General features: G+C 35.5%; 1 protein-coding gene across 1 annotated transcript; it reads right to left on the bottom strand.

Annotated features, from left to right (window-relative positions):
* Nucleotides 1-190,538: 190,538 nt before the first annotated feature.
* Nucleotides 190,539-1,116,601, bottom strand: NEGR1 (neuronal growth regulator 1; the record flags this gene model as incomplete). Its single annotated transcript, XM_082863364.1, has 7 exons — nt 190,539-190,663; nt 368,834-368,985; nt 385,705-385,825; nt 481,152-481,283; nt 555,028-555,153; nt 713,171-713,403; nt 1,116,426-1,116,601. The coding sequence occupies 7 exons, from the start codon at nt 1,116,599-1,116,601 to the stop codon at nt 190,539-190,541; spliced, it is 1,065 nt and encodes a 354-aa protein (XP_082719490.1).
* Between the last annotated feature and the right edge of the window lie 36,832 nt (nt 1,116,602-1,153,433).

Below are 1,153,433 nucleotides of genomic sequence, written 5' to 3'. Positions count from 1 at the left end.
GTTGCATCTGCTTAAAACCTGAAAGGGACACTGAAGGGGTCTTTAAAAATCTCCTTAGGCTATAATTTCAACCATAAAGTTTTTGGCAAAGTGGTTTTTGAGTTACTCTCTTTTCTCCTCAATATTAAGATTCCAGCTCTTTTGGAGCACATTCAAACCGTTTCTGGTAATTCGTACCCCCAAAAGTCAGATGGGTGGTTGATCAACATTAAGTGAAAGATAATATGTATAATTCATGTCTCCACAAGATTCTAAAGTTGACATGAATATTTTCGATTCTTGGCACATAGAACACAAGTTTCCTCAGAAATTGCTCAGTTCTGTGGCTGGGTTAAATAATCAGGATTTGTGTCAAATATAAATTGATTAGGAAGAAATGAAGACATCCTTCTTTTCTTAAGAGCGGAGTCTTATTCATCTAGCCTTTTTCAATTCATGATATGTGAATATATAGTAGCTGAGAGATGAAAGCTGGAGAAATCATTTAGTATAGCACCTTCATGAGGAAATTGAAGACCAAAGAGGTCTTCGTTGAGATGTAAGAGATAGCGTGTGAGCATGAGTCTTCTTTCAGTAGTCTAGTTCATTTCAGAACCAAAAAAATATATTGAGGACATGTGCAAAATTCTATAGTAGACCCCAAGAGGAATTAAAAATTTTCCTTACTCTCAAGGACTTTGGAAGATAAGGTAATTGAAAAATCAGAAACGTGAATAGAACATCAAAATACATTTTAGCAACTTTAATGACAGATATGCTCTCAAGGTGCAGATGAAGGCCACTTAGCTTAGTTAGGGAGGGACTTCATGATTTCTAGATAATGAGCTACTTCTTGCTTGAAAACTCTTCCAAGGTCTATGTTACTAAACTAGGAACAGAGAGCATCATTATTTGGTGGGGTAGTACATGGTGTCTGAAAATGGTTTGACTGACCCACTGCCTTTTGGTGTTTGGGTTCCTTCCCCCCCCCCTCAATTAAGTATCAGTCTAGCCTAATATTTCCTAAGTGCTAATGAATGCCTGTATTAGAATCATCTCAGAGATTAGGATTCAGAAGATTGGGTGACTTAAAGAACAAAAAAACAGGGCTTCCCTGGTGGTGCAGTGGTTGAGAGTCCGCCTGCCGATGCAGGGGACACAGGTTCGTGCCCCGGTCCGGGAGGATCTCGCATGCCGTGGAGCGGCTGGGCCCGTGAGCCATGGCCGCTGAGCCTGCGCGTCCGGAGGCTGTGCTCTGAAACGGGAGGGGCCGCGGCAGTGACAGGCCTGTGTACCGCAAAAAAACAAAAACAAAACAAAACAAACAAACAAAAAAAAAACCCAGGAAAACAAAGATAACAATTTTGAGGCACAGCTAAATGAAGGTACCACTGATCTAGTTTACACTGAGCTACCCACACTGGTTCAGCTTGAGACCAACAGCATGAACTTTGTCACTATAAGGAATATAGTTTTTGGTCATATAACAGAACCAAGTTAGATGGTTCACATAGAAATCAAAACCGTAACTGTGGCCTCATTTATACTCTGTTCTCACCCACAAAATTCTTAGGTTGCTGTGTGTGATGACTATATCCAAAGTGAGCGAGGGGTTTAAGGCTTTGGTAATGTGTGTATCTGATCATATCAATATGTTAAAATGACATTCAAAGTATGGTCTACTTCAAAATAAGTTAGGTGAGTTTCATTGGTCACACAGTAGACTGCTATCTGGAAATGATGGTTTAGCAAATCTTTTCCTTGCTTTTTTCTAAATAATGGGAAAGAACACCTCTTCTATGAGCACTATATAATATTTCCAGCCATCTTTTCTCATCTCTTTGGGATACTACAGGGAAATATATTAGGTCATAACTCAGTCCTGGAGAAAAATTCTGATGATGAACTTAGCTTGTTCAGAGCATCTTTGACATTAATCTGCCATATGCAGTTGCTTTGTGTGAGACTGAAGATCATATTTCAGTTCTGTGCACCAGAATACAAAATTCTATCACACACTTAATCCAAATCACTGGGGTGATACTCCTCTCTATGTAACAAGTGTAGCTCTAGGTATATGGACATATTCCAGGGAATATAGCTACCAAATTTCTCAGTTCATAGACTACTTGGTGTCATGATCAATGACAAAAACTATTGTGCATTCCCCTGGATTTTTGTGAGTTAAACTTACACCATTGGGGGGAAAATGTGCCTTAATACTCAAGTAGCTTTTCATTTGGATTAAGAAAAAACATTATAAATAATACTTTTGGTATATATTCAATAGTCCCTATTTCTCTATGCAGAAGAGAACAGGGAATGGAGGGGTAAGAAATGGGGAGATGGTTATGAGGGTGCAGTTCTTCAGAGGTTGGGCATAGTAGTTGTTACTCCTTGTTTGTATCATGGTTTTTAGAGATAAAAGCCCAGTTTGTAAGTTTGCATCTTACGTAGATTTAATTTTTTTCAGATTGAACTCATAGCTTTTAAACCTTTAAACCATAGGTTTTCTTTATCAAGACCTTCAATTTTCCCTTTCCAAGATGAATTATTTTAGTATGTTCATAAATCTTGTTTCATTACTATTGATACTTTAGCTTGTTTTATCACTTAGTTGCCATTTGCCCACATTCCTTTCTGCCACGTAACACAGAAAGGGTCTGTCTTTTCTTTAGGGTTGGAGACCAAAGAAACGGGGTGGGATATTGGAGGAGTATTTGTTTCTTTCCCGTGAGTATCCTAGACATCTAATCTTTCTTACTTGAGGACAAGTATTTTGGTTTCAATGGCTAGCCTGTTTTTTTAATATATATTAATTTTTTTAAACATCTTTATTAGAGTATAATTGCTTTACAATGGTGTGTTAGTTTCTGCTGTATAACAAAGTGAATCAGCTATACACATACATACATCCCCCTATCCCCTCCCTCTTGCATCTCCCTTCCACCCTCCCTGTCCCACCCCTCTAGGTGGACACAAAGCACCGAGCTGATCTCTCTGTGCTATGTGCCTGCTTCCCACTGGCTATTTTACTTCTGGCAGTGTATATATGTCCATGTCACTCTATCACTTCGTCCCAGCTTACCATTCCCCCTCCCCATGTCCTCATGTCCATTCTCTATGTCTGCATCTTTATTCCTGTCCTGCCCCTAGGTTCTTCAGAACCATTTTTTTAGATTCCATATATATGTGTTAGCATATAGTATTTGTTTTTCTCAGTTCTAAGAGGGAAGTTTATAACAATACGATCCTACCTCAAGAAACAAGAAACATCTCAAATAAACAACTTAACCTTACTCCTAAAGAAATTAGAGAAAGAAGAACAACAACAAACCCCCAAAGTTAGCAGAAGGAAAGAAATCATAAAGATCAGATCAGAAATAAATGAAAAAGAAATGAAGGAAACAATAGCAAACATCAGTAAAACTAAAAGCTGGTTCTTTGAGAAGATAAACAAAATTGATAAACCATTAGCCAGACTCATCAAGAAAAAAAGGGAGAAGACTCAAATAAACAGAATTATAAATGGAGAGATACCTTCAAGATGGTGGAGGAGTAAGATGTGGAGATCACCTTCCTCCCCACAAATACATCAGAAATACATCTACGTGTGGAACAGCTCCTACAGAACACATACTGAGCACTGGCTGAAGAATTCAGACTTCCCAAAAGATATATATATATATATTTTCCTTTTTCTCTTTTTGTGAGTGTACATGTGTATGCTTCCTTGTGTGATTTTGTCTGTATAGCTTTGCTTTTACCATTTGTTCTAGGGTTCTGTCTGTCCTTTTTTTTTTCTTTTTAGTATAGTTTTTAGTGCTTATCATTGGTGGATTTGTTTTTTGGTTTGGTTGCTCTCTTCTTTTTTTTCTTTTTAATTTTTTTTTATTTTTAACAATTTTTTTATTTTAATAACTTTATTTTATTCTTTCTTTCTTTCTTTCGTTTTTTTCTCCCTTTTATTCTGAGCCATGTGGATGACAGGGTCTTGGTTCTCTGGCCACGTGTCACAACTGTGCCTCTGAAGTGGGAAAGCTGAGTTCAGGACATTGGTCCACCAGAGACCTCCCGGCTCCACGTAATATCAAATGGCAAAAGCTCTCCCAGAGATCTCCATCTCAATGCTAAGACCCAGCTCCACTCAACTACCAGCAAGCTACAGTGCTGTACACCCTATGCAAAACAACTAGCAAGACAGGAACACAACCTCACCCATTAGCAGAGAGGCTTCCTAAGATCATATTAAGGTCGAAGACACCCCAAAAAACAGCACCGGACGTGGTCCTGCCCACGAGAAAGATAAGATCCAGCCTCATCCACCAGAACACAAGCACCAGTCCCCTCCACCAGGAATCCTGCACAACCCACTGAAACAACCTTACCCACTGGGGGCAGACACCAAAAACAACAGGAACTATGAACCTGCAGCCTGCGAAAAGGAAACCCCAAACACAGTAAGTTAAGCAAAATGAGAAGACAGAGAAACACACAGCAGATGAAGGAGCAAGGTAAAAACCCACCAGACCAAACAAATGAAGAGGAAGTAGGCAGTCTACCTTAAAAAGAATTCAAAGTAATGATAGTAAAGATACCAAAATCTTGGAAATAGAATGGAGAAAATACAAGACACGTTTAACAAGGACCTAGAAGAACTAAAGAGCAAATAAACAATGACGAACAACACAATAAATAAAATTAAAAATTCGCTGGAAGGGATCAATAGCAGCATAATTGAGGCAGAAGAACGGATAAGTGACCTGGAAGAAAAAATAGTGGAAATAACTACTGCAGACCAGAATAAAGAAAAAAGAATGAAAAGAATTGAGGACAGTCTCAGAGAACTCTGGGACAACATTAAATGCACCAACATTCGAATTATAGGGATCCCAGAAGAATAAGAGAAAAAGAAAGGGATTGAGGAAATATTTGAAGAGATTATATTTAAAACTTCACTAGCATGGGAAAGGAAATAGTCAATCAAGTAAGTCCCAGAAGCACAGAGAGTCCCATACAGGAAAAATCCAAGTAGAAACATGCCAAGACACACATTAATCAGACTATCAAAAATTAAATTCAAAGAAAAAATATTAAAAGCAGCAAGGGAAAAACAACAAGTAACATACAAGGGAATCCCCATAAGGTTAACAGCGGATCTTTCAGTAGAAACTCTGCAAGCCAGAAGGGAGTGGCAGGGCATATTTAAAGTGATGAAAGGGAAAAACCTACGACCAAGATTACTCTACCCAGCAAGGATCTCATTCAGATTTGAAGGAGAAATTAAAACCTTTACAGACAAGCAAAAGCTAAGAGAATTCAGCACCACCAAACCAGCTTTACAACAAATGCTAAAGGAACTTCTCTAGGGAGGAAGCACAAGAGAAAGAAAAGACCTACAATAACAAACCCAAAACAATTAAGAAAATGGTAGTAGGAACATACATATTGATAACTACCTTAAATATAGATGGATTAAAGGCTCCAACCAAAAGACATAGACTGGCTGAATGGATACAAAAACAAGACCCATATATATGCTGTCTACAAGAGACCCACTTCAGGCCTAGGGACACATACAGACTAAAAGTGAGGGGATGAAAAAAGATATTCCATGCAAATGGAAATCAAAAGAAAACTGGAATAGCGCAATCATCAGATAAAATAGACTTTAAAATAAAGAATGTTACAAGATACAAGGAAGGACACTACATAGTGATCAAGGGATCAATCCAAGAAAATACAACAATTGTAAATATTTATTCACCCAACATAGGAGCACTTCAATACATAAGGCAAATGCTAACAGTCATAAAAGGGGAAATCAACAGTAACACAATCATAGTAGGGGACTTTAACACCTCACTTTCACCAATGGACAGATCATCCAAAATGAAAATAAATAAGGAAACAAGCTTTAAATGATACATTAAACAAGGTGGACTTATTTGATATTTATAGGACAGCCATCCAAAAACAACAGAATACACTTTCTTCTCAAGTGCTCATGGAACATTCTCCAGGAGAGATCATATCTTGGGTCACAAATCAAGCCTTGAGAAATGTAAGAAAATTGAAATCATATCAATTATCTTTTCTGACCACAATGCTGTGAGACTAGATATCAATTACAGGAAAAAAATCTGTAAAAAGTACAAACACATGGAGGCTAACAATACACTACTAAATAACCAAGAGATCACTGAAGAAATCAAAGAGGAAATCAAAATATACCTAGAAACAAATGACAATGAAAGCACGACAACCCAAAACCTATGGGATGTAGCAAAAGCAGTTCTAAGAGGGAAGTTTATAGCAATACAATCCTACCTTAAGAAACAAAAAACATCTCAAATAAACAACCTAACCTTGCACCTAAAGCAATTAGAGAAAGAAGAACAGAAAAAACCCAAAGTTAGCAGAAGGAAAGAAATCATAAAGATCAAATCAAAAATAAATGAAAAAGAAATGAAGGAAACAGTAGCAAAGATCAATAAAACTAAAAGCTGGTTCTTTGAGGAGATACACAAAATTGATAAACCATTAGCCAGACTCTTCAAGAAAAAAAGGGAGAAGACTCAAATAAATTGAATTAGAAATGAAAAAGGAGAAGTAACAACTGACACTGCAGAAATACAAAGAATCATGAGAGATTACTATAAGCAACTATATGCCAATAAAATGGACAACCTGCAAGAAATAGACAAATTCTTAGAAACACACAACCTGCCAAGACTGAATCAGGAAGAATTAGAAAATATAAACAGACCAATCACAAGCACTGAACTTGAAACTGTGATTAAAAATCTTCCAACAAACAAAAGCCCAGGACTAGATGGCTTCACAGGCGAATTGTATCAAACATTTAGAGAAGAGCTAACACCTATCCTCTCAAACTCTTCCAAAATATAGCAGAGGGAGGAATACTCCGAAACTCATTCTATGAGGCCACCAACACCCTGATACCAAAACCAGACGGAGATGCCACAAAAAAAGAAAACTACAGGCCAATATCACTGATGAACATAGATGCAAAAATCCTCAACAAAATACCAGTAAACAGTATCCAACAGCACATTAAAAGAATCATACACCATGATCAAGTGGGGTTTATCCCAGGAATGCAAGGATTCTTCAATATATGCAAATCAATCAATGTGATACACCATATTAACAAATTGAAGGAGAAAAGCCATATGATCATCTCAATGGCTAGACTTTGATCACTGTACAAAATACCATCTCACTGACAGATATTGATTATGAATTTGATTAAAATGATTGGTTTAAAAAAATGATTGGTTTTAATGAGCTATAATTCATGAACCGAACGCAGATTTAGGTTTCAGTTGACAATTTGCCATTCAGAGAAACAAATATCCTGGTGCCATCCTGCTGTTGTGTAATCTCTAGGGCCAGTCTATTTATTTTTGTCCGTGTACCAAACTAGTCTCAGAGAATTTTAGTGTACTTTTGCTAATATTAACTAAGAAACGTGTGTGTGTAGTTTTATTTGAATTTTACTCATCATAAACATGAGAGTGATATTCATACCTTTTAATTCAGGGTTAGCTTTTTGATTTTCCCTGCAGACTGCCCATCAGTGCTTCAAAAACATCAACAACTGATAGATTTCTATATAGCTGCCTGTGCTGTGGTAATGAAATGTTAATGAGCCTTCACAATATCTAAAGACTTCTGCTGGGATTATAAGCAGGAAGATCAGCGTTTTAAGATGTTAGCATTTTCTTCAAATTGTTGTTCTGCAAATGATGAAACTTAAAATAATTTATCATTCTAGGACTGCTTTAGCTTTATTGGTTCTAACAACAAGATATCCTCCCGTTAAAATCCTGTGTCTCTCTCTTTCTCTCTCTCTTTAGGGCTCATTATAACAGAAGTCAGGCGATTTGGCTCTCAGAGACAGCACAGTAATAAGCACCAAAGGGCTGTTCTCAAAGAAATGAGATATAATCCTGCATGGCTGAAACATTAGAAAAAAGAAAAAGGCCTTTTTAGTGTCTTCTATGCATATACACTTATGATTTACAGTGATTTAGAAATTGTTTTCTGTAATTTGAATGAGACGGATCATGTCTCCACTGAGTGTGAATATTGCTGACTATTTTTTTGCATTATATTAATCTGAACATGAAATAATTATTCCCTGAAAAAAGGTTTTAGAGTCTACATAAAATCAGTAGGATCAGATTCTGTGTTTTTATTATTCTGCTGAAATACACAGATTTTGTTTTATTTCTTAAACAGAAAATTAACAATTGCTCGTTATCCGAAGAGAATCAGTGATAAATAACATTTAGAGGCAGAAACTCAACAGGCTGACTCTGCCCCAAGCCTAAGGCAGCCCTGTGTGTGGATTGCTCTCAGACCCTAGCCAGGGAACAAGCTAGAGGCCCAAATGTCACTGCTGGAAAAATACAATATATTCCAGATCAGTCATTTGGGGTCCTGAGGCTTCCAAGAACACTCCACGTCAGTTGGCATACAGAATGGTTCAGCACAGAGGAGTGGTAAGGAAAGAACACTCACAGCCCTCCAGGAACAAAAGGAGATGGCTCTGATTAAAATATAATGTACATATTTTAGAGACTATAACTGGGGTGTCCAGTTAATGAGATATTTGTTAAGAACCATAATGAGAAGCAACTAATCCTACTTCACATCAAATCACTGTAATAACCCTTTGAGGTAAAAATCTGCACATCTTAAAATCTTAAACTTCCACAGAAAAATTTGCCTCAAAATACAGTTTAAGAGGAAACATGGCACTATTGAGAAATACATTTGAATCATTTTCCTTTACAATAAAAATCCACAGTCTCTCAGACACATTTAACAACATTATAGTAGAGTATTATATTTTTGTTTGCTCTAAAAATATAATATATTTCCTATGTATTTCTGCTTCAAACTTTTAGCCTCAAGCTTTATTCCAGGAAGGAAACTCTGAACATACTTATCTTTTAGAGAGTGAAGTTTTATGGAATCCTGGATTTCTCCTATCTAGAAATAACAGAATTTTTTTTCTCATTTAATATGGAGTTTTACTAATTTATCTAACTTGGTTTATGTGAGTATATGCACCACATTTAAAGGTTCCTAACCCCAAGGAAAGTACTAAGTATAAAACTTAAAAAGAACTTAGTTCACGTCGTGAATTCTATCAACAGTTATTCAACTCAGTCCCCAGGGATCAACACACTTGAAATGTGAACTTTTAAACTTTTGGATACAGGGGACAGGATAGATAGCAATGCTCTTGCTGAAAAGTCCAAATATCTCCCTAACCACAGAAAACATAGCCAGATAAGCTCCAGACTTTTTTCTTTTCATGGGTAAATGGCATCAGGTATCAAATTAGAATTGGTTTCATTTGCTTCACGTGAAATTTTTTACAACTACCTCGTTTAGAATTTTTCTAGGAGAGGAGTTGGGAAATGTTACAAAGATTATATAAAATCAGGGTCTTATTTTCAAAGAGTTGATGGTTGGGGATGTTTAGGGGTAAGATTCACACACAGGAGCCATGTAAGTCTGCATTCAGTGGAATTCAGAGCCCAGCTCAAGCTGCATGCGTGAGATGGCATGAGGTGTGTCTTCAGGGGTTGGACACACTTCACCCAGTGTTCATATTGATGATTTTTCAGAGTCTGATGCTGCGGGTAAGAATTCTCAATGTCATGGTTTGAGTTCCTCTGGAAGTAGACCCTGAGACAAGGACTCAAGGGCAATTCGTTTCTAAACAGGGATTCTAGGAAATACTTGTAGGAGAGTAGGGAAGAGGGACAGGGAAGGAAAGAAACCCAGATAAATGGCTCCTTTAAGAAGCTGCCACTCTGAGCAACTCTACTTTAATCCACTTGGGGGTCTCGGGGGTACACTGTGAAATACACGCACAGAGTTAGCTCTTCCTTGCCATCTCTTGTCAGTCATTGGTTATGGGATTCTTCTGGGCTCATTAATTTCCTTACACTCCTGGCCTGCTCCCTGCATGTACAGAGCAGGCCTTGGTGTCCAGAGAAAGCCCTCAGGTAGTTGCAGATGCTGGCAGTGGCCGTTTGAAAATGTGTACAGAAATGGCAAATGCAGAGAGCATGTGGGAAGACACAGACAGCATCTGCTACACTAGGTCAGACATACAAAGCTCAGAGATCTTAGGTCAATGTCACTTTAGCAGTAGAATAAAGTATTATTTTAGACTGAGGTTAAGACATATAAGACAAATGTTACAAAAAGCAAAATTATCTTTGGAAATATATTAGGGAGACATCATTTTGGACACTGGCCTACAGTTTCTCAATAGATACAACTTTCAGGTTTATGGTAAGCACTGGAATAGAGCATTGTTTCTGCAGTTGAGCAGATGAAGTGGTTGACTTGCATTTGGAGGCAATGTTGTTAAAATAAATGCTATCTTTAAACATCAAAATCAAATTCATTCTTTGAGAGGCACATGAGACCTGATACTGAGGAAAACAACTTGTTCACAATTAATTCAGAGCATGTGTTCCTTGAGTGGAATGGTGAGTGGAATTACCTGCACTGTTTAACTTCTCTCTCTCTCTGTCCTTGGGACTTAAGTTAATTAAGTGCAACATAAATATGCATATGATGTGACTCCATTTATATATAAAGACCAGACTTAATGGAATCATAAATGGGTCCACTCTTTGGGTATAATTGGGGAGTGTGGTATACGTGGAAAATGGAATGGATCACACTTACCTTTCCTAAAAATCAATTAAAGCTTTTAAAATGAGTGACATGATAAGTTCAGGAACCAAACTGCAGATATAAAGAATTAGCTGCCAAAAGGTAAACTGCAGACTGTTCTTCAAGATAAAGCAGTAGGAGAGAACAATGTTGCTTTACAGTAAAATGTAGAAGAAATTGCAGGTCTTAATCCAAATCCTGCTTTTTTGAACAGAGATCAGGGAAAAACAAATCATGAGTTGGAAGGTTGGAACAGAGAAAATGAGGAGAGAAAAATGCAAATATACTGACCCACATGATAACACTTCACTGGCATTGTTCTTTAGAAATATGTTCTAAATCATGCTTCTCCAGGAGGTAGACTTTTCCCCCCTAACCTCCTAGTAACCCCACTGTTCTTAACTCTGGATTTCTATTATACCACTTTTATCTGAGCTTCTAGTTGGATTAGAAGAATATAGCTGAGGCACAGAGATGTTGGAATGTATACTCCATAGAAGCTGAGAAGTTGGTTATTCTTCCTGCTGTATCCTCGATCCCTGAACAATGCCTGGCACACGGCATGTGATTAATAAACAGATATTGAAAGAATGAATGGTGGATGTGTTAAGGTGATTTCCTTCCCGGTATCTAGCCAAATTCCCTGAGTTCCAAGTTCTAGGAGCTGCATGGGAAAGACTGAAATCTGTGTGTAGGAAATGGGGTTCAGAGAAGAGGGTGGGATTACAGGAAGAGGGAGAGCCTAGTGGAAGCTAGATTCAGGGTGGTGGAAGGAAGAGTTTCCATGAGTGAAAAGGAAGGTGGCATGATGGGCCAGATTCAGTTAACAGTGCTGAGTGAGGGAAGAGCAGCAATTCTGTAAGAGCATGAGACAATACTCAAAGGCATTCCTGATTCCCCAGCATGCTTCAAGACACCTTTTCTCTATGCTGCCACCTTTTGTACATATTTCCATTTTAACATGTACCACATTGTATTGTCATTATTTTTTGTAGGCCTATGTTTAGGCTTTAAGATAACTGCTCCAGATCCTAGGCTTCAGGGAGAGAGGTGACAGGAGCCTTCCATTGCTTTCTAGATTGTATATAAACACTGCCTGTGAACATGCTATGACAATTCTTTCTCAAAGGAATTCTGTTTTCTCATGTGCTATGCCTTTGCACCTGCTATCTTTACTTGAGATGCCTTAGATCTGCTAGTCTGCTTGGCCAGCTTCTACTCATCTTTAAATCTCAGCATCTCAGCAGACATGCTGTGTCCTCTGTGAAGACTCTGACTAGAGGACTCTTCTTCTTATGTTCACACTGCCTAGCACTTACTGCTTTGTGTTATAACACTATGCTTTGTGCCTGTTTGCCCTCTAGGCTGTTGTTAGGAGCTTTTTCAACCCTACCTCAGTGGTCTCCATCATTCCTGCAGATTCTGCTATGTCTCCTAAGGCTTATTTGAACAGAACTTCCTAGAAAGTACTTGAGCAATCAGTTAGCTGTGTATTACAATAGTTTGCAGGAAGGAGAGTGTGCGCGCAAAACTGTAGAGCCTTGGCCCTGGGTTTAGTGAATAGAGTGTATATGTGGTCTCAGAACTTGCCTTTATTCCTTGCTCAGAAACCCCTGTTCCTGCCACTTTCAACCCACTCCATTCTCTCTGGACATAACTTTCATAATTCTTGTTTTTCTCTTCTTCTGTCTCATCAGCAGGGGTAGGCAGTAGATAGATGATGGCACGTGGGCACCTAGAATCCAGTGAAGCCGGAATAATTAGTTTGTTCTCAGAGATACATGGGGCTCTCACAGTCTCTCCACAGCTGTAAGTCCCTGAGGATAGTCAGTGGGCATTTCGTCTTTGTATTCCTGGCTCCTAGGGGTTTGTTAGCTGAATACCTGGATGAGACTATGTAGTTGCTTGGAGATTTCCTTACTACCTGAACCTCAGGAATTTGAATGTGAACCACTTCATGCTGAAGAATGATAAACCTTACTATCAGTGTTCAGTTTCTGACCCAGCTGCCATGGAAACATTAATTCCATCCCTTCTCAGCCAACTTGGATTTATGGCCAGAAAAGAAGTAGTTTAGTTCCTTGAAGCATTTGCCACATCTATAAAATAAGAACTATGGCTTCCTATCACTGAAAATTGGAGGGATTTACTGACCTTAACCAAATGGTTATCTAGAAGTAGCCATCTACTATACTTTGCATTTCTAGGATGTTTTATTCTTTTTGAAACATGATCAGCCACCACATGTTATTTGATCCTTTTAGCAACACAATGAAGAAAGTGAGGCAGCTATTATAAACTCAAGTGGTAGGTAAAAGAAAAAAAAAGCAGGGAAGCTCTGTAACTTATCATAATCTTATAGCTAGTTAGTGACAGAACCAGGGCCATTCCATGAGGCCACCTGATTTTGAATATACAGACAGACATTCAGAACATTTCTTCAGCTCTTAATGTGTGCCAGGCTCTGGTCTATGTGTGATACATGTATTGATTATTACCTCATTACAACAGGCCTCAGAGATAGGGTGGTAAGCTAATTTTGGCCTGATTCTTAATTCCTTCCTGTCTGGTTCTTCAATACATCCTTGCCATGGCCTCATTGTGGGAGGAGCATATTTCTCCACCCCTTGACTTGGCCAGCTGATCTACGTGGCCCACTTACATGTGGGACAGCATGACAGCCCCAAGCATAGACCTTAAGGGGCCTTGTGTATTTTCACTCTTCCTCCTGCGCCTCTGCTATTGCCATAAGAGAAAACTGCCTGGCAAGGAGGAAGGATGCTCCATGCAGAGTTGCCTCAGTTGACCCACAGACCTGCAGTAAGAAGTAAAGCTGCCCCAGCTGCTGCCACCAGAGGCCGAGAACTACTCCCACCTGAAGCCAAGCCCAGTATAGATCAGCTGGCCCCCAGCCTTTGTGCAGATCTGCGATAATAATTATTCTTTAAGCTGATAAGTTTAAGAGTGGTTTGTTAGACAGCATTATTATGGCAGTAGGCTACTGATATTCATAGGTAAGATTGTCTATTATTCCTATTTTATGGATAAAGAACCTGAGGCACAGAGTAGCTAGGTAATTTGCTTAGAGTTGTTCAGTAAGCAGAGGATCTAGGATTCTAATTCAGGAGCCTGTCTCCACGGCCAAAGTTTTTTAATTCCATACCCTATGCCACTAATATTCTAATGGAATTAATTATCAAAGTAAACTTAATTATTTAGGAATTATGTTTTGAAAAGTAAAGCAGAAAGGCAGTGTGGTATAGAAAAATCTGCAAGGATTTTGAAGTCCAATGTTCCCAGGTTCAGTTCTCAACTCTACTGCTTATTAGCTATGTGGCTTTGTGTAAATTATCTGATGACTCTGAAATTTAGTTTCCTTAGAAGAATGGTAACAACTATTGGCTGTAATATGAGTATTCATTACTTAATTAATCCCATTCAGTGAGCCCTCATGTGCTAGATCCTCTTCTAGGCACTCACAATAGTGCAATGAGTAAGACTCACTCAAATAGCTACAGTCTAGAAGCAAAAACAGTACACAGCAAGATAAAGGAGATGTAACTGTGTGGCACAGGGCAGATGAGGAGCACAGATAACGGGGTACTAACCATGCACGTTAGGGTTCTCCAGAGAAACAGAACCAATAGGATATGTATTGTACTATTTATTATAAGATGTACTACAAGGAACTGGCTCACATGATTATGGAGGCTAAGAAGTCCAAGATCTCAGACTTCCCTGGCGGTCCAGTGGTTAAGACTCCGTGCTTCTGCTGTAAGGGGCATGGTTTTGATCCCTGGTCGGGGAACTAAGATCCCACATGCTGCGTGGCCAAAAAACAAACAAACAAAACAAGCAAACAAACAAAAAACTCCAAAAAAATAAAAGAAGTTTAAGATCTGCAGTTAATAAGCTGTGGATCCAGGAGAACTGATGATTTAGTTCCAGTGTGAGTCCGAAGGCCTGAGAAGCAGGATAGCAAATAGTGTAAGCCTTATTCTGAGCTTGAGTCAGAAGACAGGAGAAGACTGATATTCCAGCTCAAAGATAGGCAGAGTGACTGAATTCTCCCTTACTCAGCCTTTTTGTTCTATTCGTGCCTTCAACAGATTGGCTGAGGCCCACGCACACTGTGGGGCGGGCAATCTGCTTAGGGGGTTGGGAAATCTGCTTTAGTCAGTCTACTGATTCAAAATTAATGTCAGCTGGAAACACTTTCACAGACACACCTAGAATAATGCTTAACCAAATAGCTGGGTACCTTAGTCTAGTCAAGTTGACCCATAGAAATTAACTATCATACCCTGATTTGGGAGGTCGTTAAGGAAAACTTTTCAAAGGAGGTGGTACTTATGAGTCTTGTATATACGTGTAAAGCATTAGTCTAACATGTATTAGATGCTCATTAAATGTTAGTTTTCTATCTTCTTCAAAGGTCGTAAGAACAAATTTTTGTTGGCCCAGCAAAAACATTTCAAGCCAAAAAGCATAGGTGTTCTTTTTTTCCTTACGTGCTGAACTAAAGAAATGCTGACTCTCTTACTGATGATGAGGGTCACTGGCATGGTTCATTTGTAATTGCACAACATAATTCCACCCCCAAATAGAATGCTTTTTGATGGTGTTTTAAAATCTCCAATTGCTTTTTACTTATGAGGTGAATTTACAGTGAGTTATGCTTCAAGGTAATTTAACCTGACAGGATACACCATACTAAACGTTTACAGACACAGTTTTGCTTCTCCCTGGAGAAGAAGCTGTTAGAGTAGAGTGGTAATCGCTGTAACATGATCAGCATGGGGGAGATTGATCACACCTAGAAAAGTGACCTCTCGGAGGTTCTTTGCAAAAGGCACACCTTTCCTGTTGATTGATTACACATCAGGGTGACCGTCCCTGGGTGGGAAAACCCAGTGTGGTCCTTTCTTTCTGCTAGAACGTGCACTTTTTTTGTTAGGGTTCATGCAAGATTGATGTGCAGCCGCTGTAGTGTAGGGTCCCTGATACTCATGCCATGAAAATCCAGCTAGTTTTGAAAAGAGAGAGAGAAGGATTTATTATCCACGAATATAAATACAGTAAGTCTAATTCAAAATGGTGATTAAATTTGAATAAGCTCATGAGAGCAGTCTTCTTCAGAATTGCTGACAAGAGGATTAAGATGTCTTCACAGAAGACCACTACCCTCTACATCCTGTCCCCAGCATGCCTCAGAGTTTGTGGTGTATTGGTAGTTTAACATCCTAAGTTTTAATTACAGATCCTAAGCTGAACATCCTAAGTTTTAATTACAGATCATTACCCGTTCACTTCCGTACAAAATCTCTTCCATACATTAAGGCTCACTCCATCCTCCACCCCAAATTGCCAATGTTATCACCTGACTAACTGATTACTTCCCCCCATTCCTTGAAGAATTGGGCACAGGCTTTATAATATTTTTCTTCACCCTATTTCTCTCCTGAGTAACTTCAATATATACAAGGATAGTACATCAATTCCTGTCTCTTTGTGATTTCACCTCCTTAACTTCAGGGATCTTAACCTTTGTTAACTCACTCCCTAGAGCGTGTCATCATCTGCTTGTCATCCTCTGCCACTGCCTCAATTCCAAACATATTAATTTAAAACACTGTAATCTTAGACCACATCTTCCTATCTTTTCTTTCCCTATTTTAGCATCTTCCTCTGATATTGCCACTAGATTTGTCCTTCACGTTCTCAGAACCTCTAATCCCTTGATCCTTTACTATTCCTCTGTCAGCTCCCTCTCATTTTCTCTTCCTTACCCAGCCTAAACCCTATTGTCTGTCACTTCAAACAATTTTTCTTTGCTCTTATTTTCAGATCTCTTGTCCTGTTTTCTTAAGTCTCAACCATATAGAAAATCCCCAACTTTAGATCAGTCTATTTTTTTCTTTTGTTGCTTCTTCTCTTTATCCAGAATGCTGAACATTACTAAAAAAAATCACACAACTTTGAAAATTAATTCCATTTGATTGCTATTAATGCCATTTGATTGCTGTTAATGCCAGTTAACTTCATGATCTCTAACCTCAAATGGATCAACCCATCTAAAATTCCTTCAATGGATCCTACACCACTTTTTCTACACTCTCTTTAAACATCCATACTTCCTGTCTCTCTTCCTCTCAGCAGATGACTTTGCCTCTGACTTCATAAAGAAAAGAGAACTCAGATTAAAACTACCTCAAAGTTCTGCCACCCCACCTACAAACTTATTGCATTAAACCATTTCCTCCTTGTTTTCATATCTCTCAGTGAAATTGTAACTATAAATCTTGTTTTAAAGATAGTCCTCCAGAACGGACATGTGGACACAGCGGGAAAGGAGAGGATGGGATGAATTGGGAGAATAGATTTGACATAAATACACTACCATGTGTAAAAATAGATAGCTAGTGGGAACCTGCGGTATAGCACAGGGAGGTCAGGTCGGTGCTCTGTGATGACCTAGATGGGTGGGATGGGGGGAGGGGGGTCCAAGACAGAGGGGATATGTGTATACATATGGCTGATTCACTTCACTGTACAGCAGAAACTAACACAATATTGTAAAGCAATTATACTACAATTAAAAAAACTCATAGTGCTCCAAAAAAAATAGTTATTACTGGAGGTAAATTTTACCTAGGTGGCTGCATCTATAAGGCAGGGCACACATCAAAATAAATAAATAAATAAATAAACAATAAAAATAGTCCTCCATGATTCCACACCCTTTCCTTCTCATCCTTGTTTGCTTATCCAACATATCCAATTTCTTATGCCAAAAACTTGATTCTATTCTTTGTTCTTTGGTCCTCATCTTCCACATTGGATAATCACTAAGACCTGTCAAAACTACCTCCTAAATATTTTTCAAATTCATCTCTTTTTCTTCATCCTATTGCAACGGGGTTGCTGCAATAGGCTTTTTGTAACCAGCCATTTGGCCTCCCATTGTACCTCAAACCAATCTGTTCTTCGTATCTCAGCCAGAGTGATGTTCCGAATGCCAACATGATCCTGTGACGTCCCAGGTTAAAATCTTTCTGTGCTCCACACGCCTTTAAAATAAAGTTCAAAGTCTGTAAGCTAGCTTGCAAGTCTTCCATTATCTTGTAAACGTACCTTTCGTGTTATGTCTCACCAATGCCTCCCACCTCACCTTGAAAACCGAGCTGTGAATCAGTGGAATTTCTAAAAATTTGACACTCCTGGTCTTACTTCATGGGCATTGCGCTTGCCATAGTTTTACCTTTTTTTAATCCTGTTCTTTACTCCACTTCAGGTTTCAACTTAGTACTTCCTTTATGGATTTTTAACTTGACCCTTCCTTCAAGACCGAGTTAGATATCCCTCTTATGCTTTTCTGTTGCATGTTATATTTTCACCATTTTTAATCCTTATCATAGAATATTACAATTGTTTCTTTTTCTGTGCTCTTCCACACTAGACAATGAGTTTCTGAAGGGCAGGGTTTGTCTTTTTCACTAGGTTAATCTTCCATGGTCTTGGCACAAAGTAGAGACTCAATCAACATTTGTTGACAGGAATTCCAGTAGCATAATGGCATGTGCTATGGTATTTCTCTTTACTGGTTGTAGAGTGGCATGGATGATTGGAACCACCAGTAACCACGTAGTTGAACTGCAGAAATAAAGAGGAAGTGTGGGCAGTTCATTCACTGTAGCATGGAAGAGAACCAAAAAACGTAATCATGGCAAATTTTGAATTCATCTTTATTGGAATATCATCTTTATTTTGGAGAGTTTCAATGGCTTCTGATATTCTATGACATTCATCTTCATACATCTATCTTTGTTTTTGGGGACGTTGTGGGGGATGGATAGGGAAAGATAATCTCTCATTTTTGGAACCATTTCATGCCCCCAAAATCTTCAAACCTCATGCTAAGATATAGTATTTTGTTTTTGTGCCAGGCAGCGAGGCTTCATTCAACAGTGGCATTTTATTAGAAATGTACCATCACAGATAATTTCCAGGCGGGCATTTGAAATGGATTATTATATGGAAAAGGAATTTTCAAAACCCATCTCTGTACTTTAAACTCTTGGATAAAATAGCAGAGTGTATCTGGTATAAGGGGACCACTTAAAATTCTATGTTGCAAATAGTGTTGCTAAAGAGAACTTTTAGGTCTCTCATAATTCTGAGTTGCACCTGCTCACTGCAAGTTTTAGTCATATTTCAGGCAGGGTATTTGACAATTGAGTAGTAATGAGGTTTATGGTACATTTTATTTAACCTTCCATCAGGTAGGCCAATTAAAATGTTACATCTGAAAAAGCACATATTTCGATTTCTGCCTAGGGATGTAATACATAAACTTACGTTTGGACATGCCTTTGCTTTATACCCTTCAATTAATGACATCTCCCAATTTATTCTCTTGGGCTGGTTAGTTCTACTCCTCAAGGCCCAGTAAAAATAAACCCCAAACTATGAATTTGATCCCATAAAAGACAGTTGGTGTTCACTGAATGGAACATGAAAGAGGAGCCTTACCTGTGTCCACACTTTGACTTGCGCTTTTTCAGTTGTGGTCAAAAACAGCAAAAGTGAATTTGGATGGATTTTTTTCAAGGACGTTTTTTCCTTCTAAAAAGAAAAATCAAAGTAACCGGGCCAAGAGGGAACTATTACTGTTACTGGAAACCTTTCTTTGTAACTTTGGTTTCCTTTTCTAAGGGTTTACCTTTCCCAGGGTAAAGTAAAGAAAAATGGACCAGTCTGGTTGATAGAATCCTAGAGAACTTTATTGTCTTCCTGATGACACAAGGATGATAAAAACCAGCAACGTAACGAATTAAGCTCAATTCTAAGTAAAAAAAATTATAGCATATTTCAATGAATTATTTAAACAGAAACAAGTGCAAAATTAAGGATAACTAAGCATAAAAGTTCAGACTGAACAATCATGGGAGTATTTAGGGACACAGAGAGAGAAAGGAAGCTGAACAATGACATGTCTTCTATACAGCACAGTCTCTTATTATTGGAATTCAATTATGCCATGCATGAAAGCATGTCATTCTAAGAACTGTAAATTACCTAGTCTAATTATTTGGCAGGTTTTGGATCTGACCTTCCATTTTGGCCGTGTATCACCCATAAGAATACCACAGACTACATAGCTTAAACCACAGAAATTTAGTTTCTCATAGTTCTGAAAGGTGGAAAGTCCAAGATCAAGTTTCTGGAAGGGTTTGGTTTATGGTGAAGGCTCTTTTCCTGGCTTGCAGATGGCTGCTTTTGTCCTCACAGGGACTTCCTTTGAATTCGAAGAGAGAGAGAGAGAGAGAGAGAGAGAGAGAGAGAGAGATTTCTCTCTTTTCCTCTTCTTGTAAGGCCACCAGTCCTATTGGATTAGGATCTCATCCTTATGACCTCATTTAACCTTAATTACCTCCTAAAGACACTATCTCCAAATATAGTCACTACAGTCACACTGAGGATTAGGGCTTTAACATATGAGTTTTAGGGGGGACAAAATTCAGTCTATAGCAGACCCTAAGAAAGACTAAGGGATTATTAGAATTTAAGAACAAATGTACAGCCCATATGCAGTAACGGGGCCATAAATAAAGAGGGTGGAGCTTATATTAACCTGCTGATTTTGTTAAAATCCCAAATTCAACTAAACCAAATTTTCTTTTATTTCTTATTTTTTAAATTTTGTTTTTTTATATTTGAATTTTATCTTATTTTATTTTTTTATACAGCAGGTTCTTTCTAATCAATTTCATACATATTGGTATATATATGTCAATCCCAGCCTCCCAATTCATCCCATCACCACCACCACCTTCCCCCGCTTTCCTCCCTTGGTATCCATACGTTTTAAACCAAATTTTCAAAAAGCAATATATAACTCCTGAAACAAAAGAAGACAAATTGTGTGATGAACATGGAGATTCATTATCTGTTCCTCCTTCAAGGAAGGAAGTTGTTGTGGAGCTGCTGGGAGTACTGTCTGCAGACCTACATCAGTGCACAACCCCTGCAGGTACTGCTTCAGCTGTAGAGAACCCCTTGCCCAGGATGACACCTTTCCCCGGGCAGCGAGCATCTGAAGACTGATCCAGGTAGGAGTATTTAGAGATTATTTCAGCACAGCAAGTGACAGATCTCATGGGCCATTTTAGCTCCAGAGTTCCCTGTGGGGTTGGCTGAAGCTTTCGTTGGTCCCACAGCCTTGCTTCCTTCTCTATTCTATGGGTGTTAATCCCATGGTATGCCCTAATAAACATCCTGCACACCGTACCCCATCTCAGAATCTGCCTCTTGAATAACCTAACCTGCAACAGGTTGTGATCCAGTTTCATATGACTCATCTGTTTAGAATCATCATAAAGTATGATCAAAAGCAAAAGAATGAGATATCTTTATATACACTGACAACTAAGTTTACACCCTGATTCATTTGACCCATCACTGTTTCCAAGAATTTCTATCGTTTGTTCTTTTTAGTATACAAATGTATGTGTATATAATTTTTATAAAATTTGATCATGATATATATATATGTATGTATATACATATATATACACACACATTTGTTTATATATATTCATTTGTTTTTTATGTTTTTTTGACTAAATCATGGTTTTTCTTTCATGTCAGTACCTAGACAGTTTCACAATACATAGACAGTTTTAATTCCCCCCCAAAACTTTTTAATTTGAAAAATTTCAACCCTTCAGAAGAGTTGTGAGAATATACTTTATCCAGATTAATTATAAATAGTGTGCCACATTTTCTCTCCTTCTCTCTCTTTTGTTGTATATATATGTTATATATAGTTATATAATTATACAAATTTTTTAAACTCAGTTATTTGAAAGCAGGTTGCAGATCTCAAGATAGTTCTCAAGTAAATACTTCAGGATGTATTTCCTAAGTACAAGAATTTTCACTTAATAACAACAAAGCACAATATAATACCACACTCCGAATATGTAACATTGTTGTAATATTTCTAATATATAATCCATCTTCAAATTTCCCTAATTGTCTCAAAATGTCCTTTTTTTTTGATCCAGGATCCAACCAGAAATTATGCAATGAATTTAGTTGCATGTCTCTTTAGTTTTCTTTCCTCTGCCTTTTTTTTCTTTGATATTTTATAATATTACTGTTTTTGAAGAGTTCAGGCCAGTTGTTCTGTAGAGTGACCTTCAATTTAAATTTGCCTGAATGTTTCTTCATAATTAGTTAATATTACATAGACAGTATAATATAATATCCTTCAAGGTATATTATATAAGGCGCTATATTAAGTTAATTTATCCCATTGGTGATGTTAGTGTCCACCAGATTTCTTCATTGTAAAGGTCCTTTTTGAAGAAGCAAATCTTAATAAAGAATTATATAGACTAAAACTCTTTTCTCATCTAATTTTTTTAACATCTTTATAAGAGTATAATTGCTTTACAATGGTGTGTTAGTTTCTGCTTTATAACAAAGTGAATCAGTTATACACATACATATGTCCCCATATCTCTCCCTCTTGCATCTCCCTCCCTCCCACCCTCCCTATCCCACCCCTCTAGGTGGTCACAAAGCACCGAGCTGATCTCCCACTGCTATGCGTCTGCTTTCCACCAGTTATCTATTTTATGTTTGGTAGTATATATATGTCCATGCCACTCTCTCACTTTGTCCCACCTTACCCTTCCCCCTCCCTGTAACCTCAAGTCCATTCTCAAGTAGGTCTGTATCTTTATTCCCATCTTGTAGGTTATTCTGAACACTTTTTTTCTTTTTTCTTTTTTTGTTTTAATTTCCATATATATGTGTTAGCATACGGTATTTGTTTTTCTCTTTCTGACTTACTTCACTCTGTATGACAGCCTCTAGGTCCATCCACCTCACTACAAATATCTCACTTTCGTTCCTCTTTATGGCTGAGTAATATGCCATTGTATATATGTGCCACATCTTCTTTCTCCATTCATGTGTTGATGGACACTTAGGTTGCTTCCATGTCCTGGCTATTGTACATACAGCTGCAATGAACATTGTGGAACATGACTCTTTTTGAATTATGGTTTTCTCATGGTATATGCACAGTAGTGGGATTGCTGGGGCATATGGTAGTTCTATTTATAGATTTTTAAGGAACCTCCATACAGTTCTCCATAGTGGCTCTATCAATTTACATTCCCACCAAGAGCGCAAGAGGGTTCCCTTTTTTCCACACCCTCTCCAGCATTTATTGTTTGTAGATTTTTTGATGATGGCCATTCTGACTGGTGTGAGATGATATCTCATTGTAGTTTCGATTTTCATTTCTCTAATGATTAATGATGTTGAGCATTATTTCATATGTTTGTTGGCAATCTGTACAACTTCTTTGGAGAAATGTCTGTTTAGGTCTTCTGCCGATTTTTGGATTGGGTTGTTTGTTTTTTTGATATTGAGCTGCATGGGTTTCTTGTATGTTTTGGAGATTAATCCGTTGTCAGTTGCTTCATTTGCAAACATTTTCTCCCACTCTGAGGGTTGCCTTTCCGTTTTGTTTATGGTTTCCTTTGCTGTGCAAAAGCTTTGAAGTTTCATTAGGTCCCATTTGTTTATTTTTGTTTTTATTTCCATTTCTCTAGGAGGTGGGTCAAAAAGGATCTTGCTGTGATTTATGTCATAGAGTGTTCTGCCTATGTTTTCCTCTAAGAGTTTGATGGTGTCCGGCCTTATATTTAGTTCTTTAATCCATTTTGAGTTAATTTTTCTGTATGGTGTTAAGGAGTGTTCTAATTTCAGTCTTTTACATGTAGCCATCCAGTTTTCCCAGCACCACTTATTGAAGAGGCTGTCTTTTCTCCACTGTATATTCCTGCCTCCTTTATCAAAGATAAGGTGACCATATGTGCGTGGGTTTATCTCTGGGCTTTCTATCCTGTTCCATTGATCTATATTTCTCTTTTTGTGCCAGTACTATACTGTCTTGATTACTGTAGCTTTGTAGTATAGTCTGAAGTTAGGTAGTCTGATTCCTCCAGCTCCATTTTTCTTTCTCAAGATTACTTTGGCTATTCGGGGTCTTTTGTGTTTCCATACAAAATGTGAAATTTTTTGTTCTAGTTCTGTGGAAAATGCCATTGGTAGTTTTTTTTTTTTTTTTTTTTTTTTTTTTTTTTGCGGTACATGGGCCTCTCACTGTTGTGTCCTCTCCTGTTGTGGAGTACAGGCTCCAGATGCGCAGGCTCAGCGGCCATGGCTCACGGGCCCAGCCGCTCCGCGGCATGTGGGATCTTCCCGGATCGGGTCACGAACCCGTGTTCCCTGCATCGGCAGGCGGACTCTCAACCACTGTGCCACCAGGGAAGCCCCCATTGGTAGTTTAATAGGGATTGCATTGAATCTGTAGATTGCTTTGGGTGGTAGAGTCATTTTCACAGTTGATTCTTCCAGTCCAAGAACATGGTGTATCTCTCCACCTATTTGTATCATGTTTAATTTCTTTCATCAGTGTCTTATAATTTTCTGCCTACAGGTCTTTTGTCTCCTTAGGTAGGTTCATTCCTAGATATTTTATTCTTTTTGCTGCAATGGTAAATGGGAGTGTTTTCTTAATTTCACTTTTGGATTTTTCATCATTAGTGGATAGGAATGCAAGAGATTTCTGTGCATTAATTTTTTATCATGCTACTTTACCAAATTCATTGATTAGCTCTAGTAGTTTTCTCATAGCATCTGTAGGATTCTCTATGTATAGTATCATGTCACCTGCAGTGACAGCATTACTTCTTCTTTTCCGATTTGGATTCCTTTTATTTCTTTTTCTTCTCTCATTGCTGTGGCTAAAACTTCCAAAACCATGTTGAATAATAGTGGTGAGAGTGGGCAACCTCGTCTTGTTCCTGATCTTAGTGGAAATGGTTTCAGTTTTTCACCATTGAGGATGATGTTGGCTGTGGGTTTGTCATATATGGCCTTTATTATGTTGAGGAAAGTTCCCTCTATGCCTACTTTCTGGAGGGTTTTTATCATCAATGGGTGTTGAATTTTGTTGAAAGCTTTCTCAGCATCCATTGAGATGATCATATGGTTTTTCTCCTTCAATTTGTTAATATGGTGTATCATGTTGATTGATTTGCATATATTGAAGAATCCTTGCATTCCTGGGATAAACCCACTTAATCATAGTGTATGATCCCTTAATGTGCTGTTGGATTCTGTTTGCTAGTATTATGTTGAGGATTTTTGCATCTATTTTCATCAGTGGTATTGGCCTGTAGTTTTCTTTCTTTGTGACATCTTTTTCTGGTTTTGGTATTAGAGTGATGGTGGCCTCGTAGAATGAGTTTGGGAGTGTTCCTCCCTCTGCTATATTTTGGAAGAGTTTGAGAAGGATAGGTGTTAACTCTTCTCTAAATGTTTGATACAATTCGCCTGTGAAGCCATCTGGTCCTGGGCTTTTGTTTGTTGGAAGACTTTTAATCACAGTTTCAATTTCAGTGCTTGTGATTGGTCTGTTCATATTTTCTATTTCTTCCTGGTTCAGTCTCAGAAGGTTATGCATTTCTAAGAATTTGTCCATTTCTTCCAGGTTGTCCATTTTATTGGCATATAGTTGCTTGTAGTAATCTCTCATGATCCTTTGTATTCCTGCAGTGTCAGTTGTTACTTCTCCTTTTTCAGTTCTAATTCAATGGATTTGAGTCTACTCCCTTTTTTTCTTGAAAAGTCTGGCAAATAGTTTATCAATTTTGTTCATCTTCTCAAAGAACCAGCCTTTAGTTTTATTGATCTTTTTTATCATTTCCTTCATTTCTTTTTCATTTATTTCTAATCTGATATTTATGATTTCTTTCCTTCTGCTAACTTTAGGGCTTTTTTGTTCTTTCTCTGATTGCTTAAGGTGTAAGGTTAGGTTGTTTATTTGAGATGTTTTTTGTTTCCTAAGGTAGGATTGTTTTGATATAAACTTCCCTCTTAGAACTGCTTTTGCTGCATCCCATAGGTTTTGGGTCACCATGTTTTCAAGGTCATTTGTTTCTAGGTATTTTTTGACTTCCTCTTTGATTTCTTCAGTGATCTCTTGGTTATTAAATAGTGTGTTGTGTACTCTCCATGTGTTTGTGTCTTGTACAGATTTTTTCCAGTAATTGATATCTAGTCTCATAGCATTGTGGTCGGAAAAGATACTTGGTACAATTTCAATTTTCTTAAATTTACCAAGGCTTAATTTGTGACCTAAGATATGATCTATCCTGGAGAATGTTCCATGAGCACTTGAGAAGAATGTGTATTCTGTTGTTTTTTGATGGAATGTCCTATAAATATCAATTAAGTCCATCTTCTTTAATGTATCATTTAATTGTGTTTCCTTATTTATTTTTATTTTGGATGATCTGTCCGGTGAAAGTGGGGTGTTAAAGTCCCCTACTATGAATGTGTTACTGTCGATTTCCCCTTTTATGGCTGTTAGTATTTGCCTTATGTATTGAGGTGCTCCTATATTAGATGCACAAATATTTACAATTGTTATATCTTCTTCTTGGATTGATCCTTTGATCATTATGTAGTATCCTTCTTTGTCTCTTGTAATTGTCTTTATTTTAAAGTCTATTTTGTCTGATATGAGAATTGCTACTCCAGCTTTCTTTTGATTTCCATTTGCATGGAATATATTTTTCCATCCCCTCACTTTTAGTCTGTATGTTTCCCTAGGTCTGAAGTGGGTCTCTTGTAGACAGCATATATACGGGTCTTGGTTTTGTATCCATTCAGCCAGTCTATGTCTTTTGGTTGGAGCATTTAATCTATTTACATGTAAGGTAATTATCGCTATGTATGTTCCTATTACCATTTTCTTAATTGTTTTGGGTTTATTATTGTAGGTCTTTTCCTTCTCTTGTGTTTCCTGCCTAGGGAAGTTCGTTTAGCATTTGTTGTAAAGCTGGTTTGGTGGTGCTGAATTCTCTTAGCTTTTGCTTGTCTGTAAAGCTATTAATTTCTCCGTCATATCTAAATGAGATCCTTGCTCAGTAGAGTAATCCTGGTTGTAGGTTTTTCTTCTTCATCACATTAAATATGTCCTGGCACTCCCTTCTGGCTTGCAGAGTTTCTGCTGAAAAATCAGCTGTTAATCTTATGGGTATTCCCTTATGTGTTATTTGTTGTTTTTCCCTTGTTGCTTTTAATATTTTTTCTTTGTAGTTAATTTTTGATAGTTTGATTAATATGTGTCTTGGCGTGTTTCTCCTTGGATTTATCCTGTATGGGACTCTCTGTGCCTCCTGGACTTGATTAACTATTTCCTTTCCCATATTAGGGAAGTTTTCAACTATAAGCTCTTCAAATATTTTCTCAGTCCCTTTCTTTTTCTCTTCTTCTTCTGGGACCCCTATAATTCGAATGTTGGTGCCTTTTTAAAATTTTCTTTTATTTATTTATTTTTTGTGGTACGCGGGCCTCTCACTGCTGTGGCCTCTCCCATTGCGGAGCACAGGCTCCAGACACACAGGCCCAGCAGCCTTGGCTCACGGGCCTAGCCACTCCACGGCATGTGGGATCTTCCCAGACTGGGGCACGAACCCGTGTCCCCTGCATCGGCAGGCAGACTCTCAACCACTGCACCACCAGGGAAGCCCTGTTGGTGCCTTTAATGTTGTCCCAGCAGTCTCTGAGACTGTCCTCAATTCTTTTCATTCTTTTTTCTTTATTCTGCTCTGCAGTAGTTATTTCCACTATTTTACCTTCCAGGTCATGTATCTGTTCTTCTGCCTCAGTTATTCTGCTATTGATCCCTTCTAGAGAATTTCAGTTTTATTTATTGTGTTGTTCATCGCTGTTTGTTTTCTCTTTAGTTCTCCTAGTTCCTTGTTAAACATTTCTTGTATTTTCTCCATTCTATTTCCAAGATTTTGGATCATCTTTAGTATCATTATTCTGAATTCTTTTTCAGGTAGACTGCCTATTTCCTCTTCATTTGTTAGGTCTGGTGGGGTTTTACCTTGCTCCTTTATGTGCTGTGTGTTTCTGTGTCTTCTCATTTTGCTTAACTTACTGTGTTTGGGGTCTCCTTTTCGCAGGGTGCAGGTTCGTAGTTTCCATTGTTTTTGGTGTCTGTCCCCAGTGTCTAAGGTTGGTTCAGTGAGTTGTTTAGGCTTCCTGGTGGAGGGGACTAGTGCCTGTGTTCTGGTGGATGAAGCTGGATCTTGTCTTTCTGGTGGACAGGTCCAACTCTGTTGTTGTGTTTTAGGGTGTCTGTGGCCTTATTATGATTTTAGGCAGCCTCTCTGCTAATGGGTGGGGTTGTGTTCCTGTCTTGCTAGTTGTTTGGCATAGGGTGTCCTGCACTATAGCTTGCTGGTCGTTGAGTGGAGCTGGGTCGTGGCGCTGAGATGGAGATCTCTGGGAGATTTTCACCATTTGATATTACATGGAGCTGGGAGGTCTCTTGTGGACCAGTGCCCTGAACTTGGCTCTCCCACCTCAGTGGCACAGCCCTGACGCCTAGCTGGAACACCAAGAGCATGTCCTTCACACAGCTCAGAATAAAAGGGAGAAAAAAAAGAAAGAAAGAAGAAGATAAAATAAAATAAAGTAAAAAAAATAAAGTTATTAAAATAAAAAATAATTTTTAAGAAAAAACAATTTTTAAGTGATAAAAAAAGGACAGATAGAACCGTAGGACAAATGGTAAAAGCAAAGCTATACAGACAAAATCACACACAGAAGCATACACATACACACTCACAAAAAGAGAAAAAGGGTAAAATATATATATATATCGTTGCTCCCTAAGTCCACCTCCTCAATTTGGGATGATTCGTTGTCAATCAGGTATTCCACAGATGCAGGGTACATCAAATTGATTGTGGAGATTTAATCCGCTGCTCCTGAGGCTACTGGGAGAGATTTCCCTTTCTCTTTTTTGTTCTCACAGCTCCAGGGGTTCAGCTTTGGATTTGGCCCCGCCTCTGCGTGTAGGTAGCCTGAGGGCGTCTGTTCTTCACTCAGACAGGACGGGGTTAAAGGAGCTGCTGATTCGGGGGCTCTGGCTCACTCGGGCTGGGGGGAGGTATGGGTACGGAGTGCGGGGCGAGCCTGCGGCGGCAGAGGCCAGCTTGACGTTGCACCAGCCTGAGGCGCGCCGTGTGTTCTCCTGGGGAAGGTGTGGCAGTGGCGGGCCGCACAGGCTCCCGGGAGGGGCGGTGGAGAGTGACCTGTGCTCGCACACAGGTTTTTCGGTGGCGGCAGCAGTAGCCTTAGCGTCTCATGCCCGTCTCTGGGGTCCGCGCTCATAGCTGTGGCTTGCGCCAGTCTCTGGTGCTCCTTAAGCAGCGCTCTTAATCCCCTCTCCTCGTGCACCAAGAAACAAAGAGGCAAGAGAAAGTCTCTTGTCTCTTCGGCAGCTCCAGACCTTTTCCCGGACTCCCTCCCGGCTAGCTGTGGCGCACTAGCCCCCTTCAGGCTGTGTTCACGCAGCCAGCCCCAGTCCCCTCCCTGCGATCCGACCTCCGAAGCCCAAGCCTCAGCTCCCAGCCCCCGCCTGCCCCGGCGGGTGAGCAGACAAGCCTCTCGGGCTGGTGAGTGCTGGTCGGCAGCGATCCTCTGTGCGGGAGTCACTTCCGCTTTGCTCTCCGCACCCCTGTTGCTGTGCTCTTTTCCGCGGCTCCGAAGCTTCCCTCCTCTGCCACCCTTAGTCTCCACCCTCGAAGGACCTTCTAGTGTATGGAAACCTTTCCACCTTCACAGCTCCCTCCCACTGGTGCAGGTGCAGGTCCCGTACCTATTCTTTTGTCTCTGTTTTTTCTTTTTTTTTGCCCTACCCAGGTACGTGGGGAGTTTCTTGCCTTTTGGGAGGTCTGAGGTCTTCTGCCAGCATTCAGTAGGTGTTCTTTAGGAGTTGTTCCACGTGTAGATGTATTTCTGGTGCATTTGTGGGGAGGAAGGTGATCTCAGCGTCTTACTCTTCCGCCATCTTGAAGCCCCTCCATCTAGATAATTTGTTTAACTTTTATACTTAAGTTTATTTCCCGAAACCATATTAACCCACATCCCATGACAAACAATAGGGACATTATAAAAAGATCTGGGAAAAATCAACTTGTAAGTTTGACATTGATTCTCAATTCACAAATTTGTCCTTAGAAGTACCATCTAGTAATCTTATCTTCTTATTGTGGCCTTTTGTCATTTTATGACACATAGTGTCTGCCCAAAAATACTTGGGAAATTTCCCTCATGGATCTGAACATTCTTAACCTCTTGTCACCTAAGATATTGCTTCCATCTGTATGTTGTCTTCCCAATGTGCAGTAAAACTAAAGGAGAACATCACTATTACATGAACATCAACATTGAACATCAACATTACATAAATCCTATATATCAAATGGAAGGAGAGTAAAAGTAAACCTTAAAAGATGACAAAAAGTATTGCAGATTATCACCAGATGGCCCTTTCGAAAGTTAGAAAAATAATGGATATTGGAAATCATAGTGATAAAGGGAAAAATAGAAAGGGGGAATGCAGTGCAAGCAAATTGGCTGCAAATTGTGAACAGCTCATCCCAATTCCAGTGGAACATTTTTCTTTCAACATTTGAATCAGCCAATTTGGGTTTAAAATTCTGGCTCCTCCCTTTTATTACTGCTTGATCCTGGGCACGTTACTTAATTAAACTCCCTAAGCCTCATTTTCTTCATCTATTAAATGGGGATAATAATACTCATGTTGCATAAGTTTTATAAGGTTAGAAATATTGGATGCTCAATTCCTAATTTCCAGTAGATATTAAACAAAAAGTATCTACTGTTATAACTATTACTAAACTATTACTAATGAACCTTTTTATGGTCCTTTATAGTATATAGACAACATTCACATCAGACATTCTCTCATTAAATTCTTGCAAGAAAAAAAATTACAGATAAGAAGTGGAGGGTCAGCAAGATTAGCAAAATTAGCAGCCTGCCAAGTCACATGTTAATGAAACGTTAAAGCTGGAATCCACACCCACATTTTATAATTTTTAACTAGTATTGCTTTTACTTTATGTTGTTAAACTAAGAGTGAAGGAATAGTGCTATCTCCCTATACAAAGAAAACATTAAAAAAATTTTTTAATTTTATATTAAAGCATAGTTGATTTACAATGTTGTGTTAGTTTCAGGTGTACAGCAAAGTGACTCAGCTGTACATATACATGTATCTATTCTTTTTCAAATTCTTTTCCCATTTAGGTTATTACAGAATACTGAGCAGCATTCCCTGTGCTATATGGTAGTAGGTGCTTGTTGATTATCTATTTTAAATACAGCAGTGTTTTTGTTTGTTTGTTTTGTTTGTATTTTTTTTTGGCCGTGCCGTGCAGCTTAAGGGATCTTAGTTCCCCAACTAAGGATCAAACCCGGGCAACCTGGGGCCCCTGCTGTGGAAGAACAGAGTCCTAACCACTGGACTGCCAGGGAATTCCCTAGCAGTGTTTTTAATGTCTCTAAAACAGATGAATAAATAGCATCACATAGTTTATGTAATGCTAATTTTAATGAAAGGAAAAATGTCAACTCCAAATCAAAGAAAATAAACCGTTAAACAGAACTGCAAGAAACAATGTTTCTTAGAAACAAAACAATTATCTCAGTATTTCCTCATAGAAGATATTTGTCCCCAAATATGTGTTTGAAGATCAAACCACTGTTCCTTTATCTTTTTTTAACAGCTACAAGATGGGTTTTAGGAGCATGATTATTAGATGTTCTAGCATTGTTTGGCAGAAATTCATGCTTATTATGGAACAGGTTATTCTTTCTAGTTGGCTTTGTGGACACTTATATCCAGATGGGTTAATTAATTATGCAAATGATCAATTATCTAACTCTTTTAATATATAAATATGTGCTGGTCTATGCCTATATAAAATGGCTTATGTCTACATGATCTTTTAATCTATTGGAAGACAGGTAAATAAATACATATGTAAATAAATCAAATAAATATTTACTGAGCTCCTACTATATGTCTTGTACTGTGCTAGGCCCTAGAGTTTAACAGCAATAACAAGACACAGTTATATTGCCCTCAAAGTGATTTCAGTTTGTTGAAGGAAAAAAATGTATACCCAACGAAAATACATCGTGTAATGCGTAAAAGAAGTTCAACAAAAGCTAGTTTGTGATATAGGTCACAAAAATAACAAAAACACATTACTTCAGGATTCTAGAGAATGAATTAGGACCCTACTTGTTATTTTGCAAAGATCTGAGGGGAGTCAGTGAGATTTACGCACCTTCAGAACAGCTTTTTGGCTCTCTGGATCAACCACTGGGCTGAGCCATGGCCCTTTGGATATTTCCCTACCTGTAGTCATGTCTCTATGAAGTTGGAGTTGGTTTTCTGTAGAGTAAGCAGAAATGACTTCTACTGTAATCCAAGGCCCTTGCTGTTATCCAGGGACTTGTCCCCATGGCATGGACACAATAGAGTGGGTTGATTGATTGGCACCAAGTTTTTGGTCTCCATTGGGTTGCTTTTCTCATAGGACAGAGTATGGGTAAAGGTACACATAGAAAGTTAGGCTGATGGTCAGAGGCCATCAAGATGTGTTCTGATACCTGGACCATGATTATCCCGTCAGCATGCTTTTTTCCTCTGACCATCTGCTTTGTTAAACAGTCAGAATCACAGAATCATAGGATTCCTATATCACAGCTCTTTACAGTTTATAAAGCATTCTAATGCATTACCTCATCATAACAACAACCCTATGATGTAGGATGGGCAGTTTTTATCCTTCTATGACAGATGGGGAAGCTGAGAGACAGCAGGTTTCTTTAGTTTGTTCAACATCACATATTAGAATAAAAGCCGAGCTGAGAGTAAGCCCAGTTATTCAGGCTCCAAAATCTTTGCTCTTTGCAATCCAGCACACCTGCTTCATGCTGTGCCACCCCAAATATTATGGTGCCCTGTTCTCTGCTTTCCTTTACTTTTTCTACTCTCTTCACCTTCTCTTTATCCTTTCTTTTCCTGCCCCTTCTTTACTTACTCCAGTCTTCATTTCTCATTTTTTTCCCTTTCTTTTCATTCCTCTCCTCCCCACACCTGCCCTCCTTTTTATTCTTCTGCTTGAAATTTATAACTAGACTGACTGGCTAGCTGAGGGAAGACTTCCCTGATCAAACTGCCCCACTTTGGTGATTTGCATCAGCAGGGCTATGGATTTCATATAAGTATATAGGAAGGATTATCATTATTGTGAAATCATAACCCAGGATATGTAGAATATCTGGGTTGGAATGGAACTTCAGTCATTTCTAATTCTTCCACTGAGCAGTTGATCTCCCTTAGGCCTGATATGCTAGCCTGTGAGGGTCAGGGGGCTGGCGTCAAAGGCAGCCAGGACACCTTCCATGGGAAAAGAGGAAGAAAGAAGTAATATGGGTTTTTGTAAACTGACAGCTCTTGCAAAACAGTTCCCAATGTTGTTTTCTATCTGCTCCTCCCCATTTCTGGGAGAGTCAGATCAAAACAAGGCCAACTAGGAACATCTGTATATGAAGCATAACAAAAATAATGTCACATATGTGACACAGATGAACAAGAATATTGTTTGTGTGCTATAATCACAGTCTTAGGATTTCCTAGGAAGTGGGATATTGAACAGAAAAGTCGTCCTAAGCACAACATTTCCATTCTTCATTTCTAAACATGAGGTAATGAACTTTCCATTTCCCCTGCCTATTTTGTTTCTGTCTCTTTAAAATAATGTACTTGTTGAGATTTGTATTTGAAACTATTTTTGGAAATAACTGGAGCATGCAATCACTTAGTAACATGTAGAACAGTAAGTCCCCATTTCTCTAGAGCTTCAGATTTGTCCCTTTTGGAGTCTTAAATTCAACCACCCATCTGTGCATTTGGTCCTCAGAGACCAATCAAAGCCAAAAAAGATGAAAGTCTTTGGGAGTCTTTGGGCTTTTGAACATTAAAACCACTGGATCTGCAGTCAGGAAAATTCTGGATTCTGGGTCCAAGATCTGTCTTTAGTGCTCTGTTACTTTGGGGAAAAAAAAAAAAAACACTTGATTTCTCTGCCGTTTCCTTATCTACAAAATGAGGAGACTGAACTAGGATAAAATGCTATGATTTTAAGATATTTTAGGAATAGTCTGTGTTTCCAAAGCCCTGAGATGCCAAAGAAAAAGCTGTAGGCCACTGGGTAGATGGAAATCACTTTCTGGCTTATCTTTCATTGACTTTTACAATAACATTATAATAGAACAGATGTTTTTGATGTTTAGTGAATGATTGATATAAATTGCCATAATAACATTGCTTTACTGTTTTCATCCTGGTTCATTAACTGTCATTAAAGATACCATGTGACATATTTTGCATGTGCTGTGATGTAATCATCCAGAAGCTGTATTCCTTCCCCTACTAAAGGATCTCCAAGCTGACCATTTGAATCAATGGAGGTGTGAAATTCATTTCTGGATCATCTCTTTAGGAGATCACAAGGTCATTGGCTCTCATCAAGAACATGGATAAGGAAAACAAGATACTGGAATAGAGCAAGAAAGAAGCCAATTCCCACCGCTCCCTGAAGTTTAAATAGTTCCCCTGTGGTTTCAAGTTCAGTTCTGTTCTGCTTTTAATTTAAAACCATTCTCTACCAGGCAACTGATTTTTGCTACTCTCTTGGGTGATTTTCTAAGACAGATTTTACTGTATTCTACCCTTGTGTGTGCACTTAGCTCCCATTAGCAGTAATGGGTGTTATGCATGTATAGCTCCCATTAACAATAATGGAAATTATACTTGTGCATCCAGAGGAAGGTATGCTCCCCAATGTTGGAATTTTTTCAGGAGGAAAAGAACCCCTTATGTAGCATTTGGCTTTTGTTTTAGGCTCTCTATTGTGGTGAAGATTTGTGCTGCCGAGAATGAACACTGTGTGAAAGACTGCCAACCTCCCCATGTGCAATCTGTACAGTATTTTTAAAACTATTGGCTTATCATTTTTTACATGACTAAAACAACATTCAGGCAAAACTGGTTAAAGAAGTAAAACAGATTCAGATCATTTAATAAAGGGCCAGGGAGGGGGCTAGGTAAGTCCCTTAAGGCCAGGGATTCTGGTAAGGTAGTGTTACCTGTTTCAGGGTAACAAATATAGAGTAGATTTGAATGGATGGAGAAAGTAATTCTTCAAAAATAACTGAGTGCTATTTATGCAGACTATAATAGCATTCCTCCAGATGAACATGCTTTAACTCAGAGACAATTTTTATCATTAATACAGTTATGAAAAATGGTAGGTCAAAGGTGTTATTACAAGGGGTTGTGAATCATCAGCTTATTAGTTTTAGAAAAAATCATGCAAAAAAGGATATTTAATTTTAATATGAAGTCAAGAATATGATTCATCTTCATTTTTATGATTGGAAGAATGCACTTAACACTTAAAAATATTTTTGGATTGTCAGAATGGTGGTGTAAGTATTTACCTCTTCTGAAAGTGCCTTTTGTGGAATTCCAATATTATTGTTAACCTGTAATAGACACTGGTCTGTGTCTGGCTTTGGGGAACCCCCTGGCACTGCTTGGAGATGTATAAAGTCAGATCCTGTGTAAGGCTTGGGCTTTGGTAGTAAGAGTGAGTCACATAAAAACCTTGGAGTGTTTAAGAGCACAAACCCTGGGGAGAGATATACCCAAGTCCAGATGATGACTCTGTCAGTTGGGAATTTATTTTACTTCTCTGAGCCCAAGTTTCCACATTTGTAAAATGAGGATCATAATTCTCATCATGTAGTTGTTGTGAAGATTAAATGAGATCTAAAATTGCATTAGCTGAACTATTGTCACCTATTTAAGGAGATAAAACTTGACAATGCTAGAAATCAGAACATTTCTCTAGCCAGATCATCTTAAGTAGCTTTCAATTATCTCTAACCTGTTGTATATTCTACACAAAAACTTTATTTTTTCCACTATTTAACCAAAAACCTGCCTATCATAGCCTGTGCTTCTAATTTTAGAGGAAGGATAAACTTAACAACACTCTCAGGAAAAGAATCCCAAATACACAAGCTGCTATTTCCTTTATTCTTCATACTAATCAAAGTAAAAAAAAAAAAATATATATATATAAACTATGAATTTTTAAAGAATATACAGCTATGCAGGAACCTAAATTTATTTGTTGAGGATGGTGAAGACTTATATTTTCTTTCCCTTGTTGACTCATCACTGTGATATTGAATGTGTGAGGAACTTGTAAACAATGAAATTCTTTGTAGTGCTTATACATAAATTCTACTACTGTCTTCAAGATATTGAAATACTATGTAAAAATATAGATCTTACCAATTCATTTAGTAAATTAGCTAATCATTTAGCATGCTACATTGGAAGGAGAAAGAGACTATGCATGTGACCACAAGCATGATACTTAATCTCCATAAACATCAACTTCATCTGCAAAATGAACATAGCATGTATACTTCATCAGGTTGTTTTGAGGAATAAATAATATATAACATGTATAGAGCACCTACTGTGGTGCTTAGTAAATTTTTTTTCTCTCAGCAAGGTCTCGAGGATGGAGAGAGCAGCCTTAAGATGGTACCACAGTTGTAGGCTGTGGGCAGTCAGCACCACACAAGGTACTTTGGCTCCTGAGGAAATATTGGTGTGGGAAGAATAAGTACTCATATGAATGAGGAAGGCTCTAGAAGATGATGAAGGATATCTATTTCATTGATTACTCAGGCTTGCCCAGGGCCAGCATAGACAGCTGCAATAAAAGCATGCCTAAGTTCTTTTCAGAGTAGTCTGCCTGACTCTGAAAGGGTGAAGTTCATCTGCAAGAGATACCAGGGCAGGAATCCCTTCCACTTTGTCCTAGGACAGATGGTGAATTACAACCTTATTGTAGCCAAGGACTACTTTGTAGAATCTCTAATTTTTGGAAGGATTCCAAGCAAATTGCATTTATTATGTAATGATTGTGGTCCCATTTTTAAGACATGGATATCTGTCAATCAGGGTTTATGATTGTGTAGATAGTCTGTGCTTTTATAGAGTTGACATAATCTGTCTTAAAAGTTAAAAGAAAAATAACCTGTAGAGTTTTCTCTTAGGAAATATTCAACTTATGCTTTCATTCTTTGTTTGCCCATTTGTTTATTTATTGGAACCACTGACTATAGCTTGTGGACCCCTAAAGATCAATGAACTTGGGCTTGTTATTTTTGTTTACAGGTTGTATATAAGATCTGTGCATACTGATTTGCTCAGGTTGGGACAGAGCCATTGTGAGTAGGAATTGCTATCCCCAACACTCTCTATACTCTTACCTTACTATATTTTTTTATAGCACTCATTCCCACTTGTACTTATATGTTATGTTTTTGTTTACTGTCTGTCTCCATGAGAGCAGTGACTTTGTCTATTGTTTTTACTGCTATATTGCCATGACCTAGATCATTGCCTGGTATGCGGTACCTATTTGCTGAATGAAGTGGTTGTTGAACAATTGTTTCCTTTTAATAGCTGCATTCTCCTGTAGAGGTGGCTGGGGAAGTGGAGAGGAGGTTTCTATTGAGTTCTATCTGCAAGACCGGTGGCATGGTACTGGGAACTGACTCAGGAAGTTGGGAAGAAGAGGCAGATGTAAGCCCTACCATTTCCATGAGCTCTTTGGACATGTCAGTTGATCTTCCTGAGCCTTGGGTTTTGGATCTGAGTCTTTACTGCAACCCTCAGAGGGTTGCAGTAAAAATCAAGTATAATAATATATACCCTATCGTTTTGTGGACTGCAAATATTTATTAGCATGGCATCACCAGAAAAAGCAAGACATTTGGGACATCGTCCAAATAGTTGTACTCTGCCTCTAAAAGCTATATGGATTTGGGTTGAATATCTTTCCTCTTCTAGGTCTCAATTTCTTCACCTGGAAAAGGAATTGTTATTAATGATCCTGAACATCCCATCCAGCTATGAAAGTCCATGTCATAAGGACTGTATTTTTCTTTTCATGTTCCTTCCTGAGGTTAGGGATTATGTAGGTGTTTCTTCAATTTCTATGAAAATACCATAAAAAAGATTTAATGTCAGGTGTTGCTTCATTTTCTTTATCGCCATTAGGCATTGTCCTACTTAGAGTGACAAATTCACAGTCTAACAGTGCTTAAGTTTTCAGTATCTTTCACTACGACAGCCCACAGTGGCTACAAGGAGCACCTTTTCCCACATAATTACTACTGTTGATGTGAGACTCAGCACATTTGACAGAGGCAGCTTGCTGTGATGACAGAAAGGGTGCTGAGTTATACAGGAGTCCAGCTTTCACACTCACATTATTCTGTCTTTGGAAAACACGTCTTCCACTCCCCACTAAATGTGAGAAAGAAAACTGCTTTGCCTGTACAGAGCATTCTATTTTCAGAGACTCTCTGAGGAGATCATGACAGCCATGGGCTGGATTTATGGGTGAGCTGTGCTTACCAGCTTACATCTTACATCCTAAGCTGATGAATCCCATAGTTCATGTTAACATGTCTGGACTCTCTACACAGTGAAACTCATGCTTTCCTCCAGGAGGAGACAGGCACTGAGGGCCAGGGAAGCTGCTGCAGTGCACTGGGGGCTTAATACCATGCAGAGGATGCTGTTATTAGGAAAAGAAATCTCCTTTAGGGCATCGATTTCTTATTTCCACATAAGGGATACGGTACTGTCCCTGTACCTGTCTCAAATCCTAGTTGGGGTTATTAAACAGTGATTGGACATGAAGCTATTGAACTAGGAGTGAATGTAGATAGAAAGCCATTCAGTCAGTGTCTGGGTAGGCAGTTACTCACTTGGGTTTCGGTGAAATAGGTGGAGTGATGGAGAAACTGCAAAGACCAATTAGAGTTCGAGTACTTTATATTTTAGTTAATTTAAAGTGTTTTAAGGTTTGCCATAATCTCATTCCAACATATAGGCCTAACTCTTTCTCATTTCTCCCCAGAACCTGTCCTTAATTCCAACTAGTCAAATCTTACTGCCTTTAATTTGAATTTCGTCTGTGTTGCTTTCCTCACGTGATGCCTTTGGTCTAGAGATCTGTCTCCTTTGCCCCCATTCATCTAATTCCTGTACTTTTCTTAAGGTACAGATGCAGTCCTTCCTGCTTCATTTTACCCTACAAGCCATATAAATTGCCTTTTTCTGAACTATTACTATATTTTATCCTCATATGTTAGATTTAACTCCATCATAGGTTATATGGCCCTCTGATTTCAGAGCATACTTTGTTTTAAAAAAACTTCTCTTGATTTCTAATGAAGTATTAGAAATATAGTAAGTTCACACAAATTTCTTATTTGTTGGTTGCCAGGGTCTAAATGATTTCTTTTTTTTTTTTTTAACATCTTTATTGGAGTATAATTGCTTTACAATGGTGTGTTAGTTTCTGCTGTATAACAAAGTAAATCAGCTGTACCTATAAATATATCCCCATATCTCCTCCCTCTTGTGTCTCCCTCCCACCCTCCTATCCCACCCCTCTAGGTGTACACAAAGCACCGAGCTGATCTCCCTGTGCTAGGCGGCTGCTTCCCACTAGCTATCTATTTTACATTTGGTAGTGTATATATGTCCATGCAACTCTCTCACTTCGTCCCAGCTTACCTTTCCCTCTCCTCGTGTCCTCAAGTCCATTCTCTATGTCTGTGTCTTTATTCCTGTCCTGCCCCTAGGTTCTTCAGAACCATTTTTTTGTTTTTAGATTCCATATATATGTGTTAGCATACGGTATTTGTTTTTCTCTTTCTGACTTACTTCACTCTGTATGACAGTCTCTAGGTCCATCCACCTCACTGCAAATAACTCAATTTTGTTTCTTTTTATGACTGAGTAATATTCCATCGTATATACGTGCCGCATCTTCTTTATCCATTCATCTGTCGATGGACACTTAGGTTGATTCCATGTCCTGGCTATTGTAAATAGAGCTGCAATGAACATTGTGGTACATGACTCTTTTTGAATTATGGTTTTCTCAGGGTACATGCCTAGTAGTGGGATTGCTGGGTCGTATGGTAGTTCTATTTTCAGTTTTTTAAGGAACCTCCATACTGTTCTCCATAGTGGCTGTATCAGTTTACATTCCCACCAACATTGTAGGAGGGTTCCCTTTTCTCCACACCCTCTCCAGCATTTATTGTTTGTAGATTTCTTGATGATGGCCATTCTGACTGGTGTGAGGTGATACCTCATTGTAGTTTTGATTTGCATTTCTCTAATGATTAGTGATGTTGAGCATCCTTTCATGTGTTTGTTGGCCATCTGTATATCTTCTTTGGGGAAATGTCTCTTTAGGTCTTCTGCCCATTTTTGGATTGGTATGTTTGTTTTTTTGATATTGAGCTGCATGAGCTGCCTGTATATTTTGGAGATTAATCCTTTGTCAGTTGCTTCATTTGCAAATATTTTCTCCCATTCTGAGGGTTGTCTCTTCGTCTTGTTTGTGGTTTCCTTTGCTGTGCAAAAGCTTTTAAGTTTCATTAGGTCAGGGTCTAAATGATTTTTAACAATTTTTTTAAAATCTCGAATTCAAATGAAAACATCTTTGATCTCCCAAAACTGTGTCTTTCATTTTTTTTTAAAGCTCTTTGTTAAAAATCTGTAAAGAACTGGAGTTCCTTGGTGGCCTAATGGTTAGGATTTTGAGTTTTCACTGCCATGGTCTCGGTTCAATCCCTAGTCAGGGAACTGAGATCCCACAAGCCACGGGGTGTGGCCAAAAAAAAAAATGTGTAAAGAGCCATGTGAAGAGCCTAGTACAGACCCTGGCATATATTAAATGCTCAATAAATTTTAGCTTTATCATTGTCACCTTCACTGGCTTTGTTTCTTATGACTCAGTTTGTGTCAACATAGAATATGTTTCATGCTTAGTCCCCCCTAAACACACAATGCCCCCACCTCCTTCTCTGTCTCAGGGAGGAAGGGCAGCCCTAATTCATTGTCTTCAGGGTCACCATCTTCTTTCTCTCCCCTTCCCCCTCCACCATAATACTTCCTTCTGCTAGTCAGTATTATTTTTAGCATCTTCTAAATTTATTTCCCCCATTAACCAATGCACTGACCTCTCTCTCCATGGAATCTTCCACAATAATGGGCTGTTTATGCTTAATGGTATTACAAATTTAATAATAAACCTATTATGAATGATAATTTCAGCAATTTTTAAATATATTTCTTTTTTAAATAGTGGCAAGATCTTTCAGTGATTCTGTACTTTTAGTTTCATGTACTTTATAGAATGCATTCAAAGTCATTTGCTTAGATTTTTTTCCTGAATGCTTCCTAATCATTCTTAATTACTTTTAGATGTAGATAGAGTGAGAAACCTTTTCTGTTTAAAGAAATGTTATTTACCACAAAAGTATAGCGTGCAACAGCTGGTTGAAAAGAACCCAAAATGAAGAATTATAACATTATAAAGAGAAAGATTAACTTTCTTTCTTATCAACTTATTTTGGTTCTTGAAACTAGCTTTCATTTTCTCTAGAAGTTGATTGGAGGGTGGGGACAGAAGGATGTCAGCTATATTAAGGGTGTCTGTATACTGGAGTCAGTTAGATCTGTTTGGAATTTTGGCTCTGCCATTCCCTAATTGGGTGATCTTGGACAATTTATTTAACATCCCTGGGCCTCAGTTTTCTCATCTATAGAATGGGTATAATATGGGTTCAACCTACCTTGTAAGGTTTTCATGTTTTTTAAATTGAATAATATTTATAAAAGACAACACAATGCCCTAGAATATAGTAAGCACTTGCTGCAACCGTGGAGTGATTGCATCAGCTAGAAGAAAACTTTGCTTATTTCATAGTCCATAGTTCAATAATTTCCGAGGCAGCTATTTTGACCTGCCATTCTCTGTAGCTTTGAATTCACTGGAGCCACCCTAGCTATAGTTCTTTGGGAGTTGCAGGGCTGCGACTTCTTTAATTCAACTGTTTTCCCAGTGCCTGGAGTGGAGTTCCCTATGAAAACCGGAGAGAAATGTGAGGAGGTGTAGCCATAAACAAGATTATGAAGGAGACGATTCGTGCTGTTCAGTGTCTTCGCATTTACTTTTTCTATGTCCATGGTTGAAAACTTCCACGTGCCTGGGTACATGTAGCAGCAGCTGCACTTAATTCTAGATTTGTCATTAATTCAGTTCATAGACACAGCTTCGAGCAGAAGATGGTAACTGGAAGCCATGGTGATAAATGACAGGGGCAGTTCAGGCAAAGAACCAGGGAACTCTAACATGGAGTAATATTATATTCATGTATTTGTTCATTCATGTATTTATTTATTCATCCAGTAATTATTGAGGAATTTCTATGTTCTAGGCACTGGTCTAGGTGCTTAGGATATATGTCAACAAAACAAAGAATGTCCTGCTTAAGGTCTAGAAGAATGGATACACAATAAAATAAGAGAAATATGGGAAGATAGAAGAGTATAGAGAGGGGCCTACCATAGTCTATGGGTCATGGAAGGCCTCCATAAAGGAGTGTTATTTAAGCTGAGTAGGCAATAGCATGAGGGAATGAAATGTGTTTCAAAAGAAAATAGCCTATGAAAAACACAAGGGGCTTGCAAAAGCGTGCTGAGAATTAGGGCTTGTTAGGCAGGCTAACATTTTGTCGCCCCTTAAAATGGATATTTAAAAACTATTCATTCAATATTTACTTCTTGGGGTCAAGGAGGAATTGATTTTTCTACTACGAAAAACTATATGCAAAACACATTCTCTTAGTAATTCACTTCAGCAGGGTCAAAGCAGGGTCGATATTGTGGAATTATTCAATGAAATGTTCCCCATTTACTTCTTTTTCTTCAGTTTGTGTGTGTTTTGAATCAGAGAACTTCTTGGGAGGTGTGTTAAAAATGCAAAATTTAGGGCTTCCCTGGTGGCGCAGTGGTTGGGAGTCTGCCTGCCGATGCAGGGGACGCGGGTTCGTGCCCCGGTCCGGGAAGATTCCACATGCCGCGGAGCGGCTGGGCCCGTGAGCCATGGCCGCTGAGCCTGCGGGTCTGGAGCCTGTGCTCCGCAACGGGAGAGGCCACAACAGTGAGAGGCCCACGTACCGCAAAAAAAAAAAAAAAAAAAAAAACCCAAAAAACAAAAACAAACAATAAAGATCCAAGTTAGCAAGCCCAGTATTTCTAATGTGTCCCAGTGAGGTGAGCACCCCAGCAGGTTCAGCGTCTACTTAAACTCTTAAATAAGTTAAGGGTGATGAGCATAAAGTGCAAAGGAGAGCGTGTGAGACAAGGCTGTAAAGGTAAGTGGGGTCCAGTTATGAAGCGCCGTGTATGACATGTGGGGAGTTTACAATTTGTCTATAAGAAATGTGAAACATTGAAGCAGGGAAATGACACAGCAAAATTTTTGGTTTAGGGAGATCTTTCTTGTGGCAGTGTTAGCCAAAGCATTGGAGGTAAGCAAGGCCTAATAAAGGAAAATGCATCAGTAGAATGTTTGGATAATTGAGGTGAGAAATGCTAGTATATTTAGCTAGGAGGGTGTCAGTCAGTAGAGTGTAGGGCGTGTCTTGATACATGAAGCAGAGTAACTGGAAGTATTAGAGGAGGCATTATCAGCTGAACCTGCTGGCAGATAACAAAGCACCATTCCCTAGACCGGAGTTCAGAGACAGGACTCCAGTTCATGGTCCCTGAGTGGTAAGAGTGAGGGGAGGCTTAATAGGCAAGGGTTTATAAACCTCCCTGATTAAGACATGGATCCTGGCAGTGGAACTGTCATACTAAGAAGAGACTTTATTATAAGAAAAAGGGCATGAGAAAAAGAAGAGGAGAGATGTACAGAGAAAGGTGCATTTCAGTGAGGATGTGGATCTGTGAGGAATCTCAGTCTGAAGGCCTTAATTATCACACTTGTGTATCAACAGCTCCTTGGAAAGAATTTGAGAGACTAGGAGGCTAATAGCTGATAATGGCATAATGTTTTACGTATTCAGTCTTTGCATCCTTCCAATTAATTTTCTGCACAGCAACCAGAGTTCTTAAAGAGAAACCTGGTCATTCATTGCTTTCCTTAAAAAACTTCAGTGTCTTTTTTGATAAATACCAGAATCTTTGTTGTGGTTTACACAGCCCTGCTACTGCTAACCCCTGCTCAACTTCTGGCCTTGCTTTGAGGCATTCTCTCCCACCCTTAGGGTTCAACCACCAGAGGCTTCTTTCAGTTTGTTTTTTTTTTTAATTCTAAACAACATTATGCCTGTTTCCAGACTTGCTATGTGCAATGCTTTAGAACCCTCCTCTCCTCCTCACTTACTTTTTAACTTCTGGCCTAAATGCTGCTTTATCAGGAAAGTCCCCTATTACATATTCTCACAGCTACCTCCATTTTCCTTTCATAGCTTTTATAATTATAATCAAATAATCATTTTAGAAATGTTTTATCATGTCTCTCTTCACAAGTAGATTGTAAACTCATTGAGAGGGGAAACATGCTTGCTTATTTATTGTAGTATATCTTGTGCTCAGCAGTGTCTGACATATATGTCATCAATAAATATTTATTGAATAAATAGTTGAATCATGGATTATTTTTAAGTACCCTGTAGCTATGCCTTAATTCAAAGCATTGTTTTTTTTTTAGTGGTAGTGCTGAAGTCATCAGTAGCAGAGAAACAAGCATCTTTGAATAGGGATGGACCTTCCTAGCATCCCTTAAATTATACTGTTTATGCATTTTCCTAATTTATAGCAGAATGTTGTCTTTTTAGGCAAAGAACAAGTAGATAGAAAGGACAGAAATGTACCTAAGCTAGCATTTTGAGGGAGGAGAATGGAGGGTAGGAAAGCTAGGTCACCTAAGTTGAAGCAATGAAATCCCTAAGTATAGATATTCCTAAGCAGAAGATGTTTGGTAGATATTTTGCTAACATGGATTCTTTTTTTGAGATATTAACTGAAAGTTGAGATGTTCATTTTTCCTCCTTGAATTTTCCCCCTTTTCTGTCCTCCATTCAAGCTGACAACATATTTCATACTTCCTTGCCACATGAAAGGTCTTTGGCAGGGTTTCCTGGCTTCTGTTTGCCCACTGAGGATAATAAAATTTGGAGAGAGAGGAAATTGGTATCTCTATGTGAAACCAAGAGAGACAGAAGGTTCGCCAAAGGAAAAAGAGCTTTCTCCAGGTCTGGGGGAGGAAACAGGTCTGCTGGTTCTTGAACAGAGGGGACGTTCACGTCCACCCTGGAAGCACCCAAGGGTGTAACAGAGTTTCAGGAGAAGTCTCCAGGTGATAAACCAGGTGGGTTAGATGCCAAGCTTAGAGTCCTAGCTTTGTCAAAGAGCCCCTACCCTATGCATGGCATGGAAGTGGCACACTGGTGGACTTGATGGGCTCATGTGGCTGCAGCAAAATCCAACTGTTACCAATGTGAGCAGATACCTAGTGATCAGTGTTCTACTGCCTGGACGTAGAGTAAGACCTTGGAGCCTCAACACAAACCTGAGGGTGGGAGAAAGCCTGGAAATAGCTGAGATTGAATTTCTCACCAACTCAGTGGGACTGGGTACTCAGAATAGAAATTAGATGGTTTACGGACAGTAATAAAATGTGATTTTGCTTATTTATCTGATTAAGATTCATACCTCCTACATTAAGCAAATGAACAGTAACAAAAAAGCTATGCTAGTCTTCTCTTTCTAGTTTTAGGGGATAGTTCATTTTTATTTAACAATTTTTAAACTTCTGAGTTAAATGTACATAGTATTTCAAAGAGTTCAGCATTGAACTATCTACTGCACTAACTGATCTCATCAGCAGCAGACAGCTCTTAACAATACCTTGACAATAAGACTAAGAAACAAAACCCAATTCTAATCCATTCTGATAGTCACATCATGCTGCACATGTCTGTGGGGGCTGCTTTCTTTATCTGGATGAAAAAAATAACACATGAACACCAACAACAAAGAGTCGGTCTATTATCAGCAAAGAGTGATTATCTCAGTGAAGCACAGAAGTATTACCTTAAACAGAGTAAGGTAGATAACAGTATGTGTTCCCCATTTTAGGAGGAAAATGCAAAGGCAATAGGTGTACTGTAAGAACATGTTGATGTTGGGCTGGCATTACTAACTTGACAATGGTGGAGAATTGATGGCAGACAAAGTGAAATTTGGAAATCAGATTTTTTTGTGGCTTAATATTGAGACAAGGTTTCTCTGTGTAATCATTTTTACTTGTGAATTATCATTTGTTCCATTTTTTCAGCAATATTTATTGAAGGCTCATTGTGGGATAAGCTATGGGAGACACAGAAATTAACTTGGGAAAGTGACAATACATATGCAAAAATGGTTATAACACAAGGCAAGTAATAAGTTTATAAAAGACAGAGGAGAATGATACTCCTCCCTTCCTTTTCTCTCCCTCTCTCCTTTTCCTTTCTCTTTTTTCTGCTCTTCCTTTTACTTTCATTTCCTTTTTATCAGTGCTTGTATATATAATGTGTAAAAGTTTTATAAACAAGTAGGAAATAACAGGTTGACAACTTAAGCTTCTCCTACCAACTCTGGGTATGCACACAAACAATAGAATTCAGGGAGTGGCAAAGAGAGTGGGATGTGTGAATTTATATGGAGTAATGTTTCGCAAGACAACCAACCAGACATGACTTTTTTTGCAGGTAAAAAGCCACTGAAAAAGTCTGAGATAAGGCAAATTAAAGAAAGAAGTGCCAGTGGTGTGTTGTTGCTTTCTCACATTTATGAAGTATGCTTGTCAATTATTTAGGAATTTTGTGAGGCAGATATTAAACTGTTGGTAGCTTGAAATCAGCCATGGTGGAAATAGTTACATCATAGGAAGGGGTAAAGGCTACAAATCATGTCTTAAAACATACAAACAAACAAAAAAACAAACACTGAGCTGCTCCACCAGCCCACCAATAGAATGACAATTCCAAGAGTATTTCACCTTCCTAGTGGGCAAAATTATGGATATTCTGTGTGTGAGGTTTAAGAGCACCTAAGGAGGGCAATACCATAGTTGAGGATATACCAGAGACTGCAAAACTATCTAGGGGTACCAGAGGAGCAAGAAACTCATGAAGCTGAAAAGAATAGAGAAGGAGGGCATGCTGATGATGCCCAGATAGCCCAACCTCCACTTCTTTGATCATCAGGAATAAGCCAAAGAACAATTAGATGAGTGGATCATAGTCATTTAGGGAAGGAGAATTTTCACTCCATATGTCAGCCACTGATAGTATTTTCCATGGTGCTTTCTGTTAAATAAATTTCATACTGCCGTTCTGTAAGAAGGCATGGTACATAAAAGTAGCAGTGCTTTCACTCTACTGTTATATAATGTGGACTTGATTATAATATATATAATATATTAAGTAATACCTGCAATCTATTTTATTTACTTATTTATACCTATACACATACATATGCAGACACAGTAATAAACATCTAAATGGTAGAGGAAGGTACCAAAACGAAAATAAAAGTCCTTGTTTTCTAACTTCAACGAGATGTTTCAGTCTCACTCTGGGTTCTACTACTTTTAATATGCCACACTCACCATAGGACTCTAGTTCTTTATGTTAAGAAATAGCAATAAATGTCAAATCAGGGGCTCAACATAGAAATTTTAGTATTTTATATGAGAATTGGGGATGCAGCATGCCAATGAAGCCACCTGAGTTACAGAGCAGAAAATATAATTTTTTTTCTTTTTAAAGAAAAGATAACAATTTTATGATATTTTTAACTTAACAAAGTTTCTATGTTAGCCCTAATACGAGACTTGTTAATCTAATTTCTTCTTTCCCCAGCAGTTTTGTTGTAATTTATTGTCATGCCAAGCAACATTTTGTCCTTATATTTACAAGTCCTTTCTTTTCTTATTCTATTTTTATACCCTCCCTCAAGTACCTTAGAATTTGCTACCTAAACAGCTCCCCTTATCAGAATTTTAGAGGACAAACTGTCCAAGAAGGAAAAAAATTCTACCCTCTTTCCTAAGAAATTATAAAGAAGGTACAGGCAGAAGACATCTAATATTTTAAGTGGAATTGTAAACAATTGCCTAAAAATAACTTTTACCTTTTTATTTCTATGGGCACTTCAGTCAATATATATCTTTTATGTCAGATAGTTTTGGTATTGAATTACAATGGATGTATACAAATATTTATTAGCTCAATGTTATTGTATCAGTCTAATTTTTCAGTTAGAGAATGTCAGATAGTACATCTAAATAAATGCCAAGAATCATCAGAATGTTTTCAAACCCCAAAGGTTCAGGTGGAAAAATTTATGCAGGTAACATTGCCTGGTTCCACAAGAATCAACTGAAATAGACAACAGCACATTGCATTATAACATATTGATATTTCACGTTTAATGTTATGTTTAAAATTATATTTAAATATTCTGTAAATACTTTACTAATAATTGCAGAAATTTTTAGTCCATTTCTAATACTTTTCATTTTCACATAAGATAAAAACCAGGAATTCATCAAATATTAGCAACAGGAAATTTCAATTCAAATATCTTTTCCTTTAAATACAGAATATGAATATATGAAAGGAATATATTAATATTTATGTGTATATACATCACATATCAAAATAGTATGCCTGCACTCCCACATTGGTAATTTGTATTAATCGAATGATCCTCTGAAGATAAAGCTCCAATTACCTTTTTCTTGTAATTTAGTAAATTTAGCTCAAAAAGATCCACAAATGTAGAATATGGTTTTGCCAACATCTTGACAGGCTGACGAGACGTTGCGCTTCCTGTTTTTGGCTATGATCAGAAATTTGTTCTTAAGATTTTGTGGTGTATTTTAATTTAAATGCTTCACCACCAAAGAGATTCCCAGGAAATTAAATGCTTTCAGGTTGACCTTGTAAAACTATAATCTCTCATTTTGCACATCCAATTAGCATCAGAGCTTGTTCAGGGGAGATGCTGCCATTTAAGGGCCTTGTGAGGTCCTACATTCATATGTCCAGTTCATTCATGTCACGTCCACAAAAGACTGCTGGCCTTACTTTCAGTCTTCTGGGGCAACTTGCTATGTTCTGTTGTATCAGTTTTCAGCACGTAGCTGTTGCCCCTGCTCCTTACTCTCCTACATTCCTGATGCTAGAATTCCTGATGTTTTGTTAACTTTAATTCACTTTTAACTCCCTTGTATAATATATTTTACCTCTGCTAAATATTATCCATTTGATAACCCCTCCTATTCAGTCTTAGTAGGAAAATGTTTAGATAGACGTGTCTGAGAAATTGACATCTCTAAGTTCATTTCCAGGATGATACATGGTTCTGAACTATACTGAATTGTAATGTTGTCAAAATAATTCATCTAAAGAGGATAAATAATTTATTCTCATTGGACATAATTTTGTTTAGAAGAGATGACTCTCTTGGGCTGGGCCAACTAAGATAAGGAGGAGACTGGCAATGTGCTTGTTTTCTCTAAGTCTACAAATCTTGGGGAAATAATTTTCCTTTATCTTTTCATACATTTTCTTAATAGGTGATTTAGAATCTCAGTGTGAGGTTGCCATTTCTTAATAGAAAAGGGATAGGTATTTATCCCTACAATAGAAAGTGAAATAATGTTTTAACACAGGGGTTGGCAAATCGCTGACAGTAGGCCAAATTTTCCGTGGCCTGTTTTTGTATGGCCTGTGAGTTAAATGTGGTTTTTACATTTTTAAAGTTGTAAACACACATACAAACACACACACACACACAAGAATATGCAACAGGGATCATATTTGGCTTGCAAGACCTAAAATATTTACTCTCTGGCCTGTTATAGAAAAATCTATAGACCTTAAAATAGCTGTAATAAAATGATAATGTAAAATATTTTTTATTTATTTTTTTTGTGGTACGCGGGCCTCTTACTGTTGTGGCCTCTCCCTGTTGGGGAGCACAGGCTCCGGATGCGCAGGCTCAGCGGCCATGGCTCACCGGCCCAGCCGCTCCGCGGCATGTGGGATCCTCCTGGACCGGGGCACGAACCTGTGTCCCCTGCATCGGCAGGCGGACTCTCAACCACTGCACCACCAGGGAAGCCCTACAATATTTTTTATGTGACAGGTACATGAAATTTTGTGTGTATTAGCTCATTGAAATCTCAGAGGAAGTTAAATGTATTGAGAGTTGAAGTATAATCCCCATTTTGGAGATAAGAAAACTGAGATGTGAAAGGTTAATGTTACATACCTTATCGGTGTCAGAGATAAGATTTACACTAAGGCAGTTGGGGACTAGAGGTAGTACTTATAACCATTGTATAATACTGCCCCAGAATCTGATCTGACTTTTTTTGTTTTAGGTTCTTTCTCTCTCTCTCTCTCTGTGTGTGTGTGTGTGTGTGTGTGTGTGTGTGTGTGTGTGTGTGTGTGTGTGAATGCTTCTCTTGACACCAATCTGCAATTAGTCAAACTAGCATGGTTATGTGATTGGCAGAACATTGTTTAAACACAAGACAGAGTATACAAGTTTCTTTAAGCATGTAAAGGACAAAGCTACTGCTCACAAATTGGCTATACACAGCAATGCTATCAGTTGGATGAGTAAGACCCTCTTGCTCTCAAATGCCCATGAACTTGCCAGCCTACTAATAATACTACTTAATCTGGGTGATGACTCTTCAGGACACGAGCCTTGACAACCTCATAGTATTTTTATACATAGTTGGTCCCTTATGACTGCTCTCTCTAGAGACTTGTGCTATGTGCTTGGCTGCCCAACATTTGAAAATACTGTAAATGGTAACACTCCCAAACTACCCCTCAGTGCTATTGTAAGACTGGAGAGATTAAAGTTTAATTCTAGGCTTGCCACCCCGTTGGCAGGTTTTAGGCTTCAGGACCGCCTGAAGCATATTCCTTCAATAGCTAGTTTGCTATTTTTTATGGTAGCTTTTCTTCTCTTACACTTGGTTTTTCTACCTATAAATTCAGGGAAAGCTTTTGATTTGTTATGCAGAGTTCCTATCTCTATTGCAATTTTCTCCTATGCATACCCTGAGTTCTAGCCTCCTCAATTATTATTTCTTTGTTGATTTAGTTTTACTGCCTTTGGTTTTGCAGGTATCTGTTAAAATCTTTACTTGCCATTATAACATTCAGGGCCTTTATAAATTTATTCCTTTTATAGATTTATAGCATTATTTCAAGAGGACTTTTGGGAGGAGAGGAGAAGTAAACATATGTACTGGCTCCGTCATTTTGAACTAGAACCTATCAAACTTTAGGTGGCAAAAAAATACATTTGGGGATATACTGATAGGTTTCTTTCCACTTCATGTTTTATTGCATTTCTTCTCCTATATTTTGGAGGCTTTTGCATCAGTCCTGGAATAATGAAAATAAGAGAATCAAAGAAGCAATTCTTCATTTTAAGTTCAAAAATCCATGGTGGAAACAGAAAACATTTGTACAGATATATTATTTTCTTGTCCTTAGACAGGGTAGGACTCCATGCAATGGTAAATGGAAGAAAAGAGAGACTATGTGGACTGGCATGATGTCATCCTCAAGAGATGACCAAGCTCTGTCCAAGCCAGAACTCTTTGTGACTATTTCTTGGGAGATGCCAGGGACTGGGGCTATTTCTGCACATCATCTAGTCTCCATTCCAATGAATGGCATGCATTGCTTGGATTGAACAGCTGCTAGGATTTCTTTTTGTTCCCATTGATGAGGATCACCCATTGATAGCTGTCATCAGGGTGTTTGCTTATCTTCCAGAAGGGCTGAAGCCTTGATTTTGTTTAGACTTTAAATGACCCAGGCAGTGTGAATAGCCTCATCTTCATGGCCTACCATATTTTTAAGTCAAAAAAGTGAAGAGGACTTCCCTGGTGGCGCAGTGGTTGAGAGTCCACCTGTCGATGCAGGGGACACGGGTTCGTGCCCCGGTCCGGGAAGATCCCACATGCCGCGGAGCGGCTGGGCCCGTGAGCCATGGCCGCTGAGCCTGCGCGTCCGGAGCTTGTGCTCCGCAACGGGAGAGGCCACAACAGTGAGAGGCCCATGTACCGCAAAAAAAAAAAAAAAAAAAAAGTGGAGAGTGTGGTTCTATAAGCCTGGTGAGGAAATGGTGGAGATGTGTCTATCAGTTAGGAGCCTGGCAGGAAATAGTTGAGACACTTAACTTGGTAATTTGAGAAGAGTTTAATTACATTTATGAAGGTTTAGACAGGTTTAAGAGCACCAGTAACGGTAGTACAATACCTCATGGCAGGTTACAGCAGGGCTTTACCTTCCTAGGGCCTGAACGGTCAAGGGGACAGAGTGGCTCCCAGAACCTAGAGACGAGGGATTGTTAAAAAAAATTTTTTTTTTTTTTAATCCAGCCTTTCTCAAGCTTATTTGACTAATCCTTTTTCTCATGTAATAGCTCTTACCATCCTGTGCAACTTTGGGAAATACTGGTATAGATGTATTCCTGCCTAATGAGGTAAATTAAATGAGTTTTCCTGACAGTATTCCTAATTTTATGGGTCTATGAAATTTTCAGAATTGGATCTGTCATCCAATAAGGCCAATTTAAAAAACAGCCTTAGCTAACCTTTAAGTTTCAGAGTTGTTATTCTATACTTTGTAGCTGCTCTTTATTGGAGAGTAAGTAATTGTGTCACAGACTCATTCTTAATGAAGCAATTTTCTAATTTTATATTATCTTTTGCTTTTCATATTTACCTGTGGTTTGCTGGAAATATTATTTAGAGGAAAATTTAGAACATATTACTAAATACTTGGCTGTCACAGTGCTTCATATATATCACATTCTGAAAATATATAACATAAATATCTTTGAACAACAGTACTGTGCAACATTAATAGAGAAGGATATTTCATTTTGATTTCACTGGGCCTATGTCAGTATATGACTTAACTGTGCAAAATAAACTGTGTTAAGTTCAAGTGGAATTGAGAATAAAGATTTTGGCTCTTCTGAATTTTGTGACTAGGTTCGAAATAAGGTACATAATCAGTGGACGTGTATGTATGTGAGGGGATCAGAGACTCCTTTGGCACAAATTCTGCCAGTTACTTCTTACTTAATATCTGAATTTTCTGCACACAGAGTTGATTTAAACCCTCAGTATGTTTCTTTTTTCTGTCTGTAGTCTAAACAAGAAGTTCTAGCTTTTGTATTTTTCATTTCATTTTCTAAATATTAAATTTCTCCCTTGCTCAAAAAGGTCTTTTAAGAGGGACAACAATCTATCACTTCATTGATACTTGTTACATAAGTAATACATTTATTATATTGGGCATCTGTCAGTCTGAGGAGAATGAATTGTGTTCTTTTCTGTTACTATAAAAAGTAGAATGTTTACAGTAGTTAACTATATCCTAGTCCACAATATGTGAAATACCTAAGAATATGTGAAATCTTTAGACCAATGGAGTGCAGGATTACATGGCAGTGACAAGATCAAGTCTCTGACACATGGGTTGTGGTGAAGCATTTTCACAGAGAGAAATAATCACTGTTCAAAGGTTGGATAGTGTAATGGTTAAGAGAAATAGTATAATGAAAAATATTTAACAACCAGCCCTGATTGGGGGGGAGTGCTGCTAATTTCTATGATGTAAATACTTCCATCCTGGCCACTTCCAAGTTACGAACTTGAATTCACTGAACATGGAGTTCGGAAAAGATGTGCAGTAGCCCACCATTATATAGGGGTTCCACCCTGCAGATAATAAGAAAAAGATACATAAACTCAAGAACAGTGATAATAGTAAAGTATAGTTAATTAATGAGGAAGTGATGTGTTTTCGCTACTTATTACCTTTATTTCTAAATAATTTATTAATTTGTATAATTTGATTTTTCCTAATAGCTTAACAACCAACTCAAAAAAGTCCTAAAAATTTAACAATTGGCTTTTGTAAGCTAGTACAAGGTGTCTCCCATACAACACTGGATAAGAGTATGAGGTTTATAGTTACATAGTTCTGAAATTGATTCCTTGCTCTGCCAGTTACAAACTGTCCAAGTGAAGTTTATATTTCTTCTTTAAGTCTTAGTTTTCTCAAATGAAAGGTAAGAGTAAAAATTATATCTATTTCAATTAGCTGTTGTGAGGATTAAATAAAATTAGACTTCCCCCTACTCTGGAGAGTAAGGGCCCCATGGCTATAGATTTCATAAGACCCTTATTAGAACTGTGATCACAAAGCATTTTTTTAACGAAGAGAGAAAGCCATTGAGAGGAATATGCTCAGCTCCACATAATGATGTAATTTGCATAATTCAAGGGAAGATAGGCAGGCTTCTTTAAGAATTTAGACTTTACTGTCAAGGCGAATGAATATTTTTCCTTGGGTTGTGAGTAGTTTGGTTACAAAAGGCATTCCTCCTGCCTTTAGTGGTAAGGTTGCAAAGAAGATCCTACTTGGAGAGTTGGCACACGCCCTGGAGTGTTTTGTGAGATGTGTAGGCCAAAGGCTCTTTCTTGGTTCCTCCTTTACAGTCTGTGGGAAAATGGTAAAAATGGGTGGAGACTTACACAGGTTACCTTAGAAAAGGAAGTGGGTGATTTAGGAGACAGGCATAAATCTGAGGGTAGGGAACAAGACTAAGAACCGAGTTTTATGATTGCAAAGGTCAGCAGCAGCTTTATACTGAGGAAGTCACTGAGTTCAGTAAGTATTGTGATCTTTACACATTGTAGTCTTCTTTATTAAGAAATAATTTCACTCAACATTGTTTAATAAAAAAAATGTTTTCTTGAAATTGTTTCCAATAACTTTACAGAGAATCAAACAGAACATAAAATAGGAAAAAAAGCAACTCAAGGAAATATTTGGAAAATAATATGATTAAACTACTGTAGATCCTGGCTTGTCTACGCTGAGACTAAAAGCTTGTATCTATTGTTTTGTTTAAGCTGTTTTTAACATGACAGTCATTACTTACAACAGATGAGTTTCCAGACCAGATATATATAATGAGAACCCTTGAAAGTCACGAAGACTCCACAGAGTGCAAGAAATCTATATTTACTTGGATTACAAAAAGTAAATCAATTACAAATGCCTCTACACTAATGTCTTGAATAAAAGATAAGAAAGAACATGCAGTATTATTTTGAAGAGCTTAACAAAAGTAATTAGGATTATTAAATTTTTAAGTGAAAGACATTTGCCCTTCAGCATTCACAATAAAGACTGGCTTTCTTCAAATTGCTAAACCTGACCATTTTTACATGAGCAGTTGGGAAATGTCAAAATGAAAAAAGTAAATGTGACATCTGAAACAGATTAAAGAGAATTAACTGTAATAATGGGAAAATGTGTACAAAATGAGAATGTAAACTAAATTGGAAAAAACATCAAATATTAATTCTTTTTTAATCTTCTAAACTGGATACAGAACACTGATTAATTAGTAATTAACAACAACAAAAAAACCCCGATGAGTAATTTTTAATTTTTTGTCCACTGGAAACCATCTAGATACTGTGACTTTAAATTTTTAAAAATGAAAAAAAGTTCTGGAATATGGTAACCAACTGCTGAAAAATATTCGCAATAAATTGTCTGACAATGCAGCTGTTATGACAGGGGAGGACAAAGGGCTGCAAACACTCTTTAAAAACTCTAATAAGCAAGCAGAATATGTGCCATGCCAGCTCATTTCCTTAATCTTGTCAGAGAAAAAGCTACTGTGACAGTAAATGAAATTTTTGACTACTTCAGTATTTTGCAAGAGTTATGTTTTCCTTCCAGATTAATCTCATAGAGTATTTTAAACAATGGGGTATTTTAAACACACATGCAACTTGTATTTTTTTCTGAGAGTTGTAATATGTAAAATGTTTATTGAAATAGTTGATGAAGCTTGAGTGTGCCATTTTAAATGCTCTTCTGAAGACATTTTTGGAATGCTTCAATAAAACAAGTGGGAAATTACAGCCTTCTTATTTGGAAGTATATAAGAACCATATTTTATCATCTTTGGGTTTTCTTTACGAATTGAGAGAAAATTCAGACAAAAGTTAATAGAATGTGACTCAATGATAGTTTAGTGATGAGTGAGGACATCAATAAAAATTATTCTGATGGTGAGAAGCAAATAGTAACAAAAATTTTTTTCAGTTGATACCAAAATTCATTAAGAGGAAGAGATAAAGTTCAACTAAAAGTACTGAATAGGTTCTTTGATAATCCAGTTAATGAAGAAGAGTGAATTATGTGAACATAGTATGAAAGTTATTTAGGATGAAATATTGCCCTACATGAAGATAACATAGCACTCATAAAACTTACATGGATAGCAAACTGGGAAATAATACTGTTGATTCAAAGAAAAGTGGAAATGCTTTGAAATCCTATAGCCCATATAGAAAAGAAACTGGATAGAATATTCCCAAATTTTACAGTAACCCTAAAAGCGTATGTAACATGAACGATTTTATTGATAATTTAGAAAAGTTTTCTTATATTAAAGCTGAAATAAAATGTTCTAATATTAAAAACAATGCAATCATTCATGCTAAAGGAAATACCTAATTATCTCCCTATTATTTCTAGAGGCTACAATATTTAAAAAATTTCATTATATGAAGAAGTGATCAAAAAAGTGGAAGCCAAAATATGTAATAAGTGAAGTCCATTATTATAGTGGTATGCCAGGCAGATAATCAATTATGTATGTTAATTTTTATGGGCTTTATGGCATTTGCCAGTCTTTTAAAATTTTTAATTTGTTGTGATTTCTTATTTAGAATAAAATTACATATTAACTTCCATACCTAATAATGTATCTGTAATTTTGTATTATTTTTCTTAAAGAGAGCTCCCCAAATTGTATAAGGTCCAAGCCTAGACGCCCAACAAACCTGTCTCTGACCTTGCTTGTATGGTGATGCTGAGGACACCAAAGAAACAGGGATGGGGGGTGGTCTGCTCCACAGGCACTTCTTTGCTGGTGCTGAAAGAGAGGGGAGGCATCCTACCTAAGCCGCTGATGCAGGTATGCCTTGTAATGCTTTGCAGCAACACTCTGTGCTAAGAGCTTGGCTTCTGGAGTCAGATCACCTGGATTTGTGGCTCTACCACTTAATGGCTCTGCAAATTTGAGCAATTTAGCTTTGTCATTTTCTTCTGCAAATGAGGATGGTACTATATCTACTTCATGCAGTTGTTGTGAGGGTCAGATACTCTGAGGAGTGCAATATATATTTATTTAATAAATAAAAGGCAAATAAATACAAATAACAGGATGCAGGACATAGTGAACATTCAGGAAGGTAGAACTAAAGGAGGAACATGAACCAAAGAGAAAGTCTTATCAGAGGGCAGTGAGAAAAGATTGGAGGAAGATTGTCCTTAAGCTGAATTCCATATTCATGGATTTCTTCATCTCAAAGTTATTGACCACTCTTAGTGTGACAAAGCTTCTAAGACTGGGGTGGGCTGAGTACTATAGCTTAGAAATCTCTGAGTCTGTTGATTCTTGAGGTCTTCACAACATAGCTCTCTTCTTTATATGAATGCTATCTTTTGGTGCCAGAATGACTACATAGTGATAAACCTCCTTCATTCTAAGAGGACAGGCAGCCCTTCCTCTGCATTCCCTCAGGGGTGGGAGAAAGCCAGCTGTCCAAAGCCTACCCAGGGACCTTTTGGAAGTAGGATATAGTTGCTTTAAAATACACTGCACTGGGAGCATATTTAGGTGGGCACATGACTTACCCTGCTATGGACTGAATGTTTGTATTCCCCACAAATTCATATATTGAAACCCAAATGGTTTTTTGGAGATGGGGCCTTTGGAAGATAATTAAGTCATGAGGGTAGAGCCCTCATGATGGGATTTGTTCCCTTATAAATAGGGACAGGAGAGAGATTGATTCCTTTGTCTGCTCTTTGCTATGTGAGGATACAATGAGAAGGCAGCCATTTGCAAACCAGGAAGCAGCTTTCACCAGATACCTGATCCGTTGGCCCTCAGGTCTTAGACTTCTCAACCTCCAGAACTGTGGGGTATAAATTTATGTGTTTAAGCCACTCTCTCTAAAGTATCATATTATAGCAGCTTGAACTAAGACCAGCCCCTTTCATGGCCAGGGTCTATATTAAGCTTTTTGTAGCCCTTTTGCTTGGAGAGCAGCCCCTTGCAAGAAATGACCTGTCTTCAAGACACTCCCACCAATAATAAAAATAAAAATGACAATCAATATGATTGAGACATGATTATGTACCAATACCAAGGTTAACTGTATTTGATGTGTCATGTCATTCCACATATACTATGTCCTACTTTTCTTAAGGCAGCCTCTGCTGTCATGGAGTGAGAAAGCAGATTTTGATGACTTCCTGAGTTGTTCAGTTGGAATATTCTCCCCAGCAGTGTGTGCTCCTCTTCAAAACTCCCACTTCTGCCAGCACCATTTTTTGAAACTTTATTATTTGCCAGGTGTTGTTCTAGGTGTTCAAAGCACATCAATGAATAAAACAAAACATTGCAAGTGGAATTTCGATTTGGGTACATTTGGTAGATGCTTTCTAAGGTTTGTTTTTTGTGGATTTATTGTTGTTTTAAAATCTTTGCCAAATTTGTAACTCTCCACATTCACATTTGTACTACCTTCATATTAAACCATACATTCATGTTAATTCTAATATTGCCTTCTAAACAAAACTTTTCTAACCTGAATAAATGTAGTCATAATCATCAGTAATTTCTCTGTATAAGAGATCAGTTTTTAGGTATGGATGTACTTTAAATTATTCTTAGATTTCATAACCACGTTACACAGACATGTCATGCTCCAGAACCACTAGAGACTTGTTCTACTTAATCATCAATTAATGCTACTTGGAAGCATGCAATGATTCTGGATGTTATATTTTGTCTAATGCTCTGTTCCTTATCAGTGACCATCACTTTCAGGTTAGTGGACTCTCGGCCTTCAGGCAAAACTTTAAAAAAACACTGTTGGTTTGTACATTGCTCCAGGCTCATACCAGGGACATCTGGAAAATTGCAATTCTTAATTAGCTTGAAAAATATATATATAAGTAGAAATAACATGGTTATGGTTAATTGTAAAACATATTGTTGTTAAGGAAGAGTTTCCTTCAGACTTTTTTTTTTTTTTTTTTTTTTTTTTTTTTGTCGTACGCGGGCCTCTCACTGTTGTGACCTCTCCCGTTGCAGAGCACAGGCTCCAGACGCGCAAGCTCAGTAGCCATGGCTCATGGGCCCAGCCGCTCCGTGGCATGTGGGATCCTCCCGGACCGAGGCACGAACCCACGTCCCCTGAATTGGCAGGCGGACTCCCAACCACTGCACCACCAGGGAAGCCCTCCTTCAGATTTTGAGAAACTATATATCCCAGAGAAGGAAAAAATAGGGACTACCATGAAATTAACAAAATGGACATAATGTTGCAATTGAGATAATCTTGCTAAATTCCTTGGATTGTGGCTGTACACAGGTATAAAAGGTAATTAGGACTTCGTATGTGAAATCTCCGCAGACTCTTGGAATCCGCATGGGAGACTGGCTGCAGAGCTATATATCAGAGTAAATATGTACACATATCTTGTCTTAAATTCAGCAAAAGATTTGATAAATGCCTTCATATTGTTTTCACTAACCCGGAAAAATGTGAGTGGGATGAGGTATAGCTGAATGAATCTGCCCAACCATTTTCAGTAATGTTTGTGGAGCTAAATTGAAATGAGTTGATCTATGTTCATCTGTACGGAGTGCCACAGTAATGTACATTGCATCATTTTAAACCCTGTCCTGTTCAGTATGCTGATCAAAGAAGTGTGAAGGGGCTTCCCTGGTGGCGCAGTGGTTGAGAGTCCGCCTGCCGATGCAGGGGACATGGGTTCGTGCCACATTCCATGGAACCTGCGTGTCCGGAACCTGTGCTCCGCAAAGGGAGAGGCCACAACAGTGAGAGGCCCACGTACTGCAAAAAAAAAAAAAAAATGTGTGAAGATTACCAGGACCAACTTTGTCGACCCATGTGCTTCCTAATAGTTAAATCTAACAAGTCTTTTTCAATCCTGTTGTACCTGCTGCCTCGGTGGCATGTGACATTGACTTCTACCTATTTTTTAAAAATCTACCTTTAACGTCCACAGTATCATTTCTTCTAGTTTCCCACTCAACTCTGTGACTATTCCTCTTCCTTCTCTGATTTCATTCCTGTTCATCCCTTAAATATTCATCCTCACTCTTCTTCACAATTTTACTACTCTCTGGGTGTTTTCATTCATGCTCTTGGCTAAATACTATTTATAATGTGATGACTTCCAAATCTGTATCTTCAGTCTTAGACCGCTTTCCTGGGCATCTGAACTGTATGTTCCATCCCACTCTGGGCATATTGCCTCTTCTTACTTTAATTAGTACCTTGAAACTATTTGGCATGAAATATCTTAACCTCCCTTTTCCCGATCTTAAAGTTCCTGATAATTGAAAAAGCAGTGGCATTGGACACAGAACTATGTTTGATTTTTTTTTACATTCATCACTTACTAGTTCTACAAATCAGGGCAAATAACTTAACCTATTTGTGTTAGTTTTCTATTGCTGCATAACAAATTACCTCATGCTTAGTGGCTTCAAACAACACATTTATTATCACTTAGCTTGTGTGGGTCAGGAGTCTGGGCATGCCATAGTTGGATCCTCTGGTTAGGGTGTCTCATAAGGCTGTAATCAAGGTTTCAGCAAGGGCTAAGTTCTTATCAGATGCTCAACTGTAGAAGTATCCATTTCCAAGCTCTCTTAGGTTGTAATAAAACCGTATACAACTTACTTGTATTTACGTGTAAAATGGGGTTAGGTATAAAACTCAGATAATTATAAGCAAGTGCTTTACCTATATGAACAATTCTATGTTATGTAAGATTGTCCTATGCATTTTTGGTCTCCACATATTAAATACCATTAGTATCTCCTATTCATTATGATTACCGGAAACACCGCCACAATTTTCAAAATACCTCTCAGGGGTGCTACTATCCTATTGCAAGTCACTGGGTGAAGGGTTTAAAATATCATTCCTAACAAACAAATGTAAGTTTTGTGGCAGAAATACATCAAAACACTGTACTATTCATTCACATACTCATTCAACAAATTCTTAGTGAGTACCTTCATGTGGAAGGCACTGTTCTAGGTGCTGTCTTATCATGCAATGAACCAGACAGTATCTCAACTTCCCTCATGGAACTAATATAAACAGCAGAAGGGATATTAAAAATGGATATTGATCACTTAATATTCTTCCTTGGTTTGTACCAAGACAAACCTTTTTAAAATGTATCAATAGAACTTATCAGTTACCTGAATTCTCTATTCTTTAACTCCTTGTTCAAAGTTCAATTGAAGTATATCTGGAAATCTTCTATGGAGAACAGGCATGTCTACTGTGTGAATAGCTCTTAAACTCTTCCACTTCTGTGCCTCCCTTTACTGTGTTATTATTGTCTAGAATGCTCCACACTGTCCCCACATTTTCATGTGTAAAAATTGTCTTCCTCTTTCAAGACCCTTCCTTGAAGGCTTTTTGATTCACAAAAACATATGTGATGGCGTGATGCATCCCACTTTTAAGGTACTATGTTACTACTTTTGACAATATCCTGTTCTCTTGGTTTTGAGTTTGGCATAGGCACAGAGACATATCAGGAGGCTAATAAGTACTTACTAAAAAAAGAAAAAAAATTCTGCCTTGCAGAATGGTTGTCTGTACATTTGACTAATCTGTAACCCCTACTTTTCCCCCATTTTAAGCATGTTAACAGTAGGGTCTCTATCTTACTCATTTTTCAACTCCCTCTCAGTCAAGTACAATGTTGTATGCTTATTGTTCTATTCGTTTCTTGTTAAATGTTAAATGTCTACTATCTGCTAGAAACTATAGGTGCTGAGGTCAAGCACCTTGGTTCTGGAATTAGAGAACCTGGATTCAAATGCTATCCCTTCTATTCACTGGCTGTGACATTGGGCAAGTTCCTCAGAATATAAAGGTCTTGAGTTCCTCATCTGTAAGATAATGGTGACAATGGTGATTATGTTGGTGGTGATGATGATGGCTAATGTACTGTATACTGGGCACTCTAGCAGGAATGTGGGTAAGAACTAATGTCTTTGGCATCAGACTTACGAGGGTTCATATCCCAGCTCCACTGCTTATTAGTTGGGTGACCCTAAAGAAGTTAATCAGCATCACGAAGGCTTAGTTCCTTCAACTGTAATTGATTAATGGAGCTAAACATGCCAGTGCTTCCTGTTGCTCATAGAATAAAATTCAGATTACTTACAATGGCCTAAAACTAAGACCCACAAGATCTGATTCCTCCTTACCCATCCCGACTCATTCTGACCTCTCATTTGCTTACTTTGAGGGGATTATTTTCTGCCTTTCAAGCAAGACAAACACCTTTCCATTTTAGTCCTTCACCCTATCACAGGATGGTCTATTTCCGTGTTTACCTCCACATCACTTCCTCACAGAAGACTTTACTGACCAGTCCTCCAGCCTCCCCATCTAACCTGTTTTATCTAAAGTAGCCCTCTGCTCCCCATCTCCCTCATCATCCAGTCACTCTCTCTGACTTTATTTATCATAACAGATACATTCTTTGCTATTTTCTTTTTCACATTTTTTTGGTCTGATTGTTTCTTAATGATAGCCTATTTCCCCTACTAGAAAGTAAGTGTTATCAAGACTGGGCCAGCTTGTGTGTTGTTTGCTAATCTAGTTCCAGTGTCTGGCACAGTACTCAACCCAATTAGGTGCTCCAAAAGTAGAATTGTATGCATAAGTAAAAGAATAAATACTTTATAGGTTGTTGAGACTGTTAAATGCAGAGGGCCTGGCAGAAAATAAGTGATGAGTTAATGTTAGCTATTATTACCATTACTAATGATACCAAAAATGGTCTCTGATTTTGTAAAATTTGCAATCTAGAGAGGAAGATACAGGTGTGTAACAAGCCAATCGTAATATCGTGCTGCATGAATTGGGCTTTTGTGATGTGGGAACATGTAAATATGCTTAGGAAATGTTTTCTGAACTGTTGTTTTTATTTAAATGGTCTTTAAAAGCATGGCCTAAGAATGAGCACAGCATGAGAATGGAGGCTGGATTTAACATTTTGTTACCTTTAGTGGTAACAGTCTGCTTTCCAAGACAGAGTATTCCAGTGTAGGCAAGGGCTATGTTGTGCATTTGTTTATCTTAACTTTATCGTCTGCTCTATCATAGCTACTAAATATATAACATATCCTGGTGTAAATCATGTTTATGCTTTCATGACCTTTTCCTCTCCTCCCTAGTGCATAAATCAAAAAGGGATTTGTGAGGTGTAGCCCTTTCCCAAGGCCTCTCCAATACTGCCCCAAATTAAATCCGTCCTAAGTGAAGGCGCCTCTCTGTAGCTTCAGGACCAGTCCTCCAGGATCCTCTTCTAACCTGCTTGCTGCTCCTAATTCTCTGCTGTGTAGATATTTTGAGGCTGCCACCACCTCCCTCTTTACTCCTTCCTTCACTGATGCCCTGTAATTGCTCTCCCCAGTTCTACAGATTACACATATATCTTCACAAAATGTTTTATAACTGTCTCCCCTCTCCCCTCACCAACTTTCAGTAATTACAGTTTTATTCTTAGGAAATACATCTCCTTCTATTAGAAAATCTTCAGAGCACAGTTGTAGAGATAAGACGGACCTCTCAAATTTTATGATTAGAATCATAATGTTTCCATGTTGATAAATTATAGATACAGCGAGGCAGTTTCTTTTCCCATCAGGATTTCTGTCTGGGTGTATTAAAACTGCCAAACAGTAAGAGAGAGACAACATGATCATTTTTTCTTGTTGGTTGATTTCCCACATCAGGATATGCACTAGCAGGGGTTGAAATAAGAACATTAATTTTATTTTAAAATAAGGAAATACATAAAGCAAGATCTTAGTGTTATGCAGAAAATATATTACTGTTAGGGAAGGCTCTTGTGAGTCATCTCTAAGTACTTTCAGTTTGTTGATTTTGTATACACACAAGTTCAAATATCAAATAATGCCCATTGAGTTTGATGAGACACTAATGACAGTTACCCTTCTGGCAATACTATCACTGAACTTTTTAAAAGTAGCAAAGAATCTGCCAGGAGTCTCTCTGAGGGCATAACAGGTCCTTGATGGGGAAACAGGGAAAGGGGGCACCGTGCCTGGGTGAATGGATAATGATTGAAGTTGACTCACTTTTGGAAGGAAAAAGATTAGCAACAACACTTAGCCTCTTCAGATTATCAGGCAGTAGATTTCCTGTGAAGAACATTTTCAGAGAGTCTCTCTGCCCTAGAATTTTAAAAAGGAAGCTTAAAAGAAAATCCCAGAAAAATGAATGCATGCTGCTAGAAGAAGAGATTTCAGGGTGGTAGTGGTCACTGTTGAAATAAACAATAATACATGGGACAGACAACACACACATAATGGCAGTATAAAAACAGGCAATATCAGAGAAAGTAAAGAGTTAATGATGGTAGCTAAGAATTAGTTAGCAGCTAATGAATGTTTTTGTGCTTATTTTATTTATTCAAAAAAAACTAAAACTAAAAACTAAAAAACTAAAACTAAAACTAAAAACTAAAAACAAAAAACTAAAAAGATAATAAGCAAATAGCAGATTTGAAGTTTGAAACAAAAGCAGTCTGGCTCCAGGACTCATGCTCTTAACTACTATACTATATCATACTATACTATAATACACTGTATTATACTGTATAATATAATATAATATAATATAATATATTGCTTCTTTTGCACATTGTATTGTAGTTTTCTGTGGACCTGTACTTATGTGTGTGTATCCTTCACCAGTTTGCAAGCTCCATAAGAAGAGGGACTGGGTCTGCCTAGTTTACCACCAAGTTCCTAGAAGCCCAGTGCTAGGCACATAGATGTACAAAAAATATTTATCAATTGACCAGTGTCAACAAGCAAAACTGAGACAAATTAGGTACTTTTGGCCTAAATGCTGAAGGAGAAAAGGAGTGAGTATAATACCATTGTGCACCTTTCCTTTGAAAAACTCAAATCTCCTTCATTATCTGCTACTGTGTGCCATAACTTAAGAAAGCAAGATCAACAAGGACATTGCCAATGACAGGCAGAAGGTGGTAGACTGAGATGAGAAAAAGGAGAGAAAAATTTTCTCAAAAGCTTTAGTATAACGCCCATGCGTTTCTTAAAAGGCTTGGGATATAACTATGCATGGCAGAGGTTAAATTTTAGGAAAGACTCCCTGAATCCTGAAAATGTCTTCTGTTTTAATTACAATTCTATTCATAAAAGTATAATCAACTAGACTAAGACATGAAGTATAAATTCCTTTTGAATCTTAGTCCCCCATACTCTTCTCCTGAAGAAAAAGTTGTACAGTACAGATTGGAACAACAAACCTGTGTTATTTACAGGCTTGGTGTCTAAGACGCCACTGTGGGAGATCCAGAAGAAGCACATTATCCCCCAAACATTCCAGAATCTCACTAATCTACGGGTATGAATGAGGTCAATTATTGCAGTACCCGAGCTTTTCACTTCTAAGCTCATGCAAGGGTTCCAATACCTTTCAAAGTCCCACCATTCTACAAATATCTTTGGAAATCCTGAAGAGTTTCTTATATCAGTTCATGAGTTAATATAAGCTTCTATCGTGTCATTTCATTTGCACTTCTGCTGCATTCACTCAGGCCCCTGCTGCTTCACCCCCGTTCTGATGCTCTTAATCTTCATGTTGCTGTAAAATTTGGCAGTCTCCTGTGAGGGCAAAAAATACATATGTAATGCCCAGTTGGATAGTTTGGGGGGTTGTTTGGGTCCTGAAATGTTAAGCTCTTTAGGGAGAGCCACTTTCTGTTCTCACTCATGATCCTGATCCTTTGTCTATGTGGAGTGTGTATTGCCACTGGGGTAGCCAGATTGGGATGAGATTTCTTTATCAGCAGCCTCACTATATCTTTGCTGTCATCTAATCCTCAAACCCTGTTGTGAAATTGCCATTCCAGATTCTTTCTTCCCTTGGTATGAATTCTTTCTCAAGGTCCTTGCCAACTTTCTGTGCCATCTGGCAACCTTACTTTCTCCCTTTTCCAATCCAGTCCAAGAAAAATGTCTATGTCTATAGATCTGAATTTCTCTCATCATATTGTGAATCAACGCCCATGTAAATCCGTGAATACAAATAATGTGTAGGATGCCATCTAACTCCATATGATAGTCTGACTCTGAGCCTTAGCCCAGCTGTGACCTCATCATGTAAGATACTATAATAGTTTTGTTCCTAGGTCCCAAGATATGTCTATCAATAGCCAGGGTTTCCCTGGAGGTTATACTCACTTATTCATTGGAATCATCCTTTTCTTTGCAAGTGGGGAGCAGTATTGGGAACTGTATTAGTCAGTGTTCTCCAGAAAAACAGAACCAATAGGATATATATATATATATATATATATATATATATATATATATATATATATAGTTCCAAATATATAAGTGTATTATAAGGAATTGGCTCATGCAATATAGAGCCTAAAAAGCCACAAGATCTGCAGTTAGCAAGCTGGAGGCCCAGGGGAAACCAATGGTATAGTTCCAAACGTCAGCAGACTCAAGACCCAGGAAGAGCAAATGTTTCAGTTTGAGTCTGAATGCAGGAAAAAACTGATATCCCAGCTTGAAGGCAGTCAGTTAGAGAAAGTTCCCTCCCACTCAAAGGAGGGTCAGCCTTTTCATTTTATTCAGGCCTTCAACTTACTGGATGGAGCTCACCCACATTAGTGAGGGCAGTCTCAGTCTACAGATTCAAATGTTTATCCCATTCAAAAGTGCCCTCACAGACATACCCGAAATAATGTTTGACCAAATATCTGGGCACCCCATGGCCCAGTTAAGTTGATACGTAAAGTGAACCATCCAAGTGATCATATGCCCTGATTCCCCTTCTCAAAAAAATGTGTTTACCTACTAAATAGCTCTAGGGCCAGATAGAAGGTAAACAAGTCCCCCAAAAGCTACAAAAATGAAATCTTGAGCTTTGGGAAAATGTAGAATGGAGCTCTATCACAGAATCTCTAATATTACAAACCGAAAATAGAAGGAAAAACAAAAAGACACAAACAAAAACTCAGCCAAAAAATATAGTCATCAACTACCATCAAGAAAATGGGAACAGCCCTGTAATAAACATTTCAGAAAGTGCTGCTATGGAAATGAACAGAAGATTCTAGAGTGGAGCAGTACCATCCCCAGGACTGAGAATCCATTTGAGAATGTTAACAAAGTCCTGAGAATTCTCATTAATTCTTCCACATCTAGAGAAAATAAAATTTAGTAGCATATATTTATGTTTTCCTTTCTCAAACTGGTTGGTTACCTGTCTGAAACCATAGAAATGAACAAGTGCTGATTTTCTCTGAAAGAAGTTGTATTATTTAGGTCAAAATTAGGGTATAAATGACAGAAAATGGAAAGTAGTAGCTAATCAAGATATACATATAGGGCTTCCCTGGTGGCACAGTGGTTGAGAGGTCCGCCTGCCGATGCAGGGGACGCGGGTTCGTGTCCCGGTCGGGGAAGATCCCACATGCCGCGGAGTGGCCGGGCCCATGAGCCATGGCCGCTGGGCCTGCGCGTCCGGGGGCTGTGCTCCGCAGCGGCAGAGGCCACAGCGGTGAGAAGCCCGCGTACCGCAAAAAAAAAAAAAAAAAAAAAAAGGTATACATGTATTACTTTTGCAGTTGAACGTCCCAGTAGATGGCCCTGGGCTAGGTTATGATGTTGTGTGTTATGGGTGACCCGAGGCTTCTTTTCTCTTGGTGCGCCACTGTTGTCTTGACCTCATGTAAAAGAAGATGACATTCCCATTCCAAGCAGTGGGATAGAGGAAAGAACAAGCAAGCTGTCTCTTAAGGAAGTTTCGTGAAAGTTTTCACGTTAATTTCCTTGCATCCCACCAGCCAGAAATCAGTAACTATACTCATCTGCAAGGTAGGTACAGAAATGTAGTTTTTCTTCCTATCAGCTTAGAGCACACCTTAATACCAGGAGTTTTATTACTATGAAAAAGAGAATGGATATTGGAAAGAAGCAAATCTAGTACTGATTTTAAGGACCAACCTGAAGTCTGAGACTATTCTCTAGGGGAATGGCATGTTTTCCACAATTAGAGGAATTAGCTGCAGTATAGGACATTTAACAAATTCTAGAAGAGGAGAACCCAGGGATTATAGAAGAGACTGCAGCTTAGTTTGTGCCAACTTTGATCTCTTCACCTCATCCTTTCTGCCATGTCCTCAGGTTACAGAAAATGCATATGGAACCTAAAACACTATAACACCTCAAACTATAGGTAGTTTGGAAGAGAAGACAAACTGGTTTCTGATGTTAAAGGAAGGAATCAGAAATTCGCTTACACTATAGAAGAGGAAGATAAAATTAGAGGACTGGGATAAAAACGCTCAAGGATGAACAGATGAAAGAAATGACTTGGCACAGCTATCTAGGCAACTTATTTTTTTTTCTTTTTTAATTTACAATGCATAAGACAAAACCCAACTTTGGTGAGACAAAAAGCCAGGGAACAGAAAGAGATTCTCCACAAGAGATTCATGCTGTGAGACAACTTAATATAGTATAATTAAATTAAAACAAGATGACAGAAGAGCAGAATGAGAGTAGAATGGAGGCTGCATGCTAAAGGAGGCAAAGTAAGGATCAAAATAGTATCATTTGGAACTACCAAAGATGCTGGACTAAAACTTAGAAAGTATCAGTTATTAATTAAGAATAGCCTGCCACAATGCTGGTCTGAGATTTGGACCACAAACAAAAGCTCAGCCCAGTGAGATTAATGCCCTATACAGACTAGACAGTTGGCAATTTACCCAGTCTTCCCTGTGGCATTTATTCCACCTACTCCCTTCCCTGTTGGTTTCCTAGAGATCGCTACAGAAGTCAGGGAAGACACACATGTATAGCTTTGGGAAATGGTTGGTTTAAAATTTTCTCCTTGCATAAACTATATTTATTTAAACTAAAACTTGGCTTGAAAAGGTATTTGTATTATGGCTAGGTCTGTTTGTCTATATTTCTTTAATTTATGCAGTATATGTTAATTACTTTTTTAATGTGAAAATATTTTGACACTGCTTCTTCTTATTTCTTTTACTTCTTGAATAATTTTATCATGAGGCTGGCTCTGAATCACATCTGCTCTCTGTGTTTCTAGACTTTTATTTAGCATATAAATCCTTCAGTATTGGTGCTCAAGTCTCTTATTTCTGGACTCAAAACATTTTAAATAAATTGGAATATTATTATGGAGGTAACTTTAGTCTATATTATTTTTGATGGTTAATTCTAATCACCCCATCCAGACATTCAAAAAATAAAGATACATGTTTAGACTAATCAAATTTAGACTTATTCCTGTTCCAAAGACAAAACAATATACTTAGTTTTGAGCTGAGGCAGGTCATTCAACAAAATTGGATTTACCTGACCCTCTCAGGCACTGTATAATGCGTTTTATCTGTCGCCAAAGATGCAGTATTTTTTATATGAAGGGAAGTATCACGTGAATTCACTTTTAACCTGCTCCTAAATCTTCTTAAAATCTACCTAAGAAATGTACATGAGGAAGAGGACATGTATTTGTGAACTCAGAAGATGGATTTTGGAAGGTATCATCTCTTCGATCAAATACATTTACAAACTTTCTAAAATCAAATGCCGCAAACTAGATAGTACCCACCCCTGGAGACGAGTCCCTTTCCTTGTCATTGCCCAGTATACACATCACGCTGCTTATTACCATCCTTTTCTAACAACGCATCACTCTAATGGGATCTTTAAGTGATTGACGAGAAGATGAACACGTAGTTCAGAAAGGCTCTCGTTGACTACTCACTTTTCCACACAGCTGATAAATTTTTATGGTTTCCTGAGCAGGTATTCCTGAAACACTGTATTAACAGTTACCATTAGGAAATGTTCACAGGTACAGTGGCAATATTATGCTTCTTGTTATTAGTTTGATATCTGGCCTATATAAAATTTAGAAAAAAAAGTGGAACTGCTGTGCAGATTTTTCTCAGGGTATATCGAAGTAGCCTTTGCTATAGCTGTGAGATTTTAAAAAGTATTTTGCAAGACATCTATCTCACACAGACAAGACCATTTTAAATTGGACTCATTAAATCATTTGTTGTCACAGCCAACAGCCGTGTGGAGGCTAGTTAACAAATGAAAAATGAGCCTTTTAACTTGTTTACTTTATATGGATGGTTCTTTTATTTCAGTTTTTTTTTCCCCTTCAGGTAGCACATTGACTTAGGGGATCTTGTTACAGTACTGCCTGACAAAAATTAAAAATGTGAAGGCTGAAAATACTATAGACATAATGTCCAAGTTCACATAAAATCCTGGTGAAAAGTTCCCACTGATAGTGATATCTGGGCCTATCTTCTAGTTCAAGGAAAGCAACCAATTAAAACTTCATTTACTTTGTTGAAAAAGTAACACAGAATCACTTGAGAAACATAAGATTCTTGGCACAGGAAGAAAAAAATAGTGATTGTAAATTCATCTCTGAGTTTTTCCTTATAGCCCTTATTCTGCCAGTTCAAGAATATTCTCAACAATATAGGCTAACATATCTTTGTTCATTCATTCATCCATGCACTCATTCATTCATTCAATCATTCATCAATCTGCTTCTAAATGCCACAGTGGATGAATGCTATCCTTTAAATGTTTGTTGGCAGGTATTGTTTTTCTTTGCTATTTGTTATAAATTGATCTTCACTTAATTTCAGTTTATATTTTCTTCTTGTTGTAGATCAATATTTTGGATTTTTTCATACTATTGCCTTCTTAGCTATGACCTAGAAAAACATGTTTACTTCTTTTTTGTTTTGTTTTATTTTTCATTCAAAAATCGTTTTTAAAATTTCCTTACTTTTGTTTATTTCCTAATAGCGTTCACTGAATGTGTTGCCAAATCTTAAGTGAAGTGGAATGGTATTTTCTTATTATCCCTGTGCAATGCTGTATATCTCAGAGCTTGCAGCAGGAAAATGTTAATGATGAAAAAGAATTTTGGGAATAGGTAGATTAAGTGTTGAATCTCACTTCCACCAGTTTTCTTGTATGTGAAATGGAGATGATAAACCCTTTAGGAGTTAGACTTAAGATAAAGTAAACATACATAAAGTTCCTTGCATATAGTTGACACTCAATAAATGCCCCATCTTTTCAGAAAATTTAAAAGTTATATATTCTTTTGAATTGTCAAGTGATATCTAATTTTCTGCCCAGTATCTACCGCTGGTCCCTTTAGTGCCTCAGCTTTCTCCTGTTTGTTTGATGAGTGATTAAATTCAGCTGAATTTTATGCTGATATTTTATTTTAAAAAGAATTCCAATCAATTCTCAAGTTTTAGTCAACTTAGGTTTTTGAGGTAATTGGTATTACTTGATAATGGGGTCCTTACTGATATTTGCAGCAAAACTCAATCTAAAGTTATCTACAGTGCCATTAATCTGTGGCATATTTTCTTTTCCAGCTCATTAATAATAATGTTAAATAAACATAAACCTCACAACAACCCTATAGATGGTACTTAGACCATTCCTACAGTTTCATTTATTCCTACTCATCATTACCCTACTCTGTGGTCTAGTGGTCCGTTTGCTTTGTAGAGTGATATTGTAGGAAACACATTTGAACTAATTCCTCAAGTTACTATACTTTCTTCAAATTTCCCATTAGCTCATATATTCTATATTCTAATCATTTTGTAGTTCCATTTATCCAAAAATTTATCTTCCCTTTCTTCCCTATTTCCCAAATTTCCAAGATGAGCTAGATGTATCTCATCTGTAGTCTTGTATTCACTCAGTAAATTTGTAGTGAATGCCTACCACGTGTCATGCATTCTTGGCACTGACTGAGGAGAAAGCAAAGAATAAAAACATAGTCCCAGACTTCTTGGAAGTTACATATTAATGGAGGGTGGAGAAAGGTCAATGATCATTGTGTAAGAAATTAAATAAAGAATCTGATTTGAAATAGTGATGAGCACTGTGGAGAAAATAAAATGTGGTAATTAGATAGGGACTTGGTGGAGTGGTGGTGCAAGGGCAATTAGCTCAGCTAAGATGGTCAGGAAACGCCAGAAGAGATGAGACCAAATTAATGAGAAAGGAAGAATATTACAGGTAGAAGAACAGCAGGTTAAAAGGCCCTGAGATGGGAATGGATTTGGCATTTCTGAGGCACAAAGAGAAGGTTAGTGTGGCTGGGATGAGGTGGATAAGGGGGAACAAGGTAGGAGCTGATGTTGAAAAGGTAGGTAAAGGTCAGGTCATGCAGGGCCTGGTCGGTGTGATATTTAGATTTTTTTTCTATAGGCAGTGAAAAGACATTCAAGTGTTTTAAGCAGCAGAGTGGATTGATCTGATTTATGCTTTTGAGAAGATCATTTGGGCTGTTGTATGGAGAATAGACCAGGAATTGTGAGGTTATAAGAGTTGAGACAAGGAGACTAGTGGGAGATTATTGCAGTAGTAGAGGTAGGAAATAATGATGGCTTAGATTAGGGTTTTAAAGAATGGAGCTGTGAGGAATGGTCAGATCTGGGAGAGATTTGGGGGACTGTACTGAAAGGACTTGCTGATAGGTTGGATGTGAGAAGTGATGGAATGAGTGGCACCTCATTAAGCTTAGCACTTGAGAGATTTAAACCTACATAGCAATTGTTACACAATATTTAGTCATCCCTTTATACCACATTATGCTCTCCTAAAGAGCCTGGAAGCTCCTTGAAAATAACAACACTTCTTATTTATCTTTGGATCACCAGTACCATTACATGGTTATTGTTCAGTAAGTATTTGTGGAATGAATGGAAGTCACGGAGGTAAATCTAAAATTATTCAACTTGACAGAATAATAGCTGCTGTGTTCACAACCATTTACAAGGGCATGTAGTGTTGCATAAGAATAAAGGATACAACATTTTGGCAACACACTTTATAGAATGATATGACTTACCGGATTCACACAAGCAAATTTATATAGTCTAGAAAGAAACTGGTATGTTTACAGGTGAAAAGCAAGTATAAAAACACTTATGAACAGTTCATAGATATCCTCCTATCTGAATGCTTAAAGTTCATATATAGATAAGATGCAGGTCCTCTTTAATTGCTTAAAAGAAAATATAACTACCTTGAAACTTAAGCTATTGTTTGTGATATTAAAGATACATCTCTATCAATTAGAACACCTTTGGATACAGTTGAGCTAAGCCCAAATCCAAATAGTTTAGAGTCAAGAAATGGCTTAAACAGGGTTTAAATGATGTTACCAGGGGTTCCTTTCCCTTATTTTATAACTTGGTTCTTTACTCTAGCTTTCGCTTTATTCTCACATGGTTAAAAGATGGCAGCATTGACTCAAGATCTCACATCCTCTGATTTTTAGCAGTGGAACAAATGTCTTAAGCCTGGCTCTCACTGGCTCAATCTGGATCATGTGTCCAGCTCTAAACCAATCTGTGTGGCACAAGAGTTGTTCTTCAAGGGAACTTGGAGTACTATTGGGAAGAAGGAATAGAAGATGGCAGGCGAAAATATAACAAATGTCGAGTACATTCAGGAATGTTTTCTGTCAATTTTAAAGCAAGTGTATGGATTCAATATTCTTTAAAAAATAGATTATATTTTAAAGTACGTTAAACTTTCAGCTTCATAAATGCAAGGATCATCCATTATTTTTGTGTCCCTGTGGCTTAACAATGTACCTGACATAAAGTAGATATTCAATAATACTTGTTGAATGAACAAGTAAACATGAGCCATCCCTTAACCTTATGGAAATCATTGCTGGACTTCTCTATGGACTTGTGTGATAAAACAAATTAAGAATTTCTATGTTATGTGCATAAAATACTTTGGAAAATTATTCATAGACTATCAAAATAATGTAAAGAAGAAATTGTTAGATTCAATTACAGCATCCTGAAAAGGTATTTACATGTTGAGATTTTGGCCTGTATTTTAAAATTTGGATTCTTTTTGATCTCTTTCACCTTTTGGGTATAAAATAAACACCATATTTCCTATGGCATTTCAGAGAACTGAACTTGATAATTCTGGCAGTGCTATTTTGCTCTTTCAAGACATTCAACAGCAAGCACATATGTGTCTGACTAAATGTCACTGTGCTTAAGGTTTCTATAATTTGGATTTGGAGACTGGGAAAGAGAGAAGGAAGACAGAACTTTTTAGTTTCTTATTACCTTATCCCATGATTTTTTTTGTTCATTTGATTCTAATGATTCCAACAGGAGTCGAAACAAAAGCTGGAGGATTGGCCTACCATGGGTTAATTACTTAGTGGAAGGGCTATTTCTTGAGTCTGATGGTGGGGAATGGGTCAGAAAAGACTAATTAGACAAGCTTCAAATTCTAGGGAAATGCTAGTGGAACAGGTGAAAATAAGCTGGTGATAACTGAGGGGCTAATTATCCTCCACCTAGCAATTGGCCACCAGGTGTTCTGTAGCACATAAAAGAGGGACTGGCAGAGCAGCAGAGGCTGTTTTGGGCGGAGAAATAAGGACGGGTGGAGGCAGGGAGTAGGGGGTGGAACACACACAAAAAACCCTGGAGGATTTTAAAATCCATAAAATGATATTCCTTATATTTTTCATGTAATCTTTCTTGTTGCATTGGGTAGAAAACTGGACCAAGGATATGTGCTGGTATTTTGTTTTATTTATTTGTTTTGAAAGAACAAGTGTCCCTTCTAGTCTGTATACTTACTATATAGTATATGTATATGTTGGGTATACATATACATTTATCCTTGTAATTGAGTTTATGGTAAAAATCTACATGGAGCGTTTATTAGATAGAAAGTTTATTGGCATTTGGAAAGTCCAGGATTAATAACAGAATGGAAACCAACCAGTCTGAATTGTTACAAGGAACCGTTTGTTTCACAATGACCAAACTTCCTTTTATTCATGCTATACTGTAATATAATGAGGTCTCAGAATATCTCTAGTAGTGTGAGAGATTTTACTAAGGTATCCCTTAAAGGATTTTTCAACTCTCTTTTACTGTCCTAACGTGTCATTTTGTGAAAAATCAGCACTTAGAATTCAGTAACTAAACAGGACTGTCTTTGATGTAATATTTTATAGGCAATATAAATCAGTTGAAAGACGGAATACAAGGGGTTAATCATTACCATTAAAACAATACAATATTCCATTCATAAATACATCTATAAGCCTGAGACAGCATGACAAAGATAGAAACTATTTTTAAATGACAAATGTGAAAATTAGGTTGTCAGAAAAGTTAAACTTGGACAAATACCTTATCTAATACCAGCTCTTGATTCTGCTGTCCTTGCAAGGAACAGGCTCATTCTTTCTTTTTTTTTACATCTTTATTGGAGTATAATTGCTTTACAATGGTGTGTTAGTTTCTGCTTTATAACAGAGTGAATCAGTTATACATATACATATGTTCCCATATCTCTTCCCTCTTGCGTCTCCCTCCCTCCCACCCTCCCTATCCCACCCCTCCAGGCGGTCACAAAGCACCGAGCTGATCTCCCTGTGCTATGTGGCTGCTTCCCACTAGCTATCTACCTTACGTTTGGTAGTGCATATATGTCCATGCCTCTCTCTCGCTTTGTCCCAGCTTACCCTTCCCCCTCCCCATATCCTCAAGTCCATTCTCTAGTAGGTCTGTGTCTTTATTCCTGTCTTACCCCTAGGTTCTTAAATTCCATATATATGTGTTAGCATACGGTATTTGTCTTTTTCTTTCTGACTTACTTCACTCTGTATGACAGACTCTAGGTCTATCCACCTCATTACATTATGGTTGAGTAATATTCCATTGTATATATGTGCCACATCTTCTTTATCCATTCATCCGATGATGGACACTTAGGTTGTTTCCATCTCCGGGCTATTGTAAATAGAGCTGCAATGAACATTTTGGTACATGACTCTTTTTGAATTATGGTTTTCTCAGGGTATATGCCCAGTAGTGGGATTGCTGGGTCATATGGTAGCTCTATTTGTAGTATTTTAAGGAACCTCCATACTGTTCTCAATAGTGGCTGTACCAATTCACATTCCCACCAACAATGCAAGAGTGTTCCCTTTTCTCCACACCCTCTCCAACATTTATTGTTTCTGGATTTTTTGATGATGGCCATTCTGACTGGTGTGAGATGATATCTCATTGTAGTTTTGATTTGCATTTCTCTAATGATTAATGATGTTGAGCATTCTTTCATGTGTTTGTTGGCAGTCTGTTATATCTTCTTTAGAGAAATCTCTATTTAGGTCTTTTGCCCATTTTTGGATTGGGTTGTTTGTTCTTTTGTTATTGAGCTGCATGAGGTGCTTATAAATTTTGCAGATTAATCCTTTGTCAGTTGCTTCATTCGCAAATATTTTCTCCCATTCTGAGGGTTGTCTTTTGGTCTTCTTTATGGTTTCCTTTGCTGTGTAAAAGCTTTGAAGTTTCATTAGGTCCCATTTGTTTATTTTTGTTTTTATTTCCATTTCTCTAGGCGGGGGGTCAAAAAGGATCTTGCTGTGATTTATGTCATAGAGTGTTCTGCCTATGTTTTCCGCTAAGAGTTTTATAGTGTCTGGGCTTACATTAAGGTCTTTAATCCATTTTGAGCTTATTTTTCTGTATGGTGTTAGGGAGTGATCTAATCTCATACTTTTACATGTACCTGTCCCGTTTTCCCAGCACCACTTATTGAAGAGGCTGTCCTTTCTCCACTGTACAATCCTGCCTCCTTTATCAAAGATAAGGTGACTATATGTGTGTGGGTTTATCTCTGGGCTTTCTATCCTGTTCCATTGATCTATCTTTCTGTTTTTGTGTCAGTACCATACTGTCTTGATTACTGTAGCTTTGTAGTATAGTCTGAAGTCAGGGAGCCTGATTCCTCCAGCTCCGTTTTTCGTTCTCAAGATAGCTTTGGCTATTCGGGGTCTTTTGTGTTTCCATAAAAATTGTGAAATTTTTTGTTCTAGTTCTGTGAAAAATGCCAGTGGTAGTTTGATAGGGATTGCATTGAATCTGTAGACTGCTTTGGGTAGTAGAGTCATTTTCACAATGTGGATTCTTCCAATCCAAGAACATGGTATATCTCTTCATCTATTTGTATCATGTTTAATTTCTTTCATCAGTGTCTTATAATTTTCTGCATACAGGTCTTTTGTCTCCTTAGGTAGGTTTATTCCTAGATATTTTATTCTTTTTGTTGCAATGGTAAATGGGAGTGTTTTCTTGATTTCACTTTCAGATATTTCATCATTAGTGTATAGGAATGCCAGAGATTTCTGTGCATTAATTTTGTATCCTGCTACTTTACCAAATTCATTGATTAGCTCTAGTAGTTTTCTGGTAGCATCTTTAGGATTCTCTATGTATAGTATCATGTCATCTGCAAACTATGACAGCTTTACTTCTTCTTTTCTGATTTGGATTCCTTTTATTTCCTTTTCTTTTCTGATTGCTGTGGCTAACACTTCCAAAACTGTTGAATAAGAGTGGTGAGAGTGGGCAATCTTGTCTTGTTCCTGAACTTAGTGGAAATGCTTTCAGTTTTTCACCAATGAGGACGATGTTGTCTGTGGGTTTGTCATATATGGCCTTTATTATGCTGAGGAAAGTTCCCTCTATACCTACTTTCTGCAGGGTTTTTATCATAAATGGGTGTTGAATTTTGTTGAAAGCTTTTTCTGCATCTATTGAGCTGATCATATGGTTTTTCTCCTTCAATTTGTTAATATGGTTTATCACATTGATTGATTTGCGTATATCGGAGAATCCTTGCATTCCTGGAATAAACCCCACTTGATCATGGTGTATGATCCTTTTAATGTGCTGTTGGATTCTGTTTGCTAGTATTTTGTAGAGGATTTTTGCATCTATGTTCATCAGTGATATTGGCCTGTAGTTTTCTTTCTTTGTGACATCCTTGTCTGGTTTTGGTATTAGGGTGATGGTGGCCTCATAGAATGAGTTTGGGAGTGTTCCTCTCTCTGCTATATTTTGGAAGAGTTTGAGAAGGAGAGGTGTTAGCTCTTCTCTAAATGTTTGATACAATTCACCTGTGAAGCCATCTGGTCCTGGGATTTTGTTTGTTTGAAGATTTTTAATCACAGTTTCAATTTCAGTGCTTGTGATTGGTCTGTTCATATTTTCTATTTCTTCCTGATTCAGTCTTGGCAGGTTGTGTGTTTCTAAGAATTTGTCCATTTCTTCCAGGTTGTCCATTTTATTGGCATAGAGTTGCTTGTAGTAATCTCTCATGATCTTTTGTATTTCTGCAGTGTCAGTTGTTACTTCTCCTTTTTCATTTCTAATCCTATTTACTTGAGTCTTCTCCCTTTTTTTCTTGATGAGTGTGGCTAATGGTTTATCTATTTTGTTTATCTTCTCAAAGAACCAGCTTTTAGTTTTATTGATCTTTGCTATCATTTCCTTCATTTCTTTTTCTTTTATTTCTGATCTGATTTTTATGATTTCTTTCCTTCTGCTAACTTTGGGGGTTTTTTTTGTTCTACTTTCTCTAATTGCTTTAGGTGCAAGGTTAGGTTGTTTATTCAAGATGTTTCCTGTTTCTTAAGGTAGGATTGTATTGCTATAAACCTCCATCTTAAAACTGCTTTTGCTGCATCCCATAGGTTTTGGGTCGTCGTGTCTCCATTGTCATTTGTTTCTAGGTATTTTTTGATTTCCTCTTTGATTTCTTCAGTTGTCACTTCGTTATTAAGTAGTGTATTGTTTAGCCTCCTTGTGATTGTATTTTTTACAGATCTTTTCCTGTAATTGATATCTATTATCATAGCATTGTAGTCGGAAAAGGTACTTGATACAATTTCAATTTTCTTAAATTTACCAAGGCTTGATTTGTGACCCAAGACATGATCTCTCCTGGAGAATGTTCCATGAGCATTCGAGAAAAATGTGTATTCTGTTGTTTTTGGATGGAATGTCCTATAAACATCAATTAAGTCCATATTGTTTAATGTATCATTTAAAGCTTGTGTTTCCTTATTTATTTTTATTTTGGATGATCTGTCCATTGATGAAAGTGGGTTGTTAAAGTCCCCTACTCTGAATGTGTTACTGTTGATTTCCCCTTTTATGGCTGTTAGTATTTGCCTTATGTATTGAGGTGCTCCTATGTTGGGTGCATAAATATTTACAATTTTTATATCTTCTTGGATCAATCCCTTGATCATTATGTAGTGTCCTTCTTTGTCTTTTCTAATAGTCTTTATTTTAAAGTCTATTTTGCCTGATATGAGAATTGCTACTCCAGCTTTCTTTGGGTTTCCATTTACATGAAATATCTGTTTCCATCCTCTTACTTTCAGTCTGTATGTGTCTCTAGATCTGAAGTGGGTCTCTTGTAGACAGCCTATATATGGGTCTTGATTTTGTATCCATTCAGCCAATCTGTGTCTTTTGGTGAGAGCATTTAATCTATTTACATGTAAGGTAATTATCGGTATGTATGTTCCTATTACCATTTTCGTAATTGTTTTGGGTTTATTATTGTAGGTCTTTTCCTTCTCTTGTGTTTCTTGCCTAGAGAAGTTCGTTTAGCATTTGTTGTAAAGCTGGTTTGGTGGTGCTGAGCTCTCTCAGCTTTTGCTCGTCTGTAAAGTTTTTAATTTCTCCATCAAATCTGAATGAGATCCTTGCTCAGTAGAGTAATCTTGGTTGCAGGTTTTTCTCCTTCATCACTTTAAATATGTCCTGCCAGTCCCTTCTGGCTTGCAGAGTTTCTGCTGAAAGTTCAGCTGTTAACCTTATGGGGATTCCCTTGTGTGTTATTTGTTGTTTCTCCCTTGCTGCTTTTAATATGCTTTCTTTGTATTTAATTTTTGACAGTTTGATTAATATGTGTCTTGGCGTATTTCTCCTTGTTTTTATCCTGTATGGGACTCTCTGTGCTTCCTGGACTTGATTAACTATTTCCTTTCCCATATTAGGGAAGTTTTCAACTATAATCTCTTCAAATATTTTCTCAGTCCCTTTCTTGTTCTCTTCTTCTTCTGAAACCCCTATAATTCGAATGTTGGTGTGTTTAATGTTGTCCCACAGGGCTCTGAGACTGTCCTTAGTTCTTTTCATTCTTTTTTCTTTATTCTGCTCTGCAGTAGTTATTTCCACTATTTTATCTTCCAGGTCACTTATCCATTCTTCTGCCTCAGTTATTCTGCTATTGATCCCATGTAGTGTATTTTAAGTTTCATTTATTGTGTTGTTCATTGTTGTTTGTTTCATCTTTAGTTCTTCTAGGTCCTTGTTAAATGTTTCTTGCATTTTGTCTATTCTAGTTCCAAGATTTTGGATCATCTTTACTGTCATTATTCTGAATTCTTTTTCAGATAGACTGCCTATTTCCTCTTCATTTGTTAGGTCTGTTGGGTTTTTATCTTGCTCCTTTATCTGCTGTGTGTTTTTCTGTCTTTGCATTTTGCTTATCTTACTGTGTTTGGGGTCTCCTTTTTGCAGGCTGCAGGTCCGTAGTTCCCGTTGTTTTTGGTGTCTCTCCCCAGTGGCTAAGGTTGTTTCAGTGGGTTGTGTAGGCTTCCTGGTGGAGGGGACTAGTGCCTGTGTTCTGGTGGATGAGGCTAGATCTTGTCTTTCTGGTGGGCAAGTGCACGTCTGGTGGTGTTTTGGGGTGTCTGTGGACTTATTATGATTTTAGGCAGCCTCTCTGCTAATGGGTGGGGTTGTGTTCCTGTCTTGTTAGTTGTTTGGCATAGGGTGTCTAGCACTGTAGCTTGCTGGTCGTTGAGTGAAGCTGGGTGCTGGTGTTGAGATGGAGATCTCTGGGTGATTTTCGCCGTTTGATATTATGTGAATCTGGGAAGTCTCTTGTGGACCAGTGTCCTGAAGTTGGCTCTCCCACCTCAGAGGCACAGCACTGACTCCTGGCTTTAGCACCAAGAGCCTTTCATCCACATGGCTGCTAGTGTTGGAGGGTCTCCTGCAGAGGCGGGGGGTGGCTGTGGCTCACCACAGGGACAAGGACACTGGCAGCAGAAGTTCTGGGAAGTACTCCTTGTCATGACCCTTCCTGGAGTCCACCATTAGCCCCACCAAAGAGCCTGTACCCTTCAGTGCTGGGTCACCTCAGGCCAAACAACCCCAGGCTCATTCTTTGGTCCAGGGTGGAGAAGGCATTGCTTCTTTGGAGCTTGGCACTTTGCTCTGAAGCAAGGACACCTCTCCTCCCACACTCGCAGCGTTCAGTATGGGTGGAGTTCTTTATAATTAACTGCTCTGGCCTAGGACTACTATGCTGCAGTTAAATGGCTGTTTTCAGGCCTGGATTTTTTTTTTTTTTTCTGCTGTTGCCATTTCTCTTGGCAGGAAGAGCAATTTAAGGGTGACTTTGGAACTGGATTTGAATCATGGCTCGACCACTTACTAGTGTTGTGACCTTGAGCAAAGATCTTAAATTCACTGACTTTTGCTTTTTCTCATCTGTAAAATAGAAGTAATGATTACTACCTTGCAGGGAACATGTAAGGATTAAATAAGATTTAAAATGCCTTTGGTATCATTAAGTTCTGACTGGAAAAACGCAACTACCATCTAGTGTATAAACACCACAAATGTATTATACAGGGAATCGAAATACAGAGAATGTGTTACAAATGTAATGGAACAGCTGAAAAGCCAAACAAGGAATGGCTAGGCAACTTGGTTATTAGTAGCAGCAAGAAGCAAATTCCACTCTTATGCTGAGGACTGTTACCTATGGCATGTTGCCTGATACATTGGTACTTCACTGAGATGTCAGTGGATCCATGTCTTTTCTTTCCCTTGGGTCCCCGAGTCTTGCAGTTCTCTTTCTACTTCTTCATTTCCTTATCCTGACCTTTTAAAGGTCCCCTGGAGCCTGGTAGAGGTCAGAAAAGAAACTTCAGCCTCAGCATGGGGACTATATTCTCTCTAATGCTTCTCCCTTCCTACACTAGACCTTCTTGGAATCCATCTCTTTTCCCTCCATTTTTCTGAGAGAAAATAATTTATCTTTTAGATGAATGCAGGGAGTGAGAATTTTCTTAAGACCTCTCACCTTGTTCTCAGGAGAACCTTCCAGATTCCCAATTCATCATCCTAAATCCAGGGAAATTGATTTACTTTAAAAAGCATACATCCAAATTATTTCATCATATTAGGTGCTAGAACACCCTACCATAACTTTGATGAATGTAACTCTTCACAAGAATGCCTATGACTGTTTAAAAGAAGACCAATTCTTAAATAGCTGCTGAAAGATCAAGAAACTTTATTCTTGACCCCTGGCTTGTATATCTGATTTCCCTACCCTCAGTAGGTCATCGAAACTGAGAGCATTGTAGGGGATGAAGGAAATGGGAACAATACAAAAATACACATATTCTTACAGGTAAGCCTGGATTTGGTGGAGAAACATCAAGGAAGATGGAGAGCCAAAATGAACCAAACTGTATTCCCTCGATGGTCTAGATGTTGTAAATCATTATCTTGAATAAAGGAATATTAAATTGTTTCTAGCATATTCTGGTTAAGGAGGCCATACACCTACTAAAAGATTTTGAACCAAAAAAAAAAGGTTAAAGATTTGACTTATTAAGAAGTAAGCCTCAGTTGTGTGAATAATTATCTATACCAGGCCACTTTTATGCCATTAAATGATGTACTACTGTATAGCAAAGCCTGATTTTTCTTTTCTTTTTTTAAAAAATAAGTTGCCCTGGATAGACTCATCAAAGGTTTATCACTTTCTAAAAGCTGAATGAAGGACCAGATAACATTTGTATTATAGAATAGATTACTTTTTCAGTGCTTAATATGTATGTAGAATTTAGACGCTAAAGATCAGAGAAAGACTACAATCACCTTTTTCTTTTATTGTGCAAGTACTAAAAGTACCTTCTTAGTACTTTATCTAAGAAGTCCCCAGACTTAGAACTAGACATTAGGAAAGGCATCTGTGGAGTAGGGAGTCATGGGGATGAAAGGTTAAAGACAAGAGAACTCTGAGTGTGGATTTTAATCCACTGGGGAAGCTGTCACAGCATAATTAGAAGAATAAGCTGTGTAGGGACCATGCAGAATGCAGCTGCTAAACCACAGCCTATGACAATTTAGAAAATCCATCTTTTTTAGCCTCAAAATAAAAGCTTTTCCCACATCAAGGACTGTCTGGAGAATATGTCTTCTGTAAACACTGCATGAAGACTGATTTAAGATTACTGAAAGAAGTATACAGCATATTTAATTGGGGATATATTTCTAAGTTAGAATAGCTTTTCTTTTATAGTGTTCCATCTTGTTAACTCTTCAGTGGTTTAATGTTCTTGATTTTGTAAGGCTCATGTATTCCTATTTTTTGAAAAGATGCTTAGCCAAAGTCTAAAATATTTGGGAAGAAGAGTCAGCAATAGTTTGACTTAGTCAGCTCCAATAGCTACCAATTTCCAAGAGAAAAAATAGGCAAATAAATTAGCTGAGTACTATACTAAAACATCTAGACAGGCCAAACAATCTATTACGCAGAAAACTAGCACATGTCAGAGTAGAGGGAATGGTGAGAAAGAGGGGATTGTGGATTCTAAGCCAAAGTAGTAAACTATATAAATACTATAAGCTTTCAGGAGACTGCTTGATGTTACCATTAGGTAAATGTTATTATTGTTGTTTGAAAGAAAACAAAATTACTCAAGCTAGTGAGACAAAATAATTTATTGAGATATTAATTTTTGGTTATTCTTCCTTAACTTCTTTCTTTATTTCAAATAGATAACCAGGCCTTTTTTGTGGGGTTTTCTTTTTGTTTGTTTGTTTTTTTGCGGTACGTGGGCCTCTCACTGTTGTGGCCTCTCCCGTTGTGGAGCACAGGGCTCCGGACGCTCAGGCTCAGCGGCCACGGCTCACGGGTCTAGCCGCTCCCCGGCATGTGGGATCTTCCTGGACCGGGGCACGAACCGGCGTCCCTTGCATTGGCAGGCGGACTCTCAACCACTGCACCACCAGGGAAGGCCCAACCAGGCCTTTTTAAAATGCAGTTCTTTCCCCCTCTCTTTTATTTTTCCTAATTTTATTGAGATATAATTGCTATACATCACTGTATAAAGTGTACAACATAAAGGTTTGACTTATATATGTTGTGAAATATTTACCACAATAAGTTTAGTTAACACCCATCATCTCATATAGATATAATAAAAAGAAATGGAAAAAAAATTTTCTCCTTGTAATGAGAACTCAGGATTAGCTCTCTTAACAACTTTCATATATATCATACATCTGTGTTAACTGTAGTCATTATGTTATACATTACATTTATAGTACTTATTTATCTTATAACTAGAAGTTTGTACCTTTTGAGCACCTTCCTCCAATTTCATCTCCCCTCACCCCCACGCCCACCTTTGGTAGCTACAAATCTGCTCTCTTTTTCTGTGAGGTTTTTTTTTCCCCACATATAAGTGAGATCATACAATGTTTGTCTCTCTCTGCTGACTTATTTCACTTAGCATAATGCCTTCAAGGTCCATTTATGTTCTCACAAAAAGAAGAATTTCCTTATTTTTTTATGGTTGAACAGTATTCCCTTGTACTTTTTATCCATTCATCCATCGATGAACACTTAGGTTGTTTCCATGTCTTTGGCTATTGTAAATATTGCTGGATAGCCAAACTCTATATTTCATATCTTCAGGGTTATTTGTAGGACCTAAATTAGAAGCTGCTTGAAGGCAACATCTCTCTGTATATTTTGTGAAAGCCTAAACTCTTTGAAGAGCTTATGTAAGGGAGGAGAAGAGAGGGAATGTAATGTCTTTAAGAGAGTTTAGGAAGGGCAAGGGTGAGGGCAAGAGCAAGAGCTTTTTTCCTCTCAGTGCAGTGAGAGGATAGCCTTTGTGGGCTCTATTGGTGGTAGGGACTTATTCAGTGCTCATGACAGTGACATCAAAAGGGACAAAACCTCAGAGGGGATGTAATTGTGGTCACCGCTGGAGCACAAAATCCTGCTTCACTTAAGTTTCACACACACTAAGCTCAGCTCAGTCTCCAAATCCCAAGAGACCCTGAGAACTGAGTTAGTGTGTGTCTCAGCAGTGACCCCTGCTGCCAAATGACCACTTATTGAAGGAAACTTCCTGAGCTATTGGTGTTGCCCAAGACCCTAGAACCTTTACATAATACTTTGAGTGGGTGTGAGAGTGGGAGCAATAACAAATGAGATAAAATCCCAGCCAGTATGGTAGGATAAGGGCTGGGAGATGGATTTAAGTGGACTTAGAGAAATAAATAAAATTTGATATTTCTCATAGTTTACTGACTAAGATTCAGACCCACTAAGGCAGAAATGAAAAATTTATCATAAGGATAAAATAATATTGTGGCCTTTCTTATATCTCCAAACCCACTTCATTCTATCACCCTCCTTCCTTACTATACTCTATCCATGCTGATTAGTTCCCAACCTGCTGTGCTCCTTTATACCTGAGGATCCTTGCCCTTAAACTTCCTTTTGCCTAAAAATTGTGCCTCTAAATATTTGTGTGACAGGCTTCTCCTCACCTTTCAGATCTTACCTTAAATGTCATTTCCCAGGAGAAGTTAGCCCTTATAACCCTAATAAAAAGAGCCTTCTCTTACACTCCTATGGCAAAGCACTTATTCTTGATTACCCTCCTCTACATTCCTTCTTAGGAGTCATAATAAAGCAGATAGACAGATAACATATTAGTGTTCTAGGGCTGCCTTACCACAGACTGAGTGGCTTAACAGAAATTTATTTTCTCGCAGTTCTGGAGGCTAGAAATCCAAGATCAAGGTGTTGGCAGGTTTAGTTTCTTTTTGGCCTGTAGATGGCCGCCTTCTTGCTATGGCCACGTGGTTTTTTGTTTGTTTGTTTGTTTCTGTGTGTCTTTGTCCTCATTTTCTTTCTTTTTTTCCTTTAAAATTTTATAGGTGTGAACTTCTTTAATTCATATTTATTTATTTATTTGTCTGGGCAGGGTCTTAGTTGCGGCACACGGGATCTTCATTGTGGCATGCAGGATCTTTTAGTTGTGGCATGCGGGCTCTTAGTTGTGGCATGCAGGATCTAGTTCCCCAACCTGGGATTGAACCTGGGCCCCCTGCATTGGGAGTGTGGAGTCTTAACCACTGGACCACCAGGGAAGTACCCTAATTTCCTTTCTTATAAGGATACTAGTCGTATTGGATTAGTCAGATTGATCCACCCATACAGTCTCATTTTGCCTTAATTATCTTTTTAAAGGCCTCCAAATACAGTCACACTCTGAGGTACCAAGGGTTAGGACTTCAACATATGAATTTTGAGGGGATACAATTCAATTCATGACAGATAGATAGATAGTTAGATAGATAGATAGATAAAGATAGATAAGATAGATACATAAGTAGAATATCACTAGTTTATTCTGCTGGGGAGAGACACTGGTCTGGCTGTGGGACTAAGGGAGAGGTTTGGGGTACTCCTACTTACCCTATTCCTTACTCTCCCACATTAAGAGATACCTATCATCTGTAATTTCTAAGCCTTATGGTGCTAATGGCATGAATCAGCTTTCTTCTTTTGATTTTCCGTACCCCACTTCTACTTCTTTCCTCTACCAGTCACTTACCAAATCATAGAAAACTCAAATCATATTCAGTAACTAGGCATCTATCTGCTTCTTGTCTTCTGAAATATTGTTGGCATGTCTTACTTGCCATTGTTTTTTGATTTACTTTATCACTTTGGTTTTATGCATTTTTTTATGCCTTTGCAGTAATTTTTTGTAGGGTTTCATGAAGATAAATGAAGATAAATCTGCATATTCAATGTTTCATGTTTAATTTAAATTCTGTTATGTTACTTTTAGCTTTGTTTAATACGATTTTAAGGTTCTTAACTCTGTTTCCTGAAGCCTGGAGAGTCCCTTATTATTAACTGTGTAGAAGTTCTATTCTTAATGATCAACCCACTTATTTTTATAAAATTAATTACATAAGAAGTGGTATTATCCAGAAAATTATAAATATCGCATCTGACCTTGGCTTTAGTTACTGTGGATCCAGTGAAATTTTTATGTATAAACCTGGGTCAACATATAACAAAATAGTATCATCTCATATAATAACATTTAGATCATTATAAAAGATCTTTGGCCCAATATAGCTTTCAGTTTCAGTTCTTATTACTTGCATATACAAAGCCTACATGTAGTCCAACCAAATTATCAGCTTTTGTCCTCCAAACATGCCTGCACATTTCAGCCTTTGTACTTTTGTTTAGTGTATTTCCTCCTCTTAGAATGATTCATCCTCACTTGTTAAAATCCTTTCCTTTTCAAAGCCCTCCTCAAAAGCCACCTTTCCTAAGGCTTTTGTCTAGATGTTCTGTCTCTCCTTTGAACTTAGTATTTATACTTCTCTTCTGGTCCTTACCTGACTCTAGTCAAGTAGTATAGAAACTTGATTTATCTTTCTTACTAGACTACAAGCATCTAGAAAGCAGAAAAGGTTCTAGTCAATTCTTCGTGAGTGCCTACTACTTTGCATCTAGTAGGAGCGCAATAAAATCTTTTGATGTAAATGGAACTCCCAAATCACAGTAACTTTTAGTTGATAAGTGTTGGGAAATATAAACTTATTTATAGGCCTACCTTGGTGATATCACAGGTTCAGTTCCAGATCACCTCAGTAAAGTGAGTATTGCAATAAAGCGACTCACACAAATGTTTTGGTTTCCCAGTGCATATAAAATTATGTTTGTACTATACTGTAGTCTATTAATTGTGCAATAGCATTATGCCTAAAAAAAAAGTACATACCTTAATTTTAAAATACTTTATTGCTAAAAAATGCTAACCATCATCTGACAATACAGCGTTACCACAAGTCTTCAATTTATAAAAAATGCAATATCTGCAAAGCGCAATAAAGCAAAGCACAATAAAATGAGGTATACCTGTGAATACTAATCTCTACAAAATAATTAGAAAGCTAAGTCTGTTGAAATATTATTATGCATCCTCCTGCCAAATTAAAACCCAAACCAAAACATTGTAAATGCAAAATCATACTTCATTTTCATATTACATAGGTAATTTGGGGATTTGGGTTTTTTTTGTTTTTTACATTTCTTAAAATTAGGGAAGTGTCTTGAAAACTGTTTACATAGACTCATAACCAAAGGTTTTAGAACAAATTTAATATAGGCTTAAAGACTCGTCAGTCTGTTAAGTTCAAAAGACCTACAGAGTGTCTTTGATTATTATTAGAATAACAGAAAATGAAGAAGACATCTGTTTAAGAGATATTCCTGCTGAAGCAGAATTGGGAGCAGAGATCAGTAGTTTAAGAAGGGAAGAGAGCAGAACTAAGCAGATGATACATCTAGCAGTTTTTCCCCAAGAGGTTTTGAGTATAAAGAAGTGGCACTACCAATGTACTAAAAGGACTTCAGGGAATCATGAAGCTTCAGTGCATTGATCTGTGCCACAGAATAGGATATTCAGAGGAGTGAAGATGAGACGGCCTCAATAATTTCAGAAGAGTTTGACTTCCTTAAAGCCAACACACATTTCAATATAACAAATAGAGTGATTTATCAACATTGCACAGCATTATCAAATGATAACCAACGATTTCTTCATCTTGTTTGTTCCATGGCTATGTCATCAGGGACAAAATAAAGCAAATTTTCACCTTCTGCCCACTGTATGCCTGACCAAGTAGTGATACGTGACCAGGAAAATGAAAATATAGGAAGATATAGGAACTAGCATTTATAAAAATTAAGCAAAAGGAGTAACAGGCCAGTACTTTGTCACATTATATGTTGCAATAAATATCTGCTCAATAAATAAGTAATAGGTTAATGCCTCAAATCTGGTCAATGATGATTAGTATTAATCGATAGTTATAAGGTGATATGAAAGAAATAACACAAACTAATCAAAATATCTTTTTCTGTATTGTGGAAGTTAGCAAATCATGCTCCCTACATAGACAGCATGTTAGAACAGGTTATAACATCAAATAACTCATAGTTCCTCATATGCATAAGGGAGCCTAGTACATGGATTGTTGTAGTCTTTCGTCCAGTGCCAAAAGCTAATTAGCCCAAAGCTAAAAGTCAGGACTAGAATTCCAGCCTCCTCTTTTTGTTCACTTATCATGCTTTTTCTACCCACCACACTGCCAAAAACAAGCCAGGGTTATTGAGCAATAGATGTAACAACTGTTCTGATAATTTACCAAAAAAATCACTTTCAAGCTTTAATTTATTTTATCAGGACAATTTATACAATTCTTCAATTATCTTTATGTGTAGTGTTATACATTTATCTCCAGCTAGAAGGAATGAGTCATAACCATATGGCTTCATTCACTCACCGGACTGACATTTATTACTACGTTCCTACTATGTGTTAGTTTCAGCAAAATCTGTTGTTTAAGTTCATTGATGATATCCTTAATAATGATTTTCAAAATTTTATTAATTTAATTTATTTATTTTTGACTGTGTTGGGTCTTTGTTGCTGCGTGCGGGCTTTCTCTAGTTGCGGCGACCGGGGGCTACTCTTTGTTGTGGTGCGCGGGCTTCTCCTTGTTGTGGCTTCTCCTGTTACGGAGCACAGGCTCTAGGTCAGTGGGCTTAGTAGTTGTGGCTCGTGGGGTTTAGTTGCTCAGCAGCATGTGGGATCTTCCCGGACCAGGGCTCCAACCGGTGTTCCCTGCGTTGGCAGGCGGCTTCTTAACCACTGCGCCACCAAGGAAGCCCAATGATGGGTTTTTGATACAAACAAGTGCATTCATACAGTTTAAGGGGAAACAAATAGGCTTTATAAAGAACTTGGCCCTGTTTTACTGAAGATCTTTTCATTTGGCACCCAATCTATTTTCTTCTATATGGCTATAAAAAATTCCTTTACCTCAGCCAATCATTTGTAAACTAATGTCCTTAATTCTAGAACTATTGAGAGTATGGATTAATCATTTCACATTCATTCAGTCTCTTACATGGTAAGTATGTAGCAGAGTCATATTATGGACAGGGCTACAGGGAAACAGGACTGGTCTATTATTACAGATGAAATCCTTTGGTTTTTAAGAAAAATTGTACTAAACATAATGTTATATAAAAGCGCAGTAATCTTAATAGCTATTTAACTTCTCTTGTGGGAACCTGGTCGTTGGGCGGTAGTATGGAGTTTTTGAAGGGCATTTGTGGTGGATTTCTTCTTACAGCTTTCATGATTATTAGGCAAAAGCATGTCATGAGAATAGCAAAGCCATGCCTTTTGCTTTCTGAGCAGGTCTCTGTAAGCAATTTAATGTGGTTCACCGAGAGAGGATATGGTAGCTAGTCTATGTTAAGCCTAAACAAACTGCAGTAGATATTGAAATGGTTGTTCCTGACTCAATTCATGCCCCTGGATTAAACTGAAATATTACCCATGTCATGTAGGGATATTGAAGAGAGTTGTAATTCTGTTGGTTTCAACTAGGTACTGCCAGCAGTAACTGCCATATGAAAAACAGTGAAAATACATCTCCCAAAGAATTATTAGTAAAGGGTGAAACTCCAACAAAGAGTACAATTCAAAATAGCAATAAAATAAAGAATAAGGAAAATTATTTGCTATCTAAAAGAGTAAAATTATGGAAAGCTGTCATCAGTGAAATTACCCTCCTCATAGAATTACAGAATTGCTTAGATTTCTTTTACTGCTTCTGTTGAGTAGGCTTTTACATTGTTTCCAGAGATACACACATTATATTATTTCCCAAAATGGTAAAATTCCGGGACCATAAATAACTTTTCCCACCACCTGTATAGTTTTATTTAGTTTGTACATATTAATGCCTTCAATTACATTTCTATAGAATACTCAATGATCATACGAATAAAATCACAGTCGCTTCAATGACCTTGAGACTGAACCTCAGTTGTTCACCTACAGAATTTTTAAAATACAGACATAGAGGAGGCACAGGGAAGATGCATAAGTAATTGTAGATTCAAAGCATATGTTCATCTCTGGGAGTATTTGCTCCTCAAATGTTGTTAATATTTAAATATACATTTTCTGAAAGCAGCTATTCTCTGATAATGAGAACTCTTGCAACCAACTTAAAATTTTGCTGGCTACCAATCTTCCAGGTAGACCCCTTTACTGTGCCAGCCTCTATAATAAGAATTATCAATTTGACAATCCATTTAATCACCAAAGCACTTTGAAAATATTAACCAAGAAATCTCACATGACTCCTCTGAGATATAGTTATCTCCCTTCTTAGAGAAGGGAAAACGGACTTGTCCTATAACTGCAAAAGAGAGTGAGGGACAAGACTGGGATTGAAATTCTGGGACCAGCAATTACTGAAATCAACACTCTAGTATTAGCAAAGACATTTTTGGATTTTGGTTTCCTGATGAGAAGTGAAGTATAGAGACATGAAGATATTAAAAACTACTTAGTTAAGCATATTCATACTTTGCCTCTGCCATGTAAGTTTATGTTTTTCTAATTCTTAAGAGTCAGATTATAATAAAAATTAATGCTTTTTTTTTATATCATTACAACCTAGAGTGAACCCAAAACTCACTACTACTCAACCCATCAGAAAATACTTGAAAAGAATCTCTTCTATTGAAGACATTCCAAGGAAGAACAATATAGATTTTGTGGCTATCAAATAAACTAAGTATTATCCCTGTTATCCCTCACCCTTTTTTTTGGGCCTCTCAGTGTTGCGGCCTCTCCCGCTGCGGAGCACAGGCTCGGGACACACAGGCTTCAGACGCACAGGCTCAGCCGCTCAGCGGCCATGGCTCACCGGCCATGGCTCACCGGCCCAGCTGCTCCGCGGCATGTGGGCTCCTCCCAGACCGGGACACGAACTCGTGTCCCCTGCATCAGCAGGCGGGCTCTCAACCACTGCGCCACCAGAGAAGCCCCGTCTCACCCTTTTTTAGCTCTAACATTACCATAGTATTTTTAAAGTGAGCAGATTAAAAAAAATACTTTTTGGATGGTTCTGCTCTTTTAAGAAAAAAATCAAATGAGGAAAGTATATTTTTTCAAATTATTTACCTCCTACAGAACATATTTACATTCTACATTAAACATTTTATTAAAAATTAAATCGATATATTTTTATTATGAAACTAGTATATACTTATAAAACAGTTAAAACTAATATCATTGAACACTATAAAAAACTAAAAATTAAGGTTTGGTTACAGTTTACTTAAAGTAGAGGAGAAGATAGAAATATTTTTTTTTAAAAAACAGAAAATTATCTACTAGGATAAGAATGGAGGAAGAGGACTGAAGAAAAAGAAAAAGATATGACTAACATTCTGGGCAATTATTAGTGTGCTCTACTTCCTGGAAAATTCTAAACCATAAGTTCACTGAATATTTTAGACCTAGAAGGAGTGTGAGGGAGATTATCTTTTAATATGATGTCTTCATTTAATACTGCATATCCTTGATTCTAAGACCCACATTTCCCTCCCCCCATTTTAACATCATTGAAATTGGATGCATCTTACAATCAAAATTATCTTATTTTTGCTGTTGGCCAATGTTTCCAAATTTCCAATAGATACTCATCTTTGGGATTCATGAGTGAAAAATCAGAATTTGGGGGACTTTTCAGGAATTCCCTTAACTATGTTATTCTGCCGTTTCCATAACACACTATTTATATGTTTCAAATAATAATCAGTGACCATAATAATAAACAGTGAATCATTTTTTTCTATGGTAGGATTGTACTGAGATTTTCTTATTTAAAAACAACAGGAAAATGCATGGTTTATTGACACCATCAATGAACATATTTTAATAACCCACAAATCTCTATTTGATATAGACATTTCATAATAGGACACATTTATAAAAGTAAATAAAAATTGTCTAAAATATGAAAAATTAAACTAAATATTTAAAAGCTATTATTCTTAAAATGAAAGTTTAAAACACAAAGCAGGACTTCCCTGGTGGCACAGTGGTTGAGAGTCCACCTGCCGATGCAGGGGACACAGGTTCGTGCCCCGGTCCAGGAAGATCCCATATGCCGCGGAGCAGCTGGGCCCGTGAGCCATGGCCACTGAGCCTGCGCGTCCGGAGCCTGTGCTCCGCAACGGGAGAGGCCACAACAGTGAGAGGCCCGCATACCGCAAAAAACAAAGCATTACTTGCCCACCTGATAATCCTGATTTTTGTCTTGTAACAAATATTCTAGATGTAAAAATATCCTTCCATTTTGCATTGATGTTCATCTGACTGAATTTGAGTATGTCCAAAGAAACCTCAACTTTGTCAAGTTTGTTGTTAAGGCATAAGCTGCTTCATATGAGCTCTTTAAAAAAAAAAAAAAGTAAAGCTATGTTTTCAGCTTTTCTTGATTTTGATATTGAGATCAATATTGCTTTTGCTGTTTCATATTTTAGATCTGTTTCCAGTTTCATGTTGTAGGGTTCTACAACAATATTTGCAATTGTTGCCTCCTTTTTGTTAAGGTAGTTACAAATAATTATACCTATAGCAAATATCCAAGCATTACAAAATGCCAGTGAATATTATGGGGTAGTATTAGAGTAGCATAACATTTGGATTTCCTAGCAAGATCAACACTCCTATACAGATTCACATGGTGAAATTGCTGATTTAAGGAGTAGAAATTTGTTGATTCTTAAAATACCACTCATAAAATTTGTATGAGTACACTATGCTTATAAACTTAATAATTATTTTTATTTACAAGAATGGCTCATTGCAAAAATTTACCTGCAAAAGGACCACAAACATATATAATATGGCAACAACCTCAAGCAAGAATGATTGCTTAGTAATGTCTCTCTATTGATTGTTAAGCTTTAACTTTTATAGGAGAATTATAATACTTTTCTTGTTTTCTCTATCAATTTTTCACAAGATTTTGGATTCAGAGACATATATAAATTTCTTAAGGAATTTCCACCTGGAAATGCTACTCTCAGTCAGACAGCAGTGATCACACAGTTGTTGCCTCTGATTTGTAAACATCAAAAAAAAACCAGAGATAATTGTAGAAAACTCTTTTAATGCTTACTCTAAACTAAATTATTGTGAGGAAACGGTAGAGGAGGGGATATATCAGAAATGTTTAGTAAGATTCCTGAACTGAGTTTCAAAAGTAGGATAGTTTGACCTAATTGCAAATCCTGCTTAAAAACTAGCACTAAAGACTTTCATTCTCTTAGCACTTTTTCTCTGCTGCAACAATAATTTTGATGGCACATGAGATGTTATAGTATAGGGAAAAGTAGATATCAAATGACTCTGAGTCAAAAAGTGATTCAGAAGAGATGGAGTCTGAAAGTAAAGAGCTTTTAGAAGGACTTTAACCAATTTAGTTTGCTTAAAGTTTCCTTTTTATATAGGTATATGAAAAAATTATATATAATTAAGTCTTAGAACTCTTTCCATAAGTATTAAATAGATAAATTGATAAAAAGTATAGCATTTTCTCATAGTTTAACAGTTTTTTTTTAGTGCTTTTTTTCCCTCTCTTATTGGTACCTAAAATAATACATCTTATCATCAATGTTATCTCAGATTTGATAAAATACCATAGATGTGGAAACTAAGACTGAGAGATTAGATGACTTCCCAAACATATTTGATGTTTTGATAAGTATGCATACATGATCTAAGACTATATATGTATATGTTAAAATTAATTCTAACATTTTGAGGTCTACCTATATTTATACACATAGATCAAGTACATTAAATTTAACTCTTGAATAGTATTTCATCCCTTGAACATCCCACAATTTACTGAATCCTCTACTGATGAACTTATCTAATGTTTACTAATAATGCTGCAGTAAACATCTATATTAGTTAAAGTAATATTAGCCACTCTTGATTACAAATTCTCAAATATATCATGGCTCAAACATGATAGAACTTTATTCCTATCTCACCTAAAGACCAGAATGGATATTTTCGATTGGTGGAGACTTTCCTCCAAGTAAGAGGGCCCAGGTACTTCCATCTTAAGACTCCACTATTTTCATCACATGTTTCTCAAAGTCTCTGTTTGCTTCAAGCCGTGGAAGAGAAAAGACCACGGGGATTATGTGTGGCTGTTTTTCTATGAGGCAGGCTTAGACATGCTGCTCATTTATTCCACTCACCTGTTATTTGCTAGAATTCAGTTTCAGAGCCACATCTAATAAGGAGGTGAGGAAATTTAGTCTAATTTTATACCCAGGAAAAGGTGGAAATAGGTTTGGCAAAATGCTAGTCAGTCTGTGCCACAATATTTTATACATGTCTCCTCTCACCCACTTATGAGGGTCTACCTAGGGCATATACCTACAAGTAGAACTGTTGGGTCCTAGTGAATAGATCTGCAACATTTGTTGTGTGTGTGGTACGCGGGCCTCTCACTGTTGTGGCCTCTCCCGTTGCGGAGCACAGGCTCCGGAAGCGCAGGCTCAGCGGCCATGGCTCACGGGCCTAGCCGCTCCGCGGCATGTGGGATCTTCACAGACAGGGCACGAGCCCGTGTCCCCTGCATCGGCAGGCGGACTCTCAACCCCTGCGCCACCAGGGAAGCCCAGATCTGCAACTTAAACGTCAGTTACTGTATAAGTGTTTTGCAAGTCTCACATCCTTGCCAATTCTTGAGATTATCAACTTTAAAAATTTTTGCCAATTTGGTAACTGTGAAAGAGTATTTATGACTTTAATTTGCATTCTCTTGATTAATAATAATGTCGAGGATCTTTTCATGCTTATTGGTCACTCAAGTGGCTTCTTCTATAAACTCCCCATTTCTATCTCTTGCTCACTTTTCTATTGAGTTTTCTTTTACTTTTGAGTGGTATATGCTCTTTATATATTCTAGATAATAATTTTGATGGTAATTTGCATTGCAAACATATTCTTCCAGTTGTGGCTGGTATTTTCTTTGTTTATACAGAAGTTAATTTGTTTTCTCTTGATATACAGAAGTTAATTTTAATGTACTTAAATTTATTTTTGTTTATCCTTTATGCTTTTTTTGTCTTGTTTAAAAAATTCTTTCCTCCCTTGATATCATGAACATATTTGTCTACATGTTCTTCTAAATGTTTTAAAGATTTGCTTGTTTATATTTAGCTTTCAAATCAATATAAAATTTATTTTTAAATAAGTAGAAGATAGAGATCTAACTTCCATACGTATAGCCAATTGTCTCAGTACCACTTATTTAATTATCTTTTCTTTCCCAACTTATTTATATAAAGTAGGATTTCCCATACATACTAGTCTGTTTCTAAGTTCTGTTTTATTGAGCCTACCATATAGCCTTCAATATTTTTCATAGAATCATATACTGATGCACACGTGTTTTTTAATATCTCATTTTTTAATAACAGTGAGATAATGATATGGACTTTTTTGCCTGGCTCTTCTCACTCCTCAATCCCTTTGTAGACATTTCTCCAAGTTTGTTGGTATAGAGCTAATTCATTCTCTTTGATGGCTTACATAATAGTTCCTTGTGTTAATATAGTATATTAAACTATTGTTGATAGGAATTCACTTTATTTAAAAATGTTTAACTTCTGAAAATAATTCTGACTCAAACATACTTATATATATGTACTAAGATCCACTACGCCCACCACCCAGTTGAAGTAGCATTTCTGGATCATATGGTAGGTGAATTGTTCTCCAGAAAAACTGTTACAGCTCCTATTTCTACCAACTATGCATAACAGTGCCTTTTCCTCCACTTCTCATTATGCCCAGCAATAGAATATGTATCATTGCTCTTTTGAATATTTGGCAGTCAGATGCATGTAAAGAGTTATTATGCTTTCCATTTCCCTAAATAATAATGAATTTGAGTGTCTTGGCCATTTTATGCTACTATGTAAAATTTTAAATCAGTTTCTCCAATTCCAAGGTTTGTTGGACTTTCACTTTAAATTGACTTCTGTTTATACATAAATTTTGTTAGATTGATATTTTTGGTATTAAATTTTCCCGGTCAATACACTGTATATTTTCCCATTTGTTCAAACCTTAATTTCTCTCTTTCAATAAGATTTTATGGTTTTCTCTTGGTAAAATTTATTCCTAAGTGTTTTAGAGTAGCTTTCTATTTTTGTAAATGGGATAATTTTCCTAATTCCATTTCTCAGTGTTTATTGCTAGAAGAGAGAAAAGCTAATAATTTTTATATAGTTATTGTATATCAATATACATATTTTATACAATATTATATTTATATATACATATAAGTATATTTATACCTATATATTTTACATTAATTCACTTTATCAAATTCTCTTATTAATTTCTTCAAACTCTCAAGTTTTCTTTTTTTTTTCTTTATTGGCATATAATTGCTTTACAATGGTGTGTTAGTTTCTGCTTTATAACAAAGTGAATCAGTTATACATATACAAATGTTCCCATATCTCTTCCCTCCTGCATCTCCCTCCCTCCCACCCTCCCTATCCCACCCCTCCAGGTGGTCACAAAGCCCTGAGCTGATCTTCCTGTGCTATGTCAAGTTTTCTAAGTAGATGATTATGTTATAGAAAAAAAAGAATAGTTACATCTTTTGTTTTCTATCTTGTTAAACAGTTCAGGTTCTCCTCCTCCTCTTCCTCCCCCTCCTCCTCCTCACCTCCTCCTCCTCCCCTCCCCCCTCCTCCCCCTCCTCCCCCTCCTTCCCCTCCTCCCCTCCTCCTCCTCCTCCCCCTTCTCCTCCTTCTCCTTCTTCTGTCCTATCCCTTTTCTTCTTATTTTTTGGTCTTATTATATTTCCTAGAATTCATGGGGGAAACCCAATAGCAATCTTTTCCTAAATAATAAAAGGTGAACAACCTTGATCTTTCATTATTTAGGAAAAGATTGCTATTGATTTTTCTTCTGTTTATATTTCACCAAGCATTTTTTATTAGATATTATTTCTGGATTTTATCAATTATCTTTATATCATCTATTGATGTATTTGTGGTAAATTAACTGATCCCCAATTTTTCATTTCTCCCTGGATCCATACACATGCCACTGTCTCATCATGGGTGGAGTATTTTTTCATTACCTGTTGACTTTGGTCTTTGTCATGTGACTTCTTTTGTTCAGTGATAAATCAGTGGGAGTAACAGCATGACATTTGTAGTCCTTAAGAAGCTTTGTGGGTCTCCATTTGCCCTTTTGAACTCTATAATCACCGTGAGAAGAGCCTATTTAGCTTGGTCCAGAATGAACATACATGGAACAGAGCTACCACAGACACCATAGTTAGGAAGAGTTGCCCAGCTCAGTGCAGTCAAGATAGCAGAATCACTCCAGCTGGCCTGCTGATCCACGAAAACTAACCACTGTTATTTTAGGCACTGAGTTATTTTTTAATGTAGTTTTAATGTGTCAATAGTTAACTGATACTACTTGTGTAAAATAGTGGTAAAGTATTGGGTAAATGTATCACCTCCTGTAACTTAAAAAATAAAGTACCTGATGAACTTGCAAACTTGGCAAGGTGGTTTCCAAGCAGAAAGTTCAGAGTATAAGCTGGTTGTTTTTAATTGCATTTGATAATTTCCCTAAATGAAAGAGACAAGCTCAAACAAGTATTAGATAACTTGCAAGGAGAATTTAGAGGGAATGTAGCTTGCAGAGTTGGAGAATTAAAACTGTTTTCTTATCATAGTTTCTGGAGTCAGTAAAAGATCCTCAAATTAAGATTGAGTTCGAGGATTAGATCAAATGCATGAGCATTATGTATAACCTGGTGACGTATAACCAGGCCAAACCAAGGAAGTAGAGTCAAAACCTTTGTTAAGACCTCTGAAATGGTTTCTAGAAAACTTGTAGTCCCATGGGAGCCTGAGGGGCCCAAGTACCTGATTAAATAGAGAGAGAGAGGCGTGTCTAAAAAGGAATTTTAAGTGTGGCTTTTGACAAATGGCGTTGACTTGCATCAAATATATAGATAATCCATAAAGTTTTGAAGAAAGGACCAGTCGGAGCTAAAAGAAACTGAACCTGTTGGATATTTAAAAAGGACTTTGGGCCCTCAAATGTCTACAAGCAGGAAGCAGCTGAGAAAACCACTCAGCCATCAAAAAAGAGCATGCTGGGCTTCCCTGGTGCCGCAGTGGTTGAGGGTCCGCCTGCCGCTGCAGGGGACACGGGTTCGTACCCCGGTCCGGGAAGATCCCACATGCTGCGGAGCGGCTGGGCCCGTGAGCCATGGCCGCTGAGCCTGCGCGTCCGGAGCCTGCGCTCCGCAACGGGAGAGGCCACAACAGTGAGAGGCCCGCGTACCGGAAAAAAAAAAAAAAGAATACACTCCCAAGAACCAGAATCAGGACCTAATACACAAATATTTCCCATCCCGAAGTAGGGTGACTTGGAGCATTTGATCTGTTGGATTTTCTAAATGAGCAATGGCTGCAGTACGACTAGCCTGTCCCTGTTCCACATTTGTATATTGGGTGCCTTGGGTGGGAAATGGGGGAGGAGGAGGAGGGATAACTTGTCTTTTTAAATTCATAGATCTCTGGATTAAGAGAAACTGCATTTGGACCTGATGTAGATCATAAGATCCTCAACTTTGAGCCTGATGCCGTGATTGGATTAGACTTTTTGGAGTCCTTGGATAAGGGTGCTTGTGGTAGTTTGAATTACTGGCCTTGATTCCTGATTTCCTGTAGCATCCACAGCCTTGTCATGCCTCATCAGAGTGTTTCCTTATTCAGACTTTGTGCTTGGCCACGTGACATTCCCATCTGGCCTCTTTTATCTCCTCTTTCACCATGAGAAGAACTTCCCCCAGGTGGCTTCTTCCCCTTCCACCTGGACCCTAGAATGAACACAAGAGCAGCAGAGCCATTCCAGACAACCAACAGGCCTTCATGAAGGAAGCAGAGCTGCCCAGCTGAGCTCATACTAGATCAAGAGAGCTGTCTTAGTCAGTCTGCAGATGCTTAAGAATGAGCAGTTGTTTTAAGGCAGTGTTTTTTTTTTTTTTCTCTAAAGGGCCAATCAGTAAATATTTTAGGTTTTGTGGGTCAAGTGATCTGGTTGTCTATAGTGCAAAAGCAACCATAGACAATTCATAAAAAATGAGTGAGGCTGTGTTCCAGTAAAACCATTTATGGACACCAAAATTTGAAATTTGTATAATTATCATATGCACAAGATATTAGTCTTATTATGATTTTTTTCAATTAAAAATATAAAAACCATTTTAAACTCACTGGCTGTAAAAAAAAAAAAAAAAGTGGCAGGTTGATTTGGCATCAGGGCCAGAAACAGATTGCAGCAAATATTCCTAAAAATCCTTTATAAGACACTTCCCTCTTGCCAAAGGTCCATTTCTTATGGTAAGTGTTCAAACTTCATCCTCCCTTTCTATTTTTTCTCTCTGTCAGATCCTATACCATTTTATTCCCATCAATGTACCTCCAAGTTATTTGTTATGTAAAACTATTTATTCATTTATTTTTTCTTCCATCTTCATTGTATCCTTCATCTCTAATAAGCACAATTAAGATGCTTTCCTTGAGACCTCCTCTCTCAGAAGGCCAAGTATATTAAAAACAATATAGTGTGATAAAACTAAACCTTTTTAAAAAGTAGCATTTCATACAGATAAGAATAAACAGAAGGCTGGACTGAGACTCTCCTATCATGAAGGCAAAAAGAAAGGACTAACGGATGCGTCATAGTTAAATGCAGCCACAAACCAAGAATTTTTTAAGGTGATTCAGCACTACTAGTATTTCCGACTCCATTTCAGTAGATACTGACATTTAAACTGGAGTTTTCTGTGACAACTACAGGAAGCACTATTAGGTTACTCCATCTGCACTTTTTCAGATAAATGTACTCACCAAACTCCCTAATTTCCTTTAGAGGGATAAGGAAGCCCATTGACCAGATCTCATCACTGACAAGGATGGAACTGGTTAACACTTGTCAAGGACGGTTTATAACATATCCCTTGGTATCTAGAGCTATTTGAGGTGCTAGTGGTATTTCAGACTGTGGAATGTATTTTCTAGTCTAAAATCCAAATAGAATGAAGAAAGACAAAGTCAAGTGTTCCTTTCATTATTTTCTTTTCCTCCTGACTTCATAATATTTTAATCTGAAGTTATTTTTGCAGAATATTTTCTAGGACAAAGATATGGATCAGAACATCAACCTCACAAAGGATAAGTTTGATTAATTTTGATTTTGATTAAAAACTTCAGAGAGAGAGAGAAAAAAGGAAAGGAGAAATGAGAAAAAGAGGGGAGAGAGGAGATAAAGCCAGAGAGAGAGAGGGAAGAGGAAAAGGAGAAGGCAAACAGGGAGGAGGGAGTGGTAGGGAGCAAGGAAAAAGAGAGTAGAACTTATGTTAGAGAATAAGGGTTAATTTTCCCTGAAATCTCCTGGATACAGAGGAAAGAAGGAACTGTGTCAGTTCCTGCCTGGTAGAAAAGACTTAATTAAAAAATTTTAAACTGCTGAAATTGCTGTTTCAATGTTAACAGCACTTCTGAATTTTAAGCACAACCATTTTGTCCCTAGTTCAGAAACTCTGGAAAAGAGATACAATTTTGAGAGTTCAAACAGGAAAATACCTCAGAGATTGGGGTCTAAAACTTGGAGGGCAGGAATAGCATAGTGATTAATCTTACCTGCCAACTCTCACCCATTGGTATGCAGAGAAAAAGTCCAATGCCATTTCTAGGTGTGGTGGACTTAAGATGCACTATCCAGGTCACTCTTCAGGCAGGATTTGTTGCCCCAGGTGCTGGGTGAGCAGTCAGCTGACAGCTCCCAGCATTCAGCTGCTTCAGGGTTTGCCTCAGCAGCAGAGAATCATTTCAGCCAAGGCCATGTCCTACCCAAGGCAGCCTACCTCCAGTGATCAATCATGGTGAGGATATGAAGGTCCAGCATTTTGGCCCATAGCAGAACAACTCTGATGGGCATTGTCTGAGGCTTGTCAGGCCTGCATCAGTGTCCCATTTCTTCCTGTACCTTCCATGGTGTTGATTCCTAATAAATACCCTGGACCCACACTCTGTCTCTCTTGGTGTCTGCTTCCAGAGAGCTCAGCTTACAACCCTTGGTTCAGGGAAATTAATTTGTGATTGATTTGTGCTGTCTGCCATGGCAAGGGTAAGCACACTTTTCTCCAGGCCTTTACCGTTGCTGTTAGTGAAGAAAGCTGTTCTTTAAGACTCAAACAACTAGGGCAGAAGAATCAGTAACCTTTGGGTCCTGAGAGTAACATCAAAGGGAATATTGGACTCTTGTGGGGAAAAAAAAACCCAGAAAGATTCAATCATTTATTCATAAAGGATTTATTGATATTAGCTTCATACCAGGTAGAATCCAATAGTGCCTATAAACAAAATGTATTTTAATAGATACTGCCTGGAGCCCCTTAAAGGGGCTATGGAAACCTAGAAAGCAAAAAGATAACTTTGCTAAGAGAGGTTGGCAAAAAGAAATGACACCTATTTTCCTACCATAGAAAAAGCATGAGAGGATAGGGCTCCTCAGGTGTCGAAGATGGAATATACACAGTCAGTGAGTCAGAAAACATTGTGTATGATTGGAGAATGGCAGGTAGTTTAGCCTAATGAAGTGTAGGGTGAGTGAAGCTTGGAAGGGAGATCAGGTAGGGAGGCAGAATATAAGACTAGAGCATCTAGGGCTTCCCTGGTGGCGCAGTGGTTGAGAGTCCGCCTGCCGATGCAGGGAACACAGGTTCATGCCCCGGTCCGGGAAGATCCCACATGCCGCGGAGCGGCTGGGCCCGTGAGCCATGGACGCTGAGCCTGCGCGTCCGGAGCCTGTGCTCTGCAACGGGAGAGGCCACAACAGTGAGAGGCCCGCGTACCGCAAAAAAAAAAAAAAAAAAAAAAAAAAAAAGACTAGAGCATCTGGTTATTACCATTGGGGAGGGTCTTTTTTGCCTTGCTTGGGAATTTGGACTTTATCCAGCAGCCAGTGGGCACTTTTGGAAAGGAAACTGTGATTCTGTTATGTGTTTGTTAATGTTTTGGACAAGATGTTAAGCTTTCCTTGTGCTATTCTGGATTCTGATATTGCTGTCCTTTGGATTAGTTTACAGCTCTGAGGGCCCTTTATCCCCCAAAGAGGGTATTTCAGCTGTACCTCATTTAGGAAAGGCATTCCTCAGAACAACTGGAGAAGGAATTCCTGTTTCTCTCTGGGCTTCTCTTAGTCTTGGACCTGAATTCTAATATGCTCGTAGCTACTGCAGCATCCTGGGGTATTAGGCAGGGCAGGAAGAGGGCCTCTAACATGAAGAAGCAGGTCAGGAAATAGGAGAGGGGACCACAAACTAAAGATGAGTATGACTCATCAAAATATGACTCGTGAATCAGATTTCTGAATTAACATCCTTTTTGTTCTCTGGGAGCTTTAGGGAAATTGTGTGTATCTGGGCTGGACTAGAGGTCTCTCCCTGGTGTGCCAGCAAGTGGAATTAGGAAACACCCTGCTGAAAGTCCTCCAGCTGCTCTGGGCAGGCTGTCTCCTTAACTGTGATAGGATGCTCTGAGACACAAACAGATGCCACATTCCCCGATTTGTCTGGGTCTCAGGAGCCCCATAAGAAATCTATAAACTCATCCACAATTAGAGTTCATCACGGATACAGCTGATAGCCCCAGGGAGTGGGTGGGAGTTCAGGACAGTGGGAGGGAGAGGGGATGGCTCATGGAGCAGACTCTCAGGAAGTATGAATGCAGGAGAATCACCAGGATCCTTGGCAGAAACAACTCCTAAGTGTAAGGTGAAGGGTAGACTCAGCAGCAGGGCTAAATGTGCAAAGGAGCAGTCATTCTGGTACAGCAGGAAGTTGTACTTGACACTCTTCTCACAGCACTGATTCCTAGAGGAACATATGCTCCTGGAAGGAAAGGGCTAAGCGGTTAAGATTGATAGGATTACTGCACAGGTAATTCTGCCACGAAACTTCATCAAAAAGAACTGGACTAGAGAAGGAGTAGCTATCATCCCCAGCTAGAGAGACAAATGTAGTCCAGAGACTGGGAGGCAGGGAGTGAAGGAACTCACTAGTGTCCTAAGAGAGAAGATAAGCTTTTAATCCATGATGAAGACTTGACAGTGAAGAGTGAGCGATAACATTAATAGGACACTGTGGCATCAAATGTGAAGAATGAGTGAGGCAGAGGATCTAACAATGCCTCTGTGACTATTTAGGTAGAACATGATATGACAGTTTGGTGAGGGATGCAGGTAAAAGGACTGGGGGAAGAAAAGTGAGAAAAAGATGAATTTGATTTAAGGAAGGTTTTCATATGTTAGAGCATGTTGCTTGATTGTCTGATATAGTATTTGGGTTGGAAAAACACAAGGCAGTTAGGTAACTTGGATTAAGAACTATTAAAAGAGGCGGCAGATAAAGAATTAATATTGGAAATGGTTAAGAGTAGAAGACTGGGGCTTCCCTGGTGGTGCAGTGGTTAAGAATCCGCCTGCCAGTGCAGGGGACACGGGTTCAAGCCCTGACCCGAGAAGATCAGACATGCCGTGGAGCAACTAAGCCCATGCGCCACAACTACTGAGCCTGTGCTCTAGAACCCACAAGCCACAACTACTGAGCCCATGTGCCACAACTACTGAAGCCTGTGTGCCTAGAGCCTGTGCTCCACAACAAGTGAAGCCACTGCAAGGAGAAGCACGCGCACTGCAACGAAGAGTAGCCCCCCGCTCACTGCAACTAGAGAAAGCCTGCGTGCAGCAACGAAGACCCAACACAGCCAAAACTAACTAACTAAATAAATAAATAAATTTATAAAAAAAAAAAAAAGAAGACTGAGTAATACCATATTTAAGGAAAAATCAGAGGCATGTAGAGAATGCATGGCAAAAAAATATACCTGCAAAAAGGGGAGATTCAGGAATAATTATTTTGTGGAAGTTTTGGAGATTACAGTTAGCCAGGAGATATACCATACTGGAAAGAACAGATGATAAGGGTGAGGTCACCACTGTGAGGTAAGGTGGTCATGCAGTAAAACAAAAAGAAGGCATGGCCTGTGACACTGTTGACCTGTGATCACATAGCTGGGGAAGTTCCCCCAGGGCACCAGGAGTATCACGTGCGACACTGGGCAGGTATGGGTAGTTTGACAAAACATTTTACGGATTTTATCACGGATCCTCATGGTGGAGAAACTCCTGCTATTCAGGATCTGCAATCCAACCATTTCTAAAGTAGCAGGTTTAAGAAATTTTGTAACAGTTGGGGAACCCAAGTGGCCACTTAGTGAGGATCGTAGTGCCTCAGCAAGAACTGCTTTGATGTGGTCATCAATTCTCCAACTACTCAGCACTAATTAGAAGGGGCTGTATGTTGGAACATGCTGCTTTTCCAGGATTGTCCTTTGATTTAGATATATTTCTAGTTGAAGAGAAGAATCAGTTACCTCTCCTTTGTCACCCTTCCCAAACCCTGTCTTGGATAAGCCAAACTCTAGGGGAATACTTAGAAGTTTCACCTCATGCTAGTGCTCTCTCCACACCCTATACCCTACCCCAATACTCCTTTTCTGTGTGTGCTTCAGGAACTTTAGTTGCTTCACAAAAAAATGCCAAAATTGGGTATTGCACTGAAGAATCACATTCTGCCTCTCTCCAAAGAAGGGTAGATTTTTTATTTTTTGCTCAGAATTAAGGAAATAAACTAATGCCACATTATTCTTGTTTTTTCATGCACAGATAAGGAGGAAAACAAGGTTTACTGAAAGAGAACAGGCAAATATTTGTTATTTACAATGTGGAAAACTAAGTTAAACCAGCAGAAGCAATTTTGGCTCTTGTAGCCTCTGAATAATATTCACTTTTCTTGCAAATGATATTTAGCTGAGATCTGGTTTTCAAACTGCACAAAAGCAGAATTATAATTTATTTCCCTTTTTTATTATGTCTTTGTTTTGAAACACGAATGAGACATTTGCATCTATTAATAACTAAAAATGTAAATGTTATTATTAGCATAGACTAAATAAAACTGAAACTCTTATAAAAGATGCTACTTAAGGATGCAAGAGAGCCGCCTGATGAAAATCAATCAAAATAAGTCCAGAAGTGTTTCTTCTACTTGGGCAGAGAATAATGTAATTGGTAAATTGGTAATTACAAAGCCAGAATAGAAGAGAATAGCTACTCTTTAAATAGTTGTTTAAGGTTCAATGTGTTTCTCTATAATGTTTTGAAAAAAGTGACCATTTAGTAGGTAAAGGTGAAGACCTCCTGAGATAAACAAATGGAATTAGGTTAAGACGTTTTCTCATTTATATCCAAGGTAGGGGAAATCTCATCATCCTAGTGACTCATGTTACAAACTAGTTTCATTTAAAAAATGAACTAAACTTACCATTTGCAAAGATTTCATGTTCCAGGTAAGTGTTTTCTTTCCCGAAGATCACTCATTTTTTGTGTTCAGCTCATTAATTGAAGGCACAATGAAATGAATTCTTAGAAATTCTCTGATATAATTTCTTATCGTATTTTAAGGCACAACACTTAGGATTTCCTGATATTTCTTTTCACTCATTCATTTGTTCTACAAATATTTACTGAGCACCCACAATGTTCTAGGCACTATGTTCAGAACTCTAAATAACTCCCCCCACCATTATAATTTTGCTTTATGCAAAGGCTTGAGAGTGAAAACATTTTTCCTCTCATAATCGTGCAAGAATATAACTTCTTTTTATCTTTTCATGCTGAAATTTTTTTGGCATAGACATATTTTCACTTTTGACAACAGAAAATAAGTTTAATTCTCACCACTGACAAATCTAAAGGCAGCTTTTTAAGTTCTTAAGTTTGATTATCATTTGCTTTGCCTTGCAGGGTGCTCAGCACTACAAGGGAATATACTTATCTTCCTTTCTTCTCACTGCCCTTTACACTATTCATATTGCTCTCCTTCCCAGAACCCTTAGCTAAGAACTCTTATCTGGCTAAATACTAGTAAATGACCTTACTTGCAAACATAGACCCAGTGTCTAGTTAAATATGTGTTGACCTGAAATGAATAGACAGATATTTCTCCAGCAAAGATGGGTTTATTTGGGATCAGCAGAAAACTGCAATTCAGAGTCTGCAACAAGGGTGAGCCACTTGCAAGCCCCTGCAGGGCAAAGGAAGGGGAACTCTTAAAGAGAGGAAAATAAATTGGGAGGGCTGTAGTAAACAAGGAGTTCATGGCTTTTCATTGTCTGAGTCCTTGCCAGGAAGGATGAGTCTTTCTTCTTCCTTTTGGCTCTGCTATTGTCCCAGGGTATAGGAGCTCCCCATTCTGGTCTCCCAACTCTATTTAGTTGAGGTTTCTGTATACTAATTTTACATATGTTAATTTCTCTAGTCTGTTTAATAGAAATTGACAATAGCCATGGCAGAGATCACCTTAATCGTGGCCTTTATGGGCCACTGGAGACCACCAAATGATTATTTAAGTTTTGTTTAACTGAGGGAAAAACTAGATTTAATTACATTTAGATGGCACACCAACCAACCGAACCAATAAACTAACAAAACAATTTTAGGGAGCCTGGAAACCCAACAGAATATGGCATCACAGGTGATGAATGGGAGGGACCTGAGAGGGAGTGGGTTGGAAAAGATAGCAAGTCTCTTCTTATAATTAGATTTTGCAGAACAGTAGTAAGTGTTGATAATTCCTTGATACATCTGCAGCTGAGGGAGGCTGAAATTTCATATGAATGGAGGTGTGTGAGGGTGTGCACTTCCAGTGGACTTTGTAGTGAATTCCTGATCTCAGTTTCCTTATATCAATTTTCCTCCCATCCTCCCTCCCTCTGTTTCCTTCTTCCTTCTTCTCATTTACTAATAAAGCCATATTATTCCCACTTTATGAAGATGAAAATCTCTCTGTCAGGCTCTCTCCAGGTCTTAGACAGATATTAATAATCTTATCCTCAAAGATGTCAGAGAGGTGAGTTTAGTGGTTAAAAGCATGAGTATGGAAATCAGATGGACCTAGGTTCAAGTCTTTATTCTATCACATGCTATCTGTGTGGCCTTTAGCAATTTATCCTCTCTAAATCTCAGTCCCCTCCTCTGTAAAATACAAATAATAATAGTAGTTACTATAGAGGTTAGTTCTGAGAATTGAAATGATAGAAAGTAGCACTGAACATGTTATAAGACTTAGACAAACGTTTTAAACATCTTTGAATGAAGAGCTATGATACATGGCACGTGAGTTCTGTAAAAAGCGACTTGGAAATGGAGGTCTGGCATAGGTAGAAGGGGCTCTTCTGCCATTTACTGTTAGCAGGGTGCATTCCCAATATCAAGCACTAGTTCTAAAACAATAGTGGGCATTCAGTGTTGGTTTAGTAAATGAGTAAATGAATAATCTAGACAGCCAAAAGAAATTTCATCTTCTGTGCCAAATCTGATTAATTCATAGGATTCAGAAAGAATTATTAGGGTAATTAGCTTGGCTGCACCCGTCAGTCTGCCATGTCTGTCTAGCCAGAGCATAGGTGCAGGGAGCAGCAGCATGAGTGCTTACTGACGCATTGACCCAGGCCTTGGCCCCTCATCTAGTAAAGAGGAGAAATCAGAAGTTGGAATTAGGGAGATGGTAGTTCCTTCTGTGTTCACTTGCTCTTAATTAGAAGAGACAAGTAATCTTACCACATTCATCTTGGAAGAATTGGCATCAGAGAAAGTCTGTGTTGGTGACAATCTGAAGCCCAATTATGTAAACCATGAGCACTACTTCTCTCATTATTTCTTTTATACTCAGAAAAACAGATGATCCTTCCATTTTAACTCTTCCCATTATTTTTTAGCTTCTATTTCATTTAGATACTGGAGCATCTTGTATCCAATTTGCTATTTGACAGGTTTGCTCCATTAAGCTAGATCAGATTTATCAGTAAAGATTTTTAAAAATAACAACAGACTCCATCATAAAGACTCAGAGTCACAGTTGTCAGCATGGCACCAGGTATTTGTATTTTTGGAAAGTCCAAAGGTGATTTTGAGGCATAGCTTAGTTGAGAACTATTAGGGTATGAAATGATTTTATTAACTTACATTTGAATTATGGTTTCCTATATTCTTACTTATAGAGCCTTAGTTTCCTCATCTTTAAAATGACAATAACATTCAAGAGTTACTATGATAATCAGAGATAATGCCAACTATTAATCATTAGTATTTGTATCCCTAAAGAGATGTTGTAAGGAAGATATTCTAAATCTGAAGGGATTTGAGGAATTTGGAAAAATATAATATTATTATCAATATTAATAGTATTTTAAATTTATAAAATGCTACTATTTTACCCAGAATGATTATGGAATTAGGTACTCTAATTAACTTATTTCCCTGGACTAACCAGAAAATAAATTTTGATTTAATTCTCATTGCTGAAAGTCTTCCTATAATCTAATAGTCTATTCTGCTCAAGAAAATCTAGTATGGTGCACATAACTGGATCAATTTTGATAATTCCAATTCCACAATGTTATCATTCAGAACAAAAAAAAATTTCATTGGATAGCAATGTAAGCATTGCTTATTGAAGGAGACTAGGATGCAGTATTCAGACACTCAGTATCTATCTGGGAGGTTGTTTTGCTACTTTTTGTTTGGTTCTTTGTTTTTAAAATAAACCATTGTTAAATTCATTCCTAGTTTCTTCAGTCATCTTGAGGATATAGTGTTAAGAAATAAATAGTCCTGTGCAACAGTATTTGATATTAGCCTAGAGAACCCCCTCCTTAATTAGGAATTTTTAAATTCTCTCCCCAGTCAAAAAAATGAAAACAAAGAGGACTGGTCCTTTGATATGTTAGCACTTTGGGTTATAGTCTAGGGAGGATGGGAGTAGGGAAACTGAATTTCCTGCTATTATAAGCCCTGTGCTTTCAACACTACTTGGGGGCTATTATTTATATTCCAAACAGTAAAATGATCACCCTCTTACAGTAATACTTGCCTTACCAAGTTCTCATGGAGATAAAGTGTGTTAACATTTGTGAAAGCAAAGAAGGACTTTGTCCTTGTCTGTCTTGTTAACCAATCTATCCCCAATGCCTAGAAGAGAACTTGAAATATGTTGAGTGAATGAATAAATGTTATTCTTCCTTTCCTCATCGTCTGAACCACCCTTGAACTTTTACTGTACCTTTCTAATGGCATTTATCATTTTCAGAGTTGTAGTCTTGTTTGTCATACAATCTCTTGTATTATACAATAAGCTCCTAACAGGGCTTGTGTCTCACACTACTTTGTTCCTCCACAGAATATAACATAGTATTTGACATAAGAACTCAATGAATATATGTTGAATGAATGTTTGTTGTAAGCAAATCCAACTACATAAATAGTATATATAATGAATGATCATCATGTTGTTTTCATAAACAGCGTTGACTAATAATAGAAATACTCTATCCCAAACCTTCCAAGTGAATTTAGCAGAAAGAGAATTACTGACAATATCTTATATTTTTCTTCAACGTTGTTGGGTAACACTGCTCGGTTTTAAAACTCTTAACACATATGATGACGGTTTTAATGATATTTAAAGTCACACAAATATGTAAGACCTATTATAATAGACTTTTTTGAGCACTGAAAGATATTCTAAGTAGCGCAGGTCTTTCTTTTTGTAGAATGCTGCCAGCATTAGGCTCAATTGGAAAGAAGGGGAAATTGAGTTGATTCCTTATTTTTAGCCTCCCTTAGATGATTGTTATTCATTATTTGCTAGGTTACCTGGGGGTATACTTCATCAACTTTGATGCATTTAGCATGCAGCTGCTTTGTATCTCCTGAGATCCAGGCTTTCTCAGCCTACCACTCCTCCTGAAATCTCCCCACTGCCTCCCAAAGAAGTAGTGTGTCAATATTTTGTTTTTATTGATAGCCACACAATTCACATTCCACTTCTTTCCCTAAAATTTTTTCATTATTTGATTGTATCTGCTGGCTTAGCCCTTTCATGCCAGCCATTTATTTTGCCCCCAAGCATCTGGCCTTTAAAAAAATAATGCATCTTGCTGGCTTATTGAATAAGAGATATATGGCTGTGCTTATAGTCAGGAGTGACTGTGCTTACATACCAAGTCTTACCAAAGTGCTTCAGTTTCCTCAATACTGTGTTAATTCTCATAATGACCTGCCAAATTTCCTAGTCATTATGTGATTATTTTTCTTACATTGCATTAAAAAATAATTTAGGCTTGATATTGGTTCTAAGACTAAAGACTTTGATACCCCCCAAAATACTGTAATACACTACTGAGGCCATCAATTTTCATATGCAAAGTTATTTTGTACAGTGATGAAGTGATTATACTTGTAAACAAAGCAAAAATGATACATGTAAAATATCTCATTTTTAGGAAGATTTGAGCCTGTCTCATATCATATTTTCATCCATAAACTGAAAGTTAATGGCTTAGAAAGAATTCTACTAAAATGTGAGTTAATTATTTGTAAGACAATTATAAAGAGAAAAAGGCAATTATATTTAGCTAACCTAAATATAATTTAAATTCAGGCAATGAGTAGAAAAGGTGTAATGTTTGATATTTATCAGTGTATATTTTTAAATGTTATTTTAGCTGGGTATTAGAGATACATTTTTAGATTATTAAAAATCTAGATAAAAGTTCTATAGAGTTCATAACATTGATATTATAAAAACTTGGACGATAAATTGTTCATCTAAAATGGTAGCATATCTAGGGATCAGTACCAGGCTAAGTAGCTATAACATAGGGAGAAATAGATAGGCAAACATTTAAGAAATTTTTTAAAAGAGCTGGACATCAGAGTGAGAGCACTAAACGTTAATTAGCTATTAGTAGGATGTGATACTCCAATTAGTACTTTCAGTGTCCTAATAACAGCATATTATAGCATTTATCACAATGTATAGTAAAGATTTATGTGCCCATCTTCCCGATTAAAGTGTGAGCTCATCCTGTGGATTGGACTGTAATATCCATTATTGTATCTGTAGCACCTAACCAAGTGCCTGGCACAGGGCAGGTTTTCATTAATTTTTTAAATTAATTATATATTAATAACCTAATTAATTTAATAAATAGAATAGTAACTAAAATATAATACTAAAATTAATTTATAGTAGTATTAAGAGGGAAGTAAAATTAAGAACTGAAAAATAACCTATGTGCTATAGTTAACATTTGACAGAATCTTTTAAATTATTGCTTCAGTTTTAGAATACAATTTATAAGAAAAATATTGAGAACCTTGATAGGTTAGAAAGAAAACAACATAACTATTTGGAGACATGTGAAGCTTATATTCACATCTGATCAACTCCTCTAAAAAATTCAGCAAATTCCCACTGAATTTTGCTTTAGGGATTTGTAAGAGGGCAAGGCTCTTAATCCCAAGGTCTATTTAGTTGTTCTTAATGTTAATTTTTAAGTAGATATTAAAATAATGATACTACTTTCTACATCAGTTAGGATCAGGTTAGGCTGCCAGTAACCAAGACCTCATCTCCCACCACCCACCCGGGTGACAAAAGTGGCTTAAATAAGATAGACATATATTTTTCTCTCATGTAAACTTATCTACAGTTAGTCCAAAGCTTAGCTCCATTTTCAAGAGATCTAAGTTCTTTCTCTCTTGCTGTTTTACCATTTTTAACTTATTGACAATGATTTAAAGTGGCTGATCAAATCAGTGATTACATTTACACTCCAGCAAATAAGAAGAAAAAAACCAAGAAGGGCCCATTCTTTCCTTCAAGGAGACTTACTGGAATTTACACACAGATTTCTGTGTATCTCATTGGCTGGGTTCTCTATCTGTTAATGAGGGAGACGCTCAGCTACATATGGAAAGGCAAGTAGCAGTTCCTGTGACATGGTTAAAAAAAAACAAAATATATGCCCATGGTAAAAAAAAATACAAATAAACAGCGTAGAAGGGTACAGGTGCAAAGTTGAAATTTCCCTCTCACTTTCATGGAATCTGTCATTGTAGTCTGCTTAAACTTGTTTGAATACCCTCTCTTGAATACCCTCCTCATTATTATCCTCATTTTTTTAAAGAAGAAAAGAACAAACCTATATTTTATAGTTTTGCTTTCAGCCAGAGTACAGATATGTGAATTAGGCTACACCAATTGAAAGCATCTGTGTGACGCTTTGATTTGGAACTGAGTTATGTGGGGAAAGAGGTAGGGTTCGGGACACTCCTTAGCTGGAGCAGATTGTGACAAGAGGCTTCTTGATTCTGGAAACAATAGATGTGGTGGCAACTTCCTGATTCAGCGCTCCCTGACTTTGGCACTGCAAATACATGTCAGTGTTTTTTACGTGTGATTCTGGTAGCGTGGTTCTGAAGCTGGTAGCCCATGGGCAGCTTTTTGAGTCTGTAGCTCCTTGATTGTGGCAGAGGTAGCAGCTCCATTAGTTGGTTAGTACAGTGGTGTGTGTCTCAGAGTCTTTTATGGATCCTCAGCCTAAGAACTCTGTTTTCAGCTTCTGCAGAAATAATTTCAGCTTAAGAAACTAAACATTCCTATAGAATTGAAGCTCGCTAGGCAGACCTTCCTGACCAGAATCTCTTCTAACTTATATACAACCCACTTCTTCCCATACCAAGATAATCACTATCCTGAATTTGGTGTTTATTATTCCCATGCATTTACATTTTAACCTATGTGTATCTCCTTAAATCTATAGTACATATATAATATTGTTTTATGTGAATTTACTTATATATGAATGACATTATTCTTCAAGTATTCCTCTGTAGCTTTAACCCCTCACATTATATTTATGAGATTCATCTATGTTGATTCATGCAACTTTGGTTCATTCATTTTCACTATTGCATAGTATTATATTTATCTATCTTCTGTTAATGTAAAAATTAGTTTTTGCTGTTATAAATAATCCTGTTAAGAACTCACCTTTTTTTTTTAAAAAATCTATAATCTATGTCCCCTTGTGTGCACAAGCACAAGCTTATTTAGGGTGTAAACCTAGGGATAGACTTACTGGGTTACGATGTTTACATCTTCAACTTTATTAGTTTTACTGTCACATTTTTCTTCAAGATAGTTGTATGGATTTACATTTCTACCAACAGTGTATAAGTGTTTGCTTTTATCCACACCTATGTCAACACTTAACATTGTCAGAGTTCTTAATTTTTGCCAATATGATAGGTGTGAAAAATATTTTATTTTACTTTTAATTGGCATTTTCCTATCACTGAGATAAATCATCTTTTAATAGGCTTATTGGCCATTTAAGATAAATGCTTGGTAAATTACCCATTTTTATTCTTTTCCCATTTTTTTATTGGGTTGATGTGTAGGAGTTTTCTTTTTATTATTATTCTGGATAATAATCCTTTCTTAGTTAAATGTGTTGCAAATATCTTTTTCCAAGTCTGAGATTTGCCTTTTCATTTTAAAATGATAATGCTATTGAATTTGCCGATATCTTTTTTACGGTTTTACGTCTTATTTTAAAAATGTTTCTCTGTCGAAGTCACAAAAATACCCCCCATATTACCCTGTGAAAGTTTTATAATTTTGCCTCTCACATTAAAGTGGTATACCAGTTGGTATAATCAGGAAAACAGAACCACTACAAATGATGTAGAATAAGGAATTTCTTTAGGGACTTTCCCTTCTCTTACTGTAGAATTTGGTAAAACAGTCTTGTTTCTGCTGTTTCTTCTGCATCTGGTGCTGAGTGTAAAGTCATAGGGCAGACAATAAGGAAGGAATGATAGATGTGAAATGCTGAGAGAAGACAAAACTGGAACTGTGTGAAACAAGCTGGAACTTACGTTTGTTTCTCACTGGGCAACATTGGCCTCTCCCATTTTCCAAGCCACCAACCTTGTAACTGAGGATGACCTGCAGGATGTGCCAGCTGCCACTCTTGTCATGGAGCTACAATGGCACCTGACCCAGCATGTGGGAAAGGTAAAGGAAGATATCACATTGGAACTCAAGGAACTATGAAACTCAGCTACTCTTCTACGCCAACAAATTCAGCCAGCAGATTGCAAAAATGTGCATGAGCTGCAAGAGACCCTGACCAACATTAACCTTCAGAGAGTAAGCATGGCTTCTGTTATCTTCCTCTTTTCAAATCTCAAGCAAATTTCTCTGGTTGGTAAACCTAACCACCAAAGACCTATAGAGAAAGGAATTCTAGGAAACATAGTTCAGTTTAGCCAAGTTGACTCTTTACAAAATCATACACAGAATTTATTTTGTGTATTCTATGGAGTAGTAATTACAATCTATTTTGTTCCATATGGATAATTCTAGCCCCACTTATCGAATACTCCATTCTATCCTCCTCTGATTTGCAATGCCACTTTTTGATCACGTTACATTTCATTATATATTTTGTTTTGGAATATTTATTTTGTTCCATTGTTATTTGTTGATTTCTGTGTTACTGCCTTACAGTTTTAATTAGTATGACTTTATTATAAGCCTTGATATCAATGGTAAAATATGTCCCACAATCTTATTTTGTTTTCATTAGGAATATTTTGCTTCATCTGACTCTTTGCTCTTATATGAAATTTTAGAATCACTTGGCATTTTCACTGCAATTGATTTAAGTTTATATTTTAATTTGACATCTTCATGATATTGAGCCATTTGATATATAAACATGATGTAGCTCTAAAAATATTTAGTCTTTCTTTAATACTTTCAGTAAAGTTTATAATTTCTTAAGATCATGTATATATTTATTCCTAAATACGTTTTAATGCTGTCATTATTGAAATAGTATCTTTAAAATTATATTTTTAAAATATTTACTCATGATCTGTAGAAATACAATTGATTTTTTTTTTATATTAATCTCACATCTAGAAATTTTTCTGAACCTTTTTTTTGCGGTACGCGGGCTTCTCACCGCCATGGCCTCTCCTGTTGCGGACCACAGGCTCTGCACGCGCAGGCTCAGCGGCCATGGCTCAAGGGCCCAGCTGCTCCGCGGCACGTGGGATCCTCCCGGACCAGGGCACGAATCTGCGTCCCCTACATCGGCAGGCGGACTCTCAACCACTGCGCCACCAGGGAAGCCCTGAACTTTTTATTAATTCTTTTTTTTTTTTTTTTTTTTTTTGCGGTACGCGGGCCTCTCACTGTTGTGGCCTCTCCCGTTGCGGAGCACAGGCTCCGGACGCGTAGGCTCAGCGGCCATGGCTCACGGGCCCAGCTGCTCCGCGGCACGTGGGATCCTCCCGGACCAGGGCACGAACCGGCGTCCCCTGCATTGGCAGGCGGACTCTCAACCACTGCACCACCAGGGAAACCCCTGAACTTTTTATTAATTGTATAGATTTTCTTGGGTTTTCTATATATACAACTAATATGTCTGCAAAAATGTCTTTGTTCTTCTTTAAAGTATTATTCTTATAATAAAAATAAATTAGAATAAATATATTTATATTATATATGTTACATATAATATACAAATATTATTCTTATAGTTTTACATACTCCAGACCTCAGGCATAATTTTAAATAAAAGTTTTTTGATGTTTACATCAAAGTTTGACAAGAACTGGCTTTGTATTTATACCAGACTCACCTATTGTCACCATTGAAAAATCCTATTTGTAGTCTATTTGCATAGTTACTTAATTTTTTTAAAAGACTGATATCTTAATGCAATGCAACTACAATATTTTGCTTGTGAAAGACAATTTTTAAAATCACAAATATTTATACTTTGCATAGTTGTCATTTTTTGCAGCTATAAAGCTTTACATTTACAAAATATATTTTCTCTCATAATAAATATAATTTTTGATGGATTTTTATCACATATGTCTCTGAGATAAACATTATACAAGTAATTTACAATAGAGTTTATTTCTGCTACACCTACTGAAAGTATTACATAGATATGGAAATCAGTAATGTTTTGCTAGTTTGCAAATGTTACATTATTTGCTACTAGAAATACTACATATTTTATAAAAGCCTATATGTTGCTTGAAATTTGGACTTGTTAAATTGTTCATGGTTCACACAGTTATTCCTTTTAAGTTTTAAGCATAGCTTTGAAAATGTGGCATGCTGACCCTCTTTGTATCTAGAGATGCAATTAAAAATAATGGCCTAAATATTCAAGTAATAGTGAGTGTTGGCAATATGACATTGAGGCTGTTCGTTTGACCTTCTTTTGTGGCTTGCAGGCTTGCAGTTTGTTTTTAAATGGATGGCATGTTAAATAAAGATCTGCAGTCATGTCATATTTTTCTCTGACAATTAGTAAGATACAGAAGGAGAAAACTTTTCTGAAGGGAGATTCCAACTAGGCTACTACCCACAGATCAATAAATTGAGTGTTCCAATAATGTAAATATGCTCTAAAACCATCTCTAGGGATTGGAGAGAGATCAGCTTTGTATAAACATGTTTTTTATTAGATGAGTAGACAATAGATGAAGAAAAAATGTGCTATGGTTCTTCATGGAGTGTTTCTGGGGTTTGGAAATGATTTACAGATATAATCAATTAAAAGACAAGGCACTTTAGTTAAGTATGCCATAATTTGTAACCCGGGAAAAGATTCTGATTTTAAACATCCTCTAATCTCAATTTAAAAGTGAAAGAAATTTTCTCTGACCATCCATATTAAGTGCCCTATTTTTTTATTCTCATAATTTCTTTTGTAGAGTTTAATATGTTTTTATTGATAATTGAAAAGAAGTATGATTTTTTATTTAATTTCTAATCATCTGGATAATTGTTAGCTTTACGAGAGCAGAAATATATCTATCATTTTTCACTAATGTAATCCCAGAAACTAGCTTAGTGGTTACTTAATAAATATAATGAATTAATGAATAAATTATGAAAAATAAACATTGTTATTTCTTGAGAAATAAAATATTATCTAACTGCCTTCAATTGCAACAACACAGAATTTGGGGCTAACATAGGTACAAAAGGAATTTCTTGGGTGTATATCGGGCAACTCATAGAATTAAAAGATGCAACAACCAGAGCCACTTTAGGAGTCTAGACTGTGAAAACTAATGGACTGTCTCCCAAAGACACTGCTGTCAAAATAAGTTAAATGTTTTTAGTTTTCATGTCACTTTGAACAAGATTAAAATTCTAGGGAGAGAATTAAAAAAAATTGCTTTCTTTGAGAAATACAAGGGATCAAGGAGAAATTCATTGTCTCTCCCTTTGTCTCTCTTCCTCCCTCCTTCTCTCCTTTCTGCCTTTTATATTTACTCACATACTTAAGATTTCCCCTGCCTTTATTATTTCTTTTTGATTTGAGTTACTGCTGAGATTTCCTTTCAACCTGAAAGACTTCCTTTAGTTTTTCTTTTAGATGAGATTTGCCAGTAACAAATTCTCTCAGCTTTGTTACTGTGGGAATGATCATTATTTTAGTTTCATTTTGTAACTATAGTTATGCTAGATCTAGACTTCTTGATTGACTGTTTTTTCCCCAAGTAATTTAAAGATACCATTCCACTTCTTTGTAGTTTCCACTCTTTCTGAGGAAGAATATAGCCTTTAATCATGTTCTTGCTCCCCTGTATATGAGTTATTTTTCTCTTTCTGCTTTCAAGATGTTTTCTTTGTCCTTGTTTTTGAGCAGTTTGACTATAGTGTGTCTAGATCCTTCTGTGTTTATTATGTTTGGAATTCATTTGGGGTTCACAGTATTCCTGGAACTAATAAGTGATTAAAGCAAGATGGAAGCATGCGAAGTTGACCTACAAAAGTTAATCATTTTCCTATATACCAGCAATGAACAAGTGGAATTTGCAATTAAAACCACAATACCAGTTACATACATTAGTGCCCCCCAAAAATGAAACAGGTATAAATCTAACAAAAATGTATAAGATCTATATGCAGAAAACAATAAAACTCTGATAAAAGAAATCAAAGAAAAGAACTAAATAAACATAGACATACTTCATGTTCATGGATAGGAAGGCTCAATATTGTTAAGATATCAGTTCTTCCTGACTTGATCTAGAGATTCAATGCAACCTAATCAAAATCCTTGCAGGATATTTTATGGATATCTATAAACTGATTTTAAAATTTATATGGAGAGGCAAAATACCCAGAAGAGGCAACATAATGTTGAATAAGAAGAACAAAATTTAAGAACTGGCACTACCCAACACTAAGACTGTAAGGGAAAATCTCTGTTTCTCCTTATTCATTACTCATCAACACTTTTGATAACACATGTATGGAAATTCATGAATTCTCCAAGAAATTCTCCAATTCTTTGTAGACACCAACTGAGTGTCCTGCAATTCAATTCAATTCTGATACTACCTGGAATAAGTATCATATTACACAGTTTAAGAGTTCACTCCCGCAAACTTCGTCTCCCCACCAATCTCAGATGCCAGTTCACAAGTCCAGGTGTTTCTGACTGACCAGCTCTAAATCACAGGTTCCCATAACCCCCTCCCAAGGTTTGAACATTTGCTAGAATGGCTCATAGAACTCAGGAAAACAGTTTATTTACTAGATTAGTGGTTTCTTGTGAAAGGATACAGTTCAGGAACAGCCATATAGAAGAGATATACAGAGCAAGTTATGTGGGAAGGGACATGAAGCTTTCATACCCTCTTCAGGCATGCTACCCTTCCAGCACTTCGACTTGTTCACCAGCTTGGAAGCTCTCTGAATCCTGTACGTTAATGAATTTTTATGAAGGCTTCATTACATAGGTATGGTTGATTAAATCATTAATTCAATCTTCAGCCTCACCCCCAACCCTGGACATCGATTACTTTGGGCTAAGAGTTCCAATCCTGTAATCATATGGTAGTTCCCCTAGAAACCAGCCTCCTTAGGGGCTTTCCAAAAGTTATCTCATTGACATAAACTCAGGTATGGTTAAAAGGAACTTCTTATGAATAACAAAACACACTCCTTTCCCCTTTATTGCTCTTATCAGTTAGGAAATTTCAAGGATTTTAGGAGTTCTAGGCCAGATATGAGGATGAAGACCAAATATACATTTTTTTAAATTGTAAATCACAATGTCATAAAGATTAACTATAAAACTACAGTAATTAATACAGTGTGGTATTGGTGAAAGAATAGACAAATCAGTGGAACCGACAAGAGAACCAAGAAGAAGACCAACATAAATATAACCAACTGAGTTTTGGCAAAGGGACAAAACAAAGACAATTGATTGGAGAAAAGATATTCTGTTCAACAAATGGTACTGGAAAAACTGGACACCACATACAAAAAAATGAACCTAGACACCTTTCACAAAAATTAACTCAAAATTGATCATAGACCTAAATGTAAAGCACAAAACTATAAAACTCCCAGAAGATGATATAGGAGAAAATCTAGATGACCTTGGGAGTGGTGATGACATTTTAGAGAAAACAGCAAAGTCATAATCCATAAAAATAATATTTGATAATCTGAACTTCATTACAATTAAAAGCATGTGCTTTGCAAAAGACATCATCAGGAGAATGAGAAGACGAGCCACAGACTGGAAGAAAATAGTTGCAAAAACTTATCTGGTAAAGAACCCTTTTACAAAACATATAAGGAACTCAACGAAAAGAAAATGAAAAACCTAATTAAAAATTGGCAATATACCTGAACAGACACTTCACCAAAGAAGATATACAAATGGCAAATAAGTGTATGAAAAGATACTCAACACCATATGTCATTAGGGTAATGAAATAAAATTCATATTTTATGGCAAGAGAAGAAAAATTTAAATGTGAAATTTTTCTCTGTCCATTTTGGCTTCCTCCCTCCCCTTTAGTGTCTATCGTGCATCTGCATTAACCCGACATCCTTAGGAGGTAACAATTCCTTCTTAATCTTCTCAGGGATCACTTTGTATGTGCCGATCTTGATTGTGTAAACTGTCAGTACATCGTTAAATGATGTATACATCAATTTTTTGTCTCATAAACATTTATAACTGTGCTTTGATCTCTGATGGGTGGAATAGTCCTCAGAGTTTTCTGAAAAACTGTCTCCCATGTTATAATCCTCAAGCTGACTTCAATAAAATTTTCCATTTCTTGCTTAGACTGACTATTGATTAATTTTTTTCATCAACACGAGAAATGCAAATCAAAACAACGAGATACCACTACATGCCAATCAGAATGGCCAAAATCCGAATGCTGACAACACCAAATGCTGGCGAGGATGTAGTATTTATCCAAAGGAGTTGAAAACATGTCCACACAAACTTACACATGGATGTTTATAGCAGTTTTATCCATCATTGCCAAAACAGTAATACCCTCTGTTCATTCTTTAAATTATTCTTTCCTAAGAGTGCCCAGGATTTGATCTTTGTTCAGAAGCTATTTTCTTTACTTTAGTATTGTTTGCCATCTGAAGGCACCGTAAAAATTTAAAACTACTAAGTCCTGGATCATTTTTGTTTAATAATTCTTATCTCTTTCCAATCACATTTTACTGCAAAAAACTTGAAGAAACCAGGTAGCACCTTCAACATTCTACCCTTGAAATCTGTTTAGCTAGATCACCTGGTAAATTAGATACGTTTTTACTTTCTACATTAGCATAAGCAACAGCATTGCTAAACTTTCTACTATTAATGCAGGGGATTCCTATCCTCTGATTTCCAATAAGAGTTTTCTTATTATCATCTAAGCTCTCACTATAACCTCCTGAAAGCCATTATACATCTGATACAAAAGATTTCTTCAAGGCACTTTATATTTTTACTAATACTCTCCTCAAAGTTCCCCAGCTCTCTGCCCAAGTACCAAAATCAGTACTTGTTATCTAGTGCCACGTAACAAGTTGCTCCATAATTTAGCAGCTTAAAAACAACATCAAATATATAGACATTGTTGCATTTTTCAGCCAACATGTACATAGAGATCCAAACTGAATCCCTGAGACAGTGTCATCCTAGAGCTGAAAGATAATGTTTAAATAGCCTCTGAGGGGGCTGGATTAACTTTAGTCAGAGAAATATGTGTACAGTGGATTATTTCTAGATCTATTATTTCTAGGTATATTTTGTCCAACTGTATTCACAGGAAACAGGTCAGAGAAATGTGGAAAGTATAATGTGTGTGTGTTTTAAGCACATAAGCTATAAAGAAAAGAGGGATTATTCATAACTGTATTTCATAACTGCAAATGAACTTTTTTCAAACTGGTGAGTTGTCTATTCCATTTACGTGGGTATTAAGTGATTTGTTGACTGAGTCTTATATATATACTTATATTACTATTTATATTCCTTTAAGCTGGATAGATAAAAGGAAGGTAAGACTATAAGAAATATTCTGTTGTTCACTAAAAGGAAAAACAGGAGTTCAACATAGCTTTTGTAATTTTGAATTTGGGCATGATGGGTGAGGATAAACATGGGACAGGAGGAAAAGGAAATCTCTTAGCAATTGCTTAAGATATTTAGTAATAAAAATGATATGCAACAAATCTAATTTAATTAAACTTAGAATCATAACAGACCCCGTTGAAGAGCTAGTGAAATGCCTTTCTTTCATATATCTCCTTACTGCTGAAATGCAGTACATTAAAATAAGAACAATAGATAGTTTCAAGTAATCTCATCTGAAACTCCATCTGATTGAATGAGAAGATTTTAATTAAAACTGGACTTTATTCAAAAAGAACTATTGTAACAAACCATAATTAAGTTGATTTTTTCCATAGGTCATGCATTCACTTTTTAAATTGTATTTGGTTCTCCTATTGTTATACTTTTACCCTTAATATTTCTGTTTGTATATTCATAATGAATTATGAATTTTCTATTTTTCTATAACAGGCATTATTCAGTTATGTCAGTGATGATCCGTCTAGAGATATTCCATCTCTAGAAACTTTTGGAGACCTTTCCTTCCTTCATCATTCTCATTTTTAGTCATACCAATAAATAAGAAACCATTTCTTGCAAAACTCCTCTGCTATGCAATTTCATACACAGATGTAAAACAAATATCATTATATTTCTGTTTTCTTCTATCAAAATTAAAAATAATTAACTAAAAATATAACTCAATAGCCTGATTTACTTGAGAATGAACAGTACACACACACACACACACACACACACACACACACACACACACACGACATAATACATGCTGCATATTGAACTGTGTGAAGATGTGAATATATATATAGAGGAAAATAGCTGATATATATGCATTCACTGCATGCGTTTATACCTAAGATATTCCATCAAATTCTTATAGAATGACAATGCAGTTGGTTCAAACAATGACTGCTTAATAAAACAGCTTTGTCCAAAGACATATATGTGAAATAATAATAGCTCCTGGTGATTGACTAGGTAGGGGGTCAGTATTCCACGATCTCACAAAGGAAATTGCTGGTTGTTTATCCTTTTCTTCAATTTTCATGCTCTTTTTAAAAGCCTCAAGTAAAAAAAAGGAAACTTTTTTTTTAAAAAAATATTTATTTATTTATTTATGGCTGTGTTGGGTCTTCGTTTCTGTGCGAGGGCTTTCTCCAGTTGTGGCAAGCGGGGGCCACTCTTCATCATGGTGCACGGGCCCCTCACTATTGTGGCCTCTCTTGTTGTGGAGCACAGGCTCCAGACACGCAGGCTCAGTAGTTGTGACTCACGGGCCTAGTTGCTCCGCGGCATGTGGGATCTTCCCAGACCAGGGCTCGAACCTGTGTCCCCTGCATTGGCAGGCATATTCTCAACCACTGCACCACCAGGGAAGCTCAAAAAGAACTTTTTATGATAACTTTTAATTTCAAGAACTCTGAGTTTTTAATTATTTAAATTAAATTTTGAGTCTATAAAGTAATATTTATAAAATATATGTGTATCATACAGTATGTATATGTATCCGTCATATGGTTTTAAGAAAAGAATATTGCCATTTACTTGGCAATCTCTTGTACGGCCTCTCAAATCCTAATCTTTTTCTTTCAACAACGTTCTGAATTTTGTACTTGTTATTCCCTTCCTTTCCTTTAGTCTTACTATGTATTTGTATATCTATACAATGAATTTACAGTAATGTTTACTTTTGCATGTCCTTCATATTATAACATAAATGTACTTTGTAAATTTGTTTACAACTGGCTTTTATCCCTGCTCAACCTCATGTTTCTAAGATTTATTCATGTTTTAGCATGTAGCAATAATTTATTCATTTTCACCATTGTATAGTCTTCTAACATATGAATATATCAAAATTTATTAACTTATTTTACCCCCAATGGATATTTTGTTTATTTACAATTTTCTGCTTCTACAAATAATGTTGCTATATACATTCTTGAACAGTTCCCCTGGCACATATGCATAAGTTTGTTTAGGATATACATATATGTGAAATGGATGCATTACAGACAATATCAACTTTATAAAAGAATACTCTATTATTTTTCAAAGTGGTTGTACTTTTTAACTTTTGCCAATCTGTTGGGTATGAAATGTCGATTCATTAGAGATTTAAGGTTGAGGATGTTTTATGTTTATTGACTAGTAAGATTTCTTCTTCTGTATCATGCATCTTCAAGTCCCTTCTCTTTATGCTTGTCTTTTTCTTTTCCTCAATGATTTAAAATTAGTATATTCTATATACAGGTTTTTGTTTTTAATTATCATCTATTTGTCATTTGAATTTTTATTCTCTTTATTGTAATTTTCTTAAACAGAAGTTTTTATTTTAATTTAGTTAACTTATTCTTTGCCTACTAATATCTTGTTTAAGAAATCCATCTTTACCCAGAAATCAAAGGGATTTTCTTCGTATTGTTTTCCCAGATTTTACTTTTACTTTTTTTATTTGACTTCAATTGTGTGAAATTGATTTTTGCTTATGATGTGGGACAGGAGACCAAGCTAGTTTTTTTCATGTACACAGATTTGCCATAAATTTATTGAATGAATAATCCATTCTTTCCTACTGATCTGCAGAGATAACTCTATCATACTCAGGTTTATATAATTATGAGTTGATTTCTTGGTTCTTTATTTTGTTCAGTCAGGAATTTTCTATTCCTGAGCAGTACTACAGTGTTTTAATTACTACAAATTCATAGTAAGTCTTAACATACAGAGAGACAAATATCCCCCTTATCTTTACTTTCAGAGTGTCTGGACCACTCTTAGCTATTTATTCTTCATATACAATATAAAATAACTAGTTAAATTCCATAAAGGAAGCATATTATGATTCTTATTTAAATAGTATTGATTCCTTGGGTTAATGTGGAGAAAATTAACATCTGTGTGACATTGAGTCTCCCATTTATGAACACGGCAGTTTACCATTTAGAGATCTTATTTTATATTTTCAGTATAGGCATAAGAGTCCTAAATGTTTATGCCAATAATAGAACTTCAAAATACATGAAGCAAAATATTGATAGAACTAAATGGAGAAATAGGCAGGTCCACAGTTATAGTTGAAAATATCAATACCCCTCTCTCAATAATAGATACAGAAAGTTTACAGAAAATCATTAAGGATAGAGAAGATTTGAATAAAACTGTCAACTAATGTGACATAATTTTCATCGTTAGAAAATTACATCCAACACGAGATTCTTTTCAACTGAACAGAAAACATTTATCAAGTTAGATCATATTCTGGGCCATAAAACAAATGTCATTAAATTTTCAAAATATTCAAATCATTCGAAGTATGTTTTCTGACTACAATGAAATTTAATTTAAAATAAATAATAGAAATATCTGGAAAATTCCCCAATATTTGAAAATTGAACAACACACATACATTGGGTCAAAATAGAAATTAGAATTTATTTTGAACTGAATAAAAATGAAAACAATATATCTGAATTGATTGAGATTTCACTGAACAGTATTAAAGGGCAAATTTATAACATTAAACCTAAAGCTATAAAACTTCTAGAAGAAAACATAACAGAAAACACTTGTATGGTTGGCTTAGGCAAAGATTTCTTAGCCGTGACACCAAAAGTTTGATACATAATCTATAAAAGAACAAATCAATAGATTGGGCATAGAGTAAATAAGCTATAAAGATATATTGTACAACAAAAGAAATATAGCTAATATTTTGGAATAACTTTAAATGGAGTATAATCTATAAAGTATTAAATCACTGTGTTGTACACCTGAAACTAATATAATATTGTAAATCAACTATACTTCAATAAAAAAACAAAACAAACAAAAAAACAACCCCAGAAATATGGGCAAAAGATTTGAACAGACACTTTACCAAAGAATATATACAGATGAGAAACAGAAGAGAACATCACAATCAGATGTCATATTCCTACACATGTTTTAAAATAGCTAATGTGAAGACTGACCATGTTGATTCTTGGCAAGATACTAGAGAATCTGGGACATTCATAACTTTGCTGCTTGAACTAACAATTCCTTTAAAAATATGTTAATATCTATTAACATATTTATACCATTCTATTCAGAAATTTATTTTTTCTGTTTTTCTGTTTCATGTAATATGTTATTGGGTACATACACATTTAAAATTGTTATGTAATGTTATATTTTTCTTTACTAATGATTTTTGTCTTACTGATATTAATTGCTACATCAACTTTTTTTTTTACATCTTTTTTGGAGTATAATTGCTTTACAATGGTGTGTTAGTTTCTGCTTTATAACAAAGTGAATCAGTTATACATATACATATGTCCCCATATCTCTTCCCTCTTGCATCTCCCTCCCTCCCACCCTCTTTATCCCCCCCTTCCAGGTAGTCACAAAGCACCGAGCCAATCTCCCTGTGCTATGCAGCTGCTTCCCACTACCTATTTTACATTTGGTAGTGTATATATGTCCATGCCACTCTCTCACTTTGTCACAGCTTACCCTTCCCCCTCCCCATATCCTCAAGTCCATTCTCTAGTAGGTCTGCATCTTTATTTATTATTTTTTTAACATCTTTATTGGGGTATAATTGCTTTACAATGGTGTGTTAGTTTCTGCTTTATAACAAAGTGAATCAGTTATACATATACAATTTTGTATCCTGCTACTTTACCAAATTCATTGATTAGCTCTAGTAGTTTTCTGGTAGCATCTTTAGGATTCTCTATGTATAGTATCATGTCATCTGCAAACAGTGACAGCTTTACTTATTTTCCAATTTGGCTTCCTTTTATTTCCTTTTCTTCTCTGATTGCTATGGCTAAAACTTCCAAAACTATGTTGAATAAGAGTGGTGAGAGTGGGCAACCTTGTCTTGTTCCTGATCTTAGTGGAAATGGCTTCAGTTTTTCACCATTGAGGATGATGTTGGCTGTGAGTTTGTCACATATGGCCTTTATTATATTGAGGAAACTTCCCTCTATGCCTTCTTTCTGGATGGCTTTTATCAAAAATCGGTGTTGAATTTAGTCAAAAGCTTTCTCTGCATCTATTGAGATGATCATATCGTTTTTCTCTTCAGTTTGTTAATATGGTGTATCACGTTGATTGATTTGCGTATATTGAACAATCCTTGCATTCATGGAATAAACCCCATTTGATCATAGTGTATAATCCTTTTAGTGTGCTGTTGGATTCTGTTTGCTAGTATTTTGTTGAGGATTTTTACACCTGTTCATCAATGATATGGGCCTGTAGTTTTCTTTGTGACATCCTTGTCTGGTTTTGGTATCAAGGTGATGGTGGTCTCGTAGAATGAGCTTGGTAGTGTTCCTCCCTTTTCTATATTTTGGAAGAGTTTGAGAAGGATAGGTGTTAGCTCTTCTCCAAATGTTTCATAGAATTTGCCTGTGAAGCCATCTGGTCCTAGGCTTTTGTTTGTTGTAGGATTTTTAATCACAGTTTCAATTTCATTGCTTGTGATTGGTCTGTTCATATTTTCTCTTTCTTTTTGGTTCAGTCTTGGAAGGTTGTGTATTTCTAAGAAATTGTCCATTTCTTTCAGATTTTATTTTATTGGCATATAGCTGCTTGTAGTAATCTCTCATGATCCTTTGTATTTCTGCAGTGTCAGTTGTTCTCCATTTTCATTTCTAATTCTATTGATTTGAGTCTTCTCCTTTTTTTTCTTGATAAGTCTGGCTAATGGTTTATCAATTTTGTTTATCTTCTCAAAGAACCAGCTTCTGGTTTTATTGAAGTTTGCTATCGTTTCCTTCATTTCATTTTCATTTATTTCTGATCTGATCTTTATGATTTCTTTCCTTCTGCTAAATTTGGAGGTTTTTTTGTTCTTCTTTCTCCAATTGCTTTAGGTGTAAGGTTAGGTTGTTCATTTGAGATGTTTCTTGTTTCTTAAGGTAGGATTGTATTGCTATAAACTTCCCTCTTACAACTGCTTTTGCTGCATCCCATAGGTTTTGGGTCGTCGTGTTTTCAAGGTCATTTGTTTATAGGTTTGTTTTTTTTTGTTTTTGTTTTTTTTTTTTGTGGTACGCGGGCCTCTCACTGCTCTGGTCTCTCCCGCCATGGAGCACAGGTTCCGGATGCGCAGGCCCAGCGGCCATGGCTCACGGGCCCAGCCGCTCCGTGGCACGTGGGATCCTCCCAGACCGGGGCACAAACCCACGTCCCCTGCATCAGCAGGTGGACTCTCAACCACTGCGCCACCAGGGAAGCCCTCTAGGTATTTTTTGATTTCCTCTTTGATTTCTTCAGTGGTCTCTTGGTTATTAATTGGTGTGTTGTTTAGTCTCCATGTGTTTGTATTTCTTACAGATTTTTTCCTATAATTGATATCTAGTCTCATATCATTGTGGTCAGAAATGATACTTGATATGATTTCAATTTTCTTAAATTTACCAAGGCTTGATTTGTGACCCAAGATATGATCTACCCTGGAGAATGTTCCATGAGCACTTGAGAAGAATGTGTATTCTGTTGTTTTTGGATGGAATGTCCTATAAATATCAATTAAGTCCATCTTGTTTAATGTATCATGTAAAGCTTGTGTTTTCTTATTTATTTTTTTTGGATTATCTGTCCATTGGTGAAAGTGGGGTGTTAAAGTCCCCTACTATGACTGTGTTACTGTCGATTTCCCATTTTATGGCTGTTAGCACTTGCCTTATGTATTGAGGTGCTCCTATGTTGGGTGCATAAATATTTACAGTTGTATCTTCTTCTTGGATTGATCCCTTAATCATTATGTAGTGTCCTTTTTTGTCTCTTGTAATAGTCTTTTTTTAGAGTCTATTTTGTCAGATATGAATATTGCTACTCCAGCTTTCTTTTGACTTCCATTTGCATGGAATATCTTTTTCCATCCCCTCACTTTTAGAATGTATGTGTCCCTAGGTCTGAAGTGGGACTCTTGTAGACAGCATATATACGGGTCTTGGTTCTGTATCCATTCAGCCAGTCTATGTCTTTTGGTTGGAGTATTTAATCCATTTACATTTAAGGTAATTATCGATATGTATGTTCCTATTACCATTTTCTTAATTGTTTTGGGTTTATTATTGTAGGTCTTTTCCTTCTCTTGTGTTTCCTGCCTAGAGAAGTTCTTTTAGCATTTGTTGTAAAGCTGGTTTGGTGGTGCTGAATTTTCTGAACTTTTGCTCGTCAGTAAAGCTTTTAATTTCTCTGTCAAATCTGAATGAGATCCTTGCTGGGTAGAGTAATCTTGGCTGTAGGTTTTTCTCCTTCATCACTTTAAATATGTCCTGCCACTCCCTTCTGGTTTGCAGAGTTTCTGCTGATAGATCAGCTGTTAACCTTATGGGGATTCCGTTGTGTGTTATTTGTTGTTTTTCACTTGCTGTTTTTAATATTTGTTCTTTCTATTTAGCTTTTGATAGTTTGATTCATATGTGTCTTGGTGTGTTTCTCCTTGGATTTATCCTGTATAGCACTCTCTGTGCTTCATGGACTTGATTGACTATTTCCTTTCCCATATTAGTGAAGTTTTCAACTATAATCTCTTCAAATATTTTCTCAGTCCCTTTCTTTTTCTCTTTTTCTTCTGGGACCACTATTATTCGCATGTTGAACCCCGAGCCTCAGCTCCCTGCCCCCGCCTGTCCCAGCGGGTGAGCAGACAAGCCTCTCGGGCTGGTGAGTGCTGATCAACACTGATCCTCTGTGTGGGATTCTCTCCACTTTGCCCTCCACACCCTTTTGCTGTGCTCTCCTCCGTGGCCCCAAATCTTACCCCCTCCGCCCACCACAGTCTCTGCCCATGAAGGGGTTTCCTAGTGTGTGGAAACCTTTCCTCCATCACAGCTCCTCCCACTGGTGCTGGTTCCATCCCTATTCTTTTGTCTCTGTTTTTTCTTTTTTTTTTTCCCCTACCCAGGTACCTGGGGAGTTTCTTGCCTTTTGGCAGGTCTGAGGTCTTCTGCCAGCATTCAGTAGGTGTTCTGTAGGAGTTGTTCCACATGTAGATGTATTTCTTGTGTATTTGTGGGGAGGAAGGTGATCTCCACGTCGTACTCTTCCGCCATCTTGAAGCTCCACTACATCAGCTTTTTAAAATTGGTGTTTGCTTTGTATTTTTTTATCCTTTTTTCTTTGAGCATGTATATATTCTTATATTTGGGATATACTTCTTGGAGATAGCATAGAGCAGAATTTTGAAATATGGCTTGAAAATTCTTATCTTTTTATGTTAACATTTAGTCAATTTGCATTTTTGCTTATTAATCATGATTTTAATTTCTAATATCTTATCTTATACTTTTCATTGTTCTATTTCTATATGTTTTCTCCTCCATTCTTGCCTTATAGTGAATGGATTTTTTTTCTCCTATCAGTTTCTTTTGTATACTAGTTTTTAAGTTGTACATACATGTTTTCCATGGTTAGTTTAGAAATTTTTAGCATGTAGAATTAACTTATTGAAATTGGAATATACTAAATATTTTCATTCTGGTTTCAAATAGTACAAATTCCACAGAACACTTATTTTTATAAATTTAACTTACTTTTTAATTAATTTTTATTTGATTAAAAAAATAGGTGATGATGTAGTCACCTACAGAGACGGGACAGATGCTCCCACCCCAAATTTCTTCTGAATATTAAGACTAATGACACTGCACACACACAAAGAGGGTATGAAAAAGTTTATGAATATTTAATGAAGTTTTGTTGGGAGATACGGCAGGTTCCCAAGCTGGTTTCAAAATGTTTTGAGGGTGCAGAGAAGGGAGACTTGATAGGCTTTTATTTTAGGTTTGCGACAGGGACAAATGTTCCTGTGTGCTGGCCTAGATTTGTGTGATTTGAATTTCTTGCCAGTGCCAAGGAGGGAAAAAATGGGCTTTCTTATCAGCTTGCTGAGATATGGGACAGATGGGGAAAGGAGATTGGTGGGGCTTGAAAGTTGTTAGTGGTCAAGCATCAAAAGTGGAGTCAGGCTCCTTGTTACATTTATTCCTGATATTTGACTGATGACTAAAATGTGCCATGTTTCATTTAATTGAATTTGACCTACATTAAGTAAGACATTATGATGCTTTATGAGGACTGTAGCCTGAAACTGGTAACAGTGTTGAAAGTTCTATCAAATACTTTGTTCAAGAGCCCAGCATTGTATATTCTGAGAAGTGAAACTAGTGTCCTGGTCACTATCAATTATGTTTGGAACTCTGGAGGGGATAAGTGATAACTTAGTGTGAGGCCTTGTAGTTAGTCTTAGCACATGCAGGGACATCTAAGACCTTAATCTACATTTTGGGTATCTGTGAAACAAGAGATACCTAAAGTTGTTTCTTCCAAACGCAAAATCATGGATAAAGAAATGTTGCTGTCATTGACTGGATGAGACCCAGAAATTGGTAAAAATGTACAGATGAGGCTGACTGTTGGCCAGGGTATCCCATGTTAAGATGGCTAACTGACGTTCAGCCAATTTTGCTGACTCCTGGGTTCCATTCTTGATCTAGAACATGCGGTTAAAGGATGAAAAGCAGCATCTCTCCCATGACCTCTGTCTCATGTAATGGTGGCTCTTCCATCCTTCTTATATAAACTCCCTTTGATGCATACTCAGTTGACATCAAGGGGCTCCTCAGGAGGATAAAGGGTGCAGAAGAGGGGTGACCTCCTTTGTCATTGTCAAGGGAATGAGGACAGGACACTACCCTTCTGCTCCCACCCTCTTTCCCACTCTTGCAGGTGGAATAAGCCAGAGGGCCCAGGTTTGGCTCCATCTTATAGCAGGGAGACTTCTGTGGCTATGCTGAGCTCATGAGGTGCTACTTCCATGACCCAGGACATAATGGGCATCTGGGTGTGAAGGTCATAGACTCAGGTCCTGAAAAGCCTCTGTTTTCAGGATAGCTCAGTGTACAGACAACTGCTACATTAATGGATATGATGTGGTGTCAGTGAGGGCCCTTTCTTGTAACAAAATCCTGTGGGCAACTTATGAGCATCATGGGTGGACAAGGGGCTCTAAGGGGAATGAAAGGAGGTTGCTAAAGCTCCTAGAATGAAGGAGTCTTTGGGGGGTATAGTAGTGGAAGTGCCTGTTACATTACAATTTGGACAGATTCTAGAGCCTTTTGTTGTATGATATTCTATTTATAGTGAACTGATTTGTGTGTAACAGTAAGATTTGTAAATGAAGAATATGTTGTCTCCAGAACAAAACCTAAATGATTTAGGCTTTGTTTTAACATCATGGGTACTGAGAGGGTCCATAGCTATTTCTTGACAGTGTTAGGGATGGAACAGCTCTCAGTTTATCAAATAATTTTCAGGAATTTAACTGAAGTGGTGGGGACTTGTATGCTGTGTGGGACAATGGCCCATGTTATTTTTGTGAACCCCTTGGTATTTGTATGTTCTGAATTAATTTAGCAAATGAATTTCCTTGGAGAAGGATGTCATCAGTGTGCTAGCGTACCTGTGCTTCTGGAGAAAGTTGGATGCAGTTAAGATTGTACCTGCAGAGATTATGTATGATCACAGGGAAGTTGAGGTAGCCCATGAGTAACCAGATAGGATGCCCTATCGAGTCCCTTAGAAGATGAAAGCAAACTGCATCCAAGAGGCTATTGAAGTAGACACTGAATATATTAGCCAAATCTATGACTACCAAGTATTTACCAGTTGCTGGTTGGATGGAGTCAGTAATTTTGATAATACTGGGTATGGGGGCATTAATTGGTGTGACTACAGCATTAACATTACAGTAATCCACTATGAGGTGCCTTCCATTTTTTCCAGGTTTAAAAGCAGGACTGTTAATTAGAGAAGCAGTGGAAATAACCACCCCTTCCCTAAATAGGTCTTACATAATGGGTTTCAATCCTTGAAGGCCCTATTTTAATTTACATTGGGCATTATGAACTGTTTTATCTTGGGGAAATGTCCATAGGGTCTCATTTTATCAAGCCAATTGTAAGTGTCAAAGACTTAATTTAATTTTAATTTATTGCTCATTGAGTCAGAGCAGCCATGACCACTATGGGATATTTTAGAAAATTGGGCACTATGACTACAGGGAGTTTAGGCAAGGCAATAGTTCCATGGCTAAGGTAAGGCATACATGTTATCCTCTATTTTATGTTCAGTAACTCCCGCAACATTATAGGGGTGCCTTGTTTAAGTGTCATGTGATCTCCAGGGATAGCTGTAATTTCTGTCCCCATAATGATTAAGGCCACAAAGATTTGCCAATTTGTTAAATTCAGTAGATGTTAAATTTAATTTAGAACCTGTTACAGAGGCAAACTGCAAATCAGCACCCACTTATCTTTTTTCCCACATAAATCCTTTTAGTGAATTTTGGGTTTTAAGTTGGGTCAAATTTTGGACCTCTGTTTTCATTATTTTTCCTCTGTTTTTTTTTGGTAATTATTTTTTTATTTTATTTTTTTCTTAAAATTTTTATTGGAGTATAATTGCTTTACAATGGTGTGTTAGTTTCTGCTTTATAACAAAGTGAATCAGTTATACATATACATATATCCCCATATCTCTCCCATCTTCCATCTCCCTCCCTCCCACCCTCCCTATCCTACCCTGCTAGCTGGTCACAAGCACCGAGCTGATCTCCCTGTGCTATGCGACTGCTACCCACTAGCTATCTAGTTTACATTTGGTAGTGTATATATGTCCATATATACACTAACACTCTCTCACTTTGTCCCAGCTTACCCTTCCCCCTCCCTATGTCCTAAGTCCATTCTCTAGTAGGTCTGCATCTTTATTTCTGTCTTACCCCTAGGTTCTTAATGACTTTTTTTTTTAGATTCTATATATATATGTTTTAGCATATGGTATTTGTTTTCTCTTTCTGACTTACTTCACTCTGTATGACAGACTCTAGGTCCATCCACCTCACTACAAATAACTCAATTTCGTTTCTTTTTATGGCTGAGTAATATTCCATTGTATATATGTGCCACATCTTCTTTATCCATTCATCTATTGATGGACACTTAGGTTGCTTCCATGTCCTGACTATTGAAAATAGAGTTGCAATGAACATTGTGGTACATGACTCTTTTTGAATTATGGTTTTCTCAGGGTATATGCCAAGTAATGGGATTGCTGGGTCATATGGTAGTTCTATTTTTAGTTGGGTCATATGGTAGTTCTATTTTCAGTTTTTTAAGGAACCTCCATACTGTTCTCCATAGTGGCTGTATCAATTTACATTCCCACCAACAGTGCAAGAGTGTTCCCTTTTCTCCACACCCTAACCAGCATTTATTGTTTGTAGATATTTTTGATGATGGCCATTCTGAATGGTGTGAGGTGATATCGAATTGTAGTTTTGATTTGCATTTCTCTAATGATTAATGATGTTGAGCACTCTTTCATGTGTTTGTTGGCAGTCTGTATATCTTCTTTGGAGAAATGTCTGTTTAGCTCTTCTGCCCATTTTTGGATTGGGTTGTTTGCTTTTTGGATATTGAGCTGCATGAGATGCTTATAAATTTTGGAGATTAATCCTTTGTCAATTGTTTCATTTGCAAACATTTTCTTCCATTCTGAAGATTGTCTTTTGGTCTTGTTTATGGTTTCCTTTGCTGTGCAAAAGCTTTTAAGTTTCATTAGGTCCCATTTGTTTCTTTTCATTTTTATTTCCATTTCTCTAGGAGGTGGGTCAAAAAGGATCTTGCTGTGATTTATGTCATTGAGTGTTCTGCCTATGTTTTCTGCTAAGAGTTTGATAGTGTCTGGCCTTACATTTAGGTCTTTAATCCATTTTCAGTTTATTTTTGAATATGGTGTTAGGGAGTGTTCTAATTTCATTCTTTTACATGTAGCTGTCCAGTTTTACCAGCAACACTTATACAAGAGGCTGTCTTTTCTCCATTGTGTATTCTTGCCTCCTTTATGAAAGATAAGATGACCATATGTGCATGGCTTTATCTCTGGGGTTTCTATCCTGTTCCGTTGATCTATATTTCTCTTTTTTTGCCAGTACCATACTGTCTTGATTACTGTAGCTTTGTAGTATAGTCTGAGGTCAGGGAGCCTGATTCCTCCAGCTCCGTTTTACTTTCTCAAGATTGCTTTGGCTATACGGGGTCTTTTGTGTTTCCATACAAATGTGAAATTTTTTGTTCTAGTGCTGTGAAAAATATGAATGGTAGTTTGATAGGTATTGCATTAAATATGTAGATTGCTTTGGGTGGTAGAGTCATTTTCACAATGTTGATTCTTCCAGTCCAAGAACATGGTATATCTCTCCACCTATTTGTATCATATTTAATTTCTTTCATCAGTGTCTTATAATTTTTGGATACAGGTATTTTGTCTCCTTAGGTAGGTTTATTCCTAGGTATTTTATTCTTTTTGTTGCAATGGTAAATGGGAGTGTTTTCTTAATTTCACTTTCAGATTTTTCATCATTAGTGTATAGGAATGCGAGAGAGTTCTGTGCATTAATTTTGTATCCTGCTATTTTACCAAATTCATTGATTAGCTCTAGCAGTTTTGTGGTAGCATCTTTAAGATTCTCTATGTATAGTATCATGTCATCTGCAAACAGTGACAGATTTACTTCTTCTTTTCCTATTTGGATTCCTTTTATTTCTTTTTCTTCTCTGACTGCTGTGGATAAAACTTCCAAAACTATGTTGAATAATAGTGGTGAGAGTGGGCAACCTTGTCTTGTTCCTGATCTTAGTGGAAATGGTTTCAGTTTTTTACCATTGAGGACGATATTGGCTGTTGGTTTGTCATATATGGCCATTATTATGTTGAGGTAAGTTCCCTCTAGGCCATTATTATGTTGAAGTAAGTTCCCTCTATGCCTACTTTCTGCAGGGTTTTTACCATAAAATGGTGTTGAATTTTGTCTAAAACTTTTCTGCATTTATTGAGATGATCATATTGTTTTTATCCTTCAATTTGTTAATATGGTGTATCACATTGATTGATTTGCATATATTGAAGAATCCTTGCATTCCTGGAATAAACCCCACTTGATCATGGTGTATGATCCTTTTAATGTGCTGTTGGATTCTGTTCACTAGTATTTTGTAGAGGATTTTTGCATCTATATTCATCTGTGATATTGGTCTGCAGTTTCCTTTTTTGTGACATCTTTTTCTGGTTTTGGTATCAGGGTGATGGTGGCCTCGTAGAATCAGTTTGGGAGTATTCCTCCCTCTGCTATATTTTGGAAGAGTTTGAGAAGGATAGGTGTTAGCTCTTCTCTAAATATTTGATAGAATTCGCCTGTGAAGCCATCTGGTCCTAGGCTTTTGTTTGTTGGAAGATTTTTAATCACAGTTTCAATTTCATTGCTTGTGATTGGAAGATTTTTAATCACAGTTTCAATTTCAGTGCTTGTGATTGGTCTGTTCATATTTTCGCTTTCTTCCTGGTTCATTTTCAAAGGTTGTGCTTTTCTAAGAATTTGTCCATTTCTTCCAGGTTTTCCATTTTATTGGCATATAGCTGCTTGTAGTAATCTCTTACGATCCTTTGTATTTCTGCAGTGTCAGTTGTCACTTCTCCATTTTCATTTCTAATTCTATTGATTTGAGTCTTCTCCCTTTTTTGCTTGATGAGTCTGGCTAATGGTTTATCAATATTGTTTATCTTCTCAAATAACCAGCTTTTAGTTTAATTGGTCTTTGTTATCATTTCCTTCATTTCTTTTTCATTTTTTTCTGATCTGCTCTTTATGATTTCTTTCCTTCTGTTAACTTTGGGTTTTTATTGTTCTTCTTCTCTAATTGCTTTAGGTGTAATGTTAGGTTGTTTATTTGAGATATTTCTTGTTTCTTAAGGTAGGATTGTATTGCTATAAACTTCCCTCTTAGAACTGCTTTTGCTGCATCCCATAGGTTTTGTGTCACCGTGTTTTCATTGTCATTTGCTTCTAGGTATTTTCTGATTTCCTCTTTGATTTCTTCAGTGACCTCTTGTTTATTATTATAGTTTGGCTTCCATGTGTTTGTATTTTTTACAGATATTTTTCCTGTAATTGATATCTAGTTTCATAGCGTTTTGGTCAGAAAAGCTACTTGATACGGTTTCAATTTTCTTAAATTTACCAAGGCTTGGTTTGTGACCCACGATATGATTTATCCTGGAGAATCTTCCATGAGCACTTGAGAAGAAAGTGTATTCTGTTGTTTTTGGATGGAATGTCCTATAAATATCAATTGAGTCAATCTTGTTTAATGTATCATTTAAAGCTTGTGTTTCCTTATTTATTTTCATTTTGGATGATCTGTCCATGGTGAACGTGGGGTGTTAAAGTCCCCTACTATGATAGTGTCACTTTCGATATCCCCTTTTATGGCTAGTATTTGCCTTATATACTGAGGTGCTTCTATGTTGAGTGCATAAATTTTGCAATTCATATATCTTCTTCTTGGATTGATCCCTTGATCATTATGTAGTGTCCTTTTTTGTCTCTTGTAATAGTCTTTGTTTTAAGGTTTTAAGGAGAATTGCTATTCCAGCTTTCTTTTGACTACCATTTGCATGGAATATCTTTTCCATCCCCTCACTTTCAGTCCGTATGTGTCCCTAGGTCTGAGGTCGGTCTCTTGTAGACAGTATATACACAGGTCTTGTTTTTGTATCCATTCATCTGGTCTATGTCTTTTGGTTGGAGCATTTAATCCATTTACATTTAAGGTAATTTTCTATATGTTTGTTCCTATTACCATTTTCTTAATTGTTTTGGGTTTATTATTGTACGTCTTTTCCTTCTGTACGTCTGTTTCCTGCCTAGAGAAGTTCTTTTAGCATTTGTTGTAAAGCTGGTTTGGTGGTGCTGAATTCTCTTAGCTTTTGCTCATAGTAAAGCTTTTAATTTCTCCATCAAAACTGAATGAGATCCTTGCTGGGTAGAGTAATCTTTGTTTTAGGTTTTTCCCTTTCATCACTTTAAATATGTCCTCCCACTCCCTTCTGGCTTGCAGAGTTTCTGCTGAAAGATCAGTTTCTGCTGTTAACCCTATGGGGACTCCCTGTATGTTATTTGTTTTTTTCCCTTGCTGCTTTTAATATTTTTTCTTTGTTTTTAATTTTTGATAGTTTGGTTAATATGTGTCTTGGTGTGTTTCTCCTTGGACTTATCCTGTATGGGACTCTCTGTGCTTCCTGGACTTGATTACCTATTTCCTTTCCCATATTAGGGAAGTTTTCAACTATAATCTCTTCAAATATTTTCTCAGTCCTTTTCTTTTTCTATTCTTCTTCTGGGACCCCTATAATTTGAATGTTGCTGCGTTTAATATTGTCCCAGATGTCTCTGAAACTGTCTTCAATTCTTTTCATTCATTTTTCTTTATTCTGCTCTGCTGTAGTTATTTCCACTATTTTATCTTCCAGGTCACTTATCCATTCTTCTTCCTTAGTTATTCTACTATTGATCCCTTCTAGAGAACTTTTAATTTCATTTATTTTGTTGTTCATAATTGTTTGTTTGCTCTTTAGTTCTTCTAGGCCCTTGTTAAACGTTTCTTTTATTTTCTCCATTCTATTTACAAGATTTTGGATCATCTTTACTATCATTATTCTGAAATCTTTTTCAGGTAGACTGTCTATTTCCTCTTCATTTGTTAGGTCTGATGGGTTTTTACCTTGGTCCTTCATCTGCTGTGTGTTTCTCTGTCTTCTCATTTTGCTTAACTTACTGTGTTTGAGTTTTCCTTTTTGCAGGCTGCAGGTTCGTAGTTCCTGTTGTTTTTGGTGTCTGCCCCCAGTGGCTAAGGTTGGTTCAGTGGGTTGTGTAGGCTTCCTGGGGGAGGGGACTAGTGCCTGTGTTCTGGTGGATGAGGCTGGATCTTTTCTTTCTTGTGGGCAGGTCCACGCCTGGTGGTGTGTTTTGGGGTGTTTGTGGCCTTATTATGATTTTAGGCAGCCTCTCTGCTAATGGGTGGGGTTGTGTTCCTGTCTTGCTAGTTGTTTGGCATAGGGTGTCCGGCACTGTAGCTTGCTGGTTGTTGAGTGGAGCTGGGTCCTGACATTGAGATGGAGATCTCTGGGAGTTTTTTGCCATTTGATGTTACATGGAGCTGGGAGGTCTCTGGTGGACCTATGTCCTGAACTTGGATCTCCCACTGAAGAGGCACAGCCCTCATGCCTGGCTGGAGCACCAAGAGCCTGTCATCTACATGGCTCACAATAAAAAGGAGAAAAAACAAACAAAGAAAGGAAAAGATAAAGTAAAATAAAATAAAATATAATAAAATTTAATTAAAATGTTATTAAAATAAAAAACAGAAAATAATTATTTAAAAAAAGTTTTTTTTAATAATTAAAAAGAAAGAACAACCAAAAAAGAAATCCACCAATGATAACAATCGCTGAAAACTATACTAAAACAAAACAAAACAAAAAAACCGGAGAGACAGAACCCTAGGACAAATGGTAAAAGCAAAACTATACAGACAAAATCACACACAGCACCATATACATACACACTCACAAAAAGGGAAAAAGGGGAAAATATATATATATATATCGTTGCTCCCTAAGTCCACCTCCTCAGTTTGGGATGATTCGTTGTCAATCAGGTATTCCACAGATGCAGGGTACATCAAATTGATTGTGGAGATTTAATCCGCTGCTCCTGAGGCTGCTGGGAGAGATTTCCCTTTCTCTTCCTTGTTCGCACAGCTCCCGGGGTTCTGCTTTGGATTTGGCCCCGCCCCCGCGTGTAGGTCCCCTGAGGGCGTCTGTTCTTCGCTCAGACAGGACGGGGTTAAAGGAGCAGCTGATTCGGGGGCTCTGGCTCCCTCAGGCCAGCGGGAGCAAGGGGTACTGTGTGTGCGGCGAGCCTGCGGCGGCAGAGGCCAGCGTGACATTGCACCAGCCTGAGGTGTGCCGTGTAGTTCTTCTGTGGAAGTTGTCCCTGGATCACGGGGCAGTGGCGGGCTGCACAGGCTCCCGGGAGAGGAGGTGTGGAGAGTGACCTGTGCTTGCACACAGGTTTCTTGGTGGTGGCAGCATCAGCCTTAGCGTCCCATGCCCATCTCTGGTGTCCACCCTGATAGCCGCGGCTCACGCCTGTCTCTGGAGCTCTTTTTTTTTTTTTTTTTTTTTTTTTTTTTGCGGTATGCGGGCCTCTCAGTGTTGTGGCCTCTCCCATTGCGGAGCACAGGCTCCGGATGCGCAGGCTCAGCGGCCATGGCTCACGGGCCTAGCTGCTCCGCGGCATGTGGGATCTTCCCGGACCGGGGCGCGAACCCTTGTCACCTGCATCGGCAGGCGACTCTCAACCACTGATCCACCAGGGAAGCCCTGTGGCGCTCCTGTAAGCAGCGCTCTTAATCCCCTCTCCTCGCGCACCAGGAAACAAAGAGGCAAGAAAAATTCTCTTGCCTCTTCGGCAGCTCCAGACTTTTTCCTAGACCCTCTCCCGGCTAGCCATGGCGCACTAGCCTCCTTCAGGCTGTGTTCACGCAGCTGACTCCAGTCCTCTCCCTGGGATCTAAGCTCCGAAGCCCAAGCCTCAGCTCCCAGCCCCCGCCCGTCCAGGCAGGTGAGCAGACAAGCCTCTCGGGCTGGTGATTGCTGGTCGGCACCGATCCTCTGTGCTGGAGTCTATCCGCTTTGCCCTCCGCACCCCTGTGGCTGTGCTCTCCTCCGCGGCTTCGAAGCTTCCCCCTCTGCCAACCGCAGTCTCCGCCCGCGAGGGGCTTCCTACTGTGTGGAAACCTTTCCTCCGTCACAGCTCCCTCCCTCTGGTGTAGGTCCTGTCCGTATTCTTTTGTCTCTGTTTTTTCTTTTTCCCTACCCAGGTACGTGGGGAGTTTCTTGCCTTTTGGGAGGTCTGAGGTCTTCTGCCAGCGTTCAGTAGGTGTTCTGTAGGAGTTGTTCCACATGTAGATGTATTTCTGATGTATTTGTGGGGAGGAAGGTGATCTCCGCGTCTTACTCTTCCGCTATCTTGAAGCTCCTCCTCTGTTTTCATTTTTTTGTTTGCTCACCCTATATTCAGGTATTTTTGTTTTTTCTTTTTTGATGGTTACCATATATATTTTATATATATATATATATATATATATATACTTCTACTCTGCTCATATTTGTCTTTCTCCTTCCAGAGAGCCTCAAATCAGTATCGTTAGGGTTAGGAAACTTTGCCAGTGTTATGTCAGTGGCTATTCTGCAGGGACGCCATGGCTGTGTTTCCTATAACCCTGAGGATCAGGATCTTTGTTGTGACAGAAGCATAGCTAGCAGCAGCAACAATGGCATTTTGTAGGGTCCTAGTGAACCATTTACTTTTAGTAGTATAACCTCAGCATGCTACTTTGCAATTTCTCTTCCTCCGTATGAGCTATCATCCAATGGGCTCATATATTGCACAGGGTATCAGTCTTTCTCCCCTGGACACTCTGTAGAATGGGATTAATGCCTGGTTGAGACACACTCAATCGTCACAGGAAGTGTTGCTCCCCTTACCCTGATGTCAGTTGTGGCTTATACTGGAATAAAACACATACTTCAATCTGAAACACACAGGTCCAGGCTGAGATACACTACCCAAGCCATTTTAAGGAGGGTCCTATGGTCCTGTCTCTAAACATTATCAAAAACTTCCAACTTAAGTTGGTATTGTGAACTTAAAGTTTGTGTCTTCCCAAAATTCATGTGTTAAAGCCCCAACTCTCATCTGTGACTGTATTTGGAAATAGGGCATTTATAGGAGCTAATTAAGATTAAATGAGGTAATAAAGATGGAGGCCTGATCCAATAGGATTAGTGTCCTTATAAAAAGAGATACTAGAGAGTTCACTTTCTCCCTCTCTCTTCACCAGGTGAGGACACAGTTAGAAGATAGCCATCTGCAGTCCAAGAAGAGGGCTCTCACCAGGAACCAAATTGGTTGGCACCTTGATCTTGGACTTTGCAGCCTCCAGAACCGTGAGAAATAAACTTCTGTTGCTTAAGTCTATGGTATTTTGTTATAGCAGCTTGATCTGAGACAGTTGGTTATATCTAAACAGAAGCTTGGTAGGATTTTATAAGTGCAGCACAAACCAGCAAAGCCTAAAGCACAAGCTTGCCAGCATCCTCTACAAGCAATATGAACCCTCACCCAAAGTTTAGTTCAGATGTTGAGACTGATGATGCCACACATGCCCCGAGAAGATGTGAATAAGTTTATTACTCACATAATGAGGCTTTCTGAAGAGAGCAGAGCAGGCTCCCAAGGTGATCTAAAAATGTCTTGAAAGAGCAGAGAAAAAAGACTGACTAGGCTTTTATCGTGAATAAAGGATGGAACTGCATAATTTGAACTTCCTCCTGATGCCAAAGGAGAGAACACTTGGGCTTTCTTATCAGCTTGTACAGATGTGGGACTTGAAAGCCATCAAGAAACATCAAAAAGGGAGTCAGACTCTATTACAGATGTTTTAACCATCAAATTCTTACTTCTTTAGCTTTTTTTCTCTCCAAGTTTGAGCTTATTTCTCTTGCTTGGGATTCATAGAGCTTCTCAGATCTGTATGTTTGATATTTCAGCAGTTCAGGAACATCTCAGCCATTATCTCTTCCAATCTTGCTGCTGCCTGATTCTCTCCTCTTATTCTAAAACTCAGAATTGTCACCCATTAGACTCTTCATGTCTTCTAACCTCTCTTTCACATTTTTAATCATGTTATCCATGCATCGCCCATACTATCTTATGATCACTATTCAAACTCAGTTATATCTACTTTCCTATAAATACATTGATTGCTTCTTTAATTTAACAAATATAGTTACCATTTGTAGAAATTTTAATTATTACTTTTAATTTAATTAGTCACATTTTAAAGTTTCCTTGTCAACCATTGCCTTTCAATTCCTTTCATTTATTCAAACTTTGATAATTATAGTACCAAAACTCTTTCTGGGTATTTTGCTGTGTGACTTTGCCATCTCTGTCTCACTCATAGTACTTTGTTTTCCTTTCACGTTTGACTGTGAGGTTATAATTTTTGGAAGTTTATCTGTGAAAATCCTTTGAATTCTAAGAGGAAGATGGGTTCCTCTAGAGTATACTAGAATTTGCTTCTTCCAGGAACCTAGGGCATTAATCTAGGGTTACTAGGGTTACATTAAATTCTTCACATAAAGTTTTTTGGATCACCCATGCAGTGTGCATTTTTATGCCAAATCCACTTTGAGGAAATATTTTGGGTTAGGGATTCTTGAGGAAGATATTTTCCCCTCTGTATTTAGTATCAAAATTCAAGACAAGAAACTTTCCTTATAGGATTCTTGAGTAGGGTTTGATTTATTTTGAATTAACTCCTATAATGAGGTTGCAGACCCACAGGCTTTGTTTACTGTTCTCAAGTCCCCCTGTGGCCTTAAAGATCAAAGTTTAAGTTCACCTCATTCATCAAGTGACCTCAAGACAAAAGTCAAATAAAGTGCTCAGAAATTTATCTTGGTTTGGTTGACTAAAAAAAAAAAAAAAATGGCACAACATGAGAGTTGTGAGTTAAGTCTTATTTGGGGCAAAATGAGGACTATAGCCCAGGAAACAGCATCTCAGATACCTCTGAGGTACTGACTCCAAAGAGGTAGGGGAGAGGTCAGTGTTACATATGATATTAGTGAAGGGGGCATACATGCCGTCAAGCACACATGTTGCCAGAGGCTTGCTGCTAGTCACAAGGAGCAGATGACACCGTCAATGATTTTAGTATTTTTCTAGATATGAGGAGATGCAAGAATTTGGGCTCATAAAATCTTCTCCTGAAAATATCTAACTATCTAAAGCTCTGTTCTGCCAGATTTTCCCAGAGCACAGAGTGCCTCATTCCCAAAAGAGTCCACCCTGAACTCCTTTCAGGGGGTGTTGAAAGTCCACTAACCACTGCAGTGGTTAGTGACTTAATCCTTGTAGAGGCAGATGGCAAGTGCCAATTTTTAGTTGGCAGTTCCTTCCTTCACTTAATTTTTGGTCCGATTGCACTTAATGTTTTATTTAAGCTTATCAATGCATTTAGGCTAATTTAAGATATTTGGTTGTTTTCAGTGGAATCATCAGTCACTATGTTTAGTTTACTTTTCATTTTCATATGCATTATTATTATTTGCTGTTCTTATAAACAACAAGGAGACGTTCTGAGTGAATTAGGCTTTTAAAACCCTGGCTTTGTTAATTTGGGCTTTCTTTTGGTTTAGAAACTATTTCTTAGGAGGGAAAATATATGGTTCTAAGTGTTTGGGAAAATGATTCTTACAAAATGCACATGTGGTAATTGGTTTTGTTATTTTTTATTTATCTTTTAAAAATATTTATTTATTTATTTATTTTGGCTGCGTCAGGTCTTAGTTGTGGCACGCGGGATCTTGTAGTTGTGGCATGCGGACTTCTTAGTTGCGGCATGAGAACTCTTAGTCACAGCATGCGAACTCTTAGTTGTGGCATACATGCAAGATCTAGTTCCCCGACCAGGGATTGAACCCAGGCCCCCTGCATTGGGAGCACAAAGTTGTATCCACTGGGCCACCAGGGAAGTCCCTGATATTGTTATTTTTTAAAATCCACCTTAACAGTTGATTTTAGACATACTCTCCTGGATTTTATTAAAAAGTACAATTGTTTTTTAAAAATGAATTCCTCTTCACCTGCAGTATTTCTTATTTACAGAATTGTTTTTGTTTGATATGTAAGTGGATCACAGGATTTTTTCTTCTTATCACAGAGTGATGCAGTAAAATGGAAATTTAATCTCATAGACTCTATGTGCATGTAAAAAGATAGCTCATATGTGAATGCTACTATGTTGAGAACAAGCAATAGATATGCCTCCTCCCCCTCACATTTATGTCTTTTGTAATGCCCTCACACAATGATTCTGGGCTTGGTCATATCAAAGTTTTGGTCAATGAGACATTTGCCAAAGTGATGCAAGCAGAGATTTGACGTGTACATGTACTTCCACATCGAGGCTTACCCTCTCAGAATTCTCCCTCTTGGAACTCAAGAGCCATTTTATAAGTTAGTCCTAGGTCTCCTGCTGGAGAGAGGTCTTGTGGAGAGCCCCTGGAGGATGCAACATCACATGAAGAGCTGACAACAATGAGAATAACTGAGTTGACTGAAGCAGTCAACTCCAAGGACGAAATAAGTAATAAGAGAAGCATTCTTGGACCTTCCAGCCCAGCCTGTGTAGTTGAACACAACCTCAGAGTGACCCCAGTGGACCCATATGGAGCAGAAAAAAGAGCCCAGTCAACTTTAGAAATATGAAAATAATACATCCCTGTTGTTTTAAGCCACTAAGTTTTGAAATGGTTTATTATTCCAGCAACAATAGATAAGAAACAACATGTAAGATGTTAATTCAGACCTGGATACTGGGAAATTTTGCTTTCTCATGTAAAAGTATTACACTAAAAGTCAAAATCAATATGCATTTCCTTCATTCTGTAGTATGGTCTTCATTTCTAAAGTACTTAGAAATCTTTACTAAAGTACAAATACGAGACATTTTTCATGCCATCACTCTTTCACCAAAATATCTTATTCGGAATGAAATCCTTTGGCAGAACTCAAATAATTCTATTATTATTTTGATCTATCTTAAGTGAAATTGTATGCAAATGTTTGCTTTAACTGCTAAGAGCTGCTGTTACAGGATTTATAGTCTATATTGATTAATAATTTCAGGCTGTGTTTCATGCCCCTTAATGAAATTTTGACCTTATTTGCTCTTAAAAATCTCTCTGCTCTCAAAAGCTGTAATTCTGTTGAATGGTTTCTCAAATGCTTGAGGAGTCATACTGGGTAATATTGGCTATACTTCATAGTGTGCAACATTATATTGTATGTGTGTTTTACTATTGAGTGATTTTATTTTGTGGTCTTGCTAGTACCATCATATAATTAAATTGTAAACTCATGTGGTGTAAAGGTCAGACATATTAAATGTACAAAAGCAAATGCTGTGTGTATTTAAGGTTCTACTCTTTGCACACTGAAATCAGTATAAGGAATGAAAAAATCATGTATGTTGAAATTGAAATTTCTAGTCTTTGAAATAAAGTTTTGCAGCATCCTGTTGTAAAACATCTTACAGAAATTCTTCTAAACTATGCCTCCATTTTCTTGGAATACTCAACACACATTTGACAACACACATTCCTGTTAGATATTTGCAACATAGTTATGAATAAGACTGGTCAGTCTAGTTCTTGGCTGCTTTTTTTCTTCTTAACAATTTCTCCTGTAAATACATCTTGACTTTTGCTTTGTGTTTATTTTCGCAGTAGAAATATACCACAACTTTCTTTCTGATGACCAGAAATTTGGAAGATTATAGCTGACCTATTCTTTGTATTTTAGTTTTTTATTAAGTGGACACAATAATTTTAAAAGTATTTCTTAAAGTGTTTCTTTAACCTTCAAGGGAACACGTTTGCACATACTAACTATATTTATTCCATTTTACCCTTTGCCATGGAGATTCAAGAGAAATCAAGGCTTATTCCATCTTGGGCAGTACTATTGATATTACTTGATAGACCACCAAGATATTAATATAAATAATTCTTAGTAAAAAAATGTTTCAGTTATTCTTTGAGAACATTCTGAATTGTATTTAAATAGGGCAGGTGCTAATATGATAAGATAATTAAATCATTCATGCATTACCTTTCAACCATATAAAAGAGCATTTAGAGGTTATTTACCCATTTATTTAGAATGTGAGAATTACCTTAGAGTAGATATGTATCTTAACGCTTCATTTCTTCACCTGATAATTGATATCTTCTACCATAGGTCTTTCTAACTAATGAGTCCATGAAGAGGCTTCCTGATGTTAAATTACATGTATATATCCATATGTGTATTCATTTGTGAAGAATGTCCAAAGCTTTTATCAGATTCTCAGAGCTTCATAATTGCAAAAATGTTATGAACTTGATTATCCCTCTCAGGCTTTCCAACCTAGATGTGGGTACTTTCTCTGATGAAGAAATGTGATTCTTTAAATTCTCAGAGTAAGCTTAAATATATTTCTGTATTGTTTTATTTCACCATTCCTAGTTTTAGCCCTTAGTGTCAATGAGAAAAAATCAAATTATAACATTCTAGTCCTTCAAATAATTGAAAATAACTATTTTGATTCTTCTCATTTTAGAGAATTTTGTTTTTTGTAGTTTGTAAATGATAAAAACAGAGTTGCACAAAGTTGTTCATAATATTTCTTTATGTATTTCAAACTAAACTACAAAGCTCTGATAATCAAAGTGGTATGGCACTGGCACAAAAACAGACATATAGATCAATGGAACAGAATAGAGAGCTCAGAAATGAACCCATACTTATATGGTCTATGACATCTATGACAAAGGAAGCAAGAATATACAATGGGAAAAAGAGAGCGCCTTCAATAAATGGTGTTGGGAAAACTGGACAGCTATGTGCAAAAGACAGCTATGTGCAAAAGAAGCAAACTAGTCTACTTTCTCACACCATATGCAAAAATAAACTCAAAATAGATTAAAAACTTAAATGTAAGACCTGAAACTATAAGAATCCTAGAAGAAAACATAGGTTGTACACCCTTTGACATCAGTCTTAGCAATATTTATCAGGATATGTGTCCTCAGGCAAGGAAAGCAAAAGCAAAAATAAACAAATGGGGCTACATCAAACTAAAAATGTTTTGCACAGCAAAGGAAGCTATCAAAAAATGAAAAGGCCACCTACTGAATGGGAGAAGATGTTTGCAAACAATATATCTGATAAGGGGTTAATGTTCAAAATGTACAAAGAACTCAGACAGCTCAATATGAAAAAAACCCAAACAACCCAATTAAAAAATGGGTAGAGGACCTGAATAGGCATTTTTCCAAAGAAGACATACACTGGCTAACAGACACATGAAAAGATGCTCAATATTACTAATTATCAGGGAAATGCAAATGAAAACCACAATGACATATCACCTCACACCTGTCAGGATGGCTATTATCAAAAAGACAACAAATAACAAGTGTTGGCTAGGATGTGGAGAAAAGGGAATCCTGGTGCACTGTTGGTGGGAATGTAAATTAGTGCAGCCACCATGGAAAACAGTATGGAGATTCCTCAAAAATTAAAAATAGAACTACCATATGGTCCAGCAATTCTTCTGGGTATTTTTCCAAAGAAAACAAAAACACTAATTTGAAAAGATACATGCACCCCTGTCTTCATAGCAGCTTTATTTAAAACAGCCAAGATATGAAAGCAATCTAAGTGTCCATTGGTAGATGACTAGATAAAGAAGACATGTTATTTATATATGTATACACATGTATGTATATATACACACATACATATACATACAGTGAAATATTACTCAGCCATAAAATATGAAATCTTGATATTTGCGACAACATGGATGGACCTAAAGGGTATTATGCTAAATGAAATAAGTCAGACAGAGAAGGACCAGTACTGATGACTTCATTTATATGTGGAATATAAAAAACAAAACAAATGAACAGACAACAAAAGAAAAGCAGATTCATAGATGCAAACAACAAACAGGTAGCTGCCAGAAGGAAGGGGGTAAAGGAATGAGTGAAATAGGTGAGGGAGATTACCCAATTAAAAAACAGGTCACAGATGAAATGTACAGCATGGGGAATATAGTAAATAATACTGTAATAACTTTGTATGGTGACAGATGATAACTGGACTTATCATGGTGATCATTTTGTAATGTGTAGAAATATCGAATCATGTTGTATACCTGGAACTAAATAGTGTTGTGGGTCAATTATACTTCAATTTTAAAAAATTTCTTTATGTTTTTTATGTTTGTAAGATTTGTAGTGATGGTCTTTTTTTGTTTTAGTTGGTTACTTATGCCTTTTATTTCTCTTCATTAAGGTTTTATCAATTTTATTAGACTTTTCAACAAATCAACATTTGCCTTTATTGATCTTTTCTATTTTCTATTAATATTCTGTTCTATTAATTTCTGATATCTTTACTATTTTATTTTTCTATTATCTTTGTGCTTAATTTGCTCTTATTTTTAAACTTTTTGAGCTAGACTTAGATCATTGATTGATATTTTCATCTTTTAAAAATGCATTTTAAGACTACAAATTTTCCTGTAAGAATAGTTTAAACTACATATTACACCACGAGGGCAGGAGGGAGGTGGCCAGCACTGAGGCAATGGGGGTCACAAGTTTGATTGAACAACCCTGAGCATGGTCTTCAGGGGAAAGGAAAAATATGATCAGCAGCTTGGACCAGAGGACCCCATGCAGAAGCAACACTTTTATTATTTGCTCTTAAGACTTTGTTGTGATCTATCCAAATGCATTTTTATCTTTTATGGAAAATTTTATGATGTAATATATACAAAAAGGAATTTAAATATGCATGTACTCACCTTCCACTTTAAAAACATAAAACATTACCAACCAGTGTTTCTCTCCCTCCTGCCCTCTCACCCTGGGTAACCACTATAACCTGAGCTTCAGAGTTATCACTGCCCTTAATTTTCATACATTTTTACATATGTTTGCACCCCTAAATAAAATACGTGTAGTTTTCACATGCTTTCAACCTTCACATAAATAGCAGCATAATATATGTATTCTACAATTTGCCTTTTTTCACCCCACGTTTTGATTGTGAAATTGATCCATAATGAGTGATGCTTTATATTAGTCAGTTTCAGCACTGTGTAATAGTCCATTACTTGGATACACCAAAATTTCCATTTCTAGTCTCCTGTTGATGGACAGTTAGCTGGTTTACAATTTTTGCTTTACCAAAAATTGCTGCTGTGAACATCCTTAGACATATCTCTTAGTATACATTTCAGCGCATTTCTCTAGAGTTTATGCTGGAGTGGAATTACAAGCTCAAAGAGTGTGTACAACTTCAACTGTAATTCTACAAAGTGATTGTACTAATTTATATTCCCACCAGCATCAATAAATATATATGTTTACAGTTAAAAGAAAAAAAAAACATAACACATAGATTCAACACAATGTTGTATTTTATACAAACACACACACACACAAGACGACTGAAATGATGCCATTATCTTGAGTGATAGGATAATGAGTAATATGTATTTTTCTGCTTTTCCAAATTTTGTATAATAAATATATACAACTTGCATAATCCGTAAAAATGTATTAAAATAAGTGATATTCTGTTTTTTTTTCAATTTCTTTCACTGCTATATAGAATAATTTGCTGAAGTTATTTAAGAATTTGGTGTACTTTGCAAATTTTGAACATATTTCATCATCTTAGTGAGTCCACAAGTGCCATTTACTTGGTGAAAATGAATAACATTCAGGTAAAGAGGTTGGGACATGTGATTAGAAAATTATGTGAACATGTATGTAATATGAGATGTTATTTTTTGTTAACCCACTCTTTTTCAGGTAGTTTGTGAATCCACTGGATAACCTAGAATATATCCATATCTATAACAATAGAGGGATAATTATTATTCCAAACAAATATGCATTCCTTTTTATGTAATCCTTTCTGTATTTCTCACTATATACAGTTATTTCATTAAAAAATTATTTTGGAATTAAATATTTTATTAAATTCTAATGCTCATTTCTCAAGTAAGATCTAAAATTAACAATGTGAGCCCCCCCAACTGGTAGAAATGAGTATTTAATTGAATTCAAGAACATATTATAATTTTGATTTCACAGTAGCAGGACTCTTCTCTGTCTTGTTCTTAGTTGCACTCCAGTGCCTGAAATAACATCAATCACATAGTAAGTATTCAGTCAATATTTGTGAAATTAACATATTAGTGAAAATCATTGTCTACAATGAACCAGGCACTGAACATACAAACAGAAACAAGTCAGGGCCCAAGCCTTCAGGAACTTAGACTCTGGGGGAGAATAAAACCAGAATAAATAATTAAACAAATTAAAATATGGTCCAAACTTCCATGAAAACAAAGTGTTAAAAAAAAGATTTAAAATTGTGTATATAAGACAATAATTATAAATATATGCATTACATTTTTAATCACTTATAAATATAAGATTGAAAAGTTTTAGTGTACTGAAATGTTATTTAATTAAACTTGAAAATTCCCTTTACTATTGCTTTATTATCAGTACATTTTATTGAATTATAACATTATTACTATTGTAATTAAGTATGTTAAATTATTGATCTAGATTAAACAGAATTTTTGGATAAATTGGGATAAGTTCATATACATATAAAAGCATGAAAGAAAATATTGCCCAGGGGCTAAAGCTCTGAGAGTTAAAAAAAAGAATACTTTAGGACATCCAAAGATATATTTATAAGTCTTGAAACTTCAATGGCATAAAATGATTTTTTTGTTCTTCCACATTTCTTTGTGGAAAATGACTTTTACCTTTTAATTGAAGAAGCCACTAATGGTAAAATAAATTGTCTCAAGTATTGTGCAGATGATAGACGTATGTGTGTACATGTAGGAAAACTTCTGTTTGGCTTTCTGTGTTGAACCACACAGGGCAAAGAGGTTATTTTTCTTTTAAATTCCATTCTCTCTTTTTCTATAAGAAAGCTGTTTCTGTCATTGCATAATCACTGAACATCTTAAAAAAATAGATGAAGAGTGAAGTCAGCTAAGACAGAGTTTTCCTCACCAAAGTTCTTTATAGCTTGACAGGAAGAAGCAGATAGAGGCCCCATTCTCTTCTCTACAAACCATATAGACACAGTTGGCACAAAATAATAAAGTCGGTATCTCTGAAAAACACGTATATTATTTTAAGAGAATTTAATTTTAAGAGAACTCTTGAATACACACTTTTGTGTTAATTTATATATAGAATATCAAAATTAGCATACCTGTCAGCACCACAGATTTACAATTAAGCATGTTTAAGAATTTGCTGACTAACAATATTAAATGCCTCGAAAACATCTTAATGTTAAATATTTGAAAAAAAATTACCTTCTATCAACCCTTGAGTAACTGTAAGCTTTTCATCTCAATAAAACTTTAAGGAATTTCTTTAATTTACTCATATCAGCCAATAGAAAATTAGCAGCATATCAGGTTTCTGACCTTCTCTTTCATTTGCTGCTCTTTACTGATTGGAGGAATTTGACGGATACCAGAGAGGAAAATTATGTTCTTTGGCTAAGAGCTCTATTCCAACAAGTGTAATGCACTCTTGATATTTACAAAGATACTATAAAAGTCTCTATACACAGCTCCTTACACAGCCCTGTTAGTCATGCAAATGAAATAGAAGCCAAATAAATTAAACTTTGAAATAATAAACAAAATAAAAGCATTGAAAGTAAAAAAAAAAAAAGCTACATAGCACAAGCTTTGATATTCCATATTTTTATTATTATCAGTTATCATACTGTGTGCTTCAGTATAAATGAAGTTCAAAAACAGGCATGAGTAATTGGTTTTATAGAAGTCAGAATGATTGCTTACCTTTGGGAAGGTTGGCATGGTAGAGGTGGAGAGTGATCTGTGTGGCACTCCTGGGGTTCTGGTACCTTCTATTTCTTGATCTGACTCATGGTTCTATGGGCATATACACTTTGTAACAATTTCTTAAGCTGCGTGCTTATGATTTGCTTATTTTTAAAAATCTCTGTATTCATAAAAATGTTTTTAATATTAAAAATAAAATAATTACCATAAATAAAAATTTCATGTTGATAAGAATTTGAAATGCAGTTTGAAAATATCAGTAACTTTCATTGCAGAAGGAGCTGCTGTGTAAATACACAATTTTAAAAGAGTTAAATTCAACACAAAAAATTAAAGTTCTCCAATTTCAATAAATATCTAATTAAAAAGATCAAAACAAATTCAACTTTTACTTTCCGTTAATGCTTATACATGTAGTTTAGTTATTTTTCCACTCAAAGGATATATCAATTTTTCCATTTAGAATGGTTTCATGTGATTAATTTCCAGATTAAGAAATACTAGAAAGTTAAGTAATTAAGTTTTAAGTAAAGCAAAATTGATAATTAAATATCCTTGAAATTGTCATGATTGTAATTATTCTGGCATTATTCAGAATATTAGTAAAAAAGATTGTTAGTTACAGAAATATATCAATACCACATTATCATTGGTCCACTGCATTTTTCCTCTTAGAGTCAGGGCTTAGAAATACATGGTTGTACTTGATCTTTCAAGTTGTCATGTTTCATTGAATATATGATTTAATGGACCATTTTATGCACAAAGTCTAATAAAAGAGGTTTTGTTTGTTTTGTAAATGACAGAAGATCATTTTAGCATGTTTCCTGACATATTTTCTCCACTATTAATTATAATCTCCAGCTTTTATATATGCTCTCCACTTCTTCCCCCAACAATGTTCTACTTATCTTCTAGCCTTTTCCTTGAAGTCTCACTTCTTCAGGTAGCCCCCACCTCTATGCTACAGATTACATCAATCTGCCGTGTGTACACTTCCCTAGCAACCTTCACCCTCACTTTATAATATGCGTCTCACCTGTCTTTATTCATTCAGTGTGAACTCTCTTCCTAGACTTTAAACTTCCCAAGGACCAAGACCGTGGCTGTGTTGTGCACCAATGCATATTTCAGTGTCTAGTAGAGTGTGTGGCTCATAGTAAATTTCAATAAAATTTTTGTCGAATGGACAGATTAAATGCGGATGTCCTAAATAAAATAGGATTATCATGGATACTTTGTTTTCTGATTCTTGAAAGTCTGTCAAATTTTGGTTCTTCTGGTGAATCTGAGAGAATTCAGAATAGACATTAATGTTTTTTGTTTTGTTTTGTTTTTTCATATTGAAGAGGCTTGATGCAGCTGCCTCAAAGTTCAACCACTTTTGGACACATGAGAATACACAAGTGTTCTTACCACCTTTCTAATTCCTCTACGATATTCATAGTTGGGGGAAAAAAAACTACCTTCTACATAGTTGGGGGAAAAAAAACTACCTTCTACAGCCTTGACCCATAGAGGGCTAGGAGTAGGAAAGGAAAAAGGAAAAGAAAACTGACAGCAAAGATATTTGCTCATGTTGAGAGGAAAATCTTCAGGGAGTCTCAAGCACTTCCATGGAGCCCAGCATCTCCCTCCTATAAGATTAAGGTCATTATTTGATTGGAGATATTTGGAACCTTTCTTAACACACTCATCCCCTCTACACAATTTTCTTTTGAGCTGCAAAAGTAAATTCAATAGCTTGTTTAAAATACGAGCAAAGGGGATGCAGACAGATGCTAAACATTATTCAGAAAATTCAAACCTATATTATTTTAAAACTGTATGAAACCAATATTAGGATAGTATATACACTCATTATTCTTGTTATTCTAAGAAATGTGAAACTAGAATTATTCTTGTTTTGATGTATCTTCTTGGACATCAGTGTTCCCCAATTAGGATTACTAATAGAAATATATTTATGAACTGTGAAGCAGATGGCTAGGAACCAAGGCTTTTTATTTTTCAGTGTAGTATGCTTTATGTCAAAATCCAACACCAGTTTTAACATTTAATGATAAGAATATTCTACAAAATACTTTATTTTTCTAAATTGCCATTTACTAAATGATTATTTAAAATGATATTTATAGGATTATTTGTGGGTGATAGGTAATACAAGGAGGTATTTTAGAGTTAACCCACAAAAATTTATATTAACAAGACCTTGATTTTATGCAATAATGAAGGAAAATTTTGGCAGAGATGTTACAAAAGAGAAGTTATAAAATTATAATATGTTTGATCTTAGAATAGAAATAGTACTTACTTTTGAATATTGATTTCCATCATAATCTTTCAAAAAAAATTGCTATAGACTGTATCTCAGGAAATATCTGAATAGTCACCAATATATGAACAAAATTTACAAATAATTAAATTTTAAAAATATTTATCTAGAAATGTTGGAAGCGAAGAGACATAATCTGCAAAAACTTGATTTATATGTTTTGACATTGTAAGTCTTTCTCATTAAATGTCTTTGCTTTTGTTATTGATTTTTGTTTTGTTTTTATAGATACACATTTTAAATGTCTCCTGTATCTAAGCTGGGTGTACAGAGAGCACAAGAATGTCTTTTCCACTCTGGGTCAGCATTCTAAGTATATGTCAGGAACAGGAAGGAAAAGATGAAAATATCAACTGAAGATTGTATAGGATGTGCGCCAAGAGTTGACAGAAAATCTTGTCATAGAAGGGCTATATTTCCTATAAAATTGAAATCGAGACCTGTACATAGATATAATTCTTTCAAAATTCTTTATACAATGCTTTATAATTTAGCATCTGATTGGAAAAGAGTTATATCCAGTTCCTGCATTATTGAAATAATAAGTATTTATGAAACACAAATTCTTACATTTTGTATTTTATTTTTTTATGGAATTTTGTGGAACAGATATTTTCTTTCTGTATCTGGCTAAGTACAAAGAGCTTTATTATGAACACTAATTTTTATAGAAAGAAAAAATTACTTTGATAATTTGCCATGGTAATGCGGTATAATAGGACATGCCAAATTTGGCTTCAGAAAGGGTATATTTAGAGAAGTATAAAAATAGTGAGTATGGGACTTCCCTGGTGGCACAGTAGTTAAGAATCCGCCTACCAATGCAGGGGACACGGGTTTGAGCCCTGGTCCGGGAAGATCCCACATGCCGGGGAGCAACTAGCCCCATGCACCACAACTACTGAGCCCACGTGCCACAACTACTGAAGCCCACGCGCCTAGAGCCCGTACTCCGCCACAAGAGAAGCCACTGTGATGAGAAGCCCACGCATCACAACAAAGAGAGTACCCCCACTCGCCACAACTAGAGAAAGCCCACGCGCAGCAAAGACCCAACACAGCCAAAAATGAATAAATTTATATAAAAAAAATTATGAGTATAATGACGTCCATCTTCTGATAATAGTCTTTATTTCAACCATCTAACATCAACAGAATGCTACCCTAGAACTAGAATATTTCCTATATGAGAAGACAGTACCATTCACAATTACCAAAGTGGGGCTTTCTCATTTTCAAAATGCATGCTCTTAAGCTTAAAGACTTTCAACATCTCTTATTCTTCTTGTGAATCTGGAAGACAGCCAGAAGTTGCCTGGAGGTTACCTTTAAACAAATTTCTGAATAATGCCAGAAACTGTTACTTTATGTACTTGCCATTACTTGACTCTAAATTTTTATTTACATACCAAAAATTGTATCCAAAACTGCTTTAGAAGCTATAGTTTAAAATGAAATTAAAAAACCCCAACATGGTGAAATATTATTTTAATGAGCCATTCAGAAAATTCGCTTTTAAATAGAATAAGCCTCCACATACTCATCACGCAGCTCCAATAATTTTGCCAATTTTGTTTTATTCCCTCACTTTCTTTTTAAACTGAAATATTTTAAAGAAAATCTCAAAAGACATTATTTTACCTGTAAATAGTTCAATATGCATCTTAAATTGATAAGGAATTTTAATTTTTAACGTAGCTGTCTTTCAATTTTCATGCTTTACACAATTAAAGAATAGTTATTTTCCCAATGTTTAGAAGCTGAAAAAATAACAAATCTTCTGATAAAAAATTGTAAGAATAGTGCAGTGAACACCTGCATGTCCTCCTTTCACTAAGATTTAGCAGTTGTTAAAATGTGGCCATATTTGTTCTTTTTCTTTTTCTGTCTTGCTCAGGAGTGCTTGCACACTCTCTCTCACTTGCTTACTTTATCTTTTGAAAGCATTTGAGAATTAGTTGCAGACATCACAATACTTCATCTCTGAATAATTCAATATGTATCTCCTAAGAACCAGATATTCTCCCACACAACAACAATACAATGGCCACAAGCAGAAAAGTTAACATTAATATAATACAGTTGGCTAATATAAAATTTATACTCAGTATCTCTCAATTGTATAAAAACTCTCCATTATAGCTGTTTATTTTATTGTCAATCTAAGAGCCAATCGAGGCTCATACTTTGCACTTAGCCTCCTTTAATCTAGAACATTTCCCAAGTCTGCTCCCCACCCATACCCCCACCCCCTTTTTTTTGTCTTTCTTGATCCAGAAGTCTTAAAATAGTTCAGGCCAACTGTTTTGCAAAATGGCCCTCAATTTGCATTTGTCCAAGTGTTGCCTCATGGTTAGATTTCAGTTAATATCTATTTTTTTAGCAGAAATATTACATGGATGCAACACATCAAGAGATACATGATGTAAATTTGTTCCACTACTGATGATGTTACATTTGCTCATTCAGTTAAGGTTGTGTCCAGCAGATTTCTCTACTGCAATTAATAAGCAATATGTGGAGTGAAACTTCAAGAATTTGTGAATATCCTGTTCTTCAACAAATTTTCACTCAATAGTAGCTATCATTTATTATATTATTTTATACCCAATCTTTATTCAGAACTTCTCATTTGCCTCATAAATAGTTGAGTTGTTTTGTTTGAATCATGATGCAGACAAGGTTTACACATTTTAATTCATTTTTATGTCTCTTAAATTTCTTTTATTCTCTAACAACCCCACTTCCTACTTTCCTCACACTTACTCTCTTTTCATGTCCTTCACTGCTTTGCTAGATAAATTGGGTCAGTTGCACTGTAAAGTGATCATTTCCTTGTGTTATATTCAACTTGATCTTCTGTTTCCCATATAAGCTGATAAACTGTAAACTGGTATTGAGGTCTAGAGACTTGATTAAATTCCATTTCATATTTTTAAAGCCATGTATTTCATAAGTGATGTTAACAACTTTCTATGTATGTCTTAAAGGGAGAATCTTAATTGGTTTTATTTTGCAGTGATCTGACCAAAAACAACACAATTCTATCCAGTGACTATGGGTTCACTGCTTGTGTAGAAAATGTCATCGCTTTTAGGCTTAATTCACTGTGTAAGGAATGGGAAAAGTTTTTAAATCAACATTTTCTTACTCATAAGCATCTTACCAGAGACTATGACCATAAAATAAAGAGGAACTGACAGAAAATGCAACTATGTATGCAAGTTCAAGATCAAAAGTGGGAAATTCTGAGCAACAACTACTTTTGTCCTATAAAAATCATATTTCTTCTGTCCTCATGGCACCCAAAAGAGGGAGAGGACCTTAAGAGCAGGACAAGAGGAATTTTTCAGTTGAACAGCTGTTTAACAACTAAAGTACTACTTTTATGTACATCGATATAATGCAATGTTTTTTTAATAGAATCATAAATTTTCAGGACTAAGGAGACAAATGCTATTGGCGCCCTAGCTTTTGCCTGAATACCTCCAATGAAAGGGTGCACATTTCTTTCTGATAAAGACATTTCTATTGTCAAATAGTTCTAGTTCAAATGATACAATTTGTTCTTATGTTTTCTTCAAACCTGTCTCCCTCTAAACTCCACACTGAGGTTCTACTTACACTTCCTGTGACAATGTGTAAATGATTGAAAAGCATTGAAAAGCCATAGCTCCTCCTATCTTTTCGATCACATATAACCAGAGACTCACCCAGGGACATGTCATGACACAAACTCACACCACTATAGTGGCCAGGCTAGTGGCACGGATGTGTGCAGTTGGCTAGTCTAAGAAGAATTCATCCCTTATCTAAAAAGTGTAGGCAGCAGGTCTCCTGCTTTAGTCAGTTGTCACCAAAGGGAAAATATGAGCCTTATGCTGCCAGATCTTTTAATTTTCAAGAAAAAATAGAAATCTGGTTTGTATGAGAAATCTCTTGCTTTGTAAATATTAGCATGTATTCTAAACTTCAAAGCACTGTGTAATTCAGCACTGTGCAAGCCAAATAAAACACATTTGAATGGTTCAATTCTGCTTGTCAACTACCAGTTGTGAATTCTGTTTTAATCTTTCTAAAGCTGACAGATATCCAGACTCCTGGTCATCTTCCTTTGGAGGAGGTACTGTAATTCAGCTTCATGGAGTTGAAACCAGTCATGTTATGGTGCAAAGATCATAAGACTGCCTCTTCTACTAATTCAGCCTAGATATTACTCTCTCTCTTTTTTAAATCATTGTCTCATTTCAGTATGGTCTACTAGATATCCAGATCTTTTTCACATAACCTGCTATTAAGCCATGTAGTGTGTCTGCAATTGATTTTCTTCCATTAGTCTAACACTGTATCTGTTTTAAAATTTACCTGGTAAAGCAATTATACTCCAATAAAGATGTTAAAAAAATAAAAATAAAGAAAATTGAACAATTAAAATAAATAAATAAATAAAATTTACCTGTTCTTCGTTATTCTTAAACTTTTGCATGGCAGTTCCATGTCTTTTTCTGTAAGTAAATATGTTTACCTTTGAAGAAATAAAAGTTTGTAATGTAATAGTTAAAATCTAAACTATTTAATTTTTCTGTATATAACTTAAGGAAAAAAGGTTGGGTGGATCACAACAATATGACAAAGATAATTGTTACATAGACATATCATTGGGAAGAAGCAGTGCTTTTCTTTTTTTTTTTTAAAGGGCAATGATTTTTATTATTATTATTATTTATTTATTTTTTTTTGGCTGTCTTGGGTCTTCGTTGCTGTGTGTGGGCTTTCTCTAGTTGTGGCGAGCAGGAGCTACTCTTTGTTGTGGTGCATGGGCTTCTCATTGTGGTGGCTTCTCTTGTTGCGGAGCACAGGCTCCGTAGTTGTGGTGCATGAGCTTAATTGCTCCGCAGCATGTGGGATCTTCCCAGACCAGGGATCGAACCCATGGCCCCTGCATTGGCAGGCAGATTCTTAACAACTGTGCCACCAGGAAAGCCTGCTTTTCTTTCTAAGCTCTGTAAGGAAGTGAAATAAATATTTATGTAAGATGGAAAGATGTTGTTTAATTTTATATTTGTCAGGATAGGCTGAATCTCAGTCTGATTATCTGATATAAGCTATTGTAATATCTGTTAAAACATCTCTGTTAATGGCAACAAATGTGCAAATGTTACTTTCTTTTACAAATGATGGAATACTACTATAATAGTTATTATCTCATTAGCTAAGATGTCAAGCAGTTTTTGTTTTGCATTTAAAAAATCTGTTTCTAATTTAAGATCACTATCCCCTGGATGCTGGTGGAAATTCTGAAAAGTGAGTCCTTTTATTTTCTACATGGTAACACTTTGTTTAAGATCTTAAATACAAATTTTATTTTAAGATGGAATTAAAGAAAAATAATATACATTTAAATATCAAAGCATGATTGACATCAACACTAATTTCTAATAGATTTTTCAGTAGTCATTACTCTTAAGTAACAAGTATATTGAAAAGAAGAAAGAAAAAAGAAGGTAGAGTCTTAACGTTTCTATATCATGTTGCAAAGTTCGGTTTTATTTCAGATTTTTATTGCTACATATTTGGTCACATATTATTGCAAGTTAAAAAAGGTAAAATTATAATATTATTTCATATTTTTTGTCTTCTCCCATCTACTCTTAAAGTTCATTAATGTTTGATATTGGAACTTTAGAGGTTGAAAATCTGATTATCTGGAATAATGAAATACATGGTAATGAAACTGGAAGATTGAACTGCTATTTAAGCTCTGAAATTTAAATTTTCCTTCCATTTGTTGATATATTCCCTACATATCTAGACACAAGAACGAAAGAAAAAGTACATTTCTCAGAAATCAACATAATCACCAGCTCTAACAACATTCACTCAAAAAGAAAAAGTCACATAAAAGTTGACTTCTATTTTACTTTTATCCTTCTAAGCATTCTACATTCTTCATGAAAATAATACTATGATTATGAAGGCATTTTTATGCAGATCTAAATTTTATGTCAAGTTTATAAAAGAAGACCTTGGGTCTTAAAATTATGTATATAATGTTATAATTGATGTGGTATTTATTCATATGTTAGTGTTTTTTTTTGAGTGCTAACGGAAAGGTGCTCTCCAAAGTGCACTTTGCTAGCATACGACCAGAATGGGGTCTGTGTGTGTGCAGACATGAAGCATATATTACCTTCCCACACAACATTTACTGTCAGTATTTTCACCCAAATATGTTCATGTACCTTATTGATAGTTAAAAGCGAAGCTGTTAAAGGCATAATGAGGCCAAATGCCAACTCCAAAGTACCAAGAATATAAGACATTTTTTTAAAATTGAAATATAGTTGATTTACAATATTGTGTTAGTTTCAGGTGTACAGCAAAGTGATTAAGTTATATTTATATATTTTTTTCAGATGATTTTCCATTATAGGCTATTACAAGATATTGAATATAGTTCCCTGTGTAGTACAGTAAATCATTGTTTCTTATCTATTTTATGTACAGTAGTTTGTATCTGTTAATCCCATACTCCTAATTTATCAGTCACCCCCTCCTTTTCTCCTTTGGTAACCATAAGATTGTTTTCTATGTCTGTGAGTCTGTTTCTGTTTTCTATGTAGATTCTTTTGTATTATTTTTTAGATTCCACATATAAGTGATATCATATAATATTTGTCTTTCTCTGTCTGACTTACTTCACTTAGTATGATATTCTCTAGGTCCATCCATGTTTGCTGCAAATGGCAATATTTCACTCTTTTTATGGCTGAGTAATATTCCATTGTATATATATATACCACATTTTCTTAAACCAGTTGTCTGTTTATGGGCACTTGTGTTGTTTCCATGTCTTGGCTATTGTAATGTTGTAATTGTAATTTCTAAAGATCAATTTTAAGACAAATATTATTCAACGGTTTCATTTATAATTAAACACATAGTGAGTAGATTGTCTACTCCTCAAATCAATCAACGAAAATTTTCCTGAAGAAGAGTTTAATGGCTTCCTGGCGGGGGAGGGGGGGTTCAAAAAGCAGAGTATGTTGGCCATGCCAACACATTGGGCTGTGTTATTATGAAATAACTAAAAAGTTCAAAATGTTTCCATTTGCTTTTAATCAGCAGTGTTTGTGCAAATTGATATATTCTCGTATGTTTCCAAGCATAATGACCCAGAACTTAGGAAGCTCTGAAATTTTGGGCACTGGCTGAGGTTGCCTCCAGATAGAGGAGAAACAAATAAATGATAGGGCTTCCACCCAGTTCTCCAGTTCAGTGTTACTACTGTGTTGTCTATGGACCAGTCTACAATAAGGTAGGACAGAAGTTAAGTGTGGGCGTTTAGAAGGTTTTACAGCACGTTGACATTTCTGCTATTTCTAAGCATATAATCAGTGGGTTCACTTGTTACATCTAATCATAAATTGAACTTTTCTGTGTATCTTACTTCCTACTTTCACTTAATTTTTGTAATTTATTTTTATTGCATTTCACAAAGCAGTGGTGTACAATGCAATGAAAATTAAAACAAGCAAAACAAAAGGTTCTTCACCACAGACAATTTGAGAAGCACTGATCTAACCATCTGGGGCCTTGAGTAGTCTGTTACCCTCCTTTTAGCATCCACCCTGGAAGTGTCAGGGGTGTCCTTCACTGAACTACTGGATGCCTGGCTTCACAAATGCCAGCACTATGTAAAAATGCTAGTTATTAACTTTAAATTCATGGTTTCTTCCCAATTTAATTTAGGTGGATTAATTTAGGGATGATGATGGAAATTGCCAAGTGGAATTTGGAACAAAATTGATACAAGTTCAATCTGGTCACCATCACTTGTTACTTAGGCTCAGTTTTCTTATCTCTGTAATGTTAATATTATCCCTTGCAGGGTTGATGTGAGGATCAAGGGAAGAAAGTCATGCAGAGTACCTGACACAGAGTAGGTATTCACCAAGAGAATATAGGTTGACCTTTTACCTTCCTTTCTCCTCTGAATACAACATATAAAGCTTAAGATTTTTTTTTTAAATGAATGACTGAAACTGCCTCAAATAATCCTGATGAACAATTTTTACAAATGCATGTTGATCTCTTTATAACATCTTTTGGGGGAAGTCCTATAGTTTCTTGCTTTTATAAAACTTTTTATGAGTGCAGACTGCTCTGAATATACAACCAAAGGAAAATCTGTTAGTTTTTTTTTCTCTACCTGCTGAGCCCTATAGGAAAGCTGTGACAATGGACAAGGGGATAATATCATAAGCCATTATTATTATCTCTATCAATGAAATGATTTATAATGATCACAGGGCAAGCTGTGTGCTAATAATGAGGTCATTCTGTACAATTTGTAAAAGCCACATATGGTGATATACCACTTCCTACTGTTTTATGTCTATTTATAACTCAATCATCTGGTGTTACTGTTAAGGGGGTTGTTTTGAGATTGAACAGTAACTGAGCTGTAAAAATCTGTAAAAATGCTTTTAGCTTATTCTGTTACATCTCTCTCTTCAACCCAGTGCCCTGACTCTCTGATTTGGACAAGTAGTTTGTGTTTGGTTTATAGATTAAGTATAGTATTTCCTTTAATTTTCTACTTGTATGAGAAAAGTTTTTTATATCTGGTGCCATTAGTGACATGATTGCATTGTTAGATCCAGTTAAGGAATAAATTAGGCTCATTTGAGAAGAACATTTTTTATCTGCTGCTAAGATACGATTTCTGAAATTATCGTTACGGTGGGTAATGACCACAAAAGTGTTAATACCCTCAGCCATGTACCTCACTTACTTCCTCAGTGACTCATTGGGAATCTAGGTAGCCATATTTGCAGCTTCTTTTCCTTGCATTCCTTTTAGTTTGAGCACTATAATATACACTAGTTTTCCTTTAATCTACTGAGTGTGTGTGTGTGTGTGCACATGTGTGCATGTGTGTTATGTAATTAAGTTGCATACTTCTTAACAGCGTTTAATGATAGTTATTTTGAGAGTTACAGAATTGATTTTATTTTTTTAATTTGCCTTTGTTTATAGGTATTTGATATCCTATCAGATTATCTGGCTCTGAAGCAAAACAATTAACAGTACAGTGTTTGAATGGCTTAGGAATGCACTGGATAAATATTTCTTTAAAGAACACTGGCAGACTGAAAATGAATCAAACCAATCATTGGTGTCCTACATTTATAGGACTGTTAGGAAATTACTTGTGTTGTAATACATTGTGTTGCTTTGGCTTTCATACTAGTTGATTTGAGGGAATGCAACCAACTTTGTTATAAAAGGACACATCATTGAAGATACTACTCTATAATCAGACAAGTGCCTTAGTGGAAAATTATGGTATTAATAATACCAGCTAAAGAATGACAAAATTACTATTTTTTAAAATAGAATACATCTAATACTTATGCACTGTGGGAGTGTTTAATATATTAAGTGAATGATCTATAACACTTTTAAACTTTATGTAGGATCCCCCAAGAAATAAGGGTGTTTAACAAGGGACAATGTCAATGACCTGCGTCCATTATTAAAATGAATAAATATACAAATTAGTTAAATTTGGTAAGGTATTTTAAAAATATAAGTTATTTATTTAAGCCATGTCCTGCCACAAGCAAAGGAATGGTCATAATTGGATAAAAATAAAGGACACTTAAGGTCCTGTACACTTTTCTGGTTCAATGTGCAGAGTAATGGTCCAAACCAATGCTATCCTGCGGTGCCTTGGTAGTAGTACAGTTTCCTTTAGTCATCTTCATAGCCAGTTGGAAGCTTATTCACATAAGGGTTATGGAATAGAAAGAATACCGTCTCCCCAGGGAAAGGGCTCGGGCTTGATGTGGAGACGCGAGTAGGCAGTGAGCTTGGATCTCTCATGCTCTGCTTGGTGCTGCTTCATTTAACATTCTCACTCCCACCAGGGGAAGCTTGACCAAGTAGGGGAGAACCTCCCACCTACAAGCTGAACTCACCTCATCCTGGACCAATCAATATAGGCTGGCCCAGTGGTGGCTGAGACCAAGCTAGCCCAGAAACTCAGGCCTGCTGCTGCCATTTTTGACCTGGACGGTCATATCACTGCTTAAGGCATTTTTTAAATTAATAAATGTTATTTTTCAGAGTAGTTTTAGATTCACAGCAAAACTGAGCAGAAAGTACAGAGAATTCCTATAAACCCCATCTTCCCGACCCCCTACAACTGCTCTTATTATTGACATTTTGCACAACAGTGGTACATTTATTACAATAAATGAACCAACATTGACACATCATTATCACCCAATGTCCATAGTTTACATTCAGGTTCACTTTTTGTGTTGTACATTTTATAGATTTGGACAAATATATAATGACATGTATCCACCATGTAGTATCATATAGGATAGTTTCACTGCCTTAAAGATTCTCTGTGCTCTGACAATTCATCTGTCCCTCTCCCCTAACCCTTGGCAACCACTGATCCTCTTACTGTCTTTATAGAGTTGCCTTTTCCAGAATGTCGTATAGTTGGAATCATAGTATGTAGTCTATTCAGCTTGGCTTCTTTCACTTAGTAATATGCATTTAAGTTTCCTCCATATCTTTTCATGGCTTGATAGCTTATTGCTTTTCAATGATGAATAATATTCCACCATTTGGATATACCACAGTTTATTTATCCATTCACCTACTGAGGAACATCTTGGTTACTTCCAAGTTTTGGCAATGATGAATAAAGTTGCTATAACATCTATGTGCAGGGTTTTGTATGAACATAAGGTTTCAATTCCTTTGAGTAAACACCAAGGAGCACAGTGCTGGATAGTATGTTAAAAATATGTTTAACTTTGTATGAAACTGCCAAATAGTCTTCCAAAGTGGCTGAATGAGAGTTTCTGTTTTTCCACATTCTTGCCAGTATTTGGTGTTGTCAGTGTTTTGGATTTTGGCCATTCTAAAAGTCACGTAGAGGTATCTCGTTTTAATGCTTAAGGCAGTTTTAAAGGTTATTAATCTTTGCAAAATTTAAGGCTCCTGTAAGAGAATGAGCATCTGCCAAAAGATTCCCATATCTAGAAAAGAAAGTTTTTTTTATTGCTGTAAGATTTAATTATTTTAAAGGAAATTGCTCTAACTATAGAGTGGTTGGAAAAATTACTAGAAGAAAAGGAGATTGAAAATTCTCAAGACATTATTATCAACCTAACTCCTTTGCAAATGTTCCATTCTAGAAAAAGGCACTTTTGGCTTTCATTTATCTGGTTGTAACCATTTGTTACCTAAATGTACTTGCCAGGAAACGCAACATAGACAACAGCTATTCAGAGAAGATTAAGATTAAGATTAAGATTAAGACTAAACTTTATGGCAGTACTTCTAGTCTATATGAGATGTTTGTTATTTTTTTCTTAAGATGATTGAAACCTTATTGAAATGATAACTTAACAATGGAAATTCACAAGTGCATTTTTCATAGAACTAGAACAAAAATTTTTAATTTGTAGGGACACACAAAAGACCCCAAATGGCCAAAGCAATCGTGAGAAAGAAAAATGGATCTAGAGAAATCAGGTTCTCTGACTTCAGAATATACTACAAAGCTACAGTAATCAAAACACTATGGTACTGGCACAAAAACAGAAATATAGATCAATGGAACAGGCTAGGCAGTCCAGAAACAGACCCATGCACTATGGTCAATTAATCTATGACATAGGAGGCAAGAATATACAATGGTGAAAAGACAGTCTCCTCAATAAATGTTGCTGGGAAAACTAGACAGCTACATGGTAAAAGAATGAAATTAGAGCATTCTCTAACACCATACACAAAAATAAACTCAAAATGGATTAAAGACCGAAATGTAAGACCGGATGCTATAAAACTCCTAGGGGAAAACATTGGCAGAACACTCTTTGACATAAATTGCAATAATATCTTTTTAGATCCATCTCCTAGAGTAATGGAAATAAAAGCAAAAATAAACAAATGGAACCTAATTAAACTTAAACGCTTTTGCACAGCAAAGGAAACCATAAACAAAATGAAAAGACAACCTACAGAATGGGAAAAAATATTGGCAAACAATGCAACCGACAAGGGATTAGTCTCCAAAATACATAAACAGCTTATACAGCTCAATATCAAAAAAATCAAGCAACCCAATCAAAAAATGGGCAGAAGATCACAAATGTAATGAGCTAACTGGACTACTTATGAATATGGCATGCATGAAAGTTACTATAAAATTTCTATAGGTCTTATTTCAAAAGCAGTACACCTGAAGACCCAACTATGCAAATTGTACTAACATTGTCATTTTATACCTCATATTCTTATTAAACAAACAAACTTACCATGTGGAATCAAAATATCATTACTGTTTTAAGGTACCTGATATAAATTGAAATTCAGTTCAGGAATAAAAGAATAAAGCTTATTAATTAGGCAACACATAATTATTAATTGGTTAGTCCTTTGGCTAGAAGCAAAATAAGGAAACTAGCATTTTGGAATTATTTTTTCATTTGAGGAAAAGGTTCATATTGGGTAAACAAAATGCAGTTACATTTTATAGCTACAGAATTATTTTAACAGGACCATTAATTGTCCTCATGATATAACAGGTAAAGTTTACTGCTAGCAACAGTTTATTTTATAATCATCACATGGGAGCATTTTTCTTAAACTCTAATTTCAATAGATATTGGTTTAATTTATCAGAATTCCCTATTGTTGTATTTTTAGGTAAAGCATTAAATTTCTGAGTTCCTATGTATTACAAACTGAGTGAGCAGACAGAAGCAAAATTATATCTCATTCTAGTGAAAATGACAGGAACATTTTTTTCTCTAATAGCATCCTGCAGGAGGACCAAACTGATTTGCACTCTGCTCTCTATTTGTATAGTTAATTAATCCAAAAGAAGCCTTTATTAACTTGAACTTCTAAAGCCTGTTTAATTTTAATTTTTTCAAGCCCCCTCTCAAGATTGCATATTATTTAGCAGACAAAAGCAAAAGAAGTTGAGGTAGGAACCTAAAATATAATTAATAAGGACATGTATTAACATATTCCCTACTATGAAAACCCATAGTTCCAAGTTTCTCTCTCTCTCTCCTCTTCTCTTTCTCTTTCTTCTCTTTATATGTAGGTATATAAGCAGGAAGATGGCAGACAGGGAACGAGACTGGATGTTGTATTAGTTTCATATTGTGGATGTAATCAAATTACCACAGTTATAATCGCATAAAACAATGCAAATTTGTTTTCTTACAGTTCTGGTGTCAAAAGTCCAAAATAGGTCTCACTGGGCTAAAATCAAGGTATTGGCAGGGCTGCCTTCCTTTCTGGTGGCTCTAGGGGAAAAGCCATTTTCTTGACTTTTTAAATAGCACTAAAATGAGACTACAAAAAGGAATGAACCATTTGAAAGATATTTTAATGCAACATCTTGCCTTAAAATTGTACTTTTACCAAAGGTCATGATTAGACAAGAGTTTATGAGATTCAGAGGTTGGACATTTGTACCATAGTTTCAAATTTAGAATCTTTTTAGATTTGATCCCTCAATGAAAGCTTAAAATACAAGTTCTCCCATCTCAATTTATTAATACTAGAATAGAAACTCAATGACCCTACTAAATCATATTCTTCCTGCAACCTGAAATCTTGTAATGAAAGTTCCTTGTTGCTTGTATTCTCTGTATATGTTGACCTGAAAAGTCACACATAATGAGAGCATTGCTGAAGTAGTAACCCTATCATTTTTATAAAGTTTCAGCCAATAGTTTCCTGATATCAGCAATAGATTCAACAGATAGAACAAGTGACTCTCCTGAAATCCTATGACCTCAATAGAGTATGAAAGTAAGAATGCATTTCTCAAGAGAAATGGTGTGCAGCAGATATTTACAATTTGTCTGATAACTCTCAATAATAGGAAGTCCACAAATTCAATACCTAAATGAAATTAATTGTTGTCTGTCAAATATAGTATTGATAAATATAAGGAATTATGTGTAAGTGACAATTCATACATAGATTTGACACAGATGGTTCATGTTCTGGTATTTTAGTGAAGCATATCAGTCACTCTAATGTCCTAGAATTTTTAAGATTTGTAAACATGTCATTTTAAAAATAAAATGCAGAATGGTAGTATAGAGTGATGGTTACAAGAACTGACTCTGGAATCAGATCACCTTGTTTTAAACCTAGTTCAACCCATCACTCATGGATAAGTTATTTCAACTGTTTGTGCCTCAGATTCTCCATCTGCAAAATGGGCAAAATAATAGTCCTTAATATGCCACAGAGTTACTGTGAGGAATATATGAGAATTAAGGGTGCAATATGTAGCAAATAATCTGCACTTGATAAATGTCCAAAAATATTAACTACTATTACTCTATATAAGTTGAACTTATTGTAGATGTTTTCATCTAGAGTTATGTGATAAGCAAATTCATGCTCGAAAAAAATCATAATTTTTTATTGCAGTTAAAGAACTCCAAAATATGATAGTAGATTTGCATGTCCTTGTTAAGCCAACATCGACTTTTAGACTTCAAGCTTCAAGAAAAAAATAGTCATGATTTTGTTAATTGGAAATCTTATGTAAAAATACTCAAAGAACTCAGCAAACAGACATAAGATGTTCTAAAATTTTATTAACAAAATATGTGATTTATAAACTTTGAAATTTTCATTTTATTAAACTTTGACTTTAATGTAGAATTTAACTACTTTGACTTTAAGTAGTACTGTCAGTATATTCCTCCTGATGCCAGGTATAAATTTTTTTAACACCTAACACTGCATTCAAGTAGGAAGTAAGGTTCACTGAGACTAGCTTCTAGTGTGAAAACTTTTTCAAGTGCATGCCCTCTGCCACTTCAGCACATTAGGAAGTCAAAGAAAGGTCAACATTTGTTGGTAGGGATTAGAAACCAATATCTGGGCACTTCAGCAGAATGTACTGAAAGATTTGATGTGGGGGAAATGGTCGTTTTAGTGGGAATTATTCTCAGCTATTATCCAGGTAACTCAGGAATAAATTACCTCGATATTATTTTTGTGCCCTACACATCCTTTCCATGTCTTTTTGATTAGGCTATAAATCTCACTCTCTCGTTTACTGTGAATATTGATTTTCTTTTATTGTTTTGTCAGTTTATGTTTTTATCATTTTTTTCTTCATAATATGATAATTCTATGAAGGCAAATGTGATTAATTCCATTGTTGTTAATAATGATCTTCTTAAAACATAGAGTAAATTAGCAGTCAGAAGAGGATAAAGTCATAGAACTAATCGTATGTAGTTTGTACAGGAACTCTGGTTTTTAGTCCTCTTGGTATATAATGACCCTGAATTATACTGGGTTCCTCAGACATGATATGTAGCAATGTTGTTTCAATGAAGCCTGTTGTTTCAATGAAGGAAAAAAATAAAAGAATGTTGAAGTAAAGCTATGACAGATTTTTTTTTTAACAGTAAACCACTTTACAGAGAGTTGTACTTGTCTGAACACCAGAGAGGAAGGCTAAATTATGGAGTTATCATGATACTTCATGGGGTTGCCCATGAGTTTTTACTATAGGTTCCAAGACCACATAGCATGCTTTTCCTTAAAGCATGACTATTATTTCTTGTCTTCATGGGGTACAAAGTGTTGCTTTTATCTGCTACGGTACATTTTAACCTTTGAGCTGGAAGGAGAAAATATGTTCTTTGAATTGTGCATTCTCCTGATGAAATTGTGGCTGTCAACCTAAAGTTTATGTTGCAACTTTTGGTCATTTTGAGTGACAAATGAAAACCTTTCTATGGAAAATTCAGTAGTGCTTTCAGTGTAACCAGCAAATGTGATTACAGAATACTGAGATTGGAAGAAATATCTTGTACATTATGTTGATTATTGTAAAAATCTGAGTTGGATTAATTATGCAGTCTTGAGATGAAAATACTCTTGATGTGTGAGACTTCCAAAAAGGCTTGCTTTCTGTTACTTATCTGTTATGTATTTAGTACTCCAGTTTTTAACTCATGAAAAAAAATTTAGGCAAAATTTTGGTTTCCTTTTAACTTACCACGTCAAAATTTACCTTATCTATAATGATGTTTTCAGATATTAAACAGGACTGCTTGACCTGTGTCAGAACATGGTATTTCATAAATAATATTCTATCAACATAAAAATAAAGGCTGGCTCAGTTTATGTTTCATTTCTCCTTGTTCTTCTGAATATCCCTTCAGCTCATCTCAGACAAACCTAATTATTATCTGTGGTATGCAGTATTCTCAAACTGTGGGTCCTTTCTTTAGCTGCTGAATACTTTCATTTATTTACTCAGTTATGCTTTCAAGTGTACACTATATAAGTCAGATAACAAATAGCACTTATTTTCAATAATGCTAATTTACTGATATTTATAGATAATTTTTTAAAAATGTATTTCTGCTGTAAAGCTGGGTATCTTGCATGCTTTGTTGGTTTTTTGTTTGGATACATTTTCACCATAGCTAGGGTGACCATATAATTTATTGTCCATAACAGAATACTTTGAGATTAAAAGGGGAACCGGTTAATAATTGGGTCAGACCAATAGATGCAAAGTGAGCCTGTCCTTGGAAAACTATGTTCCATGGACCAAATCTTGTTCCATGGACCAAATCCAGGCCACCACCTGTTTTTGAACAGCCCACAGATTAAGAATGATTTTTACATTTTTTAATGGTTAGAAAAAATCAAAAGAAGAATATCTTATGAAGTGAAATTATACAGAGTAATTTGTGTACATAAATAAAGTTTTATTGAAACAGGGTCACATCAAGTAATTTATCCATGGTCTATGGCTGTTTTCATGCTACAATGGCAGAGTTGAATAGTTGCAACACACCATATTGCCTAGAATATTTATTGTTTGATTCTTCAGAGAAAAAGTGTACTGACCCTTGATGTAGAGTAATACTAACCATAGCCCAATTTAGACCATTTGTTTCAATAGGGCAGAATCCTTATTTTCTTATAGTGCCCATGAAATGGTATATCTACAAATAATACTTACATGTATTATTATCTGTATTATAATACTGATGTTGATGATGGTTCTGGTGACATTTTTATCTACTCTGTAGTTTCCTATTGACTAGAGGCTCTTCTAGGTCACATTTTTGGCTCCATCATAAAGTCTTCCAGGAGATCTTTTAGTCCTTCAACAATATAGTTTTGCATGTAGTTATTCAAGTTGTTACTTTTGATAGGAAGTAAATATAGTTTTTTCTTCAAGAACCAGATTGCTGCCATTTTCTGTGACATAAAATTATTAGGTGACCTTCAAAGCAGTTTTGGGTTTTTGTCTGAATGCTTTTAAAAGTGTGGGGGTAGAGCAGTGTTTTAAAGTAACCTCATTCTGTCTCTTTAGTATTGAATCAAATGAGTTACAGGAATTCTACCTCATTGTCCAGTGGGCCAGATAAATTTTTCCCTTAAAGTGAGTCATTTATTTATTGGCTAACTAACAAGCCATATACTCTAGTAGAAGTTGGCACAATTGGCCCATTTGCAACATTATTGTCTATTAAGTTTACCTGAACTGTGTGGCTATTGACTCTTCACCATGTTTTTGATTAGATTGGATCTGCCAGTAGGTACATGTAGAATATTTTAAAGAACAATTTAAAAATCATGTAGATCTAGAAATTAAATTAATTAGAAGTTAAATTACCAGCACATTAACAACAGATATATTGTCCTTGTACTTTTATTTATGGATTAAATATCCAAATGTTGACTTTTATGAGATATGGAACAATTAGCAAATGGCAGCCAGTGTGAGCTTGAAGCCTGTTAGGAATGAGGTCTGAATTAATATTCTCCTGGCACCAAAAATGTGCCATTCATACCTTTTCATTTGTAACACTAATTGCATATAATAATTCTAGGTTTTAATTTTAAAAAAGAACCCCTCATGTATAGGGTACTGTAGAACTATTCAGTTCATATGTCAACCCTAATTAAAACTTATCTCAGAATTCATTAAAATCTGGCTCAACTGTTTAATATCTCTTACAGCAGTGTACCTTTAGATGAAAAACAGTGCACCTTCAATTTTTTCCCTTTTCAGTTTTTGTTGTCTAATTAATAGAAACCATTAATTTGAAGGGATGAATTAAAAATGGAATGAATAGTATAGGCTTTGTGTAATTCTCTAAAGGTTTTATATGCCATAATCATGGTGAAAAAAAATGCTTATTGCAGATGTCCTGAGCTGACAGACTGTATATTTAGAATCATTAAGTCTGTGGTAACTAGTGAAAATAAAATGTATAATGAGGATAAAATTAAATGGATGATAGAATTCAAGCTTTAATGAGTCAAAGAAAAAAACATCCTGTCTCCAGTTCCTAAGTCCATGCTAGTCAAAGGAAATAAAACTCTTCACTTATTTTTTACATTTGGCAAGAAAAATTACTGAATTAAGATGCTTTAAAATTTTATCCAATTTGTAATGTGGTGATGGAAATTTGTTGAAGAAGTGGTTCTAGTAGACATTATAAATATATATGTTAAAGAATACTGAGTCTTTTGCTATTCAGAGAAAAATAAAGGGAAAATATGATTTGCTGAGTAACTGAGAAAGAAAATATATGCTTTCCATGAGGGCAGAAGCATGAGAAGTACTATGTCTTCACATCAATACCAAAGTGGTTTTCCTTGCATTCCAGAATAAAACTTTGAGAAGACATCCACAGACAAAAGCCTCACTTATATGGATGTCTATAGTAATATATTGGGTGTCTTATACAAAACTCATTTATTTCTCACAGTTCTGGAGATTGAAAAGTTTAATATCAAGGTGCTGACATATTTGGTATCTGGTGAGAGCTGCTTCCTTGTTCATAGACAGTAGTTTTCTTGCTATTTCCTCACTTGTCAGAAGGAGCAAGAGAGTTCTCTGTGGTCTCTTTTGTAGGGCACTTATCTCATTTATGAGGGTTCCACTCCCGTGATCTAATCACCTCTCAAAGGCCTCACATAATACCATCATATTGAGGATTAGGATTTCAACATATGAATTTGGGGGGGACACACACTTTCAGTCCATAACAGGGCATTAATAACCTTGAAGGTGAATCACAATGAGGCTAATACCTTAGCTTTGCACAGGTTATCCATCAGAGATTAAAACTAATAATGAAGGAGTTAAAATGATAGAGGTGAAAACTAGAGGTAATTGTTTGTTAGTCTTTTAAAGAGACATAGACAAAATTCACCATTTGTTGATTTGTTCTGAAAAACTCCATCAAGGAATTTTAGAGATATTTAGGCTGGTCATACTTTACTTCCTGCTCCTGGTTCTACCTTTAGCCATAAGGAATGAGCTACTTGTATGTGGAGTCTCCCAGTAAGCTCACATTTTTATTCCTGTCATGAATCATCCCTTCAACTGAACTACTACTAGAAGCTGGAATCTGTAGTGCTTTAGTGGAAAACCTATCTTGGAAATTAATGCAGTGAATAACAACACCCTGAAGACTCTGTTCTCACTCTAAGATTGCTCCTGGGATTTCTGCATGAAAAAAAATTCCACACACTAGTCATTCATACATAAATTAAAAAGATAATTTGATTTGATACTTTGGTACTTTCACCAAAGAATAATTCATATTGTCATAGGAAACATGTTTCTTCTAATGCTTAAACATTTCATTAAGGACACATATTTGATCACAGTGATATTAAGATTTATTAGTTGATTTCTTAAAAATTCATAAGAATGCATTCATATCCTCTTCCACTCCCCTGAGTCTTGACTATTTCCCAAGATTGGTATGGGTATATAACAACGAAAACTGCCTTTCATGAGCTAAGAGTTTAGTGGGGAAGACAGACAAGAAGCGTGTTCAAAGCACATGATTCTAAAACCAAGCCAAAGAAAGATAAGGCAGAATGAGTCTTTTATTTCTTCAAAACTATGCTATTTGTGTCCCTTTTTTCAGTTTTTGAAACCAAGCTATTATTATTAGAGCAAGAGTTCCCAGAAAATGAAATCCTCATGAACATTATATATTTCACACAATTCTAAGACTTTCTTGTCATCATTGTCTTTTATATCACAAAATCTTAAGACAGAACAAAACAAAAATCTGCCCTCCAAATTGTAACAATCCTTTAAACTTAATAGTTATTGCAGAAATTGGCTGGCTGCTTACCAGACTGGTTTTCCTTTCTGTTAAGTCCTCAACTGGACTTCATTTCTAAGCCTTTCCTGAAGTTGGGTAGGGCCTCATGACTGACGTCTGGCTCATTGGCCCATGGATTGTGAATGGGAATGATATATCCTACTTCCAGTCCTGGATCAAGAAATCAAAGAAAATGAAGAAAGTATAGAAATTTGGGAGTAGAAAGGGATGGAAAAATGGCTGCCATTACACTTCTAAAGATAGGAAATAAAATTGAAATAGCTTTGGAGGGTCCAGTGGCCTACGTCAAGCATCAGATTAAGGATGTGGCCTTCTAACTAAAGTAGGAATCAGACTTCCAAATTCTCTACAGCCCCAAAGGAGGGCCTGATCTCTCATGCCAACTTCAGGTGTGGTGATGAGAATCAAGGAAGAAGTTTTCAAAGGATGGAGAAGGGACCAGGGAGAAAAATGGGTAAAGGAGATGTTCCCAGAAATTAAACTCAGAGCCTAATCAAGAAATTTGTGCCTCCTCGTGTGTAGGGACCCTTTAAATGGTCAGCTATGCAGGGCTTCATAAATCCTTGCCATGGCCTCTTTTTCCCTTTCTGAATTGAAGCTTTTATTGTGGTTACTTTATTTTTTTAACTACCTTTGTAAAGTGCGTATGTGTATAGTTCGGGAGTAGAGGATGGAAATACGTTGTTTTATGTTCATAAGAGCCACATTTGAACTTAATGGAGAGTTTTTGTATCACTAGAAGATACTAAACTTAATGCTGAATGCAGTGACTGGATAGGACTTTAGGAGAGTGGAAGAATTAGTGCTGTATGTGGCAGAAAAAGGAAAAATGGATATTTAATGACTAAAAGAGAAGACTGCGGCAGAGACTGGCTAAATTAAAAAAAAAATCTATTTCTTCTTTGTCTTTGGTACACATTTTCCAGACTTTCTTGTCATAGGTTGGAGCTGGAAGTCTGAGTGCTGGCTGACAGAATGTAGATATGATTTATGCCACGCCTAAGCCTAGCCCATAAAAACTTCCTACATGCTCCTCTACTCTTTCTCTTCCTTTGCCTGGCAGTTGGATATTGAATGCTTGAGTTGACTGTGGAAGCCATGTTTTGAAGATGACAGAGGCTTCATCAGCCTGGTCTTTGAATACCTCCATGAAGGAAAGTACCCCTCACCTCAACCGTTCAGCTCTGTATTTGGCTTTGGCATAAATGAAAAATAAACTTAAATTGAGATAAGCCACTGAGATCTCAACTTTTATCTGTTATATAAGTTAGGGCATCTAAAAAAAATACCACTCAAAATAGATAGCTTTTAAAAATCCCACTGAAAATAGTAATTTTGAAGATTAAGAAATCTAGCATAGCTTATTTCTGATTTTAATTGAGATTGTTTAAAATTGTAAAATTTTGGATGATCATCTCAACAACAAAACAACTATTTTGTTTACAATAACGTTGCTGTAATTGGCATGGAAAGTCAATAGAGTTAATTTTTTATATTCCAATGGAAATATTTTGTATGAATTTCTGGAAGGAAATAGAACATGAGGTGGCAAATATTACACACAAGGTTGACCATATATATTTAGCAAATCCTTCAGTGGAGTGAGTAATCCCAATTAGAAACATCAAAACAAATAAAATGAGTCTTTGGCCAGGGTTAAAACTGGGTAAGCTTTTAGGGAAAGTAGAAGAAAAACTGGGAAACACATTCTTTCATGGAAAGAATGACAACATTTGTTAAAGTTCAGCTTCAGAACTGTCACCACCTCAACTTTCAGCTGGAATTCTGGCCTGGGAAGAAATCAGTGTAGACTTTGAGACAGGGATTCATGCCTTGATGTATTGCTCCCTTCCTTCTCCCAGTTGAAAGGGTCTCTGATTTGGCAAGAAATATAAATATTCACACTTCTTTTTTAGTAACTTCCTCAGAGCACAAGAGGAATAAATCCTCAGTACTGATACTGATTTCTATAATCCTGAATCCCTACATTGTATAGCACATATTTATTTAATAAACATTTATTGGGCATCTATTATGTGTCAGGCACTGCTTCTAAATATTAGAGATATAGTAGTGAACAGAACATACAAAAGTCTCTGCCATAATAAAGCATACTCTGATGGGAAAGACAGAGAATAAAAAAGATAAATGGGTAAATTACATAGTGTTAGTTAAAGTGCTAAAGAGAAAACTAAAACAAAGAAGAGGGATACAAATAATTGGGATGGAAATCACAATCTTAGAAAGAGTAAGATTTCACTGAAAAGGTGAAGTTGAGGAAAGACCTAGAGGAAGGTATGGATCTATCCATGTTGATCTGCAAGGAAGTTCATTCCCGGTGGAAAGAAGAGCAAGTGTGAATACCTGAAGTGGGAGCATGCTTGGCATGCATGAGAAACAGTATGGTGGCAAGTGAGACTGGAGTCAAATGAATATGGGGAAGAGTTATAAGGAATTATGACATAGAGAAAATGAGATATTGGATCACATAGGACTTTGTGATTCATAGCAAAAATTTTGGTTCCACTCAGTGACATGGAGAAATATGAGAGGGTTTTTAGCAGATCTGACAGGATTGCTATGACTCCAATGTTGAAATAGAGTAAAGAAGCCTAGACTAGAATCGGTGACCAGTTAGAAGGTTATTATGAAAATCCAGGCAAGAGATGATGTGGCTCAGACCAGGGCAGTGAAGGTAATGAGAAGTCATTATGTTCTAGATGTATTTTGAAACTAGAGTTTACAGGACTTAATGATGGACCCAATGTGGAGTCTGAGAGAAAAATGAGTCAAAGATGACTTGAAATTTTAGGGCTTGAACAACTGAAAGGATGGAATTCCATTTCCTGAGATGGGGATGACAGCAGGAGGAGCTAGTTTACAGGGAAATATGTGGAGATCAGATTTAACATCTTTCAGTGTGGGATGTTTTCTTGACATTACAAGTGGAGTTACTGAGAGTGTGGGTGGGTACATCAGCCTTGAGTTTGGTGCTGACTTTTCAGCTAGAGATACAGATATGGAGCAGCATATAGAGGCTTAAAGCTGAGAGATTGAATAACATTTCTTAGGGATTGAGTATAGCAGGAAAAGAGAAGCAAGGGAATGCACTCTCACATTTATGTATTTGGAAGAAAAGGAGGAATCATCAAAAGAATCTGAGGGTGTCCCTGGTGGCACAGTGGTTGAGTGTCCGCCTGCCGATGCAGGGGACACGGGTTCGTGCCCCGGTCCGAGAAGATCCCACAGGCCGCGGAGCGGCTGGGTCCGTGAGCCATGGCCGCTAAGCCTGCGCGTCCGGAGCCTGTGCTCTGCAACAGGAGAGGCCACAACAGTGAGAGGCCCACGTACCGCAAAAAAAAAAAAAAAAAAAAAGAATCTGAAAAGGAAAAGGCAGAAAGGAGAAAAATACGCAAATGTGGTTTTATGGAAGCCAAGTATTGAAAATACTTTTAAAATTATTTTTAAGAAGGAGAAAGCAATCCATTAACCAAGTCAAGTAAGACAAGGACTGAGAAATTACATTTGGATTTAGCAATGTGGAGGTCATTTATGGCAGAGTTTTACCTAACTGTGGGAACAGAAACCTGACTACAGTGAATTCAACAGGGATGGGAAGGAAAAGATAGTTAGAGGCAGTGAGTATCAACTTTGCATTTGATGTATGTAAGTGATAATGTTTTGGCCATAAATTAAAAAGAATTTTACTGTTTTGACATGAGGACTCAAGCTCATATTTATCAAAATTGTACTGCAGTTTACAGTCAGCACAAAACTGTCATATTGCAAGATCGAACTTCAGTGTCTCCTTTTCTGTGAAGTCTTTTCTGCCTCCCTCATACAGTTAATAGCTCTGTCTTCTGTGCTCCCCAAACACTTCATAAATACATTTGCAGTGTTTGTGTTTAATACTGTGTTGCAAAATTTGTGTTCTAATCATTTATGTATCCGTCTCTCCCATTACATTGTGATGCCTCATCCTTGTATTACAACTCAGTGTTTTGGTAAAAGTATGCACTCAATAAATGTGTGATGAATAAATGAATATCACATTTTAAGTCAGGCTAAATGATGTAGGGCAATGCAAAAAGGAAATATATTGAGTATTAAGGATTACAGGTGGATACAGGGTCCTTATTCACTTTTCCAAAGATTTAAAGTCCATTACTTTAGGAAAATAATGGCACCTATTTCTCTGAATGTAGCCGCTCATTGTCCCTTTATTATGAAATAAAGGACCTGTAAAATAATTAGCCATGAATGTGCCATTCAATGAATTATTATGCTTTTATTTTTTTGCTTTTTCAGATTAATAATTTTTTGACTCTTTTTCTCATTATAACATCATTCAAATTATTAATTTAAGAACTATTAATTTAGAATTTAGGTAAAGTTTTTTCTCTGGGACAGAAATCTGGAATTCAGTTCACAGAGTTTTTGAAAATCTCCATATCATCGAGCTTATCAGTGCTTAAACTAACATTACTATAATTTCAATTTAAAAGAGAGACAGTTGATCTGATTTGGAATACTGGGCTGTTCTGTGAAGCTACTTTCTCAAGGGTGATTAGTTTCAATATTAATTTTTAATATAACCCTTTTACAGCCTTCTTACACACATGATCCTGTTTGATGCATTGAATTAAGAATATAAGAAAAATGCCTATTAAACTAAAATATTAAGGGTGGGGAGGATGGACAGATTGGGAGTTTAGGATTGACATGTACACACTGCTATATTTAAAATAGGTAACCAACAAGGACCTACTGTACAGCACAGGGAACTCTTGTTCAATACTCTGTAATAACCTAAATGGGAAAAGAATTTGAAAAAGAATAAGTGTATGTATATGTATAACTGAATCACTTTGCTGTATATCTGAAACTAACACAACATTGTTAATCAACTCTACTCCAATTAAAAAAATTTTAAAAACTAAAATATTAAATGTGATATAAAATATTTTATGCTTCTCTATATTTAAAACAAATAATTGACATGGAAGCCAGACTACACCTAAGAAAACCCTTACTTGAACTATGCACTGAAAGAAGTATATAGATTCAGGATAATATGCTAATTCAACTCTAAATATTAGACAGATATTTTGAGTGAGGGAGACTTTTTGTCTGGTTTGATTGTTGCTTTTAAAAAGGAAACTTTAAGCAAAGAAATGGCTTTCAAGTTTTTCCCCTACTAGGAAATGTTCATGTTGAGAGAAGTTGTATCTATCTATCTATCTATCAATCTATCTAAATATATCTCCCCAAATTAAATTTTTAGTACTTATGAAATATTAACTTTAGAATTTGTATCAACTCCACTATACTTTTCAAGACTACATCAAATAAAATATAAAATTCTGATAAATTGTTCAATATATTCATTTCAATGAGCAGCCAAAGAACCTTGTGCAGAAAACCCTAACTCTGCAGGCATAATTAAACCATTTTCTCAGATAATAGTTAAAATGGAGAATATCCACTAAATTAGGTTGACAGCAAATGTATAATGGCTTTCCATGTACAACACTTTACAAACTCACCTGCTTAGAGGCACGTGTAATGGGCAATTTTCATATTTTGACTAGATAGAATCTGAACACCCTATCACTTTGGAAATAGCTCCTATGAATGGATCTTAGTGAAAGAAAGAGCCCCACCTCCTGCTTCTAAAACTCAAGTGAGGTAGATTTTTCCTGCATCTGACAGCTTAGATCTTGAGTGTAGAAACATAGGTTTGGTCAACTGCTCAGGTCTTTGGATCTTAGGGAAGTGAAGCAGATATGGGAACAGTTAGATATTACTCAGGGTAGCAATAGTAGAGCTGAGATTCCAATGGAGATGACAGATGTCCATGAAGGTGGTATCCTTACCTGTAGCATGACCTTAGCTGTGTGCTTGGCTGCCTATTGGCTGCACTTTTGGTTGCATTTCCTGTCTTGATGTCATCCTGTTCTCCAGATTTTCCATCATTCTGAGAGCTAGCCAAGATTCTCCCAATGAATTCCTTTTCTGCTCAAATTAGCCAGTTTGTTTCTGTTGTTTGCAACCAAGACTGATAGAGTATGACATGTGAATATACTGGTATCACAGATTTATAAAACATTGAGACCCCTTAAAGTTTTACTTTTGAAAAATATTTTTCACTTTTTCTGAAAGCCTGAAATTAAGAGTTAAATTCTCAGGACTTAAGGGATTTTTTTCAAACATCACTAAAACTTATTCCTGACAATTACAGATCTGACTCTTTATTTTAGTGTGCCTATTTATAAAGTGGTAAACTATTCAAATTCAGCTTTTATTTTCTTACTAAGCAATTTCTTAGGAGAATTCACTATTAACTATCCAAGTCACAGAGCAATGGATGTTTTATCACTTTCATTATAATATGTGATGAAATATTGTCATATTTTCTTGAGAAAACAGTATGATATGCTAACCCAAATATAATTTAAGATGAAGAGTAATTAAACTTTTAAAGAAACAAGAGGAATGACACCTTGGAAAATATAGAATAACAACCTTTATTCACCTCACTGTATTTACTGATTATAAATGTGGAAACTGAAGTCATATTGCGAAGAAAAGACATTGTTGTTCATTATATAATAGATCTGGGCAGCAGTAAGTACACACACCAACACACACACAGAGGAAGTCTTTCTTTGGCAATATTTTCCTATTATTTTTCCGAACAGAAAATACACTGTTAATTTCTCTGTCTCTCTGTCTCTCTCCTCCTCCCTCCTCCTTTTCTCCTCCCTCCCTCCCTCCCTCCCTCTCCTCCTCCCCTTTTCCCTCTTTTTTCCCTTCTCCTTCTTTCTCTTTTCAGATTTAAGGTGAGGTTGGCTTCCTAGAGAAAGGATTAGAGAAACAGAGAACTTTTGCTCCAGTTTGGTGACTGTCTTCTAAACATCCAGATTAACTCTATCAGATAATTCCTTTTAAAATTCTCTTCGAAGGTTACCAATCACACTTTCCTGTAGGATAAGTGCATGAAAGGATGGATGTCATGTGAACATTTTGAGTTATCTGACAAAAATTAAGGTAAATGTCTTTTTATTCTAAACTAAGTTTATTTTTAACATATCCAAAATCAACAGATGACAGATTCTTCTTGAAATGATACTAGCCTGAGGATGTACCCAAACATAAAATGAAGCTCATTGTATAATTTCTTGTGTTACTTTGTAAAAGACATTCATTCCTCATATATTAAACTATGAAAATTTTGTTAATATATTGTTACAACTGAATTATGAGAGAATAGAAATTTCTGGACACACATGCTAGTTGTCTATCTATAAATTGGAAATATACATTTCCAGCAAAAAAAAAAAAATTCCAAATTAAAAAAAAAACAATCTTTCTCCTTGTCAACATTTAAAATTATTAGACAGTAAGACTTTCAAAAGCATAAACTAGTTACATATCTATCAACAGGAAAAATGTATTTCCAGAAATAAATTTTATTCCAAAAAAATCTGTTTATCTCCATGTCAGCATTTAAAGCAGGTGCCATCTTCTGAATAATTAAATCACAAGATGTTACTTATGTGAAAATCTTAGCAAATGAAACAAACAGAAACTGCTGGCTGCACTGTTGTCATTTCTTCTTGTTTTTTTGAATTATCCAGAACACCACATAGCTGGCTTGGAAGCTTATTTTCCAGATCACTGATAGCAATGTGATTTTTTTTTGTACGTGTGAGTATGTGCTTTGTTTTGAAAGACATCAGCTTGAAGCAGTTTCAAATCTCTGGCAACAATTTCTTAAGGTGTATGTCATAAATGAGCTGTTGACCACATTTTTGCTAGGTCACTTGTCAAATGTGCTGTAGGGAGATATCAAGTTTCAGGGCAACCACAACCCACATTTATGAAACTACTTAGAAAACTATGTAAGAGTTCTGTGGATTCTATTAGGTGCTTTAGAACAACCAAGAAAACTTTGTTCTTTTTTATTAGCATATTATAGTCTCCAAAGAATATTGTATAAGTTCTTTTTCTAAAATAAGGTCCCCAAATTTTCTCAGGAAATTGCATGTGCTTGGAGTATTTGTTTAAGCACAATTCAAACCTGCAGGAGGTAGAAGTCTGCTGCATTTAGTGTAAAGTTAACTTTTTTGATTGCAAAAAGGTCAAAATTAATGAAGAAACTAGCAAATTCAAAGTTCCACTGAGGAACATCCCAATGATTTTAGCAATTCACTTGAAATGGAGGAAAACCACCCCCTTTAACATTTTGAAGCTTTGAAAGCCTAATGGACCATGCTACCTCCTGTAGTTTTACCAAACCAAAATTTGCAAGGACTGGGCTCATTAGCATTAAGTGGAAGCAGACCATTCAGCTCAGCAGTAGTCTTACAATGTTTTCACCATTACCATTGATTTTGGTTGAAGAGATATTGCCATCTCAACTGCTACTTCATTTTCCTTATTGCTGTTCATATAAAATTCCTGTTATCCCCTGAATTAAATGCCCCTCCCTCCAAATGACAAAAAAACTTTTTCTTTTAACAAGTGTCCAAAATATATTCATTTTTCAACAAGGTAGATTCTTGAAGCAAGGCCATCCTTGTTATGTTTTGTTTATTTCTCCTTCTGTATGTTCCAAACTATTGGGTAATGGTTTGTGGATTAAGGAAGAAAATGAGTAATTAGAATATAGAGAATGTAGAATATTAGATATATAGATAACTTGTTTTTTTTTTTCTGAGTCATTGCAAGAGATATTATCGAACCTTAAAATATTGGCAATTCATTAAATTCAACTGCTTTTAAGATTTTTGCATCTCATCATTTTAGGGGAAAATTTGGATTGCAATGAAAAACCCATGCATTATTTAGCACACACCCATCCAGGTTACCTGGTTCTGATTCTATGGGGACTCCACCTTTCATTGCATTTGAACTATTTTAAAAGTTGTGGATAAATGATAGCAAGGCAAAGTATTTCTTGTCAGTCAACACATAAATAAATTCTGTTGGTCAAAGTTTCAATTGAATTCTTTATTCTGGAAGAAGCCAGTTTTACCTCTATTAGCATATTAATTTCAATATTCTTGATCTATAAATGTGCCTGTTCTTTGGATTATCCTTTTATCTGGTTGTAACATCTTAGTCCTTCATTAATGAATTAATGTGTTCATTTTACATGTGTGTGAAAGTTATGCTTTTCATTTTTTTCAAACTAGAGTGATATTCACAGGATTCGCGTTATATTTCTATTTTGACAACAAAATACAAATGTATTCCTTAGGTTGTATATAGTTTAATTTCTAAAATTAGAATCTTTCTCTTGTTCTACTGCCCCAGCACAAACAGATGTGCATATAATTAGTATTTTGATATAAATTGGCTCAAACAACATTGCTCAAGATTAAAATCAGTATTCTATTGTGAATTTAAAAAAATGTGTATATATTCTGCTCTCCATTTCCCTAAGAATTCTGTTGATTGCAGATGCCTAGGAAATAGTCTTAGTGGATTATTCAAAACTTGGCAGGTTTTTGCAAAATGCTATATTAAAAAATACATATGATTATGACAAAATCCTCCATTTAGTGTGATGGGCCTAATATTATCACAGGCTGTGTGTCCAAAGGCAGTTGCACCCCAAAAGTTTTAGATGAGATGTATAATATGATTTGTCTTTAAACCACATACTCTCTGGAGGCATTGGAAAATAAAAGGATGGTATTAAAGGAAAAAAATTTATCTACCTATAAACAGTTACTTATATATAAATATAAATGTACATATAGTTGTTTGTGAAGCTAGTAATGTGATCACATCCTTTTTCTATTTCTAAGAAGGCTCATGGAAACTGAAACAAATTGGGAGTATTTTTGCATTGCACATTTGGCTCAAATCTGCCACTTAGTGGAAGTATAATCTTTAGCAAGTGACTTAAAATTTCTGAATATCATGTTCATCATCAATGAGACAATAATAACGTTTTAAAGTACATTTAAAGTCATAGTAGTAATGTCTGCTGAAGTACTTTGCCATCGTAAAATTCAAGGTAGAGATAGCTGTGACCCTTCAGGAGTAATTCTAACTGCCACATCTGTCTCTGAGGTGGAGCATGTTTCTTAGATTGAAGACCTTGGGGGAGTCATGGTATTCTTAAGAGGACTGTGGGAGGAGCTTTTAGGGAGACGACTGAAAACTATTCCTTCTTTCTTCCTCTCCAGGAAGATTGGAAAGTATTTATTTGATTCATTTGCCAATTTTTTTCTTTTTCTACTAAACATGTCAATTCCTAATATTTTCAGTAAGTTTGGGATTATTAGACAAAAGCTTATATGAATGTGAAGGTGTATGCTTCTTGAAAAGTTCGGGGGAGTACATTGACACTCTGGTGTTTGGATCAAATTACATTATCTTGAATGAATTATTCTTGGAAAATTTTCTCTTAAAATTCTTAAATTTCTGCCTGCCAGGCAAAAGCAAGTAATTATTTTCCAAATACCTAGATGTCATTTTGAAGTATCTCTATTTTGACCTATTATGTTCAGTGAGAAAATAGCTCTGCTTCATATGCTAGCTTTCAGGGTCTGAGACTTGATGCTTCTGTTTCCATGTGATTATTTGCAGAATAGAATTTACAAAGGGAGAAATAATGAGCCAGTGGGAAAATCAGATGTTTATTAGTGTGTGCTTTCATTTTTTGAGGGGGAAGGGATTCGGTAGATATGGTTTTCCCAGAATATCAATGACACCCATATTTCAAAATAGCCTGTTACACCAAGTACAGATAGTCTATTGTTTTGTTTATCTACCATATTGTTCCTTTTTATTTGGTTGATGAGAATAAATGGACAGATTTGGAAAAGATGGCTTAAATCATTCATTTGGGGTGGCTCTCATTTGCATATTATAACCATCACAAAAAATGAGCTTTCAGCCAAATCACATTTTGTTTGGAAAGCAAGGTGTTTTTTTTACTAAAATTGTATCTGAATGCCTTGAAGTGGAATATATACTCCCTGTCTTATACCCAGCTGTCTTATGAAATTGTACTATCTGCCTGGATGTTTAGCCTGAAAAACCAACAGGATTTCATCATCAGTCTCTGTTACTAACTTTGATGCATTTCAGCAGGTAAAAGTTCTAAATAATTGATCATAAAATCTTTCCAGAAAATTTCTTCTTTAGGCTAGATGTAGTTCAGCTTGTTAGACTGAACTTTGGGAATCAGCAATAGAGAGAAAGGCTACAAAATGGATCCTTTAAAACTGTAGCATCTAACATTTTCACCTGGTATTGCATTGGAGTATCTGAAAGATATGAATGTGGTACAGTGGATGCAGCAGAAAATGAAGAAGGGAATAGCAGAAATATGTTTACTATTTCTTCCTTTTTCCCTTAAACTAATAGAGTTTTCAAATGAGTCAAATACATATTTTAATTGATAAACTGACTTTATATTCACCTATTGGAAACAGTACAACATATTTTTACATCAGATTATGAAATACGGATGTTTTACTAAAAGACAGGAAGAGCTTGTTCCAGTCTTTAAAGTAAATACATATTCAAAGGATCTTAAGGCATACCATTTATTCATATTCATATCTATTGAAATACTGTACATCCACATACTTCAATAAATAGTTAAAAACCTGACCTCTTTTTAAATCATTTCTGAGTTTCAAAAAACAATTTTTATTGAAAAGATTAAATAGATAACTTTTGGCTGTGTCACAAAGCTAAGCACAATGGATAAATTAACAATTATTCAGTAAATTTGATCAATATAGATAATTGGCTTTGATAAATTTCTCAGAGTTTTCTGAGTTCACACACTGGGGTATTTATATATATATATATATATATATATATATATATATATATATATATATATATATATATAGTCCTGAATTATCTGGTAATTTTCTCAGTTCTCCAGTCTACTTTCTAGATATAGCTTAAAAGTTATGATGAAGCATTAATCTTTCAGTTAAGTCTAAACTCCCCAAAAGTGGCTTTAAGTTTGACATTCTCTCTCTCAAATCTTTTAGTGTCACCCCATAACACAATACTGTAATTTGGGCAGTACTTTTTGTTATATAATTGCTGCATAATAGGAACTTAATGGTGTAACAGGACTTATGTTTCAAATGGGATCGTTGTAAAACATAATTACACCAGTTGCTGTTAAAAGAATGTAAATGTATTAAGTCAGCTACCCTAATATTCTGGTTCCTCCCTCCCTCCCTTCCTTTCTTCTTTCTTTCTTTTTTTTTGCTTCTCCCTTTACCTCTTTCCCTTTTCAGTCTTTTTCTTTTCTTTCTACTCTCCTTTCTCAACGGCTCTTTATTTTTCTTTTTTCTTTCTTTGAAAAAAATTCAGGGGCAACAAAAAGAGTCCCACAAATGAAACCCATGGAAATATAATGCTGAAATGAATAGCTAGAAAAATTGTTATAGATCAAAAGATAAATCAGTTTCATAAAACTGCTATTTTGAAATTGCAACAATCTTGTACAATCAGGACTGATAAAATGGAGTAATCAGACGTTTCATATGTCCATAAATGTAAAATCATCTACTTGAACATTATATGCAATACATTCACACAAGAAAGCAAATACTGTAGCCTTATTTGAACAATATTGAACTCATAAATACTCATGATTTCACTCTGTCCAGGGGCCTAACAACTAGGAATGCTGCTTGATACAGAAAAACATAGTGAATACCTCCTCTATTTAAAAAGTCACTCAAGAAATTCTCTTCTAACATAAAGGCAAATACATATAGCTACTGAGCTATGACTGTACTTCTGTCACATCCTATGGGAAAAACACCAGACTCCACAAATTCGGAATCATGACAACACTTTGAACTAATTATTTGGTTCATCCATAGTTTATACCTCAATTTACCTCACATTTACCCTATAAACCTTACAAAGAGGAGGTATTTTTAACTCTAGGAAAGCGATCACTGTATAATATGCATTCTTGATCTGTTTCTTTCTCCCAAACAATGGTACTGATGGTTAACACTTTTGTGGTAGCACCACTATTTCTAGTAAGTAGATTATCATGGAGTGTGCCACTTTAAAGCTGCAATACACACAAAAAATATTTTGTAGTTTACTCACCAATTCCACAAAGAATATTTTTAGAAAGCAAATCAATAATAATCAAAGTTAAAATGCCATATGTGTTTAAGAAAAACCCTATATCAGTCAAAATAATGTAATAAATTATTACAGTGGGTAAATTTAATAGCATTATGCCATATTATTGCCATTTTATGGAAATATTGTACATTTATGCCTCCTCATTTAGGATTCACATTTCTAATTAAAACAGATTTATGGTGTACTTTGGGACTAAATTTTACTTACATTTTACTTATATTCATTTCTTTCAGGACAAAATATTAGATATCTTAAATGTATACAATCTCTGTGAAATATCTTGTTTCTAACTATATTAGTAGGTGTTTTGTAGTTATTGTGACTTGCAAAAGGGAACTATTTGCAGAAATCTCTCTAGGTATAGTGAAATTGGTAACTTTATTAAACCTGTAAAATGGCTTCCAAGGCTATGGTCTTTCTTTAGTAAAGAGTAACACCAACAAACTATTCTTGTAATATAATACTTCTTAGAGTAACAGCATTTTCTTTCAAAAATGTAGTTTTCATTCTTTATGATAGAAATAATTTAATATCCATGATAAATTAATAATTAGTAGATTTTAAGATATCCTTCATCACTGGTGGCTGGTCTCCATTTGAACACATCTTACATATATCATATAAGAAGAAATAAAGCATGGTAATTTTTTTTTTTCTTTTTGGCCTTGTTTGTTTGAGCTACTGGCTATAGAGAAAGATTTAACTGCAGAATTTGTTATTTCAGAGATTGATCTGCTGCATACCAGCATGGAATATTTGTTATAATATATTTTGGAGCTTTCTAAATACAATATGCATACCAAACTATCAACTGAGTGATGTTTTCAGATGGAAAATAGGCAAAATACACCTATCCACAGGAACACTATATCTAGCATACCAACTTACCTGCCACAGAACCAAAAATTTTGAGTGCTTACCAACTCATGTAATATTAGGTAATTGGACTTTGTGTCCTTTCTGACAAACCATCTTAAAAATTTTGGCCTGGAACAGTGAAAGGAAAAGTTGCTGTATTGCTAGGCAATCCTTTGGATAGACTGTACTATCATTTTAAAGAGAATTATTTCCCATAGTGGATCTAATATTTAGCTACAACTAAAGAAATCATATGGTAGATTCACCTGTACTATGTTAGTTAAATTGTTTTTCATCACAAAACTGAGTCATCGTGGGGCAAAATTCTCAAAATGTGGGAAGAGATTTTTACAGCTTGATAACTCCTTTGTTCTTTAGAGACAGGATATAGTTTAACTTTATCATTGTGGTTTACTTTTGCTTTCAAATTGTAGAATTTGGCAAAAACACTTTTATTAGTTGGAGATGAAGAGAAAACTATTATTTCATGAAGGCACACCCATGCTGAACTTACAGGAAAGAGAAGCAGAGCTGCACAGCCAGTTATATTACAAGGCTCATTCCTGAAACCTGAATATCATGCGAGCAGAAAAATCTAGATATGTTATATTTTGAAGAAATGATCTGAAGGCAGTACTATTTGCTTTTTTATCAAAAAAGAAAAAAATGCATCTTTGTAAATGTGGATTGACTCTTATTGAAACAGGGAAATGAATGCTTGTATTGCAGCCTTAAAGAATCACATATTCACTGCAATATTCGTTTTTTGTAAACTACAGCCTGCAACCTAGCAGACCATGACTGAATGCTTTTGAAAAGTTGTAGATTACAAACATGAAATCACAATTAATATCCTCTAAAAGTAATTTCAGAGCTTTCACATCTTAAAAAAAGGACAATGTGTACTGCTTCACAAGGTAATGTAGCTAATCAAAAAAAGAGTAGAATTAAAGTATTTACATAATGAGCAATTCTACAGAAGGCGATCATCCCCATGTAAGCACTGCTGATTATATCCCACGCTGCTTTTAACAAACTGTACCAGATTGGATCCAGCCATCAGCACTTTCAGAGAATCCTTAAAAGCCTTTTATGGGTCTTTAAATTTATTGTAGAATGGCATTCTTCAGGTAGAATATGCTGGTGAAAGAGGACAGTGTCAACACAAGGTACCAGCAGGAGAAAAGAACATCAGCGCTCCCGGTAATTCCATACTGGGCTGTACTTGGAGCTGGAAAGAAATGGAAAAGAATAAATCAAAATCTAATTTGTGTCTTTCAAGATCTTAACAATAATCAAAAGGCAGCCGGGTGTACTGGGGAGAACACTGGCATTGGAGTCAGACAGACTTGGGTTCACATCTGGTTCTGCTGTATGACAATGTGTGACCTATTTGACTAACCTCTCTGAGCTTCACTTTTCTCAAGGGCAAAATAGGAATAATATAATCCACCTGGCAGGGCTGCAGTGAGAATTGGAGATGAAGCACATGTAGCACATTGCACTGGGCTGGACACACACTAAGTATTCAACAAATATCAGCTAACATTATTATTCCTATTATATTCATTGTAAATATTTGCATTAGTGGACAATATTCATTTAGTATATATTTTAAATTTTTATTGAGATATAATTGACTTATAACATTGTTTTAGTCTAAGGTGTACAACAGTGTTGATTTGATACATTTATATATTGCAATGTGATTACTATCATAACGGTAGCTAATACCTCTGTCATGTCACATAATTATTTCTTTTCTGTGGTGGGGACAATTAAGATCTAGTCTCTTAGCAACTTTGAAGGTATTGTTGTCTATAAACACTATGCTGTGCATTAGCTTTCCAGAACTTATTTATCTACTGATTGTTAGTTTGTACACTTAAACAACAATCTCCCCAGTTTCCCCAGCTCCCAGCCTCTAGTAACCACTATTCTACTCTCTGTTTTTACAAGTTCTACTTTTTTTAGGTTCCACATTTAAGTGATATCAGACATATATACATGCATATATTTTTGGATCTTTTTTATTGGCCAAATACTATACAAAATGCTGGAAAAACAAAGAGATTTTCTCTTCTAATACCTTTTCCAATCCTAGGAACATTAGAATTTCATGTGCAAACTGCAGTGACACAGAAAACTGTGTATTTAAATCTGCCTGACCAAGGGAAGGATGATTTAACAGAGTTTTACCAAAGGGGACCATCATTTGGGTAGGGAAAACAATATATTCAAAGGCATGAGGAAAGGAGAGAACACGGCATGTATTCTAGGATCTAAAAGTATGTTAGTCTTGCTGGACTGTGAAGTTTGAGGCCTGGAGTGGAGAGAATTTAAATGGAACTGTAGACAGAATGACATTGCCTGTAATGAAAAAAAGTTTAGCTTTTTAGACTGAAGGAGATTTTGAAGAATTTGGAGCTGTTGAATTGTATGATTACATTCATACATTGGAAAGATCACAGTTTTATACATAGAGAAGCTCCTGTGGGTACTTGGCTAACAGTTACGTTGAATTTTCACTGAGAGGTTTCACCTAGAGATTCACCAAGCTTGGGATACTGTGAGAGTCTACTGAATGGATTCCACTTCGTTTCACAGAGGACAGTTGCCTCTTTGAATGTGAATTATATTGTGTTACAGAAACTGTCACAGGCATGCTCAGCTTTGCTTGAGACTGATTCTCATTTACCATAAGAATAAGAATAGTAATAATAAAAATTCCACCAACATACTTTTAACTACCTCTTCTTAATGAAACCTGGATTTCATGTGCTGTTTCCTAGTAGGAAATGAATAATGCAATTAAAAAAATACTGTTTCACCCCCAAATTCATAAATCCAGATGCTGTTTTAGTCACACTAAGTTTCAATTACCAACAGCTAGTTTTTAATGGAACTTTCACCAATGACTATATTTTCATGTTACAAGAAGAATAAATTGTGTTGTTTATAACTCTAAGAAATTAAAGGAGATGAAAGATGCATTGGCCTCTGCCAGTGGGGAGTTTTCTTGACAGTACAATTGTTGATTCTGTGTGAGTGAGATTCAAGGGCTGAGACTACTACTCTTTAGTAAACATGGAGCAAAATCAACTATTTGATGTTTTTATTTGCATCACAAATGAGTTTTAAACAAGGAGAATGATGAAGAAAATAAGTCTATTGTTGAACAGATAGCTTTTCAAGTTTTGATATGTAAGAAGTCTAATTTAAAACCACAAAACTCCTTAAATTATTTTCTCTTGTTCAAGACCTAGAATGATGTTTTATTTTTTTAATATAAACAAATATTTAATTGGTCTGTTACCTTCTCAGTGACAGCTATTTCAGAGTTGTTTTTGCTGTATTTTTAAGAATCTTGAGTGCAATAAAACTGGTATAATAATACAGGACTAATAATAAGCAAAGCACATAAAATGATTTCATAAATAAGAAATAGATCTTAAAAGCCAAGCACACAAAGCAGAGATAACATTTTTATATCATGACAATTTAAATAGTACATTAAGTGGGTAGAGTATAAAAGACTCTCAAAACTCCTTACTCATCCTTTAAAATGCATTTTTGGGGCAATCTTTCCTGAATTCCTTCTATTTCTCCAACAAGCTGAGCAGATTACCCTATTGTGTCATTAGGTCACAATATATATTCCTTTTTATACAACTATCATACTGCATTGCAAATATTTGTGTACATATCTATTTCTCTCACCAGACTGTAAACTCTCCTAGGTCATGTTTTATTTATCTTAGTGTTTCCAGACACAATGTCTGGCAAGTTCTGGTACACAGTGGATATTCAAGAAATATCTGTTGAATGAACAAGTCAATTAAATAAATAAATAGGTCAGAGTTAAAAGGAGTATGTCTCTCCTACAAAACAGAATCTCTTCTGAAGCAAGCCATTGTCTATAAGCTAGAGAATCTACCATAGGCTTTCTTTCATTCATTCAGCAAATATTTATTAAACTGTATTAGGTACCAGGGATACCTGGTACCTAATAATATTAGGTTAAATTAAATATTAAAATATTTATTAAACTGTATTAGGTACCAGGGATACCTGGTACCTACCTGGTATTAGGTACCAGGGACTGTACTAAGTACTGGAAATACAATATATAATAAGGTGGGTATGATCCTTTTGTTACTCAATTTCATATATCTCCATATCTATTCCTTTTTATCATATACCTTAAATGCCATCTTTTTCTCCAATGTGCCTTTGTCTTCTACTCAGCCTCCTATTCTTTTAGACATGACAAATCTATATCATATTTAAAAATTAAATATTACTTTGTAATTAACAGTATATGTATTTTTCCATGGATGTCTCAAATGGATGTATTTTTTAGTTGTTTGTGAATGCAATACTTCCATTAGTCCTAAAATAAAGTAGGAGCCTTTTGCAGCACTGTTACTTGCAATTATTGAATATTATCGAAAATGTACTATAAAGTAGCTATTGACAATTAGTAGGCCCCAAAATAAAGAGCAAAGTTAGTTAAGGGAGTGTGAGGTCAGATATCTAATGCCAAGTCATATATCATGTATCATCTTTAAGTATACATCGAGCATCGTTTTTTGGTCCTGGGAATTGAACACAAGCAAAGATAAATAAAACTCAATCTCCTCTCAGGAAAGTTTCATTCTAGTTGGAGATATAAATTAAAAGGCAAATACTGAACATTAGGATTTATATAATCACTATAAGGATAATGAATGAACACGGGAGGGCTCCCCAAGGACTCATGGCAGGTAAGTAGTCCAGGCAGCAGACACAGTAACAATTATTTTTTACAAAATGCGGTGATATACACATATTAGTACATATATATATCTCACTTTAAAAAACTACAGCATAGTAAAATAGCCCATTGACTTAGGTATCTTATTATTATGTAATGTTTATCTCATTGACTGATATTTTTATGTGTTTTGGGGGGACTTGTAAACTGAGTGATTTAGAGTACAAGGCTAATGGTACTAAAGTTAGGGGTCTTAGTGCTATTTGGGCCACTTAGATTTGCTTGGCATGTTAAATCCCAATCAGCTATTTAAGAAATTATAGAAAATGTTACGAAATTAAAGAAAATAACTGTTAGCTATTAGAAATTAGCTTTAAGAATCAATTCAAATATCATCTTTAAAAAGTAAAATGTCTTTATAAAACCATATGAGAAATTAACTTGGCATTATATTTAATATCATATTTACATATCTATCTTTCTGCATTAGACCAAGAATGTCTTCGAGACAAGATTTATTATATGTATATTTTATCACTGGTACAGAACACAGAGTCTAGTACTTAGTAAGTGTTCAATTAAGTATTTGTTGAATGATGATAAAGTTCACATCCATTTCCAATATTATCACCATAAACACATAAGGGGACACAATATCTTGACTTCTTTTTTCAGAAGAATACTTTCATGACCATATTTTATTCTTTCTTCTCTTTCTACTTTTAGACTCATTCTTACCTTCTAAGACCTGTACAGATTCAGAATACCTTCCTTCAGCATTTCAGCAGGACCAGGAAGAAAGATCATGAGGCAGATTATAGGGGAAGAGCATGTATCAAACTTTGTAGCATCATCCTCTTGCAGCAAAAGACAGGGAGTGTAGAGTAACCTGGGCCCCCATATATGGTCCTGAATTTGGAGACATCCAGCTATGTCTCTGGGATGGTCAGATCTGTTGTATGTTCCCTGCCATGTTTTTAGTTGCCTGTGAATATCATACTGCTACTCATTCTAAGTAGTAGTAGAAGGGAAAGGGCATGTGATCACAGGTGTAGTTGGGCTATAGTGAGGGTTTGGTTTCCTTCTGAGAGATATGAGAAGCCACAAGACAGTTTCATGCAGAGGAGCCTAGCTGAAATTTTAAAATATACTCTTGACTACTCTGTGGACAGTAGATTGTACTAGTGTAGGCAAGAGTAGAAGCCTACGTTAGCCCCAACCTTCAGGGGTTTCCATTGCCTGTGGAGGGAAGCCAAAGTTGTGTAACTCAGCATTCAGGGACATCTATTATCTGGTTCTAGTCAACTTATCCAGACTCATACACACTGTTAGCTCCAGTCACATGAGCCATTTTCTAAACACATAGAGTGTTTTCATTATTCCCTGTCATTTGCACATACTATATCCTTAAGCCTAAAAGGCGTTACTTCCTATTCTCCTTCTGCACCTATCAAAGTCCTATTCCTCCTTTAAAGATCTAAAATACCACCTCCTCCATAAGGCCCCCTCAATATCTCTAATAAGAATTGTTAGTCTCCTGCTTATACCCGATTTCATAAATATATCCTTTTTTACTTATAATAAATTATATATATGTATAATATATATGTAGAAAGATATTTATATCTTTCTCTTCCACTGGACTATAAGCATGTTGAAATTATGGAACATTCCTCCTTGTCATATGTGCATTTGTATCTTATATCAAATGTGTTTAACAGATGTATTTTGAATTGAATGTGGGAAAATATTCCTAAATATGATTTGTGTAATCCATGACCACTTTGATAAAATACCCTATTTCAATAGTTGTTCCTATGATTTCTTACTCTTAAGGCAAAGTGTGGAAGGAGGAAACTTCTGTTTCTTTCTTACTACCTATTTAATTGTCTTTGGTTTCTGAGGAGAAGAATGAAGAAAGGAGAAGACATTTAAATTGAGAAAGAAAGGAGAAAGAAAAGGGAAGGGAAAGGAGGAATAAAACAAAAGGGTGAAAATTTAAAACTAAGAGAGAGAATGAGAATACCCAGCCCTTGAGCAATGTGTTAGATGCTTTCAAGTTTGCCATTTTATTTAAGAAAAAGAAAGAGAAAGAATGAATGAAATGGGGTATGTCAGGGAGGCTACTTTGGTGTGGTTTACAGATCAGAATTTAAAACAAAGAACAGAAAAGGTTGGTTGCTATTCTTCCCACTTTCCTAGTAAAGCTAAAGGCACTCTAGTTTTAAAATATGATGTGTATAATACATGGACGGTAGATCCAGATTTGGTTCAAAGTCCAGCTCCACCTCTTTCTAAATAGACTAACCTAGGCACGTTTCTTAGCTATGCTTAGTTCAGCATCCTCATCTGCAAATGAGGATTGGTAGTATCTCAAAAGTGATCATGAAGATTAAATGTGCTGATACATTTAAAGTACCCAGTACAATATTTAACACAAGATAAACACTCCCTCAAGTATTATCTAAACGCTATTCATTTGCTCATTCATTTAGCAAATTTAGTGTGTGCTATGTGGGAGGCATTCTCTGAGTCACTGAGCCAAATAGAAATGCCTCCTGTCCCCATAGAGCTTTCTCTTTAGCTTGAGATGTTTTCCCTGGAACAAGCCTATTTTACGTCATTCTTGATCTATACTTGGATAAATCAATGTATCTTTGGTCTTACAAAGCTGTCCTCCATTTTATCTTACAAAAATATTTATTCTCTTCATTACCTTGGCTTCTTTCAGAGGACTTTAATTTAATGCCAATTACTGCTAGATAACTGGTCAGTTTCTTCTGGTTTGCAGGCTCCTTGAAAGCAGGGAGTATGACCTCTTCCATTTCTTCTTTTCCTCTGTCTCTTCCCAAGAGGAACAGTATGGTGCATGACCTTGGGTGTGGTTTCAGGGCTGATCTAATGCCAAGTTTGGTTTCAGAGGGGCTCTCAGGCATGAAGCAGAATTGTGTGGGCTATGTGTGGGGTCCAGGCCTTTGGGATTTCTCCCCGTTGCCAACAGGAAGATCCAATCTGCGCTTTAATACATATCTTACATCTTGTCTAATTATGATTATCACTTCCAATTACTTACAGCTGCTGCATATTATTTTCAGTCTTGGCAGTTTTCCCTTGTATTGCTCCAGTTTTTATTTTTAGGCAAAAGCAAATGTAACTGTGAAATATTTAGTTTGGTATAATACCAATTACTTGCCTAGGCAATTTCCTTAAATTACTGAAGCTTTAACTAAACTAGCTTTGAGTCATATTTTTAAGATTCTTGTTGCAATCTTAGGTAGAGTTATTTAGCCACATTAACTTTGCTTCCATAAGAAAAACCTGTCCTCAACTTACATTTTACTAAGGAAGCTTATACCTTAATGGGAAGTGAACTATTTACACCTAAATTAGATTTCAAATAAAAGAAAGTGATTAACATGGATTCAAAATAGAGTGTATATTAGTCTACTGAGAAATTATGCATCATGGATTCAACCCAAAACACAGTGCAACTCTGTTTCATTACATACTGTGGGAGGAGTTTGCTTGAAAGATAGTTTAATCCTCTCTTTAGCAATGTCCACCACCCCTTAACACCATCAGCTGGTGTCAGGGATAACACATCAGAGGCTCAGATCACACCCAGATTTTTTGCATCATTTAATTCTGCCTAAATACTGGGTGGAGATTAGGGGAAGAGAGGAGCACCAGAATGGGATATGCTTTACAACTGCATGTACAACTTTTGATTATGGTGTCTGGATGAATCATGCAAGCCTTAGCACAGGTGACATCATCTTATTGTTCCTTTCTGCACTATTTCTTATGCAATAAAATGGTCCACGCCCTAAGATGGGATGTACTGCATTAAAGACACAGCACAAACCATGTCTTCTCAGGAACCATCCCACACCTATGGAACAGTGATTTCCAGGGGGGAGGGTTTTGTTTGTGTCATTACTGCATGTTCCTATACTATAGACCTTCTAAGATCTTCTTCCTCCCCTGGGCTTGGAATTGAGGAATGCCTGAGTAGCATAGCTGTCATGTGGTAGGGCTACCAATGTATAGATTTTCAGTTGTTTTTACTCAACACACCTTTATTGTGCCATACATTGTTTCCTGAAATACAGAGAAATAAACATAATATAGTCCACTTTTCAAGCAGCTCTCAGTCCTTCAGAGTAAGGCTTAATTTGTGAGCCTCTACAACAGCTAGCTCCACTCATTTAGGGAAAGACTTGGGTAGCTGGCTTCGAATTCCTGCCAGTCAGTCTTCTTTTTTATCTTCTTTAGAAGGAATCAGGCTAACAAGTGCACATTTGTGCACTTTTCGAAAATTAGAGGCCTAAGTTTATAGAAAATCTGTATTTCAATACTTATCCTAACATTTTAGATTTTTACTTTTTCATTTGGTCAAAAACTGAATGCCGATCTTCAGAAAGTTCTGACATTTTTTACAAACTGATCCTTCACAAGCATAAAAGTGTACAATAATTTTCACAAAAAGTACCTCCATTTTGTGTTATAAACAATGAGCAGAATAGCTAGAGAAATCACACCATTCCTTTCTCTTTTTGACTCATGGAATTTCCCTGCCAGCTTGTTCTTAGTAACTACTAAGGTATTTCTCTGGCAAACCACCATCCTTGAATCCTTTTCTACTTGCTAAATAGCCATTTTGCCAAAGTTCACAGTATATAATCCTATTTACTCAGCATAAACTACATTAGGAATTTTAAACATATGTTTGTCTCTGTTATTACCTATATTCAGAAATCTGCCTATTTGTAGATAAATACTTTTTTTCTGCAAATAACCAGATGAAACTCTCCAAGGCTATTACCTCTAATTTGAGTGAAAGAGAATAGGTAAGCAATCACCCAAATGGAAAGAAATTCTGCTGCCTTTTTTTCTGTCCTTCACAATCATTGAAAAAAAATTTCACTCTGTATTATTCATCAGCATCTTCTAAATGTGTTAGATATTTTTATTTTTTGCAAGTCAGAAGTGATGTACATGAATCTATAGTAGCTCTGTTTTGAAGTATGTTGGCAACAGAGGTAATTTTGTAGAACCCGAAATGGTTCTTTGAACTCGGGCAAAGTCCAGTTTTTCATTCCAGGTTGGTTTGCAAATGGGTTCTTTATAAGTGTCATTACATATTTTGTGTGTATGTGTGTGTATATGTGTTTTAAAAGCTGCCTTTGTTGTGTGAAATATATACACAAACATACAATACAAATTGCCTTGACTATATAGATTTTAGTTTGGCCCTTTAAGGCATCATCTAGCTGAAGAAAGAAGGTTTTACAGAAATAAAAATAGAAACCCAGCTGTGTTCTTAAGGTCACTGATAGTCGCTGCCATTAGCTGTATCATCACTGTGACATTGCTAGTGTGGTAAAAATGGGTGAAATTGCAAACTGGTAAACATTTTTGCAAGTTGTAGGAGTCTGTAAGATTATATATGTGTGGCTATGTGGATGTGAAATTATTTAAGTTTTTATATAAGTGTTTAAACTTGAAGCTTTAATGATCAAATTTTCTTGTTTACTAAACTTTATTCTTTTTATCTTTTGCGTTAGGAAGGTTACCCCAAGCCAGCTTCTTTTCTGTTATTCTGTAACATTGTTCTCTCAGCATTAAGGATAAAGAATTTCATATGGCATATAGATTATTTTTTTCCAGTTTTTGGAATATTCCATTTACCTTCCAATTTTTTTCTTAGCTTTTCAAATGCAATAAAAACCAGTGATTACCTGGCTCTGTAGTTCTGATTTACTTAAATTGTTCCGCTTGTTATGCTCCAGATTCATTCTCAGTTATTCTCAATGATTCTCTAATCATTGCCATTATATTCTGGCTATTTAAAACACCTTAATAAAATCCAGATGCCTTTGTATGGAATTCAAAACCCTCTTTAAACTTTCCCAAAGTTACCTTTCCAGTCCTATTGCTGGCTGCTCTCTGACACAGCAGGCACACTAGGCAGGAAGGCTCTCCATTCTCAGGGCACACCCAGGCCTTTGCTGTATTTGCAGATTTGCTCACACTCTGCCTTCATCTGGGATGGGCTTCTGCATCGCTACATGTTGGAATAGTACCCATCTTTCAATGCTCATCTCAAATGCAACCTGCTCACAAAGTTAGAACCTGTCAGAACTCTAAGGGATACTGGGGATCGTTTAATGCAAACCTTCACTTTGTAGATGAGGAGATGAGGCTGGTAGAGATTGAATGATGTGCTTAAGTCAGAGGCAAAAATAAGACTAGAACTCAAGTATGCTGAATCTCTATGCTTCTACTCCTATGTGGTATTATTAAATTACTGAATTACCACCTAACTCTAGTTGGAATTCATCTGCCAGTTCCTCTTTTGTCCCATAGCCATTTACTTTTACTTATACTTTATCACTCTGGTGTTCATCTCCTTCAATAGAGTCTAAGTTTCTTGAAAACAATGGTAATATTTAATTTACTTTTGTATCACTCACAGGATTTAATCAAGTGATTGGCACTGTCAAAATATTTATTATAGAGAATTATAAATGAATTATTTTAACTTCTGCAGTTTAATGAGGTTTTACTATAAAGCTCAAGAAAAAGGTAATATCATCAATCAATAATTCAGGATTTGGAAACATTGACTACCATTGCAAAGGAAGGTCGGTTCTAGTTTAGAGAAAAGAAGAAACTTGTATTCTTTGATGTCTCTGAAGACATCATACCATAAACATACAGAGTTAAATACACATACACACACACACACACACACACACACACACACACACACACCCTCCAAGAGAACTGTTAAAGAATCCCTCTTGTCTGTGACGTCTACTTGAATTTGTTAGTTATGGATGGAGACTATATTTATAACAATCAAGCACACCATGTACTAGCTTAGCCCCTCTGTGCCTCAGTTTTCTCCAGCTGAACAAAGGGGATAAAAGTATCTTCCTCATAGTGTTGTGATAGGTAAATGAGCCAACTAGGTAAAGTGCTGAATACAGTGCTAATTTAAGTGTTCATTAAATGGTAGCTTTTAAAATACATTGGTATTTATACAAGACATACCAACGGAAGCCCCTACCTTGGTCCAAGAAGAAATATCCAAGTTGTTGGAATAAAGTCTTGTGTGCCTCAAAGTCCTATACATTTGAAACAGTAACAACCATACCAAGAATATGCTCCATTTAAAGCACAGCTCTAAAGGTACAGATCAGAAAATTCACTCATTAAACAAATAATATTTGATTACCTATTAATACTTATTGAGCACTTCTATGCCCATTGTACTGTTCTGTGTGCTGGGGTACAGTCTTCGTATATTGGTATAATTCCTCACAGTCCTCTAAGTAGATCACAATACTCTGAACAAACTCTATCCTTTACCCCGCTGGGCTGCAATCCTTGTTTCTTCTACTTGGCATCACCCTCTTCCACTTCCTCCCAATTTTCCAGCCTCTGTATGAAATAATTTTCCTTCTCCTTAAGAACTTAGTTCCAGGGTTACCTCTGTGATAACTTACTTGACCCTTTAACCATTAATTCTTCCTCCCTTGAGACTCCTTTGCATTTCAAACTCCTCTCTCCTGACCTTGCTCACAGACTTGCCACCTCACCTAGACTGAGTTCCTAAAGGGCAGGGATCATGTTTTGTTCATCTTTCTTTGCTTCTCTTTTTCTCTTCCCCAGAGGCTAACACAGTGACTGCTCCTAATAAGAGCTTCATAAATAGCTGTTCTTTTTATCTTCATGAGATAAATTCGCCAAGTACGTTTCACTCACCTTTTGTGTCTTGCCTTACATCGTCTCATTACCTTTTTGTTTTAGCTGGTGCTATGACCACCAGCTGTGTGCAGGGCAAATGATTCTGAGATGCGTTCCACCTGGCTCCTCAGAGGATCCCCAGCGGGATGGAGCCCAGTGACCCACAGCAGGGACCAGCTCAATAACACATTCTTGGACTGGCTTTCCCTCCTTCCCTGTTTAACTTGTTCCAATCTCCCACCACTCTTTCTTGAAATTACTTTCCACAGTAATCACTTATAAGTGAGCTGCTCATTTTGGCAGGACCCAGACAAAGATAACACTCTTCTATGAAGAAGAGAAGAGTAGCAGGTTATTAATACTGTGCAATTTCACATTCCCCCCCAGAGCATGGTGCTTTGCACATAATAGGTGTGCAATAAATTAATTTTGGATAAATAAGTCAATTGAAAGTCAACAATTATCCTATCTCTTTGCTTCCAGTTTTCTTGGCTCACGGTAATTCAGTTGCATCACTTTTTTGAGGTTGGCATTAACTATCTTATTAGGCACATACCCTTAATAATGAAAAAGGGGCCTTAAAATCTTAATTAAATCTGATATTTTTTTCCTCATAGATTTTATCCCAGGAATATTATCCACTGTTTTATGCTACCATCATTTTGGTTTCTGCTACAACAGTAACGTTGCCTAATGAAAGTTCTGTCTCCTATTATATTTCTTAAATATTTTAAAGCACTCATGGTCCTTATATTTTTATTATGATTTCAGCTATAAAATACTCCTCTCCCTACAACATCAAAATGCTCTTTTCTCGAGCCTCCAGTTTGCCTTACATTTTCTACCTAAAGTGATCCAACTTCTAATATGGGAAAATGGTATATACAACTTCTATGAAAGGAGCCTGAGGACATGCACACAAAAATCACATGCTACGGAATTCTAGTCCAAAGGACAGTCCAGCAAAGGATGAAAAGAAAAAAGATGACTGCATTTGCATAGTGATTCTAGCAATGAACATATTCTGCAATCTGGATTCATGTTTATTTTAAAGTATGATTAGTAATTTTCTTTCTGGAAAATAAAGACAATATGCTGCTCATAACTTTTCTGGACACTAATCAAGATATTGAAAAAAGAAGGGTGGGGATTTTTTCAACTATTACATCAGAACACCTCACCTCTGCCTCACTTTTATAGATATTGCAAATTTGGCCACTTACATTACTGTTTGAAAGAGTTTTTGACTGAAACTTAAATAAGGCTTCCTGGGACTACATTGATAAGTTATTCAGTCTATCAGCTGATAAGTTTATATCCACAGTTCCTTTGATCACAAAACACTAGGAGAAGACTTGTCATTTCTTAAGACAAGACTTTATTGAGATTCCTCTACTTTAGCAGTATTTTCAATTACCCTTAACCTAAATATATGCACTTGAACCTCAAACTGGAAAATTAATCTTAGATAAGTCAGAAAATGAATAACTTAGGAATAACTGACTTTTGTACCAGTAATCACATTATTTATTCAACAAGCCTACTGAGCACCTTCTTTGTGACAGTCATTGTGCTCAGGGTTGAATACACAAGGATAAACAGGACCTAATCTAGGCTTTGAGGAACTTACAGTCAAGTAGAAACAAAACATTCTACTCTAGAAGAAAAGGGATGATTTTTCAAATCAAATATTATTAGAATTCTAGGGTTAAAGGAACTTTGAGACTCTATTAGCCTTTGTCAAACTATAATCAAATCAGAAATCTAGTTAGAGAAAGACATTTTAGGGTTATGCCATTTTAAAGCCAGAAGAATCTGAGGCCTAGAGAGGAAAGACCTACATAGAGAATTAATGCAAGTCTCTAGACTTTGAGTTTGGTGTCCTTTCCAGAACACTGCACTGCCCACATTAATTTATTTAGTATCTTGTTTCAGGTTTTTATAGCTCTCACTTGCTTATTAATATTGAATGTATCAAATACAACCTTAAAATGTTTCTAAATAGAAAGTGATAAAAATAATTTTATAGTCTAGTAAACTATACAACAGTGACACACCACTTTAGTCATGTCAATCAATAAGATATAGAATGAGTTTTTCTATATACATGCTAACTATGATACAATTATTTTGAAATATCAAATGTTTGAAATAATTTCTAAGATCTGTAGTCAATGTATGTTTTATTTGCATCTCTCATTAGGTGCTCAACTTGGACTTTTTTCATCCATCCAGCATATGAACCTCATAATAGTTCTTTTCTTTTGCCTTGAATTAACACATTTTATTGGCAAAAACAAATCACTTGACCACATGTAACTTCAAAGTGGGTGGAGAAGTGCCATCCTCCCAAGCTCTCAGAAGAAGGATAATCAAAATATTTGTTTGATAGCCCTAATGATTACAACAGTGTACCCTTATGGTCAACAAATATTTGGTTCACTCTTCTTGTCACATGCAAAACATTCTTGCTCTTCCTGTGAGCAGTTATTAGTCAAAAGAGATAGTTGCTCCATGCATCTTCTTTCCCCCCCCCAGTTTTATTGAGAAATAATTGATGTACATCACTGTATATGTTTAAGGTGTACAGCGTGATGGTTTGATTTACATATATTGTAAAATGATTATCACAATAGATTCAGCTAACATCCATCTTCTCATATAGATATAATTAAAAGAAAAGCAGGAAGAAAAGAATAAAACCCCTTCTCCTTGTAAGGAGAATTCTTAGGATTGCCTCTCTCAACAACTTTCACATATGTCATACAGCAGTGTTAGCTATAGTCATCATGTTGTACATTACATCCCTAGTACTTATTTATCTTATAACTAACCACCTTTCTCCAGTTCCTCTTCTACCCACCCTCTGCCTCTGATAGCCATAAGGGTCTGATCTCTTTTTCTATGAGTTTAGTTTCTTTCTTTCTTTTTTTTCCTTTTCTTTTCTTCTTCTTCTTCTTTTTTTTTGGTAGATTCCATATATAAGTGAGATCATACAGTATTTGTCTTCCTCTGACTTATTTCACTTATCATAACACCTTCCAGGTCCATCTATGTTGTCACAAATGACAAGATTTACTCAGTTTTAAAGTTTGAATAAATTCCATTGTATGTATATATACCACAACTTTATTTGTTCATCCATTGCTGGACACTTAGGTTGTCTCCATGTCTTGGCTATTGTAAACAATGCTGCTGTGAACATGGGGATGTAGATATCTTTCTGAGTTAGTGCTCTCATTATCTTTAAATATATTCCCAGAAGTGGAATTGGTGGGTCATAAGGTCATTTTTTAAAATATTTTGAGGATCCTCCAAAGTATTTTCCATAGTGACTGTACCAATTTAAAATCCCACTAACAGTGTACAAGGGTTCCCTTTTCACCACATCCATGCCAGCATTTGTTATCTCTTATCTTTTTGATGATGGTCTAACAGGTGTAAGGTGATTATCATTGTGGTTTAAAATTGCATTTCCCTAATGACTGGTGATGTTGAGCATCTTTTCATGTATCTTTTGGCCTTTCAAATACCTTCTTTGGAGAAGTGTCTATTCAGGTCCTTTGCCCATTTTTAAAGTGGGTTACTTATTTATTTATAACTTTTAAACTAGAGTTGTGAGGTATGTACCACTCTTACCATATTGCAGAATCTAACTATGACTATATATTTACCATTACCAGTGAGATTTATGCTACCTTTTTGTGTTTTTATGGTGTTAATTAACATTCTTTTACTTCCACTCAGAGAACTCCCTTTAGCATTTCTTGTAAAGCAGGCCCAGGGGTAATAAACTCCCTCAGCTTTTGTTTGTTCGGAAAAGTCTCTATCCCTCCTTCATTTCTGAATGACAGCTTCACCAGGTATAGAATTCTTGGTTGACAATTATTTTCTTTCAATATTTTGAATATGTCATCCCATTCTCTCCTGGTCTGAAAGGTTTCTGTTGAGATATCTGCCAATAATCTTATGGAGATTCCCTTGTATATAATTTCTCTCTTTTCTCTTACTGCTCTTAAAAGTCTTTCATTGTCTTTGACTTATGAAAATTTAATTATAATATATCTCAGTGTAGCTCTAGTTGGCTTCAATCTATTTGGGATCTTTTAGGCCTCACTGATCTGGAGAGCTTAATGGATCTGGGTCCATTTCTCTTTCCAGATTTTGGAAGTTTTCAGCCATTATTGCTTTATACTTTCTGTCCCTTTTTCAATTTCCCATAATGTGAATATTGTTTCTTTTCATTGTGTCTCATAATTCCCATAGGCTTCCTTCACTATTTTTTTTTTCATCCTTTTTTCTTTCTGCTCCTTTGGTTAATTTCCAATGTCCTGTCCTCTGTTTCTGATTCTTTCCTGTGCATGGTTGTGTCTACTTTTGAAACTCTCTATTGAATTCTTCAGTTCAGCTATTGTAGTTTTCAACTCTAAGATACCTGTTTTTGTTTGTTTGTTTTGATGGCTGCTATTTCCTTGTCAAACTTCTCATTTTGTTCCTGTATTGTTTTCCTAATTTTGTTTTGTTGTCTGTCTGTTTTCTTATAGTTAAGAGGATTATTCTGAATTCTTTGACAGTTCATAGATTTCCATTTATCTAGGGTAAGTTATTGGAGCTTTATTAGCTTCCTTTGGTGTTGTCATATTTACCGGATTTTCCATGATCCTTGATTCCTTACATTAGTATCTGTTCATTTGAGTAATGGGGTTACTCTTCATATTTTACAGGTTTGCTTTGGCAGAGACAGTTTTTCACCAGTCAGCTCAGTTTGGGTTTATGGGTGTGTTTGCTGGTAAATGTCTTTGAGCAGGTGGGTTCTGCTATTCGGGTCTATTTTGGGTGAGACACCCTTTGAGCTTTGAGGATTGGGATTGGGGAGCATGCCACTGGCTGAGAACAGATGGATAGGACTGCTGGTTTGATCTCCTACCCAAGAGAGGCTATAGGATGGGCTCTGAAGTTGCCTGAATTATCTGGTCAAGCTTACTAGATGGTCAGGACTGGGTACTCTTTAGTAATAGATGGGACTATGAATTAGCTTTCCTGTCCTGGCCTATACAACTTGTTGTTTGGGGGCCTGAATCAGGCCTGAGTATGCACTGAATTCCCTGGGCAGATAAGACCACCTGTTTTGCTCTACACGTAGGGGAAGCCATGGGCTGTGCTCTCTGTTCAAGTGCCACAGTGCGTAGGACTATTGGATGGGCTCTGCAGCTTCCTGTGTACTCTGGTCAGGCAGGTTAAAAGCTGTCTTCAGTGATGAGCAGGGTAATAAATTAGATTTCCTGCCCAGGCTCAGCAGGAAAAGCAGTTCTAAAAACCTGTAAGCTCTTTGTTGTCTTAGCTCAAGCTGACCCACACCCCAAGTCCCCCAGCTGGACAGGGCCACTGGCTTTGCTTTGCAAACTATAGGCTCTGCCTGCCATTCTCTTGGCTTGAACACTGCTGGTCCACACAGCTTTCAGGTGTTTTCATCAACCCTTCTGGTCAGACACAGCTAAAGACACAGTGAGTGGGGCTATGGCTAGATTATGTCTTGATTCATCAGATTCTCAAAGGTACACATAAAATCAGAAAATTATTTAGAACATCTCTGCATAAAATGTAGGGTTTTGGTTTTTTTCTTCAAGTGAAGGACAAGCTTCAGTTTCTTATTCGTGCTTGGGGTCAGGACAAGAAAACTTGAAAAATGGAAAAGGGGTTAAAGGAACCATAGATTATTAGAGAGCAAAGCTTAATTTAAAGACAATTAATGTGTTTATTTGGTTTTATTGCAATAACATTTCTCCACCTTCCTAGTATACCGATAGCTAAGAGTAATTGCTAAAGAAATCAGAAAGCCACTTTAAAAATACGTGTTCTAATATACATTTTCCATTTCACACTAAATTTAGTTATGATCACAATTAATAAGAAAATTTAACATCATCCTGGTGGTCAAAATGATTTCTAAATTTCCATGTAAGTTTATGTGTAGAATTTAAGGAAAGCAACCATAATGTCATTTCCTTTCCTGTGTATACTTAGAAACATGTCTTATTATAATAAGGTTTGGGCTACATAATTGCACTTGGGTGTACTTTTATTAATCTTAAAATTAGAAAAGACAGATGATTATTTTCTCCTTTCACCAAAAGGGAAAAGATATTAAATGTTAATATCTCATTGTTACACTTTTTTTCCCCTGAAGATAAAGAGAAATAAAAAGAATGCAATAAGCACTGTGCATGTTCCTAGTAATCTTACCAGAAACTCCTCCTATATTAAACTATTCTTGTCTATCCTATTTAAACTATTCTTCTGATATTCTTCACATATGACCAAGATGATCCTTTGCTAAGTTTAAGCATTATGGCAGCTACCAGCTTAGGAAGAGTAATAGAGCAGCTTTTTCCACATGTGTGAATCAGAAGCAAGAAACTCACCAATAATACAAATAGAATTTTTCATTAAGCAGCATGCCTGTTTATTACAGAGCAACAATAATAAATTTTTTGGATTTCAATTTAACATTGAAAACAAATCCCAATTCCCCCATCTCTTTGATGCAGCTGGCTGCACTGTGCATAATGTCTGGTATAAAATGGCAGTGTCTATTGTTACAGAACTGGCTTATTTGTGCATTGAAAGCTTCATTCAAATTTGTATGGTTCAGAATGTTCAATGAAATACACAAATTGACTAGTTCAATATTTCTCAATTTGTCATAGGGGTTTTTATGTGAATGCTTTCCTTATTTATGGCAACCATAATGCCATTTTTATTTCATAGGGAACAAGGTGACAAGTCCCGTGAAGTCTCACAGTCTAGTGCGAAAGGCAGGGCCCTAGGTCAAGCTCAAAGTCACTTTTAGGACCATGAAAACCACCTCAGACTAGATCTGGGCTTAGCAGCTATAGAAAAATAACCCATGGAAAGCCTTATTTTATTGTTTGCTGACAATGAAATGAAATATAATAAAGACATATTATCAAAAGGATTTGTAAGTGAAAGGGAGTGATTGAGAAGATGCAAGGTGAGTGTTGGAAAAGATACTGAAACTTAAACGATGTTGGGAAGAAGGAGTCATTCATCCAGGGGGACCCCATGATTGAAAACATCAGCAGAAGCACAAACATACTCAGTTTGGAGCCCTGCAAATACATGTCTTCACATTGGACATTTTGAGTCGTTTTCTATTCCTAGGTATGTTTACTAAATTATATGAATCTAGTAATTCCAATTATCCTTTGAATCCATCCTAAAATGCATTTTACACCATTGAATTGCATTTGGTTTTGTTTTTAAGTTACAGAAAAGAAATCTTGAGTCAGTAAATATGGTTTGATCTCCAGGTCACTGAATCATGAAAGAAATAGATTCAAAAAGCTATTTTAAAATAAGGGAAAATGATAAAACCCTGGAAGAAAAAGTTGAACGTCACTATTCCTTAGGTGCTAATTAGAGACATGCTTAATCGCATGTTGTTCGTTTGAAGATATTACCTCTTCATCACTTCACTGATATGTAGAGATCATTGGTCCTTTTACAGCTGGTTACACATGATGCTGGGAAAACTAGACTCTTCTACTTGACATAGATAACTTACTATTTTAATTCCTGAGGTGACGTATTTCCAGTGTTAAATACAGACCAGAATAACAATTGCATTATAATTATCAAACATTTGAGCAAGGCAAGTAAAGGACTGCCCAGAGTACTCTTTCTTTTTTTTTTAAACATTTTTTCACTTCATTTTGTTCTCTGATTACATAACTATTACCCCTCCTTTTCTTTTGCAAAGTAAATTGCTTTCATAAAATTTTTAGTATAAATAATTAAGACCTTCAACAAAATACTGTGAAGTACTGTGAACCTCAATTTTCTGTCTGTAGGATGGGGTTATTAATACCCATGGGTCATTATGAGTGTTAGAGGAGATAACTACTTGTCGTGTATAAATCAGTTTATAAAGGCAGTTTTGTTCCAGGGCATAATTCTCAGATGCTGATAATTGGATCTTTAAAGAAAAAAAAAAAATCCCTCTTAAATTTGTTGTCATTTGTTAAACAAAGAATGGTATGTCTTCAGGTGACCAATCACCTCAATCATGGCTGTAAGGTGAATTGCAATGGCCCCAAACTAACTTATTCTGGTAAAATAAAATTCTACTTACTTGGAGGCTCAGTTTTATCTATTAGTAATTGGCTTGGTAAGATATCTGACTTCTAAAAGTGTCTTTTATCATTCATTCATGCAGGCATTTATGGATCCATATAAGAAATATTTTTTTAGTATCCACACAGAACAGAATTGGCTGGGTGTCACAGGTACCCCCCTTCCCCATCTCCCAAGATTTCTATTCCCTGGTTGATCAAGCAACACTAATCTTGCTACTACTGTGAAAGAATTTTGCAGATGTAATTAAAGTCCCAAGTTAGTTGGCCTTAAAATATGAAGATGGTCTGGGTGGGCCTAACCTAGTCTCATGAGTCCCATTAAAAATAGGAACTTTCTGCACTGGTGGCAGAAGAGGAGGTCAGAGACTAAAACCTTGAGGGAGATTTGACTTGATGTTGCTGGCTTGAGGATAGAAGGGCCCACGCGTTTAGAAATACAAGTGATCTTTAGAAGCAGAGAGTAGCCTTTGTCCAACTGTCAACAAGGAAATGAGACCTCAGTCCCATAATCACAAGGAACTGGATCCTGACAACAACCTGAATAAACCTGAAAGTGACTTCTTCCCTGGAGCCTTATAGACACCTTGATTTCAGCCTGGTGAGATCATACATAGAGAACCCAGTTGAGCCATGTTGCACTTCAGGAGTACAGAACAGAACTGTGAGCTAATAAATTTGTGTTGCTTTTTTAAAACCACTACGTTCATGGAAATTGTTTCATAGCAACAGAAAAAGAAAGCAATCATTGATCTCCTTTCATACTGTGACACATCACATAAACTACTGAAAATGATGCAAGGGTTAAAGAGGCAAAAGTTAGAAATGGAAAACCAAGACATGTCAAGGTGAAATGACTGAGTGTTAAATAAGCAGCACATATAATAAGTGCTCTTAGTTCCAAGAAAGGTGTTTCACAGTGGGCTGGACTGTTTTCAGTTCTTCCTGGAGTAGGGGGGTACAAAAAGCATGGGAAGGTTTGGCAGGGCAGAATTTCTCTTATAGTTTCAAATAAATCTCTCTTTGATCCTATTTGTCTATCTTTAATTCAAGTTTTTGTCTAGATGACATTCTATAATCCTGTGCTATGTCTGTTCTCCATGTTTCTTACACAGCTTTCCTCACCTTTGCAAACAATAAAAACAACGCCTCCAATCAGAGACTCCAGGGGTCAGTACCATTGTTCCATTGAGTTGAAAGGAAATAATCATAAGCCACTTATAAATCCAAGATTACTCCAATTCCATGCAGAGCCCTGAATGAGATAATATGTGCATATATGTAATCTCTATCCAGAGTACAAGAAAGCTTGACCAGAAGCCCTGAGTGTACACTTTTAAATATAAATGCCTTAATCTGAACACTTATCAATGAATAACTAATCCTAGTAAGCACATCACCATGCTCATTTTCTAACTCCTGTGTGGTCAAATAATGAATACAGATGATACAGAAAATAGGCACCATGGCAAATTTGGACAAATAGAATTTAGAGGCAGTGAGAGAAAGCTTAGTCAAGCAAAATGGGCACAAAACAAAAAATAAAAATCAGGACAAAAACCATCAAACATTCCCCAGAGGCTCAGAGGCTCATGATTTCATAAGAGTCTGCCTCTAGAGTCCTTTGGCTTAGTGCGACCTCCTCCTTTTCTAGCAATCACACTCTGACAGCTGAAAGATGTTTGGACTATAACACTCACTATTTACAGTAGCTATTGATGCTGCTAGAATACATACATACATACATACATAAATCAATAAATCAGTAAATAAATATGTAGAAGATAAAGAGTAAAGCCCTGGGTTCATCTTACTTCCCCAAGGTTGCAATCTAATTGTGTTTCCAGTGGGGAAATAGGCACACACACAGTCTCATAAAAAAACATTTTTTTTACATACAAAAAGTAAAGCCAACGTACTTTTTTTCTTGTACCATCTCTCCATTTAAACTGCTATTTGCTACTTATCATGCATGAATAGAAGAATGGATGGAATGAACAAAGCATGGATTTTTGTGTTCCTGTCATGTAAAGTTACAGCAAATAAATTGCACAGAGGAAAGAATAAATGTAGAAATAACCTAAACCTTTTTATGTAGATGAAGTGAAAAAGTGGCCTCCTTTAGAATTGCTTCTTTAGATTATAATAGCAATTTATGTTAAAAGTGACTATGACAAATCAGCCCATAATTTATTTTAAGAAGTCAAACTAGCAAGATCAAGTGTACTGGAGGTGGTATTTCATCTTATCATATTAAAACAGTCTTCCCAAATGTAAAAGATAATCTCAACTGCTGTGTTCTGTAAGCAAGCAGAAAATTATGTTAATCTGATTTCCTTACTATGCATTTGCTATCTCTTTAAAGCTTACTAAATCATATCCAGATTTGTAAACACAAAAGCACTGGATCCAAGATACATTTGCTTTTCAAACACTCAGAATGAAAAAAGGTATTTTGCAAGGTGTAATTGAAAAATTCCTATCTGTTTTCAAAAGCTAACAAATCAACGGTTGTGTGAGATTAAAAAAAAAATACAAAACATCACCTCTTAACTTGTTATGGGCTTAATTGCTTCCTCATAATGGACTGTGACAATGTGATTGCAATAAGAATAGCACCTGCCTTGAAAATCACATATCAAAGAGATGCCAGGGAGGAGCAGGAAACCCACACAGCAGCCATGTTGAAGTTCTTCATCTACTCCTTAGTTTGCTCCATTTCTTACCCATCTCCTTTAAGCCTATTTAGACTCATTGCCTGAATAACTGGTGTTTATTCTGTTAGCTCACTTAAAAATGTCTGCACCTGTATGAGACAGGACTTCTAAGTCTGAGACTTCTAAGACATAGAGGCACATGCAAGTAGGTGGGTATTTATCTGAGCCCAAACTCAGAGATAGTCTTCCTTACAGACACAGAAGCCCCCTGCATATGGTCAATCTGCTCTCCTGTGTGAGAGAAGACAAAGCCTGTGAGCCAGATTGCACAAACATCTCGAGTCAATAACCATGCCGAAAGGGTGGATTATCCTCATTCTTCCTTTGATATGAGGAAGAAAATTCTTTGATATTAAGGTTAATTGGTTAAGTTCATTTCTATTATGGATTTGCATTTGTTTGCATTAACGTAGCTTAATCTTTTCATATATATACATCTAATGCTATGCATTCTTTCACCAATAATTTATTTTGTATTTAGAGCAAGAGAAGAAATCCTTTAATTTTTCTATGAGGAGTTGACCAAGGACAATAAATCAATAGATTAAAAGATATTTAACTTACTACTAGCTATGTTTCAGTTAATAGAAATGTATAGTGTTCATGCACCTGTTAAAAATGAGAATAATATAAACATACTCTGTTTCCAGTTCCTGGCATACAGGAGGTAGTTAAATGTTTGTTAAGCAAATGAGTAAGCAATAAATTCAGTAAACAAACAAACATACATTTTGGTTCTATGTTAATGAATCGTGTCAAGTGTAATAAGTTAATACTCCACCCTGACTCTAATACCCTAGAATTTTACGTGATAGATTGATTCAATGACATAAAGAGAGTAAAGAAAGAGTGTTCTGCACTTAGATATGGTATGAGCCATACAAAGAGAATGGCCAACAAAGACAGTAGGAGAAATAATAATGAGAGATGTGCTTAAAGGAAATTATGCAGCCAAACATAACACATAGAGAAACTGACAACACCTCCCCTCCCCACCCCCAAACCCCTCATACGTACCAACGATTCAGAGACACACATAGACATTTATTGAAAGGGCAAAGGGATACTGAGAAATATTATTATGGGTGGGAGGGAGACAGCCCCAGCATGTCTGGATATGCTTATGGGTGGGAGGGAGACAGCCCCAGCATGGATAATGCTCCAAAAAAATTGCAAGTTCCCTCTTGTATCTTCACAGCTGAAGATATGAATGGCAACATCAGCATTTGGTGCTTGCCCTTCTGGCTAGATAACATTAAGCTGGGTGCATGTTTAGCCTGTGGGCTGAAGGTTTTCACACCTGCTGTAACGGCAGTCTGTGTTCAGTCACATCGTAAATAGCACACATGCAGTAACAGTGTTCAAACCAAAGCTTCACAAAAATAAGACTTGCCTTTATCCATAAAACTGCTGTAATGGTAAGGCACTGAGTATAAGCTCTAATAATTTCAAATGCTGAGGACATATCGTCAGTGCATCAGTGAAATACACAGCTAAAGAGAAGGAATAATTTGCATATTTGGGTATCTCTGGGACAGAACAAAATAATAAGTAGGCCTACTGTGTTTAAATATTGTTCTAAAAACTTTACATATATAAAAGTATTTAATCCTCACAACAGTCTATATTATTTTCTCCATTTTATATATAGGGAAGACTGATACACATAAGCATTGGAAATCTGTTTTAACCCAGTCTGTGTGACTTTAAGATCTTTGCTCTTCACCATTTTACTATGCTGCCCCTCAAAGATATAAGCACAAAATATAAAGGTTAAAACAATTTAGAATAAGATCTGCCATTAAAAACAAACAAACAAAACAACCTTTGGAGTTTCTCTAAGAAAGAAAAGGATACTTTAAAAATCGTTATCACCTACAGGTAATAAAGCCTTTTTAAGACTTCTCTTTTACAAACCAGTATGAAGTAAGGAGAAACCTTGGCGTGATCAACATATAACTTTTTGGTTCTATTATTCAGAGGTAACATCTGGGTAATTTTAGAATTTTTTTCATAAACCACATTGACTAGAACTGCTGATACTGGCAAACATAGCCATGTTATTGGCAATGAACTTAGATTCAGTGAACAATCTATTTCTAAGGAAGGAACAAACTACCACCTAATATTTAAATAAATTATTTTACAAGTCAGGAATATACATCACTATGTACCATAGCAGTTTTTATTATTTTTAAGGTAAAATTAAGACCAAAAAAAAGGGCTAAAAGACATGTAAATTCTAACTTGCATTTCATTTTTAATTCAAATGCTCAGTGGATTGCACAATGAAATCCTTATCAGTGAAAGATGGGCTGAGTAAAACTTCTTCTTGTTAGTAGCTTGAGCCAAATCACCTAGAGCCCATGGCCTCTGAGGCAATCTGTCTAGAAAGCCATCCATCCGAAACTTTCTCCATCTGTTAAGTCCACTGTACAGTGCATACCATTTTGCTCTTGCCCTGGGAGCTCTCTAGCCATTCCTAGACCCATCCATACCCCATTATCCTGCAGTCAGACAAACGACAGCAATTATAACATCTTGGTAGGGATGACATACTATGGCATGGTTGAGAAGGCCCTTCCATTTAAAAAAACACTGTTTTGTAGTGCTTAAAACTTTCCAAAGATATTCTTCACATGGAAACTTTGTGTTTTCTTTCAGCTCAAAGTGAATCTGTAAGAGAAATATTTAAGAGACCTGTTTTGTTTTAAAGTGAAAAGATCCTTGTGGGTTACCCTTACTTATTTATGAAGGATTCACTGGGAGGGTAATTTACACTTATTATATTCAACAAAGTGTGTTGTGGCCTATAAGGTTCAAGGCCCTTTGCCAGCCTCAGTCTTGGTCTTTCTTCTCGGAATACTAATTTCCTGGAAGGACAGGTAAAGAAAAGGCACAAGTAAATGTTACAGAAGTGCCAAGTCCCACTTCTCCTAAGACTGCAGGGCCACCGTTCATGACCAGTACTGCAGTATCAAAAGGAGACAATGTCCTTCTGTTCCACTTGGGCAACTCATTTCTGAACAATGAAACTGTTCCATCAGCCTTTGGCCACTGTGGCGTCTGATTCCTGGTTTGAAGACACTTTTCATCTCTGCTTTGACTCTTTGGTCTCATTTGGATCTCAGCTCCTTTTCTGACTTGGCTCCTTCTCCTGGGTTTTGCCCTAATGTATCCTTCTTCTGCAGCTCTCTGCTCTTTTATTTTGGGACTCAACTGGGTGACTGGGAGATGTATTGTGCCTTTTTTCTTGTTTTTATTTAAAATGAAATTTCATGTTTTAGATTCTTTCCAATGGAATTGAAATTTCTTATACTTAAAGTAGTCATACCATATTTTCACTCTAAAACTCTTAGATTATCCAGATGTGCCAAAGTTTACAGCACAGAGTTGCTTATAAACCATCCAAATTTTAGCTTGGTAATGCAGAAAGTGTATAATTCACACATTTCAGCTAAATTTTCATAAGTGGTGTGTCATAGCTTTTTACAGCTGTGAGCCTTCATATAAGAATAAAAATAGGATCAATTATTTTTTTGTAATCAGGCAATAGGTACATATTCCCTGGCATTGTTTAGATGTACTCAAAACCCCCCAAAACTGATTTTAAAGCAAATAAAAATGTCTCTGAAAATATGATGCAGCTATAAATCATGAATCCAGTTTATATAATGTTAAAATACACAAAAATACAGTTTGAATAAAGTAAAAAATGCTTGTAAGCTTCCAATTTTTCTAGTGAAACATGAACTAATGGAAGAAGAGGAGATGAAAAAGGACTATCCAAGATCCTACTACAGAACGTTGGTGATCAAGCCTCCTCATTGCTTCCAATATTTTATCCACTGACTATAAAATGCCAGCTCTAAAACCAGGCTTGTAGTTAGCTTGTCTGATTAGAAAACTCTCTTTTAAATCTTTCAAAGATTTCTTCAAGTTGAAATCAAATCAAGCATCCTTTTTATCTAAATGGACTCATATTATACCATATCAGAAATTATTTTAGAGCTAAAGGCTAATTTGTAGCCCTAAAAACAGAGTTAATCATTTTGAATTATACTCAATAATAATAATAATAATAATAATAATAATAAAACAGCCTATAGAAATTCCATACTTCTATTTTGGAGGTATTTTATCTGAAGGGAAGAGGATCAATATTTCTTCTCTTTCATTCATTCACCCATTTGTCCAATTAATCACTCATTCATTCATCCATTCATTCAACACTTATTAAATACCTACTATTACTCCAGTACTACTTAAGCACTAGGGATACAGCAGTAAACAAACAAGTTTCTTGCTAGCAGGGAACTTACATGTGGGCAGGAAAAGGGAGAACAATCAGTCAAATGTCAGGTGGTGGTGATGAGTATTAATAGGATAAAGGTGGGCTTCCCTGGTGGTGCAGTGGTTGGGAGTCTGCCTGCCGATGCAGGTGATGCAGGTTTGTGCCCCAGGCCGGGAGCGGCTGGGCCCGTGAGCCATGGCCGCTTGAGCCTGCGCGTCCCGAGCCTGTGCTCCGCAACAGGAGAGGCCACAGTGGTGAGGCCCGCGTACCGCAAAAAAAAAAAAAAAGAGAATAGGATAAGGGAATAGAAAGTGAATGGGAGGGAAGGGTGCTATTTTTTGTATGATCAGGAATTTGGAGATTTTTGACTAGAAATTTGAATAAAGTAACAACATGAGCCATAAAAAGACTTGAGAAAACTGTATTAAACAGAGGGACCAATTAGCACTAATGCCCCAAGGCAGGAGCATGCTTGGTGTGTTTAAAAAACAGCAATAAATCAGAATGGCTGGAGTACAATAGGAGAGGCCGGTGAGAGAGTGTTTATGAGAGTTAAGGGTATAGAAGTGGGGACAATATTATACAGGCCACAGTGGGAACTTTGAATTTTATTTTTAGTGAGACAGGAAGCTATTGGATGGTTTTGAGCAGAGGAGGACAAGTTTTAAATATATCACTCAGGCTCTTTGTGGTAGAGAGTAGATTAAGATGAGGAAATGTGGGAAGTAGGCAGATGAATTAGGAGTCCATAGCAGTAGTCCAAGTGAGACATGTTTTAGCAGTTGCCTTTAAAAAATCTTCAAAGTGGACACCAATCACTGTGCTTCACATTGCCTTAAAACTTCCCTGTGTAATAAAGAAGTATGTGTGTCTGAGACAGAGAGATTGTCTTTCTCTGCAAGCTTAAAGGTTTGTTATTACTGGTAATAGGCATGGCAGGTATCTATATTCCAAAACAACTTCATAAGCAGATGGAAATAATTGAAAATATATTTTAGTAAAAAAATATTTTTTAGTGAAATACATTTTAAAAATATTGAAGTCATATTGAGGTTGAATCAGTAATGAGACAATAAATTAGAAATAAGTGCTGTTTCAATGGCTGGTCAGAGTGTATTTATATATATTCTTAACTATATGTTCATTCATAAAGCTTTAAACACACACTGTAATAGCAGTCCTACAAACATTGTAGGTATATGATGTTGTAAATATATGGCTCGGAGAAACAAAATAATTTTTTAAGAATATGAAATATATTTACTTGTATAAAGTTAATCAGTAAAAATAATGAAAAAATCCTAACATTTCATTTCCATGAAATGCTTAGAGTAGGCAAATATATAGAGACAGAAAGATGAGTGATTGCTTAGGGCTGAGAGGGATGAGAGGTACGTGTGGGGATGATAGCTAGAGGCTACAGGATTTCTCTTTCATGAGTGCTAAAAGTGTTCTAAAATTGATTGTGGTGATGGGTGCATAACTCTGTGAATGCATATACAGTTGATCCTTGCCCAACACGGGTTTTTTTCAGTCAGTACTGTAGCACTACATGATATGAGGTTGGTTGAATCTGTGGGTGCAGAACCAGGGATTCAAAGGGCCAACTATAAAGTTATATACGAATTCTCAGTTGGGCAGGGGGTTGGCCACCTTAATCCCTGCATTGTTCAAGGGCCAACTGTATTAAAAACAATAAAATGGTACACTTTCAATAGGTTAATTGTATGGTGTGAATTATATCTTAATAAAGCTGTTACCCAAAAGATAGTGATAAAACTGATGGATGCAGTCTCATCTATATAAAGCAATGGTCACATAATTCATGTTTTATTTTACATAATTTGTGTTAATTGTGAAAAGCTAACATATCAGTGAGCCAAGAAATTAAAGTGATTCTGTGCTAAATTTCTTGAGAATGTTTACAAACTTTCTGTGCACTTTGCATTTGTGAATGGGTATGTTCATCTATGTATTTTATATTATCTCTGGGAAAATTGGGGAGAAGGGGAGGTCAGATTGAACATGAATTCTTTGGAAAGGAAAAAGTATCACTAATCATTAGTTGACTATCATCTATCGTTAATTAACTGCCCCAAGAAAATTAAGTGTCTGAGTTTGTGTTTGTCTTAGTTATGTCTAGAAGAGTTATTTGAAGTATCCTTAGGGCTCATGGTAAATTTCTGGCAAGGAGTGCTCTCCAAGACAGGCATTGAGAAAGAATGACTTTCTTTAAGTTAAGAAAGACGATCTATAATGAACACATACTTTCTGAAGCGACACTGCCTTCCAGAGGCTTCTTAAGAATTCTCATTATTAGTAATAAACTTTTATCTGGAGATACTTTCTCACAGGGGCTGCATGCTCTGATGGACATGATTCTTATACCTATTTCTATTACCAATAGCTGTCAATCCATGGTTCAAAACAGCTACCTACCAAATTACAGTATTTGTTGAGAGTTTTAATAGTAATAATATCCATCCATGTAGGTTGTCTGGATAGATTTGAGGATGCACAAATATTATTTATGAGCCTTTAGTCAAAGACTGCTGAGCTTGGTGGTGTACAAATGACAAAATAACAGGTGTTCTGATACCTGGGGTTATGCTTACATTTTGCACCAAGAATTAATGGATCTTATGCAGAGGTACTTTAGAACTGCTTCTTGTGAAAAGTACATCTGTACTTACATCCAAACTCCTATAATATTTCCTATCATGAAGCATTTCTATCAGATTAAAATGATACTTCAAATATGATGAATCCTAGCACCATTTTCTTTGTGGTGCTGAAAAATTACCCTGCATAATAAACTCTCTAAACAAACATAATTGCTTTCTCATCCCACTGAAAAGAAGGATGAGAACTACTTTCAGGGAAATAAATTAAAGGGTTTGTTGTTGTTGTTTTGTTTTGTTTTAGGTTGAAAGAGTACCTGGGCACAATAGTATTTTGTACTGGTTTGGAGCACCAGACAAAAGAAACAGCCCTGGATTAGGGTGCTGTGATGAACTGGTCTCAATCCAAGCTCATAATTCAATGAGGTTGTCAGTGAAGCCTAGACATCTCATACAGACTGTCACAAGTGAAATGGGGCCAGGCGCTCTTGAGAGAGCACCTAGTCCTACTGGATGCTATTATGGCTAGAACCTGAATGTGCTGATGTGGAAGATGGGCAAGTGTCCCTGGCCAGTGATGATGCAGTGGAAACCTGGACTGTTCTTGGTACGTGCACAGGAAGAGCAGGCTGTAGAGGCAGGAACACATGTGGACAGGTGCTTACTTATGTGTCTGGCTAAAGTATGTTTCTTTTTGTCCTGCCCTGACCAGGAAATAGCTAACTGTTCACTATCCTTAACCTCAAATTCACACTAAAATTAAAGTTCCCCTACAGACTTTTCTGAGTGAACAAATCCCCAAATTCCATTTTCTGGAATCTTCACTCCCGATTTCATTTTCTGTCACTGTTTTTATTCTTCTCCAAACTACTTCAATTTTTTAAAAAAATTTATTTATTTTTAACATCTTTTTGGAGTATAATTGCTTTACAATTGTGTGTTAGTTTATGCTTTATAACAAAGTGAATCAGCTATACACATACACAAACTATTTCAGTTAATGATGTCTTTCAAGCACTATATAGGGCTGTAATCGATTCTGAGAAGGGCTCTGTGTTTTAGAAGATGAACTCATTTTACAGAAGCAAAAATTGAGAAAGGTGAGTGGGAAAAGTAACTCTGGAGGAAGGAGCAAAAGTGTAAAGTATGACTACAATTTATTTGTTGGGTTTCTAGGCCTTGAATGGAATTTCACCATGTTACCTTTTCTCTCAATAAATTTTAAAATATACTGAAATACTTCCACCTAACATTGATGCCATATGTTTCCCTTACCATGCTTTATTAAAGGTCCTAAACAGGATGCTGGCTGAGAGATTCTTATCTTTTCTTCTATAGGCTTCCTTAGCACTTCTCTTCATTTCTTAGGAAAATTAGTGCTTCCTGCATTGTTTTATTATTAGTATCCATTTCTGTTCCCTGATTTGTAAGCTTATTGAGAATAGGTGTCATGTGTCATCTACCACTGTTTCACTTACAATACCTATCACCATGTCATGTACCAGTAGGTACTAAATATTTTTGAGTGACTAAAATAAGTGCCAAAATATATTGCACATTATTCTACAAGTAAATTAATACATTTTTTTAGTTAATAAACACAACAACTGATGAGTTATTATGAAGTGAGAAATATTGAATTATCAGTAAATTCTCAGGAGCGTTACTTGTCCAGGTGTAATTCTGCATTAATTGCTAACAATCAGAACGTGTGATAAAGCAGTAGTTGCTATTTGATGAATATGATTTATTTTGGTTAGAGATCTATCTCCAAAATATAATTTCTATTTATTTTCATCACATAAAAGTATAGCTGGTCTCTGATATATGAAAAAAAATCTACAATAATTTACATGTTGAGGTCACTTCTCATTACTTTTTTTAAAATGAGGTTTTTAGAAGACTCATGGATAAAGATTTTATTCTGAAAAGGATACTAATAAATCCTTTAGATTCTTGTCATTTCAGTGTGGTTTGGGCACCAACAGCAATCAACATGACCTGGAATTTGCTAAAAAGGTGGATCAGACCTCACTCCAGACTACCGGATCAGAATGTGCATTTTAACAAGATTCCTGGGTGATTCAAAAGCACATTAAAGTTTGAGAGGCCCTACCTTAGGTCTTTATTTTTGTCATTGGAATTAGAAATGTCATATTTATAGAACTGAAAGAATCAAATCTTGTTGTGTCTGAATTTGATTGGCCCTATAACCTCAATCAGCTTAGCTGATGCAGGTGAGTGGCTTAGTAAGGTTTTGAATATTAATGCTTCCATATGATCAGAATCATGGAAACATATTGGTCACCTATATTTTGAAATGGGATAAAGCAGTCAGTTCAGTCAGTTAAAAGGTAGCATTTATAGGGTGCTCTCTGTGTGCAGAAATTTAGGTGAGGGTCTCCAGGTCATCACAAATGAATATGTTTCTTGGAAGACATGCTTCCAAGTACCTACAGCTGAATATAGGACACATAGGTCCAAAATCATTATCATACAAGCGAGGCCAGAATATACTTTTCCCAGGCAAAATGCATGGTCCTGTCTGGGACTGTGGTCAACCACACAACCAATGTGCTGTGTGATTAACAATTACTCAGAAGTAAAGTGAGGATATCAACTATTTTGGAATTAGTGTGGCAGAGTACAGAAAAGAGTCAGGAATCTGAAGAACACAAAATCATATAAATTTGCACATATCCCGGTGTGGTAGATTGTATTATTGGCCCCAGTGCTTTAGTCCTCTCTGTATCTGTGCCCTTTGCCATGTAATTTTCAGGGCCTCCCACTGTGGGTAGCATGTACTTCCCTGCCTCATGACTTTGGTTCAGCTATGAGACTTGCTCTAGTCAGTGACATGAGATATAAATGACAATGTGCCAGTTCTGACCCTCGGCATCAGAAGAACTTAGTGAATTATGATGAGCACAAGTGCATGAACTGAGGCTGGGGAGATGAGCAGAGGTCAGAGCAATAGTAATAGAATTGGATTTTACTTTTAGTGATCATGGGTTTTTAAGGATTCCCATTCTGCTAGTAGCATAGCTGTCTGAATGCATGTTATTGTCTATATTAGATTTTTAGCTCCTTGAAGATGGGAATCTATATTATCTATCATTGAATACTTCCATGGAAGCCCATGGTGGGTATTTGGTAAATATGCCAAGAGGTAACTGAAATGGTTACATGTGTTAATATGCTACCAAGAACACAAATATGGGCAAGCATTTACAAAAAAAGAAAATCCAATCAGAGGGGGAAAACCCTACAAAATTACAAAAGACTGTTTTATCCTACCCATATCTTTTGTACTTTCTGATCCTTGAAGATGGGAATCTAAATTGTCCAACAATGAATATCCTCCATACTTAGCGCAAGGTTGATATTTGGTAAATATGTCAGATAGTAACCAAAATGGGTACATGTAATTTATAAGTCAATGTTTTTTAAAATTGCTGATTATTACATCCTATAAAAGAAACTGAATCATTAAAAGTATAGGTGCTCATTTACCATGTTAGAAAACACATTTCCATGACTTATCTTGAAAAAAACATACTTCTACATAGATGCATTAGCAAATAGTAATTCCACTTGTTACATGAACATTCCAATATGAAGCATTTGAAAATACTTTAAATGTTTAAAATAACTTTAAAAAAAACCCTGGATATTATATGCTTCTTTTTTTTTATCTTCTATAAGCAACACAGGAAATATTTGCTGTTATTAAGTAATTAGACATTATAACCTCACATGGCACCATCCTAGCAACCTTTTAAAATTGCAGTGGCAGTAAGCCAGGGTAATGGAAATTAGTCATGGTTAGAAAAGCTTAAGCCAAAAAGGTGAGACAGTTCGGAAACAACACCAGGAATCCCTCTACTGGTCATTGTTTTGGTCGAAGTTTATGGTTGACTCCCACCTTTTGTCAGAAGCATTTGAGGGTTACTTTGAACAGTCATCTTCCTACATGTTAAAGAGTCTGAGGTTTCAGGAAAAATCTTATGTTCCTTTTCTCCCTCTGTTCAGGACCCTACTGCGTTCAGGTTAATCCATGATATCTACACTCTAAGGCTCAGCCCTCAGTGGGAGATAGGTGGAAAGTGGGCAGAACTGATGACTCCCACCACTGAGTGGATATTTGTTTTCCTTGAACTTCCTGGTGGATCTAGGGGCAGGTGGATCTAGGCTGGCAATTTTACCTACTGTGTCCTTTCTTTTCAGCTATATAAATTCTTAGTTATTTATTTATGCAACCAATATTTACTGGATGTTTATTTACCCTTGAAATTCCTTTGTGAGCCTCTTCTCTACCAGGGAGGCTTCAATGACCACTCTAGATCTCAATGATCCATTCCTCCCCACAACTGTTCCAGCCTTTATTGCCTATATTACTTCTTTGACACTTAAAGAGGAATTGCCTTCAAATGCCTTCTGTTTTAAGTTAATATTAAAACCTTTCACTAGATCTACTTTTATTAACTATATATTATCTCCCCAATTAAAATGTTGCTGAGGGACAGGGACAGTTTCTCATCTTTCTTTGTGTGTCCACAGCACTTAGTACAAAATAGCCATCAAAGCATTTTTGTTGATCAACTGCATAAATGAATGAATGAGTGGCTTTGTGAGGATCTTCATTAATTCTTTCATTAAATTATATAGTGCTTGTTCTTGTGAAGCTCATATTATAATTGGAAAAAACACACATCCTTGTATTTCTATCACTTGGAAATATTTCATCTAATTCTAATAATTTTAATAATTTGTGAGAAACATACATTAGCTTACTTTTTTTCTAATGGAGTTAGTAATATTCATTTGATGTTTACAGTTTATAGAAGATGGTAATCTACAGCCAACACTTGATTAACTGATGTATAGAGTTTCTAGATTTTTCATTTGCACCTTCAACTGTGTGGGAGGATAAAAATGAGTAGTTAATTTCAATTTCTGTTGTAAAGAATTGTTGTTGTACAATACACTAGTTAATAATGAAGTGATCACTGAAGAAATCAAAGAGGAAATCAAAAAAAATACCTAGAAACAAATGACAGTGGAGACACAATGACCCAAAATGTATGGGATGCAGCAAAAGCAGTTCTAAGAGGGAAGTTTATAGCAATACAATCCTACCTTAAGAAACAGTAAACTTCTCAAATAAACAACCTAACCTTGCACCTAAAATTAGAGAAAGAAGAACAAAAAACCCCCAAAGTTAGCAGAAGGAAAGAAATCATAAAGATCAGATCAGAAATAAATGAAAAAGAAATGAAGGAAATGATAGCAAAGATCAATAAAACTAAAAGCTGGTTCTTTGAGAAGATAAATAAAATTGATAAACCATTAGCCAGACTCATCAAGAAAAAAAGGGAGAAGACTCAAATCAATAGAATTAGAAATGAAAAAGGAGAAGTAACTACTGACACTGCAGAAATACAAAGGATCATGAGAAATTACTACAAGCAACTCTATGCCAATAAAATGGACAACCTGGAAGAAATGGACAAATTCTTAGAAATGCACAACATGCCGAGACTGAACCAGGAAGAAATAGAAAATATGAGCAGACCAAACACAAGCACTGAAATTGAAACTGTGATTAAAAATCCTCCAACAAACAAAAGCCCAGGACCAGATGGCTTCACAGGCGAATTCTATCAAACATTTAGAGAAGAGCTAACACCTATCCTTCTCAAACTCTTCCACAATATAGCAGAGGAAGGAACACTCCCAAACTCATACTATGAAGCCACCATCACCCTGATACCAAAACCAGACAAAGATGTCTCAAAGAAAGAAAACTACAGGCCAATATCACTGATGAACATAGATGAAAAAATCCTCAACAAAATACTAGCAAACAGAATCCAGCAGCACATTAAAAGGATCATACACCGTGAACAAGTGGAGTTTATTCCAGGAATGCAAGGATTCTTCAATATATGCAAATCAATCAACGTGATACATCATATTAACAAATTGAAGGAGAAAAACCATATGATCATCTCAATATATGCAGAGAAAGCTTTCGACAAAATTCAACACCCATTGATGATAAAAACCCTCCAGAAAGTAGGCATAGAGGGAACTTTCCTCAACATAATAAAGGCCATATATGACAAACCCACAGCCAACATTGTCCTCAATGGTGAAAAACTGAAACCACTTCCACTAAGATCAGGAACAAGACAAGGTTGCCCACTCTCACCACTCTTATTCAACATAGTTTTGGAAGTTTTAGCTACAGCAATCAGAGAAGAAAAAGAAATAAAGGGAATCCAAACTGGAAAAGAAGAAGTAAAGCTGTCACTGTTTGCAGACGACATGATACTATACATAGAGAATCCTAAAGATGCTACCAGAAAACTATGAGAGCTAATCAATGAATTTGGTAAAGTAGCAGGATACAAAATTAATGCACAGAAATCTGGTGCATTCCTATACACTAATGATGAAAAATCTGAAAGTGAAATTAAGAAAACACTCCCATTTACCATTGCAACAAAAAGAATAAAATATCTGGGGATAAACCTACTTAAGGAGAGAAAATACCTGTATGCAGAAAATTATTAGACACTGATGAAATAAATTAAAGATGATACAAATAGATGGAGAGATATACCATGTTCTTGGATTGGAAGAATCAACATTGTGAAAATGACTCTACTACCCAAAGCAATCTACAGATTCAATGCAATCCCTAGCAAACTACCACTGGCATTTTTCACAGAACTAGAATAAAAAATTTTCACAATTTGTATGGATACACAAAAGACCCTGAATAGCCAAAGCAATCTTGAGAATGAAAAATGGAGGTGGAGGAATCAGGCTCCCTGACTTCAGACTATACTACAAAGCTACAGTAATCAAGAAAGTATGGTACTGGCACAAAACCAGAAATATAGATCAATGGAACAGGATAAAAAGCCCAGAGATAAACCCACGCACATATGGTCACCTTATCTTTGATAAAGGAGGCAAGGCTATACAGTGGAGAAAAGACAGCCTCTTCAATAAGTGGTGCTGGGAAAACTGGACAAGTACATGTAGAAGTATGAAATCAGAACACTCCCTAACACCATACACAAAAATAAACTCAAACTGGATTAAAGACCTAAATGTAAGGCCAGACACTATCAAACTCTTAGAGGGAAACAAACGCAGAATGCTCTATGACATAAATCACAGCAAGATCCTTTTTGACCCACCTCCTAGAGAAATGGAAATAAAAACAAAAATAAACAAATGGGACCTAATGAAACTTAAAAGCTTTTTCACAGCAAAGGAAACCATAAACAAGACCAAAAAGACAAACCTCAGAATGGGAGAAAATATTTGCAAATGAACCAACTGACAAAGGATTAATCTCCAAAATTTACAAGCAGCACATGCAGCTCAATAACAAAATAACAAACAACCCAATCCAAAAATGGCAGAAGACCTAAATAGACATTTCTCCAAAGAAGATATACAGATTGCCAAGAAACACGTGAAGGAATGCTCAACATCATTAATCATTAGAGAAATGGAAATCAAAACTACAATGAGATATCATCTCACACCGGTCAAAATGGCCATCACCAAAAAATCGAGAAACAATAAATGCTGGAGAGGGTGTGGAGAAAAGGGAACCCTCTTGCACTGTTGGTGGGAATGTAAATTGATACAGCCACTATGGAGAACAGTATGGAGGTTCCTTAAAAAACTAGAAATAGAACTACCATACGACCCAGCAATCCCACTACTGGGCATATACCCTGAGCAAACCATAATTCAAAAAGAGTCATGTACCAATATGTTCATTGCAGCTCTATTTACAATAACCAGGACCTAAGTGTCCATCAACAGATGAATGGATAAAGAAAATGTGACACATATATACAATGGAATATTAGTCATAAAAGAAACGAAATTGAGTTATTTGTAGTGAGGTGGATGGACCTAGAGTCTGTCATACAGAGTGAAGTAAGTCAGAAAGAGAGAAACAAATACCATATGCTAACACATATATATGGAATCTAAGAAAAAAAAATGGTCCTGAAGTACCTAGGGGTAAGACGGGAATAAAGACACAGACCTACTAGGGCATGGACTTCAGGATATGGGGAGGGGGAAGGGTAAGTTGTGTCAAAGTGAGAGAGTTGCATGGACATATATACACTACCAAATGTAAAATAGATAGCTAGTGGGAAGAAGCTGCATAGCACAGGGAGATCAGCTAGATGGTTTGTGACCACCTAGAGGGGTGGGATAGGGAGGGTGGGAGGGAGGGAGTTGCAAGAGGGAAGAGATATGGGAACATATGTATACGTATAACTGATTCACTTTGTTATAAAGCAGAAACTAACACACCATTGTAAAGCTATTATACTCCAATAAAGATGTTTAAAAAAATGAATTGTTGTTGTAAAGTTGATAGATGAGAAGCTTAGCCCTATTGATTTATGGGACTCTTGAACATCACCTGTGAACTTCATTTATGTATTTGATTCTTGAATCAATAATTATCAGTAACTTGAGAATTGTGTACTATATTTACAGAATCTCTCCAGCAGGTGTGGAATACCATCTTACTCTTTCTCTCGTATCATTACTAAGTTTAATTATAGGAACCCCGGCTCCAAAAATCTAAAGTTTTGAACTTTTTACATGTTTTCAGGATATGGAGATTGCTGTAATCAGAGAATGTGAGGACAAATTTCCTATCGTTTCCAGCCTTATTTTTCAAAGGTTCTGCTATACAATTTATTTAATAGTTGCAACTACTCAACTTTGCCACTAGAACACAAATGCATTCATAGACAATATGAAAATCAATGGGCACGCCTATGTTCCACTAAAACGTTATTTCCTAGCACTGAAACTTTAAGTTATGTAATTTTCAAGTGTCATGGGACTTTTGATTTTTAAAAAACATTTAAAAATCTAAAAACCACTTTTGGCTCAAGGGCCGTATAAAAACTGGGCATGGGTAGCCTGGCTGCCTGTTTATTCCTTTACAGGTTGTCTGTGGCTACTTTTGTGCTGCTACTGCAGCAGAATTGAGTACTTGTAAGAGAGACCAGAAGAACCACAAGCGAAAACTATTCACAATCTGGCCTTCCAAAGAAAGTTTGCCAATTCCTCATTTAGACAGTCATATATTTCCATCAAAAAGCAGTGAGCATTCAAGTGATATGCTGTACATATACAACAAATAAAGTACAATATAAAACACAGTTTTTCCCAAAAGGCAGCAAACATCCTAACACAATAATATTTATGTACTCAAATAATATGTTTTGAGCAGCTACTACGTGCTGAACACTATTCTAAGCATCAGAGATACTACAACCCAGGTAGGTAAATGGGTGGAATCTCTGCCTTCATGGAGTTTACATTTTTGGATGAGAACCACATAACACATAAACATGTACACATACAATGCATAAATGTAATGTATAGTCAAAATTGATTTCCACAAACACTTCTGGCTTCTGAGAAAAATTGGAAATGATAGAAGCAGTACCAGCAATCCCCTTTTAGGGTTATCCAGGCTCGATGCTACCAGTCTGCCCATTTAAACTCTAATTGGGGTTAATGACTTATCATGAAGACAAGCTTAAACCTTGTCTTCTCAGAAACTACAATAAATCAAGGAGAAAATACAAACTTAAGTTTAAGACACAGCCTTAAGGCAATTTTTTTTAACTGGTTTAAGCTATCAAAACTGTCTTAAAGCAAAGATTGTAGATTATGGGATGATATAATTAGAGAAATTTGGAATTCTCTATGGAACCCTAGAAACAAAAATCTCTAAATATTGTTGCACCTGAAGTTAGTTGAGGATTTATGTCCTTAGAGGAGGGGGTTGATGTACTATAAAAAACTGAATTAGAAATGATGACTGGACATAAGGTAAGTGATCTGCTTGGAGTCTGACACACTGACTCCTGAGTGTTCTGACTCTAGAAAAGTTCTCGAAGCAGGAAACTTCAATCTAAACTGAGGAGATCTGAGAGGAATTCAATTTATGATCCTGGGAAAAGAAGACCTAGGAAATTTATATGGCTTTAAATAAAACTAGAAAACCCCAATATGCTTATTCTTATGTTAAAGCAAGTAGTTGACTTCTTGATGGGAACCCATGTGAGAGAAGTCCAGTGGGCAAGTCCAACGTTGCAGTCATGGTTATGTGACCTACTGGACATTCCCAAGGACATTTAGCAAAAGCTCTATTTGATGTGATTCTGTGGTACAAAATCTGACAGTGAATTTCCTAGCTTTCTGTTATAAGAATTGAAAAGGAATTAAAAAAAAAAAGGAAAAGAGACTATATCGTATCTTTATTTTCAAATTGTCCATATTTTTACATTACTTATTAGATTACCCTTTGTAAGGAATTATCAAAATAGCACTAAAATAAACACTACTATCGTTTTAAAATAGTTAAGACAACTCAGAATATAAAGTTTGAATCATGTTACTAAAAAGAGTTATAAGTATAGAAGACTTCATGTGGCCTTTAGCGCATCTATGACCACATTAGAAGATATTTTTCTCTTTACTAGAAGCCATGCTGAATCACTTGAGATGAACTCATTGGAAATCATTTTACAGAAAACTGTGAAGAAGAGGAAGTAGGAGGCGTTTCAAATCAGTTGTGTATCAAATAGATTTCTATTTAGTTTGTTCTGAGACAGCCGTCTCTGGAAAACGGAGCTGGGGAGGTTTTGTGTTGTTTTAGAAGGAAAAAGCTATATTTTCTTAAATGTCATCAAATAGTGAACTGTTTCACAAAATCAGGAGGCAAGCCTCTACAATGTGCTCATTATTTTGCGAGAGTAAAATGAATTATTTTTGACAAAAATTGACTTTTAAGAATTGCACACAGTATTATTGAGAAGGGGAAGTAATTCAAAACTGACATGTTTTACATGGATTATGTCGCTATGACCAACTTAAGTGACTACAAATTTAGTTGGTATACTTAGATTTTAATTAAAGATGACAATATTAGGCTGTTGTATGTTCAAAATAGAATCTAGTTACTCGTATTCCTTTATGCTCTTAATGTAAACTTATAATTGAAATAGATCAGAAATGTCCATAAATTGTAACTGTATAGCATGATAAGTTTTCACAAAGGAAATATAGCCATACAACAGCATCCAGATCGAGAAGCACTCCCGAAGCCACCCTTTTCCCCTTCTAGTAACTAAGCAAATTCCTAAGAGTAATCACTATGTTGACTTCTAATTGTGGCAATGTTTTAACTTTAAATAAATGGAATCAAACAATATATACTCTTTTGTGTCTGACATTTTCATTCAATATTATTTTTGTAACATTCATTCATGATGTTGTGTGTAGCTGTAGTTCATTCATTCTCATTGCTGTATAAGATTCCATCGTATAAATATATCACAACTTGTTTATCTGTTCTGCTGATGGACATTTGTGTTGTTTCTAGATTTGGGCTATTATGAATAACACAACTCTGCACATTCTTGTATATAACTTTTGGTGAACATATGTCTTCATTTCTGTACGTATCCCTAGAAGTGGAATTGCTAGGTCATAGGGTAGGAATATGTTCAACTTGGTTGATATTGTCTAACAGTTTTCCCAAATGGCTGTGCCAATTTACATTCTTGTCCAAGTGTCTGAAAATGCAGTTTGATCCTAGCCAACCATTGTACTTTTTTGTCTTTTTCATTTTTGCCACTTTGTTGGGTCTGGAGAGGTTTCAAATTGTGATTTTAATATGCATTTGCCTGATGACTAATGCCATGGAGTGTCTTTTCACATATTTATTGACTATTTGGATATGCTCTTTTGTGCCTATTCACATTTTTTTATCCATTTTTCTATCACACGGTCTGCCTTAATCTTATTGTTTATAGGAATTTTTGATATATTCAAGATACAAGTCCTTTCTTGGATATGTGTATTACAAATACATTCTACAAAACTGTAGTTTGCCTTTTTACTTTTTCTGATTGTCTTGTGTCATATTATTGAATAGAGACATTGTCACTTTTTAACATTATCTTCAGTTATTATTTTTCTTTTACTCCCTCATTACAGTAAAACACACTGTGTGTCTGAGTTTTATGAAGCCCCAAATAGGAAGATCTATTTAATCAACGTCCTCAAACTTGGTCCATATTCCAAAATTCCATTTAGGAATTTTGTCCCAAAAGTATGGTTTAGAAAATCAGGCTATATAATACATGTTTACCTTTTTAATCATCAAATTCATTTCGTCCTAGTGTTTTACTTTGAAATTAATTCATACTAAAGTTCATATTTAAAATAGGATCTTTTTCTATTTTAAATATAAAGAAATGCTCAAAAGACTTGCAGATCATTGAAAATAAAAATTATGACATTTTATTGGCTTTCTGACTATGGATGTCTCATATTCAGTATTTCTATGCCAAAACTTCTTCATCTACTATATGTGATGTGACTCCTTGGAGCCTGTTATATTTTGCACTTTCCTCCTGACTAATATCCCTGTAGTGCCTGCTCCACCTCTATGTAATCTACCCTCTTCCCTGTTACTAGAAATATCTTTATAAATGTACATTGACATAAAACACTTCTCGGGTCAAAACATTGGGATAAAATTCAAGCCCCTTGGTCCAGCACATGAGATTGTAAATAATATGGTTGCCTCTTCTCCAGTCACCTGACTTTATTTGCAGTTCCTTGAAGAGTCAGGAGGTAGCACCCTTCTGCATTTAGAATGACTTTATCCCCATTTTTTCTGCCTGCCAGACTCTGACTCCTTTAAATCTCAGTTCCTATACATCTGAAAAGCCTTCCCTGACCTTCCTAAGCACAGTGAATTCCACTATCTGTTCTCCTCAAATGTTCTCACATAACCCATATTTATCTCCCTGTTTATACATTTTTCTCTCTAAGAAACTATGACACTTCAGGTAGAGACAAATGTCTTATTCATTTTTGTGTTCACAATGCCTAGAATGGGCCTAACAAAGTGTCCTGTATATGTTTATTGAGCAAGTAAATGAATTTACCATTCTTTCCTGTAAGTTTTTTTTTCCTTTCCAAAATACTTCAAGAATATCAATAAAATTTTATCACAGAAATTACATCTTCTACAATAAGGAATAATTAAAAGATAAAGAATAAAGGTATATATTTGCTATGGGGACTGGAAGAAGAAACTCCTGAATAAACTTGCATTTCTTGATACTTTCACAAGGCTGAACGATAACCCTATGGTAAAGAACAAAATAACCCAAGAGGAGAACAGTATAAACAACTTTTTCCTTTTGTCCACTTAGCCAAGAGAAACCTTGTTTATGGGTTGTCGAAAGGTTATTTAGAAATTTTAGTATCTGATGCCTTTGGTCAGTGTTGAAAGACAAGTGCTGGAAGATAAAAGTGAGGCTTAACAGAGCTTAGAAGAAAGAGATGGCTTGCAGTGCCTGCTGAGAAAAAAAAATAAAAAGCCATTATTCCTTGCACCCTGTCAGATAAGGGAAGTTCTTGGTAAGAAGTGGCTGAGAGAAATTAGAGAAGATGATGTAATATTCCAGAAGCAGAAAACTCTGAAAGCAGGTGGTAGGGCAAAGTCTCCCAATGGATGCAGGGCAGGCTTACAACAAATACAGTCTGACAAAAACACAAAGAAGATTATGGTGCTCCCCAACTTAGATGTTATTTATACAATTGGCTCCAACTGTACCGTAGTAAACATTCTGTTACATCATGAAGAGCTTTCTGGAATCTTTTTTTTTGAGAATTTTTTTTTTGAATTTAATTTAAATTTTTTACACAGCAGGTTCTTATTAGTTATCTATTTTATACAAATTAGTGTATATATGTCAATCTCAATCTCCCAGTTCATCCCACCACCACTGCCCCCGCTTTCCCCCCTTGGAATCTTTGATTAGAGTGACAACTGCACAATACAAGGGCGTAGGATAAAAATCTCTTCTCATTTTTGTCTCCGTTCAAGAGGCTTATAATATGGTTTGATGGTATGTCTTTATCAAATTTATTTGAGTTGTGAAAGATTAATGTAAGATTGTCACAGAGATAGTCTGAAAGTATGATGCTCTCCTACTTAGTCTGTGTACAATTCACATTGCAGGTGTCATGTTATAATCCATACACCCAGGCGATATAGCTGTTAGATACTTCATACAGTCAGCGGCTCTTCTCAACTCTACAAACTCTAACCTGACACAGCGGAATTCATATTCACTATTGCAGTATCAAGGCTGGGAGAGGTATGAGAAAGAGTTAATGCAAAAATTCAGTTGTCCATGTGGACATTTTATTGTTTCACAATATAAGCTAACCTGATTAGGAATTGCTAACGTCAATTAGTTTGACACTATTTACATTGACTAAAACTGTATTCAGTGGTACTACATTTAAAGTTTTAAACAAGCATTATTATGGAAAAATAAAACAAAACTGCATTCAAGGCTGTTATTTGGATAGAAAGGTCACCTTACTGATGTTCAAATCTGAGTGTTGAAACCACATCTGAATCTCTTTAACTTGGAAAAATACATGTTTTTTTTTGTTTTTAATAACATCGTTATTGGAGTATAATTTCTTTACAATGTTGTGTTAGTTTCTGATGTATAACAAAGTGAATCAGCTATACGTATACATATATCCCCATATCCCCTCCCTCTTGTGTCTCCCTCCCACCCTCCTATCCCACCCCTCTAGGGGGTCACAAAGCACAGAGCTGATCTCCCTGTACGATGCGGCTGCTTCCCACTAGCTATCTATTTTACATTTGGTAGTGTATATAATGTCAATGCTACTCTCTCACTTCGTCCCAGCTTACCCTTCCTCCTCCCCGTGTCCTCAAGTCCATTCTCTACATCTGCGTCTTTATTCTTGTCCTGCCCCTAGGTTCTTCAGAACAATTTTTGTTTTTTTTTTAGATTCCATATATATATGTTAGCATATGGCATTTGTTTTTCTCTGACTTACTTCACTCTATAAGACAGACTCTAGGTCTATCCACCTCACCTCAAATAACTCAGTTTCGTTCCCTTTTATGGCTGAGTAATATTCCATTGTATATATGTGCCACATCTTCTTTATCCATTCATCTGTCGATGGACACTTAGGTTGCTTCCATGTTCTGACTATTGTAAAGAGTGCTGCAATGAACATTGTGGTACATGACTCTTTTTGAATTATGGTTTTCTCAGGGTATATGCCCAGTAGTGGGATTGCTGGGTCGTATGGTAGTTCTAAAAAATACATGTTTTAAAAGAAAGCGTGTGGCTTATTCACAGTCTTTGATGTGTTTTAAATCTTTAACCTGGTCTAACCTCCAGTGTATTGGACTTCAGAGAAAAGTTCAATTCTTATCTTCTTTTCACCAGACCAGGAATTAACCTTTCATTTCTTAGTCAATTACACCAGTTGGGCACTTAGAATATGCCCCTTCAACCCCAAGTACTTCAGAGCTCCCTCAGGTAGGTTAGATCTGCTTCGTCAAGATAGGACCTTTCATAGCAGAAGTTCTTAAATTGTTCTAGTACTGTTTTAACAAAAGTCTGAGTTTCTTTTCTTTAGCCAAGTCTACAGGGGAAAAAATGATCCCTGGAAAGAACCAGCGGAACCAAGAGGTGCCCAGTATGTACCACAGATTTCACAGTAGGTGGTACCACTACTCATTCTATAGCCTGACTACTTACTGATCTTGAGGCCAATACTGTGCATATAGAATAGCCAGAGTTCTGTTGTTGTCCTTGAGGAGACTGTGTGAAAACTATGCTAATAGGTTTATAAAAGCAAGTATTTAAAGTTCCTTTGAAAAGGGATATTTTAAATCTGATTATGCCCATTAAAAATATTCAACAATCTTATTCTATATTCTAGCACGTAATCTTGAAAAAAAATGCGTCCTAAGTGTGATTTTATTTTTGAACATGTAACCTTCACTAGACTGTGAATTCTTTCAGGGCAGGGTCCATATCTTACATGCATTTACACCCACATCCTATCCCCCAGCATCAGTAGGGGCTCAAAATTATCAGCTGAATTGGATGAATAAATTGAATTCAAACATCATAAGGGAGTCTTCCATGATACACTGAAAATAGTAGTAATTTTACTATGGGAAAAAATACTAGTTCTGATGCCTGACAAATTGTGCCAATTTATAGACCAACCCAATACACACACACACATTCACACACATAGACTCACGATTAGCATGAACCTTTTTTTTTTTTTGTCCTTTTAAGTATCTGTTTGGATGGCTAATACACCATTAGATTTTCCTAGTACAGAGATGCAAAGATAATCCTTAATGATGTCACTACACATGAAACTCTACAAAATATCTTTTTTTTTTCCTTACTTTAACAAGCTTTTTGGTTAAAATAGCCATCTACATTGCTACAAGGTTTGAAAATAATTTGTCTTTTATAACTAAACTGTTGAAGTTTCTCATTTAATGGTCCAGATAGAGCAGGGGTTTCCACGGGAGCAGTATCAAAAAATTGTCCCTAGACATACTCAGAGAAGGAGAAAATACTTCGTGAAGACATGATTCATTGGGGAAAACATGGACTTGAGTAGGCACTAAATCCATGCCCTTGTCTCAAAGTAAAATAGGGTTCATACTGTCCTTACAGTAGTGATTCTGAAGCCCATTTTGACTGACATGCCCCCATGCTTTTTTCCTGGCCATCAGATCACATTAACACTGCCTGCCATTTATCAAATTATGAAGTTTCAGAGAAATGAAGGTAGTTATCAATGAGAAAAAGTGGCATCCGATCATTTAAAACAACTAAGAAAAGTGCATAAAAGGTAATTGCAGGGAATATACAACAGATAATAGTGCTAGTTCCAACAGTGTCACTTGTATTAACAACCTTTATAAAAATACCTATAGTAGATTTATTTCACTAGCATAAACACTGAAGAGTCCTTTGACTTCCAAGAAGATGAAATAATACGTAGGTCATGAATACATAAGTTTTATTTTTATAACCGAAAGTATTTTACCACTTCCAGAAGTATTTGTGAGACAAATTACTGGAATAGTACAGAATTAAATTTGGTTTTATATGGCATCTATCATACCCCAAGTATCTCAATAGCTTTTTGAAAGTACAGAAATGCAGTGGCAATTGGAAGCTGAAGAAGCTGGTAGACATTTAAGGGCAGATGATACAGGCTTGGATTCAGAGAGGTGCTTTATGGATTCAGAGAACAGGATATTCTCCTACTCATCGTTTACAAGTTCTGCGTCATCTTTATGTTTTACCTGAGCTGCATTCAAGGACATGCAGTGGGGCTTTAGTGCAATGGCTCCCTTAATCATACAGTAAACTGTCCCTGGGTTGTGGGGACAGGGTTGCATGCAATATTAGATAGCTTTGGTTATAAGATTTGAATTCCTCAAATCTCTGGCCCTGTAACGATTAAGTCATGATAGTTGACATAGACTATTCAGTGTAAAATGCCATTCAATATCCAGGATATAAATAAACTTACATTTAATTTCATGGGAAGGCGGTAGTGACTAGACCAAGTTTTTATGTCAGGATGGTCAAGAAACGGAAAAATCGGAGACAAATTGGCTTTTCATGTGGTGGAATTACAACTTATACCAGGCTGGAGAAAGATCTGAAATAACACCAGCACCTTTTTCAATATTACATGGGGAAAAGTAATATAAACAAGTGCTATTGCCCTTCATGATATTTTATGCGGCAGAACTATTTGTAACTGGAAAGTATTGTTCACGTCAGAGAGAAATTCCCAGGGAAATGAAGAGCTAATAAGTATCAGCATGAAATCTGGAATGGTTCTGAGCAGATTGTTCACTGATGGGGGGCATTACTAAATGGCAAAAGCCCTACACTCAGCAGTGCAAAGGTTAGAAATCAGAATTGTACACAAAAGAAATAACCTCTGCCCTTTCCCTTTACTCTAAAATAAGCCCCAATTATGCTGCAAATGTTAGTTTCACATTTACCCACAAAAACTGGTGGCTGACTGCCCCACTATTTTACTTTTTTTCCTTCTCTTCAGCCTTAATTCATGAGCTTGCTTTCTTATTTTTGAACTTAAATCTTATTCCATAGACTTGATTTCTCCATTTCTCAAGGACATTTATAGTCTTAATTTATTCTTGACCACTCTTAAGCAACTCTTTCTCCATCAGTATCAAATGACAGTTTAAATTACACATAATTTTCACTAACTTTAAGCATTCCTGTGCATTTTTGTGTTTAAGAAATTCTTACTAAAGAGGATTTCCTGCTCTCCTTTTCTTTAGAGCTTATGATGCTACGGCTATTGTCGGTAATTCTGGATCGAACTTTTTTTTTTCTATTTGATTCAACTTCTTGTCCCATTATTTTATGGGAAGTCTTTGACATCTATAATATCTTCCACATTGATAATTTCAAGGCATTATTTCTACTCTCTGACATTTTCTCATCTTCTGACATTCAATCACATCCCTTCTTTGAAACATTTTTTTTTTTTTTTTTTTTTTTTTGCCGTACGCGGGCCTCTCACTGTTGTGGCCTCTCCCGTTGCGGAGCACAGGCTCCGGACGCGCAGGCTCAGCGGCCATGGCTCACGGGCCCAGCCGCTCCGCGGAATGTGGGATCTTCCCGGACCCGGGCACGAATCCGTGTCCCCTGCATCGGCAGGCGGACTCTCAACCACTGCGCCACCAGGGAAGCTCTGAAACACTTTTTAATTTTTTTTTTTTTTTTTTTGACATGGGTCCTTTACCATTTACCCAAATATCCAGCTTTCCCTGTGAAGTTTCTTTTATTTACCTTCCACTCCTACAATGTGGATCCTAAAACTCTGAGTTGGGTAGAAATTACTCAGGAGGAGCATAGGAAAAAAAGAGCATTAACATTTGTGACCAGAAGACCTAGCTTCAGGTTTTGGCTCTGCCACTTACATTGTAAGCTTGGATAAATCACTCCTCTCTATTGTCTTGTCTAGAAAATGAAGATATTCATACCATCTGCCCTTCCTATACCACAGAGTGAAGTGGAGGATCAAATGTGGTAACAAATGCAAAGAGGCTTTGTAAATTACTGCAGTGGACACTGGATGTGTCATCTTGCTCAGTATCCTTTCTTAGGACACCGTCCCTTCCCTTTTGAAACTTGTGGTTTGGGTGGGGATGGCTCTAGCCTCCTTCAGCCCTACCCTGGGGGGAGGCATGCTTCCAGGTTTGGCCAATCAGATCCATGTCAATTGCTTTAGGGATAGGCACAGCTGCAAGTGAGGCAGTAAGACTGTCTGCCAGAAACTTAAATATCAAATAATAGTTGGGAGTCATTTATTGAGTGAACCCAATGATGGCATTCTGAAGAAGCTATCCATTATTTTCTATGATGTAGATTCCAAGAACTGATTTCCATCCTATTGCAAAGACAAGTTTTTCAATATTTCCTACAAGTCTAAGAGGAACCCAGTATTCAACCCAAAGAATCAACAGTGCTGAGGTTGAGAAACCTCGCCCTAGAGCCTAGTATATAGTGCTTGATACGTAATACATTCATTCTTTCACTCCTCTCTCAGTATTAATTGAACAACTGAATGACTGAATCAATGGATATAGGTGATCAAATAGAAATATAATGTCATTGACAGCTTTTTCAAGTTCATGCAGTTAGCTTTTAGCAAAGATGGTACGTGAGTTAAGATCTTCTATCAGGCTGGTGCTTTTATTTACACTTTTGTGGTTACCTTTTCACATCTCCAAATTACAGTTCTTAACTTATAATTCATCACTGTCAAATCATAAATTTATTTTCTTATCTTCTTTCCATTTTCTGTGACTCATAAGCCCAAAGACATCAAACTCCAGGTTACAGTATATGTATGCTTCTCTGATAGATAATGAAGTATTTTGTGTTGCTCCATGGAAATTCCAGTTGGTTCAGAATTTCAAAATACAGATCTTCCTCGGCTTACAATGGGATTATGTCCTGGTAAATCCATCATAATCTGAAAACATTGTAAATTGAAAATGCATCCAATACACCTAACCTACAGAGAACATCATAGCTTAGCCCATCAGCTCGGTGCTTTGTGACTGCCTGGAGGGGTGGGATAGGGAGGGTGGGAGGGAGGGAGATGCAAGAGGGAAGAGATATGGGAACATATGTATATGTATAACTGATTCACTTTGTTATAAAGCAGAAACTAACACGCCATTGTAAAGCAATTATACCCCAATAAAGATGTAAAAAAAAAAAAAACATGCTCAGAACACTTACGTTAGTCTACGGTTGGGCAGGATCATCTAACACAAAGCCTATTTTGTAATGAAATGTTGAATATCTCATGTAGTTTGTTGAATACAGTACCAAAAGTGAAAAACAGAATGGTTGTATGGCTACAGAATGGTTGTAAGTGTATTGGTGGTTTACCTTTGTGATTGTGTGGCTGACTGGGAGCTGTGGCTTTTGGTGCTGCTGGCCAACATCATGAGAGTGTGTGTACCCAGGAAAAACTCATAATTCAAAATTTGAAGTATGGTTTCTACTGAGTGTGTATCCCTTTTGCACCATTGTAAAGTCAAAAAAATAAATTAAATCCAGTCATTGTATAAATCGAGAATTGAATGTATGGAAAAAGTTCCCTTAGTTATAACAATGACTTTTTCAACAAAGACATGTACCTTGTAATTCTCAGAGGATGGGATTAAAAAATAATCATGTAGGGCTTCCCTGGTGACGCAGTGGTTGAGAGTCCACCTGCCGATGCAGGGGACACGGGTTCGTGCCCTGGTCCGGGAAGATCCCACATGCCGCGGAGTGGCTGGGCCTGTGAGCCATGGCCGCTGAGCCTGCGCGTCCAGAGCCTGTGCTCCGCAACGGGAGAGGCCACAACAGTAAGAGGCTCACGTACCGCAAAAAAAAAAATAAAAAATAAAAAAAATCATGTAAAGCAATCTCACGAAAATTCAAAACTGGAGTCAAATTAGAAGACTTCTAAGATCTCTTTAAGGTTTAGAAATATAGTTAAATACTTGCTCAAGTACACATAGAAAGATATATCTTGAGGATTCTAAGAAAAGCACTGAAAAATCTGAGCGCCAAAGGGAATCATAGCTAGGTTTCAGTAAGGGTAATTTTAGTAGAGTGGAGGCTCTGACTGCCGGGTCCCTCTTTGTTCAGAGTGCAAGTAGAGAGCGTGTTGTCCAGCGTAATGAGGCACACACAGATCTGCTCAGATGATGAGAGCCTTGACTATTTTGGAAGGTGGTAAATGTGTCTTAATCATTTATTCTTCCCCACAATGGCTGGCTCATGGCAAGTCTTCTCACATATTTGTAGGATAGTTCCTAGGCCACTATTGCACAAAACTGTGGAAAGTTGAAAGAAATGAGACTTATCTATACAGAGGTAAAAATGGTGGTGACATGATCACTGGTGCTGCTTATAGTTGTGTGTCATATAAGAAATCTGTAGGATTTTGAGGGTTTCCTTTGCCTCTGAAACTCTTCTGTTCTGGGAAGCTCCTCTTATCTAGGTAAACCAGGATGGTTGGTCACTCTATCTTGCTTCCCCGATTGGTTTCTATTGGAAGCACTAATACCTTCCTCTGGTTTCTAAGAGTTCTTGCACCTTTTACTTCCTTCTCTCTCTCTTCATTTAGTCACTAGGTCCTGGGATTCTTCATTCACAAGGCCTCACATCTACCTTTTCCCCTCCTTCCACTCTCTTGATCCAATTCCTCCTCCCTTCTCCTCACTACCTGGATGCCAGAACAATATTTGTAATGTACCACTCCATCACATCACTCCTTTGCTTAAGGGCTTTCAGTGATGCTTCACTGCCCAAAAGATAAAGCTAAGAACCAAAGAACAGGAGCAGCCTCAGACTTCAATTTCCAATATTTGGTCTCAGTGTTTTTCTGACGTGAACTTTGCCACAGAAATAGGTCCACTCATGACACCCAAATCCACTTTTAATATTTTCAGTTATTCATCACATGTTTATAGTCGTATAAGCTCCAGGAACTAGGGAAAAGAGGAAACAAGAGAGACAGGAACTCTGTCCTTACATAGATTGTTGTCTAGCAGGTTTTTCTTATTGCAGACTTAGTGAGGGAATTCGCATTTTATACATGCATACTTGGACCTGACTTTATATATATTGTTTCCTTTAGTTCTCATAACAACTATGTGAAATAGGACCTCTTATTATTTTTCCTATTTTACAAGAAAGGTAATTAAGGCTTAAAGAAGCTACATCACTACTGAAAAATCACACATCACACACATACATATGTGTTTTATCTTAGATCTCTTTGCCTGCATGCTCATGTCTTCTTCCGTGTACCAAATCACTACTCTGAGGAGCTCATTTATTCAATCCTAAATGACATGAGACTCTTGGCAAATCCAATTGGTCAATTAAGGTGCAGCTTAAGATGTGGCTGCTCTATAATGTCTTCCCTTAGAGTCAAATGGTCTCTAAACTCCCATAAAGTCTCTGTACCAGTCCTTTGTCATTAGATTAAACACTGTCTTGCTTTAACCTCTTATGTATTTGTGTCTCCCAAACCCAGCAGGTTATGGGCTCTTGAAGACTGGGATTGAGTTGTTTATTTTACAATGGCCTCTATAATGTCCACCATAGTAGTGCTCACATGTCATAGCATGTTCTTATTAAATATATATTTTTGATTGTCAAATTGCATTGCTCTGTTCCACATAATTTCCCTGAGATTGTCACTTTGCTGCCCAATTTTGATATGGTTTTAACCATACGAGTAAGCCGTAAGTATCTTGGAAGTTGGGACTATATTAACTTTTGTGAGCCCAGCTCCTATCACAGGGTCTGGCACACCTGACACAGAACACGCATTCCTTAAATGGATGAATGACTGAATTAGGGGCTCTGACTTCCTCATGGTAACACGGGATACATCTTCTAGGTCCTTCTCCAAATGTTAATCAAATATGACTTTGACATGGACTTTTATTGGATCCAGGACTTCATCAATTTTACCTAAATGACTTTAACTTTTTCTTTAAAGGCTCTCATGCCTCAGTATCTCCCAGTTTCCATCAGTCTCATATGTCTCTGACAAAATTATCTCCCCTCTGCCTCTTTGATCATGTCATCCCATTTCTCAAAGCTCTCCCCTGACACACAAAACCAAACCAAGTTACATACAGCAAGCTTCAAGTTCTTTATCAGTCCTGGCTATTTTTTTCTTGTCTTGTTTATCTCTTTTCATTGCTTTAAGCATCTTCTTTCTTTAAGTAAAAATTAAATTCGCCCCCTTCCATCTTTTAGTTGATATTTTGATACTATTCCAACTTGGGGATAACTTTTCTTCGAATTACAGCCATTCTTAACTTTAAAAGATCAGCTTTGAGATTTTCTCTTCCATAAAGTCTTTTCTGACCCTCTTCTAAGAAAAAAGAAAAAAAAGTCCCTCTTTAGATAACAAGTTAATTTCTCAAATGGCTCACTGAGATTAGAGTGATCACATGCCTCAGTTTTATTTTTTACTCTAATATAAAGCTGCACGATGAAATTTTATAGCTCTAATTATGTCACTTTCCCACTCCATATCCTTCAAAACATTTCTGCTGCCCATCAGATTGGGCTGGCATTTAAAGCCCCTGATGGGCTAGTCCTAATTTACTCTATATCGTACCTGCCATGCCACTATCCTGGCAAAGCTTTCTTACCTCTGTTTCTTTGCTCTTAATAAATCCTTCTCCCAGGAATTCTCCCCTTGCCCCACGTCTGCATGTCCGAATCCTGCCAATCCGACAACATACAGGCTAAATGCCAACCCTTCAATGGGGCTTGCCCTAACTACCTCCAGCTAGAACCCCTACCTGAGCACTCAGACTGATTTCTTTGCACAGTTTATCACATTCTGCATTATATATGAATTACTTATGCATGTGTCTTTCCCTACATGCTCCCATGCCTAGTATTTCCATACTGTTCTCTTCATGTAGTAAGTTCCTCATCCTTTGGATATTTTAATCATCACTTGCTCAGAATCCTAAGAATAATCTGAACAGGACAAATATCAGTATTACTGTCATTCATAGCACTGTGTACTTGTTCATGGCACTTGTCACAGTTACAATGTACTTTCACTTGTATGATTATTTCATTAACATCTGTTTCTCCCTCTAGACCATAAAAGCAAGTCACCAGGTCTCTTTTGCCCCATCAATGTATATATTTCGAACTAGGCACAGTATTTTGATTGTAGCAGTTATTTAATTAACATTTGTTGAATAAATGAATGAGTGATACATCTTTTATTTCAGGCTGAGGATGATGTTTCCTAGAAAGAATAATATATTAAAGTGATTTGTCAATTGAGCAATACCAACAATATTTCTGAGTTGGGCAGTGTCATTGAATGGACCAAGCACAAGCTCTGGAGCTAGACTGCTTCAGTTCTTTTAAATACTATTTGTGTGACCATGGGCTGCAAGGCCCAGGCTAAGGTAAGCCCAGGGTTAGGGCACAGGATTTATGTAGGTTCTTACTCACAGCTCAGAGAGTAAATACCACCCTAAATTTAGCTTCCTAGGAGGCTTATTTCCTTTAGCCCAGTCTCCTAGCCCTGAGGGGCAATTTCCTTAGCCTCTGTCAGCCCTGGTTTTCTCAATTATAAAATGAAGATTAAAAAAATGCATCTATCCTATAAGGTTGTTTTGAATATTATATGAGATAGTAAGATAGTGTACCTGGTGTCTAGGGCTTCTCAATAGATACTAGCTTTATTACCCATTGACGCCAAGCCTATAGTAGACTTGAGGCAAAGGGCTTAGGGTAGGTTTGGATGGCATGACAAAGTAGGGAAAATGTTGAAGTTATCTGGAGGAAGAAGTCAGAAAGCACTTTAGATAGTTGGAAGAAATATATAGACACCAGGCATAAGAGAAAGAGGCGTAGAAAAATGCCAGAAACAGATTCATTTGCTTGCTGTGCAATTTGCCTGGGCCTGAACAATTTATACTAACTGTAAAAACAGGTGTTGGTGTTTTGGTTTTTGGCTTAATTCCAGTTGTATAATTTTTCAAAACTTATCCCACATCATTGCCATATAATTTTTTTATTTCTTTTGAGGCTGACTGGTATCTGAACCTGGAGTAAACCTATTCTGCCTTTCTCTCAGGATGATGAACTTTCCACTCAGGCCTTATTTGTCTTTATGATAGAAAAACTGCTGCTTTATTTTCAATCAATTGGTGTTCACCCAATGTTATCTATTTACAATATAAAGGATAAAACATCTTAATATAAAAATTGTTCATTGCTGTTCTCAAAAAAGCTGTTCCAGGTCTTTGGCTAAATTAACAAAAATATCATACAATTTTTTTTGCCAATCTATCATGTCACAAAGTTTTCTTTTTTTCCCCCAAATCATATGTTAGCCTAATGCATACTTTTTAAAAGTAAGAGAGATCACTTCTAAATGACTGTCCTTAAGATTTGCATAATTAGCTAAACTAAATTAACATCCTAAACTTGGTCATGATTGCCAAATTTGAAGGTCTTCTTCCATTTTTGTTGAAGAAGTTTGAATTAATTATTCCCTTATAAAACTTGAATGTATAATCAGTTTCTAATTTGAATAAGCAAACTGGCCCACAAAATTTTGCAAATTACTCTAATAAGTTCTCTTGGCATTTCCCACAGAAGGCTGAACAAATGTTGACAGAGGGACACACTGTTTGCTTATGTCTAATCTTCCCATCTGACTTATATAAATGTCACAAATGAATCTCAGACACATAGCCAATGTCAAATATCCATAAGGTGGCTCAGGAAAGAGGCAATCTACATTTAGGACTGATTAGAGAAGATGGATTTTTAGCTTGAAAGAAACAGATTATTGGGGTGCAGAGGGTGGGAGAGCATAAAAGTGTGAAGGGAGCTTTGAAGGAGGGTATCAATTCAGAAATACATAAAGATATTGTTGAGAAAGTAGAGCCCATGCCATTTTCTCTCTAATGCCCTGTGATAGGCATTGTTATAAAGGCTATATGTAACTTTTCTCATTTAATCTTCATAGGCCCCTTAGCCTGTGAGAAATGGGATCTTAAAGAGGTTAAATAACACCCTCAGTTGCCACAGTGGCAGAACAAATGGCAGAATGGGATTTGAACCCTTATTTGTCTCATTCCTGACTTTACGATTTTAAGCACCAAGTCATACAGAAACTATTAACCTGCATCTTTTTTAACCTTGGTGTTGTAAAACAGTTAGCCTTATTAGAGTAGTAGATAACTGCATATAAAACCTTTAAATAAAATCCACTTATAAGTAAAATCAATGATGTAATCTAATGTACTGGGGTAGGGGAGATACTTAGCAGTATTAGACTGGAACACATTAACTGTTTCTTAGGTAGGAATGGCCTAAATTTGTTGTTAGGAATTCCTTTTATCCTTCTTTCAGGATAAGACAACTCTTCTAAGATCAAGTAAAGATTTAATAGCTGGTATTTGGGAAATTCAACAGACCCTTCAGAAGAAGAGGCTTTCATGAAGTGTGCCAGTTAGAGAGCAATGGAGATGCAAAGAGGAAAATCAAGCACTAGTAGGTGCTCTTAAGATAGTTCCCTTTCGTAGTGCAAAGCAGGCCTTAGAAAGCAGGGCCTTGCCCAGCAGGATGACTCCCTACCTGTCTGGTGACTGGGAACATCAGGCCAATCATAGAAGAAACTTCAAAAGATTTTCTGTGGGAGTGTAGTGAGAGAGGCTTTTGTATTAAAAGCCAGAGATTACACTCGAATTACAGTTAGAGGAGACATTCAGCCATGATGAAAACAATAACCCAACAATTCTGTCATCAGAGAATTTGAGGAGCACTGTTCATCTTTTGGGTGCAGCTTATTTAAAAACAATCAATTAATTGATCAACAAAAGTTTTGGTACCCAATTTCATTTATCATTGTGAGTCTCAAAAGGAATAGTTCATTCATGATGACAAAATTGAGAAGATTTACAAAGATATGTGTACACGTATCTGTTGTGTGTATGCACACATACTTGTGTGTGTTTACAGTAACATTAGGTAAAATGTAAGTAGTATATGAGGAAATCAGAGGGGAAAGCCCTGGTAAGAAAATAAGGTGAAGCTGGGTGTATGCATGCTGTGAGGATTTGTGTAGTTCATTCATCCTTTTACTTAATACATAGTTATTGAGGGCCTCTTATGTACCTGACACTCTTCTAGTCACTGGGAAATTTGCAGTGACAAAGAAGATAAAAATTTCTGCCCTCATGTAAATTACAGTGCAGGTTGGATGAGAGTTGGAAGGACGGATAAACATGATACCTCTGTAAATTATACACATTGTACATAAAAAGGTGACGAAAACCATGGAACAAAATTAAGCAGTGAAAAGGAGACAGGGAAATGCTGGGAGAGGGGTGTACCATTTTAAACAGAGTGCTATTTTAGTGTTTAGGGAGATATACTATATCCTTGTTCATCTCCTTCCAGGAACATGGTAGGACTGCACTCCCCCACCCTGTTGAATTTTGACTGATCACGTCACCCACAATAAAATGTGAACAGAAATTGTGCATCATATTTGAACAGAAATCTTTTTGAAAAGTTCATGATTCTCCAAGTTTTCTTCCTCCTACTCTGTCAATCACTGACTAGTTGGTACAGTTTCCTGAGTCCAGGCGTAAGAAGACAGGAAGCAGTGCCCTTTGTTAACGCTGATGGTCATGCAACGTGAGCAAGAAACAAACAGACAGATTTGATGGTTATTTGTTATGGCACTATTACTACCCATGTGAGAAGCATAGGTGGTCAGAGTCCATTTTAAATAGTTGCTAGAACCAGGCTGCCAAGTTGTTTCTCAGGCTACCAGCAGGCAATGTTAAGGGAGGGTGGGAGGGAGACACAAGAGGGAGAGGATATGGGGATATATGTATACATATAGCTGATTCACTTTGTTATACAGCAGAAACTAACACACCACTGTAAAGCAATTATACTCCAATAAAGACGTTAAAAAAAAAAAAAGATAGGGTTTAGCAGGGGTCCATAAACTATAGACCAAATCTGATCTGCCACCTGTTTTGTAGGACCTTGGAGTTAAGAGTAGTTTTGACATTTTAAGTAGTTTAAAAAAAATCAAAATATACATCCTATTGTGTGAACCATAAAAATTGTATAGAATTTGAATTTTAGTGCGGATAAATAAAATTTTATTGGAATATAGCCACATCCTTTTAATGTATTGTTTATGGCTGCTTTCCTGATACAGCAGCAGAGTTGAGTAGTTGTGATAGGGTTGAGTAGTTGAGTTGAGATTGAAAATCCTAAAACATTACTGGGCCCTTTACAGAAAGTCTTTGCCGCGCCCTGTTTTAGAGCAGTCACATGGCTCATATTATTGCTCAGAAAATGTAGACTAATTGTTCCTGGGCATGAGACCTCTAATGTATGAAACTTTTTCTAAAGATTCTCTTATGGAAGAATTTGGGAAACACAGTTAACAAATTCACTAGGAGAGTTTCTTATCTGCATCTCTTATTGTGGCAAAGTAAACTCATAGTTCATTAAAAGCAATTCTACATTGGGATGATTGGTGCAACTACATATTTTGTACAAGGTTCTGTGCTAGACTCTTGCCTTAACCCTGAAGGAATTTATAATCTAATTAGAGAGAAAAGACCCAAAAGAATACTGAAGATAAATAGATGGAGGTACACTAGATGAATGGTAAAGCCAGGAATCCAAGGGAGAATTGATCGCTCAGAAGTGGGGCATGTCTTTATGGAGAAGGTCAGAGTTAGACTCATCTCTTTCCTGGGCTGCTGTTGTTTTTAAATCCCGGTTGGATTTCGAGACATCTGCAAAGGCTCTATGCAGTTAATAAAAGTACATTAGAGTCAAGTTTTCATCCCCTGTAAACAGCTTGCTTATCTAGTCTCTGCATTAAAGAAATAAAACAAAATAAAACAGAATCTCAGGTCAAATTTGACCCAGTATTGTATCATCAACTCAGGTTGCAAAACTACCATATATTACTATTACTAGGCTACATATGACTAGTACCACATATTATTCTGATTGTGTTTAAGTATGCCTCACAATGATTCAGGAGTGTGGCAAATCTGTTGGATTAGGAAAGATTGCAATGGCTTTTTGTTGTCACTGGCAACATGGTAAGTTTAAAAGGGGAAGCAAAATGAACTAAAAATAAAGATAACTAAAGAGCGTGCACCAAAGGAAAAGATTAAGAAAAAGATAAGGAGCAATGAATGATACCTAATCAAATTATAGCTTTATCCTCATTAGTGCCATCCCCATTTTGATTTAACTTTGCCAAGTTAACTAAACCAAAATATTTTAAAAATCTGCCAGAAATGGAAAATGAAAAATAGAGGTTTTATTACAGAGTACAATAGCCTCCTAAGGATGCAGTCGTGTTGCAGCCTTAAGTCCATATGTAGATGTATATAAATAAAAGAACTTTCTTGGGCTTCCCTGGTGGTACAGTGGTTAAGAATCCACCTGCCAATGCAGGAGGCATGGGTTTGATCCCCGGTCCGGAAAGATCCCACATGCCGTGGAGCAACTAAGCCCATGTGCCTCAACTACTGAGCCTGTGCTCTAGAGCCTGCATGCTGCAACAAGAGAAGCCACCGCAATGAGAAACCCACGGACCACAACGAAGAGTAGCCCCTGCTCACCACAATTAGAGAAAGCCTGCGTGCAGCAATGAAGACCCAACGCAGTCAAAAATAAATTAATTAATTAAAAAAAAAAAGAGCTTTCTACACAGTAGAGTGCAGAAAATGAAGAGCACCTGTGAACCGATTCATCTGGGAAAATACGCTTACCATAATTAAATAAAAACATGCTGCCTCAGTCTTGTGTATACTGTTAACTAGACAGAGCAATTCGCACTGCCAACTGCAGGGTCTTGGTGTTGAGGAAAGTCTACACGATGGAGTCTAATATAATAACAAACCGAAACCTGGCCTCTAATGGTTGAAACAACAAGAAAGGCAGAGGTATACAGTTCTGCAGGGGCGAACGGAGCTTGGCCATTTATTCACTCTTAAGAAAATCCATGTCAGTTATCATCAGATGACAATTAGGGATTCAAGACAAAGCACTTCAGATCCTTCTTTCATGTGGAAAGGATCATTCTGAGAATGTTTGGATGCCATTTCAGAATTTAGAATTTTTACCATTTATTTCATTAAAGATCTTAAATCCCTGCATCTCTTGCAATGTTACTGTAAATGTTGTACATATAATGGGGGAAAAAAAAGAGCTAAAAATTAAAGTTTGGATGAGAAGAGTAGCAATAAAAACAATAAAGTATTTATTGATTTTTACTCTGTGCTAGTCACTACAATAGATACTGAAGAAATAGCATGAATAGGATACTCTCTGACTTCATGGGACTTCCTGGTTGGCTACTGACACCATCTGAAAGTTATCTACTTAATTATTTCTGGAGCAGAATGGAGCAGAAAACTGGTCCCCAGTCTTTCTGCTCAACATTGAAGCAGTTAGGATCTGGGTACTGTATCTACCCCTAGTCTTCTACAACTCATTCTAACAACAAGTACACGTGCTGATTTACAGAAAAGGAGAGATAATCTTTTTGACAACAATGATGGTACTAGGGTTACAACCTTTCTTTTTTTTTGCGGTACATGGGACTCTCACTGTTGTGGCCTCTCCCGTTGCGGAGCACAGGCTCCGGACGCGCAGTCTCAGCGGCCATGGCTCACGGGCCCAGCCGCTCCGCGGCATGTGGGATCTTCCCAGACCGGGGCACGAACCCGTGTTTCCTGCATCGGCAGGCGTACTCTCAACCACTGCGCCACCAGGGAAGACCAAGGGTTACAACCTTTTTAAAACTTGATATTCATAAAGCCATTAAGTTATATACAGGACTCAACTGTGTAGACTGCTCATACTCATTTCATTGCTAGTTTCTTCAAGTCCAGCTTTCTTACTCTGTGGGAATTGGGGAGGGAAAGCTGCATCAGTGGATAAGTAAACTGGGGTCATACAATAAAGAGAATATGTGCTTAATGGAGACACATTGGAGGCCTCTGATCAGATTAATGCATGATTACAGCTGTACTTTAGGCCAATTAAACGAGCACAGGGAACAGAATGGATTGGAGTAGAAAGAGGAATATAAGGAAATTATTCTTAGTTCAAGTGACAAATAATAGGTCCTTGAATAAAAGTGTATATATAAAGGATATTAAGAAAATAATTATTATTATGACCCACTTTTACCAAATTGATATTAGAGATGAGCATTTTATGTGTTGTCTAATGGTTAATAGTAAAATCTCTGGAGATGGACAGACTCGTGTTCTACTCCCACCTCCTCCATTTCCTAGCTGTGTGACCACTTAAATTCTTTGAATCCCAACCTCTTCATGTGTAAAATGGTGATAATAATATGTAAGTAACAGGGGCATTGAACAGAAACATGATGATTTGTGTGAAACAGTTAATGGTGCCTGGTATACCGTATAAAGGCTTTAGTGAAAGAAGTAGTAGTTGTAGGAATAGTACTACTAAAATGCTTATCCCTGCATGTAATCAATGTTCAGGACTTAAAGCATATGTTTACTGTTTTCAGTTCATTGATTCAAAAGATATCTCTTGACCACTGACTTTCTGCCAGGCCCACCCCGCTCTGGGCCCTGGGGATGCATTTAGTTAACAAAACACTTCCAAATTCCTGTCCTCTCGGAGCTTATGTTCCAGTGAGAGCAGATAGATTATAAAACATAAGTATTACAAGTAATTAAATTATACATAGAATATGATATGTGTACTATGAAAAATATAGAGCATGATAAGTGACATGGCGAGTTCTGGAAAGTGTAGCCAGTCTACATGCTTGGTCAGAGGTGACCTCAGTGAGAGGGTGATAATTAAAGAAAGATTTGAAAGGAAAGCGGGAGAGTCATGTGACGTCTGGGAGAAGAATGTTGCAAGCAGAGGGAATATAAGCCTGTCTGGTGTGTAACAGGTTGGCAAGGAAGCCAATGTACATGGAGCAGAGCAAGCAAAGGGAATGGGATGAGAGAGCAGCTATGGAGATAACCATGTGGGGGGAACACACAGCAGCCCAAGGACCACGTTTCCACCAATGCTTACTGAGGCTGGAGGAGACGAGAGTCTAAATCCAGTCTGTGGAGTAAAGATTCAGACAACCTTTCACCCTGTCCAGATTGTCCAGCCTGCAGAGTAAACTGTGGATTGCCCTTGAGCCAGCTCTTGCACAAACCCGGAAACCTCTTTCTTATAACTTTGACAGATTTTTATTTTATAGGTCATAGCCAGATTTAGTCCTTGTCCATTGTCAACATTTATGTGGTAATGCTACAAAACATGTATTCATACAATATTACTTATAAAATTAATAAATAAAAGGAAAATAAGATAAAATTGACCTATGTCTTCTCAGGTCATACATTTTGGCAAAAGCTTGAGACTGGATTGTTTCTTTAGGTTAGTCAGTCAGTTAAATTTAGAACTAAAATTATATGAACGAATCCTGAGGCTGTGTTGGCATTTAAGAAAAGTATACCTGAGATCTGTTAGTTTGCTAAAGTAGGCATCATGGTGTAAAAATGGAAAACAAGGTAATAAATGAATGCCCAGAGCATAAACTGCATTACACTTGTTATTTGTCATTTGTGCTTATATTTTAGAGTCAAATTTCAATAATGCTTCGGTAATAGTATGCTAAAGGACTGTTTCATTTTTCACTGTCATATTTTAGAAAGTAAGAGGTTTTTAATATGAAAGGACATTTTAACTAGTGAACTAATTATTTTAATTTGATAGAATTTTTCTCATTTGCATTTTTGACAATTATTTATGACTACTATAGATAATTAGGGGTTGTGTATTTTTCAGAATACTGTAAACAGCATTATAGACATTAGCTGAACCATTAATTTCAACAGAGTATGAAACACTTTCTACTTTTTACCTTTTATAAAATATTCTGCTTGAAAAAAATTGCTTGTCAAAATTATAGTTATCTGTCCAATTGATATCTGCCATTGTAAACAAGCTCTCGACTTACATATAGCATATTTAAATCTAAGTATTTGGTAACCATTGATAATTGTCCTCATAAATCAAACTTCACTGGCTTTGTATATTTGAAATGGAGTCATATAGCATATTGTAAATAATAAGTTGTCATTACCTTTTAGTGAAAATCCTGTGATTTTCAGCATATTTAATTATCACTCCTCTTAACATATCTAAGGGTGAAAAACTCAAGTTTCTTGTTCCACAGATGAGAAAACAAAATAGATTCCATATATACATATATAACATTAATAACTTAAGATTATCCAGCAGTATTATTTGCCTTTTTCTTTATAATCAAATTAAATGATTTGGGGGAAGACAATGGTATGTGTATATATATATATATTTTAGATGATTATTTTGATGTTTCATTGATTATTTCTATTTATTATGTTAGCTTAGACTATGAACTATGTCTAACTCTTACTATTAATGCATTTCCTTATCCATAGATGAGTCTTACACATCTGATGAATCCATTAATGTTAAAAGTCTTACTACCAAAATTAAGCAAACACATTCCCTAAGACCTTATCAACCTTGGCATGGAACAGATGAGCAAAAAGCTGAGTTGAATTGATAAAAGGTATACCAAGTCATTAACTACTAATGATGGAGCTTGTAAAGTACAACACCTCTGGAGAAAGGAACTGACTTGACTTATATGCATCATATTTTTATCTGCATTTCAATACTGCTTAAATATGTACTTCATTACAGGGCACAACTGAAATAGAAGGGCACCTGCTAAGTCAGAGCTATAAAACAGATCTACAGCCTGCTGGCATGTGAAATTTCTCTAATTTATATTTTTTATGAAACTACCCTCACACTATGTGGTTGGCAGCAAAAATAATAAAGCATGTTACTTAAGCAATTTTACATGTACTGTATTAGTAAGTAAATGCAATAGCCACCCTATTCTCAAACAATAAAAACTACCCAGCCTTTTCATGAAAGATGATTCCAATTTCCATTGGCCTGTATATGAAATAAAAAAAATAACTCATCAAAATTTTAGCTATTTTCTCTTAAGATAGAAGAGCATTTTGCTTGAACATTGAACATGATATTAAATATTCATGAAATGAATAGAGTTTAAATACTAAGTAAAGCTCAAATTCTTTTCAACTAGATTGAAATTCTGTTTGAGCCAGGTAAAAACTGCCACTAACCTGAAGAGCTGTTCAAAAACACCATAAAGAGATTGTATAATATGTTCAAAGTGTTATAGTTATTTGGGATTGATTTTTCTGAAAAGCCTGTTCCTCCTCTGAAATTGATTCATGATAACAGCCTCCATTTGGGTCAAACGGTATTTAACCACTTGTAAATTTTAATTAAATGATTTGTCACTTTGAACACATAGTTTGTCATGTTGCAACTAAACGATGTGTCTTTATCAGAAAATGACTCAGGGGGAAGACATTCATCTAATTTGTCACTTGGACACCCATTCAGATAATTTGGTTGTTGCATAGGGATAAAGTTGAAGATTTGTAAAATAGAGTGCATCATTTTTAGTAAGCAGGATCACATTGTAAGCTATTAAATAAACATAATTTCCTCTGTAATTAAATTCTAATAAGTACTTTATTTCTGGTCATTTTTCATTAGCCGATGTTTAACTTTCTGAGAAGAGAAAATCCTCCAGTTGAATCTAGTATCTACAGGAAAATATGGGCTGCACATGAGAAGCAACAAGCTGAATTGGAATTATCTGGGGGAAAAAGCGCTTTCATCAGAAGCATTTACATCACTGTAGACCCAGCTGAGACCTTGTCTAAAGCTTGGATAATATGATCAGAGACAGCCTGGGACAGAGTGAAAGGGACAACTAAGGAATTATTGAGGAAATAGCAGAGGTCATGAAACCTTTTGCTAAAGAGGTCTATATCTGGTAAAAAGGAAGGTATTAAAATATATTAATTTAGTGTCCAAAAGTTATTAAAAATTTAGTGTGTGTATATTTGAGTGCTCAAGTTGAGCAGGCTAGAGTCACTAATCACTGCATATTATAGTGCCCTTTGTCCTTTTCTGCACTGATACAGTGATGACTATATGTTGTTAATATTACCCAATGAGGAACAGATATGTCAGTCAAAATTACAAAGTATGTTCATACATAAATTTATTTTGAAACTGAAAAGTCCAGTCTTTTTAGACCTTTTTAGATTCTCAGAAAGTCCTGAAGGGCATGACAATATCACAGGCTTGTATGAAATAAAGGGAAAGGGACCTTACCTGGAATATCTTTTTCCAACTAAAGTCTAAGTTCCTTGAAGTCAAAGACCAAGCAAGCATTAGATATCAATATTCCCTGTCAGGATCTATATGCTCACAGTGCATCAAAATCATCTGGGAGCTTTTAAAAAATTCTGATGCTTAGATCCTATGAATGCATTTTCCATAAATGCAGTTTCATTTGTTCTGGAGTACGGGCTAAAGCATTGGTATTTTTATATTCTAATTTGTAGCCAGGGTTAAGAAGCACTGGGCTGATATAGGCAGTGCTGAAGTAATATGTAATGGATGGGACTATCCTCATAAAAGATGTGAGAAATGGGCTTCCCTGGTGGCACAGTGGTTGAGAGTCCGCCTGCCGATGCAGGGGACGCAGGTTCGTGCCCAGGTCCGGGAAGATCCCACATGCCGCGGAGCAGCTGGGCCCGTGAGCCATGGCCGCTGAGCCTGCGCGTCCGGAGCCTGTGCTCCGCAACGGGAGGGGCCACAGCAGTGAGAGGCCCGCGTACCGCAAAAAAAAAAAAAAAAAAAAGAGGTATGTTTCTGTTTGTAGTATTAGTGATCTCATAGTCATGCAGATTTAAAATTTAACACTATCTTGAATTTCTCTCTCTTCCTAACATCCTTTAATCTTCCCTCATCCCACTACTACCAACCTACCCAACTGTTTGTTCTTCTTCTTTGATATCCTTTTTTCTCCCTCCTCATTTTGTTTCAAATATTCAGGCACATTTACTAATTGCTATTGCAAAAGAATTTCTCAGCTAATGCTGTTCTCTGATACCAAAATCCTCCCTCAGTTTAGTTTTCACTAGAACTTTTGTGGGAAACTTATGATACAGTTAAACAATTAGGATAGATGATCTCTATGTTTGCTTTGACTTCTTTTACTTTAAGATCTATCCTTGAGTCTGTACCAGCAGTGACATATGGAGTGAAAGATAGAAGGGGCATTGGCTATAAGAATGGAATGACTTTGGTTAATGATAATAAGTATGTCTATGACAAAAATCACCTAACAACTTACTATTTTTTTTCCTAATTTTAAGATATTTACAAACTTGAGCTTTCACTTTACCTTCTCCCACTGTTTTCTGGCAAGTCTGCCTAAATATAGTCTTAGTGAAATATCAATATACAAACTTTTTGATTCTTCATCCTCAAGGATCCTGATTGTGGTGTGAAAGATGAAATCCAACTGGCCAAGTGAGATGTGTGCCTCATAAAGATGTATTGATTCTTTCTTAGTATTTCAGGATTTTTTCAGAAATTGAAAATTGAAAGCAACTGGATTTATCTGCAGCTCCATTACCTCCCCAGGCTGTAGAACCTAGCTGACAGATCTGTAGATGTCAGATCTTGGTCTCTATTTATTTAGAAAGTGTAGGGCATCGGAAACCTTTCCTTATACTGTATGGAAGTTGGTAGTAGAAAACGGCGATTTTTGTTTCACTCTGATTCTTTTTTTTTTGTGGTATGCGGGCCTCTCACTGTTGTGGCCTCTCCTGTTGTGGAGCACAGGCTCCGGACGGGCAGGCTGAGCAGCCATGGCTCATGGGCCCAGCCGCTCCATGGCATGTGGGATCCTCCTGGACCAGGGCACGAACCCGCATTCCCTGCATTGGCAGGCGGACTCCCAACTACTGCGCCACCAGGGAAGCCCTCACTCTGATTCTTGAAAAAAGAGTACATTTATATTTTCTAAGTGAGAATTCAGACCCAGGGGTCACTTAAACATACATTCAAAAAAAGAAGAAATTATAAAACAAAAAAAAGGTAGAAATGAAAATAAAAGTATATATATGGAAAATATATTAATGTTCTGAAAGTGAAGAATTAAAACAGACTAAAGATGTGGTGAGCTTTACTTTGGGACAGTGGGAACAGGGAAAATGTGAGCGAGAAGAGAAATTCATAGCCAGAGTGATAAACTGATTTGAAAACATCTGTGTTCGTGAATATTTGTGTAGTTAAGAAAAACGGAAGGTAGATTGAAGGGCTCCAACAATTGTCTGAAATGAATTTCTGCAGAAGAAAACAGGGAACAATAGGAAAGCAATACCTAATAAAAAACAGATGAGATTTTTCCAGAATTAAATAAACATATGAGTGTTAAGGCTGAAAGGACTCCTTGAGCACCAGTTAAGATAAATGAAATTAAATACATGCTCAGACACAGTATAACATTATAATGAGCCTGCAAAGGACAATAATAAGGAGACTATCTTAAAAGCTAACAGAAATAGAAGATAGATTACCTACAAAGGAGCAACAATTAGACTGACAGCAAATTTCTCATTAGCAACTAGTGGACGTCAGGAGATTATGAATGACAGCTTCAAAGAACTGAGAGTAAAAACAAAATTAAACACAAAAAAGCCTGTCAACCCAGAATTAGACATCCCATAAAACAACTGGGAGGAAAAGGGTTAACACCAGTCTGCAACTCTCTCATGCTCTACTGGAAACCTGGTTGAGAGTGGAAGGCTGGGAGTGAATGACCTTCAACTTCCTTCCTTCCTTATGAACATGCTAATGACCTTGAATAGACCTCTTTGCAGGATGATAATGATGTTTACTACAGATAAGGAGTCTTTATTTAGAGAATGCTTTTCCTAGGATGTACTTGGTATAACTAGCTTGCTTATTGTAAATGAACCTGGGCTTTATGGATTTATGGGGCATAGCTTGCTGGAGAATGGGAGTAGTCATCTAAGCATTCTCTCTCTCTCTGTAATTATCAGAGTATAAAACAAAGGGCTCCAAATCCCTAACGGCTTCTTTTGAGAACAATTTAGCATATATTGCTCATCACTATTCTATTTATCTGAAATGAAAACACATCCTAAAGTAGGGAAAGGGACATTTTTGGAAGCTGAATAAGTTGGTTTTGAGCTCCTGCAGGAAATGAATGTTTTGCCTGAGCCTACTGCTTGCCCATATCCTTTGAATCATTAATAAAGTATGGTGCTGGGTAAGATCTATAATGTGCACGAATGTTCTTTGACAATTCAACCCTTTGGGTTAACACAGCTATCATTCAAAAATCCTGAACAAATTTTCAAGCATACCTAAAGTAAGAAAGCTTGCCACCCACAGACTCACACCGAAAGAACAAAAAAATGTACTTTAATGAAAAGACAAGTTAACTGAGAGGGACAGATGATGTGAAAGAAACAATGGTGAACACAAAAAGTGGTATATTTTAACAAAGTTAATTAACTGTTGAAAAAGAAAACATAATAAGACTAGTATGTGTCCAGCATTTGTGTGTGTGTGCATATGTTTGTGTGATTAAATAGCAAAATAAAAATTGAAAACAGCACTAAGAAGACTGTGTGTGTATGTTGGGATGAGAGAGGAGGCTGTTCAGTGAGAAAGTAAACCATACTGTTTCTTGTCTTGCTTGGGAAAAGATTATTGAATAAATTTGAGAAAATTAGAAAAATCTGTAGTTAACTCAGCATATTAAAATATAAGAGAAACCACTAAAAGAATGGAAATGGAAATACAAATGTATAACTTTCAACTCAACAGAGAAAAAATGTAAAAAAAGAAACAGAGTAGGGTAAGGAGAAAGAAAGAGCATGTAAAATTTAGAAACACAATTTCCCGAAATATATTTTTTTGTGGGTGCATAAAAATACGGTTGGTAAAAATACATCCCAAACTCAGGATCGGGGGAGTACAGGAGAATAGGACAAAGGGAACTTCAACTCTACCACAAAAAGAGATCTGAAGCAAATAATAGTAAACGTTAGCTTTTGTTAAGCCTGATTGGTGTGCACATGGATTTTATATTAATCCCTACTTTTCTGAATAATTGAATGATTTATGATTTTAAAGAATGAAAGTATTACTTTCCAACAATGGCTATTAAGTATTTCATAAATGTGATTTGAAACCCATGGAGTAGATAGGCTCTTCTTCAAAGAAGTTGCAAGGAAGTTTGAAAAATATTCTGAGTTTATGTTATCAAACAAAGCTTTTCCAAATAGAAAGGAAATACAGAGAATTGGTTATATCAGCTGAGATTTTTGTGACAAGAATAGAATATACTTGACATATTTGTATGCTAACAATGTGTAATTTTGTGTAATTTTTGGGGGGTATGTAATAAGTGTTCTGAATTATATTTCCCCATGTACACTATTGCTCAAAATTATAGAAGTTAAAACAATGACAACAAAAGCTAGCATTATTCTAGCATGTCTGAGTATAATTTTAAAATTTAGAAGTAGCATGAGAGATTTCATATTTATTTGCTTAAGCAAGAGTAAAACATTCCTAACAACATCTTATTTTTAAAATATTATTATTCTTAATTGTGTTTGAAAAATAAATCCTGGCCTAAATTTTAAAACACAAGATGTTATCACCAAGCTCAATTAACCATTTACATTCTCCCTTCCTTTCTGATAAAAATTTGATATTATCTAATTTATTCAATTTATATTCTAATAATTTAGTGTTACATTTTATTCCCATACTGTTTTTCTCTAGGGACTATAATATCTTCAATTATTCTTTATTTCATTCATGTTCACTTGTTCAAGTATTTAGGCTTTAATTTATGAGACTTCATTTAAAGTCTCATAGTAATATGCATCTGGTGTTTATAAAACCTGATTTCTCCTTTGAGAGTTTTGCCTGGAGGTTGTAGTAAGATGGATTTTCTATTTTTTCCAGGCCTCTTTAAAATATATTTTTCTTTAAAGAATATTTAAACATCTTTGATATGTGTCATGTTTTATATAACTCTTATAAAATTTTTCTTATAGCAACCTGGTCTACCTAGAGAAAATATAAATGACTTGATTTGTTTATAATTGAATGGCAGGAAAAAAAAAAAGGAAAGACCATACTGTTCTTTAATAGCTTTAATAGATTGTGGAGTCCACCCTTGATTCATATCTCTCTTTTCTAGCATTGAACTGTCATTTATGACAAGACAACTCAAAATTTAAAAATTATATATAATCACTCATATTTTATTAGGTGTGTGGTTAAGGAATTTAAACCAACGACAGATCTGACTTTTGCTCCTGGCTTCTGAGAAGAACCTCTAAGCTCTTGGAATGCCATGCTTGATAGGAAGGTCTTTGTTTGTCTGGGGGTCTTGTGTCAGCCAGATAGTAACAAAGTGGCATGAAGGCTTTGAACCACATCAACAATGTGACTTAGGGCAGAAGCTTTGCTTCACAAGGTATCAGCTCCATCTTCTGAAGGGCTGGAAACCGAGATCCATCATGTGGGCAGTCACTTGTGTCTACATGATGGAGTCCTATAAAAGGCTTTGGACACCAAGGTCTGGGTGAGTTTCCCTGGTTGGCAATACGCAGTGCGTGTTGTCACACATCAATACCAGGAAAGTAACTTGGTCTTGACTCTATGGGGGGAGGACAATAGAAGCTCCATGTTCGTAACTTTTCTTGGACGCTGCCCCATGTTCTTCCCATGGCTGATTTTAATGTGTATCTTTTAGCTGTAATGAACAGTAATCATGAGTACAACAGCTTTCAGTGAGTTTTGTGAGTCCTTCTGGTGAATTATTAAAACTAAGGGTTGAATCCACTGAACTAGTAATAGGTAAAATATTAATGCATGTTCTTGCATGCAATTATAAGTTTATTTCTTTCACCATGGTATGTCAATAATGAGCAAGTATTGTTGAGTGTCAGCTTGATATGTACACTGAGAAGACTGTCCTCTATGAATCAATTTTAACACTAACAAAGGCTATTGGTGAGCATCCCTTATCTTAATAAATTGCTTAATCTGTGCAGTTTTACAGCGTGTTTTTTTTTTTTTTAAAGCCTGCCTTGCTTAGTATTGATAATATGAGGTAACTGGCAGATATTTCAAAGACTGCTGTTGTGTGTATTTTAGCAGCAAATTTTGTTGACTTTCACTGGAAACCATCTTTAGGGCAGAAAAATTGGCAGATGCTTTTGTTCAGCAGGTTTCTTGACAACTGTATATGGAAAGCTATTTTTTGCCTTTCACAGGGATTGGTCAAAGGCTGAGGTTTGCTTTTGGTGACATTATGTTAATTGTCTCCCTTGAGGCTGCCAGAATGCTGAAGGCAAGTTAGCGTTTCCTGACTCTTGTCTCCTCTGAGTCCACGCTTCTTGCCTTCTAACAGTACTGTTTATGCCTGCAGCATGGCTGTCTGCCACCCTCCCTAGTTTGCTGGGGTTTCCACTTTCACCTTTTACTTATGCCTCTCTACTGAATTTATGGGAGAAAGTGTGCAGTTCCTTTAGTCTAGTTAGCTGCAGTCAATGCTCTACCAGCAGGGGAGTGGTTTTAGGAAGAAGCAGGGTTAGTAGAAGGTGAAGCCCTTGATTGAAACTCCATGACCCTACTGCTTGAAGCATTTTGTTTCCTTTAGGAGATTATGGTGCTTCATTATACTTATTTTCAGTATACATTTTGAGTTTTGATATCATTTGTCTCACACAGAGACTGAGGAGATATCCCCCAAGTCAGACAACAGTATTTCATGCTGGGAAGTGGTTTTAATTTTTACGTACAAGGTTAAAGATCAAAACCTTGAAGCCATGAGAAATTTTTTTTTAAAAATCACAATGATGTTGTACTTTTCTTGTATCATTTTATCAGTGTTTTCAAATAAGCCGAGGACCGTCTCTGTTGAATTGGGGTGTTTGGGGTGTTTTTTCATAGGTTCCTCACAAGACAAACATATACCTTTATTCTTTGTCCCACTCTACTTTATTCTCTAGGAATTGACCTCTCTCATACTATTGATTTCGTTTGCTATTAAAAAACACTCACTGTAGCAAACTCAAGATGTGTGTGTGTGTGTGTGTGTGTGTGTGTGTGTGTGTGGGCACACACACAAGTGTATGTGGTATAAAAATACTCTGACCCTTCTAATGAAGGTAAAGGCTGAGCATCTTATTTTCCTGATTTAAGTCCTTCAAAATCCCCATTAGCAAGGGAGAAAATCTCAAATTCCTTGGCATGGCATTTAAAGTATTTCGTGAACTGGCCTCATGAAAAATAGTTCACAGTTACAAAGATTATTTGTGAATACACTGACACTGCTCACTCTCATAGAAAACATTTTTAGTGGTAAATAGGTTGAGCCCTTAAAAAGGATTTCTTAATTGCCTTCCCAGTGTCTGTCTCTTTCTCATTTGTGCACAGTAAGTAGATGTTTATCTGCAAATGGTACTCTTCTTCATCTCATTTTGGGTAGGATTAATTTCTCTAGACTCAATACATAAGCATATTCTATTTTTCTGGACATAGTAAATGGTTAATGAACCACTTTGGGCCACAGAGTGAAAGCAGGTCCCAGAATATATGATGTAGGAACAACCAGAAGAAATCACTTTTTTGCACCCCTGGATGGTATTATGTGAGAATGAGAAGTCTGTAACTTGTATATCATTTTGCTACTGCAGAGAGAGAATTAAGTTGTTGGATGTTAGTGGAGATGCCTGAGGATGAAGCTGATATCATGCATGATAGAGAGACAAAGGGGAAAAATAATTTCTCAGTGACACTTAATGAGCAGCTATATCAAATCTTACCTGAAACTTATACTCTTATATTTTTTCCAGCTTTATTGCGATACAATTGACATATAACGTTGTGTGAGTTTAAGGTGTACAGCACATTGATTTGATACACTTATATGTTGTAAAATGATTACCACCATAGATCAAACCTTATCTGAAGCCAGTCTCATTTATCATTTCAGTTACATGAATCAATATATTCCTTTTATTAAGCCATTTTAGGTTTTTGTCTGACATTTTAAAATACAGCAATACAGTCATACAAACCAATGCTTAAAACATATAAAATGTGTAATCTAATTATAAAAATTTCTTTATTAATAAAATATTTTTCCATATAAACTAGGTAGAAATGATCATTTCACTTAACTATTATAAAATAATATAGATCAAGGAACCTGACTGAGCTTCTTGAGTTTCCAAATCTTAACACTACTTATCCTAGGGGCTGATTAGCTGTGCTGGTGGTTGCATCTGCTCTAATGATTTTCATTGTGCTTCATTAGTTGTCCTGGATTAGCTTCCTACTATCTTATTTTTGTCTGCTTTTCTTTTCACCTGCTGCATCTCTCTTACCTATGCACTACAGTAATACCCTGACATGGGATAGAAAATCAGAAAACCAGCATCCCATTTTAGCTGGTTGGATGTAATCCAGATAAATTCACTATACAGTAGAATCAATCGGTAGAAAAAAGTCGTTATGAAAGGATGTCTCACTTGCTTTCTCTTCCAGACAAGCTAAATATTTAATAGAAATCCAGGTGTTATTTATTCACTATTATTAGGTCCTTCTGACATCCAGTCGTACCTTGTGATGGGCAATTAAGGTAAATATATGCTTGAGGGAGAAAACTTTGCTTCTGGGAAACTATTTTCACACCAATCCCAGTCCAAATGATATATGGCTTAAATATCCATTGTTTAAAATCTTTAGCTATAGGTAGTAGATATATTTTAAACTATTTGAATGCTCTCGTCATGAGATAATCAGAAACTCTGACTGGTAGGGGATCTTTCTTCCCTGCCAATATGCAACTAATATTGTCATTGATTTTGCTATCTACAGTGGTGTTGTTGCTTATTAAAGTTTCCTAGTAGCTCTGTGATTGCTTCCATGTAAATAAACTACAACTACACAATTGTTTAGGATGCTTTGAATATCTGTGCTTCCTTTACATGGTTTATCTAAATTATACTTGGCTATGAAATTTTCAAGGACAGCTCACTTTACGTTTTCAGGCTTTTGAAACAGTGAAAATTAGATAATTAGAATAGCTTGAAATCAATGAAGTTGGTAGACTACATTTTAGTCAACCGATATAATTACAGTGGTCATATTTCCCTAACTCCTATTAATAATAATAATAATAGTAGTAGTAATATTAATAACCAATATCTACTAAATTTACTATGAGTTTACTAGGTGCTAGGCATTGTTCCAAGTTCTATACAGGGAATAATTCATTTAAGCATCAAAGCAATTTTATTATTGGCAATACTATTTTGGCAATATTACTGTCCCATTTTGTAGATGAAGAAACTGAGGCCACAGAGGTTAAGTAACTTGCATAAGGTTTTAGGATAATAAGTAACTATTAAGTAAAATTGCAAATCCTCATCCCTTTTACTTTGTACTGTTCACTACTCTTCCCACCTTCCTCTCTTTTTTTTCCCTCTCTCTTTTCCTTTTTCCTTCTCTCTCTCTATCTCTCTTTCTTAAATAGCATTTATCACCTTCTAATATACTATATAATTTACTTATTTATTATGTTTATTTTTTGTCTTCCTCTACTAGAAGGGGAGCTCCATAAGGGCATGGAATCTTTGTTTGTTTACTGCTGTACCCCAGTCTATACCAGGAACTATGCTTAGCATCTTACAACTCTAATCTCTAATTCTCTCAAAGAACCCTTAAAAGTAAGAATACTTATTCTTAGTTTAGAATTAATGAAGCAGGGTCTCAGAGCAGTCAAATAACTTACCTAAAAGTAATATGACTAATAAAGATTGGAGGCTGAGTCTAATTTGCTTTATTTCAGTTCTAAATCTTAGGCTCCTTCTATTAAACTCTAATTCCTTTATTTTATATAATAACAATAACTAATGCTTATTAAGAGATAAGCATTATTACAACTGTTTTGCATGCTTATTTCATGTAATAAATTTCATTTCATAACTCCATGAGGTAGACTTTATTATTAAATCTTCACCAGGTAAGGAAATGGATGTAGCACTTGCATGAGTTCACAAGTTGGTGAGTCAGGAAAGCATTTCAGAAAGCCCAAACCCAGGCCACCCTATCTTTCCACTAGAAGTTGCTCCCATAACCCGGCACAGTGGGTATACAGTCAGTGCTCAGCCCCTTGAAAAACATGGGACAAAATATGTGATGAATTTAGCATCTATAGACAACTACTTTTAAAAACTGTAATCCTTTCTCTTTACTATAACCATCCTTCATGCAATGTCTTTTTGAGACCTAAATCCTTTGGATAATTGTAATTCTTTTTCTTGGTTTTGTCCACGTATATTCAGTATATGTAGATGTCACTTTGCTTCCTCAGTTTTCCCTTTCCAAAATGGCAAAAAAATGTAAAAATGAACTGTATCTATCAAGTATCAAAATAAAACAAACCTTTTGAGTTGATTGGTGTTCTTTGGAGCATGGTCTCATATGAATAGTCTTTAGATATTTAGATATTTCTACCAGTGAACACTTTAGTAACTACCACCTTTCCCCTTTGGTAACTATAAGTTTGTTTTCTATGTCTGTGAGTTTGTGTCTGAATTCAGACTGTACTACAAAGCTACAGTAATCAAAACAGTATGGTAATGGCAGAAAAACAAAACAGAAACATTGATCAATGGAAAAGAATAGAAAACCCAGAAATAAACCCACACACCCGTGGTCAATTAATCCATGACAAAAGAGGTAAGACTATACAATGAAGGAAAGACAGTCTCTTCAATAAGTGGTGCTGGGAAAATGGGACAGCTAAATTAGAACATTCTCTAACAGTGAGCAAAAAAATAAACTCAAAATAGACTAAAGACCTAAATGTAAGACTGGATACTATAAAACTCCTAGAAGAAAACATAGGCAGGACACTCTTTGACATGTATCAAAACAAGTTCTTTTTGGATCTGTCTCTTAGAGTAATGGAAATAAAATAGACAAATGGGACTTAATTAAACTTAGAAGCTTTTGCACAGCAAAGGAAACCATAAACAAAATGAAAAGACAACCTACAGAATGGGAGAAAATATCTGGAAATGATGAAACCGACTAGGGATTAATCTCCAAAATACACAAACAGCTCATACAGCTCAATATAAACAAACAAACAAAAAAAACAACCCAATCAACAAATGGGCAGAAGATCTAAATAAACACTTCTCCAAAGAAGACATACAGATAGCCAAAAGGTACATGAAAAGATACTCAACATCACTAATTATTAGAGAAATGAAAATCAAAACTACAATGAGGTATCACCTCACACCAGTCAGAATGACCATCATCAAAAAAGTCTACAAATAATGAATGCTGGAGAGGGTGTGGAGAAAAGGGAACCCTCCTACACTGTTGGTAGGAATGTAAATTGGTACAACCACTATGGAGAACAGTGTGGAGATTCATTAAAAAACTAAAAATAGAGCTACCGCATGATCCTGCAATTCCACTCCTGGGCATATATCTGGAGAAAACCATAATTTGAAAAGATACATGCACCTCAATGTTCATAGCAGCACTATTTACAAAAGCCAAGACATGGAAGCAACCTAAATGTCCAGTGACAGATGAATGGATAAAGAAGGTGTGGTAAATATATACAAAGGAATATTACTCAGCCATAAAAAAGAATGAAATAATGCCATTTGCAGCAACATGCATGGACCTAGAGATTGGACTAAGTGAAGTAAGTCAGACAGAGAAAGACAAATATCATCTGATATCACTTATATGTGGAATCTAAAAATATGATACAAATGAACATATTCATTGTATGTTCTTTTAAAATAAAACCACTTTGTAAACTTTATTGGTAAGAGATGATATAGAATCTTAGACACTGATTTGCTTGATACTCCCCTACCCATTTTTTTCCTTTTAAGTATTTATTTGAGAGACTGCTTTTATAAATATAACTTTTTATTTAAACTGTTTGCCTCTTTTATTTCATTTGCTTGCCTGGTGATGAATTGTTTTTAGTCATTTTGTAGGTAAAAGTTATATTCATGCCATTGGTTTAAAATTTATTGATTTGCCTTTTGCTCCTCTCCTTTATATTTCTGGGCTTTATTTTTCTCACTCTTCCTGTACCCTTATTTTCTAGATACTTGCCTAATCCTGAAGACCAGAAGCCTAATTTCTGTAGCAAAGTATAAACCACTGAGCATCAGAACTAATATACCATCTCATTTCCAGCACTAGGTCTTTTGATATTGATGAAACACTGGATCAAGAGCAATGAAGATTAAACCCCTGCTTATTTTCTGAAGCGCCATTAACTCTTCATACTGATACCTCTATACACTAAGTAGCCAAAAGACAGAAACAAAACCCACACCACAAATAGTTGTCAGCTTTGTTGTTACCAAAGTGGAAACACATAAATATTAAACAACTAGTTTAGGAAGCAGTAAGAAAAAGGTATTTTGGGCCGACTTGCTGAGAAACATCTTACATACATAGAATTTTTTTTAACATGAGAGAACTCATTTTTTCTAAACAAAATGAAACAAACTGTTAGGTGGTGGGAAACAGTGAAGAAAAATATTTACCTAATTCACAAAGTCTCTTATGATTAAAAAATCTTTATACTTGTCAAGAAAGTAATTACTATTTTAGACAAACTGCACTATCAAATGTTATGACAGAAATTTCTATGTTCTGCCTTTCCATTTAAAATGTTCATTTCTTTAGTTTTTCATAGGAATTTGTGCTGTTAGAGGATTTTGAGATACTCATCATGAAATAAAAATGTTTTTATAGATATTATTTTTAAGCCACAAATTACAAGTCTCCAAACTGGACACAAGTAGAAGCTGTGTTTATCAAGATTTTCTCACTATCTATTTCACATCTGTATTTCCCTGAGTCATTGTGGGCATAACATTAAATCATTGAGTCATGTAGTCATTAATTCAACAGATAATTGACAGCTAACTATATATCATCTGCACTAGATGCTGGGGATAAACTTGTGAAACAAGCACTGCCGTGTTATAATTTACATTCTAGTTGAGGAGGGAGAAGGCAATTACATAATGCAAAAATTATTTAGTATAAGTGAGATAAAGAAATAAATTAATCAGAGAAGGGAAATTAAGAGTGGTAGGGTGGGATGCAATTAGAAAGAGGGTGGTCAGAGTAGGGCACACCAAGATGGTGAGCAAAGACTTGAAGTCAATGAGAGGCCATGTGGATATCTGGAAGAAGTGTATTCCAGGTAGAGGAATAGCCAGTGTAAAGCTCATGAGATGTCTGTCTGGCATGGCATGTTCTAGAACTAGCACAGAGGCCAGTCTGGTTGAAACACATTGACCAAAGGTGGATGAGTTAGGAAATGAAGTCAGAGTAATGGCAGAGTGCCAGATCATGTAGGGTTATAAGGTTTTGAGCTTTTACTCCAAGTGCAAGGGACACCTATGGAGAATTTTGAGTAAAGGAATGAGATGATATGACTTATGTTTTAATAGTTGCAAATAGACTGGGCGGTGGTGGGGGGGCGGCGGGGACAGCAGTAGCATGGGACCCATTTAGGAGGTTTTGAAGTAATCCATGATAACTGGATTTTGAAGTAATCCATGATGTCAGCATTATATGTTATTTTCTAGAGATTATTGGACTCTAATGAGCCCTTTGTTTGTATATATACATACGTAGATCTATGCATATGAATGTATCCAACCTTTAAGGCAGGTATGGCTCATAGGCTTTATCTTCAGCGCCAGTTCTCATCTACTGGTAGTGGCTGCCAGGTGTGCTGTGATGAGAAAGAGTCTAAGGCCATATTCAGGCTAAAAGGGAAAGTGTCCCATTGTGAGAGGAGGCAGGGCAGCAAGATGTCAGGTACGTTCCACCTCTGTTGAAAGGCAACTGTCATCAGTGGATTTTAAATAGCCAAGACTTTCTTTCTTTTGGCTTAAAACATGTAAAATAAATGAAAGTGCTCAGCATTTAACAGTAATTTCCACAATAGCAGTATCCAAAAGGGTTTTTAAAATGGCACTTTCACTAAGAATTTCCTTCACCTAGATTTCTATTCCTTAGGGCTAAAGAGCAAAAATGTATAGGTCGTTTTCTATGCTCTGGAAAATAACTGGTATGCTCTTGGGGTAAACTTGAAAACCATATGGGTTTTTTAGATAAACTGATCAACTATTTTCATATTCTTCTTAATAGGACTTGAATTTTGAGGCTTGACTGAGAACTAGCTTTGCTGACATCAGCCCTCCATTCTGTCTCAGCTTTTTAAGTAGGCTTTATGTTCACTGATTATCATGGCATTTTGAGTAATTTTAAAGTACTCCATTTGGGGACATGGATAAAATACCAGCTAGATGTTGCCCTCTAGTATTAGGATACTTTTCCCTTTCACATAATGTTATATTTTTCATCCTCAGGGTCAGCTAACTTTATTTATTGCTACTGCCTATAACCCTTAAATATATAAGAATCTCCATATACATCTGTATAAAATAAAGCTTCGAAATTATTTCTTCAAAATAGCAATCATTTGCATTTAGCAGGCAGTGCAAATTTATCTTTCTGTATAATGCTGCTACATCTTAAAAAGGCAATATCATAAATGAGATTATCCCTTCAGAAAGCAATCCCAGACTAAAATAAATCAAGATATGGAAACCTTAGAAATGGCCTTTAATTTATTGGATACTACCAGAAAGTGTGTGCAACTCAAATGTTCTAAGACAACAATTTATTGCTGAATTCTCAATGTACGTTTTTCTTTTAAAAATATATTATCAGCCTCTATCCAATAGTATTAATAATCTCTCATTTTTTCATAGCCTGGAAAATGGGGACAGCATTATACAAATTGAAGTCTCCATTCTCTTTATAAGGATGGGGAAACTGAGGCCCAGGGAAGATGACTGATACTCCAAAATGACACAGTTAGTGAACAACAACGACAGGAAACTACTCCTAACTCACGAAGAACTCTTTTCATGATACTACACTGATCTGATTCAAACTTTTCTTATATAAAACTCTCTCCGGCTTTCATGAGAAATCAAACATAACACAATAAACTTTTAATATTTGGAAGTGATAACTGAACTATACTACTTTTTCGACTAATGGAAAGATTCTACAGTGTTTTCTAACAGCAGACATGAAAAGTACTAATTAAATAACTCTCCAAGATTAAGGTTATTCCAGTGAGATGTGGGACAGGATTCTGACCTTGGTAATTTTAGTCTTTGTTTATTTAGTAGATAATGGTGGGAATAGATGGAGGGGAGAGAGGAGAAAAGGCAGAGCCGGAGGTGTGTGTGGGAAAGGCAAGTTCACTGCATCTCTTATCCTCCTCCCTTCTGGTCATGGCTGTTACCCTGTGATTTTCATGGTGAAAGAGAAGAAGGCAAAATTCTACCTATCACTTTAGGCCTAAGATGAATATGAAAGGATTGGGAGGGACCTTTCCTAATGGCCTAATGACCCAGCTGATGCTTCAATTATCTTTAGCATATCCCCAAACAAGGTGACATTCAGACTCAAACATAGCCTACTAGGCACAAAACAGGCCTTGCCCTTTTAGTCTCTGGAACCGTTCTATTGCTAATTCAGCTTCTGCTGTTAGAAATTTGGGTTTTAATGGAATATCTTTCTGAGGGTATGTTATGTGAGCCCCACACAGACATTTCAGGGTTCAGGGTCTTTTTGTTTTTCCTAAATGCAAACCAAGAAAGAGCTAGAGCTAAAAACATGTATGCTGATATTTGTAAAGTATTTAGCACAGTTCCTGGTAACAGTAACAGTCAATAAATGCCATTAATAATAATAATATTAACAATACTTTAAATTATAATTAACAATGCTATTATTCCTCTTTTCATTATGTAAAATCATACCATCTCTAACATCTTTAGATGTTTTTTTCTCCATGATGCTCTATACAACAGTCGAGATATTGGTCAGACAAAAGACTGATTTGACTTGATTTTCCAAAACAGCAAGGTGATTTAGGAGTTAGAAAGGTGTTGACCACTTCGACTCCATATAGAAGCAGAAAAATGAAGAAGAAACAGAATACAGAGAAATTTTTTGCACCTCTTAAGTGGTTGAAAAATGAAAGAAGATCTATCTTAAAAACATCCAGTCGTGGGCTTCCCTGGTGGCGCAGTGGTTGAGAGCCCGCCTGCCGATGCAGGAAACACGGGTTTGTGCTCGGTCTGGGAAGATCCCACATGCCGCGGAAGGGCTGGGCCCGTGAGCCATGGCTGCTGAGCCTGCGCGTCCGGAGCCTGTGCTCCGCAACGGGAGAGGCCACAACAGTGAGAGGCCCGCGTACCGGGAAAAAAAAAAAAAAAAAAAAAAACCCATTCAGTCTTTCCTTTATAAGACCACATCACATTTCCAGGGAGTGATCCCTAGTAATCATTTTGACAGCTCAGCAGAGCAATATCAGGAATGTTCTCGATGAAATAGTCCTACATAGTATTGCTTTGTCTAATAACACAATAACATCTGAAAATTCACACTCCTCTTCACCTACTAAGGGACTACTTTCTTTTCTCTTTTCCTCACTGCTGTCTCCCAGGCAGATGATTTTAGTATAATTTCTGTAACTACTCAAGAGCTCTCTCCTCGTGTATATTTTATTCTCTGAACCCTTTTAGGTTGTAGCCCTTCTGATTATTTTTGGTCCCAGAGTTTCATGCCTTTTACACATTGTTATTCTAAATTCCACAAGTCACTTATTTGCTCATAATCCACGTCTTTCAAACCCTTTTGAGTTTACACACTCTTTTGCCCCCACTTTTGTAACAGTAGCCAAATTGAATATAAAAGCTGCTCAGGATGGTTCAAAATGAAAATAATGAGCTAGGTGAGGAGTAAATAATACTGATTTACAAATGACAAAGTTTTGCTCAAAAACTTTGCTTCTCGTGTAAATAGCTTGTGCTGATGCCTACATACTCTAGCATCCAGTAAAACAAACAAATAAAAATACAATATTTTGGTAAAAATGGGCAAAAGTTTCCTTTTGTAAGCAAATGCACTTTTCCTTGAAATTTAAGAAGTCATATTTGCGTATTAATTTTCTTTACAATGTAATAAATTTGCAGCAACCAAATTCTATTTGAAATCCACATTTTCTAAAACATGCAAATGATGTGGTAAATAGAACAGATTAGCTTACTTGGCATTTTTTTCCAACTGTCTGATGTGTTTTCTTGTACTGCAGAGGCTGGAAAGCTAAAAGTGACATTCTCTGACTCCTTTGGAATTAGTTTCAAGACATGATTTATATTCCAAAAATCAAATGTATATGCTCAAGACTGAAATTCAGAACTTAATTTAACAGATAGGAAGGAAGTGAGATGTGAATCTCTTTTGCTCCTAAGAAACTCAGTAGGAATGATGTGGCTCTGGAGTTCAATGTCGGCTACTCCCAGCTGATCTCAAGATTCCAATTAAGGCAAGATTTTTCCAGAAGCAATAGTTTTGTGATGGACTTCCTGAATTCTGCAGCTTCCTGACCTTTGCTAGTATAGCAGTTTCCTTGGTGGAAAGGTATGCAATGTTCTGGCAGCCAATCCTGGAGGCCAGCCTAGATCCTGTTACTGTAGCCTTTTCAAACAATCTTTCAGCCTAATTCCCTGTAAAAAGTCACTTTCTGCTTATGAGTCTAGAGCAGTTTTTTCAATAGAACTCTCACTGATTCAAGTCTGAGGCCTTGAAATTGGGATTTGAAGTACTGAATGTTCTTGAATCATCTCCAAATTTACCATTTCATTCCTCCAGAGTCCACTCTTTCCCCAAACACTGCCATAACTTTTTACCTACGTTGTCATTCAGTAACTCACAGAAACAGATTCTTCATCAATTATTGGCTAAACTAACCAAATATTTTTATTATTTTGCCACCATGTACCATGACCTACTTGCATCCCTTCTATTATGAACAGATTTCCTCTGACTTTAAACATAAACCATTCAGATAATGTATCCCAGATTCCTATCTTTGAGTGTTGCCTGCAACCAGAAAAATTATATCATTCATAATTCAATAAAATTAGAGAGTTTTTTCCCCCACAAAGATCATATGGTATAATAAAAAAGACTGTAAAACTTGGAAACAAATGGATCTAGACATGAAAACTGGCTCCACCATTTTACTTATTATTGGTGCGACTTTGGAATAATTATTTAACCTTTTTTTTAAATAAATAAATTTAAAAAATTATTTTAAAAAACCCTTGCCACTTCTACCTACCACTTTTATTTGCAGAGTGCATTACAAAAAGAAAAGGTGCATAAAAGCAAAGTAGGTGGTCAATTATTAAAATGTTAGTGTTGCTTTAGACCAGTACCAGCCAGTGGAACTCTTTGTGATGGAAGTGTTGTGCTGTCCCATACAGTAACCACTAACTGTGTGACTGAAGAAGTCAATTTTTAACAGTATTTGATTTTAATTAATTTAAATTTAAGTAGCCACATGTGGCTTGTAGCTACCATACTGGACAGCTTACAAGACTATTAAAATTAAAAGAACCATGGAATTTGCTCAGTTGCACTTCCAGATAATGTCATGAATTAACTCATCCTAAATCATCAAGAAACAATTAATTAGTGGTTAAGAGCACAGGCACTGAGGCCAGATACCTGGGTTCACATTTGACATCTGTATAGTTGGTCTAGAGCAAGTTATGTTGCCAATCTCTCTGTAATTTATTTTCCTCCTTTATATGATGGAGTTAAAGAATAGTGCCTACCCCTTAGGGTGTTTATGACAATTAATTGATTTAGCATATTCAGTGTGCTTAGAATATTGCCTTCTGCCATTAGTAGTACTAATAATAATACTTAGGCATTCTGTACGGAAGGAGGTAACCTATTCTGGAAGGAAAATTGTAAGAGTTAGTTTCCTTCAGGGTAGCTATAAATATGTTATCCGTCACAGCCAGTGTGGCATCACTTGTATCTCTAGAGATGTTTTTTTGTTGTTGAATTTTTGAATTTTATTTTATTTATTTTTTTATACAGCAGGTTCTTATTAGTTATCCATTTTATACATATTAGTGTATACATGTCAATCCCAATCTCCCAATTCATCCCACCACCACCACCCCATCCCTGCCATTTTCCCCCCTTGGTGTCCATACATTTGTTTTCTACATCTATGTCTCTATTTCTTCCCTGCAAACCAGTTCATCTGTACCATTTTTCTAGATTCCACATATATGCGTTAAAATATATTTGTTTTTCTCTGACTTACTTCACTCTGTATGACAGTCTCTAGATCCATCCATGTCTCTACAAGTGACCCAATTTTGTTCCTATTTATGGCTGAGTAATATTCCATTGTGTATATGTACCACATCTTCTTTATCCATTCTTATGTCAATGGGCATTTAGGTTGCTTCCATGTCCTGGCTATTGTAAATAGTGCTGCAATGAACATTGGGGTGCATGTGTCTTTTTGAATTATGGTTTTCTCTGGGTATATGCCCAATAGTGGGATTGCTGGGTCATATGGTAATTCTATTTTTCATTTTCTAAGGAACATTCATACTGTTCTCCATAGTGGCTGCATCCATTTACATTCCCACCAACAGTGCAAGAGCATTCCCTTTTCTCCTCACCATGTCCAGCATTTGTTGTTTGTAGATTTTCTGATGATGCCCATTCTAACTGGTGTGAGGTGATACCTCATTGTAGTTTTGATTTGCATTTCTCTAATAATTAGTGATGTTGAGCAGTTTTTCATGTGCTACTTGGCCATCTGTATGTCTTCTTTGGAGAAATGTCTATTTAAGTCTTCTGCACATTTTTGGATTGGGTTGTTTTTTTTAATATTGAGCTGCATGAGCTGTTTATATATTTTGGACATTTGGAAATATTTTCTCCTGTTCTGAGGGTTGTCTTTTCGTCTTGTTTGTAGTTTTCTTTGCTGTGCAAAAGATTTTAAGTTTCCTTAGGTCCCATTTGTTTATTTTTGTTTTTATTTCCATTACTCTAGGAGGTGGATCAAAAAAGATCTTGCTGTGATTTATGTCAAACTGTTTTTCCTATGTTTTCCTCAAAGAGTTTTATAGTGTCTGTTCTTACATTTAGGTCTCTAATCCATGTTGAGTTAATTTTTGTGTATGGTGTTAGGGAATGTTCTAATATCATTCTTTTACATGTAGCTGTCCAGTTTTCCCAGCACCAGTAACTGAAGAGACTATCTTTTCTCCATTGTATATCCTTGCCTCCTTTGTCATAGATTAGTTGACCATAGGTGCATGGGTTTATCCCTGGGCTTTCTATCCTGTTCCATTGATCTATATTTCTGTTTTTGTGCCAGAACCATATTGTCTTGATTACCGTAGCTTTGTAGTATAGCCTGAAGTCAGGGAGTCAGATTCCTCCCACTCCGCTTTTCTCCCTTCCAGACCGCTTTGTCTATTCAGGTTGTTTTGTGTCTCCATACAAATTTTAAGATGTTTTGTGCTAGTTCTGTAAAAAATGCCATTGGTAATTTGATAGGGATTGCATTAAATCTGTAGATTGCTTTGGGTAGTGTAGGCATTTTCACAATATTGATTCTTCCAATCCAAGAACATGGAATATCTCTCCATGTGTTTGTATCATCTTTAATTTCTTTCATCAGTGTCTTATAGTTTTCTGCATATGGGTCTTGGGTCTCCCTAGGTAGGTTTATTCCTAGGTATTTTATTCTTTTTGTTGCAATGGTAAATGGGAGTGTTTCCTTAATTTCTCTTTCAGATTTTTCATCATTAGTGTATACGAATGCAAGAGATTCCTGTGCATTAATTTTGTATCATGCAACTTTACCGAATTCATTGATTAGCTCTAGTAGTTTTCTGGTGGCATCTTTAGGCTTCTCTGTGTATAGTATTATGTCATCTGCAAACAATGAGAATTTTAATTGTTTTCCAATTTGTATTCCTTTTATTTCTTTTTCTTCTCTGTTTGCCGTGGCTAGGACTTCCAAAACTTGAATAATAGTGGTGAGAGTGGATATCCTTCTTTTCCTGATCTTAGAGGAAATGCTTTCAGATTTTCACCATTGAGAATGATGTTTGCTGCGGGTTTGTTGTATATGGCCTTTATTATGTTGAGGTAGGTTCCCTCTATGCCCACTTTCTGGAGAGTTTTTATCATAAATATGTGTTGAATTTTGTCAAAAGCTTTTTCTGCATCTATTGAGATGATCATATGGTTTTTATTCTTCAATTTGTCATTGATTGATTTGTGTATATTGAAGAATCCTTGCATCCCTGGGATAAATCCCACTTGATCATGGTGTATAATCCTTTTAATGTGTTGTTGGATTCTGTTTGCTAGTATTTTGTTGAGTATGTTTTCATCTATATTCATCAGTGGAATTGGTCTGTAATTTCCTTTTTTTGTTGTATCTTTGTCTGGTTTTGGTAACAGCATGATGGTGGCCTCATAGATTGAGTTTGGGAGTATTCCTTCCTCCGCAATTTTTTTGGAAGAGTTTGAGAAGGATGGATGTTAGCTCTTCTCTAAATGTTTTATAGAATTGACCTGTGAAGCCATCTGGTCCTGGACTTTTGTTTGTTGGAAGATGTTTAATCACAGTTTCAATTTCATTACTCGTCATTGGTCTGTTCATATTTTCTGTTTCTTCCTTGTTCAGTCTTGGAAGGTTATACCTTTCTACAAATGTGTCCATTTCTTCCAGGTTGTCCATTTTATTGGCATAGAGTTGCTTGTAGTAGTCTCTTAGGATGCTTTGTATTTCTGCAGTGTCTGTTGTAACTTTTCCTTTTTCATTCCTAATTTTATTGATTTAAGTCCTCTCCCTCTTTTCTGGATGAGTCTGGCTAATGGTTTATCAATTTTGTTTATCTTCTCAAAGAACCAGCTGTTAGTTTTATTGATCTTTGTTATTGTTTTCTTTGTTTCTATTTCATTTATTTCTGCTCTGATCTTTATGATTTCTTTCCTTCTACTAACTTTGGGTTTTGTTTGTTGTTCTTTCTCTAGTTCCTTTAGGTGTAAGTTTAGATTGTTTATTTGAGATGTTTGTTGTTTCTTGAGGTAGGATTGTATTGCTATAAACTTCCCTCTTAGAACTGCTTTTGCTGCATCCCATAGGTTTTTGATCATTGTGTTTTCATTGTCATGTGTCTCTAGGTATTTTTTGATTTCCTCTTTGATTTCTTCAGTGATCTCTTGGTTATTTAGTAACATAGTGTTTAGCCTCCATGTGTTTGTGTTTTTTTGCCTGTAATTGATTTCTAATCTCATAGCATTGTGATCAGAAAAGATGTTTGATGTGATTTCAATTTTCTTAAATTTACTGAGACTTGATTTTTGACCCAAGATGTGATCTATTCTGCAGAATGTTCCATGCACACTTGAGAAGAAAGTGTAATCTGCTGTTTTTGGGTGGAATGTTCTATAAATATTAATTAAATCTATCTGGTCTATTATGTCATTTAAAGCTTGTTTTTCCTTATTAATTTTCTGTTTGGATGATCTGTCCATTGGTGTAAGTGAGGTGTTAAAGTCCCCCACTATTATTGTGTTACTGTCAATTTCTTCTTTTATACCTGTTAGCAGTTTCCTTATGTATTGAGGTGCTCCAATGTTGGGTGCATATATATTTACAATTGTTGTATCTTCTTCTTGGGTTGATCCCTTGATCATTATGTAGTGTCCGTCCTTGTCTCTTGTAACATTCTTTATTTTAAAGTCTACTTTATCTGATATGAGTATTGCTACTCCAGCTTTCTTATGATTTCCATTTGGATGGAATATCTTTTTCCACCCCCTCACTTTCAGTCTGTATGTCTCCCTAGGTCCGAAGTGGGTCTCTTGTAGACAGCATACATATGGGTTTTGTTTTTGTATCCATTCAGCAAGCCTGTGTCTTTTGGTTGGAGCATTTAATCCATTCACGTTTTAGGTAATTATTGATATGTATGTTCCTATGACCATTATCTTAATTGTTTTGGGTTTGTTTTTGTAGGTCCTTTTCTTCTCTTGTGTTTCCCACCTAGAGAAGTTCCTTTAGCATTTGTTGTAGAGCTGATTTGGTGGTGCTGGATTCTTTTATCTTTTGCTTGTCTGTAAAACTTTTGATTTCTCCATCGAATCTGAATGAGATCCTTGCCGGGTAGAGTAATCTTGGTTCTAGGTTCTTCCCTTTAATCATGTGAAATATGTCATGCCACTCCCTTCTGGTTTGTAGAGTTTCTGCTGAGAAATCAGCTGTTAGCCTTATGGGGGTTCCCTTGTATGTTATTTGTCATTTTTCCCTTGCTGCTTTCAATAATTCTTCTTTGTCTTTAATTTTTGCCTATTTGATTACTATGTGTCTCGGCATGTTTCTCCTTGGGTTTATCCTGTATGGGACTCACTGCGCTTCCTGGACTTGGGTTGCTATTTCCTTTCCCATGTTAGGGAAGTTTTCGACTATAATCTCTTCAAATATTTTCTCTGGTCCTTTCTCTCTCTCTTCTCCTTCTGGAACCCCTATAATGTGAATGTTGTTGTATTTAATGTTGTCTCAGAGGTCTCTTAAGCTGTCTTCATTTCTTTTCATTCTTTTTTCTTTATTCTGTTGCACAGCAGCGTATTCCACCATTCTGTCTTCCAGGTCACTTATCCGTTCTTCTGCCTCAGTTATTCTGCTATTGATTCCTTCTAGTGTATTTTTCATTTCAGGTATTGTATTGTTCATCTCTGTTTGTTCTTTAATTCTTCTAGGTCTTTGTTAAACATTTCTTGCATCTTCTCGATCTTTGCCTCCATTCTTTTTCCGAGGTCCTGGATCATCCTCCCTATCATTATTCTGAATTCTTTTTCTGGAAGGTTGCCTATCTCCACTTCATTTAGTTGTTTTTCTGGGGTTTTATCTTGTTCCTTCATCTGGTACATAGCTCTCTGCCTTTTCATTTTGTCTATCTTTCTGTGAATGTGGCTTTTGTTCCACAGGCTACAGGATTGTAGTTCTTCTTGCTTCTGCTGTCTGCCCTCTGGTGGATGAGTCTATCTGAGAGGTTTGTGCAAGTTTCCTGATGGGAGGGACTGGTGGTGGGTAGAGCTGGCTGTTGCTCTGGTGGGCAGAACTCAGTAAAACTTTAATCTGCTTTTCTGATGGTGGGTGGGGCTGGGTTCCCTCCCTGTTGTTTGTTTGGCCTGAGGTGACCCAACACTGGAGCCTACCCAGGCTCTTTGCTGGGGCTAATGGCAGACTCTGGAAGGGCTCACGCCAAGGAGTACTTCCCAGAACTTCTGCTGCCAATGTCCTTGTCCTCACGGTGAGACACAGCCACCTACATCTCTTCAGGAGACCCTCCAACACTAGCAGGTAGGTTTGGTTCAGTCTCCTGTCAGGTCATTGCTCCTTCCCCTGGGTCCCTATGTGCACACTACTTTGTGTGTGCTCTCCAAGAGTGGATTCTCTGTTTCCCCCAGTCCTGTTGAAGTCCTGCAATCAAATCCCTCTAGCCTTCAAAGTCTGATTCTTTAGGAATTCTTCCTCACATTGCCGGACCCCCAGGTCAGGAAGCCTGGTGTGGGCTCAGAACCTTCACTCCAGTGGGTGGACTTCTGTGGTATAAGTGCTCTCCAGTCTGTGAGTCACCCACCAAGCAGTTATGGGATTTGATTTTATTGTGATTGTGCCCCTCCTACTGTATCATTTTGGCTTCTCCTTTGTCTTTGGATTATCTTTTTTGGTGAGTTCCATTGTCTTCCTTTCCATGCTTGTTCAGCAGTTAGTTGTGATTCCAGTGCCTTGCAAGAGGGAGTGAGAGCACGCCCTTCTACTCCTCCATCTTGAACCAATCTCATATTTAACATTTTTAGTCTATTTCCTGAAATTCAAATGCTTCACAGTCCTTGTGATGATTAAACGAGAAATACATGCACATGAACATAGCACATGTTTTTCCTATTGGAGAATGACTACTTCTCCTTTGCATGTAGCTTTGTTTACAGAAGTATTAAAGATAAACATGTTCTATAATATAAGCCAAAAGAGGTAAGTATTTCCTTTGTCTGTCTCAGGCTACATAAGGAACATGTCCAGTGACTAAGTTCAGTGAATCAGAAGCTCCTTCGTGAGATTTGAAATCCCCCAGGGAGATTGGAGGTTATTCATTAAAGAGACCAAAGTAGTATAAGGGCAGTACTGCCCAGTCAGTCTCATGCTGAGTTTCCAGTTTCCTAATTTTTGGCTCTCAAGCATTTCCTGCTCCTGGTCTATTCTCAGGCCTGGTCCCCCAATCTCTTACTGATGTCATTAGCTCTAAAAATATCTTTTCAATAAATTACTTCTTATTTAAGTTCTTCATAGTTTGCTTCTGTTGTTTCCTATAAAGAATACTGATTGATAGAGTACTACTTTTCTATTCTATAAAAGATGAAACTAAGCCACAGAAAGATTGTGTTACTATTCCAAAGTCACAAAGCTAGTAAGTAGTGAAGCCATGATTAAAACTGGGTCTTTCAGAATGCAAAACCCTAGTAAAAGCCATTTTTTCTGCTTAAACAGAGCTGTCTCACTAAGCCCAAATTTGTCTAACTGGCTTTATTTCCCTGGAGTATAACCAGGATGCTCCCATTAAAGCCAATTTGAGTTACTTTAAAATAGGAAGGGCAGAAAACACAAGCCCATACAGCTGTAAAGGAGAAGGATTTCCTGTACTGCTTTCAATTCATCATATCTTGGCACCAAAATGGGATAAAGATGAAATGATTGCACTTTCTGGAGAGAAAAAAATAGCCCTTCACCTTCAAATAAAGCAATAACCTTATGTTAATCCATGATTTAAACTGAATCACATTATTACTTAAGTACTAATCTATATAATCCACTTAAAATTTAAATGTATGACTCAGATGAATGCTATGTATTGTTCTTTATATTATAAAGTAATCTTGGAAATGTCAATGTGATGTCTATTGCAGATACTGATAAATTTCTTGTTCTTAAATAATGATATATTATTTTCTAAATGATTCTTTTGCAAGACTGTGTTCTTATTTTTATACCAAGATTGTATGATATCCAGCCAAAGGTGACAATGACCATTATATATTTGTTTCGATTTTTAAATACAAATTTAGAACATTTGTTACTAACCTAACTGAAACTGAAACTGCATTATTCTTATTCAAATAATATTCATAACAATAGGATACAATGTGCATGGCCAATGACGTTCTTCAAGAAAAACGTGAGATGCACAGTGTGACCTAAATGAGCATTGTTTCTCCAACTTTTCATTGATCTGTTTTATCTTCTAGAATAACATTTATAGATATATAATGTAACCCCCATTAGCCTCAAACAGTCTAGGTAATGTAGTTCCACTTGTGTGTGATAGGTTTAAGAAGGGACTTGTGACAGTTTTGGCAATGAATTAGTTACATCTTAGCAATGACTGAGTCACATCTTAGCAATGACATGTGAAGGGAAGGCAGCCATGGGATTTGGGGAAATGTTTCCTCAAGATGAAAGGAAACACAGAGAAGAAATGGCTCCTTTTCTTCCTTTGGACATGGATGTGTCTACATGGAAAGCCTGGAACTGCAGCAGTCAACCTGTGATGATAAGGGCTATTAGCCCAACACAGAGCAGAATTAATGGAGAGAGCATAATCTTTGAGTCACTGAATTAACTAACTTTGGAGCTGCTTTCTTGTTATGTGAAATAATAATGTTTCCTTATTGTTTAAGGAACTTTGACTTGGCATTTTCTTTTACATGCAGCCCAAAGCACCCTAACTTATACATGGAGCAAGTATTTCACAGAAGATCTCAGTACATTGACTGGCTCAAAGCAAGTGTTCAAGTAGTATTTATTAAATAAACAATGAATACAAGGAAGTTAACATTATTGGGGACTTACAGATTGAGGAAACATTAAGAAATCCATATTTATTTGGGATAATGATGATAATAATAGAGAGTGACTACAAGGAAATAATTGATATAAAGTAAGTGATATGATTGGGGGAAAAGACAGGAAAAGGTACATTTTAGAACCTCTAGTGACCACCTCAGGGCTTGACCCTTTTTTCTTGAAGTGAAAACATGAATTCACAGCAGAGTGTTTTTCTCACCCTCCATCCTAGTGTGGATGGCATTCAATCCTTTCATAGCAAAAGTCAGCCCCTTCACATTTCTAGCACCATACTAGCAAACTTTCTCTCATTCTCAAAGGGCTACAGTTTCAAAATAGAAAAATAGGACAGCCACCAAATGCATAAAATATAAACAAAACAAAAACAAAACAGAAGAATGTGCTTATTGGCTTTTCCTTCTATCAGCATTCTAGGAGAGAGACACTTGTCTCTTGCAGGCTCATTTAGTTGGGCATGGAGAAAATACAAACTGAAATGCAAGGAAGAGTTTCAGATGAGGGAGGAAGGTACAGACAGCACTGAAGAGAGAACCTATCTGCCTCTGTAAGTGTACCTGAGGCACACGGTACATTTTCCTTCTAATGAAAAGTTCTAAACCATTTACAATAATGTCAGTATCTCTTGAAAATTATCCATTAAGCCTTTACTGAAAACACACAAAAGTCTTTTCTCCATCCTCATTATCAAGACCTCATAATCAGCCAGACCTTTGATCTTGAAACTCTCACTTTCAAGTATCCATAACAATGCACTACCCTGATCTTTCTCCTGTTTCTCCAACTCCTAGACTCCTAATTCAGAAAATTTCCCCTCTCTTCTCCAAGCCGTCAGCCCTCTCTTGCTATTTTTTTTCTCCATATGCACTTACATTTTTTATATTTAAGTAATTTAATACCAGAATATTTACTGGAAATGTGCTACACACAAAACTGGTTTGGTAAAATAAAAGAATATATGAAAATTTGACCCCATTCTTAAGAATCTCAAAATCAAGTTTAGGAGAAAGATACTTAAGTAGTTCTAATATAAGACATATTGTGATAAATGCCATAACAAAAGTCTTTAAGCAGGCTTCCCTGGTGGTGCAGTGGTTGAGAGTCTGCCTGCCGTTGCAGGGGACACGCATTCGTGCCCCGGTCCGGGAAGATCCCACATGCCGCGGAGCGGCTGGACCCGTGAGCCATGGCCGCTGAGCCTGCGCATCCGGAGCCTATGCTCCGCAACGGGAGAGGCCACAACAGTGAGAGTCCCGCGTACCGCAAAAAAAAAAAAAAAAAAAAGTCTTTAAGCAATGAAAATAGAAGTCACTGGCCTCCCACTGGAGTCTAAATGTTAAATGTCTCACCATGTTTAAGAAGACTTCACCATCTTTCCTCCAAAAATTGTTCTCCATTGTGATGACTGTTTCCACTAGCAGTTCCACAGTTAGCCTCGTCACTCACACTTGAAAGATGGGTATTCTTTGCATTTTTCTCAGTTTGCATTTTTCTCAGATTCATGCTCCCCATCTAGCCATTCACCACACTCTGTTCATTTCTGTTTTGAAATGTCTCCTTTATCCTTCTGTTGTATGGTCATTGTCACCTCCCTAGTCCAAAATTGGATCACTTTATACCTATATTCCTGCAGTTTCCTAGCAGATGTCTATGGACCCAGGCCTTTCCTCTCCTAAATTATCCTGTCTATTTCAAAGAACCACAGAATTCTAAAATAGGAAGAGACATTGCCCTCCAATGCAAAAATCTCTACAAATTAATTTGGAAATGTAGGTAAGTAGCCATCCACTACCTGAATACTTATTGATGGAAAAATAATTTCTCAAAACATTTATCATTTAATTTATACATTATTTTAATTGACAGAAAAATGTCCTTTATATTGCCAGGTCTATAGCTTTTTTGCTTTATTTTTTCTCCCTTCAATCCTAATTTTGCTTATCTGAAATATGAAATTCCATCAGGCCTTTGAAGAAAGCTATTTTGTCTCTTTAAGTTCTGTTTTTGAAAAATTTATAAATATACACTGTTCCTATTATTGGGCCTGATATAAATTTTAGGCCTCACCATTTTGACTGCTCTCCTGTTCGTACTTTATAATTGCCAGCATTATTTAAAATGCGGGGTCTAGAAATACAGAGAATACTCTGAAATTGCTTCATGTAGAGTTTTTTTCATTCTGCTTATCCCACAAATTCAAGAATTTTAAATATTTCCAATTGTTATTGCTTCAAAGCACAACTCCTCAGCTCTACTTGACTTTTAAGGCCATTCAGAATCTGTGTCCTTTGTTCTAGCCCAAATCATTCATCTTCAGTTTTCTATAAAGCATCTCCTTCTTTAGCTAAACTGGGATTCTCATGTTGGCATTCCCTTTCATTGTTTCACTTACATTTCCAAACCTGTCCTTACACTTATCCTTTTGCTTGGAATGACTTACCTCCTCTCTACCTATCTTAATCTTCTCTTTCCTTTAAAACTTAGTTCCAGACTGTATAGCCAAAGAGAGGATTGGACTCTGCCCTTGGCTCCTGGGTGGAGATCTCTAGGCCCCCAGAATGTCCTGCCTGATAGAAGTGTTTTTGTTTGCCTGGGGTCTTTGGCCACCACCAGACAGTCTAATAATAATGTGATGTAGGACGGGGACCACACTGTATCGGTTCTGACCTCTGGAAGAACTGATGACGAAAGGTAGCCTGACCTTTGTGAGGGGCTGGAGACTGAAAGGTAGTCACATGGGTAGGACATAAGTAAGCCTTAATAAAAACTCTGGACACCAAGTGCTCAAATGAGTTTCTCTGGTTGGCAATACTCTGTGTGTATCCTCACACATTGTGGCCAGAGGAGGTAACACTATCCGTGATTCCACAGGGAGAAGATAGCCAGAAGCTGTGCATTTGGACCCTCCCAGACTCTGCCTTATGCATTTCTTCCTTTGGCTGATTTTCTATATCTTTTATTAACCATGAGCATAATAGCTTTCAATGAGTGCTTGAGTCCCTCCAGTGGATTATCAAACCCAAAGATGGATCCTTGAATTCACAGCCAGCTGGTTTGAAGTGATGGTGGTCTTGGGGACCCACAAACTTGTGGCTTATGTCTGAAGTAAGGGCAGTCTTACAGGGACTGTTTCCTCAAACTGTACAGTTGGTTAAACACATTGCACAGACCCACTTCCTTCTCGAAGCACGTTTCAAGTACTATCTCCCTCACTGATATCCTCTTCCTCTAACTAACTATAGTATTTATATTAGTATCACAAAATCTGTCACTAACATATATTATTGCAGGTAGGTAATAAACAAACATTCTAAGCAAAGGTTTGAATTTTGGTAACCAAAGAAATTTAGTAATCTGGTAACTTCTGAAATGAGGGGGAAGTAAAAGAAGGGAAGAAATGACTATCTGTATAATGCTATATAAAAGTGTCAGAAAAAGAAGAAGGCAGTGATACCAGCCAGATGATATTAGCATCTTCCTAAGGAACCACTGCATTAAAGAGATAGTTCAACAGTTCTACCAACATTTATTGAGCACATGGTAGACATCGAAAATGTGCCACCAACTCTCCAGGGATGAATACCTAATGAAGGTAACTGATAATTGTTCCAACATGTTTTTTTAACATCTTTATTGGGGTATAATTGCTTTACAATGGTGGGTTAGTTTCTGTTTATAACGAAGTGAATCAGTTATACATATACATATGTTCCCATATCTCTTCCCTCTTGCGTCTCCCTCCCTCCCACCCTCCCTATCCCACCCCTCCAGGCAGACACAAAGCACCGAGACGATATCCCTGTGCCATGTGGCTGCTTCCCACTAGCTATCTACCTTATGTTTGTTAGTGTATATATGTTCATGTCTCTCTCGCGCCCTGCAACATTTTGTTTTTTGACAGAAAATTATTCCTTTCTCTGACTGGTAGCTTAATTCTTTATTAGAATTTTTCTTATCTCCTTTTCCCATGTAAGATGCCAATGGTCAGTGTGGGGCTCCTGCCCAGTTTAACAGAAAGGGATAATTCTATGTGACGTATTATATTCTAAAATATACAGAAAGAGTAGTCATGAGCAACACATAAATAGAGCAAAATGGAAATAGGGCACAAGAAACCAGAAGGAATAGAGGAATTAAATGGCCAGAAGTGGGCTCCATTGGCATCTGCAACTAATTTGGGGAATACAGCCATGGACACTTAGAAAAGTCCTGAGATCAGAAATGGTGATGAACTGATTCCTGGTTTGAGCACAGCAGCAGGTGGTGAAACAGGGGATGGAAAGAATGAGGTCCTTATTGGCTAGAAGTTTGATATCCTTTCCTTGTATAATACATCTTGCTTTCCTGGTTTTATTTTTACTTCTCTGAGAACTGTAAGGGGATCAGGATTCACATTTCCTTGGGCTGGGATTATGACAAACTACATTCTTTTTTTTTTATCCCAAGATAATGCACTTCAGAAAGAAAAACATCTCAAATAGGCATCCTGGAGGGTCCTGAAGGACCCTAAATTGGGACAATTCTGTAAAAACAGAATGTGATTATCTGCTTGTTCTCTCAAATAACACTCCAGATCCTGGCTGAGCAAGGGAGATGTGCAGTAGATCAGTAACAAGGCAAGAAATCATTATTTACCTGCTAGAGTCCTATGATAACCTATCAACGGAATAAATGTGTAACTCCCTACTTTATAAGCAGTCATCACATTCCACTAGACCCCTTCATAGATAGTTAAACCACCTGCAACTTTGCTCACATCCACCCTCAATACTGGAAAATGGATCAATCAAAATAAAGCATTTGACTTTGATGTGCTTAATCTGGTTTCTGTTTGAAGCATTAGCTTTTATGAATTAGATAAGCAAAACATAGTGTGTCCAGTTTCATAACGTTATCTGACTCCAACATACTAGAAAGAATTGGGAGAAAAGCTTATTAATGTTGAAATTTCATATAAGAAATGCATGTTTAGTTGAAGTCATAGCTAGTACTTTACATACTGGGTTGATAAGTACCAATCAACTGGCAGATGGTGCTGTTCTTGGGTAAAGAGAAACTGTTCTTTCTGGTTAAAAGAGATGCATTTATTCAGCAAACAAAATATATCTTTATGAGATTCTATATTCAAAAGTTTTCTGAAATATACCATATGTTAGTATAAATATATGTGGAAATATCAGGACTAACCCGGCAAATTGTTTGAAATACGTATTTCTATTTTCAGCAGAAAATTTTATAATTTAAAATTTTTTTCCAAATGTGCTTAAGACAATTTGAGAACCTTTTTGAAGCTGAGGGTTTTTAATATCTTTTATGAGATCAGATGACTAAATTACTTTCAAGTAATCAAGGTAGCTGATTCCCCAGAGTAAAACCGATGTGTTGTTTCCCTAAATTTTGGTGGTTTAAGAACTCATATTTTGTTTTGTTTTAAATATATAATCACTACTTACTTAAGAAGCTAAATAGAAAAGATGAAGAAAAAATACATAATTGTAAAATATACAGATGTAAATACCTTCATCATAGGGAAAGAGGAACATAGATCGAACAAAATATCTCAGGTAAAATAAAAGAGTAATGTTTTGTATGAATAAAAACTCCTTTTCCATTTATTAATATCTGTTTCATTCAGAATAGAATGTTAAATTATATAATTTTTATGTTTCATTCAGAATAGGATGCTAAATGAGATGAGAATTTATATCTTTTTTTTTTTTTTTTTTTTTTGTGGTACACAGGCCTCTCACTGTTGTGGCCTCTCCCGTTGCGGAGCACAGGCTCCGGACGCGCAGGCTCAGCCGCCATGGCTCACGAGCCCAGCCACTGCGCGGCATGTGGGATCTTCCCGGACCGGGGCACAAACCTGTGTCCCCTGCATCGGCAGGCGGACTCTCAACCACTGTGCCACCAGGGAAGCCCAGAATTCATATCTTTTTACATTACAGAAACAAATGTATGCTGAATTAAAACTTATGAGCTAATAACCCCCATGGTCCCTAACACAGTACTAAAAACTCACATGAGTTTATTAATAATTATTGAAATGAATATTGTTTCTGTAAGTCTGAGCTTAAGCCTGTCTAATAAAATGTACAAACAGAAAAACAGGGACTGCTCTCACAGCTGAGAGGTAGTGGTCATTTAATATCCCATTTTCTTGGAATGGTTTGGCAATTCTCAGCATGTGTTACAATGAAGTTTGTTGCATTCAAAATCACAACACTGAAAACATGCTTTATCTCTCTCAAACCCTTCCTTCTGGGTTAGGAAGTATCCTGCAGTAAGACAGTGTGATGGACTAGTTGACTTCCCAAGGTCTATTAATCTGTGAAGTGAAAATTAATATCCTTTCATCAGACGAGGCTGGTATCCAATTATCAGTAGAGCAGATGTTGTGCTTTTCTGCTGGGTATAAAGAAAAGGGATGTGTATATCATGCTTCAAGAGGTGTACCAATATAAGTAGGACATTCACACTCTGCCTTGCTACTCTCCTGAAGATAAATTGCTCGAGTGTGCAGCAACCTCCTGCAGTCCCTCCAAATATCAGAAATGAAAAGCACAGCTATGAAAGGTCCAGGTTTGGCTCTCTTCATCAGTAAATTATGGGAATGTAACTCATACAGCTGCTGTGGGTACTTGCTGTCTGCCAGATCCCCTTGCTTCCATTTCTTCTGCTCCCTGGGTATAGCCAGTCATTTCCAAAAGGTAATTTGCAGTTGATTATGCAATCTGCCAAACCCAATCAATGTGCGTACTCATGACCACTCATAAGATTATTTGCCTTAATCACAGGAGACCTCCAGGTGATTACACCACCGCAGGGAGTATATTCAGTGGAGATAGTTGTGGGGGGTGCCCACTACCCAGCTGCCTGCTGGGTCTCTTGGCTTCCATTATTTTCATCCTTTGGATGCAGCCTGTTTTATCCAAAGCCCCTTCAAAGGCAACCCATTCGCTGTCACTGAGAAGCCCTCTGCTGACTACTGACTTCTGAGGCAGCAGGATAAATACAAAGACCTTGAGGACACTTCAGGATTGAGGCCTCTTTTGCTTTATCTCTTTTTAAAAAAAAAATATTAATATTAGTTTTCAGCAAGAGTTTATTCTCTTCTGTGTAGCAAAATAAACTTTCCTTAGGTGTCTAAAAGAATGATCTTCTAAAAATCAGACCTTTTGTTGGAATTTATTGGGTTTGTGATACCTCTCCATATGTATAAATCACTGTTTGATTTTATTTTGTATTCATAAAATTCTTTTTAAAAAATGAACTGGATCATCATATTTCAACATATACACAGGGATTGTGACTTATAGACCTTGGAAGTAGACAGCCACTTAGTGCAGAGAAGGCAAAGATATACCATGTGTGTTGCTATTCTCCTTTCTCTCTTCACACATCATATATATATATCTATATATATATCTATATATATAGATATATATATGAAGAAAAAATACATAATTGAAAATATACAGATGTAAATACATTCATCATAGGGAAAGAGGAACAATAGATCAAACAAAATATCTCAGGTAAAATAAAAGAGTACTGTTTTATTATATGAGTAATATTTTACTCATATTAAAAATATATTAAAATATATTACTCAGAGTAATATTTTATTATATATATTTATTTTATTATATAATAAAACATTATGTTTTATTAATGTTTATATATATATATATATATATATATATATATATATATATGGCATTATGATAGGCACTAAGGATGCAACAGAAAACAAAAAAGACAATGTTCCTGCCCTCATAGTACTTACATTCTAGTGGGGATAGAAACACTGGTACCCTTATCACAGCATCATTTCTTCTTGAGCCCTGACAGAGCCTTCCCAACCTCGGCTTCACTACCCATCAAAGAGCGTGTGCATGCAGAATGATATCTATCAGTCACCTCTGATCTAGTGCAGTCTATCAGTGATAGAGAAGAAGCTCAGCCACAAAACAAAGTTCATACTGCATTATACTGAAACACCCAAATCAAAATATTTAAGCCATAATAAATGCCAGATCAATGTATGGACCACTGGCTGTTCAACCAAAACCTCTTCTCAACACTTAGTATTATTGAACCGCCAAATAACGTGATTCTGTTTATTGACTTAAACTTCAATTTTACAAATATAACTGAAAATGTTTATTTGTTAACAAATAACAGAGAAATGTTCATGAACCAAAAACTCAAACCTAATACCAAAAAAATCAGTTGTATATTTTCTTCTGTACATACAAATATATTTCAGGAAAATGATCTGTGATTAAATTTTAACTCAACATGTCATAGATTAATATGGCTACAGTTGTATTATATACATTATTGTCAATGATATCTTAGTTTTTTTTTTTTTTTTTTTTTGTTTTTTTTTTTGGTACGCGGGACTCTCACTGTTGTGACCTCTCCCGTTGCGGAGCATAGGCTCCAGACACGCAGGCTCGGCGGCCATGGCTCACGGGTCCAGCTGCTCCGCGGCATGTGGGATCTTCCTGGACCGGGGCACGAACCCGTGTCCCCTGAATCGGCAGGCGGACTCTCAACCACTGTGCCACCAGGGAAGCCCTTAGTTTTTTTTTTTAATTTAATATTTATTTAATATTGGGGTATAGTTGGTTTACAATGTTGTGTTAGTTTCAGATGTACAGCAAAGTGGTTCAGTTACACATATACATATATTCATTCTTTTTCAGATTCTTTTCCCATATAAGTTATTACAGAATATTGAGTAGGGTTCCCTGTGCTATATAGTAGGTCCTTAGCGATTATCTATTTTATATATAGTAGTATGCATATGTTAATCCCAAACTCCTAATTTATCCCTGATAACTCAATGAATAAAATAAACTTTAACTTACTATGAAGTAAATATTTTCAACAAGATAATGTAATTTGAGGTCTAAATGACCTCACTGTCTGGAATATTGTTGAAGGTCTCAACCATCAGTTTTCTGGATTGTCAAATAGACTTTCCCTGAATAGAGAAACATTAAACCAAGATTTTATCACCTGACTCTGCTTCTAATATCTGTATGACTCCAGACAAGTTACTCACTCTTGAAAAAACAGTTTATCTATCTATAAAACGGAAACTAGGTGGTCTCTCTGGGCCCTTTACAAATAAAAAACAATGCTTCTGTATTAATACAAATATGTCTACTCCTTGGTAATATGTCAAAGAATGCCAAAATATATAACATGAGTGGGAAAAAACAACATTCATAGAAATATAAATAGAAAGAAATTTCATGAAGCATAAGTACAAATGAGAAGGAGGAAAAAATACAGGGACCATTTATAAATCTGCTCTCAATAGAATTAATAACGGCTACTGTAAATCACACAAAAACCCTTTGTTAGAATAAAACATATTAATTATTTATATGTTAAAGTTAAATATTGATCAGCATCTTGCCACGTGTACAAAGTTCTCTTTACTTCTTTGTTCCATAAGGGAAAATACATTGAAATAATCAACAATGAAGTAAAAAGGATTCTATTTAAACTTCAGTTTTTTTGTAAATTTGAATATATAGTTAGATATGACCTACGGTTATTTGGTCAGAAACCAAATCTTTTGGAAAAGAAAGCTACGCCCCGAACTGAAGGTTGTAACATCGAGTGTACACATAATTCTCTCAGGCCTTGACATGTCTCCTGAGGCACAATTTAGTCAGTAAAACTCTTGCGGTCTGAAACAATGTTAAAATGCCCCCCAAGTCTAGGGCTGACTCCTGGGATTGGCTTGATGACTTTGCAGATCCAGGCTACAAAGAACTTTTGGAGCATGACTTGAGAAGAGGGAGTAATATGAAGACAAAGCATTTTGACTGCTTTTGAGGCACCTTAACTGCAATCCACAGCATGTTCAGCCTAATATGCTATGCGAAGCTAGGTGTTGGTTAATACAAAAGGAAGAGTAGCATTCCATGCTTAAGTGAGGTTAGGAAATGCTGAATTAAACAATGTACCAGGTTAGTTTATTGTGGGTTTTTTTTCAGACTCTCTAGTGTGTTTAATGTATAACTTGAATCTTCGAGACAATGATCTAGTACTCAGTCTCCAAATCTATTTGGCCAATAGAAACATTTTGTCTTAAAATACGCTGCAATACTAGTACTTGTGGTCAAGTATATAAATTTCCCTCTATCTTCAAAAGCCTTCGTTTCACTATTACACATCACATGTATTACATTTAATTGTTCATCAGAGGCACAACTAAACAAAGTGGAAAGCGTTTAGTTTTCAAGAGCCCTGAGACTTTCACAGAAGTTCCACAGAGTTGAAACATTATTTTTACTTATTGAATCTATGTAGATCCCTGCCAGGATGTTGTAAAATAAATCATCTGATAGGGAATGCTTCCCTGGTTGTGTTGAGATAAGCTGAATCAAAGAGAGATATGTCCTTTTGTTAATATTCTCATGGTCACAAAATATCAGCCTCTGTATTTACACCGAGATGATTAGTCAAAGACACCCAGAGCCAATATTAACTATAACTGATGTGAATAGCCTTGTCATGTAAATAAACACATAATAAGGCACATCTTTCTTCCTTTTCATGCAAACTTAAATTGGACAAATTCTATGTCAGGATTTTAGAAAACAGAAACCTCAAAGAATGCATCCTTTTTAGGGTTTCATATTTTAATATCTACAGTATAATTATATTCTGTAGACACAGGTGGACTCATTGGGAATGCGTTAAAGTGGAAATTACTGGAATTTGGGATGTAAGTAAATTATAAAATGTGATGCGTGAGAAACCATAATAGTTTTCTTAAAGTAGCATAATTGTTCTTTATTTTCAAACCAAAACCAATATTTTCTCTCAAAATAGAAATATTTCTTCCTTTTGTAGAATCAAATATTATATCTTAAAAATAACTGTCAATTATATGAAAATAAATCTTTCTGATATGAAATTTTTCTGTTGGGAATATTAAATGTAAAAATAGTTTTTACCATTCCCCCATAATATATTTGTAAAGAAAACCAGGGCTTCCCTGGTGGCGCAGTGGTTGGGAGTCTGCGTGCCGATGCAGGGGACACGGGTTTGTGCCCCGGTCCAGGATGATCCCACATGCCGCGGAGCGGCTGGGCCCGTGAGCCATGGCTGCTGAGCCTGCGCGTCCGGAGCCTGTGCTCCGCAACGCGAGAGGCCACAACAGTGAGAGGCCCGCGTACCGCAAAAAAAAAAGAAAACCAATAGCAACAATAGCAACGTATTTAACATAATGGTTTATTAAACAAAAGTAAAACATATTATTTGTGATAACTGGACTATATTTAAGGAAAAATAATCTCTACTTTTTAATGTCTAGTTTCCCACTGTTTTAAATGGTGTGGTGTTTAGTTTGAGTACAGTATATGCAAGGACTGAACATCAGTGACACAAAATTTGTGTATTATCTGTTCAGAGAAAAACTATATACAAAATTTTTAAGCTAAGTAATACTTGGAAACAAATACTAACAAAAATTTTTAAATTGTGTAAGTAAAATATGTTATAGGAATAAAACACAAAAGGAACTAAGGTTATTTAAAAAACTAACAGTTTTGTTGTATATATAACATGGACAAGAAATACCACATATACATAGTAAACTAATAAATATGACAGATTAATTTCTCCTAATAGAAGAGTTGTAGATACAACTATACATATGATTTTGAAAGGTTTAATTCAGAAGAATCTTGTAGTAGTCAGTTGTAATACCTTATAAGTAGATTTTATATAATAACTCAAAAAGTTAAAGTCTGGGATCTTTTTGTGTGTAAGCTGGGCATATTTAGTTCACTAGTTTGTTAAATATATCTTCCTACCTATTTTCTGCCTGACTGATACAGAAATCTGTCTGCATCTCTACTTCCCAAAATAGTGAGCTTATAAGAAAAGCACCCTGAGTGGTTTTTATCTTGGCAACTCAGCCATTACGTACGGTCTGGGTCTTAGTTTTTTGAAACCAGAAACTTATTTTTTTCTATATTCTTTAATTGTCAGAATTGGGTGAGGGAAATTTGCTACATAAATTTAGAAGACACTAAAGAAGATATGCCATTTTCTAAATGTATATTAACAACATTGTGGTTGATCAGCATCTTTCTCCTGAAAGCAAATGAACATTAACACTGATATTTACCTTTATTAAGTACATTAGAGTTTATATATATTTTATTAAGATATCTCAAAGCCCTAATAGGTATACATTTTTACCTTAATTTTATAGAAGAAACGGAGGCTCAGGGAAGTTAAGTAGCCTGTTTAAGATCACATAGCTAGCAAATCACAGAGTCAAATTCAAACTGAGGTCTTAGCTTATTTTTATACAGTGTTTCCTGAGATATGTATGAATTCTTTTTAAAGCAATAATATGATCCTGTAGACCTGAGAAGACATGCATGGACTTGGAATTTTTAAAACTTGCTCATTATTGACTGTAAAGAGAATGTATTTTTTTTTCTTTTGTATCTGGTAAAATTATACTTTAACGATTATCATAAAAAAAGGAAAAGACAAATTTCAAACTTCTCATAGAATCTGTGAGCCCTTAACAGTATGGGTGAGAATCTCAGCTGAGAAACTGGTTTATTTTTAAGATCACAGGATTTTGAGTCAGATAAATCCTGACCGCAATGGCTTGCTCACTCATTAGCTCTTGCAGCTTCAGTTTCTTCTGTAAATTGGGAGGAAAATATCCACTGTTAGGGTTGTCATGAAGGTTAACTGAGATAATATGTTTAAAATTATTTAATACAGTGTCTGCCACAGTGTAATTGCTTAATAAATGGTAATGACTGTGATCTGGATTTTCACCTCAGTGCTGTCCACTAAGGCATGCTGGTTATCATAATGCTGCTCGTTAAGCCTGGAATCCGATTCAGCCCCAAGAGTCCATTGTTCTCTGCGATGCAATCCCAGGTACATTTGTCTGCTGAAAAAACTCTCCTGGACAGGACTTAGAAGGGCAATAAATGGTTTTGTCTCAATGATTCCCTTGGCAGGCTACCAATTCACACCCTACATTCTTTAACTGGATACTTTAAAATCTACAAACTGTTTACAAGACAGTCACGGGCCTACAACCCTTCTTTGTTTGTATGGTCAAGGTAATATTTAAGCCTTAGCTCTTTACTCTTGGAAGGCGGACATATTTCCAAGTTCTTGAAGTAGCACTTAATTTTGTCTCATGTGCACTACTTACTATGAAAAATATCTGGGTGAAAAATATGTTAAATCAGCTAATCCATAGCCCCTCTCTGGTGTTACAGGCATGACTGAGACAGGGAAAGGCAAGAGGGGAGAGCAGATGGAGAAAATGAGAAAGTGATGTCAAGTCCACCTTAAGAAGGTAAAATGTACCTTCTTTTATTTGCCCAGAGGAACTTTCTGTCACTCCATCCCAATCTAGCAGACTTTGAAAGGGTCATTGATCTGTGGTTAGGTGAGCCCACTGGAAATTTTTACATTTGCATAAGACCCATGGTCTTTGTAATTTGCCAGAGTGATGGACAAGTTAGATGGACTTGCCAGTCTTGGGAATTTTAATTAGTAGCCTAATGGTATGAGAATTTATAGAATTGTTTTCTCTCACTTGAGCTTCGTTTCAGGGCCTCTGACCTGGGCCAGAGATTTATGTCTGAGTTGAATATTCCTCATTCTAAATTCCTGAATTCAGTGCAGATATTTCAGAATAAACTATATTCAGAAAAGTGCTATGTACCCATCTGACTGGGAAATAGTCAATTTAACTACAAGCTCATAAGGAACGCTAAGGCAATTTCACAGCTGATTTAGACCTATAAACCTTTTATACCCTTTTTACTGGAAAGTCATAGAATTTAAGAGTTGGAAGCAAACTTTAAGATCATCTGGCCCAATCACTCCATTTTATAGTCTATACTCCCAGGAGAATGGGAGTTCCTTGAGGACAGAAACCACAACTTATTCATCAATATTTTGAATGAGTTGAGACATGCCTAAAACTCTAAACTAGCAAAGAACTTGATTTCAGGTGTTTTTGGATAACTAACAATGTCCTCATCACTGTACCATATTGCCTAAGTAGATCATCCTATTTCACTCAGTGCCAAACAAATGAAATATTAAATGCAAATAGATGGTGTGGCATAGTGTGCTTCAGTGCTTCAGTAACCGGACAATAAGACTGTATTTTTCATTTTTCAATTGGCAGTGGGTAGGGACAACAATTTCAATATGTTGCTATTAAGTCTATAGAAGCAACCTTTGTTCAAGGGGTTAGTGTATATCACACTCTGATGAATATTACTGTAGGAGGGAAGAAAATAACACAAAATGTCAACACAAATCATTAGTACATGGAAAGGACACCCACGAGTCTTCAGTAGAGACTATAGCACAGAGGTGCCACCTAGTGACTGCATTCTTCTGGCTCTAAAACGCACACATTTGTTAGTACGGAGAATGAGATTTGTATATATTCAGGTCATCTTTAAATGCATTATAGCACAAAATATCTATTCATAATTTTCTCTGCTCTGTTAAATTCAGAAGATAAAGAGAGTAATGCTCTGCAAGCCTTTAAAAGCCACAAAAGCAAAAAAAAATACAGTGTAAGATGTTTATGGGTGCACATATCCTCACTTCTAAATAAATCCCATACACAGAATTTCTAACATATAATATAATGAAAAGGATAGAAGACATTCCTGTCTCCACTATTATATCTTAGTATTATCACCTAAGATTATTATTATTTTTTTAATTTATCACAGTGTATAGCACATGGCAGATACTTGATAAAGGATTTTGAACAAGTGAATGCATTAATGAATGGATAACTGCATGAATCTTGAACTTAAGGAAATTCAGTAGAGATGACATTACCTTGAAAAGTGTACAGGGAAGATTTGTCCTCACTATCTACATGACCAGCAGTAAGACAGCCTTCTAGGTATCTGGGTATAATCTCATTTTGAAATCTGAGAGAAATCTGGAAATCAAAGAACTTTGGTGATTCAAGTTGAGGAGAGTGGCAGAAGAGGTAAAACCAGAAACAGGCCATAAAAAGGGCTATAAATGAAATATGAGGATTGGTGAGAAGTACCACCATTTCTTTCTCCTTGGTAGCAGAAATAACATCTAATAAGATATGCTTATTCATGGTGTGACCTAGTCAAGTTACCATTGTAAAACAGGTATACAAGATGTCCCTGTCTCTCTCTCTCTCTGTCTCTTCTCTCTCTCTTCTCTCCCTCTCTTCTACACACACTCTCTCACACACACACACACACACAAACGTTTTTAAAGTCAAGCCATTAGTAAAGGCACAGACTCTTATGCACATGTGTGGTTGCCTAACAACCGTAATGCCCTGCTGAATTGATTGGTGCTGATACAATTAAAAAGCACTAAGTAAATGTGATGGGCAGTTTTTGAATTGGAAAGACTTTGATTGCCTAGTTGCATGATCAGAGGTAGACAGTCCTATAGACAGTCCAGACAGACCCCTGAAACAATTAATGGTTTTTTGAAAACCACTAACATCTTCTCTCTTCCAAACCTGTAAGACACAAGATGTGATATTAAAGAACGGCATTTATTTTGTTTGTCTGTTTGTTTCTTTAGATGAGCAAAAGATAGTTGGCATACTTCAGGAAGAAAACTAGTTGGTGTATTATTAGAAAAAAATGCCCAAACGGGCTTCTCAATCTATAACAACTCAGATTTGTGATCATTATCAAGGAGCCAATCAACCGATGAATCTGGGTTGCTAGATTGTTGTGACAATGGGATGAGAAGGTACGTAAAACCCTAAACATTACGCAGGAAAACTCCTTACAAAAAAATATTTGCTGAGTTTGTAGGTCTTTGGGTAAATTATTTAACCTCCCTAAATTTAAAACTCCTTACCTTTAAAATGTTGATACAAACAATTCATATGCCACAAGATTATTTTGAGAAGTAGATGTTTGTTGAAAATATGTTTTAAAGCTGTAATTCACTTTGAAATATGAGTAATGTTTATCACCATCTTCAAACAAGCACAAAAGAGCCTTGTCTATTTGCAAAGTCTTTATTTAGGCTACTTAAGGTAAATAATGGGAAACATGCAAAATCAGATACTACAGCTGATCAGGGGATCAGGCAGAGGCCTGGGATCTGGATCCTGCGATTATTGATTTATGTGCCAATAGAAAGGCTCTTCTGCCTAATAATATTCCTTCAACGTGCACAGTTAGCTTTGACATTTGCACCATTAGAAATAACTTATTTAGGGTTAAATAGGTAGCTCCTCTTAAAACACAGATACCCCTAGGATGGTGCATATTGAGGTTCTCATTAAGACTGACACACCAGCATGCACTGGTTTAATAACAGATATACTAATAATAATAACTGGCTGAAATTTGTTCACTTCAGGCTACAGGCATTGTCCTGGATTCTCAGTACAGTGAGACACTCTGGGCTGGAAGGTCCGACTGAGGATATGGGCATTCTACAGGAGGCAAGGGGCAGTAAAGGGAACACTGTTTCTCCAAAGGTGGTCGAGAAAAACAGAAATTAGAGAGCTTACTTTCTAAGCAATTTTACCCTATTCCCATAAAAGCAAAAATCTCCATTAAAACATGTTTTTTCCTTTCCAGTTTGTTTTTAGTATTTTAGAATTAAAGTCAACTTAAAATATATGCATTCCTACTTAGAAGAACTACAGACAAACATTCGCTGGTTGGCTTTTACAGAATTTTGCATCCAAGAACAAAGGAACTGTTTCCTACATGTATTACTGAGAGACAAATCACTTATTGCACCAAAGTCATTAAATCCAATTGTTTTAAGATTTCCTAGTATTTCTGATTCTTTCCTATATAGATTCTTTCTCTAATTGACCAGAGAGCCAGTTGGGATTTATCTCACATTAAGAGATTTCAGTCTTCTTTTTATGTGGTGCGTGCATGTGTGCAATATCAGCTCATTTGTTTTATAAAATATTGTAATGATGTTGGCAATAATGTAGCCTGACAAATATAATCTTCTTAATAGATATTTTTACCTCCTCTACAAAGAAATAGAAACATTTCTATTTCATTACAAACATTTAATATAAAATCAACGTTCAAATAATTGTTAAAAAAATTCAATATTCCAAAAAATTCTCGAAAACTCATTACCTGAATATTGGAAAAATCCAAGGAGGCTTGGTAGTTTCTAAGGGAAAATATTAGATGCAGAGAAAAGGAGTTATTTGATCACCTGATGTGTTAGGCAGAATAATGACCTCCCAATGATGACTACATCTTAATTCTTGGAACCTACAAAGTTATTACATTACATGGCAAAGGAGAATTAAGATGACAGATGGAATTATGGTTGCTAATCAACTGACCTTAAAATAGGGAGATTATTCTGGATTATCTGGGTGGGTTCGATGTAATCACAGGGGTCCTTAACTGTCAAAGAGTGAGACAGAAGAGTCAGTGTCACAGTCATGTAATATGAGAAATACTTGAATGGCCATTGCTGGCTTTGAAGATAGAAGAACGTAAATAATGGAACTTGGTCTCTAGAAGCTGGAAAAAGGCAAGAGAACAATTTTCCCATAAAGCGTCCAGAAAAGACTACAGTCCTGATGATACCTTGATTTTAGCCAGTGAGCTTCATTTCAAATTTCTGACCTCCAGAACTATAATATATTTGTGTTGTTTTAAGCCATTATGTTTGTGATAATTTGTTAAAGCAGCAATAGGAAACTAATATGCCTTGGAAATCATTCATTCATCCATCCATTTGTCCATTCAATAATCCTAATTGTAATTGTAATCCTAATTGTCTCCTAATTGTAAGACACTGACACATTCATGTAACTAGGGTTCAGCGAGTAGTGCTGCCTTTTGTTGACTTCTGTTTTCTTTCTTTCCACTGGTAAGCCAGGAAGGATTAAATGAGGAATAGATCTTCCCTTTTTCATAGGGATTTTGGGAGGAAATTCTATTTTCCATCAGTGTTTTGTTCTCTCCATTTTTGAGTATATATTAGGGGAACTCTCTCCTAATATAAATCTGGGCTCTACATTGGATTTGGTAAAATGCATGCTTATTCCTTTTGCAATATAAAATATAAAGATATGACTTTCAATTCTTCTAACTTTACATCCTGCTAAAATCTTCCTTACAGTAACTCACTGCTTCATGTATGCATTCATTCAATAAGTTTTAATGTTCCAGTCACTCAGACACTGTGATATAAAGATTAAAAGACAAACAAACTGATCTTCTTCTGTAAAGGATCTTGCAAGCCAGAGGTGTGATAGACACATATCTACAAATATAATGCAAGTCATTAAGTGCTTTTATGATTGTGATATAACCCTATAATTTCTTATACAGTACAATGTACTAATATGTATTTGGTAAATACTTATTAGGAACTCATATTCATAAGTCTATGTTATTTTATGTGTATAAAGTAGGATAAGTGGTCATTATTAGTAATCTGAATACTTCTGCTATATATCCATTTTTTTATTTAAAAGCTTGTTATTAGTACGTGAGGTGTTTGACTCTGAGCCATTGATTGGTATGTTTGGTGGTGCTTTAATCTGAGCCCAGAGTAAGTCAAAGGACCAATAGCCTAAAATGATATTTAGAGACAGAGCTGAAGATATATCAAGGAAGAAAGGGTTGAATAAATAGAGCAGAGAGTGGAGAACACCCCACTTTTTTCATCTTTAAAAAGAAGAGCATCATATTCTAAATTGCATCATAGATTTTCTGCTACAGTTTTATCTGGAAATTAATCAACTAATTATGGGTAATTATAATTAATATCTGAATTCATTATATTCAGGCATATTAATTAGAATTTGAAATTTATTCTGAGCTGTCTTAAATTCCTTACACTCTAACAATCAGAGAATAATGGAAGCTTGATTGTTTCAAATTAGAGAAAAAAACCCCACAAACCTTAAAATAAATTTTCAAATAATAGCACAAGTTTGAGAGTTATTTTGTAGGAACTCATCACCAGCTTGTAGAGAGCTGTTTGTACTTGGCCGTTTTCCTAAGAGATGGCACCAAACTTGTAACTAGGGACTGTGCTTTCACAGACTTTGCTTGATGCCTCCTCTCCTCCATTCTTCCTTTCCTACTTTCACAGAATTATATTTGCAAAACATCCAGTAATAGTATTTCCCTGTTTAAAACATTGAATCCTTTTCCAAACAACAAGATAAAGTCCGAACCATTTGGTATGATATTTGGATTATTTTTGCTACCTTGGCTGGTGTCCCCACTGTCTACAGAGACAGGTAGAAGCCATCCTTGCTTGACCATCTCTTTGCCCTCCAAATCTAAGCAATAACCAAACCTTGATAAATTTTCCTTCTAAGTAACTTTTAACTAGATTGCATTCTCTCCCTGCTATAACAACTGTCTTATATCAGACTCTCATCATCTCTCCCCTGATATTATACCTTTCCTGATGCCAGTCTTGCTCATATCAATAAATCCTTCACCCTGACCCTCAGAGTTACATAGGAAGTCTAATAATCAGCCCCACGTCTCAGGTCAAATAGACCAAGCTTCCAAGCGATGTGTATAATGCCCTTCAGGTCTTGCCCTGTCCACCTCCCTAGTCCCATTATACTCTCTGCTGCTCATTTTGCACTCCAGAAATTACCTGGAATTTCTCTCAAACACACTGTGCTGTTTTATGCCTCTGTTCCTTTGCCCATGTTGAGCTCTCTGTCTAGAATGGCTTTTGACTTTACCTCTATGTTTAAACTACCAGAAAGCCTTTTCTGACGTTCCTCAGGCGGGACAGAGTTCCCAGAGTCCTTTACACATATCTCTATTACAGTACATATTGCATTATGTTAATTTCTTCTGCTTCCATGTCTCTCTCATTATTTGGAAGGTGAGATTCTTGACAGACAAGCAGTGGGACAATCCCTTTTGCATCTCTAATACATAGTAAAGTATCTGACACATTCAGGTGCTCTATAAGCATCCTGCAGTTCTTGGAAATTGACAGAAGCTTTGCAAGCTGACTTATTTTTTCAACTTCTGCCAGTATCCTCACTTTTCTTATGCTCTAGCCCTATGGACCACATGTAAGTTTGTTATCCATCCATCTATCCATGGGTAGTCAGGTATATACCTTTGATCTAGGCATTGAGATTTTTGAATTTCCTATTTAGTAAACCAATGGATAAATTACCCAGCCTTTTCTTGCTCTCATACAATTACTTGATTTTTGATTATTTTCACCCCTCTCTATTCCTGAATGAATTTTACTGAAGCACATTACTATTACTTCTGATATTCTGTAACCATGTGGGCTACATACAGATTTCTAACGTTCATTCCTTCATTCATTTCTTGAGGAAGGATAAGCCGTTGACAAGTGGACATTTTTATTTTCTAGCGTAGAAATTTTAATTGATGATACAATTAAAAAACTGGTTTAATATCCTTTCTCAATTGCCATAGGAAATCCTACCATAAAAAGTATTTTTTTAGGAACATTTAATATCTATAGACTGACGCAAGAGAGTGAGTTTGGGTAGTAAATATCAGCTGATATTAAATTTTTTGTTTTTATTTTATTATCTAATTTTTAGATGAGTTAAAAAATGGTAAAAGTTACTTATGACCTAATGTAAACCAAAAGGTGTTATGTAGTGAGTTGCCAGAAAATCTCCTAACTTTTGTATTTAATTTTTGGTTCAAATGTTTTGTTAAGTGGGTTGGTTCAGTATTTTCGTTGAAACCGTCTGGCATACATGGAAAACCTGCTAAGTACCAGGCACAGTAGTAGATAATAAAGATACAGAAATCAAATGAGATTTTACCCTCAGTTTTCTACACTTTCTACTTCTTTGACTATTCTAGCGTTTCCTTTGCTGGTGATGGTACCCCCATTCTTTGCCAACTATGCCTAATCTATGAAGACCTTGTTCATATATATGATGACTTCCTCCAGGCAAAATTGTCTGCTTGCTTCTCTAGACAGAAATTATGGAATATGTTATTTAGATAATGATTAGTTACACATATGCCTGTCTCTTTAATAGATTACAAGTCCCTTTAAGATAATAACCTTATGCTCCCAGCACTCAACAAATGATACATTTGTTACTCAATATATATTTGCTAAATGATGAACAGTATCCTTCAGAGGAAGACAGGAAATGGGCTTCCTTGGGTAAGTTGAATAAAAAGCATTCTTCTTTTTTAAAAAAAACAGGAATCCAATAAAGTGAAAAATTATTTGCAAAGTAGAGGAATCAGGAATTATTCAATTTAAAGTGGAATTTCTTTACATAATGTGGTATCTTCTGGTGAATTTAACTGCTTCTGTTTACAAACTCTATATTCTGTTTTTTTAAAAATAATATCTGTTGTTTAAAGTGAGATACACATACTTGATAATCAAGTATTGGGCATTTTAATTTTGGTTTTGGCATGTACTTGCTGAGTGACCTTGGGTAAAACAATCATTTTGTCTCTAAAATGGAACTAGGCTTGTTGCATGGACTTAAAAATGATCTTAAAACACTGATAAATACAATGGGCCTCACAATAGCCATTATTAAATAGTGAAGTTTTCCAAGTGCAACTGAAGGGTCTGCCTTGACTTTTTCGCTTGTTTCTAGATATGGAAAAATCGTATTTTTAAAGCACTTCCATTTGTCTAAAGATCTATAAATAAAGCAATTTTTGCTATGAATATCAATGGAATAAACTTAAAAATTAATTTAACAAATAATTTTAATTGATGGCTTCTAAAGATTATGTCTAGGACAAAGTAAAGGTAAATGTTAGGTGGGATATCTTGTAATACATTAACAAACCCCAGATAGACTAAAAAATGTTGGCAGAATTAATTTGTGTGTGTGTGTGTGTGTGTGTGTGTGTGTGTGTCTACATGAAGCCAAATGAATGCTGGTTTGGTTGGACTTTTCACTTTTTGAATAATCACTTTGATGCTCTGTAGATAGTTAAAACCTAAGAATATAAAACCGGAAGTAGAGCATAACTGTGAATTTGATTCTAGACCAGGAATTTCAGCCTTGATTTGTTGGACTCAAGGTTACAGTACAGCATACTTGTGTAATGCTCTCAGGCTGCACTAGCAAACCAATAGAAAGTGTTAAGTATATTATTTTATCTTATTCAAGGTAGACAGACTTCAACCTTAATCTCCTTTCCATCCTTTAAGAAATAAAAGTCAAATATCAGTATTAAAATATACTTCAAAAGTGATCATAAAATGTAATTTTAAAAAATTGCATGGAAATGTTTAAGTTGCTTTAATAGGACTCAGTTGTTATTGGCCTAATGGTCGGCATTTTTAAACTTGAAGACCATTACTTTGAATAGCATAGGGTCTAGCATGGCAATCACAATAAAAGTAGTCTAAGTTTTCAAATTCGCTGCATATCTCATTCATCACGAAAAATGTCCCTTACCTTTCAAACTTTGAGACCCTGAGACCTATCAAAGTAGGGTTTTCTTTTGTTTTTATTACTTACTATATTCCATGGCCTTTTCTTGAATAATGATGTTAATAATTAAATTTTCATTCCCTTCAACTGAAACAGATTCTGACTTGTCAAGAATATATAAAAATATAAGTTATGACTTCAAGACCTTCATTTCTTTAGAACTTACGTATATAAATGATATAAATCCACTTTCAATATATTTTCAATGTGTCTAATATTTTCATAACTATATCCACTTTATCTTTGCTTTAACTCTCTGTCAGTAATATTACAAAATATGAAATCTGTCTGGAGTTATTTTTAAAATTTTTTTTTGCGGTACGTGGGCCTCTCACTGTTGTGGCCTCTCCCGTTGCGGAGCACAGGCTCCGGACGCGCAGGCTCAGCGGCCATGGCTCACGAGCCCAGCCGCTCCGCGGCATGTGGGATCTTCCCGGACCGGGGCACGAAGCCGTGTCCCATGCATCGGCAGGCGGACTCCCAACCGCTGCACCACCAGGGAAGCCCTGGAGTTATTTTATATTCTGTTTTTCCACCTATGTAGAAGCAATAAATGGACTAGTTAGAAAATCTGATATTTCTTATCCCCTGAATACTTTTGTGAGAATTTTCACTTACTATTTTTATTTGGATAATGTGTTTTTAAAGCTTTGTTTTAAATGACTGGGACTTTTAACAGTTTGGCACTATTCATAGGTTAAATTATTTTCCCATCTACCTTTATGATCTTTTGCTTAGAGTTATATATTGCCAAATTTTTCTTTTTTTGTATCTTGAACGGCAGACTGCACATACTTTTAAAAGCTTTTGTTTATCATTTATACCACTCTTTAAATCCTGCTATAACCACACATCCAAATCCCTGACTAACCAAACTGTTCTCTGAGGCCTTTAACAAATTCACAATTAATGATGAGTTTCATTGAAAGCTGTGATTGTTCTTCTACCCTTCAATTCAACATATATTTATTAATCTTTCCACAATAATCTTTTTTTTTTTTTTTTTTTTGCGTTACGTGGGCCTCTCACTGCTGTGGTCTCTCCCGCTGCGGAGCACAGGCTCCGTACGCGCAGACCCAGAGGCCATGGCTCACAAGCCCAGCCTCTCCAAGGCATGTGGGATCCTCTCGGACCGGGGCATGAACCCGTGTCCCCTGCATTGGCAGGTGGACTCTCAACCACTGCGCCACCAGGGAAGCCCCACAATAATCCTTTTTAAAAAAGCTTACATTATCTCCTTCAAAGGTCGCAGTGCTAAGGAATTCAATTTTAAACTATTTTTCATGTGTTCGTAGTTTTGAAACATTGAATCCTAGCAATGAATCGACCAATTTGGGGTCAATGGCTCTTTGATCATTTGAATGGCTGTTGCTTTAGGCATTCTATAGGCAGTGGCAATAAGTATAAGGTCTCAGAGTATTTGAGAGACTATATAGTCTAATATATCAATATGTATATATGTTATACATATGTATATTTTATATACATATATGCTATATATATGAATATTTTCCTCAAAATTACTCAATTTTCATAATATGAAATTACTCTATGTAGTGGGTACTATTATTACTCTACCCCCACCCCATTTTACACATGAAGAATCTGAGGCAGAGAGAGGTTAAGTAACTTGGTTCTCATTTACACAGCTAAAAGGTAGCAGAGCTAGGATTCAAACCTAGGCAGTTTGTTCCAAAGTCTTGTTCTTAACCCTTATGCTGCACATTGTTTGAAGAAATATGAATCTTTGTAGAGGTAAGAATAACTTCTTTGTTTGCTTTATGACATGTGAAGTTTTTGTAAGAGTTCCTACCATTGAAAGGAACTTGCAGTGAACTTTTGATACAGATGGCCTACTGAAAAAGAGTATATTTATACTTCAATAAAACTTTCTCCAAAACCACAAAGTTTGCCACCAGACACCACTTCTTAAACTATTTTGCATTCCACTCTTGTTTATTTGAATAGATAAGAAAGGTAATCTATCCTTTTAATTTATGAGGACTTTATTCAATAATTCGGGCAATACCTAGGAAGGAAAGTAAGTTCTTATCTAATCTTCACTTCAGTCATCTAGGTGACATAGCGATATGGAAATAATTTAATATCCTCTTTAAAACTGATGGAGAAAAAGAGATCAAAAAGTTTATGAACAAGATTAATAACTCTAAGTTCTCATATAAACCTGAGAATATATAACTCTGTGGAGACCATAAGTATTCATTGCAATCAGACTTAATGAGTTCTTTTATCAGTTAAGAGAAAAATCATATTCAAATGACTGAGCGTTCTAATTATATTATCATGACCCTCAAACTTGGGAGGCTATTAACCCTATCTGTAAAATGGAAAACTCCTATTAATCCTATTACTTAAACCTTGTATGTATCAACTATAAAATAATTTAAAGTAGACTACTCAAATATGCTTCAGTTTGAGAGGTTATAAAGACATATTTTATAATCTGACCATAAAGTGTTATCTTATGAGAGTCTTTAAATACATAATCATCGACTTGCTCAAAATTGTTTCATTTGGGGGGTGGGGGTAATTCATAATCATCTAAAGTAATTTTAAGCATTTTTTGATTGATTACAATTTGAGATAGAATTTTTTTTTTAATTTCTAAAACACTCAGTTTCTCAGATCAGCAAATCCTGTTTTAGACTAAAATTTGAGCCATTTCTGGAATGAGAGGAGAAACAATTATTTAATCAACTTATACCTCCTTATGGATTGACAGCATCAACAAATCCTTTAACTCAGCAGTTATAAGAAATCCCTATGAACTTTTCAAAGCTAAATAACTTTAGCAACTCCACTTTCTTCTTTAAATAGCCAGCAGCCCACATTCAAAATGAACTGCTAAATTCCTATATAACAAGATTAGATTTGTTTCTAATACCAATAGCTTTTATCTCAATTTCATGTCACCCAGAAATGTTCACAGTTGAAAACAACACTTAAAAACACGCTTATAGCAATGGCTTATCTTTTCAGACTGAGTATTTATGGTTGAATTAGGAACTATCTGAAAATAAAAGACAATAACTGAAATAAGTCCATGGACTTGACAGTTTCAAGAGACCAAATCTTCCACTATAATATTCCAAGAGTGAAAGTGTAGGCTTTCCCCCAGCTATTGTTCCTTTCAGAAGCGCTAAACACTGTTGTTTCATAATGATTTTATAATAATGAAATACCAAACCATTAGTTTTTTAATAGATACTCAGAAAACCTTGTAAACTCCCTACAGCTCTGTTTGCAAAGATATCGCAGAAGCTAATCACCTTGCAACTATTCCACAATATGACACAGATTTACTGCACAAGCCTTAAAGAATAAAGTAAAGGATGTTAGCCTCAAATCAGGGTCAGATCACAAAATCCAAAGGGAGGGCAAATCACAAATAGACGAGGACAAGTAACAGACATTAGAGCAGTGCCGCAAGCATGCGGCCCACATTCAACTCGGTTTATTTCTATGACAATGCGGAGGTCTTGTTTAATGGAGAAAGTACCCAGACATACTTTGTGAATGTATGTGGATACTGACCTGGACTTGTGACAGGACTAGAGGTAGTAGGCTCAATAATGTCTACAAAAAGGGAAAAGGAAAGAAAAGAAAAACATTTTGTGTGTTATTTACAAAGAAGACAAACACTCATGACACAATCAACAGTCATGCAACATATACACAGGTGGTCTTTTATTTGAAGGCTTCCCTGACCATGGAAACCACTGAACAAAATCCAGTCTCTGAGGGGTACACAGCACATAATCACTGTCTTTGACATTAAGTCATCTTTCATTCCGAGCCAACATTTAGGAGTCATTTTCACATTCTAGTCTATAGCATCAAGTTATGCTGTGCTAAGGTTAAGGGCCTCAGAGTTCTCAAGCAACAGTTTTCAAGCCTTCCTTCTAGAAAAATACAAGGAGAATGCCTTCATCTGAGAGAGCTGATGCCAGCTCCTATAAATCAGTCAGTCATGTGTTAGTTCTTAATATGTACTAAAAATTAAATTATGGGTAAAATTCAGATGTTCTCAAAACGTCTTTTTGACGTAAATCTCATATTTTACGAGCATATCTATAGAATTTGGCCACTGGGAAGACCAGTTATGTCTGCCTTTATGTCTCTGCGTAAAAAAGGAAACACATACACACATACCACATACATATACACAAACATGTACATGTTTTGAATGACCTAAAATATATTTGCATGTCTATAAGACATTGCTGGCTATAATTTAGGCATAATTAAAGGGAAACTTTGTCACTCATGTATAAATATAATTTTCCAGCAGGTATCTAACAAATAATAAACACCACGGCATATATATTTATGGCATATTTTTAAATCATGCATTTTTTTTTTTTTTTTGGCCATGCCACGCTGCTTGTGGAACCTTAGTTCTCTGGGGTTGAACTCCAGGGATTGAACTCCAGGGGTTGAACTCTGGGGTTGAACTCCAGGGATTGAACCCAGGCCCTCAGCAATGAGAGCGTGGAGTCCTAACCACTGGACCACCAGGGAATTCCCTAAATCAGGTATGTATTTTTATTTAAGATTTCCATTTTAACTTATCTTTTAATAGGATTCTTTTTCAAGTGTTAAATGATGGTGATCATTAAAAATATAGTAGTATAAAAATTACATATCATAACTGGCAATCCTAAAGGACATGAACAATTTTTAATGAGGGAGAATGAAAATATTAGGAAAACATGGCATTTTTGAGGAACTCTAATAATGTAGCAGCCTGAGAGAATAATTTCAGTATTAATTTCATATAAGTAACGTACTCCTCTTTCACCTAGTTAATTAGCAAGCTCTGTGATAGTGAAAAACTAATCTGGATTCTTAGAAACAAACACAGTGAGTATGGCTATAAGAGGTAAAGGCAGACACCCTCATGCAAAATCTTGTCTCTGAGTATGAGATGCTGCAGAGCCAAAAAATAAAAAGTGTTTTGTTTTTTTTATTTGTCAATGTCTTTGGGGCTTGCTTTTGCTGTCTTTCATTGCTTCGTCCACTGATAATGCTATGGCAATTACCAATTCCATTGGTAAGGGGAGAGTGTGAACTCACACTCTTATCTATTAGTCTAGTTCAGCTACTGGTTTGAATAATAAAATTCTAGCAAGCATTATGAAATGGAGTTTCCAAAAAACATTTTTGGGTGTCAATAATTTGGGAGACTAAAGTCTGTGTCCTAGTCTACAGGGTTGATTCTCTGAAAGAGACATTCTCAAGTGGCTAAATAATTAGTCAAATAACAAGCTGCAATTAAAAATTCAAAAGTCTAGCCATCCATCTGGCTGTGTGATTTGGCATTGCTGAGAAGTGGAAACTTACTAAGGCAGCTCTGCATTAGCTTACTTAAAAATGTAAAAGTTTTTCTATTTTCCTTTTTCAAGGAAAGCAATTAATATTCCAATTCCTTCTATGTGTTAAGCAATATTCTAGGTGCTGGGATTACAGTGGCTAATTAAACAGTTAAAACTGCCTGGTCTCATAGAGCCTATGGGTTGTATAATGCAGGGCTTTGAAATATTAAAGTATTCAATCTTTATGTCAAAATTCCATTAATTATAGAAAATTAAAATTTGAAATACAAAATCATAGAGAAACGTTGCTCTCTTTTAGAAACTATTCTTTTGTTAGGCTGACATAAACCCTCAAGTATTTTTATGCTATTGTACTTCTAAGTTTTAAAAAAAGCTCTTTCAAAGATAATGAAAATTTATGGTAAACTTAGTTTAATGCTGTATAGTAATCTCATTAATATACACTAAGGCTGTGTATGTAAGTGAAAGAATTTTATAATCAAAAGAGAAATGAAAGCACAGAATGGCTTGAAAGGTAAAAGCTGAATCAGAATGTTTATTCACGGGAAAACTAAATTCAGTAGGACAGTGAACAGAGTTTTCTATGTTCAGTAATTTGGACATTTGAACTTCAATTTCTTCAACTGTTTGGCTTCCATTGTTTTGAATTTCTAATGCTGATTTGAGAGTTCATTGAAAAAGATGGCGCAGCATAAAACTACAACTTCCTCTCAATACAAGGATGGTAGAAACAAATAGCTATCCCATTGAACCAAGCTCTTCATTGTGCTTGCTTATGTAGAGCAAAATTGCTTATGTAAAGCCACATGGTCTCACAGAAGGGGCTTTTAAAAGAATACAGGAATTTAGTGCATGAAAAATTACGTTGCACGCAGGATCCACTTCATAATTTTAGTTTCACAGTCAAAGGAAGCTATATTTTCCCTACACAGGCCAGGATATAGTAGAATCCCTAGTGAGGTAATTTTATGTAAAACAAGAATTGGGACTAGAGAAGTTGGTTGAGTTGGAGATTCAGATTATAAAAAGCTAGAGATCACACACAGGGTATGAAGCAGAGAAACCAGAGTGAGGTCAAAGCACCCAGACTAGGAAAAGCTGTTGCTGAGGGTTGTGGACAATGAGAGTCAACTAGAATCCTTGACCTTGATACAGTTTGGTTAGTTAAAAAGGACCAGGTAAAAATGGGATCAGATCTCAAACCTGCTATTTTTCAGCTGCATGATGGTGAGCAAGTTAATGAACCTCTCCAATCCCCCATTGTCCTCATTTATTGAACTTAGCTTCTACTTTGTAGGGATACTGGTAGGATTAAAGACACTTTATATAAACAACCAAGTGAGAGTGAGTAGCAGTAGTAGTCTTTATTACTTATAGAAGTGAATGGAAACCTTAGTATCCAAATCAATGAAGAGAAAATTAAGTACAGTGTTGGGATTTGGGAAGAGTTTAACTTTACCAAGAAGAAGCAAAGATGGGAGAGCATCATGAATAACTGAAACTATATAAATAATAAAATTCCACGAAGAATGTGGGCATTAATTTTTCCAATTAAAAGGTTAATATACTATGCTTTGGGGTAGTTATTTAGGAGTCACATTGACTCTTGGAAGATAACTATAGAATCCAAAGCATTTTTAACAGTTCTGATTTAGGTAAGAGTAGAAATTTACAGATCAAAATCTTATAATTTTTGTGAAAGACAAATGTGCTTTAATTTTTAAATGGGATTTTTGTGCCAAATTGTAGACATATATTATTAACATAAACAGACATACTTGAATTTAAAAATTCCCCCCTTATAACTCCAAACAAATTAGAATGATACTATTTTATTACTTAGAAAATATAGTCTGGGTAATATTTGAAGCTGACTAGATTGAAATCTGCTATAAATTTTCTTATACTCTTTAAATATCAATTCAATTTTTTATAAACTACTTTTTTAAACAGTTCTTATAATGATAGAAATTATTATTATATTAGTTACAATTGATGACGTATATTGAACTCTTATTATATGCCAGGCACAGTCATCTATATGAACTCATTTCCTTCTCCCAACAACTCTGTGAGGTACATATTATTATTAATTCCCTTTTTTGCAGATGAGATAATGGAGCACAGAGAGGTTAACTATCTTGCTCATAGTCACAGCCAATAAGGAGTAGTGATGGGGGAGAGTCAGTGCTAGGATATCTTAGCATTTCATTTTCTCACCTTCCAGAATAAATACTGTCTTCAGTCTTATTATATCTATAATTACTTAAATGGGATATTCTATGCAAGGGATCTTACAACTTTTCACTAATACTAGCTTTCTCAACAATATAGTCTTTCTATTTTAGGTACCTAATAAATGAATGGCTTCTGTCACCAAAATAGAAGAGAGGCAAATTTAATGTCAATTTCTGGAGGCTTCTATAATAGAGGACTCTGCATAGAGAAAAGGGTTTATAACACATGATTTTCCAATCTTCTTCTCATATTCCAAGCCCACACCAAATATAGTTGTTTGCTTCTGTATAAGCCTTGATGCCATAGAAGGACAATTCTCCAAATAGCTCAGAGGACGTTATCATAACTGGATTACACAATCAAATAAGAATCTTGAACTTGTAAACTCCTACTCTGTCAGCGCAGTAGTTTGACCAGAGATTGCTTAGCTTTCAGGAACTTTGGTTGTTTTTACAAGGATCAGATTTGAGCTGTTGTTCCATCATCTTAATAATCAATGTAAGCAGTGAAATATTCTTCAGGAGGCACCAAGTGGGCTCTCCTGATGAACAACAGTAAAGGTTCTCAGTGCGACTTTCTTATGTGTCTCGTTATGTGGAGAATCAGAGTGAGTGCTCCAGGGTTAATGGCAGAATATATCATCGTGGGCAATTGCATTTACTGTAGGGAATGGTCTCAGCAAAGAGATGATTTTAATTGTACATAAAACAGAGGTGAAGAGAAGTTCACCAAGACAGGCGTTTTCAACACTTATGTGGAAAAATGAGGTGTCATGTAAAACAAGATTTTACTTTGTTAGTAAATGTGATTTTGGCCGTGACAAGAGGAAATGCTATTATATTAAAACAAGGTATTGAGGACATAGAGTGGTGTTATACGAAGGAGCCATTCGTAATGACCCTTTCTATAGACCTCATTAATTATCGTTTTATAACTCTGCATGCACAACATATTAGAATTATCCAGTATCAAACCCCTTCATTTCTCTGTATTTTGGAAGGTCATATTTGGTTTTTGGGTTGTTATTTTATCTGGTTGCTATTACACAGCTCTGACGTGTGTGAGTTATCTTTCAGACTGTTGAGAGATAACATGCTTGTGTGTTAAGGCAAGGCAGAAATTAATCCTTTTGGTCGCCATGGTTTCATCAGAAAGCTCTGACTCCCAATCATTGAGGTGTGGAGGTAATGTCATTTTCACAGTAGAATGAAGAGGATGTTGCCCTGGACCAAAGTTAGTGCTGATGGAAGCCACAGAAGACAGACTGTGAGCTAGTTGGACACCAAAGGCAGAAAAGGTGACCCTTCATTTTTACCTTTACGGAGAGGCCCATAAAGGGTATGTCAGTCCTCTGAGGGCACTGGAATACCAGAGACTTTGTGCAGAGAAGTCAATTTAGGCATTACACTTTTGCCTCCAGGAAAGAAACGCATGATCTGTGAGCATATATGAGTTGTAGTTGACATCAGAGACCACATGGTATTACTGTCTAATATAGACAGCACTGTCCTGGTTGTCAGAAGACTTAGGTTCCATTCCATCTGCCAACCTTAGGTGTATGATTCTAACCCAAGGTCTGGTTTTTACTTTTCTGATATATAATTAAGAAGTTATATTAGTTGGTCCATATACTTCCCTGGGTTATTTTGGTTCCCATCACATGGTTGTTGTTTAAAAGGTGGTTTAGCACAATGGTTGATAGTAGAGGTTCTGGAGGAAAATTACTTAGGACCAAATCTTGGGTCCAATATTTAGAGGTTATGCCCCCTCTGTAAGTTTGCAAATTTAATAAAATGGAGATAACAATAACGCCTACCATTCAGTATTGTAGTGAGGGTAAATGAGATAATGCATACAAATCACTTCACACAGTGACTGCCTGGAAAACAACTAATCATGGATCTATAAAAGTTAACTTATTTTTTAAATGAAGTTATGGGAAATGACCTTTAAAGCCATTAGTGCACTATCAACACTTTGTTATTATAAGTGACTATCATATAATTTAACCTTAAAAGTAAATATTTTTTCCCTCAAGAAAATCATTTCTATTAATGAAAAAAACTATAAAAATATTTCCAAATGTTTACAAGGGAAAGCCTACATGTTAACATTATCTGCACTCAACCACCAAAAATTCACTGTAACTTTACAAATGCACGAGATTATTCAGCTTTTTTTTTTTGAGAAGTTTTGTGCCTAGTGAAAGGAATATGCTACATGCAGCTATTGTTTGCCAATGCTGGGGTGTGTATGTGTATGTGACATGGTAATAGAGGATTCACAGAGGTGTAAGAATTAAAGGGTTGCATTAAGTATCTCTGTATGTGTGTATACCTCCAGGATCCATTTGAAAACAAAGCCCTATGTGAAAACTGAGAAAAGCATGTCTGTTAATCATCCTGGTAAATATCCTGAGGCAGTAGAAATGTTACTATACTTAATCTTGGTCAAAACTACTTCTCTGAATATAAAAATATCCTCTCAGTCAACCTAAAGCCAGTTCTGAGTGAGGAAAATGTTTTCTGTAGTAACAAAGGGGCATTAATAACAAATGGTACATTCATATGCTTAAAAATATTAATACAATAACTTTCTAGACATGTTCACAGTTGCTCCAACATATTTCTCTACCGGATGAGATTTTGAGAGGACAATTTTGGAAAAATTTTGGCCCATGCTTTTAATTCCTATGGTGAAATGTTTGTTCCAGACTTCTTTTAATAAACTACCAGCTTTTGGTAATTGTAACATTGACTCAAAAGGCCATTGAAGAACTTTGGGTTTTAGTGAATATTTCATATGGCACTGTGATGCCAAAGACTGTGTAATTTTCATCATTATACAGATAATCTTTAAAAAGAATCTGATGAGAGTGTGGTGTTATTTCTGAAACATGCCTCTCAATATCACAGGAGAATAGAAGTCTCAACTTTCAGCAAACACACTTGTTTTTCTCTCTAACACAAATCAGAATAAAAATTAAAGTAAAGGGAATGTAGTTAAGGATACAACAAGGATGCAAAAGAGGAGTAGTAACCACTGATATTATAAAAGTCCATTGTATTGATGTCCTGCAAGGAGATGCAGGCCCTAGACACCTGGTAATTAAAACTTGGACTGTTTGTTGTCTTAAACCTATAAAATCCTAATTAACAATACCTTCAAGGGCTGAATTGCAACCTGTGTGCTCTTTCCAGTTCTTCCCCATGTATGACTGGGCAGAGGAATGGCTTTTAGTGGCCACCTTTGGATTTTTGTTGGCATAGGGCTCCCCAAGGAGTTGGCAAATGACCAGATGCTTTGTGATACCCATTTCACTGCATTAGCACACTACTCCTCAGTTTGACATCTTGGCTCTAAAAGGTGGTTTGATGAATTGAAATCAACACTATTACTAAGACTTAGCCAAGTGAAGTATGCCTTTCATATGGTTGGAGTCATAGAGAAATGGATTCAAATCACTGCCACATACTTGCTATGAGATCTTTTACAAGTTAGTAATCATAGGCAAGATCAGTTTTTCATGATGAATCACCAAGATAAGACACCTACCATAGTGACTGACATATAGTAGGATGATACCGAGTTTTGTATCCTTCCTCTCTGATCGACATAAAAAAATTCTGATATCATAGAAGTAAGATCTTAATCTCTAGCTATTCTTAGACCCTATTTGGGCAATATATTTATGAACAAGTGAATAATAAAGAAAAAAAACTGAAAAGTAGTAATAAAAAGGCAGCTTGAGGATGGTGACAAATGTCTTTCAAGTATTGGCTCCACTGAAAATATGTTAAATGAGTCCACCTGTTGGCCAGTGTGAAATGGCCTACAATGACAAACTGACAAAGAAGGATACTATGGGATATCTCTTTCAGGCAGTAAAGTGGGTTGCACTCACATCCAGCTTCTGTGATCCAGGTGAGTTGAAGGACAGGTTAACCTGGAACAGCAGGAACAGAACAGGCTGGCAGAATACAAGTTACTATGGTCTTCCCGACACTCTGTTTGAAGCCATGTGGCAATGGTACAGCTTTCTCAGATACTAATGCTAGCAGAAAACCAGGCCTGCCAAGGAGCAGCTATGCTATTGGCTCAGCTAAGGAAAAAACACAAAAGGCAGAGCTTTGAGAAGTAACCACAGAGGCTTTCCTAGAGAAGAGCTGCCTGATATTGCCACACTGACAGGTCAGGTTATTATGCAGTTATTAATTCCTTTTTCAACACAAATTTTGAGAATATTCTATTGAATATTTTCCTGACATGCTAGGTGTGTTGATACAGTGGTGAATAAGACAAATTCCCTTCTTTGGAAAATATATTGTAAGCAAGACTGGCAATAAATAAAAACAACAAAATAGTTACATAATTTACACTGTGGTAAAACTATGGAAAATAAATATGGGGTACTTTAGGAGCATGTAGCAGGGGAATCTATCATGGAACTATGATACCTGCTTAGGGAAAACCTCTCTGAGGTCCGAAACACTTAACTTTAGTGTCCATATTTGAATTATGTACTTTGTTCAGGCTGGTGACAGACAACAGAAGGGGATGTCACATGGGTTGATTGCTGGTGCGAGCCTGCTAACAACAATTTTAGCTACAGCATAGTCTGCACTGGGCAATGCTCTTGAGAATATGAGATGTTGAGCAGGCATGACATGCTGTGCTCTCTGAGTAGCAAGATACTGAGTAAATGATCCCAGTTAGAAGTAAAGGATGCTACGGCCTGAAGACACTTTAGAGGCTATTCTGATCCCACCTGTTCATCTAATAGATGAGGAAAATGAGTCCCAGACAGATACAGTGATGTGCCCAAATCATACAGCCAGTATACCACAGAGATGGAATTAGAGGCCCAGTGTTTTTACTCCCAATCCAGTGATAATGAGGAAGAGAGAAAACTTGCAGTGCTCTACTCAGCAACATTAGTCTAAAAATGAAGAATCAAAAGGAGCGAAGTCTTTTTAGTAATGTGCCAGGGTAGGTATATCATAATTTCATTCATGTCATAAAATTTGGTCCTGATAATTCCATAAGGCAAGGAGAGTAGGCAACTAAAGATCAAGGGCCCCGCAACAATTTTACTTGGTGTCAAAGTCTGACCTAACCAATTCTGGAGCACATTTAACTTTGGAAAACTTTTCCTTTTTGTCTTAAACTGACTTGAAAAAGTGCAATTTTGTACAGATCTTCTCCGACTCATAATGGGGTTTTGTCCCAATAAATCCTTCGTAAGTTTAACATATCATAAATAAAAAATGCATTTTTAAAATTACACTTAACCTACTGAGAAACATCAAAGCTTAGCCTCGCCTACCTTAAATTTGCTCAGAACACTTACATTAGCTTATAGTTGGACAAAATCATCTAACACAAAGTCTATTTTATCATAATATATATATATGCAATTTATCAAATACTGTACTGAAAGTGAAAAGTGGATGGTTGTATGGGTACAGAATTGGTGTAAGGGTATCAGTTGTTTACCCATGTGAACATATGACTGACTGGGAGCTTTGGCTAGTTGCCGCTGCCCAACATCATAAGACACTATATACCACATGTTACTATATAGTGGAAAAGATCAAAATTTAAAATTCAAAGTGCAGTTTCTACCAAATATGTTTCACTTTTGCACCTTGGTAAAGTCAAAACATTAGGCCAAACCATTGTAAGTTGGGGACTGTCGGTATGTGTATATATAATAGGGTATATGGTGATATATGTGTGTGTATATATGTATGTATATACAGTACACATATATGTTTGTACGCACTTACACATAAATACATATATGATGTTCACGCACACAATATATGCATGTACACCCACAGGCATATGTGTGCATGAATATGTGCATGTGTGCATATATGCACATGCACACAAGCACATGTATATACACATGTGCACATATGTATTATATAAGTACACATAAATGTATGCATGTTGTATGATATGAACATATATGACCTGATAAACATTTTAAAATATTTACTTCTTGCCTTTCTCACTGGAAAATAAAAATCACAAAGGCAGGAACTTTACCTGTCTTGTTATTGTATTCTCATTGCCTAGAACACTGCCTGGCACATAGTAGATACACAATAGAATATTTACTAAGTGATTGAAAGAACATGTGTATAATTGCATATATGTATGGGGTGCATCTGCTCATGTGCGAATGTTCTGATGCGGACATTTGTACACACATACATGTCATGCACATGTGATAATCCTACAAAATCTGCTGGAACAGGAGGATTCGTGGACAGTAGTGACTCAGACACCAACCAAACGTCTTAAGGTTACAATTTAAAATGGGTTCCCAAGATGAGAGGACTTCTATTACTGAGTCCAAATGGGAGTTTCAGCTTTGTTTGCACAGGAAAGCTTTTTCAAAAAATGGATTTTCTTTTTAATTAGGCAGAATTGAAGCAGTTACTATTATGCAACTTGAAATAGTAAAGTCTGACCAAGGCTCTTGCTGCCCTGACCATGTGATAATTTTTCTATATTTTATTCTCCTGTCATTTAATTACAAGATGTTTCAGTATCACAAAGAAAGAAAAGATAGATAATGCAGGAGGGCATAATTAGTTGGACATAAATGTGTCCTAATTGCACAATCTACTGTACGTACATATAAAAGACATACAATTTCAGTTAAGTTTGGTTTTAGAGAGCAAACTGACTTCAGGTTCAGAGCATGTAGGGTTTTCCTGGTCTGTAGGTTCTCGTAAATGTTATTAACACCGATACCTTTAATAAACTCAGAAACAATTTAAGTTTAAAAATTTGAGCAGAATATTAGTTATGACTGATTTTTACCCCAAATTACATATTTCAATGAAGCAAGTTATTCTCAGGCACACAAAATTAAGCCCTTGGGCAATGAATCCAGGGTAGAGCACCAGTTGGTTAAGTTGGATAGAACATTTAGCTATTAAAGTTTTATTAGGTTTTCAGCCTTATATAAAGTCAAAGCAGTTGTTGGAGCATTTTTTGTTTGTTTGACTTCCTTTGCTCACCACAGCTGTACTTGAGGAAGATGCAGTCATAGAAGCAACTTTCAGAAAACAACCTTGTCTATACGTTGCCTGGCCAAATTCAGTAATCTCTCAACCTTCCTCAAACTTGTAGGCTCTTCTTTCCCTTCCTGCTCACTAAATGTTCCTACTATTTGCTGAAATAGTACATGTATAGTAAGATGTATATTTTTTAAGTGACCGTTTGTCTCATGTTCATTTATCTAAGTTATTCGAATAGTACTGTATTTTTGCCAAATAAACACTGGTTTTGCATCAAAAGTGCCCAGAGGAATGGATAAGAAGAAAAGATAATCTATGCTGGCAGTCAGGAAACTTGAGTTCAGGTAGTGTCCTATACTAGTTCAGTAATTTTGGAAAAGTCAAATTCTTTGAGCTTCACGTTGTCACCTAGAAAATTGGGGTAAGTATCTCATAGTGGTAACACTGAATAAATTAATTAACTTCTTTGGGCCTCAGTTTACCCAGCTATAGAATGGGGAAAATAATCACTTGCCTTATAAGATGATTGTGAAAATTAAGTAATTTCTATAAAGATTTTAGCATAGTGCCTGCTACATAATAGACACTGAAAAAAGTTAGTAATTATTATTAACATAATGTAAATAAGTTTCATAATTATTATTATATTCTATCTATCTAATGATAGACCAGGATGGAAGATTGTTGGGGAGGTGGGTAGGAAGCAGTCTGAATATCTGTGGCTGGTATCAGTAAGTAAGTTTATAATTCCATTGAGATTCAAGTTACCTTACAGCAACACAGCAAAGTACAGTGGAAAGAAGGTGGACTTGGGAATCTATCCTGGCTCTGTGATGAACTCTTCAGCCCTGGGCAACTTATCTAACTTCTCTAGGACTGTTTCCTCAATCAAAAATTGGAGCAGACAACCAAGAGAGAGAGAGAGGGAAAGAAAGAGAGGGAGAGGGAGAAAATGTCAGTTGTCACAACGCTGGTTAGGATCAGAATGAGATAAGAATTCAGATTTTCTGACTGCAAGGTCAGCTCTCCTGCTTTAGCAGCTGATTGGCTGCTGGCTCCACTTGTTAGTTCATGTTCAAAGATTATTAATTATTATATGCCAAGTGCAATGTTAGATGCCAGAAATATAACAGTGTGCAGCAAGAGAGAGTATGTCACCCTGGTAAAGCCCAGGCTAGTAGGTTTGGGGGGTGGGGTCCCATGATGGATTTAGAGAACATGGGCTGAGCTCAAAACCACAGATCAGGATCTGCTTGTCTGCCTTTGACCTGTCTACAGAAGGAACAAGTTGTTGTACTTAGCAGGAAGGAGCATACTACATGTGTTCCCTCACCTTCCAGGAGTTTCACTTTGAGCTTTGCTGACTTCCATGGCGACTGCTAAAAAGGTTTTGTGGAAAAGAAAATCTCTCCTGAACTATCCCAGCTTGGAGGTGATTAGACTGCTTTGAAAGCCAATGCCCTTTGCTGATTTCAGGGTTTCATATATCCCTTCTAAATCCCAAGTTGGTTTCTGTTTCTCTGTCTCTGTCTGTCTCTCTCTCCATACTCTTGCCTTAACTTTTTTGCTTTTGTCTTTTAACTGTGTGTGGGCTGTGGCACTTTCATAGACATGATTCATCTTGTGACAAATCTCCCAAAATTTCCATTTCCTATAGATTTGATGAGCAACATGAAGCAGGCGGCCCTGGCAGCTGCCTCTATAAGAAGAATCAGACTTGTTGGGAGAAACTCAGGCTACGTGTAGAGAAGTGAGGCATAACTTGAGGGTTGACAAGGATGGAATCTCTCTCTACAACTTCTCTCATGTACAGGTTTCTATATTTTGGATCCTAATTAACTATGTGATTTTGCCATCATTTGCTTCATTCCTCCCTATAAAATTAGCAATCTGAATGTATGGTATCCGTGATAGAATCCAATTCAAAGACATTATGATTTTATGGATCAAATTGTTTTATCTGTGAAGAGGAATCTTGGTCTTATAAGCATATGAAATACACTATCAAAAGCAAAAGTAATCCTTTATTTCTTCGGTCATTAGTGTCTCTACCAAGTTATTTAACCGGGGTTTGGTTGTAGTTAGTGTAAAGATGAATTGACCAGACTTTTCTTTAATCCAAATAAATAAGGAAAGCCCATGGCACACACAGTTTTCAGAAATGCTCATTCATTACATAGAGGGTAAAATAATTTGACGATGAAGAATAAAATCACTTGATTTATTTGTTAATTAATTAATTCATCTATTTATTCAAAAGTCGACTAAGTACCTACTATGCGCCAAGTATTATACTATGCACTGAGGGTACAAAGATAAATAAGACAGCACTCACTTTCAACTGGGGAAAAATAATTAAAGTAAAAATTGATATAACATAAGCATAAAATATAAATTGTTACCAAATAAAGAGGACAAATATGTTTTTAAAGGTGTTGATTTTAGTGGCATATATGTATTCAGTACCTGCCAGGCAACGTTCTAAATGCTAAACACATTAACCCTTCTACTCATCACAACAATCCAGGGAAGTGGTTACCATTATAATCCCCATTACTAAAGAGAAGAAAGAACTATGCATCAATAAACTGAGTCACCTGTCTAAGGTGACACAGAAAGTAAGTGGCCTAGCCAAAATTCAAATCCAGAGTGTCTGGACTCACTAGAGCCTGTGCACTTAGCAATTAAGCCTTAGTAGGTATTACAGTTCATAGATGCTATTGGGTAAGGGGTATTCCTCTGGACTTAAGGAACACGTGTAATATGAGTGAAGATCTGCATCACCAACTATCAGTTTTCTATATAAAGAAGTGCCCTATTGGTTGGTGCCTCTTATGTAAGTCATTTCCAGCTACTAGCTAATAAGGCCACACATTTAGATGGATCAGAATGAAGTGAAAAACTAGAGGGAGGCTGGCAAATTGGTTTGACACACAAATCTCTGTTAAACTTGTTTGTATTTTATTTTTTAAAAAAAAATTCTATTATGGTAAATAACTGTGTCTTCCGACTTTCTTTTCTTCCAGAATGTTTTGATGTTTCAGATGTTTTCGTATAGCTAAAGTAAGAGGTGGAAAATCCTTTATGAATAGCTCTCCTATTCTTCTAAGTTTCTTTGTTTGAATCTTCACTTCACTGCCAATTCAAAGCAATAGTCCATTTCCTTGTCTGATACTGTCCATCTAATTTGTGCATTTGTCAAGAGACAGAGACAAGAGACTGGGAAGTATTCGTTTGCGGACAATTTATTGGAAATGAGAGCACATGTATTTTGCAATTTAGCAAAATCACTGGAGTGGAAAGGGGATAGACTGTTTTTGCCACTCATAGTCTATTCTTGTGTCTTTCCCATTTGGGAAGAGGCATTCTAAAAACTGGACTCCTAGCTCTGCAGCTTTAATATGTCTTGCAGAAGAATCAAAACAAGAATGGTCCACCACAGAAAGAGAAGATAAAGTGAAAGATACTTAGAGATGTACAAAAATTTTAAAAGTAAAAACGAGAGATTAATAAATAGGATATTCTTCCATATCAATGTGATCCAAACAGAAGTGTGGACTGTATGCTCATCTTAGACAACTGGCCCAGCAGAAGGAAAAAAGAGCAGCGAAGAGCACTGCTTTGCCAGTTCTGCTACAGCCATGGCCTCGATGGTGGCCAGCCTTCAAGCTGGCTTCTAACGATCCTGACCTTGGTATTCACGCCATTGTACCAGAGCTGCTGTGTTTGGACCAATAGGCTGTGGCAGAAGTGATAGTATGTCACTTTGCTCTAGATTTAAAAAGCCAACACAGCATCTGTCTTGAGGGCTTCACCCACTGCCCACCCCTCTGATCAGTAGCTTGGGAAAAGGCATGCTATGAGCAGCTCTATAAAAAAACCTACGTGGAAGTGACTGAGGTCTCCTGCCAACAATACTCTGAGTGCCCTTGTAAGCAAATCCTCTAGATTCATCAAACCTCAGATGACTACAGCCTCAGCTGTCACCTCAATTGCTGCCTCATGAGAGACCCTAAGCTAGAACCACTTAGTTAAACCACTCCTGGAATCCTGACCGAGAGACATGAGATAATAAATGTTTGCTGTTTTAAGCCAATAAGCTTGGGGTAGTTTATTATGCAGCAAAATATCACCAGAACAGTCCCACCACCTCTTGTCTTGACATGGGGCTGGTTCTGCCATCATGATGAGACTTTCCATAGCTGGTGCTTTTCTGAGCAGCAACATTCCTGCTGCTTAGGGTATAACACTTCTCTGAGATAGTTTTACACTAAACGAGGTCACTCCATGCTGCCGTCCAATGCAAGGGATTGTCAAGATGGATTTCATAGGGGTTCAGCCCCCAAGGTCAAAACTGTGCCCTACACATTTCTCAGCTTTCAGAAAAAAGAACACAACATTCTTTCAGGCATTGGGCTCCAATCTGGATTTGACTTCAGCTTCTTGTAGCTGTTGCAAAGACATCTTACATTCTTGGATATTCTTGACGTTTGAATCATGTGTCAAGATGTTGTTGATTCTAGTGATGGCAAAGTTTCATCTCATATGCATAGCAGATTGTTAAAACATGCCGAGGCTGTGGTGCTCCTTTCCATTCTGCTGTTCCCAATTTTATTGTCACTTCAGAAATAAACTACAACATATAAAGGAGCACTGAGAAGGCGGCTTTAAGAGCCCTGGGGTAGAGCTAAAAGCAGCTCCCTTGATTTTATGTTTGAGCCATCTGGTGCTTACATCAGCTACCACTTGTTTTCAAATATATATTATTTGCGACTTTGTGGAGCTGAATAACATGAGCCCCTTTGGTACAGCAAATATTGTCAACGTACAGTGATTTAAATAAAAGAAGGAGCTAGTCATTTCATATGAGTCTGTGTGGAGAGAAATTGATAGCTTCCTTGTACCGAGAATAAGAGAGTTCTTATACTAAGAGAAACGTCTAAAACTTCAACTTCCTGGACACCAGGAAAATAAACTAAGCATTTTCAGAGAAACCATCTGTGTGTAGAGTGAAGGCTAGCATTTATTGAGTGTTTGCTATATCCCAGACATTGTGCTAAATACTTTAAATGCTTTATTTAATCCAGAATAAATTAGGCAACGCTGCAGTAATAAGCGATCTTAAAATCTCAAGGAATTAGAATAACAAATATTTATTGCCTTGCTACATGCATATTTATATATCCCTCAGAGATCAGGTTAATTGTCATGCTATTGTACCATTTGGAAAGAACAAATGTTCTCCTTGGTCAACTTGAGAGGGAAAGAGAATGTTATGCATTGGTTCTTCTACACTTTGATATGGAAGCCCCACATATGATTGCTCAAAATCTCATTGTTTGAAACAAGTCACATGATCTTGCCTAAAATGTTGCCATATTCCTGGAAGGAAAAGAGAATCAGATCTAGTTTCTTCTGCTAGAAGTCTCTAAAATACGTTCTTTTAGCAGACATTTTATATGTGCAGAAACAAGGACACAGAGAGGTAAAGTGATTTTTCAAGGCCATTTACCTCATAAGTGATGGAACTGAATAAATTTAAACCTGGGTCTGTTAAAACCCAAAGCTCATGCTCTTGAGCATTACCTATGGAGGAGAAAATTCCTGGCCTATAGCAACACTAATTGAAGGAAGATGAACGGTCATAAGGTATCTATTCTGCCTGCATAATATTATTTCATGGATTTTTTCAAATATTTATTCTGTATGCCCTGAATGAATGAGGGCAGGGACCGTGTCAGCATTTGACCACCATTGAAAGCTCAAGTTCCTAGTGTACTGCTAGGCACATAGCAAGTGTTCAGTAAATTTTTGTTGAAATCTATCAAATGGATTCTAAATTTGTGACATGAATTACATAGTGTTATACATACCAGAGTCCAGAAAGTACACTTGGTGCTGCTTTAGGAATAATAAGGAAGTTCCCAATGATCTATACTTCTGTCCTCATTTATATAGTAATATAGTAAAATTAAAGTATATTATGAATTGCCCACTCCTCCAAATATGTAGCAGAATTGTAGGACAATCACTTCTACTGTCAAAGGCCAAGTGGTCGAATGGTCATTTATTCTTTGAGTTTTTTTGGCTTCTCCATCCTTCACCACCTACCATGTGTTGTGTGGAGCTCCCAAGTTCAACACATATTAAATTCTCCATTTATGATCATTTTCATTCTCCTTCTCATTGCCATATTACCTTTCAAGCCCTTCACAGATTTTTTTTTCCTCACTCACGCTATTCTATAAATGGCATAACATTTTAAAGTTGAAACTGTCTGGACCTTGCTGTGCTACGTCCTTAAGAGCTTCTTCCTCTACTAGGTTCTGGAGTTGCCATTTCCTAGAAACACCATTGCTTCAAGAGACCTTTCCAGGTTCTAACTCAGACCTGCTCCACAGGATCCTAAAGCTGATTTTTTTGCCTCTAACCCAATTTGTCTCTGTCTACTGCTGTGGACATGACTTTTCTTGAATCCTTTCATGCAGGAACCATGTGACCACAGATATGAAACATTCACACTCTCATCCAAACCTGAGATGCATGGTTCTGAAATTCTTACTTCCTTCTGTAAAACGCTCTGTATCCATAGTCAGCTGCTCTAGCTCCTAAGACCACAGCCTAGACTAGTGTGCAAGGGATACCCCCTACCATCCACTTTCAGCTCCTTATCCAAATCAATGGGTAGGAGAGATTGGTCCATACTTTTCCATGGTACAGGAAAATCTACTTGAATTATTTAGAGCAACAATCAGCTTGTGGGATAGGATTTAAGGAATTCTGTTCCCTTTCTGGGGTCCTGAAATATACCACCTAGGCAAAATATGAAGTCAGTCCTACTTACAAAATCACCACTTTAAGTGTATAATACATCTCTCTGAATATAACTTAGAATACCTACATCATGGGCATTATACTGTTGCGGAGACCAGCATTATAAAAGAAATTTACTATACCATAGTGTGGAACTCTACATTTTATGCCCTTAAGAAGAATTTTTATAGATATTATTTATAAGGACTTAATTAAATAATATTGCAAACTCTATTAGGATTGCCAATGGAATTTCTCCTACTTAACACAAAAGTGTAAGCATTACTCTTTAACAATATGCAAGCATTATACTTTCACAATGATCTTTACTTCTTCAACAAGTGTAAACATTGAAAGTATCCAAAAATAAATCAGATTCCGTTACAGACAAGCATGAAGGAAAAATCAATCGTAATTTTATTTAATTGAGGGAATTTTAATTATCTGTTCTCCTATTTTCAAATAAATGAGAAAGAGAAATTGAGAGATGCATTGCCTGATAGGCCACTTGTATAGCTGAGTGTTTCAAAGGCATATTCAGACAACTATACACACATGTACACACATAGATGTTTATAGCATATGAATACGTACACAAAGAATAAATTCAGATATATTATTCAGCGTAATATTTAGAAAAAGGACTAGAAATCAAGAGTCCTGAGGTCTTGTCTTTTCCTGCACTTACTCATGTTTAAGATCCTGGGCAAATTACTTTGTTTAGCGATCTATAGAATGAAAAATTTAAATCAGGACAAAGAACACGTATGATAGTTTCCTCTCTCCCACACATGGTAGTCACTGCTTAGCCATCAGGGCACTCATTTCCGCTGGCCAGGATGGCAGTCTCAAAACCCTTTCCAGTACTAGGCGCCAGGCAACTCCTCCAGCTGACTTGATTTTACACCTGATACAAAGTTCATTGGTCAGCTGGTACAGATTCAGGGCAGATGACCCAAAACTTCCTTTTGTAGCTAATTTTTAGAAGTATATTTAGAAGTATATTTGTAGCTAATTTTTAGAAGTATATTCCTTTTGTAGCTAATTTTTAGAAGAATATACTTTTAGAAGTATATTCCTTTTGTAGCTAATTTTGAAAGGATTTGGAGCCTGAAAATAACTCATTTACACTCATGTGCATAATATTAGCAAAACAAGTGCTATTAGCAAAAGAAGTGTGAAACTTCTATACCTTTAATCACAGATATACTTTCTTCCTTCCATCTCTTCCTCCTCATCCTTTTTCTCCTTTCTTCCTCTTCTCCATTCCCTTCCTTTTCTCCTCCTCCTTCTTAGAATACATTGTTTATAAATAGGCAAAATAGGTTTTATTTTACACCATATTCTCCAGAGAATTTTACAATTGAAACTCCCCAATTCCTCCACAACATAGAAAACTGGCATTGTCAGGAAAAGATGTTTCTTTGCATTTGACCTAAACATAGTGACATACACTATATGTCATACTTAACTTTTTTTTTTTTTTTTTTTGCGGCACGCGGGCCTCTCACTGTTGTGGCCTCTCCTGTTGCGGAGCACAGGCTCCGGACGCGCAGGCTCAGCGGCCATGGCTCACGGGCCCAGCCGCTCCGCGGCATGTGGGATCTTCCCGGACCGGGGTACGAACCCGTGTCCCCTGCATTGGCAGGCGGACTCTCAACCACTGCGCCACCAGGGAAGCCCCCTATTCTTAACTTTTTATAACACAGATTTCATTTATTTACAGTCCATATCCTTCCACAAAAGAATAAAGTAACCTTGTAAAAATTACATGTACTGATGATGTAATTTCCTGCTTTTTTCTCATTTCCCCATTATTAAAAATTCTACTGAGTATATACTTTCTAGAAATGAGATTACATTTTGAACTACATTCCTTCCCATAGGATACCTTTCTTAACAGCATATACCATTGTATCTTATATTTTATACTTATCCTCTTTTTAAGTGACCGGTCTCATCTGTAAATTTTCCTATGTCTATAAATAATGAGGCTATTTCCAGCATTTCAAAATGAGTAATTAATTGCCTAGCCTGGAATTGTCTGATATCAAAGTATTAATGCCTGAATTAATTTTCAACTTATAACTGTTTTCATTTACACCTACTTCCTTGGTAGTTATTTAAGGCGATTTCATCTTCCCCATCTGTGGCTTATATGTTAATGTACTTCATTTTAATGAACCCACTTTAAGCCATTGAAGTAGGCCAGACACTATCAGAATATGTCATAAGAGAAATCTCACTTATAGATAAGCCTTTCAGATGAAAAGGTTTAAAAGGAATGGTACAATGGAGATATTTTTAAGTCATAGCTGAGTCATAAGTCATCTGAAATATATTTCTATAATGGGTTCTATCCTTTTCTAGGAATACAGACAAGGATTCACATCTGTTTGTGCATAGTTTTTAAAGTTTTTACCTGAGACTGTGGTTGTACACACAAGCCAATATGCAAATAATAATAATAATAAAGTTTAATAGCTGATGGCTTTCAAAAAATCTTGTTACGTGATTGAACTCAAATTTGAATGTGTAAATACAGCCCAGTGTCTTTATATTATTAGCATACTCCTAATAATTACATTTAATTACATACAAAATTCCTGTCCTTATTTATTTCCTTTGGTTAGTATCAAATATCTTCATCATAGAACATTTTAAAAGTAGGATTTAATAGTAAATTTTGCTTGCATGAAAGGACTTTTATTGCAATAACTAAATCAGCATCCTAAATGAAGATTCATTGCTTTAATTAATACTTTTGAGAATTAATAAAAATAATTTTGTGGTTTGGCTTTCATCTTTATGCCTTTCAGACATATTAGATGCTAGAGTAGGCAAATAAAAATGGTTTATCATTACATAAATAACTTTTTAGCCCTAAAAACATTTCTTTTTTAGAATATTGGTTTTTCTATTACTGAAAAACTGGGCATTAATGAAGTATAAGTGAGACAGGTGTCAGTCAAGTGCTAACTACATGTTGTATTATTTTGTTGATTAGACAACATTAAGTTGCTAATTAGAGACCATATTTTTAAAGGATGGAATACTAATATAAAAATCAAACAATCTTATTACTCTCTTACTACTTCAGCTAGCAGAGGCTACTTAATTATCATAGGGTGTTCTTTAGTTTCCAAGATAGAGAATTTCTGTATTTAGGAAGAACGAGTCACTTAATTGTTCAAAAGGTTAAGCGTCCGCAGCCAGAAAATCATTCATTATATTGGGGTTTCTAACCCTCTGCATCCTATTATTGCCCTCAAGTTCCAAGAAGTACAACATAGGGTATTAAATCTCCATTCTGGGATAGGACTTCTTCACAGAGCCTTGCTCTCTTCCTTTTCCTGGTAAAAAGATTTGGACAACCTAGAAGAAAAACTTGAGGCCTAATTCATTATTTCTCTTAATTAGAGAATCATTTGGAGCATCAAGCTCCTGGATTTTTTCTTCTCTGGATTTCATCAATTAGGTTACCAGAACCAAAGATGCCTTGCATGTAGAGCCTGCCAAAAGGTTGAAATGAGAGCAGTTCAAGCATTTAAAGTGGAAGCTTCAGAGATTCTAAAGTCCCAGGAAATCGAGAGCCTTAAATTCAAGATCTTTTCAGTGTTTCCAGGGAAAAACACCAAGAAGTACCCCAAAAGTACTCAACAGTTTTGCTTTTCTCCATCCCTCCTGAAAGCGCAACTCTTTCAAAGGAATCCATTTTTCCTCCAAATGGAGGAAAGCATTACTAGCCTTGTAAGTAATGAATTGAGAAGCCCTAGTTGGATATTGCTGCTCTCTACCTCCCTCAGTCCCATTACAGTTCACATATATTTTATATCATATCCCAGTTGAAACAGCTGATCATTTTCAAATATCTCTAAACAAATAGATATTTCTTACATGTCAACTATGACTGATTGGTAGTGGATATCCGGAGGCTGCAATTTGCTAAGTAGCAAAAAGGACCAAGGCTGATTAGCAATGTCTTCCAGGGGAGAGAAGAGGAAAGATGTCTGTGTGTCATGTTACCCTCCCCACCTTAGAGAGAGAGAAAATTTCCTTTCTGAATCTTGGTTCATAATATTACCTCCTATATAAGGATAGACATTTTTAGAATATTTACTACTTGCAAAATATATATAGGTAAAGATGACAGATATGTGTCCTCTGCCCATAAGGAAGGAGAAAATGAACCTTCTACTCTAAATAGTTACCAGGAGTGAAAATTTCATGAGTCCAGCTAAGTATACACAGAACATAGGAATAGCCAGTCAATGTTCAAAGTTTAATATTTTGCCAAATTCTATTCCTTTCACAGGTAATTTAAGAAAATGAAGTCAGCAAAGATCCATTAAAAGAAAATAAATATTCTTTGGTAAGGCTGTACTCTATCTTTGAATGGATGAGAATCACTTCTGGTGCTCCTTTGTTGCTCTCTGTAGCCCTAGGGATTGAGAGTATCTTCAAGTGTCCTTCACCCTCACTGGGGTATTAGTAATACATAAGTTTGAGGAAAAGATCCTTGAGAAATTCTTTCAGGTTTTTGTTAGGTTTCTATCTGATAATGTTCTTAAATATCAGCCTGTACATTTAGTAAAGGGTATTTTCTATGATGTTATGTAATCTAAGAAAATATGAATATAGGTCATCTCATACTTGACATAACTAGATCATAAAAGATGGTACAAAGTACTGAACTTGACATAGCTATTTAGAGAATATTATTTAATGTACTATAAGATATCATTTACTAAACCTCTTCTCTTTAGATGAAAAGAACGTAGTTTTTAGATGAATTCTAAGAGCCCAGATTCATCAAACTTTAATGCACAATAGCAGTCTCTACATTGCACTGAAACCTGGAGTTTTCCTGATGGATTTTAGCATTTGAAGCACAGAACTCACATTTCCATGTAATATATCTGAAAATCTTTTGCCTTATATGTCTAAGACAATCTGCTCATTATCTAGTCAAGAGATGGGCCGGACAGAAGGTGGGAAGTATTTGCTGAATAGAGAGGTGCACATAGCTCTATTAGTGAATGGAAAATAATTTCCTTACTGTCTGAAGAATTAATACAATGTGGCCATTATGTCAAATTAAATGTCTTGGTTTAGTTAGCAATTCCAGAAACATTTACTAAGATAATGTATGAATCCTGGTGCACACATTATCTTGGATATACATAAAACTCTACGAAAAATCATCAATATTCCACAATTCACTGTTCTGTCCTCTCACTGACAACATTTTGAAATGAATTTTGATCTATTTCCTAATTACACACACAAGTCAATGGACACACATACTCACACTCACACAACCACACTCAGGGAAAATGAAACATAAAAGAAGAGAGAGGGAGAGTTATATTCCCAAAGTGCAAACATGGAGGGGAGGAATATATATTCTGTTCTGAAGGTACATATAAATGTTCAATTAACCTATTTCTCATGTCTTTTTTTAATGACTACATATGATGACAAATCTTCCTAATAAGAAGGGTCACAGAACAACAGATGTGTAAAATAGCAAACTGAAAACACCTCAACAGATGTATAATTTTTATTTTGCATGAAATGAATAGGAATGTGGAAAGCACATTTGGCAAAGCATGAAAAGCTCTTAAATTAAGAAGGCTATGAGTTGGAATGGTTTTAGAAATATTCTACGGATTAATTTGAAGAATTCAGGAAAGACCTTCCCCACTGCAGACAGCCACATACTGTAAAGCCTGATAGCTTGTAGTTAAAGAATTAGTTCCATAAGGTAGGTATAGTTCCTCTCCCACATTTCTTTTTGGAAAATGCAAATGCCTTTCCAAAGGGCACATCTGAGAAACAACCTCCTTGAGAATTGCACAAAATAACTGGGAGATATCCTGGCGAGATAAGAAAGTAGCAGAGTCTTAAATCCTGAGTTGGTATGTGAGAGCTTGGAATTGCTGATATTTGAGTATGGTAAAGCCTGGAGAAGTTGGCTCTGTTCCAGATAAGTGCTGGCTGGAGGTTGCATTTAGTTCTCATTTCTCTTTAGTCTCCTCCAGTCTGTGATAGGTATTTGGTGTCTTTCATAACATTGACACTGAAACTTACTGATTGGCATTTTGCACAATATTCTTCAATTTGGATTTATATATTTGCGGGAAGAATACCACAGAGCTGATATGCTCTTCTCTGCTGATATCAGGGGTACATTATATCAATATGTCTTATTACTGGTGATATTAACTATAATTGTTTAGTGTGATAGTTTCTGTGATGTTTTTCCACTGTAAAGTTACTATTTTTCCTCTTTATACTCCATTCATTAGCTGTGAGTCACTAAGTCCAGTCCATAGCAAAGGGGAGAGGAATTAAACTCCACCTCTGAAGGATGGAGTATCAAAGAATTTGTGGACAAATTTTAGAATCAGTACAGTAATGTATACATATTTGGGGGAGATATTTTAAGGATATGCAAATAAATTGTTTCTGTTTTAAAATTTTCCACTTATTTTAATATATATCATAGACCATACCTGCAGCAATTACTATTGATACTATGATGTTCTGACAGTGGTTTTAAATTTCTCATTCTTAAATTTGTTAATTGGTATTCTTCTGTAAGGAAGGATTGCTCCTCCCCCTTTTGTCTATGTATTAAATCATTTATTATATTTATTTATTTATTTATTTATATATTTATTTATTTTATATATTATATATTTATTTATTTATTTATTTATTTATTATATCAATATGGACTCGTGGATATTAATTTTATTCTTTGAGTTATAATCCAGTACTATCAATATTTATTTTGTAGGTCAAATTGTTCCAGTTTTTGTCATTTGAAGCTATTTTAAGAAGTTCCTGTGTTTTTTTGACATGTCCCTCATCCTTTTTTCTTAAATCACTTCCTTACATCTTGGTACCTCAAAATATTCTAGGCTCACCTTGCATTTTACCAGCCCAGTCCTAGAATCAGCCTTTAATCCAAGGATGCCTGGTTTTGTTTATTGGAGAGTGGTATTAGGAACCAAGATCTGGGTGCTATATGTGCTCATCGCTAATGGGGTATCATGCTTGTAGGCTTCTCAGCAGGCAGTGTCAGGGAATGTGTGGATTTGTATTAACGCATGTATACACACATCTATATTTATTTCTGTATCTATTTGCATATATATTAAAATCAACATAAAATTCCATATTGATATCTCAAACTCCAATAAAGCACCACGTGATTAATTCTGGAATTTTGTCTTTGCTTATTTGTAATTCCTTTCTTAGACAATGGGAAAGCTGACTCTCATTATCTAATACATTTACTTACTTGTTCAACCCTAGTATATATGTAATATTAGTTTCGGAATTGCTAACCATAATCTCATGAGAAATAAATTTACCAGTTTGAGTACAGTTCATTTTTATCTTTAGCCTTACAGTATCAAATCAAAAGACAATTTTACAAAGTTCCTCAGATCAGCTCCTTTCCTCCTCACCTGTTCCATTGTGGGTATGTGATTCATTTGCTACACAGTTAGATTCATGTGTCACAGTCTGCATTCTATCTTGGGTTTTCTCAACATCTTATTTAATTTTTCAGATTTGCATACAATAAGTTCACTTTTTATGGTGTATATTTTTATGGGCTTCGACAAAGACATAAGGTATCTACTACCCCAGTACCATGCAGAATAGTTCCATCATCACGAAAGTTTCCAGCAAAGTACTTAGAAACCAACCAACAAACAAAACAATAATACTTCAAGCTTTTTATCAAATTCCTAAGACATGTATTTGAAGTGCCTGCCAGGGTTAACTGTTATTGGCTCTGGGTGAATCCTACTATTTGCAGGGAATCTACTACTCAGAAAAACACTGTCAAATGTATATTCTTTTACATGCTAATATCTCTTATGCCAATATAGTTCAGATTACCATTCTGGCAAAAAATCATCAGGGATTTCAAATGCTAGGCATATTTTTTGGTCTTCAAAAGACTCCCAAGTTCTGTTTGGACCTGCTTTTTCAACCTTAGATTCTACCGTTCCCCCTTTGCCTATTATATTCTACTCAGTGGTTCTCAAAGTGCTGTCTGAAGATAAACTGCAACACTTTCACTTGAAGTCCACTGTCTATGGTTAACAACTACATGGATAATGTCCTAGTCACAAAGAAGCTGTGGTGATGATGGAGATGATAATGATAGTAACTATATTTGGAATCATTATTTATAAAGAACTTTCATATGCAACTTACAGTGATCATGAGAAATATTAGGAGCACCTATTGTTACAATATCCACTTAAAGGGGAGGAAATTGAGTCTCAGAGATTATCTCTAGGCTAAAAAGCTGATAAACAGCGGAGCTGGGACTTAAATCCAGATATTCTTTTTCAAATTTCTTTCCCTTCCTATTATCTATGTTGAAACCCTTCAGTGCTATCAGGGAGGAGAAGTAATAAAATCAACATTCCCTACATGTGATTTTAATATGTTCCAGGCATTGTATAATTTTCCATCATATATCTAATCCAATCTACTCTCATTCTTTCAATTCTGTAAGGCAAATACTACCAGATGAGGACACTAAGACTTTGAGAGGCAGAAGAAATTTCCCAAAATCACCCACCAGATTTCAATCCCAAGTTGTTTGAGCACAAATTCCATCTTTCTTCCACTAGATCACACTGGATTTTTGTTGAGGTGATTAGAATTACCTTTAGCTCTCAAACCCAACATTTTTTGTCTCATGAAGGACCAGCCAAGATTCTAATAGCTGCTACCTGAGGACAGATTTGATACTATATAAAAGGGTGAGCTAGATATCCATTCTCTTCTCTGAAGTAGGAAAAAAGTCTCCTGACTTTTGCCTCCTAGCCTGATGAAGCCTGGACCTAAGGGAAAAATTCTCAATAGCTTTAAAAAAGAGTGTAGCTTTTGCTAGCTAGAAAGAACTGAGCTGGAATCAGGCTCCACTTTGCACTAGCTATATGGAGTTGGACAAGTTATTTACTATCTCTGAAACTCAATTTTATGTTTTTTAAAATAGAGAAACTATGCCATAATGCTGTAGTAAGGAATAAATAACACACCATCCATAAAGTCCTTAGCACATCCTGTCTGTCATCAATGCCATCAGGTCTCAGGGCAGGCAACTCTTAATCTCACTAAGCCATTTTGACAGCCCCACCTTCCTCTTAGCCAGTAAAGTGACTGAGTGAGTTTAAGAAGTTTCCCATGAACATAATTAAAGCAAGACTCTTAACACCGATTGATGGTCCTATTAATTTTGAGTCAGCATTTATATTCCAGTTGTTCCCATAGCCAGTGTGACTATATGTCCTTGTTTACCTGGGACAATCATTATATAATTTTTAATAGAGCCTTCTTTTACTCTCAAAAGTTTCCCAATTTGGATGATAAACTATATGGTTACACTACTTAAAAGGTTTTCTGTTTGTTTGTTTGTTTTTGTTTCTAATTCTGTACTTACTAGTTCCAATGTCTTTTACTCCCTAAGGATAAACAAAAGGGACTTTCTTAACTGGAAAATATTATGTGCTCGCTTGAATTGATAAAATACCAACCTTAAGCCAAATATGAGTGATAACTCTAAACATTTTGTATACTGAAAATAAAGCATCTATTAAAAATAGTCATTTGATAAAGAAATGTTTAGGGTCCCAAATTTTGATATCGTTATTTCTCCATACACTTTGGTGTCCAAATAGCTAAAGGCAACCATGAATCCTGAAAGCCCAGACCGTCAAAATCCTGTGTGGCCAATCACGTTGAGTTCTAGAGTTTTCAGAAGAACATATGGCTTAGGTGTCATTTTAGTATCTGTTCTGCCTACATCAAAAAAAGAAAAAAGTGACAAAGTATTCTTTTTATGTTATGTCTTTCTTTCATGAATATGCATAAATATAGAATTCATGAATCACTAAGACGTAGGAGACTGTTAAATTGCATTTTTGCTAGAGTTTAAAAAAACATATGATTAACCATACTTTTCACTGTGAGTAATTACAGTTCCTTATTTAGAGGTCATTTTCTGAATCTGTTCCACTACTGGCTTGTGGGCTGAAGTGAAATGAAGGCATAAAGATACACTAATGATGAATTATTAAAGCTCTTTTTAATTCCTTTGTGGCTAAAAAGCTTTCTAGTTACAATGTAGGTGCCAAAGGTTTGATTCAGATTATCATGAATAAATCACATAATCTGGCAAAATAATATTAATAAAATATAATAATTTTTAAATAATTATAATAAGTAATAATCATAACAAACTTTCTTATCAGATCTTACTCTGCTTTGTTACCTTTTCTGTTGTTATCTTGACATCCATTGGAAAGCATAAATTTTCCCTAGAATCCAGAGAAGTTGTATTTCCTTTTAAAATGCTGCATATAAATCTTCAGGTTTACCTCGTTATTTTTCCTGATTCTAGAACAAGGATAGCAAATGTATTGCAGTGCTTACAGTTACTCCCATCACATGCATGACAATATTAATCTATTTTTTTACCATACGCACCTCACCGTCATTTTCCTCCCAAGCATTCAAGACAGGTGCTTCCAAGTAAGCACTAGAGCCCAGATGAAATCTGTATACCTTCTCTGGAACAGATTTCCTAAGGCACAAGGCAGAATGTGACCTTTGAGTTCTCACTAACCTTTAAAAATTGCTGTAGACAATTATGTGACTACTTAGCTCATTTTTTATTCTATAGTTGAGAGGTTTCATTCTCCTTTCCTTTAAATCACTTGTATAGGTGTAATGGCACTAATCCAGCCATCTTTTTCTAGATTATGCTGTGGTCTTAAAATCTCAGTGATGGGCTACCCTGGTGGTGCAGTGGTTGAGAATCTGCCTGCTAATGCAGGGGACACGGGTTTGAGCCCTGGTCTGGGAAGATCCCACACGCCGCGGAGCAACTAGGTCTGTGAGCCATGGCCGCTAAGCCTGCGCGTCTGGAGCCTGTGCTCTGCAATAAGAGAGGCCGCGACAGTGAGAGGCCTGCGCACCGCGATGAAGAGTGGCCCCCGCTTGCCACAACTAGAGAAAATCCTCGCACAGAAATTAAGGCCCAACACGGCCAAAAATAAATAAATAAATAAAAAGCCAAGCATTTGAAGCCCTTAAAAAAAAAACAAAAAAAAAGGCTTCCCTGGTGGCGCACTGGTTGAGAGTCCCTCTGCCGATGCAGCGTCCCGGTCCGTGAGATCCCACATGCCACGGAGCGTCTGGGCCCGTGAGTCATGGCCGCTGAGCCTGCGCATCCGGAGCCTGTGCTCCGCAACGGGAGAGGCCACAACCGTGAGAGGCCCGCGTAAAAAAAAAAAAAAAAAAAAAAAGAATCTCAGTGACTCTGACAACAAAATTTATTTCTTGCCCACAGGACTTGTTAACTGTAAGTCAGTGGCAACTCTGTTCCTTCCCCATGTGTCTTCTCCGTTTTAGGGCCAGGTTCAAGGAATATCTCTTACCTGGCTCATGACATTCTCATGACAGAGGGGGCCTGAGGCAGAACAATTAATAGTATTGGGGCTTCTGTTCATATGTGGGGCACAAGGATTCTGCTATTTCATTGGCCAAAGCAAGTCACATAATCACTGATATCAATGGAAGGGAGGCCTTGCACATCATTTAGAAATTGGTAGTGATGTATAATCCTCTTGCAGGGAGGGAAGAGAATATTTGTGAAAAATCATAGAATCTCCCACAGGCATGTATTTCTTTGTTTGCTGTTTGTTTTTTAGAGAGTTATTGTTCCATCAACATATTGGGATAGGAAGAGATAGTACTAACTGCTATTTAAGTGCAGGAAGAGAAGATTCCAAGTTTCCTGCTGACCTGGGAGACACTGTCTCCTGGGAGGACATATCTATGGCTTTTGCCTAGGAGCTGGTACATGAATTGGCTAGTGCATGAACCCAAGATATGGTTAATTTTTCCCTTAGTGTTTTTATGCTGCTTTGCATCTGGACTCTATGAGCTAGATCAAAGAAAGCCCACAGTGCATTTTTGCAGAATAATGTCCTAAATGCCCACGTAATTTTAATTACAGACCCAGCTTAAATGGATAATTTAAAATACACTCCAATCATACAGAGGGAGAGTAAATTATCTTCTATTATTTACTGTAAGAACTAGAAAGACAAGTAAATGGTTGCTAGGCCTTTTGCTATCACTTGGAGAAATAGAAAAGCATAAAAATGGTAAAACCGTGAGCCTGGAAGAACGTGAGATTTTTTTGTTGTTGTTACATTTTCTTAACGAAGGAAGTTTGAAAAGCAAAGACAAGCAAAGACAAAGAATTTTACTGAGAATACTTGTCTTTCTGGTGTAAAGGAGAGTGATGCCTTTAATCAATAATTTTTAGCATTTGAGAGCTGGCAGCAGTGGCTGAAAGAAGGAAAGAATCACAGAGCTGAGTGAAAGTTTGGGGAACTTGTCTCAGCAGGTTGACATGCGATGACTTGAAAATGATACACTGTTGGTGTCCTTTGCCTGACTACAGGTGATAGATGACTTTGATACAAAGCAGGCATGCTGATCAGAAAAAAACCAAAACCCCCCAAAACCAAAACCAACCTTCCAATCTATCATTTCAAAGTAAATGAGTACTTATTTTTGAAGGGGAAAAGATGAAGGACAAAGGCACTCTGTGTTTGTTAAAAATCTGTACCCCTGCTACTCAAAGCTTTGGTATTATCTGGGAGCTTTTTGAAATGCAGATTCTTAGGCCCCAGCTTAAACCTACTGAATCAGAATCTACATTTTATCAAGATTCCCAGGTGATCTGCATGAACTTGAAAGTTTAAGAAGCACTGCTCTAGGATGACGGCTCCTTGCTAGGGAACGTCTGTACATCACCTAACACAATCATCACCACACAGTCATAACATTTGTTTCCAAAATTTAAGAATTAGTGAACTTGATATCAGCTCTCAAAAATTCTACAAAATCATATACATGATAACTAATGAATCCCCTAGTTTTTACTTCCCCCACTCTGTCATCTTCTTTTGCTTTTATTTTTTTTGCTCCGGAAACAGAGAAAAATAAAAGCTCTGCTTCTTTAGCACCTCAGTTTTCTACAATTCAAAACCCAGTGCCTCCTCTACTCGTATTCTATCTATCTTCCTCTCCTCCCTTAGTGCTCACAGGTACACAGATGTACTCTAGACAGGAAAAAAAAAAAAAAAAACCTCAAAATTTGATCAAATTTCTCTTTTGTGGTTTAAAGAAATAAGGAAAATTTTATGAATAACTATGTTTTATCAATACCAATAATTTTCATAAAACTGCCAAGGCAACAAATAATGTATGCATATGATAGACTATTTAAAAGTATGTCCCACAAGGGTAAAACTGGAACTTGCAGATCATATAGTCATTGACTCAGAGCTAGAATGGGATTTAGAGATAATCTTATCCCACACCTTGAGACTTTTAGGTGACTTTCCAAGCTTTCCTAATGCAAAGCTGTGGTTAAAATCCAGGTCTTCTGATTCTCACTGTGGGGTTTATCCATTTCTACTATATTTCACACTGCCTCTAAGGATAAAAGCTAAGAGCACCTGTCAATTAGAAATCACTAGGGAATCATATAAATTTTGCATGCCATTTTCAGGTGAAGAACCAGTACTGAGATCCTCTCCTCATACCAGTCAATAGCCCATTTATTGAGAGGTAATCAGGTAGAATAAAATGGTAGTAAAGAAAACACTCCCTGATGGTTCCTGGGAGGAAGCCATACTTCCACTGCTTTCAGCCTTTGTATGAATTCTATCCAGAAATAGGGCTGGATCAGATTCCCACTGAGATACTATTTGACTTAATCCTTGGCTTGGGGTTGCTAGAGAAGGCACATTCAAAAGAAAAGGAAAAAAATTAAACAGCTGGAGTTTGTGTGCTTATGCATGCTTCTGTGTATACATACACAATAGGTTAAGCCTGACTAAGACTTTTATGATTCATGTCATTTCCTATATACAGACTGCATCTCAGCTCTTAGCGGTTTTTGGTAATAAGCTATTTGCTTAGCAGGGAAAATAAGTGTTTCTCCCTATGATTGCCAACATTGTATTGGTATCTGTGCAGAGCATATTTCCTCATCAAGAACTCAGGCCCTCTAAATAGGACAGAGCAACAAGTATTGGCATGCAGACAGGAACATGCCAAGAGCACCAGCTGACTGTTCAGTTTCTGCACCAGGTACATAGAGAGACAGAAAAAAGAAACAGCACGTAAGCTTGAGGAAAGCTTATGATGGATGAAGTGGAAGTTGAAGCTATTGAAAAAGAGAGAATACTATTGGGTTTAGCGAGGGAGGAGGTTAGCTGGAGAAGATGGGTTCTTGGAAACACTTTGGGTGTTGTCAAAGAATGGTTATGGGGGTGGAGAGAAAGTGGTTTAGGAAATGTCAGGAGAGTGGACCCTCAAGAGACAACAGTAAGGACAAGATTAGAGGTACCAGGAGCTAATCGGGAGCTGTCTTCTTGCCAGTGAAGAGCCCTGCCTTCAAATTACCTGCAACCCAGCATAAGCCAGGTGATCTCCAGTTCTGCCTGCAGGAGGGAACTCCACATTGTCTTTCTTAACTCGTCAGTTGACTGTACAACACGACTGATCCCAGATGGAGCAAGAGATATCTATGTTCCTTCTTGACTCTTTTTACCCCATGTAGGTACTACATCACCATATTGACAGGCCATCTGGTAAGGTCATAGGAGGCCATGGACTCAGCCGCCTATATTTGATGTTATGGGGGTAGAATTCCTCATGATATCCCTGAGCTGAGGAAATGTTTATTGATGCCCCCTTGTTAATGTCTTAAAGCTGTGGCTTAGCTTTCATATCTCTCTTTTAAATCAGATTTACAATTTTAAATGTAAAATAATCAATCTACTATCATGTAAAGCTTTTTAACGGACACTGATACAGAAGTAGAGAATACAGTAAAGTACGCAATCAATGGCTTAAGCACTAGGGGTCTAGAAAAATTTTCTAAATCCTTGAGGACAATTTGAGACTAAAATAAAGAAAGGAAAATGTCTCACTTTTGTTTAGAGAAATGCAGACCAGCCAACATTATTTTCTTTGTTTTTTGTTGTGTTTTTTACCCCCTTTTGTCCCTATTTCCATTATATTTCCAACCAACCGCTTGAGATAAAATGTATTAGGTATTGCAGAGTTCGGTGCAGTTTCAAAAGTATATTTCTTATTTAGAATCTTCTATGAATGTAGTAGTTGAGTATTAGAAAAATGACTTGAGCGAAGATTGTTCTAAAAATAATATTTCCCAGAAAAGACAGAAATGATACAGGAATTGATAAGCATTTGCTATTACCTATACTTTAATCTAATCATCTGTAATTTTGTTTGAACAGTTTTGTTTTCTAGTAATGATTGTTTATATACAGCTACTTTTCTGCTTTCTTGATACTCAGAATAAAATTTAGGTAAACTGTGCAATTGCTCCACTATCATTTGATTTTCACATAATGGAGAAATATAGGAATTCAGTTTTCTGTGCTATCCATTCTAGATTTCATATTGTAATTGATTTTTGTCATTGTTCACTCACAATAAAGTATATCAGCATATGCAATGTATGTAAGTTCAAAGATTCATAAAGTGATAACATTTCCATCCCACTCATTCAATCACGCTGTGTATCAAGAAAAAAGGCATTTTTGCTTATTGTCAGTTAGAGTACTATTTCCTTGATTGCTTTAGGGAAGTCATTTTATTAACCTGTTTATGAAATGAGCAGATTAGAGGCCTCTTCAAGCTTCCTTGACAGCGAATATGCATTCTACAGCTAAGACCTCCACAGCATGATGAGCTCTAGTGAAGAATCATTTCTGCTAAACGTTTAGCCTTTGCACCACTGATTCTATTCTTTTACCCGTGAGTGATTGTCTAGAGACCCAAGGAGAAAACCTGGGAGAACAGGAACAAGGCTAGGTTTTCAGGAGTCCCCGAGGAGCTTAGAGGTCATTCATACATTCCAGATGAGCAAACTCAGAAAATAAGTAATTTGTTTATTGTTAGTCAGTCAAATACTTCTTGAAGTTACTGTGTGATGAGTCCTGTGCTGGGAATTAGTTTTCCAATGGTAAATAAAAACACATAAGTGGGGGTCTTCCCTGGTGGCACAGTGGTTGAGAGTCCGCCTGCCGATGCAGGGGACACGGGTTCGTGCCCCGGTCGGGGAAGATCCCACGTGCCGCAGCGCGGCTGGGCCCCTGAGCCATGGCCGCTGAGCCTGCGCGTCCGGAGCCTGTGCTCCGCAACGGGAGAGGCCACAACAGTGAGAGGCCCACGTACCACAAAAACAAACACAAAAAAACAACAAAAAATAACATATAAGTGGGGATGTGAATGAACACCCCAAAATAAAAGTATAAAAATCTGTTTTTTGGGGCTTCCCTGGCGGCGCAGTGGTTGAGAGTCCGCCTGCCGATGCAGGGGACACGGGTTCGTGCCCCGGCCTGGGAAGATCCCACATGCCGCGGAGCGGCTGGGCCCGTGAGCCATGGCTGCTGAGCCTGCGCGTCCGGAGCCTGTGCTCCGCAATGGGAAAGGCCACAGCAGTGAGAGGCTCGTGTAGAGCAAAAAAAAAAAAAAAAAAAATCTGTTTATATATATATATATATATATATATATATATACACATATATATATATAGTGCATTACATGTCTATATATGTGCATGCATCTATATTTGTGTACACGTGGTATATTTAAGAATGATATATAATTCATATGTGTATGTGTGTATATGTATGTGTTTGTGCACATATATGTGCATTTTATATATATACACACACACACATCTACTGTTTCTCAGGGGCAAGTTTCCTTTGTTATCTCTTGTTAAAGGTATTGTATAAATTTTAGAATTTTAGATAAATATATGAATCACTTCACGTACGAAAGGAACTAAGAAAGAAAAATTAATAATCTGGTGATGAATGGAGAGGGTGACAAAAAGGGAAGGAAGGAGAAAGAATGTGAGCCAGCACAGCTTGGAAGAGAGACAGAAGAAAACAATATTTGAGCAGTTAATGTGAGGTTGAGTTTCAGAGAGAAATGTAAAGGTTTATTATTATTGCTGTTGGAATGAATAATTTGGTGACTTTCCCACATTCTTAAGAAGATTTTCAGTAAAGATCTAGATGACCGTTTCAAGTTTTCTAAAGTCACATTTGCTTATTTACTTAATTTTAAAACAACATAACACAGTTTTATTGGGGTTACACGTGGTTCTTGCCTTCACTGAGTGTAGACTTGAGATAATAAATATCTGGTGCTTGGACTTTATTTGGGTTACTTCAAGAGAGAGCAGCAGTGTGTCTCCTTGGTGAAAGGAGACAGAACGCATCCTTCCATGTGAAGTCACTGAGGGATTTTCTTCCCAGTTGAGCTATAAACTGGTGACTTCAACCATATTTCACGTGACCCTCAAAACAGTTCAGACACACATGTTGCTTGCCAATGGGGTCACTCCATCTTCCCCGTTCCTGCTTAAGCACTGTCTATTTCTTTTCCAGTGGTGGTGGTTATAGTGTAACAGGTACTAATTTTTACAAAACAAAGTTCTGGCTTCATAAATGACACTAATTATTGCTGTGACTTTGGACTACTGACTTAATCCCTTCATGCCTCAGTTTTCTGAAAAACTGGATAAAAGAAGTTCCTATGCAAGATAATTTTGAGAACCAGATAAAGTGTTTTTAGAGTGTATTTAGGTACTTACTATAATTTGGACAATGCTATCTACTGTTGTTTTTCATAATCCGTTGACACATATAGGAGTTTTCTAACGGCAGCCATATTTTTTTGTGTGTGTGGTACGCGGGCCTCTCACTGCTGTGGCCTCTCCCGTTGCAGAGCACAGGCTCTGGACGCGCAGGCTCAGCGGCCATGGCTCACGGGCCCAGCCGCTCCGCGGCATGTGGGATCTTCCCGGACCAGGGCACGAACCCGTGTTCCCTGCATCGGCACGTGGACTCAACTACTGTGCCACCAGGGAAGCCTGGCAGCCATGTTTTAAAGAGATTCTAGGAGAGAACAGCTTACAAGTTTTTATGTCTTTTAAAACAAGAAGATGTTTCTAATTTGTTATTATTATAGGCTTGGATTTTTTAATGCACGGTCTTTTCTTTGACAAGTGGCACATAGCTACATTTGTACCTCAATGCCACTGACAATCTCTCAGAACTTTATATTTGTCCTCCCTACCTAAGAATACACATGGCTCATTGGGGGTGTGAATATACGTTTTTTCCACTAGTTCTATACATTAGCCTGAGTAATATACTGGGTGTGCATGGCTTTACAAGTAATAGAATTACCTACATTTATAAATTGGAAAGTGACATATAACTGCTGCCCTGTAGTTACATGTACCTTTCAGGTAAAAGATACCATATGAAATCTTTGTATTGTAAATACTTTTCCTACTTGTACATGCATACTTCCAGTGGTCAAATTATTTTATGCTGCACAGTAAAACTTTTCCTTAATAGGACTTATAAACTTTGTTTATACTGGGTACTTATTATTACTTTTTAAAGAAAAATGTTCTGAAATATGACTGTATTTCATACACCTCTTTCTGTTTAATGCATAAAGGCATAACGATTAAATTTTATAGAACAAATCATTGTAGTCCCCAGAGGAAAACTAGCTAACATGTTCATAAGCTTTAACCACATTGAAAGGCTAGAGTTAATAAAGCATTTCCTTTGTAGCAGATGGCTTAGTCCAAAGCTTTTGCAATTTTTGTGGTGGTGATTGTTGTGCTTGTGTGGTTTTTGTTTATCTGTTTCACATTCATGGAAAAAGACAGTTTCCTGATGTCTATCTTTGATTCTAGGGATGTTATCTAATTGCCAAGTTAAACTGATGATGTGTCAAGAAATAAAAGAAGTTTTCATTTTGAACCTTGAATTAAACAAACTAATGCATTACTGGATGAAGAGCTTATATATCATGTGACAGTCATATTAGAAAATGGGACACATTTTAGCCAAAAATAGCATATTACTATTACTTCCTTCTTAGTCATGAATACATTTTGGGACAGACTTTTATCTAAAGTTTTCTGAAAGTCATGATGGAGGAGCTGCCATGTGTTTAGTTACCTCACAAAGCATATTTAGGAAAGTTGCCATCACATTATTTAATCAATACAGGACTATTCTCATAATTTTCCCTGAAGTGCAAATACATCTATTGTTAATCATAGTCTCAGTCAGCAACATGAATTTACCATTTTTAAAAATAAATAGTTGTTTTCCATATGATTGACCAAATTGATTTTGTCATGATCCAGGTCAAACACAATAATTGGCAGAAACATGCAAGACTCACAGCAACAAAAACAATAAAAACATGTTCAAATCTGAAATATGAGATGCTTATACACAAAGCTGATGTCTTCAAAGTACACTTTTCAGAACATACATTTTTCAGAAGTCAAGGGTGTGAAACTGTTACAGACTAATATACCTTGCCTACATTGTAGCTAATTTTCATTTGATCGCCAGTATAAGTCTGGAGTGGGGCAGGGATGACAGACAATTCTTTGTACTGTAAATTCGTACCATGTTTAGGCCATATTTTGGAGCTTTAATTTTTCAGATTAACTCTGGGCATCAGCTTTTGTCTCTATATTAGAACACTGATGGTTTCTGGATTTATATAAGCTTTGTTTAGCTCTTTCAAGTTGATCTTTAGAGTTTACAACTCTAACAAACCATCTAAGCATTTGTGACCTCTCTGATCTCCATTCCGTACTCTTAATCACAACTACTGAAAGTGCCCATCAGGTGTGTGACATACAGCAAGTCTAAACAAAGGCAGAAAGCAGGCTGTTGAGGTTCTGGGGAAGTCTTATTGCTCCTAGGGAAGAGGACAAGTAAACAATGGCAATGCAAGGCTCTGTTCAGACCAAGACCACTTCATCATCATTTCTATTTCAAAGGGCTTCTTTGTCTGAGGTGAGCATAAGCTCATAACACATACTTCTTTTCAAGATTCTGAACAGGAGATAATATGCTCAGTACCAGTACCCTACACATTAACTCCTTTCTCACTATCGAGAAAAGCAAAGCATCTGGTGCTGCTAATTGCAGGGCATTTTATACAACCACAAACTCTTGCTTAAGCAGTGATTTCCAATATAGGCACCAGACATGTACACTTGTCAGTGGGTAGAGCTTCTGGAAAAGTTCCTCAAAAGATAGCAGATTCAGTGATCCTATTCCCTTCCCTTCTTACTTGGAACATGGTTGTGATTTTGGAGTGCCATCTGCCCTCTTGTGCACATAAGACAACAAGAATATGCTAGGTAGGTAGAAGGGATTATTGTTTGGTCCCTGTTTACACTGTGGTGCTAACATCATGGACTAGTTTACTTATCTCTAGACTTTCAGTCACACAAGGAAAAAAACACAAAGAAAACAAAACCAAGACACTATTTATCAGGTTTCTTTTACTTGCTATGGAACTTAATCCCTAATTGATATCTATAAAGGTATATAAACATACATGTGCTTACATAAGAACATGCTAATTAAAGTCTCTGAGTCTAATGCATAATACTACAAATGCATGTTATCTTAAATTAGAACTCTGAATACTATTGTACAAATTATGCCTAACAGAGTAGGTATATTCCATTGTATAATTACTTCTATCCTTGAAGCAATGTTTGTAGGGAGAATCAGGTGATGTGGCTTCTGGTCTGGGCTCTACTACTAACTCTCAGGGAAATGTTGGACTAGTTATTGGGTGTCAATTTCCCCAACCAAAATATTAGGAGTTATTTAAGATGACCTTTTTAGGACTGTTACGGCCTTTACACCTAGGATTCAACAACTAAATCTTTTCCCTTTGCCTTGTCTTAATCAATCTGTGATTCCACTTTAAGTGAGTCTAAACAAAGACTTAAGTTATGGGTTAAATAGACTTTCGTGAACCTGCCTGGGAAATAGTCTTTCTTACCTCGGGAATTTATACATACTGTTTCACCTGAAGTCTTCTAGCCTCTCCATTTTGCCTCATTCTCCAGACTACATATCAATTTCTTCAGAAAGTCATGCTGACCCTTAAGTATCATACTTGTCTGATAACATGTTTATATCAGCCACAGATGATACATTTCTTGAAGATTGGGGCTGTGTCTGCCTTATTGCCATTGTATTACAGCAATTAATGCACATCTGGCACAGAGTTCATATTTAGTAATGAAAAGATGAATAAATACATAAGGGAACATTGTTTCTGTAGAGAAAGGATATTCTAATTTTCAAATAGTGGGCTAATAAAATAATTGCCAATGAAACATGGTTTATTTGTTTGTAGAGATAGTTTGGCTGTAGTATTTATGATATACATATGTATAAGATTGAAGCCTTTTCATAGTATTAGGTTTTAGATAAATTTGCTAAGTGCATACAGGTTCTGGATGGATTAGTCATAGAAATTTTATAGGAATATTGAATAATATTTGATATGGTTGAACTGAGGTAGGATAACTCATGTGTGTGGCCTTCAATGGCAGCTTTCCAAAAAGCTCATTTACAATTTTTTATTTGCGAGTATTTGTTTATTCTTACAGGGTCCCCAAATAATCTGTTGAGGAAATAATCTGTTGAGGCAAAAAAACAATTGGCTGGACTTTGACTGAATTACCTTTTGGATGGGCTATACCTCCACCTCACCTGCAGAATTGAAAATGAGGGAAATCACCTGGCCCCCTGAGAGTTAAATTATGAAAGTAACAGATCAAAATAGTTATATGCAAAATTACCTTTTAAAGACAAAAAAGATTCTGCAGTAAACAGAACTTGAAAGAAACCTGACTGAATATATTAACACATCTAAACAAAGAATGTATTACTCTAAAGGGAAGGAAGTGGAGACCTAGGATTTGGTCAGCTGCATACATAGACAAAGGAAAGTCACAGAGGTAAATTGAGATTGGGGGTTGGGGTAAGGATTTGGAGATGGGTGGGATGTATGTATCACTCAGAGAAAAGGGAGCCAGAATTATTGAACTTAATGCATATTTTGTCCCACTGGTAAAATGGCCATTTTTTGTGAGATGAATGAAGCAATGCTGATTTTAGATTAATGCCATTTACTGTTTGATTTATTTATCTCCCCTTGTTCTGATTCTATGTTCACCAAACAATCTGCTGCTGATGATTTGGTGTCCTATGCAGGTCTGCTGAGCTTACAGACTTTAAGTATTTTGTGTCCTCAGACAGTGATTTCTCTTGAAAAATTAATAAAATTACTTCTGATTATGATGTGGCTTCTAATGTAACTTCATTTTAGGAACAAAATGAGCTGCTCATGCCAATGTGAACATTATAATCCAAGTCAATCTCTTTTTGTAAATTGATAAATCAGTATCCAGGGGTCTACTCAGAATATATGTTGTGGTCTCCTATATTTTTAGCGAGTCCCTCACAGTCTTTTAAGTCCTAGGCAGTGGACTAGAAAGACTTTCTATGGCTTCAAAACAGAAGTCCAGAATCTAGGACTGTGGTTGCCTGTATAAGCCATTCTCAGATCCAACCAGACGTCCCCTGGAGTTTGCTATTTAATGATGTGTGGTTCCCAGACTCACAGCATTAGCATCCCTGGGAACTCGAAGAAACTCAGAACCTCAATCTCTTCCCCAGAATCACTGAATCAGTCTGCATTTTACCGGGGTCCTCAGTATATCAGTGTGCATAATACAATTTTAGAAGTGCTGCTTTGAGGATAAGTCCACCTTTTTATCTCTCTATCTCTACAGGTTATCGGGAGACATTCCTTCAGGGGTATTTCCCACTCCACTTGTTTTGCTGAGAATGGCAAGACTGTGAAGTCACAGTAAAGAATAAAGTGTAAATGTTCTTTATTCAGGCCACTTCTTATGGGATGAGGTAATGCCTCATTCTTAGCAAGCTTGCTTACTGGCTGCCATAAAACACTGGGTTCCTGAGCTCAGTATTCTTGTCTTTTAACAGGAGCTACGGCATGTGCCAGCATCCATGTAGGTCATCCATGTTGCTCCTGTGGGAATCTGGGGCTCAGGGAACAAATGCAAACATGCTGACTCTCTGGCTACTGTTTTTGCTGCAAGGAATACTGTCTGACCCAGGAGTCTTGTGTTTTCTACCAGCATCCATGGTACTGGGGCAAGCTAACATTAGCCTGTAAGCAGAGTAAAATCTCAGACACTTCAAAGTTGTTGACACAGACTTCTTAGGCCTTTTTTTAGCACAGTTGCAAAAAGCAAAGTGCTAAGAGAACTGAGTTTTCATCCAAGGTCTACCATTAACTAGTTACGGTTACTAGTTATGCCACAGAATAGCTATTACCTCTCCTCTCTGGAATGATTTCTTCATGAATAAAATAAGGAGAGGGGGGAGAGGGATAAAGTAGTTAATGAGAGTTTATAGATCATTGGTTCCTCAGGACAGGGTCCATGTCATAAGAATTCTTCATGATCAACCTTCCTAGTAAGAATCAGCCCATTTCTTTGAATGTGGTGATATCAATAAATACACGCTCTGTTTTGGACACAAAGACTTGAGAAAGGGTTTTTTCTTAGAAAACCCTATTAAGTTATTTTCCTTACCCACTCTAATTCTACATTAAGGTATGTGCCTATGTTCTATGCATGCATGGTGCCTTATTTGGTGAAGATAATTAGTTTTCGTTGAACTCAAAATACATGAATTGTTTTGATCATCTCTGATTCAGCTGAACGTTGATAATTTTCTGGTCCCTATTCGTTTGGGGGTATTGGAATAAGGACCTCTTTTGAAAAAATTTGTTCAACATATAATATGAAATTCTTCTGAGACTAAACCCACAGATATGGTGATCTTCAAGGAATAGACAGCAATAGGAGACTTTAGAAGGCTAATGTGTGTTGCCTGCATTATGCCACTTTCAGAATCCTGTATTCAGCATAGTGCTAGCTGGTCTATAGAGATGGAAGGGAATGCACCTCTGCTAAAGGGGGAAGCTAGCTGTACCCTACAATCTAAATTGATGGAGAGTCTGGTAACTTATATCTTGCAACACTGCAAAAGCCAATTGCTTCCATCTCCAACTAAAACTGTAAAGAAGTAGCCGCAAAGCATCAGCCTTAACATGAAAGAAGACTAGTGCTCTGTCATGGGGAGTCCGCGAGCTTTGAGGGGACAGACAAGACAAAAGGTATTGCCTTTCCAACCAAACCCACCATTTCAGATCTCTTTAATGTAGCTGCTGTTTGACTGAGAGAGAACAAAGATCATAGTAAGTAAAAGATGGAAGCCATCAGCATTCTAAACTCTTTCTATGAGAAACATTATTCTAAGGTTGCTAACCGATAAAATTAACTAGGGTGGAAGCCTATTCATTTCTTTTTTTTTTTGCGGCACGCGGGCCTCTCACCCCTGCGGAGACCGTTGCGGAGCACAGGCTCCTGACGCGCAGGCCCAGAGGCCATAGCTCATTGGCCCAGCCGCTCCGAGGCATGCAGGATCCTCCCGGACCGGGGCACAAACCCACGTCCCCTGCATCGGTAGGCGGACCCCCAACCACTGTGCCACCAGGGAAGCCCCAGAAGCCTACTCATTTTTTGAGCTTATTTTTTTGTCAAAGAAACCACAAACCTGGTCTACTATTGTAGTTGTTAACCATTAAAGAGACTTCTCTATTCCTAATCTACATCAGCACAAAATAGGCCACACAGGCTATTCAGCCCCCAATGTTTTCTTCAGGTGTAGTCATGGAGCCTAGTGTCCAAGAAAGAATTTCCAAAAGGAAAGAGACAAGGGCCACAGAGAACAAGGGACTTGGGAGTTCTTCCCAGAACAAGAATGAGTAGCTGCCTAGTGATCTATCTGAGGAACATACAATACTGCCAGAAAAAGGAGTCTGGATTCTTCAAACTGGCAGGATCTGATCATTGCCATCGAAAAGTGGCTACTGTGGGTTTCCCCTTCTCCCTGTCTCAGAATGGGAGTGCTATCACAGAGTTCTGGTTTATATGCCACCATAGTATATTGGGCTTGTGTGTAGCAGAAAACATTTGTTTTAATCTCAAGGTGAGCTGACCAGGCCACACCACATTCAGGCTGACAGAGGAGACTGGGCATCACCCAGATATCCTGGACCTCAGCTAGAGTCAACATATGATGGAAGACTATGGTCTTCTACCTTTGACAGGAGTGGATATGTTCTATATGTAGGAGGAAGGGCATGCCCGGATATTTGGTTCACAAAGAGATCAACTGTGGTAAAGACAGCTAGTTGTCCCTCAGTATCCACAGTATCCTTTAACTATAAGAAAATAACCACAGTTTTTGGCAGAGCATTCACCTGTCGCTAACAAGAACAGTACGCTAAGTGAAATAAGCAGGTAGAAAGAAAACAAGATGATACGATCTCACCTATATGTGGAATTCTAAAAAGTCAAATACACAGAAGCAGAGATCAGAATGGTGGTTACCAGGAGTGGGGAGGTGGGGGAAATAGGGAGATGCTGGTCAAAGGGTACAAAGTTGCAGCTATGTAAGGTGAATGTCTAGAGATCTACTGTACAGCATGCTTACTGTAGTTAATAATCTCATGTTGAATACTGGAAATTTACTATGACAGTAGATTTCAGGGTCTCTCCTCCCACACCCAAAACATGGTAACTATGTGAGAAAAAGATATAATCATTAGATTGACTGTAGGAATCATTTCACTATATATACAAAATCACCATGTTGTATACCTTAAATATATATTTTTTTATTAAAAGTGTAAAAATATAAACACTTTTACATGCAAAAAAAGTGTAAGTAGTGTGTACAGATTTGTGGAAGTATTTGTAAAAGAAAAGAGGGAGCCCTTCTCCTTTCCTTTATTTTTCCTACAGCCTGAAGTACAGACATGAGGCTGTGAACTGCAGGGGACACCTCTGACCACCGAGTAACTTGGGCATGGGTGCTATGAAGAGGAACAAAATCACACAAGGAGGCTATGTCCTGGATATTAGGATGCCATTCTAGTCCTGGATTGTCTATTGCAGGCTTCCATGTAAAAGAGAAAGAAAACCATTTTTTTTAAGTCATTATTTTGGATTTTGTCACTTACAACTGTTCTGAATCTTAGCTAGCACAGATGCTTTAGAAAAATTATCTAGCAAGTTACTTACAGATTTAAAAAAATTGTGTTTGCTGTTTACAAGTCTCACAGGATTTTAATAGTAATGAACAAAAAATGATAAGTTAGTTTTTGAAATACTGCCCTTCTGATGGAAGGTCTCTAAGCGCTTTGGTTCAACAGAATTTTAGGGTAAAGTAGAATGTAGATAAAATAATTTGCTTTTGTTTCTAGACCTTTGTTTTAAACATTTCATTTTCAAAGGTCATTTTAAATAACAAGTGTCAGAATTTTATTGCTTTAAAGGAACACCTATGAAGAAGCCTATGGCATGGCTGCAACCATCGCTAAGCTATCAACAATACTGGAGGAACAACCAAGCTCCTTTGAAGTGACAAACATAAACAAGTACTTAAATGACTGTGTGCCTGTTGGTCTTTTAGAATGGGTAGGTTATAAACAATACACATACTGCTGGTCATGAAGAAATGGAATCAGTAATAGGTGATTTTTAATATAGCTTTATACACACACACAAACACACAAGCATTGTTAAAAGCATAATTTCCATACATTTTAATAAGTTCCATTTTTTTTTTTTTGCTTTCCATCTAGGCAGTAATTAGCCCAATTTCCAACCTGAAATTTTTCTCTGTCTAAGCTTTTCACTTTGCTGCACTTTCATCTATCAATAACAACAGTAACAACAACAATATAATGTAGCATTTTTCAAAATTGTTAAAAGTTAGGCCCATCTCACATTGAATTCAGCTATTGTAAATCTCAAAAGATAATAAAGTTGTCCTTTGTATTTGAAGATAATGATTCTGAATCACCATCAGCAGAATACTTGCTTGGAGCTTTTTTTTTTTTCCCCAGTGCTTTGATACTCACCCTCTCAAAGCCATGATTATCTTATCTAGCTATAGCTCTGCATTACATTTTGCCTTTCCTCATTCTCTAAGGGAGCCTAGATACTAAGTCTGATCTCACACCAGCCACACTGAACAGAAGAATGCTATACTTCTGTCCTAACACTTCCCTTTCTCCATACCTTTACCCTCCAGCCATTAAGAGAGTGTAGTATACATAGGCATTTATATTTACTTGCTGATTAATAGTGAGGCTGGATTTATGCTAAACTATCTCAACTCTCACCCGGTTCCTACCATAACCAATTGCAAGATGGTAAACTGGGACTAGAGATATAGGTTATTAAAAACTAAAGCAAAACAAACAAAACACATAAAAAAACAGAGGCAGATTCTCCTAGAGAGCATAACTCTTCTTTGGTGTGGGACTGGGGAAAGTACAGACTATGCCAGATATTTCATTGGATGGAACAGACTGTCACTTAATTGGTAAAACTATCTTTATGGGCTGTTTCTCAGGACATGGAAATAACTTTTAGTGTTTACCTATCAGCTGTTACCATGATATTACTAGTCAAGTGATTCTATAATAAGAAGATAAGGTGTTATAAACATATATAGGCAAGTTCTCTGTGGGTTACTTCAGGGCTGAGAGTATTTAACTTTAATGCATTATTCAGTGATAAAGATTTTGCTCCAAAGTACCTTTGGAGAGCTTTTTTGCAACATCCTGTATAATTGGAAGGAAAAAGAGATTAGACTGAACAATTATAGTATGCATTATTGAACAGATTAACTGTGCTAGAAAAAAAAGTTAGGGAAGGATATATTAGAAAAAGGTTAAACACCTCATTAAATGGTTAAGTACTAATTATTTTACTATTTGATCAGCATAATAGATCAACGGAGTGAAGTAATTGCTCTTCCTTTAAGTAAAATTGGTACAAATATGTATGATTTTCTAGAAACATATGAGGAGGTGCTAAATAAGTAGTGTATGTATCTGAAGAGTGCCAATAGCGGCAGAGGGATTAATGCTCAGACCAAAAGTTGTCTTTATCTTAGCAACTGAGGTTGTTTCACATACACTGTGAGACATCTTAAGAACCAAAGTATCACTATAATCCGGTAATAAGTATTTGTCTTTTTTGTCACTCACATTTTAAAAGCTATCAGTAGTATATGAAAAAAAAGGTTTTGGCCAATGACACTTCTGTAACAGGCTAAAGAAGGTAGCATTTGCTTACAAGGCCATTCACAAGCTAGCATCTGTCTTTCTTTCCATCCTCATGTCTGTCTACTTTTCCTTTAATTGTCCTCTGTGCTCCAGCCATATGGGATTTCTTTTATTCATTCATTTTTGTCATTCTCTCACTTACCTCTAGAAATTGACCACATTCTGTGATAGCTGCTTTTGTCCCCAGCTTCCCCTTCAAAAATAGAAGTCTTCAAAAGGTTAGGAATCAATAGGAGTCTTATTAGCTCACCTCTGTATTCCCAACACAGCATGGGACTAGGCATTTAGATGGTCAATAGATTGATAAGTGAATAAATACTAAAGTTTTAAAATTATGGCATTACTGGTTAATCTTATGTCCCAAAGTATGCAGCCTACAAACTACAGTCTTCTTGCTTTAAACAGGTAACAATGAGAAAACAAAACAATTTTAAGACTTTTTTGGGGTGGGGTGTGCTGATGTGGAAGGGAACTGATTCCACCCACTTCAAAGCAATTTAAAATATGTATTCCTCCTCCCCTGACTCTGGCCACGTTGGTGGAGAGATACGGAGAGATAACTTTGGATCTGGAACCTACTGTGATGTTAATACAAGACACTGAAAACTTTTTATGACTAGGTAATATATTTTTCTCTCTGGCTTCAGACAATTAAAACTTTACAAGATAAGTATTTCCTGAGAACTCACAACTTTAGATTAAAACGTTGCTTAAAAACCAGTGTGGGGTGAGAATGAGGCATAGTGACAGAGTCAGTTTTAAGGGGAAATGCATTATGTTGCAGCAAATGTAAATGAGAAATGCTACATGTGTGGATACAGATACACATGAGCTTATCATAGAAACAGAATAAAATCCCATTGTATCAGGGTCATTATATGGATTTGGAGATACTGAATCAAGTCATCCCCATGAGACAGTAAAGTTAAGGAAATTATAGATACAATGAGGGTGATTGAAGTTATATAAGAGGGAAAGGAAAGACAACTAATGTATGAATCCCTACCACAGACCAAGTGCTTTACATATATCTTGTTTAACATAAGATACAGTTGTCCCTTGGTATCTGTGGGGGATTGGATCCAGGACTCCCCACGATACCAAAATCCACAGATGCTCCAGTTCCTTATATAAAATAGTGCAGTACTTGCATATAACCTACACACATCCTCATGTATACTTTAAATCATCTCTAGATTACTTATAATACCAAATACAATGTAAATGCTATGTAAAGTATTATTGGTCGCATGATAAATTCAAGGTTTGCTTTTTTGGAATTTTCTGGAATTTAAAAAATAACATGAATTTTTGATTCATGGTTGGTTGAATCCGTGGATATAGAACCCATAGATATGGATGGCTGATAGTACTTCCACCTTCATGTGAGCAAGGTATTACTGACTTCATTTCACAAGGATAAATTGAAGATAAGAGATCTTATGTAATTTGCCTAGACTCATGCCATTTGCACGTGGAGAAGCCAAATTTTCCTTTATATTTACTCAGGTATAGTGGCATGCTGAAACTGGCTTGTACTAGGTCATGAAAGCCAATTGTTAAATTTGAAGGAATTTTGCAAGCAGTTTTTTAAACATGGCCATTGTTTAAATTATATTAAAAACAGACGTAATAACTACTCAACTACATTTTTATTATTATCTATGATCTTCAGTTTTTTTCCATTATGTCTCTATTGTAAAATTATTATATAACGGTGTCATACTGTGCATATTTTCCCAACTCTCTGTTCAGTAACATCACTTGGTAGCTTAAAATCTTCCATAATGAGAATATTGACACCATGGAAATTGGCAAGTGCTCCAAATTAGGGGTTGATTTATTTATTTTTGTTGTTGTTGATTGTCTAGACTTAAGAAAATGATGGAGAAATGTTAATGGAGATTAAACATAAAAATATATTGTGTCTAGCCATTACATTGTGGATAGTGCAAAAAATTGAGAATTTTCTTTCAGGAGTCCAAAACTATTATCTGTTTCAGCAAAAATTTACTTTCATCTTACTCTTTATCATAAATATAAATACCAACCCATCTTCATGTCAGAATAATACTTAGAGTGGGGATACAACTCCATTTGTCAAATCATGGTTAAATTGCAACCATAGGTTGGCTACAGTTACAAGATTTTGGCAAAAATCAATGACACCATTCTATGAGAAGAAATTGGTTATATGGAATTTATGATAAAGTGTATTCTATATTTTATTATTATTTGTAAATTTTGTGATACATATTCTTTTCAGTTACCAACACACCACTAAATATATAAATAGTGAAGCCACCAAAGTATTATTTAATAAGCCTAAATAGAAATATGGGGAAGTTTTTGCAAGGTGAAAAATTGAATCTATTGTATTATTATAAATATGTAAAATAAATACATAAAGACAGTAAGGTTTATGTGAAACTAAAAGGAGTTTTGTGAGTAGGGGAGATGATATATGATTAGTATACAGTACAGGGAGGTAAACATGAGAAATAAAAATGCATAACAAAAGTCCGTTATGCCTAGAAGAGTAACTGTAATGTTTCTTAATTACAATCTTATAAAATATTTCAGAAAGGAAAGAGGGAGGTGTTGTCACAGCATACAATCTTATGAAGAAGGTTCATTTGCTTCCATCACAGTAAACATGTTTGTTTTTTAATTTTTACTTCTAAAATTGTAAAACATAATAGTAGAATATTATATTGCCTTATTTTTCCTCATTAATTTCCATTTCCCTTAAATTTTAGTACACATACTGATGAGTTTAGTACACAAACTCATCTTTTTAAAGTCAGTAGAGATTCTCTGGGAGAAGCAAAGTTTTCTCAAATCAAAACCATCATAAAAACAAATAAAATATCCTTTGGGCAGCCCATTCTGTGACTAAGAATATATTTTTTAAAGTACGCCTGCCTTTTCCCAGGAACATATGAGAAAATCTTCCTGCAAATTTCAAGCACAACCAAGTTGCCTCCCAAATTGGCCATTTGCACTCCAGGGCTAGAGCTGAAAGTGTAGAGAATTGCCTAATTCGATTGCAGGCAGAATCGATGCAAGTGTGAGTGCTGCCCTGGTCAAAGGTTGGCCCTTAGGCTGCAACTTAAATCAATTGGGGGTAAGCTAAGTTTGATTACATTTTCAGTGATGAAGCTTTCAAAAGCAATTTTGAGCTTGTCTATTCAGAAGCTGTTTGGTTCTATCTCGAACCTATATTCCTATATAGAGAACCTATATTAGAGAAGCATCTATCTACCTATCTGTTTTGGAGATGATTAAGTCCCAGAGTTGAGGAACAATGAGAGAAAGGAAGAGAAAAATAAACAATAAAAAAAAGAGGGAACGATCTGGAAAGCAAAAAATAAACAGCAGATGAGAGTCTATCACTAATAATATGTGAATCATTATTTTATTTTATCTTTTTAAAAATTTATATAAGACTAAGAGGGAGAAAGAATCAGGGAGCATGCTAACAAGAAAAAAATAATATACGGAAGATTATTATGATAATGATAGGTGGCAGTCTAAGAATACTCTGGCTTATGAGACTCATTCTTTCAGGTGCTGCTGGCAGGAGGGATGTGGGGGAAATACAGTGGTTTGAAGTATGAAGCAAAATGGGTGTAAGAAAGGATGGCAAATATGGACTCCAACAGGCAATGTGCTAGTGTGAGAGAAATGAACCCTTTCAATTTATCTTTTTCCAGTACAGTCACGCCTGCAGTTGTGCATCCATAGCTTATGCAAGTCTTCCTAAAAATGTGTTTCCTCAGTTAAATAGTTTGATTATAGATCTTATCTACGTTTGGGTAAGCATGTTATTATACCATAAACTACAGTGCTCCCAAGAAGTTATGATATTTTTTTTCAGAAAGTGTAAATTTCCCCGCAGGTATGCAGGTATGACCACTCATTCTTAAAACATAGGCTATTATCCTGCCAGTTTTAGGAAAATATGTTGCTACATTGTGCTTACGAAGTATTTTAGAAAACTTGTGATTCCTTCTAAGTGGACTGAGTGGTGACTCTAATAGTTCTTTGACAAGAATTATGATCTGCCTTACTAATGAGGCTGCTTCACATATGCACTAACTAGATTGATTTAAAAAATCAAAGAAAGGAAACTGAAGAGCATGAGATTATCTAATACCACACTTTAGAACTGGGTAACTCAAGTTACATCTTTGCCTTAAAACTATCGAAAGAGAAAGCTTTTTTATATTTTAAAAGGATAAAGTTGGAAAAATCCTACCTATTGAAAATGTCTGCCCATGTCATAGATGATATAACATTTACATACCAGAAAGCCTTGCTTGCTTTATTCAAATCTTACTTAAATATATACTGGGCAGACACCTAATTTTTGTCTCAGGAGAGAAATCCCAATTGAATTATATTTATAAGGAAGGAAATCTAGCCCATGCTGGATAGACACATTCAATGAGGACATGTGATTTTCAGTCCCTTTCAAAGCAGTTTTATGGCTATTAAGACAGAATTTACAGTGCTTTAGAGAAAGGGTGGTCCACTGAAATATCATTGCTTTCACAATTAATTCTTCCCCTTTTTTCTGTTATCTGGAACACCAAAACAGACAAAAAAAAAAAAAAAAGCTAATTTCACTTTTCTTTTTGGTGATTTTAATTATGCTTCACATTGCCTGAGGAGAAATGGTAAGTTTAATAATAATAGCACTAGGCACTTCATAATTATCATTTTCTTCACACATAACCATGTATCTTATATTAGGGGTCACATTTAAATTTTTCAGAAAAAGAAATCACAGTGCAGAAGTGGAGGTGGGAGAGCAGCTCAGACAGCTACCATGTAATGTGCTCAAACCATTAGATCAGACTTTAAATCTAGGCACAGCTTCAGGGAAAACAGTGCATGCTGGGTAAATATTCTCTAAGATACTTCTTAGAAGTAATAGGAGGGGAATCTCTCACAGGACCTCCAGTACGCTCTGTCAGAGAAAAGACTAGGGAAGTAGCTGCAGAAGGTAGAGGCTGCTGATATGTTTTCTTTAGGCTGGAAATGTTGGAATGTTCTCATTTTTACAAAGTCTTAATAGCAACAACTCCCATATATATAGCGTCACATTTTGGCCTAAGTTGTTATAGTGTTAGAGCTTTGTGAAATAAAATAGCAAGCAAGGAGGTCTATTCTAGTGCCTTTTCACAGGTTATTGGCCAACAGAATTGAAACTGTGAACATAAAGGAAATTTCCCTGGAGAGTAAAATTATTTGTAGAGATGACAAAATGATTAGGCCAGCAGTGGAAACTCATCAAAGAGAAAAACACATTAAAATACAATTTTTTCTGTCAATAAAAACATAATTAGGAGTTCAATGACAAAAAATGTACAGAAGGGAAAAATATTGTCAGTATTTCTACTTTGTTAAGAAGTAAGTGTAACTGTTTTTTAATAACAATCCATACATAAATACTATTTTTAAAAAACATATATAGATTTCTTAGAATCTTAAAGATTACAGATGAAAGAAAACTTGGAGATTAGATATTCTATTCTCCTCATTTTATAAATGAGGAAACTGAGTCCAGTGAGTTAAGTGCTTTGCTTAAGAACCCCTCCAAGTAAGGGCCAGAAACTAAATTGTCTGACTCTCAGGCTAGAGCTCCTAATAAAATTTTGTGGTTAAATTTGAAACATCTTTTGATCTTTTTGGTACCAAACTTCCACAAGCCTGATACATTTCAAGTCTGATCACTGACAACGGCAAATACCAAATCTCCCTTCTTCCTTTGGCATTTACTGACCCTTGTCAGCTGTATGAATGTATATGCCATCTCAGCAGCTTGAGGATGCAGCTGTCAAATTGCCTCTTAACCTGAGAGAAACACATCAGTAGAGTAATTAATTTTGTACAACCCTCTCTATCAACCTGACCACTTTTTTTTTCATCATTACAAGTGAATGCTTATGTGCATGGCTGACTTAATTAATAATTCTAATAAAAAAGGCAATATCACAGCAATATATATAAGTGCATTAATAAAGGAATCAAGAACTAGTCTGTTCTCTGATATCTAGTGAGATCAAGTTACAGAGTTATTGAGGTTATATAGCTCCAAGTCTCTATTGGTTTACTCTTCAACATTTGGATTATATGTAACAGAGAGGACAGAAAAGCAAACTAACATTTAATGAGCACTTTCTCTGGATTAGGTGCTTTATACAACATTTTACATATCTTATCCCAATTAATCATCACAACAACCCTATAAGAATAAGTTATTTTCCCTATTTTGTAGGTGAGACAACTGAGGTTTAAAGATTGGGTTTGAGAGAACTGTCTAACATCTTGCACGCAGGATTGTGGTTTCAATTCAGATCTGTTTGATTCCAAAGCTTTTGGTGGTTGGCTTAGAGAGTGGAAAGAACACTGGAATGAGAGCAGGAAAACTAAGTTCTAGCTCTAGATCTGCTGTGCAACGTACAACTTTGGGTTCTCAATCACCTTCTTTGGGCCTCAGTCCCCCTCACCTACAAAGTAAAAGGATAGATCTAGCCTGGAAGATTTCAAACCTAATTTTCTGGACAGGCATCCGGGTCATTGTGATATAAAGGAAAAAGATGGGATTTTCCAGATTTACCTCCAAATCAACCAAATGAACTCCGATTTTATCTTTGTTTTATATTAAGGGTTTGCATAAGGTTTTATTTGTGGAAACAGAAGAACGCGTTGCTTTAAAAAGTTTGAAAAAATTTGACTAGGTAATATCTGAGACCTACTCTAGCTCCAGAGTTCTGCCATTTGACACGGATAACAAAAGCTCTGTCAGCATCTGTTTTTGGTTCTCACTAGCAGCAATTTGATGAACTGGAACACCACAGGTTTTAACAGTTATTCTAACTGCTTCAACTGTTTAGCAGATTTTGGTCTTGTCCAAAATGTCCATGAGACATTGGTACATGCCAAAAGGTCTTTGATATTTAGTCCTGTCCAATACCATTTGGAAAGGACCAAATACACTTATGGACGTTTTGAATAGGACCAAATTTTAAGGACCTTTTAGTGTAGACCAATTTTTTTGTGGATGTTTTGTACAGGACCAAATATCCTTTAAGGCTTCAAACTGTTGGATATCATCTCTTAAGTATGGCAATGAATGACCATTTTGTGTCTAGCTTCTTGAGAATACACATAGGATCTAGGTATGAGGTCAGGGAGCAAAAATTCTCCTCTGGCTGTACTCATAACTTCATTTCAGCAAATTTGTATACATCCACTATTTGTGTGATGATTATGACTGTGCATGTATATTTCAGTTTAGTAGCATGCCATCTGATAGGCTGATTTAGCTATATCAAAATCTACCTGTATCTGCAAATCTAATTTTTGTCAAATATTTATTGCTAGAGCATCCAAGAGAGGGTTTCCATTAACATCATAAAGCTGTGAGGATAAAGCAAGTTGGCTCACATAGCATGCTGTCTTTAATAATCAACGAGTCTAAATTTATTGCTGCCTCTTTCAACCAAAATGAAAACCCTATCTCTTTTAAGTTGCAGGAGGGGAGATCAATTTCAATCTAAAATATGAATCATTCAAATTCATGATATCACCTTTCACATGAAATCAGGGTTCATTATAATAGGCAAAAGTAAGAGAGCTCATACAGTTGCTTAGTGGCATGTGGGGACATTTGAAGCAAGCAGAGAGCTGAAATATTACTTGCAAGGGCACAGCTGGTTCCATATTCAACAAATCAGTCAAAAAATAAAGTTTGCCTGCATCAGTCAGATCTAAACAGGGAAAAACTGTTATGCTACACACATTCTTTCTCCAATAGTCCTTCTCATTTTCCCTTTGGATAAGAGCTACTGACTTTTTTTTTTTTAATCTCAAAGAGGAGGTGTCCATCAAATTAAATAGACTGGGAAGAAATATTCTCTAAAATGAGAAGAGATTTTCCAGAAAGTTAAATAGCCCTTGATTGTATAAAGCATTTAAAATTGGAACTTCATTATTGTCTCCACAGCGTTACTAAGAGAGGGAAAAGACAAAGTTTTGGTGAGTCCTTTGAATATTTTATGTGTAATATTTCTGAGGTAAATAAATACTTTGTTATTTGAATAAATGCAGATTCATGCATATGTGTGCACACACACACCCCACACTCACAAGAAAAGGAGATAAGTCCCTGTAGCATCATTAGGACCTATGTTCTAGCAAAATATTTGACACCACCTTTAGGAAACATATTAAAGAGTGGTTTGGCAACCATGCGTTGTAGCAATATTATTGTTACCTATTTGAGACTGTAAGAAAAGATTTTGTTAATATTAAACCTTGAGTTGTTCTAAATACTTTCACATATTAGGTCTCATGAGAAGACTGTATTAAACCAAAGCTATATAAATGTTAAGTATATTGTTTATATAGAGTTCTAAGATTTCTTCCTTCTTAAGTAATTATCTTTCCTTATTTCCCTTTAGATTGAGCCTTATAATATGTGTCCTATAATGAGAAAGTAGGAAACAAAGCATATACATGTTTTACTTATGAAAATGACTTTTACTGGTTACTAAATTACCGATCAAATGATGATGCACATTTGATGAACTGGACCCATAGATGGCAGGATGGGACTATTCAGTTCACATTCTTTAAGGAGAAGACTTAGACAAATCATCTCTTTCAGTTGCTCACGTTCAGGAAGCAAAAAACACGATTGAAAAATAATAATAAAATCCCCAATAATTCTGAATCCCAAATTTTTTACTTAATAAGGAATTTTGCTATGAATAGTTGACACGCTGTCATCCATTATTAAGTTTGTTAAAGCATTGATCCCTGAGGCTGATCTACAGTGATCTGCAGAATATTTTCTCTTTCTCTCTCCCCCTCTCTCTCTGTCTCTGTCTCTTTCTCTACCTCTCTCTCACAAAGAGACTTTTTATAACGTAGACATACTTCAGAAATTTCTGGACACGTAATCTAGAGGATGAGGGATTCATTGTATACTAGCTCTCCTATAGTTTTTTTCCATAAATTTTGCTTTCCCCTTACTTGAAAAAGTATATACTCTCTACCTGAAGTAATTCTATTGATGAAATTACTGACATCTCTGCTTAGAATGACAGCTCCTCTTACAATTACAGTCTAAAGTCTATAGGTCACGGAAGGCAAAAGAATTTAAGGTGACTTTATATTAAATCAAAGCCATTTCTTGCTTCTCTGGGACCCGAGAAAGATGTGAGAAAAGAGGCTAAGAAACTAGAATGAGGGAGGCTTGCAAAAAAGCAAAAGCATGCGAAGTATTGTTCACCAAAGACTACAGTGCTGCACGTTTGCAGGTCAGGGAGTTGTTGATATACACCTGACCATTAGGCCTATTCATCAGAAAAGAAGCCCACGTCAGGCCAGCTGATGAGGCATCCAGGCAGATCATCAGTCTGTGTTCTTCCTTTCAGAGCCTAGCCTATAGAAAGAGTATTTAGTACACATGTCTCTATTTCTTCATCAACTTGTTAAATTGAATCTACTTATTTAAATTTAATCTGGCTTCTACTCCCAGTTTTCTATAGAAACTGCTTTGGCAAAGATCACCAGTAGCTGCCAATTGTCAGAGACAGTGGCTGATTTTCAGACTTTCTCTGGCCCGATGTAGCATCAGACACTGCTGACCCTCTCTCTTGCGGACAGGTCTACTCCCATGGCTTCCGTGGCACTGTCCTCCTCTGGCATCTCCATCCACCCCGAATCCACATGCTTCTACAGGATGCTTCTCTTTCTCTCCTCACTCCTCAATGCTGATTTTACTTGGATTTCAGTCTTTGCTCATCTTTTCACTCCACGTGGCCTTCAAGAGAAATCTTATTTACTCTCAGAGTGAAAACTACCACGTCCATGCTGAGAGCTTCCAGATCATATCTCCATTCTGGACTTTATAAAGTGCAGCTACCTATTGGACATTGCCTCCAACTGAGTATGTCTAAAGTTAAAAACATTTCTCTTTTTCAGTCTCCACCTTCTCCCCAAATATAAAATGGCTAATCCTCCTGTTATGTTCTAGCTTGGTTAATGTCACCCAAACTAAACTTTGGAAGTTATCTAAATTCCCACAATTTCCTTCCCATTCTCTTCAGATTTGGTCATTAACTGTCCTAATTATCTCTCTCATCTCTGTTACTCTTTTTGTGCAGTTAGCCCTCCACATTGCCTAAGAAAGTGTTTCAGAAACTAAATCAGTTTATGTCCTTCCTTTATTAAAATGCTTCAGTGGCTCTCCAAAACCAGAAGGATAAAGTCCAAACTCATCTGCAGTCCTTTCTGTCCTAAGTCCCCCAACTTGTCCAGTCTCATCTGTTAACATTCTCTTCTCCCACCTTTTACTCTAATCATATTAAAATACTACCATGTCTTCAAATGTATCAGATTGCTTCATACTGCCGTGTCTTTACATAAGCTGTTCCATACAGGAGTATTTTTCTCTCTCCCATTCCCACACCAGGCTCAACCCAATCACATCCTTATTTCAAGGGTCTCCTGAGTCATTAAGACTGAGTATATCATTCTTTCATCTGTGTCACTACATTGTGCTCATGATTGTTGTTGAATGTACTCTGCAAAGTTCTGCCTTTGAAAATAAGACAATGATGGCTAAAATAATATTTTGAATTTTAGCTTAGTTATAATTCATATGGTGATATACCTACTCTAGATGACAGTCATTTCATGGCCTTCAAACTGGATTAAGAGGCTCTTCTCTGCCCTTGTATGCTACTGTTGACTATACTGCGTTACAGTTATCTGTTTCTTGTACCTCTCCGCTCATTCACTTGAGAACTCTTTGAGGAAGTTCCCTTTCTATGAATACTTTTCTTTCCAACATCTAGCACAGTGCTTTGTACATTGTAGGCAGTCAATATATATATTTGACAAATGAATATTGCTATTGAATAAACGATCAGAGCCTCATAGAACAATCGTTTTACTTCTGCCTTTACTCTTTAAATCTCCTAGATGTCTGAACCTCTATGCTGTGAACATCATATTTAACCTGAATTAGTGCCATAAAGTCTGGTTCATGCACTGAGCAAGGGATGAGGTTAAGTTATGAGCTAGAGTTGGGACATTATATCAAATTTGCATGCCTTCTCCCTGGCTTGCCAATGACAACTTACTTTCTAAACCCTCAGTAAAGTACTGGACAGTCAGTCATCAAATAAGTTCAGCCATCTATATATAGTTTTTGAAAACAATTGAACTGAGTGTTCTTTGGGGATGTGATATAATATCAATGACTAGCATTTATTCAATGCTTACTTTGATCCAGGCTAAGTGTTAAGTGCTTTACATGCATCCTGCCATTTAATTTTTATCCTGTAGGTGGGAGCTATTATTGCTCTCATTTTATAAGTGAAGTAACTGAAGCTTTGGCATTTAGGTAACTTACTCAAAATCTCACAACTATATGCGGTAGAACTGTGGTTCACATTATGACCTGCTTCTCTCCCTTTATGTGAAACACACACACACACACACACACACACACATTTATACACCAAAAAGTGCTACATTCCTTTTTGGATGGTCTTAGTTATGGCAGGACTCTAAACTACAACTTCTTGCCTTTTGCTTTCTTGTTGATCTGGAAAATGTAGGTTATTACAAATCAGGAGTAGATTGTAACAGAGTCAGGATTTATTCTAAATAGTTATAGATGGGGACCTGATTCTCAGTGGATAACACTCAATAGAGTGTTTGTTATGTATAAGCACTATACTAGGAGATTCACATTTATGATTACCTTCTCTTTGAGCATATTAACTATTCATGGATACAAATCATGAAAATATGATTTTTTTTTTACTCATGGTATGTTCCACATATCATCATGGACACATGTGGCAGACTCTTTGGAGCCTAACTCTTTTCTCCTAGATTAGAAGATGGGCGACTTAGTTTTACACACTCCCTTGACTATAGGAAGGGCTGATAGTCAATAAAAGATTTTTTAAAATTCTTTAGCAGGCCATAGGTTAATATTAGATCAGCTTAGGACTGGCCACTAGTTTTGGATCAGTTTAGAGGTTGAAGACCTTCCCATCCACAGACCTTGTGAATATACAACAGGAATTCTTATTAAGGGACACATTGCTCTCTCCAGCTAGTTTCATAAGAACTTTAAGAAAGCTGAAGATTTCAATGAAGACTTACAATGCCTGTGTTGGATAACTGTACCATTCCAAGGAGTTTTAAAATCCCATAAAAATGTGTGTTTAAATGTCTCTGAGTCTCATTTTTAATAATTTTTCAGTCAAACATTAACCCCATTCATCTTTCATATTACTTAAATTTTATATCTGGTGGATGTTGTTTATTTCTAAACATTTATTTAAATAAAGTTTTTATCTATTGAAGAATAGCACCCTAAATTATTTAAGTTCATAAAAACCCTAAGAAGGGCAAGCATGTTACATGTAGAGGTATATCTTTCCAAAATACGTTGCAAATGATAAAATTTATCTCCATCGATGGTTTTATGTTTATCATAGTGGGAGACAGTGAAACATAGAAGTTAAAAGCTGAGGCCCTGAACCCAGACTGTCAGGATTCAGATTTTTGCTTTGTTACTTATGAACCATTTGACTTTGGTCAAGCTTTTAACTCTCTTCGTCTTGTTTTCCTCATCTGTAAGAAGGGAATTACAGAATTTACCTTTTTGGATTGTGTGAGTATTAAAGGAACAAATCCATATGAAGAGATTAGAATAGGATCTATTGTATAGTAAGCTCACAACAAGTGTTGTCATCACTGTGATATTGCCTTGTATAGCTAGAGATTATAATACACATTCTACAGCTAAAACTCAGTTCATTCATTCATTTATTCATGATACATTCCATCACTTATTCAATGTTTAACTAATTCACTTATTCACTAAAGATTTGCTAATTGTCTATTAAATAGCAGACACTGTGCATAGCGATATGGGAGATAAAATGATTAACCAGATATTGATACTGTCTTCTCAACAAATATAATTTGGTGGAGAGATAAAAACTATACAAAAGTAATTACTGTAAAAAATAGAAATGCTTAGTGCAATAAGAGTTTCCGGTGAGGTCATACAAAAGTTTTTAATACACAGATATTTCTTCAAACTTCAGGGCTGTGTTCAAAATTACAGACAAGATTTGCATGTCTTTCTTAACGAATTAATCAAATTGCACTAGTAATTCTTAGCACTTCTACCTACAGAAAGCCAGTGGCAAAGGAAGACAATTAGAGTCCATTCTGAAGATACCACATTTAGGAGCCTTTTCAGCAGTGCATTATATCCAGAGGACTGCACTAAGGTTGCCAGGGTAAAGCAAACAGATCAGTGATAATTGTTCCTAATTCGTCACAGTCATTAATGCTTCGGTTTTGAAAATCAGAGTGTGATTTAGAAATTTAAATAGCAAAAGTTAATATGTTATTAAGCCTTAAATTTGTCTTTATTTTGTTTAATTCATTTACTCCTTCAGGCTCTTAATATTTAAAACATTTAAAATATTAATAACATACCAAAAGAAGTATCAATATTTACATTAAATTGGAATTCATATTGCTCTATAATATTTTCAATGATATTATTCATAATTACACAAAATAAATAATCCTCATGGAAGAAACTTAAGCAAGTATATTATACTTTGGCTATTGCACAGCAAGCAATGCTTTTCTTTCAGAGTGCGGGATACTAAGAAATACTTCGTAATATTAAGCTGGAATAATAAATGATGTGATGTTTTAAAAGTACATATAGCACAAATCATTTTCAAATGATTATTTTCTATTAACAACCAACTGATATATTTTATTTAACAACAGAGTTTCTTAAATCATGGCAATTCAAAGTTCATAAATCATGAAACTTCTTATTACAGTATGTTTTTAAACAGTAAGGATATTACATATCCCGTTCCCCATTTCTGCAAAATAGAAATGATCATGTCTGTGATAAACTCACAGTATTTGCATTTTTCAGAGACAGCTTACTAACACAGGATGATAACATAAATATACATATGTCAGGTTACTATAAAAATATAAATTATCAAAGATCAGTATGGTTCAGATAACTTTGTGGAACTGAAAAGACCGTGTATTCTCTATAGTTTTCTGTGAACATTTTGAGAAACACTCCACTTCAAAATCAGGAATAGTTTATGGTTATAACAATTTGTTGGTTACTCAGCTTCTGAAAAGCACTAAAACTAATTGTAGGAGAAAACATTAACATATATTTCTTTCCCTTCCACTAATCCTTGTGTTTGCTCTTCTTTTTTCATTTCTAGTCCTTCGGAACTAAGACACATTAGAAATAAAGTACCTATTTTAGTAAAACCTTAAGTTGTATTTCAAAATACACTTTTGAGTAAAAACATTATCTATATGGATAAAATATTTTGTCCATGATCATTTACTTACTATTTTATTTTGTTTATGGCATGTGAAATTCTCACTATCTCAAGATAAACATCTAAAGAAAGCCAACCAAGAGTAAATTCAATCTAAATTAATCTATGCTGAAATGTAACACATTTTTAAAAACAAAACAAAACAAAAACTAAATTCTACCAAACCAACTGTCTTCAGTCAGAAGACATTTTTAGTGGATCCTATTATTTATGTGATTTTTCCCTTTTCTCAGATCTAAGATATTTTTCTAAGCACATATGGAATTCTATAGGGCTTATAAAATTCTCCAACACCCTGATTATTTTGGGGCCAAATTTCCTGTGTAAGGATATTGTGTAAGGAACATGTCACATCAGGCTGAGCTCTATAGATAGGAGCCAAAAGGCCCTGGGAGCATTTTGGCAACCCTGTGTTACTTACGGTTGAGAGGCAGGCTCGCATTGGTTGTGCCTAGCTTGTTGACAGCCACACAAGTATAGTTGCCGAAGTGCTCCTGTGTCACATTGGTAACAGTGAGAATGGATCTTGTGCTAAAATTCTGAATAATAATTCCTTGTTGGCCACTGAAGAGCCTAAAGGACAAAAATAAACTCTAGGTAAATACGTGTTGTGAATACCATTTTTATCTTAGATGGGGTTGTCATGGCAACACATAGACAGTTTTGACCATGCTGTTGTTAGCATATAACATGATAATAGTGCAATTATATTTCCTTACAGTAGTAGATATTAGGGAAGAGAGGTTGTATGACAGCGGTAGACTGTTCCCATGGGATTATTTGTGCTATATAACAAACCAAGCTTAGATAGCCACATGTCTTATTCATACATTGACTTATATTTTAGAAAATTAAACACACTACAGCAACGGTATCTCAACTGTTAAAGTCAAGAAAAAGTAAAGGGAATTAAATATAACGATTCCTTTAAAAACACAAACTCATGATTTCTAAAAAGTTGGCTAGAATATGTCTTAGCCATTTCAGATGATATTATTAGGTAACTTTCATGAAAGTTAATCCTACAACTGTGGTGGGATGGTTCTGAGTCCAGGGTCAACACTTACTGCTACTTTGTAGATATAACCCAGACAGATGACTTGCTGTTAAACCTAGAAAAAGCCTGCAGTATAATACTGAGGATCGTATTTAAAGTTGAGTCTTATCTTTGCCACACTTTACTAATGTGTTTTGGAAACTCCTTTAACCTTTCTGGGCCTCCATATAGGATTCAGTTTTACCTGATTCCACCCTGACTACTCAACGTTCTCGCTCCAGACTTACCAGCAGAGGCCCCTACTCTCAGATAGGCCGGCATAACTCTACTGTTTTCAATGCTTGACAGTCTCGCTTTTGCTTCACACTTTTCCTGAATCTTCCCCCAATGGCCACCATTCCCTTTTATCTCTGAGAACCAGATTCCTCCCTCCTTATTTAAGTCTGACCTATGTCCTATCTCTCCTACTCTACTCTCCTTAAATGACTATCCTCTCTCTCTGTCTCTGTCTCTTGCTCTACATGTTGCTCTCCAAATTGTTGTAGAATTTAAAGCCATATTCTTGCGTTGTTCTCTCTAGCAGCTTCCATACATACGAGTCTACCCAAATAAACTGAATTGTTTTAAATTTCTTAAAAGGCAAGGCCATATGGACATACTTCATTTTCTATTTGAGTTCTACATAGCACTTTAATAGTGGTATCTTGGATATATAATACATAGTTCATAGGTCAATGGAGTTCGGGTGACATCCTCACAACACAGGGATTGTTAAGTCCCCTTCAGTGGCCCTGTCAAAAAATTCTCTCTCTAAATATGAATTCTGCTATAATGAGATGCCAACCAAATAATAACTTCTCCCTAACTAACCCCAAAGTTTATTGTGAAAGAAATGTGCTGATCACAATATGTGATATGTAAGCTCATAGCTCAAATGGCAGTTAGCTTTTCTTCTTTAATGTGTTCAAGTCTTAGTACTAAATATTTCTTTAATCATGAAGATGCTAATAAATGGCATTCCCCTGAGAGTTTAAGTTGAACTCCTTTGCATTATGTTATGTGACTTGCATCTGAATTTAGATAAAATATACTGTAGTTAAATGCAGATTAAAATAAGCAACCATGCTTGATCATCTGGGAATTATTTGTATTTCATGTAATAGCTGAATTTGGCTTATCCAAAACTCAAACTTTAATCAGATTAATAAAACGTTGAGTTGAATAAATATTAAAAAACTTTAACTTGAGCAATAAACCTAATGACCTCCAACTCTGACACAAGAAAACAGGTTATCAAATATCAAGGATATGACAGCATTTAGTCATCTGTCTCATATTGCAAATCTATCAATATTTATGCTAAAATCCCACAATGGTTATTGCCTATTTTTCTGCATCACATCAATACATTTATTTTTAACCAATTAGTATATGTTATGTATAAAAATTCACAGTTTCATTGTCCTGCAATCTTCAGCATTATGGCTTAAATCAATTTGCCCATGTCTCTGCTATGGCTACATTCTCCAGAGGACTCAGCAACTCCCAAGGCTATTAAATCCCTTTTGTGCCCCATCTCCCAAAACCAAGATTCATTTTGCTACTAAAGAATTGAGAAAAGATTAGTTAGGGTCTTCATTTGGCTAGGCTCTGGGGAGGAAATATCAAGGGAGTGTAATCAGTTACTTCACAGCACTGTTTGCTTATGTTCCTTATGGCTGTCGTTCTGAGTTGGGTTCCAATTCTCTGCCCTTTAACGTGTCTGAAGGCAAGCCCCAGATGGTGCTAAATCATGCAGTGCATCCATGCTCTGTGCATGCAGACCCATTCCTGGCCCGTGTCCAGCAGTGTTATGTGAATTCTTACCAAAGTGGCACATCAGTCACACTTTAGCAGCAGCAACTCCTGCTGCGGCGATCAGCCTGGCAGGTGATTATGGTCAATAAAAAAAGGAAAGCATCTTCTCTGGGGTAATGCTCTTCCTCTAGAGGACGTTATCTCTCTGAGATGACTGGAAGAGTCCAAAGCTTCCTTTCTTCCATAGTTGGGAGTTTTAGAAATACTGACTCATCAAGCACCATTTAAGAACCTGTCTTCACCTGGTAGATGACTGGGGCAGCATTTCCAAAGCTGACATTGAGGGAGAGAGACTTCTGAGATGATGTATATCTCTGGAAGGTGTATTTCTGTGATTTTCCTACAGAGATCCTGGGGGTAATGGTAGATGGAGGGTTTCTCAGCTATTTAAACCAATTCTGAAAATAGTCATTACTTACTACAAAGATGAGTTCTATACTAGGTGATTAGGGGTTAAGCTGGACAACACATAATCTTTGAAGATCTTTCAAGAAGAATCAGATATATAAACAGGTGTTTACAACAGCGGGTGGTTTAGTCACTGTGGGGACCCTTTTAAGATGAATACGTCTACCCTTAGGTATTAGATACAAAAAAATTGAACCATGCCTAGAAATCCCATCATGTATGACCCTAATGTAATTTCACTCCTTGACTAAAAACAAATAAGAAAAGAGCTCTTTAACTGATGATGCTTTTTTTAATGAAACAGACTTATCCTACTATGTTTGGATATAATTATATTTTCTGAAAAGAAAATCATTCTTTTTTTATCAAACATGTATTTGACAAACTGAATTGTTATTCTGTGTTAAAGAAAATCCTTGACAGGCTTCAGGCATGTGCACATGAGCCTATTCACAGGATGACCCTCGTCCCACTGGATTTTTCATATTTATCCCAGACTTGCTTGAAACCAGACTTCCTTGCATCAGTGATGTGAAATCTGAAAGTGACAACTCAAACAATAGTTAACAACACACCTTGCAATGAAACCAGGGAACTAAATCCAGAATATTGCCTTTTTAGGAGTTCATTCTCTCTTTTCCTAAATACTTAACTCTTTCAAGTTATAAAAGAATGGTTCTTATACTGACTTAGATTATAGAATGAGAGATGTTTTCTTATAGCCCCTACCCTCAAAAAGAGAGAAACAAATTCTAATAAGCTAGGAATGAAATATGGCATTCTTTTCCTCAGCAGGAGATCAGAAACATATAGTGGTTGCTTAGAAATGCCTGGTCGTTTTTATTTTTTGCATTTTTACCATTCAGTGGATGCCATGTATATAAGATTCTTCTATTACTGTGGACTCTGCTGTCCTCTACCCTCTGACTCCAATAGGAATTTGTTCCAAACCACTATGATCTGACTGTGTCCTCCCAAAATTCATACATTAAAATCCTAAGTCCCAAAGACAATGGGGTTAGTAGGTGGGGTCTTTGTGAGGTGGTTAAAAGTCATGAAGGTGGAAGCTTCATGGTTGAGATGAGTACTTTATAAAAGAGGTTCCAGAGAGATCCCTAGCTTCTTCTGCCATACGAGGATACACTGAAAAGTCTGGGACCCAAAAGAGGACCCTCACTGGACCATGCTGGCACCCTGATCTTGGACTTTCAGCCTCCAGAACTGTGAGATAAATTTCTTTTGTTTATAAGCTACTCAGTCTGTGGTATTTTGTTATAGTAGCTCAAATGGACTAGGACACATACTGAATACCATTGCCCTCCCTCTTCTTTCTTCTGTCTTTTGCTAATGTCTCATAAATCCGTGCACTGCAAGCTATTTGCTTTGCCAGCAGATGCAGCCAACTCATAACTGACATAACCTGACCAACGAACTAGCTCTGAATTAGAATAGTTCTTTACATTTTTTAGTGTCAGTCAGAAGCACCACGTGGAAAACATACTAATAATGACGGTACTTCTATTTCTGACACATGAAATGTTAACAAGCTTCACAATCATAACCTCTCTTAGGCAGTAGCTATCTAGGATGGCCACAACATAACAACAGCAGAACTGATCACATAGCCATTGGCACTAATTGTTGAGGGTGCAAAAATAAATGGAGCAGCTAAACCTGACTTCATTCATTTTCTATATAAATCCAGCCTCACTACACATTTTGGGACTATTGTTTATTATCTGCTTTCCCAGATCAGGAGTAACAATAGATATTTCTAGATAAACAAACTTTCTAGATAAACAAACTTTCAGGTGCAAATAGTCACAGAAAAACTTCATTGTTGGTATAGGAAACGTGTGTGTCAGACAACAACACAGTATTAAAATAACTTGAAATTGGAGTGGGAGAGGTGTTCTTGAATGATAATAGACCTTTTATCAGACTAGAATTGCAAAAGAACAGGATAATAATATATCATGTCGTACAACTGGATAAGATGAATACAGTCTTATTAATTGATATTTGGGTGGTAGCATAGGAAAGATGGAAGACAGTAGGGGAAGGTAAGTAGTTCTGGAGTCATAAGAGTTATATTTACAAAGAAAAGGAACGTTACTTCCAGCATTAGATTTCAGGCTTGTGGGAGTTCCAAGAAGTAGTATGAACTAAAGATATAACTCAAAAAAAAGAGCTTTAGAAAAAGTCATGGGTAATAGTAAGAACTCTGGTATGGTCTTAATGGAAATGAATTTTAATTTAGTTATCAAATGATGAGTAAATGCCTCTTATACTTGATTTAGGAACCAAAGGAAAAAAGACAAATATGACACAGTTACTATCTAACGGGCCTTAGCTATACCTGAAAATCTGAAGATGACACTGAGGTGGCATATAGGTCCTTGCACAACACACCTTATAATGCCTCTCTCAGTGATAAAGTTCCAGCTTAGGTATATATTTGGCTTTGAATTCTGTATTTCTAGTCTTTTCAGTGTGAGCAGGAATGCTTTATGTATGTAGAAAATGTTAGCTATTCTCAACACATTTATGACTGAAGTAATCTAACATAAAAATTTCAACATTGTACAAAAAAAGTTTAGTGTTAAGAGTGTGGAAAACTGACATTTAAGCATTTTCAAATGTATAACAACTAATCTTCACAGCAATCCTAGGAGGTAAGCATTATTAGTCCCATTTTACAGATGAGAAAAAAAAGAAATTTAGAAAAATTAAGTAAATTTATTTTCTACCATCTGATAAGTGGTAGAACCAAAATTCAAATCCAGGTCTTCTGACTATTGGTATCCTCCCAAAGTAGTAATTGATATATTCAGATCACCAAGTAGGAACCAGGATATTGTATTTGAGTTTGGAGAGACAAGTCAGAAATCATGGTTGGTTGAAGGAAATCAAGTTAAACCAGGGAATAAAACCAGTGGAGCTAAATAACAAAGTGCTATGTGACATTCATGCCAGGAAAGCCAGGTTCAATCCATAAAGTGAAACTAATGGGGTAGAAAGTCAAACAAAAATGTAGGGTCCAGTTCAGCCAGCTGTCTGGAGATTTCCCTGAACTCGAGGCCTTTTAACCATCTATTATGGGCTTAACTCTGTCCATCAGTGCAGCATCTTACAGCAGGTGTCTTTAGCCTCCGATGGAGTCAGCCTTTCAGACTACTCACAGTCCCAAGATGAGAAGCATGAAGTGGGCTTTCACCTCCCTCCTCAGGCTACCTTCCTTGACACACACACACACACACACACACACACACACACACACACACCCCTTCAGCATAATTCTCTTTTGTTTTCTTCCCCTAGGTTCACTAAATATTTGGGTGGTAGTAAATCTCTCCCCACAGTGTATATGCATGCTATATCAAGAATGACAGAAAAAAATAAAACCTAGAAGAGTGTCAAGAATGCAATATTTTTAAGTCCAGAATTGTCTCTAAAGTCCAAATTCTAGTGATGCTATGGAGTTACTTTGTTCTCTCTGACTTGGTCAAATCATGATTATAACATCAAATACGTCTCTTTGTAACACCATTTCAGTTGTAAGTTTTCATATATTTGCGTGACTTTTGATTATGTTCTATATTTCCCATTAGAGTGTAACTCCATTCAGTCAAGGATCCTGGTTGGTTTTGTTATTCATTGTACTCTAAATATGTAGTAGAGCGCTGGGCACTTAATAGTTGCACAGTAAGTAATTATTGCATGTTCTACTGAATGAATTATGTCTTTACTTTCTTTTAATGCTTAGTTTTTTCATCTGTGAAATGGGAAAAATGAAACCAATCTCAAAGTGTTGATGTAAGAATGTTTTTTAAATGTATAAAATGTAATATCTATGCATATATATATATATACACACAAACATATATATCAAATGCAGTAGGCACTAGATATATGATAGGTGTTATTATTGTTCAATGATAGGGTCTGTTTCTTAGAACGGATACATTTCCTCTCAGAGGGCAGGAAAATATTAAAATATTGAGCTTACAGGAAATTATTTTTAAAGAAAAGATCTAGGAGAGTGACTGAAAGAATCATGGCATCATGATTTCAAGATGTGCCAAACTCAGTATCAATTACATGCACATTATCAACCTCATCTAGGCTTTTCACAGACGTGCAAGGTAAATTAAAAAAAAAAAAGTAAAAAGAGGGAGGAGTAGGAACTGCTAGAAACCAGCGAGAAATGAAAATTTATGTGAACATGCTGCTATAGCAACCTATTGGTTTACTGTATTGCTTGGCACTTAAGCCTCAAAAACAATGTATCATTTATTCCCAGGAACAGACTGAAGAATATCATGCATCGCTGTCTTAGCCCCAAGGGGTATCTATCTTTAGTTGTACATTTGAATAAATTAATGTTATTATAATATGTTAGGACATTTTAATGATTTTAGACTTTATTAGCCTATTTAAAATGTATGCCTTATTTATTTTATGAATTTTAATGAAATTAATAATTTTAGATTGGAGACCTTTGGGCTGCCTTACTTGTGACAGATTGATTTGCACAGGGAGGATATTGCCTTTTAACCCTACATCAAATAAACAAAGGCTACAATGCAGGTGTCAATCTCCCTGACTGCAGTGAGTCCTGTATCCCTGACAACCTGGCCTTGACTAGATTTCTCCTCTCTGCTTGAACTGCTTTTCTAATATCAATGTGCCCATGATTTTAATGTCAAATTTCATCCCACAATATACCAACACAACCATTTTGCAGAGACCACGTTCACAAAGAAGAAATTCTGGGAAGTCAGAATTGAGCAACTTATACCAGCTTCTCTTCTGTAATCACACATTGGGTTTACAGTGTTCCTCAGTCTAAGGGGATGATGCAATTCTACTAATATTCTCTTACCAATTTGAAAGTGTATTAAAATAAGAATGGCTCTACTTTATCAATATGAAAAGGCCACAGTGCTTTCTTGCAACAGAGTGTGTTCCAAACACCATGTTAGATGCTGTGAACATGAGGGTTAACACAGCATCTTTGTGCTTTGACAGAGGTGAGCAAATAGGAGTACATCTGGAGAGCTTCCTCTTCTAGGAGAAAAGGTTCAGGGTATTTTCTGAGAGAAGGTGACATCTGAATTGAGACTAAAGGCCTAGTGGAAGGCAGTCAGTCAAAGGTAGCCAGGGTTGGGGTGTGTGGAAGGGGCTTATAAGCAAAGCGGCCAACATATGAAGAGGCTTGAAAGACAGAGATCATGTCACAGCTTGGGAATTAAATATTTCAGGATGGCTAAACCCCTATTGTGAGACAGCAGAATGGCAAGATTCATAGCCAGAGAGGTCAACAGGTGCTAGAACACAAAGGCCTCCTATGCCATGCTGTGCTGTTAGGACTTGATTCTAGGGAAAATCAGAAACCACTGGGGCTTCCCTGGTGGTGCAGTGGTTGAGAGTCCGCCTGCCAATGCAGGGGACACAGGTTCGTGCCCCGGTCCGGGAAGATCCCACATGTCGCAGAGTGGCTAGGCCCGTGAGCCATGGCCGCTGAGCCTGCGCGTCCGGAGCCTGTGCTCCACAATGGGAGAGGCCACAACGGTGAGAGGCCCATGTAAAAAAAAAAGAAAAAAGAAACCACTGAAGGATTCAAGGACCAAGTGATAAGATCAAATATTTATTTTGGAAATATCGCTATGAATTTTAAGAACACAACCAAAATCCTGTTTGCTGGTGGACTGTTTATCCAGTATTAACACCCAATTTCAGAATGTCCCAAACCAAACTCAGCACTCAGATCTCTTCCAAATCTCTTTTCCTGTGCTCCCAGCCTCAGCTAATAACTTCACTATTCAACCTTGTTATTGAGATAGAAAACTTGGAATTACTTTCAAATTATCCTTTCCTTGTATTTAATCAGACACTGAAACATACAAATACTACCTTTTCTCTCTCTTGCTTTTAAACTGCACAACCAATACCCTAGTTTAAGCCATATTTTATATCTTTCCCACCCATTCCTCCCAACTGCTTCAGAAACATTTTGTGAAGATGGGGAGTAGATCATTTTACTATTCTTGCAAAGCCCTCCGATGGCTTCCCAATGCCTATGGAATCCAGCCCAAGTGTCTTATCATGACATTTAAGATCCCTCAAGTCTTTCCCTAAGAGACCTTTCTAAACCTACCTTCTATTACACCATATTTCACATCCTGTACCCCAGAGTATAAAAAACTCTCCACACAATACTCAGATGAATTGACTGCGTTCTTTTCTTGCTAATGATTATTCTTCACCCCTTGCGATATTTGGAAATACTATTCATTCTTTGGTGCCCAGCACAAAAGCTACCTTTTCCCTGAAGCACTTGTTAATGCTCTGATTTGAGTTGAATGGACCCTGGCTGTGTACTTTCAAGGACTTAGGATTCTCTTAGGGTTTTCTTAGTACTTATTTCATTTTGGTGATTTTTGTAAGTTGTAAATGCTAAGTCAGGAGATGCAAATTGGAATTGGTCCACTTTCAACTTTGTCTGACTGGCCCAAAGTTTTCAATGTAATAATATGTATTTATGTCTTACATGTACATGTGCTCTCCAGTTCCCAGTAATTGAGATGCTCCCATTTGTTTCAGATATTTACCCTTTATCATCTTGGCCTTGGATGACCAAGTCATCACAGGGGTGATGGAGTTGTATTGATAAGACTTTGGTTGTAAAAAAGAGTGAAATATCATCAGGATTAAATTAATAAACTAACAAACAAACAAGCAAATACATAATAATGAGATAACATTAGAAATGCAAGTTCTTTCAACACAGGAATTTATTTCCTTTTCAAATTTTGCAGATTATCTCACAGATAAGGGCCCAATGAGAAGGAGTAAAAGCTCAGGTCATCAGGGAAGATCATTTTTAACATGGGGTGGCAATGAGGCTATTTCTTGTACCATTCTAAATCAAAATATGTAACTGCTACTCTTATAATAACGGCCTTGCAAATGAGAGGATGAAAGGGGTGATGGGCAGGGGGTGTGTGCGTGTGCGTGTGCATGTGCGTGTGTGTGTGTAGAGAATTATAATTCTAGTCTCTTCCTAATAATCAAAAATGTGGTATAAAATCTAAAAGAGAGATATCTTGACACAAGAGTCAGAAAATTAAGGATTTTTTAAGATTTATTTATTTATTTTTTTTTGAATTTTTGTATTTTATTTTATTTATTTTTTATACAGTTATCCCTTTTATACATATGTTAGGGTTTTTATTGTTTTTTAAATCACTTTATTGAGGTATAATTGATGTATATGAAGTTGTACATATTTTATATATACAACTCAATGAGTTTGGGAATTATTATACACCTGTGAAACCATCAATATCAAGACCATAAACATATCCATCACCTCCCAAGTTTTCCTTGAAATTAGATTTTACTTCCCATTCTGTACTTCCCTTCAACAAGTTATTTTACCTTTATGAGATAGCATTTTTCTCAGGCATAATCTAGTTAGAATTTTGCAAGGAATGGGTAAGTTAGTACATTAAGTTACATAATATGTGTTGTAAGACTGCAAAGTCAGCATGTAGGGTAAAAGTTGCATGTCATTAAAACTGCCCTTGACAATTCCCTAAACGTCCTTACTTTAAACTAACGTACTTTACAAGAGTCTCCAAAATGGAGGGCAAGTACTTCAAGGTGGGTACAAAGTGATCTGTTGGAGTATGGGAAAAAAATAATAAAATGTCCATTTATGTTGCATTTGTATCTCATCTTTTAAATTTTATCTGTTGTTGGTCATTTAATGTAAGCAATATACCAGTTCAGAAATGCATATACATAATTTACAAATAAGTATGCATATATTGCTAGTTTTGCTAAGTTTCAAATTTTACTCATAGGGATATATGTTCCAAAAATGTTGTGGACCACTGCTTTACATCATTCTCCATGGTTGGGCACTGGGTGAAATAGTTGCTTTTTGTTTTAGAATGATGTTATATTAGATACCCATTTTCCACCTGAGAATCTCACTTAGAATGGAGAGATACACTATCAGAGGCAAATGAGAATGAAGCATGATTGAAGTTTTAGCAAGGAATATGTCTCCTATTGTACATCTTTAGAGTAACAAGTCCATGTCATTTAAATTGTTACTATTATATATTTATCTCTTTCTCATTTTCTCTCTTATGTAGCACCCAAAGCTTGAAGAGTTGACTCTGCTGTAAGTGCAATGTAAAAACGCGCACATTTTGTTAAACTACCGTATATAAAAATGCTTGAAAATCATAACGGGTTATACAAATGTGATGTATTCATAACTTTGACACACATAAATTAAATGAAAAAACAGCAAAGAAGATACAGAGAAATATTTTAACTCATTTTTCTGGTCCCCTTGAAAATAAAAGAAGGAAAGAAGACCCTCCCTCTTACATTCATTCATCAAAGTGAATAACTCAGATGAAATTTATGGCCCATCAAGATGATTCAGTAGTAAATAATCTAGAATAGGTAAAAAGAGAGGAAAGGTCACTCCACTTCACTATGATTTCTCAAGTTCACCTTACCTCTGTAAAGCCAATAGTAAAAAATCATCATTCCCTAAAATGAAAACCTAACCTGATTGAAAAAGGTCATCATACTTCTGTGTAATGTGAACCTGGCATTCTCTACCTGGTTGATTTTGGCATTTTTCTGTCCATTCAGTGGTACCTGTATACATTTTGTGACATGTGCATGCATGTTTTATGCACATAGATAATAAATCCTTTACAATAGGCAATAAGGTAATGCTCATCATATTTCCTCTGAAGCAGTGGTGTAGACTGAACCATTAACAGGATTCTGAAGTGAGAGGTGTGCTGGCATGTTATTTGTTGTAAAGAATGACAAAAATTCATAGACTAAATTTGAAATTCATTGCTTAAAAAGTCAAAATATTATAAGTTCTCATCATAAAATGTTCAATTTTTAGATACATGTTTGTTTTTTAACTGATATAGTGATCATTTTAATGTTTTATAACATATTTGTTTTTCACTTATGGATGAAATTTGTATTTACTTATTTGTAACATTTGTATCCCTATCTTAAATCATAACAGAGAATTAAGAGAGAAACCCTGTTATGATTAAAGAACTCTAAAAAGACATTGCTACAATTGTCCATTTACCTAAAAATAGGCAAAGTGAATAAAGTATGTAGTATTTTATAAGATTGGAGCAGTTAAACTCATCATAAAAAATAAGAAGGCATGTCTCTCTAGGTTGCAGGCTTGGATTTGAGGAAAGCTAAAAAAAATAGGAGGGAATTCAACTAAGTAAGCAAATAATAAAATTCTGATCTAAGACAAGATGGTAATACCATCTCCACAAAGTGATACAAAACCTATGTTTTTGCAATACCAATTTAAATGTTAGTCCATTAAAATTTAGTTTATGTTTTTGGTCTTAATCCTAAGTGAATGTACTGTTCTCAAGCTATAGATGAACTTATTTCATGTTATCAAAAACATTATTTACTTAGTGTATTCTGAAGTGTCCTTTCACTGCATATAAGGAGTGTATTTCTTTTTATCAATCTCCTCTGTTATTAAGAAAAAAAGTTTAAAATTTTGGTTCTCTGTGTAATTGAACTCTGAACTTTAGTTTTCCCAATACTTAAAATGTTTTTATATAGAGAGTAAAATTTAGCCTATTAGAATTTTCCCTGCCAGGTATGCTGAAAGAGAATATAGTGTTAAAAAATGACCATTTTATACAAAGGGATATCTTAATAACAAGTATATAACTTTAGTCTTTCTCATGATGCTTACCCAAACAGTGCAATAGACTAAAGGTCAAATAGCTAATATTTCTAATATATAAACAATTACATCATCCATGAGGGAGACAATGTAACAGCCATCTTTGAAGATGGCATCTGATGATTCTCACCTCTTGATATTTATGTTCCCCTATTACCTCTCCCTTTTTGAATAGAGTCACCTTTTATAACCAATAATATATTGCAGAAAAGATAGAGATTTCTGAGACTAGAATCATGAACAGCTTCTATGGTTTCTCTTGAATCACTAGTTCTGGGGAAAGTCAACTGTGTTGCCATGAAGACGTCTAGCAGCCCTATTTATAGGTCTGTATGGTGATTAACAGAGGCCTTCAGTCAATAACAGGCACCAACTTGTAGGACATGTGAGCGAGCTACCTCAGAAGCTGATTCTCCTGCCCTAGGCAAGCCTTCGGAGGATCAGCGCCAGGTGACATTTGACAGGAACTAAGTCAAAGACACTGAGCCATATCCCACTAACTGCTCCTGGATTCCTGACCCACGGACACTGAGCTAACAAAAGCTTACTGTTTTAAGCTGCTAAATTTTGGGTTGATTTGTACTTCGCAATAGATAACTAATAATGACAATGTATACGAGGGAAAGAACATGGGCTGAGAGGTTGACAAATCTAAAATGTGTCCCGACAGCATCTTTTAAGTGAGTGCTCTTAGACAGGTTAAGTCTCTTATGTTTCCGTTTTGCCATCAGTAAATTGAGGATAATAAATCATACCTCACAGAGGTCTGAAGAATAAATGAGAGAGAATTTAAAGGTCCTGGAAAGTGATTTATCCTCAGTAACGTTTCTTTCTTTTCTTTAAATTGTGCTTCATTTTGCAGGTTTTTTTTTTAAAGGCTTTCAAGCATATTATTCCCAGCACACAGAAACGGATTGTACAGGATGTGGAAGAACTATACGCAGAGATAAGATTAGAGATGATCAGGTACTTCCTCTTGTTTATTTGTTTGTGTTTATTTGTTTATATTTATTTGAATGAAGATCTGGCTTTGAAGATCTTGATTTAAGCGAGATGAGTTTTTATAAACATCCCCTTAAGTATAAGTGAAGAGAGTAAGTTATTTCTGAATGTTTTTTGTAAACCTCAAGTATAAAAGATCTCTAGGAAATAAAACTCAAGATCTTGTAAAAACTTTGCTCTGTTCCGACAGTCTCTGTCAGCCTCATGCTCCTGGTAATGACCTTGAGGTCAAGAAAACAACTTGAAAACATGGTGTATCTGTTTCTTTTCTGTCTGGTTACCTTGAATCCATTATTTCTGTGTCTTTGATGAAACCAATTGGGAAAGTATAAGTGAGTGTTCGTACGTGCAGTCTTTTATTTTGCTAACTTGTAAATTACCTGCAATGCATTTACCCTGGCATTTAACATTGATATTTCAAATTATTTTTGATAGACTCTGAGGTCCCATGAACAATACTGGGTGCCATAGTATAAGGGTTAAATCCACAGACTCTGCATGAATATTTGCAAGACTTCCTGGGCTCAAATCCCAGCTCTGTCACTAACTATAGACTTGTGCAAATTACTTAAAAACACTGTGCTTTTGTTTCTCTTCAGCAAAAAGTGAGTAGTATCTATCTTATAGGTTTGTTGTGAAAATAAAATGGGTTAATGTTAAATATCAGGCGCTCATTACATAGTTTTTCTTTGCTTTTTTTTTTTTTTTTTTTTTTTGTGGTACGTGGGTCTCTCACTGTTGTGGCCTCTCCCGTTAAGGAGCACAGGCTCCGGAAGCGCAGGCTCAGTGGCCATGGCTCACGGGCCCAGCCGCTCCATGGCATGTGGGATCTTCCCGGACCGGGGCACGAACCCGTGTCCCCTGCATCGGCAGGCGGACTCCCAACCACACATAGTTTTTCATTTTGATGAAATAAATATTTTAAATGGCCTGGGCCCTTTAGATAGCACGGTAGATGCTCTTAGTGAGTGTAACAACAATCATTCAGCAAGCAGAATTTTTCTCTCTCTTACTCCCTGCATATACTCAAACTTGCTTTTCTATAATTTTAAGAGGAATTTATATATTCTAGTGGTATTTGAGAATTTGAATATTTCCTCAAATATAACTCTAACAAATGATAAATGTATACTTCATTCTGAAGTGAAAATATGTTTGCCTTTGATAAGTGCATTTGATTTTCATAGCGGCTAGATTTTCTCATGTGTGAGTGTATTGGGGAGGGGCACTGACTGGGGGCAATCTATCCACCTTTTTTAGCAGTGATTCTAAACTCCTTTGAAAATCTAATAAAAGCTATAGTCCATCTCCCCACTTGGAAAAACAAAAATCACTGAAGCTATGACTGTGGACACCAATTGGCTCTTTGCTACCTTTGCTATAGGCCAAGAAAGTGGGCTGAGGATTGTTGTTGCCTGTTTTGACAATGGTCACTGAATTTAGGAAAGGGGAAGAGAGAGGTATAGCAAAAAAAATTATTAGAAACAAAATGGACTTTAGCAAAGGAGTTCTCACTTGTGCTGCCAACAATAATTCTGCTTGTTAGCCTTTAAGAAAGGTATGACACAGTTTCAAAGGTGACTTTGAAAGATATGTAAAATAATTGAAGTCAATTTTTAAGACTGTGCTTTGCGGAGAACCAGAGATGGGGAGGAGGGGCTGCAAGGACATCCTAATGGAAGGGCAGGCTCAGAGCAGATGGAACTGAGGCTCCATTCACCCTTACTTTCACAGATATTACATATTGGTCTTCCAAAAAAGATTGCATTTGAACAAAGGGTTTCATAATTTTCAAAGGACTGAGAACCACTCTCCCAGATGTTTATCTCTAAAGACCTTCACAAACTGAAGACTTCCCAGCCTGGATTATCAGAATCTGAGAAATGTTATATTGCCAGATATGTAATCCTGTAACATGGGACAAGGGTGATCACAGACCAGTTTATCTAATTCTAGGTATAGAAAAATATAGGGGCTTCCAGGAAGATACAAAGATTTAGAATTAGTAAAAGCATTAATTAATTAGTAAAAAGAAGTAGTAATTGAGCAGCCCAAATTGTAGAATAGGTTGCATAAAAAACAACTATGAAAATTTTTAGGTAAAACCACTGTCAGTTATCCAAAACAAATGAGATAGCTATGGGGATATCTTTTATTGTTAAGCCTGATGTTGAAAGAGAATATCTTCCATAAATCCTCTTTTGATTACAGTTTAAGAAACAAAATACCTGCTTATGTCACATCCATGCTCATCCATTGTGGCAACATCTAAGTTCTTATGTGATTTCACCTGTTTTCTGTTCAGATGTTTAGCTGTAATTAGTTATGAGCCATGACACTAATAAATAAACCCCATATGTATATGTTGAATAGTATGAGATTGCCAACATTTAGCCTTTTTGACTGAAAAATGGAAAGTTCATATGGTCCAAACTAACATTTTCTTGAATACATCCCTTCCCTAGTTTTGAAGCAAAAATATATATATTATAGATAATACCCTCCCCTCTGCATTACATCTGCCATTTTACCCAGGGGGGCCTATTCTTCTTTGATGGCTTGATAAGAGCAGGTGAAGAGATCTGACTGAGCCCACTGGTTGAAAGTAAAGAGGAAGTCATCAAGTTCTGTCTTCTCTTGTTCAACAGCTCTTGCTAAGGCTTTCTGAAGCTCCCCAAGCTCCTCTGAAGTTAGAGTAGTCCTCAAATCCCCTTGGTTAGTCATTCAACCATGTATTTTATCCCTCTACAGTCCCTTTAGTGATAGAATACTTAAATGCCACATTCTATGAAAGAAAATGTTAAAATGACTTGTGGGAGAGGGAAGCAGGTGAAAGGGTTGAGGATTATCAAGGAAGCCAGGTGGAGTCCACAGCTCCGATTGCTTTTGGAGTGCTCTCATGGAAACTGTGCCCAAGTCCTTTAAGAGCTGGTTTATTTCCCAAGTAAACATGGTTGCCAGCAAGAGCAATGGTGTGCTGGCTCAGAAGGGAGGGAAAGAAATGAAATGCACCAGTGATGGGGGATTTGAAGGAATTTCTGAGATCATATAAACCAAAGTGGACATTTCTTCTGGATGCTGTTAGCTACTCATCCCCACCACGTGGGCCTCTTCAGTTTGCCTGCCAGAGAAAAGGCTGCTGAGAATCATTCAAGCCAGTTAAAGAAACTGCTTAAAGTAAATATCTGAAACACAAACACATTAGTTCAAAGTGCTTGAAACAGAGTAATAATCACAAGGTCCTTACTTCTTCTCTCCTTTGTACCATTCAAAGGCCGGAGGCGGCACACCCGCACCTTCACATCTTATCAATCCGCTGCGTCCCGGGGCCACAGTGCCAGATTTAATTTCCTGAATCGTAGGAGCAACTGAAAAAGAAACAAAGAAAGAAAGAAACTGCGGGTAAGTTAAAATAATCTTCAACCAAAATATAGAGCACACATATTTTTATTCCTTCTATAGTCAAAGTAATCTTATGTCTGATAGGCCAATGCATCACATTTTCAGTGTTTTATGCTTCTCTTATGAATTTTCAGCTTCATTTTTCAAGTTGGACAATAGATGAATGTTCCCAGGGAGTGCAGAGTAAATGCAATACATTTTGGCCTTGCTTCCTATTGGAAAATGGCATTGTTGAGGGGAACATTTCATCTGTACTCCAGTCAAACTACACTCCAATAATAGCTCTTATTCACTGAGTGATGGCTGGGAGCAAGTCAGGGGGTTTGGTGCTTTATGTTCATGATTTCCTCACAGAATACTCTAGGCGAGATGGCATTATCCCAATTTTACAGATGTGAGAACTGAAACTCAGAGAGGTTAAATAATTTGTCTAAGGTCACACAGCTACTTAGCTTCAGAGTTTGGATTTGACGTCAGACATGTTGACTCAAAGTCTGAGTTCTTTCCATATTCTGTGGTTTTCCCTACTCCCTATGCTTTAGCACATTAGTGATTTTTTTAAATGTGGTTCCTTCTACCTAGAATGCTATTCTTCACCATTTCTACAGATCCAAGACCCAAATTTAGGGGTCACCATTTCTATACTCTCCCCTGCTGCTCTGGCTGGAAATACCTTTCCCCTTTGAGTAGTTTATCTAAATCTCTCATACAACACACTTTCTATCTTGTATTGTAATTATTTATGGGTATGCCAGGCGTCTTTGTCGCTGCCTAAAGGCAGGGTAAATATCTGATTCATCTCTGCATATTCAGAGGTCAAAGCACAGTGCCCGGCACAAAATGATGCTTAAAAAGCTTCATTATATATAATATATATATAATATATATATATTATATATACCATAGCCATTTCTTTTATTCATCAAATAGTTATTGAGCCATTGATACATACCAGGCCTTTCTCAAGGCACAAGCAGTTAAACTCCCTGACATGATAAAGTTTACATTCTAGACGGGGGTGGGGTGGGGGGTGGGGTTGGGGGTGGGGGTGGATGAGGAGACAGAGTATCAGCAGTAAATAAAATAAATAATTTAAATAAAATGTTAGAAGAAATATCGTAAAAAAAAAAAGCATTAGAGCAAGGTAAGAGGAATTAGAGCAAGGAATGGGCTGCAATTTTATAAAAGCTAATCTGAGTAGGACTCATTGACAAGGAAAGATTTAAGCAAAGATGATGTAGATGAGCGAGTTTGCTATGTGAGTATCTGGAGAAAGAGCCTTACTGGTAGAAGGAACAGCTTGCAGTAAGGCTCTGAGGCTGAAGCAAGCCTGGTTCAGTTGAGAAATAGCAAGGAGATCAGTGTGACTGAAGCAAAGAGAAAGAAGGGGCAGTAGCAGGAGACAGAGTGTGATGGTTCATTTTGCATCAACTTGATTGGGTCATAGAGCATTCAGATATTTGCTAAACATTATTTCTGGGTGTGACTGTGAGGGTATTTCTAATGTGATTAGAATTTGAATCAGTGAATTCAGCAGCATACTGCCCTTCCCATGTTGGGTGCACATCATACAGTCAATTGAAGGCCTGAATAGAAAAGGCAGAGGAAAGGAGACTGTCCCTTCTCTACCTGACTGCTTGAGCTAAGGTATCAGTCTTCTGCTCTCAAACTGAGATTTACACAACTGGCTCCCCTGGTTCTCAGGCCTTTGGACTTGGGCCGAACTACACCACTGACTTTCCTGGGTCTCTAGCTTGCAGACAGTAGTTTGTGGGACTTCTCAGCCAGCTAAGAAGTGAACCATTTCCTCATAATATAATCTCTCTCTGTCTCTGTCTCTCTCTCTATATGTACATCGTATATATATCACATATGTATGTATGTATATGTGTGTATAGGTATGTGTGTGTATATAGATACACACATATATTATGGGTTTTGTTTGTCTTCAGAACCCTGAATAATATATGGAGCCAAAGGAGGAAAGATCAGATAGGACCTTGAGGGCCATTTTAAGGACTTGGCTTCTACTCTGAGTGAAATGGGGAACCACTGCAGAGGAGGGATATAATCTGACTTTTGTTTTAAAAGTATCACATCACTCAGGCTGCCGTGTTGAGAAGCGACCACTGCGAGGCCAGGATGAAAGCTGTTGCAGTAAGAAGACAAGTGATGTTGGGAGCTCATACCTGGGTGGTAGCACCTGAGGCAGTGGAAAGTGACCAGCTTTGGGGTCTATTGTGAAGTTGGAGCCAACATGATTTCTGGACAGACTTTTTATAAAAAACGAGGGTGATTTCACTTGACTTAAATAGAAAGTTAGAAATACCAGTTGATTGAGATGGGTTAGACTGGAGGTAGATGAGTTTTGGAGGGAAACATTAGGAGTTGTATGCATGTGTCATTTTTTTTTAATAGACTATTTTTAGAGCAGTTTTATGTTCACACAAAATTGAGTGGAAGATGCAAAGATTTCCCATATACTCCTTTCCCTAACACATGGATAGCCTCTCCATTGTCAATATCTCCTACCAGAGTGGTACATTTGTTGCAAGTGGTGAACCTGCACTGACACATTATTATGACTTGAAGTCATAGTTTACATTAGGGTTCACTCTTGCTGCTGTACATTCTATGGGTTTGGACAAAAGCACAATGACACATATCCATCATCACGATACCGTACGAAGTATTTTCACTGCCCTTAAAACCCTCCTATTCCTGAATTTTCCTATAGCTGCCTATTCATTTTTTACTACCTCACCATCCTCATCAACCACTGATTTTTAAATTTTCTCCATAGTTTTGCTTTTTCCAGAATGTTAAATAGTTGGGGTCATATAGCATGTAGCCTTTTCAGCTTGGCTTCTTCACTTAGTAATATGCATTTAAGGTTCCTCTACATCTTTCCATGGCTTGATAACTCATTTCTTTTTAGCCCTGAGTAATATTCCATTGTCTGTATGTACCACAGTTTATCTATCCACCTGCTGAAGAACTTCTTGGTTGCTTCCAAGCATTGGCAATCATATGTAAAGCCACTCTAAACATCTATTTTTTGTGTGGAACTAAGTTTTCAACTATTTTGGGTAAATACCAAGAAGTGCAATTGCTGGATTGTATGGTAAGAGTATGTTTAGTTTTGTAAGAAACTGACAAACTATCTTCCCGCCAGCAACGTATGGGAGTTCCTGTTGCTCCATGTCCTCACTAGCATTTGGAGTTGTCAGTGCTCCAGATTTTGGTCATTCAAATAGGTATGTAGTGGTATCTCATTGTTTTAATTTGCATTTCACTGATGATATGATGTGAAGTGTCTTTTCATATGCTTATTTACCATCTGTATATCTTTGGTGAGGTCTTTGGTCCATTTTTAATTGGGTTGTTTGTATTATTTTTATTGTGTTTTAAGGGTTCTTTGTATATTTTAGATAACAGTCCTTTATCAGATGTGTATTTAGCAAATATTTTCTCTCAGTCTGTGGCTTGTCTTTTTATTTTCTTGATATTGTGTTTCACAGAGTCAAAACTTCTCATTTTAACGAGGTTCAACTTATCAACTATCTCTTCCATGAATTGTGCTTTTGGTATTGTATCTAAAAAGTCATCACCAATCCCAAGGTCATCTAGATTTTCTCCTATGCTATCTTCTAGTTTTATATGCATGTCATTTTCCATAAATATTTTATTTCCTACCAATTTACATTTAACATGGTACATATTTCAAATAACACTATGGGAAACAGTTCAATACAATAGGAACCTAGAAGGTGCAAATACTAATTCATTCAGACAAAAGATCTGAGTAAGTGTGCACTTTGGATTTATTTTAAGTTTCTTTAGAAAGCAATAAAAAAAGTACAGAGTTTAATGATTTTTCAATATTCAGTGAAAGTGAAAACTGTAAACACTCTTACAACAGAATATTGCCTTTCATTTTAAAAATACCTGAGCAGAGTAATCATTTTCTGTTAAGGGTGATACTTCACTTTGAAATTATAGCACCTCTATTTCTCTGTGAGATTCTTATTCTTAATAGTAAAGGTTCAATTGGAAAAAAACTTGCAAATAAATATTTTTATAAAAGTGCTTGCTAATAACTTGGTGAAAAATAATAAAAAATGATTACCAGAGAAGTTTGAATAAGAAAATGTTATGAGATAATACACATACACACATTTATAAATACACAAATACAAACACATGCATATCTCTAACTCAATATAAGGAACCATTTGATAAATTTTAACTTTCTTTGTTAAGCAAAGATTCACATCCCCCCCTTATAAGGCAATAAAATTACAAAAGATATTTATAAATGAAAACCCTCTTATTGTCAATTAATATGATACTCTTTTGCTTGTGAGAAGTATAAGTAAGATTATATTTTTACTCTTGTTCTCACAGGCTTTCATCTCTTTCTCTCTGTCTGTCACACTAAGAGGCCATAATCTTTTATGATATCCAACTATTATTGAAGATGAAATAACATATGCAACAGGAGATCCATCACAAGCTTCTATTGATAACCTGGTTAGTTTAATTACTCCTTGTTTGTCAATGGGGCCATGACTCATTACAAACAAAACCATGAAATCCGGAACATTGCCTGAAAACCCAGGCATAATGAACCGAAATAAAAATCTAATTTGTCATTAAAAGGCTATTATGCAGTACAGTGTGCATATGGCTCAGCACTAGGTACCATACAAGTTAAAGGGGCATGATCATGTTGTCTAGGGGGTTCACAGGCTGCTGTGAAGGACACTGAAAATGGAGAGATACTAAAATGACATATGGAAGCCTAGATAAAGAACAAAACAGGAATTAACACTTGTGAATAAGAAAAAGGCCTAAGAGCATTTTATGTGTTAGAGAATTAAAGGGCTATGGGGTGTAAGTAATAAATATGGAGAGGGGAGTCTTAAGTAGATTTCATTTTGAGGCTAAAATTATAAACTTGAACTTGAAAGCTGTACTGATTTTTCTTGGGGACATGAATGAACCCTTATGCTATTATTTTGCCTCTTCTGAAAATGACTATTCAAGAGGAAGAGGATTCATCCACTTATTTATTCTTCATTCCTTCATCAATTCAACAAGTATTTTTACTGGGGACTACATTAATGAAAAAGTAACATTCCTGGCCTCACAGGGCTAATATTCTTGACTTTGTATGTGTGTGTGCATGTACATGAATATGCAAACAGTAAATACATAAATACACAGTACAAGAGCCATATGAACTAAGATGGAAACTGAGCAGGGTAAAAGAAAAATGAATGCAAAGTGGGTTATTTTATATGGTGCAGTTACAGAGCTCCTTATTGATAAGGCAATATTTGAGCAGAGAATTAAATGATATGAGGAAAGGAATCATGTGGTTATTTATAGGAAACTAATAAAATAAGAGGAAACAGAAAAGTCAAAGACCCTGAGTTGAGACCATTGAGGTAGAAACATGCTCAACAAGTTTGAGGAGAAGCAAAATGGTCAACATGACTTGAGCAGGTGAGAGGAAGAATCCAGAAGAGAAGGTTGGGTGAGTAGCTGGAACTCAGATTCAGAGGGTCCGGTAGCCCATGGTAAAGCCTTTGAATTTTATTGTAAGAAGATGAGGTTTTGGAGATTTTGAGCAGAGGTGGGACATGGTTTGATTAACATTTTATGCAGATTTTTTGGCCAATGTATGGAACATGTTCTGCATAGAGGCAGAAGAGGAAACAGGCAGAACAGCTAGGAAGCTGTTGTAGTAATCTTTAGGATGATGAGAAAATCATTGGCCAATCCACAGAAAAGGCAGGAATTGAGAGAAAATTTAATTAAATAGATCATTGGTCACATTGGACCTGAATCAACTCATTTTATTTAACTAGCAGTGAGAAGACATTTTTAGTGAAATTCCAAGTTTACACCATTCTGAACCACATTACTTTGTATAAATAAAAGAGTTATATGGCCACTGAAATGTCTAATTAAACCTAATAGGTTTCTTTTCTAGAGCACATCCTAGAGACTGTGATGTCCATATATGCCTTATGAATCTCTTATAGTATGGAGCTTTTCCAAATTTATGAGACCACAGAATTATAGAAAATTTTATATTGGAGTTCCTGTGGGCCTAATAATTCTTGGGACATATTCTGGATATACTGGACAGTTGGAAAAGTAGATGTCTAATGTCTATTCCACATCCTATATTATGTGATACATGAGTTTTCAAGTCAACAGTCATCACTGGTTCAACAGACTTCTGTGTGCTTATGAGCTATAATGGACTAATGAGTTTTATGTGATGAAATTATTTGCATCAGAAGGATAGGGTCACTTGTTTGCTAGAAATATATACCTCATAACAATTATGACTAATTAAATCTCCAGCTGGAGCTGTAACAGTGAATTTTATGTATGCTTGGTTAAGTTGTACCAAACACTCATTTTCCATGGGAATGTTCCATGTTTTAGGAAATCATATTGGGCTCTTCCTAGAAAAGACAATCAAATGGTAAAACCTGAGTGGTTGCTCGCAGGGCTTATTTCTTTCACCTTCACTATAGGCATTTTTATTTCTGGAACTGTTTTTCCTTCCACGGAGATAGTTTTTTTGTTCTACTCAGATGTAACTTCTTTTAATTACACCAAAGCAGCAAAGAAGGTGATTACTTGGGCCCCTCAAATTCATAAGTACAAAGGCATCCTTTGGAATAGACTGATTTATGTGCAATGCTGAAATTTAGGCATCCCACCCTTGTATCAAATTGTATATGGTTGTGAGCTGAAACAATTGCACAGTGGAAAAAAAATCAATTTCAGACGAATGCTATTGGACAGATGTGGGGAATGGCAAAGGACAGATGTTGGGGAAAGTCAACAGTGAAAGGGTCAAGAAGGGATATTTAACACCTGTGTGATTAGATGCTCATTAAAAAAATGAGTCTTCCCTTTTCATCTACTCAGTGGGATTATTTCCTTTTATTGTTTAGCCAGTCATTTCAGGATGAAGATAATTAAATGTTCTTCATTCAAAACTCCAGGCTCTGCAGATGCAAGCAACAGAACCTCTGCGCTTGGCACCCAACAAGCCTAATCCAGATTCAAGTTTTCTTAGTTACATGACAATAGCCACAAAGACCTTCTTCCTCTCTTGCCATCCTCAATGGGAGCTTTGGTTTTGTACAAAGTCTTATTATCAAAAAAAAGAGTGAATTGGAGAATTGCTTTAATAGCTTTAGTGAAGTGAAGTTGCTTCAGTGAAACTTTAGAATTTCAAAGGCAAAAGAATTTGATCACCACCCTGCCACCTCAAAATAATGGGCAATGATAAATGTGCCATGTTAAATAATTACAACAATAAAGAAGAGTGAGAAATAATAATGAGAAGTGAATCATGAAGAAATCCATCCTAGAGAAGCTACATAGGAGAACACTGTGGTAAATAAGCATGTTGACCTTGGTCTAGATTCTGAAACTTGTGAGCTACATTAAGGCAGCCTTGGTCAAATGCAGTTTTTGAAAAAAAAAAATTAAGGTTTCCAGTACCTACCAGAGAACACATCATGTAAGACGTGCCTGCTCAACACACTACTGTTACAGGTGAGGATGATGATAGTTGAAAAATTTCTTCTTTGAAGATAGGTTGTAACTCAGGGTGGGAAATATATGAAAATCTTTCCAAGGTTGTCATAGATCTCACAGAAATGGATCACATGATCAATAAAACATTTCTATGAAGCACATATGTCCTTATCTTATGGACTAATTTGATTTTAAAGAAAACTAGGAACTCCATGCTCTTGCTAAGAGAAAATTTAAAAAAATATATCTAGTTAGTTTTTTTCTTTTTTTAATCAAACTACTGTAGTATAGTTAAATCATAGTCTTCATGACATAAAGGACTTTCACATTGATTACACCTCTGGTCAGCTTTCACAGGGAGTGAAAATAATCCAGCTTGTAAGGTACTTCCTGCTTCCCCAAGACCTTAAACATTTACACAGTGGCAAAACAGTGTAGTAAAAAGTCCCCGCTATGCAGTCAAGAAAAAATGGTTCTAACGTTTATCATCTGAGTTACTTAACGCTTTTAAACTCCAGTTTTTACGTCTGTAAATAGTGCCTACTTCATAAGATTGCTATAAAGACAACGTAAAACACTTCTTTTAAAGTGCTTACCCTAGTGTTTTGCACTGAGCAGTCAATAAAATCTTTGGCTATTATTAAACAGAATTATTACAAGTGAATAGGGTATCACAGCTATGTTCCCTTTAAGAGCATAGAATCATGATAAGATACAGATAGAAAAGGAAACTAAGTTTTTTTTGGTTTTTTTTTTGAATCATTGTCTTTGTGCTGCAAGCATGTGATTAATTTAATTCAAAGCTAGACTAGTATATCACTTTTTACTCTCCCAGAATTCCATCATTATCCTGCTTTTTTACTGTAGTTAACCAAGAAAAATTTACCTTGTAATGCATTTGTGGCAGACCTTGTCTTATGTCTCATTGACCAAGAAGTAAGAGGCTTGGGTTCAACAATGTGATAGAACATCAAAAGTGAATGGAACACATAGGTGTCCCTTCTAGAAAGATGTAACTGTGGAGGTATGTCATGTGTTAGGGCATATACAAAATCAATGTACTAATTCAGTTAAGCATATGATGAGGTCATTTTCTCTTTCAAAAGAATGACAATGATAAGAATTTTGCATGTAAACTAAACTTCAATATTCATTATGACAGTGTACTAAGCTGTGATCTCTAATTCCCTTATGTTTACACAGGTGTGTAAAAAGTAAAATATTTTGTAAAAAAATTCCAGAGCTAAGATCTATAACTGCGTAGTAAGTCCGATTTTAGGGGCATTGGTGAAGGTCCTAACACTGGTCCCCTAAACCCTCAAAGAAAAATCTGTGCATTGTTTAACATTACAACATAAGGGATTCTTTTCCTAAACTCATGGTTTAACGCTATTGTAATATTTAATCCTTTCAAGGGAGTTGAATATACCTAAGCTTTTATTAGTCAAAAATATTGTGGTGTGAATGATCTTATATTGTGTTATGAGTGTACATCTGTGAGAAGCCGTTTAAGGATGGATGATTATGTTATTTGTGACTCATGAAGAAGTAGATAAAAGAACAGGAGAGAAAGGGTTATATAATGAGAAGTTTGTTCGTGATTAGGCAGAATTCATTCATATCATGCTTTTGGCAAGGGTCGGCACTACTGAAATTACAGCCTGAAGTAGCTGTCCCCTTGTAGTCAGCAATGCTCACTCCAGTGATGCATCCACTGTAAAATATGTCTGAGATTTATTGGGCCACTAGCTGTATCAATAGGAATTAAATGGTTCACTGTTTTCCTAGCTGTTCACCAGACTTTCTTTCTTTAGACTTCATTCATGATTTGCTCTCTTCTCTGTTGTCAGTCATGCTGAATTATAGCTGTATGTGATTGATTTGGATACACTGAACAAGTTTGCAAGAACTGTGAAGTTGGGATTCTCTAAAGGCATCTCTTTTCCCAGCACATATGATCCTGTAACAAAAGTTGTCCATTGTACAAACTTTCAAATTCTTAAATATTTGAATGCATTCTTCTCATATTGAAGCTGTTATAAATTTCCTGATATAAAAATTATTTTTTAGTGAATCCTCCCCCCGCCCACAAAAAAAAAAACACAGATTAGAAGAATTCAGATGCTTTTTATAGATTACCTGTAAAATATGAAAATATCCTTGGGACTATTTTTCTCATGGGGAAAATTTTCTAGTTGTATTAATCAGTTAAGATATGCTGTTTAAGCCTCTATTATGTTTATTGTCATGCTTTAAGTCATGGTACATTTTTAAAGCTTAATATTTATCTCTCAGAATGTGAATAAACTAGACATATATAAATTTAAGATTTTTGCAGTTAATCAGTGTAAAATAAATGATAGCAATAAAGATTTAATCTGTAATAGATGGGGATAGCATTGGTAGAATCTTTCCTTAGGCTAATTTTTAAGCTGTTCATGTTTCCCTCTGGTCAGCTTCCCTCTGGGCCAGCTTCCTCCAAGGACCTACTGGTAAATCTGAAGGCACCAAGGACTCTTGGGATGGTATAACTTCTGACCTCTGCAGAATAATCACTGGATCAGATTTCTTAGTTGACTGAATGGTTTATTATTTCTTCTTGTTTCTGTGGCCTTCAATAATCTTAAAATAGCACATTTTAAAAGTTGATTAAAATTCAGTTATTAAAATTGTTTAATTCTGAGAGATGAATAATTCATATTACTAATATATTCTAAAGAATTACTTTCCAAACACACTGTCTTGGAGGGAAAGAAAAGAAAGCCTTTGAGTAGCTAGAAAAAAAAAGGGCGGAAATTAAAGAAAAAATAAGATTTATATTACAGAAATCTAATTGTAAATTACCCATTTCTCCCTGCCCACTGCCCTCAAATGTATGAAGGAGAATGTTGGAAGTCTAGCAAGACTATAGGAAATATGTTAAGTGAATGAAATTTTCCAAGACTATAGGCACAGATTCTCTAGTAAGAAGATGAACATTAAACTGAACCACTTTTACCTCTTCATTTATTTTGAGTTGTCAATCAGCTGTGTGCTCCGACCTGCAACCTGGAGGTTTTCCTGTTATATTACTTCTACATGGTTCAAAGAGTAAAGCCACAGAGGTCATGACTGTGAAACAGATGTGCTTTATCCATAGACTTGCCATGGACTTATGAACAAGGAGAAAAACAACCTAGCAGGAAGTGATACTAGTTGTAGAATTGAGAGGTAGTTTTTCTTCCTATTTGAAAAACACAGTCTTGGACACTTCTATTTATGGAGAATGAAAGCTAAATCAGAGCAAACACAGTAAGTAGTAACTAAGACCAAAAGAATAAGAAGACAAAGTGGGAGAGACATTGTGCCTACAAATAGTGTATCTTAAAGAAATTTAAAGATGTGGGACGGAGGGGTGGTAGAAAAAATGTAATTTTCAGAAAGAGTCGTATGGGTTTATTTGGGACTAAGAATGTTTTACAAGGGAAAAAAAATGTCATCCTTCTTGAAATGATTAAATAAAACGTGGTTTGAGAAAACTCTGCCTAACAGCAAAAGCAATTTGACAACTGATGGGTTTGTCAAGAAAGGAGAAGTCTGACTAACAAATAAGGAATTCCATGTCAGCAACAGCAGCACATGAATAAATTATTAGCAAAAATGTTTAGGCTCTTTCCTCTTCTGCTCAGAAATAAAATATATATATATATATATATATATATATATATATATATGCAGCTGATACCCTCCTTATAATCTCAATCTTATTTAGTGCCCTTTAAATCGAAGTCACTAGATTCCTCTCTATTTACTTCTCTCATCCTGCAAAGCTTATCTCTGCATTTGATGAACAGTTGGTATTACCAGTTTAACAGTGTCATTACAAAATATTTCAAAGTCTTGAGGGAGTCAATAATATTGTAGGTTCTACCTTTAAAATGCATCTTATCACTCCTCACCACCCCATAACTCTCATGCTGGTGCAAGCTAACACTACTTCTTGCTTAGAATATTGCAAGTCTCCTAACTGGCCCCCTTGCTCTCTCCACAGGTCATTCTCAATATAGCTTATGTTTTTTCATCCCTTTATACTTAGTTAGATGAATATATATGTATAGATAATGCATAATATATATTAATAATAAATAATAAATACATGTTGAATATATTTATTATATATAAATATATTATATTTATTTATATATGTAATTAAATTTAATATATTCCTTATTTAGATATGGTTTGGAACAAAGCATCTGAAATTAAATAGCTAACTTTAGCATTTCATTTGTATGTATTATATACTATCACATGTAGTACTATATAACTCAGCATTAAAATACTATGTACCTGGGAAGCAGAGTTCTAGAAAAAATGCAAGCAGTATTTGTCTATGGCTTCCACCAATATATGGTGCCTAAGAAAGCAATCACAGATAACCTTTAGGCTTATGCCATGTTTCAGTCAGCTATTGCCACAATAATACTATGTAACAAATCACCACCTCATTTTGGTGACATATAACAACCAACATCTATTTCTCACTTATGTGTCTACTCTGTCATAACACCCATTAGTCAAAGCAGTCACATGGTCAAGCCCATCATCAGTGGGGCTGCAAAACAGTATTCCATCTACATTTAGAGGAGGTTGGGAGTCAACATTGCCAAGGAACAATCTAGACTCTTACTTGTAAGTAGAATTTTCTTTTCTTTTGTTTTTTTTTTTGGCCACGCCACATGGCTTGTGGCATCTTAGTTCCCCAACCAGGGATCAAAGCTGGGCCCTCAGCAGTGAAAGCATGGAGTCTTAACCACTGGACTGCCAGGGAATTCCCAAGAATTTTCCAAAGCCATTCGGGCTAAAAGTCTCTTCCATACTTAAGCCAAAGAGAGTTATATATGTCTGCCTTGAAAAGGAAAGTTTTTTATCTTCTGCTAAGGAAATGGAGTATCTGAAATGAATTATGTATTTTAGAGTAAGCTAATGTGAGGAATATCTGACTGAAGATATACCATAACGAACAGAGCTGCCATGGAAACCAAAAGAATAGCAAGTGCTATGCAAACCAAGTACTGTGGAAAGCTAGCATGTCAGGAAGATGTTGTTAGAGCACCCCAGAAAGGCTGATGAAGACTCACTTTAGGAAGACTCCCCACTTCTTCAGCCATTACAAATGAAATGCATTTGAAAATTGGGAGGTTTTTCCATGTTCCTGTATCATCTACTGACAATAATTTTTCTTGAGTTATTGTCTGTTCTCTTAATCATTTATTTACTCAGTGCTATTGGTCAAGAATAGATTAAAACAACTCTTGCCTTAGAGAAGCTCAGCGCTCTAGTGGAATTAAAAACTGGCCAACGACGTGTCATAATCTTCTGTGTTTCTTTAACGCCTAGCCCAGTATGAGGGACATAGTGGACACTTAAAAAATGTTCATTGAATAAATGAACGTGATGAATTATAATTTCTATAAAATATTATAATTCTATGACTTGCTATAATTAATCCTCCAGGTTTTTCAGCTCAATACAGTTAATTCCAATGAGTTAGATTCAATGTTGTGTTTATTATGTTCATGTAATATATAATTGATACTTAAGTACATATGTACTATATTGGTAAGTATTGACATCATTGCCATTTGTAAATAATGTATATTTCTTAAAGAATTTTCTAATAAAGACGTTTTTTGAGCAGCATATGGAAATAACAAAATTTGGGGCATATTTCACCTAAAATGTAATCTAAAGCTAAAAATTTCTTTGAAAAAGTTCTACATTCTAGAAATAAAGGGCTGTATGTTGGCCAAATAAATGGATATGCTTGCTAAGGAAATGAGTATTCATTTTGACTAGAAATCCTTGTTGTTAGTTGATCTGAAATATATTTATGAGTCCAAACAATTTATTTACTTTGTGTATAAATTGCAGGATATGATTATAAACTAGAAAGGTGACTTGTATATACTGGGCATATTAGAAGCAGTTTATATGTTTGTGTATAAAAGAAGCAGGATGAATGGTTCCAGAACAATGTTAGAAGCAATGTGTCCTGCTTCTATTATCATTTTGGTTAAATGTTCAGTTTAGGATTTCTGCCTGAATCTGATTTCACCATTTTTTTTTTAAAAGTGGAAATTCATAGTAGGAGGTGAGTATGACTATAATGTAAAAAGTGTAAAGACTTGTCAAGACAATGCTCCCTGTTGGGTCTATTATCTTCAGGCTCTTTCCAGTGTGTTCCACTGTGTGCCCCATGAAATAATGGTCCATTATGGTTTTATGTTCTTCTTACTGAAGTAATCCTATGAGGTGGTCTAATAGCATCAAATAACTATTTCAATGTGGTTTTGTGCATGTGTGTGCATGTGTGTATTAGCTCTGTTCCTTCCAAATGGAAATAAGCCTGTATTTGGTAACTAAACCAAATGTTTCCAGGGCATTTTAAATGCATAATTCATAAAAACCAAAAATGGTAAAACAATGTACAGACTCTACTGGCATTCATTTAGCTATAGAAAATATGCAAAACACTAGGTAGAACAGGTTTTGTGTTTTACATTTTAATGAGCTTTGGGATTTTCATGCATATTAGTTATGTTGCCCTAATTACTCATTATAATTCTAATGTGCATTTTATATTTAATTGCAATGCTTATAAAGATTTGGTATGGACAGTAAATTATTATAACTAGCATGTGCATAACGATTATGAACTGAATTTATTAACTTTTATACCAGGATTCTGTGTTAGTAACTTTCAGTTTCACCTTGGTGATTAACCACATTGTCTGATTAAACAAATATTTGTGTGGAATTAATTGTAAATGTCAAACTTTTTTTGTTTTTTGCCAATTTTCGTCAAATTTTATTTTTAGTTTCCTTATTTAATTACTAGACAAACTCATTTCAAAATATTAAAGTGTTATTACTTTTCTTAATTATTTAAAAGACTGTAAACTTGTTAACACATTTCAACAGGGAGCCCAATGTCAGATGATTAGAAGTTTTCTGCTAGGGTAGGTAAAGCTAAATGGTTTTCCAAGATATCAGCTAATTTATATCCTAAACACAAAAGTATGCGATTTAAAAAAATTCTCATATCTTATTAACATTAATAATTTGGCTTCTATCAACAAGAATTTCTCTTCCCATTTGGCACAGTGCATTTCCACAAGTCTTAAATGTTAAGTTTTTGCCAAATAATTGATAATTAGAATGATAAAATTTTTTCTTGTAAAATTCACATTCATTTTTGGAGGAAAAAGAGTAACCAGAAACTGAATGTGAATTAGACAATAACTTTGTCAGGTGAGGTCTATATTTTTTCCCTCCAGATATTTTTTCAACTACCATATGATCCAGCAATCCCACTACTGACCCAGGTAATATTTATCTTCAGTGAAAAAAAGGAGGGTATAAAAGACAAAGATTATATAAGATTTAGCAAGGAGGTTTTTAATCTGAGAATTTCCTAAATATAAACATCTATATAGTATAGCATTAAGGATTCAATTCGGATCTTAGCTTATGGATAGTTACTAGTTATGGGATGGTAGGCAAATATGGTAACATTTTAATTCCTGCCTATGTAATACAGGGATGATACAATCTACCTCAACAAGTCTTTTTTGTGGCAATTCAATGAGAAGTTGTATATAAAGAATGACTATGTCTTCTTTGGAGAAATGTCTATTTAGGTCTTCAGCCCATTTTTGGATTGGGTTATTTGTTTCTTTGATATTGAGCTGTATGAGCTGTTTGTATATTTTGGAGATTAATCCTTTGTCAGCTGCTTCATTTGCAAATGTTTTCTCCCATTCTGAGGGTTGTCTTTTTGTCTTGTTTATGGTTTCCTTTGCTGTGCAAAAGCTTTGGAGTTTCATTAGGTCCCATTTGTTTATTTTTGTTTTTATTTCCATTATTCTGGGAGGTGGGTCAAAAAGGATCTTGCTGTGATTCATGTCATAGAGTGTTCTGCCTATGTTTTCCTCTAAGAGTTTTATAGTGCCTGGCTTCACACTTAGGTCTTTAATCCATTTTGAGTTTATTTTTGTGTATGGTGTTAGGAAGTGTTCTAATTTCATTCTTTTACATGTAGCTATCCAGTTTTATGAGCACCACTTATTGAAGAGGCTCTCTTTTCTCCATTGTAGGCTCTTGACTTCTTTGTCATAAATTAGGTGACCATATGTGCGTGGGTTTGTCTCTGAGCTTTCTAACCTGTACTATTGATATATATTTCTGTTTTTGTGCCAGCACCATACTGTCTTGATTACTGTAGCTTTGTAGTATAGTCTGAAGTCAGGGAGCCTGCTTCCTGCAGCTCCGTTTACCTTTCTCAAGATTGCTTTGCCTATTCAGGGTCTTTTGTGTTTCCATACAAATTGTAAAATTTTTTGTTCTAATTCTGTGAAGAATGCCATTGGTAATTTGATAGGGATTGCATTGAATCTGTAGATTGCTTTGGGTAGTATGGTCATTTTCACAATATTGCCAACAAACACATGAAAAGATGCTCAGCATCAGTAATCATTAGAAAAATGCAAATCAAAACCACCATTAGGTATCACCTTACACCAGTCAGAATGGCCATTATCAAAAAATCTACAAACAATAAATGCTGGAGAGGGTATGGAGAAAAGGGAACACTCTTGCACTGTTGGTGGGAATGTAAATTGATACAGCCACTATGGAGAACAGTATGGAGGTTCCTTAAAAAACTAAAAATAGAACTACCATATGATCCAGCAATCCCACTACTGGGCATATACCCTGAGAAAACCATAATTTAAAAAGAGTCATGTACCACAATGTTCATTGCAGCATTATTTACAATAGCCAGGACATGGAAGCAACCTAAATGTCCATCGACAGATGAATTGATAAAGAAGATGTGACACATATATACAATGACATATTATTCAGCCATAAAAAGGAATGAAATTGAGTTATTTGTAGTGAGGTGGATGGACCTAAAGACTGTCATACAGAGGGAAGTAAGTCAGAAAGAGAAAAGCAAATACCATATGCTAACACATATATATGGAATCTAGAAAAATGGTACTGATGAATCTAGTGGCAGGGCAGGAATAGAGATGCAGATGTAGAGAATGGATTTGAGGACACAGGGGGAAGGGAAGGCTGGGACAAAGTGAGAGAGTAGCATTGACATATATACACTATCAAATGTAAAATAGATAGGTAGTGGGAAGCTGCTACACAGCACAGGGAGACCAGCTCGGTGCTTTATGACAACCTAGAGGGGTGGGATAGGGAAGGTTGGAGGGAGGCTCAAGAAGGAGGGGATATGGGGTTATATGTATACATATAGCTGATTCACTTTGTTGCACAGTGGAAACTAACACAACATTGTAACGCAATTATACTCCAATAAAGATGTAAAAAAAAAAAGAACGAGTATAGGGAAGGCCTGGCATATAATGCACATTTGAAAATGTGAGGTGCTTTCACACAAACACTATTGCCACCATGATTCAAAGTGATTATTTTTCAGAGCAATGTAGGCAGCTAACATTCATCTTCCTCAAATCCTCCAGTGTGATCTATCCATTGATGAATGTGGTATGTATATATGTACACATCTAATTACGTATGCATATATGTATTACATATTCATTTGTAGGTTATAGGTACATAAATATATGTATATATTTGCATAAATGTTTTATTAAAAACTACTAACTTGCCATTACTTGACCACTTAGGATATAGATATAAAATCTCATATACCGTTCCATTGTTTACCATGTACTTGAATTCCTAGTTCAACTTTTGCATTACTCTTATGAAAACCATCATCTATAGACTTTATGATACATATTTATGTATGCTATTAAATGATATTGTTGAATTTCTATATCAGTATCATAACTTTAATAGTAAAGCCATTATATATAATTATTATATTACTATGTGCAAATTATATTATACAATTATGTATAGAAAATACATATAGTTGTATAGTAATACAGCATATTATTTTTATAGCATCACTATCAATAGTAATGCTATTATCTAATAATGCTATATTATGTATCATAACTGCATAAGTCTTTTGAAGTATTTCTAACAAGATTAAATTCTAAAAATTTACTTTTAAATTACCATTGTGCCAAACTGTATATTGTTTGTGGTAATCTATGCACAGCAATACAATAGTAAATTAAAATATCTTTTGTTTGTTTACCCATTTCTTTGTCATCCATGCATTTGATCCAACATGCCCAATCTTACTACTCTCATAACTGAACAGTCTGTACTTTTTCCATACTTGGAGCTCCCTGCTACCAGCAGATGCCCAGGAATTCTTTGTCATCTCTTCAGTAATTAGCTGTTACTGTCTCTTGGCAGTCACAGATCTAATGTTTACACTTCTTAACTTTCACTGAGTTATTTCAAAGGCCCGTGACTTGTACTGTTGGTCATTTTTCTGTGGTGCAAAATTGAATCTTGTGTGATTATATTGTGGGTAGCGTGGACTGGCGAGGTTTGAATCTAAAAATGTGAAATTGGCTCAGCTCACTTCAGCAGTCAAAGGCTGAACTATGGAAGTTTCAACAAGAATGTACAGTCCTGGGGGAAGAAATTAACTGAAGGTGGGAGCTGGGCAGAAGTGTTTATCTTCACGGAGAGTCAAGGATATAGGAGGGATGTCAATTTAATATATTTTGCTTCTCTCTATCCCCTAGTTCACTCCCAGCCAAGTGTAGGCGAGGAATGGCTGTGTATAGATTGACCACCTTTCTCTCTTTGGTCGTGGTCACCAGCTCTCAGCAGGACATAAACATTCTGCTCGGTGACTCCATGGAGGAGTTTTACAAAAGCAGGCAGCCCACGTTGGGCGGCTTGTGGTTTGCTATTTTGTCTGTAATTGGAAGATAAGTTCACTTCTCATGAGTATTATCACCTGGTGCACTGGACCAGAATCCTCAAGGAATAGGCAAGGAGAGGGGTTTAAGGAGCAAAATAAGCATTCAGAGGTAGAGGTTTTTAGAGGGCCCAGGTTGTTTTGGACTTGGAATTACAGGCACTCTGTGGGTAATTTTCATAGTCCTGTGGCTTTCTTTGAACTGCTCTGACCAGAATGCAGCTCTAAGTCTTAGGTGTGAGCTATATGGGATTTTCACACTAGCTTGTGGGTCTTTGTCCTGCATCTTTGCCCTGGGAGAATGACCTTTGTGATATAGGTGAGCAGAAAAACTATATGGAAACAGAGCCATTTTTAACTGGAGTGGCCTGAAGCAAGCAGGAAGGCCACGCCTGACCTTAAGCAAAGAACAGGTGGGCCCAGTGGGTGGCCCTAGCAAAACACTAGAACAATAAGCCAGGCCAAGTATGGCAAAGACAAGCAGCACGAGAAGGCCTTGACAGGCACCAGCCAAGCTGGCTTTAATGTGTAGGCTGCTGAAGCTTAACTTGGAACTCTCCCGGCACATGTAGCCTGGTAATGTAGATGCGGTGGGAATCTTCCACATTTCTATTGTGTTTTTCAGCCAGGTCTGTAGGATGAAAGCCCAGAACCTTTTAATAGCAATGATCCTGAGTTCCCAAATAGGTAGAAACTGCGAGTTCAGCTGCAGTTTGGTTTCTCTTTTATGATTTGAATTTGTATCAGGACTCAAAGAGAAGATTCTGAAGGGACTAACCTTGGAAACATGAGGCTTGTTCACAGCTCTGAAGAGTCATTTCCCACTACTGTGAGGCCAAGTTGAGTCTGGACTTATTAATGACACAGACTCAGGAAACAGCTTTTAATTGCTGAGATACAAATTGTAGCTTTATTCACAGAAGCACCTTAGATTTTATTAATAAGTAAAAAGGATTAAGGACTCTTATTATAAGGAGAATATTCCATCTTCTTGGATGGAGGTGGAGAAAAAATTCAATACTATTGCTGCAGATTCGAGCAATAAAAGAGGTAGTTTTAAAGCTGCCTGGGCAGAAATAAGTAATCAGGTTTGTTTAGAAAGTTAAGGAAGAAATGGAAAGATACAAAACATTTGTTTCAGTCATAACGGAGGAGCAATGGATAATTCAAAACCGAAAAAAGGAATCCAGACTAATTAAATGGTAGAAGAGGAAGAAGGTATCAGCAAACAGTTGAAATCTTAGAAGCCAGTCCAGATAGATATGAAGGAGAACATGGCATATTAAAAACCTGAAGATGGTGATATATAGGAAAAAGGAATACTCAGTTTTGATCAGGGTATCAGGAAAGGGGGATATGTTAGTTATTTACTAGCTCAAAACAAAACAAGCAACCCCATTCCCCATCAAAAAACAAAACGAGAATAAAACAAGCTATCACTGGCTGCAGGGTGAATCTAATATTAGAGGAGAGACAGAGGGGATGAGAGAGAAGAGTCAGGAACACATTGTAGCAATTAATAAGGTCGAGGTACAGAAGTTGAGTTACAGTGGTAAAGACAGAAGATAAGTAAGGACTTGGGAGAATTACGTAAGAGGCAAAATGGATAGGACTGGTTATACATTGGATATAAGGAGAGAGGATGATGGGAATGTTAAAAATTACTCCCGGTTTTTGGCTAGCACAACTGGATGGATGATCATGACAGTGGAAAATAATGTAAGTAGTTGATGATAGAAGGTGCCCGCGAATCCTAAATTCAATCTGGGAATATACTGAGTTTGAGATACTCTTAAGACATCCAAGAGTCAATATCAAATGAAGAGATGGGTAGAAATGTCTTGAGTCCAGAGGAGAAGTTGGCCCACGTTTTGAATGAGTCACCTGTGCAAAGGTATTAATTGATGTCATAAGTAGGCACGAGACTGCAGGATTGAGAGAGAGATTTTAAAATCTGGTGTCTCCTATTCTGTTACTATGCACTGTAAGAATCCTTCACATTGTCTAAGTCATGCTACTCATATGGTATCTTGATTACCAATAAATATATTAAGTTCTTGCCCTGGAAGAAATAACATTGTACAAAAACAGAGAATCTTAAAAAAAAAAAAAAGCAAGCAAACACTCAAAGACAAACTAATACAAAGATAGAAGTAACTGGTATCTCAGAAGTGCTCTTAATCTTTCTCAGGTACATGCAATGATCTGTATTACACAAATATAGATAAGTTTTTCATACCCTTTAAATATTTTCTGAATAGAAATCCTTAGAGTGGTAGTGTGAGGGGAGACCTAGAAATAACTAAATATTTTGTTTAATAATATATTACAGTAAGTTCTGAGAAAGAATAGTGTTGGCCTTGTCAAAAGATAAAGTAAATAATAGAAGGAATAAAAATTTCAAGAGACATGAAAAAAATAATTTCTCTTTCTAATTGGTTTTGGGGAAATTAATCATCTGAAAATTTTCTACATATATTTCATACCTTCCTAGTCTTCATTAAATCATTTCATTTTTATGTCTTTTAGTTTAGTTTTTATTTTTTCTCAAAATTGTAGAAATATTTTTTGAAAAGCAAAGGTAAATAGACATCCATGTGATGAGTAAAACAAACTGTGAAGGATTAGAATTACTATCAGGGCAAGATATATCATGGAATGGTAGACTAAGAAGAATTAGCACTGAATCATTACCATCGAAAGGCAAGCTTCTTCATATTGAGAAAAGATTTCATAAGATTCTATCAGATTCTAATGCTTTCTAAGAGACATTTTCAAACAATATTTTCCAGATATACATGATATATTTGTACTTAATTTTATAGAATGGCTTACTATTTTGATTTGACTACTATATTATTTGGCATTTAAAAAAAATTGTGAAACGCTTTACATAACTGAATGTTATCCAGTGGTGACTTTAGTAACAACCATAAAATATGTGCGTTCCGGGCTTCCCTGGTGGCGCAGTGGTTGAGAATCCACCTGCTGATGCAGGGGATGCGGGTTCCTGCCCCGGTCCGGGAAGATCCCACATGCCGCGGAGCGGCTGGGCCCGTGAGCCGTGGCCTCTGAGCCTGCGCGTCCGGAGCCTGTGCTCCGCAACGGGAGAGGCCACAACAGTGAGAGGCCCAAGTACCACAAAAAAAAAAAAAAAATATATGTGTTCCATTTAGCAAAAGCAGATGATGTTTATAAATGTGCTTGGAGCTCTTTAGAGGAATCTTTCCCCATCAACCCAAGGTCCTATTTCTTTAAGAGTAGCCCTGTTCTTTGAAGTCAGGGAAAGGACTGGAGTAAATGCAAATCCTTACAAGTACTTATGTGGGAAATAGGAGTAGGGTGAATAAGAAAAAATGTATAAAATGTATAGTGTGAAGAGTACCAACAGATTTGTTCTATGTCTCCCTTTTCAATCAGAGGTGAAAAAATCAGGTTTAACAATGTTTCCCACAGTCATGAGGTTCTAGTAATATAGCGTATGATTCTCTCCACGTCCTGTTGATGTGAACGGCTTTGATAAGCCTCCCTTAATATGCATATGTCTAAACAAACCAAATATGCCAGGGTGTTATTATATACTGTCAAGCTCTGAGTTATTTTTTAGAAACAAATATTAATTAAGTAACATATGTCCTAGAACTTCAGGGCATTTACAGTTGAATAAAATAAATTCCTCTCATTTCAAAAATTTACACATTCCCCATATTATTGTTTGATGATTTACTCAATTATATATGATCACACAAAAGTAAAATACCCTAATATAAAATTAAAGGAGTGCTTAGTTTAACTGAGAGGGGCTTTACAGTGATTATTATTTTTAGGTATATAACTTGGTATTAAGAAATCCGACTTCTATAGATAGCAAGGTAGTGACAGTAGAAGTCTAAATGTTCACTGCTTATAGAAATTATATAAAAATCTATATAAAACTTTTTAGATGCTATATAATTATAATCACAGTGAAGGTAGAATAGGAAAGCAGTCCCACTGCTGTTACTACAGTTAATCAAAATTTACTAAGTATATCTTTCTCTAGGAGGACTAGGAGAATAAAAGGAGAAGAAAGGAAAGAAGGTGCAAAGGATGATGGGAAAGAGGAAGAAAAAGAAAATCATCTGCGTAATAGGGTTGGTAGAGATTTACAGTGGTCACTTAACCCGTGTTACTGTCTCAAGGCATCATAAACCCAATCTCTCCTCATTCACAGCATCCCTAGCCAAATAATAATCATGATAATTAATGTAAACTAAGCGTATACTATATGTCAGAAACAGCAAAATTCCTTAAAGGCACTCTCTTATTTAAGAACCACATGTGTCTGTTGCTATTTTATTTTTATCTTAAAGATGAAAAGGCTGAAGTTAGAGAGGAAGTTACCTTCCCAAGTTCACTTAGCTGACAAATTAGATTCAAGTCCGGATCTGTCTCACTTAGAAATTCTCATTATAGAGATAAACATAGATTATTCCACAAGCAGTTTGGTCTGTTCAATTAATTTCATCATGAGAGAATATTCTTTTCATTCTCAATTAACATACTACCTCTTCTTCGAAGCCCAACTAAATCTTTCCAGAAAGACATCCTCCCTCCCTCCAGTGTGTTCTCCTCTAATGGATCACTTGGGACCTGTTAGCATGGCAGCACAGTACAGCTCTGAAATGGATTTAAATTCTGTATGAGTCTTTCAGCATGTTCTCTAACTTCCATAATACTGTTTACTCATTAGTTAAATGGGAATGACACTCTCCTTGTAGAATGTTGTAAAAATCGGATCATGAAGATAAAGCATTTAGCAAGTGTCTGGTTCAAAAGAGGAACTCAAAAACAAGAATTTTCTTTTGATGCTTGATTCTCCAAGTAGGACATGAGCTACACAGTGATAAGAACACAGTCATTCTTTATATCTTCAAAATTAACCAGAGAACCCAGTATATATAAGTACAGAAAATTAAAATTTGGCCAATTATATCCCATCCCAATGAAGACAAGGTACATGACAAAAGCTATCATGGACTGAACATTTATTCTATGCCAGGACCTATTCTAAGCACTTTTCATGTGCCAACTTATTTAACTTTCACAAAGATTCTGTAAGTACTGTTATGATTTACATTTCACAACTGAGGCAAAGAATGTATAATGTATCTGGAATCAAACACTTAAGCACTATTGTCTTATGGATCGTAAACCTTTGCATTTAATAACCCTTCATATTCTCAGAGAGAGCCATTATTAGTATACTGTGGCATTTCCCATGTTTCACATGTGGACGTAATACTAGCCATTAATATTTTCTGGATCCTTTAAGAATCCCTTTGTTCCCCACATTCAGAATTTTTCACTGAATGATACCAAAGTGTCTAAATACTGACGGAAAATTGACTTAGCTTTTAACAGCTATACTCATATTCATTTCACCTGGTACAAGGGGAAGGAATGAAATAAAGACACAATGAGTGAGAATAAACCTATACCCCAAATTCACACACTCACACAAGTGCTGAAGCCTCTTGTGGGCAGGCGCCACTGTGTCAAAGAAAATGCACATTCATTTTCTCTGCCACATGTGCCAGTGCTCAGAGTACTGTGGGAGTAAACAGACAAATAGACTATCTTTGCAGGGAATGTTTCTGTGTATTTGATGAATATATGTGCGGGGGAAAAGAGGGTACAAAGCACATTCCCTATGCCCAATCACAGGCTTTGTCAACTAGGTGAGTTTATGCTTTATGATTTTCATCAGTAAAATAAAGTTGCAATTACTGAGCATTTTCATAATTCTTCAAGTTGCAGCTACAAAGAACTGGCTCAACAAAGCTCCTTTGCATAGCAAAGGTTCATGCTATTTCTTTTGTTGTTGCTCTTGCTGAAGACATTTTGTCAATATTTGCTCAGTTTCTATGTTTCTGGTGGTATGTGGGTTAGTGTGTATGATGGTCTGGCAGTGTGGTAGAAGAATATGTGTGTGTGTGTGTGTGTGTGTGTGTGTGTGTGTGTGTGTGTGTGTGTGTAGGAAGTTGGATGGTGGGACATAGTCCTTGTACATTACTGTATTAAAAGCTTTTCTCAGAGCAAACACTGCACTGCTGGTGAAGGGGGAAATCAGAGTCACCAACTTTTACTCACTTGCTGCAGGCATTTGTGACCTGCCAAGTAATGTCATGTGGGCCCAACAAGTATGCATCATTAACACACCTGAGTACCAGAGGCAGCATGGATGCAGATATATCTACAGTGTCTTCGTGATGTATTTAGTAGACCAGTGGAGGAATGGAATGGAAGAACACAAAACCAATCAGGACTTTCCAGGGAGAAAAATCAGGTCACTCATCTTAATACATATTTCCTCATCTCAGTCCTAAATTCACTACTCTCTTTGCAAACAAACATCCATGGATCGAGGCAGAACTTCTCTGCTTCTTTTCTGGAATAGTCAATTCCAGACTTATATATTACCTTCCCTCACAAGTCATACTTTCAGTTACCACAATTATGGGCCTACTGTGTGGTCTCTAATATTATTCCCTAAGAGCAAGTAATGTTTGTAACAGGAATGAAATTCTGTTCAGTCAAAAATTTCCAGTGCAGGAACAGATCATGTGTTAGATGCAGTTCAGTGTGAGAATCTCTCTTGGCTGACTTGTGGCCACACTGCTGTCACAATGAGAGTGAAAACCATGGCTACAGAGAGAGTTGTGTGGTATGCAAAATTGGCTCTGTAGCGACTAAGCTTCCTGGAACATGGAGCTCCCTTGAAACTAAAATAATGCTCTTGGTTTCAAAAGACACATTGCAGAGGAGAAGATGTCTCTAGATTGTCAAAGTGAATTACTCCCCTTTCCACCCTTCCCCAGTCTCCTCTAGTGATTCGAGCCAGGGAAACAACAGAAATGGAGTATCCTGGCTCCTGTTATTGTCAGGAAGTTCTTTTCTTAACAAAAGTGATGCAGCATGATAAGTAGTTACTAAATTTTCAGGCTTTGGAATTGAATATTCCCACCAATCTAAATTTCTCCCAAGGAGACAGTCACTTGAAAAATAAACTTGATTAAGAATTCAGTATCAACTAGAGGAAATTATTTCAAGAACTGACTACATAAGAGCTGAAATATTCAACCTCAGATTGGAAAATTAAGAAGTCATTTATTATTTACAAAAAATTAAGAGAGCTCTGACTACAGCACAATGTCTAGACACTCTAGCTTGGAGTGACCAGATATCTGCTTTATTAATAGATTGGAACAAATGGGTGAAAACAGACTATTCTTATTTCTTTTCATATTCCCAATACTTAAGAGTGGTGAACACATAGTTAAAAACTGAATGGATACTTATGGGATGAATGGTGGGTGACTCCTCACCGCTGGACAATTAATCAAAACTTCTGAAACAAAGAAACTCCTCCAAAATCTTTGTAGAAAACCAGCTGCTAATTCTGCTGGTGTTGATTTTGCAGAACCCATACAACAAAGTATGTAAATCCACTAACTCAGATTGTGTTTCTGAGGACACTGCTCATTACGACTGTATAATAAATGGGAGTGCACAAGTCACCATTAGCACAGAACAGATTGTTTGGGTAGCAAAGACAGCAGCTGTCACAGCTTGACAGCTTTCTTGTTAGTGAATCAGCTTTACTGACAGCCTGTTTGATTGAAAACCACTGTTCCCTGACAGTGTGTTATAGCTGATATACATATGTATCTCATGAAAAATGAGACAGTTGCTGAATACCCATGAAAGGTTGAGAAGCTACAGCTCTATGAACTACATTAAAAAGTAATGAATTTCTTATAAAGCAGGTCTATTAGTGTATAAAAACATTTTGCTTACAGAAAAGCACACACCAACAAAAGTGCATGTGAAAGCATGACAGGTGACCCAGCAGAAGGTTTCCAGTGCATTGTTTAAATTAGTCTTCCTGTCATAGAAATTTTATTTGCAACCAAATGAGGCCAATGTGAAAACAGAACCTTTGGGAGACATACACTCATTCCACTTCTTAAGTCTCATGATTGTCATAGAACGAATGTCGGGGTTGGGGGAGGTCCCTTCTCAGGTTTGAACCTGGGGTAGAAGAACCATAAGCAGAGTGAGGATGACTTCCGTAAGCAGAACCAGTCATGTATAATGCAGGCAAGTGTGGTGTATGCTACCTAGCACAGACTTGACAATGTACTTCAATGCTGAGAAGTTTCTGTTTCAGCAGCGTGGAGCCTCTGCATGAGTAGAGATATGGGGATAAGAATAGTTCAGATATTCTGGGGTTACCTGAAAAGTGACAAGAATGACATCTTCCTGCAACAGGAAGCACCAGATTCACTCATTTGGACTTTTCTGCAAGGTTCACTAATTTACGTTCCCCAAGGTCTTCCTGAGAATGATCCATATGCTTGGGGCCTTAGGAAGTATGGTGAGTTAATGCGTTTACCTTAGAGCTTTGTCCAAGCTCCCATTTGTCTTCATCACATAATTTGGCAGTTTCCGGCCTCTCTACAAATGAGAGGCAGGATCAGGATAACCAACATGCCTGCAGGTCAGGGAGGCAGAGTGGCTGCACTCAGACATTGATTGGGGTAGGCTGGCAGGGCTGTGCCTCGCACTACTGGCAAAGCCAACTATTCTTGGTGCAGGTGTTGCTAATAATGAGTGCAAACATGGCTGAAAAACAAGTGCTTGAACCAGTGGTGAAATGTTTAAACTGTGGAATAAAGATAAATTATAAAACTGATCGTGTTAAAAAAAAGTATAGTGAGGTGTAATTTGGTGAATGTGAGAAAGAAAGAGAGAAGGAAGAGAGGGAGAAAGAGAAAGTGGGAGAAAAAGCAGAGAGAAAAAGACAAAATAAGAACAAAAGAGATCATCTGTGTATAAATGAAATACTTTTTAAATGGTAATGAGTCAGAAATCAATTAGGGAATCAGGATTTTTTTTGTTGTTTTGTTTAATTTGTTCATTCATTTGTTCATTCCCCAGATTCATTAGAGCTAATAAAGTACACTGTTCTTGCTTCAGTATTTAGTATGTGGTAGGAAATCTATAAATGTTTATTATAGCCTAAAATAGGCAATTTATAAATATCTGTTCTATAAAAGATGACTGTTTCTCCCTCATCTCTTGATATTTCTTTTTCCGAGAGCCTGTGGCAGCAAGAGTCCTAGGCAGATAGATTGTCACTGTTTTATGTGGGATTGGGCTTGTGAGTATCACTGGGATTTTAAGGCAGGGCTAAATATATTCAGAAGTGAATAAGGAAAGTTAAAAATAAAGAGGGAAAGTAAAAAAGCAAACTTGGTATTGCAAATCCCTTCAAATGGAAATAGTTGCTATTCTGATTTGGGCAACCAGGTCAGCCTAATAAAGAACGGAGCCTCTTCTTTAGTGTAAGATAAGGTGATATGAAACCACAAATACTTCCAAATATTTGCCCTTGCCTTCCCCCAACCTGAACTGAAGTTTCCCTATTTTTCTCCATGTTAGAATTTTCAACAAGTCTATAGAATACAATCACTAAAGTACCTTAATGAAACTGGGGGCAGAAGTTTCATGTAACATGTCTTTTGAGTGAGGGTGGTGGTGTTGGTGATATAGTGTTTGGAGGAGCACCTTAGGCCAGAGAAAAATGGACCATTGGAAAACTGGTGGTTAAATTTGGGACTTTATTGCAACAACAAGCAGCAAAGGTTACGCCAGATACATATTTCATTGACTTTTCAATTGTATGGGGCTAAACCTTCCTGAAAAAATACCTCATCCTGTTATGTTGTCTCTAAGTTCTTAAGACCCTGCTCTTAGGAAGGAGGAGAGGTAGAGAAGAAAATCAGCATTTCAAAAAGAGAAGAGAGAATACTGTTATTCTGAAACTGTCACTATTCCAATCATGATCCAAGCACAAATGTACATGCATGTGGGTGGTTGCTACAATGTGTAAACTCCAAGCTTCTTCAAATTCTGGCTCAGAAATATTGTAATTTTCCTAAATCTAATCCAGACTCATTTAGCGGTAAATAGAATGCCTTCAGGACTGGTATTTGATATGATTTGGAATCATAAACAGTCAATAGAAATCATTAATTAGCTTTCTTCACGGATTTTGCAAAAACTGAATCAAATTTAAATGAACAATAAACAATTGATGGCAGTTTTTATTACTTACAGAAAATATGATACGTTTCCTGTGGAAAAGCTATTCATCTGCCTCAGGGAAGCGAACACAAAATAATGAAGCATTCTTCTATTGCCCGGTTTAGGCTGACAATGGCAGAGATCCTAGCAGCCTGAGGGAGCTCCATTTTACCACTGGGGGCAAAAGCCAAAACCACTACAATGGCCCTCACCATCACATACATTCACCCTTGTGATTCTGACTGCATCTTCTATTCTTTGACTGATTTCATTCCTCTCCAGCTGCAGTGGTCTCACCTCCAGGCCTCTAGATTTTCCCTGGGGCTGGAATGCTCTTCTCTCCATAGCCACCTGGCTCACTTCCTTCAAGTCCCTGATCAAATGTCACCTTCTCAAGGAGACCTATGTGAAAAGCTCTATCAAAAACATAATTCCCAACCTCCAATATCTCTTTACCTTTTCTACTTTAAAATTATTTTCCATAGTGCTATTATTTTCTAATATATAATTTACTTTTGTTGTTCTGTTTTTAATGTCAATTGCTTGTTGTCTGTCTTTTGCTAAAGTGGAAGTTTCATGAAGCCAGGTTCTATTTTATCTATTCTTGTATCCCAAGACTCTAAGACAGAGTCTGACATGTAATAAGTACTCAATAAATAGTTGTTGAATGAATATAATAGGTGTGAGTTCTTGAGAAAGGTACTTGAAATATATGCCTCAATTTTTACATCTTTTAAATGGAAATACTGTCTATTGTGGTGAGGATTACATGCAAGAGGTATCAAAGTGCTAATCATCAAGCTTGGTAGAACATGTGTAAAATGTAACATCCTTATTATTAACATTAAAAGTAGCTTCAACATCCTCTTGTGTTATTTCCAGTACTGAGTGATCTTATTCCAGGAGCTTATTCTGACAACTTTCCCATTCTGGTGTCTGTTCAGATATTGTAAAAGAAGGATTCTGCAGTCTGCTAGAAAGAACTAATTTTTCCCCTGTATGCAACTTCCTTCTTTAGTCATTTTCTTACTGGCTTTTCCTACCAGCTGCTCTCATACCATTTATACATTTGTACAACTCTGTATCATGCAATTTTGCTACCTTGACAAGTTATATTAAGACATTTTCATATGCACCCCACCACTCGAACCCAAATTAGGGTTCCAACCAACCCATGTAATAAGTCAGGTTTGCATCATGCCCTTTCAGCTTTGCTTTTTTCAATTCTAGCACAAATCTTAGATTATGTTCCAGTTTGGATTATTTTTAGAGAAACCACACATTTTCTGACTTTTGAAAAATGCAAGCACTTTTAGAGTGCTTTGCACACAGTATGCATGGAATACACATTTGTTGAACATTAAGTAAATCAAACTCTGCTGTATATTTTGAGCATAATAGCTCAATATACTAAATATCCAAGACAGTGGTATTTCCTCAAAAACTTTAATCCTTGAATGCAGAAAAAAAATAAGCACTTAATAATAGTGTTACTTATCACATACTGAGTTTTATTGATATAACTTAGTTTTAGGAATATAACATATTCCTGAAGTAGGTGTTTTTTCTCATTCCCAAAGCAGCAAATAATAGTAGTCCCTTAATAATTATTTTTATAGTTAAGTGACAAATAAGTGAAATAAATCTTTACCTTAGGACTTTTTATGCTTTTTAAATATTCAGTACAACCATTTTTGAAGCCCATGTTAAGATTTAATTTCTTTTAGAGGAAATGACTAAGCCTGAAGTGTCTGGATGTTTGAAGAATAGACCGGAAGTAAGAGGCTAACATCCATCTCCACATTGTCTGTAGTTCTTTGTCAGATTAGATAGAACAGGAAAAATGGGTATTAAATTTCAGTCAGGGTTAATCAGCAGACACACCTTGGGCTGGTGAGAAGTTGAGTAATGATTGGGAAGTTCCATATTTAATGATTGGCTGACTGCTTTGACCTGCATAAATCATGCACTCTTGGCAGGTATTTTTGGATTATAACATTCTTTGGAAAAAAAATGCTTCTCAGAAGGTTATCCTATTCCTCTATTACTGCTCCCCTTACCTTAGAGAAGTGTAAGTAGTATTGGCACTTTGCCTCAAAATGTAAAATTTATGTTTATGTATGACTGATTCACTTTGTTATAAAGCAGAAACTAACACACCATTGTAAAGCAATTATACCCCAATAAAGATGTTAAAAAAAAAAAGAAAATGTAAAATTTATGAATATAGTATCTTGGTCTTTGAATACTATATATATAGTGTTCAAAAGTATACATATGTATATGTATATGTGTGTATACACACACACACACATGAATGATATAAACTAATTTTTAAGTGGCATTTAATTTTCTTTTCTGTGGTCTCCTAAGGGTTTAGTGGATCGAAATTGGTAGATCACCCTGAACTAGCATAATATCTCTTCTGGAAAAGGAGCATATCCTAGGAATTTAACTCTAATATAACTCACCTGAACTCTCATTACTTAGGAAAATCTGCCAGAAATACCCAGAAATTAACTGATTTTTTAACCTGAGAACTATAGAACATGACAATTACGAGAAGATTAATCTTATGTCAGACCTAAAACACTGGGTTCATCCTGGCTTTCCCACGTTAGAACGTGTACCAGAGAGCAAAGCAATCTGTTTGTATACGAGAGTATAGTTAATGAGCACTACGCATTTGAAAAATGGCTTCTCTCTGAATGTTTAGAAATACATACATTATTTCAAAGTAAGGCATAACTGAGTCTGTTTCTTTTTGACCAGAGGTAACATCTAAGTCTCAGAGAGAAAACCAATCTGTGTCTTGCAGCATTTCTGAGAGGGATCTTCTGGGACTTTCCAACAGAAATATTGAAAGGGTGTGAATGAAACCAAAAGATAACAACTTCTATACTACTGAATTAATGTTTCTAACTTAAAATATTGTCCCTCCATATATTAATTTTTCTACTAATTATTATTATGGATACAAACCATGAGTGCATATGTTAAGAAACTGTTAGTTATGGATATAGTATTTCACTTTAAGGAAAAATAGTCTTCATGTTTAAAATGTGTTGACTCTAGTTATGTCACATTACTTTATTTTAAAAGATATGCCAAAGGAATAAGCTTCTTTCTCCAGTAGAAGCAAAACCAACAATTCTCTATATTGTACCAAATGTGTTCAGGACTCTTTTGATTCAAGCTCAGTCATTCTGCATATGCTATATCCAGTCCCAAGTCTAAGTCACAGGAAAGTTTCTTTTCTCATCATTTTCTGTCTTTGGGAACCAACTGGGTCCCCATTTGGTGGGGTTTCTAAATGCTTGCCTGCAGTAATCATTCCTTTCTATCCCAGGGATCCACTAACCTAGCCTTACAAGAAACTTTCAGAAATTTGATCAGCAAAAATTTCACTGCATCTACAGGTTTTCCATTGACCTCATCCCTGGTATGGAAGGAGAGCCATACATTTCCCCAATATTCTTAACTACATCACTATTGGTGAAGAGATAGTCATTTGCTCACAATAAACATTTGAGACGACATATAAGTAATTTGGTTCTGTGCTAGTAGATGAACTACCTTTAAGCCATGTTTCTTTTTACTTCCTCCTCCCTCCTAACAAGCTCCAATGACCATTCAGTGATTCATGTGTGAGCTTTTGTTCATTTGTTAGTTTCCCTCCAGTAGTGATAGATTTATACTACATCCTCTACACCTTCTTCTTTATTCACATTTACAACTAAGTTACTACAAGCAGCTATGGGAGAAGGAGAACCAAAGAATATGAAATGTATGTATGATCTTAGCCTTGTTAGCACCATACGCTGATCTATGGCTGTCACTTCCAACCAACAAAGGCCAAACAGGTAACTTCTGACAGTGTCTGCAATTAACACACTATGCACGTGAGCATGCCACATATATTTCCATGAAAATCAAATTATGTCATGGCTACTTCAAATATCATCCATAAAAGCATAAGAAGCAAGGAAAATAGGTAAAAATATATATGGGGAAAGCAAAGCAGGACACCTTCAATTATAATGAAAAATAATATTTAATATATCCTACTAGTTTTTCATGAGCCAGAAAAATATGTAGTCAACTAGCACTGTCCCCATTCACAGTTGTTTATAACTTTCTTAAAATAATGCTTTGGGGGCTAAAATATCTCATAAGTCATCTTGGCCAAGAAACAATTTTGTTCAGAAAATTCCATTTAAAACAAAAAACCAGAGCAGTTTCTGAATTACCTGACCACAGGGAAGAAGAAAGCATTTCAACTATCTAAAAGTGTATATGCAGGGAAACACTTTTTTTTTTTTTTTAATATTAGCATGGCCCAGAAAACAAAGAACTTGAGTGTCAGATATAAGCAGGTAAAATTCAATCATTTTGACAAAAGCTAAGAGTGTTCATGTTCATTTGGTCCTGTCTTCTCATTTTAAAGATGAGGAAACTGAGTTTCAGAGAAGTCTTCAGAGAAGAATTAAATAATTCATTCAAGGGACAAACATAACATTACAACTCTCTTTGCTTGAAGATGTTTTAGTCCTGTAAAATTGCTCAGAAAGCATTCAGCTGAGAATGAAGAGGCCCGAATTCTATTTCTGGCTCTTTAAACAAGATGACACCCTAGGCAAAGCACTTAACTGCTCAGTTCCCTCACGTGGAAACTGCACAGTTGAACTAGAACATCTCCAGAAGTCCCTTCTAACTCTGAAGAGCCATGATTCAATCACAGACATTGCTAGATTGTTTCTCTTTCTTTTAGTTTGTTTTTCCATGAGCCTTTAAGGGTATCCTGACCACCACTCTTCCTGTCAATAACTCACAGAACTGGGAGCAGAAACTTTTACTTGTCTTTTCTAAACACTATATGTGTTTTCTGATCATCTCAGCTGAAATTGATTATTCTTTTCCTTGTCCACAGTTTCTTAATTTTACCACTTTCTATTTAGTTATTTAGATATATGTAGAAATGTCCAAGAAGCATGTGAAAAGTCTTCAATTTTACTTTTAATCAATGAAAATTAAAATTGGATGCTACATTTTACCTATCAAACATGAAATTATTAGGAAATGATAATATTCAATGTTAGCTGTATGTGCAGGAAAACAAAATTTTCATATTCTGAGAGTATAATTGTAAACTGGTACGGCCTTTTCAGAAGGATATTTGGCAACACATATCAGAAGGCTAAAATGAGTATCTCATGACCCAAGAAATCCAATTAAAAGAATTTATCTTAAAGACATAAACAAAAATGTACAAAAGAGCAGTGTACATCATAGTATTATTAAATAAGCAAATTAGAAACAACCTATCAAACAACAAAACACTGTTTTAAGTTGTGGTACACCTATATAAGATACCATTCCACCATTAAAAAGTATGTTCATAAAGACAGATTAGGAAAAGGATAAAATGGGAAGGACACAAAACTGTATGTACAAAATGTATGAAAACATAAAATCCAAAATTTTAACAGTGATTGCTTTTGGATGAATATTCTTCTTCTCTTTATTCTCTGATTTGTAAAATCTTTGATGAACCTGTATTACATAATAATGAGAAGTCAGATATGCTATGTTTTCTCTGGCAGGGTTTCCAAGCCTAGTCAGTTTGAACACAGAGGTGAACACTAGTTGGGAACTCAGAGGTCTATGGCTTCTCTCTTATGTCTCCTATGAGTGGGCTGAAGGCAGGTCAGACAAACTTCCTGACCTTCAGTCTCCCCATTTCTGAAATGATGTGATTGGGAAAGGGCAATCTTTTTTATATTCCCAATATCTATTTATTCTATAAGTCCATTAAATACTCAATTTATGAAAGAGAAAAGGAGTGTTATACTCTCGTAAACAAAACATGAAACAAAAATGAGTACACATGAAAAAATACAATGGGGGTTGGTGATAATAGAGAATATTTTATTCTTAAATCTGACACTTCAGATTTTTAAATATTCCAAATAAAAATAAATGAATGGATGGATCACAGAAAAATACCTTATTTCTTCCTGATTCATTTATTGGTGGAAAAGTTCTAAACAATTAAATCAGCCCATATGGGAATGCTGTGATGTTAAACAGAACTTCCAGTGACCCTTGCAGAACAGGAGCCCTGATTGCCAGTTTCTTTCTGGTTTGAACTGGAAGTTACAGCTCACACTATTTATGGTGTAATGATGCCATACAGATGGGGAAATCAGATCAAGTGGAATTAGAAATTTGGGTTCTAATTAGATCCAGCTGTTCCATGGAAACTGAATCTTTATCTCTAGGCCTTAAAACTAGTAAGCACAAGTTTCACATTTTAAAGAGCATTTTGAACCTGTGAAGATATAAATGCAGAAATAACAAATTTTGAAATCTTGACTATGTCTGCCTTATAAACAGGTTCTGTGTTTTTACTGCTGTTACTGAGAAAAGGTCATTAGCTTTCTGCCTACTGTTTGCTTATGAGAGTATGTGCTACTTTTCAGCCTTGAATATTTTAAGAAAACTTTCTACCAATGAAGCTTTATTCTTTTAGATGTATTTTTCTAAGTTTTGATTAAAATAAATATAATGTAATTACCACATTCACTAAAACAGAGCTGTAATTTTTTTTTTTTTTTTGCGGCACACGGGCCTCTCACTGTTGTGGCTTCTCCCGCTGTGAGCACAGGCTCCGGACGCGCAAGCTCAGCGGCCATGGCTCCCGGGCCCAGCTGCTCCATGGAATGTGGGACCCTCCCAGACCGAGACATGAACCTGTGTCCCCTGAATAGGCAGGCGGACTCTAAACCACTGCGCCACCAGGGAAGTCCCAAGAGCTGTGACTTTTAGTGTAAAAAGAAAAAAATTTAAAAGTAAATATCAGCTAATACCAACCATATGGAGATCTCATCTTGTTTTCTTATAACTGTGAGACATCAGTATTTTAATATCTTTATTTTGCAGAATAGATTGATAATTAGATAACAAATGACTTGTACTTTTCTCTGAGAGAAACAGTAACAGTGTTTTAATAATACAGTCTTACCTCAATCTTTAAAAAAATTTTTTTTTAAAGAGTAAAAAACCAAACAAACCAAAGCTCATAACTGTGTGGCAAAAATATTTATCTGTTTTATTTACTGATGTATGCCACCCCCTAGAATAGTCATTGCATATGGTAGAAATTCAAAAATATTCTGTGCATGAATAAGGAAATTAAATTCAAATATATAATTATTTTTGATTAATGAATGAAATGTGAGATATAAAAATATTTACCACATCAAAGAGTAAAAGCTGACCTACATGTGGTTATTAAGCTTCTACTAAGCTCCACCTGCTTTCAGAGAGTTTGTATAATGGAGCGGTAACAACACTCACTTTGGAAAATGATCTGAGTTCAATTCCAGGATGAGCACTTTACTTGTATGACCTTGGGAAAGTCATCAAATCTTTTGAATCCAGATTGCTTTTCTACAAAGTATGTATAATAATATCCAGCACACAGGTTACTTTGAGGTCTGAATGAGAAATGAGTAGATTCAATAAACAGTATCATATTAGTTACTACTCACTGTACATACCTATCAAATCCCTGCTTCCTTTCTTTGCTCTTATCCTTTGTTTAATCTTTAACACCTTTCAGCTACTCTAACTGAAATACAATTCATTCTACCTAGACAGCTCAAATGTCATGTCTCTATGAATCCTTTTCTGATTCCCCCAATCAGATGTGACTTCTGTATCTTTGTCATATTATTTGTCACATTCTCTCCTGCACATTTTAAACTCACGGATGAATGTATATAACTTGTGCATTACTCTGTTTAATAATAATAACAACAACAATAACAGAAGCAGCTAATATCAATTGAACATTTACTAGGTGCCAAGCACTGTGCTGAGTGTTTAAGTGTTTCTTTAATACATTACTCCTATTTAATCTTCACAATCTTACATAAAGTACTATTATTACCTTTTTTTCAACTTTCTGTGTTGAAGTTTAAGTTACCCAACAAGTAAAGAATTATTTGTAAATTCCCTGAGTGCACCTACTGCATTCCAAGAATTATATCAAGTGCTTTACACAAGATCTTTTGCTTCAAGAATATAGCTATTTTATGATGTAGGATTTATCCATATTTTACAAATAGGGCAATTAAGGCTCAGAAAAGTTAAGTAACATTCCCAAGATCATATGACCCATAAACTAACAGTTAAGATGAAAAATTATGTCCAATTTCAATTCTAAAACCGCTAGTTTTCTTTTGCCTAACATATAGCAGTGTCTTCTTTCTACCAAATGCTCAATAAATACTTCTTTTAAAAAACTGTATTTTTTTCTCACACATGTGATCTTCCATTATTTGCACTACGTTGTATTATGAAACTGTATCTTTCTTTATCTAATGTGGGAATATTTGGCTAAAAACAGTTTGGTTGCTTATTTTAGCTTGTAATCTGAATAAAATTGTTTTCAGGTTAATTCCACATTTTTCTCATTTTCTAACCCAGAAGTCAGCAAACTGTGGTCAAATCCAGACATCTGATTATATTCATAAATAAAGTTTTATTGAAATATAGCATACCCATCTGTTTACATATTATCTGTGGCTACTTGCACATTATAATATCAGAGTTGAGTAGCTGCAATAGAGACCATAGGACCCACAAAGCCTAAAATATTTACTATTTGGCCCTTTGCAGAAAAAGTTTGCCAGTCCCTGTCTTAAATAATCATGGGTTCTATCTTGTGGTCTTATCTTTAGTAAATTAACTCCTTCTCTTTGAACTCAGTATTTTAAATCACCTTGGCAGAAGTAAAAATTCATTGACTCATAACCCACTCCCCACCACTTCAAAATAGGTTCCAGGTCTTGAGGAGAGGTCTTGAAATTCAAAGTTCTGTCTCAGGTACTTCAAATACAGTGTATAACCAATAACAATGCTAAAAATAATTTTATTTCTTCAATTTTTCTGTTTTAAAATATCAAAAATTTTTAGGCTCATAATTTATTATAATCTTAATAAAAGGCTGAAGAATAATGAGTGACAAAGGTGGCTGCCCATAAACATAGACAGTCTATGAATCTGCAACTCTTGATTCTCCTTTTAATCTATAGTCTTTGATTCAACTATAGCATTTCTTTGGAGTATTTATATGTATTTATATATATATATACTTAATAAATATGAAGTAACTTTAAAATATTTTAGAATAGACTAATATTCATATACAATAAATTTTCTTTCCTGAAACTAAACAACTACATTGAAACTTTAAAAGCCTGCCATTTCAGAAATTCCTATTCAATTAGATGTATTAAATAGGAACTCTTTTCCCACCTCACACCCTTTATTTTGTATGCTTATTATTTTGTATTAGATTGAAGCATTTTATTTTTCATTTATTATATATATATTTTTTCATTTGACTGTATAGCCTTATCTGATTGCTATTCATTATTGTACTAATCTATCTGTTTATAAAATAAGTGATGATCACAGCTGCTGCGTCTGTTGCTGCTGGCATGACCAAGTGCTATGCTATGACTTTACATGTTATTTATTATCATGACAATTTCAAGGTAGATATTAATATTTTAATTTGAAAATGGCAAGCTGCAGCTCTGAGATCTTTGTAAACTGTCCAAGCTCACAGTTAAAACATGGCAAAGCTACTTTTAAAACCCATGGCTAAAGGCTCCAAAGTCTTACTTTTTCCCCTACATGACACCTCAAATAACCCCATTTGTTCCTGGAAAACAGCCATTATATAAATATGGCTAAATATTATTTAGCACTTAAATGAGATGAGCTATCAAGACTTGAAAAGACATGGAGCAAACTTAAACACATATTGTTAAGTGAAAGAAGTCAGTCTGCAAAGACTATATATGGTATGATTTTGACTATAAGACATTCTGGAAAAAGCAAAATTATGGAGACAGCAAAAAAGATCAGTAGTTTCCAAGGGTTCAAGGGAAGGGGAAAAGGGATGAATAAATGGAACATAGGGCATTTTTAAGGCAATGAAACTACTCTGTGTTATGCTGTAACAGTAGATACCGACATTATATATTTGTCAAAACCACAGTATGTACAACATCAAACTATAGAACCTAATGTAAACTATAGACTTAGTTAATATTAACATATCAATATTGGTTCATCAATTGTAACAAATGTACCACACTAATGCAAGATGTTAATAATAGAGCAAACTGGTGGTGGGAGAGGTAGAGGTGATATATGGAACTCTCTATACTTTCTGCACAATTTTTCTCAAATCTAACACAGGCTCAAAAAAATAAATTCTAGGACTCCCAGTTTCCAGCTCTGCATATAAGGAGCTTGGAAGTCTCTAGTCAGTCCTAAAAATGAGTAAAAAGCTGAACAAAATGAAAAATCAAAAACTATTCTTGTATCTTAAGAAAGGGGAGGACACAGTGCAAACCACTGCACCCAAGATTGGAGAGACAGGTGAATACAGGGAATCATGGCTTACATGAGCAGAAACTGACCAGAGATACAGTGTTATTACTGGTGAATTTCTGGAAACTTAATGGGGAAAGCTCTGAGGGTTAAAAATTCTGGGAGGACTTAAAGGGGCCTCCATAGTATTATAAGATTTACTTCTAGGAGGTTAACCAGATTCCCACAGTAAATATCTGAGAAAAATCCCCTCAGGCTTCCAGCAGGGGAAGGGGAAAAGGAACCATTTTGAACTACATAATATACAAATAGAATCTTTGAAATCTGAAAAGCAAAGAGAAAAAAGACTGAACAAAACAGAACAGAGCATTCAAGGACTGTGGGACAACAATAAAGGAGTAACATATGCATAAAGGGAATATCAGAAGGAGAAGAAAGAAAGAAAGGAACAGAGGAAATGTTTGAAACAATAATAACCAAATTTTCTCAGATTAATGTCAGGCAACAAACCACAGATCCAGGGAGATCAGAGAACACCAAGTATGATAAATACAAAAACAAAACAAAACAGAACAAAAACCCATATAAGCATATCATTTTCAAATTACAGAAAATCAAGCATAAGAAAAAATCCTGAAAGAATCCAGAGGGAAAAAAACACCTTATCTACAGAGGAACAAAAACAAGAATTACATCTGACTTCTCCTAAGAAACCACATAAACAAGAAGAGAGCAGAGTGAAATATTTAAAGTATTAAGAGGGGAAAAAAAAACAAAAAACCCCTAAAATTCTGTACTCTGTGAAATTATCCTTCAAAAGTAAAGGAGGGCTTCCCTGGTGGCGCAGTGGTTGAGAGTCCACCTGCCAATGCAGGGGACATGGGTTCGTGCCCCGGTCTGGGAGGATCCCACATGCCATGGAGCAGCTGGGCCCATGAGCCATGGCCATTGAGCCTGCACCTCCGGAGCCTGTGCTCCACAACAGGAGAGGCCACGGCGGTGAGAGGCCCGCGTACCACAAAAAAAAAAAAAAAAAGTAAAGGAGAAATAAAGACTTTCTCAGACAAACAAAAATTGAGGGAAATTGTTGCCAGTAGACCTACCTTGCAAGAACTGTTAAAAGAAGTTCTTCAGAGAAAAGGAAATTAACACAGGTCAGAAACTCAGATCTACATAAAAAAAGGAAGAGCACCAAAGAAAGAAAAATTGAAAGTAAAATAAAAACTTTCATTTTTCTTATTCATAAGTGAGCTAACAGTAACAGTTTGTTCAAAATAATAGTAAAAATGTACTTAATTATTTAAGCTTATGTATTATATATATATATATATGCATATATGTGTGTATGTGTGTGTGTGCTTTATATATAAGCAAAGTGAATGACAGCAATGATACAATGGATGGGAAAAAGGAATTATAATTATTTTGTTATTATAAGGCACTTATACTACCTGTGAGGTGATATGATGTTCTTTGAAAATGGACTTGAATTAGCTGAAAATGTACATTGTAAACTATAGGACAACCATTTAAAAGAAAAGTATAACTGAAATGCTAAGAAAGAAAAGAAAAATGGAATCACATGAAATGCTCAATTAAAACCATAAAAAGCAGAAGAGTAGAAGACAAAAATAGGAACAACAGTCTGGGAACCAAGAGGGCAGAGTAGAAGAATGTGCTCTCACACCCTCTTGTGATAATACCAGAATCACAACTAGCTGCTGGACAATCATGGGCAGGAGGACACTGGAACTCACCAACAAAGATACCCCACATCCAAAGAAAAAGGAGAAGCCACAATGAGACGGTAGGAGGGGTGCAATCACAGTAAAATCAAATCCCATAACTGCTGGGTGAGTGACTCACTAACTGGAGAACATTTATACCACAGAAGTCCACCCACTGGAGTGAAGGTTCTGAGTCCCACATCAGGCTCCCCAACCTGGGGGTCCAACAATGGGAGAAGGAATTCCTACAGAATCAGATCTTGAAGGCTAGTGGGATTTGATTGCAGGACTTTGACAGGACAGGGGGAAACAGAAACTCCACTCTTGGAGGACACACACAAAGTAGTGTGTGCATCGGGACCCAGGGAAGGAGCAGTGATGCCAGGGGACACTGAACTAGACCTACCTGCCAGTGTTGGAGGGTCTCCTGCAGAGGTGGGGGGTGGCTGTGTCTCACTGTGAGGACAAGGACACTGGCAGCAGAAGTTCCGGGAAGTACTCCTTGGCGTGAGCTCCAGAGTCCGCCATTAGCCCCACCAAAGAGCATGGACAGGCTCCAGTGTTGGGTTGCCTCTGGCAAAACAACCAACAGGGAGGGAACCCAGACCCACCCATGAGCAGTCAAGCAGATTAAAGTTTTACTGAGCTCTGTCCACCAGAGCAACAGTCAGCTCTACCCACCACCTGTCCCTCCCATCAGGAAATGTACACAAGCCTCTTAGATAGCCACATCCACCAAAGGGCAGACAGCAGAAGCAAGAAGACTATAATCCTGCAGGCTGTGGGAAAAAAAAAAAAAAACACTTTCACAGAAAGATAGACAAGATGAAAAGGCAGAGGGCTATGTACCAGATGAAGGAACAATATAAAACCCCAGGAAAACAACTAAATGAAGTGGAGATAGGCAACCTTCCAGAAAAATAATTCAGAATAATGAGAGTGAAGATGATCCAGAACCTCGGAAAAAGAATGGAGGCAAAGATGGAGAAGATGCAAGAAATGTTTAACAAAGACCTGGAAGAATTAAAGAACAAACAAACAGAGATAAACAATACAATAACTGAAATGAAAAATACACTAGACGGAATCAATAGCAGAATAACTGAGGCAGAAAAACGGATAAGTGACCTGGAAGACAGAACGGTGGACTGCACTGCTGTGCAACAGAATAAAGAAAAAAGAATGAAAAGAAATGAAGACAGCCTAAGAGACCTCTGGAACAACATTAAACATGACAACATTCACATTATAGGGGTCCCAGGAGAAGAGAGAGAGAAAGGACCAGAGAAAATATTTGAAGAGATTATAGTCGACAACTTCCCTAACATGGGAAAGGAAATAGTCACCCAAGTCCAGGAAGCGCAGTGAGTCCCATACAGGATAAACCCAAAGAGAAACACACCAAGACACATAGTAATAAAACTGGCAAAAATTAAAGACATAGAAGAATTATTGAAAGCAGCAAGGGAAAAATGACAAATAACATACAAGGGAACTCACATAAGTTTAACAGCTGATTTCTCAGCAGAAGCTCTACAAGCCAGAAGGGAGTGGCATGATATACTTAAAGTGATGAAAGGGAAGAACCTACAACCAAAATTACTCTACTGGGCAAGGATCTCATTCAGATTCGATGGAGAAATCAAAAGCTTTACAGACAAGCGAAAGCTACAAGAATTCAGCACCACCAAACTATCTCTACAACAAATGCTAAAGGAACTTCTCTAAGTGGGAAACACAAGAGAAGAAAAGGACCTATAAAGACGAACCCAAAACAATTAAGAAAATGATCATAGGAACATACATATCGATAATTACCTTAAACATGAATGGATTAAATGCTCCAACCAAAAGACACAGTCTTGCTGAATGGATACAAAAACAAGACCCATATATATATATATATATATATATATATATATATATATATATATATATATATGCTGTCTACAAGAGACCCACTTCAGATCTAGGGACACATACAGACTGAAAATGAGGGGATGGAAAAAGATATTCCATGCAAATGGAAATCAAAAGAAAGCTGGAGTAGCAATACTCATATCAGATAAAATAGACTTTAAAATAAAGAATGTTACAAGAGACAAGGAAGGACACTACATAATGATCCAGGGATCAATCCAAGGAGAAGATACAACAATTATAAATATATATGCACCCAACATAGGAGCACCTTGTGCTCCTATATAAGGCAACTGTTAACAGCTATAAAAGAGGAAATTGACAGTAATACAATAATAGTGGGGGACTTTAACACCTCACTTACACCAATGGACAGATCATCCAAAATGAAAATAAATAAGGAAACAAAAGCTTTAAATGATACAATACACCAGATAGATTTAATTGATATTTATAGGACATTCCATCCAAAAACGGCAGATTACACCTTCTTCTCAAGTGTGCATGGAACATTCTCCAGGATAGATCACATCCTGCGTCACAAATCAAGCCTCAGTAAATTTAAGAAAATTGAAATCATATCACGCATCTTTTCTGACCACAATGCTATGAGGTTAGAAATCAATTACAGGGAAAAAAAACATAAAAAAACACAAACACATGGAGGCTAAACAATATGTTACTAAATAACCAAGAGATCACTGAAGAAATCAAAGAGGAAAGCAAAAAATACCTAGAGACAAATGACAATGAAAACACGACAACCCAAAACCTATGGCATGCAGCAAAAGCAGTTCTAAGAGGGAAGTTTATAGCTATACAAGCCTACCTCAAGAAAGAAGAAAAATCTCAAATAAACAATCTAATCTTACACCTGGAGAAACTAGAGAAAGAAGAACAAACAAACCCAGAGTTAGCAGAAGGAGAGAAATCATAAATATCACAGCAGAAATAAATGAAACAGAAACAAAGACAAAAATAGCAAATATCAGTAAAACTAAAAACTGGTTATTTGAGAAGATAAACAAAATTGATAAACCATTAGCCAGACTCATCAAGAAAAAGAGAGAAGACTCAAATCAATAAAATTAGAAATGAAAAAGGAATAGTTACAACAGACACCACAGAAATACAAAGCATCCTAACAGACTACTACAAGCAACTCTATGCCAATAAAATGGACAACCTGGAAGAAATGGACAAATTCGTAGAAAGGTATCACCTTCCAAGACTGAACCAGGAAGAAATAGAAAACATGAACAGACCAATCATAAGTAATGAAATTGAAACTGTGATTAAAAATCTTCCAACAAACAAACGTCCAGGACCAGATGGCTTCACAGGTGAATTCTATCCAACATTTAGAGAAGAGCTAACATCCATCCTTCTCAAACTCTTCCAAAAAATTGCAGAGGAAGGAACACTCCCAAACTCATTCTATGAGGCCACCATCACCCTGGTACCAAAACCAGACAAAGATATTACAAAAAAAAAAAAAAAAAGAAAATTAAAGACCAATATCACTGATGATTATAGATGCAAAAATCCTCAACAAAATAATAGCAAACAGAATCCAACAACACATTAAAAGCATCATACACCATGATCAAGTGGGATTTATCCCAGGGATGCAAGGATTCTTCAATATACGCAAATCAATCAGTGTGATACACCATATTAACAAATTGAAGAAGAAAAAACATATGATCATATCAATACATGCAGACAAAGCTTCTGACAAAATTCAACACCTATTTATGATAAAAACTCTCCAGAAAGTGGGCATAGAGGGAACCGACCTCAACATAATAAAGGCCATATATGACAAACCCACAGCAAACATCATTCTCAATGGTGAAAAACTGAAAGCATTTCCTCTAAGATCAGGAAGAAGACAAGGGTGTGCACTCTCACCACTATTATTCAATATAGTTTTGAAGTCCTACCACGGCAATCAGAGAAGAAAAAGAAATAAAAGGAATACAAATTGGAAAAGAAGAAGTAAAACTGTCACTGTTTGCAGATGACATGATACTATACACAGAGAATCCTAAAGATGTCACCAGAAAAATACTAGAGCTAATCAATAAATTTGGTAAAGTTGCAGGATACAAAATTAATGCAGAGAAATCTCTGGCATTCCTATGCACTAATGATGAAAAATCTGAAAGAGAAATTAAAGAAACACGCCCATTTACCATTGCAACAAAAATAATAAAATAACTAGGAATAAACCTACCTAGGGAGACAAAAGATCTGTATGCATAAAACTATAAGACACAGATGAAATAAATTAAATATGATACCAACATATGGAGAGATATACCATGTTCTTGGATTGGAAGAATCAATATTGTGAAAATGACTATATTACCAAAATCAATCTACAGATTCAATGCAATCTCTATCAAATTACCAATGGCATTTTTTAAGGAACTAGAACAAAAAAATTTAAAATTTGTATGGAGACACTTAAGACCTCGAATAGCCAAAGCAGTCTTGAGGGAAAAATATAGAGTTGGAGGAATCAGACTCACTGACTTCAGACTATACTACAAAGCTGCAGGAATCAAGACAATATGGTACTGGCACAAAAACAGATACATAGATCAATGGAAAAAGATAGAAAGCCCAGAGATAAACCCACACACCTATGGTCAACTAATCTATGAAAAAGGAGGCAAGGATATACAATGGAGAAAAGAGAGTCTCTTCAATAAGTGGTGCTGGGAAAACTGGACAGCTACATGTAAAAGAATGAAATTAGAACATTCCCTGACACCATACACAAAAATAAACTCAAAATGGATTAGAGACCTAAATGTAAGACTGGACACTATAAAACTCTTAGAGGAAAACATAGTAAGAACACTCTTTGACATAAATCACAGCAAGATCTTTTTTGATCCACCTCTTAGAGTAATGGAAATAAAAACAAAAATAAACAAATGGGACCTAATGAAACTTCAAAGCTTTTGCACAGCCAAGGAAACCATAAACAAGATGAAATGACAACCCTCAGAATGGGAGAAAATATTTGCAAATGAATCAATGGACAAAGGATTAATCTCCAAAATATATAAACAGCTCATGCAGCTCAATATTAAAAAAAAAAAAAAAACAAACAAACAACCCAATCCCAAAATGGGCAGAAGACCTAAATAGACATTTCTCCAAAGAAGACATAGAGATGGCCAAGAAGCACATGAAAAGCTGCTGAATATCACTAATTATTAGAGAAATGTAAATGAAAACTACAATGAGGTATCACCTCACACCAGTTAGAATGGGCTTCATCAGATAATCTACAAACAACAAATGCTGGAGAGGGTGTGGAGAAAAGGGAACCCTCTTGCACTGTTGGTGGGAACGTAAATTGATACAGCCATTATGGAGAACAGTATTGAGGTTCCTTAAAAAACTAAAAATACAATTATGATATGATCCAGCAATCCCACTACTGGGCATATATGCAGAGACAACCATAATTCCGAAAGACACATGCACCTCAATGTTCACTGCAGCAACTATTTACAATAGGTAGGTCATGGAAGCAACCTAAATTACCATTGACAGATGAATGGATAAAGAATATGTGGTACATATATACAGTGGAATATAAGCCATAAAAAGGAACAAATCTGGGTCATTTGTTGAGACATGGATGGATCTAGAGACTGTCATACAGAGTGAAGTAAGTTAGAAAGAGAAAAACAAATATTGTATATTAATGCATATATGTGGAACCTACAAAAATGGTACAGATGAACCAGTTTGCAGGGCAGAAATTGAGACACAGATTTAGAGAACAAATGTATGGATACCAAGGGGGGAAAGCAGCAGGGTGTGGGGTGGGGGTGGGGGTGTGATGAATTGGATGATTGGGATTGAAATTTATACACTGATATGTATAAAATTAATGACAAATAAGAACCTGCTGTATAAAAAATTAAATAAAATTAAATTAAAATTTTTTGAAAAAAGAAATAAAAACATATGTCCATACAAAAAAAAAAAAAAGGCTCTGTAACAAAGACAGCATAGTATTGACAGAAGAAGAGACAAATAGATCAACAGAACAGAACAGAGAGCCCAGAAATACACCCACATAAATATAGTCAACTGATCTTTGACAAAGGAGCAAAGAAAAACAATGGAGCAAAGACAGTCTTTTCAACAATGGTACTGGGACAACTGATATCCACATGCAAATAAATGAATCTAGACTCAGACATTATATCCTTCACAAAAATTCACTCAAAATGGATCACAGGCTTAAACATAAAATGCAAAGCTATAAAACTCCTAGAAGGTAACATAGGAGAATACCTACATGAACTTGGGTATGGCAATGACCTTTTCTTGTTGTTTTTTTTGAGGTTGGGTCAGCCAATCTAGAGTGTTTGATCTATTGATCATTTTCTATATACCAGACAGATCATCCAAGGATGCTATAATGTAGGAAAGTGAGACTTAGAGTAAGTGAACGTCCAAAGCCTCAGTGCCGTGAGGAGGGGAGATAGGATTGAAGCCCAAGACTGTCTGGTCTCAGAGCTCATATCTTCTCACCGTGCCCGGGGGACTCTAGGTTACCACTTTATTATGCAAGGACATAAGTCAGGAACAGCCAGGTAGAAGAGATGCATAGGGCAAACTATGTGGGAAGTGATGAAGAGCTTCTATACCCTCTCCAGGTGCAACACTGTCCTAGAATCTCTATGTGTTCACCAACCTGGAAGCTTGGCGATGACTTTTTTAGATACAACACCAAAGGCACACAATTCATGAAGTAAATAACTGATAAACGGAACTTTCATTAAAATAAAAATCTTCTGCACTGTGAAAGACAATGTCAAGAGAGTGAGAAAACGAGCCACGGACTGGGAGAAAAGATTTGCAAAAGACACAGCTAATAAAAGACTGTCATCCAAATTATATGAAGAACTCTCAAAACTGAATAAGAAAACAAACAACCTGTTTAAAAAAGTGGGCCACAGACCTTAACATACACCTCACCAAAGAGGATACAGAGATGGCAAATACGCATATTAAAAGATGTTCCATACCCTCCACATCATATGTTACCAGGGAAATGTAAATTAAAACAGAGAGAATAAAGAGAAGAGTTCAATAAAACTGATAAGAAGAGATCAAAAAACTGATAAGCTTCTAGCCAGTCTAAGAAAAAAGAGAGAACACATAAATTACTAATATCAGAAATGAAAGAGGGGATATCACTCTTTCCCCACAGAACTTAAAAGAATAATAAAGGAATATGATAAACAACTCTATGCCTATAAATTTGATAACCTAGAAGAAATAGACCAATTCCTTGACAGGCAAAATCTGAGAAAACTCACATAAAAAGAAGTAGACAATCTGAATAGGCCTATATTTATTAAATCAATTGAATCCATAATTAATTACATTCCAAAACAGAAAGCAGCAGGCTCAAATGGGTTTACTGGTGAATTCTATCAAATATTTAAGGAATAAATTATACCAATTCTCTACAATCTCTTTCAAAGTATAGAAGTGAAAAGAATACTTCCTAATTTATTTTTTGTGGCCCTAATACTCAAACCAGATGAAAACATTTCAAGAAAAGCTTTACAGACTAATAACTCTCATGAATGTTGGTGGAAAAATCCTCAAAAAAATTAGCAATTTCAGTGAAAAAATGTACACAAAGAATTATACACCACAATCAAGTTGGTTTTATCCTAGGTAGGCAAGGCTGGTTCAACATTCAAAAATCAATTAATGTAGTCCATGACATCAACAGACTAAAAAACAAAAATCATACTATGGTATCAAAGATACAAAAAAAAAAAAATCATTTGACAAAATGTGAAACTCATTCATGATAAAAACTCTCAGTAAACTAGGAATAGAAGGGAACTTCCCCAACTTGATAAATACTATCAATAAAAACCCTACAGCCAGGCTTCCCTGGTTGCACAGTGGTTGAGAGTCCTCCTGCTGATGCAGGGAACATGGGTTCGTGCCCCGTTCCAGGAAGATCCCACATGCCACGGAGCGGTTGGGCCCGTGAGCCATGGCCGCTGAGCCTGCGCGCCCAGATCCTGTGCTCCGCAATGGGAGAGGCCACAACAGTGAGAGGCCCGTGTATCACAAAAAAAAAAAAAAAAAAAAAAATCCTACAGCCAACATCATACTTAATGGTGAGGAACTTGCAGCTTTTACTCTAAGATCAGGTACAAGGCAAGAATGTTCTCTCACAACACTCCTTTCAACATCATACTAGAAGTCCTTCCCAATGCAATAATGCAAGTAAAGGAAATAAAATGTACACAGACTGGGAAGAAAGATATAAACTTGTCTTTATTCACAGATGATGATTATCTATGTATAAAATCAGAAGAATCAATTAAAAAAACTGAAACTAATAATTGAGTACAGCAAGGTTGCTGGATACAAGGTAAATATAGAAAAGTCAATTATTTGCCTATATACCAAAAATGAACAAATAGAATTTGAAATTACAAACACAATATCATTTACATTAGCACCTCCCAAAATGAAATACTTAGGTACAAATCTAATAAAATATATACAGATCTATATGAGGAAACCTACAAAAATCTGATGAATAAACTCAGAGAACTAACTAAATGGAGAGATATTACATATTCATGGGTAGGAGGACTCAATAGTATAAAGATGTCAGGTTTTCCCAACTTTATCTATGGGTTCAATGCAATACAATCAAAAGCCTAACATGTTATTTTATGGATATCAACAACAGAATTCTAAAATGTATATGTATAGGCAAAAGACTCAGAAAAGCCAGTGCAATATTGAAGGACAAGAACAAAGTTGGAGGACTGATACTACTGACTTCAAGACATAAGATGACAGTAGTCAGGATAGTATGGTATTAGCAAAAGAATAAACAAATAGATCAATGGAACAGATAGAGAGCCAATCATTAGACGCCATAAATATAGTCAACTGATCTTTGACAAAGGAGCAAAGGCAAAACAATGAAACAAAGATTGTCTTTTCAACAAAATAGTGTTATAACTGGACATCAACATGTAGAAAAATGACATAGACCTTACACCCATCAAAAATTAACTCAAAATGAAACCATGACCTAAATGTAAAACACAAAACTATAAAACTCTTAGAAAATAATATAGTAGAAAGTCTTAAAGAACTTGTATATGGTGATGTCTTTTTAGATATAACAACAAAGACACAATCAATGCAAGAAAAAATTGATAAGCTGAACTTGATTAAAGTTTTTTAAAAAATGGCTCTGTGAAAGACAATGTCAACAGAAAAAAGACCAGCCATAGACTGGGAGAAGATATTTTGCAAAAGTCATGTCTGGAAAGGACTGTTATCCAAATGTCAAAAAAGCCCAACAAACAAAAAACAAAAACCTTTAAAATTCAACACTAAGAAAAGAAACAATCCCCTTAAAAAATGGGCCAAAGATCTTAACAGACACCACAGCAAAGAAGATACACAGATGGCAAACAGGCATAAGAAAAGATGTTCCACATTATATGACATCATGGGAATGTAAATTAAAACAATGATGAGATATCATTATACTTCTATTAGAATGGCTAAAATCCAGAACACTGACAACACCAAATGCTGGTGAAGATGTGGAGCAACAGGAACTCTTATACATTGCTAGTGTGAATGCATAATTGTACAGCCACTTTGGAAGGTTTCTTACAAACTAAACTTACTTTTACTATAAGATCCAGCAATCATTCACCTTGGTACTTCCCAAAGGAACTGAAAACTTATGTCCACATAAAATCCTGCAGGCAGATGTTTATAACATCTTTATTCATAATTGCCAAAACTTGAAGGCAATGAAGATGTCCTTCAGTAGGTGAATGAATAAATAAGCTGTGGTACATTCAGACAATGGAATATAATTTAGTGCTAAAAAGAAATGAGTTAACAAGCCATGAAAAGATAAGGAGGAACTTTAAATGCATATTGCTAAGTTAAAGAAGCCAATCCAAAAAGGCTTCATACTGTATGAGTCCAATGATATATGTCATTCTAGAAAAGGAAAAACTGTGGAGACAATAACAAAGATCAGTGATTTCCAGCAGTGTAAACAGAAATGAATATGCAAAACACAGAGGATTTTTAGGACAGTGAAAATACTTTGTATGATATTATAATGATGGATGTGTCATTAAACTTTTGTCCAAACCCATAGAATGTACAACACCAAGAGTGAACCCTAAGGTAAATTATGGAGTATGGGTGATTATGATGTGTCAATGTTAAGGTTCATCCTTGGTAAAAAATGTACTCTTCTGGTGAGTGATGTCGATAATGGGGAAGATATGCATGTGTTTGGGGCAGGAGTATAATGAGATATCTCTGTACCTTCTTCTCAATTTTTTTGTAAACCTAAAACTTCTCTAAAATATAAAGTCCTTGGAAAAATAATCTACTAAGAATAAAATAAATCGTAAATATGGTTATGACTTCACTCACAATTAACTCCATTCCTCTGCTCATTATCTGATTTTGAAAGTGCATATTCTGTACCCTGAACATATTCAGTAGGGTGTGGAAAGTCAGTGCCAGCTATGAGATAGGATGCAAGATTTACTGTAGGTTAATATCAAATAAGTCCGTGATAGATAATTTCTGAACTTATTCTGACAGAAATGACTAGTGATACTTTTAACACAAGTAGATACCTTCTAAGCATAAATAAAGTTTTTGACATCATGGGGTGCTGGTTTTCAATGAATACATAAATTTGGGAGGGGACTTTCTAACCCATGAGTTCGACGATGGAATACTAAGTATTTTTCCCACTGACAAAAAAAAAATTCAGTAGATAAATGGTGATGGAGAAATACAGCACATTTTATACTATAAGATTCAGTGTTGAAGTTGCAGGAAAACTGCCCATCACAGCCGGTCTGTATACATTTGAATTTACATGTTTGTCAAATTGAATTTTTAGTTCTGTTTTTGGCTACATTCAATTGAAACTCTTCCTATGGCGTCAAAACTACATACTTTTAATTCCATTCAGAGGAGGATTTATTGTGCTTGTATTCATTTACACAAGAAGCATTTATTAAGTATCTTCATTTCAGCAGAGTCCAGAACTAATTGCTGAAGTGGGAAGTTAAAAAGAAATTATAGTGATGTTCTAAACCATTAAGAGGCTTACAAAAAGTTGAAGAGCCATCTCAAGCAAAGGAAATGATAGTGTTATGGCCCTGTGTACTGACATATCTGATGTAGAGAAGTGATCAGACCAAATGTACGAAACAGGCAGGGATTCCTATGAAAAAAACACCATCTATAGCCTAAAGCCTTAAGATAGACTTAAAAGAATAGATCACTTGAATGAAAATTGTATAGAAACATTTACACTAATATGTTTGCATCCAAATTTAGAGAATTCAGGATTCCCTTTTTCCTACGGTGAATGATTTTTTAGTATTGGTAATCTCCTAGCATTTATGTATACAAACATAAAACATAAATTTTGCGCAAGTAACAAGTAGAATAGCTGTATCACAAAGCAGCCTTGCCATCCTAAAGGACAGGAGTATCTGGTAAAGTGTGGATTTTTGCTTTTCCGGGTGCTTGGGAAGGTCCCACACTAAACTGATTCAAATTTCTCTCTTCTTTTTGCCTTGGGAGGACATAGCTTTGCAGTTATGACCCATGGCACAGACTTCTGAAGACCCACTTCTCTCCTTCATTCTCCTCCACTCCACTCTTCCTCTACTATTTCAGAGTTTGAAAAACAGGATAGTTTAGAAGTTTGGGATTAGCAGATGCAAACTATTATATATAAGATAGATAAACAAGGTCCTACAGGATAGCACAGGGCATTATATTCAATATCCTGTAATAAACCATAAGGGAAAAGAATATGAAAAAGAATATATATGTAATGTATAACTGAATCACTTTGCTGTATACCAGAAACTAACACAACATTATAAATCAAGTATACTTCAATAAGAAATAAATTTAAAAAATAAACAATAGTAATATGTATTGTCTGTTTTCCATACACTGTGCTAGTTACTTAAGGAGTAGAATGGCAAGCAAGACAGACCTATCCTTGTCCTTCTACAGGTATAGAAGGAACTGAGAAAATTATGACATAAATGACTCTTTAATTAAATTTTTGAAATATACCACAAAGAAATAGTAACAACTCCCATAATGGTCTATTACAAAGCACTATGACTTAATTTTTACCCCAAGGTCTCCTGGGCAGTGACCCTAAAACTTCAGCTTAGTAACATTAAGTACAATTATTACTGCACACATTAACATTATTACTCTTTTGAGGTATTACATACCCTGCCAAATTTTAAGCTAAAAGCACTGTATATATCACTTAACCTTGCACACAGCACCATGGAATTTCCTCCTGTTTAGAAGTGAAGAAAGTGAATAAAGCTTGCCCAGATTCAGAGTATTTAAGAACCAGAACTGAGTTCTCACTTAGGTCTGATTGGTCCCAAAGTCAATTCCGGTACTTCACACCCCCAATCTGGTGCATTGACTGTTTTAAACATCTACTGCATTGGCATAAAAGTGGATTCAAATGGATTCATTATTAATACACCCTAATGGTGTAGTGAAAAGGCAGAATTTCCCAGTAGAAGGCAGAGCAGTTTTGCTGGTCCCTCTGTCCCATCTTCTGTAGGAACGAATCTCTTAACCTTTCTGAGTCTTGGTTTATCTACAAAATGAGAGATTAGGCCAGATATTTCTTAGGCTTTTTCTATCATTGAATTATGAAAGCTTTTATTAATTAGCTTCTACAGACCTGACATAAGGGGAATGCTCCTCATAAAGGAGAGAATTTGGTGATTTGTTTCTATTGATAATTTAAGTAAAACCTTCTGAAACTCAATTATCTGGATGTATCTGGTTATGTTCTTGGGGAAGGTTTTGACCCGGATTTTCCAAATAACTGCAACATGTCTCTCTAACTCATTTATTAACACATGAAATGGGTGTCCCCAAATTGGCCCCAAGGTCATGATATTGCAACATGGACATCTAATAATATTGTTCACTTCAAAAATAATAGCTAGGATTTGTCACACAGAATACAGAAAGATGCAAGAGTATTGAGCAAGGAACCCCATGGGTCACTGCAGTTTGATAAAGGAGATCTGAAACAGCAGTCCACAAAGAATATCTTGAAATAGCTTTACACTCAGACAGTGAAGCACAATAGTATAAAGAACTAGTGAATTCTTTAAAAGGCAAACAAAACCTCATGTTTCTTCACAGGAACCATCTCTGGGAATGGGCTCTAACAATGGTTCAAAGGGATATTATCTCGACCTTTACAAAAACTGTAATAAGTGTTGGAAAAAAGTCTAACGATCAAGAATAAAATACAATTCTCTGCCAAACATCTGTCCTTCGGCGAATCAAGTACGCACATTAGTTCAAAACATTACACTAATAAGTAACATTAACATGTACACTGATTTATTTATTGTTTGAAATTACTATAAAGCCAAAGCACGAGTCACAAAAGATGCCTGAAGTTTTGTTACTATATTTAGAAAGAAACACTCAGTTTTTTTCTCATGAGAAATGCCCAACATGAAGAAACAAATTTAGAAACAAAAAGATCTTTCAGGAAAGAGGATTTTTATTTAATAATGGCAAAGATAAAAAGGGAAGGTAGCATTAGGGTCTGGCAAGAGAAGGGAGCAGATGCCAACATGTACGAACACAAGCTTACAAAGAGCAGGCTGGGGACACTGGGTGTGAACTTTATACATGCCAGCTTTGATGGTGTGATGTTCCCTGTGGCTTGCCCCCTTTGGCAATAGATAATAAGGAGGAAGTTTGTTACAACAAACTATTTGGAATGCTTAACAAGTGCTTCCACAATAGAGAAAAGGATTATTGTTTTCAAAATCCGTAGCTAGATTTAGAACTGAATTAATAACTACAACAGCACAGCTGAAAACCTTATACTTGCTTGTGTAGTAACATTAATCCAGAAACAGGTTCAGTCACTTGTCCAGCATCCCAAAGCTAGGCATTCTTTCTCTATTAAAAGTCTAATCTTTTCAGTCACAATTCAAATGTCATTTCCTTCCATGGCCCCTGCACGGCCCTGTCCAAAGCACAATTGCTTCTTGCTTTCTGCATCCATAACATCAGATGCACAGTCCTTTTGTACTGCAAGTTCTCTTTCCATGTTTTACTTTATATTAGAGGGCCAGCTCCTTGGGGGCAGGAAGTTCAGATCCACAATATTCAGCATAGTACTTGATGCATAGAGATTACTCTACATTAAGGGTTTCCTTTTTTTAAGGGAAACATAAGTATGTGATTAAATTCTTAATTAAATGAGCTACTTTTTGATGCCTACTTGCTTTATGATTTATTCATTAATTATCTTACGTGGGCAGGAATAAGCCACATTTTTTTTTTTTTCTGCACCAAAGAATTCAGAAACCTGAATTTTCAAGTCTCTGTCAAATGCCTTTGTAAATGTGCCAGACTTCTCAGTCACTTAATGCAGGCCAGGTGAAAGAGCTGCTGAATTGTTTATTATGGCAAATGGTGGCTACTGCACCTCTATCTCATACATGTAATTGCTTTTTCTTCTGGGAAGAACAGTTTTAAGGTGAGGACTCTAATTATATGTAGGTCTATTTAATAATTAAGTAAAATACTAATAAACAATTCGAAAATAGAAAATTAACAAGCGTTTCTACAGGAATATACATTTATTTTATCCATTTTAAAAGAACTCTGGAAAGCTAAAATCTTTAGAGAACTACAGGTTTCTGGATATATTCTACTTTGGTAAGTTTTATACTTGTCAGTTATTGTGAAAGTATTGTAGGCCACAAAATTGTTATTCAAACGAATTGTTCAGCAAAATCATAATGTTAGGTAAGAGGTCTCCATCTAAAAGTTTAGATGATTATTTTTTGTATCATAACTGCACAGGCTATAAATCTTCCATTTTCTGTAGCAGGCTTGACTCAATATGATGAACAGAATGTAGTGACTTCATGGAAAGATCATTGGACTTGGCGTTGGAGGGCCTTTACTGATGTTCAACTTTCTTACTTATGTTAGCATAAGTTCATGTGCCTGACACACAGTGAGGCCAAACCAACCATAATGTCAGAGTTTGGCACAGAGAAAGGTTTATTGCAGGGCAATGCAAGGAGACGGGTGGCTCATGCTCTAAAAAACCCCTGAGCTCCCCAAAGGGCTTCAGCAAAGCATTTTTAAAAGCCAGGTAAGGGAGGGGGCTCGTGGGGTATGATTAGCTTGTGCACAGATCTCTGATTGGCTGATGGTGAGGTAACAGGGTGGCGTCACAGGGGTTAACATTATCAGTCCTTAGGTCCCAGTAGGCCAGGCGCTATGTGCTCATGGTCATCAAGTAGTTAATGTCTTCCATTTAGTGGGGGGGTTTCACATCTGTAAAACAACTCAGGAAATGTGCATCAGATACTGTTATCTAGGTACTTCAGAGAGGAGCTAAAGTAGAGAATATGGGGGAAGGGCCTGTCCCAGGAAGGCCCCAGAGGGTCCTGCTCGGTTACAATTATTAGCCATTTGACCCTATTCAAGTTCTTGACTTCTCTGAGTGCCGTTTAAAACAGCCAAAGAAAAGTTTTAATCCTCGGTGTTACTTGAGTGGGGCAACCATAAACAGGTGGTGCAAAGGCACCCATACAAGTGAGCGAATGGGCTCAAGATCCAGTCTGTTTTTCAACAACCAAATCATGAGTCCTGGAGTGGGCTTCATCTCTCAGGAGCAGAGAGGGTATTTTTCTTTCCAAAGTTTCCTTCTGCATACCCAACCTTATACCCTCAGGGCTTCATCTGCCCAGAGAAGGTGCTTTTTTATAGTTCACTCAAAGTTGCCATATAGGCTAGCTGAAGCCCAGGTTATAAAAAACCAAAAAACATAGCTATTGAATCCTACACATATAGAAAATATTATTAATTTTAAACATTTTTTGACTTTTTATGTTGTCTTTTATAATGCATGTTATGGCAACCAGATCACAAGATCATAGAACAAGTAATTATGCTTTAAATTTATATCATATAATGTAAATAAAGTTTAGTATTTTATGGCTAGTGCAAACTTTTTTTTCATTCTGTAAATCACTGAATGATTTCTAGTAGTAGAGATATTTATCCAAAGGATGGATAAGTGAAAATATAATAGAAATTGTTACCATTTATTGGCCATCTACCACATCACATATATTATGTATATAGTCTCTAATCCTCATGACAGTTCTGATATATAATTATTATTATGACCATTTCAGAAGAGAACTGAACTCAGAAGAAAGAAAGAAATGTTCAAAGTCAGACAGCCAGTATGTGACAAACTGAGAATTAGAACACATCTATCTGATGTTAAATTCTATGTCCTTTCTTTCCATCCTAACATCTTACCTATATTAATAGAGTTAAAATAGTTTTCTATTCTGTTTATTACTAGCTGTATGGCTTTAGGCTAATGGCTTAGAAGAAATGTAGCATGGAGATTAAGATTTTAGGCTCAGGAATCAAAGACCTGGATTTAAAATCCAACTGGCAACTAAATGGCACAGAACTGTGTGACACTGGAAAAAATTATAACCTTTCTTTGTAGAACAAGGATAATGGTAGTACCTACCTCTTAGAGTTGTTGTAAAAATTAAATGAAATAATATATGTAGAGCTGTTAGCACCATTCTTGGCACATCATGAGTGGTCAATAAATTTTTTTATGGGAAGCAGTGTAGTATAGTGCTTAAGTGATCAAATTTTGGAGTCTGAAAGAATTTGTAGTTTAAATATAAATCCTGCCATTGACTAGGTGACAGAACCTGAACAAGTTATTTAAGGCTTAAAACTCTAAGCCTCAGTTTTTCTCATCAGTAAATGGGACTAATATCAGTACCTATCTCATTGTGATGAGAAAGAATCAAATAATCAAATGTAATTAACACAGTGCCAAATGCTAAAGTCTACTGGAATTCTATTTAATTATTTTTGCATCTTCTTTGCTTCTGCCAGTTCACTCAGTTGTCACTTTTTAATTTAGCTCATGTCATCTTCTTTCTTACAGACTTTTAAAATTTTACTGGAGCACCTTATTGAGAAATTGAGCTAAACTCTGTGTCTTTGCCTATTTGAAAATGTCTCTATTTTGCCTTTACACACGATTGATAATTTGGCTTGTATGGAATTCTAGGACCCAAAGTATTGTTTCTCTGTTATATATACACATTATTAAAGGGCTACGTTTACATGCCTGGTTAGCAGTCATGGGTTTTCTCTGAAGGTGTGTAAGTTGTCTATTTCTCTATTAGACCTCTCTGTTGAAAAATTAACCACCTCTTTTGAGAGATAATTATGGGGTCTATAAAAGTGGATATACTGACTGTGTACTGACTGGCCACTTCCGTTTCATAATGCCTGAAAGTAAAGCTGTCACACATGCTGAGACCTTTTATTGTCAAAATAAGAGTCCATTTTAATTCAGCAATGGAGAACTCCAGTGCGTTTCCCTCTTAAGTACAGTTGACCACTTTTTAATTTTTTTAACTTGTGTTCTCCATGTCTCCTGTTAACATTTAGCATCCTTCTCTTTCTTAGATTCCCCCATCCACGTCATAAGTTTATTCTATGCAGAAAATTATCTTCCTAGAATACAGTACTTGGGTTTTATCTGTATGTTGAATGAAAGCAAGTGGGATGAAAAAATGGAGTTCTGCTATCCTAGCTGCTCTAGAAGTAGTTCTTTCATTAATTATCTCCCTAACTGCCAGAAAACTCACTTCTGAAATTGGCATATAATGTTTCTGAACTTGGAAAAGACAGCTCCTATCCTTGTATTTTCTACTTCATTGTTTTCTATTTCAATCTTATTTTGTTTAATATTTTATATTCTAAGTTTTCCTCATAATTTCCAGTTTGCTACTACTTCCCTTTTCTCACCAAGACTACTATGATTTTCTCAAGTTCTTCATATATATTACATATATTATATATATATATGGGGAGTTTAGAGGAGGAGATAGTTGCGTGTCAAGTTTATTATTTTTTGCTAAAATAAATAATATTAAATCAATTAAATTTGCTATTTATTGAACATAATTTACAATGAAATTGTGTGAGAATTCATCAAATTTCTTTTTCTCACTGTCAATCCAAACCTTGCCTTGTGTTATTTGGCCTCTTAGGGGGAAAAAAAAAAAGATCATATCTCCCTGGCAAGGTTAGGGTATATTGTACAAAGTATCTCTTTGTGTTTCTGACACTCTTTTTACCTTGACATGTTTAAGTTGATCCTATTATTGCAGCAGAATAGCAACAGAGCAGTAGCCTGCCATTTGGACTTACTTATGTAGAAAAATGTAAGTTTCTAGGATAGATAACCTTTAATAAGAAGGTATAAACACACATATTCTATAAATCTTTCTTTGGAATGACTATCCAAATGTGGAAATGACTTAAATCCAATAAGATCAGGCCAAAGTAAAATAACTGTCAAAAGGTTAGGTCAGCAAAAGAAAATTTAATAACAGCATATCAAATATTTACCAAAGCTATTTGCAAAGTTAAACCATTCATGAAAATATATTAAACACTTTAAAATAGGCTAGCTTTCATGTGACAAATGAGGGATACTTAAGAAGAAAGAGTACCATCTTCTGTAATAATAATACTAATTTTTCTAAAACTATAGTTTCTTTTATAAACAATTTTCATTCATCTTGGCTGTCTGGGGACAAAAATACATATGACTTTAGTTCAATTCTTAAGTTCAATGTACTTCTTACTGACTTTAAGTTATAGGGAACTAGTGGGGCTTCTGCAAACAAAACAGATGTATAGGTTAAATAGGGAGAAGTGAGCAAGGCTACATGCCTGAAAGATTTCTACTGAGTCTGTGCTATATTGATTCCATAAACATGTGTTGAATATTTCCATGTGATAAACATGCTTATAGATACAAGGGACACAAGATTTTTGGCTTTCAGGGACTCATACCAAACTTTGCTTAAACACTTGCTGTGATGTAGCATCCACTCACAGTACTCAGTTTGTTCCAATGCTGCACAGCTCTAAATTAAAAAAAAAATGTTTTCCTTTAAATTGAGCTCCATTGTTTTTCATTAAATTCTTATCCACTGGTTCTGATTCTTTTTCTTAGAACTACACAGATGTTTATTCCTCTTTTCACTGTGTAGAATTTCATACATTTAGAGACTAATTATAACTTCCTAAATCTTTGTTTTTCTGAACAGAATATTCCCAGTTATTTCAATTGTAGCTTATAGATCATGTGTTCGAGACCTCATAACACCCTAGCTATCTTCCTCTAAGGTATGCATTTTATTTTCTTTTGAAGCTCTATGGGCTATCTGATGCCTACAAGATAGAGTCTATATTCTAATACAGGGCTCATTCACGCCTTAAAATATTAAATGTTATTTGTCAGATTCTGTGCTGTACATTTGGAATACAGTGGTAAACTACAGATAGCCCCTGCCTTCAGGAAGTTACCAGTTCAGTCATCAGTTTCATTTCATCTACTCTTCGTTCATATTAAACACTAACACTGCTCCTCAATGTCAATGCACAGATAAATCTAAAGGCTTCAGAGCATGGATCTCAAACCCATGGGTTCCTTATGGTAGCCACACACTAAGAAAGCCCTCGAAGCGGGTTTTGTTTGCCTATTTTTGATTGCAAAGTGTGGAAAAAAAAACCCACCATGGAAATAGAAGAGTTAGTTCTTTTAGAAGCCAAAGCATAGGCAGGCAAACAGCGTTAAAAAAAAATGAAACTTACGAACATCCACTCTGGATCTATTACTGCAGACCTTTAATTTTGATTGGGGCACAGCATAGGCAGTGTTTATCTTTGGAAATGCCATTCAAGTCTTTCACAGGCATAAGGACTGCTCCCATTGTGAAATATTTCAAGCCCAAACTGCAAATATGTTGGGATTTACTACAAATCCCCCATCTAGCAATATACCTACTCAGCAGCAAAAGCTCACTCTCCTTTTGTTCTGTAAATTTATGCCAAAGTATAGTTCTTGTTTTACTTCAGAGGTTGAACATACCAGAAGAAGCTCTGCAGACAGGGCTGAATAACTCTGCATTCCATCATCCTTTAAAGTGTAATTTTGAATCATTTTTAAGTTGCATTGTAAACCACATTCCAATCCAAGATTTATTTTGCTACTGAAGCCATTCTATTATTTCCCAACGATAAGAGCCTAAAGAAAAATGTCTCATGACCTCATATTTAACAAACCAATTTCTAGTATTCCAAAGGCATCTGTTGATAGGCTTTGACAAATATTTGGTAAGGTATCAACATTTTGAATATTATTATAGCATACCTTTCTATAGAGAAATATTAATTATTAAGTCTGGTCATAAATTGAAGTCTATAAGTCAAAAGAAACCAGAGCATGCTGTACAGAGAGGCAATGTGCTTCACCAATATTAAGTGTTCCCTAACAGAAAAGATGAAAAACATATACTGAGGAAATAGAATCTTACCAAATGCCAAAATTAAATAATTTATTCCTTGGTAGGTTTAAGGCTAGAATTACAAAGGTTTAGTTTTCAATGTGACTGTTTTTAAGTCAGTTGAAAAGAAAATTCAGAATGTTTTGAGTGATCCAATGCAAACTGCCACAATGACAGTAAAAGCTGGTTTCCAAAACGTGATAACGAATTAAGCTCTTATGTGTAACTATGCAATAAAACCGAAGTCTGTGAAATACACATAAGTGAGAATGTGAATAATAATTGCAGAAATATGGTGCCAGATAGAGAAATCAGTGTTGCAATCTGGTGACATGGTGGACAGAGGCCTGATGGGGTCAGGAGATCTGGATTCTAGCTCCAATTCTATGCCTTGGTGTTTGGTGGAGAGAGCTGTCAAAATGGGAGAAACGTAGTACAGAAGAATTACTGGAACGATCCTAAAGAAAATCTGTTATTTCATAATTTTGAGAGGAAGCCAGAATAAGGTGTCTCAACAGTAGATGGAAGTTTTACTAAAACTCGTCCTTTACTTTTGAATCTGTTATAGCAAAATGATTAAAGGGACAGCCTCCCAAACCAGACTGTCTGGGTTCAAATAGCCTCTTTATAGTCACTAACTTTGTGACTCTGGGCAAGCTACTTAATCTCTTCTATAATTAATTTTCACACCTATAAAATAAGCATCATAGTAGGTTGCGAAGAATTAATAATTGTTCAGTGCTTAGAACAATGTTTGACCTGGTTTAGGCACTATATAAGTTTTAGCTATTATTTTATTATCATTACAGATATCATTAATCTATAGGAAAGTATCGATAGATTTTATCTAATCCATCAGTTTACTCCCTGTTTTCCTTTTTTGCTGAAGTACCTAACATTTTTCCTTTTATTTTTAATACATGCTAGGAATTAGTTTTAAATCATTATTTTAGTTGGTTTTAGCCAAATATTTCTTCCTGATAAGAAAATCTTTTTTCTTTTAAATTGAAGTATAGTCGATGTATAATATTATATGTTACAAGTGTACAAAGTACTGATTTATAATTTTTGAAGGTTATACTCTATAGTTATAATGAAACATTGGCTATATTCACTGTGTTATACAATATATCCTTGTAACTTACTTTATACATAATAGTTTGGACCTCTTAAACCCCTACACCTGTATTGCCCCTCCCCCCCTTCCCTCAAGAAAATCTTTTTTTTGTGTTTCATCTGGACATGTTAGAACAGCTATCAGAGTATCAGAGAATTTCATTCAGCTGGTGAATTGCCCATTACTCTTGCTCCTCTTTCTCATGGGAGAAGAATGCATCCTCATTTGATCAGAAAAAACTGAAACTCTTTTACTCTCCTTTTATTAGAGAAAGACCTGGGTAATTAAAGCCTGTGCCATTCCCAGAGTAGCAGTGGAAGCAGCCATTGAGAACTAGCATGTCATTTTTTGTGACTCTCAGCTAACAGAGAAGGAAAGAGCCCAGTTCTTTTTAGCACAATGAAGAGGGTATAGGATTACTCAAAGCTAGAGTTAGGGCTCATTCTTGGATAACTGTTCTTTCTTCAATTGATAGAATGTTTGTCTTTAAGAGTTAAATGTCACTAAAGAGTTCACTAGCACTGGAAATAGCAGTTCCACGTTCTCACTAATGAAGACTAGAACTTGACTGAGAGGTCTTATATTCATTTTCTTCTTGGGGCCTAGAATCCATCCTTTACCTAGATCCTGGAAAAATCAGAGTCATCTGGAAGACACCTGGAATTTCCTGGAGACTTAGGAAAGGACAAAAAATGAGAATGCCTTGTTTAAAATAGTTGGTGTTTTCTCAAGGAAGGTGGAGGCGGGGGAGCTCCAGAGAGGGATTCCTGTGATTATAGGTGTGAATATGCAGATGGAAAGCCAAGCCAGGAACGAAGGGAATGTTTCTGAGAGCAGCCTGCTTTGTGTCACATATGTTGTCTGTGTTGTTCTCACCTAATACAGGGTTACTGATTTTGGGTTTGCTTGTTCTACCAGTTATTTATTGAGAGAAGTTTAAGTTCTCCATATAATTGTGGATTTGCTTATATCTCTTTTGAATTGCATTGATTTTTTCTTTATATATTTCGATGCTGTGTTATTGAGTACATGCAGTTATAAAATTTTGATGTAGTTCTAGTAGTAAACCTCTTTACCATTATGAAATGTTCTTTTTCCCTAATAAAGCTTCTTATTTTAAAATCTAATTTGTTTTATATCAGTGAAGTTACACAAACTCTTGTTTTAGTTCATGTTTCTTGGTTTACCTTTCTATCTTTTTGTATTCAGTGTTAAAATCCTTATATTTAAGGTAAGTCTAAACAACCTTAGTCTTTTAATCAGAGCATACATTCCATTTACATTTAATATATTTAAGGAAATATTTAAGTGTATATCTACCATCTTATTATTTGTTTTCTTTAACCTACTTATTTTAAGTTCCATCTAATCTTTCTTACTTCCCTTAGAATACTTAAGTATTCTTATTGTTTTATTTTTCTTCTATCACTTTTTTAGTTTAGGATATTTTACTATCCTTTGGTAGTTTTTCTAGATGTTAAAGCATGCAGTCTTGATTTACTGCAGTCTAATTTAAATAATTATTTTTACCATTTTACGTATAAAACTAGGACCTTAAACACTTTAGTTTTATTAATCTCCTCTCACCTTTAGTGTTGTTGCCATCATATGTTTTAATTTTAGATACGATTTTAATATTCTAAGACATTATTAATGTTTTGTATCATCAATATGCATCTCTATGTACTGCATATTTACTTTCTATTGCTTTTCATCTCTTCCTATATTTTCGTATTACCCTCTGTAATCACTTTTCTTCTGCCTGAAGAACTTTTTTTTTTTAGATTTTTTTTTTTTTAATGCTCATTTGCCAGTGATGAATTCTCTTAGCTTTGGTTTATCTGAAAGCATTTTGATTTACCTTTATTTCTGAATAGTATTCTTTTGGTATACATTTCTAGTTTGGTGTTATTTTTGTTCAGCATTTACAGTTATTTGCCCATGATCTTTTAGTTCTCATTGTTTTTTTTTTAATTGAAAAATTATGTTAGTCTTATTGATGCCCTTTTGAAATTATTAACTATCTTTTTCTAGCTGCTTTTAAGATTTTCCTCACTGGTCTCAGTTTTCAGAAGTTTGCCTATGATGTACTTAGCGTAGACCTCTTTGTATTTTCCTCCATGTGGTTTATACCTTTTTTGAATTGTGATTTCATGTTTTTCATCAGTTTTGGAAAAATCGTAGCCACTATTTTTTCAAATATTTCTTCTGGTCAGTTATTTCTCTCTTCTCTTGAAATTCCAATTATCCATATATAATTAGTGCTGTGTCTACTATGACTCATATTCTTTTCTATACTTTCTGTCTTGTTTTTCTCTCTGGGTTTACTTTGGATATTTGCTATTGACTTATCTTCCAATTCATTAATATTCTCTTCTGCTATGTTTGGTGTGTTATTTAACCCATCTGTTGATTTCTTAATTTCAGTTGTCTTATTTTTATTTTTTAGAATTTCCACTTGATTCTTTTCCACTGATGTCAATAAGCTGATAAGATTCTCCACCATTTCATCTGTTGACTTAAAAAATATATCCACAACGAGAGAGTTGCAAGTTAAGTTTTGTTTGGGGCAAGATGAGGACTGCAGCCCGGGAGACAGTGTTTCAAATAACTCTGAGAAACTGCTATAAGGAGGTGAGGGGAGAAGCCAGGATATATAGGAGTTTTGCAACAAAGGACAGGTAGTCAGGAACATCAAAGGTTATTGTTAATTAAAGAAACCAGATATCTCAAGTTAAGGAATTTAGCACTTTTCTATGTATGGGCAGATGTAAAAGTCTGGGGTCATTGAAATCATTCCTTTGATATGCACCTCAGCTATCTGAGGCCAGTATCCTGACACATCCTGGGTTTCCTCAGGGCTCACCACAGGCAGTGGCTGCAGTCTGATGGCTGCTAGATGGCAGGTATTTTTTTCAGCCCTGAATTTCCTGGCTCACAGGCTCACGTTGGAAGGCTGCAATCGTTGATGACTGTGATATCTTCTGTTTATTGGTATGGCAGGAAATATTCCATTTCTCACATCTATTGCTTTGAAACTATCCATCATAATTACCTTATAGTCATTGTCTGTTACTTCAGCTTCTGGGTTATGTGTGGGTCTATATCTATTATCTGTTTTTAATCTCTTGGGTTTTGCCATTTGTACCTGTCTTTGGTATGCTATTTTTTACTTGAATATTTGCATATTAAAAATTATAGAGACTTTAGATCATGTTATCTTCCTCCAAAAAAAAAAAATCACCTTTCTTCTAGAAAAAATAAGGTGGGGAAATGGTTGTTTTAATCAAATATTCTGATCTCAATTAGGTCTGGGTTGAAGTTTTTTTAGAGCCTCCATATATCTCTGGCTGGCCCCCATTCACGGGCATAGCTTTCTGTGAGTACAAAATAAAAGCTGGGGTGCTTACCAGGGTCCTTCTTCTTGGTAGTTCTGGAATACCAAATCTTTTCTCCTTAGTATAGAAAGAATTGTGAAAATTCCACTGTCTTTTTTAAAAATTATTAATTAATTATTTTTTTGAGTCTTCCTGTTTAGTTTCTTAAATTTCTGTCCTGTTCATCTTAAGAACTGGCATGTATTTTGAGGGTAACTGGCAGTGTGCCAGGCTTAATTCTTTAATACTCATTTCTAAAGTTAGTAACCTTCCTGCTGGGAAAATCTGGGTTAATAAACCATAGTCATAATATTATCATTTGTTTAAATTAAGAATGCTTCAGGTAGAGACAAAATAAAATTAATGAAAATTATTATATTCATTAAAAAATTAACCAAGTCACATCTTTGTAACTTTTAGATAAAGATAAAAGATACCCTGGAGTAACACTTTTTAAAAATGTATTTCAAAGGATATTTTTCCCTTGCTGTATTGTAAATTCTATTAACGCAGAGAGCATGTCAGTATTGTTCACCACTATGCATCCAGATCTTTTCATAGTGGTATAGTGTAGGTGCTTAAAAATATTTGTTATATCCATAAATAAATGCAAGAGAAATACTGATGCCAATAATGCCAATCAGTGTTCTATTCTTCACAATCTTTCAGAGCCTTTCATTGGGAAGTTCTCTGTGATTACCCAATACAGGGATAGAATATTCAATGTTTCCCAAACGTAGCTTTCAAAATAGCACGCTGTGGTAAGTACTTTGACAGAGGCTTATTATTATCATTTTTATTTTTAACACAGGCTTATTCTTCGAGACAAAGCTCAATTGACACCGGAAAAAAATGTTGGTATCAATCAATAAATATGAAATAATAAAACTATAGATCATTAATGAGCTAGAATAGGGGATGTTAAATTGGAATTTTTATTGCTCATCACACCACAATTAACTGTATGGCAGGACACTGTGGGGGTTGAACCCAACAAATGCCACTTAGTAACTGTATCCATATGCTATGTCTAGGACATCAACTTATTAGCACACTAATGAGTACCTTTGTAAAAAGTCAACCAGGTATTGAGATGTAGACAAGACAACCCAAATATATAATCCTCTGTTCACCTTTGAACATTCAATATGCTTAGTGCCTTCATCCTGTCAGGTACTGAGGACACAAATACAACTCCGTTCCTGCCTCTATGGAGCTTATGATCTATTATAGAAGACAGCTATAAAAACAAATACTCTAATAAAGCATTATAGGGTCTAGGATGGTTTGTTCCTGCATATCAGTCCTCTAAAAATTAGAAACATTATTTTCCTTAAGAGAGAATATTATTTCCTGTAAACATTGAAGGTGAGGTATATGAAAAAAGTGGAAAGCCTCAGTGCATTTTAGACCCAAATAGTCTGTTTTATAAAGTATAAAAGAGGTTTCACTTGACTTCTGATAATATGTGAAACAGCCAAATCAGTGCCGATCATAATCCTACAAAGCTGATATCCACATACATATATTTCCATAACAATATTCTTTTTTTCCCATTCAATAAATATTTATCAGGGCCTTCCCTGGTGGCGCAGTGATTGAGAATCTGCCTGCTAATGCAGGGGACACGGGTTCGAGCCCTGGTCTGGGAGGATCCCGCATGCCGCGGAGCAACTAGGCCCGTGAGCCACAACTACTGAGCCTGTGCATCTGGAGCCTGTGCTCCGCAACAGGAGAGGCCGCGACAGTGAGAGGCCCGCGCACCGCGATGAAGAGTGGCCCCCGCTTGCCACAACTAGAGAAAGCCCTCGCACAGAAACGAAGACCCAACACAGCAAAAATAAATTAATTAATTAATAAACTCCTACCCCCAACATCCAAAAAAAAAGCCTTAAAAAAAAAAAATAAATAAATAAATAAATAAATATTTGTCAGGAAACTACTGTTCTCTAGATACAGTTCTATGAAGTTTAGTCTTTATGGAGAACACAGGCATGCAAACAATTAACAGAGAAATTTAGGGAGGCTACTAAGTGTTAGGAACACACTTTTTGTACCTTACTTTTTTTTTTTTTTTGCGGTACTTGGGCCTCTCATTGCTGTGGCCTCTCCCGTTGCAGAGCACAGGCTCCAGAGGCGCAGGCTCAACGGTCATGGCTCACGGGCCCAGCCGCTCCGCGGCATGTGGGATCCTCCCAGACCGGGGCACGAACCCGTGTCCCCTGCATCGGCAGGCAGACTCTCAACCACTGCGCCACCAGGGAAGCCCTGTACATTACTTATTAAAATTCATACAATTAAATATTAGTATTAATGTTATATTAATCCAAGAATGCCTTTGTTGGCACTTAATGTGGAAAAATGATCTCTCAATATTTTATTTCTTAACACCAAAAAAAGAAGCTTTGGAAAATGTATTTATTTCTCAAAAAGCATTTGCTTATAAGGAATAGCATCATTTGTTTCTTCTATTTTAAGGGCAAATAGAGATCTAGACATACTCAACCTTCTCATGTTATTAACAAAGAATGTTTCCAGGAATTATCTAGAAGTCTAACTTCTTTTCACCTTTTGGAAGCATCAATATAAAATCTACACTACTATTTTAAATAGGTCAAAATAATGAAGTTACCACATTCTCCAATTTTTCACTTTCAGAAAGATCTTGAAAACTACAACATGAACAGTAGATCACTAAATCAGATGCATGGTATAATCCCAAAGTAGGATATGTCAGCACTTCCTATGCATTTATTATTGAATTCAGTTGAAGTTATTTTTCCAGCTACTCCACTCAACCCTTCTTTATTTATAAAAGATGGTTAAGTACTTTTCTGCCTATACTGTGTATATTTTACATTGCGTTGCACGTCTAAAGTTTCTATGCAGTGAATCTTTCCATAATCCCATTGTCCCAGTTGATCCACAGTTTCTGGAAGCTTTTATAGGGAGGGCGTGTGTCCACACACACACGCACACTCAATGCTGTAATTTAAAATGTGTAATGTCAGGCTAGCCTTCTCAATGAGTTCAAGAGTAGGAATTATAATGATAACCATGCACTGAAAACTAACACTGTATATATGATTGCCTTAAATGAACTGGATATACACATGGTTCTTTCCATTACATGCCTTGATGAAATTCAAATGTAAACTTACCAGAAGGCCTTCTCTGATCATGCTACTTAGAATTTCTCTGTCACTTTCTATATAATTTTTACCTTTTGTTCTTCATAGCACTAATCATGATCTGCCATATTATATATTTGTTCATTGCATGTTTTCATCTAACAGAATGTAAGAACCTTAAAACTTATCTGTTTTGTATCCTTAGTGACACCAGCAGTACTTGTAACATTCTAACACTAAGTACCAGTTGAAAAACTGAATATGTGCCAGATATTTTATATATATTACACAGAATTCTGAGAAGCAATATTCAAAGTATGGCCAGTTAACAAATAAGAAAGTTGAACTCAGTTAAGTAACTCTTTAGGTACAGAGTTAGGTATCTTTTAACTCAGGTCTGGAGTGACACCAGACCTAACACCTACTCTGCATATGAGTCTTCTGGATTCCGCAGGTACCCAGGAGTCCTTGCACAGAAAAATCCATGACATCCTGAGCTATTCTGTGGGAACAGTAAAGAGAAAAGAATTTCCCATTCACCACTAAACCAGCAAGAAGAGAGAGGAAGGTATTTTATTTTAGGGGGTGCAGAAAGAACTGTTCTTGGCATCTGGGGTTATGAGCTTGAACTTAGGTTGGAGTTTCAAAACAAATACTGAGAAATTACTATTTAATACTAGGAATAGAGTTTAGATGCAATTAATTAGGTTCTCTGGTCCAGCTGGGAACCAAACATATATATGGTGTATAGTAGAAGGAGCTAACTAGATCTTGTACAAAAATACATTTCAGTCTCAATACTGATACTAAACAGTGGTTTGACTTTCAGCATGTTACTGAATTTTTATAGAAATCAGTTATTCAATCTGCAAAATAGGAAACATAGAATGGTTGTGAGAGTTAAAATGAGATAATGTATATGAAAGTGTTTTGTAAAGTCTAAATTTTAAAAAATCGCATTTTCTTGTTTGAGAAAAGTGTTCCAAGGCACTAAAGACATTTCTGGGTGAGCATACTGTAAATTGGGGCTATCATTATTCTAAAAGTTACTGTTGAGAATGATTTTCTTCTTCTGTGACTCCAAGGTTTTGTGGTTTAATAATGAAAATAAGGGAGTCACTGTCTTCTAAATTTTATCTCTCAACTAAATATTATTAGCAGCTGGTAAGAAAAAAATATCACGAGACCCCCTTATGACATTTTCTCTAAGCCCCAAGCTCCAATGAGCTACAATCAATGCAAATACAGTGGCTGCACAAAGAAATGATTGCTGTAAGACAAGGGAAAAAAAAAAAAAAAACAAGGAAGGGAGAGTGACCCCCATGAAGTAGGATATTTCTTTTCTATCAGCACTTTCTTCAGTCCTCATCGGGTGCCTTGCTTGGTACAAATCTCCCAGCCAGTGGTCTCCTCTGCCTTGCTAACCACAATTTTGTTTTAATGTAACCCAAAGGGTACATCGCAGGACCTTTATTATTGTTCTTTTCTTGTAAGATACAGCTATCTGATGAAATAGATGAAAAAGTAAAATAATTCTACTCACTAAGTCTCCCTTGTAAATCATGAAAGGAAGAAAGGGAGAAGAGAGACTTAAAAGAATTCTGAGGGAAAGAGGATATTCCTAAAAAACAGCTGTTAGAAAGTAAATTATAAATGTCATGGCTGGCAAGCACCAAGCACGTTAAGATGCATAGCTAACTTTGCAGATTTTCACTGGAGAGAGTGTAAATAGCAATACAAAGCTTGGTCTTTCCAATCAGAAATAGCACACTCCCCATTATGCAGTGTATGACCATGTGTGGGTCTTAAACTCTCAGAACATCATTTCCTTCATCTGTAAAATGGAGATAATAATAGATTCCCTTGGATTGTTGTAAAGATTAAGTGAGATAATGTAAGTAAGTGTTTAGCTCGGGGCTGGTACATTGTTAGTCCTCTATAATGGCAGTCATTATTCTGCCCCACATGTTCTCAGGGCAACCCTCTGTTTCAATTTCCATCCTCCATGATGCATTGATGGTGACAGGAGCCATTTGTTCCCACAATCTGCTCCCTGGATAGGATAAAATTGCAACTTACCACCATCCAGGCAGCATTGTCTTTACTGCACACTTTTTAATGATTAACAATCAATTACAATATCATCCTTTAAATCCAGTCTATAGCACTGTCAAATGATTATGCACTATAATTAAATTAATGATATTGAACTTTAATTTTAGTTGCATGGCTGCTTTTATTTGATGTCTGCTGTACTCTCATTGAGTGAACATTGGGTTCTGGTGTGAAGTTATTGTATTTATTTTACAGCCACAAAAGAGCAAATCCTTTAAAACAATAACCACAAATAGAAATATTTCCACATAAGCCCATTTGGAGGTACACATTTGCTATTCATTAATTTAGGATTTGACAATTTAACATAAGTTAAAATAAAAGCCTGTTTCACGGAGCATGTATCTCATTCTTCACTATCTCAGCATGACCACACTGATTCTCATGTTTAGTAAAGTCCTTAAACATAATTTACAAATGAGGAAGTTAGTGGGGCTGGAGTAATGCATATATAACTTGCAGCATAGCTTCCTATGACATTAAAATCTTGTTAATCTGTGAAGGAAGAATCAAAATTATCAAGCATAAACCAGCATTTTCCATATAAAATGTAATCGAAAAATGCTAATAAGATTTATAGGTAACAAGAAATTGGATTATAACATCTATTTTAAGTCAATTTGAAAGTTGGCCTCAAAATTTGTGTCCTGATATAGACTGAGCCTCAGATTCTATTACATTATTTTTTTAACAAAGCACATGCAGAAACACAGTAATAGATTTATAAAATACAGTAATAAAAGGAAAAGAATGCACACACCTCTCAAACAATTTATGCAAACAAGTAATACAAAATGTATGCATTATTAAATTTACACTGTGAGAAAAGATAAGGAACTGGTCATTTATGTCTATTTAGAGGTAATCAAAAGGAGATAAAGATAATTTAAACCACATACTTTTCTTATGTGTATTTGGAACAGTGAGCAGCTATGATATATGGTAAAATGAATATTCATATTAAAAGCTTTTCTCTTTACTATATTACATTGAAGCTTAGCATCTATTTCATCAGTCAATTACATGGTGTGGTAAGAATATGATTTAATTCATAACAAAATTGGTATAATGCAGGAACTAATGAAATGTTTATTCAAAATTTATCTAAAATGCTTAACTCTGAACACATTCTGAATGACTGCTCATTGACAAATTTAGTAATATCTCCTTACAAACTGCTTGTCTGGTCCGCCCAGAGCAAGTTTAGTATAATAGCCACAGCAAAGAATTCAATTGCATATGCATATAAGACCCATGTGTGGAAATTTCCTTGAATTGTGAACAGGCTTTTTAGTAGGAGGGCAGAAAAGGAAGTCTTCAAGATGGTATGTTCAAACACTCAGAGCCAGGAAACCATTGTGAATTCAGGAAACTTTAAGTACCTCTGAATGTGTGGGACATCATACAAAGAAGAATAAGGAACAGGGAGTCTGAAAGGACACTGAGTAAACAGGCAGAGAACAGATCAAGAAGAGAATAGCATGGCACATCAAGAGATTGACACAGAAAGGGAAGCCACAGAAGATTTTAAATAGGACAGTGACAGTATCTGATTTGTATTTTGTAAAGATTACTCTGGAAGTTACATGGAGGAGCTTGAAAATCAAATAGACGTGGATTTGAATTTCAACTGTAATGTTTGCCTATTACTTTGTTTCTGGTCTCTCTATCTTTGCTTCCATCCATACCACAGTATCTAAATTATAATGATGTTATACCCCCAATTTTTTTCTTCTTTAGGACTGTCTTAAGTCTTCTTGATTTCTTGCTCCTCCATGTCAATTCTAGAATCAGTTTTTCAAGTTTGACAAAAGTATCTATTGTGATCATGATTGGAATTGTATTTAATTTATAGATCAATCTGGAAACAATTAACATGTTCACTACATTTACAATATTGAGTTTTCAGATCCAAAAATACAACATACTTCTCTATTCATTTCAAGTCTCTTAAATTCATTTTAATAAAGTGTGTAACTTTTTCCATAAAGGGTTTACATATTTTCTCTAATATATATTTATATATATTTACAATTGTAAATGAATTTTTAAAAAATAACTACAGTTTCTGATTGTTGATGGATTATACAGCATCACTGCTAAAATCTCTTATTAATTTTAATAATTTTAATATAGATTATTTTGACTTACAATATAAAGCATGCTATCATCCACAAATAAAAATAATTTGATAAGTGCTTTTTTTTCCTTTTAAGTTTTTACAACTTTTATTTCTTTGTCTTTTTGTACTGCAAGTGTAAGAACCTGCACTAAAATGTTGAATATGGGTGCTAATTGTCAAGTCTTTTTCCCGATCTGAAATGGAAGCATATAATTTTTCAATATTAAGTAAGGTGCTTGATGTAGAAATTTTGTACATGCCTCTCATCAGGTGAAGTTCCCTTCTCTTCATAGTTTACTAAGAGTTTGTATAGTAAATATATGTTGAATTTTATAATATTTTTCTTGAATATACTAAAATTACCTTATGATTTTTCCATATATTTCAATAATACTGAAAATATTCTGAGCCATTTTTTTCTGTATTGACTTTTGCCCACTTCCCCAATTCTGTGTAACATGTCCTTATGGAATTATATTCTATGTCTTTTAGACATTTATACAATATTCTTCATATCACTTTCTTAAATTCTATCTTTTGTTATCTCTGAATAGTATTCCATATAATTTCTCCAGATCATTGTTTGAATTCACTAATTCTCTCTTTAGCTATAGCTAACCCATTTTTCTGGTTGTGATGTTCTTCATTTCATTTATTCTAATTTTCATATCTGTAAATTCTGTAAGATTTTCATTCATAATTGCTTATTCTTTACTGATATTCAAACTTCATTCTTATGTAAATTTATATTTCTGAAATTCAGAATCTAAAGTTTTTAAGTTTACTTTTCTTGTCTGTTGCTCTTGCTGATTTTCATTCATGTCTCATTATTTCATTGTAAGTTATGTGATTTTTGGCTCTGAGATTTTCATTTTACTTGGCACTTTGCCTAGAGAAATTTTTAAGGAGTAGAATGAAGTCACACTTCTCCTGAGAAGATTTTTGTTTTTGTGTTTAGTTTTACTTTTCCAATTTTTGTTTTTTGAGTTTCCTGTGGACTTCACCTATTTTGGACAAGAGTAAATTCAATTAACACCTTTACATTTTTAAAATAAAACTGCCTATGTGGCTGCAAATAAGTTGAGGTTATAGATTCTCAGAGGATAATTTTCTTCCATGAAATTAGGACAAGGTTTGTGATAGGAAAAATTCCTTAAATCTCCTTTTGAGACATGGAGTACATTTCTCATTCATCCTTATAATACTACAGATCTAGCCTTTCGGGGGTCTTAACTTTATGCAGGAGGGGTCTCCTATAGTTTTAATGAGTATTGAACTTAATCTCCTAATCCTAATAAAAAGCTATTAAAATTATAAAGTTACTCCTGAATATAGTTTTCCTTGAATCTGGTCTTTTTGCTATATGGTATACTTGCTCCTGCTGTTTCTTAAATGGGCACCAAAAAAAGATATTTAAGAGTTTAATTTTTTATTTTCAGAAGTTTGGGATCTTGTCATTGTAGTTTGGGGATTTAAACATTTATTATTAAAGTTGGATCAGAAAATATGACTTATCCAATTTCTGCTTTGTGAGATCTATTGAGATTTTTTATTTTGTGTCCTGGTAGATAAACACTATTTATAAAAATTCTGTGGTTGCCATTAAACATAGTTTATTCTTTGAGGGTGCAAAATCCAATGTGCATATTAACATCACTAATATTATTATTAAAATTCTTTATCTTATTTATTTCTACTTGATCCAGCAAAAGATGAGGACTTTTAAGTAAAACTTTCTCCAACCACTTGTGAATTGGTAAATATTTCCTATCTTTCTTTCTAAAAAGACTTGACATATATATATATATGTATGTATACATATATATACACACATATGCACACATGCACACATATGTATTTATATACATACATCCACACATATATTAATATATGTATTTTATATTACTTGACTAATAAGGTTCTTTATTGGCATGGATTATTAGGGAAGGCACTTCCATTTTCCTGACCTTATAATTCTATGTGGAGCATTTTTCCCCAGAGTAATACTTCTGGCCTGTCTCACCATTCCCATGGGAGGAAGTTAACTGAATGTTGAATTGGAAGAAGGAATTATTCATGTTCTGTTTGGCACCTTCCATGTTTAGAACCATCCTTCCTAAAGAACTCATGCTTTGATTCTTGCACATGCTCTAGTGACAGAGGCAGGCTTTCCGTTTTGTCAAGCTCCTGAATCTCTCTCTCAATTGGTTCCAAACTCATGAGGGAAACATTAATTAGATTATTAATGTTCTCCCTTGAAATGAATATTTTAAAATTATTTTTACTCCTCTTTTCATTTTCCTTGAATTGCTTTAACAAATCTTTATCCATTCTTTAAGTTAAATTTTTTATGTTACTTTGCTTTAGATTTGTCTTATATAGCAATATACCATTGATTATTATTGGATTGGCCAAAAAGTGCCTTTGGTTTTTAAGTAAAAATAAAATACATTTTATATTTTCACCAAGAACTTTATTGAACAAGGTATTCACCCTTTTATTCCACTACCTTCTGCCATTTTTCAGGCAACTTCATAATCCCATTTTCCCCAAATTTTTATCTTTTTGAGCAAAGGACTGTTCCAGGTGCCTTTTCAGTCTTCCAGGGAATTGAAATTTTTTCCATTAAGAGAATTTTGTAAAGCTGGAAATAAATGGAAATCCGAAGGTGCAATGTCTGGTGAATACAGAGGATGAATCAGAACTTCCCAGCCAAGCTGTAACAGTTTTTGCCTGGTCATCAAAGAAATATGCGGTCTGCGTTATCCTGATGGAAGATTATGTGTTTTCTGTTGACTAATTCTGGACGCTTTTCGTTGAGTGCTGCTTTCAGTTGGTCTAACTGGGAGCAGTACTTGTCAGAATTAATCGTTTGGTTTTCTGGAAGGAGTTCATAATAGAAGACTCCTTTCCAATCCCACCAAATACACATCACCTTCTTTGGATGAAGACTGGCCTTTGGTGTGGTTGGTGGTGTTTCATTTCGCTTGCCCCATGATCTCTTCCATTTCACATTATTGTACAGTGTCCACTTTTCATTGCCCATCGCAATTTGTTTTTAAAAATGTTGTGTTTTAAGTAGAGAATCACATGCAGAAATGCGGTCAAGAAGGTTTTTTTTTTGCTTAACTTACGTGGAACCCAAACGTCAAAGTGATTAACATAACCAAGCTGGTGCAAATGATTTTCAACACTTGATTTGGATATTTTGAGTATGTCAGCTATCTCCTGTGTGGTATAACGTTGATTGTTCTCAATTAATGTCTTGATTTGATCGCTATCAACTTCAACTGGTCTACCCGGCCATGGAGCATTGTCCAGCAAGAAATCTCTATCACGAAAGTTCACAAACCACTTTTGACATGTTTGATCAGTCACAGCACCTTCTCCATACACTGCACAAATCTTTTTTTGCATTTTGATTGTGTTTTTACCTTTCTTGAAATAATAAAGCATAATATGTCAAAAATGTTGCTTTTTTTCTTCCATCTTCAATATTAAAATGGTTATACAAAAATTCACCAATTTTGATGTCTTTTTTTATATGCATGCTGATATGATGGCTGTCACATACAATCTAACAAAATTGCTTCAAATGAAGTTAAAGACAACTAAGTGCTACTGAAGCTATCTTATGGAAAAAAATGAATGAATCTTTTGGCCAACCCAATATATTAGCACATAATAAACAGTAGTGTTTTAAAATACAAACTCACTATTATTTTCCTTTTAAGAGCACCATTAATCATATTAGTTATTTTAACTGATGTTCTCAATTGGTTTTCTCTTTTTTGTGTGTGAGTTCAAGTGTTCATGCTTCATGACTTTCCCTTCTCATTTTACTGTATGTGGAAGAGATTTGCATTCATGCTTCCTGCATATATTTTTATTGGGGTTTACTTTTCACCTTTAACAATATTACTTATGTTTCTTGGATTATCAAAATTCAGTAATTAAATTATTTTATTTTCTTTGATAAATGAAAGATAACATTTAGCATGCTCTCTCTGTGTGTCCTCCTGCCTCCCCAATTATTCTGCTCTCCATTCTTCCATTCACCTCAATGTCTCTGTCAATGCTTCATTTGAAGAGTATAATCTGAGCTTTCATACACCGATCTTTTGTATTCAATATATTTACATTATATAGATTTAAATGCAAAACGTTTTTGAAGGAATTTATGAAATCTTGTTTATACCAATTGTTTGGAATTACATCTGAATTTAGCTAGTTTCAAAGACTATTGTCAGTACTTTGATTCTATTGTTTTTCTATTATTTAAACTATTAATGTTAATCTGGCAATTGCAAGCTAGACAGGCCTGTGAAGGGCATATTTGCTGAGATCTTGCCTAGCAATAATCCCTTCCTGTTGTTATCAGACATTAATGATTTGTTCTTACATCACAACATACATCCCCCCAAATTCTATAAGCATTGTTCTATTACCAGTTGTTGTTTAGTACTGTAGAGGAGAAATCTTAGGAGAGTTTAAATTTTTCTTTAACTTCTCTGTAGGAATGAATTTTTTTTTTTTTTTTTTTTTTTGCTGTATGCGGGCCTCTCACTGTTGTGGCCTCTCCCGTTGTGGAGCACAGGCTCCAGATGCGCAGGCTCAGCGGCCATGGCTCACGGGCCTAGCCGCTCCGTGGCATATGGGATCTTCCCGGACTGGGGCACGAACCCATGTCCCCTGCATTGGCAGGCAGACTCTCAACCACTGCGCCACCAGGGAAGCCCTGGACATCTTTCTATATCTTTATGATCCACTAGACTTTCTTCTGCTATGAAATGCCTATCATGTGTCTTTTCATATTATGAGATTTCTTGGTTCATTTTTAATAGATGTTCTTTATATTTTCTGTATATTTAATCTTTGTTGGCTTTATGTATTTCAAAACCTTCCTCAGTTTGTGGCCTTTCTTCTTGTTGTCTTTCATTAAAAAAAGTGTTAATTTTAATATGATATAATATATGTCATTGTCTTTATAGTTTTCCTTTTCCTATTTAGTTTAAGGACACTATCCCTACCAAGGGTCAGAAAAATAGTCTCTTATGTTGTTTTTAGAGGATTTTAATGATTTACCTTTCACAATTACATCCTCAGTTTATCTGGAATTGATTTTATGTTGTGAGGTAGAGTTTCATTTCCTTTTGTTTTTTGCTTATGAAAACTAATTGTTCCCAACAATTTATTAATGGTTTATTTTTTCCCTACTGATCTACAGTATCTTCTCTTTGATATATCAGAATCCTATATATTCATGGATCTGTTTGGGGGCTCCCTTTTATGTCATAGTTATATATTTGTCTAATATCTCACTTAAAACATCATATAGTTATAATATATTTTGACATCTGGTAGGGTATATTTCCCACCTGATTTTTTTTTTCCTTAGATGTTTCTTATACTATCAATATACATTTTAGAAATAGCTTGTCAAATTTCATGAAAACAACAAGTTTAATTTTTTATTTGAATTCTAATGAGTCTGTATTTTGTTTTGAGAGTAACAACATCTCTAAATATCCCTGAGTATGCTATACCTCTCCATTTAATTAGGTCTTCTTTAATGTATTTAAATAATACATTGTATATATATATATATATATATATATGTGTGTGTGTGTGTGTGTGTGTGTGTGTGTGTGTGTGTGTGTATATACACACACACATATATATATATATATACACACACATATATGTGTTCGTGTATATATATTTATATCCTCAATACATTTATATTTTGTTGATATTCTAAACATTATTTTTCTTAATTGGACTTGCTTTTCTTGCTGATTTATAGTAATACAACTTAATTTGGTATATTGATTTTATATCTATTAATCATGACAAACTCTTATTTATTCTATTTATCTGTAAATTCTTCTGGGTTTTGTACATAGACAATCACATCATCTTAGAATAATGGCAGTTTTAGTTCTTTTTTTCAAATAATTTTACGTCTAATTTTTTCTTGTTGTCCTGACTTGGCTAGGAAAAGTAATGAAAGGAGTCATCCTTGTCTTAGCTGATTTTTAAGGGAATGTATTTACATTTCTTCCATGTGTATGATACTTGCTGTAGCTTTTTATTGATGTCTTTTGTTAGCTAAATATATTTCTAGTTCACTAAGAGATTCTTTTTTTAAATTGTTCAATTTGGGTAGCATCACATTCTTTTATCATACTTTAATTCTCTTTATTTCTTTGAAGCATATTAATATTTTGTTCATATTCTATTTGGGGTATTTCTAATATTTGTATTACGCACGTCTTATAGTTTGTTTTTCTGCTGGTGGCTTGCTTTCTCATTTGTGCACTGTATTTTTGATTGAGAACTCATTTTACTTAAACACTCCTTACGGAAAATTTTTTTTTTCTTTGGTGGTATGCGGGCCTCTCACTGTTGTGGCCTCTCCCATTGCAGAGCACAGGTTCCGGACACGCAGGCTCAGCGGCCATGGCTCACAGGCCCAGCCGCTCCACGGCATGTGGGATCTTCCCGGACCGGGGCAAGAACCCCTGTCCCCTGCATCAGCAGGCCGACTCTCAACCACTGTGCCACCAGGGAAGCCCCTCCTTATGGAAAATTTTTGAGGTCTGTGTTTAAAATGTGCTCTATAGAGGGCATTAGTTTCTCTTCTGTCAGACATCTAAGGGGCCAGTCACCCTAGAACCACTTTAAACTAAAATTTCTACTTAGCATGTTTTAGACTTTACAGGGAATGTGAATCCAGTCTCAAATCTATCAATAGATGAGTGAACCTTGTGATTGGGAATTCTCGGAGAATAATTTTCTTTCCTATAACTCCTGTCCTTTGCCCCATACCCTGTATCAAGATGGGCACAGGCATAGCACAGTGACCTTTTCTGTTTGTTTGCGTTCTGTTTCACCCCTGAGTGTGTTACCCTTTCATTGCTTCACATTTATGGAAGGGGGGGGCATCAGTAATGTGAGTTTCTGTGCCAAAAAGACCCAGCTTTTGTGTCAAGTCTCTTAAGATTGGCAAGTTAAAACCAGATTCCACACCTCCAGGGAGCAGCTGGTCAGGGCTCCTTGCCTGATGGAATAGCATTTTGTGATAACTTTCAGGCTTCCAATTTGTTTTTCTTATATTGACACAAGCTTTGCCATGCTGAAAAAGACATATTTTCATGTTCTATATAGTTTCTAGCAATTTCAGATGTTCAATACTGGGAGGGGTTTTTCTCCACATCTAGTATAGTTGATGGTATGAAGTAACAGGTCACCAGCTTTCTTTGCATCACAATTGGTCATTTTTATAATGCACCTTATAGGTTTTTTCCTTCTCCTTTCATCTTAGCCTATTTCCTATGCTTTGTGATATCATTTTTGAGGAGGAAATGCCTTCTTGTTTCATATAAAGTATGTTTAATAAGTTTTTGAACATTTTCTCCCTTTTGCTATAGCCAATCATTTAGATAACATATTCATCTTCAAGTTTTTTAATGTGTACTCTTTTTTTTCTTATTCCAGTGCATATTTGTGTATTTACTTAAGTTCCCCACCACACTGCATTTCTTACTGTGTAGAGTTCTGATTTGAACTGATGCTTCCCAGCACATAGGTATGTAGTTTGTAAATACCCTATTCACTGTCTCCCTGGTTGGATGCATTTTTTAAGCCAAAGTGTAGAGCATGACCATGGTCACAGCTATTCTCCCCTGTCCTGTGTCTAGCAGGATGAACCAAATACAATTTATAGGATCAACTTGAGTTCCTCTCCTACCTCTTGTTCCTGATATTATAATACTTGGAACCAATGGAAAGCTACAATCCCCAACATGGTCTGGTTTTAGTACTCTTCTTTCTCTTCCTACATACAAAGTTTTAAATTCTGAAAACATACCCCATAAAATGCAATGGACCAGTGGATAAAGGAAGGTAGGGTGAGAGCAAGGGAATAATATTCTGACTGCCTTCATAACTGCAACCATATACAGAGAGGAGGATGTCCAGTTTTGTCTTTGGTACAAGTTTTGGTACAAGTCTGGAAGTTTCTAAGCCAGGAAGCAGAAGCTCAGGGAGAAAAATTAAGTTCTCTGTTTTCTTTCAGGAAGGCTGGGCTGTTTCTTCCATGAGGCTAAGCGAGGTATAGCATTGTTTTTTTGTTTGTTTTTTGTGTTCTAACTCCATAAGCTTTTTACTTTGTAGAAATGCCTTCTGAATACTGGCTTTGGGTTAGTATTAAGTTTTGGAGGTTTTCCAACTGTTGTTCCATTTTCTATGTCTCCAAGTCACATTTTGTCAGAAAAGTTCATATCAGAGGTTGATGGCCAGATGCTATTTTGAATCCAGTTGTATTTTTTTAGCAAAATCATATGAAGCCTCAAAGGCATGATATTCATAGATTGTTTTTTTTTTTTTTTACCATGACTAACAAAATTTGCAAATATAAATTCAGTAGGCTATGCTTCATCTTGGAGGAAGAAGAGATCCATTATCTCCTTACTCTTCTCAGGAATCTTTTAATCATTGCTTCTGGCTAGATTTTTTAAGAAAGATATGAGGCAAGAATGTCTAATCTATACAGAAGATTTGAGCCCATATCTTTGATTATACTAGTCAGAAGAGGCTCAGCTATGGTAACAAATAGATCCAAATGTGCAATGAGTCGATGAAAAGGAAGGTTATTTCTCATTCACCTAATAGTTCATAATGTTTCAGATCAATGAAAGGTTAGGAGTGAAGTGAGGTAATGAGGTAGGGGTATTCTTTGGCATAAAATCACTCATTGGCTCAAGATAATGATAGCTTTGTTTTCTTTAACCTGTAGCTTTCCAGATCACCGTGGGGGGTTACTATTCCAACTAGCCAGGAAGAGTAACAAGCATGGAACTGAGCATGGGAAGCTTTATAGGCCAAGCCTGGAAATGGCCCATGTCATTTCTGCTCATATTTCATTCACTGGAACTCAGTCACAGGGCCAAAAGTAACCCTTAAACAGGTTAATCACTGTAGTCCAAGTGGGGAGAGGTGGGGGCTGGGAGTGCGGTAGGGTGTTCTAGAAGGAGATAAAAATAGGTTTTGATAAACAACTTGAAATTTCTACCACATTGGATTATCTAGAAAATTCTATCAGGACACTAGATTCTTAGAGTTATGCAACTGGACTCCTAAAAATCCATAGATTATCAGATTCATCTCTTTCCTGTTAGGTTGTGCAGAACAGCTCATGCCACGCTTTAGCAAAGACTGCATCTGCATGAGCATTGCACTGAGCTTCAAAGTCCTTTCGACACTCACAGAGAAAAATAGAACAGTTTGTAAAACCAATATGCTCACAAATGTGAAACAGCATTAACAAATGTAGTATTTGTGAACTTCAGCTGATTACTGATACACCTCCTCCATCCTGACATGTCAAGGTACACTATTTGGTTGAAACAAATGTGGAAACACTCTCAACATCTGTTGTAGGCTACAGAATGCTGATATGTTTGGACTAGGTCAAAGTATGATTTATTGAAGAAAAAAATTAGTATGAATTAAGCTAATATGTCTCACTATATTGTTTAAAAACCTAGAAATATTATCCGAATCCCTAACTCTAACTCTGAAACAACTGGGGAGTGGGCATAAGATATAAATTACCACCAAACTACTTTTAAGTTTTTGATAAACTGAATGAAGTATGACCTCATTAAGCCTGGAATATACAGAGAGTGTTCTAAATAGGACTTTATCATCTTTCATTTTACCTATGAAAACTGTAACTGTTTAATGCCCCCAGCACAGTGGGCATTTTTTGGGGGGGAGTTGTTTTTATTTTGGGGGGTTTTTACATTGCTGTTACCTTTACTGTGTAGAGCAAGCAGGTAGGTTGCTGAGACTTCATTACATTCACTACTGAACAAAATCTCTTATTTCAGACAATGTATGAACAAACCTATTTCGAGTGCAGCATCATTCCCAAGGATTATTTACTGTGATTGTTTTATCTATTCACTGGAATCCTAATTCCCTCGGTTCTTCACTTTATTTCAGTGACAGCCATTCTGACAGGTAGCACCTGTGTATATTCTCATTATTCAAACCTTTTCCTCATTACCCACAGTGATCCTGTCTCCTTACCCTTCAGATTAGGCTATCTTTCTCAAAGACTCTGAAGTTTACAGAGTTTACTGAAAATAATTAAATCTTATTTTGATTTACATGGAGGCAGGCTGGTATAATGAAATAGCCTCAGACCTAGAATCAGGATTCCAGGATTCCATTTTGAGTGTTTCTGTGAACTCTGTGATCTGATTTCAAAAGCTATCTAAGCATACATCCATAACATGAAGGAACTTGGGTGATCTTACAATACTATCAACTTTCAAATTCCATGTGTGCTTATATTATATTTATTTATTTATTCAACCTATAGACATGAATCACCAGGCAATATGTTAGGTACTGAAATTAAAATAATATGTACTGGGCTTCGCTGGTGGCGTAGTGGTTAAGAAACAGCCTGCCAATGCAGGGGACATGGGTTCGAGCCCTGGTCCGGGAAGATCCCACATGCCACGGAGCAGCTGAGCCCGTGCGCCACAACTACTGAACCTGCTCTCTAGAGCCCGCAAGCTACAGCTACTGAGCCCATGTGCCACAATTACTGAAGCCCACATGTCTAGAGCCTGTGCTCTAAAATAGCCACCGCAATGAGAAACCTGCACACCGCAACGAAGAGTAGCCCCCACTTGCCACAACCAGGGAAAAGCCTGCACGCAGCAATGAAGACCCAACACAGCCAAAAAAAGAAAAAAAAAATACTAATATGCACTAAACCTTCTTTATGCCTTAACTTAGTTAAATGCTCAGTCCCCACTTAATAGTTGAAGAAACCGACACACACAAAGCTTAATAATTTGAGCAAGCTGGCATAGTAGTAAGTGGCAGAGCTAGAATTCAAAGCCAAGGTGACCAGCTGCAGAGCCTGTCCTCAAAACTATGTGCATACTGCCTCAAGCACAAAAGTGAATACGAGTTGTCCCCTTCTTCAGAGAGCTCACAGGCCACAAAGGAAGGTTGACATGTAAACAAAAAGGGCAGTGTGATGCGTGCTATATATATCAATACTATTACTTACAATGTAGATTGTTTGCTTTGTGCTAGTTGCACTGTTGTTTTACATATGACACAATTCTCAGAAGAAATCTTCAAGGTAGGTATAATTATCTCCAGTTTTTTGTTTTGTTTTGTTTTGTTTTTTAATGTAAGAAAACTGAGCCTGTGAGAGGTTAACTAATTTTCCCAGTACTCCATAGTTAACAAGTGACTGAGCTGGGATTAGAAATCATGTTTGCCTGATTTCAAATCCTGTTTTTGTTACCCTCTGTCACATTCCACTGCATAAACAGCAACTTTACTTCGAAATTCTCTGAAATTTATTTCTCCATTGTTGTACTTACTCTTTCCATGAAATTACAATTTTAAAGTTAAAAATATAGTTTGCCCAAATTTGCCAACAGTGCATGAGAGAACAAAATTATCATCCTTAATAACTTCTCAAAGAATTTACAAACCAAAAGAATAAGATTATTTAGAATCATTTGACACTAAAGCCAAACAGTTGCTTTAAACCTTTGCTTCCTGTCTGCCTGCAGTTGAATCTACACTGTGCCTAAAAAACTTAGATAGTTGTATCAGAGAAACACATCAGAATCTCAGAATGAGGGAATACCATAGACATGATTACCTCATTTTACAAATGAGGCAATTAATACTAAGAAGTTTAACTACTTTGTCCAATGTTGTATAATAGGTTAAGTAACTAAATTAAAAATAGAATTCAGGGGCTTCCCTGGTGGCGCAGGGTTAAGAATCCACCCACAAAGGCGAGGGACACAGGTTCAAGCCCTGGTCCGGGAAGATTCCACATGCCACGGAGCAACTAAGCCCGTGCACCACAACTACTGAGCCTGCGCTCTAGAGCCCGTGAGCCACAACTACCGAAGCTCGCGTGCCTAGACCCTGTGCTCCGCAACAAGAGAAGCCACCGCAGTGAGAAGCCCGCGCACTGCAACGAAGAGTAGCCCCCGCTTGACGCAACTAGAGAAAGCCCACGCGCAGCCAAAAATAAATCAAATAAATTAAAGGGCTTCCCTGGTGGCGCAGTGGTTGAGAGTCCGCCTGCCGACGGGTTCGTGCCCCGGTCCCATGAAAATCCCACATGCCGCAGAGCATCTGCACCCGTGAGCCATGGCCGCTGAGCCTGCGCGTCCGGAGCCTGTTGCTCCGCAACGGGAGAGGCCACAAAAGTGAGATGCCCGCGTACCGCAAAAATAAATAAATAAATGAATTAATTAAAAAATAGAATTCAGATCTTCAGCCTTTCTGTCTTACACTCATTATGCTGTAATCTCTAAACATACATGTTTACTATAATCACCTAGTAAATTTTCAAATATTCATTTATTTATAAGTAAATATAATAAAAACTGAATAATTCAGTATATTTGGGGAGTGGTTATTCAGGAATCTGTATATTTTAAATATTTCCAAGATGGCAAGGAAATTCATTGCTAATTCCCATTATATAAATGTTTTTTTTTAAATTTTGGTTTAGTATTTTTATACATTTGGGTAGAAATAAGAGGAAAGGAAAGGGAAGAAACAAACAGAGAAAAAGATAATGAGAAAAATGTAGCAATGGGCTACTGATGGTGAGAAAGAAAGACAAAATGCATACAAAAATGAAGGAAGGAAAGAGGGGAGATGGGGGAAGCAAGCTCTAAAGTACAAAGGAAGTTTCCCAACAGTTTGACCCCTTTTTCCAAATTTACCTACCCTAACTCTTCTACATATTGCCTTTGTTTATACTATTTCTACCATATATTTCCCCTAATCTTCACTCCCTTCAAAACACACACATACACTTACACAACACACACACATATGTGCAAGAGCAGACATGAGAATACTTGACAATTCTTGTGAAGTTCAATCATGATGATGTGGAAAAGACCCAAGTAGATTAATTCTTTGTTGCTCTCAAGTGTTCCATTAAAAAATAATTCAATTCCATAAATTATCTTGCTTGATATACATGCTCACTGAGGAAATTTGCTAATAAAGTTGGACTTAAATAAATATGGGTTTATAAGCTGTATGTTTGTTTCAAATTCCAAGATCAGTTTGAAGAATATATTCAGAAGGAGGCACCTTGAAGTTTTCAGAGTTTGACCCTTGGGCAGCTTACTAGAGCATGGATCTAGATGAGAACACCATCACAGAAGCAAAAGCACACACAAAAGTGTGTGACAAATATATTTGTTATTTCTTTCCTGACTTTACCACTTTTCTTCAGTTTGGCGTGCAATTATTTTCAACCTAAAGCATTTTCACTCTTAGAAATTGCTTTCTTACTGCTAATCGATGGTCAATCTCTATTATATCTATTACTTGACAAATATCTTTTTTTTTGAAGCAATAAGTGCCAACTTAGGAAGAACAAGACAAACAAAACAAACACAGACTGTCCTCTAGCAAAAAGTATTGCTCATGTACTAAAGCAAGAAAATTGTTTCATCTTTCACTTTTAGAAAAAAATAAGAATAATAAAAATATGCACATTTGGTTACTGCAGATACATTTTGACTTTCTATGAACAAAAGGGTCAAAGATCACTCACAGACCCTTAACACTAAAACTCCTCTCAAGACCTCTGATAAAAGTATGAGAGAATACATTTAAGTTAAATTGGGTAACAGATTCATTAAGTAAAAATAGCCTTGGCACCCTAGTCATTAACTGAAGTGTAAGTCTTAGATTAAAAACAAAGGATCAATTATGTTTCCCTCCATAGAAGAAATCATGTATTCCTTAACTGCATGTTTAATAACATAGTTTAGCTTCAACTAAGGAATTATGTAAACCATAGAATTAAATCTGAACTTTTTATATCATGAAAGCCCTAAGGTGAGAAGAAAAGGTTTAATTTGTAGATATTTATGTCGTTCTATTGAGTAGAAATGTTTTATTTAAAAATGTTTTCTGGGTGATTATCCATACGCTTCTAATATTCAGTGCTCAATATCCATAAGGATTTTCCTTCAAATTTCTTAGTTCCTCATGTCTCTCTTAGCTGTAGTTGTTTTCAATAGTGTCATTTTAATTTTTTCCTTTACCCTTGCAATGACAAAACAGAAACCTTCCAAGTACAATCCATGGATGTAGGGAAGAAAAATATGTAAATACATTTCTTTAATATTCAGATGTGTCTCTGAATAGTTTTATCACCTCAAAGTTATTCTTCTTTGATTGTGAAGCACTGGATCTATGTCTGCCTATGAAAACTCATGAACTCCCATTGAATCTGGCCCTGCCTTCCTCTACACTACCCATCCTCCTTTCTGTTTCCCTTTTTGGTCTCCTTCAGCTCACTGCAGCCTGACAGATCCAGCAGTGCCTTGTCCCCTAATTCCTATGGGGTTAAGCAAATGCTGCTGCTATTGCCACGGAGCCCTCACTCCTTTATTTCCTGTTTTTTTTTTTTTTTTAGTATCTATCAAATTCAATTTTATCCTTCAGACACCATCAGGGCTAAGGCCTCTCGGAAGCTTTCACTGATACCCCAAGGTGTCTTTATGATAGCCTTGCATAGCACCTTATGATTGGTTTATCAAAGTACTTACCACACTTTACTACAACTTCATGGTTCTTTTTTTTTTGAATTTTTGAATTTTATTTTTTTTTTTTATGCAGCAGGTTCTTATTAGTCATCAATTTTATACACATCAGTGTATACATGTCAATCCCAATTGTCCAATACATCACACCACCATCCCCAGCACCCCGAGGCTTTCCCCCCTTGGTGTCCATATGTTTGTTCTCTACATCTGTGTCTCAACTTCTGCCCTGTAAACCGGTTCATCTGTACCATTTTTCTAGGTTCCACATACATGTGTTAATATATGATACTTGTTTTTCTCTTTCTGACTTACTTCACTCTGTATGACAGTCTCAACAAATGACTCAATTTTGTTCCTTTTTATGGCTGAGTAATATTCCATTATATATATATGTACCACATCTTCTTTATCCATTTGTCTCTCGATGGGCATTCAGGTTGCTTCCATGACCTGGCTATTGTAAATAGCACTGTAATGAACATTGGGGTGCATGTGTCTTTTTGAATTATGGTTTTCTCTGGGTATATGCCCAGTAGTGAGATTGCTGGATCATATGGTAATTCTATTTTCAGTTTTATAAGGAACTTCCATACTGTTCTCCATAGTGGCTGTATCAATTTACATTCCCACCAACAGTGCAAGAGGGTTCTCCACACCCTGTCCAGCATTTGTTGTTTGTAGATTTTCTGATGATGCCCATTCTAACTGGTGTGAGGTGATACCTCATTATAGTTTTGATTTGCATTTCTCTAATAATTAGTGATGTTGAGCAGTTTTCATGTTCTTCTTGCCCATCTGTATGTCTTCTTTGGAGAAATGTCTATTTAGATCTTCTGCCCATTTTTGGATTGGGTTGTTTGTTTCTTTAATATTGAGCTGCATGAACTGTTTATATATTTTGGAGATTAATCCTTTGTCCGTTGATTCGTTTGCAAATATTTTCTCCCATTCTGAGGGTTGTATTTTCATCTTGTTTATGGTTTCCTTATCTGTGCAAAAGCTTTTAAGTTTCATTAAGTCCCATTTATTTATTTTTGTTTTTATTTCCATTACTCTAGGAGGTGAGTCTAAAAGGATCTTGCTGTGATTTATGTCATAGAGTGTTCTGCCTATGTTTTCCTCTTTTGTCTTTCTCTTCTCTTAGATGCTGAACTCCTTGAAGACTGATATCCCTGGCCCTAAGACCTCAATAGTATCATAGTAAGCAATAAGTAAATAGGTAAATAAATACATATATAAATGTAGATATACTGAAGTAAATCTTCATTATCACATATGAACTAGTACTTCATTTAGAAGAAAAACAATATGTGGTTTTTAATGTCCTGAGTTGTTCCAGGTAAATGTTAATTACTTATCAAGAAATTTAAAAACAGGAGAGTAGCTTATATTATAAGCAGTATAAAAAGATGAGGAAAATGGAATATAAAGGTAGGGGCACAAAATGGAACCAGAAGTGAAAACTTAGGTGATAATTGTGAATTCAAATAACTCTCATTTTTCTTCTGGTCCTATGGTAGTATCTTTGTCCAATTCCAACCCCGAATGCTGAGCTTTTCTCTTTTTTAAGGTGATATCTATTTGTCATCTGCAATTTCTTCTAGTCTTAAGTCTGATGTGTCTGCCTAACTTGCCCAACGTTTTGGAGAAAACTTTATGAATAGCCTAAGAAAACTGGTCCCTTCGCTAGAATCTTCCTCCTCTTACCTCTCCCTGATGGCCCCTCATTTCAGGCTTTGATACAATTGTAATAAGTTATACTAATTGGTACATTCTATTCCACATGTTTGGAGCTAGTTATATTGGAAGATAAAGTGCAAATTTGCATAAATGAATATGTATCAGATGCAAAGTAATGTACAAATATGTGCTTGTGATTTACTGGATAAAATCTTAGTTCACAGTGCACTCAGAAATATCTTTACTGTTTGACCATAGGAAGAAGTACTCAATTCTATTTTACTGGAAATTGTGTGTGCAAACTAATTTCTGATACCAAATATAATGAATAATCTTACTGACATGAGCGAAAACTGAAATAATATCTAGACCTCTTTTTACCTTAATCTAGTTGACTCTATATTTTTTCTGGTTAATTAATACACTCCTTTGTTCATGTCTTTTCGCCCTTGAAAATCAGGGTGTTATGAAGTATTTTAATCTCATCAAACTTCAATTTTCTTATCTGTAAAAAAAATGGAATTAATGCTTTCTCCTTCTGGGTGAAAGCACTATATAAATGGCAGGTTATTTTTATTGAATCCACCTGAAAATTTTGGTTAAAAAAATGGTATCAGAAATAAGTTAGTCAACATACCATTCACTTATTGTTCTGGGAGAAAAAAATATATAATTGTGGAACAAACCTAATTATCTCTTTCTTGTTTTGCCTAGTAGAGTAATGCACTTGGTGAATGCTAATCTTTTAAATAATTCATCTGATAACTATTTTTTGAGTGCCTCCTATAAACCTGGTGCCACTCTGTGTGATGGGAACACATCATTGTACAAAGGAAAGGAAAACCCCTTAAGACATAGAGCTTACATTCTAGAGTAAATATGTGCAGAGAGAGATGTATATTTTTTCAATTGCCAACGGTGGGTCAGTCACTGTGATAGGTGCTATATGTATATTATCTCATTTAATCCTTACCCAAACCCTGAAAATTATCTATTATTGCCCCAAATTTACAGAATTGGAAATTGAGACTCAGAGAGGTAAAGTGGTTTCCCAAGGTCTCAAAGTCCAGTAAATTATAGAACAAGAGTTCAAATAAGTTACACCTGACTATAAGGTCCGTATTTCTAAAAGAGTTACTCTTAACTGAAAAAGTACATATAAATAGAATGGAGAAAATACAACCTGTCACAAGATCAGAGAATCCTGCCCCTTTTACCAGCAATATTCATTTTGAAGCGTGAGGTCTTGCAGGCTTTCCTGATTTCTAAATCTGGGATTCTTCTTCCCTATAGAGATCTTTGTTATTTGATTAGTCTATGATACCATCTACATTTTCCAGATTCTAGATTTGGCTTCCATGAATCAACTTTACTGATTTTTTAGACCCTGGTCTCTCTTTTCCTGTTTTTCCCAGTTTAATTGAACCCATGGACTTTCTGGACATTCATTCTTCCACTTTTTAATTAACAATACAAATTATGGGACTAATATCCTCTAGGCTGCTTCCAGGGATGGAATACAAATGCAAATAAGACAGAGAATCTATCCAACTCCAATCCACTAGCTCCCTCTGGCTTAGCTAACCAACTGGTTCAAATTTTTTTCTCTTGTGTTATGTGTGTGTATGTGTATTAATTTCTCAAGGTCTGTTTATGATAACTGTCATGATTCCTTTTCATTTTTTAGTTTGTTTTTCAATTTGATAAGAAATATATATACATACTTACATATGTAATATATATGTAAGTATATATATACATACATATGTAGAAATGTGTAATATATATGTAAGTATGTAATATATTTCTTGTCCAATTGTGTGCAGGTGTGTGTCTATACATATATATGCAAATATATAAAGAAATGTACATATTCATCTGTTTATTATAACTATATTATATCATAAATTCATGAATATATTATATTCATATACAAATGAATAAGAGAAAATACAGAGAAAAACAAGGAGAATAATCACCTACAAAATCTCCCTACTCAGAAACAAGCTTTTGTATAAAATCTTACTATCTATAGTAAGGCTTTCTGTAAATAACTCAAAATGAACTTATTTATTCAATCAACCTAGTCCAATCTATACAAAATAAGTCAAATATGCCAATCATTTCACTAAAGTGCTGTTTAATTACATTAAATAGAAATCCACATGAAAGTGCTATAAGTACAAAGTGTGTGGCAAAATATGATATTTATTATATGTATGAGATATATACATATAGTGAATGTGGCAAAGGTATTAGATGAATACTAAAACATTAAACATTTCTAACTTACAGGGAACCTAAATCTCTTCCTCAAATTGACTTACGGAATAACTGAGTCAACCAGAGCTTATGAAAATTTATTACATTTCATCTTGAACCCCATTTGGGAACAGGGACAAAGTTTCTCTTCAAATTATAACTCACAAAGCTACTGCAATTTTACATGCACCATCAATATTGATTAATAACCATGAAAAGAAGGGCTGTCTTGAACCTGACATAACTCTATCTTCAGGGAACCTTCAGGTTATCCTGGGACGTGAAGTTTGTGTTTGTTATAGAGCACGCACTGTCCTCAAGTTTGGGTTTTGACAAACTAAAGTTTGTTCAGTAGGTTTTGGCTAATTTCCTTTGGGAAATCAGTTCAGTAAAATCCATGGATAGTGCTTCTAAAGGGGTAAAATCACAAAATTAATACTTTCCAAATTTCCTCATAACCAGGAACATACACACTTACACTCACACACCTACGCTACTTAACTATCACTGGTATACGTGTGATAAAATTATTCCAAACTAAGGCAAATTTTAGATCTTGACCAGAAGTCTGAACAAACTTACATAAAATATTGATTCAAGAGATGTAAATTTAATTGATCAATCAGTATTCAATACAATTCTTCATGGCACATTTAAGAAAATGTGAGCCATCAAAGGTATAATTTGAGAAGCAGCAGAAAACAACATTGAATGTTTGAAACCATTTAAAAAATCCTGTTGAGTCCATTTTCTTAGTATTTTTAATACTGTGTTGGCACCAACATTTCCACTTATGATTGTACTTTAACTGAAATTAGTTCTTAATATACATAGTCTGTATTATGACTATAATAAACACATTCTTAACCTTTTATTTTTTTTACTTTCCCCTTTTTCCTTCCGGTTTTCCTTCTTAAGTTAAAGTTGGTTAACAACATTTTCTTTTCTACCGATTTTTAGGTGTCTAAAACCCTGCAAAAGCCACTGAAGCACCCTTTTCAACTGATGGAATGTTTCTAGGCTCTGCTTCAAACTTTCCTGCTTCCATTTTGTGTTGGAAGACAATTCTTCACGGGTCTCTTGTGTTTCTGCACATCTTGTGAGCAGAGGCACTGACAGCTTTTGTTCCTGACAATCTTTTCAAGGAAGTTTGTATAGAGAACAGTCTTGGAAGATAGAAGAGGTAGTTCTCTCCATGGAACAAAGGGCAGGTTTGTTTACAGTCCAGTATAATAAAGATAATTTCTCCCTCTGTGGCAAAGGGCAGGTTTGCTTGCTGCCATTATACAAAAAAAAAATCGAGTTTCTAAGCTCAGGGAGCCTCAGCTATGACACAAACCCACTGTGTGTATAGGCATCAGCTAGCCCTCATCATATCACCCTGTAGTAATTAGAGCTTGGGGAATGGATGTAAGACAATACTCTGGCTACTGTTATCACTATGAGTAATAAACTGCCCCTTGTCTCTGTCTTCTGCCAGCAACCATGAAATTGTGGCAGATCCTTCATAGTTCTCGACATCTGTTTCCTTAATTTCTGTCCTTCTGCTTTATATAAGGATTCTTTTCTCCACACGAATCCTTTAGATGATGACTCATTGGTTGGTGTGTCTTTCTTTCAATTCAATTTCTCTCCAAATTTCTGCATCCTTACTTGACCTTTATCAGTCTAAAGTACCCACTTGTCCAGGAAAAAAAAGAGAATTGGATTACATAATAAGTGACAATGAACTAAAGTCAGAGAGATAAAAAGATAGAAAAGAAAGTGTGAATGCAAAAAATAGTGAGGATTATACATGGAGAATAGGCCCATGAAAATCCATATGGCAGCTTGTGTTCAATTGTATCCCCATTGGAGACATGAGTTTAGAGATATGTTGTTTCTGGGGGCTTGAAAGTAGGTTGCATTGCCAGGCTGGGTGCCTTGCTTGTTTGACAGATTGACTCTACCTTTTCTTTTCTTAGTGCTCACTGCTAAAAATATTACTTCCCTTGTACTCCTATTTCTCACCTCTTTTCCCAACCCTCCAACAATAAAATCTGTAGACTCACATTCAGATAAGCATGGTTAGTTATAAAATAATCAGGGATTTCTATTTGCTTATTAACTCTAATTTCAGAGAGTTCCAGAGGGATGAACAGTAACCCTCTGCAAAAGGAGTCCTGAGATTCAATGAGAACTTATCATAAATGCATAATTCCAGGCCGTATACCTCAAGGATTTTGATTCAGTAGGGCTGGTGGGGCACAGAAAATTTCCATTTCTAGTAAGCTTCTTGGGTGCTCTGTGGAAGTTTGTCTCAGAATATTATATGAGAAACTCTGCTCCAGAAACTGCCTCCTTCTGGCATTATGCACATTTGCTCAGAGTCAACTCCAAATGTATAGCTTAGTCACTGACAAATGTTAGTTGGTTGCAATGATTTGCCCTGGCAGACACTCAACTGCCTAGAGTGTTTTTTTGTTGTTGTTGTTGTTGTTTTTTTGCAGTACGCGGGCCTCTTACTGTTGTGGCCTCTCCTGTTGCAGAGCACAGGCTCTGGACGTGCAGGCTCAGCGGCCATGGCTCACGGGCCCAGCCACTCCGTGGTATGTGGGATCTGCCCAGACCGGGGCACGAACCCGTGTCCCCTGCATCGGCAGGTGGACTCTTACCCACTGCGCCACTAGGGAAGCCCGCCTAGAGTGTTTTGATAGTCATTTTTTGACCCATGAAACTGAGATTCATATTAATATGAAAAAACTGCTTAGTTTTAGCATTTTGGGATATATTTGGAAAATTTTCCTTCTGATCTATGGTACAATACAATGTACTCATTATTAGCAATGGCCATACATTGAAAGATGTATAAATGGGAGGAAAACACATTGGAAGCTATAGTTTGAAACCACTTTTGGTAAAATACTATTACCCCCAAAATATTCTATTTGAATAAGTTAAACCATGTGAAAATTTTTGAGAGAAAGACTAAAAGGGATTGTTTTTGAAAAGTAAAGACTATCGCAGTCATTGCTGTTGAGATCATAAGATATGAAATAAGATAAATGAAAAAATGACTTTCATCACTGTTTTGAAATATATTTAGAGAAAAGGTATAAAATAATGACACTGATGGTTCTGCAGGTATCTCTTAATATTCTAATTTCCTACTAATGACGTTCATGGGAAAATTACTTCTTCATTTTCTCAATGTTGTCCAAACTAAATAGAATTAAATACCCACATAATAGGAGTATCACAGTAACAGCTTTTCTCTTTAAGTAGAATAGCACACTTCATGTCCATCAAATTTGATTGGGAATTCCACACTTAAATTTAGTCAGAATACACTCCAGGTGAAACCCATGAGAATGAAGATAACACCATGAGTATAGGATGCTTTAGAGATAAGGATACCACAGTTTAGAATGCCAGGGACTAGGATGATAATGGAAACACTGCCATCTAAACATTAAACTGAATTATTGTGGAATTACTTGGGGCAATTGATGTTACATGAACAATTTGATCAATATTCTAACATGTAAACATTTTCACTGCCAATAGGCAGTGTTTATCAATAGACCACCTCTTAAAAAATTGCAACATATGTTTCAGACAGTATTTTTCAGGTGTTTTATCTTTTCTTTGAAATTATATTGATAAAAGGTTATGGGACTTACAGTTTACGACAATTTTCACTTTTTTCACATCTGGAAATGACACATCATTTTCTGCACTGCATTCATATTCTCCAGCCTGGTCCCGTGTAATTCCATAAATGTCCAAATATTGTCCATTTTCAAATGGTTTCGCTACGTGAAGAAAAAAGTACAGCGTGTTTAATTGTAGCTGCTTGAGGCTTCATTCAAGTAAAAGAACGATGGTGTGTCTTCCTATTAGATATTGCTGACAAAATAATTCCAAATGTAACTGGGGAATTATTAAACCTTTTGTTCTCTTATATTCAGAGGTAAAGTCAGAGAAAAAAGCAGAAACTGAACAAGGGATACTGTAACAACTGTTTCCCCACAACAGGATATACATGTGTTCTTTTTAATTGATTGTGGTCTCCTAACCTCCTCACACATCAAATCAAGCTCTGCACATTTCTGTAATTGAGTTCAACAACCTCCTAGCAGTGTAGATGAAATTCACTAACATGACTTGCTACATATTGACTTTTATACAGTGTAAGCTAGCAACTTGACACTTAACCTAACTAAATGCTACTTTTCTTTTGGGGAAATCTCACACTCATTCTCAAAGTTTCAAGCTAGATGGATTGATAAAAGTATGGAGATATATTAAACCGTTGCTATATTTCAGTTTCCATACTTATTAAGATTTCTAAGGGAGGTATACTATATACACTATACATAACCCACCTAATAAACCTCAGGAAAAAACTTTATGATTCTCAAACTAAGAGTTAAGTGGCTGTAAAAACAAACTAAATTACTTTTATTTTTTAATATTCCAGAGGAAACATTCTATTTGACTAAAAGTGACAGATTAAACATACAGAGACATAATCATGGATAAAAGAATATTCCCAAGTGAATGGGATTTGAAAAGAAGACTCCTCTCTGAAATAATGGAATTTTTATTTATTTGAAAGTAGAGAATCATTGGGCAGGAGGTTCCTGATTATTAGAGATACTGCAGAGGAAGAATGCGCCTATGTGAATTTTAGGAGGAGGGATTTCATATATAATATCTATGTTAAAATTTTTTTATCCTTTGGGTTCCTTTGTCTGAGTATATCAGTTGCTGCATTGTTGCCCTCCAGGTAACTATGACTTTGCTAACTGAAATCTGCAGTGTTTAGAATATAGATGATTAAGTCATTTCTCTGACTGATCACAATTTTTAGACAGAGGAGAGTTATATTTCTGAGATGATAGTTGGCTGATATGCTATTGTATGTATACAGAGGTAAGCTCACAAAAGCAGCAGTTGTCTTCAAATTCATGTTCCTAAAATCTGATTTTATAATCATTTTCTTTGCTCAACTTGGTATCTTTATCTGACTCCAAACACTAACATAATATTAAATTTTAATGTTCCCTTCTATTTCTCTTATTTTTAATTCTTACAATGACGATAATCTAGGCCTAAATGTGTCCATAAAAAACTACTGAAATATAGGGAGGACAAAATCTTTATTCATATCTAAGAATCTTTAAACTATAACTTGAATTATAAAGGGGGATATTAAACAGAAATTAAAGTATGGGGAAAATTAATCTACTATATCAGAATTAAATAATCTCATTGGGCAGTATAAAATGAAGCCAATCACAAGTGAAAAGGTATAATATTGTGAAAATTTGTAAAACCAAAATTTATAAGGGTCTAACTTATTTTCAATATTAAAATATTACATGTAAATTCCCATTTTTGTGAAATGACATAATTTTAAGAAGTGTTACCCCCCAAACACATGTTTTTGATAAATAAATCATTAAATATGGTGTGTGTTAGAGTATGTCATTGTTTAAAGAAAGAAACACATTAGATTTGAAATAATAGATTTCAGAAATATAAAAAGAAGCAAGCATGTTTTCTCTCTTAAATGGTTAAATGGCAGACTTTGTAAGACTGACAACAACTACAAGAAGCTGTGTGACAAAACATCACCAATATCAAAACCACTACCTCATTCAACTCGAGAGCACCAGTTACATCTATTGAATGTTTGTTCCTAGAGTTCACCGCACAATCTATGCACCCAGATTCAGGGATCCTTCTCCAACCCCACCAGAGAACAATGTCCTTATTTACATACCAGAATTATCAATAGATGTCTATGCATTGCACAAATCAATACCTATAGAGCCAGTGAATGAATGGGTGATATTGCCAACACTAGCTATTGATAATAAGACACTAATATAAAGAAGCATAAATGCATGGTCAACATCTTAATTTTCCCCACTGGATTCCTGATACTTTAAGCCATTCCCTTAATTCCATTCACCATGCATCAGCTCTTCCCAAAGGTGTGCTCTAAGTATTCTCTTGTTTTCACACAACTGTAGTTCTGTTTTCATCCTGAACGCATCTTGCTCTTTTCTCAGTCTAATCTTACCACACTTGAATTTCAGATTTGAAACTTGGAGTTGCTTTGCCTAGAATTTATGCCCTGGAGTGTCCTGGCTGTCTGTGATTTGCTTGGTTGCCTCTTTGGCTTTTGTTATACTCAGTTTTCCTGAGTAGTAATTCTTTACCTTAGTTTTAGACCCAAGGAAACCAATCTTGTCCTTGGACACTTGTCAGGGTCTCTCTCTATTTCCATCACTCCCCTAGTAAGGGAAGACGATTTGCGCATAGTATATTGAAATGCAAAGAGTAACATTTCAGTTCATGCAATCTAACTCAACTTATCCCCAGAAACCAGAGGGGAAAGACCAAGGCTAAAGGGATATAGGGAGCTAGTGACTTGGCATCATCACCACTGCCAAGACTTTACAGTGTTTATGAGGGTTATGTACTATCCTAGCATACTCCTTATAAATCTAGAAGATGTATAAAAATTGTGTAATATTTCGTAGGGTACCAATTATAAATGTTGGTGAAACATAAGCCATTGTGACTTGGCAGCCTTCTTCTGGTCACAGGTTTTACCATTCTCCATGTGCGCAACAACAATTTCTGTTTTGTTTATCTGCATCCCTAGCTCTACCATAGTACTTGAAACAGTATATACTTGGTAAATATTATTGAATAAATAAAAAATACATTGATTAAGGAATTAATAAAGTGCCGTTAGGATAGTGCACAAAGAATCTAAACACATATTTGTAGAAGTTGCCACTTCTCTTTCAGAGTCGAGAAGAAGGGAAAGAACTTTAAAGAATTGTCATCCTTGCTGACGTCTTGTAGTGATAAGTGATGGCAGTGGTGAGAACAGACTCTGGTACAGCTATCACAGATCCTTTTTATGATTATAAAGACTAACAAAAACTTCAAATACAATTTTGAAGAAAAAGCGATAAGTACTTCCTGTAATCTAAACAATAGTTTTCTTTTGTGCTTAGTCGCTTCCAGACATGGATAGACTCGTCTCAAAAAAAAAATGGAGGGGCTTCCCTGGTGGCGCGGTGGTTGAGAGTCCGCCTGCCAATGCAGGGGACACGGGTTCCTGCCCTGGTCCGGGAAGATCCCACATGCCGCGGAGCGGCTGGGCCCGTGAGCCATGGCTGCTGAGCCTGCACGTCCAGAGCCTGTGCTCTGCAACGGGAGAGGCCACAACAGTGAGAGGCCCGCGTACCGCAAAAAAAAAGGAGAACTGGAGAAATTCCACAGGCTTTCAATGATGCCACTATTATCAACATCTTCAAAAGAAAGGCTATAAAATAGGATACAGCTATGCTTTATAATATCTCTCATACTGATTTCTGATAAGAATTTGGCAGGAAAGAGTTCTGTATTGGCCATTAAATAATATCTAGATTTGGCTTTATGGTTTGGTAAATCATGTGAAAATTGTTAGTAACAACATTATATTTCTACAAAGTGCTAATATGTTTGAGAAAAACTTTTGACAAAATAAATCTCCCTTCCCTTAACTTCTAGTACATTATCCTTCACTAATTTTCCTCTCACCTCTCTGGCTATTTCTTTTCACTTTTTCAAAACCCTTCACATCTCCCAAATATTGCTTCTGTCCTATGACCTCTCTTTTCCTCATTCAGTACACTTTTAATGATTCAAGGGATTTGTTCATTCATTTTCATCTCACTATTATCTATATATTGATAAGCATCTGATTGATCTATTTATCCTGTATCTATATCCTGAATCTTGGAGACATTTATTTAGCTGGACATCTCCACTTGGATGTCTCACAGGCATCTCAGAATTAAAACACCAAAACCAAACTTACGTTTCCTGCTATACCTGAAACTCCTGCCGTGTTCCAATCTCAGTGAGTGCTCTGATTATCACCTAGTTGCTCAAGCCACAAATCTTAGCTTAACTTTGACAGCACATTTTGTTTTAGTCCATAAACCATCAGTCACTGTGCCTTGTCAATTTTACCTCCTAAGTAATTCTCAAACCCCTTCTAGGAGCCTCTGTGTCTCAGTTACTGATCTCTGAATGCACATACTCGGATGATGTGCCAATGACTACACACTGCTTTGCAGAGTCATTTCAATCATTTCCCAAAACCCTTGCTCAGAAACAGTCATCCCATTTTTCATGGCTGCCCTGCAAGAATATATTTTATTAGGTTCTCATAGCCATTTATTACTAAATAGTACTCTGCAAATGAATTTTAAAATACCCTTTGAATGATTCCCTTACATTTATGACTGTAATTATTTCCTGTCAGCTTGTTATACACCAGCATATTTAGTATCATGCAAGTATCTCCTCTATGCATTTTCCCATATTGAGTGGTTAGGGATGTGGGTTCTAGAACTAGCCTATATGGCTTCAAATGGCAGCTCTGCCATTTACAAGCTCTGTGACCTGATACAAGGTATTTGACCAATAGTTTACTCATCTGTGATGTGTGAGGATAATAACAGAACCTGCCTCATACTTATGGTTGTTGTGAGGATTAAGTGGGTTAATGCAAGCAAAGTGCTTAGAACACTGTGTGACACATCATAGGAAATATATATATGTTGTTATTACAATGCACAGGATTAGGCATGCCCAGGAAGGTTAGTTTAGATAAATATTGTTTCTGTGGTGAGAGGTTACTGTATTCAAGGATTGATGCTTCTGTCTTAACATGATATTCAATGGAACTAGAAGTGAAAATAAAGAAGTCTCTGAGAGCTGTTAATAGCAATGACCAGTTAAGTTCTCATATCACTGTAGGAGATCAGTAAATATATCTCTCTTGTAGATCTGTAGATGGATTTGAAGGTTGATCTCATGTTGGAGTCACTTTCCCTCTGCCTGAATTCCCAAGGACAATTCAACCTTAATTCACTTCTTTCCTTTCTTAACAAAACAAAACAAGAAAGCCTGCACTAATGTTATATGGCATACACATGCTTGCTATTAATAATTTTTCCTTTTTATTGTTTATTGAAGTATATTTGACATATAATATTATATTAATTTCATGTATATAACATAGTGATTCAGTATTTATATACATTATACATTGGTCACCAGGATAAGTCTAGTAACCATCCGTCACCATACAAAATTATTTCAATATTATTGACTATATTCCTTAAACTGTATATTACATCCCCATGACTTATTTATTTTATAACTAGAAGTCTGTACCTCTTAATCCACTTCACCTATTTTATTCAATCTCCCACCCTCCTCTCCTCTGTTGACCACCAGTTTTTTTCTGTATCTATAAGCCATTTCTGACTTGTTTTGTTTGTTCATTTTTTATTTTTAGATTCCACAAATAAGTAAAATAATATACTTGTCTTTTTCTGCCTGACTTATTTCACTTAGCATAATACCCTCTAGATTTATCCATGTTGTCACAAATGGAAAGATTTCACTCTTTTTTTATAGATAGTAATATTTCATTGTATATATACCACATCTTCTTTATCCATTCATCTGTCAAACATTCCTCTATTAATGGACACTTAGGTTGCTTCCAAACCTTTATTATTGGTAAATAATGCTGCAATGGACATTAGAATGCAAGTATCTTTTTGAATTAAATTTTTTGTTTTCCTCATATTAATATCCAGAATTGGAACTGCTGGATGATATGGTAGTTCTAGTTTTAATTTTTTGAGGAATCTCTATGCTGTTTTTCATAGTGGCTGTACCAATTTACATTCCCACCACAGTGCACGAGGGTTCCCTTTTCTCCTCATCTTCACCAACACTTGTTTCTTGTCTTTTTGATAATAGCCTTTCTGGCAGGTGTGAGGTACTATCTCACACAGAAATCTTACATGTGTTTCCTTGTCTTTACCGAGGACTAGGTTGTACATACATAGCAAGAAATCTCAAAAAGCTGAAGAAAGAACAACTCGGGAGTTTGTAAGCTGAACAATTCCTAGAGCTCAAACAATGTGAGGAGTCATTTGATCTCTGACCACCAAGAATGAAAAGGCCTCTGTAATTATCAGAGAATTCAGTGCAGACTTAAGAGGCTTATGTCTTAGTAGAAAGGTTAAAGAAAAGCTGGAATAGAGATTCTTCTAGATCTGTTCCTTTAAAGCTTAAAAGTAGGATTCCATGGATCAAAATTATCTATAAGTAATATAGCTTCCTGTAAGAAAAAAGCCCAACACTTTTTAAGGGAACAAAATGAAATCTAGACATTCAACAATGTAACAAACAAAATTTCCAGTTTCCCATGGAAAAAATCACTATATATTCAAAGAAGCAGAAAGCTGTGAACAGTGACTAAGATAAAAATGAGTCAACAGAAATAGATCTACAAATGAAAGAGATGATAGAACCATCAGGCAAATATTTTAAAATAGCCAGCTATTATAACTATATTTAAGTATTTAAGGAAAAAATAGTGAATATAATTATGAGAGGAATGGAAAATAGAAAAAATTACCAAAATTCTTGACATAGGAACACAAAATATCTCAAACGAAATATTAATTGGCTGAAATTAATTGGCAGACTAGATACTGAAGACAAACTTCATTAAACTTGAAAGTATTTATTCAAGCATTTTAGTATTTATCTAAACTGAAGCAGAAGGAGAAAAGAATACAAATAACCAAACAAGTAATTAAACAAACAAAGCCTCAGTGATATATGGAAAATATAAATTTCTCTCATATATGGATATCAGAGTTCCCTAAAGGGGATAGAAAAAATATTTGAAGAAATAAAGGAGGATTTTTTTCCAAATTTGATGCATACAATAAAATGTCAAATATAATAAGTTGATAATCTCCAATCAGGATAAACACAACTAAAAATCACTCAAAAGCACATTATAACCAAGTTGCTGAAAACCAGAAAGAAAGAGAAAATTTAAATAGCACCCAAAGACAAAACAAACATTACATGCCAAGAAACAGAAACAATTATTTTCCAGACTTCTTGTCTGAAACTACATAAGCCAGAAGACAGTAGAATACCACCAAAAAAAAATAAACGTCTAAAATCAATCCTGTGAGCTTCAACCTTAAGAAGCTAGGAAATGGAGAATAAATGAAACCTAAAGAAAACAGAATTATGAAAGTAATAAAAAGCAGAAATCAGTAAAATTAAAAATGGACAATCAATAGAGAAAATCAATGAAACCAAAGCTAGTCTTTTAAAAGATCACTGAAATGGATAAAGCTTAGCCAGGCTGATAAAAAGTAGAAAGATAACACAAATTACCAATATCAGGGGTGAAAGAGAGGATATAATAACTATAGTCATAAGAAAAATTGCATAGCTACTAAACAAATATTAAGAAAAACTCTCTAACATTTAACTCAAGAATTTAGATTAAGTGGGCAAATTCATTGAAACACACAAATCTCAAAACCGACCTAGAAGAAACAGAAAATCTGAATATTCAAAATATTTTCAATTATAAGAAATTAAATTTATAACTTAAAATTTCCCACATGGAAAACTCCAGGATCATGTTTATTAAGATTTTAAGGAAGAAATAATGCCAGACTTATACAAAGTCTTTCTGAAAATGGAGAAGGAAAATTCCCCAAAGCATTTTATGAGGCTAACATTACCTCAATATCAAAACTAACAACAACAAAAGAAAAGAAAATCATGAACATAGACACAAAAATCTTTTAACAAAATTTTAGTAAACAAATCCAGTAATATATAAACATGATAATACACAATGGCCAAGTGTGGTTTATCCCAGAATTGAAAGACTGGTGATACAACTGAAAAATCAAACAATATAATTCACTATATTAAGAACAACAACAATAATCTACAAGTATCTCTAGATGCAGGTAAATCATTGAAAACATTCAATATTCATTCAAGATAATATGTTTCAGAAAACTGAGAATTGAAGGGAACTTTCTCAACTTGACAAAAACTTCTGCAAAAACCCTACACACCTAACCTCATACTTAATGATTTAAGAGTAAATCGTTTCCCCCTAAGATGAGGGTCAAGGTTGTCTACTCTGACCCATATCTCACATCTTATACATAAATTAACTCAATAATCATCATTGACCTAAATGTGAATCATAAAACTATAAATATTCTAGAAGAAAACAAGGGGAAAAAAATCTTGGTTTTGGGCTAAGCGTTCTTAGATATGACACTAAAAGCATAAGACATACAAGAAGATATGGATAAACTGGATTTCATCAAAATTAAACAAAACTTTGCCTTACAAAAGACACTATTAATAAAATAGAAAGGCAAGCCATATAATGGGAGAAAACTTTCTAAATCATATTGGACAAAGGTCTTGTATCAAGCATATATAAGGAACTCTCAAAACTCAATAAAAACATACAATCTAATAAATAAATGAACAAAAGATTTAAATAGATGCTTTTTGAAAGAAAATACTCAAGTAGTAAACAGATATGTCAAAAGGTGATAGACATAATTAGTCATTAAGAAAGTTAGGAAAAGCAAAACCAAAATGAGATTCCACTGTACATGTATTAGAATGGCAAACAAACAAACAGAAAACTCACACACAAAACACACACATGAAAAAACCACTGATTAGTGCTGGTAGAAAGCAGAACACCTGGAGTTCTCCTATATTGCTAGTGGAATGTGAAATGGCACAGTCCCTTTGAAAAACAGTTTGTCAGTTTTGCATAAAATTAAACATGCATTTACCATGTTTCCAAACAATTTTACTCCTAGAGAAATAGAAATCTGCATTTGCATGAAAACCTGTATACAACTTTTATATTGGCTTTATTGGCAATGACTGAAAATGAAACAACCCAAATGTCCTTTAAATAGTGAATGAATAAACAAATTGTGGTACATCCATACAATGCAATACCATTTGCCAATAAAATTATTCATATTATATAACATGGATGAATCTCAAATACATTTTACTAAATGAAAGAAACTAGACCCAAAAGACTACATGTATGAGTTAATTTATATAACATTCTAGAAATAGTGAAACTATAGATGTGAAGAATAGATCAGTTTTTGCGAGGGTTGGGGAAGGGAAGGCTGGTTGACTACAGAAGGGCATCATGAAGGAATTTCTTCAAATACTTAAACTGTTTTGTATCTTGCTTGTGGTGGTGAATACATGTGGATGTGTTTGTTAAAACCCATAGAATGTTATGCTACAAAGAGTGGTTATTTACTTTATGTAAATTTAAAGACAAAGCATATTGATATGTAGCATACCACTACATACTCAATAAAATGACCAAAATTAAAAAGGCAATACCAAATGTTGATGAGGAAGTGGAGCATATAACACAGCTCTCTCCTAAGAACTAACATGAAAATCCTTCTTTCCCAATCCTTTCAGTCCTACAGGGAAGGAGATAGTTTTAGGAGTATTCCAGTTGGCTGATGGTGAATCATATTTTAGAAGTTTGGCAGAGGTAATGGGAATTACAACTCACTCTGCTATCTGTTGCCTTAGGATCTCAGCTGAAGGTTCCATTTTAGCATCCTATTATATTAGCTTTGTGACCCAAGGCCCTCTGTGAATAATACACTCTGTACTCCAGGGTCCGTCCAGAGAATAGAGCTTTGATTTCTATTATCACAAGTTCACATAGAGAAATAGCATTCATAAGGGATTACATGAAGGAAATTCATTCGTTTCTTCTTTTTTCTTTTCAGAATAAGCCAGTATATTAGAAGACTGTCCCCTTTCATTACTTTATTATGGTTCCTATTAAAATTTCCTTTACCAAACTTTGCTTTAGTGTTATCATACCAGTCTTCATTGCAGGACATTATAAGAATGGCCATATGAAATTTCCCATTACATTTTTATTGGAAAAGTTACTGAGGCCCTACTGCTATAATCAATGTGTCCACTTACTGCAGACCCATGGGAGAAATTCATTGTGCATCTTAGTACCAGGAAAAGCTCTACTTCTGACATCCTAATTTGCTTTGCTATTATGATATATGATCTTATAAACTCTTTGTTACCCCCTTCATTCTTTTTTCTAGGCCAAGATACAGGAAAATATATTTTTGATTCTCTATATCTAGTATGTTTTGAGTATCATTAAGTAATATGTGGACATCATAAGAAAGAATATAAAGCAAAAGATATTTGCAAAATGGTTATATTACATATAATGGAGCAGAACTGTGTTAAAATAAGTAGATTAGGTAATTTTCTATTGGCTATTACCATAGAGCTTTTGAATCTACTTTGTTTTTTTAAATATTTATTTATTTATTATTTATTTATTTGGTTTCATGGAGTCTTAGTTGCGGCAGGTGGGCTCCTTAGTTGCAGCACGTGGGCTCCTTAGTTGCAGCACTCCTTAGTTGCACCTCCAGGGCTTCTTAGTTGGGGCCAACCAGCTCCTTAGTGTGGCACATGGGTTCCTTAGTTGTGGTTCACAGGCTCCTTAGTTGCAGCACGTGGGTTCCTTAGATGTGGCACACAAACTCTTAATTGTGGCATGCATGTGGGGTCTAGTTCCCTGACCAGGGATCGAATGCAGGCCCCCTGCATTGGGAGTGCAGAGTCTTATCCACTGCACCACCAAGGAAGTCCCCTGGATCTACTTTGTTTACAAGCAGAAATATTTGCTGAGCATACAGAAAGCAAAGCAGCATGGTGACTAATAGGAATGTTACAATAATTATGACACCACCTTGAGACCATCAAATAACATTCAACTAATCATGTTGAGGGTTCTAAAAGTCATTTAGCATCTTGAGGAAATAGACACATACCAACAGTTAACTCTAAATGTGTTCACATCAATACTACAAAGCTACAGTAATCAAAACTATGCGGTATTGGGACAAAAACAGACATATGAATCAATGGAACAGAATAGAGAGCCAGAAATAAACCCACATATCTATGGTCAATTAATCTTTGACAAAGGAGGCATGAATATAAAATGAAGAAAAGACAGTCTCTTCAGCAAGTGGTGTTAGGAAAGCTGGACATCCACATGTAAACCAATCAAGTTAGAACACCCCCCCACACACCATATACAAATATAAATTAACTCCAAATGGCTTAAAGACTTAAATATAAGACATGACACCATAAAACTCCTAGAAGAGAACACAGGCAAAACATTCTCTGACATAAATTGTACCAATGTTTTCTTCGGTCAGTCTCCCAAGGCAATAGAAATTAAAGCAAAAATAAACAAAAGGGACCTAATCAAACTTATAAGCTATTGTACAGCAAAGGAAACCATAAACAAAATAAAAAGACAACTTACAGAATGGGAGAAAATATTTGCAAATGAAGCAAGCAACAAGGGCTTGATTTCCAAACTATACAAACAACTCATACAACTCAGCAACAACAAAAAACAAACAACCTGATCGAAAAATGGGCAGAAGACATAAATAGACATTTCTCCAAAGAAGAAACACTGATGGCCAATAGGCACATGAAAAGATGCTCAACATTGCTAATTATTAGAGAAATGCTAATCAAAACTACAGTGAGGTACTACCTCACACAGGTCCAGAATGGCCATCATTAAAATGTCTACAAGTAACAAATGCTGGATAGGATGTGGAGAAAAGGGAATCCTCCTACTCTGTTGGTGGGAATGTAAGTTGGTGCAGCCACTGTGGAAAACAGTATGGAGGTTCCTCAAAAAACTAAAAATAGAGTTGCCATATGATCCAGCAATTCCACTCCTGGGCATATATCTGGAGAAAACTCTAACTTGAAAAGACATATGCACCCCAATGTTCATAGCAGCACTACTTACAATAGCCAAGACATGGAAACAATCTAAATGTCCGTTGATGAATGGATAAAGAAGGTGTGGTACATATGCATAATGGAATACTACTCAGCCACAAAATAGAATGAAATAATGCCATGTGCAGCAAGATAGATGGAGCTAGAGATGATCATACTAAGTGAAGTAGGTCAGGCAGAGACAAATATCATATGATATCACTTCTATGTGGAATCTAAAATATGACACAAATTAACTTATTTATGAAAGAGAAACAGACTCACAGACATAGAAAACAAACTTATGGTTACCAAAGTGGAAAGGGGGTATGGAAGGGACAAAATAGGAGTTTGGGATTAGCAGATACACACTACTATATATAAAATAGATAAACAACAAGGTCCCAATGTACAGCACAAGGAACCATATTCAATATCCTGTAACAAACCACAATGGAAAAGAATATGGAAAATATATGTATAACTGAATCATTTTGCTGTACACCAGAAACTAACACAACACTGTAAATCAACTACACTTAGATAATAATAATAGGAAAAAAGAAATAAATATGTTCATATGGATGCCTTTGTCAGGAAAAAAAGAGAGATTTTGTAACAATAATAGGTAAAAAAGTAATTGAGAATGTGGACTTCAGAGTAGATGCACTGGGTTTCGTGTGATCTGGGGTAATATTTTTAACCTCTCTTGGGGTCACTTTTCTCATATGAACAAAGAAAACAATACCTACCTCATAGAACCATTATAAGCATTAGATGTGAGAATATGTATAAAGTCCTGTGCAAAATTCCAATAAAATTAAAATGAAAATTTTTATTGGTAAAAGTATTAATAAAAATGAAATTGAAATTATGACGTGTTGTTTAGTGCCTATAGTGTTTGTATTTAAGAGGTAGCAATTGTGTTGTGTGATCTCATTACTTAATTTTGATTTTACCCAAAGCCTACAGAGCCAAAAAAAGTAGTTTAAAGTGGAAGAAACAACACCTATGCCTATTCCTGTCATGTAGGGATCAAATTCACTCAATATAGCCTTAGCAGAGCCATAGCCTTTCTAACTGCCACCTCACATTTGGATTTTGTGACTATGTTTCTGGCCTCTCTACATGTGGTGGCCTGAGACTCATTTTCCCCAGAAAGTAAGAGATTCAATTGAAATGGCAAGTTTAGTCATTGTTTTTCCTTTCAAATTTTAAATTGCAAAAAGAGAAGTGAAATAACATATTGTGCATCATTCTGGGGAAGAATTGCCCCTCCTCCTCCCATGCCCTCCCTGCCTCTAACACACATACCTTCTTCAAGAGGGATAAATTATGGAAAGAAAGTACCTGCAAAGGAACAGGCTGTTACTGTTTATGTGGTGGTTTGCAGCTAGGTTCTGTTCTGACCAGGTTGAATCTATTACTAGCAATGCATTATTTACCATCTTTCTGAATGGAGCCATATGTTATTGGTCTGCACCATGTGAAGTCTCTATTATGTTCCATTTGAAAGTATTATAGCTTACCTGAATGCACTAGTCTACATATGCTGTAGCCTAATAAAACTATCTTCTCCAAGTAACAATAGTCGTAGTTATAGAAGGTTCAACTGGGTATCGGAAAATATTGTTTACACTTCCACTATGCCTATAACTCACTCAGTGGCTTTATGTGTCTCTTAGCATATTTGTTCCTTATTTCTGCATCTGCAAGATAGGAATTGCTTTGTTCCTAGTATTACTTTTGCTGAGTAAATCCCAGTCTTATCTTCTCAGTCATGTAAAACAGCCCAGTGCCTATGTAGATCTGCAGAGCTAATCCTAATTTTGTGCCATATCTCTCCTCTGTGTCTGTATATTTTTTCATAATTTTCATCAAGGTCAAAGACATAATCTACCAGTAAGTTTTTAAGCTGCACTTAATATCTAAAGTGTTTTGGTTCCAGAAAGAAATCTAATACTTCAATAGATGCTTTTTGACTAACATTGCTGAATGCTATGGGCAGAACTGTGTAACCCCCAAAATTCATATATTGAAGGACTAACCCCTTCCTCCGCCCAGTGCTTCAGAAAGTGACCATATTTTTAGACTGGGTTTTAAAAGAAAGTCTTCAATTAAGTTAAAATGAGGTCATTAGGGTGGACCTTAAACCAATATGACTGGTGTCTTTATAAAAAGAGGAGAGGACATTTGGACACAGACATGTGCAGAAGGATAACTAGAAGACATATAGAAAAGATGACTATCTGTAAGCCAAAGAGAGAGGCTTGAAACAGACCTTCCTCATGGCCCTCAGAAGGAACCAACCTCGCCGACACCTTGATCTTGAATTTTTACCTTCCAGAACTGTGAGCACATAAATTTCTGTTAAGCCACCCAGTCTGGTATTTTGTTATGGCAGCTTTAGTAAACTAATAAAGATGCCATATATGAAGTAGTAAACGTTGTATCTTGTCTCTTAGAATACATTACCCATATTTAAAATGTTAGAAATTTGACATATTGCCTTTTATTCTATTTTAATTTTTTATCAAATTCCAAATATTTTTTCTAGTATTTATCCCCAAACAGCATGTAAGGTATCACAAGATGTATATAAAAGCCAGTCATTTTTTGTAATGCATTCAGTTCTTCTGTTTACAAAACACTTGCAACATGTAAAAGAAATCAAAGCAGTGATCTTTTCATTATTACATTTCTGTCTCCTTTATATTTTCCTCTGTCTCTATTCTTATACTCAATTTTCTTCCCAGTAAACGAGGTATCCCTTTCTGTATGCTTAAGAGTCTGCCTATGTGTACCAATCCCTTGATACCTCTTACAGAACTTCAGCCAAACTGAAAGAAAAAAATCCACAAGGTTTTCTGTAAAAAGTACTGGTCCCTCAGAGTTGAAGCTAGTGCTATGAAAAGGGATAAACTAAGAGTTTAAGTTATAAGGTATTATAGAAAAGAGTTTGAGGAAACAAAATTGTGCCACTCTCTGGGGAAATAATTTTTTAAAAAATCCTTCATGTTTTTGCCCCTAACACATTAAGCCTTTGGTTTCTGCAAAAGCCTTTGGGTTAGCCCTTTTTGAACATGAACCAACATGATGATATATGAGGCTTAATGAAAAAGTTCTATTCTTAACACCCTACTCTCTCTACAGCCAGTAACTTAGAAACTTCGGGAACTCAAAAGTTCTGGCTTATGAATACATATAAAATGTTCATTACATTTGTTACATTAAAGAATGAAAGGTAACTGATTGAAAGAGAAATAGAATGAAGCAAGAATAAATGTATGAAGTAATGAACTGCCTGGCCTTTCCAGAGTTTGACCACCAATGCAATTTCCCCCCTACCATATATCCAATATATTATACCCTCTTCTTGGTGGATCTGAAATTAACATCTAAAATGAAGGCAAAACAATTGTTACCATCATCTTCTGGTGACCTCATTCTAGCAGTGATGGAGAAACCTTCCATCACCATTGCATTCCCATATCTTTCAAATGTTTCTGGACAGATTAGATAAGCCCCCACTATTTCTGAAAAGTCAAGACCAAAGTGATAAAGGAAGATAACTGAGAGTACTTAGAATTAAAAAATATTCTAGTTCTATAAAATATAATTTCATAAACCCATAAAGGAGCATGTGCTCAACATAATGGCTAAATCTCACACAGTGTCCATTCACTAAGAAAAAAGAAAGCTCAACTGAAAAGACAGTTGCAATGTAGGTATATAGTGGAATATAATCATTTTAATTTTGATTATTTGATATTACTATATGATTAGAAAAGGAAATACGAAGAAAATGACAACTATATTGAATAAGAAAATAGAATGCAGAAATGATAGATATTCAATAAAAAAGTTTTTAAACAAATAATTCAACTGTTTCCATTGTACAATACTGTGACAGTGTATGGAGAAATATATTGTGATATAAAATAGGGGGCTTCCCTGGTGGCGCAGTGGTTGAGAGTCTGCCTGCAAATGCAGGGGACATAGGTTCGTGCCCCGGTCCAGGAAGATCCCACATGTCGTGAAGCGGCTGGGCCCGTGAGCCATGGCCGCTGAGCCTGCGCGTCCGGAGCCTGTGCTCCGCAATGGGAGAGGCTACAACCGTGAGAGGCCCGCGTACCACAAAAAATAAATAAATAAGTAAATAAAATAGGTGAAGAAATATACTGGTTCAATAAAAGTGATACAATCTATTGATACTATGAATGACACCTCTATGCAACAGGAAGAAAAAGAAACTCCTTTGAAGCCTTAAGTGCCTGTATCTAGCTAAGCTAAATCAGAGAGCAGTGTACAAATAATTCATACATATGCATGGGTGATATGATATAACGGGCATCAAAAGCTTTGCCAACTATCAAATATAGCCACTGCTGGTTTTCCTTGTGCCCCAAATTTCTGACATTATTAATTATTCTTTTAATTGAAGGCATTTTTTCCTTAGAAACACTTGTTTTAAATGTAAACGCATTAACTAAGAAATAACATATATAAACCTATTGGTGCCTGTTTCTTTAACAGACCTAAAGTCAAGTCTTGGCTCCACCACTCTGTGAGCCTAAGCAAATTACTTGACCTCATTTCAGCAGCCATGATTTTTGTCTTTGATAAATATGTTATACTAAAGTAACTATTCAGGAGAGAAAAAAATAATAGACAAAATAAAGTAGAACCAGTTTTTTTCATGGGTGCCTGTTGACAGATGCTTTGTTAACTTCCAAATTTCCACTTTTGTCATAATCTGCCTAATATGAGCACCATTATTCACAATCCTTGTTTCCTCTGGATTTTTTTCCCTACAGAAAATCAACTGCTAAAGCTATTACTTTTACTTGAAATAATAAGGTCAGTAGTCATTCCTCCAGGAAAACCATCAGCTAGCATTGCAGTATCCTTTCATATATAACAGGTGGAAACAAGTCAGATTAGATAAAATTTTAATTTATTTATAGCATGACAGAGGGAAAAATCAGAGATGCAACAAGTTTGCACATTTAAGCACAAATCATTGACCCTGCCAGAGATCTGGGAAAGCAGATTTATTTCACAAGCTATGAAAAACATTTTACTCAAAAATCATGTGTGCTTGGCAACTTTCCTTCCCTGAAGATTCCTAGTATTCACACCATTTTTATTTTTTAAAACTTATAAAAAGTTGACTCCCCTCTCCTTTAGTCTAAAATAGTGCTCTGGGGAAAACATGTCTTCAGCTGATGAGGGAGGTCACTTGCGGAAATACTCGACTAGTCCTATATAATGTTTTTAAAGGAAAATGTGGGTGGCATTCAGTTATTCAGTTAACACTTATCAACAAAACATTCTGTGCCAGTCATTATTTTAAGAGCTGGGAATACAAGAGGAAACAACAGAGCTAACGTTCCTGTTCCCATTGGATTTTTAGTCTACCATGGTAGGAAAAATGAAAGAAAAAAGTAAATGCAGAAGAAAATATCAGATACTTATACATGATGGGCAGGGAACTAAAATAGAGCAAGTTTTCTGAAATTTGACAATACTGATATTTTTGCCTATGTAATTCTTTGTGTGGGAGGCTGCTGTCCTTTACACTGTGGGATGTTTAGAACATCCTTGACCTCTACTTACTAGATTCCAGTACAGTTACATACCTATCTTAAAAAATTCCCCACCCATTTCCTAATGTCCCTTGAGGAGATATATTTTTTCCTCAGTTGAGAATCAGTGAAGTAAAGTAATATGATGGAAAGTGATTGCTTTGTCACTGAATGAGCAGCATTTGATGGTCGCAAAAGGCCATTTAAGGGCTGTCATGGAGGAGTCATCCATGTAAAGATGTGAGGGAGAATGACTGAGGCAAAGGGAACAATTAGTGCAATGGCTCCCAGGCAGGAACAAGAATGGCAGGTTTGAGGGATAGAAAGAAGGCCAGTAAAAGGAACAGAAGCATGAGATGAGAGCAGAGAATAGAAGTCAGTTCACATATGGTTTTTTGCCAGATAGGGGTTTTTCATTTTAGTCTAAGTATAATGAGATGCCATTGGAGGAATTTTTCACCAAAGAAGTGATATTACCTGTCTTATGTTTTAAAACAATCACTCTAGCTTCTGTCTAGAGAATGAATTGAGGAGGCATGAGTAGAAGATGGAAGAGTAATTAGGAGGCAATAACTGTAGAAAGAGTGAGATGATAATGGTCTCAATTATCTGCAAATATAAATTCTCCCTCAGCAAGCATGATCAGCATTTACACATTTGATGTATTTGTTTTCTTCCCATATCCTTCTCTTGTGCATAGGCCACTCTTCTCTTTCCTATCCTCAGAAATACAATAATTTTTCCTATTGTCATAAATATAATAAACCATTAATTTGTTTCCTCTATTCATTTATTTATACAACTTTTTAAAGTTAATTCACTTATTTATTGAATAAAATTGAGCTGCATTAAGGGATTTAAGAAATACAGTATTATCCCTGTCATTAGTTAATTTTTCACAGAGTATAATGTTTCACATGACAACACATTATGTCCATAATTTTTGTTTCCTACAATCAGAAAGATCTTTTAGAATCTGCTCATATTGTCTGCATGACAGAAACAAATAATGGAATAAATGGTCATTAAAGTAGATGGATGTGGGGATTTTTTAGCTAGCCATGGGCAAGTCTTTTTAACATTGCTTGATTTGTTAAATTATCTATAAAATACTGGAAATTTATATTTTGCCTCATGTTGTATGAATTAGAAGAAAAAAATGACCATGTAATGCATATTTTGTTTTTATTTTTAACAGCTTTATTCAGATATAACAGTCATACAATAAACTGCACTCACTGAGATATAATTTTATGAGCTTTAAGATATGAATACACCCATTAAACCATCACCACAATCAAGATAATGAGTACATCCATCACCTTCGAAAGTTGCCTCATATACCTTTGTAATACCTCCCTCCTGCTCCCCCATGTATGCCCACTTCCCAGCAACACTGCCTCTCCTGTACACTAGCTTATACTTCCTAGTATTTTATATAAATAGAATCACACTCTTTCCTGCATAGTTCTTACAAAAAAATATACTGTCTTTCTTATCTTTGTTTCTTTATTTTACTGTCCATTTCCCTGAATGCTATTAAGATTTTTCTGTCTTTCACTGTTTTTAGCAATTTGTTTATTATATACATTGTTGTAGTTTTGGGGTTTTTTTTCCCACCTTCCTTGGGCTTGAATTTCATTGAACACTTTTGGTCTCTGAGTGTGGTATAATAGAAAGATATCTGGTCTTCATCCCCAGTTACTGGAACAGAGCTCCCCAAACCCTTGGAATTTCCTGAGTGATAGAGGTGATAAGAAGGTCTTGGTTCTAATGAAGTGACTCTTGGTAGACCCCTTAGGTTTCTTCAGGATGGGACCTCATCACCAGAAAGACCAAACAATAGTTAGAAGATTGGAACTTTCAGCCTCATCCATCAACCCCCAGAAAGGGAATAGGGGCTGGAGATTGAAATAATCACCAATTGCCGATGATTTAATCAGTCACACCTACTTAAGGAAACTTTCATGAAATACCCTAAATGATGGGGTTCAGACAGCTTCCATGTTGGTGAACACATCCATGTGCCAGAGGATGGTGTACCTCAACTCCATGGGGTCTAATGCTCCGGTGCTCAGCACCCTTCTGGGTACCTCTTCATTTGTCTGTTCATTTGTATCTTCTATAATAAACTGTAAACATAAGTAAAGTTCTCTTCTGAGTTTTGTAAGTTGTTCTAGCAAATTATTGGATCTGAAGAGGGGGAGTTGTAGGAAGCCTCAATTTATAGCCAGTCATTCAGAAGCACTGGTTACATGGGACTTGTGATTGGTGTCTGAAGTGGAGGGAAGTCTTGTGGGACTGAGTCCTTAACTTGTGGAATCTGATGCTAACTTCAGGTAGGTATCCTCAGGATTGATTGCTAACGGTTACTGTCAGAGAATATGTGGTGTTGGAAAAGACCACACTTATTTGATGTCAGGAGGAAAAAGGAAAAAAAATACTTTCCACTGGGTTTATAGTTTTCACCAAGTTTGGAAAATTTTCCATCATAAAGTCCTCAGTTTCTTAACCCTTATCCCTCTTTATTAACACTCATCCCTCTCTCCTTTCCTTTGGGGACTCCAGTTACATAAAGATTAGGCTGTTTGCAGTTGTTCCACAGCTTATTGATCCTATGTACATTTATAAAATCCTTTGTTTGAGGGAACCTTCAAGATGGTGGAGGAGTAAGATGTGGAGATCACCTCCCACCTTCCTCCCCACAAATACATCAGAAATACAACTGTGGAACAACTCCTACAGAACACCTACTGAATGCTGGCAAAAGACTTCAGACTTCCCAAAAGGCAAGAAACTCCCCACGTACCTGGGTAGGGCAAAAGAAAAAAGAAAAAACAGAGACAAAAGAATAGGGATGGGACCTGTCCCTCGGGGAGGGAGCTGTGAAGGAGGAAAAGTTTCCACACACTAGGAAGCCCCTTCACTGGCGGAGACGGTCAGGGCAACTTCGGAGCCACAGTGGAGAGTTCAGCAACAGGGGTGCAGAGGGCAAAGAGGAGAGATTTCTGCACAGAGGATTGGTGCCGACCAGCACTCACCAGCCTGAGAGGCTTGTCTGCTCACCCACCAGCACGGGTGGGAGCTGAGAGCTGAGGCTCAGCTTCGGAGGTCAGAACCCAGGGAGAGGACTGGGGTTGGCTGTGTAAATACAGCCTGTAGGGGGCCAGTGTGGCACAGCTAGCCGGGAGGGAGTCTGGGAAAATGTCTGGACCTGACTAAGAGGCAAGAGACGATTGTTTCCGGGTGCGTGAGGAGAGGGGATTCAGAGTACCATCTAAAAGAGTTCCAGAGATGGGCGCAAGCTGTGGCTATCAGGGAGAGCCCAGAGACGGGCATGAGGTGCTAAGGCTGCTGCTGCAGCCACCAAGAAGCCCGTATGCAAGCACAGGTCACTATCCATACCACCCCTCCGGGGAGCCTGTGCAGCCCGCCACTGTCAGGGTCCCGTGATCCAGGGAAAACTTCCCTGGGAGAACACACTGCATGCCTCAGGCTGTTGCAACGTCATGCCAGCCTCTGCTGCCGCAGGCTTGCTCCGCCTTCTGTACTCCTCCCTGCCCCCGGCCTGAGTGATCCAGAGCCCCCTAATCAGCTGCTCCTTTAACCCTGTCCTGTCTGTAACAAACCACAAACAATTAAGAAAATGGTAATATGACCATATGTATCGATAATTACCTTAAACGTGAATGGATTAAATGTTCCAACCAACAGACAAAGACTGAATGAATGGATATAAAACAAGACCCATATATATGCTGTCTACAAGAGACCCACTTCAGACCTAGGGACACATACACTCTCACCACTATTGTTCACTGAAAGTGAGGGGATGGAAAAGATATTCCACGCAAATGGAAATCCAAAGAAAGCTGGAGTAGCAATTCTCGTATCAGACAAACTAGACTTTAAAATAAAGACTATTACAAGAGACAAAGAAAGACACTACATAATGATCAAGGGATCAATCCAAGAAGAAGATATAACAATTGTAAATATTTATGCACCCAACATAGGAGCACCTCAATACATAAGGCAAATGTTAACAGCCATAAAAGAGAAAATCGACAGTAACACAATAATTGTGGGGGACTTTAACACCCCACTTTCACCAGTAGACAGATCATCCAAAATGAAAATAAATAAGGAAACATAAGCTTTAAATGATACATTAAACAAGATGGACTTAACTGATATTTAGAGGACATTCCATCCAAAAACAACAGAATACATTTTCTTCTCAAGTGTTCATGGAATATTCTGCAGTATAGATCATATCTTGGGTCACAAATCAAGCCTTGGGGAATTTAAGAAAATTGAAATCATATCAAGTATCTTTTCTGACCACAACACTATGAGACTAGATATCAATTACAGGAAAAATATCTGTAAAAAATACAAGCACCTGGAGGCTAAACAATACACTATTGAAAAACCAAGAGATCACTGAAGAAAACAAGAGGAAATCAAAAAATACCTAGAAACAAATGACAATGAAAACACAATGACCCAAAACCTATGGGATGCAGCAAAAGCAGTTTTAAGAGGGAAGTTTACAGCAATACAATGCTACCTGAAGAAACAAGAAACATCTCAAATAAACAACCAAACCTTAAACCTAAAGCAATTAGAGAAAGAAGAACAAAAAACCCCAAAGTTATCAGAAGGAAAGAAATCATAAAAATCAGAAATAAATGAAAAAGATATGAAGGAAACAACAACAAAGATCAGTAAAACTAAAAGCTGGTTTTTGAGAAGATAAACAAACTTGATAAAATATTAGCCAGACTCATCAAGAAAAAAAGGGAGAAGACTCAAATCAATAGAATTAGAAATGAAAAAGGAGAAGTAACAACTGACATTGCAGAAATACAAAGGATCATGAGAGATTACTACAAGCAACTATATGCCAATAAAATGAATAACATAGAAGAAATAGACAAATTCTTAGAAAAGAAAAATCTTCCAAGACTGAACCAGGGAGAAATAGAAAATATAAACAGACCAATCACAAGCACTGAAATTGAGACTGTGTTAAAAATCTTACAACAAACAAAAGCCCAGGACCAGATGGCTTCACATGTGAATTCCATCTAACACTTAGAGAAGAGCTAACCCCTATCCTTCTCACACTCTTCCAACATAGAGCAGAGGGAAGAACACTCCCAAACTCATTCTCCGAGACCACCATCACCCTGATACCAAAACCAGACAAAGATGTCACAAAGAAAGAAAACTACAGGCCAATATCACTGATGAACACAGATGCAAAAATCCTTAACAAAACGCTAGCAAACAGAATCCAACAACACATTAAAAGGATCATACACCATGATCAAGTGGGGTTTATCCCAGGAATGCAAGGATTCTTCAATATATGCAAATCAATCAATGTGATACACCATATTAACAAATTGAAGGAGAAAAAACATATGATCATCTCAATAAATGCAGAAAAAGCTTTTGACAAAATTCAACACTGATTTACGATTAAAAACCCTCCAGAAAGTAGGCATAGAGGGAACTTACCTCAACATAATAAAGGCCATATATGACAAACCCACAGCAAACATCGTTCTCAATGGTGAAAAACTGAAACCATTTTCACTAAGATCAGGAAAAAGGCAAGGTTGCTCAATCTCACCACTACTGTTCAACATAGTTTTAGAAGTTTTAGCCACAGAAATCAGAGAAGAAAAAGAAATAAAAGGAATCCAAATTGGAGAAGAAGAACTAAAGCTGTCACTGTTTGCAGATGACATGATACTATACATAGACAATCCTAAAGTCACTACGAGAAAACTACTAGAGCTAATCAATGAATTTGGTTAAGTAGCAGGATACAAAATTAAGGCACAGAAATCTCTTGCATTCCTATACACTGATGATGAAAAATCTGAAAATGAAATTAAGGAAACACTCCCACTTACCATTGCAACAAAAAGAATGAAATACCTAGGAATAAACCTACCTAAGGAGACAAAAGACCTGTATGCAAAAAACTATAAGACACTGATGAAAGAAATTAAAGAGGATACAAACAGATGGAGAGATATACCATGTTTTTGGATTGGGAGAATCAATATTGTGAAATGACTATATTACCCAAAGCAATCTACAGATTCAGTGCAATCCCTATCAAACTACCAATGGCATTTTTCACAGAAGTAGAACAAAAAATTTCACAATTTGTATGGAAACACAAAAGACCCCTAATAACAAAGCAATCTTGATAAAGAAAAATGGAGCTGGAGGAATCAGACTCTGTGACTTCAAACTATACTACAAAGCTACAGTAATCAAGACAGTATGGTACTGGTACGAAAACAGAAAGATAGATCAATGCAACAGGATAGAAAGCCCAGAGGTAAACCCACGCACATATGGTTACCTTATTTTTGATAAAGGAGGCAAGAATATACAATGGATAAAAGACAGCCTCTTTAATAAGTGGTGCTGGGAAAACTGGACAGCTACATGTAAAGGAATGAAATTAGAACACTCCCTAACACCATACACAAAAATAAACTCAAAATGGATTAAAGACCTAAATGTAAGGCCAGACACTATAAAAGTCTTAGAGGAAAACATAGGCAGAACACTCTATGCCATAAATCACAGCAAGATCCTTTTAAACCCACCTCCTAGAGTAATGGAAATAAAAACAAAAATAAATAAATGGGACCTAATGAAACTTAAAAGAAGGAAACCATAAACAAGATGAAAAGACAACCCTCAGAATGGGAGAAAATATTTTCAAATGAACCAACTGACAAAAAGCTGTAAATTTTAATCTCCAAAATTTACAAGCAGCTCATGCAGCTCAATATCAAAAAAAAACAAACAATGCAATCCAAAAATGGGCAGAAGACCTAAATAGACATTTCTCCAAAGAAGATATACAGATTGCCAACAAACACATGAAAGAATGCTCAATATCACTAATCATTAGAGAAATGTAAATCAAAACTACCATTAGGTATCACCTCACACCAGTCAGAATGGCCACCATCAAAAAATCTAGAAACAATAAATGCTGGAGAGGGTGTGAGGAAAAGAGGACCCTCTTGCACTGTTGGTGGGAATGTAAATTGATAGAGCCACTTTGGAGAACAATATGGAGGTTCCTTAAAAACCTAAAAATAGAGCTACCAGTAATCTCACTACTGGACATATACCCCGAGAAAAGCACAATTCAAAAAGAGTTATGTACCACAATGTTCATTGCAGCTCTATTTACAATATCCAGGACATGGAAGCGACTTAAGTATCCATCGACAGATGAATGGATAAAGAAGATATGGCACATATATACAATGGAATATTACTCAGCCATAAAAAGAAACAAAATTGTATTATTTGTACTGAGGTGGAGGGACCCAGAGTCTGTCATACAGAGTGAAGTAAGTCAGAAAGAGAAAAACAAATACCATATGCTAACACATATACATGGAATCTAAGAAAAAAAAAATGGTTCAGAAGAACCTAGGGGCAGGACAGGAATAAAGACAAAGATGTAGAGAATGGACGTGAGGACTTGGGGAAGGGGAAGGGTAAGCTGGGACGAATGAGAGAATGGCATGGACTTATGTACACTACCAAATATAAAATAGGTAGCTAGTGGGAAGCAGCCACATAGCACAGGGAGATCAACTGGGTGCTTTGTGAGCACCTAGAGGGGTGGGTTAGGGAGGGTGGGATGGAGATGCAAGAGGAGGATATATGGGGATATATGTATATGTATAGCTGATTCACTTTGTTACAAAGCAGAAACTAACACACCATTGTAAAGCAATTACACTCCAATAAAGATGTTTCAAAAAAAATCCTTTGTTTCATTTCAGATAGTATGTATGGCTATATAATAAAGTCTATTAATATTTTCTTGTGGAATCTAATCTACCTTTAATTGCATCCAGTACATTTTTCACACCATACATTGTAGTTTTCACCTTTAAAAGTTCATTAATCATCTTTAAAAAATATAGATACATACATACATAAGGATAGTGATATATTCCATGTCTCTACTTATCTTTTCATACATACGGAATACAGGTGTAAAAACTGTTGAATGCTTTATCTGGTACATCTATGTCAATTCTGGATCAGTTTTAATTAATTGATTTATCTCCTTATTATGGGTCATATTTTTCTGCTTTTTTTGCATTCCTGGCAATTTTATTATTGGAAAGCATTCATTGTTAATTTTACTTGACTGATGGGTGGATACTTTTGCATTCCTATAAATATTTTTGAGCCTTGAACTTGGATGTATTTAAGCTACTTGAAAACATTTTTTTTTTTGAGTCTTGCTTTTATGATCTTGTAGATGGGGCCAGCACAGTGCTCAGTCTGGGGCTAATTATTCCCCACTACACCAAGGTATAGTTGCCTTTCATCCTTTTTGCTGATTCTTTCCAGTCTCAGGTAGTTTTCCTCCTATATATGTGCTAAATGTGCTAATACTTAAGAAAGACCCTCTGAAGGTCTCCAACGTGTTCATCCCTTCTTTCCCTCTCTTTCTCCCTCCCCCTCCCTTTCCAGCTCTCTGTGGTGATCTGTCCTGTGGAGTCAACCACCTTGCTCTCCCTGGCCTCTCAGCTTCAATTTTGCCCCTCAGTGAGTCATCCAGGCTCTGCTTGGGTTTCACCTCCCTGCACTGATCTTGGAGAGTCAGCAGCAGTGAGTGGTGGTTTGAAGCGAGATCTTAGTTCCCTGCCCAGGAATTGGACCTAGGTAGCCTGGAGGAAAGCCAGGAATCCTACCCACTAGTCTAGCAGGGGCTAGAAGCTAGAAGCAAAATCTCCCTGGCTCTTGCCCCCATTGAAAAATGCATTTCTCAAGGAGATAAAAACTGTAAAAACGAATCCAAAGATTATTATTAGAGACACAGCACAACAAGTGGGAGAGCACACCGAGAAACATTTGCTCAGCTAAGATAGAAGCAAGGCAGAAATACCCAGAGAGAATGGGTGTAGGCATCCTCCCTAATGAGGAGGAGTGCAGTAAAGAGGTGGTTAAGTCATTTATATAGGGTAAGTCTTCCAGGTCTTTGTCTACCTTTGGCCAATTATCTGCTTTCTTTTTCCACACCTGACCTGCCCTACGACCCTCCCCAACATGCATGCACAACTTTTTTCTAAGATGGATTCCAGCCCAGAGGCCTATGGGGGGCCTCGGCATCACATATTATGGGGTGGTGCCCCCTCCTTTTTGACCCCCAAAGAGCCTTTCTGTGCATGTGAAGTATCTCCCTTGCCCCAAGGATGGGAACTATGTGACCTCTTGATCTTTTACTAAAACAGGGTTTAGCCCCTCTCTGCCCCTGCCATAACTGTTATCTTAAAGTGTCCACAGAGGCACAGTCCAGCTATTTACCCTGTTCTTGTTGTTATTTCCATCTCAAAGTGCAAACAGGAGGCTGGTTGTAAATAACTAGCCTAGAGCCCACCTGCCTCCTTCCTCAGGAAATGTGTTCTGTATTTTCTCTCTAAGAAGTCATCGTTCTTCATTGCCTAATGTCCAATGTCTTCCAAACCTTTGTTTCATATATTTTGTCAATTTTTTGGTGTGTCGTCAGGAAAGGAAATCTGTTCTCTATTACCCTTGGCTAGAAAGGGAAGTCACAATGTTTTCAAAACATCCTCAAATGACCCACAGAAGATACTAACAAATAATAATAGCTAAATTAGTATTATTTGTTAATATGTATCAGACTTTTATACTTGGTCTTCTAGGTATACAAGTACCTATATTAGGTCCTTTATGTACATGGTATTTTCTTGGGATGACCCTCTCCCCACTACTCGTTCCATCCATTTCTATTTTATGGGAAGTTTTATGGTTACAGACTCCTCACTTTGATATCTCTTTGAGTATTGCTTGGGGATTTAAATTCCATCCAAACTGATGAACGTTAAAGGAATAGGTTAACTGCAACATTAATCATTAGTTAATTCTAAGGCCCTTTTAGTTTTCTACTTAATCTTTGTTTATGAGCATGTAGTTGCATCACGAGTGAAGGAAATACACTGAATTTTAATATTAATCATTTTCTCTTTTAAGTAACTATACCTGCAAATTAAAAACAAACAAACAAACAGACTGTTCAAAACACAATGTTAGTTTTCTCAGGATCTCTGGAGAATTCACTATCAGAGTCCACTATTAGGAAATCTCTGTAGGCTGGGCTTTTGTTGTTATCATTATTATTATTTTTGAGAATACTCTGAGGGATCTAAACTTGTCATCCTTTTCTTCCTTTTCTCGATATACTTCTTAATTCATCTTGATTATGGCACCGTTTCTAGTATTTATTTTGAAGCTTGAATAGGATAATATGCTAAGCCAAATGAGTTCAGTATCGCTGCTGCTCTTCAGTGACAAATGAATTGACTTTATCTGCTCAGCATCTCTCTGTCTCCCTGTCTCTCTGCCTCGGTCTCTTCTCTCTGTCTCTGTCTTCCTCCTCTCTCTCTCTCTCTCCCCATATATATATACACACACACACACATGTAATTTGTTCTTGTGTCTGTCAGCAGTCTGGTTGAAAAAGAAATTAACAAAAATGCTATCTTCAGCAAGTGGACATGTGCAGAAGAATTGATCAAACATAGTTTCTCAGTACTGATGTTTGGAAAGGACGTTGAATGACAAATTACAGCTGTTGAGTTACTGGAGTTAGTATTTAGAAAACTTTGAGAGTACTTACATGATTCTTATTGAAGTATAGCTGTTACTGTCAAGTATTAGCTATAATCTTTTTTGTCTGTGAAATCCAGACTCTGAGTGGTTTTTTTTTATACCTTTTGCAAGTAATCATAAAGTATGGATTTTTTTCCCTATACAGTTCTGGCGTGAGTGGGAGAAAGGAACTGGAGATTTTTCTCATCTTGCTCTGCTCACCCCACTAATACAATGAATTTTTGTTCTGTAGGGTACCATGTGTAAAATTGTATTAGCCATGATTTTTTCTTTCAAAGATTCAGATATTCACTTTAAACTAAATAAAAAAAAAAGGAAATTTCACTGTTTTAGGTAATTGAAAAATCCAAAGTTAAAGGCTAGCAGCAAGAACTCAGACATTTGACATCAGAAGTCACAAGGTCTACATTTCTTGGTAATGCTTTCTTTTACGTTGCTTTTACTTTCAGGCAGGTTTCTCTATGTGATAGTAAAGATAGTCCCCATATCTCCAAGTTTATATTGTCTTTAATGCCCTGAATCTCAGAAGTTTGAGACCCTTTCTTTCCACTATCCAATCAATTTGTCCCCAAAAGCTTTGATAAGCCCTGATGGCATCATATACCAATCTCTAGAGCAATCAGTGAAGAAAAGGGGATGAGGTAATAGGATCATTGAAGTTTCCATCCCATGTTCATTCTGGACAAGACATAGTGAAGTTAGCATATTATGGCCACCTAAGAGAGTTCCTCCCAAGAGTTGACTTCTATTACCAAAAGAGAAAGTAGAAATGCTGAGCATAAAAATGTAACAAATATCTACATAAGATATGACACTATAAAACTCCTAGAAGAGAGCATAGGCAAAACATTCTCTGACATAAATCATACCAATGTTTTCTTAGGTCAGTCTCCCAAGGCAATAGAAATAAAAATAAACAAATGGGACCTAATCAAACTTACAAGCTTTTACACAACAAAGGAAACCATAAGAAAAAGAAAAGACAACCTATGTAATGGGAGAAGATATTTGCAAATAATGTGACAGACCAGGACTTAATCTCCAAAATATACGAACAACTCATACAACTCAACAACAAGTAAAAACAAACAACCCAATCAAAAAAATGGGCAGAAGACCTTAATAGACGTTTCTCCAAAAATAGACATACAGATGGCCAAGAGGCACATGAAAAGATGCTCAACATCAAATATTATTAGAGAAATGCAAATCAAAACTACAATGAGATACCACCACACACTGGTCAGAATGGCCATCATTACAAAGTCTACAAATAACGAATGCTGGAGCGGGTGTGGAGAAAAGGGAACCTTTCTACACTGCTGGTGGGAATGTAAATTGGTGCAGCCACTATGGAAAACAGTGTAGAGGTGCCTCAGAAAACTAAAAATAGGGTTACTATATGATCCAGCAATCCCACTCCTGGGAATATACCCAGACAAAACTATCATTCAAAAAGATACATGCGGGCTTCCCTGGTGGCGCAGTGGTTGAGAGTCCACCTGCCGATGCAGGGGACACGGGTTCGTGCCCCGGTCCGGGAAGATCCCACATGCCGTGGAGAGGCTGGGCCCGTGAGCCATGGCCACTGAGCCTGCGCGTCCGGAGCCTGTGCTCCGCAACGGGAGAGGCCACAGCAGTAAGAGGCCCGCGTACCGCAAAAAAAAAAAAAAAGATACATGCACCCCTATGTTCATAGTCGCCCTATTCACAATAGCCAAAACATGGAAACAACCTAAATGTCCATCGACAGATGAATGGATAAAAAGACGTGGTACATATATACAATGGAACACTACTCAGACATAAAAAAAAAATGACCTAATGCCATTTGCAGCAACATGGATGGAGCTAGAGATTATCATACTAAGTGAAGTAAGTCAGACAGAGAAAGACAAATACTATATGATATCACTTATATGTGGAATCTAAAATATGGCACAAATAAATCTATCTACAAAACAGAAACAGACTCACAGACATAGAGAACAGACTTGTGGTTGCCAATGAGGAGGGGGTCGGGGGAAGGAAAGAGTGGGAATTTGGGATTAGCAGATGCAAACTCTGAGAGCTGCTGGTGGAGTATGGAGATTTATCAGTATGAAAAGTTAGGAAGAAACTGTACAAGCCAGGATTAAAGTTAGAAAGAGGCACACTGCTGTGTTTAAAATAGGTAACCAATAAGGACCTACTGCATAGCACAGGGAACTCTGCTCAATACTCTGTAATAACCTAAATGGGGAAAGAATTTTAAAAAGAATAGATATAGGTATATGTATACATGAATCACTTTGCTGCACACCTGAAAGTAACACAACATTGTTAATCGACTATACTCCAATATGAAATAAAAATTTTAAAAAAGAGGCACCAAAGTTGGGCACACTACAGCTAAGCAGAAAGCCATGACCCTGAACAATTCAGTATGATGAGCTGTGTTTGAAAACCATGCATCAAGTCAGCACTTAGGCTCATGTTTGAATCTCAAAGAGCATAGGAAATGTTCTTGTCTTAGCAGGAAGACCATGACTTGAAGTGTCTAGTGAGAAACGAGGGCACTGACTGAAGTGGGCTGCTTATGTAAGCAAAGATCCAAGGAGCAAGTGGAGGGTGGAATGTTGGTTCATTTCAATTCAATTCAGCAAATATACAACCAGATTCTGGAAGTAAGAGACTTGCGCAAAGATCTGAAGACATAGAGGGATAAAACAATAGGTTGGGGTCCTGGTAGAATGAGTCAGAAGATGAGGAAACAAAAAGCAGGACTGGCTTTGTTGCTGAGAAAACTACTGCTGAGCTGATGTTTCTTATTTATTCCCCTCTTAAGACTAGAACTGAATCTTGGATATGAATAAGATGGAGACCACAGACCTAACACATTAGACAGTTTTATATTCTGATTTTCTATGTTTTCTTACATACTTTTAATATATCTTTTATTAATACTCTTGTAAAAAAAATCTTTCACCAGAATTAACACTGCTTCTTTATCCTCTTGATTTTAAAGTAGGCTTTACTGGCTGTGTGATTTTAGGCAACTTAACCTCTTCAGAGAGGTTCAGAGTATTTCATTCTACTCTTCCATTAAAACAGAAACAATAATGTTTGCTTTTTAGTGTTTTGAAGAGTAAATGATATAAAATATATCCTAGTAAACAACACAAAGTTACACAAAGCACTTGCTCCTTCATGAAAGTTTTCTTCAGTTCTTCACTACTTCCTTTCTTTTTCTTTTTTTCACTCCATGAACTGAAAGATGTAGTTGCTAAGGAAAGCAGTGAGCTGAAAAATCAAGTTATTCTTTTCATAGTGATATCCTATCCTGAGAAAAATCTGCAAGGAGAAGAAGAATCATTGAGCTAGGAGCCAGGGATTTTCTGTGACACTGATGTAATAATCAGTGGAGAACCACTGCCCAACTCTGCTAGGAGAACAGGGTAAAAGAAGAAATGAAAAATCTTCACAATGGCCTAAAAGTTTCTAGTGATCTGGCCTGCTCTGTGTTCTCTCAGATTTGATTTTCTCACCTCCCTCCTTTGTTCCCTCTCCTCCAGTCACAGTGGCCTCCTCACCTCTCCCTAAACAGGAGACTCTTCTGCACCAGGGATGTTGCACTGGCTGCTGCCCCTGCTGGGCATGCTCTTCTACCTATGGCTTTGAGGATAAGGTCCTGTCCATCTTTACACCTTTGTTCAAATGTCACCTTCTCAGTGAGGCTACTCTGACACCCATATTTAATTTGCAAAATCATCCTTCCTGCTTCAGCATTCCCAATCCACTCTACTGGGTTTTATTTTTTCCCCATCTTATCTAATCATCTTCTAACATACTATGTGATTCATTATTTATTATTTATGGTCCATCTTCCTTACTGAAATGAAAGCTCTACAAAGACAGAAGCTTTTGTCTGTTTTGTTCAATACTCTATTCCAAGTTGTGGCACATGTTAAGCTCTCTTGTTGAATTAATAAAGGTATTTTTTAAGATAAATATGAGAGATTTACATTAGTAACTTAATAGAACTTATTAAGAGATCTGGCTGAATAGTTTGAATGAGAAAATAATTACAGTTTATTTTTAACATCTTTATTGGAGTGTAACTGCTTTACAGTGTTGTGTTAGTTTCTGCTGTATAACAAAGTGAATCAGCTATATGCATACGTATATCCCCATATCCCCTCTCTCTTGCGTCTCCCTCCCACCCTCCCTATCCCACCCCTCTAGGTGGTCACAAAGCACAGAGCTGATCTCCCTGTGCCATGCAGCTGCTTCCCACTAGCTATCTATTTTACTTTTGGTAGTGTATATATGTCAATGCTACTCTCTCACTTCATCCCAGCTTACCCTTCCTCCTCCCCTTGTCCTCAAGCTTTTTGATTGGAAGACAATACTTATGAGAGAGTCCAAAACTAACTTTGAAATGAAATCAGATAAAAGTCAATTAAAGTAATTTCAAATGAGAAAATCTCTGCTAAATCTTTTAATTAAAATGGGGAACAAGAAGATGAATTTGGTGACAGATACAAATTCTTAATGCAAAGGGGCACTGGAGGCCTCTAAAAAATGTTTTTTACAATAAGGAGACACAAACAATCCAAAGTAATTGATTATAAAAATAACTAGCAGGTGTATAGGATACTAGGAATAAATATTATTTCATCCAGTAAGGGGATGGTGACAATCAGAACATCAGAGGGAGGGGCTGAAGTGCTTATTTTTGACTCTGATCAAAGAAAGAGTTGATAACAACAATAGTGCAGAATCAGGATACAATTTGGAAAAAAGAGATAAAATTCAGAAAATCTACAAATAGGTCTACATGTCTAACCTGCAATTCATGCTCAGATGAGAGTAGTGATGACGGTGATAAAACACACACACCGCCCCCCCCCAAAAAAAAAACGGTTATGGTAAAACTTATAGGCCTTCTTGTTTGAACTAAGTTTTGTGAAAGACAAGTTTTCAAGTCATATGTATAAATTATATATATACAATTTCCTTGTATATATATAAATCTTATCTAGAAAGTTAATCTGACTTTCCAAACTCTGCAAACACATTTTTGAAAAGCATTTTAAATTCACTGCCACATTTTCCAAAACATTATCAAATAGACCATTAACAGCTATAATTATTATGAAAAGCCACAAAATGTAAATAAGAATTCTTTCCAATATTCACAAACATCTGTTTTGATTTAGCTTTAGTAGCCAAGTTGTTTGGTATTTAAATATGAGTCTTAATCCATTCCTCCCAATATAGGGATGTGTGTGTGTGTGGGTATTTGCTTTTATAAAGAAATGAGCATGGAAAATAAAGTGAAAGATCAAGAGCAAGTAAGAAGTGGTTTAATTTTGTCATTATTAGTCTTTTTACTTTTTTTTCTTCTAATAAGTATTGAGGCTCAGAAAACAAGAAAGTCGTGGGATTTTGTTCTCACATGGATTAGTGACTTCAGCAATTTAATGAAGATAAGCCCCAGGAAAACATTCTTATTAACAAGACAATATAAGTCAGGAAGGTCAATTTTACATGATGAATTTTCTGTGGTATGTATCCTACAGCCTCTCTCCTCATTTTTTAAAGCAACATTATGACATATTTTGTAGAATAAAATAGAGAGAACTCAACTCTGAGTACTGCCCTTCAAGGAGCTCCCTCTACTCAAGAGTGGAAAATGGTTATCGCTGCATGATTATGTGATGGTGGAATCCGGTTCTCCTGATTAGCACTTAGGGCGAGGAGCACTCACTCTGATATCTCAAATCACACTTTCCCAATCCATGTGGGATCACTTTTTTTTTTTTTTTTTTTTTTTTTACGGTACGTGGGCCTCTCACTGCTGTGGCCCCTCTCGTTGCGGAGCACAGGCTCAGGACGCGCAGGCTCAGCGGCCACGGCTCACGGGCCCAGCCGCTCCGCGACATGTGGGATCCTCCCGGACCGGGGCACGAACCCGCAGCCCCTGCATCGGCAGGCGGACTCTCAACCACTGTGCCACCAGGGAAGCCCTGGGATCACTTTAAAAAAAAAAAAAAAAAAGCTGAGAGAATGTACTGAGACGTATTTTAAAACAAAGTTAACAGAAGTATTGCTAAGTAGAGGTAATTCTTTTGGTAAAAGCAATGCAAGCGGAAAGAGACAATTTCTTCAGTATGGACTATAGAAACAAGAGTTCCCTTTTTCTTCCTACAAATTTCATTGAAAAAGCATATTGTTTCTCTCTTGGCTCCCTACCAGTGGAGCAGGCAAAATTAGACTTGCCTAAAATAATGGGTACTGTTATATTCTGCTACAGGAAAAGATACAAGACTGACATATTATTTTCATATATGGCATCTCCTGAAGACCAGTGATTTACTAGCACATAACCATTACACAAAACTGGTGTAAAACTGTTGGGATTTAACTTTAAGGTGGTTTAAAGTTTTGGAGCAGTACTTCTGTGAAAACTTGATATCTGTTCCCATTCACAGATGAACAAAGGGAAAAGGGGTGAATCAATAAGCTTGATCACTCATTAGAATTTTATTTACACTTTTATTGGGAAGATATTAATTTATTTAAATTGAAGTCTCCAGTTTTCATGTGACTTTATTACCGATGATAAAGTATTCACATTTCACAAGCATGTATGAATTAAAGATATCTGGATTTTATATCAGGGACCTAGGCTCTGCCAATGTGTTTAATTTTATACTCATCAATTACTGCCTTTAATTAATTAGTGCCAAATTATTGAGAGCCTTTTTTTTTTTTTTTGCCAGCTTCCATGTTATACACTGGAAATATAAAGCATAATAAAACTGCTTACCTAATTAATGTGCTGTTGTTTTTCTATAAATGTATATATTGTTTTGTTTTTAGCCTAATATTTAGTAATTTTGGAGAGGCATGAGAAAGGGACATTTAATGCAACATTCTTCCATCAAAAAGTAAAAATGGGGCTTCCCTGGTGGCGCAGTGGCTGAGAGTCCGCCTGCCGATGCAGGGGACACGGGTTCGTGCCCCAGTCCGGGAAGATCCCACAGGCAGCGGAGCAGCTGGGCCCGTGAGCCATGGCTGCTGCTGAGCCTGCGCGTCTGGAGCCTGTGCTCCACAATGGGAGAGGCCACAACAGTGAGAGGCCCGCGTACCGCAAAAAAAAAAAAAAAAAGTTAAAATATAAGTATCAATTGCATAAGACTGCATTTCATAGTTCTTATTAAAGGTACTGGCATTGGCACTGGTAAAACGCAGTGTCTGCTGCTAGTTTGCTTCAAAGCTCTATGAGGACACAGTACCTTTGGAAGAAATCGTTTACTTTTCTGACGCTTTGGAAAGATTTGTCAATTTTCTATTACTAAAATACGAATTTATATGATGAATACATAAACACTCAAGAATGATGAATTTTCTCTTTATCCGTATTGTACCAGAAAGCACAGGGCAAATCAGAGACTGCAGCATTGCACAAAATGTGTTTTGGGGGGTGGGTAGGAGATCACAAAACAACTGCCATCAATGAAAATTCATTTTATAAGAAGCTTTCTTAATAGGACTATATAAAAATATTTTTTCATTTTTTGATAAGCTTGGGAAATACTTGATTAAACAGAAGGAACATATTTCTATATTCCTGGATTTCCTAGAGCCTTTTATATGCTAACATGCATTGTGAAGACAGGTGGGCTCAGCTTTTCTCAAGCCAATTTGGTCACAGGACAGTGCTTTTTTTTTTTTTTTTCCTCTACAGATCATCTACTAGAATTATTCTTCCAAAGAAAACACTTTGGGAAAGCTGCACAGTGTGCTGATTAGCTTCAGCGATTAGACTGAGATTTAAAAGGCAAGTGTATCTTCATTTTAATACTGAAACATCTGATATATCGGCTGCTGTTTGGAAGGAAAAACACTGTCTTTGTAGAAAATGATAAGAATCAGTGAGGGTTCTGAGGGTGGTGTTGCTCAGATTGTATTTGCGGGAACAGTTTGCAGATGTGCATTTTAGCATCTGAGAGGCAATGTTCCTCCAGTGAACTTGAATTATATATATTAACCAAATGAATAGGAACACTTCCTTAGGAATTTGGGTCTATTTTCTAACTGCAGTTTACCCTGCTCCAAATAGTCTCTCATTCACCACAATGCCTCCAGTTTGTTAAAATTGTAAATGTCACTTGCCCAGATTGAGTGGAAGTTAATAAAGTAGATGTGATGTATTATTTATATTCCAGATTCACATCACCCTTTTGGCTGAAGAGCTCAAGGCTCTAAGAACTTTTCAATAAAGCAAAAATAAAAGAAGTTAGCATAAGAGTGGAGAATCTAGGATAAAGAGAGTACAAATAAGAGACCTAGGAAAAGTTAAATACTGACAAATTATTCAGAGCTTATTTATTAAAATGGTAGAGTATGAAAACAATAGTAATGTAATAACATACCAAAATAAAATAGCATAGAATTAGATGTCTTTTTTTTTTTTTTTTGCGGTACGCGGGCCTTTCACTGTTGTGGCCTCTCCCATTGTGGAGCACAGGTTCCGGACGCGCAGGCTCAGTGGCCATGGCTCACGGGCCCAGCCGCTCCACGGCATGTGGGATCTTCCTGGACCAGGGCACAAACCCGTGTCCCCTGCATTGGCAGGCGGACTCTCAACCACTGCGCCACCAGGGAAGCCCTAGATGTCTTTTCTAATTGTATGTATAGTATCTATTTCAAAAGAAGAGGACATGTCAATGCAGCCTCTTACAAACAAGAAACTTGAGGTGTCATCTGCTCCCTACCCTCAACAGCCCCCATCATGGACAACTTATTTATTCATTTCCAACCACTGTGTTGAAACTCCCCAAATTGGAAAATATTGAATCTCTCAACATTACTAATATCCAGACAATCTGGTCAATTTTAATGCTTTTCATATTTTTATGAGATTCTCATAAATGATCCTAGGCTTTCTCACATTATTGAGACAATCAATTCACTACTGCAGTCTGGGAAGAGGAGAGTGTTGAATTCCAAACATTATTTAGGACACTAAGGATGGGACAGAGTACAGAATAAACAGGGGGAAGCATTTGATTTTCCTCTCAAGTTCAAAATTTTGTTAAAAACAAAAAAAAACAGAACACAACTGGCAATTAGTAGCTAAAAAAGTAAGAGACACAAAATGGTTTATTTATAGAATTGGAGCTCTGATTCCAGATGACCTCCATTCCAGTTATTTCTCTATCTTTTCCTAGCAGGGTGACTTTGGGCGAGTTATATTTAACCACTTAACCAAACTTCAATGTCCTTACCTGTAAAAAGGATATAAATAATAACATCTACCTCACAGAATTAGAATATTCTAACTTATTTTACATAAAATGTTGGAAATACTGCCTAGCATACAGCAATAGCTCAATAAATAATTATCATTATTTTGCTTTTATAAGCAACTTTTCTCCTGCTGTCTTGCCATCGTTATCTTTGATAAGTTTAAATACCTCCTCTTCATGGAAACCTCTTTGGTCACCTAAAGTGGTTCTTCCCTCCACTTGGGAATTATAGTCATTTTCCCAAGCCTCTACCCTCAGCATCTTTAAGTTCAATCTACATTCTTTCTACCTGAGAATCTTTTTTACTCCTTTAGTTATATCTTGGTAACTCCCAAATTTTCTTCACTAGATGTGGCCTATTTCTTCATTTTCAGTTACCAGTTACCTTGACAGTTTCAGGTAGATGCCACATCAGCACCTCTAACTGAGCATGAATTTTCCCATTTCTTGATTCTCTGATTCATCCATTACAATGCTGCCAGATTTAGTATTCATCTTCCAATACAGACTTCAAATTGAACCTCATTTACAAAGCCTTGTAAGTGCTCCAGTTAAATTTTATCAGTACTCCACTCTTCATTTTTATCTCATTCTTATTTGTGGTTATTTTTACCTTTATACCAATTTTTAACCCACTACTAACTGTAAGCTGTTGAGGGCTCAAAAATATCACTATAATTTTCAAAACACTTAAAAAATGACAGGGTGAACAAAAAGTCTGATATTTAATGAACGGTTGCTAAATTGGATGGTTAATGTAAAGGGAATCATTACCTCTTAAATGGGAAATGAGATGGAGTGATTACATGATTGGTACAAAAACATATAGGAACATTGTACAATTACAGACATTGGAGTAGAAAACAAGATTCTAATGACTATGATAACAGAAAAAAATGAATATTTATATATACCTTTTAATATTTAATGTATATACATATAATTAAATATATAAAATGTTAACCTACAAGATTACTTATGTAAATACATGATTTAAATTGTATAATATATAAAATATATTTTTGCTTGGTATTTCAGATATGCCATTACCTGTGCTATTTTTGTGATGATAGTATTAGAGGGCAACAACTGAAGATGAGTCACCCTAGAATAATATTATGCGCTCAAGGGCATTTGAGAAAAATTACCTTTAAATTGTTGCATATGAATCAAAGGGCTAGGAAGGACTGAGAAAGTCATCTACTTTAAACCCCTGCCTCAGGGTTTAAAGTTTTACATTCTATTGAAATGATCAATTAATATTCAGAGAAAGAGAATATCCATAAAATTCCTGACCACGTGTTTCATGACCTCCCTACATTATTATTGTTTCAATATTTTCATCATTCTCAATGTAAAAGATCAGAATTATCAGGTGCATTGACCAAAGTCAATTAGATTAAATATCTCATTAAAAAAAAAAAAGAAAATACTACCTTCTGTTTGAAATTACATTAAAAATTCTTATTAGCTATTTTCTATTATTACATATAATATTACATATTATAGTACTAGATTTTTTCTACTTTTTATATATTTGTTGAAAACATTTTGATGAATTTTAAGTCCAAAACAGGATCTGGGTTTTGAGATTTCAAGACCTTGTCAAATTATGTATATATATTATATATATATTTAGAAAAATCATTTTTCTTCTTTTGTATACTTTAATTCAGAGATTATGAAGATGTAAGCAATACATTTGGCTTTAAATATCGATTCACATTAAATTACCATTCAAAATGCACTTTTTCTTTCTCAGATTCAGCAGCAACATTGGAGAAAATCTTAATGTCTTCAATAATCAGTAATTGGCAAATGGCTTTGTAATTGGAACAGAGTACAGTTTCTAGAAAAGGTACATTTCCTGCCTGAGCCTCTCAGAACTGTTCAAGTTGTGAAGTCATCTACGGTTGCCTCTAGGACATAGTTTGAACGGAATCAGGAAAGTCCTCCTAGACTATAGTTTCCACAGGAGATTAATTTACAACAAGGAATCTCCATTGTAATCAGTCCTTTGGGTTAATGCCTTCTAGTATCTGGAATAAGAGGAGAACTAAATATTTGCTGAAGAATCTAATGCATTTTTAGACATGCAGAAGGAGAAAAAATATGGATATCTACATGCCTCTTTCACAATTAAGAAATGCACAATTCTGCAATTCTACCCCAACCAAACTAAAACTGCCAAGCAGTATTTAACATTATGAATGTACAGTTTGGATGGGCTCTGTAAGAGAAGTCGGAGAGGAAAACTTGAGGATACAATGCAGCAAAGTTGGATGCTTCCTAAAATTGTTCTCTAATATCTGGATGAGAAGAAATCAGAAACTATTCATGCATGTTTCAAGCAAAAAAAAAAAAAAAAAAGTGAAAAACCCAGTCTTTCAGCTATAATAAACTCCAAGCAAAAGTAGAGATGTAACCTGAATTCAAAATAAACCCTTTTGATTTTTCAACTTATGAAAAAGGAAATGAAACAGGCTCAACCATATTATACCCCAAAATGTCTGTTAAAATGTGACCTTTTACTCAACTAGTTTTTCAATACTTCTAGAATTACAAATTCTGGTCTTGATTTTTCTATATATTTCATATTCAAACACTTCTGGGATGGAGATAAGAAAATAACCTTTGTTTTTGGAGAGGAATGCTAATGCTGGCTAAAGGCGTAGACCTCAGTTTGTTCCATCCCTTAAGATGTTGATAAAGGTGTAGAAATATTATTGTTACAGCAACAAATAAAGAAAGGAAGAAAGTAATGAAGTAGATAGGAGAACACTCACACTATGCAAGTTGGTCATTTATCTTGCCATTGGTCTTAAGAATTTTTCAGTATAAACATGACAAACAAAATGGAGAGTAAAACATATACTTTTTCACTCTTTCTTCCTTCAGGCAAAGAAAGGCAAAAAAGGGAGCTAATTTTTAAAGAGCTATTTATTAAGAAGGTAAAAGTTAGATTCAGTAGCTGACTCTTCCTCCATAGGCAATACCCCCTCCTTCTTTCTTTATGGGATCTCTCTGACTCAGGTTTACAGGCTATATGGCTGGAAAGGTTTATAGTCCCTTTAGGCAACCATCCCCTGCATAGAGTCAGCGCTTGCTACTTACATCAGGTGACTTCCCATCCATCTGTATAGCTATGGAAGGAGCAGGCCATGCTGGAAAAATAAAGTTTTATCATCCACCTTCCCATTCCTTTCTGGATTACTATTATCTCATCTCTTTGCCCCTGATGTGGACCTCTAAAATGCCTGCTGACTTCACTTGCTCTCTATGCAAAGCCTTTTATGAATCTCAGGGTTTTTGGGGTTTTTTTCAGTTACTGAGATTACACAGAATTACATGACATGAGCTCCCTACTTTCCTTATTTAATTTAAATTATTACCTCTCTATTTATTATTAAGGACTAAAGAGAGCCCGGGGACAACTTAACAAAATAATAGTACAAAAACAAAACCCTCTTAAATCATTCTCACTCTTTTCAAAAAGCTGGCTATTTCCCTCATATTCTACCTTTGTGCAATTGCACTTTTGTTCCAATGAATTGTAGGAGTATCTCAAATAAAAGTTTACTTTTCTTTCATAACCTCCACAAAATCAGGAAATTAATTCATTCATTCAATAAAAAATTTACTGGGCACATATTAAGACCTAGGTTACAGAAGTATAATACTGAACCAAAAGGATAAAGACTATTGCCTTCATACAGGTCTTTCTGCTTCCATATCCTTATAGACTAAATCATCATAAAGCACAATTCAACTTATGTTGTTTCATTGTTCAAAAATATTTAATGGCTTTCAATTTTTACCAAATAAAAAATGAAATCTAAGATCCCTAACATTTGCCGCAGGTATCCTCATGCTGTTCCCCAAACAATCCTTTTGTATTACCACTTCATGACATTCCACTCCAGACATTTCCTCCTCTCCCATGATTTCTACTATGGGGAGACTATTACCAACTTCAGATATTTCATGATGACAGATTAAATTTGTCCCTTCTAGATATGGTTTATTTCATCTATGATTTCCCTTGAATTGGATTCATTATTTCTCTTAGGGAATTTACATCATTCATTTCTATAATATAGCTATTTATATCCTTATCTTCCTAATACATAAACTTTCAGACAGTCAATATAGTTTGTTCAGTTTATTCAACCTTTCTTTGCATTTGGGCCTCTAATAGAGCATGAAATATAGATCTTAATAAATTGTGAATGACTTACTCCATCTTTGCTATGTAATATGTGTATTATTCTTTAGATTTGTTTCTTTACACTATATATATAGATTTTAGATATAGAGATTAATGTAAGTATGATTTAAGAGAGTAATATATAGAAGTAATGGAATTACAAAACTAGTCCACATAAAAAATGTGAAACCTAATTTCCTTCATGAATAACCCACATCCCAGGAACAAGGTTGGGACCTAAGGAAACAAAATGAGCTTATTCATGCAACAGAGATGTTTCCTGGGACCATAATGGAAGAGCTTGTCTGCTGTACAGAGGAAAATAAAATAAATGCTTGAGAGACTGACACTTAAGATTTGGTAAAGATTTAATTTATAAGACATATCATTCAACATTATCCCCAGCAAATCTCAGGGGACAACAACTTTGGTTTCTTTTGGAACCAGGAGACAGGTACATTTTATTATTATCCTTCATTACCTTCGTAAAAAGTGATGGGTATATTTTAAATAATAAGTCTGCAGTCAAGTTAAGCCACCGGACATTTCAGAACTGACAAGTGAAATTTTATTTTCAGGAATTATTTTGTAAGACCACTGTTTTACTTCAGCATGACTCAGTGTACTGATTTACTATGTCCCAGTTAGGCATTGAACCACATGATTTCATTTTTTACTAAATTTCAGTATATTCACTACTTCTCTAAGGAGAAGATGCCAGAAATCTTGGATTGATCCATTAGTTCTCCATGTGGGTCCCTTTTGGGCTGGAGGTTCAGCAATTATAGTTGCAGAACATGGTACAAAATTACACTGACATGAGGGGTCAAAAAAAATTTAAAACCTTTCTAACAATATGGTGCTCTGTGCATCTATAAGCATTGCAAAAATAATAGCAATGACAGTGAATATCATCACATTTGTGTTCATCATCTTTTGCTACTACTCATCAGTCTGTTTTTAAGTCATGTGACAGTTACTTCCTCATATCACCCCAACTCTCCCATTCCTTCCTATTTCAAAAGTAAATAATCTGGGCTTTAGTTCTTCCAGGTTTATCTTCCTGGGAAAACTCCTTCATCTCTCCAAATATTGATTCATTCTTCCTATAAGTATTTGCCGTATACATACCATATACCTTGCTTCTTAAGTTAGGAGCTATGGAGGATCAAAAATATGTAATGCAGAATTATATTTCTTCAGGATAGTAAGATGTCGTTGAATGTACTTACAAAATAACTTTTACAGAGATTCAGGTAATACATGTAAACTGGGCAATGGCAGTTACCTGGTTTAATCACTAAGATTTTGATTTGGATAGTTTATAATTCAGCTTTCATTGATTTCTGAGGCTTGAGAACAATTTCAACCAAAATTTTCATAACCAGATCAGCCCTTTTGTTAACAAAGAATCTCAATTTTACCTAATGCTTAATATGTTGAATACGAAAATGTCTTTCAGTATAGTTATTATTAAAAATAATGTCACCTATTTTCACAATGAAACCTTATTTATAGACTCCCTTTAAACGGTACTCTACTGTTCTCTCAGGCACTCTACTCAGGCCCTAACGACCTGAAACATCATCTTCAATGGGTCAGATCTTCCCCAGGTGTTGGTGTCCTTGCAGATCAGCCTGCAGCTGCGGAGCTCTGTTGCCTTTCTGAGCATCTTTCTTCCCTAATGCTGGGTATAATGCTTGAGTTTCTCATTTAGCTAATTGGCACTTAGGTCTTATGAATTCAATTGTCCTTCCTCAGTCAGATAATTGAAGCAGTAGACTCTACTCAGCTCCTCTTCACTCAATCATCTTCTCTACACTGAAAATTGCTTACAAAATAACTCTATCTTTTCTGTCAAGAATTGGAAATATGATCTGCCTTGCAATTATTTAGCCCTCCCCTCTGGTTAATTCTGCTATCCTTTTCCACTGGTGGCTTAGATGACTTTAGAGTTAATTATCAAAGAAGTGATGCTGATGTAGTTCTATATCTGGGGAGCCAAAGTTGTCAACCAAGCCTGGGCAGATGACATTTGGATGTTATTATTATTAGTTTAAGCCTCAGATATTAACATAAAGAATAAGAGCATGGATTGTATAGTTATAAACCTTAGGTTGCAAGTCCTAACTCTGTTCTTCAGACTTGATTTACCCTTTATAAATTAGGGATGATGATAGAATGTTTATAATAGTTAAATGAGATAAGGATATAAAGTGTTTGGCACGTGTACTATATAGTAAGTGCTCCATAAATATTAGCAATAGTGGGCCATGTAGGTTTAAAACATATAAGTCAACATCAACACCGTATATTCCTATCCATGACATACAGTTTTAGTTAGTGCAATATCTGCTCATCTTTCACCTCCATTTTTTAAAACAGGAATCAGAAAACTTTTTCTATAAAGAACCATAGAGTAATTATTTTACATTTCGTGGGACATACTGTCTCTGTTGCAGTCACTCAGTTGTGTTGTTATAGTCAATCAATTGTGTTGTTATAAACAACATGTTCCAATGAAACTTTATTTACAAAAAGAGTCAGTATGTTGGATTTAGCCAGCAAGCTACGCTGTATGTAATTTGTGGGTCGCTATGACTGAATGTTTGTGTCCCCCAGAAATTCAAATGTTAAAGCTTAATTCCCAATGTGATGGTATTTGCAAGTACGGCCTTTGGGTGATGAAAGTGGAGCTCTCATAAGTGGGATTACTGCCTTCACAAAAGAGATACCATACAAAACCAAAAACACAACCCATGATACAAATAATTGATAAGCTAGACTTCATTAAAATTAAAAATGTCGGTGCTGTGGAGCGGTTAGGCCCGTGAGGCGTGGCCTCTGAGCCTGTGCGTCCGGAGTCTGTACTCCGCAATGGGAGAGGCCACAACAGTGAGAGGCCTGCGTACCGCAAAAAAAAAAAAAAAAAAAATTAAAAATATCGGGCTTCCCTGGTGTCTCAGTGGTTGAGAATCTGAGAATCTGCCTGCTGATGCAGGGGACACGAGTTCGAGCCCTGGTCTGGGAAGATCCCACATGCCGCGGAGCAACTAGGCCTGTGAGCCACAACTACTGAGCCTGCACGTCTGGAGCTTGTGCTCCGCAACAAGAGAGGCCACAACAGTGAGAGGCCCGCTCATCGTGATGAAGAGTGGCCCCCACTCGCCGCAACTAGAGAAAGCCCTTGCACAGAAACGAAGAACCAACACAGCCAAAAATAAATTAATTAATTAAAAAAATAAATTAAAAATGTCTGCTTTACAAAAGACAATGTCACGAGAATCAGAACACAAGTCACAAGTTGGGAGAAAATATTTGCAAAAGAAAAACCTAATAAAGGACTGTTATTGAAAATATATAAAGAACTCTTAAAATTCAATAATAAAAAGAAAACAAACAACCCAACTAAAAAACAGGCCAAACACCTGCACAGACATTTCACCAAAGAAGATATACAGATGGTAAATAAGCGTAGGAAAAGATGTCCCACATATACTATAAAGAAAATACAAGTTAAAACAGCAATGAAATACCACTATACACCTATTAGAATGTCCAATATCTGGAATATTGACACCACCAAATGCTGGATGTAGAGCAACAGGAACTCTCATACATTGTTGATGGGAATGCAAAATGGTACAACCACTTTAGAAAACAGTTTGGCACTTTCTTACAAAACTAAAACTACTCTTAACCATATGATCCAGCTAATTGTGCCCCTTGGTATTTACCCAAAGGAGATGAAAACTTATGTCTACAGAAAAACCTGCATATGGGTGTTTATAGCAGCTTTATTCATAATTGCCAAAACTTAGAAGCAACCAAGATGTTCCTCTCTAGGAGAATAAATAAATACACTGTAATATACCAAACAATGAAATATTATTCAGTGCTAAAAAGAAATGAGCTATCAAGTCATGAAAAGACATGGAAGAATCTTAAATACATATTACTATGTGAAGAAGCCAATCTGGAAAGGCTACATAGTATGATTTCAACTACAAGAAATGCTGGAAAAGGCAAAACTATGGAGATAGTGATTGCCAAGGATGGAGGCAAGGTGGATGAATGAATTCAGAGTATACAGAGAATTTTCAGAGCAGTGGAATACATTGGTATTACATTGATAATTATAGATCATTATGCATTTGTCTAGTTCCATAGAATGTACAACACCAAGACTGAACCCTAAAGTAAACTATGGAGTTTGCGTGGTTATGATGTCAATGTAGGTTTACGCTTGGTAACAAATGTACCACTCTGGCAGATGATGAGGTATATGGGTAAATATCTCTGTATCTTCCTCTCAGTTTTGCTGTGAAACTAATAGTGCTCTAAAAAAATAATTCTTAAAAAAAGAGACCCCAGAGAGCTCTTTCACTCTCTTTCCTGCCATGTAGGGACATAGCAAAAAGACAACAGTCATGAACCACTGGCTCTCAACTAGATACAGAATCTGCCTGTGCCTTGATCTGGGACTCCCTACCTTCCCAAACTATAAGAAATAAATGTTTATTGTTTAAGGAACCCAGTCTGTGGTATTTTTATTATAGCAACCGGGGTGGACTAAGACACTGACCCTCTTCTAAATCATTGGAAGATTTTCACAAAAGTCTCCAATCCACATATCTCCAAAATAATGTTCTTATATCCAACTAGTAAAATGACAAATGCCTGTCTACGATAAAGTTTTATTAGAGAAATGAGAACATGTAATATATTTCTTCAAAAGATAAGATTAAGTTAAAGAGATTTAATTTATTCTGACTGTCCTTTTTTGCATTAAAACATTTAAATAAATTTGTTTAATCACATAAAAAGATGACTCTATCTACCAACACCACCACTGTTGGCCAAACAACAGAAGTTGCATGGACAACAGAAGTAGTGCACAATTATTTTAATTTCTAAAGGAAAAAACAGTTCATTATTAGATTGCAGAATTACATTACTAAATTTTCTAGGAATTTTAAGGATTTTCAGTACAACCCTTAACCTATGTATGGATTGCCACTCTAGCATACCTCATATATTCCAAATAAGTGAGATGTCCTCTTTGAACACTTCTAATCTCACTACCTCAATGAAGGCTTGGTTTATTTTTCCAGCTATTAATAGAGAACACTCTCTTTTACATAAAAATAACTTCTAGAATATAGATGGCCTTTTGTCCACCCTCCAGGATCACACATAAACAATGAAAGTCTTGTCCATATAATATCCTTTTGATATTTGAAAACTGTTCTTATCCACAAAATAAAATAGAAAAAAACAAAACAAAAAACCCCCTGCCTTCCACTTACTAAGATAAATTTTTTCCCAGTTCCTTTTTTTCTTTCAATCTCCAACACCTATTTCTTATCTTCACTCTTAGCTGATGATTTTCCTTTGTAATTTTATTGATAAAATACAAGGAATCATAAAAGAAATATCACAGGCTCTGATCATAACATATACATACTTATCAGCATTTGTATCTCTATAATCATTACACTGAAAATTTTAACATTTCATTAAAGATGATAAATTAAGATTGCTATTAAAGAAGAAATATATAATGTTCATGGATAGATGAGTTAATCTTGAAAACATGCCAATTCTCCCTATTTAATCCACAAATTCCTGTGGTTTCGTTGCTGTTGTTTTTGTTTGAAGAACTTTTCAAAACTTTCACATATACTTACATGAACAAATAAAAGTCAAAAAGGAACTAAGTCATCTTGAAAAAAATACAGGGGGTAATTGTCATACTATAGTCAGGAGTGCTATAAAGCCATTTTGATAAAAAGTATGGCTAAAGTACAAGGACAGACAATTATACTTTTATGAAAGAGCGTCATCTGCTCAGAATAAAGTATCACCCCAGAGATCAACAGAGAAAGAATAAATGGTTACATGATGCCAGGGAAGCTGTCTCACCATATAGAAAAAATTATTGTTGGGTACCTCACCTTATGCTATGTACAAAGGTCGTGATGGATTAAATACCTTAATATGACATATAAAAATGTGACGCTTAAAAGGTATAGATAAGTATATTTATGACCTAAGAACAACAGCAACAACAAAAACTATAAGGTAAGAAATTAATAGTTTAGCCATATCAAAATTAAGGACTTCTGTTCAACAAAAGAAAATTTAAGCAAAATTAAGATACACATGACAGACTGGGAGGATTATTTAAAATGTCTATGATAAACAAGGAATTTTCAACAAAAGAAAGTTTAAGCAAAATAATGGAGACTGGGAAAAATTGGAATCAATATCAATAATATACAAAGAATATCATTAAATCATCAATTAAAAGCACTAAAATTTAAAAGAGAGAAATAGTCAAATGTATCAAAAGAAAATCCTCAAAATACGAAACCTGAATAATTAATGTTATGTATAAATAGATGCTAAAATTCACCTGTAATCAGATAAATTCAAATAAAATAAATGAGATACCATCTTATATCTGTGAAACTGGCAAAAATTACAAAGTTGTTTAACGTGAAGTTTTGGCAAGGATGTTTGGGAATGGATATTTTTAAGTATTGACATTTACATAAATTTAAAACGCCCAAATAATTCTATACACTTTATAAGGATATATTCACATTCATGAATCTATAGTAAACACATTAGAATGAGTAGGATAAGGCAGGAGAGGGAAAGGGGATGAGAATAAAGGGTATAAAATAAAAGTAAAATAAAGGAGGCTTCGTGTGGACCAATGACAGTATGCTGTGAACTGAAGAACAATATTATCTCAGTGTTGTGTACTGGGGTTTTAAAAATTAAATAAATAGCAGAATGGAATTGAAGTACATTTAAATTAAACTTTAAATATTCCAAGAATATTCAATTATAAAATGGGAAATTAAGTTTTTAAAAATAAAGCATGTGCCAACAATTTGCAGGAAAATAAGTCTGAACTATTCTTAACCAGTAAGAAACAGATTTATTTTGAATTCTAGAAAAGCATTTTATAGGACAAATGTATTCCATTAAAACCTAATATCAAGAGTAGCTTGAGATTAAAAGAACACTACTTTAAATATATTTTAGTTTCTGAATTGACTCAGTCACCTGTGAGCCCAACCCTAGTCATTTGAAAGTAAATATTGCTAATAGAGTACTTGCAAGAGATATTGTGGTACATCCAAACTCAGATGAATCCTTAATTTCAAGCAGTGAATGATTTTAGAGACCAGGGAGGGGATGGAACAGAGAATTAATGAAGAAGCTGGGCATGGGGAGATATGAAAATATTTGAGTTGAGTAAAAGGGGCAAATGAACAAGAAGCCTGGCTTCTAGGATTCAAGATTTATAATAATTAAGAAAAAAGTGATGTCTATGAGGCAAGAAACAGTGCACTAAAAATAGTTTTACCTTGGCTTACAGAGTTGAAGTTCAAACTGAGGAAAACAGGAACACAACAAGGAAACTGCTGTACCATGATTGCTGTTGGTCATGTATTTGCCTGAAATTTAGCATAGTACCTTTGTGGCAGGCTTTACAAAAATATTTAGTTAATGAATACAGAAAGTAATTAAATTCATTGTTTAGGACTACAGGAGTAAAGAGTTAAAGCTTACCTGGAGGAAGTAGTGGAATTTCTAACAGAAGATAGCAAACCTGAGCAGACTGCTTCAGTAAATCTGAAATACTCTTTTGTCCAAGCTTATCTGGTTATACCTGAAAGCTATTAAGATATATTAAATATCTTATAATTTATATTTTTTATGCAAAGAAGTGCCAATTATCTTTAATTGCTCATTATCTAAATCCTGAAATGACGACCATATGAGAAAAAAAAATTTCCTGTTAATTCTCCTGGGAAGTTAACTTCCAAATTCACAGATAAATCAATTTTCTCTGTTCTACCAATTCTGTCACAGCATGCACACAATATCACTTTACCTGAAATGTAAATATCTATCTCTCTATATATTTACATATACTTATGTATTTGTATATTTCCTAAATTTCCAAAATGAAATACATGGATATTTTCTGCAGTTCCATTCCCCTTTTTTTTTTTTTTTTTTGTGGTACGCGGGGCTCTCACTGTTGTGGCCTCTCCCATTGTGGAGCACAGGCTCTGGACGCGCAGGCTCAGTGGTCATGGCTCACAGGCCTAGCTGCTCCGCGGCATGTGGGATCTTCCCAGACCGGGGCACAAACCAGTGTCCCCTGCATCAGCAGACGGACTCTCAACCACTGCGCCACCAGGGAAGCCCTCCATTCCCCTTTTAATCGTATGGAAGATTCCCTCTCTAAACTGCCTTTGAATCTGCCTGGGTATTAGCCATTAAAAATGGAATATCGGTTGTCTCGATTATGTAAAAAGCTTATCTGATTCTAAGGGTCACTAAAGTTTCCAACCCTCTTCTGAAATAAAGGATATAGCTAGTGTAAATGATTTGGCTGCATTACTGGCTTTCAAATGACAATTAAATTGAGTGTAGGAGGGAGGCTATCTTCCTTAAGACTATTTCCTCTAGTGAGTAGTAAAATACTACATCAGCTTTTTACCATATAAAGGGGCAACTGACTTAGTGACAAATAGACACACTTGAAGAGAGCTATTCTGATGTTAGGCATATAAACCTCACTTATAAAAAAAAAAAAAAATTGAAGTATTTTCTCTATAGATATTTACCAGAAGGGTTCAGACATCTTAGATAGGCAGATCAGTCAGTCAATGTTCTTCCATTAAATCCAGCTCAGTATCGTGCATAGCATCAATATTAAAACACATATAAATATGTGTTGAAATCACTTACTGTCATTACTGAGTGAAAACAGAGGCCTGGGGAAAATTTCTTTCATTGTCTTTATGTAATAATAGAAACCATTTAATACAAGAGGTGGGATGAATTGATTTCTCACTTTTACAATGTTATTTGTAATTATTTTCCATTCACATCCCACCCTTCACCCTGAATTTTTACATTAAAGTGTTATTTAGAAAATCTAGGTTACAAAGTTTTAGGGAAAAAATAGAGAGAGTTGGGGAAATTAAAACTACTTCCTAGCATTCAAGTCCTTTCAAATACAATTTTATGGGAAGCAATAAGTCTGCCAATATCTTACTTATATCCATTTAAGACTTCTGATTTTAGAAATGCTTTCATGTTGATTATTTCATCTTATTGAAAAAATTCAGCTGGGCAAATTTAACTTTCGTATTCTGATATAAGAAGATTAAATTCTAAAGAGGTTAAGCAGCTTACTCAGTGAGTAAGGCACAATAGCAGAGCTTTGAGAGAAAACAGTTCTTTTGACTCCCAGTCCAGTGCTCTTTCTATTTTTCCTACCTCACCTTACAGAATTTCCAACAGTATATAATTAACTTTTTAAGGAGAGTGCTTCTCTCCAATGTTAGTGTTAAAGTTTCTTGATAATTGCTTATGTTGGTTTACAGTATAGTTCCCTATGGGCAAATGTGAAGCTCATTCTTGATGAAAAATGCAAGTAGGTCAGCACTAAATAATTGAGGAAATATATGTATCAATACTCTTACTCTTTATTTTTGCGGTACGCGGGTCTCTCACTGTCGTGGCCTCTTCCCGTTGCGGAGCACAGGCTCCGGACGTGCAGGCTCAGCGGCCATGGCTCACGGGCCCAGCCGCTCCGCGGCATGTGGGATCTTCCCGGACCGGGGCACAAACCCGCGTCACCTGTATCGGCAGGCAGACTCTCAACCACTGCACCACCAGGGAAGCCCTACTCTTACTCTTTTAATTAAAAGTTAGACTGCTACCTTTTGGTATATTTTAAAAAAACTGTCAGTCTCCATATAAAGGGAGAAATGTGATATATTGAGACCTTATCAATGATGTATGATATCTATATCCTGGAAAAAAGAGATGGAAAGTTCAAAGGCTATGCCCTTTGATTTTGTGTGTTTATTTATTTGAGTGGGTTTATTAGTTTTTAGTTGGCTTATCCCAATGAAATGACTTTCCTGCTTTTATAAAATTTTATTATCATTTTCAGAAAATAATACCCAGGGACTATTTGGTTCTTACATGATGGTATAATTTAAAACAAATGAAATGAAACAAATACAATTTCACTTTGGTATGAAAAATGGACAGTGTCTCTGAAGCTCTAACACATGGAGGGACTGAGTTCTATAAAGGACTATAATATGCTTCTTATGATTCACAAAAGAGGAGGAAAAAAATGTAGAGACTGATCAAAGAAAATTATTTGAAGAAAAATAGAACCAAATATTGCACAAGGAGAACAGAGCCAAACTAGAAAGAAGGTTCACCAGAAATATTATAACAAGCTCATACTACTATTGTTTTTTCTGAAAACCAATAACATTTTAACTTAAAAGGATGCTTTTACTATGTGCTATCAAAATACACTTATATGGCCAATAAGTAACCAAAAACCTTGTTTATAATAACAACGTCTGGAATGAAGTACTCTGATGCAATTTGGATGGGCATATTTAATTAAGAAAATAGTTCTCTTGCTAATCACTGTTACGGCGATATCACAATTAAACACTGAATCCCATTTGGCTAATTTCACCTTGAACAAAATACTGAATATGATATCATCTCAAGGAAAAAATACTCATAATTTATATGGCAAATTATATAGCAATGATATCTCAACTTAGTATTTCATTTAACCTTTCTAAACCTGTTTATCTATGAGTAAAATAGACATGATAACACATCTTTTTTCGCGCTGTTACAAGAACATATAATATAGCATGCCTAAAGCATTTAGCAAAGTATCTGGCATGATGTATATACAAGGAATAAATAGATGAAAGAAGGAAAGAGTAGCTATTTATACTTTCAAGCTCTTGTCTCTGACACCTTATCTTTGCTACCTGGGGCCTTAAACTTTCTTTCATATTTCCTGTCCCTAGATGAGGCTGGCATCTACATCTTGATGCAGTTACTCTGTTTTTTCTTGGGAAGAAACTTTCTGCCTCAGATCTAGCTCCATTTCATAGAATCTGATCAGATAATTCCAACTTCACTTTTAAAGTTCTGAAGAGCAAATCCTGTTCAAAATTTAGAAAAGACAACTGGTTGTGTTGGCAAATTTTCTCCTCTAGCATTTAAATGCCGTGTCTCTTTATTAAGTTAGACCACTGTAAAGAACACACTATATGACTCTCCTTCCAAATAGTTGCTTACCTTTAACAGTCACCAAAAATTAATATAGAAACAGTCATTAGAGCCCTGTTGATTGTTTAGTGTCCTATATTGACAGACACTACTGACATATGTAAAAGTTACTCTCAAACCTCACAAAAAAATCAATCTCACCTGACAAAATGTTTTGCTCCCATCTTTTGGACAACAAGCTTTGTATGAGCCATTGTGTTACTCTCTTTGCCCCATGTGCTAATAAGCTCAGATTTTTAGTTTTTTACCAAGCTGATATTTGTCTTCTCAGAAAGCATATCTATTACTTGATTTCTGTCTTTCATATTTTGTTAAGATGCTTTGGTTTGACTGTACCTCAAAGTTTTCTTTAGTCAGATCATGATTCTGTGTACTTGTATGCACATGTATGTGAATTTCACGTATCTGTATTTTAGGACAATGTAATGAGACAGAATTTGTATGCCCTATCTATGGAACTTAGCTTGTAACTAGATTCACAGAATTAAAGGAGTTTGGAGCAGGAAATACCTTAGAGAGTTTCTTATACCTCCATTTTAGGGATGAGAAAGTTGTGTTCTTAAGAAGTTAAGGGGCTTGCCCAAGATCCCATAGTAAGGTGACAGGGCTTAAATTTATGACTTTTTCTTTTTTCATTAACCATACTATCTTGCTCTAAAAAAGATATCTTATCAAATCAGAATATAGTACAATGTTTAGTGTAAATCTGCCATTCTTTGTTGTTTTCATTTTCTCATTCAGCCACATCCTCCAACACAGAGTAATATCCAATGTGATTGAGAAATTCAGTGAGTTTTATCTCCACTTCAGTAAGAGATGAACTCTTAGCAAAGGTCAGTAATGAGCATCCCAAGATCTGTTATTTTAATCTGCCATTTCAAATTTATTTACACAGTTTATTTATTTCACCTCTAAAGGATAGAAATAGTACTTATTATAGCTTAAATTGCAGTATACTTTGAACACATCAAGAAATGTATTTGACTCCTGGAACAGTGAGTGATCAACATTTAACACAATGAATCCCCATTTAGGGCAGAAGAGCCTCTGCTGAGGATGTCTCTGAAGATCAATACTATTAAATCACACATTTTCCCATTGTTTGGCTTCCCAAATCCCAGACAGAGGTTTTACTGATTTTACTTGACAACTTTTTACCCCTACTGTTTACTTCTTGTGCTTTCTCTACCCATTGGATGTTGATCAAACAGCAACTTTTATCTTACTATGCGGGAGCTATTCAGCCTAGAGATGCTTCTGTGGCTGTTATTCAATGAAGTCCCACAGGCCTCCTGGGAAAATGTGGCAGCTCCCAACTCTCTTTCCAAGAAAAAAATCTAGACTCACTCAAAAGTGGCCACATACATTGGCTCAGAACTGCATTCTTCCTGGATAAAAGTCCAGAGACGCAATTTTTTTTCCTATTAATAGAACAATGCAGTCAGAGATGTAGTCCTTTCAAATTCTGTAATAAAAATCATCTTGGCATAGATGTGGAGGAAATTGTCTGAAAGTAACATATAAGAACATGATAATGTGAAATTTTAAACTCAAAGAATTTGAAGGGAATTTAGTGGTCAACTGGTTCACTGGTTGACTGAAACTTGGCAAAATAAAAGAAAAAATGCATACATTTGAAGAATTAGTTGAAGAAGAAATGGAGAAATAGACCTCTATTGGAATTATATAATACCTAGGAAGCTAACCATGAAATGAAATATTGAAATGAAATGAAATATTGGCCTAAATACTAACCATGAAATGAAATATTGGCCTTCTAAAGATGCAATATCAGCCATCTATATTCAGTGTAATATTGAGAAGAAAATCTGTACTAAAAATAGGAGATGGAATCATTTTATAATCTACAGCAGGGGTCAGTAAACTTTTCCTGTAAATGGCCAGATAGTAAATATTTTCAGATGCAGACCCTTAGATGCAGACCTAAGGGTCTCTGTTGCAACAACTCAACTCTGCTGTTGCAGCATGAAAGAAGCCATAGATGATATGGCTATGTTTCAATAAAAATTCATTTGCAGAAACAGGCAGCAGAAGAAATTTGCCCCACAGGTTGTAGTGTGTTGACTCTTAATCTACAGAAAATATATTTTAGGTTTGCTGACAAGATAGCTAAACAGATAAGAGTATCTAATGTAAGATTATCAACCATCCATTTTTACACAAGGCAGTCTTTTATACTAAAAGTTTGTCTTGTCTTTTTTATCAACATTAACATCCCATTTTTTAATGAAATAATGATGACATCAAATGTGTGTATATATCATATATGTATACATTATATATATCAAATATATATCATATATAAACATTAAATAAATTTTATCACTTAGAATCACCATTACTTCATTAAAAATGTGTGTTTATATATATATTAAACAAAATTTTATTTTAATGTATATAAAATATATAATTTATATATGTGTGTATATATATATATATACACACATATTAAACAAAATTATGCCATTTGGTCTCACTTTTATTACATAAAAATGAGAAGGACATACATTTAGAGTAAAAGAAAAAGTGCTATGTAAAAGTAAATAGTTAAAAAAATGTGTGTGTATATATATATGTGAATATATATATATATTCTATTAGCTCTGTTTCTCTGGAGAACCCTGACTAATACACTGCTCTTTAAATAAAATACTATGATAACAATTGTTAGTGAATCCTTTCACTTTCATAAATGCCAGAGTTCACTTAGGCAGCATTCCTGATAAGAAATTATGCAGTCTTTATTACTATTCCAGTAATAGGGAGCTTATTACCTAGTAGTGTTTCAATTCAATTTTATGATAGTTCTCATTGGTGGAAATTGTTCCAGAAAACCTTGGCCATTTTGAGATGAACATCTTTCTAAAATAATAAACCCAATAGCCAGAAATTCTAATTCTACTATTAGCACCTCCTTGTAGCCAGTACTTCACATCCTATACCCTCCTTTTAGTGATGGTTAATAGCTTGGGCTTTAAAATCTATCAAAATTTAGTGTGAATTCTAACTCTGAAACATACTAGCTGTGTTCTTGGGAAAATTACTGAATGCTGAGTTCCAGTTTCTCTAGCACAAAAAATACAAATCACACCACCTACAATATAGGGACTCTTTTTGAGGTTTAATTAAGTAAATGAATATAAGTTGCCTGGTAGATAATAAGCGCTCACAAAGGACATTTTTGGTATCATTATTTTTGCCAGTGGTAAAAGAAGAAGAAATCAAATCATTATGTGAAGTCATCAGAAGTATGTTTCAGGTTTTATCATTCATTCAAAAATATTTTTAGGCACCTACCATATGTCAAGCACAATGAAGAATCAGATAGAAGTGGATTCAGCTCTTGTGGATTTTATTATACCCTAGCAGAGATAAAAGATGGTGTTGTTTGTATCAACATGAATCTTCAAAAGTGAGCCAAGTCAGTGGGTTTGCTCATCTCAGGAGGAGCATGTCTGAATGAACATGTCTTTTGCCCATGTCTGAATCCTTCCAAAATGATAATCCACATCCCTATCAGCAATCACAGAGCTACATATAGTCCTTTCAACATTCACAATTGGGAATCACTGATTCCAATACTGTCTTCAGCCTGTGGATTGTTCACAAGATTCCTCCTCTGATTCTCTAGTGATTGTATGGATACACTTATTTGTATTCTGAGGATGGGCTGCTCCTATATCTTTAGTAGGTCAATATCACCTTTCCTGAGCAGATTTCAAATTTGTGAATGTTTGAGAGATATAAATGAATGAATAATTTTAAAATAATGAAATTGAAAGGCAGTGTATAAGAATACTGATGTTGAAAGATAATCTGAATCACATATCTTAATCTAGGCATGTTTGATGTTTAGTCTAGACATCATGATTAAAGATGATTATGTCAGGGCCTTAACGAGCTTAACATGTGTCCTTCTTCTCTTTAGTGGGGTTTGGAGAAATCACATTCTATTCAACCCCCTTACATTTGATTACCCCATCATCTCACCATCTTTAGGCAGAAATCCCAGAGAGGATACATTTGCGTATTGAAGGCAAGTAAAGGTTGACATCCAATTCCATTACCAAACTACCTGAGTTGGAATTTTCACTCCACCTCAACTCTTTTAGATTACAGTCTTAGAATATGCATGGACTTTATGTACCACAGAAGCAGCATTTGAGAGATTCAACACAAATTTAACAATTTAACAATTGCACCAAACGTATCATATAAAAGTTTCATTTTTGTATTATAGGCTCACATTATTTGAGTATTTGTCTTATTCAGAGTGAGCTAGTCTACCTATTACTATACAAATCAGATTCAACAAGTATGTAGACAAAAGCACTTTTTTTCTATCTGGAAACTACATCAAATCACTTTCTTCCTTCTTCTTGATCAAACTTTGTGGATCCAACATATGCTCTGCAACATTTCAGAATTTTGATAGGAGCAGTTGGCAATATGTGATGGCTGCAGAGCAAGAGAACACCTGGGAAGAGAAAGGCTGACTTTTTCGAAGACTGCACCTCCTGTTACAGGCCACAAGGGAAAAGAAAAGGATGGTGATTCCTTTGAGCAATAAACTTCCAGGTGATATTTCCAGGCTGATGCCAATCAGGGCAGCAGATGCCTGGGGTGATGAATTGAGCATAAAGCACACACAATTTCAGGGCAAAGCAACGGAACAGAACTAAGAGACATAGCATGCTATAAAAAGAGGAGAATAGAAGCTTTCCTGAAAGAGCTGGAACTGAGGAGCTTTGTGTTCTTGTAAGTGACAGGAATGTTCCAGTGAGAGAGCCGAGGAGAGAGAGCTTGGGAGCAGCATACAATGCACACCTGAGAGTTTTCAGCTCCTTAATGCACTCTGCACTGGTCCATCAGAAGCCTCTATATCATGGGTTTAAGAACAAAACATAAAAGAGAAGAGGATATCACTTTTATAGCTGGTACTATTTGTTTTATGATTCATTGGGGCTTAAATGTTCTGCAATTACTACTGCTTATGGTACTTTTAAAATTAACATTTTTGTAAAAAAAAAAAATCCTCCTGTAAGTTGGAAGAGACAGCACGAATGAACAAAATCAGCCATGCACTGATAATTGCTGAAGCCATATGATATACAGGATAGGTTCCTTGGGTTTGTTATACTATCCTCTTTTAAAAAAAAAGCATCCCTCCCCTGAATCTTACACAACAGTCCAGCAAACATCCCATTTCTCTTCTCCCCATCACCACAAAATTCCTTGAAAGAGACAAGCTTTCTCTACTTGTTCACCAACACCCACCTGCGTTCCCTGTTTAACCCACCCAGTCTGGCTCCTGTTCCCACAATGTCACTGAAATGGCTTTTATCATAGTCAAACATGATCTCCATATTACCAACACAATAGCTATTTTTCTACCTCTTGCTACATTTCAATTCATTAAATCTCTTTCTAATTACTAAAACAATTTCCTCTCTGAGTTTTATTCTCCTAGGTCTTCATCTTTCACACTAGCAACTCTTTCTAAGTTTCTTCGCTCTCTTGTTGTCCAAATCCTGGTCATGGACCTTCTTCTGTCTGTCTACTTTGCCTCCTTAGGATAAACTTATACTCATGACTTCAAGTCTCATTCTTGTCCTGGCCTCTTCCTTGAGATCAGGCCTCATATATCCAATAATTCACTGACATTTCCATTTGAGTGTCTAATATGTCTTATAATTTAACATGGCCAAAATAGAAATCTTGATTTTTCTCCAAATATTGATATATTTGTCTCCTGGTTTTGAGACAGGAAGGAAAGGAGCATGAAGCAACTGCTAGATAAACAAAGAAGGGGTGCAGCTGTTAGGATGTGATAAAAACTGGCTAGAACCGGCTGAAACCAAGGTGGTTTCTTGAATGGTCTGGTCACTGACCTTTAGCTCATTATGCCTTCATTACAGTGCTAAAAATCACTGCCCCTTACGCCATGTCAGTTCCAAAGAGGATCATAAAAGGCCAAAAAGAGGGCAGTGGCCTATTCCCTGGAAATCCCCAAACTTCCCCAAAATAGCAAAAATATTTCTCCCACTTGTTAGCATATGAAACTACTCAGCCCATAAAAACCAACAACCCCATGCCCTGGGACCTCTCTCACTTTCTGAGAAGGTCCACATTCTGCCTATGGAGTCTGTATCTCTCTGAATAAACTCACTTTCTCCTTTCTTTGGCTTGCTCTTGAATTCTTTCCTGCATGAAGCCAAAGACCCTCACTTGGTGGCCCTCCCAGGGACTTATGCAGGTCCCAGGATGTGACTTTTCCTTCTCCTGTAACAGTTTGTCTCATTTCAGTCAACAACAAGCCCATTCTTGAAGTTGATGAAGCCAGAAGACTAAAGGCATTCCCCATCTCCCATCTCTCAGTCTTTAGGTTTTACCTGTATAATCTGGAATTCACCTATTTCTCTTCATCTCCATGGCCATCACCCTTGTTAAGGTCAGCATGGTCTCTCATCTCATATACAACGGTGGTTTCCTAAATTGTCTCCCTGCTATGCTATACTTCAGGCTCCCAGCAACTCATTCTCTAAACAGCACCAAAAGCATCTTCTAAACATTAAAATCAAATCGTTTCACTCTTGTGATCAAAAACTTCCCATGGGTTTCTTTTTCATTCAGGGGGAAAAAAAAGTCTAATCTCACCATGGCCTACAATCCCTAGTTGATCTGATCACCTGACTCAGCTAATCTTCTCCAACCTCACATTAAGCCCTCTTTCTCTTCCCCTTTTCTCAGCTTGTTCCAGGCCCACAAATTTCAGTTTCACAACACACCCAATTCTTTCCTGCCTTCAAGCCTTTACAAATGCTGTTGTCTCCACTCAGAATGCACAACACTGCTTCACACAGCAGCCTCCCTTCCTTTAACTTCAAGGCTTGGTTAAAAGATAACTTCTCAAAGATGTCTTATTATTGTATTCATAGTATTTTAGTTAATGTGTAATTGTTTCCCTCTTCACCTGTATCTATTCCAAGACTGTAAACTCCTTGAAGGTAGTAACTGTATTTTTTCTTTCGTCTTTATACTCAATGTTCAGCAAACTGTCTGACACATAAGTGCTCAATAGGTGATTTTTGAAGAAAATAGATGTAAAATAATTATTCATAACATAACCTTTAAATAAGGAGTTAGGAATTTTTTACTTTAGAAGTCTAGTTTTGCAAAACATGTAAGACAGACCGCATGCTTCTGACTGTCAATGTATTTGTACTATGATGAAACTAAGAGTCTCTTTGTTTTTTAACACATGAGAGATATCCAAGAAAAATTTACCCTAGTAATAAGACTTATTGATCACTACAGACAGCCCAATGTAGCGGAAATAGTCAGGAGCTGGCTAAGAAGAGCTGTTAGTTTTCTCATTTGTTACCTGTTAATCACTTTTCAGTCAGCTACTGTCTGTGTTTATATATGTTTGAAAAACTTTAAAGTGCCAACTAAGACTTTATTTGGAAGGTAAACATTCCTTTATACTTATCACATTTTAAGAAATCAATCTGTAGATTTACTGTATACCTTAGGTTTATATATTAAATGAATAGCAATACTTATATGACTTTCCACAAAATCAATTAAATGTTTCCAAAAAACCATCCAGCTTCTACTGGATCAAACACAGGGTTGAGAAGCCATTTTCTCTTTACAGATGTGTGTTCAAAATCTGTAATTATTCCTTGTCATCTCACAAAAGAAAAAATAGAATATACTTCCATGAAATACTTGGTTATAATCAACTCTACTGAGAGTCTTGCTTTGAGAGTTCTCTCCTTCTTTTTAGCTGCTTCTTTTGTCCTGTAATTGAATTGAATTTTCTCCTTGCCCCATTCCTTCTAGACAGCTTCTCATTTGAGGGCTTTGAAGATGTATTACACTAATATATCATCAGAATGACAATGCTATGGTGATGCATGGGTATAATACATCTTCAGAGCTTCAGCACTGTCCAGAAACAATACAGCTGGATTAAATTCAAACCTAATGTAAAAGGAAACATTAAGAAAAAAGAAAAACTGGCTAACAAGGAAGGTGGAAAAAGAAAAACCCTAAATAAAAAGTTATTTTAATGAATTCCATACTCCTGTATATTTTGACGGAAAGTTTTCAAGATTTTAGTACAGCCTATTATTAATTTGTAAATTTATGCAAGGGTATGCTCTATAAATGTCTTAGTATTATAATGAAACATAGCCTCAGATAAATAATATACAATAAATCTAGTTTTTTAAGTCTCAGACTCTCAGACAAAGTTTATATGCAGTAAGTGTTGCATTTTGCCTTTTTTGTAAGTCTGGAAAATTAGTTCCTCAACATTTCATGAGACATTTACATTATGTGTTATACTAGGAGACATTTCATAAATGCTGAACCTCTTCCCTTAGGACAAAATTCCCTTTATAACATTTTCAAATAGGGTGAACGTACTGTTTCTGATAGAAAATATTCCATAAAGTTTTGGAAACATTAATAGGCTGAAATTGGGTTGCAGACTAAACTAGGATTAGAGAATTTATAGATGATGATGATAATAATAATAAAAACAGAAATACAGGGCACCATTATTCATGGTCTCCTGGTCACAGTACCGTTTTCCTCCTTTACCTTGGCTTTGGTAGGTCAGTAATCACACAGAAGTCTGAGAGAGACTTGCTCTTTTACTGTGAAGGCAACCCCTTAGGAATCTAAAGCCATGTGAATGACTCTTTACTTTTGTTCTTTATTTTTATAGATTTTTTTTCTACAGCACAGAATGCAACTCAAGAAAACAAATATACCCCTCCTCCAATACACTGCGTTTCTTGTCTTCCTCTCTTGTCACGCACTATTTATTAGAATCTGAATAATTCAAATTTTTGTTTCTCAAAGTCATTCTGGTAGTTTCTCAGTAAACAATCTCTCTTCTACTTTATATGTAGAAAAAACTAAATACAAAATAACGTCTCACTAGTTTAGGTATGCAATCATTACAATGCATTTATCTGATTTTTATCACAGTATTTTCATTTCCATCTTTTATTATCTGTCCTCAAGCAACTTTTATGTAAAGATGAATGGTAAAATAAATTTTAATAGTAATAGCTAAGAATTTGGAGCTCTTAATTTTGCCTGAGTATTCTCTTAAACTTTTTATCTGTAATATCTCTTTTATGTAACACTCCTGTGGTATTATTATCAACATCATCATCATCACCATCATCTCTGTTTTGCAGATGAAGAAACTGAGGCACAGAGAGCTTAAAACATTTGCCCAGGTTAACACACACAGTGAGTGGCAGAGTAAGTAGGGACTTGAAACCAAGTAGTCCAAGTACTAACCATGTCCTTTTAAGCACTCTGCTATATTGCCTTGTTTAATAGGAGTTTGATAATTATAAAAAAGCTATTAGCTTTTTCTATAACCTCTTTGAGGAATGATCTATTCACATAGGTTATAAATGAAAATAATTATTAGTCAAATTAATTTTAAAACATTAATCAGTTAATATGTTTATTAATCATTAAAAGACTTTATAGTATTCTAAAATATTATGTCATTTAACAGATATTTATTGAGCACCTCCTATGTAGCCATATTTGCCTGAATCACAGATCTTAAAGAGAGAGCGCACAAAAAGTGAAAGGAATAAAAAGTGTTTACCATAGTTTTATTGATCTATTATCCAAGATTACTAAGATGATTCTAATTTTCCACTAATGATGATTATTCCCAATTATGGTCAAACTAATAAAATAATATAATTTTAAAACAAGCTGGAGTTTAAGTAAAATTCAATAGTGATATATTAATTTTGAGTTAAGAAAAATGGATATAATGCTATTTTACACTAGAAGTCATTACTCCTTTATAATAATTTATTTCAAGCCAACAATATGCTCATCTATAATTGTCAAGGACACATTAGTCCTTGATTTAAAAAAAATCATTATTAACATATTTTTCCTTACATAATTTTAATAATAATCCAGGAACAGCACTAAAATTCTAGTAGGCTTTGTTTGTATAAAAATGTAGTCTTGAGAATAAGATCTTACATTTATGGGGAAGTAAAACCAAGTTGTATCTTCACTGACTGCCAGGGTTCAAATGATCATTAAAACCTGGGTTCAAATGAAAATTATGCTCCTTTCCTCATGAATGTGGAACATGAAGTTATAATACTATTTCTTTTTTTAATTAATTAATTAATTTATTTATTTATTTATTTATTTTTGGTGTTGGGTCTTCATTGCTGTGCAAGGGCGTTCTCTAGTTGCAGCAAGTGGGGGCTCCTCTTCATTTGGTGCACACGCTTCTTATTGCGGTGGCTTGTCTTGTTGCGGAGCTCAGGCTCTAGGTGCGCGGGCTTCAGTAGTTGTGGCTCAGGGGGTTAGTTGCTCCACGGTATGTGGGATCTTCCCGGACCTGGGCACGAACCTGTGTCCCCTGCATTGGCAGGTGGATTCTTAACCACTGCACCACCAGGGAAGCCCTATAATACTATTTCACATTAAACCATTTAACATATGTTAACCTGTGTTAGAACAGTGCCTGGGACATACTAAGTGCTCAATAAACAAGTATTAGTTAGGCTCATTTTATAATTTCACAGTACCTACTCTGCTCTTTCTGAATCTTTATAGGATCTACTTCAGTATTATTAATGCAATTTTTTGCCCATGGAGTCCCACTTCTGAATGAAATAGCATGAAACTCACACCCAAAGTAAAAGCTTCATTTTCTGAGATGATAACCTTCAAAGGAGCCCTAACTTGCTTAGAAATAACCATTCTTGTAATACCTTCCTGTAACACATGTAACGTGACATTGAAATCACTTGGGGGAAAAGACTAGAAAATCTAATTCCCAAAATATAAATAGTCTAATGCCAACAATTATCCCTAAATTCAGTCCACTAAGGGGAGACATAATCTAGTGTGGTATTATTATTTATTTTTTTCCTAATGCTCCTGCTCTCTCAGAAAATCAAGTTTCATTTAAAAAGAAAAAGATCTTTTATGAAATGCTTCAAAATGCTTGGTAGGTTCCTGTTTTCTGTTTTATATGGGCAAGGACTTTCCTCTGAGAATAATGGATTATTTTTTATATTGATTCATCATATCATCAGGCTCATTGTTTAGCCTTATATTTGTCTTAAAATACTGAAATTTTTCTTGCTTTCTATATTCAAAGAGCAGGCATTAACAGTTCTGAATACAAACAATTCCGAATAGCTCACTAATGACTGGATAGAAATAGAGGGGCTTTGGATACAGACAAATGAAAGTTAAAATTATAAAGAAAACTCTCAGAGCAAAGAGGCAATTTTAACTGTATATATAAATTATTGGTGTACAATTTTATGGTAAAAGTTTAACTTGCCATCATTATGTAGATTCATTCATTATATAATTATCCATTATGCAAAGCCATTATGAAAATTCACAAAAGCTCCACAAAGAGTGCAACTCAACTACACAAGGGAGGTAGAACCATAGTTTGTAATCTGAAGGTCTGGTATTGTTGAAATGTCATCAGCATAAATTGCTGGTTTTACTCCATTTTCTTCTTCCTAACATTAAAGAGCAAAGTGCAGTGTCAGGCTTGCAAACCTGAAAAAAGACTCTTAAAGAACTATAGTGTTTGGGGGACATGTTGCCAGCTTGCAAGGAGCACACACACAGCCTCTTCATCATATCACCCTTGGTATTGGCCCAGCACTCAAGCATTTCAAAGAAGACTTTCTTTCATGAAAGGGGAATGACAATGGAATAAAGAGCACTAATAGAAAGTAATATTTTCTAGTTAGTACCTGTGATGACTAAAACTATTTTCAGAATTATTTTAAACAATAGATTTCAGTAGTGTTCATGTCTTTTAGATAATAATTTTCATTTTTTTTCAGTCTATTTTTTCTGATAATTAGTAATTAGGATTTTCTATCTTACAGTTATATTTAATTACCTTTAAAGATTATGAGAGGTTAAATATGCTAAACCTGTATGTTATGCAGCTGGGAACCTGTTTTAAAACATCTAATGCAAGGGTTAGCAATTCTTTTCTTAAAGGACCAGAGTAAATGGTTTAGGTTTCGTGGGCCATGTGATTTCTATTGCAACTACTCAGCTCTACAATAGCAGTAAGAAAGTAGCCATGGAGAATATGTAAGGTTGTGAGTATGGCTGTGTTCCAACAATGACAACAAACACTTCATTTACAAAAATAGACAGTAGGCCAGTTTGGTTCACAGGTCTTAGGTTGCTGAAAAATGGTCTAATGAATCCTTGACTATTTACTCTGTTTATCCTGAAACTGCTGTCATTTAAAAATCTTAAAGTCCGGGCTTCCCTGGTGGCGCAGTGGTTGAGAGTCTGACTGCCGGTGCAGGGGACACGGGTTCAAGCCCCGGTCTGGGAAGATCCCACATGCCACGGAGCAACTGGGCCCGTGAGCCACAATTGCTGAGCCTGCGCATCTGGAGCCTGTGCTCCGCAACAAGAGAGGCGGTGATAGTGAGAGGCCCGTGAACCGCGATGAAGAGTGGCCCCCACTTGCCACAACTAGAGAAAGCCCTCGCACAGAAACGAAGACCCAACACAGCCATAAATAAATAAATAAAGCAAACTGTCAACAAGTAAAAATAAAATAAACATTATAAAAAAGAAAATCTTAAAGTCCTTAAAATCTCTTAGTTTGGAAAAGTGTGTTTTATCTTGATTAACAGTTTATATTATTTAACTTATAGCTGAGGTAAACTCATAGCAATATTTATGGAAAGCATGGAAAATACTATTTACTTTTTATTTAAAAGTTTCTATACTTTGATACATGTGATTTCCAAATATTGCCTTATGGCCATTCTAAGGCTATTCGAATGTTAAATAATGACTGACCTGTTTTATTAAACACAATATTCTATTCCAAGCAAAAATATCCTTCCAGAATGAAGACAAAATCAAGGCATTCTCAGATGAAGACTACTAAGAGAATTTGTCTCCAGTGGACCTACCACACACACACACAAAAAGTTTAAAAGAAGTTTTCTAGATAGAAATGAAGGAAACAGAACATCAGGAAGGAAGGAAGAACAATGGTAAAAGTAAAAAGATAGATAAATACAAAACACTTTACTTCTCTTGAGTTTTCTAATACATATTGACAAGTGAAACAAAAACTGTACCATTGTCTGATACAGTTCTCATGGTGTAGAGAAAATATTTAAGATAAGTACATTAGAAAAGTGGGAGAGTAAATAGAGGTAAGGTTTCTATACTTCACTGGAAGTAGTAAGATATGAATACCCTCAGATTATGATAAGTTATGTATATATTATATAATTCATAGAGAAAGTACTAAAAATATATATACCAAGAGGCATGCTCTAAAACACTGTGGATAAAACAATGTGGAATTCTAAAAAGTGCACAAGTAACACACAGAAAGGCATGATAAAGAAAACAGAAACAAAAAAAAGGGGGGAGAACAAACAGAAAACAAAAGAAAAAGATGTCATACATAAGCCTTAATGAATCAATAATTAAATTAATTTTAAGTGGTCTAAATACACCAATCAAAATATGGAGATTGTCAGAGTGGATAAAAACATAACTCGGGCTTCCCTGGTGGCGCAGTGGTTAAGAGTCCACCTGCCGATGCAGGGGACACGGGTTTGTGCCCTGGTCCAGGAGGATCCCACATGCTGCGGAGCGGCTGGGCCCGTGGGCCATGGCCGCTGAGCCTGCGCGGAGCCTGTGCTCCGCAACGGGAGAGGCCACAGCAGTGAGAGGCCCGCATACCGCAAAAACAAAAACAAAAACATAACTCATCAATATGCTATCTACAAAAGACTTATTTAAAATATAACAACATATGTGGGTTGGAAAAAAAAAATCAAGGTTTTTCAAAGCAGCTTTATTTGTTATAGCCAAAAACTGGAAACAGCCAAAATATTCTGTAACACATTTATGGCTAAACAAATTGTGGTTCATTCATATCACAAAATATTACTCAGCAATAAAAAGGAACAAACTATTGAGGTATATGATACAACTTAGATAATAAATCTCAAGAGTGAAAGGGCCAATTTCAAAAGGTCACACACTGAATTATTTTATTTACATAACATTCTATAAATGTTAAAATTAAAGAGATGGGAAACAGATTAGTGTTTGTTGGGGCTAGAGATGATGGATGGTGAAGGAGTAGATGTGATGCTAAAAGGATAACATACAGTAAATCTTTGTGCTGAGGGAATAGCTCTGTATCTTGATTGTGATGATGGCTCCACAAATCAACTCATATGATAGAATGATGTAGAACTACATGCACACATTGCACTAATATCCATTCCAAGTTTTTGTGTCATACTACAGTTACATCTAATGTAACATGGGAGAAACTGGGTAAAGGGTATGTGGAAGCTCTCTGCACTAACTTCACAACTTCCTGTGAGCCTATAATTATTTTAAAGTAAAAAGTGGAAACAAAGAACCTCATATTCATTTGGGGCAATTTATTTAAACAATCTGAGTGCCATGTTCATCTGCACAATGAGGATGACAATACCCTCTGACAGTTCAGTTTTGAGGCTTATATGAGACAAGTACACACAAGTATCTCCCATTTTTCCTAGACTACATAAAGTAATGAATACATGTTAGTTGAACCATATTAACTAAAATTTCTTTGGTGCAAGCTGCTCTTTACATTAATGGAGTTAAAGTGCTGAACCTAATTCCAACATGTTGATGGGGGGTTTCCCACACCACCAAGCAATTATCCAATACCAGCTAGGTGTTCTACAATTTAACTCAATTCTCACACTACCCAGAGAGAGCATGAGATTCCATGAATAAGGGTTCAGTACTACAAGACTTCCCTGCTCCCCCACCCCCAACAAACGTCAGTAGCAATTCCAGGTTATCACCTGCACTTGAATCTGAAAGGACCCTGTGGGGCCCTCACTGGTACAAAAGCCCCTCTGTGTACCACACTTCTTATTTTTAGAAAAAGGCTTTGGTCTCCTAGGCCTTCTCTGAGTTCCAAAGAGCAGATTCATTCAGTTACTAATTAGTTTAGTGAGGGAATGCAGAAACCAAGGAAAAGCAGTCAAGAAACAATAGTTGGGTGATAAAACAAAATCCTAGTTCCTCCTCAATGAATATACATAACAATCTAAGTATATCTTTGAGTTGTTATGCAGAAACTAAGACCCACCATGCCCAGGAGGAGGAGGATGACTACATGGTGACCATAAGCACATAGACCCCAGACTGGTTGGAACCAGAAGATTGATGATTACGTTTCCTGAAACACCACCTTGTTACCTCACCATCAACCAATCAGAAGAAAGTCATACATCCTGCAGCCTTCACCCAATGTTGTCTTTAAAATCCCTTCCCTGGAAGCCATTGAGGAGTCTGGGGTCTTTTGAGCATAAGCTGCCCATTCTCCTTGCTTGGCACCTTCAATAAACACTATACTTTCCTTCACCACATCTGGTGTCAGTAAACTGGCTTTGCTACATGGCAGGTGAGTGGATTCAAAGTTCAGTTCAGTAACGTGCTTCCAACCAATGAGCTATAGATTAGAGGTTTCCAAGACCCTGTGTTTGGGTTTGACTAATTTGCTAGAGCAGCTCACAGATCTCAGAGAAACATTTGATTTACTAGATCACTGGTTTATTATAAAAGGATATAACTTGGAAACCCCCAGATGAAAGGGATACATAGGGCAAAGTATGGGGAAAGGATGAGGGGAGAAGCTTCCAGGCTCTCTGGGCATACCACTCTTCCTGAATTTCCACATGTATACTGATCTAGGAGTTGTCTAAACTCTGTCCTTTAACATTTTTTATGGAAGCTTCATTACATTGGCATGATTGATTAAATCATTGGCCATTGATTCAACTTCCAACCCCTCTCCCCTCCCCAGAAGTCAGTGGAGTGGGACTGAAAATTCCAATCCTCTAATCACATAGTTGGTTCTCCTGGCAACCAACCTTAGGTGTGGTCCCAAAGTCACCTCATTAACATAATAAAAACACCTTTATAGCTCACTCCCCTGATGTGAAATTCCAGGGTTTTTGGGAGCTCGGTGCCAGAAATGGCATGAAGGTCATATATATATATATATATTTCTTATAAATCACAGTACCACAGAGGTGCAACCATATTGAAGGCATAGGGGAAATTAAGGGGTGATTCATATTTAGGGGTATGAATTTATATTAGGGGGATATATTAGGGGGACAAAGGTAGTGGGGATAAAGGTGGTGGGGAGATATCAGACAGGAAATACTTGCTTGTGACACTACCATGTTATCTCTTCAAATTTTAATTTCTAGTTCTAAGAAGTCATGTGGGAAGCAAGGACAGAGAGCAGCATCCATTAACTCTGCAGTACTTATGGAGCCCCTATCTTGTGCCAGGTCTTGTGCTAAGCCATGAGTTACAAAGGTCAACAAACACTGTTTCTGGACAGAAGGAGTTCCCTGTCCCATAAGACCATGGACAAACAAAACCAAAGACTACAATTCAGAGAATTAGTCCCACACGAATGGTGGCACAAGGTACTATGTAACTATGGAGAAAGAAGCACCTGATTTTTCTTGGGATGCTCAGGAATAGCTTCATTAAAAGTTGAAAAAGGAGTAAGTTTGACAATTGTAGAGGGGGACAAAAGATATTCCTCACACAAAAAATAATATATGTAAAAGTAGAAAAACAAAAATTTCACCTTGACTAACTGGATTCATAGTTTGCCTCCACATCTAAGTTATTCACTTCTTATTTGCTTTTTATTCCTCCACAGCTGAGTTTCTGGTCCATTATGTCACTGAATTGTTGCAATGATCACCAAACTATCTAACCCAAAGGTAACTGGTCTGATCTTATTTAACCTGATTGACATTTTTAATCACTCACTGCTCCAGGAATTTTTTCCTCTTTTGGCTTCTTGTAATCATGGCTTTCTGATTCTATTCCTACATCTCTGACCACTTGTTTGTGGTTTCCTTTATAAGTGCTCAATAATTGTTGACTAAACAAAAGTGATGTGTCAAAAGATTGATTTCAGAAAAGAGCGACTTGAGCCTGTTTAAATGTGGACAGGATAAAGTTAATAGAGGAGAAGAGCTTAAAGATGTAGGGAGAAAGAGGATGTTTAATGAAATAAGGACCTGACAAACAGGAAAGAATGGATGGAATATAACAGGATAAAGGGAACTTAACGGAACATTCTTTATCTTGAGTTAGGCAACAATCTTAACTCCTGTGGATAATTAGAATGAGACTATCCTTTCAAAAGGCACTAAGCATATAGATTAGAGGAAAAAGAGTTTGAGATACACAGCCCAGTGTTCATGCTCAAAGTTTGGCTTTGGAGACAAAAGAATATCTTTGCTAGCTTATAAACACCAGCAGGGTAAAGTAAGAACATCTCTGGAGATTCCAGATATCAAAGAATAGGAATGAACTAAGAAGCAGAGATTAAGATAAACAGCAATGAATAATAAGTAGAAATTTGACAGAGGCTTTCAAAATGCTTCCATATTTGTCATATACAATCTATGATTTTAAAATTTATCTTTTTAAGTTTTCCTATTTTTTCTGACTGGATCTAGATTTATTAATAAATAATGTGTGATTAAGAATTTTATTTTGTCTTTCTATTCAAAATCAAATGTCTGGTGTAAACTTGTCAGTGTTCTCTAGAATTTTTAAGTGAGTTTTAGCTTCATGATATCACAGCATTTGAGAGCAGCTATTCAAGAGATGTAAATTGCATTCAAGAGATGTAAATAGGTCTCTCAATTTCAGAAACAGGGTTGGATATCCTGTGCCTCTGGATATCATTCCCTGAGAAGTTACAGCTTCACTTATTTAATCCCAAATGGTCATAACTAGACTCTAATCATGAGGAAACATGAGTCAAACGCAGAATGAGAAATATTCTATTTTTTTAAAAAGTAGAAGGAAGGAAGGACGACTATGTCAAGGAAGACTAAGAAAGACTAAGGAATAGTCCCCAGACTAAAGAGGACTAAAGTGTTATGACAACTAAATACAATACTAAAGGGAAAAGAATTCTCTAAAGGACACTATTCAATCAGCTGACAAAATTGGAACATGGATAGTAATGGGATAAAAGTATAATGCCAATGTTAAATGTACAAAATTAAAAAACTGCACTGTGGTTACAGAAGAGAATATCCTTCTTCAGAAATGCACACTGAATATCACTAGGGAGAAAGGGGCTTGCTGTATGCCAGCTGTTCTCAAATAATTCAATGACAAAAAATATTTCTGCATACTTTACACACAGCAAATGTTGAAGCAAATGGGAAAAATGATTGATGAAACTGAGTAAAGGACATAGGGTGTACTTTGCATTATTTCTGTAACACTTTTTTTTTTCTTACTCGGAGTATTTTTATTATTATTTTTTTAATTTTATTGATGTATAGTTGATTTACAATGTTGTGTTTAATATCTGCTGTACAGCAAAGTGTCAGTTATACACATACAAATATATATATATATATATATATATATTCTTTTACATGTTCTTTTCCATTATGGTTTATCACAGGATATTGAATATAGTTCTCTGTGCTATACAGTAGGACCTTGTTGTTCATCCATCCTATATATAATAGCTTACATCTGCTAATCCCAAACTTTTTAAATATAAATTTGAAATTAATTTCTACATATAGAATAGAAAATATAGAAAGGAAGAAATCATCACTATAAGTAACTCTAAGGAAGCTCATATATTCAGAAACTTCTCAAGAAAGATATTTTGGGGAAAGTACGCTAAGTTGTTTGAACTAACAAGTGGAATGGCAACTTCAGTTGGTTCAGAGAATGTCTGTGATGTGGTTGAACTCACAACCTAACTTTTCCGTAGATAAGGGAGAAGCTCTGTGGAGCTACCTTCCTGTGACCATCCATTTATAAAAATATCAGCTATGTCTAGCTATTCGTTAGATAATAGTTAATATTTATTCGAATTTTACTCATTTGCTCTGTATGGTAGGATCAGAAAAACAAATCTATGCACAGTTTAACTTATAAACCCAATCCTTCTTCTTTCAGCTTCATGATGCTATCTATTATCGTCATTCTAATAACTTCACTAACCAACATTCATGGTATTTAATTAAACTAAAATGTATCCAAGCACTTACAAAAAGAATATGCATAATAACAAGCACTGCAAAGAAGGAGAGTTAAATCCAAATTATTAATCTTAAATTGTATGAAGATGGAGATTATGTGCTTCATTATTACAAAATTATATTTTCATATCAGATTTAAATCCCTGGAAAGATGATTAAGAATCAACCTTACATTTGCATATCACCTTATACTTTTTAATGCACATTTATGCTTATTATCTTTTTTGAGTCTCACAATAGCCAGGGATTTTTATCATTCAACTTTTGGAAAGTAGGAAACTAGCTGAGGGTAACTGAGGCTAAGAGATTTGCACTAGGATTTGCTGAACTGTTGAATAAGGAAGTTGAGATTGGAGCACATGTATTCTAACAGCTAGTCCTGGGTTTGCCTCACTTACACCCCATGGAGAGTCTTGTCACTAATTCAGTGCTCACATACCAGTTTTATGATTCTGTAGCCACTCTAGAGAGTGAAATGTTGGCAGTCAAAAGCACACTCATGGTTCAGAAATATTACAGGGACCATAATGCATATTATGTAAGGGTATATTGCTGTTCTATTGATTTTTTTCTCACATTAATAGTAATACTAAGAGTATGATGTGAGTAAGTCTCATTAGTCCTACTGCATAAATGAGGAAACCAAAAGGCACTTAAGGATAAGTGATATTAAAGAAAGCATTAGCAGATAAAATAGATGTTCTAATTGTAATCTTTCTACGCCTATATAATATATGCCTTTTTGATTCCTTTAAAAGGGATTTTCTCATCCTAGCCTTGTTCAAGTTATTTCTACCCAAAATATAAATCAAATATTGTTTATCTGAAATGTGGTGGGATCTTATTCATTAAAAGTACCACTCTTACTTCATGGTACATTTAAAGTTATGTAGTTCAAATATTTAGATTTTACACAAATTGATGACTCAGTTAGAGTTGTGGCTGTGAAAATAGACCTGTCTTGATGATGATTATCCCCAGCTTCCTAAAGTTGACAATCTCTTTAGGAGGATGTGCCCTGTATCAGAAGCACCAGACACTGATAAACGTGTTATATACCTTAATTTCACCTAGCTATGTGATCTTGTACAACTTACTAAACTCTTGGGTTTTTAGATCCCTCATCAGTTAAAATTTAATTCTAACTGCAAAATCCTTGATTTTGAACTGCAGTTTGAAAGTAGATGCAGCAAACTCATAATTTGTATAATTTTATTCTCCCCTGATTACCTCAGTAGTTCATGCTGGCCTATTAACATGTGAATGCCGATTGAATAAAAGCCTTACACATTTAAATGAAGATATTTCTCTTGTGATATTTCCATTTGAACATTTTGTCTATTGATTTGTGATTATCCAGTATACTTCAGGGGAAATAACCTTGCCTAGGAATCAAGAGACCTAAGTTCTACTCTGGGCTCTGACAGAAAATGTTCATTTAAGTTTTGTGAACTACATGCATTTAGGTATAAAGAATAAGTATAAAAATATGCATCCTGACTACCTCATGAAAAGGATATAAAAAATTAGTTGACTCTTACATTCTGAACAAGTGAGGTTACAGGAAGATATTGAACAGCACGAGCAACACTGATACTTTTCTGCTTTACCTGATGGGGAGATGTGCCTCCAGGAAATGGAAGGCTCTGGTTTCCCAGTGGCCAAACAAGTCAGGGTGACATTGGTTCCTTCATTGATGGTCATATCACTTGAGATGTCATATATCTTCGGAGGAACTGAAATGGCAAAACATGCAGTGGTCAGAAAAAAATGTATAAAAGTCTGTTGAACTATATATGATTAACTCCATGATATCATGCAATTAAACTATGGTGGTGAAATGTACTTATGGCCCATGGTCATCACCTAAAAGATAGATTCTCTAGATCCTCAGGATTACCCTAGAGTTTTTTTGTTTGGTTCTAATTTTCTCTAATATTTGGCTATGAAATATTTTAAGACAAATTAAATATTTAATAACAAAAAGCTTAAATAGTGCTTAAATGATCAATAAATATTGTTGTGAATACTTTGTATTACATAAACTAGAATATAGCCATCTGTCTGTTCCATCCATGTATCTTCACTATAATGATGGTTTTCCTGTTGAAATGATTAAAGAAAAATGGAAATCTGGAAGAAACTTAAACTAGCAGAACAGTTATGCCTACATGGTGATTTAAGAGCTAAGTGAGGGAAAACATGTACAGAATTGGGATGTAAGATTTCAGGGTTGCAAAGGCAATTTAGGTATCAGTTTTCTAATCTGCACAGCATGGATATAAGTCCTGTGTCCTCTACAGGCTAGCTGTGTTACCTCAGCCTCAGGTCTTCATCTGCAAGCTGGAGATAATAATAGTACAAATCCCATATAGCTACTGTGAAGATTAATAAGTCAGCATATGTTAAAGGGTTTAGAAAAGTTCCTGGCATCATTGTTAGCTATCAATATTATTATTAGATGCTTTAAAACACATATTTGGTGTTTAACTTTAATTTCACTACTGCTCTTTTCCCATGCCTTGAAATTGCTCTCAGAAGTTCACCACTTTGACAGTATACACAATGGGCCTGTGCCATAAGTTTTGGTTTCCTATATAAAAATATAGTAGAAGTTTCAGGTCAAAGCTAAATAAATGGCAATTAGATACATTGATAGCTATTATAAAAACATGCTTTTTTTTTTTTTTTTTTTTTTTTTGTGTGTGGTACGCAGGCCTCTCACTGTTGTGGCCTCTCCCGTTGCGGCCTCTCCCGTTGCGGAGCACGGGCTCCGGTCGCGCAGGCTCAGCAGCCATGACTCATGGGTCTAGCCGCTCCGTGGCATGTGGGATTTTCCCGGACCAGGGCACGAACCCGTGTCCCCTGCATCGGCAGGCAGACTCTCAACCACTGAGCCACCAGGGAAGCCCAAAAACATGCTTTTTAAGTGGAATTTTTCTCATTTTTCCAGTCTTAGGGTTTCTTTCAGCAAGAGATATGTTTTCAGAGTTATTTTAAAAACCAGTAACTAAAATCTGTCATAAGGATAAATTAAATTACTCATACTTTGAATATCATCTTTTATTTTTTAATGGAACCAAAACTCTGCTACATGAAAATCTGGGATGATTTGATTACAAATATAAAGTATTCAATTATAAATAACTGGTGATATGATTGAGGAAAGGGCTTATTCCTAAGTGATATACTGTTGTATCTGTTCCTAAATGACATATTTTAATTGACATTTAAGACATATTATCATTAAACTCTTCATTGAGCTCTTCTCAGGCAAATAATAAAAAATTAAAACCATTCCAAATAGAAAAATCCTTTTAGCTTAACTGAAACAGAGCAGAAATAAAAACTTTAAAATACCTTAGGAAGAAAGTAGAGAAAAATGTGCAAGACTTACTGGTGAATTGAAGATTTAATAAAAATAAACTTATAACATTAAAAAAATATATATATATCCTTTGGATATATGAATGTAGGTATTGGTTTGATATAGTAAACCATGAAATACATGTGTATATACAAACACATGTGTGTATATTTATGAATGTGTGTATATATATATATAAAAATATACAGATACATATATATCAATGTCTACTATTAAAAAAACAAAAAGTTATATGATACTTTCCTTCTTTATGTAGAAGATAGTATACAGACATCAGTCTAGTCTGGTTAGTTTTATTTTAAACATATAACTGATTCAACTTTGGGCAGAGGTGTATATATTTAAGAGAAATGATGGAGTGACATAAGACCATGCATTCTAGCCTCTAAATTAAATTATTTCATCAATTTTATCTGGCTTTAAAATAGTTTAGTTTCATCTTTACACATCTACTTATATTTAAAGTGGTAAACTAATATTAAGCACAATATTTGATTTCACAGAGAAATAGCCAAGTCCCTTAGCAATAAACTTAAGATTTAACATTTAACTATGGGAAATTCTGTGGTGGGGGAAGACTGTTGAATTCCAGGTGTGACATGTCAGTTCAGTGATTGCAACCACCTCCCGGGGCCTCATAATTCAGGATCTGCTACAGGAAAGAAACATCTGGAAAGAGGATGTTAGCAAGGGAAATCCCTCTGGCAAGGCACTTCTCCCCAGAATGCATCACCTGTTGGCAACAGATGTTGTGTGTAGAGAGGGCCAATGAAGTCCTTCACATGCAATGTATGTAGCTTGGGGAGGCAAAAACAGGTGTTGCTTTGCTGAATTGCATATCCAGTTCAAGACTTCAAAGTTTTACTGATTATTATGGAGGGAATAATTCTGCACTCACAGGAAATGCAAAAGTTTCAAAGCATAATCCTTGACCTCGAAGAACTTAAAATTAAAAGAAGGAGGCAGATTGGTAAGTAACTAAGAGAAGACAAATATTTTCCATATTTTCCTTTCTCATTTTACATGAGTAACACAGGTCTACTAGGTATGCCTTCTGGGTTCAAATCATCAGAGATTAATTTTGTGTTTGTTTCTTTTAGAGCAAACCATGAAGGATAGTTTATCCACAAAGTTATTCATTGTGGTGCTATTTATAATACAGAAGAACTATCAGTGACCTCAATGTAAGAAAACAGAAATGGAGATATTGTTAGCTCTGCCTCCAGAATAAGGTGTGGTTTCGAGGAAGGGTTTGGGATGAATCCGGGGAACATTAGGCTAAGATATAAAGGAAAAGAAAAGTGATATTTCTACCATGGGTTGCAGGAGCTAGGAGAATGGTAATGTCTCGAGTGTCTTAAGACCCTCCCATTCTGGGTTACAGTTTGTGTATAAATGATGCATGTGCACAGGTGGGAAGAATGTCACTGAACTTTCTAAATGACAAAGCATTTCTTATGGCATGTCCAATATTCTATGTGCTTGCATAGAAAAAAGAAAAATGAGGAGAGTTAAAATAACTTACTATTCTAGACATCTGTTTCTTTTCTATATACCTTATATCAAACTCCTTCAACCTTTTTATTTATAAATTTAACTTAAAAATCAATTTTTAAAAAGAAGTATGTTCAGTCAATTCAATAATTTTTAAGTCACTAAATACTCTATATTTTAATGAGTATTTAGGTTGCTGTGCATATTATTTAAGTATTTATGACCTAGAGCAGAGTAATAAAGGAATAAGATATTCATCTAAATATACACTTGTTTAATTTGCAGGAAATAATTATTATAACATTAAAATTGTCATCATCATCATGAAACCATAAATAAAAACACTGAAAGGTAGAAGTTCTAGATTTCTCACTAAATCACAGAATAACTTTTCTTTAATAGGACCCTAACTGGGGATACACACAACTTTACATCTGTGTTAATAATGAACTGTTGCTTATCACCAGTTAGAGACATTGAAGAACATTGGAAACTTTCTAAGCAATAGGGATGGGAGTGGATTTAAAGTCTGTGTTGGAGGGAAATTTTTTTTTTTTAATTCCCACATACATTTAAAGGAATCACTCTTGTACCTTCAAATTCATAACCTTTTTTGCCTTTAATCAATTATTCACTGGACTCAATTTCAACTACTGTTTACCACCCTGTTCTCAACTCCTATTGATGCCATGGTGGGGGGTGGGAAATGATGCATATTTAGATGCATTTATAGATTTAGATTCATTTAAGGTAATTCAAATCCCTTGCTGGTTTCACTGTCATCAAAAAGTATGCAATCTGACTTGCCCCAACTGCCTTCTCCTTTTGGAACAATCTATCACGGTGTCTTCAGGCAGGATGGAGCATTCTTAGTAAGAAAAATCTTAGAATACATATCCAAACAAAATACTAACGATTTCCACACAACCAGCTATTTGGGATTATTCCCTACCATTTGAACTGTGATGGGCAATTGAGTCTGTGAGTGTCCTCATGGTTACTTTCTTTTTTTACTTGTACATAATTTCTGAACTGTATAAATAAAATAAGATTTTGTTTGTTTAATGAGCAGCCTTCACAGATTTAACTTAAATTTCTTCCAACAACTCATCCTGTAGTGTGGAACATGACCATTAAAAATGTGAGAAGTCAACATAAGGGCGACAAATATGTACAACACAGGAATCATATGAACACACTCTTTTATTTTATATGAAAAGTCTGTTCAGGGACTGCGGCCAGGACGCTGGTGTGAAGAAGTCAGAGACAAGGAGCCTGGTGTCCTTGGACTACAGCCCTGATTCGTAGCCGGGTGGCAGCTGGTGGAAAATATTTTTTAAAAAATGTCTGTGTAGATGATAATAATTAAAATAGAGTTCACACCTATATGAAGTTGCATGAGATGTGAGGTGGTGCCACACGTAACAATGAAAATCTTTAGAGGATGTATTTGATGGCTACCTTAACTGTAAATAAATGCAAGACATGGACTATTTGGATCTGGGCAGTTTCTTTGGTTTACTAGAATCAATTGAATGCCCCATCAAGTTCTTAAGTTGTAAGAGTCTGTGAAAGACCACAGTACATACAAATCCATTTGGAGGGCTTCTTCAGGCTGCAAGAGCTAAAAGGTGGATGGATTATGTATTTACGCTGGTCCACAAATACTCACAGATTGTTAAGAAACATCAGTTGATGTTTTATAACCACAGTTGTGGTTATTATAACCACAATATTCTGGGCCCAAAAATCACCTGATTCCATAGCCAGGGTATAAAAATCACAGCAGTGATTTATAAGCAGGTGTACTACGTGTCTTCCCACTCAGTCTCTGAAGCCATAGGTTCATTACTAAAAACCTTTAAAGGTTTTAATGTATCTAATTGAATTATGCATACACTGGGTCATATGCATAATTCACTGGGTCAAACAAAAAATAAAAGCGATTCCATCTCTTTGTGTCCTGCTTGACTCACCTCTCCCATAGTGACTTTCTCCACCTCTAAAGCTTACCACAAAGAAGGAACACTGAAATGTGAATTTCTGAGGGAATGTTAAAGGGTTAAATTTCATCTGAAAGCATTGTGTCACTGATGACTTTGAACATCTTCAAGCAAGATAGATTTTTTTGGGTGTGCACCTTGTTAAAATAACCATTTACACCCCACAACACGTTGTTCCTTCTCACTCCCCCTCCTCTGGTATCGATAGTTTCTTCTTTATAGTGTTCTTTGCAATCTTTCATTTGTATTTATTTCTTTACTTGTTTATTGCCTGTCTTCTCTTCATGCAACTTAAGTAAAGGTCTTGGGTCAGAACCTTGTTTACCTCATTCAACAGCCTATTATAAGTACCTAGAAAAGAGCCTGACACATATGTGATATTCAACAATATTTGCTGTTTTTTTTTTTTATGTGCTGAGCTAATATTTCTTTGGCTTCATAATGATGATTTCCCATAGAATTTCATACCACCGCAAGGATGATATAATATAAATTCTGAGAATATAGTGAAAATGTAATTATAGTGCCAAGTGTCCTATGTGACGGTTTTCAAGGATTCTCCAAGATTGGGGATTCACTATTTCTCTTAACTTATTTAAAAGCATGACATTTCCGTACTGCATTGCCTACTATAGTTTTTGCCATGCAAACCCAGAGAAATAATTGAACAATAATCATAAATTTATTTTCAACAGAATGAGCTGTCACATCCTAGGCAGGACTGTGTATTTTGGTTAGAGTTTTGTTTTTGTTTTTTTTGTTTTTACTTGAGAAGCTATGTAAATTAAGGGTCAAAAGTATTTGACTTGACTAATGTGTACATATTATTTCTGCTTTTTTTTTTCCCTCTCCATAGACTTGGAGTCTGGGTTAGTTCGAATAGCCTATATCTTTGAAGATTTTCCAAACTGCTTGAGTCAACAAGCTAAACACAACTGTAAATCTTCGGAGAATTGGCTTGTTTTGAACTCCCACATCTTGTAATGGCTGGCAATATCAAAAGGACAGTCTTTCCTTAGGCTGGCACTTCCCTTTTCAGTCTTGGCCAGCCCCCAGAAAGTGAAAGCAAATCTTCGTTACATAACAAATCTCCTGGAAAAGGTGCTGTTCTCAAACTGAGAGAAGAAATTGTTTCATGAATTGTTTTCCTAAACTGGCTTGCTGATGGGTGCTTGATGGCTTCCTGGCCTGCATCTAACTAGCAACATTGTTTTCTCCAACTCAGAGACTATAAACTGACTTTTTATAGTTTATGGCATTTCAGAGATTTCTATGGTTTCTCCCCTCATCCCATCACTGATAGGAGGAAAAAATAGCTAAGTGTGACTTGTAAATGCAAACTTGCCAGATTTGTGAATTACCTACTGATGGAATATGTCAGAACTGCTTTGGGGGGCAAAGAAAGTGTTTAAAAAAATGTATCTTTCAGACTTCAGTTCAAACTTTGAATCATGTTGCTTAACTTAGCGTTTTTCCTTTTTTATAAGACCTATGTATAAATTGTTCTCGGTCTACTATGTCCTTCAGGAGGTCAGCTATATACACTGACAGAACAAGCAGTGACCTATTTTAATCCATTCATTCAACAAATATTTACTGAGAAACCAACTTGATTTAGGGAGACCAATCTTAAGGAGTCCATGTCTAAAGAGTGAGAAAAACCTAACACTATTAATTATGATGTGGAATCATAAATCCTACAAAGTAGATTCTGTACAGCAAGGTGTTTTGGGAACACAGAGTAGTAAATCTAACTCTGCCTATGGGGTCAGAATTGGAGGGGATACTGATCTTAGATAAGGCTTTATGAAACAGATGACATTTGAGTGGAATTTGATGGTTAAAAACAGTAGTTTCTTATACCCAGATAATCATCAGGATGATCTGGTAAGTTTTTTTTAGAATTCTGGGGTAGAGAGGGCACAACTTAGGGGATCCTAGACCAGTAGGTTTGGAGTGAGCTCCAAAATCTACAGATTTTGGTAACATTTACAGGACACCAGAAAGTCTTCTCCATAAACTGCCCTCTCCTATTTATTTAAAAACTCCACTCTAGTTAGAGAGCCCTCCTTCAAAGCCTCAGAGCAGTTATTTGCCTGCAAGGGCTTAATATTAAAGTGTAACTATCCCTAGAAGAGATGATACCTTAATAGTTTGCACTCAGTAGAAAGGTGCTATGAGCAACTTTTCCCCACTGTGTTATTTTCCCTTGGGAAAATCTAGAATTGGTTCATGTAGGAGGGGTCAAGTCAATCAGTGATGGAGAGAAGAAAGTGAGCATCTGAGAGTGATAAACCCCACAGGATATAGAGTTATGGAAAAAATCAAAGTTAGAAATGACTTCCTTCTCTCTTTCCTTTCTCTCCATCTTTGCTTGACTACCTAATACATGGATTATACATCAAATAGGATGAAAGAAAGCAAGTAATCCCTAAATTTTAAGACAGATTTCTTACTGAGGAAAGGCCTAGGTGTTTGCTAGGTAGATTTTCAGTGTCAGATATATATAAATACACACACATATGTAAATACACATGTATGTACATATGTTATATTAAGAAGGCTTACCATACATGATAATTTAATGTGAAACAATAATAAAGAAAGGTCACTGGTTTAGAAAGGATAAGTTTTGGAGGCTTAATATTTATTTAATGATTTAAAAATTTTTGGTTGATGGCAAGTTCCTCACCTGCTGAATAAACAGTTTTAAAGCAGAAATACAGCATTATTATACAAGAGTTTCAATATTTTAGACTGTAAAGATTTTTATTTTTGCTTCATTTTTGCTGGAGGATCAAGAGCTGGCCTCTACACATGAATGTTTACACACCAGAGTTCAAAACCCTGCTGTACCTCAGGCTAGCTTCAGCTTCATTTACTTGGATGGTTCAAAGATATAAAATACTGCTTAAAATCAGGACCATAATAACAGCTACTCCCTCAGGCAGCAGCAGCAGCAGGAAGGCTAGAACACACTTACAGCAGTGTTGTATATCACAGGGAATCTACAATGCCTTTGTAACTCATCCCCAGTAGAAAATAGTTGCAAAATACATAGGAAGAACACCACAACTGAAATGCCTTAGAGCACACAAATCTAGGTATCCATACCTAGTGAGGAAGATTTCTTAAGAAACCAACTTTATTATCTTTAAAACCTTCAGTGATGATAACATTTTATTAGGAATTAATAATGAGCTTTTTCCTGGAAACAATTCAGCAGTATACTTTAAGAACTTTAAAAAAATCCAACCCAGTGAGCCAATGATTTCCCTTCCAGGATTTATCTTAAGGAAAGCAGGTACCTCCTTCCAGTATAGTCACTATTCCCACAAACCTGGTGGCCAGCTCCAGTGTTCTGTTTGAAAATGTGCCAGCAAATGCCCTCTGGAATGGCTTGGGTGAACTTTTCTTGCCCCATCTTTGGCAGTGAACTATTCTCTACATAAATCAGAGGAAACAGCCCAGCTGTGTCATGCTAGAACCCAGCTGCCTTCTTTGCAAATATTTCCCAGAGCTAAGAGCTTGCTTTAGCATTTTTTGAAACACAAGAGAGTCCAATGTCTACCTTTGGACTCATAGAGTTATATTGAAACACCTGACTCCAGATTTCTTTCTTTTTTTTCTTTTTTTTTTTTTTGCCACGGTCTCTAGGCGCACAGGCTTCAGTAGTTGTGGCTCACAGGCTCTAGAGTGCAGGCTCAGTAGTTGCGGCACCCGGGTCCAGTTGCTCTGCAGCACGTGGGATCCTCCCAGACCAGGGCTCAAACCTGTGTCCCCTGCATTGGCAGGCGGATTCTCAACCACTGCACCACCAGGGAAGCCCCAGATTTCTTGAGGTAAGCCTCTTCCGGTTCAATAGGAGTTCTTTTTGTGAGGCTCAGGTTTCCATAAATGTGTTTTAGTACGTTTTTATATCTAAAGCCTGCTATGCTGCTTTCTGCATTTGCAGAGAAGATGTGTCATGTCAGTGCAATCAGAAAAAATAATGGTTTCTCTGAAGTACTCTGGTTTCTTTGTTATTTGTACATAATATGTATTTTCCTAATTATAAAGGTAGTACACACTTATTGAAAAGAATGTGGAAAATATATAAAGAATGAGGATGACAAACCCCAAACTACCTATTAGGTTGAAATACCTAAAGTCACCTTTTGGTAGGTCAAAACAAATGTGCATGTGTACACTGGAGACCACCAGTCTAAAGACTGACAATTTCCATTTAGAAATGAAAGTCCAGGTTTGCCAGATTTTTAGATATGAACTATTCTATTATTTTGTACCATACAAATTCATCAAAATATCTGTGGATTTACCTTAGCACCAACTCAAATGGCACCATTCTGGGATTTAGAAAAATTTGCAGCTTACTGAAGACACGTGATCATCACAGCTGGAAAATTGTCATAATGTAGAAATCTACATGGTCTATGAAAATAAACAGTGCCTGTAGGTTTATGTGTGTGCAAAATCCTCACCATCTACTGCAAGCCCTTTGTAGTCTGAATGCAGTCATGGAGTCACAACTTGCTATCTATGCCCTGCACTCTGGCAAGCCCTCAGCCTGTTCATTTGCCTTGAAAGACCCATTTTTACATTACATTGCTTGGTTTCTCATAAAAGCTGTGCATTATCACACTAATGTGTGGTTGTTCACCTGTCATGGAATAACCATGATGACATCTCCAGAGTGATCAGAGTTCTGCCTTAGGAAATATTCTGAGAACAGGTCTTATTCAGAAATTTAAATAATAATATTATGATTCACATTAATATTTTGTTCCCCCACAAATTCTTCATTTTTAAATCGTTGTGTTTCTTTATCTGCTTTTCTCAAAGAGAATGCTTTATTTATGCTTAAAATGTAACAACCAAATGTTATTGTGCAATTATATACCCAGATATCTCAGTGCAGTCCTATGGTTACATGCACAGATTCTCTCTAAAATTGGGTTAAAAGGTAATTTGCCATTTGCTGGCCCCTAGATCATTAGTTATAGTGGCCAAAGTGCATTCTCTTATAATTCAATATCAAAGAAATTGCTTTTATGGCATTAACTATATTATATTCAAAATTGTATAAATTATTGAAATGCTATGCCTACTGCCAAGATATAAGACAGTTCACATGGAAAAAGTTCCATTTTAAATTATTCATTGGAAAAATGTCAGTCTCTTGCCAGAAATTGTTTTATACTGGGGCTAGCTTTTGGGACTTACATTTAAATATGAATCACAAGAACTCTGGAAATTTCAGATACTCATAATTCTCTTGGCTCTGAATAATTTGTTCATTTAACTTGTTCATTTCCATCAAGTGGATTAAATTTTATAAATTTTCTTGTATCTAGGTGCTATTCTAATGAGCATTTTCAGTAGTAGGCAAAGTCTTCATAGGTAATTCCTTGTAAGTCATGATAAAATAATATCAAAAATCCATATAAAAGTACTGAAATTTGGTGACTTACATTCAGTATTTTTGAATAGAACATAGAAACTGTATAACCAGTGAGTTATATATGTTATATATACATATGCACATATATAAATTATATGTATGTGTACATACATGAGTATATACATGTATGTATATTTGTCATATAGTTGATATATATTATATTGGATTGTGTGTATTTTGTAACATAATTATGTGTCATTGCTAATAATAGAATATGGTAGTAACGGGACAAATCTAATTATAAGACACGTAATTATGTTAACAAAATACACATACACAAACATATGCACACATATCCAATCTATGTATATTTTTCCTGCACATTTCTGGAGAACTCGTATGAATCAAGGAACTATTTTATAAAGATCTCTGAGTATTTTACAAGATCATACTTAGTACATAGTAAGTGCTCAGAAGGTCTTGAATAAGGATTTTTTTTAATCAGTTCTAAATGTTCCTTATTTGAAGAGTTAGTTTTTAACACCCTCATTAAAAAGTCATTCTCCCTCATATTAATTACAACATTCTGAGGAACAAAGATATTTAACTACTTTTCCCTTTTGAATTAAAAAACATTTTGGGTAAACTACTCCCTGGAGTATTAAGTAAGAAACGTTGATTTATTTTAGTTTCTCCAAGGTATTAGGTATGTTACATATCTGCACATCCCTGTTGAAAGTATTGTGGATTTTTATTTTGATTTTCTAGATAACATATTATATTGTTAAGAACTTGAAAATGTGGTTAAGACTGAAAAGTGTATTCTTTTGGGCATGTGTGTTCTGTAACTACCTCTCCTACCTGCTAGTCTTTCTTGTTTTGAACACTGCAGTCTCATCACTTGGCAAAAAATAAGCCAAATCCTCTCGTTTTTCTGCCGGTTGGAAAACTCAATCTACCCACTAAACATTAGCTCTATTATTCTATATTTTTGCCTATACCTTTCATAACTATTTATTCTTTTTTCACAGCTACTACTATAATGAAAGCTTATCTAACTTTTTGGTTGAAGATTGAGATAAATGAAGGGCAAGTGTTAGCCATAGCAAAATGATGAAATTAACCTTTTTGGTATGTTAACTAGCTTAATTGATAAAGGGAATTCTATGAACATATTGAGTGTACATAGATCTCAAGAGTTATTTGACAGTTGTTAATGATAGTTTATGCAATAGAATGGAGAAATATGGACAAGGAACCCATGCAGCCAGGAAGAATATTGTTTGCCCCTACAACCAGTGTTGGTGGGTAGATTCATGTAAGTATGAAGGGAGAATGTTAGAGGAAGGCCATGAGGAGCTGGGTCTGGTTCTGTCCTTTCCTCAATTTTAAACGTCTTGGATGAAGCTCTTGGAGACATGCTTATTGATAAAACCATATCAGGGGTCATGTTTTCAGTTATAGTCACTACAATTTAAGAGTGACACACTGGTATGTTATTTTACAATGAGAGGTCAGCCAGAATAGTAAAGTGTCCAGACACAATAACATGTAAAGACACAGCTGAAGGAGCTAGGAATGTTTACATAAAGGTAAGGAATGGAAAGAAGGAAGATTTTTGAATAGACTTGTGGATTTATTCTAGTTTGTTCTTGTGGACAGAATAATGGTAGATTTCAGGTCATTATAGTGAAATATCCTAAACAATGTTCTCACAATGAAATAGATTATTTATGAGAATATAAACTCCCTGTCATCAAAAGATTCTCAGGGAAATATGGAAGACCAGTAGGATTAGACAAGGGATTATTATCAATATATTTGGGTGAGTGCTTGGGTCAAATACGCTGATAGGGATTTTCAACTTTTATGTTCTTTGACTCTTTGTCACAAATCCAAGTAAAATACCATGAACATGCTAAAGGGCCTGGGCAAATGGTATTTATGGCTCCTCTGAGTGCTTAAAACATCATAAGACAAAATAAGTTCTTGCTGAACTCTAGGAATGCAAAGAATAGTTGAATAATATCTTTGTAGGAAAAAAAAAGAGACTATTCGCTGATATCTGGAAACTCTGTTGACCAATTATATATTTGCCTTTCTACCATAATATGAATAGAACATCATGTGGTTTTTACCTAAGCAAATTTTTTGTGAGTTTGTGTGCATTATAGCAGTCACAGTGTATGCATCCAGATCAGTGTGTTAGTATAAACAGATGGAAATATGCTTCTCAGCTGATGAGTAACGTTAAGAGCCCTTCTCATCCTGTTTCACAAAACACCTAAACCCACACACTTTCTGCCTTGGTTTCTCTTTTTTTTTTCCATATTTATCTCTGAATTGTTTTTAATTTCCAGAAATGGGATGACCACCTGCCTTTCAAACATACTACAAAACCAGCAGTGATTATGGCTGATTTTTGCTAGTCAGTTATTTTATAGAAAACATGTACCAAATGACAGCAGAGTCACCAGCTGATGAGAAGATTTATTATGTATATAACATTGTGCTTTTCGTAGGAGTCAGCAGAATTGTGTTATGACTGTACTACCAAACTTTCTATCAAGCTGAGAGCTGTAACATTCAAATGGTACCTTAAGGAACTGAGCTGTGTGCTCACTACTGAACACTACTTTTTTAAAAAGGAGGATTAAACAAAATTTATAAGAGAAAAAGATAACTTTTGCAGTTAAGATATATAATCTGTTCCTTTCCGGGGGTAGCAAGGCTGCTACTTGATCAACAAACATGTCCTCTTCTTGGCACATGACTACATTCTGTTTCCCAGAATCCTTTGTAATTGTTTATAACTGAATTTTAAGCAGTGGAATGTGAGCAGACATGATGTGTGCTATTTGGCTTGACTCCCCCAAAATTCCCATGGGTGATCCTCCATGTAATTTCCCCCTACACAGCTTGATGCACGTAGCCTTGGAAATTGGAAATCACATATTGAAGATGACAGAAATACAGTATAGAGGAGAACGAGTTTTTAGAGAATGTAGTCTGCCTATAAGGAACAATTTATTTGGTGGTCATATTAGTAACAGATAAAAAATATGCCCAGACAGTTTTATAAAAGAGATCGACCAATATCTAAGGAACTCTAATCTCTATGTTTTATAACACACTCAAAAGAAGATTAAAGAAACAAAACGTATGAAAATAATTGTTTTCTTATAAGCCTCTTCCTGAAAATAAAAGGAAGAAACACCACCAATTTATTTTATGAAACTGATATAATGTGATATTAAATATGGACACAAACTATACAAGAAATGTAATTTCACTTATGAACCAGAACATTTTAAATTATAATATTGAATCTACCAAGTGAATCCAGAAATGTATATATAAAAAAAGTATGCCTTATTCCAAGACTGAGGATACTGTTCAACAATTTATTAATTTAATACTCCACAGAGACAGACTGAAAGAGAAATATATATGATTATGTCAATTGGGATAGAGAACAAATTATATAAGAAAAAAACTATAATTTATAACAAAAAAGTTACAAACTAGGAATAGAAACTTTCTTGTACAATGTGACTAAAAGGATCTACCAAAAATTCACAATGATCATTATCTTTAATTGTGAAGTGTTATAGACATGTTTCATTAAAAGTGAAATACGGCAAAGAAGCCCACTTTTACTGCTTCTAATTTACATTATACTGGAGTTCCTACCCAGTTCAGTAAGATTAGGAAATAAGTTAGAAGTGTAGGTATTGGAAACAAAGGTCCAAAAGAGTCATTGACCATACATAATGTAATTCTCTTTGTAGAATATTCAAAAGAAGTTACATACTATTTAAATTGATGAAATTGATAAGAATTCAGCTAGACTACAAAAAAAGATGTTAATTTTTCCTACAATAAATGTACACATTTGATACAATTATATGAAAACTTCTACTTTTATTCACAGAATTCAATAAGATTAATCTAGTATTAATATTGAAGGGCAACAGACAAAAAATAGCCAAGACAATCCTGATTAAGAAAAAGAAAGAAAGGAACTTTTTCTATCATACTCTCAAGACAAATTATGAAACGCTGGCAGAAAGATACCAACCAGAATGAAACTAATAGAAACAAAATATACAACATGCACAGAACACACACAGAAGTTTTGAATATGATGATGGAATATAACAAATCAGGGAAAAATAACATACTATACAATCAATGGTGCTAGGACAATGGCTACATTCAAAAAAAGATAGGGGGTCCAGGGCCGCAGATACACCAGAAATACATCTACACGTGGAACAACTCCTACAGAACACCTACTGAATGCTGGCAGAAGACCTCAGACCTCCCAAAGGGCCCCCACGGTACCTCAGTAGGGCAAAAGAAAAAAGAATAAATAGAGACAAAAGAATAGGGATGGGACCTGCACCAGTGGGAGGGAGCAGTGGAGGAAAGGTTTCCACACACTAGGAAGCCCCTTTGCAGGCGGAGACTGTGGGTGGCGGAGGGGGGAAGCTTCGGAGCTGCGGAGGAGAGCAAAGCAACAGGGGTGCGGAGGGCAAAGCAGAGAGATTCCCACACAGAGGATCAGGGTCGACCAGCACTCACCAGCACGAGAGGCTTCTCTGCTCATCCACCAGGGTGGGCGGGACTGGGAGCTGAGGATTGGGCTTTGGTCGGAGCACCGGGAGAGGACAGGTGTTGGCGGCATGAACACAGCCTGCAGGGGGTTAGTGCGCTACGGCTAGCCGGAACGGAGTCTGGGGAAAAGTCTGGACCTGCCGAAGAGGCAAGAGACTTTTTCTTCCCTCTTTGTTTCCTGGTACGTGAGGAGAGGGGATTAAGAGCGCTGCTTAAAGGAGCTCCAGAGATGGGCGCGAGCCGCGGCTAAAACCGCAGATCCCAGAGACGGGCATGAGATGATAAGGCTGCTGCTGCCACCACCAAGAAGCCTGTGTGCGAGCACAGGTCTCTATCCACACCCTCCTTCCAGGGAGCCTGTACAGCCCGCCACTGCCAGGGTCCCAGGATCCAGGGACAACTCCCCCGGGAGAACGCACAGTGCGCCTCAGGCTGGGGCAAAGTCCCGCCGCCCTCTGCCTCCGCAGGCTCGCCCCGCACTCCGTGCTCCTCCCTCCCCCTGGCCTGAGTGACCCAGAGCCCCCGAATCAGTGGCTCCTTTAACCCCATCCTGTCTGAGCGAAGAACAGATGCCATCTGGCGACCTACACGCAGAGGCGGGGCCAAATCCAAAGCTGAACCCCTGGGAGCTGTGAGAACAAAGAAGAGAAAGGGAAATCTCTCCCAGCAGCCTCAGAAGCAGCGGGTTAAAGCTCCACAATCAACTTGATGTACCCTGCATCTGTGGAATACATGAATAGACAACAAATCATCCCAAATTAAGGAGGTGGACTTTGAGAGCGAGATTTATGATTTTTTCCTCTTTTCCTCTTTTTGTGAGTGTGTATGTGTATGCTTCTGTGTGAGATTTTGTCTGTATAGCTTTGCTTGCACCATTTGTTCTAGGGTTCTATCCATCCTCTTTTTTTTTTTCATTTTTTATCTTTTCTCTTAATAATAATTTTTTTTATTTTAATAACTATTATATTTTATCTTACTTTATTTTACTTTATCTTCTTTCCTTCTTTTTTACCTTCCTTCCCTCCTTCCATCCTCCCTCCCTCCTTTCTTTCTTTCTTTCTTCTTTGCTTTCTTTCTACTTCTACTAATACTTTCGTTCTACTTTTTCTCCCTTTTATTCTGAGCCGTGTGGACGAAAGGCTCTTGGTGCTGCAGCCAGGAGTCAGTGCTGTGCCTCTGAGGTGGGAGAGCCAACTTCAGGACACTGGTCCACAAGAGACCTCCCAGCTCCACATAATTTCAAATGGCAAAAATCTCCCAGAGATCTCCATCTCAACACCAGCACCCAGCTTCACTCAACAACAAGCAAGCTACAGTGCTGGACACCCTATGCCAAACAACTACCAAGACAGGATCACCACTCAACCCATTAGCAGAGAGGCTGCCTAAAATCATAATAAGGCCACAGACACCCCAAAACACACCACCAGACATGGACCTGCCCACCAGAAAGACAAGATCCAGCCTCATCCACCAAAACACAGGCACTAGTCCCCTCCACCAGGAAGCCTACACAACCCACTGAACCAACCTTAGCCACTGGGGACAGACACCAAAAACAACGGGAACTACAAACCTGCAGCCTGCAAAAAGGAGACCCCAAACACAGTAAGATAAGCAAAATGAGAAGACAGAAAAAAACACAGCAGATGAAGGAGAAAGATAAAAACCCAGCAGACCTAACAAATGAAGAGGAAATAGACAGTCTACCTGAAAAAGAATTCAGAATAATGATAGTAAAGATGATCCAAAAGCTTGGAAGTAGAATAGAGAACATGCAAGAAACTTTTAAAAAGGACCTAGAAGAACTAAAGAGGAAACAAACAACGATGAACAACACAATAAATGAAATTAAAAATACTCTAGATGGGATCAATAGCAGAAAAACTGAGGCAGAAGAACGGATAAGTGACCTGGAAGATAAAATAGTGGAAATAACTACTGCATAGCAGAATAAAGAGAAAAGAATGAAAAGAACTCAGGACCATCTCAGAGACCTCTGGGACAACATTAAATGCACCAGCATTCGAATTATAGGGGTTCCAGAAGAAGAAGAGAAAAAGAAAGGGACTGAGAAAATATTTGAAGAGATTATAGTTGAAAACTTCCCTAATATGGGAAAGGAAATAGTTAATCAAGTCCAGGAAGCACAGAGTCCCATACAGGATAAATCCAAGGAGAAATACTCCAAGACGCATATTAATCAAACTGTCAAAAATTAACTACAAAGAAAACATATTAAAAGCAGCAAGGGGAAAACAACAAATAACACACAAGGGAATCCCCATAAGGTTAACAGCTGATCTTTCAGCAGAAATTCTGCAAGCCAGAAGGGACTGAAAGTACATATTGAAAGTGATGAAGGAGAAAAACCTACAATTAAGATTACTCTACCCAGCAAGGATCTCATTCAGATTTGATGGAGAAATTAAAACCTTTACAGAAAGCAAAAGCTGAGAGAGTTCAGCACCACCAAACCAGCTTTACAACAAATGCTAAAGGAACTTCTCCAGGCAAGAAACACAAGAGAAGGAAAAGACCTACAATAACAAACAAAAAACAAGTAAGAAACTGGCAATAGGAACATACATATCGATAGTTACCTTAAAAGTAAATGGACTAAATGCTCCCACCAAAAGACCCAGATTGGCTGAATGGATACAAAAACAAGACCCATATATATGCTGTCTACAAGAGACCCACTTCAGACCTAGAGACACATACAGACTGAAAGTTAGGGGAAGGAAAAAGATATTTCATGCAAATGGAAACCAAAAGAAAGCTGGAGTAGCAATTCTCATGAGACAAAATAGACTTTAAAATAGACAATTAGAAGAGAAAAAGAAGGACACTATATAATGATCAAGGGATTGATCCAAGAAGAAGATATAACTATTGTCAATATTTATGCACCCAACATAGGAGCACCTCAATACATAAGGCAAATACTAACAGCCATAAAAGGGGAAATTGACAGTAGCACATTCATAGTAGGGGACTTTAACACCCCACTTTACCAAAATGATCATCATCCAAAATGAAAATAAATAAGGAAACACAAGCTTTAAATGATACATTCAACAAGATGGACTTAATTGATATTTATAGGACATTCCATCCAAAAACAACAGAATACACATTTTTATCAAGTGCCCGTGGAACATTCTCCAGGACAGATCATATCTTGGATCACAAATCAAGCCTTGGTAAATTTAAGAAAATTGAAATTGTATCAAGTATCTTTTCCAACCACAAGGCTATGAGACTAGATATCAATTACAGGAAAATATCTGTAAAAAATACAAACACATGGAGGCTAAACAATACACTACTTAACAATGAAGTGATCACCGAAGAAATCAAAATATATGTAGAAACAAATGACAATGGAGACACGACGACCCAAAACCTATGGGATGCAGCAACAGCAGGTCTAAGAGGGAAGTTTATAGCAATACAATCCTACCTTAAGAAACAGGAAACATCTCGAATAAACAACCTAATCTTGCTTCTAAAGCAATTAGAGGAAGAAGAACGAAAAAACCCCAAAGTTAGCAGAAGGAAAGAAATCATAAAAATCAGATCAGAAATAAATGAAAAATAAATGAAGGAAACGATAGCAGAGATCAATAAAACTAAAAGCTGGTTCTTTGAGAAGATAAACAAAATTGATAAAATATTAGCCAGACTCATCAAGAAAAAAAGGGAGAAGACTCAAATCAACAGAATTAGAAATGAAAAAGGAGAAGTAACAACTGACACTGCAGAAATACAAAAGATCATGAGAGATTACTACAAGCAACTCTATGCCAATAAAATGGACAACCTGGAAGAAATGGACAAATTCTTAGAAACACACAACCTGCCAAGACTGAATCAGGAAGAAATAGAAAATATGAACAGACCAATCACAAGCACTTAAATTGAAACTGTGATGAAAAATCTTCCAACAAACAAAAGCCCAGGACCAGATGGCTTCACAGGCGAATTCTATCAAACTTTTAGAGAAGAGCTAACACCTATCCTTCTGAAACTCTTCCAAAATATAGCAGAGGGAGGAACACTCCCAAACTCATTCTACGAGGCCATCATCACACTGATACCAAAGCCAGACAAGGATGTCACAAAGAAAGAAAACTACAGGCCAATATCACTGATGAGCATAGATGCAAAAATCCTCAACAAAATACTAGCAAACAGAATCCAACAGCACATTAAAAGGATCATACATCATGATCAAGTGGTGTTTATTCCAGGAATGCAAGGATTCTTCAATATACACAAATCAATCAACGTGATACACCATATTAACAAATTGAAGGAGAAAAAACATATGATCATCTCAATAGATGCAGAGAAAGTTTTCAACAAAATTCAACACCCATTTATGATAAAAGCCTTGCAGAAAGTAGGCATAGAGGGAACTTTCCTCAAGATAATAAAGGCCATAGATGACAAACCCACAGACAACATCATCCTCAATGGTGAAAAACTGAAAGCATTTCCACTAAGATCAGGAAGAAGACAAGGTTGCCCACTCTCACCACTATTACTCAACATAGTTTTCGGAAGTATTTGCCACAGTAATCAGAGAAGAAAAAGAAATAAAAGGAGTCCAAATTGGAAAAGAAGAAGTAAAGCTGTCACTGTTTGCAGATGACATGATACTATACATAGAGTATCCTAAAGATGCTACCAGAAAACTAGCAGATCTAATCAATGAATTTGGTAAAGTGGCAGGATACAAAATTAATGCACAGAAACCTCTGGCATTCCTATACAGTAATGATAAATCTGAAAGTGAAATCAAGAAAACACTCCCATTTACCATTGCAACAAAAAGAATAAAATATCTAGGAATAAACCTACCTAAGGATACAAAAGAACTGTATGCAGAAAATTATAAGACACTGATGAAAGAAAGTAAAGATGATACAAATAGATGGAGAGATATACCATGTTCTTGGATTGGAAGAATCAACATTGTGAAAATGACTCTACTATCCGAAGCAATCTACAGATTCAATGCAATCCGTAGCAAACTACCACTGGCATTTTTCACAGAACTAGAACAAAAAATTTCACAGTTTGTATGGAAACACAAAATACCCCGAATAGCCAAAGCAATCTTGAGAACAAAAAACGGAGCTGGAGGAATCAGGCTCCCTGACTTCAGACTATACTACAAAGCTACAGTAATCAAGACAGTATGGTACTGGCACAAAAACCGAAAGATAGATCAATGGAACAGGATAGAAAGTCCAGAGATAAACCCACACACATACGGTCACCTTATCTTTGATAAAGGAGGCAGGAATGTACAGTGGAGAAAGGACAGCCTCTTCAATAAGTGGTGCTGAGAAAACTTGACAGGTACATGTAAAAGAATGAGATTAGATCATTCCCTAAAACCATACACAAAAATAAGCTCAAAATGGATTAAAGCCCTAAATGTAAAGCCGGTAACTATCAAACTCTTAGAGGAAAACATAGGCAGGACACTCTATGCCATAAATCACATCAAGATCCTTTTTGACCCACCTCCTAGAGAAATGGAAATAAAAACAAATATAAGAAAATGGGACCTAGTGAAACTTCAAAGCTTTTGCACAGCAAAGGAAACCATAAACAAGACCAAAACACAACCCTCAGAATGGGAGAAAATATTTTCAAATGAAGCAACTGACAAAGGATTAAGCTACAAAATTTATGAGCAGCTCATGCTGCTCAGTATTAAAAAAACAAACAACCCAATCCAAAAATGGGCAGAACACCTAAATAGACATTTCTCCAAAGAACATATACAGACTGCCAACAAACACATGAAAGAATGCTCAACATCATTAATCATTAGAGAAATGCAAATCAAAACTACAATGAGATATCATCTCACACTGGTCAGAATGGCCATCATCAAAAAATCTAGAAACAATAAATGCTGGAGAGGGTGTGGAGAAAAGGGAACCCTCTTGCATTGTTGGTGGGAATGTAAATTGATACAGCCACTGTGGAGAACAGTATGGAGGTTCCATAAAAAACTACAAATAGAACTACCATATGACCCAGCAATCCCACTACTGGGCATATACCCTGAGAAAACCATAATTCAAAAAGAGTCATGTACCAAAGTGTTCATTGCAGCTCTATTTACAATAGCCCGGAGATGGAACCAACCTACATGTCCATCATCGGATGAATGGATAAAGAAGCTGTGGCACATATATACAATGGAATATTACTCAGTCATAAAAAGAAATGAAATTGAGCTATTTGTAATGAGGTAGATAGACCTAGAGTCTGTCATACAGTGTGAAGTAAGTCAGAAAGAGAAAGACAAATACCGTATGCTAACACATATATATGGGATTTAAGAAAAAATAATGTCATGAAGAACCTAGGAGTAAGACAGGAATAAAGACACAGACTTACTAGAGAATGGACTTGAGGATATGGGAAGGGGGAAGGGTAAGCTGTGACAAAGCGAGAGAGAGGCATGGACATATATATACACTACCAAACGTAAGGTAGATAGATAGTGGGAAGCAGCCGCATAGCACAGGCAGATCAGCTCAGTGCTTTGTGACCGCCTGGAGGGGTGGGATAGGGAGGGTGGGAGGGAGGGAGATGCAAGAGGGAAGAGATATGGGAACATATGTATATGTATAACTGATTCACTTTGTTATAAAGCAGAAACTAACACACCATTGTAAAGCAATTATACTCCAATAAAGATGTAAAATATATATATATATATATTATATATAAAGTAGATTTTGACCTCACATTATGCACAGAAGTAAGATGGACATATATTAAAAGCCTAAATATTAAAATCTAAATATTTAAATGTTTAAAAATATAGATATTGAAGTTGGAAATGAGTAAGACATAAAACATAGATATTTATGCATATGTGAGACACCATAAAAATTTTAAAAGAAGCCACACATCTGTAGGAGGTATTTATAATGAATGTAAACAAGCAAAAAATATTGCTAACCTGAATATACAAAAATGTCCAACAGTTCAATAAGTAAAAAGAAACAAAAACAAAGAACAGGTTAATAAAAATGGATACAGGATATAAATAGGAAATTCATAAAAGAGTAAACTTGAATGTTCAGTTATTTGAGAAGAAGTAGAAATTCATTAATAGTTAGGAATATTTAAATTAAAACAACACATATTCAAATCCATAATATTGGTAAAGCTTTAAAAGTTAGAAAATACCAAGGCGATGAGGATGCCAGAAAATTAAATATTATACAATGATGAAATCATTATAAATCTGCAAATAATTTGAAAACAGCTAATAAAATTAAAGATGCACATATATCTCTATAATTTCATTTCTAAGTATTTATATACCTAGAGCCTAGTTTCTGTAAAGTGTGGTCCTCCATCACCTGGGAACTTGTTACAAATGCAAAATCTCAGGTGCATCCACATCAACTAATCAAAAGCTGCAATTTAATGAGATCTCCAAGTAATTTATATGTATATTAAAATTTGAGAAGCACTGCCCCAGACAAAAGTACTGGTTCTCAAAATTGGATGCATATTAGGATCACCTGGGATGTTCTTAAAATATTCCAATGCATGGACCCTACTGCAGAAAACTAAATATATTCAAAAGCTTCCCAGATGATTTCATTGTGTATCCATGGTTGAGAACCTGTGTTAAAGAAAATCTCACATATGCCCAGGGAAGTTTATCAAAGATTATATAGTTTGAAAAGGCAAAAACCTGGGTAATTCCATGGATTTATCAACTGTTAGGTTATACAACAGTATTCTCAACTGTAGACAAAATGTTTTAATGGGATCTTATATGTATCAATATTGACTACTGTAAAAAATAATATGTTGAGGGCAAAAAGACAATTGGTGGAGAAAGAACAGGCAAATACATTAACTGAACAGAATAAAAAGCCCAGAAATAGACCCACATAAATATAGTCAACTGATCTTTGACAAAGAAGCCAAGGCTTCTTTGTGTTAATGGAGCAAAGACAGGCTTTTCAAAAAATCATGCTGGAATAACTGGACAACAACATGAAGAAAAATGAATCTAAAAAAGACCTTATGCCTTTCACAAAAATTAACTCAAAGTGTTTATAAACCTAAATGCAAAACTATAAAACTCCTAAAAGATAACATATGAGAAAACCTAGATGACCTTGGGTATGGTAATGACTCTTTAGATACAACACCAAAGGCACAATGCAAGAAAGAAACAATTGGTAAGCTGGATTTCATTAAAATTACAAGCTTCAGCTCTGCAAAAGACAATGTCAAGAGAATCAGAACACATGCCACAGAGTGGAAGAAAATATTTGCAAAAGACACATCTGATAAAAGCCTGTTATCCAAGATGTACAAAGAATTCTTAAAACAACAATAAACAACGCAATTTTAAAAAATGGGCTAAAGATTTTAACAGACACCTCACCAAAGAATATTTATCAATGGCAAATAAGCATATGAAAAGATGCTCCACATTATATGTCATCAGGGAAATGCAAATTAAAACAATAAAATACTAAATATTACACACCTATTAGAATGGTCAAAATCGGGAACACTGACAACATCAAATACTGGAGGGGATACAGAGCAATAGGAACTCTCATACAGTGCTGGTGGGAATGTAAAATGGTACAGCCACTTTGGAAGGCAGTTGGTAGTTTTTTTACAAAACTAAACATACTCTTACCATATGATTCGGCAATCATTCTCCTTGATTTACCCAAAGGAGTGGAAGAATATGTCCCCAAAAATCCTGCACCTGAATGTTTATAGTAGCTTTATTCATAATCATCAAAACCTGGAAGTGATCAAAATGTTCTTTAGTAGGTGAATGGATGAATAAACTATGGTACTTCCAGATAATGGAATATTATTTAGTGCTTAAAAGAAATGAGCTATCAAGCCATGAAAAGACTTGGAGGAAACTTAAATGCATATTTCTAAGTGAAAGGAGCAAATCTGAAAAGGCTACATACTGTGTGAGTTCACCAAAATGATACTCTAGAAAAAGCAGAAATAAGGAGACAGTAAGGAGATAAAAGGTTGCCAGGGGTTAAAAGGGTGAGAGGAGCACTGACTAGACAGAGAATATAGGATTGGGGGCCAGTGAAAATTCTTTGTATAATATTATAATGATGGGTATAGATCATTATACATTTTTCCAAACTCACAGACCAAATAGCACTAAGAGTGAACCATAATGAACATGGACTTTGAGTGATTATGATGTGTGAATGTAGGTCGTCAATTGTAACAAATGTACCACTCTGCTGGGGGATGTTGATAATGCAGGAGGCTGCACATATGTAGAGGCAGATATATGGGAAATCTCTCTACCTTCCTTTCAATTTCCCTGTGACTCTAAAACTGCTCTAAGAAACAAAGCCTTAATATAAAAATTATATGTATTGATCTCACACATATTCTGTAAATTATTATGGTTAAGTATATACAATAAAAATGTGAAAAACGTGTAGGAAGGATACACACTAATAGTAGATACAAATAGGAATCCTGGAAGGGAAATAGGAGTAAATATTTAGTTTTATATATTATTTCCATTTTATAAGTGAAGTGAATCAATATTATCAAATGGTTAGTGTATTGGTATATTGATGCTGATATATTTTAAGCTATCTGTATTTTTCAAATCACAAAAGAATAAAAAAAAATAAACACTTAAAGCCAATATAGATTAAAAGGGTTCTTATTTCCTAAGGTTGTTGTGAACCTGTAAATGAGATCTGATGCTTGAATGAAGTAATCACTTTGGAAAGTGAATGCTACATAGGTATTAGCTGTCATTAGTAATAAATGTTCTAATGGTAAATGAAACAAAAATCACAATTATTAACTGATGTTACTAATAAAAATGAAATCCACATAAAATGAACCAAAAGCATTAATCATTTTCTAGCCTCAAACAGTCTTCTCTCAAATGGTTCCTTTTTCCTGTATGCTTTTCCATCTTTCTGTATGTGTTCAACCTAACCTTCCTTCCTTTCCTTACTTTACCCTTCCTTTCTTCTTTTTGTTTTCTTTCTTTTATAATTTCTTGCTTATTACTTTTCCATATGATTTATTCATTTCCTATTTCTCTTTCTTTTTACATTTTTCCTTTTTTCTCAACCAATTATGACTGTGACATGCAGTAATTACACAAGTAAATTATCATATAATTTTCTTTTTATAAATTTAATTAATTAATTTATTTATTTTTGGCTGCATCGAGTCTTTGTTGCTACACGCGGGCTTTCTCTAGTGGTGGCGAGCGGAGGCTACTCTTGGTTGTGGTGCACAGGCTTCTCATTGCTGTGGCTTCTCTTGTTGTGGAGCACGGGCTCTAGGTGCATGGGCTTCAGTAGTTGTAGCACACGAGCTCAGTAGCTGTGGCTTGCAGGCTCCAGAGCGCAGGCTCAGCAGCTGTGGCACACAGGCCCAGCTGCTCCGCAGCATGTTGGATCTTCCTGGACCAGGGCTTGAACCCACGTCTCCTGCATTGGCAGGTGGATTCTCAACCACTGCACAACCAGGGAAGCCCTATCATATAGTTTTAATAAGTAATTTCTAGATATCGAACATTAAATGTATTTGACCCAATGGAATCACTAATGTTATGATAAAATTGAAAAATTTAAAACCAAACAATTAATATCAACAAATATGTATATTATACACATAACATATATTTATATATAAACACAACTAACATCAATGAAAAAACATTAATTTTTTGTTGGCTGCATTTCCAGTAAATTCTATGGTGTATATGACCAAACATCAGGCCAATGGATTGAGGCAAAGGGAGCATTAAAAAGATATAATTTCCCCAAACTATTGGGAAACTGGAAGTCTACATACTTCAGGAAGGAAGCAGTGTTCCATTTAATGGTGTACTGTGAAAGAACAGCTAAAATTTAGACCAGACCACCTTCGGGAATCATTTCAAAAGTCTCAGTCCCAGAGAACTGGTACATTTCTACAGGTACACATAGGCCTTGGATAAGCCAACTTTTGATCATGAAAATCTAGACTTTGCAGCAATGCTGATGTCAACCTTGCTCTCCTGACTGCATCTTAATACAGTTCTAAATTCTAGCTGCATTCAGCCAACCTGAATTCCCATCCATTCTCTTGAGCTCCCGCCACCACACACACTCATACAATTTTCTAGACACGTAAATAGATGTCTTCTGTGAGCTACCCACCCCTGTCTCAGGAGGCATTACAGAGCCCGGGCTGTGTTTCAGCTGGTGCTGAATGAGTCCTATTATTTACACCTCTCCTTGGGAGGTGCGGAGGGTACTTTGGAGAAGATGCTTTGCCGATGTACAGCATTCTCATCAACCATCTTTATTTTACTCCTTAACTTTGGAGGTAATGATAAAGTTACTGCTCTTTTTCAACCCATCCAAAACCAATTTTGATTTTGTATTTATCATCATGTTTAAGTAATCTAGAAAGTGGAGTGAGATTAAAAGCCAGAAGAGAGGTTTGACCAACCCGGATGCAGCGTAACCTGGGGTAATCAACTCGTTTGTTTTAACACAGTGAAGATTAGTTGGAAGAATTTTTCAAAATGAATTCCAGGGTAAAAAATACTTGCGTAAAAAATATAGATCATGTACAAGGTACTGTGCTCTTTTAAACAAGGCACATGTCACACTCCCCTATCATCTCCCAGTGAGCCAGGGGCCATGCAAGTACAAAGATACATCACAAAGGGTGGAAGTAAAATGCTCCATGCCAAATGATAAGATACCAACTAAGGTCTGGAAGAGTTGAGGAACACTTTGCTTAGATTGCTAGGAAAGACTTTTTAAAGGTCATAGGTTTTATATAGGGGCCTGATATAGATTATTATTGGCCAAAGGGTAGGGACCATGGGCTAGCAATTTTTACAATAGACACTTATATCATTGGAATTCATTAAATATTTGTCACATGGTGGAAGAAAGGCTTTGTATCACTAACGAGGAGAAGGGATTTCAGACAAGCCAGCATTGTTTGTAGAAAGACTGATGGAAATACTAAAGGAGAGAAGGAAATATTTCTTGACTATTTAATATGAGTGAAACATTGTGCTACATACTTCTTATCCAGTACCTCATTTATTTCTTACAGTCACGTTATGGATTAGGAATTATTAACCTAATTATTAAAATCTGAGAATAATTATTAATTATAAATCTCAGAACACACATATAATAAGCGACAAGACTGCATCTCCTTTACTGTTTGATATACCAAAACATGCTGCCTGCTACATTAAGGATTGAAGCCAGTGAGTCATGCTAATAAGATTCAAATTTAAAATGTCCCATATGCAATTAAAGGTCATGGACTCTAGAGTTAGGCTGCCTTGAAACTCTGCTGCTCACTATCTTTTTGACATTGCACCAGCAATATAAATTCTAAGACCCTTGGTTTCTTCTTGTAAAATCAGAATAATTATAGAAATTACATAATAGTGTGTTTTTTTTTGTAAGAATACATGAGATAATATATGTACAGAATCAGAACATTCCCTGGCATAAATTGTATATTTGATAAATGTTAGCTCTGTAGAACTTAAATTCTTGCATTGGATAGCTTTGGGAGTCATGTTCTGGTTAATTTTTTTTTTTAATTTCAAAATGAATCTGAATAATGTTTACATTTCTCTCAATGTATTTGTTTTTATTTCCTTCTAATAACACTCTCTGGTCACTGACTCCTCATCTATGATTAGATAGCCTGCACCATAAACTTTGTCACACATTTTCTATTTGTGTTGATCATCTTTATGGAGTATCTTTAGAAAAAATAACAGGGCTTATTTTGTTTGACCTGAATTTCTGTAGTATCTTGTTATAGAATGTGTTCATATATAAAATCTTTATGCTTTCTTTCATTACACATCATTGTCATAAAAAGGAAATGTGTCTTTAATATTGGTCAATTGATGGCCAATGATGTTAAAGGACACAAAGAGTCAAACATTCTCACCTTCCAGACCCAGGAGCTCTCTCTCCATATAAAGCACAGCTGGGTGGGAGTGAGAGCTGTAGAGAAGCCAGCCCCCTGAAGCTATGACAGGCTTTTGGATATTGCCACTGACTCCAGCCCATTTAGAGGGTAGAATCAGACTTGGAGAAGCAGAGAGTGCCCACAGCCCAAAGATAAACAGAAATTGAAAAAAAAAAATACAAAGATAGTTATTGTTAAAGAGAAAATTCATGGTGAGGAATCATCTTAAATAAGAAATAAAAGATGCAAAAGAATTAAAATTTTAAAAAAATGAACTCTTACTAAAGAGTAACAAAAAAAGATTATAAAAAAGAAAGATCATAAAGAAAGCTAAGACACTGGGTGGAAAATACAAAATAAAATAACATGTAATAAAAGAATAGGATATAGTGGTAACTAATATTGATTGCATATTCACTATGTGCCAGACACTCTTCTAAACATTTCTACATATTAAAACATTCCACTCTCTCAATATTTATGAGACATTATTATTTTCATTTTGCTGATGGGGAGATGAGGCAAGTTCATTAACTTGCTCAGATCACTTAGCAGTTAACTGGGAATCTAGGATTCAAACTGAGCTGATCTGACTCAAACCTAATTGTTGTCTCCAAGGCTATACAGGCAGAAAAAGGAAACAAAAGAGATTTATAAAATAAACCCTGAAGAGAAAAGAAGCATATTGCATAGAGAAACCTCAGCAGCTCACAGAGCAATGGAAAAGTCTAGGTACCCTGCCCTTATAATCCTTTCCAACCTATTTCATGAGTGTAGCCATGAATGCATTCATGACAGGGATATAGGCACAGCTGCAGCTACTATATGCAGACATTTACATTTACCACTATGCATTATTAAATCTATAGCCTCACGTATAGACTGTGTGCCTTTTGAGGGTAGAGAGAAAGGTCTTGCATTGATCTGTGTTCTTAATCATAGGCAGAATGTGTGATATTTTGTAGGTGCTCAAAAATCCTAGTTTGCTCCTCTCCCCATCCTGTTTCTTTATCCCCATAACACACCATTCATACTTTCATATTACACTTATAGTCAAAATTATTTGCTTTCTTCCTACATGTAATTCTCTATGCCCTTATGCTCTGCCTTCTTCCTTGTTATCAGAGGTGTCCCTCTGTTCCTGTGCAGGCCCAGCCCTCCACTGAACACTAAGCCCATTCTTATCACCTACTCAAGGGATTCATTACATTAATTCTCCTGTCCTCTCCTACATGACCCTGTATTTCACCTTTATTGGATCATTTCCATAACATGTGTTGAGATTTATGCAATCTTAAAAAAAAAAGAAGAACAACAAAAAACCTCTTGAGCCCTCTTTCCCCTCCAAATAGGCATCATTTCTACAGTAAACCTCCTCAAAATTGTGTCTATGCTCATGGTCCCAGTTGTCCTAATATCCTTCTCTCTTGATTTCACTCTAATTAGACTTCCAGCACCACCACTCCTATGCATTACCTTCTCTCTCATTGCTCCATAACTACCCATATGTTGCTTAATCCTGTGGTCAGTTCTCAGTCTTCATTTTACTTGATCTATTACCCAACTTTTGACATAGTTGCTCATTTTCCTCCTCTTGAAACACTTTCTTCACTTTGCTTCCAGCATATCATGTTCTCTTGGTTTTCTCCCTCACTGGCCTCTCTCCCATTCAGCTCTGCTGGTCCTTCCTACTTCACCGGCCTCCTCATGTTAGAGAATCTCAGGGATGGATCCTGGAATCTCTCCTTTACCTACATTACTTCTTTAGTGATCCCATGAAATTTCATGGTTTTAGTTACCCCATCAAAAGCAGACACCCTTCCCTAAATTATGGACACAGATCTCTCCCAGAGCTGAGTTGTAGGCACAGACATAACTGCCTGCTCATCATCTCCACGGGGTGGGTAATGTACACTCATCCTTAACGTGTCTAATGAGAACTCTTGTTATCCTCACTCACGCATTCCATGCTATCAGCCTTCCTTATCTCAATTAATGATAACTGGTGCTTCCAATTTGCTCAAACCAAAATCCTTGAAGTCACCTTAGGCTCTCTTTCTCTCACACTCCACATCCAGTAACAGTAAATCTCTGATATTTCCTTAGGAGCTTTCTGACTGCCCTTCCTGTTGCCATTCTTGTCTCCTGCAATCAATTCTCAACGTAGATGTCACAGTAATCCTAATGAAATAAATCAGATTGCATTGCTTTCTGCTCAAAACATTCCAGGGGTTTTCTATGTGTTGTGGACTGAATTGTGTTAGTGGTCGAAGTATGGATGCTAAAGGTGATTCTGATGAGAGCTCAGAAAGAAAAGAGGGGAGCTATACAGAAAGCGTCTACCATCTCAGAGAATACAGTGATCATCATGAACAGGATTCTAGTAGAAATGTGAACATTAAGGATGCTTCTGGTAAGGGTTCAGATGGAAATGAAGAACATGTTATTGGAAACTGGAGGAGAGGCTATCCTTGTCATACAGTGGCAAAGATCATGGCTGAATTGTCATCTATTGCTTTGTGGAAGGTAGGACATGTAAGCTATTAATTGGATATTTAGCAGAGGAGGTTTCTAAGCAAAGTGTTGAGGGTGAAGTTAGGTTCTCCGTACTACTTACAGTAAAATGCGAGAAGTGAGAAAGGAACTAAAAAGGAGCTCCTCAACAAAAAGAAACCAGAAATTAAAGATTTGGAAAACTTTCAGCCTATCTATCTTGCAAAAACTGAGAATATCTGTTCTGGAAGGAACACCAAGGATGTGGCCCAGAGCATACAGGCCTAGAGGGTAAGGCTCTTCGTTTTTTTTCAGAGCATGAGGCCACATCTTCACAGGGTCACCCAGGTCACTGGGTCATCTCAAAGAACCAAGGGGATAAGGCAGAAGCCTAGGGCTTGGGGGTGATACTGCCACCCCAGTGGGACCAGAGGGCAGAGGATACAGAGGATTATTCTCAAGCCTTAAAATGTAATAGAATTTGCCCTAGCTAAATTTTACATATGCTTGGGACCTGTCACCCCTTTCTTCTGTCTGATTTATTCCTTTTGGAAGGGGAATGTCTAGGCCTGTCTCACCATGGTACTTTGAACACACACTACTTATCTGATTTCACAAGTTCACAGACGGAGAGGAATTTTGGTTCAGGAAGAACCATATCTAGAGTCTCATCTATACCTGATTTAGATAATATTTAGATGATACTTTGGACTTAGAATTGATGCTAAAATAGGTTAAGACATTTGGGCAGTTGGGATAGGATGAATGTATTTCACATGTAAGATGGATATGAATTTGGGGGAGGAATGGAGGGCAGGATGTTATGCACTGAATTCTGTCCCCATAAAATTCATATATTGAAGCCCTAACCCCCAATGTAACTATATTTGGAGATAAGGAGATAAGGTTACATGAGGTCATAAGGGTGGGGCTATAATCTGAAAGAACTAGTGTCCTTATAAGAAGAGGAAAAGGCACTGGAGCTCCCTCTATAAAGAGGTACATGTGCACTGGAGCTCCCTCTATAAAGAAGTACATGTGCACAGAGGAAAGGCCGTGTGAGGATGCAGCAAGAAGGCAGGTGTCTGCAAGTCAGGAAAAGGGCTCTCACCAGAAACTGACCCTAATGACACCTTGATCTTGGACTTCCACCCTCCAGTAGTGTGATAAAACCAATGTATGTTTTTTTTAAATCATTCAATCTCTGGTATCTCACTATGGTAGCCCTAGCAAACCATCACACTCAGAGAAAAAGTTAAAGTCCTTTCAATGGCCAACAATGGCCTTCCCTCCTCATCCTATTACTTTTCTAATATCATATATTACTCTTTTTCCAGCCTGCTTCAGCCCCACTAGCTCCTTGCTTTAAGGCATTCACCTGCCTCAGGAACTATAACTTGGCGTTCCATATAACTGGAGTCTTCCTTCAGATATATGCATAATTTTCTCTTGTGCCTCTTAAATCTTTGGTCAAATGTCACTGTGTAATATTTTTTTTTCCCCTGATCATTCTATTCACAAATTTAAGCTTTTTACCTTTCCTTATAAAAATTCCTCCAGAGAACTTATACCTTCTAACATACTATATGAATTACTTATGCATTTTGTTTGTTGTCTTTTGCCACTAAAACAAAAGTTCCATGTTAACAGAGATTTTTATCTATCTTTGTCTCTGTTCAATCCTCAGATTCTGTCACATAATAGATGCTCACTAAACATTTCTTAAATTAATTGAAATGTATTTAGATTTCCTTCTCTGATAGAGAATAATTGCCTTTATCTTTATTCCTAATACCTATAGGGTGAATATAAAATATTAAATTTTATATTTTATTAAATATAAAATAAAATTAAAGTAATAAACCAAGCATCAATCTTAAATAAAAGAGTAAATGCTTGATGAGTTTAGGCAGAGGAAACAGGAATCTAAAATCATATTCCTGCCATTTCCATCAATTTTGATATTTATATAAACCTTTCTATATAATATTTGAAAATGATTACTAAGAATATGACACTTACTTTAGACTGTTTATTTATTCATGTGCTATAAACATGATACTAAGCAGCAATTACATGACTTGTTGCCAATCTTCCCAACCACTGTGAACGTTGCAAGGTGAATTAATCAATAAGAACTTGTGTAATGTATTTCTAAGAGACCTGCTGGTATGGTCCAGTGCTATGGACTCATAGCACAGTGTGAAAAAGTACATATTCATCTGTAGACACCAACAAATTTAGGTTCATATGTGGAATCATAGAGATGGCATTATCACTTTCAATGATAATCACTTTCAATGATAATAACACACTAGCACAGTTTTAGAGATAATTGGAATGTTGTGCTTGCTAGAGATTTCATTGCAAGCTCATCATAATTTGCAAACAATATTTACAATTTCTCATGTTTCCTTTTGTAAAATGCTTAACTACTTGTCTGCTGTAATACATAATAGCAAGAGAACTGAAATCCATGTGCACCTGGTTTATTTAAATGACACATTTTTATTCATGTTCTCAGTAATAGGCATTGAAATGCAAACAGAAATTAAGTGGTTAATGAAAATATAATGACTATAGAAAATTTGATTTTGCAAACCTCTCATTACCAACAGAAAAATTATTGAAAATAATCTCAAAACAATATAAGGGTTTCAGTCTATTACCTTTTTTTTTTTGCAGTAACTTTGTATGTAAAATATCTACCACCCATCTACTCAGAAATTCCCATTATTATTTCTAAAATTAAGGAACATCCAAGTTAATAACCTAAATTTGGGGATGGACAATAAATAATTAAGGATATGTCATGAAAATTCACATCACTTAAACAAGGTCTTTGCTATCCCCATTCAGAGAGTATTAGTTCTTGGCCTAAGCTTTTTAATCAGTTGCTCTTTCAATCTGGCCAAGGAGACAAAGCAAAGATGATATTGAGATTTTTAAGAAAATACATTATAAAATATTCACAAATCTAACTCTGAAGCCAAGTACCATTTGAATTAAAAAAAACTTAAAGTTCTGTTTCATACTAAAGTTGGAATAACCATGATTCAGAGCTTAAAATGGTCAAAGAGTAGAGCTCTATGGAAATAAAGACTTTTAATACTGTAATATAAGAAGTATCAAATGAATGTGCTGATCCATGCAATGTAAGAAATAATTACACCTCAAAATCCTTTTGGGAATACCCTTCCTGCAATTCCCCCCCACACACACAAAATCCAGCAAGTATTTTTCTCACAGCAGCCACAGTTTCCTCATGTCAGAACCAGAAACCGGCTGTAATATAAACTGCTGTAATATAAACAATAATTCATATTGATGAAGAATTTATTTTTTTCCCAGAACTCTGGTAAGGGATTTGTATGCATTATCTCATTCAGTCTTCACCATGGCCCCATAAGTTGATATTCTTATTATCTCTACTTAGTAGATTAAAAAAAAAAATGAGTAGTTGAGTAATCTGCCAAAGTTATAAGACAAGTAAATGTCAGAGTTGGGCTCAGACTTAGATGTCTTTTGGCACTAAAATCCTTGTTCATAATCACCTTTTTTTAATGCTAGTGTACCACACAAATTTAAGTACCACACAGATATATCTATCTGTTTTTGAAATTAATAATCTATGAAATGTTTTGAAGAATTACTAGAAAGCATATAACATTAAATTTTGTGTAATTTTGCACCAAAATATGGCTAATAAAGGCCTTTGATGTAAAATGAAAACTTTGAACATTTATGGACAGAGAGACTAAACATTTTCTGTATTAGGTAAGAAAATATAACTCAATTGAACAAATGACAATAACAACAAAATGTCTAGAAAAAAGACTGCCTAGTAGTGGATATAAGTAGAAGTAACAATGCCCGAAAATAGAAATAATAAGATGATATTACATTACATAGCTAATGATTTAATTAATTCCTTATGAAGAGGAACCAAAGTTAATAGAAATCTTTCATGTTTAACTGCATACAATGCTTTATGTGACTCTTAATCTATGGTACAGATTTAATCCAAGTTTTTTTTTTTCTTTCTTACATTTACAAAGTCTGAGATAACAAACTATTTCAAAACTTTTAAAATCAACATTTCAACTGAGGACACCCAACTGAACGCTGTATATACAATTTGAAATTAGAGGGAGTAATCAGGTAAGCAGTTTCTCTTAATAAGGCCTATTCCTACTTCCCACCCGAGCAACTTTCACACTATAGAACCTCATCTGCAACTAAGAGAAAAACAGTGGGTACTATCAGGGACCCCTGAGATTTCTGAGGAGGTCTTTCTTTCTGGAGATGAGATTGGTCATATATAATAATTTGTTATGCTCTGCTCCAAAATATCTTATACTCAGTTTCACACCTATATATTATTCTTTAAAATATTTTAAAACATCATTTATCTGTACTAAACAGAAAATATCTGAGGTAGCTGACTATAAGAAAAGATTTTGGTCTTTAGTGTACAAAATTGCAAATGACATCATATAACTTTTTACCAGGAAGAGTAAAACACACCAACCTCTCCCTCATAAACATCATCACCAAACAACAAAAAGTTAAAACTCGGAAAAGGGAAAAACACTCTGAAATAATCTAAAATGAGGACTTAAAGGCAATCAAAGTAGAAGAAATACATGTGCCAAGATTTTTCAAACTATAAACTTTGTTACTTTAAATTCTTTGTTATCTACTATAGATTTTTCAGGTTTCATTTTGAAGACTGTTCTAGCCCTCCTATCATCAGTTAGGTATGGAGATGAAAACAAATTTTTTTATAAGAGCACCAATTAGGTGATTTAAATATATCATTTTACTTCCCATAATCATTGTGCCAGGTAAATAGTTTCCCTATTTTATAGGGGAAGAAACTAAGCCCGAGAAGAACAGTTAGGAAGCCTGATGGTCACAACTGGCTCAGGCCTGCAGGTATATTCTACACATATGCATCAAGACTCTTTATCACACTTTCTATTATAGCTGCATGATTCTCGTACGAACAAGAGAATGTACTTCGTCTGCTCTGAATCCAAGGTAATACCAGTTCTTCACTTCTAAAAGCATTAAAGTGAAAATGAATAGGATCTTTTGCATAATTACTTCCCCCAACTCCTTGTTACATATTGTTGTTTCAGAAAAAGAGAACAATAGGGGAAAATGAGAGTTTTTTCACAGAGCGGTAGACATCTAAAAAGGATGTGTGATTTTTTTTTCCCCCAAGGGTAAATTATTTAAAGCTTTTAAATCAATGCATATTAAATTGGCTCAAAGCAAATAACAATGACAACAATACGTGTCTGTCTGTAGCTTATTTTCTATATATGGCAATTCGTCACTGGCTAGCAAAACCTAACAAAAGAGCGTAGATATGTTTTTTTGCCATTTACATGATTAGATCCTTAACAGCATTGTGATTGAAGAGCATCCCTTTAAAGATCTCCACCTATTGTTTATTAAACATACATCTCCATGTGTGTGAAAGCAGCAGCAGCAGGGGGACTGACAAGATAAGTAATGGCTGCACAGTAAAGAAAAATGGCTATGCCTCCATTCGTTGTTTGTTTCCAATTTATTGGTGTTGCAGAAGCCTGTGGGCCCTCATGGAAAGTCGTGCTTTTCTGAGGTTTTGATTAACCTGTATCATCATACTTCTCCCATCATCATTACACAAGGCAGTTAAGTAAACAGATATAACAGGCCTTGCTCTCGTCGTTAGAAATTTACTGTCATGGAAATTCAACTAGCTATCTCATTTATCTTACTTTTTCAAAGAGTGATTTAAGTGCCACCCACATGGTGCAACAACAGTAAACTAAGTTGCCAGAATCATTCATTCGTTCATTCACAAATATTTCTTGTGCATCAATTATTTCTCAGGCTCTGTCCTAGGCATTAATGCTATGAAGATAAATGAATTATACCCCCCAAGTCCTTGCCATGTAATGAATCTAGATGATTAAAAAATACTAATTAAACGCCTAAAATCTAAAAATTATTCTCTTTATCCAAGGTATGAATACAGATAAATAAAATTTTCTCTATTAACTATTCCTTGAGTTTCTAGTGACATCATTGTTATATATGACATATAACTTTCTGCTAAAAGGAAGCTGGCATGTCCATTTAGGTACTGAGAAGTGTGTATGTGTGTGTGCGTGTGTGCGTGTGTGTGTGTGTGTGTGTGTGTGTGTGTAGATGCTCAACACTTTAAAGGACTTCAGTGTGGCTTGGGTTACAGATACAAAAGCATAACATATGCCTTCTCAAAGTTGTTTACTCTCTTGTGATCCTAAAACAAGAGAGTAAACAGTAGTTTGTAGTTTGGGAAAAATTGCTTTAAGCAAGTCAAGGGAAAATATAAAATAAAGAAGAAAAGTATTGCTTTGTACGGAAGAAAACTATCTCAGACAAATTGTAATTGTCTATAAAAAGAATTTCCAAAGGGTTTTATTGCCAGTGAACTGTGATGGTTTATCCAAATGAAGTTGATTATGAGCCACGAGCTGCTTTATGTTAGAGGAAATAATACATTTTCATTTATTCAACCTAACAATCTGCTCTCGGCCTCTCTTGTTATGGAGCACAGGCTCCGGACACGCAGGCTCAGCGGCCACAGCTCACGGGCCTAGCTGCTACGCGGCATGTGGGATCCTCCCAGACCAGGGCTCGAACCCGTGTCCCCTGAATTAGCAGGCAGATTCTCAACCACTGCGCCACCAGGGAAGCCCCCATCTTTTATTATTTACCTTTCTTTTTTCTTCCCTTCCTTCCGTCCTTCCTTCCTTCCTCCCTCCCTCCCTTCTTCCCTTCCTTCCTTCCCTCACTGTACAATCTTTCTCCCTTCTCCACCCCCTCACTAGAATGTAATCCTGTGAAAAGAGAACTCGATGTATTTATTGTTGTTTTTGCAGCCTTTTAAAAATTGTCTAGTACTTAGTGGTCACTAATATCTGTTGAATAAATGTGTGCATGTTTGAATTAATGAATGAAAATAATAGAGTCAGGATGCAAATCCAGGTCTTTTGATTCAATATCCAACATTCCTGTCACTATATCACACTGCCTACAGATACTTAATTTGAAGATTCCAATCAGTGTCTCTGTTCCTTGTATTGTACATTGGAAACAATTCTCCAGCCTAATGTGGTATTGGTAAAATCAGTCATTGATACTCTCCCCTCCTCTCTTTTTCTACCTATCAATTTCTCTTTGCATTTAAGTCAGCCAGTGATCGCTGATAAACTGGATCATGCTTAGAGGTTGAAAAAGGTTTACCATATTCTTTCCTGAATTTTGCAACTTTTTCACTATCAATCAACATCCCCCTTAGGTCTTTAATTTGCTTTTTACTCAAATTGGATTTCAAAGTACATCAGTGAGATCAATTCCTTTCAAACATTCTTAATTCCCTCACCCCAGTTATCTTTTATCACATTCATCTAGGAAACTCATAACACCCAGTAAGATCCAAATATTTGCCAGCTACTTGCCGTCTGGTCTGAATTCAGATTCATGACCACAAAACTCAAATGATAATTTAAAAATATGTGTCATTCTACTTCACTTCCTTAACATGATGGCTTTCTTATGCTCAACAATTTCTCACCTTCTATTTCCACAAAATTACTGTATTATTCTCTTTCCTTTCCACCTCTCCTCCGACCACCCAAGTTTTACCACTTTAGTGGAAAACTTGTTTCATATACTTAAGTAGGAAATCTCTCCTTTTCTCACTCCCAACTCCATCAATTAATCTGTATCTACACTCACACAATATGCCTGCTTGACTGTTACCATGGACAAAATATTCCTGATTCTGTCAAAGCCCAGCCCTGCAAATTGTGCCTCTATTACATCCTTTATGGCTTCACAGAACTTTCTTCTTCAAATTATCTTATTTGTTATTAATAGTATCATTTCCTAATTTCTAGAGTATCATCATTTGGTTTCTTTTATTTTTTTTTTAAAAGATAAAGTTCATTTTGACCCCTCCATCTCTCCCCCATTCCCTTGTTTGACCTCAGAGTAAACCATCTTGCCAAATTTTTTATAGTTGCATTCACTCCTTAACCCACTCCAATTAGGTTTTTGCTTCCATCAAGCTAGCAGAGACTCTACATCTGAAGATGACCAATGGCCTCTGTTTAGTGTGCTGCCCCCATTCCTCTTCAAGAAAGGATTCGCTGTGCAGCTGCTGGGGGGGATGGTGAGCAGACGGCATCCAGCTGTCAGCTTCTTCATAGCTGGCATCAGCTGCAGAGACATGCCTGTTCCAAACAGCTGAGATTCAATGCCTGAGCAAGGTAGGAATATAAAGTCCCAGCCATTTCACTGACATGGGAGAATTCTGGTGGCTATTTTAGCTCTCGAATTTCCCCACCAGGTTAGCCAAAGCTTTTAGCAGTCATCACAGTTTGACATATTCCTCGGTCAAGTCCTGCTTCCTTGATCTTTCCTTTCACAGGTGTTTTTCCCTAATAAACATCTTACATTCCAAAGCCAGCATCTGCTTCCAGATAATTGAACTTGCAACAGTCACTACCATGAGCAAAATTGGAGATGGCAGGCTGGAAGGTGGGGTTTGGTGTTTGGAACTGGATGACAAGCATGAGGAAATATGGATAGAAGGGCATACACTAGCAAGCTGATGTTGCCACTGTTGTTGAAATGTATGGGAAAAATAATAGATGCAAAAATAACAGGGTTTGATGGCTATTGCTAAGTGCCACAGTTGCTCTATAGCCATGCTGCCCAATACAATAAGCCACCAGCATGTATAGTTATTGTGAACTTGAAATTTGGCTGGACCAAACTGAGATGTGCTATATATATGTATAACAACCATACCAGATTATAAAAACTCACTACAAAGAAAATGTAAAATATCTCATTAATTTCTTATGCTGATTACATGTTGAAATGATAATATTATGGATTTATTGTAAATTAATTTCATCTTTTTGTTTTACTTTTTCAAATGTGACTACTAAAAATATTTGAAAATTTTTATGTGGCTCACATTATATTTCTATTGTACAATACTGCTCTATAGAAAAAAAAAACAGTTTAGATTGAGTTGAAAGCTAGATGTGAAGCCAGTGGACCTCTTTGGTTTTATACAAAGAAGCTAGTATATGCTCTAGTGAAAGGCTGGAGAAAGCTGAGGGCCCAGTTCTGGATTTAATAGTTAGACTTTACGAACATGAAAAATGTTTAAACACCAACTAACGCCAATGCCAGGACGGAGACACCTGGGTACATGCCCTTAAAAATTGTGACTCCCTAGGCTCTCTGAGTTTTTGGAGCCTGTGCTATGGCCTACCCACCCTACTGAGAGCTTGTACCTGCTGCCAGCCCTGCTGGAAGACAGTGCTAAGTCTTCTTCCATCCAAGACAATATGTACCCACCTCAGGACCCGCCCTCCTCTCCCCTCCTGGTACTGGGCCTGAACCTGTGATAAAGCCATAGCATAACTCAAGTGAAATGAGGTTGTCTGTGCTCCAAAGGAGCTGCCAGATGCAGCTAACCTGTATTAACTGGGTTGGGGTGAGTTCATGTGGGACTGGATTTCGAGGGTGGTTATTCAAGGGGGCTAGTTTATAAAATTCAGTAGAAAAAGGTTTATTGACTTGGGTGTGTCCTCTAAAGATACAGGATTTAACTAGCAAGGATCCTCCTCAAAATCTTGTGAGCTCCCTTTAAGGATGACTCCTAGAAACATGGAAAAAGTAGTGACACATACTGAGCAAAGTTGAAATGCCAGAATTGTCACAGAAAGCTCTGAAGGAAGCGGGGAGAAGGCTTAGGGAAATGCTGGAATGGATGTTCAGTGTACAATTGGAAGACCCAGTAGAAGATCATGCTCCACACGAAGGCTCTGGGCACATACCATTTACTAAGACCATGAGGAATGTGCTAAAGGCATGGTACCAGTATCAGGAAAGTTTCAGTGGTGGCTCTCTGGACAGGACTGGAAGGAGGAGGGGCTATTACAGATCTTTGCCCACTGCTATTAGTATGGATGATAGGACCCCAAAACAATAGAGACTAAGTGGCAGCGTTTAACCACCAGAATCCAAGGGGGGTTACATTTTTGGGGTAATATATGCAATAGCAGAGTGGAAACCAAGGAAACCTGACCAACAGAGGTTACAGAGCTGTTGTTAATAGAACACAGCATCTTTAGGGGCATGATAGACAGGCTGCCAACAAGAATACTACTCAGTTTGTACCAGCAAGAAAACTCAAGGTTAGATGGCTAGGAGGATTAGGGCAGCCACACCAATAAAAATTCATGATCCCTTGCCCAATTTGCAGACCTGAGATAGTTTTCAGACAGAGGACCCATTCACTAAGGATGTGGTAAGGTCTCCAAGTGGAAGGACTTCAAAATTGTATGGTAAGTGTACATGGTAATGATGCCTCCAGTTCTTTCCCAAAGGGACGATTGCCATTTACTTGGGGAAAGCAAATACCAAGATATTTTGATGGTTGTTGGACATAGGGCTTAAGTTAACATTGATATCCAGAGACCATCATCATGGTCTCTGTTAAAGTGAGGACAAATAAGGGTCAGATGATAAATGAATAAGTGGAGTCTTAGTCAATGTCTACCCTATGGTATATCCACTAATGGTCATTTCTCTTATCCTTGAATATATAATCAGTAATGACACTTAGAAATTGGTGAAACACTTCTATTGGATCTTTGGTCACTGGGTAACAGCTATAATACTGGGTAAGGCCAAATGAAAGACACTGGCCCTGTTCTCTCCACCCCCAATCAATAGGAAGTCAAAAATATGATTAAATCCTGAGAGGGGGATAAGGGGTGGGAGATTTGTGCCCCTTTATGGATTTAAAGGATACAGGGTTATTTGTTCTCATAACATCACTATTTAATTCACCTGTCTGAACCCTAGAGAATCAAGATGAATCCTGGAAGATAACTGCAAACCTAACCTAGTGATAGGCCTTTTGCAGCTGCCATACCATATGTGGTATATTTGCTAGAGCAGATTAATATGGCCTCCGGAACTCTGTATGAAGCCATTATTCTGGAACACACGTTCTTTTCTATATCAATCAGAAAGACCATCAGAAACAGTTCACATTCACATGAATTGACCAACAGTATGAATTTACTGTTTTGCTCCAGACCTATATTCACTCTTCCACTTTCTGTCATAATATAGTCTGAAGAGAACTTGACCATCTAGATAACCCATAGTACTTCATATTAATCCATTTCATTGGTGATATTATATTGATATGCCAGATGAGCAAGAAGTAATTGGCATTCTGGAGGCCTTGGTAGGACACATGCATTCCAGAGAGCAGAAGATAGAACCTGTGAAGATAAACGGGTCTGCCATGTCCAAAACAATCTGAAGGATCCTAAGTAAAGGATACATTATTGCATCTTGCACCTTTATAACACAAAGAAGGAAGTTCAATGTCCTAGTGGGTCTTTTAAAGTTCTAAAATGGAACATATTCTTAAAATATTCATTCCATACTTAGAAATATATTGGTTGACACAAAAAGGTTGACACAAATCTGAGTGAAGCCCAGAACAGAAAAGGGCTCAGCGGCACGTCCAGGATAAGGTACAACAGCTCTACCATTTGGGCTATAGAATCTGGTGACCCTATAATGTTGGAGCTATCAGTGGCGGGACAGGATAGCACATGGAATTTGGTATCCTTTGATACCACAAAGGCCTCATGCCCTAGGGGCCGGTGTTTTGATTTTGCCCAGTGGGAGGATCACAATATAGGCTCCTAGGGTGCTGAAGGAATGCCATGCCATTTGTAGTGGCAAAATTATATACCTTTTGAAAACATCTTTTGGTGTGTTACTGGGTCCTAAGAGAAACAGAGTACCTGATCATGGGATGCCATGTGGTCACTATCAGAAATTACATGATCATGAGCTTGGTTCTTTCAGATCCACCAAGTCCTAAGGATTGTTGCTGTACCTCTCCCTTCAACCATCACAAGATGGAAGTGGTACACTTGGGATGGAGCTTGAGCAGGACAAGAAGACATGAACAAGATGCAGGAGCAGATAGTTCAGAACCCCATGGTACCCAGCACTGTTATAAGAGCATCCCTTCCTCAGACCACACCTAGGCCACAAGGAGATGGGGTGTGACCACTTGACAGAGGGGGAAGTAGTCCCAGTTTGGAATATAGAAAGGTTGTCTTTGTATATGAGTCAAAAACAAAGTGACTATACTATAGACTTAGGATACTCAGGGTACCCTTAAAAGACAGTCTGAGGGAAAATTCTCTCAATTAGTGGAGGTTTCACGCAGTGCTATGGGTCATCTACTTTGTGTGGAAAAGAAGTGGCCCAAAAAAGGGTTAAGAGGTGGCCTATGAAAATGGCCTGGAAATAAAGGACTGGAATATTATAGACAAGGAGGGATGAGGTAGAGGCACATAGATGGATCTATGGGAATGGGCACATAGTGAGACCTTTGTATCACATGTTAATATCCACCAGAGAACATTTACAATGGAAGAGACACTAAACAACCAACTAGATAAAATGATCTGGCTAAGCAGATTAAATGAGCCATGTGTCATTGACCACACATGAGCTGGCACAGTGGGCACATAAAGTGGCCCTGATGGCAAATATGAATATTACACCTGGGTCCAAGAGCATCAGCTCCCATTTATCAAACCTGATCTAGCTACTATTGCTGATGTGTCCAACTGCACACAACGGAGACCAATGTTAAGCCCTGGACTGGCACCATTTCTTGAGGGGACTTGCCACTTAATGGCAAGTTGACTGTGTTTTTTCCCTTGTATTCTGGAAGACTAGTGGTTTGTTACCATGGCAACAGGCATCCATTCGTCATATAGGTTTGCCTTTTCTGCTCTTAGGGCCTTAGCCAGCCCCACTATTCAAAGGCTCATAGCATTTTGAGCCACTGACATGGAATCCCACTGAGCAGGGGTACCCTTTTACAGTAAAGGAGGTACGTGACTAGACTGATGCACTGGTTGAATCCCATAATTCACTCAGACTGCTGACCTTATGATGTGTTAGAATAGCCTTCTGAAGGCACAGCTAAAGGGCCAAGTTGCAGGCACTATTCTGAGAGGAGGGGGTACCATCCTCTAGGAGCCAGAACATGCATTGAATCAAAGCCCTTTATAATTGTGCTCTGTCACTGAATGAAAAATACACAGGTCCAGAAATCAAGGAGTAGAATCACTTGATCCTACTCTAACTCTGTGTAGGCATGACAGCTCCCCTTGAGCACTGAAACACATGCCTCAGATTCAGGCTCAAATATCCCAGGTTTAACAAGTAATGGAGATGCTTGCCAACAGAGTCTGTACTTCTGAGTCACTGCTTTCTCCAGGATTAAACACTTCTTTACAGGATGATGGATAGTGAGTACACCCATTCTCTTCTGAAGTAAACAAAACCCCCACTAAATAGGGTACAGTTGTGCCCCAAATCTAAACAAGATAATTACAAAACTGTTCCTTAATTGAGGATGTTTTTTTCCTCCATATCCATAGTAGCCTTGCTATATTCTTTCTCTCATTCTGGTTAGAAGCAATTGTGATAGGAAATAGAAGTTGAGAGGTAGGGAAACTTTAAATGTTTGGGGAATGTTTACTTTTCTATGTAAAGAAGAAAACAAACTTTGCATATTCAGGGTGATCCTTGCTGCTAAAACTTACAGGAAATGAACTGGAGGCCTTTTATATATTTTATTCATCATTTTCTGTACATTTTTGTTTTATTTTTTTTTTACTTCCCAGTATCTCAGGCCTGAACTTATAAGCTATAGTAAGGACAGGTTTCCTAAATCTCAAGAAACTTAACAGCCTTGAGTCAGAGTTTCTAGTCAGTGTTTGGTTTCTTCTTCCATATTTCTGGAATTTTTATTTTCTTAGGAAAAACCTGTACACATAAAGTGTTGAGAAAACAGTAGCAATGATAGCAGATTTACCATTTGCCTATTTACTGCCTGCAGATTTATGGCCAATGGAGCCTATTTTGCCATCTGGGTCAAAGTCATATTTTCACTGGAAATATTTTGGTAATTTATTGCTGGCAGTTCTTACATGCAGGTGGTGATCACACAGGTTTTATGGCACTTTCATAACTGCACATCTGACTGAAGTGCACAGAAGCTGATCTTTTGTGTGTCTACAGAAGCGATTCGATGAAATGGAATGCGTTTTATTTATTACATTTACCAGCGCGGGAGGGATTCCTTTAACATAAAATGTAATCTGAGAAAGGTGCCAAGTCATCTTCCCTGGTTGTTTCCAGAGGTATGGATTTTGGTATTTAGAAAAAAACCAATTGGCTACTCTTGGACATTGAGGCTAGTGTCACCTGTACAAAGAGAATTTCAGAGTTGCTAGTAGGTATCTGTTAATTTTGATGCTTTAGCCTTTGCACTTTTCTCTTTTAACACTTCTATCATTGGAAAAAATGTTGCAATCTGGTGTTTTGTTTTTTGTGGGTTTTTTGTTTGTTTGTTAATTTCATAGACACATTGTAAAGGAGAGACATGATTATATAAGAGCTATTGGAGAATGAAAAAAAAATGACTCAAAATAAGGAGACCATTAGAACTTACTTCTAATGTAAGTTCTATAACCTGAGAGTATTATAGTCTCACCTAACCACCCTGAGCCTCAGTTTTCTCTTTTGTAAATGGAGGAAGGCGGTGATAATAGAAAGTACATATTTTTTAAAAATTTAAATATAATTTACATGCACAGATCTCAAGTGTTAAACACAGTGGATTTTGGCATGTATACAATTCTGTGTAACCATTATCCAAAAAAAGATATAGAACATTTCCATCACTCCAGAAAATTTAATCATGCCCCTTTCCAATATACCCCTGGCCCTGTCCACACACATAAGAAGCAATTACTTTCTGATTTCTGTTACCGTAGATTGGTTTTGCATATTCTTTTACTTCATATAAATAGAATCATTTAGTTTCTTTTGCTCAGTATAGTGTCTGTAAAATTTGTCCATGCTGCATGCATCATTCATTTGTTCTTTACTATTGCTGAGTAGTATTCCAATCATGAATATACAACAGCTTGTTTATCCATTCTCCTGTTTATGGATATTTGGGTTATTTTCAATTTTTGACTTTTACAAGATAGGTTGTTATGAACATTCCTGTATAAGTCTTTGGTGAACATACATTTTCATTTCTCCTGAGTACATGTCTAGGTGTGGAATTTCTGCAAAATGAGATATACGTGTGTTTAACTTGATAAGAAACTACCAAAACAGTTCTCCAAAACGGTGCTGCCATTTTATACTCTCAGCAGCAGTTCTACTGACTCTATATCTACACCTACACTTGGTATTATGAGTCTTTTTTTAGTCATTCTAGGGGGTATGAAATTGTATCTCATTATTGCTTTGATTTGCATTTTCTAGATGACTGATGAGGCTGAGCTTCTTTTCACTGTAAACCACATAGAACTTAGACATGGCTTAAATCTCCTTCAGAAAACAGTCTAATTTATAGTCTCTTCCTTGTTTTCCCATGGTATTTTATAATTTGCCTATGTAACTTTTAAAAACTGCACAAGCTTTAGTCCTACTTGCAAACATTTTAATTCAGAAGATCTGGCATAAGTCCTAGGAATATGATTTTGATTCACAAGTGAACCACTGTATTATGCTCCAGGTGTATGACAGTTTTTTTTTAATACTATTAATCTATTTATTAAATCATAAAAAAGGCAATATAGAATTATAGTTAAGAGCATAGATGTTAGAATAAAGAAGACTAGATATTGGATCCTAGTTCCCACTTACTGTCTATGGATTTTGGTCAAGTTACATAATCTCTCTAAATCTCAGGTTCTTCATCTATAAATTGAGGGTAATTACAATGCTTAACCCATAGGGTTGTGAAGAGGATCAAATGTGATAACGAATGCAAAATGGTTACCATTGTGCCAAACTCATAATAAACACTCAATTCTCATTAGAAGGAAGGAGAAAAATGTGAGAACATTGTGAAGAAGAAGTTAAAGATATCCGAACACTTAATGTTAGTATCTGGATATTATCCCCTTTACTACTACTCTTTAACCTAATCATTTACTTCAGATAATCTTCCAAAAAGTTTTCTTACTTTGTTTCACCTTCCTTTCACCTATGGAATTTTTGTGGATCAAAACTTTGCACCAGGTGTTGGCATTCTCCATTTTCATGAACCTGGTGTGTGATGGCGTAGTAGGTGTGTTTCTGCCAAGCTGTTCAACTTATCCCAGTGCAAGTTCATGACCGCTGGTTTCCTCCTCAGTTCCCTGTTCCTGTCTAACACTCCAGTCTAAAATTGGCTGGTCCTTGTTTCTGGATTCTCATCTCTGTTTTCCCTTCCCTTCATACATTAAATGAAAATATACAATCAAGCATGCCCTCTCCTTCTTTCTTTCTCTATTTTTTCCATCTAAGTATCTATATATCTTCACTCCATTAGCACTTCCATAATGATATTTTTAATTATCAGCATAAAGTTTACCTTTCTTACCACAACAACCATGGTTCTACCTACTAATCACTGCATTCACTAAATCTATTCTCTCTTTTTTAATGAAAACATCTGTTTTACACAATTCAGATTCTGCTTCTGGTTTTTTGTTTGTTTTGCTTTGTTTTCTTTGGGTTTGCAAATCAGTGGTAGTTTCCTATTTAAATGGGCCTTTCTACCTTTATCTGAGCAATTAGTAATCAACATGACATACACTCTCTAAAATGAAGTATACGAAGATTTTCATTTCCTTAAGATTATATGTGAGCCAATGTAAAAGTAAAGAAGAAAGGTTTTCCCCTTTTCCCTGTGAAGAGGAGTGTGTTAACAATGTCTTGGTTTCAACCTCACAATAGAGTTGTCTGTTATTTATTCGTATTAAAAGTACACAGCCCCACAAAATAATATTTTTGAATTATTAAAATTTTTGCTTATGAGGAGGGCAGGGTTAGCTACTTACCTACATAACTTTAGTTCTAAAATATCAAGATAGAATGTCTCTCTTAATGGAATGCTTTTGAATGCAGACCTAAGAATATTGACAAAGGTAAAAAGAAGTCTACATTAAAGTAAATGTAGATTTGTCTATTAATAACATTTTATTAATAATATCAGTCAGCATCCATTTAGTGAAGAAAGGTGAAAATAACTAACTTTTATTAATAGGGCCTTTAGCAAGCTACTGCTTTTAAGCTTATACTTTTGCTCAGATCAGTTTCCACTATTAGTTTTTCTCCTTTTCTCCTTTCCTCCATTGACATACAGGACACTCGTGGTGAAATCCAGCTGGGCATTACTGCTCAGTAAATATCCAAAAGTTATTAGAAGAGTAAGGAAGCTTTTATTTTTGTTTTCTATTTTATGTATTCAAGAAATGGAGCAAAGAAAATGAAATGATTTCCCTTGAGAAATACATAAAGCTTTTTAGTACTAAAAGATAGAAACAATCCCAATTCTACCTTTGATGAGTAAACTTTCACAGACTGCTTAAAATCCTCACAAAAATGACTAGCTTTCCATTTTCCAAGTAAATTAAAGGGTCTACATCTCTTACCAACAGTTATTTTGTCATGCAACTCTGTTCAATCAATGAAGAGGCTGAAAGACTCTGTGGATAATCATTCTTCAATTTCTGATGCCACAGATTTTTCCCTACATTTTGTGACTCAGTGTTTTCCTGGTAAATGCCAACAGAGAGAAAGGTGACTAGCACCAATACTTGCCGAATCATTTTCATCAGTCTCATATATATTTTTTGTTCTTTTTCTCAATTTATCACCCAGAAAACACAGAAATTAAGAACAAACAAATGACAACACAGAACTCTTCTCTAAAAAATCTGTCTCCAGAGTTAAACTATCCGAAGACAAAAACGAGCAACACAGAATTTTCACTTTTTTGTTTTTTCAAATCTATGTCTTGGAAGGATCTTCAAAGCTGATCTTCCCTGGATCAGAATTGTTAAGTAAGTGTGCCAAGAGATCAGCATGCATTAAACAAACAAACAAACTAAAACAGCATAAGATCTTCAAGATTTTCTCTTTATCTGAACTGACCCAGATAAAACTACAAATTCCATGTCAACTATAAATATGTAAAAAAGAAAAAGTGTGAAACCAAACGTAAAATCAAGTCAAAACTTCAGCAAATAAATACTCCATTTCTGACAGTTTCTGGAAGAATTTAACAATTCCTTTCTAACACATATGAAATCTCAGAATCAAATAAAGGACGAAATTACTTTTAAAGCTAGAGGGATATTCAAATTATGAAGTTATACAATTATAACACCATGTAATAAGTACTACCATAAAGATATGAACTAAATATTTTGGGATAATTGGAATGGAATAAATAATTGGTCATTATTACTCTGTATTATAATTATTTGCCTCTCTTACTCTCCAACTCTGTAGATTTCAAAGCAAGACTGTGTGTGTGTATGTGTCAATGTGTTTAATTCACTTTTCCACTTATTGTTAGTACTCAATAAATGTTTAAAATTTTTTTAGTACTAAATTAGTTCTATTTTTCACTCCTTTATATGGAAGGAAAGGGTAGGAATAGAAGACAAAAAAAAAAGCACATAATAAAGAGAAAAGAACAGTTGTATTTTGGGGATCCAAGAGAACAATGGAGAAACACACCCTGTTGTTGTTACATAGGCTCTTGACCTTTTCTTTTTCTCTTACTGCAAAAGATAGTTTTTCTTTCCTTTCCTCTCCTTTATTTCTTTTGTTTTTCAAATGTTCACCTATACAGTCCACACAGCTCCCCACAATTCCACTCTGTCTTTTCACTCTTCTAATGAGTATGTTGATCATGTCTGTGGGATACAAGTCCACATTGCTTCATATTTCCCAGTAACCTGTGTCTATTACCATCAGAGACCAAATTCTTGAGATTCTAACTTTCTAGCAAAGTACACCTGCTGTCCTGCACTCCACAGGAGCTGCTGTTTGTTCTGTTTCTGTGTCATTATTTATTGCCTTCAGTGTGAGCTGTGCTCCTTCAAGGAAAAAAGATTTGGCTTATATTTTCCTCCCAGTCAATGCACGATGAATACTACTGATGGCTGAGTGATGAGATGTGGCTGAGGTCCGAAAGGCAAGGGCCTGTGTGTTTCAGGGCAGGTTCCACTCACAGAGAGGGAGGAGGGAAACATGATCACATTTGGAAATTGTATAACATAGTATAGTTTAGCCCTCCTTTCTCATCTCACAGTCTATTGCTATTTTCTGTAGTCTGAATCCAAATTAACTTGGAAACAAGCCTTCAACGTACTTTGTGATTGAAAAAAAATGATTCCTGAGTTTGGAGGATACAGAAGTTTGTCTAGATCTGGCTGTTATGTAAAATTAAACTGAAATCAATTAGAATTAAATCCCCAAAGGTGTTTTGTCATACCATAAGTTCCTTTTAGTTTCTTTTCAATGAAAAATTAAACTGAAATCTTCATTTCTTCTGAGGTTGAACAAATACTGGATCCAGCATACCTCTGGCATCACTAAGGAGTAAGTAAGACTCTGTTACATTTCCAGCAATACTCCAAATCTCAATGTAATAAGCTCCTATCAATTTGATGAGGCAGACAGCTACTCTTTTTCAGAGATACCACACTCCAATTATTTCTGGCAAGGGGTTCTGATATATAATCAGAGTGACTGCCTACAGCTCTAGATTCTGAACTTCAAAACAACCTTTTGGTCTCTTGACCTCTGGCTTGCCCCATAATTGGGTGTGCATTTCCATCAAAATACTAACAACCAAAGTGTCATGGCTCAAATGTTTGTGTTCCCCCAAAATTCATATATTGGAATACTAACCTCCAGTGTGATGGTATTAGGAGGTGCTGCCTCTGGGAGATAATTAGGTCATAAAAATGGATCACTCATGAGTGGAATTAGTGCCCTTACAGCAAGAGAAAGGAGAGAGTTTGCTTCTTCTCTCTCTCTCTGCTTTGTTTATGGTAGGATACAGCAAGAAAAATGGCCATCTACAAACCAGAAAGATAGCTCTCACTAGAATCTGACTGTGTTGGCACCCTGATCTCGGACTTCCAGCCTCCAGAACTATTAGAAATAAATTTCTGTAGTTTATAAACCACCTAGTCTGTGGTGTTTTATTATGGCAGCCTAAGCTAAGAAACATAGCCAGCAGGGAAAAATCTCTGCTTCCTTTAACATGCTCTTTCCAAGAAGTGAGATTTCACAGTCTAGTTTTGGGGTCCACAGTGAAATGCACAGTTCCATTCTTGATATTGCAGCAAAATCCATCCCGAGGCAGTGGGGTCAAAGAAATGTCAGGCACAGCCTTTCATTACCCAGATCTCTACTTTCCCTAATAGTTCTACTTATAGCCTGCCCAACATTAGGGGACTTTTCTTTCAGGAAACTTAATTATATTTTCCTCTAGTCTAATCTTGTTTAAAGACATCAGCCCAACAAAAAAATATTTATGCAAAGCAACCTCAACTGTGGGCTAAATTCAAATTCCCTTCTACAGTAACATGGACCCCCTATAGATCAAAGAATATGACTGGATATCTATGCCAGTGTCTCCAAACATTTCAAGACACACAAAGGACCTTTGAAGGCATGGTGGAGTATTATCTAACTAAGTTTTATCTCTGACTTATTTATTTATTATTTCATTTATTTATTATTTCATTCATTCATACAACAGACATTTACTGCATATCTATTGGGTGTCAGGTATTGCCCTAGACTAAGAGTTGAAAAAAAATTTTTCTGTAAAGGGCCTGATAGTAAATAGTTTTAGCTTTGTGGGCCATAAATTCTGTTGCAACTATTCCATTTTGCTTATTGTAGCACAAGAACAGCCATAGACAATACATAAACTAATCGGAGTAGCTATGTTCAAAAGAACATAAAGGGGTTTAGGGACTGTTTATATGGTCAGGTTTGAAATGTCATTCATTAGGATACTTCTTTACTTTATTCCACACTGATATTGCCCTCTACACCACTACTAAGTTAGCTCTTAGTTGTTATAATTTGGTCATTGTCTCTGCATTATGTGTAGAATTGCCACGTGTTATGGAAAAACAATTGTATAAGTCAAATTTCTGGCTTTAAAAGGATCACACCATAGTTGCAGGGAAAAACTGTGTACCATTAGCATCATTTGAATCTAAGTGTTCTGGAGATATTTTGACTTGTTAAATTAGGAAACATTTCTGAAGACTGACTCCACACTTTTCAAAGCAGCCTTAACCATGAGCCCATTACATGCACCAATGAAAATAAAACATACAGTAGTCTTCTTTGATTCGCTAGGCCCATATATAAAGAAATAAAGAGAGAAACAGTATTCTATCTTTTAGGACAGTGTTTTAGCTCAGCCAATAGTTGCTGTGATAAGACACTGGAATCATGTGCTCTAGAAGCCTAAACATTCAAATCACCAGGTTCTCAGTTACCAGCCCTGTCACGGGATCAAAGACACTATCAAAGGATCAAAGGGCTAGTAAGGTATGATTTCTGCCTCTAAGGAGCTTTGGTGGGTGGGTAAGGGGGAACAGTTACAAATAAAACATTGTTCATGAATATTCTTTTATGCTGGGGACTTGCATACTAGTCATTGCATTCCACATCTTCAGATACCTGGCCTATTGCTAAATTTCTCTTCTGGCTTAGAGTTAAGCATTTAGAGAAGGGAGAGATTTATTAAATACATTAACAAATTTTCACTGAGAACTTACTAAGAGTCAAATTCTTTTGGGCATGTGGGGTTACAAGGTTGCACAAGAAAGATTGTTTTCTGTCATCAGAAGGCTCATGATTGAGTGTGAGACACAATCATGTGAGTAGACAGTTATAGCACACTGTGATAGATGCTGTGACAGAGTACTAATGGGTGCTACAGGAGCACAGATGTGAGTGGGGGCTGAAGCCACTTTTCTAACCACTCCAGTTAAAGACCAGAGAAATGGAACTTGTGTTGGTCCCTACCTTACTAGGAGTTCTACAAGAGAGGAATTAACAAGGAAATTTGGAGTTGGAAGAAAAACATAAAAAAAGGCAATTAGACAGGAATGAACATGCTATTTATAAGTGTGGTGTCCGTGGAGTGCTCTGGGAAGAGTGGGAGTCCTGGTTTGAAGGGAGTAAGACATGCCAGTTATAAGGTGTTTTATAAGATGGTTAAGAGGGAACAGCTCTATGTTACTGAACAAGAAATAACAGAAGGAGTATAGGGCTTTAGGAAACTGGACTGGAATAAATATGCAAGATGGATTAGAGATGGTAGAGACTAGAGTGAGAAGAATCAACTGAGCACCCTTGTAATTATCACTAGCCTGGATTGGTGTGGTAGTAATGGGAAAGGAGAGGAAGGCAGAAGCTGAAACATGATTCAGAGGAAGAAATGACAGGATGCAGTGACAGATTGAACACTAGGTTTGAATGAGAGGGAAGAGTAAAAGATAGTCTGGAAAAATGGTGATACCAGTGACAGAATCAACATAGCACTGTGAACTGAAAACCAGACGATCAAAGCGACAATACCACTTTTGCCATATGTCTGAAAACTCTTCATCAGAGACAGAAAGCTGAAAGGAAAGTTGTCTCTAGATTTTTCTTGCTCAGGAGTCTATGGGTAAATGACGAACTTTACAAAAAGAAGTCCTCTAAGGCACTAGCTGATGTGACCTGGTGTGTCAAACCAAATTAAAGACCCACAGAGTGAGGGTCAGCTCTGATGTCTATACAATTTAGAACTGCAAATAGACATCACATTCTCCTTGTGAAGTTTCATACAGGTCACCTATAAACCATAATAAAACATCAAATAACAATGCTTGGTAGGCCTTCAATAAAGATTTGTTGAACTGGACTGAGGATAAGGGGGTTAACAACAAGTCAGTGGGGATGAGGTCTAACTCTTTAACATTGCACACCATGAGAGCAGAGTGGAGAAAGAACAGCTTTAATAAATCACAAGCCCAATGTCCACTTAGGCAAAATGGGATGGCATCTTCTGAAACTCAGGTGTTAAGTGCATTGTAATGACTCCATGGAGAATTTCAATCAGGAAAGCCCATCACATCTGGAATTTGTTTCCTGTTTTTACTCTATTTACATGGCTGAATTTGAGTAAGTGGTCTTGACTACAAACAACACGTTAAGAACATGTAGTGTTATTATATAACTGGGCACCTATGTATTTGTGAACTCAAAGTGGAAAGAACCAGTTATTCCTTGGGCTCTGAGGTCATGCTGATACATGGGGATAAAAGCATCATGTAAAACAGATCTGGAGACATGATACAGAGGGACTGCATTTTCTCTTCAACCAGTAAAGAGAATTTTTTTGTTTTCCTTGACATAGGCTACTATTTTTGAGATCCTCAGAAGATAGAATTCTTATTGTTCACTCTGCATTTATTCACAGTAATATAAGTTAGATACTGTAGAAACATCTTTTTTTTTTTTACCTGCGAAAAGTACTCCTTGTGCCTGGCAGTGACAAGGTGTTGGGACTTTTCTTTGTAATAGGAAAATAAATTAGATCTTGTAAAATTCTGAGTCAGACACTTTTGTTTTCTGAGGACAAATACCATTAACTCCTATCAATGGTTCCTTCTCAGGAGTTAGAAAGAGAAAATTATACACTGTGAGAGAAAAGAAAATTTATTTCTCCATGTTTGGTCAAGCCTAGAATTCTCTACAGAGAGAATCTTTCTAGAAGAAGCTAGTGTTTTCATGAGAAAGAAAGCAGAGCTGCCTACCAAACAAACAGCAAATGCCGTTTTGAGCTGGTGGCTCTAGCCTGCTGGTACTTGGTGTGATTCCCGGTTCTGCCTATGGTGATATATAAAGCTGGGTCGAACTTTCAGTGTTTGACTTGGGCTTACCGCTGTACTATACCTGGTGTTATAAAACAGTTGCAACAAATTTCTACTGCCTTCTCTACAGAGTGGGTTGAAAAAATTTGGTTCCAAGTACCACTCTTAGTATGCTTAATTATTTTGACAAATTGTTTTAGAACTTTATGTGCATTTCCCTTCAGATCCATTGCATTCTCACCGCAGTGTAAGTATAGCATTTAAACTAGGACGTTTGTAATTAGTCTGCATCCTTATGAATAACTTGCCTTATTCTGCCTAAATTGTTCAGCTTAGAGTTGTTTCTGAAATCTTAGATTCTTTTTAAAGTAATTGCATAACAGTGCCAAGCACAGGGCCTAGCATATGGCAGACACTTAATAAATGTTTGTGGAATAAATAAATTAGTTTTGCTTCAGTCTTGGATTTTGGCCTATCTTTTTATAATGTTGACCAAATAAACTGACTTGTGTTGGAATGTGAAGCCACCTCCACGGCTGTTGAATCAAGGCAAGTTCATAAAACTTGCCCTGATTCATGATTTAAAGATCTGAATTGAAAATAAGGAGAAATTTTTATCTAGATCTTCATTAACTGACAATTGCTTAACTTGTTCCCTTCTTAGAGGAGTAAGACCTGGGCATAAAGTCAAAACTGCAGAGTAAATACTGGCTCTCACCATCACTGTGTTGCTAAAAAAGAGCTTTGTTATCTCTGAAATGTTAATAATACCTACCAAACAGCATTAAGATTTTAGGAGATAACACATAGGGAACACTTATCTATTGCTGCATAAAATACACTCAAAACTTAGTGGCTTATTTATTTTTGCTCACAAGTTTATTAAACATCTGGGCAGTTCTGCTGATTAAGGCCAGGCTTGGCTGGTTTCAACAAGGCTTTCTCAGGGTCTTTGCTTGGCGGTTGGCTAGCTGCCAGGGAGGGTAATGAGGATAATGGGGCTATGCATTTCCATCAACCTTTTCTCATGGTGCGGTAGAGGTCTCGAGACAGAGAATAAATAAATGCCCTGGGTCCTCTTGAAATCAAAACTCAGAAATGGCATAATGTTGCTTCTGCCACATTCTATTGGTCAAAGCAAGTAACAAGGGCAGCGAAGATACAAGGATTGGGAAAATAGATTCTATCTCATCGTGCAAAAAACTACAAAATCACATTGCAAAGGGGTAAGGACAGTAGAGACCTGTGGTCAGTTTTGCAATCTACCACAACATAAATAATTGTTACCATAGGACCTGTATATGTGTGTTTAATAAATGGCATTTATTGTTATTATTAGCCTACAAACTGTGCTTCCTTGTTAGCCTTTTTCTTTCACTCTCACCTTATCCTTTTATACATTCAATTTCATGATTGTAACAAAAGAGGTCAGTTGATTAAGAAAACCACTCTGGGGACTTCCCTGATGGTGCAGTGGTTAAGTATCTGTCAGCCAATGCAGGGGGCACAGGTTTGAGCCCTGGTCCAGGAAGATCCCACATGCCACAGAGCAACTAAGCCAGTGCGCCACAACTACTGAGGCTGTGTGCCTAGAGTCCATGCTCCACAACAAGAGAAGCCACCGCAATGAGAAGCCTGCGCACCGCAACGAAGAGTAGCCCCTGCTCGCCTCAACTAGAGAAAGCCCGTGCGCAGCAACAAAGACCCAACGCAGACAAAAATTAAAAAAAAAAGAAACCCACTCTGGTTATGCCTCTGTTGTACCCCCAACCTCACCATTTCAAAAAGCAATTACAAGACAACCTATACTCACAAGGGATGACTCTTGTAACGTTCTTTAATCCTTCAGTCTCTGAATCTTCCAATTCACTGTTGAAGCCAAGGGAGGCATAATGGTATAATGGTTAAACAATAGCCTCTAGATTCAGACGACTTTGGTTTGAATCATGACTGCCAATTTACAATGATGTGACCTTGAGCTAGTTAGTTTATCTCGTTGTATTTATTTTCTTAACTCTGAAATGGAGTTACTGAGAAGTTTAAATGAGATTTTATACATATATCTGTGCCTGATATATAGTGAGCCTGGTGTGTGTGTGTGTGTGTGTGTGTGTGTGTGTATTACATTTAATTATTTATTTCAATGAGGAATAAAATTATGAGTTAGGCCTCTCAGATAATTAGCAGACAACAAGGCAAAGTTTGTGTTGGGTGGCTGACTAGGCTCACTTATTTTATTTTTTTCTTTACATTTATTTAGTTATTTATGGCTGTGTTGGGTCTTCATTGCTGTGTGTGGGCTTTTTCTAGTTGTGGCGAGCCGGGGCTACTCTTTGTTGCGGTGCGCGGGCTTCTCATTGTGATGGCATCTCTTGTTACGGAGCATGGGCTCTAGGCGTGCGGGCTTCAGTAGTTATGGCATGTGGGCTCAGGAGTTGTGGCCTGCAAGCTCTAGAGTGCAGGGTCAGTAGTTGTGGCACACGGGCTTAGTTGCTCCACGGCATGTGGGATCTTCCCGGACCAGGGCACAAACCCATGTCCCCTGCATTGGCAGGTCGATTCTTAACCCCTGCACCACCAGAGAAGCCCTAGGTTCACTTGTTTTCTCACACTGTCCTCACCTCCTGGTCTCTGACTATATATCATGCTATTGAATTTTGAGTTAAACTCAATTAGACAAAATCTATGAATGTTAAATCTACATATGCTATCTTGAGAGACTTCTAAGCAGGTAATGAGAGTTTTATTTTTCTTCATCTTGTACTATGCTATTTTATTAGGTTTTATCGTTCACAAAGTCCTATTTTCTATTTTCACTGTCTTAGAAAACACTTTACTCTGGTGAGGCCATAGAAAAAGATTAACTGTACAATTAGATAGCTGTTTTATACATATGTGTGTGTGTGTGTGTGTGTATATATATATATATATATATATATACACACATATATATATATATCTGCCCTGATAACACAAGGAACTTTGAGAAATTATTCTTCCTCAAGAGTAGTGAAATACAACATTAACCAAAATTATTTTAAGTCAATACTCAACATAGGCACGGTTTGGGAAAACAGTGTAAGCTGATGAAACATTATTTCTTCTAGTGTATATCAAGACTACCTAAGAAAAAATTAGGACTACAGAGATCCAATTTTTAAAGAGAGAAAGAAAATTCCTACTTGAAAAAGCTTATTACTCTAATCTAAACAATATTACACTTATATTTTTGCCAACAGTTTAATATACATTAATATGCAACATTTTAGTATATAGTACTCCTTGCTGTTGTCAAACCAAGAGCAAGAAACAGAATCTAACCAATGCCTGACTCCCTCTGTGTCATGCATCATTACCCTCCACTGAGAGGGTAATCTGAGAAAAAGATTATCACAAAATCAGACATGATGATTAAATCCCCTGCAGAGGAACACAGCTGTATTTAGCAACATTTCTAAGAAGGAAAGGAAGAACGGGAGGAAAAGAAGGAGGGAGAAAACTAGAAATAAATGTTGTACCTCACTGTATTCAGCAAAATTTGAATTCTACCAAACTCATCCATGTGTGAGTATACTGAATAAAGAGCTGCCTGATCTAGTGTCTTCTGTGGTTAAGCAGCCCCATCCTCTAGATTTCCATCCTCCACCAATACTAACCTACCCACAGGCAACTTTATGATTAGCAATTCCAAGCGGCCTCTATAAGCCTGCTTTGGAATTGCTATGATGAGTATCTGATAAAAAAAATAGTAGAAATAATACTAACTTCATTTATAAAAGGACTTCTATATATGTCTGACACCACTACTCCAGGTATGTTACTTATATTATGCTTGTTCTTAACAATAGTCTAGTAAAGTATATATTATTCCAATATTACATATAGGAAAGAGTCACTGTTGGCCAGCTGATAAGAGTAGGACCTAGATTCAAATACAGGTTTCTCTCAGTCCAGACCTTATGCTCTTATTATAAAAATTCTTGCAAACTGACATTATATTTCTTTTCAGCCTCCTTTTCGCTTGAAATACATTCATTTTTATCTTTTTTCAGAACATTCACTCATGTTTGCTGTCCTCTTCTTAACACTCTCCACAGTTTCTGTATCTCTGTTCAATAATAGGCCCCTGATTAAACACAACACTCTATTAATCCTATATTAAGGAAAGAGTAGATAGCCTTATGTTTCCTTCATGAAATGTTCTATTAAGATTCCTGAATATACGATTGCAATGCCCTCCCTGCTCCCGCCACTGGCACAAACCTAATTAACATCCATTTAAAACAGTAAAGCACGGCTTTGCTGGTGGCGCAGTGGTTGAGAGTCCGCCTGCCGATGCAGGGGACACGGTTTAGTGCCCCGGTCCGGGAAGATCCCACATACCGCGGAGCGGCTGGGCCCATGAGCCATGGCCGCTGAGCCTGCGCGTCCGGAGCCTGTGCTCCGCAACAGGAGAGGCCACAACAGTGAGAGGCCCGCGTACCACAAAAAAAAAAAAACAAAAAAAAACAGTAAAGCAAGGTCCATGGAATAGATATTGAGTTATTGTTAATCACTCACAATTGGATGCTCATCTAATTAGAAAAATACTGAAATATATAATCTAGTTCTCTCATTTATTTTCTGGATAAATCAATAGGAAAAACATTTTTAAAGTAAGATGAGTTTGGATTTCCTTGATGTTTTAAACATATTAATGTCAGAAAAGGCCATAAAATAAGACTGACAGGATTTATTTTTCTAAAAGTTTTATAATCCCTGGAGAGTATCCCCTTCATTCACATTATTTGACATGCATTTATGAGAAAATATGATCTTATTTTTCCATTTTCTATGGTTTAGTCTTTCTTTTTTCATCCAAAATAGTATATATTTAATATATGTATTTTGAAAAAGTTACCTTTACAAAAATCATAAGTATATGCTTTTGAGAAAAATACTTGCTTTAAAAGAAAATGAATTTGGGTAATATAAATAACCCAGAGGTTAGACACTAAGGGGAAAATAGTAATGTTCTACCATGTAGGTAAAATGCAACATAAATTATTTTCTAAATATAACCTTATAAGAAAGCACATGATTTTATATATTTTGGGAGTTATGTACACTTTTGAGAATAAGTTGTAACACTATGGATGAACCCTTTCCATAAAAAATGCATTTATGCATATATACAAAACCATTAGGGGAAAATCATTATTCATGCCAAATAAAGAACTCCTACTTTTGATGAAGGTAAAATCATTGATATGTTAGGATCCTGAGAATCCCATTGGGAAGTATTTAGGTCATAGTAGAAGGTTATATCTAGCTTACTGAGGAGCTAAACGGCAAATATAAAGGCATATTGTGAATCTTTGGCAGTGAGTGTGAAGTGTTTTGTTTCATTCAGAGTAGTCTTGAACTCTACTCTGTTAAACATCTCCATAAATGATCTGCAGTTGGCTGTTAATGACATTAATTAAATTCTCAAATGAGAGAGGATATCAAGCGATGAGACATCATACAATAGTACAAAAAGCTAGAAAAAAATGGCCTGAAATTAATCAAATGAGATTTAATCTTGAATTGCAAAGGCCAGTATTTGATTAAAAAATAGATCCAATAAAAGTTGAAGTAAAAATCAGTTTCAATAAAGAGATATTTCCAATAGTTAATATAAAGTTGATTTGATATTCTGTAATGGGCTTTGAGAAAATGCAAGCTGTTTTAAAAATAGAAATGAATATGAAATTTTCATAGTAATCATCACCTAAAAAGTTCCAGTGGCTCTCTTATCACATTGAGAAAACTGAAATGTTGTGGACAATTTGTGCTGTAACAGAACCTTTATGACCACCTGACACCTATCCAACAGAAAGAATAAGAGATCCCACGAAGAATCCATGGCAAAGAAGATTTAGAGAGAAGTATATAGATGGATGAAAAGACATCGGATTTGTTGTGATAATTTTCTACAAACTCTACAAAAGAACCAAACTTTTCTAAACAAGTGATAAAAATTCAAATCATGGAAAACAAAATCAAAATAGACAAAAAGATATGGCTTTTAGTGAGATAACAGTCATGATTCTGACAAATAGGCTGCTTCCTCATTAGCAAAACTGGTCATATCATTTGCAAATATTCCAGAGGATTTGATTTTAACCAGGGCATTTACACTCTTCTCTGTGATAAAACTTTCACCCTTGTTTCTGCAAAGATTCAAGTATGTTTTTGGAGAAAACATATTCACAAAGGATTCTTCTAAGTGCTTCTTTTGCAATAGTCTCAGAGCCTTCATACTGTTATTCCTTGAAAAAGATACTGAAACTCGAGTTACATAATTACAGCTTAACAAAATATGTCCTCTATTTTGAGGTTCTTAGTGGTGATTTTTTTCTTACTAGTATTAGAATAATGGTGACAGAACATAGCTGCAGGTGATGATGTAAAATAGATACCAAACAAGAATATAATAAGGCTTTTCCATTTTTAGCAAATATGATTATATGCATTATCTCCAGAGCAGATTTCTCTTTTTCTGTAAATATAATTCTTGGAAGAGCTTGCTTTATGGAAGGACCATAGAAGTGAGCTCAGCTTGAGTTTCTCTTTCATACCTGATTTAAGTGAATCAGGAAACATCATACATCAACATCTGTAAGATTATGCACAGTGAGTAAAATATAGTTCAACTGCTGCAAACATGTTTAGAATTTTACTACCATACATACTCTAAAATGTTCATAATCACCATGTCATTAGATTGTGTTAAAAACCAGTATTTTACATATATTCCAAAATAATTCTTTATCTGATCTCCAGAATTCTAAAAAAAAAAATAGTAAAAAGATTTCTAATAACTAGATTCACTCTGCTATTAAGATCCATTCAAGAGACTGAGTCCCTTTTTAATGACATTAATATATGTCTGTGGCATTTCAGATATGAAAACAAAAGCTTTATTTTCTTTCTCCATTTTTATATTGAAAAATAAATGATCTTGCATGCCTAGTTTAATTTTTACTTTAAAAATATAGACATCACTCTATTAAATAAAGGTTATGATAGTCACAGTAATCATAACATATAAAATTCCAGTGGCGGAATGACCACATTGGGACATTTGGAATACTATTGATAGGTTTGTGCCACAACAAAATTTAGCACTTAAATTGGTAGACTTTGACTAAAACAGATTGCTCTCCATAATGTGGGTGGGCCTCATTCAGTCAGTTGAGGACCTGAATAGAACAAAAGACTGACCTCCCTCAGCAAGAGGGAATTCTACAAGCAGATGGCTTATAAATTTGAACTTCAACAGAAACTTTTCCTTGGATCTCCAGTTTGCTGGCTTACCCTGCACATTTGGGGTTTGCCAAGCTCCATAATCATATGAGCTAGTTCCTTAAAAGAAATCTCTTTGTATATATACATCCTATTAATTCTGTTTCTCTGGAGAACCCTGAGTAAGACAACATGTATGACCATCACGTACCCACTCAGTGGAAGGAACAAAGGGATACAAGAGAAATCTTTGGCAAAGGGGATTGCATAAAATATAAATGTCTCCTCCATTTCTGTATAAAAATATAAACTTCAAATATAAATTTATTTTATAAATTTATTTTCAAAAGAAATGGGATTTCCCATGGGAAAAGGAGTTGACTACTTTCTATAATTTCAGTGTCCAAAACTGACTCGTTAAAGAGTATAACCAAAAATTAGATTGAGTTTGCTAGTTCATTGCACACCATGGTGTCAAATCCCAAATTTGAAAGAATGAGACAGAGAAGCACTTATCTGTGTCTAGCAACAATGATTCCCTAAGTTACTTTTATAGACACGGTTGTACATATCTTTGCCCTTGGTGACAATAAATTATCATGCCACCCAGTATAATGTGGTGGTTAGGAGTACCCATTCTGTTGTAAGGTCACAATGTTGTAAGGTTAGGTAAACTCTCAAACCTTCAGGTCCCTTATCTGTAATATAGGAATAACAGTACCTACTCCACGGGGCCAGTATGAGGATAATGTAAATAATACTCTTAACATAGAACATTTTTTGCTTTTAGCCTCCTTACAGGGCAAGAATGGTGTCTTACATACATTCCTAACCACTGCACAGATCACCCGATTCAGTGCTTTTCATCTGGTCAATTAGTCAACAACTAAAGATAATTGCTACCAATTATTGTGTGCTTATGATATATCAGAATGATTTTTTTAGAAGTCTCACAAAATTCCTTCAAAGCAGGTGCTATTATCCCCATTTTTGGATGGGGAAGTTGAGACTCTGAGAGCAGTAGCTTTGAAGATCATACAGAGCTACTTAACAGTAGAGTCGGCATTTAATTCAGGTCTAACTCAAAGTTGTGCTCACTCTGTATTGCAACTTACTGCCACTACCTATTAGATGATTGGTAACAGGCATTTGCTAGTTTAAAAATCACATGGGAAGTTGCCGTTGATCATAATATTCTTTCCTTTTATTTCCTTTTTATGCTGCTTGATGATCTGGCTCTGTCACACTTTGGAAGCTGGAAGTCTGGCTGTTACGACTTGTTAGACAGTACAACAGAGTAAAAGGGAAGGTTATAAAAGTGTGTTCCCTGGTGATTCTTTTGAAGGGAAAATATACTATCTACTGAGCTTAATTTTTAGATTTATCATGCTTGGACAAGATACAAACTCATCATAGACAGCATCTATCTTTCCAGGAGGCTGAAGATAAACAGTGTATGTTCTAAGGTTTCTTCCAGACCCCCAGGTCAGTGATCTTAACAAAATAAGAAACTATTAAGAAATTTCTCTAAAATTTTTGAAAATGCTTTCCATTATAGCTAATAAATATTATATTGTTATATTCTGGAGAGATGTTCCCATCTATACTGTTAAACATTTCTTTCAACTTTTCACGGAACACTTTCCTGCATGCATTTTAAGTTATAGTAGTATTGAAGATTTTATGTAAAAAGAAACCTTGAAAATATTAATCCAGTTCTAAATATTAGTTTTAGTGTAGAGCGATTTCCTCCATTATTAAAAATATTTCAAATTCAAGAGAGTAGAGCATTTGATTGTTAAGATGTGCCCAACAATGTTATCATTAAATAAGTATCATCCTGTATCTTAACTCAGGAGACTCTGTTATAGCCTATAGACTAGTTTTCTTGTAACCAATAGATCTGTTATTTTCAAATACAGGATTTTATTACCAAGTTAAATATAAAATCACACTATTATAATTTGTGAGATAGAAGATTACAACACTTTCCCAAAACCATGATAATACTGCTATTTTTTAAACTGAACTTCTTTAGGCAATATTCTGCCTTTTTGATTTTGTAAAATTATTCTACATTTTTAAGGGAAAGTAATCATGGCATTGCCTGAAGTGTCACGTCAGGTACATCCAAATGGCAAATGAATGTCATTATAGTGTCTATTAGGGAACTCACTTTGATTAAAGAGGACATCCATGCCCAAGGACAGCTGCTGAAGCAACACTCTGTTTGTGGCAAGGGGCAGGGAAGGGCTTGTACTATTGCTTAGAAACATGGGTTCTCTAATCTTTGGAGGGAAATAGACTTAGATATGGAAATAGAACATTAAATGGAAAAGCAAACCAATAAAAACAACAAAAGAACTTGCAAGTTGTTTGGGGAAATTTAAAATAAGTCCATTTCCCATTAGGTCATGAGAGGACAGAAATTGGGAGTGCTGACTCCTGTGCACGGAAATGGAAGCAAACACGGTGATTTTAGTAGTTACATACTGCCTCAGACAAGCCTACTAGGCAAGGGTTTGTCAAAGGCCAGTTTTATATCCTTTTCTGTTCCTAGTGTTAGAGGGCTTTATCTCAGAACAAATAGATTCTGAAACTAAAGTCACATCCTGTTATTGTAACAGACAGTCGATAACCATCAGGGCTAGAAAAACAATTGTAATAATCCTAAAGACCAAAAGAGAAGAAAGTAGTCTCGTTAGTGAGACCCAAAGCCAACTCTGAAACAAAGACTTCTGAACATCAGCTTTAGTTCAACATTTGAAAATTTTGAAATTGGCCTATTTTTACACCTCATTGTTTTTCTAATTGAAAAGACAAGCAAGGCACATGAGATGCATTATCTACTCAGAACAGAATCACTCCATTAATTCAATATTCTAGTGAAACCTTAACACTTCTAATTGACAGGAAATTGTGGGCACGATAGCCTGCATTTACTGTGTTGGGATATTTAACAGCTCTCTCCCTACCTTTGCTTCAGTTTCCCCAGAAAGCCCGGCTATCATTCTTTTAACTGAACTAGACAGAGAGGGAAAGAACGGATGTCAGCCCGCTCCCACTGATGAGTGTCACATCCAATTGCCACCCTTACCAAAAGGAATGAAACTAGGTTAAGGGGACAGGTTCTGTATTTTAAAAAATTACCTGCCATGTATTTTTTCCCCAAATGTCAGGTGGTGGCCTCTATTAGAGGTAGACCATTAATCAAACTAATGAGAACGATGGATGTAACCATCCCTTAACAAAAACATAATGCCTCAGTGGGAAAGGAGTAGAATGGCAGACTTTTATGAAGTAGGCCTTTCCTCATGAACACTTGGGTTTGAGTCACACCACATGTGCAAATCAGGGCCTCCTGATTCTTATAACAGCTAAAGAAGAATACCATATTACTGAATCAAAATGTTTTATTTATGGTGAAAAAAAAAGAATCACACTTGCTTTGCAACAATAAGGTATTACATAAAACCAGTCTTAATGATCTAAACCTTACTAGTGATCATTCAAGTTTTGAAGAAGCTGCTAAGGACAGAGGAAGTTTTTTTAGGGAAATATGATCTTGTAATTAGTGTTAACACGGGGGCTGTTTTTGATCTTTTTGCACGTCTCTAAACCACTCTGAATAATTCTTCCCTAATTCTAAGTCTAGACCAGAAGAAATGGCATGCAAATCAGGATGTTATGCTTTCAGTACTCAAAAGAAATAAGAAATTCCTCATCAGACCTTTCCAACAGTTTATGGCGAGCGTAATGGAAGAAAATAGCAGAGTTGGGAGACAACAGAAAGAATGAAAGTCAGAACATTAACAGACAGTAATTGGCCTTGGCCAAGCCATGGACAGAGACTCCTTTGACCAACTGGATGTCCTGATGAATCCTTGAACATGCAGAGAAGACCCATGATATACCCAAGAAATGGCACTTCTGAAAAAGTTCACATTTGCAGACAGAAATGATTTTTCAGTTTTTGAGGTTTTGGAAATGCCTATTAAAAATGTTTATTTAAACTTAAACCTTTACTTAAACTAAAGTTATCTCATGTCAGTCTGAGGACAAGCTAAATAGAGGTTTCTATTAAAGTTAGGAATAATATACGATGGTTCTTTTTTTCAAACTAATCAGTGAGATCACTCAATTTTTGTAGAAATTAATCTTTATAAATAATGATTTACATCATTTTAATTGCAGAGTATTCAGTTATAACACATTTCCTGTGTTAATTTCTACATAACTATATGGTCAGAGAAAGTAGCTTAATATGTGTCAATTTTTTGATGATTAATTATAGATTTTTATGTCTGGAAAAATCAGATTGCATGGTATAGAAAACCACATTGTACAAAATAAATAGGCAGAGATAATAATCAGTTTAGTAAATAGTTAAAATGAAAACTTCTCATTATACTTAGAAAAGCAGAATGAAGGGTAGGGGAAAGTGAGAGAAAAGATAAAGTCCCACTTAATGGACTCCATGAAGACTGTTCTCTAACCTAGGGAAAACAAGGACCTCACTTTCTTCACAGGTACACTAAAACTAAGTAATAATACTAAACTAAGTATTAATGAAAAATACTATCTATTGAGCACCTACTCCATGTTATACCCCATTCTAAAAACTTACTCAATGCAATTTTCACAACAATCCTATAAATAGATAATATTCTTATCCCCATTTTTAAACAAAGGAGAAAACTGAGGCAGAAAGAGATTAAGTTAACCCAATACACACAGTTAAAAAAAAAAAAGTAGAGCCAGATTCAAACCACGTAGACTGACCCTGGGCCCATGATCTTATTCTCTCTGTCATGGATCTGGGAGCCAGAAATGTTGTTTCCCTCTTCTCTGCTCTAGGGATGTCCTTAGAAGTTGGGTGAATGAAAGGCAAGTGTCCACTCTCAGCTAATCAAAATTCTTCTCATAGTGAAGTGTTTAAATCAGATTGCTTTTCTAACAAGTACCATGGAGTACTGTTAGTCACATCTACCTAAAAGAATAAGAGCTCTTAACTACCTGTATATGATTATCTTTGCTGGTCCTCAGGGCTTCAAACACACACACACACACACACACACACACACACACACACACACAGTTATGGAAGTTAAAAGATTGCTGACATGTTTTTCTGGACAAGAAAAGTAAGCAAAGATTAAAGTTAGTCATTATCAACTTTATACTTTCTTTTATGTCTCTCTTATCTTTGGGTGTCATTGCACCCCATAACACTATGGAACAATTCTAAACATATTGCTTTCTAGCAGTTCACTCTTTCTTTACCACCACCTACATTCAAAGTTCTTATCCAGTGTTTTCTTTTTAGACTGTACCTTCCTTTCAAAAATGAACTCCTCTTGCTTCTTTGCATATTACTATTCCTGTTCACCAGTTTTGTCAAGAAAAACCCCTCATCCCTCAGTATGGACTTCCAAATAAGTAACACCAAGGTTAAGAACATTTTACTACAGTGGGAAATAAGGCCTCATTATGTCTTCTTTGGTGTTGAGATTGACTGTTTGGACTGTTACTGAGAATTTGCTAATTGTAGTGCAAAATAAAGTCCTACACAGCCCTATTAGGAACATCCTCTGCCATACAAATCAGAACTCCTGCTAAGTGAATCTGTATATATTAGCCTCTATATGTCATTTATTTATCTTATTTATTTTGTGGTAGAACGATGGGGAATTATTTCTACTGCTTATGCTTTTGATTTTATAATGCTTTTTTTCATGTTAACATAGCAAAGAGAGCACTGAAGTGGGAAAAATTGGGCATCATTAGAATGCTCTAAGAAAACTGTTGTGCGTATACGGAATGTAATCTAGTATACTATCTTGGAGTCCTATAGTTGTCTATAAAGATCCCAACCTTATTCTTATATAATTTCCTCAGTAGAGTACACTAAAAAATAACCCCAATCCTAGAGCATTCAAGCCTGAGATTTCTCTGAGTGCTAAGGATATAAAGTCACTTCTGATTCAGAGTTTAGGAGAGGGTAGTCTCTTGGACTGTATGACATCAGGCTACCTATACTTCACCTGACCATCCCTGATGGTTTCAAGATGAATGTCTGTTTCTTGTGGGCATTTGAAAGTGTTGAGTTGGGCTGTTTGAGCAGAGAGGGGATTTTTCCTAACAGATAGCTTTGGCTATCTACATGAGAGAAAAGGAACATTTTGGCAGGAAGCTACATAAGACAGCAGGATACCCTGGTTTGAACAGAATGTTTTTATGCAATGTGTTACAGGGGAATTGGTTTGCATGTTGACACTACTGCCTACATATAAGCCCCAACTTATTTCTTGACCAAATGAGTTTTTTCCTCTTTATGTCTTACAAATACATAGTATGTCTATTTTCTAAACAATCTAATAAACAGTGTTGATGGCTTATACTGAACCAAGGTTTTTAAGCATTGCCAGCAAGAGGTATGCTGAGAAATACAGATGTTTTTAAAAGAGCACTTTATTTTTAATTATTATTTTATTACATTTAGACAGACATGCTTCTTGTATCAGAAAATAGATAAAACCCCTTAATTTGTATATTTCTAAGTTAATTTAGCACAATTTTGTCAGGCTCCAACTATGAGCAAGGGGCTGTGCATCATCACAGCATGTTGATCTTGTTTAGTAAAAAAGGATAAATATAGGCACATTTAAACACAAGGTAGATGAGAGAAATATAAGTAAAGTAATATGGTAGCTCAGTGGAAAAAGAGATTACTTCCAGTGAAGAGGAACAAGGAAACCATTATAGGAAAAGTGGTATTTGAGCTGCCTTTCTTTACTTATTTGTTTATTCATTTTTCTATTTATTTAGTATGGTATAAAGTTTAACAAGAAAGGAGACTCTAGATTTAAGCTGTGTGGATTCATTTTCTGGCCCTACCGCTTAACAGTTTTGTGACTTTAGTCAATTCATATAATAAACTTCCCTTACTTGTAAAATGAGGATAACATTAGTTCCTTTCCCACAAGTTTCTGGAAGAATACATATTATTAGTAGGCATGTATCTGGAAAACAGCAAAGTGTAAGGTGCATAGGCTTTGGAATTAGACAATGCTGTATTTGAATCAACTACCAACCACTGTAACTAAACTTTTCAACCTCTCTGTAACATAAATTTTTCATCTTTTAAATGGATATAATAATCCTACTTCATTAATTGTTGTAGAGAGCAAGTATCAGGTATAGTTTCCATAAAACATAGGCACAGTATCAAAGTTAGATAGTAATAACAAGAGATGACATTGAAAAGAGACAGTGGGGCTAGATTTTGCAGGGCCTCAGAATCCAGGCAACATTACCTGGTCTAACGCTATAGACCAGAATTCACAACCATCGGTCTGCCTTCCATATCTAGCAAGAGTTGTGTATTAGAGCTACAGGCACAGATATATATGTATTTTGTTTTGTACACACAGTATCTTAAAACTTAGAACATTTTATCAAAAAAACAAGCAACCCAGTAGAAAAATGAGTGGAAGACCTAAATAGACATTTCTCCAAAGAAGACATATAGATGGCCAAGATTCACATGAAAAGCTGTTCAACATCACTAATTATTAGAGAAATGCAAATCAAAACTCCAATGAGGTATCATGTCACACCAGTTAAAATGGGCATCATCAGAAAATCTACAAACAATAGCTGCTGGAGAGGGTGTGGAGAAAAGAGGACCCTCTTGCACTGTTGGTGGGAACATAAATTGATATAGCCACTATGGAGAACAGTATGGAGATTCCTCAAAAATCTAAAAATAGAATTAACATATGAACCAGCAATCCCACTACTGGGCATATGCTCAGAGAAAACCATAATTCAAAAAGATACATGCACCCCGATGTTAATTGCAGCACTATTTACAATAGCCAGGACATGGAAGCAACCTAAATGTCCATCGACAGATGAATGGATAAAGAAGATGTGGTAAATATATACAATGGAATATTAGCCATAAAAAAGAACCAAACTGGGTCATTTGTAGAGACATGGACGGACCCAGAGACTGTCGTACAGAGTGAAGTAAGTCAGAAGGAGAAAAACAAATATTGTATATTAACGCATATATGTGGAATTTAGAAAAATGGTACAGATGAACTGGTTTGCAAGGCAGAAATAGAGACACAGATGTAAAGACCAAACATATGGACACCAAAGGAGGAAAAGGGGGTGGTGGGATGAATTGGGAGACTGGGATTGACATATATATACTAATATGTATAAAATAGATAACTAATGAGAACCTGCGGTATAGCACAGGGAACTCCTCTTCACTGTACAGTAGAAGCTAACACAACATTGTAAAACAACTATACCTCAATTTTTTTTTAATTAGAAAATTTTATATGTTCTTTTTCTGGAAAAATTTTCAAAAATAACCCTGAATTCCAACAGAAAAATAATCAGCTGGAACTAAGTTCTGTCTGTGTCTTACCTGGGGCCTAGGCCTGCCAGGGTCTCTACCACTCCCTATTGTCTTAATTCTCCCCACTTCACTCATTTTGTTACCTACCTGCCTGCCCTTTTAGGCATTTCAGTTTGTGACTTTTCTGGACAATGGGCCACTACTAATTGTATTTTAACTGAGGGTGGTTTGTACAGATATTTTCAGTATTATTATATCTCTGCAATTTGCACATTTGATTTGGGGAAAGAGAAGACTGGAGGTAAGTAAACAGAAGAGTTTCAGTGGTATAGATGAGAAGCAAATAGATGTCAAGTTAATGCAGAAATGGCCAGAAATGAGTTGCTGTGACAGTTTTTCCAAAAATATAATCAAGAGGACTTTGATAATTGATTATCAAAGGACAACAAAAGACTAGTGTTTCTATATGATAGCTGGTGTATTTAATAGAAATGGAATGAGCCAGACTATGACTAGAGATGACAGAGATTTCATTTTCTGGCATACTGCTGAATTTAGATATTTAAATTTAAGGAAAATTTAATTATCATGAGTCATAGTAAAAATCTATGGGGACCCTCAGAAATGTTTGCAGATCCTTAATCAATGAAAATAAACCGTGAACCTTAAGGCCAAGGGTGGAACTGTACCTACTCATGAAATCCCAGAGCTTGGCAAAGAGTATGCCCTCAGTAAATGTTTATTGAATTAAATTATAGGGAATATGAATAAGTTTTTATCAATCTTTAGAACGGTGGCATATTTTCACAGATCCTGCTCACAATTTTTCTACAGTTAAAAGATAATAATTTGCCATTTTCAAATATATAGCATAGTGACTTTTCAGATACACATGTATACTTGTTAATTATTTCATGTGAAGTGATGACAAATAGGAATTTAATGTGACTTTACTGAGTGATAATTATAAGAATTGGAATTCTTATGTATTTTAATGGACTTCTATGTTTAAAAGTCCATTAAAAGATGCACATTGGGGCTTCCCTGGTGGCGCAGTGGTTGAGAGTCTGCCTGCCGATGCATGGGACACGGGTTCGTGCCCCGGTCCGGGAAGGTCCCACGTGCCGCGGAGCGGCTGGGCCCATGAGCCATGGCCGCTGAGCCTGCGCGTCCGGAGACTGTGCTCCGCAACGGCAGAGGCCACAACAGTGAGAGGCTTGCGTACCGCAAAAAAAAAAAAAAAAAAAAAAAAGATGCACCTTGGTGTTAAAATTTTCACAGAGACAATTTTGTTGTTTAAAATGGAGAATTCCAGTAAACTGTGTCTTTGTCTTGAGAATTTCATGAGCTATGTAGTACACTAGGGATTTAATTCATTCAGAGTAGCTGAAAAGAGGCAGAAATTAGGAACTCTCACTAGAGAAAATTGAGGGATAACTGGACATATCTTGATTCTCTTTGGTTCATTCCTCTGTGCCTCTGAATTTACAGGCTTTCTGTTCACAACAGCCAGATCCAGAAAAGGGTCAAGAAACAGGAAGAAAGGAGACAAAGGAAGAAAGGAGCTTCCTGTTATCACAAACCAAAATTTCTCTATAATAAGTATGAAAAATTGTCTGTTCTGTCATTGGGAGAGGATTACATTTATGACATTGTACCCACTTTGGTTGTTAGAGTTGCTGGGTGTCTGTTTCAATATGAATGTGTTTAGTTCACAGCAAAATGGAATAATCATGAGATGTGCAAAAATGAATTACTAGACTTGTGATAAGACGGGTGGTTTTTAGTCCTCAGTGCAAAGGGCAGAATGATCTCCAGCTGATGCTGTTGATTCTGTATTTGGGTCTGTTAGGAATTTGATTTTTACTGAGAATGCTTTCTCTGAAAACTTAATCTAATATTATATCTCTTCACCTTTATATATTCTGTTCATTCTGCTTTGCCCTATATTTTGTCAACCTGGAAAAACTCCTATTCACTCATTAAAACCCATCTCAGACCCTACATCCTCTTTGAAACTTCCCTTAATTCCTTCCTTCAAAATTAATTTGGTACCTTTCATATACTTCTATTTCCACATTTAGCATTCTGACCAAATATTACTTCCCCTGTGAGCTCTAGAATTACTTCCTCTAACCATGAGTTCTCATAGTTCAGGCCCAAACTATATTAATCTCTGTATTCCCAGAATCTAGTACAGGGTCTAGAATACAGTAGATTCTCAATAAATGTATGCTAAATAAATGAGTGAATGAATAAAAGTGTATTTTCTATACCCCCAACATCTAATATAGTGCCTGATAGAAGAGATTTAATAAAAATAGATTCACCCCAATAGCATAAATCAATTGGTCATTCAGGAAATAATGAGAACTATAATCTAAAGTATCAAAACGAGTTGTAACACCCAAGGTATCTTGGAACCAAGACCCAAGCACTTGTGGGATATAAGCACAAGGTCAGCTATAAGTCTCCGTATTTACCCTTTCCTTGACCTATGAGTTTTAATGCTAACATTTAAGCTCTTCCACACTTCTTATTGTTAAATACTCCCCAGTGAGTATCAAGTTTAGGCATGTGGAGGTTCTATAAATCACTTTCATTGCCCAAAGTCCCTTTTGAAAAATGTAACTCAGTCGCGTATTTCCCCATAAGCAGTCTGTCAGGTCAAACTGCAACCAGTTTCAGTTTCTTTTGATAAACTCAAATCCCTGACCTGCCAACTTCCTTGTAAGGAAACACGACAATTAGAAGGCAAAACAACTTTTATTCAATCTATATGTATTTGCTGACAAATTACGTTTGTATAATCCCTGGGCTTTCCTGATGGTCCTTGAAGAGACTTTTTTTTTCCACTGGTGGGGTTATCTGGAAGACCCTTAATAATATTTTTTTTCTTTTAAAATGGAACAAATGAATCTGAGGCTCCCTCAGTCCTAGGAGAAAAGCAGTTGATTTATGAAGTGGAAATAGCCAACCCAAGTCTGGAGGAAGTTGCCATGGCCATTTTAACCCCTAGAAGAAAAAATTTTAAAGTTCTTTATAAGATATGGGCATTGATATTTGGATGATGTTGAAAAATTAACTGAAAAAAATGTTTAATATTGAGACCTAGAATGTATTAAGAACAATAAGCTTATTGTTTTGATTATGTTTAATCATCTTATGGCACAGAAACCATAGCTTTGAATTATGTATTTTTAACAGTCTTAAAATTAATAATGTTCTCTTAAATTTGCATTACATTTTTCTTTAAGGTACTCAAAGCATTTTAGAGGACAAACGTAATATGTAAGCTATCATGAAAAAAATCACTGTTTTAGTAGACAATTAGGGATGTTTACAAAGTGAAACTAATTCCATTAGAAAATAGTTGAATTTACAGAAATACATTCCAAGTATGTACAGAAATGAATGTAAATGAATTTACAGAAATACATTCCACTCATGTTGGAAATTTTATGCTTAAAAATATAATTATGGACCATGATTCCAATAAGCAGATATCATTGTGTTCTAGTCTCCAGTCATACCACATGACCCCTCCACCTAACCCCAAAGATGCCTTTTTACAAGTCTGTGTCTTGGCAAGCTGCATTTGCTACACATGTTTACTTCTTACTCCCACCTTTATAAGTCCTTCTATCTAACAGTAGGGACAGGGTAGAAAAAGACAGATATTTACACAGTGTCTATGTTCAAAATACTGAAGTCAAAATAACGAGTAAAAAATAGTGCTATTTTCAAGGAGTGCTTGGTCTAGTGAAAAGTTATCTACCCAATTGAGTGCTCTACCAGGAAGTATATATATCTAAAGAGACACAAGTTCATAAAGAGTCATCCATACAGTATTGAGGGATCACAAGGGAAAAACTGCTTGGGGAGGTGACACCAGGGAAAACTTCATGAAAGAGGAGTTCTCCTATGAGGAAGCATGTGATCCCAGATAGAACTGTTGTACCATTTATTTCTTTATCCTTTTATTTCATCCATTTCATCTATTTATTCATTCATTTAACAAACATGTATCCTCTAAAATGTGCCAGATATGGTGATTAGTAAGATTTTGATCCTTGTCCAAAGGAACTCACAGTCTAATATGTTTCACGTTATGGAAGCAGAGAGGATGTGCTGTTAACAGTTCTGGCCTTAGGCAGGGGAATATAAAGAAAAGTTTCAAAGTGGAAGTGAAGCAGTAATGAGATAAACAGAATTCCAGACTTGTTACAAATATCATCCATCTATCCATCCATTTATTATTTTGTCCATTGAATTGTTTTTTAAAAATACTCTACACATCCCTAAGTCCTAGCTCAAATGTTAGCTCCTCTATGAGAAATTCAGAATCTAGGGTAAACCCTTAGTGCAATGTAAATTACTTTATTTTTATCAGCATTGGTGATACTGGGATCTGCTGGCACATGGTTCACGTCATCACGAGTTTTTTAAGGTAGAATAATTAGTGCAGAGTTTTTTATGGTGTAATGGAAGGAGCAGGAGTTTTGGAGTCAGAAGAGCTGGATTTCCACACACACCCCTGTACTGAGCTTAGGCAACTATCTCAGACAGTTTCCTCATCTGGAAAATGGAAAGAACAAAGGAGACAGTACAGTGATGACTTGTAAGCAGGGAAGTATAGTAAAAATGGAGGTGGTTAGTGATTCTTTCCCTCTAACTTTTGAGTGCAAAAGTCCAGTATTGCATTTGAATACAATATAGAATCCAGTGATGTAAAAACGAACACAGATATTGAAAAATGTCCTATGTTCGAGTTCACAGGAATTGGGTTGTAATCCTGGTTCCAAGACTTCACTTAATTTTCCTGAACCAGTTTTCTTACCTGAAAACTATTCTGACCCTTGGTTTGACCCTTAGTCAAAATCTCCTTGGTTTTGTGAGACAGCATATATAAAAATGCTTTATAAATTATAAATTCTGTAGAAATATATGGTACTGTTATTTATCTCTTGGCTATGATAAATTAACTCTATCCAGCTTGGTTTCAACAAAATTTACATTTTCCCTCTATATCAAATATTCTATAAATTCTATGCTGCCCTATAATTTCTAGAGAATCTAATTGATGAGATGATTTTTTAGAAAGGCTTGCTGTAGAAAGTCTTTCTAATTTCCTTCCTTGAAAAGCTAAAGAATCTTGCAGGACTTCTTTTCCCTCAGAATATTCTCTAGGGCGTTGGATTTGGCAGCCTTCGTTTTTCCCTTCAACTCTTTAACACCATGTGTTATAATTTGGCTTTCACTTTCTTGTATCCTAATTTCCATTTTTCTAAACATATTTTCCCTAGTGTTCGGCTGAAGTGGTGGTCATCAATGGGCACCCTCTGCATCAGCACAAACACATATTTGACTAGTTGATCCTTCAGATCAATAGCCTAGAGAAGTACTATTGAGATGTCCTTCTCACACACTTATCCAAAGCTCACAATGGAATATGCTCTTCTTATTTTTATTCTTCCTTTTTAATATTCCTTTCTAAAGCTCAGAACTCTATTGCTCAGACTGCAGTTTCCAGCTATTCTTGCAGGTAAGTTTTAAAAGGCATGATGGCTTTTACATTAGATTAAACAGACTGCCTGCAGAGCAATACATTTGTGTAGCCATATCTGAACTCATCATGTAAAACCTGCACTTCATGGATTTTAATGGGAAATTATTACAGTGGAATCTTGCTAATTTATGCTAGTGATGGAGATTCCTATTTTAAATTGCTGAACTTCTCATTGATAATTGAAGAAAAGTAAAGGAAAGAGAATGTAAAGGAATTTAGCCATTATTTCCCCCCTTTTTCAGACTGCCTGTATGTTCACAATGGGACATTCAAATCACAGCCACCTTATGGAAAACAAATGAACTAACAAAAACACTTTTAAATCCTAATTAGTAAATACCTTATGACTAGCCTGGCAGATGTTTATGAAGCTAAAGTTATATAACACAAATATACTTGCAGAAATGTAAGAAATAATATTTCATTCTATTTTTAAGTGACATAATTTTATTGCCCTGGATTAAATGAAAGTGGTATTTAATTGGAAATCAGGTCTCTATGGTTATCATTGTTATTTTTTTACCACCTGCACTCATCTTTCTAGCCGCCTCTTCTCATGCTTGGTTCCTGATAACATTTACTAGGAGCTCTCCCACCTCTGGCTTTGTTCCCCACCAGTGTGCTCTCAACTAAGCAGCCAGAGAAAATCCTTTTAAAATGTAAGTCACTTGGTCAAAACCCTCCAAAATCTTCCCAACTCACTCAGAATACAAGCCAAAGGACTTATGAGGGCCTAAAAGGCCCTACATGATTACTTGATACCTTCTGCCCATTAGTTGATCTCCTACCTCTTTCTCCCTTACTCATTCTGCTCTAGTACATTGGCCTCTCTGCTGCTGTTAGAACATTCCAAGCATCCTCCTATCTCAAAGCCTATGAACGTTCTGTCCTCTCTGCCTTGTACACTCTTTCCTTAAAAGCTGCATGACTTGCTCTCTCATCTCCTAGTTCTTTACACAAATATTACCTTCTTAATGACTTGTCCTCTGATCACTCTATCTAAAAAATACCCTGTTCTACTCCCCCTTCCTGTATTTAATTTTCCTTCCTTCCTTCCTTCCTTCCTTCCTTCCTCCCTCCCTCTTCCTTCTTTCCTTCCTTCCTTCCTTCCTTTCCTTTCTTTCTTTTTCTTTCTTTTCTTTTTTATGAATAGAAAGACTTTACTGAAACCCTCCCTAGTTATGCATTTACATAGATGCATCTGTTTTTGTCCTGCTATCACAGAATGTGGATCTCTGATTTCTACACACGTGGCTTATCTGGGTGGTTCTGGGACATGAATGCACCAGCATGACTGTGCATTTCTTTTTTTTTAACATCTTTATTGGAATATAATTGCTTTACAATAGTGTGTTAGTTTCTGCTGTGTAACAAAGTGAATCAGCTATATGTATACATATGTCCCCATGGATTTATTTTTATTCATACTACTTCCTAGCATCTAATCCAGAGGACAACAGACATTTCTGTAAAAGTACAGATGCAGGCCATAGAGTCTTTGTTGCAAACACTCTGCACTGGCAGCCATAGACAATAGGGGAACGGAGAGCATGACTGTGTTCTGATAAAACTTTACTTACAAAAACAGAACGTAGAGCATTTTTGGCTCTCAGACCCCAATATGCTGACCCTCAATCTAACATAATTTGTATTTTACTTGTTTTATCTATCATCTGTTTCTTGCCACATTTTGGATGTAAACTCCATGAGGCCAAAGGTTTGCCTCACTGCTCTATCACCAGAGCCTACAATAGTACGTAGAAACTAGGTGACAGTAAGTTAATTGTTCAATAAAAACTTTTTATTTATCCATCTAAATATCAAGGTAATGGCTCACTTTCTTGAATGAGGACAGTAGAAGAGGAAGACCTCTCTCCACACCCTTGTTCCCATTTCTCTCAGAAAACAACCCGAGGACCATCTGCCATACTCACAATGATTAATAAGGGAGACAGAGACGCCAACAGTCTGTTTCCAGATTCCTACTGCTCTGCAAATTCTTGAAATATGCCTGAGCATTCCCTTCCCAATTCTGCCCATCCAGGGCATACATGACCCTGCTATCCTTCTGGGTGCACCAAGAAGCTCATAGCCCTATGGTACACGTACTCTTGTGTGGCTGTGGGAGAGTGATAGAAATACTCGTGAACTATCCAGGAATGGGGAGTTTGTGAAGGGCAACATACTCTTGCTTTCTTTCCCTCTTGCACTCACTTCTGAGAATGTGACTTCACAAATCTCTTAAGAGTTAGGAGGGATCATTGCACAACACAACCATTCTTTACATTACTGTCTCTTTATAGTGCTTTCTTCAGGGGTCTATTCACAATGTTTGCCCAGTAGATCTTGTGGACCAGCTGATACTGTCCAAGCATGGTGGCAGGTCATTTTTAGAGCACTTTATGTTTCAGGAATGTATGATTCAAGTTTACTGTGTGGCTATATTACAGTAACTCTTTAACCCCAGCGTCTAATTAAAATACTTTTTAAAATCACTATGTTACAATTTAGATTATTACAGAATACAATGAGAGACAGTAAGACTTGGAATTTACTATGTGCAAAGCAAAGAACTAGATTTCTGGGATGAGTAGGTACAAAAAGCAAAGCTATATGAAGTTTCAGTCCCACTCATGAAACTACAGAGGGGTAACATATTAGAGTTGAAAGTCTTTACAGATTTAAATTATACCTCTGTTGTTTATATATAGATTAAGAAACTATGTGCCCCCAAAGGATAAACAATCTCTCAAGTCATGGAACATCTCTTTTGGGAGTGGGGAACATACGGGCATGAAAAATATTGGAGATTATTTTTATAGAATAGCATATCTATATAATCAAATTAAAATAGTATAATTGGGCATCCAATGAAACCAAAGGTGGAAAGAGGCCATAGAAAGGACCACTACTAGTTTGTTAACTAGTAAAAGCTAAGAAGTTACATTCTTTTGACTATGGTTTATTTTCATCTTACACCAGGAAAATGGATGATTACATATGAATTGTAAAATGTTTTGCGGAATCTGCATATTGAGAAACAACATAGCTTAATGCTGTAGATCACAGATTCTGGAGCCAGCAGCCTTGACTTTGAATCACAGCTTCAACACAGAATAGCTGTATGATCTAGAGCAAGTTCCCTAGTCTTTTTGTGACTCAGTTTCTCCACCTATAAAATGAGGATAATAGTAGCGCCTACTTCCTAGAGTCATTGTGAGAATTAAATGTAAAACGCTTAGACGAGTGCCTGGCATACAATAAGCTCTATACACTATTATTACAATCTAAGGGGGTGGCCTGCACAGCTCATTGGCAGGGTTTGGATTGCTTACAAACTTTTTCCATGGAGGGGGGATTTTTTGGCCCCCTCCATTGACGATGCTAGAAGACACTGCAGTGCCTATGTGCATTGCAAACGACTGGGACTGGAATCAGATTTCCAGGCTCCAAATCCAGTTGTCCAAAGACTTACTCTCTTCCCATGCTCTCCTTCAACACCAATGAGAGCAGAAGAAATAGATCTGTCTTCATCTTTAAACATTAACACAATCCAGTAAGTAATGAGAAAGGAATAACTTTGCTAAGAAAGATGGCTAACCTTTATAAATAAACATTATTTGCAAGCATAAAATGAAATTAATTTTGGATTATTACAGGGGAGACATGAATAAACTGCAGTTATTAGGGCAAAATGCATTCACATTAATTCAAGTTAGTGAGTATCTATCACTGCTTCCATTTTTCTTTTTAACCATTTAAGAGGTCTGACTCAATAGAGTTGAACTGAATGAACCAGATTTCATGCCATGAAAGGAGAAACGATGTATTTAGATAAAGTAAACTCTGCCAGGAGATCATTTATAAAAATCATACCAGCAATTCTAGGACATTATGTCAATTTTACACACACAGGGTGATAATTTGAAGAAATAATTTAGTTATTTAAGACAAATGACAGAATATATCTTAATATTTTAATTTGTGTGTGTGTTCTCAAATTATGAATAACCATCAGATTTTTTGAATGTTTATTATATGCAGGTGCTCCTGTAATTATTTCAAAAATCACTTTCTTAAATCTTTACATTGTCCCCTCCAAATTTACTAGGTAAGGAAACTTGAACAAAAAGAGACTAAGGATACATCTAGGAAAGGGCAAAAGAGGGACTCAAACCTAGATGTGTTGACTTTATACCTCACACTCCTAATTCTTTTTATTACAAAGCTATGCTTAAGTTCCCCATCCATTCTTGTTTCTAATATGCCATTATTCACCCACTTTAAAAAATTAACATGAGATAACCTCTCACTTTCCCTCACTCTCTTTTCCTAGATGTCTCTTATCCAAAACTGTTCTGGCCTAGTGATTTTACAAACACATCTCAGCCTGCTTCCTGTGTTAGATCTTGACACTGTTTGTAGTTCCTCTACTCTGTACTCCTATTAAAGGGTTGGTGGCTTTCCACTCTATTCCTCTATTCTGTGTAATTTGCCTTACATTTTATATTATATTGCACTGAAATCAATCAGTTGACATATCTGTGTGCTTCTCAAAGGAGGGGCATACCTTTATTCATCTTCAGAGAAACATCAACACTTAGCATGATGCTGAACACATAATATACCCTCAAAAAATGTATTTGAATACATAGGTGAAAGAGTATACCTCTTTCTTTTCAATTAGAGTAACTACACGTGGTTATTAAGTTCCCAGAGCAGGTGGGTCCTCCTCTATCAGGAATACTCCCTAAGGGAGGATAACTTTGACTAGTCTGGCAGCCACCCAAAGTGACGATTATATGTAATGAACAGGAATATTGTCCATTATTAATAGGGCATTAAAATACCAATTCTTAACATTTATCATGTGCTAATTACTTTACATATATTACCTTATTCAATCCTCCCCACAACATTTTAAGGTGTTATTTTTTTTTCATGTTTCTATAGATGAGAAAACTGAGTCAGTCATGTAAATAAATTGCCCAAAGTCACACAGCAGAGCTCAGATACTACCTCATATCTCTCTGACAGTGTTCATATGACACTAAATTATATTCCGTCCCTGGTTTCTCCCTCAGTTATGGTGGGCAGCACACACCGACAGAATGATCACATGGTTGCCAGAATGCTGTAGTAGCAAAAGGCTACCTTGGTCCACAGTTCCATGGTATCTCCTATTGATATTACTCAGACCAAGTGATTTGCAATTATTAAGACCGTGCAGCTTATCCCCCTTGTAGGCCACAGGCATGCAGTTCTTGGTCACAGATGTACCCTGAAAGGGAGGTTTTGTTCTGTTTCCCACTTTATCCCCAGGGCCTAAAGGCTCTAGCATTGGCTAGAGTTTAAACTTAAGAATAATGTGTATAATTTACTGGCTTTCACTACAATTTGATTACATCTAAAAATTAGAAGGTCATCAGGGGAAAACAAGAAAATAAATTTCTCTGTGAGGGAATTGTGACTAAAGTAATTTTTCCTGATACATTGATGAATGTTGTATAGTAGGTAAAAAAGTGGCAGATGCCTTTTTTTTATATCCTTAATTTATTGACACAAGTGCCCTCCAGCCTCCAAAGCACCTTCATCTGACAGAAATTAAACAAAATTTCAAAGAAAAGGGCAACACAAGGCAGGAGTTATTTCCAGTGCTGAAATAGAACAGGAACCACAATAAACAGAAAAATCCTTCCAACAAAGCACACAATAAATAAAACATCAAAAGCACAAACAGAAGAACTCAATTAAAGTAGAAAAGTTTTCAGTCTTCCCCTGAAGGACATAAATACTATTATTTATTATTTATATAGTGCTCTAGGTGCACATGGTTTATATACCAGGTTGAATATCATACAAGCAACAAAAAACAGTGTCCTGTAGGGCTTCTGATTTAGGGACACATTGAGAACAGGAGGACTGTATAGACTATTTCATACGAAGAAAAGCAATGTAATGAAAACAGTTCAGTGAACCACTTTTTAGAGAGGACAGTTTCTAATAGGTTTTTCAATGAAGAGAAGTTCAAAGTCAGATCTGATTTGGATGTTTGCATTACTTTAACAACTAATAACAAGGTGAATAAAAGATGAAAAACAGCAGAAGGGATAAAATAATCGGAACTTTCCAGTGATCGTTTCTTGATTCCCCATCTTCCTTATTTTCAGCATCAGTTCCCCAGTAGATCAGTTCTGAAATGTTTTTCTAGCCATGCCTGTAGGCTTAATAGAGCTTCTCCAACAAGTCTGTAAGCACCTAATCCCCTGTATCCCTTTGAGTTTAAAATATCTTTAGTGGTTTCTGTTTCTGGTACTGAACAAAGACATATACATCTTAAAACATGTCTTATGAATAATACTATTATACTCTATTGTTCTTCTTCTGTGTTGAAAGTGTTATTTTTTAAATGTCAACATTTAAAATATACCACAATTTTTCTAACCCAGGTTTGACATAACTCCATTTTCTTGCGTATGAGCATTCACAAAAAAGGTTGCAAAAAAGAAGCCTTCCCTTTAAAGGAAAGGATGAGGGGGAGGCAAAAGAGGCAAGTTAAACGCCAATAGTAGTCTCTTTTGGGTCAAAAAAATATATATTTGAATAATTAAAAAATCTCTAATTGAATACTTTAAAAAAAATTTAAAAAAATATGAGGAGAATAGTAAAATATCCCCTAACTCCATTAGCAATTATTAGAAAAAAGAATTTTGGCTTCAGAGGCAGAGTTGGAATTGTTTTTGACATGATCTTCCACAGCATATCATATACATCCATTATAATGTCAGGAAGAATAGGCTAATCAAATAATAATGAAGAGCAGACGCTTTCCCAACCATTTAATTCTTTTAATATTTCAGTAGTCAAAAAGTGATAAAAGGCCATATCTATTGTGAATAATGTAAGCTGTACTTTAAATAATGACACAAATAACTGACCCTACCGAGTTTCATACATTTTAATTAAAATGATGGAGATATTAAATTGTTTCTTAAAAAATTTCTTCCAATATTTCCTCCAATATTCCTCCTTTAAATATTCCATACTATGTAGTAACTCACCAATGTTGCTGAAAGTTTATAGATTCATCCTGAGAGGACAAGATTACTTTTATGTTTAGTTTGTGGCTGATTTTATGGTCAGTAAATAATACTTATGAGAGAAAATCTAGTATATTTTAATAACTGTTATATATTTTATAAATAAATGTGTTGAAGAGAGATAGGATAATGGGATGTTCTCTGGTTTCAGTGTCAGAAGATAAGTCAAGGTTCTATACCTACAATTATGAATTTGGTAAATCATTTAACCTTTCTGAACTGTAGTTTCCACCTCTGAAAACTGGAAGTATACTCCCTTTTTATTGCTATGGTTAAATGAGACAGAGTAAATGAAAGTTATTTGTGAGGCATAAAGGTAATACAAATGACAAATGTCAGTATTATTGTGCTTTAGAAAGGGGAAATACTGAAAGAGAGGTACATTATCCTTACCCTAAAGGAGATTTAAATCTACTGGAATGGATAAAATTAACCAAAAATTGTAAACTATTATGTCGTGTAAAATATGGGGAAGGAATTGGGGTTGTTTAAATTAGAGAAACAATATAGAGGTACTTTATGCTATTTTAAAATATTTGAAAGTTGGTCAAATAGGAATAGGGGTAGCCTTCTCCTTGGGGTTGAGAGGACTGATGTGTTAAAGGACTCTCATGACCAGAATGGCCATAATGTAAAACAGAATAACTTTCTATCCATGAAAACAGTCTAGCAGTAAATTGAAAACTCCCATGAATGCTAAAATCAGAAAGGACTGTCTTATTGGATATGGACATATAAGTCCCCTTCCAACTTTAAAAGTGTATGATCTCTTCAAATATGGACAAACAATATCAAAATATCAACATTTGTTCATTTTTTCACAATATGTCTCTACATTTCAATGTCAATTAGTCATTTTACATTCAATCAAATAAAGGAAAGCACATAGATTGATTTGAAGAAAACTTATTTAGGGAGGCTCCATTTTTCTTTAAACATTAAAACAAACAAACAAATAAACCAAACCCTCTACCCCTTTCTTAGAATATATGGTTTTAAAAATCCAAACCATTAGTAAATGATTAGTAAAATTCAGAATCAATTAGGGATGGTCTATTGGATAATGAAATGAAGTGATGATAAGATTTCTTATAGAAAGATGATTTCTATTTGATACTCAGAGTCAAGGACAAAGATACAACTATAAAAATACTGAGAAATATTAATAAAAAATAATTTAGAAGTATGGGGAGGGGATGAGAAGAGAATGTAAAAATAATTAAAGTGCTTAACTTCCTTTGAAAGAAATGATGATGAAGTTCAATCTGGAAGAGAATTTTAAGCAAAGATAAAGTAAGTTTAAGAAGCAGTGGTGAGGAAAGCAAATTTTTGAGCTATAGAAATATTTTTTTCTTGATTTAGAGAATCCAAATTTGTGTTCATGAGTTTATCATTGTCAATAAATAATTTATCAAAGTACATGCACGCCACCATAATCCTATAATAAGAAACTGTAGAGGTAAGTGCTCAAATTAATAGCACTAAGGACTAATACCATAGACATTCAGTAAGGAGAGAACAATGAGGCTGAGATATCAAAGGAAGAATTAATGGGTTTGGTGAATTAACCTGGTCTTTAAATAATAAGAGCTACCAACTTCTGAGCACAACTGTGTGCCAGGCAGGGGAAGATTCAATCTTTTGAGGGGCTTTATGAAATTTTGGGGCCCTTATGTAAGAAAAAGAACATAAAATTAGAAGAACAAAATTCAGAAACAAATTAAACATTTATAAAACAAACAAAATCAGAAACATCCCAAATCCAGAAGAATTATAATATTTTTATTAGTTAACTGATTCACCTCCATAATACTTTTCTTCTACACAGTTAACTAGATATGTTTTGCCTCTTACATGACAGTTACTTTGTAATATCATTTTCTAGAGAGAGAAGAGAAGACTATTCCCAATTTTCCCTAAGCAACATTCTTCAGATTTGATTTTATTATTATTAGTTTAGGATAATATATGTCAGCAAACAAAGTAAGTATTGGGTATTTTTACTGAAAATAGTTTAGGATTATTATCAAATTTGGAAAGAGCTATATCAATTTTCTATCAGATACAGTCTGCTTGATATCAACTCTTTACTCTTTGAATTGAGGACATCATTAAACAATTTGTGATCTATGTCTTCTTTCTAGTTGTACATGTGAGTTTTACATTATCTTTGTCAATGTCATTATTTCATGTCTAATCAGCAAGAAATTTAAATCTATTTCCAATGAACTTTTAAAGTCCAGTCCTCCTCATTACTTAGTAGTAGTATTTTTGGAAGTTGTCTTCATGGAAATAACTACTAAACACAGAAGTAATTGTGAACCATATAAAAATATCCCCAAATACTTCAATCAAGTGAATCCCCAACTCACTTTCCATTTAGGTGGCCACTCCAATGTCTTCTGACACAAAGGAAAGTGTAGAAAGACACAGTGGTCTTAATCAATTGAGGTAAAATACCTTATCTTCATAAGTTAAATTGTAGATATATAAATACATTGCTATAGTCCCTCCCAGGGCCGTGGAAACCACTGGTAAAAACCTTAACTTTCATTAGCTTCACAGAAAATCCACTTTTGTTGCCAAGCAATGTTTTAAGTACCTTCTATTATGATCTTAGCAGTATCAAACTGCTCCTAGTTCACTGAGAGCAACATCCTATTTCTGAAATGCACTTTTATTCCTTCTTCCCATCCCTGCCTTTACTTTGCACTCCTCCTACCCTCTTCCCTACCCTAACATACACATACATAGTGTCTCTCTGTTTCTCTCATTCACACACACACAGGATGGCAGCCTTTTTATCTAGTTCACTCCTCCTTAGCCTTAATGTTTTAGCATAGACATCAATTTCTCTTAGGAATATCCCTCATCTCCAAAATCTTAGTTAGGAACCTCCTGAGTGCTCTGCATCCTTCACCAGTTTCTATAAAGGCAGGATCCTTCCATGCCCTGTTCATAGATTAATACTATTTAGCATCAAGTAGAGTTCCTGGATTAAAATACTTGTTATGTAAATACCTGATGAATGAGTAAATATATAAGAGGAAGGATTCTAGGAGAAATTAGGTAAACTAGTTATTTAAGTCAATTGATACAGGTCCTCAAAAACTTAATTATATATATAGAGAAACTGATAAATATAGGTATGTAGAGTGAGCCCATAAATTAAATCTATACTAATATGGGTAAAATAAACGAATAATTGTAAAATAGAGGGAAAAAGTCCTAGATTAAAATAAATCTTAGTGGAAAATATAACAGACAAAGGTGATTACCTTACTAAAATTCTGGAAGACAGATAGATAGTCCATAAGAAAAAGGCAGTTAGTCTCACATTTATTTAATGTGATGGATACTGATTGCTAGATAACACTGACAGTGCTATATAAAGCTTTTAACATATCATGGAAAAACTCCAATGAACTTTTTGGCCAATCCAATATTTTTCAGGTAGTAGTTGGAAATTTGCCCAGATGATATATTTGTGTAGATAAATATTAAAATATGATAGAAAAACATATGGAATATATGAATATATATATATTCAATATATATAAGAAAATAATTGCTTTTAAGAATAATTATTTTGATTTCTTTTTCCCTCCTTTCACTTAATAATGAAGGAAATAGTATCATTTTCCTGACAATCTGTGATATGTAACAGTAGTCTTAATATATTAATAGATTTCCCAAACTTGTTTGGATAGTTTTTGTGAAGTATTTGTTAGAAATTGAACATGCTGAATGTATTGGCACTGCAAAACATATCACCTGCTTTAAACATTTTCAGACACAGGAATGCAATATTGACAAAGACCTGGTACAAAAGTTTTAAATTTTCTTTCATTTTTTAACTCTAAAAAAGGTTCTTTATTATTTTTACATAACAATGTTGGACACATCAGACTTAAAACGATTTTCTAACACCTACTTGTCCACCTGTCTTAATCCAGGTCTCCAGAAATGGCCCCTAAGAACAATACACACATAAAAGTAATTGATTAAGAAAGTAGCCAGGAAAAAGAACTTCTCAATCAGATAAAGAACATCCATGGATAAAATTATATTAAATTGTTAAATATTATAATTTATCTCAAATATTGGGAACAAAAGAAGGATGTCTATTCTAACCACTTCTTTTTTTTAATTTAAAATTTTTATTGAAGTATAGTTGATTTACAATATTTTAGGTATACAGACAAGTGATATATATATATATATATATATATATATATATATATATATATATATATGTATGTATGTATAAACTTCCCTCTTTAGAACTGCTCTTGCTGCATTCCATAGGTTTTGGATTGTAGTTTTTCATTTTCATTTGTCTGTAAAGTATATATTTTTTTATTTCCTCTTTGACTTCTTCAGTGATCCATTGGTTGTTTAGTAGCATATTGTTTAGCCTCCAAATGTTTGTGTTTGTTGCAGTTTTTTCTTATAGTTGATTTCTAGTCTCATAGTGTTGTGGTCAGAAAAGATGCTTGAAATGACTTCAATTTTCTTAAATTTACTGAAACTTATTTTGTGGCCTAGTATGTGATCTATCCTGGAGAATGTTCAGTGTGCACTTGAAAATAATGTGTATTCTGCTTCTTTTGGGTGGAATGCTCTATAAATATGAATTAAGTCCATTTGTTCTAATGTGTTATTTAAGGGCTGTGTTTCCTTATTGATTTCTGTCTGGATAATCTGCCCATTGATGTAAGTGGGGTGTTGAAGTTCCCTACTATTATGTTTCTGTCAATTTTTCCTTTTATGTCTGTTAATATATTGCAATATATTGTTAATATATTGCAATATATTGCAATATATTGTTAATATATTGCAATATATAAAGCAATATATTGCTTTATATATTGAAGTGCTTCTTTCCTGGGTGCATATATATTTACAATTGTTATATCTTCTTGGCTTGATCCCTTGATCATTATGTAGTGGCCACTTTGTCTCTTGTAGTGGTCCTTTTTTTAAAGTCTATTTTATCTGATGTAAATATTGCTACTTTGGCTTTCTTTTGATTTCCATTTGTGTGGAATACCTTTTTCCATCTCCTCACTTTCAGTCTATATATGTCTCTAGATCTGAAGTGAGTCTCTTTTAGAGATGGGTCTTGTTTTTGTATCCATCCAGCCAGTCTGTGTCTTTTGTTTGGAGTGTTTAGTCCATTTACATTTAAGGTAACTATCAATATGCATGTTCTTTCTGCCATTTTGTTAATTGTTTGGGATTTGTTTTTGTAGGTCTTTTTTCCTCCTTTTTTCTTTTGTTCTCTTCTCTTGTGATTTGATGACTATCTTTAATGTTATGTTTGGATTCCTTTTTCTTTTTTTGTGTATCTATTATAAATTTTTGGTTTGCAGTTACCTTGAGTTTTTTGTATAGCAGTCTAAATATACATATATACATGATTGTTTTAAGTTGCCGGTCTCTTACTTTCAAACATATTTTAAATACCCTGCATTTGTATTCTCCTCACCTAATGATTACTGTTACTGATATATTTTACATATAGTTTTGTGTATCCCTTAACTGCTTTTGTCTTTTAACTTCCCTACTAGCTTTGTGTGTGGATGATTTCCTACCTTTACTGTATGTTTGCCTTTACTGGTTAGATTTTTCATTCCATAATTTTCTTGTTTCTAGTTGCGGCCTTTTCTTTTTCACCTAGAGAATTTCCTTTAACATTTGTTGTAAAGCTGGTTTGGTGGTGTTGCCATCTTTTAATTTTTGATTGTCTGTAAAGCCTCTGATTTCTCCAGCAAATCTGAATGAGAGACTTGCTGGGTAGAGTATTCTTGGTCAAAGTTTTTTTCCCATTCATCACTTTAAATATATCTTGTCACTCCCTTCTGGCCTGCAGAATTTCTGCTGAGAAATCAGCTGGTAAGCTTATGGGAGTTCCCTTGTATGTTATTTGTTGCTTTTCCCTTGTTGCTTTTAGTATTCTCTACATTTTTGTCATTTTGATTATAATGTGTCTGGGTGTATTCCTCTTTGGGTTAATCTTGTATGGGACTCTCTGTGCTTCCTGGACTTGGGTGACTATTTCCTTTCTCAAGTTAAGGAGGTTTTCAAGTAATAGCTATTAACAAATATTTTATTGTGCCCTTTCTCTATCTCTTCTTCTGGGTTCCCTATAGTGTAATTAGTGCGTTGGATGTTGTCCCAGATGTCTCTTAAACTGTCCTCATTTCTTTTCTTTTCTTTTCTTTTCTTTAAATTCTGTTCAGTGGCAGTGATTTTCATTACCCTGTCTTCCAGCTCACTGATCCGTTCTTAATTATTTAGTCTTCTATAGATTCCTTCTAGTGTATTTTTCATTTTGGTTATTATATTCTTCATCTCTATTTGGTTGTTCTTTATATTTTCTATCTCTTTATTAAAAACTTCTAACTTCTCACTCTGTGCATCCATTCTCCTCCTGAGTACTTTGATCATCTTTATGATCATTACTCTGAACTATTTCTTGGGTAGATTGCTTATCGCCACTTCATTTAATTCTTTTCCTGGGATTTTATCTTGTTCCTTTGCCTGGAACATATTCCTCTGCTTCCTTATTTTGTCTAAGTTACTATTTGTATTTTTATGTATGTGGTAAGTTAGTTAAGTTTTTCGACTTTGGATAAGTGGCCCTCTGTAGGAGGTGTCCTATGCATAGCAGCAGTACACTCCCCTCTTGTCACCCAAGCAATATGCTCTAGGGGTTCACCCTAAGAGGGCTGAGTTGGTCCTTCTGTTGTAGCAGGCTAATTTTGTGGGTGGTCTCCCAGGCCTTGTGTGGATGCTGCTAGCTGTTGTTTAGCGGGGCCTGGTCAAGGGGTGCCTGGCTGTAGAATCCGAGGGGGTCCCAGGGATAGCACTGGCTCACTGGTGGGCAGAGTCAGGGTCCCAAAGTCTCTGGGACTGTGGCCCATCCAGTGGCAGGTGAAGCCAGATCCTGGAGTTAGTGCAGGTTTACTGGAAGGCAGAGGTTGTTCCTGAAGTCTGTCTGCAAGGCCTAGGGATCCAAGAGCTCATGTCAGATCACTGGTGTGGAAGGACAGTTGGTTTCTAACACAGTTGGGTATGGGGTTTGGGGTGTCCTGAAGGTTGTGTTTGCTTGCTAGTGGGCCAGGCCAGGGCCCAGTTGATACCATGGTAGGATCTGACCTGTGTTGTGGGATTGTAGTTTTCTTGCTTTTGGTGTCTGCCCCCTGGTGGATGTGGCTGGTCTAGAGGCTTGGTCAGGCTTCTTGTTGGGAGTGGCCTGTGCCTCGCCACTGGTGCATGGTCTCGCCCCCTGGTGGGCTGGGCCATGTGTAGGGGCAAGCCCAGATGTGACTATGTGCTCTTTAGTCAGTCTGTCTGCTGATGGGTGAGGCTGTGTCCCTACCCAGTTAGTTGTTTGGCCAGAGGTGTCCCAGCCTGCAGGCTGTTGCCTGAAGGCTGTTGTGTGGGGCAGGTCTTGGTTCCAGTGAACCAATATGTCAGCCACCAATATCAATGGTGTTCATGTGGGTGAATGTTCCCTAGTATGTCTGCCATCAGTGTCTATCTCCCCAGGGTGAGCTGCAGCTAAACCCTGGTATCTCCAGGATATTCTCCAAGACTACCAGGTAGGTCTGGCCCAGGCTCCTATCAAATTACTTCTTTTACCCTGTGTACCAGTGTGCATGAGATTTTGTGTGTGCTATTAAAGAGTGAAGTCCCTATTTCCCCCAGTAGGGCTCCTGCAATTAAGACCTGCTGGCCTTCAAAGCCAAATACTCTGGGGGCTCATCTTCCCAGTGCCAGACCTCTGAGCTGGGGAGTCTGTTGTGGGGCTCAAAACTCTCACTCCTGTGTAAGAACCTCTGCAATGTAATTATTCTTCCAGGGGGTATGGGATTTGATTATATTGAGAGTCTGCCCTCCTACCTGCCTCATAGTGGTTCTTTCTTTATATCTTTATCTGTAGAAGATGTTTTCTGGTAGGTTCCAGTCTTTTTCATGGATGATTGTTCTGCAGATAGTTGCGATTTTGGTATGCTCAACTCAGGAACAGCCAGATGGAAGAGATGCAGAGGGCAAGGCATGTGGAAAGGGCTCAGAGCTTCCATGCACTTTTCAGGCACACCATTCTCCCCATATCTCCATGTGTTCATCCCAAAAGTTTACAAATTTAAAAGATTAAACATAAGTCATTAAATAGCTCATGCATAATTAAATAGGTTTAAAAAGACAAGTAGTTAATTCAACAGAATGTACTGTATCAAAACCATCTCAGAAAATCTACCACTTAAGTGCACCTAGAGCAAAACATCATTGTCCTTCTGCATATCACACCTCTTCAAAGCAAGTTTTAGGCGAAATTTAATAATATAATTAGCAAAAGATTAATTCAGAAATTCTTTAACAGTTGAATATACTATAGTTTGTCACTAGTTTTATGACATCTCCTATGATTGCCACTGTATATATTTTTTTTCCACTAAATTATTTGGTAGGCCAGAGTGCTGGATTTATAGACCACATAGACTAAAAGTCCAAGGTTTGTGCTGTGGAAAGAGTATGAGCCTATGCAAGCAATGTTAAGAGAGTTTGCTGTGACTAACACTTCACACAATTCTTCTCAGAAAGAATAAATTGATATTTCTTTTATTCTCAAATAGAAATAGATCATTTGAACTCAACTTAATAGAAAACAATTCATGAATGAAAACTAATAGAAACAAGAACCCTCTATAGCAGAGAAAATAAGTTTACTATAAAACAAATAAAAGAAACATACATCTGAATATGAATAAAAACTATTTTGCTGGCAGTAAATAAGGTAATGAGATTTAAAGCCTTCATTACTACTCTCAAGGTTTCAAAGTCTGTTAGCTTCTTATATATCTAGAGTTTAACTCATCATGCCTTGGCATGCCAATATAAAGCATGCTGTTTCATGACTGGTAACAAATGTACAACTGACAGGGTTGCTTAATATGTATTTTGGGCTTGGAATGAACATTAATCAACCACAATAACCAACACACCACGTGAAAAAGCATGTGGTCCTAAATCAATCCACTCACATTTTGACTTTTCTTATGGCACTTAAAATGGTGCCATGATGAGTGTCCTGACAAGGCAAAATCATGCCAAAGCATTGTAGCCCACACACAAACTCTACCTGAAATAAGATTTTATCAATTTACAGTATAAAAAACTACTGGAATTTTAGAGATCTAAGATTTAGATAAGCCCTTCCAAAATGACTACATCACACTTCTGAGACCATTCCTAGGGCTACATCTTTTCATGTCTCAGCTTAGCAGGTCACCTACATTTGTAAACCTACTTAAGTGGCACTTTATAAGATATACTCTGCACTCCCAGTCACTGAAATATTGAAGATAAATAGTAGAGTACTTGTTATTCTTTTCTTATTTTTTTATAATTTGTTTTTTAAATTTAATTTTATTTATTTTTTTATACACCAGGTTCTTATTAGTTATCCATTTTATACATATTAGTGTATATATGTCAATCTCAATCTCCCAGATGATCCCACCATCCCCACCACCCCCATCACTTTCCCCCCTTGGTGTCCATACATTTGTTCTATACATCTGTGCCTCAATTTCTGCCCTGCAAACTGGTTCATCTATACCATTTTTCTAGGTTCTACATATATGCATTAATATACGATATTTGTTTTTCTCTTTCTGACTTACTTCACTCTGTATGACAGTCTCAAGATCCATCCATGTCTCTACAAATGACTCAATTTTGTTCCTTTTAATGGCTAAGTAATATTCCATTGTATATAGGTACCACAACTTCTTTATCCATTCATCTGTTGATGGGCATTTAGTTTGCTTCCATGTTCTGGCTATTGTAAATAGTGCTGCAGTGAACATTGGGGTGCATGTGTCTTTTTGAATTATGGTTTTCTCTGGGTATATGCCCAGGAGCAAGATTGCTGGGTCATATGACAATTCTATTTTTAGTTTTTAAGGAACCTCCATACTGTTCTCCATAGTGGCTGTATCAATTTACATTCCCACCAATAGTGCAAGAGGATTCCCTTTTCTCCATACCCTCTCCAGCATTTGTTGTTTGTAGATTTTCTGATGATGCCCATTCTAACTGGTGTGAGGTGATACCTCATTGTAGTTTTGATTTGCATTTCTCTAATAATTAGTGATGTTGAGCAGCTTTTCATGTGCTCCTTGGCCATCTGTATGTCTTCTTTGGAGAAATGTCTATTTAAGTCTTCTGCCCATTTATTGATTGGGTTGTTTGTTTGTTTTAATATTGAGCTGCATGAGCTGTTTATATATTTTGGAGATTAATCCTTTGTCCATTGATTCATTTGCAAATATTTTCTCCCATTCAGAGGGTTGTCTTTTCGTATTGTTTGTAGTTTGCTTTGCAAAAGCTTTTAAGTTTCATTAGGTCCCATTTGTTTATTTTTGTTTTTATTTCCATTACTCTAGGAGGTGGATCAAAAAAGATCTTGCTGTGATTTATGTCAAAAAGTGTTCTTCCTATATTTTCCTCTAAGAGTTTATAGTGTCCAGTTTATAGTGTCCTATAGTGTCCATTTAGGCCTATAATCCATTTTGAGTTTATTTTTGTGTATGGTGTTAGGGAGTGTTCTAATTTCATTCTTTTACATGTAGCTGTCCAGTTTTCCCAGCACCACTTATTGAAAAGACTGTCTTTTCTCCATTGTATATCCTTGCCTCCTTTGTAAGAGATTAGTTGACCATAGGTGTGTGGGTTTATCTCTGAGCTTTCTATCCTGTTTCATTGATATATACTTCTGTTTTTGTGCCAGTACCATATTGTCTTGATTACTGTAGCTTTGTAGTATAGTCTGAAATCAGGGAGTCTGATTCCTCCAGCTCCGTTTTATTCCCCCAAGACTGCTTTGGCTATTCAGGGTCTTTTGTGTCTCCATACAGATTTTAAGATTTTTATTCCAGTTCAGTAAAAAATGCCATTGGTAATTAGATAGGGATAGCATTGAATCTGTAGATTGCTTTGGGTGGTATAGGCATTTTCACAATATTGATTCTTCCAATCCAAGAACATGGTATATCTCTCCACCTGTTGGTATCATCTTTAATTTCTTTCAGCAGTGTCTTATAGTTTTATGCATACATGTCTTTTGTCTCCTTAGGTAGGTTTATTCCTAGGTATTTTATTCTTTTTGTTGCAATGGTAAATGGGAGTGTTTTCTTAATTTCTCTTTCAGATTTTTCATCATTAGTGTATAGGAATGCAAGATATTTCTGTTTATTAATTTTGTATCCTGCAACTTTACCAAATTCATTGATTAGCTCTAGTATTTTTCTGGTGGCATCTTTAGGATCCTCTGTGTATAGTATCATGTCATCTGCAAAGAGGGACAGTTTTACTTCTTCTTTTCCAATTTGTATTCCTTTTATTTCTTTTTCTTCTCTGATTGCCATGGTTAGGACTTACAAAACTATGTTAACTAATAGTGGTGAGAGTGGACACCCTTGTCTCATTCCTGATCTTAGAGGAAATGCTTTGAGTTTTTCACCATTGAGAATGATGTTTGCTGTGGATTTGTCGTATATGGCCTATATTATGTTGAGGTAGGTTCCCTCTATGCCCACTTTCTGGAGAGTTTTTTTATCATAAATTGGTGTTGAATTTTTTCAAAAGCTTTTTCTGCATCTATTGAGATGATCATATGGTTTTTCTTCTTCAATTTGTCAATATGGTGTATCATATAGATTGATTTGCATACATTGAAAAATCCTTGCATCCCTGGGATAAATCCCACTTGATCATGGTGTATGATCCTTTTAATGTGTTGTTGGATTCTGTTTGCTAGTATTTGTTGAGGATTTTTGCATCTATATTCATCAGTGAAATTGGTCTGTATTTTTCTTTTTTTGTAGTATCTTTGTCTGGTTTTGGTATCAGGTTGATGGTGGCCTCAGAATGAGTTTGGGAGTATTCCTTCCCCTGTAAATTTTTGGAAGAGTTTGAGAAGGATGGATGTTAGCTCTTCTCTAAATGTTTGATAAAATCCACCTGTGAAGCCATCTGGTCCTGGACTTTTGTTTGTTGGAAGATTTTTAGTCACAGTTTCAATTTCATTACTTGTGACTGGTCTGTTCACATTTTCTATTTCTTCCTGGTTCAGTCTTGGAAGGTTATACTTTTCAAAGAACTTGTCCATTTCTTCCAAGTTTTCCATTTTATTGGCATAGAGTTGCTTGTAATATTCTCTTAGGATGCTTTGTATTTCCGCGGTGTCTGTTTTAACTTCTCCTTTTTCATTGCTAATTTTATTTATTTAAGTCCTCTCCCTCTTTTTCTTGATGAGTCTGGCTAATGGTATATCAATTTTGTTTATCTTCTCAAAGAACCAGCTTTTAGTTTTATTGATCTTTGCTATTGTCTTCTTTGTTTCTATTTCATTTATTTCTGCTCTGATCTTTATGATTTCTTTCCTTCTACTAACTTTGGGTTTTGTTTGCTCTTCTTTCTCTATTTCCTTTAGGTGTAAGGTTAGGTTGTTTATTTGAGATGTTTGTTGTTTTTTGAGGTAGGATTGTTTTGCTATAAACTTCCCTCTTAGAACTGCTTTTGCTGCGTCCCATATAGGTTTTGGATCATCGTGTTTTCATTGTCATCTGTCTCTAGGTATTTTTTGATTTCCTCTTTGATTCCTTTAGTGATCTCTTGGTTATTTAGCAGTGTATTGTTTAGCCTCCATGTGTTTGTGTTTTTTACATTTTTTTCCCCTGTAATTGATTTCTAATCTCATAGTGTTGTGGTCAGAAAAGATGCTTGATATGATTTCAATTTTCTTAAATTTACTGAGGTTTGATTTGTGACCCAAGATGTGATCTATCCTGGAGAATATTCCATGCACACTTGAGAATAAAGTGTAATCTGCTGTTTTTGGATGGAATGTCCTTTAAATATCAATTAAATCCATCTGGTCTGTTGTGTCCTTTAAAGCTTGTATTTCCTTATTAATTTTTTGTTTGGATGATCTGTCCTTTGTTTTAAGTGAGGTGTTAAAGTCCCCTACTATTATTTTGTTACTGTCGATTTCATCTTTTATAGCTGTTAGTAGTTGCCTTATGTATTGAAGTGCTCCTATGTTGGGTGTATATATATTTATAATTGTTATATCTTCTTCTTGGGTTGATCCCTTGATCATTATGTAGTGTAATTCCTTGTCTCTTTTTCATTCTTTATTTTAAAGTCTAATTTATCTGATATGAGTATTGCTACTCCAGTTTTCTTTTGATTTCCGTTTGCATGGAATATCTTTTTCCATCCACTCACTTTCAGTCTGTATGTGTCCCTAGGTCTGAAATGGGTCTCTTGTAGACAGCATATATATGGGTCTTGTTTTTGTATCCATTCAGTGAGCCTGTGTCTTTTGGTTGGAGCATTTAATCCATTCACGTAAGGTAATTATTGATATGTATGTTCCTATTACGATTTCCTTAATTGTTTTGGGTTTGTTTTTGTAGGTGCTTTACTTCTCTTGTGTTTCCCACTTAGAGAAGTTCCTTTAGCATTTGTTGTAGAGCTGGTTTGGTGGTGCTGATTTCTCTTGGCTTTTGCTTGTCTGTAAAGGTTTTGATTTCTCTGTCGAACTGAATGAGGTCCTTGCGGGTAGCATAATCTTGGTTGTAGGTTCTTCCCTTTCATCACTTTAAATATGTCATACCACTCCCTTCTGGCTTGTAGAGTTTCTGCTGAGAAATCAGCTGTTAACCTTATGGGAGTTCCCTTGTATGTTATTTGTTTTTTTTCCCTTGCTGCTTTCAATCATTTTTCTTTGTCTTTCATTTTTGCCAGTTTGATTACTATGTGTCTTGGTGTGTTTCTCTTTGGGTTTATCCTGTATGGGACTCTCTGTGCTTCCTGGACTTGGATGGCTATTTCCTTTCCCATGTTAGGAAGTGTTAGACTATAATCTCTTCAAATATTTTCTCAGGTCCTTTCTCTCACTCTTCTCATTCTGGAACCCATATAATGTGAATGTTGCTGCATTTAATGCTGTCCCTGAGGTCCCTCAGGCTGTCTTCATTTGTTTTCATTCTTTTTTCTTTATTCTGTTGCGCAACAGTGAATTCCACCTTTCTGTCTTCCAGGTCACTTATCCATTCTTCTGCCTCAGTTATTCTGCTATTGATTCCTTCTAGTGTATTTTTCATTTCAGTTATTGTATTGTTCATCTCTGTTTGTTTGTTCTTTAATTCTTCTAGGTGTTTGTTAAACATTTCTTGGATCTTCTCAATCTTTGCCTCCATTCTTTTTCCGAGGTCCTGGATCATCTTCATTATCATTATTTTGAATTCCTTTTCTGAAAGGTTGCCTATCTCTACTTCATTTAGTTGTTTTTCTGGGGTTTTATCTTGTTCCTTCATCTGGTACATAGCCCTCTGCCTTTTCATCTTGTCTATCTTTCTGTGAATGTGGTTTTTGTTCCACAGGCTGCAGGATTGTAATTCTTCTTGCTTCTGCTGCCTGCCCTCTGGTGGATCAGGCTATGTAAGAGGTTTGTGCAAGTTTCCTCATGGGAGGGACTGGCAGTGGGTAAGGCTGGCTGTTGCTCTGGTGGGCAGAGCTCAGTAAAACTTTAATCCGCTTGTGTGCTGATGGGTGGGGCTGGGTTCCAGCCCTTTGTTGTTTGGCCTGAGGCAACCCAACACTGGAGCCTACCCGGGCTCTTTGGTGTGGTTAATGCTGGACTTTGGGAAGGCTCACACCAAGGAGTACTCCCCAGAACTTCTGCTGCCAGTGTCCTTGTCCTCACAGTGAGACACAGCCACCCCCCACCTCTGGAGGAGACCCTCCAACACTAGAAGATAGGTCTGGTTCAGTCTCCTACGGGGTCACTGCTCCTTCCCCTGGGTCACAGTGTGCACACTACTCTGTGTGTACCCTCCAAGAGTGGAGTCTCTGTTTCCCTCAGTCCTGTTGAATTCCTGCAATCAAATCCCTCTGGCCTTCAAAGTCTGATTCTCTATTAATTCCTCCTCCCATTGCCAGACCCCCAGTTTGAGAAGTCTGACGTGGGGCTTAGAACCTACACTCCAGTGGGTGGACTTCTGTGGAATTAGCATTCTCCAGTCTGTGAGTCACCCACCCAGCAGTTATGGGATTTGATTTTATTGTGATTGTGCCCCTCCTACCATCTCACTGTGGCTTCTCCTTTGTCTTTGGATGTGGGGTATCTTTTTTGGTGAGTTCCAGTGTCTTCCTGTCGATGATTGTTCAGCAGTTAGTTGTGATTCCAGTGCTCTCGCAAGAGAGAGTAAGAGCACGTCCTTCTACTCTGCCTTTTTCTCTCATTCAGTACTTGTTATTCTTGACACAATTTGGAGAAGAAGCTCTAAGACGGAGGAGAACTTTTGTACAGCTCTTCTACTTAATGCAATCTTGCAATAGAGTTTAGCTTCTGTTAGACTTGCTTTTCACAGCTCTCTTATCCCCAGGTGTTTTTATGAAATCTGAGATTCTTACAAAAAAAATATTCTAGACTTCAGGGTGAATTTTCAAAACCCTACTTAGGTGAGGCACTTACAAAATCTGTTAGTATATTGCATTTGGGGTGCAAGTTGCTTCTTCATTGTTTTGAACACTCACCCTTTCAGGTTAGCACAATCGTTAAAAAAAATCTCATGAGTGTGATATTAACTCAAATTTGAGCACACAGATTTGAATGAATAAAAAGGCACTTACAGACCCAGATAATTGTCACACTCATAGGTTTGTGACTTTTCAACCTAGCTCTAGGCCAGCATAATTGCACACAGTGGAACAGAATGAATAGTAAAATTATTACCTCATCCTTAAGATGGTACAGTATCAAATTCTGGAATTAAAAATATGAGACAGCTATACTTAATTATTCCCTCCCCTGATAAAGCTTTAATCATAGTGTAAATAGAGTATGAATTTAATTTAGACCATTTTTTTAAAAATCTTTAACCTATTTCTGAATTTTAAGATGTTTTTCTCTGATTATTAGCAATTTTTTTAGACTAATAAATATCTGTTCCTTCACCACAGTTCAAAGAAGAAACTATTGAATGTCCTTTAACTATTAATTACATATTCCCCTAATATAATTATGCATGAATTATTTTAATTACTTATGTTTAATCTTTTAAAATTGTGAACTTCTAGGGTGAACACATAGAGCTCAAGTAAGGTGTTTTGAGGATTTTGTTTGGTTGGTTTTATTGCAAGAGTCAATTTACCTACTTTTAAAGAATAACATTTATGTTTCTAAAGCAATTTGAGTCTCAGATTTGAAAAAAATAGAAATAAATATATTAAATATATAAAGCCCATGGCAAAATATTACCTTTAACGTTTGTTTTGCAGTGTGGAGGTAAAATATCTGTTGAGAAGAAAAAAAATAACTGCAGAAATTTTAAAAGGAGAAAGTTTATTGTATCAAGGGTTAGTAGAAAGGTTTTGGTATAAAAAAAAAAATAGGTTAAGTCCCTGATGTACAGCTGTCTCACTATATGACCCTGCACCAGTTAATTAGTATATATGGTTTATTATTTTCTTTTATTTTCCTTCAGAAAAAATGACATCTACCTTTACTAATTCAGAGTAGTTATATACAATTAAGATAATGTACATAAAGACACTGTGTATATTCCAAATAATCTACCTATACATGTGAAAATATTACCATACTTTATTGTTGTTTTGTTAATAACTTTTTATAGTTTCCCCCTCAATCTTCTCATACCCCTGAGCCCAACCAATGGAAAAATACAAATACAATAGGATGGGTAATGCCACTAGTGAGTCAAACTACAGTGGGTGTTACTGTAATAGTTCATATTCATCATTGCTTTGGTTAAAAATGTGCATTTAGTTGTGGTTGAATAGTTCACATCAAAACAAAATCTCATCTGTATGACAGAAACTCTGTTGTGTTGGGCTTTGAACATAATCCAAGACACTCAAGACAGTAGCAAAATTAGGCAATTGGAAAAATCAGAGTAAGAAAGGCAATTTTTCATGCTTATTTGCTTCAAAGGATGCTCTGATTTTGTTAATTGCCTTAAAGAGTGCTTCGATTTGCTATTTTCTGCAAACAGTATTCTAATCTAGTTTATCCTCTGAGTTGCAGCTGTGTTCAAGTATCCTAATAGATTTGGTGCATGCTGAACTATTCTTCTGCAGTTAATTCACTTGGTTCTTCACGTGAATGATTTACACCTATTTAGAACTAAATTGGAAACCATTCCAATATTGCTTAGGAAGTCATTAAGACAGCTTTTAGATGATGTTAATTTGCACTTAGTACCGTTCATCTAAGGATCTCAAAGCACTCTATGAAAGTACATTATTTAATGGAGGAAAATGGAAAAATTCAATACTGTATTCAGGAATGATGTGCAAAGTAGAATATAAAATTTAAAAAAATCCTTATGTTTGAGTGTAAAATAGTTATGGTGCTCATTAACTTTATGCTCTACAATCACCAATTTCTCATTTTCTCTCCCTGTCTAGCTAGGTTTGTGGGTCTCCATCTCTTTAACAGCATTCCTGGTGGCCAGCCTCATACTTACAAGCCAACATTGTCTGATTCTTCTACCTTATGGTAGGTCTTCTCCATTATTAATTCCTGCCTTTTAATATGCCAACCTAATATTATAATTAGCCTGTTCTGAAAAGTATTGAAAGGATGCAAATTTGCTTTCAATAAATTGGGTTGAAGCTGCCAGGTCTGCTTCTTATGTGTGTTAGCTTCCTAGCGGTCCAAATGTCTTCAATTAAAAAAATGGTCAACACTAGAAAATGTGGGTTTTCATTCAGCAGCAAAGCAGTATCATAGCAATACGCCAAGGAAATGTCTTGAAGATACTGATTGCCAGGGAAACATTTGGTGTCCACAGCAAATTTTTCTTTTCCATATAAAATATGTTTTTACTAAATCATAAAAACAAATATGAATAAATTGATATGCTTTTACAAGGACAATCTAGTAGACACCATTTTATAATGAGTTTTGAGAAAAATAAATCCTAGCCCCAATTGTCATCCTCTCTATTGTGTTTATTTGCTTTAATTGTGCTAAAGCAGGTCTATGATTAATAAAAAAAAAAAAAAAATTCTTAAACTAAAACTCATAACTTAGTTGCAGAATAATCCTGCTTCTCTCTTGAAAAGCAGATTCTTGGTTATTCTGTGTCTTTGGAATTTAACCAGGTCATGCTATCAATAGCAGCAGTAGCAGTTGATTATGCCAACTGATTTCAACAGAGCTGCTGCAAATCAGTAAGGAGTTCCATATAAAACTGAAAAGGTACAGCCCAATGCTAGAGATTATGGTTTGGTGAGATGTGGGCTGAATGAAGCCCCTAACTAGCTCTTTTGGCCAGGCATCTATAAGCAGTTGCATATTGAACAGTTGAACAATCTGAACAGTTCCATGTTGCAGTCCTGGTTTAGATCTTAGAGACTTGGAAACATCTGTATATCAGAGCACACAGTTTAACTACTAGACACACTAAGTACCAAGATATAATGAAGAACCTACCCAAATACCTGCACTAACTATTACCCTCCTCCAGAAAATAACTTTCTCTATATATTGTCCCTAGATCTCTTATTCCAAGCCACAACACAAAGACGGAAAGATTCAGTGAAATTAGACCATTCTGTATCAACCTCATGAACTTGTCTTGACCCAGAAGTAGTGCCTACCAAGTAAAGAAAGTTATACTGTCAGATAGGCTATTTCCTTATTTAGCCTTAATCTTTCCTCTACTTGGCTTCTATACTCTGCTTCTCCCTTGAAGTTGGTACTATGTTCTCAATTTTTTAAGCTAATGAAGATTATAAGAAATTCTGGCTTCTTTGGTGGGGGGGCATCCATAAGCATTTTAAAAAACATACTGGCCCTAAAATATATGCAGTTCTTGAATATAATAGAGTTTTTCTTTCTAGTCTAATACAGTTCTATACTATGATAATTCTGTGACTCTAAGCTAACAATATGAGAAACAAATCAGTTCATTATACACTGTTATATGAATGATAAAGTTAACATTATTTCAGAAGATGGAGCATGTGCAACAATTGTTAAGGAAGATCTTAGGAGAAAGTGGGGTTTGAACTAGACCTCGAAGGGGATTTCTGTGTAGTTTTATTTTCTATTCTCTGTAGAGATAACAATTCATTCACTCATAGCTAGCAACCTGAGGATCCTAGATGTGTCTGATAATTACTTGGGAAGAAAATAGGAGTCAGAAGTGTATTCCGGTAGGAAGGGAAAGCTCTTTGGATTGCCTGAGCATAAGTAGTATGTGGGGGAATGAAAGAAAGTGAAGTTGTTTTCTACAGGTCACGGTTCCAATATTAGGGCATTTGGGGTTCATCATGTAATCAATGGGGAATAAAGCATGGCTTTTAAACTGAACACACTCTAAAATAGGAGGATGAGTGATTTAATGAGATAAATCAGACCTCTGCTTTAGAACACTCATGCTACCCACATATCTGGGGCCAGGCTGGAGTAAGAAGAGACCTAGAGAAAGTATACCCTATAGAAAGATTCTTACAATACTTCAGAGAGGGGATGATGAACTATGGCAGTAACAATGAGAATGAAGGGAGTTCCCTGAGGGCATAGTGGTTAGGATTCTGGGCTTTCACTATCATAGCCTGGGTTCAAACCCCGGTCAGGGAACTATGAATCTGCAAGCCGTGTGGTGCAGCCCCCGCTCCCTCCCCCCCAATAAAACCCAAAAAAACAAAACAAAAACAAAACAACAAACAAACAAACAAAAACACCAACCCGGTGAGGATGAAAGATGAAAGTAACATATGAAACTCTAGCAACAATGACTATGTGGTTAAGGGGTACAGTGTGAGGGTGGTGAATGATAAAAGAATCAAAACACTTTCAAAGCCATGGCAGCATAACAGAAAGAGCCAAAGGAAAAAAAAAAGAAAGTTCATGAGAGTAAGCAACAGCAATAGCAGCAGCTCCATCTGGAGAAAACTCTGGCAGGGAACCAGAAGTAGCCATTTATGGCCTTAGAAGAAGGCGTAACTACAATAATCACTAGACACTGTATTAGTTTGATAGGGTTGTCATAACCAAGAACCACAAACTGGGTGGCTAAAACAACAGAAAGTAACTTTCTCACAGTTCTGGAGGGTAGAATTCAGAGATCAAGTTGTCAGCAGGTTTGGTTTTTTCTGAGGGCTCCCTCCTTGGCCTGTAGATGCCTGTCTTCTATCTCTGTCTTCACATGGTCTTTCCCCTGTGCTTGTGCCTGTCCTAATCACCTTATCTTATAAAGATATCAGTAATATGGGATTAGATTCTGCCTTCAAAATTTCACTTAAGCTTAATCACCTCTTTAAAGACCTATCTCCAAACACAGTCACATTCTGAATACTGTGATTGGGACTTCAACATATAAATTATTTGGGGGCAGGGAATTCACTGTTAATGACCAAGAAAGTAGAAGAGACAATAGAGTAGAATTATCTGTGGTTTTAGTTTAATATTTATACTTTTTACAATAATACACATTACTTTTACAAAACAAGAACAATCAAAAATTATTTGGGGATTATTTTGCCACAGCAGACGGTCCATATCCAATGTAAACGTTCTGTTGAGCCTTGACAGAGGTGGCTTTATAAGTCTTATATTTTTAGGAAAATATACCATGGTCTGTCATGGCCTGAATTTCATTTAAACTTTATGTTGTGATCTCAGGGCAATAATTTACTGCTTTTGGTCTTCTTAACTCAAATTAGAAATGACTTCAAAATCGTACTCTCCAGGGGCTTCCCTGGTGGCGCAGTGGTTGAGAGTCCGCCTGCCGATGCAGGGGACGCGGGTTCGTGCCCCCATCCGCGAGGATCCCATATGCCGCGGAGCGGCTGGGCCCATGAGCCATGGCCGCTGAGCCTGTGCTCCGCAGCGGGAGAGGCCACAGCAGTGAGAGGCCCGCATACTGAAAAAAAAAAAAAAAAAAAAAATCATACTCTCCAGATAATTTCAAACATTCGAAAAAGTCTGGCCTCACTATTATATTTTCATTTGGTGGGTGGAAGGTAAAGAAATCGTTGAGTAATTTTTAAATCAATAAATGATTTCAAATCACTTCTAAGAATATCAGTAGTTAATGTATTCTTTAACTTAAAAAAATCTATTAGGACATATAAGTTTAAATATGTTTCCCTCATAAAGTTGTTTAGCAAAGATTATCCATCTCTGGATAAACTGCTTTCAATTATCCTTCCCAGCAGTGGTTCTTACACTTTGGTATAAATTAGAAATCACATGGAGAGTTTTTTAATATCACAGACTGCTGGACTGCACCCTGAGTTTCTTATTCATAGTCTGGGGTCAAGCCTGAAAATTTTCATTTTTAACAAGTTCTCAGTTATATTGATACTGCTAGTCCAGGGACTACTCTGTGAAAACCTTTGTTCTATGGTAATGTTTGTAACAGTAAAATCAAATTATCTCATTTTACTTTAAAAAAGTATTTTCCATTATGAAAACATGTCATTTTAATTAAATAAACTCATCAAAGTTATCATTGTGAATGATGAGAAATTGCTGGAAATAATCATGAAATGCATGACATGTTAGAAGATATAAAATTAATTGAAGTTAGCACCAAGCACCAATTCACAGGATTAATAACTCTAAGAAGTCAGTGTATATTTAAAATATTTATTGCTTGACCATATGTCACCTTGGTCTTAGCCACAATAGTGTGAGGACAATAAAAAGGAGTATAGGATCAATATCATATCTATCAGCGAGTTTCTCTAAAAAGAGATATGCCTGAGTCAATTAAATAAATGGGTCTATCACCAGATAGCAATGTATGAGATTTACAACACAATCTGAAAGTTTGAAAACAGCAACAAGTATAACATATGCACATCCTATTAGCCATCAAATAAATTATAAAAATGTGTAAAGAATGATGAGTGGTGAGAGTTATCTCTTTTTCTAGTTGCCCTGGGATAAAGACTAAGGACCAAAGTGAGGATAAAAGATGTCCCTCCCCACCCCCATTCATTAATATAAAAAGAAGACTGAAAGGAAATAGGTTGACAGCCTTTAAGGAGTTTGGTATCTAAGAAAAGAGAATTGTTTTTAAAGACTTAGGGTGCCTTCAATAAGACAAAACCTACTGGCAGGTCAGCTCAAGCCCAGCTATTTTTAGTGAGGCCAAGCAACCAGAGGAGACATTTACAGAAATGGGGACTTTCCTGATGACCCTTATGCTGACACTATAGGTGGAGAGATAATTAAATGCACCATGATAATTATACAACCAACCCCCTTGCTCAAGAGTTTAAGATCCCTAAACATGAAAAAGGTTCTAGTTTATCAAAAGTTATAAAGAATTTCTTTTTTCTCTATGACAAATATTGGGTTGGCCAAAAAGTTGGCTTGGGTTTTTCTATAACATCTTATGGAAAAACACGAACAAATTTTTTGGCCAACCCAATATCTTAACATAATTTTCTTGTTCTTTTCCAAAGCATTCCACAAAAATCTTAGACATGTCAAGTTTTTAACATGGCATTCACAACATTTCTTTGGGCTATATATATATTTTTCCTCTATCTTCAGATGGAATACTGAATTAAACTTCAGATTTTTTTCCACTGCAAATCCTCTTTTTAAAGACAAAGTGTAAGAAGACTAAAATTCTCTTTTATTTTCAGATGACCCAATTTAGAAACATTAAATAGACTAATGTAAATCTCAATATGAAGTTATTTCTAAAATTGCTTCAGAAATTGAAGCTTTCATATGAGTTCTATACGAAGATAAACCTTTTCATAACAGCCAAATATGTTAATTTTAATATGTCTTGTCTTGAAATATTTCAAGATTACCAAGGTAGCTAATAATATAAAATCAATTTCCTTTCCAGTTATTACAGTTTAGAAGTATGTAATACCTTTAAACTTTAGGATTTCATAATAGAGGCATATTTAAGGTCATATTTCAAAACGCCCCCCAGATATCAAGGTGGAAAGCTTTGAGGATATGTTTTCATAATAAAAAATAACAACTTTTATATACAGAGATCCTATAATCTTTCATCTTTTAATTGATAGCTTTCTTAATAAAATGTACTTTTGTTCATATTTCAAAAAAGAATGACTTCATTTTGAAGTACATTTTATACCATCTTCGTAGGGTTAACAAAATTATCACTTTAATCCATTTAAAAGTATATGTCTAGAGATAAAAACGATAATGTTCCCAATTACCCAAATGAATCTTTAACAATATACACAAGCTAGTATTGGCAGAACAAATATTCTTTGCTGATTTTTTTCTTTTGTTGTTCTCTGTTCAAATTTGACAACCTTTGGTTCTAGGGGAATTTTTTTGCAAATATTTGTTTGTTTGTTTGTTTATTTTTAAACTCCTTTGAAATGAGCTTCAAGCACTTTGATACAGATAAAAAACCTCATAGTTTCAATGAAGATTTTCAAAGTACTCTTTACCCTCTAGTAAAATATTATTTTGCAGCTTTATACCAAGATAACCTACTGCCTTCAATTCTGGCTGTATGCATAAATATTTTTCTTTTTCCTACTCATATATGCATCATCTCAAAAAAGGGTAACAGTTTTGGACAAAGGCTCTATGCTTATGGCTGCTAGTATTTTCCTTAAGACCTCACATCTTCTTGCCACAATAAAGAATAAATAGTGGGTGGGGGGCAATTATTAGGTTAGATTTCCAGCCTGAAATTAAACTTCTGGAGTTTCATGAGAATGATAGGCAACATCCAGTAAATATAATAACAACAGAAAATACTCATAATGGCAAAAGATGGGTGGTAATTTTATAAGAAATTTATTTTATAGATTCATCTTGCCTTTGTATCACACTTACACTTTTTACCTATAAAGGATTCTCAAAAGAGTTCTCTTCAATTAGAATCCTTCTTACAGTGTAACATGTTTCAAGATTTAAGAAAATGTTTCTTCTAAAAAGTATATAGATAACAGGATCCCCAAATTTGTAGATATTTTATGAGAGGCTTTTGTTTGTGACGATAAGGGTTGGATGCAGAAAGGAATCAGAAAAAGAAAAATGGAGAATGATTAGAAGGATGGATAAGAAGGAGAATAATTAGAAGAGGAAGCTATCTGCTTCACAGCAAATTTAGCTTTTAATAAGAATACTAGAATAATAAGAACTATAGATAGTTTCTTCTATAATTATATGCTGATGATATCACCAAAAATTCAGACTTTTGCATGCAAGTTCCCTACAGAATCTTAAATCTCATGCTAAAATAAAGTTTAATTGCTAATTGTTTTGTAAGGTTCACCTTAATTAGGCCTTTGCATAGATTTCTACATTTACATTTCCCTAATTTGTTATTATACCTGTGTATTTGAAAACATATGTAATATTTAAGTATAAACCTACAAATAAACCATTTTAAACAAAGATTTTGCCAGGTGCATTTGCTTGCTCAATTTATTTTCATTTGATTATTGACTTAAATTTGAAGGGGTACGTTTTTGCTATAAAAATGTATGTGGGAAAGAAAATTGCTGTAAACATTTCTTGAATATAATGAGTATCATGTGACTTTCCTCTATTGAAATAATGTGGCAGATAGCAAGTAAGTTCCCTACTGAGTTATTTTAGTACTAATATATTCTTTTTGAAAGTCTTTCCCCTTCAACCAACTGCTTTTTCTTGTGGTTTTGAGGGTTTGCACTTAATCTTGCTATTTCAGCTATATCTGTGTACTGTAGAAAGCAGCCTCTTAGAATGGCTGATAAACTAGTTGACCTCTGTAATCTACATTTTAGCGAAATACATTTCAGCTGCAGATGTTTCCAAAGGTAGAAAATCAGTGAAGAAAATTAATTTGTAACCTACAGATGCTTTCATATTAGCACAGCTTGGGAATATCCTCTTCCAAACATTTTGCCTTCCTGTGGAATTCAAGAGCGCTGTTATCTCACTCTCCTAAGCTCTTGGATCCTAAAGCATGGCACCAAGATGGACTGTCATCTAAATAAACAGATGTAAACCTTGCTTTGTAGTTAGAGGGTGCAATTTAAATCTGTTGACTTTCACATTTGCTTTTTTCCATTTAATTCAGTTATTTGAGTAACTGCTGATAAAATTTTCCTAAGTCCTGTGGAAAGCACAGTGAGTTGCTTATATCAAAACTCAGAGTCAGTACAAATCTTGGCAGAAGATTTCATCCTATTTGGGCATTTTATAGCATTTTAGGGAATTATTTTTCCCCTAAGGGCTTTATTATTAATGGGAACTGCCCACATGCTTTGAGGGAAGAATGGACTTCCTCATTTAGAAGACCTTTCAAGAGAGTTAACAGAGAATTTATTTTTTCATTTAGGGAAGAGAATGTTTCCCATAAGAACACTGAATCTTTCATGGCTGACTTTTCTTGCAAACTCAATGTGTAAAAATTTTAGTTCCTTAAAAATTAAACAGACACTGTGAAATTTCATAAGGCTTAGAAGGGACTATTTTTAGTACCCCTGTTTTCTCACCACTCTCCCCAAGATAACAGGTTATCTACTCCACATACCAAAAATAACTTCTTCAGAAAAACAAAACAAAACAAAACATGTTGAGCTCTTCCCAAGGAGTCAGTTTCAGTGCTTCTCAATCTAGATCTAAAAGAAGACACAGGAATAATTTTTGCTAACATTTACTATGTGATTATGGATATTTCCTTTGTCTTCAGAAGCTCTGTTATTTCATCTGAAAGCCATATTACCTACTTCACCAGGTTATAAAGATTGGAGAAAATTTATGTAAAATACCTAGCACATGGTAGGTACTTAAAGAGATGCTTTGTAACCATTTGTTAAATGCCACAATATTTACTCCTGTTTAACTCAATTCAACATATGTGAACTTAAAAATTATAATTTCAGCTTTGTTGCTGTTTGGCCTTGGAACATCCATCTTTCTGGGCCTCAGTTTCTTCTATGTATAAAGCATTACTTCAACAAATGTAAATCACACACATTAATTCATATCATCAATACCACTACGGTAGGATTTATTCATTACAAAAATGTTTTTCCTCAATTACATTCCATTCAGAACATAAAACTGCCACCTTGATTTTATGTTATACATTAGATGCAATAATAAAATGATTTCCATAACTTTGTCTAGATTGAAATACCTGATTTACTATTTAATTGTTACAAACATTAAACTTCTACTCCAGTTTGATAAGCTGTCACATTGGCTAATTTTGGAATTTTTGTTAAATGAATAGAAAAATAAAAGGGCTGATATTTTTGTTCAACTAGCAGCTGTATCACAGATAGATAATTCAAAACAGAAATCACCATTTGATAAACTCCCCAGAAGATATCATTTGTCTAGCATAGTGATAATTACAGGTTATTTCATTAAAATATAATTTTCAGTGAAACAAAGGAGATATTTCCCCTGAAGTAAAAATTGACTCAACTTGATAACCACACAGAACACAGACTGTTTGCTATTATTGTTAGAAAGAACAACAAATATTTAAATAAGATAAAGTTTTGAAACGAATAAACAGAAGGGTTAACAACAGCTTAATTAAAGTGATTTTCTTTACTCTCCTGGATATTGTTACTCTTTAGTGTCCTTAACCATAAAACCATTCTGTCTTTATGCTTTAGTCAAATCAGTGAAATCAAATGGCTCAATTTCTCCATGGGGCCCCTTAAAGGCTACTGAAAGTAATTCCATTCATTACCTCCTTACTGTATATCTATCCTAACACTGTCTTTAATTGGCTATTGTTTCCTCCATCTTGGCTTATGAGCAGCTAATACCTTCCTTTTCACTCTGTTGGTTCTTTTGTTTCAAGAGTTATATTTTGCTTCATTTCTTGGGTGACAGGAGTATGAAAATTGTTCAAAGGATTCCTATTGCTCTGCAAGTTATCTTTTACTCATCATAATTGGACTACCCCTACACCCACACATATGGACCCACCCACGGTCTAAATCCATACCCTAATTGATCACTGCATATGTGAATAGATCAAATATTAGTGCATTTGATCAATTAGTTTATAAAACACTTATTTTCTATTTGATAATTGGATTATTAATAAGTGAATCAACAAAACCAAATCAAATGATTAAAATCACAGAATTGAAAACTGAAAGATGTATAAAAATTCATCTAGCTCAAACTCAAATTTCATGCCTCCTTCCCCAATAAGAGGACTGAATTTCTTATTCTATATCTATGGCATGAAAAAACCAGTACTTGGCAAGTGAGGAATTGAGAACTAGATGACACACTTACCACTTTCCTGAAACAAGTACACCAAGGAAAAGTTACATTTAGAAAAGTATTTTAAAAATGATATCCAAACTTGAAAAAAAAAGTAATTATTGTTCATAATGAGACTGGAAGACATGTCAATAAGCAATCACATCCAATGAATCAAAGCAGTTTTCTGGTTATTGATTTAAATTCACATGGGGAAGGGCTGGGCTTGTCCTTGATCTTATTTCTTCTTACAAACATTTTTCTATGTATTTGAGCTAGGAATGTGAAAGAATCTGAAATAATTTACTGAAGGTGCCATTTTTAAGCTAAGACCAGTGTCAAGTGATTCCTTAATGTTGTTCACAAAATTCAGAATGGCTTTTGAATCCCTCTGCCTAGGCCAAAACGTAGTTAAACTGTGGAAGGGTGAGTTTGTCTTAGCACAGATACTGGCAATTTTAGTCTTAGCACAGATACTGGCAATTTTAGTCTCACATCTCCCCAGCTGGGTGATTCTAAGATGTCACAGAATAATGAGCACAGTAAACAATTAGCAGCATCCAAGAAACGGCCCTCAAATAGTCTGTGGCATCTGTTTGTCCCTAGCTCTAAACTAATAAGAGCCAGGACTCTCCAAGGTACCTTCCTTTTCAGTTTCAAGTCTAATTACACTTCCTGCATTTGAAACCAGTGAGGTAGTTATGGCTAGGGAGAATACTCACATTATTTTTATAGTAGAAGAAATTAAGAAACCCTGCATAAGTGGGCAGAATGCCAGCTTTCAATCCTCCCAGAACATCTGACTCACACAGCAATGTTTTTGCAGATTTCTACTTGCTTCGATTTTTTAAAGATGTTGTTTTTTTGTTTTTGTTTCTGTTGTTTTGCGGTACGCGGGCCTCTCATTGTTGCGGCCTCTCCCGTTGTGGAGCACAGGCTCCGGACGCGCAGGCTCAGTGGCCATGGCTCACGGGCCCAGCCGCTCCACGGCATGTGGGATCTTCCCGGACCGGGACACAAACCCGTGTCCCCTGCATCGGCAGGCACACTCTCAACCACTGCGCCACCAGGGAAGCCCAAGATTTTTTTATTATAAGGAAAAATGTTCACATTAGCATTTTAAACTTCTGTAGTAAAACACAAAATTAGCAATGCAACTATAAGTAAGAGGATCTGGATGAATAAAAAGACACATGAAGTTTATACATAAAAGTTGAAATATGCAATAAAATCTCCAAACTTTCTAGAAAATTGTTCACAAGCCATTAATTAATCACACTGAACGTGATTTTTTAATATGCACAGAAACACTAGAGAATAGGGAACTACTCAATATTGTAGGGAATTATTTTTCCTTGATTATACACATTAGCATTATTATGATTTATTCAAATATCTGGTAAAATATTATATGCTTATCTTTAAACTTTGATCTAGGTTTATTTTACCTGGATATTTTTCATAACAAAATATATGGGTATTTACATTCAGCATGAAAACATGTAAAATATGTTTTTCACAGAAATATCTTTATACTATAAGATATAGGAATGCTTTTTTTTAGGAATGCTTTTTAATAAGCACGTAGAAGACTTATTTTAAAAGATTTATACTTAAAATGCTAATTAAATCTTACAATGAAGTTTCTATATCAAAAGACGACAGCTTTTTCACTTATGCACTTCTGAGAAATGACTATCAACCATTAATGACAAGCCTGAACTCTAATGTTTGCAAGCTTTCAAAGGCATTGCTAATTATACACAAAGGAACAAAAGGGGTTGAAAACTTTAACAAAAAGGCTTGGACTAGTCCAGGGAAGTTTTCTGACGCTAAAACCAGGCAAACATGTTCTCCTTTGAGAATTATGATTATTATTTATACCTAATAAGAAGTAAATTAAAATGTTAGTGTTTACTTTAGCAGTAATAATCTAAGAACACAAGACTTAGAGTTTATATTGCATTTTTCTTCCATGGTATTACCTGGGGTATTCTGTGAGAATGTTACTATGTATATATTGCCTGTCTTAATGGCCTTAGATTATACTGCAGTGGCCTGTGTAGAGTATGTACTTAGTCAAGGCTTATGGAAAAAATGACAGAAGGAAGGGAGGGATGGAAGCAGGAATTGAGTGTAGGACAGATAAATTAGTTCTAAGTTCTTCACATCTAATCAGGTGAGTAATTTATAGACTCACCCTCACTCTTTAACATCAGTCAGCTTCTGAAATGACACCAGAGGTGGTACGAGGCACACTACACCTTCAACACCACACACCCACTCCCAAACTTGCCTTAACAGAGAGAAACAGCTTCAGTGATGATAAATCAAATAAACTATTTGAGAGGTATTTATTACATTTATATTTGTACACTCACTATACTTAATAGGATTCTGAAATAGGGAAGAGAGAGATGCAAACAAATGAGGTTGGGAGCAGAGAGTAGAGGCTGTGTCTACTCCTCTTGTCACTTGGTTATTTTGTATGGACTAGTGCTAAGAGCAAGATTCCATTTGAGGTCCAAAATATTGACTTAGTTATCTAAAAACTTAATATCTTTTTAAAAATCCAAGTTGAGATAGAAGCATATATCTAGTCCTATCTCTTGTACTAGGATTTTTTTAAATGACTTTTTTTTTAACTGCTTTGGTTCTTGCTTCCCAATACTGTGTTCTACATCTTCTCTTTGTTACCTAAGAATAAGAAATATATATTCTCTTGGAAAGTCAGGTGGAAATAAACCTTCTAATATGGAATTTCTACAGTCTAACTGATCCCACCCTGCTGGGTGTCCCGTTCACACGTCCAATGGTCCATTGCACCAAGATTGCACATGTTGCTGCAATCTTGGTGCAATGAACAGTACCAAAGCAAGCCAGGGGAGCTCAAACTTTTGAAAGGCCACATGTTTACATGTCTTCAGAATGACAAGCACACGTCTGAATAGCCACGTAGTTCCATAATATAGTCTTCATTTTGTCACTCTCCCAGAGTAGAAGTTAGCCAACTTACTCTATCATTTTTAATTCTGAATTATCTCTGAATAGAAAAGGAACTAAATTGGAATACAGAAAGTCCAGAACACAAGATCTTTCGGTATTAAGAAGTTCTACAATTAGTTCCAAAACAAAACATCCTTAATAGTTCAAGAGTAAGAGAACATACATCCAAACAGGAATAGGGTCCCTTTGAAAAAAACTTCTTCTAGAATTAATAGCAATTAATAATGACAATATTTCCATTTATTGAGCAGTTACCATGCAACAAACACTACACTAATGCTTTGAATGCATGATATCACTTCCCCTTAAAACAACAGTGAGTCGTATGAATTATTATCCTCAGTTTACAGAAATGGAACATAAGACCAAAGAAGTTAAGTATATATTGGGACACTGTTTGACACTGTCAGGGGTCAAGGATCCTGATTACCAAAGTTAGCTAACTTTTTAAGGACAAATATCTTTCCTTGATAAAACATGAAGTCCTTTAATGAATTTTAATGAAAGAAAGAAAGAGAGAGAGAAAGAAAGGAAAGAAAGAAAGAAGGAAGGAAGGAAAGAAAGAAAGAAAGAAAGAAAGAAAGAAAGAAAGAAAGAAAGAAAGAAAGAAAGAAAGAAAGAAAAAGAAAGAAAGAAGGAAGGAAGGAAGGAAGGAAGGAAGGGCCTACACCAGGAAAGAGACCATACACGGTTTACTGAAACATATAAGGAATATCTATAAACAGTCTTCTCCAGGCATACAGATGGCCTGATTCTGGTATTAACTATCATTGGGTCCTCAATAGACATTTTGGAAGCCCTTGGATAGGAGTGACTAAGGTAATGGTATATTTAAGTTTTAGTTTAGATCCTAATGTGTTTCCTATTTATGTGCCTCAGTTGGTCCAAGTTTTTGCCATTATTGTCATCAACATTAATGAGTGCTTACTACTTAGTAGGTTCAGTGCTTCATACTTCCCTTTTCATATATCATCTCATTTTATTCTCACAACAACCCTTTTAAGTAGATTATTTTTCATTTTTATTGAGATATAATTTAAATACCATAAAAGTCAACCTTCTGTGTGTACAATTGAATGGTTTTTTTAGAGTATTCACAGAATTTTGCAACCATCGCCATAGTTTCATAATTACAAAAAGAAACACGTTACCCCTTAGCATTAACTCCCTATTTCCCCTCACTCTGGCAACTAATAATCTATTTTCCAACTTTAGGGATTTGCATATTCTAAACATTTTATATAAATGAAATCCTCAATTATGTTGTTTTGGTGTCTGGCTTCTTTCACTTAGTACAATGTTTCAAGGTTCAACCATATTGGAGCATATCAGTCTATTTTTCCTTGCTTTGGCCAAACAATGTTCCATTCTGTTCATGTATCACATTTGTTTATCTCTTTATCAATTAATGGACCTTTGGGTTGTTTTCACATTTTGGCTATCATCAATGATGCTGCTAAGAACATTCATGTACACATTTTTATGTAAACCTATGTTTTTAGTTCTATTGGATATAAGAACTAGGAGTAGAATTTCTAGGTCATGTGGTAACTCTGTTTAAGTATTTGAGGAATGGTCACCACCCTATATTTCACAACAGACACACCATTTAACATTCCAACTAGCAATGTATGAGAGTTCCAGTTGCTCTACATCCTTTCTTGCCAATATTTGTTATTGTTCATCATTTTTGTTACAGCCATCTTAGTTTGTGTTACGTGGCATCTTGTGGTTTTGATTTGCATTTACTTATTGATTAATGATACTAAAAAAGTTGTATGTGCTTATTGGCCGTTTGTATATTTTCTCTGGAGAACTATCTATTCAAATTCTTTGACCATTTTCTAATCAGGTTTACATTTCATTTTTGAGTTATAAGATTTCTTTATATATTTTGGATACTTATCTGATACATGATTTGCAAATATTTTCTCCCTTTCTGTGGTTGTTTCTTTTTTTTTTTTTTTTTTTGCGGTACGCTGGCCTCTCACTATTGTGGCCTCTCCCGTTGGGGAGCACAGGCTCCGGACGTGCAGGCTCAGCGGCCATGGCTCACGGGCCCAGCCACTCTGCAGCATGTGGGATCTTCCCGGACCGGGGCACGAACCTGTGTCCCCTGCATCGGCAGGCGGACTTAACCACTGCGCCACCAGGGAAGCCCTGTTTCACTTTATTGATGGGATCCTTTGAAGTGTAAACATTTTTTTAATTTTGATTAAGTCTAATTTATCTATTTTTTTCCTTTGATGCTTGTGCCCTTGGTGCCACACCTTAGAAACCATTACCTAACCTACCGTCCTGAAGATTTACTACTATGTTTCCTTGTTGGAGTTTTATAGTTGCAGCTCTTACCTTCATGTTTTTAATCCTTTTTTGCTATATAATCTGTGGTAGGCATCCCACTTCATTCTTTTACATGTGGATATCTGGTTGCTCCAGTACCATTTGTTGGAAAGGCTACTGTTTCCCTATTGAATTGTATTGTCATCCTTATCAAAAATCAATTGACCATAAGTATAAGGGTTTATTTCTGTACTCTCAACTTAGATTATTATCTCCATTTAAGAAATGAAAAAATTGAGGCATATAAAGATTGAGTAACTAGTCGAAGTTAAGAATTTAGTAAGCTGGAATTCAAACTTAGTTGACTTTTAATGCCATGACTCCAAAAGCTGTGTCCTTAAGCATTGATTCTGATGCGATTTTACAGGTATCATCTGCACTGATCCCCTACTGGACTGATCCTCTTTTTTAACCTCATAGTTGATAAAATAATTACTGAGTAAATCTCTGTTTAGATTTCAAGTATAGAAATCTCTTTCTATGTTTTATAACTCAAAGTATTACTGCCCTTGTTTTCCACTTTGCAAACATTTGTAAATAGAAGAACATCAGATTTCCCCCCACCCACCTGCCTCCTTAACATGAATACCTAGTAAGGATTAAACTCAATATAACACAAAGGTCAAATAAGCCACGACAAGAAGGCAATGTTCTACATTGGATTTAAAATCACAAGAATAGCTCTCAGATCCCAGCTGTGCAGGTAGTTAGTTACTCATCCCTTGATAAATCCCTCAACTGCTTTGTCATAACCTTTTTCACCTGCAAATGGCGAAGTCTAAAATACTAGTCTAAAGTATCTCAGCTCTTCTATATTTATAACCCTAGTTTGAGAGGTGTTTTTTAGAGCTGGTAACAAATGAGGCCTGTAACTTTATATTTGATATTTATACAAAAGGAAGAGAAACACATATGAATCCTACAATCTTAAAGGTATTAACTCATACTTTAAAACAGAGGTCCCCAACCCTGGGGCCACAGACCACAACCGGTCCACGGCCTGTTAGGAAGTGGGCCACACAGCAGGAGGTGGCACCGGTGAAGCGAGGGAAGCTTCATCTGCCGCTTTCCGCCACTCCGCATTTGCTCGCATTACCGCCTGAACCTTACCCCCACCCCGACCCCATGCGTGGAGAAACTGTCTTCCACGAAACCGGTCCCTGGTGCTAAAAAGGCGGGGGACCGCTGCCCTTAAAATACATAGTGAAAAAATATAGAGAGAGTAGATTTATTGCCTAGTGTGAAAACTTGCTAGTGGTATAAAAACAAAGTAATTCTACGATACAAATATAAAAAGTATATAAAAACTTCAGGGTTTAAAATGCTTTTTACCCCAAATTTGATCAAACTCTTTGGTACTAGATCCCTAAAAAAATTTGAAGAATTTTAATCTACACTAATAGGTTTAACTATTTGTTCATATAGTAGTTTTGATTAAAACTGAATTTTAAAGAAAGATGAGACATAGCATAATTCATGAACTCAGAGGAAGAAAAATATTTCTAATTTAGAAATTTTAAGATAATCATTTTTATGCAATAGAGTCAATAGAGGGTTTTGGCTTAGGCATAGTATTTTTTTGAAGGAACTGATACATTTTAAGTTCTCATATGTCACAGTTACTAGGGTGTCACTGCTAATAATGAAGACTCATTAGCTAGTAATGAATATGAGTCTGTAAATAGTACCTAATTTATTTTTCTTCTCAAATTTGGCTAAAGGCAATCAATGACATTTTGAAGTCTGTCTGATTGTTGTTTATAATATCAGTCAGGGAGGCTAATATGGCCTTTCTCAGTGGTACAGCTATGACTTTTTATTTTCTCTCCTTAATATATTTCTATGTCCTCTATCTGCAAAGGATTTATCCTATAAAATGTTTACAGACATCAAAATAATACGTTTTTTTTAAAATGAGAAAACTCCCATGCAGTTTATGTGTATTTTTTTCCATTTAAAATTTAAATAAACTTTTGGAGGGGATTGGGAAGATGGCAGAAGACTAGGACGCGGAGATCACCTTCCTACCCACAGATACATCAGAAATACATCTACACGTGGAACAACTCCTACAGAACACTTACATAACGCTGGCAGAAGACCTCAGACCTCCCAAAAGGCAAGAAACTCCCCACGTGCCTGGGTAGGGCAAAAGAAAAAAGAATAAACAGAGACAAAAGAATAGGGACGGAACCTGCACCAGTGGGAGGGAGCTATGAAGGAGGAAAGGTTTCCACACACTTGAAGCCCCTTCGCGGGCGGAGACTGCGGGTGGCGGAGGGGGGAGCTTCGGGGCCGTGGAGTAGAGCACAGCAACAGGGGTGCAGAGGGAAAAGCGGAGAGATTCCCGCACAGAGGATTGGTGCCGACCAGCACTCACCAGCTCGAGAGGCTTGTCTGCTCACCCGCCAGGACGGGCGGGGTTGGGAGCTGAGGCTCTGGCTTCGGTGGGAGCACAGGGAGAGGACTGGCGGTGTGAACACAGCCTGAAGGGGTTAGCGCACCACGGCTAGCCGGGAGTCCGGGGAAAAGTCTGGACCTGCCGAACAGGCAAGAGACTTTTTCTTCCCTCTTTGTTTCTTGGTGCGCGAGGAGAGGGGATTAAGAGCGCTGCTTAAAGGAGCTCCAGAGACAGGTACGAGCCGCGGCTATCAGCGCGGACCACAGAGATGGGCATGAGATGCTAAGACTGCTGCTGCAGCCAACAAGAAGCCTGTGTGGGAGCACAGGTCACTCTCCACACCTCCCTTCCAGGAAGCCTGTGCAGCCCGTCACTGCCAGGATCCCGGGATCCAGGGACAACTTCCCCGGGAGAACGCACGGCGCGCCCCAGGCTGGTGCAACGTCATGCCGGCCTCTGCCGCCGCAGGCCTGCCCCGCACTCTGTGTCCCTCCCTCTCCCCGGCCTGAGTGAGCCAGAGCCCCCGAATCAGCGGCTCCTTTAACCCCGTCCTGTCTGAGCGAAGAACAGACGCACTCCTGTGACCTATACGCAGAGGCGGGGCCAAATCCAAAGCTGAGCCCCGGGAGCTGTGCAAACAAAGAAGAGAAAGGGAAATCTCTCCCAGCAGCCTCAGTAGCAGCGGATTGAAGCTCCACGATCAACTTGATGTACCCTGCATCTGTGGAATACCTGAATAGACAACAAATCATTCGAAATTGAGGAGGTTGACTTTGAGAGCAAGATTTATGATTTTTTTCCCCTTTTACTCTTTTTGTGAGTGTGTATATGTATGCTTCTGTGTGAGATTTTGTCTGTATAGCTTTGCTTTCACCATTTGTTCTAGGGCTCTATCTGTCCTTTTTTTTGTTTTTTTCACTTAAAAAATTTTTTTCCTTAATAATTATTTTTTTTAATTTTAATAACGTTACTTTAATTTACCTACTTTATTTTATTTTCTTTTATCCTCTTTCTTTCTTTCTAGTTTTTCTCCCTTTTATTCTGAGCTGTGTGAATGAAAGGCTCTTGGTGCTGCAGCCAGGAGTCAGTGCTGTGCCTCTGAGGTGGGAGAGCCAACTTCAGGACACTGGTCCACAAGAGACCTCCAAGCTCCACGTAATATCAAACAGCAGAAAGCTCCCGGAGATCTCCATCTCAACATCAACACCAGCTTCACTCAATGACCAGGAAGCTACAGTGCTGGACACCCTATGCCAAACAACTAGCAAGACAGGAACACAACCCCACCCATTAGCAGAGTGGCTGCCTAAAATCATAATAAGTCCAAAGACACCCCAAAACACACCACCAGACGTGGACCTGCCACCAGAAAGACAAGATCCAGCCTCACCCACCAGAACACAGGCACTAGTCCCCTCCACCAGGAAGCCGACACAACCCACTGAACCAACTTTAACCACTGGGGACAGACACCAAAAACAACGGGAACTACGAACCTGCAGCCTGCAAAAAGGAGACCCCAAACGCAGTAAGATAAGCAAAATGAGAAGACAGAAAAAAACACAGCAGATGAAGGAGCAAGATAAAAACCCAGCAGACCTAACAAATGAAGAGGAAATAGGCGGTCTACCTGAAAAAGAATTCAGAATAATGATAGTAAAGAGGATCCAAAATCTTGGAAATAGAATACAGAAAATGCAAGCAACATTTAACAAGGACCTAGAAGAACTAAAGATGAAACAAGCAATGATGAAGAACACAATACATGAAATTAAAAATACCCTAGAAGGAATCAATAGCAGAGTAACTGAGGCAGAAGAACGGATAAGTGACCTGGAAGATAAAATAGTGGAAATAACTACTTCAGAGCAGAATAAAGAAAAATGAATGAAAAGAACTGAGGACAGTCTCAGAGACCTCTGGAACAACATTAAACACACCAACATTCGAATTATAGGGGTTCCAGAAGAAGAAGAGAAAAAGAAAGGGACTGAGAAAATATTTGAAGAGATTATAGTTGAAAACTTCCCTAATATGGGAGAGGAAATAGTTAATCAAGTCCAGAAAGCACAGAGAGTCCAATACAGGATAAACCCAAGGAGGAACATGTCAAGACACATAATAATCAAACTGTCAAAAATTAAATACAAAGAAAACATATTAAAAGCAGGAAGGGAAAAACAGCAAATAACACACAAGGGAATCCCCATAAGGTTAACAGCTGATCTTTCAGCAGAAACTCTGCAACCCAGAAGGAACTGGCAGGACATATTGAAAGTGATGAAGGAGAAAAACCTACAATTAAGATTACTCTACACAGCAAGGAACTCATTCAGATTTGATGGAGAAATTAAAACCTTTACAGACAAGCAAAAGGTGAAAGAGTACAGCACCACCAAACCAGCTTTACAACAAATGCTAAAGGAACTTCTCCAGGCAAGAAACACAAGAGAAGGAAAAGACCTACAATAACAAACCCAAAACAATTAAGAAAATGGGAATAGGAACATACAAATCGATAATTACCCTAAATGTAAATGGATTAAATGCTCCCACCAAAAGCCACAGACTGGCTGGATGGATAGAAAAACAAGACCCATATATTTGCTGTCTACCAGAGACCCACTTCAGACCTAGAGACACATACTGACTGAAAGTGAGAGGATGGAAAAAGATATTCCATGCAAATGGAAACCAAAAGAAAGCTGGAGTAGCAATTCTTATATCAGACAAAACAGACTTTAAAATAAGGCTATTAGAAGAGACAAAGAAGGACACTACATAATGATCAAGGGATCGATCCAAGAAGAAATAACAATTGTAAATATTTATGCACCCAACATAGGAGCACCTCAATACATAAGGCAAATACTAACAGCCATAAAAGGGGAAATTGACAGTAACACATTCAGAGTAGTGAATTTAACACCCCACTTTCACCAATGGACAGATCATCCAAAATGAAAATAAATAAGGGGACACAAGCTTTAAATGATACATTAAACAAGATGGACTTAATTGATATTTATAGGACACTCCATCCAAAAACAACAGAATACACATTTTTCTCAAGTGCTCATGGAACATTCTGCAGAATAGATCATATCTTGGGTCACAAATCAAGCCTTGGTAAATTAAAGAAAATTGAAATTGTATCAAGTATCTTTTCTAACAACAATGCTATGTGTCTAGATATCAATTACAGGAAAAGATCTGTAAAAAATACAAACACATGGAGGTTGAACAATACACTACTTAATAATGAAGTGATCACTGAATAAATCAAAGAGGAAATTAAAAAAATACCTAAAAACAAATGACAATAGAGACATGACAACCCAAAACCTATGTGATGCAGCAAAAGCAGTTCTAAGAGTAAATATTATAGCAATACAGTCCTACCTTAAGAAACAGGAAACATCTCGAATAAACAGCCTAACCTTGCACCTAAAGCAATTAGAGAAGGAAGGACAAAAAAAAACTAAAGTTAGCAGAAGGAAAGAAATCATAAAGATCATATCAAAGGTAAATGAAAAAGAAATGAAGGAAACGATAGCAAAGATCAATAAAACTAAAAGCTGGTTCTTTGAGAAGAAAAATAAAATTGATAAACCATTAGGCAGACTCATCAAGCAAAAGACAGAGAAGACTCAAATCAAGAGAATTAGAAATGAAAAAGGAGTAGTAACAACTGACACTGCAGAAATACAAAAGATCATGAGAGATTACTACAAGCAACTCTATGCCAATAAAATGGACAACCTAGAAGAAATGGACAAATTCTTAGAAAGGCACAACCTTTTGAGACTTAACCAGGAAGAAATAGAAAATATGAACAGACCAGTCACAAGCACTAAAATTGAAACTGTGATTAAAAATCGTCCAACAAACACAAGCCTAAGACCAGAGGGCTTCACAGGCGATTTCTATCAAACATTTAGAGAAGAGCTAACAACTATCCTTCTCAAACTCTTCCATAATATAACAGAGGGAGGAACACTCCCAAACTCATTCTACAAGGCCACCATCACCGTGATACAAAAACCAGACAAGGATGTCACAAAGAAAGAAAACTACAGGCCAATAACTCTTAAGAACATAGATGCAAAAATCCTCAACAAAATACTAGCAAACAGAATCCAACAGCACATTAAAAGGATCATACATCATGATCAAGTGGGGTTTATTCCAGAAATGCAAGGATTCTTCAATATATGCAAATCAATTAATATGATACACCATATTAACAAATTGAAGGAGAAAAACCATATGGTCCTCTCAATAGATGCAGAGAAAGCTTTCAACAAAATTCAACACCCATTGATGATAAAAACACTCCAGAAAGTAAGCATAGAGGGAACTTTCCTCAACATAATAAAGGCCACATATGACAAACCCACAGCCAACATTGTCCTCAATGGTGAAAAACTGAAAGCATTTCCACTAAGATCAGGAACAAGAAAAGGTTGCCCACTCTCACCACTCTTATTCAACATAGTTTTGGATATTTTAGCCATAGCAATCAGAGAAGAAAAGGAAATAAAAGGAATTCAAATCAGAAAAGAAGAAGTAAAGCTGTCATTGCTTGCAGATGACATGACACTATACATAGAGAATCTTAAAGATGCTACCAGAGAACTACTAGAACTAATCAATGAATTTGGTAAAGTTGCAGGATACAAAATTAATGCACAAAAATCTCTGGCATTCCTATACACTAATGATGAAAAATCTGAAAGTGAAATCAAGAAAACACTCCCATTTAGCACTGCAACAAAAAGAATAAAATATCTAGGAATAAACCTACCTAAGGAGACAAAAGACCTGTATGCAGAAAATTATGAGAACTGATGAAAGAAATTAAAGATGATACAAATAGATGGAGAGAGATACCATGTTCTTGGATTGGAAGAATCAACATTGTTAAAATGATTCTACTACCCAAAGCAGTCTACAGATTCAATGCAATCCCTATCAAACTACCAATGGCAGTTTTCACAGAACTAGAACAAAAATTTTCACAATTTGTATGGAAACACAAAATACCCCGAATAGCCAAAGCAATCTTGAGAATGTAAAACGGAGCTGGAGGAATCAGGATCCCTGATTTCAGACTATACTGCAAAGCTACAGTAATCAAGACAGTATGGTACTGGTGCAAAAACAGAAAGATAGATCAATGGAACAGGATAGAAAGCCCAGAGATAAACCCACACACATATGGTCACCTTATCTTTGATAAAAGAGGCAGGAATGTACAGTGGAGAAAGGACGGCCTCTTCAATAAGTGGTGCTGGGAAAACTGGACAGGTACATGTAAAACTATGAGATTAGATCACTCCCTAACACCATACACAAAAATACGCTCAAAATGGATTAAAGACCTAAATGTAAGGCCAGAAAATGTCAAACTCTTAGAGGAAAAAATAGGCAGAACACTCTATGACATAAATCACAGCAAGATCCTTTTTCACCCACCTCCTAGAGAAATGGAAATAAAACAAAAATAAACAAATGGGACATAATGAAACTTAAAAACTTTTGCACAGCAAAGGAAACCATAAACAAGACCAAAAGACAACCCTCAGAATGGGAGAAAATATTTTCAAATGAAGCAACTGACAAAGGATTAATCTCCAAAATTTACAAGCAGCTCATGCAGCTCAATAACAAAAAAACAAACAACTGAATCCAAAAAATGGGCAGAAGACCTAAATAGACATTTCTCCAAAGAAGATATACAGACTGCCAATAAACACATGAAAGAATGCTCAACATCATTAATAATTAGAGAAATGCAAATCAAAACTACAATGAGATATCATCTCACACCAGTCAAAATGGCCATCATCAAAAAATCTAGAAACAATAAATGCTCTAGAGGGTGTGGAGAAAAGGGAACACTCTTGCACTGCTGGTGGGAATGTGAATTGGTACAACCACTATGGAGAACAGTATGGAGGTTCCTTAAAAAACACAAATAGAACTACCATATAACCCAGCAATCCCACTACTGGGCATATACCCTGAGAAAACCATAATTCAAAAAGAGTCATGTACCGAAATGTTCACTGAAGCTCTAATTACAATAGCCAGGAGATGGAAACAACCTAAGTGTCCATCACCAGATGAATGGATAAAGAAGCTGTGGCACATATATATAATGGAATATTACTCAGCCATAAAAAGAAATGAAATTGAGCTATTTGTAATGAGGTGGAATGACCTAGAGTCTGTCATACAGAATGAAGTAAGTCAGAAAGAGAGAGACAAATACCATATGCTAACACATATATATGGAATTTAAGAAAAAAAATGTCATGAAGAACGTATGGGTAAGACAGGAATAAAGACACAGACCTACTAGAGAATGGACTTGAGGATATGGGGAGGGGGGAGGGTAAGCTGTGACAAAATGAGAGAGTGGCATGGACATATATATACTACCAAACGTAAAATAGATAGCTAGTGGGAAGCAGCCACATAGCACAGTGAGATCAGCTTGGTGCTTTGTGACCACCTAGAGTGGTGGGATAGGGAGGGTGGGAGGGAGGGAGATGCAAGAGGGAAGAGATATGGGAACATATGTATATGTATAACTGATTCACTTTGTTATAAAGCAGAAAATAACACACCATTGTAAAGCAATTATACTCCACTAAAGATGTAAAATAAATAAATAACTAAACTTTTGGAAGTTTAAAACATATCTTGCAATAATTGAGATCTAAAATTTAGATTCTCCTCGGGCAAAAAGTAGAGCAAGCTTTTACATATATGTCTAGGCCTACCATGGAAAAGATGTCTGCAAACGTAAAATTCCACAGGGAAGAAGTCCATTTTGCTATCAATTTCAGAAAACTGAGAAATCAAATATTTTTCTCCTACACTGATGCCTGAACAAAGGTATTTGTCATTGGTTTCTGAATTACCTACATATATATACAAAAGTTCAGAATGTAGACCTTAGACTGAAAACTTGGAAAGGGGTGGGTTCAGAGTTGGGACATTACTGATCTTTGAATTTCAGAGTAAGGAGGATGATCCAAGAAAGAGTGAAAAGGAATACGGGGCAAGCAAGGCAGACTATATGGGCTGGCCTAAAGGTGGGATCAACAAATAGTAGGCAGATGTTCTTGGATACCAGACCAGGGCAAGGAGGTGGGGAAAAGAAGATAGGGATTTGAACCTGCAAGATTCCTTGAGCTGGGGTATTGTCACAATGTAAAGGAAGAAATACTGAGGAAGAAACTATTGAGAGAACAAATATACTAAAAGTTCCAACTTATTGAGATGTTTAAAAATTACACATCTGTATTTCAGTTTTTATAGTATCTGAATATAGCCCCATTTACTGAAATTAAAACTAATATTTCTAAGGGGGGAAAGCGGCGGGGGCTGGGGGTGGTGGTGTGATGAACTGGGAGATTGGGATTAACATGTATTATTCTAATTAAATATATAATTTCATTTGTAGAAATATTTTTGATTAGTGTTGGAATGTCTTTAATGCAAGGCCATGTTATTCATAGTAGGAACTACTATATTCTGATCAGCCACCATTTTATTTCTTCTAATAGTGAGTTTCTAGGAAATTTTCCATATTTGCCTTTTAGTCTCATCCAGACCTCATCAAACATGAACTATCATTTTCTTCATCAAGTGTCCAGAAGGTCAGTGTCATTGTTCAATGGCCCACTGTCACTGGTGCTTATTCTTCTCTGTCCCTGCAGCTCTCCCTATGTCCTCCCAATAGGATAGCCATTGGAGTACTTGAGGTCTTTCCAAAGGGCTACAGAGAAAACATGGCTAGTGAAGGAAAACATCTGAGCTATATACAACCAATAAAAAACATCGCTGATGCACTGACTGCTTAATTAGTTTTCCATTTCTCTACTTCCAAATGAACTATACAGTATGTCACTGAGTGAAATCCTGTAGAAATCCTATGCTTTCTTTGATGTGATATATGGGAATTTCCTCACACAGTAAATAGGAGGGGATTAAGAACTCTTATACAGGATGCTACAGTAGAGCTTAATCACAGTAAAGTGTCATAACTTATGAACTAGATGTTTAGAAGTATAATAATCTATGTTTTCCCCTATTAGTTTCTGTTTAGTATTTGTACAATGCATCCTTTATCCCAATCATGCAAATAAGCACATTACTTATTGTTATGAGGTAAAATTATTTATTGCATTTACTTTATTATATTGAATTGTCCAATTATTTTTGAGGCAATTTAACAATGTAAAAATCCCTAAGCATATTTATTTAGTTTTTTGAAACAGAAATAGTTCATTTTCATTTAATAATATTTAAATTATCTTAATTGCCTTCTCTGATACATGTAATGTTTTGAATCTTAATAACTAGAGTTATTTAACTTGCAGGGTAGCCAAGTATGTACTGGAAAATAAGGGCAGGGCTCCAATTAATGTGGGAAAAGAATGTTTGCATGTTTTAATAGCTTTTAAGAGGAAACATAAGATTTAAGCTGTAACCACAATTATAGAAGTAAATAAATGTGCTTAACTCATCTCTCAATATAAACAGAATTATTACACACAAAATGTAGGTGTTTTATTTAATTAATATTAATTTGTTCTGGAAAAGATACTTTGAAGGGAAAAGATTCAAACTGAGAAACAAGATCTATTAGTATGCTGTAGTTGTATATTAAGGCATAAAACAGAGAATAGTGAAAGAAAATATATAATCACCATCACCATCATCATTATTATAGCTAAGTAGTGTTAAAGTGTTTTAAAATGTTTCCTATTTAATCTTCATATAATATATAAGTAAATGATTTTAACACAGCTCCATCTGACCTTAAAGCTCATGTTTTCTACAGTAAAATCATCTGATGATCACATCTGTATATCTGTTGAGGTATCAATGAAGCAGCCATATGGAATTATCCAAAGCATATTATCAATGCACAATTAAAGTTTGAAAATGAAGTTTGAATTTCATGCAATAAGTGGAAGCAAAATGATCCAAAAATAAGGAATAGCCTTGATATTTATTTCCCTATGAGCCTATCGCCATTCCTCCTCCTCTGCCTTCTCCTCTTCCTGCTGATAATAGCAGGTACTATTTATTAATTACTTAAGACAGATTGACACTATTCTTCTTATTATTATTTTTATTTATTATGCATCTCATTTCACTAGAATGTAAGCTCCATGAGAGCAGCCTCCTGAGGCTATCTTTATAATGCTGAATCCCTAGCTCCTATACTATATATGGTACAAACTAAGTGCTGAAAACACTATTATTGAATGAACAATGAATTTCATTGATTTCTAGTATGGGCAATTGGTTATAGAAGATGAAACGACCATCATGATGGGATCCTGGGGTTAAAGTTGCCTCCTAGCCACAATAGACATTGTAGTACTTGATGAGTGTCTTTTCAAAGACCTTTTTCTTAAAAATGAGATATAAACTTCTTATATTTGATTTTTAACTATATCATAACAAAAATGGGAAAATAGAATAATTATAGTGTTTATTTTTCTTTAAAAATTATAAATATTTATATTGCTAATTGCATGCCCAGGGAAATTAAGGACGAAAAGGTCTTCTTACACCTATTTCACAGCCTTAGATTTGAAAGAGGCAAGCATAGAGGCACACACAAGTTTAAGGATCCAATGGTAATGGCAAGGCTGGACATCATCATTCCAGAGCCCACTGTCTCAGTACTTATTTCTAGATGATAAAATATGAGCGCAGTATGTGATCAGTGTGATTTTAAATTTAACATATTCTGAAGAACCCAAGACATGCATTTATTCATCTTTTACCATAAGAATTACTTCTTAAATATAGTTGAAGTACATTTTAATTCACAAAGTATTCAGAATCATTCATTCTTACAAGAAACCAAAATCTATTATAGCTACTGTAACTTTAACATCTGTACTCTATGTGATGATTTGCTTGGTCAGATACTGTCAATTTTTTCTACTTGGAAATGCAGTGCCATTTTGGATCCACCCAGTTTTTGAATTCACATTTAAACTAAACACCTTATTATAAACTGTTATTTTACCTCAAAGAGAAATCCATCACGTCAGAACTTAACACATTTTTCCTTTTCACACTTTAACCCAGTATTTGTAAGGTCATTACCACAATTGTAATAATTTTTAAAATATTCATTGCTAACTATTCTACTAGAAAACATATAATTTATAAATTATTTTAACAAACTTCTTTGGTACATAAGTACAATATGGGCATAAGATGTTATTGCTAATTCTAAAATACACTTTCAAATATATATTAAATTGTAAAAAAAGTTATTACTTTTTCTAGGTGAGCATTATTCGTAGATTATATTTTTATGTGCACTTGTGATAATTTATTAGCAATGTATTGGAACAGGAAAAACTATTCAAGGCTAAGATATACCAATGAATTATTGAAATGCTATGATTAATCCTCTTTTATTAATTTTTCATTTGTAGACTTATCTATCTATGAAATTTAGTTCCATTAAGCATAGGGATTTTTTTTAATCAAATAAAAATGAAGAAACTTGATCCAAAATATGTAAGCTTCCAGTAACCCAGTTAAAAGATCAGAAAACTAAGTTAAGTCTTCACATTACTACTGTTCAAGCCCACATTTGCCTTTGGACACCAGCACAAGCATCTTTGACTTTTGATGCCACTGTGACGGTATATGACCATTTTCTAAATGTATGCTTATATCTTTAGTATGTTTACTAAAATAAGAAATACATGTTATTTAGCTTAAAGTTGTTCTGTTCTCCAGAAAAATGAAAGCAGAAATTTTATTTTCAAGACTATTTTCTATGCACTTCACTCTATAAAATATTAATCAAACTTGACAAAAGATTTTTATATGATGGTAGCATTTCAGCTAAGATATTTAATATGCCAGATATTATTAGTTTTAAATCAGTCAAGAGCACCATTGTGACCTCAATCTTTCATTTAAAGATGTCCCGGAAGTTCCATGACTAAGGTGATGTATTTAACCATGTGACAAGAATAATCATCTATGGATTTTGGTATATATCTAAATACATTTACCTTATATGCTTTTTCTCTTTCTTTAAAGGATACTATAATATGTTTATAATAAATATTTTTATATATAAACATATATATGTTTATTATAATTATTTTCCTTTTCATTAACTAGGCAGATATATGCATGCTAATATTTATTTACTTTATGTTAGTGTACAGAAATGGATTTCTGGACTTATAATTTGTATCAGTCTTATTCTTTCATTTAATAACAATTGATTTATTACTTTGTTTCCCTATTTATATGGTACAAGAACTTATAGTGATGACTCCATGTCATCACTCTGTTATGTATTATATTAAAATCCTTTAGTCTATCTTTTATCTAGCCAAAATGAAATCCAGTATGAAGCAGTGCCTCAGGGAACAAAAGCAATTGTGATGCCATTGCTAAGGAGAGCAACTGTATTTATCAGCATTACACTAAGGGAAAAAGAGGCGGCTTAGGCATGTTTATTAATAACGTGATTTCAAATAGACACCACTAAATAAAATTGATTTATATTACTGACAAAGAAATGTACTGTACATTATCAAATAGCATGATTAGTAACTTTTACGTTCTAATTCTACATAACTGGACGGAATTGTTTGATATTTGTGATATGATCTCCAAAAACATAATCAAATTTGCTTTATGGCACTACACAACACTATCATTCTTAAATGAAAGATAATACAATTGCCATGGTAGAGACACAAAGTATGATAAAGTAATATAAACTTAATTTAGTAGCAATGTTCCTTAAGCTTTTGAACACTGTCTTTCAGGATTTATCTCTATGTCTCTTCCAATATAGGACTTGGCAAGACTAGCAGTCTCTTAAGAAAATAAGTAATGTCTGTCTCCATAAAGGTGGCTGGGAACAAATTTAGAGTTTTTATAAGCCAATCCTTATACAAGTGCCTGCTTCTTCAAGCAAACTCACTAAGGAATGGTCACAATTATTAGAGTTTCTACTCACTCAGTATCTACCCACTCAATCTGGTGTCCCGAAAGAATTCAAAATCCAGATGACAGTGGCATCTGGCAATTTTACTATTGATAAAAACATTTATACAGAAGAACAAGGTTGTGTGACCCCACAGTCAGCAGTGTGGATTCTATTATATATCATACCCAAGTTGGCAGCTTGCATGGGAATCCTTGCTACATACAAAGTTCCTGATACAGATATCATAATTCAATCTCTCTAATACAGCCTTTGAGTGAATGCTAAAGCAGCCATCTTAATTCTTTGCATAATTAGAATGCCCTTAAAGGATTGTGAAGAGTTTTTCTTCTTTAATCAGGGCATTTTTGTATAATCAAATTGTTTTTTTCTCATTTTGTAACTCTGTCTTAAGAAGTAGGATATTTGATCAAATATTTTGGTTGAGATATTTGGAAAAGACTCAAAGTATCAATTATATTATTCTTTGATTCTGTTTTTCAATTCAGTTTTTAATGCTTACTTATATGCAAACACAAAAAAGTTAACACTTCCTTTCTTTAAAAGTTATGTTTGGGGACTTCCCTGGTGGCACAGTGGTTAAGAATCTGCCTGCCAATTCAGGGCACACAGGTTCGATTCCTGGTCCGGGAAGATCCCACGTACCACGGAGCAATTAAGCCCCTGCGCCGCAACTACTGAGCCGGCGCTGTAGAGCCCGCAAGCTACAACTACTGAAGCCCGCGCACCTAGAGCCTGTGCTCCACAAGAGAAGCCCCCGCAATGAGAAGCACGCATACTGCAACGAAGAGTAGCCCCTGCTCGCTGCAACTAGAGAAAGCCCACACATAGCAACGAAAATCCAATGCAGCCAAAAGATAAATAAATAAAATAAAATAAATTTATTTTAAAAAGTTATGTTTAGATATAGTTCATTTATTTTAAAATCATAATATTTTGATTAACAACTTTTGAATGAATTAAATATAAATTCACTTCATACATTTTAAGATAAATGCTTTTATTTACATTTATATATTATCCATACCAAGGAAACTCACTCTGTATTTGGAATTTTCCTCTTATCCATAATCTAATCCTTGGATCAATGTAAATGTAATCAATAAAACTCAAAATAATGAAGATTATTTATTAAAAGTTAATAAATAGTTAAACAGTATGAAACCCATTGGTCACTAATTAGTCCTTCAGTCTTGGGATGGGGCAAATAAAGTAAAATTTAGCTTCTGAATTTAATAATAGTTTGGGATAGTCACTCTGACCAAGAAAGGGTAAGAAAGCTAACAAAAAGAGAATATGTTTAAAACAGGATCCACTGATAATTGCTTTCCACAGAAATGAAGCCACATATGATAAGAGGTTTAACACATGATCTTCATAGGATAGCAACATTAAAATACACTTTTAAAAATTAAAGTATAATTGATTTACAATTTTGTGTTAGTTTCAAGTGTATAGCAAAATACACTTACAATTTAATAAAATAACATTTTGGAGGCTCACTAGAAATATATGACCTATTAACTTTTTCACTCTGCCAAAATAAAAAGAAAAAACAAACTAAACAACAAAATACAGTATAAGGTGAAGCATATACTTTGGATCCTGTTAACTTGGATTTCAGGTGTTTCTAGTGCTAAACCTAACCCCTATCTCTTAGCTATACCTAACTCTTTATCTAGTCTTGAGAATAAATTAGTAAAGAGTCTTCAAGAAGTCAGTTAGAAATCGGGAAGACTCTCGCTTTATTTTCACCTCTAAGAATTTCTTGCTTTAATTGCTACTGCCATCAGCCCCACTAGTCAACTCCATTTGGCTCTAGGAAAAAACATTACAGATCAATTATTTTGTCTTTGCTCTGTCACAGTCAGTCCTTTAACTATCTGTACTTTACTTTATTTTTAAAAAGTTTAAACTGAAAGGGATGATTGATATTTACAACAGAATTTACTATTTCTAATATAGTGCAGATTAAGCAAATGGCCAAAAGAGAGCACTTTCATAAAGATTTAAAAGTAATTTCTAGGTCTGGTCTCTGTTTGCTTTATTACATCTCCATAGTAGTTGTCTAGAAACTACATGGCACTTATTGACACCAACTTAATGTGTTAATATAATTGGCCAAAACATTGAATTAACCATTGTTAGAAACATCAAATAATTGATTTGTAACAGATGGAAAATTATCAGAGAGAGAATCTGAAAAACACACCAGTTTAAGTTCCTATGAAACAGTCACTGGGTCTCTTCTATACAACATGACTTAGAATCTCTGTCAGCATAGCTTTCATCCTAATTTAAATGCAAACATTTCCAAAACTTTAACCACAATTATAAGCCTGAATTATGACAATATTTAATTGAAACACTGAACCAATTCTAGCAAATGTGTTATAGTTGAAAGAACTCCAGACAAAAAGTAAAGCAGAAAGTGAAAGGAAGTAATGAGATGAACACTTCACCTTTGACAGGAACCCAGCCTGATGCTCAAATGTCTTAAGGGCTGAACATCAGAAGGTAGACAACTCACCTCAAAAGGCTGAAGAAAGGAGGCTCTGAAAAGTCCTCCAACTAGGAAAGAAACAGATTTTAAACACATGTCTACATGACTCCCTCCGTTACTATCTCTATGAGGTTCCGAAACCATTCAACTCCAGTGGGTCTCAGTGCCGTTATCTGTAAATTGAAACAGTTGATTTCTAAAACCTCTTCCATGTACAAAATCTATTCTTTTAAATCTGTGTAATCAATTGTCACAGTTATTAATCCCTCAGAGCAGCGTCTAAATCATTATTTCTCTTGATTCCAAACTAATGCATGTGTTATTCATTGTTACCAAAATAGACCCTAAAGAATTTTGGAACTATTTCTATTTCTTTTCTTTTCTTAACTCTAAGGAAATAAGCTGACTTATCTTCCCTTATTTCTTAAATACACATATGTTCTTAAAACAGTGTAAAGTTTAACAATGTTGACAAAGGGCAAATCATTTGAAAGCACTCAGGTTTTTAAACATGGAATTCCCAATAGTATTAATTGAAGTTTAAGGACGCTTGCTGCTGAGGTACTTGGAGAATTCCCTTTGGATTGCTTGTGAAGCTTTCAAAACAATTAAGTCTTTGCAACAGTGCTCTTTGGGCACAGTCCTAAAGATGAAAGATGCACTGATCAATTTACAGAGAGTACACTTTAGAGAAGGCATTGCTTCATGCTGCCATATAGCAGGGCATATCTGCAGGAGTCTATTTGAAATGGCTGGTGGTTTTTCTTTCGTAAAGTATTGCACAAATCAGACAAAATAGGACTGGAAATAAAAGAGTGTGGAGTAAATGGGCATGATTCTGAAAATTCAATTATACATTTCTTCAAAGGTATACCCTGGAATAAAACATAGCTTTTTCATGTTCCTTGTGTTTGTTGACTCTTATTGCTTTGTTATTGTTTGGTTAATCTTACCAAACCACTTCTAAGTTCAAGAGAAATTTCTTCCATCTTGCTTTCTTTGTTCTGAGCTAGGACAAGATGATAACAGTGGCTGGCACTAGTGAGTTAATTTTATAACTGAAACTGACATCCCACTCAAGTATCCACAATGTAAGAGTAATGAATTGTCAGTTTTAAGTGAAAAGGAGTTTTTATGTGATTTTAGAAGCCTTTTGAATATTTATTTTGTCCCACTTTATACAAATCTGTATAAGATTTATCTTGTTAGTTCCAAATATTAAGTCTCTCTAGGCAAGATTGGGAAAATAAATTAGGCTTCACAAATACTATGAATACTGAATCGATATATTAATATTGAGGAGGTGTTTGAAAGATTTATTTACCACAAAAGACAGCAAATATTACATCAGAAATATTAAGCATGTTTAATCAAAGTCATCATTGTGGTTCTGCATAGACTCTATAAAAATATATTTACTTAAATGTTAGATTCAATTCATGATTAGTTGCTTACAGAAAAAGAAGGAAAAAAAAAACAAAAATCAACAGATGGAATAGGACAGTGCATCTTGTACCTTTCTTTTTCTTGTATCTTTCAAAAAAGTTTCTCTCCTCATCATTGATTTTTAAAAGTAACTACACAAAAGCAGACATTATAAGTCAGCCAAGTAATATTCAGTGAAGATTCTCATGTATTCAACAAATATTTAACAAGCGCCTATTGGAGGCCAGCCCACATGCTAGATGCTGATGATAAACTTGAAATAAGACATCATCTCAACTTTTAAGACACCTAGAATCCAGTGGATAAATAGGCAAACAGCTAAAATTGAAGTATGAACATTTAAATACTAGAAAACTTTGGAAAGTCTCTTAGTCCAAACCGGTTTTAGAGGTATATGGGTAATGAGATGAAATGCTTAGATACCTATTAGGTGCCAAGAACGTTCAAAGAACACTGATTATACTCATTTTACAGATGATTAAACTGATCCTGATTGATTATATAACTTGAAATTGTCTACTAAAGGTTACAATGCTAATCACGGTAGAATGGAAATTGAAGTCCAGGTAATTTGACTTGGAAATCCATTCTATTTCTGTTTTACAGCTCTGCCTACTATTCTAGTCAATAAATACAATTACATTCAAAGCTACGTTCAATTTATCTGGCAAAATCATATGCTTCTAGAGGAGGTTAAGTGACCATATCTAAGGCTATTTTGAGCCTTGACTTTTAGCCAGAATTTCCTGTAGTGCTTTAAAAAAAAAAAATCCAAGTTTAGCATCATCGTAGTAAAAGAAATATCATTCTATTGGTAATCTTTTATTGAACTCCTTCTCCAGATGTAAGCATATCAAACATGTTACAAAAGAAAACTAAGAAAGTACGTTAGTCAATTACATTTCTTTAATGTTTTTGATTAAAGTATACATTGATGACTGGCAATATATTACTTTTATCAGTGCTTAGATTGGTATAGAAAATAAAACGTTTTGTAAGAATTTTGTATTGCAATGTTTTTATATGTGTAAAACGGGAATAATGATACCTATTTATTGATCCTCAGGGAATTGTTGTAAGTAATGCAGTAAGATGATGGACGCAAACACTTTTAACTGTAGGCATGAATAAAGCTAAATAATGGATTCAAAACCCCAGGACAGCAGGCACTGTTCTGGGGACATCAATACCTGAAGGAATTGAGGCCAAGAAATCCAAGATTACTTAGTCAAGGTTATATGGGTATTTAATAGCAAAGCTGGAATTAGGATCTCTTAGTCTTAAGTGTACTCTCTTTCTACTGTACTAGGGTTTCCCAAAATAAACAGCTACACTGGGAGAGAAATGAAAAGGTTTAGGGTCAAGCAAGTTTGGTAAAAACTGAATTGAATAATAATAAATTTAAAGCACAAATTCTGTAGTCAGTCTTTAATTTGAGCCTCAGCTCTTATAATTCCTATTTGTGTTATTTTGCATAGTTTGCCCAACCTACATTAGTTCCTCCCCAATTTCCTTGTTCATAAAATAGGGATAATTGTAACATTTTATTGCCTTTTGGATTGATTAAATATAATATAATGGATATTAAGCATTTAGCATGGTGTCTGGCATATAGTAATCACTCAAACAGCCATAGCTAGTATTTTAGTTGCCTGTGGCTACTGAAACAAGTTACCAGAAACGTTATGGCTTGAAACAACACAAATTTATTTTCTTACATTTCTGTAGGTCAGAAGTCTAACAGTGGGCTTAGGGGCTAAAATCAAAGTGTAGGCATGGTTGCATTCTAGCACTAGCAGTGAATGCATTTTCTTGTTTTGGGCAAATTCTAGAATCTCCTTCTATTCATTGGCTCATGGTTTCTTCCTTTAAATTCAAAGCCAGGTCCGTCTTTCTCACATGAAGTTTTTCTGACCTCATTTTCTATCTTTCTCTTCCAGTTTTATGGGTCCTTGTGATTACACTGAACTTACCCAGATAATCCCTAGAGTAATCTCTCTATTTTAAATTCAGGTGATAATAACTTTAATTCTGTCCACAACCTTAACTCTCCTTTCCCATGAAAGGTAACATATTCACAGTTTCCGGGGATTAAGACATAGACAACTTTGGAGGTCATTATTTTAAGTACCACAGATGCTACAATAAAAAAATTGCTCTGGGCTTCCCTGGTGGCACAGTGGTTGAGAATCTGCCTGCCAATGCAGGGGACACGGGTTCGAGCCCTGGTCTGGGAAGATCCCACATGCCATGGAGCAACTAGGCCCATGAGCCACAACTACTGAGCCTGCGCGTCTGGAGCTTGTGCTCTGCAACAAGAGAGGCCATGACAGTGAGAGGCCCACACACCGCGATGAAGAGTGGCCCCCGCTTGCCACAACTAGAGAAAGCCCTTGCACAGAAACGAAGACCCAACACAGACAAAAATAAATAAATAAATAAATAAAATTAAAAAAAGAATTGCTTTTAGAGAATTCTATGTACTTTTACTATGAGTATGTTTTAGAGGGGAGTACAGTATTTAAACTTACTCAAGTCCTTTTTACTACGGAAAAAGGTTTAGAACCATTGCTCCAAATAATATATTTTAGGAAATGATCTGGTCTACCATATTCCCTCCAATATATTCTTTATACATACATATATGCAGGTATATTTAGAGATATGTAGTTACTCTTAGATTGAATATTTTCATATACATTGTAATAATTTCCACTTTTATTCTTTAAAATAATTTTCTCTTTCTCTGATGTATCTTGAGGACTAATTATAATTGTTTGATACATGTGATTCAGTACAAGTCTCTGGAGGTAATCCTCATATAAGTTTGAATAATATTAAAGGTATACTGTATACTCTAAATTCAAATATTTCTAGCCTCTCGTATATTTAGTAAAATATAGAAGCAATCTTTTTCTACATTACATTTTCTACTCTTATTTACAATGGACAAGAAGAGAGGTCTGCATGATGTCACTTCTAAACCCATATTTTTTTGCGTGATATGCCCGTTTTGTTCTTATTTTTGGATTTCTCAGTCTTAGAGGTTAGATTCTGAAGGAATGAGACAATATGTTAAAACTGAAAGAAGTTCCAATGCCAAATGACATGCCTTCATCAACTGATGAGAATTTTTTCTATTCATTTTATCCTGATTTCATTTCCAATTATTTTATTTCTAGTTGTTCAGCACTTTCTAATCTTTTATAACAAAGAAATGGATGGCACATACACACAAAAGAAAAAAAATAGAGCTGCCATTCCTGAATTTCATTATTTTACAGTCATTAACACATGGTTGCAAACCCTAGTAACACAAAGTGTTTCTTCTGAAGAAAACGAGGAAAAAAAAAAAAAACACTGAGAAATAAGTATACCCCTTGGTGTATGCAAGACAAAGGATATTTTTCCCAGCATGTCTCTAATCCCTCAGTGGTATAAATTTCTCTTTGAAGAGTTGATCACAATACCAACATCCTCTCCATTAACATAAAAAAATGCTAACTTTAAAACAAAGACATTCTAATTTCAACAATATGAGAAGATTGTGAGATATTTCTGGCTTTTGAGACCAGAGTTTATGGCCAACCTAAGATATGATTCTGAGATACCAAACCTGAGTGAGAATTAACTCTTTCAGATCCAACTCACATTACTATCTGTATCCTATCAGAACATACTGGCAGAGCACCCATGAAGAGAGGACCCTGAAACTAACACAACATTGTAAATCAACTACACTTCAAAAAAAAAAAAAAAAAGACAGGACCCTGGGGCCAGTCTCACCATAGATATACTTCATCCATCCTTTACTTAAACAATCAAAATTTAGGTGATTGTTACATTAATGCACGATCAACTTAATCCTTTTTGGTTTTCTTCCCCCCATTTTTTCTTCCACCTATATTTCACAGAAGAGGTAAGTGAGGCACAACCTTGTTGCTGTGAATGGATAAATTAACTGTAAATACCACTTGCTCCTGAATTTCCAAAGTATGCCAACAAAGTCATAACATCTCTGTAGGCTGCCTCTCAGGAGAGATGAGTATATAAAAATAATATTCATACGGAAATTTGACGACTTAACAAAAAAGGAAACTAAACCAAGCAAATAGAAACAGGTACATAGTTTCTCCCCATTAATCAGAACTTTTGGAAATTCATGAAAAAAATGAATCTACAGAGGTTCAGGATCTTTATATACTAAGTAAACATGTGCTTGTAATACACTATACTATGTTTTTTACCCCCTTTTCACCTATAACTTCTCAAGACTGTGGGACATCTGCTGATGAGATGGTGTAGGTATGGGCAATGAAAACCAGATGCTCTAAATAGCTGCCATTCATCTGATCATCCCACTTTTCATATGATTTTAAGTTTGGTGCTGTCACTTGGTGCTTTTACTCTCATTTACCATTAATGTAAGCCTCTCTGTCTTTCTTATGGAAACTTATGGGTGTTAATTTATTCTTCCCATGATTTTATACAAGCATCCAAGCACTACAGCACTACAGTATTTGGTCCTATAGAAAGATACAGTGCTTCCTTCGCACGGCCTCCTGATGGAGAGTAGGAGTTGGGAACTACCACAGTCAATGTAGTTTCCATCTCTTTCCCTTTCACCATCACTGTCTCTCTTTCTCCTTGTTTCTTACTTATGTTATGAGGAAGAAATAACTGTGAAATAATTGTGCCTCCCTTTTGAGTAGTTCCACATAGAAACCCATGCTGACATAATTTTACTAGGAAATCAGTGCCTATTACCATCTATTTTAATTGATGGATTTATTTGCTCTTGTGTTCTTATTTTGGCTATTGGTAATGTTTACCATTTTGTATATAAAAGACTTTTTGGATGCTGTCACGCCTTGTTTTGTTTCCTTTAGTTGACAACCAAAGTTTTTCCAACAACATGGTCTACAATTAGTCTGTCGTTATGAAAGTTAGAGGCCAAACAATGAAATATATTTTTCTAATTGTTTTGTTTGTCAGGCTGGGAGATGATTGATCTAAAATAAAAAGGTTGGCAAGTATCTCATTAGTTCTAATAAGCAACATGGCTGGGTGTCATTTTAACACATTTAGGTCTGACAAGAAGCCTTTTTGTCATTACAAATTTGAAAAATGGCTGGCTTGGTGTATGCAGTTTTCTGTGTTGTGCTGTCATCCCCCTCCAAAATAATAAAAAAAAAAATAGAAAAACAATAAATTATAGGAACAGGAAGCTAATGACTATTATAATGTAATTCAATACATCTATTAAGAAGTTAGAGGGACAAAAACGAGGAGAAACTGAGGAGTTGAAATGAATCACTGATCTTTTCAACTGACTATAAATGCACATATAAATCTTTCAAAAGAATTTCATGGGCTTCCCTGGTGGCGCAGTGGTTGAGAGTCCGCCTGCCGATGCAAGGGACATGGGTTCGTGCCCCGGTCCGGGAAGATCCCACATGCTGTGGAGCGGCTGGGCCCGTGAGCCATGGCCGCTGAGCCTGCGCGTCCGGAGCCTGTGCTCCGCAACGGGAGAGGGAGCAACAGTGAGAGGCCCGTGTACCGCGAAAAACAAAAACAAAAACAAAAAACAAAACAAAAAAAAAAGAATTTCATTACAAATAGTAATAATAGTGATTTATAACAGTTTATTGAGTGCCGCTTCTGTGTCCAGTACACAACACATTTCATCTTTTAATTCTTAAAGTAAATCTAGGGATTAAGTATCTCAGTCCTGAGTTCACACAGATACTAAGAGGCAGAGCCAAGACCCAGGTTCAGGTCCACCTGTCTAACATTTTACCCCTTTCCACTGTGTATGCGCATGGAATGGCACCAAAATGCTAGAGAAGCCATTTTCTCTACAAAGCATGGTTCTATTAGCTGATTCATACCAGTTATTGTTAAGGCAGGCATGTAACTAGGTATGAGCAGAGCAATGGGGACAGGGGCCAGGTGGCAGGAAATCATGCAACCTATAAACAGCAGCGTCCATGGGCAAAGAAAAGCAGGAACCTCCAGACTGACCGGAAACCACACATTTTGGGTGATAAGTGAGAGGCAGACAAAGAAAGGTGGGGAAAGATGAGAATCTCCTGCATCAGAATGTAACCTATTGCTCATTATGCTCTCATTATAATAAAATTAGCCTTGCAGATAAGAAGTACCCATTATGCACTGACACCATGACACTTGTGATCTGAGCTCAATAAGAACAAAAATTCCTCCTCCCCTCTGGAGGATGGAGTTGGGAAAATCAGGGAAAATGATCCCCAAACTTCTCCTTCCCCAGTGAATACTCTGCCCCTTCATTTGTGTGCCCCTCATAACAGGCTTGCCAAAGAAACCCAGAGCAGCAGTTACTCGCCTGTCTGCCCGCTCTGCCTCTGAGAGCATATTCTTGCTTAAATAAATTCTCACTTTACTTTCTTAACCTCCCTATCTTGTCTCTGAATTCTTTCTGCAAAGATGCAAGAACCTTAAGTTCACCAGGAATATCTTGACAGCATAAATTAATTCATTATGAACATATTCATTGAGAACTATAAATAAAACACATTGCCTATCCTCATATGGTTTACATTTTAGCCAGAAACACAGATATATTAACCAATAATGGGCTATGACAGAAGGGTGGAAAAGGTCAAAGAGGACTCAGAGAAGGGGTGATTAATTCTGCTTAGAGCGCTCAAGAGAGAACAAAAATGCAGAGGTGTGAAACACCAAGGTTCTTTAAGGGCACAGCAAGATAGTCAGTACTTCCACAGGGTAAGAGCGGACAAAGAAGAGAAGGGACAGAAGGGACTGTTGCACTGGGGGAAGCAGGCAGTGAGGGGTTTGCTTGCCATTCTGGCCATACTGCTTCTTAGAGAGACGGCTTCAAAGTCGAATCATTTATTTAAAAGCTTTTTTATACCATTTGATGTTCTCATAAGTCCTTGTTAATTTTGTAATTTGTAAAATCGAATAAAGTATAAGGTGAAAAGCATAATGAGTCTTTTTAGAAACAAAGTGTCTTATATTCTTCTTACTAACCATCAGGATAATAAGCAACAATCAATTTGGTGGCAAATTTCAAGGTGGTATGGAGATCCTTAAAAAGTACTCATTCATCATGAAACACTGAAAATGTGAAGAATACATGTAGAATCATCAGGTCAAAATATCAAAACCCTGAAATGCTTCAATCCCAAATACACAGTTCTTTTCATTAGACAGACTATTCTAAATGATAGGCCTAGGGTTTTATTCAGTCACATGCAATGTTTTCACTGGGCTCAGGCAAAGGGGATGTATGCGATGGGTGATTTTTGATTATTTGATTGACAATAGAAGTCCAGGAAACAGAGAAAGTTGGAGGTCTGTGTAACATTTTCTTCTCAGTGTTTCATGTATATGCATATGCCTGTTATAGCTCTTGCTGTGCCAATGTTCTTGGTTTTATGTAGTAGTCAGAGAGGACCGTGGCCACTCTTGGCAAAGTGCACAGCACCTGGGCCCTCTGGCTACTTGTAAATATCACTTTATGGTGATGATATGGAATATTAAGTACTGCAGTCAGACAAGGACAGAACTGAAAAATTATGAAGCACATTAAGTCAAACTGGTATAGTTTTCTTTGAATGGTAATATAACATTTTAATAATAAGTATAACAAATAACTCTTGTTCTTTCAGAAGGTGATGGACCGGAAATCTAATCCCTTCACTTATCTTGAAGGGACAAAATAAGAGATAATTTTGCTTCTGAAATATATAGGTCTTCCCATTTGATTAACTCCATATTTTAAGCCTTAAGTACATTCCAAAAACTTTCTGTGAATTCAAAGGTCCAGGGATTCATACATTCCCTCCTTTTAATCTTGATAAGGCCACACCAATTTTTCAACTACATGCAAATGCAAAAAGTAAGTCATATCATATTTTGGCAGTAGCCAACATGGATAACAAACCACACTTCAGAAAGCACAGATTCAGTTAGGTTGCCTTTAAGAGAGACCTCACTGCTGTGTACTGCGGAGTTAAAAGAGGAACATATCATACTGTCAAAGACAAGTGGGCTGTGTGAACTGCAAGCTCAAAAGCCTCGCAGTAATGCCAACCACATGCCAAGTCTCAGAAAGTGGGGCAGTGTCTCCTTTGGAGATGGGAAAAGCACTCGAAGGTATGCAAAGCTGACAACTCTCCACGAGAGATGGATGAGCCGTGGAATGTTTTCTGCCTTCAAATAATTGTTCAAATGCTCTGCAAGGTGTCTTCATTAGCTAAATAAATACCTTTGAGAGCAATTTTTATTCGTTCAGAGCAGACTTAGAGTGACTATTTCCAGGACTCTTTAGGAGGTCAGGCACTTCAAGGGTAGATTTATGTTACTTTGAAAACTACACATAGCTGTTCTGTTAAAATGCTCTTTTTATAAAAGAGAGTATGGTATGCCAAACCTAAAAAATTGCATTTTCTCCTTTGTGTTGTTATTCTGACATTTCATTCTTGGTCACTCAAACCCCAATTCACTAATATACTCAAAGCCTGACTCACTTCACTTCATTTCACCATTTGTTCAGAACAGATTGTATAACAGGCAAAGATTGAAGGTCAAGTTTATCGATTAAAACCCACAGCAATGAAGTATCTATTAAAGCCAGGGTAACTGACTACCATGTGGCTCAATCCACGTGGAATTTTTCTAAATGGAGTGATTTTGACAGAAATCAACAACACTATAAGACTGTAGCAAAACAAAAATATTATTAGATATATTAAAATTTAGAAATCAAAGTGGTCACACTTACAAGGTAAACATCTCTACCTCCATACCCTTCTTCCATTTCCGTGGTATCCACACTAGTTCTCAGAGGCTCATTCAGGTGTGCACCACCATAATAATTTTCCAACTGGATTTTCTTTCTCAGGTCCTTACACCAGAATTTTGTTCCATCCAAATAAAAAATTTAAAATCTGTTATTCCGCTTCTATTTCCCCCATTTTACTGAGACTTTTTGGCTCAGCCTATATACTAAGCCAGAAAGATGAAATTCAATCACTAATGCACCTAATGTGGTATATTACCCCACACATTTCAAGAGGGAATCCTCATAGTAATGCTAGATACTGTTCAACATGATGATTGCATAAATTCATCAGCTAAACAATAGTACCTTTTGTGGTTAAGTTGTTGACAGATGTTACCAAGGTCTCCATTGGCTGACCTTTTCTGTCTTAACGCAAAAAAAAAATCTTAACCTATTTTAGTGTCAGGAACTTTGAGAACAGGATAAAAATGATAGTCACTCTTCCCAGGGGAAAAATATCAAAACATACCAAATTTCACACATAGTATTAGGGGTCCTAAGGTTAAAGAATCCCTCAATTTACAATTGTATCACCTTGTTTTGGCCAGTATAATAGCTACTCTCTAGGGTAAAAATGTTCCTCAATAAACAAACAAACAACAACAAAAAGTCATACCATGCCAGCCAAGGAAGCCTGTGGCAGAGTTTGAAGAAACTTGTTATTTAAAAATCTCAAACCTATTTTGTCAATCTTGTCAATCTTTCATCATTTCTTTATATATGTGAGACTGTGTTTCCACCATTGCCAACTGCCAAGACGGTGGAGCTGGATGGATAACTCTAAAGTTCCCTATGATGACACTCATAACTGCTGCTTCCTGTGGCAGCTTCTTAATCTGAGGAAGTTCCCAGCCGTGGCTCCCCAGGGCTCCCTGCTGAAACTCGTGACAGCTGCTCCTCTCAGCAATGAATAGCTCCAGTCAGCAGTTAAGCCCAGCAATTACAGCCTCCTACAGCTGCTCCCCAAGAGTCCCATTGCTTCTCACATGCTCAAACAACCTCCAGCAGCATCTTGATCTCTCAGGAGCTGCACATTTGAGCATTTCTTTGTCAGCAGCACTTCTAAAGAATGTCTTATGGCAATGCTCTAATGGAGCCATTCTCCTAATCTGAAGAGCTGGTCTTGTTTTCAAACCACCCATTCCCCCAACCCTCACTTCATTTTATGGAACAAGACACCGTGGCATCCTACTTCTAACTGCTTCTTCAGCACTTCTTGGGTCTTGAAGTAGCATCTCATTTAGCTCCGAATGATTTATTATGCATACTAAGAGTAACTTCCAAGTAGTTTCCTATAGCTAACCATTATTTCCTGCCTTGTAATCAAACCTCAAGCCCCTCTCCCCACCAATCGTTTCACTTCAAAAGTTAGCTGTGCCCCTCCACAAAAAGAGGACTACTTCTTTCATATGTACCCTATGTATACATCTGTCCCAGCCCCTATCTAACTTTAGGGCACTCATTTACTTAATGTCAGTATCGCCCCACTGGTTTGTAAGTTCCTTGAAGGGAAAAGCTAATTCTTATTTGTAGAACTTTGGTTTGTTTTCCTAACTCCTAGAACAATGCTTGGCCAAAGGCAAAAACTTAAAGAATGTGCCTTGGTTGCATTAGACTTAGTGTCCAAAGTCAGGTAACTGGTTTACTGGGAAAGAGTCCCAAATTGCTTTTCATTAGTTTTCCCACAAGGCACAGATGCAGCTGTAAAGATCAAGACCCAGAATATTGCTGGACAGCTCGTAGCTCCCAGGGTAAATACACAACCACAGCTCTACAGCCTCTCCTTAAGGTATTTTTCTTAAAGTTGCAGTCTGTGTGGATAATAAAAGACTGCCGTTACCACTCATGCCACTGTGTATGTGTAGTTCTAATATTCACTAAAGATGCAACTGAAATGTTAATGATAATTGCACCCAAAAAGCTAATAAAGAGAAGCCCAAGGCTCACATAAATGCCAGCATTTAATAATTATGCATACTTTTATCTTTTCTCTCTAATTTATCTTACTTTTTGATAATTAGTTTAGTAAATCTGAGATCCCAATATATGTGTAATTAATTTTATGATTTGATTTTAAATTTGCTTTTTATACTCAGGAATTATATATAGATATATATTTTTTCAGAATGTAAAGAGGTAATTATCATTATATAAAATGGTTACCTATATAGATGGTAGAGCTTAAAACATACTTCTTAAGAGTACTTACAAGTAGGAAACACTTGACATTACAGGAAAAATTCTGTATCAGTCAGGATCCAGTCAGGAAAACAGGAACCTATCTAAGTATTTCAAACAAAGGAGGCTTAATACAGGGAACTATTTACACAGGTAATGGAGGGCTAAGACGACAAAGTATATGAAGATGAGGCAATTCAGAGATCTGTAACAAGAAGCCACTAATACTCCTACAGGCAGGTATCACTACCAGATACCAGAGGTGGGGACTGCTCATCAAGAGCTAGATCTACAGCAGGGGACTGCCTGGTGTGAGCTGTGCCAGTGGCAGGATGGGCTGTCCAAGGGAAGCTGGAGCCAAGGAGGAGAAAGGCCTGGGGCAATGAGACAGCAAAATAGCCTGACTTCTCCGTTTGGTCCCAACTCTTGCCAGTGTCTGTCACTGGGTGAATGCTGCTAGAAAACACAGAAGCCTGAACCGTGGGATTCAGCCAACCCCATGATACAAAACATAGCAAAAGAGTTGCAAAGAATGGCTCTGAGATCAAATAGGCAAAATGACTGCCACCATATCTTTTCTTTCATATTAGGTAGTAGTTGTTTTTTTTTCCTTAATGTAGAATATTTTTCCAATTACTGTAGCTCAAAACCCTGACATTGGTATAAATTCATTATATTTTTTCACGTGGATTTTCTCCACAGGAAGAGTAATTAATTTTACCAATATTTTACAGATCAACTTCATTGTCTAATTCTTAAATAAAAATCACTTGAAATCAATGAGAACAATCTCAATTACATCCCAATTCAAAGGAAAAAAGAGGAAAGAATCTATCTGTACATTATTAGCTCACTGAAAAAAGGAAGGTAAAATCTTTTGAATACCTACTCTGAATCAGACACTTTGAGAAATTTCTTTTATATCTATTTTTTTTTAATTTTCACAGTCATCCAGAATGTTAGGTATTATTTTTCACTTCTCAGTGAATGAAATTGAGTCTTAAAGAGATGGTGTCACTTAGAACCAACTTCATATATTTTATAAATATAAGAGCTGGATATCACTTGAGGTCAATCCAACGCCTATGCCACACTGGACTACTTAGGAGAATACTGGTTTTAACTAGTTTCGAAGGGAGATATAACCCAAATAATTACTGAATAAGAAAGAAATTCAGAAGAATTTTGTCTGGTTATTGGCTGGTTTGTATTCTTAAAGGGCTTCACTCATTCATTCTATCACTTATTAAATATTTATTTTAGCCCCAATTACATGACAGCCCCTATTGTGTTCACTAAGCGTAGGGCTTTCAGAGATAAGATCCGTACTTTCATGGAACTTGTTACAACCTGCCACACAGTGGAGAATTAAAGCTTGTGTCTATCTTTTCTACTAGTCCAGTGGTTTTCAACCTGGGGTGATTTTTACCCCAGCAGATGTTTGTTAACATCTAGAGATACTTTGGTGTGTCACAACCAGAGAATGCTACTAGTGTCTTAGGTGCTGAGGCCAGTGTAGTAAGTCTATTTGGGCTGCCATCAGAAAATATCATAACCTGGGTGGCTTACAAACAGCAAATATTCATTTCTTACAGTTCTGTAGGCTGGGAAGTCCAAATTCATGACACCGGCAGATTTGGTGTCTGGTGAGAGCTCATTTCTTAGATGGCTGTCTCTTCACTGTCACCTCACATGGTAGAAAGGGGGAGGGATCTCTTTGGGATCTCTCTCATACGAACACTAATTCCATTCTTGAGGGCTCCATCCTTGTGACCTAAGCACTTCCCCAAGGCCCCATGTCCTAATATCATAACTATGGGCATTAGGTTTCAATGTATGAATTTGGGGGGGGGGTCACAAATATTCAATATATAGTAGCTGGGGATGCTTTTAAATATTTCACAATATACAGAAATTTTCTTTCCCTCCACCTCATACACACACACACACACACACACACACACTCATATGATCCAAAATGTCGATAGTGCCAAGGTTGGGAAACCCTGTTCTACCCTGTTCTAGATAGGTATGAAAGTATTTTATATTTTTGAGAGAGAGAGAGAGAGAGAGATAGAGAGAGAGAGTGTGTGTGCGCGCGTGTGTGTATTAGTTTCCTATTTGCTGCCATAACAAATTACCACAAAGAGTGGCTTAAAACAACACAAATTTATCTTATAATTCTATAGGTTAGATGTCCAAAATAAGTGTCTCTTAGTGAAAATTGAGGTGTTGGCAGAGCTGTTTTCTTCTGGAGTCTCTAGTGGATAATCCACTTCCTTAACTTTCCCAGCTTCTAGAGGGTCCTCATATTCCCTTGCTCATGATCCCCTTCCTCTATCTTTAAAGCCAGCAGTGGTGGCTTGAGTACTTCTCACATTCCATCACTGTGATCCACTTCCACAGTCATGTCTCCCTTTGATTCTCTTCTTCTGCCTCACTCTTTCACTTTTAAGCACTTTCGTGATTTCATTGGACCCATCTGGATAATCCAAAATAATGTCCTTATTTTAAGGTCAGCTGATTTGCAATCTTAATTCCCCTTTGAGACATGGTCATATTTGGGGACCACTATTTTGCTTACCACAAGGAAGAATACATGTGCAATTTTTAGCAAAGTTATTTGTACATAGTAGGTATTAAATTAAAGTGGGGTATTGAATTAAAGTGGAACTGCACAAGCATTTTTGAAAAATTAAACTGAGTTAACCCTAGATGTCTTTCAGTACGCAGTCCTCTCACTGTTCTGGCCGGCCTCTCCTGTTGTGGAGCACAGGCTCCGGACGCGCAGGCTCAGCGGCCATAGGCTCACGGGCCCAGCCGCTCCGCGGCATGTGGGATCCTCCCAGACCGGGGCACGAACCCGTGTCCCCTGCATTGGCAGGCGGACTCTCAACCACTGCGCCACCAGGGAAGCCCCTAGATGTCTTTTTAAAACAGACTACCTTTTACAAGGTAGGGTCCTAAGTAGATGAAAACAATATACATGTGTTAACTTTGCACTGACAAATAGCTCTGAAATCTCTCTTCTCTCAAGTCTTCAACATACCATTTTAAAACACATCCTCACACCCACTTGCTCAAATCAACATCTGAAAGAATAAGTGGAATACCTGAGAGGAAATTCTAATTGTGTTATTCTTGGCCCTTTTAAAATGTTAGCCCCTTACCTGGGTTTGGCATTAGGAACCCTTGCCTATAATCTTTGTAGTAACTCTGTCCCATATAAAGTATATTTTTATTCTCAAAATAACATGGCTAGGAGAAAGTTTTTTTTTTTTGTAAAATGCTGGTATCCCATTTATTATTTTTTTCACTACAATATGCAATCACTATTCTGCATTTGTGAAAACATGGGGATTAGCAGAGGATAAGGGTGCTATGACCTGGAATAAAAATAAGCAACCTAAGTCATGAATGCCTAACTAATCCTTTTAATTTAAAAATTTTCCTGTATGTCAGCATTCTTGGTGTTATGCCCTAAAGATAGCATCAATACATTAAGTTACAGCTTAAGCAAAGTGATTGGCATGAAGCCAGGGAGAAAGAAGTACATACACATGTACAACCAATAAGTCTCTATTGAGTCCCTAATATTTGTCAGGCACTGTCTTGGATGTTTGGGAGTCAAAAGGGATTAAGACCCAGTCCGCACCCTCAAGGAGTAAACTGAGGTTCTAATTAGAGTCCATGGATAAATTTAGGGGGTCCATGAGCATTCTGATCACATAAAGAAGTTTGTAAAATGTAGAGGGTATATATACTTTCTATAGACCAGGTCTGCAGGTTTCATCAGATCTTCAAATAGGTTAATGAACACAAAATGTTTAAGAACATTGGTCTAGATTCAAACCTACTAATGTGGGTTAGCAAGCTCTGACAGCTTAGTGCAGGTGCACGATCCACCTTTCCTGTGTCTCTCTACTGCTCTTACTAGATCACTAAAGGAATGCTGAAGGAATGGGAGGGAAGTGGTATGGGGCACAGAGGTGTCTGGACATAGAGTGACTCTGATTCTGCAGACTGAACTTTGTCACCAGTCTTAATTGTGCCAATTTTCCTCTTGGCACTAAACATAATTAATTCTTATTGTTCTGCTACAAATCATAAGATAAACAATATCATTAGCAGATTCAAATTTTCTCCTCTGCTAAATTTTATCTTTATCCTACATAAAGGTTACAAGGGGTATGTCATTCAGAATTTAGTTAATGAAAATGGCAAAATCCTAATTGTCTTGGTAGTAATTGTACACATAATTTGGAGAAGAAAACAGTAAAATCATTTCATAGATCAAATCCTATTGTAATGATTTCCTAGGAGAAGACAAATTATTTCACCAGACTTGATTTTATTTGCAAGGTTTCTCAAAATAAGTGGACCAGCTAAAGCTTGGTAATCTTTTATTTATAGAGAGATTTTCATACTGATGGTGTACATTGCACTGGGATTTGACAGGTATTACTTACACAGTTGTTTTCTTTGGTTTTTTTTAGGAAAAAATAAAGATACTCTAAGATAGGCAACAAATATAACTGTTCTGAAATACAACACACAAATCCAAAACAGAATTACCAAGAAAATAAAAATATGATCAGTCTGAGCCTTGAGATACTTATCAAACTATGTGCTTCAAGAACCAGAATGAATACACATCAATCATTGAAGGGACTTTTAAAGGGCAGCATATCTTGCTTAAAGGGTTAACTATTTTAAAATACTTTCAAATTGCATTTTTAACACTATGTTACCCAAACCAGAAATACTGATTTACTCAGTCTCAAAATGAGCAATAAATATTGTTCCTCTTCTTATACATCCCATTCTCAGGTATCCTTTTACTTAATACTTGCCAATATGATTCAAAACTTAAACCTTTATGAGAAGGACAAAGGAAAGCAGAGTTGCTCCTCAGCAACACTGACCACAAATTATACAACGTTTTGAGATTTCCTTGTCCCTCTTCTGCTACCCCTCAAAAAATGATCCAAGTCATGTGTAGAACAGATGTACTGAAGTACAACCTTCCTTGCTGGCACAATTCACTAGTAAAAAAGATGCTTATTCAAATTTTAACACTGCTCCTCTTGTTGTTACCAAGTCACAAAATTTAGCAGTAGTTTTCACGAAATTCCTTCTATAGGAAAAATGGGTGGTTCAGATGGAATTCAACAGTATGCAATTTCTATAAATATTATTTTTTCTTGCACTTTCCATCTCTCTCTCATTCACAAAGGGCAGCATATTGAAAGTTTATAAGAAAATATCACCAACTTATTAATCCCCTCTGTGTACAGTAGGCAGTATTTTGGATTTTGCACAGTTTTGATCTACAATACTGTTCTAATACATCTCTTGTATTAAACTATATATATATATATATAACTTCATATACTAAATTTTGGTTAGGAATATATGATCACTACACTTAACAGAGAAAATCTTTTTCAAAGAAAAATACTATTTAATGAAATCTACCTTCTCTTTCTGCTAATGCTTTTATCTCAATTGCAGAAAAGTAATGGCCAGTAATCTTTTCTAAAGACTATAAAAGAAAAAAAAGAAAAAAGAATATTTAGAAGAGAAGAAAATATTCATTCTGTAAGAAGTACCAATATTCAAAAGAGAAGTTCACTAAAAATTAGTTCAATTAACTTTATTTCTTATGAACCCTAATAGCTACACCAATAACCTAATCAATGTCAATACACGCACAAATAAAAGTGAGGTAATGCTTTCCAAGAAGCTGGCCTGATATGCAGTGCCATGTAACTATAGCATTTCTAGTCAGACTGGAACATCTGAAATGAAAAATGAAATACTCCACCTGAAAAATACATTAATTTTAAAGGTTTAGGCATTATTTTACTGCCTAAAAAGGCCTAGCTCATATTAAGTTCAGATGAGTGGACCTGAGTTTTTCTGTGAAGGTATGTTTGAGTGAATAATTTTGCTGAAGTCTAGATCACAAATGACACCTGAAGGATTTATTTTTTTCCAAATTTCACAAATTAGGCATAATTTTTCTAAACTGTTTAGATACCAAACCATTATCTTTCTGGATGTCAATACTATTATCTCATATATATTAACAGATTAAATGTTTCCATTGGATAAACTATCTGGGGAATACAATGACAGTCCTATTAACTAATGAGGGATATGCTCCAAAAAGCTTATAAATTATTTTCTTCCTAACTTACAAATGTACAAGTCTGTATATTTCAGACCAACATAAATAGAAAAATGGGGGGGAGGTTAGGTAAGGTTCCACTGTTACTAGTACATCACTGTGGGAAGAATCTGCAAGAACTAATACAACCTTATTTATATCATTTCTCCTACTTAACTGGTCTTTGAACCAGTGATTGTTATATTCAGGTACTGATTAGTCTGCACAGACTCAGTGAATGTTGCCACCCACAGGATCTTTTCCATAATGTGAATTGGGGTAAGAAAAAATGATTTATGGTAGAATAGGTAGGAATTCCCTGAAGAGGGAATGACAAAGAGTATGTACACCCCTACCCACGTAACTTTGATCTCAATGATTTGATATCACTTGTTACCTAATTTTAGAGAGTAAAGGATTAATATTTTCTTATAAGCAGATAATATATATTTAATCATCATATATAAGGTGATCTTAGAAATTTATCTCTGTTATCAAGTTAATGAAATAGAGAGATGGATCCTGTACAAAAACTAAGTTCATTTTTGGTGATTTTTTTCCCCTAAAAACAACAACAACAAAAGTGAGCTCATAAATTCAGAGAACAGATTGGTGGCTGGGAGAGAAGAAAGGTAAAATAGGTGAAGGGATTAAAAAGTGTAAACTTCCGGGCTTCCCTGGTGGCGCAGTGGTTGAGGGTCCGCCTGCCGATGCAGGGGACATGGGTTCCTGGCCCGGTCCGGGAGGATCCCACATGCCACGGAGTGGCTGGGCCCGTGAGCCATGGCTGCTGAACCTGCACGTCCGGAGCCTGTGCTCCGCAACAGGAGAGGCCACAGCAGTGAGAGGCCCGCAATACCGCAAAAAAAAAAAAAAAAAAAAGTATAAACTTCCAGCTTAAAGTAAATAAGTCATGGGGATATAATGTACCGCATGGTGACTGCTGGACGAGGTCATGGAAAGGACATGACAACAGGTTGACCCTTGGGCTGGACTCAGGCAATCTGAGGCTCCTCTCCCCCTCCCCCCATCCTGTATGTTCTGCCCACCTTTTCCACCCTAGGAGCCGTTTCAATGATGCAGCCTTGAGAGAGCAATGTGTTGTTAGGACCATCTGAACTGAATACATGACTGAACCCTGTTAAGGCCTCTATATATAAACTTTTAAGATTCTAGCGGGTCGGTTTGGAGGTCTACTCGTCTTGCGATCAGCCAAGACAAGCCTCATATATAAGCTTCCTTGTTTCTTAAACCTGCCACCTACCAATCTGAAATGGTCTGCCTCTTTCTTAGGTCTCTCCTCGCCCTCTGTGTACAGTGACATAGTTTGGGATTTCACCAGAGGAACTCCCAAGGTTGCAAATCAACAGTGATTACAGTTAATAATACTGGATTGCCTATTTGAAAGTTGCTAAGAGAGTAGATCTTAAAATTTTCTCACAAGGAAAAAGAAAATTTGTAACTATGTATGGCAACCGATGCTGACTAGGCTTACTGTGGCGATCATTTACAATATATACAAATATGGAATCATTATGTTGCATTCCTAAAACTAACATAATGTTATATGTCAATTATATGTCAATTAAAATAATAATTTTTAATGTAATATGTTTTACAACTATTGATAAGTATACTATGAAGTTACATCCCTTAAAGCTAAAAGTTCTTTGGCTGGGATAATGAAACATAATTATGTTCAGGAACCATTTTTATTTTGGATGGTTTATTATTTGTTTCCCAACTAAAAATATTAAGAATATATGCTTTGGGTCTTTATCACTTCTTTGTGTTTTAAAGTAGGTCCAAAATTGGGGTTCCTATATAAAATCTTAATCTCCCCCACAGGTATAAATAGAGATTGAATAAAACAGAGTGGGAGCCAGTCTGAGGGCTTTGTCCTAAACCATTATTGCATTCAGACATTACCTATTTTGACATCTATGGGCTCTGTTAAACTTTTCTTAGTGCTAATATTTTTCTTTGGTTTCCTTTTGTAGCTTTTTGAAAAGTTTGAAGTATTTACTGTTGAAGAACAATGACTTGAGTTTTCTAATGGATGTGGTATTTTACCATACTTTTTGGACCATTATAGCTTTTCTCCCCTTTGGGTCTTTTGAGGAAGGCGGGCCCATGTCCTGTGATGCTGCGTTATTGCCAGCCAGCTCAACTTGGAGCAGAAGTGTGGTGTCTTTCTCTGCCAGTGTGTTCCTTGTGTGGGCTTTAATATTCATAAAAAGGATGTTAGCATTTGATTAAGATATGCTGGTCTTTAAAGAATATGGCTCTAAACTTGTGGCCACATAGAATAATTGCTCTCCAGATATTCATTGGTAAGTATAATTTTGAACTATCTGTACCTGAATTCCTATTCAAAGACCCACTGAGATAAATAATATTTGTGAAAGTTTGACTCAGGAAGGATAGGCTCTAAAATTTACTCATAGATTAAGGAATAATCAAAAAGCAATGTCACTGTTATTGAATTAGCATCTTGTTAATTTCTCTTTCTGTGTTGGGTGCTAGAAATCTTAGAACTAAAATTTTTACCAAGCTCTAACAATATATAGAAATCATGGCAAAAATTTTATACATTTAATACATTATATATTATATTTAAAAATGTAATAATCTATTACATCTGACTGCATCCTATTCTTCTTACCTTATCTTTTGCTTCTGATTTCTCCTAATTGCCTTGGTGTACTAAATACTTTGGTATAAGCCACTTTAAATTCCCAACCAATGTAAAACAATGTTAATAATGAATGGTATTTGAATGTGTTGTCTTTCCACTTTACGAAGATTTTCTCTAAACGATGACTAAGCCAGAGGCAAGGATCTACATGGTCATAGTTATGGATCTTTGAGTTGAAAGGATATGGAATGTAAAATTAGGATATTTATTAGGGAATAGTCTTGTGATAAATAGCTGGAGAAGGAAAAAGAAGAAGGTAGGATTGAACAGAGCAAGAAGTTGAGCTGTAGTGGATGCTATTCAATAGCTTCAGCTGTTCTCAAGCCAAAATAGCCCATCAGAGTTATCCTCCTCAGGCTGGAAGGGAGAGGCTTTTATACTCCCGGCTTTAATCAGTCATCAGACGTTGTTGCTCTAGGCAGAACTAGGCTTTGCCTCTCTACAGCTGAGGCTAACTTTGAAAGGGCTGACCACTATATGCTGTCTGCTGATGGCACTCACAGCAGCTAGGAACACAAGCCCATCCTTGAAAAGGAAAGCATAGCACCCTGTCTATCACAAATATTTTAGGTAAGTAAAATACCCTGAGGAAATTAGGACACACTCAACAAGTTAAACCACCCTTGAGAAATTATTTTGCTCATAGGCTTATGTGCTAGTCATCCCTCCTTCTATCCTGCCTAGAGAAAACCTAGAGTATATCTCCCTGGAAGGGCATGAGTTGAATGATAAACGTTCCATATATTGTGTGTGTGTGAATGTGTTTGTGTATGTGTATGTGTATGTGTGTGTGTGTGTGTGTGTGTGTGCGTGTGTGTGTATCTTAAAACAATATACACTTATTATTTCAGTTTCTGTCCTGGCACATCGTAACTATTCAGTCTCACAAGGCTGCAGTCGAGGTGTTGGCTGAGGCTGTTGTATGTATATTCAATTATTATACAATATTTTGGGGTGTCTATTTTGTGCTGCATACAACTTAGACTCTAGACATGGACTTAAAGTAGAAACCATTGTGTTATATTTTTGAATGGAAAGCATTTACATTTTATGTTTCATTTCAAAACAGTATTGTAATAGGGATCTCCCTTCATAACAAGTATTCAAGCTGCATACATTTTTATACTCATGAACAGGAAGGATACTCTTAGTAAATGCTACACCACATGATTTGAAACACCTGACAATTAGGTAACTTGATTTAACAGCGCTATATACAGGTGATGAAAAATTTATTTTCTTACTAAATCTATCAGCCAGTTTCCACCCCCTTGAAGCAAAACTCCAATTCACCACATTCTTCAAATACATTGTTCAAATACATTCTTCAAATGTATTCTTCAAATACATTGTTCAGCTCGGTTGGTGAAAGAAAAACATGGAGATAAATAAAGCACACTTGCAGAATAAATATTAGAAGGCGCTACTGTGTAAAAATTAGTTTGCATGGTTCTCAGTACAAGTGTTATGAAATTATTTTTTCATGTTTTAACTTAAAAAACTTTTTCCCTTTCAAATCAAAAGCAAACAGTCACAGTGGATTTTTTTCCCCCTGTCATTGATCTTTTTGCTTTTGACTAGAACAGACCTTAAGATTTTCTGATCTGAATCCTCTTCCTTCAAATGAGAAAACTAAAGTTTAGAGAGGCTTGAGAATTACCCATTTCGTGAGGGAAAATTCAGGATTGGAATCCAGGTTTTCCAACTCCTACTCCAGTGTCTTTTCTCCCCAATTATTCCATTTATTGATATTAATAGCTCTGAGGAATCAATAACATAAACAAATTTCCCATGCGCAAAGTCTGTGTGGGCAAGATATCCTTTTGATTATCCCCTTTCTAAAATGACTTTTTAAAAATAGCTCCCTTGAGTACATAGTTTCAACAATTAAAGATGAGCTTTGTTTTTACCAGCCAATGTGTGTTTGACATTATTGATTGATAATGTCATTGATTAATAAATAGCTTTCTCTCACTTGCTAAATTTCTTTATCTTGTTGAATCAAGGCTTGACAAATTATTAGGCAACGAACATATATTTCAAAATTATCCAAATACTCCTGAGTATCAGACAACCTAACAAATTTAGAGACTGAAGAAATGTGCACATCAGTTTATTTTTGTTCATTGAGAGGAAATGTAGCTTAAGTAGGGTTTGACTTTTTAAGATATTTATTTAGTTCTTGAATTGACTGACAAGCCTATTAATTTGTTCCCTGAACTTTATTAATGTAAATGGAAAAATGCCCACATGTCAATCAACTTCTAATAAGTACTTATGTTCATAAGTACTGTAAAATTATTAGCTTTTAATTTGACCCAACCACACACATCAAAACAGTAACATAAATTATATTTTTCTAGAGGAACAAAATATTATACTGATAAAAAATTCAATAAGTGCATTTGTAAAATGTTCTTCCTAAAATGGTGCCCAAAAGTTTATACTGGCCAGCAAAAATGAGTGCCAAAGTAAGGCATGTAACAGTTTTAAAACTGTGTACAGTATTAAACAACCTATGTAATATAAAGTTATGAAGAAATTCTATGGAAATTAGCATTTTCATTAACAGGGCATATATATATATATATATATATGTATATATATATATATATATATATGTATTTGGGGTCTGGTTAAAAAATATGGGCCTAACGGAATAAAAGAGAATAGAAAAAAGGAAAGAGGGATATTTTTAGTGTTCAGAAGTATATTGTTTAAACATATAAGAAGCAAAATGTCTTTATCTCAAGTGACTCAAATATATTACCATCAAAGTGTACTTTTCCTCATGTAATAAAATTTTTTTGCAGTGTTTGAACTAGAAACTCAAGTCAAAAGGCACTGAACTAAACAAGAGAACAGAATTAGGCTTTGATAACTGAAGAAATGTGTTTGTGTCTCGTAATCTCATGTCATTTTTTGAAGCTGGATAAACTGCCCTCTGGAATCTCTGGATAATCTTTGAATGAAGATGGACTTTTATGAAAACTTTATTATTTTCTTATATGCTTTTAAATAAGGAAAATCACCAAAGTCTTCAATGATTTGTAATAAGGAAAACCACTGAGGAAATTCACTGCCTTACTCTTCAATTTATACTTTCCTTCTTAAAGTTAATTGTTTAATAAGTTTAATCATTATCACAAAGTTAAAATATTTACTAATAATTGAAGCTTTGTTTGAATTCAGTTTTACCTTTATGTGAGGAAATAAAGCTCAATTAATAAAGTTGTAGAATAACAATCTTTTCTGAATGTAAACCATGTACCTAAATTAATATTTACTGTTGATTTTTGAAGGGTAAACTCAGAAATAATACAACTAACTTGCAAATTCAGCTTTCCTGATAGGAATAAAACATGCATTCACTGGCACTACATTATCATATAATTTGTTATTAATTTTACTTAGAAATGCTGCAATGTCATTTTGAGTTCCACAATATACTATTTCTATGCAACCAACACATGGTTTATCTATAAAGCATGAGGATATAATGCAAAAGGGCAAAAATACACATTTTCTATTCTACTAGCATTATAATTATATTTTCCTTGAAATGTATTTGTGTTGAGGATAAATATGCGCTTATATTTTAGTATGCAAGAAAAGTAAAATAATTGGATGATTCTGTTTATATTTGGACATTGTAAGTTAGCTAGCATGATTTATGATCTACTGAAAGTAAATCAAAGTATAAAGCATTGTGAACCATATTTTTTCAATTATTCTATATTTAAATAAAGTAATTCTAGAAGGCTGCTTCTTTTCATTGTGACTTGAATCAAAGTAAATAGAAGCTGAATTGAGACAGAGTGTTGGAAAGCTTGAGGATTACTTTTAAAGAGTTATTATTCATATTTCAAGAAGTTCTAATATTTTAATGTAGCCATCATAGGCTATCAAAAATTTATTTTAATGTACCAACAATGGGTTCTTAAAGATTTATTGAAGGGGTGACTCATAGGAAGATACAAAATGAATCATATACAAAATAATCATAATGTGATGTTAATGGATAATTTTTGATCTCAGTAAGTGGGGATTTGTATGCCTATAAAAGCCATTATACTTAATGGAATCTAGGAACATAAATCCCTGAAGACAATGACAACATATCTTTCAACATTGTCAGCTACCTCTCAGTCATTTTGATATCTAAATATTGAATATTTCTAAGCATAGCAGACATGGAAATGCATACCTTGCACAGTTAGATGCACCTGCATTGTTCTCGGTGTATGTTGAGTCTGAACAGAACATGTGTATGGGCCATCGTCTGTCACATCTACATTCTGTATCTGGAGGCTGTAGTCCCTTTTATTCAATGTTGAAATTGAAACTCGAGGATCCACTGACCACTTATCACCTCCCGCAAAAATAATACTTGACCGGTTCAGCCAGGCACCCTTTGAAGCTCCATCTTCCAAATAACACCTACAAATTACCAGAGACAGAACATTATTAATCAAAATGAAAATGAGAGACAATATTATCTTTGTTCTGAGTGTATTTCCATATGCTGAATTATGGCACTGCATCAAATGCAAACATCAGTTATAAACACAGGAGACATGAACACACTGGTACATTTTTCATTCCCAAAGCAAATATGAAACAATACCTTCCTACACTTTGGTTTAGTTTCGTTTTTTAAGTGTGTATGTGTGTGTGTGTGTGTGTGTGTGTGTGTGTGTATTTTAATTCAAAGCCAGTCAAAATCCTTTTTTATTCTGTCTGGATGACAAGTAAATTTAAATAAGGTTAAATTAGTTCAAATAACAATTTCAACATTAAAACACATTTCTTTCTTTGAAATTATAAGAAGTAGAATAGGTTCATGAGCTAGCCCGGTTTAATGCAATCCAATTCTGAATATAATGTGCCAGATACATAAAGCACAGAATGGCACCATATACATGTTTATTCTTAAAATTACCTGCATTTGCAGAGCAGTAGACCCGTACACTGAAACTATGAACTGCATTTCACTGATAATATTGCTGTTGTAATTAAATGTAGCGAGGCTAATATAATACTTTTAGTAGCAAATTCTTGCAGTCTTTTCAATAAACTGACCAATAGTTTTTCCAGAAAGCATTCATTTATCCAACAAAAACACGTATGGAGCATCTACTATTCATGGATTCAAAGAGTATTGCCTTTGCTCTCCAAAACTTTTAGTCTACTAAGGAGGACAATCTAATTAAGCCAACCAATTAATACTATACAGAAAGAAGAATATTTTTATGAAATCAGGCACAAGGTACATGAGAGACAAACGAGGGTTACTTGACTTAGAAAGGTTGTTGTGAGTACAGAAAAAGGCTTTCTAGAATAGAAAAATGCCTGAGATAAAGAGATGAAGAGTGGAAGATGTGGTGTTCTAGACAGAGGTGCTATATGCAGATAACTCCCGGGAAAGGTGAGAGAGACAGCCAGGCATTTTAAGGAAGTACAGAGAAGCATGGGATATAAGATAGGAGGGATGAGAGACAAAATTGGAAAGGTAAACTAGAGCTAGATGATAATAGCAAGCATGATGACTACTATTAGATTTTAAGGCCAAATTTGAAGCCATTTATTCAGAGTTGTATTCTATAACAAAATTTAAAAATATAGCTTTGTATCTAATAGGAGCCAGTCATATCAAGATTTAGAACAGAAGGCTGTGGTCATATATCAGTGATTTTGCTGAGGACTGGCATTCTAAGTTTCAACCTGAAAACGTTCTGATACAAATTAAAGACTGGTTCTCTTAAATGAGTGCAAAGCACAGCTACAGAATGAAAATACACATACATCGAAATAGTTTGACAGCATTTCTACAGAACACCTTGGGGGATTGAACACAGTGTTTTGAGATTGCTACAAAATTGCAAGCTGAAAGCAACAGGGTAGGCTGCTGCCAACTGTATCAAACTAATCAGTGGGTGAAAAAATAAGGAACAAGGTACATTGCAGAATCTAATTTGCAGTCAGCTTCAGCATCTATAGAATACAAACTAGTAGAAGTCATAAAGGTCATTGTTAATTGAAAAGCTTTTCCTGATGTATTTAATGAAGAAAATAAAACCCACTTTAATGACATAATTAAACAATTATAGTATATTGTCATTCTTAATAACATGCAGAAAGAAGATACAGGGGACATAGTTCCCATTTCACAAGATCACATGTGTACTGGTATAGCATAGAACACTGAAATACCACTACTAGGATTATGATAATTCCGCTGTCTGTATTTAATATCTGGGTTCATCAAATGTTTATTGTGTGACCTCTGCATTTGTGGCCTTCACACTTTTTCCTATCTGGTGCTCATAACAACCCTGTGAGGTATAGATTGCTATGCTCAATTCATCCTTAGAATATAAATGGAATTTTGTGGTTAAATGACTTGCCCAAGCCACACTGTTAGTGGATGGCAAAGTTGAATTCATAATCAAGCCTTCTATTTCCACATTCAATGTCATTTTCACCGTAATGCAGATCAAAGACTTTTAAAATAGTTTTCAGAAATGGGCAGATGATTAGAATGTTGCAGACATTACTGCAAGTAATTTCTTATTTATTGAATGTGACCAACTGCTTAACCTGTCCTATTCTAAAGGAAGCAGAAAATTAATCATTAATGGATATTTTACCATGAAAGTCTGATTTAGAACACTCTGCCTGGCATTTCCCCTTCCCTAGAGACAGCAGCAGCTTTACCTTTATTTGGGGGGGGGGGCGGTATCAGGAAGACCACAGCGAGTAACTAGTATTTAGATACTAAAGCTTTCATAGACCTGATCTGGGTTTTAACTCGTAATCTTAGCATAAGCACTATTCCTCTGTTCTGGCATGCCAAGGACCTTCACAGAAGAAGAGATTCTAACTTCTTCACTAAGAAAAATGAAAAAAAAAAGGGGGGGGCTCTTTGTGTCTCCTCGGCTTGGATAACTATCTTCCATAATTATTATTGGTCCCAACCCAAAGCTTTTCAAGACATACGTTAGGAAGACCCTTGAAAGAGACTCAGGGAAAAAAAGAAAATTGGGGTATTATTTCCTTGGACTTCTGTAGAGCAATTCTCAGATTACACTACTGAAGTAGAACCTAAATAACTCAAATTACCATATATGGAATTTTACAAATTGTGAATAGCAAGGCCTAGGAATGACTTTCTATTTTTATAAAAACACAAGATACTTATACATACTATATGTAGTTTTAAGCTCAACTATAAGATGATTATGTAAAATATATGAAATAGGCATATACACATATGATTCCTTGAGAAAAAGGACTTTGTCTCCTATCTATCTACCTCCTCTTTGTTCTCCACTTCCCCCCTAGTTTGTTTTTGGTTTTGTTTTTGTTTCTTTCATGTACACAAAGAGGTACTGCTAGATATGTGTATGCTGTATTAAGAAGAAATTCTGGAAAGAAGGAAAGTATTTAGGGTATGATAGAGGGGAGAGGGAGGGTGGGAAAAGGACAGAAGTGGTGAGAATTTCATCTTGTACTCTTTGGGTATCAAACTTTTTTTTTTAGTTGAAGAACACTAATGTGTAAAGATATAATCTGTTGGAATCCTTGCCCACACAGAATTTATAATTTAGCAAGGATGATAAATTATATTCATGACTAACCATCATAAAGAACAGGAAGTGAAAATATAGTAATTAAATTGTTGTTATAATGGATTATTATAATTGTCTGAGGGTATCTGGCTTCTGCCCTTGACCTTGTTCTCCCCACAATAAACAGAATGAACTTTAGAGTTTAAATCAGATCATCGACAACTCTAAGCCTTCCTATTTCACTCATAAGAAAAATTCTTAATCCCTATAGTGACCAATCATCCTATGTAATCTGGCCCCTTGATGCTTCTCTGACCTTGTCAGTTCCCACTCTTTCCCATTTACTCTGCTCTAGACTCTGGGCCTCCAGCTGTGCTTCCAACAAATCACACTTGCTCTTGCCCCAGGAAGTTGGCATTTCTTACTGCTTCTTCTGCCTGGAACTCTCCTCCCCAAGAAGTCTGCATAATATATTACACAGTAGCAAAGTTACACAGTAGCAAAGGTGAGGGGTTCTCCTGTTTAGGATGGAGAAATTAATGTGTGAGAGAGAGGTTGGTAAAGCAAAGATGATCAGATCACTGATGAGAGTAGGATGAAGCAATAGTTCTCGGGTCAAAAACTTGGATCATTTTTCATCTCTGGACTTCCAAATAGAACGTTTTAACAGCTAGTGATGTTAGGATCCCTTTGAAGTCTAGATAATGAAATAATCTGAATAAAATGTTTAATAATGAATATATCCTTTAATTGAGTATGGCACAGCTTTTTTTGAAAGTTTTTCCCCCCCACTTAAAACAATCTTCTAGACAACCTACTTTATAGGGAGATGACTGAAGCAGTTCCAAAAATACACTCTTCAGCATAAGCTGTGCTAACACCAAGACAAATATCATGACAAACACTTAAATTTTCAATCATCTGGATGTTGTGTAACATAGTTCCAAACATCTGGTTGTTGGAAAATGTATAGAAAATAGCTTTAATACTTCATTTTGTTCAAGATTGTTATTTATTTAAACCCAGGCTTAAGATAGTTAATGCTTTTCTAATAAGACTGGCACTGCTGCTTCTGAAATCTTTTAAGGAGCTCCTTTATAAATGACATTTGTACGTATCAGGCAGGTCCTTATTTTGAGGGTATAAAGTCCCACTTGGTGAGGTGCTAGTTGAACAAAATGATGTTGGAGTAATTCTAACAGACTCTCTCTGTGACACTATCTCCTGTGGTGATTAAATCTGAAAGGTGGACATCAGAGAGCTTAGTGGAAATTAGCATATTTGGTTATTTATTATTTTTTAAACTCGATTAAGAAATTAAGTCTGTGGCTGCTGAAGAATGATTTTTTCCTTTCATATCTCTAAGTTCCCTGTAACACATTCCAAAAACATAAGCCTTAGCGCCATTACCATTACCCCACACAGCAGGATTTATTCCGCTCGATGGAGAAAGACCAGCTTTTCTCAAGACGTGTTGATTAATGAAAGCCCCTATTAAAGGTACTAACTAATAAGAGAAGAAAAGTACAATTTCCCTTGGAATCAAAGCTAAACCATGCGAAAATGATCTACCTATGAAGGGATTGGCCAGCTACCTTCACAGCTGTCTTTTCATCATATCACAAAGTTCTAAATTTGACAGAAGAACTTTCAAAAGCACACAGAAAAAATTAAAAAATTCAGAACATCATACAACCTCCATGCTAATTCTGCATACAAAGAGAGCTTTGATATCCTGGTTTCAAGGCCAATATGAGGTAAGAAAAGTAAAGTAGAGATTAAATAGAACAGAACAAATTCCATCTCCTCACCCACTTGCCTTTGTTTTTAAGGTTGTTCTCTTCTTAATGTCTTTCATGCCAGTTATTCCTTGGATAATATAATAGATATTGATATGGGTATAGATATGAATATGGATACAGATAATTATAAACATACATGTATACATGTATATTATATAACATGTAGTATTTACTAGACAATAATATCTTTATATATAATATTATGGGTGAAATGCTTCCTATTATCTTTCTATTTTGGCAAGTGTAGGGCATGCATGACTTTGTCAAGGGAAATCCATAATTTGGATTTCAAATTGTGGATTTTCAAAGAATCATCAATTTGTCTAATGAACTTATTTAATGAAGCACTCATCCTTCTAGATGGTGAAAATTATATTTCAAAATATATTTAAAGAGATTTCTAAGTGAGAAATGCACTTCTGCAGGTAACAGTTCAATACTATTTTGTAGCTAATAATATATATACTAACATTACTATCTGCCAGATACTGTTCTAAGCACATGATATCTATTTCTCATTCAATCTTCACAACAACCCTTTGTGATAGGTACCGTCAAGTTATCATTTTGCCGATTTTACAGCGAAGGAAGTGAGGTACAGAGAGGTTATGTAACTTATGACTTGTTTATGGAAATTTGTAATGTATCATAATAACCTTATTATTTAACTTCATTAAACCTCCAGGCATAAGTATGTAAGTAATATTAATGACACATGTACATTTATTTTTAGAATGGGAAATATGCCATGTTGAGCACATTTTACTTTTTTTTTTAAATTTATTAAGTTATTAATTTATGGCTGTGTTGGGTCTTCGTTTCTGTGCAAGGGCTTTCTCTAGTTGTGGCAAGCAGGGGCCACTCTTCACCACGGTACGCGGGCCTCTCTCTATCGCAGCCTCTCTTGTTGAGGAACACAGGCTCCAGACGTGCAGGCTCAGTAATTGTGGCTCACGGGCCCAGTTGCTCTGCGGTATGTGGGATCTTCCCAGACCAGGGCTCGAACCCATGTCCCCTGCATTGGCAGGCAGATTCTCAACTACTGCACCACCAGGGAAGCCCAGCACATTTTACTTTTTACATGGTAGCACACACACACACAAAAAAAACAAAAAAACCCAAATAACGTTGATTTCTTATTTTGTAAGAGAAAGAAATTGATTTTCTATACATTTTACTCTAGTACATCTTTGTAATAATAAAGCTATATTAAAAATGTCCTGGATAAGAGATTGAAAGTTATGAGCTACTATGTAATTATAACAGCAAATTCTCAAACATACGTATTTTTGATATTGTAAAACAGAGAAAAGAACACTGAAAATAATAAAGCTTTAAAAAAAATTTTTTATTGCTTTTTCATACATTCTATACCTAATTAATGAAATAAATGAACTTTAATGTGATCAGGCAATGGTATTAATTCATACCTTTAAGTCTTATTTTAATGCAAAATTTATAGTGTCTGTATTTTTTAAAACATATATATATAATATGTATATATATACATATATACATGTATGTGTATATATACGTATATAAAACCCAACATATTAAATGCCTAAGAAATAATCAAAATTTGGTTTGGGATTAATCTCTAAATTCCAGACATTGAAATCACTCATTTTAACTGATAATCAAACCATGCTTTTCTATAATACTACAAATTGCTTTATCTTTTTCTTTTCATTGTCTCATTTAAGTCAAGCTTCCACTTTAGCCTGTCTGACGATGTTTAGAAGAGGCAATGCCAAGGAATTTTTACTTTTAGGGTGTTTCAATACATTATTTGTAAATCACTCAACATATGAATTAACATTTATTAAGTAAAATAGGCATGGATAGAGTGAAAGAAAGCCTATATATTGACTAAAGAAAGTAGGAAAGTCTTTGTGCAACGTACTGACATTTTTGGCCTATTACTAAAGTCTAATTATGATCGTCTTGTCTTGATAATAATAAGAAATTCCATTTGCTGAATGCTATGGGTTAAGTGGTATGGAAAATACTTTCATATATGATCTCATTTAACACTCACAAAAGCATTTTGAGAGGTAGGTAGGTCTTATTATCTCTACATTAAAAATGGTGCATGCATGAATTCAGGATGGATAAATGAGGCAGAGAATGTAAAAAGGAAGAGGAATTACATATTTGAAAAGTTAGTTTAAGACTAGCTCTGTTCAAACGGCCTTACTCAGGAATCAAACTGGAAATTTCTTTGTCATTTCTACTTTTTAAATTCAACTAAACCACTTGCTTTCTCCCACATGGACTTAAATGTGAGATATTTGGATCTGTAAGGGCTTCAAGATTTTTGTTAACTGGCAGGGCCTCTGAACCGCTGTGGGGAGAATTCTGTCTGCAGTGCTATCTCCCTGGCAGATGCTTCCTGGAGAAGTTGGACTTTCACCTCAGGAGCTATAAAGGGAATGAACACTACATTCAGAATGCATGCAGGAGGTGTTTAAAACAGCAATATCAGAGAAGGAGAATGCAGCCAGGTCCAGAGAAGTGAAGAGATAATGCTCTAGGCTCCAGGCAAGCCTCTTTATCCCATCTTCTTAGGGATGGAGCTAGATACAGACATCTCACTCTTAAAACAAGGGAAAAAAACACATGGAATCCTGTACCAAAAACAATACCAGCAATTCTACTCCCTTCCATCAAACACCTACTTCCTTCCAGTAAACATCTTTGTGTTTAAATCATTTGGAAAGTATTCTATTTTCATATAAATACAGATGATAAAATAAGAAACAGCAAATGGCTATACAGAAATGTTCTAAACTCAACTATTTTGTCAAATTAATTAAGTATATGCCACTTTACAGCATCAGTAAATACAGATATTTAAAAAACAAAAATAATTATTTCCTCTTTCTCTCTCTGCTTAATGTTGACCTTTAAACTTTCTACTGGTCACCGATGGATTTTTCTTCTTGCCTTTTTTCTAATAAAAGGTATTCTGAGCACAAATTTTACTTTATGAATAAAGAATGGCTACATAGCACAATTAATTAAAACCAGCCTTGTGATCATTAGCTAAAGTAGCCATTAATCCGTATTTACCTGTCCTCTCTTGAGAAAACTAAGCCATATTTCAATATGAGATATGCCTTAAAATACAAATTAGGGAACGTATCCCAGAGGGGGGAAAAATGTAGGTTTTTTCTCATCTGCTTCCTGCAAACAAATTTAAACTGATTATATTTTCTCAAAATATGCTAAAAGTTAAAAATAGTGTCATATTTAAGTTTTTGTTAGATCACAGGGACAAATTATTGGTCCTCGAGAAGCAGCATAATGTAGTGATCAATTATAGTTAATATTGGAGTTCAAATGTTACCTTTCTTGTGCACTAGCAGTGGAACCTGGGGCAAATTAATTTACCCTAGTTTTCTCACCTGTAAAATGGGATTAGTAATATTATTTATTTGATAAGATTGTAATGAGGATTTGTTTGTTAAATGTGCTCAGGATGGAGCCAGATACACGGTAAGTACGTAATTAAGGATAATTATTTTCAATCCACCTTCCTATGGTTAACTTGATATTTAAAACAAAACAAACTACCACCATCATCAATGACCAAAATCCCTTTGTGCTATAAAATATAATTTGAAGGAGGAAAAAAAAAGGCATTCATAGAGCCTGGCTTGATAGAGCAAAGTGTTAGTTATCTATATTGCCATAGCCCAGGGCTGGTTCACAAGAAATAATTTTGCAGATAAATGAATGTCATACCTTAAAGTACTTCTCCTATTTTACCTTCCTTGAACTTCCAGAAAATATTATTTTTTATTGTACTTCCTTCTCTTATAGGCAGAGCACGTTAAGAAAAAGAGAGTTTCAGTGTTACTGCCTTTTTTTTTAAGTTATATTGACACTCAAAACTTAAGTTTAGATACCAAGTCCCTGGTTTACTAGCAATAGTTTTGGGCAAGTAACTGGACTCAATTAAAGTAACTCTATTAAAGCCTTACTCACGTATTTGCAAAATGGAGATAGCACCACTTGTACTAATTCCTATTTTGGTATAAGATTAAATGAGACTCTGCATGGCAGATAGATTTATAAAGTTATAAGGAAAAATATACATGAAAATACTTTGTAATTATTTTAAGGTTTTATGAGTTAATTTTCCTCATAACTCTAGGACATGATTATGAATCTCTATTTGCAGATTGCATGAGCACAGTGATCTTCCCAGACTCAGTGAGATGAAGTTAAGGTGAGCAATTGTTTTCTTTTTGCTTTTAAGGTCCATAAAATGATTTTCTATATAAACTAAATAGAAACTAATAGGTTCTATGTAAACTATTGCATGTTTTTAAATTGTCACCTAATTTTTTTTTTTTTTTTTTTTTGGCGGTACGCGGGCCTCTCACTGTTGTGGCCTCTTCTGTTGCAGAGCACAGGCTCCGGACGTGCAGGCTCAGCGGCCATGGCTCACGGGCCCAGCCGCTCCACGGCATGTGGCATCTTCCCGGACCGGACCGGTGCACGTACCTGTGTCCCCTGCATCAGCAGGCGGACTCTCAACCACTGCGCCACCAGGGAAGCCCTAAAATATTTTTTGTAAGCTAAGGTCTTTGCAAAAATTATAATTTCTGATTACTATAAACATGGATATTTTAAGATAAAACTGTTAATCCTCACTTTTAAATGTGTTAATTCTCACTTTTAAATGCATCCAAGAAAATCTAAATAACATAGTGATTTGATATTCACTATCAGTCATTTTTTTAAAAGATGAACAAGATCTGTTTTTTAAAAAAATGCTACATTGTTGCTCTTTCTCCTCAAACTCATATTTTCATTCCACTTGTGCTATATAATTTGATTCTAATCTAAATTTTTTAAAAATTAAAATCTTTTGATACCTTATCTTCTCTGAAGTAAAATTAAATATGTAAATTGAGTATAAAAATTCTTATGACTGGAAGGATCTAAGTATAAAAAATATTATGGAGGAATTTATTTTTACAATCATTAATAGTATACAACTGATTAAATCATGTATATCATACATTTTGATAAATATTGAACTTTTTTATTGCTTTACATAGATAATAATGGATGTCTTAATGAGGTGGCTTTATCTAGACACATGCAAAAACCTTCTTGTGCAAATAAGGATGCTATCTGCTCACATGAAATAGAGTTTAGAATCAATTCTACGGAACCTTGTTTTCTTAAATCAAACTATGATAGAAAGAATCCTGTTATAGCAACACCACTCAATTTTTTAACTCTGTCAGAATGATATGATTACAGTAATCTATCATCAAAAACATTCCCAATATATTTTATAACTCTATTATACCTTCATGTAGATGTTCATGTTCATGTAGATGTGTTGAAAGAAAATTTGAAAGTGCCTAAATTGCAGTAGAATTTAGCAGACTCTAGAATTATTCGTTATATCAAAATCAACACCAATATTTTATTTTATTTTATTTTTTTAAGTTAATCTTTATTTTATATTGGAGTATAGTTATTTAAAATGTTGTGTTAGTTTCAGGTGTACAGCAAAGTGATTCAGTTACACATATATCCATTCATTTTTAGATGCTCTTCCTATATATGTTATTACAGAATATTGAGTGGAGTTCCCTGTGCTGTATAGTAGGTCCTTGTTGACCATGTATCCCATATATAGTAGTGTGTATATGTCAGTCCCAAACTCCTAATTCATTCCCTCCACACACACCTTCCCACTTTGGTAACCATAAGTTTGTTTTCAAAGTCTGAGTCTGTTTCTGCTTTGTAAACACGTTCATCAGTATCATCTTTTTGTATTCCACATATAAGTGATATCATACGATATTTGTCTTTCTCTGTCTGACTTAATTCACTTAGTATGACAATCTCTAGGCCCATCCATATTGCTGTAAATGGCATCATTTCGTTCTTCTTTATGGCCAAAGAGTAATATTCCATCGTATATATGTACCACATCTTTATCCATTCCACTGTGGATGGACATTTAGCTTGCTTCCATATCTTAGTTATTGTAAATACTGCTGCAATGAACATTGGGGTGCATGTATATTTTTGAATTATGGTTTTATCCAGATATATGCTCAGGAGTGGATATGTGGTAACTCTATTTATATTTTTTTAAGGAACCTCCATACTGTTCTTCATAGTTGCTGTACCAATTTACATTCCCACCAACAGTGTAGGAAGCTTCCCTTTCCTCCACACCCTCTCCAGCATTTACTGTTTGTAGATTTTTTGATGATGGCCTTTCTGACCTCTGGTGTGAGGTGATACCTCATTGTAGTTTTGATTTGCATTTCTCTAATAATTAGTGGTGTTGAGCATCTTTTCATGTGTTTGTTGGCCATCTGTATGTCTTCTTTGGAGAAATGTCTATTTAGGTCTTCTGCCCATTTTTGGATTGGGTTGTTTGTTTTTTGATATTGAGCTGCATGAGCCATTTGTATATTTTGGAGATTAATCCATTGTCAGTTGCATCACTTGCAAATATATTCTCCCAATCTGTAGGTTGTATTTTCATTTTGTTTATGGTTTCCTTTGCTGTGCAGAAGCTTTTAAGTTTCATTAGGTCCCATTTGTTTATTTTTGTTTTTATTTTCATTACTCTAGGAGGTGGATCCAAAAAGATATTGCTAAGATTTATGTCAAAGAGTGTTCTGCCTATGTTTTCCTCTAAGAGTTTTATAGTATCCAGTCTTACATTTAAGTCTTTAATACATTTCAAGTTTATTTGTTGTGTATGGTGTTAGAGAAACTTCTAATTTCATTATTTCACACATAGCTTTCCAGTTTTCCCAGCACCACTTATTGAAGAGACTGTCTTTTCTCTATTGTATATTCTTGCCTCCTTTGTTGTAGATTAATTGACCATAAGTGTGTGGGTTTATTTCTGGGTTTATCTTTCTATCCTACTCCATTAATCTGTAAGTCTGGCTTTGTGCCAGTGCCATACTGTTTTGATTACTGTAGCTTTGTAGTAGTGTCTGAAGTCAGGTAGTCTGATTCTTCTAGCTCTATTCTTCTCTCTCAAGATTAAAAAAAATGCAGGGATCAGATCATGTAAGGCTTTATGGCCCATTATATGAGAATTTGCATTTTTTCCAAGGACAATGAGATATCTTATGGCCAAGGAGAGAGTGAATGGTTCCTAGAGCTAGGATATTTCTGGGTTAGGAGTGGCCTTACAACAAATATCCATGTGGAACCCTCCTACACTGTTGGTGGGAATGTAAATCGGTGCAGCCACTATGGAGAACAGTATGGAGGTTCCTTGGAAAACTAAAAACAGAGTTACCTAATCATCCAGCAATCCTTCTCCTGGGCATATACCTGGAGAAAACTCTAATTTGAAAAGATACATGCACCCCAATGTTCACTTCAGCACTATTTACAATAACCAAGACATGGAAGCAACCTAAACGTCCATTGACAGTGGAATGGGTAGAGAAGTGGTACATGCATGTATACAATGGAATATTACTCAGCCATAAAAAGAATGAAATAATGTCATTTGCAACAACATGAATGGGCCTAGAGAACACCAATATTTTATATAGTCTCTTTGTTTCATTTCCTGTGAGTTTTACACTTTGGACTATGCTCCATGCTATGATTCTGTATGTTTGAGCGATTTAGTGAAAGATGAGTGTAAAAGTAAGAGGTAGGAACTGGAAGCAATTCAACCACAGACCTACACTCTCAGGCAGGTCAATTTTAGGAAAGAAAACATATGAAAATGTATGTCAAGAAATTTTTAAAAATTATCTGTTCCTGCACAGGCCTTTGAAAGTCATCATATATCTTTAGGGCATTTATACCACAGTTGGAAAATTTTTGATATCTGAAATGCAGTGTTTTGTATCTTTTTCTACTGTTAAGCTATTTAACTCTTTATTTAAAGCTATCAGCATTATTTGCCTCTATTTTTTCTCCTTTTCAACCTTCAGCTTCTATTACCTAGGGGTAGGGAATATAGACAACTGAATCTATGTGAGAATTATTAGAATATTAGTTTTCATATTGCCTGTACTGTCCCAAAGACATTCTTCATGAACAACATGGGCTTGTTGAATAATTGCTTAAAAAGTCTGAATTCCTTCTATTTCAAGTGTATGTTTAAAGTGTATGTTAATGTTGCTGGAACTCTGAGCCAGGCTGCATGATAATCACCTATTCATCAGTAAATTAAAAATATTTAGCTAGTCTTTTAAAACTGCTGATAATAATATCTTAATTTTGCTAAATGTCCAGAGCTTAATTATTCTTTTTTTGTTTACTCAATATTAAAATACACTTGAAAATTTTTAGCTAATACCTGTGTATTTTAAATATACGTGTTGGTAGTCTTTTGGGTTTCTTTTCTTTTCCAGAAATCTAAAATGTACTTTTCTCTGTGATCAATTCTTTCATTATTGTTAAACCTTTGTTGCTTCAAGAGGTATGTGTGTGCTTCAAGAGTTGTGTGTGTGTGTTGTGAGAGAAGGGAGGAGAGACACATTCAGTGTAAAAATGCACAAGAAGTAAAAATGAATACTTATAATTACAAGAATAGTAAACAATGGCAAAATCTGAATATGTAACCAACACATAATTTATATTAATTTCATCTGAGCTCTTTCTTACAGAAAGTACCAGAATCTCTCTAAATATTAATGCTTCTCTTGCTAGAGGATCCATCCAGTAGTAGCATCTAGTGGACAGCTGGACCTGTCATATCTCAGTGCCTGGCTGACTCAGGAAAGCATGTGCCTCCGAGGGATGTAAAATTCCACTGTGATTTAGGAAAAGCTGAAAGTTCAGCCATGACTTTCTGACTGGATCTCTCCTTACTAGACTGCTGCATATTTTCCTATCTCCGTGACTGAATCATCTCCCAAGGTCAGAATTCTGTGATATTTGTCACTACTTCCTTGAGTCACTATAAAAAGCAAACTTGAAGAGTAAAAAAGGAAACCATCATTATAATGTTCTCTAAAAACAGATGAATTGAAATCTGGGAACAATACTGATATGGTTTCTCCAAGATAGTTTTACCTTGAATTCAGAACAACATGGAGTTGAATCACAATTCTTATTGACACTAACTAGCCCTAGGAATTTGGGCACTACTTAATTTTTCTAAGGCTTCACATTTGATTCTTTAAAATGAGGATAGTAATATGTACTTAAAGAAGCTATTTTGGGAAGATTAACTGAAATGTTCCAGGTGACAAGACCTAAATACCTCACCTTAGATGTCATTTCTTTGGAAAGCCCTCTGTGAAATCTCTGCTCCAAGCCCCTAGACAGCTTTAATGGACCTTTCCTAAAGCTTGCATTTCCCCCAGCATGTTAACTACCTTGCTTTATTACCCTGCACTGCAAAATCCCTTGCTTAATTGTATCACCCCTGCTAAACTGTAAAGGACCCTGGTTGACTTATTCACTATGATGACCAGTAATGAGCACAATGTCTGTTACATAGTTGGTGCTTTAAAAAAATGTATTTTGAATAATATGAGGAATTGAAATAAGATATTGTGCAAATGTTTTATAAAAGAGAAGAAATCAAATTCTTCTGGACACAGAAAAGAGTGGGACTAGGTCAGAGCAGGTTTAGTAGAAGAGGTAGCACTGGCATTCACCCTACTCCCACTGTATTTTAGAGCTTTTGTTCCAGATTATTCTAAATTAAAACACACACATGAATCTCTGGATTTCCTCTATGGTTCCAAAATGGAATATATCATTTGGAACAAACAGGAATGCCCACTGTCTACAAAGTTGTTTTTACCTGCTGTTCATTTAACTATAAAAATTACATAGGCCAAATTCTAGGTTTGATGCACTGAAAGTAGAACAAACTCCTATTTGTCTTAGAAAATACAAATGGAAGCCACTCACATCATGGTATTTTCTTTCCTAAATTTCTGGACATGTGAAAAAAGCTCAAGGGCTGGGTTAAGTAGATAAATAGTGAGTAAGGAGGAGGCATAAAGAAAACTCAGTAAATGAACAAATATTTTGTTAAACATGAGAAACTTACTCATTTGGTCTTAATTTGATTGGAGCAATATAATATTTTTAATTGTTATCCTTACACATACAAAGATAGGTTTTTAAATTTTTATTTGATGATCTACAAACATGTTCTTGGCTATATATTATCATTGTTTATGTCATTTACTTTGGACTTCCAACTTTAGGTTCCTCCTACGGTAATTCTTTCATTTCTCAGCAAAAGATAAACTTTTCACCCACTGTCCTTAAACGTATCTGCATTTTCTTGCTGAACACACTAGCAATTGCTTTTAGTATAGCTGTAGTTAGCATATTACATATTTGTGGAATGTAATTAAACATGATAAACATATGGTCATAATGAATTAGAGATGGAAAAGAAGAAGAATGGAACTTGAGTGCTTTTTAAATTAGAAATTTAAAGTGCAGGGTCCCCAGTAATTTTAAGGATTGCTACGTTTTTTAAAATATTTATTTGGCTGTGTCGGGTCCTAGTTGTGGTATGCGGGATCTTTCGTTGTGGCAGGTGGGCTCAGTAGTTGCAGTGCCCGGGCTCTCTAGTTGTGGCACACGGGCTCTAGAGTGCATAGGGTTAGTTGCCCTGGCATGTGGGATCTTAATTCTCTGACCAGGGGTCGAACCCATGTCCCCTGCATTGGAAGGTGGATTCTTAACCACTGGACCACCAGGGAAGTCCCAGGGTTGCTACATTTGAAATTCTTTTTTTCTTGAAACATTTTCACCCTCGAAGACCCTGTTTTATTCTTGAAATGGTTTCCTATGTAAGAAACTCCGTAGCATTTACTCTACAATTCTCTACCTTAGCCATTAATCTCCCACGTAAGGCTGTCAAAATCTTTTATGAAAATCGAAGTGTACAACATCCACTTTTCTTATCTTTCACAATACATTATTTTCAAGCATCCCAGCAAGTTAGTTAAGTGCAAACTGCCTTGTAAAAATCATGTTAGAAATATAGCCACACTTTCTTCAGCTTTTCTTCTGTTACCAACATTTCACAGTTGTCTTTGCAATCAATACTGAACACACAGGACTGTTGTTTCCTGGCTTGCTTGTCTACTGAGCTCCTTAATTCATGACTCAGTTCTTATTCAAAAGGACTTCATGGATGTCATACTATATACACACATACATCTTTTCTCTCTCTCTCTAATCGGACTCTCTAATTATGAGCCTTTGAAAGAAGCTATCATATCTTTCTTTTTGTTTTCTCTAAAGTACTAGTTTATCATATGTATGTTTCCGGGATTTCAAATCAACACTGCACAATTCTTTAATGGCTCACTTTATTTTTTATGTACTTAGCACAAAAGAAAAAAAGACGCGTTATAAAATAAATATAGGACTTTATGGAGAGCTAATAGATTTTAAAGTGACATTTTACCGAGTTACAAGCAAGTGAATGGATTAAATTTCCTTTGAAACACACACCAGTGCAATAATTAAAGGAAACAATTTCTGGCAAAGTATACGTTTTATTTTTGCCAAACTCCAAATTGTCTTATAAATAATGAGGAACATTTGTCTTTCATCTTTAGCAATGGCTGAAAGTCATCATTATCTAACAGATGCTCAGTGACCCTTGTGAAATAAGTTGGTCATTCAAATCAGCTATTAATGGGCAGGCAGCTATAGCAGGCAAATCACTAATATTACAACTAATTAAACTCCACTTTGTATTTAAACAGAAAACAAGGTGAAACTGAGACATACCTGTCTAATCTTACTGAGAAATAACCAAACTTCAAAATGAATTCAAGATTTTTATTTTGAGATAGAGTCTGAGTCAATTCCCATTTCAATTCCCTCAATAAATTAAAAGGCAAAAACTATTTCCTTGTTTTAGATAAGCTTACAATCAACAATGGAGGATATGCAAAATATTTACACCATGACAGATGTGATAGAAGTGCTATAAGCTACTTAATTGTTTACAGAACTTCAAGAAAGTAGCAATCATAACTCACCACAGTAGAAGAATTAGGAAAGCACCTAGAGAAACAGGGATGTGAGACGGCTCTTTATAGACAAGAATCATTTAGAGAGTTAGATAGGGGGATGAATAAGAGCTGTCAACAGAACAGTTCACAGAAGGAGAGAAGAAGAGAAGCACAGGTAAAGAGGTACAGAATAGGGAATGAGGTTGCAGTATAGCATGCAATCTGATATGATTAAGTAGGAGTGTAGGAGAGAAGTGGGGAATATGGTTCCAAAATTCATCTGGAGGTGAAAGATAATTTCAGATGCTGACCTGTGAATTTTGGAACAATTTCAGTAGGCAATAAAGATATTTTAGAGTAGATAAGGGATATTTTTGAAGGAGTTAGGGAGGATGGCTTTTTTTTTTTTAGCATACCCTATGAACTGGATAGTAAGCTAAGTGATTTCATATATACTGTATAATATAATTTTCATAATAACCATCTGAAATATATGTTATTACCCCTTTTATATACTGAAAAAAGAGGCTCCAGAGGTATTAATAATTTCCCAAGGTAGGAGAATCAGAAAACAGCAGTACTTTAAATGTTCCCTTCATTCATCCAGGCATTATTTTCCACAAGAAGCTATTAAGCTCCCTACTTGTTTTCAGCACTGCCCTATTGGCTAGGGATACTGAGTTGGAAATATACGGTCCCAGAAATTCCAGAAATTCTCAGAATAGTAAGGAGACACAGGGGTAAATAGAACAAAATGATATACTGTGATAGGTAGTATAATGCACATAGGTAAAAAGTCCAAAGAGAGGATAAAAGAAGGAAAGCATAAATCCTCCTTGTGTAGTCTGAATTGAAATGAGGATTCTTAAAACAGGCAGAATATTTAGTTAGAAGCTATGATCTTAGCCTGAAATTATGACAGACTTGATTGGCTTGTCAACAAAGAAAATTTAAAGGAAAAAATAGTTGGGAGAGTCATAGTCAAGGTGGAATTTTTAGTCTTGAAAGAGATAAGGGATCTAGTAAAAAAGCAAGACCAAACAGATGACATTGTTTCTAATTGTTTGCACTTAGATATCTCGAAAAATACAAGTACTATTTAAGTCTAGTGAAATTAGAAAAAGGACTTGGCTTAAGGGCAGAGATAATAATTACTTTCTTTTAACATATTGCATTTGAGGCACTGATGACATCGCCAAGAGGAGATGGTCAATAAATGACTATAAATGCAGTCATTAGGAAAGAGACATATTTGGAATTTTTTTATAATTTATGTGGGTTTGATCATGCTATGGGACCTATATGAATAAAGAGGAGTTTAAAGGACAGAAACTTAAGAGATCTTGCATATTTTGGTATTGAGAATAGTAGGAAAAAACATATTTGAACATGAATGTTCTTTATTGTCTAACACTATGAAGTCAAAGAGGAATTGATAAATACATCATTACCTTGAAGATCATTTCTCAGTGACATCACTGAGAGCAGTTTCAGTAGAGTAGTGATGATGTAAGGATGTAAGCCTTTTAAGAGGTTTTATTGGAGAGGAGGATAAACAGAAAACTATAGTTTCATCAGTGCTCAATCATATTTTTTTATAAGAACTAGATTTATGTAAAATGGGAACTCTTAATAGCTTTCCCAATCTTCCTCCTTTTCAATCTCATTTCATTTTAATGTCTCTAAATATTCATCCTTTAGTTTACTACTTATATACAGTAGGCTTTAATTAGAGATAAAACTGACCAAATAGATGATCTTGTGCATCCTCAAGCCTTTGAAACTATAAAACACAAACTCCCTATTTGGTTATTGTTGAGCTAGCAAGCATCATTTAATTGCCAACAATTTTATTTTAAAAATTTTATTCAAAGTCTGCCTTCAGTCAACTAACATTTTTATATTCAAGTTTCTTTAGCATCTAATCAATATTTCTCTCCTTAAAGTAATATAATTACTGGATCCTTTATTTCCATCTTATTTAACTTATTTAGATAATTTTAAATGTATGGATGTAGGACCAAATTACGACACTGTTTCTTACTCATTTAGCACCTTAAAAAATAATAATACTTAGATTGTTTATTTCCTCCTCATAATTACATTTTCAATTAGTATGTGTGGAGGGGTATTTTTAACCCTTAAACTTTTATGTTCCTCCCTGCTTCTTGCTTGTAGAAATCAAAAATGGTTATTTTATAGCCAGCTGTACTGGGTATATTTGGAGAACAAAGACAAACCAAGGAAGGAAGAAATTACTTTCTTTAAGAAAAAGGGCTTTCACATAAATTGATTTACTGTATACTGATTATCATGAATCCAAATTCTCTATCTTCCTGAGACACCATGCACTACAGTTCATAAATTCAGGTTTTGAAAAATTGAATGAGGTTATTTTAAAGTTGGTTGGATATAAGCCTAAATAAAATGGAAGACTTAAAAAATCTCTCTGACCTAAGCAATTACTGGGATAATTCACGTAGATAATAACCTCAAAATTAATGAACACTAAATTGAAGATGAGGGAAGAGCTGGAATAATCATCATTTTCAACAACCTATGCTTTTCTTACTTCCAAAAAGGAAATTGGAGGAACAAAGATATTAAAAACAAAAATTCATATAAGAACATTGCTGAAAATACACAGTGCAATAATACGATCCTAATAAAAAAGTATTGCAATCTTGTAGTTGTCAATCATAGATAGTAAATGATCAAATAAAGATTACAATCTTTTCATCATTTGTGATATTCTAAACACTAATCTAACATTCAAAAGTACTTTATAAAATTGCTGCTGTTGCTATATTTTACAGAAGAATAAGATGAGTCTTAAGGAAATTAATAGTCTTAAGTTACAAACTAGAAATAGTAAGAGCAGGGATTTGAATTGATGGTCCAACTGAATCCAAATTCCTTGCCCTTTCTACCATACTCTCCAGACTATTACAAAACTCTAATTTTCTAAAGTATCTTTCAATTTACCCATATGTCACTGAGCAGCCTTTCTTGTCCTAGTATATTACAGAAAATTGTCTAAATGAGACCAGGAAACTAAAAAAAAAATAATAATAATTTTTTTTGTTAGGCTGTGGTCAGATCTTGCCTGGGCCCAAGAGCACAGTAACAGAACAGGAGGAAAAAAAATATTGTAATGAAAGTAATTCCCTTATATAGTAGTGGATAAATTCTTGAATATTAATATTGTTCCTTTCCTAGCCTACAGATATAAATGGCAGTGAACTCAGGGCTCTGAAATCATCTAACACAACAGATTGCAAATTCCCTGAAGGCAGCCTTGACCACCAAAGCTTAAGCAGGCTTCCCTACAGAACAAAAGAAGAAACAGCGAAAGGCTCTATTCACTTATACACCTGAATCTTACATAACCTTCCAAATTGTTTGTTTGCTCACTTGTTGTTACTCCAGGGACCGTGAATAGAGACCAAGTCTTTACTCTCCCAAAAGAAGCAGTATCAGCCATTTGTGAGTTGCTCCAGACCAGTCTTCTGCTTTAGCACTAAATGAAGAAAGTTTATTAGTTTCCTGATTTATACATCTGCATTGACTTTTCCCAAAACAGTTTAGCACTGGAAGTTATGAGAGTAATGTTTGTTAAACTATCCAAACCTGAGCTGTAGGACAGCAATGGCACAGATCATGATACACATCTTTAATGTGAGTCCCTTTTGTTTTTTTGTGGTTGAGAGCATGAAACTTCTGCAGAAATTTCAGCTTCAGTTCAGTTAACTATGCTGTTGCCAAGGAAAGAAAGGGCTTATAAACAAATCATACTTCTGTGTGGAGGCTTATGTTCACATCTGTCTCTACAGGATACTTGCTCTATTTTAAAAATGAAGATGTGCTGAAGACAGCATTAAAGTGGATAAACTCAATTTCTTTTCATTTGAGTTTACCAGTAAACCAAGTATATCTTAAGAATATAGGTAAATATTTTAAGAAGGCAGAGCTAATATGGAGTAGTTTGGGTTACCAAATGATATGTCAACAAGTTGAGTTTTTTTTTCTGATTTATTTCAATACTAAATACAGCTTCTACGTGTAAACTTGATTGCCAACTCCTTGAGGACAAGGGTTTTCTTGCTGTCAATATATTAATAGAGCCTAGCAGAGTGTCTGAGATCTACCAAGTGCTCAACAATTATTGGACAGATTACTAATTGAATAAGTCTTCTTTCAGCATGATTATTAATGACATATATTACCTATATATCACATCAAAGTTTATTAAAGTGTATTAAAAACACATCATCAACCTAAAGAAATAATGGTGAAGTAGCATCCTCTTACAAAATTAAATTCTCACCTTTCAATTTACTCCTTTAAGTATATTTATTGCTAAAGCTGCAGGTACTCTGGGGTAGGTGAAGAACTCTTTCTATATATCATAACAATAATAAGAAATAAGTAACTTGATTAGTAAAAATTTATTACTAAAGTCAATGTGAGAAACAAATAACAATGTTTTTAATGCTGATACTTTAAAAGCTATGAAATGTTTGTGAAATTCTCTGTCAATACATGTCAGTCACATCAGCAGGAAATATTCCCATTTTACCTTCTGTTCATCTTAATGGTCATGTAAGTTCACTTGGTCTAAATTCTAACTGCAGAGATTTGTAGTAACACAGCCTAGTAAAAAGGGCTTGAAAATAAAATCTGAAGAACTGGACTGCAGTTTTCATTTTGCTACCAACTAACTGTTAATCAGGACTTAGTCTCTGAAGATCTAGTTTGCCTTACCTATGAAGTAAAATCAACATTTTCCAAAATGGGTTGCATGGAGCTATTTCCTTGGGATGTTAAAAAAAAAATCTCTTCAAAATGTAGTTCTGGACTTCCGGGAAGATGGCGGAAGAGTAAGACGCGGAGATCACCTTCCTCTCCACAGATACACCAGAAATACATCTACGCGTGGAACAACTCCTACGGAGCACCTACTGAACGCTGGCAGAAGACCTCAGACCTCCCAAAAGGCAAGGAAACCCCCACGTACCTGGTTAGGGCAAAAGAAAAAACTAAACAGAGACAAAAGGATAGGGACGGGTCCTGCACCAGCGGGAGAGAGCTGTGAAGGAGGAAAAGTGTCCACACACTAGGAGCCCCTTCGCGGGCGGAGACTTCGGGAGGCGGAGTGGGGGAGCTTGGGAGCCGCGGAGGAGAGCACAGCAACAGGGGTGCGGAGGGCAAAGCGGACAGATGCCAGCGCAGAGGATCGGGCCGACCGGCACTCACCAGCCGAGAGGCTTGTCTGCTCGCCCGCTGGGGCGGGCGGGACTGGGAGCTGAGGCTCCGGCTTTTGTCGGAGCTCCGGGAGAGGACTGAGGTTGGCGGCGTGAACACAGCCTGCAGGGCGTTGGTGCGCCGCGGCTGGCCGGGAGAGAGTCCGGGGAGGGGTCTGGACCTGCCGAAGAGGCAAGAGACTTTTACGTCCCTCTTTGTTACCTGGTGCACGAGGAGAGGGGATTAAGAACGCTGCTTGAGAGAGCTCCAGGGACGGGCGCGAGCCGCGGCTAAGAGTGCGGAGCCCAGAGACCGACATGGGACGCTAAGGCCGCTGCTGCCGCTGCCAGGAGGCCTGTGTGCGAACACAGGTCACTAGCCACACGCCCTTCCGGGGAGCCTGTGCAGCCTGCCACTGGCAGGGTCCCGGGATCCAGGGACGGCTCCCCCGGGAGAACGCACGGCGCGCCTCAGGCTGCAACGTCACGCCAGCCTCTGCCGCTGCAGGCCCGCCCCGCACTCCATGACCCTCCCTACCCCCCAGCCTGGGTGAGCCAGAGCCTCCGAATCAGCGGCTCCTTTAACCCCGTCCTGTCTGACCAAAGAACAGACGCCCTCCGACGACCTACACGCACAGGCGGGGCCAAATCCAAAGCTGAGCCCCTGGGAACTGTGAGAACAAAGAAGAGAAAGGGAAATCTCTCCCAGCAGCCTCAGAAGCAGCGGATTAAAGCTCCACAATCAACTTGATATACCCTGCATCTGTGGAATACCTGAATAGACAACAATCCTCCCAAATTAAGGAGCCCTGTGGATGAAAGGCTCTTGGTGCTGCAGCCAGGAGTCAGTGCTGTGCCTCTGAGGTGGGAGAGCCAACTTCAGGACACTGGTCCACAAGAGACCTCCCAGCTCCACATAATATCAAACAGCAAAAATCTCCGAGAGATCTCCATCTCAACGCCAGCACCCAGCTTCACTCAACGACCAGCAAGCTACAGTGCTGGACATCCTATGCCAAACAACTAGCAAGACAGGAACACAACCCCACCCATTAGCAGAGAGGCTGCCCAAAATCATAATAAGTCTACAGACACCCCAAAACACACTACCAGACGTGGACCTGCCCACCAGAAAGACAAGATCCAGCCTCATCCACCAGAACACAGGCACTAGTACCATCCACCAGGAAGCCTACACAACCCACTGAACCAACCTTAGCCACTGGGGACAGACACAAAAAACAACAGGAACTACGAACCTTCAGCCTGCAAAAAAGGAGACCCCAAACACAGTAAGATAAGCAAAATGAAAAGACAGAAAAACACACAGCAGATGAAGGAGCAAGATAAAAACCCACCAGACCTAACAAATGAAGAGGAAATAGGCAGTCTACCTGAAAAAGAATTCAGAATAATGATAGTAAGGTTGATCCGAAATCTTGGAGATAGAATGGACAATAGAATGGACAAATTGCAAGAATCAGTTAACAAGGACCTAGAAGAACTAAAGATGAAACAAGCAACGATGAACAACACAATAAATGAAATTAAAAGTACTCTAGATGGGATCAATAGCAGAATAACTGAGGCAGAAGAACGGATAAGTGACCTGGAAGATAAAATAGTGGAAATAACTACTGCAGAGCAGAATAAAGAAAAAAGAATGAAAAGAACTGAGGACAGTCTCAGAGACCTCTGGGACAACATTAAACGCACCAACATTCGAATTATAGGGGTACCAGAAGAAGAAGAGAAAAAGAAAGGGACTGAGAAAATATTTGAAGAGATTATAGTTGAAAACTTCCCTAATATGGGAAAGGAAATAGTTAATCAAGTCCAGGAAGCACAGAGAGTCCCATACAGGATAAATCCAAGGAGAAATACGCCAAGACACATATTAATCAAACTGTCAAAAATTAAATACAAAGAAAACATATTAAAAGCAGCAAGGGAAAAACAACAAATAACACACAAGGGAATCCCCATAAGGTTAACAGCTGATCTTTCAGCAGAAACTCTGCAAGCCAGAAGGGAGTGGCAGGACATATTGAAAGTGTTGAAGGAGAAAAACCTGCAACCAAGATTACTCTACCCAGCAAGGATCTCATTCAGATTTGATGGAGAAATTAAAACCTTTACAGACAAGCAAAAGTGAGAGAGTTCAACACCACCAAACCAGCTCTACAACAACTGCTAAAGGAACTTCTCTAGGCAAGAAACACAAAAGAAGGAAAGGACCTACAATAACGAACTCAAAACAATTAAGAAAATGGGAATAGGAACACACATATCGATAATTACCTTAAATGTAAATGGACTAAATGCTCCCACCAAAAGACACCGATTGGCTGAATGGATACAAAAACAAGACCCATATATTTGCTGTCTACAAGAGACCCACTTCAGACCTAGAGACACATACAGACTGAAAGTAAGGGGATGGAAAAAGGTATTTCATGCAAATGGAAACCAAAAGAAAGCTGGAGTAGCAATTCTCATATCAGACAAAATAGACTTTAAAACAAAGACTATTAGAAGAGACAAAGAAGGACACTACATAATGATCAAGGGATCGATCCAAGAGGAAGCTATAACAATTGTAAATATTTATGCACCCAACATAGGTGCACCTCAATACATAAGGCAAATACTGACAACCATAAAAGGGGAAATCGACAGTAACACATTCATAGTAGGGGACTTTAACACCCCACTTTCACCAATGGACAGATCATCCAAAATGAAAATAAATAAGGAAACACAAGCTTTAAATGATACATTAAATGAGATGGAGTTAATTGATATTTATAGGACATTCCATCCAAAAACAACAGAATACACATTTTTCTCAAGTGCTCATGGAACATTCTCCAGGATAGATCATATCTTGGGTCACAAATCAAGCCTTGGTAAATTTAAGAAAATTGAAATTGTATCAAGTATCTTTTCTGACCACAACGCCATGAGACTAGATATCAATTACAGGAAAAGATCTGTAAAAAATACAAACACATGGAGGCTAAACAATACACTACTTAATAATGAAGTGATCACTGAAGAAATCAAAGAGGAAATCAAAAAATACCTAGAAACAAATGACAATGGAGACACAACGACCCAAAACCTGTGGGATGCAGCAAAAGCAGTTCTAAGGGGGAAGTTTATAGCAATACAAGCCCACCTTAAGAAGCAGGAAATATCTCGAATAAACAACCTAACCTTGCACCTCAAGCAATTAGAGAAAGAAGAACAAAAAAACCCCAAAGCTAGCAGAAGGAAAGAAATCATAAAAATCAGATCAGAAATAAATGAAAAAGAAATGAAGGAAACAATAGCAAAGATCAATAAAACTAAAAGCTGGTTCTTTGAGAAGATAAACAAAATAGATAAACCACTAGCCAGACTCATCAAGAAAAAAAGGGAGAAGACTCAAATCAATAGAATTAGAAATGAAAAAGGAGAGGTTACAACTGACACTGCAGAAATAAAAGAGATCATGAGAGATTACTACAAGCAACTCTATGCCAATAAAATGGACAATCTGGAAGAAATGGACAAATTCTTAGAAATGCACAACCTGCCAAGACTGAATCAGGAAGAAATAGAAAATATGAACAGACCAATCACAAGCACTGAAATTGAAACTGTGATTAAAAATCTTCCAACAAAGAAAAGCCCAGGACCAGATGGCTTCACAGGCGAATTCTATCAAACATTTAGAGAAGAGCTAACATCTATCCTTCTCAAACTCTTCCAAAATATAGCAGAGGGAGGAACACTCCCAAACTCCTTCTACGAGGCCACCATCACCTTGATACCAAAACCAGACAAGGATGTCACAAAGAAAGAAAACTACAGGCCAATATCACTGATGAACATAGATGCAAAAATCCTCAACAAAATACTAGCAAACAGAATCCAACAGCACATTAAAAGGATCATACACCATGATCAAGTGGGGTTTATTCCAGGAATGCAAGGATTCTTCAATATACGCAAATCTATCAATGTGATAAACCATATTAACAAATTGAAGGAGAAAAACCATATGATCATCTCAATAGATGCAGAGAAAGCTTTTGACAAAATTCAACACCCATTTATGATAAAAACCCTGCAGAAAGTAGGCATAGAGGGAACTTTCCTCAACATAATAAAGGCCATATATGACAAGCCCACAGCAAACATCATCCTCAATGATGAAAAACTGAAAGCATTTCCACTAAGATCAGGAACAAGACAAGGTTGCCCACTCTCACCACTCTTATTCAACATAGTTTTGGAAGTTTTAGCCACAGCAATCAGAGAAAAAAAAGGAAATAAAAGGAATCCAAATCGGAAAAGAAGAAGTAAAGCTGTCACTGTTTGCAGATGACATGATCCTATACATAGAGAACCCTAAAGATGCTACCAGAAAACTACTAGAGCTAATCAATGAATTTGGTAAAGTAGCAGGATACAAAATTAATGCACAGAAATCTCTGGTATTCCTATATACTAATGATGAAAAATCTGAAAGTGAAATCAAGAAAACACTCCCATTTACCATTGCAACAAAAAGAATAAAATATCTAGGAATAAACCTACCTAAGGAGACAAAAGATCTGTATGCAGAAAATTATAAGACACTGATGAAAGAAATTAAAGATGATACAAATAGATGGAGAGATATACCATGTTCTTGGATTGGAAGAATCAACATTGTGAAAATGACTCTACTACCCAAAGCAATCTATAGATTCAATGCAATCCCTATCAAACTACCACTGGCATTTTTCACAGAACTAGAATAAAAAATTTTGCAATTTGTATGGAAACACAAAAGACCCCGAATAGCCAAAGCAATCTTGAGAACGAAAGAAGGAACTGGAGGAATCAGGCTCCCTGACTTCAGACTATACTACAAAAAGCTACAGTTATCAAGATGGTATGGTACTGGCACAAAAACAGAAAGATAGATCAATGGAACAGGATAGAAAGCCCAGAGATAAACCCACGCACATATGGTCACCTTATCTTTGACAAAGGAGGCAGAAATGTACAGTGGAGAAAGGACAGCCTCTTCAATAAGTGGTGCTGGGAAAACTGGACAGCTACATGTAAAAGTATGAGATTAGATCACTCCCTAACACCATACACAAAAATAAGCTCAAAATGGATTAAAGACCTAAATGTAAGGCCAGAAACTATCAAACTCTTAGAGGAAAACATAGGCAGAACACTCTATGACATAAATCACAGCAAGATCCTTTTTGACCCACCTCCTAGAGAAATGGAAATAAAAACAAAAGTAAACAAATGGGACCTAATGAAACTTAAAAGCTTTTGTGCAGCGAAGGAAACCATAAACAAGATGAAAAGACAGCCCTCAGAATGGGAGAAAATATTTGCAAATGAAGCAACTGACAAAGGATTAATCTCCAAAATTTACAAGCAGCTCATGCAGCTCAATAACAAAAAAACAAACAACTGAATCCAAAAAATGGGCAGAAGACCTAAATAGACATTTCTCCAAAGAAGATATACAGAGTGCCAACAAACACATGAAAGAATGCTCAACATCACTAATCATTAGAGAAATGCAAATCAAAACTACAATGAGATATCATCTCACACCAGTCAGAATGGCCATCATCAAAAAATCTAGAAACAATAAATGCTGGAGAGGGTGTGGAGAAAAGGGAACCCTCTTACACTGTTGGTGGGAATGTAAATTGATACAGCCACTGTGGAGAACAGTATGGAGGTTCCTTAAAAAGCTACAAATAGAACTACCATATGACCCAGCAATCCCACTACTGGGCATATACCCTGAGAAAACCATAATTCAAAAAGAGTCATGTACCAAAATGTTCATTGCAGCTCTATTTACAATAGCCCAGAGATGGAAACAACCTAAGTGTCCATCATCGGATGAATGGATAAAGAAGATGTGGCACATATATACAATGGAATATTACTCAGCCATAAAAAGAGACGAAATTGAGCTATTTGTAATGAGGTGGATAGACCTAGAGTCTGTCATACAAAGTGAAGTAAGTCAGAAAGAGAGAGACAAATACCGTATGCTAACACATATATATGGAATTTAAAAAAAAAATGTCATGAAAAACCTAGGGGTGAAACAGGAATAAAGACACAGACTTACTAGAGAATGGACTTGAGGCTATGGGGAGGGGGAAGGGTAAACGGTGACAAAGCGAGAGAGAGGCATGGACATATATACACTACCAAACGTAAGGCAGATAGCTAGTGGGAAGCAGCCGCATAGCACAGGGAGATCAGCTCGGTGCTTTGTGACTGCCTGGAGGGGTGGGATAGGGAGGGTGGGAGGGAGGGAGACGCAAGCGGGAAGAGATATGGGAATATATGTATATATATAACTGATTCATTTTGTTGTGAAGCTGAAACTAACATACCATTGTAAAGCAATTATACTCCAATAAAGATGTTAAAAAAAATGTAGTTCTGTGTGCATAAAAATTAATTAAAATAATCAGGTTTCCTTACTGCAGAAACTCTCAGAGCATTTAGTGTATTAATGTCCATGAGAACTCTGCCATAGAGGTAATACATAGGTATTCCCAAAATGATTCATCTCTGAATATGGTATTCAAAATTAATCTTGCAGAATTAATGCTCCACAGAGGGCACAAAGGATGCCAAACTGAAAGCCATGCCTATATCCTACTGCATACTTCAGTGAGTTTTGCTTTGTCCACTCTGGCTCATTTAGAGGCTTAGTCTATAGTGCAGAAAACTAAATGCCAGTAGCCATAGCGCTAGTACTAAATTCAAGGGTAAGCATGATACCATCAGGTATTTGCTCTACTTGGGTACTCCAAGTCTCTAAAATCCAGTTTTATAAGCACTAAAGTTACATCAAACCAATTCTGGGTGGAGAATTTCACACTATATAAAAATGAACTGAAACAAATAGATATAAAATTGGTATTTTTGTCGATAAATACCAATCAATACAGTGATTCACGATCAGTGAAAATAAAACTGTTGAAGATGTATAGCAGGAGAATGCTGATGTTTTTTCAGTTGGAGGAATAAAGCATATCCTAATTAAGCTCTTTATAAAACAGTGTCTTTTATGTGACCAAAATATTTCTCAATAATCATTCAAACAATAATTACATTTAAGTGTCAGTTGGGTTTTGGAACCAATTCAACACATCTACCCATCTCACTGGTACTGTAAAATTGTTTAACATAGACCAAATGTCCATATGAATAAAACCTTATTGCTGGCAAATCAATAAGGCCTCTTGCCATCAGAGAATTCACTGAGTAACCTTACCACCTTACCACCATTCTAGGAACTTTTATTTGATTAATTATTCTTGAATTCTACTTTGATTATGTAATTTTCTGTTTAATATCATCAAATAACTCTTCATTGTCCTTAGAATCAAGTCCAAAAGCATTATTACAGAATTAAAGATATTTTATAACGTGACCTCTATTTACTTTCCAGACATTTCATCTATAACCTTCCAATATGACTGCTCTGTAACAGGCAACTTGTTTTTTTTTTTTCCTTTTTACAAATAATTTTAAGTTTAATAATTTTAAGTTTAATAATTAAACTGAGCCGTTAATGATAAATTTGTCTAAAATATCCTCATTTTATTACCACATTTTAGAACTTCATCCGTCCTTGAATGTCCATTATAAATTCTCTCTTTCAAGTTCTCCTTTCTTATCATCCCAAATGAATAGGGTTTTCACTAAACTGCATGCAATTAGTATAGGTCATGAAGGACTTTTTTAACATTTTCTATTTGCCCATATCTTCTGAGTATAACTGTAGCATTTTCATGACAAAAAAGTGAGATGAAATTTAATGCCTCTAGCCTTCCCTTTCTACTATATTTTCCTACTTAGGGACATCCATCCTTTCCCTTAGCACCTACATTCTAATTTTCTAACCTCTTTCCCCAAGTGGGAGAGAATGGATTTCAAAATGTATATTTATTCACATCTGTATATTAACTTAATCAGACATTTTCACATATAAGCCTAACTTTTAACTGGAAAATGAAGAAACTTTTGTCTCTCTATAAACAAATCCAGAAAAAAGCTATGAAATAATGGAGATAAAGGAACAACTAAAAGGAGACTTTCTCATAGACCAGGGAATTACATTGCTCCCAAGACTGACTCTGAATATAATACTGATTCGTCATTTTCAAAATTTTGATGAGTAGAGTACTTAGTCTCAGAAATTTCAGGGGCATCAACACACATAATATTTATCTCCCTTTAGTCCTATGCTAGCACTACAAGATGTAATTAATCTTTTAGGACCAAGCCTTTTGGTCATAATGTTGTCATCTATATGAAATTTTCCTTAACTCCTCCCAGACAGATTAAATTACTCCTTTATTGATACTATCTCAGTATCTTTTTTGTTTATACCTTTAAAATCTCATTCATTATGTTAATGCAAAGGACAAACGACCACTGATTTTCCTCCTCTGAGTGATCTAATGCACTTGCATTCTTCTGTTATCAGTTTTATAACATGATGATTCCCAAATCTATACATGTAGCCAACATCTCTCCCTTGAATTCCAGACCTTTGGAGCCAAGCATCCACATCTCCAACAGAATTTTTAAAAAACTGAACTAATCATTATTCCAAATCCTATATCTCTTCCTATTTTCACTATTTGGCAAACTGGTACCACTATCCACCAGGTCGAACAATACTTTCTTTTTTTTTCCTGGTCCACACCAAAATAAATTTCAAACTTCAATCAATCTAAACTTTTAAAATAGCTCCCCTTCCCAACATATGTTTTCCACAGTGTTCCTTAATGGTTAAAGATATGTGTTAGGTAAGTTATTTTATAAACATGTATGGCAAAGTATTTTAAATACAATATTACATATGGGCATGCTAGATACAATTTTCTGTGTCTCTGGAGACTAATCTATTTTTGGTCTAAACAAACTTAATTGAATATTTAATTTTGTCATCCTCTTCCTAACATACATACTTCCTAATGGTTTGATTGCCAATGATTTATTTTTCAGGTTGACACAAAGTTTCTAAAGTTCATACCTATTTCTTCATATCTAATGTTTTCTTTCTAATTCTTATTTTAATTATTTTCATGGCAAAAGCTCATTAAGTTATCTAAGACATTATTTTTGACAGGTACTTTGTGAAATGAAAATCTTTACACATAGGAAATTGTTTTTTCCAGTAGGTTCCACTGACAATTTGGGTAAATAAATAAGAACCCCCAAACAAGGTATTATCAAGAGATGAAAATTCAGTTCAGATTACACTATATATTTTCTTTACCAGCTATGTCAAAAATCACACATCATAGAAATGACATCAAGGTAAATTCACATAAACATTCCTTGATGCCCCAAATCTCAAATTAAGAGCTTTCATAGGTAGGCTCTAAGGTAAATATGTACTCATTCTGAAAGGCACCAACAGATGGCATTAGCATTAGTGTTTGGTACCCTTTGAGGTAAACAAGATTGATTTAAAATATTAAAAAATAATCTATAGAGTATTTTTCATGTTTATATAAATGTTGAAATCTCACACATCTCTTTCAATCAAATTAACTCAGTGACATTTACTGCCTACCTCCTTTGTAAAAGACATTGGGGCTTGCCTATGAAACTTCTTTTGTAGTTGGTTCTTGAATAAAAATGTTCTTCTAATTGTCCTACTATAAAAAATGTTACTAGTTTCTTTGTGCTTTTATATTCTATGGTCAAAGTTACAAGAAGACATTTGTTAATAAAGTTGATCCTTAAATGTTTATTGCCACACAAATTCTTATCGGATAAAAAGCAGCTACGTATAATTTTACAAGTGTTTCACACTGTCTAGAAAATTATCATAGCATAAAATGGAAATGTAAGTTTCCTTTATTTCTTATTAAAGTTGCATTTTTAATGGCCAGAACAGATTCTCAAATTAATTATTTTACCTAATAAGGTTTTTATTTCTTGTCTCCAACCTAAATTCTGTCCAGCATTCCCATGAACATTACTGTCTCATTAGGAGGCTCAGAGTTAATTTGCTGGGCTAAACATTTGTTCTACCATTAAGGCCTACTTTTTCCAGACTTAGAAATATGCAGGAATCTAACTTTGGTTAATTTTATTGCCGAGGTCATAGTAGTAAACTCAACTCAATCTGGAAACAGTTCTTAGAAAATTACCTTTTATTAAAATGTACTATACATTTTGTAGAAATGCAAAAAAAAAAAAAAACCCATTAAGACAAGATTCCTTGAATGCCAGAATACAAAATAAAATCATGCTCATTTTCTTCAGGTATCATTTAGCATAATATTAACTCCATGGCTTGTATAGTTTGATGACTCAACTTTTTCATAAACAAATTATGATAATGCTCATATATCATACTTTTATCAAACACGCACAGAGGAGGATTTTATCATATTCTCACAGTGCCTAAGCAATTTCTTGGCAATATTTTAGGCTCACTGAGAAGCACCATTCACTTATTGCTATACACTGAAAGTTTATGTTTTCCCCAAATTCATATGTTGAAATCTAATCCCGATGTGAAGGTATTAGAAGGTAGGGGCTTTGGGAGGCGGGATTAGAGTCCTGATAAAAGAGACCCCAGAGAGCTGACTCACCCCGTTTGCCTTGGGAGGACACAACAAAAAGATAGCCGGCTGTCTATGAACCAGCAAGCAGAACCTCATCTGACACCAAATCTGGCAGCACCTTGATCTTGGATTTCCCAATCTCCACCACTGTGAGTAACGAATTTTTGATTTTTGTAAGCAACCCAATCTATGGTATTTTTGTTATAGCAGTCCAAACAGACTAAGATCCTCATGAAGTCCATCAATTTGAACTGACCTTTAGTTATGAGTGAGCAGAAGATTATGCTCAAATCCAGTAATTGCTCATTATTTAGCCCTTTCATCCCCAAAGTTTGTGTCTGATTCTAAATCAAGAATTTCCTCTTCCTATCTCTTGAGGTAGAAGGCTTGAATCAACTCTGATACATGTTTTATTGAACACTATTTGTGCCTGGCTTGAAAGCAGAGCTCCAAAGTGAAATTGTACATTTATAGACAACATTAATTTTGTCTACTGTGTAAAATGCCAAGAGGATTTAAATATGAGGCATTCTTGTGAGAAGTGATTTTGGAGTCAGTAGATATGAGATCCAGCCCCTGGCACTGCCACTTGCTATTTCTAGTCACTTAACCTATTGGACATGTTGTATGACTGAATGAGATGTTTATAAAAATGTTTGGTAAACTGTAAAGAACTTTGCAAATATAATATCCTTATAAGTAAAAGGTGTATAAGAGCAGAGATCTGGAGTCAAACAGACCTAGGCTGGAATCCCATTTTGCCACTTACTAGTTCTGTGAGTTGGGAAAAAAATCACGTAATGTCTCTAAGCTCCAATTTTTTTCACTTGTAAAACTGGGATAATAAATCTGACAGCAGTTTTTATAAGAATTAATAAAATAATCTTAAATTGGGGGGGCAATATCTAAACATCCTATTTTTTTAATTAATATTCTTACTCATCTTAAGAATTTCTTGGGAATGGGGGAAAATGACAGACAAACTCAACTGTTGGCAAGTATAAAGTAAGGCTTTCATGAAAAAAAGATCCAATATAATCTTAAAACGCGATGAATGCCAAAATCTCAGAGAAGGCAGAAGGAAAAGGATCTATTATTACAACCTATTTCCTGAAGACAAGTCCAGTGTGCACTTGTCAACACTAAAGGTCAATACAATTGTGGGCATCATTTAAGAGGTTATAGGAAACAAATCAGAAAACATGATTTCTTTTTGGTTTTACACAGATATGTCAGGGGATGACGGTAAAGGGAAGTGTATAATTATTGTGACAAAAATCCACAGCATTGGCTTTTACATATTCTCCCTTTAAAAATGATTTCTTCCCTTATTAAACTACCATTTTGCTTGCTGTCATGTAAGATGAGCAGGAATGAACATTTACAAAGGAAATTAAACTCTCTTGATCTAGTGTGGTCAGTAGTCAGACTGTATAAGTGGGGAATTAGCCTGCAATCATTGGTATAATGATATCACTTTGTAATGAAAATCTGCCCTAGTTGGCTCTATTCAATATACTTAAAAATCCTTTAGAAATTAAGATGTACCTATCTCTTAGTTAATGATATGTTAAAGCATATCTCATTATTGCATTTACAAATGCTAATTTAGAAGAATAAAAAATGTCTCCCATTGATTTTCCTCAAAGAAGACACTGTTAAAAAATCTTGGACTTCTACTCTGCTCCTTCTAAATTTTTCAAGTATTTTTCTTTAAGTACATTTTTCATTTTTCTTACTCTCACGTAAAAAAAATGAATTACATTAATGACAGTTGTTCTCAAGCCTGGATGGGCATCAGAATCACTTTCGTAGCATTTTAAACACCACCAACAAAAAATATACTAGTAATTTTAAAAAATAAAAAATATATTTTTAAATGAATGCCCATGATTTAAAAAAAAGTCATACAGAAATAGTCACTCCTGCTCTAAAAGCTCCAGTTTCACTCCTCCAAGAAATTGTTAACTATTTCTTGCATTTCTTTTCAGAAAGTATATAAACAAGAATATTTTATACTTATTTTTATTTAAGATTTTTTGTTAACATAAATAAGATCATCTTATACATAATATACTATAAATAGCTTGCTTACCTTTACAATATACCTAAGATATCTTTCCATAATGCATGCATGTAGATATATCCTCCTTCTTTTAAGTGCTTGAAGAGTCATCCAGGAACTATTTACAGGAAAAGCCCTAGATTATTCATCAATCAGAATGAGGGGTGTATTAAAGAGAAAGCAGCCTACTTGCTCTGAGAAGTCGTCATAAGCACTCATTCTGTTTTACAGAGGGAATGCAGAGCACTGTTAACCTTCATGTCTTTTAGGTGGAGGTTGGTTACTTATCTCCCAGTAAATAGATGTTTTGCTAATCCAGTGCTGCAATGAATAATGTTTGTGCTAAGAATGTAAATATAGCTAAAGCATAAATTTATAGAAGTGGAATTGCTGGGTCAAAGGTTATGTGCACCTTCATTTTGCCACATCACCTTCTCAAATGTTGTGTTAGTTAATACTCCCACAATCCCTATGTTGGTGGGAATATTTTATATATATTTTATGACTGTTTATATTGAATATATATTCATTTTTTAAAAGTTACCAAAGATAATCCTATTGATTAAATATATTTAGAATTGCTTCCTCTTTTGAACCATACTAGATTTGTTACAGACATTACTTGTGGAAATTTATAACCAGAATTTGTGATGCAGTAAATATGAATTGAGATCCAAAAACAATATATTGTGAATCTCTCTGGTGATTTATACAGCCATGTTGTTCAGGAATTATGGTTCTACGTTACATCTGACTCTATTCTATGTGAAGAATATTGAAAATCAACATTATGAGGGGCAGTACTCCCTTCTCTCCTCAAAATATATCTTGAGTTGAAAGTTCAAGTTATACAAAGATCATACCTGAAAATTTTTAAGATCATTCGTAGTGCCATTACTAGTTCCATCTCAATTCTCATCACCTTCATCTTATACTTGTGGCTGATGGTGTTTTCTAAAGATGGTAGAAACAACATCTTGTACCCCCTATGCTCTTCTGCATTAAGACCTTGCCATTCCCTGATCAAACTGTGCAGTTAAAAGTTCCCTTCTCTTAAATCTTGGTTAGCCTTAGTGATTAAATTCTTTCCAATAGAATGTGGTAGAAATGATGAAACAAGAAACCTAAGCCTAGGTCAGAAAAAGCCATATGGACTCAGCTTTTTCTTTTGTAATGCTCACTCTCCAGATTATTCTTCTTAGAATTTTTTTTTTTTTTCTCGGAATTCAGTTACCGGGAAAAGCCACGTATAGATGACCTGGTCAACAGTCCTAGCTGAGCCCAGCCTTTGATCCCTACCAACAGAGGTGTCAGACATATGAATGAAGAGGCCTCCAGATAATTCCAGTCTCCAGTCATTCAAGTCACCCCCAGATATTCAATTCTTCCCAGCTGAGGTCTCAGCCATTTCTGAGAAGACACAAGCTAACCCCATTGTGCCCTGCATGAATTCATGATCCACAGAAACTAAGGGCAAAATAAAATGGTTACTATTTTATGTCACTATGTTTGGGGTGGTTTGTTATGCAATAATGGATAGCTACATCACTGAAAGACTGTTTCATATATGAAGAAAGTAAAAAAAAAAAAAAAAGAATATTTACTTATTTCTTTTACATATAATCACATAAAACCAAAAGAAAATATTCTCCAAAGTGTGTTTGGTGATTGAGAGTTTGTAAAAGAGGGTCCCATGTTCACCCTGAGGAAATACTGGATGCAGTGGACACTATTAGTTGTCTATCCATTAGCCCTAGATGATGATCAATAATTGGTCTTAATCAAACATGGTGATTCTATTCCTTTTGCTAGTTGTTGGTTTAGCAGTGGGCTTGTACCCTCTAACTTGAATCCAAGTTCTGGCCAATAAAACCAGATTCAGACCTGGTGGAGAAATTATTCTGGGAAATGATTTCCTTCCCTGAGAAAATTATCAAATGTCTCACGCAGAATTATTTCCCAATGTTCTGGCCATCACTGCCTTTGTGCTTTTAAATTTTGCCATAGGAAGACTTGAGATTTAATGCTGGAAGCAGGGGTGGCCATCTTGTGACTATAAAGCCAGGGCCAAGGGAATTATAGAAATTCTGAACCAAATCAAATGTATGACAGTATTGATCCATTAAACGAAACCTAAAATCATGTACAGTCAGCCCTCCCTATCTCTGGATCCCACAGACAGAGGACCAACTTTACTATGCCATTTTAAAGGAACTTGACTGCCGGCAGGCTTTGTTATCCCGGGGAAGTCTGGGAACGAATCCCCTGCAGATACCAAGGGACTACTGTATCGCCCATCTTAAGCAAGATAATGTATGCCTGTATGATTCAATTAGATTTAGTGAGGTTTTGTTGCCTGCAGCTGAATGTATTATAAATGCAATACTGGGTTTAGACAAAGTTACCCTCCACAGATGGCTACTTAGGCAATTCTTCATAATCTGTGACGTGAACGATATACTGGATTTGTGTGAAGCAGTGTCTTTGTCAATATGCATTCTAAATCTTCCATGTGGGTGTCAAAAACTAATTTAATTGTAGAACTGCCCCAACCCCCAACATTTTTCTTTTGGAGAGACATTTTTGTCTGAAAGATATCTTTTGAGAAAGTGCTTTGGAGTCTCTTTCTTAACTTCTAAAGCCTGTAATTTTCCTTAAGCTTTTCCTGACTGATTATACATCCTGGACCTAGGATCTCTGCTTTGAATGGAAGTTTCTGAGGATCAGGGTGATGTGCTTTATTTATTCACTGAAAAGTGCTAAGGAAAACCTAGGTTGTCTGTCTAGCCGTTTTTTCTTATAATGTGGCATTTTACATATCATTTCCTGTGTTAGAATGTAATGGTTCATTTTCTAATAAGAAAATGTTAACCTTCCCAATAGAACCCAATATAATAAATTAGCTTTTAGAAAGTTACATTTGGGAACTGAATATTGAACTCAGATCTCAATCACCTGGAAAATGTTTGAGAGGTTACTCTTTCTCCCTTCCTTAAACAACAGCTTCATTTGATCCTGGTAATAATAATAATAACAATAATAATAATAATAAGTAAAGCAAATATTCATCTAGCACATTTAGAGAGTAAGAGGTTATAAATGCATCAATGTTTTTCTGGGCTTGTGTAGTATGCCATGTGATAAAAATGGCCAATCTAGGAATAATTACATCTCTTGATTCATTCATTAATTCAGTAACCATGTGCAAAATATTGATGTAGAATGCTAATATTTATGCCATCAAACATTCAATAATTCCCCTCATTGATTCAACTAATATTTGCTATTCATAGAATTCTGAAATAATTTATAGGCTTAAAATTTAAAAATATATCTCTGGGGTTATTTTTTCTTAAGTTTAAAAATAACTACACTTCATGATTCTTAGCACTTCAAATTTATATACCTCTTATTTCATTATAGCACAGCTACCTCTTCAAATGACAGCTAGTTAATCTGACAAACTTTATTCAGCTTAAGGTTTTAACTATTAACTAATTAACACATGTCCTTTGTCCAACTCAGCAATTTTCTTTTAATATGTGCAAGGATCAAAACAATGTATTACGTGTTGAAATTTCACATACTATGACAAAAATAGAATATGACCTAGTGTTCCTTCAACTGAACTGAGTAAACAGCTGTTTATGTCTCCCATATATATTTGAGCTATATTCTCCCTTTCATATATCTACTGATAGTTGCTGTCTGCTAAATTCCTCAAAAGCAAGTTTTAAAATATGTCTTATACTTGGGTTTCCAAGTGTTTTTGCAAGTGATAAACTTCTAATTTATTACTAACTCATAAAAAAGAATAAAATGGCCTTTTAAAGAGTTAAAGTGCACACAAGATCTCACATACTGAGTTCTCAGAGAAACAAAAGCATTATTTGTAGTATGCTGAAAATCAACCATGCCTCAATCACATCAGCAGGCAAGTCAAAAATTCCTGCAGGTGATGACAGCCAATGCAGATGGTAACTTCTCCCCTCTGATTTTCTGCTCTGTGGCATAGGAACAGATATTAAAGGAGTTAAAAAGCAACATACGGTTTGAGACCATAGAAAAGTGGTTGATCATGCCTAAAGGACAAGAAAATAAGCAGCTTTTAAAATTCTTCATAATATTTAACATGCTCACAACTTGGAAGAAGGGTGCAAGTCTATTTTATTATAATTTTATATTCAGTAGGCTAAGTCTGGGCTCCACCAGCTGGGTTGTTAATACAGGTCAAGGAATAATTAGCTGCATTTGTTTCAGTTTTAGAAAACCCAAATGAGCTCTGAGTATGTTCAAGGCCTAGAAAGAAACAAAGATTTCCTCACTGATGTAATAGGTCCTGACAAAAACATGAGAACAGAGAACAGAGGATTATTACACTAAGATGCACTTATGAAAAAATAATGAATGGAGAACTGATATTATACTTGGAAAATCCAAATAAATGCCACAACTCTGAAATAAATGGATTACGATGGTGGGAAAAGTCCATGCTGGGTGTTCCTACTCAGAGTAAGCAGGCAGGGAAAGAAAATGGAGCAATCCAACCCAACCATTATCCAAAGACACCAATAGTTTTCCTCTATGGTGCTCCTAGACAATGGTGCATATAAATTTTATGTGACCACAGGTGTTTGTGGGGAAGGAGAAACTGTAAGCTTGAATTTTTAAAGAAATACGATCTCGTATCTTACTTGGAAATCTTTTAACAATATATGGACAAGTTGAATAACTGGAAATCACACATTATTATAATTTTTAAATTTATAAATCAATTATACATTATAAAACAATCAAAGAAAATGCATCTGCTATTATAATTATACATATAATAAATAAAAAACATTTCCATACTATCAACAACTCTGGCTTGGTAAATTCCAAAAGAGATAAAATAAAATGAAATAAATAAAATAAAATAAAATAAAACAATGTATCTAGGGGATAGTACTAGCCATTATTTCTCCTTCATTTACATGTTTTACTTCAAATGCAAATAATCTATCAGTACTACGTTTCTTCATAAAGTGGATGAAGCAAGTACCTGGTGGTACATTATATCATTTTCTTAAAAACCATATGACTGGAGCAGAAGTGGTTGCAAAGGCTTATGGCAAATGCTTATAGTCAATGTTCTCTAAATTACATCGTAACTTTGTTTTCATGTTCTGAAATGGGAAACCATTTTGTAGTACGTAACTTTGTTTTCATGTTCTGAAATGGGAAACCATTTTGTAGTAACGTCTGGTGATTAGTCACATAGAACACTTGGAAAATAGCCAGACCACATCGCTGTAACTATGGAGAATGGCATTGAGGAAGCCAAGAAATTTTCTCAGACTGTCATGTTTTAAACAAATATGCCTTAAAAGATATCACTTTCCCTCTTCAGCCTGCTATTATATCACTTCAACTATCTGCTCTCTGTAACAACTCTGAAACTTTAACAACTTTCCCTTTAGAAATTATATTTGTATAATTATAAGACAATGTACAAGTTGCACTGGGAAGAGGAAACAGGAACTTGTCACTTAGATTTCCATTCCAATCCTTCACTGTAGCAAAAACTTCTGAAGGGACTCACTTCCTCCTTGATGTGAGACACAATACCCCAATGATATACCTAATGATGGGTTTAAATGGTAAACAATAGATTTCGAAGGTGATATGAAAAATGAAGAATTTAAAAAAACTTCCTTGCTGTGGTCAGTGGATGTGTTAAAGCCAAAGCACATTTCTTTTATATATGTGTATTTTAAAAATATTTATTGAGTATCTACTATGACTGGTTTTAGACATGGGGGGGTTACATCAGTGAATAGAACACCTACAAATCTTCTGGAACAATCAATTCACAAATTCCCAATTTTCATTAAAGGGAGAATAATCCTTAATGAGCTTAACAATGCTATTAGGAAGAGAGGTTTACTAAACTTTGCATAGAAAAACTTTTACAAAGTATACTGCTAAATAAAGACTGAATGTTCTAAAGGTATTCTTTTTTCCAGCAAAGTAGGTTACTCCTCTATAAATGTGATCTGTTATTTTCTAATTGGAAACAATTAGGTTGCATTATGTACATTAGATCTAGAGACACTCTACACAATGACAAACTGTTTTTGGTGGGGTGGGGGGCAAGAAATAAATTGATCAGAGGCCCTGTTTGTAGGTGGTAATGTTTTTCTCAGGGAAAACTGCTTTCTGAACTACATATATCATGTTGTTTCAAAATGGTGTACTCTACCATAGGGGAAGGTGGCTTCCTGGTAAAAAGGTTTTGCATGAATTCTAAATGAGTGCTACCATGCTGGGTGAGTGAAGGTCACATGTCACACATAGAATACTGCAGGTAGTATATGTACATCATCATGTTCTAACAATTGAGATTCCTCAGTTGAAACTGTCAAATAGTACTTCCCTGCCTCGTCATCATATAGTCCTTCCCTTTCTCTTCATTACGAGATTTGGCGAGCTCTGAAGGAAGCATATGGTTGAGTTTGGGTTTTGTGAAACACCAGAATGCAGGCAGCACCATGACCAAACAACAAACTCAATCACCTTCTCAGTCATGACTGTCCTATCATGCAAATTATTCCTTGTTGCCATACTTTTCTCACTGCATTTCAACACTTTCTATTGAAGTGGGGACAAATGGAGTAAGAAATGTGACTATTCCATGTGAATTCTTAAAGGATGATTAGGAAGTTCTAGACACATGAAAAAAGAGCAGGAGTAAATGACACTAAGGATACATTGATTGTCACCTGCCTCCTGGAAGCCCAGATGTGTTTCCTTCTTGAGGAGCAAGGCACCAAAAAGTCAGAATAAACTCCTTTAAAACAAGATGAAGATACTGTGTTGTGAATTGGTAGGCAGTTTTCTACCTCTGCTTTATCCCATGCATAAAGATATCATGCCTTCCATTTTTAATTCTCTGCATTCATTTACTCTTTCCACATATGTTTGAGTGTCAGTCACTCTATTTAGGTATTGAAAACTCAGCAGAGAATATACCGTTGTGGTGCTTGCTCTCACAAACTGACAGACCATCAAATAAGCAATCATAGCAAGGCACAATGGGTTAAGGTAGGTGCAGCTTAGATTGCTACGGGAGCCCACAGCAGATTCATGGAGCCTACTTTAGGTTTTCAGAAGAGACAACACAGCAGAAGTGGCAAAGTGAGATGGGCAGAGTAGGCAGAAGAAAAATGTTGGCAGGAAGTGCTGTAGGCAGAAGGAATAATGTGAGAGAAAACTTAGAGGCCAGGGTGGGTAGGACATAGAGAGTATTGGGAGGGGAGAGGAAGACATGAGTTGAAGAAGAAGGCAGAGACCAGATGCTGGTGGGCCCTAAAAGTTACCTCAAGGAATTTGATTTTTATTCTAAAGAGAGTAGGAATGTATAAAAAAAACTTTTAAGCAGGATAATGGCATGCTTTATATTTTAGAGAAATTTCTCCAAATTGAAATGATGCTGATCTGTGACACATGACCCTGGGCATTCTAACACGTAAAAGAGAGAAAACATGTTCCCAGAGGATTAGAATGGGTATTAAATGAAATATGTTCTGAACACAGTCTGTGGCACAAACATACATATTTAAGGGAACAGACTCTAGAGTATGTTTGCATTTGAACAGAGCCTCCAGCTCCATCATTGTAGTTGGGTGAAGAGCATTCCCCCAAAATTCAATTTCATTCAGAACCTCAGAATGTGATCTTATTTGGAAATAGAGTCTTTGCAGATGTAATTAGTTAAGGATCTTGAGATGAATCCCCCAGGACTTGGTGGAGGAGTGGTGGGCACCTAAATCCAATAACTGGTGTTCTTATAAGGAGAAGAGAGAACACAGAAAGACACACAGGGAAGGACCTATGAAGGAAGGGGCAGAGATTGGATCTGTGCTGCCACAAGCCAAGGAATGCCTGGGGCCACCAAACCTGGAAGAGGCAAGAAAGGATTCTTTCCTAGAGCCTTCAGAGGTAGATTGGCACTGTCAGCACTTAGATTTTGGACTTCTAACCTCCAAAACTCTGATAGAATAATAAATTTCTGCTTTTTTCAAGAAACTCAGTTTGTGGTATTTTGTTATGGCAGCCCTAGGAAATGAATACAACCATGCAATCTTGGTGTGCTCTTGGGTAAGCTACATAACTTTTCTGTGTCTCATTTCCTTCTTTGTACAATTGAGATAATAATACCTAACTCACAGGGTTGCTATGTGAATTATATGAAATTATGCCTGTGAAATATTTAGAGCAGAACTTTGTTAGACACAGAGTAAATAATTAATGTTAGTTCTTATAACTACTGTGAAAATATTACTAGGTAGATATTGTTAAAAAGATTCAAAACATTTTGATTTGTGAAAGACCACATCCAAACTGCTAATTACTTTTTAAATTTTTTCTCAGTATCCATATCATACTCCATGATCTCTAATATTAAAATATTTACTTTTATTGTCAAATTATTGAATAAATTTGTCAGCCTTTAATCAAAATGTGCTCATGCTAAAGAAATATTCAAACTCTGTCCTTAAAGTTGCTCTTTCATTTTTATCAGAATATTTTCAAATATATTTGTTAATACTATGTCTGCTTCCTTCTTTGAATACAGTTTTCCCCTCTTCATGTAGGAACAACATTGACCCAATAATCTTACTTTAAGAAGGTGCTCCCATTTCAACATAAATCTCGAGATTGTTTTAAGGAAAATAATAGAGTAAATGACAGAAATGAACTATCCACTGCAGTACAATTTGTCATGGAGTGTTGCATACCACTATCTGGAAAACATTCAGTGTAGTAATCACTTGGAATAGTGATAACACATAATTGTATGCTAGTCATAAATTATAGGTGAATGGCAGTTTCAGCTAATGAGTGCCAAATAGCAGTGCAGGCACTGTAGTGATTAGAGAAGATGTGGTTATGAATGCATTTATTATGAGTGTATTACAAAGCTTTTCAGATTATAAATGGCAAGTATATAAATAGACACCTAGACACCATGCTGGAATTTTATATCTATAAAGTAAGATATAGACATAAAAGGAAAGAAAGAGATGAGTGAAAAGCAGAAGAAACTAAGAAAAAAAATCCTCTACTTATACACCCTTTCTATCACATTAAAGTCATTCTCTATTACTTTAGGAAGAACTTGGGCATAACTAATTTCAGCTATATTTTTCTCTCCTTTTACAATTTATATGTTATTTGTGTTGCTTTTCTGATGTGTGTAAAAGGTCACTCTCCATTGGCTGGTAGTATTAGTATTTGTCTCTCTAGAGAAGATTTCAAAATCTTAAAAAACAGCTACAATTTTATTCCCTGCCCCATAGATAGCATATATTCAACCAGTGCCTATTTATATTATACATGGGATGTTATGAAATTTCTATTTATTTTGATATAGGAGAAATCAAAGTTAATTTATGAGGTAGAACTGAATACAGATGATTTCAGTAGTAATATTCCTTCCCAAGTTGATTCTTCACTTTAAGATACACTGTACACTTTAGTTTATTGTTGCCTTTTGGTTGGAAAATGGAAATACAATAAACACATTTTTAAATTGTAAGACTAAATAGTAAAAAGACTAAAAAGACTAAATGTTTCCCTCTAAGTTTCGTCTTAAGAGTGATGATAAGATTCATTTGCAGAAGTGAGTGAAGAGATAAATACATATCGAACAGTATAGGAAAGGGTAAGTTTTTAAAATATAAATTATGTAATTTTCCCTCAAATTATAATAACATAAGAACACACACAAAGTTAAGATTTTAATTATTCTTACAATTATTCTTGCCTGATTTTGTGCTATAGTCCTTACATTGTTTCTCATAAACTGCTTTACTATTAGATTTCTCTGAGTGGGTTTGGTTACTATTTGGACAAAAATAAACAGGCATGTGGCAAAGTGAAAATTTGGCTTTTGCTGGGAAAGCTTTTATTTCTGAAACTTAACTTTAAAACTTCTTTTCAAGAAATCAATTGTTCACACAAAAGCTATCATATTTTAAAGATTTTTTTCCCAAATGTGTGTTTGCAATCCTTACTTTTTTTTTTTTTGCGTTATGCGGGCCTCTCACTGCTGTGGCCTCTCCCATTGCGGAGCACAGGCTCTGGACACGCAGGCTCAGTGGCCATGGCTCATGGGCCTAGCTGCTCCATGGCATGTGGGATGTTCCCGGACCGGGGCACGAACCCGTGTCCCCTGTATCGGCAGGTGGACTCAACCACTGCGCCACGAAGGAAGCCCATGCAATCCTTACTATTAATCAAAATAAAATTCAAGTGTATTCTCTTTTGGTGTCAATATTTCCCTGCTCAAAAAATATAAAAAACATTATAGTAGAACTTCAGGTCTCCAGTCGTACACGTAAGGAGCTTGGAAGTCACCACTCCATCAAAACAATGAGGAACAAGCTGAAAAGACTGAAAAATCAACAATTCTTCCTGGATTGGAATAAAGGTTAAGGATACAGAGCAAACTGCTACCCCCAAGATTAGAGAGACAGATGAGCAAATATTGGGAGTCACAGCTTACCAGAGCTGATACTCACAAGTGGAAACCACTGCCATGGTTTGGAAACCTGAACTATAATTGATGATTTGCTATGGGCTTAGTGCAGAAAAGACTGAGGTTAAAAATTTCATGAGTACCCAGTCAGAGAAAGGCCCCCATGCTTTTGTGAGCTTTATCTCCAGAAGCCTGGCCAGATTCTCACAATATTGGAGAAAAGAAACAAAACTGTTTCAACAAAACAAAACACCAAATTCTACCAGCCCTAAGCTTCCTCAAAAGAGAAGGGAAATACCCAATTCCAGCCCACTCTAGCCTTCTATGTTGGAGAGGGTAAATATTCAACTCTTGCTACTCTAGATATTCTGTCCTACATAATTGGAGAGGTGGAGGTGGGGAAGGGGGACCCTGAGAAGCACTGGTGAAGTTCAAAGTCCAGAGTCATAGGCTCTATAAAAGACTGACATTAATTGTTGAACTAAAGAACACTTCCCTGCCACACACACAAACACACACACGTACACACATATCTCATCACTACAGTACTAAAAGCCAATTTAGAGCATTTCCTTTACATCATGTCTGGTTACCAAGAAAAAATGATAAGAAATGATAAAACGCAAAAAAAAAAAAAAAAAACCCATAAAGCCCATACATACACAATTTGAAAAGAAAAAGCAAGCTTCAGACTCATATATTGGCAGGGATGCTGAAATTATCAGACAGGGAATTTAAAACAATAATGATTAATATGCTCAGGGCTTTAATGGATAAAGTAGACAACATGCAATAACAGACATGCAACATTAGTGAAGAGATGGAAATGCTAAGAAAGAACCAAAAAGAAATGCCAGAAAAACAACCCCAAAAAAACAACAACAACAAAACACAACAGTGACAGAAATAAAGAATGCTTGATGGGCTCATTAGTAGATTAGTAGACTGGAATGGTGAAGGAAAGAATGTCTGGGCTTCAAGATATATCAATAGAAACCCCCAAACTGAAAAGCAAAAATAATAAAGACTGATAAGATCAGAACAGAATAAGTTGCTGTGGGACAACTACAAAGGTTTAACATATTTATAATGAGAATACCAAAAGGAGAAAAAGAGAGAAAGAAACTTTCTGAAACAATAACGACTGAGAATTTCTCCAAATTAATGTAAGACACTAAACCACAGATCTAGGAAGTTCAGAGAACACCAGGCAGGATAATGTCAAAAACACCACCTTGGCATATCATTTTAAAACTATAGAAAATCAAAGATTAAGGAAAAATCCTAAAAGAAGCCTGTGGGGGTGGGGAAAGCAAACTTTAAAGTGAAGAAGATTATCAGGGCTAAAGAGGGGCACCACATAATGATAAAGGGGTCAACTGTCCAAGAAGACATAATTCTTAATGTGTATGGGCCTAATAACAGAGTGACAAACTACACAAAGCGAAAACTGATAGAACTTCAAGGAGAAATAGATGGATCCACTATTGTAGCTGGAGACTTCAACACCCTCTCTCAGAAATGGAAAGACCTAGAAGGCAGAAAATCATTAAGGACATAGTTGAAATCATAAATCAACTGGATATAATTTACATCTATAGACTACTTCTCCAACAAAAGCGGAATGCACATTCTTCGCAAGCTCACATGGAACATTTACCAAGATACACCACATTCTGGACCATAAAATACACCTTAACACATTTAAAAGAATGGAAATCATACAGAGCCCAATGGCATTAAACTAGACATTAATAACAGAAAGATAACTGGAGAATCCCCAAATATGTGGAGATTAAAAAAAACACATTTAAATAACATATGAGTCAAAGAAGAAATCTCAAGAGAATTCTAAAAATATTTTGAACTAGATGAAAATGAAAACACAACTTATCAAAATCTGTGGAATGCAGTAAAAGCAGTATGCTTAGAGGGAAATTTATATAATTGAGTGCAGTATTAGAAAAAAAGAAAGATCTAAAATCAGTAATTACATTTGCATCTTAGGAAACTAGAAAAAGAAGAGCAAATTAAAACCAAAGCAAGCAGAAGAAATTAAATAATACAAATTAGAGCAAAAATAAATGAAAGTCAAAAATAGGAAATTGATAGGGAAAATCAATAAAACCAAAAGCTGGTTCTTTGAAAAGACCTATAAATTTCATAAGCCTTTATCTAAGCTAACTAATAAAAAGAGAGAGAGAGAAACCAAATTACTAATATGAGAAATAAAAGAGGTCTATCCCTAAAGGTCTCACCAACATAATAGGATAATAAAGGAATTGTATTGCATAGAATTGAGCAATTCTATGCTCACAAATTTGATAATGTAGAGAAAATGGACCAATTTCTCAAAAGATCTAAGAGCTTTATATTATCTTATTTAACTCTCACCATAATTATATGAGATAGGAACTGGAACCAGGCCAACCACAGGCCTATTCTCAGGTAGATGACTTCTAGGAAATAATATATATGAAAATTTAAGACCAAGAAATTGCTAAGTGCCTACATAGTCCTTAGAACATTACGATGGACCCTAATGGTATTTGTACCATATTTGAAGCCTTTGGATTATTGTCATGGTGCCTGGACTACTATATTTTATATCTTTTTCTATTATTGAAATTATTTACCTAATGCCACATAGCAATTGAGTGATGGATTCTGTAATTCAAATCCAGGCCCATATGACTCTGAAACTGATCTTTTTAGCACTTTTGTTCCACTGCTTGCTACAGTTATAGTGAATGCTTCTCATTGGACTGCATACAGAAGAAAAGATTTTTAAATGACCAAAACAAAATCTGGTCCCCAAAAGATGTGTGTGTATCCTAATTCCTGGAATCTGGTAATGTTACCTTATTTGGGGAAAAAAAAAAGTTATTTGCAGATATAGTTAGGTTAGAGACTTTGAGGTATAGAGATCATTCTGGGTTATCCAGGTGGGCCCTAAATCCAATGATGAGTGTTAGGATGAGAGACACACACGAGGTATTTGACATACAGAAGAGGAGGAGGCAAGATGACAGTGGAGGTAGAGATTAGAGTGATGCTTCCATAAACCAGAGAATTCTTGGAACACCCAAGAGATGGAAGAGGCAAGGGACAGAATCTCTCTTTGAGCCTTGGGAGGAAGCACAGCCCTACTTACATTGATTTTGGACTTTTGGCTTCCAGGTTGCAAGAGAATAAATTTGTGTTGTTTTAAGACACCAAGTTTGGAAACTAATACAGATTTTAATTTTAATTCAGAAAACACTGGGATTTTTAATCTACCATGCAAAACAGAAAGGACAAAGATTTATTTTAAAACACTTTTAAGCAATGTTTGAAAATTATTTGTGAAAATAAAGTGAGTGATCATTATATTTTCCCCCATTACTTAGCAAAATTAATATCACAGGAGACGATAAAAACAAATGCCAAACAAAACAAATTTGTGCCAAAATATGAAAAAACAATTTAAAATTTTATTTGGAAGAATATGCACAGAACATAAGAATAGGGCATCAGAAACTAAAAGGATGCCACGAAGAGACTGCATGGATTCTGTGCCTGCACTGTTAACAGGATGATTTTCTTTTCTCTCCTTTCTTCCTTTCCTTTTCTTTCTTCCCTCCCTCTCTCTCTTCCTTCTTTCCTTCTTTATTTCTTGCTTAACTTTTTTGGAGCAGCCTGGGAGCCCATTCTCACTTTCATGTTGTATTTCCAATTGACTCATTCATCACGCAAAAGAAATTTTACCACAGGAATTTAGTCTTTTACAAAATTCAGTCAAGGAAGTAGAATACTTAGCAAAGCCATCATCTCTACTCACCTAGAGGTCTTTATCTTCTCACTGCAGGTACTCACACCACTGCCTCAGTAATTCAGTCTAAAGAATATGGCCCATGAACATTAACCACATTACCTCAGGATATTCACAACTATTGATTCTGACATACCGATTTTTCTCTATAAAACAGCTCACTATCTGTATTGACATAAAGGAGGTCTGAGGTTTTCCTATATTAATAATAGTTCAGCCAAATTAGCCCCTGATTAATAACATTTTTTCTTGTCTGAATAAATGAATAAAATAAAAATCATACTTCTATACTTTGAGGATATTAAATGAATTTCTATACATTTTTAAGCTGTATTGTTAAACTTAGGTTTTCTTCCTTTGAGCTTTTTATAGAACATTAAATTAAACTATTTTAATAGACTTGCTCAAGATAAAATTATTCCACAAATTGATCATGTATAAAATTTTAATTAAACACATCACTTATTAGTTTTGCATAGAGCATTAATGAAATAACCATTAAAATTTAATGAAAGTAATAGTCATATGTCCAATCTGCTAGCAATATTTAAAAATGATTTAAAGGCAAGATATTTCTGAACTTTATATAATTAACAATTATTTTCATTTTAAAATTAGTGTTTTATATCCAATGATGTATTAATTATTTTTGCAAATGCCTACATATAAATTCATTTAATCAACATCAGAGATTAGCATCTCTTGCTTTTTCCATAAATGACAAAATAATACAGGTGATCTATTAAAAGATGTATATCTTCATCATGATGTCTCACCTTTTTTAATTCAAATTCCCACTGAAATTAATGGAAGCTTTAAGTAGCTCAAGAATAACACAAGACTGAGAATGAATGTTTTCCTCTTTATGCCAAGGTTTCCTTCACTAATATACTTAAATATTCAGTTTGGCGCTCACAGAAAAGACGTCATGCTAATAGGAGTGTAGTGAAAAAACTTAACCTTGGGAGAAGACATATCAACTATCTTCTTCAGTCACTGTTCTCACTTCCAGAAAGAGTTATCTCTACTATATACATGCCAAATCACTGACTGAACGAGCATTACAAATGTCAAAGAGGAATTCAGACTGTTCCTAAGAAGGATGCCAAACGTATTCCTATGGCAAGGCAGAATACAGTCAAAATCATTTCAGAGGCAGAAAAGCAATGTAAGTATTTTTCTGGAGGTACGGGGGACTTGATAGTGTCTATGCTCTTTCTGGCCTTTTCTTCTCATTTCTTTTGTCTTCTTATATTTATTTTTGCATTATTCACAGTCCTCTGAAAGTGTGTCTAATATACGGAGGCTATTTTAAGACCTTAAAAATACCACAACTTAAATAAGTACAGATAAATAGAATGAGAAGGATGTGATACCGTGGAATAGAAGCAGTATTATGGAATCAATCTGAATCTCTGTCACTTCTATCAACTGCTCTTTTGTCCCATTTCTCATGCAAAATTTGGAAATCAGCCACATTTTTTTAACATCTTTATTGGAGTATAATTGCTTTACAATGGTGTGTTAGTTTCTGCTTTATAACAAAATGAATCAGTTATACATACACATACGTTCTCATATCTCTTCCCTCTTGCATATCCCTCCCTCCCACCCTCCCTATCCCACCCTTCCAGGCAGTCACAAAGCACTAAGCTGATCTCCCTGTGCTATGCAGCTGCTTCCCACTAGCTATCTACCTTACGTTTGGTAGTGTATATATGTCTATGCCTCTCTCTCGCCCTGTCACAGCTCACCCTTCCCCCTCCCCATATCTTCAAGTCCATTCTCCAGTAGGTCTGTGTCTTTATTCCTGTCTTACCCCTGGGTTCTTCATGACATTTATTTTTCTTCTTAAATTCCATATATATGTGTTAGCATACGGTATTTGTCTTTTTCTTTCTGACTTACTTCACTCTGTATGACAGACTCTAGGTCTATCCACCTCATTACAAATAGCTCAATTTAGTTTCTTTTTATGGCTGAGTAATATTCCATTGTATATATGTGCCCCATCTTCTTTATCCATTCATCCAATGATGGGCACTTAGGTTGTTTCCATCTCTGGGCTATTCTAAATAGAGCTGCAATGAACATTTTGGTACATGACTCTTCTTGAATTATGGTTTTCTCAGTAGTGGGATTGCTGGGTCGTATGGTAGTTCTATGTGTAGTTTTTTAAGGAACCTCCATACTGTTCTCCATAGTGGCTGTACCAATTTACATTCCCACCAATAGTGCAAGAGTGTTCCCTTTTCTCCACACCCTCTCCAGCATTTATTGTTTGTAGATTTTTTGAAGATGGCCATTCTGACTGGTGTGAAATTATATCTCACTCTAGTTTTGAATTGCATTTCTCTAATGATTAATGATGTTGAGCATTCTTTCATGTTTTGTTGGCAATCTATATGTCTTCTTTGGAGAAATGTCTATTTAGGTCTTTTGCCCATTTTTGGATTGGGTTGTTTGTTGTTTTGATATTGAGCTGCATGAGCTGCTTGTAAATTTTGGAGATTAATCCTTTGTCAGGTGTATCATTTGCAAATATTTTCTCCCATTCTGAGGGTTGTCTTTTCATCTTGCTTATGGTTTCCTTTGCTGTGCAAAAGTTTTTAAGTTTCATTAGGTCTCATTTGTTCATTTTTGTTTTTATTTCCATTTCTCTAGGAGGTGGGTAGACCTCTCTTGGTATTCCATAGGTTTTTGGTGATTATATATTTCACATATATTAGTCTATGTCTGTCAACTCCCATGTCCTTATTTATCCATTCCTCACACCTTTCCATTTGGTTAAATATAATTTTGTGTTCTTAATCCATGAGTGTCCTTCTCTTGGAAATAAGTTCATGGGTATCAATTTTTAGGTAACATCTATATGTGATATCATAGGATATCTGTCTTTTGGTTTCTTTCTTACTTCAAGTTGTGTGATTATCTCCAGGTCATTCTATGGTGGTGCAAACGACACTGTTTCATTCTTTTCCTTGACTAATATTCCATTGTGGACATGAACCACTTCTTTGTGCATTCATCTGTGATGGACATTATGGTTGCTTCCAAGTCTTGGCTATGGTAAATATTGCTGCAGTGCAGGTTGCCAGCCTAGGTCTTTTTTTTTTTTTTTTTTTTTGTGATACACAGGCCTCTCACTGTTGTGGCCTCTTCCGTTGCGGAGCACAGGCTCTGGACGTTCAGGTTCAGTGGCCATGGCTCATGGGCCCAGCCACTCCCCGGCATGTGGGATCTTCCTGGACCGAGGCACAAACCCGTGTCCCCTGAATCGGCAGGCGGACTCTCAACCACTGCACCACCAGGGAAGCCCCATAGCCTGGGTCTTTTTTATTCTGGTCTTCTCAGGTGGTAGGCTCAGCAGTGGACTTACCAGATCATATGGTAGCTCAATTTTTACCTTTAAACACACCTCCATTCTATTCTCACTAGTGGCTGTTTCCAGTTTATACCCCAGCAGCAGCTAGAGGGTACACAGTTCTCTAAAATCCCTTCAGCATTTACTGTTTGTAGATTTTTTTCTGATGATCATTCTCACTGTTGCCAGGTGAACGTTTTTGTAGATTGGATTTGCATGTCTTTCTTAATTCCTGATGTTGAGCATTTTTCCATGCCCTCTCCATTCTCTGATCAAAATATAAAGTTTTCCTTTGCTTCTGAACCAAACTCAGTCTCGTTCTGTTGGCTCCAATGACACTGGGCAGGGGGACACTTGTTGGGACCCACTCTATTCTGCTTAATACAGTCATATCTCTCATGGCACCCCATCATCACCAACACAACCAGAAAGTTCAAACAAAAATGACAGGTATTATCAAGTTGGACAAGAATGTGTATAATCCTTGAATCTCATTCACTGCTGCTGAGGATGTAAATTCATACAAATGTTTTGAAAATATTTAGAAGTATGTGGCTGTAGGTAGGAGGCCTCAGTTCCTTGCCACGTGGATCCCTCCTTAGGGCTACTTGAGTGTCCTCATGACATGGCAGCTGGCTTAACCCAGGATGAGTGATCTGGCCAGCGGTCCCCAGGACTGTCACAGCTTCAGCTGCTGGGGCCCTTCCAGAGCCAGCACCCTCAGTGAGGCCACCCTCCCCTCGGGCTCTGGGTCAGTTCAGTGATGGTGGAGGGAAGAGACCCCGAGCCAGGAGTTCCTGCTCTGTGGAAATGCAGTCTCCATTCTGGGTGCAGGGGTGGGTCCGCCTGGTATAGTTTTTTTAAAAGTTACATTTAAAATGTTTTCAGAGTTTGTAAGTAAAACAAACAGACATTTTACTGTGCAAATTTACTTTTACAACTTGTTTTTGTCTTTGCAGTAGGACTTTTTGATTAGAAATCTTTCTTTCCAAATACTTTATCTTGCTGCCTTTAAAAGCAACAAATATGTTTTGAATGAAATGTCAGCAGTATATTCTTCAGTATATTCTTCAGTGGATTTAATTGCAGACCTTGCTCACATCAACCATTTAAAAACAGAGACAACTTTAAATTTAGAAAGTTTTGTGCCTCATTGTCTATCTATTTCACCCACTGGAGATATTTTTTAAAGGCAAATTAAATCTGGAAAATTTATATAATGGTTATAGAATGCTATACAGTATAAAGTATAAAACTAGAAAATCCTTGTTTGTTCCTGGATTTCAAAGATTGTAAAACATAAAAGATGTTATTTGCTATTGCTGAGATGCATTCACTGCCTGAAGGAAATCTAGGAACCTTCAAAATGGTCAAAGAGTATACCTCAAAAGTCATTTTTCTAGCTGACCATTTTAAAGACTCCAAAAGACCTGAATCTAGAAAACCTTCATTTTTAAAGCTACCTCTATTTAATGTAACATATATAATGCAGGGCACATATTAAATTTCATGCTTTTACTGTATTGTCACTACTGAAAATTTCACAAGAATATTTTCCTTTCTAAAAATCATAACAGACAAAATACTAGGGAAAATAGTGACCAGACAGAACTCAAAAGAGGAATCTCAAGGAACAGAGCAAAGAGAAAAACAAAACAAAAAACAGAAGAAAGAAGACAATAGCATCTTTAAAAGGTAAAATTCAATATCTAATTTCACTATCTACCAGAATAAATTTCTTTGCAAGTAGTGTCTCCTTGGTTGCTGCTGCTGTTGTTTTTAGGTAAGATGGGACAGGTATGAGGGATGAGTTACCAATAGCACAGTGCAGGCAAGCTGCCTATGCTAATCTTATTGGTGGAGCATCTCTGAAATTGCTAATCCAACATTTTCAAAGGTGTGTTTAACACAGGATGAGATCTTCTTAGAGCCTTTTATATGAGCTCTACCATTTAAGAAAATAGGAGCCTTTGTTTCATAATCAAAGGTTTCTTCATAATGGTGAGAGAGATGCAGGTCATACTAAATCCTGTCACCCAAGTGCTGCCTGAACACATGTGAGATTCAGCAACAACCATCACTTAGTTTAAATATGGAGAGTGTTCTGTCCTCTTTGAGTAAGCAAGAGTTATATGTAAAAATTCAATAATGTGGACTGTTCTCGTGATATGTAAACGACCATTTATTTGTGTCACAATGCTAAAGTTTATTTCTCCATTTCCTATATTTATTTCTGAGGATCTAATAATGTGCCCATGTTTTCTGTTGCTTTCCTATAAGGAACACTAAAGATAAAACCAGACTATGGACCTAAAATTGCCACACAACACTACCAAACCCAACTCAAGAAGCTGTTTCCACAAATTATAAAACAGAGATAATACCTACTCCAACTGTAAAGCATTCCAGATGTCAAATCAGATGATCAAACTAAAAGCATCTTGAAATTTTCAAATGAGGGGTTAAGATTCTAGATTGAAGGTGTTTATATCTACAATTACTCCCACAATCACACTAAAATGTCAATAAAGAATAACCCACGAGGACAATGAGAATAAGAATATATATGACAATAGATGAGAAGAAACTTTTTAGTTGATGGAAAGCTCATGGATGACTGGTCATGAATTTAGTAGAGAAGGTTGAAACCTAAGTTCCTTCTGAGGTTATGACCAAAAAGAAGTAAGCCAATCTTGAGCCACAGAACCTTAGAAGGGATAGAAAATCAGAGGCACCAGCTCATTTACAAAGTGTGAGTGAGAGGTGGAGCTGAATACTTGGTTTAAATTTGACATAACTTAGACAATTTTCCACCTTATGCTGTCAGGGAAATTATACCAGAGACTCTAAATTCAGTGACACCAAGTCCAACAGTGGATAAGACTTCATAGTGAACACAGAGATAAAATCTGGAAGTTTGCTTTTTAAACAATGAAATGCACAGCTCCTTCAACTGTGCATCTACCAGAAAGCTGACAGACAGGCTCTCAACCCACCCCCCCTACCCAGGGAGAAAATAGGACACTTTTTCTTTGAAGAAAACTTTGGGTCATAGCCTAAAGACATGACCAGGAGATACTGATATTTGGGGGTTCCCAGAGAAACAATTGGATTACATACACTGAATCCTTCAACAGTGAAGCCAACTAGTCCTACACACTGCTCTACTAGTCAGTTACCTAGAGTCTTTTTCTTAATATAATTAAACAGAAAGGATCCTCAAGCCTTTGAGAAAGCAAATGAACCTAACAAAATAAAGAAACACCCAGAAAGGAAGTAGAGGCAAAGAAGCAGAACATCATTTAGGAAACAGAAAAAAGGAAAAAAAAAAAGAAAGCATGTATCACTAATGGCCTCAGAGAAGTGAAAGAAGATACTGAAGCCATGGAAAACAAAAGATAAGAAAGAGCTACTGGATAAAAACTATACAAGTACACAAGAAAAATAAGCAGAACATCTAAAATGTTGTTAGAAAAACTTCAGACAACTTAAATATAGTTATAAAATATTATGCATGTAAAAAATAAGGACATTTACTAAACATAGTGTTTTTAAAAAGCTGTAAATGAAAGAAAATGTAATTATGGTATAGTATGTAGTTCAGGTGTAAATAATCAGTATAGTAATGATATTCTGGTTAATGATTATTCATTTAACTTCAAAATGTGAAACAGTTATAAGAGGGAGATAGGGAAAGGAGTGGGAAAACACATACAAGTGGGGAGGGGGCAAATCAGCTAAGTTTTCACCTTCCAAATTTATAATGCATTAGAAATGACTCAAATTGAAAAATCCTCAAATAACAGAATATACATATTATTCAGAAAAATGGAAATACATGCTGGAAGCAACAGCTGCAAGAGTTATAAGAGGTTGCTTCTGAGGAGTCAGATGTAGGAGTGGGAAGCCCTGTATTAGTCTTTGACTTTTAAACTATGAATACATAGTACTTTGGTAAAAATAAAAATTCAATTAAAAAACACAGGAAAGGGCTTCCCTGGTAGCGCAGTGGTTGAGAGTCCGCCTGCCGATGCAGGGGACACGGGTTCGTGCCCCGGTCCGGGAAGATCCCCCATGCCGCGGAGCGGCTGGGCCCGTGAGCCATGGTCACTGAGCCTGCACGTCCGGAGCCTGTGCTCCGCAACGGGAGAGGCCACAGCAGTGAGAGGCCCGCGTACTGCAAAAAAAATAATAAAAATAAAAACAGAAGAAAAATTCAAATGTAAACCTTTACTAGATGATGACACAGTATCAACAAAGGACTCTTTCTCATGCATAGCACTGTTGTTCATTCAACAAAGATTATTGTAAATTTTTCACGTTAGGATTTATTCCAGCCAATAGGGGAAAATAACAATATCTAAGTACTATTCCACAGGACGTTATACCTACATTATCTCATTTAACTCTTTCAACAATAAGCCAAATAATAATCCGCACATTTTAAAGATGAAGATCCCTCCCTCCACACATACACATACATACTAGCACTCAGCATGTGGCAAAGCTGCAATATAGACAGCACATGTCTGCTTTCAAAGCCCCGATATCATAACCAATCTACACCTTAAACCTTTCAGTGGCTTATTTTCGTTTACAAAATGTTCAAGTCCAAGCTCTTTAGCATATATATTAATACCCAAAGCTCAATTCCAATATCACAAACACATAGTATTGTGATCATAAATCAACTCAAGGCTCAAACTCTCTAAGTTGTTTGCCACTTCCTTCCCTATGTACTCAGCTCTGTTAATCAGTCTTTACTAGAACATCATGACTCAAGGCTCCTGTGTTCTCCCATTATCCCTCTGCCTAAAATGTTCTCCACCCTACTTTATTTGGCTTCTCATTTTTCATTCTTTATATATAATCCAGTCTATCTATGTGTGATTCCCTCCTAGAAGTTTTCCCAAACTTTAAGGCTGAGTTACCTGTCCCTCTTCCGTACTTCTATAACAACAGTATCCTCATCTGTCTCACCTCGTACACATCAGATGCCTAATAGCTTGTGAGAGACTTTGTCATATTCATCATTGTACCTTGAGAGCTACTGGGAAAAAATGACAATGCTCTCTACCATAAACAACTTAGAATCTAACAGTAGAGACAGAAAAATTACATGGAAAGCTATAATTCTGGACAGACTTTGAGAGTTACTATGAGAAATGGGTAACATTTTTGAGGGTTTGGAGAAAGAAGATATCTCAGAGGGTTTGTTGCGTGAGGAAAGCTTGGTTAGGCTGATAACATAATCAAAACAGAGGATAAAATGTCCAGTGAAGGATACAAGAAGATCTTAAGTAATGCCAGCAGAAAACATCAGTCTCCTTCCAAGGAAGAACAGTTTACTTTTATACATGTGCAGGGTGGAAGGTTTAGTTCCAGAGTTTAGAGGAACAGGACTTGGTATTTGAAGAAGTGTTTGACATGTGTGTAGTTGATGGAAATGGAGTTAGTGGTGGAAATGAAACTGTTGAAAAAAGTATTTGTGAAAGTATCATGACATACAAGCGAAGAGGAACAAAGAAGGACTATGGAATACCTATTAGGTGATAGGCTCTACAAGGTTTAATGGGAACTATAATGTAAGTAAGATGGAGATGTCACTATGGATCCAAGATTTTGAATCTCAGTTTCTGGAGAATACAGGACTATAAAGAGTATAGGGCTTACATCTGGTTTCCCCAACATTTCCAGTCAGTAGAAAGTGAGATCATCCACTGAGATGTGGGGAGGCTTAGAGAGGTTAGATAGAGGCTTCATGGATCACAGGAAAAGAAAAATGAAACTTTCTCTGCAGTTTATATGTATGATGTGAACTATTTAAGGATTTTAGCTACACACCTAGATTAGAACCACTCCACTCTCATTGGGAATAATGAATCATATACATCAGCACTGTATACATTGTGGAGGTACCAATAATATTTAATGACCTTTGGTTTTATGCATTTAATGAGCAATGTCCCATAAACAAGTAATTTGTAACATTGCAACTATCTGGTTCTTTCGATTTATAGAAGAAATAAGAGTTTCAAGATATATGATTTAAAAAATATGATGGTAAATTAAAATCTGATTGTTAAAAATTAAATCTTTCGGGCTTCCCTGGTGGCGCAGTGGTTGAGAATCTGCCTGCCAATGCCGAGGACACGGGTTCGAGCCCTGGTCTGGGAAGATCCCACATGCCGTGGAGCAACTAGGCCCGTGAGCCACAACTACTGAGCCTGCGAGTCTGGGGCCTGTGCTCCACAACAAGAGAGGCCACAATAGTGAGAGGCCCGTGCACCATGATGAAGAGTGGCCCCCACTTACCGCAACCAGAGAAAGCCCTTGCACAGAAACGAAGACCCAACACAGCCAAAATTAATTAATTAATTAATTTTATAAAAAGAAAGTCATTCTCCTACATACCACAATACCATTATCACACCCAACACAATAAAAAAAAAATTAAATCTTTCTTTAGGCCTTACAAAATTCAAACTAAGTCCCAGCTATAAATATGGGCTTGTTTTGAACCTGTAAACATCCGAGTTCAATTTTAACCCCCCTGTGCATTTACATGATTCTTTTCTTCAAAGCAACTTTCAGCACATCACAAAGAATCTCTCATTAATCCTCACCAATTCCTGGCTCAAAAGAGTCAGATTCCTTTTCCCTAACTGTTATCTGCCACAGCACAGAAAACACAGCACCCTGATGGCTCAGTACTGCCAGCCTAGACTCCTAACTTCTTTAATTTTAGTTCATTCCTCTCTTCACAAAAGAAATGACAAATTTATTGATTTCAAAATTTCTGTTTCCTGTTTTCTAGTTGCATTCCCAGTTGCATAAAGTTAGCAACTATATCGATTATTTCCTTCAAACAATTCCACAATACTTATTGCATTCCACTGCATACAGCAGGGGTTCAATAAATGTTAACTGATTAACTTGGAGCAGGCTGCACAGTGTTCAGATACATTTAAAACTCCAGGTGGATTCAGACACCCAGACAGAGGGACAAGCAAGGCAAAATTATTTAACTGAATTGGGTTCAATTAGAGAGTGCCTGCCGCCGAGATTAATTAAGTAGGATATGAACAAATACAAATGAAGTATAATTCACAAAAGTCTATTCCTAAGGAGAGAAATCCTTGAAGGGCTAAACATCCAAGATTAAGAAAATGCTGAGCTTCCTTATAACAGCACAGATGGAAAGATAAGTGCATTTGACTTCACATATGCACAATTCACTGGGAATATTTCTCCTCCAGTAACTCTCTTTGCATGATTGTACTTCTTATTAATCCTATACATAACACAAAACCCCTAAACATGCTAGATGGATTTGATAATTTTAAAATAATAACTACACTTTTAAAATTATGTTTAATAGTTTAGCCACAGAGAAAACAACATGAATCATAACCATTTGTTAATCTTTAAGATGACTTTGTAATTGAAATTATTTCACCTCTTGTAGGCAATATGTGTAACACCTTAGAAAAAATACTGATTCAAAGTTAAACTTCAAATAATTAAAACTATTAATCATTATAAAACTTAATTAAATAAGTTAAACATAGCAATTTCACTTACATACACTGATAAAGATATAAATACTTGTACACAGTGATATTGGGAAAATGAAATAATGGAAAACACATTTATTTCCCCAAGAGAAAAATCAGATTAAGAAGTTATTTTTTTAATCTAGTGGCAGAGACAAATAAAACGGGATTTTTAACTGACACACTTTACTCCTTTGGACCAGGTATTGGAGGTTTTGCATTTGTAGAGTAGAGCGTAATTCACCACCTTCCAAAAATTTCTGCACCCTGCACAGGAGCTGGACTTGAGTTAGTTTTACTTTCAGCAAATAGAATCAAATTGGATACACTTTACTCTCTCCAACTGCTCTTGCCAAGCCTTCAAAAGTTCAGACAGCTTCGAGGTCAAGTAAAGCCTCAGAAAGAAAAGATGTACAAAGAACAACTGACTGTGAATCTCACAAATGGAGGCTGGACAAAGGGATACGTATGCGTGCAAGTGGTGCACATGTGTTCACAAACATGGAATCAATTGAGCCGAATAGTATGACTACGGACGAGGCACACTGGAGTAAACTCCATTTTCATTATAACTGATCAGTTTAATTTTTCTATCCATAACTTAAAAATATACTCAACACATTTTTTATCAGCTCTTTTTCAAATGATTGTGATTTAAAACATCTGTGAAATTCTTCTATGAGTCATAGAATCACATCAAAGGAATGGCAATGCTTTCATTAATCCAAGGATGATAAAATGTGTCTCTTTGAAACATTTTGTGCATTACATTCTATGATATGGACATAAATCTAGCCCTGCGTAAAAGCTCTGAGAAGTTAGTTTGCCATTTCAGTTATCTCCTTGTGCCTTTTGGTTCTCTTCCTCCTCTCCCCTTTCTTCCTCTTTAATGCCTCCTGACTACCCATAGCCACCTGATCCTAACTTTTGCTCGTTCTGCATCTTAGTCATCACAAACAATTCTTTCAGGTTCTACTACTTGACAAAATAGTTATTCTGTTGAAATAACTTTTAACGTCAATTTTTCCACTTTTAAAACTAACATATGTCTATTATGAGAAATTTGGAAACTACAGAAAAAATTATAATATTTAAATTTGCATAATGTTATGCAGGCTCTGGAATTAGTCTACTTTTGTAGGAATTCTGGTGGCCTTGGTCAAATAATATAACCTCTCAGTCTCAGTTGGATCATCTATAAAATTGCCATAAGGCTTATCTCATACAGCTGTGGTAAGAAATAATTGAAAGAATCCATGTAAAGTGCATGTAAGAATTCCTGTCATATAGTAAGAGCTCAGTAAATGTCCTATTAATATTTTTCAGAGAAACTCTGATATTCTAATAGCAACTTAAATATTTTTAATCACGAGGCCAGAATTCTAGGTCTGTTTAGTGCTTTCCAACTGTGTAAACTTAAGCATGCTTTTAATAGCATTAATTAACACATAGAGAGTATTTACTAGGAGCCACGCATTTTTGTAAGCCCTTTACATATATTATAACTAAATTAATTCTTATAACAACCATAGGTGATAAGTACTATTATTATCCCCATTTTACAGATGAGGAACCGGAGGCACAGAGAGGTTAATCACCCAATATCAGCTAGCTTGTAAGTGGTAATGAAATGCCAGAAGTTGAACCAGGCAGTCTGTCTCCAGGATCTGGGTTCTGAACCTCAGCATCACATTACATTAATGTCTGTGAGCTTCAGATTCTTCCTTATATGATAAGAATAATAATCTCTCCCTCACAGGTGAAATCATAATCATAAATAAAAAGCAGCATAAGTCATGATAATTTGTGAATTATCACATACATTAAAGTGTTTGGAATACTGAAAACATATGAAGATCGGCTGCATTTCCCTTGAACCTTCTCCCTTTATCATACCTTTCAAGTTGTGAAAATATTACCCTGCAATTCTATATAATAAAAATATTCAAAGCACGGTGGTAAAGTTCATTTAATCTGCATAGGGTTGTTGTATATGAGGAAACTGGAGTGTAGAGAGAGGTTAAATTAACTTGCCCAAGATTCAACCATAGGTAAATCTCAGAACTGAGATTTGGAGGTGGGCAGGCAAACACTGGAGTCCACATAGCTGTATGTTGTGTTTTACACAGTTTCTATAGGAAATGGGGAGAGTATATTCATGTCCTAGATTTTTCATGTAATAGCTTTGAAAATGTATGGATAAATATGTTAAATTACACAAATATACAGTTTTATGGTTTCTAGAAATGGTAACCATATAGTAATGCATAGAAAAGAAGCAAAAGCACTTTATCTCTTTGAATCCATTAAGAATTCCATTTATTTTACATCAGTGGCTCCCCAGACTATCTAGGATATTACGGTATTTGATAGACTTGTTTATTCACTCTCTAATTGGTAGACAACTCACATTGCTCCACCATACTTGGAAGTGCATTATACTTGATGAAATAATTTTCTCCAACCACCAGGGTTTCTCATGTTTGAAATGAGGATAACTTTGCTCGTGAGAAGGAGATTGGAAAAGAGAACATTCGAAATATGTTAGCAGAGAAAATATATAAGGAAATACTGTAAAAGGGAAAAGCAAAATCTTTAGTACACATGAAACTGAAAAACATATTTATATTTATTTGTTCTCCAATCTCATCTAGAAAGACATAGCTAATTAAATTTGGTTTCAGTGTGTGAGAATTCTATGTGTGGTAGAGTAATTGTTTTTATCATTTCATAAAATATATCTTAGCTACTAAAAACATTTAAACCTCTAAATCCAAGATATTTATCACTAGCTTAAAACTGGGCTCCGGGCCTTCACCACAGCTGGTCATTAATCTACCAGATACGTTCCACACAATAGTGCATTATGAGACTTTAAAAGAAACGTTTGTCTTGGCTGAGCAAATGTTTAAAAGTTTTCTCCAGTATTTTGGAGTTACCCTACAACTCGGTAACACTAAAATGTCCTGCCACATCTGGCCTGGTTCTATGGACCAGCCTTCTTCCCTATACCCTTTTGCACTTTCCTGCTGACCTACCTGGTCCTGCTCGTATGCCTCCACACACCTTCGATGCTCTCCTCCAAGAATACATGCCATGAAGGGATTGCAAAGTCCAGATACATGCCAGCAGGGCTCATGAGTTGATCCATGGTATAAAGGTAGTATAGGTAGAAGACTGATGTTTCAAACTAATTTCTAAGTGCCTGGTCTCCCTGTGACATCTGTAATATGACAGACCCTCCCATGACATCCTGACCTACCATACATTGCTTCATTGGACTGTATCAGACCTGTCGATTTTCAGAGTCCACTCGCACAGTGTCTCTGAAGTGCTGCTTTCTAGTAATTCCCCTGCCAGAGATTTCTCAGAGTCCTTCTGTCTTTTGACTCTGCCTTAGTGCAAAGTTCCTGAGAGCAAAAAGGGAATGATAAATTTGCATCAGGGAATTGCAGAAACTAGAGATCATTATAATGACCTATAAAAGTAAAAATTTGCAATGTCTACCTTGATACTGATATTCTGAGGCAGAAACATTTAATTCAAGGCTTCAGTGCTTTAAAGGCAGAATTTTGAGTGTTTTGTGAGCAAGAGATTTCCAGGAAGCAGCATTTCCTTGCTGTCTCTAGAATCAAGCTGCTTGAAAAGTAACTACCTTGCTTTTTCAACAAGATGGGCTCGTCAGCCACACTAGAATTCCTAAAGAGTTAATGTCCAGTTCTCTCCCAGACCTACTTAATCCTGTATGTTCTATAACCTTCACTTACTGAATCTAGATAAAAGAAACAAGATGTAGGAATAGCAAGTGGTAAAAGAACTACTCGAGGGTTTCAATCAAGGCCTGGTGTCAGCTTCATGTCTGGCAAACAAAAAAGAGATAAAGAGACAGGCAGGAGAGAGAGTGGAAAGCAACAGTTACTGGGGAGAAATACAAACTACTCACATGGTAGTGATCTATGGAAAGGGTAGGCAAAGGGGGAGACAGTACAGAAATAATACTAAATAATGTCAACCAAATAGTATACTGCTGAGCAAAGAAAGAAAGGGGCAGAAACAGAATGCAGGGCATTGACCCTCTCACTCGCTACTACTGGAACATGAATGCACCTAGTGGTGTTCAATGGTCCAATTTATTTGACTGCACAGGGATAGAGCACATTGGAGAAGATACCATGAAAGCACATCCACCACAGCACTTCAGCTACCATTAGCAGTAGGAAAATAAAAACCCCATTTGTGTTACAAAAGGGAAAATTACATCTGTTCATGGCCAGGGGAAAATCTCTGGAAGAGTATGATGAAGAAATCAGGGGATTTTTATAAAATCTGCTCTTTCAAAGCCGTTTATTTTCTGCGTTTCTTCTTAGTTCCTTTTCTATACAATTAACTCATTGAAAGGATGCGGATGTGTGTGAAATAATCAGTTTTGCCACATGGAAATTGAAAGCGTATCCCTTCATAAAGGATGCTTTGGGGGCTGTTTTAAACATCATTTGGAGATTCTTCTCCAGCTCTGAATGTCTCATGAAGAAAGATACTGTGTCTTGTGCCAAGACCACTCCAAAGCTACAGACGAACATGCAGGAAAGACTAAGACTCTTGTGGCCACTGCCCTATTCACACCAAGAGGAGTTCTCCATGCTGCTGACACACCGTGGCACGTATCAGTTGTCATGCACGTGCCAGTTGTCTTTTGGCTACTTTGAATTCTTTTTGAATTCCCTAAGGGAGATGAGTCCTCCCCTTCAAATACACAAACACACACAAAAAGGATAGAGGCCAGAGACATAGAATAAAGGAGGAAGAAAAAAATAAAGTGTCCTGGGGTTGATCTGAACAGGAAGAGGGAGAAAATAACAGGGGAAATAGAATTATAAATATTTCAGTTGAGGAACATATAAGATGGAAGGAAGTATAAAAAGTGAGGAGGCTAAAATGAAAGGGGGAGCAAAGTACTGAGTTGAATATGTGTATGGATTTTACAACTGTCCACATAAAAAGAAAGTCTATTATAAAGAATCACATGGCCAGAGAAATCACAGATAATAAAATGGCTCTGATAATGTAGCTTAACATACATGATTTGGAATGCAAGAAAATCCACATATCCATGTCTTAATCCCTTATTATCAATGATCTCTGAAATGACATCAGTCATTTCTTTGTGTTAAGCCCTGCCTGCCCTCAGAGGTCTTGGTTTGATTGTCTCAGAGTCTTGTAACATATATCAAGGAACTAAGCCTGGTGTAAATTAATTTGGAAGATTGAAACAGAATATTGGAGCTGGGAAGGGAAATGGGATAGAGTTGACTGGCATAGCAGAGGGAAACACTGTGTAAGGGAAGTGAAGTCCCTAAAATGCATAGAACTGTCATCCTGTGCCCTGTGACTCTGATGGGGGAGGGACTGAACATGTGGAATGCAAATTCATGATGTCAAGGCATTGAGCTTTATCATGCTGGGTAGGAAAAGGCTTTTTTGTGCACTGACGAAAAGACTGGGGAGAAAAACAAGACTAAGAAGGGGAAAGAGTATTATTACAAAGTTTTTTCATCTCAAGCATTCAAATTACTTTGTTTCTCTGGGAATACCAAGTGGCAGGAACAGAAAAAACTAAATGCTTGGGGGTAGGTGTTGAAAGAGAAGGGAGAAGTGGAATGAAAACATGTAAAATGCTGAAGAGCTGTTTTGCTATCTAAACAAATTTGCCTAAGACGATTCTGCAGGAATGTACACAGAGGTGCTATGAGTCCCAAAGTACATGTAAACGTAAACACATGTTTACTAGCTTTCCTCTCCCACAGATGTTCAATGAGAACAAAATTAATTAGATCAACATTTAAGAAATGCATCCAGTAGCTATTTGCCCAGGGAAAGAAGACAAGTGGCTATTTCAAAAGCTGACGTACCAGGTCAGAATACTCAATATATGATAAAAATTAATGAGCCAGTAAGTGATCCAGCTGCAGATCTGATCAATCCAGCAACTGCATTTTGTGTTGCCTAAGTAGAACAAATGAGTAATGACATTTTATGGCATGTGCTTACATAACTGTAAATGTTGTTAATGATTTTAATCCATCTTTAAAAATGACCCAAGTCTATTAAAAAAACAAAACAAAACAAAAACCCTGCCACCATGCTTGTTCTGTACATTTTGGGAAGCCAAAGCCCATAGCTGACCATAAATTGCACCACTAGGTACATTATTGAAATCACTACTAATTATTTCTATCAAATCACGTTGGCCAGTATATTTCTAACAAAGTTAACAACCAAAAGGCTCTACTTTTCTTTTATAATATAAAACTTTTATAGGAATAACAGAGACTTTGGATTCATTTCCTATAATAGCTTTCACATTTGTGACTCGCTCAACCAAAACTCCTTGTCTAAGATTTTCTCATTTATATACCTTTGCAAATGTTGTTTTCCAGTAGCTCATCATACGTAAATCTTAATGTAGTTCTATCTTGGCTCTTTTCTCTGAACCTTTTTGATCTCTGATATATAACTTAAAATGAAATAGTCTAACTTGGGCCATGTACAATAAGGATGCATCATTCGATATGGAGTCATTATGTCATTTTACTATTAAAGATTTTCATTTTCTTTGTGCACAAAGCACTTTTGTTATTCACTATTGAAGTGCAGCAGGAAATCATCTTCAGGATTTACAGTGCTGCTTTCCTCACAGAATCCAAATGGTTGAAATAGAAAAGTTTCAATAGTTTTATCTATAAAGAACAGGTTGGATTTATAAAAGTTGTTGATCTTACATAGCAAAGTTGAATTCCATCTATCACAGCTTACATAGAGAAGTTGAATTCCATCTATCACAACTGTGTTGAATCATCTCAGTAGTTTGGGATTCTTCAATAACATCGTTATTTAATATTGGTAAACAAAAACACTGATCTCTATGGTATATATACCGTTTTTATTCAGATTTTTGTAAATGATAGTTAGAATTGAGAGTTATATATTTTGATACCCTTTCCATGATTCCAACCTGTCTTCTCAGTCAGCTTTAAGGGACATCTTAATACCTGATGTTAATACCAATTATGATTTGCTGGGGAAATTGTGGGTCATAGTCATAAAATACATGCCCATAAATATATTTTTATATTTGATTTACATAATTTTGAATAATAGTATGGGCTCCCATCATTTATCATTGGTATAATGATGATAATTTAGTGAAATTACAAAACATCTGTCTTTTAGAACAGTCCTGGGCTACCAAAGCCATAGATTAGTAATTTTGAAAAATGCATAATATGAATTCTCTCTGGATATATCTCTAATATCTCCTAATTTTCATGAAAAGACTTAACTAGTCTCTGGGCCTCTGTTCTTGTCACTCTGCATTTTGTTCCTGAGAGAGCTCAACCCACAAACACATTAATGGAACTATTTTTTAAATAATGACTCTCCCAGTCTGTATCTCCAGGCCCATATATATAATTAATGACTAGATGGTCACAGGAACCTCAAATTCAATGTGTTCAAAATGAATAACTTTCCCTGTACCAATTCTCCTTGTTTCCTTGTATTCTCTATCTTTGAAAATGATATCCTGTAATCCAAGACAGAAATCTAAGTGCTATCCTAGATGTCTATATTTTATTTATTCCCTGCCCTGGCTCTTATGGAATGCAAATTCATTAGCTGAGGTGGTCATAGACTCTTGCCTAGACTACTGCAATAACCTCCTAACTGACTCCCCCTTCTCCCCTTGAAATATACCTTCAAGTCTTCCATCACAGTTAGCTCACAAGGAGCAAATTTCCCTTCCGTAATACTTCTTATATTATATAATAGATCATCTACTTTTAGAATCACATATTTTAGCATCATCTGTCACAATCTCAGCTCTTGCCACTATTTCCTTCCCTTTCAGCCCCTATTCCCTCTCACCAGTAACAAATTCTCCCTTTGTCTAAGCCATAGAGAATACATTTACTTCCTAAACAGGTCACATTTCATGCCTCAGTGCCTTGGCTAATGCTGTACCTGGACCCTTACCTTTTCTCACCTGATGAACTTTAATTGGTCCACAGAGCTTCTACAACTTAGCTTCAGTTCATCTGGGAATTCATCTCTGCACTCTCATAACAACTTATGTTTACTTCTATCAAAAAGCGTTTCTTTACAGTCTCATTAATATTTACCTGTCTATTTCATCTACTATATAATGAGGTATTTGAGAAGAACCAAGTATTACCTAACTTTATCTCCCAAATGTAACATATTATAAGCCTTCTTAGAATGTCAGTGAATGAACAAATGAGTATATGGCACTATTAAATATATAACATTATGATCTATCTATTACCTATATAGATGGCATAAGTGTCATTTTTTGAAGAATGATAATATCATGATCAATATTATTTATAGTTTATATATATTATTTTTGTTATAGAAATTGAATTACTGGAAATATTTTAGGAATATATAAATATAAAAATAATTTATTAGACTTGAAATACAAATCACTATAAGACTCCAAATCTTGCACCAATAAACATTTCTTAAATATTTGAAAGAATCACTAATGCATGCTATTCCTTAAGGTATCCATAATTGCATGTAAAAGAGCACTGCCCAATAGAAATATAGTGTGAGCCACATATGTAATCTAAAATTATCTAGTAGCTACTTTTTAAAAAGTTTAAAAAGTGAAATTAATTTTAATATGTTTTATTTAGTTCAATATATGAAAAATATTATCATTTCAACATGTAATCAATGTAAAATCATGAGTGAGATATTATACAAAACATTTTTTATACTAACTCTTCAAATTCTGGTGTGACTTTTACAGTCACAGCACACTTAAATTCAGAAGAGCCACACTTTAATGTTTAGTGACCACATGTAGCTAGTGGCTACTATATTGGGATATTCACCAAGACTGTTAGGTTAAAATCCACTCCATGACAAATCAGTTAAACTATAGCTCTTAGTGAAATCTGAATTATAGGGAATTTCATTTTTGTTAGTTTGTTTTTTGAGTAATAACTATGACCAAAGTAAAGTTAAAATTATTTTAAAAGAATTAACCTGGAGGGATATCTTCCATAGAAAATAAGGATGCCTCACAACGTGGTAGATGGGGTTTCCCTGTCACATCATAAGTTACACCGAAGAAACAAAACATACTGATTGCAGATTTGAAGGCAAATTAAGACATACCAGCTTTCTCTGCTAGAGATTTCCTGAGGCAGTTTTTAATATAGTACGTGGTTTATTCTACGAAGAAAACTGCTCAGCAGGTTACTTCAAGGCCCAACTTGGTGTGGCTTACTTTGGTAGTTCATACTCTTCTCAATCAGGAACTCGGTCTCCACGTGCTCCTTAGTCATGGACCTAAATAACTTCTAAATTATTAGTATATTACGTATTTCCTTAACAACTTTTTTAGAATGTCCAAAAGGACTTTGCAGTTGGCAAAGTAATTCTTCTAAGCCAGTGTGCATGATATAACGGGCACAGAGCAGAGAGGGGAGTTAACAGGGCCAATTTCTGGCTGGAGTAGACCATTGACTGGCAATGTAGGTCAGCAATTTACCTTCTCTGCACCTCACTCTAAACATGACTAAACTTGGGAAGAGAATGCTTCACTTATTTACTTGACAAAAATTTACTTTTAAAAATAATATAATCTGCAAGACTCAAATCTCTGAAAAGTCAAATGTTATATAAAATTAGATTTTTATAGATAAAAAATAAAACTATATTATTTTACCAAGATAAGTATGGATATTAGCTCTGCTTATAAGAAAATGGAGGTTGGATAACATTTAAGAAATAATAACAATAACAGCGACAATGATAACAGCCACGTGTCGTGCTTTCTTTCACAAAATGTGTTAAATGCATTATCTGACTTAATCTTCAGAGCTACACTATAAAGCAGGAATTATTATTATTTTCATTATACAGATGAATAAACTAAAATAAGAGAGCATTTCCTCCATGTCATGCAGTTATCAAGTGGCAGATCCAGTATTTAACTAACTCCAATGCCATGATCTTAATCATAGATACTATCTGAGAAAGCCACCCATAGAGACTTAGAGCATTTTCCAAATCTACATTTCTTAGTGGTTCTTCTTTTCTATCTGGGCATGTCCAATTTAGTCACTAAGACTAGCTATTATAATTTCTCCATTCTAAAATTTCTACCACCTAAAATGTGAAAAAATTTGTAAGTAGTAGGGAGCTTGCCTTTATATCATCAATAGCTAACAGAATGTTCAGCATGATTCTGTAATTAAAGGAATGTATAAACAAATGAATGAATGAGGCCCCCATTGAGAGTATCATCAATTACCTCCAAAAATGGCAACCTTCAGTTTGCTATTGTAGAAATATCAAATAAATGAGACAGTACCCATTTCTTTTAGAGTCATGAGCCTAAATGTCATAAGACATTAAATATGATGTATAAAACTCATTAAAAAACTCAAATGTCTACATGTCTTATTTGTTAACATCTACCATTTTTTCACTTGTTCAGAGCCAAGAAGTTGAGCAGCAAAAGATTATTAATATTATTATAAAACTTTGGGGGTCACTGTTTATTGGCTTCCACCTAGAACACTTGGAGGGAAGAAAGAAGACAATAAATTTCCCACATGACACAAACTTATACTGAGTGCTTATTTCAATGTTTAGTACCTAGAATCATGGTATTGCTCTGTGAATTTCCTGTTATGACAGTGTCAAGGTCCCTCAGAAGCAGAAGGTATCATGATTCATTTCTTTCACGCTTACCTTGAATTCTATAGAAGCATCAGCAGCTAACACTTAACCCTTCCTGACAGGCATCACTATGTCAGGAGTTACAGCAGAAGAATATAGGATTTAGGGAGTTCCTAAATCCCCCAAATTATAAGAAGAAACAGCTTTCCTACTTAAGGAATCCTCCAAAAATAGCTATCATTTTCTAAAAGAAGACTACCTGAAGTCAAATCTAATTCATGAGCTCAATGTATAAGAAATAGATCCCAGGAATGCCTTTACCTGCAGAGAAAACCTTCAAAGGTAGTAACTGAGTCACATCAGATTTAAAAGCTGGCATTCGTCTATGGATGGAAAGGGTAAGCATAGATGCCAGAAGCTTCAACTGGTGGCACAGTTCAACTCTATTTAGTGGAGATTAGTGGAGAAACTGATGTCTTAAATCCTCTGTACAGTGCCCTTAAGGAAGAGCCTATGAAGGATACCTGGAAACACAATCCCACGCCTTTTGATTAAACAATGAATAACACTGCTATTTTACACATGTCTAGGGAGCCACGGCCAGAGAAAAACCTTTTGGAAAAAATCAGGTTATAGGCAAATACATTAGGGAAATAGTAACAGGCTAAATAAACATGGATCTGAAGAATAGTGGAAATTCTTACATGTTTAATCTTTTCCCATTACATTTTCATTGTACTTAAGGACCAACTGGAATTAGTTTATTTAGAGTGTATCACTATAGACCTTAAATGCATTTTGATTCCTTTCCTTTGTCCTACTTTACCATTCAGGCCTGAAACATTTTCAAGGAAACGCTGAAAAGATACTACCTATGCTTTCTATGTATGCATAATTATGGTAAAAAAACCTAAACTCATTTTTTAATGCTACAGGCAATCGACATTTTCTTTCTTTGATCACTTCATCAGTCACCGATTATAACTCAGACTGATATTCTAGAACAACTTTCCATATAAAATTAACTGAACTTTTGTTTTTAATAGCATTCATGAAATTCTAAAAAAATCTACTTTGCTTTTTCTAGTAGCTTGCTCTGTTAAAGATGTTAAATGATTTGACATTATTTTAGAGAATAAATTTCCTCAGAATTGGGGATATCTTTGTATGTATACCTGTTAACTCTGCAATTGCAAGAAGAGTTAGGGATAGCAATTAACTTGATGGAAAAAAATAATAATACATTGGAAATTTGCTGGAGAAAGCTATTTTCTATATAGTCCCTTGTAGATATTTTCTACCTTTGGGTGTATAATAAAAATGGAGTGACAATGACAACATTATAAAACTATGGGTGTATTTAAAAATCAAGCCAACATGCTCACATTTTATAAAACAAAATATAATTTATTTATGTTATATATATACATATACAGCCCACTTGCTGCCAAATATAACTGTAAGAAGTCACAAAATTATCTTCATTGAAACAGGTTAGGATCATGCTATACTACTACAATAGACTGTCACTATTTTTCCTGCTTATTCATCTGTGCCTATCTATTATTTCCTCAGTCATTTTCAACTCTTTTCTAAACCCCCAAATCTAATCAATTCCATCATTTTCAATAGATGACTTCTCTTTCTACACCATGGAAAATAAATCAAAGTCACTGAGGTGGACACTTTTACAATTTGTCTTTCTAACCACCTCAAAATATTTCTGATATTTTTGCTCAATTTTTCTTTCAGGGAAACTATCCTTAAAGGCTACTTTCTCAACATATGATCTTGATTTCATTCCTTCTCCCCTTCTTTCATCAATCCTCACCTCTGATAAATCTTTAATCTTTCATTCTTACCAAGTTCCAGGAACTATGAAAGGATCAAAAAACATAACAATAAATAAGATGATCTTTGCTTTCAAAGAGCTCGTTTGCATTGTCATAAGCACCTCTTACTTTTGACGCTTATACTCTGAGTAAAGTGTTTTCTAAACATACTAAAGATCTCTGAAATGACTTCTTCCCAGGTTTTGCTTGTTTGTCCTTGATCTTCTTTTAAGCATGTTCCTTCTTTTATTTCTATAAAACTGTATTTTCAAAAATTCCTTTTCTTTCTAACCTCATCTGCTTACTACAGTCCACCAAAGGGAAGTGTGCTCCATTTCTTTTTTTTTTCCAATCTGTTTCTAGACAATACAACTGCATCGTATTAATGTCACTTGTATTTGATATCTCTTAACACTAAATATCCAGCCCTCATCTCTATCCTCAGCTTCAGTTTTATAACACAAACTACCTGTTGAATAACCTGCCATTATCTATAATTTGACATGGCGAAAATTGATGTTCTCATTTTACCCATAAAATTATTTGTTTCTGAAGGGGAGCAGAATTTGTCAACCTAAACTACACATGAGGATTATTTTAGGCTGATTATTTTTAAGAAACACCAGACAAAGGAGAAGCTCCATAAACCTAGTAGAGGTTAACCTTTTGTAAGCAACATTTACAATCACTGTTTGCCATGTGTTTTTAGTTTTTTGTCTGTTTTGTTTTGTTTTTGCACCATTTTGCTGTGTATTTCACGTTTACAGAGAAGCTTGAACATCTGTGGAAAAACACCAAAGGTTTATTTCTCTTTTACAAATCTCCATTTGTAATGGTGTTTATCCCTCTGTAACAGAAAGAATGACTAAATTTCTAGAACCTTATCAATGGAGAAGGTTCCTACCTAAATCTGCATAACAACCTTACACTTGTTCACTGTGTTTTTCCCCATAGTTGCCCCAAACTGGCTCCCTTTCCTCAATATCTTTTGCCTTTAGCTAAAGATGGTATTTAAGGTGGTGTCTGGGGCCATTTTGGAGAATTACTGAGTATTTCTGGGTACTTCCCGTGTATATAGGAGACACACATGCTGTTAAATTCCTGTTTGTCTTTCTCCCATTAACCTGTCTTTTAACCTAACTACAGGGTGGTCTCAGCCAAGAACCTGGAAGGGTAGAAGGGAAATTATTTTTCCTCCTCTACAGTTCTATGTCTCTAAATGTAAAAAAAAAAAAAAAAAAAAAAATCCTACTCACCCAGCCTCCAAACTTTGAAGTCATCCTGATTCCTTCCCACAAACCAGTTAGATAACAAATTTCATTGTTTTATTCTCCCATTTATCTCTTGTACTTCAAGATCTCATCACTTCATGCCTAGCTTAATGGAAAATTCTTTTTTTTTTTACCTCTAATATCTTCTCTCATATTATGAATCCTCTACCTACTGACAAATTAATAGTCATAAGCCATCTATCAGGTGACTCCAAGTTCAAAGACTTTCTACAGATCCATGGAGGCAAAATATTTAATGGAATAAAATCTAAACTCCTTAGGAGGTTATTTCAGGCTCTGCATGATCAAACTTCAATATGCCTTTCCAAGTCTAAATCCCACAATACCTCCTTATTATTCTTCCTAAACTGTAGACCACAATCGACCACTTTCTGCTTTCCAAACTGTAAACATTTTGATCAAAGTCATGCCTCCAATCACAGTGCAATGTCCTTCCCCCAACTGTCCAAGAACAAATCTTATCCATCATTTAAACTCATGTCCTTTCCCCATGAAGTATAATATATCTATAATAATACTACTTTAAATTCTTCAGTAGTGCTTATAATTTTATACCCTATAGTATAGATCTTTGGAATAGGTCCAATGTTCTTCTCTCCTGTGAACTTCCTGAGGACAGAAACCACATGATTTTTGTTTCTCCCTGAGAATCCATTATAGTTAGTACCTTGCATACATTAAGATCCAACAAATGTTCATTTAATGTATTTCTTAAAAATAGCATGGCACCAGAATTCACATATTAATAATCTATATTTATGTCTCTTACATTTTCTTTTTACATGCATAAGTTATCTATTTGGTAGCATTCAATAATTGCTTCCTATCTATTAAATTAGGTATTTTGTCTCAATAATCTCTAACATTTTGCCAGTAATAAGTTTCAAAATTTACATAAGGTTTGACATTATACCACCCCCTACCTGTAGTCATACCAGGTAGAATTAACTTTTTTAAGATTTTGCATTAACATTTCTTAACATTAATAGATTTATCGTTTGTAAAAATTCATAATTTTGAAATGAGTTCTTAATTTTCCCTAACCAAGAAGAAACTTTCCAGGAGTTGTAATTGTGAATGGTTAGGCTAAGAGGCTTGGCGTAAGGGATAAATACTAGGACTTTTAAATCAACAACCTGTGTTTGCAATTTACTTAAATTCACTAAATTTCTCTGTACTCATCTGTTAGATGGGGCTAATATTACTACTATCTCAAAGGTTTTTTTGAAGGTTAAACAAAATAATGTATATAAAGTGTTTCCATGATTCTTGACATGCAATTCAATAATTGATGTGTATTTTTATTCATTAATTTTATCTTACTCCCCATCTTCTAGACAGGAGGCTGTTTCAATGAAAATAGTTTTATCAGATACCTGTATAATAGGCCAGGTCATAAAAATTAAAATTCAAAGAATACCCTGAAATTTTTTCTTAGCAGTTTTTCTGGCTTTGTCATTTAAGTAAAGCCCCCATTTATATAGTGCAACATTATATTAATAGTATATAAGAAGTAAAATAAGCTAAAGCTATCAGAGTAACTGTGAGGTCTCCTGTAACTTTGTGAATTCTTGTAATTAACAAAGGTCCGTTTTTAAAAGGGAAGAGATCTCTATGAAAATTTATGAGATCTTCAGTGACTGAGTTCTCAGTTTCCAATTCCTATTGCCACTCCCCTAGTACAGGCTTCTAACATCTCCAGCCTGGACTGTTGAGAAAACTTTCTAAATACTTCACTCCTACCTCTTCCCATTATTGTCATATTTATCTTTCTAACACAAATTCTTGACCATGACTCTCTACTGCTCAGAAAATTCGCATAGCCATCTACTGCTCACAAAATAAAATCCAAAGTCACTGGCATAGAATTAATACCTTCCATAATAGAATTTTAATCTACCATTCCAGCCTTATAATGCTATTGTTTATCTCACACACAACACACTAAAGCCAAAAAAAGTTTTTTTTTTTTCTTCTGCACTTTTAAGATAAGACTCATGTTTTTTTTCTTTTCCCTACAATGCCCTCCCTGGCTCCTACTCCTTTCCCTATATAGATTCTTGCTCATACATATTATATATTATGTCTTTATAATATGTTTTAAATATACATATACAATAATGTATATATTTACAAATAAGTTTATATATATTATAATCTCAAGTGTGTATATATATATTATATATAAATAAATTTTTATATAGCACACACACTAGCATTATAATAATTCAGGTACATAACTTTCTATTCCATTAGGTCATAAGCTATGTGAGATATATATCCTGGCACATATTAAATGATCAATACAGTTTTCTTAAATTTGTGAACATGTGATTGAATTAGTTACCTTCTATTTTATCATCTACGACACACACAAATGCCAGGCTTTAGTGATTCTCAGTATTGTCTCACTGATATATATCAATTTTTAAGATGTACTTTCTGAGTCTCATTATTTCCACATCACAAAATTATAGGACTGAAAAGGAAAACAAAAATGCCCACCCCAGGATTCAGTGAGGCCATCATTACTTAGGAAAACATCTTCTATTTTAAAAGAGCCCAACTTTGAATAGGATTTTATAACTTGCCCCTTTCACTCAATGCTTTCATGTATAATAATGTCAACTATTAGTTCCTGCACACAGTCTTAAGATTATTTTTCAAGGTAATGGAAGAATTATTGGGGTTTTTTTCCCTGTCTAGGAAGATGACATAACACCAGAAGATTTTAATAAAGTTAAATGTATCAGAATTTGCAAGGACTATGACAGATGGGTCTTGGCTTCAGAACTGAAGCTCCTCATCTATTTACAAGCATCTATTTTCATTCAGGTTTATTGATTTTTTTTCTTTTGAAAAATTCAAAGATACACTCTTTCTCATTCCCAAGTTTCAAGTGTATTTGCATTTTGGCCAACGCAAATTTCTTTTCCCTTCAATCTCTCGGCCTTGGCTTTCCCTCACTCACTTTTAATCACTGAATATACATATAACTTTCACTTCATTTACAGAATATTAATAATGCTTATTGACCTTTGAAGGCATCACTCTTAAGACTTACCCCTAGATAGGTGTAGTGTTTTGATTATTTTTTCACCAATTAATGTGCTTTAATTTTCCCTGTGTTCAAGTTGTCCTTTTTTTCTCTCAAGAGACTTGGGACACAAAGGTAGTATCCATAATCAAGCTTCTAAATTGTTTTGGTCACCATATTGTGAGTTAAACACCCATCATCTTGTTTAGTTCTTAAAATAATACTAAGATTGATGCTAAAACCAAGGCTCATGAAAGCTAAGCAACATAATCAAGGTTCTAGGTGTACACTCAAATCTGACTTCAAAGCCTACATTTTAAAATCCCTACCTTATTGTGAAAACTGGAATATCATGGTGATGACTGTTCTAGAAAAGTCATCATTTATGACCATATTTCGTAAGTTTTCTTATTTCTTTTTAATTTTGAACATTGGGGAAAGGTAATAACTATGCTTATAATTAAAATGAATACTATTTATTGAATACTCACTATGTGCTAAGCATATTACTCATATAATCACATTTTATACTCACAATAATACTGTCTCCATTTTACAGATGAGAAAATAGAGTTGGAGGGAAATGTCCAAAAAAACCTGGTGCAGTCTAAGCTTTAATAACTTTGGGATTATAAATACTACACCCTAAACACATAATTTGAAAGTTTATTTAAATTTCTTTTAAATACTTAGTTTCATAAATTTAATAATAATATATTAATTGTTATTTGTTTTAGTCAATATTTATCATCTTATATTCTTTTCATCATGTGTCATGTTTTTTGCTGTTTTTTTAACTTTTTATTTTATATTGAAGTATAGCCAATTAACAGTTGTGATAGTTTCAGGTACAATGTGTCATGTTCTTAAAAGCAGCTTATTAATTTTTTCTACAGTCTTATGTCACAGATCCTCTTTCTTTGAAATAGTATCTAACAATGAGCCAATGAGCAATTTCCCAAGCTATCCCAAGGTGAGGGTGCTTTGCAGCACATGTTGTTTATTTTATTGTATCATTTCTACCATTTATTCTCTATTTTTAGAGCTTAACTACTCAAAATGTGCATCACTTGGGATCTTACTGAAATGCAGAATCTCAGGCTTTACACTAGACTCATCAAATCAGAATCTGTATTTTAGCAAGTTCAGCAGGTGATTAGTATACATATTAATATTGAGAAGCACTCATTTAGGCATCAAATTTGATCTATAATTACAAGATCATGGCAAGTTAATGTACTGGACTTGCCACAGAGAAAGAAAAGTGCTGAATATTAAAATATAAATGTTAACATTAGATGCTATCCAAAAAGGGCAGAAGGAAACAAAACGAATGATAGGTAGGCAACTAGGGATTAGTCAAGTCCTTTGAAATTAAGAGGGCACTATAAATATTGCTGGCAATCCTATGCATAGTAGTTACAACAAACTAGCCCAGTGGTGGGTTAGAACTTCAGAAGGTTGAAGAGAATGGAAGAATAACTGGCAAAACACCATACCAGGGAAAGTGGGCATAGAGGGAACCTACCTCAATATAATAAAGGCCATATATGAAAAACCACAGCAAACATCATTCTCAATGGTGAAAAATTGAAAGCATTTCCTCCAAGATCAGGAACAAGACAAAGGTATTCACTGTTACCACTATTATTCAACATAGTTCTGGAAGTCCTAGCCACAACAATCAGAGAGGAAAAAGAAATAAAAGGGATATAAATTTAAAAGAAGAAGTAAAACTGTCACTGTTTGCAGATGACATGATGCTATACATAGAAAATCCTAAAAATGCCACCAGAAAACTACTAGACTAATCAATGAATTTAGTAGAATTGCAGGATACAAAATTAATACACAGAAATCTCTTGCATTCCAATACACTAACAACAAATGATCAGGAAGAGAAATTAAGGAAACAATCCCATTTGCTACAGCAACAAAAAGAGTAAAATACCTAGGAATAAACCTACCTAAGGAAGCAAGAGACTTGTAAGCAGAAAACTATAAGACACTGATGAAAGAAATCAAAGATGACACAGATGGAGAAATATACCATGTTCTTGGATCGACTGGAAGAATCAACACTGTGAAAAGGACTACACTACCCAAAGCAATCTATAGATTCAATGAAATCCCTATGAAATTACCAATAGCATTATTCACAGAATTACAACAAAAAAAGTTTACAATTTGTATGGAAATACAAAAGATCCCAAATAGCCAAAGCAATCTTGAAAAATAAAAACGAAGCTGTAGGAATCAGGCTCCCTGACTTCAGACTATACTGCAAAGCTACAGTCATCAAGACAGTATGGTACTGGCAATAAAACAGAACTATAGATCAGTGGAGCAGGATAGAAAGCCTAGAGATAAACCCACACACATATGGTATCCTTATCTTTGATAAAGGAGGCAAGACTATATAATGGAGAAAAGACAGCCTCTTCAATAAGTGGTGCTGGAAAAACTGGACAGCTACAAGTAAAAGAATGGAATTAGAACACTCCCTAACACCATACAAAAAAAATAAACTCAAAATGGATTAAAGACCTAAATGTAAGGCCTGACACTATAAAACTCTTAGAAGAAAACATAGGCAAAACACTCTTTGACATAAATCACAGAAAGATCTTTTTTGATCCACCTCCTAGAGTAATAAAAATAAAAACAAAAATAGACAAATGGGACCTAATGAATCTTAAAAGCTTTTGCACAGCAAAGGAAATCATAAACAAGACAAAAAGACAACCCTCAGAATGGGAGAAAATATTTGCAAACAAAGCAACTGACAAAGGATTAATCTCCAAAATTTACAAGGAGCTCATGCAGCTCAATATCAAAAAAACAAACAACCCAATCCAAAAATGAACAAAAGACCTAAACAAACATTTCTCCAAAGAAGATATACAGATGGCCAACAAACACATGAAAAGAGGCTCAACATCACTAATTATTAGAGAAGTGTAAGTCAAAACTACAATGAGGTATCACCACACACCAGTCAGAATGGCCATCATCAAAAAATCTACAAAGAATAAATGCTGAAGAGGGTGTGGAGAAAAGGGAACCCTCTTACACTGTGGTGGGAATGTAAGTTGATACAGCCACTATGGAGAACAGTACGGAGGTTCCTTAAAAAACTAAAAATAGAACTACAATATGACCCAGCAATTCCACTACTGGGCATATACCCAGAGAAAACCATAATTCAAAAAGATACATACACCCCAATGTTAATTGCAGCACTATTTACAATAGCCAGGACATTGAAGCAATCTAAGTGTCCATTGACAGATGAATGGATAAAGAAAATGTGGCACATATATACAATGGAATGTTACTCAGCCATAAAAAGGAATGAAATTATGTCATTTGCAGAGACATGGATGGGCCTAGAGACTGTCATAAAGAGTGAAGTAAATCAGAAAGTGAGAAAAAGTATCGTATGTTAACGCATATATGTGGAATCTAGAAAAATGGTATAGATGATCTTATTTGCAAAGCAGAAGTAGAGACAGACGTAGAGAACAAATATATGGATACCAAGGGAGAAAGGAGGGGTGGGATGAATTAGGAGATTGGGATTGACATATGTACACTACTATGTATAAAATAGGTAACTAATGAGAACCTACTGTATAGCACAGGGAATTCTACTCAGTGCTCTGTGGTGACCTAAATAGGAAGAAAATCCAAGAAAGAGGGGATATATGTATACATATGGCTGATTCACTTTGTTATATAGCAGAAACTGACATAGAAGTGTAAAGCAACTACACTCCAATAAAAAAAAAAAATACCAGAAATGCATCTCCATAGAAGTTACCTTAAAATGAATATACTCTTGATTCACTTACAAGTCATATTCCAAGGAAACAATCCCCTTATGCTAAATAGAATATGGAATTAGAATTACTTGGTAATTCATTTTAGACTTTTCCCTGGGGGGTGGCATAAATTTTCAGTTTTTAAAATCAAATATATATATATATATAATTTGTTACTATATATATCTATATATATATTAAATTGGGGTATGAATCAAATTCTAGTTTACTGCTGTTTGTTTTTTTTTTTTCTTTTTGACACTGCTTCTCAAAGTTTAATGTAAGCACTTCTTTGATCATATGTGAAAATTCTTAACTGCTTTGTAAGAAAATTAGTTTCACCCTGGACTTACACTCATTTATTTCCTTCCTTTAAATTGTGCTCTGATACAGTAGAAGGGGAAAACAAGTTGGGAGTCTGGTAATGTAGTCACTTTATTTTTTATTATTATTCTTGTTTTAATAATGTTTCATATAAAGGTGTAGGAAATTTGTTATAAAATCAGAAAAATATAAAATAGAAAATTTAAAAGTACAGCAAGATGATAACTATTGACCTTTTTCCAATTACATACGTTTTAGTTTCCCCCATTGAATTCCTAATAGTCCCCTGACTATAGAGAATGAGTAAAGCACAACTCGACAGTGCTACCTGGGAAAATGAAAAGATGATTCTAATGTCAACTTATTAATAAGAGCTGCTCAACACCTGGGCCAGGATGGCAATGTGATAGAATCTCAAGGAGCCCATGGTCCAGTGAAGTGATAGATATGATCATTAGAGAGTAAGAAACGAAAGCATACAGCTGTTTGATAGAATTTTTTTATATGGCCTATAGACTAAATGTTCCATAAAAGTTTAAAGAATTTGGTGGAAGAGCGTTAGAATGAAACCATATTACATGAGGAAATGATATTTCAAAAGTTAGTATTCATATTGCTAATCAATAATGTCATGTGGATTGTCCACTCTTAAATGTAAATCAATACTAACTTTCGAAAATGCAATTCAGCAATTCATTAATTATTCTTTACAAATTGCACCAAAGAGTTGACCACAGAACTTTCACAGTTTCCTTAAATCAATGCAAAGGACACATCAAATGTAAAATGCTCCATGCTCCTAAGCTTACTAAAAATAATTGCTGTTAATGGGCTACAATTTAAATAGCATATGATTAAAAACATTTTGAGATGTTACACCTGTTATTAACCTGTAAAGTTACTTGAAAGTAGCACTTAAAACCAAGCAACATTCAGATGGACACTTTCAAGGTTAGCAAATCACAACAGAAAAACAGAAATTTACAGAAAAGCTCGAAAGAAATTCAATTCTGTGTTTAGATAGCTGCTTTTTTAGAAACTTCCTGATTCAGGAATAACCTAAAATACTTATTCAAATGATTAAGGCATCCTTTTAGCCTCGATATCTTTAAACCTACCTGAAATGTTGCAAGTTAGTCTTTACAACCCTGCTGCTATTTTGCCCTGCCTGGTACAATACTGACTTGTATAGGATGCTCTGTGAATATCAACATTTTGTACCTAAACTCAAACTAAAGCAGCACAGCAAAATGCAGCCTGCCAGCAAACATTCAATGTTACTCTAAAGGGATCTTGGCAGAATTTAATGAGATAGTCAAATAAGCAAAGAGGAAATACTGGTGGGAGGATAACACAAGAAAGAGGAGAAGGATGGCAGTGCAAAGTAAAGACATTAAAAAAAAAAACAAAAAGTTAATATTTGGGTACCTTTAAGCAAGTAGAAAAATTGGAAACTTGCAAACTAAAAAAACCAAGAAGGAAGGCATGAAGTTATTGGACTGTAGGATTAAATTTTGTTTTTAGATCTTATTAACTGAACTTGGTTACACTAGTAGACGTTCCTTATTGTGTTGGGTTTATGTAAACAAGCATGATACAAAAAATGATATAAAATCTTACATAGGAACATCAAATTGAAGGAATATACACTGCATTATTTTTTCCAGAACTAATTCAATATAGGCAAAACCTTAAAGATTGACATGAACATAACTAAAGTGTTTTATTCCACTTCATAATACTATAAAGCTTATAATTTACCTTTGTTATAGTATTGTTTACTCAACTTAGTAAACATAGTTCATTTACAGGAGCCATTTTTCATGTAGTAAGGGAGAAATTAATAGATAAATGATCGAGAAATTAATGGGTAGAAAACTAAAGGTACACTTTCCTCCCAAGTTTTTATTTTCTATGATCAGCATCTCTTATTAGTTGAGGAGGAAAAAAGTTTAGAGAAAATAGATGACTTAGTGCTCTTGCTACAACAAATGCCATAGATGGGGTGACTTAAACAATAGAAATTTATTTCTCATAATTTTGGAAGTTAGAAAGCCTGAGATCAGGATGCCAGCATAGTCGGGTTCTGATGAGAGCTCTCTTCCTGGTTTGCAGACAGCAGTTTTGCTGTGTTCTCACATGGTGGAGAGAAAAAGGAAGCACGCTCTCTCCTGCTCTTCTTATAAAGACACTAATCCCATCATAATGGCTCCACTTCCTCAACTTAATTATCTCCCAAAGGTTCCATTTCCACATATCATCATACTAGGGATTAGTGTTTTAGTGTTTCAACATATGAATTTTGGGGAGACCCAAACATTCAGTCCATAGCAACAGAGGTACATGAACTTCCCTTAATCAACAACCAGTCTAAGCCACAATTTGAATAGTCCCTTTTCTTTTCCCTTCACCCAATTTACTATGCTTGCATATAATAAAATCAAGAATTCAATTACTAGGATATATACATGCCTCTAAGCCAAATACAAATCCTAATTGATGAGATACTTATTTGATATTAGAAGCAACTTTCACCTATATAATCTGTCTTATAATTATAATTATTAAAGGATACAGTAAAGCATCAAAAGTGTTAACGATTTTTTAAAAGTAAGCATTCATGTTTTATAATTAAATATATCTAGATTTGTATGTATTTGAAATTTATAAAAGATTATTCTTAAAACTTGGATCCAAATTGCTTTAAAGAGTTTTAGTTGAGTTATAATAAATACATGGTATAATAATATGTTTGTTTTTTATAAATACTGCTTCCATATTTATTTTAGTTAAGTAGTAAGTTTATCATCTGTAAAATGTTTCCAGTAACTTCGATATTTGAAAACATTCAGCAGCAGACTATCATGCAGAGATTCAGGAAAAAATGTTTATTTAGAAAAAGGAACTCCTTAGGAAAACCAACTGTATAATTTTATCTATATTTTGGTTCAATTTATCTTTTACTTCTCCAAAAGTATTAGTAATACACACAATAATTCTCAAATATACCTTTCAGTGGCCAACCTTTTCCAATAACATTTCACTTACTATTACAGGACAGATACCTTTTTTACCAAAAAAGTAACAAGGATTTAAATTCCTATGAAAAGAAAAATTTGTGATAGGCTACGAGGTATGCCATTGCTATGTCTGTCATTTAATTGTGGTGTTTATTTAATTTCAAAGCTTCTTCAGTGTAACTCACATATATTTGAAATAAAATATGTAAATAAATTCAGTCTCTGGAGAAGGGTAAATTCAACCGTGAAGCAGAATAGATTTCCATTTTCCTAATGCACTTTGTTACTTGTGTGTGTCCACTTACATTAGCCTATGAAAGTATTCCAGCTCTGTCAGCCCCCAAGAATGTGTTAAAATGACATGGTAAATTTAGGGTTCTGAGAGTAAATAAGCCTTGTGTAAAAAAAAGACCTTTCAGACCACGTAGGTAAAGAGGAAACAGTCCATGCATTTTAAATGCCTATAAATATAATTCTCCAACACAAAATGTAATATATGTTCTATCAGAATAATTATTTCCTCCTATAAATATCCGTGGCACTAAACTTATTGTCTTGCTCACATTCTCTCCTGGTCAGTACACAGCCTAATGCTGGCAAGAGGGATCCATTCAGGTATATTATGTGTTTGGGCATTAAGCACCCAGTGATTAGCCAAGTACCTAAGTGTACAATGTGCTGAGGGAGAATTAATACAGAAGAAGAGTGTTTCCAAAAAGACCCACTAAAAATAATAACATTAGCAACTAAAATAACGTGGAGGTAAATCTCCATTTCTAAAGTATTGTCATGAGTTACCATGGTAAAAACTATGCAAAAATAAAGTGGTTTGTAAAGGCAAGTTTAGATGGCCTTTAACAGGTTTCTTTGACCCAGTGTCAAATTATCTCTGCAGCATCCTTACCTTCCTTACAGAGCACAGTGGGGATAGGTACATTGTTAACTGTTTTTTTTTTTTTTTTTTTCCCATGAAACGACCAAATAGGTTTATTCTGGAAATGTTTTCAACTGAAAAGGAATTTAGTACTTTTGAAAAGTAACAAAGTGACCATATAGTTAAGATATCTCAACAGGTACAAATCAGGCACTAAATACTAACCATGACATACTAAATTAACTTCAGCTTCAGAGCTCTTCATCCTTTTATAAAATTATTTGGTGTCTTATTAAAATTTGTGGTTACCTCTATAGCCCTTATGTTAACTGTTTTTTGATGAAAGTGTAAAATGAGAAACCAAGGTCAAAGTTAATTTTTTTGGTTTGTTTTTGTATGTTTTAATAAGCCCATATTTCTCCGATATGTCTTTATGTTAGTGAGATCTAATTTTTTTTCCTTTTAAAGGCCCCAAATCTCCATCTAAAATAATTGCTTCCTTTTCACGAGAAAGGATAGTAAACAGTAACACTGGGGCAATTAAAAAAAAGACAGAGAGGGTATCGTTTAAATACCTGGGTTTATCCTAGAAGGAAATTCACTTGCGATCATAAATGTCTTTGGGCTCATTTTTAAGATTCACTATTTCTGTCATAACTTCTCATACATTTCTCACAGTTTGGAGTTTTGTTTTGTTTTAATTAGTATCCCAGGGTGAATTCAGGCATTAAATCCTTCTAAAACGTTTTCTCTAAGTCAAAAGGGTAAAAAAAAGAAAAGAGAAGAAGAAGAAATTTTCTTCTTTCCTATCTAACCTAACCAATTTTCTGGGTCAGGCTCACTGGGAACTGAGTTGATTGGCAGAAGGGGAAGCCAGGGTGCTCCTGAAGAAGGTCATTTCTCTCCACCAGCTCTGACTTTTTTCTGCCACTGTTATGCTTTTATCCATTGTCCTATGGCCAAGATTTGAATAAATGGATATAAGAAGTCAAGTACTACAGACAGTACAAAAAGAAAAGTAGAGAACCAAAACTATAGCTTCCTATATAAAACTGAACTAGTTAAATACAACATTTATTATCATTTTCTTCTGTTCAAAAGCTACATGTTTTAAGTTTGGAAACTTAAAGAAAACCTAATTTCACTGTACAAAATACACTGTGAGGATAAAGGTGATCTTCGATCATTTACTAATTTTAGCTATTTCATTAAGTATATTAATATTTTGCTGAAGACCTGACTCTTACATTTTCTTTGTTTCTCAAAGAAAACATGTCAAGTGAGCCATCTTAATCTTATATTTGGGTAATAATGAGTCACAGGAGGACAGAGGGACTGATTTTGGACTTTGAAGAAGAATCAGAAGAGGTAAAATGAATTTTTTAATTTTTAAAAGGTAAGTCTATGTGTCTCAGTATTACTTGTTGCTTGAATAAATACTTAGGGATTTTTTTTCGTCTGCAATATTACTTAGAAAACACAAACATCACTTTTGTAAAGCTGAAGGAATATTGATGGTGTGGATATAGAAGTTCATTGGTGGTTTTTATAGTATCAGTGTCAATCATTATTATCCACATTTTCATAGAATAGGAAATTGAGTTCAGTAGTAATGATGTGCCCAAGGTCACACAGTTAATAAATTAATCAAAGCAGGGTTAAAAATTTCCTTCCAGGAGTAGATCTAGACATCTACTCCTATAGGGCCTGTTTTAGTTGTTACAAAGAGACATTTTTTAACTCTAATAAAATGTATGCACTTTGTGATCTACTAGTATGCATCATTACATTTTTCTAGTCTACATTTAGAGTTTCCCATATATAAGTCTAGAATACAGGGCAAATTGCTTCACTGTACCAAGCTCATACTTCTCATCTGCAAATGGGAATAGAAATAGTACCTACTTCACTGGGATGTTTTAAGAATTAAGAGATAGTCTATATAAAGCACTACTTACTATAGGGTCTGACACACAGTAAATGCTCATATATTTTAAATATTATTACTCTGAATTTCCATAACCATCTCTGATAGTAAACTTACAGAAAGTCAAGCCTTGAACTATATAATTCTCTTTGTACAACACTTTGTACAGTCTCAAGATTAAGGCAGTGCTTTAATGTACCCTGCACAGAATGACAGGTGATGATACTACAAAAGATAAATCAAAACACGTAAGTGCAGTGTTTCACCTTGATATCATCTTCATTAGACTTACCTATAGTGTCTGTTAAATTCACAATCCTGGGTTATACCATTGATGTTTTAGAAAGCCTCTTTGAATATTACTCTAGTGAAATGATTGAAGTCAAACATATCTGCATTAAAATCCAGTCCTAGCATTTACCAGTATTAAGAACCATTAAGCCTATCTGAACCATCTCTCATCTGAAACAAACAAACAAACAAAAATCCAAACGCACAGAGGGTAGTATAAATAATATCAACTTCACAGAACTGTAATATGGATTAAATGATTAATATGGATCACATATTTTGTTTGATGATATCATTAGGTAACAGATGACAAGCAAGTCTAATCTTTCCTAAAGCCTTCTCTTTATCTTCTATAACAGAAGTAATCAAAACTCAAATATAAGGAGACTCCTTTATTGTCAACTACAGAATCCAGCCTGGAAATCCCCAAAACTATTCAATTACCCTCTACATTTCAGGGACAGTTCCTCTTCTAAGTTCTCCCAATTATTGTGAAGGTTAGCATATGAAGCCTTATATAGTAATGTTCTAATTTTAATTTCATTTAAATCCAAAATTAGCATAGTTTCCCCCAACATATTTTTTCTTTCTTCTTTTTTTAATCATTCTCTTTTTTAAATACAGGGTTTTTTGTTTGTTGATAAAAAGCACAACCTCATGATAAAAATATTCTTTTGGACAAAGTAGCCCTCAAAGACTCTACTACAATCTACAAACATACAAGTAGCATCCTAATGCTTAGGGCAGGGACTATTTCATGATAGTTTCCATATAACCTAAGGGGTTATCCATTCAGGACTGCCAGGTTTGTCTCCACACATCGCTACACACTACATATTCACCTATGTTGTATCTAACTGGCCATTATAGGCTGAGCTATTCAGTAACAGGAACCATGTGTTATTCATACCTTTGGTCCCAACACCCGGTAGCACTGACATATTATAGACACTTATGTTGTCAAAGAATGAATAAAATCCAGGGTAGATATTTGTAACTTTGGGGACATAGCTCAATATGGAGGTCAGTTATTTTAGGCTAGTTGAATCTGGGAAGTGAAAAAAAAATCTTAGCTATTAAAAGCACAGATTGGCATGTACAATAAAAACAATTCCAGCTGTCAAAAGCATACATGGAGGAAATGACAGGTAGAGAATACATTGGCAAAAAAGACACAAAAATAATTTGACTGAAAAGTAAGTCCCCTCTGCCACTGTCCAGCCAGCTTGTCAGTTTAATTTGCAATTGAAGAAAAGGAAGGGAGATGAGTCAAAACATGTGTTTGTTTTTTCCTCTTTTTAATGGGAGAAAATCAAGTGAAAGCATGCTCTGCTAGCTGTGAAAAGCTGAAGACACCTGTGGTTGCCACATCCCATGCTTGTGACATAGGTCAGAAGCAGTTAAAGACACCTGATAAAATGAGGCGAGGATACAGGTACGTGAAGCAAGTCAGAAGAAAAATGGTGCTGGATAAAAACAGAAGAAAAAGATAGAGCAAATGGTGCCCATAAAATGTCCAATTTCAAAATGTCCATTTTCATCTTTGTATTCTAATTAGTACAAAGTCATACTCTTTCTATTTCCTCCTTCTGTTCACTAAAGAAGATGTGTGAAAATGGATAAAATAAAATTCTTGGCTTATGTGCAGTATACAATTCTATATACCTGCCAGGCTCAACTAAAGCATTGCAATATTCTATGCTGGCTATTTATATTTCTTTTTTTTTTCCCTTCATTTTCCCACCCTCCCACCCACACCAACACAGTAAAAATAAAGGATTTATTCTCTATAAGCAGAAATGTGTGGAACTCAAAGGAATCTTGACTTTGGCTACAGCTCTGAGGGGTCATGTCAGCACAAGTGTAGGAGGACGTGAGCATTTACTAGTTGCTGGAAGTCTGGGAGAGAACTGGGTGGATGGGAGTGGTTTTGGGGGGCATAGAAGCTCATCATTTGTCATGATGAAGTTAGATTTTAAAGGTAATTTCAAAATAGTTACACATGGCAACTCATGATAATATGTGCTCTGGCCTTCATCAGTATCTGCATCCTGTGATATCTTGTTCTAAAAGACGCCTTAGAAACAGTACTTCAGTGCAACTGACAATGGAAAATGGAAAAGTGATACTATGAGAATGACTGATTTAAGCTAAAGAATAAAGGAAGATGAGAAAAATTAAGTATGTATTTAAAACTAATATTCCTTTCAAAGTCTTGCTTTTTAATTATCTAATATAGTACCCTCTGCATGATTTTGGTCATGTCGATGAAGAACAATTTGGGCACCATGGGGGTGGATGAACACTCTGAGACTCTACCCAGAAAGAGGGCTGAGGGAGAACATAAGAATTCAAAGGATATTACTGGGCTCACCACGTCTAAGTTCATTACCAGCAAGTGTCTGAATAAGATGCAGTTGGTATTAGAATAATTCAGAAAATCAGTGGCTGAGCTGATATCTTTAGGAAAGGGAAGTTTAGGGTTTGAAAGGACAATCTTTCAATGTTATACAATAGCATGCACATAGGAATAATGACTTAGTAGATCAAACACTGCCAGATACTAGATGGAAAATCTGGAGGGTTCACACATTTTTAAAGTTAACCCATCTAATGGAAATATTTCCTAATAAACAGTGAGGTAGATCACAACTAACAACCATAGATTGAGCAAGATACCAATGAGATGCTAGGAATTAATAGGCCACAATATTTGCCCTCAAAAAACTGATATTCTTAGGAACAAAAAGGCACTCAAACAATTTATTAAAATACAGCATGGTCACTGCAAATAATAGAAATAGTAGTGTGGAATGGGAACATAATTGAATGGTGTTAAATCCAGTTTTTGATTCAGGGGTTAGAGAAGGCTTCCAGAACTGGTGGTATCTTAGTGGAATTTTAAACAATGAGTTAGCTACCAATAACAATATGCACAAAGGCACAGAGGCAAACAAACAAACAAAAATACATAAAGTATGCAGGGACCTATAAAAATCTAAGTGGTGAGAGAGCATAAAGTGCTGAAGTACATAGCAGGACTTGTGGTGATGGGGATGGAGAGTGGGCAGGTACAAGGCTGTGAAGAATCTTATGGTGTGTCAAAGAGCTAGGAGTTACCTTGAAAGCAAAAAATAGTCAGCTGTTTGTTAAAGTGCATCCCTCTGGTGCAATGTGGACAGTGTATTTTCCAAACTGTAGACAGGCAGACCAATTACAATAAATATAATACAAGGTGAATACAGTATTTGAGATTCTAAAACTTAAATTTCAAGTTTATATACAACTAATAAACCTTTTGAACAGCCTGGTTTTATAATCGACTATATTAATAATCCATGAATTTTTTGGAGGGCAAAAAATTTTTTGGAGGGCAAGGTAGTATTAGGTAAAACTAATACTTCCTAGTTTTTATAATTATTTTTCTACAAAAATGTAAACTGTTGGAATATAAATATAACTGTACACAGTAAATAATCTCAAGCACTATAATGTAATAATTTTGCTAACATAAAGTAACTATAAATATTTTATTAATAAATAATTATTAATAATAGAAGGCATTGATGAACTATTATGCTCTGGTGATTATGGGCACTTCTAGAATGGAAAGACTAATTTTGGTACCACTGAAAACTTCATTTCTAAAAATCTGGTTATCAGACTGTCATGTTCATGAAAAAGTTTTTAAACATTCACTATTCTGACATATGACATTTAGTATTTAATTTTTTAAAAAATTCAAGCAGTTGAAAACCTAAGCAGCATTAATTTTACATGAATTATGGTTAATAGGTAGGTTTTTACCTAAGAAGTCATTTAAGAAAGTGTGTGGGAAGAATACTAGTCCCAAGAGAAGCTCTGTTAAAAAAAAAAAAAAAGAAAAGAAAAAGCAGCTCCAAAGTTAATTAAACTTGGGAACTGTAGAATTTTAAGGGATTCACAATGTATATTAGCATCTTAAAAGCTCTGAGGAACACCAAAGGGAATAAAAGCTGTTTGTCTTTTTTGCATGCAGTGTTTCCAAAATTTCTTTAGCCATATACTTTCTTTTATTTTAAAGTGATACTTATTAACATTATCATCATAGTACTATTACTTATTGACTGCTCTCTTTTTGCTAAGAATTTTGCAGTACGAACATTATCTTGGTTAATAGTCTTGTTATTTATGGGTTATTATAGCTCTGCTCAAATGAGGAACCCAAGGCTCATACAAGGAACTGTCTTGAAGTACCACAAGTGGTAACTGGCAGGACAGGGATTAAGTTGAGTTCCATGAACTATATACTTAGGCATGTAATACTGTTGAGTTCCATGAACTATATACTTAGGCATGTAATACTACTTTACTTACAAAGAAGTTTTGTTCTTTAACTCACTTGAAAAATGCTTTCTGAGGGAGCTTATGTAACATTTCCCAGTTACATTATTATTATTATTTTACTACAAACCTCACTTTATAATTCAGATGATTTAATGCTTTTCTAAGTTATATTAGTCAACATATATTCCTGTACATAGCATAATATGTAAAGGTTATTTAAATATTTATGAAAACTTTAAAAGAGTGAACTTTCATTAGATATATTAAAAATATTTATATACCAAGGTTTAGTTTAACAATATATTCAAATAATTATTTTCAGCTTATAAATGCAATATCAACATATTACATTCTCATTAAACCAGTGTGGATATTGGGCTATTAAAGGTAGTTCTTCACTTAATTATGATGCATCCATCAAGCCATTAATACTTATATATTCTTTGCAACAGACTTCATAACAATTATTCACAGCTCTTGGAGTGAGCAGAAATGCAACAGTTAAGAGGTCTCTGAAATATGCCAAATGAAGATATTCTTTCATAAAGTAATGCACCAAAAGTTCAGGCACTTGGTTGTCATTAAAAGTGTTTTACAGGGAGAGGGGGAAGATGGCGGAAGAGTAAGACGCAGAGATCACCTTCCTCCCCACAGATACATCAGAAATACATCTACACATGGAACAACTCCTACAGAACACCTACTGAACGCTGGCAGAAGACCTCAGACCTCTCAAAAGGGAAGAAACTCCCCACGTACCTGGGTAGGGCAAAAGAAAAAGAATAAACAGAGACAAAAGAATACGGACGGGACCTGCACCAGTGGGAGGGAGCCGTGAAGGAGGAAAGGTTTCTACACACTAGAAGCCCCTTCGTGGGCGGAGACTGCAGGAGGCGGAGGGGGGAGATTCGGTGCCGCAGAGGAGAGCACAGCAACAGGGGTGCAGAGGGCAAAGCGGAGAGATTCTCGCACAGAGGATCGGTGCCGACCAGCACTCACCAGCCCAAGAGGCTTTCCTGCTCACCTGCCGGGGTGGGTGGGGTTGGGAGCTGAGGCTCGGGCTTCGGTTCGCAGGGAGAGGACTGGGGTTGGTGGCATGAACACAGCCTGCAGGGGGTTAGTGCACCACGGCTAGCTGGGAGGGAGCCCAGGGAAAAGTCTGGACCTACTGAAGAGGCAAGAGACTTTTTCTTCCCTTTTTGTTTCCTGGTGCACGAGGACAGGGGATTAAGAGCATTGCTTAAAGGAACTCCAGAGACTGGCGCGAGCCGCGGCTATCAGCGCGGACCCCAGAGACGGGCATGAGACGCTAAAGCTGCTGCTGCCACCACCAAGCAGCCTGTGAGAGAGTACAGGTCACTATCCCCACCTCCCCTCCCGGGAGCCTGTACAGCCCGCCACTGCCAGGGTCCCGGGATCCAGGGACAACTTCCCCGGGAGAACGCACGGCGCGCCTCAGGCTGCTGCAAAATCATGCTGGCCTCTGCCGCTGCAGGCTCACCCCACACTCCGTACCCCAGCCTTCCCCCGGCCTGAGTAAGCCAGAGCCCCCAAATCAGTGGCTCCTTTAACCCCGTCCTGTCTGAGCAAAGAACAGACACTTTCCGGCGACCAACACGCAGAGGCGGGGGCAAATCCAAAGCTGAACGCAGGGAGCTATGCTAACAAAGAAGAGAAAGGGAAATCTCTCCCAGCAGCCTCAGGAGCAGCAGATTAAATCTCCACAATCAACTTGGTGTACCCTACATCTGTGGAATACCTGAATAGACAATGAATCATCCCAAATTGAGGAGGTGGACTTTGAGAGCAAGATTTATTACTTTTTCCCCTTTTCCTCTTTTTGTGAGTGTGTATGTGTATGCGTCTGTGTGAGATTTTGTCTGTATAGCTCTGCTTTCACCATTTGTCCTAGGGTTCTATCCGTTTTTTTCGGTTTGTTTTAATTTTTAAAATTCTTTTTTATAAATAATTATTTTTTTATTTTAATAACTTTATTTTATTTTACCTTATTTTATTTTATTTTATCCTCATTCTTTCTTTCTTTCTACTTTTTCTCCCTTTTATTCTGAGCTGTGTGGATGAAGGATCTTGGTGTTACAGCCAGGAGTCAGTGCTGTGCCTCTGAGGTGGGAGAGCCAATTTCAGAACACTGGTCCACAAGAGACCTCCCAGCTCCATGTAATATCAAATGGCGAAAATCTCCCAGAGATCTCCATCTCAACACCAACACCCAGCTTCACTCAATGACCAGCAAGCTACAGTGCTGGACACCCTATGCCAAACAACTAGCAAGACAGGAACACAACCCCATCCATTAGCAGAGTGGCTGCCTAATATCATAATAAGTCCACAGACACCCCAAAACACACCACCAGATGTGGACCTGCCCACCAGAAAGACAAGATCTAGCCTCATCCACCAGAACACAAGAACTAGTCCCCTCCACCAGGAAGCCTACACAACCCACCGAACCAACTTTAGCCACTGGGGACAGACACCAAAAACAATGGGAACTAGAGACCAGCAACTTGCAAAAAGGAGACCCTAAACACAATAAGATAAGTAAAATGAGAAGACAGAAAAACACACAGCAGATGAAGGAGCAAGATAAAAACCCACCAGACCTAACAAATGAAGAGGAAATAGGCAGTCTACCTGAAAAAGAATTCAGAATAATGATAGTAAAGATGATCCAAAATCTTGGAAATAGAACAGAGAAAATGCAAGAAATATTTAACAAGGAGCTTGAAGAATTAAAGATGAAACAAGCAACAATGAACAACACAATAAATGAAATTAAAAATACTCTAGAAGGGATCAATAGCAGAATAACTGAGGCAGAAGAACGGATAAGTGACCTGGAAGATAAAATAGTGGAAATAACTACTGCAGAGCAGAATAAAGAAAAAAGAATGAAAAGAACTGAGGACAGTCTCAGAGACCTCTGGAACAACATTAAACGCACCAACATTCGAATTATAGTGGTTCCAGAAGAAGAAAAGAAAAAGAAAGGGACAGAGCAAATATTTGAAGAGATTATAGTTGAAAACTTCCCTAATTTGGGAAAGGAAATAGTTAATCAAGTCCGGGAAACACAGAGAGTCCCATACAGGATAAATCAAAGGAGAAACACGCCAAGACACATATTAATCAAACTGTCAAAAATTAAATACAAAGAAAGCATATTAAAAGCAGCAAGGGAAAAACAACAAATAACACACAAGGGAATCCCCATAAGGTTAACAACTGATCTTTCAGCAGAAACTCTGCAAGCCAGAAGGGACTGGCAGGACATATTTACAGTGATGAAGGAGAAAAACCTACAACCAAGATTATTCTACCCAGGAGCGATCTCATTCAGATTTGATGGAGAAATTAAAACCTTTACAGACAAGCAAAAGCTGAGAGAGTTCAGCACCACCAAACCAACTTTACTACAAATGCTAAAGGATCTTCTCCAGGCAAGAAACACAAGAGAAGGAAAAGACCTATAATAACAAACCAAGAACAATTAAGAAAATGGGAGTAGGAACATACATACCAATAATTACCTTAAATGTAAACGGATTAAATGCTCCCACCAAAAGACACAGACTGGCTGAATGGATACAAAAACAAGACCCATATATATGCTGTCTACCAGTGACCCACTTCAGACCTAGAGACACAAACAGACTGAAAGTGAGGGAAAGGAAAAAGATATTCCATGCAAATGGAAACCAAAAGAAAGCTGGAGTAGCAATTCTCATATGAGACAAAATAGACTTTAAATAAAGACTATTAGAAGAGACAAAGAAGGACACTACATAATGATCAAGGGATTGATCCAAGAAGATATAAGAATTGTAAATATTTATGCACCCAACATAGGAGCACCTCAATACATAAGGCAAATACTAACAGCCATAAAAGGGGAAATAGACAGTAATACATTCATAGTAGGGGACTTTAACACCCCACTTTCACCAAAATGAAAATAAATAAGGAAACACAAGCTTTAAATGATACATTAAACAAGATGGACTTAATTGATATTTATAGGACATTCCATCCAAAAACAACAGAATACACATTTTTCTCAAGTGCTCATGGAACATTCTGCAGGATAGATCATATCTTGGGTCACAAATCTAGCCTTGGTAGATTTAAGAAAATTGAAATTGTATCTAGTATATTTTCCGACCACAATGCTATGTGACTAGATATCAATTAAAGGAAAATATCTGTAAAAAATACAAACATATGGAGGCTAAACAATACACTACTTAATAACGAAGTGATCACTGAATAAATCAAAGAAGAAATTTAAAAATACCTAGAAATAAATTACAATGGAGACATGATGACCAAAAACCTATGGGATACAGCAAAAGCAGTTCTAGGAGGGAAGTTTATAGCAAAACAATCCAACCTTAAAAAACAGGAAACATCTCAAATAAACAACCTAACCTTGCACCTAAAGCAATTAGAGAAAAAAGAACAAAAAAAAAAAAAAAAACACCAAAGTTAGCAGAAGGAAAGAAATCATAAAGACCAGATCAGAAATAAATGAAAAAGAAATAAAGGAAACGATAGCAAAGATCAATAAAACTAAAAGCTGGTTCTTTGAGAAGATAAACAAAATTGATAAACCATTATCCAGACTCATCAAGAAAAAAAGGGAGAAGACTCAAATCAATAGAATTAGAAATGAAAAAGGAGAAGTAACAACTGACACTGCAGAAATACAAAAGATCATGAGAGATTACTACAAGCAACTCTATGCCGATAAAATGGACAACCTGGAAGAAATGGACAAATTCTTAGAAAAGCACAACCTGCCAAGATTGAAACAGGAAGCAATAAAAAATATGAACAGACCAATCACAAGCACTGAAATATAAACTGTGATTAAAAATTTTCCAACAAACAAAAGCCCAGGACCAGATGGCTTCACAGGCGAATTCTATCAAACATTTAGAGAAGAGCTAACAACTATCCTCAAACTCTTCCAAAATATAACAGAGGGAGGAACACTCCCAAACTCATTCTACGAGGCCACCATCACCCTGATACCAAAACCAGACAAGGATGTCACAAAGAAAAAACTACAGGCCAATATCACTGATGAACATAGATGCAAAAATCCTCAACAAAATACTAGCAAACAGAATCCAACAGCACATTAAAAGGATCATACACCATGATCAAGTGGGGTTTATTCCAGGAATGCAAGGATTCTTCAATATATGCAAATAAATCAATGTGATACACCATATTAACAAATTGAAGGAGAAAAACCATATGGTCATCTCAATAGATACAGAGAAAGCTTTTGACAAAATTCAACACCCATTTATGATAAAAACCCTCCAGAAAGTAGGCATAGAGGGAACTTTCCTCAACATAATAAAGGCCATATATGACAAACCCACAGCCAACATCATCCTAAATGGTGAAAAACTGAAAGCATTTCCACTAACATCAGGAAGAAGACAAGGTTGCCCACTCTCACCACTTTATTCAACATAGTTTTGGAAGTTTTAGCAACAGGTATCAAAGAAGAAAAGGAAATAAAAGGAATCCAAATTGGAAAAGAAGAAGTAAAGCTGTCACTGTTTGCAGTTGACATGATACTATACATAGAGAATCTAAAGATGCTACCAGAAAACTACTAGAGCTAATCAATGAATTTGGTAAAGTAGCAGGATACAAAATTAATGCACAGAAATCTGGTGCATTCCTATATACTAATGATGAAAAATCTGAAAATGAAATCAAGAGAACACTCCCATTTACCACTGCAACAAAAATAATAAACTATCTAGGAATAAACCTACCTAAGGAGACAAAAGACGTGTATGCAGAAAATTATAAGACACTGATGAAAGAAATTAAAGATGATACAAATAGATGGAGACATATACCATGTTCTTGGATTGGAAGAATCAACATTGTGAAAATGACTATACTACCCAAAGCAATCTACAGATTCAATGCAATCCTATCAAACTACCACTGGCATTTTTCACAGAACTAGAACAAAAATTTTCACAATTTGTATGGAAACACAAAAGATCCCGAATAGCCAAAGCAATGTTGAGAATGAAAAACAGAGCTGGAGGAATCAGGCTCCCTGACTTCAGACTATACTACAAAGCTACAGTCATCAAGACAGTATGGTACTGGCACAAAAACAGAAATATAGATCAATGGAACAGGATAAAAAGCCCAGAGATAAACCCACGCACATATGCTCACCTTATCTTTGATAAAGGAAGTAGGAATGTACAGTGGAGAAAGGACAGCCTCTTCAAAAAGTGGTGTTGGGAAAACTGGACAGGTACATGTAAAAGTATGAGATTAGATCACTCTCTAACACCATACACCAAAATAAGCTCAGAATTGATTAAAGACCTAAATGTAAGGCCAGAAACTATTAAACTCTTAGAGGGAAACATAGGCAGAACACTCTGTGACATAAATCACAGCAAGATCCTTTTTCACCCCCTCCTAGAGAAATGAAAATAAAAACAAAAATAAACAAATGGGACCTAATGAAATTGCAAAGCTTTAGTACAGCAAAGGAAACCATAAACAAGACGAAAAGACAACTCTCAGAATGGGAGAAAATATTTGCAAATGAAGCAACTGACAAAGGATTTATCTCCAAAATTTACAAGCAGCTCATGCAGCTCAATATCAATAAAACAAACAACTCAATCCAAAAATGGGCAGAAGACCTAAATAGACATTTCTCCAAAGAAGATATATAAACTGACAACAACATCTGAAAGAATGCTCAGCATCATTAATTATTAGAGAAATGCAACTCAAAACTACAATGAGATATCATCTCACACCGGTCAGAATGACCATCATCAAAAAATCTAGAAACAATAAATGTTGGAGAGGGTGTGGAGAAAAGGGAACACTCTTGCACTGCTGGTGAGAATGTGAATTGGTACAGCCACTATGGAGAACAGTATGGATGTTCCTTAAAAAACTACAAATAGAACTACCATATGACCCAGCAATCTCACTACTGGGCATATACCCTGAGAAAACCATAATTCAAAAAGAGTCATATACCAAAATGTTCGCTGCAGCTCTATTTACAATATCCAGGAGACGGAAACAACCTAAGTGTCCATCATCAGATGAATGGATAAAGAAGATGTGGCACATATATACAATGTAATATTACTCAGCCATAAAAAGAAACGAAATTGAGCTAATTGTATTGAGGTGGATGGACCTACAGTCTGTCATACAGAGTGAAGTAAGTCAGAAAGAGAAAGACAAATACCGTATGCTAACGCGTATATATGGGATTTAAGAAAAAAAAATATCATGAAGAACCTAGGGGTAAGACAGCAATAAAGACACAGACCTACTAGAGAATGGACTTGAGGATATGGCGAGGGGGAAGGGTAAGCTGTGACAAAGTGAGAAAGTGGCATGGACGTATATACACTACTAAACGTAAAATAGATAGATAGTGGGAAGTAGCCGCATAGCACAGGGAGATCAGCCCGGTGCTTTGTGACCACCTAGAGGGTTGAGATAGGGAGGGTGGGAGGGAGGGAGATGCAAGAGGGAAGAGATATGGTAACATATGTATATGTATCACTGATTCACTTTTTTATAAAGCAGAAACTAACACACCATTGTAAATCAACTATACTCCAATAAAGATGTAAAAAAAAAAAGTGTATTACAGGGTATCTTCCACACTGTTGTTTTCTAAGGATCTATTTTAAGAAACTCAAGGAAATACTATATTCTATATATTACCACAGTTATCACCTTATTTGTTCCAATTATAGTCAACATGCAGGAAACATATTTTAGAAAGATACATTAATATAAGTTAAGCTATAAAATAGAATTTAAGAAAGAAAATTCAATACTTTAGAATAAAAACTCCTTGAATTTGTCATATAAACATATTTAGAAGAAACACACTGAATGAAAGAACATCACTGTTGTGATGCTTTTAAAAGCATAAATGAAATTTGTTACTTGGTCTTGCCTTGTATATATTTTTTAATCTAAAGTATTTACTGTGACATTTTTTCTTCTGTAAAACAAATACATTGATATAATAAAATTCTACAGTCACAGAAAATTCACATTTTATTGTCTCATGGTCTTTTGTATATATCTACACTATTCTACTAAAGCTGTTATGTAGATAAATCCTGTAAGTCATTTACAACCTTCTTCTTTAGATTTTTTTACCATGGAAATAATGACCATTAATATTTTTTAAGCTAATTTGCTCGTAACTTCAGTGTCCATGACCAAAACAATCTCAAAGAATATCAGAGTGACAACAGGCCTCCAAAGTTATCTAGTTAGTTCTAAATATGAATGAGGTACTAGGCTGACATTTTGTTTGGTCCAAAGAGAAATGAGAATAAAAATAGTGCAGTGACTTTTATATAAAGCTAAATTTTCTCAATTTAAGATATTGTCCTTCATTCTGAGTTCATGTCATCTTATATTTTTGCATTTCAGTGCCCTTTATTTATTAAATAAAGTTGTTGTGTCACTGATAAGTATGAATCCAATCTTTGAGGAACAATAACCCAGACTAACCCAAATGAGAACAGGAGATTAAACTCAAAGTAATTGATGTAATATGCAAAAAAAAATAAAAAATAAAATAAAAAGATGCAAGAAGAAATTAACATTTGTTATCTACCATCCTTTACAAAAAATGAATAATGCAATCATTTGGAGAAACCTGTGATATAAAGATTGTGTTCCTATTTTACAAACAGAGAAACTGAGATTTAAAGAAGTTCATTCTTCCAAGGTGGAAAAATCGTGAATGACAGAACCAGATTGGAAATTCAGGCCTGTGTGCCTCTGGAGCCCATGTTCCATCTTCTACACTCCTCTGCTTCCCCAAATGAAAAGGATGAGAAAACCATCCAAGATTTGATAGGACAGACAGTAAGTTGCAAAACTTATAACGTTCCTGGAATTCCCCCAAATACTTCCATGATGAAGGTAGAAGGACTGAGCCCAAAATACTTTTCTCTTCAATGTTGAGATTTTGCTTTCATGCACAGGGAAAATACTAACTGGTAAACCTGGAAGAAGGTATACATCAATTTATAAAAGCCCACTTTCCAAGAACTCTGTTGCTTAGATTCACTCTGTCCTTATCTTAGAGGTGAGGCACATGGTTTACCAAACTGTGTTTAATATAATGCTGCAAAGATTTAAATCTTTTCAGAGATTCTGGCTTTGTACCCAGTTAATTACAACCTCAGGTTCTTTTTGTCTTACACCTGAGCAAAGTTATTTATTTGCATTTATTTAGTTTCTTTGGAAGCCTTTCAGGATGATATGCACTTGGATTTAGTAGACTTTATTCTAGATTTTTATAATTATAACTCATAGCCATTTAAATTTATTCTATATAATTTGATAAAATATGTGTATTGAGTGAATATGGAATACAATGAAATATAAATATATTTTTATATAAGTATAATATAAATGTAATACACATATGCATAAGCTAGAGGAGTTAAAGGATAGTAATAGGAGTAGATAAACAACTATAATAAAAGTAGACTATGTCAGTTGACTCAAAACAAGCTGAATGTTATAAAACATCAAAGGAGGGAGAGATTTTGTGAACTTGTTAAGGGCAAGGGCTAAGTTCAGTTCTATATGCTTCTTTGAAATGTGCAATATTTATTTTATCTATGACATGATATTTGCTATTATTTCTTTACAAAATTAATATGATAAAATGAGCTTTTTAAGAGCAGAGAACATATATTATAATATAACCTTCTGACCTAGCAAAAAGCCTAGAAATGTTTACACCTGGGGATGTTTATTTAATAAATGGATGAAAAAAATAAATGAATGATCAGTTTGTGCAAAACTCAAATGAACTTTTAAATGATTCCAACACTTTTGCCATTGGGATATCCCAGAGCTATCATTCCAGCTGGCTTTATTCTGCAGACTATGAGCTTTTCTTAACACAGATGTAGTGCATCTTATAAATCTGTTATGATCTAATTATTTTCTTTTTCAGAAAATTGGTTTTCTTTTAATTAGTCATAGTTTAAGAAAGAAAGAATCTTCTGAAATTACTTTGGAAAGTTTTTTTTTTTTTTAAACAGCAGCATGAAAATAACAGTTCCAATTACATTGAATTAAAGGTGAAGGATTCTTTAAAATAGTTTTAGGACTAGTCCCAAAGAGGTTAAATGGCTTTTCAATGTAGCACACTGAATAATGAAAAATTATTTAAAAGAATTTAAGTTTTCTTATTTCTAAAACTACAATTATCCACAAAATGTACCACCAAGATGAGAATGTAAGCTCTGCAAGGGCAGAGATATTTATTTATTTCACTCTTGATTCCTGAGAGCCTACAATATTATCTGATTCCTTAAATGCACCAAATAAATATTTCTTAAATGAGTGAAAAAACTGAATGAAGGAATGAGAGGTGTAGAGCTTGTTGAATTATATGGAGCAAGTGATGCATATTTGTTTATATATTCTAGATGAAAAGAACTATTTTTTTTTAAATTATGAACAAATATTTATGAAAAGTTTGCTATGTACCAGGTACTATTCTGAGAGCTAGGAATAGAGTAGTGAGAAAAATAGATAATGCTTAGCCTTTATTGAACTTCTAGACTATTGAGAGGAGGAAAAAAACAAAAATAAATATACATTGGTCCTCAACTCTGGCTACAGAATTTTTAAATTACCAATGCCTAAGCTGTCTCCCTTCCCCTACCCCACGAAAAGATTCATATATATAAAATGTCTCAGGTAATTCTGGTATGTGATAATTCTTGATTTTTGATAACTTCTCAGGTAATTTTGATTGGCAGCTAGGGTAAAGAACATCTACAATAAACAAACAGAAAATATAATGTCAGTTAATAAGTGCTGTGAAGCAAAATAACACAGACTAAGGGAAAAGAAACTGGCAAGGGCTGCTAGAGAGCCCTATGCTTATCAAAGGAGAAAATTTCAGGGACACAAGAAGGTGAGTAAGGCTGGAATGAAGCAGAAAGAAGCATGGCACATTTTTTTTTCCAAAGGAATAGTCAGGGACCACTGCAAGGATTTTGTACTTTCATTTAGGTGTAATGGGAGGACACTGGAGGAACTTAGTGAAAATAACCTTATCTAACATAGATTTCAAAGACATCTGTCAGACTGCTCTGCAGAGAATATGCTATGGAGAGCAAGAGTAGAAACAGCAAGACAAGGCAAGAAATGCAAGAGATGACGGTGGCTTTGGGGAGGATGGTGGCACTAGAAATAATGAAATATGATTAAATATGTATTTTGATGTTAGAAATGAGAGTATATCTCCATGGATGTGATGTAAGGGAAAAGGAGAGTAGTCAAATATGATTCCAGGTTCTTTTAGCTCAAGCAATGAAGTGGCTGGCAGTATTGTGTTCATAACTCTTAGAGTTCACTCATATATTTCCATCTAACTGAAGAAATAAAGATGGGTCTTAGTGTTTTAAAGCAGGATGGTAAAACAATCTATTCAAGATTCTCTTTCACATCTATATATAGTCCTAATCATATGGACACAGCATACAAGAATATTTGCATTAAGTACATGCACAGCTATAAAACACTCTAAGTTTAAAGAGCTTTTTCTCGTTCCACACTAGAAAATAGTGACAGAAAAAAAAAAAAAGGTAGAAGACAGTATTGTGTTATAATGCAGCTCTACCATATCCTGGTTCCATCAGTATGAACCTGAAAATTCTTTCAGAGTAATAAAAGCTAGGAAGAACAAATAAAATGAAAGTATCAAAGATGGACATGAATTCTTGATCAGATCAATGAATAAATTTCAACCCAGTAGAAGCTTTGAGACAGTAAAGGCATGTTTAAATTGGCTGTGTATTAATTTTGAAGTTGCCACTTCTTTTTTGATAAAAGCTGAATAATGGTTGAGCTCCATTACTGTGCCTAATTTTCCGTACAATATCACATTTCCTTATTTTGTTCCATGTATCACTGTAAATTTGAAGTTATACATTTTAACCTAAAATCATTCATAGTGTCATTAGCAGTTTATGACTCATCACATCTAGTTCCCCTTTAAAGGCATTCCTCACTTAAATATTCTTTTTAACATAATAGTCTTCATGACTATTAATAATATTAATTACCATTTATTTAGTATGTGGCTATTGATAAGCCAAGGGTTTCACATATTCTAATTATAATAAAAATAACTAATGTTGCAAAACAGGTATGAAAATTCCTATTTTATTTAGATGAAGAAACTAAGGGCCTAAATAAATTAAAAAATTGACTAGGACATTTCTAAACTTTCCTTTGGAGTCTAAGATTTTGAGTCCATATATATATATATATGCACTTTTTTTAAAAAGTAACCCTTTTGTTTCTGGCAATAAAGCATAACAGATTTTGAGAAAACTTGTCCTGATATAGATCACCTAAAAATATTATATGTGTGGTTGAGATGGCAGAAAATTCAGGGAAAGAAAATCTTCAGGGGCCAAAATTATAAGAACGCCTGAAGAAAAAGAAGTAAATCCTAAAAATTTTCTTTTAAGTAGCATAGTTTGGGTATCTCAAGCCACTCTCGAAGGCAACAGACAAAACCTGGAACCCAGAAAAGGTAGCAGGTTGAGAGAATTAGTTCCCATAATACCAGACTTCTGAAAAGCAATACTCTTGGTAAGTAAGACAGGAAAAACACTCCCAGAAAAAAGTATAGTAGGCATACTTGCTAAATTGGGCCTTATAAGTAGACCAAACAAAAACTGTTGGACTAGATAAATGTAAACACAGCCCAGCTTTATGCCATTTACAAGAAAATGCCTAAAACATAAATAAGTACACTGGATGTTAAAAGTTGAAGGACAGAAAAAGATATGTCAGGCAAATTCTAAACAAATAAACAAAATCTGATATAGTTACATTAATATCAAAGTAAATCATGAGACAAAACAGTAAAACAAATAACAAGAAAAAAAAACACTAGAGATAATAAGAGTCACTACAAATTGATTTAAGGTTCAATTCAGCACAAAGATAAATACTGCTTAATTTTAGATGGACTGGTAAGACAGCTACAAAATATTTAAACAAAACATTGACACATCTACTAGAATAAAATGACAAATATATCATTATAGTGGAAGATGTTTAACAAGTCTTCTGGTAATTGTTAGATGATGCAGCCTTAAAGAAAAAAATAGGAAAGTACACAGAAGATGTGAACAAATTAAGTAATGAGACTGACATGACAGTCATAAATGAACTGTGTCCCCAAGAACACAGATTTCCAAGAACCTTCAAATGTTTACAAATATTAAATGCATACTAAAAAGCCCCATCCAATTTCATAATGACTATACTCTGATTACAATAAAATTTTGAAATGAAAAATAGAAAATTTCATTTTTAAAAACCTCATTTGTTGGAAATTTAATAACATACTTCTAAGTAACTTATAAGTCAAAGAAAAATAATAATGAATGTTTAAAAAAAAAGAACAATACCAACAACTAAATATACTATGTTATCAAAACTTGAGGAATACACACACAGCACATAGAGAAAAAACTATAGACTCAAATTATTATATTTTGACAGAAGACTGAAAATTAACACACTAAGCATTTAAATTTATGTCAGAAAAAGAAAAGGGGAACAAATTCAAAGAAAGTAAAAAACAATAAATTAATTTTTAAAAGAGCAGAAATAACATAATAGAAAATCAAATACAACAGAGAGGATCATAATATTCCAAAGAATTAAATGTGAATTCAAGAAAATTAATAAAAATAAAAAATATCTAACAAAGTACATACAGAAAAAAAGAGAACTCATAAAAACCATGTTACAAATGAAAAAAGAAACATAATTATAAGTGTGATAGAAACTGTCTGACAATAAAATAATATTTTGAAAAAGTTATGCCAATACATTTAAGAACATAGGTAAAATGCTAACAGTACTGGAAAAATTTACTCAAAAACTCAAAAATTAAAAGAACTTTTATAATATTCAACTAGTTATTAAAGGAATGAACCATGCCCTAAAGACCATCAAGCTCAGTTTTTGCTGAAAAATTCTTTCAGTTATTTGAAGAACTGATAATCCAATGTTTGACTCTTTCAAAGAATAGAAATGAGGGAAAGACTGTATACTCATTTGTTGAGATAATTATACATTGGCTACCAAAACCAGACAATGAAATTATGATATTGGGAAATTATAACCACATTTCATTAATAAATACAAATGTAAATATTCTAAAGCCAACTGAATCTAGCAGTTTATAAAAAGAATAATGCCACTTGACCACATTGTGTTTTCTTATTTAAGGATCTGGTTACTTTAATAATGATTTTTTTTTAAAGTATAGGATTAGACCAATGGATGCTAACCATACATTCAATAAAATTTATATCTATTTTTGTAAAAAAGCTTAGCAAACTGAAAAAAGCATAAAGCTTAAATGCATTAAAGGACATATACCGAAGATTAATAGTACTGTCAACAATGCAAAAGTAAATTATTTCCTTTAGAACTTGACACAGTATTTGCTACCATCACTTCTTTTTAAAATCTAACAAAAATTTTAGCCAGTACAATGTGACATGACAAAGAAATAAGAGCTAAATCTTGTTAAAGAAGTATCCAAATGGTCATTATTCAGATAATATGATTATCTACATGGAGGTACCAAAAGAATTTTAAAATTCATAATTATATTCAAAAATTATTTGGCAAGGTTGCTGTTTGTAAAATCAACATAACAGAAAAAAATTGTATTTTTACATACTAGTAGTAATTTTTGAATTATTTAATTTTAAAAAGATACACAACAACAAAACTGCAGGGTATCTAAGAATAAATTAGGCAAGACAACATTTAAAAGTTAATGTGTTAACAAGAGAAGGAAAAGACCTACAATAACAAACCCCAAACAATTAAGAAAATGGTAATAGGAACATACATATCAATAATTATCTTCAATGGAAATGGATTAAATGCTCGCATCAAAAGACACAGACTGGCTGAATGGATACAAAAACAAGACCTGTATATATGCTGTCTACAAGAGACTCACTTCAGACCTCGGGACACATACAGAATGAAAGTGAGGGGATGGAAAAAATATTCCATGCAAATGGAAATCAAAGAAGATTGGAGTAGCAATTCTCATAACAAACAAAATAGACTTTAAAATAAAGACTACTAAAAGAGACAAAGAAGGCCACTACATAATGATCAAGGGATCAATCCAAGAAGCAGATATAACAATTGTAAATATTTATGCACTAACACAGGAGCACCTCAATATATGAGGCAAATGCTAACAGCCATAAAAGGGGAAATCAACAGTAACACAATCATAGTAGGGGACTTTTAACACCCCACTTTCACCATGGACACGTCAACCAAAATGAAAATAAATAAAGAAACACAAGCTTTAAATGATACATTAAACAAGATGGACTTAATTGATATTTATAGGACACTCCATCCAAAAACAATAGATACACTTTTTTCTAAAGTGCTCATGGAGCATTCTCCAGGATAGATCATATCTTGGGTCACAAATCAAGCCTTGGTTAATTTAAGAAAATTGAAATCATATCAAGTATCTTTTCTGACCACAACGCTATGAGAATAGACATCAACAACAGGAAAAAAATCTGTAAAAATACGAACACATGGAGGCTAAACAATACACTACTTAACCAAGAGGTCACTGAAGAAATCAAAAGGAAATCAAAAAATACCTAGAAACAAACAACAATGAAAACACAACAAACTAAAACCTATGTGATGCAGCAAAAGCAGTTTTAAGAGGGAATTTTATAGCAATACAATCCTACCTCAAGAAACAAGAAACATCTCAAATAAACAACCTAACCTTACACCTAAATCAATTAGAGAAAGAAGAACAAAAAAAAACCCAAAGTTAACAGAAGGAAAGAAATCATAAAGATCAGACCAGAAATAAATGAAAAAGAAATGAAGGAAACAATAGCAAAGATCAATAAAACTGAAAGCTGGTTCTTTGAGAAGACAAACAAAATGGATAAACAATTAGCCACACCCATCAAGAAAAAAGGGGGAAGACTCAAATCAATAGAATTAGAAATAAAAAGAAGTAACAACACTGACAGTGCAGAAATACGAAGGATCATGAGAGATTACTACAAGCAACTCTATGCCAATAACAATGGTCAACCTGGAGGAAATGGACAAATCCTTAGAAAAGCACAACCTTCCAAGACTGAACCAGCAAGAAATAGAAAATATGAACAGACCAATCACAAGCACTGAAATTGAAACTGTGATTAAAAATTTTCCAACAAACAAAAGCCCAGGACCAGATGGCTTCACAGGTGAATGCTATCAAACATTTAGAGAAGAGCTAACACGTATCCTTCTCAAACTCTTCCAAAATATAGCAGAGGGAGAAACACTCCCAAACTCATTCTACGAGGCCACCATCACCCTGATACCAAAACCAGACAAGGATGTCACAAAGAAAGAAAACTACAGGTCAATAACTCTGAAGAACATAGATGCAAAAACCTTCAACAAAATACTAGGAAACAGAATCCAACAGCACATTAAAAGGATCATACACCATGATCAAGTGGGGTTTATCCCAGGAATGCAAGGATTCTTCAATATATGGAAATCAATCAATGTGATACACCATACTAACAAACTGAAGGAGAAAAACCATATGATATTCTCAATAGATGCAGATAAAGCTTTTGACAAACTTCAACACACATTTGTGACAAAAACCCTCCAGATAGTAGGAATAGAGGGAATGTACCTCAACATAATAAAGGCCGTATATGACAAACCTACAGCCAACATCATTCTCAATGGTGAAAAACTGAAACCATTTCCTCTATGACCAGGAACAAGACATGGTTGTACACTCTCACGACTATTATTCAACATAGTTTTGGAAGTTTAAACCACAGCCATCAGAGAATAAAAAGAAATAAAAGGAACCCAAATTGGAAAAGAAGTAAAGCTGTCACTGTTTGTAGATGACATGATACTATACATAGAGAATCCTATAGATGCTACCAGAAAACTACTAGACCTGATCAATGAATTGGTAAAGTAGCAGGATACAAAATTAATGCACAGAAATCTCTTGCATTCCTATACACTAATGATGAAAAACCTGAAAGAGAAATTAAGGAAACACCCCCGTTTACCATTGCAACAAAAAGTATAAGATACCTAGGAATAAACCTACCTAAGGAGACGAAAGACTTGTATGCAGAAAACTATAAGACACTGATGAAAGAAATTAAGGACGATACAAACAGATGGAGAGGTATACCATGTTTTTGGATTGGAAGAATCCACATTGTGAAAATGACTATACTACCCAAAGCAATCTACAGATTCAAAGCAATCCCTATCAAACTACCAATGGCATTTTTCACAGAACTAGAACAATAAATTTCACAATTTGCATGGAAACACAAATGACCCCGAATAGCCAAAGCAATCTTGAGAACGAAAAATGGAGCTGGAGGAATCAGGCTCCCTGACTTCAGACTATACTACAAAGCTACAGTAATGAAGACAGTACGAAGTATGAAGACAGTACGAAGTATGAAGACAGGCACAAAAACAGAAATATAGATCAATGGAACAGGGTAGAAAGCCCAGAGATAAACTCACACACATAAGGTCACCTTATTTTTGATAAAGGAGGCAAGAATATACAATGGAGAAAAGACAGCCTCTTCAATAAGTGGTGCTGGGAAAACTGGACAGCTACAAGTAAAAGAATGAAATTAGACACTCTCTAATACCATACACAAAAATAAACTCAAAATGGATTAAAGACCTAAATGTAAAGACAGACATATCAAACTCTTAGAGGAAAACATAGGCAGATCACTCTATGACGTATATCACAGCAAGATCCTTTTTGACCCACCTCCTAGAGATATGGAAATAAAAACAAAAATAAACAAATGGGACCTAATGAGACTTCAAAGCTTTTGCACAGCGAAGGAAACCATAAACAAGATGAAAAGACAGCCCTCAGAATGGGAGAAAATATTTGCAAATGAAGCAACTGACAAAGGATTAATCTCCAAAATTTACAAGCAGCTCATGTAGCTCAATATGAAAAAAACAAACAACCCATTCCAAAAATGGGCAGAAGAGCTAAACAGACATTTCTCCACAGATATACAGATTGCCAACAAACACATGAAAGGATGCTCAACATGACTAATCACTAGAGAAATGCAAATCACAACTACAATGAGGTATCACCTCACACCAGTCAGAATGGCCATCATCAAAAAATCTACAAACAATAAATGCTGGAGAGTGTGTGGAGAAAAGGGAACCTTCTTGCACTGTTTGTCGGAATGTAAATTGATACAGCCACTGTGGAGAACAGTATGGAGGTTCCTTAAAAAGAGTAAAAATAGCACTACCATACGACCCAGCAATCCCACTACTGGGTATGTACCCTGAGAAAACCATAATTCAAAAAGAGTCATGTACCACAATGTTCACTGCAGCTCTACGTACAATAGCCAGGATATAGAAGTAACCTAAGTGTCCATTGACAGATGAATGGATAAAGACGATATGGCATATATATATACATTGGAATATTACTCAGCCATAAAAAGGAACAAAACTGAGTTATTTGTAGTGAGGTGGGTGGACCTAGAGACTGTCATACATAGTGAAGTAAGTTAGAAAGGGCAAAATAAATACCGTATGCTAACACATATATATGGAATCTAAAAAAAGAAAAAGGTTTTGAAAAACCTAGGGCAGGATAGGAATAAAGACGCAGACATAGAGAATGGACTTGAGGACATCGGGAGGGGGAAGGTTAAGCTGGGAGAAAGTGAGAGAGTGGCATGGACATATATACACTACCAAATGTAAAATAGATAGCTAGTGGGAAGCAGCTGCATGGCACAGGGAGATCAGCTTGGTGCTTTGTGACCACCTACAGGGGTGGGATAGGGAGGGTGGGAGGAAGATGGAAGAGCGAGGAGATATGAGGATATTTGTATATGTATAGCTGATTCACTTTGTTATAAAGCAGAAACTAACACAACAATGTAAAGCAATTATACTCCAATAAAGGTATTTAAAAAAAAGTTAATGTGTCAAATATTTTGAATGAAGCAAAGATAAGAAGTTCATTGAATTTGAAATGTTCTTAAGAAGAAATGACAATTTTAAGGTCTTTTAATTTTATTGTATTTTTTAAAGGACTTGTGATATAAAACAATGGAAACAGAAAGCATTAAGAATAAAATCTTTATATATCCTACTCCTTTCTTAAATGTTATTTTATTTCCATAAGTCATTGCATTTCATTTCAATGAAATGCCCTGAATTAATACAAATATCTGAAGAAGTAAGAATAAAATATGTACATATCCAACTCCTTTTAATTGAAGAGTGTTTCATTCCCTCAATTCATTGCATTTCAGTGTCATATTCATTGTCATTTTTGTGACAGAAATTTTTGGAAAGAAACTGACATAACTCCTAACTCCTTCTCTGCCTTTGCCCATGAGGAGGTTATTGGGTTTTTATTATACTGTGGTGGCAGTGGCAGTGGTGGCATTGGAAACTGAGTAGAGCTCTTGACACTTTTCTGATTCAAATTAAACCCAAACCCTTTACACAAATAAAATTACCTCATTTTAATTGCTTATATATCTGTAACAACTTTGCAAAGTGTTTACAGTTTCTCCCCATACCTATTTGCTGGATGAATCCTGAAAGCTAATTTATCAAGGGGATATTAAAAAGGCTTAGTGCTTTAAAATGCAGATGCAAATTTCCCCACATAGAGAGGCCAATAGGCCTGTTTCTGTGTAAATATGAGAGTTATGATGCTAAATCCCCCATAATGAGATTTTAAAAATCTTGTAAATTAAAGCAAGGGATTTTTAAATTTAATATAATGCTTCCCTGCTAGATTACATGCCATGTTTAAAACATTTTAATGAAAAAAAATCTTAACAAGAAACAAAGGAACAATAATTACTAAAATAACAAATTAAAGAGTTGAGCTACATAAAGGCTTTCATATTTGCTGGGGATCAATAAAAATTATAGTGAAAGGGAAAACCCTTTAATGAACTAACAAAATAACATAGTGGTGGTATTAGGGACTAGTAAATGTCATTATATTTTATTACATTCTATCAAATTATGTCACACTGCTGTCTTGATACACTGTACTGTTTAAACAGAAGGGTAATCATAGTCATAGACAATGGCAGTGAACTCAACCGGTTGCTTGCAACTAGGGTACATATCACTTACTTCATCATATTAAAAAAAGAAAACCTTTAAAAGCACCATATAAACTGTCATATTTCCAAAGAAAATCACCTTTTATAACCCAGCTCTTATATAAACGTTATTAATTCTCTCTTAAATCATGGAATCACCCCTGCTAAAATTTGGAATAAAATGTTTGACTTGCACAGGCAATTTCTCATATATAGCCATCTGGTTACATGACTTATTACTGAAGAACATATTAGAAATTATTTGAGAAAAATTCAACGTACTAAAGATTTTAACCATCACATCATTCACTTTTTTCTCCATTTAAAACAAAAAGTGAAAAGTCTGTAGTGTATAGTATATATTTTCTCATGCTTCTGTGCCAGTTGAAGGAAGAGAGATGCAGGCTTTACTTTTGTTTACTCAATTTTAAAGGAAATACTTCCTGTTAAAACTTATGATGAGCTATAAAGTAAACTAAATAAAAATCCTTGGTAAATGGTGTCACAAAAACACTGCAACATTTTTGAGCATAAATTACATGCTCCAGGAAAAATTATGTATCCACTGGTCCATTTTATTAGGCAATGCAAACAAAATGCTTTTCTGCAAGGCTCTTAATGAGCAAATTTCCAAATAATTTTCCTCAGATTGTTATGAACTTTACATAAAGATGCAAAAAGCCTTTCCCAGAATGTTTCCACAGCCATGTTATACTTAATCAAGGTTATCACTATATTCACTCTGTATTTACTGTCAAAGGAAAGATTCAATCATTATCATGAAAGACAAGTATGCTTCAAGCTCCCTAAACTTGACAATTGCTAATCTTTAAAACCTTTCTTTACACAACACTTGACATCTATAAGCTCACCTCTTGAAAAAGACAATATACATTGATGTATTTGAATGGTAAATTCAGATTTCTGAGCAAAATATGCACATTAGCATAATATAATTGCTTTTGCCTTTAGGGTAGCCAATCAGATTGTGCAAATGCACCTATTCATAGAGCTCTTGAAATGATTTGGCACTTGGGAGTTATAGTGAAACAATCCAATTTAACTTTTCTACAAATGATTTATGATGGAAAAACCAAGAAAGTCTATTAAACTCTTAAGGAACACTTCAGTCTAGACAATAAAACATAACTCATAAAACATATTGCTAAGTTTTTATGTCTCATATAGTATAACCTTCACATTGACCCCACCAAAAAAAAACCCAGACACTGCTTAAATTCCATGTATTTACAACATTTTAAAAATAGGGAGATCTATAGAGTTACTGAACTTCTCACTGAACCCAAATTATCTCAGAATAGTCTTACCATATTGGAGACCAGGTATTTCCAAAATGCCCAATTGGCCTCACAAAACTTATTCACAAAATGTTTTTTAACTAGCTTAATACTACTGTATCATGGTTTTTAAAGCCCTTATTGAGGAATACATTAATTTATTGGTTGAGTCAGTAAATGTCTAGAGAACATCTTCCAAGTTTCCAGACATTATGCTAATCCCTGGAAATCAAAAGTTAACAAGATATTATCCAAACTCTGAGTTCACAATCAATCTCAAACCAGTCAGTAGCACGAAGATAGAAAAAATAACCAAGGAAGGAACAAACCTAGAGTTAAATTCAGTAAATAAAGCAAAGTTTTAATGTCTGTGATCCACCTGGAATCATGTACTGAATTCTGATTTTCATTTAGCAGCATTTAATAATATTACTGATGCAAAGCAGGGTAATTTTTGTCTTCCTTTGTACTTTCTGCCCAAATCTAAATTCTGAAGAAGGTAGCTTCACTTTCCAGAAGTGATATAATTAATGCAGATGGTTCACTGGATCAAATAAAGTATTATCCCTGTTCCACCAGTGAAGTCTTCCCATTTCAACTGATTTACTATTAAGAATTAAAAGATGGGAAAGAAATGGGAATACAGCATTTGGTCTGGTTGCTTTTAGCAGTTATTTTCCAGTTCTAGTAAATGGATTATTAACGGCAGACTGAAGCTAAAACCTTTGTTTCTACTTCAAATCTACTGAAATCCTAAGGTACTGATTGAAGTCTCCCACACCAAAAAAGGAGTAAAAACTAGTTGTCTGCCATACTGAAATTAAAATGCAACTTTAAAAATGAGGTTTTTATGAACTATTTCTCCCTCTTTTATACTGTTCACAGTGAAATTCCTTAAACAAACCATCAAAGCACTGTTTTCCCTTCATTCCTTCTAATTTCTCACCTCCCAATTCATTCTTCAATTCACAGATATCTGGCTTCTTCTGAACTTCCTTCTCTGCTGAAATTGTCTGGAAATAGCCACCAACTGCATAAGTGCAAAAATTCTAAGGACAATGAATATTGTCTGCCACCATTCTTACTGCCATTGACTGTGAGTTACAATATTGTTGACCACTTCCTCCCAGAAGCCCTCTTTTCTTTTGCTTGCAATAACTTGATGAATTCCTGCCTTTATTTATTCTCCATTTGCTTAGCTGGCTTTTCCTTCTCTACTTACCTTTCAAACAGGTTTGCTCCACAGGGAGCAGCCTTATTTTTCTTCTCATTGTTTATACCCTTCCTTGATTAAAGTACTATAGGTCTGAATGTTCGAGTTCCCTCACTTGCCAATTTGTTTTATCATATTTTTAAAATTATTTTATTGAAGTATAGTTGATTTACAATGTTGTGTTAATTTTTGCTGTACAGCTATATATATATGTATATACATATATGTTATTTTTCCTATCTTTTCCATTATGGTTTATTACAGGATATTGAATATAGTTCCCTGTGCTATACAGTAGGACCTTGTTGTTTTTGTCATATTTTAAGAAAAGTTTCACTGATTGGTGTAAGAATGAGATCTTTCTCATTGAAGAAGGGGTTGGCCTTTACTGGTGCCATATTTTCAATCCATTAGTTCATCAGAGTGAAATATATATATATAAGTTTCTTCCCACATAAACTGCAAATATGAGCTTCTCTGGTTGATAGGCTAAATGAACAAAAGGCAGAATTGAATAAAAAAGTACACTTTAAACAAAATCTTAAGTCTGTCAAGAAAAGCATAATTTGGTTATCTGTTTTATTTTTGTTTTATTTTATTTTTTGGTTATCCATTTTAAATATAGCAATGTGTACATGTCAATCCCAAACTCCCTATTTAAAATGGATAACCAACAAGGACCTATTGTATAGCACAGGGAACTCTGCTAAGATTGGCAGCCTGGATGGGAGGGGAGTTTGGGGTAGAATGGATACACGTATACATATGGCTGAGTCACTCTGTTGTGCACCTGAAACTATCACAACGTTGTTAATTGGCTATACTGCAATATAAAATAAAAAGTTTAAAAGAAAATTAAAAAAGAGTGAAGTAAGTCAGAAAGAGAAAAACAAATACCATATGCTAACACACATATATGGAATCTAAAAAAATGGTACTGATGAACCTAGTGGCAGGGCAGGAATAAAGACGCAGACATAGAGAACGGACTTGAGGACACGGGGTGGGAGATGAGGGGAAGCTGGGATGAAGTGAGAGAGTGGCATTGACATATATACACTACCAAATGTAAAATAGATAGCTAGTGGGAAGCTGCTGCATAGCACAGGGAGATCAGCTTGATGTTCTGTGAAGACCTAGAGGAGTGGGATAGGGAGGTGGGAGGGAGACACAAGAGGGAGGAGATATGGGGATATATGTATATGTATAGCTGATTCACTCTGTTATACAGCAGAAACTAACACACCATTGTAAAGCAATTATACTCCAATAAAGATACTTAAAAAATGCTGTTAAGTGAAAAATACATGATATGGAACCATGTGAAAAGTATGCTTTTTGAGTAATAAAGAGAGGAAATTGAGAATATTAAAAAATAATAAAATAAAATAACGCTAATCACAACTGTAAAAAAAGAATAGCATAATTGGCAATTTTTATTAATGTCTCAAATTTTGGCTTTATATTAAAGATTTTTTAAATTGTTAGTCTGCACCAACAATCACTAGCCTGGTTTCAGCTGCACCAATATGCTGAGAACCTGTGAATTTATGTGTCCAGCTTATATCTCTTTGTTGAGTATTAAATACAACTATCTCTTAGATCCTTGCTCTGCAAAGTATTGTCCATGGACAGACAGCATGGCCATCTCCCAGGGACTTGTCAGACTGTAGAATCTCAGGCCCCAACCCAGACTTAGTGACGCAGAAACTGCATGTGAAGAGGACTCCCTGCTCATCTGTATGTACATTAAGCTTTGAGAAACTTTATACTAGATTTTACCATTTGGATTTTCCATCAACACTGCACATTCATGAAACACTACCTCCAATATATTTCACATCCCCTCCCTGCCCTATCTCCAACTAACTCTTTCTCCTGAAATTTCTATCCTAATAATTGGCTCCACCAATCCCCTCAGCTATCCAAACCAGTTATCTCAGTGACTTCCTCACCCTACACATCCAATCATTTAATCCTATTTAATCAACAGCTTAAATAGTCCTCAAAATCTTTCTTCCTGTCTTTATCACAGCATGGCAGTAATCCAGCCTCCAACCTTCATCATCCCTTAACTTGGCTGTCTCAACAGCTTCCAAATTGATTCCGTCATCCTTGTTCTAATATCTTTCACATTATATTGAAATTGTTTTACAAAAGCATAAATCTTATTTACACTCCCTTAATTAAAGGCTTTCACACAAAAGATATCTATTTTCACATAGGAATAAATAAAATTCCCATGAAAATATATGTTATTGACCAGGAGATCTGATAAATGAATTTAAATCAATTTATGTGTTTATTCCTCTCTGCCCATCAGATAAAAATCAAACAACCCTCTGTCTCCTGGTACCTACCTATCTCTCCAACCACTTCACCCACAAATCACCGTTTCCTGGGTCTGAAGCATTAAGTCATTGTAAACAGTGATACCTTTACATAGAATGCCTTCTCCCACCCTTTTAAATTGGAAATATTCTACTCAGTCTTCAAGAGTCTGCTCAAATCTTTCTGCCATTGCCAATTATTTGACCTTCTCCAGATAAACTTTATCACTTTCTGCTTTTTATACTGTATGTTACTCTTCTCTTTATCATAGCACTTTGAAAACTGAAAGAGTTTCAATGTTTATTTCCCTTATTAAACCATGAACTCTTTGAAGGCAAGAACCATGTCTTATATCCCTAACTTACAGCCTGATGCTCAACAAAATGTTTAATAAATGAACTAAATAACATGAAAGGGGCAAAAGAATTGAGCAATCATAAAAATAAAAAGTTAAGAATATTCAATAGTATAAACACCTCTAAAATGTTCAGGGGCAAAGAAAATTGAATCAAATGACTGGTTAAAGAAGATATAAGATCAATCAATTATGTAGATATGCATATAGATTATTTTGATATGCAAAGATTGAATCTTAAAGTCCACAAACACAATTTGAAAATATAGAATAGACTAGTGTAAAGGAGAAAGGGAACAAAATGGGAAAGACATCTATTTAGAGATGGAAAGAAGAAAAGGGAAAGGAACAGAAGCAACTTCAGTACTGCTTTGTATGCTGATCAAGATATAAGAAAAAGCAAGCAAGGGGCATGGCTAGTTAGCAACTGGAATGGCTGTGTGAGCAGGAAGCTCTGGATCATGATGTCTGTGGCATTCATAGAATGGATCATTAACACTCTATCAAGTATTGTGTGCCTATAACAGAGTCATTTTTATGTATTTTTTGACAAGTAATTCTATCTCTTATAGAACATAAGCATATTTCACTGGAAAATATGGGTTTTTAAATAGAAAACAATGTGCCAAGTTAAAAAGAAAATCACAATTTATACTCTGTGCTTCAAAAGTTATACGCCACAAAATGGAAAAAAAAAGAAGTATTTGAATAGTATGGAATAATTCTAAGGCTCAATGCATATTCCAAGAAATCCTCAATAATGTGCAGAAACTTATGCTTATGCATGATCTAATTAAGGGAATAATATCTTAAAGAGAAATAAGTCAGAAAGTCAAAATATAGTAACCCTATTCAGTCTTTATGCCCTGTGTAATTTGGAAATTGAAGTAGGTTTATGGATAAAAAGTATGTGAATAAAATATAGTTATATTCATATTACAAAATGTAAACCTGCTATAAAAATGGTTACTGATTTCCTTCTCCCTTCTAAAATTTCTAAATGTTAAGAAATGTTAAAAAGGAGATGAAATGCAGAGAAATGCTTATGATTTTGCAAACAGGTGGTAAAAAATATGAAGCCAGTCCTCATATAGCTGCAAAATATGTCAAATCAGCATTCTCTATTGTTCACTTGGCACAAGTGAAAATCTGGATTGTAAAATTCTCACATGTAAGGTCACTACTAGGGATACTACTGAACTACTATCATCTGTTTAAGGTTTAAGAAACATAAACAAGTCTATGGGGAAGCATTTTTAAGACAGAATACCATACACTAATACTTGGTATTTGAGTCTCATTAGAAGAAACATACTTTTATAATTTAAAAATTATAATAGTATATGATGTGTGGTTATATTTACTCATAGAGTAATAGAGTAATCCTATCAATTATATAAGTAAGATAAAACAACCAGGGCTCTTCCTAAATGTAATCATTATACTGTATTGACAAAAACTAAAGATAATTTTTGTTCAAAGAAGAAAACTGAAACCACATGAGAACACTAACTAAAGCAAATGTAGTTAGAGTCATTGAAATTGTCAAGTCATTGGGGTTAACACCCCATACCCTAGGAAAGGATGACAAATATTTTAATGTTCAAAAGAATCATACAAAAATGATTGAAAATTCTACACACTTTCCTGGGAAAGAAGACATTGACACAGGAAGAAAACCAACAGAAGGAAAGAGGCTCTCCACATAGTACTCTTAAAACAACAATATTTTGGCCTTAAAAATTTAAGGCAACCAAAATTGCCTTAAATTGTTCTATCGCATGCTTGTTTTCTCTGTTGTTTACATGGAGCTTTTACAACCCTAAAAGGTTTTCCTATTAATTACTAGGATAATCAGTTCTTTGAGAAGTAGGAGAGAGAAAAATAGTAGCCTGAGGCTGCTTTGAAATTAGACCTTTCCTGGGCTTTAAGCCCCTGAGCAGAACAGGTAGCTTACTTTAGTTTACCATAGTTATTGAAAGACCCACCATGAGAACCGTCCCTCGACTTAAAGCAGTGGTTTTTAAATTATGTTTCATAAAATTCAAACTCTCAGTGGAGTTACTTTAAGAGCCATTGGTTATAAGGAAGATGTGGCAGTAGGATAAATCTGAGGCCGAGAAAGCAAGAAGGCCAAGCAGAGAGGTGTCCTCTGTATTTAACCCTACTTTATTCAGGAGCTATTCCACTTGTAATTGTATTGGATATTGAAATTCAGCTTAAGATTTTGCTTAAAAATGAAACGTATTTCTGCCTTAAACATTGTCATCAGAATTACCTCCTTAAAATTGACCCCCCCCCAAAATGACAAGTTAGGGGGCAGGAAAATATATTCATATTGTCACCAGCTTCACAGTTACTGAGCAGCAAACTGGGAAAGACTTAAATATGAGAGTGTCACAAAGTATTGCCAAATTTTATAGATAGAAAGGGCTGAAAAATGTCTCCTATGAAATCTTTTCATTTAGGTGAGAAACACTGAGGTCCAGAGAGGTTCTGGGATTTATACCAAGTTACATGAGTCAGAGATCCTGCAGGATACGGAAATAACCAGGAAAGGGCAGACAAGATCTGAATGTAGAAGGTCTGAGCCTAATACAAGGACATTCAATGGAATGAACTGACTCATGTCATATGTTTTCCACCACTGGAATGTTCAATTAGAGAAAGGGAAACATTGTTCATGAAGTATCTACTATGAGGTAAGCACTTTACATGTACTTGAAAAAAAAGAAAAAAAAAATCAACCCCCTTGCTCAATGAGGTACATACTATTTTCTCCAATTTTACATATAAGAAAACAGACAAATTGATAAAGTAACTTACCCAAACTCAGAGAGCTAAAACCGTAGCAAAGTTGGAAAATAAACTCAGGTTTGTCTGACTACAAAACACTTGTGTGTCTACATTAACAAGAAGCGTCCTGCGAGCAAAAGACTATTATTTCTTAAATATGTTTTTATAACTGATTCAATTATTTTAAGATAGCTGGGTTTGATAACTCTAAAACAGCTAACATCTAGATTCTGTGGGTATGGGCTAATCTGGGGCAAGCCAGCATAACAATTCTAAATAATTGAGATGCAAATGAAGAAGACTAGAAGCTTAGGAACAGAGAGAGCAGGAACCACAGAGAATTTAGTGCACAGACTAGAGTGGTAAACTGAAAGGAACATTTGCCAACTTTGAAATTATACTTGATCTGTCCTTGCTTATAGTTTCTCTGACCTTGCAATGGCAGAGAGAAAGCTAGCAATAAAGCACTTCAGGTAATTCTTCAGCTTTTCTGTACTCCTCTTAGAATTAATGAGTCATTTCTAGACTATAAGGTACATGTAAAATAGGACACCAGGACTCAAGTTCATAGTTGACTTTCATCAGTTTTCTTCAGTTTCATTCACAATTAGAATGGAGAGGCCATTTCACACACATAAAATGTTTTCACAAAATGTTATTATTCACATAGTAATATTTAACATCTGTATATTTTCTTTTAAAAAAGCATCTTGATTAAATAAATTAAATAAATTAAATAAATTAAATTTCATATTCATCTTCATTAAATAAATTTTAGCAAAAGCAGAAACTATGAAACTGGCCACATGCGCTAGAGTCTTGGCTTAAACATTTCCCAACTGTGTTGCCTTGAATAGTACACCTAAACACTCTCAGACTCAATTTTATCATTTATAAAATGGGACTAGTAATAGAACCTTCCTTATAGGTTTGTTACAAGTATTAAAAGCTTTAATAACTTAAAGTATTTAGAACAGAGCCTGGTATAGAAATTGCTATATAAATGTTAGCTATTATTATTATTATTTAAAAAGATATTCTTAAGACATATTTGAGTTTCCAGGACTAAAAATATAATATAAAGTTTCAACAGTTAAATTTCTACCCACAGAATCAAAATTCTTTTGCAATGCACTAGATAAGTTCAAATAATAATGGGAAGAACATTTCTAAAAGCCCAAAATTAAACTTCAGGCTTTGCCACTATTATCAATTAATATATTTACTTAACTTAAGTGACTATGATATCTGTTAATATATGTATGGAATATGCCTGGCATAATAAAAGGGACTGCACTATTTCAGTAATCACATATTTTATTGAAGAGCCTTTGGGCTATTTTAATATTCAAATCAGTTGAATATTTAGCAGTAATAATGTAAGATTAATATTTGTACAGGCACTTGCTCCTTTAACAGCAGACATTACAGTCAAGCTATTACCCTGCAATAATGGAAAGATTTTTTAAAGCACTGTCAAAAGGGAGACTTTTACAGGTTAGAATTTTATTCTGATACTATGTATTACCATAAATGATGCCATTTCTTAAAGTATGAAACGTTAATCATCAATTTTCACACTATTTCACTTTCAAGTAAATTCATACACCTTGAATTTTAAACACATTAACAGCGGTAATCATCTTATGTTCATTTGTCTAGTTTTAATCATTTAATTGATTTTAGGAAATGCAGCAAATTTTTGAGACATCAACAGTATAAGACATCCAACTGGGTTTATGAACAAGACTGTTTTTGCCTTCCTTTTTATACTCTTCTCATCTTTTGCCATGTGTATATCACCTAGTAAAAGCACAGATTTACACGATTTCCTTTTTAAATAAATAAATTATATTTCATAATATTAATATAATACTCCAGGCAGTGCTTTTCAGAGGGATTATTACATGTCCCTGAAGAGGATAAAACCACTTGGACTCAGACTTTAAAATACCTCCTAAGGTGTGCTATAATCACATAGTAACACTGGTCTGCCATGATCTATTGCTTAATTTTCATAGTTTTACTTTAAACAAGATAAGCAACAAAACAATCTCCTTTTGTTGAAGAATGCAAATCCCAATTACTTCATGTGTTTCAGGAAGGTGGGAAAAGAAAACTGAAAAATATTATTTTCTTTCTTCCTTTCATATAATGAAAATAGCACAGCAGCCATGCAGCAGAGGCAGCCTTGAATACAGACAGAGTGAAATAACAGGATTTTTTGTTTTTTGTTTTTTTTTGCTTTTTATATACAATTAGCTTCAGAATGCTCTTATTTGAAAACATTTGGCCAGTTACAATATATGGTACTCCTAGACAAAAGCACTCAGGGGCGTTACTTCCTTGTATCACTGTTTTATTTTTTTGGCCCTTGGAAAACACCAGAAGGGGTTCTATTGTGCATGCACTCCACCTACTGTGGAGTATAAATTGTATCTCCTTTTAGATGAGCAAGAAAGGAAAGGGAAGAGTGCTTTTGAGTATTTACTTCCTGGCTTGTCACTAATTAACTCAGTGGTCCATTTTGGGAAAATCAAAACCTCTACATATCTCTGTTTCTCTCTTCTGGTAAACATATTCCATTTCCTTCTCATCCACAAAACCTTACTTTGTGATATGTTATTGAACAGAATCAAATAAAGGAGGTAAGAAGTGTTTCTTGTCCATAAGGAACTGGAATATTAGTGGACAATTGCTGCTACCTCCCTGAGTCCAAGGCCTATTAATAGGCTTTTTCTGGACCATACTGGGAATGACAGTAAGAAATCATAGAGAATTGATGATAGTCTGTAAATGATTTTCACATTACCAGGACTGAGAATTACATCTTCCCCATGATCTCACTGGATTAAGCAGCATTTCCCCTTGTTCATAGATAGAGACAAGGTTCAAGAAGCTTGACTGTGTGTCTAATACATCATGGAGTTCAGACACAAAAGCCTATTTTTTAGAACTTATGTCTAGAGTTATTTCTGAACACCATGACTTAGAAGTGAGCATGGCTTCGGGTGGGGTAAAGAAGCCAGTGGCACCATTGGGAATGCATACTCAGAAAGAAAATATTTAAAGGGTTGACATATTCCATAAAAATGAAAATCGCTGCCATAATTGAGAAGGTCTATGAACCAGACCCTGTGCTTGACACATTATTATTTCATTAATCTTCACAAAAATCCATATAAGCTTAGGTCCTTTTACAACCTCTTATTTACTTATGAGGAAACAGAGACCAGAAAGTTAAAATAATTTGTGAAAGCTCATGTAGCCCTTGCTTGGTAGAATTAAGATAGCTTTACCTTTCTCCTATCCCTCAGGAAATTTCTTCCTACGGCCCCATTCACTGTTTTACAATAGTTTCACAAATCACAGGTAGACAGATTTAGGAGTAACTTTATATATAAGGAACTGCATCATAGTTGAAAATTTTTAAGGTAAATGATTCAAAAGTTGTTCCCTCAGATACTATAAATGTTTGATTCTTTCAAATACCATGAAAATAATTCACAATTTCTAAAACGGTCCCCCCCCCATTCTAAAATGTACTTGTACTGACTTAGTGAGCCCTGATGGAATACGGTTAAAAGAGAAATGTTTACAGCAGTTTGTCTTCCTAGTCTGACTACTTAGATATTCCATATAAATTATTTATATAGAAATGAATTTAGTTTTAAAATGCAAAACCTCTACAAAAATGTATGAAGCATCCCAATAAGCATTTAACATTTCTGAATGTCACAAATATTCATATGGCTCTGTGTCCTCCAAGACTATGGTAGCAAAAACTATGCACATCTACTGAGTCACAATTAAAAGCTATATTAAATTTCACAGATGGAAAATTAAATATTTACATTTATTTAAAAATTGGGTTCTATTATGCTATTATATTAGGATGTTCAAAACAAACAAAAAAATATATATATATATTTCTAAACTGTTTCTCTCAGCTTTAAAACTAGTTATAAGAAGATAAAAATTAAGGATATTATAAATAAGGCCAAATAATTGCAAATAACCAACACAGTAATTCTCTTTTTTGCTTAGTAAAAAGGCAGAGTATCATAAAGTACATATTAATTTAAAGCTTATAGCACCAAAGTAGAGGAAAACACAGTAAAACCAGAGCTTTTGAAAATGGACGACATAAACCTTGTATTTTTTTACTTACGAGGAAAATCACTACTTTTTCAGACACACATCAGATCCACTTAATGGAGCAAAGCTGACGGTGACCCTTGGACTTTGTGTTCTTGCCTATGACAATGTCTTGCCACTCCAACATGAATTTGTATCTGGATATTTATTTTAAATCTATAGATTTTTAAAAATTTACTTATTTATTTTATTTATTTAGTTTGGGCTGGGTTGGGTCTTCCTTGCTGTGTGCGTGCTTTGTGTAGTTGCGGCGAGCGGAAGCTACTCTTCGTTGCAGTGCGCAGGCTTCTCATTGCGTTGGCTTCTCTTGTTGAGGAGCACGGGCCCTAGGCATGCGGGCTTCCGTAGTTGTGGCTCACGGGCTTTGTTGCTCCACGGCATGTGGGAATTTCCCGGACCAGGGCTTGAACCCTTGTCCCCTGCATTGGCAGGCATGGATTCTTAACCACTGCGCCACCAGGGAAGCCCCAAATCTATAGATTTTTTTTATCACCTCTGATAAGCATAAAATCCAGGAAACAAACAATGAGACTGACTTGAGTACAAAAGATTTGAATGAAACATAGGGATAGATATTTAATAGAAATTCAAAATATAGTTTAAGACTACCTGAACGTATTTTCATCACGTGTGGCACACATATTACTTAATTTTTATATAATACTATGCAATATGTAACAATGTAACACAAAGTGTAATTCCAGTTTGTAATATTTACCAGGTCATTTATTTTCATTTGCTCCCTGAACCACCTATAATTAACAAAGTGATAGTTTTGGTGTTTGATTACCACTCAAAGTTGTTGCCACCTGCTGGTGGTATTCCCTTATTATAAAAGAGCTAAAGTTTCTTTTGCTAAGCATATTTTCTAGCATAGTAATTCTTTACCATTTTCTAAATACTAGGTTTGCCGACATCAGACCTTAGCAAAGGTGCCACATAACTGGTAAGTAGTATATCAAGGTTTAAAAGGTTTAAAGTATGAATCTAACTGAAGCTGTATGTAAATCACTATGCTACAGTGGCTTCCCTCTTAGAAAAACCTTTATTTTTTTATTTTTTTATTTTTTTTAACATCTTTATTGGAGTATAATTGCTTTACAATGGTATGTTAGTTTCAGCTTCACAACAAAATGAATCAGTTATATATATACATATATTCCCATATCTCTTCCCGCTTGCGTCTCCCTCCCTCCCACCCTCCCTATCCTACCCCTCCAGGCGGTCACAAAGCACCGAGCTGATCTCCCTGTGCTATGCGGCTGCTTCCCACTAGTTATCTACCTTACGTTTGGTAGTGTATATATGTCCATGTCTCTTTATCGCTTTGTCACCGTTTACCCTTCCCCCTCCCCATAGCCTCAAGTCCATTCTCTAGTAAGTCTGTGTCTTTATTCCTGTTTCACCCCTAGGTTTTTCATGACATTTTTTTTTTAATTCCATATATATGTGTTAGCATACGGTATTTGTCTCTCTCTTTCTGACTTACTTCACTCTGTATGACAGACTCTAGGTCTATCCACCTCATTACAAATAGCTCAATTTCATCTCTTTTTATGGCTGAGTAATATTCCATTGTATATATGTGCCACATCTTCTTTATCCATTCATCCGATGATGGACACTTAGGTTGTTTCCATCTCTGGGCTATTGTAAATAGAGCTGCAATGAACATTTTGGTACATGACTCTTTTTGAATTATGGTTTTCTCAGGGTATATGCCCAGTAGTGGGATTGCTGGGTCATATGGTAGTTCTATTTGTAGCTTTTTAAGGAACCTCCATACTGTTCTCCACAGTGGCTGTATCAATTTACATTCCCACCAACAGTGTAAGAGGGTTCCCTTTTCTCCACACCCTCTCCAGCATTTATTGTTTCTAGATTTTTTGATGATGGCCATTCTGACTGGTGTGAGATGATATCTCATTGTAGTTTTGATTTGCATTTCTCTCATGATTAGTGATGTTGAGCATTCTTTCATGTGTTTGTTGGCACGCTGTATATCTTCTTTGGAGAAATGTCTATTTAGGTCTTCTGCCCATTTTTGGATTGGGTTGTTTGTTTTTTTGTTATTATATGACAAGCCCACAGCAAACATCATCCTCAATGGTGAAAAACTGAAAGCATTTCCACTAAGATCAGGAACAAGACAAGGTTGCCCACTCTCACCACTCTTATTCAACATAGTTTTGGAAGTTTTAGCCACAGCAATCAGAGAAGAAAAGGAAATAAAAGGAATCCAAATTGGAAAAGAAGAAGTAAAGCTGTCACTGTTTGCAGATGACATGATCCTATACATAGAGAACCCTAAAGATGCTACCAGAAAACTACTAGAGCTAATCAATGAATTTGGTAAAGTGGCAGGATACAAAATTAATGCACAGAAATCTCTGGCATTCCTATATACTAATGATGAAAAATCTGAAAGTGAAATCAAGAAAACACTCCCATTTACCATTGCAACAAAAAGAATAAAATATCTAGGAATAAACCTACCTAAGGAGACAAAAGATCTGTATGCAGAAAATTATAAGACACTGATGAAAGAAATTAAAGATGATACAAATAGATGGAGAGATATACCATGTTCTTGGATTGGAAGAATCAACATTGTGAAAATGACTCTACTACCGAAAGCAATCTATAGATTCAATGCAATCCCTATCAAACTACCACTGGCATTTTTCACAGAACTAGAACAAAAAATTTTGCAATTTGTATGGAAACACAAAAGACCCCGAATAGCCAAAGCAATCTTGAGAACGAAAGAAGGAACTGGAGGAATCAGGCTCCCAGACTTCAGACTATACTACAAAGCTACAGTTATCAAGACGGTATGGTACTGGCACAAAAACAGAAAGATAGATCAATGGAACAGGATAGAAAGCCCAGAGATAAACCCACGCACATATGGTCACCTTATCTTTGACAAAGGAGGCAGAAATGTACAGTGGAGAAAGGACAGCCTATTCAATAAGTGGTGCTGGGAAAACTGGACAGCTACATGTAAAAGTATGAAATTAGATCACTCCCTAACACTGTACACAAAAATAAGCTCAAAATGGATTAAAGACCTAAATGTAAGGCCAGAAACTATCAAACTCTTAGAGGAAAACATAGGCAGAACACTCTATGACATAAATCACAGCAAGATCCTTTTTGACCCACCTCCTAGAGAAATGGAAATAAAAAGAAGAGTAAACAAATGGGACCTAATGAAACTTAAAAGCTTTTGCTCAGCAAAGGAAACCATAAAGAAGACCAAAAGACAACCCTCAGAATGGGAGAAAATATTTGCAAATGAAGCAACTGACAAAGGATTGATCTCCAAAATTTATAAGAAAAACCTTTAAATAAGTCTGTTACATCCATACCATCAAACGTTCTGCAGTGGCAAATAAGGATAAGCTAGTTCTACACACACAAAGATCAATAACCATGATGCAGCATTAAGATTTAAAAAAAGCAGTTTGCAAAACATTATATACATAAATAACATGATTATATTTACTTAAATAACAAATTATAGATTAATATGCTTAAGCTGAGATTGGAGCTGGGTCTATTCCCATGGGAAGTTCATATTCCTTCCACTAAACCATGATGCTTCAACAAAAAGTAGTTTTCAAGGTCAAGAGAACTATTCAGCATGTTAGGAGACTCAGCTGTGGCATTGTGTTCTGCCTTCTGCCAGTGAATGTACAAGCTCAATCAATTTTTTTAAAATGTCTCTTATATAATATCTCCATCTGAATATGATTTCTGCTCAAAACACATTGGGGTACAAAGATTAAAAAGATCACCTCTGTCTTCAAAAGCTTGTAATCTTATTAAAATAATCACTTCATTAGTGAGCACTGATGATAATTAAAGTAAAGCTTGCAAATATCTTTGTGTTCCAGGAAACATTAGAAAAATACAGGAAAGATGTTATTATAGATATTCCATGAGTCAACATATTTTAATAAAATAAAGAGATTCCAATGTAACACCAAATAGAAGGCACTGAATACCAGACACTGCTAGATTCTTGAGGGAGGCAACACTCAGGTCCTTGAGTGGAGGATAAGGAGAACACTCACATCTAACTATCAGGTGAGTCAGAATATGACACATTCTTTAATATGACTATAAACAAAATAAATCGGGAATACATGAAAGGGAAATTTTCCCTAAGAATGAAGGCAGTAGAATCTGACCTAGACTTTGAAAAATTATTAGGATCTTATCAGGTAACAATGTAGGGAATGGCCATCCCAGGCAAACAGAACATAATGAGTCAAGGCATGAAGGTGGAATAGATTGTGAAAAGTTCAGAAAACATCATTATGCAATGTGATTATAGTTTAGTATGTGTTAAGATACGTCTAGTATATGTAGATGATAACAGTGATTGATGTTGAAGGAATGGGAATATTATGCTAAGGAGGATAACTTCTTTCCTGTAAATATGGAGAAGTCATTCAGGCTTCTGATCAGGGAACGGACATGGACCTTCTTCATTTCAGAGAGAACAACATGTAAGCAAATAAAGGATGGATTAATGGATGTGGAATGGCTACTGTAGATATCCAGACACAACTTCATGCTAGCAATAATGGGAAAATTAGCAAGAGAAACTAAGAGATTTATAAAACTATAAAATGAAGAATTACATTTCTTCAGGCATCTAATTTTCCAACATTAATCTATTTTTCATTTAACAGAAAGAACCCCGTGAATGTTGAGGGAAAAAAAAAAAAGAATCCTTTGTCTTCCTGGATACCAGTTCAATATTGTGATCAAGAGGACAAAATGGATTTTGGATTTTCTACTATGCAGAATCCCTGAAGGATATAAAGCATAATAGAGAAGCTCTCAGCAACTTGATAAAAGGAATGAATATGATATCAAGGAATAAATACTCAAGGACTATCTTTCTGTATTAAGTACAAAATACCAAGAGCATGTCAAGAATGTGGAGAGGAGATCTTCAGATTCACAGAAATATGGAATTCTTTTACAATCAGAGGAATCTAAAGACTTATTCAGTTTTTACTTATACTAATAATTATTGGTAATTCTGGCAAAATATTTAAGAAGAGAATCTGATGAAATAAAATGCTGGTTGTAAGCATTTAACTCAGAAACATATTTCCTATATATCCTGAGGTAAAGAAAAAAGTATCCAATACACAGAGCTGTGAAACATAATTGCTAGACATATAAGCAGCTAAGGAATAAGATATTAAGATGTATACAAAATCTTCAATAATTTCATTTCCTGAAAAATTAACTACTTAAACCACATATTTTTACACTTAACAATTTATCTGTAGATTCTCTATTACATGTTATAACTGTCAATCCCAAAATATATTTGGAACTCCTTGATGGCAAAGGCTTTGTCAAAGTTTTCCCCTGAATCCTGCATAGTGGCTCATAAAGTGCTGGAGGATAATAATGCAAGCTAGATAACCACTTTTTGCATTAGAGAGAAGAAAATTCTCAGGTGAATCTGCAATATACAAGAGCATTACAGTAGCCTAGAATTACATAGAATGAACCATTCTACAGAATCATTCCCTAGGAGGACTGCATTCACAGAGCACAGAGCCAGCACTTAAGCATCACTTACATAAAAACACCTTCTTGAATGAATTGGCAACAATAGACCTTGAGTGTAAAATGGAACTGGAATAGATGCTGATTATGATGAATCTGTTAGCCTGCTAACCCTTCGCAGTTAAACTGGTAAGTGCAGTAAGAGCACTGACAAAAAATTCAGAGAACAAGTCCATCAACTGTGAACCTTCTTAAAAGGGAAGAAATTGTGTGTGTGTGTGTGTGTGTGTGTGTGTGTGTGTGTGTGTGTGAGAGAGAGAGAGAGAGAGAGAGAGAGAGAGAGAGAGTGCATGCATACTCATGCAAGAAAGAAGACTAATGACTATTACAAGATTCTTGTAATGAAGTATGTGACTAAGTACATGAAGATTATGATGAATATAAAAGAAAACTCCAATTGAAGTTATGAAAAACAGCACTTTAAATTTGGTTAAATACTGAATCCAACTCAAATAACATCTTGTAACTATTTCCAGGACATCATTTTCAGAATCTTCAACATTCCTTAAGGTAAACCCAATCAAAGCAGTCTTATCCCCTTTCTGGTTACCAGTTTAATAATCTGGTTTCTGTTTAGGTTCTTCCACATGTCAATGTGTTTCAAGCAGTCAATGGCACTTCAGAGTTCTAACTGAAATTTGTTTCAAAAGGGGCGTTTGCCTGAGAATACCAATTTCCTTACAGACAAAGTAGCTACTTTTTTAATCAAAAAGTTAAATTAAGCATAAAATAATTGAAAATAAACTATATGTGTATCAGTTTAGTTTTGGCCATCAATTCTTTTTTTCTACTTGTTTGTAGTAGACTAGCAAGCAAGAAATTCTACCACTTGCTTGTAATAGGTTGAATTCCAATCCTATAATCACAATCATTTGTCCTTTATTTACTTTTTATATACCTTTAGATACTCTTCCAGCATGTTTTGCAGGGATTTAGGTTGCTTCTTCATGTGTTTAATACTCAGTTAATATGTACCTGTTGCATTTTGTTGTCAATTACAAATATTGAGGATTTTATGCTTTCTTCCTTTTACATGATTTCTAACCCATGTCTTCTATTTCTTCTGCAGTTGTCTTTTTGTCTTACAAAGTTGTACACTCTATTAAAACAGGATGTTTTTCTTCTTTAATTATTTGTATTTTCAAAGACTGAGGATTAAAACATGGATAGCAAGGCACCCTGATGTTCCAAATTGAGATGCTAAATCACCTATGTGCTATTGCTTCCAAGAGAATAATCAAATAACGGTTGATGTTAAAGAGACTGGGAGAGAGGATTTTTTTTTTTTTTTTGAGAAATGCTCTCAGGTCTATGGGGTACATCTTTTCACCTCATGTCAGGTAAAAGTACCTTCAACACTCATAGTGCATGGGGTCTTTGAGGAAAGGTATTACATCTACCATGTTCCTCAAACAGCAGGAGGTGGTGAGGTACCCAGGTAAGGAATTTCTAACACTTCCTGAGGTTGTCAGAGCAAAGGGGCATGAGTATTTCACTTAGACCATTACTAGACCATGATGGAGAGAAAGCCAGCCTGGGATGACTTAGAGGCATTCTACCTTAAGAAACTGTTTCTTGGGTCATTTTGAACCAACAGCAACTATAGAATGAGGGGTAAAGTCAAAAGAATTCAGCCAGAGAATGCACATCCTGCATAAAAGGGAGTGTACCAGGATATCCTCAGTGCAGATATGTCCAAGGAAAATATTCAGGAAAGTATTAGTTTTGGACATCTGCCAAGCACAGAAAACACTGATATCAGAACACAATAGCACAAGTCAAAAAGCAATTTCTTTGCTTCATATCTCTTCTCAGCCCATCGTTGCCCTCATCAACTCTGGAATGTTCAGAAATCACATAAGCACAAGATTAGGAAATAGAGGAATCAAAGTCACCTGACAATCTTCACGCTCTCCTTCCTACAACAGACTATAAGTTTAAGACATGCCAAAGCCAAGGGAATAAGATTTGGAATTTTGTCTATTACATTTGCCTAGAAGTAGTAGACACATGAACTCCTAACATACGTATGATTTCTGATTAAATGTGACCAGGACACTTTTTTCTTTAAATCATCTTGGGAATTCACAGGATCTAGCCTAAGTATCACCCAACATGCCTGCTCCGTATAGTAGATTCAAACATGAGAAACACAGATGGAGATAAAACTGCTTTTAAAAGCTGCACTCGGGGCTTCACTGGTGGCGCAGTGGTTGAGAGTCCGCCTGCCAATGCAGGGGACACGGATTTGAGCCCTGGTCTGGGAGGACCCCACATGCCGCAGAGTGGCTGGGCCCATGTGCCACAATTACTGAGGTCCAGGCACCTAGAGCCCATGCTCCGCAACAAGAGAGGCCACCGCAGTGGGAAGCTCGCGCACCGCAACTAAGAGTGGCCCCTGCAGCTAGAGAAAGCCCGAAGCAGCAACGAAGGCCCAAAGCAGCCAAAAGCTGCACTCTGCAGAGTTTCAATTTTCAAAGCATACCCAGTCATGTACACATGAATCTGCACTCATTTCTCTATTGGGAAATCTATCAGACCATATATCCCTTACGACCAGTATCAACTGTCTAGTCCACTCCGTTACCTAATGTTGTTTAGGCCACAAAGTCTCTTAGTCTGCAGTCTACAGGTGAGCACAGCTGCCCTGAATTCACTCCTGAACTCTCTTTACAACTGTTTTTTCTGTAATTAGTAATCTCTGGATTATCTCATATTCCCCTTTTTCCTCTTCTGGCCTTTCCAATACATTTGTATATCATTTCTTTTATCAAATCTTCTCTGTTTGAAATAACTAGCATTGCTTTAAGCTTCCCTGACTGGGCCCTGACTGACATACTCACCAACTCTGGCTTACAAATCATATTTGACTATATTAATATAAATATAAATGTTGGAGGATAAAGTTGAAATAAAAGTACAAAGTGTTCTTATATAGTATTCATAAATAATTTTAAATGACCAGAATTAATGTCAAATATCAATTTAACTCATGTAAAATAAGGTAAAAGTCAAGTTGAATACAGAATTCCCCAAAATAAATTTGTATTCTACAGCAAAAAGGTAGCATAATTGTGTTGACACTGCTAAGAACCATGCTATTAGGTATTTGCAATTACCTGATACTTGAGGATTTTTACCTTTTCAATGTTATTCTGACCTTATTCAGCAAAAGATAACTTACATTAGACTTCTGCAACTTTAAAATCTCCTACTCTTTTCATAATTGATGCAAGAAAATTATTCCAAGTCTCAAGGGGTCAAAAGTAAGATATATTAATGACCACTTGAATGTACATCCTAGTAGCAGAAAGATGAAAATATTATATGAGAAAACCTTTAACATTACATCAAATAATCTATTTAAAACTAGAAAACAAACAAGTTTGATAAGTCAGTGTCTAGCTTCATATTTACTTGGAGGGCATCCAAATACACCACATTTCGTAAGTTTCTCTCTTACCAATGACAGGTCAAATTCAAAATCCAGTATGGGAGATCTTGAAGATAATAGTGTAGGAGAGATTAGAAGGAAATATATGTAATTTTCATAGACCTATATACATAACTATATGACATAGTATCTTATAATGACAACATGAGTCCAGATGTATTTTGAAGGAGTAAGAGGAAATATGACTTTATCAGATGTTGTGAATTCCTTTGGTAAATGAATGAAACTTGTTCAAATCTAAAAAAAGATGTATGAGAAGAAAGAAAAGCATCAATGGAAAATATAATAATCTAATAGGGCAAAGAGATTAAAAGTGTCTTAAAAGAGGAAGATTAATGAAAAAAAACCTGTATTTCTGATTGTCAAACAAGTCATCCACCAGAAAGTTCATTCCCATGTATATAATTACTAGACCTAGACCTAAGGAATATAAATGTCCTATAATGAACAAAGGGTAAAGTTTGAGAGTGAGTAAATATTGAAACTGTAGGAAAATTAATTTAACACTTAAAGAATAAAATAATGAAAATTAAATATTTTGAAGATGCATCAAGAGGAATAAAACCAAGAGAACAAAGAAAGAACTGAGAAAAGTAAGTGTATAAGTTTATAATTTTAAGATAGTTTTCTTAAGGAAAAATATATAAGGAACAAGAAACTGACTTTAGAAAGAGATAAGTCTTCAATTCAGAGACATTGAACTTAGATCACTGCAATCCTTCAAAATAATAAATAAATTATAGGTTCTAGATTATAGCCATATAAATGACCTGAAGCAACAGGAATCTACTTTAGAATAGATTAAATCAGGTAAATGATTCAATTTAGTTATCAGTAAATGAAAGAATCTTTAGTTGTTTAGAACTTGAGCATTAAAGAAAAAAAAATCAAAGGAGAATAGGATATAATCCTTTTTCCAATGGTAAGAAAAAGTAGTTTTATACAACTTTTATGGAGTTCTATGTATATTATGCTTTATTTCACCAGCATAAACATAGTTAAATATAACAGACATTAGAAAAGGACACAATTCAAAATAAGGAAATTTCCCAGAAAGAAACTTGAGGTATAAAAAATGAATCCTAATAAAATGCTCAGAAGGTGTACAATGAGAAACAAAGAAAAATATTACAGGCAAAAATATTGGAATGCTATGTTACAGACTAGCTGGGATGTGGTCTATAACCTATAAACATCTAACCCCTTCTGATATCTATCATTTTTAAATAGGCAGAATGGTACACAGATTGTATAAAAAGATTAAATGCTCTCCCACACTTACCAACAAAAAAGCTCAGATTACTTTAATCTGACCATTCTTGTACTCCTGGCCTCTGCCCAAGTTCATTTAAAAAAATAGTTTGATTGTTTTCTATTTTTTTTCCATACCAGTATTCTGTTCTTTGCCTTTCAAATACCTACCAATCATTTTAGCAAGCATTTCAAACATACAGAGGAAGAATAAGATTTAATATTAATGAGATACCCAAAGTTAAATCCCTAGAAAACAATTTCAATATTTATCTCTAAGTATCTCTTGTAACTAAATCAAAAAGAGGAGCAGAAATAGAGTCGAAATCTAAGGAAAGGTCATTCAATTCTAATAAGTAATTATGCTAGGTGATCCTATTTGCTAAAATTGTAGCTAATCCTTGATTTTTAAATAACATATAGATAAATAATTAAAGAAATATACACATTTTAATATAAAACAATGAGAGCTTGATATACTGCACAATTCAGATACCAGTAAATATAAATTTCATAAATGATCAGTAATACACTAAAGCTCAAAAAAAAAAAAAAAGCTTTTAGGCTTTTCCCCAACTGCAGTGGTAATCCTACATCTTTAAAGTAAAAATATATTCAGAAGGCTAGTTCTTTTGCCTTTACCATATACTTGAACCATTATAAAAAATTAAATCAAACAACTAAACAACCTTAAATATAAAAAAAGAACATCAGAATAGCCATTCTCCCAGTATAATCCTTATACCACCTGCCCAAAATCATATAGGCTGCTTCTTCACTCTAATAATGTAGCCAGAAAAGTATTTAGAAATAAGCAAGAAAATGGTAGGTTGTGCAATTTTATTGATGAAATATATAGGGTAATGATATAGAAAAAATTTGGGGGCCCACTTTAGATAAAGTGGTTGTTAATATTTATCTGACATTTAAACTGAGAATGGGATATGAAAGTGAACTAGCCTCAGGATGAAGGTGAAGACATTTATTCAAGGCTGAGGAAATATGGCTTGGCCAAAAAGTTTGTTCGGGTGTTTCTGTAAGGTGTTACAGAAAGATATGAACAAACTTTTTGGCCAACCCATAGTAAATGCAAAAATATTTTTACATGACCACAAGTGGTAGCATAGATTATTGATCAGAAACTGAATTTTTCCATGGTTTAAAATGAAATGAACCAACCATGTAAAGTTGTAGAACAGAAAGTTGTCTGCATACAGTTTTGATGTGGATGTGGGGCACCACAGGACAGAGCAGGTAGCCTCAAGCTCATTCCTCTCTGTTCCCACGATCATTGTGCACATGGCTAACATGTATCACCTTAACCAGGGAGCAGGCTAAACAGGGACTTGTCAGTTCCCTACTAAAAGATGAACTTTTTGGGGTAAGAACCATCTCTTAGTCATCTTTGTATTCCAATTCTTAGCATATTGCAGGGCATTAATAAAAACTGAAATGTTGTTGCATTACACCTTATTGTACTCCATAAATTAAGCTAAAGTCCAGAATGGTTGAACCTTTCATAAGAGCAAGTCTGAATGGCTAAAGCAATATATATATATCAGCCTTTGGCTAATGTGGAGGAAAGTGCTTACATGTTTTGCTTCTATATTTGGCAGAAAGGCTTTTTGTTAATTTATAGATAGTTGAGCATTTTTGCATTGCTGTATAAAAAAATGGCTGCCAATCTATGATAAAAATAAATTTCATTTACATTATAATATTTGATTCTGTTTTTAGGACACTTCTTTTTAGGACAAAGTAGTATTTTTCTATTTTAAAAAGGGAAAGGTCAAAAAATCTAAGAAAATCATAAATGTTTCCCAAATTAATTAACATATTATGTAAAGTTAAATTTAGTTATAATAATGTTAAAATTATATTGGGAAAATAAATCTTTAATAAACTAAATGCTTTATAAGTGAATTAGTTGATACACATAATGCACTCATTGATATTGAAAGGTATTTCTACAATAAAAATCAATAATAAGCTTAAATTAAATTGTTTTTAAATCTCAAGTTGGGAACAACAATTGTCACAAAATTGTGTGGCCCATACCATTTCAAATAAAGGTGTGAATATTATTTTTGGTCTGACTGAAAATTTCACTGAAAGTAAGTTGCTGGATCTATTAGCTGACTTACTCCAATTCCTTAAAGAACTAGATTACTCTCTAAAATGTTTTGTCCACTTCAGTTCTAAGTGACTTGGAAAAAAAATGATTTTTTATTCTTATCCATGGGTAACTATTCCAGATATTCCACTTGTGCGATGACGGCAATTGTATATTATCAGACGAGGTATTCTGCCTCTAAAAGAGCTCTCAGTAATCTGCATCTTGGTATTCATGTCCTTATAAAGCTCCTACCTTCACTGAATAAAGCTGTGTTACCAACTGTCTATTAGAGAAAGAACTACATGTGACTTCGGAGGCTGGGACACAAAAGACAGTCTGGCTTCTATCTTGTGTTCTCCAGAATTCTTTACTCTGGGGGAAGCTAATGTAATGAGGACACTCCAGGAGCAGTATGAAGAGGCTCATATAGTGAAGAACAGAAGTCTCTACCAGTTCACCAGCCATCTAAGTAAGCCATCTTGGAATCAGATCCTTCGGTCAAATCAAGCCTTCAGATCTCACTTTAAATAATTATAACCTATGATGTTTAAAATTTGTTCAAATTGAAACAACAGACTGTCTTCATTTGACATGAAACTATTTTTCCTAGTTAAAAAAGGAAATAGAAAAAATCTACTTTTCTTTTTTGATAGTTGGCTCATAGACCTGAGGAGCTTGCTCACTGATTCTCATCTCATGTTTTGGAGTTGGTCTCTCCCTAATCCCTGAATAGGCTAAGCTTCTACCCTATTAAACTATCCACTATCCTTAAAATCTCACAGGCACTTTCCACTTTTTGCCTTTGCGTGTGACATTCCCTATGCATTTTTTTAAAATTATTAATTTATTTTTATTTTTGGCTGCGTTGGGTCTTCTTTGCTGCGCACAGGCTTTCTCTAGTTGTGGCAAGCGGGGGTTACTCTTCATTGTGGTGCGCAGGCTTCTCATCGCAGTGGCTTCTCTTGTTGCAGAGCACAGGCTCTAGGCACACAGGCTTCAGTAGCTGTAGCACACAGGCACAGTAGTTGTGGCTCACAGGCTCTAAAGTTCAGGCTCAGTAGTTGTGGCACACAGGCTTAGTTGCTCGGTGGTATGTGGGATGTTCCCAGACCAGGGCTCGAACCCGTGTCTCCTACATTGGCAGACAGATTCTTAACCATTGTGCCACCAGGGAAGTCCCCTTCTGCATTTTAAGTCCAACCCTTATCTGAATGGCTAATGGTGACTCATTCATCATTAAATTTTATAGAACACATAATTAGTGTTTAATGTATAGCAAGAATAGTGAAAAGAAGTCTGATGTCACAAATTTTGATGAAGCATCTTACATTTGTCCATCATGAAAATACACAGTAGAATCAAAATTCCTGTCATGAGAGGACAACTTGATATGAAAGGGATACATTTGTACTTAATCTGGATTTCTCCAATATAAAAACCTTTGTTTTAAGCATTACATTTCAAGCAAAGTAAGAAATACTTCTTTTGGACTGAACATGATGATGCTATGAACCCTGGAAACAATCCAGCTCATTCGTGGTTTGGAGCAAAATAAAATATTGTCAGTGACTGTATCCACAAAACTATTGACATTTCTATCATGATGTATTATTTTTTATAGCACTGAAGAACATTGCCTATTTTCTAGGTCCCCTTTGAAAATAACAAGGGCCAGTGACATGCTTGAAATGTGAAAAGTTTCTTTCCAAGGAAAACTTAGCTTGGAAGAAAAGTCTTGGTAACTCAGAGCACAGAAGGAGCACCTGTGAGGCTTGGCAGTATCCATGGTTTTGCTGCCTTGGTGAAGAAAGGAGCCCCACACCACAGTGGGACTCACTGCTTTCGAAGTTGGCATATACTGACAGTAAAAACACTGCCAACAAGCCTGAGAGCATTTTTGTCTACTGTCCTAAAAGTTGTCAACTTTATCAGAGCCAGGGTCTTGAATCACTGCCTTTTTAAGAAATCTGCCAAGAAGATGAAAAGAGAATACAAAGTTCATTTCCACTACATAGAAATTTGCCAACCTTTCAGAGAACATGTTCCAAAGCCCTTGCTTGAACTTTGAGTAAAAAGTTCAAGAGAAAGCAAGCTCGCCCTCAGAACAATTTTATAGAGCTTCTTAGTGGCTTGACTTACTTGGCAGGTATTTCTGGTTGTAAGAATGAATAAACTTTTTCCTGTATGGGCCTGTGATGCCATTCTTGGTAGTAATGATAAACTACAAATTATTTTGTTCAACTTTCTAATTTGGAGAGAAATTTGGAGGTTGACAGCTACATGAACCAAATGCTATAAAAAACACTTCTTCAGAGTTGGTAGTGACAAAACGTTGCCAAATTCTTCCAGGAAAATATCTTTCGACCTCTGGAATCACAACAGAACTCTTATCAGTTCTGTTGAAATGGCTTTAAAATTAAGCACAGACTGAATTAATTCTGATATTGACTTAAAAAACATTAAAGAAGCAGTCCTGGGCCTTCCCTGGTGGCGCAATGGTTGAGAGTCCGCCTGCCGGTGCAGGGGACACGGGTTCGTGCCCCGGTCCGGGAAGATTCCACATGCCGCAGAGCGGCTGGGCCCGTGAGCCATGGCCGCTGAGCCTGCGCGTCCAGAGCCTGTGCTCTGCAACGGGAGAGGCCACAACAGTGAGAGGCCACGTACCGAAAAAAAAAAAAAGAAGCAGTCCTGGTCAAATCTGACCCCAAAAACTTGTGCACATGAATTCAAATGAAGGATTTTGGAAAACTCTGGTATTATAGAAAATAGCTAACCCCTCATGAACAGAGCTGAATATGGGGACCCTGTTTCTTTTTGGTATCATTGGCGAGATTTGCAACATTTCCAATCAAAAGGAGGACAACCTCAATTAATGTCAAAGATAATATGTACATAACTGTGTTTCATACACACACACAAAATATACAAATTCTTATTCAAGCAGCTGTCTTATCAAGAAAACTAATTTTGAACAGAGTTAAAGTTTATTTAATTTGCATGAGTTCTATTTCTTGTTCTTTCTTATTTATAGAACCGGCCCATTAACTTTTGTGAATAGCTTAACTTGGTATATGAATAAGATATATGCTAATGCACTACATAAACTTTATGAACAATTTTGCATTTATGTTATATCTGCATTTTTTCCAGTATGGGGCCTCCATAGATTTCATCAGATTCTCAAAGGATTTGGTAACCACACTAATTAAGAACCATGCATTTCACCTCATAGGCAGAGCTTGCTTTGACTTTCCTAGACCGAGTCAACATTGCCACCCTCTGTATTCCCACTACACTCTGTTCCTACTTTGTGCTGATCAAGTTTTATTGTAGTTTTTGTTTTATTTCATTTCACTAGATTGTGATATTATTCAGGACAGGAAGTATATATTCAGTACACACATTAATTAGTATGGTCTTACAAATGATAGGTGCTGACAAAATGTTTCATGAGTGAATGAATGCAAATAAACACACTCTTTCTTTTCTTTTATTTATTTGATTTTCCCCCCCCGGGAGACTGTGAATGGTTATATGTGGGAAAATAGGTCCTTCTTCTTCATTGTTAGTAAAGGGAATTGACCTGTACCTGGTGAAGGCCAATCATACATGAACAAATTAGATGTGATAGTTTAGGATTTTTTTCCCTAACACCAAGTAAGCTGTCAACTGTAAATTATAAAAAAATATACTTTACAGTATATTAAAATAAGAATCAATAGCTTATACATAGGAAAACATAGTAAGCTCATTTCAATTAAATTAAAATCCTATATAGCATGGAGATTTCAAAAAAATCACCTTTCAATTTTTCTCATCCCATAAATTGTGCTTGGTTCTAGATATAATTCACCTGATCCATTCTTTAAGCATAATTGTCAGGAACCACAGTAAGGTAATTAACATTAAACGCAAAGGCCACATATCACCAGCCATATCCTCTCTCTAATTAGCTAAATCATACAACTTAAAGAAAAATGAGAAATGTTGAATTATTTAGATTACTGCACTTGTTTCTAATCTCTTTTTGCCCTTTAGAGACTTATCTTACATATCTAATAACATACTAGTTTCATTATTATATTTACAATAGAACTTCAGTATCAGAAGATTTTAATTATCTCTAAAATTTAACATGAACTTTTTCCTATTTTAGTTTTATTTAAGGTTTCTTATACGGTATGCATATTAGAACCTCAACTAAATGTTTGTTGAACCTAATTTAATACTCCAAATATTCAGAATGAAACCATCTCTTCTGACAGAAAGCATTGTTCAAGCAATTAGAAGAGTATAATGCCATAAGGTAAGATGATAAGATCTAAACCTGCTGAAGTTAATTAGCTCTGGGGAATAATTTTTTAAATAATAGGAACATTAGCTAAAGAACATTACAGCAAAATATCTCCTGCATAAAAAATAGGACATGTGGCAAAAATAAAATTGTAAAGAAAATGTCTTTTCTAACCTAGTGCAAAGTAAGTCATCAGAGTTTTTTCATATTAAACCAGAAAACCTTCAGTGTGCAGGGAAGCTATTTAGGAAGTTCTCTGCGGCTGAGCAAATGAATGATTCATTTGACTTTGAATATTCACATCTATAGCTATTTCATGGCATTTTCCATCTGTTTGTGTTTTCTTTCTTTCTTTTATTTTGGCTTTTTTGAACCTTTTCTGAACTTTCAGTCTTAGGCCACAGATTCTTTGGAACAGTTTATTATTCAACTAGCCTGGCTCAGTTCTACAAGCTAAGGTGAATGATTTCAAGCAACTAATTTTTTTTTAACATCTTTATTGGAGTATAATTGCTTTACAGTGTTGTGTTAGTTTCTGCTGTAAAGCAACTAATTTTTGAAAATGAATTTTATTTTTGAAAATTGCTCCCAAACACATCTAATTTATATCTACAAATATCATGGTACCCTATTTAGCAGTAAATACCTATTTAACTGTTTCGATGATAGATTTATTTTGTAAAGTTAGTCTTCTAGTATTTGCCATGTCAAGCTAGTATTCACCATAAACACACAATATTTCATTGTTAATTTGCTGTGGGTTTTACGCAATGTTTGACTTTCCATCTATGCCACCTATACAATTAAAATACCACCTTTGAATACATCATCTTTCCTTATTTGTACATCAAATAAAAACTTTCTTCTTAATATCCATATTTAAAAAAAGAGTTCTTTCTCTGCATTAGTAGGTTGGAATTCTAATGTAAGCTTTGAGAAGTTATGATTTTCAATGTTAGAAGAGGGCATAAACCACTAATTACCCCTAGATATCAAAGAAATGGTACTTCATTTTCAAATATATTCAATTTATGAAGGCTATAGTACTCAAGTAATAATATTAACACATATGGTACTTCTCATCTTCAGAGTCTTTTTCTGAATATTAAGTAATTAGCAAGATTACACATTGAATAGGTGACATGAGAACCACATACTTTTTATTCTTTTTTTAAAAAAATATGATTTGTTTGTGGTAAACTGTGTACATATTCATTGCAGATACATAATAGCACGACTTTGTATCTCTACTAGTCATTGTAAATATCTGCTCAAGTTCACTAATACAAGAATAGTAAATGAAGGTTAAAGATGAAGTTTACGTTATCTTTGTCCTTAATGATGTACAGGCCTTTTGAACAAGGCATTTACAGTTTCAATTAACACAGCTAAATCTTTACCCTGTATTGGCATCTCTGTCTTCTCCACTGTGATTCTCAGTTGACCCTGTTTAAATTCTCTGCTGTTTAAATGTCTTTCCCTTGATTCTTTGGAGATAAAAATGTAACTTTTTTAAACTTTACTAACAAAATGGTGGAAAATGAAATATGCCTGAATATTCATATACATAGATTATGCCTTGATTTCAACATTTAGAAATATCAAACGCTATTTGTTGACAATTTTATGTGAAAAAAGGGTGCTATTCTATTCCCAAGTATAGTAAATGCTTATAGCAAATAATGTTAACAGTTTTAAAAAATCAATAAGGATGTTTTGGGAAGATATAAAATATCATTTGGTTAAAATTTTTTTGTAAAATAAAATACACATTATATATGCTATATGTACAACCCAATTATTTAGCCCTATGGAAAGCAAAAGAAACAAAAAGTTCCATAACTAGAAATATGGCTTCTAATACCAGTTCTGAAAATAGCTGTGTTATCATGATTAAATTAATTTTCCTGGTTTCCAGTTTCATCATTACTAAAATTCTGGAGTTAATCCCATGATTTTATGATTTGAATGTGTATTTTTTTCTTCTCAATTTATTTCCTATTTATTATTCTTACCACATTGGTAAGTCAGTAAGCTCTTTGAGCGATATGAGTATGTATTATGTGGGATTTGAGTTCCCAAAGGAGAAATTATGTATAATGGGTCAATAATACTTCTTGATGTTCTGATTTTAGCTAATGATCTACTCTTCTTAAGGAGTTAATCAAACCTTTCTTTTTTTTCTTTGTGAGGGTCTTGCTTGGTTCAGGGTAGAGGCTGAGTGAAGAGAGAGAGACCTTAATTTTGCACATGCCCGAGACAGAATGAGAAATTTATTTACTATTCATTTATTTACTTATTGAATTTTTTTTCTGGCAGTTCAAGGAGCATTACTTTGTTAATGACCACAAAGAAGATCAAAGGGAGATTCTTGGCTGGGCCTGGATAAGAATATGAGAACAGTTTTTTTCTTCAAAACCTCTTGGTGTTAGCATTGTCAGTGTTTTTCCAGATTCTGTGGTGGAAATTGAAATTAGAATAATCTATCTAGTAAGTGAAGTCCTTGCTGGAATTAGAGTCCTTGCTGGAAATATAACTTTAGAAGTTTATCAAAGTGATAAGAATATCATTAGCTTCTCACTGTTATTATTTTAAGAAATATTATTTTCACTGATCTATGTCCTTTGATTACATTTAAAATGTAGAACAGTATCTATGAATTCATTTTTATTGAATTAGTTCCTTTTCATTACACATAACAGTGCTTTAAATAAGAATTAATAGGATGTAAAAGTTAACTTTTGAAGTCTCTTTGAGCCCTATTTTCTCTACTTGCTTGCCAATATGTTGAATCAGTCACCAATTTCTATTTACTCTGCTTCTGAACTGTTGTTCTGATTCCACACGGGTAAATTACACAGTCCTCCCATGTATACTGGTCATTCAGTTACATACTTTGTCAAGACTCCCTGTTCTTGAGACAGAGCCAGTCCTCTCTGCTTCCTGCTCACATAGCTCTTGATACACTGTTTCTACCTCAGCAGTATTCACCCTCTTTAAAGCCACTAACCTCCCACACACACCTCCAGTGCTGAAAGTTCCTGAAAGGGGCAGCACTGCCTTATTAGTATTCTAAGTATCTGGTATTATTGCTGGTACATAAAATTATTTTGGAGGTGAAGGATGAATAGATGGATAATATAATGAATTGCAAAAGTTGCTTACCATAGTCTAAATTTTAGCAAAAAGGAATTCCTTGTTAAATTCATGGCTATAAAATTCAGATTGTGCCTTATTGGAATACAACTAAATTCAACTTTAATTTTTTTAAGCATTTTAAATAAATGTTTTCTACACCTTAGACTGGCATGGATAGCACTCTGTACTAGTCCAGGTAACTGGATTCTACAGAAACATTCAAATGCTCACATCTCTCATAGTTTCACAGTTTCCTTAGGCCATAGTTTCAAGTAACAGCTTCACAACTCACTTAGCTTAGGATCTGGCCAAAGATAAAAGAAAGATTTTTCCATTCTTCACTCCTTAGCCACTAGGTATGATTGAAAGCCTGCTGGACCTAAGAAACATGAGGTATCTTCCTCAGCTCTGCACAGCTCAAGAGAAGACACCCTCCAAACACTGCCCTAACATTTACTGTATCAATCTGCTTGGTGTGCCGTAACAATACCAAAAAATAGACTAGGTGGCTTAAACAACAGAAATTTATCTTCTCACAGTTCTGGAGACTGGAAGTCCAAGATCAAGGTGCCAGTTGGGTCAGCATCTAGTAAGGGCTCTCTCCTTGGGTCACAGATAGTTGCCTTGTTACAGTGTCCTCACACGGCAGAGACAGAGAGCTCTAGTATCTCTTTCTCTTCTTATAAGGGCACCAGCCCTATCGAATTAGGGCCTCTCTCTTACGACCTCATTTAACCTCAATTATCTCCTAAAGGTCCTATCATCCAAATGCAGTCATATTGGGATCTTTGGGTTGGGGATTGGGGTTTGGGGCTTCAACATAAAATTTGGGGGACACAGTTCAGTCTATAACACACATACACACACACACACCCTTTGATTTTCTCCTACATTTCTTTTCCTGATATTTCTTGACTTAATTGGACACATCTGAACACACTGTACCTAACAAGACACACATTTAAGTTTCACAGGATACATTCACCTTTGGGGCTCCAGATCTGGGCATTCCCTTCACACGCCATTTCACCATCCCCAATATAAGATGAATCTTTGCATGTAATATGACTCAGTCTGGTAATTTGCAAAGAAATGACAGAACCATCACAAATGGAGCTCACAAATTTTGCACATATACACTACCAAACGTAAGGTAGATAGTTAGTGGGAAGCAGCCGCATAGCACAGGGAGATCAGCTTGGTGCTTTGTGACCGCCTGGAGGGGTGGGAGAGGGAGGGTGGGAGGGAGGGAGACGCAAGAGGGAAGAGATATGGGAACATATGTATATGTATAACTGATTCACTTTGTTATAAAGCAGAAACTAACACACCATTGTAAAGCAATTATACTCCAATAAAGATGTAAAAAAAAAAAAAAGAAAGTGCCAAAAGAAGAACTTGGCAAAGAGTACCACAGGAAAGACTTCCTTTATAACCTCTAACATTAGAACTCAAAGCATGCTTCAATTAGATTCTATGATGTCTGGCATGCTATCTGGTTATCAGCAAGTTGAAGCGTTCCAGGCTGCTGATTCTGTCAAAGGTTTCTGAGAATTCAAGTGGTCTCTAAATAAGCATAGCAGTAAAGTTTGTAATATAGTAAGGAGTTAGAAGGAAAATTTAAATAGTAGTTTTGTGGATGTCTAGTTTGTTCCATGTGTTGCTTTTAAATAACAAATACTATGCTTCATGTTATTATTACAATATTATCTTGGTGAGCTAGGCATCTGCTACAGCTGTTCTTTTAAGTTTTGTGTTGTTAGGTAGGCAAATATTTCATTTATGCAAGGTAAGCTTTACACTGTAGTGCCATTGCCTATCTATTGCCCTGGAAAAAATCTATATGTATTTTAAATTACACATATAACTGTTTTGTGTTTTGGTGCCTAATTCCTCTCCTTGAAATGCATGAAAAGAATTAAAATGTCAAATTGTTTCCTTTGATTTCTTTAATGCACTTCTGTGGGGGGAATTAACCTCCATGCTCTAAAATGATTGTATGTGGAATATTAAAAATGGAACATCTCATTTCCTTTTTATTTCTGTTGTGGGGATTGTAAACACCAGAGGTATCTAATGAAGACTTTACTTTTACAACATCACAAAATGAAAAAGGCACATTGGAAATACAACTAGAAACTTGTCTTTCAGATTGGTCCCCAGACCTACTGAACACATTGAATTTTTTCCCCCATTTTTTCTTGTTGCTTTTCTCTTACTTCAAACTTCTAGTGAATTTAATGTGACAAGGTATCAACAAAGCAGCTGCAGAGAGGCTAGCATCTAGATACAACTTGAGGCTGCTTTATTAGAGTCCTTGATTTTCTAGTTTTAAGCCTGGGGGTAAGGATTCTGTGCATCTAAAGTCACTAAATTCTATCCATAATGTAAGTTCACAAAAAATGGTCTAATCACCACTAACACTGAAGACCCTCCATCTTGTTTTAGACCCCTTCTCCTGTAGACTCACAGGCCATTCATTCTTTGGGAGGCAGGGGGGTAAAAGTGTTTTTGGCTTCAACTGGCCCAGTTGTTGCTTATCAGATCCAGACACTCTTTCAAATGAAATCTGATTTACTCATTCCACTTTAGAAATAGTAACTGTTTTAAGTTTAAAATTATTCCTTTTTTAGTATTGTTGACTTTATCCAATATATAATTATAAGCACATGGACAATTTTGCCAACAATTTTTTCTGATAGTCATACACAATTTTTAATATATAGTTTGAGTAATAATATATACAAGCAACAAAGTGGAACAGAGTAATTTCCTCCCTTTTAAATTTTCAGCTTTAGTCTATTGCAGATTGAACTATCCATGAATATTCATTCAACAAACGTGTTTTAATAATTGTGAAATCAAGTACTTCCAATAAATTTGTATGCATGCATGTTAAATCTTAATCATATTTTTACTAATGGATATTTTACAAACATAAAACAAATAGCAAAAATCACATCTGGAAAACAAAGAAAACATTCCTGCTTGACTTGCAATCTTTGTTTCACACATAACACCAGTGTCCCTTCCATGACAGGGCCTGAAGCATTTCAGGCTTCAACATGATTTAGACAGAAACTCAAGCTTTAAAGGATCCATCTTGCAGTCCTCTGACAAAGTAATTGGTTGGAAAAATTATAATAAAATATTCATAAAGTTCATATTCATGAAGTGACAAAAATTGCTTTTAGGAAATTACAATATTAATAATTTACACTCATGTCAATAGCATTTCCAAAATAACTCAAGCTCTCTACCTTGAAAATTATGAATCTACTTTGATTTTTCTCCCCCACACAGACAAATACGCAGAGACACACTGAGATCTAGATACAGATTATTCATTTAAGAAGATAGCTCCTTGTTTAATTAGAGATTTATCATTTTAACTAGCTGTACTATTGCTCTGAAATAGTTTTCTAGGGTTTGCAGAATTAAAGATGGTAAAAATTGATGAACCTTAGCTGTATTTCCCCCAGAAGGGTACAGACGTTTATTATATTTCAGATGCAAAACACAATTAGCCTCTAACCTAACCATGTTAATCTCCTTGAGTTAAGCTTATGTGTGTCTGCTTGTCTAGAAACTTTTAATGAAAGATCTATGTCTTTTACAGCCGATTTTAATAACCTCTTTATTTGCATCTCTGCCCTTGTTTAGAGGAGGAGTTAATACAATAAGCTCCCAGATTGCAGAACACTCTTTTAAAATTGAGAATAAATAAAATTCTGCAACGGTTCAATTGCAGCAGCACTCAGCAGGAGATGGACATCAACAATAAACATAATACAAGTTCCAAAAGTTTCCATGTAATTAAATAAGATGGATACATTAGTGTCATCCATTAGGTTCCATTCTGTAAACTCCAGACTCCTGGCCATTAAGCAGGGCCATTTTGACAAGACTGAATTTGAAAAATTGATTTACTTTATGGATAAATAGTCCTTTAAAGGTGATTTGTTTCCTTTTCAGCAACAAAACTGTTTCAACTTACCTTAACATTTTCTGTAGCACATTCTCAAATGCTCACCTACACCCAAACTATATTTTCTGCTGAGCAAAGGTTTTGGTTGGGTAAATTCACCCTGTCTCAAAATGGGAAATAAATGGTCACTTGTGGATTTCCTCACTCTGGGCTAGAATCTATGACATAGCTACTCCATACCTCCAATGAAATGTCTGATAACTATTGTGGGCACTCTAGTTTTATCTTGTTAGAAGGATTTATGTCAGATAAAAAAGAATAAAGAAAGAAAAGGAAAAGAAAATCAACATCCTCCATTTCCACACTGAACTAAAGAGGTAAAAGTTGTTTTCTGTGGTCCAAAATTATCTAAAATATGCAAATACACTAACCTGATTAATCTCTCACTGTATTGTTGGTCTAGCACAATGTCATCTGTTTTGTTACCAGCAGTGTGCAATTACTTCCTCAAGATGTAATTGAGAAATTGTGCCCTGAAATTACATTTAAAATGGATTTATTTTGTATAGTTAATGCAAATTTTTCCAGAAATACCACACATAGAATTTTGAAACATAGAATCATTATAATATCTTCTGACAAATAGCGTCATTTTTTTTTTCAGTTACTTCACAGGGAGATGCCCATAGACAGAGGTTGTGCCTAATTCAGTACCCTACACTTAGCATGGTATCTAACACATGAAAATGAAGACAATCCATAAAGATTTATTAAATGAAGACTGAATACATGATTGAATGAGCAGACTTTTACTCACTCACCAATATATGCCTAGAACAAGATGGAAGAATAACTCTTACAAACATAATTTTCATAAAAAGTTCAGAGAAATTTCAGCCTCATCCAAGTAAGTTATCTAAACTTATTTGTCTTATTGGTCTAAATTTTCTCAACTCATGGAGATTCTTAATGTTCTACAGTCAATAAAATCACATTCTATAAGGAAGAGCTACATGACTCTGCCACTGAATTGTGACAATGTCTATCCTATTGTGTTCCTTTCTCAGATTATTTCACTATTCTTACAATGGACTCCTTGCCTGCAGTCTACACTTAGCTAAATCCCTAACCTCAGGCTATTTCCCACTTTGCTACTGGAGATAATTTTCTGCAACAAGATGTCATCCTTGCCTTTCGCTAATGACAGTTTTCAAACAGCTAGCGTACCATTGTTTCAGAAATAAAGTCCAAGCTACACAGCATGTCATTCAAGATCTTTCCTAAGTGGGTCCCAACTTTAACTTCTTGAACCACAACTGTAAACCAAATGTACTTACTGTTTGCATATAAGTGTATTCTTAAGAATTACAAATTTACCTTTCTCTCAGCCTTAGTTTATTTTGTTTCCTCTGCCTACAGAATGTTTCTCAGTTTCCAATTCGCTGTATTCAATTGTCAAACCAAGCTCCAATATTACCCATTCTTTGAAGACTTCCAGAATCCTTCAGGCAGAATTAATCACTCCCTATTCTGTGATACCATACTATTTAATATGTATTTCTGTGACGGCACTGACCACGTTCAATATTAGTATTTATTAGGTACTTTAACTTGTCCTACATGCATTTATATTTCTCCCTCTTCTGAGAGGAAAAAAACTCTCCTTATTCATCTTTAAATGCCTAGCTTCTAGAATAGTGTGAAGATGAAGAATAGTTCAATAAATATAAACAGAGCATGAAATAAAGTGGTTACAAAGGACTTTGGGGACACACACATTTTGCCTAGTGACTAGACTGATGAACTCCCCGCAGACATGTGCAGCATCTTATAGTCTTTTGTTGTCATTGTCAGAGAAGGAGAGCTCTGCATGTGTCTCAGTGCTGGCAAATAGCTTTCTTTTTGTTTTGTTTTGTTCTGTTTTTTCAAAAAACTGTTTTATTACCATAATTGTTATTTTACTTATCATTTTATCTGAAAGAACAAGCAGGCAACATAGACAAGAAAATTCACAAAGAGTAATAACAAAATAGTATTCTTGACAGATTTTCAATATATTTGTAGACAAAACAAAGTGACAGCGATGTTGCCTTAAAAACATGGAAAGACAGAGAAAGCTCCTGAAAGGACTCGAGTCCAGTGACAGGTGAGTCCCATGGCGCTAGGACTATGTGGTCCTGTACCCTCAACCTTGCACAGTGCCTGGTGTCTACACCAAGCCTCTGGGTTTGGGGGAGGCCTGTGGTGTCTCTGCAGTAACGCCTTGTTGGCTGTGCCCTCAGGGGTGTGCCCTGGCCCCCTGACTGGAGCCAATCCCTACGGTAGAGTTGGTTCCCTAAACTCACACCTGGTGTCTTAGATATTATTTTGTATTTTTTGTATTTAAGTTCAGAAGCCTGAGCTATCATTTAATTTTTTTCATGGTGGCAAATAGCTTTCTGATGTAAGGTAAATGCGGACTAAGTGCTCCTCCAAATATCTGGGGCAGGAGCCAGTTTGTCAACTGAGCTGCCCGTGGTGGTCTCTGCCTGTCAGACCTCAAGTGGGTATGTTTTCCCAAGATAGCTGGCATTGAAGAGGAAACCAGGGTCTGCCCAGCAGTCTTATTAACCAATTTTAAAAGGGTGGCCATTTTCAGAGAGAATTTATCTCCAACTCTATTCTTTCTTTATTCAGAAGGACACACATTAGTACATAAGCTGAGTGAAACAAAATCAATGACACTAAAAAGTGAGAAGAAAGGCATAGAAGGAAGCTCTTCCTATATGTTGCAGTTTTAAAGATACATTTATTTTGGAAATCTTTAGTAGACCAGGATGCAGTATTTATTCTGAAACAAATAAGCTCTATTGAGTTCCAAATTATTCATGAATCTGGATCATTAAAAGAAACATTTTATATGATAAATTTATAAGTTTTTAAGCTAAATATTCTCCCTGAGTAATCTATTATTTCCTTGGCTCATAGGCACTGTGTTTCATATATATATATTGACTTGTTTTAGGTCATATTTGGTAAATGACAGAGGCTGAATCCAAACCTGAGTCTCACATATTCTAAAATTACTTTTATTTCTAGCAGACTATGAATCTAGGGTGTGGTTTCTATTATAAATGTAACTATGTAGACTTAAAAATGTAGATGAAATATTTCAGCAGCTCATAAAACCATATGACATGCCATCCTAAAATTAGCATCCAGGGGGTAGCCCACCATGTACATATGTGCACATCTGAAATGTGACTGTTAGCCCTCAGTGCAGTAACCAGCTACAAAGCCAAGATTTCAGTGTTGATTACACTTGGCCACATCCTTCTCCTAAGACTTATAACCACAGAATCTCCCTCCAAGATTCATTCTGCCATGTGTTAGGTTTAATGTAGTTTTTGACAGCTACCATCCTGTAAAATAATGCCCAGTGATAAGATGGCTTTACAGCCTGAATTTCAGCTTAAAGAACAATTCAAAAGGTGCATTTATAAATTTTCCTATATTGGGGCAAAAAGAAATATCTAAAAGTAAAAAGAAAAAATTCCTTCTTTCTTGCATTTGTTTTACTCAAAATTGTGCTATCCAGGAGGACAAGGCTTAAGTCGGCCACAGACAAATGATGGGTAATTAAGTCTGTGTCATTTATTTTGAAGAAAGAAGAGGCCTTTAGCACAACTTGTATTGCCTTTCCAGTCTCTCAGAAAGAACATTTTCACTTTGCCTTTTTCTCTTCAGTTATTAAAAATAAGTCCTCCAAAAACAGAAACCAGACACAGTTACCTAAAGGAAAGAAACCCTCTAATCCTCTCTCCAGCCATGTAGAGTAGCTGAGGCTCCTTTACCTATGCAGCTTTGTTAGTGCCCCAATAACTGAAGTAAGATAAACTCTGACTGAACAAGCAATATGTTGATAGTGTCTGTGCAAAAGCTCCTGTGGCTCGGTCAGCTGGAATCAAACCAGAGCACGGTGGCCCTGAGCACCACAGTTTCCATTATGCTGGCCCCATTCTTTCATTAGCAGTGCCCAAATACAGTCATTCCTGTCAGTTTATGATGTATTTAGTTTAAATTTCTGCCTAGAATGGGCTTTTACTGGGAACTGTGTTTCTAAAGAATATGCTTTACAAAAAAAGCAAAATGTACACTGTATTCCTTAATCATCTGGGATGAGAATCATCATTATGACTTTTATTATTGTCACTAACCCTAATTGTTCTTTTGACCCTGCAAGGTATTTTTATATTTTTCATCCTGTATTATTCCTACAATAATCTTACAAGATAGAGAAGGTCTCTTTTCTTGTTTCCTTTCAATAAATGAGCAAACTAAGAAACAGAAAGTGCACATCACTCAGTCTAGGGTCATGACATTTACTTGCAGCATCTGAATTTTACATTATCATTAACTTCAGGTCCTATTTATCATTATTATGGTTATTATTATTAGACTGTGTATATAACTGTAGATCAAATATCAAACATCGTGAGGAAAAGAAATTCTAAGCATCCTAAGATATAGGTGTACATATATACATATGTAGTATATATTTTTTCACATCATACACAGTGAAAACAAGCATACAAATAAGTATAATCATACGAGGCTGCCAATTATTTTTTCACTTTTTTTATGGGACTTCATACTTACATTTTGTGCACTTGTTCTATTACTTTCTAAGGATAAATTATAAGACGTGTAACTTCTGGGTCAAAGACAGGGCAAAGTTGTAAGGGCTCTACTAAGCCTGTCGACCCAGTTAAACCACCCAGTTCCTCCTTAAAATTTTATATTTTCTTGGAGATCATTCCTCTACCGCACCCATAATTTAGTGAGTGGCCATAAATTGGGTGACTTGGATTTGTTTCATCAGAATAAGGTGGCTTACCTAAACATTTCTTTCCCACAGATTTTGACATGACACACTGGCACTGCTCATCATGTACCCAAACTTCAGACAAACAAAATCAATCTGCAGAGACTGCTTTGGGAGTCTCCTCCTCCATTTTCCTGCTCAGAACTGTCCCCCAAAGTAGAAGAAAAACCTTGAATTGCAGTAATGGAAGTTAGGAAGACTCTGATTATGGTTCAGAATTGGCTGAATTAAAAAATAAAACAGAGGGTTTCCCTGGTGGCGCAGTGGTTGAGAGTCTGCCCGCCGATGCAAGGGGACATGGGTTCATGCCCCGGTCCGGGAAGATCCCACATGCTGTGGAGCGGCTGGGCCTGTAAGCCATGGCCACTGAGCCTGCAGGTCTGGAGCCTGTGCTCCAAACGGGAGAGGCCACAACAGTGAGAGGCCCGCATACCGCAAAAAAATAAAATAAAATAATAAATAAATAAATAAAACAGAGCATGAAGCACACTTTTAGTAAACGGTTAAATCAAGGGATGTTCATCTTAATATTTATATAAGTGAAAAATCATGAGAAATAATTCTCATTTTGTGCCTGGCAATGCTCTGTTTTATCTAAATTACTGCATGTAATATTCACAGCACCCCCATAAAGTGCTATTTCTGTCATTTTGCCCATAAGCAAAATTAGGCTTAGAGAGGTTAAGTGACTTCCCAAATGACACCAAGCTGAAAAATGGTAGAACCGGGATACAAACCAAGGAAGCCTGACACCAGAGTCCACACATTTCACTAATTTGCAATTGGAAACATTTTTTTAAAAAATTCTCCTTCACTTAAAATAAAAGTATTCCTTTAAGTGTTAGAATATGTAGAAAAATATCCTTAATAATAAACATAGCTAATGTTTATAAGGCATTTACTATTTGCCACAAGTTTTTATAATACTTTGTGAATCGCTTTCAAAGCATTACTTATACCAACTTCACAAATAAGAAGACTTAGGTACAGGGAGTAACTTTTCTCAAGGCCTCTCAGACAATGAGTGGTAGGGATGGGATCCAAATCCAGGCAGCCTGGCCTAGATCCAAGGGATCAACTACTAAACTCAATTACTAAACTGCTTCTCATTAACATTCATTTCAATTTAAACATTTTCCACCAGCAAAATAATTGTGTAAAGTGAGGTCTAAATATATGAAATTAGTCCAATACCCATAGAGGCTTGCAAATGAGATCAAATCTTAACTTTTAGTGTAACAAGAGAAAGAACAAATAATGATTAAATGTATGGATCAAGTTTTCTCACTTCAAAATTTGTATGTTGAAGTCCTAATCCCCAATGTGACCATATTTGGAGACAGGGACTTTAAGTAGGTAATTAAGGTTAAATGAGGTTTTATAGGTGGGGACCCTAATCCAATAGGACTGGTGGCCTTATAAGAAGAGAGAGAGAGAGACATCAGGGATGTGCATACACAAAAGAAAGGCATGTGAGGACACACTGAGATGATGTCTGTCTGTAAGCTGAGAAGAGGCCTCAGGAGAAACGATTCCTGCTGGCACCTTGATCTTGGACTTCCAGTTGCCGGAACTGGGAGAATATATGTTTCTGTCATTTAAATACCCAGTCTTTGTTATGGGAGCCCTAGCTGACTAAGACTTTCACCAAACTCTAGTAAAAATTTGGTAACTAAAGAATAGTGTGGGAGAGAAGGTCTGAAAAATAATTTTAAAACAAGATAGAATGCTAGTGAAACATTTCCAGAGCAGGAGAGAATACATTTTAGGCCCTCGACACCCATTGGAAAATTTTCCATAAATTCCCTATATGATCACACACGCATTCATTTACCCTACATTTATTTCATGCTAGATGTACTGCACCTGGTTAAAGCAGTGAAGAACTATCTTTCTAGTTGTAGCAACATTTGGTGACAAATTAGCAAGTTCTGCAAACATGGGAAGGATCAACTTGATTTGTAAACCAAATTATATACCTTCTAATTTTAAGATCCCAACTTAACTCATGAATCTTTCATGCTTGGTAATATCCTGTACATTAGAGGTTTAAATTTTGTTGTGCTGTAACAGTGTCTGTATATGTTCAATTTCCATTACTCTTAATGACTGTTCTGCACAAACTGGTTTGTAAAAAGTTCACTGTGTGAAATGCACTTTGATTTTATGTAAAGATGAGATTCATCATCATACCTCAAGCTCCAAACAGAAGATAAAATGAATATTTTAACACCATAACCATTTCTTACTACAGGAAAAAACTGACTAAATGTCTACTCTAATTTTAAGAAGTACAACTTATTCAATTTATAAAATTTTGAAGATAAGGTACTAAAATTTACAATTTACTTGCTCCAAATCCTGCTTGAACTATAGCTTTACACTGAGTGATTTTCCTAATCTATGCTCTAGTTTGTCAATTTTGTTGCCCACTCCAACAAGAAACACAGTCAGTGATGCATAATAATATCAGCTTTGTGGATTTGAATAGACATGACATTCTGGGAAAGAAAAAACCTAACTGATCTTAGAATATAGTATTTGAATTACAGTGTCTAACAGATTTATCCTACTTAAGGCATGGGAATAAATGGCTGATATCTATTTTTAAATTTGGTTGAACTGGGTATAATGCCCATTGTTACTGAAGACTGTATTCATTATAAAATATTTGATGGACACTTTCCAGCTGTAAGGTAACAAAGTATTGTTCCTTTATATCTTATGCGTAGGCTTTAGCATTAAGCTGTGAAATGTTTACGGACAATTTTTTCTTTAGCACCATACTGCTCAGTAAAACTACTACAAGAAAGGATCATCTCTTTTTAATAATCTCACAAAATACAATTAGTCCTTCATTGACTATTGTTCAGTACACTGTATCATGTCGATGGATACATGGATGGGTAAGAGAATGAAGAAATGGATAGTTCATGAATTTTAGCATGTGCACTTCTACTTTAATGCTTTAAAGAGGTTGCATAAGACACCACAACTTCCTGAAGTAAATACCACTTTATATAATCAGAAGCTATTTTAAAAGAAGAGTACCTGTGTAAGCAGACTGAAAATATTTTATCTGAGTTAATAACTATTGACAATTATCATTAGCAATTACACAATAATTTTATTAAATGACTCCCTGTCTCCAAATACCAGCTTGGTATTATCTTTGAGGAATCTGTTAGATACAAGCATATATTGGTATCAAAATACTTAATTAAATTTAACATAACATGTTTATTGTCAATATTATACAAACTTAATAGGAAGAAAATCTAAAGATATATTAAATTAGTAATATTAATTAGTGAACTAAAACCTAGAAAAATTATTCTTTTCCTTAGATAAACCATCATGTTTTATGATTAATATCTTGGCTAATAAAGGAATCTTTGGATTTCAATTAACAACTAAATAAATATGCTAAAATAATTTCCTTTTATTATATATCTTTTGAATCAATGTAAATGTCTAAACTATTCATGTTTGTTATAAGAAAGTATCTTAAGATAATTTATAACATATTGTGTATCCATGTCAGAAGTCTACTTCTATTACCTGCCAGATGAATACCCTCCTCTCTCCACCTCTACCCTGCCACACACACTATCTTTCTGTCTTCTTTTCCTTTCTCTCTTTATTCAATACTCCTTCCAAGTACTTCCTACTGACATAACACTCTTTAGTACAAAAAGAATGATCTCCTTTTAAATGAATTTGTTTTGTATCTATAATTGAGTTCTATTGTGTGAACACTGAAACTGCTCTAGAAAGGACATTGAATACTCCACTGATCCTACTTACTAGAATACCTGTGGCACGCCAATGATATAGTCCTTTCAGAACTGCATGATATATTACTTGGCAGTCTCTTGATGTAATTCTTTCTTTATGGCATATCAAAACTCAGAAGATAATATCTAATATATCTTTATTTTTTGTTCTATTAAAATAGATTGTATTAATTTTTCATATGGCTACATATGACTCCTGTTAGTAATGTGATGATTTATTTAGATCATAATCTATAGCCCAGGATAATTTTAAGATTATTTTAATTCCATGGAATATTAAAATTTATTTAGCTTTTAAAATATATGTTGCAAAATTCCATAAACTTTGAAAAGTTGATTCTCAGATTACTAATTTTTTTATAGTGTACAAAGAAAAGTAGATAGGTTGCATTAATTAAATTTGCTTCAAGCTTTCCAGAGGTCACCAATAACTTTTTAAATTACAGCTTAACGCTTCTTTCTTGCACTTGCAAAATTGAAATTTCTCTCCTAATGGCTGTTTCTTTTACTTGTTCTCTCTTTTCCCAAAAGAAACATAGGATTCTCATTTGAAGTTATGTCAATATTAGATATCAGTGGTAACTTGTTCAAGAAAGTTTTCATGTTTAATATTGTAATTTCCTATGTTTCAATTTTATTGCTTTGTTTATTGGCAGTTTTGGACATAATAAAAAAAGAGAGTTGCATTTATGAAGTAATAAAAACATCTAAATATTTAGAGAAAAATAATAAAATATGAGTATTTTATATTAAGTTCTACGGCAATACAACATAAAAGCTCAGACTAATGCTATGTACATGAACACTAGTATTAGTAACCCCTGACTTCACTATAAAATCAAGGACCCATCCAACTAAACTTTTAATTGCTTAACTTTATTATTTGCTATGTACTAAGGATATTAAGCAATCATAAAAATTAAGATCTCTCAAAAAGCAAGTTATATTTCCTTACAATGAAGATCTACAGTGTAAAAGTTTATGACACCTCCAACTTGTGAAATGCTTCCTTTCATTTTATATAAACTTGTACACCCAGGCAACTTCTAAGAACCAGAACTTCAAAACCCAACTAATTACTGTTTGACATTTCATTTATGTAGCCTCACAACAGTAAGTAGAACATTGTTTTTGTTAACAACTAGAGAGATCCAGAACTTCAAAGTTCTTGGATAAGAGAGAAGGAGTACTCCCTTATGATGCTACAACTTTTCTTCTAAAGTTTCTATCAAAAATAGATACACCTGTCCTTGTATATATATTCCAATCCAACAACATAGTAGTTTTAATGTCAATACCACTGGAAACAGCTAGTCCAAATTAACTCAGTACATAATATACTTTCCTTTCAGCAATCATATTTTAGCTGTCAATAATCTAAGACTATAAATGAATGTAGTCCAGGCAAAACAAACAAACAAAGAAACTGCATTAGCTGTTGTTTTGGCCTACTTCTCCACATCTCCATTAGAGAATGTTGTACACACATGCCGCCTGATTCCTGATAAAGTATTCTTCTTCTTCCTCAACTCAAGACAAAACCTTACTGCCCTCTTGATTCTCCTCTCTCTCTCATACCACTTTTGTACTATGTCTGATTAGTCTCCTATTCCTTTTGAATCTACCACTGAAATATCTTTCCCAAAGGTTTTTTCTTATTTTCACAATCACTTCCCTAGTTAGAAACTCTAATCTCTCTACAACCAGTGTTTTAAAGGTTCTCCTTGACATCAATGTCTTCAGCCCTTAATTGACTCTCCCAATCCTCCTCTGTGCTACAAGCTTTCTGAAATAAATTTAAACATCATGCTTTCTTGTTTACAAAACTTTTGATGGCTCCTGTGTATTTTAGAATAAAGTCCAAACTCCTCAGCCTGTCTTATATTCTTGTCAGTTCCTTCCAAGAACATTTAGAGAAAACTCCTTTTTTATATGAATATATTCTGCTTTCATTAACCTCAGTTACTTAGCATTGAAATAGACTTCCTTCTGTCCTTATACAGCAAATTTCTATTTCTTTCCTAGAATCCAGCTCTAACACAATCCCTTTATATTGTAAGACACCCCAACATGCCAGTCTGAGTTTATTATATCTTTTGGAATCACACTGTATTTCTTTTTTTTTTTGCATATCCCTCAAATATACCTTTAACATATTGCATTGTAAGTAGAATAAATTGTCTCCACACCAGGATATTTGGGAACCAGAGCAGTCTTAATCATATTTAATTTCCAATACCTAGAAGAGTGACCAAAACATGGACGATTAAATAAGAAACAGTTTCTCATGCCAGCATACAGCTCTTAAAATATTTATGCTAATAAAATAGTGTTTAAAAATGATATAATATGCAATTTACAAATAAAGTTTATTTGCACACAGACCAGCATCAATCACTTGGGAAAACAATTTCACAAACAAAATGCTACAGAAATAAAACCAAATTTATTTTGCATACAATCCTTCCCACAGAATAAAAACTAAGAAAAAATAATGGGTTTAATTTAGTCTCTAAAGGCCCCGGATTTGGGCCCTCTGGGTCCGAGAGTCTTCACTTGGTGTTTTCCACTTCACACTCCTTTATCCATCTTGTTCTCAAATGCATGAATCTGTCCCTTAGTTTATGGAAAAGATAATTCCCTTTCATCATTGCTAATTAATAGCAATATTGTTATTGCTAACAGCATGACTCGCCAGTGCACTCTTATTCAAATATCGTTAAATAATTGGTGGAGGAATATGCCTAAATTCTTCCTCCACATACAGACAATAATCAAAATATATTCACCTTGTATTTTGTAGTCCTTGGTGAAGAGAAAACATTTATGTACTTCATTTGTAAATTTTGGTCAGCTTGCTGTCCAGGCTAGGTTTCCCAAGGAGCAGACTTCTAGATGGAGACTTGAAAGCAGGACATTTATTAGGGGATGATCCTGGAATTAAACACTTAGGGGTAGGAGGCAGGACTGAGCAGAGGGAGAATCTGAGCAGTGATACAGTCCAAAGAAAGACTTCAGCCAACTCTATGGGGTACTCTGAAGATATGACAGGCCTTCATAGTTATTCCCATTTGGGTCAAGGGCACCAGGCCTTTATATGCCCTGTGATGATCAGTCATTGGATGCAGACTTCCTTAGAAAGATATATGACCTTGAGAAAGGCAGGGTTTTTGTTGTTGTTGTTTTGTTTTGTTTTTCTTTTCACAGCATTTCCAGGAGTTAGAGGAGTAACTTTCATTCCTGAAAATGATCTGGGTGGTACATCAACCACAGTTACTAAATTTTTATTTGTTTTCATTCTGTACCTATTTTTCTATTATCTATGTATCTATCTTAACGTATTAAGGTGAGATAAGAAAAAGTCTAAAGCTAAAAAATTAGCAATATTACAAGGACTTTGTAATTATAATTATATAAAGGGAGATACAATGTGATACATTAATTTAAAATAATATTTAAATCTTTAACCAAACAGCACACTCATATCATGTCCAGTGCCACAGACATGCCTTCATTCTTAAACTACTACAAAATAAATTGGTTCATAGCCAAAGTTTTTTTAAAAAAATGGGTGAAAAAAACTGAAGCTTTTCTATGTAATAACTCAGAAAGAGATGTCCTTAATTTTCATTAAAGGGCCACTGCAATAAAATAAAATATTTTCTTTTTCATTTTACAAAATAACAAGTGACATGAAAAAGCAAAATGGAACCCCATAGGCTATCTGTAGATTTTATATGATACTGAACCACAAAAGAAACAAACTAATATCACAACAAAATGACAAATTTGATAATGGAATATAGAACTTTAAAATGATGAGGCTGAAATGTGGAAGCTTAGACACAAGAGGAAGCATATTAAGAAAATGTCACATTTCTTCAATTCTAAGATGTGCTTTTTCACATTTTATTAGCCCTGAAATCAGGATTGAGTTTAGAATTAATAGAGGGTCACTTAATTGGATTTTTTTTCTTCATAGGGAAATGTAAAATAATATTTCTTATAATAGAAGACATCTTAGATTTGATGAAATATGGTATGAGTTCCAAAATTGATAAAGGTGAAAATAATAGACTGAATAGGTCTGATAAATTTATGAATGACTACGCTTTATACCCCTAAAGTTTATTTGTTGGTTAGCTGATTGTAACTTAAGGTATAGTTTACCATCTAAGAATTGTTATGAAATAATTGTTAGGTTTTCAGGATGCCTTAGATAAATTTATATAGTTTAACTATACTACTATAAATATTATTCTTTACCATCATTTTTATGTGCAAATGTATCACATTTTGTCAGGGAAGGAAAAAAGTATATCTCCGTCCACTACTGCTCCAGTTCTAGAAGGCATTCTCTGTCATTCTTCCCACTGGGTCTTGACAGTGAAAAGGAATATCTCCTACTCTCTTACCCCCATGGTACTGAAAGAGCACCAGCTTTTACTTTTTGAGAATGGTATGGTGAACTCCCATAATACGTATTCAAAATTGTGAATAAGAATAGATGTTAAATATTTTTATTTCACTCTATATTTTCAAACAGGTCTTTGTTATTGCATGGTATTTACAAAAGATACATTATCATTCTTATATTGTACAACTCAAAAAATAATGTATTCTCCATTTCTGGCCTTTCTATAATATATTTTATTATGAATTGACTTTATGACTTCAAACAAGTCTCTTTTCATCTGCTTTTTTTCCCTGAATTCTCACTCCCACACCCCTATATTACCCTTCCCCACCCACACTTGTAACCTCTAGTTTGTTCTCTATATCTGTGAGTCTGCTTCTTTTTTGTTATATTCACTAGTTTGTTGTATTTTTTAGACTCCACATAAAAGTGATATCTTACAGTATTTGTCTTTCTCTGACTTATTTCACTTAGCATAATGCCCTCCAAGTCCATCTGTGTTTTTGCAAATGCAAAATTTTGTCCTTGTTTTATGACTGATGAGTATTCCATTGCATATATGTATTCCACAGCTTCTTTATCCATTCGTCTATTGATGGACACTTAGGTTGCTTCCATATCCTGACAATTGTAAATGATGCTGCTGTGAACACTGGGGTGCATGTATCTTTTCCAATTAGTGTTTTTGTTGTTTTTGGATATATATACCCAGGAGTGGAATTGCTGGGTCATATGGTAGTTCTACTTTTAGTTTTTTGAGAAACCTCCATACTGTTTTCCACAATGGCTGCACCAATTTACATTCTCACCAACAGTGCAAGAGGGTTCCCTTTTCTCCACATCCTCACAAACATTTGTTATTTGTGTTCTTCTTGATGATAGCCATTCTGACAGGTGTGAGGTGATATCTCATTGTGGTTTTGATTTGCATTTTCCTGATGATTAGCAATGTTGAGCATCTTTTCACATGCCTGTTGACCATCTGCATTTCCTCTTTGGAAAAATGTTTATGCAGTTCTGCCCATTTTTAGATCAGGTTGTTTGTCTTTTTGATGTTGAGTTGTAAGAGCTGTTTAAATATGTTGGATATTAATCCCTTATCGGCCATATCGTTTGCAAATACTTTCTCCCATTCAGTGAGCTGTCTTTTCATTTTGTCAATGGTTTCCTTTGCTGTGCAAAAGCTTTTAAGTTTAAACAAAAAAAAAATTTGTTTATTTTTGCTTTTATTTCCTTTACTTTAGGAGACAGATCCAAAAAAATATTGCTGCAATTTATGTTGAAGAGTGTTCTGCCTATGTTTTCCTCTAGGAGTTTTATAGTATCTGACCTTACATTTAGGTCTTTAATCCATTTTTAGTTTATTTTTGTATATGGTCTTAGAGAATGTTCTAATTTTATTCTTTTACATTCTTTTTCTTTTTCTTCTTAATGTTTCTAATTTAAATAGGTGGGGATTCTTTTCAGAGTCAGACACATATAGTACATATTTTACCTGGCATGTTTTTTTAATAAATTTATTTTATTTATTTATTTTTGGCTGTGTTGGGTCTTCATTGCTGTGTGCAGGCTTTCTCTAGTTTCGGTGAGTGGGGGCTGCTCTTCGTTGCAGTGTGTGCGCTTCTCATTGTGGTGGCTTCTCTTGTTGCGGAGCACTGGCTCTAGGCACGTGGGCTGCAGTAGTTGCAGCACGTGGGCTCAGTAGTTGTGGCTTTCAGGCTCAGTAGCTGTGGTGCAAGGGTTTAGTTGCTCCGCAGCATGTGGGATCTTCCCGGACCAGGGCATGAACCTGTGTCCCCTGTATTGGCAGGCGGATTCTTAACCACTGTGCCACCAGGGAAGCCTTTACCTGACATTTCTAAATTCAAATTTAAGAACATAAATATGGACAATGATTGAACTTAAAATATTGCAGCTTTAATTAATTTTATTCCCAACAAATGTGGCATTTGAACCATGGAATGAAATGAGTTAACATTTTTCCCTGTAAATTACTTTTAAACAATTTTAGATATTTTTGAAACATCACAATATTTCAAGCTACCAAATATACATAGAGAGAAGCTTAGCAAATATTTTATTCATACAAATTAGAATCCCATCATATTATAATTAAAATAGAAAAATTATCTAGATAGCAAAGTAGTGGTATAGCTTTGATGAATTTTTCAAGGAAGTTTGCTTTTTCTGTGTTATATCGAAAAGTATGCTTACCTATAGTGTTACAGAAAATAGTCAGGCCAGTTTGATGAGGGAGACTACTTTTACTCTATATTCCAATTTACAAAAAAAGCTTAAGACAATTGTCCTCTAAACATTACACAATGTGATGATTAGGATTACAGAAGATTATATACTGGAATTAAAACAATTAATATGTAAACAATAGCTTCTCTCTCTGTTTCAAAATAAGAAAGACTCTGAGTTTTCAGCCACTGTAAAAAAAAAAATCATTTCAGCAGTGTCAAGCTGTGAAGCATGTATAGCTCATCTGCATATCCTAATCTTCACCCAAATTTTTATAGTGCTGACCATCTGGAGGAATGAATGCTACAGATGACCGCCCAGGTCCTTTCAACAGAAGCTAAAGTTATGCCTACTGCTATGGAAAAATATATTTTGGTTGATCCTTAGGAAGTCTATTTGTCAACATACTGGAAAGTGGAAATGTGCCTGGGTATGTTCTGTACAGAATTTCTCTTCTATGTATTAACTTACGTTTCTATAAACTTTATAAACAAGATTGTCAGTTCCTGACTACTGGTAATGAGGTTAAAAAACTAAGATTGGAGTCAGAGTATAGTACTTGGATTTAAGTCAGGATTTAACACTTTTCCTGTTTTTTGTTTGTTTTGTTTTTTTTTTGTGTGTGTGTGTGTGTGTGTGGGTGTGTGTGTGTGTGTCTGTAAACTCCAACTCTTTGATCTCCAGGGTGTTCATCTTTAATAGAGACATTAACACATAGTTACCAAATTGTTATAAAAACTGAATCAAAGAACATAAGGAAAACAAAGCAAAAGCTGTTTGTTTATAAAGACTAATAACAATGAAAAATATTTGTAAGACTGATCAAGGAAACAGAGAAGACCAACCTGAAACCATAAAGTCCTAGAAGAGAACATAGGGGAAAAGGTTCTTGACATTGGTTTTGGCAAAGTTTGTTTTTTTGATATGACACAAAAGCACAAGCAACAACAGCAAAAATCAAGTGAAATTACATCACAGTAAAAACTACAATAGAAAGAAAGGATCAGCAAAATGAAGTGGCAACCTACAGAACAGGAGAAAATACTTGCAAACTGTAAATCAGATAAGGAGTTAATATCCAAAATATATAAAGAACTCAAACAACTCAATAGCAAACAAAAGAAAACAAAACAGAACAGGCAGAGGACCTGAATAGACATGATTCCAAAGAAGACAGAGATGGCCAACAGGTACGTGAAAAGATGCTCAGCATCACTAACCTTCTGGAAAATGTAAATCCAAACCAAACTGAGGTATCACCTCACACCTGTTAGAATGGCTAATATCATAAAGACAGGAGATAACAAGTGTTGGAGAGAATATGGAGAAAAGGGAGTCCTTGTGCACTGTTGGTACAGCCACTATAGAAAACAATATGGAGGTTCCTTGAGAAGTTAAAAATAGAAATACCACATGATCCAGCAATCTTACTTCTGGGTATATATCTAAAGGAAATTAAATTACTCTCTCAAAGAGATATATTTACCCCCATGTTCACTGCAACATTCCTTACAATAGCAAAAACATGGAAACAACTTAAGTATCCACTGATGGATGAATAAATTAATAAAATGTAGCATACATACACACAGACACACACACACAAGGGGCTATTATTCAGCCATAAAAAGAAGGAAATCCTGCCGTTTGCAGCAACATGGATGGTCACTGAGGGTATTATGCTAAGTGAAATAAGTTAAAGAAAGACTATCTGTATGATCTCACTCACACCTGGAATGGAAAAAAAAGCCAAACTCATAGAAACAGAGTAGAATTGCAGTTGCCAGGGTCTGGGGGTGGAGGAAATTCAGAGATATTGTTCAAGGATACAAACTTCCAGTTAGAAGATTAATATGTTCTGAGGATCTAATACACAGCGTGGCAACTATAGTTGACAATACTTTACAGTTGACCCTTGTACAACTCAGGGGTTAGGGACACCGACTCCCCACGCAGTAGAATATCTGATTAGCACTTTATAGTAGGTCCTCCATGTCTGAGGTTCTGCATCTGTGATTCAACTAACTGAGGACCGTGTAGTACTGTGTAGTACATATTTATTGAAAAATAATCCATATATGCGTGGACTTGCACAGTTCAAACCTGTGTTGTTCAAGGTCAACTGTATTATATACCTGAAAGTCACTAAGAGATTAGAGCTTAAATATTCTCACCAAAAAAAAAAAAAGAAAAAAAGTAATTATGTGAAGTGATGGATGTGCTAATGAACCTTATTGTGGTAATCATTTTACAATATATGTGTGTGTGTGTGTGTGTGCGTGTGTGTGTATCAAATCATCACTTTGTATACTTTAAACTTACATAAAATCATATGTTACTTGTATCTCAATAAAACTGGGGGAAAAGAGAAAATAGAGAAGGCCAAATAAATGTCCAGTGAAAGGAAGAACATAAATACATAAAATAAACTGTACTTAAAATAATAAACAACTGTTGGAACTAACTTATGCAAATAACTATAAAAATTTAGATTAATTAGACAACATTCTAGACAAAATAAGTTATCAAAATTGATTTATGAAAAAGAAAACTTGACTAGCCCTATAATGGTCAAATAATATAAATATGATGAAGAAACTCAAACAGACTTCTGAAAAGCAAAAGAATTTTACTGGTAATCAGGAAAATACAAACTAAAAAGTTATTACTCCAGAGATATTAATATCTTATAATTTCAAATAATAATAAGGACTTGAGGTGCTGGAAACACTGATAATGGTAAGAGTGTAAGTTTGTGCAACCAATTTGGAGAGGAAATTCCATTAATACTTAGTAACATGAAACATGTACATATTATCCAAGGCAGCAATTTTACCTGTAGATAACTTCCCTAGAGGAAATTCTTGCACATGAGTACAAGGGGACATGAGACAGAATGTCTTGTTGCAGAATTGTAAATAAGAGTAAAATGCTACAACCCTAATATTCTTTCAGTCAGAGAATAGACAGTTAACCTGTTGTTTATTCATTCAATGTAACACTGTACAGCAAAATACATTTTCATATTAACATGGGCAAATCTCAAAAATAGCAAGTTGACTAAAAAAGTAAGTTGAGAAAATATGCATACCTCACCATGCTGTTTCTCTACATTTTAAACATCAAACACATCCACACATACTGTTTTATATATGATTCACGTCAACTTCTAGATAGTTACTTTTGTATATATCTTTATCTATAGGATATAAAGCAAGTAAGACAAATACTAACATTTGTTAAATCTTGGACTACGTGTCTGGCATATTACGACAACTATTTTGTTTGTTCAAATGGTTATGTAATTTAAAAGAAAAGCAATCTGTATAAGAAAAATATAAGAATAGCCATAAGAATCATTCATTCATAAATACTTAATATGAACTAGGAGAAAGTAAGTCATAAGATGAAGCCTACCCCTAGTATACAGTTGTAGTCTCTAAATTTAATTTCCTTCTAGAAAGAACTACGATTCCTTTGATAAATGGCTTATTCCGAGGTCTAGGTCAAAAAATGTACAAGATAATCCTACCATGTCACTTTGTATGAGAAAGCAGGGTAACTACAACAGAGTATAGGGACCATGTGATACAAAGGCAGGACCCTTCTAGTTATATTATATACAAGAGTAAGTTAGATGGTGAACAACAGCCATTGGTACACATTTTTTTAATTACGTGTATCTTATTTATTAAACCTTCTGAGAATAGCTGGCTTCATTTCTTACTCTTCCTCTATCCAAATCCCTGAATAGTGTTCCAAACATGTAAGGAATTAACGAACCTAATTTGACTCACACTAAATTATGTCTCTCAGTCTAGATCATGTTAGTAATTTTGAACTCCCTTTACCTTGTTTTTTTTTGGTTTCATTTTTCAATTGGTTAAAAACATATTTATTGGGCCCAGGCATATACTCAGTATGTTTTTGCTAAAACTCCATGAATAAAAAAATATTATTCTCAAGAAAGGCAGCTGACACTTCACCCGTAACCCATCACATCAACAATAAAGACAAAGCAGAAGTATCTTTCAGCTCAGAAGAGAAGCTTCACATCATGGCCTAAATTCTTTCCAAACTATTACAATTGCCACCACGGTAGCCTCTTTATTATACCAGTGAAAACTTAAATGTTAAAAATGATTTATACATTTTAAAAGCTTTACCAGGTTTGGAAGTAACCAAAAAAAAAAAAATATATATATATATATATATATACACACACACACACACATGGAGAAAGCAATATGTCACTGGATCATTTAGTTTCAAAATAAGCTCATTCAAGCACACTTGGCCTAAATCCCCACCTGTCTTCATAGTCAGAAACTATCTTTAAATTTTACTGAAGGTTAAAGTCTAAACTGAATGTCCAGACTCAAAAGAGTGGGTCAAAAGAGAGAAAACAGTTTCCACTTATTCCCGAGTTCTGCCTTTGAAAATCTAGTTTGTCTGAGGTTCAGCCTCTCATCTTCATGAGTAAAAATTCATCCCCCGTCAGGGTACAATCCATACCAGTGTAGCCCATAAGCACTGACTGAAACAGTGGCTTCAGTAGGATGGGTTTAACTAACATATTCAGTTACTGTACATTGCCATTGTGACTATCCAACCTATTCTAAGTCAATAAATTTAGAATTTAGAGCTACCTTTATTCTCATTCCAGTGACAATGTGTATTTTACCCAAGCCTATAATCTTGGTAAACAGGGAAGGATAGAGAAATCCCCCCACCCTTTTGTGTTTTGGAAAAGGGCTTGACATAAAGAAACATCCTTCCCTACACGGCTTAGATAAGGCTCATGGCTGCTCCCTTGTTGCCTATGGCAAGGCCAGACAGACCTCAAACTCCTATTCTTTGTCTCATAAATGATGAGCTGAACTGTTTTGTCTCCACTGATCAATCAGAACAAAATGCTTGAAAACCAAACTTTCCCCCAGACTGTTGGACTTTGGCCTGCCCTCAACCCTAGTCAGCATAAAACTCCAGAGAACAGGCTGACCCCAGGGTAAAACATTCACTGATCTGCTGTCCGGTCACACCATCCTCCTTCATCCCACTTCCCTACACCTGCTTCTTTCTAGCTTTGTTGACTCCTCCCTAATAAAGAAAAGCCCTTTTGTGGTTAACTTTTGAGATGCCTGCAGAGCTCATGGTTGGAGCGTATAAACAAGTGCCCATCCCCCCATTGAAATAGTGCCTTTCACTCTTCTTGCAGTAGTCCTGAGTAAAGTCTCTCCTTGCCTAAGTCTCAATTTGATTTTTATTTGACCCTGTGGAAGAAACTGCTGGTTCCCCCGCAGTGTTCAGTCTCCTCCTGTTCTATAAAGAACTTTGAATTCTTAACTTTGAAATATAATCTACGTTTCCTAGGATCCCTTGCAACCTCTTAATGTAGTCATAACAAAGCATGGCCAATGGTAGGTAAGCAGAACTGGTATTCAACTTTCAGAAACTTCCAAAAACCATGAATAAAGGGAAGTGTGTGCTTTTTTCATACCCTTTTCACCTTTCTGTTACTGAAACATGAATATGATGCCTGCAGTTGGAGCAGCCACATTGTCAATGAGATATCAGTAGTGTGTTGAGGAAGGTGGGCCAACACAGAATGAGCCACTGTTTGGGGGGGTGGCATGGGCGGGGGAACAAGTTTTATCACTTGCAGCCAAATCTAATGTTACTTGAAGCACAACACTTAAACTCCTTTTCTCCAAATAAAACCTCTACTAGGGCTTCCCTGGTGGCTCAGTGGTTGAGAGTCCGCCTGCCGATGCAGGGCGCACGGGTTCGTGCCCCGGTCCGGGAAGATCCCACATGCCGCGGAGCGGCTGGGTCCGTGAGCCATGGCCGCTGAGCCTGCACGTCCGGAGCCTGTGCTCCGCAATGGGAGAGGCCACAACAGTGAGAGGCCCGCGTAACACACACACAAAAAAGCCTCTACTAAAAACGTTAGAAAAAAATATTCAAACCTTGCCACCTCAGGGTAAATCTCCCTTACTGAATAATTATTTTTAGAACTGTTCTTTTTCAAATCAAGCACAAAGAAGTGGAAGTAAAATTACTAGAAACAAACAATGGAGAGTCCCTAGAAATTAGAATAAATCATCTATTGATTTCTCTGTTTCTGCCGACTTTCTGTATTACAGTGTAGTAAATAATTAGAAATAATCACAACACAGTGGATATGTGGAACAACTAATGACTACTCTGCAGAAAAGATGCATATTCCTTCTTTATTAGCTTGGAACTAACAATGTCTTGGTTCAAAAGAGTATAATTCTGACATCCCTGTCCATTAGACAGCCTGTCTTTTCATTCATGATCAACTATGAGTACTAATTTATTACTCCTTAATTTAACCCAAAGAGTTATCCAAGTCACAGCAAAAGTCAGATGTAGCAGAGATGTTGAAGGTAGTTTATTGGTTTGCAAACATCAAAACCAGAAAAGGTATCTGTAGCATTGCAACATCTCAGTGAGTTCACTTTGCCATAAGGCCACAAAATGACTGAAAGTAACCTGAACATCACTGATTTCATTCAACCTTTTACCTTTGAGCTAAAAGTCCCATTAAAATTTATACATGGTTCTTTAGAAAGCACATGCACACAAAAATACACACGCACACACATATAAAAACATAACCTTGAAAACTAGATATTCTACTGATCTAGTTTGCCTTTGGATATGTGTTCACAAGTTCCACTGATATCAGTTGAAAGAATATGTACTTATTTTAAGTGTGAAAATTCACCAACTGTCACTATAAATTGAAATAAAAAGTATATAGTTATCTATATAATTTATTATCACATGTACTCAAGCACTTATATAATAATACTAATTTTATTTTATTTCCCTTTCAAGACAGAACTCTTGTTTTTGAATAAACCATTAGTTCAAATCATAAATAAGGCTATGGTAATGCATAAAGAATTAGAATAAGTAAATGATACTAATTACTTAGATCACAAACATATGAGCATATTTAATAGATATATGTCAAAGGTTACCTTTAACCATATATATATATATATATATATATATCCCCAAATTAAATTAGTGTCATATGTAATATTCACATGTCTATGATTAAAATAATATAAATTCAAGTTAAAAATGACAAGTAATTTCAGCATTCTTAATACTTATTAAGTTAAGAATGTATCTCCTAAGTGATTTTTGAGTGATGTAGTTGCTTGATAATCAGATTTTACTTTTTTTACTTTCATAAGCAACTCTACAACATCACATCAATTCAAATTTACAGTATATCTCACCTAATTAGTACACCAGTGGGAAAAGAAATATACCAATTAAGTTATTGTCCCAGTTATCAAAGCCATAGGAAAATATTACCCTAGTTGGTAATCATCTTTTTCTTGCATTTTTAAAATAAAAAGCAGTATCAGATTTAGGGATAAATCAGTTCTACTTATAAATCTTAGTACAAGGGCAAAGAAAGTATTAACTACAGAGAAGTCTATATTTTTTCTTAAGAATTGAATAACTAAAATAATGCCAGCCATTATAATACATACGTGTTTTCACATATTTCATATTCAGTATTCAGTCAACACAAATATAGGTAAGATGGGCAATGTGTGAATTATTTCAAAATAATCAAAATTTGGGCCAATTAATTTACTTTTGAATTTAGAGCAATTAAGAAACAAAATAAAGATCTAAATAAACCTCTATAATCTTCCATCTATATAAAATAGAATCACAAACTCTGTTTTGAATATCCATGTATTAAAAAGTGATCTACGATAAGTTTCAAAATGAAGTTGTCTTATTCATTTTAATTATATCCCTCTCTATATCTATTCATATATCTGTATCCATCTACCTATCTAAAACTTTGAGCTAATAAAAAATTGGAGATTATTCAATGAGAAACTTAGGTTTTTGAATTCCATTTCACCTGTTAGATGTCTTAATACTATACAAGATTGTATTTGCCTATTTGAAGAAATATCTCCCAACAATTACTATGGCTTCTTTCCCCAAATAGAGAAGTTAGTTCGCTTGAGTCAATAACCCTCCAACTATTTATTTAGCAGTCTATTATTGAGTGCTTCTTTTTTGATAATATATACAATCTATTACATTCATATGTTGGTGCTGTTATTACTGGTCTTATGTAACTGAGATTCGATGTTATAAACACATCCCTTTGATACCCTTCTAGAGTTTACATTAAGTGTTTTTTTTTTAATTTAAATAAAATATTTAATATCATGATACACTGAAAGTAACCTATTTCTATAACATTTTAGTATTTTGAATGTATTAACCATTTATGTACAAACATCTAGATAGTTTCTTATTGAGATACTCATTCTAGAAGTATGTCTTCAAAAGTTATTGCATTGATTAAACATTTTTTCAGACTCTTAGATACGACACAGGATTCATTAATTTATGCATTTATAAAACATACTTTTCTAGGTACTGTGGATAATAAAAAAAAAACTTAATATGTGGCCTGCTGACAACAATTTCATTTTTAAATATGGAGGCTACATATTTAAATGCTTTTAAAGTACAATGAATTAAGCATTAAACACTACTCTGAGATAATAAATCAAGTGTTGTGAAAATGAAGAAGGACCATGTGATGGTTAAGAGTTGAGATTCGAGAGTTGTACCCCTAAGAGTTATTTTCTGATCTGGCCACGTACCAGCTATGGGTTGCAATTTCCTCATTTGCGAAATGAGAATACCAATAAGAGAAACCATCTCATAGTGTTGAAAAAAGGACAGAAATATAAAAGAGCAGGTTCAAAGAAAATTAGTAGTTTCATGAGGCAATGATATCATATAAATGAAAAGATGCAATGCACTGTGAATAGGTTCTAGCTATTCAAATACTTCCAGTAGTACTGTTCAGAAAAACAAGCCTTGGGCTCAGTTTAGAAGTGACCTGGAGGTCTCTCCTAGAAGTCAAAAAAAGAGGGCAGAGTCTTAAATTCAGGACATGCTGGAAAAACCAAATAAAACAATACTGTAACATGCCTTCCTCAAGCCTAGCCCTTCCTGAAGGCAGAAAATAAGGTTGTCTTTATAATAGAATAAGAGGAGCTTGATGAGGTTTCCCCACCTCTACACACCATTCAAGTATCTCATCCATTGAATCCAAGATTCTATAATTACTCTATAAAATTTTAAATCTGAAAGGTGCCTCAGAAGCTATATAGTCCCAAACCACATAAAACTTTGTTACAGCTCTCTGTAACTTCTCTTCATTGCATTTACCCCATTTTAAAGTTATATATCTGTATAAATACCTGATTAATCTGTCTCTCCCTACTAGAATACGAGCATCATGAGAGTAAGTATTGCATTCTTTTTTTCTCACCATTGTTTCCCAAGAAACAAATACAGTGCAAGGCACATGGGAGGTGGATACTAACTGAATGATTGAATAAATCAATGAGTGTATTTCAAGTCAGGAAACTGAGCCCAAGGGAGTTGTTTTGGTACTTTGCCCTAGTTAACACAGACAGAATTTGGATCTAGAAGCAGCTCTCCTATTCTCCTGCTTTCTCCTACTCTCAGTACATTGCCACCAGTTAATCATATCCTCTTCCTGACACGTCTTTAGCAATGACAAGTACTTCCTCAAAAGACCGTATTTCAGCCTCTGAAACCTTAAAGTGAATGAGTGTATCAACCTGTTTTGTCTGTCTTAAAACAGACTCAGAGAAGTTTAGAATTTGGAGATTTTAGCAAAGGGTATAATAGTGTAAATCGTGAAAAACAGTATTAAACACCAGCTTGGTCCATCTTACAATTTTGCTTAGAACTACATTCAGGATATCACCTTGTTATGATGGAAATAAAATATGTGAGCCCATTTTCCAACTAAATGTTAAAGAATGAGATTCCGCATGCGTTTTCCATTATTCCAGGGCAAGAGTTTTTAAGCAAAAAGGACTAGAATAGAAATGAAGAGAGGGGGAGCAGGAAAAGGGAAGGGAAAGAGATACTTCCCCTTGGAAACTGACAGCTATTACCATGAACAGTGTTCAGTAACTATTTGATAATTCTTAAGAAGATGACAATAAAGAATGATTAAAATTAGAAGGGATAATAATGTTATTGTAACTCAAAGATCATTTTTATGAATATGTTAACTTATTATGTTAACTTAACAAGAAGTTACTTATGATTTCTGTGCCCACAGAAGAACCTACATTCCATCTAAAGATACTTGTTATTCTCTTCAACCACAATTCCGTCTTGCACACAGAAACCACTGCATTATCTGAGGACATACAAAAAGAAAAAAATGTCAAAAAAGAAAACCTTCAGTTTGTTATCCTAGTGTTTCTACCACAACACAGAAGCAGGTATTTTGTTTTCTCAACAATACTTCCTGGGTTATTCATTGAAAGGAAAGAACACTAATAATGTACATAACAAGATTTTATGCTTACAAAACAACAAAAACAAAATGAAAAACTAATGGATCATATCAAAGACTATTTTAATCTTCTTTAGATCCTTCTTGCTACATTGTCATATAAAAATATCTCTTAATTAAATATTTTCTTAACCAATTTTTGCATCCATTTCAAGTGTAATTTCCTTCATTCAAAGCCAATAGAAATGGTATCCAAAAATCAAGCTATAATCTAAAGTTTTAACTGTATACCTCAATATTAGAATATGGAATTATGGACTGTATGTGTAACTATTGGTGTATAAATGGTCATTTACTTCATTATAGCAATTGATTTTTCCAAAACACAAAGAAATGCTCTGAATTTCTTTTTAACAAGTGAATTAAAATCAATTAAATTATCAATAGGCCATGACTTTAAAATCTTAAATCAATATTTCTGTATTATAGAGAAAAGTTGAATATGTTAATTCTCCTAATCATATCTACTTATCATTAAAATCTTTAGTATGAATTTATAATAAAGGAAGAAAAGTTTATAAAGTGATAGAGTCTATGCTTGTTTTTAAAAACTAAATTTAAAAAATTAGATATCTGGGACTTCCCTGGTGGTCCAGTGGTTAAGACTCCATGCTTCCAATGCAAGGGGCATGGATTCAATCCCTGGTCGGGGAACTAAGATCCAACGTGCCACTCTTTGCAGCCAAAAAAAAAAATAGATATCCAAAAGGAACTATCAGAATCAGATTAGGTAAAGAAAAATATTCTCTGATTTTATTTTAGTAGTAGTGGGCATTTGTGATTTGTCTGCCAGCAAATGTTCCCTCCTTTCTCATTAGCATTATTTTTAAGGGGAGGGGGATCTTTCAATGATTTACATATTTTTTAAGTAGACTTTATTTTCTAGAGCAGTTTTAGGTTCACAGAAAAATTGAGAGGAAACTATGGAATTCCCTAACAGTCTGTCCCTACACATGCATAGCCCAAAGTCCATAATTTACATTGAGGTTCACTCTTGGTGTTATACATTCTAAGGGTTTTGACACATGTATATGACATATATCTACCATTTTAGTATCATGCAGAATAGTTTCCCTAAAAATGCTCTGTGTTCTGTCTATTCATCCCTCCCTCCTCCCAGTCCTTGGAAACCACTGATCTTTTTACCATCTCCATAGTTTTGCCTTTTCCAGAATGTAATATAGCTGGAATCATAAACTATGTAGACTTTTCAGCATTATTTTAACTGTCCATTCAGAAATTCACCCATCCTAGTTTTCAGCTTGGGGCGTAGAAAGAAATGACTTCTACCTTCAGCCCAAAAGATGGCTCCTGAGGTTTTAAGCCAAGTGAGTCCATCATATGCCCCAGCCACAGATTCACAGGTATTCACATTTCTATTTATCAACATGGCTCCCTCCTCAGGGCTTCACTTAAATCTTATCTTATTATTGAGACTTTCTCTGGACATTCCATCTAAAACTGTAAAGACCACTCTTCATAACCCTTCGGCTCTTTTCTAAATCATTTTCCATTGTAATTATCATGAATTAAGATAATATATGTCTTACATGTATATTAAGTTTTTGTCTATTTTCCTATACTAGAAAGTGAGTACTATGAGGGCTAAGATTTTTGTCTAGTTTAGTCATACCTATATCCAATATTATTGCCTGGAATGTTTTGCTTAATAATGATGTATTCATGAAAGGAATAAAATATGTACAAAAAAAAGTTTAAAGCAAATCTAATACTTTTGAAGGCATCACACAGTTTAAAAACATGTTCTAAATTAATGACCAATTAATTTTCCATACCTTGAAAGAAATTTATATTGAATTGTTTGAACAGGAAAAGAAAAAAAAACTGATCATGTGTTAGCTAAAATATCTGTTAAAACTTCACATATTGCTAGGATCATAAAGTGAAAATACAGCCACGTTAAAATGATGGGATGGGGCTATATGTATAGGTGAAGCACTTTGTTATAAAGCAGAACCTAACACACCATTGTAAAGCAGTTATACTCCAATAACGATGTTAAAAAATAAATAATAGGGCTTCCCTGGTGGCACAGTGGTTGAGAGTCTGCCTGCTGATACAGGGGACACGGGTTCATGTCCCGTTCCGGGAAGATCCCACATGCCGTGGAGCAGCTAGGCCCGTGAGCCATGGCCACTGAGCCTGTGTGTCCAGAGTCTGTGCTCTGCAATGGGAGAGGCCACAACAGTGAGAGGCCCTTATACCGCAAAAGAAAAAAATTAAAATAAAAATTAAAAAATAAATAAAAAATAAAATGTTATACTGGGACGAAGTGAGAGAGTATCACTGAAATATATATACTACCAAATGTAAAATAGATAGCTAGTGGGAAACTGTTGCATAGCACAGGGAGATCAGCTCTGTGCTTTGTGACAACCTAGAGGGGTGGGATAGGGAGGATGGGAGGGAGGCTCAAGAGGGAAGGGATATGAGGATATATGGATACATATAACTGAATCACTTTGTTGTACAGCAGAAACTAATATAACATTGTAAAGCAACTATACTCCAATAAAGATGTATTAAAAAAAAGAATGATGGGAAACAATTATGAAAGTAAGCATTGAATTTAGTGAAAACAATACAAATGATTTAGGGTCAAGAAATTTGGAGGAGTTTTCAGACAGATTTACAGGCAAAATGCAAAAGTAAATACTACCCAAAGCAATCTACAGATTCAATGCAATCCCTATCAAATTACCAATGGCATTTTTCACAGAACTAGAACAAAAATTTTTGCAACTTGTATGGAAACACAAACGACCCCAAATAGCCAAAGCAATCTTGAGAAAGAAAAATGGAGCTGGAGGAATCAGGCTCCCTGACTTCAGACTATACTACAAAGCTACAGTAATCAAGATAGTATGGTACTGAAACAAAAACAGAAATATAGATCAATGGAACAGGATAGAAAGCCCAGAGATAAACCCACACACCTATGGTCACTTAATCTATGACAAAGGAGGCAAGAATATACAATGGAGAAAAGACAGCCTCTTCAAGAAGGGGTGCTGGGAAAACTGGACTGCTACATGTAAAAGAATGGAATTAGAACACTCCCTAACACCATACAAAATAATAAACTCAAAATAGATTAAAGACCTAAATGTAAGACTGGACACTATAAAACTCAGAGGAAAACATAGGCAGAGCACTCTCTGACATAAATCATCTTTTTAGACCCACCTCCTATAGTAATGAAAATTAGAAGAAAAATAAATAAATGGGACCTAATTAAACTTAAAAGCTTTTGCATAGCAAAGGAAACCATAAACAATATGAAAAGACAACCCCCAGAATGAGAGAAAATATCTGCAAATGAAGCAACTGACAAAGGATTAATCTCCAAAATATATGAGCAGTTCATGCAGCTCAATATCAAAAAAACAAAGAACCCAATACAAAAATGGGCGGAAGACCTAAACAGACATTTCTCCAAAGAAGACATTCAGATGGCCAACAAACACATGAAAAGATACTCAACATCACTAATTATTAGAGAAATGCAGATCACAACTACAATGAGGTATCACCTCACACTGATCAGAATGGCCATTATCAAAAAATCTAGGAACAATAAATGCTGGAGAGGGTGTGGAGTAAAGGGAACCCACATGCACTATTGGTGGGATGTAAATTGATAGAGCCACTGTGGAAAACACTATGGAGGTTCCTTAAAAAACTAGAACTACCATATGACCTAGCAATCCCACTACTGGGCATATACCCAGAGAAAACCATAATTCAAAAACACACAGGCACCCCAATGTTCATAGCAGCACTATTTACAATAGCCAGGACATGAAAGCAACCTAAATGTCCACCACACAAGAATGGATAAAGAAAATGTGGTACATATATACAACGGAATATTACTCAGCCATAAAAAGGAATGAAATTGGGTCATTTGTAGAAACGGGGTGGACCTAGAGAGTGTCATACAGAGTGAAGTCAGAAAGAGGAAAACAAATATTGTATACTAATGCATGTATGTGGAATCTAGAAAAATGGTATAGATGATCTTATTTGCAAAGCAGAAATAGAGACACAGATGTAGAGAACAAATATATGGATACCAAGGGGGAAAGGGGTGGGGTGGGAGGAGTTTGGAGACTGGGATTGACATATATACATTATTAATACTATGTATAAAATAGACAGCAGATGGGAATATACTGTATAGCATAGGGAACTCTACTTAATGTACTTTGGTAACCTAAATTGGAGAGAAGTCCGATAGGGAGGGGATATCTGTATGTGTATGGCTGATTCATTTTGTTGTGCAGTGGAGGCTAATGCAACATTGTAAAGCAACCATACTCCAGTAAAAATTAGTACTAAATAAATAAATAGTCAGTGACATTAAAATTAATACCAATATCCCCTCCCCCCCAAAAAAGTAAGACACCTGTGGGTTGAGCAGATTTTCAGAGTTCAGGTTTTCATAGATAAAGCTGGATTTAGGAAGATGCTTGTCCCAAGAGGTAAAAAGAACAAGAGATTATGTTAGATTATTTTATATTAGCAAGACTGCTTTAATAAAGATGATACATTTCATTAAATAAAATGAATTTGATGCATAATTATAAATATATGCATATATGTTTATATATAGACAGTGGACAATTAAAATGATTAGCATTTGTTATAATATTTTCAGGGAAGGTTTAATCTTATATAAAAAGTCTGCATTATTTGTAGTTTCAGCCTTGAGAGTCTTTTAAGCAATTTTCCTGAGTATTAACTTTGGTCTAGGTATGTGGTAGAATATTTCTTATCATAACCAGTTATTAAAAGACTGCTTACTTTGTAGTTTCAGTTTTGAAGAAGTTTTAAATAATTTTCTTTTATTACCCTCAGTTGCTGTTTTCAGACCAGGTATTATGCTGCACATTTCTCTGTTCTCTTAACCAATTACTTTCTGAGCTATACCACCTTTTGCTTTCTTTCATATTTCCTATTATCTAACACTACAGAATGCTTTACAAATAATACAATCAGGAACTAAAAGAAACTACAAATACTAATATTGCTTCTTCAAATTTTATATTTCCCAACAAATTATATTCCTACAAATAAGAATTCAGACCAGGGCCCTGCACCTCCAACACTGAATGCTTACAAGAGTAACAGCAGTCATATCTCATAAACCACCTACTAAAATAGTGTGCAATTCTCATCTATATGACATTTATGGTCATTTTAATATTAAAATAGAAATATTTGAGTGACCAGTTACGAGTTATGTCACTGAATCATACGCAATTATTGCCAACACTACCTATTAACACACTCTCTCCAAGAGGTAGATAATATGATTTCTTTGGTGAACACAAGACAGCCTATACTAGACTAGCCTCTCCTGGATTTATAAGGGCATAGATGACATTTCATTTGCTTTTTACAATATTTGTTGTTTAGCTATTGCTTTGTTTTCTGAAGCTTTCTATTAAGTATCCTTAAAGTACTTTACAAGACTAAAAATGAGAGAGAAAAAGAGACTGCAATTCTTTCCTAGATTATACTTGTTGTGCAGAACACTGAATGTCCAACTTTATTCATAACTTGAATAAACATTTTGTTTACCACCTGAACTCAGATAACCTGTCAGACTTGCTGCTATCACTCCTTGTGCTGCAAAAATGTTTTACTGAGCAGGTAGTACTGTAACTTCAGACTACTTGGTTTCCTTTATAATTAGTGTTGTTCAGGCCAATTTGATAATTTATTGAATCTTGAATTTGTTGACAGGTCTATTTCAAGTTATGTGAGCCATTTTTGGTATAAGATGATATTATATTTATTTTTTTTTTTAGGTATATGATCCATTTTGAGTTAATTTTTTTTAACATCTTCATTAGAGTATAATTGCTTTACAATGGCGTGTTAGTTTCTGCTTTATAACAAAGTGAATCAGTTATACATATACATATGTTCCCATATCTCTTCCCTCTTGCATCTCCCTCCCTCCCACCCTCCCTATCCCACCCCTCTAGGTGGTCACAAAGCACCCAGCTGATCTCCCTGTGCTATGTGGCTGCTTCCCACTAGCTATCAGTTTTACATTTGGTAGTGTATATATGTCCATACCACTCTCTCACTTCGTCCCAGCTTACCCTTCCCCCTCCCCGTGTCCTCAAGTCCACTCTCTAGTAGGTCTGTGTCTTTATTCCCATCCTGCCCCTAGGTTCTTCATGACCTTTTTTGTTTGTTTGTTTTTAGCTTCAATATATGTGTTAGCATATGGTATTTGTTTTTCTCTTTGACTTACTTCACTCTGTATGACAGACTCTAGGTCCATCCACCTCACTACAAATAACTCAATTTCATTTCTTTTTATGGCTGAGTAATATTCCATTGTATATACATGCCACATCTTCTTTATCCATTCATCTGTCGATAGACACTTAGGTTGCTTGATATTATATTTATTATGAGCACATTTTTATTTTTTTTAATTTATTTTTTTCTAATCTTTATCAGTCATCCTGTTGTCTGGCTGGCTTGCCAAAATTGTTACAGAACACAAGTTCATGCACTAAGCAAAATGGGTGGCTTGTGCACAAAAATCCCGAGATCTCCAATGATTTTGGGGGGAAGTTTTTACAGGCAAAATTTGGGGTGAGGGCTGCATGTGTGTGACTTTCTTCTGACTGGTTGGTGATGAGGTAAGTGTGTTCCAGGAATCTTGTGTTCAGCCTGAAGTTACCATCTTCCACCTGGGTGGGGGCCTTAGTTCCTTTAGAAAAACTCAAAGATACATTGTTATGTATATTCCTTTAGCAGGAACCAGGACCCTGCACCATTGCTGCACTATTGTTTCTGGACTGCTCCTTCTTTGTTTCTGCATTCCCTTACTTCCCTAATTAGAAAGTGTTTGAATCTGCCCTTTGGAACCCAGGGAAGGTCTAGAAGGCTTGAAGCCTTTTTCCTACAAACAAGAAACTGGGGACATAAAAAGGCTTTTGTACACAGGAGGGCCCCACAGGGTCCTACTCTGTTTCAATCCAACCTAAAATAACATTGTAACTTTTACTTCGATGCATGTTTAACACCTTTTAAAGATAGTTTAAAAAATTTTGTGACAACACAAACAAGATGTCATTTAGTACAGTAAATTACAGTCTGATAAAAAACACATGGTTAGGATTTAGGAAATATGGGTTGTAATTATTTCATTATATTTCAATTATATGACTAGCTCTGTGATTGTTCATAAGACTCACTAGATAGCATTCATTTGTGAAATGAGTGGCTAGGATAGATCCTGAGGGTCTCAACATACTATGACTCTACAGATAAAATATTTTGTCTTCACCTGGTATATCAAAAGTCATATGCACAGTGCAGGTGTTATATTCAAAAAATTTAATGAGAATTAGGATGCTGTTAAGAAATGACACTAGAATGTTGTTAATCCATCAGAACCACATTTGCAGAAACAACCATTACAAACCTACAAGAGCATTTTTGCTTAATATGGAAGTGATGCCTGCTATGGAAGAATAAACAAAATGACTGACTGAAGAGAAATAGTGAATATCTATATTCAAAATACTAGGTGTTCCTCAAGTTCCTAAGAAGTTTGTGTCAAGTGGGTTATAAGTCCACCCAGTTTGGAAAAATCATTTCACTGACTTTGTAGACTCAGCTTTCTCCTGTAGAATGAGATTAGTGTAGCCTGAAACCTTCTTTAACGGCCTATTAAATTAATTTGGGAACTACTGTTGGTAATCAACATAGATGAAATCAGGGAGCAGGAAAGTGACTTGTTAGTGTGGTCCGTAGACCAGCAGCAAGGACGTCACCTGTGAACTTGTTAGAAGCAAAAATTCTCATATCTCACCCCAGATCTACTGAAATCAGAAACTCTGGGGGAGTGAAGTGACAATCACCAAGAGCTACAGTGATCCTAATACATGCTAAACTTTAAGAATTACTGATTTAGGCTATCAGTGAGCTAACATTATGAATGATGAAGAAGGCAGCTACTTAGATGGTGTATTTCAGGTACATTGGACCTGATTAATCTCAATTTTATAGATTGGAAAACAAAGTTTAGGTAATTTATGGTCAATTAGCAGGCAAGCAGTGAACCATGTGAATCCAGATCTGCCTTAAACAGGAGTTCAGTTGTGTTACTGCCATTCCACCCATTAAAAAAATAAGAACAAGAATATTAGAATAATACATTGTTGGTTCAACACCCTAAATCTTAGCTTAGAGTTTAACTCCAGTTTTAAATATGCTGGCCTCAAGGAAATTTAAAGTTCCTTTTTTAAAAAACTGAAACATACAATTATCATTTAAGAATATAAAAAACAATATATAATGTAGCTCTAAAAGTGTTTTATGAAGAGACAGTATTTACAGTCATGCTTGTCAAACTTTAATGAATCACCTGAAAACCTTTTAAAGTGTAAATGTTGAATCATTAGGCCTGGGGTGAGGCCTAGATTCTGCATTTCTAACAAGCTCCTAGAGGATGCCCGTGCTTGTGTAGAAAGCATATGGAAATGCAGATGGCCTACTCAGGAGTCAGATTGGAACTACCAGCTACCATTTATAACAGTGTGGTTTAAGCAAGTTAGAAAAAAATTCTGGGCCCCACCTGTAAAATACAGATAGGAATACCCCCTATCTTTTAAGTAAAACAATGTTTATCTTTTAATATATATAAAATACTTAGTCTGACACACAATAAGCTAATAATAATTTTTAGCTTTTAATATTTAGATCAAGACGTTACCTGTCACTACAAAATGTATGTCATTTTCAAGCATGACTTCATGTGATTAATTCATATAAGTAACATATAAATATTGCATTTGAAGCAGCAAATCCAACAGAAAAAAGAATGACTAATTATTAAATTTGTAGAATAATAAAGTTTTATTCCTTATGAAATACTGTTTGAGTCCTTAGCTCAAATTACATATTTTTAGTTCTTGTGTCCGTCTCCATCAATGATATCTCAATAACTTCTACATAAGCCTTTTTTTTTCCCTGATAGTCTTTTCTTTCTTTTCTTTAATTCCATCTCATTAGTTATAGCCTATGTCCACTTGGGGCACTTTAAATAATTTCTTGCCCTGAAGACAGAAGATTAAATTATGGACTATTAAATATATGTATCTAATTAGTCCAGTGATTAATTTCAAATTTAGTTGAGGTAAGAAATCCTAAATCATACCTAACTTCAGGGATTTGTGGTTGAAGAGTCTCCTAATTTCTTAAATAGAAAATGATTACTAATATATTTTATAAGCCTTTTAACCATGTAAGTGGTCAAACTGGAAATTAAAGTCAGAAGTTAGGGATTTGCCAGATGATCAACAGTTTACCATTAGATTTTTAACCTCTATCAAAAATTGGATAAAACTCTAAAATCATTCCTGACTATTCCAAATAACTAACTCACATTTTCATATTAAGAGAATAGAAGTATATTTCTTTCTTTAAATATATGTACAATCAGGAATCCCTAGAGATTTACTCACTCCCTCAGGATGTTGCCATTTAGAGTTCCTTAGGTATGTAATCATCATTATATAAATGGAATAATCTAAGGCAAAAAGTTTATCGAAGAGTAATTATATACCTGGGTGTCTGGAGCCAGAGAGGAACAAAAGAGGAAGAGATCTAAAATATTCCAGCTTCAGAGAAGTATTTTTTTTTTCCTTTTAAAAAATAAGAGCTTCTACCATAGATGTAAAGGATAACATAGTAAGGGTTTATTTTGTGATTAATTTGTATGGAAATTTACACAGTTAATTTACATTCACATTTACAGGAATTACCTCTAACCTACACATTGACAGAAGAAACTCTAATTTTATGAGTCCAAAAAACCTAAGTGCCTAATTTTTTTCTCCATTGCCTTTAATTAAAATACCTTCAGAATCATCTACCTGATAATGTGGATAATTTTTTTTTTAACAGGAAGCAAGTTTGCTCACTGAACACATTTGCTAAGCTTGCCTAATGACAACTTTAGATTCATGAAAATTAAATGAGCACATTCTCAGCGGGCAATAGGCCCACTCACTTGCTTGCCTTCTCTCTGGGTAAACCAGAGAGCTGTGGGACCTTGGTAAGTCGTTTAAGACACCGGCCCTAGTTTTCTCATCTAAAAAATAAGGGACTGAGCTAATCTCTAAGGTGCATCAAGATCATATTCCATGAAATGCTATAGTATCCCTGAAAACATTTTAGGGATTCTCTTGCAGATAATTTTAATAGCTTTCAGTGTCCAAAAAGATACAATTCCCAACTGTGAAGGTTTCTGGAAAAACATATATCATCACCTGCCTGTGATACATGAAAATATTTAATATTTATTGGACAATCTTTCTTCCCCGAAAATTGTAAAAGATGGTTTCAAACAATTTTTTTCCTTCTAGAAATCTAGAGAACTTTCACTTAGGGACAGGCACAAAGCTACATACAGCCTGCCCCAGTAAGAGAATATGCCACACTTCTATGTTTAAAATTATATTATATTATATTCTCTCAGATATTCTAAGGTATCTATTGTCATGCATATTACACATCCATGATCATGGTGAGGATAATTATGATACCACAGATTTCCTACTTACCAGGTTCTCGCTTCCTTTTTCCTTACTCATCTGTCCTTTCCTCCCTCCCTCCCTTTTCTCCCTCTTCCCTTCCTTCCTTCCTTCCTTCCTTCCTCCCTTCCTTCCTTCCTTTGTGCAAGACTCTGAACTTGATACCTTCAAGGACATACAACCCCACAGGAAAAAATAGAAATTAATAATTATAGTAATGGACAATACATTTGGATATTACAGTTGTATGCAAGTCTCATGGGAGTACAAAGTAGGGAGAAATGGATTTTGCTTGGGTAGAAAGTAGGAAGGACTCCAGAGGCTTTATCACAGTTTAACTATCTTAGTTCTAAAGAAAAAGCAGACTGATTATATTAGTTGGCTGGGGCTGCCACAACAAAATATCATAGACTGGATAGCCTAAACAGCAGTAATTTAATTTCTCACAGTTCTAGAGGCTGGGACATCCAAGATCACTGTGCTGTCAAGGTAGGTTTTATGCTGAGGCCTCTTCTCTTGGCTTCTAAGTAGCTGCTCTTGTCCTGTGCTCCTGTGACCTTTTGTGTGCCAGGGGAGAGAGAGGGAGGCAGAGGTGGGGCGGGGGGGTTTCTCTCCTGTCTCTTATTATAAGAATACTAATCCTATTGGATCAGGGCCCCACCTTTATGACCTCATTTAACCTTAATTACCTCCTTATAGGCCCCATATTCAAATATAGTCACATTGGAGATTATGGTCTCAACATATGAATTTTGGGAGGCCATATACATTCAATCCATAACACCAATGAAGAAGGTGAACTTTGTATCATTCCAAGTGAGTGATGGAGGTTGAGGGTTCTATGTCCCAGGCAATACAAACAGTTCACTACAACTAGGGTACAGGTCTGGAAGTGTCAGAAAAAAGACAGGAAGGGTAGAGACTAGCCTGAAATACCCTCCTCAGCATGTTAGAGGGCATCCTGCACATAAATGAAGCATGAAACAGCTTTTATGATCCTTGGATGGCTACAAGCAAATTTCAGCTAGTCCATATTCTCTCTCTACCATTCAGTGAAAAGATTTCTGACTCATGCTCCACTTCTTGTTAACAACACACTGTGAGGTGCAGATTCAAATGGGGAAGATTTTTAGCTGAAGCAGAAATATATCTATTTATTGTATATTGAGGGTTTTTTTCTGAAAGAAACATGCCTAAAACTATGTTGTCATATAATTTTAATTTACCTAGAAGAGTTTTACTTAATACAAAGGACACAATCAACAAGTGAAATGCAGTTATGCTTTTTCTCATTCCCAATCCATAATGAACACATTAGAGATGAGCTCTTTCTCTGTGTTGTACTATACAATATACAGTTTCCACAAATTCTTATTACTGGTGAAACTTTAATTTTTCTTTGCATATTTTGAAAACCTTGTACCTACTACAAAAGTTCCTTAAAAATGAGAGCCTCAAATGTTAAATCAAAGAGTAAAACATTTTAGGAATATGAGTGTAAAAATTTCACATTATATATTTTCTTCCCTTAGCAAACTTTTGCAACTGGCTTCTGACGCTTTAGAGATTTGGGGAAGAAAATATGTGCAAGTCATATTAACACTCACCAGTTACTTACAAATGTGTAAAGACAAGTTATTCTGTGGCCATTATGTATTTGTGATGTCAGGGATTTATTTTTCCAAATGCAAACTATATTTACATATCAAAACCTAATGAGATATGAGAACATTCTAACACTGCGCTATTCCGTAATGTGCTTTTCTACCTAAAAAGATGTTTGTAAAATAGTGAGGCTCATTAAGGCCATTACTTATGAATTAGCATTTTACTAAAACCACAGCTTGGTTAGATCAAATTTATAAATCTTGTCAGTAAATATTCTCAGTTTGGTGTTCTGATTTCCTAATGAGCTCTTTGCAATAGAAAAGGTTAGACAATTAGCATGCTGGTGTTCAACCAGCATACATTTTAACTTTTCTGTGAAGATGAACATCTAGCTTCAAAAAAGAAAGGAAATCATAGAAGTGATAAATTCATCTCATAAAGAATTGAACAATTTAACAAATTTTGTAGAATTTTGTTGCTTACAAGTCACTAACAATAAAGCATTAAGGTATAAAAGTTTTTACTTATTTCTTCCCTTTTTCTTACAATTTAATGATTAATTGTGTCACTTATCACTCAAATAAGAGAGCATAGTCTCATATAATTTAAAATAGTATATCTGATATGCTGCTACTTAAACAAAGGAAAAACTGACTTAAAAAAATCTCAAAAATGAATCCATTACAAATTATGGAAAGGGTTATGAAGGAAAGTATCAGACAATTATAAGAGAAAATAATGACAGAAAACTAATTTATGTTTGGTAGGAGATTGTGCAGAAAAAGTCTAAGATTCCAGTGACTAACAGGCATTAACCACAGAAAGAGTGAAGAAGAGTATGCCAGGCAGAGGGAATAGCTTGTGCAAAGGCCCCAAGCTAAGTCAGAAATGAGGTTCCTGCTCTTTCTACCTCAGTGAAATATTCAATGAGCACAGATGCTTTATATAGCTTTCATAATGTGAATTGGCAGTGACTGGACTGATGAATTATGGAGCTCGATTTTCATTATGAAAATACGTTGTGACCCTCACCTACAACAACTGAAAGCCCCAGACAAAATTTATTAGGCTGGCATCACAATTATTTTGTCTGAGTGGTTGATTTGTTGTTTGTTTATCAGTAATAGGAATTTTAAGAAAAGAGGGGCTGATATGATGCTGCTTCGGTGGTGAGAAGGAAAGAAAGGCCATGATACTTGACCAAAAGCCAAATACAATCAAAGGTTGGACTCTCTCAGTGATAATTAAATTGTCTAGCTATACATTTTAGCTATGGAATACCTTTATTTCAGAGATTCCTGCAGAAAAAATAGTTTGCCGTTCAAACTCTGAAAGCCATTATCTGTTTTCTAATTCCATTTCCCCCATTAAAACATTGCTGTGGAGAATAATTTTTAATAACCCAAGTTTTTTTTTTTTTAACACAAATATATTTATTTAGCTTTGGCACTCAATCTTGGAGCTACTCCGTCTGACACAGGTAACTCAGCAGTCTAGTATAGAAAACAAGACTCCTCCCAAAACAACCTCAATGCTTCCTCCTAGCTGTATCCTCATCTTTCTTGTAAAATATCTATCTATGCTATGAGCATTTGATTGTCTGGTTTCAGTTAAGTGCCTAGCACGCACTCCAGACACTTAATCATTTGCTAATTTTAGCATCTGTTTCTTGGATGGCTATCTACACCTCTCTTTCCCTCTTTTTCTTCTTGTCTTAACAAAACCAAAAAAGGTTTTCCCTCACCTTCACACACATATAACACACATATCTACTAGTTCAGTTTAAGCTATTGCACTAAATAATTAACTCTGGGAACTATTCTTCCTAATACTCACAGAATTTTCCCCACTTTCACCACAAATCTGTTTCCATGAATGGCTCAACAGTCATTCAAATTCACTTTACTCAGGTTCTCAGGAATTTTACATTTTTACAAACTACAATGGGCTACTAAAAAGAATTTGGAATTTCTCTTTTCTTTTCTGAGTATGCCTTAACAATTAAAAATTAATGGAACCAAACAAATTATAAAGCCCAATTATTCAATAATAATGTCTTCATAAAAATCCCTATCTCATCAAAAGTAACTTTGAAAGGTACCAATGTTTTAAGAAAGCTAATGTTAGGAAATATATCAATGTTAGCAGAAAATATAAATGTTTATAATCACATAGAGTGGACAAAAAAAAGTGAATTGATAAAACTAGCAAAATATTGGATTTATATGTCTTAAAATATCATAATTCACAAACGTAAACAGCTAGTACATCATAACTCCCCAAATGTTATGTATGAATGTAATATAGCTTCATCTGGTGAGTTCCCTTTTTAATATAGTAAGTTGCAATATTCCCCAAACCACCAGAATATACAAAAAAAAAAAGATTATTGTACCTGTGGTGATGTCTGAAAACTAAAATGTACAAATTAAAAATAATAAAGTTGTGTTATCCAAACATGAACATGAAATAACACATCTAATTTTTCTAGCTTGCCTTTTTATATTATCTATATAAATCTCCATTAAAATTCACATTTTAGGATACATACACAGATTAATGGGGACTTGGATTAAAATACTACATTTCAAATAACTAAATAATAATTAACATGTTTATTTTGCACTCAAACACAAATATTACTTTGAAAATCTAACAGAAAATCTTTTATCCACTCCTAAGAGAATAAAGTCATATTTTTCTTACTTTATCACTGATTTCCTGCTTGGTATTTTTTTGAGCAAAATTATACAACTTGCAAGAGTGTATATCTTGTACTGTAGGAATCAAGTGAAGATGTAGGAACACTTTTGCTAATTGATTAGTGTTTATATTAACTAATGAATCTCTTGTCTCCTACTTACCCCTTGTAATAAAAATCCCTGTTTAGATCAAGTTCTGTTCTTTTGTGAATGCCAGTTTAGCATACTGATTACATTTCTCAAAGTCAGGGCATCTCTCCTTCCCAGTGTGTCTTACGTTAGGTTTTTGTTTTTTATTAGAACTTACAAAGAAACTATTAGATATTTTTTGCAATTGATATTTCAATTTTTCTTAAAAAAGTATTTAATAGTTTGTAAAACTTGGAATCCACAAACTCCAGAACTGCTGCCATTTTGACAGCAAGCCTTAACCCCAGCCAATTTCAGGCTATGAATGCCTATTAAGGTTTATTTGTAAGGAAAACAGACTGCTCTTTTTTCTTTCCAAGCTAGGCATGAAAGTATGTCTTTTCAATTCTCCCTTCTACCTCTTATCTCTGCCTCTTCCACTCCCACATTTAATTTTAATAACCAAAATAATAGATTAGAAATGTCTTTTTCTTTAAGCTTTGATCCAAAGTATATGATTCTTAAAGTATGACTAAGCATCTTACTAAGACTTTCACAAGTCTTCAAACCCAGTTTGTAGGACTTTTCTTTTCTCTGTGAATCACATTTCTTTACACATCAAATACAAGTTTTAAATGATCAATTTTCCAATTAAGGTTGAGAAAACACCAAAAAGTTAGAAATGATGTTTGATGTTTCAAGGTGAACCTGAACTTCATTTTATTTTAAATGTTCCTAAAAAGGCAAATCCTTCATTTTGTGCATTTTTTTTTGTTTTATGAAGACCCCAGACCTTGAGAAAACAGACATGTGAGCAGATAAGACAATAAAGCAAAGAATTATTTTCTCTGTATAAAAAAACCTCAACATAGAATTTAGCTATATGAATAACTGGTTGATTAACTGGACAATTCAGTGAAATTTGGTTAGACTCGTTTAAAAGTTGGCTGTCAAGCTTTGTCCAAATGCGTTTTATTTTCGTATTAAATGAAGTCAAAATAAATGTAGCCTGATATAAAATTCCATATTAAAACACAGTTTTTTGTATAGATCAGAAACTCATAAACACAGTCACTGAAAAGTCTATTAATTACTCTTTCTGACATTTTCACAGTTTAATTCATTTAGAAAAATAATACATTCATGTGTAAAAAGAAAATTCAGATTTTCTTTTAAGTGTGTCTCCAAGAAGTCCATAACACTGAGTAAATATTTTAAGGACTTTTTTATTTTAAATTTTCAGGAAAAATAAAATTTTATAAAGTCTTGCAAAGATTGTTTGGTTTTAATTTTTATTTCCTTTTAAAGTCCTACTGACTTTTGACAGGTGGCTATTTTATTCTATTTTATTATAACTTTATTGAGGTATAATTGACATATAAAATTGTAATAAATTTAAAGTGTACAATGTGATGGTTTGAAATATGTATACATTGTGAAAGGAATCCTACAAGTGAGTTAATTAAAGCATCCATTACCTGAGAAGTGGTGTTTTATAATGGTTAAAAGTGGACTTCAAAGGCTGGCTTTGAAACCGTCACCACCACTGCCATCTACTAGCTAAGAGATATTTGGAAGTAATTTAACCTCGCTCTGTCTCAGTAAGGTGGATATTACAACAGTTCCTATCTTTTAGGGTTATTGTGAAGATTAACTGAGTAATATATAAGAAACAGCTTATATGTCTGACGCCCACACAAAGTATAAGTGTTAATTATCATTATCAGACTGTCCAGATTACTTGATAATGTAGATTGTTAAAGGAAAAATCACCAGGCTTTTTCTACCCTGATTCTTTATCTTCTTCGATGGCACAGGTCTCTGGGGCTTCCAGAGTCCAGTTTCACCCATCAGTTTCCCCTTTTAGACAAAGAGATCTTAAATGGTTTAACAGAAAAAGGAAGTCAACTGGGCCTTGATTTGAGTTCAAAATTTTTACCACTGAAGGGAAATTTTGAAGTTTTCTTTGGACCCTGAGCCTTCCTATGTCATGCATTACAAAAGGCCTAGAAAGTGGGAAGAATCTTACCTGCTCCAGTTCAGAGAATATCAGGAGAATCAGACAATTTCACAAGGACCCAAGAATGCCTTGCCTGAAAGGTTTATGAAATTGAACAAGCTACTTTGCATATAATATTGGCTTAATGAGCTGACTTATTCTTAGGGGATGAATATCATACTCCCATGCTTGCAGAGAGATCTCTGAGATCATTAAGATGATCTTGAAAATGATCAAAGGAATTAAGAATGTGAGTAATTTGCTTAATACCCCATATCTCTTTCTGTGTGCTCTTTGTGTTAGAAATGGGATCTGTTATCTTAGTTTCATTTGGAGTAAAATTTGGCTCCTGGATTAAAAACTCTAATTATAGGCCTTCTCTTGGTTTTTGTCTGTATTGCAGGGTCAAATGTGACCTCCCAAGTTTCAAATGCTGCTGCACACCCACCGTCCTGCAAAATGGTAGAATAATTGATCTTTTAATAAGAACAGGAATGGAGAACATCTACCGTCAGAAAACCTATGACCATGACAAATCAAACAACTGTGTAGACCTGGACTGATCATGTCTCCAGACCATAATGGTTTATCTTCCAGTTTAGGCTGAAGAATGACCAACATGAGGGACAGAGAACTGAAACAACACAACTCCCTGTGCCTGTAGGAAACACTACTAGAACCAGCCATCCTCTCCTGGCCTGATGTTAAACAATACAGGAACCAGGACCACTTTTCTGTCCCTCTGCTAAATACTGTGACCAGTTTTAAAAAATATATAAAAGTGCTGGCTCTAGAAATACATATTCCTTGGATATGAAACAGTTTGTTCACCAAGGATTACTTCAAGACCCTTACAGTTCTGTGCCCACCAATCCAAAGCTACTAATGATGCAGCTCTACCCAATTCCAATCAATCATTCACTTTGCAAGACCTGTATTAAAATCACCAAGCCTAAAACCTTTAAATACCCTTTCTGATTTTCCAATTTGGGGTATCTACTAAGAATCTACTTACTAAACTAAACCTAATGACCTTAACTTTGCTTGATCAGCAAGTTTTTCTAGTAGCTTTTGGGAAATCTACAATAAATAATATCTAATAATACCAGGTAAATTGCAAGTAAACAGAGTTACATCATAAGTTCTATTCAGATTGTGGCTCATTATGACAAAAAATATTCCAAGTCACAGGATAATTTAGTTATCTTTTCTCTGCCAGTCTAACATGTAACCTTCTTTTAGGGCTACAAATTATTATTTTTTTTTTTAGATTTTTACATTTTTATTTATTTATTTTACTTTTGGCTGTGTTGGGTCTTCATTTCTGTGCAAGGGCTTTCTCCAGTTGCGTTGAGCGGGGGCCACTCTTCATCGCAGTGCACGGGCCTCTCACTGTCGCGGCCTCTCTTGTTGCGGAGCACAAGCTCCAGACACGCAGGCTCAGCAGTTGTGGCTCACGGGCTTAGTTGCTCCGCGGCATGTGGGATCTTCCCAGACCAGGGTCTGAACCCGTGTCCCTGTATTGGCAGGCAGATTCTCAACCACTGCGCCACCAGGGAAGCTTAGGGCTACAAATTTTTTACAGAACTTTACATTTGTGTTAAAATTCAGCTTCTGTGGGTGAAATGGCCTTTTCCCTTAAAAGGCAGCAACAAAACAAAATTTTAAAAAAATAAATAAATAAAACTAAGTAAAATAAAAACTTTTAACTTTGATTAAACTTATTTCACTTTGAAGTTAGCAGTAATGTAAGATTTGGAATTTTAAATTTATTTATTTATTTTTGGCTGTGTTGGGTCTTCATTACTGTGTGCGGGCTTTCTCTAGTTGTGGAGAGCAGGGGCTACTCTTTGTTGTGGTGCGCAGGCTTCTCATTGCTGTGGCCTCTCTTGCTGTGGAGCACAGGTTCTAGGCACATGGGCATCAGTAGTTGCAGCACGTGGGCTCAGTACTTGTGGCTCACAGACTGTAGAGCAAGGCTCAGTAGTTATGGCACATGGGCTTAGTTACTCCATGGTATGTGGGATCTTCCCGGACCAGGGCTGGAACCCAGGTCCCCTGCACTGGCAGGAAGATTCTCACTGCGCCACCAGGGAAGCCCAGATTTGGAATTTTAAATCTTATAATTATTCTCAGTTCTTTCAAATTCTTGTAAGTCATTTCAGTAAAGTTTATAGGATAATTTTTAGGAATTTGGGGCTATTTTGAATAATGAATTTAATACTGTTTTTCTTTTCCTTATCATTTCTCACTCTGACAGATATTAAAATTCCTTGGTAAGTGAAGATGATTTTGTGTCAAAAAAATTTTTTTTCCTAACCTTATACAAATTAGTTGTATACTTTAGTGTATTTTATTACTTAAATATGGGTGAGATTTTGAAAAGAATATGTCCTGTTCACTAAGAATTATAAAATTTTTTGTGACTGTGATTTTTTTCTTCTTAAATAGAAAATGGAAAAAAGGGAAATTGTTTCAAGGAAATAAATAAACATATTTGTAAACAGATAGTATCCTTAGGCCTGCTGATTTCCTAGCTGGATGATATAAAAACATCATAAAATAAATAAAACTCTTTTACACTCATGAATTTTCTTTTTTAGCAATACACAGTAAATGACTTACTTATTCACACTGGGCCTTGTAAGTAAACTCCGTGAAAACGTTTTTCCTCACAGGTCTAATATTTTACTTATTTTGCACAGTGATTTGACCCTTCATACACATTGTAACTTTGATTTCCTCACCAGTTTAATTCTTGCTAATGTAGCTATTAGCATCTAAACTATTTTATATCTGAGAAAATGAAACTTAGATGTTACTTTTAAATATTATACATACAAATTTATTTTTTTCTTGTACAAAAAGAATATAAAATATTTTCAACTGATAAACTTTAAGTGAAAATTCAAATATCTTTCTCTAGGTATAACACTTTATAGAATTAGATCTTAAGTGGCAAATGTTTTTATATTTAATACTAAATGACCACTGAAATATGAATAAAGCAGCAATAGTGTTCTGGGCATTGCCAACACAGAAGAAAATCAAATTATTTTGTTTTTGGCTTTATAGTATTTAAATTTCAGTCTTCTAAGGACTAAAATAACTCTTTAAAATGCACTTATATGTTCTCTCTGATTGATTCTCTATTTCTGAGGAAAACTTGGAAATGTGGTTGTCATCAAGAGCCCGAGAGTGTAACTAAATCCAAATCAATACTTAATTTTAAAACATTCACAAGGAAAGTTTTAGAAATACAGCGTAAATATTCCATACTAGTCCCTGCAGAGAAAACCACATACATGGATGTCCTTGCTTTATTTCATATTATCATAATAATCCCAAACATTAACTCATTATATATCTGCTCATAAGAAAGAACAGCACAAGATACAGTTAACCATGTATTCATTCAGTATACTGCAGAGTTCAAAGTTTTGGCACTTTCTTTGTGTATATTTAAACTTGACTGTAACCATATTCATTTTAAGTGCAATTTATTGATATGTTCCAGTTGTGGGAGTACGCCCTGCTTTCCATCATATACCCATATAAAGAGGTTTAAATTATTTGTTATTTAGAAATTATTTTGTGAGTCTTTCATGATATGAAACTTCATCTACTGAGGACAGAATGAGCTAAGACTTAAAGGACAAATATCTGCAGTTATATTCATACTGTATGCTTTTATTAGTCAGCTCAGGCTGCCATAACAGCATACTACAGAGTAGGTGGCTCCAACAACAGAATTTTATTTTCTCACAGTTCTAGTGTCCATGATCAAGGTGCCAGCAAATTCAGTTTCTGATGAGAACTCTCTTCTTGGCCACCTTCTTGCAGTACCCTCATATGTCCTTTCCTTTATGTACCTGCAGAGAGAGCTCTGGTGTCTCTCACTTTTTAATAAGGACAACAACATCATCAGACCAGGGATCCACTCTCAGAAGATCTCACAAGATCTCATAATCTCATCCAATCCTAACTGCCTCTCAAAGTTCTCATCTCAACATACGGATTTGGGCTGGACACAGTTCATTCCATCACAATGCTCAAGCACAACTTATGCAGTTGAATCTGCCTTTCTCTCTTCTCTCTTATAAAACATCCTAAAGAATAACAATCAGTAGAAGGCATCTGTGTAGTTGAGCTTCAACAAAAACAATAAACAAAATAAAAAACCAACGTTCATAAAAATGAAAATTTATTGCATAACAAAATATATACTGAAGAATTCTTCATCAGGAAAAATTTATCCAGCTGTAAAAGTTCTCTCGGTGAAGGCGGAAGATGGCGGAAGAGTAAGACGCGGAGATCACCTTCCTCCCCACAGATACACCAGAAATACATATACACGTGGAACAACTCCTACAGAACACCTACTGAAGGCTGGCAGAAGACCTCAGACCTCCCAAAAGGCAAGAAACTCCCCACGTACATGGGTAGGGCAAAAGAAAAAACAGAGACAAAAGAATAGGGACGGCACCTGCACCAGTGGGAGGGAGCTGTGAAGGAGGAAAAGTTTCCACACACTAGGAAGCCCCTTCGCGGGCGGAGACTGCGGGAGGCGGAGGGGGGAGCTTCGAAGCTGCGGAGGACTGCACAGCAACGGGTGCGGAGGGCAAAGCGGGGAGATTCCCGCACAGAGGATCGGTGCCGACCGGCACTCACCAGCCCGAGAGGCTTGTCTGCTCACCCGCCGGGGCGGGCGGGGCTGCGAGCTGAGGCCGGAGCGCAGGGAGAAGACTGGGGTTGGCGGCTTGAACATAGCCTGAAGGGGTTAGTGCACCACAGCTAGCCGGGAGGGAGTCCGGGGAAAAGCCTGCACCTGCCGAAGAGGCAGGAGACTTTTCCTTCCCTCTTTGTTTCCTGGGGCGTGAGGAGAGGGGTTTAAGAACGCTGCTTAAAGGAACTCCAGAGACGGGCGCGAGCCGCAGCTGAAAGCGCGGACCCCAGAGACGGGCGCGAGCTGCGGCTGAAAGCGCGGAATCCAGAGACGGGCGCAAGCCGCGGCTAAAAGCGCGGAATCCAGAGACGGGCGCGAGCCGCGGCTGAAAGCGCGGAATCCAGAGACGGGCGCAAGCCGCGGCTAAAATCGCGGACCCCAGAGGCGGGCGGGAGACGTTAAGGCTGCTGCTGCCGCCACCGAGGGGCCTGTGTGCGAGCACAGGTCACTCTCCACACCCCTCTTCCGCGGAGCCTGTGCAGCCCGCCACTGCCAGGTTCCCGGGATCCAGGGACAACTTCCCCGGGACAGCGCACAGCGCGCCTCAGGCTGGTGCAAAGTCACGCCGGCCTTTGCCACCGCAGGCCCGCCCCGCACTCTGTGCCCCTCCGTCCCCGCCGGCCTGAGTGCGCCAGAGCCCCCAATCAGCGGATCTTTTAACCCCATCCTGTCTGAGCAAAAAACATACGCCCTCCAGCGATCTACACGCAGTGGCAGGGCCAAATCCAAAGCTTAGCCCTGGGAGCTGTGAGAACAAAGAAGAGAAAGGGAAATCTCTCCCAGCAGCCTCAGAAGCAACGGATTAAAGCTCCACAATCAACTTGATATACCCTGCATCTATGGAATACCTGAATAGTCAACCAATCATCCCAAATTAAGGAAGTGGACTTTAGGAGCAAGATCTATGATTTTTTCCCCTTTCCTCTTTTTGTGAATGTGTATGTGTATGCTTCTGTGTGAGATATTGTCTGTATAGTCTTGCTTCCACCATTTGTCCTAGGGTTCTATCCGTCCATTTTTTTAAATTTTTTTTCTTAATAATTAATTTTAATAACAATATTATACTTTACCTTCATTCTTTCTTTCTTTCTTTCCGTCCTTCCTTCCCTCCTTTAGACAACGAATCATCCCAAATTGAGGAGGTGGTCTCTGACAGCAAGATTTAGGATTTTTCCCCATTTACCTCTTTTAGTGAGGGTGTATGTGTATGCTTCTGTGTAAGATTTTGTCTGTATAGCTTTGCTGCCAACATTTGTCCTAAGGTTCTTTCCGTCCCTTTTTTTTTTTTTCTAAATAAGAATTTTTTAATTCAATAACTTTATTATACTTTATTTTATTTTTACTGTATCTTCTTTCTTTCTGTCTTTTTTCCTTCTTTCCCTCCTTCCTTCCTTCCTCCCTCCCTCCCTCCCTCCTTTCTTTCCTTCTTGCCTTCTTTCCTTCTTTGCTTCTTTCTTTCTTTCTTCCTTCCTTCCTACCCTCCTTTCCTTCTTTCTTTCCTCATACTTCTACTAATTCCCTCTACTTTTTCTCCCTTTTATCCTGAGCCGTGTGGATGAAAAGCTTTTGGTGCTCCAGCCAGGAGGCAGGGCTCTGCCTCTGAGGTAGGAGAGCCAACTTCAGGACACTGATCAACAAGAGACCTCCCAGCTCCACATAATATCAAACGGCAAAAATCTCCCAGAGACCTCCATCTTAACACCAGCACCCAGCTTCACTCAACGACCAGCAAGCCACAGTGCTGGAAAACCTATGCCAAACAACTAGCAAAACAGGAACACAACCTCACCCATTAGCAGAGAGGCTGCCTAAAATCATAATAAGGCCACAGACACCCCCAAACACACCACCAGACGTGAACCTGCCCACTAGAGAGACAAGATCCAGCCTCATCCACCACAACACAGGCACTAGTCCCCTCCACCAGGAAGCCTACACAACCCACTGAACCAACCTTAGCCACTGGAGACAGACATCAAAAACAGGAGGAACTATGAACCTGCAGCCTGCAAAAAGGAGACCCCAAACACAGTAAGATAAGCAAAATGAGAAGACAGAAAAACACACAGCAGATAAAGGAGCAAGATAAAAATGCACCAGACCTAACAAATGAAGAGGAAATAGGCAGTCTACCTGAAAGAGAATTCAGAATAATGATAGTAAGGTTGATCCGAAATCTTGGAGATAGAATGGACAATAGATTGGACAAAATGCAAGAATCAGTTAACAAGGACCTAGAAGAACTAAAGATGAAACAAGCAACGATGAACAACACAATAAATGAAATTAAAAGTACTCTAGATGGGATCAATAGCAGAATAACTGAGGCAGAAGAACGGATAAGTGACCTGGAAGATAAAATAGTGGAAATAACTACTGCAGAGCAGAATAAAGAAAAAAGAATGAAAAGAACTGAGGACAGTCTCAGAGACCTCTGGGACAACATTAAACGCACCAACATTCGAATTATAGGGGTTCCAGAAGAAGAAGAGAAAAAGAAAGGGACTGAGAAAATATTTGAAGAGATTATAGCTGAAAACTTGCCTAATATGGGAAAGGACATAGTTAATCAAGTCCAGGAAGCACAGAGAGTCCAATACAGGAAAAATCCAAGGAGAAACATACCAAGACAAATATTAATCAAACTGTCAAAAATTAAATACAAAGAAAGCATATTAAAAGCAGCAAGGGAAAAACAACAAATAACACATAAGGGAATTCCCATAAGGTTAACAGCTGATCTCTCAGCAGAAACCCTACAAGCCAGAAGGGAGTGGCAGGACATACTGAAAGTGATGAAGGAGAAAAACATGCAGCCAAGACTACTCTACCCAGCAAGGATCTCATTCAGATTTGATGGAGAAATTAAATCCTTTACGGACAAGCAAAAGCTGAGAGAGTTCAGCACCACCAAACCAGCTTTACAACAAATGCTAAAGGATCTTTTTTAGGCAAGAAACACAAGAGAAGGAAAAGACCTATAATAACGAACCCAAAACCATTTAGAAAATGGGAATAGGAACATACATATCGATAATTACCTTAAATGTAAATGGACTAAATGCTCCCACCAAAAGACACAGATTAGCTGAATGGATACAAAAACAAGACCCTTATATATGCTGTCTACAAGAGACCCACTTCAGACCTAGAGACACATACAGACTGAAAGTAAGGGGATGGAAAAAGATATTCCATGCAAATGGAAACCAAAAGAAAGCTGGAGTAGCAATTCTCATATCAGACAAAATAGACTTTAAAATAAGGACTATTAAAAGAGACAAAGAAGGACACTACATAATGATCAAGGGATCGATCCAAGAAGAAGATATAACAATTGTAAATATTTATGCACCCAACATAGGAGCACCTCAATACATAAGGCAAATACTAACAGCCATAAAAGGGGAAATCGACAGTAACACATTCATAGTAGGGGACTTAAACACCCCACTTTCACCCATGGACAGATCATCCAAAATGAAAATAAATAAGGAAACACAAGCTTTAAATGATACATTAAACAAGATGGACTTAATTGATATTTATAGGACACTCCATCCAAAAACAACAGAATACACATTTTTCTCAAGTGCTCATGGAACATTCTCCAGGATAGATCATATCTTAGGTCACAAATCAAGCCTTGGTAAATTTAAGAAAATTGAAAACGTATCAAGTATCTTTTCTGACCACAACGCCATGAGACTAGATATCAATTACAGGAAAAGATCTGTAAAAAATACAAACACATGGAGGCTAAACAATACACTACTTAATAATGAAGATATCACTGAAGAAATCAAAGAGGAAATCAAAAAATACCTAGAAACAAATGACAATGGAGACACAACGACCCAAAACCTGTGGGATGCAGCAAAAGCAGGTCTAAGGGGGAAGTTTATAGCAATACAAGCCCACCTTAAGAAGCAGGAAATATCTCGAATAAACAACCTAACCTTGCACCTCAAGCAATTAGAGAAAGAAGAACAAAAAAAACCCAAAGCTAGCAGAAGGAAAGAAATCATAAAAATCAGATCAGAAATAAATGAAAAAGAAATGAAGGAAACAATAGCAAAGATCAATAAAACTAAAAGCTGGTTCTTTGAGAAGATAAACAAAATAGATAAACCACTAGCCAGACTCATCAAGAAAAAAAGGGAGAAGACTCAAATCAATAGAATTAGAAATGAAAAAGGAGAGGTAACAACTGACACTGCAGAGATAAAAGAGATCATGAGAGATTACTACAAGCAACTCTATGCCAATAAAATGGACAATCTGGAAGAAATGGACAAATTCTTAGAAATGCACAACCTGCCAAGACTGAATCAGGAAGAAATAGAAAATATGAACAGACCAATCACAAGCACTGAAATTGAAACTGTGATTAAAAACCTTCCAACAAAGAAAAGCCCAGGACCAGATGGCTTTACAGGCGAATTCTATCAAACATTTAGAGAAGAGCTAACACCTATCCTTCTCAAACTCTTCCAAAATATAGCAGAGGGAGGACCACTCCCAAACTCCTTCTACGAGGCCACCATCACCTTGATACCAAAACCAGACAAGGATGTCACAAAGAAAGAAAACTACAGGCCAATATCACTGATGAACATAGATGCAAAAATCCTCAACAAAATACTAGCAAACAGAATCCAACAGCACATTAAAAGGATCATACACCATGATCAAGTGGGGTTTATTCCAGGAATGCAAGGATTCTTCAATATACGCAAATCTATCAATGTGATAAACCATATTAACAAATTGAAGGAGAAAAACCATATGATCATCTCAATAGATGCAGAGAAAGCTTTTGACAAAATTCAACACCCATTTATGATAAAAACCCTGCAGAAAGTAGGCATAGAGGGAACTTTCCTCAACATAATAAAGGCCATATATGACAAGGCCACAGCAAACATCATCCTCAATGGTGAAAAACTGAAAGCATTTCCACTAAGATCAGGAACAAGACAAGGTTGCCCACTCTCAACACTATTATTCAACATTGTTTTGGAAGTTTTAGCCACAGCAATCAGAGAAGAAAAGGAAATAAAAGGAATCCAAATTGGAAAAAAAGAAGTAAAGCTGTCACTGTTTGCAGATGACATGATCCTATACATAGAGAACCCTAAAGATGCTACCAGAAAACTACTAGAGATAATCAATGAATTTGGTAAAGTGGCAGGATACAAAATTAATGCACAGAAATCTCTGGCATTCCTATATACTAATGATGAAAAATCTGAAAGTGAAATCAAGAAAACACTCCCATTTACCATTGCAACAAAAAGAATAAAATATCTAGGAATAAACCTACCTAAGGAGACAAAAGACCTGTATGCAGAAAATTATAAGACACTGATGAAAGAAATTAAAGATGATACAAAGAGATGGAGAGATATACCATGTTCTTGGATTGGAAGAATCAACATTGTGAAAATGACTCTACTACCCAAAGCAATCTATAGATTCAATGCAATCCCTATCAAACTACCACTGGCATTTTTCACAGAACTAGAACAAAAAATTTCACAATTTGTATGGAAACACAAAAGACCCCGAATAGCCAAAGCAATCTTGAGAACGAAAGAAGGAACTGGAGGAATCAGGCTCCCTGACTTCAGACTATACTACAAAGCTACAGTTATCAAGACGGTATGGTACTGGCACAAAAACAGAAAGATAGATCAATGGAACAGGATAGAAAGCCCAGAGATAAACCCATGCACATATGGACACCTTATCTTTGATAAAGGTGGCAGTAATGTACAATGGAGAAAGGACAGCCTCTTCAATAAGTGGTGTTGGGAAAACTGGACAGGTACATGTAAAAGTATGAGATTAGATCACTCCCTAACACCATACACAAAAATAAGCTTAAAATGGATTAAAGACCTAAATGTAAGGCCAGAAACTATCAAACTCTTAGAGGAAAACATAGGCAGAACACTCTATGACATAAATCACAGCAAGAGCCTTTCTGACCCACCTCCTAGAGTAATGGAAATAAAAACAAAAATAAACAAATGGGACCTAATGAAACTTCAAAGCTTTTGCACAGCAAAGGAAACCATAAACAGGACCAAAAGACAACCCTCAGAATGGGAGAAAATATTTGCAAATGAAGCAACCGACAAAGGATTAATCTCCAAAATTTACAAGCAGCTCATGCAGCTCAATAACAAGAAAACAAACAACCCAATCCAAAAATGGGCAGAAGACCTAAATAGACATTTCTCCAAAGAAGATATACAGACTGCCAACAAACACATGAAAGAATGCTCAACATCATTAATCATTAGAGAAATGCAAATCAAAACTACAATGAGATATCATCTCACACCAGTCAGAATGGCCATCATCAAAAAATCTAGAAACAATAAATGCTGGAGAGGGTGTGGAGAAAAGGGAACCCTCTTGCACTGCTGGTGGGAATGTGAATTGGTTCAGCCACTATGGAGAACAGTATGGAGGTTCCTTAAAAAACTACAAATAGAACTACCATATGACCCAGCAATCCCACTACTGGGCATATACCCTGAGAAAACCAAAATTCAAAAAGAGTCATGTACCAAAATGTTCATTGCAGCTCTATTTACAATAGCCCGGAGATGGAAACAACCTAAGTGCCCGTCATCGGATGAATGGATAAAGAAGATGTGGCACATATATACAATGGAATATTACTCAGCCATAAAAAGAAACGAAATTGAGCTATTTGTAATGAGGTGGATAGACCTAGAGTCTGTCATTCAGAGTGAAGTAAGTCAGAAAGAAAAAGACAAATACCGTATGCTAACAGATATATATGGAATTTAAGAAAAAAAATGTCATGAAGAACCTAGGGGTAAAGCAGGAATAAAGACGCAGACCTCCTAGAGAACGGACTTGAGGTTATGGGGAGGGGGAAGGGTGAGCTGTGACAGGGCGAGAGAGAGTCATGGGCATATACACACTAACAAACGTAGTAAGGTAGATAGCTAGTGGGAAGCAGCCGCATGGCACAGGGATATTGGCTCGGTGCTTTGTGACAGCCTGGAGGGGTGGGATAGGGAGGGTGCGAGGGAGGGAGACGCAACAGGGAAGACATATGGGAACATATGTTTATGTATGACTGATTCACTTTGTTATAAAGCAGAAACTAACACACCATTGTAAAGCAATTATACCCCAATAAAGATGTTAAAAAAAATTAAAAAAAAAATAAAACAGAGATTTCACAACCTTGAAAAAAAAAAAAAAGTTCTCTCAACATTTACCATAAAAACTTAACAAGAAGAAAACAAACACTTTTTAACTAATTGCTGAGTGATAAATTTTGAATGTAATAACTATCAAATTAAGTTTAGCTCTTTAAAAATCTAAATTACTAAATCTCTACTCCTACATTAGGATGAAGATTTGAACTAAATAAAATAAACTTAGGTAGATTGAATTCGCCAAGATTTCAGGACAGTTTTGAGAATTTTTCATTTTCAGGAACTAATAAGAAAAGGAAAATATAGAATTTTTCTTTTAACGTTCAAAGAGAAAGTGAGATGCTTAATTCATAATGATGAACCACATTGAGAGCTTTGTTTCAGATTCTTCCAGAAACAGCAAAAATGTTCCCTCAAACACATCAAAGAACTGGCACTGCTGACTACGGCACTTTTAAGTAAGGAGTTTGAAGGCATTCCTAATTTAGGCACATTAAAATAAATGCCTAAAGTCAAATTAGAAATGGCTACAATTTCTATAGTTGGTTTTCATTCTGTGTTTGCATTAATTTACTTATTGAGGTTTAACATAATGTTGATATTTTAAATATGTTACATCTTCACATATGTTTCAATATCCATCTACCCATCTATCCATCCATTCCTTAATCTCTTATCTAATCCTAAATTGCTGTGCTGACTTTGTGTCTCTAATAGGCAGAATTCGATCACTAGAGGACAGCAGTCAGGAGAAATGAGTTACTCTAGAGAAAACTAAAGACACACTTAGGTTTCTCAACAACTCTCAGTGAAGTGCTCCTTACAAAGAACCAAATAGCCGATTTAGGAAAGAAACATACTTATAAAAAGTTTTATTAGTATGATGAAAAAAAAAATGTGTGTTAAGTAATATGATGAGTTAAATGACATAGCTGGTATTTGAATCTCTCTCCTATCCAGACAATTCAATTATGCTCTAAAAAATTCAGAAGCCTTATGGTAAGAGGTCTCCATGGTCTTTATGAGTGTGACCTTCAAAATTAAAATGCTAAATTGAAAAAAGTGTCAATTTGCATAAATATTGCAGCCTTGCTATTTTACAAGCAACTCAGCTATAGGCAATATCCTATGCTATAACTGTGACTGCACCCAGAAAATGGGAGAAAGGAGCATTTAAGTTCAATGAACTACTCCACATTTGGAAGATACTAAAAACAGCCTAGGTCTGTAAACATGGTAGCTATATAACCCTCTGCTAATGAGGCTATAACTGAAAAGCTTTTAAAGTGAGGCTTTTGCTAGCTTAATCCTTACTGAAGCAAACTGAAGTGTCACATCTCATTATAGAACAAAGAAATAAAATATTGTTACGAACATACATAATATACATACGTACACATATTTTACATCTAAATTTTTAATAGTATTAATATATTTATGTTTACTTACATAGTAATTTTACCTGATTATTGCTCATTTTATTGCTGAAGCAATAACACAGAAAGTCGAGTGAAGTCACATCTCAATAAATACCAGATATATTTAAGAGGGAAGCCACTTCAGCAGCAGACTTACTATATGAAATCATTTTTAAAAGAATTTTTTTTCTATGTTTGTTAAATGACAATTGCTTTCAATCAAAACAAAGTGAATAGATAAGGGGGAAAAAAGTGCATAACATAAGCAACAACCCTTTAACTCTTGTTCTTATTGTGCAATGTTCCCCACTACCTGCAACTCTGTTTTTATTTTAATACATACTATTTTGTCTTCCTATTAAAAGTCCTTTTCTTTAAACGTACAACATCACACCATGTCTTTTTTATTTGCTACAAAGTGAAATGAAGTTGTCTAAAATAGCACTGTTGATCATGGACACTTGGCCGTTAAAGTGTTAAAACTCCATGAGCATGTTTCTCATTCTGAGCTATGCCCCATTGAATCTGAGTAAAGACAATGAATGAAGAAAATTAGAAATATGTAGCCTTCATTTCTCCTCGGGCCCAACCCTTCTTTCCTATTACAGTATGCTGATGGAGCATATTTAATTACTTAAAAAAATCATTAGTTAATATACAGTTTTATATTGTTTCCCTTTATGCTTTCTTTAGGGTGAAATCTTGCCCTGCTCATGGAGGAGATATCGGCATGCTTCATGACTTTCCTGCTCATTCATAGATAACAGGCAGTCATTGGGTCACCATCTCAATTTGCTAAGAATGTCAAGTCCAAAATATTAATCAAGACTTTCAACTTGATTTAGTGTTAAGTCACCGCTTCCCTTGACTCAGACTTACTTCGGGCTGGACTTTCTGCAGTGAGACAGGAGAGAGTGGTTAGTTTCTCCCTATTTTTCAGGTTTATAGTCTTCCTCCTTCCTCTGCTCTCCCTGCCACCCCTTGAGAACCTTTGTCTGACCCAGCCCTGGTAGGGAGGCAGGGTGTGGAAAGGAGTGATAATGAAACAGGAACACTCGAAGGAGAATATTTTTAGTTCGTTTACCCTCTCTAGATCTAGCAGATGATTACAAGTCAACAGGGAATGGTGCTATAAAGATGAAATTGTAAGTTGACTTTGTTAAAAGTTAGATCAGGAATCTTTAAAAAGTGATACATTTGTGTTTTTTTTTCTTTTTTAAATATTTGAATTTTATTTTATTTTTTATACAGCAGGTTTTTATTAGTTAGATACATTTGATTTTAGGTTACAAATATATGTGTGTTTTCATAGAGGGCTAAGGACTTTGAGACTCCTAACTATGTTCCAAGAATTGGCATTTGGGTCCCACCCTTCTCCCTTGCTTCCTTTCTTCTTTTCTTCCTTTCTATAAACCACATCCATATGCCTCTCTTTTGGGTTTTCTGGATTTGGTTCCTTCCAGGGAGAACATACACTTTTGAATACAGAGTCATTATAAATTTTGTTTTTATTCCCATGGTAGGCTGAATAATGGCTCCCTCAAAGATGTCTGTGTCCTAAACTCCAGAACCCAGGAATATGTTACCTCACGTGGCAAAGGTGACTTTGCAGGCTTGATTAAGTTAAGAATCTTGGGATCGGGAGATTATCTTATATTATATGATTGCTCCCAATGCAATTAAAAGGGTCCTTATAAGAAGGAGGCAGGAAGGTCAGAGTCAAAGAAGGAGATGTAACCATGGAAGCAGAGGCCAGAGTGATACCATCACTGGCTTTAAAGATGGAAGAGGACCACAACCCAAGGTGTAAGGGTAACCAGTAGAAGGTGGAAAAGGCAAATGCTAGTAGACCCTACCCTTGAGCCTCCTGAAGGAACACAGCCTTGCAGACAACTTCATTTTAGCTCCCTGAGACTTATTATGGACTTCTGACTTCTAAAACTGTAAAATAATAAATTTGTGTTGTTTTAATCTACTACTTTTGTGGTAATATGGTACAGCAACAGAAGGATATTAATAATCTCTTTCTTCCAATCTCTTGTGCAATTTTTGCATATGCAACTCACTTGACATAATCTTTTAGGAGCTTTGAATTTCTGTTTCTTAAATCATTCCATTTAATTTTATAAAAATGAAAACACTTTTTCTTTTTTGCCCTTGTATCTAAATTGCTTAACAGAGTAATAAATTTTCTAATTACAAAAACAAATTGTCATTGGTAAACAAACACAACTCTTTGTAAGCATATAACTCAATAAGTGGAAAGAAAAAATTCTAGACTTATTACAGAAAGTAGCCTATTAGCCTGGGGTTTTGTTCAGCCTTGAACTCAGTATGTTTTAAAAAAGAAATGAAGACAGACTCCCATTTGTACAAAGAATAGTTTAAATGGAGTTTTTTTAATAAGACTTTTTAGTATAAATGAATAATAATAAGGGACAAAATTGTATCTCTCTCCTTCTCTCTCTTTCTATATATATACATATATATATTATATATATATATTATATATATATAATATATATATAATATATATATGGCAGTGTTCAGCCCCTGTGTTCTCTGTGTACCTTCAGTGCTCATTCTGTTATGCCACAGGTGCCCCTTGCACAAGGGAAAGAGATCTTGGAGGAGCAGACACTTGAGCCAAGTCTTGCATGTTGAATCAGAACTGTTACCAAGCGTAAGACTTATACTCATCCTATACCTATCATTAACTTCACAGTATCCCTGAACTTCCCCCCCCCCCCATGTTCAAGAGGACAGTGAATTCTTGAGGTTGGAGATTACATTTTGTTCACATTTTTCCTCAGGCCTATCCAAGTGTCTACCACTCAATATTCTTCAAGAAATACATGAATGTGAATACGTTAGAGGGGTCTAACCTAAATATTTGACAAATTTCATTAAAATATGTTAACCTGTAAGTAATAAATATACATGGTAGGCAGGTTTATTGATGAAAATCAACATTATAGCTGCTTATATTTTAAAGTTATACAGCTTCTCTATAGTAGTATATTTGATTTTAATCATCTTACCTCTTGTTTCCAGACAAGGAAAATTTTTTTTAATAAATAAATAAATTTATTTAGTTATTTATTGGCTGCATTGAGTCTTTGTTGCTGCACACAGGCTTTCTCTCGTTGTGGCTAGTGGGGCCACACTTCGTTGCAGTGTGCTGGCTTCTCATTGCAGTGGCTTCTCTTGTTGCGGAGCACGGGCTCTAGGCACGTGGCCTTCAGTAATTGTGGCACACAGGCTCAGCAGTTGTAGCTTATGGGCTCTAGAGTGCAGGCTCAGTAGTTGTGGTACACGGGCTTAGTTCCTCCACGGCATGTGGGATCTTCCCAGACCAGGGCTCGAACCCATGTTCCCTGCATTGGCAGGTGGATTCTTAACCACTGAACCACCAGGGAAGTCCAGGAAAATGTACTTTTTAAACTTACAACATTAATTTATCCCTGAATCAGTATTTAAATATTTTATTACCCATAAAAATGCATGTTTATTATATATCTGTAGTTACACAGAACTTAATACAGACTATTGAACAAGTTTTAAAAATTAGCTGTGGTAGTATATTTGCCTAAAAGATATTTACTTTTCAAAATATGTTGTACACTCAAGGGAGACAAATACCATAGCCAAGACATTGCCAATCTCATAAGGAAAACTGATGGAGAACTCTTTCTGTCCAGAGGTGATTTACTTCACCTTATGGCATAATTAGCCAAACTCAAAGCACTTAGGACATAATGTACTGAATTGTTAAAAATTAAAGACTAAAACAAAAAAGACCTATCCTGATATTTGAGAGCTCTTATGTGTACATTCCCTGTTCCTGAGATAAATACATTGACTATGTGAACTAATAAATAGTTCTTCCACAATGCAAATTTAACTTTGGAACCCTGAAATATTTCTTATCAATTTGAATTCCCATTATAGTCTTACGAGTTACTATTGTCAGCTATGTCTTTCTTTGTTTTGTTTTACTTTTTGTTTGCTGGTTTCTTTGTTTGATTTATGGTTGATGTATAACCAAGGAACTCTACTAAGGATTGAATGGATTGATACAACAAAAAAGTTTTATGTTCCCTCATAGTCAATCAAGCAATTAACTTAAAAATATATACCCTAGGTGTAGAGGATGAGCAGAATATTCACTCATGTCACTTTATAATATAAAAACGCCAAAACTTAACTTTATGCAGATAGCTTAAAATTGGGCTTTCCCATTCAAAACCAGGCAACTCAGAACTCTATATGTAATTCAAAACAATTGCAATGGCAATATTTTGTAGGACAAAAAGGTGTCAGGAGAGATTTTTAAGTAATGATTGCATATTTGGGGTTATTTCAGTAGTTCAGCAGAGTAGTAATAAGGTCTTGAATTATGTTGGGGCAGTATAAATGCAAAAGAAAAAAAAAGAGTAAATTAGACATTTATTGCAGAAAAATATTTTTAAAAAAACAAGAAAAAAGTGAAATTCAAGTATCACTTTGTTTTTAAATAGTGGTGTCTAGGATAAAGTGGTTCCATTAATCACAGTTTACTGATGATGAAGACAGTTATAAACATCCAGCTGGTAAATGATAAAGTTGAAAGCAATATTGGAGAGAGAGGTAAAGTTGGATATAAAGATATGAATAAGAGTCAGTGGGATAACCTTGGAGAAGACCTACATTTAAGGAGTAGTTAAAGGAAGAGTAACCACACTGCAAAATACTGAGCATGACTGGTGTGGCAGAGAGAGGGGAACTCTCCTAATATTCCATCTGTCTCCCCAGACTTCTCAGTCTCCTGTAGATAGACAGGGTCACATGACTAGTTCTGGTCAATGGGCTGTGGAAGAAGTGACATGTAATTTTCCTGGTTTGTAGCATTAAGAATCTAGTAGTCTCTTCCCTTGAAGTGTCTCTTCAGTGTCTAGTGAAGTGTCTCTTCACCTGAACCAAAAACTGAAACTGTCTTTTGTTCCCAGTGGTATAGCTATATAATTATGAAGTTTCCATCAGCCTGGATAGCTTAGTGACTGTGGATAGCAGAGTCTTGCCAATCTGAGTATAGAGTGAATAAAAATATAAACCTTTGTTTTGTCAAACTAATGGGATTTTGTGGTATCTGTTACTGTATCTAGCTTGTCCTAAAGTGTGTGGTATTAAGAGTCACAGAAGTAAATGATGAAGAAAGTTTTTAACAGGAGAAAGTGATAGTCAGTGTTGAATATTTTGGAGATGATGGCTGGGAAGAAGACAGAACATGTGTGGTGATTCTGAAGTCACCATTGATACTTAAGACAACAATTTTAAAAAGACAGGAATCTGACTACAAGGAATGAGTGATGAGAAAACTTTGGCAGAATATATAGATTATTTTATCAAGAATGTTTTGAAGTGAAGGAAAAATCAACAGAAAACTAAATATTAATAATTAACACTTAGGGATCAGCAAGGTTTGCTGAAGTCTTCCCTAGGATGGGGAAAACTTGAAGTATTTTTAAGCATAGAGAAATAGATATATAATTGCACAGATAATGATAGCAGAAGAGGATTAGGGGATGGATAAAGGGTATGGATAGGAAAAAGAAGGAGGGAAGATGGAGGTACATGTTTCACAGCCAAGAAAGGGAAAAAGTTGAGCAAGTTCGTATTAAAGATCTTTAACTACCTTAGTAGAAAAAGTTACTTTCATAAATGAGAAGAAAGGGCAATGTTAAGTTTACTAAGAGCAGAAGATTTTTGGAAGTGTTTAATAGAAAACAAAATGGAAGATTTATGAGATACCAGATGACAGTGAAAACCTAGATAAAACCAAGATAAATATGAATTTACCCTCAAAAAAGTAGAATCTAAATTTAATCTTTTGAGCAGGAAGAAAATACTAGATCATAACTTTTCTAAAGTTACTGCATTCAATTGAAGAAAATGTAAAGAACTGTAAAGATAAGTACTAGCTGATACATTGACTTTAAGCTATAAGGAAACAACAGTGGGAAAGTTAAAGAACATTTAAGAAAGGTAACAATAGCATAGAGTCAATGTTATTGTTATTGTTTGTAAACAATATCAAAGTTACTAAACAAAAGGAACAAGGGAGTTTGATCTCGGTGGTAGATTTGAAATTTAACAGTTAACTTTTCCTGCTATTCTATTCTGTAGCATGGAATTCTGAGATGCCTTGAACACTCAAATTCAATTTGAGGAAGCAGTGACCCAGGAACACGAAATGTGAAAATTTCACTGTCGACTTCCCCAAAGTTCTTTGTTCACAGGCATGCCTCATTACGTTGGAAAAGTTCAGCTGATATTGCTAACTATGTTAGTTTAAGTTACTTATATTAAATTTCAGATATCTGTTCTCAATCCTGACAATGAAACGGGGAGGCTAGGAGAGGAAAATAAATGGACTTGAATAATAAGGTTTTGATTTCTAGGATGACTGGATTTAGCCTATAAAATGAGAGGTTATAAATTTATTCCCATTGCCTTGAGTGGAAAACTAAAATAAAAAATATGACTAAGGAAAACAGCAATGCATTTAGAATAAGAAACTCATCAAACTTCTTGACAAAGAAGAATTGAATGACCCAGAGCAATGGTAGTTTAGAGATTAATTTACTACTTTGAGATTCTAAATTCTGTATAAATCTTTAGACACAACTGTGAATGAAGTATCATTAGGATTCAGTATTTTCAGTGTTCCCTCTCTATCAAAATCAAAAGTGTCATTAAAATATAGATAAATACAGATTTAGATATATGAAATTTTCCTCTTTCCTGTCATAGAATCAGTAAGAGATATTCAGCTGCTTTGTAACAATCCAAGAAAATTCAAATTACAAAAGGTTCAAGGTTGATTTATACAGCTTCTTCAAGAAACCATTTATTCAGATAAGAAAATTTCTCTTCTTATTAAGTCTATATACAGTGATTTGAATGAAATATCATTAAGGTGGGAAATAATCACACTTCTTATAAGTAGGTTACAATGAATCATCTGATTACAGAACTGCTTTGCAATAATAACATAGGAAGAAAATTAACTTATATTAAGAATATTATTAATTTTGTTATGTGAAATTACCACACTAAAGATTTATAAAACCATACTTATAAATATAATAATCTATTCCAGAAACTTCATAAGTCCTACATATATTTCAGCATATCTAACTGCTAAAGAACAAGGCCGTATGCTGGGGAAAAAAAAATTGTATTGAACAATGTGAAAAAAATAGTCCGGGAAAAGTATGATAGATGCATAAACGTAATTTTTCAGAAACTTTTTACATTAAATTTTAAAATATGCTAAACACTTTTACCTACTTAAACCCAAGTTTCATGCTTCCTTTGGCTGGGTTTCTAGTCTCATTTCAAAGAAAAGCTAAATTTAGCAGTTTTTAGGCAAAAAGATGTCATATTCATTGTGCTTTGGACTTAAAAAATGTCTTCTTATTCCTAGCATCACTAAAATTAGTCTTTATTCTCTAAAGCTATTTTGCTTTATTTATTTAAACACATAATTGTATCAATAAAATCTTCAATCACTCACATACAGACACACACACATATATATATATATTTCATTTTGGTACATCTAATAAGTCTATTTCATTCTACATGTGCCATTTTTCTTTAAATCTAGACTACATTGGGCTGAGCCCTTTTCCTATTTCATCTCTTTTATGACATCTATGGTTCAGTCTGCTAAACATGTCTAATATTAAAGTCTAAAAATTTTTTAGTGTGCAGCAGAGATTTCTAGAAAAAAGGACAATTTCCAGTAAAGGTCAAGATTTTGAGGAACAATATAAAATTTACAGCAAATCAATTTTTAAGACTTCTTAATGAGTAAGCAAAATAACTGAATATTCTTTAAAGTGATCTTGCATTTCCTGCTCATGAACTCATGCAACCATAAAATCAGATACTTATGACAAAGAGATTCAGAAAGATTTTTCTCAATTTTACAATTAATCATTGTGTTCATTCTTTAAGTGAACATTTCATTACCTTGAACTGTTAACATTCTCTCCTAAGTTCATTAGAGGCTGCCTCAGTGAGACCTTCCTCTCTTTTGTTATTTTTCACATTTTATCAGAGTCGTTTGAGTACTTTCAGAAGTATACCATTACACTGACAAATACAACATATATGCAATATGATTAATCATTCTGGGACTAGATAAATAATACACTATTTGTATTTTAGAACATAAGGTTAGAGTCTGAGGATATATCAAAACAACTCAATATGATTCATTTCTATGTATAAAATTTTTGCAAAAGGAATATTTCATACCATTTCAATAATGAGGCTAGTTTATAAAAAGAAATACATGATAATTTAGAGAAAATGTTTTATGTGATTCAAGAATATATGAAGAGTTATTTGCCAAGGAAATCATAATTATGACGAATTAGAGCTAGAATAGACTTTAGAATATTTCACCCTCCTTAGGAATTTAGAGAGATGTCCAAAGCCCTAAAGGTAGTACTGAAACTGAGACAATAAACTCAGTCTCCTAATTCTTAGTGAATTGCTCTTTCCTAAACCACCTTCGGGCGTGCTATGTTAAGTATTTACTTCAATCTGATGCATGCAATAGTTAAGCAGCCATTTCTACCTTTTTTTAGGCCTTGTTTTTCCCCTCCCACTCAAAAACACAACTCTACTTAACAGATTCTAAAAGCAAAGGCTTCTTCTCCTGATTGCAGAGAACCAATAACTTCTCAGGTAAGCAACTGACATTATTAGACAAGGTTATCATGTCTAGAAAACAGGTGGCATTCTATTTCTTTAATCTCATCTTCACATAAGCACATATTCAACAAAGTACAAAATAATCTAATAACCTGATTGGAAAAATTTCTTAATATCACAGCAGCAAGCTTAGAATAACAAGCTTATAGAAAAGTAGTAATTATATGAAATATTTGAAATTGTTTTAAATATTAAAAAACAATTCCAAAAAGATAAAGAAAATAATTCACAATCTATGCTATTATGTCACTATGTTTTATCTCAATCTTTCCTTTTATTCCAATGAAGATTGAGGTTAATGGTTCAGAGGAAAAGAAGGAAGAATCATAAATAAAAATATTTCATCTAATTTTCAACATGTGTTAAGTACAATGGACTCATACGCTATTCTTTTTTTCTCTTTTAACACCTACAGAGATGAGTATTATTAATGAAAAATATTCTTGAAAAGTGGCTACAAACACTTATTAACCTTCAATTGATTCCATGGACTCTTTTTGAGAAAAAAAAAATGTAATCATTGTTTCTCTTGCATATTCTTTTTATCTTCCAAAACTATAAATGTGTATTATTATTTCTCTATCTCTCTATTTGTTTCAGAAATTTGACTGTTCTTAGTATACAGGAAGCAACTTGAGAATTGTCTTTAACTCCTCCCTAAGATCAGGAACCACTATGAGAAAATTAAAACTCACTGACTTCAGTGGTCAGCTCCTAACTGACTTAAACAACGAACCCAAAATTTGTATTGAGAAAGAACACATTTATTTTCATGTTTTTTAATCAAGAAAATGTGACAATTAGGACAATGGGGAAAATTTGAAGTGGTTTATGCCTGTATGCAAAAGCCTGCTTATGTTATCAGAAATTCTTAAAATGTAATTAGAAAACCTTTTTTTTTATCCTATCAAGCTCATAGATAGCAGAATGAAAATACTAATGTTACTGCTTAGAAATCCGCAATGTGGAGCTTCTATTGTTCATACTGATAAGAATGCAAAGGTTTAAAAATAAATACTTCTAAAACTTGTCCATTCCCTGGCTGGAGAAACATGTGAGATAATGTAACTATAAAACACTAAAAGATTAATTTTCAGTTTCATGTGAAGATAAAAAGGAGGTATTTTACATATATAATTTCCACCAGTACTTTTAAGATTCATGTGTATAAATATTATATACAATGCTTAAAAACCTTGTTTCCTATGGTGAGAAAGATTCTACATGCCTGCCTTGTGACACTTGGGAATGATTCGTTTAATTACAGATGTAGAGTCACAAAACTGAATGCACTTGATAAACTGACAGGTCTAAAGTACAAACAAAATAATAAAGGGACGAAAAAGTAAGAAAAAAATCTTTCTCAAAGTTGTTTACCTTTTATTTATTATAGTACCCATGGTAATTAACTGATCTCTATGGGAGGAAGTGATTTTCCAGCATTAGCCACTTTTTGATGCTGAACTATTTTTAAAATTCAGTTTATGCACAATTTAAAAATACTGTAAGCCAAAAACAGCTTTTTTCTCCAATCAAAAGCTATATAATCAACATTTAATTACTTCAAAGAAAATTTCGAAACTTAAGTGTACTGTTAAACCTATAAATAAACATACTTAGAAATAGGATGTGTTTACAAAATGTAAAGATCCCTGAATACCTGGTTTTCACAACTTCCCGTCCTGTTTTCACTTTATATTGCAAATATTATTTCCATGATTTTTCAATACATATGTTAATTCCAATAATTTATTATTTATAGATAAAAAGCTATTTTTATAATCAATATACAGTTAGTAATAACAGGTATTATCTTTGGAAAATAAATAGAAACAGAATATATGAATTAACTATTCTATCCTATTGCATACATAATTGGGTTCTCTGGATTCCGTTTTTACTTATTGAATAGGAGCCAATGGTAGTGACACAAATCTGGTAATTTTATAGAACAACATGCAGATTTCTCAGGCTCCAATGTATACTGAACATGAGCTGCATGATCCTGGGCTCTTATTTTACTTTTCTAAGCTTTAGTTTTCTCATCTGTATAATGAGGGTAACAATAGTGTCTATATCACTGAGCTGTGAGGATTAAGTCAGGTAACCCTTGAAAACCAGATAGGACAGTGTCTAGCATGTAGCTGGAACTAAAGAATATTAGCTGTTATAATTATAATCATTAGGTTAATTTTGGCTTCTCATACAAGGTTTTATAAAAACTATTTGGCTTCATTTCTTTTCTGTTTTCTTAAAACACAGAATATAAATTTAGTATCATAAGAAAAATGATTCATTTATATAATTAAACCAACATGCATAAAGTATCATTATTGTCAATTTAGTAAGTATTAGGCACAGCGTCAGACATAGTATGGTACGAAAAGATGAATAAGATATATATAACATGAGTGTACAAAGACACTGGAGTCTAACGGTAACTGACAGATGAAGAACAAAGAGATAAAGGACATAACAAATGAATAATGATAAATAGAAAAAAAACTCATTTTCTTCTGTAATCCAAATTGTGGAAGTTTTTACAACTTGAAGTCATGAAAACTTTTTGTTTCATAAAAACCCCTTATTGATATGAGTAAGAAAATTAATGATTTTGCAAGGGAACTTCTGAGAGTCATGCAAAGAAGAACTGCAGAGAATGATAAGGATTATTGCCCAATATCCTGAAACGTTTGTGTCAGGAATATGTACATACATACATCCTTGTGTTTCCTAAAAGAGCTAAGTAATAAGAAGGTAATCTATTTTTCCTGAGCACCTACCATGTGCTAGGTTGTTTTCACTTTGGTGATGATCAAGTCACAGTAATTCTGCAAAGAGAAATTATTTTACAGACAATGAAATGGGATTCAGAGTTGTTAATATGAAGAAGCCCACAGAATGGCTAAGTAGTAGAGTGAGATTTTTAATTCATTTCTGATTTATTGTAAATTACATGGTATATCCATAACACATGGCAGTCTATTTCATTTCTCCATTTTCATTTTCCAACTTGAGCATTTGTGAAATAGAACTAATTTTTTACAAGTTTTATTTATGTTTGGAATATTGATGGATATGAGTCATATTATCTTTTTCTTATCTACCTCTTCAGCTTATTTTTCTCATATAATTATCTGAAAATTCAAAGTGCTAATCAGAGTCCTATCTTCAGTATATCTTCATAATAGCTTTTATCTTCAATATATTTTCCATAATTCATCAATATTTTTCCATAATATGTTCACTGCTTTCATGTTTTATTTTCTAATATCCTATTTTTTTCTTCCAAATTCCTACCAAGTTTTCTAATCATCAACTGATTCTGAGTTGACATATTATTTGCATGGCTTGGCTAATATGACACATTAATAAGTATTTGGTTTCTTTCCCCCTGTATTGAGGCAAATAGATAAGTCTATGCCCATTGAGTCAAAGGAACATGGGTCTTCGTCATAAACATTAAGAGAGATAATTTTTCCTTACTGGAAAATAATTTACCCCAAATTTCCAGCTGTAATATTAATAAATTCTGGGGCTCTAATGTACAGCATGGTGACTATAATTAACAATATCATATTATATATTTGAAAGTTGTCAAGAGAGATCTTAAATGTAATCACCACCAAAAAAAAAGTAATTATGTGAGGGGATGGAAAGTTTACTAATCCTTTTGTGGTAATCATTTAGCAATATATACACATATCAAATCATTGCATTATACACCTAAAACTTACATACATTATATGTAAATAATATCTCAATAAACCTGAAGCAAAAGACACTATTTTAATCTATTAAATAAAAAGACACTATTGCATTAAGTAATTTAAAACATGAACTGGGGTGATGGCAAAGGAGACGGAAAAACAATGGTGTAGACATAAAAGACAGTAACAACATATCTGTACGTGAATATTGAATAACAAGGGCTCTACCACCTTGGTTATATTGGTGGGAATCAAATATTGTCCTTCTTATAAGCAATGTCTAATCTTGTCATTTAAATGAGCAAAAGGTGTTGAAGAGAGAATAGCATCCAGAAAACACTGGTTTTGTAAAGTCTAATCTATATATAGACAGAAGTGATTTTTGAGGACTGCTTAGTTAGTAATTCAGTAAGAATGACCCCCATACATGAAGTGACATACATAAAGTGACATGTTGAGTGATGAAAAACACAGGAAAAAAAAACAAAAAGAATTTCCCTAGACTGGAGGTGAGTAGAGAGAAGATAGAGAGTAGCGTGCAGATTACTAAAGAAAATTGATCTACTCCCTCCTCCCAGGAGCAAAAAAATGGCAGTGTGCAATGTCCCAAACGTGAAAGAATATATCTCATTCTCAATTTGCTGCTGATTACACAGCCTTCCTTTCATCCTCCACTCCCTTGTTTTCTCTGTTCTCTACCTGAAAAAGCCCTTCAACTAGGCATGGTTATTGGAAATGATGCAAAGGTTTTGGATCTCAGCTTTTGGGAGTACTTCTAGTGGATATAGGTAATATATTTATACTCTTGGTTTCTCTTTTTAAGCCTTTAATGTGGTCCCCACTGAAAATCCTTTTATCACCCCACCACCACCACTCACCACCACCTTTGCCAAAGGTATAGTTTGTCATCATCTTGGCTCACCTCTTAAAAAGGTTTCTGATGAGGAATTTGGAGTTTCTCCAAAATTTATCTCTTCCTACTTTTTCTAGTGTTGCCTTTTTAATTTTCCTTCTCTTCAAGTTCCTTCTTTTAGCATCAACTCCGTGGCCACCTACCAAAATTTTATTTAATCCTTCCTTCATTTTGGCACGAAGCTATCTGAGGCAATATCTGACTCAGAATTAGTCTCTGAACTACTTCATTAGTGCTTTGGAACCTGGGAAGTCAGTATTGCATACTCAGCCTTGCCACATGATGCATCTAGGAAAACTGTACCCCAGGGAGGCAGAGTCAACCTGGCACAGAGAGGTACAGAGAGCAGCTAGACCCAAGAGTTTCATAATGACCAGGATAAGGATTTATTATTACTAGCAAACAGTGTGGACTAATGGCCTAAGTCATGGTGTTACATGAGACTCTGAAACTGTGGCTCAGCTTTGGAAGTGAGGAAAGACAGAAGAAAAACTGGGTTTATAGCAAACCCAATTGAGTGGTATGTCAAAGTCAGAAATTCAAATAAAGTGGAGAAAGTAAACAAAGTTTATTTGTTGCACATCTGAGTTTGTGGAGTAAGATTTATAGCTGCTATCCCTGGTGAGTGGAGTTATGAATGGCAAAGGCTTTTATAGGGAAAATATGTTGTGTGTGTGTGTGTGTGTGTGTGTGTGTGTGTGTGTGTGTGTGTTTAGAAAAGGAAGAGTATGAGAAGCAATGTTGGAGAAAAAGAAAATAGAAAGTGAGTAGACAAGTAGGTAGAATTTGTCCTCTCAAAGTTAGGTGGCTTTAATTTTCTTCAAATATTGTCAGGCTGTCAGTTTCTGAGCCAAGACAACCTCACACAATACTTAAAACTGAAGTTAACTCTTATATATGATAGCACCACACAATCTGACTTATCAATCAGGGCACTACTGCTATTGTATTGTGCTTATTCATTTACCATATAGCTCTGTGAGCTATGGCCTCTATTTTTTTAATGTACAAACATTTATGTAATATCATATTATCATCTACTAATCATAAAACAATGTATGTTGTATTTTATGCAGAAAATTTCAGAATTAACTTATTGAAGGTGATGGTTAATTTTATGTATCAATTTGGCTGGGTCACAGTGCCCATATATTTGGTCAAATAATATTCTAGAATTTTCTGTGAAGAATTTTTTTTAGATAAGATTAACATTTAAATCAATAGACATTGAGTAAAGCAGATTACCCTCCCTAGTGTGGGTGGGCTTCATCTAACCAGCTGAAGGCTTTAATAGGACAAAGAACAAGAAGAATGCTGCCTGCAAACTGCCTCTGAATTCAAACTGCAACTCTTCCCCGGGTATATCCTGTGGATCTGGGACTTGTCAGGCCTTTTAATTTGCAACACGGCACAGTTCCCATTACTTCAAACAGTATAGGAGTAGAAAAGAGTCATGTAGCCCATAGCAGAGCTCTCTGCCTCCCAATACATCAAGCCATTCTCCCTCAGAGACCCATGCCCATAGCCAAACTGAACACCTAAACAGGCAAACCCAGGATGAAGTCAACCCTAGACTTCAGCATGCTTCCCCTTACCCCACAGCCCTTCAAGCTTAACTGCAATGTTCTACCCTCTATACCTCCAATCAGGCCAGAAGATATATTTATATATACATATCCATATTTATATATATCTATATATCTATATCTATATACCTATAGCTATGCCTCCTATTAGTTTTATTTCCCTTGATAACCCTGACTAATACATTGAACATTGCAAAGACTCTGAAGAATATATATATATATATATATATATATATGTATGTATTATATATACATACAAAACTGAATCACTTTTCTGTACACTTAAAATTAATGCAACATTGTAAATGAACTATATTTCAATTTAAAAAATAAATTATTTCATAAACAAAAATAGATTTTTCTTTGGAAGGAAGTTTTTCACTTCCTTGTAACATTTGAGATTGTGAGAAAACATTCTAGAAAACACTGTTCTTTTGATTTTAAAGATAGAAAACAAGAAACTCTTGAAAGCATTCTTTATTCTATTTCCCACCATCCTCAGGTACAGAAGCACATATTCCTTTGGAGCACACTGATCACACAGAAGAGTAACACTTTTAGTTCACCGAACATGCATTTTATTTGTAAAAAGAAGTTAATGTACTCATGAAAAGTTTCAGTTCTTGACCAAGTTGAGCCTTGTAAAAAGATGTAGTATCATATATGTCACTATCATTTTTGATGCCAAAATTGGATCAGTAGAATCTTGAAAAAGCTGGTTTTCCAGACCTGGAAGCTCTTTTTGTTTTGTGAAAGATAGAGACCTGGACATACCTTTGGTTCAGATTTTTGCTTTGTTAAACTTTCTGGAGTGAATCTTTTAGTTATATCAGTGAAAAGCAAAAGGACATCCTCAGGAATGTAAGTCCTTGAGAAGCTGTGATCAATGCATTGATTTTGGTCTTTTATATTTTTATGTGATTTCTCCATTAAGCGTATAGAATAATGTCACACAGCCCTGGGCTGAGATGAATATTTCCCTGAAAAGAATAAGAATTCCCACCATAACTCACAGATCAAAAGTTAGACATGGAGATATCCTGAATGGACCCAAGAAAATGTGGCTGGTATTAGGTTTCATAGTGATATCTAACAGCAAATTTTAAATTTAGTCATATTATAGCTCTCTTCTATTCCTCCAATTGTATGGAAAGTTTTGTTCAAAGTTTCAGCCTGGCCTCAACAATGTGGGTCTCTAATCTTGTTAAGGACAGTGGGACAGTAGCACCTGGGACACGGGGGATATTATTTGTGTCACAAAATCTAGTACTAGCAATGGCTTCTGGACAGAGCAGACATGATCAGATTGCAGTCTGACAAAGGAAGTTAAGTACCTGGGTCTCAAATGGGAGCAATACCTGAAAAGTGTACATGTGGGGAGTAGGGAAGGGTGGTAGTTTTGACTAACTTAGCTGAGAAGGCTGAAGGCATTTAATCGGTGTGTTAGGGATGGTATCATTCTTGCCATATACCTGAAGTAGTCCAGGTGACAATACACTGACTAACCCAAAACCAAGTATGGGCTACCACTAAAGGGAAGGAAACTTCAAGTATGGATTATGAGTGTTGAGAGTGCAGGTGTTACCTCTTGCCTCTTCTGCCATGCCATCCTAATGGTGAGATGGGTGGTAAGGAAGTTCTGATAACACAAATGTAGAGCCATGAAATCAAGAGAGCAAGGGTTCAACTAGTAATAGAACTTCACTTAAGAAAATCTGGATTACATTTAAACTTTAGATATTTTTTATGCTAAAAATATTTTATTTTAATATATAGCCTAAATTTAAAATTAAGCAAAATTTGATCAGCCTCTTAAATACAGAAGGAGCTATTAAGTCAGCAAAGAAACAATCCTGGTTAGTATTATAATATGGTTCTCAGTTTGAAGATTCAGTAGAGGGATAATAGATATTTCTAATCTCAAAACAGATGCAGTAATGAAAGGCCCATTTTGGGGAGTGCAATGGAGGGGGGTGCTGGTGTTAGAAGTTTATTTTTTATATAACATTCTGCACTTTAAAATCTTTTTTCACTTTGTGCACATTAAACATTATTTAGAAGGAAAGTAAAGCCATCAACTTTGAGTTAAAATGTATCTATCTATCCATCAAATCTCTTTGAAAAGTAACTATGATCTGTAAAGCAGCAGATGAATTAGTCATGGCATTTTAAAAGAATTGCTTTGCAAAGCATAGATCCCTTTGAATTGTGAATGATAACATCCAATTTACAATTTCAGATTTAGCAATTTGGAATTTCTTAAAGTTATATGCAGCCTAAATGATTTAGCTAGACAATCATTAGCCCATTGTTGTACATATAGAAGATAATCAATAGATATTCGTTGAATAAAAATAGCCAGAAGTAGTTTTAATTACAGTTAATTTAATCCCTACCTCATGAAAATAAATATCCCAACATGATTCTACCCTTGCACCACACATGCACAGACACACACAGACACACACACAAATACACTTATTTAGTAATGAAGTGCATTAAACATAAGAAGTTATTTTAATTAGTTTGCTTTAAATAGAGTATTTATACTGACTTTCAAATAACAGCTTAACACTTAAAAACACATTTAAATTATATAAATGGATAGAGATTAACATTTAAATCTTGAAATGATTAGTTTGTGAAAATATTTATTTTAGTTATTTATTTCCACTTATTTCTTTAGGAACAATCAGCTAACACTAAAATATCCTACAATATCCACAACCATAGGAAATTTTAATAAAGCTTTTCCACTGATCTTGATAATAAAAATATTAATTGAAATGTTTTAATAAGTGGCATAGTAAAATAGTTCACTCAGAGTCATATATCTATATATATACAGATATACACATGTTAGTGTCATATATCTCTGAGAATGCATTATACCTGAGATTATTACCACTTTCTTGAAAACTCAAGTGAATGCTTATGTAGTTTTCTGTATACTTTGACTCAAAACACAAGTGTTGGTATTTTAAACTATACTGAATTTAATTTATTTCTTCCCTCTATCTTCTTAACTTTATCTCTACTTGATGAGTTTTTCTAACAGATATTAAAAATACAGTGGAACAATGAATTCCCATTCTTTGTATTTTCTTGGAATATTTTATTTACGGTTTTTAAAGTTATGTCTAATTAGATCAGCTATTTTTATTAGATCTAGAGATATTTATGCCTGGCTACTTTTTTGTCTTCAATGATCTCCAAAAGAAAAAGGATTAGGGTTTATTTTTGTCACTCTATTATTCATATTAGCAGTGTGAGAACGCAGTTTTAACATAAACAAGAATTTAGCAAGACTGACACTGATTTCTGTGCTTTAATCTGCCAGCATTCTAGGCACAAATAAAACATTTACAAAGACCTGTCTAACCATGTCCTCTGTAAGCAGAAAAAAAAAGAAAATACCCTGGTGCCTGGACAGATCCCATCTCTGCAGACAGTGGAATTTGGGACAGCTTGTCCACTTGCACATGCTATGTTCCTTACAGTGCTAATATTTCAGGAACATTTCTCTGCTTCTCAATCCCTCAAAGACTGAAATATATTCCCCAGTGGAAAATAAATATCTCTTTTTGGTTTGTGGGCAGACTGCTTCGGGGGGTGGACACCTGCTGCTTTAACATTCTTTGTATAGGCCAGATTGTAAGTAGAGGGATGTTCACTTGCCTCAAGGTATTTTTGATTTTCAAGTGCCACCTGCTCTAGAAACTGCAGCCAAGTGTTATCTAAGAGAAGTGGCATAAAGTATGGCAAAGATATCCTGTGACGATGCAGGACTATCTAAACACTGAAGCTACTAACTCTAGACATTCACCTGCATCACTTTGCTGGAGATGGAAGGAAAGGAAGCCAAGGAGCATGGCTGAGAATTCTCTTCAGGCAACAAACCACTTTCCCCCTTCTAATTCTCAAACTAGATACAGTTTTTGAGGGCACAGACTTATTAGTCTCTGTGCCCCAAGACTTGTGTTTCTACAGCACTAAGCTCAGTGGTTTGTGCTGAAGAGCATATGGACTTCATTAAGGAGAATATAGCAGTCTTGTAAACCCACTTTGTAAGTTGAGCTATAAAACTCTGGCCTTGGAATCACTCTATTTGTGGACAAATCCTGACTCTACCACTTATAAACTGTAATGAATACAGTTGGTTTCTTCAGTCTTTCTTCTAATCTTTTTGTACCATTTTGTATGGCAAAGAAGGTAGAGTTCAAAACATTTCCCACACTCCCTTGCAGCTGAGACTCCAACAGGGACTTAGGTTCTGTCACTCAGAATTAGGAAGTGGAAAGGGAGGTGGTGGGTCATACTGTGTTCATTTTGATAGTAAGGATCCAGCAGGTATTTTGTGGCTCAAGTGACAACAATTCTGGTAGTAGCTAGAGTGGTGTGTTCCTGGAGTTCCCTACTTCCTAATTGTGGTAAAACAGCAGTCCTGCAATGTTGCTCTAGCAGTCATCACTGGAAGCATAGCCTAGAGCCTGATTCTCCAGGTTTTCTGGCAATTTTAAGCTCCCAGTTTCCTAAATTAAATATCTTTTTGTTTAAAAATGACTACAGGGGTTTCTGTTACCTTAGCTAAACCCTGACAGAAATATATATATCTTTATTAACATATATTTAAATCATAATTTGCATAAATTACATATAATACATTACATGTACATGTTGTATATATACACACATAAACATTTATATATCTATATTTCTATTTTGGGAGCTATTTCTAAGCAAATTTTAAATAAACATAGTTGTGATTATTAAACATTTTATTTCTTAAGCAACTTTCACAAAATTCAAGCCTATGTAATCTATATAAAAATCTTGAATATTTCTGGATCTTGGTGAAAATGTTAAGTTCAGAGGTTATATCCTAGGATCTTTTAAATTATTATATTTATTCTATTTTGATTTTCAACCAATCTTAAAGTAAAAAAAAAATTAAAGTTTATTTTATTTTCATCTAATGATCCTTTCCATCAGGTTTCATACTTCAAATATGACATTGAAATTTCTTACATGACTGCTGTGTTGAGTATTAAGCTAGATATTTGTAGTTTGACAATATTTAATCCTCAGTTGGGAAAGTAAATATTAATTTATATTAACAGAAATATAATTAATAAGTTGATTAGGATTTATTTCATTCTAGAATATATGTTACAGTAAGCTAATAGTAAGCAATACATTACAATGTGATGTACTAAATGCAATTATAAATGTTTGAACAAATTGTTCTAGGAGCATAGGTGAGGAGGATTTTTTTCCCATTAAATGAGTTGTGGAAGGCTTCATCAGAATGGGTAAAACTTGGGTCTTGAAGGATGAATAGGAGTTTAACACATGAAGAAAGAAGCCATGAGTATAAATGTCAATTTAAAGAGAATGACATTGTAACTATAACTTCGCTGTACAATGAAAGCAAAATAAATGGAAACAGATAAATATCAAATAAATTTAATGCTCTCAGTAAGTCTTAAGTACCCTAAATAAAACTATAATAATCATTATTTTTTTGTTTTGGTAAGGATAAAACTGGTCTCAATTTGTTAAATAGGTGAAAAATGACAAAGGCTTATTAGTAAAAGTATTTAAATTAAAATTTATGAGTATCTTTTAAGATTGTCTTTTAAGAAATGGTGAAGTCATACCTTTACCCCCAAAACGTAATATATATGGAAAGGTCAGTAAGACTTGAATACCTTGGTTTAAAAGAAAGCAGGGTGGAGTGTTTGTGGTTATGAGGATAAAAAAGCAATCTAAGGTAGAAGAAAACCATGTTACTTGTGTGACACAAAGACTGCTCAGGTTATCATATTGGGATAAATAGGTCAAAAGTAGTATTTGAGTAGTATTTGTATTGTGTATTTGTATTGTGAATATCAATATATCTCAGTGCTTTTCAATGAGAGATTATTTTATCCTCCCTACCATCCCCAACCCCTCATAAAGGACATTTAGCAATGTCTGGAGATATACTGGATTGTCACAACAGGGAATTGGTCTTGGTACGTAATGGGTACAGAATTTGGATACTGCTAAATATCCTACAATGCCCAGGACAGTCCCCCACAACAAAACTGGCATTTTTGGTATCCAGCCCAAAATGTCAATAGGGCCAAATTTGAGAAACATTGGGATATCTTCAAACAGGGTTTTCATAGTGAATTTGCAGACCATAGTCTCACTTGGTCATCATCTAAAATGGTTGGATACACTGGAGGGGAAGAGCTTAACTTATTTGGGTCTCATGGTGAATTTAAAATAATCATGTATAAATGATTAAATAAGAAGAATGACAAATGAATATGAAATCTTGAGCCATAACCTGAAAAAATTAGAAACTTTTGGGATATATGTAGTTTTAATCAAATAGACCTTTAGCTTGTCTCATAGCTAACCTACTTCCAGAGAAGTGCTAATGACAAACACACAGAGTCTAAGTTGGCAACTTTTTTGAAAATATGAAACTTTGAAAATACTGAGAGTGTATTATATATTTGAAAGTTACTAATAAAGAAAATCTTAAAAGTTATCAATGCTGGAAAAAATTCATTGTAACTGTGAGCTGATGGATGTTAACTAAACTTATTGTGGCAATCATTTTGTAATACATATATATAAATCAAATTATTATGTTGTACATCTTAAACATACATTGCCATATATCAGCTATATCTCAATAAAGCTACTGACAAAAACAAAAACCAAAAAGCTACAGCTGAAATATTTAATAGTGAAATATTGAATACTCTCCCTCTGAGGTACCAATGCAAAGCTGTGGAAGAAACTATGGTTTATTTCCAACAAATGAGGCTAGAACTTTTGTATATCTATATGGGGGGAGGACCCCACAAACTTGACTCCTACCTTACACCATATATAAAAATTAATGAAAGATGACTCATAAGTGTCAAATTAAAATAATCAAGGTTCTAGAATACAACATAGGAGAATATCTTCATGACCTTAAAGTAAGGAAAGGTTTCCTAAACAGGGTACAAAAGACAAAAACCAAAACAAAATAAAAACATAATTGAACTTCATTGAGATTAAGAACTTTTGTTTATTAAAAATATCAGTAGGAGGCTAAAATACCTCGACCCTCAGAGTGCAGCCCTGCTAGTGTGGTCTGGGCTCTCTTTCTAGCTGCAGATCCTCCATTTGATGCTAGTCGTCTATGCAAACAGCTTTCTTTTCATCTTCTGGCCAAATAAATAAAGTACATGGAGCATCATTAAGAACTATGTATGCTTTGCAAGAATATTTTCTTAGAATCACCTTCCCTCCTATTCCAGAGTCCTACTAGCAAAACTCTCATATCGGTCAAATCAGACCACCACAGACTTTCTTGTGGACAATGGCAGTTGTCTCTAATTGGATGAATACATGAGTAATGAATGATCACTAAAAAGTAAGAGCCGTGTGGATGAAAGGCTCTTGGTGCTGCAGCCAGGAGTCAGTGCTGTGCCTCTGAGGTGGGAGAGCCAACTTCAGGACACTGGTCCACAAGAGACCTCCCAGCTCCATGTAATATCAAACGGCAAAAATCTCCCAGAGATCTCCACCTCAACATCAACACCCAGCTTCACTCAACGATCAGCAAGCTACAGTGCTGGACAACCCTATGCCAAACAACTAGCAAGATAGGAACACAATACCACCCATTAGGAGAGGCTGCCTAAAATCATAAGGCGGCCACAGACAGCCTAAAACACACCACCAGACGTGGACCTGCCCACCAGAAAGACAAGATCTACCCTCATCCACCAGATCACAGGCACTAGTCCCCTCCACCAGGAAGCATACAAAACCCACTGAACTAACTTTAGCCACTGGGGACAGACACCAAAAACAATGGGAACTACAAGCCTGCAGCCTGCAAAAAGGAGACCCCAAACACAGTAAGATAAGCAACATGAGAAGACAGAAAAACACACAGCAGATGAAGGAGCAAGATAAAAACCCACCAGACCTAACAAATGAAGAGGAAATAAGCAGTCTACCTGAAAAGAATTCAGAATAATGATAGTAAAGATGATCCAAAAGCTTGGAAATAGAATAGAGAACATGCAAGAAACGTTTAACAAAGACCTAGAAGAACTAAAGATGAAACAAGCAATGATGAACAACACAATAAATGAAATTAAAAATACTCTAGAAGGCGTCAATAGCAGAATAACTGAGGCAGAAGAACGGATAAGTGACCTGGAAGATAAAATAGTGGAAATAACTACTGCAGAGCAGAATAAAGAAAAAAGAATGAAAAGAACTGAGGACAGTCTCAGAGACCTCTGGGACAACATTAAATGCACCAACATTCGAATTATAGGGGTTTCAGAAGAAGAAGAGAAAAAGAAAGGGACTGAGCAAATATTTGAAGAGATTATAGTTGAAAACTTGCCTAATATGGGAAAGGACATAGTTAATCAAGTCCAGGAAGCACAGAGAGTCCAATACAGGAAAAATCCAAGGAGAAACATACCAAGACAAATATTAATCAAACTGTCAAAAATTAAATACAAAGAAAATGTATTAAAAGCAGCAAGGGAAAAACAACAAATAACACACAAGGGAATCCCCATAAGGTTAATAGCTGATCTTTCAGAAGAAAATCTGCAACCCAGAAGGGACTGGCAGGACATATTGAAAGTGATGAAGGAGAAAAACTTACAACTAAGATTACTCTACCCAGCAAGGAACTCACTCGGATTTGATGGAGAAATTAAAACCTTTACAGACAAGAAAAAGATGAGAGTACAGTACCACCAAACCAGCTTTACAACAAATGCTAAAGGATCTACTCTAGGCAAGAAACACAAGAGAAGGAAAAAACCTACAATAACAAACCCAAAAGAATTAAGAAAATGGGAGTAGGAACATACATATAGATAATTACCTTAAATATAAATAGATTAAATGCTCCCACCAAAAGACACAGATTGGCTGAATGGATACAAAAACAAGACCCATATATATGCTGTCTACAAGAGACCCACTTCAGACCTAGAGACACATGCAGACTGAAAGTCAGGGCATGGCAAAAGATATTCCATGCAAACGGAAACCAAAAGAAAGCAGGAGTAGCAATTCTCATATCAGACAAAATAGACTTTAAAATAAAGACTATTAGAAGAGACAAAGAAGGACACTACATAATGATCAAGGGGATGATCCAAGAAGAAGATATAACAATTGTAAATATTTATGCACCCAACATAGGAGCACCTCAATAAATAAGGCAAATACTAACAGCCATAAAAGGGAAAATCGACAGTAACGCATTCATACTAAGAACTTTAACACCCAACTTTCACCAATGAACAGATCATCCAAAATGAAAATAAATAAGGAAACACAAGCTTTAAATGATGCATTAAACAGGATGGACTTAATTGATATTTATAGGACATTCCATCCAAAAACAACAGAATACACATTTTTGTCAAGTGCTCATGGAACATTCTCCAGGAGAGATCATATCTTGGGTCACAAATCAAGTCTCGGTAAATTTAAGAAAATTGAAATTATATCAAGTATTTTTTCCGACCACAATGTTATGAGGCTAGATATCAATTACAGGAAAAGATCTGTAAAAAAATACAAACACATGGAGGCTAAACAATACACTACTTAATAACGAAGTGATCACTGAAGAAATCAAAGAGGAAATCAATAAATACCTAGACACAAATGACAGTGGAGACACGATGACCCAAAACCTATGGGATGCAGCAAAAGCAGTTCTAAGAGGGAAGTTTATAGCAATACAGTCCTACCTTAAGAAACAAGAAACATCTCGAATAAACAACCTAACCTTGCACCTAAAGCAATTAGAGGAAGAAGAACAAAAAAAAAAAAAACCCCAAAGTTAGCAGAAGGAAAGAAATCATAAATATCAGATCAGAAATAAATGAAAAAGAAATGAAGGAAACAATAGCAGAGATCAATAAAACTAAAAGCTGCTTCTTTGAGAAGATAAACAAAATTGATAAACCATTATCCAGACTCATCAAGAAAAAAAGGGAGAAGACTCAAATCAATAGAATTAGAAATGAAAAAGGAGAAGTAACAACTGACACTGCAGAAATACAAAAGATCAAGAGAGATTACTACAAGCAACTCTATGACAATAAAATGGACAACCTGGAAGAAATGGACAAATTCTTAGGAATTCACAACCTGCCAAGACTGAATCAGGAAGAAATAGAAAATATGAACAGATCAATCACAAGCACTGAAATTGAAACTGTGATTAAAAATCTTCCAACAAACAAAAGCCCAGGACCAGATGACTTCACAGGCGAATTCTATCAAACATTTAGAGAAGAGCTAACACTTACCCTTCTCAAACTCTTCCAAAATATACCAGAGGGAGGAACACTCCCAAACTCTTTCTACAAGGCCACCATCACCTTGATACCAAAACCAGACAAGGATGTCACAAAGAAAGAAAACTACAGGCCACTATCACTGATGAACATAGATGCAAAAATCCTCAACAAAATACTAGCAAACAGAATCCAACAGCACATTAAAAGGATCATACACCATGATCAAGTGGGGTTTATTCCAGGAATGCAAGGATTCTTCAATATATGCAAATCAATCATTGTGATACACCATATTAACAAATTGAAGGAGAAAAAACATATGGTAATCTCAATAGATGCAGAGAAAACTTTTGACAAAATTCAACACCAATTTATGATAAAAACCCTCCAGGAAGTAGGCATAGAGGGAACTTTCCTCAACATAATAAAGGCCATGTATGACAAACTTACAGCCAACATCATTTTCAATGGTGAAAAACTGAAAGCATTTCCACTAAGATCAGGAACAAGACAAGGTTGCCCATTCTCACCACGCTTATTCAACATAGTTTTGGAAGTTTTAGCCACAGCAATCAGAGAAGAAAAGGAATCCAAATCACAAAAGAAGAATTAAAGCTGTCACTGTTTGCAGATGACATGATACTATACACAGAGGATCCTAAAGATGCTAACAGAAAATTATTACAGCTAATCAATGATTTTGGTAAAGTAGCAGGATACAAAATTAATGCACTTAAATCTCTGACATTCCTGTACACTAATTATGAAAAATCTGAAAGTGAAATCAAGAAAACACTCCCATTTACCATTCCAACAAAAAGAATAAAATATCTAGGAATAAACCTACCTAAGGAGACAGAAGACCTGTATGCAGAAAATTATAAGACACTGATGAAAGAAATTAAAGATGATACAAATAGATGGAGAGATATACCATGTTCTTGGTTTGGAAGAATCAACATTGCGAAAATGACTCTACTACCCAAAGCAATCTACAGATTCAGTGCAATCCCTATCAAACTACCACTGGCATTTTTCACATAACTAGAACAAAAAATTTCACAATTTGTATAGAAACACCAAAGACCCAGAATAGCCAAAGCAATCTTGAGAAAGGAAAACGGAGCTGGAGGAATCAGTCTCCCTGACTTCAGACTATACTACAAAGCTACAGTAATTTAGACAGTATGGTACTGGCACAAAAAACAAAAGATAGATCAATGTAACAAGACAGAAAGCTCAGAGATACACCCACGCACATATGGTCACCTTATCTTTGATAAAGAAGGCAGGAATGTACAGTGGAGAAAGGACGGCCTCTTCAATAAGTGGTGCTGGGAAAACTGGACAGGTACATGTAAATGTATGAGATTAGATCACTCCCTAACACCATACACACAAAAAAAGCTCAAAATGGATTAAAGACCTAAATATAAGGCCAGAAACTATCAAACTCTTAGAGGAAAACATAGGCAGAACACTCTATGACATAAATCACAGCAAGATCCTTTTTGACCCACCTCCTAGAGAAATGAAATAAAAACAAAAATAAACAAATGGGACCTAATGAAACTTCAAAGCTTTTGCACAGCAAAGGAATCCATAAACAAGACTAAAAGACAACCCTCAAAATGGAAGAAAATATCTGCAAATGAAGCAACTGACAAAGGATTAATGTCCAAAATTTACAAGCAGCTCATGCAGCTCAATAACAAAAAAACAAACAACCCAATCCAAAAATGGGCAGAAGATCTAAATAGACATTTCTCCAAAGAAGATATACAGACTGCCAACAAACACATGAAAGAATGCTCAACATCATTAATCATTAGGGAAATGCAAATCAAAACTACAATGAGATATCATGCCACACCAGTAAGAATGATCATCAACAAAAAATCTACAAACAATAAATGCTGGAGAGGGTGTGGAGAAAAGGGAACACTCTTGCATTCCTGGTGGGAATGTGAATTGGTACAGCCACTATTCAGAACAGTATGGAGGTTCCTTAAAAATCTAAAAATAGAACTACCATATGACCCAGTAATCCCACTACTGGGCATATACCCTGAGAAAACCATAATTCAAAAAGAGTTATGTACCAAAATGTTCTTTGCAGCTCTATTCACAATAGCCAGGAGATGGAAACAACCTAAGTGTCCATTATCAGATGAATGGATAAAGAAGATGTGGCACATATATACAATGGAATATTACTCACCATAAAAAGGTACGAAATTGAGCTATTTGTAATGAAGTGGATGGACCTAGAGTCTCTCATACAGAGTGAAGTAAGTCAGAAAGAGAAGGACAAATACCATATGCTAACACATATATATGGAATTTAAGGAAAAAAACTGTCATGAGGAACATAGAGGTGAGACAGGAATAAAGACACAGACCTATTAGAGAATGGACTTGAGGATATGGGGAGGGGGAAGGGTAAGCTGTGACAAAGCGAGAGAGTGGCATGGACATATATACACTACCAAACGTAAAATAGATACCTAGAGGGAAGCAGCCACATAGCACAGGGAGATCAGCTTGGTGCTTTGTGACCACCTAGAGGGGTGAGATAGGGAGGGTGGGAGGGAGGGAGACGCAAGAGGGAAGAGTTATGGGAACATTTGTATATGTATAACTGAGTCACTTTGTTATAAAGCAGAAACTAACACACCATTGTAAAGCAATTACACTCCAATAAAGATGTTAAAAAAATATATCAGTAGGAGAGTGAAGATGCAATAGGATAATATTTTCATTATCTATCTATCTATCTATCTAATGGGTTATGTCTAGGATGTATAAAGAACTCACATAAATCAAATAAGACCAAAATTAAATAAATAAAGCATAGTTAAATGGCTTGAACGAATAGCACATCAAAGATAATGACCAGATGGCCAATAAGCATCGATAAGATGGTCAATATAATTATTCATCAGGGAAATGCATCTTAAAATCACAATATACTATTACCCATTTACCAGAAAGTCTAAAATTTCAAAGACTGAAAATACCAAGCATTGGGAAGGATGTGGAATAACTGGAACTCTCCTATGATTACTGGTGGAAGTGTGACTTTGGAAAACTATTAAAACTGTAGCTGTTAAAGCTAAACATATACCTACGCTATGATTCAGCAATTGTACTGCAGGTATATGGCCAAGAGAGATGAGTATATATGCCAAATGAAGCACATAAACAGGAATATTCATACCAAATTTATTCATTATAGTAGAAAACCAGAAGCAACTCAAGTGGCCATCATCAGGAGAATGGAGTACTAACCTATTGTGTATTCCTATAATGGAAAACAAAACAACAATTTAAAAACAATTAACTACTGATAAACACAACAGGATGAATCCCACAGATAATATGTTCCAAGCAAAATGAACTGGTGTTGATAGAAATCAGAAGAGTGATTACCCCTGGTGGGTGGCTGGAGTAGCAAGAAAGAACTTTCTGAGGTAATGGAAATGTTTTGTATCTTGATCAAGATCATGGTTACTCAAAGGTACTCATATGTGAAAAATCATTGAGGTGTACATTTCAGATTTGTACACTTTCCTATCTCATTATACCTATTTTGGGCATAATTTAAAAGATGCTAAACCTTAAGAAAAGAAAATACTGTGCATAAATATATTGTTGTAAAAAGAATATTTGAAAGGAGGGTTAAACATGTTTTCTTTACATCCAAAAAGTATTTTGACTGCATTGCAAAAAGGAAAAGGTCAATCTGCAAAATATATTTTATGAACAGAAAGAATATATTTTATGAACAGCAAACTTCATTTGCTGATGAAGTTGAATCTTTTAGGAAAGATGTGTAAGTAACTCAAGAGTATAACTGAAAAGATAGGAAGCTGGAATGATACCATGTATCCTGTAAATAAACTCAGCAATTAAGGATGAAATTGGCTAGTCAGTACAAATATCCTATTAATGTTTTATATATATGTGCATAATTTAACACTTCTTAAGATGCTCATTTAACAAAAGTTATTTTTTAAAGATGAAATTAAAGTCTATTAGAAATTCATTCCATTTTTTCCTTAGCCTTTGCAATTTGCAGTGAACTATGTATCATTCTGAAGCTGTATGATTTAAAATATTTTTGCAGTTCACTTTAATGCACAATGTTATCATATAAAATCTTGTTTTAAAAAAATGATCAGTGATGAATGTAACTACACTTGATGAAACATAAATCACTGGGGAAGAATAGAACAAATTTTTGCATATCCGTATATACCATGATTATATTTAAACTTTAAATTTGGGGGTATTCAAACAAGTAATTTTTCTTTCATATTTCACTTAGCCATTTTCTTACATTTCTGTTATGTACTTTTAAAATAAACAACTTTCATTATAAGCTGCTACAATTTATGATTTCAACTCTTTGTCCCACTTAAAACTGCAAAAATTTAGGCTTGTTGATATATCCAAAATTCTATTACATCGCGATACATCTTTTACATTGACATTTGTAAACACACATACACACACTTACCCACAACACACCCACACCTACACCCACACACATCAAAAAGCAAAGGTCAAATAACAAAACTTCCTCTACTATTTTTAAAAATTGCTGAAATTTTTCAAAAATTAATTGCATAGAATTCTTAAGAAGTGGAAGTATATATTAGGATTATGAAATAGGCAAAAATGTAAGGGTATGGAAAGCAAAATATGTTGGCAGGTGAAGTAAAGTAGACTTTATTTTATCCTCCCTCTTTTTTTTCCAGAAAAATAATTATTATCCAAAAATCTGTTCCAAGTCCACTAAAATAAATAAGTAGGAATAGGAGAGTTTACCAATTGATCTATGATCATTTAAAAAATCATTTCTATACTATACTAATAATCAAAAATTTATTACTACTTTAACCTCTTTTTGGGGCAATGCAGAGGATTTTTAAGGTTTATATGAAAAATAACTTTCTAGTACTTTTCTGTAAATATTGTTTACCTAGACAAAAAACTGAATATCAATTGTTCTCCTAAAAGGAGGTTTACTTTAAAGCATGCATAATTATTTTCTTTAGGAAGAATTTGTAATTACCAATGATACCACCACAAACATATTTCCTATGCTTGTTTAGAAAAACCCCAAAAGCCAAAAAACCTCCCTCAATAAGCTCCTAATTGGATTTGCTACAAATACATCAGAACATGTTCTCTTCATCTATTTCCAGAAAACACTAAAACACAGCCCTCAACAAGCTGTTCTCATTTATAATACAATGCATTTGCAGTGTTGGCAAATGGGAAATCCCAGAATGGGAGTATAAACAGGAAGCTGCATCTAGAGTTAACAATCCCCCAGGACCCTGTTTGTAAAGAAATGGCCTTTGTAAGAACATGCGCAAACGTGCAGTGTCATACTTGGCAGAAAACTTGTGAATTTTATTCCCAATCCATTTAGTAACTTTATGCTTTTTCACATACACAAACATACACAAACTTGTGACTTTGGGCATGTTTATGAAGACCATATATATATATACATATATATGTATGGTGACATATATATGTACATATATATCAGATTATGTATATATATGATTGTGTATATATGACTATATATCATTATATATCATTATATATCATTATGTATGCATACATACATGAATACTGTATTCTATGTACATATGTATATATATATGATTTAACAGCAGTTCTTAGGGCTTGTGCAATGAGCTCTTTAACTACACAAAATATGAGCATGACATGAAATGGAATGAAACTATACTGGATAGGGTGGTCCACTACCACTGAAGAAGTTTTTAGGTGACTTTATATTTAAAAATCCTTATGAACATCAGAAAGTATTTACAGTAGCAAATGTCACTAGCCCTTAACATGTTGGAGTGCAGTCCTTCTCTGCAATTCTATAACCACCTTAAGAGAAAGCAGTGAGGTCCAGTAGCAGTTAAACTGTGATTAGACGAAAACACATTATTTCCAAAACAAAATAAAACAACTCTATATTTCATAATGACAACTAGTAGTTTGTAGACATATTCTGAGTATGTCTAAATAATGTGAGACAAACTTTGAGAACATGTAATACCTCCTAGAATACTCTTCTAAAGATTTGTTAATTGTTGTACATGATATGCAATGTTTCACGGCAGAAGTTTATTTGGGAGCACTATTCAACCTCCTTGCAAAGTTTCTTAAACTGATATGCATCTCTTTAATTGTAATCATGGACCCAAAGATCTTTTTAATTGCTTCTATCTTTTACTATTAATTTCCAGGCATCTTCAGCTATAATAAAAGAATGTTTTATTTTAAAAGTCAATTTTGGTCATATAAGCAAAAAATTTGGTCACATAAGGAAAAAACTCACGAATAAAGTCATTCTGATAGCATTTTAAGTTTATATTATATAATCCTGAGATGATGTTAGTATAACTCATGTAGGTATATATAACAAAAAGAAAGATAAAACTCCCCTAGAAGCATGTGAGCAGGTCCAGAAATATCTTTTGCTTAATATCACATAATGTAAAGTGCTTTAAAAATGCTCTGGGATCACAGCAATCATAAATTCTAACTATAGGTGGTTGGTCATTCATGTGGAGATAAAGGCAAATGCTCTGGGCATGGGTGAAGAATTCAGCAGTAGACAATACATTAAATTTCTAAAAGTTTATGAAGAAAGGTAAAATTTAGAAAATACAAAGAGCTTCTCACAGCTTTCAAGCAATAGAAATCCTTCAGAGGGACATGATGTAGGCAACTGTATCCCTTTTGTATTCTCAGCCTAATAAATTAGTCTTAAATGTGAAAAAATCATTACCTAAAAGGAGGAGGTAACATATTCTTTCATGTAATTGACTTAAAAGATAGAATTTTTTAAATTCCTTATTATAATGACTAGATTTAGGGTTGTGAGCATTTGAACACCAATAAGAGCAGAAGGGGAAGATGGATTTATTTGGTATTATCCACACATGTAAAATTACAGAGGTTAAAGACAACCATTGGCCCAGGGGGATGATTTAGCCTTGGTTAGTACTAGTACTGTTTCAGCCACTGTAAGAAATAGATGTTCTTTTAAAGTTATGTATAAATCATCTTTTTTGAAACTAGAAATTTATCATTTATATAATTTATATAATCTGAGATGTAATGTTTGAGGAATTGGAAAAGGAATAAAAACATATTTCTCTCTTCAACTGCAGAAGTTGCTGGCTTGCAAATCTCTTGCCTTGAGGTTTGTTGATGATTAACAGTAAAAAAGTAAGAAAATAGAGAATTTCCACGCCATAATCAAGGAGATTTTTTTGCTCTACCATAATCTCTGTGACTCTCTTCAGTCTTAAATAAATAAATTAAGTAAAATTTATTTTAAGTAAAATTAAGTAAAAACAGTGTGCCTTCCATACTAACTGTAAGTTCAAGTTCTCTAGTTGTCTCTTTTTGTTATGGCCATTCTAATTTCCCTCCTTGCTCCCCAGAGAATTCTGGGGAGTCCAGTTAAAGAGAGCTAAAAAAAAAGGTAGCTCAGAGGAAAATCTAATCCTTTAGGATTGGGGTATAAAAAACAGACAAACAAAACAAAATAGCAGGACTTCCCTGGTGGTGCAGTGGTTGAGAGTCCGCCTGACAATGCAGGGGACACGGGTTCATGCCCCAATCTGGGAAGATCCCACATGCCATGGAGCGGCTAGGCCTGTGAGCCATGGCCACTGAGCCTGCGTGTCCAGAGCCTGTGCTCCGCAACGGGAGAGGCCACAACAGTGAGAGGCCTGCATACCGCAAAAAAAAAAAAAGCAAAACAACAACAAAACTTTGAGCAATATGGCAGATAAATTAACTGGAAACCCAGTAATACTTTTAAGTAGAAAGTAAAGAGCAAATGGCTCACAGATTTGGGATTAATTTAACTAAAATGAATTTGATTGACTGTAGGGACATACAAGCTTACAAGAAACTTAATTCTATTGTCTCTACTATGTTATATTAATAACTGCCTCTATGTAAGCCTGTGATAGTAATGATAGATGTTAGCTCATTCTTCACACTGAATACTTTTCACTTGTAGAATTAGACTGGACTTTACAACAGAATCACTGACAAATATATGAGGTATGACACAGAATTAATTTCGAGCTAACATTTTCACTGATCAAAATATTGGGACAAATAATTTGATTTTAAAATACAAAATCACCTGAATGATTAAGGAATTATAATTTCCTTATTATATAACATGAAAGTCACATTTTAGAATAATTACTAATTTTTCACTTATCAAAAATATTTACCAATGATGATAAAATGTTTAAGATTTATAATAAAGTCAGAAGTTATGAAAAAAAGGGAAGAGGACCTTCAAGATGGCTGAGGAGTAAGACACAGAGATCACCTTCCTCCCCACAAATACATCAAAAATACATCCACATGTGAGACAACTCCTACAGAACACCTACTGAACACTGGCAGAAGACCTCAGACTTCCCAAAAGGCAAGAAACTCCCCAAATATCTGTACCTGGGTAGGGCAAAAGAAAAAAAGGAAAAACAGAGACAAAAGAATACAGATGGGACCTGCAACTCTGGAAGGGAGCTGTGAAGGAGGAAAAGTTTCCACACAGAAGGAAGCCTCTTAACTGGTGGAGACAGGGGGTGGGTTGGGGGGAAGCTTCGGAGCCACAGAGGAGAGCACAGCAACAGGGGTGCAGAGGGCAATGCAGAGAGATTCCCGCACAGAGGACCGGTGCCGACCAGCACTCACCAGCCTGAGAGGCTTGTCTGCTCACCAGCCAGGGCGGGTGGGGGCTGGGAGCAGAGGCTCGGGCTTCAGAGATCAGATCCCAGGGAGAGAACTGGGGTTGGCTGCATGAACACAGCCTGAAGGGTGCTAGTGCGCCGCAGCTAGCCAGGAGGGAGTCGGGAAAAATTCTGGACCTGCATAAGAAGCAAGAGACCATTGCTGCGGGGTGTGCAAGGAGAGGGGATTCAGAGCACTGCCTAAATGAGCTCCAGAGACAGGCACGAGCTGTGGCTATCAGCGCAGACACCAGAGATGGACATGAAACACTAACATTGCTGCCGCTGCCACCAAGAATCCTGGGTATGGGCACAGGTCACTATCCACACCTCCCCTCCTGGGAAACTGTGCATCCCACCACTGCCATGGCCCTGTGATCCAGGGACAACTTCCCTGGGAGAACACATGGCACACTTCAGTTCATTGTAATGTCACGCCGGCCTCTGCCATCACAGGCTCGCCCCGCATTCCATACCCCTACCTCCCCCTGGCCTGAGTGAGCCAGATCCCCTAATGAGCCACTCCTTTACTCCCTCCTGTCTGGGCGGGATGTCAGAGGGTGACCTACATGCAGAGGTGGGGCCAAATGTAAAGCTGGACCCCAGGAGCTGTGCGAACAAAGAAGAGAAAGGGAAATCTCTCTGTGCAGCCTCAGGAGCAGCGGATTAAATCTCCACAAACACCTTGATGTACCCTGCATCTGTGGAATACCTGAATAGACAATGAATCACCCCAAAATTGAGGCAGTAGACTTTGAGAGCAAAGGTAGACTTGAGGTTTGCTTTCTGCATCTAATTTGTTTCTAGTTTTATGTTTACCTTAGCTTAGTATTTAGAACTTATTATCATTAGGAGATTTGTTTATTGATTTGGTGGCTCTGTTCCTTTTTTTTTTTTAATATATGTATGTTATTTTTCTTTTCCTTTTTCTCTTTTTGTCAGTGTGTATGTGTATGCTTCTTTGTGTGACTTTTTCTGTATAGGTTTGCTTTTACCATTTGTCCTAGGGTTCGATCTGGCCGTTTTTTTAGTATAGTATTTAGTGCTTGTTAACATTGGAGGATTTCTTTATTGTTTTGATTGCTCTCTTCTTATTTTTTTTAATTTTTATTTTAATTTTTTTTTATTTTTTAATTTTAATAACTTTATTTTATTCATTTATTTATTTTTTCTTTCTTTTATTTCTCCCTTTTCTTCTGAGCTGTGTGGCTGACAAGGTCTTAGTGCTCCAGCCATGTCAGGCCCGAGCCTCTGAGGTAGGAGAACCAAGTTCAGGACACTGGTTGGCCAAGGACTTCCAAGCCCCATGTAATATCAATTGGTGAGAGCTCTCCCAGAGATCTCCAGCACAATGCTAAGACCCAGCTCCACTCAACGACCAGCAAGCTCCAATGCTGGTCACCACATGCCAAACAACTAGCAAGGCAGGAACAAACCACCCCCACCCACTAGCAGACAGGCTGCCCAAGATTATAATAGGTTAACAGACACCCCAAAACACACCACTGGACATGGTCCTGCCCACCAGAAAGACAAGATCCAGCTTCATTCACCAGAACACAGGTACCAGTCCCCTCCAAAAGGAAGTCTACAAAACCCACTGAACCAACCTTACCCACTGGGGTCAGACACCAAAAACAACTGGAACTACAAACCTGCAGCCTGTGAAAAGGAGACCTTAAACACAGTAAGTTAAGCAAAATGAGAAGACAGATGCTGATGCAGGAGGAAGTTAAAAACCCACCAGACCAAACAAATGAAGAGGAAATAGGCAATCTACCTGAAAAAGAATTCTGAGGAATGATAGGAAAGATGATCCAAAATCTTGGAAATAGAATAGACAAAATGCAAGATACATTTAACAAGGACACAGGAGAACTAAGGAGCAAACAAACAATAATGAACACAATAAATGAAATTAGAAATTCTGTAGAAGGAATCAATAGCAGAAAAGTGAGGCAGAAGAACGGATAGATGACCTGGAAGATAAAATAGTGGTAATAACTACCACAGAGCAGAATAAAGAAAAAAGAATGAAAAGAATTGAGAACAGTTTCAGAGACCTCTGGGACAACATTAAACACACCAACATTCGAATTATAGGGGTCCTAGAAGAAGAAGAGAAAAAGAAAGGGACTGAGAAAATATTTGCAGAGATTATAGTTGAAAACTTCCCTAATATGGGAAAGGAAATAGTCAATCAAGTCCAGGAAGCACAGAGAGTCCCATACAGGATAAATCCAAGAAGAAACATGCCTAGACACATATTAATCAAACTATCAAAAATTAAATACAAAGAAAAATATTAAAAGCAGCAAGGGAAAAGCAACAAATAACATACAAAGGAATCCTCATAAGGTTAACAGCTGATCTTTCAGCAGAGACTCTGCAAGCCAGATGGCTGTGGTAGGACATATTTAAGGGATGAAAGGGGAAAACCTACAACCAATATTACTCTACCAAGCAAGGATCTCATTCAGATTTGACAGAGAAATTAAAACCTTTACAGACAAGCAGAATCTAAGAGAATTCAGCACCACCAAACCAGATTTACAACAACTGATAAAGGAAATTCTCTAGGCAGGAAACACAAGGGAAGGAAAAGACCTACAATAACAAACCCAAAACAGTTAAAAAAATGGTCATAGGAACATACATATCAATAACAACCTTAAATGTAAATGGATTAAATGCTCCAACTAGAAGACACAGACTGGCTGAATGGATATAATAAAAAGATCCATATATATGCTGTCTACAAGACACCCACTTCAGACCTAGGGACACATACAGACTGAAAGTGAGGGGATGGAAAAAGATATTCCATGCAAATGGAAATAAAAAGAAAGCTGGAGTAGTAATTCTCCTATCAGGAAAAATAGAGCTTAAAATAAAGGCTATTACAAGAGACAAAGAAGGACACTACATAATGATCAAGGGATCAATCCAAGAAGAAGATATAACAATTGTAAATATTTATGCACCCAACATTGGAACACCTCAAAATATAATGCAAATGCTAACAGCCATAAAAGGGGAAATCGACAATAACACAACAGTAGGGGACTTTAACACCACACTTTCACCAATGGACAGATCATCCAAAACGAAAATAGAAAAGGAAACACAGCTTTAAAAGACACATTAAAAATGATGAATTTAATTGATATTTATAGGATATTCCATCCAAAAATAACAGAATACACTTGTCAAGTGCTCACAGAGCATTCTCCAGGATAGATCATATTTTGGGTCACAAATCAAGCCTTGGTAAATTTAAGAAATTGAAATCGTATCAAGTATCTTTTCTGAACACAACGCTATAAGACTAGATACCAATTGCAGGAACATAATTTTAAAAAACACAAACACATGGAGGCTAAACAATACACTAATAAATAACCAAAAGATAAATTTAGAAATCAAAAAATGCCTAGAAACAAATGACAATGAAAACATGACAACCCAAAACCAAAGGAATGCAGCAAAAGCAGTTCTAAGAGGGAAGTTTATAACAATACAATCCTAACTCAAGAAATAAGAAACATCTCAGATAAACGGCCTAAACTTACACCTAAAGCAATTAGAGGAAGAACAACAAAGAAACCCCAAAGTTAGCAGAAGGAAAGAAATCATAAATATCAGATCAGAAATAAATGAAAAACAAATGAAGGAAATGATAGTAAACATCAATAAAACTAAAAGCTGATTCTTTGAGAAGATAAGCGAATTGATAAACCATTATCCAGACTCATCAAGAATAAACTGGAGAAGACTCAAATCAATAGAATTAGAAATGAAAAAGAAGAAGTAACAACTGACACTGCAGAAATACAAAGGATCATGAGTGATTACTACAAGCAGCTAAATGCCAATAAAATGGACAAACTGGAAGAATTGGACAAATTCTTAGAAAAGCACAATCATCCGAGACTGAACCAGGAAGAAATAGAAAATATAAACAGACCAATCACAAGTACTGAAATTGAGACTGTGATTAAAAATCTTCCAACAAACAAAAGCCCAGGACCCAATGGTTTCACAGGCAAATTCTATCAAACATTTAGAAAGGAGCTAACACCTAGCCTTCTCAAACTATTCCAAAATAGAGCAGAGGGAGGAACACTCCAAAACTCATCTACGAGGCCACCATCATGTTGATACCAAAACCAGACAAAGCTGTCACAAAAAAAGAAAACTACAGGCCAATATCACTGATTAACATAGATGCAAAATAGCCTCAACAAAATACTAAGAAACAGAATCCAAAAGCACATTAAAAGGATCTTACACCATGAGTAAGTGGGGCTTATCCCAGGAATGCAAGGATTCCTTAATATACGCAAATCAATCAATGTGATACACCATATTAACAAATTGAAGGAGAAAAGCCATATGCTCAGCTCAATAGATGCAGAAAAAGGTTTCAACAAAGTTCAACACCCATGTATGATAAAAACTCTCCAGAAAGTGGGCATAGAGGGAACTTACCTCACCATAAAAAAGGCCATATATGACAAACCAACAGCCAACATTGTTCTCAATGGTGAAAAATTGAAACCATTTCCACTAAGATCAGGAAGAAGACAAGGATGCCCACTCTCACCACTCTTATTCAACATAGTTTTGGAAGTTTTAGCCTCAGCAATCAGAGAAGAAAAATAAATAAAATGAGTCCAAATCAGAAAAGAAGTAAAGCTGTCACTGCAGATGACATGATACTATACATAGAGAATCTTTATGATACCACCAGAAAACTACTAGAGCTAATCAAAGAATTTGGTAAAGTAGCAGGATACAAATTAATGCACAGAAATCTCCTGCATACCTATACACTAATGATGAAAAATCTGAAAGAGAAATTAAGGAAACACTCCCATTTACCACTGCAACAAAAAGAATAAAATACCTAGGAATAAACCTACCTAAGGAGACAAAAGACCTGTATGCAAAAAACTATAAGATGTTAATGAAAGAAATTACAGATCATATAAACAGATGTCGAGATATACCATGTTCTTGGATTGGAAGAATCCACATTGTGAAAATGACTATACTATCCAAAGCAACCTACAGATTCAATGCAATCTCTATCAAACTACCACTGGCATTTTTCACAGAACTAGAACAAAAAATTTCACAATTTGTATGGAAACAAAAAAGACCCTGAATAGCCAAAGCAATCTTGATAAAGAAAAATGGAGCTGGAGGTATCAGGCTCCTGGACTTCAGACTATACTACAAAGCTACAGTAATCAAGACCATATGGTACTGCCACAAAAACAGAAATATAGATCAGTGGAACAGGATAGAAAGCCCAGAGACAAACCCACGCACATATGGTCACCTTATGTCTGATAAAGGAAGCAAGAATATACAATGGAGAAAAGACAGCCTCTTCAATATGTGGTGCTGTGAAAAATGGACAGCTACATGTAAAAGAATGAAATGAGAACACTCCCTAACACAATACACAAAATTAAACCCAAAATGGATTAAAGACCTAAATGTAAGGCCAGACACTCTAAAACTCTTAGAGGAAAACATAGGCAGAACATTCTATGACATAAATCACAGCAAGATCCTTTTTGACCCACCTCCTAGAGAAATTGAGATTAAAAGAAAAAAAAACAAACAAATGGGACCTACTGAAACTTAAAAGCTTTTGTACAGCAAAGGAAACAATAAACAAGATGAAAAGGCAGCCCTCAGAATGGGAGAAAATATTTGCAAATGAAGCAACTGACAAAGGATTAATCTCCTATATTTACAAGCAGCTCATGCAGCTCAATATCAAAAAAAACAAACAGCCCAATCCAAAAATTGGCAGAAGACCTAAATAGACATTTCTTCAAAGAAGATATACAGATTGCCAACAAACACATGAAAGGATGCTCAACATCACTAATCATTAGAGAAATGCAAATCAGAACTACAATGAGGTATCACCTCACACCAGTCAGAATGAGCATCACCAAAAAATCTGCAAACAATAAATGCTAGAGAGGGTGTGGAGAAAAGGGAACCCTCCTGCACTGTTGGTGGGAATGTAAATTGATACAGCCACTATGGAGAACAGTATGGAGTTTCCTTAAAAAACTACACATAGAACTACCATACGACCCAGCAATCCCACTACTGGGTATATACCCTGAGGAAACCATAATTCAAAAAGAGTCATGTACCAAAATGTTCATTGCAGCTCTATTTACAATAGACAGGACATGGAAGCAAACTAAGTGTCCATCAACAGATGAATGGATAAAAATGTGCCACATATATACAATCGAATATTACTCAGCCATAAAAAGAAATGAAACTGAGTTATTTGTAGTGAGGTCGATGGACCTGGAGTCTGTCATACAGAGTGAAGTAAGTCAGAAAGAGAAAAACAAATACCGTATGCTAACACATATATATATATGGAATCTAAAAAAAAAAACCTGTTTCTGAAGAACCTTAGGGGCAGGACCCGAATAAAGATGCAGACGTAGAGAATGGACTTGAGGACATGGGGAGGGGGAAGGGTAAGCTGGGACGAAGTGAGAGAGTGGTATGGACATATATACACTACGAGATGTAAAATAGATAGCTAGTGGGAAGCAGCCACATCACAGGGAGATCAGTTAGGTGGTTTTGACCACTTAGAGGGGTGGGATAGGGGGGGTGGGATAGGAAGGGTGGGAGGGAGATGCTAGAGGGAGGGGATATTGGTATATATGTATACATATAGTTGATTCACTTTGTTATACAGCAGAAACTAACACACCATTGTTAAGCAATTATACTCCAATAAAGATGTTAAAAAAATAAAAAAGAAAATAGCTCTATGTAATTGAGACTTGCCAAAAGGAACTTATTGTATCTTCTACACTGAGCTCATATATACTACACATTTCAAGTGTTTCTTAAACATCTTTATTGGAATAATTTTCAATAAAATTAAAATAAATCATTGCTCTCTAGTAGTATACATGACACAAATATAGATGGTAAATGTAAGCAACTAGTTTTTAAATAATCCTGGTTCCTAATCTGTTTTTAATATCACAAGTCCACTTTTTCTTCTATTCATGCAAGAAAGGAAATAAATACGAAGTGGGAAAATGAAGAGTCAGAAGTTACTCTAACTTACTTATTAGTTCTTATATTTCACTCAATAACATGTTACTCAGTAACAACCTTATTAAACAAACTGTTAGGATGAAAGAAGTGACATCTGTATAAAATTGCTATTGTTAAATATACTTCTGTGATAGTATCTAATTCAAATTTCCTATTATATTGACCTAACAAAACACAGAGAAATATTATTGTGCAAGCTATTTAAAAAGCCTTCATTCTTATAATGAACAACTGAATGCCCCAAATAAAAGTCTACATGAGCACATAAGCAGGGGCATGTGTATTTAATTACCTTCACCTTTTTAAGGTTAATTTTTATTTTATTTTAAAGTTTGTTCATGGCTTCTAAAATAGCAATAATAGTAAGAATAACACAATTTTCATAGGACTGTCATTACTATAGGTTTGGTGTTCCTCACAGACAGCTTTCTCAACACTGAAATAATTTTGGCTTATGATGGTAAGAATTTTGGCTTATGATAGTAAGAAGAAATCCTTAACAAAAACTAGTAGAACTATTAGTGATAGTCTACTAGGTGATGTGATTTCCTCCTGAAAGTCATCAGAAAATGCATTTGTGTGTGTATTTATTAGAGAAAGAGAGAGAGAGAGAGAGAGAGAGAGAGAGAGAGAAAGAGAGAAGCATTTGGGGAGAAAAAAGGTACTGGTGGAAATGAGAGTTTTGTGTTATACTCTCCATATTATTTATTTCTTGATCTTTATAAATTCTAGGAACATAATTTTTAAAAGCAAACTACAATTTTAAAACTGAAGTTACAAAAATCCAAAACAATAATTACAATATTTTTTAAATGTTCCTTCTATGTTATCTCTATTGAAGATATAACTGAATCTTAATGAATACATATTGTTTTATTAATGACTAAGTCTTCACTACTAAAATTAACTGCCAGAAAGAGTCCTGACTGTGTTTAGTTTCAGTCACTTTCCATGATATCTAAATTTAACATTGTGGGCTAAAAGCCCACCCCACTAGAAGCAACATCATGTAATGGCATAAGCCTAGAACTAGTTTGTCTGTCATTAATGACTTCCAGGGACTTGGGCTAGTTTTTTACCTTGCCTGAGCCTGTTATTTCTTCTACAAAATGATGGTAATGTCAAGAACTGTCAAAGGTCAGAGATTTTATCCTACTTGAAAGTTAATATGTCAGCCTTCCACACTTAAGACTGACAGTAGACATGAGACTCTTGGATCAAAGACAAAGAATTTTATTACTCATTTCATAAGCTTCAGATTCTCATCAATTCCCTTCCACCCCAAGAACCAAGGAAGGGATGCTGAATGACCAAGGTAGATGCTACAAAGTAGGCTTATGTCACAGCGGAGGATTCCTGAATTTAAAAACACCCCAATTCTATAAGAGGGCTTCAAAAAGCCTATTCAATATTTGCCCCAGGGGAGATCTTATCTTGATTATAGTGGACTCAAACAAATCTGCCTTTTGCCCTGGAGGGAGATACTATCTCTTTCTTCCCAGTCAGCTTCAGAAATATCCTTGAAAAGATAGCCAAGGACAAAAGTTGTAACAAGATGTGTAGAAACACCATGGAGAATTGGCTCCCAACAGGTAATAATACCATCTTGGAGAGCCAATATATATGAATAATGGCCCTTAAAAATGTAAAAATTGAAATTTGTTATATGATATTAGTTATCATCACCAGAAATTTTCTAAAAAAACATTAGTTTTTGTATAATGAAATGCTGAAAACTAAAAGCTTCTTAAGTTGGCATAATAGTCTAATTTGTTAAGTAATTCTCAATAAAGCCTGACACTTTACACATATGCATTTTATATGCAAAAAATAGGTTAACAATGTAGCAGCCAACTGTCTTTAGTGTCCCTAAGTCACTGATAAAACAGACTCTGGAAGACACATAGTGCATCACAATCAAGGAATAACTGACTCACAGTGTTTCTATTTCTAAAAGTAAAGGGAAATAACTTGAAATACAGACAAATATTTACTATACTATACCATACTTTCCAAAGTCTAAATGAGAAAATGGAAGTAAACAATATTGTCTCTAACTGGTTAAAAGAAAACAAAACAAAAAACAAAATCACTGATAAACATTAATTAGAAAAGTATTTTAAGAAGAAAGTAAATGGTATGAGAACATATATTTCTATCAGTCATATGAATATCAATAACTTCCTTTAAAAATAGTGACCTTACACAGGCTTAGAGAATCTTAAAAAACTATTAAGGGCTTCCTTGGTGGCGCAGCAGTTGCGAGTCCGCCTGCTGATGCAGGGGACACGGGTTCATGCCCTGGTCCGGGAAGATCCCACATGCCGCGGAGCGGCTGGTCCTGTGAGCCATGACTGCTGAGCCTGCGCATCCAGAGCCTGTGCTCTGCAATGGGAGAGGCCCCAACAGTGAGAGGCCCGCGTTCGACAAAAAAAAAAAAAAAAAAAGAACTATTAAATCTAAACTTTATCTGGATAAAAATCTTATGTTCCTTTGATTACCACACTAAGTAAAGCATGAAATATTTCTCATTAGCTACAGGATATAGGTTGTTAAAAGTTCAAAGAGTGTAAAAACATAAGCTAAGATTGCATTAAACAATATAATCACATTGGATCATGATAAAGCATTAGATTAAGGGTTTGCAATGGTGTTAAATCTCTTTAAGAGTAACACATATTCACATGAACAGGTGTGGAACATTTGGGCAATCAAGACAGAAAATATTAAAGTGCACCAATAAATCATGAAATTTGCGTATCTAAAAGATGAATTGCTGCCCTGAGTGTGAAGTATAAAAACAGAGGTGCCACAAAATACACATAACTAATAGTAATAATTTGAAGTTGAAACAAATTATAAAAAATATTCATAAATTGTGTGAAACAAGATTTTCAGAGATATGAATACATATGGCAGTCACTTAAAAGTGACCATTCACGTTAAATCTGAAATAGTTTTGGAAATTCTATATATTTTTAAATAAAATTATTTTACAAAATGTGATAAATATTTTCTATTAATTTGCTATGATTTCAGTATGCTCAGTCCTTTTAAATGATATTGTTAAATTTCTTGAATAAGGCTAAGAATTTCTGAAGGCATATTTATATTGTTTGACCGATATGTAATTTAGTCACTTGACCAAAATGCATTTGCTTTTCTATATTTAATCATGCTAACAGCAATACATCCTAGAGCAAAAAAGAATAAATCACATTCAGTTAATATCTAAGTTATAATATCCTATACCAAAATCAGTGAAAGTGAATCACAAATAGTGACTGAGAAAGAAATGCAGAGCAAAGACTTTGGGCCAAGCAAAAATAATAAGTGATCTGGAAGTTAATGGGGAAAAGAGTTTCCTAAGAGATCAAAGTAATAAAATGCTGGAGGGTAGGCAAGCAGGAAGATATCTGGAGTTCCAATTTATTTTCAGTGTTTGGAGTAGAATAAAACTGCAAAGTTTAAGAGAATGAATGAAATGAATGGAAGCAAACAGTGTTGACTACCCTCTCAGTTAATGACGTCTATTCCACTTATAATTGTTCAAAAGAAATAGCTTAGAGTCATCTTTCATTGCTCCTTTTGCTCTCATACTTCATATAAAATTTATCAGAAAATACCGCTAACTCTGCCTTCAAAATATATTTAGAATATAACCCCTTTCACCATCTGAGCTGTCACTTCCCTGGACCAATTCACCATTACCTCTTGCCTGGATTACAACACTAGTCTGAAATTTGGTACCTTGCTTTGATAGTTTCACCCCTAGAGTCTCTTCTTAATCCTGTTTTCAAAATGGTCTTGTTAACAATGTAGCTCCGCTATTGGAAGTTCTCTACTCAAACTCTCCAATGCTTCCCACCTCATTTTGAGTCAAAGCCACATCCTTACAATGGGGGGACATATAACCTGTGCTCCCCCATCCCCATTGCCTCTGAGGTCTCATCTCCTATTAACTTCTTGCTTAATTCAGCCATTCTGACCTCCTCAGTGGTGGCTAAATGACCCCTAAACCCTTCTTCACACCCCAACAGAATAGAAGCTCCATTAGGGCAGGAATACTTATCTAAGCTCCATCTCTAGCACATACAATACTTCCTAACAAGTACATTCTTAATAAATATTTGTTGGCTGGCAGGCTAGATGAATGGATGGATAGATGAATAGGGAATAAAAGAAAGGAAGGAAAGACAGAGAAATAGGTAGGGAAATTGCTCCATAGAGAAACATCTGTCTGTAAGGATCTATTTTTTATAAAACAAATTTTCTGCTGCACCACGTGTTAGGTCATGTTTGTATACATCTAACTGGCAAACACTTTTACATTGTAAACTCTGTCTCCTGAATCTCTTAATTAACTTTTTAAAATATCTCTCTTAATTTGATCAAGATCCTTGATAAGATTAACTTTGTATACTTTAACATCTAGAAATCACCTGCTGTGAACTCTTGTCTTTTAATATATCTGATAATACACATTCAACAAATATGCATTATATATTTATTATGTTGTGTCAGGCACTCTGATGTTAATAGAAATAAATCAAGAAGAAACAAAAAATACTATCCCTGGGATCTTCTAGTATAATTGAGGAGCAAGACATGCACACATGCATGAAGGCAGAATACAAGATAAAGCATAAAAATTAAGATACAGAAGAAATAAATTCCAACTGGGTGGGACTAAGGTTTCTAAGCAAAGACGGCCCAGGGTTTAATATTAACATAAATATTTTATTCTCAAATAAAGTGCTTATATATTTGGGGGTAAGTTGAAAGCTAAGAATAATTATAGAAATAGAACAACTTCATTTTTATAAAGTCAGAAAGAGGTATCATGGGAATTTTTAGTAGCCCATTTTTCCCAGATACAATTGTTTAAATCAAAGAGAAAAACACATCTAATAGATTGATATTTAAGACAATCTTTAACATTACAGTATTGTATCATATCCCATATATATATATATATATATATACAATCCATTATATTATTAATTCATTTAAGTGATAAACTTAGGAATATATGACACATGTTTTACACTGCTTATGTCTACATTAGTGAACCCACTGTATAATAGCCTAAGTGACCTTTAGAGCCATTTGACTCCCAGTGTCGATGAACACAAATTAGACACAAATGGAATGGTGAACTAATGAGATCTCCTCACTACTTATGTAATTATGGAGGTAGAAATTCATATTTATTTATTCTCTTTATAGAGAAGTGAATTTGATTTCATAGATTACTTTGCCTGGAGTGTCATGAAGTAGCCCAGTAAAGAAGAGGGCAAACCTGAGGACTTCAAAATAGAGAGGAGACAAGGATATTCTATAACATGACAGGAGCCTGAGCCTTGCGGGGAAAAGCTTGTAAGCTAAAAAGGTTAAGAATAGGATCTTTATGGAGTTCTTCCAACTAAGCCTACAAACCACTTGGAGAATAGCAATGCTTTGGACAGAGAATTGGGAGGTGAAGATATGTAGTCCATTTTTGAAATGACACTTCTTAATTAATATGATACCACTATTCATGCACTTTACTATTAACATAGGGCAACTTTTAACTCCAGTAAGTGAACAGATGAGAAATCACCTACTCTCAACTGATTTTATAATAAAGAACAAAAATAACATATATATTATGTTCCAAAAGACAGTTGCCACCTTCTATATAAGTAATTTATACTGTAAAATTAAAAGATGATTATTTTAAGATTTAAAATAGAATCTAAAGTGTATAGTGAAAGGGCCAGAGGATTACAAAGATCTATTAGTGAAGTGAAAACTAGCAAAGAGTGGAGCAGAGCTAATCATTTTTCTTTTCTTACCAAACAGTCATGAAGGATTCTTCAAGCTGTTTTTCAGATTTTATTTATTGGAAGAAAAGATATCTGTTTGGCTAATTTCTCAGATTTCTTTTCTTGAAAAATTACAAGACCTTTTAATGGCTGTAACAATACGTACATACCATTCCTTTAAAATTCAAAAATTAGTTTTTCATGACTATATTCATTTATGAATAAAGACTCATAACCAGAGTTACTAATCAATCCATACCTTTAAATTATCTGGTTTGCCACTTAGGTAGATATGTAGGAAAAAAATCCATCATAAATGTGTTTAGCTTTAAATATATGCTCCGACAGCCTAAATTACTGATTCAAAGCAAAATCTTTTGATATGAATTGATAAATACAAAATTCCTTTCATATCTGAAAAATGTACTTTTTGATGTTAAATTGTACATTTAACAGTGAGAATAATAATGCAATGGGAATTTTTTTTTTTTTTTTTTTTTTTTTTTTTTTTTGCGGTATGCGGGCCTCTCACTGATGTGGCCTCTCCCGTTGCGGGCCACAGGCTCTGTACGCACAGGCCCAGCGGCCATGGCTCATGGGACTATCCGCTCCGCAGCATGTGGGATCTTCCTGAACCGGGGCACGAACCCATGTCCCCTGCATCGGCAGGCGGACTCTCAACCACTGATCCACCAGGGAAGCCCAGAAATGTTTGTTTTATATAAAAGTTCTTCTTTCACAGAGGTAAGCTAATGAGAGAAAACAATGTAAAATTTTTTTGTACTGCATAGTAAAATACTATTTTTTCCAGCTTTATTGAGATATAATTGTCACATAACACTGTGTAAGTTTAAGGGGTACTCTGTGTTGATTTGATACAGTTATATAAATCAAAATGATCACCACCATAGAGTTATCTAACACCTCTATCTCTACCACATCTTATATCTACCATTTCTGTTTTTGTGGTGAGAACATTTAAGATGCCAAAAGGAAAAAAAAAATGAGCAAAAGGGGAATAAAAAACAAATAACACAAATGAAAAACAAAGCAAGATCACAGACCTAAATGTAACTATATCAATAATCACACTAAATAGAAAGCATTCTCAAATCCCAGTTAAAAGGCAGAGATTGTCAAACTGGATAAAAAGCAAGGACCTGTTCTGTATTGCCAGGAAGAAATATACCATAAATACAAAGACATAAATAGGTTAAAAGTCAAAGGATGGGCAAACATACTCTATACAACACTAATCAAAAGAAAGTTGGAATGATTATATTAATAACAGAAAAAAAATTACTTCATAGCAAAGAATGTACCACAGATAAAGAAGGTGATTTTATAATTATGAGGTAAATAAATCAAGAGAACATAACCCTAAACTATTTTCACCTAATAACACAGGCTCAAAATACATGGAGCCACACTGCTAAAACTGAAAGAACGAATGACAAATCCACAATTATAGTTAGAGATTTAAATACCTATTTCTCAGTAATAATAGAATAGTAGAAAAAATATCATCAAGGATATGAAACATTTTAACACTATCAATGAATTTGACGTAATTTTACATTTATAGAATACTCTACCAGACAGCAGCACAATATACATTCTTTTCAAGTGCACATGAAACATTTATGAAGATAGGCCACATTCTGAGTCATAAAAAATGTCTCAATAGATTTTTAAAAATTCAAGTCATAGAAAGTATTTTCTCTTTCCACAGTGAAATTAAATTATAATTCAGAAAAAGAAAGTTATCTGGAAATTTCCCCAAATTGGAAACTAGATAACGTACTTCTAAATAACTCATGAGTAAAAACAAAAACAAAAAAAAAGGAAAATAAATTTATGACATGTTTTTGAGCAGTATTTAGGGGAATTTTATAGCACTACAGGCCTACATTAGAAGTAAAACAGGTCTCAATCCAATGACTTCAGCCTTCCCCTTAAGAAACTTAAAACGAAGAGAAAATAAGACATAACCTTTTACTGTAAATATTACACAAGGCAATTCAGATTATTAATACATAATAAAACACAACATTAAAGAAAATGGAAGTATGCTCCCCTGTCTTTATTTTTCAAATTCTTATTTCATTGTAATTGAGTATTTTGGGAATTTTTTTAACAGCTTATTTCTGGTCATAAAGTTTTGATGTTGATAATTTATTTAACAAGTGACCTAAATTTAAAATTTGTTTAAATATGTATTGACAAAAAAGAATACTCAAAACTTATCATCCTAAACATACACACCACACACACACACAAACACACAAACATCCATGCACACATAAAGTGTGACATAAACAATTCTTAAGGCTTCAGATGGCACACACACCATGTCCCTTGCCATAGTAACAAGAATTTTAGTTAGTGATGTTTACGTAATTCTAAGACTTAAGTATGTGGTGAAGCACATCTGACAACAAAGCAGCCTTAGCTGATGTGGAGTCATTTCATATTACAAAAATATAAAATACTAAATTATATATTTTATAAAGCAACTTAGAAATGTTCATGTTTTTGAAGTTCCAAAAATTAGACACAAATGAGAACATTATCTGATGCCAGAAACAGAATTTAGAGCCACATTTTTTAGACTGAAGTCCAGTTGACATTAATTTCAGGATACATCATATGATTCAATATTTTTATAGATTATACTTCATTTAAAGTTATTACAAAATAATATCTATACTTCCCTGTGCTGTATAGTATATCCTGTTGCTTATCTATTTTATACACAGTAGTTTGTATCTCTCACTCCCACACCCCTATCTTGTGAGACTGGGCATGCTTGCCTTGTTCCTGACTTTAGAGGAAAGGGTTTTAGTTTGTCACCACTGAGTATCATGTTAGCTGTGGGTTTGCCATAAATGGCATTTATTATGTTGAGATATGTTCCCTCTACACCCACTTTGATGAGAGTTTTTTTAATCACAAATTGGATGTTGAATTTTTTCAAATGCTTTTTCTGCATCTATTGAGATAATCATGTAATTGCTTGATTGATTTTTTATTGAAGTATAGTTGATTTACAATATTGTGTTAGTTTCAGGTGTACATCAAAGTGATTCAGTTATACATACATGTATATCTAATTTTTTCAGATTTTTTTCTCATCGGTTATTACAAAATATTGAGTATAGTTCCCTGTGCTATATAGTAGGTCCTTGTTGGTTATCTATTTTATGTATAGTAGTATGTATATGTTAATACCAAACTCCTAATTTATCCTTACCCCACTTTCCCGTTTGGTACCCATAAGTTTGTTTTCTATGTCTGTGCATCCATTTCTGTTTTGTTTATAAGTTCATTTGCATCTTTTTTTAAAAAATTCCACATACAAGCGATATCATATATTTGTCTTTGGCTTACTTCACTTAGTATGATAATCTCTAGGTCCATCCATGTTGCTGCAAATGACATTATTTCATTCTTTTTTATGGCTGAGTAATATTCCATTGTATAAATATACCACATCTCCTTTATCCATTCATCTGTCAATGGATATTTTCGGATCATATGATTTTTATCCCTCATTTTGTGAATGTGGTGTATCACACTGACTGATTTGTGAATATTGAACCATCTTTGATCATGGTGTGTGATCCTTTTTCTGTATTGTTGGATTCGGTTTGCTAATATTTTGTGTAGAATTTTTGTATCTATATTCATCAAAGTTATTGGCCTGTAATTTTCTTTTTTTGTGGTGTTTTTGTCTGGTTTTTGTAACAGGGTATTGATGGCCTCATAAAATGAATTTGGGAGTGTTCTGTCCTCTTCAATTTTTTTGGAATAGTTTGAGAATGATAAGTGTTAGCTCTTCTTTATGTTTGGTAGAATTCCCCTGTGAATCTCTTTGGTTCTGAATTTTCCTTTGCTGGGAGTTTTCTTTTCTTTTTTTTTTTTTTCTTTTCAATTACAAATTCAATTTCACTACTAGTGATCAGTCTGTTCAGATTGTCTGTTACTTCCTGATTCAGTCTTGGCAGGTTGTATATTTCTAGAAATTTGTCCATTTCTTCTAGGTTGTCCAATTTGTTGACATATAACTATAGTAATATTTTTTTTGTATTTCTGTTCTATTAGTTGTTATTCCTCCCTGTTCATTTGTTATTTTGTTTATTTGGGTCCTCTCTTTTCTTCGTGGTGAGACTGGATAATTTTGTTTATCTTTTCAATAAAACAGCTCTTGGTTTTATTGATATTTTCTATTGTTTATTTGGTCTCTATTTTTAAAATTTCCTCTCTGATGTTTATTATTTCTGTTCTTCTGCTGATTTGGACTTTGTTTGTTCTGTCTCTAATTCCTCCGGACGAGGGGTCCCCAACCCCCAGTCTGTAGCCTGTTAGGAATCAGGCCACACAACAGGAGGTGAACAGCACAGCAAGCAAGTGAGTGAAGCTTCATCTGCCACTCTCCATTGCTTGCATTACAGCCTGAACCATTCCCCCCACCCCCAGTCCATGGAAAAATTGTCTTCCATGAAACCGGTCCCTGTTGCCATAAAGGTTGGGGATCACTGCTCTAGACAGGTTAGATTTTTTTGAGATTTTTCTTTCTTGAGGAAGGCCTGTATCACCATAAACTTCCTTCATGGAACTGCTTTTCCTGCATCCCTTAGATTTTGTTAAGTTGTGTTTCCCATTTTCATTTATCTTGAGGTATTTTCTGATTCCCCTTTGATTTCTTCATTGCCCCATTGGCTTTTTATTAGCATTTTTTTTTTTTTAGTTTCCACGTGTTTGTGCCTTTTCCATTTTTATTTCTGAAATTGACTTCTAGTTTCATACCGCTGTGGTTGGAAAAAATGATTGAAATAAGTTCTGTCACCTTAAATTTGTTGAGAGTTGTTTGGGGGCCAAGCAGGTAATCTGTCCTGGAGACTGTTTCATGTGCACCTGCAAAGAATGTGTACTCTGCTGTTTTTGAATGGAATGTCCTGTAGATATCTATTAAATCCAACTGGTCTATTGTGTCATTTAAGACCACTGTTGCCTTACTGATTTTCTGTCTTGATGATCTGTCCATTTATGTAAGTGGGGTGTTAGAATCCCCTACTATTATTATATTATTGTCAATTTCTCCCTTTTTGTCTTTATATATTTGCTTTATAAATTTGCTATATATTTGCTTTATATATTTAGGTGCTCCTTTATTGGGTGCATATATGTAATGAGAGTAATATACTCTTCTTGTATCAATCCCTTTATCATTATATGATGCTCTTTTTTTTTGTCTTTTGTTATAGCCTTTGTTTTAAAGTCTATTTTGTCTGATATGGGTATTGCTAACCCCATCTTGTTGTTTCCATTTGCATGAAATATCTTTTTCCAACCCCTCACTTTCAGTCTATGTGTCTTTAGTTTTGAAGTAAGTCCCTTGTAAGCAGCATATAGATGGGTCTTGTTTTTTGTTTTTGTTTGTTTGTTTTATCCAATCAGTCACCCTCTGTCTTTTGACTGGAGCATTTAGTGCATTGATCTTATTGATAGGTAGGTACTTATTGCCATTTTAGTACTTGTTTTCCAGTTATTTTTGTAGTTCTTCTCTGATCATTTCTTCTTCTTTTTGTTTCTTCCCTTCTTCTGGTTTGATGGTTTTCTTTAGTGGTATGCTTCTGTTCCTTTCTTTCTTATTTTTTTGTATCTGTAGGTTTTTGATTTGTGGTTACCATAGGGTTCATATATGTTGACCTATAACTATATCTACTTGCTTAAAGTTGGTAGTCTTTTAAGTTCAAACACATTCTAAAAGATCTACATTTTTATTCCCCTCACCCATATTTTGTATTTTTGATGTCATATTTTACATCTTCATGTTATCCTATCACTGTTTATTGTAGTTATAGTTTCTCTTTCAACTAAAACTACAATAGTTGTCTTTTAATCTTTGTTCTAGATTATTTAAGTGGTTGATCCTCATCCCTTACTATATATAATATTTGCCTTTCCTAATGGGATCCTTCCTTTCCTACAGATTCTTACTTCTTCTTGTAGCCTTTTCTTTTTCACTTAGAGAAGACTCTTTTAACATTTCTTTTACAGTAGGTTTAGTAATGTTAAACTCTTTTAGTTACTGCTTGCCTTAGAAGTGCTTTATCTCTCCTTCAATTCTGAATGATAATCTTGCTGGGCACAGTATCCAAGGTTTCAGGTTTTTCCCTTTCAGCACTTTGAATATATCCATGTCACTCTCTTCTAGCCTGCAGTTTCTGCAGAAAAATCAGCTGATAGCCTTATGGAGATTCCCTTGTATATGATTCTTTGTTTTCCTCTTGCTACTTTTAGAATTCTCTATTTGTCTTTAAGTTTTGACATTTTAATTATGATATGTTTTGGTGTGGGTCTGTTTGGATTCATCTTGTTTGGGACCCACTGTGCTTCCTGTACGTGTATATCTGTTTCCTTCTTCTGGTTTGGCAACTTTTCAGCCATAATTTAATTAAATACATGTTTTGACTCTTTTCACTCTCTCTTCTCTTTCTGGGACCCCTTGTAATGCAAATGTTGGTATGCTTGATGTTATCCCTGAGATCTCCTAAACTGTGCCCATTAAATTTTTTTTTCTTTTTGCTGTTCTGATTGGGTGATTTCCATTATTCTATCTTCCAAATCACTTATGAATTCTTCCATATCACTTAGTCTGCTATTAATTCCTTCTAGTGTGTTTTTAATTTCAATTATTGTATTCTTCAGTTCTGACTTATTCTTTTTTGTATTTTCTAGTTTCTTGATAAAATTATCACTGCATTCATTTATTCTCTTCCCAAATTCAATTATCATTCTTATTACTAATGCTTTGAATTATTTATCTGGTAAATTGTTTATCTCTGTTTCTTTTTTTTTTTTTTTTTCAGGGATTCTCTCTTGCTCTTTCAACTGAGACCAGTTTCTCCACCTTCTCATTTTTTAACTTTCTCTGTTTCTATGAATTTAGGTGAAACAGTTACCTATTGCAGTCTTGAAGTGATATCCTTATGTGGGAGTATCCCTATGCAGTCTGCATGTGCCCAGTGCTTTTGGTGGGAGAGCTGGATCTGATGTGAACACAAGTCAGGTCTTTCTTCATGGTGTGCTGGCAGCTATCACTATGGTGGGAGGTGGGGCTGGAGATGGAGGAGATAGGGCAGGAGCCAGGTGTGAGGTGGGGCTTCCCCTCTGTTCAGTGTCCTTTACCACCTTATTAGGGGACGGAAGGGGTGGATCCCAGGATGCTGGAGCAGAAGACCTGAAGCTTGGTTCTGAGCTAGTTTTGCTCCCTTTCCCCTCTCCCATCACCAGCACCTCTGCCCCACAGGGGAGTAGTGCCACAGCAAGAGGAGTCTGTGCAGGCTCTTGGTTTGTGACCAGGCACAGGCTATAGTGGGTCTGCCAAAGACAGAGGTCTGGGCTGCCTCCAATGTGTCTCCTATGCAACCAGCAATAGCTGCCTTCACCCTGTCTAGACACAGCTTTAGGTCTGAGTCCCCTTTGTCCCTCAGAGCTGATCACCACCGACCCCAAGTCTCTGCTGCCCCCACCCTGTTGTGGAGGAGCACAGAAGGGCAAGTGGGGCCCATTTGGGCTCTTGGCTTGTATTGGGTGTGGGCTGTGGCAGTCAGGCCTCTGTCAGAGATTGGGACCACCTGTGATGTGCTGCCTTGGTAAGCACCAGCAGTAGCTGCTCCCAGCTGGATCAGATGCTACCCTGGTGCCAAGTCACCTCTCTATCCCAGAGCCAAGTTCTCTTTCCAGTCACAGCACCCTGCATTCCTGTGCAGACCTGTGATGTGAAATAAGCAGGGATGAAATGTTCACTTGGCTCAGGCTGGGATGTGTGCTGTGGTGGTCAGAGGAAACTGAGTATCCACTCGAGTAGTCCTTAATTTGCTCTCTCTGCCCTGCATCAGGAGGAAGCCAGTGCACATGGACTCCTCACAAGCAGAGTCCAGGCTTACCACTGCCCTCCTGTTAGTCCCAGCAGCCCTCCAGCCAACCAAAGGGGGTTTGTCTTCCCTGAGTCAGACCCCAGGACTGGGGCACTCACTATGTGGCTTGAACTGCTCACACCTCAGGGTAAATCTCTGCCTGTGTAATCTCCTTTTTTCTCCAGGTCCCCTCCCAGGCACACATCCCAACTTGATCTCTTCTCAACCCTTCCTACCAGATTCTGTGTGGGTCTTTCTTAGAGCATTTGTATAGCCTTTCTGCGTTTCCATTTAGTTTTCAGTGAGAAATGTTCCACACTACATGTATTTTTGATATGTTCATGGTGGGAGGTGAGTTTCACTTTCCCCTACTCTCCATCTTGATGTATCTCCCTAGAGTCAAATTTTTAAAATAATGGTTAACTTCAGAGGTTGAGGGAGTATTGGACCCCTATATAGACTCTAAGACTCTAACAACACTGGAGTTGTAACTACTATATTGGGATGGAAGACAGGACTTCAGTTGGCAGAGGATGTGGGGCTAGAATGGAGACACCCTAAAATACTATTCCTTTATTGAAGAAAAGCAACAAAGGAAGCTCTTTCCACCTATCCACAGAAGGGTCTATGAGTTTCTTACCACTTAGGCTCTGTGTGAAGAAGATTTCACTGTAAACTTCTCTGAAATATACATCAAAAGTCCATGATGTATGGTCCTCACAAAGAAACAAATAAGCTAATGGAAACAAAACAAAACACTGGTGGATATTCACTTACAATGTAAAATTACAAATCAGATGCAGCAATGAATTAGCACAAGGAAGAGACAACAGATACAGCAAATATAATAATTTGCACCTTGAGTCTAAAACAAAGAACAATCTGATAGGAATCATGTTTAAAATAATTAAGTAGATAATGAAGACATCAACCTAGTAATAACCAAAACCACAAAATTTGTCAAAATAACAGAAAGTGGGCTTTCCTGGTGGCGCAGTTGTTGAGAGTCCGCCTGCTGATGCAGGGGACATGGGTTCGTGCCCTGGTCCGGAAAGATCCCACATGCCACGGAGCGGCTAGGCCCGTGAGCCATGGCCACTGAGCCTGCGCGTCCAGAGCCTGTGCTCCACAATGGGAGAGGCCACAACAGTGAGAGGCCCACGTACAGCAAAAAAACAAATAACAAAAAGCACTGAAAAAAAAACATAGAAAGGAAAATGTATTCACTACATTAAAACTGAATGGAATAGAATAGAATTACCGTATGACCCAGCAATCCCACTACTGGGCATATACCCAGAGAAAACCATAATTCAAAAAGACACATGCACCCCAATGTTCACTGCAGCATTATTTACAATAGCCAGGTCATGGTAGCAACCTAAATGCCAATCAACAGATGAATGGATAAAGAACATGTGGTACATATATACAATGGAATATTAGCCATAAAAAGGAACAGAATTGGGTAATTTGTAGAGACATGGATGGACCTAGAGACTGTCATACAGAGTGAAGTTAAGTCAGAAAGTGAAAAACAAATATCGTACATTAATGCATATATGTGGAACCGAGAAAAATGGTACAGATGAATCAATTTGCAGAGCAGAAATAGAGACACAGATGTAGAGAACAAACATATGGACACCAAGAGGGGAATGTGGTGGGGATAAGGGTGGGGGTGGGATGAATTGGGAGATTGGGATTGACATATATACACTAATATGTATAAAATAGATAACTAATAAGAATGTGCTATATAAAAAATAAATAAAATAAAACTTAAAAATTCAAAAAAAAAACTGAATGAAAAGACTGAACAGTAGATCAATGTTAGTAATCTGGAAGATTAGTAAATGGAAATTATCTGAGATCACCCATGTTACCTAAAGCAAATAGATATAAAGAAACAGTGAAAAATGAAGGGAAAGTTAAGAAACATAAAGGATAGGACAAGATGTCTCAATTCATGTATATTACATATTCCAGAATGTGAGGATAGAATAAGGGAAGGCAATATTGAAATGATAATGGATGTGAATCATCTAAAATTAACAATTAAACCTTCAGATTAAAGAAGTATAGTCAATCAAAATCTATATTTAAAAAAATACATGCCAGTATTTTGTTGAGGATTTTTGCCTCTATTTTCTCCAGTAATATTGGCCTGTAAATTTTTTGTGTGTGATATCTTTGTCTGGTTTTGGTATCAGGGTGATTGTGGCTTTGTAGAATGAGTTTGCAAGTGTTCCACCCTCTGCAATTTTTTGGAAGAGTTTGAGAAGGATAGGTGTTAGCTCTTCACTAAATGCTTGATAGAATTCACCTGTGAAGCCATCTGGTCCTGGACTTTGGTTTGTTAGAAGACTGTTAATCACAGTTTCAATTTCATTACTTATGATTGGTCGATTCATGTTTTCTATTTCCTCCTGGTTCAGTCTTGGAAGGTTGTACTTTTCTAAGAATTTGTCCATTTCTTCCAGGTTGTCCATTTTATTGGCATATAGTTGCTTGTAGTAGTCTCTTTTGATTCTTTGTATTTCTGTGGTGTCAGTTGTAAATTCTCCTTTTTCATTTCTAATTTTATTGATTTCAGTCCTCTCCCTTTTTTTCTTGATGAGTCTGGCTAAAGGTTTATCAACTTTGTTTATCTTCTCAAAGAGCAAGCTTTCAGTTTTCTTTGTTTCTATTTCCTTCATTTCTGCTCTGATATTTCCTTCCTTCTACTAATTTTGGGTTTTGTTTGTTCTTCTTTCTCTAGTTGCTATAGGTGTAAAGTTAAGTTGTTTACTTGAGATTTTTCTTGTTTCTTGAGGTAGGATTGTATTGCTATAAACTTCCCTCTTAGAACTGCTTTTGCTGCATCCCATAGGTTTTGGGTTGTTGTGTTCCCTCAACAAAATACTAGCAAACCGAATCCAACAACATATTAAATGGATCATACACTATGATCAAGTGGGATTTATCCCAGGGATGCAAGGATTCTTCAATATATGCAAATCAATCACTGTGATACACCATATTAACAAATTGAAGGAGAAAAAGCATATGATCACCTCAATAGATACAGAAAATGCTTTCGACAAAATTCAACACCTATTTGTGATTAATAACTCTCAAGAAAATGTGCATAGAGGGAAGCTACCTCAACATAATAAAGGACATATATGACAAACCCACAGCAAAGATTATTCTCAATGGTGAAAAACTGAAAGCAGTTCCTCTAAGATCAGGAACAAAACAAGGGTGTCCAATCTTGCTACTATTATTCAACATGGTTTTGGAAGTACTAGCCACAGCAATCAGAGAAGAAAAAGTAATAAAAGGAATCCAAATTGGAAAAGAAGAAGTAAAACTGTCACTGCTTGCAGATGACATGATATTATACATAGGAAATCCTAAAGTAGCTACCAGAAAATTACTAGAGTTAATCAATGAATTTAGTTAGAGTTAATCAATGAATTTAGTAAAGTTGCAGGATACAAAAGTAATATGCAGAAATTCTTGCACTCTGATATACTAACAATCAGAGATCAGAAAGAGAAATTAAGGAAACAATCTCATTTACCTTTGCAACAAAAAGAATAAAATACCTAGGAATAAACCTACCTAAGGAAGCAAAAGATCTGTATGCAGAAAACTATAAGATACTGATGAAAGAAATCAAAGATGACACAAACAGATGGAGAGATATACCAGTTTCTTGGATGGGAAGAATCAATACTGTAAAAATGATTACACTACCCAAAGCAATCCACAGATTCAAGGCAATCCCTATCAAATTATCAAGGGCATTTTTCACAGAACTAGAACAAAATAATTTATAATTTGTATGGAAATACAGAAGACTCCAAATAGCCAAAGCAATCTTGAGTAAGAAAAACGGAGCTCAAGGAATCAGGTTCCCTGACTTCAGACTGTAATACAAAGCTACAGTAATCAAGACAGTATGGTACTGGCACAAAAATAGAAATATAGGTCAATGGAAAAGGATAGAAAGCCCATAGATAAACCCACAAACCTATGGTCACCTAATCTATGATAAGGAGGCAAGAATATACAATGGAGAAATGACAGACACCTCAAGAAGTAGTGCTGTGAAAACTGTACCGCTACATGTAAAAGAATGGAATTAGAACACTCCCTAACACCATACACAAATATAACTCAAAATGGATTAAAGACCTAAATGTAAGGCCAGATACTATAAAATTCTTAGATGAAAAGCACAGCAAGATCTTTTTTGACCCACCTCATAGAGTAATGAAAATAAAAACAAAAATAGACAAATGGGACCTAATTAAATTTAAAAGTTTTTTGCACAGCAAAGGAAACCATAAACAAGATGAAAAGACAATCCCCAGAATGGGAGAAAATATTTGCAAATGAAGCAAGTTACAAAGGATTAATCTCCAAAATATACAAGCAGCTCATGCAGCTCAATATCAAAAAAACAAACAACCCTCTCCAAAATGGGCAGAAGACCTAAATAGACATTTCTCCAAAGAAGATATACAGATTGCCAACAAACACATGAAGGGATGCTCACCATCACTAATCATTAGAGAAATGCAAATCAAGACTACAATGAGGTATCACCTCACACCAGTCAGAATGGCCATCTTCAAAAAATCTACAAACAATAAATGTTGGAGATGGTGTGTAGAAAAGGGAACCCTCTTGCACTGTTGGTGGGAATGTAAATTGATACAGTCACTACGGAGAACAGTATAGAGGTTCCTTAAAAATCTAAAAATAGAACTACCATATGACCCAGCAATCCCACTACTGCGTATGTACCCTGAGAAAACCATAATTCAAAAAGAGTCATGTATCACAATGTTCATTGCAGCTCTATTTACAATAGCGAGAACATGGAAGCAACCTAATTGTCCATCAACAGATGAATGGATAAAGAAGATGTGGTACAGATATACAATGGAATATTACTCAGCCATTAAAAGGAATGAATCTGGGTAATTTGTAGAGATGTGTGGACCTAGAAATGTCATACAGAGCAAAGTAAGCCAGAAAGAGGAAAAAAAAAATATCCTACACTAATACATAAACGTAGAATCTAGAAAAATGGTAAAGATGATATTATTTGTAAAGCAGAAATAGAGACACAGAAATAAAGAACAAATGTACGGATATCAAGGAGGAAAGGAGGGGTGGGAGGAATTGGGAGCTTGGGATTGACCATATACACTGTTGATACTATGTATAAAATAGACAACTAATGAGAACATACTGTATAGCACAGGGACCTCTACTTAATGTACTGTGGTGGCCTAATTGGGAAGGAAATCCAAAATAGAGTGGATATATGTATATGTATAGGTGATTCATTTTGCTGTACAGTAGAAATACAATATTGTAAAGCAAGTATACTCCAATAAAAACTAGTTTTAAAAAATATACAGACTGCCAACAGACACATGAAAGAATGCTCAACATCATTAATCATTAGAGAAATGCAAATCAAAACTACAATGAGATATCATCTCACACCGGTCAGAATGGCCATCATTAAAAAAAATCTAGACACAATAAATGCTGGAGAGGGTGTGGAGAAAAGGGAACACTCTTGCACTGCTGTTGGGAATGTGAATTGGTACAGCCACTATGGAGAACAGTATGGAGGTTCCTTAAAAAACTACAAATAGAACTACCATATGACCCAGCAATCCCACTACTGGGCATATACCCTGAGAAAACCATAATTCAAAAAGAGTCATGTACCAAAATGTTCATTGCAGCTCTATTTACAATATCCAGTAGATGGAAACAACCTAAGTGTCCATCATCAGATGAATGGATAAAGAAGATGTGGCACATATATACAATGGAATATTACTGAGCCATAAAAAGAAACGAAATGGAGCTATTTGTAATGAGGTGGAAAGACCTAGAGTCTGTCATACAGAGTGAAGTAAGTCAGAAAGAGAAAGACAAATACCATATGCTAACACATATACATGGAATTTAAGAAAAAAGAATGTCATGAAGAACCTAGGCGTAAGACAGGAATAAAGACACAGACCTACTAGAGAATGGACTTGAGGATATGGGGAGGAGGAAGGGTAAACTGTGACAAAGCGAGAGAGAAGCATGGATATATATACACTACCAAACCTAAGGTAGACAGCTAGTGGGAAGCAGCTGCATAACACAGGGAGATCAGCTCAGTGCTTTGTGACTACCTGGAGGGGTGGGATAGGGAGGGTGAGAGGGAGGGAGATGCAAGAGGGAGGAGATATGGGCACATATGTATAACTGATTCACTTTGTTATAAAGCAGAAACTAACACACCATTGTAAAGCAATTATACTCCAATAAAGATGTAAAAAAAATTAAAAAAAAGTATCTACTCCAAAAATAGCAGAGCACCAAAGACAGAAAAATCAGAATACATACAGAGGAACAACAATTAGATTAGCAGGTGATTTTTAACCAACAACATTAATAAACAATATAATATGATTCAATTTGCAAGTTGCTTAAGGAAAATATCTATGACCTTTGAATTCTAGACCCATCTGAACTAACCCTGAAGAGTCAGGGAAAAATGAAGACGTTTTCTGATAAAATAGAATGTTCTTTGTATAGTCTTGCTGAATATGCAAAGGATGGAAAAGGAAGGAATAAACATAATTTAGGTGAAGGGAGTAGTGTGAAAAAATCAACAGTAAGCATAGAAATTAATACGTTCTTGGTAAATCTCAATATGCACAGCAATACTTTCCATAGTGGATTAAAACTACATAGAATTAAGACAAAGTAGAATAACATCAAAGGTTTCATGTGAGGCAAATCAGTATTCAAGCATTCTGAATCCTGTTATGTTTAGGTGCAGGGTAAAGCTACTAAAAACTTTTGTATATTGTCAAGTTGAAAATATTTGTTAAAATAAGACCAGAAATATGCACAATTTAAAAGTGGTATCATGGGAAAAGGAATCATTAGACTGAAGGCATAACAACAACAAAAATTCTAAAAACGGAAGGAAGAAATGAAGGGAGGGAGAAAGGAAGGAATAATGAAAAATATCCTGGAAAATATATTCATACAATACTATAAAGCAGATAACATGAAAGAACTAGAGCATTATTTTAAACATGAATAAGTCACCAAAACGGCATGTTAGTGGAAAAAAAGCAAATGGCCAAAATACAGCTAATGTATGGTACAATTTATGTATTTTTTAAAAGTACATTAAACAGTTATTATTATATATAATATAAAAACATAGGAGGCACAGATGCATGCCAACTTCAGGTTGCTTATAAAATAACTCAAGGTTAGGAGAAAAGGAAATTAGATGGAGGGAAAGATTCCTAGTTTTATTTATAATATTTTATTCTTTATAATTTTCTTGCTGTAATAATGTTATTCATATAAAAACAAAGGATGCAAAATAAGTATTGCAAAGTGTCAGCAGTTGTTAAATCTATTCGGTGGGTACAGTGTTACATTATTCTTTATACTTTTCTTTATTCTTCATTTATTTATTTATTTATTTATTTTTATTTTTATTTTTTTTGCGGTATGTGGGCCTCTCACTGTTGTGGTCTCTCCCATTGCGGAGCACAGGCTCCGGACGCGCAGGCTCAATGGCCATGGCTCACGGGCCCTGCCTCTCCGCAGCATGTGGGATCCTCCCATACCGGGGCACGAACACGTGTCCCCTACATCAGCAGGCAGACTCTCAACCACTGCGCCACCAGGGAAGCCCTTCATTTATTTTTAATCATAAAAATATTTTAAACTGAGGCAGTAGAGCTTAAACGTTACAAAAGTTTCAAAATTAATCATAGAAGAAGTTATAAAACAGGAGTATTTATTTCCTTAGACCATATCTCTGTTATATATTGCAAGTAATCTCAATTAAATTACTTATTTTCTGTTTCCCATACCTCTTTTGACAATAACTAGGTTTGGACTAAAATTTTCACTAACCTCTTTTGGATGTTTAGTACTGGTAACTACAGCTGATCTTACATTTTCCTTTGTTCTTGGAGTGCAGCCAATAGCTAGGTTTACCACCTCATTGTTGCTTGCTTGTCTCTAGAAGCATCACATTATTAAACTGTATCCAATAATCAATTAAATGGTCAAATAATTTTGAGAGCGACCTCTAGTTGTGAAAAACTGAACCACATAGAGAAACTGGTTATGAAGGAAAGATTTGATTTCTGAATCCATGTCATCCTATCAATTCCCGAGCCTCGGTTTCTTTTTGTGGCTGTACTCTGAGCTTCAAATGACTTAAGACAACTGCATATTTGTGGAAAAAAAAAAAGAGAGAGAATCATTAAGAATCACATTTATTGTCTTTATTGAGATACTAAAAATTTTTCATTTACTGAAAATTTTCCCATATTTTATTCTATTTTTTTTTAATATTTATTTATTTGGCTGCGCTGGGCCTTAGTTGTAGCATGTGGGATCTTTCGTTGCCACGTGTGAACTCTTAGTTGTGGCATGTGAGTGTGGCATGTGAGTTTCCTGACCAGGTATCGAACCCAGGCTCCCTGCACTGGGAGCACAGAGTCTTAGCCACTGGACCACCAGGGAAGTCCCCCCATATTTTATTTTAAAAGTATATTTTTACTAAAAAATAATAAATTTCCTCTTGTTTAAGTGATAGATGGTTGGAATTGTTAATTTTGTTTTCAGGAAATTCACATCTAACCTGTAGTAAAAGGAATGAGTTCAATAGTAAGATAATACAAGAAATGAGTTGGAATTGGGCAAAGACTTACATTTTGGGGCAAAGCTCTATCTTGCTTCCAAAAAGACATTTATATTTTTAGTAATTTATTTTTAGAGACAGTCTATAATACATGTATACTTACTACAGGGAATTTAGTTTTATACCAAGTAATATGAGCATATAAAAACTGCTTTTCCTTAGACAGTTGTTTTCCATATAAATTATAAATTTTCTTTAATGTAAACTAAAATTAATTCTGTTAAATTTTTGTAAAGAAATAATGCAGTCAGTTCTCTGTATGCAACGCAATAGATACAATATAATAATTAATTCCGGGGCATCATCAATTAGACATGCCATATTATTAATAACTAATATAGCTAGAATAGGAAGAAAATGTTCACCTTGTCATTCTTTCCATATAATTTTATAAGAGATATATTTATATTTAAATGGAAGTTACAGTTATTATTTTTTTCAATAAAGTTATCTTGAACACCTAACATGTGCCAGATAATTTTCTGTTTTATATGAATATAAAGATTAAAGATGTAGACCCAACAATTATATACAGCAAAATTATATGAATGCCATGTAATATAATAAGTCCTAACAGAAGTATGCACAAAGTGTTTGGGAGCATATTAACTTAAAAATAGTATATTATAAAGGGTAAGGAGAGAGACACTCCAAGGAATAAGACTCATGTGTGTAATTCATATGTGATGCATGTGGTGGATTCAGGAAACTAGTTCAGTAGTATAGAAACACATGACGTGAATACCAAAGATAGAACTGGAAACTCATGGACCAATCCAAGGAGATGGCTTATTTATGAAATAAACAAGTTTCTGTAAGTGTCATTTCCAAGGAATTATAAAAATATAAATGATACATTTTATCCAGATTTTCTAGTATTGACATGACATGAATTTACACCAGGGCATTAGATTAAAAAATATAAAAAATATCATACATTCAGTAAATAGAATTATCCATTCATCCTTACTGTATGTATTATCTTGAACTTATTTGGAAGTTGGTTACTAAAATTTGAATAATTTATTCTTATTAAAATACTCTTCAATCAATGAAATTGATACTAAATTTATTGGGAGCCTTTATTAAACTTTATTTTAACAAATCAATGACAATATTGGGCAAAGGGTGACAGCTTAATTAAAACAATATATTTTTCTAGGATTTGATTAGTGGAACTCTGTTTAAATGATGGTAACTACACCTCTTTGACAAAATCTACAGGCTCTCAATAAACAGTTTTTGAAAAATAAACCTGGAAACATACACATTCCATTGGGCTGAATTGCCACAAAAGACGGGCTTTTCTTAAATGCACTGTGTCCCTTGGTTTATGGCTGTCTAGCATGGTACGGGTTTAGCAAAAGTAAATCTCCATAACAGCTAGTCAAATAATGACGCTTAATAGAAGTTTTACTCAGTGCTATCAAGGTAACAATTAACAATTTATAGCAAAAAGAAAAAGCTTGATAATAAAAAAGTCAGAAGCTAATAAAGAAAAGGAATGAAGTAACTGCATGAACACTGTACCCATGCAATCAAAATAATTAAATTGATAGTGTAACCATCCCTTTAACAAAGCAACTCTGTATCGGAGAATCAAACAGCAGAAACTGCAAAGGAACCATATTTCATCATTCATTCTACTTCACCAAACTCCAACTCCATGCCCTCCTGACCACAGTGGTAATTGATACTTAGATTTTATAATTTAATGCTTTGTTAGGGAGGTTCCCCTCTGTCAAGCCGCTGAGCCTGCGCGTGCAGAGCCTGTGCTCTGCAACTGGAGAGGCCACAACAGCGAGAGGCCCACGTACCGCAAATAAATAAATAAATAAATAAATAAATAAATAAATAAATAAACAATTTCCTACTAAGCAAAAGGTAATTCTAAACCATTATCAGAGACACGCGGAAATAGAGATTCATGGATATGAAAAATATAAGACTGATCTTCAACATAAGTAACCCAATTTTCATCTATTGAATATAATTTTAAGACACAATGAAGTTCATGCTACCAAACATTTGGCCCACAGTATGCTATGATGTGGATGATTCAACATAAAAGACAGAGTTTCCCACTACCAGAGCCACTTTAGTCGGGCAATAAGATAGGCCAATTACTAATCACAATAATCTGATTAATTGATTGATAGAGGTAGATTGGGGAGCTAGAGAGAGAGAGAAAGAGAAATTGAGAGAGTACATATCACTTTATGGTTTTAAAATACTTTCATATGTTTTGTCTCATTTAAAAACATAATCAATTTGTTGAATATCTATTATTTTCCAGGGAACCTTAAATACACAGTCTCATTTAATTCTAACTGTGACAGTGATTCAAATACTAAATCTGGCTTAAATATGTTTTCTTTTTTAGTTCCTGGTCCAATCATCTTTATGTGAAACCATATCGCTTTGGCTAAAATGCATGATACTTAGAAAGAAGGAGAAGATCCAAGATCTCCTTTTAGAACATTTCTCACTAGCACTTTTCAATTAATTGCATTATCTGATGAGTGATTCATAATCTTTGAATGTGCCTGCATGTGTGAGTGTGTGTGTGGCAACTGTGTCTGTGTTGCAAGCAAGCAGAAAAAGTAACTGAGGGATGTCAGAGAGCACTGGCAAGTGGAGAATGAATGGGTGACAAGTGATGGAGACGGCCGGTGGGGTTAGACTCAGTGGAGACAGGGATTATGTTTGTCATTTGTTGTGTTGTTTTATTTCTGCATCTGGTACAGTGACTGGAGAGTGAGTGCTTCATAAATATGTTTCATGATTGATAGAGAATCATAATGAAGGTCACCACATTAAACAAATTTCACAAATTTTGCTCTTCCTGCACCATATGGAATGAGACTTCACATATGACATTGTGTTTTGTTTTGATTTTGTTTAGCTTTTAATAATAAATAAGTAACTAATTCTCTTTATGTAACTTAGCTCTTCCTCACTCTTCAGGTAATCAAACTCAGGAAACTAACACGTAGGAGGTAGTGAATGAGATAGTAAAAAGTACATGAACAAACACAATCTGAATAACATGCGTGATGAAATATTAAAATACGTCTCATTATTTGGAAATAAATACTTCCTCATCATCTATTAGGTAATGGCAGAGGGAACCACATATTGACTGAAAAATAAAATGATGGAAATCATCATTCATCCATGATCATTTATTTATAAAAGTCTTTTCAGAGAGGCAGTATTCCAATTGGTTAAGATCACAGACTCCAGAGCCACATTGTGTGGATTCATAACCCACCTCCAAAACTTGCTGGGTAATGTGTGAAAATTTATTAATTTCTATGTGCCTACCTTTCTCTAGTGTACAACGGGATTATAATAGTGTTGATCTTATAGGATATAGTGAGGATTAAATTATTATTATGCATGATTTATGTTCAGCCAAATAAATAAATGCTTAGTCACACTACATAAAAGATAAGGTAACGTATATCCAAAAAGTTCAAAGTATACAGAGTTCCACTTGTGGAGCTATTAGTCTTCAAGTGGCAAGCAATAAGCTTTAAACAATTGAAATTAATTAATAAAAAATATAAAGCTCATTATGGATCAACATTGCTGTGAATCTTACTACATTCTTCTGATTTTTGGAAATTTTTAGTGACATGTAGATTTTAGCCTAAACAGCCCCCACACTCAAATTCAGCTCATTCCTTTCCCAAGAGAACGTTTGGACTGGACTTTCCATCCAGTCACCTTCCAGCTCTGTTCTTTTTTGGGGTTTTCTCTGATCTGAACCAGCAGCAGGAGCTGTTAGCCAGAGGTCCTCACGGTTCCTCATGTGCACTTGCTGTTTTCCTTATTTCATGGGTACAGTGTTTTCCCTAAGGTGCTCCTCTCCTAAGCCCAGTGGAAACCATGGCCAAGTTTCCTGGAGGCCACATGCCCTCACGCACTTCCCAATAGACACCCTGGATATTTCCCATGCTCAAATTCGGTAAAACACAAACATCAAGATAGAAGATAACATAGTATTTAATAATTTTGAAACAAAAGTGAAAATTAAAAAAAAAAAAAAACAGCTGCAGCAGCTTCTATTGTCTTTACTCTTAGGTTTATTAATGAAATGAATTATCTTCATCTCATATGTAAATGTCCATAAAACTTCATAGTTTTAAAAATGTGTTTAAGTTTACTCATTCATTAATTCAGTAGATATGTATAGAAAGCTTATCATATGCCTATAATACAGAAGGCATTCTGTGAGGATTTGTTGAATATTCTTTTCAAGACTTTCTATCAGCTCTGCTAGACAATAATACAATGAGAATATATGTTGTCATGCCATTACTCTTTATGATAAAGGGGTAGTGGCTTGGTGATGTGTAAAATCAAGAAGTAAATAAAGGTAAACTACATTTAACTATATTAATCTAGTGATGAGCATTCAGACAGCTAGATGGAATATATATACATTTTTTTCCCTTGAAACCAAAGAAGGAACTTTTATAAAAGTTTGATGGAAATGTGAAAAGCTGTACAAATCCCATCAAAGTCAATCTTCTAAATATTGGGGGCAAAAATGTTCTGATTAAAATACTGAAATAAAAGCTTCCTTCTCTCTGCTTTGTTTTGTTTTGTTTTGTTTAATATTAACACCTACTTCCCAACAAGGAAGCCCAAAATCAGATGGTATAACTGGTGAACTATATCAAACACTTAAAGAATTAACACTAATACTCAAAATCTCCCCCCAAAATGGAAAAGTGGGGAACACTTCATAACTCATTTTATGAAGCCAGAATTACCCTGACACCAAAGCCAGACAAAGACAATAAGGACACCACAGAAGAAGAAAACTACAGGCCCAAATCTCTGATGAACATAAATGTAAAAATCCTCAACAAAATACTAGCAAAATATACAAACAGCTCATACAACTCAATACCAAAAAAACAAACAACATAATCGAGAAATGGGCAGATCTAAATAGACATTTTTCCAAGAAGCCATACAGATGCCAACAGGCACAAGAAAAGATTCTCTGCATTGCTAATTGTTAGAGAAATGCAAACTGAAATAAAAATGAGGTATCACCTCACACCAGTCAGAATGGCCATCAGCAGTGGATTCAACCAACTGCTAATGTATAGCATGGTGGTATTACTATGGAAAAAAATCCACATATAGGTGAATCTGCACAGTTCAAACCTCTGTAGTTTAAGAGGCAACTCTAGTTTATTGTTTTTCTGATTAACTTTCTGTAGGATTTCCATCTCATGATTAAATAGCTACTTTCTCTGACTTACAAAAGAATATCCTTTAAGGCAGTCATTTTTCTACCCAATAGTGAAAATATTTAAAATACTTATGAAAAGCAATAGAAAAATCTTGTTCTAGGTATACATTTTATTTAATATTGATAGTGTTTTAGTATTCAATTATATTGTGAATTGAAGTCACTCTGGCTTTATTTCAAGAAAATGTACTGACAACAAAGGAAATGGTTTTAAATGTACATATTCATTAATTTAGTACTTTTCATTGGGGAAGGACCTGTCAGAATGACTTGGGACTTTCTCAATGCCCTTTCCTCTTTTTATGGAGAAGTGTTGTATCCCTCAGGTTTTGGCATAGAATTGTTTTTTAAAGGAAAATCACTGCTTAAAGTGAATAGGATTCCGAAAAATAGTGCATAATCAATCCTGAGTTGAATGTTCCAAACATACATGAACTTTCTACTCACTCTAAATTATGCAAACATTATATGACTTGCATGCAATCCAAATTCTACTTCATTCATTCATTCATTCATTTTTCTTAAAAATATATGATTGAATAGCTAGTAATGTGCTAGGCTATGGGGCTCCATATGGGGATACAATGGTGAGTGAAATGACATAATTAGTTAATATTATCTTATATTTTTAATATTATTTGCATTTGACATATTTAGTACTAATGTAGAGAGAATATAATCACAAAACTATAAGAAATCTTGTTAAAAATAGGTGATTAATGAATCATATATATGCATATAAACTATAATTACTATGGTATAGGAATTGGAAATTCAGTACACAGAATTTATATGTACATGTAGCATACACTCTTATAATCAGATGTCCACATATTTCACATGTGAAAGAAGCAAAGCAAAAACATTTTAGAGTCTAAACAAAGTTGGTACTACTTAATAGTCCACTATTTATAAACGAACTGCACAAACTTGAACACCTTTCCACAGACAGTTTCTCAACTCTGATAATATACACATTTCAGAGATGAGAAGATCATTGAAGAGGGGTTTGTTGATCTCTACACTTTAGAAGGGATGCATCTGCCTTTTTTTGAAATATTCTGTTTCTCTGACTTCACCCCTATAGCCCCCAGAACCAATACCATCTGATTTCTTTATAATTTTTATTACCTTAGAAAATTCCAAGGCAAGACTTGATCCTCGTCCTTCATTCAAATCTAGATATGCAGCTCAACACCCTCGTTTTGACTGTCCTACTATAATTTGTATATATTATTTATATGCTTTTAAAATGAACTCTTGATAAAAGCATGTCAGAGTCATGCAGTTGTCAGTTTTACCAAAAAACTATATGGAAGACATTGTAATTCACAATAGTGAATCTGGAGTTTTATAGAGAGTGAGTAAAAAATGTCTGTTTATGTGGGATAAGATAATACTAATATTTCTCAAGTGTTCTGAAGAGTAAGTAGAAAGACATACTCAAAAAAAGGAATCCTCAGAGTCAACTTCTTAAAATTTATATTGTGTGTGTTCCTCTGACTTCATTAAGGTATGCCTACGTAGTTTTATTTTTATTCCAGGTACAGTAATCATTGAGAGTTCATTTAAAGTGAATCGAGTTGTTGAACAGCATTTTTGTTAGCTGTGAACACTAAACATAATAGGAGAAGATAGAATTTTCAAGGTGGTGTGAAACAGAGAAAAAAAACAGTTTTCTTCTGGTCACTGAAGCAGCTATGTGTAAATCTGAAGTTGACAGGTGAGCATACATACATCATGCTTTTCTAAAATATATGTTGTTTTGGTGCGCTCTGTGAAGTAGGGTATTTTGGTATTAAGTTTTGCTGGGCTAGGCTGATAAAAATTGACTTTTTCCCTCTCCATAGATAAGTGGGCATTTGGTGGTACAAGGCCCATCTCACAAGACATCAATATCCTAGAATAATTTTGTTTTAACTTTGTGTTTTTCTGTGTGATCCCCTTCCGATATTTATTCTCCCCTTCATTATTTTCCATTTTTTCCCTTATTCAATATTATCATAAAACAACACTCCTAAATATCACTGTTTCTTCTTTTAAAGTATTTTTTCCTTGGTAATTGTCACTCCAATTGGGTCTTCTTTTTACTAATTCCACCCACTTTTCATACCTAATTTTATTTTCTACTCACATATGAAGAGTTTTATCTGCTATGGCTTGTATTATTCTGGAATGGAATTACTTTCATCTTTCTTTGAAAATTGAAGGACTTTATTCAGAATTCTCAGAGTTTCTATTTTTTCTAGATGCTGTGTGATTTTATCATTTCTTTTTTCTGTTTACTGTGGTGGTAGGAAGTGGGGTGAGATGTCTTCACAAAACTACATTTTAATTCATGGCAGAGCAAATTCTTGCACTATGTCAATAGCAATGCTATACTGTAAAGCTGTTTTAATTTGCCATTTTAACACTAGTGGGTAGGTGGCATAAGTGAACATAGCAGATGTCATTTGTGTGCATTCACAGAATTCAAAGACTGCATTTATAAGTAGAATGTATTGTCGATTCGGGGAAAAGAGGGATTTCTTACTATATGATGGTGTGTAATTTCTTTCAAATCCACAGGGACTCATTATACTCTCTTCATTGACCTATACTTCTAATTAATTCACTTTGGTTATGGATGGCTTAGCTAATCTCACTTACTATTAGAAACAGCACAATGTGTGTGTGTGTATTTTATGTATATGTTTGTATTTGTAAGCATAATGCAAAATTTTATTTTATTTTAAAATTGCATAGTTAGAAATATAAAAGTACATAAAAAAGAATCTTCATTGATATATTTCCTAAATTACTTATGAAATTTTCTAAAACAAATACAGAAAGTTCCTAAAATCTTCAGGAGTTCTATACCATATGCTATTTATATACTAAATTTAAAATAAACATTGAGAAATAATATGCCTTAACATATAACCTTGTTCAGAAAAAGTGAAACACGTACCAATTAACCCTACCTAAAAAGTTAGTATTTTAAATCTACCAATTACTAATATCCTTATATAATACCTATAAGACCAGCTTATAACTTGAATGTCAGACTTACATCCAAAAAGCCTGTCACACATATCTTTGTGTTGTTCTCTTCATGTATCACTACTCTGGATCCTCTCATAATTTGCCTAGTAGCAATTCATTTTTATGGACATTAAAGTCCCAAAGCTCAGTGTCTTGGAGAAGATTCTGCAGAATTCTTCTACCTCTCATTTATTATTCTTTACTATTAATTTGAATCATCACCAGTCTTGACACCTGTCATGAAGCACAAGTCTTTCAAGCTACAAAGGTACTATGAATTTGTAACTGACACGTATTGATTTGAGAAAAAAAGCCACTCATTGCTCCTTTTAAAAAAGAATGTATAATAAAGGAGGCAAACTGGCTGAATTTCCTCTTAAGAGTGTGAAGTTTAGGAGACTGTGATAGGAATTTTTGCTTCTATAATGAGTAAATGTAACTATTACAAAAATGAACTGAAATACATTTGAAAAGGTTAATATTTCTAATAACTATTTGATGATTGCCAAACAAAACTAAATGAGTTTACCTAGCACCTTAGCAAATGTCAAAGACAATATATCAAATTATGTCTATTTCAAATCTCAAATTTTGGAACTGAGATATTTTTGGTGGTATTTGGCTAGCAGTCACTTTGTAAAATGAATGGTTTTGTAACATGGTTGATTAGAGTTTGTGGAAAAGCCTGGACTTCTGCAGCCCTAACTGGCCAGAAACTGTAACACGTTAAGATTTTTTGATGATTTTTAGGTTTTGAAAATATTCACATTAACGCTTACACTATAAAATGAGACTCTAAAAGTTGTGCAAACCCCAAATGGTAATTTTAATTATTTTCACATAACTTTCACAATGCCACTCTGCAACTTGAACAACAAAAACATAATAATAACAACACAAAGCTTACATAATCACCATCTTCCTGACTCACTTGCTTTTTGTTGCTTGGTTTATACCTTGGTCCATCAATAACACTTATGACTCTTCGGCAAGTATTATTTTAAAAAGACAAAAATAAAACAAAAACAACAACAACAAAACCAGCCAACTAAACAAACTCCTCTTTCAGAAAACACTATTTTAACAAATTCAGAGAAATAATTTGTTGAAATGAAAACAAAAACAATTCCCAAAATAATGATCAAAGGTTTGTACAACGATTCTCCCATTATCTATTATTTAGCGCATAAACACTTGCTTCTGATGGCATATATTTCTTCATTTACTCATTTATTTAATGAATACTCAATTAATATGTATCATATATTAGGTATTATGCTAGCCAGTGAATATATAATGGTTTTAAAAAAAAGGATATTCCCATGAAGGAATTTACAACTCAAAAGGTTGTTGGACAGATAAATAGGAAATGACAATACAATATTATATAAAATTATATGTACTCATACACATACATACATACTCGCATATGCATAATCCTTGATGGTAAAATATTAAAAACATTCCATAGAGTTAAACACCTTAAAAGAGTAAGGACACTTACTATCATTATTACTATGCAAAGTGTACTTAAGTTGCAGTCAATACCATAAGACAAGAGAAACAAAGGGAAGATATAATAATTATTTAAAAAATTAACAGTATTGCCAACATCTCAGACAATATAGAAAATGTTTCTATGACCTCAGAAAAAGAGTTGATTTATTTAATAAGACAAAAATCAGGCAAATCATAATTTTATGAATATTACTACTGCATAAGAGTGCCATTATATAATGATTAAAAGGTCAATCCATTCAGAAGATATAATAATCCCCACAATGCATATACTTAATAAAAAAAAGCAAAAATTTTATACACAAGCATTGATAATACCAGAAGAAAATTTATATAGTAATTACCAAAGCACAAGATATCAATGTGTTTCTCTCAATATTGATAGGTCGTGTTGGAAAAAAATATAGTATAGATATAAAATATTTAAAGAACACAATTAATAACATATATTTAATGGACATATATGGAGTATATAAAGAATACTCATCCTTCTCAAGCTTATATAAGGCAATTACAAAAATGTCCACATACTAGTACTTAAATATAGAACTGATCTAAAGAAATGGCAAAGAATTATGTTCTGTGACCATAATCCAATTAACTTTTTAAAAATAAATAACAAAAAATATTAAAATTATACATTAATTAAAATACACATAAACAACGTATTATCAAAGCATAAATCATAATGGGATTTTTCAAAGACTTAGAATCAAATGATAACAAAAATACTACATCTCAATTGTTGAGGAATGCAGTGAAAAATGTACTTAAAGGGACATTCACAGGTTTAAATAAATAAATATATTAGAAAAGAAGAAAGGCAGACATAAATAAGCTAGTATCCAACTTAATAAGTAGGAAAACAGAATTGTCTAAATAAGGAAAATAGAAGAATTGGCAAAGTGAAGCTGTGAAGCAAAAAATAATGAAATTGGGAACAAATACACAATAGAGCAGATCAATGATGCCATAGGATGATCTGGAAAAGTGTAAAAAGCTTCCCAGATGAGTGGAAAGAGGTAATGTAGTACCTGGGATAGATTTGGGATGAGGGAAGATTGGTGTGTGAATTTGGTCGTTTTCAAATTTTGGCAAGAGATGAGCACGTATATATACCAACAAGTATGAAGCAATAAAAAGGGAAAGGTTTAAGACACAGAAGTGAACATTTTCAGGGATGAGGTGTAGTCCCTGGGAATCTAGGAATTTGTTTCAACCAAATTCACTGACACTCAAATCAGGACACAAATAATTTTTCCTGACCTCGAGTCCACGATTGGCTCATTGTTGTTAAAGTCAGTCCTTCCAGACTTCTTATAGAATTCATTTCTGTCATCAAGGTAACTCAGAAAGCTCTGTTTCCTTAAGGTCACAATGGGATTATTTAAATTTCAAGAGCAGAAGCATAACAAATACCTTCCTACTGGGAAAGATCCCAGGAAGGTCCAAATGAAGTAAACACAAACAAAAATCTGAAAATTTTTTGAGTTGCTTCAAACATCAACAAAATGTTAGAGATTGTAAATGTCATGAAAACGTTTACTTCACTGAGAATATGAGTGTGCCATAATGACATCTTAGAGTCACATCCTAAAATGGTACATAACTTTAGGTTAATATTTTTTACATATGACTCACAGGGCAAATCTGAGCCCTACTGTTTTAGCAGTTATCATATGTCTACAGGTCAGAGTACATTAATACATTAATAAATTATCCTTCAGAATGGATGTCAGCATGCCATATTTTAACAGGATAGATGAAAGATGAGCCTATTATTAGAGGAATGGTTATGAATAACTCTATTGTTTGGATATAATAATAAACAAAACATAATATATACAATGGTAAATATTAGAGAATAATTCTGCAAATGTGTCCCCTGGGGGGGGGGAAATACATGATAGAAAAAACAATACTTAAATGAAGTTTGTGATTTAAAATTAATGTGTTCTTTTATTACTTTAATTCTACTTTTTCTCCAATCATTTGAAACTGTTTCATAATGTACCAGAAATTCATACATCTCAATTATGCCATGAGTACTTTCTAATTGTTCTAACCTTTTCATCACTGCTAAAACCACTATGACTCTTATCCAGTAGTGGTTGCCAGAGCATCTCTCTTTAGTAATAAAAATGTTCACTTCAAATGTTAGCAGTTAAGGGACACTGAAAAATTAACTATCAACTTCCGTGAAAGAAGCCCATCCTTCATAATATTTCCAAATCACAATTTAAGGGAAGAAATGTCATGAATGGACAAATCACGTAACCTAGTGACCTAGTCAATTATCCTAAGAACAATTAGATTTCCATTTTGAAATATTTAACATTTTATGTAGGATAGTATCTCTTTATAGCTTGTCATTTTATCATAATTCAAATTTTTCAAAAATCATATATTAACCCAATTGTGATTCATAAAATATTTGGATATTTTCACCTACTAAGATTATAAATTGAAAATTAAATATTTGTCTTCATTGTCCTTTTATATAAAATACTTTTGAATATATTTGCTAAGCCAGGAATAATCTATTCTACTATTCACAGAGCCAGTTTAGGCTTTCAAGCTCTTTACAGGCATCATGATGTGTTGAAGTAAGAGCACATAACTTGGACAGACTCTTTATTTAATCTAACCTCAGTTTTCTCATATGCAAAATGAAGATATTAACAAGTACTTCATAGACACTATATGAGATCACGAAAGTAATGTAACATTGGTGCCTGATACACAGAAAATGTTCAATAGTGAATAAGCTATTAACAGGAAACATCAAACATTAAATTGACAGACAAGATGTAGAAAAAGTGAGGAAGCAGATATGAATGAAGTGTCACATTTGATTTATCCAAGAAATAGGGAGGCCTGCAGCAAAATTGGATACTTCTCCATTTCACTTTTTGGGTCTTCTAGATATGCCTGGTCATTCTGACATACCTTGGACACTTAACTAAAAAGTGTTCACAGGGACAAAAAGAAAAAGACTGAATGGGGATATAGGAACTAACACTCATTTACAAATATATTGCAAATACCTGCTTTGTGCCAAGCCTGCAGTGCTAATTGTCATTGACACATACACAGTCCTTGCCTCTATGGATCTTATAACTTTTGTTATATTTTATTCCTGCAAGGTCATTTTTGCATCCTCCCAAAAATAAACCAAGATAACCAAATCAAGCCAAGCCAAACTAAGCAAATCAAAGTAAAGCAAAAGAAACAAACAAAAGGCCTTTGCAGGATGCTCTCTAGGTCTAGGCATAAGGGTGGTCCTGTTTATAAAGGAGTTTCACATATAAGAAAATTATCTGAACTATAACACCTGAAAATAACTGCTACCCCTTGAAGAAGGTAACATGAATCTCCTGGGAGGAGGATATTCTATAATAAACAGATGTATTAATATAGGAGTAAAGATTTTAGAAACTTTCACAGATGTATTCCAAGTCCACTTGTTTCAATCATCTTTTATTATGCTTTATACATTATATTCTGAGAATATAATATCAGAATAATATAATACAATATTATATAATATAATAATATTTATTATATAACAATACAATAATATCAGATCCTCTTGCAAATCTTCAATTTATATAAAAATCACTCTTTAGCACTTAACACTGTTTTTGGGGTTTAAGAGTCAAGAAGGGTATCTAGTACCGTTTTTTTAAGGTTTTAAAGGAATTATTCAACATAGGTCTTGAACAAGAAGTAAAACCCTATTTTTGAAAGCAGTAGAAAAAATCACCATCTATTGTAAATAAATTGTTTTATCTTTTGAATGTACTTTGCTAATAAGCAAAATATTCTTCCTTTTCTAAAGTGAGAAATTGACTTTTCTTGATAGCATTGTAGCATGTCTATGGCAGATTCCACACACAAAGACTATTTCTTTAATCAATGAAAAAGTTAAAATTTTATTGCTGTTTTTTAATCATTGCTGTTATTACCATAGTCTTTTATTTATTTATTTATTTTAACCAAGGCACTACAGTGCTTCTGGGAGGGTCCTCCTTCCGTTTCATAAATTCTGTCCAATATAAACCAGTTAGCAGCATTACTAGACTAGAACAAATGGAAGAGAATAAAGTTTCACACAAATGAATAAACACAAATAAACAATGACAAATATTTTCTTTTTCTGAACATAAAAAATTTGTTTTATATTGTCTGCTTTTTCAATTTTTTGACAACAAAGAAATTACCTGTACTATATTTGATGTAAAATTTCCTACTCTTTCAGATTACTTGTTCTGCTCCAAATAATATAGAGCTCACATGGTTTCTTTCTTTTGTTTAATGTTATATTGGAGATTAGTAGAAATGCTTCAAACTTCCAAAATATAAAGACATTTTCATTGATACATCAGTGATAAACATTATGATAAAGATATTTAATATAAATTCAATCCCTAATTTCAGCATTTTGAACACTTACTTTTATAACAGTGAGGTACAGATTCTGCATGTTGTGACCCTGAGTATATTTCTTATACACAGATACATATGTAAGTTTAACTGGGGAGCTCTTTACACTTACAGGTGGGTGCACAATTGTAAAAGCAGTGTGCTTATTATGAAGATGGTATTTGTTAAATTTGAGGAAGGCTAGGTTGAACATTCTATGTAATGTGAACACGTCAGCTGAACTACCATAATGAAGACATTGACTAAAGGAACTTAGTGGGGTCCTATCACAGCCACTGCTTGCTATGAATCCAAGGTCACACCACCCCTTCACGTGGGACTAAGTATGAAGATGACCATTCATCAATACTGACACACATGCTATTTGATGCCCTTTGAAGACTTTTCCATTCCCCATACAGGCCAAGAGCAGAAGCCAACCTGATAGACAAAGTGATCAGTGCCGCATACCTACTTAAGAACAGAGCTACACACGATACCCTGTCCAAGAGTACAGAAAATAGCTGCTGTCAGAATGAACATCTGGCATTATTTGCTTGAGTAAATCTCCTGCATTTTCACTATATGATCCATGGAAGTCCTGGAAGATAGAGTAAAGTCTCCCCAAACCAGAGTATAGGCCTATACAGAAAAAAGCATGTGGAGATTAGCCATGGAAGGGATTAGAAATTCGGAATGGCTCTTCGGTAGCACATATGAAAAGCTCTACGCTAAAGCCACGCATTCTTTGCCACCTGAGAGAGAATGTATGCTGTCATCTGTGAAATATGGGCACTTAAAGTCTTTGAAGTGTTGGCTCAAGGTCAAAAGACATCCTGAGGAAATATTCTATGAATATAATATTCTGTAACATTGGCAGGATGTAAAGTGTCTTAGATGATGTAGTACAGGAAACAGGATATTCTGTGGAAATTGTACCATTTAGTGGAGCTCTCAAGTGCTGGTGTAGTACTTGCCCAGCTGCTCTATGGGCAGGCCAGGCAGCAGGCCCACTTTCCTGCTGGTGTAGGAAGGGCTAGTGCCTGAGGATACTTTACTACCTTTTATACAGCACGGTGGCTCCACTCCCTCACCAGCTTCTGTATAGCACACTCAATGATCCTCGCTTCTTCTCTTCCCCCTTTCTCTCTTTGCCGCTGCATGATGCATTCACTTCTAAAATCTTGGATTCAATTTTAAATCAGATAGAACTGAAATAGAGCTGTCTCTATGGAAATAAAAATGAAGACTTTTTTCTAGGTCACCGCATTCCAGATTGGAAGGCCATTTTTGCAGTAAACTGAGTTATCATATGAAAATGAATAATAAAAACTGTAATCTACAGTATATATTAGTTGATCAAGTTTCCCATAATCATTATTTTGGTTGAGTTTAAAAATATAATGACCAGAATTGAAATGAAGATATTGCTCTGTGTGTGTGTGCGTGTTTGTGTGTGTGTTTTATCATAAATACGCTGTGGCATGAACTGTCTAAGGATTCAGTTGATAATGAGGATAACTAAGATCTAATTCAACATGTTAAACTGAACCTGAAATGAAATCAAACACAGGTGTAAGGTCCTTATGTGGCTGAATAATACATCTGCTGAGGCTGCAGGTGGGGAGTACTTTCGCTAGATAATGTGAAATTAGTATAGTAGATCTTATAGGTCTACTAAAGCTTAGACATGAGCATTTTCCTCTGTGCTAGTAGATGTCTATTGCCATTCCAATTTTTATACTTTGGTTTCAAAATCCACTTAGGTTATACTCTCAGCTGTAAACTTTTATTTCCAGCAGAAAATCAGAGTATTTAAGATTAGGAGGAGTCTTTCCAATAATCTCACTTTTCTGTAACCTCTATCCTTCATAAGTGAGAGAAGAAACTCTTATCTCTAAGAAAACGATAGGCCAAAACATATAGGTCTTGGTTGATTAAACACAACACCTTGAATATCACTCAGAGGTAAAACAGGCACTGCAGAGCACAGGTGCGATATTGGGTTCACATTCGTAAAGTAAATGGGTCACTGAATTCTGCACAACACAAAACCTCCCCATGGTCTTCAAGGACAGCTCCAAGTTTAAAGTATTACAGGACTTCAGTAAGGAGGACAATTGCTGGCTAACTTCAAACATTAAATACTGCAAGCAGTGTCACATACCCATTCTCCACAAATGAAATTCTTCAGTCTCAATGAATTTAAAGAACACAAAGGAATGCAGAGATTTGCTTAGGCATTATGTATTTCAATATTCCTTGTGTCTGATGCCACACATTTTATTTGAATATAATAATATGTTATTAGATGCTATGATTATTTTCTAAGCACTTTTGAATATTTTGAGGGGACATTATGATTCATATTCAAATGGATACTGTTAGACTGTCAGAAAGACACAAATGGGCACATGCACAAATCTTATGGATAGAAGAACATTTTAGGCTTTACATTTTATATATTTAAATTAATTTAGCTTTTGAATAAAAACATAAATTCACAAACTATGCATATTATAAATGAACCTAAAATTAAGACGTATTGTAACTTCCAAAAGCATTTCCTGCCTCTTTGACACTATTATAATGTGTAACCTTGGGTAAATTAAATAGATTTTATACAATTTGTTCATTACATATATATTTTTGAAAGTGTTTCTTCATATGTTTATAACTATTCATTTTTGAATGAATAACCAAAGTTTCTGCAAGCAATATCTCACTTTCTTCCGAAAGATAAGTTGGATTTTCAGAAGCTGGCTGAGCTCATTATACAGCAGTACTGAGTGTGAAAGTATCAAGGTTTCATTCCTTTTTCCAACTCAAACAGCTGCTACCATCTTGGAAGAAGCAGGTGTTGATGCGTGAACAATATTAGCACTAAAAAGAACAGATCGTTTGGTGGTGACTTTTCTCCCTGAAATATTATATCAAAATACTTTTAAATTCCCCCAAGTGCCCAGGTGAAAAGGCAAATTAAACTTTAAAAAGTCTAAAAATATCTCAATAGTTTCATTAGTTCTCCTTATCAATCCAATATGCAATTATACAAATTATAACTTTAAAAAGGAAATTATATTTCAGGAATTTTATAGTTTATATGACTCTATATGAAGATATTTTTAAATAAAAAAGTCTATTTCAATAGTAGAGATACCAGAGAAGCAGCTGAAATAAGTCAAATAGTCCAAACATTAAAATCCAGATTTGGAACTTTAAAATAAACTCAGTTTCCAATAATATATACATAGATTCTATCATGACAATGTCATGTCACTGAAAATACTAACAAAAGAGGTTTCCCTTGTGTTGTTTTTCCAGAAAGGTCATTAGAAAGCCTTTTATATAAATGGAGCATTCTCAGAATGTTAAAAAGTGCCATTTTATTAACAAAACATTCTTTTTGAGGCTAGAATTTAAGACTCTATGAAGGTAGAACAATGCTATATAAAAATGTGAAGTAAGGCTAAGAGTTGGATTTTTTTATTTGTTGTCAGTCCTTTTGTACTTAGGGAAATACAGATAAAAACACCACACTGAAACTATTATTTAAGTATCTCCACAGCAAAAATCTATCCATGTTTCATGGCGGATTGAATTCTGTGAAAGAAGCAGAGAATTGCTGTGCTTAGCACTGTTCAGTTATGTGGATACTTTTTATTATGTACTTACTGAGTCATAAGCTGCTACTTTGTGCAGTTGTTTCAGGAACTCCAGAGTTTGAATGAAAAGAATTTACTACTAAAGGGACGTGAAGCCCTGAGAGTTTTTTCGCCATAATCTGGGACAGATTTTGAAAAGAGATGGACTTGCGGGGCACAAGGATCCATGCTTTGGGAAGAGGCCATTTCTGGGGCAGCAAAGAAGATACCAGGTGGTGGCCCTTAGACTGGTTTGAGAAAGAACCTCTAACAACCATTGTGGAAGTTTAGGTGTGAATTCTTAGGTATGTGATGGCTTGAAGTATTTCTAGGGATAGACGTAAGCTTGTCCTTATCCCCAAATTAATAGATCTCAATCATGAGTTTTGCTCCCCAGAGGCATTTAGCAATGTCTGGAGACATTTGTGATTGCTATGGCTGGGAAGGATGCTACTGGCATCTAGGTGATGGAAGCTACCAAATGTCCTACAAGGCATAGGGCAGCTACCTAGTAAAAGAATATCTAGTCAAAAATGTCCATATTACAGCTGTTGTGAAACCCAGCCCTACATGAAGGCCAAGAATGATGCTTCTCTGTGTTTTATACTTTTCCTGTATGTCCTTAATTATTCATTCAACTAGTGTTAAAGTTATAGTTTAGGCTTAGTTGTGCTGTCAGGAATTATGGAAAAGGTAATAACCACAGCCAGCTTTAGATTATTTAATTCAGTTAAATTAAAGTATATATTCATTGAGTGCACAAGGAAAAGACAGAAAAACAAAGCCATTGCCCCACTGCCCCAAGTCAAGAGTGACCACCATCAATGAAAACTACTGTGCCCAGCAACGACATTTTATGTAACATGGGCAGCAAACATAGCAGTATATTCAAGACAATGGGAGGCCAGAGTATAACATAAGATTTGTTCTTAGAAGCCCATCTCCAGGACACGTCAAAAATTACCAGGAGACAGGTTGAAACAGGAGCCTAAATACTAATAATTTGGGCATTAAGTCATCATGATCTCATTATGTGACCTCATATAGGCAGCAAAAGCTAGAACCATTTAAGTGATACTTCATTCAAAAACAAATTCTTAAAAATCTACCTCTAGGGCTTCCCTGGTGGCGCAGTGGTTAAAAGTCCGCCTGCCGATGCAGGGGACGCAGGTTCGTGCCCCAGTCCGGGAAGATCCCACATGCCGCGGAGCGGCTGGGCCCGTGAGCCATGGTCGCTGAGCCTGCGCGTCCGGAGCCTGTGCTCCACAACGCGAGAGGCCACAATAGTGAGAGGCCCGCGTACCGCAAAAAAAAAAAAAAAAAAAAAAATCTACATCTATAATATAATAAACACTGCCTGAGCCCTAGGAATACAGTGTAAAAAAGAAAAATGACTGCTCTCTTAATGGCAACATTAAAAAGCAATTGCAATAAGGTACACCTAAGTAAATCATAATTAATTAAAATATCATTAGTGATAATTTTACATTTTTGAGAAAGATATAGTTTTCTGATAAGATAGGAATGCTATGTCTTAGACAATTTTTCCAGTAATGTTACAGATTGTTGGTGTTTAGAAAATACAGATTTATATTATCTCTCATTTATTTTGCATTCCTGAAATAAAACCATACAATAGAATTTTATAAAAGCCAGTTTTTCTTGGGAAAAAGATTAGAAAAATATTGTGAGTCACCAAAAATGTTGTAATGCACTAATTCATCAGTATTCTAAAATGGTGCCATCCCAAATTTAAGCATGTTACTAGTTTTCTGGATTATATTTATTTTACAGTAAGTATATGAAGATGATTACACATATTGAGCAATCATTAAATTGTCAGTTAATCCTTGTAACAGATACCAACATTGTTCCTGCTTTCTATATAAGGAAACAGCATATATGACCTCCCTAAGGTCATCTTTTTGTGAAGCAATGAGGCCCAGATCCTAACCTTGCCTCCAGAGCCTATACTGCTAACCTGTGACAGGAAGTTAAGTATTTGCAGTAAAGCCTTTGGTTAATAACCATATGTTTTAAAAGCATTCTTGCTATTATTTTATGCTTATTTTTCTTGTATTTGCTTTCTTTCTACCATGCCCTAGACCATAAACACACAAATGTGATTAGAAAGCATTAGCTACTGAAAATAGTCAAGCTGGAAATTTGAGTAACATATAAACCAAATGGAGTTTTATGAGAATGTTGTATTAGAACAATTTAGTTGCTAAGCTAGGCTTAGAGTAGAGTTGACCCACTTATCTGATTTATTAAGCTATCTGAAGGTGTCACTTTACAAAAGCCAATTCGAAACTTTGAAACATGAATTTTGTCCTTCTCTGAAACAATGTCAAGGCAAATGATACACTATTCTCCTTGGACCATATATGCACATATACTTTTTGTTTTCCTTTTTGTTTTCAATTCTTAACATAAGAAAGTAGAAATAAAGTGTGTTATTTGATTATTGCATCATGGGTCATGTTTTTGACTATGAAATGGAAAATGAACCATTGCAAAAACAGAATAAGAACAGCATCATAGGCAGTGAGCATTTTCTTGTAAGTACAGTTTCATGTATGGCATTCAGAGATACCACAGGAGTAAATACCCCCAGGATACAAGGACTATAAAACAATTATAACTTACATAAATCTTCAGACAAGCATATATATATATAGATATATAGATAGATATATAGATAGATAGATAGATAGATGATAGATAGATATTTAATTTTAAGTAAAGATAATACCATTTAAAAGTTTTAAATATCATAGGGTGAATGTGAAGCTAGGCTTCCATCAAGTTCAGCAAGTGTGCAGGCCACTGAATTAAGTGTCCCTTGAGCCTGGCATGGAGCCTATTATTTCCTTTAAGCTACAGCTTATCTTGTGTTGAACTGCTGCCCTGACAACCTAAATGACCCTTTAGAGGACCTAATGCATTTCTAAAAGAATGTAGCTTACATTCAGAATGTAACTCGTTGACTTGAAAACTGTTTTCTTTTTGCATGTGTGACAAAAGCAGGAATATTCTTGAGTGGCCTAAGCCCAGGTATGACTGCCGTTTATCATCCCTACTCATTGCCTCTACCTGCTGTCTTCACTCTAAAGACCAACTTTCTCAAGGGCTGTCTCACAAGCATCTGAAACCAGCTGATACTTCCCCAATATTCCACTTTGTACTTTGTGAGCCCACTTCAAATGATATCCAATCCTTTTTCAGCTTCCAAATGTTAATCATTTTACTCATACAAATACTTTAAGATCCAACTGAAAATCTCATGAAATATCTGTGCAATTTAAATATTTTCCGTGCTTTTAGAATTTACACTTTTTCTTTAGAGTACCTAATGCTTATAATTGTCTAGATCATCAGGGTCTCGAATATTTACATTTACAGCTCTCTATTCTTGTTTTGCTATCTCTCCCATTTTTTCTCACTTCTTTTACCATAACAGAAAGAAAATCAAGGTAGGAGGAACCAAATTAAGTGCACCTATTTGGGATTTTTAAACTAATGCAATAGTTAGACTTATTGGTATAACACTGAAAATCTGACAGACAAGAAGAAGCTTTTTAAATTAAAATATCATTTGCTTATAGTACGGATTACTGTAAATAACTCCCCAGTCAAAGGTAAATAAAATGTTTTTTTCTCTATTTTTACAAACACCCTTTAAAATCTGACACTCTAATTTTTTCTCAAGTTAATTAATATAACCATTTGCTCTTTTGTGGAATTGTTGGAGCAGACGGCATGAGTTTTGACATAGTTCATGATATTAGATCTATCATTATTGCTATTATATTAAACAATTATGATTTATCAGAACAATACTTGCTGGGAAATTACCATTAACAACTAAAAGTACTGAAAAAAGGAATAGCAAAACATCAACAACTGTTGTCTCCAACTATTACATGGAATGTAGCATTAGAAATTTTAATTAGCAAGGTCCCTCTTGTTGAGAAAAGAGTTTTGTGGTGAAGCATATTTTGGTATACAGAAGATATATTGTTTACGTAGAGGAAAACAGTGGGTCAAACAAAATATTAAATATATTAATTAATAAAATATGAATTCATGAAAACAAGTGAGAAAGTGAGGATATCTGTATATACAGGTTTCCATCAGCATTTTTAGAACCAATGATTCTACTGTAGCTACAACACCAGGTTTCCTAGATTATTAATCCAACAGCACACCCAGGGAATTCTGGAGAGGATGGAACATTGCAAATTTCCTTTAGGTGCCATCTTTGGTGTACCTGCGACAGGACAAGAAGAGCTTCCTACTCTGTCCTCTTTCATTGCCATACTCTTCTCTAGGCAATTCTCCTTCCTTCTACCTCTTTCATATTTTTTAAGCAATTGCCTCCTCTTTACCAAGTCTGACTTCTTGAAAGCTTGAAATAGATTTTGTAGCAAGGCATGATGTCCATCTTCAGCATCTAAATATTTATAAAATTGGCAGTAGTACTATGTTTGTTGAATAAAATATATCCCTTGATTTGGGAAGTATCCTCCCCACTATTTTCAGTCTTTAGGTGCTGCTACCTTGGGAGACAGGTAGCAAGAGGGAAAGGAAGACTATGGATAATTTCTAAACGTGTGTCTCACTGATATCAACTAGCACATCAGCTTTTGATTAGATATGAATGAATAAGTGATATTTTTGCTTGGCTAACTGTCTTATTAAGAACATTTTCAATTTTCAGTATCAGGAATACAAATTGAACTACTTTAGAAAGAAAGAGTTGTTATAATTAGGAAAGGAAATGGTACAGAGTTGATTAAATTAGAGACCAGGTGTTTTCTCTCTACCTTCTCTCCTTTTCATTGTATGCCTTGTTCTCTTCAACAAGAAAGCTCAAAATAGTGATTTTTCTTCAAATTTGGAGCCAGTGAAGATTTGGGCTCTCATCTTTCATTTTATCACTAAAAAGTAAAGGGACTTTTACTGCCAAGAATCAGGTTGAAAAGATAAAATCCCAGATTAAAAAAAAAGTTTCGTTCAAATGACTGTCTCCTGAATTAATTTTTATAGTCAAAAATGATCAAGTGCTATGAGTGACCAACCTTAGCTTAGACGCAAATGCCTTAGAAACCCCCTGTGGGTACAGGGATGAGATTTATGAACTCATGGCCGTTACCACTCAGACAATATTGCTAGCTTGAGGTGGGAAGCAATTACTCAAAACAAGGAGATGCTATCCCAACAATGAGAAAGGAGTTCTGTCTGGCCAAACTACAATGTCCTACCATGTTAGCTGTATCACAAACAAAGCCTCCTAGTCTTTTCTTTGACTACGTTTCCCTTAGGCTTCACTCTTTAAAGTATAAAGTGATATGAAAATATCATAAAATAAAGAGAAATTAAAAAAAATCACTCAGCTATTTTATAATACAGAGAAGTTAAAGAAAAAATTCAGGAAATATAATTTTTAAATTATTGAATTGTGGGTAAATAAGTACTTGAGAATTGAATAATTTCACACAATATTACAGTATTTTCAAAGTAAATAAAAATTTTTAGTAAACCAAATAAAATAAATAATTGTTAAATGCAGCATAGAGTGGTATACAATATATGAGAATTTGTACAAATTAAAATGATCAAATCAATATGTCTAAAGCAAAAGGGGAAAATGTAAATGATATTTCGCTTTCTAGTGCTTCTTATTGGCACTGTAAAACTACCCTCTAATTTCAGGTTTCTTGCATCTTTTCAACAGAAACTTTTGTTTGCTCAAGACAGTTTATTTTAATTGAGCTCTGTCTATAAAGTGAAATTTAAATTAACCTTGAAAGATTTTCACTTAATATCCTATGAAGTTTTAAGAATTACATAGTATTCTCACTTTAGAATCAACTGCTTTCCTTCAAACGAATGCATCACTCTGTATTCATTGGTTTATATAAATTCATCTCATTAATTGTTCCAAATTTACAACTGAGGGTTTTCACAAATTTTGCAGTAACTCATATTCCAGAAAGAGAAAAGCATGGCCATTATTTAGAAGGTATTTACATTAAATCTTGGAGAGAAATTGATGAAGTGAAAGAAAAATCAGTCTCTTCTTTTGTTTCTTGCCCGCTTTCTCTTTTCCTTTTCTCTCTGTCTAAATACACAAAGTATACATACATGAACTATTTTGAAGAGAAGAAAATGAAAATATTTTCTTTTGACCCTGAATAGTGTGGCTACGAAAAAGAAGGTAATACGGATTTAGGTAGGATTAGTGGGATTCTCTTTTCAGGAAAGCACCCTGCTCTACTAGGGAGTAGCCATGGGGGTGACCTCAGTCTTCAGAAACTGTGAGGTAGGGAAAGTGACTACACATTTGGTGGGTTTGGAAACTTTATCTAATGCATAGTAGCTGAGATAATTAGGGTGAAACTGAGAATAATGGAAGATGCAAAAGAGAAAGAAGAGGATATAACAATGGTTTTTGAATTTTTAAAAAATCTGGGGTAAGAAAAATACATTAAACTTATTTCCACAATAATATATCAGGGTAATTAGTAGGAAGTTGAAAGGAGTCAGATATTTATACATATTCAGCAGTTATTATGAAGAAAATTCATTAAGTGTTGTTGAAAAAAATTCTTATAATGCCTATATTAGGAAAGTGTTAAATGTAAATTAGACCTTTAAAGATAATACTCATATTTTTGAATCAGCTTTAAACAACTTTTTCCCTGAACATCAGCAAGGTACAACTTTCAGGACATTCTATTAAATATTGTCCTACTGGACTTTAAAATGACTTCAACTGTCCTTGATAAACAATTTATTATTTTATATATTAATTTCATAATAGATATATTGCTGTATAGCAGTTTAATTCCTATTTTTAACTAAATAATCTATTCTAAGATATTTTGCCTCAGGCCTGGACTGAGTGTGTAATCTTGTAACTTAGGAATTAAGTATATTATCCCTATTGAGTTCTTCTTTATGGTTTTAAATATTATTTCTGCTTCTGACCTTTTACAAGATTCAACATGTTAATGAAGTATAAACTCTCCAATGGTTATCTTTATGCAAATAGTTCTTTTTTTTAATGCAAGTTTTTTTTTATGTGATGCAAAATTTATGCCAAGCTCTCCATTAAATGGATCTATACTGATGAGGTTTTACTTCTGACCCTTTGTTTTTAACACAGAATTATTTCTGACACTTCTTAATCCTTGAGAATCTTTTCCAAATTTAGTGAGCTTTAACAAATGTCAGTTAAAGGTTCACTGACAAATTAGAGGTGAATAGAAAGACAAATGAAATATTTAACACAAAAATGTTCAATAGAAGAGGAATAAGAGGTATCGCTTGAGACCACCATATTGGAAAATAAAAAAAAAAAGTGTAGGATCATTAATACTGGTTTCAGGAGTTTATAATTAATCAGAGAATTCCAACCTACATTTCCTTACATTTTCTATAATGTAAATTGTTTTATTTAGACACATACAAAATTCCCTCATTTGTACCTCTTTTAAAACCTCTTTTGTGATATTCTATGTCCTGATAGGATATAAGCCCTCCAGGGATTAGAAATCTTTCCCCTGCCTTAGGTAGTTCTGTGCTACTCCAAAGCATTCAGAGTCTCACACTTCCTAGCACTCAAATATTTTTTTGAATTAAGGAATGAATGTTTCGACTACGTCTTTGCTACTTTTTAATTGACATGAATCTATATTCCAGACCTGTCCTTAAATATAACCTTTTCAAGATTTTTCTTGACCATGCTATTTGAAATTTCAAACTCATTTTTACCCTGATTTATTTCATAGAACTTATTACCATCTAAAACACTATATGCTTTAACTCATTTATTTATCTACTGTCTGTCTCCCCACAGCTAGAATATAAGCTCCATGAGGACAAGGTACTGGGCTGTTGTGATCTCTACAGTAACACGAGTGCCTAGCCCATGGTAGGTGTTCAAAATGCAATGTGGAATGAACAGATAAATGCAAATTTTATCACTCTTAAAACTCAAAAACTTTTAGGGGTTGCAGAGCCAGGAAAGTACTTAATTTTTTAAATATGCATCTTTACAAGCCCTATGTTTATTTTCAATGAGCAATGGAAAAAATGCATTTGTTTACAATTTTACATCTAAGTACCTAAGTTTGCTAATTTGCCATATTTACTGCTTGCCATAGTTGTAGGTATCAGAAGCTAACATTTCCTCTGTGTCCTTGTTTACGTATCCCCTGTGGTCTTTGAGTTTCCACCGAGACTTCTTATTGAATAAAATCTGACGTACACAGTTCTTTCAGTTCTATTCACCTGTTATTTATTAAACAGGAACCTTATTGATGTGGTGGTGAGTTGTGGTGGGAAAGGAAGCATTTTGCATTCCTGTGATTAAGTCTCAGTCTTTTAATGAGACTGTACCCCTTGGCTGTGACCTAAACAAGTACTTCTAATTCCCCTGTTCCCCCAACCCACCCTTACATGAAATAGGAAGACTACAGGAGACCGGAGTTGGGTATTTCCATTTCTCCAAGTTAGGTAGGCTCTGGTAAAATACCTTCCATTGAGGGAAGGCCTTGTTAAAGAGAACAGAGTCTCAAAAATGGCTACTTTCCCCCTCTTCCTGTGAGAAGCAGGAGAGGATATTTCTCCAAACTAATTTAATGTAGAAAAATAAATTAAAAGAAAAAGTGCCCATTCAAGAAATAGAATCTAATAGTTTCTACCTATATTACTTTGTTTACAAGAATTTCAGTATAAAGATATTAGAATGCTCTAATTCTCTAAATCTGGGTGTATATACTGAGGATCAAAAATCCTCATGTGGTTCATGCTTATGAGAACACACAAACGTATTCCTTTGTCCTTACTGGTATCTATTGGAGATTCTGTCAAAGAAACACTGAGTAAGGTCAAGTTCAGAAGCTGCTGACAAGTAAAATTAGCATTGTTAGTTAAATGTTTGCCTACGAGAAACAGACTGTGATTCTTAAACTTAGGTTTCTGAAGTTTAATGAAGTCAATTTTTGCTGCCAATTCTTTATCTGCTGTTATTTTAAATAATTTCTGATTCCTCTCCAAGGACTGTTTTTTGTTTTTTGGGTTTTTTGCCATAGATATTGTTGTAATTTACTCTTGACAAATACTACTGATATCCTACTTATACAGGATAAAAGTAAGTTATTTATGAAAACATCGATACTTGAATGTTGGCAAACTGTTGTGCTTTTTTAAATTTTTTTTAAAATTTATTTTATTTTTGGCTGCATTGGGTCTTTGCTGCTGCACACGGGCTTTCTCTAGTTGCGGTGAGCAGGGTTACTCTTTGTTGCAGTGCACGGGCTTCTCATTGCGGCGGCTTCTCTTGTTGCAGAACATGGGCTCTAGGTGTGCGGGCTTCAGTATTTGTGGTGCGTGAGCTCAGTACTTGTGACTCGCGGGCTCTAGAGCACAGGCTCAGTAGTTGTGGCGCACGGGCCTAGTGGCGGCATGTGGGATCTTCCCGGACCAGGGCTCGAACCACCGTCCCTGCATTGGCAGGCGGATTCTTAACCACTGTGCCACCAGGGAAGCCCTGTGGGCAAACTTTTATTTAGAATCAACTTCAGAACTCCAAATTAAAAAAGAGAAAAATCAATAAATTTCCAAGAACTGTTATAGGAATATTAATACGTTTTCTGAAGTTTTATAGGAAAATATCAAAAATTATGTGAAATGCATATTAAAATATCAAACTTTTCTTTCAACAACTAAATATCAGTCATTCAGAGTTGATCTGCTTGTAAACCCAGTATTTTTTATAGTTAAACTTTTGTAATGTCAAAATGTCCTTCTAGAGAGATGACTGGAGACCAATTTGTCAAGCCATTAATTTTAAAGTAAAGTTGTCTTAAGAGGAAACTGAAGGGAAAAACTGGTGGACTGAAACAAAGTATTTTGATATTGCGAAATGAGCATTGGTACTGGATGGCAGAATGGAGAAGTCACTAGGATTACAGAATGTCAGTGATTTAGGTGGTATCTTTGATGAAACTGATGAGCCTATATTGACCCATCATTATCACCCAAAGTATATAATTTAAATTAGGGTTCAATCTTGATGTTGTACATTCTATGAGTTTTAACAAATGTATAATGGCATATACTGACCGTTATAGTATTATACAGAGTAGTTTCACTGCTCTAAAAACCCTCTGTGCTCTGCCTATTCAACCCTCCATCTCTGCTTACCCCTGACACACACTGATCTTTTTACTGTCTCTATAGTATTGCTACACTAGGCTTTTTTTTAAAATCCTACATTACAGGTGAGTTAACTGAGACCTGAGTGGTTCACTGCTATTCCTCAAGCCACCTAGCTAGTCAAGTGTCTTGATCTCAATTAATACAAAGATATTTTGATCCTACTAAATTAAGTGCCTTTATTTTTATTTATTTTTTATTTATTTATTTTTTTGCCGTATGTGGGCCTCTCACTGTTGTGGCCTCTCCCGTTGTGGAGCACAGGCTCCGGACGCGCAGGCTCAGCGGCCATGGCTCACGGGCCCAGTCACTCCGCGGCATGTGGGATCTTCCCAGACCGGGGCACGAACCTGTGACCCCTGCATCGGCAGGCGGACTCTCAACCACTGTGCTACCAGGGAAGCCCAGTGCCTTTATTTTAAACCACATTACTCTTTCCAAATGATGTTATAAGTTTGCATCCAAATATTTATGGATCAAAAGGCCAGGATGTTATTTTACATAAAACTTAAAAAGATGAAAAAGAAAATCTTTACACAACTTTAATCCTCTATTTTATTGCACTACCATGATGCAAGGAAGGCAGTGTGGGGTATTGAAAAAAAGAAAAGCATAGAATTAGAAGGCAAGAGTTCACTAAGCTTTTGCAGATTCTTCCAACTTTCTGAGACTTGATCTGCGATGTGTGGAAAATATTTTCTATCACTAAGTACTGTGTAGATTAGGTCTAGATGTGGTGCATCTGAAATCACTTTGTAAATTATAAAGTTCTTTTAAGTATAATGGATCACTATAATTATTAGATGTGCTTATGCAACTACCCAACAATAAAGAATGAATACAGTCTGAGTTGATTCAGGCAATGCTCATAAATTGAATGATCACAAAAGAATGTCAGAAGCTAGTCACTGTCCAAAATTAACCAATAGAAAAGAGAAATAGTATCTAGAAGATACCACTGGTCTCCTGATTCCAATCAATGTTCTGTCCCATCCTGCCCTTTCCTCTATTTATGACAATGATAAGTTTAATAGTCTAATTGAGCTTTCAAATGTGGTTTCCAAAAGCCACCTAAAAGGCAGAATGTTTACTTTCCCTCTTTGTAACTGTCTAAAATTGCTACTAATGTGATAGCATCATGATTGATCGGAGTTCTCTAGGAAATAGTCCATTACTCAAAAGTGCTGAGATAAAATATATTGGAGATTAAAACTATGAGTTAGTTTCAAATAAGTGTTTAAACTCGGGGTAAACTTAAGAGTCATATGTGAATACAAGTGCTGATATTCTCTATCTATAAGAAAATTATTGATTACAATTTTTAGAAATATTACAGAATCAAATATTATAGAAATATTACAGAATTAAATTTGAGATTATAGCTATTTTTCTCCAAAATGGATTTTTTATGCTTTTTAAATTGAGATTCCATACACTTCACATCTTACACTAACCTTGCATTGAGGCAATGCACTGTGAATACAACTATTGTATGCCATTGCTTTGAATGTATCTACGTAGCCCTTATGTATATAACAGCAGAGAAGAGAAGATTTATGAACACTGTAAGATATTTTGTAGGCCTTTAGAAGACAGTTAAAAATCAGGAGATGACTAAATCTTTTTGAAGATTTTCTAAGAAAGGTACATACACTGCACTAGTACTGAAATATATTAAATAATTTGTCTTAGAAATTAATTGGAAAATTAATATAAAGATATTCATAAATCAACAATTTTTCACCTCTGATTTTTTACAGAGTTCTAACAGTGAAATGTAGAATGCTATATAGAATTTTGTTCCTTGCTTTCTTTCACCTCATAAGATGTCACAAACATTTCCTACGACTATATAACTTTTCATAACTATCTTTACAATATTCATAACAATTATATCCAATCAACATTCATCGTTCAAAGCATTTCTAGAACAGCTACTATGCTCTAAGCACTGTGCCAGGCACAAGGGATACATAATCCTAAGAATTTAATATCACTGTACTCAAACTCTACTGGGAAGAAGGACACCAGATAATTAAAATACAAGGTAGTAGATGTGATGATAGTGCTACACAGAATCATAAGAATCCAGAGAAGGGACACCTAACTAAGCCAAGCTCCAGGAGGATGTCAAACTCATAGAGCTAACTGTTGGTGGGTGAGTAGAAGTTAATCAGTCAATGTTAAGTGTGGATGAGTATTCCCAGGCAAAGGAGACATAGATAAATGCATTTGGCTTAAGAAAAACAGCCTGGCATTCCATGAAAGAAAGGATAAACAATTTAGGATGGCTTGAGCATGAAATAGAATACAGAGTGGTGAGAAATGGCTTGAGGTTGTAAGCAGGGACAATCGTGGGAAGACTACGTGCCCTGACATATAAGTCAGGGAGGATTGCCGAGAAGTTTAAAGCAGGAAAATAAAATGGACAAACCTAGATAGTTCATATACTGGTTACAAAATAGGAGCTAGATTTAAGTGGACAAAAAGGCAAAGTCTGGAAACAGTTAAAAGTCAGTTTCAAGATGAATTCAATGAACTTTCTGCATATAAAATGGAATGACTATAGAAATGATTACACCATCATCTTCATAATAGTGAAAAGTAATATTTCATTGAGGAGCTATCATCTGTCAGACACTGACTGAAGTGCTGTAGCTATAAGATCTTGTTTAACCTAATGAGTTGGGTACTACTGTTATTCTTATTTCACAAATGAAGAAACTGAGTCATGGAGAAGGTATGGATCTTTACTTATGGTGCATAGTCAGCAATTGGCAGAGTGAAGATTCAAAACCAGGCACATGTGATGTGATGTGATAAGAAAACAGGTCAAGGATAATGTCTAGTTTCTAGTTAAATTGACTAGAATGCAGTGCCTCCAACTGAGGTTAAGAAATGATTAGAGAAGCTCATTTTAGTGCATATCACAGTTTAACCATTTTCCTATTATTGGACATTTATTTATTTCCAATATTTTATTATAAGTAATATTGCATTGGATATCAGTATACATATATAATTCCATGTTTTGAATTATTTTCTTCTTATAGAAATCAATGTATGTATTTTTAATCTTTATACCAACTGTTTATGAAAGTAATAATTTCTTCAAAAAGTTTACTCATATTGGCTATTTTTTTCTTCCTAAAGCATTAATAGTCTGACCTTCTGGATAAAAAACAACCCCTCTTCCCAACACAACAACAACACTATTTAAATGTGGAAAACAGCCTTTTTTTCTTTTCTTTCTCCAAGCCTCCTAAAAATGTCAGTACATTCACAGATTATTTTTACAATCACTAGAGGATACCTACAACATACAGTGCAAGGAGGGCCAATAAGGTCTCTTGTTGAGAAGTGCATGATGACAATAAGCTTAGCTTGCTGCTTTTTAGATTCTAACTATGGCCTTTGAAAAATGCACACTTTTCTAGAAGCTCAGGATCTTAAAAATTAAAAAGCGCAGTATTAACCAATTTCTCAGAAGTCTTTAAAAGGAGAGTTTTTTCAAAGACATACACAGTATTTATTTAATACAGTGAAACTGGAAGTCAAGGATATTGCACAAATCTTTTCTTTTTTCTATTTTGCTTTTGTTCATTTTTTAGTGGGAGGGGTTTAGACTGAAGGAAACAATTTGTCAAGTTTAATCAAAATAATGACCACTCTTTCCTCTTTTATCCTCTGTCCTTAATTTTATTAAAAAAATCACAGATGTTGGGGTTTCCCTGGTGGGACAGTGGTTGAGAGTCCGCCTGCCGATGCAGGGGTCACGGGTTCGTGTCCCGGTCCGGGAGGATCCCACATGCTGCGGACCGGCTGGGCCCGTGAGCCATGGCTGCTGAGCCTGCGCGTCCGGAGTCTGTGCTCCGCAACGGGAGAGGCCACAACAGTGGGTGGCCCGCGTACCGCAAAAAAAAAAAAAAAAAAAAAAAATCACAGATGTTGAATGTGTGATCAATAGCCAATTGTATTTCATGGATTTTATGGTCAGTCCCTAAAGACAGTGTATTCCATTAGCTGATCTACTCCTCTGAACCTCACATATCCATTGGCTTGGAGAATCTCAAATTAGTTCTCTTCTCAGTGGCACCCTGTCACAGCACTTCCCTTGCCCTTTACTGATTCTGCTTGACAGCTGGCATGAACAAGTAGGCTAAATCAGGACACCAATGACTCACAGAGGTTTGAGGTCCCATACAGCTCTTCTTCCTTACACTGTGTCTAGCAATGTTGTAACACTTCTTTTTCTCCCATGTGTTAGAATTCCCTAGCTCTAACAATTATCTGCTCATTAGATGTGTTAGTTACATTTTTTTATCATCCTGCCAGGTACATGACATATTGAGATTCTGTATAGAATTTACTCAGCCACCTGATGAAATAGACCAAAGAATGTTGTCAAAATGCATTAGATATAGACTGGAATGCTCTAGCATTGTATTATTATTATTATCATTATCAACTGCTTGCTGACCCTATTCTCCATGCTGGTAACCACTGTGCTACCTTTATTCATTTCTAAACTTTTCAATGATCTATTTTATTTCCATTTCTATCCTCTCCAGCTACTCATTCTTTTCTTTCAAGTCAAACATCTAGAATTTATTGGAAACAGCACCCTTTTAGGTCAAAAATACCCTTAAAAAAATCAAACCCAATAATTTTTTGTAGATGTGTTTGTAGTATTGGAGGCAATTACACATTTTAATATTTTACCTGCTCTTAGTGTCTGCTCCCTATACATCCTGCTTCTGGTGTCCTGATAATGACATTTCTGCTCCTTTTAGGATCACCCCTTTCATCATCCCCATTCTCCAAATGCAGAATTTGTTTCATTCCTGATCCTCAGGTCTTTATTACATATCAATCCTCCAATATTTATCTCGTAGCTTTAACTCAAACCCCACAGTAAATGATGCTTAAAACTTCCATCCTTCTCTCTTTATGAACTCTAGCTCCTAATTTCTAATTCTCTGATATAACTCTATTATTATCTAAAACTCAACATATCCAAAACCAAAATCAGCATCTTTCTCCCAGGAACCCAGACCCCTTTCCTAGTATTCCTGTTTCAGCACATAGTTTCCTTATGCACAAGCTCAAACCCTTGTGGTTAAATTCATTTATTCCCAGGCATTTTCTCCAGTATGGGATATGTCAACAAGTCTATTTATTTTTCATTCCCAATGTGTCCCTACAACAGTTCTTTCATTTCTTATACCATCTAAGTTTGGGCTTTTTGATATTATATCAATACAAAACAATAATCACCCAGCTCGTTTCTCAACATTACGTACAGCCCACAACAATCAATTCTCTCCAAGTGTCAGACTTATCACTAATCCCGGTTTCTACAACCAGATACCCTATGTCTTTTTTTGAACATTATGTTGGTTCTGGTCTACCCATTGTCCCCCAAACATATGGCCATTTCTGATTGTATTCCATTATTTTCTTATGTAAAATGCTATTTTTCCTTCTATCTGATTATTTAAATTCTAGCCATGTTTCACAGTCTACTTCCAGTTCCTCATCCTACAATACTGACTTTTTCTTGCTTCCATAGCAATTATTGAAAATTCTATTATTTTCCTAAATCATATACTACTTGCATGCTCTGTTTATGTTAAGGTTATACCTTTGTCATATTTTCAACAAGACGTAAGCCTCCTGAAAGTTGGGGAAGGTTTTTAACTTTTTTTGGATGCCTTATGTTCCTCATCTATAAAATGAAAATGAGAAAAAATTACTTACCTTTTAGTGTATGTGTTATATTGCATTATTGGTCTCAATAACTCATCTCTCCCTACAGTCATACACTTTGCCATGAACTTTGCAGGACATTTCTACTGTGGACATGCCTTACTTCTTTGTGTCTTGACTACTTGGGCTTGTGTTAATGAGGTTGACAGTGGGCTAGTTCTAGACTTTAAAATGCCTTCAGTGTTTTTATTTACTCATTAGCACTTTTGACATAACGAAAAAAAAAAGATCATGTCTGGGCTACTCTCCTAGTCCCAGAACAAAGGTTCTGAATAGATCAACGAATTCCTCAGCCACAAATTAAAAACTGTTCTGTAGATTTGTAGCCTCAATATATACTTATTCTTGAATATGACTGAGTTCCTGTATTTATTTTCTACACTGTATTTTTTATGACAATAACTAACCAATACAGGATAGTTAGAAGTGAAATGCTCAGAACAGTGCTATTATGTGCTCAATAAATATTAAAGCATTATTTAGCTATTTGCATTGGTTTTTCCAGAATACCAAGAACAGTGTTTATAAGGAAACTGCAATAAATTGTATAAAAGTAAATTGATAAAAAATTCTGAAAATTAGTTTAGCATAAAGGGCTAGATACTTTATTCTATTTTCCAGTCAAAGGTAAGGATGTAATTTCTATTTCAATTTTGAATGTTCTAATGAAGAATGCACCCCTAATGAAGAAACTTGCCAAGGAAGAATATATACCCAACTATGCAAATGTACAAACATTCCTTAAAACTAAAATCTGGTTCCGTGAGGTCTGAACTGGAATGATTTTGAAAATACAAATTTTACATTATTATAAATATATATATATATATATATAGTTAATTAACCATATATAGTTAAAAAAGGGAAAGGGCCAACAGGAAGGCCTGTTTTGCGGCCTGGAAGAATAGTCCTGCTTGTGGCACTTTATATTTCCCTTAAAATGGAAACAAAGCATTTTATATAATATTATATAGAAGAAAACTCAAGCATACATGGTATAGTGACACGCAGAATTCATACTACTACGTATTAAAAGCAAGACCAAAATCTAGGTCTCCTCCTCCTAATTTGGTATTACTGGCATAATGATTTTAAAGGTAACTGCTTCCTCCGCCAATACATTAACCTAGCGAGAATGCAAAGAGAAATATTCTATTAAAACACTGCATGGTGGTGGAGAGATGGGCACCTCAAAACTTCCTTTAAGAGATTCTGCTACAGAGAGTATGCTTGATTGACAATTCCCAGCTGTGCACCTTCACATCCACCATGGTATTTATGCCAAGGCCAAGCTTTCTGAGCTTCTTCCAGTTAATGACAAAGCACAGGGATACTAGAACTAAGTTATTTCTCACTGTTGGGGGTCTCCTCTGACCTTTGCTCAGGGACTTAACACCAGTAAGGCCAAGAACTCTCAGAACTGCATTGCATTCTAAGACTCTACTTCCTCAATCCTTCTTCCATCCATCTCCCCTTCCACAGGTGTCAGGCCTGTGTCAGTGTCAGAAGGCTCTCTATCTACTTCTACCTCATCCCCTTTACCCTTCTCAAGTGTTCCCTCTTATAGGTATTGCACATCCAACCCTGGGTTGATGACTGCTTCTCAGAGGACCTAAAGTGATACATTATAAATAAATAAATCAACCACCTGCTGATCACCAACTCTGTCTGTCTAATACCAGATGCTGAATATCAGGTCAATAAGTAAGAAAAACTGTCTTAACTTATGGGGCTTAAAGTTTAGTATCAGTGGCAGTTATTTGTATCACCTTCAGTACAATTTGCTAAATCCTGTAACCCAAACGTCTACAAAATGCATAAAAGCTTGAGGAGATGTTATTTCTTCTGCCAGAGGAGAAGATATAAAAGATTTCACAAATGAGCTGACATTTGACACTGGCCTTCAAGTATGAATAATATTTCTTAAATGGAAAATAGTGATGGGGAAAGAGGTTGGAAGATAGCATCCAAGTAGCAGGATAAGCATGAATATAGATAAAGCCATATGAAAGTACATGACATGTTTAAAGGGATATCCAACAACTTTAACTTTTAGTTGAGCTATAATGAAAAAACATGTATGAGGTGTTTCCAAGAGCAAATTTTATTGATTTACTTTCTTTTAACTTTTTTCCTTAGTTGTCTTAGCAGACAAATGTTCCTTCTCTCTATCGAACTGGTTAAGAAAAGAACTTCAGGAAAGAACTTCAGGCTTTACACAGAGGGCAGTTTTTGTGCCAATACTGGAAGGAGCTTTGAGGGAAAGTCAGAGTTTCACATGCTGTGAGCAAGAATGAAAGAAGCTATAAGAGAGGGCATTCAGTATGAAGATTTATCTCTGTGCTTAGTTGGGTCAGTAGCAGCAACAGCCACACCACTGGCAACAGAGAGGCTGTTTAGACTGCAGGACACAGAAGATATCTGCAAGAAGTCAGCAAAAAGACATTTAGCAAAGGACATACCAAGTAAGAGAGCTGGAGAGAAAGCTGGCAAAATCAAAAGGGACAATGTTCAAGAGAACTGAGGAAAGAGTACAAGAAAAAAGATTTAAAGAAAGGATAAATTTTATGAACTGAAAGAGAGAGCATGACAAATCAAAGCTTTGGAAAGGAAATCGCACATGAGAGAAAGAACAATGGTTCGGTCCTGAATAATTGAGGAGTAAGCGATCCTCATGCAATGCACTAAAAATGACAGAAGGAGAAGATGGAAAGAACATTAGAGATGCCAGATAACAGGCTTGGACCAGCAGGACTGGATTTCCTGGCTAAGAGTTTTGATTTTCTCTTTGTGTGATTTAAGCTAAATCCTCATGTTAGCTGTACAAAATTCATTTTTTTTTTTTTTTTTTTTTTTTGCGGTACACGGGCCTCTCACTGTTGTGGCCTCTCCCGTTGTGGAGCACAGGTTCCGGGCGCGAAGGCTCAGCGGCCACTCATATTAATTATACCATACTTTTATAAACTTGTATCAAACAAACTCCAGCAAGGATCCTCAATATCTGATTGATCTTTATGAACCATGTGGTCCTTGTACTAGTTACAATGCTCTGAATCCCTGCTAAGCAATTCTACTTAGTTTGTCAATTCAGTCAATTATTTAACTTCTCTGTAGTTTCTTCACCTGTACAAGTGGATAAAATCAATACTTACTTCACAGGGCTATTCTGAGAATTAAATGAGGTAACACATGAAAAAGGGCTTAGCTCAGTCATAATATATAGGATATTCTCAACAAAAGCTATTATTACTAGTTTAATTGTTTTTGGCAAGTCACTTAACCTTTCTGAACCTCAAATACCTTATTTTTGAATTGAGTATAACAACACCAGTTTTTAATGTTGTAAGGATTAAAGACAATGAGTACAAAGCAATTCCCATAGTTCCTGGCACATTGGCAGGCTTTTAATTCATACTTCTCTTGCCTCCTTTTGCTTCTCTTTTAATCTTCATTCTCTCCCTTAATTATCACTAATATCATTGTTCTTATTTTGCCACTGATTAGATAAACCTGGATACCTATCCAATTATTAAAGGAAAAGATAATTTGAATGTTCAGAATAAAAACAATTACATTATGCAGTTTTGCAGTTGTATTTCCCTTTGCCTTAAAGAACTATGAGCACAAGGAAGACTGAATAATAGTTCAACAAAATATAGTATAAGCCAAGAGCTGAACTTTCCAAAGTAATCAATCAAATATGAATATACCTTTTGTGACTGACTAATAAACTTAGCAATTTCTTGTGCAGGGTCTGCAAACTTAGAAACAGTAAGAGCTGCCTCTTCCCAGGAGAGCTGTAGAATGGCTGAGAGATAAGTAGGAGAAAGACTATGCAAATGGAAATGAAATTCATTGAGATGTTTCCATGGGTTAAAGAGGGCTTTCCAACATTACCATGGTGTTTCCTACATAAGGTCACCAACAGGAGGGGAGATTAGATGAAAAAAAAAAAATAAATAAAATCTAACCTAATATTTTATTAGGTCAAAACCTGAAATGAAAAGCAGTATCTGGTGGGAATTATTCTTAAATTACTATTTGGATGTTTCTTAATATATTGCACTCAGCTGTATAATAAATGCAGACGTGCTAAAGACCCATATTTATAATAAATCCTCCTGCACCCAAAGCAACGGAGTGATTCATAAAACCCTTCTATCACTGGTTAACTTAAAGGCTACACACACATGAACTATATTCACCCAAATAGGGGAAAAAATAAATGCTCTATGTTGGCACTGTTATGTTTTCATTCTTTAGATCTGATGTAATGTGAAATACAAAAGATCATATAGAGTGAGGCTTTAGATTTAAAAGTTTACTAAATTTACTAAACGCTAGTTGCAACCGTCAGGATCATCAGAAGTGATTAACTATTACCCATTCTGTAACTTGTCAACCCAGAAATCTGTCTTAGGAGACAGAACAGATCTATCTCCACCCAGTGAAAAAACAACTCTCTGGTAGGAGCTGCTCTTTCCACTTCTAACTTGGAGCACCTCATCTAACAAAATTTAGATCATTCTGCTATCTTTGAGTTGCCCCAAGCTAGCTAAAGTTCAACGTGCCATTTTGCCATCTTCCTACATGATTTTCAAAAAGTTAACTAAAATCAAGTTCTGTCACAAGTTTTCCCCTATTCATAGAAATTTATGTGTTAGGTGCTTCTCACAAAAACATGTAATTCCTGAATATCCATCATCTGTTTTCCACTCATTCTGTTCTCCTTACTCAAGCTAAGTAGCTTTTATTGGGCAGTTTGTATTGTTAAGAATGGTTCATCTTATGATCTTATTTGCAAAGCAGAAATAGAGATGCTGACACAGAGAACAAACATGGATACCAAGGGGAAAGGGAGTTGTGGGATGAACTGGGAGATTGGGATTGACACATATACATTACTGATACTATGTATAAAATAGATAACTAACGAGAACCTACCCTATAGCACAGGGAACTCTACTCAGTGCTCTGTGGTGACCTAAATGGGAAGGAAATCCAAAAAAGAGGGGATATATGTATACACATAGCTGATTCACTTTGCTGTACAGTAGAAACTAAGACAACATTTTAAAGCAATTATACTCCAATAAATAATTAAAAATTAATAAAACACACACACACACACACACACACACACACACACACACACACACACACACACACACACAAGAATGGTTCATCTTGGATATCACATTAATTCCTGACTAAGGTAATGTATATCCTAAACCATTCCAGAGAGACAGCAACAGAAAAAAAAAGGGCCTGGGCCAGATGATACTCTTCCAATGCTAGTCTCAGTTTAGCTACGTATTAGACAGAAATGACACAAGCTGAGATAATGTAATCATTATAATGGGTTTTAAGGTACTACTGAGGCTATTCCACCTCATTTACATAAGCTCAAGAAACTCAAAAAGCTAATTAATGTGAAAAAATGGTCTTAATTTGAGGCTTCCCAACTCTCCATTTATTACTCTTAGAATTGCACTCTATTCTGTCTTAAGAATCTGCTTCCTCATTTTTAGAGATAAAACCTCATAGGATCCTTTGAGAACTCAATGAGATAAAACATTTAGAAACCCTTTGAAAATGTTTATAAAATAAATGTTCTGCAAAAGACTGTCATCAGTATTCTGATAGCCTACTCCTTGGTGTCCTTTATGGGATCTTCACTCGCCACTAGAGGGAAGTGATACCCATATCAGTTATTGTTGTTATTGTTTTCGTTGTTTCTTTCTTTCTCTCTCTCAAGTAAAATGCTTGCCAATTTTCCTCGTAAACAGGAAAAAAAAATCTGTGTCAATTTTCTCTTCTTTTGCTGCTTCAAAGGCAACCACTGTTGTGGTCTAATGTTCTGGACTTAGGATGCTGTCATTTTAGGTGGCCAATTTCAATGCACTGAAAATAGATTTTCTTCTTTTACTAGAGAAATGGTATTCTGGTTCCCAGTGTCATTCTTTTTAGCTAGGTAGGATTTCTTTATTTGAGGTTTATCCCCACCCATCACAATTTGCCAGTTGAGAGTTCTATAGAACTCAGCCTTTAATAATAACATTTCTTAATCTTCAAAAGTTTATCAGCAAGCTCTACCATTTTTGGTCACCTGAGGGACATATATATGTTTAATTTGTATTAGACATTTTTTCTAGAAAGTACTTATTGAAATAACATAGATTAGATCCTAAAACAGTATTCAAGTGAGTATTCAGTATTCAAGTGAAGTATTCAGTGATCATTTGCTGAGTCTTAATTCTCAACTTATTTGATTTGATCAGTTAAATCAAAGAGTTGGCCTTAGGAATTTCTGAAATGCTGCACACAACAGCTTACAACTGATAATACAACCTAGTCTGGGTTTTGCTATGTTTTCCTGGGTTCGGGCTATAACATTTTGAGCTTCTTTTACTTTTTATTCTTATTAAATGCCCAGGAGAAAAGAATTACAAATTTATAAACATGCTATGTAAGACCCAATCAAAGTTAGTATATTTTAAAGGAGTGTGATAATAGCAAAAAATATTTACTGAACCACAGGCCAGGTAGAGTGGTAAGAGCTTTCCACATGCATGATCTTATTTAATCTTTACCAAAACCCTGTTGGGTTAGGTACTTTTCTAACTCCTATTTTGAAGAATAGGTAACTGAGACAAAGAAATTGAGTGGTGGTAGAGCCACTATTCAAATTTAGGCATGTATGGCTGTAGTAAAAATGTCTTAATTACTATGATACACTTCCTTACTTACATAAATGCTTCATGCAATGTTCCTTCTGACCACTCCACTCTGGTCAATTTAATCAATGCATAAGGGAGAGTTTAATACTATCAAGAATATTTAAATCATTCTAAGCCTTAGGACAGCTTTGGTTCCTTGAGCCAAAGAAATGTTAAATTGATGTTAAATACTGATCTCTTTACTCTCATGAGATGAATATGAAGGGACTCACACTAGCTACCCTATGCTATTCTCTAGCTGTGTCTTTGCTTGAAAATGGCATAATTAAGTTTCAAAGCCAAGCAATTTCAGAAAGATGAACCTTTCAAAAGGTTCAGTTTTATCAGTAAATTATGAACTTATAGAGATCAAGAAGGTTGGGATTTTTCTCAATAACTATGGGCATAAATTTCTGTTTCAGTGTGACCACCAATGTCACACCTCCTTTTAAATCTTCACATGCTCTATATTTAATACTTTAGCTGCCTGCAGGTTACACCTCCTATGGAATTGACGTTGTTTAATTCTTGGCAACAGTTTGTTAATTGGAGGAAAATGAATCATATTCTTCCTTTTAGTGCCTATACTTCTAAAAAATGAGTTTCTTTAGTGACTTTTAATTTAAAGTCAGTGGTATCTATTTCTCCTGAATATCTGAGATACTGTCCATAGCCTTCTGTATCCTATATGTTATTACTATTTATCATGGGAAATGTTTGCAAAATTTACATTATTTGCATGATTCACAAAAATCTCAAAGAATTGTTTTCATATGAAACTTAGCTATCACCCTTCTGTTTCATAGTGATATTAAATTTGGATATTTTCTAAGCTCTACATTTCTACTATTCTAATAAGAATTAAATGATTATTTTGAGTTTACTTAAACAATAGTCAGGCCATCAAGTTGGAATTGGCATTTAATTTTTGAATGGTTTAGTGCCAGCTCTGGACAGCAGTTAAAAACAAGACAATAAACGAGTTAATCCTTAACATATATTATGTCTTCAATATCTGTTCCTAGATCCATAAATATATGTTCATTAGCCAATAAATCTTCCCCTCAAAGTCTAACACAAAAATATGATATTTTATAAATATAACACACTTTCAAGTTCACTTTCAATAGTTTGCCAACAGCCAGCTTGATGCCCACTCTCTCATTTTTCTTTTAGTTCCAGGAAAACAGTGTCTTTATTCAAATGATAAATTGTACTTTTTGTCACATTATAAAAATCTATTACTGTATCTTCTCTTTAAACATATAATTATGTTTTTGAGCTATGTACTAATTCTCAGAAAGTTCTCCCCCAAAAGCAGTAGAATGTAGCAATTCCCCTTACCTTTCTATTACACTTCATTTTCTATAAAATACAACTGATGTGCTTGAAATTTCAGACTATTTCTCACCTCCTTAGGCTTACTCATACTAATCTCCTTCCCCCAGCATCCAGAAAATTCCAATTTATCTTTTAAAACTCAGCTCAAGGATATGATTTTTTAAAGTCTTCTTAAGTTCTTCATGCTATGGTTTGTACCTCTGTTCTGGGCTCTCAGAATTATGTCATTTTATATTTCCCCTCACTGTATATATGTCTTTCACTCTTGCAATGAGCTCTTAAGTGCTTGGATGCATTTTATTCAACTCTATATCCTGAGCAACTAGTATCATGGAGGTCCAAAACTCTGATGAAATGGTGTTTGTTCAATGATTGGATTAGTGAAGCCATAAATTATAACCTGCCTAAGAAGGCAAAGGTTACACTGCTTGAAAGATATTTACTTCCATGTTTTACACATTTCTTTTTACAAAGAAGATAAATATAGTAATGGGAGTCATATAATAAGAACAATTGACATTATGTTGCTCATGATACAAGTTTGTATTCCTCATGTCATTTGCTGAAGAACATAAGTTTGAAGAGGTAGAGAAAGGGTTCAAAGGCAGGACTATCTGATCTAACCATCTTATCTTGGTCTTTCATGTGAGATGGTGAAATGTAAAATGCATGTCTGTTCATTTCTTCTCTCCTTTTCCTCTCTTCTTTTCCCAATCCTCATTTATTTATTTCTTTAATACATAGCATTAAGAAGTCACTGCCTTAGAATTTTGTCTCAGTATAATAAAATGTTTAAATATATTATTAATAAAGAGAAATATTAGTATACTAGCCAATATAAATTATACATGAATGGAAATTTTGAATCCCATTGGTCAATTACAGCTATATTAAATATTATTAATGAGAAGCAGAGTCGGAATAAATGGATACATGTTGTAACTACACCAAATATCACGTATATTTTCTTAGGAATATTAACTTAAACCCTCTAATCCTCAGCTATGTGTGTGTTTGTGTGTGTTTATTTCTAAAGAAAATAGTTAACGTAACAACTTTATACAGGTTTTGTGAAAGTATAGGATATAATTTACATGAAATGACTTCATAAATGCTAAAGATATGAAAAATGCTTGCTGATAATTGCTAATAAATTTCCACTAACTGAGAGACATAAATAGAAATGTGGCTTTGAATATTTATTCAAATATTATTTTTTCCATTGAAATTGGAAAAATAGATTTTTAATCCATAATGCAGAGATATAATCACATAGTTTGACTTCTTACCAACAAAAAATGGTATTCCTAAACATTAATTTCAGATTGTGTTCTATTATGTCAATATAACAAAAACCAAGTGTTACCTCTATAAAATTAATATTTTGGTTTAACTTTTCATGAAAGCAAGAAAGTATACATCTGCTAATATAACTGAATAACTAATAATGATGAATGATATAAACAGAGTCACTAAAAGGTTCTTTGGAAATAAATTACCTGCAATCCCATTGGATGGAATATAACTACTTAATCATTTTTAAAATTTTATAAGAATTCATTTAAAATATTGATATATGATAATACATATGATAGACAATGATTAAGTCATTTCTCCATTAAATTATTCTGCATTTACCATTTAGTTTTTGTTACACAGATTCTGCTACCTATTTTGTTGTCTTTTTGCTGACTTTTGATACTGTCAACTATGTATAAATAGTGGCTCAATTAATTTTATATATTTCCATGTTAGTAAAATGTTTATTTAGAGTAAAATTTTACATGATAACTCGGTCACTATCAATCCCTATACAAACAGATCATTTGATCTGTTTTAGGGAATTGATCATTTATCAATTCCCTAAAACTTCCAACATGCACACAGGGTTCTATATCCATAATATTCTACTAACTTTCTCCTAATAATAATAATCTGTTCCTCCAACTGATTTACAGAACATTGGTAAATGTGTACACATATGATGATGAGAGTGTGAACTGATCCTCTCTCTTTAAAATGATAGGTTCATTTTGATCCTGTCATTGTTTCTATGTGGTCAAAAGTTCCATGAATAATTTCTAAAGTGAAGTTAATCTTTACGATTATGAGGCATTATCTGATTGATTATTTTAACTTAAAACCAGAAGCACACACGCACATATACACACACACACAGAAGAGAAACTTGTAGCATCAAAGCTTATTTCAATTGGTTTGTTTGAATAAGCACATAAAAATCTAACATGCATGCTTAGCCTTCAGGACATACATTTCTTACAGCAAAAACCATCCATTTGGCATATGTGTACATCACAGTAAGTTTTTACACATTCTTGAATCCTTTTTTCTCTTATTTACCCTTACCGAACTCACACACATATTATCATTTTATGAATACATTTTATCAAAGTACATATCAAAGACCACCTTTAAACTATGGTTGAAAATGTGGCAGCATGTAGCCTAAATAGAGCACTGCAGGAAAGGATAACTTTTTGCTAGGCCATTCATCTCAACTATATCTCCACTCCTTTGGCCATGGGGCATAGGGAAGCAGAGTGGGCCGGTCCAGCACTTACAATGACTTGCAGCACCAGCTGGCAGTGCCATTTTCCTCTTCCACAAATCAGTATTCAGAAACAAATGCCTAGTCCCGCCTAGTAACTCAGGTAATCCTCCCTGGAGATCTTTCTGTTTACCACTGAATAGTTATTGTTTTACCTCATTTGAAATTATAGTGTTTGCTTATTTTATTTTAAGAAGATTCATTTATAAAATAGTTTTGGAACATTACAAACATTTTATTTAAATGGGTGACTCAAGCATGTTGGTTTAAATTAAACCACATGCTTGGGATATTCACGGAGCTATGTAAGGACTATATTTTATGAAAATGCAGGGTGCTGAGCAGCAAAATTTAATCTGGAGGGCACTTGTCCTCAGTCATGCAAGACAAGATGTATTAGTCATGAATGGATTGCAGCAGTGCTACTTGAGTTTCTTTAATTTTCTAAACCAAGATTGTAAAAAGAATCAGTGCTATTGAATCCCACTGGCTACGGTAAAAAGGTACTGCTCAGAGATAAAGAAAAATTTTTCTTCTGCTGTAAAAGAGAACAGTTTTGGCAGATAGTAAAATGCATCACAGTATAATATACTCTAGGAAGAACATTAGAAAATATGGATTTTTTCTTAAAATTTTAAGAGTACTGATTCAGTATACTTTCCTAAATAAAAGGCAAATGATAGTGTTAATTGCAAATTATAAATGTTAAAAATGTAAATTACAGTCTAGGAGGGCATATGCATGTCTTTATGAGACATATTCTTAGCAATGATTCAGTAAGAAGAATAATATTTCACTTATGCAACTAAAATACTAATTAAGTTTCAAATATTCTACGTATTACCACTATTAAATCAAATTAGGTAATGCCAAATTAGAATGGTGGTGTTTTTTTTTAGCTATTACTTTGACTCACCAGGTTATAGTTTATGAATTATAGGGTATATCACATCCATATTTTTTACAAATGCTGGGGATTCTAGCATTGGATGGTAGGATAGTTTCCCCTTGGTTTAAATTCCTGATTTTTAGTTTTTTTCCATGTATAAGGTTATTGATGACTTGATTATCTCTCTTGTTTATTATTTCTTTTCAGTACATCAGTAATATTTAACACATTTTTAAAGTAAAAGAACATTAATTTCTAGGCTATGGTTTTTAAACTCGATGAAGAAGGAGACAAATACTTTTTCTAAAGTAATAGAACTAGTATGTGATGGAACCACTCACTAAGTATATACTTACTTAATCTTTCTGTGCCTAAAATAAAAGGAGGGAATACCTCCATCAGACAACAGAACTTTCATTTTTGTCTGATTTTTCAGTAATTGAATACGTATAGTTTTTGTTCTGTCTGTGTCACCAAGGTAACACTAGTATTAGGATGCTTTATAATTTAAAAACAGAAGGCATTTTGTCTACCTTTGTAATAATTTCATACAGAATAATCAAGAAAGTTCAGTACATAAAAAAATCTGATAATCAATCCAAACATAATGTAATAGAAAATATCAGTCAAACAGGTACACACTCCTTAATATCACTCTAGTGTTGGTATCTTTGTGACTCAAAATGGAAAATCTAGGAACTATATTATCCTGTCACTCCTTCTAAACACTCATATTGCTGAGATTATTGGCACCAAAGAATTGCACACACAGAATCCTTAAAAAGTAAAAATATATTTTAAGGCCAGAGATGTCATTTAATTATCTTTCTAACTTAGTATCAGGGACATGATTTTTCATGTAATATATTCCTTTATTACTAGATTATATGGTATTCTTTATTATAGGAACTTATATGCATATTTTGTTAAAACAGTTCATTTTTAATCACCTATAGATGTATCCCATGTCAAATTATAACCCTGAAAACATATCTACACTATACCATTTTAACTCTTTGGAACTAAGCTCTATACATCAACTCCAAGGGTTTACCATCATAACATAAAGTCCTTCTTAGGGAATACAAAATCTAGGGATGATATAAAATGTACTGATGATATTGGTCAAAGGTATTATTTCATTACTTTAATTCAGTGAGAAGCAACATAAAGAAAATAATACATAAAGTAAATATTTTAATATTACTATGAAAATTTAAAAAGAGTATAAGACTGGAAAATCCATTAAAATCACCAGGAAATTCAATCCATCACTTGAAATTACAGAAGAAAGTATTTGAACACAATAAATGGCATTGATATTTGTCCAAATGTTTCTCTCTCTCACAACTTTCCTGTATGTATGAAAACAGGGGCCTATTTCTTTACTAGAAGAAGATAAATGTTACAGGGCCACAATGTCTTGCTCTCCTTTATATATACATAAATCAGAATGATAAAGGGAAGAGAGCTAATATTTTCATATGTTTATTTGTATAAAGTACTAAACTACAGGATGAAACAAATGAGAAGTTTTTATTCTTTGTGGTAGCATGCTGTTATAAATAAATATCTCATGTGACATCTAAGTTTGAGACTCAAAAGTAAGGAAATTTTTATCAGGAAGTAATCCCTGTTAGAGTCAAAGTACAGAGCAAACATGTTCTGGGAAGTTGTCAAGATTCCCAAGCTGGTTCTCTCGAAAACATGAAAATCAATTATATGACTTTGAACTAGTCTGCAAGCAGGCTTATACATTTGGCTTTCCAAGGGGATAGTAAACAGGGAAATTAACCATGAATCTCCACAACCTCACAGTAAAGACTGTTTTCTTCCGCACACAGGAGGGTTCTGGTATCATGAAAACTTCCGATAAACATGAAGATCTGGTCAGGATTTAGGGAAGCTCACTGTGTCTTTCACACAGGGAATTTTTAAATTTCTCTTGTTTCTCTCTGTTTTTCTGAAGATCCTAGTATTGTGACTACATGTCATATGAATGTCAAAAAAGAGGTTCTCAAAGTTTCTAATTTGATCTTCATGTTTTACAGATGTTGTCATTGGTCCCAGCTCCTTCCCATGTCCTGGAAGGCCAGGCAGATGGGTCCCAAATAAGGAAAATGCTTGCTACATGATCTGCTATATGGCATGATTTCCATAGGCACACTATGCACGCACAGTACATTGTATCTTGAAAATTAAAAGGACTCCTCTCTCATACACATATCTGTTGGCATTTTTCCATCAATCATATCACAGTCCCATCATGACAATGAGACACAGAGATATATCAAGGATAGTCACATAGCACTTTATTCAATACCCACACTCACCCACTGCAATAGGCTAATGGCCTAATTGAAGGAGGCTCATGATCATGACATAATTAAAGAAACACCACCAAAGTATTTTAGAAAAGTGAGTACATTGTTTAGAGGGTGAAGAGTTACTGCTCCTGGTGTTTACTCAATATTTCCTAATAATTGAAAATTTTATCACTGTAATTCTAGTGACCCATTTCTAATTTCCAGTACACAGTTCAGATAAATTATTTTCCTAGGGGGTGGTAGATCTAAATTGCTTCTACATTTATAGTTGCCAAGCATAAATTCTTTTAAACACCTATGTTAATTTTAACTAAAATTATTCTTCTAAGATGTAATAACTTGAAATATGCAATGAAATATGTTAATTTAAAAATTAGCAACCTGACCCCCCCCCCCAAAAAAAAGCAAGATTTAAATCTTGGAGATAAAAATGAGGTATTTTTATAAAAACATGAACAGAAATCCAAATATTTAATTGTGTATTTCTGAAAAGGCCTACAAGATATAGTCAGTGTACTTTGTTTTTGTCTTTTTGGTGGGGCAAGGCGTTTTCCCACTGTATCATGATATTTAGGGATCATATCCAATGTGAAATTCCTAGAAATACAAAGAGAATTAGGAATGACTGAAGCCTTTCATCTACAGATTGAGAAACAATGCATATCTTATGTGGGCAACAATTATAAGGTGGTATGCACTGTGTCCTAAAAATTAAAACCAAGGGCAATTTTTCTTATTGTTGTTGTGATGGTGGCAATTCAAGTTGGAGGAAAACCGAGAGCAGTTATGCAGACATAACCCAAAGGTATTTCCAGTATCAGCTTTCAGGAAATTAGTGTCTTCTTCCTCCCTCAGGTCACCCACTCCCTGCCTTCTCCCCTCTCCAAATGAGTTAAGCCGGGTATTACTAGGAGCAATATACAATCTAAAAAATTTGTGTCATGCCAGTGAAGGAAGCATTTGGGGAAGGGGTTAAGAGTACCACAGGAAATTCTTGGTAATGGTCTATTTGTTTCAAGTTTGAACTTTATTTTCACATTTATTTATTTTTGCCTTAATACATGCTGAAATACTAACTACAATATGCACCTATGTGAAAATTACAGGGAAGATACAATTTTGTACTTGCAAAATAATCACTGAAGGAGAGAAAATGACATACATTTAACTATAATAAAATGATTTCTAGCAAATTGAGATAAGACATAGTCTCACAAGAAGTCATTTTAATAATTGAGATTAAAATTAAAAATTTAATAACTTTTTCTCCTTTCCCTGTGTTCCATGTAACAGTGGCAAGTAGATTTGAAACAACTTAATGTGTAATTTGGGATAATTAATTAGAGAATATAGCATCAAACTTCCATCTCAGTAGAATATTACAAGACACTTCTTAGACTATGTAGTTAAAATTTTCTGAATATTTTAATGATATTACCTGGGTCACAGAAATTGAGGAAAGTGCAAAAAGCTATATAATACGGGTCTTTTATGTTCTATCAACAGTCAATGTTTTATTGCTCCTTCTTTCAAAATATGGTGGCAAGATAAAAGGAAATAAGTGCTCAAATTAATTTTAGTCATTATAGTACTAAAAATACTAGCCAAAGATTAGAAAATCTTATTTATTAGTATTAAAAAAACAAGAGCAGAAGATTGCATAAAACACCTTAATTTATTCAGTCTTATTTTGCAAAGTGGCATGGTTGAAAATAAAACCTTAATCAACAGAAGTTCTACTTTCACCATTTTACTTTTAGACTTTAAAACAGTATATTTTACATATTGAACTTTACAATAATAACTATTTTAATCAATCACTTAACTCAGCCATCTCTTTGACAAAAGAAGTAGATTCTTATAGACTGAAGATTATATATTTTAAAATGAGCTTTTTAAAAGCAATTATTCATATACTGGTTAACAATATATAGTTATAAATCTGCCACTTAATTCATTAGCACAGTGTCAGCCCACACCCCAACACTTGGCAACATATGCTTCTAAATGCTGAAACTTTTTCTACTTTCATTTATAAGAAAAATCATCTTCTACATGATATTCCAACAAGGAAAAGCATTTAAATTCCCAACCTACAGATCTAAGAATACAAGACCACAGCAAAGGAGTAAATTAAAATGTTTTGCTTAACAGTGGAAAAAGACACATCTACATTTGGTAAGAGTTTATGATCTAAAAACAAAATAAGACTTTTCCATTGTTACAGGGTCAATTTAAATGATTCATATCCAAAGCAGATTTTGATGAAACTAGTTAAAATTCAGTTCAGTATTTAGATTTGCAATTTTTATTTTAAAGTGTCAGGACCACTGTACTGCACAGCTCTGTGAGGACCATTCATATGATATTCAACTTGAATGGTAATCCTGAAACTGTTCAAAAAGGTGGTAACTTAAGTACCAAGCACAGAATTATTAATGAATAAATATTTATTAAATGAAATGAGCATTAAGACACTTAAGGAATAACATAAGCTTTGATGGCAAATTAATATTATATTTATCTCAAACATTTTAAGCAAAATAAGACAAAAATTCTTCTCTTGATGGAAACCATAATGTTTTCATTGCTCTCTTGGTTGCCAAAAGATCTCCTATGATTGGCGGGAAGATGAACCAGAGGCTTTCCCAACCAGTTCTCTCCTTCTTGAGCTGAAAAAGCACCTCTACTTTTTAGTTGGCTACCCATAATAAAGATCACATTTCTCAGCCTTCTGCACAGGCAGGGGCACACATATGACTAAGTTCTGGCCTAAGCATTGGAGGTGGAGGAAAGGGAAAGCACAATTTGTCTGGCAAAATGGGAGAATGTATGGCTTTCTCCTTTCCTGTCCTCTTTCCCAGTGGTTGGAATGATACTGTGATATTGGCACTGGAGAGACATTAAGCCATGAGGTCACTTTGGGGATAAAGAAGATGTAAACCCTAACAACAATGTGGAAGGAGTCTGGTTCTGTGACAGTCAGGAATACCAGACTAGACCTGAACCACCTACCTCTGAAAATTAATATGTGACAGAAATCCGTTTCTATCTTGTTTTAACAACTGTCATTTAATGTTTTCTATCACTTGTAGCCAAATCTATTCCTGATATAGAAGTGAATACTCAATATGTTTTTTCTTAAAAATATTGTTTTCTGGTTTATCATTTTCTTTTATCTTTTTCTACTTTATGCTGTCTTTGACCAGAAGAACAATTAGAAAAGTTTAAATAGATCATACCAGCTTGGAAAACAATTTGATAAATTTGGAGAAACTGCTGGCCTGCAAATGTAGAAGAGGTGATGAATGACATTGTTACCTTATACTTAAATAGGAATGCAATATATACAAAATTAAAAAGCACCCCAAATATTTGGAATTTAAGGCAACTAAGGATTTTGACAATAATGTAAGATAGATTATTTTAAGTTATAATCTTTCATCTTAATTTTTCAATAAAGAATTCATTTAGATAGAGTGTATTTTATTTTAGCATTTACATATTCCAGTAATTCTTAGTTTCCTGTAATTGTAACATGGACCCTGCCTTTATGCACTACAAGTGATGAAAATTCTCCCTATGTGCTATTATAAAATGACTTAACAAGTTATACTTGATATACGAATGGTTAATATCAGCTCTATAAACTATGAATTTTTTTTCATTTAGTCCAAAGGATCTGCCAATGTCTACTGCCTTCATTAATTTGTGTGGAAATGTCATACAATTATATTACAAATATTTCAGTAACAACGACACATCTTCAATTAATTGTATCTTCCTTTGTTAGATCTTATAAGGTACTTGCTTATAGCTTTAAAAGTATATTAATTCCTCTAATATTGAATATTTGTTCCACTAATATCAAATTTATACCTTTTTGTTCTTTTTTCATGTCTTCTGGGAAAAGAATACTCATAAATTTACTTTAACATCATTAGTGCAATATTTGAAAACATTTTAAATGGTAACTAAACTTCACTCTTGTACTCTTAACAATGCACATAACTCGAATGAAGTGACAAAAATAAGCATAGCTTGGATGAAGTCTGTACATGCACATGCAAAGACTACTGCCTGACTGACCACAAGTGTAAGATTCATGGATCTTAAGACATATCATTATTTTAAAGATGTTAAAATGTGGGAAGGGTGGGGGGAGTGTCTAAAAATCAGTTAAATGCAGTGTATATATTTTCTAAGTAGTTATTTTATGCTTAAAAGTTGAGTAAATTCACCTTAATGAAACATCTAATTTTAATAGAAAAGTATGAGAAATTAAAATTGGAATGGTCATGATCACCAAATCCCCCAACCTTAATATGACTGGCTTAATTTTACCAAACAGCCACACAGTAAAATGTCAGGATAAGAATAAAATGTTAGAAGCCTAAAACTGCATATAACAAAGTTATACGGTGATGACTTTATGACAACTTGAATTATGTAAATAGCTGCAAAATGTTTTTCTTGCCTATAATCACAAAGATCATTCAGTAGGTTCCTTGTAAAGGTCTTTAGATTTTCTAAACTCTCCATTTAATGAGAAAAAAATTCATCATTTCCTCCTTCCTCACCATTTTCTTTTTTTTTCATCTTCAGCACGCAAGCTCCAAATATCAAAATTGATTTTAAGAATAAAAGAATCTTTAGAGAGATAAACCATAAGCCAATAAATGCTATCCAATCCAGCCATTTCAGTCAATAGTCATCATATCAGTAGAACCTTAGCGTTTTTCAGTTCCCTAAGCAGTGATGTGTGAAAAGTCAAGAATGTTGAGATTTTAAGTGGAAAAAACTGTTGATTCTTGCTATCTTTTACAGCACTGTGGCTCGCTCACAGTTCACAGCACGTGAAACAGTACAATCTGTTTTTCATATATCCAGACTAATTACATGCTGACTTCTTTCCAGTATTGTTCCAGTTTGTGTTAAAAAGACAAAAAAAAATCTGTGTAAAAATAATCAAAGTAGTGTAAATGAGCTATATGATGTACATATACATACACATTGATTCTCACTTCTACTCCAAAGCTATTATACATAACAATTAAGAGTCTTACATTTACTTTCAAAATGAGAATAAAATGTTATGGAACTAAAGATGTTACTAGGTTATAGCCATCAATTCTGATTTATGAGAAACACTCAAAATATTTTCAGTCTCCCTTTTACAACTTGTCATGGAAGATTTAAATCAAGTTGTCAGAACTGCTGGGACATATAACAATGTTTAAAAATAAAATTATATGCCCTCATAGAATACAATATAAAACAATAAGCAAATATGAAACTATATTGAGGACAGTCAAAGCTAAGTGCTTGAAGTATGATTTACTTTATTATATTGCAAATGCAGAACTTTTCTGACACAGGATCAGAATTGGAAAGACAACAAACATAAATAATTTTCTTTAGGAAAAAAAGGTCACAAAATTTCACTGCTATATGTAATTACATATATGTAATATGTAATTTTTTTTTTTTGCAGTACGCAGGCCTCTCAACCGTTGTGGTCTCCCCCGCCGTGGAGCACAGGCTCCGGACGTGCAGGCCCAGCGGCCATGGCCCATGGGCCCAGCCGCTCTGCGGCATCCTCCTGGACCGGGGCATGAACCCGCGTCCCCCGCATCGGCAGGAGGACTCCCAACCACTGCGCCACCAGGGAAGCCCTAATATGTAATTTGAAAGTGATTTTTAGTTAAAATACTGAGGCTCAATTTGCAGTGACCAGGTTCTTCTTATTTTCCATGTCTTCTTCATTCTCACCCAACCCACATATTGATATTGGAAGGTCTCCTCGCTCTAAGTCACTACCTACTTGAATTTCCAGGTATTAGAAAACCCGATTGGGTTGACACAGCAAGACTCTAAGAGCCAGAAGCATGAGGGACTGACTTTCTGACATTCATCTATTTAAATGTTGCCTTGAAGATAACACTGGACAAATATTAGACGTGCAGGTTCAAGCCTAGTTATATTTCTATTAAACTGATATCAAAACTTGAATTTTGTTAATCTTCTAATCTTTACACTTACAATCCTTTGTTATTTTTTTAAACAAACTTTCATCCTCAAGAGTGATATGCAACAGGTGACTTTTGTTAACTAAAAAAAAAAATAGTTCCATTCATTTACTGGATTGCTTTCCAAAAAAATGCAGATACTATCCTACTGAATGTCTACTATGTGCTAGACATGATGCCACAGCTGGTAGAGATACAGAGACAAATGAGATATCTCTATTCTCGTGGGCACATGGTTTAATGGGAAAAACAAAGAGACATACAGCTAACTCTAATGCAATGTGATGTGAGAAATGTTAGACCAGAAGTATGATTAAATACAATGTGAACACAGATGGCATGATTAATTCTGTGCAGGAGGAAGGTCAGGCAATTTTGTGAGTGTGTATGGGAAATGCTATTTTTAAAAACATCAAATACACATTGTTACCAGATGATTATACTTGAGTTTTGGCACAAACATATTTCTGAAAAATTGGCATAATGTAAGAAGAAAACACAAGTAATTTCAACATTTATGAAATGTTGGTTTCTATTTGAACCAATAGGAACACTGACTATTCAAGAAATAGCAGTGTCCTAAACTTCATTGAACACAAGTACCCCATGATACTAATTCTGTATGGGGTGTTAAAGTGCCTCATAATTTGATGCTGCTATTTATATGACTTGCTATCTTTCTACATTTACAATCTTGACCTTATTTAATGACCATGTCTTCCAATGAACTAACCTTAACATTTTATTTTGTTCTCACTCTACAAGTTGATTGTTTTTTTTAGTACACAGGTATGAGCAATGAGTTAGAGACCAAAGAGGCTGGATCCTCACAGTTGAGACCATCATTAAAAAAGAAGAGGAGAATCATTCATGTTACATTTTATGACATTATATCTCATTTTCATTTTCATTCACAAGGGCATAATACTATAGCTGGTGTTTTAAAGTGACTTATCTTTATTTTGTTCTCAGTGCAAAAAACTTTAAAAAAATGGTTCTGAGTTTGCCTTTTAATTGCTTCAAGATCTCAAAAAGATGTATCTTATTAGCCCTTTTTTCTGATTATGTATGATGCCCTCAGCCATTTCAAAGTACTTAAGGAGATACGAATTAGATAGGTGTAAAAATGGACATATACTCTGCCTATGAACTATTTGGAATGAGATAATTCAAAAAAAGTGGGGGCTAGGACAGAGATAGAACATATAGTAAAGAGGCTGAGGGTATTGTATGTGCTCTCACAGGGAGGTCTTTGATCTTCTAATTAAAACAAAAATTGAAGTCATTTTTTGAGACAGAAAAAATTGAGAACAGATAAGCTGGTGATTTAAGATTTAGAAGAGCTTTTGTGGATAAAACAATCAGAAACAGTAAACACATTTTCATAAAACCAAATTATTGGTAAACTATGCTTATTAAGAATCCATTTATATTAAACTGATATACTATGTATAGCACTTTAACAATATTTTCCAAATATCTGGAGTCCAAGTTCAACAAAATATTAATTTTATACTTTGGGAAAGTTGATTGTTGAGAAAATGTTGATATATAATGGATTGGATATGCTGTCCTGCTCAGTGTCTGTCTATGGGCATCTCTTAAAAAATATTTATTGAATGACTGTCAATTAAATCTCTTGGATTAAAAAAACAATTTATTGGAAAACATAGCTAATAACTTTTTAACCAATAATTTACATACGCATATATTTCAGAAAAATATTTATCCTAATGATTTAATATACTTAAGGGAGCAAATTGAACAATCCCCCTTATAAAAATACTTTTCAATAATTTTATTGATACTGTTGAATAAATGTGGAGATTCAATACAGTCAAAAAAGAGAACTATAAGGAACTGGACATAATTCCATTTGATTGTAAGACTAATTTTGCATGATCTGGGGAAAAGTTTATATCTCTACTGTTTTTCATCTGTAAATTAGAGATCCTTCACCTGGGAATATATTCTACACTAAAGAATGTAGTATATTTAGCAGTAATAGAATGGAATGGAGATAATTATATACATAGAGAACTTGGCAAACTATGAAATACTGATATAAATGTCAAATATTAGTTCATGTAATTTTAGATGTAAAAATACAGGTAAACCAGAACAAGTATACCTTTAGGGTTTTTTGTTTTGTTTTGTTTATTTTTGGCTACCTTGCATCTGCGTTGCTGCGTGCAGGCTTTCTTTAGTTGCGGGGGCTACTCTTCCACCACTTCTCATTGCAGTGGCTTCTCTTGTTGCAGAGCACGGGCTCTAGGCATGCGGTCTCAGTAGTTGTGGCTCGTGGGCTCTACAGCACAGGCTCAGTCATTGTGGTGCAGGGCCTTAGCTGCTCTGAGGCATGTGGGATCTTCCCAGACCAGGGCTCAAACCATTGTCTCCTGCATTGGCAGGCAGATTCTTAACCACTGCACCACTAGGGAAGCCCCTACCTTTAGTTTTATGTCAACATATTTCTGCTACATTGTGATAAGATTTTGTTATTAACTCTCTGAATAGAAATGGAATTTTGTTTTATTTTACATTAAATTTATTCACTCAAATAATGAACTAGAGTTACATATTTTCAGCTCTCCACAGAAATCTGCAGATATTTTTTTCTTCCTATATAATTTTTATGTAGAAGGACTTGAATATCTAGAACAGAATTCCTAATAAGGCTCTTTTAGAAAGATAAGTACTGGTATCTTTTCAATGATAGGGATATTACAATAAAGTAGATTATAATTAGTTAAAGAGCATCACCTATAAAAACACGGCTTAATTAAGTAATGAGAAAACATTTTTTCATTACAGTCTATACCAGTCTCCTGAGGCAATCTAGTTTCAAAGAGAAATGTATCATTATTTTCTTTTGTCAATTATGGAATGATTTAAAGTGCTTCTTTAGTTAGGCTATTTTAAATGTTTATGTGTTCTAACAAAGTGCTAGCTATTTTATATTCAATGCCACTAGAAAATAATTTGATATGTATGATTACAAGACACAAAATTAAGCAGTCAAGTTCTGCCTTACTTTGATAAAGTATATTGCCAGAATTTTAAAAACAATGGGTGATTCACCAGTTAAAAATATCCATTAGCAAAAACAAACCAAAAAAAACCCCAAAAACCAGTTAAGTGCTTGTCACCTCTTCCTCCACAACACAGTTATTGATACAGTCATTTCTAAAGTTTTTGAAAACTTTACCTTTCCATTTATTTTGTGAAGATGTAAAATCAAATGGGAAAAAAAAGATGCACTTATTTCAGAGTAACTGGGTATTTTTATTTTCTGGCTAGTTTGAAGAGATATACCTCTTCAATACCAACAGAGATTTATGAATCTTTTTCTTCTCATTTGACTCCTTTTTCTCCTATCACTTTTCTAAGTAAATATTGAAAGTATAGATTGAAGTTAAAGGCAAAGTCTTAATCTTTTGCCTCAGTTTCCTTATCTATAAAAGAAGGACAATGGTAGTACTGACTTGATAGATTATTGTAAGGAATCAATGTACTTTATAGTACCAAGATCTATGTGTCAGACACATACTGTGTACTCAGTAAATGGTAGCCATGAATATAATAATAACAATTATTATGTTAGCACATTTCCTTGTACTAATGAAACCACGGAAATATAATACTCACTGAATTGCATTTGGTCTTTTAGGCCCATGATTCACTTTTATATAATAAAGTTTAGGTGATGAAGGAATGAACTAGACTCTGGAATACATTCCAACAGTAACAGAAAAGTTTAATTTTTATTCTTTAGTGCAGCAGTTCTCAAACTGTGGTCTACAGACCCCTGGGAGTCCCCAAGTCTCACTTATTCCATCAGTATAAAGTAGTTTCATAATAATAATGAGACATTGTTTGCCTTTTTCACTATGCTGACATTTGCAAATATCTTGCAAAAGCAATAGTGGGTAAAACCCCTGAAATTTTAGCAATAATCAACTCAGAGGCATGGTATGTGCCACTGGGTTGAAAAGAATACTAAAACCTTAAGTAAACATTTTTAATATTCTAGAAGATGAAATGGGAGGTATGCATAAAGTGTTATACTTTTGTTGAATTTCAAATTACAGTGATTGTCTCAAAAAAAAGTACTTGGGTGATTGAGAATCAAGCTGAATTAGTCACATTTTTCATGAAGCATCATTTTTACTTAAAGGAATAACTGATGGACAAATCATGGTTATACAGAGTTAGGTTTTTGGCAGGCATTCGGTTGGAGACAAAGCACTGTCTTTTACAACAGTTTTTGTTATAAAGATGAAAACCAGCAAAAATTAAAATTTCTGACATCTTGATTCTGCTATCATAATCTTGAGAGCTTTCTAGTTCATATAGTATTGTTCAGATGATATTAGTGGCAATAGTCACAAATATAATTATTTTTCTGATATTTTCTAATGTCATTGTGGAATAAGTGCATAACTCAGTGAACCAATATTTTCTAATTGACCAATACATGACCTTAGAAATTCAAGCATGGGTAAAGATGTATTCAAAGTGCAGGATAAAACAATGAATTTTTATGTAATAGAGCAGAAAAAGTTCATTGATATGGTTTGAGATTTCATATTGTAATTAATCATTTCAAAAATACCACTTGTTGAGTTTTGATGGAATATAAAAGAAGAATATCAAAATTTTCTGAAAACACTATTAATGTACTCATTCTTTTTCAACTCTATATTTGATAAGGCAAGATTTTCTTTCTATAGTCAACCAAATATAATATTGTTACAGACTAAATGCAGAATCAAAATGAGAATCCAGCTGTCTTCTACTAAGGCAGACATTAAAGAGTTATTAAAAGCACTAGTGTAAGAGAGAGCCACTCATCTCATTAAAACAATATATATGTATATATATAACATTATAATAATATGCTTTTATACAGTATTAATATTTAGTGGGTTTGGCTTGTATACAACAAACAATAACTTCATGTTTGACTTTTGCAGCAGGGTCACAGAGTATTTTTTTTTTCAAACAATATTTTTTACTTTATTAAATTAACATTTTTTTGCCCAAATAATTCCTAAGCCATATTCGCCTTTTGTCATGTTGTGCTTTGAAATAATCTTCTTCTCAGTACTTATACCCAGGGTGGCAGATGGCTCATAGGTTAGGTGCCTAAAACGGACAAGACCAAATTAACACATTTGGCTGGAACTTATCTCAGGAAGCCAAGCTTGGTGGTGGGCAGCTGGACACCAAATTTATCAAAAATCCAACAACAATTGAAGCGAAGATTAAGCTCTAAAGATACAAATGTTCAATTTCTGAAGAGATTCTTATAATCCAGATCACTACTAAACATTCACCTTTCATTATCACTTAAATTATGAGCACTTAATTGTTCATAAACTTTTCTATCTAAGCAAATAGAAAAAAAAAGAAGGTGATAATCAAAATAGTCAGTGTTCACATGAAAACTGTATGGAATGTGATAAATATAAAATTAGGAAAGATCAAATAAGAATTTTTAAATCTTTCCATTCACACAACAATGAATATAAGATATCAATGAATATAAAATATCAGTGAATATAAGATAGAGAAAGATGACTGGCCATTAGTTAGATAAAAAGAAACAAAAAATATCCCCACTTCCTGAAATGTAAAACATTTTAATGTGAGTAAGACTTAGGAAGTCACCATAGAAAAAAAAATGTACAAAGGAAAGAGCCTTTAAAAGATAGGCCATGCTATATGTCAGGTATATGATGGAGACTCAGTACTATCATGGAACAGACAGAGAAGACTATATAAGACAAGCCAATTGAGGTAGTCAATCAGGAAGGCAGTGGAGTGGTGGGTAGAAGGAAGGGTTGGAGGGAATTCATGGTAAATAGGCATAGCCTAAGGCATGGAAATAAGAATAATTCTGATGGAGAGGAATAAACCTTGCATCTTTCTGATCACACTGGAAAAATCAATGACGTATAAAAATTCTAAAGCTATTAATTGCAGTCAAATGTTCAGATTCTTTTCTGGTAATTTAATTGGGGAGCAGAAGACAGGGTGGGCATATTGTAGAACCAAGGTGTAATTCACAAGAATCAATGAAGACAAATTCAGTATTTATGGAGCCAGATATATTTTTGTCCTGTTGATTTTTATAAAACGTTTGCAAAACTGACTCAGTCTTTCCATATGATTAGATCATTTTGTTGTTGTTTTTGTTCTTACAACAAAAAATACACATGGATCTGACATGGTGATAAATTAGGCAGTGTACAAAAATCCTTAACTAAAAGTTTCATGTTAGGAATTATGAAGACGCTCATGGACTTAATTCACAAAAAAATACTTCTACTCATAATCACATCTCTAGTTAGTATGAACTATTAAATCACCTTCCTGTGAGAAAGAATCCAGGTATATTATATTACAGGGAGCAAGGATAGATGAAAATGAAATATTCCAAGCACCAATAAATGTGGTTAATTCAGAAATTAAGTATATTGCTCATATAATGGCATACTTTGGTGACATTTTTTTAAATATGTTTTAATCTTATATTATAAATCTTCTCAGTAGATAATTATTTCCTAATAATACAAAATTGTAAATAACTTGTAGTTCCACAAATCTACCACATAAAGAAACTATGCCTGTCATTACAGAGAAGGAATCCAGTCATAATGACCACCTGAATTCACAAGTGCACATAAACACAAATGTCAGGACTGGAGATGGCACTCTCTCTTCAGAAAAGCCTTGCCTTCTCCACACATGAGGTCCTCCTTCCTCATACACAGCACTCCTGCTTACCTCTAATACAGCCCTCATCACACTGGATTGAAGTTGCCCAACTATGTATTTTCTCATACTATTAGGGTGACATTCAGATATGCATTTGGCAGTAGGTTTTCAACAACTTTTTATTGAATGGATGAGTAACCACTGTTGCCAGGGCCATAAAATAATTACAAAACATCATCTCTAAGCAAACAGAATTTGTATAGCTTGGACTTCTTGACATAGATAATAAACATTTATGGGCATGTTTTTAATATTTTCTATGTTCTCAAAAATTAATACTAATTATAATTGCCACATTATACAATGTTTTATATCTAATTTCTCATTTATAACAATAGTGTTATATAGTGAATTTACTTATAGTACCAAGACAATCTTGGCATTTTGTAAATACGTTTTTATAAATTGAAATTAATTTAAGCAATCCTATTCTGAGTTATATATGGATTCTATGGGAAGAAAATACTAGTTGATACTTTATATTCAGGTAAACTAAACTATTTAGAAACCTATGAGCAGAAGCAAGAAGAACTACAATCCTGCAGTGTGTGGGACAAGAACCACATTCACAGAAAGATAGAAAAGATGAAAAGGCAGAGGGCTATATACCAGATGAAGGAACAAGATAAACCCCCAGAAAAATAACTAAATGAAGTGGAGATAGGCACCCTTCCAGAAAAAGAATTCAGATTAATGATAGTGAAGATGATCCAGGACCTCGGTAAAAGAATGGAGGCAATGATCGAGAAGATGCAAGAAATTTTAACAAAGACCTAGAAGAATTAAAGAACAATCAAACAGAGATGAACGATACAATAACTGAAATGAAAACTACACTAGAAGGAATCAATAGCAGAAGAAGAGATAAGTGACCTGGAAGACAGAATGGTGGAATTCACTGCTGCTCAACAGAATAAAGAAAAAAGAATAAAAAGAAATGAAGACACCCTAAGAGACCTCTGGGACAACATGAAACACAACAACATTCACATTATAGGGGTCCCAGAAGGAGAAGTGAGAGAGAAAGGACCTGAGAAAATATTTGAAGAGATTACAGTCAAAAACTTCCCTAACATGGGAAAGGAAATAGCCACCTAAGTCCAGGAAGCTCAGCAAGTCCCATACAGGATAAACCCAAGGAGAAACATGCCGAGACACATAGAAATCAAATTGGCAAAAATTAAAGACAAAGAAAAATTATTGAAAGCAGCAAGGGAAAAATGACAAATAACATAGAAGGGAACTCCCATAAGGTTAACAGCTGATTTCTCAGTAGAAACTCAACAAGCCAGAAGGGAGTGGCAGGATATACTTAAAGTGATAAAAGGGAAGAATCTAGTACCAAGACTACTCTACCCAGCAAGGATCTCATTCAGATTCGATGGAGAAATCAAAAGCTTTACTGACAAGCGAAAGCTAAGAGAATTCAGCACCACCAAACCAGCTCTACAACAAATGCTAAAGGAACTTCTCTAAGTGGAAAACACAAGAGAAAGAAAAGACCTACAAAAACAAACCCAAAACAATTAAGAAAATGGTCACAGGAACATACATATCGATAATTACCTTAAACGTGAATGGACTAAATGCTCCAACCAAAAGACACAGGCTTGCTGAAGGGATACAAAAACAAGACCCATATATATGCTGTCTACAAGAAACCCACTTCAGACCTAGGGACACATACAGACTGAAAGTGAGGGGATGGAAAAAGATATTCCATGCAAATGGAAATCAAAAGAATGTTGGAGTAGCTATACTCATATGAGGTAAAATAGACTTTAAAATAAAGAATGTTACAAGAAACAAGGACAGAGACTACATAATGATCAAAGGATCAATCCAAGAAGAAGATATAACAATTATAAATATATATGCACCCAACATAGCAGCACCTCAAAACATAAGGCAACTGCTAAAAGCTATAAAAGAGGAACTCAACAATAACACAATAATAGTGGGGGACTTCAACACTTCATTTACACCAATGGACAGATCATCCAAGATGAAAATAAATAAGGAAACAGAAGCTTTAAATGATACAACAGACCAGATAGATTTAATTGATATTTATAGGACATTCCATCCCAAAACAGAAGATTACACTTTCTTCTCAAGTGTGAATGGAAAATTCTCCAGGATAGATCACATCTTGGGTCACAAATCAAGCCTCAGTAAATTTAAGAAAATTGAAATCATATCAAGCATCTTTTCTGACCACAACACTATGAGATTAGAAATGAATTACACGGAAAAAAATGAAAAAAAAACCACAGAAACACATAGATATTAAACAATACGTTACTAAATAACCAAGAGATCACTAAAGAAATCAAAGAGGAAATCAAAAAATACCTAGAGACAAATGACAATGAAAACACAACAATCCAAAACCTATGGGATGCAGCAAAAGCAGTTCTAAGAGGAAAGATTATAGCTATACAAGCCTAAATCAAGAAACAAGAAAAATCTCAAGTAAACAATCTAACCTTACACCTAAAGGAACTAGAGGAAGAAGAAAAAACAAAACCCAAAGTTAGCAGAAGGAAAGAAATCATAAAGATCAGAGCAGAAATAAATGAAATAGAAACAAAGAAAACAATAGCAAAGATCAATAAAACTAAAACCTGGTTCTTTGAGAAGATAAACAAAATTGATAAACCATTAGCCAGACTCATCAAGAAAAGAGGGAGGAGACTCAAATCAATAAAATTAGAAATGAAGAAGGAGAAGTCACAACAGACACTGCAGAAATACAAAGCATCATAAGAGACTACTACAAGCAACTGTATGCCAATAAAGTGGACAACCTGGAAGAAATGGACAAATTCTTAGAAAGGTATAACCTTCCAAGACAGAACCAGGACAAAACAGAAAATATTAACAGACCAATCACAAGTAATGAAATTGCAACTGTGATTAAAAATCTTCAAACAAACAGAAGTCCAGGACCAGATGGCTTCACAGATGAATTCTATTAAACATTTAGAGAAGAGCTAACACCCATCCTTCTCAAACTCTTCCAAAAAATTGAAGAGGAAGGAACACTCCCAAACTCATTCTATGAGGCCACTATCACCCTGACACCAAAACCAGACAAAGATACTACAAAAAAAGAAAATTACAGACCAATATCACTGATGAATATAGATGCAAAAATCCTCAGTATAATACTAGAAAACAGAATCCAACAACACACTGAAGATGACATGATACTATACATAGAGAATCCTAAAGATGCTACCAGAAAACAACAAGAGCTAATCAATGAATTTGGTAAAGTAGCAGGATACAAAATTAATGCACATAAATCTCTGGCATTCTTATACACTAATGATGAAAAATCTGAAAGTGAAATTAAGAAAACACTGCCATTTACCACTGCAACAAAAAAAATAAAATATCTAGGAATAAACCTACCTAAGGAGACAAAAGACCTGTATGCAGAAAATTATAAGACACTGATGAAAGAAATTAAAGATGATACAAATAGATGGAGAGATATAACATGTTCTTCAACTGGAAGAATCAACACTGTGAAAATGACTCTACTACCCAAAGCAATCTACAGATTCAATGCAATCCCTATCAAACTACCAATGGCATTTTTCACAGAACTAGAACAAAAATTTCACAATTTGTATGGAAACACAAAAGACCCCGATAGCCAAAGGAATCTTGAGACCTAATGGCTTCCCTGGTGGCGCCATGGTTGAGAGTCCGCATGCTGATGCAGGGGACATGGGTTTGTGTCCTGGTCTGGGAAGATCCCACATGCTGCGGAGCGGCTGGTCCCGTGAGCCATGGCTGCTGAGCCTGTGCATCCAGAGCATGTGCTCTGCAATGGGAGAGGCCACAACAGTGATAGGCCTACATACCACAAAAAAAAAAAAAAAAGACAAAGAAAAAAGAAATAAAAGAAAAATGGAGCAGGAGGAATCAGGCTCCCTGACTTCAGACTATACTACAAAGCTACAGTAATCAAGACAGTATGGTACTGGCACAAAAACAGAAATATAGATCAATGGAACAGGAAAGCCGAGAGATAAATCAACGCACATATGTTCACCTTATCTTTGATAAAGGAGGCAAGAAAATACAGTGGAGAAAAGACAGCCTCTTCAATAAGTGGTGCTGGGAAACTGGGCAGGTACATGTAAAAGAATGATATTAGAACACTCCCTAACACCATACACAAAAATAAACTCAAAATGGATTAAAGACCTAAATGTAAGGCCAGAAACTATCAAACTCTTAGGGGAAAACATAGGCAGAACACTCTATGACATAAATCACAGCAAGATTCTTTTTGACCCACCTCCTAGAGTAATGGAAGTAAACACAAAAATAAACAAATGGGAGCTAATGAAACTTCAAAGCTTTTGCATAGCAAAGGAAACCACAAACAAGACCAAAAGACAACCCTCAGAATGGGAGAAAATATTTGCAAATGAAGCAACTGACAAAGGATTAATCTCCAATATTTACAAGCAGCTCATGCAGCTCAATATCAAAAAAACAAACTCCCCAATCCAAAAATGGACAGAAGACCTAAATAGACATTTCTCCAAAGAAGTTATGCAGATTGCCAACAAACACATGAAAGAATGCTCAACATCATTAAGCATTAGAGAAATGCAAATCCAAACTACAATGAGATATCATCTCACACCAGTCAAAATGGCCATCATCAAAAAATCTAGAAAGAATAAATGCCGGAGAGGGTGTGGAGAAGAGGGAACCTTCTTGCACTGTTTGTGGGAATGTAAATTGATATAGCCACTATGGAGAACAGTATGGAGGTTCCTTAAAAAACTACACATAGAACTACCATATGACCCAGTAACTCCACTACTGGGCATATACCCTGAGAAAACCATAATTCAAAAAGAGTCATGTACCAAAATGTTCATTGCAGCTCTATTTACAATAGCCAGGACATGGAAGCAACCTAAGTGTCCATCAACAGATGAATGGAAAAGATGTGGCACATATATACAATGGAATATTACTCAGCCATTAAAAGAAATGAAATTGAGTTATTTGTAGTGAGGTGGATGGATCTAGAGTCTGTTATACAGAGTGAAGTAAGTCAGAAGGAGAAAAACAAATGCCGTATGCTAACACATATATATGGAATCTAAGAAAAAAAATGTCATGAAGAACCTAGGGGGAGACAGGAATAAAGACACATACGTACTAGAACATGGACTTGAGCACATGGGGAGGAGGAAGGGTGGGCTGTGACAAAGTGAGAGAGTGTCATGGACATATATACATTACCAATCGTACAACAGATAGCTAGTGGGAAGCAGCTGTATAGCACAGGGAGATCAGATCAGCTTGGTGGTTTGTGACCACCTAGAGGGGTGGGATAGGCAGGGTGGGAGGGAGGGAGACACAAGAAGGAAGAGATATGGGAACATATGTATATGTATAACTGATTCACTTTGTTATAAAGCAGAAACTAACACACCATTGTAAAGAAATTATACTCCAATAAAGATGTTAAAAAAAAAAAAGAATCCGACAACACATTAAAAGGATCATACACCATGATAAAGTTGGATTTATCCCAGGGATGCAAGTATTCTTCAATATACACAAATCAATCTACGTGATACAGCATATTGACAAATGGAAGAATAAAAACCATATGATCATCTCAGTAGATGAAGAAAAAGCTTTTGATAAAATTCAACACCCATTTATGATAAAAAAACTCTCCAGAAAGTGGTCATAGAGGGAACCTACCTCAACATAATAAAGGCCATATATGACAAACCCACAGCAAACTTCATTCTCAATGGTGAAAACCTGAAAGCATTTCGTCTAAGATCAGGAACCAGACAAGGATGTCCACTCTCACCACTATTATTCAACATAGTTTTGGAAGTCCTAGCCACGGCAATCAGAAAAGAAAAAGAAATAAAAGGAATACAAATTGGAAAAGAAGAAGTAAAACACTCACTGTTTGCAGATGACATGATAATATACATAGAGAATCCTAAAAATGCCACCAGAAAACTACTAGAGCTAATTAATAAATTTGGTAAAGTTGCAGGATACAAAATTAATGCACAGAAATCTCTTGCATTCCTATACACTAATGATGAAAAATCTGAAAGAGAAATTATGGAAACACTCCCATTCACCATTGCAACAAAAAGAATAAAATACCTAGGAATAAACCTACCTAGGGAGACAAAAGACCTGTATGCAGAAAACTATAAGACACTGATGAAAGGAATTAAAGATGATACCAACAGATGGAGAGATATACCATGTTCTTGGATTGGAAGAATCAATATTGTGAAAATGACTATACTACCCAAAGCAATCTACAGATTCAATGCAATCCCTTTCAAATTATCAATGGCATTTTTTACAGAGCTAGAACAAATCATCTTAAAATTTGTATGGAGACACAAAAGACTGCAAATAGCCAAAGCAGTCTTGAAGGAAAAAAATGGAGCTGGAGCAATCAGTCTCCCTGACTTCAGACTATACTACAAAGCTACAGTAATCAAGACAATATGGTACTGGCACAAAAACAGAAACATAGATCAGTGGAACAAGATAGAAAGCCCAGAGATAAACCCATACACCTATCATAAACTAATCTATGATGAAGGAGGCAAAGTTACATAATGAAGAAAGGACAGTCTCTTCAGTAGGTGGTGCTGGGAAAACTGGACAGCTAACATGTAAAAGAATGAAATTAGAACACTCCCTAACACCATACACAAAAATAAACTCAAAATGGATTCAAGACCTAAATATAAGACTGGACACTCTAAAACTCTTAGAGGAAAACATAGGTAGAACATTCTTTGACAAAAATCACAGCAAGATCTTTTTTGATCCACCTCCTAGAGTAATGGAAATAAAAACAAAAATAAACAAATGGGACCTAATGAAACTTCAAAGCATTTGCACAGCAAAGGAAACCATAAACAAGACGAAAAGACAACTCTTAGAATGGGAGAAAATATTTGCAAATGAATCAATGGACAAATGATTAATCGCAAAAATATATAAACAGATCATGCACCTCAATATTAAAGAAACAAACAACCTATCCAAAAATGGGCAGAAGACCTAAATAGACATTTCTCCAAAGAAGACATACAGATGGCCAAGAAGCACATGAAAAGCTGCTCAACGTCACTAACTGTTAGAGAAATGCAAATCAAAACTACAAAGAGGTATCACCTTACACCAGTTAGAATGGGCATCATCAGAAAATCTACAAACAACAAATGCTGGAGAGGGTGTGGAGAAAAGGGCACCCTCTTGCACTGTTGGTGGGAATGTAAACTGATACAGCCACTATGGACAACAGTATTGACGTTCCTTAAAAAACTAGATATAGAATTACCATATGATCCAGCAATCCCACTGCTGGACATATACCCAGAGAAAACCATAATTCAAAAAGACATATGCACCCAAATGTTCATTGCAGCACATTTACAATAGCCAGGTCATGGAAGCAACCTAAATGCCCATTGGCAGACAAATGGATAAAGAAGTTGTCGTACATATATACAATGGAATAGTACTCAGCCATAAAAAGGAACGAAATTGAGTCATTTGTTGAGACGTGGTTGGATCTAAAGACTGTCATACAGAGTGAAGTAAGTCAGAAAGAGAAAAACAAATATTGTATATTAACGCATGTATGTGGAACCTAGAAAAATGGTACAGATGAACTGGTTTGCAGGGCAGAAGTTGAGACACAGATATAGAGAACAAACGTATGGATGCCAAGGGGGGAAAACCGCAGTGGGGTGGGGATGATGGTGTGCTGAATTGGGCGATTGTGATTGACATGTATACACTGATGTGTATAAAATTGATGACTAATAAGAACGTGCAGTATAAAAGAATAAAAAACAAACAAAAAACAACTAATACTAAACTTTCTTTGGGTTATTTGTATGGAAATATGTTAATATAAATGTTTCAGACATTACATGAAATTTCTAAAAATCTTATATGCTCTTTTATAATGTTAGATGTCATAATTCTAGTTATTACTTTATAATGCATATCTGAGAAATAACTAAATTTCCTTGTCAATTGCATTATTATGAACTTTCATCAACTCTTTAACCATGGCCATTTTAAAGTCTTTTGTCATTTACAGACAGTTCTGGGTGTACTTTGATGCTTTTGCAAAAATGTTCCTATAAAAGGGTTTAATCTTCAAGGAATTCATGGAAAAGACTCTGACAAGTACAGGTTTCTGGTAACTGACTATACTGCTGAACTGAATGAATAAGCATTTTCAGTACTCTAATGGAAAACTGATGAATTTATAAAAGTGCTAACAAAAGATCAAGATGAAAATAAAATTAATTACATGGGACTGAGTGAACTGACGAGGATGACTATAATTTTTGTGACTTTCTGTTTGAATAAAAAAAAAATCCCACGAGGACTCACAGGCAAAAAATATACAAATCAATTTTCACTGCAAAGTAAAGGAGTTGTTACAGTGGAGGATTACTGTACTGAATGTCAATATTATGACATAGTATGAGTGTGTTTCGTGTTTGGTAATTGCAATCATTCTTGCTTTTGTTGTGGTCATCCATTTACAATGCTTGGTGTCAGTTTATTTCTTGTAAAAATAAAATACAGTGTGTGTGTGTGAAAAAAAAGAAAGTTATCTGTTTATATCTAATACATGACTTATTACATGTCAGTCTTACCTCTGGACACCGTAGGTATATAAGAATAGACATGTTTATATGAAAAGGATCTTGCATATGGCTATGATACTATCAACCCCAAACTTGACTTTGTTATAATTACAGTAATGCTGACAAATAGTGCATGAACCTAACAAATGATATTCGATTTCAAAGTTTAAAAACTAGTGGAACTCAGCCATAAAAAGAGACGAAATTGAGCTATTTGTAATGAGGTGGATAGACCTAGAGTCTGTCATACAGAGTGAAGTAAGTCAGAAAGAGAGAGACAAATACCGTATGCTAACACATATATATGGAATTAAAAAAAAAATGTCATGAAAAACCTAGGGGTGAAACAGGAATAAAGACACAGACTTACTAGAGAATGGACTTGAGGCTATGGGGAGGGGGAAGGGTAAACGGTGACAAAGCGATAAAGAGACATGGACATATATACACTACCAAACGTAAGGTAGATAGCTAGTGGGAAGCAGCCGCATAGCACAGGGAGATCAGCTCGGTGCTTTGTGACCGCCTGGAGGGGTGGGATAGGGAGGGTGGGAGGGAGGGAGACGCAAGCGGGAAGAGATATGGGAATATATGTATATATATAACTGATTCATTTTGTTGTGAAGCTGAAACTACCATACCATTGTAAAGCAATTATACTCCAATAAAGATGTTAAAAAAAAAAAAAAAAAAAAAACTAGTGGAACAATCATTTTGGGGATAGTGAAGAGTTCATCATCAGTCTATTGTGTGTTTAATTTGTAACAAATTATTTCTTTTGGTTGTACAAATAGAAATGACATTGATGTTAGTTACCTACATTCCCTTGCTCTAAAGACAAACTGCTTTTATGATTTCTTCATGCAATATCCACTTACCTATTGCTTTAAGCCTAAAATTCCTTTGACTATATTCTTACTGAAGCCATTCTGTCTACATAGCTTTATATTTAGTACAATTCCCATGTTAATATTGTCATTTTAACTGTCTACAGTGTGATTTTACTAATAAACTCACACTTTTAAATTAAAACATGTAACAGCTCTCAATAGTTACTTGTAATTCCTATTAGATCTCAGAAAAAAATGAATAAAATAATTTTACTTTTGGCAAAAATAATTTTCTTAAGAGAAGAAGAAATTCACTACTCTATCCAGTCTAATAAAATAGGATTCAAATAACAAAAGTTTATGTACAAGATAGGCTTTTTCAGGAAATAAGGGCAATATAATAAAATCACAGGATTTAAAAAATTGAAGAAAACTCAGCCCAGCATTTTCCAGATTTTCCTTTGTAGAACTTTGTTACCAGATGTGAATAAGTACTGATTTACTAACATACACCTTGGGCTTCCCTGGTGGCTCAGTGGTTTAGAATACACCTGCCAATGCAGGGGACACAGGTTTGAGCCCTTGTCCGGGAAGATCCCACATCCCCGTGGAACAACTAAGACCGTGTGCCACAACTACTGAGCCCGCACCCTAGAGCCCACGAGCCACAACTACTAAAACCTGCACGCCTAGAGCCCTTGCTCCGCAATGAGAGACCACCACAATGAGAAGCCTGTGCACCGCAATGAAGAGTAGCCCCCGCTTGCCACAACTCACAACTAGAGAAAGTTCGCGTGAAACAGTGAAGACCCAATGCAGCCAAAAATAAAATAAATTTATATTAAAAAATAAAATATGCCTTGATAAAATGCAGTTGGTAACCACAGCATACAATGCCATCTTAGAAATTAACTTTGAACACTAGCACACTAAATACCATAAAAATCCTAAGTGCTGAATTTTGTTTAAATGAAATCTTCTTTATTTGATCACTGAGACCTTTCCCATCATGTCTATAAATATCTAGTTTTCCAAAGCACCATTTGTGATACAAAGATTTAGTCTGTGATGGTTCTAAACCATGACCTCAGAGTATCTGACACACCTCCCATTTAGAAGTCTCCCCATACCTTGAGTCTAGTGGCTTGTTACTGGTGGGCTTATTATTTGTCCAGTAAAGTAAGGCATGATGACCTATGTGACTTACGATGTTAAGTCCCAAAAGGCCATGCAGCTTCAGTCTGGTACAAATGCATGCACTTGAGATGCTCCCTCTCAGATCTCAGCTTCCATGCTCTAAGAACCCTAAATAGAAATTTTTCATCTATACACTTTAGTCAATAATCTCAGCTGTTCCCAACCTTTGAGTCATCCCAGGCTACATGTTAGACATATAAGTGAAGATGCTTCTACATTAGTTCTGTGCAAGAGAACATTCTGTGATGATGGAAATGTTTTATATGTATGCACTGGCCAACAGGGTCGTCACTAGCCACATGCGGCTATTGAACATTTGAAATATGGCTAGTGTGACTGAAGCACTAAATTATTAATTATATTTAGTTAATGTAAATTTAAATACAAATAGTGGCTACTCTATTGGACAGTGGGCAGATAATTCTAGACCCGGGCATTTGCAATCACCCTCTGCTGACTCCCCAGAGATCATGGAGCGAAGACAAGTCATCCTGCTTTACCTTTTCCAAATTCATGACCTACATATTCTATAAACATTTCTATCCTCTCCACAAAGTTTGGAGTAATTTGTCATGAGCAATAGATAACTGAAACCTCTTAAGTATTATAGAGAAACAAACTGAGGTCCAAAAGTTGTGCTTTGCACAAAGTTCTGTGACTGGTTTCCTGAAAAACTTAGAATATAATTCAGGAAAGAGAGTTCTGAAAATTCTACCAGCAATGGACTCTTTCAATAATAAGTTATCAAACTTGGAAGGATTATAATAAGTGATAGTTCTCTTCTACGTAATTTATTCCTGAAACATGGTGTATGAGTGTCCATATGAATGACTATAATTCTGTTAGTCAAATACAGGTCCTGCCTATTTTATAATATTATCTTCCCTTAAAATGCAAAAATTTGAAATAAAACTACTTCCATAGAAATTATAACACTAAATAGCAAGTGATGCTTATTTGTTAAACATTAACAAAAAAATTACAATAATTCTGATACTCCTTTCCCACTCCTCAAAAAAATGTTGTGATTAGTTTACCAATTAAGGCTTCAATACAGTTTATTAAGTGAAAGATCTTTTTTCATTTCTTATATATTCAGTATATTAGTTAAAACTATCAGATAGTAAATTAGCAACACAAATCAGCAAACATCCCCATCTATCAGCAGCTTGACAGCCTTGTTATGGTTTACATTCCCCAAGGAAAGTCTCAGCACGAAGATATTGATTTGCACTTCTGCACTTTTCTGACTAATTATTATCAGTGCAGACTGTCTAGTTAATCAGTTCATTCTCACAGTAAGAGTGGCCTTCAGTTTAAATTCATTATGCTGATAAATGACAACATTACGGCATGACAAATGCTTTAATTAAAAATTTTTTTTACAAAGATTAGAGGACTATTGCATGCTTAAGTATACCAAATTGACTACTGAAGTTTCTGTTCCCAGGAACTGAGGGTTTCACTGATGTATGCATTCAACATTTCTGTCTAAGTTTTGAAAAGGGGGTTCCTCTTTAATAACATTTATCTTGAAAACTATGTCAGTAGGAATAACCCTGTAAAGAAAATTGGTTAGGAAAGATGTCAAATTCATTGACCTCTTTTCCTAATGTATGGCCAGGTTATTTGAGAGGTAATGAAGGTAGGCGGGAAAGTGGAGGATGCTATTTAAAACGGGGTTAAGAAAATTCTCTCTGATAAAGTGCCTTGAGTATCTGCAAGAAGAGTTCCATGCAGGAGATACAGAAAAACAAATACACTGAATTATGTGCTCTTTACATGTAATATTTTATATAATTCTCATAACTTCCCCATGAGGTAGGTCCTATTAAGATTATTCTTATTCCTGTATGAATAAATCCAAGCTTACACAACTAAGTAACTTGCAACCTCACTGAGGTTATATAGTGTGTTACAATCTTAAGTAAAAGATGTTTCTTTTTACAGAGCTCATTCTATCAACTGCAAAATGATGCTTCCTCTAATACTTGAAAGAGAGGAAGAGAAAGAGACAGAGACAGAGATACAGAGAAATACAGAGAGAGAGAGAAAAACTAGAGTACATCTGAAATATACTTGTTAATTAATTTTCATCTAAAGACAGTCTATTTCTAGGTTTAACATAATATATCAAAGATGAGTTACGTAAACAACATTATGCAAAGGCATGAATGATTATTATAACTATTAATTATAATTAACACCATGATTTATGTTACAGACTATAATTTTCCCAATGGCTTTAAAAACTATGCATTTCAATTTATTTTGGAATGTTTTCCAGTAGTTTTCCTAATAGTTTTCAATAAGGGAGTGAATGAAGACATCTGAACATCAAGGAAAGATCTGATTACGAAGCTGAATCTTATCACCCTGTGTTTCTCCAACAGACAGCAGAAATCTAACAGATGTGCATTGACTAAGTGAATGTCCATGCTTTTAAACACATGCTGGGGGTATTAGCTGAGGCTTTCAGACTAGAATCTACGTCATATAGTCAAAAAAAAAAAAAAAAAAAAAAGCACTGCTTATAATTTAAACAAAAAGGGCATTATTCATTCCTTTTAAGAATTCTCTATTCTGTTACTGCATATGAGCACAAAAAATAAGAATCAATATTCTTGGTAATGATTCTGTCAAGAATTTTTTTTATTTTTATTTTATTTTATTATTATTATTTTTTTCGGTACGCGGGCCTCTCACTGTTGTGGCCTCTCCCGTTGCGGAGCACAGGTCCGGGCGCGCAGGCCCAGTGGCCATGGCTCACGGGCCCAGCCGCTCCGCGGCATGTGGGATCTTCCCGGACCGGGGCACGAATCCATGTCCCCTGCATCGGCAGGCGGACTCTCAACCACTGCGCCACCAGGGAAGACCAATTTTTGATATTTTAACATATTTTGCTTACCAAGTAAACAAATTGGTAGTACATGTTAGAAAGTATTCATAAAAATGATTTAAAAAGAAAATATCTGGGCTTTAAGACAATCTTAAAATATCTTAAAAAATTATGTTAAAATTACAGATTCAGTATTATAATTGCCATGTGCCATGTATATACTTCCTCATATAATTCCCACAATTGCCTTGTGGAAATATCTATTATTATTTACAGATAAGTGAACTGAGGAACAGAGAAGTAACTTAGTAAAGATCTCCTCAGGAGTAAATGACACAACCTTATGTGAATTCAGGACTGCCTGATGCAAGTGACTGTAAATTATAATTCACATCACACTGTCCATTTCTCATCAGAGCTGGATTAAATAATTTCATAGTGTATTTTTCATAATAAAGTTAGCTTATGATGTCACAACTAAAATGTAAATCAAACTATTTTATTTAAATATGAGTTTTGCACTAGTACTATATTTGGAGTATCTTGTATTTATACTTTTAAAAACAAAAATCAACTTTAGTATATTTAAAATTACTTCTCATCCTATGAAATAATGACTTTATAAAAGAAATCATTCACCAAAATTCCCCTAACATCATATCCTGTGCTTTGCAGATTATTTCTCTGAACAGAAACAGAAGGCTAAAAAATAAGGAAAATACATAGTTAAGAAACTAAGGCTATTCCTAAATATTTGCCATTTATAAATTTACATATTAGGTATATGTTCAATATCATTAATAGGCATCTAGTATTTTTTTTTTCTAAGGGGCTCTATCTAAATTTTAATAGTCTATCTTGATTAGTAAGTTTTATTTCTTTAGAACTGGTCATTTCATGTAGTTATTTATTGTAAGACAAGAAAATCAGATCTTGGGCAGGAAAGTTACCCTTCCCAATAGTTAGTATCAAATTTAACCCAGATAACTCCCAGTTTTGACTTAAAATGATTGGTGTTTGATAATTTTGAAAGAGAGTATGTTTTGGAGGATTTATAGAATTACATTAAGATGAACTCAATTAGAAAGGAACTGACTTAGCAAGGAAAGTATATTGTAGAATAAAAGACCTAGGAAGACAAAGTCTAGGAAAAAAAATAATTTATGGATTAAAAGTATTGTAAACTAAATAGCCATAAATATTGTTAGAGTGGAAGTACAAGAGTAACAAATATTCAGAATATCTACTGGCTTAAACAGGATCTAAACTTTTATGGAAATAGGTATCTCCGTTATGTATCACTAAAATATAACTACAAATTATGGATTTTTTTAATTATTCAAAAGGGAACTTTATTGTTATATAGAAAATTATAGACATATTACAAACGTTATTTTACTATCATGGATCTTTTTTAAAAAATAAGAACATCAGGAATAAATGCCTATAAAAATGAGAGATCAAGCAAAACGTTAGTATCGAAAAGTTACATTTTACAAATGACACATGTGCCCTCTTTGTGTTCAAAATCAATACTTCACAGTAGACATATACCTGGTTTCTGAATCATCAGTATCACAGACTTTATTGAATATCTAGAGAATAATGATTTTCTCAATGGCAAATGTTATAACCTTCAATTCCTAATTATCTAGGGAGAGTTTACATTTGACTCCAACCATAAATTCATATATTCAGAAATTCTTCAGTTACATTAGATTGATTTGACCTTTGGTCACAACCAACTATATTTATCACTTACATATAGCTATTAAAAATAAATATTTATGTTCACAATATATTGTTCCAATGTTTATTTCTTGGTAAAATGATTGTATTCCCATTCATAATGCCTTTTGAAATTCAGAAAAGGAAGTGATTCAGAAAATAAATTATCTTTTTCATGTATATTTACTTTTATATTTCTGAGCTCTATATTTACTTTTATATTTCTGAGCTCTATATTTCTAACAAAACAAAACATCCTTTCTGTTACACTTCTATAACTTTAAAAATGGTACTAAGAACTATAAGGGCTCAATTATAATTATAATTTAGCAGGCAAATTGGCCATCCATTCCATTTTCAACGAACAGCTACCAAGTTGATCTCCTTCAGAGGAAAAGAGGACCTGTATGCATGCAAAGCATTTGATTACAAAATACTATGGTTGAATAACAAATTTAAAAATAATCATGACCTAAATGAGAAGACACCATTGGAAAGAGTCTGAACTTTGGAATCAGAGCTGGGACATGCACTGTTGCACTTGATTTCTTTGAAACCTTGGAAAAGTGAATTAATCTTCTTGGAACTTAATTTCCATCTCTAAAATGAGAATGATAAAAGCCTACCTCGTGGGAAAAATAGAGTGAGAAGCAATGTTATAAAACACAGTGCCTCATAAATAATGAGCACCTAATGAGTGGTAAAGAAAGTTGTTTAAACTGAATCATCCTGATTGCTATTCCCAGAGTTCTCTAAAGGTGTGAAGTGCTTGCTGGGAAAATACTGCCAAGTTAGATAGATTGAGGTAGAAGATACCATCTGATGGTGAGGCAACAACAGAGGCCATTAAAGAAACAGCTTGGGAAGAGAGTGCTTTGCATGAGACAAGAAGGATCACTGTGCTCCCAATAGGGAAGGATCAAGAAAACCAGGATTGATATTACAAAGCTGGAGACTGTAGAGGGAAACAGGCACTGGACATTGTGTTGGAGTGAAGGAGCTAAAAAGAAAAAATTCTGAGAATCTGAATGTTTATGTCACATTTGTAGTGTTTGTCTTTGCTAAGTTTAGACCCTCCTTTACCATAACAAATCTTTTGTTATAAACAGGGTCTTTTCCCTTATGGAAATCAAGTAAGAGACACTGGTTGATGTGGTATGGATAAGCAATTGCATATTTGCAAATAAGCAGAAGTGAGCATTAAAAATAATTACTGTGAATTCACAAAGTATTGGAGAAAGCTCTGATTTCATAGGATGTATACCCATAATTTTAGCCTGAGAGCACAGTGAGTAAGATTCCAGACAAGGGAGTCATACTTTCCAACTTAGAATACTGGCTTCTCCTACTACTGTATGTCCTTGGGCAAGTTACTTAATCTCTCTGTGTCTCATTTTCTTCATTGTAATTATAACAGTACCTGACTGATAATAATGTAGGCATTACAAGAGTTAATACATGTAATGTTTTTAAAACAATGCCTGACACATACAAAGAAATTTAAATATAGACTTACTGCTATTATTGGGAAAAATCCAGCTGATCTTCTATCAGTAGGTATTATTGTGATGTAAAATATAGTGAGTGGCATAAAAATTTTAAAGGTCTCAAAAAGGAAGTCTTGAGACACCTATGGACCGAAGGTGATCAGAGACATTTGAATAGTAAAGTTCCCATGTCTTCATTTAGCTGTATTCCTTTGAGGAAAATGAAACTCAAATAGTCTAATCCTGTGGCATTTCAATAAAGTTTTGCTTCTCACTATTTAGCTTCTTAAGATGGAGGTTATAATTAGGTGGACAGAAACAGAAAAAGGGAATTATCACCAAAATTCACATTGCTGACTATACTGCTGTCACCATATTGTTTAAATGTCTATTCCAAAAAAAAAAAAAAAATTCAAAGAAGGATCTGAGTAGTAGTCAGCTTTAATCTATCCTGTTCCACCTCTCTCTTCACAAAGAATAAATGTTGAGGTTTACATTTCCATATATGCAGGTCATTAAATCATCAATTTTATATTTTTTAAAACCATTACCAAAATTATTTTCTCAACTCCACTAGTAGAAAAGCCCATAGAGTTTTGGCATGAACAGTATCACCCATGCTACAGTAATGCTTAAGCAAGGTGATCCTGGAATCTATAGTATTAGCTCTCATTGATATTTTTATAGTCAGATAATTACACAGAGAGATATGAACATATATGAATCAATATCATGATTGTAAATGACTGTTTAGTTATCAAGAGTAAACTCTATCACCTAATATTTTTAACTAGGCCAGAATTATATAATAAATTTCATATTTTCCAAAATAAATGATCTAAATTTCCACAAAGGTAACATTTATCTATTGAGAGTTTGTAATCTTTATTACAAAAACAGTGCTCAAGTCTGAGACAAGTAAAATTACGATCTGGAAGATATACTTAAACTAATTGTTAAGTCCTTTAGTGTTACATTCATGTTAATCAATATATTGTTTTATTCCCTTTTTTTTTCAGTTGATTTTTAAAGAGATGTAATGATCACAGTTTTTAATGTATTCTAAAATGCCTGTAAATGAAAATTTGTTTAGAGAATTAGATTCAGCCTCTGATTTCAAAGATGTTTTCCCAAATAAGAAAATCTGTTCCAAAATGTAATGCAAATTACATTTCTAAATTCCACAATCTTCTAAGACATTCTGTTTTTATCAAAAAGCAGATTTTATACAATGAATTGTACACTATGTAATTTTTCTACTCATTCCCTTTAAGAAGTAAGTAAAATGAACAATCAATCCACATGATCTTTACACATTTGCTCAGTACATTAGAATATATCGTACAGATAATCACTAGTTCAGTGGGAGTTCTTTGATTGCAGAGGACTTAACTAAGTAACCACACTGGGTAGGATACGTTGCAGATTTCACTGCTGGAAATATCACATGAATCATTTGATAGCACAAGAAGCAAACTAATTCTAGCAAAGCAAGCAGTCCAAAGTTCAAATTAAAAGTTAAAATCTGCTCTTTAAGAATGGAGTTACCTGTATCCCTCACAAATTCTCTTTAGCATAATGATATAATTGATTTCAAAAATTATTTATACCTAATACCTAACTTTTAAAAAAAATGTAGTTCTGATTGCTACAAATGACACTTATGAAGTTATCTGTATAACTTTATTTCTAGAAACTGATTTGCTGATATAAGGTAATCCCAGACACATTTCAAATGCATTTCACAGGTCATCAAATAGATAATCAAATTATGGTGCTCTTCATACAAACAAAAATATAAACCTGTTGAATTAATATAAACAAAGCAAAAATGGCCTTTAGCTAGTCCTTGAATCTCAGATTTCTTTCTAAAATATTTCTGTTAGCTAGTCACTCTCCATATTTTTGTTTATCTTATAAATCCAAACTACTGCATTGGTCCCATTCATTATTTCTTTAACTTGTCAAAATCATTTCAATTCTAATCTCATGGTATCCAAGATTCCGTCAACTATTCAAATTCCTGTCATCCAAAACGTAATAAGCAGACTCTTGTTTTAGCCTCCCAAATAGTGAATTTTATGAAATAATACTGATCCTGGAGCTACATCCTGCCATCTAAGATTCAATATAGCCTTCTGGGTCAACATTAAGTTGTTCACAAATATACATTATTAAACTATCCTAATAAGATGTTCACTTTGCTAATAATCATTAGTATTTCTAAAAGTTTTTGTTGTAATCTCTAACAGTCATGGTAGAATTCCAAAGGTGTCCAGGAGGGTCTACATCAGTGATTCATACCCTGTTCAGAATAACAAAGTGAGTTCGGGCTTCCCTGGTGATGCAGTGGTTAAGAATCCGCCTGCCAATGCAGGGGAGAAGGGTTCAAGCCCTGGTTCGAGAAGATCCCACATGCTGCGGAGCAACTAAGCCCGTGTGCCACAGCTACTGAGCCTGTGCTCTAGAGCCCACGAGCCACAACTACTGAGCCCATGCACTGCCATGACTGAAGCCCCCGCACTCTAGAGCCTGTGCCCCACAGCAAGAGAAGCCACCAGAATGAGAAGCCCATGCACCACAATGAAGACCCAACACAGCCAAAAATAATAAATTATTTAAAATAAATAAATTTAAAGAACAAATAAACAAAGAAAAACAAAGTGAGCTCATGACGAACAAATGCATGCAACTTGTTGGCTAGAGAACCAAGCAAGGAGAGTGGGGACAAAAGAGATAGACTGTCACTGTATTTGTATCCATTACATATCCATTCCTTCAGACAAACTCTTAAAGACTGCCCTGCCAACAATTTCCATAGCTTCTTTTCACATTTCCCTTTCTTTCTTCTCTTTTTGTGAAATGATTTTTCCTTCCCTTTACTATCTGCTAAAATAGTGCCTCCTTTGTAAATACTTTTTGATTAAGAGAACAAGTTCTGAATCAAGATTGCTTGGATATGGGTCCTTGCTCCCCCATTCAAGACTGAGAACTGCAACAAGTAATTGACCTCATTTTGCATCTCATTCCTCACATTTAACATGGGGATAATGGTAGTACTTATCTCAGGATTGTTCTGAAGATTAAATGAGTTATTATATAAAAGAACTTACAACTATAGTACTACTTGAGTGTTTGCTATTATTATTCTTTTTATAATATTGATGTTATGTGAGAGCTTGTTCACCTTGACAGAATTTATTACTTTATCATGTTTCTTCCAAATGACTTTGTACCTATCTATTCCAGAACATATGACTTTGTAATAATTTTGATTTTTTAATTTGTGTGGTTCCTGTATACTGTGAACAACTAGATAGCAGGAGCCATGTTACATTAATCACATGATCTTCTGAACATAGATGGTTCTTATTTAATTAACTTTACTTTTAGGAGGAATGGGAAATAAAAGGAATGAAGGAATAAATAGAGCTTTGTGAAGGAAGTAAGGTTTTGGTCTTGCTTTGTAGCATAAATTTGGCAAGGTCCTCAGATGATTCACTAATACACAATCTCCCTCATACAGAGGGAGATGCATACAGATGCAGAAGGAATCTAGCACTTAATGCTGGTTCATAAATTGCCTGCATCTCGATCATATGGCAGATGGGTATTTTAAAAACTACAAACAGGACATGCATCTCTTAGAGTGGCCTTAGAGTCTATATTTTAACAAGCTTTCAAGGTAATTCTAATGCACAGTCAGGCACACAAACCATATCTATGCTACATTTTAATCCATTCAGGTAAGGACATTCACCTTCCTTTGAGAGAAGGTGAGACAGAAAAATCTCCTTAGGTAACTGAATGAGCTGTGTTACCAACCATTACCATGGTCATAACTGTGTTATAGCCTGGCCTTGAAAAACAATGTCTATAAAACCGTGCTCTGGGATATATTTTTGAGTAATACTTTCCCTTAACGTAATAGAAGATAATTTCAATTGTGTCATAGGGCCCTGATTTTCTGCTTTTTTTCTTTTCTTTCCTCTTTTTTGGTGGTGGTGTTTTAACTTTTATCAAATTTCTTTTGTATATCTCTAAGGATAAATAATATACACTCCACTCTGTGGAGCTGGACAGGGCAGAAGCAAGGGGAAAATAGATGACTAAAACACTATAGAGCATTACCCATCCTTCTATGTCCACTAATTTCATCCTGTTACCACACAAGTATGAAGTTACCTAACCTGTTCAGCGCCTCTTTTTTCTGCCCTCTAATGAAAACAACAGACAGACAGGAGACACCTGAAAGGTAGGAAAATGAAAGTGAATTAAAAGGCATGCACAGTAACGTCTTGAAAAATAGCCAGCTGGCTGTGCAGCCAGGTTCTCATTTCTCAATACAGATAGTTACAGGGTAAAGATATCTCTGTCACATGTTTGTTTTCACCAAATTTTAACAAGCATTTATAATCTGACTACATACAGAATAATGTAGATATACTGAACTGTAGAGAAATATAATACAGCTTCCATCCTCAAGGAATTAGAAATTTACAAAGAGATGTTGACGCATACAGGTCCCTGTTAAAAGCAAAGCATAAAAGCTAAGGTAGTCTTGAGGAAGGAGTAGCAATCTGTCATGGCTGCCCTTACCAGGAAAACTTTTACACAGGAAGTTGTATTTCTTTCTGGCCTAGAAAATGCACTGAATATGAAGAGAATAGGGAGAGGATAAAAGGAGAAAGATATCATTGTACATTTCAGCAGAAAACTGTGAGCTAAGGCACAGAAATGGGAAAGCATAACCGTTCTTGGAGTATATCAACATATAGTGTGGTAGAATACTGAGTGTCTGTGAAGGCTGGTCTATCTTGAAAGAAAGAATGGGAGGGTAGCAAGAAGATACAAAAATACAATCATATTTGTAAAAGCAGTTTTTAAATTATGAAATAGAAAGCATGAGTAAAACAGAATTATTATTTTTCAGGAGGAAGGAACAGAAAATGAGTAAGGCCTGGAGGCAGGAAGTGTGGTACCTTAAATAGTAAAGAGAATTACTTATTGAGCATAGAAAATAAACAATAATGAGAGAGGTGAATAAGGTGAGTTCTGAGGAGTCCCCTACTAATTTCATTGGTAAGAGGAAGCCACTCTAGGTCCTGTGCACAAAGTTACATGATTAATTATGTGTTGAGACAACTAAGAACTGGGAATAATCTTAAGCAAAACAAATTTATGAAGGTGAACCTTTTAAAGTGAGATCATAGAGATTGAAAAACCAAATGTGAAGTCTTTGAACAAACACAGTTTTAACATACCTATGCTAATATCTAGTCCCAAACTGGAAATAATCATTAATTGGCTCTCTTTTGTGTATTGGGTCATGCATATAAATTATGATTTTATCATTTCAATATTAACTTTGATTATGGGCTATTTCTCTATGAAAAGGTGCTCTCTGTGCTATAACAGAGGAATAAGAGGAAAAAAGGGTATTAACAAATTTATCTTTGGGTTCTCTTTCCACTGGCATCCTTGAAAGTCTGAACAAGTCACTTTCTGTTTGTCTAGGCTTTTTCTAATGTGATAAGATTCAATTTTCTAATATTTCAGAGTACAATTTTTGTTTAGATGTACAAAATAATCTACAGAGATTTCTGTTATGAAGAAAGAGCTATTAAGATTCAAGTGATAGTGTGTGCTATGCAGCTAAGGATTCTAACCCAAGGTTAAATTCTATTGTTCTAATTCTAGTTTCTGTTTGCTCAGGACAGTAAACAAATATTTTCTATACTATGCTGATTTTCCTAATAAAACATACATTTCTGGCTTTAATTAGAAAATGTAAAATTCCAACCTTTACTCTTCACATTTTATTTCTTATTTAATGTATCATCTTACATGAATTTTTCTAAGTGTTTTCACAAATTATGAAGGTTAAAATTGGGAATGGTCATATCAACATATAGATCTTTCTGAGTCCTACACCACACTAGTAGCGTTAAGTATTTTTGAATGTGAGACATACGTGAATGTTTTTAAAAAGTTATAACATACATCTTAATTTTTCATAGATTAAACTTGCATATGAAAAACCAAAGTAAATTCCAGAATTACAAATCTTTAAAGCAAGCGTGATTCTATAGTTTACTATGGGATTCAAGCTTCCTCTAAATAGGGAGCTACTCTATTACATATGAAGGTTTGTTTACAGGTTAGCAGTGACCTGATGAGGATTCTTAAACCAGAGAATTTAAAATCAATACCAATTAGATATAAATCAGACTAAAATTTTTGATTTGCACACATTCAGAATATTATAAAATGAGAGGCATTGTTACTCAGTTTCCAATTATTAAAAGTGTGAAAGAGAAATGTCTGCAACTTTCTTATACTAAACCCCTTCTTTCCAGAGTACTTTATTAGGGAGACTCGTGGTGTAGAGAAATTTGGAAGGCCTAGAGATGTGTGTTCTCTTTTTCGTTTTGATGTATACTAGTCACATGGCCTTAGGCAAGTTACATACAAATAATACATATGTGCGGAGGAGTTAATAACTTCCTTATGTGGGGTTGCTGTAAGCATTAAATGAGATAATTTAGTAAAGTTCCAGTACACAGTAGGTGCTCAATAATTGTTTTCCTTACTTCCTTCTCTCTCCTACCTTGAAGACCATATTTCATTTTTTGTTTCCTACCTAAAATTAGTTATTATTTGTGGTTTAAATGTCTAAAACTCTACACCTGGTTAATTTCCTTCAATTGCTCTCACAGATGTCAAATCATCACTTTTATGCAACCCATTCAGTAAGGGCCCTATAAGGAATCCCTCATAACTTCCTCTTTCCTCCTTCATCATACAACAGCCATTTCCTCGGCATTGTGGTAAATGTTAACAACACTAAGAAGGATAGCATATGGTCCCTGCTCTTAACAACCTCAGCCTCTAGTAAAAGAGACAGACATGCAAACAAACAATTAAAATATAATTGAATAAATGATCATTTAAATACAAGCAAAGTTTAAACCATCCCTCAGTTTTACAGCGTACTCTATAAACCATGTAAAATATCCATATCAAATTGATAAATCAAATATTTACTTATTACCTTGTTATGTGCTAGGCTGATAAAATTTTAAAAAAAGAAAAGAAAAAAAAACAGTCTCTACAAGGACATGAAGTTTCGGGGACCATAATGAAAGTCGAGAAGTACATGACTCAGGAATGTCAGTACAGTGATCCTGAGACACTGATGTCACCTTCCATCTGTCACTGGAGATGTAGCAGTGTGATTTAGGATAGAGACTTTTGTATCCTACAGTCCTCACTTCTTTGATGATGCAATCCTACTGCATTTCATCTGTAATAATCATTCATAGGCTTCAGTGTTCCCTCCTTCCACTCTTCATAAAGAGCCCCATGCTGGTACAAACCAGCAAGGTACCTGTCTTCCCCAAACTTACACAAAATGTAAAGAGTGAATAAGAGGAATATAAAGTACTGAAATTGGACAGAATAAAACCTGTGGAGCAGAACTATTCAGTGTACTTCATATCACAGAGCCTAGTAAGCACTTCACATTGAGTTATAGAAAAAAAAGACACTTCGCAGTAAGATACTTTTCCTAAAAGGTTTGCACTGCATTCTCCTTCCAAATATTGTTCATGAGCCTCACTTCCACATTATAAAGTCTTCCAAACCACTGGGAGAAATCTTACTTTCTCAACTAAGAAAAAAGGCAAAGAACAAATTGAAAGATGGCAACGTCAGCCAAGCATTCTTTGGTATGAACACTTAATTCTGACATGAGGAGAATACACTCCTGATCTTTGTTCCTTTTCCAGGATCAAAAAAGTTTTATCCCAAAATATATCAAAGTGCAAATGAAAGCAGTCAACTCTCTGCATTCAGGAAAATAAGACAGAATATTTTTATATGCTTATTTTGTTTGTACTTTTGTTTTTTTGTTTGAATTTAGAAAAAGCTTTAGAGATAAACCTTTTAAGTATTTTAACACAGTGATTTATTGATTATTTTCTTTTTATGCTACTTAATTTTGTTGTTCACATAAATTTCTATTGTTTTGAGCAGCCAAATACTATTCTGAAGTTAAAATCTGAAAAGGCGATCTGAACTGAAGCTATAAAATTTCATCCAACAAAACTGCAAAGTTCCTCAAATATAATAACAAAAATATATTAAAGGAGGAAATATTAAAATTAGGAATAGAATTTACCTAAAAATACTCCTACAGTCTTCCATCATTTTGTGCTAGAAGGGATTATCAAAACAATAATAATAAAAAAAAGTTAGAACTGACTTTAAACTGACTGACATTTTCTTACTGTATTCAGTAAAAAAAAAAATCTAATGAGAAAAGTCTGACTCCTTCCCTCCATAATCTACATAAATGCCACATGGAAAGAATGGAAATGGAAACAGAACCATGGTAATTTTATAAAAAAATTTGCTTTTTTTAGTACAAGAAAAATTCTAAAACATGGTATTTTGATTTGGAAATTAAATAGTATTTGTTGCTATACTTGTAGAATCATCATGAACTATATCATCATATCATGATGAACATATCATCATATAACTCTAGAAATGAGGGCTTCCCTTGTTTGTTTTAACAGAAGAAAATACTGAGTCCTAGAGATTAAGTGAATTACTTAAATTCAAGTCACAAATAGGGCCAGAACCCAGGTCTCCAGATACCCATTTTCCCTCTCCACCACAGTTGTAAGTAGGCTAATTCAGCGTTAATTAATTAATTCTATGTGAGAGCTTTAGAATGAATATTTTTTTTTTCTTTCGAACTCTGAGAATGTGGAACAACTTCTCGTCTTCTACAAAATTCATGAAACGGAGCTCACTTTTGCTCTTACACACTAACTCTGACCAGTGTTTAGAGGCTGCCAAGATGTGTTAAGAGTCTGAAGCTGTGCCTTGGTTATAATCAGTAGGCAGTATCTGCACAATCATATGCATTAGAGTGATACTACATGTTCTAGATAGTTTAAATCCTTGAACTATTTTTTCTTGAGCTGTTACTTTACCCAGAAACCATTCAAACTAAAAATCGCCTTCATCATAAAATGAAATTTATAAAATGACAGCACAGATCTAATTTTACTTTAGATTTTACTTTAATACTTGTATAGAGCTATTGAACAACTAATGACTAATAAGTATAATAAGCCTTAAACTTGCAAGATAAATCCATCTAATGCATATTATTAAACAATCTTTAAAATGGGTCTTTACCATATTTTACAGTTGGAAATATGTTGTCATTACGTGTTACTCTTTTACATATTTTTAGGCCTTTAATAAAATAATGAAAAAGATAAAAAAGGAGAGTTAAATCCAAACTTAGTGAATCCTAATATCCTCTATATTCAGATTATCCAAAATAAAACAATTCCGTTATAGAGACAGTGTGGCATAGAGGTGGTAACAATACAAATTCTGGAGCCAGATTTGAGTTCTACCTCTATCACCAGATTGTGAATGAGGACATATTACTTAGCCTCATTTTATTTCCATTTCTTTATCTGTTAATGTGTGTAATTATAATACCTACTTAAGAGAGTTATTGTGAGGATTTAAGATGATATATCTGGAAAACCCTCAAAACAACACTCAGAATATACTAAGCATTAGTGTTGATACATTAATTATTATTTAAAGAAGAAAACATTTGTGTCTGCAGTGAGCTCTTATAGTTATGGCTTCTTTTTATTATTATTTTTATATTTTACTTCCTTCCAAAAGTTAAAGGTGGATGGGAGGAATAATGATGTGGTTTATAATGTATACAATGTATAATGTTTATAATGTGTAAATGTATATAATGTATATGAGAAATAAAATAATGGTGAAATTATCATGTTGTCATCATTGTGGAATATACTTGATGCTATATAACTTATTATTCTTGATATGTCACACATTTATTATTCAAAGTAAATTACCAATTGAATAATTATCCTCTTGATATCATTTATTTAAAAATAAGCAATTTCTACATTTCTAGTTGCAATAAAATGAATTGAGGTGCTAAAAATATAATTTGTGATGAAAAAAATTAAGCTGCAAAGCACTGGTAAATAGTCATATGCCAAAAATGTAATATATTATATATAAATATATACACATACGTATATATTTCATTTTATTTTCACTATTAGATTTTAAATACCATGATGTCAAAGATCAGATCTGTCTTGTTCTTTATGCTATCTCCAGGGCTCAGTGGCACACAGTTATTCAATAAATATCTCTCAACTTATTTTAGGTCCCTATGATTAGTAAGAGCTTTCATTCATTCATTCAGTAGCTCTTTATTGGATTTCTGATGGGTTCATTAATCTCTAATACCTTGAGCTAGTAATTTACTCATGATATTTTACATAAAATATGCTTATGGTAATAATAATTGCTAACACTTACCAGGAACATATATCCTAGACTGTTTTACTAGATCAAACATATTCTTTAATTTAATCCCTACCACAAAGCTATGAAATACTTTATTTCCATTTGTCTGATGAGAAAAATCAAAGCACAGATAGGTTAATTGTATTGCCCAAAGTTACTATACAACTAAGATTCAAACTCCCATTCTGGGTCTGCCTTACACAACTGCAAAGAGTTAGAGCTACAGAGAAAGAGGGCACTAGCTCTGCCTGGAGGCAAATTAAAATCTTTAACTGTAAATATTCCTATAGCATATTGTTATTAAGTCCCCAGGGTACAATGTTATGCTTCTATAAAGTAAGATAATATATTTATAGAAAGACAAAAGGTTGGTTTATATTAATATGGTATTTGAAAAACATTATGTAATATTCTTAGTGAAAGTAATGTTAATTACATCATGCTATTATAACAGATAAATGTATTAACTATAAATTAAGATTAAAAATGAATAATAAATAAAATGTGCTCTTATTTTTCATTACTTATATATCTTAAAATAATTTTCAATAACATGTTCTATATCTCTTTAAGTATGACTCATAATATTTAGAATGACATAGAGTTATTTAGTTGCTTTAATGAAGATAGGTCATATAAATTGTATCAAATTATTTGCACACCATAAAGGTATAATTCTTGCCTCAATTAAATTTACGAAACATGTCCTTACAAACACTAAACTTACAAGGGTTACTTCGATTCTTTAAAGGAATAAGTCTTAGATAAGTGGATGAATAGCTTTAATTTACTGGGGAAAAAACAGTATTTATCTCATATGGTTGTTTTGAGAGTTAAATACGAAATAATCTTGAATTTTAAGAATGGTTTATGTGTCTGTTTTCACTATCAGACTTTGGAAAAGTCTGTCATAGTCACATTTCTGTCTTACTATCCAAGCACTTTTGATGCTACTACTAATTTTTTTTTTCTTTTTTTTTTTGCGATACGCGGGCCTCTCACTGCTGATGCCTCTCCCGTTGCGGAGCACAGGCTCCAGACACGCAGGCCCAGCGGCCATGGCTCACGGGCCCCGCCACTCTGAGGCACGTGGGATCCTCCTGGACTGGGGCACAAACCCAGGTCGCCTGCATCGGCAGGCGGACTCTCAACCACTGCGCCACCAGGGAAGCCTGATGCTACTACTAATTTATTTTTCCAATAAATAATACAAAAACAAAAGCATAACAACAATTATAACAGTGTAGAAAAATGGAATCTGTTATGTGTATAAATTTATTGGATTATACCTAATATAATTTTTTTAACATCTTTATTGGAGTATAATTGCTTTACAATGTTGTGTTACTTTCTGCTGTATAACAAAGTGAATCAGCTATACATATACATATATCCCCATTTCCCCTCCCTATTGCGTCTCCCTCCCAACCTCCCTATCCCAGCCCTCTAGGTGGCCACAAAGCACCTAGCTGATCTCCCTGTGCTATGTGGCTGCTTCCCACTAGCTATCAGTTTTACATTTGGTAGTGTATATATGTTAGCAGCACTCTCTCACTTCATCCCAGCTTACCCTTTCCCCTCCCCGTGTCCTCAAGTCCATTCTCTATGTCTGCATCTTTAGTCCTGTCCTGCCCCTAGATTCTTCAGAACCACTTTTTTTTTTTAGATTCCATATATATGTGCTAGCATATGGTATTTGTTATTCTCTTTCTGACTTTCTGCACTCTGTATGACAGACTCTAGGTTCATCCAGCTCACTACAAATAACTCAATTTCGTTTATTTTATGGCTAATATTCCAGTGCATATACGTGCCACATTTTCTTTATCCATTCATCTGATGATGGACACTTAGGTTGCTTCCATGTCCTAGCTGTTGTAAATAGTGCTGCAATGAACATTGTGGTATATGACTCTTTTTGAATTATGGTTTTCTCAGGGTATATGCCCAGTAGTGGGACTGCTGGGTCATAGAGTAATTCTATTTTTAGTTTTTTAAGGAACATCTATACTGTTCTCCATAGTGACTGTATCAATTTACATTACCATCAAGAGTGCAAGAGGGTTCCATTTTCTCCACACCCTCTCCAGCATTTATCATTTGTAGATTTTTTGATGATGGCCATTCTGATCAGTATGAGGTGATATCACACTGTAGTTTTGATTTGCATTTCTCTAATGATTAGTGATGTTGAACATCCTTTCATGTGTTTGTTGGCAATCTGTATATCTTCTTTGGAGAAATGTCTATATAGTTCTTTGCCAATTTTTGGATTGGGTTGTTTGTTTTTTTTGATATTGACCTGGATGAGCTGCTTGTATATTTTGGAGATTAATCCTTTGTCAGTTGCATCATTTGCAAATATTTTCTCTAACTCTGAGGGTTGTCTTTTGTTCTTGTTTATGGTTTCCTTTGCTGTGCAAAAGCTTTTAAGTTTCATTAGGTCACATTTGTTCATTTTTGTTTTTATTTCCATTTCTCTAGGAGGTGGGTCAAAAAGGATCTGCTGTGATTTATGTCATAGAGTTTCTGCCTATGTTTTCCTCTAAGAGTTTTAAAGTGTCTGGCCTTACATTTAGGTCTTTAATACATTTTGAGTTTACTTTTGTGTATGGTGTTAGGGAGTGTTCTAATTTCATTCCATCATATGTAGCTGTCCAGTTTTCCAAGCACGATTTATAGAAGAGGTTGTCTTTCCTCCATTGTATATTCTTGCCTCCTTTATCAAAGATAAGGTGACCATATGTGTGTGGATATATCTCTGGGGTTTCTATCCTGTTCCATTGATCTATATTTCTGTTTTTGTGCCAGTACCATACTGTCTTGATTACTGTAGCTTTGCAGTTTAGTCTGAAGTCAGGGAGCCTGATTCCTCCAGCTCCATCTTTCTTTCTCAAGATTGCTTTGGCTATTCGGGGTCTTTTGTGTTTCCATACAAATTGTGAAATTTTTTGTTCTAGTTCTGTGGAAAATGCCAGTGGTAGTTTGAGAGGGATTGCACTGAATCTGCAGATTGCATTTGGGTAGTATAGTCATTTTCACAATGTTGATTCTTCCAATCCAAGAACATTGTATATCTCTCTATCTGTTTGTATCATCTTTAATTTCTTTCATCAATGCCATAATTTTCTGCATACAGGTATTTTGTCTTCTTAGGTAGGTTTATTACTAGGTATTGTATTCTTTTTGTTGCAATGGTAAATGGAAGTGTTTCCTTCTCTTTCAGATTTTTCATCATTAGTATATAGGAATGCACCAGATTTCTGTGCATTAATTTTGTATCCTGCTACTTTACCAAATTCATTGATTAGCTCTAGTAGTTTTCTGGTTGCATCTTTAGGATTCTCTGTGTATAGTATCATGTCATCTGCAAACAGTGAGAGTTTTACTTGTTCTTTTCCAATTTGGATTCCTTTTATTTCTTTTTTGTCTCTGGTTGCTGTGGCTAAATCTTCCAAAACCATGTTGAATAACAGTGGTGAGAGTCAGCAACCCTGTCTTGTTCCTGGTCTTAGTGGAAATGGTTTCAGTTTTTCACCATTGAGAAGGATGTTGGCTGTGGGTTTGTCATATATGGCCTTTATTATGTTGAGATAAGTTCCCTCTATGCCTACTTTCTGGAGAGTTTGTATCATAAATGGGTGTTGAATTTTGTTGAAAGCTTTTTCTGCATCTATTGAGATAATCATATGTTTTTTTTGGACATATATACACTATCAAACGTAGGATGTATAGCTAGTGGGAGGCATCCGCATGGAACAGGGAGATCAGTTAGGTGGTTTGTGACCACCTAGAGCGGTGTGATAGGGAGGGTGGGAGGGAGGGAGAAGCAAGAGGGAAGAGATATGGGAACATATGTGTATGTATAAGTGATTCACTTTGTTGTAAAGCAGAAATTAACACATCATTGTAAAGCAGCTGTACTCCAATAAAGATGTTAGAAAAATCATATGGTTTTTATCCTTCAATTTGTTAATATGGTGTATCACATTGATTAATTTACATATATTGAAGAATCCTTGCATTCTTAGGATAAACCCCACTTGATCATGGTGTATAATCCTTTTAATGTGCTGTCGGATTCTGTCTGCTAGGATTTTGTTGAGGAATTTTGCATCTATGTTCATCACTGATACTGGCCTGTAGTTTTCTTTTCTTGTGACACCTTTGTCTGGTTTTGGTATCAGGGTGATAGTGGCCTCGTAGAATGAGTTGAATATTACTCCCTCTGCTATATTTTGGAAGAGTTTGAGAAGGATAGGTGTTAGCTCTTCTCTAAATGTTTGATAGAATTCGCCTGTGAAGCCATCTGGTCCTGGGCTTTTGTTTGTTGGAAGATTTTAATCACAGTTTCAATTTCAGTGCTTGTGATTGGTCTATTTATATTTTCTACTTCTTCCTGGTTTAGTCTCGGAAGGTTGTGCTTTTCTAAGAATTTGTCCATTTCTTCCAGGTTGTCCATTTTATTGGCATACAGTTGCTTGTAGTAACCTCTCATGATCCTTTGTATTTCTGCAGTGTCAGTTGTTACTTCTCCTTTTTCATTTCTAATTCTATTTAATTGAGTCTTTTCCCTTTATTCTTGATGAGTCTGGCTAATGGTTTATCAATTTTGTTTATCTTCTCAAAGAACCAGCTTTTAGTTTCATTGATCTTTACTATTGTTTCTTTCATTTCTTTTTTCATTTATTTCTGATCTGATCTTTATGATTTCTTTCCTTCTGCTAACTTTGGGGTTTTTTTTTTGTTTTGGTTTGGTTTTTTTGTCCTTCTTACTCCAATTGCTTTAGGTGTAAGGTTAGGTTGTTTACTTGAGATTTTTCTTGTTTCTTGAGGTAGGATTGTATTGCTCTAAACTTCCCTCTTAGAACTGCTTTTGGTGCATCCCATAGGTTTTGGGTCCTCGTGTTTTCATTGTCATTTGTTTCTAGGTATTTTTTGATTTCCTCTTTGATTTCTTCAGTGTTTTCTTGGTATTTTACTAGCATATTGTTTAGCCCCAATGTGTTTGTATTTTTTACAGTTTTGTTTCTGTAACTGATGTCTAGTCTCATAGTGCTGTGGTTGGAAAAGATATCTGATACGATTTCAATTTTCTTAAATTAACCAAGGCTTGATTTGTGATCCAAGATATGATCTATACTGGACAATATTCCATATGAGCACTTGAGAAGAAAGTGTATTCTGTCGTTTTTGTTCTATAAATATCAATTAAGTCCATCTCATTGAAAGTGTCATTTAAAGCTTGTGTTTCCTTAATCATTTTAATTTTGGATGATCTTTCTATTGGTGATGTGGGGTGTTAAAGTTACCTACTATTACTGTGTTACTGTTGATTTCCCCTTTTATATCTGTTAGCATTTTCCTTATGTATTGAGGTGCTGCTATGTTGGGTGCATAAATATTTACAATTGTTATGTCTTCTTCTTGGATTGAGTCCTTGATCATTATGTAGTGTCCTTCTTTGTCTCTTGTAATAGTCTTTATTTTAAAGTATATTTTGTCTGATATGAGAATTGTTACTCCAGCTTTCTTTTGATTTCCATTTGCATGCAATATCTTTCTCCATCCCCTCACTTTCAGTCTGTATGTGTTCCTAGGTCTGAAGTGGGTCTCTTGTAGACAGCATATATATGGGTCTTGTTTTTGTATCCATTCAGCCAGTCTATGTCTTTTGGTTGGAACATTTAAGCCATTTACATTTAAGGTAGTTATCGATATGTATGTTCCTATTACCATTTTCTTAACTGTTTTGGGTTTGTTATTGTAGGTCTTTTCCTTCTCTTGTGATTCCTGTCTAGAGCAGTTCCTTTAGCATTTGTAGTAAAGCTGGTTTGGTGGTGCTGAATTCTCTTACCTTTTGTTTATCTGTAAAGGTTTTAATTTCTCTGTTGAATCTGAATGAGATCCTTGTTGGGTAGAGTAATCTTAGTTGTAGGTTTCTCTCTTTCATCACTTTAAATATGTTATGCCACTCCCTTCTGGCTTGCAGAGGTTCTGCTGAAAGATCAGCTGTTAACTTTATGGGGATTCTCTTGTATGTTATTTGTTGCTTTTCCCTTGCTGCTTTCAATATTTTTTTCTTTGTATTTAATTTTTGATAGTTTTATTAATATGTGTCTTGGCATGTTTCTTCTTGGATTTATCCTATATGGGACTCTCTGCACTTCCTGCACTTATTTCCTTTCCCATATTAGAGAAGTTTTCAACTATAATCTCTTTAAATATTTTCTCAGTCCCTTTCTTTTTCTCTTCTTCTTCTGGAACCCCTATAATTCCAATGTTGATGCATTTAATGTTGTCCCAGAGGTCTCTGAGACTGTCCTCAATTATTTTCATTCTCTTTCTTTATTCTGCTCTGTGGTAGTTATTTCCACTATTTTATCTTCCAGGTCACTTATCCATTCTTCTGCCTCAGTTATTCTGCTATTGATTCCCTCTAGAGAAATTTAATTTCATTTATTGTGTTGTTCATCATTGTTTGTTTGCTCTTTAGTTCTTCTAGGTCCTTGTTAAACATGTTTTGTATTTTCTCCAATCTATTTCCAAGATTTTGGATCAACTTTACTGTCATTACTCTGAATTATTTTTCTGGTAGACTGCCTATTTCCTCTTCATTTGTTTGGTCTAGTGGGTTTTTACTTTTCTCCTTCATCTGCTGTTTATTTCTCTGTCTTCTCATTTTGCTTAACTTACTGTGTTTGGGGTCTCCTTTTCGCAGGCTGCAGGTTCGTATTTCCAGTTGTTTTTGGTGTCTGCTCCCAGTGTGTAAGGTTGGTTCAGTGGGTTGTGTAGGCTTCCTGGTGGAAGGGACTGGTGCCTGTGTTCTGGTGGATGAGGCTGCATCTTGTCTTTCTGGTGGGCAGAACCATATCCAGTGGTATGTTTTGGTGTTTCTGTGAAGTTATTGTGATTTTAGGTAGCCTATCTGTTAATGGGTGGGGTCGTGTTCCTGTCTTGCTGGTTGTTTGGCATGGAGTGTCTAGCACTGGAGCTTGCTGGTCATTGAGTGGAGCTGGGTCTTAGCGTTGAGATGGAGGTCTCTGGGAGAGCTCTTGCTGATTGATATTACATGGAACTAGGAGGTCTCTATTGGTCCAATGTCCTGAACTTGGCTCTCCCACCTCAGAGGCTCAGGCCTGACACCTGGCCAGAGCACCAAGATCCTTTTGGGAAGTCTGAGGTCTTCTGCCAGCGTTCAATAGGTGTTCTGTAGGAGTTGTTACACATGTATATGTATTTCTGATGTATTTGTGGGGAGGAAGCTGATCTCCACATCTTACTCCTCCACCATCTTGAAGGTCCTCTCTATACCTACTATAATTATTAATTCTCATTATCTAATTATATGCATTAAAAATCTCATATTACATCACTTATAGTACTACTTTATGCCACTTCACATTATTTCTAAAAAGAAGTATGTTAATTTCTGTATTATGTGATGTCTGGGTAAATAAATTTTTGTTATTAGTATATACTTGATCAAGGTTTTTAATTTAAATTTGAATTGGACATTAAATTATCTTTGTTTTAGGCTAATAGGAGATTTATAGGGAAAGCTAGATTTATCCTTTCAGATTTACCTAAGTATAGCATCTTAATCTGATTTTGCAGTACACCACATTTAGTCCCTGATCCCAAGTTAATTCTATGTGTCTCATTAATAATTTATTTTATTCAGTATTCTTGTTTTGTTTTGTTTCAGTAACAAACGTGGTAGAAAAAACTTTTTCTATGTACATGTGAGTTCCTTATTGTTCACATTCAAAATATATATTCCAGGATGCAAGGGGGGATTACTGCATCTAGGCTGCTACAAATGCCTTAGCTTTTCAGTTATTAATTTTGAGATGTATACCTTTTTATAACATTCAATCTCTGACATCACCTATCTTATTTTAAGATAAGAGAGTAAGAAATTTTAGATCTGTTAGGTTTTGTCAATCTGTTTTTTCTACTTTACATATAAGATGATATATGATATATGATTCAGGAATTTTCTACCCCAGAGTATGAATTCATACACATTTTCAACTTTGCTTAATATATTATGTATGAAAGCAAAACATCTCTTATGTGTCTTCTACCTCACATAGCCAAAGTTACTAGCTGGAAATTGTAAATACAGTTAATTCTCATTATTCATGGTGGTTTATGTTTTATTAAGTTGCTGCAACCAACGAGTTAGCAAATAGTGAACCATTGCCTGAGGGGGAAATACAAAATTAGGTTCCTGGGTGACTCTGGTCCCAATATTTTCATCACCTGATCAACATATAACATTTGTGTGTCAGTTTTTGTCTAAAGAACCCTTAAGATTTTAAGGCATTAAAACTCACAGCCTTAACATGAGTTGAGGCCTAATTAACTCATTGATCTCACGGCGAACAGCACTATAATTCATGCCTGAGTGAAACTTACCTAAGACATGTATTTTCTGCATAAGATACATCACAGCCTTCTGCACTGAGGAACACTTTACAGCACTTCAGCACTATGCTTGGGAGCATTTTAAACAGTGAAATCATGAACAAAAACAATGAAAAAAAAGAGACTGTAAAGAGACTGCAAAAACGACACTTGTTTACAGTATGAGAGCTGAAAAAAGACAGAGAATCACCTTGTTTGACCTCACCTGGGAACGTGCACAATGATTGACTCAAATTTTTGCTGCTCTGCATTTGTCTACAAATGACTGTTAAGTGCCCTGAGTATTGATTTGGGGGATACAAATAAAGAGAATTTTCAAATATGGGATACTATTTGCAGATAAAATAATAAGGATCAACTGTATATTGTCTGAATTTCCATGCTGGTCATCCAGCCCAATAAAGCTTTCTAATTGGTTGAGAAGTGAATAGAATAGATTTTAAATAATGTATTTAGTAAATGAACTAAAATTTGTTAAAGAAATGTATAGGAGTAAAAGGCTTATGATGCTATTTCTACTGGAACAGTATGAGCTACAGCAGAAAAGATTCTTCCACATCACAAGTTCTACTAAGCTTCTGAGTTAATGGTATGGTCATGCCACCACTAATAATTCCTAAAAGATGGCAGCACATTTTAATGTAATATGGCATCAATTTATGTTTTAATAAATTGGATTGTGCAATACAGTATTCAAATATGCATCAAATACTAAATCATATTATTTCAAAATAACGTAGAAGAATTCTATTGGTTATAAGAAAATAAAATTGCTATTCATTTAGAAGATCTAAACATTAATTTTAAATATAGGAGAAATACATTTAGATGAGAGAAATATTTTATCTTGGCCAAAAATTCTCTTCATATCCAGTGATGAAATATGATAGTAACATTTCATTTTAACAAAATTGCTAAGTAAATATTCCATTAATCAAAAGAAACTCTAAATTCTATACTTCTGTTTCTAGACTAAGTTTTATAACCCAACACTCTCTAAACTAAGTTTCAACAAGTTATTGACAAAAAACTATACGTTATAAAAAACAAAATCACAAATAAAAGTAAATTAATAGGTTATACAAATGAAATATAAGTTTTAAAGTAAGAAATCAAAATATTGATTATGTTCTACCCTACTAAAATTCTTCTCAGTATTTGTCATAAAGTGCTTGTGTCCTTAACATATTTAAATTCCATTTTTACAATGAGATGAATTACAGTTATCTTATCATAGAAAGCATTTTACCCCATTCAACAAACTAAAATTGATTTTGTCTGCCCATTGACTGTTTGCAATAACTTAAACTAACAATCCAACTTCCAGTATTTTGCTGTTTCTTTCCAGCAGTTACTCTTCTAAAATATAATCCTAACCAGATAATTCTGATGCTTGGAACAATTCACAGACAGCAAATTAAAACCCAAATAATCACCAGTCTTAAAGATCCCTTTATGATAGTGTCCTTGTCTAGTTTTCAAGCCTCACTTCTTGCCATGCCTCCTCCACATATTACACCCTAATAATAATATAACTTTGACCCCAAATCATGCTATTGTTTTATATCTCCATTCCTTACATCTCTATCTTAGAATCTCTTTCCCTTTAGCCTGCGTTAAGAACTCTTACTTATTTAAAAATCAGCTCCATCATTGCCTTCTCTATGAAGCTTTGCCTGTTTGCTTTGCGAAATAGGTTGATCATTTTTCACTTTAGAACTTTTCATATCCATTTGTCAGTCCTTTATCAAATAGAAGTAAGCTTCCAAAAGACTTAGAGTGTCATTATTTATTAATATTCTTTATTTTGTGTTATTTATTTTGTAACCCAAATATTAGCACAGTGCTCATCACAATGTAGGTGATCAATAAATGTGTACTGAATGACAAAATGAAATTAAAAAGACCCTTTTTCCACTCCACATTCACTGTTAATTTGTTTTAATACAAAACACAACAGTAGTGTGATAATTCTCCACTCAATATTCATCAGTAATAACAGAATATGGGGAAATATTTTCATTATACATATTAGCAAAAGCCACATTAAAAGGATTAAAAATATTAAGCACTTGATGGGAAGTTCATAAATATCACTAAATGACCTTAGATTTATTTTTGTCTCAGATTTAAATACCATCTACTTTCAAAATCCTGGAAGTATTGTGTAAGAGTAGAAATTAAATGCAAGAAAATATAGGGCACATAACAGCTAACAAAGAATGCTTTTATCAGCTGGGCACTCTTCTAAGTACTTTAGTTATATTGATTCATTTAATCTTCATGACATGAAGTTACATAGATGCTAGTTTCTCTATTCTCACTACAGACAAATTAAAATGAAGACAGATAAGTTAAAAATAAATAAAACACTTGCCCCAAATTACTCAGCCAGTGGGTGCAAGAGCCAGAATCAAATTCAGTACTTCCACTCCAGAGCTCATGCTCTTAATCACTAGATACTCTCTCTGGTTCAGGTGAAAGAAAGATGCAGTAGATGTCACTAGACCCTTGCTATAAAAGGACAGTTAGACTTGGCCATTAAATTACAGTCTACAATTTCTTTGAATCATTGCAAATACAAATAATTTTTGATTATTGAGATCTTATTCTGAATCAAATACTTTACATATTATTCTATAAAACAATTCTGTAAAACAGTATTTTACTACACGGACACATAGTATTATTTTAATCAATACTATTTGTTGACTAAATGAATAAAAGAGAGGGTTTTAACATAGTTTTAATATTTTATTTTTGAGAAAAGAGAGCAAATTTAGGTAATTTGCTCATTGTCAAACAGTAAACAATTTTGCCAGGGTGGAAATTTAGATGCTTCCAAGACATGATGACTTACTGAGTATAAAATTTACACATTAAACTGAGTTTCAGTAAGTATTTTTATTTATGTAGGTAATTAAGCTAAAATTACCCAAATTCTTTAGTTCTGATGTTATAACTTACTGTGAGGAATAAGTTTAACTATCTAGAGCTATGAATAGAGAGCACACCTATTAAACCTTCTCTCAAATATCCATTCATTCATTCAACAAATGTTTACTGCACACTTCGTATCAGATGCTTTTTTAACTGCCAGGGATACAGCAGCAAACAAATCAAACAAAATCCCTCCCCTTATGAGCTTATATACTATATCCAAAAGTAAACAAATAAACATATACAAATATAATATGTCAAGTGGTGATAAGCGCTGGTCAGAAAAGTGTAATTTGACAAAGTGACCCTTGATTAGAAACCAGAAGGAAGGAAGCAAGCCATGGAGATGATTAGGGAAACAATGTTTCAAGAGTAACATGTGCAAAGGTCTTGAGGCAAGAGCATGGTTAGCTAGGTTGGCAAAAATCAGAGGGAAAGCAGTAGGAAATGAAATCAAATAAATTGCCGCAGATTATACAGAGCCTTCTTAGGCATTTTAAGGTCTTTGGATCTTACATCTGATGAGCAGGAAAGTAATTAGAAGAGTCTGAGCAGAGGATTGACATTTTCTGACTTACACATTAAGAAAGGATTGTTCAACATTTTGCTACAGTGTTGAGAAATGATTGTTGAAGGGTCCCGGTAGAAAAGCTTAGCAGGGAGAGTAGTGAGGTAGCAGATATTGCAGGTTTTAGGCAAATGTAGACAACTGCTGAAAGCTTTTGTCACATACATTCTACACAAAAATAGCAATAAATGCTTTTCTCTTGTTCTTCTGTTTAATTAATAAGCATAAGTCTTTTGCTGCTCTTCCAAATAAGGCATATCTTCAGAATACTTTGCCCTATGATAAATGATAAAACTTTTCATCCCATGTATTTATTAATAAAATATTTGGCTATGGACTGACAAAAAGAGAGTCAGCAAGACATGGTGCAAAAAATTATAAACTCTGCAGCCAAACACATGCAGAAAACCAATCTCTTCCACTTCTTAGTTCTATGATGTCAATAAATTAATGTACTCCTCTTGTCTTTGCTCTCTAAAACTATAAAACATGTATAATCCATTCTTAAATTTAATTAAAATAAATTTAATTGAAAGCTTATTATGTGCTAGGCCCTGTGATAGGTGTTGAGTGGATATGGGTAAACTCTGGCCCTTGCTCTGTAGAAGTCTAATGAGTGAGACTGGCATTAGATAAATATTCACACAAATAACTGTATAATTTAAAATTTAGTAAATATAATTGAAAACACACAGAATGTCTTGTCAGAAGAAAACAAGGAAATACAATTAATGATAATATTAGTAACACACACTGAATACTTTATAGAGTACTAGTCTATAACTTTAGTGTTTCATGGATGGAATGAAGTATTTTAAATAATGATCAAAGAGGATCAAAGAGCTTGGAGATGTTCTATCATTCTGAATCTGTTCTAACACACACACACACACACACAAACTGAATAAATAAAAGTTCCTGATAAGTATCTCAGAAATGTTCATCTCCCCAAGGAAAGCATATGAGCTTGTTTATATAGCAATATGAAAATTTAGTGACTTTAAATAATTTTTAAGGTATCTATGCATTCATAAAACATTTAATGAGCTTTTCTAAAAATATTCCTGATAATTTCTGTTAAAACTTCTAGGGAAAAAAATAAATTTGTTACATAAATTAATGATTGGTCTAGTATTTAAACTCATAGGGTAATAAAAATTCATAGATTAGTGAATTTGATTGAATAGAATCATATTTTAAACACATATACTTACCAAATATATAATAACTCCCTTAATGTGTTGTAATTTTACTCTTTTGGCCATTTATTGAAGGGATAAATGTATGAACATGGCAAATAATCTCACAGGAAGGAATTCTTATTTTTCTCTTTAAAGAATACTAATTTTTTTTTAGTTTTTTTTAAATAAGGTAACAATCTGAAAGTTGTTGCAAAGTATTTGATTTATTTATTTATTTTGGCTGTGTTGGGTCTTCGTTTCTGTGCGAGGGCTTTCTCTAGCTGTGGCAAGTGGGGGCCATTCTTCATCGCGGTGCACGGGCCTCTCACTATCGCGGCCTCTCTTGTTGTGGAGCACAGGCTCCAGACGCGCAGGCTCAGTAATTGTGGCTCAAGGGCCTAGTTGCTCCGCGGCATGTGGGATCCTCCCAGACCGGGGCTCGAACCCGTGTCCCCTGCATTAGCAGGCAGATTCTCAACCACTGCACCACCAGGGAAGCCCAAAGAATATGCTAATTTTGTCTTAACAAATAAATAATATTAGGACAAAAAGAACCACAATGTAATTTTTATTTAGTATATATTTAATGCATTTTTGTATTAACATATTACTTTTATAGATTACTAAATAGTTACCTTTGAACATTATTGAGAGATGAATGTGAGCATGGAATAGTAAACAATACTTAATATTTATACTGAAGTTTAATTGGATTGAGTTTAAATAGGGAAAAAGAGAGAGGAGAAATGTAGGTCAGGCAAAGAAGCATAGGTTAAAAAAAAAGAAGAAAAGAAAAGAAAAAGAAAGAAATAATACATCATGTTTCCTAGACAGAAGTCAGATTCATTTTGATATCTGATTCCTTTTTCTTACAAATGCCCCAAATATTCCACTTAATACTTAGGAGATGTGCATTGATATCAGAGATGACAAAACTTGCTTTTTACTACTTGAGTCTGTTAATCTTACGTGTCAACTTGGCTGGGCTATGGCTCCCAGTTGTTTGGCCAAAGCCAGTCTAGATTTTGCTGTGAAAGTACTTTTCAAGTGTAATTAACATTTAAAACAGTAGACTGAGTAAAGCAGATTACCCTCTATAAAGTGGGTGGGACTCATCCAATCAGTTGAAAGCATTCAGAAAAAAGACTGAGGTTTCCCAAAGAAAGAATTCTCCTTCAAGACTGCAACATTGGTGGGTAGATAGATCAATAGATAGATAGATACACTCACACAGAATATACACACATATACAGGACATATACATATATCCCATTGATTCCATTTCTCCAGAGAACTCAGACTAATACACTATCCTTGAATTGTAACTAATTACTTTTCTAATTAGTAAGAAGAAAATGATTTTAAGCCTTAACATATACATGCATATTTTGACATTCAGAAAAAGAGAAATGATAGTTGTTAAAATAAATAATTGTTTGGTAATTTAACTGTTATTTTGTTTAATTTGGGACAATGAAATACAAATCCCTACTTTCAGGTAATAAATAATCATATCTAAAAAAATATGCAAAACAAGCCAATGAAGACTATCTACTTTCTTATTTGCCATTGTGCCTAAAGACACAGCATATACAGCATAAAATATTATTTAATAATCTTGGAATCCTGTAATACCTTCATACATTAGAGAGCTTTAATAAGAGAATAATACATTTAACTGTGAAATTTCTTTTTTTGTCCATTTTTATTAAAACTTTTATAGTGATTATATGTACTCTTTTTGACATAATTAAAGTCTCAGCCACTGAAATACATTTAAAGTAATATGGAAACCAAGAAGAATGTGATTTTTCTCTGCCAGCAGCAATTCCAAATAGGGCCGTAGCTATACAGACTAAACTGGTCACTCCCACTGGGAAATAGCAACCTCCCCATTATGGAGATGGCATTATTTTTCAAGATGATATGTTCCATGTACTGCTACCCAGCATGCTATCCATAACACTCCAGATAAATTTAAGGGACTGAAAGACTGATGAACTCATGAATTATTTTTTCATAGGGAACCCCAGCAGAATTCACCAGAGAATTTCTTATGCCTATGTGAAGATCCTTTAGCAAAACAGAAAAAGTGTGGAAAGAGTAATGAGACGTTAAAATAGACTCCTATTTACTAGAAATTCTCTTGTGAATGTATACAAGGAGTAGCCTAGGACTATATTATACCTTGCAAGGTCATACTGTATCTTAAAAGGGGCATATTATGTATTGCTGACCACTATATCTTTTGTTTATCAGTTTCACATTGATTTTTTAAGCAAGGGATTATCTTAAACAAAAGAGACTTTATGCATTATTCAGATCTTATTCTTCCTATTAATTACATGTCATAAAAATTAGATTAGGGCTTCCCTGGTGGCGCAGTGGTTGAGAGTCCGCCTGCCGATGCAGGGGACGCGGGTTTGTGCCCCGGTCCGGGAGGATCCCGTGTGCCGCGGAGCGGCTGGGCCCGTGGGCCATGGCCGCTGAGCCTGCGCGTCTGGAGCCTGTGCTCTGCAACGGGAGAGGCCACAACAGTGAGAGGCCCGCGTACCACAAAGAAGAAAAAAAAATAAATTTGTTTAAAAAATAAAAATTAGATTAGCAATCTGTTAATAGATAATAATTGCAAAATATTTACTTTACAAAAATATATTTTCAAACACAACACAAAATTAAAGACAAACAAAAACACACACTATTTTGTTTGAATGATTTAATTATAGTCATACAATGAAACAATTTTCTCATAATATTTCTTCAAAACAATTTTCCTTTGTGCTAAAGGATACAGTCCAGACAAACTTAGTAAATTTCTTCCTCAAAAAGATGATTGATCAGAAAAGAGAGTTTTATTTAGAAAAATTTTACACATTATTTTGTATTTTTGCAGATATCATATTTTGGCTACAAACATTTGACTATATAAAAGCACATTTTCACATTAGCCATATTTTATTTGAATCTTCCCATAGCGTCCATTTCTGAATTTTTACATAAAAATGCATACAATCTAACCTCTTAGGGGGTTGCCAGTGAATTTATTAAAAAATTCTGTTACCACTGTGGTCTTATGTCAAGGTCGTCTCAGGTCTCAAACACCACTTCAAACATTAGTGTACCAAGCCCTACCACCATGACTTGGATTTGATAAACTCCTCTCTCACTTAGCAATTCTAGAATGCTTATGTCTGTAACACATTTGTTGATTTCTTTTCTTCCATAACTAAGTTCTGTTACTTTACAATTCCTATGTAGAGTGGTAGAGTGTAGAGTGGACTCTATAGTTTATACATTAATTTATCTTTAAAATTTTTTTCAGAGAGGAGGCATGTTTCTGTGTGTGTGTGTGTCCGTGTGTGTGTGTGTGTGTGTGTGTGTGTGTGTGTGTGTGTGTTTGTGTGTGTGTGTGAGACAGAGAGAGGCAGAGAGAGAGAGAGAGGACAGTTTTAATACAGTGTTTCTTTAGGTGCTCCAAATTAATCAGGCTGAGTGCTCATTTGAGGGTCTACAGATACAGCTCCCTAAAAGTAGTATATGATCTATACTCTACAGTATACAGATTTATAGATCTAACAGTATATGCTATAACCTCACACAATCCAGTTCAGATCTCTGATTATAAATGGTCATATTTAAGGCAAGGTGGCATTTTCTAAGATTAGAATGTAATTAAACTGATAAGGGACAATGAATTGGTGATGCCTACTGAAAAGGGATACACATTTGCAGGTTGTTTTATTGTCGTTGTTGTGTTTGTTTGTTTTAATTAAAGAACCTTTTTAACTCAAGCAATAGTATAAATATTTACTATAGAGGTTTTACGTAGTTGGGTGCATTGGCTCATATAGGTCCAAAGATGTGGAGATTTTTCAAATTATCTGATGATGTAGCTGCCTGAATTCATTAGATAGTGTTTTTTGTTTAAGATATGGGGCTATAATTCATCCATCATCTCTTATTGTTGACAAAGCATCTCTAATAGTAACATATCATTCTCTCTCTTTTGAAAATTCTTGAAGAATTGAAAAGTTCATGTTAGAATGCTTTGGGTACTCTCTAGGAAATGCTTCCATTTGATTAGGCTAGGTGCCCAGAAGTTTAAGCATGAAGTAATACAATGAATTTCAGATCAAGTCACAGAATCAGAATACTTTTATGGACTGACAATAAGCCTGAAGAGGGACTAAATAATAAATCAACACTCATCTTCACTTCCATACATAATTCTTTCTGCCATATCTTGGGACACAGACAAGTATGAATCTTTTCCAATCAACTACTTTTCTCTTCAACTAAGAAGAGAGCATGGAGACATAGAAAAATGCCAGGAATAGGTGTATATAGGAAGTGCTCATACAGGAATAAGTAAGTGTTCATATAGGAGGAGAAAAATACTAGAACACTGTGTTGCCAGTAATGAAAATGAGGAATCATAACAGATTTCAAAGTCATTCCTAATTAAATAGAGATAAGGAAAAGGTACAGGAAAAGTTTAAGCCAATACATATATCTTTAATTGAAATCTATAGAAATATTATTTGGATATCAGGATATTGTCAACAGAGTCAATAATAATCCCTAAAAAAAGCATAATGAATGTGTACCAAGTCCATGATACTGAAATGAAAATTTCACGAAATTGGGACTTGTCTTGGATATTTTGTTGGAAGAAACAGTAATCAGCAAAGAGAAACTTAGCTGAAGCTGAAATGCAAGATTAATTCAACATGAAAACCTTGAAACATAGAGTTTTTTTAATTCCATCATTTTAGGGCTTCCCTGATGACGCACTGGTTGAGAGTCCGCCTGCCGATGCAGGGGACACAGGTTTGTGCTCTGGTCCGGGAAGATCCCACATGCCGCAGAGCGGCTGAGCCTGTGAGCCATGGCTGCTGAGCCTGCGCGTCCAGAGCCTGTGCTCTGCAACGGGAGAGGCCACAATAGTGAGAGACCCGCGTACCACAAAAAAAAAAAAAAATCCATCATTTTACAGATGAAAAATTGAAAACTGAAGTAGTTATAAATGCTTCTCCCACAGCCAAAGAAATGAATTTCCCAAGGCAAAGTTAGATAACATTATCTAATGGAACCAAGACTAATTTATATTCTGTCCTTACCCAAATTCTACACATACCCCAGGGTCCACCTCAAATCTTACTTTGCTTCTAAGTTTCTATATCACATGTACTCCCTCTCCTCTCAATTTAAGTATCTGTATTGTCTTTATTATGCACTTGGTATGTACTGCACTGATAACTCTTCCATGGGTGTGTTTCTTACTGCTACAAATCAAATACTATTCTACTGGACAACATCTTTACAACTTTCGCTCAAGACCTAGTAGAATTGTGTGTATTTAGGAGGCACTCAAAGAATGCTTGCAGCCTGGATGAAATGAACGAAGGAGGAACACTGCTGCCTTTCAAGCCATCAAGTTAAAGTCCTGACAGCTTCTGTGTTTTCAAAAATGATACTTCAAAAAAAAAATGATACTTCAGCCTCCACTCAGGTATACACCAAGAAACAGCATTTTATGCAACATACGGTTAAACATGTTACAATAGCCAGTAAAATGCTGATACATATTATATAAAGTATTTTATCTTTTTCTTTATATTGAACTATATTTTCTCCTTCTTTAAAAACTTATCTCTCTCATTTTACTTCTAGTGAATTTTCCCAGAAACTTCATAGCCATTCTTATTTTTTTCAGATAATTCCTTAGAAGACTTATATATCTAAGTCTGTAAGTGTAGTTAAAATGCATATATTTCTTCCTATTTACATTTTAATATATTTTTAGTTTTTCGTGTTTTTCCCCTCATTATCTACTTTAGTTTTTTGGTTTTCTCAAATGCTCAGGCAATCTTTCATTATGGCAGTCTGTCAGTTCTACTTACAGTTCATCACAGTTAGTATGCCTTCAAATGAAGCTGAAGCCTTATGAAAAATAAACCTATGATCAGGTCCATTTTTTTACTAGATAAGTTAAATACTCCCCTTGTGTACAAGTTTAACATGCAAACCATTATTAACATAATTTCATTTACTGTTGGAGTAACTGATTTCACTTACATGATTTGAATAAGATAATAGATAGTATGAGTGTAATTCAGATCGAATTCATGAAAACCAGTTATTTTATTCATTTGCAGCAAAATGAAATGATAGTTAAACAGCTGGCATATATTAGGTGTTGAAGAAATATTTATTTATTGAATGAATGAATAAATGAACAGATGTCCATAATACAGTTAAAACATCAGGACACTAACTTAACTTACTCTGGGTATTAGTGTACTCTATTTCACATACGGTGCTTAAAATTTGCTCATTTAAGAATGTCTACTCTAATTTATCAAAAATACACATTAATTTTAAAACATTAAACTTTCATGGAAATCTAGTGAATATTATTTTTTCTGAAAATTAAATAATAGCTTAAAATTATATGAAGAGCAATCTGGAAATCTGTATGTTGAATTTTATATGGTAATCGCACAATAATATGAACTGCAATAAACAGAGTTAAACTATTTGACCCACTCTTAAACAAATAATAGAAATTGGAATGCTATCACTGGGAAACATAAATTTTATAAAACAATGTACAGCATCTGTCTTGTTTACACCTAAACTATCACCAAAACATTAAGGCTTCGTAGCTTGTAGTTTAGGTTAACAATTGAGCATGCATTGCATATACTGTATAGATTTTCATCTTTCCCACTGAAGAGTGTTCACCAGATGATAATTAGTATCTGCTAAGGGCTCTTCAGACTAACATGATATCATCGAGAAATATCAGAAAAGTGTTGACACAATGCTCATCCAGCTGAAGATTCCAAACACGTCTGTTTTTACTGCCATTTACTGTAAATTTTAACTCTGCGCCAGCTGGCCAGACCCTTTTCCTTTACCCCACCCTCAACAGTGGACAACAAGAATGTGCCTTTTGTTTGTTTATATAATGTGTCTAGTTTAAATGCATGAGGAGATAGAAAGTGAACATTTAAAGCTAAAACTGAATTATGAATTACAATTACTCTAATGATGTAACTTCAATACTTTATACATATCAAACATAATTTGTTTCCTAACATCTATTTCATTATTGCAGTTCACAGAAAGAAAAGAAATTCAGTGAGCCAAAATGCATGTAAAAACTAGAATATATATTCTGTGTGTAAACAAAAGTTTTAGTTACTGTTTTAATCAAAATTTATTTATTTGATTAGAGAAATAATACAGCTTAACTATGAAATTTGAATCTATATTAAAGGATAAATAAAACAAAACTGGAACATGCATATAAAATCTATGTGATGAAGCAGTTAACTAAATACATTCTAGAGTTATTTTGCTCACCAGGGACATTTGACAGTATGTGGGGACCTTTTTGGTTGCTATAACTCAGGGGGTTGGGTGCTACTGGTACCGAGAGGATAGAGGTCTAGGATACTGCTAAACAGCTTCAACATGCAGTACAGCTCCCACTACAAAGAATTAACCAGCCCAAAACATCAACAGTGCTAAGACTGCACAATTCAAGTGGGCTTTCAGAGGTATATGATGGCCATGTGGGTATGTTTGAACATTTGCTGACCCCCACCCCCAGGACCTTTGTTTTCATGAAGATTATCAGGAAGAAGTATAGCCCCAAAAGAAAAAAGATATTAATTATACATAAATAAGCTGTAGGCATTTATGAAATAAAATTAGTTATTACCCTGAAGCCCACAGGGTATTATGACAAAATTAATATATGTACCATAAGTTTGTAATGAATGTGATACAAATATATAGAATGTAAGTACTTAGTTATTTTGGAACTCTACCTTAAGAAAAAAAAAGAGAATAATGAGTATGGAGAAAATAGCCTATAATTGGAAAATAATCTAACATATTAAATTCTAAAAGTACTAACATATTTTTGTGCGTTAAAATAAACCCTTCACTTTTTTAGTTTCATCAAAACAATAGATTAGGAGACAGGATATCTCCATTTTAGGTTGTTTACTTTATAGCTACATGACCTTGGTTATTTTATTTCTTTTACAATTCTCCCCACATTGAGCCTTTCTGAAGATCACAAGAAAGAATAAATTATGCAAGTTCTTTAAAAAGTGTATCTCAATATAAAATATGAAAATGTTTTTCTGCTAACTTCCAAGCTCTTTACTGTTATACTTTTTTAAATTGTTTGTTTTTTCCTGTTTTAAATCATGTGATCCGAACCATGACAACACCACATATGTAAATGGTTTATGACTAGTCCTAAGCAAGCCAAAGTTTGCAGTGTAGGATATGTCAACATTTACCAAGTATGTAAGATCAGCATTGGAAAATTATATTAAAGACAAAAAGCAATGAATAGTAATCAGTTCAATTCAATTTAATTCAATGCAGTAAACTTAATTAAGGCATTGTGCTAGGTGCTGAGAATACAATAGGGAAACAGTCAGCTTCCTGAAGAGATCATTGAGATCATTAACAGATGAGAATAAAGTAGGTATGAGTTTAGATAGCACCTAAGAGTTCTCTCCATACTACTATTTTCTCTCCTCTTTTCCTTTTATACATTGACATATATTATTAGTTCGGCAAATCCATTTTTCCCTTTACACACTCAGTCAAATTGTGACTGCTTGTGTAACTGAAGATATGCTTTATGGCTCATCAAGGAATCAACTAAATCATGGTAGAGGATTCTAGTACTTAAAGGCTATTTCTCAAAGCCAGAGGGAGAGTTTTATCTCATCTGTAATGAGAGTTGAAATTTTTACTATTTTATAATATTCCACAGCAACACAGAATAGTTTTCCAACATACAAACTTAGTATAGAAAGGAAGGTTATACATAGAAAGAATACATCTCATTACATTCTTCTAAAGGGTAAGTATTGTGTCTATTTAATGAATGCTTACAAGAGCATGAACATAGGTAAGCCTAATAAATGTTCATTGACAATAATAAGATACAAATAAAATTATTCTTGACCTTAGGCAAAATTGCAAAGCAGGTAACATTTATGTTTTCTCAGAGCTCATCTCTTTCACTGTTCTTACTCTTCAGTTTTTCGTAGTAATTCTTTGGATTTTTACCTTGTGTCTTTTGTGTTTTTAGATTTGTTTCGTTTTTCATTTAAGACTATTTTCTGAAATAATTAGCTAACTGTAAAGTTAAAACAATAATAATACTAGCAATAATAACAAAAACTTATCAATGGCTTACTATCCTTCACTGCCATGAAGTGCTTTATGTAAATTTCCTCTTTTATCCTTATAGAAATTCTGTGAAGTATAGATTAATCCCCACTTTATAGATAACATGGCTTTGAAATGTTAAGTGAACTGCCTGAATACACCACAACTAGGACGTAAATAAACGGCTATGGAAACATATAACTTTTTACTACCATTTTACAGATTTTTTGTCATTTAAGTTCATAACCAGTGTGGAGATAGTTTTGTGATTTTGGCACCTAACATGATGTGTTAAAGATATTCTGTTTCATCACTTTTTATAATAAAATTTAATAGGCAAACCTTCTAATGTATGTGTAAGTTACACAGAACACTGATTTGAAGGTACTTCTTAGAAAAAAAGAATCCAAGATAAAATGGTTTTGATAAAGCTACATATTTGGTAAAATGAATATTTAACAGCATCATGTTAAATATTGAGAAGTCCTGCAATTTAAAAAATCTCCGAAAAATTAATTTTTCTGTCAACAAAACAGCAGATATCACTTGTGATTAAAGTTCCACACTGTCTTTCTTGTACCCCATAGTGCTCAAATTAAGATGATCAGACTTTCAGTTTCTTGTTCTTCAAAGTGGAATGAAAATTTAAAGACATTTGTGAAGCATTCTAAATGTAGAATGCATCTAGATTTTAATTATTTTACAATAAATATTACAAAATACAAATATTACTCCACCTACATCTATTCAAACATAATTATTTTTAACAATGGTCTTTATCAAGTATTTTCAAAAAATATTTCATATTTTAACTGACTCTGCTAACCTCAGAATTCAACTCACAGGAAGAAACTTCCATGTACATATTAAAGAGAAATTTACTGCCTGCTGAGGGCACCAGTTAGAATTTTTTAGAAGAAATAAGAGTGTTGATTTCAGGTCACCTGAAAGAGCTTATTTTGTAGTAATATTGTATAGATTAGCTTTCCCCATAACACCATTGGAGGAAGTGCTGATAAAGAGTGATCAAAGTCCTTTATTTTATTATTGGAAATTACCTATACAAATTGGATGTTTTATTTCTCCAAAAGGAATGTTTCATTTCTTTTTTACGTTTAAGTAGTTTGTTTTTGATTTTTTAACTAATAAGGTAAGGAAAATCTGTTGTTAAAGTTAAATATATGCTTAATAAAAACCACCTTAAATAATATATATTTTTTAACTTGTGATGAATGTAAAATATCTAGTCAAAACAAAACAAAATAAAAAGATGAAAAACAATTCCTGTAGAATTTAAAGTTCTCTTTACTTGAATAGTCTGTTCTCTCTCTCTCAAACTACTGCTATGTAGGCACTACTTTCTGTAAGGAATTATCTCCCTCTGATCTCCTAACCCCAAATTAAGTGAGGTGGTTAAGATTATTTCTCCATTGTGCAACTGGCTAAAGAACCAGCATTTAGAGTTATTCATCATCTCCAGGTACTTTCTTCTTTTGGGGTGCAGAGTGAAGGAAGAAGGCATCAAAGCAAAAAAGAAAAAAAATGACAATGACAAAAGAGAATGGCAATACTGTAATAGTAGGAAAAGATTGTCATGTTCACTTCATTATTTTTCCCTAATTTTCTTTTCTTCATGTGATTTCATTTCTTCTTAGAAGTTTCCATTATTTACTCAACACATATTTTTTCAGTGGGAATGGGTAAAATGTGATGGAGAATAGATCAAAATAGGAAAAAGTGGTCCCTGGAAGTTAGAGGTATCACTTAGTTATGACAGGTATATTCAATATGGAGGCCAAAATGAAATGTTCTAGAGTCCCTTTAAATTAAACTCTATACCACTGACTAGTTTATGTCTATGTAATCAGTAATATGAAGAAAGTATACTAAACAAGAATTCAGACTGAGTTCCTGTCCAAGCTTTAATATTATCAAGACATAATTATTATTCATAACCAATAAGAAGTCATTAAGCATCTAAGCCTGAGTTTATTCATTTGTAAAATTGAAATTTTAAAACTTGTCCTGCTTCCCTCATAAGTATGCTATGATATTTAAATAAAACATATAAGCAATATTTTAATACACAATTATTATTTTGCAAGTATGAAATAAATATGTCTAAATTTTAATTCAAAATTTATAATATATATTTATAATCATGTTTGATTTCTACTTTAATGAAATTATTTAATTTTTAAATAACTAGAGACTCTAAATTGAAGGCTTTTGAATGTAGAGAAACTAATACTAAAAATAATTAAATATATTTTAACAATAATGACATTTTTGTTTTTAGAAATCCATTATCCTAGAATGTCTTTTCTTTTACTGTTTACTATTCAAAGTAAAATAATATACAGATACTAAATAATTTTATAGTAATATTTAAAATTCCTCAAACTTTAAGTTTTTTATAATATAAATTATATTTTATATATAAATTGAGAAATTATTTTTAATAACAGAAAATATAGCCCCTACTGACACCCATAAAATGTTTAATAATATATAGACTTTTTTGTTATTGGCAAAATTCATCATTCGAAATGCCACTATTTTATTTCTTCTTCTTGAACATTAAAAAAAAAAATTGAAAAACTGTACCAAGGTCTAGTTTTTCTATATATGTAAAACAGTAGCAAGAATTTATTTTATATATTGGTTTTAAGAGTATTTACATTAAATTAATGCATTTATAGTTCATTATATAAACTACTATGCCAAGTAAATTTTAAGTATTCAATTTTCATTTCTTCATAGAATAGTTCAATAACTCTACATAATATACTATTCTATTTTTAATCAAAGTTGTATAACTATACCATTAGTACTAATTTATGTATACATTATATGTCAGATTTTTTTCTGTATGCTACATTAACTCTAAACTCCTGGACAAAATTTTGCTTTAATTATGCATGACTAATGACGACTGTCTGCCTTTCTGACTACCAGCCTATCTGGTAACACTAAATGAAAATAATTTAAAATAGATAATAAATTGACTTCTATTGAGGAGATAGTTTTTGTTAGTCTTTAATTTTATTAGCTTTGTGGTTCTAAAGTCAATCAATTTCAATATTTCCATTTAATCTTAGAGTATATCAAACCTCCTCTTTTGAATTTTCTCTAAGAAAAATAACTGAGATGCAAATGCCACAATTTAATTTAACTATTAAGAATTAATTTTTAAATTAAAGTATTCCTAATTTACTAGGAATAACAAGTCAGTGTTTAAGAGTAGTTCAAAGAAATGTAAAACAATCAATTGATAAACTATTTATTGAGTGTTTCACTAAGTGTTTGGTAACATTTAATTACTAAATGAGAAAGGCATCAAAAACCAAAAGTTCTTTACCTTTAAAACCAAACTAAGGGATGGGGAGTGGAGTCAAGATGGCAGTGTGGGATGACGGCGAGTTAGTGTCTCCCAACTAGGGCAGCTGCCGGCCACTGGTGGGGAACCCTGATGCCCAAAGAGACAGGAGGAACCCCCAAGTGAACCAGTAGGATGTGGGGGGACTGAGGGTGGGAGTAGAAGTGGAGGCCAGACAGGATCAACACCCCAGAGGACAGTAAGATTAGGAGAGACAGACAGGAGGGGCCCTCCAGAACCAGAGGAGCAGGAGAGGAGAGGAGGGTGTTTGCCCTGCCCATTTGAGCCCAGGAAGCCTGCTGGTCTCCCAGGTGAGGTCCCCGGCCCTCTGAGACCAGGGGTGGGGGGCATGCCAGGGCCCCTCCTGTTCCATTGAACCTAAGCCCCACCCCACATAGCCCCCAGGGCCTTTTCCAGCTGTCTGGGTCTTAAGCATAGGCCTCGCCCACCACTCAAACCTCACGCTTGCTTAGGCCCTGCCCTCCACAGCCAAGGCCTTCACCCACTTTTTTCTTTTTTTCTTTTCTCTCCTCCTCTTTTTTACTATCATGGTACTGTTATACCTTCCAGTGGTTGTTGATTCATCTACATTTTTATATTCTTTCTAACATATCTATTAGTTTCCTAGTCTAATTTTATTTTTTACTTTGTTATTGTTCTCCCCTTTTATTTTTTGCCACTCCACATGGCTTGTGGGATCTTGGTTCACGAGCTTGGGGTCGGGCCAAAGCTCCCGTGGTGGGAGCTCCGAATCCAAACCACTAGAATAACAAAGAACATCAGACCCCAGGGAATATTCATCCGAGTGGGGTCTCAGATAGGTCCTCATCTCAGCACCAAGATCCAGCTCTACCCAACAGCCTACAAACTCCACTGTTGGAAGCTTCAGGCCAAACAACCATTAAGACAGGAACACAGTCCCACTTTAAAAAAAAAAAAAAAAGAGAGTGCAAAATATATGTCACAGATGAAGGAGCAAGGTAAAAACCTACAAGACAAAATAAATGAACAGGGAAGAAATAGGCAAACTACCTGAAAAAGAATTCAGAGTAATGATAGTAAAGATGATCCAGAATCTCAGAAAAAGAATAGAGGGATGGATTAAGAAGATATAAGAAATGTTTAACAAAGATCTAGGAGAACTAAAGAACAAACAAATGGAGATGAACAACACAACTGAAATGAAAAATACATTAGAAGGAATCAATAACAGAATAACAGAGGCAGAAGAACGGATAAGTGAGCTGGAATACAAAATGGTGGAAATAACTGCTGAGGAGCAGAATAAAGAAAAAAGAACGAAAGAATTGAAGACAATTTCAGTGACCTCTGGGACAACATTAAATGCACCAATATTCGAATTACAGGGGTCCCAGAAGAAGAGAAAAAGAAAGGGTCTGAGAAAATATTTGAAGAGATTATAGTCAAAAACTTCCCTAACATGGGAAAGGAAATAGTCATCCAAGTCCTGGAAGCACAGAGAGTCCCATACTAGATAAACCCTAGGAAAAACACACCAAGACAAACATTAATCAAACTAACAAAAATTAAATCCAAAGAAAAAAATATTAAAAGCAGAAAGAGAGAAAAAAAAAAAAACATACAAAGGAATCCCCATAAGGCTATCAGCTGATTTTTCAGCAGAAACTCTTCAGGTCAGAAGGGAGTGGCAGGATATACCTAAAGTGATGAAAGGCAAACACCTACAACCAAGATTACTCTACCCAGCAAGAATCTCATTCAGATTCGACAGAAAAATTAAAACCTTTACAGACAAGCAAAAGCTAAGAGAATTCAGCACCACCAAATCAGCTTTACAACAAATGCTAAAGAAACTTCTCAAGGTGGGAAACACAAGGGAAGAAAAAGACGCACAAAAACAAACCCAAAACAATTAAGAAAATGGTAATAGGAACATACATATAGATAATAACCTTGAATGTAAATGGATTAAATGCTCCAACCAAAAGGCATAGACTGGCTGAATGGATACAAAAACAAGACCCACATATATGCTGTCTAGAAGAGACCTACTTCAGACCTAGGGACACATACAGACTGAAAGTGAAGGGATGGAAAAAGATATTCCATGCAAATGGAAATTAAAAGAAAGCTGGAGTAGCAATACTCGTATCAGACAAAATAGACTTTAAAATAAAGACTGTTATGAGATAAGGAAGGACGCTACATAATGATCAAGGGATCAATCCAAGAAAAAGATATAACAAAAAAAGATATAACAATTATAATTGTTCACACACCCAACATAGGAGCACCTCAATACATAAGGCAAATGCTAACAACCATGAAAGAAGAAATTGACAGTAACACAATAAAAGTAGGAGACTTTAACACCCCACTTACACCAAAGGACAGATCATCCAAACAGAAGATAAATAAGGAAACACAAGCTTTAAACAACACAATAAATCAGATACATTTAATTGATATTTATAGAACATTCCACCCAGAAGTGGCAGAATACACTTTCTTCTCAAGTGTACATGGAACATTCTCCAGAAGAGATCACATCTCGGGTCACAAATCAAGCCTCGGAAAATTTAAGAAAATTGAAATCATATCAAGCATCTTTTCTGAACACAACGCTATGAGACTGGAAAGCAATTACAGGAAAAAAACTGTAAAAAACACAAATACATGAAGGCTAAACAGTGCACTACTAAATAACCAAGAGATCACTGAAGAAATCAAAAAATACATAGAAACAAATGACAACAAAAACAGGATGACCCAAAACCTATGGGATGCAGCAAAAACAGTTCTAAGAGGGAAGTTTATAGCAATTCAATCTCACCTCAAGAAACAAGAAAAATCTCAAATAAATAATCTAACCCTACACTTAAAACAACTAGAGAAAGAAGAACAAAGAATACCCAAATTCAGTAGAAGGAAAGAAATCATAAAGATCAGAGCAGAAATAAATGACATAGAAATGAAGAAAACAATAGCAAAGATCAATAAAACTAAATGCTGGTTCTTTGAGAAGATAAACAAAATTGATAAATGCTTAGCTGGGCTCATCAAAAAAAAAAAGGGAGAGGACACAAATCAATAAAATTAGAAATGAAAAAGGAGAAACCACAACTGACACCACAGACATACAAAAGATTATAAGAGACCACTACAAACAACTATATGCCAATAAAATGGACAATCACGTAGAAATGGACAAATTCTTAGCCACGGCAATCAGAGAAGAAAAAGAAATAAAAGGAATACAAATTGGAAAAGAAGTAAAGCTGTTACTGTTTGCAGATGACATGATACTATACATAGAAAGTCCTAAAGATGCCATCCGAAAACCACTAGAAGTAATCAATGAATTTGGTGAGGTTGCAGGATACAAAATTAATGCATAGAAATCTCTGACAATACTATACACCAACAGCGAAAAATCAGAAAGAGAAATTAAGGAAACAATCCCATTTACCATCGCAACAAAAAGAATAAAATACCTAGGAATAAACCTGCCTAAGGAAACAAAAGACTTGTACTCAGAAAACTATAAAACACTGATGAAAGAAATCAAAGATGACATAAACAGATGGAGAAACATACCATGTTCTTGGATTGGAAGAATCAATATTGTGAAAATGACTATACTACCCAAAGCAATCTACAGATTCAATGCAATCCCTTTCAAACTATGGCATTCTTCACAGAATTAGAACAAATATTTTACAGTTCGTATGGAAACACAAAAGACCCTGAAGAGCCAAAGCAATCTTGAGAAAGAAAAATGGAGTTGGAGGAATCAGGCTCCCCGATTTTAAACTATCCCACAAACCTACAGTAACCAAGGCAGTATGGTAGTGGCACAAAAACAGAAATATAGATCAATGGTATGGGATAGAATGCCCAATGGTATGGGATAGAATGCCCAGAGATAAACCCAAGCACCTATGGTCCCCTAATTTACAACAAAGGAGGCAAGAACATACAGTGGAGAAAAGGCAGCCTCTTCAATAAGTGGTGCTGGGAAAACTGGACAGCTACATGTAAAAGAATAAAATTAGAACACTCCCTAACACCATACACAAAAATAAACTCAAAATGGATTAAAGACCTAAATGTAAGATCAGACACTATAAAACTCTTAGAGGAAAAATTAGGCATAACACTCTTGGACATAAATCACACAAAGATCTTTGTTGACCCATTTCTTAGGATAATGAAAATAAAAACAAAAATAAACAAATGGGACCTAATTAAATTTAAAACCCTTAGCACAGCAAAGGAAAAGATAAACAAGACAAAAAGACAACCCTCAGAATGGGATAAAATATTTGCAAATGAAACAACAAATGATTAACCTCCAAAATATACAAACAGCTAATGGAACTGAATATCAAAAAAACAAACAATCCAGTTAAAAAATGGATGGAAGACCTAAATAGACATTTCACCAAGGATATACAGATGGCCAAGAGGCACATGAAAAGATGCTCAACATCACTAATTATTAGAGAAATGCAAATCAAAACTACAATGAGGTATTACCTCACACAGGTCAGAATGGCCACAACCCTCAGAATGGGATAAAATATTTGCAAATGAAGCAACGGACAAAGGACTAATCTCCAAAATTTACAAGCAGCTCATGCAGCTCAATAACAAAAAAACAAACAACCCAATCCAAAAATGGGCAGAAGACCTAAACAGACATTTCTCCAAAGAAGATATACAGACTGCCAACAAACACATGAAAGAATTCTCAACTTCATTAATCATTAGAAAAATGCAAATCAAAACTACAATGAGATATCATCTCACACCAGTCAGAATGGCCATCATCAAAAAATCTAGAAACAGTAAATGCTGGAAAGGGTGTGGTGAAAAGGGAACCCTCCTGCACTGTTCGTGGGAACGTAAACTGATACAACCACTATGGAAAACAGTATGGAGGCTCCTTAAAAAACTAAAAATAGAACTACCATATGACCCAGCAATTCCAGTACTGGGCATATACCCTGAGAAAACCATAATTCAAAAAGAGACATGTACCACAATGTTCATTGCAGCACTATTTACAATTGCCAGGACATGGAACCAAACTAAATGTCCATCAACAGATGAATAGATAAAGAAGATGTGGCATATATATACAATGGAATATTACTCAGCCATAAAAAGAAACGAAATTGACTTATTTGTATTGAGGTGGATGGACCTAGAGTCTGTAATACAGAGTGAAGTAAGTCAGAAAGAGAAAAACAAATACCATGTGTTAACACATATATATGGAATAAAAAAAAATTGTACTGATGAACCTAGTTGCAGGGCAGTAATAAAGATGTAGACACAGAGAATGGACCTGAGGACACGGGGTGGGAGGGAGAAGCTGGGGCACTGTAAGAGTAGCACCAACATATATACTCCACCAGATGTAAAATATTTAGCTAGTGGGAAGCAGCAGCATAGCACAGAGAGATCAGCTTGGCGCTTTGCGATGACCTAGAGGGGTGGGAGAGGGAGGATGGGAGGGAGGCTCAAGAGGGAGGGGATATGGGGGCATATGTATGCACATGGCTGATTCACTTTGGTGTACAACAGAAACTAATGTGGTACTGTGAAGCAATTATACTCCAATAAAGATTAAAAAAAAAAAACTGAGGGCTCTATTTCTTAAATCCCTAAGGCATGAAATATTATGTATACCTATTAAGAACTTATTAGACATTTGAAAAGCCTCCAATGAGCTGCCTGCCTAATTTTATGAATTTAAAAATTATTTTCTTATTAGGCTACAGCAATCATAGGTATTATCTTCATTATCATAACACAATATTCATCACAATGTTACCACTCTGAAATGTATCTGACTGGCCCCTTTACCTTTAAATTGTAACTTAATTCTTCCTCCTAACTTGCGATAACCTATTTATGATCTTCTACTCAAAAAAATTAGGGGGAAAGACACTACAGCACCATTCACTCTAGAATTCAAGTGATTTTGTTTAACCAAATACCAAAAATTCTTATTTTTAGGTAGTGTTACTTACAAAAATAATAACAACACACTGATTAATTCCTGAAATGATCTTTGGTGCAACTATTTCCCATCCATGTTATTGTATCATTATAATGTTATTGATATTAATATTTTCAGGAGTACGGCAGTAACATTTACAAGGCAAACATGTCCCCATGTCTCATAAAATTTCTGGCAAGTGATCTATATAACACTAAAATGAACACTAAGGAATGGAGATGTGGATATATATTCACCTCAACCTCTACTCCAAGAGGGACTTGTGTATAAAATGTTAATTAACAGCAAACTATAATAAATTCACAAATTAAAAGTATCTGTATCTCATAAATAGATACTTCACAAACCAGACATGCAAAACTCTATTGTGAGAAACTGGTTTTTTGTAGATTCATTTACTTATTTCCACGAATATTTTGCTACTCACCAATACGTTCAAGGCCCCAGGGGATACAAGGGCAATTAAGGTAGCAATTCTTCCTTCTCAAGGCCTAGAGTCGGGTAGAGGTATCCTATAAAACATGTATATAAATAACTAAAATACAAGAAAGGAGCTGCTTATGTTCACCAAACATATTTTCTTCAGTCCAGCAATAATGCAAGGTAATTATTTGGGCTTACAAAAGTGTGAAATAAATAAATTTTTAAATATGTACATGTATGTATATATTTGTGTATATAAATTTGGGGATATATATACCCCCATGTGTTTACATTTTTCTTTCATCTCTTAAATTCTGAGCAATTAATAAAGATTCTATGAAAAAAATTAGCATTGAGTTACATTTAGAAAATGAATAGAACTTGGAAATTACTGAAAAGCCATTTTGGAAAATCACCTGTTGAGGAGAAGAAAGTCCCACAAGATAGGGCACTAGAAAGAAGACCTATCTGAAATAAAGAATAATTAATGAAATAAGTCCCTAAAGTATCCTGCAGTGTATAGAAGTAAACATATTACCAGAGGATCTTGATTTTGGCTGCTGTCAGCTAATCCCCTAAATTATTAATGAAGGTCTATTGTTAATGATATTTATAAAAATCATTATAGCTAAAATTTATTGTTTATTTTGTACCATATGCAAACCTTATCTCATTTAATTCTCATAGCCTATAGGTTGGATACTATCATTAACCCACTTTATAGAGAGGTAACTAATCTTAATCAGTTTCCTGATCCAAGTTTTTTTAATGATTCAAAGAAATATGATGCTTTTTTAAAAAGAGCCTAACCTAAAAGCCTATGTATAGGTAGCTGGAAGTAGAAAAATGATGAAGATATTGAAAGGTTTAGAAGGAATTTGAAAAAGCACAGTATTCTTGTACAGGAGAAGAGAGGTGAATAGAGATTTTAATGTAAATGAAGAAAATTAACAATAATTTACATTTTAGTGATTTCCGCATATAAAATCATGCAAATTGTATGCTACTTGAAGCTAGGTGATATGGAAAAGTTTAAATATTGTCTGCCAGAAATCAGGGATTATACATGTCAAATATGATGAGATTTTTTTAGAATGCCCAGGAAGTCAGAAAATCAGCTCATCAATTATTGAAATTAGAGAGAAGTGTTATACTTTCTATTGGGAGTAGAAGGTCAAATTAATTCATAAAATGAAGTGGCTAAAGCAGGGAAGTACTATTTCAATGAAGAATTATTGGCAGAATAATTTCAAATACTGTTTGCTCAGTTGATCAAACAGAGGAATAGGTGATAATTACGAAGTGTTCCTTAAAAATTACCCTTCCAACCAAGAAAAATGATAATGTAGGTACATTGAGAAAAGTGTGGGATTTTAGAAGAAACATATAATGATGACAAGAAGGTTTAGATGCAAACAGAAGCAACTGTCAGGAAGAAAATACATTCTTCATGGAAATTCAGAATATGTCAAAAACTAACAATAAATTTAGGGGAAAATCCATGTACAAAAGTAGAAAAGAGAGGACAGTACAAAGGCAAAGCAACTCAGATGAAGAAAAAAATGATTCCAAGAAATAGAAATAAGATGAATGATGTCATCATATGTTCAGATTGACTCTACTTTTTCAAGGTACCACAGAGCTGCCTTGAACTAAAAGTAGGTGAGCCTCAGAAGGTATTAGGTAACAAACAGAAACGCAGGAAGCACAATATAACATGTAACAATTCCTTTAACTAGATAGTCCTGGCTGTAAATTACATCTATAATATTAAAGCAAGGGTGGGAAAGAGAGAAAGAAAAGACACTGACATTGAGCACCAACTATCTGCTGAATACTGTGAATACATTCACATGCATTATTAGTAGGATTTAGAAAAGTATAGGAGTAGCTATAAGTATTTCTATTTTACAGACAAGAAAACTGAGTCTCATAAAACCCACATAACTTGCCTGTGACCACAGAGCTAATAGCTGGTGAAGTAAAAAGTCAAATATAAGTTTTCTACACAACACTGTTTAAAGACACATGTTGAACTAGAACATAAATTCAATAGACAAGACCTTATCTCTTATATCACTGTATCTCAAACGCATAGAAAGTGTCTTGTATATGACAGGCACTCAATAAACATGTTGGGCTTCCCTGGTGGCTCAGTGGTTAAGAATCTGCCTGCCAACACAGGGGACACGGGTTTGAGCCCTGGTCTGGGGAGATCCCACATGCTGCCGAGCAACTAAGCCCGTGCACCACAACTACTGAGCCCGTGTTCTAAAGCCCGTGAGCCACAGCTACTGAGCCCACGTGCCACAACTACTGAACCCCTTACTGCAACAAAAGCCACAGCAATAAGCCCGCGCACCACAACGAAGAGTAGTAGCCTCCACTCTAGAGAAAAGCCACAGCTAGGGAAAAGCCTGCGTGCAGCAATGAAGACCCAATGCAGCCAAATATAAATAAAATAAAATAAATAAATAAATTTTAAAATAAATAAATAAATACATGTTGAAAAATTGGTGAATGAATGCCTGAAAGAACATGTTTCTACAGAAAAAGAACTACACAATGAATGGGAAAAATACAAAACAAATTCCTGAAAGACAAAAGGAAAATAAAAAATCAATTCAAGTATCTCAGAATTTAGTAAACATTCTATACAAATACAAAGTTCTTGAAGAATTTGCAACAATAGAAGTGAGTGACTATTATATAAGACAATGGCTGTTACAGTCTTTTGCAAAGTCAAAATAGATAACAATATACTGTAATGTGAAATTGATAAAATAAACAAAATAAAATGGATAGGTGTAGGCATTCAGAGAGGGAAGAGTTAGAATTGGGTTATAGAGGGTTGAAAATGTTCTTGAATGATATGAGACAAAAACAGGACTTTATATTGGGAAAGCTTTGCGTAACCAAAGAACATGTCGTCATGAAGTATACTCTCCTCTTGGGTGCACACATAAAATCTACAGAAAGTGGATATGTAACACATTTAAGAAAATTCTTAAATTACACAGGATCAGATAAAAACAAGTTTTCATTCAATTATGCTCTAAAATCTACATACTCCTACCAGCTATCAGAAAAAGGAAAACTGTCTAATTCTGATGTTTCATTTTATTGATTAACTGAAATTAAACATAAGACTCTTAACATATTACTGACATGTTTAATGAAATTGGAATAAAAGCATCTTTTATAGGTCCCTGAATTTTTTTTTTTTGATCTTCCCATCTATTTTGCGAAATAACAGTGCTCAACACTCTAGGCTGCCTAACCCTTTTCAAAGCGGGGGGGCGGGGGGGGGGGCGGTTCTAATTCAACTTGATTCAGCTGTTCAGTTACACCAGAATTAGCATTCAAAAGGTTAATTTGGGGACTTGGAATACAATAGCAAGTAATGGCTTCTTTCCTTTCTGTTAAGGACTACAGTATACGAAAAGCTCCAAGAAATATTATGGCTTTTAAAAAAAAAAAAATGAGCAAGGGCTTTGGAGACTCATAGGCCTAGAATCACCCCTGGTTATGCCATTAACAAGCTGTATTAAGGCTCAGAAAGATATTCATCTTCATCTTCTATGAGTTTGTTTCTCCACTTACAAAGGAGAAAAACTGTAGGTTGTTTCAAGGTTTCGAGGAATTAACCAATGTATAATGCCTAACTATAAAGGGCATTCAAAAGCTGTTCATTTTCTTTTCTCGTATTATCAGTAGCTTGTAATCATTAGGGATAAAATCATTTTGAGATGAGAGGGTTTCTTTTTTTTCTAGAATATTTATAGTTTTAAGAATTCACTATTTTCCAACTAGTAAATACTTATGACTATGTAATGTATTCTAAGTACTTACTCTCATTTAAAATAATTTCACATTTTTCATCAAATCCATGACATGTCTTCTTGGTTTTAATCATTATCAACTTAGTAACTAAAATGCAGCTTGTGCTTAATAATGTTTAGTAGTGTAGTAAGCAATAAATTTATCAATTATTTTGATCTTTTCTTAGGGAGAGATGCAAGATAATAAAGTCATGGAGCTTGGAATAAAAGTACCTAGATTGGAATTCCAGTTCAGCCACTACCTATTCCACTTGGGGCAAGTTACATTACTTTTTCAAGTTTGAATTTACTTGGCTATAAAACTGGAAAAGCAATACCTCATTGCATATTGTTGTGAAAGTATGTCATATATAGTCGGTACTTAATATGTGTTAGTTGAATCTGAATCATGATGTTGATGGCTCCGTCATGATTATAAACTTAAATCATTCTGCTGTGCATTTGGCAAATGTTCAGTATTAGAGCAAGCATTCATATTTTCTGAGCTTCTACTGAATATATTGTCTGTAGATAAAAATAGCAATATAGACAGAAAGTTCTTGCCCATACAGACTACTTCTGAACTGCACTGCGTTTAGCATAACATATAGATGCCTTAAGAAACCATAAGGGCATCTCTAACCCTGAATAATTATTTGCTACCTTATCCAGAATAGATAGCCTTTTTTTTTTTTTTTTTTTTTTTTAGCGGTACGTGGGCCTCTCACTGTTGTGGCCTCTCCCGTTGTGGAGCACAGGCTCCGGATGCGCAGGCTCAACGGCTATGGCTCACGGGCCCAGCCGCTCCGCGGCATGTGGGATCTTCCAGGACCGGGGCACGAACCCATGTCCCCTGCATCAGCAGGCGGACTCTCAACCACTGAGCCACCAGGGAAGCCTTATATAGCCATTTTTTAAAATTTTAACCCTCTTATCGACAAGTCCAATGTTGTCACCAGTTATCACCTCTGCCATTCTAAACTCTGTCACAAATGTTAATCTAACTCCTCCACTGCCATCTCATTGTACTTTCTAATCCCTCTAATTTCTTCTCTTCTGTCTCTTTTCATTTTTCTCTTCTGTCTTTGATGTTTCATGTGAACATCCAATTACAATGATCTCTTACTTCTGGTAAGTGAATCAAATTACCATCAGTTTGTTGAGAATAAAATTTGAGGTTTCACTGCTACTTAGTTCTCTGGGTCTGCACCCTATTAGATAAAACCTCTTTTTGGTGTGTTTCTACTTCCAGATTTGGAGTCCTCTCACTTGCTTGTTGGGCTCAACAACAACAACAAATACAAGTATGCCCATTAAATAGAATCTTTAAAATATAAAATATAAAATGTCAAAATTTAGCTAAACTACTCTATGCTATTCCTGCCTGGGCATCCACTTTGTGTGACCAAGTGGGCGCCAAGTGGGCCAAAGGAACCTTGAACTGACACTAGCCCCTCCAGCCAGTGCATGTCCTAGATAAGGTGAGAAGACTAACAAGCAAATGTAAGGTCCCAACATCACTTCCCCAGCAGCCCCTGTGAGCAACATTCTCCTCTGTCTACCACGTGTGCCTTCCCCTTGTGCATCCCTTAGATCCCTACTCTTTTTGGTTTGAATGGACCAGTCTGGCCTTAGCCAGGGAACCCAAAAGCACCCCATCCAGGAACCCTAATAAAGTCATGTGCCCCAGGTCCTGCCAGTCTCTCTGCAGGCATCCTGCTTTGACCTCTCCATGCAACCCCTGGAGGTATGCCGTGTACTTCCTCCAAGCCCTGTGAGAAACAAACTTTTCTATTTCAATTTTCCCTGCAGTCTTCTGTTGAACCAAGGTTCAGCTCACCATTTGATATTACAAGGTTTTACTTAAGTGTTATTTTAACAACATCACAACAAAAATATATGTTCAATGAATATTATACAGTGGGTTCACAAATGATTGGTAAAATGATTTACATGGGGAGAAATATACCCATATCAGTAAGTAACAAATTTCAGACTGAGACTAGCAGAAGAAAAGCAGATAAAATTATTAGCTAATATAAATGTAGTGCTTACTAAATGGCAGATAATATGTTAGCATTTTACATGCATTATCTCACATAATCCATGTCATTCTGCCAGGGAGGTACGAAGTGAAGAAGGTAAGGCATTCATTCAAGGTCACATAGCCAGTAAGTAGAGCAGTAGGTATTCACACTCTCTTCACTCCCATCCTAGACACCTCAAAGCATGACAGGTTTCAGTGCAACTAAACAATTACAACAGAAGATAAACTCTGTGCATAAGCAAAAGTAACTCTTTATACCTATTATTTCATATAAGTGATGTGTGAGCAAGAAAAATGATCAATGACATGCTCAAGAAGACAGGGGAGCAGTTACACAAAGACTTATATATAATTTCTTTTTGTGAACATATTCCCCCAAATTCGCCCCCGATCCAACTACAGGCCAAGGTAAAATGCTACTATCTATCTTTTAAAATAAACACAAATGGACTAGTAACATGGAAGGAAGACATATACTTGAGTGTAAAATACTTTTTCAGAACTTCAGTGTGTACGATGTATATCACTTCCTCATGGGAAGGATGTAGGCTTAAGATTATTCCAATTATTTAATGAATCACATGAAATAAGATTTATTCCTTTTTATTATAATTATTCCATGTAGTACAATATGGGCTGAATTTTATGTATCCCAGTGATCCAAAGTTTTAGATTTTGATTAGAAGTCACTCATATATCGCAACATACTTTCTTCCCACCCTTTCTTCCTCTCTCCTTTCCTCCCTCTTTCCTTCAATTCCTTCATTCAACATTCAGAATTTTTTTAACAGCTTTTTTTGTAGTATAATTGCTTTACAATGGTGTGTTAGTTTCTGCTTTATAACAAAATGAATCAGCTATACACATACATATATCCTCTAGGGGCAGGACAGGAATAAAAACAGATTTTGAGCACTAACAATGTGCCAGCAATATGTTAAGTAGTAGAGATACCATTTTCTATTTAGCTGATCAAGTACCAAGACATTAATTTGAAACTAGGTTATTTACAAATCAGATATATCTAAGTATGATCTTCTATAAGAAATATTATATCTATAACATTAGGGAAACTTTATGATCCCTTCGATTTATTCATGTAATATTCTGATACAAGAGTATGTGATGTTATTGGAGAGAATATACAAACAATACTCTCTGCCTTCTGATTATAGCTCTTATGTTCATAATATCTCTTAAATCCTTTTAATATCTCTAAATTTACTGTAGTTCCATGAGAGTAACGCAGTTTCCGAAGATAACAGAACACATTTTTTCCCATTGCCCTTTAAATCGTCCAAAATCTTTCAATACTTTATGGCAGTAGTTATAGTTTTAAATCAGCCCTGTCTTATAGCTTCAGCATGGACACTGGACCTGTGTCCAAACAACTTAGTGAAATTCAGTGAAGAGCAATTTACTTCTGGACCAAAAAGGGTTATAAACATCTTCCTTAAATTGAACAAATACCAGCTATCTGGAAAGTATAATGTATTGGCTTCTGTTCAAAAGAGCAACACTTAATGCTGGCAACACTGCCAAATTCCTCCTTTCCTATATTCCCCTTTTCCTAAAGAAAGTGATTAAAAGACCAAATTCCATGCCAGTTGGGTGCTTAAGAGCATCAAAGGTCCTCTGTCAGGATTCAGAACTTGATATGGCTTAGAAACTACAATGCTAATAGATAACCTCCTCAACATTATAAATCAAAGCCACATGACCACGTTAAAATTCTATCAGCTAGTATCAATACCCTGTGGTTTATAAAGTAATGTTGACCTACCTCTGAGAGACAGAATGATACAAAAGTTATGCTCTGGCTTGGGGAGTGTAACTACTTTTCACAATTGAGAGTTATTCATTCAAAGCAAATAGCCAATTCTCTCTACCTCTGTATCTTTATTGATTTTATTTAATTGAAGCCTTAGAAGAAAGGAAGAGGAGGCTCCATGAGTTGAGGTAGAAACAGAAAAAATGTCAGAAGGTTACAACAGATATTTTGCAATTTTGAACTGTTCCTGTTATCTGTTGATTATAATTGCAAAGAGCAAAAACCTACCTATATAATTTAAAATCTTAGATCTTCTTAAAACTATAAGTACATCTCAATAATCTTACAACTGTATCATTGCATTCCAAACATTTTCTGCTGAAACCCACAGTAATATATATATATATATCTAAAATCTTGACACAGTACACACACACAAACACACAAAATAAAAGTTTAATTAAATGATACTTATCTTTATTATGTAAAATGCTTTCTACCCTATTTTAGTATATTTTTTTTAAATAGTTTTAGTATACAGTACATTTTCTTCAAGACCCACTAGTAGATTGTGTCCTGAATTTAAAGACACTGAATGATTCCAATGTGTGTGTCTCAACCCACTAGGACTTCTGCAGGAATTACTTAAGGCAGAGACCACTGATAAATGGATTCGATAAAAAATACTTAATCACTATAAAAACACAGATCTATCATAGTATTAAAGATATTACAATATTATTAAATTTGAAACAATTAATAAAACAAGGAACAAATACATTTAATCCTTCACTTATCCTTCCAAAAAATTCATTAATTTAAAATGTAGTGGATGTTGGCCTGATATATGCAAGGTTCAACGTTAAAGCCCTAGAAATAGATGAACAACAGTCACAGAGCTTACAAACCCTTGTGTTTTCACAACCAAAATTAATACAGTAAAAAACAGAAAGTACTTTAACAAAATGTCAAAAAACTTCTTACTAATATTAAATTTCTCCAACATCTTGTAAATCGTCGTATTTTTAGATACAGTGGACTAATTAAAATCCAATTTGATAATGATTATGCCCGTGTAGAAAAATCCTAGATTTTACTCTCTAGTAGTTTGGGAAGTTTGTTTCCATTGGTGAACTTGAAACACATAAAATACCTGACAAAATAGCATGTGGTCCAATTTAAAGTTTCCTGTACAAAAGCCAAAAGGCAGGTAATATGATGTTCCAAGGAAAAACGGAGCAATACATTTTATTTTCTCTTATACACAGAAAATGTCCATGACAATCTATAATGGATCAGCAAAACTTTGAGAAGAATGAGTTAAGCATGACTTCCTTCCCAACTCAGGAATCCTCTCTTGAGCATACTTTAGAGATGGTCATTGCATTAATTATGGTTTTAAATTACCATCTTTCCTGCAAAAATGTGGGGAAAGTCACCAAAAGTAGGACTTTATGGTGACTGCTTGTTTATATTGGAGCCAGACACCTACAAAATATCTTTTAGAAAGAATTTTGAAGAATGTAAGGGGAAGGTCACCACATCATCTAATACTCAGTTAAGCGGGAGAGTAAAAACAAACAATACCGACTAATAAAGCTTCCCTTAGCTCTTCCATGTTAGTGATGTGATGTCTATAATGTCTTAGTGTATGACATTTTGAATAGGATATGGTAGAAAAGTGATCTAATTTCTAACAAAAAGTTTCAAATGACTTGAGAGACTAATTTCTACAGTGGTTATGTGTACTGTTATGATCATATACTTCATAAGAAACTGGAAACTTTGATTTGCTCTTCAGGTATTAAGCTACATAAAAGAAAGGCCTTTAATTCCTATTGATTTCAATAGTCAACACTGTAGGAATTAGTTCAGCATTTTGACCACATATCCACAAACAGAGTTTAGCCCTGGTTCTCTTTTGCTCAGTGGGGGGAAAAAAAAAACAAAAAAACAAAAACAGTATTATTGATTCTTGCCAATTTATATTCTTCAACTACTTTATTTTCCTATGCATAGCATCTTTACATTTTTTCTTCTGAAATTAATTATTCAATCATATATTTAACTAAATATTTATATAATTGGTTTATTGTGCTCACCATAATCTGGGTGTGGACAATACCCCAAATATCCATTTTTCTTCTTCGTAATATGCCCCAGTGTTGTTATAGTTCTATGCCTACCTCCTTAAACAACTATTATATCCAGTTCTAGGAAGCAACATTTATGTTACCATGAGCAAAACAGTAATTCAACCCAATATATTTAAAATCACTGAAACTATTACTTTTCACCATGTATCAATCAGGGTTCTACCAGCAAAATGTAAACCATTCTGAATATTTAAAACAGAGGGAATTTAACGCAGGGAATTGATTGCAAAGAGGATGGAAAAGTTGAGAAGAAGAACACATGATGATAAGACAGCCCAACAGTTAGAACAGCAGGAAGCCATTGCTACTTTTAGGATGGAAGAACAAATGGGTGAGGCAGTATACAGAAGCCCAAGAGCCGTTTATCTAGTGGGAGATGGAGACACTGCTGAACACTGCCCAAAGCAATGAAGGAAGGGAGAAACACCTTGGCCTCTCACTCATCATATCCTCCCTTCTCCTAAAACTACCTTCCATTGGACAACCACAGCCTGAAGACAGCTGACGTGGACAACTGGGAAATGCAGCCTGGGGATTAGTTTCATCATCTATCTCCAATAGCACAGCATAGGAGAAGGATGAAGTTTGGATCTGGTTAATCAGGCCTAGAACTGTCACATACAGGATGTGAACATTTCTCCAAACATTCCAAAAGTCAGGTATTTCAGAATTAACTTATCTCATGGAGCTATTTAATTGTAAATCCAATCTATTTAAAATAAGTAGTTCATTAACATATGCTTGTGCTCAAAGACATACAACCACATGGGCTTATCAGATCTTCTAAACTAAAAAAAATTGGACAAAAATAAATTTATCTAGGAAATTTAAAAATACTATGTTGTTCTTTAATATAATGAATGATTGTGTATTAATGTATCAAGTAATGTGTCATGCTAATAGAACAGCTCTGCAAATCACTACAGGTAACACTGTAGCATTTTATTCCATATTTTGGAGTGCATTTTTCCAAAATGACTCAGCATGACTATCTATTACCACTTCTCCTTTAAAGAAGGAAAAAAACCTCAGAATTTTAAAAATATTTGTTCAATGACACTATTTAATAAGGATGTAGGTTTTTAAATAGTGCCTTAATGTTCTAAACTGAAAATGCCTATATAGTTGAACAGTACATATGGAATATGTGATGCATCAATATGTAGGGATGACTTAACAGATGAGTTTGAAGAGTCTCACTGAAGAGACTCTTCAATGATATTCCAAAAGTACAGTATAATTGACTCTATTGTTATTGGTAATTCTGCATTCTCATACATAAATCATTTACTTTCTTGTATCCAATAGCATACATTTTAAACCAAAACTAATTAACGTAATCAAAAGGCAAATGTATTGGACAAATAGGCTGAGAAGTAATAAATGCTTGCCATATCCATTTATAAATCTACTTGTAAAAGTTTTGTGACTTCCAATGGAAATATCTTCTGCATAAATGTGCTCTATGCTGTATGCTTGAAGCAAAAGTCTTCTGCCTTATTACAATATCATTGTTAGGATCTCATATAACTTCCATTCAAATCTATTGCATTAAAATGACAAAGTTGTGTTCAACTTTGCTAAAGAAGATATCACATTTAAGAAAAGAACCTTCCTTCGATTAAAGCATGACAAACAGAGAATAGGATATTTTGAATTCATATCAGGATGGCAGCTTAAAATGTACAAAATTCATAGATGAGTTGAAGTAGAAACAGATGAAAGAACTAGCTTAAAAATGATATGTCTTTTTAAAAACTGGGATGATATAAATGAGGCTATTCCTTGCATTATCTCCAAAGAATATTAAACATTTTTGGACATGTTAACGTAACTGTATTTGTTAATAAGGTAAGAATAAAGTGACTGATTCACATTAAAGGAGCTTCAAAACTATAATAAAAAAAGTCATCTGAAATTAATGTATTGAGCCCGAGCAGAATTATGTTCCCCTTGATTTTCTAGGTCTAGAAACACTGGGTCCTGAAACATGACCAATGTGGTTCTAGCATCTCCTGTTCTTTGCTATGTCACCTCATGAAGCATTAACTCAGATCTTCCATGTACTTTAAAATGCAATTTGAAGACTAGAGAAGAAGTTAATTTCTCTATACACAAATTAACAAGTTCTGTTAAGCATAAAATAGCAATAAGTATTAAATGTGGTAGCAATCTAATATCTAGTATCTCATAAGTTAATGAAAATATTAATTTGTATTGGTAGCAAATTACAATGTACTCTAGACATCCATGCATTCATTTAAAGTTTAGGTAAGGGAAGTACCAAAGTTATTGTATTGAATAGATGCATCATTAAATACTTTATCAAGAATGTCCAAATACCTCATGTGAATCCTTGAGATTTATCAGTGAATATCATTATTAGAAATAATGGACATTTTGACATTTAATATATTTTTCACTAACCTTAAGAGGCAAAGTTAAAATGATAAGAATGTTGAAATAACTAATTGGAACTTCATTATAAGTCCTCTATTTAAGCCAAATAGAGAAGATGATTTACAAAATGATAGATACAGTTTGTGGATCACAGAATGAATTCCCTTTTGTATGATAACACCACTTAAGGGAAGTTTTGCTTTTCTTGATTCTTTTCTCTAAAACAGACATTCTGGCATTTAGGAGATAAAAACGTATGATTTGACCTTTAAACTTCTGTTTCATTAACGTAACCACAAGCAACAGAGTCACTGACTGACACGTTTGCACTTCCAGGCCTTTAGCACTTAGTTATTTGATAACTTTTATGCCACTATTTGCTTTTTATTAGAGATACTTTGAGGAATGCGTTACATTAAAAATAGAGTATACTGTGTAAAGCTTAATAAATGAACTCATGTAATTCAGTAAAGTGTTCTCTTGAGTACTAGATTTCTGTACTTTGACGTGAGGGTGTGTATGTATTAGGGAAGATTTTGTTTTGTTTGTTTTGTTTTCTAATGAATTAGATAATTAGATCAAATACAATTCCAAGTATCCAAAGTGAAAACATAAACTATAACTCTGTTTCATTACTTTTGATGAAAAGTATGTCACCTGACTTACACTCAATTAGTCCTTAAACTCTTCTGTACTGGTCTATGAAGAGAGCAAATAGCAGTTGCAGATGAGTCAAGAAAAATAACTGACACAATTTAACATTTGTTTTAAGAGAAAGAGGATTTCTTATAAATATACACGTTGAGTGTTTAAAACCTGTGGGCAATGTAAAAAAGATAAAAAATAGGATACTCCCTAGAGAATTCTAGAATTACTGTAAGCAAATTATTCTGAGTTAAAAATAATGCAGATTGGATTTGCTTCATATGACAAAAAAAAGATTCTGTTTATTTTAAAAAAACATTGTAATTGGTTAGAAACATTATTCAGAAGAGACAGAGGTTGTATTCTCTTTTAAAAGTTTAAAAGTCAAAAGTTCCCTAAACTAAGATATGACAAAACTCAGGATATAGCATATAAATGGATGAGGTACAGTGCACACAAGTAAATGAGGACTGCACCAAAACAACAAACCAGGAAGGATATTGGTGTCACTAGTTAGAGAAGCTTCACTATTGGAAGCAATGACTGAACTAAACATAGGTCTCCTAGAGGCAGAACATGGGTTCAGTTATTTTAATAGAAACAAAACACCTAAGATATACCATTAAAAGACAAGCAGTCTACCAAATCCTTCAGATTGTAAGTGTTAATGCTCATTACAAATAGGCAATATACTGCTACAAACATATAGATCACAGCTCTAATGATAAGTGTTTGCAACCTCTAAAGATAGCACTTCATCCTTACTGTTGTTTAAACTTCCAAAACAAACTTAATATAAAGAACATAAACAAGGATTTAATTTATATCCTGTGTGTGACCAAAAGTTCATCTCTTTTACCAACAATGAAAGGTATTTTACTAAGTTATAACAAATCATTTGTTACTTTTGTATACCTCCAGTGGCATTTTGCATTTACAGTAGAGATAGCATATATTATAAAAGCACGTTATTAATGTATATTAGAAACTACAATAGTATTCCAGATGAATTTGGACTCATAAGCATGTTTTAGAAGGTGTAAATCATTTACCACACCCAGATCCCATATCATTAAATTTAAAATATATTGCATGACTCAAATAAAACATAGCCCACTCTGTTTCACCTTAGACATGCCACATATACTGACTTTGTGCAATCTGCACTTACAAGCCAACTACCACCCAGTGGAGAGAAAGAAGATCTTTCAGGGAGATTTGAGATATATGTCAGGTGGAAGTGTCATGGGGTGAAGGGAGGGCAATGGGAAATGAAGGAATAAGGGCATTTAGCGCTGTTTAGATCTAAGCACCGCTGATTATCAATTTATATTTTCACAAGAGAAAAAATGTTCCTAGAAGCTTATCTGCAGTGTTGTTTAAAGATAAAATTAGTCTATGGATGTTCATTAATGACAAAACATTTCGATGCTCAAGCTTGGGGAAAAGAAGGGAAGGGAGAGTGAGCAAAAGCAAAACTTAAAATGGGAAAAGGGAGGAAAAGGGAAAGATGAGGGGATAGAGAGAGGAAAGAGAGAGACTGTGTGTACACATGTGTGAGTGACAATGTGTGGAACAGTGAAGTAGCGTGTGCCTTTTAGACAGTAGAAGAGAATCTGAATGTGAAAGTGGTTGTTAGGGAGAGTATGGAAGTGCCAGCATGTGTGAGAATGTGAAACAGAGTATGTGAGGGAGTGTGGTTAAGAAAGAGATTTGTGAGGGTGAGAAAATGGTACTGGAAGGGGTTAGAGGGAACATACGTGTGTCTGACAGGGATGGGAACCGATATGGTGAAAGAGATGGGAAATGTGAGTCAAAAAGAGAAAGAGAGAGAGACAGAGGGAGACAGAGAGAGAGAGAGAGAGAGAGAGAGAGAGAGAGAGAGAGAGGAGAGCGAGATCACAGAACAGGGATATTAATGAAGAAGAAAAATGGGGAATGGAGAAAGGTAAAGAGTGGAGAAAAGTGGGTTAAATAAGAGGTGAGAAATTAGAGTGGTGGAGATAAAAAAGAAAATATGAGGAGAAAAAAGGGAGGAAAAATAGAAAAGGAATGAAAAGAGGCAAAGGAAGAAGGGGGGAGATGGAAAAAAGAAAAGAAAACGAAGGGAGAAAAAGAAAAGGGAGAAAGCGGTAAGAGGAAAGAAAGAAAACTGAAAAGGGAGAAATTGAGCCTAAGTGTCCAAGTGAGAGGGAAAATACATAGGAGCAGGGAGCCAGCCATCAGTTTGAAAAAGTCGCTTAGGCTGCAGTAAAATAGAAACAACCTGATAAACTTGTCAGACTCTCCAAGAGTACCCCATGACAATAAAACAGAGACCTTGTGAATTTAGTTTCCAAGTGGCACCTGCCCCTCTTAAACCTCACACTTCACTCATCCCCGGGCTACCTGTCGTTCCGGCAAAGTGCTTTAGCATCACCAGTCCGGCTTGCTACCTGCCCCGGGGTTAAGGGGCCATGGCTCCACGCAGAATCAGCAACTGAATTTCCTGAAATGTAGTCTTTTGGTAGTGATCACCACCAGCATCATTACTTGGTTTAAAAAGAAGGCAAGAAAGGTGGAAAGAGAAACAGAAAGACAGACTGAGACAAGTACGAAAAAGCACGACGTTCTTCCTACCTAAGCACCGCCGTGTCCCCTTTTCTGACCATCATGTTGTCCACAGCAGCCCAGGGGAAGTCCACACTCTGTCCAGCCGGGAGGCAGGAGGGTAGCAGGCAGCACAGGCTGAGGAGCACCGCCGCCAGCCACTGGTTCGAGCAACAAGCACCCTGCACCAACAGCATCATGTCCATCCCTGCTAGGGCTGCTCACTCTCCAGCAGCTTTCAGCTCGCACTCCCCCACCCCCTGGTGCTGGCTAGTCTTCCCGGGAACCAGGCAGCGCGCCACAGGATTTTTTTTTTTTCTTTCTATTTTTTTTTTTTAATTTGGTGGATGGGTGGGTTTCTTTTCTTTCTTCCCCCCCACCCCCCTCTAGTTGTTGGGTGTTGTTTCTCTCCTTTTTGCCTCCCCTCCTCCTCGTCTTTGCTTTCCCTCCCTCCCTCCCCTCCCACCCCCTAGCACCACACTACACCTCCTCTCGGTTGCTTTTGGCCGAGTCCGGAGAGTGGCTAATTCTCGGGCGGCTCGCGCACTATCTAGCGAGAAGGCGAGCGCGCCGGCGAGTGAGGGAGGAGGAGCGGCGGCGGCGGAGGCTGGGCGAGCGGCGGCGGCAGCGGCGGCGGCTGTAATCGCGGCTGCACCCTCAGCAGAAGCAGCGCGGGGCGCAGCGGCGGCCGGCGGCCCCAGGCTCGCGCGCGTTGCCAAGCGGCCGTTTCCTTAGCAACCCCGCCCGGGGACTGGGGATGCAGCAGGGAGGGGGGAAACGAATTGGGGCGGGGGGGTGGCAGGAAGAAAAGAAAGAAAACGAAAAAAAAAATCAGTAAGAGGTATATCACAATTATGCAAACTGAGAGGAAAAAAGCGATGCATCGGAGACAGAACGCTTCCCTTCCTGTCATACGCACTAGAGTGATGCTTTGCTAGGAAAGTCTCCTTGTCGGGGCTGAGGTGAACAGAGCAGAGGGGCGCTTTGCTTTCCCTCTTCGGTGCGTTTTACCTCTTGAGGCACCGTAACTTTTAAGTCCTCCAAGTTGTGGTCGGCGCCATCATGACGCCAGGGACTGTGAGGTGGTGGTGTTTCTTTTCTTTCCAATCTCGCCTGGGCGGCCGCGCTACAGTTGACAAGCGGCCAACTAGTTCACTCTTTACCTCTTTTCGGATATAGGTAGGGACGGTGACGGGGGGGAGGGGCTGCTTTTTGAGGGGACAAGATGGGGGTGCTTGCAAGGCCTGGCGGTAGAGCAGCTGGCGCGTCTAATGGGTCAGTCGCTAAGGATTGGACGGCGGTCCCCCTACACCCCGCACCTCGTGCATGTTGACACTAAATTGTGTGTGTGTGTGTGTGTGTGAGAGAGAGGTATAATCAAAGTGGAGAGCGCATGGACGTGTGTGTGAGTGTGTAGTAAGCGCGCGCCCGTGTATGCGCGCGAGTCGAGCTCGCGGGGCCTGTACGCGCGCGGCACGCAGGCGCGCAGGGAGGGGCGGGGAGGGTCGTGAAGGGATGGAGTCGGGAAGAGACTGCAATCAAGCGTTTTAATTGTGTGCAGCCAGGCAGTCCTGTTATGTAAGAGGCAGTTTAACCCGTTTGAGCCTATCAGGCGGAATGATAAGCGCGTTCGAATCTAGGCAGGGCAAAGTTACCGGGTTTAACGAGTCACAGGTTTATATATTTTAACAGCCTCCAAACCCGTTTGGATAGGCTTCCTACTCCGCGGCGCAGAGCGGCTACCCTCTCTTCTTACGCCGCCGCATCCACGTAGCAGCTGGCCCCTACGCTGCGAGCCGCTGTCCTGGCCCAAGGCAGAGTGAGGTGCTGGGCATGGGGCCGGCGCCTACCCTTTTTTACTTCTTCCCTTCTTGAACTCCTTTCCAGATTCAGGATCCTTTAGCTATTCCAGTCCATTCGCAGATCAATGCGAGAACCGAGACTAGAGTCGATAGCAGTTACGCCGATCAATCTTGCTCAGTGAGGAGTTTGGGAAGCAGAGCGGGGAGGTGAAGGAGAGAAACAAGTAATTAAAAAATATGCTCACCCCTTCCCTTCCTCCAACCCTATCCCCCTTAAGCAGTCTTGGAAGATTTTCTTCGGCTGACCCCAGTCCTTCATCCCTTGGAGGAAATAAATACAGCAAAACCTCGCACATCCCTAACTCGTTTTCCATAATGCTAGCAGGGTCCTTTGGCAAAGCGCAGAAGCAATAATCTCTGCAGGGGTCAGCATCCGGCTGCCTCCCCAGACTGAGCTCTTTACGAGGCAGGCAGGGAGTCGTTTTGCTTGGCGGTAGCGGTGCTCAGAGTGATTTTTATCGCAGTGCATGAGGATATATGGGGAAAGGGAAAGGTTCCCATCACCTGTGACCACCCAGACTGACTGATCGAAGAGCCCCTAACCAGCATCACCTCCCTGCTGAAGTGACAAGTGACACTCCAAGGCCCGAGCCGTTTGCAGCAGGAGTTGCTGATGTTACTAGTATTCAAGCTTAACTCTCAAATCCGGCTCGGAAATTGAGAGTGCAACAGTATTCAACCGCGTTTTGAAACATGAATAAAATGTTAGTCATTTGCGGATGAATTAAAACATTTTCTTTACCGTCTGGTATGCTAGGGAAATAATTGTCAAATGACAGACTCTTGCTAATACTGAAGCCAGATACCTAGGTAACACTGTTGTCTTGTTAACTGCGTTTTTCTCTCTTGCGTGGTACACTAATGGATAAAGCTTAAAATTATCTAGGGCAAACGGGGGATTAGAAGAATCGACATGTATACATAGGCAAAACTTCGCAGTATTATTTAGTATTTTCACTAGAAATTATCTAGATTCCATTGAAGAGAAGCAGAAGGCACAGCTTCCAGCATTGTGACTCAGTTTAGTGCTATTTTATGCAGGGATGGGGTGGCAGCGTTTTCTAGTACAAGCTGTGAAAAGCATCCTTTTGTAACCGCTGTTTCTCAGAGATCTGACATCTTCAGTGAGGAGGGGGGGAAGGAGGGGGGAATCTGTGACCAGGGATGGAGCTACGCAGCAGTTTTAATATGTACAACAACCCTTCAGGCTTGTGAAAGGAAACTGGGACCACTTCTCTTTAAAGGCAAAGAGTTTATTTTCTTTATTTCTAGTTTTTATCTCAACTTCCATTCACTGATCACAAAACACTTAAATCTCACAAAACCCATCCAGAGGAAGGAATAATTGAACCTAGTTTATAGATGCATGGACAATTGGAAAGCTTATTTACATGTGCATCACTATTATTTAAAGTGAGTGCAAGAATGCTGAGTGGGGTAGCCTTATTACTGCATGTACTTTCACTGTCCTTCTGACTGGGAAGGGAAATGATTTTCAAAGCTTTTATTACTTTCTTTTCTCCTCAACCTTTCTATGGGCATATATCTGAGAGGATTTTACAGGGTTTCTAGTATTTGCTTTTGAGGTCCTAGATTTCTTTCAAGCAGAGACTTAAATCCTATAAGTCTTGGCTCCTGAGAGGAAACCAGAACAAAAACAAAGAACAATGAAATGAAAGAAAGAACACCTCCCAGCTCAGATAGCACATTGTTCCTTAGTAGAATTTTTGTTTGTTTGGTTGGTTTTTAATAAGTATTGAGAATAGGTAGCAGCATTGTTGGACCATTTTAGATAATGAGGGTTGGAGTGGGTATAGTACGATAATCCCTTGGTCAGAGTTTTTAGGAATTGACATTGGAATGAATTACTACTACTACTACTTCCTCTTGAATCATGTGCTCTTACTTTGTTTTCAAAGCTCAACTTCAAATATTTGAAGAAATGTGGTGACCAATATTGAAGGAGAAAGGTGGAGCCTGACTTTAATAATTGATTATGCCTTTAACTAGACTGGTTTACACCCCCTGTTTTTCATGTCCTCTGACCTCAGGGGGGTTGGAAGGGTAATGTTGTAAGGAAGATTCTTATGCTTCTTTTGTTTAATAAACTTGATTTTTAATTGACAGTGTAAATGAGATTATTTTGGAAAAAAATTGAATATAAATTCAGGTTTATTTTCTGATAACAAGTAAACCCAGATACATCTTTCATTCTATTACTGTGTAGGCATGAGAAATTTTAGGCAAGATAGGTCCCAGGACCTAATCAGAGCTAATGAGAGTACTTTGTAATCCCTGAAAGAGTCCTTCAGGAAGCCCTTTTAAACAGGACATATGAATAATAGCTCTTAAACTTGGGCCATAATTGAGTCTCTATTTGAATTAAGCTGGTTTAAGCTTGGAGAACCTTGCCAACTTAAACTGGCCTATAGTGGTGATTTGCAGGTCGTTATGAGAACTACAAAGCTTAGGATATTTGTTGGGGCCAGGGCGGGGGGTGGAGAATATTTCTTTATAGAAAGGTTTCTCAACCTAGGAACTTTTTTATGGAATTATAGTTGATTTACATTATTGTATTAAATATCAGGTATGCAACAAAGTGATTCAGATATATTATATATATATATATATATATATATATATATATATATATATATATTCAACCCCCTAGAACACATTCCACAGGCAGAGTGTGGGCCATCTGAGAAGTCAGGAGGCCCCAGGGTATGGGGTGGTTGGTTTTTATGGGCTGGGTAATTTCTTTTTTTTTTTTTTACTTCCTAAATTTTATTTATTTATTTATTTATTATACAGCAGGTTCTTATTAGTTGTCTGTTTTATACATATTAGTGTATACATGTCAATCCCAATCTCCCAGTTCATCCCACCACCACCACCCCACACACATACTTTCCTCCCTTGGTGTCCATACATTTGTTCTCTACATCTGTGTCTCTATTTCTGCCTTGCAAACCGGTTCACATGTACCATTTTTCTGGATTCCACATATACGCATTAATATATGATATTTGTTTTCCTCTTTCTGACTTACTTCACTCTGTATGACAGTCCCTAGGTCCATCCACATCTCTACAAATGACCCAATTTCATTCATTTTTATGGCTGAGTAATATTCCATTGTATACATGTACCACATCTTCTTTACCCTTTCATCTGTTGATGGGTATTTAGGTTGCTTCCATGACCTGGCTTTGTAAATAGTGCTGCAGTGAACATTGGGGTGCGTGTGTCTTTTTGAATTATGGTTTTCTCAGGGTATATGCCCAGTAGTGGGATTGCTGGGTCATATGATAGTTCTATTTTTAGTTGTTTTTGTTTGTTTGTTTGCGGTACGCGGGCCTCTCACTGTTGTGGCCTCTCCCGTTGCGGAGCACAGGCTCCGGACACGCAGGCTCAGCGGCCATGGCTCACGGGCCCAGCCGCTCCACGGCATGTGGGATCTTCCCAGACCAGGGCACGAACCTGTGTCCCCTGCATCGGCAGGCGGACTCTCAACCACTGCGCCACCAGGGAAGCCCCTATTTTTAGTTTTTTAAGGAACGTCCATACTGTTCTCCATAGTGGCTGTATCAATTTACATTCCCACTAACAGTGCAAGAGGGTTCCCTTTTCTCTATACCCTCTCCAGCACTTGTTGTTTGTAGATTTTCTGATGATGCCCATTCTAACCAGGGTGAGGTGATACCTCATTGTAGTTTTGATTTGCATTTTGTCTAATAATTAGTGATGTTGAGCAGCTTTTCATGTGCCTCTTGGTCATCTGTATGTCTTCTTTAACCTAGGCATTTTTAATAATTTGGGCCAGGTAATTCTTTGTTGTGGAGACTGCCCTGTGCATAGGAAAATGTTTAGCAGCATCCCAGGTCTCTAGTTACTAGATGCCAGTAGCACCAGTAGATGCCAGTAGCTGTAATAACCAAAATTTCTTCAGACATTGCTAAATGCTGTGTGGACCAGTGTAGAGGGGTGGCAAAAATTACCCTAGGTTGAGAAACTCTCCATTATAGGTTAATTTTTTTCAAATATATACCATCTTGTGCTTTTCAAACAAAATAATAAAGCAGATTGTGGTCAAAACAAAAGTATTTTATTTGAATTCTATAGCTGCAAAGTAGCTTCTCCTCCTCATCTATTCAGTATCTGCATTTACCTGCTATGTGATTGAGTAGCCCAGGTTAGTGGGAGTGTAATTAATTGAATGGCTGAACATAAATATCGTTTCATGATGTTCCCATTGGAGCTCTTTTATTTAAGTCAGAGCTGAATGGATATTTCTCATTTTTAAAAGAAATTGTCATTTTGTGGTGGTTTAAATAAGAGTATGAGTCAATGGTGAGCTTCTTTTGGGCAAGAACTAACTTAAATCTTTGTATTCTTTCCATAGTGACAGCTACAGGGTATGCACTCGGGAAACGACTATTGAATAAAGGAGAGGAAGAACAAAGTAATTTCCCTTTTAGATAACTCTATGCAAAAATCATATATTCACTCATTTACCATTTTTATTATCTTATCTATTAAAATACCAGCCTTGATGATAAGTAAAGAGGTAAGAACTGTGGGCTGGAGGGATGTTTCAAGGATACTTTCAAAGCTCTTCAAACTATTCCCATAGTCTGGCCCTGAAAATTTCACCTAAGTGCTTAAACCAGAATGAGAAGTCTTAGGATAAGTGTGGATGGAAATTATTTTTGAAGTACTGAATTTTTTTATTTTTTTCACTTGTAAGGTAGTGAGTGCATATCAACTACATACCCTTATATATTTGCATGGGTTCTGGAGAAACTAATAAATACCTCTATCCTTATTCATTTAAGATTTATTTAAGAGTTTTACTTCCAAAAGGACTTTAGGAACCTCAAGTACATGTACGTAAAAGTAAATGTCAAATTTAATATTTTCTATTTGACTATCAGAAATGTAAAATATTACACTCTGAAACTAGTATTCATTTTTTATTTTTTATGCTATTTCGTGTTATTTCCTAAGTTTCTGATTCTGACTGCAGAGATTTTTACCTGTATACATTTGACCCTTCAACAACACGGGTTTGAACTGTGTGGGTCCACTTGTATGCAGATTGTTTTCAATAACTGCTATAGTACCACACTATAGTGTAATGGCTGAGTTCCTGGATGTGGAACCTCAGAAATGGAGGACTGACTATAAAGCTGTAAACGGATTTTCCACAACGCAGGGGTCGGTGCCCTTTACCCACCACATTATTCAAGGGCAAACTGTATATATTTTTAAAGACTTTACTTTTTTTAGAGCAGTTGTAGGATTACAACAAAATTTAAAGGAGGGTATAAAGATTTCCCATATATACCCTGCCCTCAAACATGTATAGCCTCCCCCAGTAACTACATCACTCACCAGAATGGCACTTTTTTTTTTCAGCAAGGATAAACCTACATTGGCACATCATAATCACCCCAAGTCCATAGTTTTCCTTATGGCTCACTCTTGGTGTTATACATTTTATGAGTTTAGACAAATATATAATGACATGTAGCTATCATTTTAATATCGTATGGTAAAAATCCACTGTGCTCTATTCAGTTCTCCCCTGGCAACCTCTAATTTTTTTTTTTTAATTGTCTCCGTAGTTTTGCCTTTCCCAGAATGTCATATGCTTGGGATAATACAGAATGTAGCCTTTTTTCAGATTGGCTTCTTTTACCTAGTAACATGCATTTAAGATTCCTTCATGTCTTGTCATGACTTGGTTGCTCATTTCTTTTCAGTGCTGAATAATATTCCATTGTCTGGATATACACAGTCTATTTATTCTCCCACTGGGGGACATCTTGGTTGTTTCCAAGTTTGGGCATTATAAATAAAGCTGCTATAAACATCCATATGCAGGTTTTCGTGTGCACGTAAGTTTTCAGCTCTTTAGGTGAATACCAAGGAGCATGATTGCTGCACCATATGGTAAGAGTATGTTTGGTTTTTAAGAAAACCCCCAAATTTCCTCCAAAGTGACTATACCATTGGGTATACATTCCCACCAGTAAATGAACAAGAGGTCTTGTTGCCACATGACCTCACAAGCATTTGGTATTGTCAGAGTTCCAGATTTTGGCCACTCTTGTAGGTGTGTGGTGGTGTCTCATTGCTGCTTTAATTTGCATTTCCCTGGTGATATATGATGTGCTGTATCTTTTCATATACTTATTTGCCATCTGTATATCTTCTTTGATGAAGTGTCTGTTAAGGTCTTTGGCTCATTTTTAATCAGTTTTTCTTTTTATTGTTGAGTTTTGAGAGTTCTTTGTATATTTTGGGTAATGGTGCTTTATCAGGTGTGTCTTTTTTTTTTTTTTTTTTTTTTTTTTTTTGCGGTACGCGGGCCTCTCACTGTTGTGGCCTCTCCCGTGTCGGAGCACAGGCTCCGGACGCGCAGGCTCAGCGGCCATGGCTCACGGGCCCAGCCGCTCCACGGCATGTGGGATCTTCCCGGACCAGGGCACGAACCCGTGACCCCTGCATCAGCAGGCGGACTCTCAACCACTGCGCCACCAGGGAATCCCAATCAGGTGTGTCTTTTGCAAATATTTTCTCCCAGTTTGTGGCTTGTCTTATTGTCTTGACATTGTCTTTCGCAGAGTGGAAGTTTTTAATTTTAATGAAGTACAGCTTATCAATTATTTCTTTCATGGATTGTGTCTTTTGTGTTGTGTCTAAAAAGACATCACAATACCCAAGTTCATCTAGGTTTTCTCCGATGTTATCTTTGAGGAGTTTTATAGTGTTACACTTGGGTCTATGACCTTTTTTTGAGTTAATGGTTGTAAATTGTATAGTTATCGATGTGTTTTCAAACTCTATTAAGACTTGTGAATTTTACCCTTTTATTATATTTTCCTATAATTGATCATGTGTAAATATTATCTATCATATAATATAAAAATAGCAGGGGAGGTACCTCATTGTATTAATTTATGAAGCCATCTTTACTGGAATTTGTAATTTTTTTATTTTGATGAATTTGTACTACTAATATACTTTTCATAACAAAAAGAATATATATATATGTATATATATATGAATCACTTTGCTGTACAGCAGAAATTAACACAACATTGTAAATCAACTATACTTCAATTAAAAAAAAAATCTGGTCCTAAGCAGAAAGAAATTAGCTATTACTGTTTCATTCCATGACCACTTCTAGCAACTACTGGGATTTTTATTGCTCTTGTAGTAAATTATGATATTCATAGTGAAGTAAATCATTGTTTTTTCCTAATATTAGAGAAAACCAGACAGGTTTAAAGTGGAATAACTTTAAAGGACTATACGAAATACCTTTCCAAATTTATAAAAGCCACATGTATTCAGGATATTTTTTATTTTTGTTCTGACAAACAGCACACTTTTCACAATAAACCTTCAGAAAGTGCATAAAATATGAAAGTGCATCTTAGACAAGTATTAAAGTTAACATCTACTTGATTCCACCCAGATTAAGAAACAGAAAATTGCCAGTATCCCAGAAACCTCCTGGAAGCCCTTTCTCAATGACAACCCCAATTTTCTCCCCTAAAAGTAACGACTATAAGGTCCTCCTTTCCTCATTTTCTTTATATTTTTACTACTTAGTTTTGCATTCTTCTGAAACAATGACTTGCTTTTCTACATACTCATACAGTCATATCAATCATACAATATGTAATTATACAGTATATCCTTTTCTGTATCTGAACTCTTCTGCTGAATATCATATTTTAAGATTCCTCTGTGCTGTTGTGTAACTGTTTGCCCTTCATTTTTGTATCTATGTAACTTTGTATAGTATAAATATACAATTATATATTCATGCATTATATTGTTAACAGACATTATGTTTTACATTACTTGTCTATTATAGACAATGATGGCATGAACATTTTTGAACATCAGTGCTGAAAACTTCCCCCAGATTGTATAAAACTGGCCTGCAAGATTGTTGGGAACCAGAGAGAGAGAGAGACAGAGACAGAGACAGAGACATTTTAAGGAATTGACTTATCATGAAACTGGCAAGTTCAAAATCTGCAGGCTAGGCAGGCAGGCTGGAGACCCAGGGAAGGTTTGATATTGCAGCTTGCATCTGTAGACAGTCTAAAGACAGAATTCCCTCTGCTTCAAGGAACCTCAGCCTGTTTGGCTTAAGGCCTTCAGTTGAATGAGTCCAACCCACATTATGGAGGGTTATCTGCTTTACTCAAAGTCCACTGATTTAAATGTTAATCTCATCGAAAGAATAACTTCACAATAACATCCAGAGTGGTATTTTAACAAACATCTGGGTTCTATAGGCTTTTCAATTTGACCCATAAAATCAACCATCACACTGGTTTACTTCCAGTTAACTGCTATGTTGGTGGGTTAACTGCTTCCTCATCTCAGCGTAAAGTAAGAGGTTTTATTAAGATACCAACCCTTAGCTGTCCCATACTCTTTTTTCTCACCCCAATCTTTTGAAACTGACAAATTTTCAAGTGAGTCTTAACTATAAATTCTCTTGGTGCTTAGAATCAAATATATGAGATTAAGAAAACTTCCTTTTCCTTAAACCGTATTAAATGAAGGATATCAGAAAAAAACTTATTTTGTTGTTGATAATGTTATCTGTATTTATTTTAATCACAGACCTTTAAAAACTTTGCTGTTTGACACTGTATCAAAATTGTAATAGCAGGCAAACCAACTTAGAAGGGAACAAATCAGAATGCTGAAGCATCACTGCTTTGAACTAATAGACCCACTTCCGTTAGGGCCAATCAAATCCTATGAATTGAGTGTAATACTCATGCATTGTTCTGAAAGACTGTATTTCCAAACAGAGCATTCTCTTGCCCAGCAAGTTTACTAAGATCAGCTTTATCTTTCAGTCGGCCTTATTATCTTATCAACACTAGTCTCTCAGTCACCTCTAGAATTTGAACCACCACTAATTTGTTCTCCATTGCTATTATTTTGTCAATTTGAGGATGTTATATAAATGGAATCATATAGTATGTGTCCTTTTGAAGATGACTTTTATTTATGCAGCTTAAGGCCCTTGAGATGGATCCAAATTATTTCTGTATCAATAGTTTCCTCCATTTAGTGTTGAGTAGTCATGGAATGTATGTATCACAATTTGTTTAACCATTCACCTATTTTAGGACATTTCAGTTATTGCCAACTTGGGACTATTACAAATAAAGCCACTATGAATAATCATGTCCAGGCTTTTGTGGGGACTTATTTTCATTTCTATGGAATAAATAATCAGAAATGTGATTGTGAGGTCATGTGGGAAATGTCTGTTTAGTTTTGTTTGTTTGTTGAAAAAACTTCCAAACTGTATTGCAGAGTGGCTCTACTGTTTTACATTCCAACAGCAGTGTGTGAGAGATCCACTTTCTACACATCCTCACAGCATTTTGTATTGTCAGTTTTACCTCTTCTAACAGGCCTATAGTGATATTTAATTCACTGTGATTTTCATTTCATATTTCATTTCTTGTGATTTTCATTTCACGTTTCATTTCACATTTCATTCATTCATTTTCCTAATGACTAATAATGTTTCACGTTTCATTCATTCATTTTCCTAATGACTAATAATGTTGGATATCTTTTCATGTACTTATTTACCATCCTTATAATCTCTTCAGTGAAATGTATCTTCATGTCTTTTGCCCATTTTCTAATTGAATTGTTTGTTTTTCTTACTGTTAAGTTTGAATTTTTTAAAATACATTCTGGATATGAATTCTTTACCAGATATGTGGTTTGCAAATATTTTCTCCCAGAATCTACTTTTCTTTCTTTTTGTTCCTGTTTTTTAAAAAATTGGTTTATAACTTTATATATTTTATGTATATAATATTATGACTTCTGTGTACACTACAGTGTACCCAACATCAAAGGTTTAGTTTCCATCCATCACCATACAGTTGAGCACAGTGATGCATTTTGCTCTCCTGCCACATCCCTTCCCTTCTGGTAACCATTACTGTGTTCTCTGTATCAATGTGTTTGTTTTTATTTGGTTGGACTTGTTTATTTTATTTTATTTTTTGTTTATATTCTACATATGACTGAAACCATGTGGTGTTTGTCTTTGTCTGACCTATTTCACTTAGCATAGTACCCTCTATGTCCATCCATGTTGTTGCAAACGGCAACATTTCATCTATGTTATGACTGTATGACTGAGTAGAATTTCATTTTATATGTATATAAAATATATATATATATATATATATTTTATCTCACATCATTTTTATCCATTCATTTGTAGATGGGCACTTAATGTTTCCATATCTTGGCTATTGTAAATCATACTGCAGTGGATATAGAGGTGCATTTATCTTTTTGAGTTAGTTTTTTTGTTGTTGTTTTGTTTTCTTTGGATAAATACCAAGAAGTAAAATAACTGGGTAATAAGTTTTTGAGGAATCTCCATACTGTTTTCCATAGTGACTACACTAATTCACATTCCCACCAATGGTATATGAGGGTTCCCTTTTCTCCACATCTTCTCCAACATTTGTTGTGTGAGGTGATATCTCGTGGTTTTGATTTGCATTTCTCTAATAGTTAGTGGTGTTGAACATCTTTGCATGTGCCTCTTTGCCATCTGTATGTCTTCTTTGTAAAAATTTGTATTCAGCTCCTCCTCCCATTTTTTAATCAGGTTGTTTTTTGTTGTTTAGTTGTGTGAGTTCTTTACATATTTTGGATATTAACCTCTATCAAACATATGATTTGCAAATATCTTCTCCCATTCAGTAGATTGTCTTTTTGTTTTGTTGATTGTTTCCTTTGTTTTATAGAAGCTTTTTAGTTTGATGTAGTCCCACTTGTTTATTTTTGCTTTTCTTTCCCTTGATTGAGGAGAAACATCCAGAAAGATACTTTTAAGACTGAGGTAAGAGAGTATACTGCCTATGTTTTCTTCTAGAAGTTTTCTGGTTTCAGGTTTTATAATCAAGTTTTTAACCAATTTTAAGTTGATATTTATGTATGGTGTGAGATAGTGGTCTAGTTTCAATTTTTTTGCATGTGGTTATCCAGTTTTCCCAGCGCCATTTATTGAAGGACTATTCTCTGTCCCTTGTATTTTCTTTGTTCCTTTATCATAAATTAATTGTTCATATATGTGTGGGTTTATTTCTGGGCTCTCAGTCCTGTTTCATTGATTTCTGTGTCTGTTTTTCTGCCAATAAAATGTTGTTTTAATTACTATAGATTTGTCATATATTTTGAAATCAGTGAGTGTGATACCTCCAGCTTTGTGCTTTATTCTCAGGAATGCTTTGGCTATTCAGGGTTTTTTGTGGTTCCATATAAATTATAGGATTTTTTTTGGTTCTATTTCTATGAAAATTGTTATTGGGATTTTGATAGCGATTGTATTGAATCTGTATTTTACTTTAGGTAATATGGACATTTTAACAATGTTAATTCTTCCAATCCATAAGCACAGAATATCTTTCCATTTCTTTGTGTCTTCTTCAGTTTCTTTCAACAATGTTTTATAGTTTTCAGTGTATACATCTTTCACCTCCTTGATGAAATTTATTCCCAGATATTTTATTCTTTTTGTTATGATTGTAAATGAGATTGTTTTCTTAATTTCTTTTTCTGCTTGTTCATTGTTAGTGTATAGAAACACAGTGGATTTTTATGTGTTGATTTTGTACCCTGCAACTTTATTTGTTTACTATATTTCTAATAGTTTTTTTGGTAGAGAGTGTAGAGTTTTCTATATATAAAGTCATGTCATCCACTAACAGTGAAAGTTTTACTTCCATCTTTCTAATCTGAGTACATTTTATTTCTTTTTCTTACATAATTCTTCTGGCTAGGACTTCCAATACAATGTTGAATAAGGTTGGTAAGAGTGGGCATCCTTGTCTTAATGCTGATATTAAAGGAATATCTTTCACTTTTTCACCATTGAGTATGGTGTTAACTGTGGTTTTATCATATCTGGCCTTTATTATATTGAGTTATGTTCCTTCTATACCCGTTTTATTCAGAGATTTTATTTTAAATGGGTGTTGAATCTTATCAAATGAATTTTCTGCATCTATTGAGATAATTTTATGACTTCTATCCTTCATTTTGTTAGTGTGGTGTATCATGTTGATTGACTTGCAGGTGTTGAACCATCCTTGCATCCCTGGAATAAATCCCACCTGTTCATAGTGTATGATCTTTTTAATATATTGTTGTTTTTAGTTTGCTAATATTTTACTGAAGATTTTTGCATCTGAATTCATCAGAAATATTGGCCTATAATTTTCTTTTTTTTTCAGTTGTCTTTGTCTGGTTTTGGTATCAGGGTAATGTTGGCCTCATAAAATGAGTTAGGAAGTGTTCCTTCCTCTTCAACTTTTGATTTCTCCTTTGATTTTTTCATTGATCCAATAGTTTTCAGTAGCATGCTATTTAGTATACACATATTTGTGATTTTCCAGCTTTCTTCTTGTAGCTGATATCAGTTTCATACCACTGTGATCTGAAAAGATCTTTGAAATAATTTCAATCTTAAATTTATTGAGACTTGTTTGTGTCCCAGCATATGATCTATCCTTGAGAATGTTCCATGTGCACTTGTGTAGAATGTGTTTCTCCTTTATATCTAAATGATATCTTCACTCTATAAAGTATTTTTGTCTGACAGTTGTTATCTTTCAATATATTGAGTATGTCAATTCACTCTCTTCTGGCCTGTAGAGTTTCTGCTGAGAAATCTGCTGATAGCTTAATGGGGGTTCCTTTGTAGGTTACCATTCTTTGGCTGCCTTTAAATTTTTCCTTTGTCATTAATGTTTGACATTTTTAACATAATGTATCTTGGAGCAATTATTTTTGCATTGAGATAATTAGGAGTTCTCTTAGCTTCATGAACTTGTGTATCCTGTTCCTTCTCCAGGTTTGGGAAGTTCTCAGCTATTATCTCTCTAAATAAACTCTCTGCTTCTGTCTCCCTCTCTTCTCCTTCTGGAAGCTCAATGCTCTAATGTTGCCCTTCCTAATAGAGTCAGTATTTTCTCATAGAATTTCATCCTTTTTAATTTTTTTAAAAGTTTTCAAAGATTATACTCTATTTATAGTTATTATAAATTATTGGATATATTCCCTGTGTTGTACAATATAGCTTTGTAACTTATTTTATACATAATATTTTGTATGTCTTCCTTTTTTCATTTTTTTATTTATTTAATTTTTTTTTTTTTTTTTTGCAGTACGCGGGCGTCTCACCGCTGTGGCCCCTACCTCCATGGAGCACAGGCTCCAGACGCGCAGGCCCAGCGGCCACGGCTCACAGACCCAGCTGCTCTGTGGCACGTGGGATCCTCCCGGACTGGGGCATGAACCCGCGTCCCCCACATCGGCAGGCAGACTCTCAACCACTGTGCCACCAGGGAAGCCCGTCATCCTATTTTTAGATATTAATCCTTTCTCACCTAGCTGTACCATTTCTAGATTTCTGTATTCAAGCTCACTAATTCTCTCTTTCACATGGTCTGCCCTATTTTCAGTGCTTTCTAATTCATTCTTCATTTTGTTTATTGAGTTCTTCAGCTACAGAATTTTTTCTTTGTTCTTTTTAGAGTTTTTATCTCTCTGATGAAGTATTCCTTTTGTTTATTGAGTTTATTCCTAAGTTTATTGATCTTTCTGTTTTCTTGTAGCTCATTGAGTTTCTTCCTGATAGCTATTTGAATTCTCTATCAGTAGATCACAATATTCAGTGACTTGAAATTCAGTTTCTGGCGATTTACAGTTTTCTTTTGTGGTGCTGTGCTACTGTGCTTCTTCATGGTGCTTGATGAGATGTTCCTTTGCTGGTGCATTTGAAATAGTGAGCACCTTTCTTCTTGAAGCAAAGCTTTTCTTTTCTTTCTTTCTTTCTTTTTTAAAAAATTTTTTTAAACTTGATTCTAAAGATTTAACAGGTTAGTAATTAGAAGCCTTTCTTCTTTTTCCAGTAGGTGCCACTATAGCACAAGCTTTTAGTTTCTTCTACCTGAGCTTTCTCCGGTTATATTTGAAAGGAGGCACTTTCCACCCTCCATGCATCTGTCAGAGGTGTCACGTGATGCCCTTGTTGTCACTGCTTGTGCCTTTGGAATTATTGGTACCTTGCTGTTGCTGGCACAACTGACAACATCTTCTGGGAACTTGGTTGGTGGGTTCCTCCACCGTGTCTGGGGTCTCCTGGATGGCAGGCTCCACTGCCACAGGGGAAAGGGCAGGGTGAAGCTGGGGTTGCAAGTATGTCTTCTGGGACGAGGGTTGTCTAATTTTTGTGTGTCACCACTCTGGGTGGTGGGGGAAGAGACACAGTCACCTCCACAACTGGAGGGACAGGGTCATAGACCCCACTGCCACTGCTATCTGATTCTCCATGGTCAGGAGGCCAGTGACATGTGCACTGTCTCCCCCGATGCTCCTAGATTCTCTGGGACTGTGGGCTCAACCTCTGTGGCAGAGGGTCTCACAGACACCACCTCCACTGTTCCCATGTATTCCCCTCCATTATATGTTCCAATCCACCCACCCTTACATATTCAGCTGTGTGCAATTCTCTGGTGTCCTGTTGTTTGGTGCAGAGGTACTTTTGTTGAGTTATGGATGTTTTACTGGTTGTAGATTGAAGGGGATAGACAAAGGGAGCATCTCAAGCCAACATGATGCTTCCATCGCTCTGTACTTTTCATCTTCTTAATAAAGATTTTCATAAAGCAAAAGTTTTTTTTTATTTTAATGAAGTTTAGTTTATTATTATTTTTGTAATTGTATGGATCCTACTTTTGGTATTATATCTAAGAATTCTTACCAAGCACTAGGTCCTAAAGATTTTCTACTATGTTTCCTTCTAAACGTTTTTTGGTTTTCTGTCTAAATCTATGATTTGAGTCCATTTTTATACAAGGTGTGAGGTTTGAGTAAAGTTCTTTTTTAAAAAAATCTGCTTATTGATAGTAAACTACTGCAACACCGTTTGTTAAAAAGGCTATACTTCCCGCATTGAATTCTTTTTGTACCTTTAAAAAAAAATCCGTTCTGTGGGTCTATTTCTGGGTTCTCTATTCTGTTCAATTGATCTATGTATCTACCCCTCCACCATTATTATAGCTGTTTAAGTCTTCAAATGAAGCACAGTGATTTCTCTCACTTTATTCCTTTTTATCAAAATTATTTTAACTGTTCTAGTTCCTTTGCCTTCTTATATACATTTTGGAAAAATCTTGCATATATGTAGAAAAAATTTTTAGTATTTTGATAAGAATTTTGTAAAAACTGTATATCAATTTGGGGGGAATTGATCTTTTTACTGTATAGAGACTTCCAGTCTATGAACATGGCATATCTCTCCATTTTCTTAGACCTTCTTTGAGTTCTTGCAACAACATTGGCTAGTTTTCAGAACACAGCTTCTTTGTTTAATTAGATTTATATCCAAGTATTTTACTTTTATTTTAAACAATTTAACGTGACATTGCATATTTAATTTCAGTTTCCACATATCCATTGTTAGTATATGGAAATACAATTGATTTTTTAAAAAGTTTAACCTTGTATGCTGTGACTGAACTCACTTATTCTAAGAAATTTATTTTTTACATTTCTTGGGATTTTCTATATAGACCATTATTTTATCTACAAATAGGGACAATTTTTAGCTTTATTTCTTTCTATCCAATCTGTATATCTTTCGTTTATTTATTTTGCCTTATTTTGACGATGAGGACTTTCAGTACTATGATAAATTGCAGTAGTGAGTGTGAACATCCTTCCCTTGTTCCCAATCTTTGGGTGAAAGCATTCAGTCTTTCACCATTAAGTATGATATTAGCTGTAGGATCTTTTTGGTAAATATTCTGTTTCAAGTTGAGGAAGTTTTACTCTATTCTTAGTTTTGTGAAATATCACAAATTGCTGTTCAATTTTGTTGAATGCTTTTTCTGCATCAATTGCTGTATTGAGATTTTTTTTGTAGTCTATTTATATGGAGGATTACATTGACTGATTTTTGAATATTGACCAAGCCATTTTTCTATTGTTCTATAAAATTTTAGATGTATGTTATGGTTTCCAACTATAATTTTAGATTTGTCTATTTCTCCTTTTAGTTCTATCAGTTTTTGGTTAATACATTTTAGAACTCTGTTGTTGGAATTGCTGCATTTTTTAATGGATTGGCACTTTTCTCCTTAAGTAATGTTTCTCTCTGCCTCTCTGTCTTTGGTGATTTTCTTTGCTCTGATGTCTACTTTATTTGATGTGAATAGAGCCCCTTCTGCTTTTGTCTGATTCATGTTTGTATGGCATATTTTTCTCTTTCTTTCATTCAACCAACCTATTTTATTACATTCAAAGTGACTTTCTTACAGAAAATATATAGTTGGTTCATTTTTTTTTAATCCACACTATTGATCTACATTGTTTATTGATGCATTTAGACCATTTACATTTAATTTACTTATTTACAAGCCAGGATAAATTCTTCTACCTTATTTTTTTGTTTGTTTTGTGTTTGATTCCTCTGTTTTATTGTTTCTGTTTACTTTTGCCTGCCTTCCAGTGGGTTATTTTTCACTTTCTAGAATAGCATTTTGATTTAGTATAATATTTTTTAGTTTATTTCTTTGTATACCATTTTAGTGATTATTCGAATTATTATATTTATATACCAAATTTGTCACAGTCTACTAATTTCAACATCTTACCATTATAAGCTAAGTGTAGAAAACTTACCTCTCTTTAAATCCATTCACCTTCCCCATTTATAGTATAACTGCCTTAAGTATTTTTTCTACATACATTGAGATCAACATCAGATGATATTATGTTTTGCTTCAACCATCAAAATAATTTAGACAACACAAGATGAGAAAGAAAGTTTATTATTTTTACCCATGTATTTGTTCTTTGTGCTGTTCTTTTTTCCTTCCTGATGGCAATAAATTATCTTTTTTTTTTTTTTTCCCTCGGAGAATGTCTTGATTTTAGCACTTGAAAAATGTGCCACTTCTTTCTGGACTCCATGGTTTCTGATGAGAGATCCACTTTCAGTCAAATTGTTTTTCTCCTACAGGCAAAGTTTTATTTTTCATGTGCTATTTAAAAAATAATTTATTTTGTTTTAGTTTTCGGAAGTTCTACTGTGGTTTGTCTTCTATGAATTTTGTGGGGCTTGACCCTTTTGGGGTTTGCTAAGTCTCTTGAACCTGTAGATTTATGTCTTATGCCAAATTTGGGACATTATCAGTCATTATTTCTTCAAATATTTTTTTTAGTACCACTGTCTTTATCCTGTGTTTCTGAGACCCTCCATGATATAAATGTTAGATCTTTTGTTAAAATCCCACAAGTCCTTAAGGATATGTTTTGTATTTTTGTTTTATTTTTCCAGTGTATTTTCTCTCTGTTGAACAGACTAGGTAATTTATATTCTACGTTTGAGTTTATTGATTCTTTACTCCGTCCTCTCCATTCTTCTGTTGAGCCCATTCTTTGAGTTTTCAATTTAGGTTATTGCATTTTTTTGTTCTAAAATTTCATTTTAGGGAATTCCCTGGCAGTCCAGTGGTTAGGACTCCGCATGTTCCCTGATGAGGATGTGGGTTCAATCCCAGGTCAAAGAACTAAGATCCCGCAAGCTGCACACACGGCATGGCCAAAAAAGAGAAGAAAAAAATTTAATTAAAAATAAAATAAAATTTTTGTTCTTCTTTGTATCTTCTATTTCTTTGCTGAGACTCTGTTTCTTTGTTGAGACTTTTTTTTTTCATTTATTTCCAGCATGTTCTTCATTGTTCATTGGAGCATTTTTATGATAACTGCTGTAAAATCCTTTTCAGATAATTCTGACATCTGTGTCATCTTGGTGCTGATATCTATTGATTTCTTTTTCTCATTCAAGTTGAAGTTTTTCTGGTTCATGGTATGTATGATGAATGATTTTTTTAATTGAAAATTGATTTTTTTCAGTATTATGAGACTCTGGAAATTATTTAAATCATGTTTTAGTAGCCTTCTTCTGTCACCTTTCCACTGGGGAAAGGGATACCACCTCTTTAGTGCCAGATGAGGGTAGAAGTCATTGTTCCCACACAGAAAGGAGGTCTGGTATGAAATTTCAGTTCTCCACTAGGCCTCACTGATTACACTGGCTGGAAGGGGAGCCGTACCTTGTTACTACTCTCCACATGGCTTCCATGGACACAACAGTGCAGGGAGTGGTAGTGAATTTTTTCCACCCATTAAGCCTCCTCTGACACCACCATAGCAGGGAGGGACAGGATATGTCACTACTGCCTGGTGGGGATGAGAATCCTGGCTCCTCAACTCAACTTTTTTTAGTATCACCACTTTCTCCTCCCAACCCAGGCAAGGAAGGAGGTTTCAGAAGCTTTGTTGCAGCCTGGTGAGATTAGAAGTTTAGTCTCCTCATGGGCCTGGGCTGGCAAAAGTGGGATGGGGTGGTCATTATTGTATTTTGGTAGTATTTGGCCAGATTAGAACAATTATTGTCTGAAAGCTTTCTTCTTGCCAGGCTGCCCCTTTTCTGGTACTTTGGCTAGAGAGAGCAGACTTTTGTTTGGCCTTTGTATTTGTCATTGCTTATTGGCATTTCTGAGTTGCCAGCTTCTCTTGCACCCAGTCTGGCATGATACATGAAGCAAAAGGAAAACCCAGGGAACAACAGCCACGTGGCTCCTCAGGTCCTCAGCTTCATAACCATTCTGCCTTCTTTTCCCCACCTTGCAGAATTATCTTGTTTGTTTTATATATAATGTCAGTGCTTTTAGTGTGCTTAGTGGGAAGAATAGGGAAAAGTACATCTAATCCATCTTTCCTGATGCATAACCCTATTAACTTTTTTTTATTATAAATTTATTTTTTTTCTAGTAATCTCTGTTTCTATCAATCTATATTTTTGTGTTTCTGTCACTATTGCTGATTGTCCATGAAACTTTGTGGCAATATAAGTAAAATAGAAAATGGCTACATATAGTGGAAAAACCTCATGGTTAGAAATGAAGAAAAAATCAAATTTGTCCTGGATGTAGTTAATTTTACATCAGTACTTTTAAGTTAAATGATCATTATAACTTGAATGAAAACTGAAAGAGAGGATAGAAGACCTCAATTCTTATCAAGTTTTAGCCACTAAATGGTGAAGGACCAAAGACAGATCTCTTTCCTTGGACTCCATTCCAGCTCTTGCATGGTAGGGGGACTGGAATAATGTGTCATCTTTAAGGTTTCTTTCAGAATAACCTGATGGGGAATTCCCTGGTGGTCCAGTGGTTAGGACTCCGCGTTTCCACTGAAGAGGGCACAGGTTTGATCCCAGTCAGGGAACTAAGATCACGCAAGCCACAGGGCACGGCCAAAAAAAATGCAGAATAATCGGATGAACTATGTATGCTTACTGATTAAATAGTGTAGGTTAATGCTACTTGATCACAAGTCATCTCAGTTCTTCTTGTGCCCTCAGTGCTTACTCTCCATCTCTCAATCCCTCTGGATATGATGACTGGACATGAGTTGTCCAGGCAATTAGTTTCTGTTTTATTATTATTATTTAAATATTATAGTTAGAAAGAATACATCATTCAATCTAAGTGACATGTAAGGTCATTTTTTTTTTCTTGGAGTATAAGGGAGAAATTTATTTAGACTATGACATGGGGATTTGTACACATGGATAGATTATGAGTAATAGAGAGTCAAAGCTGGATTTACAGGATTTAAAGAATTAGAATTTCTACAGACATGTAATTTTGGTAGGAAAGCAAATGTTTTCCTTTTATCCTGGTACCTATTCTTTCCTGGCATGCACATGCAATAATGCATGGGTACCCACACACCCACATTATTAATAATGCAAGATATTTAAGAGACTGGCGTTGGTTTAAAGAGCAGTTTAATGGAATTCATGCAAATATTTTTATAACTGAGACAAGTTTGCCGTCTAAATGATATTTACCCACCCCCCACAATCTCTACATGAGGCATGTAAATGATCAGGTCTTAGAACAAATAAAATTATGCTCTATTTCCATAATTATAATCCAGGGGCTACTCTTACACTTACATCAGTCAGTTTTAACTGGATGTATCTGTTGTCACTTATGGATAATCAAATTTTCCATTACCCAGAAAGCAAATCCTGATGCTATCAGGAGCTCTTAATGATATTTAGTCCTGACTCCTCTAAGAAAGGAAAGAAGGGTTGTGGACAGACAATAGCAAAATTTCTTATAGTATGATTAGCTCATCTTTTTCCAAATGCTTTTTCTGTTGGCCATATTACCATTCAGAATCCAATTTTGGCATTCTCAAATGACTCATTTATCTGGATTATTCATATATAATGAGTGTGTTATTTTTTGGTGCAGGATCATAAGGCTTTTGGAGACTGAAACAAGCTTTATTTCACTATGACTGATGTTCTAATGTTCCACACAATTTTTATTGCAGAATGGAGGTGGCAGCAAGGAGGTGGTGATGGATTAATATCTATTATAATTATTTCTCAAATAATTGCTATTTATTTGTCTTGATTCCACCTCACAAATGTATTTATTTCAAAAACATTTGTGTTCTAGATGATTAGTGATTTCTCCAAATTATCTTGTGACCTGGGACACTATTATCACACTCAACTTTAAGAAGAGATTAAAGGGACTACATACAGTGGCCAAGTCAAGAGGATTTAAGGCAAAACAGATACAATGTATGAAAAAACATAATTTAAAACCCACCAGGAACATTCACTGAGGATTTATGTGCCAAATGTGGTAAGTTTTTTTTTATTAACTCATTTTATATATTATTATTGGATATATTTGCATATTACGTATATTTTAGTTTGGAAAACAAACTACATGTTAAAAACAGAAGTAACGTACATTTATTTTAAAATATTTGTTAATCATAGATATAATGTAAAGCATTAAGTTATAAAACAATTTAATCAACAAAATTTTCTTTGTTTCAACATCATTCTGAAACCTATTATTCTTTTTATTTTAGTTAAGTATAATAAATTTGTCATTATTGGATTTTTCATCATTAAGACCTTTATAATATCTCAGAATTAATATTCTAAGTCTAAATATTTTTCAAAATTATTTTAGTCTATATCAAGCCCTAATTTAAAAAAAGAATAAATACTTAGAGTTTTATCTGCTATTTGCCATTTACCAACAAAAATTAATTGAAAAATCTTCATCTCCGTTCCACATAAAATGATGATTCTCTCCTGCCTTAGTAATCTAACTGGTCTCTAACATTACTTTTTGCTTACCTACAATCTAATATTTCAGAGTATTTCTTATTGAACACAAAAATTATCATGTTACCTCTTTTCTTAAGCTTTTCTATGGCTTCACCTTTTATTGGGAGAAATACCAAATCCGTATCACAGTCTGCAGGCTACAGGGTATGATTCTTCTCTTCTTCACCAACTTCTCCATCATGGTCTATTAGTTGGTAGGACTGTCATAACAAAATAGCACAGACTGGGTGGCTTAAACAACAGAAGTTTATTTTCTCAGTTATGGAGACTGGAAATCCAAGATCAAGGTACCAGTAAGGCTGATTTCTCCTGAGGCCTCTGTCTTTGGCATGCTCTCTCTTGGCTTTTAGATGGATGGATGCCTTCTTATGGTGTCCTCTCACGACCCTTTCCTCTGTGTGCATGCATCCCTGCTATCTCTTCTGTTTCTTATAATGACACCAGTCATATTGGATTAGGGCCCCACCCTTATGACCTCATTTTACCTTAATTACCTTAAAAGCCCTGTCTCCATTCCAAATACAATCATATTAGAGGCTAGGGCTTCAGCATATGAATGGAGGAAGGCACAATTCGGTCCTTAACAGTCCATGCTCCATTAGGTCTCTGTCTTACTCTTGTAACCCCAGAGTCTATCATAATATCTTACATGTAGAAGAGGCTCAAGAAATATCTGTTGGAAGAATTAGAGAATGAGTGCACTTAAATATTCAACATGTAATATGCCTAAGCACTCTACGTGTCTCTAGAAATAAGATGAAGACCTATTTTCACAGAGCTCAAACACACACACACACACACACCCCTACATAAAGTAACATGTAAACAAATTTTAGTTGTTAGTTGCTAGGCACAGATTTTTCCACCTGTAAAATGGGCATATTTTCACTTCCAGAGGAAGAGCCCCAGACATACAAAGAAGAACTAGACATAAACAATCGTTGCCCTTGAGAATGACTCTGGATGGACCAAGTTCCCACTCCAGTCCTGTTCAGTGTGCCTTTGGTAGCTGTCACAGTTTTGACCTAGGCTGACCTATGGGAGTCCAGTAGTTCTCTTTATGGGAATTAACTGCATTGGCATACCCTTTCTTATGTGGATCAAAGTTCTCTCAGAACACACATATATATACCATTACCATTACCATTCAGAAATCAAAGGAAACTTTGGATGTACTGAGCCATCTTTCTTAGAAGTAAAGGGAAATTATAAGTATTTTCATTTATCATTTATCATCATCATCATTATCATCATCTATCTATCCATATCATGTGCTTCTCTCTGAGCTTCTCCCTGAGCAAGCAATCCAAGAGACCAAGATGGGATGCCTTTATGAGCTAGCACCATAATTCTGTCATGCACAAATGGCTATACAGTCTATCTGTGATTCAGTGTGGGAGGGAACTCCTTGAATATCAGGAGGCAAGATCACTCTGAGAGCCATCCTGGAGGCTGGCAACTACATATGTTTATTTGAATTTATAAAATTAAGATCATTTTATAAATATTTTAATATATTAAAATATTTTAATTTATTCAACTTTTAAAGGCATTAATATACTTTTAAATGTTATGTTTAATTCTAGAATAATAGTTCATTGTGTAGCTGTGGGCAATTGTGTAGTTATAATTTTTTTTTCTTTTTTTTTTTGTGGTACACGGGCCTCTCACTGTTGTGGCTTCTCCCGTTGCAGAGCACAGGCTCTGGATGCACAGGCTCAGCGGCCATGGCTCATGGTCCTAGCCACTCTGAGGCATGTGGGATCTTCCCGGACTGGGGCACGAACCTGTGTCCCCTGCATCGGCAGGCAGACTCTCAACCACTGCGCCACCAGGGAAGCCCATTATAATTATTTAACATATCTCCTATTATTGGAACATTTAGGATGTTTAATTGTTTGCCATTTTAAAACAATCAATGAGAAAATAGTGCTAAATCTTTACACAGAAATAAATTAAAATGTATTCTTAAAATGCATTACTAGAATTAGAGTCTCTGGGTCCAGTGGCACAAACCTGAATAAGTTTTGGATAATTGGAAAATTATTCTCAAAAAATTTGTTTTTATTTATTTTCCTATAACCAGAGAATTGTGGGTTATCTGTATTTTTTCTGATTTAATAATCAATGAATAGTCTTAATTTTAAATTATTATTTCTTTGATTACTAATTCTGCTGAAATTTATTCATAAGCTCATTGGTGATTCATATTTTGGGAAATGCATATATATATATACATTCATATGCAAATATGCATAGATATACATATATAGATCATTCTAAAGTTTTCTGTTTCACTCTTTTTAATGAATTCTTAGAATCATTAAAAGTATAAATCTTGTTTTTTAGTAAACTTCTTGTTAGAACAATTTTAGATTTACAGAAAAATTGAGAAGATATAGTTTTCTTATATTAACGCCTTACATTAGTAGGATACATTTGTTACAATTAATGAGCCACTGTTGACAGATTATCATTAGTTAAAGTCCAGGTTTCCTTGGTTTTTACCTAACATCCTTTTTCTGCTACAGGATCCCATTTAGGATACCACATTACCTTTAGTTGTCACGTCTCCTAAGCTTCCTCTTTGCTGTGACAATTTCTCAGATTTTCGTTGTTTTTGATTACCTGGCCGGCTTTAATGAGTAGTGATTGGGTGTCTTGTAGAATGCTCTTCCATTGGTATTTGTCTGATGTCTTCTTTTATGGTTAGACTACAGTTATAGGTTTTTAATAAAAAGACTTCAGAGGCAAAGTGCCATTTTCATCACACCATGTCAAGGATACATATTATCAAAATGATTTATCACTGTTGATGTTGACCTTGGTTATCTGGCATAAGTGATGTTTGTCAGATTTCTCCACTATAAAGATTCTCTTTTTATTTATTTATTTTTTACTTTGTATAGTTCACATGGAAAGAATGAGAAATTATGCTTTCATTGAGGGTAGAATATCTACATAAAACATTTCTAATTCTTCTACATGGGAGATTTGATTCATCTCATTTATTTACTTACTTATTCAATCATCAATATATATATTATTATGGGCACATAGATATGTGTTTTATACTTTAGATTATTACTTTATTTATTGCTCAAATTATTTGAGCTTTGGCCATTGGGAGCTCTTTTAGTGGATCCTTTGATTTACTTCTGTCAATCAAGGTGTTTTGTTTTTGTGTGTTCTGAATTTTTTTTTTTTTATATTTTGGCAGTATTAGAGGTTCCAGACCTCTAGGTTCATCTTGTATATTTCCTGCATCAATACAAGAGGCAGGAGTCCTCCATAGAAACTCTTTTTTGGTTTGTTTAGTTGGGTTCTTTTTGTTGTTTTTTGTTTTTTCTTTTATAGTTGAAGAATGGTATGAGAAACAAAGATATGGGTACTAGGTATCCTCATTCCTACCAGGGTTTTGTTTCTAGGGCCAATCAGCTGATGGAGCAAATAAATGTATGTGTCTATGATAGTTTATTTACCATATGTATAAATATTTCTATTTTTAACAGTATATATATACATATATATATTTTAACTAAACATGAGTTCCTACTGATATCTCCAACTCTAATTCATTAACATATGGATCATTTTAACCTTTTCCTCTTAATTATCTAGTAATTCTCACTCCAAATAGTGAGAAACCTAACTTCTACTGTCTGCCATTCAGTTACTTAATTGTTCATTTATCCATTCTGTATATATGTATAAAAATATCAGAATTGTTAGTCCATTCATCCATGGAAAACTGCTTTATTAACTAGAATGCAGGGCTTATGTGCACTTCTCTTGACTTTAGTTTTATAATTCCATTCATTTCCAAAGTTACTTAGGGCAACACCTTTTCCTCCTACCCTCTTCAGTGAGGTTGTTTCATACCTTTGAAATAGCGAATTCTTTTGTTTTTTGTCTTTTTCCATCCTGGGATCCCTGGACTTCTTAAATGAGGTTTTTAAAATTTACATACATTAACTTTCACATTTTGTGCTATAAAGGTCTATAGGTTTTGGCCAATGTGTAATATCATATATCCACCATTGCATTATCATACAAAATAATTTTACTGTCTTCAAAATTCCTTTGTATTTCAACTATTTAATCCACTTCCAAACCTCTGGCAATCACTGATCTGTTTACTGTCTCTATGTTTTCCAATTTCCAAAATGTTATGTAACTGGAATCATATAGTATGGAGCCTACTCACATTGGTTCTTTCATGTAGTAATGTACTTTGAGGGTTCATATGTGTCTTATTGTGGCTAAATAGCTCATTTCTTTATATGGATGCACCATAGTTTGTTTATCCATTCACCTATTAAAGGACATCTTAGTTGTTTCTAAGTGATTTTGAATAAAACTGTTATAAACATTTGTGTGCAGGTTTTTATGTGGACATAAAGTTTCAATTCATTGGGATGAATACCTAGGAGCATGATTGCTGGTTTTTAGTGTAAGACTATGAGAAACTGCTGAACTGTCTTCTGAAGTTGGTGTACCATTTTGCATTTCCACCAGCAACAAATTAGAGTTATTTTGGTTCTGCATCCTTGCCAGCATACAGTATTATTAAGGTTTTGGGGGTTTTAGCCATCTAATAGGTATGAAGTGCTATCTCGTTGCTATTTAAATTTCCAATTCCCTAATTACAAATGGTGTTGAGCATATTTTCATGTCTTTATTTGTTATGTGTTTATCCTCTTTGGTGGGCTGTCTGTTCAGACCATTTTGCCCATTTTGATTTGGTTTGTTTGTTTTATTACTGTTGAGTGTTAAGTGATTTTTGTTTTATTTGGATACAACACCTTTATCGTGCATGTTTCACAAATATCTTCTCCCATTTTGTGGCTTGTATTTTCATTCTCTTTACAGTGTATTTTTCAGAACAGAAAATGGATCATCTTTTGGTTTTGTATCTGAAAACTCATCACCAAACCCATGGCCACCTAGATTTTCTATGTTCTCTATTAGAATTTTTATATTTTTCCATTTTCCATTTAGGCCTATGATCCATTTTGAATTCATTTTTATGACAGATATAAGGTTTCTTTCTTTCTTTCTTTCTTTCTTTCTTTCTTTCTTTCTTTCTTTCTTTCTTTCTTTCTTTCTTCCATCCTTCCTTCCTTCCTTTCTTCCTTTCTTCCTTCCTTCCTTCCTTCCTTCCTTCCTTCCTTCCTTCCTTCCTTCTTTCTATACATATGAGGTCTGATTGTTCAGCAACATTTATGGAAAAGATTTTCTTTCTTCATTGAATTGTCTTTGCCCAGTTTTCAGAGATCGGTTGACTGTATTTGTGTGGGTTTATTTCTGGGATCTCTGTTCTGTTTCATTTATCTATGTGTCCTTTTTTCTCACCAGTACCACCTTGTCTTGTTAACTGCAGCTTTATAGTAAGTCATGAAGTCAGGTAGTGCGAGTCCTCCAGCTTTGTTCTATTTCTTCAGTATTGTGTTGACTTTTCTGTGTCTTTATTTCCCATATAAACTTGAAAATAAGTTTGGAAATATGTATAAAATAGCTTGCCGAGATTTGATTGCAATCTCATTGAATATATAGGTTAATTTTGATAGAGCTGTCATCTTAACAATAATGCCTCCTCCAGTCCATGAATACTGAGTATAAAAATAATGCCTTTGTCTGTCTTTGGTTCATGCAGTGATGTAGTAATTTGTGTTATAGTTTATATTTATATGGTTTGATTTTGGAACTGTTAATATGTAAATTTATGAAGGTTTTTTTTGGTATATGAGTTAATGAAGCAATTAATCCTTTTGTTTTTGCTTCATACTCTGATCTGTAAATTCCTATTTATCAAGTGCTAATTTTTATACCCCAGAGGTGTCTGTGTCTTCCTTTTTAACATTGCTTTAATACTATGGTTTTTATAATGTTTTTTATAGTTATGCCTTTGTTAAACTTTCTGATGGTTAGTGGGGCTGATACTCCATTGTTACTCTTTCATATCTAAAACATACTTGCCTAATTCTATGAAGTCCTGTGAGAATGTTAGAATCCTAAGGTGTTATTTTTATGAGAGACCGAAAAATACTCTCTTTCTCCCCATTAGAATCCCTGCCTCCTCCAATCAATCATAAATTCTATAACCATTATAAGATAGTAATCTCTAGGCTCAAGGGGAGGGGTGGGTAGGAGGGAGGATGAGAGAAGACTGAGTAGAAACTTATGAATTACTAGCCATATATTCTTATAGTCTCCCAAGTTAGAGGTTTGATTTTGAAATGATATTCACAGAAAGAATAATATTATAGAAATGCTTTACAGGAAATGTAATTTTATTGTACGTTGTGAGCTCAGAAAATAAGCATTAAGATGCTTTGGTACATCAAAGTGACATTAGGTGAATGTCAGGTAGAAATTGGAATTGGATTGGTAGTTGTCCTTAAATATCAACACTTGATCTGTAAATCTAAGTAGACTTGATAGCAGCAGTTCTAAACTTGAAAGCTTAATGAAAGAACATGAATTTAAACAAACAAACGAACAACAACAAAACTGCTACTGGATCCAAAAGAAAAAAGTTTAATATTTTATGTTTTCCTCAATAAAATGGGAGAAATCCATACTTATATAAAGTAGAATCCAAATTCTCTACGGAAAGAATCCAATGAGATGAAAATAAACAAAACAAAGCAGAACTAGATGAAAAGGGAGATGAAAGGGAATTACCCTAAAGGATTGCAGGGAAATAAAAAAGAAAGTAGGGCTTCCCTGGTGGCGCAGTGGTTGAGAGTCCGCCTGCCGATGCAGGGGACACAGGTTCGCACCCCGGTCCGGGAAGATCCCACATGCCGTGGAGCGGCTAGGTCCATGAGCCATGGCCGCTGAGCCTGCGTGTCCGGAGCCTGTGCTCTGCAACGGGAGAGGCCACAACAGTGAGAGGCCCGCGTACCGCAAAAAAAAAAGAAAGTAGTAAAATTTGAATTTAAAACATTATAGATTAAAACTGATAAAGCCTAAATGAATCAGTGACATGGAGAACAAATTGGAAATACTCTTCCAGAACACAGAATAAAATGATGTAGTTATAAAAATATTAACTGAATTGTGTTTTTTGTGAGTACAAACAACTAAGAAACTATTTTCATTAATTTATTTCAATACATATGTCACATATGCACATAAATACATAGATATTCATATAGTTATTGTATTCTCTCCAGCATATCAAGGATAGCAAAGGCTGCAGACAAATATATGATGTACTGCAATGATAAAAATATTTTTAAAATCTATGTTGCTATAATGGCTGTCCATTAGCCACAAGTGATCACTGTACACTTAAAATGTGGCTAGAGCAACTGGAAAACTAAACTTTTACTTTCATATAATTTTAGCTAAAGTTAAATTTAAATAGCTACACATAGCTAGTAGCTACATTTTAGACAGCACAGAATAGAAATTAATTAGGGGCATTGTAAACTTATTGATTAAATCATTTGATTTTCAAAAGATCATCTATCCAGGCTTTCTCTAATTACCTGCCTCCTATCAATTCTCTAATTTTTTGAGGAATATTTTACATATAACATATGCACAAATCTAAAGTGTACAGCTAAATAATTTTTTTACATATGTCAAAATCCATATAAACACTACCCAGATCAAGATTTAGAATACTTTCATCATTTCAGAAGGTTTCCTTGTTCCCCTTTTTAGTTAGTATCCCCTTTGAAGAGTAATCACTATCCTGACATTTAGCATTATATTTTGGCTTGTTTTGAAGTAATATAGATAAAGCAATAATTTGTAATTTTTTGTATCTAGCTTCTCTCTCTCACTGTGGTTGAGATGCATGCATTCTGTATATAACAGTAGTATGGTGTTTTCTATTACTGTGTTGTGTTGAACTTTATAAATATTCATACATAATATATTTTTTTACCATCTAGGGTGGGGACATTTGTTATGCTTACAGTATTAGACTATTATGAATAAAGCTGCGAGTACATTCTTCTACATGTTTTACATGTTCTGATAGATAGATCAATCTCCAAAACAAAAACTTTATTTGAATGTTAAAAGACCTATAAGAGAGTTTCCAAAGGGGTTTGTACCAATGTACATTCCTACTAAAAATGTAAAAAAGAACATATTTTAAATATTGAGTAACTGAGTTATAGAAACTTAAGTAATTTGACCGACATCATAGCCAGTAAATGCCAGAGCTGGGATTTAAACGAGGAAATGTAGAACTAGAGACTGTCTTCTTAACCACCAAATTATTCCACAAACTACTAAACAAACAAAAAATTACCAAACTGACACAAAAAGAAGCAGAAAATCTGACTTATCCTAATAGCAATAAAATAATTGAAGCAATATTTTTTAAAAAACACATAAATGAAATTCTAGTATTAGATTTCTTCTTTGGTTGGTGCTACAAATAATTAAGGGAATAGATATTTCTAATTTTATGCAAGTTTTTCTAGATAATTGGAAGAAAGAATACTCTTCAATCTGTATTGTTAGCCCAGTATAATTTTGATACATAATATCCAAATTTTGATACATAATAATTTTGATACATAATATCCAAAAGGATATTATTTCAAGGACAATGGAGCCCAGTCACACTCATGAATATACAAATATATTATTCAATATATTAGAAACTGAAACTCCCAAATAAGGAAAATGATATCTCATGACCACATTTTATTATCAGGAATGCAAAATTCTTTAGATATTAGATAATTAAGTAATTCACCATATTAACTATTAAAATATAAAGATATATACTTATTTATAATCATCTCTATAGAGGTAGCAAAGGCATTTATAAAATCCAATATCCGTTAGTGATTTTAAAAAGGCTTAAAAAGCAAGCAAACAGAAGGTAGTTTACATAACCTGATAATAATTACAAAAATTCCACAGTGAACATCTCACTTAATTGTCAAATATTGGTATAATTCCTACTGAATTCAAGAATAAAGTAAGAATATTTTCTATTACAATTTCTATTTAACATTTTACTCAAGCTTCTAGCCAAAATAGTAAGACAAGAAAAAAATAAAGTTAAAAATGCTATAGCTGAATTACTCTAATTTTTAATGATATATATAATCTAAAAGGATCTAAGGATAAAAATTTAAATTAATAAAAGAGTCACAAACTTGCTGGAAAGAAAATAATATATGCATATATTTACGTATATAATATACATCTTATTTCTATCAACTAGATACAAACAAAAAATAAATTAAAAGCACTGTTTATAATAGCATCAAAATATGATATACCTATGAATAATTTTTATAATTATGCAAGACTTCCATGCAGAAAATTATAGAAGTTCCAACTCAATAGCAGCCCAGTAAATCTAGAAGGATAACAAAAAGCTGTATTAGCCATAACATAGAGACTTAATAAAATATGATAATTAACATAATGTGATAATGCTTTGATGTAGAAAAATTTTATTGAAAGACATAATAGTGCTAAAAGTAAATGAGCTACTAAGCTATGAAAAGACGTGGAGGATCCTTAAATGCATATTACTAAGCAATAGAAGCCAATCTGAAGAGGCTACATAATATATAGAAGTGTACAATTCCAACTATATGACATTCTGGCAAAGCTATGGAGACAATAAAAAGATCAGTGTTTGCCAGAGATGGAGGAAGGGAAGATAAATAGGCAAAGCACAGAGGATTTTTAGGGCAGTAAAAATAATCTGTATGTTATTATAATGACAACTGTATGTTGTTATACATTTGTGCAAACCCATAGAATATACAGCACTAAGAGTGAACCTTAAGATAAATTATGGACTTTGAGTGATTAGGATGTGTCAATGTAGGTTCATTCTTGGTAACAAATATACCACTCTGGTAATTGATATTGATAATGGGGAAGGCTATGCCCGTGTGTAGGCAGAGAGTGTAAGGGAAATCTCTTTACCTTCCTCTCAATTTTGTTTTGAACCTAAAACTGTTCTAAAAAAATGAAATCTTTAAAAAATTAAATGTAAGAATTTTAAAATAAATGTTATCTTGTAATATACAACAAACAACTCCTTAAAAACAAAATTGTCCTAAAAATTAAAGAGTTTTTTTTTTTTAAAGACAATAATAATAGTCAAGATAGTGTGGTAATGCTTTGGAGTAGATAAATAAAACAATAAGACAAAAGTGATCCAGAAAGATAAGCAAATATATATGGATGCTTGATATATGGCAAAGACATACATTTGCAAGTAATTAAAGAAAGGACTGACTTTTCAACAAATGTTGCTGACTATTGGATGACAATTCTCTCTAGGTCTCTCATGTTTTTCTGCATGTCTTTTGAGCAGAGGCACCAACTGCCTTTGGTTTAGACTCTTTTCAAGGATTTTTGTATAGCAAACAGACTTGAAAGTTAGCGATACTATCTCCACCACACCCTTATCCCCCAACAAAGAGCAAGTTTCTTTACTGTCCCGTATATTAAATGTAATGTCTTCTGGGGCTAAACCGAAGAATACTTGCTGCCCATTATAACAAAGATACGTTCTTTAAGCTCAGAGTGCTCTCCTGTAATGTACCCCACTGCATGTGTGGGTGTTATCTGGCCCTCTTCAAATTTCCTTTTGGGAAAGAGGAATTGGAAAACTTGTACACATGCTAATTCTCTGGCTACTGCTAATGCTGTGGTTAGACAACTATACTTTGTCTCTGACACAGAAGCCGTTTCTTTTGCTAACATCCATGAAACTGTGGTACGCTAACTTGTTGACTTGCAATTAAGAGAAAATTTCGGTTCATTTTCCATTTTTGTCACTGTCCTTATTGCATACCCATAAGAAAATTAAAATATTGGGAAAAATCAAGGAAGTGGCTAGCACAAAACTCAAGATTATAGTTATCTCTGGGAGAGAAAAGCAAGGAAGATTTGATTAGAGAGAGGTACTCAGTGGAGTTTCTGGTATGTGGACAATATTCTGCTTCCTCACCTGGGTAGTAGTTAAATGGATGTTGAATTTATAATCTTTGTTTAAACTATGCATATGTGTTTTATGCACTTTTCTCTATGTTATAATAAAAATTGTTAAAATAATAAATTAGGTGCTCAGTGAGGGTAATATATTTAAGCATTTAGAACTTTGCATACAGTAAATACTAGACAAATTTTAAAAAGAAAGCAGCATGTGCATATTTTATGTTTATCACAATACTTAATTGTATAAAATGTAAAATAATAACCCTAGAAGAAAATAAAACCAAATGCTAATAATATTTATCTCTGAATGGTATGAATACAGGCTTTCTTTTGCCTCATATCTTTAATTTTGTAATTTTTACAATAATTAGTATGTAAGCGGGATATAAAAGTTTCTTTAAGTTAACAAAAACAAAACAAAGAATCTAAAAATTTTCTCTATCACATGTATTGCTCTATGGATAACCTGTAAAAAATATGCTGATATATGGAAACAATTACCCATTTATGAGAGATTAAGATAATAGGAATCATACAAAATTCTTCACACTAAAAGCATAAGGCAAGATTCAAGAACTGCAAGAGATAATTCAGTCTAAATGTCTAAATCAGAAACTCAGAAAGGACTAGATCAGATAGAGGGGTTTACCAGGACCCTATGTGAAACAAAGTATATGACTAGCATAGAATGCTCACAGCAGTCATTAAAATGTTCTTTCACTTGCTTTAGTAAAAATAATGATATATTAATAAATTAATAATGATTTTAATATGCAACAAAATATCATTTTATTGAGTATTTACTTCAAGAGAAGCACTATGCCAGCAATTCACATGCATCATCTCATTTAATTCTCTTGGCAACTCAGTGAAGACAACTCCTAGTCCCATTTTACTTATATGGAATAACTGAGATTAGAGGCTTTTAAAGTAACTAGTCTCAGGTCACACAGCTAGTATATGAGGAATCATGGCAGAAACTCAGGCTGTCTGAGTCTAGAACCAGAACTTATTCTAATACGAAATGAAATATGAAAATATTTTTCATCCATGAAAATATGAAGCCAAGAATACTGACATATTGTTTTAATCAAATGAAAGATATCCAGAATCTTTGGAATAATACACTTTTCTGCCTTACCTGTTCTCAACCTCTGGGGCATGACCTCACTTTTTCTTTTATTTGTTAGTTTAGGAAGACAATAAAAATTAAGACTGTCCTTGGGAAATATTGCATGAAAATATATTGTAATAATAATATCTCCCAACGTTTGACTATTGATATATCGTACTTTTTAAAGTCAGACAGGTACATACAGAATCCTGTTGCTGCCTTAAAATCTTTGGTTGTGTTATAATAGCTCACTGATACTCAACTTCCTCATCTGCAAAATTTTCATAATAAAATTCCGAAAGTGGTTATACTAAAATGGGATAATTTAAATGAAAAAAAAATGCCTAGTTTTATAAATAAGTATTTTTTTTCTGTTTGATAGAGAGAAGAGACAGGGTAAGAAAGTGAAGGGAAGAATCCTTCCCTTATGGAGGCCTCCCTACCTCCACAGATTTTCTACCCACAACATTCTCTAATCAATTCACCTCACAGTGAAAAACTATACCAAATTATTGGTGGCGAGGCTAGATTGTTTAATGTGAAAATCATAATGTGCAACAGTTATTTGTTAGTTACTGTACTCCAACTTGTGTGTTTTTTCCATACCACCAAGTAATCCCAATGACAGCTGGGTATCCTACAGTTCAAGTCATTTATGACACTGTCTATGTAATACTCTATCATTTGTTCCCACATGTTAAGGGTCCAGTCCTACAAAACTTCCCCCCACACCCTTCAGATATCAATCTCAAGTCCATGTTATCACCTGTGCTTCTGACCACCCTGCTATAGATTGGAGGTTCCTATGACCCCCTCCTTGGGCTGGATTAATTTGCTAGAATGGCTTACAGAACTCAGAGAAACATTTTACTTACTAGAGTACCTGTTTATTATAAAAGGATGTAACTCAGAGACAGCCAGATGAAAGAGAGGCATAGGGCAAGTTAGGTGGGAAGGGGTAAGGAGCTTCCATGCTCTCTGGGTGAAGCACTCTCCCCAGAACTCCATGTGTTCAAAAACCCAGAGTCTGTCTGAACCCAGTCCTTTGGTTGTATTTTTCTCTTCTTTTTTTTTTTTGAGCCTTCATTTCATAGGCATGATTGACTTAAACATTATCTTAGGAGATTCATTAAACTTCCAGTACCCTCTCCCCATTCGGATGGGACTGAAATTCCAACCCTCTAATCAAGTTGTTGGTTCCCTTAGCAGCCAGCAGCTGCCATCATAAGGTGCAATTCAAAAGTCACCTTATTAACAAATACTTAGGCGTGGTTGAAAGGAGCTTGTTGTGAATATCAAGACACCTTTATAGCAGTTACCACTTAGGAAATACCAAGAGTTTTAGGAGCTCTGTGCCAGGAAAGCAACACAGACCAAATATATATTTCTTATTATAAATTACATCACATATACATACTCATATATGCATGTAGACTGTGTGTGTGTGTGTATTTCTTCTTTTTTTTTTAAATTGGAGTATAGTTGTTTTAAAATGTTGTGTTACTTTCTGCTGTACAGCAAAGTGAATCAGTTATACATATATCCACTCTTTTATTTTAGCTTCTTTTCCCATATAGGTTATTACAGAGTACTGAGAAGAGTTCACTGTGCTATTAGTTACCTATTTTTATATATTCTAGTGTGTATATGTCAATCCCAGTCTCCAAGTTTATCCCTACCCCTTATCCCCTGGTAACCATAAGTTTGTTTTCTATATCTGTGACTCTATTTCTGTTTTGTAAATAAGTTCATTTGTACCACTTTTTTAGATTCCACATATAAGT

This window comes from Leucopleurus acutus (assembly GCF_964270905.1).
Source record: "Leucopleurus acutus genome assembly, chromosome: 2".
Classification (NCBI taxonomy): Eukaryota; Metazoa; Chordata; class Mammalia; order Artiodactyla; family Delphinidae; genus Leucopleurus; species Leucopleurus acutus.
This window is presented reverse-complemented; position numbering and strand designations above follow the sequence as displayed.